Source organism: Schistocerca gregaria, chromosome 3, assembly GCF_023897955.1.
Source record: "Schistocerca gregaria isolate iqSchGreg1 chromosome 3, iqSchGreg1.2, whole genome shotgun sequence".
NCBI lineage: Eukaryota > Metazoa > Arthropoda > Insecta > Orthoptera > Acrididae > Schistocerca > Schistocerca gregaria.
In genome coordinates this window covers 428,308,048-429,285,334 of record NC_064922.1, presented here as the reverse complement: position 1 = coordinate 429,285,334, position 977,287 = coordinate 428,308,048, and the positions used below count along the sequence as shown (strand labels likewise).

General features: G+C 41.9%; 2 protein-coding genes and 1 pseudogene across 5 annotated transcripts; 1 reads left to right on the top strand and 2 right to left on the bottom strand.

The window, feature by feature from the left end:
• The first annotated feature begins 165,458 nt into the window (after positions 1-165,458).
• Positions 165,459-648,731, top strand: LOC126354628 (transmembrane protein 117-like). 4 transcript variants are annotated; one of them, XM_050004394.1, is made up of 14 exons: positions 165,459-165,553; positions 361,389-362,596; positions 422,655-422,738; positions 437,292-437,580; positions 461,640-461,722; positions 504,175-504,285; positions 512,367-512,503; positions 527,508-527,764; positions 595,882-596,043; positions 596,471-596,575; positions 605,590-605,712; positions 616,480-616,613; positions 647,921-647,995; positions 648,301-648,731. In XM_050004394.1, the coding sequence occupies exons 2-14, from the start codon at positions 362,255-362,257 to the stop codon at positions 648,352-648,354; spliced, it is 1,956 nt and encodes a 651-aa protein (XP_049860351.1). In that variant the 5' UTR covers positions 165,459-165,553; positions 361,389-362,254; the 3' UTR covers positions 648,355-648,731. The 4 variants fall into 4 exon arrangements, with proteins under 4 accessions (XP_049860351.1, XP_049860352.1, XP_049860353.1 ...); XM_050004395.1 differs by having other exon boundaries at positions 648,176-648,731; XM_050004396.1 differs by lacking the exon at positions 647,921-647,995.
• Positions 648,732-650,964: 2,233 nt separating this feature from the next.
• On the bottom strand, positions 650,965-927,134 carry LOC126354627 (uncharacterized). Its single transcript, XM_050004393.1, has 14 exons — positions 926,751-927,134; positions 926,429-926,579; positions 926,127-926,352; positions 885,905-886,027; positions 885,617-885,739; positions 858,960-859,405; positions 788,894-788,995; positions 779,115-779,238; positions 778,270-778,466; positions 775,899-776,009; positions 736,066-736,222; positions 719,974-720,042; positions 700,221-700,772; positions 650,965-652,322 (listed from the first exon to the last, which is right to left on the bottom strand). The coding sequence occupies exons 2-14, from the start codon at positions 926,573-926,575 to the stop codon at positions 651,772-651,774; spliced, it is 2,928 nt and encodes a 975-aa protein (XP_049860350.1). The 5' UTR covers positions 926,576-926,579; positions 926,751-927,134; the 3' UTR covers positions 650,965-651,771.
• On the bottom strand, positions 882,909-883,026 carry LOC126356734 (5S ribosomal RNA; annotated as a pseudogene).
• Positions 927,135-977,287: the final 50,153 nt, after the last annotated feature.

Sequence of the window (977,287 nt, the reverse complement as noted above, 5' to 3'; positions counted from 1 at the left end):
AGAATAAAACTGCAGAATTATTGAAGACTAGGAGCTTGGGGTAAGAAGGGTTTTGAAAAGCAGTCATCAAACTGCAGCTCATGGGCCGTGTATGGCCCTAAACAAGTACTCATGTGGCCTGTGGTTCACAGCCATATTTTCTAATAATATGCTTCTAGCAACTAATATTAAAGAGCTTCTTAAGAGTGTAGTTCTCCTGCTCAGAAACAAACAAAAATACTTACAGAGATGGTAATATTTAAGGTGGACTCAATTTTAATGACATTGGTGAATTCATTCTTGAACTAAGTAAACTTGGCTGCTTACCTCAAGGCTAGAGGGGTACTTACTGTGACCACTATGGGGTTAGAGGATGTGAGAGTGGATATGTTTTATTTTTGCTTCCTAGTACCGACAACTCAGCAGCATGTGCTACTCATACTTATCAGCTGTTATTATATTAATTTTGACACATAAGGAACACAGATTCATGAACATGGTCTTCTTCAAATGTGGTACATATACATGATGGTACATAGGAATATGAAATTAAGTTAAGACTGATGACATTCAAGACATTTAGTAAACTTTGTGATCTTGCCTCATAATACATAATGCATTTAAATACAGGGTGATTTTCTGTCTAATTTGTACTGTACCATGCAGCTATAGTTACACTATGTGTTGAAAATGATTTCCAGGTTCCTCAATGCAAGCATGTATATGGTGTAGCAGTTTTGTCTCAGACATTCACATTGGCCTGGCTGCATCCGAACTGTGTCAAAGGCAGCATAAATACGCTGCTCCAGTATCTCCACATCTGGAATGGGCTCTGGATATATGATGCTTTTGAGATGGACTCATAACCAGAAATTGCATGTGTTGAGATGTGATGAATGAGTACGCAATGCAACTGAACCCCTCATCTGATCTGTCGACCAGGGAAGACGAGTAAGATGAGTGCAAATGTTAATGGCAAAGTAGGCCAGGGCTCCATCATGTAGCAGTCACATAACCATTCAAATAATCAATGACACTTCTTCCAACAGAAGAGGCAAAGTCACATGCAAGAAATGCCAATAGTTCTGGCCTGTTAGGTGACTTGGAAGGAAGACTGGTCCCAAAATATAGTTGCCAGTTAACCTGGCCTACACGTTTCAGCTGCACCAATGCTGATGATTCGCCGTCACGGGTTCTGCATTTTAACCCACAGATGACTGTTATGAAAGCTGCTGATACCACTCTGCATAAAGGTGGCCTTGTCTGTGACTACAGTGGATGACAAAAATCCTGGAATCATGGTTGCATGGAAAAGAAACAAGTCACAAAACTGCTCCCAATGTGGAAAATTTGGCAATATCTATTTTCCTAATTCTCTCTGCAATGTTCTGCTTAACTGACACATCCCACATCATAATGTTTATTGTGAACATGATAGTTACAACTGAAATAAAGACAATCATAACTTAAATGCAGAGTAAAATTTCTTCTGTATGGGATGAAATTTACTGAATTATTTTAAAAAGATGTAAGCATTTACCTATTCCTATTCTAGGCACTTCTGAATAAGTATGAGGGTAGGACCAAAAGTAAGGTCTCCCATTTTGTTTTATAAGTACAGAACTCTGTGTGGCAGTTTGTCACACCGTTATGAAGAGTGCTTCACATGCTGTCTGTAAACATGCAAATGCCATGTTGAGGTGCTCAGTTTTGGCTTGGCAGCCAATGAGAATGGAGCGCCTATTGGATGTTACCGCCAACTGTGAACTGCACACAGTTATTTGGTTTCTGAATGCAAAGGGCACTGCGCTGATTGAAATCCATTGCCAACTGACGGAAGTGTATGGTAAGTTGTGCATGGATGTCAAAAATGTTTGTAAGTGGTGTAGAGAGTTTGCAGCTGGTTGGACCAAAATTCATGACAAACAAAGTAGCGGGAGACCATCAGTTTCTGAGGATGTGTTGAAGGTTGAGCAAAGCATGCTTGAAGATCAGTGGATCACCCTGGATGATCACTGCACGTTGGTTCCTGAGGTTTCCTGAAGCATTACTCACAGAATTTTAACGGAAACATTGAACTACCAGAAGGTGTGTGCAAGATGGGTTCCACGCATGCTGACTGAAAACACATGGGGCAACGAGTTAATGCTTCCTACACATTTCTTCACTGCCTTGCAGCCGAACAGGACAACTTTGTGGACTCAATTGTCACAGATGACGAAACCTGAGTATACCACTTTACACGTGAGACCAAGCAACAATCACACCAGTGGCGGAATCCTTCTTCGCCATACCCGCTGAAATTCAAACAAACACAGTCTGCCGCTAAAGTCATGACAACCGTTTTTTTGGGATTGGGAAAGGGTATTGTTGGTTGACTTTATGCCCACTGGAACCACAATTAAAGCTGACAGGTACTGTGAGACTTTGAAAAAACTGAAACACGCCATTCAGAACCAGAGAAGAGGAATGTTGAGCAAGGGCATACACATTCTCCATGACAACGCTCACCCACACATCGCTCGGCAAAAGGTTGCTCTCCTGCAACAGTTTCGGTGGGACATAATCACCCACCCACCCTATAATCCTGACTTGGTGCCCAGTGACTATCACCTGTTCGCTAGGTTAAAAGAACATTTGTCCGGAAAGCGATTCAGCTCTGTTTACGAGGTGAAAGAAGAGGTTCATCATAACTTTCTGAGCAGCAAAGCTGGTATGATATGGGCATACAAAAACTGCCACAGCATCTACAAAAATGCATCGACAGAAATAGTGATTATGTCGAAAAATAGCTAAATGTTCAAGGTGTAAACTGATGTAAACCATTATAGAAAAAAACAGGTCTATGTACTTATAAAAAAATAGGAGATGTTACTTTTGGGATTACCCATGTATCTAATATAAAACGGTCTTTTTATAAATCAGTCTATATGCATGTCATGTTTCAAACCAAAGAAAATGAAATATAGGGCATAAAAATTTAAAATAAAGAGACAGGTGATTAAATACATAAGAAGCACAACATTTTTAGGAATGATTATAATAAGCATTCGATATCAGGGGGAGGACATACTTGTGCTGTATAAAAAGATAAACACACAGACTTTCCTCATATACAAAGCAGCAACAGTTGTGAATAAGTTCTCTGGACAGCGTACTCTGGACTCATGTTCCCACATCTGTTCAGCTCAATCCATACAAGGTGTGATCAAAAAGGTAAATGAATTTTTAATTCCTTGGACTTTATATATTAGATTTTCAATTTTTTTATCTTGTTGGTACACATGTTCCTGATCATGTTTGCATTTTCAGGTGTTTTGAATATTTAGTTTATAGGCAGTAGTTGAAAAGCTTGACAAATACTTACTTTTGAAAAAGATGGGTCAAAGAATTTGCATTGAATTTTCCACGAAAAATTAAATAAAGTACAATACTGCATTCAGAATGTTGAATGTGGCTTTTGGAAAATCTGTTACGAGCAAGACAAGAGTTTACAAGTGCTATAAACATTTCAAAGGAGGTTAATACGATGCTGAATATAATGACTACCCTGGATGCCCTAGCACATCAGTTACTGACAACAATGTGGAATAAGTAAAGAAAATTGTCCTGGAAAATCATCGAATCACCATCAGAAAGGTTACTGACATGTCAGCAAATCCTTCAGCTCAGGCCATGCATTATTTTGGATGTTTTGGGCATGAGCAATGTAGCAGCAAAGTTTGTTCTGAAAGTGTTGAATTTTGATGAACAACATTATGTAGACATAACTCAGGAACTGTTGAAGTCAACAGTGATCCAGAACTTCTAAGGAAGGTTATAACAGGTGAAAAATATGCTTCTATGGCTACAGAGTTCAAACCAAGTCCTAGTCATCCCAAAAGAAAGTGCCTAAAGAGCAAAAACTGAAAAAAGTTTGACACATTCGATCGCACACGAAGCTTATTCTCACTATTTTCTTTGATTACAATGCTATAGTGCATTATGAGTTCCTGCTTTATGGTCCTACAGTCAATAAGGAATACTATCTGGACGTTATGCTCTATCTGCATGAAGCAAACTGAAGGAGACAACCAGAACTGTGGCAAAACTACTCACAGAAACTGCATTACAATAAGTCTCCTAGTCATAGCTTAATATGATTTTTGACAAAAGAGCAAAATTGGTGTGTTACCTCAGCCACTGTATTCACTGGATGTGGCCTACTGTGACTTCTTTTTATTCCTGAAACTAAAGAGAACCATGAAAGGATGTCACTTTGCTACCATTGATGAGATAAAAGCAGAATCACTGAAGGAGTTGAACATCATACCAAAAAAGGCGTTCCAGAAGTGCTTCCAAGATTGGAAAAGCGCTGGCACAAGTGTATTGTATCTGATTTGGATTACTTTGAAGGGTAAAAAATTGATGATGAATAAATATCGATTTTTTAAGGAAAGAAAAAATTCCTATTACTTTTTCCTCACACATTGTATCTGGAGACAAGTAAAAGCTGGCTACTTAAAAAGAATATTCAGAGAAGAACAGTGATATGTACAGTAAAAATGCAGTCCTGCAGACAAGCATTTGTTCGCTGTAGCATAATGACAGTGTACTCACTATGTGTATGTCAGAATAACATATTATGTCAGCAAGAGCAAGTGATAAACACCTACTTAATATATTAATATGTGTCCATGCAGCAAGTTGAAAAGAAAATTTTTACACAAAACAGTGAAACCTAAACTAGCAATGAGAGCTCCAGATAAAGCTGTCAAAAGGTTTTTTAAAAATCTATAAATAATGAAATACCTTCACTTAAAAGTATATCTCACAGTGAAACATATATACTACATGAGTGAATATTTAAAATATTAGACATTACATTGTAATGTAAAATGTGTAATAATCCTTATCTGCCAGTAAAATGTAAGCCAGTTATTTTGTGTATACATTTTATTTAAGTCTTTATGTTGCTTAATATGACAAATGCAGTCAGAACACAGATGTTATATCTGTCTTTGTCTGTCTGTCTGTAAAGTTGTTTAAGGCACCCATTACACTCAGCTGGAAATTATTAGCATGGGCAAAGAGTAAGTATATAAATAAATATTCAATGGAACTTTAAATAATTCTGTGTTTCCATCTGCACTGAAATTCACAATCTCAAGCTATTGCACACAAAGGCTGGGCTGAAAAAACTTAAAGCTACTGACTGAACATTTTAATTCTGATCTTAAGTAAAGTACTTAAAAAATTATTGCATGACATTAGAAAGCTTACCTATCAAAGAAAAAGTATTATGAGAACCACAACATGGTTTTAGAAAATGTTACTCACCATCATATTCCATAGGTGATCAGTCTGTGCACAATAGTGCATCGTATCAGTATGTTCCAAAATGCTGTGTGTGAAAATGTGAATTTTCAGGGGGTCATATCTTGGGTTTTTATTAATCACAGAGAAAAGTGATCAAGTGTTTTGGATAGTCCTTGGTTTACTGACAATTTCTATACCTCATTAAGTAAATCTTCCAGGCTAAGAGGTCGAAAGGTTTAATTTATGAAGAAGCCAGCCGTGAAAGCCTACATGAGTTTCTATACCTATCAGAAGAACAGGTACACTATTGCTATATTCCAGTACAGAGTCAGAATTTAAACATTTCACACTTACTCCAGAACAGGAAAATTTATCAAATTGGTTGGTTCTTTGCATTAGGTTTGTTCTAGCCTACCATAGGCATAGGTGGCTTATACAAGTGCCCTTTCTTTTTTCTATTTTTTAAATAAAATTTTCTTGTTTTTGGAAATCTGTATCTGCTATCAAGAAACATCTGAAAATCCTTTATTGTGTACAGAAAGCACCAATTTACATTCACAGCAAACCACTGGAAATTTTACCATATGCTCTTAAGATGATTTTCTCAGGGAGCCTTGAAACTTTTTTTGATATTATCTCTTACCTAGACCTAGAGGTTCAAAGTTACCATACTTATGCGTATAAAATATGCACATAATAACTGGCCTGCAGCAGAAATGTAATTTTACCTGGCATAGTGAACACATGGCCAGAGATTTAGGGCCATCATAAGGATTCTGAAATCACCAAACTATGCTTTTAGTCAGCATTTTTTCACCAATAAAATTTTATGGAGCACTGTCTCTGTACAACAGGCACTTCATATCCACATAAATATGCTCAAAGTGGTATAGCTGTGACAAAAATGTGCTAAAATGGTCTTAACATGCCTGAAAAAAACTTGAAATGAATGCAAAAAATTATACAAAAAGACAACAAATTCAGTAAAATATTTCTAATAATATATTTGCTCTTTTAAGATACATATCATGAACTGTGTTTTTGATTAATTATGATTGATGAGCAGTATATCCAGGAGGCTATCAGAACTCCGGAGATGGGAACTTGCCCTTCGATATATCCTCTCTTCCCGTTACCCACCTGGCCTCAACCTCCGCTAATTTAAAGTTGCCACCCCTCGTACATCACTTGTCACTCAACAACATCTTTGCCTCTGTACTTCTGCCTCGACTGACATCTCTGCCCAAACTCTTTGCCTTTACATATGTCTGCTTGTGTCTGTATATGTGCAGATGGATATGTGTGTGTGTGCGTGTGTATACCTGTCCCTTTTTCCCCCTAAGGTAAGTCTTTCTGCTCCCGGGATTGGAATGACTCCTTACCCTCTCCCTTAAAACCCACATCCTTTCGTCTTTCCCTCTCCTTCCCTCTTTCCTGATGAAGCAACCTTGGACTGCGAAAGCTTGATATTTGCGTGTATGTTTGTGTATTTTTTTATTGTGTCTATCTACCAGCTTTTTGCCGTTTGGTAAGTCACAGCATTTTTTATTATAAAGTATATAGTTGTTTTGAAGTATTAAATAAACTGTCAAAATTTTACTGGCATATACAATTCATTATATATTCACCACATCCTGCTCTGGCAGGGAAAAGATGGGAACCAGTAGAAAAATGCGCATACCAGAACACAAAAAAGGTGAATACATTCCCCTTTTGGTGTGTTTTTTCATTAATACTGTATGTATGAGACCAGTAGAAAAGTGCTCCAACAGATGAACACGTTCCTCTTTAGAAAACTCTGACATAAAAGTGGGAAATCAGCCACCTCAATCCTCATTCCACCTTCCTCACCAAACATTTTGGCATGCATCCATATTTGTGCTCTTTTGTGCTGAAAGAGAGTGCTGAGAGACAGTGAACAATGGAAGAGAGAGGAGGCAGTGTGCATTAGAAAGAAATAGAGAGGGGATAGTGATGGTGTGAAAGGCAATGAAAGGGAAAGAGAGGTGGATGAAGACAATAGCAGTGGGAGCCAAAGGGAGAGAAGATATTGATGGTCAGTGAGAAACAGCAGCAGTAAAAGAAAAAAAAGAGTTGGATGGAAATAGAAGTAATGGAAGCAAAAGACAGAGGAGACATGGAAATGGAAAATACAGATGAGTGGAGACTATAGTCTGGACCTTCCCAGACCGATGAACTTTAACATGTAGGTATAGGGGAGGATACATTTTAGACCAAAATTTTGAAAATGTGGGTGTAGAGAAAAAAATACTTTGGATCCTTCAAAATTTCTAAGCTGCTGAGGTGTGGTGGAGACATTGGCGGTGGGAAAGAAAGACTAAAGGAGACAGTTAATGAGAGAGAAGACAGTGGCAGTGGGGTACACCATAAATAAATGGGAGAAAAAGCAGACAGTTGGAAGACACATATATAGACAGTGGCAGTGAGAGGGAGTTGCTGCATAAGAAGGCTTAACTACAAAGGGAAACTGGGTAACAGGACATATAATGTTCTGTGTCAGAAAAGATCAAATATGTTTACATGCAATAATGCAATAATGTTTGGCGAGGACTGTGGCATAAGGATGGAAGTGACTGGTTTCCCGCTTTTCTGTCAGAGTTTTCTATAGAGGAATTTGTTTACCTGTCACAGCAATTTTCCACTGGTCTAGTATACACAGTATTAATGAAATCACACAACATAGACAGGGGTTGCATGTTTATTCTTAGATCCACCACATGCATCTGATACAATTTTTCATAAGATGTTACTTAATAAACTGGCAACTTACAGTATCAGAGGGAAAGTTAAAATTCTCTTACAGTCCTATTTACATAAAAGATATTGGGCTACACAGATTAAAAATCATCAGACTAGTATTAGCAAGGAGCACAGCTTTAGTACTACTATGTCACAGTGTGGAGTGCCAAAAGAGTCTGTTCTGAGGCCTTCATTGTTTATAATATATACTAATGACTTCAAAAGACATAAATTAACCTTAAACTTCAATAAAATTAAGCTAATGTACTTTCAGCTAAATAGCAAGCCTACTGAAATGCAATAGAGTGGTCTGTCTGATGAGGGTAGAGAAATAAAACTGGATAACACCACTGCCTTCCTCAGTAAGTATTATAAGGGCATCTGTTATAGGAATATCACATTGATATTTGCTGCTGAAAATTAACCGTATGTTTTGTAATTTGTCTTGTGTGCTGCACACTGCTGGGAGTGCATGTATTCTGGTTGTATCCACATGTGGGACTTTGCATTATGCTACATATGCTTGCTGGAGAGACCAAAGGAACATTTTAAGTTGACAAGTTCAGAAAGGAATTTAATCACCAGTTTTGCATTAGGCACACAATCAATTAAACTGTTCATAGATACTGTGTAGCTATCTGCAGCTGTCTGCTTCAAAAGTTTACCTGTTAACATCGACTCAATAGCCTGGATCCTACATGCATTTACAGTACACCATTGATGCTTGTGACATAATTTAAATCCTGCCATACTACAAATGGAACATAAATCTCATGAAATTAAATGACCAGCATGAACTGACAGGCACTACACCATGAAAATATGACTAATAATTATACAGTTTCAGGGTTTTATAAGTGAATGATATATCAAAATGTATAATACAGTGCACTTATATTGAATTAAATTATTTTGACGAGAGTACTTACTAAAAATTTTTGATGATAGTGCTTACTTTGGCAATGTAACTGACTGTGGCCAGAGTTAGTTGACAAAAAACTTTTCTGAGTACCACATTACATTAAAATGTAAAAAACTACACTTGATAAGCTAACATTTTGGCCATGGATTCAGTGATCTTCTAAGTCCACATTATGACCTAATACAATACTCAGAAAACTTTTATTTCAAATTGGCAACCTAGTGAGATTTTTACTTTACACTGATGTGAATCACATGTGGTTGAAAATAATTTCTAACTCCCTTTCTTGTGTGTAATTCATTATTAATTTTTTATGTTAATTGCCACACACATTTATTGATAAGAGCAAATACATATAGAATATATGTGTTGCCGTCTTCTGCCATTTCCTGGAAGTTCTGCATGACTGGTAATGGATGCTGACCACTAGGACCAACTGACCAACTTAAACCTATATGGGAATCACATTTGTTTACACTATATGCAGCACAGATATTTATCTACATGTTTCAAAACCTTGACATGGTCCAGTTTGTGTGCTAAAAGACAAAGTTTCAACATACTTTGAAAGTCCAGAAGTCCTACACATTTATTTAATGAAGCAACATCTATATCTATACTTCAAAAACCACTATGAAGTGCATAGCAGAAGGTACGTCTCACTATACCAGTTATTGGGGCATTTTCATGTTCCATTTACATATGGAACAGTGGAAAAATGATTGTTTAAGTGTCTCTGTGCCCACTGAAGTTACTGAGATATGTGTAGAGAGCTGTAGTATATTCATCATTTAAATTTGGTTGTAGAAACATTGTTCTACAACCATTGACCAGATCACAAGTACTCAACACAGGACTCATTCTTTTGAAATTCAGAGTTAGCAAAATGGTATCTTTTAAGCTTGCTGCTGATATACTACTGCCATCAACTTTTTGTTCTAACAGAAGCATAGCTCTTTTAGCAATGTTGATTCAATAATGGCTTTGGTAGAGACAAAGTGCATATAAAAATTCTATATTGCAATGTGACATAAAATGTCAAATCAGAAAGTGTCCATCACGTCAGGATTAAAAGTTATGACCTGCAAGCTATTGTTCAATTTACTGTATAATTTTTAGGTGTTTTGTGTTTGAAAGGAGTGTGATAAAAGTTAGTGCAGTGACCTTTTTTGTTCTGAAATTTAATGTGAACTACTTTTTAAATGTAATATGTGACATTAGTGTATTTAAACCATCCAGTCACATACATTTGCTTACTCTTCCTTCTATATTATCTCAAATCTTTGAATTTTTCTTTTCTTTTTCAGGTATTGATCTGGCTAAGTTCATTCGATAGAAAAGTGTTTTGTAGGCATTGAAAATACACCACGAAGAAATCAAAAGGTGGATGTACAAACCACCCCAATTCATTTTGTGGTGAATTCACGGCAATGACCAATTTCTAACTTACAGTAGACACCATATCATTTATACTTCAAATGCCAACTGGGAGATCAGGATAAAGATTGGGCACCTCAAATAACTTACACTAGGTGCAATTTTAAACTAATACAATGACTAAAAGGCAAAAAAGAGCACTTACCATTTGGCATACTAATGATCTGGCGAGTGTCTCAAAATCATGTTGATGATTGCTACTTCTGTTTGACTAATGTAACTGGCTTTCCATCAAAGAATAAGAAGAATATTAAGTAACCTAACCTGCCCTCAGCAATTAGACCTGTTCCCCTTGGTGAAGACCAGCCAGTTGCAACTCCTCCACTAGTGTGGGAAGAAGTTACTAGTTCTGATCATCAATCTACAAATTCTGAGGTAACGCAATGTCAATCAAGCAAAGAAGAGCAATTTCCAGAATAAAGCTCACATTTAATTACACAATCAGACTTGAATGATCTAGTTCATGATTTATACTTATCCAAGGAGCATGCATAAATTTGATCTTCACATCTTAATGACGAAACAAAAATTACTCACTTTAGACAACGTAATAAAGATCTGATGACATATTGCTGTATTGTGGGCAATATTTGTGCTTGTAGTGATGTAGTAGGATTAATGAAACAATCAAACAAATCATATGATGCTGCCGAGTGCTGCTTCTTTATTGACCCTTCCAAGACAAGTCTGAAGGTTGTACTATTGCATAATGGTAATATGTTTCCATCTGGGCCTGTAGGGTGCTCTGTGACTATGAAAGACAACTACGTGAATTTGTCAGAGATACTTTAAGCTATTAAGTATAAGGAAGAAAATTAGAAAACATGTGGTGATCTTAAGGTGACTGGTTTACTAACTGGTCTCCAAAGTGATTTCATGAAGTATTGCTGTTTCCTTTGTCTTTGGGACAGCCACGAAACAGATAAACATTATACAGTTAAACAGTGGCCACCACAAGAGAAATTGGCTCCAGGGAGAAAAATGTGAAATATGTACCTTTGGTGGATTCTAATAATGTTTTCCTTCCCCTTTTGCATATTAAGCCCAACCTTATGAAGAATTTTGTCAAGGGAATGACACAAATGCTAATGGTTTCATGTATCTGCATGAAGTGTTTCCTGAATTAAGTGATGCCAAATTGAAAGAGGTGAGTTTTATTGGGCCACAGATTAGGAAGTTAATGCATGGTAAGAACTTCAAAGAAAAATTAAGTCAGTTAGAACTTGCAGCCTGGTGTTCTTTTAAGGATCTTGTGGAAGGCTTCCTAGGGAATACAAGAGCAGAAAACAGTGACATATTAGTGGGAACTCTTTTAAAGAACTATAAAAATCTTAGATGCAGAATGTCACTAAAAATGCATTTCCTTCATTCTCATTTAGATTTTTTCCCTAGCAATTTGGGAGCGGTTAGTGACAAACACAGAGATACATTCCATCAGGACTTTCTGCAAATGGAAAGCTGAAAGATGTATACATTATACAAAATGTACAGGGTGGTTATAACTAAACTTTCACTACTTGATCCAGTGTAGATGGAAAACTGTTTAATGTGTGGGTAATTGGCTTTATAGGAATGATGTCCAGACTGTGCACTGCAGGATTTGCGAAGTTAGTAGTGTTAGTGGCATTACTTGTCATTGGAGCTGGTGCTAGTATGGTGGCGTAGGGTTGAAACGCAAGCACCAGTGTGCACTACAGTTGCAGACAGTTAACATGGGTCATGACGAGGTGTGACAGGGCTTGGCTCGCAAAGCTGTTTTATCAAAACAACATCAATAGTGCTGCTGATCTTTGCAAGTATCAATGCATTAAAAGAATATGCAGAGGGCCTCTTTCTGCACCAGGAATTGTGACATGATTTGGAAGTTCAAATTAACTGGCAATTGTAATTTGGGAAGTGCTTCTCACAGGAGTCAGGGACCAATTGTGCCTCTAATTGTTGAAGAAATTACTGTTGCTATGTTTCTTATGTAACATTCTGCTACAAAATATTAAGATGTATAGATGATTGAAACTATTCATGTAGTTGGCTTTAAATTGATTCATGAAGTTCCCTTGCAGGATACTGGCTTAATTTATAACAGGATATTGCTTATTGTCAGTTTTGCCTCCTTTGTCATGGTCAGAGTGAATTATTAGAAATCTTGCTTCACCTCAGTGTATACTAATTTTGGTTCTTCATGCATTTAAGATGTAAGCTATGTACTCTAATTTAAAAAATCCATTTTTGTGTTTGACAGTGTTACAAACAGGATATATTACTGTTCACCATGCAGGAGCGATGTTGAGTCGAAGATGGGAACGAAAAAAAAATGTTGCCAAACAAGTAAGTTTTCAGCCAAACATACAAACAAACACACAAACACAAACACACACACACACACACACACACACACACACACACACATACACACACACACACAACAACACAGTGGTCAAGCATATATGAGTTGCATTTGTGTCAGTGTATGTCTGTATGTTGGTTAATTTGGGAGAAGGCCATGTTGGCCAAAAGCTTACTTGTTTGACAGTCTTTTTGTTGTGCCTATCTGCCACTCAACATCTCTGCTATATGGCGAGCAGAAATCTATTGTTTCCGTAATGTTTTCATTATTCAATCCTGGATATATCATTGTTTTATTTTGATTTTTGGTCAATTTTCATTCTGTATAATGAATTCTGTCACATCCTGCGATACACAGAGCAAAAAAAACTAAGTATCTGAGAAACTGCTTGTGACATGGGCCTAAGCACCTATCTCTATACAGCAGATGACAACAATACTTTCATGTAACATTGTTGACATGACTGAGGTACTGCATTTAAATTAACATTTATAGCTCTGTAAAAATTTGGACAGTCAGTCTGGTTCATGAAGGTATGGATATGTTTCATCTAAATCATATTACTGCAAACATGTATTTTAATACATGATTTAGGAAACTGATTATTTGAAACAAATGACAAAAAGTTTAATTTCTGTCTTAATTACAATATGACTTTAATGGTAATATTCCCACAACATCTTGCTTTGATTACAGACTTTTTCTGTGTGTGTGTGTGTGTGTGTGTGTGTGTGTGTGTGTGTGTGTGTGTGTGTGTGTGTGTGTGTGCATGTGTGTGATGGTAATTGTAAGCATTTATTCCAGTGAAATTAAGTATCACAATGTTAACAGTAGTTTAACTATGTTTCAAAAACATTCTATATTTCACACACTCTTACTAAAGAATTGTGCATGATATTCTGCTAGTGTGCATGGAGCAAAGCAAGAAACTATAAATGTTATCTGTACAGTTAATTTGTTACAAAATTTCAACTGATTGTTTATGATTGTGTTGTTCTCAACACTAGACTAAATGAATTTGTGCACAATGTTTAATTCCATTGTTCACTCTGTTGTACTGTTCAACTTTTTCTCTCCTCTTTCTGCCTAAATAACTCTTTACAAACACCTAGTTTGATCATGATTTTTATTTTCCTTAATTCATTGCAAATGATTCTTACCTCCTCCTTGTCTTTAATGCCTTTAAATTGAATGGAACTGACATGCATTTTATTTGATCCTGTAGGTTAGACGGTGTGCAGTGAATGTACACATAATATAGGACACATCAAAAATAGAAATCATTCATTATCATATACTTCCTAACCATTTTTCTTACATTTTAACAGAATTGGTTATAAGTGACAATATATATAAATTTAATGTGATAAGTACTATTCAACACTGTAAAATTCCTTTTCCACCACATAGTCTTTGAGGTTCTTTGAAAACTTAGTGTCATTTACATTGCTATGCAATTTTTAAGGCAGACTTATTAGTAATTAGTAATTTTATACTGCAGTAATGTGGTCCTTTTTCAAGCATTGTCAGTCAATGGGGTATGCTGAATATGCAATTCTTCCTCCGTGTCTTGTAGGTGTGTATATTAGCATTTGTAGTCCACTTCACACAACTTTTGTGACATATATTATAGTTTTGTACATGTATAAGGATGAAAAAGTTAAGGTGCCTAGTCTTTTTAAGCAGTTTCTTCATGTTTCAAAAGTCTTTCTTCTTAATATGATCAGCACTCCATACTGCAGGCATAGTTCAGAGTCCATGGAATACTGTGCACAAAAGCTGTTTGTCTGCATACTGTGATAGTTGCCTTGTTATGAATATGATGAAACTGAATTTCTTACAGACAAAATTAATATGTTGCTCCCATTTCAGCTCGTTATCCACAGTAATATCTGAGAATCTAGTGGAATTTAATTCCTCCAGCCTTATTCCATAAAACTCTAAATCCATGTACACAGCCTTCTATTTATTTCTGAACACTGCATACATAGTCTTTTTTTAGGCTTATAACACATCCATTTTCCAGGAGCCATTGAGCTGTGGTGTTTGCAGATATGTATGCTCTTTTCTTGATCTGTACCATACTTTGGTCATTATTAGTACTGTCATGCCATCTGCACACAATATTTTCTCCTCCTTCTCTTCAACACCTATGTCATTCACAAACAGATTAAACAGTATTGTCCCCATTACAGATCCCTGCAATGCTCCATATTTGATGGCTCGGTTTTTGACTGATATGAATTCCCTATTGGTACATATTGTTTCATGCTGCATAATTAAGAATCCATCCACTCACCTGTTTGCCCCCGAGTACCATAGTTTCCCAACTTTATTATCAGTATTTCATCATCAACAATGTCGAATGCTTTGGAGAGATCCAGAAACATTGCAGATACAACTTGTTTTTCATCTAAGGACTGTGGACTACATTCTGTCAGACCGGCAATTGCTTATTCTGTAGATTTACTCTTTCTGGAACCATGCTGTGATGATATAAGAACATTGTATTTGTCCTGATAATCAGCTAATCTATTTTACATTTTCAGGATTTCTAAAAAACCTGATGTCAGTGAAATTGGCCTGTATGTATTGGCATCATCCTTATCCCCTTTCTTGTACACTGGTACCATCTTGCTTGTCTTCAGTTTTTCTGGAAAAATTCCAGCTCCAAGAGTGGTGTTTGCAATTCCAGCAATGGTAAGATTATTTGCTCACTTACTTGCTTTATTATATGATTCAATATTTCATCATCACCAGCTGATTTCTTAAACTCCAGTGTTTATATTGTTTTACTCAGTTCATTTCTGCAACTGGTTTCAAGAACATGGTTCTGCTTCATTTCTTTGATAACTTAGTTACCTTGTTTTGTACAATATTTCATTCCAGTTTGAAGTTCCCTGTCATATTTATGCAATTATCATTGAGTATGTTAGCTATTTCTCTACCATCAATAAAAACTGTGTTATCTAATTTTGTTGACCAGATACCTGTCTCCTTCTTTGATCCAGATTTTTTCCTTTCTTTCACCATTAATTGCATTCCAAGCTGCCTTCACCTTGTTTTTTGGGTTCATTGTGGTGAAATTAGCTGCTCTTGCTTTTGCCTCTTATTATTTTTCTACACTTCTTTCATAGCATTTTATAATCTTCAGCTTCAACCCTCAATCTCAGATCCTGTAGCTTCCTTTGCAGTTTTGTTACCTCACTGGTAATCCACTTTGCCTGATCCTGCAGCTTGTCTTGTCTCTTCACTTTGGGGAATGCTACATTAAAATGGTGTTTAATTGTTGTAATAAAAGAACAAGACTTTTAATTGACATTCTGCACCTGTAGGGTCTCATTCCCAGTTCTCCTGCTTAATATTGTTATACACATGTTAATATTTTGCTCACTGATGTTCCTAACTTATGTGGTTGTTTGTTTTGGCTCTAATATCATGCCCTTACTTCTGCAGAAGCAAATCAGCTGTCCATGATAATCAGATATTTCTGTTTGGACTACATGTGACACATAATTACATCTACTAATGTTAGTAATGATGTCAATAAACGTCTGACTTTGAGAAGTCACTCTTGATGGTGCAGATATTTTTGCCTCCACAGAGTATTGTATTAACAATTCTTCACTCCATGAAACTTCCTGGCAGATTAAAACTGTGTGCCGGACCGAGACTCAAACTCGGGACCTTCGCCTTTTGCGGGCAAGTGCTCTACCACTGAGCTACCCAAGCACGACTCAAGCCCCGTCCTCACAGCTTTACTTCTGCCAGTACCTCGTCTCCTACCTTTCAAACTTAACAGAAGCTGTAATGTGAACCTCGCAGAACTAGCACTCATGAAAGAAAGGATATTGCGGAGACATGGCTTAGCCACAGCCTGGGGGACGTTTCCAGAATGAGTTTTTCACTCTTCAGTGGAGTATGCGCTATTATGAAACTTCCCCGCAGATTAAAACTGTGTGTCGGACCAAGACTTGAACTCGGGACATTTGCCTTTTGCAGGCAAGTGCTCTACCAGTGAGCTACCCAAACATGAGTCATGCCCCTTCCTCACAGCTTTACTTCTGCCAGTACCACATCTCCTACCTTCCAAACTTAACAGAAGGTCTCCTGCGAAACTTGCAGAACTAGCACTCCTGAGAGAAAGGATATTGCGGAGACATGGCTTAGCCACAGCCTGGGGGATGTTTCCAGAATGAGATTTTCACTCTGCAGCAGAGTGTGCGCTGTTATGAGACTTCCTGACAGATTAAAACTATCTGAGGCACCGAGACTCGAACTCGGGACCTTCGCCTTTCACGGGCAAGTGCACACTCCGCTTGCTCGCGAAAGGCGAAGGTCCTGAGTTCGAGTCTCAGTCCGGCACACAGTTTTAATCTGCCAGGAAGTTTCATAACAGTGCACACTCCACTGCAGAGTGATAATCTCATTCTGGAAACATCCCCCAGGCTGTGGCGAAGCCATGTCTCCGCAATATCCTTTCTTTCAGGAGTGCTAGTTCTGCAAGGTTCGCAGGAGAGCTTCTGTTAAGTTTGGAAGGTAGGAGATGAAGTACTGGCAGAAGTAAAGCTGTGAGGACAGGGTGTGAGTCGTGCTTGGGTAGCTCAGTGGTAGAGCACTTGCCCGCGAAAGGCGAAGGTCCCGAGTTTGAGTCTCAGTCCAGCACACAGTTTTAATCTGCCAGGAAGTTTCATAATGGCACACAGTCCACTGCAGAGTGAAAATCATATTCTGTTTTTCTTCATATTCTTTCTTAGTAAGTTATCAGTCTTTTTCAGAAAGATGCTAATCTTGCCATGTGGTGTTCTGTACACACAAAACAGTCTAAAATCATGTCACTACACCATTCATTTCAAAGCTTCTTTCTCTAGCTATGGGTAATCTCAAACCTTTACTGTTTGCAGTCTCTGGTGCTTTCCTGTTTTAATATATGTGAAAACTCCACCACCTTTATGTTTAGATCAACAGACTAACTGGATAAGATATGACACTTTTGTTGTCAAGTTAGCTATCTGACTTTCAGTTACACCGTGTTCATTGATACATAGTATGTCTGGTTGTATTTCCCTTAGGGCTACTTCTGCTTCAATTTCTTTGTTATGAATGTATGAATATTCTGATGCAGTATTTTTAAGTAAATTTTATCTGCTGGTGTACATGTTCTGCCCTCCTTTGTTGTGTGTTACTTATATTTTGATTTTTCATCTGCAACTACTGCCTTTTCATCCCCATCAGGCCATATTAGTTTCCCTTGCTTCTGATTATTCTGCAGACAGCTGTAAACATTCTGCTGTCTGTTTGACACCCTAATCTTATTTGCGTCTATGAAGACTCCCCCAAGATGACACATTATCTTAAATTATCCTTCACATTCCCCATTTCTATTTGCGGAGCTTCTTCATCTCCCAGTACCTACTGCAACTTACATCCTTCTGAATCTGTTCAGTGTTTTCATCTTTTGTTCTTCCTCTACAATTTTTACCCTCCAATGCTAAATTGGTGATACCTTGATGCCTCGGAATATGCCCTACCAACCGATCCCTTCTTCTAGTGAAGTTGTGCCACAAACTTCTCTTCTCTCCAATTCTATGGAATACCTCCTCATTACTTATGTGATCTACCCATCTAATCTTCAGTATTCTTCTGTAGCACCACATTTCAAAAGCTTCTATTCTCTTCTTGTCTAAACTATTTATCGTCCACATTTCACTTCCATAGATGGCTACACTCCATACAAATACTTTCAGAAATGACTTCCTGACACTTAAATCTGTACTTGATGTTAACAAATTTCTCTTCTTCAGAAACGCTTTCCTTGCTATTGCCAGTCTACATTTTATATCCTCTCTACTTTGACCATCATCAATTATTTTGCTCCCCAAATAGCAAAACACATTTACTACTTTAAGCATCTCATTTCCTAATCTGCTTCTCACAGCATCACACAATTTAATTTGACTACATTCCATTACCCTCATTTTCCTTTGTTGATGTTCATCTTATATCCTCCTTTCAAGACACTGTCTATTCCGTTCAGCTACTCTTCGAGGTCCTTTGCTGTCTCTGACAGAATTACAATGTCATTGGTGAACCTCAAAGCTTTTATTTCTTCTCCATGGATTTTAATTCCTACTCCAAATTTTGCTTTTGTTTCCATTACTGCTTGCTCAATATACAGATTGAATAACATCGGGGATAGGCTACAACCCTGTCACATTCCCTTCCCAACCACTGCTTCCCTTTCATGCCCCTCAACTCTTATAACTGATATCTGGTTTCTGTACAAATTGTAAATAGCCTTTTGCTCCCGGTATTTGAGCCCTACCACCGTCAGAATTTGAAAGTGAGTAGTCCAGTCAACATCGTTAAAAGCTTTCTCTAAGTCTACAAATGCTAAAAATATAGGTTTGCCTTTCATTAATCTATTTTCTAAGATAAGTCGTAAGGTCAGTATTGCCTCACGTGTTCCAACATTTCTACGGAATCCAAACTGATCTTCCCCGAGGTCAGCGTCTACCAGTTTTTCCATTCGTTTGTAAAGAATTCGTGTTAGTATTTTGCATCCCTGTCTTATTAAACTGACAGTTCAGTAATTTTCACATCTGTGAACACCTGCTTTCTTTGGGATTGGAATTATTATATTCTGTTTGAAGTCTGAGGTTATTTCACCTGTCTCATACATCTTTCTCACCAGATGGTAGAGTTTTGTCAGGGCTGGCTCACCCAAGGCTATCAGTAGTTCTAATGGAATGTTGTGTACTCCCGGGGCCTTGTTTTGACTTAGGTCTTTCAGTGCTCTGTCAAACTCTTCACACAGTATCATGTCTCCTATTTCATCTTCATCTACATTCTCTTACATTTCTGTAATATTGTCCTCCAGAACATCGCCCTTGTATAGACCCTCCATGTACTCCTTACACCTTTCTCCTTTCCCTTCTTTGCTTAGATCTGGTTTTCCATCTGAGCTCTTGAAATTCATACAAGTGGTTCTCTTTTCTCCAAAGGTCTATTTAATTTTCCTGTAGGTTGTGTCTATCTTGCCCCTAGTTATATGGTCCTCTACATCGTTACATTTTTCCTCTAGCCATCCCTGCTTATCCATTTTGCATTTCCTGTCGATCTCATTTTTGAGACTTGTGTAGTCCTTTTTTGCCTGCTTCATTTACTGCATTTTTATATTTTCTCCTTTAATCATTTACTTCAGTATTTCTTCTGTTACCCAAGGATTTCTATTAGCCCTCATCTTTTTACCTACTTGATCCTCTGTTATCTTCACTATTTCATCTCTCAAAGCTATCCATTCTTCTTCTACTCTATTTCCTTCCACCATTCTTGTCAATTGTTCCCTAATGCTCCCTTTGAAGCTCTTTAAAACCTCTGGTACTTTCAGTTTATCCATGTCCCATCTCCTCAAATTCCCACCTTTTTGCAGTTTCTTCAGTTTCAATCTACAGTTAATAACCAATAGATTGCGGTCAGAGTCCACATCTGCTCCTGGAAATGTCTTACCATTTAAAACCTGGTTCCTGAATCTCTGTCTTACCATTATATAATCTATCTGAAACCTTCCAGCATCTCCATGTATACAACCTTTTTTTATGATTCTTGAACCAAGTGTTACCTATGATTAAGTTATGCTCTGTGCAAAATTCTACCAGGCAGCTTGCTCTTTCATTCCTTACTCCCATTCCACATTCACCTACTAAGTTTCCTTCTCTTCCTTTTCCTACTATTGAGTTCCAGTCACCCATGACTATCAAATTTTCGTTCCCTTCACTAACTGAATAATTTCTTTTATCTCGTCATACATTTCACCAAACTGTTCATCATCTGTGGAGCTAGTTGGCTTATAAACTTGTACTACTGTGCTAGGTGTGGGCTTTGTATCTATCTTGGCCACAATAGTGTGTTCACTATGCTGTTTGTAGTAGCTTACCTGCATTCCTATTTTTTTATTCATTAGTAAACCTACCCCTGCATTACCCCTATTTGATTTTGAATTTATAACCCTGTATTCACCTGACCAGAAGTCTTGTTCCTCCTGCCACCAAACTTCACTAATTCCCACTGTATCTAACTTTAACCTATCCATTTCCCTTTTTAAATTTTCTAACCTACCTGCCCAATTAAGGGATCAGACATTTCATGCTCCGATCTGTAGAACACCAGTTTTCTTTCTCCTGATAACAACATCCTCCTGAGTAGTCCCTGCCCAGAGATCTGCATGGGGGACTATTTTACCTTCGGAATATTTTACCCAAGAGGACGCCATCATCATTTAATCATACAGTAAAGCTGCATGCCCTCGGGAAAAATTACGGCTGTAGTTTCCCCTTGCTTTCAGCCGTTTGCAGTACCAGCACAGCAAGGCCATTTTGGTTAGTGTTACAAGGCCAGATCAGTCAATCATCCAGACTGTTGCCCTTGCAAGTACTGAAAAGGCTGCTGCCCCTCTTCAGGAACAACACGTTTGTCTGGCCTCTCAACAGATACCCCTTTATTGTGGTTGCACCTACGATACGGCTATCTGTATCACTGAGACATGCAAGCCTCCCCACCAACGGCAAGGTCCATGGTTCAAAAGGGGGGGGGGGGGGGGGGGTGTATAATCCACCAAAATATTTACACATGTTTTAGGCCAAAATATTTTCCAATTCTGTGAATTGTCTTGTCTTCTTCTAAATACACACAATTCATTCCAAGGTTTCCTTTCTGAATTACAAATCTGCTCAATTTGTACAAAGCAGAAACAATTTCATAGTGCACTTACGAAAAATTCACTGAGTGCAGCTTCGGCGAGGTCAGAGGTAGACGCAGTGTTCAGTAAGTTGTCAGAAGACATAGTTACTAAGACCCTAACATAGCCGTTTATATAGTGCATGGCGCAAATGGCTTTGACCGATTACGTGTGATTTCTTTCTGTCGCCAACCTTTTGCTGGCGTGGGTGCTTGCCCAGATAGCCGGCTTGAAAAGACAACTGTCTCAGCACCACAGCCACAGGCGCCATGGCGACCTTGGGACTAGTGGTCGCAGGGGGGGGGGGGGGGGGGGAGGAGGGGGGGAAACATGTGCGTCGATTCGTTCACCACACACTCTACTCCCCCCCCCCCCCCTCCCCCCCTGGGTCCCCTGGTCCCAAGGTCGCCATGGCGCCTGTGGCTGTGATGCTGAGATAGTTGTCTTTTCAAGCCAGCTATCTGGGCAAGCACCCACGCCAGCAAAAGGTTGGCGACAGAAAGAAATCGCATGTAATCGGTCACAGCCAATTGCGCCATGCAGTGACAGATGGTGCTGAACTTTTTTGCATTCTGATAACATAGCTTTCCTAAATAAGACTTAACCAACTTTAAGAATACATCTACAGTTTGAAATCTTTGTAACTGTTTGCAAATTGGAAACTATTTCCTTTTCATGTTTAACCCTAACCACTGTCATGGAGAAACAGAAAGATTCATTTATGTCCAGATAAAATAACATTCTCTTCTCATCAAATGATTTCTTCACCCTATTAAAAGTCTGTTGGCAGCTATTCGTGCATTTCCAAGAAACATTTTTCTTTATTATGAGAAAATAAGTTGCTACCCACCATATAGCAGAGATGCTGAGTTGCAGATAGGCACAACAAAAAGATTTTCACATTTTCTTTTCAACTTTCCTTCTCATAATATTGTTACATTACATTCTAGATTTTACATTGTTTGAAACATTTTTCTTTACCATATAAGAAATCAAATTTTATGGTAACTTTCTGAGCTAACTGAAATCTGTGGTACCACCTTCTTTTCAATAATGTTTTATCTGAGGTTTTGGCTACAAAGTACATATTCATATTTTCTGAATCTTTGCATTATACATTGTTGCATTTGCTAAAATGTTCTACCTTTCCAAATTCATACAAAACATAATAATAATTTTGCATATGTCTGTGCATTAATCTTGTACTAAGAAACTAAGATATCTTATAGCTTTCACTTTACGTGAGTTACCAATGAGGCCACTCATTTCAGATAATTGCCTAAATACTATGTAAATTACTGCTCATGAAACATATTTATTCAGTAAATAGAAAACTGTTTTGTTTACAAAAAAATGGCTAAATTTTTCAAAAAGACAATCACATGGTAGAAAAAGCCAAATATTCTTTACCTTATACACACGGCATATGAGATCTGTTCAAAAAAATCCCAGGACATTCATAATTTCATGCCAATGATGTGTTCAATTGAAATGTGGTTGGCATCCCTGCACACGCCTATGTATAATGTGAAACTGTTGGAAGTTTCAATGTTGTATGTCTGTTAGTTTTGTTCAGTGCTGTGTTGAGTAGAATATTGTGTCACACAGTTTGTGAATTTCAAGACGGCAGAGTAGGAGGAGCAACACACCTGAATTAAATTTTGCACAGAGACAAACCAAATGATGCAGAAAGCCTATGGTAATGAGTGCTTAAGCCGCACTGAGTGCTATGAATGGTTCACACTGTTTAAAAATGGTTTGATGGAAGTTAAAGACGACCCTCATTCAGAATGCCCTTCAGTATCTACCACCAATGCTCATGTCAGGAATGTCTACGAAACAGTGCATGCCAATCAAAGACTGACTGAGAGGTTGCAAAAGAATGTAACATTACAGTTGGATCATGTCATGAATTCCTGGCACAGCATCTGGGAATGCACTGTGTTGCCACCAAGTTCGTCCCACAGCTCATGAGTCAAGACCAGAAAAATATTCACCTTGCAATCTGTGAAGAGCTTTCAGATCTGGAAAATAAGAACGAGATGTTTTGTAAGAGAAACATAACTGGTGATGAGATGTGGGTCTATAGTTATGATGTTGAGACCAAGGTTCAATCCTTAGAATGAGTTGGGGAAGGTCCTCCAAGACCAAAAAAAGCTCATCAGATCAGGTCACATGTCAAAGCCATGCTAACAATTTTTGATTTTGAAGGACTGGTTCATCATGAATTTGTGTCACAGGGACAAACTGCTAATTGATCGTACTATCAAGACATGTTGCAAAGCTTGCGAGACAATGTGAGACGAAAATGGCCTGAAATGTGATGAGACAATTCATGGCTCATGAATCACGATAATGCACCCACACAATTGTCTCTGCTGGTGTGTGACTATTGCACAAAAATGAAATTACTGTCTTCCTCATCATCCATACTCTCCAAACCTGGTCCCTGCAGATATTTTTCCCCCAAAGCTGAAGACCCCATTGAAGTGGCATTAGGAGTGGTGCACCAATGTGGAGGAGAGTATTTTGGAGGAGACCATGCACAGTAAGTAAAAGGTAAGTGTAACAAAATTTTGTGGACAAAGTTCCACAATTTTTTGAGCATACTTTCATATTTAGAAATTTTAAAAATTATATTTCCTCATTGTTTAAAGCAAACTATGTTAATAAATTTATCCTTACATTTTTAAAACTTCAAACAATATATCTTTGTTTAAATGATTCATTACCAAAAAACAGGAAATCAGTATAAACAGTAATTTGAATCATTACCTTTCCTAGAACATTCAAGAAAGTCATGTCCTAAATCACAGAATAAATTGTGTGGCAAAATTCAGTCGATTTACAGTAATTGTTGAGGCAACATCTACCACGTAACTTGTGTACCAAGTGCTTGCTCTTTGTCTCAATCAATTTTTGGCAAGACTTACATGGAACATTACATCTTGTGTTTATATTTGAGCTCTGTGAATTATGGTTATCATGAAAAAGCTGCAATTACAAAGAAGCTTTTTTTAGTATGAAAAGGACATTTTTTGTGAAGTGTTGGTATTCAACAAGGATCAGAAATGTGAAATAAATAACCACATATTGTGACTGAAGAAAAGCTTCTTCACCATGAATCAGAAAACCCCAGACCTCTATTTCATCCCTAGACAACACGAGAAAGAGCCTCAAATTGGAAATGTGATACAGATAAGTACAAACTTATACTCAAGTAATAACTTTCTTATGAACTGTATTTAATGCCAGCCTTTCTGATTACATTAAACATGTAATGTAGTAGCAATTTACGTTGTTAGAAGAGTACAAATTTCAGTTACATATAGAATGAGATTTTCACTCTGTAGCGGAGTGTGTGCTGATATAAAACTCCCTGACAGATCAAAACTGTGTACCAGACTGAGACTTGGCAAAGGTCCTGAGTTCGAGTCTTGGTCCGGCACACAGTTTTAATCTGTCAGGAAGTTTCAATTTCATATCTTCAAAAGTATTTATTTCATTACAGGAAAAGGAAAGAATGACACAATAAACAACATATGCAGGTTTTCATTATTTAATGCTTGTTCAGGTACAAATTTAGGGCCTAAAGCACACTATCATTGATTCTGTGATTTTAGCATGTTTGCATGCTCCTGACATCTGTTGATCTAATGGTAAGAGAGTTTTATCTTGGCTGTAGGTCAGCACTGTATGTATGAATGTTCACCAAAAGCTGTCCCACTGACAGTGGCTTTCATATGGGCCTACAGCAAAAATTTCCATTGCTTTAAGAACAGTCACTGGCTATACTAGTGCCCATTTCTTCATAAAAGTTGGAAGCTATTGGCAAAATGTCCCACTATAACATCTTGTTCCATGGTTTCAGCATTTCAGTCTGTGAATGGATGCTGAGGATTTGAGAAACTTCAAGGGTTACTGACCTCACTACTAAACCAAAAGTTGATGTGCATGATAAAAATGTAACAATGCAGAAACTTTACAATGAATACCTTTTGAACACATTGCCGTGAACTGTTATTTAAAGTAAGTTGTTGAAAGTAAGATATTCTTCATTGGTGTCTTACCACACTTTTTTACACCTTGTTCCCGCCCTTCAATCCCCTCCCCTCCCAAAAAAAGCGGTAAAAGGATCTGTGGACGTCTTGTCGCTGGTAGACTCAAATGTAGCATCTAATGTTGATGCCGCCAGAAGGGGAGCCCTTACGTTGTATTTATGCTTGTACGAATAAGGGTACATATAAAGATGTTTTGTTTAACCTGTTTCCTGTTCCTCTTCCGCATCTGCCTAGTGAGCATGACACCCAGGATCTAATTCCATCCTTGGTACAAACTTTCATTTGTCGCTTCATTCTGCATATATAGGGTGTTACAAAAAGGTACGGCCAAACTTTCAGGAAACATTCCTCACACACAATTAAGAGAAGATGTTATGTGGACATGTGTCCGGAAACTCTTAATTTCCATGTTAGAGCTCATTTTAGTTTCGCCAGTATGTACTGTACTTCCTCGATTCACCGCCAGTTGGCCCAATTGAAGGAAGGTAATGTTGACTTCGGTGCGTGTGTTGACATGCGACTCATTGCTCTACAGTACTAGCATCAAGCACATCAGTACGTAGCATCAACAGGTTAATGTTCATCAAGAACGTGGTTTTGCAATCAGTGCAATGTTTACAAATGCGGAGTTGGCAGATGCCCATTTGATGTATGGATTAGCACGAGGCAACAGCCGTGGCGCGGTACGTTTGTATCGAGACAGATTTCCAGAACGAAGGTGTCCCAACAGGAAGACGTTCGAAGCAATTGATCGGCGTCTTAGGGAGCACGGAACATTCCAGCCTAATGACTCGCGACTGGGGAAGACCTAGAACGACGAGGACACCTGCAATGGATGAGGCAATTCTTCGTGCCGTTGACGATAACCCTAAAGTCAGCGTCAGAGAAGTTGCTGCTGTACAAGGTAACGTTGACCACGTCAATGTATGGAGAGTGCTATGGGAGAACCAGTTGTTTCCGTATCATGTACAGCGTGTGCAGGCACTATCAGCAGCTGATTGGCCTCCACGGGTACACTTCTGCGAATGGTTCATCCAACAATGTGTCAATCCTCATTTCAGTGCAAATGTTCTCTTTACGGATGAGGCTCCATTCCAACGTGATCAGATTGTAAATTTTCACAATCAACATGTGTGGGATGACGAGAATCCGCATGCAATTGTGCAACCACGTCATCAACACAGATTTTCTGTGAAAACTTGGGCAGGCATTGTTGGTGATGTCTTGATTGGGCCCCATGTTCTTAAACCTAAGCTCAATGGAGCACGTTATCATGATTTCATACGGAACAGTTATCATGATTTCATACGGGATACTCCACCTGTGCTGATAGAACATGTGCCTTTACAAGTACGACACAACATGTGGTTCATGCACGATGGAGCTCCTGCACATTTCAGTCGAAGTATTCGTAAGCTTCTCAACAACAGATTCAGTGACTGATGGTTTGGTAGAGGTGGACCAATTCCATGGCCCCCACGCTCTCCTGACCTCAATCCTCTTGACTTTCATTTATGGGGGCATTTGAAAGCTCTTGTCTACGCAACCTCGGTACCAAATGTAGAGACTCTTCGTGCTCTTATTGTGGACGGCTGTGATACAATACGCCATTCTCCAGGGCTGCATCAGCGCATCAGGGATCCCATGCGACGGAGGGTGGATGCATGTATCCTCGCTAACGGAGAACATTTTGAACATTTCCTGTAACAAAGTGTTTGAAATCACGCTGGTACGTTCTGTTGCTGTGTGTTTCCATTCCATGATTTATGTGATTTGAAGCGAAGTAATAAATTGAGTTCTAACATGGAGAGTAAGCGTTTCCGGACACATGTCCACATAACATATTTTCTTTCTTTGTGTGTGAGGAATGTTTCCTGAAAGTATGGCCGTACCTTTTTGTAACACCCATTATACATCACAGGTATTTGAGACTTGAAAAGGTCTTTAGAACCATATAGTTTTATTTAATGAAATAACTTATCTTTACGAGAGCGCAAAAGCTCGGACGCCTAACCTGGCACAGGGCTGCCAACAGTCCAGTGTTCACAGGTCTTAAAGAAGCACTTTGAGTCCATGTTTACTGGACATTTTTTTCTTGTCTTGGTCCACACTGCTACCTTTCAAAATATAGAAAGCAAAGAGCTTGCAGTAGAAGAGATTTGTTTCACAGTATCAAAGATGAACAAGTGGCCACAGCTTTTAAGATATTAATTTTAGATCCCATGTTTACTTTCTCGGTCCATGTGTCCTATAGATATACATATCATAAACTGGCGACCTGTATTCCAATTTGGGTCTACTTAAAAAAAAAAAAAAAAAAAACACGCGATGGTTATATTTATCAACATGTTGTAGTTGGGACATTGTACATCTTGTTATTCTACAGGCGGTAAGAAAAACGTACAAACGTACAATACCTGTTACTGCTTCCATAAATAACGTTCATCCATAGGTATTGGGAAAAAGAATCGATGTATCGAACAGACTTCCCCGGCATATATTAAAGGAGTTACGTCTTTAAATGCAGTTAACAAGGGAAGATATTCTACCATATAGAAAAATAAATAGTAAATAGTGGCTACTGTATACAGGATTACTTAAATTATCAGGATTCACTTTCCACATCCATGTAGCTACGTTTCGGCTTTTCCACATACAAACCAAATTAAAGGACTTTATAGTCATCAAGAGTTGAAAACGTGTCTTTATGGGTAATAATGATGAATGTATTCCATGAACTGAGAAAACACACAAGGTATAAATCCTAGACTAGAGACTCATATTCCCTGCCGGTGTGGCCGAGTGGTTCAAGGCGCTTCAGTCTGGAACCGTGCGACCGCAACGGTCGCAGGTTTGAATTCTGCCTCGGGCATGGATGCATGTGATGTCCCTAGGTTAGTTAGGTTTAAGAAGTTTTAAGTTCTAGGGGACTGATGACCTCAGACGTTAAGTCCCACAGTGCTCAGAGCCATTTGAACCCTTTAGACTCAGGTGAAATCATATTCTAAGCAATGTCATACATGAATATGTATAGGAAAAAGCAAAACAATTTTTTTGTAGTGATTATGTTAAACTATCAAGTACCTGTACAGAAATGCTAAACGGTATACCACTATCTGAATAGTTTTGCAGCAATGTACCAATATCTTTTAAGGGGTAGACCAGGGTAGAAATTGTTTTGAACCTAATTAGTTTATTGACTTAAAGTGGTCCTTCGAGAGTCTATTTTTAAGATTCATTCGTTTAAAGTGTGCCATAGATGTTAAAATATGATAAAAACGCGATTAACTGTATGGGGGTCTGGTGCATCCGAGCGCTCGAATGCAACCTATCTAATACTAAAATAGCTCCTGAGAATTTTTCCAGGTTGTATGGCCGTGGTCCATGGACCTCTTCAATCCCTGACGTTTCGTCCAAGGCTACGTTGGACATCTTCGGAGATGCTTCTGGATGAGCTGAGCCTTGCCGACTGTCGGCAAGACTCAGCACAACCAGAAGCACCTCCGAAGAAAGCACAAGCAGAAGTACCTCCGAAGATGTCCAACGTAGCCTTGGACGAAACGTCAAGGATTGAAGAGTTCCATGTACCGCGGCCATACAACCCGGAAAATTCTCAGCAGCTGAAACATCCGGTCGTGAAAGCCTTCATTGTATGATAATACTAAAATAGTTACCGACGGTATAGGGAACCTATTAGTTTCGGATACTATCACAGAGAGCATTAGTATCAACTAAAATACTATTCTCAACGAAATTTAGCTTCGTAACATGATTTGTTTATGGTAAACACTCTGAAAGCATGTGCTTGTCTCGCATTTGCTCAACTTGTCATATTACTTGTTTTCATACGAAGAAAATGTGAGTGCCTGAAAATACGAATGGATAAGGTTCGAAAAATAATTCAAGTAGTGCATAAAACGCTTCGATTAATTAGCGGAAGACAGTTCATCGATATAATTTCATCAGAATGAGAGTGTTGCGACATAGGCGAAAAATAGACCAAGGACCTTTGCCTTTTGCGGGCAAGTGCTCTACCGACTTTTTTTGTTGATCTCAATTTGTTCTATATTGTTGGTTGAGTTTGTTCGAAGCGGACGTCCGATGACACCCGTTCAGTTTCTTCGTAGATCCGTTCACTTAGTTTTTTTCTATTTTTTTTATGACAGAGGGTGCCTAACCCTCTGACCGAATCCGACTGAGCTACCTAAGCACGACTCACGCCCCGTCCTCGCAGCCTTAATTCCGCCCGTACCTCGTCTCCTACCTTCCAAACTTCACAGAAGCCCTTCTGCGATGCTGCAGAACTAGCACTCCTGGGAGGGGGGATATTGAGGAGACAAGGTTTTGCCACAGCCTAGGAGATGTTTCCAGAAAGAAAGTTTTCATTTTGCAGTGGAGTGTGCGCTGATATGAACCTTCCTGGCAGACTGAAAGTTTTTACCGGACCGAGGCTCGAACTGGGGACCTTTGCCTTTCACGGGCAAGTGCTGTACCGACTCACGCCTTGTCCTCACAGCCTTAATTCCGCCAGTACCTCGTCTCCTACCTCCGCGATATCCTTTCTTCCAAGAGTGCTAGTTCTGCAAGTTTCGCAGGAGAGCTTCTGAGAAGTTTGGAAGGTAGCAGACGAGGTACTGGCGGAATTAAGGCTGAGAAGACGGGATGTGAGCTGTGCTTGAGTAGCTCACTCAACGCCGGCACAGTAGCTCAGCTGGTTTGGTCAGAGGTTTGGCTGCTCTCCGCCATAAAAATCTGAGTTAACGGGTCAACCGTGAACTTGAAGAGGTGTCATAGGGCGTCCGCCCAGGACAAAAGCAACGAACACTAACAAACAACATGAGATGAAAAAAAAATAGTCGGTTGAGCACTTGCCCTCGAAAGGTAAAGGTCCCGAGTTCGAGTCTCGGTCTGTCATACAGTTTCAATCTGCCATGAAGTTTCATATCAGCGCACACTCCGCTGCAGAGTGAAAGACTTCATTCTGGAAACATTTTTCAAGTTGACGGAAGTCATAACTCATGAGGTATATACGCAGTTACGTTATATCTTTTATAACTTGCAGCCCGAAGGATTTTTGCGACGTATATTAATTTCGATTTTTTATGAACGTTTTTATAACTACTTTCTTGTCGAAATAACTGACTCTTATTTCAGAGTGCCACCAGTTTGTTAAACCCCAATTTTTTAAATATCCTTACGTACTACGTTAAACAATATCATCAGTTTCAAAGCAGTTTTTGAGATTTTGTTCTGTGTTGAAAATTATGGCTTTCAGGTCTCCCACCATTCGCCCTCGCATTCCACAAAACCCTTTGGTCGATGTCGTTTAGTGTGTTCTGGGTGCAAGGTTTTCATTTTAAAAATTCACAACACAATCTTAAGAATGTAAAATAAACGTCCAAATTCAGTTTTAGAATTTGTTTATTATTTTATTGAAAAATCACGAATATCGGCTCTAAAATCGAGCGTCATCCTGGTCCACCACCTTAATTACAGCGAGGCCTACATGACATACTGAACTGTTGAGCCAAAAATATATAGACCAATGTGAACCTATGCAGCAGATTGAATCCGACAGAGAAAACGATATGTTGCAAGAACATGTACCGTGGTGCAGTATGCATATATGTGATACTCATGGGCACTTAAGATAAAGAAGCTCTGTGGCAAAATACTAAAATTTCGTCTATAAAGAGACATTTTTTTACGAAGAGTAAAGAAGTAGTTTCATCTTCAGGGTAATTACTACATTTCTTGTAGCAAAAGTTAGTATTTGGGTACGTAAATATTAGTTTTTAAATTATATTGTGTGTAATGAAAGATTGACCATGACACTGAAATAATTGAAGTTAATAGAGCTCTCAAGCAGAACACTGAGAACAAAATGTAAATGTTTTTGATGAAACCAATGGTTTAGAAATAGCAGCGCTACACTTTAATAATTTATATTTGTGAAATAAAGATACATGAGTTTGATCGAGGCAAATTTCGAGTCTATTCACTTTAAATAGGTAAGTAGAATTTAAGTGATGGAAGAATGCTACAGAGTGAAAGCTGTGCCTATAATAAGAAATGATACTCCTCTGCCTGATCACACTTTTAATATTTTCAGTTTGCTTTTCGTGTATTTGGCATGTACGCGAGGAAATTTTTCTGCTATGTGTGGCGGAAAGTATTTTCGCGGAATAGACAAAAATTTATTGTCCAAACCTTGAATAATTCTTAGTCGGCATAGGAACAAATCTGTCAAACGGAATCGGCCTAATACTTACCTAACCAGTAGTTCGCCGACCGAAAGGTACTATGACGCAGCGTAAATATTTCTATAAATGAGAAACTAATAGCCTTAATGAATGTGCCATGAAGAGATGTTACGTTAGATTAATAACGAGATCCGCGAGGGGATGAAATGGAAACGTGTCAAAGTAATATAAATGACAGAACTTTAAAGTGAAAACCTTTGTTGAAACTATTGCGAAATACGTGCCTGCACCTAAGAGCGATTAAACATTTTTGAGTGGAATAGGGGCATTTGCAGGCAGGATAACGTATGAGTGTAATCCAGTGTACGGATTTGCTGAGCAGCGAAAACAGACAATTTCGCCGACGCAGACGTTTCACTAAAGTAAAGACTTCACTTACCTGGGTTGAATCCCAAGAGCAACTTGTCGCTTGTGGTTCGATATGTGGAAGAAGAATGTCTTTCGTTGGATCGAAGAGGCATTTCACACACGCACACACGTGAACGCAGTAGCCACTAAACCCACCCACGCGTGTAGCCGACGACAACCCCGTGACACAAGGCAAACTTTGCCGGAGCCGTCACGCGCCTGCACGCCATTAAAAAATATTCATACATCATGACGGAGATAAATCTGAAAATTTGTTTAACAAGGACTCTTGCTGTGCCTGTTATGAATATCAGTGATGAGTGAAGCTAAACGCACGTTGTGGCGCAGAATAACTGAAGAATCAATAAAATCCTATACGACATAAAACAAAAATTATTATTAAAAAAACTATAAAACGATGTTCCATGGTAATGACACGTGCATCTCTTAACTCTACATGTGTTTATCAGATGACCTATGTGTAATCTGTAAGGAAAAATTTGTATTTTGCGTTATATACATTGATAATTCTTCAGTTACATAGTTTTATGATGAGTAAAATTCTGGATATTTTTAAAACTAGTTACGTAGCCTGTGAACAATGAAGCCATACTTCGTCAGTCATGCACTATCTTCTACCCCCAAATGGAAGGTGTCTTTACCATGCAACATACGATAACTGCGAATGAACTGAGTTTCTTTAATGTCTACTTCTACGTCTACATCTACATGGATACTCTACAAATCACATTTAAGTGCCTAGCAGACGGTTCATCGAACCACCTTCATAATTCTGTGTTGTTCCAGTTTCGTATAGCGCTCGGAAATAACGAACATCTATATCTTTCTGTATGAGCTCTGATTTTCCTTATTTTATCATGGTGTTCATTTCTCCCTATGTAGGTCTGCGTCAACAAAGTATTTTCACATTCGGAGAACAAAGTTAGTTATTGGAATTTCGTGAGAAGATTCCTCCGCAACGAAAAAGGCCTTTGGTTTAATGATGTCCATCCCAAATCCTGCATCATTTCAGTGACACTCTCTACCCTATTTCACGATAATACAAAATGTGCTGCTCTTCTTTGAACTTTCTCGCTGTACTCCGTCAATATTATCTGGTAAGGATCCCACACCGCGCAGCAGTATTCTAAAAGAGGACGGACAAGCGCGGTGCAGGCAGTCTCCTTAGTAGATCTGTTACATCTGTTTCCTGTAAATAAAACATAGTCTTTCGTTAGCCTTCCCCACAACATTTTCTATGTGTTCCTTCCAATTTAAGTTGTTCATAATTGTAATACCTAGGTACTTAGTTGAATTTACGGCTTTTAGCTTAGACTGATTTATCGTGTAACCGAAGTTTATGGTGGATGACCTTACTCTTTTCGTTATTTATGGTCAACTGCCGATTTTAGCACCATTCAGATATCTTTTCTAAATCATTTTGCAGTTTGTTTTGATCTTCTGATGACTTTAGTAGACGATAAACGACAGCGTCATCTGCAAAAACCGAGCGAGGTGGCGCAGTGGTTAGCACACTGGACTCGCATTCGGGAGGACGACGGTTCAATCCCGTCTCCGGCCATCCTGATTTAGGTTTTCCGTGATTTCCCTAAATCGCTCCAGGCAAATGCCGGGATGGTTCCTTTGAAAGGGCACGGCCGATTTCCTTCCCCATCCTTCCCTCACCCGAGCTTGCGCTCCGTCTCTAATGACCTCGTTGTCGACGGGACGTTAAACTCTAATCTCCTCTTCCTCCATCTGCAAAAAATGTAAGACGGCTGCTCAGATTGTCTCCCAAATCGTTTACATAGATAAGGAACACCAAAGGGCCTATAACACTAGCTTGGGGAACGCCAGAAATCACTTCTTTTTTACTGGATGACTTTCCATCAATTACTACGAAATGTGACATCTTTGAGAGGAAATCACGAATTGAGTTACATAACTGAGGCGATATTCTATAGGCATGCAATTTCACTACAAGCCGCTTGTGTGGTACAGTGTCAAAAGCCTTCTGGAAATCCAGAAGTACGGAATCAATTTGAAATCCCTTATCAATAGCACTCAACACTTGGTGTGAGGAAAGTGCTAGTTGTGATTCATAAGAACGATGTTTTCTAAATCCATGTTGACTGTGTGTAAATACGCCGTTTTCTTCGAGGTAATTCATAATGTTCGAACACAATATATGTTCCAGAATCCTGCAGCATATCAACGTTAATGATATGGGCCTGTAATTAAGTGGATTACTCGTATTACCTCTCTTGAATATTGGTGTGACCCGTGCAACTTTCCATTCTTCAGTTACGGATCTTTCGTCGAGCGAACGGTTGTATATGATTGTTAAGTATGAAGTTAATGCATCAGCATACTCCGAAGAGAAGCTAATTGGTATACAGCCTGGACCAGAAAACGTGCTTTTGTTATGCGATTGAAGTTGCTTCACTACTCGTAGGATATTTACTTCTTCGTTACTCATGTTGGCCTCTGTTCTTGATTCGAATTCTGGAGTATTTACTTCATCTTATTTTGTGAAGACATTTCGGCTGTGTTTAGTAACTCTGCTTTGGCAGCACTGTCTTCGATAGTATCTCCATTGCTATCGCGCAGAAAAGGCATTGATTGCGTCTTGCCGCTAGCACGCTGGCATACTTCACATATAATCAGAATATCTTTGGATTTTCTGCCAGGTTTCGAGACAAACTATTATAAGCGCCTCGCATTGAAGTCCGCGCTAAATTTCGAGCTTCTGTAAAATACCGCCAATCTTGAGATTTTGCGTCTGTTTACATTTGGCACGTTTTTTCCGTTGTTTCCGCAACAGCGTTCTGACCTCTTTTGTGTACCAAGCAGGATCAGCTCCGTCGTTTGTTATTTGGTATAAACCTCCCAACTGCTGCCGATTTCTTTGAATTCAAGTCACATCTGGTCTACACTTACATTGTTAATTTGAAAGGAGTGGAGATTGTCTCTAAGGAATGCGTCAAGAGAATTTTTATCTGCTTTATTGAAAAGGTATACTTTTCGTTTCTTTTTGGGGGATTTGGAGCTTACAATACTCAATCTCCCTTCGACAGCTCTGTGTTAACTAATCCCTGTATCCGTTTTGATGCTCATTATCAACTCAGGGTTATTTGTTGCTAAGAGGTCAAATGTGTTTTCAGAACCGTTTACTATTTGCATGTGCTCATGAACTAACTGCTCGAAATAATTTTCAGAGAATGCGTTAAGCACAATTTCAGATGATGTTTTATGCGTACCTCTGGAATTAAACATGTATTTTCTCCAACATATCGAGGGTAAATTAAAGTCACCACCAACTATAATTTTATGAGTCGGGCACGTGTTTGAAATCAAACTCAAGTTTTCTATGAACCTTTCAGCAACTGTATTATCTGAATTGAGAGGTCTGTAAAAGAATCCAATTATTGTTTCATTCCAGTTGCCAACAATGACCTCTGTCCATACTAACTCAGAGGAACTAACTACTTCAATTTCGTGACAAGATAAACTTCTAACAGCAACAAGCACGCCACCACCAACTGTGTTTAGCCTATCCTTTCGGAACACGGTTAGGTTCTTCGCAAAAATTTCGGCTGAACTTATCTCCTGCTTGAGCCAGCTTTCAGTGCCTATAACAACTTGGGCATCAGTGCTTTCTATTAGCCATTATAGCTCTTGTACTTTCCCAACATAATTTACTGCTGTTATAACGACGGCTCCTGCATCTTGGTTCTTCCCATGTTCGGCCTTCACCTTTTGTGACTGAAGCCCTTTTTGTGTTTTCTCGAGACCTTCTAACTTAAAAAAACCGCCCAGTCCACGCCACACAGCCCCTGCGACCCGGGTAGCCGCCTCCTGCGTTTAGTGGGCTCCTGACCTATTCAGCGGAACCCGAAACCCAACCACCCTATGTCCTGACAATTTTCCCTGCCTCGAAAATGGAAATTTATGTTAGCTACCAATAAGTTCTGTTTCAAAATGTTTTTAACACGTAACTATTTTCGAAAATACTTCTTCATAATTTTATTTCACTTAGTGATGACTAGTATGTAGCAGAGTAATAATGTAACGTATAGATTATTAAATGTAGTACTGACAAGTTTTCCTCGATTGCAACACTTTTGAATTTGAATAGAGTAGTTTTTACATAGTTCTATGTATTAGCTACTCAGAAAACAACAATGAAGTTGTGTGCAACATTTAATGAAAAAATTCCGAAAGATACACTTATGTATGTAGTAATGTACAGTAAAAAGTATTTGACATATGATTCGCAGCATAGAATTCTGATTGAAAATTTTTATTTTTGTGGGCGTGTTAGCTTGCATCCGTTCATATAAAAATGTTAATAATTAAGTGGCTAGTGTGCTCAGCCTAGTCATTTATAAGAAAATAAAAAACATATTAAATTACCTGCAAGTGCGCTCAATCCTCCCACTTACCACTTACATGCAAATGTGTCTGTTACTTACCTTACGTCATACGTACAGAAAACACAAAATATTTCACTGGAGACTAGCGCGTGCAACTTTCGCCATGAAACTCACTGACAACACCAAAGAAGACTCTTTGAACAGTTGTGAGCATGCAGGTAAACCTCTTTGGTTGTAAGTGTTCGCCACTGCTCTCTCCCAAGGATTGAAAGAAAGTGGCCATTTTACCCTACCTGGACACTTCATGCGTCCGCAGCCTACCTTATTCATCGTTTTTCTCACAAACACCTAAATATTTGAAACTTCCTGGCAGATTAAAACTGTGTGCCGGACCGAGACTCGAACTAGGGACCATTGCCATTCGCGGGCAAATGCTCTACCAACTGAGCTACCCAAGCACGACTCACGCCCCGTCCTCACAGCTTTACTTCTGCCAGTAGCTCGTCTCCTACCTTCCCAACTCTACAGAAGCTCTCCTGCGAACCTTGCACAACTAGCACTCCTGAAAGAAAGGATGCTGCGGGGACATGGCTTAGCCACAGCCTGGGGGATGTTTCTAGAATGAAATTTTCACTCTACAGCGGAATGAGCGCTGATATGAAACTTCCTGGCAGATTAAAACTGTGTGCCGGACCGAGACTCGAACTCGGGACATTTCTTCCAGGAGTGGTTTTGTCTACAGAGAGATGGAGAACGAGTCTGTTCTAGAAGTATACTTAAGAACAGTGCAGTCAGGGACACGCCTATGCTGACATATTGAATCAAGATTAAGGAAATGAAACAGAAGAAGATGAAAGAATGAGTGTGTCGATAAATATTTCTTCTCCTACTAGTACAGGTTGGAATAGCTCAGCAGACCTGAAGAAGCACCATTGCTGGAATGACGTGAGATCTGTATTCTGGAACACAGAGAGTAAAGATGACGCATCTGGAAACTACTTTGCTTCTAGGAAGAGGCAGTCGGACGGATGATATATGACGCTCGTAATGGCTGACGCAAGGGGAGGTGGCAGAGGCGCTCTGTTTCTTGGCACTTGCAGTCGCTCGTAAGTGGTCAGTACAACTGCAGTTTCTTCCGTGGACGAGGATTTCCGGCACTGAGTATTGAAATATAGTCCCGGTTCGGATTATGTATATTTTCTATTTTCACAGACTGTACATTGATAAAGTTAAAAACGAGAAAAATGGGATATTAAACAGAAGAAGTGAGCAACACTGAAATGACCGCGAAGCCTTTCACGCAAAAGAGGAATTCTACTCTCTGCTTCGAATAGACGCATGTTATAGAAGATAACGCTTTACTTGCGGAGGTCACGGCTTAGTACCACGATGTATCACTTGGAGCCTGTGCTGCAATAAGGTATGCAGGTCATCAGGATACGTCTCATTATACTTGAAGGCTACTATCCGTGGAAACATAATGTACTGGCGCACTATAAAAAGAAATGTCGGTATTAGAAACATTCGCATAAAAATTCTGTTGCTCTGAATCTGAGAGCAACAAATGTGTGTTTTGAAAGTGTACTGAATCCTCGGAAACCATGACGCAGCCAGACACCGACTGACTTCTCGCAAACATTTCATTAGCCACAAATGGATTTCTTGGTTTTGGTGATATATACTAGACACAGAATATAATGCTCGTAAGCCAGTATATGCCAATATTTTGAAGAAAGCACAGAGTGTAGTGTAATAATGGCTTGATTGAACAATTATGACGACGGTTGTGTATGCGGAAGGGTTTGAGGAACTGGATGGTTTCAGGTTGATTATGTAATTGTAAGACAGAGATTTCAAAACAAAATTTTGAACTGTGGAACATTTCCAGAAGCAGATGTTGACTCACACAGTGGTGTGTGTTACGAACTGCATACTGGAGAAATTTCACATAGCTAGGAAATTAAATAGAGGGGATTTGGATAAGTTAAAAGAACCAAACGTTATTGAGAATTTCATAAGGAACATTAAGCAACGATTGACTGGAATACGGGAAAGGAATACAACAGAAGACGGATGGGGAGCTTAGAGAGATGAAATAGGAAAAGGCAGCAGAGAGTCAAGTATGCGAAAGGACAAGGCTCTGCAGAAGTACTTGGATAACAGATGGTATATTTAATGTAAAAGATGAAAGGAAAAAGCATAAGATACAGCAAATGAAGCAGGGAAAAAGGAAATAGACGTCTAAAAAAGAGACCGGCAGAAGATGCAAAATGATGAATCAGAAATGGCTATAGCACAAATAGAAGATTGTAGAAGCATGAATGACTATGACAAATATTGATACCGCTGACATGAAACATCAAGAGACCTTTGGAGAGAAGAGAAGCACTTGTACACATATTAGTAGCTCAAATGGCAAGCCAGAACTACGTAAAAATGGGAAGGCTGAAATGTGGAAGGAATATATAGCAGGGCAGGTACGGACCCATTATGGAGGGAATCATAGGGTTATGTCCCCCCCCCCTCCTCTCTTACCCCCCCCCCCCCCTCCCCCCCAAGTAATAGCAGTGTACTAACCACTAACGTAAACAAATTATTATGTATCTATTTAAACGTTCTACATATTTTATTGTTATTCTTATTAAAACCCTAGGAATCTGTGGCACGTTAAATGTGGATGTGATGGCACATTATGTTTTTGGAGAGTCTCGAGGCAATGGACAAATGTGACCCACCTAGAATTGAACTCTGTATTCGCTTCTGTAGAAGCGAAGGCTATACAAAGAAAAATAAACTTTTAAAACACGGCGGGAGGGGAAAACGAAGTGGATGAAATCAAAATGGGAGATACTATGAGAAGAATTTATTCGAGACCTAACTGGGAACAAGGCAGTTACAGTAGATGACACACCTTCAGAATTATTAAGATCAATGGGAGAACATATCATAACAAAACTGTTCCACTTGGCATGCGAGTGGAGTCACATTAAAGTGACCACCCGTCAAAAGCCTGAATAAACACCTTTTGCAGAAGAAACACCTTTTGCAACCACCTTTTTGCAGTGCGGACCGCTGCGTTACATGCTGGAGGAGAGTCAAAGAGGTTCTGGAAGGTATCGACAGGTATGTGAACTCATGCCGACTCTAGTGCCGTAGTCAGCTGCGCTACGTCCCTCAGTTGAGAATCCATGGCGCGTACAGTCCGATCGAGCTGGTCACAAAGATTCTCGGTTGTGTTTAATCTGTGGGAGTTTAGTGGCTATGGGAATACGTTGAACTCATCTTGGTGCTCTCTGAACCATGCACGTAGATTGCAAGCTGTGTCACACATTGCACTAACCTGCCGGTAGATGCCACCGTGCTGAGGAAAAACAGACTACGTAAGGATAGACGCATGCTTGTGTTGTACAGTGTGCCTTCCAGAACGACGAGATCGCCCAGAAAACATTCCCGACACCATAACGCTCCTCCTCAGGCCTAGACTCTTCCAACTATCCAACGGCCATCTGTCCAATGAAGCAAAAAACGTGATTCATCTGAAGAGACCACCTGTCGCTACTCAGTATTGGCGTAACAATTCCTGCCTTCATCGCCAGTGAAAAGTTGTCAGCATCAGAGCACGAACGTGGCTCCTGCTGTGGAGGTCCATACTCATCAACGTCCGCTGATGGTGGTTGAGAAGTCACTGTTGTCAGCCCCTTGGTTCATCCGGATGGTCATTTTCTGCGCATCTATCCGCTCGTACACATATTCGCAGGCGTCTTTCGACTCTGTCATCTATGCTCCACAGTTGTCTCAGTGCCGTTTTTTGTAGCACTATTTTGCCATGCACGGTATACTCTCACCACGGAAGCACACGAACAGTTTACAGACTTGGACATGTCGGAAATGGTTCCACCCTCGGACCGAAAGCCAGTGATCACGCTCTTTTGGACTTCAGATAACTCGCTCCTTTTAAGCATTACAACAGCTGCACTGTTTAACCCAGTCCCCCGACGCGCTTAACATACCCTCCACTGCTAGCGCTTCCACCTGCCGTCTGTGAGTGGTTATTGCACGGTGACGTTGAAGATAGGTTATGGTGACATGAATGCCACCGGGCCGTGTAATGAGACAGGCGAAATACACTACTGGCCATTAAAATTGCTACACCACGAAGATGACGTGCTACAGACGCGAAATTTAACCGGCAGGAAGAAGATGCTGTGATGTGCAAATGATTAGCTTTTCAGAGCATTCACGCAAGGTTGGCGCCGGTGGCGACACGTACAACGTGCTGACATGAGGAAAGTTTCCAACCGATTTCTCATACACCAACAGCAGTTGACCGTCGTTGCCTGGTGAAACGTTGTTGTGATGCATCGTGTAAGGAGGAGAGATGAGTACCATCACGTTTCCGACTTTGATAAAGGTCGGATTGTAGCCTATCGCGATTGCGGTTTATCGTATCGCGACATTGCTGCTCGCGTTGGTCGAGATCCAATGACCGTTAGCAGAATATGGAATCGGTGGGTTCAGGAGGGTAATACGGAACGCTGTGCTGGATCCCTAAGGCCTCTTATCACTAGCAGTCGAGATGACAGGCATCTTATCTGCATGGCTCTAACGGATGGTGCAGCCACGTTTCGATCCCTGAGTCAACAGATGGGGACGTTTGCAAAACAACAACCATCTGCACGAACAGTTCAACGACGTTTGCAGCAGCATGGACTATCAGCTCGGAGACCATGGTTGCGGTTACCCTTTACGCTGCATCACAGACAGGAGCGTCTGCGATGGTGTACACAACGACGAACCTGGATGCACGAATGGCAAAACGTAATTTTTTCGGATGAATCCAGGTTCTGTTTACGGCATCATGATGGTCGCATCTGTGTTTGGCGACATCGCAGTGAACGTACATTGGAAACGTGTATTCGTCATCGCCATACTGGCGTATCACCCGGCGTGATGGTATGGGGTGCCATTGGTTACACGACTCGGTCACCTCTTCTTCGCACTGACGGCGCTTTGAACAGTGGACGTTACATTTCAGATGTGTTACAACCCGTGGCTCTACCCTTCATTCGATCCCTGAGAAACCCTGTATTTCAGCAGGATAATGCACGACCGCAGGTTGCAGGTCCTTTACGGGCCTTTCTGGATACAGAAAATGTTCAACTACTGCCGTGGCCACCACATTCTCCATATCTCTCACCAATTGAAAACGTCTGATCAATGGTCGGCGAGCAACTGGCTCGACACAATATGCCAGTCACTACTCTTGATGAACTGTGTTATTGTGTTGAAGCTGCATGAGCAGCTGTACCTGTACACGCCATCTAAGCTCTGTATGACCCAATGCCCAGGCGTATCAAATGGTTCAAATAGCTCTGAGCACTATGGGACTTAACTGCTGAAGTCATCAGTCCCCTAGAACTTAGAACTACTTAAACCTAACTAACCTAAGGACATCACACACATCCATGCCCGAGGCAGGATTCGAACATGCGTCCGTAGCCGTCGCGCGGTTCCAGACTGTAGCGCCTAGAACCGCTCGGCCAGCCCAGGCGTATCAAGGCCGTTATTACGGCCAGCGCTGGTTGTTCTAGGTACTGATTTCTCAGGATCTATGCACCCAGATTGCGTGAAAATGTAATCACATGTCAGTTCTAGTATGATATATTTGTCCAATGAATACCCGTTTGTCATCTGCGTTTCTTCTTGGTGTAGGAATTTTAATGGCCAGTAGTGTACCTTCCGACTTCAAGAAGCGTGTAACGGTATCAATTCCAAATAAAGCAGATGTTGACGGAGGTGAATATTATAGAGCGAACGACTTAAGTAATTGTAGTGGAATGCCGACACAAGTTATTTACAGAAAAATGAAAAATAAAATTGGTAGAAGCCGACCTCGATGAAGATCAGCTTGCATTCTGGAGAAACGTAGGAACATGCCATGCAATACTGGCCATATGACGTATGCCAGCAGATATACGAGTACTAAAGAAAGGCAAAGCTACCTTCACAGCTTTGTAGATTTAGAGAAAGTTCTTTACCCTGTTCCCTGGAATACACTATCTGAAATTCCGAAGGCAGCATGGATAAAATGCAAGGAACGAAAAGTTATCTGTGACATACATGGAAAACAGATTGCACTCATAAGAACTGAAGGATATGAAAGGGAGGCAGTAACTGAGAAGGCAGCGACACAGGATTATAGCATATCACCGATGTTGTTCAAACTTTACAACGATCAAGCCGTAAAAGAAATCAAGGAGAAGTTACTAAACGCAATTAAAGTTCAAAGAGGAAAAAAACAAAAACTTACAGACTTGCCGATTCTGTCAGAGATGCCAGAGAACCTGGGAGATCTGTTGAACGGAACGAATAGAGAGGTTATAAGACGAATATAAAAAAGTAATTAAATCAGACGTGGCAGAGGAAATTAGACTGAGACATGAGACACTTAAAGTAGTCTCTGGGATTTGCTGGAAGGGCAACAAAATAACTGGCGATGGTTCAAGTAGAGAGGCTATGAAATGCAGACCGACAACAGCAAAAAAGAGAAATTTCTTGAAATCAAATATAACTTTAAGGTATTTTACTTAAGTACCGCCCGTGCAGGAGAAAATGTAATGTTATAGAAAAAGGCTGAAGATTAGATGGGCAGATAGGATTACTAACGAGAAACTGCACAAAAAAATTACCTATAAAAGAAATTTATGGCACTGACTAAAAAGAAGGGACGCATCCTAAGGCTTTAACGACTTTTCAATTTTTTGATGGAGGGAAGCGTTAAAGGTGAAACTGTAGACGCAAACCAAGGCCTGGCTAGAGTAATTACATTTAAACGGATGGAGGCTGCAGTACTTTTACAAAGGTGAAGAATTCTGCACAGGATACCTCAGCGTTTACAAACATACCGCCAGTTAAAGTTTACATTAATAAGCCCACATGGCATAATTTTAGGAACACCATTAGCAATAGTCTTTCCATTATCTGCAGTAGTTTGACTACGAACACCTATCAATTTTCCAATACTGTCTTTCACATCCGTATACAGTTTAACGTAATTATTAACAGTACCTCGATTTAAACGTTCAACTGGTTTAAAATATGTATTAGTTCTCTCTGCATGACTATTTTTTCCTACACTTTAGAAAATGTATTGACCAACACCAATTACTATTGCTTCTCCATCAGAATACAATTTGTTATATTTTAATGTAGCAATTGAGGTTAAAACGTTGCATAATAACCAACAAGTTCTACGTAGTTATAGCTATATCTTAGCGACACGTGCAGTCTTTTCTAAGGCACTGCTGACGCACCACTCTATTGAAATAATACACTCATTTTTTAGTAATAAAGTGAAGACTGATTTGAAACCGAAAATTAGACTTTAAGAGAAAAACATCTGACGCAGACGTCGCTCAATGCCACATTCAGTGATGCCAGTGGCAGAGGATCCCACGGCGGTCGGTCGGCCACGATTGATCCGTCAGGGCCTGAACTGGAGCTTAGCTTTTATTTTTTGAGGATTTTGTAGAAACAACAACAGTAAACAGCGAGTCATCGTTAAATCCAGTCGGCATGTTGATCCAACCACATGTAGCCAAATGAAATAGGTATCAGGGTTAAACTGAATTTTTCTCTACCATACCGTTTTCGTAAGTAGACTCTATTGTTTCAAGTTGGAGCACCCTAGCTGTCCGTTACGACAGTTCGGTTCGGCTTATCAACATGAACTTCCGCGTAAGACAACACTCGGCTTCACGTTCGAAACATGTGAGTCATAAGTTGTAAATATTGTCGGAAGTAATCACACACTCGATAAATGAGCTCATGAAAGCAGGTGCAGGAATCCTCCTCCATCGCTCTTGGGAAGGTTCTAGTGGGGGTGCTTCGCCGATGCCTTCTTTGGATGTGTTACGAAGTCTCAAGTGTGTAGTTTGGTCCTTTGGTTGATTGTGATAAGTGAGTATATAGTGCCGAGTTGGTTTTTTTATTATAAGTGAGTGAAAGGGAGACTCTGAAATCCGGTGCAGCATATAGCCTAGTCCTCTCGAAAAACGCAAAGGAGTCCTCCTAGCTTGACGTTCCCATCCGAGGGACAGATCACCATGAACACATGCCGTCAATTCATTAGGCGCTGCGGAGACGTTTGGAATTTAATCTAGGACATTGGCGCAACGACTGATGATCAGGATCTTTAGGTCAGCATTCCCTTGTTCTTGATGGCCAAATACTGCCAGTGGAAATTTTCTACCTCAAAGATTCGAACCGGCTTACCTCCGAGTCGAACGCCGCAGTGCAGGCGTCCGTTAGCAACCTTGATGCGGAGGCAGGTTTACCAGCAGCAGAAATGACCATTGCCTCATTTGAAAAAGTGAATCTGATACAGATATCTCTGTTATTAATATTTAGTGAGAAATTTCGACAAGACATTAGAATGAAATCAGAATTACGATATCTTAACGATTCAGGAAACGTCTGAGGTGAACACATTATCAGAATCGTTGTATATTCCTATCCGGAATGGCCAACTAGTTACGATCAGCAAACCGAGTACCTATTGGTTTTAAATTGAGGAAATGTTAGTGCAGCACATCTATGACAGCAGCCTCAATAAAAAAATTGGTGTATTTCAAGATGGTGGTATAATTAAAGTGCTGCTATTCAAAGATATATTGTGGGGGCTATAATTATCGTATGGCAGTGTAACGTGGTATATATTATAATGCGCTAATGGGGCACCGATTTAAGCAGAAAAAATTACTCCCATTTACGGCCCCAAATGTAAATCTGGCGCCGCTGTGAATGCAGGAAAGACATATATAAATGTTTCCACATGCAATGGATTAGGAACGGGATGTGGGCAGAAAAGGTCAAACAAGTGAGAAACGCAGAATGTTGATTCTCTTATGAACAGCCACTTTCACAATTTCGTCAGTATGTGCACTAGAGATGTCGATGAGATGCTTACAGCGCCAGATGTAGACCCGATGACCAAAATTGGAACTAAATTTTTTCCAGTGTAAATCGGTTGTTCGTATCTACTAAGTTTTGCTGTCACTATAATTATAGCCCACAATGGATCTCCCTCCGTGAGTAGCTGTACTTCAGTTATAAGCACCTAGCATAAGGGGATGCGGCTCTGGTGTCATAGTTAACTGTGATGGCTTTCATGTCAGGTGTAATGTTCAGTAACAGTTATCAATATATTAAGGAAATGAAAACTGAATAATTCAGACAGATAGCGTTAAAGCAGATGAAGGTGCAAGAAACTGCTATTCTGCTCTTCCCACACAAATGTTTTTACTGTGTTTGGCTAAACGGAAGTGCACCTCCACGTATGGCTGCAATGGCCGTAGAACGGGTAGGTAAAACGGAGAGGCAGCTATCTGTTGTTCAGGGCGGCACTGCAGCTCATGTATGTTGTTGCTGTATTCCTACCCAATATTTTTAGCACAATCATGCTTGAATAAGATCCATCTGAGACGGCGTGTGCTGCTTTGACAAGCCAAGCGGACAAACGCTAAGTGTGACGCTTTGTAGGATCACCAAATAGAACGAGCAGCATCGGTTCTTACATACTAAAGAGAACCTGAATAGCAACCGCTACTTCAGGAAGGTTTCAGGATCGCAGGTGTTGCCCCTTCTTTAGGTATCATCGTATGCAGTGTGTTAGTGCCTCAATGCCTGTCCACATGCAATGACCAATCAGCAACCCTTCTACGAAAAAGATGGATACAATTGCTGCCCATATTAACCTTTCAACTCTGTCCATTATAAGCTCAGCCTTAGTATAAATAAGCACATGTTCAACGATTCATCGTCGACAACAATGCGCATACATTGGGTATTGCAGGGTAACTAGAAATATGCCCATCTTATAGACTGGATGTTTTGTTGTTTCAAGTGCATAACACTCGGAGCCACTTAAAAAATTGAGTTTTCGCTATGCCCCATGCTGTAAAGAACTGTTTTCAAATGGGTCCAGAGTGGATGCCCCATATTATCCTTATGATATTCTTCGTTGCAACAAACACTTTCCTCCTCAGTGACAACTTATCCCAGAATATGATGCCCTACGTCATTAATCAATCACAATAGGAAAATTGAGCCAAATGTTTGACATTTTTATCTCCAAAATCCGATATTATTCGCAACGCAAATATTGCAGACATTGGATGTTTAAGAAAATCTATAGCATGTATGTTTCAGTTCTGGTTCTTGTCAGTATACTCACCAAAGAATTTATAAAATTCTGTTACAGTTATTGATTTACCTTAATGAATTATTTCTAATTGTGCAGTACAAAACTGCATTTATAGTGTTTTACCTAAGTTCAGTGACAGTCCATTTCCAGAGTTGTTTGTTTTCAAGGAAAGTTAATTTTTATTTTTGGTTACTGAGGTTTCTCCATTAGACTTGTTTCGCTCTGTACTCTCCCTGACTTCTTAATGTGACACTTTGCATCCTTTAAGTTAGGTAGGACGAAAATCAGTTGCAGCAGGATATCACATACCACGATGTCTGAGTTTCTCAAGGAAAGTACCGTGAACTGTTTATCCAACGCTTTTGACAAGTAACAGAACATTCCAGTTTGCAATTCTTCTTCATTTAACTTTCGTACGATCTGATTCATGAACTGAAAAATTTCATGTTCTGTAGAAAGTCCCTTTTGAAATCCAAATTTAGACTGACCAAGTATTTTACTTCGAGGGATGCATAGAGCTGTGCACGAATTATAATCGATTTCTGCCACTGATAAAACTTCTCAGCTCGTTGTTTCCAAGTGACGAGTTGCTCGGTCGTAAGGTGTCAAACAAATAACACAACTTACATTGTTATCCTGAAACAATTCTAGTTAAAACAATATGTCACACGACATAGTTATGTGAAATTGTACGAATTTTATTGATATGCAGATCGAGTAAACAAGCCGGCATTTCATGAACATAAACCACTAACACTCACACTGATAATTGCATGCAAGTAATTTCCCAGACGCAAGCGACGAGACGCAGTTCTAAGGGAAGGAGAATTTTGCAACGGAACGCCCATCCCGCGTTAAGCTGAAAACCTACACAGTGGGACATCTAGCAGACACTATGTGACCCCCAGGCCACTGTGCAGACCACTGGCAGCAAAAGCCGCCCTTGTCCCTGCTTTTAACGACGACCCTTTGGAAAGCCTTTCTACACGAAAACGGCTGGAAATAGTAGATAAACGTCTGGAGGAACCCAACTCAAAACGTCGGAGACTCACTGTGTTAAAGCTTGTATGAAAGAAAAAGCTGTTTATCTAAGTAATACGTAGAAGAAGTTAAACTATGGCCTATGAATGAAACGATGCCTTTGATAGGCTACAAAATCTTCAGTGGATGGAGTTACAACAAGTACAAATGCTCTAGTTGGCCAGAAAGAAAACGCCTGGCCACCAACTTTGATATAGGCAAATGTAGGGAGAAGAATTCGCTCTTTCTCTTGTAGGAAATCGTCAAGTGTTTGAGGAAGGTGACTCGCGCCATGCTGAGATGATTGCGACAGTCATTATATAAAGACTTGTTCACAGACTCATCTTAACTACTAAGGAGTTAAACTGCAAAGTCTCCTAGTACAGAGAATCGCACCAAGCGCTAACAGTCTCTGACAGAATTACAATATCATCGGCGGACCTCAAAGTTTTTATTTCTTCTCCATGGACTTTAATACCTACTCCGAATTTTTCTTTTGTTTCCTTTACTGCTTGCTCAATATACAGATTGAATAACATCGGGGAGAGACTACAATCCTGTCTCACTTCCTTCCCAACCACTGCTTCCCTTTCATGTCCCTCGACTCTTATAACTGCCATCTGGTTTCTGTACAAATTGTAAATAGCTTTTTGCTCCCTGTATTTTACCCCTGCTACCTTCAGAATTTGAAAGAGAGTATACAGTCAACATTGTCAAAAGTGTTCCAACATTTCTACGGAATCCAAACTGATCTTCCCCGAGGTCGGCTTCTACTAGTTTTTCCATTCGTCTGTAAAGAATTCGCGTTAGTATTTTGCAGCTGTGACTTATTAAACTCATAGTTCGGTAATTTTCACCTCTGTCAACACCTGCTTTCTTCGGGATTGGAATTATTATATTCTTCTTGAAGTCTGAGGGTATTTCGCCTGTCTCATACATCTTGCTCACCAGATGGTAGAGTTTTATCAGGACTGGCTCTCTTAAGGCCGTCAGTAGTTCCAATGGAATGTTGTCTACTCCGGGGGCCTTGTTTCGACTTAGGTCTTTTAGTGCTCTGTCAAACTCTTCACGCAGTATCGTATCTCCCATTTCATCTTCAATTACATCCTCTTCCATTTCCATAATATTGTCCTCAAGTACATCGCCCTTGTATAGACCCTCTATATACTCCTTCCACCTTTCTGCTTTCCCTTCATTGCTTAGAACTGGGTTTCCATCTGAGCTCTTGATATTCATACAAGTGGTTCTCTTATCTCCGAAGGTCTCTTTAATTTTCATGTAGGTAGTCTCTATCTTACCCCTAGTGAGATAAGCCTCTACATCCTTACATTTGTCCTCTAGCTATCCCTGCTTAGCAGTTTTGCACCTTCCTGTGGATCTCATTTTTGAGACGTTTGTATTCCTTTTTGCCTGCTCCATTTACTGCATTTTTATTATTTCTCCTTTCATCAATTAAATTCAATATTTTTTCTGTTACCCAAGGATTTCTACTAGCCCTCTTCTTTTTACCTACTTGATCCTCTGCTGCTTTCACTACTTCATCCCTCAAAGCCAGCCATTCTTCTTCCACCGTATTTATTTCCCCATTCCTGTCAATTGCTCCCTTATGCTCTCCCTGAAACTATGTACAACCTCTGGTTCTTTTAGTTTATCCAGGTCCCATCTCCTTAAATTCCCACCTTTTTGCATTTTCTTTAGTTTTAATCTACAGGTCATAACCAATAGATTGTGGTCAGAGTCCACATCTGCGCCTGGAAATGTCTTACAATTTAAAACCTGGTTCCTAAATCTCTGTCTTACCATTATATAATCTATCTGAAACCTGTCAGTATCTCCACGATTCTTCCATGTATACAGCCTTCTTTTATGATTCTTGAACCAAGTGTTAGCTATGATTAAGTTGTGCTCTGTGCAAAATTCTACTAGGCGGCTTCCTCTTTCATTTCTTTGCCCCAGTCCATATTCACCTACTACGTTTCCTTCTCTCCCTTTTCCTACTACCGAATTCCAGTCACCCATGACTATTAAATTTTCGTCACCCTTCACTATCTGACTAATTTCTTTTATTTCATTATACATTTGTTCAATTTCTTCGTCATCTGCAGAGCTAGTTGGCATATAAACTTGTACTACTGTAGTAGGTGTGGGCTTCATATCTATCTTGGCCACAATAATGCGTTCACTATGCTGTTTGTAGTAGCTTACCCGCATTCCTGTTTTACTATCATTATTAAACCTATTCCTGCATTACCCCTATTTGATTTCGTATTTATAACCCTGTAGTCACCTGACCAAAAGTCTTGTTCCTCCTGCCACCGAAATTCACTAATTCCTACTATATCTAACTTTAACTTATCCATTTTCGTTTTTAAATTTGTAACCTAACTGCCCGATTAAGGGATCTGACATCCCACTCTCCGATCCGCAGAACGCCAGTTTTCTTTCTCCTGATAACGACATCCTCTTGAGTAGTCCCCGCCCGGAGATCGGAATGGGGGACTATTTTACCTCCGGAATATTTTACCCAAGAGGACGCCATCATCATTTAATCATACAGTAAAGCTGCATGCCCTCGGGAAAAATGACGGCCGTAGTTTCCCCTTGCTTTCAGCAGTTAGCAGTACCAGCACAGCAAGGCCGTTTTGCTTATTGTTACAAGGCCAGATCAGTCAATCATCCAAACTGTTGCCCCTGCAACTACTGAAAAGGCTGCTGCCCCTCTTCAGGAACCACACGTTTGTCTGGCCTCTCAACAGACAGCCCTCCGTTGTGGTTGCACCCACGGACGGCTATCTGTATCGCTGAGGCACGAAAGCCTTCCCACCAGCGGCAAGGTCCATGGTTCATGGGGGGAGGATGTATGCACTATTCCAGCCAGATAGCATGTACTATGCCAAGTAACTTAGTCAGGGAACAACTACAAGTTTCGGCTTCAGAAAAGACATAGGAAATGTATCAGACTGGGGTCTAACAGTCGAGAGAGGTTTAGAATAGTTTCTCACAAGGGAATCTCCCCATCGCACCCCCCTCAGATTTAGTTATAAGTTGGCACACTGGATAGGCCTAGGCCTTGAAAAACTGAACACAGATCAATCGAGAAAACAGGAAGACGTTGTGTGGGACTATGAAAAAATAAGCAAAATGTACTAACTGAGTAGTCCACGTGGAAGATAGGCAACATCAAGGAGATTGTAGTCTCAGGAGCGCTGTGGTCCCGTGGTTAGCGTGAGCAGCTCTGAAATGAGAGGTGCTTGGTTCAAGTCTTCCCTCGAGTGAAAAGTTTACTTTGTTTATTTTCGCAAAATGATGATCTGTCCGTTCTTTCATTGACATCTCTGTTCACTGTAACAAGTTTAGTGTCTGTGTTTTGCGACCGCACCGTAAAACCGTGCGATAAGTAGACGAAAGAACGTGCCTCTCCAATGGGAACCGAAAACATTTGATCGCAAGGTAATAGGTCAACCACAGGAAAACACGTCTGACATATTCTATACGACACTGGTGACGGCAGGATTCTAACCTGCGACCGTAGCAGCAGCGTGGTTCCGAACTGAAGCACGTAGAACCGCTCGGCGTCAGCAGGCGGCGTCCTATCATTTATGCTTTCTTCTCCTCAGTGTTTTCCATATTTTCCTGTCTTGGCCGAAGCTCTTCATACCTTATCTTATCATGCCACCTAATTTTCGAAATTCTTCTGTAGCACTACATCTTAAACGCTTCTATTCTCTTCCGTTCCATACCAACCTAAGGGTCTGAAACGCTGTAGTAAAATTGTCACTGATTTTCGCAGTAGTTTTGTAACAATTATATTTTCTTCAGTAATCTGGAACATCTTTTGTAAGAACTTCATGTGGGCGAAGAATCCTATTTTATTTTGCGTTCTAGCAATACTCGATGAAATTAATGTTGCAGGTAGGCAAAAGGGAATTACAAAAACTTTTGTCTGCAATGTGCGGACAGCTGGAGTTCGACATCCTGCTAGAGCCACAGATCATGCACAGCCTAGTAATCCACGTATTATCTCTGGACTGTTTAAAGTCTCTGACTTAACTATCAGAGAAGCAACAGCGTGCAGTTGCACGCCGTGAGTGTGTGCCGTCCTCTCGCGTGTGATGGACGTGGGACATTATGGCGTCGGGATTAGCGACAGAGAGGGCGCGCTGCCAAAACTGAACTGTCACCGACGGAAGTAAGACGATACGTGTGTCTGCAGAAGATACGGACCTTGATAGACCACTGCCGATGCAGTACACGTCCGCAATTCTCAGACGTCGGAGGAACTCGATCTATGTACCATAACAAGGAAGTCTGAGGACATTATAACGCTAGCGTATCACACATTGGTGATGATAAAAAGAAGATGAGAGAAATGTAGACTGGAGAATAGAAATAGAATGTTATAGGTTGCACTGTAAGAACTCCCATATCCTTGGAACAATGCAATGTTTTTGAAACTTCTTGGCCGATTATGTCTACAACCGTGCACCGCAAACGGGAATCCGGAACCCTGCCTTTTCGTAAGCAATGCTTTTGGGGACAGAGTTACCGGGCCATGGCTGCCGTCTCGAAATCAAGGCTTAGATTTCGCAATATAACACTCCTAGCTTTACAGAAGCTCTCCTATGTACCTTGATGGACTAACACTCGTGCAAGATAGGGTTCCAGGAGTGCCGGAACAACAAGCTATGCCAGATTCCACGAAACATAATCAGTGACATACAATTGACACAACTTCACAATTTTTCTGTGTTGAAGCTCCACAGAAAGTCTGTTTTAAAGCATCTGAATTGAAGTTTGTTTATTTAGAGGATTTTATCTTTTGCTTCTTCCTCGCATCAGAATGTTTCGAGAAATAGATAAGGAAACTGTCGTAAGTGAATGAGCTTCATTTCACAATATAATAAATGAACTATTTTTGTACTTCTACCAAAAAGTTTTAGAGTATGTGTATTCTTCGATAATTAATAATGCTTTTAATCAATTATACGACACGGGAAATGTGAATATAGAGCATTTTGAGTAGTTACTTAGACAACACCAGAATTACTGAAGCATTTTTTTCATGGCAAAATTAATGACTCCTTATTCCCAATCTTTTTCTACATCCCAACTGCTGCATTCATTAATTTTCAATTTAACATCAGTCAGTTTCAGAGAGACAAGACTTCATCTTCAAGCACATATAAGATGTTAGGGGTATAACCCAGATATTTCGATTGATGACTGAGGACTGTGTACTGAACAATTTTACATCAGTACTTACTTTATTTGGAGACTAATAATTGAAGCTACTATGGGTAGTATGTTTTTAGGTTGGTTAGTGCCGCCTAGTACGTGTGGTACAAGCAAGCCATTAATGTTGGGCAGCAGGTCAGGTATTAAAGTGAAGAGCCGTGGATGTAAATCAGGTAATGTGTACAGACAGGCACACTTGGTGCAGCTACGACTGTACAAGAAACGTCAGGTAGTAAATTATGCTATGTGTTCCTGGGGAGATTGTTAGACAGAGAGAAAAGAGCTGGCATACTGAAGTGAATACATGTTAGGATACCAATGGTGACAATAATTGTACCTTTACTCCTAACACCCCGTATATGCAGAAATCGACACACGCTATATCTTTAAGTATGTCGTGTATACATGGCGCATCTCATCCTTCGATCCATAGGATACATACACCTCACCTCCGTTTATGCGTATCTAAAGCTGTTGATAGATGTATGAGCTGCTTCATGTTCAAGTGATGTACAATCTAGTGATCCAGATGAGAGTGTCGACTCATGTTCAGAGCTGGAAGAACCGGCTTCTGTTCACAAGATATTTTCAAGTGTACTGTCTATCGATTCCCATGTTATGTGCATGAAAATGAAGCCTTGTGGGTTCGTAATCAATTGCAGTTAAAGTGTAAAGCAATAAATACGTTTGTTTGGGCGTAGAAATAAAAGGTAATAAATAGTTTTAAGAAATGTAATAGTGGGAGGGAAATTTTTAAAAAATGTTCTTTATATCTGGTTACATTAGAAAATTTTGGGATCGAAGGGCGGTGAAGGAGAGGGCAGGGGATGATGCAGAGAAAGAGCTAAACAAAATTATAAGAAAAGTATGTAGTTGTCAGACCCATGACGAGTATTCAGTTTTTGTAACAGAAGAACCATACTTCGGTATCTTCATAAAAGTACCTGAATCAATAAAACAGATGAAAGCTTTATGTGCATTTGTAGAATTGTACCTCACGAACATTTGTTCGCATATCCCGGGGAAAGTTTTGTGAGGCGGTCAAAGCCTTTCTTCGAACCGTAGACCAACGTTGATAAGAAATTAAACTTAATTATTAAATAAATTTTACAAACACATTGTTAGGTTGTTGTTATTGTTGTTGTGGTCTTCAGTCTTGAGACTGGTTTGATGCAGCTCTCCATGCTACTCTATACTGTGCAAGCTTCTTCATCTCCCAGTACCTAATGCAGCCTACATCCTTCTGAATCTGCTTAGTGTATTCATATCTTGGTCTCCCTCTACGATTTTTACCCTCCACGCTGCCCTCCCGTACTAAATTGGTGATCCCTTGATACCTCAGAAAATATCCTACCAACCGATCCCTTCTTCTAGTCAAGTTGTGCTACAAACTCCTCTTCTCCCCAATTCTACTCAATACCTCCTCATTAGTTATGTGATCTACCCATCTAATCTCCAGCATTCTTCTGTAGCACCACATTTCGAAAGCTTCTATTCTCTTCTTGTCTAAACTATTTATCGTCCATGTTTCACTTCCATACATGGCTACACTCCATACAAATACTTTCAGAAACGACTTCCTGACACTTAAATCTATACTCGATGTTAACAAATTTCTCTTCTTCAGAAACGCTTTCCTTACCATTGCCAGTCTACATTTTATACCCTCTCTAATTCGACCATCATCAGTTATTTTGCTCCCCAAATAGCAAAACTGCTTTACTACTTCAAGTGTCTCATTTCCTAATCTAATTCCCTTAGCATCACCCGACTTAATTCGACTACATTCCATTATCCTCGTTTTGCCTTTGTTGGTGTTCATCTTATATCCTCCTTTCAAGACACTGTCCATTCCGCTCAACTGCTCTTCCAAGTCCTTTGCTGTCTCTGACAAAATTACAATGTCATCAGCGAACCTCAAAGTTTTTATTTCTTCTCCATGGATTTTAATACCTACTCCGAACTTTTCTTTTGTTTCCTTTACTGCTTGCTCAATATACAGATTGAATAACTTCGGGGAGAGACTACAACCCTGTCTCACTCCATTCCCAACCACTGCTTCCCTTTCATGTCCCTCGACTCTTATAACTGCCATCTAGTTTCTGTACAAACTGTAAAAAGCCTTTCGCTCCCTGTATTTTACCCCTGCCACCTTCAGAATTTGAAAAAGAGCATTCCAGTCAACAATGTCAAAAGCTTTCTCTAAGTCTACAAATGGTAGAAACGTAGGTTTGCCTTTCCTTTATCTTTATTTTAAGACAAGTCGTAGGGTCAGTATTGCCTCACCTGTTCCAACATTTCTACGGAATCCAAATTGATCTTCCCCGAGGTTCAAACAGTTTTTCTATTCGTCTGTAAATTATTCGCGTTAGTATTTTGAAGCTGTGACTTATTAAACTGATAGTTCGGTAATATTCACATCTGTCAACACCTCCTTCCTTTGGGATTGGAATTATTATATTCTTCTTGAAGTCTGAGGGAATATCGCCTGTCTCATACATCTTTCTCACCAGATGGTAGATTTATGCCAGGACTGACTCTTCCAAGGATGTCAGTAGTTCTAATGGAATGTTGTCTACTCCAGGGGCCTTGTTTCAACTTAGGTCTTTCAGTGCTCTGCCAAACTCTTCACGCAGTATATCTCCCATTTCATCTTCATCTACATCCTCTTCCATTTCCATAATATTGTCCTCAAGTACATCGCCCTTGTATAGACCCTCTATATACTACTTCCACCTTTCTGCTTTCCCTTCTTTGCTTAGAACTGGGTTTCCATCTGAGCTCTTGATATTCATGGAAGTGGTTCTCTTTTCTCCAAAGGTCTCTTAAATTTTCCTGTAGGCAGTATCTATCTTTTCCCTTATGAGATAACCCTCTACATCCTTACATTTGTCCTCTAGCTATCCCTGCTTAGCAGTTTTGCACCTTCCTGTGGATCTCATTTTTGAGACGTTTGTATTCCTTTTTGCCTGCTTCATTTATTGCATTTTTGTATTTTCTTCTTTCACCAATTAAATTCAGTATCTCTTCTTTTACCCAAGGATTTCTACTAGCCCTCGTCTTTTTACCTACTTGATCCTCTGCTGCATTCACTATTTCATCCCTCAAAGCTACCCATTCTTCTTCTACTGTATTTCTTTCCCCCATTCCTGTCAATTTTTCCCATATGCTCTCCCTGAAACTCTGTACAACCTCTGGTTCTTTCAGTTTATGCAGGTCCCATCTCCTTAAATTCCCAGCTTTTTGCAGTTTCTTCAGTTTTAATCTACAGTTCATAACCAATAGATTGTGGTCAGAGTCCACATCTGCCCCTGGAAATGTCTTACAATTTAAAACCTGGTTCCTAAATCTCTGTCTTACCATTATATAATCTATCTGACACCTTCTAGTATCTCCAGGGTTCTTCCATGTATACAACCTTCTTTCATGATACTTGAACCAAGTGTTAGCTATGATTAAGTTATGCTCTGTGCAGAATTCTACCAGGCGGCTTCCTCTTTCATTTCTTAGCCCTAATCCATATTCTCCTACTACGTCTCCTTCTCTTCCTTTTCCTACTATTGAATTCCAGCCACCCATGACTATTAAATTTTCGTCTCCATTCACTACCTGAATAATTTCTTTTATCTCATCATACATTTCTTCAATTTCTTCATCATCTGCAGAGCTAGTTGACATATAAACTTGTCCTACTGTAGTAGGCGTGGGCTTCGTGTCCATCTTGGCCACTAAAAATGTGTTCAGTATGCTGTTTGTAGTAGCTTTCGCGCACTTTTTTTATTCATTTTAAACCTACTTCTGCATTACCCCTATTTGATTTTGTATTTATAACCCTGTATTCACCTGACCAAAAGTCTTGTTCCTCCTGCCACCGAACTTCACTAATTCCCACTACATCTAACTTTCGCCTATCCATTTCTCTTTTTAAATTTTCTAACCTACCTGCCCTATTAAGGGATCTTACATCCCACTCTCCGATCCGTAGAACGCCAGTTTTCTTTCTCCTGATAACGACATCCTCTTGAGTAGTCCACGCACGGAGATCCGAATGGGGGGACTATTTTACCTCCGGAATATTTTATCCAAGGGGATGCCATGATCATTTAATCATACAGTAAAGCTGCATGCCCTCGGGAAAAATTACGGCTATAGTTTCCCCTTACTTTCAGGCGTTCGCAGTACCACAACAGCAAGGCCGTTTTGGTTAGTGTTACAAGACCAGATCAGACCAGATTGCTAGGCGCGAATTTAATTTGAGAGGGTCTCAGTGACAAGAGCTAGCAGCTTATGGGAGGATATATGCAAAACTGGTTAATATGTTGAATTTTTTTGCCACCAGTTTAATTCTTGCTACTAAGACTGCAAAAGCCATCTTGTTTCAATCAGTGCTTAATGCTACATCCTCTTTTGTACCCGACGCTGTCCTTGTTTGCGGTATTTCATCATTTCTTACCATCAAAGAAGACATCTGTAGAGATAGAAGGCTTTGAGTCCACTTAAGACGGGATTAATTACGATTTATTAAAGAAATGCACACATGGGAAAACTCTAACGAGAGGTTTAATATCCTCATTTACATGGCAGAGACGCCCAAAGACATTTTGCGCATCCACTGTTGTTAAAATTTCCTTATGTGATGCTTCTCTGGCGTTCAGTGATGGTACGACTGGAACCAACTGAAAACCTACTGAAGAAGATTGGTGATGTGCATATTCCTAGTTCTGAGATTTCAGTGAAAGAAACTTCCAAAAGGACACTCCAGAATGATTAGACTAGAAGAAATGAGACACATGAATACCAAATGAGTGTTTGTGGCCAACATTAAGGTACTTGTTTCTGGTATAAATGGTAATAAAATCATTTTCCTGCATTTCCTGCAACGTTTATTCTTCAGAGTGTAAGGAACATTCTTTGCTGAACCGTTGCAGATAAGAAGGTGAAATTTGCTACAAATTTATAGGTACTGTAATACAACTCCTGTGGTACAAAATTATTCAGAGTGTGTTACTGTCGAATTTATTTAAATTTTTATGAAATAAAAATTGCTATTTGTTATACACATAAATTTAAAAAATTGTTGTGAGTGTTCTAATAGTGAGATTTAAAAGATGGTACACAGATTTTTGTATCTAATATTAAGAATAATCTACTACGGTTTGAAAGTGATAACCGCAGAAAGATTTGAAAACAAAATGTTATTCGCGTGATAGTAAGCGTTCTGAAAATATCCGCGAATGCCCAAATCAGATTATTTGCCAAAAAATTGAAAAAATCAAAAATATAGTTAGTGACTTAATGACAACAAGTGCAAAAGTCGATTCAATTCTGTCCTAAACAGTAAAATCTGCAGTAGTTTATATGAACCGGTTTATTTTGTCGTACGTCTCCCCTTAACGTTCCGTCGACTAGCTGATCGTATGAAGATAATATACACCTACATGGTTACTCTGCAATTCACAATTAAGTAGCTGGCAGGGGGTTCATCGAACAATTTTCATACTACTTCTCTACCATTGCACCCTCGAATGGCGCATGGGAAAAGGGAACACCTAAATCTTCCCGTTCGAGCTCTGATTTCTCTTATTTTATTAAGATGATCATTTCTCATTACGTAGGTGGGTGTCAACAAAATATTTTCGCAATCAGAAGAGAAAGTTGGCGATTGAAGTTTCGTAAATAGATCTCGCCGCAAAGAAAACCGCCTTTTTTTTTCAGTGACTGCCACCATAACTCGCGTATCATATCAGTGACACTCTCAACCCCATTGCGCGATAACACGAAACGAGCTGCCCTTCTTTGCACTTTCTCGATGTCCTCCGTCAATCCTACATGGTAAGGATCACATATCGCGCAGCAGTATTCCAGCTGAGGACGGACAAGTGTAATGTAGGCTGTCTCTTTAGTGGTTTTGTCGCATCTTCTAAGTGCTATGCCAATAAAGGGCAGTCATTGTTTCGCCTTCCCCACAATATTATCTATGTGGTCTTTCCAATTTAAGTTGCTCGTAATTGTAATTCCTAGGTATTTAGTCGAATTGACAGCCCGTAGATTTGTGCGATTTGTCGTATACCCAAAATTTATCGGATTTCTTTTAGAACCCATGTGGATGGCCTCGCACTTTTCTTTGTTTAGTGCCAATTGTCACTTTTCGCACCATACAGAAATTCTCTCTAGACCATTTTGTAATTGGACTTGATCGTCTGATGATTTCACTAGACGGTAAATTACAGCGTCATCTGCAAACGATCTAAGGGGGCTGCTCAGATTGTCACCTAGATCATTTATGTAAATCTGGAACAGCAGAGGGCCTATGACACTTCCTTGCGGAACGCCAGATACCACTTCTGTTCTACTTGATGATTTACCGTCTGTCACTACGAACTGTGACCTCTCTGAGAGGAAATCTCGAATCCAGTCACACGACTGAGACGATGCTCCATATGCACGCAATTTGATTAATAGTCAGAGTCCACATCAGAATCTTCTATGGTTCGTCGTGGTGTGATTGGAATTGCAGTTGACAGTAATGTTTCTATAGACTCATTCGACAAACGTTTCATATGTTTTTGTCATTTTCCTAATACTGGGAACATATGGATCGAAAGTTGCCAGAAACAGCTTGAATACGTCTTCCATTGTCTTCACTCGTAAACTTGCCCTGGAAAATCTTCGTGATATCTTTTAATATTTTTGTTCTTCCCTTCTTGTGCTTCTTCGGATTACTGACCAATTGGTATTGTGTACTGAAGTGGGAATATAATACCGTGGATACAGCTGAACGAATTTCCTCGCAGCTGCCAGCGCATAATTGCAGAATTTATCAGTATTGATTTCCGTGAAACTGTTCATCAAATCATGTCCAGTGTTGTTATGAGAGCAGATGTATTCGAATTTTCAAAAAAGCGTAGAGCTCTATTTCCATCGTTGGTGCTTCCGTAGCCAGGTTTCAGACGAGCGACAATAACTCCCAATTTTGAGATGGATCCCTTCGGAATGATCTTCTACCACGTTTCTTTTTCTTCGGCACTGCATGCTCGCAGTTTTTTAATCCGAAGTTTGTATGACAAATGCAAGCAGCATTCCAAAAACCTGATCCAAGCATGTAATGGTGAAAGTCCAAACCTCAGATTCTGCTCGTTGACTTCCTTTTGTAAAACATCATCGATGTTATGAAATCTTTACTAGTACTTCCACATAAATAGCATCGTTGTGAAGGGTTTGTGGACGCGAGTGCGTTGCATACTTTGACATCGATCATTGTGAACGCCATATTGTACGAAGCCGTGATTATATTTTAGAATGGATGAAGTGACATTATATGCTTTTCAATATGTTGTACCTCGCTGACCGCAGTTTCTGTCCTTTGATGCAAACATTGTAGTTTCGGTGGTCCACAAAATCGAAAAGACGAAGGTCTAGGATTCTCCCAAATCGAGGCTACTGCCTCTGATTGGGAATCCACAGAAATACGTTGTAAGAGTACCGCCGATGTAACAAAAAAAAAAAAAAAAAAAAAAAAAAAAAAAAAAAAAAAAAAAAAAAAAAAATACATCCGATCTGATACGCGCTCATCTTCAAATGTTTGTTTATATTCACTTTTTTCAGAACTTCCGTCACAACCCCGTCTGGTAATGAACTGCATGTGGCTAACATTCGCTTGATGCACTCTACGAATGAAAACCTCTTGGAATAATAAAATACGGTCGGTTGCATGATCCAATGCAGCTTGTAGGTAGACTTCAGCCATGTTTTCTGTAGTGGGCATAGCATGTTAGGTGAATGACAACTTTTTTTTCCGCCAATTTCTAATAGGAAGGATACAGCTTACAGTTATTCTCCTTACTTGTTATTCTCAGTCCCTGATTCTGACACTTTGTGAATTGGTATTAAACGTGATACGCCCGCTAAACCCGCTGGCCAGAACAGGTAATAGGATTGTGGAAAGGGCCAAAGGTTGAGGTCAGTTTCTCCTTCTAATTGTCATTTATTGTAATTTAATAACCTTTACAACAAAAGTGGCACATAGGTGGATCTTCACCGAATGCAACACTTTCACTGCTGAAGGCCAACAAGAAATCTTAAAAATCAACACGATAAAAATCCAATTAAGATAGCAATAAAATAATTTAAAAACCAAAAAAGCAATACTTGCAAAGTGCAACACAAATGGCTGAGGGCCGCAATTAAATTTCAAAATTTTAGAATATATTACGATAGACCTTTAAAGGCAGAAGGCCTGAATGTTTAACAACAAGAAATCTTAAAAATCAACAAGATAAAAATCCAATTAAAATAGAGATAAAATAATTTTAAAAAAGCAACATATGCAAGAGCAATACCAATGGCTGAGAGCGACAATTAAACTTCAAAATTTTAAAATATCTTACCATAATCTTTTAAAGGCAGGGCCGGCCGCGGTGGTCTCGCGGTTCTAGGCGCGCAGTCAGGAACCGTGAGACTGCTACGGTCGCAGGTTCGAATCCTGCCTCGGGCATGGATGTGTGTGATGTCCTTAGGTTAGTTAGGTTTAAGTAGTTCTAAGTTCTAGGGGACTGATGACCACAGCAGTTGAGTCCCATAGTGCTCAGAGCCATTTGAACCATTTTTTAAAGGCAGAAGGCCACAATGTTTAAGCTAGAAAGATAAACTTAAAAATTAATTTTGATAAATTTTAAGAAAACAGAAGCAAATAACCATAATCCTAAAATTTAAAGTAGTTGAGAACAGATAATTTAACACCGGTGGCACTCAGAAAGCCTCCAGGGAAGTCGGTCTGCCCGCGTTCACTTAGGCGAGAGAGGTGGTGAGCCCGAGTACACTTGATCTGTCAGAACCCCACCAGGGGACAGCCACGGACCGACCGACACAACGACTTGCTTCCCATCAGTCAGTACATGAGTTCAAATAGAAAAGATTGCAAACGTGATAATCCAAATGGAGTATGTATTAGCTGTCAAAACTTTGGGTACTTGAAAGCACTACTTAACATTGACGTCCTGGGTCGGTGAGCCACGAAGCACGTAGCGATCGGAGAGCTCCACATTCGCTCCGACGCTGCGCAGGGACCGGCAGCGGACCCAGCCGACCGCGCCGCATGGAGACATCCTCCCTGGTCCCCACCAACCGACCGACTCCTCTCAGAATGCCGACAACATCTCAAATGGTCATCAGTGAAAATAACACCAACTACACACACAAACTGACAAACACTTGCACAAAGACCTGAACGATACGCAACAGTAACTAAACACACGCGAACACAAATCGGGAGTCGATGTACATGCACAGCCGACTCTCGAACGATCCGTTTGCCCAAACGCGTCGTCCGGTAGGGTGACCGACCGACGATCCACCAAGACCGTGGCCCGGCTCAGGTGATGCGTGGCAGCAATGGTCGGGCGAGCCATTTCGATGCTGCTCCAATCCGACTGCCCTAGTGCCACATTGCCATTCACCGACTGGTAGGTCCGGACTGCTCTCCAGACACGTTCCAACTGACTGACAGACCAAAACTCGCTACCCGAACTCCCGACACGAACTGCCAATCCGCACTCGGTTACGACAGACAGCGACGGCGAAGTAATCAGTCATCGATACGTGCTGCGGACGCCGTTCACGGTCAGGTAAAGCAGCAACTCAGTGATAGTAGTAATTAACGTAGTGAGGTGGAAATGCGTTAAAAAAGGGTGTAAAATACATGATGGTGGGAACATGAGCCACGCACGGCTTACAATGTATAGTGAAAGTACAGCTTCGGCGGACGAAGTTTTCTCTTTTGTCGCGGTCGATTCGAAGACCTGTAGATATTTGGACGCTCTCGATGGACTTGTCATTGTTGTCTTATAAACAATCTTTGCAGAATCCAATTGACCTGCTGAGCGCAGTCTCATTTGAGCTAAATCTTTTGACGTCAAAGTTTCACGAACTGACTGGATTCTTCTGCGTTTCAATCTCTTGCTCAATATCACAAACCCCCTAGATGGACGGCCACTAGTCGATGGCAGATCACAATCAGCCTGATATTTGCCACTAATACTTGTCACTAACAATAGGTGCCGGAAATGGAACAGGCGTGGCGCCATGCTGAGATACGATATGTGGGACGCACGGGCCCGAGGAACCATTCACTATACAAGAGAATAGGCATATTTAGGCAGCTGATTCTTGTCATTTCCATTAGGTAATTGATAGCCTGTAGTCTGCGAATTGTAATTCCGCGGTATATTGCAGTATATGCTAGTTTTGCTCTCTTTTGAAAACGCAAGTTCGGCAAATCATGCTCGTTTTGTAAGGCATGGAAAAAGATATAACATAAATAGGATAATCATGAGATTTAGACTGCATTAGTGTATGAATATGTTCTACATACTTGTAGCAATCGTTTCAATCTTGTACAATTTGAACTTCTTCACTTCACTACGTACATATCCACTCACAAACCGAGCGTAAATTTGTCTAGTTGTCACAGCAAAGTATATGCTCTCGACGAAGGTCGCAAGAACCGACGTAATTCGACAGGTATCGAAAGTAGAGACCTATCCTTTTGGGGTGATATGCATGGATCCTTCCCCTAACCAACCCAACCATCCAAATTCCCAGAATCGAAAATTCGGTTTTCAGAGTTGTGGCCACGTTTTGGGGATTCGGCGCCAGCGTGCGCTGCAGCTTCCCACTAGTGGCACACCACCGAACCGTTGGAACCATGCTGTTCACTCTTGGAATTGCACCTGAGTACGCAGGGGTAGTCCGGCGACTCCCACCAACGAGCCTCTGCGTTCGAGTCTCTTTCCTTTCTCATTGTCTAATCCCATTCCTATTCTTTTTCCTGGATTTTCTCGTGCTGTGACGCACGCTCAGTCATTGGAGGCGTCGCTACCGAAGTGTCATATTTTCTTGTCAGTCCTCCCTCCTTGTCACATCTCCATCCAGTGTCAGGTGTAGGCATACCTTTTCCGAATTCACTGTCGATGCCTAATCCATGCACTGAATTTTCACTGTCTTTTCCTATTTATAATCCGCAAACGCAGTTTCTAACTCTTTTCTGTGCTACATCGTGCACACAGATATCTTTCCTGTGATTAATGGACGCACATGATTCCTAAATTCCCTTTCTGTGCCTAATAAACACAGTTGTTTTCCTATTTCTTCCTATTTCTCAAGTGGTCCTGCACTCATGTACGTCTTCCAAGTACAACACTTTTACTTTTCAGAAGCTCTCGCACTCATATAAGCCACCCCCCCCCCCCCTTCCTCTACATGGCGCAGCGTTTATTACCTTTTAGGTGCTCTCGAACTACTGCCGGGTACAATTTACCGTGCTCATTACAGGGTACTCTCGCACCACTCTCTGCGCTCTGGGCGGTCTATACATATTTCTTCGATGCTCTCGCACCACTATCAGTCCTCCGGGTGCGAAATATCTGATACTACCTTTATCATCCTTGCAGATTCAGACGGTTCGCTTCTCGACTGTCCCTCGGATGGAACCAGGATCCCAGCGTACGGACACAGTCACTGGACAGTTTCTCTGACGTCCCGAGTTGCTGCCTCTGGGCAGATGCTGAGGCGACTCTTCGCCTTACGCCTCCCGATAGCGTCCCATCTTTTTGTGGAGCCGGGTGGAGAGGAAAGAAGGCTGTGTCATCACTTTCCATCAGGATGGCTTCGCTCAGCTACTCGCAACCAGCCATACACCCACGACAGCAGGTGGCCAAGTTTCTGGAGTCGTCTGCCGGAACCAGCACAGACGCCTGCAAGCCACAAACGGTTCCGCACTTCGCCTTTCTGTTAGTAAATATTCCGAACAAGATCCATACAGGCCGCCTGTTTGATCACAGAATCTCTGGCAGCTATCACAGGAGGCACCCGATGCGCTGCCGGCAGAGAGTGCATTCATGACCGCGGTTTTACAAGCATGGGCACTGTTTTCCTTCGCAAAGTCACACGCCCACAAGTGTTCATATGAAGGGCATGTAGTGCTCCAGTACGGAGGAACCAGGAACTTTCTTTTTCGGTTTCACAACTTCTTTACTTGTCAATTCCGTACTGCTTTTCTTATGACTTATGGTGCACTTTTCATGCCCTCTTCTATTTCAGTGAGGACTTCTTGACTTTCTGTTCACGTTGTCATGTACTTCCTCCGGGTGTTCAGGCAGCAGTACGTGTTTACCTTCCTTGCTCGGGGAGGGGGGGGGGGGGGCGACCGGCGTATGCTGGTATGATCAGACCTTTCGGGATTGCCAGGGCGGTCATGTGCTGGAGGAAGTGCGGACAGCGTCTCTGCTCATGGGTTAGATCTGCTACTTGATCTTACTGCTCGCTGTTGTGGCCGAGCGGGAGGCATCTAATTGGGCCCTTTGTTTCCTGCAGTCTAGGACTAGCTGTTAACTTCGAGAAGAGCCTTAAGAAGGAAGTGATCCGGGTTGGCATACGAACCGGTGGCTATGAAATCGTAATTCGAGGACGGCCACAGAGTACCTTACGATAAACATTGTCCTTTCGCATCTCGCCGGAGATTGCCATTGAACTTCAACGTATTGCTGTCAGCCACGGTGGACATTTTACGTTTGTGTTTACCAGCTTCATTTCTTCTGAGTGATAACACGTACTGATACTTATCTTAATCATATGATAGCGGTTGAATACTGTGATTCTTTTTTATTTTATTTTTCGGCTGTTTTTCCTTTTATCATTATTATTGTTTTTCAGATTTGGGTTATGTAGATTTCGGAAATGCCAAAGCATTAAATCACAACAATTTTTGTATACTGCCGCAGTTAAATGTTTTATAGTGTTGACCAAGTATGTCTGTGCATATCCGGTGCCTTTAGTGGCCAGATTTGATTTTTGTTTAAATTGATATTTTTAACGGTCTAAATATTGTTTTTAATTCTGTTGCTTTCTGTCTGTTACAGTAGTACCTGATTTGTTATCCTGCTCATTTGATATTACTATTCCAAGGCACCATTCGGCTGGTTATATCAATGCCACTGAAGCAGAAGTATAATTCATTCATCGTTTTGAAAGAAGAGTGATAGTTAATATGGCTACTTTTTTATCGTTTTTACTGTCTAATAGTCTCACTGGTATTTGAGGTAATGGTGGTTGATCAGTTCAGACGGCTGAAGGCTGTGCTTGTTGTTACATTTATGGATTTTCTTTTTTTTACTATTGAGTTGAATAATGTTCTTTTATGATGAATTGTGGAAATGTGTTTGCAAAATGTCGGGGATCAACTCGAAGCGGGACTCTTCGCTGAACAAAATACTACTCTATCCAAAGAGATTCCAGGCCGAAGATGTGTCTGGAGAAACCCGAGACAGAGGTGGGGTATCAAACTGACTGTCACCCGCCATACAGCTCGACTGCCAGGAGCGATGGTCTGGCGTACATTTTCTTTTCCATAGCGCACCCATTTGGTTGACAGCCGTGGCACCCTTAGCACAGTGGTACGTCGACGACATTCTAGTCGTCATTGTGTTGCCCTTATGGCAAGCCACCCCGGACTTACAATTCAACAAGTTAATGCGCTCCCGCACGCGTCTTCGTGCTCCCCCTTTGATGACCTTGCCTTATACATCTTTATCCCTGGTCCGTCTCATCACGGCGATCATCAGGAAAGTTGTGCATACCAAACCCTACCTTTAGCAGCAAGTTCGCCGGGTCTCACCCCAACTGAGAACGTTGCAAGGAGTTGAAATCTGGACCGACGCTGAAGATCAGGGATGGGCAACTGGCTGGGAAGATAGGCAGTGGTCCGTTGTTTGCAATCCGGTAGCGGCAGAGTTACTGTTCTGATTGACACAGTCTGGGCGCCACATGCATGCATGTCCGAATGAACATTGCATCATACCTTGGAATAACACAGGCTCTGCAGTGTCGTACAGCTTAACCTAGACCAGATATGGATCGTCGAGCATTGTGGGGACTGGTTGCGCAAAATCACGTGAAATCAGCGTAAGGAATCACTCTTGAATTCGAAAGTGCTACCAGAAGGCCAGCTGACACAATGACTATGCGTAGGGAAATAAAAAGAATGGGATACAGTGGTCGAGCATCTCTTCGTAAACCACACGGTTCTAAAGCCTGTGCTAAGAGACCTGTGCTAAGAGACTTGGAGGCGGCGTAAACAGTAACCCCACTGGGTAGTGGATGACTGGAAAGGAGAGATCTGGAGTGATAAATCACGCTATACCCGGTGGCAATGCGATGGAAAGGTTTGGGTTTGGTGAAAGCTTGGAGAGTGTTAGTAATGCCAGCATTAAAGTACGGAGGAAGTGCTGTTACCATATGGGGGTGTTTTCGTAGTTATTGCTCTTAGGGAAACAGTAAGTGCAGAATGGTATAAACACATTTTACAGCATTGTGTATTGCGTACAGTTAGAAGAATAATTCGAATACGATGATTGCAGAGATCGGCATGGCAATGCGAATATAATAACATCAAGCAAAATCTGTGAGGCACTGGTTTGGGGGCAATTACATTCCAGAAATAGACCATCCTGCCCAGAGTACAGACCTGAAACCGATGGAACACTTGTGGAACGAGTTGAGACGTCGATTTCGCTCCAGCCCCTCCTTACATCACTACGTCGCTGTCCTGGCTCTTGAAGAAAAGTGTGCAGCCATTCCTCCAAAGACATTCAGACACTTGATTGAAAGTGTCCCTAGAGGCGTTCAAGCCAACATATAGACCAAGCGTGAACGCAGCCCATATTAATGTCCACTTATATGTGTCTGTATATTTTTGATCAGGCGGTGTGTATTTATCATAGCGTATCGCAGTCTCCACTTGAGCTACTTATCTGAATGGTATTTCCAGATAATGAGTTAAATCATATGTAGTTCGTGCTGTGTGTTTTGTTCTCTACTACAGCTTTAGATGTCTTATTTATAATACTCGATGCGATTTCTTCCCATTACCTGACTGATCATAGTAGTTATAATTCGGGCTTTTTTTTACTGACGTAGTATAACCAGTCTCGCATTTCCGTCAGTATTGTTGTTTCTTTATCCTTTGACTAGCATTATTCGAAATGTTTAGTTAAAAATATTAATTGAAATAAAACAAAATTACTAAGAGAAAAAAGCTGTAGTGCTGCAGTTTGTTTTTGTCTATGTATTCAAGTCACCATCACTTTAGCTCATTGCTGTTCCTATTACTATCCCAATTCCTGTTCCGATTCTTGCTCTGTGATTGCTGTTATAACTTCTGTTGCGATTGCTAATATTGTGTGTTGTGGAGAGTGAAGTTGGCTACTGAAAATACACCAAGTTATATTACAAAGTGTATCCATCATTGTACAAAAGTGTTAACAGCGCCAAGTCACGTAATTTTCATCCAAAGATCTAATTCCAGACACCTGAATTTATTTAAAGAGAGAGAAGGATAGATTCTTTACTGATTAGAACTGAAGATTTTGATACTTGACGTAAAATGTAATTATCAAGTGAAAAGTAAAAGGTGAAATTAACTGATTCTTTAGTGTGAATATTTGCAAAAGTTAACTGTGTTGATATAGAGTTTCAAGTGCTAGTATAAAATTTCAACACCTCAGACTGTTAGAATCTCTGGCAGAAAGTAAACTCTGAGCTAACTGGAACATTCTGAGAACTTATTAATGAATATTTACTGTCCTATCTAAAGAAAAAACATCGCCATTTATATAAAGTCTCAGTCGCCATGTTGTTTATGTGTGTCATATGGTCAAGAAGTCTCTGGTGAAGCTGTCGGCTAGTATCACAGTTTCGTCTCTATCCAAGTATTCCACAAATTCTTGTATGAACAAGGCTGTAAGTCAGCATTTATTTTAACAGACGTAAGTCCCTTACTGAGAAATATGCGAGATTTTTCTGCTAGAACGGTGCAGTGCACCATGCGTCGAAGAGCATCCTAGCCAGAATAGTGGCTGCCATAAAATCTTTTGTTCTGCTTGATGCTCATATCTGGCAGCTTAGCGGCTTTGTGGCGAGTAAACAGGAGAAGAATGGCAACGTTGCTGGCTATCACCGCGAAATGAATGCCGCGTGGACGTAAGCCTCCGCTACTGTTCACGGAAAACGTGCAATGCGACAATGAGAGAGGAGACACCACAGGCGGTCTCTCGCTCGCTCATATCCACTCTGGGTTACGCACTGAAGCTGACTCACTTCCTTCTAACTGGATGTGTATCAAGCTTATTTATATTTTCTAAACACGCTTATAGGTCAAGATTACAAGTTAATGATGCAGTAAACCATTTGTGTTGAATCGAAAATTACAAAGAGTTATTTCAGATCATCTGACGATTTATCTTATTCTCGCAGTCTTAAAGCGGATATCGTTAAGTTGAATACGAAAATAAAAGAATGGCGTCAGTTCCGCAGTGGGTTCCACAAAATTCCTGTAGATTGTATCAGTATTACAGTTAAATTCACTATGTGATTTTAGTCTTACTTCGCGTCTTCTATGCTGGTGCAGGCTTCGACGTGCAAATAACAAACTGTATTAAATAGAAGTGAATGATTAATGGAAAATCTCATATAAAGATGTGAAACAAATACTAACAAAGAGATAGAGGGGCTGGCCAGTACTTAGCTCAGTACAGCCGATAGATACACAAAAATCAGAACAGAAAATTTACGTTCCTAGCTTTCGGAACAAATGTTCCTTCATCAGGGAGGAGAGAGGGGAAAGAAAGGGAAGAAGGGAAAGTAGATTCAGTGACTCACAACCCAGGTTATGAAGCAACAGGGAAAGGAAAACAGGAAGGGTAGCAAGGATGGAGGCATGGTTGTCAGAGGGAAGCCAAGGGTATTCTACTGTAAGTACTGTGCCAGCTTCAAACCAAAGACGATGCATACAGAAGTAAAGAGGTATATAGTATAAAGATAAAGACATTCACGCATCTTTTCATCCTACATACACCAAAGTCGGCAACGCACCTCAATTTCAAAGACATTAGCGATGTCGCACAGCAATCTGCAACGCCGAATGGGAGAGGCTGAAGAAGACACGCCCCCTCTCTCAGTAAACCAGCGCGCTCACATGGATGTCAATTTAGAAATGAGCATCTAAGTGTCTCTGCCCCACTTCGTTACTCAGCTGAAGTACTTAACATCATTGGGTAGGACTAAAGAGTTATTCAAGTCTCAGACGGAAATGTGCCTATGTCAACGTTGAACACTGTAGTTCAAGGGAAGGATTTGTTAATATATGCATCAAGCCATGCTTAAAATCAGCAACATTTGTGGCAAAGGATTGTGTCAAGTTAAGTAAATCTTTTTATCGTTCTTGTAATAAAGTGAACTAATAGTTCATATATTGTACTTCAGATGGACCATCTCTCGGAGCAATCAAAGAATTGTAGTCTTGTCTGGTCATAATAGTTACCTTTCAAAATGTTTCAGACCTGTTATTGGCAGACTGAAGTGTAACACGAAATGAGGAAGAAAGTAAGATAAAGGTTTCACGTCCCGTCGACGACGATATCGTCAGGGGACAGAGCGCAAACTCGAATTGTGGAAGAATGGAGATGGAAATCTTTTAAAGGCACCACCCAGACATTCAGCTTAAGAGATTTAGGCAAATTGCGGAGAATCGAACTGTGGATGGCAGGAACAGTATATGCACCACTGTACTCTCAAATACGATTCCAGTAACCTAACGCTGGATAATTTCGATTGTGAAATGAGACCGTAGATCGTAATGCAAACAGAATCTCGAGTCAGAAGGAGAACCCAGTAGGTGCTGAAACAACAAGAAAACTCCTTCACAGATGATACGAAAGATTGTGACTACCTTATTATAACTTGTAAGTCCACCTCTGGAACACAATATAACAGCGATTCTGCGTGCTATGGTTTCGACAAGTCCTTGGTAAGATTCCGGAAGTATGTGACCAGATATCAATCCACAGGTCACACAGTTTCGGTAAATTTCGGTCTAATAGTTTGAAGGCGGTAGTGTCCTCGTGAGATCAGATCAGGCAAATTTGCTGGCGAAGACATTAACTATTGTGCCTCTCAAACCACTGTAGTACGATGACACCCATATTTATGCTGCTGGAAGGAGTGGAGAGGAGGAGAGAGTAGTGTTTAACGTCTCATCGTCAACGAGGTTATTAGAGTCGGAGCACAAGCTCGGATTAGGGAAGGAAATCGGCCTTGCCCTTTCAAAGGAACCAACGCCGCATTTGCCTGAAGTGATCTAGGGAAATCATGGAAAACCCAAAACATGATGGGTGGACGCGGGATTGAACCGTCGTCCCCCCGAATGCGAGTCCAGTGTGCTAACCACTGCGTCATCTCGCTCGGTCTGCTGGAAGAAGTCATCGCCATCGGGAAACTTATCAACCATGACAGAACATAGGTCGTCCGTAATAATATTCACGGAGTCCACAGCTACCAAGGTATCTTCGATTACTTAAATCCCAAGCAAGCTCGGGTGAATGTCCCTAATAAATAATTTTATTGTGTTGTTAGTAAATAGTGCAGATGGTTACTGTGTTTTAAGATCAGAAAGTGTTTCAATACCACTAGGTTGTTAGTTGTTTCCGATGAGGTGGTCTGCAAATGTCGGTGAGCCGTGGCCAGTGTTATTTTGTTCATGTATCGTTGAGATCGATTGTGGTTGAGCTAAGCTAACTTTGCTTTTCGCGTGTTTTATCTTCCGGGTTGGCGGGCGAACCGAGTTGGTTGTTAGCCTTCGGCGGGTAACCCTCGTGATCTCGAGACATTCGCTGGGAGACGAGTGTCAATAGCTGCCGAATGAGCGTGATGACCGTTACATGTTGTGGTGTGAAATAAGTCGGGCGTTTTGGTGACATGTGCAGCTTGGAGATATAAGTTCTGTGACTTGGCTGGGAACAAAATTTGAAGCGAATCGGTGAAGCTGTGCAACCCGCTGCTTCGTATTGTGTACGTGATATGAGTAAGTGGTCGTAATTGTGCTTTGTTGACCGACGCACTCAGAGGCATTTAAGTTTTATTATTATGGTGAGACTTTCGTAGTCGAACTTTAAGATGGTGTGGAACAGTTCAGTTGGCCTAGTTAATTGGTAGCCGTTATTTGAAAGGTTTCACGGAAGTTTTACTAGTGTTCTGTGTTTCTTGTAATGAAATGATTTTATGTTTGCGGTTTCAAAGCCGGCACTCTATAAATACAGTTGTCCATGTGTAAAATGCTTAAGGTCAAAGTTGCGAATTTGTCAGTAGTGTAACGTGTTCCTTTACATGCTTACCCATATATCGAGTCAAGGTTCTGCCGAGTGTTTCTATGTTTCAGAGATATTAGAAAGTCTTTGTGATTCGCGCAAAAACCTTTGGCAGGGAGGGAAATGTCATCCGAGTTCTAGGCCTGGCAGTGTTTAAGAAACTGGCCACTACCGGGAGTTGTTCACATACCGCCTTCCAAAGTTTAGTATTTTATCTTCCTTCCGCCAAGGCGGGTTAAGCTGGTAGATATAGAAATATATCTACCGTATATTGTGTGTAATCTGTTTCCTTAAATATTAGCGAATGGCGACTGGGTAAACTTTAAATTGCATAGCATCTGCTGAGTTCCTTGCGCAGCTCTTTCTAGTGGTCTTTTATTAACATGTCTGAGCACTTGAACATTCATTTTAAAGATCAGTGTTTCTGTTGTAGTTTTTTTTATGTAAATGGTTCTATCATGTTATGTAATTGGATCTTAGATTGGCACTAGTGTTGACGTGTCATTAAGTCACCCTTTATTGGTTACTGTTTTCAGTATATGTATTTTGAGAGAAATCCTATATGGGAGTTTGAATTTCTGAAGTTTGTCGGTAATACTGTTTTCTTAATAAGGGAAAATAAAGGGGCGCGGTATTAGTGCCCGGCAACGTTAAGTTTGTAATTAACCTTTTAACAAGCGCTTCTTTAACGGATTTAAATACTAAACTGATAAGGGTATTTTAGTGACTATCTTAATGTAATAACTGGTTTCATGAAGTGGCTATGTGAAGTAATTGATAAATGCTATGCTTAAGGTTTCTATAAATGCCTGGAACATTAAGTTTTTTATAACTTTCTCTTAAGGGACTGTTTATTTGAGTGCTGAGTACGTTGGGCTTCTAACTGTATTTGTAAGGCTTTATCTAGTGGCTCGTCCACGATTTGTAATTGTCAAATCCTTTAAAAAGTGTAATGTCAATAAACTGTCTTAATTATAAATTGTGGCTACCATCCCGCTTCCTCTTTTATGGTATCTATGATATGGTGGTTAGGTGTGGTACGAATAAGGGAATCCACGTACCAGTCGTATAAAAACCAAAATTCAGGTCTTAAAATACAAGGTACCACGTGCATCATTATAAACAATGAAAGACAATTATCACATCGAAAAAGTTGTCATACAGTGCAAAAATTTCATCATTGACCAAAGAGCACTCTGCAACAAAACATTATTGCACACACCCACCCACCCACACACACACACACACACACACACACACACATTCGAAATGAGAAAAATAACCGAACAAATCCGAACTCCACCGGCGCCAATCAAAACAAAACAGTAAAACACACGAATGTCAACAGCGTACCTGAAACGTATATGTGCAGTGAAAAGTGCTTGTATGTCATAGCAACGAATTGTAACATCCAGAATTTGCAGTGAGCACGTGAATACGTAAATATACACCGTTATAAATTCACAACAGCAAACCATCCCAACAAGTTTCCCAAAAGAAAGATCATGGAATTTTCCAGGTCACTTTAAACATAAAATAGTGTCAGTAGTAACACATTTACCAGGAAAGTAATTCAAGTACAGCTCAAGATAGGACAACAGTGGCAATAGCAAGCGTCAAAAGGGGTGCATACCACCTTTCCTTATCGGAATAGTTTAGAGGTTATGTACTCAGCAAAATATCAGTTTAGACTTTACCCTTCCAGCCCTGTGTTGCAGACGAAATATTGTATTCATATAGATTTGTGGATGATTTCTTTTGGCAGCCACACGGTGTCTGTACGTATGTAATGTACACAACGAAAATGTGCGGCGTCAACACATTCCTCAGCTACATAAAATTATGGTTCAAATGGCTCTGAGCATTATGGGACTTAACATCTGTGGTCATCAGTCCCCTAGAACTTAGAACTACTTAAACCTAACTAACCTAAGGACATCATACACATCCATGCCCGAGGCATGATTCGAACCTGCGACCGTAGCAGTCGCCCGGTTCCGGACTGAGCGCCTAGAACCGTTAGACCACCGTGGCCGGCTACATAAAATTAGTTTGTATGTATTTAGTAATAAAAAGAGAAAAACTCATTGAAGCTGCCACAACTACTGTGAAACATGTTTGGGAATTAAACAAAACAAAAATTGTGTACTGACATTGGTCGGTCTCTTTATAATTCTTTATTATTTTCCGCAACCACGGGAAGAGAACCTGAAATTCCGTTACTGTAATGGTTATAACGTTTTGGCTCACCTGTGTTTGTAATCGATGACCCTCTCAAACACTGAAGGAAGACTCGAGGAACTTGAGCGCAAGTAAAGTGTCTAAATTAATTCATTATTTTTCCTAATTAAAGCAGGAACATTGCTCCGACTTTGATGCCCTATATATTGTACCTTACATGTGAATGATAGCAGATAAATCAGATGACTGATATCTTCGTAGTCGTATGGAAAGAAATCCCGGAATTATGCCCAGTTGCAGTGTCATCAAATGTAGAGCGCACGGCAGAATAAAGAGAGCAGAAAGAGAGATGTGCGCCAAGCTGCCAGTGAGCTAAATTCTCTAGCGCCAGAGGCACGTCCATAACTCCACAGGGATTTTGGTCTTTACAAACATGCGATTTTCAGCCTTGGCGTTGTCTTATTTGATAATTCTGTTTGCGGTGAACTTAAGTAACGTATGATGTAGATCCAGTGAATGAGGCAAACTCCCACATTCGTGTAAGACAATGTGCTCTCTGTGAAGTTGCGTAAGTTGTTTTGTTTTCTCACGATTCGTGAGTTTTGAGATCTACGAGGTGTCCGATTATGTAAGTGCCTAAAAATAAGAACGAGCAAAGACGACTGCGAAGAATGTAGTATTTGAAAAACTGTATCTGTCTTCCGTCACTTTACTGGCCTCAGTACATTTGGATGTACTGCATTTTCTATCTTCTTTATGCTCTTCTTGTCTCACTTTACGGTGGTACTGCAGGAAAAAAAAATCATCATGGTCTGCACTGAAATTGTAACTTTTCTTCTAACAATGTTACAAGTTTTTATTCTTTCAGATAATAATTTTTAATTAGACGAAAATTTCTTGAAGGCATTATTTCAGATTAGTAAATAGAAAACTCAAAGCATTCAATAATGGTTGTGGGGGATTAGTTTGGAGACCAGTTCGTGTACTGCTTCTCCACAATGAGCCACGGTAAACAGGTCCATTGTCTTGATACAAGGACGACTTTTCATGCACTGATCTTCGTCGTTTATAGTGTAATTTACTTTACAGACAGTCTAATAACGTTCGATAATAAGAACTGATCAGTGATGCTCCATTTTAGAAATCATCATTATAACTCCTGAGATATCTCCGCCTTCTGCCCTCCCTCCTCCTTCACATAAAAAAAAACCGTAGTTGCTTTTTCCACTGAGAAACCGTTTTCACTTTCTTCGGTGCAGTTTCACCTTCGTAGCGCAGCGGTAGCGTTACCGCCTACGAGGCAAGGGGACCCGGGTTCAATTCCTGACAGAGTACTGTGTGTTGTATGTCCTTCATCATAATTTTCATCATAACTGACGCGCAAGTCGCAGAAGTGGCGTCAACTAAAAAGACTTACAATACAGCGGCCGAACCGCGAATGGGTTATCCCGGCCAATAAATGCCGTACGATCATTTCATTTTCACCTTCGTCAACCGACTATTACGTTGCAGTTTTGTCTCCAGAATTCATAATATATCTAACTGTACGTCGACATGAGAAGTTCTTTGGAATAGGCTTCGGTTTGTCTAGATTCGATTCTGAAATATCATACCTCGAGAGTTTTCGGCGTGGACCTAACCTATGAGGCAATCTTTATCCACAGAATTCATTCATATGATATGGCTATCGCCTCAACAATGTCATGAATTTTATTGTGAAAGTTTTCGATAAAAATATCATAAATATTACCCACTGTTTCTTCAGGAGAGTCTCTTTTCAAGTTGTGAGTAGGCTGTTCAGGTTTTTATGTTGGTGATGCCATGTAGCGCTCTGTATGAAAATCGCTGACTTCGCTGTGTGCAGTCTGTGGCTGGTTGGACTCATTGTTGGAATATTCGCTAGTGTAGTGTAGTGTTGGGCAGTTTAATGTGGACAACAGCGCCTAGCGTTAGGCAGTTGGAGGTGACCGGACGATCTGGACGTGTGTCCGTTAGAAAAAAGGAAATTTGTTTAATTATATATATTAAGGTAAATACATTGTTTGTTCTCTATCAAAATCTTTCATTTGCTAACTATGCCTATCAGTAGTTAATGCCTTCAGTAGTTAAACTGTTATATTTTGTTGTATTTAGCTGGCAGTATTGGCATTGACTGTATTGCAGTAGTTCGAGTAACGAAGAATTTTGTGAGGTAAGTGATTCATGAAAGGTATAGATTATTGTTAGTCATTGCCATTCTTTTGTAGGAATTATTGAAAGCCAGATTGCGTTGCGCTAAAAATATAGTGTTTCAGTTTAGTGATGATCAGAATAAGTAAAGACAGAACTGTCTGAGTACATTCAGTTTTGCTCAGCTGTTTGAAAATCAAACAACGTAAGAGTTTTTCCAGCACTGTTATTCTTTACATACAAAGCGGAAGTTTCAACGTTTAACAGCAGCATTCTTCTAACCTCGTTAAAAAATTATTCTAGTAATAAATGTCTTTGAATTGTGATACTAAGCGAGACGGCACAATGCTAATCCCGCGTATTCGAAAAAAAAAAGAGGCCGCCCACTATTGGTACGAGGTGAGATGACTTTGTTGTACATCTGAATACCAGCGGGCCCAGGTGTCAGGACGCACTGCGGCAGTCCCGGCTTCCGGCTAGGTGACTGGTATGAGCGAGTCCAGGTGCAAAGACTAGCTGCATCGCCGGAAGTGGGGAAAATCCCGAAGCTTGGTCCTTTGTGCAGGAGATGAACCAAGAAATGGAGGAATCTCAGAGAATCTTAAAGATAGCTAATTGACTGTTACTTGAGATTCGACAATAAATTATAGTATTAGTGCAAATCTGAGCACATCTGTGAATTCAAAAATAGGAGGTACATTCAATGACACAACTATGTTTCAATATATTTTAAACTACAGATGCTAATATTTCACAATGAACAAACATTTTCATAATGAACCTCTGAATTAACAACTTTTAATCGCTTTATGCGATTTCAACAAACCATACAACAGATGACACCACTGAATGAAAGCTATCGCTCCTGAAAGCCATTCATCTGGATCTATTTTATATATTGACTCATGAAGTCGTTTATAACTTTTTTGTAACGCAAATGTTTCTCAGAAAATCGTATTCTCGACATTTACACAGACAATGAGTACGCAAGAATGCTTCCTATTTTGTCATACTTGCATATTTTTTTAATGAACAGTTCACTACATTGCCAGTAAATTTATTTAACTGTTGATTGAAAGTGCTATTAAAATAACTGTGCTAATTTAAAAGTCGTCAATCACGTTTGTTAGTGAACAACACAATTGAAAAGAGAATCAAAAGACGCTTCTGTCAAGAAATCACAAAAAATTGCTTAAATAATGTTTAATAACAACTCGTTGTCATTTAACGTGAGTGCAATTGCGCAAGAATACTAGCTTATTTATTTGTGATTATTGTGAATGATCTGTGACGGAATATTTACAACATTTCGTCATCTAATTATTTTTGTAATATATCAATTTAGTGTGAAAAGTGGTCAAGATGTATGAAGGATGGAGCATACACATAAACTGAAAGAAATGGAGGTTGTATAGAGTTTCAGGGAGAGCATAAGGGAAAAATTGGCAGGAATGGGGGAAAGAAATACAGTAGAAGAAGAATGGACAGCTTTGAGGGATGAAGTAGTGAAGGCAGCAGAGGATCAAGTAGGTAAAAAGACGAGGGCTAGTAGAAATCCTTGGGTAACAGAAGAAATATTGAATTTAATTGATGAAAGGAGAAAATATAAAAATCCAGTAAATGAAGCAGGAAAAAAGGAATACAAACGTCTCAAAAATGAGATCGACAGGAAGTGCAAAATGGCTAAGCAGGGATGGCTAGAGGACAAATATAAGAATGTAGAGGCTTATCTCACTAGGGTTAAGATAGATACTGCCTACAGGAAAATTAAAGAGACCTTTGGAGAAAAGAGAACAACTTGTATGAACATCAAGAGCTCAGATGGAAACCCAATTCTAAGCAAAGAAGGGAAAGCTGGAAGGTGGAAGGAGTATATAGAGGGTCTATACAAGGGCGATGTACTTGAGGACAATATTATGGAAATGGAAGAGGATGTAGATGAAGATGAAATGGGAGATATACTGCGTGAAGAATTCGACAGAGCACTGAAGGACCTGAGTCGAAACAAGGCCCCTGGAGTAGACAACATCCCATTTGAACTACTGACAGCCTTGGGAGAGTCAGTCCTGATAAAACTCTACCATCTGGTGAGCAAGATGTATGAAACAGGCGAAATACCCTCAGACTCAAGAAGAATATAATAATTCCAATCCCAAAGAAAGCAGATGTTGACAGATGTGAAAATTGCCGAACAATCAGTTTAATAAGCCACAGCTGCAAAATACTAACACGAATTCTTTACAGACGAATGGAGAAACTAGTAGAAGCCGACCTCGGGGAAGATCAGTTTGGATTCCGTAGAAATACTGGAACACGTGAGGCAATACTGACCTTAAGACTTATCTTAGAAGGAAGATTAAGGAAAGGCAAATCTACGTTTCTAGCATTTGTAGACTTAGAGAAAGCTTTTGACAATGTTGACTGGAATACTCTCTTTCAATTTCTAAAGGTGGCAGGGGTAAGATACAAGGAGCGAAAGGCTATTTACAATTTGTACAGAAACCAGATGGCAGTTATAAGAGTCGAAGGGCATGAAAGGGAAGCAGTGGTTAGTAAGGGAGTGAGACAGGGTTGTACCTTATCCCCGATGTTATTCAATCTGTATATTGAGCAAGCAGTAAAGGAAACAAAAGAAAATTTCGGAGTAAGTATTAAAGTCCATGGAGATGAATTAAAAACTTTGAGGTTCGCCGAGGACATTGTAATTCTGTCAGAGACAGCAAAGGACTTGGAAGAGCAGTTGATCGGAATGGACGCTGTCTTGAAATTAAGATATAAGATGAACATCAACAAAAGCAAAACGAGGATAATGGAATGTAGTCGAATTAAGTCGGGCGATGATGTGGGAATTACATTAGGAAATGAGATACTTACAGTTGTAAAGGAGTCTTGCTATTTGGGGAGCAAAATAACTGATGATTGCGTAGTAGAGAGGATATAAAATGTAGACTGGCAATGGCAAGGAAAGCGTTTCTGAAGAAAAAAATTGTTAACGTCGAGATTTAAATGTCAGGAAGTCGTTTCTGAAAGTATTTGTATGGAGTATAGCCATGCATGGAAGTGAAACGTGGACGATAAATAGTTAAGAGAAGAAGAGAATAGAAGCTTTCGAAATGTGGTGCTACAGAAGAATGCTGAAGATTAGATGGGTAGATCACATAACTAATGAGGAGGTATTGAATAGAATTGGGGAGAAGAGGAGTTTGTGGCACAACTTGACAAGAAGAAGGAACCAGTTGGTAGGACATGTTCTGAGGCATCAAGGGATCACAAATTTAGCATTGGAGGGCAGCGAGGAGGGTAAAAATCGTAGAGGGAGACCAAGAGATGAGTACACTAAGCAGATTGAGAAGGATGTGGGTTGCAGTAAGTACTGGGAGATGAATAAGCTTGCACAGGATAGAGTAGCATGGAGAGCTGCATCAAAACAGTCTCAGGACTGAAGACCACAACAACAATTTGTTGTACTCTGATCTATTTTGAGCTCTTCAATTGTTCGTGTACTGCGATCACCAAATGGACTTAATTTTCATGAGTCTTTGATAACTATTTAGTTTGGGGATTTTGCTACCACTCTCGTAACGCTCTCAACTTAACTTTACTGCATTTGATAAGGATACTATTGTCTGTATTCAAAAAATGACTCTGAGCACTATGGGACTTAACAGCTGAGGTCATCAGTCCCCTAGGACTGAGAACTACTTAAACCTAACTAACCTAAGGACATCACACACATGCATGCGTGAGGCAGGATTCGAACCTGCGACCGTAGCGGTCGCGCGGCTCCAGACTGCAGTGCCTAGAACCGCTCGGCCACTCCGGCCGGCATTGTCTGTATTTGAAATGAATATTGTACGACCACTTCCCGTTGATTTGAGATGTAGTTTTTTGAGTAAATATTATTCAACGTAATTGCCTGTCGTGTACATCAAATACAGGCGTTAGAATGGAACCCTTGTTATTAAATTATTCTTTAACTTTCCTTGTTAACTCGCAAATCTAGCCAATGCACAGACTATTTGACTGCAGGATCACAGTTACGGGTTATTATCTGCAGCGAAATATATGTGGGGCATGAGAGCAGACATGCGCGACTTAACCTTGTGACTACATCGAGCTCAGCCTAAGTGCCTGAAATACGAGCAACCACAGCTAAGGACGTAACTGATTTGCTCGTAAGGGACTGCACTTACGAAGAGCAACTACACTAGCGGTAACCGTTCGATACTATTGCATTCCCAAGTGTGCCAGTGTTCCATGTCCAACGAACTCTGTGCGGACAGAAAGTCAAATTTTGACTATGCGCCTTCCATTTGTATTTCGTAATTGCAATTGATCACAGAAGAAAATTATTCTAGTAACACGGGACGAGGTAAATACTCATATGGAGCTTTTAGCGCGTTCAGGGGGATATTTTACCCTCTCCTACAGTAATCGCAAATAGAGAATCACTGGGACTTCTGGACAGGAATTCATTGATGTCAGCAACAGTTTTCCTAGAATTCATCATTACATCTGGACAATTCTACCAAGACCATGAAATCATCATGTGCCCCTATAACCCCAGCATCCCACGACGTGTAGAATGTATCTCTGGTTATTCCCCACCATTGTCATCAGCTTTGGGATAGGATCATTTTGTAGGATTAGGCAGTCTGGACACGCTGGCAAATCACTGTGAGTGTGACACAAATGGCTGGGCCATTCCTGTTATGCCTCCAGGACATATCCCACACCAGCATCAGCACCCAAATCTTGGATATTTTCTTTCAGTCTGATGATTTTATCTTTGGCCAGCCATCATAACCCTCCAAAAGACAGAGAGTGTTGGGTGACATGCATGTAGTGACAGTTTATATCCAAGTAAAAGACATAATTCAATTCGTCAGATGGTCTACACTCCTCCTCGCTGTTTTGTGGGTTATTCATCTTGGGGTACCTGTGCATACACTAGCAAAGTCCCCCATGAATCCTATGTCCGAAAAAAGCAGCACATCAACATTAGTCTACAGCTTAATGTTGATACGTGTCTTTTTTAACATTCCGTCCTACAAAGGCCTCCATATGGTGTAACAGAATGCAGGATCCACTGTGCATGTGCCCAGATATACACATGAAATTTCTCAAAAAAGTCTGCCAGCAAGCGCACATCTGTCTCCATGTACAGCTTAGCAGAGCTGTTGAACTCCGGTCATACATGATGAAGAGCATCAGTAGCAACGGGAATAAACCGTCATCTACAGTACCGCCATCTCTACCGGCAAAAGCATAAGAATTATTACACTGTAAAATCCTTTTGAAAGACTAATCTGTTGCACTAGCTCTTGCTTACTTTGTTTTATTACCGGACAGTTTCGGATGCTTAGCCGTTGTCAAGTGTATGGTACAGCTCGTCAAACATACATTTAGAGTTACAGTCAAAATTTACGTTAATTATTCGTTGTCAAAAAGTATTTGGCTGGCTGTTTGCAAGTATAAAGACTTACTTGCTCCGTAGAATGACATTTCGTGGCCGGCTGGTCAGTGATAAAAAAAATCATAAGACACAGCAGAGTGCACCCGTTGTCCAGGGGTAAACCGCCACGGTAGCTCAGCATGTTCTGTCAGAGGATTAGCTGCCCTCTGTAGAGAGAGAGAAAAAAAAAAAAAAAAAAAAAAAAAAAAAAAAAAAAAAAAAAAAAAAAAAAAGAAAAAAAAAAAAAAAAACTGACGTCATGGTGCGTCCGCCCCAAACAAACGCACGACGAAAACGAACAAAATGGGATGAACAAAAAGATAGGGGTAGCGTCTTTGACTAATAATCAAAACGTCCTCGGTCCCAGGTTGAAAACCCGTCACCGCTTAAATTTTGAGTAATAATCAGCATTGCCGGCCGAGGACTTCCGGTAAGACGTCACCCAAGGAACTTGTCAAAGAGGGCGAAGGAGTGGACGTAGGTTGAGGGCACTCTCTTGCCTTTGGGGTGGGAAACTGCCCCTAAAGGCGAAACAGTCAGCAGTGATCAACGGCATGAGGATGCAGAAGACAATGAAAACCGCTGTATTAAAGGCACGTAACATATATCCATAGGACATGTGGCCTGTAATTGGAAAAGTGTCGAAATGATCTCTCCGTCTGCAAAGGATTCAAGATTAGTCCCCCATTCGGATCTCCAGGAGGGGACTGCCAAGGGGCAGCTGACCACGAGGTGGTGGTGGTGGTTAGTGTTTAACGTCCCGTCGACAACGAGGTCATTAGAGACGGAGCGCAAGCTCGGGTTAGGGAAGGACTGGGAAGGAAATCGGCCGTGCCCTTTCAAAGAAACCATCCCGGCATTTGCCTGAAACGATTTAGGGAAATCACGGAAAACCTAAATCAGGATGACTGGAGACGGGATTGAACCGTCGTCCTCCCGAATGCGAGTCCAACTGTGCTAACCACTGCGCCACCTCGCTCAGTTCCACGAGGAAAAGACTGAATAAACAATGAATGGATAACGTTCTACGACTCGAGGCCAGAAGCTTGAACGCGGTGGGGAAACTAGAAAATCTAAAAAGGGAAATGCAAAGGCTCTATTTTGACATAGTAGGGATCACTGGAGAAAAGACGGCAAGGATTTCTGGTGAGATGAGTTTAGGGTGATATCAACAGCAGCAGAAAATGGTTAAACGTGATTAGGATTCGTTATGAATAGGAAGGTGGGGCAGAGACGGAATTACTGTGAACAGTTCAGTGATACTGTTGTTCTTATCACAATCGGAAAAAAGCATCAAACCAGTCAGAAGACTGATTACTCAAAAACGTGTAACCTCTGGTTGTCTACGTAAGTAACATAGTACTCATACATAAATTCATTTTCTAATACAAATTACAAAAAAATAGTACGGCAGTTCAAAAAACTTATTTCGGCTACAACTAAAATATTGAACCTCATCACCAGCGGCTGGAGATTACAAAATCAACGACTACGGCGCAAATCTATGTATCTAACTGCTCATCATAACAACCACTCCACTTCTTTGAAGAAATATATTATGGTTGCTTATATTACAATGTAATTACTGAAGTATCTGCAACATGAGCGTATGCTAAACAAATACGTTTCACACACAAAAACAGTATGATAATGCATACGGGTTCTGTACACTAGATATTAAAGATACTTACTGACCGAACAAGCAAATAAGCATATCATTATTCAGAAAGAGTAAGAGACACAATCCCCTGCATGTAACTGTCTCTGAGGAGCATTAATTGCAGCAAAGCCCTCTCGCGGCGGCCACATTACAACGTACATTTATGAGTCAAAACATTTTGACCAACTTTTTAATAGCATGTTATTCCATTTTTCAAACACGATGGAGGAATGTAGTATCAGGCGTCCCACAAGGATCAGTGTTGGGGCCAATACTTTCCTCGTTACAATAGAGATTCTTCTTGGCACGGATTCTAGAAGTCCTTCACAGGAATCCAGAAGTATGTGGTACCAAATGTCTACGCACTGGTCAAGTGTTTCCGGCAAATTTCGGGATGGTGGTTTACGGGCACGCAATTGTCACCCAATATGTGTTCCACTGGGTACAGATCAGGTCCATTCGCTGACCAAGACATCATTGTGAGTTCACTATAATGCCCCTCAAACCACTGTAGCACGATTCTACCTTGCAGCATGGACAGTTATCCTGCTAGAAGATATCATCGCCATAGCGTGAGGATGGAGGAGGTGGGAGGGGGGAGGGGGATTCTTCAAGCATGAAGCGACCTGGTCTGCAATGATATTCATGTATTCACTACTGTTATGATGCCTTAGATTACCACCACTGATCCCATGGAAACCCAACTAAATCTCCCCATAGCATGATTCTGCCCTCACCGGCCTGTATCTGTACTGCGCAGCTTGTTTCCTGCAGCCATTCGCCTCGATGAAGGCCAGTAAGGACCAAATCATCGACCTGGTATGACAAAAGCGATTCATTCGACAAACGACGCGTTTCTATCGATCCACGGCGAAAAATCAGTCATAAATGACCATGTCGTTGGGTCAACAAAGGATTTGTGGGGCTCGTGCGATGTGGAGCTCCGTGTTCAACAATGACGTTTGAACGGTTGCTCCGAAATACTTGTGCCTGCACCAGCATTGTATTCTGACGTCAGACCGTCCACAAATCGCTGCCCACCCTGGATTACACAGTGGAGGATCCTCCGACCTCTACGTTTTTTGACGAGACATGGTCGCCTAATATCATACGACCTAATCGTTATTTCTCCATGCTTCAACTACTTTCTATGGGTGTTCATGACAGTATAACGCCAACAGGCGACTAGCTTCGCCGTTTCAGAGATTCTGGCTTCAAGCCGCAGGGGCCTAACAACGTGTCCTTTGTCAAAACCGCTTATATCAGTGGAGTTCCGCATTTCCGGCCCGTATCTTCGCTGTAATGACTGCCCATTTGTCTCTCTTCCGCTTGCGTTCTTTTCTTAATGCGCCACGTGCCCGCAACACTGCCAGGAGGCATTCAGCCTCGCGATGGGCGGTGGTCGTAATGTTTTGGCTCGTCAGTGTACACCCTACAGACTAATGGAAAAGTTTCAAGTCAATGAACGAAAAATATATTAATGTCTGTATCCTGGAATACAATGGTTACAGGCTGCGCCAAGAATAAACACGAGGAAAACGCGAAGACAAACGTGTAAGCAAGCGTAGTAATACTAAAGCTGCCCAAATGTTGTACAATTACAAGTACTGTCTATCTAGAGCGCCTACTGAAATTCAAAAGTGAGATAAGGACTTTGAGGGGAAGTAGACTAGTCTCAGGACAAACAGAGTCTGTAATTCATCGTTGCACAAGGCGCTATATATATGAATACGGGGCAGAAGCTCAAGACAGAAAAGAAGTCAAATAGTTCTTAAATCCAAGTTTGATAACTGGAATCATGGGCTTCAGCCTGCTTTACTGCCGCAAAATGACAATGTTTGAGAAAATTAGTTATTCCGGGAAAGAAACGACATAAAACTACTGGCATAGACTTAGACGGAATAACCACAATGGGTCAGCATTTTCGACAGCATTGTATTGATGAATACCAGTCCGGTTTCCGGCAATATCGTGGCGTGGCCGAGCGGTTCTAGGCGCTTCAGTCTGGAACCGCGCGACCGCTACGGTCGCAGGTTCGAATCCTGCCTCGGGCATGGATGTGTGTGATGTCCTTAGGTTAGTTAGGATTAAGTAGTTCTAAGTTCTAGGGGACTTACGATCTGAGATGTTAAGTCCCATAGTGCTCAGAGCCATTTGAACCATTTGAATATCGCGGCACGACGAGCGCTCATATAAAAGAGACTGAAGAACTGAAACAATCTATGGACAAACAACGTACAACTATTATGTACTTTCTGCACCATACAGCCACAATTATTTTCTGGATGTATCTAATCTCTGTCTTCCTCTACAGTTTTTACTCTCTACAGCTCCCTCTAGTTGTTCACTGGTGTCGTAACACATGTTTTATCCTGCTCCCCTCTTCTAGTCAGTGTTTTCCGTATGTTCCTTTCTTCGCCCACTCTGTGGAAAGCCTCCTTATACCTTATCACATCTGTCAACCTAATTTTCAACATTCTGCTGTAGTACCAGATCTCAGACGCTTCGAATACAGTGCTGCAAACGTATATTCAGAGAAATTTTCTCCTGAAATTAAGGCCTATGTTCGATACCAGTAGATTTCTCTTGACCAGGAATACCTTCTTTGCCTGCACTAGTCTGCCTTTATTGTTCTCTTCGCTTACAAGGTACCAGAATTCTTTGAGTTCATCTAGTTAGTGGTCACTAATTTTGATATTAAGCTTCTCGCTATACTCATTACTGACACTTGTCATTGCTTGTGACTTTTTACAGTTTACTCTCGTTCCACATTCTGAACTCATTAGACTGTTCCATTCAACCGATTCTGTAACTCTGTTTCAGTTTCGCTGAGGATACAATGTCTTCAGTGAATTAAAGAATCCTGCCACCCTGAACTTTGTTCCCATCTTAGAATCTTTCTTTTATTTCCGGCAGAGCTTCCCCTATGGAGGGTAGAAACACTAGATCCCCGTCTTAAATACTTTTTAATCCCAGCACTTCGTTCTTGGTCATTAAATCTTATAGTTCCTTCTTGGTTCTTGAACATATTGTATATTACCTATCTTCCCCTGTATCTTAATCCCATATTTCTCAGAATTTCGAATATCTAGCTCCATTTTACATTGTCTGGTGCTTTTTGTAGGTCGACAAATCCTATGAGCGAGTCTTGTTTTTTCTTCTTTCTTGCTTCCATTAACAACTACAACGTCAGAACTTCTCTGATGCCTTTACCTTTCGTCATCGAGATCTAACAGATTCACAGTCACCTTTTTCATTTATTCTTGTCAGCTACTCGGATACATTAGCTGCTAAACTAATTGTGGGGTAGTTCTCGGACTTATCTGTCTTAATACCTTCGGAATTGTGTGGATGATATTTTTCCGTAAGCCTGAGGGTACGTCGCCAGACATATTCCACACACGAACCTGAATAGTCGTTCGGTGAGGCTTTCAATGCTCTCTCCTCACCTACCCGCTCTCGCCTCTGTGTTCGATAGTGAATTCCCACTGCATTCATATTGTTAGCATCCTTGCTTTGAATGTCAAATAAGATTGTTTTGGCTTCTCTATGGGATGAGTCACTCTTTCAGACAATCATTTCTTTTCCGATTTTTTCAGTTCTCTCCTGCAACCATTTCACTTTGGCTGCCTTGCTCATTTCATTCCTAATGGATTTATATTGTGGTATTCCGGTCTTTCCCTGAATATTTTTGTACTTCCTTCTTTCGTCGATTAGTGGAAGTATTTATTCTGTTACCCAAGGTTTCTACCTATGTTTGTTTGTTGGTTGGTTAGTTGATTCGGGGGAGGAAACCAAACAGCGAGGTCATCGGTCCGATTGGATAAGAGGAAGATTGGGAAGGAAACCAGCCGTGCCCCTTCAAAGGTACGATCCCTGCATTTTCCTGAAGCGATTTAGGGAAATCACAGGAAACCTAAATTAGGATGGCCGGACGCGAACCTATGTTTGTCCAACATCTGCTATTGCCCTTTATAAAAAAACTCCACTCCTTTTCAACGGAATTGCCTTCCCTGGTATTATTTATCCCAGCATTCACATCTTTAACGAACTTCAAAAGTGTCTCATCATTCCCCAGTACTTCAGTATCCCATTTCCTTCTATACTGATTCTGCATGCTCCACAGTCTAGTCCGACAGGAATAACCGACCCTCCAAGGCATTTCTTAAGGGACCGAATACCTGATAATCGCACGGGGAGAGAGCAGGATTACAGGGTAGGTGCTCGAGTGTCTCTCACATGAGTTGGCGTAATTTCTGCGTTCATTTGCGATATAGGGACTTGCGTTATCGTGAAGCAGCAGCACCCTTTGGCGCACCATTCCAGAACGGTCGTTTTCGACAAGCATGTTGCCCCATACACATTCTTCATTCTCCGATGGATGCGTATCGCTGTTTGTCCTTCGGCAGCCAAGAAAACGTCAGGGCGTTATCCTTTGGCTATATGCAGATGCTTATATACTCGCACTGGAGTCGCGTTACGTTGCATATACGCTGCAACAACGTCCTCAAACGAAAACGTTTTGATCGACCCTTATATAAGTGGAGTAGTCCTCATTACGAATAGGAGTAGGGCAGAGAGACTTACCGCGATAATGTTGTTCTCAGAGGATATGACAGCAGACCAAAGCCGACAACGATAGGTCAGATAAACATGCCGCTATAAGCAGTGGACTATGAGATAGAGGAAGCATATGAGGATACTGACAGAGACATTAAATATGTAAAGGGAGATGAAAATCTAACAATCAAGGGGTGCTGGAACGCAGTTGTAGTGGAAGGAGCGTTTACTGGAGAATGTTGGTTACGCAATAGGAATGAGAGGATAGAAAGACTATTTCAATTCGGCAATAAATTTCAGATGGGAATAGTGAATAATTTGTTCAAGAATCACAAGAGGAGGTATATTTGGAAAAGGTCTGGAGACACGGGAAGATTGCAGTTGTACTGGATCATGCCCAGACAGAGATGCCGAAATCAGATGTTGGGTTTTAAGGCACATCCAGATACAGATACAGACTCTGATCACAACTTAGTAATGATGAAGAATAGAATGAGGTGTAAGAGAATTTTTCGTAAGATTCAGTGTAGAGGTTTCCGTTCGAAGGCCTTACACTCCAGAATTGGCACGCCAATAAGGCAATATGGCCGTGAGGATCGACGTAATCATCCCACTGACGTACCAGGTTGAAGATACCCATTTGGTAGAACACCGAGTCCTGCTGTTGGTGTTACCGTATATTATTCTGACCAGAAACATTTATCTTCTTTCCATTTCACTTCACTGGCCTCCCGTTTATCTACAGTAAGCTATTTCATTCCCCTTTTCAGATTTTCTAGGTCCCCTACAATGTTCACACTGCTGACATTCCATGCTTCGACTCGTAAATTGGTTATGGTTTCTTTTGTTTTTCCATCTTTTTCTCAAGGTCACCTCCCCTTTTACGGCCGACCACACCATATCCGCATCCAGTGACGCCTATGGGCTGAGGATGACACGGCGGCCAGTCAGTACCGTTGGGCCTTCATGGTCTGTTCGGGAGGAGTTCAGTTCACCTCCCTTTTTACAGCCCCCCCTTCCCCCTACCACTCCCGGAGATCCGAATGGGGAACTAGTCCGGAATCATTCACGAATGGAGAAATCGTCGTAATATTTTTTTTTCAAAAATTACTGGCCACATCTGCTGTGGATACTCCTTACGTGTCTTAATTGGAGTTGCTTCCAGTGCTTTCTGCAACCTCATGGCGTTGATCATTGCTGATTCTTCCGCCTTTTAGGAGCAGTTTCCCACTCCAAGGGCAAGAGAATGGCTTAAACATCTGTCCGCCCTTCCGCCCTCTTTGACAACGCCATTTGCAGAACCAGGGTGACTTCTCATGCCAAAAGACTTCGTCGGCCATAACTCATGATTTTTATTCGAAATTACAACAGTGGCTGGGTTCGAACTCGGAGACCCAACTCCTTTTGATTACTAGTCGAAGGGACTACCCGTAGACCATGGGTGACCTTCATCTGATATTAAACAGATATTCGTGTCTATAAACATAGCAGCCATACTAACGAAAATATAGAACACAAATTTACGATTTCAGATATAATTTGTAATATTAATCAAAGAACAAGAGAAAGAAAATATGTAAATAAAGGAGACTGAAAAATTCCGTCTGAAGGGTAGAAGGATGTCAACAGCTGAGAACCAATTACAGACAGTGCCACCATCAACCGTCGGGAACAGGTTACTGGAAGGAGCGTTTACTGGAGAATGTTGGTTACGCAATAGGACTGAGAGGATAGAAAGACTATTTCAATTCGGCAATAAATTTCAGATGGGAATAGTGAATAATTTGTTCAAGAATCACAAGAGGAGGTATATTTGGAAAAGGTCTGGAGACACGGGAAGATTGCAGTTGTACTGGATCATGCTCAGACAGAGATGCGAGACACGAGTTGTCTTGCTTCATTTACTGCTCACACTAGACAAAAGAGACGAATGGAGTTTAGAACCAGAATCAACTGTGAAAACGAGTGGCATTCTGTGGTGTTCATCGATAAGTATCACTTCTGTTTATGGCGGTCGACTGGGAGGCATTGCGTCCTTAAACGATCTAATCCCACCGGAAGCGACCTCTCTCGAAACTCATAACTCTACAACTCCCGTAATCACTGAGTCTGTAGCTACTGGACATGAAAAGAACACTGTTCTTTTAATTGTTGAAGGGAGTCTGAGTGCTCCTTCGTATGTTGCAAGAATGATAAATGCTGTTGTCATGACCTTCACGATTAAGATAAGAAACAGCATCTTCCAGCAGGATAATGCAAGACTCCACACTGCAGTTCAAACCACAAACAGCTTAAGCAGAGTACGGATCGTTGACTAGTCTGCTCGCACCTCTGATTGGTCGCTTATAGAGAATGTCAGGGAGATGCGGTTTTTTCGCACCTACCTCCAGTCAACAACCTTTACAAACTGACACATGTGCTTGTGGCAGGAAATTCTTCAAGATGGGATTTAGAGGCTGTTTGCTTCCATGTTACAACGAATAGAACATATTCGTGCTCATGGTCATTTATATTGATGATAATGGACATCAACTCAATAAGGATGAAAGTTTAATCGTTTAATTCCGTTATGTAAGTAGTATATGCAAAAAATTTGATAAATGTCAGATTGGTACTTCTTGGTGTAAATCCTTCCATACTTGAGCTTCCACTAACTTCAGTACGACTGCCTTTTATCTTCTGGAAGTAACAACTGTCCACTCACTGACACCATAGAAAAATTATTCAATTTCCGAACGTTTTTTTAGGATTGAGAACGTAAATTCTTTCGTCAATCAACATATTTATTTATTTATTAACTGCATATTTAGCGTGACTAGGTTAGAGCCTTAAGACCCTCTCTTACATCTGACCAGGAACAACACATTCCAGAGCAGAATAACCCACGATGAATGAAGCAAAGAGCACATTAAAAGGAAACTAGCACAGGCAAAGAAGGCATTCCTGACCAAGAGAAATCTATCGATATCAAACATAGGCCTTAATTTGAGGAAGCAGTTTCTCAAATTGTAAGTTTGGAGCAAAGCATTGCATGGTAGTGAATCATGGACTTAAGGGAAACCGGAACACAAAAGGAACGAAGCGTGTGAGGTGAGTTGCTACAGTAGAGTGTTGAACATTAGTTTGACTGAAATCATAAGATATTACGAGTGTTTCCAAAGAATGGGCAAAGAAAGAAACACGCTGAAAACACTGACAAGAACAGGGATAAAGGATGATAGGTCAAATGTTAAGGCATCTGGGAACAATATGCATGGAACTAGAGGGAACTGTAGAGGGTAAAAACTGTAGAGGAAGACAGAGATTGGGATGTTGTTGTTGTGGTCTTCAGTCCTGAGACTGGTTTGATGCAATTCTCCGTGCTACTCTATCCTGTGCAAGCTTCTTCATCTCCCAGTACCTACTGCAACCTACATCCTTCTCAATCTGCTTAGTGTAGTCATCTCTTGGTCTCCCTCTACGACTTTTACCCTCCTCGCTGCCTCCAATGCTAAATTTGTGATCCCTTGATGCCTCAGAACATGTCCTACCAACTGGTGCCTTCTTCTTGTCAAGTTGTGCCACAAACTCCTCTTCTCCCCAATTCTATTCAATACCTCCTCATTAGTTATGTGATCTACCCATCAAATCTTCAGCATTCTTCTGTAGCACCACATTTCGAAAGCTTCTATTTTCTTCTTGTCTAGACTATTTATCGTCCACGTTTCACTTCCATACATGGCTACACTCCATACAAATACTTTCAGAAACGACTTCCTGACACTTAAATCTATACTCGATGTTAACAAATTTTTCTTCTTCAGAAACGCTTTCCTTGCCATTGCCAGTCTACATTTTATATCCTCTCTACTTCGACCATCATCAGTTGTTTTGCTCCCCAAATAGCAAACTCCTTTACTACTTTAAGTGTCTCATTTCCTAATGTAATTCCCACATCATCGCCCGACTTAATTCAGCTACATTCCATTATCCTCGTTTTGCTTTTGTTGATGTTTATCTTATATCCTCCTTTCAAGACACTGTTCATTCCGTTGAACTGCTCTTTCAAGTCCTTTGCTGTCTCTGACAGAATTACAATATCATCGGCGAACCTCAAAGTTTTTATTTCTTCACCGTGGATTTTAATACCTATTCCGAACTTTTCTTTCGTTTCCTTTACTGCTTGCTCACTATACAAATGGAATAGTATCGGGGAGAGGCTACAACCCTGTCTCACTCCCTTCCCAACCACTACTTCCCTGTCATGTCCCTCGAATCTTATAACTACCTTCTGCTTTCTGTACAAATTGTAAATAGCCTTTCTCTCCCTGTATTTTACCCCTGCCACCTTTAGAATTTGAAAGAGAGTATTCCAGTCAACATTGTCAAAAGCTTTCTCTAAGTCTACAAATGCTAGAAACGTAGGTTTGCCTTTCCTTAACCTATCTTCTAAGATGAGTCATAGGGTCAGTATTGCCTCACGTGTTCCAATACTTCTACGGAATCCAAACTGATCTTCCCCGCGGTCTACTTCTACCACTTTTTCCATTCGTCTGTAAAGAATTCGCGTAAGTATTTTGCAGCTGTGACTTATTAAACTGATTGTTCGGTAATTTTCACATCTGTCAACACCTGCTTTGTTTGGGATTGGAATTATTATATTCTTCTTGAAGTCTGAAGGAATTTCGTCTGTCTCATGGATGCATCCAGCAAATAATTCTGGCTGTATCGTGCAGGCGCTACTCTAAGATGAAGAGGGTAGCGGAGGAGAGGAATTCGTGGTGAGCTGCTTCAAATCAGTCAGAAGATTGACGTCAAGGACTAATAATGAAACAGGTGTATAAAGGTGTAGTAAGAAACGTGTAATTCCAAGTGATTAGAGTTGTTCTGCTTCTGCAAGCGATTTATGAGCATAGAAGAAGTGTTGCGTGAGATATAAATGAAGAAAGAAAGTCGATTTTTACTGAATCGCGATACAATGCGATTAGTTACTGAGAAATAATTTTTGGGAGTACATAAGAAATGATTATATATGGAATGTTGCAATCAAATATGACAAACTCCGCGATTATCAGTAAATTGAAAATATTAGTTCAGCTGGATATTCTTCCATATTGTGCTCAAGATTTATTTTTATTGTGCAGAAAGCATCTTTGTCACCGAGGAGCGTCAGTAATTACTTTGATTTATGTCTACATAAAATCAAGAAAGGCTGCACCAAATTCTGACTATTGGTTTTAAGCAGTGCAATTTTACGATTTAGTAACATTTAATGCTGACAAAGACACCTCTAGAAAGTGTCGAAACTAAGGTCAGTGTACCTACTATTTGTGTCCAACCGGTTGGATCTTCAATCCTATGTTCAAACAAGTATACGCTTGCTGAGTAACAGCCATGTTAAAAATAATACTATTGATTTTTTTTTTTTTTTTTTTTTTTTTTTTTTTTTTTTTTGCACTTGCGACCTACATCTTCAATGATTCACTGGATGTATTCCATTCTCTGTTTTCCCTTACAGTTTTTACTCTCTACTCTCTACCTCTAATACCATGGAAGCTATTTCTCGGAGTTTTAGATTTTAGAAGATGTGCTATCATTCGGACACTTCTTCTAGTCAGTGTTCTCCAAATTCTCCTTTCGCCTCCGATTCTGCAGAGATCCTCCTCATTCCTTACCTTGTCGGTCTACCTAATTTTGGCACCATATCTCAAATGCTTCAATTCTCTTCTGTTTCGGTTTTACCTTCGTCGATGTTTCAGTACCGTACAGTGCTGTACTCCAAACAACATTCTCAGAAATTTCTTCCTCAAATTAAGGCCTATGTCTGAAGCTACTAGACTTCTCTTGGCCGGGAATAGTCTCCTTGGCTGCACTAGTCCGCTTTTTCTGTCCTCCTTTCTCCTTCTATCATAGGCATTTTGCTCCCTAGGTAGTAGAATTCCTAAACTTGACCTACTTCGTGATCAACAACTGATACATTATACGAATCGAAAGGGCGCGCCACGCCCCATAAGGACTTGCGTTTGGACTGCGAGCCGCGCAGCTTGGGAAGCCATGAGGCAGTGATTCGGTGTCGAGCGGCCGACATTGGCGCTGGCGAGGAGAAGGGGCGGAGAGGCCTGCACAGGCGTTGAGTTCGGCACGAGTGCTAGTCGAAGTGTTAGCTGCCCTCTGTAATGAAAAACCTGAGTTAATGCATCAACGACGAACTGAAACGGGTGTCTTGCGACGTCCGCCACGTCCAGATGCAACGAACGAAAACGAACAAAATGAGATAAAAAAATTTAAAAAAGATGGATATATCGTCTGCCATGTAAGCAGGAGATCCGGGATTCGAGTCCCGATCGGGGCACACATTTTCAACTGTCCCCGTTGATGTATATCAACGCCTGTCGACAGCTTAGGGTCTTGATTTAATTATCATTTCAAGTAGAACATTGTATTTTCGTTGGTTATTCAATATTTTTCTCATGATCACCTCCGCCGTGGCAGTCCCATCGCTGAGGTCCGAATGGGAGGACTGTTCTTGAATCTTTTGCCAACGAAGAACTCATCATCATGACACTTTTTCAATTACAGGCCACATGTCCTGTGGATACACAATATGTGTTCTTTAACGTAGCTGTTTCCATGCTGCGGATTCTGTGGTTCGTTGCAGGTTTGTCTTCTGAACACGCTGGACGTGTTTCTGAGGGTTAAAAAAAGTCCGTTGATGGTGACTTGACAAAGTGCGTTGCCTCCAGATTTGAATGTAATCGCCTACGTTACCGCGCGCTCCGCTTCTAACCGCTTTTCCGTGGGTCACACTTGCGTCACATTTGCCTTAAAATTTAACACGTTACTGTAGAGAAGTTTGTTAAATTTTTATTCCATCCCTTTTTACTTATTTTTTATGTATTACTATTGAATTCTTGTTACGATTAACAGCTGAAAGGTGGCCGTAGTGGCCGAGCGGTTCTAGGCACTACAATCTGGAACCGCGCGACCTTTACGGTCGCAGGTTCGAATCCTGCCTCGAGCATGGATGTATGTGTTGTCCTTAGGTTGGGTAGGTTTAAGTAGTTCTAAGTTATAGGAGACTGATGACCTCAGCAGTTAAGTCCCATAGTGCTCAGAGCCATTTGAACCATTCTTGAACAGCTGAAATCTAAGTCTTGCAGAATTCTGTAGTAAATTTGGTGAACCATTAATTACTACCGCCTACCCGTAAAAGCTTTCTGGCACAGCCCAGAGGAATTTTTAGCCAAGTTTTCAGTAGTATTTACGCACGAGAGTTTTAATCTGAAAAAATCAGTTTTAATCTGATAACAGTTGGCGTTTGAACTTATTCCGTCCTACTGGGATAAAGGTGGCGACGTGGTGGTGGTGGTGGTGGGGGGGAGGGGGGTGGCAGCCTCCTGTGCGTCAGCATGTGATTTCAACTTGTCTAATTTTGAATTATATTGTGTTGCTGCATAGTCACGTCTGTCTACTTTGTGTGTTCTACAAGGCGAGAGCGAGAATCTTGAGCCGTTTGATTTGTTAACTTTCCTCTGAGTCCGACCAGTGGCGGCGGCCACTGTTGATGCAATTATCTTATATTTTATTTCAAACAGTAAATGTAATATTTATCCACGAGTTATTAATTTTGTGTTTTAAGTGTTTTTGGACTGTCTATGCAACTTATTGAAGATCAGCTCTTGACAATACGCAGTGTTGTTAATATTGTTAAACCAGTTTAATGTTTTAATGAGTAAATCAAAAGTTTCCTTTTAAGATGAACTGGCTTCAATTGTTCAGTTAAATTACTTTCATTTTTAAATATTCCAAAATCTTTAACTGTTCAGTTCAACGCAATCGGAGTTTCATTAAATGTTATTACATGTTAATGAATGTTATTTTGAATCTTGCCAATGATGTTCAGTTCCGCCGTTTCCTAGTCCTACGTACAAGCAAACAGGAGCGGAACGATGCATCTCACCAGGTTTGATGTTAAGTTTCTCGCTGTTCTCATTTTCATTACCTCTCATTACTTTCGTCTTTCCTCGATTTACTCTCAGTCCATATTCTGTACTCATTAGACTGTTCATTCCATTCAAAATATCCTGTAACTCTTCTTCACTTTCAATGACGATAGCAGTGTCATCAGGGAATTTTATCGTTGACATCCTTTCACTATGAATTATAATCTCACTCTTGAACCTTTCCTTTATTTCTGTTATTGCTTCTTCGATGTGTAAATTGAACGGCAGAGGGAAAGGCTACATCCCTGCCGTACACCTTTTTAAATCCAAGCACTTCGTTGACTCCTATTGTTCCAAAAAAATATTTAAATGTGTGTGAAATCTTATGGGACTAAACTAAGGTCATCAGTCCCTAAGCTTACACACTACTTAACCTAAATTATCCTAAGGACAAACACACACACACACACACCCACCCATGCCCGAGGGAGGATTCGAACCTCCGCCGGGACCAGCCGCACAGCCCATGACTGCAGCGCCTTAGACCGCTCGGCTAATCCCACGCGGCGCCTATTGTTCCCTCTTGGTCATTGTACATATTACATATTAGTCGTCTTTCCCTGTAGCTTACCCTTATTTTTCTAAGAATTTCGAAGATTTTGCACCATTTGACTTTGTCGTTCGCTTTGTCCACCTCGACAAATCCTACGTACGGTTCTTTGCTTCCAATATCAACTACAAGCTCAGAGCCGCCTTTCTGATACATTTTCCTTTCTTAAAGCCAAACCGATCATCATCTAATATATCTAAAATTTTCTTTTCCATTCCTCTGTATATTATTCCTGTCAGAAACTTGGATGCACGAGCTGTTAAGCTGATTGTCGAATAATTCTCGCTCTTGTCGGCTTTTGCTATCGTCGGAATAGTCGGGATGATATTTTTCCGAATGTCTGACGATAGATCGCCAGTCTCATACCTCGTGCATTCTACACATTAATGTGAATAGCCACTCCGTGACTTAAGAAATCTGCTGGAATATTATGTATCCCTTCTGCCTTATACGACTTTAAACTGTCCAAAGCTCTTTCAAATTCTGACTGTAATACTGAATATCTGGTCTCTTCCTTGTCGACTCCTGTTTCTTTCTTGTGTAACCGGACAAGTTCTCCCCTTCAGTATACACTTTCCACCTATTGGCTCTTCCCTGTACATCTAACAGTGGCTTATCCATTGTACTGTCGATTCTGTCTGCTGAAATGTACACCGTAACTCACTCCCAGACCTATCTTCCTATTTGTAATGAACCCTCTTGACGTAACACCATTTTTCTGCTGCTTTTGATATTACCCTATACTCGTATGACCATAAATCCTTGTCTTTCTTGCCAGTTCACTTCGTTGACCCCGTTATACCTACATTAGGCCTCTGCGTTCCCCGTTCCCTACCTCTTCCAAGCTTCAGACATTCACTTAGAACGTTATGAAGATATTATCTGTTCTTCCGAACCCTTACGGGACTCGGTAAGATTGTCTGCCGCGAGTAAGGAGTGTGATGGGCAGGGACACTAAGGATGTAGTGTGTGGACAAAGGGATAAATCCCTGCAATCGCACTATCCTCTGTGCCGTCGGTGGCTCAGATGGACGCCGGAACGATAACTCAGCGTTTTAAGTCGAAGTGTTAGCTGCCCTCTGTAATAAAAAACCTGAGTTAATGCATCAACGACGAACTGAAACGAGTCTTGCGACGTCCGCCACGTCCAGATGCAACGAACGAAAACGAACAAAATGAGATAAAAAAATTTAAAAAAGATGGATATAGCGTCTGCCATGTAAGCAGGAGATCCGGGGTTCGAGTCCCGATCGGGGCACAAATTTTCAACTGTCCCCGTTGATGTATATCAACGCCTGTCGACAGCTTAGGGTCTTGATTTAATTATCATTTCAAGTAGAACATTGTATTTTCGTTAGTTATTCAATATTTTTCTCATGGTCACCTCCATCGCTGAGATCCGAATGGGGGGACTGTTCTAGAATCTTTTTCCAACGAAGAGCTCATCATCATGACACTTTTTCAATTACAGGCCACATGCCTTGTGGATACACATAATATGTGTTCTTTAACATAGCTGTTTCCATTGCCATCTGCATCCTCATGCCGTTGATCATTGCTGATTCTTCCGTTTTCAGGGGCAGTTTCCCCTCCCAAGGGCAAGAGAGTGCCCTGAACCTCTGCCCACTCATCCGCCCTCTTTGACAAGGCCGTTGGCAGAATGAGGGTGACTTTTTCGGACGCCAATGCTGATTATTATTCCAGGTTTAAGCGGTGGTGGGACTCTAACCCGGGACTGAGGAGGTTCTCATTAATAATCAAAGACGGTACCCTTAGACCATGGGTCAACGTTAAGCGCAGGTGTTTAAACGACGTAACTGCGTCAAGCAGTACACTAGTAATGCTGTATCCGAGCTTTACGGGTTTGCTTGTCCTACTCATCCATGTTAATTTACATTTCTTTACATTTAGAGCTAGCTACCATTCATCACACCAACTAGAAATTAAGTGTAAGTCGTGTTGTATAGTCCCATGCTTATTTAATTTCGACACTTTCGCGTACATCGCAGCATAAACAAACAATCGCAGATTGCTGCCTACCCTGTTCGCCAGATCGCAAGTAGTCTATACGCGGTCTGCTTTATAAATGAGCTGTACTTTCCTCGAATTCTTCCAGTGACCATTCGCCTTTCTTATCACCAACCTTACGTGCTCGTATATTGGAAATAATGCCAGTCCTACCGTTCAGCGTTACCTTCCTCCAGTTACTTCCTACACAGCCGTGAAATATCACTGTCCTCATCCACATACATACTCCCCAAGTATGGTGCACGGCAGAGGGTACCTTGTTGTATAGCGGGTAGCCATTCCCTTTCTCCTTTCCCTGCAAATGGAGTGCGGGGAAAACGACTGTCGGTACCTCTCCGCACGAGCCACACTTCATCCTATCTTGCCTTCAAGGTCCTTACGCGAATTGTACCTTGACGGCAGTGGAATTGTTCTGCAGTCAAACCGCAAGTGCCGCTCCTCTACATATCGTTTCGCGAAAAGAACGTCGCCTTTCCTCCAGGGACTCCCATCTCAGTTCATGAAGCATCTCCGTAATATTCGCGTACGGATAGAAGCTACCGGAAACAAATTTAGCGGCCGGCCTCCGAATCGCTTCGACGTCTTCCATTAAGGGGAGACGGAAGGTAAGTGGGCTTCAAAAATTAGATTTTTAGATTTTAGCATATTTGAAATACCTGGTCTTTCCTGCGTGAAACAGAAGAAATGTCTTGATGGGAAAACCCAAAATTTAAATGAATGTGTGAATTCCGTCATTTGGAACCGGTTACCGAAAACTGTATTTGTTCAGCTTATAACCCTCAAATTTGGTGTTTATGATGCTATTTTACGCTTCAGTGTTGGTGTAATTAGAAAATGGGATGTTTTGGAATTATTGGGCATAAAATCTAGTGGAAATACAGCAAAATCCTTGGTGCAAATAGATAAAGAGAGAATGTGCAAAGCAGACATTGCTAATTTAAAATGCACAAAAGAAACGAGACTGGAGAGAAGAGAGGCCAAGAGAAGAAAACAAGATCAGTATGATTCACATGATGCTCAGTATGGTGCAGGAAAATATCAGTGGTAAGTAATTCTCTACAATAACTGTATTAGAATATTAAACTTTAAATGGATTTTTCTCAAAACTACATTTTTTACTTTCAGGCACCATTATTTGGTAAATTAATGGGGTTAGAAACATGAAATTTGGTCAATTTGTACTGCAGATTGGAATAAGTTATTACAAGTAAATTGAGAATCACCAAAAAATCAAACTTTTATAATAATTAATGTATAAAAAAGTTAAATTTTGCTAGTCAAAGAATAAATTTTTTTATTCAAAACCATAAGACATATTATGTTCATTTTACTTGTAATTTGAGGCATATGTATTATATATATGCAGTAAAAATTTCATTGTTTGAGCACTTATAGTTCTTTTCAAAAGTGTACCTATTCAGAGGGTAAAATGCCATTGACAGAATAGGGATAAAAATTGCCTTCCATCTGCCCTTCCGACCTGAAGGGGATCCCAGCAGTACTCAAGAATGAGTCGCGCTGACGTTCTAATGCGGTCCCCTTTACAGACGAGCTACACTTCCCTTGAATTCCCCCAATGAACCGAAGCAGACAATTCGCCTTCCTTAGTAACGACCTTACGTGTTCGTTCCGTTTACTATTGCTTTGCAACGATACGTGTAGACACTTAATCGACGTGAGTTTGTCTAGCAGCCTGCAGCTAATACGATGTTTGAACAGCACGGAATTGTTTTTCATACTCATCCGCATTAACTGACATTGTTCTACATTTAGAGTAAGCTGCCTTTTTAGAGTAAGCTGCCTTCCTCACACCAAATAGAAAATTTCTCGTCGTCCTATATCCTCGTACAGGTACTCAATGACCACAACTTCCCGTTCACTACAGCGCCATCAGCAAGCAGCCGAAGAATGCTGCTTACCATATAGACCGGATCGTGTGAGGCGACAGCATGAGCTAGCGATATGCACTTATACAGCTGGCTGTAGTATCGTGTACAGAAGGTGTAAAAGGGCAGCGCAATGGCAAAATCTGTCATTTGTACTTAGGTGACTTATGTGAAAAGCTTTCCCTTGTTACTATGGCCGCACGAAGGGAATTAACAGACTTTGAACGCGGAATGGTAGTCGGAGCTAGACCCATCGAACATGGCATTTAGGAAATCATTAGGGAATTCGGTATTCCGAGATCCACAGTGTTACGACTGTACCGTAAATACCAAATTTCAGGCGTTACCTCTCACCAAGGACAACGCAGTGGCCGACGGCCTTCACTCAATGACCGAGAGTAGAGGCGATTGCGTACAGTTGTCTGTGCTAACAGGCAAGCATAGTTGCGTGAATCAATGTGGGTAGGAGATTGCGGCAATGTATGACGTTAATGGGCTACGGCAGCAGACGACCAACGCGAGTTCCTTTGCTGACAGCACGACTTCGTCTACAGAGCCTCTTCTGGGCTCGCGACCGTATCGGTTGTACCCTATACGACTGGAAAACGGTGGTATGATCACATGAGATCCGATTTCAGTTGGTGAGAGCTGGTGATAGGGCTCGGCTGTGGCGCAGACCACCGGAGCCACCGACCCTTGGCCCAGGCTGACACCAAGGCACAGTGGCTCGATAATCGTGTGGGCTTACTCTACATCGAATAGATTTGATCCTCTGGTCCAAATGAACCGATCACTGACTGGAAATGCTTATGTTGGCTACTAGGAGATAATTTTCAGCCATTCATGGACTTCGTGTTCCCAAGCAACATTGTCGTGTCACCGGGTACAACTGTTCCCGATTGGTTAGAACAACCTGGACAGTTCGAGCGACTTATTTGTCCTTCCACATCGCCCGACATGAATCAGATCCAACATTTATGGGACCTAATCAAGAGGTCAATTCGTGCACAAAACCCTACACGGACATCACTATCGAAATTTTGGACGGCTACAGAGCAGCATGGTTCAATATTTCTGCAGGGGAATCCATGATACGTCGATGTGCTGCACTATACCAGGCAAAAGGAGGTCGGGCACCATTTTAGGAGCTGTACCGTTAATTTTGTCACCTCAGTGTATAAGGAGCAAGAGCGATGCTATCACACATCCTCGGGTACTCCTAACGATACACCTCTCTCTGGTGAAATATCGACCTCCAGGACAACGAACTGGGTTCCATTACTTCACAAGTCTTCGAACCTCCCACATATCTGGAATCTTAATCCGTATGCTAGAGCCTTCGTTAACAATCTGCAGTGAGACAATGTGTCTAACGCTTTCAACAAATCTAGGAATATGGACTCTGCGTATTACCGTTCAGCCATGGTTCGCATCCAGGATGTTGGGTGGCAAAAAAACTGTGTTTCGCAAGGGCGATGCTTTCTTAATTCGCACTGACTTGTGGACAGAAGCTTTTCTGTCTCAAGGTTTCTGTCTTTACAGGGTGTCCCAGAAAGAATAGTCTATATTTAGAGAACTACATCTACATCGAACTCCGCAAGCCGCGTAATGGTGTGTGTCGGAGGTTACTTTCGGTACCACTATCTGGTCCCTCCAACCCAGTTCCACTCGCGAATAGGGCGTGGGAAGAACGATTGTCGGTAAGCCTCTGTATTGGTTCTAATTTCTCGAATTTTCTCTTCGTGGTCAATACGCGAGATGTATGTGGGGGAAGTAATGTGTTGTCTTACTCCTCCTGAAAAGTGCTGTCCCGAAATTTCAGTAGTAAATCTATCTGTGATGCACGACGTCTCTCTTGTAACGTCTGCCAGTGGAGTTTGTTTAGCACCTCCGTTACGCTCTCTCGCCAGCTAAACGATCCCGTGACGAAACGGGCCGCACTTCGTTGGATCTTCTCTATCTCTTCTATCAGTCCTACCTGATAGGGATCCCAGATGGATGAACAGTACTCAAGAACCTGGCGAACAACCGCCTTATAAGCCACTTCTTTCGTGGTTAAGTTACATTTCCTTAAGATTCCTCCTAAGAATGTGAGTCTGGTGTTTGCTTTTCCCACTATCTGCTTCATATGGTCATTCCACTTAAGATGGCTATGGACAGTTACGACTGGATATTTTACGGCAGATGCTGTCTCCAGCTGTTGGTCATCAATAGTGTAGCTGTACAGTAGTGGATTTCTTTTCCTATGTATGCGCAGTATTTTACATTTATTTACGTTCAGGGTCAACTGCCAGAGTCTGCACCATTCACAAATTCTCTGCAGGTCGTTCTGCAAATTCTTACTGGCGTTGTTACTTTGGTATACCGCTACAGGTTTCGTACGATTTGCATTATTACCTGTTTCACTCTACGACGGCAGAATCCTCAGATAGTGATCGTCCTGATGGCAAATCGTTAAATGTTGAGATCTACGCTCAGAAATATCGTCGAATGTTATGCCCGATTTAATAGAATGAAAAGTAAACAGACGATAACTTTTAAGCATAAAAAAGTTGAGGATTGGGAAAATACAGATCTGTCACGAAAATCTATACCTTTGTAACAAACATTTTTTTTTTTTTTTACAAAAGAGTGAATATTATCAAGTGTGCACTTCATTATTGAATTATGCGACCTATTCTTCTTGAATAAGACTAGTTTCTTTTACAGGCGTCGTTGCGATGACAGTGTGTGTATCTGTTTACTGATTCTGTTTCTTCGTGGACCAAAAAATCATTTACTTACGTCATATCAGCAACGTGCCAATTTTGTGACACTGATTTCCGTATCCGGCTAAAATATCCAGCTCTTATTCTTATGTCGTATGTTACGTTGTGACGAAATACATCATTATGTGACAGAAGTAAAATTTTTTATGAGTAACTTTTAAGGGAGTGGAACCGTACTTCATTAGTGAAAACTTTCCGCGCTACTGTAAGAAACCAACTGGGCTATTGTGTATCTTTTATTCTGACGTCTTGCAACATCAGAGTCGTGACTGATCAAACAGAAGGGAAAGTGAATTAAATATATATTGATGAAGTCGAGTGTAATTAATTTTCCTGCTGGAAAAGAGGAATCATAAACTTTGAACTGAGTGTCCTTCACCCTTGTTTGTCGCGATTGATTCTAGAGCCGCTTATTGACTGGACAGACTTACTCGTTGTGACGCTCACACAACTTGACTTATAGCGTAAACTTTTGCTGCCACCTCCTGTACTTGCCGTTTAAAAATTAATATCGATTAAGGTTTGTCTTTTATGTACGTAATATGTATTGCGTGAAATCTGCTCTATAATAATTACATTAATTCCGTCCTGGTCCACGTTAACTACCTACGTAAAAGAAACCTGTACAAAATGTATAAATTGGCTGTACGATTCAGAAGTGACAAACTACAGGATGGCGTGACCTGTGTGTTTTGTGTTTACGGTTATACGAATCAACCTGTGAGGTTACGCGACAACTACACACAATTCGCTTCTGACTCCGTGATTGATTTGCTCGCCAAGTGTAATTCGTGTACTGCTTTCACTTCTGCACTTCCCTCATGGTCTCTTCGCGAGAGAGACGTAAGAGGAAGCTACGTATTTCTCAGGTATTCTAGGAACTTACCCTTTCTGAATTTTAACACTAAATCATGCCTACCACTGGAACTGGATGATCATCTCGATAATGCTTGCGTGCTTACTAAACGAACCAGTTACGAAACTCACTGATCTTCTGTGGATTTCTCTGTTTCCTCTATTAGTTCTCCCTGGAAAGGCTATCAGAGTGAGGAGCAGCATACAACCTATATCTCCCTCGTTAATGGACTACACTTTCTGAGGATTCTTACAATGTATCTGAAACCTGGTAATTATGGAAGGCAGGTTTGGATTACGATTGTGGACGGGGCCCGAATCAATTACTATTGGTTTGCTGTGCAATTTTACTCATTTATTTTAACAAATAATTTTTGAAAACAAGCCAATGGGGTCGCAATCAGACTTTTGAGAGACGTAACCACAATCACGGCTGAGGGCTTTAACGTGAAAAACGGCAATTATTTAAATTTAACAAATACATAAAAAGTTTAACCCATTTTAACATTTCACCTGATTGTATAAACGAGTATGAATGTTCAGCGGTTTTAACTTGTCAGAACTGGATTTATATACCAACTGAAGTACACACACATACATTTGACACCTCAAAACAAACACCGCCAAATGATTAAAGCAATTATTCTGTAATAATGTTGTTACGATGTATACATCTACATGACTACTCTGAAATTCACATTTAAGTGCTTGGCAGAGGGTTCATCGAACCACAATCATACTATCTCTCTACTATTCCACTCCCGAACAGCGAGCGGGAAAAACGAACACCTAAACCTTTCTGTTCGAGCTCTGATTTCTCTTATTTTATTTTGATGATCATTCCTACCTATGTAGGTTGGGCTCAACAAAATATTTTCGCATTCGGAAGAGAAAGTTGGTGACTGAAATTTCGTAAAAAGGTCTCGCCGCGACGAAAAACGGCTATGCTGTAATGACTTCCATCCCAACTCGTGTATCATATCTACCACACTCTCTCCCCTATAACGCGATAATACAAAACGAGCTGCCCTTTTTTGCACCCTTTCGATGTCCTCCTCTTTGCACTTTGCGATTATGTCTTCTCTTCTGCTATAAGATCCTTACACCCAGCTGATTTCTGACGCCATATTTGTTTACAAATGTGGCAGTATACATGTGATGTGTTACGACAGCAAAGGGAACTTGTGACCATTGAAGGTACTGTAGTTTACTTATTTAATGTTTACCATTAGATATCAGTTTAATTTTTTTGTCGAAAGTAATCCTATATCATATTCTGAAATAGTGTCTTGTTTCTCCACTAGGCAGTGTCACAAGTTCCTCCAAAAATCGTAACACAACACACACACAAATTTAATACTTACTAATGTAAATCCACCCGATGATGGAGGTTTAAACCTTCGAAACGCGTCGTGGAAATAAATAAAACGGTGACTGGTAACAGTGAACTTGTTGTTTCATTTAATGTCAGTAACAGTCACGGTGAAGCCTAACCTAAAAACGTTCGCATTTAAAATATACTGTCAATCGGCGAATGACATAGCAAAGTTAATTTAAAAAGACAAACAACAGATCAGCAAACAGGTGAGACAAATGATGGTAACTTGATAATGCAATAATAAAATAAAACATAAGGGCCAGTGACAGACGGTGCCCCAGGAATCGACCTCTGAGTAGGTCACACCAAAATCACTTTCGCGGGCGAAAAGAAAGGTAGCCAAGAGCTGAGTTCAGATGGCAAGATGATAACTCGGACTAGTGGCAGTCTAACGAGCGACTAATGATAATCCTGGTGAGGCTACCTGACATCCAACAAAACAAACGCAAGATGTAAAATTACGCCAAAGCCAAAATCGGCGGTCTAGGCTCCGTCTGCAGAATACTGTGCTTAGGGCGCCCGGAACAAGATGGAATGACCACCACTAAGGTAGAAGAACGCCACCCAAGTTACAATCAACAAGCTTTCAAAATTACACGCCTGCAGCGGCGGCAAGGCGAGGAAACGTACACTGCCGGTACGTACACTAACCCCCAGAGCAGCTAACTGGGGCGTTAGCGGCCACAAGGCAGAAAAAGACCGTTGTTTGTACTTAACCATGTAAGAAACTGAAAATAGTAAATAGTAATTAGAAGCTCAGGAAGGCTATTCAGATCCGCCTTCCCCAGGTTCTCCACTCACCGCTTTTCGCCTCAGCAACACTACGAGCAGCAACACGAACCCAAGTCACTGGAGAATCGCGAGATTTCACAATGGTGGAGGTTTCTCTACTTGAATTGCAATGCACTCATCTTAAACATGGAGGATCCGGTTTTGACGAGGTCGTGCGCCCTCGTGACCTCTGCCCTTCTATCCGGCAGTCCATACACACCATCAGCGGTCCCCGCGTTTCGCCGCTCTGCGCGGATCTCGCTGCCCCTGTGTCCTCAACCAAACTCCCCACTCACACGACACGGAAGAAGCACGAGGTCGCCCCAAAGACAGGGCAGCAGAACTACATATCGATAAGCGCCGCTGCTGCCACTAGCGGACAGGCAACGCTTACGAAACCGAGTGGCACCAGTGATCACGTGAAGAAGACAAACAACACAACCATGCCAACTAAACGATATGATCTGGCAGAAACCTATACATGGCACCAACGCGAGCTGCAGCAGAGCTCAGTCCTATTGAAACCGACTTGATCACAGAACTTAATATCTATATTCTTAAGGTGGCTGCTTAGCAGTTCCATCAGGTAAACACTGAAATTAAATTTTGCTATCAAAACATTTATGAATATTACACCGAGGTGACAAAAGTCATGGGGTACCTTCTAATATCGTGTCGGATCTCGTATTTCCCGGTGTAGTGCAGCAGCTCGACGTAGGATGAACTCAACAAGTCGTTGGAAGTTCCCTGCAGAAATAATGAGCCGGCCATAACTGCAAAAATTTCGGTCTTGCAGGAATTTGTGCACTAACTGACCTCTCGATCATGTCCCGTAAATGTTCAATGGGATTCATGTCGGGGGATCTGGATGGCCAAATCATTCGCTCAATTTGTCCAGAATTCTTTTTGTCAAAGGTGGCAGCTCTGTGTACTAAATTTCACACGTTGTATAGCACAGATCAACTACAAATTTAATTATGTATTCTTCCTACTGTACTCTACAGGCATGTTAAATAAAATTTCGTTATTTGCCACCGTTCCTGGAGTTGCAATTTCAATGGCCAACAACGTGTTACATCATTATTTCGCTGCTCGGTGATAACGTAACGTATCTGGTGATACGGGAGTTTCCGACGACCATCTAGTTAAAAGTGCGAATTCATACGGCCATTAATAATACTAATGGATGTAATCTACTACACTACTGGATAGTATTTGTGCTACACATGCACATAAAAACTATGTGTGCCGTTACATATGTGGTGCGATGTGAAGCTCGACGCTTGTGATAATAAGTCCTTGAAAATGACAGACGGTCGAAAGTAGGTAAAACCAAGACAATAAATACATTACTGGCTCCTTGAACCATGGTTTTGTTCTTTCTACGGATTTGTTGACGGTGTTGTTAACCATTTTATGTGACGTATTGTAACTAATGGGATTTTCTGAATTCTTTTGCAGGGTTTGAGTTTTTATTGAGACAGTGGTCAGTACAAATAATGTCTTGACCACATCGCTTGTATATGCCTGACTTACCTCCTTTCCTTTTACGTTAAGCATAATTTCTGGTAAACTGCTGATTATAGAGATCTCATTTGTTTACGTAACGGAGTAAATTTGAGAAGAGTTCCGTTTCTAATAGTAATAATAATAATATGTCTTTTTCGTGTAACAAATACTTCGAAACGATCAAATTGACATGTTAAATTCTGCAGAATTATTATGTTACAAAATAATGAATGACAATTTCCTTTTTTTAAAAAAAAAAAGAAGAGAAGAAGACAGAACGTTGTGGGAGCCTTGGTTGTGCGTCTTTCATTTTCCGTAATCAGGCACTGCCATTAGGGTCTGGTCTCAGTATCGCCACAAGAGTAATAAAATCAGCGTGAAGGATGCTGCCAGTTCTTCCACTTTTGTTGGCGGAGTAGGATAAAAGTGCTCTTTCAAGTGTGCCCTAAGAAAGAAATTGAGGGGAATTCGGTCAGACAAACGCGGAGGCCACGAAACAATCTCCACGGCCGATTCGTTTCCCGCCAAAGTCACTGCCTAAATACTTCCGCACTTGTCTTCCAGTATGTGGATGTGCACCATCATGTACGAACCACAACCTCTGTCGAGCATGAAATGGAATACCTTCAAGTCTTATAGTTATTTGGGCAAATCATTTAAATTGTTTGTGAGAAATGCATGATACCTTCACTCAGTTCGTCTATGGTGAGGGAGCGGGTGGTATAATTGAAGAAAATGGAAGTAGTGCTGACAATGGAACTGAAAGCACGGAGGGATCTTTTATGGAGTAAATATTTAAAACCAAAATACGCTTTTGAAAGTGGAATTAATAACCACTGTTGTATTCTTCTCTGCTGGTATTAAATAATTACGTGTTTAATGTGTAAGACCAGCTGTAATTGTTGAGTAAGGATTAAGAAACCTGATACCATATCACTCAGTTTAAAATCATAAAACCGCAAAAAATTAAACTTAATACCATCATGGAACTCATGAGTATTCGAATGCAAAAATCTATTCACTGCAATAACTGGGGCAGCACACTCTCAGTATAGCTAAAGGAGATACTTGACGTACATGTGATTTCATTCTCGCCGTATGACCTTTCCTTGACGTCTATTTTTGGAGATATTTCTGTACTGGCAATGAGTAAGGGATCGCGCCGTGGCGTCGGTGTGTCCGAATTTTGGTCCACCCTTGACATTGGTTGTCTCTCCTCAGAATCGTCAGGCTCATTTTCTCTTACATTCCGTCAGTATCAGCAAGTTCTTTTGTGTAACGGAGTCCGCCCCAACAAATACTGCTGATCACGTATTTCACGCTATACCCAGCGTCGGCGGAAACCGTCAATTTACTTCCCGTCGCAAACAAAACGTTTTTTCAAGACCAATTTTTGTGACCATTCGACAGAAGTATGACAGATCGGTATAGTGCGGTATTCGGTGGAACCACATGCATAAACATAGCTGCTGCATGATCGCAGTATACAGGTTAGCGCGTGCTATCACTCGAGACATCAGGGGCAGCTGAACAAAGGGAATATTCCTCACTACTGAAGATCGTTGAGGTCGTAGAGAAGCAAGAAACTGTCAAAGGAAAAAGCAGATTAACAGCTGGAGCCTTGTGCGAAGGGCGTTCAATAGGTAATCCAAAGCTTTCTTTTTTTCTTTTTGAAAGAAGCTGGAGGTGGAGGATGACATTAGTGTTTAACGTCCCGTCGACAACGATGCCTTAGAGATGCAGCACATGCTCGAATTAGGGAAAGATGTGGAAGGAAATCGGCCGTGCCCATTAAAGGAACGATGTCCGGCATTTGCCTGAAGCGATTTAGTGAAATCACGGAAAACCCAAATCAGGATGGAAGGACGCTGGTTTGAACCGTCGTCCTCCCGAATGCGATTCCAGTGTGCTGACCACTGCGTACCACGCACGGTAAAGCAGGTTAGTTTTATTCAGTATTGCATTACATCGTATTACATCCCACTCTCAAAACCCTATTTTTCAACACAATGTGACGGCCTTAACGCCACCTTACTGGGAGGGCCTGCTTGCCCTCATGGCGCCACTCTATTGGTCAACAACGGAGCCACTGCCTTGCTGCTTAGATAACCTCTCCATCACCCACGCACTGCTTCCCAAGGAGTGTATCCTTCATTGGAACAAACAGACGGAAGACATCCTTCAACAGGCCAAACAGATGGCAGTCGGAAGGTAAGAGATTCTGGCTGTAGGGTGGATGAGGAAGAATAGTCCACTGAAGTTTTATGAGCTCGTGAAGGGTGTACAGGCATGTGTGAGGCATCGCATTCTCATGCAGAAGGAGGAGTTCGTTTGCAATTTTGTGGCAACGAACACGCTAAAGTCGTTTCTCCGATTTCCTGATGGTAGCACGATATACTTCAGAGCTGATCATTGCACTCTGAAGGAGAATGTCGAAAAGAAACACCGCCACCATCACTTTACCGGCTGAGGGTGCGGCTTTGAACGTTTTCTTCGAAGGAGAGGCGGTGTGGCGCCACTTCATGTGTTGCCGTTTTGTTTCCGGTTCGAAGTGATGAACTCATGTTTCATCGCCTGTGACGCTGTCCGACAAAAATTGTCACGATCAGCCTTGTAACGTGGTCCTTTGTTGATCTTACGATCTATCTATCTATCTATCTATCTATCTACCTATCTATCTATCTATCTATCTATCTTTCTATCCGGATACTCTGCAAATCACATTTAAGTGACTAGCAGTGGTTTCATCGAACCACCTTCACAGTTTTCTATTATTCCAATCTCGTATAGAGCGCGGAAAGAACGAAGACATATATCTTTCCGTACGAGCTCTGATTTCCCTTATTTTATCGTGGTGATTGTTTCTCCCTATGTAGGTCAGTGTCAACAAAATATTTTCGCATACGGAGGAGAAGGTTGGTGATTGGAATTTTGCGAGAAGATTCCGTCGCAACGAGAAACGCCTTTCTTTTAATGATGTCCAGTCCAAATCCTGTATCATTTCTGTGACACTTTCTCCCATGTTTCGCGATAAACAAAATTTGCTGCCTTTCTTTGAACTTTTTCGATGTACTCCGTCAGTCCTACCTGGTAAAGATCCCACACCGCGCAGCAGTATTCTAAAAGAGGACGGACAAGCGCGGTGCAGGCAGTCTCCTTAGTAGATCTGTTACATCTGTTTCCTGTAAATAAAACATAGTCTTTCGTTAGCCTTCCCCACAACATTTTCTATGTGTTCCTTCCAATTTAAGTTGTTCATAATTGTAATACCTAGGTACTTAGTTGAATTTACGGCTTTTAGCTTAGACTGATTTATCGTGTAACCGAAGTTTAATGGTGGATGACCTTACTCTTTTCGTTATTTATGGTCAACTGCCGATTTTAGCACCATTCAGATATCTTTTCTAAATCACTTTGCAGTTTGTTTTGATCTTCTGATGACTTTAGTAGTTGATAAACGACAGCGTCATCTGCAAAAAATGTAAGACAGCTGCTCAGATTGTCTCCCAAATTATTTATATAGATAAGGAACACCAAAGGGCCTATAATATTACCTCAGGAAACGTCAGAAATCACTTCTGATTTACTCGATGACTTTCCGTCAATTACTACGACTACCTCTCTGACAGAAAATCACAGATCCAGTCACATAACTGAGACGATATTCCATAAGCATCCAATTTCACTACAAGCCGCTTGCGTAGTACTGTGTCAAAAGCCTTCCGGAAATCCAAAAATACGGACTCGATCTGAAATACCTTGTCAAAAGCACTCAACTCTTCATGTGAATAAAGAGCTAGGTGTGTTTCACAGGAACGATGTTTCCTAAACCCATGTTGACTGTGTGTCAATAGACCGGTTTCTTCGGGGTAATTCATAATGTTCGAACACAATGTTGTTGTTGTCGTTGTTGTCTTCAGTCCTGAGACTGGTTTGATGCAGCTCTCCATGCTACTCTATCCTGTGCAAGCTTCTTCATCTCCCAGTACCTACTGCAACCTACATCCTTCTGAATCTGCTTAATGTATTCATCTCTTGGTCTCCCTCTACGATTTTTACCCTCCACGCTGCCCTCCAATGCTAAATTTGTGATCCCTTGATGCCTCAAAACATGTCCTACCAACCGATACCTTCTTCTAGTCAAGTTGTGCCACAAACTTCTCTTCTCCCCAATCCTATTCAAAACCTCCTCATTAGTAACGTGATCTATCCACCTTATCTTCAGCATTCTTCTGTAGCACCACATTTCGAAAGCTTCTATTCTCTTCTTGTCCAAACTAGTTATCGTCCATGTTTCACTTCCATACATGGCTACACTCCATACAATATATATATATACAATATATATTCGAAAATCATGCTGCATATCGACGTTAACGATATGGGCCTGGAATTTAGTGGATTACTCCTACTACCTTTCTTGAATATTGCTGTGACCTGTGCAACTTTCCAGTCTTTGGGTACGGATCTTTCGTAGAGCGAACGGTTGTATATGATTTTTAAGTATGGAGCTAATGCATCAGCATACTCCTAAAGGAACCTAATTGGTATATAATCTGGACCAGAAGACTTGCTTTTATTAAGTGATTTAAGTTGCTTCAGTACTCCGAGGATATTTACTTCTACGCTACTCATGTTGGCAGCTGTTCTCGATTCGAATGTTCAGTTTGGCTAGCGGGCTCACCTTTGAGTACTCCAACTGGTGGGCGAGTGCGTCACCAATACAGAGACGTCTAGCTCAGCAGCGAGGTGTTTGATTGTAATCCATCGATCACCTCGAATGAGAGTGTCATCAAGGTGCAACACTGGAGCAGCCACAGCTGTGTGCGGCCGCTTGGCACGCGGGACATCGGACAGGATTACGTGACCTTATTGCGATTATGTCAGACGACTTGCCCAGTGACTGGCCGCGTTTCTGATCACTGCCAGGTCACCGTAGACATTCTGCAAGGGCCTAAGAATATCTGCGATGACCTGGTTTTCCACCAAAAGAAACGCAGTGAAAGCTCTCTGATTGGAACGCACTTCCATTACACACTCGTTTTTGAAGGCTACGTATAGCACCACCATCTATCGGAAGTACATGAAACTATTGGGGCTGAAGCGGTAACATCCCGCAATGTTCCGCGACAAATTCCGTAGTTTTTCAACCGAAACTGACTGAGAAGAAAAAGGTGTTCCATTACTTACTGAACGCCCCTAGTGTAAGAAATTGCGACCGAGAGAGATGAAAACGGTTACCCGTCATCCCATCTCATTTACGGTCACCCATACTGCATGATTTTCACACCGCTTCGACATCAGGTCATGTGGGATTCGAGAAGAATCTTGAAAAATCCGAATCAGATATCACGGTTATGTCTGTCTATTAGGTATTATGGAAGTCGCTCTAGGAAATGTCAACAACGGTACCAATTCCTTGTGCGGTTTCTCGATATCACACTACTTGAATTGGCCTATTGGGATGGTTTCCCAATTCATCATGTGTGAATAAATGGATACTAGTGAGTACATACTGCCTCACCAGCTACATTGTCATCAAGATTGTGCCGACAGCCGACGCTTCGGAATCTACACTTATTGTAAAAAAAAAGTTTTGAAGCAAAGAATGTCACGAATAATGATCTGAGATAGAGGGAAGTTGGTGTGATTGTGGTATCCGGGATCATTTCACGATGGAACTTCGTTCACGAGATAAGGACTGCCTGCCATCCGCAGACGAGTGTCCTCATTACACGTTTTCAAAAGACATTGTCGGCTGTCCTCTCGATCACACCGTGGTGCGGCGATACAGGCACATGTAAATCAAGTCATCAGCTTTACTCTGTAACAGATAAATGCACTAACACATGCATTACGTTTTAAATGTTTCTGGGAGATATGGTCCTATTGTTGAATTAAAAATAATTTCCATGCCCCCGTTTCGTCCAAGCTTTTCCAGAGATTTCCTTCGTTTGTGAGGTAAATGCCGGAACTGGAAATCCCCTCCCAAATATTCCCAGCTGGATCTCCAACTGCTCCATCACCAACTTCCCTGGTATTTGGCCGCAAAGTCTGACTGTGCACGATGTCGTTAACAAATTAATGAACGAGATAATTACTCGAACAGCCTACTCTTCTTAAAGAATGAAAAGTGTGAAAAAAACAACAAAAGTACGGTCTCCGTGTTCAGTGATGTCGAACAGAGATATTCGGAAAACAGATCATTAGTTGGGGCGTCCACAGCAAAACCAGACACTAAAAGTGTCGCGCAGGTTTCCAGATCAGCGATAGGTAGACTAAAACAGTAACAATATTCACGGTTCCAACCTGACGAAAGTGACAGCTGGTCGACAGAACTGAAGAGGTAAGACAGCTGGTGGATCCACACATACGGATCTTAGTTTTCTGAGACAGAAACCGTAAACATTACATTTTCAAACACCAAATTGTAGGCTACAGCCAACGCGATTATTACGGATTTTTGCACCAGTGTAGGTTACCAGAAAGTTATTACAGTGCTACTTTGTCTCGTTGGAAACCAACCCCGCTTGCCGGACACCGCTTACGAAGACATTGTTATTGATCCCATACTGAGGAAAAAAATTGCAGATACATCGTCCACGCCCTTTGCATGAAACTCTATCGTAGTTCTTATGCGCAGATCAGCGATAGGGGCCTATGGCGCAAGAAACATGAAGACCTATATAAGGATCGCGGTGCCTGTTAGAAAGTAAGTACGTTTGAATGTCACAGCTACTATGAGGCCGTGGCAACACTACCAGAACGCTTGTACTCACCTGCGCCACCATGCGAAAGGCCGTTGACCATAAGCAGATCCAGGAATTTACAGCCCACTCCAGAATAGCGCGTCGCTGTTCGCCACGGGTGCTTTTACTGTGAAGTGATTCTGCTTACTGAAAGCTCTGCTATCATAAGCGGCAATAGATACCGCATTTACATGACGAGCTCAACCGCAGTGTCGTAACGTGCAAGACACGAGGGTGAGATACAGCCGGATCGAAAGCGCGTCACGGATTAACGACCATTGGTACAGATCATTTGCCAGTGCAGGTATGGTTGTTTAGGCAGTTCCCCACGCTCGTTTACGCAAATGCCAAACTGGTCCCCAAACTCTGCCTCAGAAAATACGATACACAATACACAATAACAAAGTTTACATGATTCACTTTGCTATCTCAGATTGACTGACCACCGTGGCAACGCGAAAGGCACCTATCCACAAAGTTAAAAAAAAGCAGGAATTTTCCAAATCATTTAAAGAAATGTATCTGTCCTACTTGACACTTATTAAGGGAGGTACGCTAACAGAAACTTGATGGACAGTAGTTTCTCTCTGTTAAAAGATCGATCCAGTTTCTGTCATGTATTTGACACGCCACATTTTGTTTTTGGCAATCTGCTTCTCGGGCCATCGCAGCCGCGATGTCGTCAGGGTTTCTGTATTGAAGCAAGCCAAGCGCTGTATCATGCGTGAGATACAGAGACGAGCAAGTGTGCTGGGACTTACCCCAGTTCACTGCTACTAGCTGCACGTCACCTTAACGCGTCTGTGCATAGCGCGCAAGTATTGCACCACAATTAAGTAAGAAATTAAAAAATCAAAATTTATGTTTAAAACTTTGTTAAAATATAGTTTAGTGTTATAATGTTCCAAATACCAAGTCTTTACGTTCTAGACTTAATAGTATACGCGAAAATGCCGTTTTGAGAGAAATATAAGTGGCGGTAAATAATGAAGCTGGAAGGCCAGAATTTGCTCAGAATGTGCAGTTGGAGCTCATAAATAAGTGGTGCAGGTTCCCAAAACCATATAACAAAATTTAACGTCGGCATCCACGTTTCTAGGAAATCAGAGGTGCTAAATAATGGACTTAGAAACATGCAAATTTCCTTTCTGCTTCAGTTCAACCCAAAAATAATAAATAAAGACCACGTTAAGCTACCTCTTATAGTTTTTGAGTAATTAAGTAACAAATCAATTTTGTAACTAAAATGTACCCAATTGTTGTAGATTAAGTACCTGTGACTTTATTGAAAGAGAATTTTGGTTAAACTGAATGATAAAACATACCAAATGATAGAGCTATACCAAATTTGAGAATTGTAGTATTAATAACAGCCGATATAAGTGTTAGTTGGCCCTAAAGGTATGGTTCAGAGGTAACGATCTACCGTCAGTTCCACCATAAAATGTCTAGAAGGCAAAGTTTTAATTCTACCGATCTGAAACATTTCTATGCTTTCAGACAACTAAACAGAATACAAAATAAAAATTAAGAGGTTTCTGAAATAATTTGTAATATATTATTAAAGTTTATGTGCCCGAGAAAGCGGTCGTTTGGAGGCTGCTGCAGTATGCAGATAGCTATAGACAACAGCTGTTCCCTCGGCCGTCCGCTCCGGCACCTGTATAAATGCAGCCCGAGAGGCACACAGGTACGGTAGATCCACGTCTGTTAAACGTCGGATTGCGCTCTGTCTCGGATGACGTCAGAGCCGAACTGTGACAAAGCGCATATTTTACGGTAAAAACGGATATTGAACTCGCGAGGACAGTACATCGTCCTGGATCGTTTAGAATTCGCTAAAGTAAATGATAGTGTGACGTCCGTGTGAATTATAAATCCGCGTGGCAAATAATTACTTTATTTCCACTTTCATGGCGAGCATTTATTTCGAACATTTATTTCAAACTTTCATTGGGTACTTTTAGTCAGGGCGAAAGACAATCTAGTAGGAACATACCGTAGAGGTCGCCTCCGAACTGCTAAATGTGCTGTTAGAATTGAAAGACTTGCTTTCAATTGCCATTAGTGAATTTCCAAGTGTTGTATGTTAGAAACTTTACGTAATACAATTTTGATTGGAACTTTGTAATTTTATTTAGAATCATAGTCCTGATCCCGCAAATAAATGAAAGAATAGAAACTTTTCTTTCAGTGGGCTGGACCAGAACGTGGCCGTGCAGACTGGAAACGAAGGTCAGTATGTTTCCCTTCGCTTTTTGACTGACCACATAATTATTTGCCAGGCTTGCGTGAGAAAAACGGCGAACAAACAAATGATTAACTTTTACCCGCCGCCTAACAGTATGCTGGGCTAACTGAAGGTTAAGTTTATCCTCAACAAAGGGAGATGATGATCCGAATGCTCACATTACAGTTTTGTTACCCGTATGAGACGTACTGATAATCTCTCCGCATCAAGCCTCTGATTACTACCATGAGGGCCTAGAGGCGTAGCTGCGGACATAAGCATTTTTGGAAAGCCGCCGGACGCTATGTTTCTCTCCATATCACTGCTGCGTCTGAGAGTGATGCGGCAAACATGTTCGGTGGAAAACGCAGTCGAACTTTGAGTCAGAAGGAGATAAGATGGAGGGAGGGAGAGAGAGACACAGAGAGAGCGAGAGAGAGCGGGACAAGAGGCAGATACCAAGAGTCTGGAAGTTGGAGGAAGGACTTCCAGCTTGGACAGAATTGGAATTTCACTAACAAGTGAGCTGGAACGTAGTGGTGGGCAGTATTAAAGAATTTTAAGTAACTTAGAGAACTTGACAGGAGCTCTACGGAGGGGACATTCTGCAGCGTGAGCGGAGATAGCAATCTATTCAGCAGGAACTGTTCCTCCACAGTCTAGCACAGCGTTACTGTCTTCTGGAAGGGTGCGGAATCAGAAGGATGGAGACAGAAGAGTAAGGGGCACGGGAAGTGAGAAGAGATGGGAGGCAGTTTCAGATACTACACAAAATGAAACGATCGTATGGCATTATTGGTGTTGGCGGGTAGACCCCTTTGCATTTGTTGGTCGCCTACTGCATGTCTTTCTATGTGACACCACTTCACCGACTTGAGTGTTTTTGTGATAAAGACGAGATGAAACGATTAGGACAACACAAACACCAAGTCCGCGAACGAATAAAATATCCGACTCGGCCGAGAATCGAACCTAAGAACCAGCAACTTCAACAATTAGACCACGAGCTGTGGACAGATGCTACACCAATCGTGAAAGAAATATAATACTTCAAGTCGTCATTTCTGCAGCGAATCAATGATATGAGGATATATAACTGTCTTCCAGCGTGTATCAATACTTGCTGCAGTGTACGAATCTTGAATATTATTTTGCAGTCAATCAGAATGAAACAGTTTGAGTAAAGAATTTTGTGACACCTGCGACGGGTGGTTGCCCTCTGCGCGTGGGGAAACTGGGAGTGGGGTGAGAATGGAGCAGTCTGTACCTCAGCAGTACTGTAACATAATGATACAATGGAGAAAACAGTTCATTTACAAGCATAAATCAATTCCCTTCTCGTCTGTTGTCGGGATCGAAGAGTCATCACTGCCCATGTAATGCGCCAAACCGTTTTCAGCCCGAAAAAAAGCGCATTACTTACCTGTATCGTCTCAACTTATTATCGATTTTTGTGTGCTAGAACAATGAAGAGATTAAGCTGTTTATATAGTTTTCTTAAATTTTTGGATTAAAATGTTGTTGATATGTGACAGTTGATGGTCAGGAAAAGCTGTGTCCTGTCGAGTCAGCGAGTTTGCAACGCCCTTCCGATTGCTGAATCGCGGCATGCGGCAAAGATACGATGCAGCTAGCCACAACTAACTTTTGCCGGCGACTGCCAAGAAGAAACACTTATTGTTAAAGAGAGAAGTAGCGTGATATGTTTGTTTGCGGAGTATGGTTCTTGATTTGTCCTCGGAGAATTTCAGTAGTAGTATTCGAGTAGTATCCGAGTATTCTTCGAGTAGTGAGCCTCGAGGGAGATTATCTCAACAGATGATGAGATCGGCTCACATATACGATATACGAAATAATCTGCAATGGAGATAGAACTCAAATGCGTTCAGAGCAGTTCTAAGTCGTTTAGGAAGGTATTTTGAGAAGATTATCGGCTTATGTAGGAAATGATTATTTCGCCGATTTTGGCAGAGTGTAGACTCACCAGGTATAGGAAAAGCTCCGATCCATTGAAGCTTGGGATTAGTTTGTCCTGAATGGTGAGTTGAGTTGCTTGATAGCCATTCAATGGTAGGCGAACTGTATTTCAATATTTTTCTGAGATTTTCCGGTGGATGATGTATGTGAAGAGACGTGTTCACACGAAGTGGTTTAATTGTTTTGTGGTTGAGGACTGAAGCACACACTAAGGGATAGTAGCGATGAACTGTATTATTGTGATTGTATAGGTGTACGCAAGCACTAGGGAGTAGTGACTTAGCGATATTTGGGTAAGGATTTTTTATGTGACTTCGTCGTGAGCGGGGCGATATGTGTAGTAAATTCCGGAAGTCTACTTGGATGCACTGAATGTGTAGATCGTTCTACACAATAGTTATTTATTGAGGAATAATCGGAAGTTTATTGAGAATGTATTAGCTTTTTCCTTTGGCCCTGAACGACAAATCAAGAACCATTTGAAATAGAACACGCTAATTCTCCCTCAAAGAGAACATCGAGTGCTGTGTTTCGAATTTTAAATATTTGTGGGTTGCGGAAGTCAACGCCTGAAGTGGTTGACCTACATCTGTTTATCTGAGTTCATATGGTTGAAAAGTCACGGTGACACTCAGATTTTTTGTTTTATTTTTTGAAGTACATTTTCACGTGGTGTGGTTGTGGATGGTGATTCAACACACGTAAATAAAACCCTGACTTATACCTGTAGTTGATTTAAATTGAAAAAGTCAGTATCCGACTTGTCTTTTATCCCCAAACTCCTTAAAAATAATGAAAGGCTTATTTGGAAGCAGACTAATATTTGGAATATATATTTTGGAATAAAGTAAATCCAAAGGACAATGAAGTAAAACACTGGAATATTGGTAAAAGCCAAATTCAAAGAAATTAAAGAAAAGGGATAGTATTTTTCAGTGAACGACTTGTAATGAAAAGAAAGATAATTAATCTTAAGATAGGGAAAGCAAGTTTGCGTGTTATGGAAAAGTGGTTGATGTAAATGAAAAGTTAGTCCATTTAATTCATAAAAATTGAGATGAACGAAATAGTTTATTATGATAAAACTTCGATAGAGTGAAGATATTACTGCAGCTAGACGCTAGTTGTAGATGTTATCGTGGATTGACAACGAGACACAGTATAAAATTATATCTTTGCCTTATTAACGTATTCTGTAATACAGGTTGCTGTTATTGGTAAAGTAAATACATAATTCCTAGTCCCCATAGACTCTCGCATTTAGTATTTTTTTGGTGATTAATACTAGCTTTGGTGGTAGTTTATCTTTCGAACCTAGTGAACCCGGATAGTCAGATTCGTTGTTGTAATTAATATCCAGATAGATATCATTGACCCCATTATACCACGAAAAGTGCTGTTGTGTCCATCCTTTCGTACATAGCGATGTCGTAGCGAGCGGTAGTGTAATTTATAACGTGAGAAACTGAATATAAAATCTTACCTGACGCCGTTGTGTTAGTACAGACGATTAGCTCAAGTCACACAGATTACGTCGTTGAGTTTAGGCAAGATCTTGTCAGAACAACTAATTGTAGTTTTACAAGAATGAGCTACAATGGCAGACGTCGCTTTCCACCTACGTATTGCAGTGCTACGATTGAGGTATAGTGCAAGGTCGGCGTTATGGTATCTAAAGGGTGGCGCAATACACTAGGTGCCCCGAGATGAAAGGAATGTGCACGATAGTACACATCATGGGCAAATCGACATAAACATCCTCCTAGCACTGAGACCGTTGGCATCCAAAAAATTCAGAAATTTCCTGTTCATTGATCCATATCGACTGTAATCTGTGTTCAGTAGAAATTCTATACGATTGCTGAAAAAGACCTTTTTTTTGTGTGTGTGTGTGTGGGGGGGGGGGGGGGGATGCTGGAGGAAAGTGGCTCATCGTTATTTCTTATGGTAATGTAGAACACAATTATTCAGGAATGGCTATCCTTTTTAGATATATTTGTCATTTTTAGATATCTTCATATTTAAAAAGCTGCTAGTTTCTTCTCATCCGGATTGCCGATGGCCCACGTATCATTTTTCTACAATAATGTATCTCAGACGTACATTTTCAGTCATTTCTTCCTCATTACCAGATCAGTGTCTGACACCAATAGAGTTCCTTTATGGAAAAAAAGCTCATTTTTGCCGACCTACTTTCTTCCTTCGGCCATCGTGTGCAATCTTGCTTCCTAATTAGGAGAATCTTGTCGCCTTTTCCACCACTAACACATCCCCATTTCTGATGTTATGCAAGTCATTATTCTCTTTTCTACCTTTTCGTTTATGCCTTTTCTATCATTAAACCATTGTAGCAGCAAGTTTACTGATGTCAGACACAATTTATTTACACTACTCGTTTCAAGTGGAGTTATGTGAATTAATACGAAATGTATATGTTTAGTTTTCGGCTTTGGAATAAGCTGTGGCACTGCCTAGTAGCAGAAGACAAAGAAACAATTATTCTAATATGATGCTCACAGTTTTGTGGAGGTCTTCGATGCAAAGACGAATAAAATAAATTTTAAAGTAAAAACTATGAACCACGTAGTAAAACGACTTTTGGTTTTTGTTTCCTGCTGCTAGATTTAGCTACATATTACCCGAAAGTCGTAAACACAACATAAACATGACGTATTCATTCAGATAAATGCACCTGATGACGGAGGTTTCTAACGCTAAAACGCGTAGTGAAAGTAAAATACATGGTGACTGATAACAGTAACATTAAGAGTAGCAGTAAGAGGCGTAGGATAAAATGTTTGCATTTTAAAGTTATCAGTAGGCCACGTTCTATGCTAAGTAAGTTTCCTTTATTGATGTCCTTCTGACATGCAGCCAATAGGGACCCTTACTGATATTGCATATTCTCTGCAGACTTTCATTTCTCTTCCCAAATTATCTTCCCTGCTTTTTTGGCGTGCAAGTTCAACAAAGGCAGTGGTAACCTAAGGAACTACACCTCTAAATATGAGAATTGTCTGTCGAGACCTTCCATTTTTACTAGACCCATTTGCATTTGTCTGTCTCTGAACCTTATTCCCAACCTTCTAAGGATTGCGAACACCTTATTCCACGTTATATTGTCTAATCTTTTCTGTGTGTCCGCAAAGGCTAGCAAACTATCCTCATTTTTTACGTTTCGTTAAAAACCAAATAACAAATTTGCTTCCCTGGCATCTTTTCACGCCCTGACACCAATCCCGTCTTAATTTTTTCTTTTTGTTCTTCTATATGTTATTTTGGTCAATAGTCTACAAATATGACTAGTCACTAGTTTTTCTCAGGCACACGCATGCTGCTTAATCCGTTACTTGCTGGTAGATCACTGACCGGTAATGTAGGCTACTTAATGGCATGATGTCGCCATACAGTCCATTTCTCAACCATCGCCACACTTCAGGTTGGAAGGAAATGGGTTACATTTACGCTACCTCTCGATTCTAGTATCTTTGGGATCAACTTATGAAATATCTGACACTCCACTCCTTTCCACATCAGCAAAAACACCCGGACAGTGCGTTAGCATCGCTAGAGTAAGTTAATGGGGTAGGAGTGGACCCTTCCTCTAAGACAGAGCACATCTGCGTTGAGCTGTACAAATTGGTTTATTTACGGTATTATTGTTAATAAAGCGCACTGGTTCACATAGAGTGTGACATGACAATTTCAGGACAATTGTCTAGATAACGTATTACGTCCTTATCAGCAGAAATAACACTGAACAGAACAATATACAATTTAAATTGAAGGTTCTCTACTAGTTTTTTTATTACATCTAGACAGTGAAGCACTGGCCAATATTACGTCAAATCATCCGATTCCAGGTTCTAAGTTAGGTACTGTTTAGGATGACAACCAAGTCTACAGGAGATGGTTAAGTGTTGTGATAAGATACGCAAAAGATTACTCAAGGTTGTTCGTGTTCACAGTGGATGCAAGCTGGTGATCCAATATTTTTAAGCCTCTTCCAGCAACATCTCCCTTTAGCTGCGACGTGTTGTCGGCTGTATGGCTACCCTCGCTCTCTGAAGATCCTATAAAAAGCTAATCAAAATCGTTACTGATTTTATCAGCTGAAATTACCCTATGTTTCTTGTTAGGCGAGAAAACATGCACTCATCCTTAGTCTGGAAAATATGGCGACATACACGCGCATAGATGGAGCAGCTTGTATACTTCAGTTCTCGCAAGAACAATTAACTACGTGGCTGTTTCGTTTCTCCGCTACCAGAGCTCAATGACTCTTTAGCTAATTTCTAGCTGAAAGTTAGTCAAAGTGAATGCAGTGTTCACACAAAATTCCTCTTTTTGCGTCGTGCAGAGCGTGATGCGCCCTGTTCTACACTTGACTGTCGTTCAGGAGAGGGTCCCCGAAGTTTTCGGTATTCTGTATTTCGTAGCAAACTGCCCCTCCCCCCCCCCCCCCCCCCCCCCCCCCACCACCACCACCAGTGTCTTTTCGTTCTTCGCGTCACGGCTTTTTAGACCAATGGGAGCGTTCTTTTCATCTCGTGGAAACCACCCCGCCAATCGCAAAGGGCGTACCTTCAAACTGCGCTGTAATCTCGCCACTTCTGCTCCTTCCGAGTTTATTTCAGCCAATCAAACATTTTGTGCCTGATCATGACATTTAAAAGTTACACGCGTACATCACGAGAGCACCACGGACCTTTGATGTGATCAGAAAATGCGACTCTCTTTTAACTGTGTCTCAGGCTTGTGTATCCATATGGAAATTCCCCAACGCAATTTTCTAAAGAGGCAGTGCTTGGCCGTCACCTGCGCCCTTCATCCGCCCCGAAAGCTGAGTGGGTAGCGTGACGGATTGCCATCCCATGGGCCTGGGTCCGATTCCTGGCTGGGTCGGAGATTTTCTCCGCTCAGGGACTGGGTGTTGTGTTGTCTTCATCATCATTTCATCCCAATCCGGCGCGCAGGTCGCCCAATGTGGCGTCGAACGTAATAAGACCTACACCAAGGTGGACAGACATGCCCTGCAAGGGGCCTCCCAGCCAATGAGGCCAAATACTCATTTCCATTTTGATACCTGCTCCCTTCGATGTACTGTCTGGTGTATTCGCTGTCTCCCTCGCCATGGGTCACATCCTGTTAGTTTTTTAATATTTTAATCTGTTAAAAGCTTCTCGCTACACGTGGGCTGTGGCTGGGCAACCTGAGTCCATCCCAAACTCAAGTGTCTCTTCCAGCAGCTTTTTTCACCTTTTGCAGGGTTTGGGTTAGATGTGTTAATACCATCGAATCGAGTGTTATAAGGTACCTTTTTGCATTACATACAGTACACCTTGATAGGTAAATCTGCTCACTATCACTGAAGTATGTCATGTGACATATCCATCTACTCGTAACAACGTATAGAATTTCATGTAAGGTGCTAAATTAACAGTCATTCAAGCTGCCACCTTACAAATAGTCACTGTACACTGACGAGCCAAAACATGTTAACTGCTGAAAATGGAGATACTGGATGCTGCCTTGTTGCATAACAGGTTTGTACCACTTAAGAAAAGTATCTACTGATCAGCCAGAACATTATGAGCACGCACCTAATAGCCAGTATGTTCAACTTCGGCACTGATAACTGTGGCAACGAGTCATGGCATGGAAGCAATGAGGACTGGGTAGGTCGCTGGAAGGAGTTGGCAGCACGTCTGTACACACAAGTCACATTGTTGTTGTGGTCTTCAGTCCTGAGACTGGTTTGATGCAGCTCTCCATGCTACTCTATCTAGTGCAAGCTTCTTCATCTCCCAGTACCTACTGCAACGTACATCCTTCTCAATCTCCTTAGTGTAGTCATCTCTTGGTCTCCCTCTACGATTTTTACCCTCCACGCTGCCCTCCAATACTAAATTGGCGATCCCTTGATGCCTCAGAACATGTCCTACCAACCGATCCCTTCTTCTGGTCAAGTCGTGCCACAAACTTCTCTTCTCCCCAATCCTATTCAATACTCCCTCATTAGTTATGTGATCTACCCATCTAATCTTTAGCATTCTTCTGTAGCACCACATTTCGAAAGCTTCTATTCTCTTCTTGTCCAAACTATTTATCGTCCATGTTTCACTTCCATACATGGCTACACTCCATACAAATACTTTCAGAAATGACTTCCTGACACTTAAATCTATACTCGATGTTAACAAATTTCTCTTCTTCAGAAACGCTTTCCTTGCCATTGCCAGTCTACATTTTATATCCTCTCTACTTCGACCATCATCAGTTATTTTGCTCCCAAAATAGCAAAAACACCTTTACTACTTTAAGTGTCTCATTTCCTAATCTAATTCCCTCAGCATCACCCGACTTAACTCAACTACATTCCATTATCCTCGTTTTGCTTTAGTTGATGTTCATCTTATATCCCCCTTTCAAGACACTATCCATTCCGTTCAACTGCTCTTCCAAGTCCTTTGCTGTCTCTGACAGAAATACAATATCATCGGCGAACCTCAAAGTTTTTATTTATTCTCCGTGGACTTTAATAACTACTCCGAACTTTTCTTTTGTTTCCTTTACTGCTTACTCAATATACAGATTGAATAACATCGGGGAGAGACTACAATCCTGTCTCACTTCCTTCCCAACCACTGCTTCCCTTTCATGTCCCTCGACTCTTATAACTGCCATCTGGTTTCTGTACAAATTGTAAATAGCTTTTTGCTCCCTGTATTTTACCCCTGCTACCTTCAGAATTTGAAAGAGAGTATACAGTCAACATTGTCAAAAGCTTTCTCTAAGTCTACAAATGCTAGAAACGTATGTTTGCAATTCCTTAATCTAGCTTCTAAGGTAAGTCGTAGGGACAGTATTGCCTCACGTGTTTCAACATTTCTACGGAATCCAAACTGATCTTCCCCGAGGTCGGCTTCTACTAGTTTTTCCATTCGTCTGTAAAGAATTCGCGTTAGTATTTTGCAGCTGTGACATACTACACTGATAGTTCGGTAATTTTCACTTCTGTCAACACCTGCTTTGTTTGGGATTGGAATTATTATATTCTTCTTGAAGTCTGAGGGTATTTCGCCTGTCTCATACATCTTGCTCATCAGATGGTAGAGTTTTGTCAGGACTGGCTCTCCCAAGGCCGTCAGTAGTTCCAATGGAATGTTGTCTACTCCAGGGGCCTTGTTTCGACTCAGGGCTTTCAGTGCTCTGTCAAACTCTTCACGCAGTATCGTATCTCCCATTTCATCTTCATTTACATCCTCTTCCATTTCCATAATATTGTCCTCAAGTACATCGCCCTTGTATAGACCCTCTATATACTCCTTCCACCTTTCTGCTTTCCCTTCTTTGCTTAGAACTGGGTTTCCATCTGAGCTCTTGATGTTCATGCAAGTGGTTCTCTTATCTCCAAAGGTCTCTTTAATTTTCCTGTAGAAAGTATCTATCTTACCCCTAGTGAGATAAGCCTCTACATTCTTACATTTGTCATCCAGCCATCCCTGCTCAGCCTTTTTGCACTTCCTCTCGATCTCATTTTTGAGACGCTTGTATTTCTTTTTGCCTGCTTCATTTACTGCATTTTTATATTTTCTCCTTTCATCAATTAAATTCAATATTTCTTCTGTTACCCAAGGATTTCTACTAGCCCTCGTCTTTTTACCTACTTGATCCTCTGCTGCCTTCACTACTTCATCCAACAGAGCTACCCATTCTTCTTCTACTGTATTTCTTTCCCCTATTCCTGTCAATTGTTCCCTTATGCTCTCCCTGAAACTCTGTACAACCTCTGGTTCCTTCAGTTTATCCAGGTCCCATCTCCTTAATTTCCCACATTTTTGCAGTTTCTTCAGTTTTAATCTACAGGTCATAACCAATAGATTGTGGTCAGAGTCCACATCTGCCCCTGGAAATGATTCCTAAATCTCTGTCTTACCATTATATAATCTATCTGAAACCTGTCAGTATCTCCAGGATTCTTCCATGTATACAGCCTTCTTTTATGATTCTTGAACCAAGTGTTAGCTATGATTAAGTTGTGCTCTGTGCAAAATTCTACCAGGCGGCATCCTTTTTCATTTCTTAGCATCAATCCATATTCACCTACTATGTTTCCTTCTCTCCCTTTTCCTACTACCGAATTCCAGTCACCCATGACTATTAAATTTTCGTCACCCTTCACTATCTGAATAATTTCTTTTATTTCATCATACATTTCTTCAATTTCCTCGTCATCTGCAGAGCTAGTTGGCATATAAACTTGTACTAGTGTAGCAGGTGTGGGCTTCGTATCTATCTTGACCACAATAATGCGTTCACTGTGCTGTTTGTAGTAGCTTACCCGCATTCCTATTTTCCTATTCATTATTAAACCGACTCCTGCATTACCCCTATTTGATTTTCTGTTCATAACCCTGTAGTCACCTGACCAAAAGCCTTGTTCCTCCTGCCACCGAACTTCACTAATTCCCACTATATCCAACTTTAACCTATCCATTTCCCTTTTTAAATTTTCTAACCTACCTGCCCGATTAAGGGATCTGACATTCCACGCTCCGATCCGTAGAACGCCAGTTTCCTCTCTCCTGATAACGACATCCTCTTGAGTAGTCCCCGCCCGGAGATCCGAATGGGGGCTATTTTACCTCCGGAATATTTTACCCAAGAGGATGCCATCATCATTTAATCATACAGTAAAGCTGCATGCCCTCGGGAAAAATTACGGCCGTAGTTTCCCCTTGCTTTCAGCCGTTCGCAGTACCAGCACAGCTAAGCCGTTTTGGTTATTGTTACAAGGCCAGATCAGTCAATCATCCAGACTGTTGCCCTTGCAACTACTGAAAAGGCTGCTGCCCCTCTTCAGGAACCACACGTTTGTCTGGCCTCTCAACAGATACCCCTCCGTTGTGGTTGTACCTACGGTACGGCTATCTGTATCGCTGAGGCACGCAAGCCTGCCCACCAACGGCAAGGTCAATGGTTCATGGGGGGGGGGGGGGGGGGGGCTGTCTTACTTGGCGGAGGTTAAGAGGACAGATAGGCTTACGCGTATGTACACCACACCACACGAACCCAGCTGTCCGAAACCCTTTGACAACAAGAATCACAAAGTCTTGCCCTGAACCATGGATATTTCAGAGCTTACCTCTGCTATTCTCAATTAAATTTTACGAGTGCTGATCCAAGTCAGCGTTACAATCTCATCCCCTAAAGGACATGAAGCCGGCAACCACTGCTCAAGCGTAACAATAACGGCGAACTAGCATCCTGAGCATTATCGTGCGAGGGAACACACCTTCGTTACACCTTCAGGGCGGCTTACCAGTACTGATCAGAATAGAAGTTCACTTTTGCGTCACAGTCTTCATTAAAGGTCCACGTAGCATTAAAGTGCTTGATACATTCCTTTCGCTTCCTCATAGGAACCACTGGATAAAGAATTACTGACGTAATTCCATACTCAGCGAACACTGCAGGCTTCTGTGTAACGAACGAACCCCGTGTCTTCCGTTGCAGCACATACACACAGGACCTTTGCCGTCCTCACTAGGTGGTCCCCCATTCACCTGCCCGTGCCAGCTGCAGCCTCAGTTCCTCCTGCAATCGGCTCTCAAAGCTAATCGACCAATAGGTGCTATCGATTATCAGACTCGTGCCAACTGCCGCGGAGGACAACATGGATGTTGTTGCGGACCACCGGAATCCCTTCATACTTGATGTCTTCTCCGACGATGATGGCATCTTACACCTTGTCGCAATTCCAGAATTGTCTTACCAGTTTTGGAGGAGCACGATAGTGAACTCAAGTTGAGGTTTTGACACCAGATTCATCTCATCTGACCCCGATGGAGGCTATATGCAATGCAATCCGTCGTTCGCAAATCAATGGCCTATTATCTACAGGAAATGCGTGACATGTACATAGGGAATTTGGTGCCACATGCTACGTAGTTCTGGAAACTTAGGAAGGACTTTCCAATCAATGCCACACAGAACTGCTGCTGTAATGCGTTGCAAACGCTAGTGCGCTATAAGGTCCGAATGATGTCAAATGGTTCATATGGCTCTGAGCACTATGGGAATTAACATCTGAGGTCATCAGTCCCTTAGAACGTAGAACTACTTAAACCTAAATGACATAAGGACATCACACACATCCATGCCTGAGGCAGGATTCGAATCTGCGTCCGTAGCGGTCGCGCGGTTCCAGACTTAAGCGCCTAGAACCGCTCGGCCACGCCGGCCGGCCCAAATGGTGTAGTAAAAGCAGATGTGGTACGTCTAGAATAACCGTAGCAGATTTCTCATAGCAACATCAACTTAGAGGGCATTGGTGGTTTTCCGTCCATTGATTGGTATAAAGCTCATTAATGAGTATAACAATTCAGACACACTGCCGGCTCATAACGATATCAGAGCTGTTATACACTGTCCAGTCACATTAATGTGACCACCTTAAAAAGGCTGGATAACCACATTTTACAGTGTGGACCGCTGCGAGACGTGAAGGAAGAGAGTCAGTGAGGTCCTGGAAGGTACCGACAGGGATGCGGAGCCATGTTGAGTCGAATGCCTTGGCCAGATGCGCTTGGTTTCTCGGCTGAGGATCCGTGGCACGAACAGCCCGAGCGAAGTGGTCTCAGATTGTCGATTGTGTTTAAATCTGGGCAGTTTCGTAGCCAGGGGAGTAAGACAAACTTATCCCGGTGCTCTTCGAACCACGCTCGTACACTGCAAGCTATGTGACACGTTGCACTCTACTGCCGGTAGATGCCGTCGTGCCCAAAAATAAAGTACATGTAAGGGTGGACATGTCACAGTTAATATAATATTCCGGGTTATTATACCGTGGTCGAATGGATTTCACATTTGAATGCAACGTTTCGTCCGCTACACAGATGAGGACGAAACATTGGGTTTAAATGTGAAACGCATACGACCAAGGCCTAATAGCATTTTATTAATTGTGACATTTCCGTCTTGAAAACTTACATTTATCAATAAGTGCGGGACATCATCCTCAAGGATAAATGCATACTGTGTTGATCCGTTGTGTCTTCCACAACGATTAGATCACCCAGGGAATGCCACGACAACATTCCCCATATCATAACGATCCCTCCTCTCGCGTCGACCATTCCGATGATTGTGGCAAGATGTTTGATTTCAGACGTTCCACGCCGTAAACGCCAATGGTTGTCTGTGCGGTGGAGTATAAAAAGTGATTCACCTGAAAAACCTGCCTGTCACCACTCAGCGAACGGCGTGCGAATTACAGTCTTCATCGCTGATGAACAGCAGTCAGCGTGGGTGTACGAACCAGACGCCCGCTGCTCATGCCCACCAACGTTCACTGAATCGTCGTCGAGGGTATACTGATGGTAGTCTCTTGGATCTTCTGGGCGGTCAGTTGCTCAACTGTTGCACGTCTATTCTCCCGCACACATCTCCGCAACCGTATTTCACACCTGTTATCTACGACCACAGTTACCTAGGCAGCGGTTTTGGGCAGCACAATTTTTCCATTTATGGTGTTCCTTAACTAGGATAGCACGCGAACTGTTTACACACATAGAGGTTTCAGAAATGTTTCCACACTTAGTTCGAAAGCCAATGCTCATTCCATTTTGCAGGTCATATACACTGAAGAGGTAAAGAATCGGTACCTGCCTAATATCGTGGAGGTCCCCCGCGAGCACGCGGAAATGCAGCAGCGTGACGTGGCACGGACTCGACTGAAGTAGTGCTGGAGGAAATTGAAACCATGAGTTCTACAGGGCCGTCTATAAATCCGTAAGAGTACCAGGGGGTGGAGATCTCTTCTGAACAGCACGTTGCAAGGCATCCCCGACAGGCTGAATAATGTTCATGTCTGGGGTGTTTGGTGGCCAGCGGAAGTGTTAAAGCTCAGGAGAGTGGGGCCATTCTGTAGCAATTCTGGAGGTGTGGAGTGTCGCATTGTCCTGCTGGAATTGCCCAATTCCGTCGGGATGCACAATGGACATGAATGGCTGCAGGTGATAAGACAGGATGGTTACATTCGTGTCACCTGTCAGAGTCGTATCTAGACGTACCATGGATCCCATGGAGTGGGCGGTGACAGCCTCGACGTCGCCCACTCCTCTAGTAGCGTTTCGATGTGATGAGAAGAAGATGAGCGATACACGAAGCGAATGTCAAGCGATGACCGTACGTACTCGTGCCTCCCGGCCCTGCCAGATGCGCTACTCGAATGCTAGCAGAATGCGTCCCATCAAAAAACAAAAAATGAGGCATGTTCTAAGAATATGTCAGGCTAACATTGAAGGCTATAGCAGAGCCAAAGATGATATCCTCTCCAAAATTATGAAAGAAAATGAGGTAGACGTACTGGCACTTCAAGAAACACATACCAGTGAGTGCTCAACTTACCAACTCAAAATGAAAGGATTTACCACAGTTACCTCCAAAGGCCATGAAAAGCATGGAATTGCAGCACTTATTAAAAATGATCTACTGAATAATACTACAGAGCCTCCGAAGCCCACTGACGTTGCCGTATGGATGAAAGTAAATGACTTAACGATAGTCAACGTGTAGAAACCTCCATCCAAAAACTGGCTATCTCCTGTTCTTTTTGATGTAGGCCATCCAGCAGCGTACATTGGTGATTTCAATTGTTACCATTTCAGATGGGGATACCACTCCTGTAATGACCAAGGTCTCTAGCTAGCAGATTGGGCTGATGTCAACAATATCCATCTCATATACGATGCTAAGGACAACACCACATTTACGTCGAATGCATCTAAAACTCAAATTCGCCAGATCTCTGTTTTGAGACGACCAGTAATGACGGGATCCCAATGCGAGCAAAGCGAACTGTTTTGACACGCCTGATGAAAAGCCAACACTCACCAGTCATTGTGGAGATTCGCCTGCAGGTGCGATTCATAGACAGTCCACCAATCTCCCGCTGGAACCTTCGTAAGGCACAATGGGGCAAATTAAAATCTCGCGTGGAACAAACTGAAACCAGAATTCCTCCAATTCCGATAAACTATGAACGGTTTACTAAACCGCTGCTGCGAGCAGCCCAAGAAACTACCCCACGTACAGCTAGAATACATATCAGGCTTTACCAAACAATGTGAACCTCTTCTCCAGCAATACAACACTGGAAATCCCCAGACTGCACATTCCTCGACCAAGCTTCTTGACGAAGAAAGAAGCAAACGTTGGCATGAGCTAGTTGAGCAGCTTGACTTCACCCATTCCAGCCATACAAGCTGGGGCCTTCTCAGAAAATTAGGGGGTGCAATACATCCTAGCTCCAAACAGAGTGCTGTTAACCCTAATAAAATAAGCTCAGTTATACTTGAAAACTCCAAGATCCACGCCCCTACACAATAGAAGAAGGACCTTAAAAATCTCATGGCTGAAGCACTGAAGAAGAGTTGATAACTGCAATAAATGACATCAAATCAACTATAGCTGCCAGACCTGATGGAATCCTGCCGGAGTTTCTAATGAACCTAGGTTCAAGAGTATGCACACGGCTCTGGAAATTTTTCTCCGCCATAGATAGAAGGAGTCGAAGATAATAGTTATCTTGAAGCCTGGAACGGACGAGATAGATACCAAAAGCTACAGGCTTATCTCTCTACTGTATGTGATGTACAAAGGTCTCTAAAAATTCTCCTAAAGAGAGTGACCCACCTAATAGATGCAGCAATACGCGTGGAGCAAGCTGGTTTCAGGTCAAAGAGGAGTTGCTGCAATCAAGTCCTGTCACTAATCATGCATATTGAACGTGGTTTTCAGAACAAGAAAAAGACCGGTGTGGTAATGATCGATCTCTCAGCCTCATACGACAAAGTATGGCTCAAAAGATTACTATATAAGCTTGCTACAGCAGTCAAATGTAAGAAGTCATTAAAGCTCTTTTAAAATAAAAAGGAAGTACAGAGTACATCTTCACGGAAAAACAAGCAAAGCCAGAATCATCAATAATGGACTGCCACAAGGTTCCGTGCTAGCTCCTTTACTGTTTAATTTGTACATCTCTGATGTGCCGAAACTCAAATCACGGAAGTTCACTTATGCTGATGATCTGACTATTACTTTGCATGGCGAGTCATTCGAACAATTGGAATCACGCCTAAATTCCGACTTGTTGCTGCCTCATAAGTACTACGGGACCTGCCATATGAACCTTAATGATCGAAACCGTAAGCACAGTAATGCACCTGAATAAGAAACAAGCAGACAGGATGCTGTGCCTGAATACAGCAGGCCAGAATATAAGGCATGAAAGAGCACCAAAATATGTGAGCGTTAAACTGGACAGTAGCCTAACATTCAAAGGACACCTGCAGGATGTCACCCAAAAACTCAGAGGCAGAGTCAATATCATCCAGAAACTCGCAGGCTCTACCTGGGGAAGTAATGCTACGAAACTTCGCACTTCCTCCTTGGCTCTAGTCTACAGCGCTGCAGAATGCTGTGGGCTTGTTGTCGCGTCCCAAGCGTGGGTTTTGCGAGGGATTGAGCGACACGGTTCGTAAACGGGAATTAGCCGGTTGACCTAATTGAGAGGGAGACTTTTGATCTGGCTAAGATGTTAAATTCCCTGGTGTGAAGGTACAAGGCTAGGATGTTGGTAGAAGTAAACTCGTATGGACGTTATAAAGTTCTAATTTATTCATAAAGAATACAGATCACCCTAACTGCGTAGTGATTGTACCTACAGAATAGCCAAGCCCATTACAGAGACGGTGACTGACTTCCACCGTTCTGGCTGCCTGATAGAACTTTCCAGCACTTTGCTGCCCACACTAGCACCCTACGTCAGAGTCCCGCGGTCGCTGCCTAAACGCTCATCGGCGACTATCTCCAACTGTCTGCCTGCAGCCCGCCCTCAGCCCAAGTCGGCTGCTACTCACGCTGACTACCGTCGCTGCCTAAACCCGAGAGAGAGAGATCCCCGGAGCGGCGTGCCTCCGAGTTTTGTTAGCTCTTCCCCTTCAACCCCGCCAGCGCTTGGCATGACGTAGCGTCGAGTGCAACTTTTCCTTATTAGGGATTGTTTTAGTATTAACTTCAGTACTTTTCTTCAGAAGCTGGGTGGAGGGGTAGAGGGGCCTCTCCCTATATGGTCACGCACTGCGTCCTGAGCCCTTCATTGGCTCCTCATGACGTAGTGCGGTCCCCACCTAGGGCCCTCTTTCTTTCTCTCTCCGCTCCCAGACTTCTCCCTCTAGCCAAGAGTGTTGATACTGTAAGTTATTGCTTATTAAGGGACCTGCCCAGAGCGCCCTTTTTATCTTAATAGCTGAGTCTGCTTCCTTGCTTATCACGCGCAGCTGCCTGGCCGCTTGGACCGCCGCCTCGGCTATCTGGCTGCGTCGTTATCTTTTGTGACCCCTCTGACACGCCTGGCGTCCCCTGTTAACTCTATCCCCCCGTATGATTTCTGGTGTATCGTCTGAGAACAACTGCATTTAGACTTGGCTTTTCTGCGGTTACAACATTCTGTGGGCCAACAGTTCGCCAGTCAGTAAAGTAGATGTTCGCCTAAATGACACCTTGCGAACAATAACGGCGACAGTGAGACGTAACCCAACACCATGGCTCTGTGTGCTGGCAAACACTGAACCTCCCTCACTCCACAGACAACACGCAATCCAAAGAGAAATGCAAAAAATTGCTGCTGACACCACACTCCCAATACACTCTGATCTGAATGGCCCGACACGATTAAACTCAAGAAATCCCTTCTGGAACCACTCCTCGAACAACCATATCAGAATGAAAACAAGCAAATGTTAACAATGGACACCTCATTAAGAACCCGGCTGATCGTGTTCCTGGCCTCAACATCCCTCGAAGAGCCTGGGTGGCACTAAACATAATGAGAATTGGTGTTGGACGGTGCAACGAGCTGATGGCCAAGTGGGGCTACGTGGACGATCCTCACTTTGATTGCGGCGAAATACAGAAGATGCAGCACATAACAGAGTGTGAAATTCATGCTTTTCGGGACGGTTCACTAAAGGATCTACATAGACTCACAGACTGCGCCGTTTATTGGTTTTGTAATTTAAATGTTTCTGTTTAACTGTCAATTTTTTTGACAGATTACAGCATGTGTGCCCTACGGGTTTATAAGTAGTGTAATATGTATAACTAAATTTATAATGAATAATGTTTTGTTACATTTGCTTGTTAATTACATTTCCCATGCTGCATGTGTATAGTACTGTAAGGCACCTGGCATATCGAACGCAAAATAAATAAATAAATTTGTCCCGTATCACTCCAACTGCACAAGCCCCACACCATTATAGAGCCTCCACCAGCTTGAACAGTCCCCTGCTCACATGCAGAGTTCATGGATTCATGAGGTTGCCTCCATACCCGCACACGTCCAACCGCTCGATACAATTTGAAAGGTGATTCCTCAGACTATACAAAATGTTTCCAGTCAGCAACAGTTCAATGTCAATGTTGACGGGCCCAGACGAGGTGTAAATCTTTGTGTCGTGCAATCATCAAGGATATACATGTGGCCTTCGGCTCCGAAAGCCCATAAGGATGATGTTTCGTTGAATGGTTCGCACGCTTTCACTTGTTGATGGGCCAGAACTGAAATCTGCATCAATTTGCGGAAGATTTGCACTTCTGTCACGTTGACCGATTCTCTTCAATCGCCGTTGGTCCCGTTCTTACAGGATCTTTTTCCGGCCCCAGCGATATCTGAGATGAGATGTTTTACCGGATTCCTTGTATCCACGGTTTGTTGTTTGTTGTTGTGGTCTTCAATCCTGAGACTGGTTTGATGCAGCTCTCCATGCAACTCTATCCTGTGCAAACTTCTTCATCTTCCAGTAATTACTGCAACCTACATCCCTCTGAATCTGCTTAGTGTATTCATCTCTTGGTCTCCCTCTACTATTTTTACCCTCCACGCTTACCTCCAATGCTAAATTTGTGACCTCTTGATGCCTCAGAACATGTCCTACAAACCGGTTCCTTCTTCTTGTCAAGTTGTGCCACAAACTCCTCTTCTCCTCAATTCTCTTCAATACCTCCTCATTATTTATGTGATCTACCCATCTAATCTTTAGCATTCTTCTGTAGCACCACATTTCGAAAGCTTCTACTCTCTTCTTGTCCAAACTATTTATCGTCCATGTTTCACTTCCATACATGGCTACACTCCATACAAATACTTTCAGAAACGACATCCTGACACTTAAATCTATACTCGATGTTAACAAATTTCTCTTTTTCAGAAACGCTTTCCTTGCCATTGCCAGTCTACATTTTATATCCTCTCTACTTCGACCATCATCAGTTATTTAGCTCCCCAAATAGCAAAACTCATTTACTACTTTAAGTGTCTCATTTCCTAATCTAATTCCCTCAGCATCACCCGACTTAATTCGACTACATTCCATTATCCTCGTTTTGCTTCTGTTGATGTTCATCTTATATCTTCCTTTCAAGACAGCGTCCATTCCGTTCAACTGCTCTTCCAAGTCCTTTGCAGTCTCTGACAGAAATACAATATCATCGGCGAACCTCAAAGTTTTTGTTTCTTCTCCATGGATTTTAATACCTACTCCGAATTTTTCTTTTGTTTCCTTTAGTGTTTGCTCAATATACAGATTGAATAACATCGGGGAGAGGCTACAACCCTGTCTCACTCCCTTCCCAACCACTGCTTCCCTTTCATGTCCCTCGACTCTTATAACTGCCATCTGGTTTCAGTAAAAATTGTAAATAGCCTTTCGCTCGCTGTATTTTACCCCTGCCACCTTCAGAATTTGAAAGAGAGTATTCCAGTTAACATTGTCAAAAGCATTCTCTAAGTATACAAATGCTAGAAACGTAGGTTTGCCTTTCCTTAGTCTAGCTTCTAAGGTAAGTCGTAGGGTCAGTATTGCCCCACGTGTACCAACCTGTCTACGGAATCCAAACTGATCTTCCCCGAGGTCGGCTTCTACCAGTTTTTCCATTCGTCTGTAAAGAATTCGCGTTAGTATTTTGCAGCTGTGGCTTATTAAACTGATAGTTCGGTAATTTTCACATCTGTCAACACATGCTTTCTTTGGGATTGGAATTATTATTTTCTTCTTGAAGTCTGAGGGTATTTCGCCTGTCTCATACATCTTGCTCACCAGATGATACAGTTTTGTCAGGACTGGCTCTCCCAAGGCTGTCAGTAGTTCCAATGGAATGTTGTCTACTCCAGGGGCCTTGATTCGACTCAGGTCCTTCAGTGCTCTGTCAAATTCTTCACGCAGTATTGTATCTCCCATTTCATCTTCGTGTACCTCCTCTTCCATTTCCATAATATTGTCCTCAAGAACATCGCCCCTGTATAGACTCTCTATATACTCCTTCCACCCTTCTGCTTTCCCTTCTTTGCTTAGAACTGAGTGTCCATCTGAGCTCTTGATATTCATGCAAGTGGTTCTCTTTTCTCCAAAGGTCTCTTTAATTTTCCTGTAGGCAGTATCTATCTTACCTCTCATGAGATAAGCCTCTACATCCTTACATTTGTCTTCTAGCCATCCCTGCTTAGCCATTTTGCGCTCCCTGTCGATCTTATTTTTGAGACATTTGTATTCCTTTTTGCCTGCTTCCCTTAGTGCATTTTTGTATTTTCTCCTTTCAGCAATTAAATTCAGTATCTCTTCTGTTACCCACGGATTTCTACTAGCCCTCGTCTTTTTACCTACTTGATCCTCTGCTGCCTTCACTATTTCATTCCTCAAAGCTACCAATTCTTCTTCTACTGTATACTTTCCCCCATTCCTGTCAAATGTTCCCTTATGCTCTCCCTGAAACTCTGTACAACCTCTGGTTCTTTTAGTTTATCCAGGTCCCATCTCCTTAAATTCCCACCTTTTTACAGTTTCTTCAGTTTTAATCTTCAGTTCATAGCCAATAGATTGTGGTCAGAGTCCACATCTGCCCCTGCAAATGTCTTACAATTTAAAATCTGGTTCCTAAATCTCAGTCTTACTATCATATAACCTATCTGAAACCTTCTAGTATCTCCAGGGTTTTCCATGTATACAACCTTGTTTCATGATTCTTGTACCAAGTGTTAGCTATGATTGAGTTATGCTCTGTGCAAAATTCTACCAGGCGGCTTCCTCTTTCATTTCTTACCCCCAATCCATATTCACCTATTACGTTTCCTTCTCTTCCTTTTCCTACTGTCGAATTCCAGCCACCGATGACTATTAAATTTTCACTATCTGAATAATTTCTTTTATCTGATCATACATTTCATGAATCTCTTCGTCGTCGGCGGAGCTAGTTGGCATATAAAGTTGTACTACTGTAGTAGGCATGGGCTTCGTGTCTATCTTGGCCACAATAATGGGTTCACTATGTTGTTTGTAGTAGCGTACCCGCACTCCTGTTTTTTATTCATTATTAAACCTACTCCTGCATTAACCCTATTTGATTTTGTATATGTAACCCTGTATTCACCTGACTAAAAGTCTTGTTCCTCCTGCCAACGAACTTCGCTAATTCCCGCTATATCTAACTTAAACTATCCATTCTCCTTTTTAAATTTTCTAACCTACCTGCCCGATTAAGGGATCTGACATTCCACGCTCCGATCCGTAGAACGCCTGTTTTCTTTCTCCTGATAACGACGTCTTCCTGAGTAGTCCCCGCCCGGAGATCCGAATGGGGGACTATTTTACCTCCGGAATATTTTACCCAAGAGGACGCCATCACCATTTAATCATACAGTAAAGCTGCATGCCCTCTGGAAAAATCACGGCCGTAGTTTCCCCTTGCTTTCAGCCGTTCGCAGTACCTCAACAACAAGGCCGTTTTGGTTATTGTTACAAGGCCAGATCAGTCAATCACCCAGACTGTTGCCCCTGCAACTACTGAAAAGACTGCTGCCCCTCTTCAGGAACCACACGTTTGTCTGGCCTCTCAACAGATACCCCTCCGTTGTGGTTTCACCTACGGTACGGCTATCTGTATTGCTAAGGCACGCAAGCCTTCCCACCAACGGCAAGGTCCATGATTCTTCTAAGAAAGGAAAAGAAAATTCAGGAATTGTTAGACGACGATCAGTATGTCTTCACGAAAACTAAAGTCACCAGAGAGGCGGTGCAGACGCTGCGATTGATAATAGAAGCAAAACTGAAGAAAAATCGAGGTACGTTCATGGAATATGTCGACCTGGAAAAAGCGTTCCACAATGTAAGATCACCATTTCCCTTCAGTCTTGCTTCCATTATCAATCGCATCTTCTGCACTGCCGCTCTAATGCGTTTACTTTCCTGAAGCAAAAATGATCGTCATCTAGCACTTCCTCAATTTTCTTTTCTATTCTCCTGTATATTAGTCTTCTCATGCTTGAATGTATGATCTGCTAAGCTGATCATATGATAGTTCTTGCACTTATCGGCTGTTCGAGTCTTGGAAACTGTGTGGATGTTACACACCAAGGTGAACAGTCGTTTTGTTGCCACTCCTCCCCCCTCCCCCCCATGATTTAGAAATTATGATGAAATGTTATCAATCCCCTATGCCTTATTTAATGCTAAGTCTTCAAAAGCTCTTTTAAATTCTGACTCTAATACTGGATTTCCTATCTGTTCCGTGTCGACTGCTGTTTCTCCTTCTGTCATGTCATCACACACGTCCTCCTGCTCAAAGAGGCGTTCAGTGTGCTGTCTCCTGTTCGTTTAACATCGGACTTCCCATTTCAGTCTTAATGTTGCCGCCGTTGATTTTAGTTTCACCGAAGGCTGTTTTGAATTTCTACTTGCTTCAGCAGTGCTTCCGGCTGTCATTGCTTCCTCGATTTTATGACATTTATGATGCAGCCATTTCGCCTCAGGTTCTCTGAACTTCCTATTTAGTAGTTCGTAATTAGACTTATTTACTGCAGGACGGCCTTCAGAGGATGGATGATTGGTTCATAAATGGCTCTGAGCACTATGGGACTTAACATCTGTGGTCATCAGTCCCCTAGAACTTAAAACTACTTAAACCTAACTAACCTAAGGACATCACACACATCCATGCCTGAGGCAGGATTCGAACGTGCGACCGTAGCAGTCGCGCGGTTCCGGACTGAGCGCCTAGAACCGCTCGAACACCGCGGCCGGCGATGGATGATTGGTACAGGGACTGAGAGTTGACACGGAGTGTAAGTAAATGTGACGCACGGTACAGAAATAGGTCGATAAATGCAGTACCCGGAAGTAACCATCCAGGGCAATCTAGAGTGGGATGAACACTTAAAACAAAAATGTAGGAGAAATTAGATGACAGGCACAGATTCAATGTAATTATAAGGCAAAGTAATTAATCCACGAAATAAGCGACCTATAGTATACTTGTTCGATCGCTTTTTGAGTGTTGCTCGTCAGATTCTCTCCCCACAAAAATCCCACGAAATGACTAGAATGAGAAAATCCGAGAAATTACAGCTGATGTGGAGGTTTCCCGTTGACCATTATTTCCATTCGTGAATGAAACGGGGGTGGGGTTAAATGATGGACGTGCTCTGTCGAGATTATGCAGACTGCATTGGGTCGTTCGGTGTGTGCGGGTCCAAGACAGCCGAGGTGTTGACTGAGATAGAGCAGTCTCGTGCACTAGCTCCCCTCATACGGCAGGGTCTAGAGGAGCGCTGTGGCCGGCAGATGTCGGCTGCACCTGGTGGCCCTTATTTCACGGTAGATGGTGTGCTCCCGTCTCTGGGGCTGCCGTTGTGTTTTTGAAGCGAACACATGTTTGTTTAAACATTTTAATGTTAAATAATGTGTCCTTGACCACCCCGCCCCCCACCTAAAGTGCATTTCTTATTTATCAAGAGTGTCCTTTATTCAAGAAAGGTTGCCACGCAAATACATTTAAATGGTGTGATATATTTCACTGCACCAAACCTTTCCTAAATGTTTATGAAAATAGTCCATGCAATACACAATGTCAAACAAGATACGTCACGTAGATTTTTCTAAATAATTAATTTAGCACAGCACTGGCGGAGCCTCTTGTGATCTTAAGGCGTTTCCTTCTTAGTTTTCTTACTCTCTATGCATTTAACAGTGGTTAGAAACGATCCATTATAGAAAAAGGACAATTTGTTCCTGAAAATATGTCATAAAATATGTTGTTCGTCAACATACTATCGAACATTTTTATCATTGTAATGAACATTTACACTAAGCGATATCTCTAGCAGTGTGGAAGATGGAAATTAATGTCACTGACAAACAATACAGAAGCTTCTTCGCTTGTCATGTGCTTACAATTTTGTCTTTCTATTATATGAGCTTGTACCGGCAACACGTAAGTTTGGTTCATCGTTCAAATCGTTCAAATGGCTCTAAGCACCATGGGACTCAACATCTGAGGTCATCAGTACCCTTAGAACTACTTAAACCTAACTAACCGAAGGACATCACACACATCCATCTCCGAGGCAGAACTCGAACCTGCGACCGTAGCACCCGCGTGGTTTCGGACTGAAGCGCCTAGAACCGCTCGACCACAGGGGCCGGCGATTCATCGTTACGTGGTTGGCTTAATAATTACTTATTTCACTATAACTGACCGAAATATATATTTAAGAACTACCACCCTGTCATACAACCCTATCATACACATAATTCGTTACGTGTTTTGAATGTTTTTCAGCGGCAAGGTAGGAAAGGTTGGAGGAGGATTGTTCGAGGATGAATAACCGAACACTTTTCGTGTTCTTTCATTAATTGCTTCTCTATCAGAAGCTAGAACCCCCGTGAAACATTTATCAAATCATTTCCTTCACATTCTCACATTTTATTGTGAGGGTTGTCCAGGTTTCATCGGTTACTGCCTTCACATACCCTACCAGCCTACTGAGCAATCTGATGCCACCCCGAGTATGAGGAAAATAATAAGAAGAGTGAATGAAATGCGTAAAATTCAGTCATAGTAACAGAAATTACAGTGGGCTGTACTGTGCTGTCCACTTAAAAGATATTCTTACCCTTCATCAATGTGGCTGGCCTCCATGTCGCGAGCCGGCCGGAGTGGCCGAGCGGTTCTAGGCGCTACAGTCTCAGGTTCGAATCCTGCCTCGGGCATGTATGTGTGTGATGTCCTTAGGTTTAGTTAGCTTTAAGTAGTTCTAAGTTCTAGGGAACTGATGACCTCAGAAGTTAAGTCCCATAGTGCTCAGAGCCATTTGAACCATTATCCATGTCGCGAAATTTAAGTAAAATCATTTTATTTTACGAATTGCTATGAAACGTCGCCCATTTGAGAAATTTAAATTAAAAATCTCATTGCAAGACAGGCAACGCCACGACCTGTAACGTGTTTTGTAACCTATTATTGCTACAAATGTCTGTGAGCGGTCCAGAAAGGTTCCCGAATATTTGAAATGAGTAGAACATGCAATATGCAAGCCATCTTTCTTGGATATTTTTGATTCCCCCTGTTTTAGACTTCGCTATGTCTACTCTAATGCCATGAGAGTCGATTCACACCACAGTTCATGAAGGTAGCCATCTTTGGCAGTCATGTTTTATTGTCACATCATAGTGTTGGCCATCTTGGATGTCATCTTGGGTCATAAATTGTATTAATTAAGATATAGTTAGCTTGGGAAAATTCTGAAACCATATTGGGTCATAAATTAGATCCTAAATAAGCAACCTAACTGGGATAAATTGTAGTGATAAGAATAATAAATTGGATAATAAAATTGGCTCTAAATAAATACCCCAAATGTTTCATAAAATATAGTCCTAAGGAAAAGGGTAGTCCTAATTCGGTAATAATTTAGCTCCTAAATAAATACTGGATAGCGGCCCAAGTGGCCTAGGTGGGGGGGGGGGGGGGTAGCCCAACCAGCAGCATAACAGCCCTCTATTAATATGTTACTCAAATTCCGAGAGGGAGAGATGAGTTGGGGAGGGGAGGGAGAGGTCATAAATCATCCTGGATCCTCATGATACAGACATAGATGGGGTGAAACCTGTGCTCCGTCCCATTAATACCAGATCGAACTAAGCTTTGATGACAGATACAGGTTCGTTATTCATGCTGCTAGAAATTTTGCCAGAGTCCGTCGAATGTAGTAGCTGGTGAGGTCGACATGCCAGTCTATAGACATCTCGGCAACCCATGACCAAACATATTCAGTGAGCGAGAGATCTAGAGAACGTGCTGACCATGGAAAAGCCCGAACACCCTATGCATCAAGGTAGGTCTCGACAGCATGGACAATACGCAGTCTTGCGTTATGTTACTGGAAAATCGCGACACAGCGATCTCTAAGGTAAGGCAAAGCCACTGGCCTAAATAGGCCAGAAATGTATCACGTGATAGTCAAATTACGAGCTATATGAACCAGAAGTGATCGTTTTCTGAACACAGAGGTATCCATACCATAGGTGTTGGACCTATATGGCAATGACGAATATAATCTCAGAAATTCCATACACTGATATGTCCGTTGTGCTGCTGTGCGCCGAAGTCTGTGTTGTTTGAAAAAAGTGTGTGGAGCCAAACTTGTGTTCAGTATTCTTGCTGGGTGCGCAACTGTATGCGAGCCTTTCTCTACTGAGATGCTAAGGGAAGCAGCAACAGTAGACGCTGTGCTAACTGCCCGTGATATTCCAGACTTAATTTCACGTTTGTGGTTTGTGTGAGAACATTAAGTGTTTGGTCTGCTTTAATATCGAGCTGTAGACGGTTTACTAAGTGGTCGTTTGCGTTATGCAGTGGTAATGTACACTATTTGTTACGTACTGGTAGTTAGTACCGTATTTTAAATAAAGCCGCCTTCCTCGTCATATTTTATTGAACTGCAGATCATAAATAGATAATATGTAGCAAATAGCGCTGTTTATGTCCGATGGCACTCGCTCATTTCATTGTGTGCAATTTTGAGAGGTTTTGGGCTCCCGTTTAGCGAATGGATTGCATGTTCTTTGTTGTGTTTTGTTAACGAGCTGCAGACTTTTCGTTTTAATGGTACGATGATAGTATATAAACTTTGTAACATAGTTTTATTTTTAATAAAGCCTTGCCTTTGTTACATTTTATTATTCAGGATGTCCCAGACGTCTTTCCTTGACAACAAACACACACACACACACACACACACACACACACACACACACACACACACAAATTCGATGTGTGCTTCTTTCGTTGCCCGAAGGATATCCAGGCGATATTTCAATTCCACTCTTATGTTGGTCTACCTTTCGTGAGGGATGGATGTTATGGCGTCAATAATTCTGCGCCGTAATGCTACGATGTTGTTCACTTGTGTTTAGTAAACATGTGTTTGAAATAACCTCAGAGGAAAAAATCCAGTGGTGTTATATCCTGCGACCATGGAGGCCAGATGATGGTAACACCACGCCCAATGCCCAGGGGATATCTATATTGGCACGAAGGTGGTGCACTATCTTTTCAGAAAATTAAGTCCGCAATGTTCTGAATCTGTGGCGCAACAAATAACTGCAAGATATCAAAAAAGATATTGGCGGCGACGACTGCAGTTTCACTGAAGAGGAAAGGTCCTAAGATTGTATCGTGCATAAGACCGCACCACACGTTCAGGTTAGGACTGTCTCTGAACGTCTCAGACGCAGCGTGGGGTTCTCTGACCCCCAAATCCTACCACTGAGTCGATTGGCAGCAGACAGAGTCCTCCTCCACAGCCACTGGGCCCTGTAACAACTAAAGTAAGCCGGCCGGAGTGGCCGAGCGGTTCTAGGCGTTTCAGTCTGGAACCGCGCGATCGCTACGGTCGCAGGTTTATGAATCCTGCCTCGAGCATGGATGTGTGAGATATTCTTAGTTTAGTTAGGTTTAAGTAGTTCTATGGGACTGATGACCACAGCAGTTAAGTCCCATAGTGCTCAGAGCCATTTGAACCATTTTTGAACTAAAGTAACAGTACGTATGTGCGTACACAAAAACTTGAATATGTCACATGCAATTCAAGATAAAAAGTATTTGTGTATGAGTTTTATTTTATGCCTTATGAATGTTTGTAATCAGGGAAATACTTCTGGAATATCCTGTATGGTATTTAAGCACATTCATTTGCACTTTCATATCTATTTGCACTAAATTCCTAAGGAATGGTTTTGAATGCTTCATTAAAAAGAATATTTGTATTGAAGTAATGTGAACTGACGTTTATCAGCGACATCTACAGTGCCAGATTACAGGCACGTCACTCTTCGCTGCAAGACAGTATAGCGTGTTTTCTCAACGTGTCACCATGTGTGGCGCAATAGTGTCCAGGGTAATTGAAATCTGTAACTTTGTGACGTAGCTTGTGTAGCTATTTATTATGGTGGCAACATTTTATATGTAGTTGGGGGTTGGGTTGTTTGGGGGAAGAGACCAAACAGCGAGGTCATCGGTCTCATCGGATTAGGGAAGGACGGGGAAGGAAGTCAACCGTGCCCTTTGAAAGGAACCATCCCGGCATTTGCCTGGAGCGATTTAGGGAAATCACGGAAAACCTAAATCAGGATGGCCGGATGAACCGTCGCCATTCCGAATGCAAATCGATTTATATGTAGTGACTCGATATATGGTGTATAATGCATCTAACCAGGTTTGGAATGTTGTTAGATTTAGTTAAAGTGATTTCTTATTCTGAATTTGTGTAAGACATCATCCGATTCCTAACTATCATCCTGCAGAACATCCACCCCTTCCAGCGACCCCACACCCTCTAGCAGATTTCCCTCGCTGCCACTGTGTTTTCCATTTAAATACCTACACCAACTACTCCAACAACCAGGCCCACTTTACCTTCACCTGCCTAGGCACCTTCGTTTAAGCCCCTCACACCTCGCCCCACTTACCTCCCCCTTCTCACCTCCTGGCACGTCACCTCTACCTCAAAATTCACTCCCTTCCTGCCAACAAATACCTCTTCATGCGTACCCTATCCTAGGACCAGATTGATGCCTTCATCCTTAATGAAAGCTTCCTCCAACCTCACGTGTTGTCCTCACCTCTCTCCATCTCCTTCACTGCACTGACAATCCCCTTCCTGTTGCCTTAGGTGGGGTAGCTATTGGCCACCTCAAGCATCTCCCTGTCCGACCACAACTCCTCTTCAATGACCCAATAGCACACTTTCTCCTCAGCATCGCTTTTTCCCTCCCTCACCATCACCTGTGCCACTATCTATATCTGTCCCGCAGCCCCTCTCCCCTACGACTTCATTTCCCATGTTAACCGTATCTTCTCCACCTACATGATTTCTGAGACAGCTGTGACCCTGCCACCCATCTTGCTAGTAACACCAACCACCGATGTTATCCTTGCTTCCCCCAACGCCCTTGGTCGTATTGCTGTGGACACCCTTGATCCCATTGGTAGTGACCACCTCCCCATCCTCTTCACTATCTCATCTGCCCATGGCCACCCTGCAGCTCCACGCCGAGCTGCCCCTCCAAAGTCCATCCATGACTACTGCCATGCTGACTGGGATGCCTACTGGGAATCCACTGCCTCGCAGGTTGAAGGCCACCTGCTCAACTTTCACTGTTCCACTGACAACACCCATGCCTTTTCGTTCCTTCAGAAGACCATCACTGATGCTGTGGAGACCCATGTCCCTATCAAACTCATCCACCCTCACTGCCCTACACTTCCTCCACAGGCCATCCTTCTTCTTTGTGAATCTCACAGGCTCTACCGTTCCTTCCTCCACACCTGTGACTGGGATACACCCATCTGCCACCAGCAATTACAGCGACACATCTGGAATCTCCTTACAGCAAAGAAAAGCCAGGACTGGCACCAGACATTAACACGCCTCCCTGTCAACTCCTCCAAGTACTGGCCAACCTTCCACCACCTTACTGGTAGCCATCCCACCCAACATTACCCTATGATCCACCACGATCTCCCCTTCCCTGACAACCTCAGTAAGGCTTCCCACCTCTTCGAGGTCTTCTCCATTCCGGACGATCTCTATTTTAATTACTCCCTCTTCCCCACCATCCTTGACCACACTGATACCTCGGTCCCACCGCCCACCCCTAGCTTCCAGTACTTGGGTCAGTTAGCCCTCTCAGACATCAACACCTCCATCACCACACACAACATCACACTCATCCTCTGCCCCAAACGTAACTCTGTCCCTGGTCCCTGGTCATGATGGTGTCACCTACCACCACTTCAAGGAATCCCCCATCCCATCCTTTCTCGCTGTCCTTGCTACCCTGTACAATGTCCTCCTTTCAACTGGCTTTCACCCTGACCTGTGGAAGACTTTACATGTCCTGCTGTTCCCTAAACCCAACAAACCCACCTCTGTTACCTCTTCCTATCGTCCCATCTGCCTCACCTCCATGTTCAGTAAAGTCTTCGAGACCATCATCTCCTACCATATTCACTGCCACCTTAACCAGCACTACCTCCTTCCCCTCACCCAGTGTGGCTTCCATCCTTCCTTCTCAGCTTACAACCAGCTCTTTAACCTCACCAATCCTCTTTACCTCCAACTTAATACCCATCGCTCCACTATCTTTGTTTCCCTTGACCTCCAGAACGCCTACAACTGTGTCTGGCACCCTGAGCCCTCTTCAAACTCCAGACCTATGCTCTCCCTATCAATTTCGTCTGTTTCGTTGCTTCTTTCCTCTCCCGTCGTCGATCCTATGTCACTGTCCACAATTCCAAGTCCCGTACCTTCTATTCCTTCACCAGAGTGCCCCTATCTCCTGTACACTGCTGATATGCCCAAACCTGCCCCGCCTGTTCATCTCCTCCAATTTGCTGATGTCACCGTCTTCCTAGCCTTTTATCCCACTCTTCAACACTCTCAACATACCCTCCAAACCCACCTTGAGCAGTTTGACACTTTGTGCAACCAGTGGTTCCTTCATATCAACCCCTCCAAGATCCAGGCGATCATTATAGGCTGCACCACCCGCTCCTTCTGTCTCCCTGATTTCTACTTAACCATTTATAGCCATCCTATCCACCTCACTCCTACTCTGAAATACCATGGCCTCACCCTAGACTGTCACCTCACCTGAACTCTCATCTCCTTACCATCCACCACAAAGACCACAACACTCTGCCTCCTGAAACACCTGTCTGGCTGGACATGGGTACTGTATCTACCATCCTTCACACCTACAAATTCTTGATCTGTCCCATCCTTTGTTATACCAGCATTGCTTGGATTTTCTCCGCTCCCAGGTCCTTTAATGCCCTCTAAATCCTTGAGCGCCATGCACGCCACCTCTCCTTCTACATCCGCCTTCCGTCCCCCATGCGCATCCTCTATGATCTCATCCCCTTGCACCACCTTCTCCTTTTTCTTGAACACATCTGCACCCTGTATATTGCCCACCAACTCGACCCCCCCCCCCTACCCTCTGGCATCCCGCTTCCTGCCCACCCCGAGTACATTGCCGCGCCTTTACCATTTTTCGTGCCCTCCCTCCATCTCTACACCCTCCACCTCCTTTTCCACCACAACTTCCAGCGACTACCCCTCCCGGATGATGAACTTTGCCTTGACGTCTACCCCTCCTATCAACTGTAACCCCACCTTCCTCCTGCCTCCTCCTCAGGGCTCCCTCTCCTCCTACTCCTCCTGAGCAGCTTTCCTCCTCCTGTATCCCCTCCCTCTGCCATGTTCCCCTTCAGTGTCTCTGCACTCTTTCCAATCTTGAATTCCCTCTTCACCTTCCACCCTGTGCGTCTCCTGCCTCTTGGGCACCCCCTGCCCGTCCTTTTTCCATTTCCTCCCACCTCCAATCCCTCGGCAGGTCCCGACCAGTGTTTTTTTCTTATTGTTTGTAAGTGTTTCGTCGCTTCCAGTTGGTTTGTTATTTAAGTGTCTCGCTCTAAGTGAATTTTATATTGTGACCAACTTTTACCTTGTGTTTGACTTGACTGATTTTAAGTATGTGACGAATTGCCAGCTGTGTTATTTTAACTTTATGTCGCCTTTTTAATTGTCCCCTAATGTCCTCAATTAGTGTATATTTTAACTCCCATCATCTCCATTTACTATATTCTTATGTCCCCCCTTTTTACCACTGTTTTTATGTAAGAGTTCCTCTTGAATTTTTTCAAGCCATTTGGGTGAAGAGCAGTGGACTGCGCTGCTGCTAGCCCTCCCCTGCCGATATGGGGCAGGGGAATGAAATTACAGTAAAGGAAAGAAAATGTATTTGTGGAATTTGGAAATACTTGTACGTCAAGCTACCTCTGTATGCTCATTCACAAGTCCAAAGACAGTGATTGTTGACTGAAATTAATAAGCTGATTGACAAATATTTGTGGTCCGTGACTGGATATATCACATAAATATTTACTGGATGACTGGGATGCCTTACTGCGGCTATCTCGCATCTCGTGCATCTTCATCTCTTTTATTAAATGCGCTAGGTAAGGGTTCTAGACTGATGAACACTAGTCAAGAGTGGGCCGAACGAGTTTTCTGGAATACACTTCCTTCGTGGGAGGAACTGCATGTTCTTGATATTCTCCCAATGAATTTCAATCTGGCGTCTGTTTTATTACTGTTTGTCTTATATGGTCATTTCGCTTTAGGTCAGTCCAGATGGTTACTCCTAAGTGTTTTATGGTAGTTATTGTGTCAGCGATTTGTCTCCAACAGTGTAATCGACCAGTATGAGCTGCTGGTATAGCGTAACCCGCAGCGCGCTCGCTGGCGACACAGGGAGACGAGCCTGATCCAGATCCGGTCTGCGTGGCGGGATAACGACAGCGAGCTGGTACACCAACCAGCCAGAGTGTGATTTTTAGGCGATTTTCCACGCTCGTTTAGGCACTTGTTCCCGTATTCTTCCTCAGAGAAGACGTTACACAAACAATTCAAGAGCTGACCAAACTCCAGACAAAATTTGCACGCTTCACAGACTGATGGTGCACACGAATTCCCTCCCTACATCTACAACATACTCCATAAGCCACCTAACGGTGCGTGGTGGAGGGTACTTCTGGTACCATTTACTGATTCCCCCCCCCCCCCTCACTCCCCGCCCCCCTTCCCTGCTCTATTCGCGAATGTGCGTGGGAAGAATAATTGTACTGGGGCCTCTGTATTATCTCATTTCGTCAGTTGAATGTGGGAGGAAGTAATATGTTGTCGGACTCTTCCCAGAAAGTGCTCTTTTGAAATGTCAATGGTGAACCTCTCCGTGATGCACTACCCCTCTCTTGTAACGCCTACCAATAGTGTTTGCTGAGTATCTCTGTAATGCTCTCGCGGCAGCTCTACGAAACGGTCACAAAAGGTGCTGGTCGTTGATAGCGGGAGTTAATCAGACACGAGGGTGTCGCAGGAGTGTCCCAGGGAAGTGTGATAGGACCGCTGTTGTTCTCCATATACAAGGTGGGCAGCAACCTGCGGTTGTTTGCTGATAATGCCGTGGTGTCGATGTTGAGTGACTGTAGGAAGATACAAGACGATTTAGACAAGAATGAGAAGTTTCGATTTAGATAAAATTTCCAGTTGGTGTGATGAACGGCAGCTAGCCCTAAATGTGGAAAAATGTAAGTTAATGTAGATTAGTAGGAAAATCAAACCTGTAATGTTCGGATATAGTATTACTTTACTGGTGTCCTGCTTGACACAGTCAAGTCGTCTAAACGTCTGGGCGTAACGTTGCAAAGCGATATGAGGTGGAACGAGCATGTGAGAACTGTAATAGGGAAGGTAAATGGTTGACTTCAGTTTATTGGGAGAATTTTAGGCAAGAGTGGTTCACCTGCGAAGGGGACGGTGTATACAACACTGGTGCGATCTATTCTAGAGTATGTCTATTTATTCTATAATTTCAAACTTTTGGTCTTATAAATGGCTTTGTATCTCCTTATACGTAAAGAAATATGCATTTCGCGAAATCTGCCACAAATGCCAGTTTTTGCTGTTAAACTGTTACCTTTTTTTTCTTTATTGTGATTTCATTACCCTGTCCCATATGGACAGGGGAGGGCTTCAGCAGCACAATCCGCCGCTCATCAGCTGAGTGACATGACAACTAATACAAGAATAAAATGGTACATATAAGGCGATAAAAAAAGGGGACGTAAAACAGAGTAAGGGGAGATAATGGAGGTAAAAATACATTGACATGGAGACGTTCATAGAGGGACAATTTAAAAAGTCGACATGAAGTTAAAAAACACAGTTGGCCATTCGTAGAACACAAAACAGACACTGAAGTCACATGCACAGGTTAAAAGTTGGCGACAGTATTAAAAACACTCCTGAACAACACACTTCAAACCACTTGGAGCACACACGATGAAGAATAAAACTGCCAGATGGGACCTACTGAGGGACAGGCCTGAAAGGATGGAAAAGGAGGGGAGAGCAAGGTGCAGCGAGGGAGGGGCGGGATGAAAAGAATAGGGGCATCAGCAGGTGCACCAAGAGGCAGGAGACAGGTGGGGCAGGATATGAAGAGGGAAGACAGGGCAGGAGTGAGTGCAGAGACACTGAAGCGGAGCCCAAGAGAGTGAGGGAGAGTAGAAGGGGAAAGCTGCTCAGGAGAAGGGAGGGGGAGAAGAGGGAACCCTACAGAGGAGGCAGGAGGAAGATGGGGTTAGAGTTGACAGGAAGGGTAGGTGTCAGGGTGAAGCTCATCATCTGAGGGGGGTAGATGTTGGAAGTTGCATTGTGAAAGGAGTTACAGGGTGTGGAAATGGAGAGAGGGTGGGACACAACAGTAAAGGCTTGGCGATGGGCTGGGGATGGAGAGGAAGGGAGACACCAGGGGGTGAGGGGGATCAAGGCAGCGAACAATATATAGAGTGTGGATGTGTTGAAGGAGAGGGAGAGGGAGAGGGAGAGGGAGAGGGAGAGGGAGAGGATGAGGATGAGGATGAGGATGAGGATGAGGATGAGGATGAGGATGAGGATGAGGATGAGGATGAGGATGAGGATGAGGATGAGGATGAGGATGAGGATGAGGATGAGGATGAGGATGAGGATGAGAAAAGAGAAAAGAGAAAAGAGAAAAGAGGGAAAGAGGGAAAGAGGGAAAGAGGGAAAGAGGGAAAGAGGGAAAGAGGGAAAGAGGAAAGAGGAAAGAGGAAAGAGGAAAGAGGGAAAGAGGAAAGAGGGAAAGAGGAAAGAGGAAAGAGGAAAGAGGAAAGAGGAAAGAGGAAAGAGGAAAGAGGAAAGAGGAAAGAGGAAAGAGGAAAGAGGGAAGAGGGAAGAGGGAAGAGGGAAGTGGGAAGAGGGAAGAGGGAAGAGGGAAGAGGGAAGAGGGAAGAGGGAAGAGGGAAGAGGGAAGAGGGAAGAGGGAAGAGGGAAGAGGGAAGAGGGAAGAGGGAAGAGGATGAGGTCATAAAGAATGCCGAAGGCGAGGCGGAGTGCATTGTGTTTGAGGATTTGGAGGGATTTTTAGAACCTGGGAAGGGACTGTTACTTCTATACTCATGAGAAATATAAGAGTCCATGGCAAATTTGTTGATGAGTCTATAGTTCGCATAGTAGATCTAACATCGTTATCCACATACAAGGTTCTTTATATGCACAATTTTTTACCTGAACTCTGTCAACTTTCGATTTGTGCATTCAGTACCATAGCGTCATCTATTGCAAGTAATAGAAATGTGCCTTTTGATGCACTTGTAGTTCGTATGTAGAATGGCAGATGGCCATTGATACCACTGTTCGGTTTCGTCATTATGACAAATAAGTTTCATGAATGAAATCATATTTTTAGCGAGTTTATCTCTTCTTACAGTTTTGAAAATCGTAGTATTAACGTATTTACTTTGTTTTCATCATCTGACAAACAATGTTCAGCCATTTTCACTTGTTGTATTATCAATTACCATCACTGTATAATGTTTTGTAAAGTGATATATTACTTATTGCTTGTATTTTACATTACTTTTGTATTTTACATAGAGGGCGCGTATTGCAATGTGGTCTTGTTTTAGTGTTGACTTCATGATAGAAATCTGCCAAGGACAGTACTTGTACTTATGGCATGTACAGGTTAGAAAAATGGTATACTTTGAATTTTAATTTCAGACATATGTATATTTTGTAATTGATATAATTATGTTTTATTGTCATTTTTTTGTTAAAGCAGTTGTTGTTCATGCCTTGTCTCGTATTTGTTTTAGCACCGATGATGATTGATATCAGTCGAAATCATTTGCAACAAGGTGAATAAATTATGTTTCCACGACTGGTTGCTACATTCTTTATAATTTTACTGCTCGAGTGTTTGGAATCCGCACCAGGTTGGATTGAAGGAAGACATCAAAGCAATTCAGAAGCAGGCTATTAGATTTGTTACCGGTAGGTTCGAACAACACGAAAGTGTTACGGAGATGCTTCGGGAATTCAAATAGGAGTCTTTGGAGGGAAGGCGACATTCTTTTCGAGAAGCAATACTGAGAAAATTTAGAGAACCGGCATTTGAATCTGACTGCCGAGCGATTCTACTGCCGAAAACATATATTGTGCGTAAGGACTACGAAGATAAGATACGAGAAATTACGGCTGATGCGATGGCATGCGGGCAGACGCTTTTCCCTCGCTCTGCTCGTGAGTGGGTCCCAGATTGATGAAAAACACTCAAGAATCGGTCAAGCGCATTGTCAGTCACGTTATTTGTGGATGAGATACGTTTGCATAACATTATTCCTATGAATCTCGGTCTCGAGTCTTCTTTCCTTCTACCTGTTTTATGTGATCGTTTTACAACTGTCTGTTCTGTGTAGTTACTCCCAGCTATTTTACGGTAGGTTTTGTTTCTAGTAATTTGTCATCAATAGTGCACCATTGATGAATCACTTGCAGGTCATTCTGCAAATGTGTGCTGTCTCCTGACGTTGTCTTACAAAGCTCCGACTCTTTCCATTAGATTACTTTGCATACTGTAAACAGTAACAAGCCTATCATACTTGTTTCTGGTGCTTCGGAAATTAACTTCACATCTGTCGATTTTGTTCCGTCAAGACCGATGTGTTGAGTTCCGTCTGCAAGGAGGTCTTGATGCAGTCACAGATCCGGTCCGATACTCGATAAGCTTTTTTTTCCCACTAAACGGCAGTACGGGACGGTGTCAAATGCCTTCCTAAAGTCAAAAAACATGGCATCGACATGATCTCCGTTATCTACACCGCTACGGATCTCATAAGAGGAATATAGCGAGCTGAGTTTCACAAGATATATGTGTACAGTATCAGTAATGATTTTTGTAGAGGAGATTTTCATTTTCCAAAAACGTCATAAATCCTGAACAACAAACATGTTCCACAATTCTACGACACATTGACGTCAACGACATAGGACAATAATTATGTGCATCTGTCATACGATCCTTCTTGGAAACGGGAATAACATGCAATTTTTTCCAATCGATAGGTACTCGTTGTTGCTCCAACGAGCTACAGTAAACTGCTGCTAGAAGGTGTGAAAGTGCTCAGGTTACCTTCGCGACTGTGGTGTCGGAATGTGCATCCGGTTACATCGCTAAATAATAAAATATTATTTTCCAATTTGTCAAAAAGCGGACGCTGCACTAGGCGGGTTGAAAGCTAGGGAAAGACGGCCGGAGTGGCCGAGCGGTTCTACGCGCTACAGTCTGGAACCGCGCGACCGCTACGGTCGCAGGTTCTAATCCTGCCTCGGGCATGGATGTGTGTGATGTCCTTAGGTTAGTTAGGTTACGTAGTTCTAAGTTCTAGGGGACTGATGACCACAGCAGTTAAGTCCCATAGTGCTCAGAGCCATTTGAAAGCTAGGGAAAAGAAGTGTAATGAAGCACTGGACCTCTTCGCTCCTTTACTCACAATACGTCGCATTTACTTACGTTCAATGCCGACTGTCAGTTTCTGCATCCGTCATCGGTCCACTGCAAGTCTTCTTCTGTTTTTCTACACTCTTCTGACGGTTGCCACCTTCACAACAACATCCGCACTTAGCCTTACGAAGTGTCCAACGTTGTCCACGACATCACTATTACAAATTCTAATATGATCTGCTGATACGCAACAAAAAACCAGATATGATTTCAGAATAAGAAGCGAACTACGTGATTTTTCCTTATACACAGAATACAGGTGGAGTAGTCCCTATCTACACTCCTGGAAATTGAAATAAGAACACCGTGTATTCATTGTTCCAGGAAGGGGAAACTTTATTGACACATTCCTGGGGTCAGATACATCACATGATCACACTGACAGAACCACAGGCACATAGACACAGGCAACAGAGCATGCACAATGTCGGCAGTAGTACAGTGTATATCCACCTTTCGCAGCAATGCAGGCTGCTATTCTCCCATGGAGACGATCGTAGAGATGCTGGATGTAGTCCTGTGGAACGGCTTGCCATGCCATTTCCACCTGGCGCCTCAGTTGGACCAGCGTTCGTGCTGGACGTGCAGACCGCGTGAGACGACGCTTCATCCAGTCCCAAACATGCTCAATGGGGGACAGATCCGGAGATCTTGCTGGCCAGGGTAGTTGACTTACACCTTGTAGAGCACGTTGGGTGGCACAGGATACATGCGGACGTGCATTGTCCTGATGGAACAGCAAGTTCCCTTGCCGGTCTAGGAATGGTAGAACAATGTGTTCGATGACGGTTTGGATGTACCGTGCACTATTCAGTGTCCCCTCGACGATCACCAGAGGTGTACGGCCAGTGTAGGAGATCGCTCCCCACACCATGATGCCGGGTGTTGGCCCTGTGTGCCTCGGTCGTATGCAGTCCTGATTGTGGCGCTCACCTGCACGGCGCCAAACACGCATACGACCATCATTGGCACCAAGGCAGAAGCGACTCTCATCGCTGAAGACGACACGTCTCCATTCGTCCCTCCATTCACGCCTGTCGCGACACCACTGGAGGCGGGCTGCACGATGTTGGGGCGTGAGCGGAAGACGGCCTAACGGTGTGCGGGACCGTAGCCCAGCTTCATGGAGACGGTTGCGAATGGTCCTCGCCGGTACCCCAGGAGCAACAGTGTCCCTAATTTGCTGGGAAGTGGCGGTGCGGTCCCCTACGGCACTGCGTAGGATCCTACGGTCTTGGCGTGCATCCGTGCGTCGCTGCGGTCCGGTCCCAGGTCGACGGGCACGTGCACCTTCCGCCGACCACTGGCGACAACATCGATGTACTGTGGAGACCTCACGCCCCACGTGTTGAGCAATTCGGCTGTACGTCCACCCGGCCTCCCGCATGCCCACTATACGCCCTCGCTCAAAGTCCGTCAACTGCACATACGGTTCACGTCCACGCTGTCGCGGCATGCTACCAGTGTTAAAGACTGCGATGGAGCGGCGGCGGTGCACAAATGCTGCGCAGCTAGCGCCATTCGACAGCCAACACCGCGGTTCCTGGTGTGTCCGCTGTGCCTTGCGTGTGATCATTGCTTGTACAGCCCTCTCGCAGTGTCCGGAGCAAGTATGGTGGGTCTGACACACCGGCGTCAATGTGTTCTTTTTTCCATTTCCAGAAGTGTATTTCGTGCGCCTGAACTTTCATGCAGTATTCTACAAGCCAATGTGACGTTTCTTGCATTCCGCTGGTGTTGCAATTTTGAAGGCAGGCAGAGTATTTTAATCAACCAGTTACAAATGAAAGTTTGCTTTTGTGAGTCGCCTTTTGGTCAGCTTGCACTTTTACACGATGCAAAACTGTCGCCTTCTAACGTCTGTACCCTACTGACAACAATACTAGCAGCCAAAGCAAGGACAAGTGCAACAGTTGTTCTTTCGAATCATTAGGTGCACATTAGATTAGATTCGTGTGTAAGGCATCAGTCCCGGGCCACGGCAGTGTGCTAGTGCTGTCGCTATTGCGAGCGCCAGTGCCGCTTTTCCGCATTGCGGGGGTAGAGTACTGTTCCCGGGCCTAGAGCCTTTGTGAGACGTTCTATCGATACTCAAGGCCAGAGTACGTGTGGTGTTTACGGGTGAGTGGAGTTCCTGATTCCGGAACGGGAGGGCGTCTCTGGTGCTCGGGAGAAGTTAAGTGCCGGAGCGTGTGCTCCGATAGGGGGAGTGCTGTAACGGGTGAGGGCTCAGGTGGGCGGTTGATCGCTGGAAGCGCTGAGGGCAGAACAGACGGGCGTTTGAAAGAGCTTGTCGCTGTTCCGTATAGTGGCAGGTTGTGATAGCGAATCACATCAAGGTTGTCGCGTGCAGTGGTTCCTCTTTCTGTGGAAGGAGTGAGTCCTCATTAATGAGACTGTGTGTCTGCTTCCTGTTGCTCATCGACTGCCTGGCCACATTATACGGACGTCAGTTTGAAAATGGCGAGCCTCGTCGAACCATCTTGTGTTTGCGGCTTTTTGACACTGTAATCTCGGGTTACCGATCCCTGTGATAGTAACTCGCCATAGAAAATAGTGCATACGTCATTTAGTCATTGCCTGAAGTCTAAATTGCGCTCGGTCAGAGCCAGTAGGCACCACGGTGGAGCTGTTATTTAGTCTTCCAAAGGTGATGACGTTACGACGTCCGTTTGTTAGTGCTGGCGGCCGTTAGTAGATTTAATTGTGCAGCACCTCTCTACCGTGCACTGAATAACTAAAGCAGTTGTATTTCCTTTTAACTAATGGGTTACTTTTTAAAGACAAACTGTTTTCGGTAATGTGTGTTTATGTTGTTTGCCTTAAAGTGTCAGTTGTACTACAGGAAATTAGTGTTTAATGTCCCGTTGGCAACGAGGTCATTAGAGACGGAGCACAAGCTCGGATTAGGGAACGATGGGGAAAGAAATCGACCGCGCTCTCCCAAGGGAATCGTCCCGTCATTTGCCTGAAGCGATTTAGGGAAATCACGAAAAACCTAAGCCAGGATGGTCGGACGCGGGTTTGAACCTCCCTCCCGCATGCGAGCCCAGTCTGCTAACCACTGTTCCACCTCGCTCAGTAACTGTATTGGAGGCGATCTCAGAATCTAATATATAATCTCTGTACACCAAGAATTTATTATTGTAATGTTAATAATTTACCACTGTATGTATCTGGTAATAAAGACCTTTACATTGATATAAGACACGGTAAAAATATTTTTGTAATAATTTTGTGATGTATACATTTGGAAATCCAGGTATATAATACTTTTACTTCTATGGATTTTTATGTGTGTAAAGAATATAAAAAATATAAAGTTCTGCACAATCTGTTTCGACAACACTCTATAATCGTATGTTGTAAAAACTGCTGCCCTCTTGTGGCACCTCAAAACAATGTATTCCGATGAATGCTTCCTAAGTTCCCTATGAGATGTCAACAAGGACACAACATGAAAGGATTTTATAGATATTTTACATATTTTATTAGTGACTATTGCGCACCGTTTGCACAGCTATTCTCCTATTGTATGACCAGAGATGGTACTATGGATTATCGTCTCTACGATGTATGTTTACTTTCAATTTCTATGCATTTTATGTTGGTTTCACGTTAGAATTTTCCATAGTAGTTTCTTTATGTAGTCGAAGAGATGAATTTTTGTAAACAAATCTTCATCTACATTCCTACTCCGCAAGCCACCCAACGGTGTGTGGCGGAGGGCACTTTACGTGCCACTGTCATTACCTCCCTTTTCTGTTCCAGTCGCGTATGGTTCGCGGGAAGAACAACTGTCTGAAAGCCTCCGTGCGCGCTCTAATCTATCTAATTTTACATTCGTGATCTCCACGGGAGGTATAAGTAGGGGGAAGCAGTATATTCGATACCTCATCCAGAAACGCACCCTCTCGAAACCTGGACAGCAAGCTACACCGCGATGCAGAGCGCCTCTCTTGCAGAGTCTGCCACTGGAGTTTGCTACACATCTCCGTAACGCTATCACCCTTACCAAATAACTCTGTGACGAAACGCGCCGATCTTCTTTGGATCTTCTCTATCTCCTCCGTCAACCCGACCTGGTACGGATCCCACACTGATGAGCAATACTCAAGTATAGGTCGAACGAGTGTTTTGTAAGCCACCTCCTTTGTTGATGGACTCCATTTTCTAAGGGCTCTCCCAATGAATCTCAACCTGGTACCCGCCTTACCAACAATTAATTTTATATGATAATTCCATTTCAAATTGTTCTGCACGCATACTCCCAGATATTTAACAGAAGTAACTGCTACCAGTGTTTGTTCCGCTATCATATAATCATGCAATAAATGATCCTTCTTTCTGTGTATTCGCATTACATTACATTCGTCTATGTTAAGGGTCAGTTGCCATTCCCTACACCAAGTGCCTATCCGCTGCAGATCTTCCTGCATTTCGCTATGAACTCAAGATGGTGATTTAAGTTTGCAGAAACTAATAAGCACTGTGTATTTTTATGCGACGTGGGCGAATGAACTTGTGTAAGAACGACCATGATTAATGTGTATTTAGTTTGTGACTTATGCTTTTCAAAGTGTCACGAGAATAAGATCGATTAACATTTCTTAGTGTTAGAAATTTTGTATTTTGCTCTTGTTACGCTTCCTGTTCCCTGATGCTGTATGTACAGTGAAAGCGTAGTGGAATCATAAAGTAGAAATCACTTAGTCCCAGTTGTGCATGCCCTTTTTTGGGCAGGTATATGTCTGATACTTTTTTCCATTTTTTGAAATTGTTTAAATCGACTCACTTTCTTTAAAGATTCTTGCTTATTGAATATTAACTGGTTTGGTGACGGTGCCGTTTGTTTTTGCGATTTTAAAACGGTTCGTTATTTATTGAAAGGTGTTCCCAAAAAATATTTTTCTTGTTTTTTGTTTGTTTCTTTTATTAAAGGCTTTTTTGAAGAAAAATTTAAAAGTTTTTGAAATGCTCCTAAAATTACATCAATTAGTCCTATCAAATACGTTTGATTGTGGGCTAACTAGAAATGAGTAAATCCGAATAGGGAATTTCAGAACAGACTGTGTACCTTACCCTCGTGTACAGGCTGGAACTTGTATGAAATAAGGATTGTTAACTGTTTTGATTATGTGAGCTCAGTAGCTACTAATCCCGGTCCCCCATGTCCTGTTATCGCATTTAACTTTTTGCCTTAATCCGGGTAAACGTACGATAGTGTGAGCCGTCCTTGCTGTTCTCAAAGAACAAACTACGTGATCTTTTCTTATACACAGGATTAGACAGGTTTACTTGTTCCTACTTTGCGCTGCCGATGTGTCTTACTAGCCTTTGTGAAAGAAACTGATGGAAGTGCTCGCAGGAAACAGCACTTTACTATTAGCGTTAGCAGTAGTGCCTCCTTTCTGCTCTGAAGGCAGATTCGTCTGAAGGCCGCCAGGTTAAAATAATTCCATGGAGCGGTCTGGCTAGCTTGCGAACTGGATTGATACAGCGCACTGATTAGGGGCACAGACGACGTGACTATTTTAACTCTGTCTCGCTGGTTAAAAACGAGGCTAGCGACCCTCATTTAACATGGTGGTATCAGTACTGCAACGTACAGAAATAATCAACAATAGTTGCAAAGGAAGTCTTCGGGGAAATACGCTATCTAATCTATCCGGACACCTAATGGAGGACATTCGTATGCAGTACGTCCACCCTTCGCCTTTATGACGGCTTGAAAGCGCTGGTACTCAATGAGTCAGTTGTTTGAATGTCTGTGGGGGAATGACAGCCCATTCCTCCTCAAATCCGAAACCTGAGAAAGGAGTTATGTGTACGCTGGGGTCTGAAATGAAGTCGACGTTCTAATTCGTTCTACGAGTGTTCCATTGGGTTCACGTCTCGACTCTGGGTAGGACAGTCCATTACAACGGGACGCGTTGTCATCCTGATACAATCACCGTCTCCGAACTGTTTCTCTACCGTGTCCAGCACACCTGCAAAATGTGTTCATATGCTTCTGGAGGTAGCATTAAGTGCAATAAGAGGCCCACATTCTAACTACCAAAAGCACCACCGTCTCGTAGCAGCATCTCCACCATACTTCCCTGTTGGTCATACAACCGATGGCAAGCAACGTTATCCACGCATTCGGCAAACTAAACCTTACCACGTAATTGTCACAGGGAATAACGTGATCCATCACTCCAAATCACTCGTTTTCATTCACCGACAACTAGCGTCGCTCTTTACACCATGCTTAGGCCGGCCTCTGTGACCGAGCGGTTCTAGGCGCTTCAGTCCGGAGCCGCGCTGCTGCTACGGTCGCAGTTTCGAATTCTGCCTCGGGCATGAATGTGTGTGATGTCCTTAGTTAGGTTTAAGTAGTTCGAAGTCTAGGGGACTGATGGCCTCAGATGTTAAGCCCATAGTGCTTAGAGCCATTTGAACCATTTTTTTTAACATCATGCTTAGCATTGACTACAGAAATTTGTGGCTTATAACGAGCTGCCCGATCACTGTACCCATCTTTTTTAATTCCCTCTGCACAGTCATTATGATATGTGGACATTTGGCAGTACTTTGGAACTGAAGAGTGATAACTTAACTCCTACCGAACAGGCCCTGAAGGCCCAAAGGTATCGACCGGCCGCCGTGTCATCCTTAGACCTCAGGCGACATTGGATGCCGATATGGAGGGGCATGTGGTCAGCACAGCGCTCTCCCGGCCGAATGTCAGTTGACGAGACCGGAGCCGCTACTTCTCAATCAAATAGCTCCTCAGTTTGCCTCACAAGGGCTGAGTGCACTCCGCTCGGCAGACCGGATCGTCACCCATCCAGGTGCTAGCCAAGCCCGACAGAGCTCAACTTCGGTGATCTGAAAGGGAATCGCTGTTACCACTGCGGCAAGGCCGTTGGCCACTCTAGAGTGATAGCTTCCGCTAATTGCATGCTATTATTTACAACCACCCTCCGTAATAATCAAATATATAATTACAAAATTTTGAAAACTTTCTATAAAACTTCTTAAACTTTCAATTTTCTCAATCGAATTTAACATTAAAATTTTTACAACGTTTCGGTAGCTTAACTACCATATTCATATCACATTTAGTATTACAAATGCAACTAGCAGTGTAAAATATCGTTCTGTCGTTGATAAAAAAAAAATGGTTCAAATGGCTGTGAGCACTATGGGACTCAAATGCTGTGGTCATTAGTCCCCTAGAACTTAGAACTACTTAAACCTAACTAACCTAAGGACATCACATTCACCTGTGCCCGAGGCAGGATTCGAACCTGCGACCGTAGCAGTCGCACGGATCCGGACTGCGCGCCCAGAACCGCGAGACCACCGCGGCCGGCCGTTGATAACATTCTTATTGTAAGTTGCAGGTAAAATCTGTTACATTCAGCAACGTTATCTGTGAAATCAGTTGAAACATAGAGCCTGTACAACGCCATAATTTTTTTCTGTATTCAGTGAAACATCTGCGAAATTATTTTAAATACAGTCAGTAATTGCAAACACAGATTTGTCGCATGTAGTAATACAAATGGAATTAGCAGTGTGCGACACCGTTGCACCACCCAGAACATTTTTGTTTTAAAATCATTCGTTAAAGTCTGTTATGTACAGCCACGCTATCTATGACAGCAATTGAAACAAAGAGGCTGCACAGTGTCGTAAAAATTTCATACACTGAATATCTGTGTAATTATTTTTACTACAGTCAGTAACTGGAAACTGAGATTTGTCGTGTAATCTGTACTTGAGGTCAAAGGTATATATATATTTTATGTTTTAGTTTTGACTTCAACTACGGATTACATGGACTGCATGGAAGAATGAAAAAAAATTGAGAATGTGTTAGATGACGATCAGTTTGGCTTTAAGAAAGGTAAAGGCACCAGAGAGGCAATTCTGACGTTGCGGTTGATAACGGAAGCAAGACTGAAGAAAGATCGAAATACGTTCATAGGACCTGTCGACCTGGAAAAAGTGCTCGATAGTGTCAAAAGGGGCAAGATGTTCGATATTTTAAGGAAAATAGAGGTAAGCTACAGGGAGAGACAAGTAATATACAACATGTTCAAGAAGTGCTCAGACCGAGAAGGAAACGCTCGGATTAAAAGGTGTGTAGGGCAGAGGTGTAGTATTTCGCCCTTACTGTTTAACCTGTACATTGGAGAAGAAATAATGGAAATGAAAGACAAAGAACGGAATTAAAATTATTGAATAAAAATGTGAAAATCAGATTCATCACTATTGTTCTCCTGTGAAAAATGTGTGTATAGCATTCGAAAGTTGGCAATAACATTCGATCTTTGGCAATAATATTTGACAGTCGGCAGCACAAATCAAAACATTGGTGCGGCTCCCACTGTCGGAGGTTCGAGTACTCCCTCGTGCATGCGTGTGTGTGTGTGTGTGTGTGTGTGTGTGTGTTGTACTTAGCGGAAGTTAAACTTAGGTTAATAGTGTGTGAGACTAGGGACTGATGACCTCAGTAATTATATTCCACAGACTTTACATACATTTGAACATTTTTCACGAAAAACCACACACACACACACACACACACACACACACACACACACACACATGCGCGCGACTGTTTCGAAATATGCATGCTCCTTACACAACGCTTGCCAAACAGTGGAAGTGAACAGACCACAGGCGCCAGCTTGTCAACAGCGAACAGTTTGGACGTGATGTCGACTGCTCTTGGAGGAAGGCAGCTCCAACGTGTGAAATGTCATTTACCAAGTAATTTTAATCAGGTTATAGTGTGTTGAATCAAGGGAGTAAATCTACTAGTAAGTGTCTCGATACAGTAGCAATTCAAATTGGATCGTTAATTTCAAGTTGTTTTCGTATATCTCTAAATCAAAAACTAATGATACTTTGGTGGGGGGGGGGGGGGGGGGAGGGGGGTCATTGGGAACATGGCACTTGCATTAAGAAGCTTTCTGTGGTGTGCGTACTGCAAAACCTTCGGTACACACACCATCAGATTATTTGACTCTAACGAAGTGGGCGAGTGTCAGCAATATGTCTCGCGGTCTTATCGTGGCGTGTTTATCTTCTGCCATTAGGTTAGACGATAGAAATGCCACTTGCACACTTAGAGTAGCAGATCGACGGTGACCAACTTTAAACAGAAATTGATTCATTTTCACACACATTTATTAAAATAATAACAAGCATAAACATTATGGAACTTGATTCTGATTGCTATTTACAATTGACATTCTGAAGTTCCTTTGGTCTTGGTTCGTTAATCTTATTCTTACATATCTCTGATACTTGACAAAGTGTCTATACATTTATCTTCATGGCTATGTACAGGAATGTGATAATCTTCTTAGGTGCAGACTGAAACTTGACTATATACTGGTACATACTAATGCAGACTGGTACAGACGGGTGCAGACAAACACAGACTGACTAATCGGAGGTCTGTACACTCGTTATAATACCTCGTGCATTCAGGTATCACTGCGCGAGTGTGATCCGTGAGGAGAAAAGGTTCTACGTTAGCAGCAATCTCATTGGCTGCGTTACATATGAATACGCAGATCGGCGGAAGCAGAATTTGGTCCGTCTCTAAGGCAGCGCCATCTCGTAGTGTGGAGACAGGCGAGCGCTGCGCCTGCGCAGTTGTGCTTAGCGGGGCGCTCTAGTGGGCAAGTTGTGTACGCGCTGACTAGGCGGAACTATGCACACAACACTTTCAGTTTCCATGGGTTTTGCTCTGAAATTTAAAGTTGCTGTGCATTTGAGTGACTAGGGGTTCGCCACGGATTTTCGACTGAAGAAGGGGTCCACCAGCTGAAAAGGTTGGGAGGTCCTGCTGTAGGGGAAGACAGAGACTGGAATACATCCAGCAAATAATTGAGGCCATGGGTTGCAGGAGCTACTCTGATACCTGAGGTATATATTGTTTTTGAATCCTCGGTCTTCTGACTGGTTTCATGCATACAGCCACGAATTCCTCTCCTGTGTCAACGGAGACAGACGGACGAGCGCTGAGCCTGCGCAGTTGTGCTTAGCGGGGCGCGCTCTAGTGGGTAAGTTGTGTACGCGCTACGAAGAACTATGTACAAAACACTTTCAGTTCCCATGGGTTTTCATATATAAAGGTAGGAGACGAGGTATGGCAGAACTGAAGCTGTGAGGACGGATCGTGGGTTGTGCTTAGGTAGCTCAGATGGTAGAGCACTTGCCCGTGAAAGGCAAAGGTCTCGAGTTCGAGTCTCGGTCCGGTACACAGTTTTAATTTGCCAGGAAGTTTCAGCATAGCAGGGGCTTCCAACGACTTGTTAAGTCCATACCGCGTCGAGTTGCTGCGTTACGCTTGGGAATAGGACATCTGTCGATATTTGGAGGTGTCCACGAGTTTTGGCACCTCAGTGTAAGTCGCAGATAGTTTTGACAGTCTCTTCAGGAGAGACACGTCCTCGTTGACGATGTTTTCCGCAGTGCAGTGCAGCGGAGTGCGAGGCGGCGGATACGGCGCCGCGGAGTGTGGCCGAGGGTGTGGAGGCGGAGGCGGCAGGTGGGTCCGGCGCGGGCCGGGCTGACGGCCGCCAATCACGTGAGTCAGCTGCGCGGCCGGGCGCCGCGCGTGGCGCGACCTCTGCTATCGATCGCGCCGGCGGTGGGGACGTGGCCGCGCCGCCCGCCACAGTAGCGCCGACGTCAGCGCCGGGGCGGCATGGGCGCGCGCCGCTGACTGCCGCCGCCGCCGCCGCCGCCGCCGCCTCTGCTGCTCCCCGCGGGCGACGCACACACCGCCTGGGCACCGCGTCCGCCCGCCTCTGTGGACCAGGTAGCCCCGCCGCAACCTGCAGCCCGTTTACACTTCAGAACTCGCGTTAACGGCACCGCACGTTGCAGGTGGCTTCTACACAGTCGAGGACAAGCGACGGCCGTGGATTGGAAAGGCGATGCATTTATTTGCTACATTATTACTCTCACTGAAATTGCAAAACTTCTAAATTCATCTGTAGCGTGAAATCTTCCATAAGTCGTGCCACACAGCTTTTGTAAAACACTAAAAGCTGCTAATTTTTTAATTACTATTCTGCACCTTGTTCCGACAATACAGGCATCGCCTGGCAGGGCTGGAAATTGTTAGTCACATAGTTTTATTTCCCATGGATCGTTGTTCCATTAATATCGTAATGATACAGGTTGGCTCACGCGAAACCGGCTCCTGGTACTAGACTGCTCACTGAGGAATTCTACACACAGTTGAGCCCTCATGAAGGTACGTGTGCTGTCTTTCAAGAGGATGGGGCGACCTGTCAGATTTCACGCGAGTCGATCTCACGAATTCGTGAAGGATTCACAGAAGAGAGGCTGTGGCCGCCGCGTTCGCCGGACCTAACCACTGGTATCTCTTATCTGTGGGGCAGTCTAAAGTGAAAGGTGTTCGCAAATAATCCAATAACGGTAGAAGTCTTCAAGGATAATATTCTTAATGAAATTTTGAGATCTGATGCCGCAGAGTTACGCAGAGTGCATATTAACATGTTAGGGCGCATGCAAAAGTGCACTGAAGCACGAAAGTGATTTTCAGCCCCTAATGTAATGTAATGTAAAAGACAAGATCAGTTCAGTAAATTCGGACCTTTCGGTTAGCTTATTTGTTATTTCTTTATTATATAATTGTCACATATTTATCTATTTGTTTTGTATCTGCTCGTGGTGTGTAACCATTCGTCCGTAACTGTCGAACAGTGCTTACCGTAAGCCAGTTTAAGTTGGATTAAGTAGTGCTTAAGCTTAGGGACCGGCGACCTCAGCAGTTTGGTCGCATAAGACCTTACCACAATTTTCCAAATTTGGCCAGCACTCCGTACTCGGAGCCGGCTTTCCGTGCGTCACCCTGTGTGTTAGTAATTCTTACCTACCACCTCTTACGTCGTACATGAATAGAAATTTTTTTCGAGTAGGAGTTGCCAACGAAAACTTTTTCAGTTTCTTTTCAACTTCGCTCTCTGTCACACTTTTATATCACTGGCTAAGCGATCTGTCTGTCAGACTTTTATATCATTGGCTAAGTGATCAGGAATGTTAGTGGCATGTTTTGTACCCTTTTTTTGGCTAAATACAACGTTGATATGGAGTAACGAATACCATTTGCTTCTTATAGTACTGTAATTACGTACATCGTTGTTCCTTTCCAGCTGTAGTGGTTTTCTTACAACAAACTGAATGACGGACTAAATACACTTCGAAGCAGCGTTAAAATGTTTAACTCTTTGAACACATGTCTGAAAGATCGTCGTGGTTATTACACGTAGTATGATAATCGGTTATATCATCGAACACCTACTTCTTTATAAAAAAAACCTCCTGATGTACACCAAATTTCTGCATTTTCATATTTAATGTGGTACACACCATATTTTTAACAAAGTATGTGCTTAGGGATACAACTGATTATTATATTATATTATATTGTACATATTCCATTAATCAAATTGTATGCTTTTATTATGTATCAGATCCAAATTTGCCAGACGGTGAGTTTAATGTCCAAACTGGTTTCAGAATTATATTTTTTTTAACGGCTGAAATTGATTTTACACCAAAATGTAATTTGAAGTGATTGTTCCAGTAGCAAAAAATTCTCATTGCATACTTTGACAGCTTGTAGTATTGGTCAGCTATTATCATTTTGAACGGATAATTCAAAACCGTTAACGCACTGTCTCATACCGGAAACAACTACGGAAAATTGTGTAGCTGACTCTCCCACATGTGCTGGCATATCGAGTGACTGTAATTTGTTGTAACTGCAGTAACTGCTACATTCGCTACTAACGAACTAACTGTTCACACGTACAGAGCTCAGGCATCACGTTCTGCAATTAAAAATCTTCTTTCGCTGGCGGTCCGCATTCTGTTTCATTGCAACAACTATTCTGTTTCATGTTTCTGTATCTTATCGTGTCAGGGCTTAAATGTTTTACTGACGTGCGAGTATTTCATATTAGTTCTCATAGAGCGTAGATTGTTAGGTTAGATATATCTTTTTTTATCACATGCTGTTCATTTCCTGTCTTGTCGATGTACACCTGGAGATTTGATCTACCATCACGAAACCGCTCGTGAAGCAATTTGTTCCAGAAACATGGACTAATTTAGCTGCGGTTGCTCTCAACAGGAAATTGTTTGTAACTATTCTGTTATTGTATTTTATAGCCTTCGTTCACACAAATGTTTTCATTACCGGTTTCGTCTTCTTAGCAAGTCAACTGTAACTTGAATACGTTACGTAGTAGCCGGTAAGGAATCTACTTGTGTCTCTCAAGGACGTAAAATACAATAGAACAATTTTGAAACAAAACAGTCATTGTGTTGGCCATATGCAATATGCCTGCTCCGAGTAAATTTCAATTGTTACCAGTGAGCACTGTCACCAAGTCAGTAGCATGTTACAGATTAAGTAATAACTGGAGTCACAAGAAGTTGCTATCTCCCTCTCACCCAGTAGCCGTGGGACAATAAAATATAGAGTTTTACATCTATAGCAGAAATCTCACTTTACCGACAGGAAATTTTGTTTTAAATATCTATTCGGTTCCTATTACAAATCCTCTATGTGCTGAGAACTTAGTAATCGAAATGCCAATAATCATAACATGAAAAAAGGCGCCAATGAGACACCTGTGAGAAAATGCTGAAAATACGCGTATGCTCGAACTCGTAAGAATTTTAATTGTACATGTGCCGTGATTCTTTACTTAGGTTATGTTTTCTGTACGGCATTCTGTTCTCGAATAATAAGCTGACTCTGAGTTTGCTTTAACGTACAGTGGCATCATAATGACAGTGTCACATCAGCTGGCGGAGAGGAATCGTAGGTCACGGACACTGTTCTGCTGTGGATAAGACGTCCACACTAAAGCAGAGAGGAAATCTTGAGGGCGGTTGACAAATTACCAGCTGGACCTCTCTTGGTTAGTTGTATACAATATGACTCACAGAGCGGGCTGATCACTAAAAATAGGAACACGTCACCAATTTGCCAAATACTAATTCACAAATATTTACTATACGTAGGACGAACGTACAGTATTTACAGATACTGCAAGTTTGAGGGAAATAAAGCTGTTGTTGTGTGTCTATCAAACGGGACAGAACTTGTAAATCTGCAGCAAAATCTACTGAATTTTAGAAAGTAAGCTTCGAGTGGCTTCGCGCTTGCAACCAAATACACTCCTGGAAATTGAAATAAGAACACCGTGAATTCATTGTCCCAGGAAGGGGAAACTTTATTGACACATTCCTGGGGTCAGATACATCACATGATCAGACTCACAGAACCACAGGCACATGGACACAGGCAACAGAGCATGCACAATGTCGGCACTAGTACAGTGTATATCCACCTTTCGCAGCAATGCAGGCTGCTATTCTCCCATGGAGACGATCGTAGAGATGCTGGATGTAGTCCTGTGGAACGGCTTGCCATGCCATTTCCACCTGGCGCCTCAGTTGGACCAGCGTTCGTGCTGGACGTGCAGACCGCGTGAGACGACGCTTCATCCAGTCCCAAACATGCTCAATGGGGGACAGATCCGGAGATCTTGCTGGCCAGGGTAGTTGACTTACACCTTCCAGAGCACGTTGGGTGGCACGGGATACATGCTGACGTGCATTGTCCTGTTGGAACAGCAAGTTCCCTTGCCGGTCTAGGAATGGTAGAACGATGGGTTCGATGACGGTTTGGATGTACGGTGCACTATTCAGTGTCCCCTCGACGATCACCAGAGGTGTACGGCCAGTGTAGGAGATCACTCCCCACACCATGATGCCGGGTGTTGGCCCTGTGTGCCTCGGTCGTTTATAGTCCTGATTGTGGCGCTCACCTGCACGGCGCCAAACACGCATAAGACCATCATTGGCACCAAGGCAGAAGCGACTCTCATCGCTGAAGACGACACGTCTCCATTCGTCCCTCCATTCACGCCTGTCGCGACACCACTGGAGGCGGGCTGCACGATGTTGGGGCGTGAGCGGAAGACGGCCTAACGGTGTGCGGGACCGTAGCCTAACTTCATGGAGACGGTTGCGAATGGTCCTCGCCGATACCCCAGAAGCAACAATGTCCCTAATTTGCTGGGAAGTGGCGGTGCGGTCCCCTACGGCACTGCGTAAGATCCTTCTGTCTTGACGTGCATCCGTGCGTCGCTGCGGTCCGGTCCCAGGTCGACGGGCACGTGCACCTTCCGCTGACCACTGGCGACAACATCGATGTACTGTGGAGGCCTCACGCCCCAAGTGTTGAGCAATTCGGCGGTACGTCCACCCGGGCTCCTGCATGCCCACTATATGCCCTCGCTCAAAGTCCGTCAACTGCACATACGGTTCATGTCCACGCTGTCGCGGCATGCTACCAGTGTTAAAGACTGCGATTGAGCTCCATATGCCACGGCAAACTGGTTGACACTGACGGCGGCGGTGCACAAATGCTGCGCAGCTAGCGCCATTCAACGGCCAACACCTCGGTTCCTGGTGTGTCCGCTGTGCCGTGCGTGCGATCATTGCTTGTACAGCCCTCTCGCAGTGTCTGGAGCAAGTATGGTGGGTCTGACACACCGGTGTCAATGTGTTCTTTTTTCCATTTCCAGGAGTGTAGTTGACCTTCATGTGGGAGTGACAAGTACGTCTCATGCACGTAAGATAAGGTAATTAAAGTACTGCTCATTAGCATTCGTATGCTTCTATGAAGAAGCTGGGGATATATGTATATGTCTGTGAATTTGGCGACTGACAGAGGAAGTCAGCTACTTGTTTAAAAGTGTGGCAGAAGTCATGTATCTTATTTCTGGTTCAATAAGCATTAGAATAAGTTTTAATTTACATTCGTAAAATGTGTAGGGGGCAGTCAAATGAAAACGAGACAGGTGAAAAAACACGTCTTGCCAAAGCTGTTTAGACTACGGTACAGAAGTTTCCCTGGGGAACCCTTACCCATCCTCCACACAGCCCCATGCGATTTGTGTTTTTTTGGAGCCCTCAAGAAATTCTTTCAGGATCCTTTGTTTTCTTCGCATGGAGAAGCGCGTGACTGCCTAGAATCGTGGTCTCGTAGGCAACTGCAAAGATTTTTCTATGAAGTCGGTAGCTGTCTTGAAACAATAACTAGCTGACACGTTTTCAATCTGCATCGTTTGCATTTCACTGTACCTTACATAATAAGCCGAGATAGATTATAAATATCAACCTGACTGTTCTGTAAACTAACAGTTAGTAGGTAAAGAAGAGTTATAAATGTTGCTAGAACGAATTACATTCAGTCTGCTAAGTGAGATCGTGATCGGGTTAATCGTTAGGACAATGTATTTGACAAAAAACTGAAACACATACATACGTCATATATAAACAAAATGAAAATACGTTTACAATAGTATATCCAGTCACCAGCAGCGTCGATAATTTCTTGGCATCTTCGAGGCATGCTTGAAACCAAGTTTTCTGCCTATTCACGTGGAAGAGACCTCCAAATGCGTCGAATTTGTTTTGACAGCTGTTTCAAAGTAAATACCTTTTTTCCTTCGGAATTCCTTTTGATGTAAGACCGCATATTTTCAATAAGATTATCGCTATGAGAGTGTGAGGGCCGTCCAGTACCTGCACACCATTCTCCTATTTCCAGTCGCTGCAAAGCCTGCTGCAGTGCTTCGGATCATTGTCCTCCTCCTGCAGTACCCAAACTGCATTTTTGGCGATGAACCAATGTCTGCCAGTCGGCACCAAACATCTTTGATAAACGCTCCACTCAAGTCTCTTCCTGTGCATCTCAGTCAAGAATTGCAAGAAAACTAATGCTTTATGGACATTGCATGTAGGACAAAAGTTCCCTGTGTTGGGGTTGTCGAAGAAGTAAGGCAATATCTTTTACCATATGTGTGTAATGCCGGCCATGCTCTTACTTAACAGACTGTACGAAGTACTGTCGGATTCAGTGACAGAAGAAAAAATGGTTCAAATGGCTCTGAGCGCTATGGGACTTAACTTCTGAGGTCATCGGTCCCATAGAACTTAGAACTACTTAAACCTGACTAACCAAAGGACATCACACACATCCATGCCCGAGGCAGGATACGAACCTGCGACCATAGCGGTCACGCGGTTCAAGACTGTAGTGCCTAGAACCGCTCGGTCACCCCGGCCGGCTCAGCGACAGAGTTTTGTATAAATGTGACTGTTGTGTGACAAAAGAAATGCATTTTCGTTGGTCTGTGGGTGAAAATGAAAAGACACTGATCTGTACAGAAGATGCAAATATAACTACTTCTTTCAGTAATTCAGCCATCTTTACTTTTCATTCGTATTAGGCTGCGTGGAATCTTCGAATAATATATCAAAAACTGAGCAAATATAGTAGAGGAATAAAGTTACAACACACACAGAAAAGGTTGAGAAACAGACCTTCCGAATATGAGAGGAACCTGCAAGTATGTTTTTCCATGGAAGCCGCTTGTCATTGTAGCAGTTTAGGTAGTGACACTCCATTTAGCTCACAATTGTCCAGTGTTCCGATAAAACAATCGTGAAAAATCGAAGGAAGTATAGCAAGGCTTTCTGCTGTTTGGTCATCAAGGAAAGCGGCTCCGGCCGTAGTTAATGCGTGTGCAGCGTGCGTCAGAATAGCAGAGTAATTGCCCCTGTGCAGGTCACGGTATGCGATGAGAACACGCAATTGCTGCAAGGCTGTTGACGACGAAACACACTTGGCCGCCCTACAGATGAGGTCACATTCGGTGATGCAACGATATCAGTGCCGTCGAAGAGCTGCGTTTAGAAATGAGAGCTGGAAAACCTCTGGAAGTGCTGCATCTAGAAAGTAATTAGAAGCAGTGAAGGCAACAGAAACATTACTTCCAACGCTGAAGCTACAGCAGAGGTAAAAATATAACGAAGATACTTGTCCTCTGCTTCTCTTTCGCGGTTCTAGGCGCTCAGTCCGGAACCGCGCGGCTGCTACGGTCGCAGGTTCGAATCCTGCCTCGGGCTTGGATGTGTGTGATGTCCTTAGGTTAGTTAGGTTTAATTAGTTCTAAGTTCTAGGCGACTGATGACCACAGATGTTAAGTCGCATAGTGCTCAGAGCCATTTGAACCATTTTTTGAGCTTCTCTTTCCTCCAGCCAAATAGCTCAGGAGAACTGTGGTACAAAAATCCCACAGACGCCTTTACTCGAGAAATAATTAACATATCTAACGTACAGAGAATGTCGACGAGGCAGTAAAACGAATGGTTATATGCTTGCTAGAGGGCAACACTGGGGACAAATTGCTGAGTGTTATCTGTTAGCAGTATGGAGATAATTCTTTAAAAGTGACAATAAATGGAAAGTACTCACTTTTATCTTTTCTACTGGTATACGAAGACGCTTCGAACCGATGTGCTGAAGCAAGCTAATAATTCCCTCTGTTTCATTACAAGAGATGTAGATCCACGACCCATGTCTGCATTTATCTCCGTAACATTTTGTGCTCTTGATGTAAACTTAGAGTTACGTTAATGTCTGGACTCGTATTCTGTTTTTTAAAGAACTAATTATCCGTCTCTGTCGCCCTCCACTTCGGCAGGACATTGATCCTTATTAGTGGTGAACAGTTATCGTCAGTAGTATGCACATACTTCATCTCCGAAAGATCAGAAGTAGAACGGCATCTCCAAGTTCGGGTACATGTGGCAATTTATATTCGGTTTCGCTAGCCTTCCGCAGCAGGTAAACCCAACTGATAATGTTCAATGGTTCAAATGGCTCTGAGCACTATGGGACTTAACATCTGAGATCATCATCCCCTAGAACTTAGAACTACTTAAACCTAGCTAACCTAAGGACATCACACACATCCATACCTGAAGCAGGATTCGAATCTGCGACCGTAGCAGTCGCACGGTTCCAGACTGAAGCGCCACTAATGATGTCAGAGTGATTAATATTCTATCTATGACCGCTAAAGGAATCCGAACTATTGTACTATGAAATATCTGATTTGACCGAAAGTTGTATTTCTGAATGCTTAGCCAATGAGTATGAAATAAACCACTGTCGAAAACATTTTTTGGTATGAGTGCATGTAGCTACTGTAGGGCAAAAAATTCCATTACTATTCTAAAGACAGACGAAGGATCAATTGGAAGTCATGTGACTCAATTTATCTGTAGTTTTTTTTTCTTTTGATTTTCTAATTATTACGAAAATTTTGGCTTTAGTGGTTTCAGCAAGTTACTGATATTAACAGGCCTATGAGTATTCAAACTATCACAAAACTAGTTATAGTGCTGGATCACAAACCATTGCTATTGGAAGATGTGTGAATATTTATTGTCCATCTATCGAAAGTAATACCCGTCTGAAGCCGGTAATGGATAATTTTTGTAATAATTAGCGATCCTGATTAAATAATATCATTCCACAACACGGCATGTTTATTGATTTTAGCCCCATTAATCCATTCATTTCATCTCAGTACCCTGAATTCATTTTATGTGTATCCATTCTGTAGAGACATTAATATTTCTTACGAAGAATAATCCATTGCATCTAATGATAGTTCATATTTTCTAGGGAGGAAAAAACGTTTCTCTCAAAGTGGTGTGTAGTTAATGGAGAAGGCCAATAAACCAGTCAGACATTACAAAAAGCTGACAATTAGTAAGCTTATTTACAATGACGACCTACGGTCGCAGGTTCAAATCCTGCCTCGGGCATGGATGTGTGTGATGTCCTTAGGTTAGTAAGGTTATGTAGTTCTAAGTTGTAGGGGACTGATGGCCTCAGCTGTTAAGTCCCATAGTGCTCAGAGCCATTTGAACCAATTTAGTTTCTTCTGTGGTGCTGAGTTGTATGCAATGAGGGTAATGTTCCTGATAGAAACAAACAGAATTGAATGCTGATACGTTGTGATAGTCTCTGAATATTACTAATATTTAATTACTAATATCTAATAGCGCTGTGCTACGTCGATGTATTGTCCTATTGTAGTCTACTGCATCAGTGATCAGGAGTTTGGTGCACTGACCCTGGATGAAACTCTGAACTGCAGCTGCTTAAAAAGACGTGTGGGCCAATCGGAGTCGCAAGCAGTCAGATCATGTCAATTTAGCGTCCTCTGGTCGCGTATATGCGTGGCGCCATCTAACGGAGAGCAGTGAGCGATAGAAGAGCGAACTCGCACTGGTGGGACGTTTAAGTTATGTATGCCACCTCTCGTGTAACTATGAGCGGTGCAGGGTTCCGGGTGCGGTCGCACAGTGAATCAATACGGATTGAGAAAAAGATACCGTTATTCATAGACGACGTGTAGCAAACAGACAATGCAGGTGCACAAGTGGATTCCGTCTTCCACGATTTTCACAAGGCTGTCGACACTGTGTCACATCGTTGGCTTCTGATCAAGATAATATCACACAGAGTTTTCTTCGAAAATTCACAATTGGCTGAGAGAGCGTTAGAGCGCAGTACGCTGTACAGGACGACGAATGTACCACGGGAACTAAAGTAACGTCGGGGGTGTCTCGACGAAGCGTGATAAGAACCCCATACTATTTACCAAATCTGATCAGCAGCACTTTTTTGCTCGACGATGCGCTTGTGTCAGGGAAGTATCACCGTTGGATGATTGTAAGGAATCACACTTGGTGTAAAGCTAGCTAGCTATCTTGAATTGCAGCGATCACGTAATATCAGTGTTAGGGAAGACTAAGAGCATATTTTGACTTGCTGAAAGCGTTATGGGAAAGCGCGGTAGAGTCTGTAAACACACAACACTCTTCCATTGTTTGCAGTCCTCACCAAGTAGGCTAGGCAACAGTACCGAACGAATTCAGACACGTGCAGTTAGGATCATAGTCAGTCGATATAATACACGTGACAGTGCAACAGAAATGAGTGGTGAACTTGAATAAGAATGCTCGTCAGAAAGACGATGTAGTATCCCGCGAATCATTGGTAGTTCTACCTGAGGATCTGTATGCGAAGATGTTTATGCCTGTATTATGCTGCCACTGAAGTACAACTCACACAAGCATCACGAGAGAAACGTAAAATGTATTAGGGCGTGTAAGCAAATACACGGTTACTTTTACCGTCACTCAGTAGGCGATGGAATAATAAAGAAAATCGATAATATTGGTACTATGTACTCTTCACCATGCACTGTACGAGGGTTTAAGGACTATTTATATAGGTGTAGACGTAAATGCATCTAAGTAAAAAAAATGACATTGATAGAAGCTGAAGAAATGAACTAAAATTTGTGTGATAGCCAGGACTTGAACTTAGGTCTCCTACTTAACAATCGGATATGTTAGCCATTATACAGGGTGATTCAAAAAGAATACCACAACTTTAAAAATGTGTATTTAATAAAAGAAACATAATATAACCTTCTGTTATACATCATTACAAAGAGTATTTAAAAAGGTTTATTTCACTCAAAAACAAGTTCAGAGATGTTCAATATGGCCCCCTCCAGACACTCGAGCAATATCAACCCTATACTCCAACTCGTTCCACACTCTCCGTAGCATATCAGGCGTAACAGTTTGGATAGCTGCTGTTATTTCCCGTGGCTGGGAGAGGTGGCCAAAACACCATATCCTTAACATACCCCATAAGAAAAAATCGCAGGAGGTAAGATCAGGGCTTCTTGGAGGCCAGTGATGAAGTGCTCTGTCACGGGCTGCCTGGCGGCCGATCCATCGCCTCGGGTAGTTGACGTTCAGGTAGTTATGGACAGATAAGTGCCAATGTGGTGGCGCTCCATCCTGCTGAAATATGAATTGTTGTGCTTCTTGTTCGAGCTGAGGGAACAGCCAATTCTCTAACATCTCCAGAAACTGTAGTCCAGTTACAGTAGCACCTTCGAAGAAAAAGGGACCAAAAACTTTATTGGCTGAAATGGCAAAGAAAACGTTCACCTTAGGCGAGTCACGTTCATACTGAGTTGTTTCCCGCGGATTCTCAGTGCCCCATTTACAGACATTGTGACGGTTGGCTTTCCCGTTAGTGTGGAAAGTTGCTTCATCACTAAACACAATCTTTGAAACGAAAGATTCATCTGTTTCCATTTGAGCAAGGATAAAATCACAGAAATCGATTCTTTTAATCTTATCAGCTGCAGACATTGCTTGAACCAATTTCAGACGATAAGGTTTCATAACTAACCTTTTTCGTAGGACTCTCCATACAGTTGATTGAGGAGTTTGCAGCTCTCTGCTAGCTCTGCGAGTCGATTTTCATGGGCTGCGAACAAATGCTTGCTGGATGCGTGCTACATTTTCATCACTCGTTCTCGGCCGTCCAGAACTTTTCCCTTTGCACAAACACCCATTCTCTGTAAACTGTTTATACCAATGTTTAATACACCAACTATCAGGAGGTTTGACACCATACTTCGTTCGAAATGCACGCTGAACAACTGTCGTCGATTCACTTCTGCCGTACTCAATAACACAAAAAGCTTTTTGCTGAGCGGTCGCCATCTTAGCATCAACTGACGCTGACGCCTAGTCAACAGCGCCTCAAGCGAACAAATGTACAACTAAATGAAACTCTATAGCTCCCTTAATTCGCCGACAGATAGTGCTTAGCTCTGTCTTTTGTCGTTGCAGAGTTTTTAAATTCCTAAAGTTGTGGTATTCTTTTTGAATCACCCTGTACCATCGCACCAGTGAAAGTAACACACACGCACGGACAGCACTAGATCAGTGCCTGCCCTAACACAAGCTTCAATCCACACCTTGAGTTTGTGTTAGAGAAGGCATTGGACTAGGGTGGTACACACAGGTTTAGTATCTATGCCTAGCACGTAGTGTAATGCCGAACACATCAGTCTGCTTTCGGCTGCGGTGGGGCGAGGACGTCCGCTGCGCCCCGCCGTGCGCGACCGTGAGCGCTTGCTTGTGTTTACCTTCTCGGGCGCGAGTTGTACTAGTTTCAAGTTCGGTGCGACTATGGCACACACATGGCGTCACGATACGATCAAAATTACCTTCCAACCAGATCACGCGCGTCCTCGAGCCTATGAAATAGAACAGTTCATACGCGACGATCTACGTTTAGATCCGGCGACTGTCGTCGGAATACATTTTTCTATAACGGCGAGCGTGGTTTATGTTAAAATGACCAGTGCAGAGGTCTGCGCGACAGTGGTGTCTAAATACTCGAACTCTCTCAGATTCAGACATTCTGACGGGCATATCGGTGCAGTGACGGTGGATCATGCAGGCATGGGCCTAAGGACTGTAAGGGTTTTTGAGCTCCCCTTCGAGGTCCCAGAGGAAGTTGTCAAGGCCGCCTTCCGACCGTACGGCAATGTTATCAACCACGTTGCAGAAAAGTGGCAAACTTTCTCGACATATAAGGTCTACAGTGGTGTGCGCCAAATTAAAATTGAGCTCAAGAAACATGTGCCGTCCTATTTGAACATCGGTGGCTGTCGTGCAATCATCATGTACGACGGTCAGCCGCGTACCTGTTCCGGATGTGGGCAGGAAGGCCATGTTCGATCGAGCTGCTTACAACGTCGAACTGCGCAGATACCAGTGGGAGCCTCCGTTTCCCCGACAGGGACGACAATCCTGCCCCTCACGTACGCTCAGACGACGATGCGCACCATAGTTGAGGACGAAACGGGCGATCAGACACACCCATCGACGCCAGAAGTACCAAGGGAGGAAGAGGAAGGACCCCCGATGCCAACCCATATGTCGCCCCCTCCACGGGAACAGCAGCAGCAACAGTCCCACGGACTCCAGACGCAACGTAACATCCAGAACGCGATGGACGTGGACGCGAACATTGTCCCAACCGCGGCTTTCCTAGTGGAAGGTGATACGACGCTGGATTGCCTCCCACATTCGGATACGGATGTCCACGTTCGCAAGCAACGTTCGCCTTGACGACGGAAGCGACGTCGGCGGACCCCTTCAGACGATTGCCTCCTACACACGGCCGGTCAAGAAGGTGACATCTCCTCAGACGGCATGGATGCTGCGCCTGCTGAGAATCTAAGTGGTGTTCACTTGCCCATACCACGAGTGCCAAGTTACTTCTTGCACCACGGATTCAGCAGGTCGCGTCGATGGATGGCGCTCCGTCTACCTCTAACAAAGACGACGTACGTGCGGGAGATTTAGGTGCCGATCAGCTACACAGCATCGTGTTGCAGCCCCTGTGGTCGGACGATGTTGAGGAACTTCCTAAAGAGGGCACGGATGACAGCGGAGGGGGTGGCATTGGAGATGCCACTTCTATCGTAAAAGACGCATAATTTGTAACGGATTTGGTAGGTCCGGCATCTCTTGCGGTTAGCTTTGATTGCCATGGGGTCTACCCTAGGTGAAGAGGCTAGGCAGCACACCTTTCGCCTAGCCACAATCAATATCAACGCGATAAGGGCACCACACAAACTTACAATGCTACAACGCATGCTTGATGCGGCGGACGTCGACGTGGCCCTCTTACAGGAAGTATGTGTCGCTAGTTTCCCTGACTTCTACGGATATACCGCCCACATCTCCCACGCCTCTTCTACCGATTGTGGTGTGGCTGTTCTGCTACGGGACGGTTTGGAGGCTACGGACGTACTGTACTTACCGAGTGCAAGAGCCATGGCAGTAACTGTCAACGGTGTACGACTCATCAATGTCTATGCCCCTTCAGGATCAGGGAGACGGAGAGATCGGACCCGTTTCTTTTCGGAAGATATCACGCGTCTATTTATGGGCCGCATAGACGATATGGTGATCGGAGGAGATTTTAACTGTACATTATCTCCGTCTGATCAGCAGCCACATCACGTCCCGTGTGCGGAATTGGAAATGCTAGTGCGTGACCTCCACCTGATTGACACGTGGCGCCATATCCATGGCCCAGCTCCTGGATACACCCACTATACAAGTCATTCATCAAGTCGGTTAGACAGGATTTACGTCACAAGCACCCTTTCGACGGCGACGAGAGGAGCAGAGCTCTGGCCCACTGCATTCACCGACCACACAGCCTATATTTGCACCATTGCCCTCCCAGCTGCACGTGTGTGGCGCAGTAGGCCCTCCTGGAAACTGAACGTCGCCCATCTGGACGAGCCGGCATGTAAACGTGCTGTCGAAGAGTCGTGGAACGCGTCCTTACAGCGTCGTGGTCGTTACCGATCGACCCTCAGTTGGTGGATTGAATGTGCGAAGCCTGCTCTTAGGCGCACCTTCATGGCTTACGGCCGAGAAGCGGCGGCATGGAGGAGGAGCACGGAAAACTTTTATTACACCCTCCTACGGGAATGTCTTGCTATGGAGCCCTCACCTGACCGGCAGATCATAGTCAAACGCGCGAAAGCGCAACTCATCTCCTTAGCACGCCATCATTTACAAGGCGCTGTTATACGGTCGCGTGCTCCAGACATGATACAATCAGAAAGGCCATCTATGCACCACGTGCTCCTAGAACGCAGGAGGCGCCGTAGGGCACTGGTAACCGACATGATAACGGACGACGGACGACACGTGGCAGAACAAGCAGATATAGCAGAAGCCTTCTATGGGCATTACGCTCAACTTTATTCAGCAGTGCTCTCTGATATGGCGACGGTAGACTCCGTTTCAGCACATGTCCACGGTACAGTTCCACCAGACATGGTACCGACTTTACTGGGAGAAGTGACAGAAGAGGAAGTGCTCGACGCCATTGGTAAAGGTGCTCCCCATAAATCACCAGGAATCGATGGATTACCATTAGAGTTCTATCGAGCATTTAACAACTGTTGGTACCGTGTTGGGTTGAAATTTGTCAGGAATTGATGTCCCCGGGTATACTGCTGCCTGCACCGTTCTTGGAAGGACTGATTGTCCCCATCCATAAGCCGAAGGGACGGAATCATGTCCGCGATTATCGCCCCTTAACGTTATTGAACAGCGACTTCAAGATCTTTTCGAGACTGCTATCAGAACGTCTTCGGGGCACACTATTGCATGTCCTGTCCAGCGATCAGATGTCCTTGGGAGGACCCAACAACATCAGAACTGCGTTATGTCGTTACAGAGATCTCATCTCCCTTGCACGGGTGAGACGTTTGCCGGCAGCCCTGGCGTCTATCGACTTTAGCCAGGCTTTTGACCGTGTGGGCCACACTTTCCTCACGGCCGTTCTACGGCGCATGGAATATCCCGACCCCTTTATCACAGTGTTGACACGCCTTCTGCATGGGGCTACTTCTCGAGTTCTTGTTAATGGAAGACTGACGGCACCCATGCCGATCCGCCGATCAGTACGACAGGGATGTCCATTATCAACGTTGTTATTTGCATTGGCCTTAGAGCCCTTGTTGTGTGGTCTCCGAGACAGGCTCACTGGGATACAGTTCGGCGGCTCCATCTATCGCTGCACCGCGTATGCGGATGATTTGATGATCGTCATACGAGGAGCTGACGATATGGCCGCGACGTTGGACTGGATTGCAACCTACGGTACAGCTTCTGGTAGCCAAATCAACGTTGACAAATCTGTCGCCTTGAGCATCGGGATTGGGCTACCGCAGGAACACATTGCCCCCTTACACTTCAGTGATACTGTCCGCTGCTTGGGCTTAGATTTCATGAACGACATGCGACGCGCGACGACGCTCAATTATCGACGCCTTCTTCGCCAAATTAGGGCCGGAATTGCAAATCAGCGCTTGCGATGCCTCAACATCGTTCAGCGGGCGTATTATGCCAATGTATACCTTGCGTCCCGCATACCGCATGTCGCCCAAACGCTACCCATTCCGAAACCCTTGGCTCGTAGCATTATGGCAGCGCTGGGATACTTCGTCACCGCTGGTATGTTACTGAAGATCAGATACGTATCTCTTACTCTCCCCAAGGAAAAAGGTGGTCTCGGCCTAGTCAACGTCCATGATAGGGCCATTGCCCTCTATGTTAGCTCACATTTATGTCTGCTGCGCCGTTGTCCCACGAGCCTCACGAGTCTGCTTCTGACGGCGCTACGACCTGCTTCACTAAGAGCGCCGGTGCCACTACAGGACATCCCAGCGCCCCTCTTTTATATAGGACGTTTCTATTTAGAACAAAGTTATTGCAGTGTAGCGCTCACGACACCACAAATGGCCACGACTCGACGTATGTATCACGACATGATGCAACGCCGCCCCCTAAATGTGGTCGAACTAAAATATCCTGACGTACGGTGGTGCGTGGTGTGGAAGACTGTACACGATGCCATGCTTGATTCCGACGTTGTTTCACAATGGTACGTAGTCGTTAATGGGAAGCTGGTGACGCAAGAACGTCTCTACAATATCCACATGGCAGAATCTCCTAATTGTGTGGGTTGTAACACTGTAGATTCTGACGAGCACCGCCTCAGCTGCGGAGAGGCGGAACCGGTTTGGCACCTAGTGCGGCAGATGCTGGCTTATGTCTTGCGAGTTAGGCCGGAGCATATATCTGCACGCACATTATTGTTTCCGGATGAGACATTTTACCCCAAGACTCGAACCAACTCCGTCACCTGGATACGTGGACATGCGGTCCATTACCTCTGTCGTGACGGACACAAGAATTTCCTTGACTTCTGGCTCTATTTGCAAGAAAGACATCATGCTATTTCCGGGCATACCAGATATCGACAATGCTTCGCAAACTACCTATGGAGCGCCTTTCACAGCCCCCCGTGCAGCTGGAATGTTCCAGGCAGTGGCAGATGAGGTCAGAACAAACTGCAAACGAGCATATATTGAACAATCTTTATCAGTGGGCGCAGTCAATGGGAAGCCTAACTACGACGTGGTAGCTTTCTTTTCATGTTATTTACGTTTAATATCTTCGATGGTGTCTTCATTCTGTTTTAGTTTTCCAGGCTTGATTAAGTATGACTGTTCGCACATTGATACCTATATAAATAAAAAAAAAGATTAAAAAAAAAGTGGGCAGGAGACCTGCGTTTAGAATCCAAATAAATACACAAGAACAAACTAAGAACAAAATGAACAACAAATCAAATATAATAACGTATTATACCCTTTCCTTTCTCCTTTTATTATTTTGTTATAAAAAAAGTTCAGAGGCATATTTAATTTTTGTTTCGTAAAAAAAAAAAACACATATGCCCCCTAATCAGCAGAGTAGGGTTCAAGTCCTCACTGTGATACAAATTTTAATTTATTTATTCACCTTCTGTCTTTACCGTTCTTGAAGTTGAGACTCTTTCCTCAAGGAAAATTTAGTTATATCAGATCTAAAAACAAGATTAGGATGTAACGTCCCGTCGACGACGAGGTTTAATGCCTAAGGATGCACTTAAAAATAAAAATTAAATGAAAAAGTCCGTAGAAAGATTAGGATTTAACATCCCATCCACGGTAGTGTCATAAAGACACAGTGAGAGCTCTTTCTGAGCAGGAGGCGGGAGGAAATCGGGTGTGAGCATCCCGGCATTTGTCTTGAGCAGGGGCGGCCAAGAAACTGGCTAGCAAGCCGTGCTATGACACGAGTGCTGCAGTACTCAGCCTGGCTGCACATTTTCTCCACGATGTCTGAGTATCAGGAGGAGGAAACCCCAAACTCGCACATTTAAATGGCAAAACAGTCACACTGAATACTTGGTTTTATATTTCATATTTCTTAGCAACGCAGATCACAAACAAAACATATTTCCAGTATTAATTATTTTTGGTGCGCTGAAGACATAATGTAAGTTTTATGACAGACGCAGACAATTTTTCAGAATTTCGCACTCAGCTTGCCACTAATCATGCCTTATTTAGTTTCGTAATTAATAAAAAAAGGTCTTTCATACACATATTACGTGTTTTAACGCGCAGGAGTTTGTCTTTAAAACGGAAATTACATTGCAGGTCGATACGCACAGGGACGCATTCAGCTGAAACGGTAAACAGTCTAGAATTCATTTGAAAGATTGCCAGTGTCTACAAAACGTTGCATCAATCGCTCAACCGATTCATCTCTCCTTGTTGCGTAGAATGACGTGTACTCAAGCTACAGTGTGAAACACAAAAACGTTAATAACTAGAACATTATTCACTTTGGATCCCTTCTTACATTAATAAAAAAGTTTTTTTAGACGATCTTTCGATGTATACTACCGACCTCTATTTCTTCAAAAACTAGGAAGCATCAAGCAAAATCCTGAAATATGTATCTCTTTATTTTCAATAAAGAACGTTATTGTAAAACCTGATCAAAATTGGTGACCCACATGTCTGACCCTTAACTTGTAAAGCACACAATAGGTTGAAAAGGCCACACAATAAACAGAGCCCAGTGACAGTAAAGAGCGGACCAAGTAGCTTTAACCAGTTAGCTGGGAAGAAGTCGGACTGTCCACTCTCATACTGGGTACAAGTACAATACTCTCTGATTCTTTTGTAATGGCGAGTCTGAAAGGTTGTTGCTTTAATTTGCTATGAAAGCGGTGCTGATATTCATGACCATAAAAGTGGGATAAAAGCTGTGAGCTATCTGAGGAAGTTAACCTTGCATTACTGAGCAACTGTTTCACTAGGTATCCAGTCTAGCTTACCAAATTTCCAACCAGACTAACATTAATTATAATCTTTTAATAGTCATACGAAAACCGGTGACACATATATAAAAAAGAAAATTTAAATAAAAAGAAATAAATCAGTTTATATCTGGAAATTTATTTTAACATTGATCATTGAAATTTCAGCATGTTAAACTTCAGTCATAACTAAGCTGGTGCCTAATTTAGGATTGTGAAAATACACTCCCGGAAATTGAAATAAGAACACCGTGAATTCATTGTCCCAGGAAGGGGAAACTTTATTGACACATTCCTGGGGTCAGATACATCACATGATCACACTGACAGAACCACAGGCACATAGACACAGGCAACAGAGCATGCACAATGTCGGCACTAGTACAGTGTATATCCACCTTTCGCAGCAATGCAGGCTGCTATTCTCCCATGGAGACGATCGTAGAGATGCTGGATGTAGTCCTGTGGAACGGCTTGCCATGCCATTTCCACCTGGCGCCTCAGTTGGACCAGCGTTCGTGCTGGACGTGCAGACCGCGTGAGACGACGCTTCATCCAGTCCCAAACATGCTCAATGGGGGACAGATTCGGAGATCTTGCTGGCCAGGGTAGTTGACTTACACCTTCTAGAACACGTTGGGTGGCACGGGATACATGCGGACGTGCATTGTCCTGTTGGAACAGCAAGTTCCCTTGCCGGTCTAGGAATGGTAGAACGATGGGTTCGATGACGGTTTGGATGTACGGTGCACTATTCAGTGTCCCCTCGACGATCACCAGAGGTGTACGGCCAGTGTAGGAGATCGCTCCCCACACCATGATGCCGGGTGTTGGCGCTGTGTGCCTCGGTCGTATGCAGTCCTGATTGTGGCGCTCACCTGAAATGCGCCAAACACGCATACGACCATCATTGGCACCAAGGCAGAAGCGACTCTCATCGCTGAAGACGACACGTCTCTATTCGTCCCTCCATTCACGCCTGTCGCGACACCACTGGAGGCGGGCTGCACGATGTTGGGGCGTGAGCGGAAGACGGCCTAACGGTGTGCAGGACCGTAGCCCAGCTTCATGGAGACGGTTGTGAATGGTCCTCGCCGATACCCCAGGAGCAACAGTGTCCCTAATTTTCTGGGAAGTGGCGGTGCGGTCCCCTACGGCACTGCGTAGGATCCTACGGTCTTGGCGTGCATCCGTGCGTCGCTGCGGTCCGGTCCCAGGTCGATGGGCACGTGCACCTTCCGCCGACCACTGGCGACAACATCGATGTACTGTGGAGACCTCACGCCCCACGTGTTGAGCAATTCGGCGGTACGTCCATCCGGCCTCCCGCATGCCCACTATACGCCCTCGCTCAAAGTCCATCAACTGCACATACGGTTCACGTCCACGCTGTCGCGGCATGCTACCAGTGTTAAAGACTGCGATGGAGCTCCGTATGCCACGGCAAACTGGCTGACACTGACGGCGGCGGTGCACAAATGCTGCGCAGCTAGCGCCATTCGACGGCCAACACCGCGGTTCCTGGTGTGTCCGCTGTGCCGTGCGTGTGATCATTGCTTGTACAGCCCTCTGGCAGTGTCCGGAGCAAGTATGGTGGGTCTGACACACCGGTGTCAATGTGTTCTTTTTTCCATTTCTAGGAGTGTATGAGTTTGTAGTCTTACGGAACACATCACATTTGGAGCCAAGATTGGGAGACTGCATACAACACAACATTCATAAAATAACACACGAAGAACGTTGAAACATATGCAAGAGGAAATTAACCACAACAAACCGATTCAATTTTCACCCAAAGAAGTTACGTTCGTAGCGCAATCCTGTCCGCCATGTAATTACCACACACTGGTATACTAAATTCATACTAACTCTCTGTGAAATCTTCCCAAAAAGAATAGCTGAGGGCTACTTTGATGATTACGCCACATGCTTCACTAGGTCAACTTGGTTTACACAAAGAGTGTAACTCCACAATAATTTTGATAATTAAAATATATTAGATCGAAAAGCAATTTACAAAAGAAAAACCTCGAACTGGTTACTATCGTCTTACTATTAACCTGATGGGTCAAACAATTGTATAAGCACGTGGTACTGGTCTCACAAAGTACACCCCACGTGGGTTGAACATAAAGAAAAGTTGCTATATTTAAAAAACATTGTTAAGACGAGACGTTATAATCTCACGCATATTCGCATTTAAGATTTATGATCTTAGTTAGAGTTACTGATCAACACGTGGTTCCACTTTACTCACAAAGTAGTGACAAAGCAACTACCGGAAGATATTCTGAACTGTACACTCGAATCACACTGCGATGCAATTTAAGATAACATTATATATTTTAGAGCTAAACCTGAAATAAAGGTGATTAAATTTTCAGTTAGGCTGAACTTAAGAAATCCATTGTCCTACGGACTTAGCAGACACGCGCTTAGCCGGAGATCTTACAACTTCAGACCCTCGCCGCGGATAGACTGACCTGCGCTCCAACCAAGGGTGCTTCCGTATACAAAACGGAAGTGGCCAGAGGGGCAGCTTCCTATACCAACATGACAAGGGACGGACAGAACCATATTAAGGATAGAAACCTCTTTGCTTTTAGAAAGCGTAGCTACCTGTTCCGACGTTGGTCCTACTGTTCTCTAGCAGACAGGCTTGTCTGCTACCCTCAAGCATGCAACTAGAAATACATTTGCTCATTCATCCTCTCACACAGAAGGGAAGGGGGATGACAGTATCTTATCATATACAGTACATAAAAGAAAGCGGATGTAGGTTCCGTATGAGACTGTGTTTTAAAGTGTAGTAGTGTGACAGATCGTTCTTGTTTATGTGTAAAAGTAACACGTTCCACTACTCAGTCTTCTCGCAGATAGTCAGAAACGCCACAGTAAATTTAGAAGAGGAATTTATGCCGTAAATGACAACAGATTTAAGAAATTAACATGAAAGGAATCCAACAGAGACCTTTCAAGTCTTCTAACTGGTTTGATGTGGCTCGCGACAAATTTCTCTCCTGTGCCAACCTCTTCATGTCACAGTAACACTTGCAACCTACGCCCTCTATTATTTACATCTACATCTACATTTATACTCCGCAAGCCACCCAACGGTGTGTGGCGGAGGGCACTTTACGTGCCACTGTCATTACCTCTCTTTCCTGTTCCAGTCTCGTATGGTTCGCGGGAAGAACGACTGTCTGAAAGCCTCCGAGCGCGCTCTAATCTCTCTAATTTTACATTCGTGATCTCCACGGGAGGTATAAGTAGGGGGAAGCAATATATTCGATACCTCATCCAGAAACAAACCCTCTCGAAACCTGGCGAGCAAGCTACACCGTGATGCAGAGCGCCTCTCTTGCAGAGTTTGCCACATGAGTTTGTTAAACATCTCCGTAACGCTATCACGGTTACCAAATAACCCTGTGACGAAACGCCCGCTCTTCTTTGTTTCTTCTCTATCTCCTCCGTCAGCCCGATCTGGTACGGATCCCACCTCCTTTGTTGATGAACTACATTTTCTAAGGACTCTCCCAATGAATCTCAACCTGTTACCCGCCTTACCAACAATTAATTTTATATGATCATTCCACTTCATATCGTTCCGCACGCATACTCTCAGATATTTTACAGAAGTAACTGCTACCAGTGTTTTTTCCGCTATCATATAATCATACAATAAAGGATCCTTCTTTCTATGTATTCGCAATACATTACATTTGTCTATGTTAAGAGTCAGTTGCCACTCCCTGCACCAAGTGCCTGTCCGCTACAGATCTTCCTGCATTTCGCTACACTTTTCTAATGCTACAACTTCTCTGTATACCACAGCATCATCCGCGAAAAGCCGCATGGAACTTCCGACACTATCTACTAGGTCAATTTGCTGGATCTGTTCCACTCTCTGTCTTCCTCTACAGTTTTTACGCTCTACATCTCCCCCTAGTACTATGTAATTTATCCCCTTATATCTTAAGAAATGTCCTAATATCCTGTTCCTTCTTCTTGTCAGTGTTTTCCATATATTCCCTTCCTCCCCGATTATGCGCAGAATCTTCTTATTTCTTACCATATCAGTCCACTTAATTTTCAACATTCGTTTGTAGCAAAACATCTAAAATGTATCAATTCTCTTCTCTCCCGTTTTCCCACAATATTATACAGAAATGCTGATGTTAGCTGATGTACTTCCGTTAGACCTGGCCCGCAAATCAAGCTAAGCACATGATTTGAGCAGAGACTAAAACACCAATATCTGTTCTGCAGATCGTTACCCAAATGGCTCTGCGCCTTCTGATGCCAACAGGTTTTGAAGTGTTAAAAATTAATGAGGTTAGTGACAGACAGTTACCGATCGGATTATGTGAGACTTGCAAAAATGGTTCAAATGGCTCTGAGCACTATGGGACTTAACATCTGTGGTTATCAGTCCCCTAGAACATATAACTACTTAAACCTAACTAACCTAAGGACATCACACACATCCATGCCCGAGGCAGGATTCGAACCTGCGACCGTAGCGGTCACGAGGTTCCAGACTGAAGCGCCTAGAACCGCACGGCCACATCGGCCGGTGAGACTTGCGATTAGCTGTCACGCGGTTCCAGACTGAAGCGCCTAGAACCGCACGGCCACACCGCCCGGCGAGACTTGCAAGACACCTAAAAAGGGCCTGGTCAAAGAATAAATAAGAGATTATTAGTGTCCATATAAAAAATACTGATACCGCTACTTTATCTTCTTTCATACATTAAAATCATCAGTAAATTCAATCTGACGGAAAAGTTTAGAAGAAAACATCACATCACTTTGACTATATTAAGTGCAGCCACCATAGACACAACTACAATTATGTATCCATCTGAAGATCGGTCTCTTGTTTCTACTAATGGTTCTGTAATAGAAAGAGATGGAACTACAGGCGGAGAGGTATGTAGGCTGATATTTTCCTTCTACCATAAACTTGCAAACCATGATGCTGAATGTCTTTGTTTGTAAAAAGCCTTTTCTAATAACAGTCACGATTTCATTTGTTTATTTCTTGCACGACGCCTCTCGGAAAATGGTTCTCATTTGCAGGAGCGTTTGTTGTGTCTTACAGGATTTATTTGTTATATTTTCGATGTGTGAGCCTCTGAATTATACTGTTGCCTTTAGGTTTTCTTCTATGAGTATTTCTCTTTTACTTTTCCCATTATGTGTTATCGATGTTGGGCTATTCTGTCTCACGGTAAATATAGCTTTTAGGTGACGAACGTTAGTTATACATAAGTCCTGTGCACAGCCATCCAGCATTTAAATGTTGACTCACTTTCCTAATTACGTAATTGACACCATGTCTCGGGAATCCGTGATCTTAATTGTTATGAAGGATTACTGATTACTGACAAACAGCGCCTTGCATAATCAGATCTGAAGATTATCTTTTGAATAGAAACCGGTCAACATTAATAAAAGAAGTAGTGATCCACACGATGTCTTTCATACATTACCTTATCAGAGTGGGCGTACAACAAGGGTTTGAAACTTAACCCATCTAAAAGACAAGTACTGTTCGTCGCTCACAAAGAGCGAGGTGGCGCAGTGGTTAGCACACTGGACTCGCACTCGGGAGGACGACGGTTCAAACTCGCTGCCGGACATCCTGATTTAGATTTTCCATTATTTCTCTAAATCTCTCAAGACAATTCCGGGATGATTCCTTTGAAAGGGCACGGTCGATTTCCTTCCACATTCTTCCCTAATCCGATGGGGCCGATGATCTCGCTGTTTGGCCCCATGCCCCCAAACCAACCAAACATTCCGAACGACGACGGGTCAGATCAACCTCAGGACATTCAGATTTAGTTATTCCGCGAGCTCTCTAAATCATTCCAAGCAAATTTCTCGATGGTTCCTTTGAATAGCCCGTTTTCAATGCCTCGCTGTCGATGTTATATTAAAATCTAACATTCCTTCCTTCGTTCTTAGTCGCTCAGAAAAGACTTATTCCCCTCCCCTACATTCAAGGAAACCTAAAACGCACAGAAGCAATGTTTTCTAAGTCTCCAAAGAATTTGGGAAAAATTCTGGACCATCACTCGAACTGAACACACAGCTGCAGTCAGTTGTGTCAGTGTCATTTCATTCACTACAGAAATACAAAAAGTATTTCTTCTCGAGCTTTAAGAGAAGTCGTACAGTCACTAATACTCCCCACACTTGATTATGGTGATGCTATTAATGAAGGTCTTTCGTATCAGAACTCACGCCGGCTGTAACTGGAGGTGGATGCTTGTGAGAAACACATTTGTCAAACTCACTATTTCGACCATATTACTCCTGCTTGCTAACAATCAGGCCTGGTGTTCGTCATATCGTCTTCTTAACTATTCAACTCCCTGTTATTTATCTTCAACTCCTGCACTACTGATTAAGCAACACAGCAGAAATACTCGTTCTCAACGAAGTAAAATCTTACCAGTGCAATTTCATAATTAGGCCATCTTATCAAAATCATTTTTCACGAATCCGATTTTTGAACCATGTTTCTCAAAATAACAGAGAAATTAAACTTTAAAACTTCAGAAGACATTTTTTGTAACAACAGCTATCTCTTCCATATACTTGTCTGCAGCCCACTTTTGTTAACCACACCTCCCCATCACTTTTACCTCACCCTTGTTTACAGAGTCATATTTTGAAAGTCTGTTCTTTGTTATCCCGTCTTAACACTGTCATTTCAGTCTTTCGTTCTTCTCGTCTTTAGTTATCTCTTCTGTTTACGGTAATACTAAACACCGCTTCACAGGTGCAAGCAATACTGTTGTTATTTTATACACATTACTATTATTATTATTATTAATGCCGAATATTATTAATATTTACTATGCTACTGTTATTTGTGTTTCTAATTATAATTGTTCTCATAAAACTTTGTCTGATGTACTTAACTGAATCAGAAGCACAAGTAGATATTGAGAATGTTTCGTAATATTCTTTGTTATGAATTAATTCTGGTCCGATGTAACAGAGGATCTTAAGGCCCTAGTCTGGTCAGGCTAAATAAACAATAAATTAAAGTTATTCCCGAATAACCACGGAACCAAACAATGACAACAACACTACTAATTACTGGCATGATATCTGTACTGAGGATCTTGGAGATCTTAGGAGTTTCATTGAACAAACGGCAAGCCCTTTATTGCAAAAGCTTGTGACCGTGTACCTCCTCATTTCGCTAGTGCATTCTGCGGCGACCTGCATCATGAGTTCACACACGGGTAAGAGTAACTGTGGAGCAGCAGCTACGTGGCGAGCGCATTAGCAGTATTTGGCTCTACTGGATTATTTACTGTGGGGCCGCACGTAGTGCCACATTTTCAGGATCCCGGTTGAGTCGGAGGAAGACCTGCTAGTGGGGTTTGTCGTAGGGGCGAATATTGGACTAGCAAGATCTGATGGGCGGGTCTCCGAAAATGGATAATCAGGTGCAAGGGCTTGCTGAAAACTAGGGCCTCTGAATTTTTATGTGAAGACTCTTAAATTTTTTTAAAAATAAAACAAACGTTATCAACATTTTACATCTTTATTCTTCACGTCTACCTATTTGCAGCCCTATGTCGCCAGAGGGCTTCGAAATGTAACGTGTAACATGACGGTGTGTAACGTAACTATGTCTGTGCGTGATAATCAGCGTGCTCTAGTAGTGTTTCGGATTCGAAGAGTTCGTCCACACATGGAGCGTACTGTCCTTTAGTATTACAGTGCCAGAACGCATTCGAACGCTGCGACTTCTCCAAGAATTCCTTCCCTTGAGTTCATTGTCATCGTTCATCCTCCACACAGTTCCGAATTGACCCCATACGATTTTCATATGGTTCGATAACTTAAAGGATACAGTCGAGGACTTCAGTTTGATAGCGATGAAGCGACACAAGGAGAGGTGAGGATGTGAGTCCGCTAACGAAGCCAATCGCTCTACAGTGATGGTATCAACAAACTGATCTCTCGTTGGGAGAAGTGTGTTCTTCATCTGGGTTACTATCTTGAGAAATAAACACGTATACACGAAGAATACGGATGTAGATTGTTAACAACGTTTGTTTTATTGAAAAAGTTTTGAAAGTTTTCGCATGAAAAATTCGGAGGTTCAGAATGGCTCTGAGCACTATGGGACTCAACAGCTGTGGTCAGAAGTCCCCTAGAACTTAGAACTACTTAAACCTAACTAACCTAAGGACATCACACACATCAATGCCCGAACCAGGATTCGAACCTGCGACCGTAGCGGTCGCGCGGTTCCAGACTGTAGCGCCTAGAACCGCTCGGCCACTCTGGCCAGCAAAATTCGGAGGTATTACTTCTCAGTAAGTCGTAGTAAAATTTTTGTGTAAGTGGACGCGGGCAACGACAGTCATGTTTCCTTCATCAGTCTGTCTCCAACTAACGTTGTATTGCAGTCGAATAATTCATAAGAATCACTCAACTGTACCCTGTGACGGTTGACAAAAACCCAAAAAATAGCAACAGAATAAGAGTGGGTCGATGATCAGCCAATTTATACAAAAAGTTACACTGCAAAAAATAAGCTACTGCAGTGCGAAATAAATACGGCAATGGAAAACAATGAACGTGGATCTAACGCTTCTGAATGAAATGTTAATGAGACGACATAATGTCTTCACAAAATCATTGCGTCTGTGACGTCTGCTGAATATGTCAAGTTTATCGAGTCTACGCTAAACGAAATCTTCCTCGTACCATGTTCCTTTTGCAATATATTGTTATATAATATTATTTGTGTCAGTAAAATTATTGCAAAGAGTTCACTCTGTTAGCAGGGTGCATGAAGGTCGAAGGTCTTCCAACAGCTATATATCTTTCTCATAATTTCATATAGTTTTCATCTATTTTCGTACCTCGTTGGCGCACGTTTTTGGAAAGTAATAGCGCCGCTGTGGCCATTAATGTTAAAGCCCTCGATAAACTATCAGGCTATCAATAAAGTATCAAAAAAGGGAAAGTGGAGTAGACTACATGAAAAAATCATGATGCACTAGTTTCAGCTAGTTACTTTTTTTTTCAATTTTCACTTCTTCGTAAATGCTGATGTAAATGGACGACCTGTACTAATATCATATGTTTAAAAACACTTCACAACTAACTTTGTAGGTGATTCAGAACTTTTGTCGACTCTAAGCATTCCCAATCTACTGTGTTATGGACACAGTGACGTATTATGTTGCTTAATTCCCTGTTTATTTATCCTATTCGATAATAAAGCAGCATTAAACTGTTTGGATCGTATTTCTCAAAGTAAGATTTGTAGCCGCCGTCCGCCAGGGAAAAATATACGATGGTCGCAAAAGAAATGCACACTATTTTTTGTTGTTGTAAAAATACTGTTTTCATTGTGCATGTGTGAAAGTTTTACAGTGTGTAGATAAATCCTTCCCGTTTGTTTTCAAACTTAGTTCAACTTGTTCCCGTGAGTGGCGCCGTCACAGCATGTCTTCAAGATGCTGCTACACTTGACGTTCATCAGAAGCAACGTGCTGCCGTAGAATTCCTGAGCTGTGAAAACGAGACAGTGGGAAACATCCACAAGAGGTTGAAAAAGATGTACGGAGATGCTGCTGTCGATTGCAGTACAGTTAGTCGGTGGCCAAGCAGGTTACGTGATGAAAGCGGGCAAGGCAGTATTGAGGATTGTCCTCGCAGCGGCAGGCCTCGTACTGTACACACTCCAGACAATGTGCAGAGAGTTAACGAATTGGGGACTGCTGATAGACGCATCACAGTGGACGAATTGTCACGCTACGTTGGGACCGGGAACGAAGTGTTTGCAGAATACTGAAAGTGTTGGCGTTAAAAAAGGTTTGTGCCAGGTGGGTTCCCAGGATGTTGACAGTGGCTCACAAAGAAACAAGAAAAACGGTATGCAACGAACTTTTGGAACAGTACGAGAATGGTGGAGATGAATTTCTTTGAAGAATTGTGACAGGTGATGAAACATGGTTCCATCATTTTTCACCAGAGACGAAGAGGCAATCAGTGGAGTGGCATCATGCAAATTCACCCAAGAAAAATATAATTCAAAACCACACCTTCTGCTGGAAAAGTTATGGCTACGGTGTTTCTAGATTCCGAAGGACTCTTGCTTGTGGACAGCATGACAAGTGGAACCACCATAAATTCTGATACATATGTGACGACTCTGAAGAAACTTCAAGTTCGACTGAGTCGTGTTTGATTACATCGGCAAAAGCAGAATGTTTTGCTGTTGCATGACAATATACGGCCACATGTCAGTCAAAAAACCATGGTAGCGATCACAAAACTCGAATGGACATCACTGAAACATCCACCTTACCGTCCTGACCTGGCTCCATGTGACTATCATCACTTTGGGAAACTGAAAGACTCTCTTCGTGGAACGAGGTTTGAAGATGATGACTCCCTTGTGCACGCTGCCAAACAGTGGCTCCAACAGGTTGGCCTAGAATTTTACAGAGTGGGTATACAGGCGCTGGTTCCAAGATGGCGTAAGGCAGTTGAGAGGGATGGAAATTATGTGGAGAAATGAAAGTATTGTTTCTAAGGGATGTATCTACACACTGTAAGACTTTCAAAACTGCAGAATAAAAGATGGATTTTTTAAAAAGTAGTGTGCATTTCATTTGGAGTGGCCCTCGTAACTGTATGTTATGGGGCTATAGGCGCAACTGTACCACGGTGTCAGTACAGAGAGTACGACACACCACTAGTTCAAATGTGTGATTTATTTAAATTAAAAATAGAACGTGTTTTCGGAGGATATAATCCTGTTAACAAGTTATACAGTCAAGGAAAAAAACAAATCATTACCTCGCACTACTGCACATACTGACACACATGTAATGGAAATCTGTTTACGTTGGCCATGTTGTGTGATACCAATGGACACGATCAAAAATAAACAAGCTGATCGAAGTTGCGCAGTGATAGCGCACTGGACTCACATTTGGTAGGACTACGGGTCAAACCCGCGTCCTGCCATCCTGATTTCGGTTTTTCGTGATTTCCCTACATCGTTTCAGGAAAATCCTGGGATGGTTCCCCAACACGATGGGACCGATGAACTCGCTGTGTGGTCCTCTCCCCAAACCAATGAACCACCCAATCAAAAATAAGGAAGCAGAAAACTAATAATATCAGGCATATATAAGATTCTCCAGTATACATATGGTGGTATAACGTCCACAAATATTAGTGGCGCTTAACGCTGTCGCAGAGCTCTATAGGCTAACGAAAGTCAATCGTAATATCTTGTTTCGTATACATCGGTATTATATCACAGGGAATATTATATTCTGACAAATATCAATATATCTAACACTGTAACGTAGGTGTAAGAAGGCTTTTAGGTTTTGCTTTGATATAGACATACTGAAGTGCGAAGGTCTTTAAGTGGATAGCTGTGTCGTTGGTGGCACTGCATGGAGGTAAATAATAATAATAATAAAAAGGAGATGGCACTATAGAGTTAGGTTGTACGTTGTTTTAAAGACGGAGAGGGCGGGGCCTGCCGCCATCTTGAATAGTCAAAACCATTAACTGACTAGTTTTTACGATTGCTTCTTGTTCATTATTTCTGTCGTGTGCACGCAAAAACTGTCTTAAATACTAAAAAATATAATGTGAACAACAAGAACAACATACTGTTAGGAATGCAATTTCTAAAGTTTTTCTGTTCTTAAAAGCGTATTTGCTCTAGTAACACGAGACATCTAGCCTCGTCAGTGAACTGGTTTCTCGTTGATGTATTTCGAATATGAAGAAAAGAATGAAGTGATGTGAAAGGCATGCTTTTGTAACCCACTTACTTTTGCTTTTACTGTATTTGTATCGATAGCTAATGAAACTGGAACTCCAAAACCAATGCTTGTTTGCTTACTGGAACTGATTCTTGTTCGTTACATTTTCAGCTTTCATCTCGTATGAAAATTTGTTTTTAATGTTCACGTTTGCAAAAAAAAAAAAAAAAAAAAAACGTACCTAAGTGATGTTTGTTAGCTCGACAAACATGTGCAATGAGGGAAGACGCAAGGCAAGCAGTCATACCTTGTGCATGTCAACAAAGTGAACGCTCATTGAAATGTTATAGAAACAAGACGGAGTAGAGGTCTACTTCCATGCAGAGTATAGTTCTTGTTTTCTTATATTGTCAGTGCATAAGTTTCACTGCAGTTTACACATCTTCTGACTTTGAAATCTTACTTATGATGCGTCATTCAGTGCTTGTCTAACAATAGCAATTTACAGAGTAAAGAAAAGATACAATTTTTAAACATCTTCCAGTGTTGTGGAACGCTATAAAGGTGATCAAGTGAATGGTCTAAAACGCTTAGGACGTGTATGTAAGTTATTCTTTTAGAAAATCTGTGTAAAGTACTCCTCGCCAGTAACTCTGTCAGTTTTCCAGAAATAACCAAACATATCACAAATGGAATGTACGTCTACTTTTATCATCTGATTCATTTTACTTCTGAATTGCATTTTGAGGTTTTCAAAGTATAGAAGTCTTCACCATGTGTTTGGGTACACCAATAGTTTCATGTTCCATGTATCACCCTGCACTATAAATCTTAATGGTGTGGAAGGAGTCATATTATACAGCGTCACTCTTTTTGTAAATATGTCTCTATGCTGATCATTTATTAGTTTTTGGGTTTTTAGTTAAGACAGACAGATATTTGTCAGTGATTCCTGGTCATCATCAGTTACACGTTACAGTAATAGTCTTCTGTGGCATAGGAGGAGTTGTCAAAGAGAAACGTTTTCAGTTCTTTTAAAATTCTACTTTGCTCTTTGTCAGACATTTTATATCACTGGGTAATTGAACAACATTTTTGGTTGCAGCATTTGTGAATACCTCTTTATGCTAAAGACAACCTTAATGCGACATAATGGATGTTTCTTTTTTCTTCTGGTATTGTAAGTATGTATACCATTGTGCCTCTTGAAGTGCACTAGATTGTTTACAATTCACAAGGGAATAACTGTACTATGAAGCGGATAGATTGCTGTTCACACTAGGAGCAGCAGTCAGGCATTAGGACGAAAAGAGTATTCACATGAGTTGCCTACCAAAGCCTTCTTCAGAAAGGAACACACACACACTCACACACACACACACACACACACACACACACACACACACACACCTTCATACAATCATAGACACAAAACTCACACACACACATGACTGCTGTCTCAGCAAGATCCTTTTTTAAAGCGGGGGGGAGGAAATGTGAACAATGCATAATTAGACATGAGATGCTGCCCCAACAGTAAGCGCGGTTGCGTAGCCGTGTGTTGTGCGAGGGTGAGACCTTTGATAAGTTGTGGCTCGGATGTCGGAATGTTTGCGATTTGGAAGGCAATGAAAAACATAGGGAAGAAGAGGAAGAGCGGACACTGAACAAAGTACGGCAAATCTGAAGTCAAATGACAAAAATGAAACCACTCCGACAAACGTTTTAACAGTGAAACCGTAATTCATGTATGCAAAAGAAAATATTGCCTGAAGAGCACCGCTTATGAATGAAATGTGATTCTTTAAACAACGATTGGATTGATTAGTACATCCGTAAATAATGCAAGCTGGCATTTTTGATGAAACAACTGCATCTCCATTCAATCAAATCACTCAGTACGGTCGAATCTGGACACGGGCACGTCAGAGTGACGTCAGAGGAAAGTATGACCGCGGTGAATGATGGAAGTATGAATGCAGTGAACCTAATGTTTTGGGCCACTTAAGATGACGGACAGCGGGTATGAGTTCGTGGCGTAATGACGACTCCTTTCTTTTGCTTACCTACATGTGTATGCGTTCAAAAATGTTCAAATGTGTGTGAAATCTTATGGGACTTAACTGCTAAGGTTATCAAAAAAATGGCTCTGAGCACTATGGGACTTAACATCTATGATCATCAGTCCCCTAGAACTTAGAACTACTTAAACCTAACTAACCTAAGGACATCACACAACACCCAGCCATCACGAGGCAGAGAAAATCCCTGACCCCGCCAGAATCGAACCCGGGAACCCGGGCGTGGGAAGCGAGAACGCTACCGCACGACCACGAGATGCGGGCTAAGGTCATCAGTCCGTAAGCTTATACACTACTTAACCTAAATTATCCTAAGGACAAACACACACACGCCCATGCCCGAGGGAGGACTTCAACCTCCGCCGGGATCAGTCGCACAGTCCATGGCTGCAGAGCCTCAGACCGCTCGGCTAATCCCGCGCGGAACAATATGTTGCAATATTTGGTAGATAATTAGCGACTGACTTTCTTCGGCCTTTAAACAGCGCCACCAGAACTTAAGAACGTCCACGTGTGTACATGGAGGGTCTTAAATGTTCGGCAATGTATAGTTACTGCTTTCTTATTTTTGATTGTTTGTAATGCTGCAGTAATTTTAAGGTACTTCATATTGTATGGATATTGTAGAAACACATGTATTACACGTATGTTAGTATGTGAAACAGTGCGAAGTAATGATCTGTTTTTTTCCTTCTTCATAGAAAATAATAATGCGATCGCACCGTCCCGAAACAAGTGCTGTTTTTAAATTACTAAATCACACATTTGGATGACTGCTGCATGACCTCCATACAGATACACAAAGCTGATCACGAGAAATAGTATTTGTTTTCTCCACCTGTTTCATTTCATTTGACATTTCTTCTTAGTTTGATTCACTCTCAGTATGAATGCTGGTAAATAATTAGCTACTGACTTTCTGCAGTCAGTGAACAGATTTCCGTGAGGTTGTTCAGGGCCACCAGTGCTTACGAATGTCTTTATGTTTGGAAATGTATGTTTACTGCTTGCTTATTTTTGATTGTTCCTAATTCCATAGTAATTTTAATGTACTTCATATTGTATGGGTATTATAGAAACATATCCATTACACATATATTAGTATGTGAAACAGTGCGAAGTAATGATTTGTCTTTTTCTTCTTTTTAGAACATGATAATGAAATCGCACCTTCCCGAAACAAGTGGTGTTTTTAAATTAATAAATCACATATTTAGATGACTGCTGCATGACCTCCATACAGATACACAGAGCTGATATAGAGAAATAGTATTTGTTTTCTCCAGCTATTTCATTCCATTTAACATTTCGTCTTAGTTTGATTCACTCTCAGTATGAATGCGAAGGTCATTTTAGAGAATTTTCCGAGCCAAATTTTCCGAGCTATTTTCTTCATTGCAATAAATCGTTTCCAACAAAAAAGTTATCAACAAAGAACGTAACTTACATCCTCTTCTTTCTTTCGTGTAAATCAGTGGAAACGTGCAAGGCATGGCACGTGCCGATATTAACTGCACAGAGCGTTTGAAAATTGCGTGACACTGGTTGCATCGTCTCCTGGATGCGACTGCTCGGCTGTGTGAAGTCTTGCGGTGCTGAGTGCGAAGCCTCTGAAGGGGATCCACATCGGAGACGGGCACCTAGGAAGAGCACGGGCCATGTGACCGGTAGCGGACGGAGCGTAAGCAACAGCTCCAGGCCAGTGGGCCGGAATAATCGTCTTAAGTGCTGTGCCGGCCGGGCCCTGGCGAATTGCTCAGCAAGCAGCGCAGACAAGAAGTCTGGCGCCACATTCCTCCTGCATTCGTCGCTCATTTCACGGGCGCTTTCATTAAAAAACTGCACACTCAAAAGAAGAAAAGGCTACGCTGATAAGTCAACAGTCTTTACTAAGAGTAAAAAGAAGAAGCAAGTGTGGCACAGGAAAACTACACAAATTCAGAGACAGGCCTCCTGACTTCCTTCGAAGAACGGATAATCCACATCAGCAAAGCAGGAAAGTTGCGCAAGGAAAGGAATATGCAACTCTCTCACAGTTGTCTCCCTTCAAGTACCTTGCAGAAATCGTATTGCAATTGGAGTTGGTTCGTCTCGCTAACTTCGAATGACATTTAACTTGAGAAAGCATACAGACTAAAGTAAAATCGGCACAACGAAATCTAATGTCACGTTCAAACCTACGATAATGCAAACACTTGTTTTGCCAAAAGCTCCACACGTTTCAGCAAAAAAATATCTAGTTGCAGGAACTGAAAGGAATCACGACAAATTCTTAGGGAAATATATGGTCCCGTCTAAGAAAATGGAGAACAGCGAATCTATGCTCCTTAATAGGAAAGTTGTTTGACACACTGTGTAAGAAACACTTAAAGTCCGATGAACGTATTTATAGAAGGGCAACAGCCTTGCCGCAGTGGATACACCGGTTCCGTCAGATCACCGAAGTTAGCCGCTTGGCGCTTGGCACTTGGCACTTAGCACTTGGATGAGTGACCATCCGGGCCGCCATTCGCTGTTGCCATTTTTCGGGGTGCACTCAGCCTCGTGATGCCAAATGAGGAGCTACTTGACCGAATAGTGGCGGCTCCGGTCAAAGAAAACCATCGTTACGACTGGGAGAGCGGTGTGCTGACCACATGCCCTTCCTATTCGCATCCTCAGCTGAGGGTGACACGGCGGTCGGATGGTCCCGATGGGCCGCTTGTGGCCTGAAGACTAAGTGCCACTATTTATAGGAAGTGCAACAAAAAATTTGCCAAATCTCTATTTAAGATCTTGAATTCAAAGCAGATCAAAATTTAGTGGAGAGGAGACGCTAAGGTTTTTGAGTAAATGAACGTCGCAGAATATAAAATCATAAGATGTCATGTAGCCTTTGGGACACTAGCACCAAAGCATGGGTTCACACATGACATTGAAGAGAAAACATACGAAATGATAAGAAGACCGGGAAAAACAATATAGAGAAATCATGGTGAGATTTTTGGAGAGTAACAAAATAAAACTATGAGCCAGTCTAAATAATGTAAGAAAGCTAAGGACGAAGTAATAGATGATGAAAAGGCAGTAGGGTTTCTCATTACACTGAAATGTATATGTTTCAAATGGTTCAAACGGTTCTAAGTACTATGGGACTTAACATCTGAGGTCATCAGTCCCCTAGTCTTAGAACTACTTAAACCTAACTAACCTAAGGACACCATACACATCCATACCCGAGACAGGATTCGAACCTGCGACAGTAGCAGCAACACGGTTCCAGACTGAAGCACCTAGAACCGTTCGGCCACAGCTGCCGGCTGTATATGTTTCCTTTACGGTAATCTGGGAGGGTGCTTGGAGGCGGGTGGCCAAGAAAACTTCACATTAGTGACTGGCAGATTGTATGCTTGCCGTGGTGAAACACCCACGACACATCACTCCGGATGTTGAGGAATCCGTCAATTTAGTGATTACTAACTCTTCCGTGGAAATATAAATGTGTATAACTTTCTTCGTTCGTCAAACGTGGTGCGGCAAGAGAACCTAACCTGTTTTATCTTGGAGTACAATGTCGCATATCCCGCATACGCGATTTATAAATATATAAAATTAGCACGATGTGTTGATAGGTGGTTGAGTAAGTTATCCCTTAAGGTGCGGAAGTTCATTGTATCCAAAAAATTCTGTACTTCGTTAACATTAATCACATTTCAGATTTTTTGGGAGAGAAACATTTCTTTGTCAGTGCTTCTGTTTACGACGCAGCTGTTTAATTAATCATTTTCAGAGTTTTTTTACCACGCTGCTCCCTTTATTGAATGATAGATTGGTCTGGGACTAATTATTGTCTTTCAAGTAAGTTAAGACCAAGGCTACATGCAGCAATTACGGGTTGTAGTACAGATACATTTCTTGGACAGGGTGTCGACGAGGTATGGTCAGTATTCAGGAATATGACAGGAACGGCCATTCGAAGCAACAAAGTGCAGTAAACATGGGCCCTAAAATGTATACCTTAAGGACTATGAACGCTATTGTTCGGTTGAAGACATGTGTTTCACGGTAGCCGAGATGAACAACTGGTAATAGCTCTTATTTTGGTCTGTACTACAACCTCTCTAAACATGGAAAGCAAAGAGCTTGCAGTAGACGAGATTTGTTTCAGAGTATCGAAGATGAAGAAGTGCTCCTGGCTTTTCAGGTAAACATTTTAGAGGCCATGCTTAGTAGCCATTTTTTCATCGAATGATGGTTTCTGTTATACTCGTAAAAACGCGCACAGCGGATTCCAATTTTTATATTCATTCGTCTCGATGGGCAAATAATCCACTACCTTCAGTATGGATACACATTTACGTTCAACCTCCAGCGGGAATATAAAATTAGCGAGCACGGACGACAGGGGACAAGAGTGCGGATAGGTTGCGCTAGATGGGAGAATGAGTCAGCTGGGGAGCGAACCAAGATAGCCCGGGCAGTTGCGAAAAATGCTGTCCGGGTGGCGCAGTGGTAACGCAACTGCCGAGTAAGCAGGAGATCCCGCGTCCTGGACCTCCAGACATTTTCCCTCGTCACCGCTGATTCCGTATAAAGTCCCGATGCAGCTGATACTATTAGTTCCTTTCTTTTCCGGTTTTTTTTTTCTCTCTCCCTCCCTCCCGCCCCCCCCCCCCCCCTCCACCTCCAATTTACATTAAGAGCACACATAATAACACCGTGTCGTGCAGGGTAGCATGTGGTAGGCGCAGCTTGTACAGTGGCATTGATCACGGGATCAAAGACTGCTTGTTACTATGGAACTCCCGTGGACACAGAAAAGGTGTAGCCGGGTAAATCGCAGAAGGCCTGGACGGAATGTAGAGTTATGCCTCTCCACCAGATGTAGGCCGTGGGCGCTGGTGTCTGCTCACAGATGCAAGTCGAAGGAGGGGGTGGGGGGTGGGGGAGGGCAACGGGTCTTTATCGCGCCTCCCGGATACAGCGACAGGTTTTACAGCGCGCCATACTATCATTTCGGCTCTCTGCAGGCTGGAGATCAGAGCTGCAAGGACTTTACATCAGAAGATGGGGTGCTGGCAGCTTACAGCGACCAAGTTCGGCAGACCAGCTAGGCAGCAATCTCGAAGGTAGAAGTCGTCTGGCGAACGATAGGCAGTTCGGACACAGAGACTGTATCACAGGTGGCCCACTGTAGCTGAATGGTATATGGGTTTGGAAGCCTGAGTATTTATTACTGTTCGTCCAAGGCAATGACGCTACATCTGACCGAGGGTGACAGCATTTGTCCTCGTTTTTTGTCTCATCAGCATTCTTCACCGTAATTCGGTGTCGCAGCGGTAGCTTAAAGGACTTCAGCTTCTTGCTTTTCAACCATGTCAGAACATCGTACAATGCTGTCAGAAGGCCGTTATGGTCCCTGCTCAGTGAGGTCATGTTGGTGAATTAACGATCCAGACTTTCCGCTGGTCAAACATGGGTACGATGGTGTCATCATGTGCAAATATACTTTTAAGTGCGGAATTCAATATTTACACTTTATTTCCGCTGTCTTCAGTTTAAATTTCAGAAGGATATATGGAAAATTGCTAGAACGTTTGAGAATTGTTCATCGGCAATATATGACCAGAACTTCCTTTTATTTCTTGCTAGATATTTTGCCATGATCTCACAGAGAAAGTTATTGTAAGATTTAAGGATAGCCTTTCTTACGGGTGAATGAGCTCCTATTAAATTTTACCGGTTTACAAGCTGTGTCTTTCATGGCGAGAGTATAGCAATGTCTGAATGGTACCTATAAACGAAGATGCGTCTTTGCTGTCATTTATTACTTTACTTGGCAAGTATTTATTTAGACTGCGGTTTATACCGTGTTTCCGATTTAACCTCGTTTGTTCTGCTTTTTCAGGATCTGAATAAATGTTGTCACTTTATGTTTAAGCTGGGTAGTGACTGTTTCTTTAAAGTTTCTTGATAAAGTGTTTGACTTTGCTGCCCATCATTCCTGTAATAGTATCAATGTCGTTAATCCCCCTACCATTACTAAACCTCCCGAAAAGAAAGTAGCCGGCCGCTGTGGCCGAGCGCCTAGCTGTGGCCGAGCGGTTCTAGGCGCTTTAGTCCGGAAACGCGCTGCTGCTACGGTCGCAGGTTCCAATCCTGACCCTGGCATGGATGTGTGTGATGTCCTTAGTTTAGTTAGGTTTAAGTAGTTCTAAGTGTAGGGGACTGATGACGTCAGATGTTAAGTCCCATAGTGCTGAGAGCCATTTGAATCATTTTTTTGAGAAGGTAGGATTTATTTGTAGCCATTAGGCGTAAATCACTTCTTTCATCTTTCAGTCTGAGACGTGAGACACATCTTCAAGGACACTTCAGCTCAATAAAGAGAAGGCAATACTTACCAATCAAACACAAACTCTGGCTTGTAATTTCCAACAAATTTTATTTAACAACTGCATGACATTAGCAAACTGCTGTTATCCCAGAATGATACACACAATTGTCCTAGAATTTGAAACATTACTAAACAGACAAAATGTCTGCGGGCATCGAAGGCCACCCCAAACAATAAATAATTTGAAACCCTCTTTAAATAAATCTTAAGAATCACACAACAATAAATGATTTACTGAGAACAACTCCCACAGAAGCAGGACAACTTTGAAGACATAACAGCAGAAACAACTCACAGTTTCTTCTTTTGAATAATATATTAAAACCCAGTACAATGAAAGGTATTTTTCAGGCATTACCAAATTTCAGTGACAAATAATGGCACATTAAAGGTATGCGTAATCTACAACTCAGATCGAACCTGAATGAAAGCTGAAAGGATCGGTGAAGAAGGAAAGACAGACGACTCAGCGCCACGAGGAAGAAATAAGAAACTATTCACTAAAATTCTCCGAAGAACTGGAGTCTACTGATAAACACAGAGACGACGCTGTCGGTTACAATTCACTGGCTGCTTCCAAGGCATCGTCCCCCAATTAAACCGACCAGCGCCGTTGGTCATACCATTGAAACAACGTAAAACTACACAGCAACTTGACAGTATGCAGACCAGCACAATTCTTGAAACATTAGAAAAATTTCAAAACCGGAATACAATTACTCTTTGCAGCCAAATTAAATCTCTTGCAATCATTGTCTACAGCAACAGTTCACACTGCCTTTTCACACGAACCAAGATACATAAGCACTGCAGAAGTGCGTCCAAAACAGGCAAACCACTGTTCGATAAGTTGTGTACCAGTGGTCAACCCACTGACCACGTGACAGAAAGAGGAAAGCATGCGCAAAGAGCGACCGCCGACAACCAGATTGCACACCGGAGAGCCAACCAACCGCCAAAACCAGCGATCTCCACACAGCAACATGCGCTTAAGTGGCCCAAAAGCGACCAAAGATGAAAACCGCTGCTACGCCACGCACAGTCGATCGTAGAGGTCTTACATCATTACAGAGAAGCGACTGGCGCAACGTATCACAGTTGTTGCCTATTTGCTGAGGCAAACGTTAGATAATGTATTCAGTATTACGTAGAAAGACGTTTTGTCCTTATCTCCGATGGCATATGCGTTTCTCCCAGTTGATAGGGGGGGCAGATTAAAGTCACCGTCTGCTACTACCGTCTCCTCGGGGTATTTTCATGCTATCGAGTTTAGGCTATCTTTGAATAACTCTAGGATCGATGTAACTGCATCGAGATGTCGACATCTGGCGATTCTGGTGACTATTTTCCTTTTTCGTTCGTAATCGGCTATATTTTGGACACTTCCAGCAGCAATGTTTCTCTTCGTCACTATAAACGCTCCGTCTCATGGGGAGCCTAATCTGACTTCCTGATGTACGGTCTATGTTTTGTCGAAAATTTGTCTTCTCTCTCCTTCGTGTTTCAATCAGCTCTCAGTCCCTAAAACAGGGTGATTGTAATTAAACTGATGGCGATCCGAGTGGTGCAGTGCGGGCTGTATACATCGCAATATACTGAAACATCGTAGGTACGTTCTTTAATTGGTGCGCCCGCTGAAAATAGTTATGATTCCACTTTCTGCATCCGGGTAAAAATGTGGCGCTGTAAGCGATCAGAATGTTCGTCGTTTGATGTTAGTATGCTGTTTGTCGCTTGGCGACGCTTCTTGTTTTGTTTTGTGCAGTAACTGTTCGTGTAAAGGCTTAAGAAGGTTGAAGTTTTCCGTACGAAACGCAATGGCTACTGAGAATAAAGACAGTACACCGCTCGTAAAAATGGCTTATCATAACGGCAGCTTTAGCAGGGCTGCATTACAGGAAATCGCCAACAGGAACAGATGCGAAGAAGCTCCATTTCAAAAATTGGGCTAAGAATATGTTTGAGAAATTTGAAGACCCAGTGAGTTAGGTGATGCAGCAGGGACAGGGAGGCGACCTGTTTCCATGGCAGTTGTTGATGAATTTGCTGTAGCCACACCTGTCCGTGCAGCAGATGCTTCAAACTCTGCAACCAGTGCTCGAGCTCGTCACCGGAATTGTCTCTGGTCAACAGTTCAAAATAATTTGCGGCGCATTTTACACTCCTATTCATACAAGACTCAGAATGTGCACCAAATGAGGCCTCAAAACAGGCTACAAGGCCGTGACTTCGCCGTTCGTTTTTTTGCCACTCATGGAAATGGTTAGCATGTCGTCACGGAATATTCTTTGGACGGACGAGGCACATTTCACTCTGTGCGGTGCCGTGAATGCACAGAACTGTCACATATGGGGTTCTACTCCGTTACATGTTGTGCAGGAACATCCGCTGCACTAAGCTTACGTGCTTGTTCGGTGAGGTTTCGAAAACTCCTTCATTTTCAGTCCGTTTTTCTTCGAGGAGACGACACCTCATGAGCCATCATATTATAAGGGCCCCCTCGTACAAAATGTGATTCCAGCTTTGCAAGAACTCAACTGTATCCACACCACTATTTTCACGCAAGATGAGGCGAGACCATATGTCGTATGGGGGAAGATCTGCTTCGAGAAATTTTCAGCAACTTCTGCCTCATGTATAGGCAATTTCAAGATGTACGACCTTCCAGATCCCCCAACCTAAGTCCATGTGACGTCTGGTTGTGGGGATAAGTGAAAGATCATATCTATCAGAAATGTGCCCGGGTTCCCACTGACATGAAGGATAGCATACGATAACACATCGCTCTGATTTTATCGGATATCGAGCAAGCAACTGTCGATCATGTAGCGTTACGAATGCAGCACGTAGCTGAGTTGGAAGACCATATTGAACACATGTTGTAACTTGTGACTGTATTGTAATAATGTTATCATGTAATTGCGTAGACTTCCGCGGCCAGAGTCAGTCGAAATAAAAGTTTTCTGGGTATGGTACCGCGTCATATTGTATAATACAAAACGTTGATTTTCTCCAGCAGTAGATTTATACAATATGACGCGGTACTATACCCGGAAAACTCTCATGTCGAATGTTATCATGTGTTTGATCGTTCCTCCTCATCTTCTGCATTCACACGACATCCTGATTGCTTACAGAACCATGTTTTTTCGTGGTGGCAGAAAGTGAAACTTTTGGTTTTTGTACATATTCCGTGAGCACATCGATTAATGAACATATCAATGTTTCAGCAGCCTGCGATGTATACAGGCCGCACTGCAGCAGTCGGAACATCGTTACGACGTGCGGCCGACAGGTTGTAGAAGATACATCAAGATGCTCATCCTCCACACTTGCTAATAACAACACAGTCGAAAAAATTATTATGTCTTTTTAACGACGTAATTCAGTTGTTTTTCCAAGGACGTATGCATGGCCTATAGTAATGAAAACTTACCCTTCCTGGCAGTAAAATGTAATCGTAGTTGTGTTGCAAATCATACTCTTTTTCTACGATACCCTGAACTTTACGAGGCGTGTTCAGAAAGTAAGTTCCGAGCGATCGCGAAATGGAAACCACAGTGAAATTCCGATGAACGACTGCACAGATGTGTTGGTATTTGTTGCTACTATGTCCATCGATCGCGCCACGTAGCACTTTGCAGTTCTGAGGGCTCAATTAAGCACGTAAAACTAGCTAGAAAATAGTGTCTTCCGCCAAGTATGGGTGCTGCCGACAGATTTCACCTGATTTCATGCAGCCCATACAACGTAACTGTCATGCATTTCCTTCTTCTTGACTACTGTCGGCCACACACTGCAGGGGCAATGAAGACGCTCCTGCAGTGTTTTCAATGGGAAAAGTTTTATAACCCACGATACAGCGCAAACGTGGTTCCCTCGGATTTTCATCTCTGCACACATGAACCGCTGGCTATGAAGGCAACATTTTGGCACAGATAATGAGATGCATACCAGCATAAGGAATTGGCGGAAAGCGCAGACGGCTGCCTTCTATGACGGGGGTATTCAATGTGGTTTCCATTTCGTGACCGATCGGAACTGACTTTCTGGACAAACCTCGTCCATTGTAAACAATCTTCGTTTGATATCTTGATTGTCCGTTACGGAGACACGTAGCGTTGTTTGTGGCAGAAATACGTCATTTCAGCTTCCATTGCACTGGAAACGATTGGCCTCAAGTTCGCAAATGAAAACTTAAAAATGGGGCACGGTATCCAGTCGGTACTGAATAGTCCGTCAGGGCCAGCCCACGTAGCTGGTACTGAATACTTACGACTTATATAGGCGTGTGGTGCGCCTAGTATATTTTTATTTTGAAGTATGCTCGTCTTCCAGCGAGATGTGGAATTCCGACCCATAATCACAAAATAAGACAACTAAACCACGAATACGGCAAGAGTATAGCGTCTACTTAGCTTCTTTTACGATATTCCATAATTTTCCCTTTGCCAGATATTCTACTAAGCTCTGCATGCGTTTGAGTAGCTGCATATTTCGACAGGAACGATAATTTTCCGTTAGGTTCTCCCGCCTCGCAGGGCGGTGTATTAAAAATAGAAAGAGCAATAGAGGGGCGGCACGTGAAGCGACATCGCCCACAGCTCCGGTGCGCCCATGCAGGCCAAATCGACAGGCGGCGCCAGCCAGGGACACCGCTCCCCGACTTATCTCCTTTCTCCTGCCTCACCCTGCGCCGTCACGGCTGTCGTCGGAAGACACGAAATTCGTGTCCCTTCACAACTCACATCGTTACAGCTATCATGTAGCTATTATATTCTCTTTCGTTCACATTGCCTACCACAAATCATTTAATCAAAAGCCAGAAAAAAATTGTAATGTTATCGCATCCTGTCGTATACCATTTTAACGCACTCCCGGAAATACAAAGTGTTTCAACATGAAGCACAACTCTGATATTTATCAAACTTTGTGGAGACGTTCGTGTATATTGGGTATTAACTCATTAAATTTTCGTTCCATTCAGAACTGACGTCCGTCATTAACATGAGGTGTGACCCCCACGGTCACGAACACACTCTATCTTTTGGCGTGGAAGCAACAGCCTCTGAAGCCATCTTGAGAAATTTGTTGCTGTGACCGTAACATACGCTATGTCTGGCTGGAGTCTCGTACGAAACTATAGATCTTCCGATCACCTTGCAGACGTGCTCAATGGATGACAAATTAGGGGGGCCCTCCACGCCACCAAAGGATTCGTACATACATCAGGTGTTTGTGGTGTGGTCTCTAGCATTATTCTGCTGGAATATGTCATTTGGTACACTGACAGTATGACAACTTAATCAATCTTACCTTGTACTAGCGATCGTGCAATCTCCCTTCAACAAAACTACCAGATAAAATCCTGTTGTCACGTCTAATAGCTCCTCACACCATGATTGTATCAGGAATGGCTACTATCTTCGGTTCGTCCACGAACACTTTGTTGTAGATCAGAACGCCACAAACAAAATCGAGACTAAACGTCACTCGGTGTCTCAGTTCACTGACTCTACATCATAACTGTTGGCCCTGGAATGGTGTCAGAAGTTGCCGAGGCATGGGAATTCTATAAATCAGAAACCAGTTTCGAGGAACCTGTGCCTTAGGATTCGTGGTGAAACTCTGCCTGTGGCTTCTGCCCGAATTTCAGCTGGTGTCATCCCTATATCCCTCAGATATAATTGAACATTCCTACAAATTTCTCGTGTTGTAATTGTGGGAGGACCTATGCCTACTTTACCTGGCACACTGTAGTCTTGTGTCCACCTCGTTACCATTCTATCGGTAGTCCCATCATGCCACTGTTTCTTCATTTCTCGAAGTCCGAAAGATGGCGATAAGCTGCACGTGCGCGGTCCTAGGCATGTTGTGTACCAGCCACTTTTTGGAAAGTTCCAGTAACCTTAGGCACAACCAACACCTATCATGTGCTCAAACCATCTTGCATCTGCAGAAATACTTTTGTATGAACTGAAATAGCTCATCTACAAATTATTTTAATCCCTTAATCCACAGGCATGGAAACACCAGTCTCGTTGCGGTCAGCTTATCTGTTCATAGTGTAGCACTTCCAGTTTCAGTCAGCGTGTATAGGAAAATTCAAGTGTATTCTACAAAAATACATCACTTCCTGCACCACTAAATGGTACAAATGGCTCTGAGCACTATGGGCCTTAACATCTGAGGTGATCAGTCTCCTAGAACTTAGAACTACTTAAACCTAACTAACCTAAGGACATCACACACATCCATACCCGAGGCATTCGAACCTGCGACCGTAGCAATCGCGCGGTTCCGGACTGAAGCGCCTAGAACCGCTCGGCCACCGCGACCGGCTAATGTACCACTATCTACAATAATTTGTATCTGATTATTAACAGCCAAAAACTCCTTAATACGCAGCACCGATGCTATTGAGACTGACTAGTATGGTATTTTGATTTTATACGTCTTTGTCAGAGCCACAACTTGCTATATAGAAGAGAAAAATTTTAACAGCTTGAAAAGGAGTTCAGCATGCTGCTAAAATGCTGCTTAATACTGTCTAAAAAGAATACATCTCTATTCACATTTGTACCTCCCAGAAATTTCCTGCGATACTTCTTACTAGTTCTTCAATAGACGATTTGTACGACAAAACTAGGAAAAACGAATATACAACCAAGATAAATCTTCATTCGTCGTCATAGTAAACTCCATTGGCTACAACACACTTTTCGCAATGATTTGTAAAGGTTCGTACGAGTGATAATGTGTGCAGGATGAAAGATGTGATTTATTAGGGGCAACTGAAAGACTGCTTTGAAAAATACACTACTGGCCATTAAAATGGCTACACCAAGAAGAAATGCAGATAATAAACAAGTGTTCATTGGACAAATATATTATACTAGAACTGACATGTGATTACATTATCACGCAGTTTGGGTGCATACAGATCCTGAGAAATCAGTACCCAGAAGAACCATCTCTGACCATAATAACTGCCTTGATACGCCTGGGCATTGAGTCAAACAGAGCTTCGATGGCGCGTACAGGTACAGCTGCCCATGCAGCTTCAACACGATACCACAGTTCATCAAGAGTAGTGAATGGCCTATTGCGACAAGCCAGTTGCTCGGCCACCATTGGCCAGACATTTCGGGTTGGTGAGAGATCTGGAGAATGTGCTGGCCAGGGCAGCAGTCGAACATTTTCTGTATCCAGAAAGGCCTGTACATGACCTACAACATGCGGTCGTGCATTATCCTGCTGAAATGTAGTGTTTCGCAGAGATCGAGTGAAGGGTAGAGCCACGGCTCGTAACACATCTGAAATGTAATGTCCACTGCTCAAAGTGCCGTCCATGCGAACAAGAGGTGACCGAGACGTGTAACCAATGGCACCCTATACAATCACGCTGGGTGATGCGCCAGTATAGCGATAACGAATACACGCTTCCAAAGTGCGTTCACCGCGATGTTGACAAACACGGATGCGACCATCATGATGTTGTAAACAGAACCTGGATTCATCCGAAAAAATGACATTTTGCCATTCGTGCACCCAGGTTCGTCGTTGAGTACACCATCGCAGGCGCTCCTGTCTGTGATGCAGCGTCATGGGTAACCGCAGCCATGGTCTCCGAGCTGATAGTCCATGCTGCTGCAAACGTCGTCGAACTGTTCGTGCAGATGGTTGTTGTCTTACAAACATCCCCGTCTGTTGACTCAGGGATCGAGACGTTACAGCCATGCGGATAAGATGCCTGTCATCTTGACTGCTAGTGATACGAGGCCGTTGGGATCCAGCACGGCGTTCCGTATTACCCTCCTGAACCCATCGATTACATATTCTGCTAACAGTCATTGGATTTCGACCAACGCGAGCAGCAGTGTCGCGATAATGTAAACCGCAATCGCGATAGGCTACAATCCGACCTTTATTAAAATCGGAAACGTGATGGAAGCATTTCTCCTCCTTACACGAGGCATCGCAACAACGTTTCACCAGGCAACGCCGGTCAACTGTTGTTTGTGTATGAGAAATCGGTTGGAAACTTTCCTCATGGTCGCCACCGGCGCCAACCTTGTGTGAATGCTCTGAAAAGTTAATCATTTGCATATCACAGCATGTTCTTCCTGTCGGTTAAATTTCGCGTCTGTAGCACGTCATCTTCGTGGTGTAGCAATTTTAAAGGCCAGTAGTGCACGTCCGCGTTTGCTGCGATCTCGGACTATAGTGCGGCCCTCCAGGAAGGATATCGGTTATACAGTATGGCAGTTTCTTGGGCGACATGAGAAGGTGGCCACAAGTTTAGACAATTTTAAAGAACCAGTGATGTTACAATAATGAAAGCTGAGTAGCAGAGCGTAAGGTAGACGAAGTTACAGTAAAGGCAGGGTCAAATGGCGTAAGCCAGTTGTCGCCTAATTGAGGCCTTCAGCCTTCGGGCCGAATACAGGCCGTATAAACCGTATGACACACAGTTCTCAGTTTCAGAGTAATGTTTATCTAGAAGCTAACCGACGAATCCAAGAACGTTAGATAACGTTAAGAGCTTCTTAGTTTACACCATGGTCTTGGGTTGGACCTATGGAGAACGGAGAGGCATCGGGCTCAGCGTCAAACATTAAGCGCCGCAGGAAACTTTCAAACTTTCTGTGGTTACATTGCTGAGTGAGGGAAAGTAATTATGTACATCTGCCTCGAATTCCAAGCGGGAAGGTTGTTAGTTTATCATCTGAACGCAGAGTCTCACACGCCTTGATAGTTTCGCCTCAGTGTGTCTTCGTATGTGTCGCATCGTTGTTTGGTCCGTGGCGTTAGTTGTTGTGTGTGTATGTTACAAACGGTGTTGTCTGCTCGTTATGTCCGCCATGGGGTCCAAGTGCGTCCCAACAAAAAGTACGGTTACCTTCAGATCCGTTAAATCCACGCGTTCCGTGCAGCGCGGATCTTTGGAGATTGATGATTGGTACAATTCATGTAACATCTTATTAGGTTCATACTTCCTGTTTTGATTCTGATTACTATGTCGTTTTCGGAAGGTTTTTGGATCCACTACAAGTAGACAGGTTGCTTTTGCGTCATGATTCTCAGGTTCCCTTTAAATATCGAGATGGTTCCGTGAGTATTGTGCGTATAAACGTCCGAGTATTCCCGCTGGAAGTTGACGGCACTTTACTTAAGGAGATGTCGCTCCAAAACAATGGTTCAAATGGCTCTGAGCACTATGGGACTCAACTGCTATGGTCATTAGTCCCCTAGAACGTAGAACTACTTAAACCTAACTAACCTAAGGACATCACACACATCCATGCCCGAGGCAGGATTCGAACGAAGCAGTCGCATGGTTCCGGAATGCGCGCCTAGAACCGCGAGACCACAGCGGCCGGCGATGTCGCTCCCATATGGTGATATGAGGGGTATACGACGCGAAAGCTGGCCCACTCAACATCGGCTCGGATGTCATAGCGAAATCTGTTCAGCGGAGATGGTATACGATACATTCCTTCTCATCTACAGGTCTGTGGTTACCACATTCTTATTACTTACAAAGGGAAAGTGGGAAGATGCTTTCTCTGCAATGAATTTGGCCACATTAAATCTAATTGTCTGCGGCGGATATTTGTAGTGAAGTTCTCATCGTCGAAAATTGATGTTAGCTGACCTCTTTTCCACTGCTCACGAGGTTGGTGCCTCGTCCCCGGTTGCTAGGGCGCAACAGAGGTCGGCGCAGCTTACTGCTCTCAACTTTCCACTTTTATCCTCACCGTGGTCCTGAAATCATTGTTTCCAAGCCGTTAGTGTCTGCAGTGCAACGTAAGAGACATCGTATTCAGGATGGTGGGGAGTCTGATGCGTTTACTCCTCACCCACTCTCCCCTGAAATATTTTGTCGGTTGATGTGCCCTGTAGTGCTGAGAGCTGCATTCGTGACTGAGTCGACTGTGCGAAAAAAGTTACTGGAGTCTCTAGTGTTTTACCTAGCATTCTTCCCGCGGTTGAGGTAACTCATCCGGAACCACTCAAAAGTGAGGAAGTCTACATCTACATCTACATGACTACTCTGCAATTCACATTTAAGTGCTTGGCAGAGGGTTCATCGAAACACAATCATACTATCTCTCTACTATTCCACTCCCGAACAGCGAGCGGGAAAAACGAACACCTAAACCTTTCTGTTCGAGCTCTGATTTCTCTTATTTTATTTTGATGATCATTCCTACCTATGTAGGTTGGGATCAACAAAATATTTTCGCATTTGGAACAGAAAGTTGGTGACTGAAATTTCGTAAAAAGGTCTCGCCGCGACGAAAAACGTCTTTGCTGTAATGACTTCCATCCCAACTAGTGTATCATATCTGCCACAATCTCTCCCCTATTACGTGATAATACAAAACGAGCTGCCCTTTTTTGCACCCTTTCGATGTCCTCCGTCAATCTCACCTGGTAAGGATCCCACACCTCGCAGCAATATTCTAACAGAGGACGAACGAGTGTAGTGTAAGCTGTCTCTTTAGTGGACTTTTTGCATCTTCGAAGTGTCCTGCCAATGAAACACAACCTTTGACTCGCCTTCCCCACAATATTATCTATGTGGTCCTTCCAACTGAAGTTGTTCGTAATTTTAACACCCAGGTACTTAGTTGAATTGACAGCCTTGAGAATTGTACTATTTATCGAGTAATCGAATTCCAACGGATTTCTTTTGGAACTCATGTGGATCGTCTCACACTTTTCGTTATTTAGTGTCAACTGCCACCTGACACACCATACAGCAATCTTTTCTAAATCGCTTTGCAGCTGATACTGGTCTTCGGATGACCTTACTAGACGGTAAATTACAGCATCATCTGCGAACAATCTAAGAGAACTGCTCAGATTGTCACCCAGGTCATTTATATAGATCAGGAACAGCAGAGGTCCCAGGACGCTTCCCTGGGGAACACCTGATATCACTTCAGTTTTACTCGATGATTTGCCGTCTATTACTACGAACTGCGATCTTCCTGACAGGAAATCACGAATCCAGTCGCACAACTGAGACGATACCCCATAGGTCCGCAGCTTGATTAGAAGTCGCTTGTGAGGAACGGTGTCAAAAGCTTTCCGGAAATCTAGAAATACGGAATCAACTTGAGATCCCCTGTCGATAGCGGCCATTACTTCGTGCGAATAAAGAGCTAGCTGCGTTGCACAAGAGCGATGTTTTCTGAAGCCATGCTGATTACGTGTCAATAGGTCGTTCCCTTCGAGGTGATTCATAATGTTTGAATACAGTATATGCTCCAAAACCCTACTGCAAACTGACGTCAATGATATAGGTCTGTAGTTAAATGGATTACTCCTACGTTGAGCCTCCTAACGTTCCAAAGATTCCATAGTAACAAATTGAGGAGTCCCTTAAATTATGTGTTCCCCTGATGTCACCAATTCAGAAGATGTCAGATCGACCAGCTGTAGTTACTCCAGTGGAGGGAATTGGTGACCATGAAATGCTGCCTGCTGACCCAGATGACCCCTCTAATGTGTCGATCTGAATTGCAAGGATCCTATCCTACGGGGCCCGCATCTCGTGGTCGTGCGGTAGCGTTCTCGCTTCCCACGCCCGGGTTCCCGGGTTCGATTCCCGGCGGGGTCAGGGATTTTCTCTGCCTCGTGATGGCTGGGTGTTGTGTGATGTCCTTAGGTTAGTTAGGTTTAAGTAGTTCTAGGGGCTGATGATCTAAGATGTTAAGTCCCATAGTGCTCAGAGCCATTTGAACTATTTTTTTTTATCCTACGGGGTGGACCTTTGCTGCTCCGTGTTTGTCATCTACTTTGGCTAATGTTCAAGAACAGCCGACGTCCAAGACAGCCGATGCTATATTGCGTCGTCGTCCTCGTAAACAACGCATCCGTCCTGATCGGGTGGTGGCTCGTAAAAAGAAAACATAAGGATTCCAGAGTCGAGGATGAGAGCTCCCCACTCTCGGACTCCTCTCTGGACTTGCAATGGATCTTGAAACTCACTGGTGTAATTCAGTTGGTCAGCACCTCTAATTTCGTTTCTTGTTGTTAAAGTATGATGGCTTATACGTTTCTTTCTTTGTTAATAGGGTGGAATCGGATATTCGACTTGCTTCGTTGCGCCAATTTATCTGTTTTTCCTGAGCTGATGTCGTACTCCTACAAGAAATACAATTTACTCGCTTTAGAAACGTCATTGTATACGAACCATATGCTATTTATTTTTATGCTTATTGCTAAAGGTTTCGATCAGTAGCCGTGGCAAAGTGTAACCAACTTATCATTGCAACTTGTTATGCTTTTCTTCGGCTTGAAAATAGTCTACTGATCGAAACAGGTAGCAGTGATGATGAAAATAAACAGCTGACGGTCATCTACAATGAAGTTTCACAATTACTTGACAATTGTAAAGCCCCAAATCATCAGAAATACTTTCTCTTTTTTCTCTCGCTGGCTTTTGCACTGTGTTTAATGTACTTTTTTTTTTTTTTTTTTTTTAATAGGGACGGCACTCCCGTTGAAGGGATTGAAATTCTTGATAATGCTAGGGGAATAGGGAATAGGATGTACTTTTCTTCAACTGACCTTGATTCTCCTTTATGCACCGTTCGGTACCAGACGCACTGTGGGACGACCCCGGTTGTATAAGGAAGAAGTGGTTTATTTGTTACGGAAAAGTCTGCAGAATATTTTGATATGTGGTGATATTAACTGTGTGTTATTGCCGGAAATTGTAAGAGCTAGCTCGTTTCTTGAAATTGTAAGATGTTTTTGTCTGTAAATATCGGACTCTTGTCAAATGCACCTATTTTATTGCTGCTTCTAGTAGTATGCTTCACAGGTTTTTGTCTGAACGGATGTGTGATAAGATTTTTGATGTCGATGTCTTCTCCGTCAGCTTCACCGTGCGGTGACTGTTACTTTCAATCACACGCGACAGTTGGTGAAGTGGTTTCGATCGCCCTGGATGCTGAACGCGCGCGCTTGGAGGACCCCACTCCCGATGAGATGAACCGGCAAGTCGGACCGCAGTCTCTGTTCAACTGCGCGATACGCATCGATTTTGGAATGTCGATGATCACACAAACGTTGATACGTTTCTACGCTGATAGAGCGCGATAATTTCGGAGGATGCAAGAATTTTACTGCTCTCTCTTACGTGACCTTTATGAAAGTGTACATCAGGCTCCTCCAAGGATTGCAGACACCAGGCAAGTAAAAGCGCAGTTACTACGGTTGAAGCAGCGTCAAATGGAAGGTTTCTTCTCTACATCATCTGATTCGACATCACACCTCTCAAGACAGAGGACGGCGATGTTGTGGTGGCACAAAAAACACATGCTCTACATGAATTCTATGTTGGACTGTGTAGGTAGCCGTTCCGGCCATCCGATTTACTTGTCCACGTGCTGGATTGTAGACTTGCACCTGATCATAATGCTGCGTGTGTGGAAGTCTCTGACAGTGGCAGATCGCATTCTCTTAAGTAGCCGAGTTTGAGTGCTGCGCCTAAGGAGTTTTATGTGAGCTTTTGGCTTTGCTGGGTACTACTTTTACATTGCTTTTGAACGAAGTGTTGAGAGAGAGGTTTGTGCCTGTCTCGTTTGAAGTTGACAAAATTGCGTTAATTCCTAAAAGTTCTGGTCAGGCAGTAAATGATAAATTTCGTACGATTACTTTATTAAATTTTGATTATAAGCTTGTGACGAGTGCGGTGAATAGCCGGCTGCCTGCAATCCTGCGGGAAGGTCATTGCTGAGCATCACAGCAGTATTCCTGGTCGTTCTATTCCGACCCCGGTAGCAGAATGTCGTGATACATCGGTGGTCATTGTTACTTCTGTTCCTGATGCTCTGGCATATTTGGATTTTGACGAGGCGTTCGACCGGCTCAGCCATGGATTCCTGAAAGCCGTTGCGTTCACAATTCACACGCGCAGGGTCTTGTATAACGTGTTTAAAAGCCCCTGTGGCCGTCAGTGACCAACTGACACCCACTATTACCAACCGTTGCGGTTTTCCTCAGGAAGTCCGCATTCAGTGTCATTGTTTTTCTACTTAAGTCCCTTCTTCGAAGAATCGTCGTTCAGTCACAACGATGGACACTACTAGGCGAAATGATGCTCACAAACGCGGATGGTGTAATAGTGTTACTCCTTTACCTCACTTAGATTCCATTGCTCAACGCTACGATAGATGTCTTTTGCCGTATATCTAGTGCCCGCATCAACGAAGGCAAATGTCGATTGATGAACTTACGGGTTTTAGTAATACTATCACTTCGTGGCCGATGGTGGTCGATTGACATAAATCTTTGGGAGTCATAATTGACAGTTCCCCACTCTAAAACAAATGGGCACACTTATTTGGAGGTTGGTTGTGGAGAAGACAAGGAGCAGTTCTGAAACACGAAAGGCGTTCTTTCAATTTGCTTCAGAAAGTTCGGATTCTGGATACCTACACCTTGTAGAAAACATATTAAATCGCTCAGGTCTTTCTTTCTCTTCCCGTGATGGTGGCTAGGAGACTACAACAGCTGACTAATCGTTTTTTATGGAAGCATCGCATATTTCGTTACGATACGAGGTGGTTGCGCATGCACATTCTCTCGGGGTTTTGGAACTTTTCAATACTCCAAGGAAAGCGCCTGTGCTGTTTGTTCCGCGCACCGTGCTGACTATCTCTCACGCAATCCACACATTCATGGCTCGGTTGTTTTGTTGTCTGCAGCCGGGCACCGGGCAGTCTTGATACGCCTGTCGATATAGGTCGAGTGGATTTCGCGTTGAAACATGTCTGCGAATTTGATATTGCTGTCAGTTATTTGGAGGGTGATATTTTACAGAGGCAGCATCTCACTACCACTTTTTTTGTATATGCACAGAAGAAGGATAGAATGTACGGCGCCGGTTGAATGCGCATCACCACAAACTTCTTGGAAGAGGTGTGCTTTCATCTTAGCCTTGCTGTTCCACCAATGGGGGGTGGCGTCCTCGTTGTATCACATGGTACACAACCTGTTATCCACCAATGAGCGCTTATTCGCATTGGATTTAGTAAAACGGATCAGTCGCTGTCTCGACATAGATGCGCTGCAACACAGACATACCTGCCATGGTCACTAAACGACTTGACACTGGTTCAAAAACCAATTAGCGTTTCCAACTCTATCCCTCGAGACTGCTTTTTCGGCTGATATCCTACCGCGCCGAGACTCCAACTACTTTTCGAGATCGAAGTTAAATACTTCTGCTTGACTGTTAGGCAACTACGTTCATTACATTATATGTGGACTAGGCTGTAGGGACCCGCTAGCCTTCCGTCAATGCATGGCCACTGCATATTGGATGTGGTTGCGCCTGCCACGGTACCGCCACTTATTCAGCGATATTTTGAACATTATATTTCCGTCATCAAGGAATCGGTTGAGTTAAACGATCCTTGTGTTATTATCGTCATGATCCATCTTCAGGAGTATTATTATGCAGTTTATTTCAATTTTGTGTCAATGCTTGTCTTGTTTTTCTTTTTTAATTAATAATACTAAATTTAAAAAGAAATTCAGGCAGAGACTGGGAATGAATTTTTTTTCTTTTTTAAGTGGTGGAAGCCATGTAGGATTAACTCCTGTTCTGTTTCATATTTTTTATGAAGCAAGTTGTAAGGATTAAAAAAATAAAAATAAAAATTCAGAAAAAGGCCAGTAGCATGTAAGGAACCAACACAATGACAGGGTGGGGAGGGGAGGGGGGGGGGGCAGAGGCATCGTCACCAGGCTTCTGCTTTCTACCGCTGCCCATCTTGTCTTCACCCTGACTGCACTGACTATCTCCATCCTTTCCTCCCGGTAAAATCATTCTATGTCTCATAGAAATAATTAAGAAAAACCGTAAGAGAGTGTGGCTGGAGACCAGAAAGTTGTGGTAGCGAATCCTGACTAGGTCACTTTCTTCACTCTGGAAAAAAAAGGACCAGGATGATAGGTTCTATAATTTGTATTCAACACATCATCGGTCTCCGATTCGAACCTCACCAATGCTTATAATTTGAATAAAAATCGGCAGCAATTGCGGTCAAGAACTTCCAGCGTCCTAAGAAGTAACTAAGTCACTCCCATTCTACCAACGGCCTTGTCGAAGAGGGCAGAGGAGCAGAGAGAGAGGTTCGGGCCACACTCATACCCTTGGGGTGGAAAACTGGCCCAACAGATGGAAGAATCAGCAATGATCAACAGCATGAGGCCTCAGAAGGCAATGGAAACAACTGCGTAAAAAGCACGTAACTGTATCCACGGGTGGCCCGTAATATTTGAAAAAGTGTCATGATGATATCTCCATTGGCAAAATATTCTGGATTATTCCCCCATTCGGATCTCCGGGAGGGGATTGCCAAGGGAGAGATGATTATGAGAAAAGTATCGAATAACCAAAGAAAGGGCAGCGTTCTAAGGGTCGAGGCGTGGAATGTAAGGAATTTGAACGTGGTAGGGAAGCTAGAAAATCTGAAAAGGAAAATATTAAGTCACAATCTAGATATAGTGGGGGTCACTGAAGTGAAATGGAAAGAAGATAAGGACTTATGGTCAGATGACTATAGGATAATATCAACAGCAGCAGAAAATGGTATAACCGGAGTGGGATTGATTATGAACAGGAATGTAGGGCAGAGAGTGAGTTACTGTGACCAGTTCATTGATAAGTTTGTGATCATCAGAATCGACAGTAATCCGACTACGAATATTCACGTATGCATGCGGACGTCGAAAGCCAAAGATGAAGAGATAGAGGAAGCATATAAGGATATAGAACGGGTAATTCTGTATGTGAAAGAAGTTGGGGGATTGGAATGCGGTTTTAGGGGAAGGAGTTGAAAAAAGAGTTGCGGGATGCGGAAGAATGTGGGCTTGATAGTAATAATGAGAGAGAACAAAGACCAATTGTCTTTGCGAGTAACTTTGCAGGAAGAATGGGCGTTATTGCCTCGACATGAGACTGATGACATCATTCACTGCCTGTCCAGTCGTTATCAGGCATGTGTGGCTACCAGAGGTGGTAACATCCACGCTGAGCACATTATCAGTTGTCGGAATGTGTGTGCAAATCCGTTAAGTTGGAAAAAAACGAATAACATTTTTGTCTACCATTATGCATGCTACAGTTGTTTACACTTTTTGTTTTCTTTGCAATGTTTCTACTTTACTATTACCAGTTTATACTGTTTTGTGGCAAAACAAACGCAACCTTGCAAAATTTCCGTTTGTTGCTTTAATCTTGGACACCAGTGTACATAAGAGCGTCGGCTTGGGCGACAATCACATGACCTCTCTCCCACGCTTTCTGATTGATTGCGAAAAGAATACTGGGCTGGGCTGTGTCTTAGGGTGGGTTGTGTACTCCCCTTGGACTTTACATTATGTAGATTCAGCAACCATATACCGGCGAGTGTAACTGGCAGGAGCGATTGGGCACTGAATGTGAACATGTGAAGTGATCTTAACGAGAACGAAAAAAAAGAAAAAAAAAATCTTGCGATCCACGCTGCGATTGACAGGTTGGGCTGCACAGATTACAGGGTTGCTGAAAACGGTCGTTGTCGGTTTCAGTTCGGTATCGATCATGTCGTTGATGTCCGAAAGGCAGATAACCGTGCACAGCGACCGTGATGGCTGCCTATCCCAAAAAAATGGTTCAAATGGCCCTGAGCACTATGGGACTTAACATCTGAGATCATCAGTCCCCTAGAACTTAGAACTACTTAAACCTAACTAACCTAAGGACATCACACACATCCATGCCTGAGGCAGGATTCGAACCTGCCTATCCCACTCCATGTCTCAAATCCCGTGACGATGCTTAGTACAGAAGATATATCTCGCAATATAATTAAAATCCCAACAGTTTCTGTCTTGTCTTTTTGATGTCAGTAAATGTTTGTGACATCAGTAAGGAACAGGTCTTCCACTCTTTCAAATGTTTCTGAATTATGGTATTAATACCATCTTTGCTACTGTCCAATTCACCTGTAACACTTCCGTCACATAAAATGTTTTCTCCTTTCATATCCTTTAAACGCTCTCATGTTTTATATACGTAATTCCTTACACCTTGGGAATTCCTCCTACCGTTCAGCTTTCTCTTCTTTGTTTAGTACTGGCTTTCCATCTGAGTTCTTGACATTCACACATATGTTTCTATTGTCTCCAAACGTCACTGTAATTATTCTGTAGGCGGCGCCTATCTCCCTCCTAGATATGCATGCTTTTACATCCTTACATTTCTCCTCTAGCCACTCCAGCTTTCCCATTTTGCACTTCCAGTCAATTTCAGTTTTTAGTCGTCTGTATTCCGCTTTGCTTTTTCATTTGCTGCAATATTATATTTTCTCCTTCCATCAGTTACGTTTAATGTTTCGTGCCTTATCGAAGGTTACCTACTAAGTTTTGTCTTGTTGTCTGGTTGATCCTCTGCTGCCTTTGCAATTTCACCTATCAAGGCTACCCGCTCGTCTTCTATTCTGTTCCTGACCCCTGTTTCAGTCAATCGTTGCCTGCACAGTTATCAAAATTATATATATCAGGCAATAGGCCTATATCCTGTTGCTGTACCACAGCCTCCTTTAATGTGATAAATATGAGATTGTCTTATATTTATCACATTAGAGGATGATGCGATGATGCGGTACAGTAGTAGGGTATAGTCCTACTTGGGGTTGTTTATCTTTCAGACAACTGTGCCTGCGTTCCAAAAGACTAAGTTTTAGAGGGCTTAGTTACTACTGCAAATAAACAACAAACACAGCTGAATGAAAAATTAGCTCTATAACAAAATAATTCGCAGGTGAACCTCTCAATATTTTGCGTCATGGAAGTAACAAAAAGAGTTTTTGGAAGATACGATCGCTGACTGTAGAACTTTGGAGTTGGGGGAGTATGTAACATGGTGGGGTGCTTGGTATACTTTTATCGAATAGCACAAAGCAACCTGTCCATAACAACAGTGTCACTTGTCCTCACTCAATATGACGCTGCAGAGAGGGTTGCTAGTAAACCTATGATCGCAACTTTGATGAGCGGTATCTATGTTCTAATACATCTTCCTTATATTACCGATCAAGTAATGGCGATTTAAATTTTTTCCACAATCACGATTCGGACTGAGTATCTCTGGGTGGAACTCCAATTTCGTATGTATGTTGGCCGTTTAGGGTAGTTAGTTAGTTACATGTTCTATCGATCATTTAAGTGATTCTTTTATCGAAATGATGTGGAAGAGGTCAGTTTACAGGTACGTAAACATGAATGTTAACGTTAATGATCGCTTTTTATTTTTAATCTTACTCATGCTACTACGCTTTTACTGATGGAACTACGCTTTTTTTCTGGCTACCAGCAATAAAGGTCATTTTTCCCTTTAGTGTTGTGGATATGGACATCAGTGTTCTTCTGTCATTGTGATGGTTTATTTATTACGAATTTCCTTGGCGATTATATGTATTGTGATGGTGCAGTTAAAATGCCTAGCTGCCGGAAGAGGCAAGTCCATATGTGAACACCAGGTATTATTCCTACTGCTCGCTTTTGTGCAGTCACTATTGTCTTTCGAAGGGATGAGTTACCTCAGACAGTTATCCCGTAAGACATTATGAAGTGTAAATATGCAAAATATGTCAGGAGGTTGTAACATTTGTTTCCAAAATTAACAATTATACGAAGAGCGAAAGTAGCTGAACCTAATTATTTGAGAAGCTCAGTAACATACTTCTAGTTCAATTTTTCGTCAATACGTTTATCCACAAATTTGGAACACTCTACCCTATTTACTGGCTCATGATCATGTGCTAGGTCAGTTGCTGGAATGACTGTTTGATGTACTGAACTGAATGTAGTGTTTTTTCTTAAAATTTAGCGGAGTCCATTTTCGGAGAACCACTTAATAATTCTTCGGAAAATATCGTTTACCAACCCTTCTGCTCCTTTTTCTCTAATGGGACTTATTATAATAGTAGTGTCGTCTGCAAAAAATACCGATTTTGCTTGTTGAATGTTAAATGGAAGGTCAGTCACATATACAAGGAATAGAACTGGACCCAAAGTTGATTCCTGTGCGACTCCCTTTGTGATTTTCTCCAGTCACTCAAATTTTCTACCCCTCCGATATTTTTTGAATTATTCAGCACAACCTTTAGCATTCTGTTTGTTAAATTTGCTTCATACAAGCTGTGTGTAAAGCCATGAGTTCTGTAAAATTTCAGTTTTTCTAAGAGAGTAACTGGATCTACACAATCAAACGTCTTGGAAAGATCATAAAAACACCGAAAGATCATAAAAATACCGACTGGCGATACGTTATCATTTAAGTCTGTACTGTTTGATGAATTAAGGTAGAAATAGTAGTCGCTGTCGAGTAACCATTTTGCAATACAAATTGTGATATGCTAAGTAAATTGCTTCGATTTAAGTATACGAGTACTCTTGGATACATTACTTTTTCGAATATTTTGGAAAAAGTAAGGGAATTGGACATAATTCTTCAAGCCCTTAAGGTGTCAGGCAAATCCATCAACTTCCATGAAAACCCTGACATGATAGCAAAAGCGGGCAGTATGTTACATAGCTCCGAATAAATCCTGACATTAAATTAACCAAAGTAATACGATCAACGAGTGAGCAAATGGAAAACCACAGACTAACACAAGAACGCCTAAATGCATGTCATATCTTCTCATCGTGAAATAGACGCAGTTCCGAGGGGAGAAACGAGAAGCCGAGAGCAGAACGTGTTAAGCTAGAAGGCCCTACGATAACGGACGGACACCCACATCTACGGCCGACCGCCAATACTACCCCCCAGCACATGTTAAAAGATAGAGCCCTCCAGAAGAACAGTACAGATCTTACGATAACACTAAAAGGGCCACACCAGGTGCAAGTTTTAGCGTGAGACTACACGCGTCTCTGTTACGTTGCAAACGTTAAAAACATTGACCCACCACGAAAAGTATAACGTTTCTCATTGGACAGACAGAACTTTTGTAGGCGGAGCTTAAGGTTAACATTGAGACCCTGATTGGTCAGTTGAAAACACAGCCAGATACCTTTTTCTTAAACCAACTTCGGTAAATTGTAGTAAGGAGAAGTTAGAAAGAGTTGCTTTCGAGATGGCGAGGTGTGTGGAGCTGCGACGCCTCCCGCCCCCTGACGAACACCGACAAGGTAATGAACGCATGCGATACCGCATAAGGCTTCACTCAGAACTGCAGAAGTCTCATCCGTTACACCTCCTTTTTGCATAATACCAATGTCAATCGTCAATTAAAGCTCATGGTATTCACATTTGCTACTAGAAGTTAAAATCTGAAACGTGATGATTTTTCTGTTATATAATTATCGAGAAGTCACATCAGCCACTGTAATTTACAACAAGTTAAATAAGTAATTAAAAATAATTGAGAGTCTACAGAGACCATTTTTGATAGTTTTTTTCTTTTATGAAACTTAATTTAAACTAAGATTATAGTTGTGATATGTCATAGGTCATCCTGCGATCTATTATAGAACTTGGAAACCCATTCAGGGAATATTCGTTCACATTTTTGTTGAAGGCAGTTGGTTTTTATCATCCTGTATTAAAATATTTCCTTTTATCAATAGTGCAATTTATAAACCATGTTTTGTGAGTAGAATAAAAATTCCAGTGTTAAACTTAACTACTTTCTCGACGTTAGTTTACCAGCTAACTAAAAATAAAGAATCTTTGAACCCCTTCCACTAAATTTAGTTAGTATTAAGATTCTTTTACAGGGAGCGCAGTGAAGCTGAAGCTGAAATCATTAAGTATTTGCTTATATAATCGCTAGTCTCACTGAACTCTTCTGAACTCTACATATCATGTGTGGTCTGGCGTCTCCTTACCAGCAACAGGTCCCAGGTTCAAACTAGTCAATTCCCTAAAAAACATGCTCAGAGCGTCGTTGTGCGAAAGTGGTAGGGAGACACGACTTAAAACAAACAGACACCACGCAGAATGTTAGAGTCTGTTTAACAACTGCATATTGGAAACTGTCTCTAAAAGTTCCCTGTGCCATTGATGCATTAAAAGTCACCAAGGACATTACTTATTAAGCTGGAACAAATTTTCAGAATTCTGTATTCAGGTGGGCGTTTACTTTTCTACCGAATAGAAAATCTCTACCTCTAGCAAATATCTCCCGTTATAATAACGTAAACACATGGTGATTAAAGCGGTGTTAGCCTTAAACGCGCCCATATTTCACAACTATTCAATAACTCGCCTCTTGTTAACAGTATTTCGCCGTATTTAGCGCGTTGGAGCGCAAATTAACTGGGCGACCTCGGCGAGATTAAAGCGGAGACAGGAATTAACGTCCCTCCCTGCGCTGCCTGGGAGTACAGCTGCCCAATGTGGCGGAAAGTGGCCAGATAAGGGACGCCGCCTCTTCGCGTAGCCACGTTGCGCCCGTGTGCCGTGCCCGGCAGGCCGCTGTGCGTAGCTGCGTCATCGCGCCGATTAGCACTACTGTAATGGCCAATCGCCTAAACGCTTCCCTGATAGCGGCTTCGATTTATAGTCCTTTGATCGCCGTTCTCTTCAGCCCTCTATCGGATCGGGTGCCCGCAGGCACTGGAATTTCAACGTTCCACCAAAAGATACCGGGTTTCCCTGAAAAAGAACGCCACATTTGCGGCAGGCATAACTTTGTAGCTCGTAGACATGGTAGTTTCTGTGTTGTCGTGTGTTGCATAGCAATAATGTAATACGAGGGTCCTTTGATACTTCTGACTCGAATATACATATAAGAACAGAGTTGTACAATTACGTGGTAGCCGCGCGGCAGCGCTTGACGATCTGGATTTCCACGCAAGTAATTAAGGTTCGCGTCCCACCGATACCGTATGTTTTTTACATTTTATTGTCCGTTGACGTGTCGCAAGCCTAGCACGAACAAAACCATGGTATGCCGTGCACGATAACACACTGATCCACGTATGGGTATATGACAAACGGTCATTTATTGCGTTGATGTCTCAGCATACTCATGCCGCCACAGACAACGTCCTGACACTCGGCTGGTTTCAGTTCGCTGTCCCAGTGAAGTGATCCAGTGTCAGCAGGACCACCCGCAAGCTCACACGAGTCGAACCGTTCAGCAATTATTTTCGCAACAGGCTGACGTGGACTAGCCGACTGACTTCTTCGAGCGCCGGGCTTAAATCCCACTTAAAATTTGTGGCCCAAAATTAAGCGGTCACACGAACTTACACTGACCGACACCGGTCCCCGGTCCTAGTGTTGGATACATGAGAGAGTCTTGTGGACGATGAGACATATTTCCAGAGGCTGACCGCCTGCATGCATCGTCGGGTGAGGCAGGTAGTTGATGCCAACATGGGGGACCTCGTACTAGCATCGTAGCTGATGTGAAACTTTCCTCCTCTCACATTACTCCACTGTATATTACAACATCTGATACAATTGTACGTTTGTTAACTGGAAACCTGTGTGAAATCTACGTACTTTAAATTTTATTTGTTGAATTAGTGCTGTTTAACACAAAATACTATAAACAGGAAAAAGCTCAAACAAGTCAATTTGGATGGAATTAAAAATCATTTTCTAATATGAGGCAGTCAGAGGAGGCAATATCGACCTCCGCCACGCACCATATGGTGGATTACGGAGTATATATGTGGATGCAGAATGTAGGGGCAGATAAACCCTAAAATAATAATGTTCTCTTCCTTACTCTCTCTCTAACATTTACTGCCATTATTGTGTAAAAGAAATCCACTCAGGGCATACAAAAGTTCTTTTTCAATTTTACATTCTTCGGGAACCGACGGATGGTGTTCCAAGTACTACACCCAATTCTCTACGTTAGTCTTCAGAGAAAGGGCCACTGCAGAATATGCAAGCAATGTCACCTTCTTCTTCAGACTGAGTATCTGACGCACTGTCCTCATCTAAATTTGTGTCAGACCATTTGTATCAGACGACGAATGACTGGAAGACTGTTTCCTGCCGGACGAGGCGGCCGAGCGGTTCTAGGCGCTTCAGTCTGGAACCTCGTGACCGCTACGGTCGCAGTTTCGAATCCTTATGTTTAAGTAGTTCTAAGTTCTAGGGGACTGATGACCACAGCAGTTGAGTCCCATGGTGCTCAGAGCCATTCGAACCATTTTGACTGTTTCCTGCGTTGTTTTCTCTTTTCCTTTTTCAAGAACAAAGCTTTCGCATTTGTCTCCTTTGATTCCGATACAACTTTCGACTCTTAGAATTGCTTCAAACTTTTCTATATGGGGACAATATTAGCTACTTTATAGATTCAGAGCGTGTGGTTTTACTATACCATGTGACTCCTGGTGTGGCTTTCTGATTTTCGGAGCTGTCCGGATATCAACAGGACTTCGTTGTTTGCATCCTGTATGTCAAACTCCTCGTGTATTGCAAAAATGCTCCATGTATATGCAATTTACCTGGGAAGAGGCCAGTGTTTCAGAGGCCGTACGTAGCATCTTCCACTGCACTCAAATAAGCCGCTCAAAATATCCTCGTAATCAAAACTGAGGTTGTTAAATTGACCTGGGTTGTATGCAATTCGGTTTCTCTTTCTTAGGGATAATGCGTTTTTACCGCACACTTGAATTTCACTCAAGGGTCTGTATTTTATGCGTGATATATGATAAATAAATGATGTGGACTTTTTTTTCTTCCTTTGTGCATCACAAAATGTCATATGGTGACAATCACGTATTAGTACAACAGAATCATCAACAGATGGCTTCACAGAATTGTCTAACTACTTAGTAAAACTTGATTCTGGATCCGTGTACTATGGTGACAAGATGAAGTTACCCTAATACGAGATACGGTGTCCTAATATGCGATATTGTCGCGTGTTAGGATATCCATGCTACGGCATATTAAGAATAAGCCATCTTACGCTAAAAACCTAGCCACAGAGTTGTGCTGCTCGGTTTGAACGACACTTCATTATAGCGAATGAAGGAGTGCTTTGTGAAGATTATAACCACATGAATATTGGTGCAACAGCTACTCAATTTCAGATTTTAAAGCCCTACAAACAAATTCTCTCAAAAAGCTTGAGATTCAACACCTTTAAAAACAAGATTCTCGGCAATATACAGGCCCGTAATGGTCTTATTGTCACTGCTCTACGCCTCAGACGCTCTGAGAGCTACGTTTTGATACCTCTCAGCATAGATGAATACTCTCTTATACAGAATCTAGCTTTTTCACATTAGAGAACTCTCCCATAGTTGGCACCTTTTCTCTATATTCAGTATCGTTTTCATTAGCGATAGCGTCTTTTGGATGGATTAAAAACAATGTCAAATCAGAAAAGAAAAAGTCATTTACCCAAATTAACTTCTAATTACAGTTAGACAAAGAGTAGTGCATTTCGACGTCTGGCGTTTGTCGTATCATACCCGCAGACGACAGATATGGAGTTCTACTTTCTTAGAAAATTACGGAGAAAAGAACCACAGTGTTCCATTGGAAAACCATATTCTCCTCTTGTCAATACGTTTGGAAGGTCGTGCAGTTTCGTGCGTGGTTATCTCTTTCGCATAATTCTACACCTTCATCTGAATTTCAATAAATATTGTCTGATAGAAATTAAACGTTTTATTCAGACACATTGCATTGAATAGTGACAATTATTTTTCCCAGCGTATTTGCAATTTTACTGCGAGGCCAAAATTAATAAGCTCATCGTTAAACACTTATTCTCTCTTACTCAGTTTCATCTCAACGATTTTATTTCTAATGCATCTGCTTTCCCATTTGTTGGCTACTTGTGTGTAAAGTTTTGCGCAGACAGACAAAATTTTCTCTTTCGAAACGTGCTATTGGTGTTCGGCGTTCCAAAACATCCCAAAGATGTTCTGTATGATTCAGATCAGAACTCTGTGCAGGCCAGTCCTTTACAGGGATGTTATTGTGGTGTAACCAGCCCGCCACAGGCCGCGCATTGTGAACAGGTGTTAGATCGTGTTGGAAGATGCATTCGCCATCCCCGAATTGCTCTTCAACAGTGGGATGCAAGAAGGTGCTTAAAACAGCAATGTATGCCTGTGCTGTGATAGTGCCACGTGAAACAACAAGCGATGCAAGCCCCCCCTCCATGAAAAACACGAGCACACCGTAACATTACCGCCTCCGAGTTTTACTGTTGTAACTACACACGCTGAGAGATTACTTTCACCAAGCATTCACTATACCGACACCCTGCCATCAAATCGCCACATTGTGTACCGTGACTCGTTTTTCCACTGTTTAATCGTCCAACGTTTACGCTCCTTACACCAAGCGAGGCGTCGTTTGGCATTTACCGACGTGATGTGTGGCTTATGATCAGCCGCTCGACAATGAAATCCAAGTTTCCTCACCTCCCGCCTAACTGTCATAGTACGTGCAGTAGATCCTGATGCAGTTTGGAATTCCTGCGTGATGGTCTGGATAGACGTCTGCCTATTATTCATTACGACTCTCTTCATTGTCGGTGGTCTCTGTCAGTCAAAAGATGAGGCCGGCCTGCACACTTTTGTGCTGTACGTGTCCCTTCACGTTTCCACACCACTATGACATCGGAAACAGTGGACCTAGGGATATTTAGGAGTGTGGAAATCTCGCGTACAGACATACATCACATCACCTGACCAAGCTCGAAGTCCGTGAGTTTCGCAGAGCGCCCCATTGTGCTCTCTCACGATGTCTAATGACTACTGAGGTTGCTGATATGGAGTACAATGCACCTAATTTGAAAAATGTGTGTTTTTGGGGGTGTCCGGATACTTTTGATGACGTAGTGTATGTCCTACACATCTCACACACATTCTCTAGTTCCGGAGTAATGCCAGTACCATTTTCAATGATTTCCGTTTCCAAAGAAGACGTTAAAGTTAAAAAAAAACCATACATGAGGAACGCTTTGGGGTATACAAGCCTTTTAAATACGTTTTGTGTAGCTTGTACGAAAATACTCAAGTAAGACGGATGGCTTTGACTGAAGGGAATAAGCACTACCACAGATTCCCCTGTGCATGACGTGTGTAATGAAATTAGAAATGTGCACGAAACGGGTACCGAAATATAAAATATATGTATATATGAAATGTAAACGAAACTGAGACAAAATTATCAGCATTTGGACCCGAACCTGGGATGTGGCAGATTAAATTCGTTATGTGAGGTATCAGAAAAATGGTCTATTTCTGATTTATCAGCAGGGTGGGGGATGGGAAGATGGAAGGGATCGTATGAAGGTAGGAGTAGGGGTTGAGATACTGACAACTGAGAGTATGTTAAGGTACGATTAGACTCTGGAGACAAAGCTGCAGTCAACGCAGAGGTTGGTGAGAGCGTGACTTCACCGAAAAAAGAAAGAAAATCGACCGTGATTATTTTGTGTGACACAAGAATGATCATCACGAGTAAATATTTAGGGAAGGGCAAAAGAGAGATCGACTTTAATAATGTAATTTTAAAGGCCTTTAGTCCGTTGCATAGTCAAGTGTTGCAAAAGTGACAAATATTACTGCAAGAAAATAGTCTTGTACCAGTGCATTCGAACAAAAAGCTTAAATATACCATATCGTTACTACGACTGAAGCAGGACCTCTCACAAAAGTGAACCTTTAGAATGCCGAAAGACAGTACCTGCCACATTTCGTTGAGTAAATGAGGCAAGACTGTAGCGTTTTAGTATATAATACTAGTTTAAAATGAATACCACCGGAAGACTATCTAACATACGGGAGGTAATCACAATGCTTAAATAACGACCTATCAAAAACAGAAATCAAGCTGGTACCATGACGCTGAGTAACTGTGTTGGACTTGCCTACACATTCAGCTTTCAATGCGATACATTTCTCCCAACGATGAATAGCTCAGCAGTGGCCTTTGTTATTGAAATCTATACGTTCCACATGGTAAATTACTTCGTCTTCATTCTGGAAATGCCTACCAAGCAATGCTTTCTTCATCCGAGGAAAGAGGAGGACGTTACAAAGTTCCCTGCCAGAAGAATAAGTGGGTGAGGGGAAGTTTGATAGCCCAAAGCTGCACCATGTGTTACTGTGTCTTGCGCAGAAAGAACTCTGCCTTTATTGTGGAGAACTCAGAGCCCCTTTGATAGCTTTCCGCAACATTTTGCCGTCAGACTCTCGTGCTATCGTCACAAGACTTCAGTAGTGTGCTCCTGAGACGCTATGCCCCTTATTACCGTAATATGATAACACGAAACTATGGCAGTCCCAAAAAAACTGCATGACGTTACCCGATCATGGTTGGATATTCGGCCGTGGTGAATCCACATTTTTCCACTGTTCGCTTTGCTCCTCAGTCTCGTGGGTGACAGTGGTACACTCAGCATTCGTCATTGATTAGGCATTTAAAGAAGTCTGGATTGGCCTGACACAGCTGCAACATTTCCGTTGCTGTCTCGGTTTGGTAGGCTGTGAAGGTTGTACATTTCGGCTGCTGTCTCGGTTAGTAAGCTGTGAGGGCTGTGGAAATTCGCAAAACCCAGCGGGAGGCAGGTTTGTGGTGTTCAAAATGTCGTGCAAGATGTTAGAAACTGTTCTATAACTAAGTTTCACATTCTCCTCTGTCATCCGGAGTGTCATACGCTGGTCTTGGAATACCATGACCTCTGCTTCTCTTCTTCACAGTGAGATGGTCCTCCACCGTTCTTCGTCATTGTGAGTCGTTTGGTCACAGGACCAATTAACCACTGTAGCTTAAAGTATGATGGTGTTTTGCCGGCCGGGGTGGTCGAGCGGTTCTAGGCGCTTCAGTCTGGAACCGCGCGACCACTAAGGTCGCAGGTTCGAATCCTGCCTCGGTCATGAATGTGTGTGATGTCCTTGGGTTAGTTAGGTTTAAGTAGTTCTAAGTTCTAGGGGACTGATGACCTCAGATGTTAAGTCCCATAGTGCTCAGAGCCATTTGAACAATTTTTATGGTGGTGTTTTGATGCCGTAGACTTGCACTGACTCGACATGGAGTGTTGCAGCCTTGTTGCCCCACAAATTCACGAAAGGAATTACCGCACCATACTTCACCTTATCAGTGGATAGCGCCATTTCGTTTAGCTCCTGAACTGCAACTATGTGCTGAGGGTGTCAAGAAATATGAGAACCAAAAACAGAACACATTACCACTCTTAATAAGTTGTAGGAAAAGCGTTGGAATTCAAAACACATTCCACTTGTCTCGGAAAGGATAATGAAGTTCCTGCGTGGTTTTTAATGGTGTTTTAAGCCAGCTTTCATGCAAAATAGTGGCAAGCAGTGGTCCCCATGATATAAGTGGATAGAGATCACACACCATTCTCTCCAAAGTAGACCACAAAGATTCAATAATATTTAGAGGTGATGATTGTGGTGGTCAGAGGAAATCTGACAATTCAACTTCGTGCTTACAAAACCAGCCCTGGACAATTCGACCTCTGTGAACCGCGGCTCTGTCATCTCGAAAAGCAACAGCACCATGGGGGAACCAACGTAGTACCGTCGGACGGACCTGATCAGCCAAAATGATCACACAATCCTTGGCAGTAATTCTACCTTGCAGTGTAACACTGGGCCTACGGGACATCACGGTGGAGCTGTCTAGATAATCAACGAATCCTCGCTGTGTTTCATTTCTAGGACGTAAACTCGGCCTGAACTTGAAAACAGTTTGAAACAAGACTCATCCGATCACACTCCTTTTTTTAATTTCTCCTTAGCGCAGGTTTCATGGCTTCGGTACCGCATTTTCCTATTAACGGCATCTGCATTACTGATGAATGCTTTTGGAATTCGAGGTCACCCTGCAATTCCCTGCTTTCTTGTTGAAAAGGAGTGCTGCGCAACTGCTGTATCGGCCACTATATGAGAAACCACTAATAATAAATCAATGGCTTTATCTGACGCGTTTTGGGTAGAACCCGATTGTTATGAACATCTTGGTGATCACGTACACAAAGAAAGCGTCATGGTGCTGACAAGATTCGCGAGTGTGGTATTCAGTTCTGCAGTGATTTTTCAAAATGTTCAAAAATGGTTTAAATGGCTCTGAGCACTATGGGACTTAACATCAGGGGTCATCACTCCCCTACAACTTAGAACTACTTAAACCTAACTAATCTAAGGACATCACACACATCCATGCCCAAGGCAGGGTTCGAACCTCCGACCGTAGCAGTCACGTAGTTCCGGATTGAAGCGTCTAGAACCGCTCGGCCACAGCGGCCGGCTTTCAAAGTGTCATCCTCTTATTTTTCGTCACAATTCTCCTCAGTGATCGTGTGCCACAATCACTCAGCACACACACTTTCGGCCGCGTTATGATTTAGCGGAAAGAGTTTTTCCGCTTTCCCTGTACGCGGTATCAGTCTTCGATACGGGGTCTCTTCAAACATAAACACCTTGTCTCCCTCAGTTACGGAAGTACCCACCGTAAGAGCACCAAAAATTTGACCACTTTCGAATTCACTCAGCTCCGACGTAACGTACTCACACTACACGGAACACTGTTCTGACTTCTATGGACCCTTGCGACGTATTGAGGACACTGTGCAGATCTCGTTCGCTTTCAAATTCAACAGCGCAACCTGCAGGCATAATTAGCACTTACATTTATGTTCAGTCTTCCATTTTTCACGTCAACGGCCTCTCCGCAATGGAAACACAGATTTTCGTCAGATCACTGAAGTTAAGCATTGTCCAGCTAGGCTAGCACTTGGATGGGTGACCGTCAGGGTCTGCCGAGCGCTGTTGGTAAGCGGGGTGCACTCAGCCCTTGTGAGGCCAATTGAGGAGCTACTTCACTGAGAAGTAGCGGCTTCGGTCAGAAAACTGACAACCACCTGGAGAGCGGTGTGCTGACCACATGCCTATCGGCTGAAGATGACACAGCGGTCGGTGGGTACCGTTGGCCATTGCGAGGCCTGTTCGGACGAAGTCATTAATGCGTTTCTCGTGGAGTTTCTTTATTTTTACCCAACCATTGTACCTGTAAGCAAACACAAAATCAATTGCGTCGCTTTATTTTTTCGAGGTGATAATCAGTACTTCATGACCATCGTCGTATGTCCAATTTGTAAATTAACGGGGCATAATGTGACTCTACAGCAGCTTTGCTGGCAATGGAAATATCTGCTACGGAAAAATGGATGGGGTGTGAAAAGCACAAACACAATACATTTATAGACTCATCTTTCCCTGATAAAGAGAAGATAGCATTCAGCAGTTTCAGGTAGTTTAAATTACTTGTTTACATAATTGCATATAATTTATGTACATGACTTTGTACTTAAGTAAATAATGTAGGGTGTGCTTGTAATGTGAGTCCTTGAATTTGCTGAATACCTAATCATTGAAATATAAGTCATGCGAGAACGGCCTCTTCTAAGTAGTTGGTGATTTAAATTTAAAGCACAGCAGCAGAAATAATATGTTGGGCTGGTGTACTTGAATCAAAACGTTTGATAGTAGAATTAAATTATAAAGATGTTTTGAACAACTGCAAAGCAAGTCATTATTTTATTATGAAGACAAAATTTAGTTTCGATCTTTGTAGTGCCAGACAAGTATTTGTATGTCTCATATTTCGTGCAAAGACGTCATTAAATGAAGGGAGAGGGGTGAAATGAGCCAAACATGGAGTTATTCCTAATTATGTAAAACTGATAGCATATCATAAATTAGTACTGATTTTAATTTTCCGTGTTTAACAATAAAATTATGTATTAAATGCAGAGTGAAAATAGTGTAATGCAAAATGGACATCAAAATACTTGTTTTTTGTTTTGATGAACGTTCGTAGTTCCGTTGCGTAATGTTTTCTTTTTTAATTACAATGAATTATAAAATTATGTGGTGATAAATGTGTGTAAAATTATATAAGACATTTAGGTTTAAGTATTTCAACCTTAGAATTGTGTGTTTAGGAATTATTTTGATTAATGAAGTGTCACGTGACCCGACTCAGGACTGGGGATATGAGCGTGAAAGTGGGGCTTTTGGTCGTTGTCCGTTGTGGTGGTAAGTTCGGAGCGGCAAAGTGCCGCGAGTGCAAGCGTGGATGCCAATGTATGCGAATAAACTGTGAAGGAACAACGTGAAAGTGTGTAGGTGCGAGACAATAAACCATGTGTTCGAATTGCACCGATTATCATTTATCCAGATCGGATTTATTGGTGAACTTTAATATGCATCGCCACAAAGTTAGAAGTGCTTTTTTTTTTCAAAAATAAATAAGTTTCAATCTGAACTTGTATAGTGTACCTCATTTTGCGCAAGGTTGTGGTATAGACAATTGTGTAATCAATTCCCTGCTGTTCAAAGGCTAGCCAATATATGACTCAGTATTAGGGCCGCATATGCAACCGTTCACTACCAGCTCCCTTTGCAGATGAACCACGTGAAAAATAGGTATTGAATGAGCCCGAGTACAGTTACAAATTCGAACACAGCAGGTGAATTTTGCTTTAAGTGTAAGGTTTAGTTTGATAATTAAATTAAAATTAAACACCTCAATAAACTGTAAAAAAGTAGTGAACTATCAGTCTTAATTATAACCTAACAACTGCGTATGGAAAGACAGTTTGTGATGGCAGTATTCTTGCTGAACATAACTCTTTATTCGAGGAAATAAGAACTGATATAGCTTATAGAAGCAGGTAATTAAAGAAAACTAAGAGTTAAAATAACAATAGAAAAAGAAACATCGACCATAGTGCTGGAATGTTGACCTTATGTGTTATTTTTCCAGTTCCTAACCTCAGAAAACATCCTAAAAGGAAGAAATCATCGTCGTCTGAGGAACTGTGCAATAACATAGTAGTTAACAGAGCTGGAATTAAATTCACCGCTTTTATTCTTGTTATCGCACTTATCGGCGTCAGTAGTTTGGCTCGCCATATGACTGGCACTGTTGTCATTTCTTTGACGTACTGAAGGAAAGACACAGGGGCAGGGCGTGTGAACCCGACGGTGGGTTCCTGCAGATTCTACAAGTAGGAAGAGGGATCGAGCACGAGTGACGCAGCGCTGAATGGGTGCCGTGTCGAAGGAAGCCCCGCAGCTGCAACTCGTGAGGACGGAGACAGCGGAAGCACGCTCAGACGCGTCTGTTTCGGGAGCGCTCGCCATTCATTATTTAGTCGGAGCTACTGAACACCCTAGCACTTCCTGGGTTTGGTTGTTTCTGGTACAATGTTGTTGGCTGTAGCATGCTAGGGGGCACAAGACATTGAGATTCGTAACTACTCTTTTTGACACGAGTGCGACAGGTTACATTCAAATACCGTCAGAGAAATTATGGAAAAAAAAGGTCAAGATCTTCGATGAATACCTCACTAGAATTTATTTCCTTTATGTAAGTTCAAAGCGGGAGGGCAATAAAGTAAAAGAACGGTAAATAATGATATCAGTTGCACTGGGACTTTATACGGAATCAGAGACAGGAAGTGAAGATGTGTACCGGACCGGGACTCGAACACGGGATCTCCTGGTTCCTAGCTAGTTGCGTTGACCACAGCGCCTCACAGAGACAGTATTTACGAGGGTTGTACAGAAAGTAAGTTCTGATCGGTCGCGAAATGGAAACCACAGTGAAAACTAGAAACGTTTTATTTGCAACGGTTAGGTACAGCTTACACTTACTTCTCTACATAGTCGCCGCTCCAACTTCGAGTGTTGTCGTAGTGTTGTATCAACTTTCCAATATCCTCGTCGCAGAAAGCAGCCGCCTGTGCTTTCGGCCAGTTATCTGCACTGGTCTGCAGCTCGTTGTCTGTGAAAAAACTTTGTCTTCGTAGCAAGCTGTTCTTGTGAGCAGAGATGAGACTCAGGGGGAGCCAATTACTGACTGTATTGTGGGTGATCAAACACTTTTCATCGTGAACGCTGCTGGAGCGTCTTCATTACCCCTTCAGTGTGCAGCAGAGAATTGGCATGAAGTAGGAACTGCTCGACAGTTGTGTTATGCGGGCTGCATGACACAGGCGAAATCTCTAACCAGGTCCTCATACTTGGCGGGAGACGCTATTCAAAAATGGCTCTGAGCACTATGGAACTTAACTTCTGAGGTCATCAGTCCCCTAGAACTCAGAACAACTTTAACCTAACTAACCTAAGGACAGCACACACATCCATACCCGAGGCAGGATTCGAACCTGCGACCGTAACGGTCGCGCGGTTCCAGACTGTAGCGCATAGAACCACTCGGCCACTCCGGCCAGCGGAGACGCTATTCCCTACGCATCTTTGCGTGCTCACTGTTCACTCAAAACTAAAAAGAACGACGCGACACAATCGAAGGGCGAACTAGATACACTGCCCAACACATCTGTGCAAATCTTTACCGGATTTTCCCATCGGTTTCCATTTCCCGACAGATCGGAAGTTACTTTCTTAACAACCGCCGTATCAGAAACGCGCAGACTTTCTCTGCACGCTCCTCGGATGACTCGCAGTCGCGCCTATCGCCACATATGCGCAGTCGCCGTTAATGTCCTCCATACTTGCTAATTTTAGATTCCCGGTGAAGGTCGAACGTAACTGCGCATCCGCACTGAAGGCGGTGGATTCATTGCCCATAGAGGGGAAACAGTTATGGGAATGCTTGGTGCCTGCCTTGCGGACATGTGCAGATAGCGGTAAACACTATGTCGGGTTGGCGCAATGGTTAATATAGCTGCCTTGTAGGAAGGAGATCCCGGATTCGAGTGCCGGTCCAGCACACGTTTTAACTAGTCCTCGATGATGATTCCGCATAAAGTCAGTACGCATATGATACTATTAGTCCTTTCCTTTCCTTCCCTTTTTGCCCCCTCCACCTTCAATTTCCATAATATGTTTCACAGCTGCGGGTTCTGCGTGGAACAGACACCATGCATTCATATGATTATTACTTTTAATTGAAACCGATCCTTTGTTGGAATCAATTGATTTGTGCTGTTTGAGACTTTCCTGACGTAATAATTGCTTCATTGGTTCACAGATGTCGCGTCGGATGATGATGTGACAGCAGCACAATATTTCAACGAGACAGCTGCTCGTCATCAGGTTTCTACTGACGCGTTGCTGGAGTGGCTCGCCAATATATAAGATGACTCGCTAGAAAAGCAAGCCGTGGGGACCAGCGTTGGCGGTACTAAGGCATCATCTGCCGCAGACGAACTAATCCGGGTCACCACAGACAGAGAATCGGTGTCCGCACACTTAAGCTGAGAGCCAACGCTCTGCCCGCGCGCGCACTGGGCCGCGATTTGCGGCTGCCCTTTTCCCGCGACGCGCTTACGAAGACCGTGGCCCGTTTCTCCGGCAGGGGGCACTGGATGTCGCCGTGCTCCATAATTCGTCTACGATAACATTACAATCACATCCTTTGGCGCCTGCGCTTTTCTAGAGAGTCAGAGTACATATTCGCGAGCCACTGCAGCAACATGTCAGTAAGGACCTGAAGATGACGAGTAGGTGTCTCGTTGAAATGTTGTGCAGCTTCCACAACATTATCCGACGCGACGCCCGTGAATCAATGAACCGACGATAGATATACTTGTGAAGGGCAGTGTGCAATAACTAGCAGTTTCGTAATTAAATTTGTGCTCTACATCTACCTCTACATGGTTACTCCGCAGTTCACTCTTAAGTGCCTGGCAGGGGGTTCATCGAACCCACTCTCGAATGGCGCGTGGGACAAAGGAACAACTAAATCTTTCCTTTCGATCTCTGATTTCTCTTATTTTATTATGATGATCATTTCTCCCTACGTAGGTGTGAGTCAACAAAATATTTTCGCGTTCGGAAGAGAAAGCTGGTGATTGAAATTTCGTAAATAGATCTCGCCGCAAAGAAAACCGCCTTTGTTTCAGTGACTGCCACCCCAACTCACGTATCATATCAGTGACACTCTCACCCCTATTGCGGTATAACACGAAACGAGCTGTCCTTCTTTGCACTTTTTTGATGTCCGCCATCAACCCCAAATGGTAAGGATCCCATACCGCGCAGCACTATTCCAGCAGAAGACGGACAAGTGTAATGTAGGCCGTCTCTTTAGTGGGTTTGTCGCATCATCTAAGTGTTTTGCCAACAAACCGCAATCATTGTTTCGCCTTACCCACAATATAATCTGTGTGGTGTTTCCAATGTAAGTTGCTCGTAATTGTAATTCCTAGGTATTTAGACGAATTGACAGGCGTTCGATTTGAGCGATTTATCGTATACCGAAAATTTATCCCATTTCTTTTAGTGCCCATGTGGATGTCCTCTCACTTTCTTTTTTAGTGCCAATGGCCACTTTTCGCTCCATACAGAAATTCTCTCTAGATCATTTTGTAATTGGAATTGATCGTCTGATGATTTTACTATACGGTAAATTACAGCGTCATCTGCAAACAATCCAAGGGGGCTGCTCAGATTGTCACCTAGATCATTTATGGAAATCAGGAACAGCAGAGGGCCTATGACACTACTTTGCGGAACGCCAGATATCACTTCTATTCTACTCGGTGATTCACCGTACATCACTACGAACTGTGACCTCTCTGAGAGGAAATCACGAATCCAGTCACACAACTGAAACGATATTCCCATACGCACTCAATTTGATTAATAGTAGCTTGTGAGGAACGGTATCAAAAGCCTTCTGGAAATCTAGGAATATGGAATCGAGCTGTGATTCCTTGTCGTCAGCACTCATTACTTCATGGGAATAAGTAGCTAGCTGTGTTGCACAAGAGCGATATTTTCTGAATAGGTGTTGTTTATATATCAATAAGTGCTTGAAAAAAACAAAAAAAAAAAAGACTCGCGAGGAGCAATAGACGTCGAGTAAAATGACCTCCTTAAGGTAGCCATTGTTAGCGAAGCTTGTGCAACCTTTCCCGTTCTTGTGATAGACAGTTTTTAGTTTCGAGATAACCTTCAGAATTTGTAGTGACAACGTGCTCATTTCACATTCTTCCTCTATAGGGAATTTTATTTCTCTGCCGTGAAATGTTGTAGTCTGTTGTAAGCACAGCGGACAAAATGTTAGTCACCCAGCTAGAGAGTTCACGCACACACCGCGTAAAACCGCCACTATCCCTGATATCGGCCTCAATTCGGCGAGGAAGAGAGCCAGGAAGTTGATTCCTACGTTTCCTCTGCTGTTCCACCCAGTCCCACTCGTGCAGATGAGATAGCAGACCATTCGAAGTGCGACAGAGAGTCTGAGAGCTCGTGAAGTCAGGAACGGATGAATGATGTCCTGTGGACAAGACTGTTGTAGTTTTGACACACGGAGCTGGCAACAGAATACTCATCATGAAAATGTCGAAGTAAAGGCCACACTTCGTCGCGTAATCGGAGGAGTAAACAACCTGGTTCTTGTTCATATCAACCTGTATGAGTAGGCCCACGACGTGATACGAAAATCACCCCTGAACATCACTTGACCACATTCAGTCCGAAAGCAACATGATGGTGGCTGGTGGCGGTGGAAAGAGCAAGATCTGTAAGAACACTTTGTAAAATATTATCCTCCCTACAGCCGGGATCTTTCACAGTGAGGTTTTCGCATCTTTGGCGACCTGAAGAAAGACGTGCGTGGACGTCGGGTTCAGTCAGATCAGCAAGGGCAACATTGGGTGCGGTTGTGGATCCGTTAGCGGCCGACCGCTCTCTACGAACCATGAATTGGTCGTCCCGTCTCCAAGTGGAATAAATGCCTTAACGCGTGTGGTCATTACATTTGAATGGACCTATTCCATGGTCCCTCTGAGGGCGGTGTTCGGTTTTCATTTGGCTCCTCCTTATAGATTACCGCCCCAAAGCGGGTTAAATGCCTCACTAGGCCGTAGGTGCACTCAACTCCTCGCATAATTTGAAAACAGACAAATTCGGGACTTGTCGGACCGCACCGCATGCCTCTGCTCAGCTACTGCCCAGTTTTTGCATTTTTCTGTTGCAAGCAGTGGCCTTTTGTGAAGCACCCTACGGCAAATGTCCATTTCCTGCAATTCCTTTTCCAGTGTTCGCTCAGAAAGTAGCTTAGTTGGACGTGCATTCAATGACAGCAACAAATCCTGTCGGGTTTGAAACCGGTTACCACTTACAATACGTGAAACTCGTTTCTGGATCCCGACGGTTATGATCGTTTTATGAACACTGTTCTTACGTCATGTTATATGGCTGCGAACGGTTTACTATTCCTTGTAGAAATGTTGGACAGTCGCGCTGATGTACCAGCAGACCTGGCTACTTCAATCACACAGTGGTCATGGGTACATTCAAAGACGGTATCTCGCTCCTGTCAATTTGCAAAGTCTCCATGTCAATCTGTACTACTGCGCCGATTCCATGCAATCGACTAGCAAATACACACCACTTCACTGCTTTGACTTCGTCAGCAATGAGAAGTCACTTGGCAGCATACTACCATTTCCATCCCATCTACAACGCTCCAAACTGACTTGTGTGTTCTTTTAAGGTGATGACTAATCGTATGGGGGTTGAGCTTAGAATGGTACTTGAATTTGGATTTATTATTTGTTTTGTAACCAACAATTCGTTTGTATACAACATCTTTGTAATATCCGTACAGCAGCTGTTCCTTTGTGAAATTTCATAAAGCTTTTTATCTTTCATTTGTTGATTTCATACCTGTTTTTCATTTCACGAATATTCCTGTCCTCTAGCAACGCTCCGTCTGTGTAACTGTCATATTCGTAACTGTTGTCACAGCGATTTAAGTCATTAACTTCTCATTTTCTTGTAATAAAAGATACAGTTTGTATTTTTCTTTTTCGATTTACACCCGAATTTAGTTTAGGTGACACGAAGACCATTCTCAGAACCTGAGACACCGGGGCGTCTCATTAGTTTCATATAACGGGGAGAGAGTGGAACAAAACAAAGCGTCACTAAATATTATTGAAAACTATGTTCATCAATATCCAAACATATTAATCCTACCAGTTTGTGATACTTGCCTGTTACTACATCTTACGTAGAGAACTAAATACTGAAACATGACTTCGCTAATAATACCAAATTTTGCAAGAGGTGTGTGTATTACATCATCATTTTATTCAGTGGGACATGTGATGAAACTACAAACATGTACATAAAAATATTAGATTCGTACTTGAGCTTTAAGAGAATAATACCATTGATTTTCTTGACACAAGTATGAGGCGTATCCAAAAATTAAGGTCAGGTGACCAATATTTGATGGTAGGCCTGAATGAAGTTTCACGAATGACGCGCTGTATGCCGACTCTTTAGGAAATTACTGCAGTGTTGGTTTGGTTCAGTAGTCGTTTGCCAGTGGGTGAGAGCAGATCGGAATGATCGAAACAATCGTAGATCCAGCCAGTTGTAGAGTGCGCGGTGTGATTAGACTTTTGCTGCAAAAGGATCTTCAGCTGCTGAAATCCATCGCTAGTTATGCCTAGTATATGGACCTGAAATAATGAATGTCAAACAACTTCTGAAATGGTCTCGAGAAATATAAAATGGCCGCACAAACGCGCACAATGAACAGCGGAGTGGCGTGTCCTGTATCGGGACCGACGACATCGTTGATCAGTTGAACGAAAAGCTAAGTGATCGGCGATTGACGATTAGTGGTCTAGCTGATGAATTCGGAAACATGCTACAACCTCTGTGTACAGGATTGTCACTGAACAGCTTGATACCACAGAATGTGTGCTAGATGGGTTTCAAAAATGCTCACTGAGCAGCACAAATAGCATAGAATGCATAGTGTCCGAGCACCATAGACGAGATGGAGATGATTTGTTTTCCTATTCTGTTATGGGCGACAGGCCGTTGATACCGTACATCAAAGCACAGTACACACAACAGTCATCGCAGTGGCGCCATTCAAGTTCACGCAAACCAAAAAGTTTAGACATTTTCCGTCCTCGAATCAAAAAGTGATGGCTACTGTTTTTTTTTTTTTTTTTTTTTTTTTGGACGAAAAGGCGTTCTTTTGAATGATTTCACGAATCGTGGGTTAACAATTACAGTTGACGCATACTATGAAAGACCAACCAAACTGAGAGGTACGATGGAAAATCGACGCCACGGGAATCTGTTGTGTGGCATAATCCTCCTTCATGCACGCCCCGACACCTCTGCCAAAAACCAAGGAGAAGATTGAAGATTTTCGTTGGGAACTTTTTGATCAGACTCCTTACAGTCCCGACCTTGCACGAAGCGACTATTTCCTCTTCTTGCATTTGAAAAAGTGGCTGGGTCGAAACTGATTTCTAAACGACGAACAACTCAAGGCTGCCGTTACCAACTGGTTCAGTTCCCAGGCGGCAGTCTTCGATGCAGAGGCGTTAAAAAAGCTGGTGCAGTGTCACAGCAAGTGTATAGATGTGATGTAGTAAAATATTACTGTCAATAAAAACATTTTATCACGAGCTTATCTTTTTACAACCAAACGGACCTTAGTTTTTGAATACGACCCGCACGTCTAAACAGAACCAGCAGCTGTCTTCAAAAGTTCACAGGCAGCCTAATAGGACAGACAACGCTATTCCAGAATAGTAATATTCCTCCGTAGCACAGTGAATGAAAAAACAGAACTTAAAAGCTCAAAATTTTTCACTAGCGTTAACATTAGTTTAATACAAGACTTGTAAATCGCGCCAGTGGTAAATAAATGATTACGTAGCTATTATTACCCAAAAACGTCAATGCTGTGTCGATAATCGATATCTTGATTCAAACTGCGTGTCAGCCACACTGTAGTAACATTGTGAATATTTACGTGCTGTTACAAAACAAGTTCTCTAGTGAAATTTAGGGAATTTGGCTGCAAGCTGTCTTATTGGCAGTTCTAATAGGGTGTGAGGCAGTCGCCGTTAGCAGGAAATGCGAGACAAAAGAAGCTTGGAATACATGCATCGTATGTAAAACGTCTGATGTACAGACAGCGCTTTACGTAATTAGTGCAACATAGTATCCGATGTCAAAAATACTTTCATGTGTCCCACGCAGACTGTATTCTACAACTCCACAGTCAATGAGATGTATTTCAACATCGTAACGACAATACATAACAACATTTGAAGACACATTCTCACATTCTCAGCCTTCCCGACACCACCCCATTATCTCATAAGAATGACTGCCTCACAATTACATGGTTCAAATGGCTCTGAGCACTATGGGATTTTAACATCTGTGGTCATAAGTCCCCTAGAACTTAGAACAACTTAAACCTAACTAACATAAGGACATCACACACATCCATGCCCGATGCAGAATTCGAACCAGGTATCGTAGCGGTCGCGCTGTTCCAGACTGAAGCGCCTAGAACCGCTCGGCCACAACGGCCGGCCCACAATTATATGATTTGTAAACTATCAGGCGCGTTTACACTATATCAATAACTTTGTTTCATGTTCATTTGAAACTACATCGCTACTGGAAGCTGAATTGATTCGCCTCTCTCTATGGCGGACAGGAAGCGAGATAGCTTCACAATCATAATTTTCCTTCTAGGAGAGGTGGAGGAAAGAGTAGGGTTGGATGAAGCCAGCTGCCCTCCCGTGCCATTCGCTGGGTACACACTTATGCTGTTCAGGGCTATATCGTCTGCAGGTAAAAACTATTTTGTATATTGTATGTGTCAATGTGTACGTCCAAATGGAAATAGGTTAGCCGTTTCCGTTTTGTTTCTCTTAAATAACGAAGATGCACCGTGCAATCAAATCCGTACGCAATGGGGTTCACACAAGCGCATCTTGAAGCAGCTGGAAGCAGCTGGGAATTTTAAGTATAAATTTATACATGGGTGAATATACTGTTAGGCTGTGCACGTGGGAATGAGAGGTGAGCTGCATTTTAAAAAGAGCATGAATATGTTCGCATGCCTAAATACTTAGGAAAATTTTTAAAGGTGCTGAGGAAGTAAGAATGAGACAACTAGTACCCTATATTTAATTCAGAGTCTTTTAAACAGGAGAGTATTCGCCTTTTTGTGCCCCGATAGGAGCATTTTCCGCTGTAGGTGACATGATCGGAGGATGGAAAAAAGTTAGAATACCATCAGGTATAAATACTGGGCGAAATAAATCTATTAATACGATGTTATTTGTAGATGACGAAGTTATCATATAACACAGCGAAGATAAATTACAAATTGAATTACGTGAGGTGAATGAAATAAGCTCAGCCTACAATCTGACTACATCTATATATAAACCTAAAACCATGGCATTGTAAGGGTTCTCTAAGTACGAACAAAAATGGTCATCAACAATAAACCGATAGACCAGCAGCTCAATTCAAATATTTAGGGTGTGACATACGAGGTCAATGAGAAAAGTAATGAGTTTGACTTTTTATCTAGCAAAGTTATTTTTTTTTTCAGACAACAATATAGTCCTCTTTAAAGCAGTTCTATTCGGCAGCTTTACATCGGCTGAGTCGTTGTTGACAGTCTTGGAAGCAGTGCAGAAAGGCTTCAACTGATAGGACCTTTAATATCGGTCAAATTCTTTTGAATGTTCTCCAGAGATCCATAATGATATCCTTTTTAAGACTTTTTCAATTTCTGGAAATGAAGGAAGTCAGAAGACTCAGAACAGCGGGCTGTGAAACAGGTAAAAATCCCGTGATGGAAGTGGCAAAGTGGTAGTGTGACATGGGGCGTTGTCATGACGCAGCATCCACTTGTCTGCAACGTCCGTTCTCACCTGACTCACCCCTTCCTTGAGCCTTTCAAGAAATCTTTATGCACTAGATACCCACTGTCAAAAAAGCAAATCGGCAATATTTTGATCGTTGATTTGCTCATTTGAGTTTTGTCGAGGAGATCTGTCAGTATACCAATCCACACTTTTCCGTTTTGCCTCAGGATCGTGCTAAAAACTCCAGAATTCATCACCTGTGAGAACGACTGAACAATTCATGGTCATTGTCAATCCTTTCAAGAAGATCAACTCACACGTTTCCTTCCATTGTCCCTCTGCTCCGTTGTGAGACTTTTCGGCACTATTTTGGCTCAAACCTTTCACATGTGCAACTCTTCCGTCAAAATCTGATTTAAGGTGAAAGTGTTCGAGTTCAACAGGTCACCCATCATCGTTATTGTTAACCGTTGGTCTGATCTCACAAGATCAGACACGCATTCTACGTTTTCGCCGGCTTCTGAAGGTTTCCCTGAGAGAGATTAGCCTTCAACGTGTTCTCGGCCTTCAAAAACTGATTTGTGCCAGCTAAAAGCTTATGCTCTTCTAAACATTCATGGTGGTGTTATCTCGTAAAATATCCTCTAATTCTCATTTACTGTGTTCCGAAATACCTTGAACTTCTTGCAATTTTTTGTTGATTTCTTTATGGACTTCTAACGTGAGTTGAGGCGATTCACCCTTTTGTGCATACCATTCTAATTCTTCATTCTCTTTATCTAGCGTCATTCTTAATTGTTTGTTTATAACTGGTATTTCTTCTAATTTTAGCTTTTGCTCAAAGAGAAGTGTAATATTCCCGAATGTTACGCTACCTTTCTCCATATCTATTTTCGCTCGTCTCTCATTTAAAAAATCTGCACCTATAATCAAATCTACAGTTAGTTTAGGTATTATCACGAAGTTGGCTTCGATCTTTTGACCTTTGCACGAAAGAGTTAACCTTGATTGTCTCGTAACTTCCGCAGCATTGTTTCTAATAGGACGTCGTACTTTAATCTTACGTGTTTTCAGAACTGGCAATTCCTCATTGGCATTACACTGCATGAATAAATTTTCTGAGATCGCAGTCAGTTGACTTCCGCTATCAATTACAATATTGACTGGGATATGATTTACCATGGCCTTCACAATTGGTTGAATTTGAAAGGGTTGGTTCTGTTCTTCTTCTTCTTGCATCAACGAATCCTCCACTGAATTATACATGAGTCTTTTTAGGAATTTCCCTTGTGAATTCGAACTTTCTGTAGGATAAGCTTCGACTGCTACTTCTCTCTCTTTTATTTCCTCTTCTCTATTTCTTCCTTCATTTACGCTTTCTTCTACATCGCCTACTTTTTCCTCATCCTCGTCTATCTTCTCCTTCTTCGTCGCTACTTCCACATAATCGCATCTAAATGCTCTAATTATCGCTTCATAACTTCCTTCATTATATACGTTGGGTTGTGTGCCCACTCGTAACTTATTTTCAACTTCTGTCGACTGCGCATTATCCTCATTGAATTTGCTTTCCCTGGTTTTCATCTCACATAGCTCTGCAATACTCGTTACTTCGTCCTTTCCTCCTACATTCGTTGTGCATGCCTCTGGTAATTCATCTTCCTCGTCAGTATTCTCCCAATTAATTTCGTCCCAACACGATATTCTTATTTTCTTGTCTTCGTTTTCATCTGGTCCCTGCGGATTTGTTTCTTCCTTCTTCTCTTCTCGTGATAAGATTTTTACTTCTCTGTTCAAGGTGCTGCAATTGTCCTGGGTTGGTGCGTCATTCTCTTTGGCATGGGCGCTTAGCTGTCAACTCGAACTTTTATTGGGATTTGGTGGACTTACTTCCACCTCTTCTATCTGCTTTCGCTTTTCTTGTTCAGCTTGTTGATAGTGGTTTCTTTGTTGATAATTTGTCGGTCTATTGGTTCTCCAGTACCCGTTCCGGTTGTTGTTATTCCCTCTGTAATAGTTGTTGCCGTTCCTGAGTGAATTATAGTTATTGCCATATTCTCTTCTGAATCCATAACCCGTTCTTTGTTGAAATCTATTGTCGTTTCTTGGTGCGAAGTTATCACGTGGTTCGTAATTATTGTTTCTTCGTACTGTGTCTTGTGGATTCCACTGATTTTTGCTTTCGTTTTCACGTGCGCTTCTTCTATTTCTTGCGTCATCTTCCGAAAATATGAACTCTGGTTCCCTTAGAATGCCTTTAAATGCTTCGACGTCATTGCCTCCGCGACCTACTAATGATTGCTGGTATTTTAATGGTAGCTTCATCGCGCATAATTTAATCAACTCTCCGTCACTGTATGGTACTTCTAAGAATTGATTTTTGTTTGCCATTGCTTCGAAAAATTTCACGGGACTCTTCTCTCCAGAATTTTCAAAATATGGGTTCTGCAATAATTCGTACTTCACTCTGTTCTGTGCTTCGCTGGACCAATATCGTGAGAGAAACTTCTCTCTGAAATCTTCGTACGATCGGCATGTCGCTGCAACATTCTGCATGGTTTCTGCGACTGTTCCTGACATGTGTGCACATATAAAGTCTAATTTGTGTGCTAGCGTCCAATGCTCTGGTAATCCTACTCGGAATTGATCAATAAAAGTTCTTAGATGTAATGAGTTTCCATCTCGAAAGTGTTGAAATTTTCTGACTGTGAGGAAATGATCGTTGTCGTACTTCGTCATAGTTCCATATGAAATTCGCGATTCTTCACCACTTTTGTTTCTGATCATTTCTCCCGTCGTTCTTTACGGTTGTGGTAGACCCATTGGATATTGTCCACTGTAACTTTCGCGTACCCGCGGTGCACGCTGTCTGATTTCACGTATGTTACTTTCCGCCTGTGATTGGAATCGCAAATGCGTAATATCTTATTTAATTGTTTGTTTTTCCGGTGCTGTTACAGATACGGATGTGGTTGCAGACTCTGTGCTTGTTCGATCCTGTTCACTACGCTCTCCAATGGTTTGCAACAACTCTGTTCGCAATTTCTGAAATTGTCGCTTCGTTTGTGCTTCTATTTTGACTATGCGGTTATCATATCTTTTCAGCGCTGCTTTTGTGATACGTTTGTGTAACACACTTTTTTCAACAATTTCACGCGCTGTACCTGCTGCTTGTCTAGTAATTACGTTTATCTGTTTCTTTAGTTTCTTGACTTCTCCCTGGGTGTTGTTACGTAATGTTTTGATCTCGTCCTGAATGTCATTACGCAATGTTTGTACGTCCGCTTGTACCTTGTCGATGTCTGTTCTCAATTGATTGTGACCTGTTATTAAGTGTCCTATCACTTCTCGAGATTCTTTTGCCTCGTCTTCAATATGACTTAGGTGTAATTGAATTTCTTTGTTTTGTTCTTTAATCTCACGCATTTGTCTCGTGGTTTCTGCATTCGGAATTTGAATTTGGTTCGAAATTTCTTTATTTTGTCTTGTCATAGTTTCCGTAATTTGTTGTAATAATTCTGCTAGACTGGTGGGTCCTATTGTGTTTTCTTCCGACGGCCTACGATCTGTGTTTTCGCCCAAGTGTTGGTCCGCAACCGAATGCATTGACCTGTGTTGTGACACGTTTCTGCTCGCATTCCTTGTACTCTGTGGTGAGGGAGCTCTGATTACTTGTACTATGGGTTCTACGTATTCAAGACGCAAGTTAGAATCCTCATCGACTGTCTCTCTACTTTGCTGCTCCTCTGTCGTATGCTGACCTAGGTTTTCTGTGCCTTGGCGTACATTATCCTCGTTATGGTGCGATATCTGTCCTATTTCTCGCGATACTGCATCCTCTGTTGTACTGTCCTCTATTCTCTGTCCATTTTCATGCTGGGTCCCTACATCAATTCGGTCAAAGTCTCGATATGCCATTGCTAATCTTTCCGAATCCCTTATTTTCTGTTTTAAAAGCAATTCACGCGCCCTACTTCGCGTCAACACGCGCTCATACGATCTCACGCGTTTCATAAACTTTTTGTTCACACGACTTGACACTACCAAGACTGACAATCCATTCACTTACTTGTTGGGTCAGAACCAACTTGTCAACGATGTATCCGCCACCTGTGCGCTTGCATTGGAAAGAAAACTTAATTCTAACAATTTTCAAAACTCATAATTTAATTATGCAATTGTCACTGATAGAATTCTCACTTTTTCTTGAATACTTTCTTACTATCTATCGCTGCAGCTCCTGTTTTCGACTATGTATAACTTTAAGAAAAAAAATTTTTTTCAACGAAAATTTTGTAGCAGGATATTTTTCTGACCTAATTAGGCTTGTGGTCGACCTTCAATTATGGTATTTTACCATCCTGGCAGGGTCGCCATTTTCTAAACATTCATGGTGGTGTCTGTTTGTTCTATATCGTGTCTCCCTACCACTTTCGCGCAACGACGCTCTGAGCATGTTTTTTAGGGAATTAACTAGTTTGAACCTGGAACCTGTTGCTGGTAAGGAGACGCCAGACCACACATGACATGTAGAATTCAGAAGAGTTCAGTGAGACTAGCGATGATATAACCAAATACTAAATGATCTCAGCGTCAGCTCCACTGCACTCCCTGTAAAAGAATCTTAATACTAACTAAATTTAGTGGAAAGGGTTCAAGGCTTTCCTATTTTTAGTTAGCTGGTAAAATAACGTCGAAAAAGCAGTTAACTTTACCACTGGAAATTTTATTCTACTCACAAAACATCGTTTATAAATTGCACTATTGATAAAAAGAAATGTTTTAATACAGGATGGTAAAAACCAACTGCGTTCAACAAAAATGTGAACGAATATTCCCTTTGGTCACTCGTTACTCGTATTACTTTGGTTAATTTAATGTCACGATTTATTCGAAGCTATGTGACATACTAGTAGATTTGCTTATTATGTCAGGGTTTTCATGGAAGGTGTTGGATTTGCCTGACACCTTACACTCTTGATAAGGAATGTTCCCCAAGAGCCAGTTTCAGCTTTTCGAAGATCACACTCGCGGATTCCAGAAGTTTAACACAAAATTCGATTGCATAACGTTGCTCTAAATTTCGCTGTTCGATTTCCGTAACGCAACAAAAACACCACTGATGGCGCTCCCAAAACTCACGTGATCTGGAAGGGATGAACACACCGGTCTACACAAGTAGAGGGACACAGCGTTGCCATATCGCTCTCACACAGCTCGCACAATATTGCCAGAAGCTGGGTGTGCTATGAACACGACCTCTTGCTCATCAGGGACTCCTTGGGTGTGCAGATTAGACTGGTGCGAAATCTGTCACCCAAGATCATATAAAATGGTACATTACCGCCATGAAACCAACATGCTGTTTGAAAAAACAACTGCCGCACGCATCGGAAAACGTTACTTGATAAGTTACCGAACTCTTCAGGGGAACTCGCCAGTGGTTGCGAGACCAGGGTTTCTGAGATACCTAAGTTTATTCTGGCTTAAACAATTTTCAAACAACTTACGGGAATTCAGCCAGGTATGGCCTTGAAAATGGCTGGGTGTGATCCCGCCAAAATATCGGCTGTCGCTGTTAATATTACCTGGCTGAATTCCCGTAAGTTGTTTGAAAACAGGGCTTTTGAGTTGGTCAATTTATTTTAACGGTTGCTGAATGAAAGAGTTTCATCTGGTAAAATAATGTTAACTCAAACAATTTGCAACATTATTCAGGATACATAAACGTCGAGGTTATAAGACAACGCACGAATTGACACATCAAAGCAGAACAATGCCATGAAAACGAATGGTTGTTAAGGTCGCATCAGCATGATGTTGGACAAACGATTGAGATGGTGCTCAGACACATGAAGGACACGAAGTTCGTTTTCGACCGTGACTGCAAAATTAAGTAATTATCCATAAAAAGGAGTATAAATCCGAGCAGAGCGCACAACGGATCAATGTGTAAACGAAGAATCGAAAAGAATCATCACCATACGGGTGAGTTCCAATGAATTTAACTCGATGACGAAACGAACCGTAAGTGGTTATGGAAAATATCCGTTTTCAAGCAAGAATTACGTTGCAGAAAAATATGCTTCCTAGTGCGTGAGACGCGTAGATCAAGGTATGAAGACTAGAAATAGAAACCGCGAATAAACTGCTCTGGTTACCATATCGGAAATTCTGAAGTTGCGAGTGCACACTGCAAATGCGGTTCTTGTCGTGACTACCGTCAACGTCGCTGGGAGTAAGTGGCGCTGAGGCCAACTACAGCCGCTGCTACCTGTTGTAACGGTGAGCTGATGTGACGTGATTGCGAATCGCGGATCTCATCTACTCCTGGCTGGTGGTCGCGGATGCGAGTATGCTCCAAAGTGAGACTTCAGACTTTGAAGAAGACCCAAGTCTAGAGAAACACGCACACGGGTTTGCAGTCCAGAGTAAAATCTGCAAGGAGAAGTTTAATCGGAAAACGAACGCCTCTCTCAATTTTGATAGCCTGCTTTCAGGCCTCAGAAAGGCAAGCGGCACAGTCTTTTTAAGCCAATCCCAGAGTGAGCCTAACTGGTCTTCCAGTCAGGAATTTGGATGTTCCTTCACCAGCTCCCATTATAAAAGTGTATCTGCCATGCGATACGTGTATATGGAAACGGGAAATGAGTGTCCTTCCGTCCCCACGCCCAGACTTGTTTGTCGGAAATTCTGGAAATTTTTCCATGGTGAGGGCAAAGCCTGAAAATTTGCAGGCACACGAGTGGCTATACATTTTGCCTGAGGGAATGTGTTTGCAAACCTCACAAGTGGACGTCTGATGGCTCCACTTACTAACATCTTCCAACATTGGTTTCTCGTTCTGCTGTTGAATGCACCAGTCTTTTGTTCCGCCACTACATATGTCTCAAAAAATTTCAGCCATTTGCTGTGCCCAACCGTCTTGGGACCCGCGGCCAGGTTTCGATACGGTAAAATGATAGTTATCGCTTGTTCGGGGGTTTCCTAACAAAATGCCGATGGGCTAATGAAGATTTTTGGAAACGGAAAACGGCACTTATAGATAAATGCCTAGAGAATATAATCTACATCTGCATAGATACTCTACGCACATAAGTGCCTGGTAGAGGGTTCTTCGAACCACCTTCACAATAACGATCTATTATTCCACTTGCGAACAGCACGCGGAAAAAAAAAACACATATCTTTCCGTACGGGCTCTAATTTCCCTTATTTTATTATGATAATCGTTTCTTTCTATGTAGGTTGATGTCAAAAAAATATTTTCGCATTCGGAGGAGAAAGTTGGTAATTGAAATTTCGTGAGAAGATTCCGCCGCAGTGAAAAACGCCTTTGTTTTAGAAACGTCTACTCCAAATCCTGTATCACGTCCGTGACACTCTCTCTCCTGTTTCGGTATAATATAAAACATGCTTCTCTTCTTTGAACTTTGTCGATGTACTCCGTTAATCCTATCCTCTGGTTATCCCAGACCGCGCAGCAGTACTCCAAAAGAGGACGGATAAGTGTAGTGCAGGCAGTCTCTTTAGGAGATCTGTTACATTTTCTAAGTGTTCTGCCAATAAAACGCAATCTTTGGTTTACCTTCCCAACAACATTTTCTGTGTGCTCTTTCCAACATAAGTTCGTAATTGTAATTCCTAGGTATTTATATTTGACTGATTTATTATGTAATCGGGGTTTAACGGATTCCTTTTAGCACTTATGTGGAGGACCTCACATTTTTCATTATTTAGGGCCAATTGCCTTATAGCACACTACACATATCTTCTCTAAATCGTTTTGCGGTTTGTTTTGATCTTCTGACGACTTTACTAGCCAATAAACGACAGCGTTATCTTCAAAGAACCTAAGATGGTTGTTTGTATTGTCTCCTAAATCGTTTATATAGATAAGGAACAGCAGGGGGCCTGTTTCACTACTTTGGCAAACGTCAGAAATCACTCTACGAACTATGACCTCTCCGACAGGAAATCACCAATCCAGTTATATAACAGGGACGATTTTCCATAGACATGTAATTTCACCACAAGCCGCTTGTGTGGTACAGTGTCAAAGTCTTCTGGATGTATAGAAACACGGAATCAATTTGAAATCCCTGTCAACAGCGCTGAACACTTCGTGTGAGTAAAGAGCTAGTTGTGTTTTTGAAGAAAGTCGGTTTCTAAATCTGTGTTGACTGTGTGTCAATAGACCGTTATCTTCGAGGTTGTTCATAATGTTCGATCACAACATATGTTCCAAAATCCTGCTGCATATCGACGTTGATGATGTGGGCTTCTAATTTAGTGGAGTACACTAACTACGTTTCTTGAATGGTGGTGTGACCTGTGCAACTTTCCAGTCTTTGGGTACGGTTCTTTCACCTAGCTAGCGGTTCTGTTCGATCGTTCCTCGTGGGAGCAGCTGTTTTTGATTTGAATTCTGGAATATTTACTTCGTCTTCTTTGGTGAAGGAATTTCGGAAGGCTGTGTTTAATAACTCTGCTTTGGTAAGACTATCGTCGATAGTATTTCGATTGCTATCGCGCAGAAGAAGCATCGATTGTGTCTTGCCGCTAGCATACTTTACATAGTAGGAGCAAAAGCTCTTTGGATTTTCTGCCGGGTCTCGAGACAAAGTGTCGTTGTGGAAACTATTATAAGCATCCCGCATTGAAGTTCGCGCTAAATTTCGAGCTTCTGTAAAAGATCGCCAATGTCGGAAATTTGGCGTTCGTTTAAATTTGACACGCTTTTTTCGTTGTTTCTGCAACAGTTTTCTGAACCGTTTTATGTACCAAGGATCATTAGCTCCTTCGTTTGTTAATTTATTTGGTATAAATCTCTCTCTATTGCCGCCGACACTATTTTTTTGAATAATGTTAAAATTTGAGCAATTTGCTGCGACTATTTATTATTTAGGGTAACTTCGCACCTTTGTATCTCGGAATCGGGTAAAGATACCAGTAAAATATTCAAGGTTGTTCGAGAGAAATAGGTCACCTTTTCTTAATTCAAATTCATTCCCCGTGTTTCCTTAGCGAAGTGAGAATAATGGTTCAGATCTAGTTGTGATGGGTGTGCGTGGACTGTAGTGAGGTGTAGCGTCGCGTTTGTGTAGTTTATGAAAAGGAGGGAGAGGATGAAACGTAGTGTCGACACCAAGCCTATTCCACTCGAGTAGCACCGAGGGGACCGTCAAGTTTTACGTGCCCATCCGGTGGATGCATCAACATTAACAGCGTCACATGCCTGGCCTCTTCGGGGGCTTTCGAATTTAATGCACGCCTCTGGCGTTTAGGCCAGTAACCAGGAACTTTACGCCACCTCCTCTCCTCTCCTAGCTGTCAAAATAGCCGAAATGAGAATTCCTTCTACGGCTAATGGAATCAGATACTGTCCGCGCAAACTACTAGTAAGTTGGCTTTCAGCGTAGTGCTTGATGGCAACAACCGTAAATGGTAAATGCCTTTGCGGTCGTTCCTATTAGCCACCGCGCTGACTGTCAGCGTCAAACGTTTCCGTAGCAGTGAATTATTGACCCTAGATACAATTAGCAGAACGAAACAAACGGACAGCCATAAGCAACGCGAGGATTGGAGGCTGATACGTAGGCTAAGAAAAGATGGCTGAGCATTGATCCTTATCTTGTAAATTCATAGGAACGAAACGAAACAGAATTTAGATAATACTTGTAACATACAACATATAGAACACACATTTCTAGTGAAACGTGTTAATAGTAAAAAAAAAAAAATAGAATGAACACAACAACTTAAAAATATTTTTAGAATCACTTTCTGTGTTGTACGATGAGGTAAGAGCTAATATGGAATACACTGTGAGATACAAAATTTTCTACTGAACGCCTTTCTTTGAGCTTCTCCTTTTTCGCTATGCAAGACTCTGTGTGTTTTCATTGTTCTATTATTAAGCGTCAGGTTAGTTCTTACAATTATACCCCTCATAATCTGTAGTCTCAAACTAATTGGGAAGATTTAGACGAATGCGAATTGACTGGTGGACAACTGTTTCCATGTAGAAGCTACACTCATTTAAATAACTATAAGCTTGTTCCGTATATTTTCATTGCCACAGCTGATGATATTTTAAGATACAGGCTAATCAAATCACCAAATCAGCTGCTAATAATAAAATGTTGTAACGTTTGTGTTTCCCGAACATCATCAGCTGGGCAGTGTCTGGAAGAAGGAATAAAGGAAAACTGTGTTTAATATCACGTCGACCACGAGATCTTTAGAGACGCACCTGACTCAGACTGGAAGGATACGAAAGAAATTGGCAGTGTCCTTTCAAAGGAATGATCACGGCATTCGCTTCAAGCGAGATAGGTAAATCACGGAAATCCTAAAATCCTAATTCGAGATGTCCGGAGGGGAGGTGGGTGGGGGGAGGGGGGAGGGAGGGGGGGAACCGCAGTCTTCCCGAATACGATTCCGTAATCTCCTCACTGTGCACTATCTGGATTGGCACCGTCTCTGGAATCTCGTGGAGCGGTTTAGCACATACACTGTCTGATCAAAAGCGTATGGAGACATATTAGTGGACATCGATAAGGGGTGTGTTCACCCATCGCCTTTATGACAACTCGAATTATGCTAAGGACAGTTTCGTTGAGGTATCTGAATGTATGTGGAGAAATGGCAGCCCATTCTTCCTCACGAGCCGGATCCAGAGAAGGCAGCTATGTTGGACGATGGAGTCTGGGGTGAAATTGGCGTTCGAACTCTTCCAAGAGGTGTCCACGTCGGACCTAAGGCAGGTCAGTCCATTAAGGGAACGTTATTGTCCAAAAACCGTTGCCTCGTAGGTGCTGCTTCACGACAGGGTGCATTGTCATGCTCATACTGTCATAACCTCTGAACTGTTGCTCTACAGTACGCAGAGCACAGTGCTGTAAAGTGTGTTCATGTTCTTCCGCATTTTGCCTTTATGTGCAATAAGAGGACGACACCCTAACCACGAAAAACGCCACTCACACCGTAACAGCACCTCCTCCGCATTTCACTGTTGTCGCTACACACTATGGCAGGTAACATCCTCCAGAGCTTCATCAAACCCAACCCCCCCCCCCCTCCGGATTGTCACAGGATAAGCGTGATTCGGCACTGAAAATCACCCATTTACAGTCACCAACCACACAGCGGCGTCGCTTTTTACTCTACCTCAAACATCGCTTAGTATTTAATACAGAAATATGTGACTTATGAGGAGCTGTTCCATCTCTGTACACCATTCCTTTTAGCCCCGAACGCTCAAACACTGTGCTAGGTGGGCTGCTGGTAGCTCTTTGGAAATCATGAATAATTTCTTGGACTGATTTAATGTGATTTTTTTACAAACACCACGCAGTGCTCGGCGGTCTCTGTCCGTCAGCTAGGGGGGGTCTGGTCACGGTTTGCCTTCGCGTTTTCACGAAACACTCTCATAAGCAACAGTTGACTTGGACAGCTGTAGCAGGGTTGGAATATCGCTGATTGATTTGTTACTCAGATGGCTCCTGGTGGATTTGATACACACATTCTTCCTCATGGATTTGTTGCTCGGTTGACATCCAATGACGAGTTCACTGTAATGTTATAACGAATACCCAAGTGCAAACGAGTGGAGTACTCAGCGTGCCTGTGCAACCGACCCAACTGCTCCTCCATTTCAAACATTGGATCAACTCGCACCCGAAAACTGTAAACATTGATTCCTTTTGTGACTCTTCACAGATGATTTGACTTTTAGTTCAAACAGAACCAAGAGGAGAACTTATTTCATATTATGTGAAGTAATTGCGAAACTGAGGTTTCTTCAAATCTCTGTAGAGCGTCTGTATTCTCATACACCTTGAAACCGTGATCTCGGAAGAAACTAGTGGTCTGACGATGCAGAGCACAATTTGGAAATCTTGTGGGCACCTCAAGATAGCGTACGATTACTGATGTTAAACAAAGTAGCTCGTTCCGATACGGTACAAGCGACCTCTAATTTCGTAACTATATCTTGTATAGAGGGTGGTCCACTGATCGTGAACGGGCCAAATATCTCACGAAATAAGCGTCAAACGAAAAAGCCACAAAGAACGAAACTCGTCTAGCTTGCAGATGGAAACCAGATGGCGCTATGGTTGGTCCGCTAGATGGCGCTGCCATAGGTCAAACGGATATCAATTGCGTTTTTTAAAGTAGAAACCCCCATTTTCATTACATATTCGTGTAGTACGTAAAGAAATATGAATGTTTTAGTTGGACCACTTTTTTCGCTTTGTGATAGATGGTGCTGTAATAGTCACAAACATATGACTTACAATTTTAGACGAACAGTTGGTAACAGGAAGGTTTTTTAAATTAAAATACCGAATGTAGGTACGTTTGAACATTTTATTTCGGTTGTTCCAATGTGATACATGTACCTTTGTGAACTTATCATTTCTGAGAACCCACGCTGTTACAGTGGGATTACCTATAAATACCACATTAATGCAATAAATGCTTAAAATGATGTCCGTCAACCTCAATGCGTTTGGTAATACGTGTAACGACATTCCTCTCACAAGCGAGTAGTTCGCCTTCCGTAATGTTTGCACATGCATTGACAATGCGCTGACGCATGTTGTCAGGCGTTGTCGGTGGATCACGATAGCAAATATCCTTCAACTTTCCCCTCGCAAAGAAATCCGGGGACGTCAGATACGGTGAAGGTGCTTCGACGACCAATCCACCTGTCATGAAGTATGCTATTCAATACCGCCTCAACCGCACGCAAGCTATGTGCCGGACATCCCTTATGGTGGAAGTACATTGCCATTCTGTCATGCAGTGAAACATTTTGTAGTAACATTGGTAGAACATTACGCAGAAAATCAGCACACATTGCGCCATGTAGACTGCCATCGATAAAATGGCGGCCAATTATCCTTCCTCCCATAACGCCGCACCATACATTAACCCGACAAGGTCGCTGATGTTCCACCTGTCGCAGCCATCGTGGATTTTCCGTTGCCCAATAGTGCATATTATGTCGGTTTACGTTACCGCTGTTTGTGAATGACGCTTCGTCGGTAAATGGAACGCGTGCAAAAAATCTTTCATCGTCCAGTAATTTCTCTTGTGCCCAATGGCAGAACTGTACACGACGTTCAAAGTCGTCACCATGCAATTCCTGGTGCATGCAAATATGGTACGGGTGCAATCGATGTTGATGTAGCATTCTCATCACCGACGTTTTTGAGATTCCCGATTCTCTCACAATTTGTCTGCAACTGATGTGCGGCTTAGCCGCGACAGCAGCTAAAACACCTACTTGGGCATCATCATTTGTTGCAGGTCGTGGTTGACGTTTAAACAATTCCTGTTTTCTTAAATAATGTAGCTATCCGGCGAACGGTCCGGACACTTGGATGATGTCGTCCAGGATACCGAGCAGCATACATAGTACACTCCCGTTGGGCATTTTGATTACAATAGCCATACATCAACACGATATCGACCTTTTCCGCTATTGGTAAACGGCCCATTTTAACACGGGTAATGTATAACGAAACAAATACCGTCGGCACTGGCGGAATTTTACGTGATACCACGTACTTATACGATTGTGACTATTTCAGCGCCATCTATCACAAAGCGAAAAAAGTGGTCCAACTAAAACATTCATGTTTCTTTACGTACTACACGAATATGTAATAAAAATGGGGGTTCCTATTTTAAAAAACGCAGTTGATATCCGTTTGACCTATGGCAGCACCATCTAGCGGGCCAACCATAGCGCCGTCTGGTTTCCCCCTTGAAGCTAGACGAGTTTCGTTTCTTTGTAGATTTTTCGTTTGATTCTTACTTCGTGAGATATTTGGCCCGGTCACTATCAATGGACCACCCTGTATAGGGATCACGCATGGCGTTTTGCCGGTTTGTTTACGTTGGAAATGTTGCTGTAATTCTGATGTTCCTAACTAAATGCTTCTCAGAACTGCTACTCTGGAAATATTATATATCGGAAATTAGTAGCATACCTTCTTCGCATGCGTTCTCCATCTAGTCCATTGAAAACATCAGCTGAATCCAAACCAAGACGGTATTCATGACGGTAAACTTTGAGAGAGAGAATACAACTGAGGTAGGGAGTAAGTTTGTGCTACGGAAGACGGAGGAGTTTTATTTTAGAGACTTTGTCCTCTTCCAATTTTTGAAATTATTGCTATGATAATAAAATGAGTAAGGACTGGCAACCGCATGCCATTAAGAAAATAGCGAGAACGACTGATCCTCAAGGATAGCTACGTATAACAGGTGCACAGCTGACAGTAAACGCACTCCTTAAAGAGAAAGAAGATATTAACATATCCAGACTTAGCACCTCCTTCTCTGTGGTCAAAATAGCAGAAGAAATGGTATTCCACAACTGGTCACTGCTGCGCATTGAGAGAATGTCGTTTTCGCGTGACACCTTCCTCTCGCTATAACCTCAGATACTATCGTCTTCGTATTGTAATCGAGTCGACATTCATTTACAAATGGAGACAGTTATCTAGGCAATCGCAGTGCCCACATGAAACCGGTCGATCGCACCGCTCACACACGAGGCCGAGCTGCCGTCGCAGCCCTCCGTCTTTCCTGGGGGGAAGCCAATTAAAAACTTGCATGTATAAGCGAAACAGCGCGGAAGGGAGCCTCTGGCGTCTGGGCGCCTCCTATCGATTCTGGCCGGGCCATACTCCAGCCACTGACTGCGCTTTCTGACTGTTTTCTGTACCCACGTGCACGTCTACTTCTTTACGCTTTACCAGTTTTTTCATGGTTCATTAATTTCTCGTGAGCACAGGACGGGCTGTTGAAGAACTCTGTTCTTTACCGCAATTGTCCCAGCAGCCTGGGAGGGTGGCAGTGGGATTCCCAAAAGTAAATACACTGTCTCAGGAAAAACGTGAAGCTTCTAAAAGTGGAGGAGGAAACGAAATGAAACGTCATGGGTAGAGAGAGTTTGTGACGTTATTTCAATGATTACAAAATCGAGTCAGATTTCCAAAGAATTTAGTAGTTTATCATAGTATGGCGTTGCAACACCTCTGCCCTAGATGCATGTTCTGACACGGTTGGGAAGGGCGACATAAAGCCACCAGACTCGTTGACAATGGTCTCATGGTAGTATAGAACTTCTATTATTCACTGAACACAATGCGGTACTATCCATCATCACGCCATGCCTCTGAACACGACAACCAATCTAAACGTAGTCTGACAGAGCGTTGCAGCAAGTCCCGTATTTGTTCTCTGGTGGCTGACGAGAATGTGAAGGGGTTACGATGGCGATCCTCCCTTGTGGTCAGACGTGGTCGACTGGAAGCTTGATTCGAGTATGCCGGCCTCATGTCCTCAAGCAACCAGCATGGGGCCACTGTCAGTTACAAACGCTCCACAAATCCGGATATTGCCCTATTCGACCAGCCGGTCAGATTTCCACAATGAGACCCCATTCAAACCGTGCCAGGTGATCATAGAGTTATCTCACACGGTTATGCGGCATCTTCGTCTCATTCATAGTGATTACTCAAGTTCTGACGCTGTTTACGCATCTTATGTGCCCGGTAAAAATGTTAAACACGAACAGCATTAACGCACCCTAGTGGCTGGTCTACTTGTCGCAGAGAATTGCAACTCTAATTATTTACATATCCGCCGATGGCGTGTATGACATCCGAGCATATCTTTTGGTTCCTTCACTTTTCTATCAGACAGTATAATTGAGAGGGCTTTTCCAGTTGGGGATTCGCCTGATAACGAAGAGAAATCTCAGTAAAAATGTGGTCTCAATCGAGACTGGAAAATATTTTTATTTATGAATCACGAAACGTGTATCCACAGGACATGTGGCCTGTCGTTGAAGAAGTGTCATGATGATCTCTCCATTGGCAAAAGATTCCGGAATAGTCCTCCATTCGGATCTCCGGGAGGGGACTGCCAAGGGGGAGGTTACGATGAGAAAAAGATTGAATAATCAACGAAAGGATAATGTTCTACGAGTCGGGGCGTGGAATTTCAGAAGCTTGAACGTGGTAGGGAAACTAGAAAATCTGAAAAGGGAAATGCAAAGGCTCAATCTAGATATAGTAGGGGTCAGTGAAGTGAAGTGGAAGGAAGACAAGAATTTCTGGTCAGATGAGTATCGGGTAATATCAACAGCAGCAGAAATGGTATAACAGGTGTAGGATTCATTATGAATAGGAAGGTAGGGCAGAGTGTGTGTTACTGTGAACAGTTCAGTGACCGGGTTGTTCTAATCAGAATCGACAGCACCCCAACACCGACAACGATAGTTCAGGTATACATGCCGACGTCGCAAGCTGAAGATGAACAGATAGATAAAGTGTATGAGGATATTGAAAGGGTAATGCAGTACGTAAAGGGGGACGAAAATCTAATAGTTATGGGCGACTGGAATGCAGTTGTAGGGGAAGGAGTAGAAGAAAAGGTTACAGGAGAATATGGGCTTGGGACAAGGAATGAAAGAGGAGAAAGACTAATTGAGTTCTGTAACACGTTTCAGCTAGTAATAGCGAATACCCTGTTCAAGAATCACAAGAGGAGGAGGTATACTTGGAAAAGGCCGGGAGATACGGAAAGATTTCAATTAGATTACATCACGGTCAGACAGAGATTTCGAAATCAGATACTGGATTGTAAGGCGTACCCAGGAGCAGATATAGACTCAGATCACAATATGGTAGTGATGAAGAGTAGGCTGAAGTTCAAGACATTAGTCAGGAAGAATCAATACGCAAAGAAGTGGGATACGGAAGTTCTAAGGAATGACGAGATACGTTTGAAGTTCTCTAACACTATAGATACAGCAATGTGGAATAGCGCTGTAGGCAGCACAGTTGAAGATGAATGGACATCTCTAAAAAGGGCCATCACAGAAGTTGGTAAGGAAAACATAGGTACAAAGAAGGTAGCTGCGAAGAAACCATGGGTAACACAAGAAATACTTCAGTTGATTGATGAAAGGAGGCAGTACAAACATGTTCCTGGAAAATCAGGAATACAGAAATACAAGTCGCTGAGGAATGAAATAAATAGGAAGTGCAGGGAAGCTAAGACGAAATGGCTGCAGGAAAAATGTGAAGACATCGAAAAAACATATGATTGTCGGATGGACAGGCTCAGCATACAGGAAAGTCAAAACAACCTTTGGTGACATTAAAAGCAACGGTGGTAACATTAAGAGTGCAACGGGAATTTCACTGTTAAATGCAGAGGAGAGAGCAGATAGGTGGAAAGAATACATTGAAAGCCTCTATGAGGGTGGAGACTTGTCTGATGTGATAGAAGAAGAAACAGGAGTCGATTTAGAAGAGATAGGGGATCCAATATTAGAATCGGAATTTAAAAGAGCTTTGCAGGACTTACGGTCAAATAAGGCAGAAGGGATAGATAACATTCCATCAGAATTTCTAAAATCATCAGGGGAAGTGGCAACAAAACGACTATTCACGTTGGTGTGTAGAATATATGAGTCTGGCGAAATACCATCTGACTTTCGGAAAAGCATCATCCACACAATTCCGAAGACGGCAAGAGCTGACAAGTGCGAGAATTATCGCACAATCAGCTTAACAGCTCATTCATCGAAGCTGCTTACAAGAATAATATACAGAAGAATGGAAAAGAAAATTGAGAATGCGCTAGGTGACGATCAGTTTGGCTTTAGGAAAAGTAAAGGCACGAGAGAGGCAATTCTGACGTTACGGCTAATAATGGAAGCAAGGTTAAAGAAAAATCAAGACACGTTCATCGGATTTGTCGACCTGGAAAAACCGTTCGACAATATAAAATGGTGCAAGCTGTTCGAGATTCTGAAAAAAGTAGGGGTTAGCTGTAGGGAGAGACGGGTCATATACAATATGTACAACAACCAAGAGGGAATAATAAGAGTGGACGATCAAAAACGAAGTGCTCGTATTAAGAAGGGTGTAAGACAAGGCTGTAGCCTTTCGCCCCTACTCTTCAATGTGCACATCGAGGAAGCAATGATGGAAATAAAAGAAAGGTTCAGGAGTGGAATTAAAATACAAGGTGAAAGGATATCAATGATACCATTCGCTGATGACATTGCTATCCTGAGTGAAAGTGAAGAAGAATTAAATGATCTGCTGAACGGAATGAACAGTCTAATGAGTACACGGTATGGTTTGAGAGTAAATCGGAAAAAGACGAAGGTAATGAGCAATAGTAGAAATGCGAGCAGCGAGAAACTTAACATCAGGATTGATGGTCACGAAGTCAGTGAAGTTAAGGAATTCTGCCGCCTAGGAAGTAAAACAACCAATGACGGACGGAGCAAAGAGGACATCAAAAGCAGACTGGCTATGGCAAAAAAGGTATTTCTGGCCAAGAGAAGTCTACTAATATCAAATACCGGCCTTAATTTGAGGAACAATTTCTGAGGATGGACGTCTGGAGTACAGCATTGTGTGGTAGTGAAACATAGACTGTGGGAAAACCGGAACAGAAGAGAATCGAAACATTTGAGATGTGGTGCTATAGACGAATGTTGAAAATTAGGTGGACTGATAAGGTAAGGAATGAGGAGGTTCTACGCAGAATCGGAGAGGAAAGGAATATGTGGAAAACACTGATAAGGAGAAGGGACAGGATGATAGGACATCTGCTAAGACATGAGGGAATGACTTCCATGGTACTAGAGGGAGCTTTAGAGGGCAAAAACTGTAGAGGAAGACAAAGATTGGAATACATCAAGCAAATAATTGAGGACGTAGCTTGCAAGTGCTATTCTGAGATGAAGAGGTTAGCACAGGAAAGGAATTCGTGGCGGGCCGCATCAAACCAGTCAGTAGACTGATGAAAAAAAAAAAAATGTCACTGTGCCTGACAAAAATAAAAAATTGTGTGTGTGTGTGTGTGAGAGAGAGAGAGAGAGAGAGAGAGAGAGAGAGAGTGTGTGAGTATGTGAATGTTTGGGACGGTTTACATACAGTACTATTCGGGTACATAGTATACAAGTATTATTGGATGCCTCGTCTTGTTCAGCTTCCGAAAGATGCGTGCAAACTCTTGTTTCTGTCCCTCTGTTTACACCTAACCAATTCCAGTTTCACGGATGTGGCTTTTAGATTGTCTGGTTGTGAGTTGTGGTGAAATATCTTTTCCCTCCTCTTGGAACATTAAAGGGAATCCTTTTCGTTATCACACCTGCGCTTCCATGAGTGTGGTTTTAACTTATTTAATGTATTCTCGAGACTTCCTAACTAGAATGTGAAGCAGCTGATGCAGCACGTGTCTCAGTTACGTCCTTCTGCAGAGGAATATAGTGAATAACTGGTACAGTTGTTACATGAAGTCACAGAAGAAAGTTTGCTCCTTTCCATTGCGTGAAGTTTCCAGAAACCCGTAAAGTTCCCGTGTTTTCGAGGAGAGAAGTGCATAACAAATTTTATTTCGCTTTATTGCTCCGGAGAGATCTCTGACACGTGTCTGCGACGCTAGAATGGCTTCTTAGAAACGACAGAGGAAAACATCTTGAATATTTTACCCATAACGCAGAAAATTTATTCGTGGAACTTCTTTGCGCCTCGAAGGTTTTTAAACGTTTTCTATGATCACTTTTATTCCCGATTTATCAGTGTTTTTTCCGTTTGTTTCTTATCACATTCAACATACGCTTACTTTCAACTACCTTCATCCAATGGTATGACTGTTGTTTGGACATTTATTGTGATTTTTTATCCAAATACGTTCATAGTTACGAATATTAACAGAAATTTCGTGTAAATCGCTAGATTCTGTCATGAAAAAAAATTTCGGCTTTTTAGATTAAAACTGAGTAATAAATGATCATCACCAAAATTGTTTTTATTTCATTAAAAGAGGAATGATAATAAATAGCCCAGTTTAAAAGGAAGTGAAATAGCTTTAGTATTGAACATCTGATATTAATGAGGCTACATATTTTCATAAAAATGCTTCGTTATTGCACCTTCCATCGTCTTGTACACACGTACATTGCGAACATTATTCCAGTATTTAGCGTTCTTCACAAGTAATAACTATACTTTTTCTTCCGTTCGGTAACTTTACACCATTTGATGGATCCCTCAGCGAACATGATTTCAATATTACTTTTGTAATGAGAATCAACTCTCATTCGTTAAAAATGAACGACACGGCACTATTCCAAACTTGTATCTTCGCTATTAAGTCTTGCTATTGATAAATGATAATGTGGGAATTATTATAGTCGTCCAGTCATGAGACAATACTGGCATATGGCAGGAAGACAGTTACAAAAGAGACATGATTTCAAACGTCAAAACGTCAGTCAGCCGCTGACATTGCCCAAAGGGCCACCTGCTGCCAATCGATTACTGTCTCGCTGCCTGCCGAAGACATCACTGTATGTCAATGTGGAGCGACACGTGTTTAGCACAAAGCTATACCGGCTATTAATATCAGAATTCGAACCGTAGCACCTACATCTCCTTTAAGTAGACCGTGAGTTACCTTGAATGCATTCCAGACCCAATCTTTCGAACATGAGAAGCGCTTTGACAATTCTGAGAACTGGACCACGGCTCCCTGTGCAGTTGTCTGCAATGTTGACTGCAAAAGCAACGACACTGCTGACATTAAAACTGCGACACCAGGAAGGATATCAGATAATTCAACTGTGCATATTAGAGATGGGTCGTTCTTCACCAAGATGAACGGAACGAGCGAGGAACGAATTCTAAGGAACGGTCTTTCATCACTTCGGTCGCGGCTTTCTACTCATAGTTCCCGGGAACGGGAAACGGTCGGTCTCGTTCCCGAACGGCACGTCGGCCGGTCTCGTTCCAGCCTCGGTCCCGTTCCCCTCGGTCTCTGTCTCGCTCGGCCGGACTCGTCATTCTTCGCCTGGCCACTCGTGGCAGTTCCGCTGCCGACTACTCATAGTTAGTTCAGTATCGAGTTGTTGTTCGTTTCGTTCGCTTCACACGCCCATTCTACACTCCTGGAAATGGAAAAAAGAACACATTGACACCTGTGTGTCAGACCCATCATACTTGCTCCGGACACTACGAGAGGGCTGTACAAGCAGTGATCACACGCACGGCACAGCGGACACACCAGGAACCGCGGTGTTGGCCGTCGAATGGCGCTAGCTGCGCAGCATTTGTGCACCGCCGCCGTCAGTGTCAGCCAGTTTGCCGTGGCATACGGAGCTCCATCGCAGTCTTTAACACTGGTAGCATGCCGCGACAGCGTGGACGTGAACCGTATGTGCAGTTGACGGACTTTGAGCGAGGGCGTATAGTGGGCATGCGGGAGGCCGGGTGGACGTACCGCCGAATTGCTCAACACGTGGGACGTGAGGTCTCCACAGTACATCGATGTTGTCGCCAGTGGTCGGCGGAAGGTGCACGTGCCCGTCGACCTGGGATCGGACCGCAGCGACGCACGGATGCACGCCAAGACCGTAGGATCCTACGCAGTGCCGTAGGGGACCGCACCGCCACTTCCCAGCAAATTAGGGACACTGTTGCTCCTGGGGTATCGGCGAGGACCATTCGCAACCGTCTCCATGAAGCTGGGCTACGGTCCCGCACACCGTTAGGCCGTCTTCCGCTCACACCCCAACATCGTGCAGCCCGCCTCCAGTGGTGTCGCGACAGGCGTGAATGGAGGGACGAATGGAGACGTGTCGTCTTCAGCGATGAGAGTCGCTTCTGCCTTGGTGCCAATGATGGTCGTATGCGTGTTTGGCGCCGTGCAGGTGAGCGCCACAATCAGGACTGCATACGGCCGAGGCACACAGGGCCAACACCCGGCATCATGGTGTGGGGAGCGATCTCCTACACTGGCCGTACACCTCTGGTGATCATCGAGGGGACACTGAATAGTGCACGGTACATCCAAACCGTCATCGCATCCATCGTTCTACCATTCCTAGACCGGCAAGGGAACTTGCTGTTCCAACAGGACAATGCACGTCCGCATGTATCCCTTGCCACCCAACGTGATCTAGAAGGTGTAAGTCAACTACCCTGGCCAGCAAGATCTCCGGATGTGTCCCCCATTGAGCATGTTTGGGACTGGATGAAGCGTCGTCTCACGCGGTCTGCACGTCCAGCACGAACGCTGGTCCAACTGAGGCGCCAGGTGGAAATGGCATGGTAAGCCGTTCCACAAGACTACATCCAGCATCTCTACGATCGTCTCCATGGGAGAATAGCAGCCTGCATTGCTACGAAAAGTGGATATACACTGTACTAGTGCCGACATTGTTCATGCTCTGTTGCCTGTGTCTATGTGCCTGTGGTTCTGTCAATGTGATCATGTGATGTGTCTGACCCCAGGAATGTGTCAATAAAGTTTCCCCTTCCTGGGACAATGAATTCACGGTGTTCTTATTTCAATTTCCAGGAGTGTATATCTGTTTCAAAAATGGTTCAAATGGCTCTGAGCACTATGGGACTTAACATCTATAGTCATCAGTCCCCTAGAACTTAGAACTACTTAAACCTAACTAAACCAAGGACATCACACACATCCATGCCCGAGGCAGGATTCGAACCTGCGACCATAGCGGTCGCGCGATTCCAGAGTGTAGCGCCTAGAACCACTCGGCCACCCCGGTCGGCAGAGCCTTCTCCATATTGCTCGAAACGTTCTCTGTTGGGAGAGAGGGTTTGGCAAGCACGAAGACAAGGAGTAGAAATTATCGCCATGTGTGGGTGGGCATTATCTTGCTGAAACGTAAACCTAAGTTCGTCTGCGATGCAGGGCAACAAAACGGAACACAGAATATTGCCGACGTACTGCTCTGCTTTAATGTTGTCGCGGATTACAACCGAAAGGTTCCAGCTATGAAAAGAAATGCCACACTCCTTGCTGTCAGGCCGTATGGCAGGGGCAATCAGGTTGGTACCTTACCGCTGTCCGAGGCATCTCCAGACAGGTTTTCGCTCGTCATCAGGGCTCATTTCCAAGCGGCTCTCACCACCGAAGACAATTCGATTTCTGTCAATAATATTCCAGGCCTGTTTTGTTGCCCTGCATGGCAAGCCATCCTGGGCTTACATTTCAGAAAGACAATGTCTGCTCGGACACAGCGAGAGTTGTTTGCCTTCGCGCTTGCCAAACCATACCTTGACGAGCAAGGTCACTGATCTCTCCCCAGATGAGAAAGTTTGGAGCATTATGGCCAACGGAGGTTCGAATCTTGCATCTGGCATCGATGTGTGTGATATCCTTATGTTAGCTAGGTTTAAGTAGTTCTAAGTTCTAGGGGACTGATCACCTCAGATGTTAAGTCCCATAGTGCCCAGAGCCAATTGACCCATTATGGCCAAGGCCTTCCAACCTGTTCGGAGTTTTGACTATCTAACCCGCCAATTGGATAGAATCCGGCACAATAACCGTCAGGAGGAGATCCTAAACTTCACCAATCAATGCCAAGCCGAATAACTGCGGCTCCCCTCATCGGAAGTTCGAGCCCTCCCTCGGGCAGGGGTGTGTGTGTTGTCCATAGCGTAAGTTAGATTAAGTAGTGTGTAGGCTTAGGGACCGATTATTTCAGCAGTTTTGTCCCATAAGACCTTACCACAAATTTAAAAAAAAAACTGCTTGCATCAGTGCCAGAGATGGACCAACGCGTTACTGTCTTGCTCAATTTGTAAGGCTCTTTTCTTGAATAAATCATCCATTTTTCTGAAATTGTAAGCATTTTTTTGTCGGTACAGGTACATAAAATATACCGATTTCCGTCCCATTTGGATAAATCCTTCGTGGTGCGTCGATTTTTGTCTTAGGGTGTCTTACGTTACATTATCTGTCTCGTCCCTAAGTTCCGCAATCAGCGTGGTACACAGAGCTACATCTTTGGTAGAAACGATGGCGATACCCTAACTGGGCAATGAGAGGAACTGAGTTTGGATGATAAGGTTACGTCTTTTCCTGCTGCTGAAACTCTGTGCCAGAGTTTATCAGTCGCTGAGACTGTCGAGTGGCGACAACACGCGACCAGGGCATGATGAATGAAAACACCGCTGACAGCTGGTAAAACTTCATGCATAACTTGGGTGTTTTCCTCTGTGCCAATCCATTCGCTTGGATTTACTATCCTTGCAACTAGTTGTATTCGTACTCATAAAATCGTGTCACAGATTCCTGTGGTGCCATTCGAAACATCAATGAAAATGCCGTGACTCTGCGTACAGCTTACATTATGTATACAGCAGATCGAATGTCCGTGGAAGAGCCTCTTGTTCGTCCCTCGACGGGTCACGCTTGCTGTTACTGCTAACTGGGATTCGAATGAGTATAGCTTTCACGTTTTGAACCCTCCCACTTCATATTGCTGCTCATGTCTTACGGTATGTTCGATGTACTGGAACAATTTTTTTCGCAGACCATTAAATGTTATTCCCTAATACCTGCACATCGGGTGTTAAAAAGTGTCCAATATTTTGGGAGGTGGTAAAAGCAAATCCAATAAACTTAGGTATGGAAATGCAGACTATCTCAGATCTCTACACTTGTCCTCGTGACGGCTATTCATGAAACTCTTTCATATCAGGGGTTAAACGTGACGTGTACCGGTGGCAATAGATCCATCTATCCTTCCGAGCTCAGATCTCTACACTTGTCCTCGTGACGGCTATTCATGAAACTCTTTCATATCAGGGGTTAAACGTGACGTGTACCGGTGGCAATAGATCCATCTATCCTTCCGAGTATGGTATCTTGCGTTATTCGAACCATATGGTTTGTTAATGAAATACCACTCACACCAGAGGATGACATCTTCCCCTGCTGCCAATCGTCGCACAAGGGTTTCGCGATTTTCGTCCTCAATTGTAACGTCTGGGGATTTGGGAAGCATTCCACTGTTTATCTGTTGCTAGAGGACCTATTTCACAAGACGCTGGAAAAATGGGCCACGTAGTTGAAACAGGTGGTACTCTACCATGGGGATACTTTTTAGCCGCAAAGGTTACCTCCATTTCATGAACCGTGACATATACTCATACCAATGCTATCATTTGTCGAGCAGCACAGCTTGTTATTTGTATAAGATGGTGAGATAGTGAAAAGAAAATGTACTGAACCATTTGTACGTACGAACAGCACAGTAACAATAAATCATGGGACTAAGTGGGTAGGACACCACGATACGTAGTGACAGTTGAAAGTGATTTGCTGTACAATAACAAAATGTAAAAGGAATGAATTTCCGGGACAACACGAGCCGAACCACATAACTGACTGCATTCTAGCTGAGACGTATATGTACTTAGTATACAATACTGAGACACATGATGACATCAAAGCACACTGCTGACACTGTTGATGGAGCGCCAACACAACGATATGCTCATATCCACAATGCAACAGTCCCTCCTACGAACAAGAGTCCAGACGTCAGAAAATATGCATTTCAGGACATATGTTTATTGGATCTGCTCTTCGAGTCTTATAACTGCGTTTTAGTTTCTATACAAACTATAGATTGCCTTATGCTCTGTATATGTTATCCCTGCTAACTTCAGATTTTTAAGTGTATTCCAATCTACATTTTCAATCTCTGTATCTAAATCTACAAATGCAGTTAACATAGGTTCACCTTTCTTCAGCCTGTCTTCCAAGAAAAGTCGTGGGGTCCGTGCTGCCTCACGTGTTCCCAACATCTCTTATACTATCATCACTTTTTCACAACAGCGTAGAATATTAAATATTTTAGTTTGTCTTTTCTGGTATATTCTATGTAATGTTGTGTATTCGCTATTTAACTGTAGGTTTTTACTTCTGTTTAGTTTACCTTCTCTTTTATTTTAATTAGATAGTTTCAGATTGTTGGTAAATTCTGTAGAGTCGTAACAACATGATTTACATTTCAAACAAAAAAGAGTAAGAACAACAACACACAATTTTACGCCACGCTTTTCAAAACGTCCAAAAGTGTTGAATTCCTAAGGGACCAAACTGCTGAGATCATCGGTCCCTAGACTTACACACTACTTAAAGTAACTTATGCCAAGAATAATACACACACGCATGTCGGAGGGAGAACTCGAATCTCCGGCAGGAGGGGTCGTGCAATCCGTGACATGGCCACGTTCTTATAAATTGGGTGTGTACCATACAGAATTTGTTCCTCTAATTGCAGTCAATGATCACAAGAAATTATCATCAGAATCCCTTGAGATCTGACTGTGCAACGGAATAAAATCTGTGGACAGTTCCGATAAGTGTGGTGCTATTCCTATTCGCTAACTTGAAATTTTTATATTAATGAAATTTTTGTATTAATAATTTACCAGAGACGAAATGTCATGCTGCTGGTACGAAGGAGTCATCTTGAATGTTTTTAAGGAACTGAAGTTTTCTAAATTTATTCGTTAATTACTTTACGTATAAATGGCAATGAAGCAGTGTCAGTATTGCAATCGTAACTGGGCACCGCTTTTATTCTACTGCACAGTGCGATCTGAAGATGGTCATTAAGGACCGAAATCGACAGTCTGAGAAAAACTTTTCGTGATCATCGACTGGAATTAAAGAAGCAAATTCTGTTCTTCCTAGGTCACTGTTTTAAATAGGTTTTCCACTACACTGCGTGATGATACAGCAACCAGTGTGTATAACGAGAAGAAGAAAACAGTCTTGATTGCGATGTTGAAGTTGAACTGAAGATGTAGTTTTACAACTCGAAGCCAGTTTTAAACTCTTAAAGAAAAGGTGTTAATTTTCTGAAACATATTTATAAACGTCAGACAGACAAGCTAACAAATGCAGTTCGCGTCGCGGCCGTGCACCGCATGAACACAACTCGAATTGGTAATAATCCAACCCGGGTTGACATGAAATTACCTCTACGCGAGATAACGCTGTTTGGTAACTCGAGGTGACCCTTCTCTAATAGTAAGCAAGACTGCTTTCTTCTCCTCACTGTTTTTACAATTTGCGACTGTGTCGCAGCTTGTAAGCGTTGTTGTTGTTGTTGTCGTTGTGGTATTCAGTCATGAGACTGGTTTGATGCAGCCCTCCATGCTACTCTATCCTGTGCAAGTTTCTTCATCTCCCAGTACCTACTGCAACCTACATCCTTCTGAATCTGCTTAGTGTATTCATCTCTTGGTCTCCCTCTACGATTTTTACCCTTCACGCTGGCCTCCAATACTAAATTGGCGATCCCTTGATGCCTCAGAACATGTCCTACCAACCGATACCTTCTTCTAGTCAAGTTGTGCCACAAACTTCTCTTCTCCCCAATCCTATTCAATACTTCCTCATTAGTTATGTGATTTTCCCATCCAATACTCAGCATTCTTCTGTAGCACCACATTTCGAAAGCTTCTATTCTCTTCTTGTCCAAACTATTTATCGTCCACGTTTCACTTTCATACATGGCTACACTCCATACAAATACTTTCAGAAATGACTTCCTCACACTTAAACCTATACTCGATGTTAACAAATTTCTCTTCTTCAGAAACGCTTTCCTTGCCATTGCCATTCTACATTTTATATCCTCTCTACTTCGACCATCATCAGTTATTTTGCTCCCCAAATAGCAAAATTCCTTTACTACTTTAAGTGTCTCATTTTCTAATCTAATTCCCTCAGCATCACCCGACTTAATTCGACTACATTCCATTATCCTCGTTTTGCTTTTGTTGATGTTCATCTTATATCCTCCGTTCAAGACGCTATCCATTCCATTCAACTGTTCTTCTAAGTCCTTTGCTCTCGCTGACAGAATTACAATGTCATCGGCGAACCTCAAAGATTTTATTTCTTCTCCATGGATTTTAATACCTACTCCGAATTTTTGTTTTGTTTCCTTTACTGCTTGCTCAATATACAGATTGAATAACGTCGGCGAGAGGCGTATCACACAGTTATGGGGAAAACAAAAATAAGGTGACTAAAAGAAAGAATACAACGTGCCGGGGGGAAAAGTTGCGGGATGGCCGCGTAGCGGGTGAGCCGCGCGCCCAGCTGCGACGGCGGCAGAATCGATGGCCGGAGTGGAGCAGAGAGAGAGCCGTGTTGTTTGCGCCGGCAGTCGCCGGCCGCCGGCTGGAGAGGCCACGGCCGCAGCCGCAGCCGCAGCCGCAGCGGCAGCCACAGGCCGCTGGCCACGGCAGGCCAGCGCCGCGGAGGGACCCAGCCAGACACTCGCAGCCGCGCAGCGCTCACTCCCCGAATCGATAGCTGTCGCCGGCGCCGGCGCGACTCCTCGCACAGCGACATTAAACAGGCGCAGCGGCGCCGCGCGGACGCCTCTGTTTACTCTCGGCCCCGTGCTCTCCGACTCTTTTCTTCACGTTTCTGCCCGGGCTAAAAGCGCCACGCGAACACTGCCACTGGCTAAACGTTTAGTTCTGTTCACAATACGTTTCTACGTACTGGGTGATCAAAAAGTCACTATAAATTTGAAAACTTAATAATCCACGGAATAATATAGATAGAGAGGTAAAAATTGACACACATGCTTGGAATGACATGCGGTTTTATTAGAACAGAAAAAAAGAACAAAGTTCACAAAATGTCTTACAGATGGCGCTGGACAGCAAAACTGGTACCGTGGTGGGTGAGAGGTACGCCGATATGTTACAGAATCGCATCATCCCCAGCCTGGCTGATAAACACCTGCTGGAAAGTATGGTGTTTATGCAGGATGGCGCTCAACCCCATATTGCTAGACGCGTGAAAGATCTCTTGCGGTCGTCGTTTGGTGATGATCGTGTGCTCAGCCGCCACTTTCGTCATGCTTGGCCTCCCAGGTCTCCAGACCTCAGTCCGAGAAATTATTGGCTTTGGGGTTACCTAAAGTCGTAAGTGTATCGTGTATTTCTAGGAATGCTGAAGCACAACATCCGAAGCCAATGCCTCACCATAACTCCGGACATGCTTTACAGTGTTGTCCAAAACATTATTCCTCGACTGCAGCTATTGTTGACGAATGATGGTGGACATATTGAACATTTCCTGTAAAGAACATCATCTTTGCTTTGTCTTACTTTGTTATGCTAATTATTGCTATTCTGATCAGAAGAAGCGCCATCTGTCGGACATTTTTGAACGTTTGTATTTTTTGGTTCTAATAAAACCCCATGTCATTCCAAGCATGTGTGTCAATTTCTACCTCTCTATCTACATTATTCCATGATTTATTCAGTTATCAAATGTATAATGCCTTTTTGATCACCCGGTATTTCATATTGTGTTTCCACTTCACTACTCGTTTTTCAGAAGAGAGGTCCTGACAGGTGTGAGTAATAAGGATTCATCAGTTTAGTAAGACACGGCTGCAAAATGCTGACACGAATTATTTACAGAAGAATGCGAAAACCGTTTGAAGCCGACCCTGGGGAAAATCAGTTTGAGTTCCTCAGGAATGAAAAATCATACGAGGCAATTCTTACCTTACGACGTATCTTAGAAGATAGGCTGGAAAAGTGCGGGCCTACTTTTATAGTGTTTTTAGATTTACAGAAAGCATTTGACAATGTTGGAAGCAGTGGGGGTCAAATACATAGACTGAAAGACATTATTAATGGGCGGCCAGAAAGTTTCTACTCGAAGGTCGTGCCGTCCAGAATCAGTACGGCAATTAGGCAATATCGTCGTGAGCATTGAGGCTGTCGTCTTTTGACACACGGTAAACATGGGTTTAGAAAACATCGTTCGTCTGAAACACAACTAGCTCTTTATTCACATGAAGTGACAAGGGATTTCAGATCGATTCCGTATTTTTTGATTTTCAGAAGGCTTTTGACACTGTACCACACAAGCGGCTTGTAGTGAAATTGCGTGCTTATGGAATATCGTACCAGTTATGTGACTGGATTTGTGTTTTCCTGTCAGAGAGGTCACAGTTCGTAGTAATTGAGGAAAGTCATCGAGTAAAACAGAACTGATTTCTGGCGTTCACCAAGGCAGTTTTATAGGCCCTTTGCTGTGACTTATCTATATAAACGATTTGGGAGACAATCTGAATAGCCGTTTTCGGTTGTTTGCAGATGACACTGTCGTTTATCGACTAACAAAGTCATCAGAAGATCGAAACAAACTGCAAAATGATTTAGAAGAAATATCGAAATGGTGTGTAATGTGGTAGTTTACCTTAAATAACGAAAAGTGTGAGGTCATCCACATGAGTGCCAAAAAGAACGCGTTAAAGTTTGGTTGCACGATAAATCAGTCTAATCTAAAAGCCGTAAATTCAACTAAATACCTAGGAAATACACTTACGAACAATTTAAATTGAAAGAAACACATAGAAAATGTTGTGGGGAAAGCTAACCAAAGACTGCGTTTCATTGGCAGGACACTTAGAAAATGTAACAGATCTACTAATGAGACTGCCTAACTACGCTTGTCCGTCCTCTTTTAGAATAATGCTGCACGGTGTGGGATCCTTACCAAATAGGACTGACGGAGAACATCGAAAAAGTTCAAAGAAAGGCAGCACGTTTTGTATTATCGCGAAATATGGTAGGGAGTCACAGAAATGATACAGGATTTGGGCTCGACATCATTTAAAGAAAGGCGTTTTTCGTTGCGACGGAATCTTCTCACGAAACTCCAGTCATCAACTTTCTCCTCCGAATTCCAAAATATTTCGTTGACACCAACCTACATAGGGAGAAACGATCACAACGATAAAATAAGGGAAATCAGAGCTCGTACGGAAAGATGTAGGTGTTCGTTCTTTCCACGAGACTGGAATAATAGAGAATTCTCAAGGCGATTCGATAAACCATCTGCTAGGCGCTTAAATGTGATTTGCAGAGTATCCATGTAGATATAGATGTAAATGTATCATCTCACCGACGCACCATGTTGAAGACTGCGTGGAGAAGTCGGCAAATTCCTGCTGCACAATCTCGCCCGACAAGAATCGTCGACCCTTCAAGGCCTTTGTTAAGGGGCGGAAGGCGTAATGCTCGCATGAGGTGGACCGGGGGAGGGAGGGAGGGAGGGAGGAGGGGGAGGGGAGATATCAGGAGTATAGGTCTGGTGCCCGAGTGTGTCCCACTTGAGCTAGCCTAGCTTCTGCGATGCGATATTTGTGGTATGGGGACGAGCATTATCATGAAGAGGACCACCCCTTGTCGCAGTTTGCATTCCTCAACGGTGGTTTTTGGTACAGATGGTGCCCCTTGCACATCCTTCATTCTCCGATACATGCCTGCTGCTGTTCGTCCGTCGGCAATCATGAAAAGCATGATAGCAAGATGATCCTGTTTCGACGCATTTGCTAGTAACGTCGCCACAGTTCATATTTCCGTATTTACCTCACACCCATCGGAAAGACACGAATGCCGCACTAATCTCTTGCCTAAATGTCGGTGCTTATAAATCCGTATTGGAGGCGCGCTACATTGCAGCCTGCCTCTGTGGCCGAGCGGTTCTATGCGCTTCAGTCCGGAACGCCGCTGCTGCTACGGTCGCAGGTTCGAATCCTGCCTCGGGCAAGGATGTGTGTGATGTCCATAGGTTAGTTAGGTTTAAGTAGTTCTAAGTTCTAGGTGACTGATGACCTCAGATGTTAAGTCCCACAGTGCTCAGAGCCATTTGTACTATTCGCTACATTGCTCTTACGCTCCAGCCACGCCCTCAAACGGAAATATTTTGATTGCTCCTTACACAATTTGCGCAGAAGCAAAATTTCATTTATAAAAATACAAGCAGCAAATAACAGTACGTGTGTCGCAAGTGCTGCTCCGAGAAGGAAAGGTTGACAAAGGAGAGTAGTTGGCGGCTGGACGCGCCAAACCAATGAGGAGACTGGTAACTCAAAAAAATGGAAGGACAAGGAATGCAGCAGTAATTGAGAAGGTGATGCGTAAGGGTGGCAGCCTATCTCCGATGTCATTCAGTCTGTGGACTAAGCAAGCTATGAAACAAAAAAGGAAGAAATTTAGAAAGGAAATGGATGTTCACGAAGAAAAAGGAAAACCTTTGTGATATCCCTGTCACATGCTAATTCTGCCAGAGACAGCAGATGACGTCGAAGGACAATTCAATGGAATGGAGAGTGCCTTGAAAAGAGATTATAAGACGAGCATCAACAAAAGTAAAACGAACGAATTTAATGAAGTTGAAATAAATCAGGTGATGGTCAGCAAATTAGACTAGGAAATGAGAGAGCAAACTTAGTAGACGAGTTTTGGCATTTTGGCTTCAAAAAACTGATGGCGGCCGAGGTACAGAAGGTATAAATGCAGGCTGGTAACAGCAAGATGATGATGATGATGTTCGGTTTCTGGGTCGCACAACTGAGCGGACATCAGCGTCCGCACAAAGTCACAATTTTTACACAATCCAAATTAACCACTGTCACGAATGAGGATGATCATGAAATGATGATGGCAACACAAACGCCCCGTCCCCAGGCAGAGAAAAATGCCCAACCCGGCCGTGAATCGAACCCTTGACCACATCATCCAGAGGCAGCAACGCTAGCCACTTCTCTTTTTTTTTTATCTCCTTTTGTTCGTTTTCGTACGTTGCATCTGCTCGTGGCGGACATCGCAAGACACCAGTTTGAGTTCGACGGTGATCCATTACCTCACTTTTTATTACAGAGGGCAGCTAACCCTCTGACCGAACGCGCTGTTACCGTGCCGGCTATCCACTAAACTACGAGCTGAGGACTGGCAATAGCACGGAAAGCGTGTCTCAAAAGGAGCAATTTATGAACATCAAATGTAAGTTTATTTATTGAACCTGATCTGATTAGAACCATCATGCCCTCTGTTTATCAGAGTTTCACACATACAGCACCTTTATTACATCATAGTTACCTAAGACACAACACTTTTAATATGACAGTACTATTAAAATGATTTGAGTCTCAAAGTGACAATGAGCTAATGAAGTTAATACTGGCAGTACTTATACTACTGCTGCCACTGCCACTAATGATAACAATAATAATAATTGCAATAATACTGATAATAATTACAATAATGGTAGTTACAGATAGAAAAAGAATTTACAGGTGTGCAAAATAGATGTTTTCTGGTATAGCGAGTTCTGAGCAAGTTTAAGGACACTGTACTAGGTAAGAACAGTAGGAACTAAGGAAGATCTGGTTGCTAACAAGGATGCACAGGGACAAAACGGGTGCATACAGGCACAATGGTAATCATTATTGCTGCTTCAACATATTTGTGACTGACAGTTTTCTAAAGCTGGAGCTGGCGTCCGTGCGAAATAAGGTGGCCTGTAAATGCGAAAACGGCAGAGCATGCGTTGGGGGAGTGGTGGTGGCGAGGAGGTATGCGAATGTCCCGTAGGGGAAACGATGAACGCTGGAGGCAAACTACCGTTCTAAACTGACGCCAAAGCTCACATTTTTTGTAAATATTAAGTGGTGTCCCTCCACGCCTACACTTGCATAGTGACCATCGAAAAAGATCTTTCATCTGTGCATTGGTTAGTATCTAAAAATAATTCCGCCGGAAATGCAGCAGTTTATTTTCGTCTGGCTTGATAAACATTTGTAACTTTCAGAGAAGAGTCACGAGTGGCGAATTATTAGTAAAGCCTACACATTTCTCTTGTTACCATATTATAATTTGGTTAGTTTGTCAGAATACACCGGAGTTTACACAGTGTCACTTCACAAACACTGTGTGCAGAGACAGTTACGAGAAAATTTTGTAATAGTGGTTTATTAAATTTATTGAGGAACTGTGGAAAAGTGAGGTCAGCAGGTCATGAAAAAGCGTATTATTTGTACAAAAATAAATGTTTAATGGTTTCACTTATGTTGTCCCAAAATCCATAGGATTTCTCGTTTGACCAGCTATCGATGGCCCTTAAAATTACACGGTTTCATCGAAAAAGTCTGTAGTTAGTGTAATAACACGATAAATAATGAAGTTTTTCATAATAACGATATAGAAAAATATTGTACTTTTTGGGCGCTATCATTTGCCAAAATCTCATTTAGATATCTCAAACCGTTAATGAAATATGACGATTGTTCCCAGAATGAGATTTGCACTCTGCAGCGGAGTGTGCGCTGATATGAAACTTCCTGGCAGAATAAAACTGTGTGCCGGACCGAGACACGAACTAGGGACCTTTGCCTTTCGCGGGCAAGTGCTCCACCAACTGAGCTACCCAAACACGACTCACAACCCGTCCTAAAAAGAGCACTTGCCCGCGATAGGCAAAGGTCCCTAGTTCGAGTCTCGGTCCGGCACACAGTTTTAATCTGCCAGGAACTTTCATATCAGCTCACACTCAGCTGCACAGTGAAAATCTCATTCTGGAAACATCCCCCATGCTGTGGCTAAGCCATGTCTCCACAATACCGTTTCTTTTAGGAGTGCTAGTTCTGCAGGGTTCGCAGGAGAGTTTCTGTGAAGTTTGGAAGGTAGGAGACGAGGTACTGGCAGAAGTAAAACTTTGAGGACGGGTCGTGAGTCGTGCTTGGGTAGCATACATATGTAACATATGTAAAGGATGTATTCTAATCACTGGGAGCTGATTCAACATTTTTGAGAAAGAGATGAAGACATGTGATTGGAATTTTGTCTTTGGCCAATTGCAAATCCCTGAATAATCCAGTTAATGCTGTTTACGGAATAAGCCAATTTCAGCTGAGCGCTATCAGTAACATTTGCAATTCACATAGGTGATCCCAAGAAAAACCTCGAGCCATTGTGGAGACACATTTCCAAGAACGATTCTCCGTAAATTTGTGGTTTCATGCGAAAGACAGTAAGTTGATTGCGCCTGAAATGCTGAAAAGGAGCTTCCAGCATTTTTGGAAGTGTTTTCTCTGGCTACAGCAATGACGGTGCCCTGCACAGTCTAGTCGTCAGGTGCCAACACATCTGAAGCCAACATTTCTCGAAAGATAAATGGGCAGAAATTGTCACGTTGTTGGCCACCAAGACCCCCGGACCTTAGCCCTTTCGAATTTTACCTGTGAAGTTTGGTGACAGGCGAACTCTGTAAATAAGAGTAAAGACACGGGACGAACTGTTCGTACAAATTATCAATCGTGCTGCCCTCCTATAAGAAAATCAAGACGACAGCAAAAGACTTCCACGTGGTGTGGTAAAGAGAATTCGCAAACACACTGAAGTCCGCGGCAGAATGTATGAAAATCAGCTTTGAATGTAATTATTTGTCTTTGCTTAACACCTCCTTTGAGAATTAGTTTGAATGCTTTCTGACAGCAGGAGCTCTAGACAATAAAAATTGGACATCTGTTATACGAAATGTTTTACTCGAATTAGCCTACACTACCACCTACTGAGATATTTACTACCCTTCTGTATAGTGACAAAATAAGTAAGTCGCAATCCTCCATAGGCCGAAAATAAGTGCCGTGAAATGACTCAGTAAAATAAAATCCAGAACAAGATACCAAAAACCAAGTTTCCAACCAATTTCTAATAAAAGTGATAGCTACAGTGTTAATCCTGGTGCCAGATTGTCGAGGATTTTTGCTTTAGGGAGATGTAGCTGCGTGAATGTTAATGCTGCTATGTAGTATTTAAAATGGCGCAAACTGATGTCTTCATGATTTTTACTCAGCAGTTAACCTAGATTTGTACACTGAACTAGTGCTTTTAAAATTTCGCCTGAACCGAAATGATTTTCTTCAGAAGAATGATTTCTTATTTATTTATTTATCATGTTCTTCGGGTTTATTATGTCACAAAGAGAATCTGTCTTGGAACGGTACGGTTGCGTGTTTTAGACTAGCGGACACGGCTCGCAGCAGGGAACGGTAATGCTTTCGACTTGTTAGCTGGAGTACGAGTGTGAGGGGCCTTGTAGGGCTGTGGCCCCTGCGGAAGGCCTAATCTGCAGTTCGTTAGGGCCCACTGCCTCGTCCTCACTGTATACTTGTGCTCTTCTAATTCACAGTGTGGCTCCCTTGCTTCCGAGCAAGGTATACAACTACACATCTGCTTGCGAAATATCACTGCATGTTATCGGAATTCAGGTCCGCCTATTATGCAAACAATATTTGTTTACAACTGCCCGAACATGTTTCAGTACGTGCCATCATCGATGGGTACTTTTGTTCATCTCTGCAAAATGCAAACATGTTTTTAATTCTAGTTATTCTAAAACAGTTAATGATTTTCCTTCGTGGGGGATCACAGCCTTGTACAAATTTTAAAAAGAAATTTCCGTCTATTTAACTGTAAATTACTAATAATTTATTCCGCGCAATCATGATTTCGGCTTTATTGGCGTTCTGAAGTGCAGTGTGAAATGTCAAAAAAGTCAGATGTGTCTAAATGGCATATCATCGTCCAAATAACACATACCTGGTGTCATAAACCAGACATCTTATCATAGTGACATTCAGTTAGCACCTATAAAACCGAAATCATGTTCATATGAAATAAGTGAATACTAATTTATAGTCAAGTGGCGGAAGTTTCTTTCACAGAGACTTAAGACAGTCTATATCTGTTGTGCGTTCGTTGAGACCCTCTTTACATTACTGTATACACGTTGATGATGATGATACAGAGGAGGTGAAACTGTTTGGGCATTTATAAAAAAGGGTTATCTGCAAAGGAGATGAATCTGAATTCCTATAATTTAATCTGAAAACACGTCTACAGCTGGAGATTCAAAACAAAAACAAAAAAATGTTATATCAGTACTTAAAACGTACACCTTGCAACAAGCAGAAAATGCGTTGTCGCCAATGAATCTGCCTGATAAACTTACCTTACAAATTCAAAAACCCAAACACAAAACAGTAATAATAATAGTTCCGACGACGAGAATAATGCATGCGGCAGTTGTTAGAAAACGGTAATAGTTAACTTTCACATTGTGGGTTGAAGTTCTACATGTTTCCCGGAGAGCTCGTCTACTTCCTTTCCCGTTCTCTTTGAGAATGAGGTTTTTATAGCGAGAAGCTGTCATCTGGAAGTGAAGGAACCGAATGGGGCTGGTAACTTATAAGCGTACCGTTTCTTGTAACGGAGAAATGTACTCATTACATACAATTCCGGCCCGCATCTCGGGGTCGTGCTGTAGCGTTCTCGCTTCGCACGCCCGGGTTCCCGGGTTGGATTCCCGGCGGGGTCACGGATTTTCTCTGCCTCGTGATGGCTGGGGGTTGTGTGAGTCCTTAGGTTAGTTAGGTTTAAGTAGTTCTAAGTTCTAGGGGACTGATGACCATCGATGTTAAGTCCCATAGTGCTCAGAGCCATTTGAACCACACAATTCCGTATGCCTGCATAATATGTCTGCCTGCATAATATAGCCAACTCTTTCCTCCTGTCTTCTTCATTACTCGGTAATGCTAAAACATTAAGACCCTCAAATTATCTTCCATCTTCTTATGTTTTTTTCTCTTTCCTTTTGTTACCTTAACTTTCCTAGTGCGTCCGCAAGAAAGTTAAAATGCTCTGATTCTGAATCGTACTCGTGAAAGTTATTTGTTCACCCAGTTCTTCGTAAAACTTTTAATTTCGTTTGTTCAAGTCCTGTAGTCTTCAGATATCTTTTGAATGGTAACACTGTTACGCCAAAACTGTACAAAACACTGCTAATGGTTAGTACTTATATTCCATTATTCGTCAGTTCTAATTATTGAGCCAGTTTCAAAAGTCTAGAAGGTGTACAACCATGATTCTTATCGACGTTTAAAGCCCTCAAATCGACTTGGATGATCTGAGGCAAGCAATTCAATACAGCCGGCCGCGGTGGTCTCGCGGTTCTAGGCGCGCAGTCCGGAACCGTGCTACTGCTACGGTCGCAGGTTCGAATCCTGCCTCGGGCATGGATGTGTGTGATGTCCTTAGGTTAGTTAGGTTTAAGTAGTTCTTAGTTCTAGGGGACTAATGACCACAGCAGTTGAGTCCCATAGTGCTCAGAGCCATTTGAACCATTTGAAATTCAATACAAGACACATCGGGCCGGAAATGTCGGGAAATACCCCAAAAGCGGATGGCAATGTTGAACATGTGATGTCACGTCCAAAATACGGAGAGTATTTCGGAGCGTGTGACTGAAGGGATGGCTGAGCGATGAAATATTTGGTTTCAAGCAATTTCGAACATGTTTTGCAAATGTGATCTGTCCTCGCTGTATCCAAGCAAGAGCTATTCTTATTTTGCGTTTATTTCCTTTTATCCTTTCTTTTTTTGTTTATAGATATAGTTTGATGAAGAAAACATACGTCATTTACAGTAACGATGCTATTTGGAAGCTTATACTCACTCACTTCTGACTCATTACGGTAGGCTTTTTGTCGTGTTGCAATTCGCAGTGAATCAATGGAGACCGCGAGACTAATTAATAATTATATACCTCAACGTAAACACACAATTGTTTCACGCAATGAAAAAAATACTGCCTTTCAGACTCATGACACGAACCCTGACGTCCACAAGCGCACGTCACACATTCCACATTCTCATTCATCACATATTTTTCAATACTTATCGATCCAAGTGTCTGATATTAAATTACTTGTCTCATCGTCATCCACGTCGCTTCGGAGGTTCTTAAACTTTAATATGAATCAACCTGTACAAGCGTAAATGCATGCTACTTCATGGCACTCCCACGTTTGTGACATACGGAGCTTATATGGAAAAGAAATGTGGTTAACGATGTTTAGTCACGGCCGTGGATATACAATAATTCTGTAGAATGATATAAATAAAGTCTCTTATCAGTAAATGTACTGTCTTGCTTGAACAAATTTTTCGTTAGTAAAAATAGTTTTCATTAGTATTTCCTCTGCCAGTGTTCCTGTTCCACACTTTAGTTTAATATAAAGAGTAAGGCCTTACCGAATATCGGTCTAGACCTGTGACTGGATTCAGGACATCTCTGAAAATATACTGTAATTTCTATAGTAAGGTTGCAACTACAGTGAAACGCAAGAAGACCTGTAGAGCATCAATTGTTGGTGCAGGGACTAAGGAGTTCACCCCCAAATAATAAAAAAAAAAGGAAAGCATTGCGTATAAATGGCTAACTGACCCATTACTGTTATTTTATGCTACTGGAGGTAAATCCTGCGAACAGTAAAAACTGTACAATGCCTAGGTGTAGGTTTCCGGAGGGACCTCAGAAAGGATGATCAGAAAACTAGTTGTTGTAAAAGCATATGCCAGGTTCAGATTCAGTACAAAAGTCTTAAGGGAAGATTCTCGTCGAGGACCCAGAATTTTTTCACACAAGGATTGTTTCTATTGAAATGAGTTTTTCACGACTTCATTATAAATACGAAAAAGAAATGTTTTATCTTACAAAAAATTAAAAATGTCGGCTGTAGCCTTTGTCAAAGTACGCTCCTCTCGGCACATCCTCGTTAGCACGAGGCGCTGAACGGACTAGTGGCTATTTCTGAAACCCGCAAAAATACAAAATTCTTAAATTAGAGTGATTTTGGGGTGCCATTACGTTGGGGTTTTCAAAGTACCTTGAAAAAATAAAAGGGAAGCTATTTGAAAAACATATCATCTTGACATTCTTTTTTTCTAAGGAAGAATGGTTAAAAAATATTTGAAATTCGAATAAAAAAGTTCTCCCCAAAATTAACTAACTTTCATAAAAATTAAAAATGAAAGGAGTCGATTAACCCGTCTCGAGTAAGAAAAAGAAAACGTTGTTGCAAAACTTAAAGTGCTCCTCTACAGTTTTTACTCTCGACAGCTCCATTTAGTACCAGGGAAGTCATTCCCTGAAGTCTTAACCGATGTTCTATCATCCCCTCCCTTCTTATTCTGAGTGTTTTCCGTATATTCCTTTCCCACCAAATCTGCTGAGGATTTCGTCATTCTTCACCATATGAGCCCGTCTAATTTTCAGCATTCGACCGTTGCACCGCATCCCAACTGCTTCGACTCCGGTTTCCCCACAGTTCATGTTTCACTATCATACAATGCTCTGCTCGAAATGTACATTCTCAGGCCTATGTTTGATACTGTTACACTTCTCTTGACGAGAATGATAGTGCACGAGCATAAAAGATGTTGTAAATTCTACAGTATACCGACGTCAAAGAGACAGGTCTATAGTTTTGTGCTTCTATTCGACGATCCTTCCTGAGAATGAGAATGACGTGTGCTTTCTCACGATTAGGAAAGCTTCACTTCTCTCGAGATCTACGGTACACTGCTACTAGTTCTTTCGCATTCTCTGTGGAGAAATGGCTATTGATTTAACATAAGAGCAAAACTTCTTATGATCTTCTATCAAATCGAAACTTTCCAAAAGAGTCAGACAACATATTACTCCAGGATGAGAAAATGAGAGATGTTTAAGCTTATATGGATGCCTATCGGCAGTCGTTCTTCACATACCCGCACGCCTATGGAAGATGGAAGACTGGAACTGGTACAAGTACCAAAGGTACCCTCTGCCACATGCCGTGAGATGGTTTAGCGGAGTATGCATGCAGAGCAACGACTGCAGTACATCGTTATGAAGACGTTATTCTCACTGCTGTGACGGCACAGAGCGCTAAACTGATCACCGATGAAGTTCTGTGTGGGCTCCTACCCTCTGTGACAATCCGTGACAGTTGACGGGGACATTTATCATCAACACGTTATTTCCCAGGGCAGTTGACTCTGGCTGCTGCAGTTTTTTCCGAATCGAGGAACTCGCGATAAGTCATTCCCTACAGTGACGCGGAGGAATCCCCGCTGCGACCGCCGCAGCGAATAAGCCCGCGCTTATTCCTTGTGACGCGTGGCGTCTCATGGGGCGAACACACACTTGGTCGGCTTGTCGGCCACTCGGAGCAGCGCCTCTGCGGCCTGCCGCCTGGTCGCTGCAGACCGCGTCTGCTACCGCACTGCTGTGCTGCCGCAGGGCCCACGAGAAACTCGCCTGAAATACACTCATGCTCATAAATTAAGGATAATTGCAGAATGTGGTGCTACACAACGTGGCACAACACAAAACTGGTGCTAATAGCATAGGCACGTAGGGAACGCACATGATACAGATCTGTTAAGTCCACGCCGGCCGGAGTGGCCGGGAGCTTCTAGGCGCTACAGTCCGGAACCGCGCGACCGCTACGGTCGGAGGTTCGAATCCTGCCTCGGGCACGGATGTGTGTCATGTCCTTAGGTTAGTTAGGTTTAAGTAGTTCTAAGTTCTAGGGGACTGATGACCTCAGAAGTTAAGTCCCATAGTGCTCACAAGGGAACCTCCCCATCACATCCCTCTCAGATTTAGTTTTATAAGTTGGCACAGTGAATAGGCCTTGGAAACTGAACACAGATCAATCGAGAAAACAGGAAGAAGTTGTGTGCAATAGTGAAAAAAATTAGTAAAATATACAAACTGAGTAGTCCATGCGCAAGATAGGCAACATCAAGGAGTATGTGAGCTCAGGAGCGCCATGGTCCAGTATTTAGTGTGAGTAGCTGCACAACGAAACGTCTTTGGTTCAAGTCTTCCCTCGACTGAAAATTTTACTTCCTTTATTTTCGCATATGATCTATCCGTTCGCTCATTGACGTCTCTGTTCACTGCAGTAAGTTTAGTGTCTGTGTTTTGCGACCGCACCGAAAAACCGTGTGATTAGTAGACGAAAGGACGTGCCTCTCCAATGGGAACCGAAAACATTTGATCGCAAGGTCATAGGTCAACCGATTCCTCCACGGGAAAACACGTCTGACATATTCTATACGACACTGGTGAGTGGTTGGTTGGTTTGGGTAAGGAGAACAGACAGCGTGGTCATCGGTCTCATCGGATTAGGGAAGGATGGGGAAGGAAGTCGGCCGTGCCGTTTCAGAGGAACCATCCTGGCATTTGCCTGGAGTGATTTAGGGAAATCACGGAAAACCTAAATCAGGATGGCCGGACGCAGGATTAAACCGTCGTCCTCCCGAATGCGAGTCCAGTGTCTAACCACTGCGCCACCTCGCTCGGTGACACTGTCATGTGCGTCACATGACAGGAATATGTTGTCGACCCACCTAACTTGTACACTTAGCGAATGGGTAAAAAGATTCTTCTACCTTGCCCGATTTAGTTTTCTTGTGGATGTGATAATCACTCCCAAAAAAGTGATGAAAACATAACGAGTTTGTCAAATAAACTGAAAATAAAAAAATTAAACTTTTCACTGAAGGGAAGACTTGAACCTACGACCTCTCGTTCCGTAGCTGCTCTCGCTAACCACGGGACCACAGCGCTTCTTGACTCCCAGTCTACTTGATGTTCCCTATCTTCGCATGGACCACTCAGTTTGTATACTTTACTAATTTTTATCACAGTTCCACATAACTTCTTCCTGTTTTCTTTATTGATCTATGTTCAGTTTTTCAAGGCCTATCCACTGTGCAAACTTATAACTAAATCTGAGGGGGGTGCGATGGGGAGGTTCCCTTGTCAGAGCCATTTGAACCATTTTTTTTATAAGTCCACCGTATTGGTGATAAGTTAAGAAAACCGTCCCGAAACACATGTGCTACAAAACGCCACTGTTTGCTGCGCATGTTCCCCGACATAAATACGGGATATGATCACCATGCACACCTACACAGGCCGCACAACGGTTTGGCATATTCTGGATCAGGTGGTCGAGCAGCTGCTGGGGTATAGCCTCCCATTCTTGCACCAATGCCTGTCGGAGCTCCTGAAATGTCGTAGGGGTTTAGGTCTGAAGAACAGGCAGGCAACTCCATTCGCCTGATACCTTCTGTTTCAAGGTACTACTCCACGATGGCAGCTCGGTGAGGCCGTGCGTTATCATCCATCGGGAGGAAAGTGGGATCCATTGCACCCTTGAAAAGGCGCACATACTGGTGCAAAATGACATCCCGATACACCTGACCTGTTACAGTTCCTCTGTCAAAGCCATGCAAGGGTGTATGTGCACCAATCATAATCCCACCCCACACCATCAAACCACGACCTCCATACAGGAACCTTTCAAGGACATTAAGGGGTTGGTATCTGGTTCCTGATTCACGCCAGATGAAAACCCTGCGAAAATCACTGTTCAGACTATACCTAGACTCGTCCGTGAACATAACCTGGGACCACTGTTTCAATGACCGTGTACAGTGTTCTTGACACCAGGCGTACGGGCTCTCTTGTGGCCAGAGGACGGTGGAACCCACCTTGCAGGTCTCCGACCGAATAAAGCATGTCTGTTCAATCGTCTGTAGACTGTGTGTCTGGAGACAACTGTTCCAGTGGCTGCGGTAAGGTCCCGAGCAAGGCTACCTGCAGTACTCCGTGGCCATCTGCGGGCATTGATGGTGAGATATTGGTCTTCTTCTCGTGTTTTACACTGTGGACGTCCCTTATTGTAGCGCCTGGACAAGTTTCCTGCCTGCCATAATCTTGAGATCACATTTTGTGGCACGCGGAAGGCCTGTGCTACGACCTGCTGTGTTTGACCAGCCTCCAGTCGCCCTAGTATTCTACCCCTCATAACGTCATCAATATGCGCTCTTTGAGCCATTCTTAAGACACGATCACCATCAGCACGTCTGAAAACGTCTGCTCACTTACTCGCTGCACCGTACTCTGACATGCACCAACACACCTCTGCATATGTGGACTGCTGTCAACGCCACCGTGCGACGACTGCAGGTCAGATGCATCGCATGGTCATACCCCGAGGTGAATTAAACCCTCTAACCGCCCACCAAAGCGTTGTTCCACCATGTACCAGCATTATCCTTAATTAATGAGCATGAATGTAGTTAGTCGCTCCCGGCCGGAGACGGCTGCTGACACTCGCAAGACCTGCAGTGTCCCGTGCTGAGACGTACGCACCACGGCCTGTCTTTCTCGTGGGCCTCGACTGCCGTGCAGCTGCGTTCTCCGATCTTGGCGTTCCGTATTATCCCGCAGTATTTCCAAATGTGCAATAATGCTGAAAGTTTAGTGGTGAGATTGAGACGTTGCGTAATAATACTGGGCACATCCGAAAGCTTTAGAAATATGTTGCGTTTCTTGGAAGTGTTGTGCTGCCCGTGGATAGTATCGATAATATCCTTGCCATATGTAAGGAAATAAAACACCTGCAGACGTCCTCATGGTGTCTTTTATTGTATGGATACCAGTGTTGGTGCTTCAGTACACCAAGGTCAGGCCTTAGCTGATGCAGAGGGGGTTAAATAGTTGATGGTTGGAGAGACAACATCGAGGTTACAGGTACGAAACGGAAATGAGCGTTTGGCGTCATAAGCTGGGAGTCTCCTTACGGGGCAAGTCCGGCCGCCTTGGTCCGTGTCTTATTACATTCGACACCACATTGGGCGGCCTGCGTGCCAGATGGGGATGAAATAATGATGAAGACAAGAAAATCCCCGACCCAGTCGGGAATCGAACCCGAGCCCCTTAGGACGGCAGTCTATCACGCTGACCATTCAGCTATATTTTCTTTCTTAATCTCATTTTGTTCGTTCGTTGTGTCTGCTAGGCGCGGATGTCGCAAGACATCCGTTTCAGTTCGCCGTTGATCCATTAACTCAATTTTTATATTACAGAGGGCAGCTAATCCTGTGAGCGAACATGCTGAGATACAGTGCTGGCGTTATCGGGCGCCGGCCGATGTGACCGTGCGGTTCTAGGCGCTTCATTCTGGAACCGCGTGACCACTACCGTCGCAGGTTCGAATCCTGCGTCGGGCATGGATGTGTGTGATGTCCTTAGGTTAGTTAGGTTTAAGTAGTTCCAAGTTATAGGGGACTGATGACCACAGATGTTAAGTCCGATAGCGCTCAGAGTCATTTTGAACGTTATCGGGGCGGTTGAGGTTACAGGTAGCCTGCGAAAACCAGTTACAGATGTTGGCCAATGATGCGTCGTGTATACGGATGGTGTTAACCCCCGCTGCATCAGCTAAAGCCTGAAGATAGCGCACTGAAGCACCGAAACTGGTAGCCATACAATAAATGACATCATAAGGACGGCTGTACATGTTTCATTTTCTTACGTAAGCGAATGGCCATAGTCTCCCGAGCTCCAGTCTCAAAGATGACCACGCACGAAATATCCTGGACACATTTTAGCTTGCTACAGTCTCCAGATATCTTTGTGTTCGCCGTCCGTTGTTGTGTTGAAAAAGAGCTCAAAACAGAGCGTTTCTATAGTATCACAGTGCATTGCCGGCATTATGGGATGTTAGGGTAGATGAGTACAAAAACAGAAATGCTAATGCTGCTCAGAAAATACAGGGAACGGCACGCTACAGCTACGGAGGAAGATGTTAAATAAATAGTTGACGCAAAGTTGTGAGGGATGTTAGGGTAGATGAGTACAAAAACAGAAATGCTAATGCTGCTCAGAAAATACAGGGAACGGCACGCTACAGCTACAGAGGAAGATGTTAAAAAAATAGTTGACGCAAAGTTGTGAATAAAAGTTTGTGTAGATATTTACATGAGTGCACGCATTAATTTACCCGAATATAATCCTTGGTGCACTTATTGTTGCATAACACCTTCCCATACTTACGTCTCAAATTCTTTGACTTGAAACTGCACTAATAAATTTCAAGTCTTTGAAAGAACAGCCGGTAGCAAGGTATCGTAGCTAATAGATAATCGTTGAATTGGTGGAACTGCGTCGCTTATTGTAGTATTTTGTTTTCCGATTATGGGGACATGGCGTCTACACAAACATACCTAGGTGGGAGGGAGCGCCGGAGGCAGGCTCTAAAATTTACCTTTGTGATATAAATGAGTTTGTCAGTTGCGATACGTGTCACGCCACAAGCCCCAAATTTTATAGATGACACAAAAAGTTATTATATACCAGATAATTGATGGTTATCCACTAGATATACGTTGTATGGAAATTAATACATAAAACCAACAAACATAAGGTATACGGCAATTGCTGAAGTCGTAGTACTATCTAACTGCAGTCTGAAAGTGGATAAACGGAAGGCATAGCAGATCATGGGAAATCGGGAGAAAGGGAAAGGGGGGGGGGGGGGGGGGGGGGGAGGCGGAGAGGCAACTCTCTTTATATAGGGATGCCTATGGACTGGAACAACTGTTTCTAGTAATATTTCAGTGTTAGACCATCAAAACATAAAAAATTATGACAATTTTTTTTTTTGCTTAGTCTGTGTTCTTTCAACAGGTTTTCGTTCGTGATCTACAAGGCTCCTTGAACCAATTTCCAATTTTTCATCCAACTTTTTTGTGCTAGAAGCAAGAGAGAACAATTATCACAGCAACAGCGTCTTTATCATCCTGCGTTCATTACTGAACTGTCTAGGGAAACCTGAATAATATTGCACAGCATTATAGCGCAATATTACTCACTGTCGAGGGGCCGCTTTACAGTTTCGATATTTCTCAGTTAACTATTTTATTTCTGGAGCGTTAGCTTAAGTGCATATTTCTTAGAGAGGAAGATAAAATCTTAACTATGTGCAGGGACCAATCTGTTTTAAAGTTTTGTATCAAAATGCTGTAAAAGTGTTCCGTCAAATAATTTTTCAAGCAGTGCCGTTACTGATTCGGCGGGCTGTGCGTATGTGTTCAAAACCACTCATTGCTTGAGGAACTGTACTGGGACTGTCACGGGGGCTTGAGATAAATCTCGACTGCAGACATCCCTTTGAGAGTACGTGTTATTGTTTTTATAGGGTTTATTGTTTTCAAAAATGGTTCAAATGGCTCTAAGCACTAAGGGACTTAACATCTAAGATCATCAGTCCCCTAGACTTAGAAACTACTTAAACCAAACTAACCTAAGGACATCACACACACCCATGCCCGAGGCAGGATTCGAACCTGCGACCGCAGCAGCAGCGCTGTTCCGAACTGTAGCGCCTAGATCCGCTCGGCCACAGCGGCCGGCTTATTGCTTTCAATAAGTGTTCAGAAAATTAACATCACTGCTTTACTCAAACAACGCTGCGAGACAAAAGAACAGCTACAGACACCGGACTAGAATTCCCTGTCCAGCTAGTGTGTTGTAGGTGTTCGTGATTTCCCTAGTTCTGTTAGGTAGGTGGCCAGGATGGTCCCTTTGAAAATCACACTTCGAATTCCCTTCAAATCTTGTTCTGCTAGCTGACTACCCGGCGTCGCCTGGGTATGTATTTATTCCAGTCTTCTATTAATTTATCTCCTCCTTTCCGTTCTCTCCATCTTCTCCTTCACCGCCACTCTCTCTCTACCCCTTCCCACTCTCTGCCCATCTCCTCTTGCCCCTCTCTCTGCCCATCTGCTCCTTGCCACTGTCCATCTACTCCTTCCCGCTTTAATTCCACCTCCTCATCCCCTCTCTCTCAGTCTCCTCCCCCTTTCTTTGTCAATCTCCTCCTCCCCTTCTCCCTGTTCATCTCCTCCACTTTCCTTTCTGTGCCCAGCTGCTCATCTCCCCTCTCTCTGTCCATCTCCTCCCCTTCCCTTCTTCTGGCTATTTCCTCCTCCCCCTCTGTCTGTTCACCTCCTCCTCTCCCATCTCCCTGCCTATCTCTTCCTCCTGCTGTCTCCATCCATCTCCTTTTTCCTTTCTCTGTCCATGTCTTCCTCCTTCCTCTCCTCCCCTTAATCCATTTCGTGCTCCCTTACCTCTGTCTGTCTCTTCCTCCTATTCCTGTATGTGCATATTTCCTCTTTCCATTTATGTCTGTCCATCTCCTCCTCCCCCCTTTCCTCTCCACTTCATTTGATATATTTCTCACGAATTTAACGCATAAATCACCTATATGTCTAGCCAATTTCGCCCTGCAGTTTCATTTTTACACAGCTCAATATTTATGACGTATCCCCTGAATTATGTGTGCTGTACTATCATATTTTTATAGGTGTCTACTGTCTGCGAAGTGTGTTTCGAACAGAGTTCGTAGTGAAGAAATAACAAATTATGAAGTCTTGCATGATGCGTCAGTTTTCTATGGACCTTTGTATTTGACATCGTATCTCCCGAACTATGTTCCATACAATGATATTACTACTGGCCATTAAAATTGCTACACCACGAAGATGACGTTCTACAGACGCGAAATTTAACCGACAGGAAGAAGATGCTGTGATATGCAAATGATTAGCTTTTCAGAGCATTCACACAAGGTTGGAGCCGGTGGCAACACCTACGACTTTACGACTTTGATAAAGGACGGATTGTAGCCTATTGCGATTGCGGTTTATCGTATAATGACATTGCTGCTCGCGTTGGTCGAGATCCAATGACTGTTAGCAGAATATGGAATCGGTGGGTTCAGGAGGGTAATACGGAACGCCGTGCTGGATCCGAATGGCCTCGTATCACTAGCAGTCGAGATGACAGGCATCTTATCCGAATGGCTGTAACGGATACTGCAGCCACGGCTCGTTCCCTGAGTCAACTGCACGAACAGTTCGACGACGTTTGCAGCAGCATGGACTATCAGCTCGGAGAGAGTGCCTGTGGCTACCCCTGACGCTGCATCACAGACAGAAGCGCCTGCGACGGTGTAATCAACGACGAACATGGGTGCACGAATGGCAAAACGTCATTTTTTCGGATGAATCCAAGTTCTGTTTTTCAGCATCATGATGGTCGCATCCGTGTTTGGCGACATCGAGGTGAACGCACATTGGAAGCGTGTATTCGTCATCGCCATACTGGCGCATCATCCGGCGTGATGGTATGGGATGTCATTGGTTACTACTCTCGGTCACGTGTTGTTCGCATTGACGGCACTTTGAACAGTGGACGTTACATTTCAGATGTGTTACGAGCCGTGGCTCTACTCTTCATTCGATCCCTGCGACACCCTACATTTCAGCAGGATAATACACGACCACATGTTGCATGTTCTGTACGGGCCTTTCTGGATACAGAAAATGTTGGACTGCTGCCATGGCCAGCACATTCTCCAGATCTCTCACCAATTGAAAACGTCTGGTCAATGGTGGCAGAGCAACTGGCTCGTCACAATACGCCAATCTCTACTCTTGATGACCTGTGGTATCGTGTTGAAGCTGCATGGGCAGCTGTACCTGTACACGTCATCGAAGCTCTGTTTTACTCAATGCCCAGGCGTATCAAGGCCGTTATTACGGCCAGAGGTGGTTTTTCTGGGTACTGATTTCTCAAGATCTATGCACCCAAACTGCGTGAAAATGTAATCACATGTCAGTTCTAGTATAATATATATGTCCAATGAATACCCTCTTATTATCTGCATTTCTTCTTGGTGTAGCAATTTTAATGGCCAGTAGTGTATTTTTGCAGGTGCATTCAGCGGCAGATGTGAATATTTCACTGAAATGTGTTATGAGCAGAGTTAGTTGCAATTAATTAATAAATTTAAACGTATTGCATGATACGGTAGTTTCTCACGAATCTCGGTGTTTATTACGTCATATCTCCTGCGCTAAGTATCTGCAATGATGTAAGTTGTCTGGTACATTCAGTGGTATATATGAAAACTGACTACAAAATGTATCATGAATACATTTATTAGTAAAGTAGTAATATGTTAAAAAGTTATGTTTCATAGGGAAGAACAGAGAAAATGTAGTAAGCGATAAACTTCTTTTTTATCGTCATTTTATGAAGATCGTCAACGGGAAGAATTTTGTAAAGATTTTGAATTATGTGTTAAGTTTGTTGCAAGTCTCTAAGTTTTGTCGTTCTCAAATACTGGTTGACTAAAACATCGTGTGCTACACTGCTTTTTTATTCCCAAACCCTTTGATGGGTGGTTGGTTCTTACCCTCACAGCGATTCTTTCCAGGCAGTAAGTAATTTGTATAACAAGTTTGGTCGAAATCGGTCTAGTGGTTTGGATTCCGAGCTTAAGTTTTGTGTATAATGACATCACCGTAGAAAGTGAGTTAAATCTTAATATTTTATCCATTTTATGAACCACTGCCAGAATCCAGTACCTTTAAAAGTGCCCCTAAAATAACAAATCACTAACTGTATGAAACCTTTGCAAACATCGAAATACAAAAATCATAAGAAATGATAATACAAGAGTCAAACACCAATCCAGAGAGGTCTCTGTAGTTCCTTCGTTTAAACTGGAAACGAAAGCCTCAGAGTTTATACCCTGAACCTGTAAGTAGTGATGCAGACCAGTCTCCCCCTGCAATAAAAAAGTTTCGGGAAGATAATCACAAAAATAAATAGCTTCTGTCTTCTCGTGGATTACAAGACATACAAAGTTTATAAATTCTGTTTCCAGGTGTGATGTCACAAAACATTACGCTACATTGTCAAGTCCTGAGTTTGCCAATGTATGTAAGAGACATACTGATTCCTATTGACGAAGTTCTTTGTGAATTCATTTCACCTAGTAATATCAGGGCCTTCAGGACCTTTCTTACATCTGATATCGTTAGAGACTCAACATTATAGATGCATACTACATGAAGAGTAAAGGTGAAAGTGAGCAATGACATCTAGCAGAAATGTGTGGTAGCAATACAGAAGAAATCGTACAGAAGCTGTTGACTGGTTAGAGGAAGAGCGAGAGGTACTAGGATGTGGCTAGCAGATGAGCTGGAAGGAAGGAAGGAAGAAAGGAAGAGATAGGGGCGAGAAAAGCACTGACTATTGTAGATGCTACGCTGTGAGACTTTTACATTCGTCTCTTAATTACTATAATATGACGTCTGTAGAGGGGTAAGCGGCCCACCTGACATGAAGAGAATTTGAAAGTGTCAGGTGGTTAAAGAGAGTACATTTGCACAGACCAGTAGAGGCGGAGAAAGCCATTTCACTGCAGGCGGGTTGTAAAGCTTTCAGCGGAACAAAAGCTTTCAGCTGCCAGGCTAGGAAAGCGCTCGGCTTTTTGTCCAATAAAAGGCTCTCTCTGCTCTCTGATTGCGCTACCTGCTTGCTTCCGCTCTCCATTGTCCGTCCCATGTAATAACTGGTCGACACCGTATTAGTAGCTGGATGTTCAGGGTAATCATTGCATACTCCTGTCTGTTTCTTATAGGTCTGTGGATACGTAAAAACTATTGCAAACTCTCTGACGAAACACACGCATCAATAAGTGAACTGAGGCTTTCGCTGCCGGTATTTATGTTATTGCTGATTTTTGTATTATAGGCCATGGTCCAAGTCATAATTCTTTCCAAAACGTTTCGTCTTACAATCAGGGATAAATCATCAGAGGCTTTGAACACTCAGAAAGGCCACTCACATGGACAGATGCCCTCACAAACGTTCCAATCACCATCCCACGCAAACAGTTACCAGAACATTGGTGGACTAGGCTAGAAGAATCTGTACCAGGAGGACAAACTCGATCATTTAAGAACTGTCTTCAGAATGAAAGGTCCTCTGACATAGAGATAAATAGCGCACTACAACCTAAAAGTTCTAGAGCTTCTAATGAAAAACGAACCAACCAAACGGAAAGTTCCCCTTCCATTTGTCAAAAGTTTTACAGCTAGCATCAGCATCAGGAAACACGGTACTGAGACAGTATTTAACCAACAAGAAGGGAGCGCGAATATTTGGACAGTGCAAACGACCTAAGCCTGTCACTTGCCACAACCGGAGTACATAATACGCCTCGCACTTGCGGTCTACATCAACATTTACATCTAAATCCACATCTACGCACATACTTCGTAAGTCACCGTACAGTGCATGGAGGAGCGTACCAAGTAACACTCCTAGTCATTTCCTTTCCTGTTCCACTCAAAGCAGAACGAGGGAAGAACGACTGCCTATAAGCCTCCGTATGAGACCCAATTTCTCTTTCTTAACTCCGTGGTCCTTACGCGAAATGTACGTTGGTGGCAGTAGAATCAACCCGCAGTCGGCTTCAGATGCCGGTTCTTTCAATTTTCTTAAATACGTTCCTCGAAATAAATGCCTCTTATCCTCCAGGGATTCCCGTTTGAATTTCCGAGGCATCTATGTAGTAGTTGTGCTGTTCGAAACTACCGGTAACAAATGTTGCTTCGATGTCTTCTTTTAATCTGACATGGTGGGATCCCAAACATTCGAGCACTACTCGAAAATAGGTCACACTACGTTCTATACACCATCTCCTTTATAGATGAGCTATACTTTCCCAAAATGCTCCCAAGAAAATGAAGTCGAACATTTGCCTTCCTCACTGCCAAACAGACGTGCTCATTCCAGTGTTACGCCTAAACATTTAATTGATGTCACTATGTCAAACAGAAGGTTACTAATGCTGCATTCGAAGGTTGCAGGATTGTTTTTCCCTATTCATCCGGATTAGCTTACTTTTTTATATATATTTAGAGCCAACTGCCGTTGATAAAAGGGACTGGAAATTCTTTCTAAGTCGTTTCGTGTCCTATAGTCACTCAACGACGACACCTTCCCGTACACCACAGCACCATCAGCAAACTATCTCAGATTGCTCCTCAGTCTGTACGCCAAGAGTGGTTCCATCACAGCTGGCCTGGAGAACAACGAGACCCTTGTCTCTGACGAACTCTCAAGTGCGCATAGGACTTGCAAAAAGAAGCATTAAGACCCACCTTAAGGGCTGCCGGAGTGGCCGTGCGGTTCTAGGCGCTACAGTCTGGAACCGAGCGATCGCTACGGTTGCAGGTTCGAATCCTGCCTCGGGCATGGATGTGTGAGATGTCCTTAGGTTAGTTAGGTTTAATTAATTCTAAGTTCTAGGCGACTGATGACCTCAGAAGTTAAGTCGCATAGTGCTCAGAGCCATTTTGAACCACCTTAAGGAAAACCAGATCTATTGACATCTGGGTAAGACGGATAGATCAGCAGTGCCAGCTCACCCACAGGGACCACAAATTCTATGCACTGTGGTTTTAGCAAGATATAATCATTACTACGCTTTTGATGTACAGAGAGGGCATAGAAACATAAAAACACACAAATAACTTTAACGGAAAAGAATAAGTGTTGAAACTAGACAAATTGTGAACCTTTGTGCTAAATAAAACAAATAGCGCCTACACTTTTCCACCACAGGCTCCATAGCATACGTCGGAGTGACTCCCTGTTCTCAGGCAGCGGTATGATGACGTCACAAACCGAAGATTTAGTGGATACGTATAAACAGTTCGGCTTTCTGATCTTGTTTGTGATTAACTGCAGCCTGAGTTGTTAAAGCTTCTGAAGATTCTCAAGCTCCGGAAGACGAAATCTTAAGCAGAAAATTATGCCAGGGACTACCGTCCAATGTCCATAAAACACATGTCAGCAATAACTAAACAGGTACGGGAAGGTACAGACTTGTTAGTTCGACTTTTTATAAAATTTTGAGTCCACTGCGCGTTACCATTCAGGGCTGTTTAGAATTTACGATGGTCTCATGTGATCATTCACTTCGCAGTTCTTTGAGGCTAGAAACAAAATCTTTGACTCAGTGGAGCATTTAGATAACAATTCTTAGATTTCAAGACAGAAAGTACTGTTAGTTGATAACGTAGTACTATGGTACTGCTTACGCATGAGGAAGTATTCAAGTATCATCTGTGCTATAAGGGGGCAGCGCCTACTCATCACTGATTTCGTCCAGGTTTATGGTACATGCAGGACTTGGTCAGAAACGAAAGTGACTGAAGCGGAAGCTCCAAATAGCTAAACTTGGCGAAAAAATAGTAGTTTTGGGTTGGGACACCGCAAACAAACCTAAATAATGCTCAAGATACTGTATTTATTTATATTGTCATAGTATGACTGGAAAGAAAAAGCAAAGGTAAATTTCGGATTGAAAACAAATATCCTAGAAAAGATTGTATTGACAGCGTCCACGATGATTCTGTAAAATAACTTCTGAAGAAAATATTCTAACTGGAGCATAGAGGACTTCGAATTCCGTTAATTTAATTTGGACCTGCGAGCAATTTTCAGCAATTGCAGGCGAACAAAAAGCTCCAGGCGAAGATGCCAAGAAAATTACTGCTTCCCCTGTTTAACGGTGAATTTCACCCAGCACGTGCAAATCATCAATTGTAAATTAATGAAAGTGTCTTATTTTATATACGAAGGTCTCTTTACACCTTACAGTTCCTTCCTCGAAACGTATTTCGAAACCCAAATTTTTATTTGCTTTTCCTTTACATGTCTTTACAATATTAATGAATACTATATATTTAGCACTATATCGGTTTATTTGCAATTTAAATAACATAACTGAAAATACAGTATTTTCAGCATAAGGACTCTAGCGCGTGACCTGTTCTGTATTTTTCTTTTGCACAAAGCTCTGCCTGGAAACTACGCTACCACACATGGCTGATGCCTCTCCTGACCTGCGTCAAATGTGCTGTTTTTTCTAAAACTTGGTCTGGTAAACATTCACCTGAGAGTGAGTTAGCACTACATAATGACGCAGTATCTTTATAAGTCATGTCCATAACTTCATCTGAAAGTTTTTATGAACTCCTTTGTTCATCTTCGTAATTTCCGCGACACATTTCCTTTCATCTCAGTATCACTAGATTATAGCGCAAAAAACATCAAATGAAGACAGTGGTGACTACGAAAGGAAGGAATAATGTGACTACGTAGATGATATAAAGGAATAGAAGTCTACCAGGAGTATCAACTAAAAATTGTTAGCTACGTAGTAATTGACACCACTGGCGTATTCACTCTGGCACCACGTGAGTCAAATACAGCTCACAAAATAAAACTATAATATAAAGTACTAAACTAAAATATTTTCAACCTATTTATAGATAAATAGTTTACTTAGTCCAGAATAAAGTACGAAATGAAAGAAAGAACATGTGCCCAGGGAGTCGGTACCACAAGTATGCCGTAGCAGAAAATGTGCAAATTCAGCCACCCGCTCTCTGCCGCTCGCTGAACATGGATCCTGGCACAGTGTCAGTTGAGAAATTAACATTAAGTTGCACAACACTGTCATTGCCCCCATTTGTTGTGAGCGTAAAAAATATCGTTAGAGGGAAAGTAAGTGATTCTAACCGTGAGCAAGAAGTTAGCAGCTGCACATAGGGTGGGTAAAGGAGAAATGTTGCAATAACTTGTTACTCCATGTCATGTTGGAACGTCAAGGCCTCGGTAGAATAACTAGAAGGTAACTGAGGTCTTTTGTTTCAACGTGATGATTCCTGATTAATTATAGCCATTTGTTCATCCGCAGACAAAGACGATAGTGATGATGGATTACCGGACGAAACTGGTGTTAATTATGAATCCATTATGAAACACAGAGGCAACGGCAAGCTTAACAAAACAATGGTTTATTTGGTACACTAGATGAAAACAACTTCAGACGAACTAATGCTGGTGAAACACGTGTGATGGTACTGCTCATAAACCATGTACGAATCTGGCTCAAAGGAACTTGCCGATTAATTCAGTGTACAAAACTCGCTCCTTCGTCACTACCTCGTCAGAATTTATGCGAAAATCAAGTATAATTTCTACATTCATGTGAAAATAAAGGTAATGTGCCTGTTTTTGACTTCTAACGCATGTCATTCTAGTTTATTTCTGAATTTCCGGATATCCGAGTTTTCGATAGTCCACGGTGCCACCTACTCTGGATAAACGTACTCTTGTTGTATCAAGTAAAAACTTTCAGTGTGAGAAAAGATCTCTGTAAGTGCACAGGGAGTGCATTTGAACAGTGTGCCTGGTGCTTTCAACTGTTTCATTCTACTTTTTTTTATAAATATACGTTCACGAACAATTTTATCACAGACGGATATTTTATTCGAGGAAGCGCAAAGGTCTGTACAGCGACTGGAGTAGTTAGGTGCCTCACGTAACTGGAATGACGTCACACTTAGTACAAGTTGTCGGCGTAATACTGTCAGAATGGACAAGAAGCGCAATATTAGCGCATTTTGATCATGGTCGGATCGTACATGACCGACGCATTACTCGAGGACTTTTCGAATACCATCATGTCACTTGTGTGCCAAGAGCACTTGGATTCGGTGTCATGAACGGCCAATACCTACATGCTGGGAAGAACGCCGTGGGTCGCTGTAGACTATTGCGGATTGTCACAGTGGTTAAACTTCCGCCGCGCACAGTGCAGCGAATCAGCTTCGGATTCAGTGCTCGACAACACCAACTAGTGAGCAGCCATTACATTCAGAGCCACCTCCACACTATGGGGAAGGCATCACCACCTCGTGAATGGGGGAGTTCTTGATAAGAAAACTAGAGAAGAATTCCGAGTTATGCAAGACACCTTTGTATATTTGTTTTCTTCCAGACATGTTTCAGCACTTTTGGTGCTATCTTCAGTGGATTTATTTGTTTAGCTTCCTTCTCGCATGGAACTATTGTACATCTATGCTAGTTGCTTTAGGTATACTACGCAGTTTATAACTTGCCATAGCTTTTGATTTTGTGGTTCTGTGGTGTAAAAACATCACAACATACAAAACTATGACAAGCTGTAGACTGCGTAGTAGACTTAAAGCTACTTGCATAAATATTCAGTAATTCCACGTGAGAAGGAAATTAAGCAAATAATCCCACTGAAGAAAGTAAAAAGTACTGAAACATGTCTGGGTGAAAACAAAACTACAAAGGTATCCTGCATAAGGCGGAATTCCTCTCGAACGTCACCACCCCATGTCTGCCACTACTCACTGCAAGTTATAAGACACAGAGTTTATGATGAATATAGGCTGGAACACACCATCACGTACTTATTTGAAGTATAGAGCAAGTTCACCTGCAATAATGAGCTGCATTACATCTTCGCAGAAAACGAGTAATGACGAAAACTGCATGTGCGATATGTGTCTCTGGCAACAGGTTATCTATGAGGCAGCTGACTGAGGTGTTGCTGTGCGAAGCACCTTTGCATGGAAAGAGATTCGTTTTTTTTATACGTATTAACAGAGCACGTGTATCCACTCTCTCGCCTGCAACAGCCAAAAGGCGACCAGTAGTGTCAGCTATACGATACTCCACACCACTGCTTCCAAACTGTGCCAGAATAGTTTCAGGCTCCACGTGTGTCCACCGTGGTCACCTGATCTTCATCCTATTGAATATTTTCGGATCTCCTTCGAGATAAATGTGGGCGACCACCACTTGAGCAATTTGATTCGGAAACACAGGAACGTCCTTCACACAGTCCAGATATTTCACCGTGTGTTTTTCTTATATTTGGCGACCTGAAGATAAACGTGCATGGACGTCGATTTCGGCCGGATGAGGAAGTGCGATAGTGGGTGCAGTCGTGGATTCGTCAGCGGCCGACCGCATTCTACCGAGCAGGAATTGATCGTCTCGTCCTCCAATGAGAGAAACGCCTTAATGCGTGTGGCGATTACTTTTGAAAGAAACCATTCCATGCTCCCGTTGTGACGTGTCTTCGGTTTTCATTTGACTGCCCGTCATACGTTGAGGCAGCATAGCTCAAAGCGTGCAAATTACCCAGAGATTATTAGACAAGGAGATCACGTAGCGAATTCCAACATACTTTAATATAATTTCAAATCTTAGGAATTTTTTCTAGCTGACAACTCCACAAAATGATGAACGATAAGGAAGTTTATCGCTTACTACATTTTCGCTGCTCGTGCAGTAAAACTGCTGCATCATGCATGAAGTTTTAATTTATACTCCTTTACTACTAATTCTATTACCAACACATTTTGCAGACAGTATCTACATACAACACTGAACGTGGCTACAAAATTATGTCAGTGTACGACACATGGTCCGAGAGGTCCGACGTTAGACATGGGAATTCTGTTCCTTAAAGAATTGGGGATGAGGTTTATATTGATTTGCAGTAACAAACACTTATCTAATGCCCAAACTCACGCTAGCGATGATGCAACCACTGGCAGAAGAATAGACACCCCTCCTCAGCCGTGCGTGAGAATACGTGGCACACCTACTGTCTTCTATAAATGCGAGAGTGTGCCTCTGTAGCGCAGTAGAAAGAGCATTTTTTTTTTCTAAATGTGAGTTTTCAGTTACCGCTAGTGCACAAAGTCAAAACATACAGCACGATATTTGACTACTCCGTATCTGCCTAGTACCCCCGTGGGACCCAGGCGAATGGTGATTTTCAGCCAGTAAACGCGCAGAATTGTCTCTTCCGATGGGCCATCACTCTTTAATGGCCGTCCTGATGGGGACCGGACGTTGTGACGCGCCATCAGGCGTGAATTGGCGCAGCGCAGTTGGCCGATACACGTGAAAAATGGCGCCAGCGCCCCAGTCGCCTCATGGCGGATTTTTTTTTTGTGGGGGGGGGGGGGGGGTTGCAAGATCGCCGTCCATCCCACGCTATTGACAGAGGCCTATCGTGTGTCGGTGTGATCCAATAAAGAAGCTGACACTGACCATGTGTAATGAAAACTAATGCGTTTTCGTTGAAGCACTAAGCACAAGTTGCCTGGAGAAAATCCACTTACATGACAGGAAAATGAACACGCTGAGAGGACTACCACCACAAGAAAGAAGTTTTTGTTCGGAATTTATACGATATACGTGGAGTACACCGTATGTGATCGTGGTAACAGGGCTGTACAGTCATGTACAGATGGTCCTGGACAACACTTTCAGTATACTGTGTAGCTTCCCCTAACCACACTCGGATGTCATCTGGTGTTCATACTCGGACTGCTGAGTATCGTATCTGTTTGCTGCTGAGTAACGAGCACTATACGAGGTACCAAGTACCATTTAATTACTCACATGTTTTCTTTCCCGCACAAAGTTCGTCACCGAGTCTGTAGGTTACGCAACAGGTCGTTATAATTAAAGTGCAGGTACTCAAAGGGATGTAGTGTGGGCTTTGATTAACATAAGGCAGCGAAACTTTGTGGATTTTCTGATCTGTTAATGTGAAACCGATTTAAGCAGGAAAAAAAAATTAATTCCAGTTCAGGCCACCAGGTGCAAATGTGGTGCCATGAATGCAAGAAAGACGTATAGAAGTGTTCTCATATGTAATGAATTAGGAACGGACGTGAGCAGAAAAAGTCTAAGAAGTGAGAAAGGCATAATCTTTGCAATTAACAGCCACTTCACAATTTGTTCAGTAGACACGACGAGGTGTCGGTAAAACGACGTGATCAACAATTGGTCGCAGCAGTACGGGTGGAATCTGTGCAACGTTTTCCTGCATATTGGACTTCCCATCAGGTAGAGACCGAACGTATCCCCGGTAAAAGTGTTCTTTTAGATAACAAATGGTTCAAATGGCTCTGAGCACTTTGGGACTTAACATCTGACATCATCAGTCCCCTAGAACTTAGAACTATGGACATCACACACATCGATTCCCGAGGCAGGATTCGAACCTGCGACCGTAGCGGTCGCGCCGTTCCAGACTGAAGCGCCTAGAACCGCTCGGCCACACCGGCTGGCTTTTAGATATCGGTAGAACGAAAAGACACATGGATGTAAATCAGGTGATCTTGCAGTCCATGCATCTGGAGAACCTCTGCAAATAACACGTTCGTGGTAGGTTGCACTAGGCAGATCTTCCACTGGGCGACCGAGATGAGGTGTTGCCCCACCTATCACGCAGTTGCGGTCTCGCAAATCAGGAATCACATCCTGTATAAGGAGGTCTCGATAACTTGCAGACTCCACGGTACTACAGACAGGCCCTCTGAGTATATTCTCTTCAAAGAAGAATGGGCTGAGTATAAACGTGCTTAATAATCAACATTACACAGTCACATACGGCGAGTGCAACATCTCCTCGCGCACAACACGCGGTTTAACAGTACCCCAAATTCGTTACTTCCGTGTTGTCACTGTACCCTGTAGACTAAAATGTGCCTCGTCATTGTACAGAGTATTTCCCGGCCACATGTCGTCAACTTCGATCCGTGCCAGAAACCGAAGAGCAACTTCAGAGCGTAGCCGATCGGATCGTTCTCTGAAAACATTTTAAACAATAGAACTCGGTATGTTGTCCTGGGCTGCATGTGTTCGTCACAGGCAGAAGTGACGGCAGAAATGCCGCAAGGAAGTGTGACAGGGCTGCTATTGTTCACTGTATCCATAATTTATCTGACGGATACGGCAAACAGCAATGGCGAGCCTGTGTCGTAGCGTACGGGAAGTGACCTCGTCAGTGTCTGTGACTTCCCACACAACGACTTCCACAGAATTTCTATTTGATGTGATGAATGGTAGCTTGCCGAATAGCGGGAAAACGTTAGTTAATGAAAATGAAAGGAATCTTACAATATTCAAATACAATATTTGTGGTGTGCTACTTAACACAGGCACGTCGATTAAATGTCTAGGCCTAACGTACGGAAGTTACATGCACTGTAACGGAGACGTAAGGTATGTTGCGGGGAAATCGAACAGTCGACTTGGGTTTATGGGGAGAGTTCCGGGAAAGCGAAGTTTATTTGTAAATAGGACCTCCTAAAGAAGAGTGTGTGACTCGTTCTTGAGTGCTACTAGAGCTTTTGGGACACCATAGCTTAGGAATCAAGGAATGCGACGAGGTATGCTGCTAGATTTGTCACCGGTAGGTTCGTCAAGAAGTACTGCGTGAAATCCAATCGTAATGCCTTAAGGGAAGAAATTCATTTCACGAAACAATACTAAGGAAGTTAAGAGAACCAGAAGTTGTGACAGACTTCAGAACGATCCATCTACCTCGAACATACATCTCGTGTATAGACCTCAACAACAGGATAAGAGTAATCAGAGATCAATCTGAAGCACATAGACAGTGTATAGATAATGATTTTTTTCGTCGCTGCATTTGCAATTGGAACAGGAAAGGGAAGCACCTTCTGGTGGCTCGCAGAATTTGTACTAGGGTCATTCCAAAAGAAATGCGCACTATTTTTTTAAAATCCATCTTTTATTCTACATATTTTAAAGTTTTACAGTGTGTAGATACATCCTTTAGGAACAATATTTTCATTTATCCACATAGTTTCCATCCCGCCTCAAACTGCCTTACGGCATCTTGGAACCAGCACCTGTATACCCACACGATAAAATTCTGCACCAACCTGTTGGAGCCACTGTTTGGCAGCGTGCATAAGGGAGTGACCATCTTCAAACCTTGTTCCACAAAGAGAGTCTTTGAGTTTCCCAAAGAGATGATAGTCACATGGAGCCAGGTCAGGACTGTAAGGCGGGTGTTTCATGTTGTTCATCCGAGTTTTGTGATCGCTTCCACGGTTTCTTGACTGACATGTGGGCATGCATTGTCGTGCTGCAGCAAAACATCCTGCTTCTGCCGATGTGGTCGAACACGACTCAGTCGAGCTTGAAGTTTCTTCAGTGTCGTCAAATATGCATAATAATTTATGGTGGTTCCATTTGGCATGATGTCCACAAGCAAGAGTCCTTCGGAATGAAAAAAACATCGTAGCCATAGCTTTCCAGCAGAAGGTGTGGTTTTGAATTCTTTTTCTATTGGTGAATTTGAATCATGCCACTCCATTAATTGCCTCTTCGTCTCTGGTGAAAAATGATGGAGCCATGTTTGATCACCTGTCACAGTTCTTCCAAGAAATTCATCTCCACCATTCTCGTACTGTTCCAAAAGTTCGCTGCATGCCGTTTTTCTTGTTTCTTTGTGAGCTACTGTCAACATCCTGGGAACCCACCTGGCACAAACCTTTTTTAACGCCAACACTTTCAGTATTCTGCAAACACTTTGTTCCCCAGTCCCAACGTAGCGTGACAATTCGTCCACTGTGATGTGTCTATCAGCAGTCCCCAATTCGTTAACTCTCTGCACATTGTCTGGGGTGTGTACAGTACGAGGCCTACCGGTGCGAGGACAATCCTCAATACTGCCTTGCCCACTTTCATCAAGTAGCCTGCTTAGCCACCGACTAACTGTACTGCGATCGACAGCACCATCTCCATACACCTTTATCAATCTCTTGTGGATGTTTCTTACTGTCTCGTTTTCACAGCTCAGGAATTCTGAGACAGCACGTTGCTTCTGACGAACGTCAAGTATAGCAGCCATCTTGAAGACATGCTGTGACGGCGCCACTCACGGGAACAGGTTGAACTAAGTTTGAAAACAAGCGGGAAGGATGTATCTACACACTGTAAAACTTTCACACATGCAGAATGAAAACTGTATTTTTACAAAAATAGTGTGCATTTCTTTGGGAGTGAACCTCATATATACACTGAGCACAGAATTAAAGAATCACTTTTTCGAAACTCCTTAATTGTCTCCCATTGCGATGCACAAGTTTGAAATTTGACACAACGGTGTGTTGGTGCAAAAGAGTGTCGCCCGGCGACGTCACCCTCGCACTCTAAACACCAATGTGTCGACACATACGAAAAAGAGGCCAGAAGGCCAGAGGTCACAGTAAAGTGGGTTAATAATGCCCCAATGGCACTAAATTGCCCACAATTCTGCCCAACTTCATCGTGGACGTGTCACATAACGAGTGTTTGTTACAGTTCCGTCTTACCCACATTTCACCACTTCATTTGACACTTCTGCAATGGAGATTAGAACTACGACACCCAGCGCTGAAATCATGCAGTTTTCTTATGAGTGGCCCAGAAAAATATTTCAGACACACCGCCGATCCTAATCGACAGGAAAAGGGCTCAGAGGGTGGCTTAAAGGGCGTCAGCAGAGCCACTTCTTTCCTTGGGACTTTGATTACTACACGTTTCGCTGTGGAAAATGGCAGTCTGAGATGCGTTGAGCAACAGGAGGACCTTCTTGACATTCTTTGATACTGCTGACATCTCCCGGGCGTTTCATCCCTTCTCTAAGGACATCGTGGGCTGGCAACCCCACTAGCCAGCCGGAGTGGCCGAGCGGTTCCAGGCGCTACAGTCTGGAATCGCGAGACCGCTACGGTCGCATGTTCGAATCCTGCCTCGGGCATGGATGTGTGTGATGTCCTTGGGTTAGTTAGGTTTAAGTAGTTCTAAGTTCTAGGGGACTGATGACCTCAGAAGTTAAGTCCCACAGTGCTCAGAGCCATATTTTTTTTGGCAACCCCACTGAATATGATAATTTCCGTGTGGAGTGCGTTGCAACCGAAATTTTTCCTCTGGTACACAAGGTGGAATCATTAGAGACCGTTCAGAACCATTCAACGAAATTTGAACGTGGTCTGAAGCAGCAAAGGGGCCACATACTTCTTCAATGCCCCTGTTTCACACCCTCCTGTGCCGTAATTGTGACATTGACACATGCGTGAATAGAACGAAAAAGAAACCCTCTAAGACCACCGCCCCGCCCCCAAAGTATGTAATAACCTCAGTGCACCCACCCTCGATTACTGAGAATCATTAAAATGAGCCTTTACTAAGAAAGCTTTCGAAGTAGTATTAGGCGCCTGCAGGAGGGCAACCACTTGATACACCTCCGGTGCCAGTTGGGGGCTGGGCTTTTATTCCCATTTGTTGACACGTAGCTGTTAGAAGCGGCGTCGAGCCAGAGGGCGACGTCGCAGGTCGCCACTCTTCTCCACCATTACAGAGGGAGGTTGTAGACACTTTTGAGCATAATCTCAATTGTATGCATTGCAGTGGGAGGCAATTACGTGGTTTCGAAGAAGTGATCCTGTAATTTTCTGTTCAACAGCATAGATGTAGATGCAGGCGGTCAGGCCGCGAACTCATCTTTTTTGGGCGGGCCCACACGCTAGCAACTGAAAATTATTCCGCGCTAACAATTACTCCTTGGCATTTACTCTTAATTTTCATTCATTTCTCCGAAAGTGAAATAAGAAATTTTGAAACTCATGAAACAAAAGAAAAGTTTGGGGTAGGTATTAAAATCCATGGAGAAGAAATACAAACTTTGAGGTTCGCCGATGACATTGTAATTCTATCAGAGACAGCAAAGGACTTGGAAGAGCAATTGAACGGAGGGGACAGTGTATTGATAGGAGGATATAAGATGAACATTGACAAAAGCAAAACGAGGATAATGGAATGTAGTCGAATAAAGTCGGGTGATGCTAAGAGAATTAGATTAGGAAATGAGACACTTAAAGTAGTAAAGGAGTTTTGCTATTTGGGGAGCAAAATAACTGATGATGGTCGAAGTAGAGAGGATATAAAATGTAGACTGACAATGGCAAGGAAAGCGTTTCTGAATAAGAGAAATTTGTTAACATCGAGTATAGGTTTAAGTGTGAGGAAGTCATTTCTGAAAGTATTTGTATGGAGTGTAGCCATGTAAGGAAGTAAAACGTGGACGATAAATAGTTTGGACAAGAAGATAATAGAAGCTTTCGAAACGTGGTTCTACAGAAAAATGCTGAAGATTAGATGGGTAGATCATATAACTAATGAGGAAGTATTGAATAGAATTGGGGAGAAGAGAAGTTTGTGGCACAACTTGACTAGAAGAAGGGATCGGTTTGTAGGATATGTTCTGAGGCATCAAGGGATGACCAATTTAGTATTGGAGGGCAGCGTGGAGGGTAAAAATCGTAGAGGGAGACCAAGAGATGAATACACTAAACAGATTCAGAAGGATGTAGGTTGCAGTAAGTACTGGGAGATGAAGAAGCTTGCACAGGATAGGGTAGCATGGAGAGATGCTTCAAACCAGTCTCAGGACTGAAGACCACAACAACAACAACAACACTAGAGAAAATTAGTGTACGGGAAGGATTATGACCCCCATGACTCCCTCTGCCCCCTCCTCCACTGTGGGTCCCCGCTTACTGAGTGAGGAAGTGTGTTTGAAACCGGAAAAACACCGCGGCACAGAAAGAGCGCGTCTCGGTGAAGAGGTGGCGGCAGCGAGGAACAAGTGGCTGTCGGAACGCGGCAACAAACGCCGTGGAGTGGGGGATCTCATTACGTGACGTCACTTGTCTCCATGGCTACGCGCCGGCAGCGGCTGTGCGCTCAAAGAGTAATTGACGCGACCCGGTCGAGCGCGCGTTGGCCAGGCCCCGTGCCGCCTCATTTAATTCGGGGTCAAGCGATTCTTTGTAGCGGGCGGAGGGCGCAGGGCGCGGCGTGAGCCCCCGGCGACGACGCCGCCTCCGCTTTCGCCCGGCTCCGCTTTCGCCTGCCTCCTCTCGAACCCTTTTACGTCACCTATGCGCGACGACTCGAAAGCGACGCGATACTCTCAACTCTCTGTGGCGCTGGCAGCATCTAGTGCGAGCGACACGGTGAAACGGAAATATATGGCACTCGTATCTAACCGGGGCCGCCAAGGTAATTCAGTTTAGGTAGGACTGAGCCGATTTTCCTATTGGAAATCCGACTCTCCATTAAACCTTGCCGGGGAACGTACGAATTCCGATGTCCCCAAAACGGATAATATTTGACATAGTAAATAAGCGGGTGTGTAATTAAGCACATGCCTCAAGGAAGACGAGAAGTTCAGACGTAGTCCACGAAAAACATTTGGTTCCTCAATTAGTTGCTGTTTATTAAACTGTCCACCCAACTCAATATCAATTTCTTTTAAGATCCGATGCGCAGGTACACTGCACCGCCAGCGACGACGGTAACCTAGACGTCGCAGAGGCATTGATGAGGCACTTTAACACAATGTTGGCCAAAGAGCTTAACGCCACAGATGAAATACTCCAAGTCAGTGATATTATGTGCAATTCAAGATCACGCACTGCCTAGCACGAAACCAAGCCCACACTACATGCATGATATATGTTAATATTTTTTTTAAAAAAAAGGAGATAAAGAACTATATTGTCTGTAATACAACATATGTCACCACTGATCTTTATTTTACAATTTCCATTTCCGACTTTGGCCTAAATAAACAAATACTCATCAGCATTTAATTTCTTCTTCTTCCTCCTAGTAGACAAAACAAATGACATACTGGGATCAAGAATACCATAAGGCCGTTTAGCCGAAAGTCCTGTAGTCTCAGCAATACTCCAAGTCTTCCAAGTAATAATATTGGCATCTGCAAATGCTTCAAGGCCGCCATAGTCTGGATGATTGCCCTTAACAACAGCCAGGGTCAGCCATGTACTGCCTCCAAACACTGCTTGTACATCACAAGTGAAGTTCAGACGCAGTCCACGAAAAACATTTGGTCCTCCAATTAATTGCTGTTTATTAAACTGCCCAGCCAAGTCAATGTCAATTGCTTTTAAGCTCCGATAGACAGGTACACTGCGCAGCCAGCGACGACGAAACCTGCTGGGTCTGCATTGTGTTAACGTGCCTCAGCAGTTCCTCTGCGACGTCTAGGTTACCGTCGTCGCTAGCGGCGCAGTGTACCTGTGTATCGGAGCTTAAAAGCAATTGACATTGACTTGGCTGGGCAGTTTAATAAACAGCAATTAATTGGAGGACCAAATGTTTTTCGTGGAATGCGTCTGAACTTCACTTGTGATGTACAAGCAGTGTTTGGAGGCAGTACATGGCTGACTATGGCTATCGTTTGGGGCAATCATGCAGATTATGGTGGCCTTGAAGCATTTCCAGTTGCCAATATTATTACTTGGAAGACTTGGAGTATTGCTGAGACTACAGGACTTTTGCCTAAACAGCCTTAGGGTAATCTTGTTCCCAGTATGTCATTTGTTTTGTCTACTAGTTCAAGTCTGATGAGAACCTGTTAAGAGTTTTCTGTTTCGGCATGGGCGTCCGCAGAAATTTATGATACGGTGCGTCGTGTCGTGTCGGAAGAACTAAATTTGATAATAAAATTTACTATACCTCAAAAGAGTGATAGTTACCTGTTCAACGTATTTCTGAGGGTAGATTAAAAATGGTTCTGAGCACTATGGGACTTACCATCTGAGGTCATCATTCCCCTACTGAACTACTTAAGCCTAACTAACCTATGACATCATACACATCCATGCTCGAAGCAGGTTTCGAACCTGCGACCGTAGTAGTCGCACGGTTCCGAACTGAAGCGCCTAGAACCGCTCGGCCACCGCGGACGGCTGAGGATAAATTACTTAAAAGGCTGTGAGGTAACCATATTTCATTAGATTCTGCAACATTCAACATTTTTTATTGTGTTTGATTATGGATGCAGTGTCTTATGCGGTAATGATCTGAAATGACGTTCTGTCAGAACGACTGAGAAAATCCCGTTAACTAAAAAACGCCACTGTTTCTACTTGTAATAGCTCCAAGGCAGGAAATAAGTTTTAAAAGTAGGTTACTGAATTTTGATAACTTTTCATCTTAGGGGATTTTATTTTTTATGTTGACCGGCATTTTAAACCTATAATTTTGGGTTATTTGTTTGTTAGCGTATGGTTCAAATGGCTTTGAGCACTATGGGACTTAACGGCTGTGGTCATCACTCCACTAGAACTTAGAACTACTTAAACCTAACTAACCTAAGGACATCACAGACATCCATGCCCGAGGAAGGATTTGAACCTGCGACCGTAGCAGTCGCGCCGTTCCAGACTGTAACGCCTAGAACCGCTTGGCCCCTCAGGCCGGCTGTTAAAGTATAATCTGACACATCAGTCGACTATCAGGTGGTTATAATTACAGTTACTCAAGAGGTCCAACTTAGGCTGTAATTATCATACGGCAGCGAAACTTGGCGAATATTCTAATGCATTAATATGAAACCGATCTGTGTACGCGAAAAAAATTAGTTACATTTGGCCACAAAGTACAAATCTGGCGCTGTGAATGCAAGAGAGGCAGGGGTAGAAACACTTCCAGATGCAATAAATTGGGAACGGGACGTGGGCAGAAAAAATTTAAAAAAAGTGAGAAGGCATAATGTTGATTTTATTATTAACCGCCGCTTAAGCAGTTTGTGCAGTACGAGCACCGGAGAAGTAGACGAGATGCTGCATCCGTAAAGCGACGCGAGCAGCAGTTGCTCGCGGCAGTTCCTCTGGAACCTGAGCAACGCGCTCCTGTCAACTGGCTCTCAGATCGGGTAGAGACGTCTCCATGGTAAACGCGTTCTTTTTGGTATCTCCAGAGCCAAAAGTTCCATGGATCCAGATGAGTTTATCTTGCAGGCCATGCATCTGGAAAACTTCTGGGGACAACACATTCGTGAAGTGTTACGTTACGCAGGTATTTCACAGGGCGAGCGACATGAAATGTTGCCACATATTGCATGAAAATGGGTTCTCCGCACAGTCCCACTCTTCCAAATCGGGAATCACAAGCTGTGCAAGGAGGTCTCGATAACGTGCAGTCGTACTCCTGACAGGCCATCTGGGTAGATTCTGTAGAACAGACATAGAATGAAGATGCTTGTGAATCCACACCACACAGCCAAATACGGTAAGTGTCCTGGCTCTTCGTGCAGAACACGCGTTTTAACAGAATCCCGAATTCGGCAGTTCCGTGTACTCATTACACTCTGTAGTGTAATACGTGCCTAAGCACTCCACAGAATATTCGCCGGCCACATGTCATCAACTTCGATCCGTGCCAGAAACCGAAGAGCAAATTCAGAATGTTGCTGCGGATCATGAGGCTTCCGTATTGTTCAATATGGGATGGACAATTCTCGTGACGCTGCACTTCTCGGGGTACGTGCTGCATGGTCAGTTACAGCAACAGCAACAACATCAATAACTTCCACCCAGGATAGGACGCCTTCCTCGTATTTTCGAATTTCATTACTCCTGTAACGACATCTGGACTCCGCTCGTACCTTACAGTCGGCGATACTCTCTAAATGCAGCGCTGTAATTGTTGCCGTTCACATAAAACAGTTTCGCTAACAGTGCACGATCTCTCTTCTGGGTAGTCATACTGTTCACTCACGTAATGGCTTGTCAGTTGGCAGCAAGGGAATCAAAGCATCATACAAACAGTGTACAACGCCAGATTTTCACCTGGTGGCCACAAATGATACTAATTTGTTTTCCAGCTTAAATCCGTTCTGCACTAATGCATTAGCAAATCTACCAAGTTCCGCTGCCATATGATAATTACAGCCCACACTGGATCTCCGTGAGTAGCTGCAGTTTAATTGTAACCACCGGTAAATGGATGAGGGGAAAAGGACTGAAGAAGACGGTGCTCGTCTCCTCCGCTTGACACGTTATTGCGCAGGTACGCCAACTGCAACTGCAGAATTTGTAATTCTGTGTCTGCATGTTGTTCTGTATTTCCTCCATAGAGATAGTAGAATCAAAAAAGAAAAGTTTTGGAAATATTTTCCTCTTTTCCGGCAGTGTTCTGTAAACATTCACATCAGCCTTGATTGCAGGACATCGTCTTACTGGGGCGAGGGTTACGGAACAATTTCACTTCTGTGACAGCCAAACGCATTTAAGTGATACAGTGATTGATGACGTCATAGAATTTTCGTCGCAGCAGAGCTAAATTTACTCTGCAGTAAAATAACAGAACATTATTTCCAAATATGCGAAATTAATTAGACTAGATTTCAGGAGGCGTCTAGTACCTTCTATACCTCATTCTAATTCTACTTGGGAAACAACTTTTTGCGCCGTGAGTAACTCTTGGTGATCTGAGAGAAACCGCTTGCCAATGGCCACAATAGAATCTGAAGTAATGGTGAAGACGTCTGTACTGCAGTTTCGTCGTTTTGTCGATTGTGGAAAGAGATGGTTTCACCATGTTTGTGCGAAACGGTGGTAAAATAGACTCCTGCCCAGAGCGCGGGCGCAGAGGGTGATCAAAATCAAATTCCTGAAAACCAACAAATGTGATTTAAGAATTAACGGAAGAGATACACGCGTTCTCCTATCTCTCGTGTTTCTATCTTCAGCCCGCAAAAGAAAGGTCCTTTCTCTTGGCCCTTCGGCTTTAAATGCACCCTAAGTCATTTCTACAATATCATTCCGCGCAAGCAGCATCATAAAAAAACGAGAACTACCGAGCAAAGGCCTATCGCTAATATAATTCAAACAGTGCGGCAACAAGAACTGCCCTGTTCTGTGAATGAGTAAGAACAACCCCTTCATTTAACTGTCTGTCGGAGCGGATATTAAGTTATAAGGTCTGATGGTGTTAGATGACCATAATTTTACCCTTTATAAAGGGCAAAGACCCAGGAGGGAGTTCTGGTGTTGCGGCTGATAAGGAAGAAAGACTAAAAAACTCGAGACACATTCGTACGATTTGTCGACCTGGAAAAAGCTTTCGACAATGTAAATTGGTGCAAGATTTCCGAAGTTCTGAAAAAAATAGGAGCAAGTCATAGGGAAAGACGGGAAATATATATTTCCAGGAACCAAAGAGGGTAACAAGACTGGCAGACCAATAACGAAGTTCTCGGATTAAAAAGGGTGTAAGACATAATGCTCAATCTGTACATCGAAGAAGCAATGACGGAGGTAAAGGAAAGATTCGGTAGTGTAATTAAAATGCAAGGAGAAAGGATATCAGAGATAACATTTCAGTGAAAGTGAAGAAGAATTACAGGATATGGTGAGTAGAATAAACAGTCTAATGAACACAGAATGTCGACAGAGTGTAAATCGAAGACAGACGGAAGTACTGAGAAGTAACAGAAACGAGAATAGCGAGAAACTTTACGTCAGGATTGGTGATTACGAAGTAGAGGGAGTTAAGGGATTCTGCTAGCTAGGCAAAATAACCCATGGTGGACAAAGAAAGGAGGACACGTGAGCAGGCTACCATTGGCAAAGAGGGCATTTCTGGCAAAGAGAAGTCTACTAGTGTCAAACATAGGTCTTAATTTAAGAACGAATTTTCTGAGAATGTACGTTTGGAAGACAGCAATGCATGGTAGTGAAATGAGGATTGTGGGAAAACCAGAAAAGAAGAGAATCGAAACATTTGAGATGTGGTGCTACAGACGAATGTTGAAAATTAGGTGAACTGATAGGACAAGGGATGAGGGGGTTCTGCAGAGAACCGATGAGGAAGGAAATATATGGAGAACACTGACAAGAAGAAGGAACGGGATGATAGGATATCTGTTAAGACATCACGGAATAATATCATGATACTAGTGGGAGCTGCAGAGGGTACAAACTGTAGAGAAAAACAGAGATTGGAACACATCCAGAAAATAAGGTCGTAGGATGCAGTTGGTACTCAGAGAGTCAGAAGACTGACGACTAGAAAAAAAAAAAAGAACTGATAATTCCCAGAATATTTTATCGTCAGATATTAGCTAATAAATGAGCTTAATGACAAGATCCATTATAGTTCTTAAAAGCAAATACTTTTCCTTCCACATTTTTTCCCAAAATGGACACATAAAAACTGAAGAATTAGAATCGAGTAATTACTTTAGAGATGGTTCAATGGGAATCTGTTCTAATGGTCATCAGGGAGAAAATACCTCTCACTGGAGACGTAAAAACCTCTTTGTCAACAGCCAGATCAAAAATATGCTACAGCTAGTGTTGTACGATAACGTTGTGTTGTGTTCGATCGCGTTACCAATACCCGATTCATCATTGTCCTAATTACTTTAATTGTTGCAAGGTATCTATAGAATGTTTCTTAAACTACATTTTTGTTTTGTTTCACAATTTCCCTGCACCGTAACTTTCTTACGAAGGTGTTTCTCTCACAGCAGATTGGCAAAGGTCAACTTACTTTCAGGAGAAGATGAAACCTTTCAGTCAGATATTTTCAGCGGTGCGGTTGGTGCTTCCCTCGCACGGGCACATCAGAGAGACTAAGGCTAGGGAGACGGATTGAGAGACCGTAGGGTGAGGGTGCAAATCGGCTTGTGTTTACTATTGCACAGTTCGGGAATCGAATGCCACCCGTGAACTTCGAAAGACCCAGTCAGGTCAAGGTGAACGCAAAATGGGTGGGACGGCTGCTCTGCGGTATAGTCATGTCAGTAGACATGTTTTTCCAGACAGATCTTCATACTTCTTCACGACATATTTAGTATTGAGTATTCTCCTCTCGGTTCGTTTCCTGGCCTTGCACAAAGCGAAACGGAATAGCAAACTGCTCGTCTTTCTTAGTTAGTTTACACATAATGTATTACACAGAATGGATATTAAAAGAAGCAAAATTTTCTATTTCTAGTCGCAATTATCAGAGATGAAGCATTTTCCCGAAGCGATGAAGGGAACCACACGGAAAAAAGCGTTCTACACGCGTTCGGAAGACGCAGAGTTCAAATCCACACTCATATACAAATCCATATCGAGAGCAGGGATTATAGGACGCTAAGATATCAAGGAATAACTTCCATGATACTAGAGGGAGCTCTTGGGAGAAAAATAGTAGGGGAAGACAGAGATTGGGATACGTCCAGTAAATAGTTAAGGAATTGGGTTGCATGTGCTACTCTGAGACAAGAATGTTGGCACAGGAGCGGAATACGTGGCGATCCGCATCAAAGCAGCTAGAAGACTGATGACTAAAAATAGAAAAATAAAAGAGTAGCGAATTATGTGGTGTTTTGGTAAGAGCCTGGACTCCTACTCGAGAAATGACGGTTCAAACACCCCTTTGGCCCCTTACGGCACAGCCGACTGAAGATAAATTTGTATAATTGATGGCTCAATCTTAGTCTCCAACCTCCTGCCTCTCTCAAAGACACTCAGATTTTTCGCAGTATTTTTCGTTAAAAATATGTGATTACTATGTTGTTGAAGGAAATAAGCTTTGGGATGTAATAACTCGTCGACAGTGAGATAATTGAAGATGGAGCAGGACAAGGACAACGAAGAAATTGACATATTCTTTTCAAAGGAACCGCGCCGCCATTCTCTTCAAGCTATTGATGGAAACCAAGGAAAATCCATAATCTGAACAATCAGACGGGGATTAACATTTAGCTCCTCCCGAATACCAGTGCAGTGCCTTTGTACCTATGATCGGCGGAGGTTCTCTCCTAGAGCTGTCAAAAGTGATTCAGTGCACGCATTTAAGAAGGGTGTTCGTATCACATCTTTTCTTGGGAGTAACAGAGCAGTGATTGTATTTTATGCTTCCATGACGTTTCGTCTGCACAATAACGTCCACTCTGTCACGTATCAGCCATGAGGAACCTTTAACGAGCCGCCAGAATAATCGCCCTCCGTGTGACGAAGCCAAAATCTCTGCGATGCTTCTTTTTAATAGAAAACACGTGTGATGTGTTGCGGCATTGTAGTTGTATCCGTACTTGAGTGCTTTCGGATGTGCAGCGTGATAGCTTTCTTTGTTAAGTCACCGAAGAGTCGGGGTACTAGCGGTCACGGTGGCTCTTTAGATAAGTCAGAGTTGCAATTTAGCTACATATCTATGAAGAAAATCATTCTATGTATAAGTGTACGTTCTATATCCGCTCCTAAACTACTGGATCGACTTGGTGCATATATTAATTACTATGTGTAAAGAAGCACGACGGGGTAAAAACCAGCTACTTCCAACGGGACGGGGGCGAAAAGAGGGTAACACAGAAGCATAACACAGAAACGTCTCGAGTAATTACAACCTAGATTTGTATGTACCTGGCTCATTATTTGTATAAATATTTACATAAAAATATTGTGGGCATAGCATGCAACGACCACCCCTAGGAGTGGAGATGGGAATGTGTGACTAGGGGCTCCCGTCGGGTAGACCGTTCGCCAGGTGCAAGTCTTTAGATTTGATGCCACTTCGGCGACTTGCGCGTCGGTGGGGATGATGATTGGGACAACACAACAACAAATCCCTGAGTATAGAAAACCTCCGACCCTGCCGGGATCGAGCCCAGGCCCTTAGGGTTGACATTCTGTTGCGCTGACCACTTTTTTTTATCCCTCCACTCAGTTTTTTTTTTTATTACAGAGGCCAACCTGCTCTCTGACCGAACACGCTGAGCTACCGTGTCGGTGACCACTCAGCTACCGGGGGTAGAGAGGATGGAATGAAAAAAAAGTGTGACATAAAAGCTTAACTCAGAAACACCTCGAGGAATTTCAGGCGAATTTTGTATTTACCTCTCAAAAAAAAAAAAAAATGGTATGGTTCAAAGACTTGCTGCAAGTCTTTCAACTGTACGCCACTTTGGCGAATCGGAAGGTTCCTGAGGCCAACAGGTCGTGACGGATCGAGATACTAGCCGGGCACGACGTTGCTTAACTTCGGTTGGCCGGCGAGAACCTGTATTTCTTTTTTTTCCTTTTCTTTTGTTTTTTTTTCTTCGATGTTGTTGTCATGCAGTTCTGTGATGCTGTCGCATGACATACCTTGAATACGCTGAGCTATCGTGCCGACAAATTAAAGTTGCAATGTATCCAACGCGGAGAGGTCGTTGGTATACTTTTAATTATTTGAATCAAAATTCCCTTATTACCCTGGGAGTGGAGATGGAATTGAGAAGGAGTTAGTCGGAAAAACGTTCGAAAAGGACTTATTGGTATTCTTTTGCGGTATTTAGGTCACTTGTTTATGTTGATTATTGTGTCAAACAGATCACAAGAATGACCACTGCAGCGTTTTTCGTGGCTAAAGATCTTACCACACGACTGAATACCACATATGAATTTAACATGTTCTCTGGAGTCGAATGGTATAAAACAGCGGAGAATCACAGAGTTGTGAAAGGATAAGGGGGCAAAAAATCAGATTGTTAGTAAACGTCAGGTGGGCTTCAGGCTTTGTTACAATCGGGTGTGTAATACTGTAAAATTCACTAAAATATATTTTATTGGGCAAGATGTACACAGATTATATTTAGTGTGTTCGACTACTATGGCCGCGGCACGAATTTTCGTTATCAGAAGGGTGAGGGACACGGAAAGAGGGAAGTTTCGTGTGCCGATGCACAACACGGATAACGAAGTTGTAGCGCATATATCAGCCGTGTCCTCGTTATAATGTGGTAACAAGGCAGTCCCGGCGCCAGCTTACATGCCTTCAAGCTACTGTCACTTCTCCTGGCGTGCATATAGTTGTTGGAGCAAGGAAGAAAGAAATGTTAATTAACGAACTCCACAATAAGAAAAATCTGTCCTGAGGCACAAAGTTGGTTAATATCTAGAAATGATAGGGTGGAGACAGGTTTGAGTGTTTGCCTTCTGCGCGAGTTTCCAGGACAGCCTACGTTGTCTTACACTGGGGGGCGCCCGCTGGCAGCCTACGCTTCCGCAGTGCGTCAGTCTTGACGCCGCATCTCGCCGGCCCGTCTTCTGCCAGTGCCGACCACAAGACCTGCCCGGCGCGATATCGCAGCCGCCACAGCCTCGCCTGCGTGCACCAGCCCGCACTGCTTCGCCATCTTGAGTCCGCAACAATGGTCTTTGTTCTGTCGCGGCCACGCAATCTACAGCAGTAGCCAACTTCGACTGTTTGCATTTGCAAGGCATATACCCTACTCCCGTTCCACCTACATCGATATCGCGATGGTAAGCACTAGACTAGATTTCAGGCGGACTTCGGTTCAAATCTACATCCTCGCACAAACGAAAGAATGGCTGACATCGAAATAAGTGGCCAAGGAATAGAAAAGCAACTGGAATCACTCAACAGAGGAAAGTCCACTGGAACTGACGGGATACCAATTCGATTCTAGACAGAGTACGCGAGAGAACTTTCCCCCTTCTAACAGCAGTGTACCGCAAGTCTCTAGAGGAACGGAAGGTTCCAAATGATTGGAAAAGAGCACAGGTAGTCCCAGTCTTCAAGAACGGTCGTCGAGCAGATGCACAAAACTATAGATCTATATCTCTGACGTCAATCTGTTGTAGAATTTTAGAACACGTTTTTTGCTCGCGTATCATGTCGTTTCTGGAAACCCATAATCTACTCTGTAGGAATCAATATGGATTCCGGAAACAGCGATCGTGTGAGACCCAATTCACTTTATTTGTTCATGAGAACCAAAAAATATTAGATACAGGCTCCCAGGTAAATGCTATTTTCCTTGACTTCCGGAAGGCGTTCGATACAGTTCCGCACTGTCGCCTGATAAACAAAGTAAGAGCCTACGGAATATCAGTCCAGATGTGTGGCTGGATTGAAGAGTTTTTAGGAAACAGAACACAGTATGTTTTTCTCAATGGAGAGACGTCTAGAGACGTTAAAGTAACCTCTGGCGTGCCACAGGGGAGTGTTAAGAGACCATTGCTTTTCACAATATATATAAATGACCTAATAGATAGTGTCGGAAGTTACATGCGTCTTTTCGCGGATGATGCTGTACTAAACAGAGAAGTTGCAACACTAGAAAATTGTGGCGAAATGCAGGAAGATCTGCAGCGGATAGACACTTGGTGCAGGGAGTCGCAACTGACTCTTAACATAGACAAATGTAATGTATTGCGAACACATAGAAAGAAGGATCACTCATTAAATAATAAACAAATTAATATACAGTGCGCTACGGTCGCAGGTTCGAATCCTACCTCGGGCATGGATGTGTGTGATGTCCTTAGGTTAGTTAGGTTTAAGTAGTTCTAAGTTCTAGGGGACTGATGACCACAGATGTTCAGTCCCATAATGCTCAGAGCCATTTGAAGCAATATACAGTGCAACACAAGCTTTTTTTCAATTTTTTCTTGTTGCACAAATTACTATATCTTAGAAAATAGCATTGATATACGGAATTTATATTTCTATATCGAAACCAAAAGTAATATTAGAATATTATGCGAATGTGGTACAAACGTGATATGATTATAAAAAGGAGCTATTCACAATACGTATGTACTGATACGATCTTCTTCTTCCATTGGCACTATATCCCAGGATGGGACTTGGCCTCCTCAATAATTTTTCGCCATCCCTCTCTGGACTTCGTTGTAGACCTACCGTTACAGTAACCAACTCCTGCAAAGTCTTCTCCAACCTCGTCACTCCATCTCAACCTCGGTCGTCCTTTTACTCTGATTTGCCTCATCGAGTCTTATTACATCTCCAGCCCATCTCAATGTACACAACTTGATGAACTTGACCTCCTCATTCTCCTTATAGTAGCCATAAAGCTCGTCATTCCTTCACCTCCTTCAACTCCCATTTTCGTATGGAACGTTTCACTTACCTTGGCGCAAAGATACAAGCAAATGGCAGCACTTTGAGTGAAATTTTGGCCCGTATAATTGCTGCTAATCGATATTACTTTGGAATGCTGCAACATGTAAAATCCAGGTTTCTATTACGAGAGACTAAGCGCCGACTCTAGAAAACGCTAACACGCCCTGTACTTACGCATGGTTCAGAAACATAGACGATTACGAAGTAGGTGAAAGTAGACTGAGATCACACGAAAGACGTATATTGAGGAGAATCTGTGGATGGTGTATGAAAAAGGGAGTTATAATGATACGATACTCCTGAATATTTCCATTATTCAAGAAACGAATTGCTGTTTCTGAAAGTCAAACACGTAGTTTTTATTGTGTCGCCGTTTCCGTGTGAAGGAGGCACTTTTGTCAAGAGTGAGATTTTTGCTGCATACGTCAGGTGAGTAAACAGTACAGCACATTAGACCCTCTTCTGAATGTCACTATGCATCTTCAGGGCACGGCCTCTCGACTGCAACGATATAGACACATAACGTAACCAAAATCTGGCTTAATGCCACGTTACATAATTTCTATTGTATTCCCTGTTGTGTTTCTCGAGCATTTTTTAACCATTTCTAATTTTTAAGTGTCTACGTTCTACAACGTTTGTACTCTGATATTCCAAAAGTGGAAAACCCAGGACAGAATGTAACAATATAATGGAAAAAATAAAAAGGATAGTCGCTACTCACCATATAGCGGAGATGCTGAGCCGCAGACTCACAACAAAAAGTCTGTCGGAAAGTTAACTTTCGGGCAAGGAGGCATCTGTCAAAAATAAACAACACACACTCACGCAAACGCAACTCACACACACATGACCACAATCTCTGGCAGTTGGAGTCAGACTGGTCTGTGGCCATGTGTGTGTGAGTTCGTTTGCTTGAGTTTTTGTTTGTGTGTGTGTATGTTGTCTGTTTTTAACAAAAGCCTTGTTGGCCAAAAGCTGACTTTCTGACAGTCTTTTTGTTGTGCCTTTCTGCGGACTCATCTTCTCCGCTATATCGTGAGCATTAACTATTGTTTTTATTAGATTGTTGTATTCAGATATTCATTATAAGAATAAATTAATGACTCAAATACAAAGGGATCAGAGAAGGTAGTGAAGACAGCGACAGCTGCTAGTCTTTTACTGGGCATTTTGTGGAACGTTCTGCCTCTGGTCCTCCGTCGTCTACGTTCCTAACAAATGGCGCGGCTTACCCAGCTAGCTGGCAGCTGGAAGCGAGAAGTTACGAACGCCCAGGGAGGGTCTTTCCGTGTGGTTTGAACCATCGCCAGCCTCTGAAAAATGATGCTCCACATGCTGTTTGTCAAAAGAGGGTAAGAAAGAGAAAAATACGAGTAAATGCTGTAGCGTTTGGAAATGTTACTCTCGTTCTGTTCCTAAATTCGCGAGAACGTTCGATGATTCGCCTAATTAAAAAGAAAGTCACTAATGCGGAATATCGATATTCATCCACTGTATTCTGGTGTCTGCAGCTGAAAGACTGCCATTATTTCACTGAGAAAGAAAGAAGTCCACTTTGAAAGTATTAACTGAACGAAAGCCATTAGTAGGAATAACAAGTGATTCTCGCCCACGGTCATCTTGTAGGTACCTCTTCAAGGAGTTAGGCATTCTAAGTGCAACTTCACAGTATATGTATAAAGTTCGTCGTACATAATAAATTTCAGTTTAGAAAAAATAGTCATATCCATGCCTAAAACACCATAAAAAATGAACTTCATTACGTATTATTAAACCTGGCAGCGCCTCAGAAAGGAGTTCAATATTCAGCAACTATAATTTATGGTCATAAGCTCAAAAACAGAAAAGTATTTACAGGTAGTAAAGCAAGCTTTAAATCTAAACTAAACTCATTTTTATAATGGAAAACTACTTGTATCTTATATACGAATTTTTGCGTAAATTAATCACATATGTGTATTTTGTAAACTGATTCGTTATATATAATTTGGAAATAAAATCTTTGAAATTATTTATAGTGCACGTAACTAACTTGGCGCAAAAAAGTGATACATCATGTGCGGATGTATCCCAGACAGCGCAACACACTCGCTAATCTACTCTATGTAATGTTGGCCAATAAAGTAAGATATACTGGCGTGGGATCTTGCAGCTAGTTGGGTCTGTAAAGTATGACTCCCATTACCCTCCTTATAATCACAAACATATTTTGCAGACACCTTCACGGATGTGTCTGTTAAGGTATACACTGAAGCGCCAAAGAAACTGGTATAGGCATGCGTATTCAAAAACCGAGATGTGTAAGCAGGAGAATACGTAGCTGCGGTCGGCAACGTCTATATAAGACAACAAGTGTCTGGTGCATTTGTTAGCTCGGATACTGCTACTACAAAATGGTTCAAATGGCTCTGAGCACTATGGGACTAAACATCCGAGGTCATCAGTCCCCTAGACTTAGAACTACATAACCTAACTAACCTAAGGACATCACACATATCCATGCCCGAGGCAGAATTCGAAGCTGCGATCGTAGCAGCAGCGCGGTTTCGGACTGAAGCGTCTAGAATCGCTCGGTCACTGATACTGCACTGGCAGTTTATCAAGATTTAAGTCAGTTTGAACGTGGTGTTATAGTCGGCGCAAGAACGATGGGACGCAGCATCTCCGAAGTAGCGATGAAGTGAGGATTTTCCCGAACGACCATTTCACGACTGCACAGTGAATATTAGGAATCCGGTAAAACATCGAATCTCCTAAATCGCTGCGGCCGGAAAAAGACTGCAATAACGGGACCAACGACTACTGAAGGGAATCATTCAACGTGACAGAATTGCAACCCTTCTGCAAATTACTGCAGATATCAGTGCTGGGCCATCAACAAGTGTCAGCGTGCGAATCATTCAACGAACACAGACATTGGGCTGTTGATGACTGGAAATATGTTGCCTGGTCGGATGAATCTCGTTTTAAACTGAATCTGACAGGTGACACGTACGTATGCACCCTGTCTGGCCACCTACATCCATTCATGTCCATTGTACATTCCGACGGACGTGGGCAATTCAAGTAGGACAATGTGACATCCCATACGTCCAGAATTGCTATAGAGTGACTCCAGGAACACTGTTTTGAGTTTAAATACTTCTGCTGGCCACCACGCTCCCGAGACATGAACATTATTGAGCATATCTGGTATGCCTTGCAACGTGCTGTTCAGAAGAGATCTCCACCCACCCGTACTCGTACTGATTTATGGAGAGCCCTGCAGGATTCATAATGTCAATTCACTCCAGCACTACTCCAGACATTAGTCGTGTTCCGGCACTTCTGCGTGCTCGTGGGGGCTCTACACGATGTTAGGTAGGTGTACCACTTTCTTTGCCTCTTCAGAGTATGTTCACCCGAAAATTTAATGATAGCAAATAGCCTTGCAACCATAACCGGATTTGGCCATGCGCCATACACAGAACATACTGTTAACAAGGCAATACTCTTCGTTGCACAGTTTGACACCCTATTCCTTCTTTTAAATCTTTGGTGCTGGTAGTCAGAGATTTTGAGTTTTTCGCCGTTTTTCATTTCACCCAGGTTACTTGAGGTATTTACTGAGTACTTATCTCACTATTTTTCCTGTCCTGTGTTACGACAGGCTTCTGAATGAGTTCGTGTTGCTCATTGTGTATTTGCTTTCTTTCTCTATAATTCTTCCTTCATTTAAAATCAGGGAGGTTGCTCGTTTTCTCTCCTACACCACGACAACCTCACAAGTATGGAACATCGACTAGTGTACTGCACACAAATTTCCAAACTGCTTTGCACTGACAAATGACAATCATGACGAATCAATGGTTGATACATGCATCTCGCAAAGATTCCGTGCTCGGGGTCATAGGTGCCTGCATTATTTTAATAATTATCTCCACTCCGCATGCCACAAATTAAAAACGTATTGAATTCAAAAAAATACAAATGAACACAATCAGTCCAGAGGCACGTAATTTACTTGAAATCGAATTAACATAACATTGCGCAGAGATATGATTAAAAAACATAATCAAATATTATTTTTCAGGAGAAAAAAAACACCACAAAGAGATTTCAATTAAGTTTAATAAGTATTATTATTAAACAAACAGCATAAAAGGCCGCAGAACGACCATGCACGCTGTTTACACGGCTGTGTCCGTAACGACTGGTATCTGCAGAGCCAGTCTAAAAAAACTTTGTAGTCCGCCGATAGGAGAGGCCCTGCAACTACTGATACAGAGTACGCCACCGGTGTGTCTACACGAATTTGTACACTGATTAGCCAAAACATTACGACCACCTGCAAACAGTTAGTTCGTTCGTCGTTGTAACGAAACTGATTCTGCATATCAAGGATCGGACAGTTTGTTGGTAGGTTTGTGTTGGTATATGGCATTAGACGTCTACGCACTTGTCATATAATTCGCGTAAATAACGGGCCGCTGAGTTGCGTACGCAGTTATGGAGCTCAATAACAACCCAGATGGGTCCCATAGGATTAAATCAGGCGAATTTGGTGGCTGAGACATCACTGTAATGCTCCTCAGACAACTGTAGCAAAACGATAAAATCGAGATTTTTCGATATCAGACCTGTCATAACATTGGTCTAGCGCAGTTTTTCAGCGAGTAACGTCTGGCCGCACTGTTAGTAAACATAGCGTACAGCGCACGCCCAGGATGGACGCTCTGTGATTTTCGGCAGAGAGCGTTTGAATATGGCGCCGTCTATCTGCAAATCATTGCGCATGCATGATTTTCGCGCCTGCGCATTCTTCGTGCGCTTGTTCTATACACAGGGGCATCCACGTGCGAATATCGTCTGTCGTACCTAGCCAAAAGCAACGTTCCATCACCTACAGATGTCGTACAGTTGCTCGAACCAAACATTGTGGAAGTTGTGCGTCTTAAATGGTTCAAATGACTCTAGGCACTATGGGACTTAACATCTGACGTCGTCAGTCCCCTAGGCTTAGAACTTCTTAAACCTAACTAACCTAAGGACATCACACACATCCATGCCCGAGGCAGGATTCGAACCTACGACCGCAGCAGCAGCGCAGTTCCGGACTGAAGCACCTAGAACGGCTCAGCCACAACGGCTAGCATTTGCACGTCATTCGGCATCAAACTCGTGAATATTTACAACATATCCGCTGGGAAAGCTTGAAGAGTCACAACCGTAGTACGGTTCTGGATCCGAGGCACGAACTATTATACAGCTGAAAAACGACGGGGTAGAGATGCAGGTGGTTCACAGGTGTCAGATTATCTTCGATTACTACCACAGGTCCCATGAAAGCGCAGGAGAATGTCTCCCATAGTATAATACTGGTCTCACCACCCTGCGTCCGTGGCGCGCTGCATGGTACGAGGCGCCGTTCACTTAGATGAATGCGTTTGTAGAGACAACCATCGGCCTAGTGTAGCGAAAATGTGATTCACCCGAGGGGGCCGTCACGTTTCCATTGATCGACGGTCGAATCCCGATGGTCGCGTCCCCATCGAAATCGTAATTGACGATATCCTTGGGTCAACATGTGAACACGTATGGGTGGTCTGCCGTGAAGCTCCAATGTACGATGAACGGTGCTCTCCGAAACACAGAGATGCCACATATCTCCATCTATCCTACTTTAGAGAGCAGACAAGCCACCGAACTCCACATGCTGTGAAGAATTGTGGACGTCCAACCATTTAGCGGCTAGTGGCAGTTTCACTGTCCTTCTATCACTTTCTGTAGATGCTCACGACAGTAGCACATGAACATTCGATAGGCTTCGCCGTTTTCGAGATACTCGTTCACAGGCTCTGCGTAATAATAATCTGCCCTTTTTCAAAGTCTCTTATCGCAATAGATTTCCCCATTTGCAGCCCATATCTTCGTTGGGGTAATCCACAGTCCGCGTCTGCCCTGCTTACAAGCTTATGTTGTCATCGCGTCATGTGCTCACAACATCGCAGTGGGTAGTGGTCATAATGTTTTGTGTTTTCAGTGTAATCTTTCTTATATTTGTGTCTTTGCTATCCGAATGGTCCAGTTGCCTGGGGTACAACGGAAAATTTCATTTTTCTTCATATGGTGATTCATGGCACCAAGTGATGTAGATTTAGTCAAGATATATCGTGGTCCTAATCTTTCCAGGTGAATTGAATGCATCAATAAATAGTCACGCAAGCTCGTAATCAAAGCAAAAAATTCTAAATTTATACCAGCGGGCGTGGCTACAACTTTTGTAGAATAAATGGAACGCTTTTCTACTAATATTGTCTTCTGTGATGCACTGGCGACACTGAAAACTGCTGTGAGACATCACAGAAGCTGTGCAGGAATCTTCACAACAGAGAATAATGTCCGCGGTTGTTTACGGCGCAACAGACGTCTGCAAGCATCGCGTCGCACATGGGCACTGTTGCAGTACCTCTGGTGCGACGCATCCGAAACCTATCATAACGGGCTGTGACCTGTTGTCTCGAGGCCGATATGCGGTAGGAAAAGCACCACTTGTTCACTGCACTGCTGTCTGCGCCGCATGTAGACGGGAACAGCAGACATGCAACATCAATCCTTCGATAAGGTGCAAAACAAGCGTTCGTTGGCAGTTTTAAGTAGTTCCAGAAGTGTTTTGCGGTTAGGGAAATTCTTCCGAAGGAGAAAAAAGGCACCTATTTTCTCGTACTTTTTAGAAGCACTTTGTGTCTAAGTCGCTAAAGCAAAATGGCGCTGAGCACTATGGGACTTAACATCTATGGTCATCAGTCCCCTAGAACTTATAACTACTTAAACCTAACTAACCTAAGGACATCACTAACATCCATGCCCGAGGCAGGATTCGAACCTGCGACCGTAGCATTCCCGCGGTTCCGGACTGAGGGCCTTAACCGCGAGACCACCGCGGCCGGCTGCTAAAGCAGCTTAAGCGAGTATCCACATCCTGAAAAGCGGAAATAATGGGTAAGAGGCGAGACAAAATACTTTGTTTTTTACCTCCTTTCCCGGAAAATCTTCTACCCTGATCCAATACAAACAATCTTGTCCATGCTGGCCGGGAAGTGGAGCATAAATCAACAGTTTTACACGGATGAGCCAAACAAACTGGTACGGTCGTGGTGGTGGTGGTTAGTGTTTAACGTCCCGTCGACAACGAGGTCATTAGAGACGGAGCGCAAGCTCGGGTTAGGGAAGGATTGGGAAGAAAATCGGCCGTGCCCTTTCAAAGGAACCATCCCGGCATTTGCCTGAAACGATTTAGGGAAATCACGGAAAACCTAAATCACGATAACTGGAGACGGGATTGTACCGTCTTCCTCCCGAATGCGAGTCCAGTGTGCTAACCACTGCGCCACCTCGCTCGGTGAAACTGGTACACCTGCCTCATACCATTAGCACCCCCGCGAGAACGCAGAAGTGCCGCAATATGACATGGCATGGATTCGACGTATGTCTAAAGTAGTGCTGGAGGGAATTGACTCCATGAATCCTGCAGGGCTGTCCATAGATCCGTAAGAGTACGAGGGGGTGGAGATCCCTTCCGAAAAGGACGTTACAAGGCATCCCAGATATGCTCAATAATGTTCATGTCTGGGGAGTTTAGTGTCCAACAGAAGTGTTTTAAGTCAGAAGAGTGTTCCTGGAACCACCCTGTAGCAGTTCTAGACGTGTGGGGTGTCGTATTGTCCTGCTGGAATTGCCCAAGCCCGTCGGAATGCTCAACTGGCATAAATGGGTGCAGGTGATCAGACAGGTTGCTTACGGACGTGTTGCCTGTCAGAGTCGTAGCTAGACGTATCAGGGATCCCATATCACTGCAACTGCACAAGCCCCACACCATTATAGGGCCTCCACCAGCTTGAACAGTCCTCTGCTGATATGCTGGGGCCATGGATTCATGAGGTAGTCTCCATACCCGTACACATCCATTCACGCGAAAAACTTAAAACTAGACTCATCCGACCAGGAAACGTGTTTCCAATCATCAACAGTTCAGTGTCGGTTTTGACGGGACTAGGCGAGGCGTAAAGCTTTGCTTCGTGCAGTCATCAAGCGTGTACGAGTGGTCCTTTGGTTCCCTAAGCCCATATCGATGACATTTCGATGAATGGTTCACACGCTGACACTTGTTGATGGCCCAAAATGAAATCTGCACCAATTTGCGCAAGAGTTGTGTGTCTCTCACTTTGAACGTTTCTCTTCAGTCGTCTTATTTTTTTTTTTTTTTTTTTTTTTTTTTTTTTTTGTGGTAAATCTTATGGGACTTAACTGCGAAGGACATCAGTCCCTAAGCTTACACACTACTTATCCTAAATTATCCTAAGAACAAACACACACACCCATGTCCGATGGAGGACTCGAACCTCTGCCGGGACCAGCTGCACAGTCCATAACTGCAACGCCCGAGACCACTCGGCTAATCCCGCGCGGCTCAGTCGTCGTCGCTCCCGTTGTTGCGATGTCGGAGATTTGATGGTTACCGGGTTCCTGATATTCACCGTACACTCGTGCAATGTTCATACGGAAAATCTCCACTTCGCCGCTACCTCGGAGACGCTGTGACCCATCGCTCGTGCGCCGACTATAACACCACGTTCAAACTAACTTAAATCTTGATAACCTGCCATTGTAGCAGCAATAACCCATCAAAGAACTGCGGCAGAGACTTCTTATCTTATATTAGGCATTGCCGTCCGCAGCGCCATATTCTGCCTGTTTACAAATCTCTATATTTGAATGAGTGTGCCTATACCAGTTTCTTTGGCGTTTCAGTGTATGATAATGTGACACTTTAGCCATTTTTCCGCTATTAAAAAATTGAAATTTCAGAGAAACGTTTCTCATCATATCGTAACAATCCTTCGTATCTTTTATATTGCAAACACGTGTCGCCAGTTTTGTAAGGGGCCTCGTCGCTACTACTGAGGAGGCCGAGTTTGTGAGTTCGTGAAACGGCTTGTGGTAGAGCACATCGCTAACACAATTTCTCCCTGCCACTATTACGCAACTATGCCCTGACATCAGGTAACAGGATAGGGGAACGAAGGTTCTGCAACACTCCAACAAATTAGTAACGAAGTCACACAAATGACTTATAAAGATTTACTTATCTTTGTGACTTGTTGAATGATTAAGTTTGCAGCACTGCATGTAACATATAACACAAAACGCCCTCAATGGCTAAGTGCAAATAATGGTAGGTAAACTTCGCAGTACGTAGCAAATGCAATTACACCAACTGCTTGTTCAGTTTTAAGAGTTCACTACATCTATATCTACATCTAGATGATTACTCTGCAATTCACATTTAAGTGCTTGGCAGAGGGTTCATCGAACCACAATCATACTATCTCTCTACCATTCCACTCCCGAACACAGCGCGGGAAAAACGAACACCTAAACCTTTCCGTTCGAGCTCTGATTTCTCTTATATTATTTTGATAATCATTTCTACCTATGTAGGTTGGGCTCAACAAAATATTTGCGCATTCGGAAGAGAAAGTTGGTGACTGAAATTTCGTAAATAGACGAGGTGCCCTGTCTACGTCAGCCCTGGCCGACGATCTATAACCAAGTGGGTGACAGCTGCTCTGCTAGCCTCCGATTAGGCTTCTGTTATTTGTCGTCCGGTCATTGGCGGATTGTACTCGGGTGGCGATTGGCGAGTCTAAGTGTATACCTTCATCCTCAAGGCGCTGGTGGAACTCTCGCAGGTGGCGAGTCTCTATGGCACTGACACCAGCTTTCCTCTTTGCGCCTGTGGTGCTTTTGTCCTGGCTGTGTCCTGTTCGGACGACGCAGCATTTTGAGGTACGTGAACTATGTCACTACTCTGAAAGAACCAAAACAAACTCTCCAGTGATTGTCTTGTAATACACACCTATTCAAGGAAGGATTTTTATTAAGTGGCCGTACCTGCGCAATTTTCACTACTTAAGTCTCTGCATACCTGCTAATAAGTATGCCAGTAACCATAAATAACTGTTCATAATTTCAGAATTATATCAACTCTGTGCCTGAGTAAAATTTCGAACAAAATGATGCAGTCTCAGTAATATTCTTCCAGGACACCTTCAGTCAGCACGTCAACGCCAGACACCTAATTTTTCACTTTTGAAGCACGACGAACAGTGAAACGTCCCCTTAAAACAATTATACAAGACTGCTTAAACTGAAACACAATATTTTTGGCGCAACGCAGTCTCACTTCCAAAAATCCCTACGAAAGAATGGCCCTGACTAACATTAACCTATACGTTTCACAAATCGCTTACCTCACAAAAATCTTGGTTACTCGAACTACTGCAATACAGCGAGCGCCACTACTGCCAGATAAATAAAAGGATCAAACTACGGAAGGCACTAACTACTGATAGGGATAGTTAGCAAATGAAAGATTTTAATAGAGAACAAACAATGTATTTACCTTAATAGTCATAATATATATATCAGTTCATGACATCCATTCTTACAAATTTCAAAACTCCGCCATCTCTCTCCCCACGTCCACCACTGCTGGCGGCTCACCTCCAACTGCGCAACGCTACGCGCTGTTAACATCCAGCTGCCCAACGCTACAGTGGCGAGTATTGCAACAATGCCACCCAGCCACAGACTGCACACAGCACAGCCAGTGATTTTCATACAGAGCGCTACGTGGCGTTACCAATAAGAAAACCTAAACAGTCTACTTACAACAGATTACCTGGGGCGCGAAGTAGCCCAAACTGAACATTGTAGAGTATCTGTTCCACCTGTTACAGTCTTCTTATGAAATCAGCTCTGTTGTATTGCATTCTGCACTGCACCAAAAGTGTCAAAAACTTTTCTGGAAACAATGAAGTAAATATATGCTGCATCATTTTACCACCGAATCACAAGTGCAGGATGAGGTATATAAGGTGGCCCACCAATCCTGTAACCATTGAGAGTAGCAACCACCAATCCACCCCCCCCCCCCCCGCCCCCGAGAAAAAAGCGAACTCGCCTCCTTAAGTTCCAAACAGGCAGTAGCAAGTGTACCCACAGCCTTTTGTCGTGAAATCTCAAACTGTTTCATCATTATCAGAGACGTTAACATTAGGTTGCCCTCTGCTTCCTCTTAGGTTAGATCCTGAGTATGCTCTTGTGGCCCACTCTCGTGTTAATCACATCTTTTCGGCCGTTTCGGTTGTTTTACTAAGCACCTATTCAAGACACGTTGTACGATGTGGTTGATTAACAAGTAATGGGGAGAAGGGAGTGTTAGGCAAAGTTAAAAGGGTTTTAATGACAGCAGCCCACGCTTCGCACCACCCCTCTGGCGCAAGCCCTCAAACAGCGGCGAGTGCCGAGTCCTCCCCCACTGCCGATCGCGGCTGCCGAGAACTGCCACCGTCTCTGCAGCACAGTTGCTTCTGACGCTGCAAAGCAAACGCCGCATTTGAAAATGGCAGCCGGTAGGTGCCATTACGTGTGTGAGTTGAAAGCTGCTACCATTCACACCTTGTGAAAATTTACGTATGTGCTGGCACATTTGTCTTGACTCACTTTGCCAGCTTCTTGAGTTCTCCTTTTAAGCGTTCTACATCTACTTCAGAATAAGGTCTCAGCAATTCAAATTCAAGTGTTTGGCAGATCGTTAATAGAACCACTTAAAGACTACACTCCTGGAGATGGAAAAAAGAACACATTGACACCGGTGTGTCAGACACACCATACTTGCTTCGGACACTGCGAGAGGGCTGTACAAGCAATGATCACACGCACGGCACAGCGGACACACCAGGAACCGCGGTGTTGGCCGTCGAATGGCGCTAGCTGCGCAGCACTTGTGCACCGCCGCCGTCAGTGTCAGCCAGTTTGCCGTGGCATACGGAGCTCCATCGCAGTCTTTAACACTGGTAGCATGCCGCGACAGCGTGGACGTGAACCGTATGTGCAGTTGACGGACTTTGAGCGAGGGCGTATAGTGGGCATGCGGGAGGCCGGGTGGACGTACCGCCGAATTGCTCAACACGTGGGGCGTGAGGTCTCCACAGTACATCGATGTTGTCGCCAGTGGTCGGCGGAAGGTGCACGTGCCCGTCGACCTGGGACCGGACCGCAGCGACGCACGGATGCACGCCAAGACCGTAGGATCCTACGCAGTGCCGTAGGGGACCGCACCGCCACTTCCCAGCAAATTAGGGACACTGTTGCTCCTGGGGTATCGGCGAGGACCATTCGCAACCGTCTCCATGAAGCTGGGCTACGGTCCCACACACCGTTAGTCCGTCTTCCGCTCACGCCCCAACATCGTGCAGCCCGCCTCCAGTGGTGTCGCGACAGGCGTGAATGGAGGGACGAATGGAGACGTGTCGTCTTCAGCGATGATAGTCGCTTCTGCCTTGGTGCCAATGATGGTCGTATGCGTGTTTGGCGCCGTGCAGGTGAGCGCCACAATCAGGAGTGCATACGACCGAGGCACACAGGGCCAACACCCGGCATTATGGTGTGGGGAGCGATCTCCTACACTGGCCGTACACCTCTGGTGATCGTCGAGGGGACACCGAGTAGTGCACGGTACATCCAAACCGTCATCGAACCCATCGTTCTACCATTCCTAGACCGGCAAGGGAACTTGCTGTTCCAACAGGACAATGCACGTCCACATGTATCCCGTGCCACCCAACGTGCTCTAGAAGGTGTAAGTCAACTACCCTGGCCAGCAAGATCTCCGGATCTGTCCCCCATTGAGCTTGTTTGGGACTGGATGAAGCGTCGTCTCACGCGGTCTGCACGTCCAGCACGAACGCTGGTCCAACTGAGGCGCCAGGTGGAAATGGCATGGCAAGTCGTTCCACAGGACTTACAGAATTCTTACATCCAGCATCTCTACGATCGTCTCCATGGGAGAATAGCAGCCTGCATTGCTGCGAAAGGTGGATATACACTGTACTAGTGCCGACATTGTGCATGCTCTGTTGCCTGTGTCTATGTGCCTGTGGTTCTGTCAGTGTGATGATGTGATGTATCTGACCCCAGGAATGTGTCAATAAAGTTTCCCCTTCCTGGGACAATGAATTCACGGTGTTCTTATTTCAATTTCCAGGAGTGTATTTCTCGACCAGTTCACTCTAGCAGGAAATAGGAAAAAAAGGCTACCAAAATATGGGAGACAGCAAAATATTTAGAATTCGGAGGAGAAAGTTGGCAATCTGTTGTATCTTCTAAATCTTATGCCAATAAAATGCAATCTGTAAGCTAACTATCATTTCCTTCCTATCTGAACACGTTGTAAAACCGAGAGCTATTCGGAAAGTAAGGAACGATCGAACGCCATATGGAAATAACAGTAAAACTCCGATGAAGCTTAGCACAGATGCGTTGGACATTTTCTCTAATATGCTCGTAGATAGTCACGTCGCTCTTCACTGTCCTGTGCGCAGAGAAAGACATCTACATCTACATCTACATGACTACTCTGCAATTCACATTTAAGTACTTGGCAGAGGGTTCATCGAACCACAATCATACTATCTCTCTACTATTCCACTCCCGAACAGCGAGCGGGAAAAACGAACACCTAAACCTTTCTGTTCGAGCTCTGATTTCTCTTATTTTATTTTGATGATCATTCCTACCTATGTAGGTTGGGCTCAACAAAATATTTTCGCATTCGGAAGAGAAAGTTGGTGACTGAAATTTCGTAAAAAGGTCTCGCCGCGACGAAAAACGGCTATGCTGTAATGACTTCCATCCCAACTCGTGTATCATATCTGCCACACTCTCTCCCCTATAACGCGATAATACAAAACGAGCTGCCCTTTTTTGCACCCTTTCGATGTCCTCCGTCAATCCCACCTGGTAAGGATCCCACACCGCGCAGCAATATTCTAACAGAGGACGAACGAGTGTAGTGTAAGCTGTCTCTTTAGTGGACTTGTTGCATCTTCTAAGTGTCCTGCCAATGAAACGCAACCTTTGGCTCGCCTTCCCGACAATATTATCTATGTGGTCCTTCCAACTGAAGTTGTTCGTAATTTTAACACCCAGGTACTTAGCTGAATTGACAGCCTTGAGAATTGTACTATTTATCGAGTAATCGAATTCCAACGGATTTCTTTTGGAACTCATGTGGATCATCTCACACTTTTCGTTATTTAGCGTCAACTGCCACCTGACACACCATACAGCAATCTTTTCTAAATCGCTTTGCAGCTGATACTGGTCTTCGGATGACCTTACTAGACGGTAAATTACAGCATCATCTGTGAACAGTCTAAGAGAACTGCTCAGATTGTCACCCAGGTCATTTATATAGATCAGGAACAGTAGAGGTCCCAGGACGCTTCCCTGGGGAACACCTGATATCACTTCAGTTTTACTCGATGATTTTCCGTCTATTACTACGAACTGCGACCTTCCTGACAGGAAATCACGAATCCAGTCACACAACTGAGACGATACCCCATAGCTCCGCAGCTTGATTAGAAGTCGCTTGTGAGGAACGGTGTCAAAAGCTTTCCGGAAATCTAGAAATACGGAATCAACTTGAGATCCCCTGTCGATAGCGGCCATTACTTCGTGCGAATAAAGAGCTAGCTGCGTTGCACAAGAGCGATGTTTTCTGAAGCCATGCTGATTACGTGTCAATAGATCGTTCCCTTCGAGGTGATTCATAATGTTTGAATACAGTATATGCTCCAAAACCCTACTGCAAACCGACGTCAATGATATAGGTCTGTAGTTAAATGGATTACTCCTACTACCCTTCTTGAACACTGGTGCGATCTGCGCAATTTTCCAATCTGTAGGTACAGATCTATCGGTGAGCGAGCGGTTGTATATGAGTGCTAAGTAGGGAGCTATAGTATCAGCGCAATCTGAAAGGAACCTAATCGGTATACAATCTGGACCTGAAGACTTGCCCGTATCAAGCGATTTGAGTTGCTTCGCAACCCCTAAGGTATCTACTTCTAAGAAACTCATGCTAGCAGATGTTCGTGTTTCAAATTCTGGAATATTCCATTCGTCTTCCCTGGTGAAGGAATTTCGGAAAACTGCGTTCAATAACTCCGCTTTAGCGGCACAGTCGTCGATAACAGTACCATCGGCACTGCGCAGCGAAGGTATTGACTGCGTCATGCCGCTTGTGTACTTTACATACGACCAGAATTTCTTCGGATTTTCTATCAAATTTCGAGACAATGTTTCGTTGTGGAACCTATTAAAGGCATCTCGCATCGAAGTACGTGCCAAATTTCGCGCGTCTGTAAATTTTAGCCCATCTTCGTGATTTCGCGTTCTTCTGAACTTCGCATGCTTTTTCCGTTGCCTCTGCAACAGCGTTCTGACCTTTTTTGTGTACCACGGGGGATCCGTTCCATCACTTACCAATTTATGAGGTATGAATATCTCAATTGCTGTTGCTACTATATCTTTGAATTTGAGCCACATCTCGTCTACATTCGCATAGTGAGTTCGGAAGGAATGGAAGTTGTCTTTTAGGAAGGCTTCTAGTGGCACTTTATCCGCTTTTTTAAATAAAATTATTTTGCGTTTGTTTCTGATGGATTTGGAAGAAATGGTATTGAGCCTAGCTACAATGACCTTGTCATCACTAATCCCTGTATCAGTCATGATGCTCTCTATCAGCTCTGGATTGTTTGTGGCCAAGAGGTCAAGTGTGTTTTCGCAACCATTTACAATTCGCGTGGGTTCGTGGACTAACTGCTCGAAATAATTTTCGGAGAATGCATTTAGGACAATCTCGGAAGACGTTTTCTGCCTACCACCGGTTTTGAACAAGTATTTTTGCCAACATACCGAGGGTAGGTTGAAGTCCCCACCAACTATAACCGTATGAGTGGGGTATTTATTTGTTACGAGACTCAAACTTTCTCTGAACTGTTCCGCAACTGTATCATCGGAGTCTGGGGGTCGGTAGAAGGAGCCAATTATTAACTTAATTCGGCTGTTAAGTATAACCTCCACCCACACCAATTCGCACGGAGTATCTACTTCGACTTCACTACAAGATAAACCACTACTGACAGACACAAACACTCCACCACCAATTCTGCCTAATCTATCCTTCCTGAACACCGTCTGAGACTTCGTAAAAATTTCTGCAGAACTTATTTCAGGCTTTAGCCAGCTTTCTGTACCTATAACGATATCAGCTTCTGTGCTTTCTATTAGCGCTTGAAGCTCAGGGACTTTTCCAGCGCAACTACAACAATTGACAACTATAATTCCGACTGTTCCTTGATCCAAGCACGTCCTGTAATTGCCAAGCACCCTTTGACATTGCAGCCCATCCCGCACTTTCCCGAGGCCTTCTAACCTAAAAAACCGCCCAGTCCACGCCACACAGCCTCCGCTACCCGTATAGCCGCCAGCTGACTGTAGTGAACTCCTGACCTATTCAGCGGAACCCGAAACCCCACCACCCTATGGCGCAAGTCAAGGAATCTGCAGCCAATACGGTCGCAAAACCGTCTGAGCCTCTGATTCAGACCCTCCACCCGGCTCTGCACCAAAGGTCCGCAGTCGGTTCTGTCAACGATGCTGCAGATGGTGAGCTCTGCCTTCATCTCGTAAGCAAAACCGGCAGCCTTCACCAAATCAGATAGCCGCTGGAATCCAGAATCAAGGAAGGAGTGTCTCCCGCCATGTATGGATGCCTGCCAAGAGACTTCGTCTGATTTCATGCAACCCTGTACAACGTAACTGTCATGCAGTTCTTTCTTCATGACAGTTTTCGGCCGCAAACTGCAGGGGCAATGAAGACGTTCCTGCAGCCTATATTCGATGTTAAGTGTGTGATAACCTACCATACAGTCCAGACTTGACACCCCCTGATTTTCATCTCTGCTCAGATGAACCATTGGCTACGAAGACAACATTTTCGCACAGACAACGAGCTGCGGTCCACTGCAGAAAAATGGTGGACAGAACATGACGCTATGTTCTATGACGAAGGTATCATAAAGCTGATAAAACGCTACAACATATGTCTAAGTCTGAGAGGCGACTATATGGAGAAGTAGCTTGAAAGTATAGCTAACTGTTTAAAACAAAACAATTTTTGTTTTCCATTGTGGTTTCCACTTCGCGACCGATCGTTCTTTACTTTCCGAATATCCCTCGTATGTTTTCAGGAAAAGATCCTGAATAAATGCCACTTTTCACATAATGTTTATACACGAGAATTGGTATATAAGGCTATCTGACGGTGTATGAAAAAAAAAAAGAGTACATTCAAGAGTATTCACTTCCTGATTTGGGCAGTGAAGAGAGTGGCCGGCATAAATGAATATTTAAGTGATTTTTTTTATAACACACGCTTCTAACAAGTTCATAATCTGATTGCAAGAACATATAGGTAACAAACCTTCTAGGCGAGTTATGCGCAATGAGCATACGTGGCTCAGTCTGGTAGCCAAATACTGTCTAGCTTCATAGCAGTGAGGTCGAACATAATACGATATGCGACCTGTTGTCTCCGCGCCATAGCTTACTTCTGATCTGTAACGCTAGCAAAGAATGGCAAAAGCTTTCTTATAATTACAGGTCTTACACTTTGTGTAGAGACTACAACAGTGCCCTACTCTGAGTAGAGTATTCCTGTTGAAGGCAGAGAGAGTGTACTGGTTAATGCGCAGTTAAATGCACATTACAATAAGTGCAAAAGTAATAGAATTCTTAAACTTGAATTTACCCTGAGAAAGAAATATGAATAAATCTCAGAAGTCTCAGTTCAGTTGATAATTATTTTGTCTAAAACGTAATCATTGATACAAAAATGCATACAATCGTTCACACGTGAAACACGTAGCGTACTGGCACACCACAAAAGCAATAACTGAACTATAAAAAAATTATATATGCATTGGAAAATGCTGAAACATATAACAAAACGTGAATGTGAGGAGCTCACAAAAAAATGGTTCAAATGGCTCTGAGCACTATGCGACTTAACTTCTGAGGTCATCAGTCGCCTAGAACTTAGAACTAATTAAACCTAACAAACCTAAGGACATCACACACGTGCATGCCCGAGGCAGGATTCGAACCTGCGACCGTAGCGGCCGCTTGGTTCCACACTGTAGCGACTAGAACCGCACGGCCGCTCCGGCCGGCAGGAGTTCACCAAGCCTGTATTATTCGTGTGGACTGATGAAAACCCGATTTTGTACCATATGCTTCGAAATTATTCACCTCACTGAACAACGAACGCTAAATTTGAACGTAAGTTAATGCACATTAAGGATCTGAAAATACTGTAAACAGTACTAAAGCAAGCAGAGAGATACGAGACGGACTCTCACAATACATATGTAACTCGTTACTTGAGAATGAGCAACAGAAAGCAGCTTCAAAAGCAGTTAATATGTTACTCGTCCATAGCTCAGCCGCAGCACCCGTAACCGCAGACATGAAAACCGAGACGAGACTAGCACGTCTTTCTGTGCTTCAAACGGCCTGCACGGTGGAACAGGCGGCCACAGTCTCTTCCCATTGGTTACCGCTACAACTCGGCAAAGAGCCTCACTTCAGATACCCGTCCGCAGATGGTCAAAGACGGTTATACCTTCAGTTATCGATTGCTTGCTGCAGAACATGTATGCAGTGTTCTTGAGAGCCAGAATACACAGAGGGAAGAACTGAAAGTTGTCATTGTGACAAGGAATTACATTTTCTATGTGATGCTTCCACTTTAAGTTGTTTCTGGCTGTAATCTTGACGTCTTCAGCTGAAATGACAGCCTTTAGATTTGTGTGATTTCCGTGAGTCCAAAATTCAATTGAGTTTCTTAGTACTCCTGTGAAGGACCTCGACCTTTTTGTTGTTTAGGATCAATTGCCACATTCCGCTCCTTGCAGATATCTTGTCTAAATCATCTTATAATTCATTTCGATCTTCAGATGCGTTTACTACGAGGGGCGTTCAATAAGCACTCCCTCGGCCAGTCTCATTTGATAAAAATGCGGTATTTGTTGTGGGACTTCGTGGAATATTCCCGCCTCAGCCCCTTCAGTTTCATAAATTTCTGACAGGTGCAGGTGATTTATGTAGGCTTCAAAACGGTGTCCGTAACGGAGACAAGTTCCCAGCTGAGAACTTTCATTGAGTTTCTTTTGTTCAAAAACCTGCCCAGTCCGTTTTCTTGCTTGCCGGGCGGCCGCACACAACCGCGACTCCTGCAGTGTCGGAACGTGAGGACACTCTCATTCGAGATGTGCGATGGCTCACTGTCAACGACCTCGCTGCACTGCTGACGTCTCTGTTGGCAGTGCTGACACCAGTTGGGGAGCTCAAGGTGTGCGACCGCTGGTTTCCTTGCCGCCTAGTGGAAGACCATAAACAGCAACGAAGGACCGTCTGTGAAAATTGATTGCGCGCTACAAGGCTGGTCTTAACAACTTTTTGGCTAACATAGTCACAGACGATGCAACATGGATTCATCACTTCGAAGCGGAAACAAAACGGCAATCCACGGAGTTACGCCACCCACCTCTCCTCCGAAGAAAAAGTTCAAAGCCGTGTCCTAAGTCAAAGTTCAAATGGTTCAAATGGCTATGAGCACTATGGGACTTAACTTCTGAGGTCATCAGTCCCCTAGAACTAAGAACTACTTAAACCTAACTAACCTAAGGACATCACACACATCCATCCCCGAGGCAGGATTCGAACCTGCGACCGTAGCGGTCGTGTGGTTCCAGACTGTAGCGCCTAGAACCGCTCGTCCACCCCGGCCAGCCCTAAGTGAAGACGGCGGTGTTTTGGGGCTACAAAATAGTTATTCTGTTTGATATCCTCTCTCTTGGCGCAACGATCAGCTCTGAAGTGTACTGTGCTACCCGCAGGAAACTGGAGACACGACTTCAGAGTGTCCGAGGCCACAAAGGTGCAAACGAAAGTCTCATTTTCCATGACAATGCAAGGCCTCACACAAGTTTAAGCTCACGAGAGGAGCTCTCTGATCTTCATTGTAGGACTGCTCTTCCTCACCTACCCTACAGTTGCGATATCACACCTTCCGACTGCCATCTGTTTGGCCCAATGAAGGATGCACTCCGCGGGAAGCAGTGCGTGGATGATGCGGGGTGAGAGGCTTATTGGTGCAGCAAGACATCAAAGTATCTTACCAAAATTGTTTCATTTTTAATTAGTGAAAGTATCAAAGATAAAATTGTTCCAAATTAATTATTCAACCAACCTGCATCTGACTGCGTCTGCAAAGTTGTTTCTTGCACTCCTCCATTTTGCCAGTGATAGAACATGTATTTGACTCAGCAATCTAGTTTAAGAGACTAATGTCGTTTGTGCAGTGGCATTAGGACGGTACTGAAAATTTAACTCGTGGCCCTGATGTTTAATTAATGAAATTATATCTTGCCTTGAATAATGCCAGTTGTGCAATGGCGTAAAATTAGTTATTTGAAATAACTTTGCTCTGATAACTTTAGTTATACCAAAATCGATTTCAAACATGAACTGCACATATATATTCCATAGAGGCCTCATTTTCTTTACGTACTTTCATTGGTGGGTAACTTTGATTTACTACTCATTTTCATATGCAGTACAAACAAAGGATCTGGCTTATGATTCAGGCTGTTAGATTTGAACACAATGTTGATCGCAAAATATCTATTGTTAAAATTTTAAGTCATACACAGAACTACCATTTCCAACATTTTTGTAGTACGAATCACTGCGTCAAACATTGGACATACAAATCCTAACTCTGAACAAAACCCATTTTGAAATCATTATATATCTTCTCTCATTTACGTGCTAAAGTAATTGCGTAGCGGCAGTCCTACCTTAAAGCTGTCACCACACGTCTGCTTCTTCCAGGCACCTCCCTGCGACTCCCGAGTTTTTTACTGCGCGCGCCCGGCTCTCTTAACCATCAAATATCCTCGTACTCAATGGTATTATACTCATTCCACCTCGCGGTTGGCACTACCGACTTTATTTTCTGGATCTACCCTGATCACACCTTAGCACATACCTATACCTTTCTGTCATTGGCTCAGACGTCGATCAGTAAAGTGATACCATGGGGCCATACAGGCCCCCTCCCCCCCCCCCCCCCCCCCCCGGTATTGTGGCGTAATGCAGTCGCATTGAAGGGAGAGCGTGCTTTAAAATAGGGCTTTATAGCCAAAAGAATGGGGAATGATGTAGTGTACGGAAAACCAGCCAACCAGCCTGCTGTCAGGAAAGAAATCTGTTGCATAACTTACTGAACGCCACTCCTAGACGGCAAACAACAACATCATCTACGAACAGTCTAAGAGCACTACTCAGATTGCCTCCTAAACCGAATTGCAGAGGGCCTATAACACTTCCTTCGGGAACCAAGGCGTCACCTCGAATTACTTAGACGACATCCAGTTCATTAATATCAACTGGGACTCTTCCGGCAGTAAATCAGGATATCTACAAACAATAACAAGTATCAGAGGCAATGTGGCTGTATAACCGGTGTACCAACATTACACACCAGATAAAAGATTATTTTAGGTAAGTGTTGTAACAAATGTTTGATGTTTTTCGTGTGCAACGTCGTTTTGGACTATGTTGCACCATCAGTCTTCTCGAAGGCTGTCTTCAAAGACAAGACATCGTTTTTCTGGATCCCTTTAATTAATGGCGATTACTAGCGTACATTTCTTCAACGGCGTTTCACGCTCCCTCTCCTCTCCCCCTTCCTGCTCTTTTGTGGTAAAGCTAAAAAAGTGCATTTGCAAAAAAAATGTGTATGCTTAAATAGAAAATAATTCTAATATTGCGAAATAGAAGTTCTGAAATTGTTTTGATACGACCGACGACTCAACGGGCACACGGTTTCTGATATTTATTACTTTCTGACGGTTGCCCTTGTTATGATTTTTTTTATTACAATTTCCTCTAAGTGGGCAGCATTCTTGTTTTTGCTATAGGTTTTAAAATTATTTTATACAATCTGTACGCATTGATACTTGTCCGAACGACGAACCTTTAATCGGCCACATCTCAAACAGCCCGCCCTCCTCCATGGAATAGAGAATGAAAAGTGCCCACACGTATGCCCACCGTATGCTAGTAGCTCAGGAAATTTGTAACTTATCCTCAAGTTTCCATTCCAGGAACCGGAGGAATTAGCAATGTATTGCTAAATATTTTAGAGGAAAGGCAAAGTAAGAAATGAATAAGTACCAAAAAGAATGGGTGAAGAAATACGAGGGTGACTCAAATGAAACCTTAACGATTCATTATTACGAGAATGAGATGATACAGAAAAGTTACTGATATATCATTGTTGGACGTAGTCCACTTGGAATGTAATCCACGCATTCCATTGTTTGCAAAGTGCATTGAAACTTGGGGAAAATAATTATTTTGGTTGTAAATGCAACCACCCGTGCATAGTGGTTTTTACCTCTTCTAGTCTTCTGAAATACTTGCCCTGCAGTGCTTCTTCAACGCTAAAATGTCACCCTGGGCGAGACCTGATTTGTAAGGTGGGTATTCGACACATTCAAATTTCGTATCCTGTATTGCTGCTACGGTTCAAGGGGCAGTATGAAGACGATCATTTTCCTATTGCAACAAAATATCTGTAGTCAGAAGTCCTTGGCGGTTACTTTTGCTTGTAGGACGAAGGTGGTTTCGTAGCAGATGAGAGTATGATTTACTGGTCGTTGATAATTCCCATTAAATGTAATCCTCCAAAATTATCGAGTATGAAAGTGAAAGAAAGCATGACTTTTCATGCCGACTGTTAGGTGTGGAACATTTTTGATCTTGGCGAAGAAGTATGGTAACATTCCTTGCTCGTTCTTATTGTTGATAGTGCGCCTAGGCTTAATCTCATACAACAATTATGTCCAGAAATGCATTAGGATGGAACTGGAAATGACGTAAAAGTTCCTCGCATGCATCGGTACGACGACTTCTCCTTTCAGCAGTCGACTGACTTAGCTCTCGTCTTGCGGACGCTTTATTGAATTAGAGCACACCATGGACAGCACTGTGTGCTGAACCAACACTACTATGCAAGATAGTAGCTATTTCGTCCATGCTCCCGTTTTTCTTCATATGCTCTTCCATTGTGACAGTGCTTTTGTTCGTCACTATGTGGCGTCACTAGCGAGGCGCGCTACTCTTGCAACAGAAGGCTTTCAGCACCAATTGTACAGCGGCTGCAGGGACACCTACAAATCACTGTACTGCTTTCATCTTGTGATGCGTATCCACAGATTTAACAGCTTCGTCACTCAAAAAGCGTTCTACAGATAGCTGCGTCGACGGGTGCAAGTCGACAAAAGGGCATCATCTTTGCTTCCTTTTTTCTCACGCAACATCAGACTGGCAATTGTTGGGCATTTCTCGACACACAAGGCTATCTCCTTATTTCTTTTGCCACTACCACTAAACAAAAGATACGATCAAACATTTAAAAAAGACATAAATACAAATAACACATTTAACTATCAAATAGTTGTTATAGGCCTGAGGCCAGTCTCCTTATTCAGTCAAAGCTTCATGCTGTAGCCATGAAAAGCGTTCGGATTACCCAACTATGCTCTTAGTTTACTCTCCTCGCCAATATGTCGGACGGTGCAGTTAGATTCTCCACAGTCGCATCTTGGACAGGACTGCTTGCCTAATTTGTGCAAATCGATTGTATGAACACACTCTGTGCCCTGCTCGGATGTGATTTATAGTCTTCCGCTCATGCCATGACACTTCAAAGCCCGTGGGTCTCTGTAGAGGGCCCATAAGGCGGCGTACGTCAGTTCGGGCATTCGAAGCTCAGTCTTCACGCCCTTTGCTGTTTGGTGAATGAAGTTTCCGCCAGAGAGCTGTTGGGTCAGTAGCAGACGTGGATTTCTGGAAAAAAGTCGGATTGTTGTAATATGGGAATATCTTCATGAATAGGATGTTGTAAAATATTCATTATTTTGGAATCTTCTTTCAACACGGCTTCTTGACTTCTTGGCAGAGGAGGGGCTATTTGGCGGAGTGCTAGAAGCCAGTTTAGTGGAGTGGTTCTTATCTGCCTACAGGTGATTCTCGCGGTTGAACTAAGCTGAGTAAGGATTGTTCAGCCTGACCAGAGCACAATGTTCTGTTGCCAAAACACTAATCTGAGCGCCGAAGCTCAAAGCGTAGCTACTAACGCTCCGCAATCACTACTGCAGATTGTCTCGCGTGCTTATTTTCCGTGAAGTTTCTTCGAGGTGCTACCTGAAAGATCGAGCCTTATGAAAGAGTCATTCCAAGATTATTTGGGTGACTGGTAGGAAAGCACTGTGTCTTTCATACGGACCTCCAGTTTATGATCTGCTACTCTGTTGTTTATGTGGAAAACTGATACTCCGGTTTTAGAAATATTATACATGGTACTCCACTTGGTGAACTGATTATCGAGTTCGTTGAGATCATCAGTTAGAGTATTTGAACGCCCTGTGCTGAACCACAAACTAGATCGTTATCACATTCAAACTTCTTTGAGCTGGTTTCAACTTATAAAGCTTCCATTAGAACCAATCCTCGTAATACGTCTGTGGATGACCGTTACCGTAAGGAGAGATGGGTTAGTGGTACCAACGCTGCAACATTCATGAATGATTAAACTTGTCCCTGGAAGGAGCAGCGGAAAGGCAAATTACTAGTACCGGCTGTAATAGTTACGCAGAGATGAAAGGGTCAACAGAAGGTAGGAAAGCATAAAATAAACGTGTGGAATCAGGAGATGGAAACTTGAAGGCCTGTTCTAGTAGGAGCATGGCAGTGAGCACGAGGGTGGGGTACTATTTTCGCCCTCGGACTGAGTAATCCCCCAAAAGCCAGCAATATGTTGGCATTAGCGCGTCACCGCAAAATATGACATCGCCGCGTCACCTCGCTCGCGTTACGTATTTACACTCTTATCATTCACGGTGCGGCGTGACGCGCCCACGTTCGTGTGTAGGTGGTCGGCTACACAGCCGCTTGAATGAACTCCAAAGCCGGCCCGTGCCTTAATGAGAGAGGCCAAACAAAGGCCAGCGCGGGCGGACGCCTGTGCGCCCGCTGTGTACACGTCTGCACTGCGCGTGCGTCAACGCCATGGCAGGCGTACGCTTCACAGGCCCACAAGCTCGAAGTGACTAGCACCTTGCAAAACGCAATTTCGCCAAATATGATTAGCTCCAGTAATCTGTTCCGCTTTTGTGAGCGCTATAACGTGTCACATTGCACAGTAGTACACAATGTGTTGTAGAAATAATTCAAAAGCCAAGCTCGCTTAAATACGGTTTACTGGATAACCGGTTTCAACACACTAAAGGTGCTATCATCGGATCTGCAAAAGAATGTGTTTTGTTGTTGTTATGTCGTGAAATTCAGCCAAATATGTGCAAATGCAGATGATAGTGCAACTGTGGTAAGAGACATAGCCGGCCGGAGTGACCGAGCGGCGCAGGAGCTCCGTGGTCTCGTGGTCAGCGTGAGCAGCTGCGAAACTAGAGGTCCTTGGTTCAAGTCCTGCTTGAGTGAAAAATTTCGCCGCCACGGTAGCTCAGCGTGCTCGGTCAGAGAGCCGGTTGGCCTCTGTAATAAAAAACTGAGTGGCAGGATCAACCACTGAACTTCAACAGGATGTCTTGCGAAGTCCGCAACGAGCAAACACAACGATCAATAACGAACAAAATGGAAAAGAAAAGAAAAGCGATTCTAGGTGCTACAGTCTGGAACCGCGCGACCACTACGGTCGCAGGATGGAATCATGCCTCGGGCTTGGATGTGTGTGATGTTCTTAAGCTAGTTAGGTTTAAGTAGTTCTAAGTTCTAGGGGACTGATGACCTCAGCAGTTAAGTCCCATAGTGCTCAGAGCCATCTGAACCATTTTTTGAGAGACATAAACACCCTTAAAGAAATTGTATTTAAGAAGTCTCCCAGAATGTGAACGTGGACTTGCCTTTATTTATTATTACATATCGTGTCAAACTAAAATGTATCGAAAATGTTGTCACGTAGAGCTCTATTATTTATCAGAATGTTCCTAATCGCTCTGTTCCCAAAAATAAATAAATAAAAGAGGAAAAGAGGACTTTCTACATCATCTGGCACATTCCGTTACATCGTTGAAAGATGTGTATAGCAACTGAAACAACTGATACGTCCTTGTACAAAAAAAAAACATAGAGAATATAGTCCTTCCTTCCTCCCCTAAAAAAAAAGTCAAATTTCTCTAAGCACTATGAGACTTACTATCAGTCCCCTAGACTTAGAACTACTTAAACCTAACTAACCTAATCACACACACATCCATGCCCGAGGCAGGATTCAAACCTGCGACCGTAGCAGCAGCGCCGTTCGGGACTGAAGCGCCTAGAACCGCTCTGCCACATCGGCCAGCCCTTCCTTCCTTCGCCTCCCAACATTCACATTAGCACATCAGATAACTGCACGTAAAGCGTAGCCAATGAGAAAAATATCATACAGCATACGTACGTCCTCCATGTTTGAAGGAAATTGAACTCCCATCCTCCATTTCATCGGCAGTCAAGCTCGTCATTTGCAGGGTCATGCCACCTTGAAATTTCCCTTGACTAGAAATAGCTCATGCCAGATTTATTTTCTCCCAAAAAATAGAAAACATCGGTGATTTCTGTGTGTACTGGGAGCAAAAAGGGAAGTTTTAGTCAAAATATGGAAAAAAGTTTCTATGTGGATGAAATTTCAAGACGACTCAAAACATGTTCGTCCATGCACGATAACTCCTTGTTGCTCACCAACTGAATGCAGATCAATGCGTTCCGAGCAGGTTTATTTCTTAAACTTCAAAATGACTGGCGTAGAAATTCTGATTTTTTTTTTTTTTTTGTAGTTTTAAGGATAGTCACATATTCAAACGCCAGTACACTATGGACGAGAAAGTTTGTAAAAATATGTGTTACAAGTAATTAACAAAATAATTCAGTAATAAAATTGACTTACACGCCAGTAAAATAGTTTGTTCACATTTCATTTTCAGAAAGTTTTACTGACATTTCATTCTTACTATGTTTTCACTGGCATTTCCTTTTCACAGTGATTTCATTGATACCTATTTTTGCAGTTGTTTCACCGATCTTTTAATAAAATAAGCTCAAAATATTCAGATTTACATGAACTATTTATATTGTAGGTAAAACAAAGCTTTAGGAGTCGCTTTAGGCCTATAAATTTCACATAATGCCTTTTTTCGTCACATTTATTTGTCAGTAATTGTAGTGAAGTGTCCTTGGGTGGGACAATCCCACAAACTTTCCTAAGTAGCTACTACACTGATAAGCCAGGATATTATTAACCGCTGCCCAACGCGCCCTTATATGCCGCCTGGTGCCGTTGCAGGCACTTGACACGGTAGCAAAAGTACGTAAGGGGCGCAGACACGGACGGGGAATCACCCGTAGCGGAGCGACGGGCTGCGAAATGGGAAAATCCACGAAGATAAGCGACTTTGACAAAGGGCAGAGCATTATTAGGCAGAACCTGTGAACGAGTATCTCGAAAACGGTGAAGCTGGTCGAATGTTCACTCGCTACCGTCGTGACCATCTACGGAAAGAGGAAAGTACAACTGGGCGCTAAACGGTTGGACGTCCACAACTCTTCACAGAGCTTGGGTTTCAAAAGCCAGTCTGCCCTGTGAATTAGGACAGATGGTCATTTGAGGCATCTCTGCCGAAAGAGCACAATGCCGGTGCATGTACAAGTGTTTCGGAGCACATCGTTCATCGCACATTATTAAACAAGGAACTCCGCAGCAGATCACCCCTATGTGTCCACATGTTGACCCAACCAAGTCGTCAGTGACGACTGATTGGGGACGGGATTCGACTGTCGATTAATGGAAACGTCTTCTGATGAATCACATTTTTGCTATACTAGTTTGGTGGTCGTCTCCATAAACGCCATCATCGAGAAGGACGGCGGCTCGAAGCGTGTAGTGCACTGCGGACGCAGCGTGGTGGTAGCAGTCTTATTCTCTGGGATCCTATTGCGCTTGCATGAGAACTATGAGAGTAATCGAAGACACGCTGACAGCTCCAAGCCACCTGCATCCCTTCGTACTTGGTGTCTTCCCCGACAGCGATGTCATCTTTCAGCAGTATAATTGTCCGTGTCCCGGATCCAGAACCGTGCTACAGTGGTTTGAGGAGCATGACAGTGAATTCACATTGACGTCTCCGCAATCAAGTTCTCCTGATGTAGATCCTTTGGAACCCATCTGGGTAGCTACGCCGGCCGCGGTGGCCTCGCGGTTCTAGGCGCGCAGTCCGGGACCGTGCGACTGTTACGGTCGCAGGTTCGAATCTTGCCTCGGGCATGGATGTGTGTGATGTCCTTAGGTTAGTTAGGTTTAAGTAGTTCTAAGTTCTAGGGGACTGGTGACCACAGCTGTTAAGTCCCATAGTGCTCAGAGCCATTTGAACCATTTTTTTGGGTAGCTACAGGGCGCCATCACGGCGTATGCAAATCAGCGGCCCCTTCCTTGCACGATTTAGATGACCTGTGCATACACATCTAATGCCACATAACTCCACAAAACTACCGACAAACTGTCCAATCCCTAATACACAGAATCAGTGATGTATTTCGTTCCGAAGACGGACAGACAAGCTATTAAGCAGGTGGTTATAATGCTATGGCTCATCGTTGTATTAGCCTTGGCAAAATGTAGACTCACAACAAATTTTCTTATTTGCTGAGAATATTGTGATACTTTACCACTGGCTTAAAGTTCCAAAAGCTCCTTCAATAGAACGGATAATTTTTCACTATGTAACATACTGTGTATCAGAAGCTGAACTACATAGTCTTTTTTCCAAATCGGCAACTCAGGTTTCTAATTGCACTATTGTTCTTTCGTGTCGCACATTGAGCTGCGTTATATACTTCTTTGGTAGCACATTCTCTGCTTGTACTCTTTCATATTACTCTTTCATCATTTTTTCGTCGTGGAAGACCATGTCATCATCGTAAGCAGGTGTACTGCACACCAAAAGAATGACATTCGACCATAAGTTTTTAATAATAGTTTCGCTGCATATAAACAGAAATTATTAGGATACGTCGGTATCTACAGACTTAATTAAATCCGGGAACTGACAAGCATGATGTTAACTACAACTACTACTCGTTGGGCTCCTGTTAATGTTCTGGTGGCCGAGTTAACGTTGATTGCCGCAAGGAGCGCTGTAGCTTGTGTGCTTTGTGTGTAACTTTTAATTCTTTGAGCGTACCTGTCCACGAAGGTTTATCTTTGATTTGTTTGTCGCGAGATCTCGCTGCACAGAGTTCAGTACTTCCAGACTATAGTAAATGACGTGGTTATGTGCTACCCTTTATACTAAAAATGTTTCATGCTCGGTAATCTAAGAAACCATTTTACCACGTTTTTGTTAGGTCGCTTTCTTGTATGTGTTTCTGTTCCGTAAAAAAACTGCAATTCATTTTAAATTAACTTCTCGATGAGCTAGAGACTTTAAATTTTAAACGTAGCAGAGAGCTGACATTGCACTATTAACTCGCTTTCTTGTCTGGCGTGTGACGGAGTGTACTTTGTGTACCATTGCTATTCCCGTCTTTTCCTGTCCCAGTCTTGAATGCTTTGCAGGAAGAACGATGGCTGGTAAGCTTCCGGGTGAACTCAAATCTCTCAGATTTTTACCGCCACGATATTTTCGAGAGATATACGCAGGAGAAATCAATACGTTGTTTGAGTCAGGTGAAGAGAAACGGAAATAAATCTGAAATTTACCACGAGTCTCTGTTGTAATCTCATCAAAATGTTTGATATCGACTGAAAAATTTCACACATGCGTGACCGAAAACAGAAATTAATTATTTAAATAACAATGAACTGTTAATATACCACGTTTTTAAATCGGACTAAAAATTATACAATAATTTTTCCTAGCGCCGTACAGATTCATAACTCCATACAGATAGAACTGAAAATTTGTGACTGTGAATTTTTAGTAACTATGAAAACACTTGTAAGATTTGAAACGAAAAACGTGGAGCGCATGCAATAAATAACAGAAGAGGGTTAACTATTCATGCATCAGTTAGTAAGTAGTGCAGTAGTACGAAGTGAACTATTCCTGAATCAATTACGTATTGCATGTGCAATATAATCTCACAATTATTTTCACAGCTATCAAAAATTCACAATGTGAAATTTTCAGGACCATCTTTATGGGGTTATGAATCTGCAAAGGTCTACGAGAAATTATTGTTACTTTTCTTCGATTTAAAAATATGTTATATTAATAATTTATTTTATTTAAACAATTTTTTCTAATTTTTTATTATTCAATAAAAAGAGGAAGTTATTATGTTGCAAACTAGATAAAGGTCTGAGGAAAAGACTTGGCATGTGTTTTGTCTGGTGTGTGAAGCTCTGTGGGTCAGAAACATAGACAAGACTAGGTGCATTTAAGCGGTGGATGTGGAGGGGAACGGAGAGGATAAGCTGTATGGAAAGAGTGAGCAACGAAAGAGTGTTGTAAAGTGTTGGTGCGAAGAGAAGACTGCTGCAGGTTATAAGAGAAAGGAAGAAGAACTAGATGGGACATTTGATGAGACGGGAGAGCCTGCTAACAGACGCTCTGGAAGGTCTAATTCGTGGGTGGAGATTGAGAGGAAGGAGGAGATACAAGATGACAGGCGACGTCAAGGGAAGCGGAAATTATATGGACCTGAAGAGCATTGCAGAAGACAGAAGAGCAAGGAGGGTTAACGAATAACATCCGATGAAGGAAACTTTATTTCTTTCAAGTTGATTGAAGATGCCCGCAGAGCGCATTGTGACACACAACAAAGCGTTGTTCCACCAGCCTAAGGTCAGTAGAAAAAGAGTCCTAACCTTGAAGCACCACAGACTCACCCCAATTCGCATATCATATCTGTGAAAACTATCCCTCCCCTTTTTCACTATATTACAAAACAAGCTGTCCTTCTTCGAACTATTTGACGTCCTCCGCCAATAATATCTAGTTGAAATGCCACACCGCGCAGCAGAACTCCAGAAGAGAATAGAGCTCATAAATATCTATATTTACTATTTTCTTATAGCCTATATTTGCGTTAGCGGGAAGAATAATGTTTTAAGTCGCTCTGTACGCTCGGTAATTAGTCTTTGCTCCACGGGAGCGACAATTTTTTAAGTATGCTTTCTCGTAACAATTGGCATATACCTTCAAGAGTCTTGCCCTTCAGGTTTTCTGCCACACCCGTGACGCTCTCTAATGTGTCAAACGTACCGGCGACCGTACATTCAATATCTCCTGATAGTCTTATTTCGAACGGATCCCACACACTTAATCAGTATTTTAGGATTGGTCCCACGAGTTTTCTCTGAACACACATTGCAGTCGCCCAGTATCATACCAGCGAATAAAAGTCTGCAACCTGCTGTAACCGCGACTGAGCGTAAGTCATAATGCCATTGATATCACAAATCGTTACATTCAGGTTTTTGTGTGAGTTGGCTCATACCATTTGTGAGTCATTCACATCGTAATCATACTTCACTACGTTTTTTTTCTTTTTTTTCTTTTTCGCTTTGTGAGGGACATGATTTTAAATTTTTGAAATTTAAAAGAGAGTTGCTTTATTTTGTAATTTGTCTACATCTTGCGAGCTCTCGTTTGTTTAGGGCAGAGAAAGTCGCTGCCTGCCCTGTTAATTTTGCCTCGTCACCTAGGCAACCAACTACTGAGCAGTATTTGAACGAAGAATGCTCACCATACAGCGTGCTCAGTGACAATCAGAATCGAAAGAGAACAACGAAATATTGGTCATACGTAATAATATCACATTATTCATAGGCTCCTTCTTTTCTTTCACTGTATCGACCAGGTTAGTATTACCAATAACTTCCGATTACGTTGTGAGACGAGATGCAGAGATTGTTTATTTTCGCTTTGGCTCCAGACTAGTCCCATGCACCAGTCGTATAATCTGTATCTATATGTTATTAATAAGCAGCTTTGGCCAGAAACACGAAGAGAATGTGGAAAGACAGTCTCTTACTACAGCTTTTTCAGTAAATTGTGTATTATTTTCACATCGATTTCTTAACACTAATATACAATTATGGAAACTTAATTACTTTCAATTTTATCGTTTACTGCTAATGTTAAAATACGCAACTTCAAAGAACAAACGGTTGTATATGTTGGCTGTATAGTCTCGCACTATAATTAATTTACTTGGTAACATGGATACATTGAATATTATTACTGAAACTTGAAATTATGCCTGCAAGAGAAGGTTAAGTTCCTAGAAGCGCGTTCCATTTTAAGTGGTATAAGAAGATTAGCTTCACTTTTTCTCATTTTTCTACACAACTTCCTACAGTATAACCTGCAATAGGAAAATAAGGAAGGTTTGTGTCAGATTTAAGGACCATAATTGAAATAATATTTTATTTTCTTATTTTCTTTTAAACGAGATAACGCCTCAGTTATGACAGAATCGTATAATTCTAAAATTTGTGTTCCACGTATAAATTTATGTATCGATCACAGACAATATTTAGGGCTCTAATTCATTCTCTCCCAGAAAAAAATCCCTTATGCTAAACAACTTAGACAGGATTTCATAATTATATACACATCTTATTCGTCACTGACACACCAGAGAGACTGAAATGATTTGCGTTATTAAATATGCAGGGCGCCTCAGAGTATTCGCATGAAACGCCTAGGAGCGATAGATCTTGTCATGGACAACAATTTTTGTTAAAGACGAAATGTTCTCTGACGCTTTCTGGTGAACCTACGTATCGTTTTGCATGTGTTATGTCCCTGAGAGGTGGTTGGCCGAATAGTTATACCTTATTTTCTGTGGTTTACATCCTGCTGACATGCGGGCTAATTCTTTGTCAAGGTTCGACCGGTCGCTAAATGAAAACGACAGTGACAATATATTATTTGAAACATTTAGCTACACCTTCCAACTACTTTTCTACATAGTCTCCGGTCCGACTTAGGCTTTTGTTGTTGCGCGGTACCAACTTCTTCAATAAACTCGTCATAGAAGGCAGCCGCCTGTGCTTTCAGTTAATTCTCTACGCTGGTCTACAGCTCGTTGTCTGTGCCAAAATGCTGTTCTCATAGCCAGCGGTTCATACGAGTGAAGAGATGAAAATCAGAGGGATCTCGGGCTGTACGGTGGGTGATCGAACACTATCCATCAAAATCCAGGAGCGCCTTCGTTGCTGCTGCAGTGCATGGCTGAGCATTGTCATGGAGGACAGTGCCTGATCAAAATATTCCTCTTCGCCTGCTCTGAATTGCTGTTAGCAGATGATTTTCTCGAATTGCTTGATCCCGTCGCTGAACAGTATCATCGATTGACACTTACTTTGTTCCCTGGTCCGCTGTGTGATGAAGGTCTGACGACCTGCTTCCTAGTTCCTGCACCATTTAGACACGTTGCTGCCACGATGACAGTTACATTATGTGGGATACATGAAATCCGGCGGGACCCCCTCAGCGTGAAGAAATCAAAAGAGAGCATAATAATTCCAGTTCTTAACTAGGGTTTCGAACTACGAATTGTCTTTGGCGACGCTTCATATCGTTAGGAGGTGATGGCTAGATTAAAACGAAGACTGAAAACTATGTTTCCCTTGATTCGATCCCGCAACCTCTCGGCTTCCAGGCACAAGCTTTACCGTTTTTTTAAAGAGCTCTACCAACATTTTTTAACTTTTTGTTTTTTACAGCTACCTATCTACTTATATAAGTAAATTTTATCTAAAAATAAAATGAAAAAAATAAAAAATAAAAATTGTCTCTGCTTGGCACAACCACTTTTTTGCCTAGCATAAGAAAATGAACTCTCTCTCTTCAGGCGCTGCCCCTAATTATTCTCAAAAATTCTCCCAAGGTGATAGGATCTACGACTGTAAATATTTTTACATGAATACAATTAGTAAATGTGTGCAAATTAAAATCCTATAAAGCATATAATATTACAAAATAAATGTTATTCAAACGATAAAAAGTAACATTTGTATATCGAATGTGCAACTTCAACTAAAAGAATCTTCCTTCAAGAAATAGGGCAACTGGATTTTTCTTGTACATTGCCATTGACGTGTTCTGTCTCCAACAATGTTTTGTAAAAATACTTACAAAGACTTATCCTTCTTTCCTAATGCTTCAATGAATGCAACTTTTAATTAATCAGTCAATCTCTTTTCTTCCTCACTGTTTACGATTCCGGACTTCCTGTCTTCAATGTGATGCTGCGCGGAACGTCAAACTGAGCCTGGCTTTCCCTAACTAAGGAGGGCGGGGGTGTAAACGAAATAATTTACAAAGGGAGTACAGTACCTCAGTGTGCGTTTGAGGGCGTTGTGAGTGTTTTGCAGATACCACGGGTAATGAAACTCAAATTTCTCCCCTTCACCGAAGACATAGTCAATGGTCGCTCCCTTGAATCGTGTAATCGCACAATGTTTTGTGAGTGGAAAGTAATAGTCATCCGGACAGAGGAGCGTACGAGGTCCAATCACGTCAGGTGGGACGCCGTGGTAACAAGCTAAGATCTTCTGTGTCAGTCGCCAAACATATTACACTGCGCGCACGGTGGTGGGCAGTAAGCGATGGTGTGCCCACTTGACAGCTGACAGTTGGGTCCTTGGTTTCTAACACCTTACAAGGAACCGGTCGCAGAAGGGTGGTGTAAAAATCTTTTGCGTTAGCCTGCTGCGTTATGGAGATATCCGAGGTCACATTGCATTGCTGCACTCTTGAAAGAATGTCGTTACATGGGAGAGTTGTGTCACGACATGCGGGACGTGGGAGACCGGCATCAGGACCTCCAATAGATGACTTGTGAGGGAGGCATGTTGATTTGTCTACCTGTTGCTCATATAGAGGGCAGCTGACCGTGCCCGGACGTTAACCAATCCCTTCACGCAGGGACAGTATGAGAACGTCGTAACGGACTTAAGATACCCGCCCTGGGTATAGGAAGCAACAGAAGGCCGTCTGAAGTGTGTCACCTATCACCACCGATATGGGGACGGCGTGTGCCACGTGATTCAGTTTCGACGTCACGTAGAGCTTCAAGTACCCACATGTAGCAGCTCGTTAAACTTACGAAGTAGCTTCTGGCGCACCATCTAGAGTACCATCTTTATCAACCGACGACAACGTGCCGCGGCCGGACCGCGGACATCCTTTGTAAACGACTGCTAGACCATCAGACCCCAATTGTTTATAGGTTGTTTTATAGGCTTTGATGAGAGAGTTTGTATCAGAGTATGTGACACACATGGTCGTAATTTTGACTGCATTGACTTAAATTATTTACACCGCCAAGGTACCATAGAACTTAGTATTTGACATAAATTTCAAGATAATTCCTGTACCCGTTCCTAAGAAGGAATGGGTCTTAACAAACGGACAGGCAAACAGACAAGCCGGCCGGTGTGGCCGAGCGGTTCTAGGAGCTACAGTCTGGAACCGAGCGACGGCTACGGTCGCAGGTTAGAATCCTGCCACGGGCATGGATGCGTGTGATGTCGTTACGTTAGTTAGGTTTAAGTAGCTGATGACCTCAGCAGTTAAGTGCCATAGTGCACAGAGCCATTTGAACCATTTGAACAAACAGACAAACGGACAACAAATGGCAAAAAAGTGTTATATAATTACAAATTCACAATCTCTGTGTTTTTTTTTTTTCCTTTACTTGTAAAGTGAAACTTAGCTTCTCGTCCGATTTTTTTTATTTTAATTCGATAGAAAGTAGCCTATAGGTTTTGAGGGCTGAGTTTGGAAGTATAAAAATATGTGATGTAAATTATGGTTCCGTTTTGATTTTATTGACTTAGAAGCTTAGACTTTCTGCAGCGCTAAGGGACAGTAGACATTAGTATGTGAGGTACATTTCAACTTGATATCTCTATCCGTTCCTGAGAAAAAGGGGTCTTAACAGACGGGCAACGAAGTCACTTGGTGATTGGACCAACCACAGCCGCAGAAATTCGTTGAATGACTAAATAACCGCCACAGCTGCCGTAACAAGATTTATTAATCTCTGACTGGTTCGAAACAAATTTTTTGTAATTTATTGGCTTCCGGGAAGTGCCCATACATCTATTTCAATAGTGGAATGTCAGTATTGGCGATACGGACGTAAGGACAGCACACAGTCACTTCCCGAGTAGAGAAAATCTCCGACCTGGCCAGGAATCAAACCCGGCTGCCTTAGCAATTCACCGCTCTGACCGCGCACCTACCGAGACGAACTTCTCTAGTGCATTCGTGACTGTCAAGTCAACTCTTGAGATCCCATAGAGTTAACCTTTATGGATATGGAAGCCGAGCCTTAATAAAACATAGCCGCCTGCTCTGGCCGAGTGGTACTAGGCGCTTTAGTCTGGAACCGCGTGGCCGCTACGGTCGCAGGTTCGAATCCTGCCTCGGGCATGGATGTGTGTGATGTCCTTAGGTTAGTTAGGTTTAAGTAGTTCTAAGTTCTAGGGGACTGATGACCTCTGAAGTTAAGTCCCATTCGGCTCACAGCCATTTGAACCATTTGAACTTGTCCCCTTGTCACCAAACGTTTGTGGTTTCCATTCGAAAGCTACTTCCTTTCGGCACCTTAGAGTAGTTGCGTAGAATGAACTTTCATTAAGGGTCCCTTCCTTACATCCATTTTTTTTAAAAAACGGACGTTATGTCACGCCATAGACACAAATCTGAAGAAAAAAGATGTTGCGACGAGAGCGCTGTGAAGAAGATTCGCCCTCTATGCAGCCTAGTACCGTTGCCACTTGACCACGACGCCGTGCGTTTTCCGCACTGCTGTGTGTTGTACTTCGCACCTGCTTAGCTGAGTGGAGCCGGCACGGTAGCTCAGCGTGTTCGGTCAGAGGGTTAGCTGCCCTCTGTAATAAAAAAAATAAAAAAATAAACTGAGTAAATGGATCAATAATGATCTTCAACGGGCGTTAGAGGACGTCCGCCACGAACAATTCCAACGAACTATAACGAACAAAATGAGATTTTTTTAAAAAAAGTGGTAACGTGCTTGTTCGCATGCAGCGGGCCCAGGTTTGATTCCCGGTCGGGTTGGAGATTTTTCTCCGCTTGCGGACTGCATGTTGTGTTGTCCTCATCATCATTTCAGCCTCATGACCGGCACGCGAGTCGCCCAATGTGGCGTCAACTATAATAAGACTTGCATTTCGCTGCCGAACTTACCCGGACGGGGCCTCCCACCCAGCAATGCCATAAGCTCATATAATTCTTTATGTTGGACTTGTTGTGCTTCGGCAGCTCTCTGTTTCTATATTGCTTTTTTTGCGGTTGAGTACGCCTTCTTCCTGTTTCCGTGCTTGATGTGTGTTTACTTTTTAATGGGCTGCCGACTCAGCCCTCTCACGACTACATCTGGGGTCCGACAGCCACGCGTTGAACGTCGGCGGTGTTGTTGCAGGGTGCTGGAGCCGGTGCGGGTGCAGGTGCGGCCGCCAGCGCGACGCCGCAAGATGACTGCGGGCCGACGCCACGGCATCGCCGCCTCGTCTGCGTCTGCGAGCGTCGCGACGCCCCACCCGGCAAGCCGACTGCCTCTGCGCCCCTTGTGTAGCGAGCTGCACGGCGACTCGAACGCTTAGGAACGATGCCCGCTACCGTGTGTCCATTCTGCCTTGCCTTCTTCGCCACCGGCGTCGGCTAAGTGAGCTGAACACTTTTTTTTTTACTTTTTTTTCGTTGGTACTTGTCGTGTGACACATCAGGAGCGAGGTAAATACTTTCTCTGCGCAATTTTCATACAAAACCGCTAACGTACCATCCAAAAAAAAGGGTAAATTCACGCACTTTACATATTTTGTACCATAAAATATATAAATATAAATATATATATATATATATATATATGTATACATCTATAAATTTGTGAAATATTAGTATCGGTGTTTAATATATCGTTGTGGTAAATGTTTCAAATTTTGTGTGATATATTCTTCGTGAGAAAACGTACAAGATATACTTCTCTATTTTTCCGCATAAACGTCAGATCGGTGACCTAAAGCTCCGTTAGGTGCAGTTCACAAAAGGACTAGCGGAGCTACTTTTTGGAGTTTAGAGGGTCACTTGTGTCTATTTTTAAAGAGGGGGAAAAATAAAGTATTTATTTGACGTCGTAGTGTCTAGAGAATTTGTGTCCGGAATATTTTGTTAAGAGGTTTACTGCCAAAGTAGACGTCGTCTCGCGACTATATTTTTCGGAGACCGACCCGACAGGACACGCGTTTCCGGCGTAGTGAGAAGGGGGAACTCGGTACTCCCCCCCAGGAGATGGCTTCACCGCAGGGCCGCAAATCACTGCTGTCGCTCGGCAACTGGACGAACTTCATGGGCAGGGACGGCCACAACAACAACAGCAACAGCAACCACCACCAGCACCACGGCGTCAACAACAACAACAACGGCGGCGGCGGGGTGCGCAACGAGCGCAGCGGCAGCTCGGCGAGCCGCGACTTCTGGAGCCGCGTGTCGCAGCAGATGTCGTACATCGACGGCAGCACGCGCAGCAACTCCATCCTGAGCACGGGCAGCGGCTACCAGCCGCAGGCGCTGCCGCCGCCGCCGCCGCCCCCGCACGCCCACCCCGCCGGCGCGCCGCACCACCAGCAACAGGTGAGCCACGCGCTCCTCCCCCGTACTCGCTCGTTTTTCACTCCTATCTGTACTAATGTACAGGCAGCTTTTGGTCCTAGTGCTATAGCCATCCTTTTAGATATTATTACACAGGTTATACACTGAAGCGCCAAAGAAACTGGTATAGGCATGCGTCGTATGTAAACAGGCAAAATACGGCGCTGCGGTCAGCAACGCCAATATAAGACAACAAGTGTCTGGCGTAGTTCTTAGATCGTGTGACGTCCTGTGAAGTAGGATTCGTTACGTCACATGCAAAAAAACTACATATATATTTTATATATTTTTATTTTTAATTTATCAGCATGCTTCTTTCTCTCACGGATATTGTCTTTTCTTATCACTTTTATTTACGCGCATAAGTAAATATGAAAGGGGTTCTTGAAGGGCCTCAGTAATTCATGTACCAACTTTAGATTTTGAACATGATGACTAAAATATAATTGCCGTTAACTGAATTGAATGTTGTTGTTGTTGTGGTCTTCAGTCCTGAGACTGGTGTGATGCAGCCCTCCATGCTACCCTATCCTGTGCAAGTGTCTTCATCTCCCAGTACCTACTGCAACCTACATCCTTCTGAATCTGCTCAGTGTATTCATCTCTTGGTCTCCCTCTACGATTTTTACCCTCCACGCTGCCCTCCAATACTAAATTGGTCATCCCTTGATGCTTCAGAACATGTCCTACCAACCGGTCCCTTCTTCTCGTTAAGTTGTGCCACAAACTCCTCTTCCCCCCAATTCTATTCAGTACCTCCTCATTAGTTATATGATCTACCCATCTAATCTTCAGCGTTCTTCTGTAGCACCACATTTCGAAAGCTTCTGTTCTCTTCCTGTCCAAACTATTTATTGTCCATGTTTCACTTCCATACATGGCTACACTCCATACAAATACTTTCAGAAACGACTTCTTGACACTTAAATCTATACTCGATGCTAAGAAATTTCTCTTCTTCAGAAACGCTTTCCTTGCCATTGCCAGTCTACATTTTATATCTTCTCTACTTCGCCCATCATCAGTTATTTTGCTCCCCAAATAGCAAAACTCCTTTACTACTTTACTTTACTTTGAATGTAAGTTTTTTTTTAATTTCTATGTATTGATTGCAAAGCAAGGCTTGAGAGAATTTCGATTGTTGCCGTGGAGCGGCCAAGATAAAACTTACCGAACTCATGGAATCTGTATAGTTTTAAAACATGAACTTTAACGTAAGTTAATTATCTGTTGCAATTTAAAAAGGTTATTATAACGAAATGTCTCGCATTTACAGTTACTGTTAACACTGAAAAATAAATTAATACTTCGGCGCGTAATGGCCGACAGAGGCTGCATCGGAAGATGAGCTTCTCGCAGCGCAAATTACTGAAAAAATGCTTATTAAAAATAATTAGCCACTGCGAGCATTTGAGGTGACTACTATTACAAAGAAATTCATTTTGTAATAATAATAACAAGTTTATTTTAGCAATAAATACGAATAACTTGCATAAAATATGTGTAGCCGCTCAATGGCTGCCTTCAGTATAGCGAAACAAAACGGTGTGGGTACCACAAAATACGCCCTTCCTCCTCGGCCATACAATCGCGTCTCTTTCGATCCTTTTTTATTTTCATAGACATTAAATGAAGATGCTATCAATGCATATCAGTTGTTTCAAGAACATAAATTATATCTTTTACACTAATTATATTCATAAAATACGTAAACTACGATTTACAACCGCTAAAAATGTCAATATTTGTGTGACGTACCGTCACAGTCGGTTCACAGCTACAATGGCAGTTTCTCAAGATTTAAGTGAGTTCGACCGTGGTGTTATAGTCGGCGCACAAGCGATGGGATCCGGCATCGCCGAGGCAGCGATGAAGTGAGGATTTTTCCTTTACGACCATTTCACGAGTGAATATCAGGAATCCGGTAAAACATCAAATCTCCGACATCTGTGCGGCCGGAAAAAGTTCATGCAAGAACTGGAGCAACCACGACTGAAAAGAATCGTTCAACGTGACAGAAGTGCAACCCTTCCGAAAACTGCTGCACATTTCAATGCTCGGCCATCAAAAAGTGTGAGCGTAAGAACCATTCAAGGAAACACCATCGAAGGCTCTGTCGTGTACCCTTGATGACTGCACGACACAAAGCTTTACTCGTCCCCTGGGCCCGTCAACACCGACATTGGACTGCTGATGACTGGAAACATGTTGCCTGGTCGGACAAGTCCCGTTTTAAATGTCGCGAGCGGATGGACGTGTACGGTTATGGAGACAACCTCATAAATCCATGAACCCTGGATGTCATCAGGAGACTATTCAAGATGGTGGAGGCTCTGTAATGGTGTCGGGTGTGGCACTTGGAATGATATGGGACCCCTGATATGTCTAGATACGACTCTGACAGGTGACACATACATAAGCATCCTGTCTCATCACCTGCATCCATTCATGTCCACTGTGCATTCCGACGGACTTGGCCAATTCCAGCCGGATAATGCGACACCCCACACGTCCAGAATTGCTACAGAGTAGCTCCAGGAACACTCTTCTGAGCATAAACACTTTCGCTGCCCACCAAACTCCCCAGACATGAACCTTATTGAGCATATCTAGGATGCCTTGTAACGTGCTGTTCAGAAGGGATCTCCATCCCCTCATACTCTTACGGATTTATGGACAGCACTGCAGTATTCACAGTATCAATTCCCTCCAGCACTACTTCAGACATTAGTCGAGTCGATGCCACGTCGTGTTTTGGCACTTCTGTGTGCTCGCGGGGGTCCTAACGGTATGAAGGGGGTGTACCAATTTATTTGGCTCTTCACATCAGTATTCTGGTGTGAAATGATATCTAAATTCAGGCAGGGACCCAGCTTCACGGAGTATAACGAGAAACCATTGTCCTGTGTCACGGGCGGAGACCTTAACAGCATCTTCGGTAGAGAAAGAGACCTTCAGAATGTCGGAGATAGCGGATGAGGCAACCCATCCTCCCTGGGGATAAATATTGAAGGACACCATTGCCTTGTGGAGACGAGGGATCTTCATAGGCTAAGGAAATAAACCCTGAAGGAAAATCCTCACCTGTGTTAGCCCTAGCAAGTCAGCAGCTGAGCAAATACATACTGCTTTCAAACCTAAACCAAGCATTAGATGGAAGAATGAATTAGTATCTTGGAAGCATGATCACGAAAGTCAACACCATTAACCAGGAAATACTCAGCAGGACACAGAAAGTATTTAGTTTTTACAGCCAAATTGAAAATCTTATCTGCCATAAAATGCAAAAGTGACCTATTTCGTACCAATCCTATCGTGTGGTTTATAAACATGTACCCTGCTAATAAATGACCTCAGCAGAATTCGGGCGATAGAAATGAGATTCATTAGAACTATGAACCAAACAACTAGAATGGACAAAATCAGGAATGAGGTGAGTAGAGAAGTAGCTGGTATTGATGTACCTGATACCAGTGATATAAAGAAACGCAGGCTTCAGTGGTATGGACACATAGTGACAATGAACGGCGAAAGACCTGCCAAAAGGTATTTCAAACTGAACCTCTTAGGAAGAAGACCACGGGGAAAACCAAGAAAATTCTGGATACAGACTACAAGATCAGATGTGGACGAGAAAGGACACAATTGGGAAGTTGTCCTGGAACACAGGATGTATGAAGGTAGAAGGAGGTGACGAGCTCTTGTACGCCACACCCGGGAAACTGGAGTTGGAAAACGATGGTGACCGATTTTTGTACATATTGCCCACGTTTCAACGCAGATATCACTGGCACAACAAAAGATACTGAAACACGACTTTTGCGTGTATGAATGTAAGGCAGGAGCTCAATAAATACTATGAGACATTCTAAAACGTAAGCAAATACTGTTTTCGACCCAAACTTACGGTTTTTTTAAACTGGATACCCTTTATTATTTCTTGCGCAATCGATAATGTAAAGCATCACAAAAAGAATGACGCTGGTTGTATCGCAGTACGTCACTTACATTCCGATAAATTGCAAAAGGAACTTGCTGGTATTGAAATTTACGAAACGCGCCGCTATTACACAACTTGAGATGGAGGCTGCAGCGATGGAGGGATTTACGCCGAATCGTTGTTGAAGAGTGGGACAAACTGGACCAACAGTGCATTGATGAACTTGTGGATAGTATGCTACGACGAATACAGGCATGCATCAATGCAAGAGGACGTGCTGCTAGGTATTAGAAGTTTAGAAGTACCGGTGTGCTGCTAGGTATTAGAAGTACCGGTGTGCTGCTAGGTATTAGAAATACCGGTGAGTACAGCAATCCGGACCACCACCTCTAAAGTTCTCGCTGTATGGTGGTACAACCTGCAATGTGTGGTTTTCATGAGCAATAAAAAGGGCGGGAATGATGTTTTGTTGATCTCTATTCCAATTTTCTGCACAGGTTCCGGAAATCTCGCAACCGAGGTGATGCAAAACATTTTTTGGTGTGTGTATAAGGGTCGACTTGAGAACATTCCGAAATACGATCTCTCCTAAGCGAATTTCTCTAGAGTCCTGCAACAAACACCACTGCCATTCTAATTTACACTGATTTTAGTTTGTTAATGTCAATAGGCATTGTTTCATTTGAAAAAGTGTATGTTTGCACAAAAGTGTGTCTAACGATACGAACCCCTGGCTACCAATCCTTTCTGTGAAAACTGCACGTCAATACCAATTTCCATTTCCGCAATGTATGCCGTGCAAGTTTTAGGTGTTTTACCCTAGAGAGAGAGAGAGAGAGAGAGAGAGAGAGAGAGAGAGAGAGAGAGAGAGAGAGAGAGAAAGAGTCCGCTAACATTTGAAAATGCATTTATTCACGGAATAATGTAGGTAGAGAGGTAAAACGTTTCACGGAATCCTTGGCTATAATGCAAACTTGCAGAGTTACCTAGGAGTTCATAGAATACCACGATACGGCTGCCAAATCATTACCAACCCCCCCCCCCCCCCCGCCATATTCACTCTTTGGACGCGAACTCGGCCAAAAAGTGGAAACAGTGTAAAACAAGATTCACCCCGACCAGATGACAACCCTCTTCATGAACATCTCTCACGATCACTCAACACATACTTCCCTCCGCGGTTGATCTTTTTCCACTTTCCTTATATAACGTATATGTCTTGGATACGGTGCCCCTTGAAACCACTACTGGTACCTTGGTTACGGAAGCATACACCATACAGACACTAACAGTTTGGCCACGTCCGAGTTCATTCAGGTCCGACATAAGGCACTCAAAACTGAACAGAACGCTTTTCTGAGCTCGACCGACAGTTGCAACGTATTGAGGACGTGGCACAGGTTCCTTTCGTGGTCAAGTACAACAATGCAAACTGCAGGCTTGGCTAGCCTCTGCATTTATGTTCAAGCCAGCATTTCTCACAGTATTTCCATACCTTTGTCCAATTCCTGTACCTCCTACGAAACGCAACACCAGCCTCTTTCTCCTGCTGTGATTGATTTCCTTGTCACTAGTTCTTATCTGTCCTGTGCTGTTCAGGTGTTCATTATGTGCTTCGTCTCCTCAAAAGAAAACTACTTGTACTTTCACCGTGTGTATCTGGTCAAAAGCTACTTCTTTGTCTCTTGCCAGGATCGCCTAATCATTGACGAATACGGGGCAGTTTTATACTGTTATTTGAACCTTCAATGTGAACTTCATTCAGCAGCACTTTCCCGTGTAATTCCTTATCTTATTTAAGGATGAGCTTCTCTAACAAGCAATTGGGGTCGGTCCATCACCCTTTCGGGCCCCAGTTTTGACTGAAAATGCTTTGGAGAGTTCAGTGAAGATTGTCTGTGTCTGCTTGATAATTTCTATCTTTTTGGGGTCCACTCTAAGACGTCAGACAGTACTTCCCGCTCGACAGAACCCCAGGTTTTATTAAAGCCGACCAAGATGAGTACTGTATCGTTACCATGTAGATTTCCAATACTCTTCAGACTGCAGTTGCTGCACTAGCCTGGTCTGAAGTACTTTGACGAGTATTTTGTAAGTTTGAGGTATGACAGAAATGTCACGGTAATTTTTGACGTCAGTTATATTTCCGTTTTTGTATACAAGATGAAACAGTGTTGTTTTCCATTCACCAGGTAATATTCCATTTTCCCATATCGTGAGTCGGGGCATTAAAGGTGATTTTTTCCTACATTTTTCAAAATTTCCGCTATGATCGAGCCTGCCTCAGTGGCTTTGTTGTCCTTTAGTTCCGCGACTATCCTCCTAAGAATTAGGATTAGCTGCATTTTTCTCGGGGTCCTTCGCAGTTAAGCATTTTTGCGAAGTTCTTAGGTTTGGTCTTTCAGTTTCGTTTCTTGTTGACTGGCAGTTTCTCACGATCCCTCTTCAAACATTTTGGCTGATACCGATTTACATGTTGCTTGAATGTCCTGTAAAAGTTCTTTTGTAGTTCCTTTTCAATTCTGACTCAATGCTCTATGCTCTCTATTTCCTTTGGCTTTACGGAGCGTCTTTGCAGTCTGCTTCCACAATTCTTTGTACTCAAGAATGTATCCTCTGTTTTGTCTGGGTACCATCCTTTGTAGGCCATTGATTCATTATTCCTTAGTTTGATTAAAAAAACTGCAAAAACACATGAATATTAAATATATGTTATCTTGCGTCACTTTAAAAACAGAAGTGTTAGTATCCCACTTCCTCTCTCCTAAAGTTTAGTCATGTACCATACTTCGTTAGGATATTGGCTTATATCTCAGAGGTAATGTTCTCAGATAGGGTGTGACCGGCCATAGACACTAGGCAATCGGTACGAGAATCTTATGGCACTACCTGCAACTTAACATTGAGTTACAGCTACCGCATATTTTAGAATAGTTTACACATGCAGAGATAAGTGACAGAAAGATCTTTTGAATTGTAATCTGCCACTCACCCATCTACACAACGGGAACACAAAGATGCAAAAAACCATTAACCATACAAAGCTATAGAACGACATCACGTGTCCAAAATCTGATATTTAGGAAAACAGATACATACTGGGCCAATAGCTTCTATAAACCGTGGTGCCAACTCAAATAGTTTTAACAATGTGTGTATAATGATTGCCACTCCACCTAGTTCTATCAGAATCCAAACGAACATCCTCAGCAATTTGAGGCAAAGAACAAGTTCCGTTTCGAAAAGGCTAAGGGAATACATCGGATCTTTCCCTTACAAGGAACCAGCCTTGCATTATAGATTAAGCAACATAGGGGAAACATAGAAAATTTAAATCTGACTGACTGGACTTGACTTGCGATCCAGTACTCCCGAATGTGAGTTCAATGTTTGAACCACTATTCTACCTTGCTCTGCCGGAGTGCAAATATAAGTCATGGAACACCCACCCAACTTTGTTAATCGATCTGTTGTTTCGATTTGATTTGATTTGTTTTTGGCAGGGAAGCTAAAACAGCTTTGGTCTAACCCGCTACTGCCAGCACCGAAGCCGAATTTACTATGTGGTATCTGTGCCTGTATAGCTAGTAAAGCCAACCAATTCCCTTAAATAGTGCAAGGAGACCCTCTACCAGTTTTTTTATTAGACACCATTTTTTCAGGTCCCAAAGATTATGTATCCTTTGCTCTCCAATCCCATTCATTCGAAGATTAGGTGTGATGCAGTTGCTTCACCCTTATCACATACCCTAAATTTAGGGTCTTCTTCCGTTATACCCATTGTGTGTAGGTGTTTATTGAAATTCTCATGGCCGGTCATCAGTCTAGTCATGAGTTTAATCTCTTTCCTGTTCAATCCCAGGATTACTGAGCTTCTTTTAAAACATGGCTTAGGCATCATTGTCTTACGATGTTTTTGTTTATGGACCATGGTCCAACATTCTAGGTGCTGTTTCCTAAATCAGTTCCGTAGTTCTAGTTTGATCATAGCGTTGGTAATTGTCAGGACAGGTTCCGGTCCAACAAATGGAGTTGTTGCCCCCATCCTGGCCATTCTGTCGGCTTGTTCATTGCCACAGATCCCTGAGTGGCTAGGGGCCCACACTAGGCTTACCTTATTGCTTCCCCCTAGCTCCACCAGATACTGCAACAATCTTAGATCTCGTTGCAGGAGCTGCCAGTGATTTCAGGGCTGCCTGGCTGTCTGAATAGATGTAGATACTACGGTCCTTGTAGTACCTACGCAAATTCTCCTCCATACATGCCCTGATTGCAGTAATTTCAGCGTGGAATACCGAGGCCAGTTTTCCTAGAGAGAAGATGCCCTCTACTCTTAGCTGAACCCCATACACCTTGCCCAATGCCTTGGCCTGATTTTGACCCATCGGTGAACCAAAAAATGTCCCCTGTATGGTGTCAAACTGCTTTTTTTCCACTGCTCCCTGCTTCCAATTATTATATTGTAAGGGTTGTTGAAGCAGTTGGGAGTAATTATATAGTCGGCCGGCATTTCCCCAGCCATTCCTATATTTACCTCACTCACTATCTTAGTGTGTGATTCTGGATATCCCAGTTAGATCCAGTTTTTACTAGTTCTATGGCCCAGCTGCTGCCTCCATCTTGACCCAAAGGCGTAGTGGAGGCACGTCCAGCATGGCTTCCGTCCCAGTGGTTGGTGTACTGCTAATTCCGCCTGTTATGGCTAAGCAGGGCAGTCTCTGCACTTTAGCAAGCTCCTTAGCTACAACCCGCTGTTCTACCTTCTTCCACCATGCTACGGCCCTGTAGGAAATCCTAGGTGTAACCACTGTGATGTATATCCAGTGCATACTTCTGGGGATTAGGCCCCAGTTTTTACGACGAGCCCTTCTGGTACTCACTAGATATGCCTCTTTGTAAATGGCACATTACAGTCTTCTTAGGATTAACCCTTAGAGCCGGTTTAATGCACCAGTCTTGCACAATATCCAATGCACCTTGTGCCATATTTGTAACTGTGTCAGTAAATTTGCCAAGTATTACTTTGACAAGGTCACCTGCGTATCCTTGGCGAAAGCATTGTTTGGAATTTGGTTCCTCAGTGAATTCGTTCACCACTAGGTTCCGCAACAAAGGGGTCAGAAGTCCTCCCTGTGGGCAACCTCTAGTGGTGTTAATTATCATCTTTTCATTCATCATAGAAGCCGCCACCATCTTTCGACTTAGCATGGCCCTAGTCCACCTACATATAGTGGTCCCTAGATCATGCACCATTCCTGCCCTTACCATGGAATCGAAGGTCGTGTTACTGAAGATCTCCTCGATGTCCAGGAAGATGCAGAGGGCTATTTCTTGGAAGTGAAGTGCTTTCTCCAGCCTCTGCTACTTCCGCAAACTCTACTGGATTCCGTATAGGGGTTTTAATTTCCTATAAGCTTAAGTCAAGGTCCCTCCTATATTTCTCCCAGTCTGTTTTCCTGGGATTCCTGTAGGTCATGGCCTCTCTGATTCCCATTTAAACCTTCAATTTAATGTACATGTGGTCCAATGAGGATGGCTCTAACGCCGCATGCCATTGTTTCACATAGCTGCCCATCATCATGTAACCGAAGGTTATGTCAATTACTTCTTCCCTTCTGCTAATCCTCAATGTAGGTTCATTGCCCCTATTCAGGATCTCCAAGTTGTTAGCCAATTCAAGAAGGTACTCACCTCTACTGTTGGTGTCCTTGCAGCCCTACACTAGATTTTGGGTATTGGCCTCGCATCCAACCAACAGTTAGTTGCCTTGTCATGGCAAGCTTACATCAGTCTCCTCACCTCCAAAGGAGGTCTTCATAAGGAAGGTAAGGTGAGGCCGAAACCATTTCCCTCGTGATACCTTTCTCACGTTGCTGCATTCTGATGGTAACTAGGTCCCTGGAGGAGACATACATCATTGACATGAAAGAAATTCCATTTCTTAAATAGAAACATGTTCTGGAATTTCTTAGATTTCTAGCATAAATCAGCTTACTTCCAGTGCCATAGAGGTCCAATACGCCCCCTTTATATAAGTGGGGTTCTTGTATTAGGGCCACGCCTACTTCCTGCCTCCCCAGGAAGCGGCTCAGGCCAGCAGAGGCCACTTTACTGTGCTGCAGATTAATCTGCAGCACCTCCAATCTCCGTCTTGTTGCCATCATTGCCTTTGAACTCTTTTATAATACTGACGGTGACCTGCTAGAACCCTAAACACAATTTCGGGTCTTGCTCTCACATGGACTTTAGGGACTTCTCGCCTGCCCCAACAACCAGGGTTCGTCTTTCCGGCACAACCTTCTGGTTGATTACTCTCCAGTCCCCAGTCGAGACTTTTGTGTTCAGGACCGCTATTTCTTGGAACAGAGTCTTAGGGGAGACATCCTTAAGGATCTTTGGTACCCATATTGATACCTTTGCGGTCTTAAGAAGCTCTGCTGCTATCTTGACCTGCAGCTTCGCATTCTCCGATGGGGATATAATGGGCACCTTGTCCTCAAGCCATCCTACCGTGTGCACCCCCTTACAGACAAAAATGAGGGCACCACCTCCTGAAGTTGGACCCTTGACCAGTGCCCCCCCCCCCTAATCTTTTCAAAGATGGCCATCTGTACAACTTCCTCTTGCTGCGAGGTGATGGCTACCAGTGGATAGCCTTCCTGGATAGCTGCCGTCTTAAAAAACGAGACTGCAGTACTATAGCTTTGTTTCCCTATCTCTTGCCTCGGGTTTTTCTGGGCTCGCTTATCCAGGGAGGAGGGAGTCTTAGATTCCTCCCTTATCCTCTGGCCGGCCGCGGTGGTCTAGCCGTTCTAGGCGCTCAGTCCGGAACAGCGCGACTGCTACAGTCGCAGGTTCGAATCCTGCCTCGGGCATGGATGTGTGTGATGTCCTTAGGTTAGTTAGGTTAATTTAGTTCTAAGTTCTAGGCGACTGATGACCTCAGAAGTTAAGTCGCATAGTGCTCAGCGCCATTTGAACCATTTTAACCTTATCCTCTTGCTGCTTGTCTTCGATTTTGTGGGTGTCTGTGTATCCTCTTCAACCTTTTTTCTTGGGGGTCTTATGCTCCTTTTAATTCCCTCCACTTGTCTTTTGGAAGCCATTCTTTCCCTTCCTTTTGTCTCTGTTCCCTGAGAAGTTTCCTCCTCTGGGCCCCAGAATAGGCTTTAATCTTGATCTAGTCCAGCTTCTCGTGTACAGTACCCACTTCTTGCTCCGGTCTAGACCCCGATTCAGTACTGGGAATGCCTTCCATCGGTCCTGACCCTGCAGTTTGGGTGTCTGAGGTCTCATTTTGTTTTAGTTTATTTTCTTTAGTCGTGTCCATCTTGGGCCGACGATATTTGGGGATCTACATGGTCCAAACCACATATACCCCGCGTGGTGTAAGGCTACTTACTCAGGGAGGTCACCTGGTATCCCTGAGGCTCCGTTTGCGACACATCTTCCCATGTGCCACGCACTCCTCAGCACGGATCGCACGACACCTTGGTTTGGGAAAGTGAAATGGGTAAGGACTAGGAGTGGATAGGGAAGATGGGGAGTTGTAGGACACTCTTAGTCTGATCCATCAGCTAAGGTCTTTCTGGCAGTAGGTCCTCTATCTTCGGCATAGCCCTCAGCTTCACGTGGATACGCAAGCCTCTCCACCCACATGGACAGTGCTTCGTCAAGGTGGTGTCCCCCGGAGAGGATCTGTTGCTTCTCTCAGATGCATTTTGTTTAACGTATACTGCATTAAGTTCCACTCCACTGTTCTTTATTTACGATATTCATATTGCATTATCGGTCTTTCGATTATGTTGTGGTTGGCAGGAGAGCCAATCTGTATAACTAAAGGAGGCCGATTTGTACGCGTTTTAGCTCACGCAGGCTGGCGTGAGGTCTGGAACATGACAAGGGAATTAGAATTGAGAAAAACGGACGTAGTAGGTGGAATACTTAACTTTAATCCATTAACGGAGAACGTCTCTCTTTATGGTTCATGATTCACAATATCAATAGTACGGATACTGGCGCCTTGCTAGGTCGTAGCAAATAACGTAGCTGAAGGCTATGCTAACTATCGTCTCGGCAAATGAGAGCGTAATTTGTCAGTGAACCATCGCTAGCAAAGTCGGCTGTACAACTGGGGCGAGTGCTAGGAAGTCTCTCTAGACCTGCCGTGTGGCCGCGCTCGGTCTGCAATCATTGATAGTGGCGACACGCGGGTCCGACGTATACTACCTGACCGCGGCCGATTTAAAGGCTACCACCTAGCAAGTGTGGTGTCTGGCGGTGACACCACAGATTATACAGTCCCATCTTCAAATATCCACTCAAAACATCTTTATGAACATCGGAAGATGGAATTGTATGGACTCAAATATTTGTGAGCATGAAGTTCGCGGTTGATTTGGCACACCGTTTTAATCTTCCTCGAAGTTTCAAATATAAAGCGTATTTACCAAATCAAGCATTTCTCCAAAGACTGGATTTCTCGAATTTAATGACACATAGTGACATCTGTTTACTACAGTGTGCGCCGTATTTTCAGCTAACTGAATGAACTTCAACATTAATGCCTGTTCCACGTCGTTCTTTAGGTGTGTAAGTTCCATGTTCCATTCCTACATCACTGCCCTGCTATTTCTGTTTTGTATGTTCTTTCATGCGTACATTGTTACACTTCTCAAATTTTCGCTTTTCTGACAAGTGAGGTCAACAGGTTGGTACTTTGCATACCACGACGCGGTTTGGACAACCTCAACACCCGTCACCCCATCCGATCCCTCTTCTCTCCATCCCATCCGTAACAACTGAGGTGGCACAGTTCTCACGTACCGAGGCACTGCACCACAGACAGCATCGCTTCAAGCGGTGCGGGAATCATCCGAGTGAAGAGCTGGTGTGATTCTATACAGTCTGTCCCAGGAGAAAAGATCATTTGAAGTAAAAAGTCTAGTAAACATGGTCTCCGAAATGCATACCTTAAGAGCCATGAGCTCTTCTCCATCTTCGATATTATGAAACAAATCTTTTAGACGTTTTGAGAGGCGGTAGTGTGGGCGAAAACAAGGAATAAATTCCCAGTAAACATAGACTCTAAAGGGCATATCTTAAGGGCTATGACCACTCTTTCATCTTCGCTACTGTTAAATACATCTCTTCTGTTGAACAAGTGCTCATAACTATTAAGTACTACATTCCAGAGCCCATTTCTACCAGACAGTATTTCTTGTTTTGGTCCCTATTGTCTCGTTCCATAATATGGAAAGCAAAGAGATTGCGACAGAAGATATTTGTTCCGCAGTACCGAAGATGAAGAAGTGCACGTAACTCTTAAGGTGGAGCCCATGTCTACTAGACCTTTTTGCTTCAAATGATCGTTCGTGTGATAGCCCTAAATATAGATCATTCCTCATTGGACATCCTGTGCATTTCGTCTCTCGCGCGTCTGTTCTTTGTAACAGCACCTCATACTGTGTCGAAAGAGGCTGCTCGGTTGGTATACAGGTGTCGTGCTTTGTGTGTGCACAGTTATTTACTTACTTTTACGTGGGTGATCCCATATCTGAGTTCAGACAACTCTCACTGTATAACTTGGGTCACACCATATCTCATTCCAGACAACTCGCTGTTCTACTGATTTTGTTCAGAAATCCTGAAATTGCCTTTGGAAACACGTCTGTAAAACGGTCCTTCAAAAGGGATTTCATTTCCATAACCACAATCTTGATAGCTAGCGGTTTTTTTTTTTTTTTTTTTTTTAGAGAAGCCGGCCATTTCAGTGTTGCCATTTCGGTGTTCCTCGTCAATTGGTAACTTGGTATTTCTCTGTTTATCTTCTATTTCCCAACGTACTAAAATGGTGCTTGAAAACTGAATGAATGATTCGCTACACAATGCTTTCTTTGCTGATGCTTTCTAGTAGACCTCGCGGCAGTCCTACCTCTTCCAACGTCTCCACGAAAATTTGAATCACTTCGATTTCATGAAATATTGTTTAAAAAGTTTAGAGAACTGGCTTTTGCCACACACTACAGAATGATTCCACTGCCACTACAATTCGACTGGTGTAGGGACCGAAAAGATAAGGTAAGAGAAATCATAGCTCGTATGGAAGCACTTACGCAGTTTTATTCTCCTTACTCCATTCGCGAATGCAACTGACACAAGGTATCCCCTGTTGTCATTGAGTACGTTTGTAAATGTATAATTTTACTTACATTCATCATCGGGATGAAGGGTCATTTCTGTATTACCTGTAGAAAAGTCCATCAAAACTCTTGATCAACGCCTGTTGCCTTCCTCATGATTTAACCTTCCCTTCGTGGTTTTCATTTGAGAGTATATTAGATGTGTCCTTTGACGTGCCAAGGTCTCTGAAATAGATACCGCATGTGGGACGTAAGTCGTGCAGAGATGAAGGACAGATATTGTCGAAGTAATTCAAAATAAAAAATTCATCTCAAAATGTAGTACCGACATTTGTTGTGAGCAGCGTACGCACAAAGTAAACACCATAGACTGATTACATACAAATGATCTTTCCTCGATGTTATTTCTTTTGAAATGCACTGTTGCACAGTGTTGTTTCCACGTGAATATTTCTAACTTTATGTTGCTAATTATATTGCCATTTACATCTTAATTTTTCTGAGTTGGGAGGTGGGGTGGGGGGAGGGGAAGCGGGTCATCAGTCTCTGGGTGCTTTGATGTAGCTCGGCACAAATTCCTCTCCTGCGCCAAACTCTTCATCTCAGGGCAGCACTTCCACACTGCGTCCTCAACTGTTTGCTGAATACCCTCTTTAGATTTTACACTCCACAGCTCCCTTTAGCACCATAGAAGTTATTCTGTGATATCTTAACAGATGTCCTACCATCCTGTCCCTTCTTCTTGTCAGTATTTCCAACATATTCCTTTCCTCACCGATTCTCCGGAGAACCTCCTCATTTCTTACCTTATCAACAACTAATTTTAATCGTTCTTCTGTATCACTACATCTCAAATGCTTTGATTCTCTTCTGTTCCGGTTTTCCAACAGTCCATTATTCAGTATCATTCAATGCTGTGCTCCAAAAAGGAGGGGACTGCCAAGCAGGAAAAGACCATGAAAAAAGACTGAATAACCAACGAAAGGATAAAGTTCTACGGAGCCGGAATGTCTGAAGTTTGTACGTGATAGGGAAGCTAGAAAATCTGAAAAGGGAAATGCTAAGGCTTAATCTAGCCGTAGTGCATTTCAGTGGAGTAAAATAGAAAGAAGACAGGCATTTCTGGTAAGATGAGTATCGGGTAATTTCAACAGCAGCAGAAAATGTTATAAGGCCAGTAGGGTATGTTATGAATAGGAACTCTGTTACTGTGAACAGCTCAGCGTAAGGTTCTTCTCATCAGAAACGACAGTAAACCAACACTGACGAAAACAGTCCAGGTATACATGCCGACGTCGAAAGCCGAAGATGAAGAGATAGAAAAAATAATGACATTATTGAACGGGTAATTCAGTATGTAAAGGGAGAGGAAAATCTAATAGTCATGGGGGATGGGAATGCAGTTGTAGGGGAAGGAGTAGAAGAACGGGTTACGGAAGAATATAAGCTTGGTGCTAGAAATGAAAGAAGAGAAAGACTAACTGAGGCCTGCAATAAATTTCAGCTAGTAATAGCGAATACTCGGTTCAAGAATGACAAGAGAAGGAGGTATACTTGGAAAAGGACGGAAGATATGGGAAGATTTCAATTAGGTTGCATCGTGGCCAGGGTGAGATTCAGAAATAAGATACTGGATTGTAAGGCGTACTCAGGAGGAGACATACTCAAATCAGAATTTATTAGTGATTGTGGAGTGGACTGACATTTAAGAGACTGGTCAGAAAGAATCAGGGAGCAAAGAAGTGGGATTCGGAAATACTAAGGAATAAAGAGATGCACTTGAAGTTCTCTAAGGCTATCGGTACGACTATAAAGAAAAGCTCAGTATGCAGTTGAGTCGAGGAGGAATGGACATCTCTAAAAGTGGCAATCACAGAAGTTGGAAAGAGAAACACATGTACAATGATGACAACTGCGAAGAAACCATGGGTAACAAGAGGAATTCTTCAGTTGATCGATGAAAGAAGTAAATACAAAAATGGTGATGGAAATTCAGGAGTACAGAAACACAAGTCACTTAAGAATGAAAGAAATAGCAAGTGCAGGGACGCTAAGGCGGAATAGCTGCGTGAAAACTGTGAAAAAAATCGAAAAAGAAATGACGGTCGGGAGGAATGATTAAGTCGAACAGCCTTCGGTGAAATTAAAAGCAAGGATGGCAACATTAAGAGTGCAATGGGAATTCCATTGTTAAATGCAGAGGAGAGAGCGGATAGATACTTATCTGATGACGTGACAGAAGAAGAAACAGGCGTCAATATAGAAGAGATAGGGGATCCAGCATTAGAATTTAAAAGTGCTTTGGAAGACTAGAGTAATATGCAGAAAAATGGAAAAGAAAATTGAGGATCTATTACATGACAATAAATTTGGCTTCAGGAAAGGTAAAGGCAACAGAGAGGCAGTTCTGACGTTGCAGTTGCTAACGGAAGCAAGACTAAAGAAAAATCAAGACACATTCATAAAATCTGTCGACTTCGAAAAACCGTTCGGCAATGTCAAATGGTGCAAAATGTTCGAAAATCTGATAAAAGTAGAGGATAAGCTATAGGAAAAGACGGGTAATACACAATATCTACAAGAACCAAGAGGGAACAATAAGAGTGGAAGACCAAGAACGAAGTGCTCGGATCAAAAAGGCTGTAAGACAGGGATGTAGTCTTTCGATGTTAGTGTTCAGTCTCTACAGTGAGAAGCAATGATGGAAACAAATGAAAGGTTCAAGAGTAGGATTAAAATTCAAGGTGGAATGATATAAATGACAGCATTCGGTGATGACATTGCTATCCTTTGTGAGAGTGAAGAATAAATACACTATCTGTTGAGTGGAATGATCAGTCTAATGAGTATAGAACATGGACTGAGAGTAAATCGAAGAAATACGACAGTAATGAGAAGTAGCAGAAATGAGATGTGAGATTAACTTAACATCAGAATTGGGGATCTCGAAGTAGAAGAAGCTAAGGATTTCTTCTATTTAGGCAGCAAAATAACCTACCACGGGCGTTGCAAGGAGGACATCAAAAGCGTACTAAAACTGTAAAAAAGAAAATAACATTTCTGGCTAAGAGAAGCCTGTCATTATCAAATATAAGCCTTATTTTGAGGAAGAAATTTCTGAGAATGTACTTTTGGAGCACGCCATTGTATGGTATTTGAACATGGACTTTGGGAAAACCGGAACAGAAGAGAATCGTAGCGTTTCAGATGTGCTACAGACGAATGTTGAAAATATGGTGGACTGATGAGATAAGAAATGAGGAGGTTCTCCGGGGGATCGGCGAGGAAACGAATAAAATGGTTCAGATGGCTCTGAGCACTATGGGACTTAATAGCTGTGGTCATCAATCGCCTAGAGCTTAGAACTACTTAAACCTAACTAATCTAAGGACACCACACACATCCATGCCCGAAGCCGGATTCGAACTTGCGACCGTAGTGGTCGCGCGGTACCAGACTGAAGTGCCTAGAACCGCTCGGCCACTCCGGCCGGCGGAAACGAATATATGGGAAACACTGACAAGAAGAAAGCACAATATGATAGGGCATCTGTTAATACATCACGGATTAACTTCCATGGCACTAGAGGGAGATGTAGGGGTAAAAACTGATGAGGACATACACCAAATAATTGAGGACGTACGTTACAAGTGCTACTCCAAGATGAAGAGGCTGGCACAGCAAAAAAATTCGTGGCGGGCCACATCAAACCAGTCATAAGACTGGTGTCTAATAAAAAGAAGTGCGGCGGTTTCCATTGCCTTCTGCATCTTCGTGCCGTTTGCCTTGATTCTTTCGTCTTTAGGGGCAAGGGCAAGAGAGTGTCCTGGATTTCGTCCACTCCTCGCTCCTGTTTGTGAAGGCTGTAGACTGAATGAGGGTGACCTCCTATGCCGGAATTCTTCGGCCACCATAGTCGATATTTTTTATTCAAACTTTAAGCGATGGCGGGGTTCGAACGCGGGACCGAGGACGTTTATTAGTCGTAGGCTCTATCCCTAGACTAAGGATGTTTAGCTTCTTGAATAGCCATGCTATTCAAGAAGCTTTTTATACTGACCTGTTTCGTCGCAAATATTGGTAAGATATCTTCTCTTGTCATGTCAGCAACTCCGCTCTATTTTGGCGGCAAAGTACTTTGTGTGCTTCTTCATCTTGAATAATTTATGTGTCATGTTTCTTTAATATGCTCCGCTCTTCGATCAGTAGTTGGGTAGTGTTCGAAATCCAGAGGTGTTTCGTTTCAGAAATGGAACTGATTATTTCGTTAATTTTATCCCACGATTTGGAGGCTACTTCTTTCCCCGTCAACTGTCGGAGTTTAGGTCTCATTCTTTCTCCTAACTCTTTAAGGCTATTTTTGTCTTTAACACAAATCAGTCTTGTTCTTTCTCGATTAATTTCCGTTTCATCCGCATTTTCATGGGTAGTAAAGTATGGCCACCGCCACAGTCTGCACCTCGATAGGTATTGCGATCCAGCACCAAAGTACGCCGACGTTGCTTTACTAAAATGAAATCTGTCTCATTTTTAACACTACCCCGGCAGAAATTCATGTGCAGCGACGTCGTGAATGATGTTGTAAAAAGGTATTCACAAATAATTCTAGTAACAGCTCCCCGTGTTCATTTCTCACTCCTAACCGTGAAGTTCAATCACAGGTCTTATATCCATTGTCTATAGTCTCACCTATCTTCACATTAAAATCACTCTAGATGACTATTGTTTCGTTTTTAGGCATCTTCCTGACTTTATTTTCTAGCAACTCATAAAATTCATCAGTTTATATGTTTGGTGAAACCTGACTGATGAGCTTTCAAGAAGAAGCTTTCATTTTAGTGGAGATTATTCCATCAGTACAGGACTCACAGCCCAAGTCAGCAATACTGAGGTCATGAGGAATCGCTTAAGCCACCCCATTTCTACTAACACCCGTACATCAAGAAAAGTACACTGTATTCTTTGGTTGAATCACGAAGTAGTCATATCATTTCCAGCGTGGCTCTCTGAGACCAAGTATGCTTAGATCATGAAAATCGATTTCCCTCTATATGACAGCAAGCTTTCCTGTCTGCAGGATATCTTGCACATTTGAGGTTGCTATCCTTTTAACAGTTTGCAAGGATAGTTTAGATTGATCTGTGCATTCCGAGGCTTCTCTCAACTCTCTCTCTCCCCCCCCCCCCCCCCCTCCCCCGTCACCCGGCGATTCGACTGGAGTCACTGGTGACGCTCTGGAATCTAATTTAAGATTGAGTAAAGCAATGAGGTGTCTTGGGAAGCTGACAGTGTTGCTTTCTCATTGTCTTCCACTGTTTAAATTAGGCTGCGCTAACATGTCGTCAGACGCCTTTTGTTGGCGCTCCTCTGGAGTACTGATGCTACAGTCGCCACCGACGCTATACCGGAGCCCACCTTCTGCGCCGCTTGTGTCGGTGAAGCAAGAGGCTGTATAAGAGTATGCTACATCTGGACCCAGATGTATCCTGGATTCTAGAAAGATTCACACTCTTCTTGCTCCTCCTCCCTCATCACTTGTGAGACGAGGTCCAGAGCTTGCGACCGGTAATGGTGGAGTTCCAATAAATATTTTCAAATTTTCCAGATTTTCTAAAAAAATATTTTGGATGCAAATAAATGTAAAAAAATTAGCCACGAATTTATCGAGTGTAAAATTAAAAAGAGAATGATCTGAAAAACGCAAGCCTCGAATCCAAAATCAACTAGCAGTACTGCAGCAAATGTAGGCAACATAAACGCGCTCCAATGCCTCGGGTATAGGCAAGATAAACGCCCTCGGACGCCTCAGGTGTAGACAACGTAAACATGTTTCGACGCTTTTGGTACAGGCAACGTAAACGCATTCGGGCACCTCAGACTTCATGTGACAGGACTGGATCAAGTATGTATGAGGGCTTCATTGCTAAAGGAAGGAATTATGCAGCTGAGTCGGACTGAGACCCTAGCATATCCAGTATGTTGGAAGAAAGGCTTTCAGTTTCAATGTTCTACACAAGATTGACGTCCTCACGAAAATAATTGCTGTAGCATAGCAATTGCTTATGTTTTTGCCTCATTTCTGCGTGATAACTCACATCATGATTACTGAAGCTACAGCCGATGTTGTTGCTGTAGTTTTACGACGGTGCGACAATAGGGCCAAAAAGTAGACAAATGTAAACTGTCGAAAACAAAATAATTCATCCAAATAATTAATAACAGCAGCAAATGAGGCCTATGGCCCAGCTGTACACATTTAAACCGAGTATCAGCTAATACATAGTATACCGCACCTGGTGAACTCACCTTTTAACTAGTGTCGTTAACTAAATTCACCCCTGCCCCACAACCCCACCCTACTGACAACTCATTTCCACAAAGACACCACATCAAGAATTTTAGCACAGTCAGCGGTGGCTTCAACCTGTTCAGGACAAGGTAAAGTTCGTGGATAGATCCTGTGCAGGAGCGCGTTATTTACAGGACAGTTTAAGTGAGAGCAGCACAAAAATTTCTGCTAGCACTCCGTCTATAAAATTAAAACAAAAAGAAACAAATAAATGTAACATACTGGCACCTGATTTCTAAACATCAAACACAATACCAATCATCGGCGACACGTACATGATGGGATAGCCGATCACGAATGACTACTGTCAAATTTTACCCATGCGTGTAGTATGTTCTCTCGCTTAGGTACAGCTAATCACCATTTCGCTGCAACTCGACCAACGGAAGCGCAACATTAACGTGCCTCATATGTCGGTAATGATTGCTGCAACGATATCGGAGCAGGTACACCTCAGTGAACTATCTCCGTGACTGGATCGGAATCTGGATATACCACATCGAAATGTTCCAGACCAGCAACAGAAAGCCGCAAAGAACTGAAGAGTTTGTATATTGCTACCAGTCACATAGTCAACTGCAAACTGGAAAACCCGTCGCCTTTCCAAGTTGCCGCCCGTTACTCAGCGTGGGCAATGCTGTTGCGGTCGCTGCTACCAGGAGACTCTGTGGCCAGTATCCTACCAAAAGCCCATCCTCTGTCCCTCGTTTGCGCACTGCGTTGACGCCGTCGCATGCGGATCTCATGCTCTCTCGTGAAGCTCCAAGGAAACTCCCGACACCACAGGTCCAAGTGCCGACGATAGATTGCAGGATATCGATACAAACGTATCTAACAAACCAATAAAATTCCAGCAAGGGGTATAAGAAATTCACCAATGATATGTGCAGGATTAATGAGGACAATAAGTAATATCTGACAGCGAGACTCAGTCTCAGGGAAAGGCATAACAAGAATTTGGAGGTCACACAATACGCAATACACGTGCCCCCCCCCCCTCCCCTCCAAAGTCCCAAGTGTAGCGTCTAAACAGAGGATTCACCTCCACCCAGACCAAGGGCTCTGTATGTATATGCAAACTGAGTACTTCCCTCAAGTACATGTGTACAGTCCTTCACGTGATGCAAGCAATGAACAGTAGTACTCTCGCTGCATTAAGGAAGGCTGCCGCAGCTGACAAATCATGCCCCTCTACCCGACAGAATGACACCACAATCTATAAACGCTGTATGATGGTATGCTGAATATTTTGGGCTGTTTTACCTACTACCTACATACACAGCGTATCTCCTGGTGCTCTCTGGGAGTTAGAAGATGAGGAATTTCTCATCCGCTCCAGGACTTTTGAGATCGTATGCGCATCATGGACGATAGTTTCGTTTGGTGAACAGCTGTCAACGATACGGTCGGGTAAGACAAAAGACCAGCTGCTATTGCTCCTCCTGCTAATTCCATCAAAGTATAGTAATATGACAGTTGCATTCGGTTTACTGTCAGTCTACAGCATCTTCTGATTAGATCATTTTATTCAACACAGCCTGTACCTCTTCCTAACTTCTACTGATGTTAGCATCGTAGTTAAAAAAAACTCGGTATTTCCAGGAAGGTAGCTAATTCCACTCATGTGCTTGTAGCAGACTAAGAACCATAAAGTTTTATCTCTATAGAATTTCGAAAGGTTTCGAGATACACAGTTATTTAAGAAAGTAATTTTGATTGATTTTATGAGCCAGAGGCAACACCGGTGATGGCTAAGGAAGAACCTAGATGTATGTACATAAGTGACAGATCCCGTCTCCAGCCATCCTGATTTAGGTTTTCCGTGATTTCCCAAAATCGCTTCAGGCAAATGCCGGGATGGTTCCTTTGAAAGGGCACGGCCGATTTCCTTCCCAATCCTTCCCTAACCCGAGCATGAGCTCCGTCTCTAATGACCTCGTTGTCGACGGGACGTTAAACACTAACCACCACCACCATAAGTGACAGAGTCTACAAAAATCTATGAAGTCATAGTGACATAGTGGCAAAACACATGATATATATGGCACGCTTTATGCCTTTTAACAGTCCTCCTGAGCAGAAGCCTTGGGTACAGTGGCTCTAAATGACTCGTGTGCGTCTGGATCACAGTATTCAAACTACGCGAAGGTGACAGAAGTCATGACATAGCGATATGCACATATGCAGATGGCAATAGTAGCCTAAGCACAAGTATAAAAGGGTAGGGCATTATATAAGCTGTCATTTGTACTCAGGTGATCCTCGTGAAAACATTGCAGACGTGATTAAGGCTGCACGACTGGAATTAACAGATTTTGAACGCTGTATAGTAGTTGGAGCTATATGCAAGACATTCCTTTCGGAAATCTTTACGGAATTCAATATTCTGTGATCCACAGTGTGAAAAGAGTGCCTAAAATACCAAGTTTCAGGCATTACCTCTCAGCACGGACAACGCAGTGGCCGACGGCCTTCACTCAACAATCGAGAGCAGCAACATTTGCGTAGAGTTGTCAGTGCTAACAGACAAACAATACTGGGTGAAATAACCACAGAAGTCAATGTGGGAATTACGACGAACTTAATTGTTTAGGACAGTGCGGCGGAATTTGGCGTTAATGGGCTGTGGCAGCAGATGACCGAATCAAATACGTTTGCTAACAGCACGACATAACCTGCACGCCCCTCCTGGACTCGTGGCCTTATCGATTGACCATAGACGACTGGTAAACCGTGGCCTGGTCAGATGAGCCTCGACTTTAATTGGCAAGAGCTGATGGTAGGGTTCGCGTATGTCGTAGAGCCATGGACCCAGCAAAGCACTCTGCAAGCTGGTAGTGGCTCTATAGTGGTGTGGCCTGTGTTTCCATTAAAAGATTGGGTCCTTTGGTCCATCTAAAACGATCATTGACTGCAAATAGTTATATCCGGATACTTGGATACCAAACAGCGATGAAATTGTTAAGAATAACAATGCGATATTCGATGGGCCACAACTCTTCGTGATTGGTTTTGAAGAACATTATGGACAATTTGAGTGAATGATTGGCCCACCCAGTTCGTCCGACGTGGTTTCCATCGAACAGTTACGGGATATAATCGAGAATCAGATAGCGCAGAAAATCGTGCGCGGGCAACACTTTCGTAATTGCGGACGGCATTAGAGGCAACATGGCTCAGTATTTCTGTGAGGGTCTTCCGACGACTTGGTGCGTCCATGCCACATCAAGCCACTGCACTAAGCAGGGAAAAAGGAATTCCGACATGGGTTAAGAGGTATCCCATAACTTTAGCTACTTCAGCTTATAGGACAGTTAATTAGCGAAGTGGAAACTTTTGGATGAACACATTTGGATGGCATCACGTTTCGTCAGATATAGATCGACCACAACTCTTGTTTCGCCTGCAGAGGAGAGTCCACAAGGAAGGTATTATTCAACGACAGTTTGAGTGCAGCCAACCTCGTGCTACAGCCCAACTCCGGGTTTAATTCCCTACTGACCGGTCCTTGCGACATCCTCAGGGCGGATTGGGGGAGGGGAGGGGGCACACAAAGGCACTGCATAGCTTGGTTAATTTCGTGTCTTTCCCAACTTGGGTGTGCCCAGGAAGCGTGGGGCAGTGTCCTTTAAATGAATTCCTCCTGGGCGAATAGCGTGGAAAGGCTTCGATGCACTGACGTCAATATTATGGTCTGGAGTGGATAATGTTAAGAGCATTTGCTTCATTATGTGTGTTTCGTAGTGATTCTGTGATGGATGAGGCCTGTAGGGATGGCATTCAGCAGTAATATGTGTTCTCAGATGGGTCCGATGTGAATGATCTGGTGGATGATAATTCCCGACGATACAGGCCTAAGAGCGTGGATCACGACTGCCGATGTCAAGACTTCAGTGCCGCTGTGTGCACTGTTAGCGTCTGCTTGCCTCAACAACAGCAGTCCGCCAATAACTGAGCATCTAACTGAGCATCCTTCACAGAATTGAACACATCTCGTGATTATCTCATATAAAGGATGGTTTGCTCTTGCAGCTCGGCCTGATAGTTCGTTGGTAACTTGCCCACGCTGCTCGAAGTGCTTCTTCGTTTGCCACTGAAGAACCGCACAGTTCCCCTTTGATCCAGTGCAGAAGACTCCACGAAGTGACGGATGGTCCTTGTAGGTGTCCCTGGAATGGATGTGTCTCCGACCTATTGAATTACATCATCAATTAATCGACACTGTCGTGACGTTGAAAAAGCAACTACGCTTATGACCCAAAACACTGTGGCTACTGCTCATCGGGAGACGAGCGCCGCTTGCTGGCGTTACCGACAAGTCACTTCGTAAGGAAAGTATATAAACAGAGCAGAGACGAATGGGAATCATTCTAGTGACGATGCGGAAAGCAAATGAGGCAGTTGACTATGCGACTGGTAGCCACATACAAACTCTTCAGTTCCTTTGCGGCTTTCTGTTGCTGGTGTGGAACATTTCGATGTGGTATATCCAGATTCCGATCCAGTCACGGAGATAGTTCACTGAGGTGTACCTGCTCCGATATCGTATTGGGCACAGGGTCATAGAGTTTCGATCGTGGATCAATCGAAACGCTCCACCTGATAAGAAGAATCACTTTTCTTTCGACACCAGGCCGATTGCTGTGTCCGGATAGATTGTCATCCAGGCGGACACCTGTTCGAAACGTGCACTGCACTGTATACACAGGACAGTGGGGACAATACCATTGTGTATGGGACATTCATCCGAGGTTCCAAGGGACGGTGACATTATTCGAAGACACCACAAGACCTGTTGACTATTTGAATATTACTGCGGACAACCAGAATCTCCCAGCGATGGTGTCTTCCTGGAGGGTAACTGTCTGTATCACAAGAACGCAAGAGTGCTGCAGTGCTTTGAGAAGCAAGATAGCGAAATCAAGTTGAGGTCTTGCCCACCAAAAATCTCGTGATCTGATCCGACAGAAAACGTATGGCATGCTACCAACCGCCTTCTCCTGCACACAAACCACCGTCTGTGTGAGCTGTCCGTGAAGTTTGGAGCCACGTACCTCTCGAATCCTACCAACAACATATCGAATCAATATCATGAAAAGTCAATGATGTATTGCGTTCCCAATCAGGACCAACACGTCGTTAAGCTGCCGGTTGTAATGATTTTGGCCACCCTTATGAGCTATCTTTCTAGATACCGATCGATCTGCTGTTTTATCAAGTAATGACATCGGAGAACCATGGCTGTTACGAGATACACAGAATTGATAGTATACCGCAGCAACCAGCCACAATTCGGTTTTGGTTTATTTTATTAGACTTGTCGATTTGTTTGATGTGTCCATTTCGGGAAGTGGTCAGTGAGAGCAGATCATCGGTCGTTTCCATCTGAGCAACTTTTCCGAGTTCGTAGAGCATATCAATCGATTATGATACAAATCGATGGCTTAGCAGTGCTGAAATGCTTGCTGTTCCTCACATTCACTGATACGAGGCTCAGAGTAAGTCGATTCCACCAGGAGGCGCTTAGCATCAGAGCCCATTTTTTGTACTAGAGTGTCCGCAAAGGAGGAAGGGGCTGCAGGGCTGCCTTACGAGACTGTAGAGAACCTCACTGTCTGGGGTGTTTCCAATGGCTGCACAGGCACTGATTCCGGTACAGGGTATCCTAATTGGTGCATGCATTATTACGGCAGCTGCTTGGGAAACAGTGTTGAGAGGGAGGCACCACTCTGTCCTTAGTCCTCTTCGCGCTGTGGTTGTCCTTTCTGCGAAAGCTGTGACGCGTTGTATCGTGACAGAAGTATCGTTCGAATGAATATCTTGCTGAGATATTCTCAGGAGTCACGCCTGTACCGAAAGCCACAGTTTTTCCAACGTGAATCCGAATCTGCTTATGTGCCGTCTTATCGACCAGATAGTGTTTTGTTATTTCGGCACCTTTCCACCTGGAAAAAGACTGTGGTATGTTAGTGGATGGGCTAGATGATCCCCTTAAGTGCCATCTGTTAACTGATTCACTTCTGACACGAGCAGAAATGACTTATTACCCGCCCCCTTTCCCCGTGATCCACAATAGCAATCAGAAACAGATCATGGCAAACGTAGCCTTTCACCTAATGACCAGCAGAGTTTGCTCAGATTAGGTAATGGTTGTCGATACTCATGGATTATTTGTAGACTTAATGATAGGAGCAAGTAACTGTTGCAGACTTTCTAATTTCATGAAAAGTTTGAGGGCCTCTTCACACTCTATCCTTTGGCGTCATATGTATGTTTTAGTCAATTATTCTTTTGGTGTAATCACGCAATAACTGAGCAGGCACCGTGTGTTTGTACTTTCGCAGCTCAGTTTCGTATCTGTCGTGTCAAGCGTTTATTCATTCTATGTTCTAGGCGTTTCTCAACTTCAGTTAGATCTTAAAATCAAATTTGAGGTAGTGTGTTTTAAAAGCAAGACTACTGTAATAAAATGCCCTGATCGAGAATCCTATTTCATTTCGTAGTCAGATGATCTTTATTATTATACAGAATATTAGTGGTGTAAGTTCAGATACTTTTATTGACGACTGAGGACAGTGTAATGTACAACATTTATCAACATTTACTTCAAAGGCACACTAATAATTATAGCAGTTACGAGAAGTGTGTTTATAGGTTGGTTAGTAGCTCTAAGTACGAGTGGCATAAGCAATTCAATAATGATTATTTCTCCCTGGGCAGCATGTCAGGTATCAGTGTCTGGAAACGTGGGCACAAAATGGATAATCTATACTGACGCAATTACGACTGTACAGAAAACATAAGGTAGCAAATTACGTGATGTGTTTGCGAGAAGACTGTTAGACCCAGAGCAAAAACAACTAAACAAACTGAAATGGGTACATATTAAGGCACGAATTATCACATTATTTGTAATTATTCCCCACCACTATGTATATTGCTCTGTGGTTGATTCATGACTTACGTTTCATCAGAGCCACCCTTATTTAATCAATTCAGACAGTTGCACACAGTTTCCATTAATGTAAATGAGCCTATGGGAGTTTACAAGTTACAAACGGCCATTAACATGATGCTCAACAAAGTTCAGTAACAAACGTTACACGAGAGATATTTTGCATTATGGAGACACTTTGTTGAATTTTCGAGCATTTTTTTTTTTTTTTTTTTTTTTTTTTGGTTGAGTTATCATTCTTTTGACTTGTTTTCTACGGCCCGTCACCAATTCCTCTGCTGTGCCAACCTTTTCGTCTCAAAGAAAGTAGCAATTGTAATCTACGTCCTTAATTATTTGCTGGATGTATCCCAATTTCTGCGTTCCTTTACGGTTTTTACCCTATACAGATCCCTCTAGTATCATGGAATTCATTACGTGATGTCTTAACAGATATCCTAGCATCCTGTCCCTTCTTCATGTCAGTGTTTTTCATATATTCCATTCCTCGCCAATTCTTCGGAGAACCTCCTCATTCTTTACCTTATCAGTCCACCCAATCTTTAACATTCTTCTGTAGCATCACAACCCAAATGCTTCAGTTCTCTTCTGTTCTCGCTTTCCCATAGTCCATATTTCACTAATATACAATTCAATATTCCAAAAGTACATTATCAGAAATTTCTTTCTCAAATTTAGGCCTATGTTTGATGTTAATATAATTCTCTTGGTCAGAAGTGCCCTTTTTGCCAGTTCTAGTCCGATTTTTATGCCCTCCTTGCTCGTACGTCATGATTATTTTACTGTCTAGGTAGCAGAATCCCATTTCTTCATCTACTTCGCGATCACCAATCACCAAGTTTCTCGCTGTTTTGATTTCTACTACTTCTCAATACCTTCGTCATTCTTCGATTTACTCTTAATCCATGTGCTGTACTTATTAGACTATTCATACCTTTGAACAGATACTATAATTCTTCTACGATTTCTCCGAGGATAGCAATGTCGTCGGAGAATTTTGTTATTGATATCCTTTCATCCTGAATTTTAGTTCCACTCTTGGACCATTCTTAAATTTACGACATTGCTTCTTCAATGTGTACACTGAAGAGCACTTCGTTCATTCTTAGTCTTACAGTCTTATTGATCCCTCTTGCTTCTTGTATGTATTGTGTATTACCCGTCTTTCTCTACAGCTTACCCTCGTATTTCTCCGAATTTCAAAATCTGCACAATTTTACACAGTCTAATGTTTTTTCCTTGTTGACATATACTATTTATGTTCAATCCTGTTTCTATTATCAACCGCAACGCCAGAACCGCCTCTCTGATGCCTTACATTTCCTAAATGCCAAACTGATCGTCATCTAATAGATCCTCATTTTCCTTTTCCATTCTTCTGTGTATTATTCCTGTCAGCAACTTGTATGCACGAGCTGTTAAGCTGATTGGGTAATAATTCAGAATCAGGCGGATGATATATTTCCAAAATTCTGATGCTATATCGCCAGTCTCATACATTCTACACATCAGCGTGAGTAGTTATTTTGTTGCCACTTTCACCAATCAAATTCCGATGGCCTGTAATCTGTCCCTTCTGCCTTATTTGATCTTAAGTCTTCCAGAGATATTTAAATTTTCATTCTGATACTGGATCCCCTATGTCCTTCCTATCGTTCCCTGTTTCTTCTTCTGTCACGTCAACAACCAAGTCGTCCCCATCATAAAAGCCACAAATATACTTTTTCCACCTATTTGCTCTCTCCTCTGCAGTTAGTAGCGAAATTCTCCCTTAATGTTACAGTCCATGCTTTTAATTTAGCCGAAGGCTGTTTTGACTTTTCTACATGCTGACTCGGTCCTTCCTAATTTTTCTATTCTTTCACATTTTCAATGCAGCCATTTCGCATTAGATTTCCAGCACTTCCTATTTATTTGATTCCTAAGTGTCTTGTACTTCTGTGTTCCCGAATTTCCCTCAACATTTTTGTACTTCCCTCATCTGTCGATCAACTGAAGTATTTCTTCTGTTACCCATTGTTTCTTCGCAATTATCTTCCTTTCATCTACGTTTTCTTTTAAACTTGAGTGACTGCTTTTTTCGGAGATGTCCAATCCTCTTCAATTGAATTGCCTGCTGAGCCTTTCAGTACCCCAGTATCTGCAGCCTCAGAGAACTTCAAATGTATCTCTTCATTCCCCAGAATTTCCGCATCCCACTTCTTTGCGCACTGAGTGTCCCTTACTAGTGTCTTAAACTTCAGTCTACTCTTCATTACTAAACTGTGATCGGAGTCTATATCTGCTTCTGGGTAATCACTATAATCCAATATCTGATTTCTGAATTTGCCTGACCATGACGTAATATAATTGAAATCTTCCCGTGTCTCCCGATCTTTACTAAGAATGTCTCCTCCTGTCGAGATTCTTCAACAGAGTATTCGCTATTAATGGCGGAAATTTGTTGCAGAAGTCAATTAGTCTTTCTTCTTTGTGATTCCTACTACCAAATTCAAATTCTCCTGTAACACTCTCTTCTGCTTCTTCCCCTGCAACCACATTCCAATCTCCTATGACGCTTATTTTTCCATCTCCATTTACGTACTGAATTACTCATTCAATATACTAACGCAGTTTCTTTATCTCTGTTCACAGTAACTCATTCTTTGCCCTACCTTCGTAGTCAAAACGAATCTCACTCCCGCTATACCATTTTCTTCTGTTGTTGATATAAACCGATCCTCATCCGACCAGAAATCCTTTTCTTTTTTCCATTTCACTTCAGTGACCGCAGTTATATCTAGAGTGAGCCTGAGCATTTCTATTTTCTGATTTCCTAGCTTCTCTACCATGTTCAAAATTCTGATATCCCACTCCTCGATTCGTAGAACATTATCCTTTTGTTGCTATTCAATTTTTTCCTCATGGTCACCTCTTGCTTGGCAGTTCTCTTCCGGAGATCCGGATGGGAGACTAGTCCGGAATCTTTTCCGATGAAGAGATCATTGTGACACTTTTTCAGTTACAGACTACATGTCCTGTGGATATACTTAATGTGTCTTTAATTTAGTAGTTTCCATTGCCTTCTGCATCATCATGTCGCTGATAATTGCTAATTCTTCCGCCTTTTAGGGGTAGTTTCCCACACAAAGTACAAAAGAGTGCCCTGAACCACTGTACGTTCCTCCGCTATCTTTAGCAAGGCCGCTGGCAGAACCGGTGTGACTTCTTATGCCGGAAGTTTTCGACGCCAAGGCTAATGATTTTTATTCTAAATTTAAGCAGTGGTGTGGTTCGAGCCCGGGACCGCGAAGGTTTGTTTACTAGTAGTAGACACTACCCTAGACCTCCACAAAACGTCTCGCGATGTGACGATGCCGAGGAAATCAGAGGAATTAGAGCGAATATAGAGTTTCGTCGACAATGGTTCTTCACAAGCACTATTCGAGAATTGAACAGAGAAGGAAGAAACTGAGTAGCCCCAGAAATAACCTCCGTCTCATGCCGTAAGGTGACTTGCAGGGTACAGATGTATCTGTAGCTGTCCTGTTTGTGACACCTCAGTGTGAACGCAGTTTGCAGACTTCTCCAGAAGAAATGAAAACTTCATGACGAGCCGTAACTCTACAGATGTCAAAGTTGCTTCTCCATCGGTCACCTCACTGTCAATCTGAAACTAAAACTATTTGTAAGGACAGAATTCTTGTGATGTGTGAAGAGGTTTCAAGCTTTAATTTTCCAGTTCCAAATGGAAGAAACCGATGTAAAAAATAGTAATAAAGACAGAATACATGTGATGTTTGTAGAGATACATTACAAGATATAAAGGTTTCATTTTCCACTTCTAAATGGAAGAAACCAAAGTAAGGAACGTTCCACACCACCTTCCCCCTTACCCTTGTATACAAAATTCTCAGCACACTGCTTGCTTTAATTCTGAATTTTAATCTTCATCGGGAGAACGTATCACCAGGCAAGTCCACTTGCATTTTTCCTGACATACTGCAGAGCAGTATCACGGAATCTAACCTGTGATACGATCATCACGAGAAAACTTAGCAATTTCTTCAAAATGTCGACAACCATTAGAATCTACTGTAAATTGGATCGGCTTTTTTCGTCTGCAGAGAGGCGCCTTGATACAGAACAGTTCTCCTTCGCATCGGTTGGCCTCTAGACAGAATGGGAAACCTCTGAGGAATATTGCTTTCAATGTCCCGCCTGGCAGAGCTTGGCCGTCGCTTTTGTCAGTAATCGGCAGGACATCTAGTCTCTGACATCGAAGGCTTACTGAGGGCTAATCACTCCGAGGTCGCAAAAGTCCAGGATGCAGCCGTCTCGCCCCATTCTCCTTGTTCTACATCGGTGCTTGCACTTAGATAGGGCATTCAGAAAACGCCAACAATTATTGCATTCGACTCCAGGTACTTGCCGTCTTGAGTCTCGTTACAATTTTGCAGTTTATTACCTTGGACGGAGCCATGTAATAACGCACGCTGTAGCGCACCACCATTATAACACGACACAAGCAACTGTTTTCGGCTGGAACATTGCAGCAACCCTTTGGATTTTGCAAATACCCACAAGACCGCCGCCGTGTGGTAAGAAGACATCGCAACACCTTTAGTCACCCCCCCCCCCCCCCTCACATATCCCTTAACTCCCTTTGTCGTCTCGACGGAACTATCGTTGCTGCATTTCGATCTCTGATCTCTTCGGTTCATCGCGAAAGCTTTTCCCGAACGTTATCGGCAATGTACTTATCAAATTTAGCTTCTAGAGCAGGGATTCACAAACTTTTCCTCTGACGGAATAGTCTGAGCATCCTGGTTTTTTGATGAAACACCTTTTTCTTATTTTGAAGGTTAATAAAATTTTGAAATAAGAGAAAAATTACAACTAATGACACAGATATCATAATAGAACTTTTTTAAAAATAAGAAAAAGTATCGGAAAATTCGCCATATTATTGATAGTTTTTCACGGAGCACTTACCCACTACCCGTGGAACACCCTGTTCTGGAGTAATGGCACGTCGGGCGCCTGTTGCCCTTCAAGTAACACTATTTTGTTTGTTGTTGCCCGGAGCGAATTCTGGGCTGCAAGCCTATTTATATGAAGGCAGATCTTGGCAATTTAAATTAATTCGGTTCTAATATACGCATATTGTAGTAATAACCTTTTTCTTTATGTATTGTAACCCCTCTCTATGTCATAAGCTTTTTTTAAAATTTTTATTAAATTAGTGTAGAAGAGTTTGTATGACGCGGTCAAGAGTAAGACTGGAAATCATAATCAACTGAAGACATGCGCGGAAAAACGGACTAACTCTCAATTGTGTAAAAGCCTAGAGATAAGTACTGCAATCTGTCGCTGGGTACGGGAACTATCTAAATTTTGATAGTACCCGTACCCACCAACACATGGTAACATTTATCTCTAAGGTTTTACATTTGAGGGTTAGCCCGTTTTTCCGCGCAAACGCTTTCCTTGCCATTGCCAGTCTACATTTTATATCCTCTCTACTTCGACCATCATCAGTTATTTTGCTCCCCTAATAGCAAAACACCTTTACTACTTTAAGTGTCTCATTTCCTAATTTAATTCCGTCAGCATCACCCGACTTAATTCGACTACATTCCATTATCCTCGTTTTTCTTTTGTTGATGTTCGTCTTATATCCTCCTCTCAAGACGCTATCCATTCCATTGAACTGCTCTTCCATGTCCTTTGCTGTCTCTGACAGAATTACAATGTCATCGGGGAACCTCATAGTTTTTATTTCTTCTCCATGGATTTTAATACCTACTCTGAATTTTTCTTTTGTTTCCTTTACTGCTTGCTCAATATACAGATTGAATAACATCGGGGAGAGGGTACAACTCTGTCTCACTCCCTTCTCGACAACTGCTTTCCTTTCATGTCCCTCGACTCCTATAACTGCCATCTGGTTTCTGTACAAATTGTAAATAGCCTTTCGCTCCCTGTATTTTACCCCTGCCACCTTTAGAATTTGAAAGAGAGTATTCCAGTCAACATTGTCAAAAGCTTTCTCTAAGTCTACAAGTGCTAGAAACGTAGGTTTGCCTATCCTTAATCTTTCTTCTAAGATAAGTCGTAAGGCCAGTATTGCCTCATGTGTTCCAGTATTTCTACGGAATCCAAACTGATCTTCCCCGAGGTCGGCTTCTACTATTTTTTCCATTCGTCTGTAAAGAATTCGTATTAATATTTTGCAGCTGTGGCTTATTAAACTGATTGTTCGGCAATTTTCACATCTGTCAACACCTGCTTTCTTTGGGATTGGAATTATTGTATTCTTCTTGAAGTCTGAGGGTATTTCGCCGTACTCACCAGATGGTAGAGTTTTGCCAGGAGTGGCTCTCCCAAGGCCGTCAGTAGTTCTAATGGAATGTTGTCTACTCCGGGGGCCTTGTTTCGACTCAGGTCTTTCAGTGCACTGTCAAACTCTTCACGCAGTATCGTATCTCCCATTTCATCTTCATCTACATCCTTTTCCATTTCCATAATATTGTCCTCAAGTACATCGCCCTTGTATAGAGCCTCTATATACTGCTTCCACCTTTCTGCTTTCCCTTCTTTGCTTAGAACTGGGTTGCCATCTGAGCTCTTGATGTTCATACAAGTGGTTTTCTTATCTTCAAAGGTCTATTTAATTTTCCTGTAGGCAGTATCTATCTTACCCCTAGTGAGATAAGCCTCTACATCCTTACATTTGTCCTCTAGCCATCCCTGCTTAGCCATTTTGCACTTCCTGTCGATCTCGTTTTTGAGACGTTTGTATTCCTTTTTGCCTGCTTCATTTACTGCATTTTTATATTTTCTCCTTTCATCAATTAAATTCAATATTTCTTTTACCCAAGGATTTCTATTAGCCCTCGTCTTTTTACCTACTTGATCCTCCGCTGCCTTCACCACTTCATCCCTCAAAGCTACCCATTCTTCTTCTACTGTATTTCTTTCCCCCATTACTGTCAATTGTTCCTTTATGCTCTCCCTGAAACTCTGTACATCCTCTTGTTCTTTCAGTTTATCCAGGTCCCATCTCCTTAAATTCCCACCTTTTTGCAGTTTCTTCAGTTTCAATCCACATGTCGTAACCAATAGAGTCCACATCTGCCCTTGGAAATGTCTTACAATTTAAAACCTGGTTCTTAAATCTCTGTCTTACCATTATATAATCTATCTGATACCTTTTAGTATCTCCAGGGTTCTTCCATGTATACAACCTTCTTTCATGGTTCTTAAACCAAGTGTTAACTATGATTAAGTTGTGCTCTGTGCAAAATTCTACCAGGCGGCTTCCTCTTTCATTTCTCTCCCCCAATCCATATTCACCTACTATGTTTCCTTCTCTCCCTTTTCCTACAGTCGAATTCCAGTTCACCCATGACTATTAAATTTTCGTTTCCCTTCGCTATCTGAATAATTTCTTTTATTTCATCGTACATTTCTTCAATTTCTTCGTCATCTGCAGAGCTAGTTGGCATATAAACTTGTACTACTGTAGTAGGTGTGGGCTTCGTATCTATCTTGGCCACAATAATGCGTTCACTGTGCTGTTTGTAGTAGACTACCCGCATTCCTATTTTCCTATTCATTATTAAACCTACTCCTGCATTACCCCTATTTGATTGTGTGTTTATAACCCTGTAGTCACCTGACCAGAAATCTTGTTCCTCCTGCCACCGAACTTCACTAATTCCCTCTATATCTAACTTTAACCTATCCATTTCCCTTTTTAAATTTTCTAACCCTTCCTACCCGATTAAGTGATCTGACATTCCACGCTCCGATCCGTAGAACGCCAGTTTTCTTTCTCCTGATAACGACATCCTCTTGAGTAGTCTCCGCCCGGAGATCCGAATGGGGGACTATTTTACCTCCGAAATATTTTAAGCAATAGGACGCCATCAACATTTAATCATACAGTAAAGCTGCATGCCCTCGGGAAATATTACGGCTGTAGTTTCCCCTTGTTTTCAGCCGTTCGCAGTACCAGCACAACAAGGCCGTTTTGGTTAGTGTTACAATGCCAGGTCAGTCAATCATCCAGACTGTTGCCCTTGCAACTACTGAAAAGGCTGCTGCCCCTCTTCAGGAACCACACGTTTGTCTGGCCTCTCAACAGATACCCCTCCATTGTGGTTGCACCTACGGTACGGCTATCTGTATCGCTGAGGCACGCAAGCCTCCCCACCAACGGCAAGGTCCATGGTTCATGGAGGGGAGGCGTCACGAATGGAATGGAGATAATACTCGTGATTAACGTAAATTTTACACTATCTGATCAAAAGCATCCGGACACCTATTAGTGGACATTAATTTGTGGTGTATTCACTCCTCCCCCTTATGGCGTCTTGAACTCTGCTAGGGACACTTTCAGCGTATCTCAGTGCTTGTGGAGGAATAGCAGCCCATTCTTCGTCAAGAACCAAAACCAGAGAAAGTAGTGACGTTGGACGCTGCGGTCTTGAGAGAAGTCGACGTTCTGACGCATCCCAAAGGTATTCTAATAGGTTCAAGTCGGCATTCTGGGCATGCCATTCCATTTCAGGAATGTTACCGTTCACAAACCATTGCCTCACTGTTTCTCCATCATGACAGGGTGCACTGTCACGCTGACAGAATCACCATCTCCAAACTGTTGCTCTGCTGTACACGGTACACAGTGCTGCAAAACATGTTGACGTCGTTCCGGATGCGTTTTCGTGTGCGTAATAAGGTGATCACACTCTAACCACGAAAAACACTATCATACCATAAAGCCAACTCCTCCGTACTTCACTGTAAGTATTACACACCATAACAGACACCGTTCTTGGGCATTCGCCAGTCCCCGACCCCCTCATCGGATTGCCACATGGTACAGCGTGATTCACCTCTCCAATTCACTCGTTTTCAGTCATCTACTGTACAGTGGCGTCGCTCTTTACTCCACTTCAGGCGTCGCTTAACACTGACTACAGAATTACGTGGTAGCTGGTCGACCATTGTACCCCATTCTTTTTAACTTCCTACGCACAGTCTTTGAGCTAGCTGGACTGTTGCTAGCTCTTTCGAACGCAAGAGTGGTTTCTTCACGCGATTGTTACGTGCACTCATGCTCATAAATTAAGAATAATGCTGATACATGGTGAAACAACGCTCTGGTGGGCGGTTTGCGGGTTTAAATCACCTCGGGGTATGACGATGCGGTACATTTGACCTGCGGTCGTCGCACGGTTGCGCTGGCAGCAGTCCACATACATAGAGGTGTGTTGGTGCATGTCAGAGTACGGTGCAGCGAGTAAGTGTGCAGACGTTTTCAGGTGTGCGAATGGTCACTGTGTGATGAAAATGGCTAAAAGAACACGTATTGATGACGTTATGAGGGGTAGAACACTAGAGCGACTGGAGGCTGGTCAAACATAGCAGGTCGTAGCACGGGCCCTCCGTGTGCCACAAAGTGTGATCTCACGATTATGGCAACGATTCCAGCAGACAAGAAACGTGTCCAGGCGCTACAGTACGGGACGTCCACAGCGTACAACACCATAAGAAGACCGATATCTCACCATCAGTGGCCCAGAGACGGCTACGGAGCACTGCAGGTAGCCTTGCTCGGTACCTTACCGCAGCCACTGGGACAGTTATCTCCAGACACACAGTCTGCAGACGACTGAACAGGCATGCTTTATTGGCCCGAGACCTGCAAGGCGCATTCCACTGACCCCTGGTCACAGGAGAGCCCGTAAAGCCCGGTGTCAAGAACACAGTACATGGTCACTGGAACAGTGATCCCAGGCTATGTTCATGGACGAGTCCAGGTATAGTGTGAACAGTGATTCTCGCCGGGTTTTCATCTGGCGTGAACTAGGAACCAGATACCAATCCCTTAATGTCCTTGAAAGGGACCTGTATGGAGGTCGTCGTTTGATGGTGTGGGGTCGTTCACCTCTGCATGTCTTTGACAGAGGAACTGTAACAGGTCAGGTGTATCGGGACGTCATTTTGCACCAGTATATCCGCCTTTTCAGATGTGTAGTGGGTCCCACGTTACGCCTGATAGATGATAAAGTACGGTCCTACCGAGCTGTCATCGTGGAGGAGTACCTCGAAACAGAAAATATCAGGCGATTGGAGTGGGCTGCCTGTTCCCAGACCTAAAACCCATCGAGCACGTCTGGGATGCTCTCAGTCGATGCATCGACACACGTCTGCAAACCCCTAGGACACTTCAGGAGCTCCGAGAGGCACAGGTGCAAGAATGGGAGGCTATACCCCAGCAGCTGCTCGACCACCTGATCCAGAGTATGCCAACCCGTTGTGCAGCCTGTGCCGGATGCATGGTAATCATATCCCATATTGATGTCGGGGTATGTGCGCAGGAAATAGTGGAGTTTTGTAGCACATGTATTTCGGGACGGTTTTCTCAACTTTTGACCAATACCGTGGACTTACAGATCTGTGTCGTGTATGTTCCCTATGTGCCTATGCTATTAGCGCCCAATGTGGCACCACATTCTGCAATTATCCTTAATTTATGAGCATGAGTGTAGTTAAAAGCTAGAATAACCTCCTTTTTCACTGTGGACTGCTGAGACACACGCAGGAAGAGAGTCAGTCACGGTCTGGAATGTACCGAAAGGGATATAGAGCCACGTCCAGCTGCTCTAGGTTCCTCGGTTAATGATCCAATGCGCTAACAGACCCATCAAGATCGTCCGACAGATCCTCGATAGGGTTAAATTCGGGGAAATTTAGTGGCCAGAGGAGAGCGATAAACTCACCGTGGTGCTCCTCGAATACACGTGTACACGTGGGGTGTGAGACATGCTGCATTGTCCTGCTGGTAGATGCCATCGTGCTAAGGAAAAACAAACTGAATGTAGAGGTGTACACGGTCCCTAAGGACAGGTACGTACTTGTGTTGATCCAGTAGTGTCTACCAGAATGACGAGACCATCCAGGGAATGTCATGAAAATATTCCCCTACGACGATTGATGCAGGGTCACTGGTTTCAGACGTTTGGCGCTGGTGGAGCGTAAAACGTGATTCATCTGCAACGACCACTTGTCACCCACCACTCAGAAGACGTCCAGTTGCGGCAGTGGCGTGCAAATTCCATCCTTCGTCGGCTATGAACAGCAGTTATCATGGGTGCATGAACTAGGCTTCTGTTACAAAGAGCCATATACAGCAACGTTTGCTGGACAGTGGTTGAGGAGATATTGTTGGCAGCCCCCTGGTTCATCCGGGTGACCAGTTGTACAACAGTTGCACACCTGTTCACCCATACACGTCTCCACAGCCATTGTTCACCCCTGTCATCTATGGTCTGTGGTCCAGCGTAGTTGCCTAGGCTCCGGGTTTGGATGGTGCCATTTTGCCGCATGGTATATTTTATTTAACCAAGGCGGCCCGCAAACAGTTTATAAACTTAATCTTATCGAAAATGTTGCACCCTTGGCTCTACAGCCAATGATCATGTTCCTTTTTGACGTCAGACAAATTGCTCCCAGTGTCTTCACCGCCCCCCAAGAGGCGCTAGTGCTGCCACGTGCCGTATGTGAGTAGTTATTCGACGTAGATGACGAACGTAGACAGTGATCACATTAATGTGAGTAGACCGGATATAACCATGCTCTACTATGGCCGGCCATCCCGTCCTTTAATACATGAGGTCTGCCTGGTACTGAATCAACTGTGCTTGTTCCTTAGCGGTACCACTTCACTGTCACAGCACCAACAGTTGACTTGAGCAGGTGTAAAAGGGTTGAACAGTCCCTGATAGACTTGTTACTCAGGTGGCATCCAGTGCCTAGTCCTCGTTCGAAGTCACTGAGTTCATCTGACCTATCCAGTCTGTGGTGTCGTTAGTCATACGACCACACCGCCGCCTGAGAGATCGATCGGTCGGATGCGATTCTCTCGATAAACGGAACAGAAGAACGGCTGAGTTAGTCAAAGAGTACACAGCCAGCCACAGTATTTATGCTTGCGGCGAGGCGCCGCGAGGCCACTTCATGTGCAGCAGGAGAGTAGTGCGGTTGTGGCAGTCTACAGTTCGTAGCCGCGCTCAGTGGTCAGTCAGCGCCGATGTTAGTCATCGTCTGCAGCTCAGTCATTGCTGCCATGTAGCTCCGTTTCAAGTTAGTCTTCAGATTCACCGTATTCGACATTCAAGATTACGAGAGATTAATTCGTCACTGCAAGATTTGTGACTTGTAAATTATGTCATTCTACAGACGCTTAGTCTATAATTATCAACCAACTGATCATGGACTACAGCAAAGTTAAGTAATAAATACTTTCTTATTTTGTGCTCCTGCTAATTAACTGTGTTTTCCTGTTGTAGCTACCAAGCAATCTTGACTTGGACAGGATTTGTGATTGGTGTAAAGAATGGCAGCTAACTCTAAGTACAGATAAATGTAAATTAATGCAGATGAATAGGAAAAAGAATCCCGTAATGTTTGAATACTCCATTAGTAGTGTAGCGCTTGACACAGTCACGTCGATTAAATATTTGGGCGTAACATTGGAGAGCGATAGGAAGTGGGACAAGCATGTAGTGGCAGTCGTCTTCGGTTCATTGGTAGAATTTTGGGAGGATGTGGTTCATCTGTAAAGGAGACCGCTTATAAAACATTAATACAACCTATTCTTGAGTACTGATCGAGCGTTTGGGATCCCTATCAGGTCGGATTGAGGGAGGACATAGAAGCAATTCAGAGGCGGGCTGCTAGATTTGTTACTGGTAGGTAATGCTTCAGAAACTCGGGTGGGAGTCTCTAGAGGAAGTGAGGCGTTCTTTTCATGAGTCGCTACTGAGGAAATTTAGAGAGCCAGCTTTTGAGGCTGACTGCAGTACAGTTTTACTGCCACCAACTTACATTTCGCGGAAAGACCCCGAAGATAAGAGATTAGGGCTCGTACAGAGGCATATAGGCAGTCATTTTTCCCTCGTCCTGTTTGGGAGTGGAACAGGGAGAGAAGATTCTAGTTGAGTTTAGAGGTACCCTCCGCCACGCACCGTATGGTGGATTGTGGAGTATGTATGTAGATGTAGATGTAGAACACACGTTTTCATCTCCTTGCCTACGTCATGTTTGCTACCTCATGTTGATGGACTCGATTATGGTGGAAGAACGAGAGCCATCACAGTCTGCCGTGGCTGCTTCTCTACTGACAACACAACTCTCCCGTCTCCATTTACACCAGCGGGTCCGCGCCTCGCGACATTCAGTTGCCATTTCCGTATTATATTGAGGTTCCCCGATACTTTCGGTGAGACAGTGTACATCGTCAGTCCTCCATACGACTGAGACTTCTAATCAAGCCGCGGGCCTGTGGGGTATCGTCTCGGTTGTGCGACTGGATCCGTGATTTCCTGTCAGGAAGGTCGCAGTTCGTAGTAACAGACGGCAGATCATCGAGTAAAACTGAAGTGATATCAGGTGTTCCCCAGGGAAGCGTCCTGGGACCTCTACTGTTCCTGATCTATATAAATGACGTGGGTGACAATCTGAGCAGTTCTCTTAGGTTGTTCGCCGATGATGCTGTAATTTACCGTCTATTTAGGTAATCCGAAGACCAGTATCAGTTGTAAAGCGATTTAGAAAAGATTGCTGTATTGTGTGGCAGGTGGCATTTGACACTAAATAACGAAAAGTGTGAGGTGATCCACATGAGTTCCAAAAGAAATCCGTTGGAATTCGATTACTCGATAAATAGTACAGTTGTGAAGGCTGTCAACTGAATTAAGTACCTGGGTGTTAAAATTACGAACAACTTCAGTTGGAAAGACCATACAGATGATATTGAGTGGAAAGCGAGCCAAAGGTTGCGTTTCATTGGCAGGACACTTAGAAGATGCAGCAAGTCCACTAAAGAGACAGCTTACACTACAGTCGTTCGTGCTCTGTTAGAATATTGCTGCGCGGTGTGGGATCCTTACCAGGTGGGATTGACGGAGGACATCGAAAGGGTGGAAAAAAGGGCAGCTCGTTTTGTATTATCACGTAATAGGGGAGAGAGTGTGGCAGATATGATACGCGAATTGGGATGGAAGTCAATAAAGCAAAGACGTTTTTCGTCGCAGCGAGAACTATTTACGAAATTTCAGTCACCAACTTTCTCTTCCGAATGCGAAAATATTTTGTTGATCCCTACCTACATATGTAGGAATGATCATCGAAATAAAATAAGAGAAATCAGAGCTCGAACAGAAAGGTTTAGGTGTTCGTTTTTCCCGCGCGCCGTTCGGGAATGGAATGGTAGAGAGACAGTATGATTGTGGTTGGATGAACCCTCTGCCAAGCACTTAAATGTGAATTGCAGAGTAATGATGTAGATGAGACGACGAGCTAGGTGTCCGTGTAGTTAGCAGCGCCCCGGTGCGGTGTGCCCACAGTCGTACGGCGGGGGCAGCACGACGAGCGGGGGCTGCTCGCCGCCCGAGTCGCGCGCTGGGGGCTCCATCTACGAGAACTACTACCAGTACGAGGACATGGAGGACGAGGAGGAGGAGGAGGAGGAGGAGGAGGAGGAGGTGGGCGGGCGCAGCGAGGAGGCGCTCGAGCTGCAGCCGCTGAGCCGCGCCGCCACGTGCGCCTCGGTGCTGGCCGCCGGCTCCGCCTCGGCGTCCGCGTCGGCCGACTCGGCCAGCGTGCGCGGCGCGGGGGCGGGCAGCGACGGCGCGCGCCACCTGCCGCGGCCGCGGCCCGGCCGCCTGCGCAGGGCGCCCACGGTGCTCAGCGCCACGGACCGCCGCCGCTCCACGGTGAGTGGCCCCGTCCCGCCGCACAGCACGCCGCCACTCCCGGCCTGCGCCTGTCCACGGAAACTGCACGTATTCACAGATCTATGTGTGTCAAAACATATCTGTAGTCCACGTTCCGGCATGATTCGGAAACACCTGAGACAGTTTCAACCAGTCTCACCAGGCATGTATCTTAGTTACAGGATATAATTACTGTGGGGAGTGAAACACACTTGTCTACACAGGCGGAAGAAAATAGCATCACCAGACCTACACTACTGACCATTAAAATTGCTGCACCGAGAAGAAATCCAGACGATAAACGGGTATTCATTGGACAAATATATTATACTAGAACTGACATGTGATTACCTTTTCACGCAATTTGGGTGCATAGATCCTGAGAAATCAGTAACCAGAACAACCATCTTTGCCGTAATAACGGCCTTAATACGTCTGGGCATTGACTCAAACAGAGCTTGTACGGCGTATAGAGGTACAACTGCCCATGCAGCTTCAACACGATACCACAGTTCAACAAGAGTGGTGACTGGAGTATTGTGACTAGCCAGTTCCTCGGCCACCATTGACCAGATGTTTTCAAACGGTGAGAGATCTAGAAACTGTGCTGGCCACGGCAGCAGTCGAACATCTTCTGTATCCAGAAAGACCTGTACAAAACCTACAACATGCGGTAGTGCATTATCCTGCTGAAATGTAGGGTTTCACAGGGATCGAATGAAGGATAGAGAGCCGGCCTGGGTGGACGAGCGGTTCTAGGCGCTACAGTCTGGAACCGCGCGACCGCTACGGTTTGAATCCTGCCTCGGGCATGGATGTGTGTGATGTCCTTAGGTTAGGTTTAATTACTTCTAAGTTCTAGGGGACTGATGACCTCAGAAGTTTAGTCCCATAGCGCTCAGAGCCATTTGAACAATTTTGAAGGGTACAGCCACGGGTCGTAACACATCTGAAATGTAACGTCCACTGTTCAAAGTGCCGTCAATGCGAACAACAGGTGACTGAGGCGTGTAACCAATGGCACCCCTTACCATCAAGCCGGCTGATACGCCAGTATGGCGAGGACTAATACACGATTACAATGTGCCTTCACCGCGATGTCACCAAACACAGATGCCACCATCATGATGCTGTAAACAGAACCTGCATTCATCCGAAAAAATGACATTTTGCCATTCCTGCACCGAGGTTCGTCGTTGAGTACACCATCGCAGGCGCTCCTGTCTGTGATGCAGCGTCAAGGGTAACCACAGCCATGGTCTCCTAGCTGATAGTCCATGCTGCACCAAACATCGTCGAACTGTTCGTGCAGATGGTTGTTGTCTTGCAACGTCCCCATCTGTTGACGCAGGGATCGAGACGTGGCTGCACGATCCCTTACAGCCAGGCGGATAAGGTGCCTGTCACCTCGACTTCTAGTCATACGAGGCCGTTGGCATCCAGCACAGCGTTCCATATTACCCTCCTGAACCCACCGGTTCCATATTCTGCTAAAAGTCATTGGATCTCGACCAACGCAAGCAGCAATATCGCGATACGATAAACCGCAATCGCGATGGGCTACAATCCGACCTTTATCAAAGTCGGAAACGTGATGGTACGCATTTCTCCTCCTTACACGAGGCATCACAACAACGTTTCACCAGGCCACGCCGGTCAACTGCTGTTTGTGTATGAGAAATCAATCCGAAACTTTTCTCATGTCAGCACGTTCTAGGTGTCGCCACCTTGTGTGAATGCTCTGAAGACCTAATAATTTGCATATCACAGCATATTCTTGCTGTCGGTTAATTTCGCGTCTGTAGCAATTTTAATGGTCAATAGTGTAATTAATGTAAAGTAATCAAACTTCGAGTATGTATTTATCTAGATAACGTATATAAGTGATTAACATTGCAGCATCACAGTTTAATGTAAGCGCGAGGTAAGCGCTGAAAATTTGAAAAGGTGGTATATTAACAACCGGTGCAACGTCAAAATGTTGACCACGAGCATACAAAAGCGCATGCATTATGTGCACAGGTGCCGGATCACAGTTTGTGAGATGGAGTTCCATGCCCGTTGCACTTTGTCGGTCGCTACGGGGATGGTTAATGTTATTTGTGGATGACGGTGAAATTGTTGGGGGTGATGTCCCATTTGTGCTGGATTGGAGACAGACATGGTGATTGAGTAGGCTAAGACAACACTCTGTAGAGCGTATTGGGTTACAACAGCGGTATGTGGGTGAGCGTTATCCTGTTGGAAAACACCCCTGCAATGGTGTTCTTGAATGGTAGCACAGCATGTCAGATAACCAGACTGACGTACAAATTTGGTGTCAGGGTGCGTCGGATAACCACGGAAATTCTCCAGCTGTCATACAAAATCGTACCCTAGACCGTAACTCCAGGTGTAGGTCCAGTGTGTCTGTCACTCAGACAGGCTGGCTGCAGGCCCTCAACTGAGCTACTGCTAACAAACACATGAGTCAGGACAAGCTTTCACCAGAAAACAAAACAGACTTGCACCCTGCCGTCAAATGAGCTCTCCTTAGGCACCATTGAAGGCATAAATGGCTGTCGTTTGGGGTCAGTGTGAAATGCAGTCTACAGGGCGTCTGGCTCAAAACAATCTTTGAAGTAACTGATTTCTAACACTTCGTTTTGTCACTGTGATGCCAACTGTTGCTCTAGTGGCTGCTGCAGTTGCAGTACGATGCACCAGAGCTGTACACCGAACACGAGGCTCTACGCTCTCGGTAGTACCACTTGGCCGTCCAGAGCCCGATCTTCAACCGAACACCGCTGCCAGCAATCGCGTACAGAGGATACATTCCTGCCAAGTCTTTCTGCAGTGTCACAGAAGGAACATCCAACTCCTTGTAGCCCTATTACACGACCTCGTTCAAACTAAGCCATGTTCTGTTAATGGCGTCTTTGTCACTTTAAAGGCATTCTGCCACTCTCAAAGGTAAGTATCGGTCACGACCGTTACAGCGTGCATTTAAAGCAAACTTGATTTGCATCCTCACAGTGGCGCAACCAGCGCCTCTTATGGAACTGGCGCGAAGTTTCAACAGACATCGTAATTCAGATATACGAACACGCCTACTAACTGTCGTTTGTGTCACACAACTCCTGCTTGATGTTTTTTTCCTTCATTGTATGTGAAGTTGGAGGGAGGGGGGGTGTCTGGAAAGGATATTAGGAAATATTTTAATAGGGACTGGAACCTACTAGTGGTTTTGCCCACAGAAAAATAAAACATCCTTCAAAGCACTTTTTTACTCCTCAACAACTAAATCTCCCTGTTCGCAAGTTTCCTCATTTAATCTCAATTGAAAAATTAAAAATTAAAGCATAAAGATTAAATACAATTTTTTCCACTGACCACAGATTAAGAACATCAAAACAGTTAAGACCAGTAAATCATTCTACAGTCAACACGCAAAAATAAGAAAGTCAGAAAATAAAATACAACTTTTCTATAGAACATAATTCTTCTGAGCACAATATTCCGTGGAACAGACCTATCCTATGAAATGCCAAACCGCTCAATATTTAGCCCAAAACACCAATACAGTACAGACGATAAATCATTTGAACACAGTAATTGGAACACAAATAACAGGTTTGCCGTCGTGGATGGTTGCCATCGGAGGACCTGGGTTCGACTCCCGATGCTACCAAGAATTTTTCCTTAGTGGGAGAACTGGTATGGGATGCACTCAGCCTCTTGATGCTAATTGAGGATCTGTTTGAAAGAGAGGTAGGAACACAGTGGTCTGGAAAGTTCCAAAGGCCGGGAGAGCAGCACTCTGATCCCATTCCACTCCACAGCGCATCCGCCTGATGCTGCAACGCACTGGATGACACGGCTGGTCGACATCTCATGGTACTTCAAGACCTCTACGAGAAAACAAACAACGTCCTGTTTCTGTGAACAATACATTACTACGCCCCTGTTTTTTCCCAAACTGTCCCATAAGTGATATTAAATCCGAAATGAAAACAAGAAACAACGCAGAATAAATTAATCCCCACAGGCCAGTGTAATATGAATCAGTGTCAGTGATTGCCAGTACTTTGTAGACAATCCTTTCTTCTATTAAACTGCTTATACACCTAAATAAGAAGCCTCTATGAAATTATCTTGCAGTTGCCTACAGCCGAGAGGTTGCGCTGTTGATCATAAAAATCAGCTAGGAAACAGCCCTCATCAGAATTCGCGGAAGCCCCGTAGGTTCGCTCGGACACATCAACGAATCTCCTCAGATGAGATTGGACAAAGCTTTGAAGAAAGCCGAATCCGATCGGATGTCCAAAGTCACAATGCGGATTGTATCTCTAGGCAGTGCGGTAAAAACGGAGACTGTTTGTGCCGAGCTGTGTGTCGTCTGGGGATACGTGCTGTTTTCTAATAACATTCTAACGCTAAGATCGCAAAAATATTTTGTTATTTAAAACAACCGGTATCAACAGACTTTCACCTTCAGATCTTAAAAAATCTTTTTGCTTTGAGCCCCGAAGATGACAGTAAATTCCGTCGAAACCGGTTGTTTTAAATAAGGAAATATTCATGTGATCCTGGCTTTAGAATGTTTTTAGCAAGTAAAATAGATCACTCCTTCTTTCTTCTCAAAAAGAGAAAATCGAAACATGCTGTTGTCAGAGTTCTGAAAGAATTGCTATTGTGGGCAGTTCCGCAGCTAATCGAAATTCGCCGAAACATCTTAGAGAGTGGAATGGCAACAGAAAAGTTTACGGCACCTTTGAAGACTGTGTGGCACCGCCGCCACCTTCAGGTCCCACAGGAAAACGTTTAACGAACTGTAAAAACAGCTACCATTGGTTAACCTAAATAATTTAGTAGTCGAAGTAAGAAACATGGCTGTGCTTACATATGTCTGATCTTATCAGCCATCACAGAAACGTACATAGAGGAAGAGAGTAGGACGGAGTTTTGCAGCGCCAAGTACAACGAATTTCATAACTACATGAAAGGTATTCGCAGCTGCGAAGGTGAACAACCATCAGCCTTATAAGGGAATGACGACAATGAAAGTCTGTGCCGGATCGGGAATCGAACCTGGATTTCCCGCTTTATGAGAGCGGCTGCTTTGGCTATCTGTGCACGACCCACGGTCAGACCCAAACTTACATCAGTTGTTGTTCCTGCGTCACAACATGCACCCGAACACACGTGATATAATTCCCGTACAAGGGAAGACATTTTTAATTGAAAGTCGCTGCCCAGTATCGACTGATAAATACTATATTGCAATGCCTGTGGTGTGAAGAAGAACGATGCAGTACAGAAATTTCATAACTTGTTAAACACCTGAAACAAGGGCAAAGGAGGGGACCAGCGTCTTTTAAAACAACTTCTTACTAAACGGCACTTCCAATACTTGTCATTCAGCCAATCAAATTATGTGATGCCAGAAGACCGCAGAGAACAGAGCCCTCCTTGTCGGGAACAGACTTCAGAAAGCTGCTCTCCAGCCAGGCACCACCTCAGGCAGACTTCACTCTTGGCTCCCATCTAGTGAAGTTGAACTTAGATGAAACTTATAGGTAAATAGTTAATGACTGATTTTACAGCCACTTCAGCCGCCTCCTGCGGAATATGAGTGTGGTCAGACCCAGCCGCAACAGCGAGGTGAACTGCAGAGAAAGTCGAATCATTTTTAACAATGTTCATTAATTTTGTGCTTCACTCTGAGAGTTGTTTGTAGTTAGATGTTCAATATGAGATGCAAACACAGACCCATTTGCAGTACTTTCTGTCTTCACTGTACTAACCTTTGGCAATCACTGTATGATTTACGCGAATATATCTGTATTATTCAGATACGCTTTCATTTGATTCACATCCCAAATCCCATATTCAGGTTTGCCAAGGCATTATCTTATTCCTGTCAATGACTAGTAAACCATTCTTTTCCGTTTACGAGGGTAATCCCAAAAGTAAAGTCTCCTATTTTGTATAAGTACATAGACATATTTATTTCTATAATAGTTTACATGAGTTTACAGCGTGAACACTTAGCTATTTTTCGACATCATCACCATTTATGTCGATGCATTTTTGTAGACGCTGTGGCAGTTTTTGTATGCCCATGTCATACCAGCTCGCCGCCATGCTGTTCAGAAAGTTATGAACCTCTTCTTTCACCTCGTCGTCGGAGCTGAATCGCTTTCCGGCCGAATGTTCTTTTACCCTAGGGAACAGGTGGGTGGGTGATTATGTTCCACTGAAACTGTTGCAGGAGAGCAAAGGTCTGCCGAGCAATGTGTGGGCGAGCGTTGTCATGGAGAATGTGTACGCCCTTGCTCAACATTCCTCTTCTCCGGTTGCCCGTTTGAGTTTTTTCTGAGTCTCACAGTACCTGCCAGCGTTAATTGTGGTCCCAGCGATTCAGCTACGACTACGAGGTGAAAGAAGAGGTTCATAACTTTCTGAACAGCATGGCGGCGAGCTGGTATGGCATGGGCAACAGCGTCTACAAAAATTAGCTAAATGTTCAAGCTGTAAACTGCTGTAAACCATTGTAGAAATAAACAGGTCTATGTACTTATAAAAAATAGGAGACCTTACTTTTGGGATTACCCTCGTACATGTAATAACCTGAGTTAAACGAGATCTATGTTTAACTTCATGAATAACGAATTCCTCGATCACTGTTATTGGTGGCAGTTATTTTATTAAGTCAGATATGCAGGGTCATTTTAATACATCCAATTACAGATTCAAAATTGAACGGTTATAATACTAAAGGGGCCAAGTTTAAAAAATGTTCTTTCTAGGTTATTCATAACAAACTTTATTCAAGTAATATGAACATAATAGGCATTAACCCCACGTTATCACTATTACTGGGAAAGCGAGTTATCATTTGGAATGATCCAAAAATAACAAATACACAACGACTTTTGTAAATAAATTTGTACTGAAATGCTAAACGGGCTAATTCCGCCAAACAAGTTTTATAATACTCCTGCCTCTGGCAATTGTTTTACTGTTCACTCTTCGCGCAGTCCACTGTATATCTGTTTGTGCACCTAAGGTAGGCATTCCATCATACTTCTAAGGTCTCTTATCTTCTCTGAACACAGTCTTTTTCATCAGTGACCTCCCTGAATGTGATCGTTTTGTAATATTCTCTTTGACACCCCTTTTCAACGCTCTAATCATTTCCCATCCCTCTATTTCACGAAATGTCTTTTTTATCTGAATTACCGCTGGCGTAGTGATTTTAATTCATGAAGCAGAATTTATATTAACTTAGATACATTAAGGGCCATATAAGCTGCTAACCTAACTGCTTTTCACCTGAAAGATTTTAAATGGTTACTAATTGCAAGCTGTTTCTGTGGCGTTCATTACATAATAGGAAAAAAAATGCTTTCTCACGTTTGCTCAGGCTTCCTTTTAGAGTTACCAGTTTTCTGTTACTTCCCTTTACTGAATTGATCATGTTGTTTTCACTATGCATTATAGCGCAAATGAAGAAACGCAACCGACAAAATGGCAGGAGAGAGCGAAAGCGTATTATGTCTACGTCCAGTCCAGCCAACTCGTGTAACACATTTTGCTTTTACCCCATTTGCAGGGGCAAGTCACTGGAGTTAGCTCCCATACTATTTACTGGCTTTTGTAGCATGAGCTATCATTGTAGGCAGCTCTTTCAGAATGTAAAAGTCGTCTTTAAACAACACCTAATGAAGTAGAAAACACAATTTCTGTAAAACTGGTACTTAGTCGCGTTACATGATAACCCTTTTATTCTTAAGGAACCCCATGATAGAAATCTGCATTGGGATAATTTATTTACTGCCGGTTTCGGTCTAAGACCATCGTCTTGCACGAAAAATTGGCCAATATACACCACAGGTCACTCATGTAGAAAACATAAACTCACATTAACCATCATTAACCATCAAATTCCTGAACAATAGCAAGTAGACAACGACTATCGTTTTGACGATAACTGCTAATGCGGGCCGGCCGCGGTGGCCGAGCGGTTCTAGGCGCTTCAGTCCGGAACCGCGCAACTGCTACGGTCGCAGGTTCGAATCCTGCCTCGGGCATGGATGTGTGTGATGTACTTAGGTTAGTTAGGTTTAAGTAGTTCTAAGTTCTAGGGGACTGATGACCTCAGATGTTAAGTCCCATAGTGCTCAGAGCCATTTGAACCATTTTTTGCTAATGCGGGAAAGACATTGACTATCTTGACACTGTTCGTGAGCTTGATAGCCAATATGAATTCGCGTTTCTATATTAGTGATGTACGGTTTGTGTTGGCCAATTTTTCGTACCAGCTGATGGTCTTACATTGAACCCCTTGAGAGCGAGATAGCAAAAAGCTAATGATGTTTACGACATCCGACGCCCCACATATTGTCTTCCATGCAGCCACAATATTGGCTGCTAATGGCAACAAGAGTCTGGACTGGAGGTATGCAATGGTGAGCACAGAATGAGGCTAGGGACCCTAGTTGAACAGCTCAGTCGACGAGTAACTCACAATAGTGCCACGGTGATAACGGTGTTAAACGAAAACAGAGCAATGGCAACGATAAACAAAGCAAACATTGCATTGTGTCTACAACAACAGTAGGCGAAGTTGACATATCGTCAGAAAGGAACCCAAGGAATTTCGCAGAATCAGTAAGAAGTGGCAGAAGAAATATTAGCATTTTGCGACATGAGTCAGTGGAATGTATCGTACACGCTCGATTGTGCGAACAATTTACATGAGGAGTACAGTGATCAGAAGTGAAATTAGCAATGATTAACAACCTAAGACGAATGGCTACAGGAAAAATGTGAAGACATCGAAAAAAAACATGATTGTCGGAAGGACAGTCTCAGAATACTGGAAACTCAAAACAACCTTCTGTGGCACTAAAAGCAAGGGTGATAACATTAATAGTGCAAGGGGAATTCCACTGTTAAACCCAGGGGGGAGAGCGGATAAGTGAAAAGAATACAGTGAAAACCTCTATTAGGGGGAAGATTCATCTGATGTTATAGAAGAAGAAACGGGAATCGATTTAGATAAGATAGGGCATCGAGTATTAGAGTCAGAATTTAAAAGAGCTTTGGAGGACTTAAGATCAAATAAGGCATGAGGGATACATAACATTTCATCAGAATTTCTAAAATCAATAGGGGAAGTGGCTATGACTATTCACGTTGGTGTGTAGAATGTATGACTCTGGCGACATGCTATAACACTACTGTCTGCTACTGTTATACCATAACCTCCAAGCTGGAGGCAAATTGTGTCATGTAATTATTAGTCAAAGCAATTCCTCGACTGGAAGCTTGACGTTGAGTATGCCTACCGTCACGTTCTCATGCAGTACAACATGGGATCACTGTCTCATCTGAATGTCCCACAATTCTGAATATTCCACTATTCGGCCAGCCGGCCGAATGAGAATCACAATGAGGCTTCTTTCTAACTATGTTCGGCGCTCATAACGCTGTCTCACACGACTACACAGATTATACACTCTGTGATCAAAAGTATCCCGACACCTGGCTGAAAATGACTTACAAGTTCGTGGCGCCCTCCATCGGTAATGCTGGAATCCAATATGGTGTTGGCCCACCCTTAGCCTTGATGACAGCTTCCACTCTCGCAGGCATACGCTCAGTCAGGTGCTGGAAAGTTTCTCGGGGAATGGCTTCCCATTCTTCACGGAATGCTGCACTGAGGAGAGTCATCGATGTCGGTTGGTGAGGCGTTCCACAGCACCCCAAAGGTGTTCTGTAGGATTCAGGTCAGGGCTCTCTGCAGGCCAGTCCATTACAGGGATGTTATTGTCGGGCAACTACTCCGCCACAGGCCGTGCATTATGAACAGGTGCTCGATCGTGTTGAAAGACGCAGTCGCCATCCCCGAATTGCTCTTCTACAGTGGAAAGCAAGAAGCTACTTAAAACATCAATGTAGACCTGTGCTGTGATTGTGCTACGTAAAACAACAAGGGGTGCGAGCCCTCTACATGAAAAACACGACCACACCACAACACCACCGCCTCAGAATTTTACTGTTGGCACTACACACGCTGGCCGATGACGTTCACCGGGCATTCGCCATGCCCACACCGTGCCATAGGATCGCCACATTATGTACCGTGATTCGTCACTCCACACAACGTTTTTCCACTGCTCAGTCGTTCAATGTTTACGCTCCTCACACCTAGCGAGGCGTCGTTTCGTATTTACCGACGTGACGTGTGGCTTATGAGCAGCCGCTCGACCATGAAATACAAGTTTTGTCACCTCCTGCCTAACTGTCATAGTACTTGCAGTGGATCCTGATGCAGTTTGGAATTCCTGTGTGATGATCTGCATAGACGTCTGCCTATTGCGCATTACGACCCTCTTCAACTGTCGGCGGTCTCTGTCAGTCAACAGACGAGGTCGGCATGCACGCTTTAGTGCTGTACGTGTCCCTTCACGTTTCCACTTCACTATCACATCGGAAACAGCGGACCTAGGACTGTTTCGTAGTGCGGAAATCTCGCGCAGAGATGTATAACACAAGTTACACCAAATCACCTGTCCACGTTAAAGTGCATGAGTGCTCTCTCACGATGTCTACTGACTACCGAGGTCGCTGATGTGGAGTACCTGGGAGTAAGTGGTTGCACAGTGCACCTAATATGAAAAGCGCGTGTTTTTGGGGGAGTCCGGAGACATTTGATCACATAGAATATGTGTACTTCACGCTGATCAGTCAAGTTCTGACGCTGTTTGTGTCCCTTATATACCCTACCCTGCCTGGAAACACCACTAGGCACAAACAACGCTAATGCACTCCGGTGCCCGTTGTGGATGTCGTGGGGAATGGCAACTCCAGTTATTTACTACTCACCGATGTTGTGTAGGTGTACGAAGTTACATCGACATCCGTCCATGTCTTCTGGGTGCTTCACTTTTTTCTCGGACAGTGGATATAGAACGCACTAATAATGCCATAACACGTGAACTGCGAAAAAAGGCTGACAACGAAATCAGCTTAGTCGTATCGAGCGGGTCGGGAGGTTACGATGGGAACAAGTACTGCTTACTGTTTTGCGCCTCCCCGTCGCTGCCATCATATACATTATTTCTTAAGCCAACATCCTCTTTTTTCACGCGTACTAATCCTACAGGAATAAATTAGCTATATTTACAAAGGTGTTTTAATCGGCCTCTGACACTGTGTAACTATTTTTCACGAACGCTTACTATTTATGGAAAATTTCAACATAAAAGAGACTACGAATAACACGAAATAGCAAAGAAAGTATTCCAACCAATGTCATTAAAGCCGGAAATGTGAAGGAATTTATCACCACATCAATATTGTGCCCAAAGAATGAAGACTGAAGATTGCACTAAAGTAAATGAAAAATTTTTGAAGAACATTGTGGAGGGAAATGACGAGATTTACTAGAGTTGTAACTCTGTACAGTTCAACGAGGGGATTGACAATCAATTGTATCCTGTACAATTCTTACGTTAGGATTACCGCCACATAAACTTCTACTAAAGAACAATAGTATTGCCTTCTTGATAACAAACCTGCACGCTAAACAGGGCTTAGTCAACCGATGTTGGATGATTATAATAAAACTCAATAATGTTACAATTAATTCTCAGCTGCTTGACACCGAGAAAAATGCTGTAATACCACAGATAAACTTTACATCGTTTGATACAAACCTGCTTTTTCAGCTCTCAAGAAGTTGCCTATTATAATTGATAACACTATAATCAAGGGTATAAGATGAACATCAACAAAAGCAAAACGAGGATAATGGAGTGTAGTCGAATTAAGTCGGGTGATACTGAGGGAATTAGATTAGGAAGTGAGACACTTTAAGTAGTAAAGGAGTTTTGCTACGATATAAAATGTAGACTGGCAATGGCAAGGAAAGCGTTTCTGAAGAAGAGAAATTTGTTAACATCGAGTATAGATTTAAGAGTCAGGAAGTCATTTCTGAAAGTATTTGTATGGAGTGTAGCCATGTTTGGAAGTGAAACATGGACGATAAATAGTTTGGACAAGAAGAGAATAGAAGCTTTCGAAATGTGGTGCTACAGAAGAATGCTGAAGATTAGATGGGTAGATCACATAACTAATGAGGAAGTATTGAATATGATTGGGGAGAAGAGAAGTTTGTGGCACAACTTGACCAGAAGAAGGGATCGATTGGTAGGAAATGTTCTGAGGCATCAAGGGATCACCAATTTAGTATTGGAGGAAAGCGTGGAAGGCAAAAATCGTAGAGGGAGACCAAGAGATGAATACACTAAGCAGATTCAGAAGGATGTAGGTTGCAGTAGGTACTGGGAGATGAAGAAGCTTTCGCAGGATAGAGTCGCATGGAGAGCTGCATCAAACCAGTCTGTGGACTGAAGACCACAACAACAACTCCATTCGCAACATATGTTACAGACAGTACCCACATATGTTTCTGAGTGTACCTACAAAATTATATCATTGCATGAGACGTAGTTCAGAAGTAATGACGTCATAAACATTACGAGTGGTACGGGCGTGGACACACAGCTATAAGTAAATGCCTGGGCAACGCCGGACTTCACCAGTGCAGCCGAAATGCTATTACTTCTAGTGCTTCTCTTTTCGTGCACGAAAGATCAGTTATAACAACCTTATGCTTCTCCTTCTGTTAGCACTCCAGCGCTGTATCTTAACAGCAACACTTCCTTTTTTTGTCTTTCGTCAATATTTCTGTGATTTCGTATGGGGCAGTCTTTATTGTCGTAAGCCGACCGCTACACGGGTTCAATTAACGCAGAGAACAGGACAGGAAAACGCGGCAGGGCGGCCTTATCGCTACACGGACGCCGCGCTTTTGTGGGCAGCACGCGCCTCAGGGAGAGGCGCCGGCGCAGCAGCCGGCAGCTCGGCTCAGCTAACGAGCTGCCGTGGCGCCACAGACGTCATTTCCGGCGCCGCCTCTGACGTCACGCGCCCGCCTTCCCAATTCTGCCGGGGCGCGGGCGACGCTGATCGCACCCGCCGGAAGCTGTCGGGCGTCTCCGGACCGCCGCTGCGCAGGCACTACGCTGATTCAATTAACTTCCGCCCTTCCGACAAGTGAACGTGCGTATGACAACAAGTGACAACTTACCGGTGACGCCTGCCGTCTAAGCGTGTAAGGCGCCGACAGAAATACTAGACGTTTACCTGTCGTCCCATTTCCTGGCATGAGATACGAGAAGAACATGAAAAGCTAGCATACTGACGGGTTTGTTACGAGGATCGTTCAATAATTAACGCGACACAGTTTTTTCGAGCTCACTTTCGCTCCAAAAAACGCGGAATTTGTTGTGGGGCATCGTGCAATATTCCCGCTGCATCCCCTGCAATTTCACGAATTTCCGAAAGGTCGTGCCGCTTTACGAAGTCTTCAACATGGCTTGTATAGCGGACGTGCGTCCCAAGAAGAGAAATGTCATTAATTTTTTTCGGGGGAAAGTCAGAACATCGCAAGTATTCATAGACGCTTGCAGGATGTCTACGGAGACCTGGCAGTGAACAAAATCACAGTGAGTCGTTGGGCGAGGCCTCTGTCATCATCGCAACAAGGACGCGCAAACCTGTCCGATCTCCTGCGTGCTGCCCAACCGCACAGTGCTGTGGCTCGTGCAGTGTTGGAACGTGCAGACACTCTCATTCGATATGAGCGACGGATCACAATCAAAACTATCGACCACCAACAACGTACTGAAAGGTGTGTGTCCGCTGCGTTCCTCGCCGCCTTACAAAAGACCATAAGGAGCAACGAAGGATCATCTGTGCGGAACTGCTTGCGCGTTATGAGGCTGGTCGTGACAATTTGTTGTTGAACATCGTCACAGGCGATGAAACACGGGTTCATCACTTCAAACCGGAAACAAAATGGCAGTCCACGGAGCGGCGCCACACCACCTCTACTCCGAAGGAAAAGTTCAAAGCTGCGCTCTCAGCACGGTGACGGTCTTCTGAGACTCTGAAGGGATTATTCTTATAATGCCCTTCTTCGTGGTGCAACAGACAACTCTGAAGTGTATTGTGCTACCATTAGGAACCTGAGAAACGACATCAACACGTTTGTCGCCAAAAAATACAAACTAACTTCTCCTTCTTCGTGACATCGCAAGGTCTCACAAAAGCCTGAGCACTCTAGAGGAGCTCACAAAACTTCATTCGACTGCCCCAATATCGCAATTTTGACAATACACTATGTGCTCAAAAGTATGCGGACACCCCCAAAAACATAAGTTTTTCATATTAGGTGCATTTTGCTGCCTCCTACTCCCAGGTACTCCATATTAGCGACCTCAGTAGTCATTAGACATCGTGAGAGAGCAGAATGGGGCGCTCCGTGGAACTCACGCACTTTGAAAGTGGTCAGGTGATTGCGTGTCACTTGTATCATACGTCTGTACGCGGGATTTCCAGGCTCCGAGACGTCCTTAGGTCCACTGTTTACGATGTGATAGCGAAGTGGAAACATGAAGGGACACGTACAGCACAAAAGCGTAAAAACCGATCTCGTCTGTTGTCTGACAGAGACCGCCGACAGTTGAAGAGGGTCGTAATGTTTAATAGGCAAACATCCATCCAGACCATCACACAGGAATTCCAAACTGCATCAGGATACACTGCACGTACTATGACAGTTAGGCGGGAGGTGAGAAAACTTTGATTTCATGGACGAGTGGGTGCTCATAAGCCACACATCATGCCGGTAAATGTCAAACGACGCCTCGCTTGGTGTAAGAAGCGTAAACATTGGACGATTGAACAGTGGAGAAACGTTGTGTGGAGTGACGAATCACGGTAAATAATGTGGGGATCCGATGGCAGAGTGTGGGCATGGCGAATGCCCGGTGAACGTCATCTGCCAGCGTCTGTAGTGCCAACAGTAAAATTCGGAGGCCGTCGTGTTATGGTGTGGTCGCGTTTTTCATGGAGGGAGCTTGCACTCGTTGTTGTTTCGCGTAGCACTATCACAGCACAGCACTTTCAACACGATCGAGCAAATGTTCATAAAGCACGGCCTGTGGCGAAGTGGTTACACGTCAGTAACATCCCTGCAATGGACTGGTTTGCACAGAGTCCTGACCTGAATCCTATAGAACTCCTTTGGGATGTTTTGGAACGCCGACTCGCGCCAGTCCTCACCAACCGACATCGATATCTCTCCTCAGTGTAGCACTCCGTGAAGAATGGGCTGCAATTCCCCAAGAAACCTTCCAGCACCTGATTGAACGTATGCCTGTTAGAGTGGAAACTGTCATCAAGGCTCAGGGTGGGCCAACACCATATTGAATTCCAGCATTACCGATGGAGGGAGCCACGAACTTGTAAGGCATTTTCAGCCAAGTGTCCGGATACTTCTGGTCACTTAGTGTATGTCTGTTATCAAGTGGAAATAATTGCGCTTAAACGCATGACAAAACCAAAAGATCATCTGACAAGACCTGGTACAGATGATGGTGGCACGTCAGTTTGTTCTTAATAACCACTTGGTGTGTGTATTGCACTCTTTTTAAGTTGCTTGTATTCTGTTTGATCTTTACTCGTATACGTAATATTAGGTAGGGTAAATGATTCAATGTTCGTTTTTGTTTCATGTAAAATAGAAGCTGGTCCCACTGCATTGTATTCTCCAGACTCATGCATATCTGTATCAGTTTACGAATTCCTTTGTGAACTGCACATTTTAAATGTGTTGTAAATATATTGCTCGTATTCTCCTTTATTTTTGTTCGCATCCGTTTTTCTGTACTTTTTCGAATTTAAAGGAAAAGCCTGAAATTTGTACTGTAGTAGGAAAATGACTCTAGTGCATTGATTACTGCTAAAATCTATTGTTTGTTGTACACGTTCATAATGTGTGAACACATTTGGGTAACTACTGTTGCATTTTTAACATTTGCAAGGAACAATGCTCTAGTCTCTCAGACCGTAAAGCATAATCAGTGGTAAGAAGCAGTACCATTTAAAGCAAAATTACATACTCATTTCATGAGAAGATGTAGTATAGTTGAATACCAATTCTGTCAAAAGGAGTTAACATGGTGTTAAATATGACAGAATACGAAAAATAAATCAGAACGAAAATACAGTGCGAGAAATATACTTAACAACGCATTTAAATCGAGCAGCTCGCTCACGAATCCATCAGCAAAAGCAAATATACGTGAGTCCACTGAGCGCCATGCAACAAAATTAGCTGATTTTTAAATATGAAAATCAAGTAAATATGGAATCCTTTATGTCACCCAATATTATGGATGTGAGCAAAAATCAGCCAATATAAGAGCAACACATTTACAGTGCAATTAAAAGAATGCAATACACACAAGCAGCCGTAATTAGGAATGCAATGTGACGAAACAAACGTTTGTTTACTACAAAATCAAAACAAATGTCCAGGACTTTAAATCACCCAATAAGAAAACAATATGGGAAAAAACTGATACAGAGCATCATATTTATAGATTGCCTAGTACTGATGAACTTGCACCACTGTAAGTGGCGTGGCAGCGAGTTAGGATTGTGTTAACGGAAATCCCTGTATGATTTTCAACCCCCTCGGCTCGTTGCACTGGCCAAGAACAAGCGAGAATGTCTGCAGTGAGACTACTTGGCCAGTAGCCTATACCACCTGCATATCTAACAATTTATTACGTCGAGATCTGACAATTATTACAGTATTCATATTATTGTTTTAACGATTTATTGCCAGTTTCAAATGCGACATTTAATCCACAATGAAAAGGTATAACATACGTATATATGTAACGTAATTTGCGTATATATGTAGTGATATAAAATATGTCACGGTAAACACGACCTGAAGATTTCGAGGCTCGGCTCGCACTTATATCTTAGTCGCCGTTGTACATTAAAATTGATACTGACTACCACCCTTTATAGACGAGGTCTGTGACGAACGACTGTACGGTGGCAGTTGGAGTCCTGGTGCTGGAAGAAATTTTCTTCAGCAGCACAAAAAATGAAATGAAATGATCGTATGGCATTGATGGCCGGGAGAAACTGGCCGGAGGAAGCTCGGCAGCCGACTTTCAAGCCTTTCCAGTTGACGTCACAATGGATGGCTTGCGTGTCGATGATGACGAAAACACGACACTCCATCCACGAGCGGAGAAAATCTTCGACCCGGCCGGGAATCGCACCCAGGCCCACTGCATAGCACTCAGACGCACTGACCACTCAGCTAAGGGGGCAGACTGCAGCACAACCAGGAAACCATACACACTACAGTCATTTAACACTCAGCAACTCTCACACACCACGTGGAAAGTAACCATTGTATGTGAGGGAATAAAACACTTTCCTATTATGTGCTTTACCAACGCTTCAGTGTCTACCAGTCAACAGCGCCGCACGGCTCTCTCTTTCTTTTTTTGCTGGTTACAATAAACCATTATTTAGTTATTGTTATTCCATACCCTGTAATTATTTTAATGAGGTATGGAAAGGCCTATTGGTGGCACCTTACAGTAAATAAATACATAAATATTGTGGTTAGAATGCATTCTGAGGCATGGGATTTCTAGTTTGTACGAATGTGCATGATGTAATTATGTAGGTATGATTAATCTGGGAAACAAGTTACTACGGTGCCTCACACAGTTGGTAGTGTAGTAACGCTAGTAGAAGTGACCTATAAAGTGCCTCCCTAAATGTGTGCGTATTCTACGACACATGCGCAGAAGTAGCCCCGCTTTCTCTGTTCATCAGTACATGACTGTTGCTGTTGTAATTTGGTGTTTGTGTTAACGCATGTATGGTAAGAATAGATGTAAAAATTGTGCATGAGTTTCAGAAACGACTGAATGCTGCATGACGTTTCAGCTAGAATACTACAAATGGAAACTGGGACTCTCAAGGAACTCGTTCTGCACGGCGTTCGTAGATGGAGAGCGCGTTCTCACGCAGGTTGGTATAGTCAGGTAAAATAACTTGTGTAGCGTGTAATAACTGTCTCCTGTTTGCTTGTTTCTGTGTTAGACAGAGATCTTCAACCATTTTCATATGCTTGCATCGCAGTTAGCCTTACCCTTTAAGTGTCACCCGGAAGCAACACCTGCAGGAAAGTTTTGCTCTTATGTAAAAAAATAGTCATCCACGGAACGGTAATTTCAAATTAAGGAGTTTTAGGATAGATGGAAGTAATAGGCTGATGCTTAATTAAGTAACATCCTTATTCCTTATAACACATTGTGTTCTAAGTACATCGTTGGCTCTTAATCATCTGTCATTCTTTGTACGAAGTGTGAACAAAAACATGTGATGTTTTTAATTAACAACAACTCACGTATTATACAGCCTTTTCATTATTACACAGCGACAGATTTTTGCCTATGTAATTTCATCTGAAAAGTCGTATAAGCACTGTGCGTTTGTCATGGAATTTATTTTATTTTTTATTTATTTATTTATTTATTTTTTTGTATGTGGTAAGTCGTGTTTCTCCTAGAATCAGTTCCACAAGCACTTTTAAGATGGGTCGGGTTGCCATTTTCTATCCCGTAACACAAGTTTATTATTGCTAACAAACTTTACAAAAAAGCTTCAGGACTAATCCGAAAGTCACTAGGTAGGCCATTAACGCCAGAACGTGCACTACTGGCAATTAAAATTGCTGCACCACGACGATGTCGTGCTACAGAAGCGAAATTAAACCGACAGGAAGAAGATGCTGTGATATGCAAATGATTAGCTTTTCAGAGCATTCACACAAGGTTGGCGCCGCTGGCGATACCTACAACACGCCGACATGACGAAAGTTTCGAAACGATTTCTCATACACAAACCAGTTGACCGGCGTTGCCTGGTGAAACATTGTTGTGATGCATCGTGTAAGGAGGAGAAATGCGTACCATCACGTTTCCGACTCTCATAACAGTCGGATTGTAGCCTATCGCGATTGCGGTTTATCGTATCGCGACATTGCTGCTCGCGTTGGTCTAGATCCAATGACTGTTAGCAGAATATGGAATCGGTGGGTTCAGGAAGGTAACACGGAACGCCGTGCTGGATCCCAACGGCCTCGTATCACTAGCAGTCGAGATGACAGGCATCTTATCCGCATAATTGTAACGGATCGTGCAGCCACGTCTCGATCCCTGAGTTAACAGATGGGGGCGTCTGCAAGACAACAACCATCTGCACGAACAATTCGACGACGTTTGCAGCAGCATGGACTGTCAGCTCGGAGACCATAGCTGCGTTTACCCATGACGCTGCATCACAGACAGGAGCGCCTGCGATGGTGTACTCAACGACGAACCTGGTTGCACGAATGGCAAAACGTCATTTTTTCAGATTAATCCAGGTTCTGTTTACAGCATCATGATGGTCGCATCCGTGTTTGGCGACATCGCGGTGAATGCACATTGGAAGCGTGTATTCGTCATCGCGATACTGGCGTATCAACTGTCGTGATGCTATGGTGTGCCACTGGTTACACGTCTCGGTCACCTCTTGTTCGCATTGAACAGTGGACGTTACATTTCAGATGTGTTATGACCCGTGGCTCTACCCTTAATTCGATCCCTGCAAAACCCTACATTTCAGCAGGATAATGCACGACCGCATGTTGCAGGTCCTGTACCGGCTTTTCTGGATACAGAAAATGTTCGACAGCTGCCCTGGTCAGCACATTCTCCAGATCTCTCACCAATTGAAAACGTCTGGTCAATGGTGGCCGATCAACTGGCTCGTCACAATACGCCCGTCACTACTCTAGATGAACTGTGCTATCGTGTTGAAGCTGCGTGGGTAGCTGTCCAATGAATACCAGCTTATCATCTGCATTTCTTCTTGGTGTAGCAATTTAAATGGCCAGTAGTGTCGTTAGTGTATAAGTCAAGCGGTGAAGACTAGTATACGCCAACCAACTTCTAAATATGCTCTACTACACATATCGCTGATCACAGTATACGACGAATACATTATTATAATTTACACTTGTCCCTACAAGATGGCTCTGGTTCAGAAACGTAAGATTATGTAAAATGATTAATATTCTGAGAAAGAATTCTTGACTTATAACGTATCAGTTGGTTCTTATAGTAAACGACGATCCTCATTTACATGTATCTAGTACAACAGGAACTTCCGTTGTTGATCTGATAAATAATGCTAAAGACTGCACGAACGTCGCTGGCACAGTGTAATGTGGAACTACAAATAAGTGGTTAATTAGATTGTTCTTCTTTGAAGGGAATGATGCAAAAACAGTTAAAGTGGAAGCACCGTGGTTTCTGACAATGTTCCAAAATTTGCTGGTACCAGATGTCAGGACGATGCTTCCGTTCCGTTTATTTAAAAAAAGATGGCTCTGAGCACTATGGGACTTAACATCTATGGTCATCAGTCCTCTAGAAATTAGAGCTACTTAAACCTAACTAACCTAAGGACAACACACAACACCCAGCCACCACGAGGCAGAGAAAATCCCTGACCCCGCCGGGAATCGAACCCGGGAACCCGGGCGCGGGAAGCGAGAACGCTACCGCACGACCACGAGATGCCGGCGTTTATTTAAATATAAGCACTAGTTACAAATTCGAAAAAGGTTCAGCTTTTGCCTCACAACACAAACTTGTGGCCGGTTGCGGTTGCGCTGTGAAACACTGCAAATTCGTGAACATAGTGCAAGTCCGATATGAGAAATTCAGACAGAGATAAACGTCAAACAAAGTCCAAGCTCGTAGCATAGGTTGTCAACGACAGGCCGGCCTCAGGTCGTTGTGTGGGTGGCCTCATTCCGCTCCGGAGACCACCACATGACGCCACCTGCGTTGCCTTGGCGGAGGAAGACGTGTCGCTGGCCCACTGTGGTGTGTTCGCTACCTGCTGCATGTGGCCCCGCCGTTGTGGCAGCGAGACTATAAGAGGTAATCAAATGAAACGTGGCACGTGGAAAAAAAGTGAATAAACTGTGCATTGCATCTAATTTAATCGCCGTAAACTGTTAACACATTTATCTCACGGTTTAACATGACGGTCAGTGCCTTCATGGAAAGATGTTTGCGGTTGCCTACATAATGGCTTTCTTCATGGCTCCAAAAATATGTAAATCGCAGGGGGAGAGATCAGGACTGTATGGAGTATGTGTAAGGCTTCCCAGCAATATTTCTGCAGCATAGCTGAAACGGTCTTGGCAATATGTTGATGGGCATTATCCTGCAACGTTGTTCGGAATACGCTGCAAAGTTTCACTGGGAAGCCCTTACAGATCCTCCATAGTGCCGATCCCTTCATATGCGATTTCCGTATTTTAGGGGACCCGAAGAAAGAGGCTCGTGGCCGTCGATTTGCATCGGACGAAGACGTGCACGCCTGGATACCTTCATGGTTCCGAAGGCAGCCGCAAACATTTTTCCATGAAGGCACTGACCGTAATGTCTCACTGTGGCATAAATGTATTGCTATGGCGATTACTTTTACAAATACACTGAAGAGCCAAAGAAACTGGTATACCCATGCGTAACCAAATACAGATATGTAATAAGGCAGACTATGGGGCTGCAGTCGGCAACGCTTATACAAGACAACAAATGTTTGGCGCAGTTGTTAGATCGGTAGCTGCAGCAAAATGGCAGACTATTTAGATTTAAGTGAGTTTGAAAGTGGTGGTGTAGTCGGCGCACGAGCGATGGGACACAGCATCTCCGAGGTAGCGATGAAGCGAGGATTTTCCCGTACGACCATTTCACGAGTGAACCGTGAATATCAGGTATCTGGTAAAACGTCAAACCTCCGACATCCTGCGGCCGGAAAAAGATCGCTTAGGAACAGGAACAACGACGACTGAAGAGATCGTTCAACGTGACAGAAGTGCAACGCTTCCGCAAATTGATGAGAATTACAATGTCAGCGTGAAAATCATTCAACAAAACATCATTGATATGGGCTTACGGAGCGGAAGGCCTGCTTGTGAACCATTGATGACTACACGACATAATGCTTCTGATTCGGATGGGTCCGTCAACACCGACACTGGACTGTTGATGAGTGGAAACATGTTACCTGGTTGGAAGAGGTTCGTTTCAAGTTGTATCGAGCGGATGGACGTGTGCGGGTGTAGAGACAACCTCATGAATCCATGTGCCCTGCATGTCGGCAGTGGACTGTTCAAGATGGTGGAGGTTCTGTAAAGGTGTGGGCCGTGTGCAGTTGGAGTAATATGGGACTCCTGATACGTCTAGATACGACTCTGACAGGTGACATGTACGTAAGCATCCTGTCTGATAACCTGTATCCATTCATGGCCATTATGCATTCCGACGGACTTGGGCAGTTCCAGCATGACAATGAGACACCCCACAAGTCCAGAATTGTTCCAAGAACACTCTTCTGAGTTGAAATCCTTCCTCTTGCCACCAAACTCTCCAGACATGAACATTATTGAGCGTATCTGGGATGCCTTGCAACGTGCTGTTCAGAAGATATCTCCACCCCGTCGTACTCTTACGGATTCGTGTACAGCCCTGCACGTGTCCATTCCCTCCAGCACTACTTAAGAAATTAGTCAAGTCCTTGCCACATCGTGTTGGGGCACTTCTGCGTGCTCACGGGGGCCCTACACGATATTGAGCAGGTATACCAGTTTCTTTGACTCTTCAATGTAGTAAACTGTTTACTTACTCTTTTTACATCCGTCTCGTTTTCATTTGACTGCCCCTGAGCCGCTGGCCACGGCACCCGAAGCAGGAATCAGTCGCCTCATTCGCAACTGAATGTGCTTCTAGTAAAATGGAGCTACTTCTCACTTTATAATGAATTCTATGATCGACTAATTTCTCATAATGGTAACATTGCTTTGCCCCTCGTGCTGCCCGATCTCAGTATACTTTCTATTTTCTGTGGGTAGAGAGCCGATACTTTAAATCGAGGTATGCGTACACAAATCACGTAGTGTGCATTGTACAGCAGACTTGAAATGTGTATTGCAAAAGTGGACTCCCCTTTTGTGACTTCATTTCCAAGTCTTAAGACTTCGTCAAACAGATTTATTTCTATGTGTCTCTATTTCTTTTTCTCTTTTTCTCACACTCTCTTTTTCTCACACTGCCATTGTCTTCCTCCTTATTTCCATAACACAACCTCGGTCTTTTATCTTCCAGTATTTATTACTTTTCCTTCTCTTTGCCACTACCACTGTCTCATTTCCCAGCATAACAAACCGCAAATATGTTTCCATGCCAAAGTTTTCGGAAAAATTTTAAAGAAGATGAGGAAGGTGCAATCAGGCAGCTAATACCGCAGTTTTCTGTCGAAGTCTTTTAAATAAGATTCCAGTAGGAGCATTTTTCCATTGGTTCCCTTCTTTTTCCTGCTGTAGCAGGACATTTAACTCATATGGAAAAAAATGTATTGGTCAGTAAAATATAGGTAGTTTACTTATATGAAACTGAAATAACGCAAAACTATTTTTATACCTCAGACCAGATTTTACACTTGTGCTGCATTGATTTGGGGGAGGGGACCAAACAGCGAGGTCAACAGTCCCATGGGGCTAGGGAAGGATAGAGAAAGCAGTCGGCCATGTCCTTTCAAAGGAACCATCCGAGCATTTGCCTGGAGCGATTTAGAGAAATCACGGAAAATCTAAATCAGGATGGCCGGCGCGGGTTTGAACCGTCGTCCTCCAGAATGGGAGTCCAGTATGCTAACCACTGCGCCACCTCGCTCGGTCCAGGTTTTATGTGAGAAAAATTTTGCGTGTGCTTCAGTACTACAAGATGAGGGTTCTCATATAAAAACGGAGAAACTTTACAGCATATTTCTCCGTGCTTCGTCATTTTATAATCTACATTTTCGCCTAACGCCGTATTTTACTTGTAGAAGTAGGAAAACTCTCAAACTCTGAATACTGAAACCGATAAAGATGTCAAGAAAGTTTTCGAGGTCGTTCGAGATCTGTATCTTAGGATCGTGTCGTAAAAATTCATTCAATTTTGTGTACGTAGCCGTCTTTTGGTCCTCTGGTGATGGCGAAAATATAGCAAAAAACCCTTCTCTGGGATTTTACGAGGAGCCAACCACGAACTAACGGTGCCGCCAATATAACACGAGTTATGAGCACCGAAAAATCACATTTTTATGCGCGGCATTTTGGAAAATACTGGGTACTCATGACGTCGCATGCAGACCGATTGCAGAATATTTTCAAGTGTTAGACTGTCTTCCATTATACCTATAAGTTCTCCAAAAGAACAAATAGACATGCGAAAATAATTATAAAATGTTTCTAAGCAACTAGGAATACAGAGTGACGAGCGAGCCTTTCTTACATCAGCACAATTAGGAAAATTCGCCGACCTATGAGGCCGAGCGGCTATAGGCGCTTCAGTCTGGAACCGCGCGACCGCTACGGTCGCAGGTTCGAATCCTGCCTAGGGCATGGATGTGTGTGATGTCCATAGGTTAGTTAGGTTTAATTAGTTCTACGTTCTAGGGGAATGATGACCTCAGATGTAAAGTCCCATAGAACCCAGATCCATTTGAACCATTTTTAGGAAAATGCGATCACCACGCCATGATTAGTTTGTAAATTCCGTATGGGAAAAACCACACAAGAATGAAAGATAGGAAGACACATCCTGAAACTTCCTGGTAGATTAAAACTGTGTGCCGGACGGAGACTCGAACTCGGGACCTTTGCCTTTCGCGGGCAAGTGCTCCACCAACTGAGCTACCCAAGCAGTTGGTAGAGCACTTGACCGCGAAGGGCAAAGGTCCCGAGTTCGAGTCTCGGTCCGGCACACAGTTTTAATCTGCCAGGAAGTTTCATATCAGCGCACACTCCGCTGTAGAGTGAAAATTTCATTCTAGAAGACACATCCTGTTAAAAAGGCATTAGGTTTGTTGCAGCTGCACAGGTGAGCCAAAAAGCACTGTGACCGCTGTCCACCGCGAGACTCAATAGCGCTTCGTGGGGTTACAGGCATGTGATGCTGTAAGGAAAGTGTATAAGCGGAAAAGATACGAAAGTGATATCGTTCTAGAGATCATACAGGCCATCCATCGGCATAAGCGACTTTGAGAAAGGGCCGGTTTGTATGGACTCACTCTTGGAAACGAGCAACGTGGAAACGACGAAGCTGATCGCCTGTTCCCGTGGAACCGTCGTGAGCATCTATGGAAAGCGGCTGAAGGACGGTGGAACCAGGGGTAGACAAGGCGTTGTACACCTCGTCACAGAATATGATGGTCGAATGCTTGCCACTGAACGGGGCGGCGCTGTGGTTAGAACACTGGATTCGCATTTGAACTGTCGGCTTGAAGTCCCCGTCCGACCGTCCATATTTAGGTTTTCCGTGATTTCCTAAATTACTCAAGGCAAATGCCGAGATGGTTCCTTTGAAAGCGCAAGGCTGCTTTCCTTCCCCATCCTTCCGTACTCCGAGCCTTTGCTCCGTCTCTAACGACCTAGCTGTCGACGGGACGTTAATCTATAATCTCTTCCTCCTCCTCCTCCTCGTCTTGAAAGTTTCCCCGCTCTGTAAAGCAGGCGACCTTGGCAGGTGTGACGACAGAGTACGATACTGATGCAGACAAGTGTTTTCGGAGCACGCTAGTCAGTGCTCATTCTTTAAATACGAGGGCTGGAACTTAAATAGTGGAAACTATTGAAAAATGCACTCCTGGAAATGGAAAAAAGAACACACTGACACCGGTGTGTCAGACCCACCATACTTGTTCCGGACACTGCGAGAGGGCTATACAAGCAATGATCACACGCACGGCACAGCGGACACACCAGGAACCGCGGTGTTGGCCGTCGAATGGCGCTAGCTGCGCAGCATTTGTGCACCGCCGCCGTCAGTGTCAGCCAGTTTGCCGTGGCATACGGAGCTCCATCGCAGTCTTTAACACTGGTAGCATGCCGCGACAGCGTGGACGTGAACCGTATGTGCAGTTGACGGACTTTGAGTGAGGGCGTATTGTGGGCATGCGGGAGGCCGGATGGACGTACCGCCGAATTGCTCAACACGTGGGGCGTGAGGACTCCACAGTACATCGATGTTGTCGCCAGTGGTCGGCGGAAGGTGCACGTGCCCGTCGACCTGGGACCGGACCGCAGCGACGCACGGATGGACGCCAAGACCGTAGGATCCTACGCAGTACCGTAGGGGACCGCACCGCCACTTCCCAGCAAATTAGGGACACTGTTGCTCCTGGGGTATCGTCGAGGACCATTCGCAACCGTCTCCATGAAGCTGGGTTACGGTCCCTCACACCGTTAGGCCGTCTTCCGCTCACGCCCCAACATCGTGCAGCCCGCCTCCAGTGGTGTCGCGACAGGCGTGAATGGAGGGACGAATGGAGATGTGTCGTCTTCAGCGATGAGAGTCGCTTCTGCCTTGGTGCCAATGATGGTCGTATGCGTGTTTGGCGCCGTGCAGGTGAGCGCCACAATCAGGACTGCATACGACCGAGGCACACAGGGCCAACACCCGGCATCATGGTGTGGGGAGCGATCTCCTACACTGGCCGTACACCTCTGGTGATCGTCGAGGGGACACTGAATAGTGCACGGTACATCCAAACCGTCATCGAACCCATCTTTCTACCATTCCTAGACCGGCAAGGGAACGTGCTGTTCCAACAGGACAATGCACGTCCGCATGTATCCCGTGCCACCCAACGTGCTCTAGAAGGTGTAAGTCAACTACCCTGGCCAGCAAGATCTCCGGATCTGTCCCCCATTGAGCATGTTTGGGGTTGGAAGAAGCGTCGTCTCACGCGGTCTGCACGTCCAGCACGAACGCTGATCCAACTGAGGCGCCAGGTGGAAATGGCATGGCAAGCCGTTCCACAGGACTACATCCAGCATCTCTACGATCGCCTCCATGGGAGAATAGCAGCCTGCATTGCTGCGAAAGGTAGATATACACTGTACTAGTGCCGACATTGTGCATGCTCTGTTGCCTGTGTCTATGTGCCTGTGGTTCTGTCAGTGTGATCATGTGATGTATCTAACCCCAGGAATGTGTCAATAAAGTTTCCCCTTTCTGGGACAATGAATTCAGGGTTGTCTTATTTCAATTTCCAGGAGTGTAGATACGCGTTTCAAAGTTTTACTGACCTTCAAAGTAGTCACTAGCATTGTGTATAACCCGTTGCGAGCGATGTGGGAGTGGTAAGATACTCTTAGCTGTGCCAGTTGTTTTGACAGCTCCAGCGGCGCGCCCTACTGCCCGACGAATTTTAGCTGTTCTGAAGGGAATGCTGTGAAGTGTTTCCTTCAGTTTAGAAATCGAGTTGAACTCACAAGGGTTTAGGGGAGTGCAGTAGGTGGTATAGTACTTAACAGCCCCATCAGTCAGACGAATCAGTAACAGTTCTCACTGTATGTGCTTGAGCATTGTCCTGCAAAATGATGGTCAGGTCCTGCAAGAAGTGTCGTCACTTCTGCCTCTAAGCTGGTCGTAGGTGGTGTTCCAAAAATGAACAGCATAGAGACAGAAGTGATGACCCTTTCTGCATGACCTGACCATCATTTTGCAGGACAAAGCTCAAGTACGTGCAGTGCAAGCTGCTACTGATTTGTTTGACTGATGGGGCTACTAAGTGCTATACCACCTACTGCACTTCCCTGACTTAAGCCCTCGAATTATAAACTTAAGGAAACACTTTACGGCATTCGCTTCAGAGCTGCTAAAAATTCTTTCGGCAATAGAGCGCACCGCTGCAGATGTCAACACAACTGGCACAGCTAAGAGTATCCTACGACTCCCACATCACTGGCAAAGGGTTATACACAATGCTAGTGACTACTTTGAAGGCCAGTAAAACTTTGAAACACGTATCTATTTTGTACGAAGTGTAAATAAATAGTTGCCACTATTCAAGTTACAACCCTCGTAGGACTTCGCAGCAGACAACGCCTACGTGTTCACACAACATCGCCGTCAGTTACGACTGCAGTGGGCACAGTGTTATCGGGTTGGACCTTGAATCAATGGAAACGTGTCACCTAGTAGGATATAACATCTTGATGCATTGCAACCCCTCTTTGATTCCAAACGTGAGCCTTAAAGTCTGCCACTTAGACCACTACAATGCCTCCCTCAAGGATCTAAGTAAAGCAAAGGCAGTTGTTCAGGACACAGTTGGTAACTGCATTAATATATACTGGGAGAAACTTTGCGGAAGTACACAGGAATGTGTCGACGGTGGACACTTTTTTGGAGTGCGTTCTGGCTTCAAACGAGGCGCTGAGCCCACCACTAAAAAGCCTGCCCCATTCAGAAGATCGATGGAACTGTCATCACAGATTGTAATCGACAATGGAAACGAGGGGTGTAAACACTATTCCAGTCCCTAATCAGCCGGTCAACACCAGCACTAGGAAAAACTTCCCTGCCGCCAACTTGCCACGAGCTGAATGCCATGCCTACTAAGGCTGAGTTTCAGAGAGCTGTCGCGTGTTTTAAATGCAGGAAATGGCCTGGCAAAGCAACGTCCCCACAAAACTTTTCAAACTGATACAACTTGTCCCAGCTCTGTACAAACTTTTATTGAAATGTTGGACTTTGGGTAGTGTGCTTCAGGATATACATGATGCCAACATCGTCAGTCTATACAAAGGTAAAGGCGATCACAGTGATTGCAACTGCTACTGTGTAATTTCGCTCCTGAGTATCGTTGGGAAAGCATTTGCCCGGGTTCTGTAGGGCAGGCTGGAGGAAGTTGCCAAGTCCCTGAGTCTCAATATAAGTTTCGAACCCAGCAATCTACTACTGATGTGTTCTTCACACTCCGACACATGCAGGAAAAATGCCGCGAACAGAAGAACCCATTATTCATTGTTTTTATCAACTTACCGAACGCATCTGACAGAGTCAGCAAGGAGGAACTGTGTACTTCACTAGTGAAGATAAGGGCTCCTCCAAGACTCCTGAAGATGATCAGGGCTTTTCACGAAGACATGAAAGGTGCTGCGATATTTGGAGGACGCACAAGAGACCCTTTACTTGTGCAAAGCAAAGTTCGCAAGGTTGTTTACTGGCCCCTACCTCGTTTGCTATATTCTTCTCGTTACTTTTTTTTTTTTTTCAAAGTCGCTTTCATCGAAACATGCGTGAGCACCCATCTAAATTCCAGGGCTGACGGGAAACTTTACAGCATTTCGTTATCAGATCCAAGGGCTATCGTGAGGACTGACTTGTAAGTAACCTTTTATTCGCTGATGCTGCGGATTCATAGCACATTTTCAAGACGACTTTCCGAGGCTCATAAACGAATCTGCTGCTGCCTGCAAGGGCTTCCCCTTGTCTTTGGATGTAAAGGAGACTGTAATTATGGCGCAAAGATACACAGATATGCCTGACATAAGATTAGATGACTCCTTGTTCAATATAGTCGACGAATTCTGAAAACTGTGATCGGTTGTGTCAGAAGATCTTTCTCTGGACGACGAAAACGTTTGGTAAGTCCCACACAAGAGTATGGGACAACAGACATCTTGTGGTGACCGCAAAAAAGCTCGTCTATCAAGCAAGTGTACTGGGCACCGCCTTGTATGGTGCTGAGACGCAGACATCATACGCCAAACAAGAACGTAAGCTCAACACCTCTCACCTGTGGTGCTTACAACACATTCTAGGCAAACGTGGAAGGGCCATGTGACAAATGTGACGGTCCTAATGCTGCAAATCTACCAAGCATCGCCGCCTCTCTCAAGGAACGTCGCCTGTGATGGATACGACAGTTACGTCGTATGGACCACTCCCGTCTTCCCCGTCGCACACTGCTTAGTGAGATAGCACATGCCAAGAGACCTCTTGGAAGACCTGCTTTGCGCTTTAAAGTTTGCGTCAAACGCTACACAAACGCATTTAATACTGGCGGTGACATAGGGGAGAAGCTTGTCAAAGACCGCAGCAGATGGAGCAAAATGATCAAGGATGGCAGAAAGTTCCACTATGGCATCACGCTCAACAATTTAACTGCAAAATGAGCGTGTAGACAAATACCTCCAACGAACTACTCTTTTGGTGTGGTACACACTTTCCACACCTGTGTGAACTCTCGCATTAGACTCTTCAGTCACCAAAGAAGGTGCCTGCATGATGGTTCGTGAATGTTCCTTTGGAAAGTATAGGCAATTGATAAACCGATGCATAAAGTTTCTTGTTTTGTAAGGTCTATGGTGAAATCTGTATACACCGTCATGGAAGGGAACGGTTGCTCGAAACATTCATTGCGTTACGGACGCAGTCCATGTTGTAGCATTGCTACGCTAAGGGGGTTATTCATCTGGGCTTCCAAGGGGCCTATGACAGTAACTGAAGGCGCCATGACAACTGTGGACTACGTAAATATTCCAAGTATTGCAGACTATCAGCATCCCTTCATACTTGATGTTCTCCCCTACGGCATGTTTCAGCATGGTAGTTGTCCGAATCGTGCTACAGTCAATTTACACTACTGGCCATTAAAATTGCTACACGCAGAAGAAATGAAATGTCGTGTTACGAGGGCCTCCCGTCGGGTAGACCGTTTGCCTGGTGCAAGTCTTTCGATTTGACGCCACTTCGGTGACTTGCGCATCGATGGGGATGAAATGATGATGATTAGGACAACACAACACCCAGTCCCTGAGCGGAGAAAATCTCCGACCCAGTCGGGAAACGAACCCGGGCCCTTTGGATTGACAGTCTGTCGCGCTGACCTCTCAGCTTTCGGGGGCAGATGATAAACGGGTATTCATTGGACAAATATATTATACTAGAACTTACATGTGATTACATTTTCACGCAATTTGGGTGCATAGATCCTGACCCCGAACAACCACCTCTGGCCGTAATAACGGCCTTGATACGCCTCGGCATTGAGTCAGAGCTTGGATGGCATGTACATGTACAGCTGCCCATGCAGCTTCAACACGATACCACAGTTCATCAAGAGTAGTGATTGGCGTGTGGTGACGAGCCAGTTGCTCGTCCACCATTGACCAGACGTTTTCAATAGATGAGAGATCTGGAGAATGTGCTGGCCAGGGCAGCAGTCGAACATTTTCTGTATCCAGAAAGGCCAGTAGAGGACCTGCAACACGAGGTCGTGCACTATCCTGCTGAAATGTAGGTTTTCGCAGGGATCGAATGAAGGGCAGAGCCACGGGTCGTAACACATCTGAAATGTAACGTCCACAATTCAAAGTGCCGTTAATGCGAACAAGAGGTGACGGAGACGTGAAACCAGTGGCACCTCATACCATCATGCCGGGTGATACGCTGGTATGGCGATGACGAAGACACGCTTCCAATGTGGTGCTCCGCGATGTCGCCAAACACGGATGCGACCATCATGATGCTGTAAACAGAACCTGGATTCATCCGAAAAAATGACGTTTTGCCATTCGTGCACCCAGGTTCGTCGTTGAGTACACCATCGCAGGCGCTTCTGTTTGTGTTGCAGCGTCAAGGGTAACCGCAGCCATGGTCTCCGAGCTGACAGTCCATGCTGCTGCAAAGGTCGTCGAACTGTTCGTGCAGATGGTTGTTATCTTGCAAACGTCCCCATTTGTTGACCCAGGGATCGAGACGTGGCTGCACGATCCGTTACAGCCATGCGGATAAGATACATGTCATCTCGACTGCTAGTGATACGAGACCGTTGGGATCTAGCACGGCGTTCCGTATTACCCTCCTGAACCCACCGATTCCATATTCTCCTAACAGCCATTGGATCTCGACCAACGCGAGCAGTAATGTCGCGATACGATAACCCGCAATCGGACCTTTATCAAAGTCGGAAACATGATAGTACGCATTTCTCCTCCTTACACGAGGCATCACAACAACGTTTCACCAGGCTACGGCGGTCAAGTGCTGTTTGTGTATGAGAAATCGGTTGGAAATTTTCCTCATGTCAGCACGTTGTAGGTGTCGCCAGCGGCGCCAACCTTGTGTGAATGCTCTGAAAATCTAATCATTTGCAGATCACAGCATCTTCTTCCTGTCGGTTAAATTTCCGTAGCACGTCATCTTCATGGTGTAGCAATTTTAATGGCCAGTAGTGTAGTAGCATGATAACGGGCTCATAGTGAAATCTAGTTCTGCAAAGTTTGCCTGATGCGAACCCTATGCAACACAATTGGGATTCTATCGGGGATCAGTTTTCTCCTACAAGCCCCCTTAAGTTACGGGATGCCTCGAGCTCTGACTAGACAGCTGGTACTGCATATCTCCAGAAAACTACTAAGAACTTGTCCTGCCACGCAAAACTGCTATTCTATTTAGTTATAATGGTTTTGGCTCAGTGGTGTATTTCGGGGTCGGAGTGTAGCTGTGGTAGAACCTATAAACAGAAATATCCTGCAGCAAGAAGGAGAGTCACGACTAGAAGGTCGGAGTGTAGCTCGAAAACATTTTCTGCTGTGGAGCTGTTTAGCTCAGTGCCATGATGGACGTAACGCCTGTGAGCGCACCTGGCCTACTACCCGCCTGACGCGGCCGTGTTCCGCAGGCGCCGCCGCGCAAGGCGAGCAGCTGGGAGGAGGGGGCGGCGCTGCAGCGGCGGCGGTCTGTGATGCTGATGACGGCCGCTGCGGGCGCTGCCAGCGCCGCGTCTGGCGTCAACAACTCCAACCCGGGCGTCGCGGCGGCGCTGCTGGCGGCCGGCGTCGACCCCATAGACAAGCGCGACCTGCGCTACTACTTCCAGCACCCCTACCCGCGCCTCTTCGTCACTTACTTCGTCATCTTCTGCAACTTTCTCATCTTCGCCGAGGACCCCATTTCTCATAGCCACACTGGTGAGTACTGAATAACTGATACTACCATCGCGAATGCTTCCCTACATTAATGTGTGTGTCGTGTTGTTCATTCAGAGAATGGAAGAATTATTCGTGTTCACAGTGGTAAGTTACGCAGTCATTTACCTTGAAAAATGGGCTCCCCCAACGATCTTTCATAGCACCCCTACTTTTCAATCTGTACACCAGTGACATGCCAGACACTGCTAGCAAAAAGTTTTACTGTGCCGACGACCTTGCCACAGCCGTATAAACCAGCATGCTTGAGGAAGGAGAAGCTATGATATCCAGAGACTTAAAAACTCTCAACACATACTACAAAGTATGGAGACTGCAGCCAAGTGCAGCAAAGACACAAGTCTGCGCATTCCATCTAAACAAAAGAACTGCAATTTATTTTCAAATTGCTCTGAGCACTATGGGACTTAACATCGGAGGTCATCAGTCCCCTAGAACTTAGAACTACTTAAACCTAACAAACCTAAGGACATCACACATATCCATACCTGGGGCAGTATTCGAACAGAATTGCAAACCAGCAGTTGAATTTGAGCTTCTACCAACAAAAGGTTAGACATAACTTCCAGACTAAATACCTTGGTGTCACACTGACGTATAAAACCATAAACTAAAGCCCCGAACAACTTCGTAAAGAAAGTGGCTAGTACAACGTGGGGTGCCGATGCATCAACTCTAAACGTGGGGTGCCGATGCATCAACTCTACGTACTACAGTAATCACGCTGGTGTACCCAGCTGCCGAATACTGTGCTCCATTGTGGCAGCATAGTTCCTACACAAGGTAGTTGGACGTACACCTGAACAAGCTAATGAGGATTATTATGGGCACATTGAAATCCACCCCGATCCCCTGGCTGCACACCATCACCAACAACCTACCAACTGAATTACGACGCCAAGAAGCAATCAATCGAAAATGGAGGAAACTACACCACCCCGACTAGCCACAAGACCTCCCAGTTTGTATAGTCGTAAACAACCCTCCCCCAGACAGCTCAAAATTTAGCAACCCATTGTGGCATAATGGAAGGAACGATAAGAAGTTCGGCTTTAAATAATAGTGGCGCAAGAGGTGGAATGCTGCAGCAATAGCACATCAAGGCGTCCAAGACTCAACTGCCAGCCTACCAGGATTTCATCTGCAGAGAAGACAGTGGACAAGGCTGAACAGAATTAGAACTGGCCACGCCAGGTGCAACGCTATGATGCACGAGTGGGGACTCCGAGATTCTCCAGGCTGTGATTGTGGTGCCCAAGAACAAACTGTTCAACATATTGTTGGAGACTATCCTCAGAGGAAGTATCCTGGACCATATAGTGACTTTATTGATTCTACTCCCTCTGCTGTTAGTTGGCTTCAATCATTAGATATTAAACTGTGATTAAATGTACCTATCTTTTGTAAACTTGCAATTATATCAGTTAAAAAAGTCAGTAATGTTAAGTTAGAAAATTTTCACAATTTAAAAATGTGTATAAAATTTGCGCCAAATAGTAAAACTAAACTATATGTAAATACTTAACTAGATATACATGTAAAATTAAACTTTATGTACCCGTCAATGTTTGCTGTTGTTGGCATACGATAAATAAATAAAAATAACTTAAGCAGCAGTTCCATAAGTGACGCGAATGAAGTGAATAACCCCTCGTACGTAGGAGTCGGACCTCCTATACTTTGTGTGTAAGGAAAGATTATATACCGAGCTTCTCATTTTGAATGCCGGCTGATTCAAGAGCGACTGCATTGTCGCGTGTCATGAATGCAGTTTATCATTCCGCGAAATTCCTGCTCTCGGTGACCCCATGATTTCAATGCGAATATGGATCGATAGATACAGACCAGCCTTACTCAGTGCCACGGATATCAATGGTCCCACGTGAATAGCGCCCTGGAGGACAGATATATTGTTCGCTAGATCGAGAGGGTCGTACAATCACGTAACATTCCTGGAATCAGGAAATGCGGTCGTTTGCAGCAAGGCAAGTCAGGAGCTCCACGGAATATCAGCACGGCAGCAGAGAGACGAACCGACAGTAGTGGGCCCAACGACAGGTCTCTACACAGGAGGGGCACCATGTCGTCTATTCAGACGAGTCGCACTTCTGCATACAGCATCGTGGTGTACTTTCCCCTTTGTGGAGGCTCTTAAGCAGCATTGCCAGGTTGTGTTTGACACATGAAACGAGGCTAGCACTGAGCTCGAAGATATGGGACGCCATTGTATACACATCCCGATTACCTCTGTTTTGCATGACCGGTAATCTGGATGGCAGGGGTAACACTTCTGATGTGTTAAGACCATTGGCTGTGTCCTATTTTCGAGGTCTGTGTTTCGCTATCTTTCAAGATGACAACTCAAGGCCGCATGTTGTCCGTCCTATCCTGACCTAATTCGATACTAAGGGTGTTCGATTGTTGTCCTGTCCAGCACTCCTCCCAGATCTCTTGCCCCCTCCTCCCCCCCCCCCCTCCCCCTGGAAGCATCTGAGCTACTATTACTGAGAAACTGTTACGCTACCAGTTTCTCTAAACACTGCGATTACTATCTGAAAAGGAATTGAAGTATCCTGGATGACGTTCCTGTATCTGTCATCTAAGCCCACTTGACTACGTGCTCAGCCAGGTTAGAGCCACTGCTCTCGCCAGCCCTATTTACTAAATTTGCAACCTCAGTTTTAACCCAAGTCACCCACAAATTTCATCCTGTGTATTTCCTACTATCCGTATACGAATACATATCAAAATTGCATTGTTTTCTGCTTTTCCTAGTTTTGTTATTTGAATGTAAAGCCGTATAGAACGACTTCTTTTACTATTAAACTGACAAAGGACACGATTGCAAATCACAGATGATTTTATCTGAGTATTTCAATCTAAACAGTCTCTGAAATATCATCATTACACTCTGCAAGTGTTTCTTGCCCATGAGATGCATTCTAAAACACTATATTTTCTTGCGGTTCCTCTATGTGTCTTTTAACAGCTGAGTTTAAAATAATCGTCCTTAGTTGGCGTACACTTGCCCACATATGGACAGATTGAAGCCGTGTTACAAGCGGCACTCGGACCTGGATCATTGCCTTCCACGGGAACTGCTCTTACCGACCCAGCAACACCAGACAGTTCTGCCAATATGGCTTTCCTAGAATGAATTTCCTATCTGCGGCAGGGAGACTGCTAGAAGTGAAGATGTGCGGGATGCTTTGATAACTCGGTTGGTAGAACACTTGCCACCGGAAGGCACAGGTCGCAGGTTCGAGTCCCGATCCACTGAACAGTTTCAGTCTGCCAGGAAGTTTCATCTCTTTTCTACTTCCGAATCCTGTTACAGCACACCATTTTAATTCATCAGTAAGTTCCTAATTAATGCATACTCCACTGCGGAGTGAAAGATTCATTCTGCATGCAATTTTCTGGTGTACTGCAGAACAAAAAATTGCGTTTTTTGTTTATTTTACACCATATATCCGCATAGGCTGCACTAAGTCAGCGTCTGGTATCATCTCCTGAAGAAAAGAAGGAAAATCAGGTTCAAATGGCTCTGAGCACTATGGGACTTAACATCTGTGGTCATCAGTCCCCTAGAACTTAGAACTACTTAAACCAAACTAATCTAAGGACATCACACACAACAATGCCCTGCGAATGTAGTGGTCACGCGGTTCCAGACTGAAGCGCCTAGAACCGTACGGCCACACGGGCCGGCGAAAAATCAGGGTTCGACGCCTTGTCAACCATGTGGTCATCAGAAACGGACGACAGCCTCGTTTAGGGGAAAGACCAGGCAGGAAATCGGCCATGCTCTTTCATAGGAATCATCCCGCCATAAAATATAAGTGATTTTAATGAAACCACAGAAAACCTAAATCTTGATCACTACATAGTCATTGAACTACTATCCTCTCACAAACGAGTTCAACGTCTTGCCACAGCATGGTCTCTTGTCGCTACGTCGATGTAACTGTTGTCACAAAGAATCCGATAAAAGATCTCGTCACTTTTCACCCAGTCTAGGAAATAATTATTCAGGGCATGCTATAGAACATTATCTGTTTTGAGCTCTGCAAAAATAATGCTGTTACCCGTCTACGATATACTGTTCCATGAGACTGTCGTCCGCCATCTTGTATCACTCCGCGGGCTCTCTGACGTGCACTCTAAGAAAACAAAAAGAATTGTTTACCAGCTGGCCCAGATGCCACATCAATAGTGGTTCTAATACGTGCACGATGCTCGTACAGTGCAATGACGATATTGCACCAGAATCCGTTAACATTCTTCACTGTGCTTCTGAAGCGACACGTGAAAGGCTGGGCCAGGATTGGATTTCCCACCTGCTGCCAGTAGAAGCATCTCTGTTCGCTAGCGAGGAATAGCCCTGGCCCGATCCAACTTCACAATCAGCGTTCCCTCACACATACCGAAATATTATACACTTCGGTTTCCCTATTACGAGAATAGCACCGTTGGAAATGAACGGGGGCAGAGCAATTTGAGAACTTTAGTTGTCCCAGAAGTAGTGCGTGATTACCCTAATGCCAAGCCAGTCGTTCCAGAAAGGCCCTAAACAGATGTTAGAGATCTTGCCCTGGCGCAAGTTTTCATGTGCAGAACCAGAGCGTATCGACGTGATTGCTAGTATAGGCCCTGACGTAAATCTTTAATGAAATCTCTCATACGTACAAGAGGCAAAGCTCCACTGCAATTTAGATAATTCTGCTATCGCCGTCCCTGTAAAAATAACGATTACTGTATTTAAGAACTGGACGTGTTGTACTGTTAAATACCTTTAACATCATTGCTAGAGTCTGTTTATACGCTAACTTTATGGCTCACCATGTGCACTTTGTTAGAAAAGAGCTCATGAACTGCACTCCTTATTTTGGAAATATGAAAAATATTTGCAGTAGTATTTGAACAGAGTCTGCTATTGTGACTAACCTATCACTCTATTACCATATTACCCATTTCTAGAGAGGTCACTTAGAGTTCAAGACGTCGCCAAACACACCCTTTCGTTATTCCAGCAACTCCCAGAAAACACAATTCCAAATGTAGAACCTTGAATGTAATGTCATGGCATTAGGAAGTCTCACAAGGTTCTCAGTTCCTGCATTCTTAATTACATTTAGTTCTTCTTCATAGCACAAATATGTCTGCGCTGCAAGCTTTCGACCATGGAATAACCTGCCCTTTAACATCAGCTGCCACACTTACCCTAGCATACCACAATCTCCAGTCGTTGTTATTCAAAGTTTCGAACCGTTGTAATTCTCATTCCACTTCTCTCTCTTTCCCCCTCTCTTTCTTTCTCGTCTTCCTTTTTCTTTTTTTGTCGTAAGTTTTGTTTTTGCAGTACAGTTATTACAATATGAGTGAATGTTGTCAGATTTATCATTAAGGGCAACCGTGATGTAGCACTGTTTTTACTCACTGTGTTCTTGGAAACTGCCGTACCGGCGAGCACTGAGATGTGCTTAAAATTTCTAGATTAAACAGACTGAAAATTATGAGATACGTGGTATAGATTATCAGAAGCGCCATTTTATTGCTCCCATATAGCCCAACACATCAAATAATTGAGGACGAAAGAAGCGCCCACATTTTTACAAATACTCGATCAGTTTCTGTCAGAGAATTTCTGATAAGAAAATTTGGACAGTAGAACAGTGGGTATTCAACTGATAAAGATACATCTGAATAAGAAAATACCGTATTTGACTGTCTGCCATAGCTATATAGGGTGAGTCACTAACTACTGCCACAGAGAATAACTCCGAAAGTATGATAGTAGCTGAAACGTTTGTGGGACAAAAGATGCATGCGACAATGCAGGCCATAATGTATTGGTTTTTTGTTGCTCGGTGGGGTCGCTCCAACGTCAACTTGGTTTTTTTTTAAATGGGATGCTATAGTTTGTTATTTATTTTCTGATAGCGGCTATCGAGACAAATCCACTGATGTTTAACAGTAAGGTCTTTTCAGGTCAACGAAGGTCACAAAGGTGGCATGAACGTCCATTTATGGAAGGTGTTCGAAGTGATGACCAGTGGTATCAATGCAGTGTTGCGATCTTCTTATCGTTTATTGAGTGGTATTCTTTATCACTTCGAAGCACACGCTCTGACAATTCTTTCTCGCATATCATGCAATAGTAAATACTCGCTGAATATGGCGTATCCATCTAATGTGATATTGACATGCAAAGTCCAAAAGTTAGAGAAATAGAAGACAAGGAAAGAAAACGAAAAACACAAAAAATCAAAAGCAGGATAAACAGAAAAGGGAAAAAGGGAAGAACAGAAAATAAGAAAAATGACATAAATAAAATAATAAACAGGAAAAAACAGCAAAAAGAAATAGGAAGAAACAGAAACTTGGAAAGAGAAATAAATAGGAAAGAGAAAATAAGGAAACTCAGAGAAGAGAAAATAGGGAAAATGAGTTAGGAGAAAAAATAAATAGAGGAGAAAGGAAGAAAAAAAGAAAAGAAAGGAAAAAATAAAGACAAAAAGAATAGAAAAGAAGGAAAATAAAAGAGAAAAGTTAATAAAAAAAGAAAGAGAAACCGGTTTTTCATAGAAACAAGTTCTTTCTGTTGTAAACTTATTTAAAATAATTTATAGGAAGTAACATCAGTGCATTACAACGGTGAAGAGGAATGCTGGACAGAACTAAAATCAAGCAAATGAGTAAGAATATGAAGCATCATCTGGGATTTGTTGGGTAATCATCATGCGAAACTTTGTTACTCATCTCACTACAATTGACTCCAAACAATGGGAAATCCAGGATGAAATGTAACAATATTAGGAAGGAAAGTTGCTGCTCACTATTTAGCGAAGATGCTGAATCGCAATAGGCACAACAAAAAGATTCACAGAATTATAGCTTCCGGCCATTGAGGCCTTTATCAGCAATACACACACACACACACACACACACACACACACACACACACACACACACACACACACTGCAGACGTGTATGCAAGCTGCGTTTGCGTGAGTGTGTGTGTGTGTGTGTGTGTGTGTGTGTGTGTGTGTGTGTGTGTGTGTGTGTCTGTGTGTGTGTGTGTCTGTGCTTGTGTGTATGTGTGTGTATTGATGACAAAGACTTTAATGGCTAAAAGCTACAATTGTGGGAATCTTTTTGTTATGCCTATCGCGACTCAGTATCTCTGCCATATGGTCAGTAGCAACTTTCCTTCCTAATAATATGGACTTCAATGGTTTTTCGTATCCACGAAGGTGGGTCTTATCTGTTCAATAAGTTGCTTCTTTTGTATCAGGGATCACTTTCTCAGCATTCTTTTGACAACAGGAAATCGCCATATACAGCAGTTGCGTAATGGAGCCGTTTACATGTGCAGCTGGCAGGTGGGTCACCCATGCTCTGTGTTGGTAATATTTACGTACGATGGACGCCTCTTTTCACTATCTAGGGCAATTTGAAGGCTATGTAGTATAGAGACAGCATTCTCTGACCTACTATCCAGCCCTGAAGTCGAAATTTCGGACGTGGATCTGTTTTTTAGTGTGATTATGAATGAAAACACTACGCCCACTTCGAGAACATCTTCCTGCAGAAGCCACAACCAAACAAATGGAATATCCTGTGCTATCTGCTAACAAGACCCTAATGGAGAACGCTCAGGGAAAGTTGTAACTTGTGGCTCGTCTCCACAGAAACCCTCCTTTCACAGTACTGGAATGTTTCAAGAGGGTCTTCATCGACAGGTGGTACAGACTTGGCCAGTAATAGCTCAACAATCATGTAGAGCTGCAGAAAAGAAATGACAAGAATAGAAACAAAAAAAGCCAAAAAAAGAAAAGGACTGTATTCTAATCTATTGAAATGTATAGGAAATTAATGAAGCGGAATGAAATCGAATATGCTGAACTGTAATGGAAAGGAATGTACTCAGATGTAAAGGAAAGGAATGAGTTGGAATGTACTGAAATGGAAAGAAAATGAATGTAAAGGAAAGAAAGTAAAGAAAGAAATGAAAAGAAAATAAAGTTAAGAAATAAAAGGGGGGAAAGAAATGCAAGGAAGTTAAAGTAAGTAAAGAAGTATAAAGAAACGAAAGTAAGGGAAGGAATGCAAAGAAACGAAAGAGCAGAAAGAAGTGTAAAGAAATGAAAGTAAGGGAACAACTGTAAAGAAAGTGCAGTAACGAAAGAAATGTAAAATAAAGGAAGAAAGGGTAGTAAGGCAACGCAACACAAAGAAAAGAAAGTAAGGAAAGAAGTGTAAGGAATAGAAACTAAGGAAAGTAATGTAAAAAATAACGTAAGGAAAGTAATGTAAAGAACAGAAAGTCATGGAAGAAATGTAAAAGAAAAGAGAATAAGGAGAGAAAAAAAATGTAATGTCAAGAAAGAGAAGTGAAGTGCGGGCAGAAACTACTTTGTGCCACTTAAAGGCGAATTACAATATTTTTATTGGAATGAGATTTAGGACTCTACGTCTGTAAAAATAAATACTGAACTGGTCTGAAATCAAGTTAAATGAGTAACATCATTCCTGGTCACACCGTGGCAGTGCCGTGTTGACTGTTCAGGAAACATGAGCACAGCTTTGTCCAGCCTGTATGGGAATGGTCTTTCGTTAATCGGTGAGTTGCGAACAGAGCCTACTTATCTGGGTCAAGGGCTAGAAACTGTCTCATGACAGAAGCTGTTTTCTAACGTCTGTTGGAAACGAACTGATGAAAAACCTTGGCTGGTGGCAGGACTTCTCAGATGAGTTAGGTGAGGATAGTGGGGGAAAGAAATGACCAATGGGAATGCTTTCATTCTACTCCTGAGGCTGACTGGTTAAAAGGCCAAAATGTTTTAACAATTTGTGGAAGTTGTTGTGGGATGGGCCAGCATCTCTTCTAGTTTGTAGGTCCTCTGAAGCGATGGTGTTCTTTCCAAACTTTCACAGTTTCAGCAGTAGGTAGTTCATGATCCTTAGTGATTTTGGAAGAGTTATCCTCTATTCTCTTTGTGATATTTAGTGATGGACGTTACTGAAACTGGTTAGAGCCAGTGTATTGAGTACTAGCGATAAATGTTTTCCAGCCCAATAGTCCAATCTCGCAACTGCTCTGAATGTAGTTAGATGGTTACAGGTCTTTAAACATTGTACTGGGACATTATCATATTTAACCCTGTCGCTGTGCTCAAAATAAGCCTAGCAAACTTTACCAAGTGTAGTGCTGCAGAAAATTTTCCAGTTCCACCAATAAGCATTTCCTAGCTAAACTTTGAAGCAACACGTCATGTAATTTGTCTCACATGCTGCACATCTCTGCAAGTGAGTGAGGTCGCAGCCATGAGAGATACTTCAGTTGATGCCATGGCATCTCCATGTATGAGATGAAGGAATGTCCCAAATGGATAAAGACACTAAGACCTACTTAGGGCTTCATAGTCAACTGTCACTTGAAACTTTGTTAGTTGTCTTATCAAAATATGTTGGAGTGATGTTTTACAAAACAATGAAGCCAGACATTGTAATAAACCATGTACGGGGTGTAATGGGTATAGTTACAGACACTTCTATCGATGACTGAGGACAGTGTACTGAACAACATTATGTCAGTACCTACATCATTTGCAGACTAATAATTATAGCTGTTAGAAGTAATATGTTTTTAGGCTAGTTAGTACCTCCAAATACATGTGGCAAAAACAAGCCATTAACTCTTAGTTTCTCCTGGGCAGCAGCTCAGGTGCTGCAGTGTGGACACTTGGATGCAGAACAAGTAGCCTAAACTGAGAGGAGTAGTCTGCTTACTGTGCAGTTATGACTGTGCAGGAAACTTGAGGTCATAATGTTTGTGATGTATCTGTGAAAAGACTGTTAGACAGAGCAAAAACAACCAACACACTGATATGTGTACATATTAAGATACTATGTATAAAAATATCTGCACTTACACCCATTGAACACTCTATATTCACATATACTTCTTCTGTCTATAAAAATAAATAAAATCAGTAATAGATCTTTAATATTGAAATAGATTGTATAAAGCAACACATAATTTGACTTAAAATTTGAATAAATGTGCAAAGGAAAGGAGTAACATAAACAAACACCCCAAATACATATCAACATGCAGTAAAATATGAACAAAATATAAGATGGAAAATTTTGGATCAGTGTGAATGAATGTGTAGCACATGTGAATGGTGCAAGACTACAAACAATGTCAAAACAGAAAGTATTTGTAAATATATTATACTTTGCCATGAAAAAGCGTTTAGTACAAGAAATTAGTTTCACTATTGTCTTTCGAATTTACTGATAGCGTAATTTAAAACATTCAAGAATTAAGTTATTATGTGACAAATGTGACAACAATGAGAAGTACATATGTAATATATATATTTGTTAAACAAGGGTCTTTGTAACGGACTGATTAGAGGAGAGCCTGCTAAGAGTCATAATGTCCTGTGAAGAAACACTTGGCTCGTCATTCCACGTTGGCGGCCCATAAACCATATTACTGTAATTCTCATCAAGAATTAGCTCTGTAATTGCCCTCTTGAAAATGGACACCCGTAGAGCATGCACTACAGAATGCTTTATTTACAGTCTTACCGTTTATGAAGTACCAGTTGCCCGCGACGTAGAAGAGAGGTCCTTTAGACAGAAAAACTTAATGTCTACTAACGTCACTGCACTTAATAAACGTTTCTCACCACTGTTTGAACATTGCAGCTTTTATATTTTTTCAGAGATATTTGTTAATGACGAGACGCACTTCAGTACATTCATATTTGTAGTTCACAGCACGAGCTCAGTGTCATAAACAGTCTACTTACAAGGGAACATCCCCATCGCACCCCCCTCAGATTTAGTTATAAGTTGGCGCTGTGGATGGGCCTTGAAAAACAGAACACAGATCAATCGAGAAAACAGGAAGAAATCGTGTGGAACTATGAAAAAAATTAGCAAAATATAGAAACTGAGTAGTCCATGCGTAACATAGGCAACATCAAGGAGGGTGTGCGCGTAGGAAAGCCGTGGTCCCTTGGTTGGCGTGAGCAGCTGAGGATCGAGAGGTCGTTGGTTCAAGTCTTCCCTCGAGCGAAAAATTTACTTTCTTTATTTTCGCAAAATTGTCCTTTCTGATTTTGAAATTGACGTCTCTGTTCACTGTAATAATTTTAGTGTCTGTGTTTTGCGACCGCACCGCAAAACCGTGCGATTAGTAGACGAAAGGACGTGCCTCTCCAATGGGAACCGAAAACATTTGATTGCAAGATCATAGGTCAACCGATTCCTCCGAAGGAAAACACGTCTGATATATTCTATACGACACTGGTGATGCATGTGCGTCACATGACAGGAATATGTTGTCGACCCACCTAACTTGTACACTTGGCGAGTGGGTAAAAAGATTCTTCTACCTTGCCCGAATTAGGTTTCCTTGTGGATGTGATAATCAATCCCAAAAAAGTAATGAAAACATAAGAGTTTGTCACATAAACTGCAAGAAATGAATGCAACAGTTTCACAGTCACACAGTTTTCCCTGTGCTCTGTCAAAACATATGTTTTTAACGTTTTCAAATTTTTCCGTGTGTAGACCGTCAAATACTGCATATGTCCAAGCAAATCTGAACATGTCCTTGAAATCTGGAGAGCGAAGTTGATTATGTGTGAGTGCCTGACCTTTGATAATTTACACACGATCACGGAAACAATACTGCTCTGTGTACCTGCGCCGCTTCGCAAAATCATAGAATCTTTTCACAAAGTATTTCACTTGCCGAAAACCAAACACATATAACGGTTGCTCAAGGGGTGTACAACCTGGAAGAATGGTAATCACGTTTACTCCCACACTAATTTTGTCTGAAAATAAAAAATCAAACTTTACACTCGAGGGAATACTTGAACCAACAAACTTTCGTTCCGCAGCTGCTCACGCTAACCACGGGACCACGGCGCTCCTGAGCTCACACTCTCCTTGTTGTTGCCTATGTTGTGCATGGACTACTCAGTTTGTATATTTAGCTTATTTCTTTCATAGTTCCACACAACGTCTTCCTGTTTTCTCGATTCATCTGTGTTCAGTTTTTCAGGGCCTATCCACTGTGCCAACTTATAACTAAATCTGAGGGGAGTGCGATGGGGAGGTTCCCTTGTTAGTAAACACTTTACTTCTTTGTGCAAACATTATTTGTCAAATTATTTCGTGAAAGGATAGTTCATGACAAGGAACACTTCAGTAGATTTAGCTTCACAGACTTTGCTGTGCTTCGAAAACAAAGCACTTAGCAAACTCATTCGACCATTGTAGGTTTCAAATTGCCTTGTGAAATATTAGTCCATGACAAGATGCACATCGATACGTTCATATCGTAATGTCACAGTCTGCGCTATGCATCTAAATCAAATCGCTTTGCAAACCTGTCCGTCCACTTTACTGATGTACGTTTCCATTTATTACTTTCTGACGTAATAATTTATAACAAGAATCGCTGTGATCTTTACGTCCTTTACATACAGTCTGCGTTATTCACGAAAAAGAATGTATAAAGATGCTGCGGTGGTCTCGCGGTTCTAGGCGCGCAGTCCGGAACCGTGCGATTGCTACGGTCGCAGGTTCGAATCCTGCCTCGGGCATGGATGTGTGTGATGTCCTTAGGTTAGTTAGGTTTAAGTAGTTCTAAGTTCTAGGGGACTAAGGACCACAGCAGTTGAGTCCCAGAGTGCTCAGAGCCATTTGAGCCATAAAGATGCTGCTATAAATACGCTATTTCTTCGCCCGCCCGCAACAGTAGTCTCCCAACTTCTCTTCTGACTCCTCTGTTGCCGCTTCATATAGCGGCCTATCGATTCATTTTAAAGCTCGTCTCTCTCATGTTTTAAGTTTCTCACGTAAACATACAATTTTACGCGAATAGAAATTTTTTTCCAAATGAATTAACGTTTTAATAAACAGCACAAAAAGAGAAATAATAATTCGATAACAGGCAGTTAAAGAGCGTGTACAGAAAAAAACACAAAACCTATACTACTGAAATACTGTCTTCGATGTGAAAATAAAATGAGAAATTAGCCAAGTGCGAGTCGGACTCGCCCACTGACTGTTCCGTACAAACTGAATGTATAACTTCCATCCTGGGAATCGATAATTTCAACGATATTTGCCTGTTATCGACTGGCAAGATATCGGTCCAGGGATTTTCAAAACCGTATCAAAACATCTAAGTAGTTCCTAAGACTATCCCAGACAAGAAGCGAGTAGGGGATTTCAGTTTATAGATGTAAACAGACAAGAGTTAATAAAATATGTTTTATTTACTTACCAAAACATGACTACAATTTAACATTTTATATTTCTAGGCAATAATGTTCGCCTATTATGCTTTCAGAAGATGATGAGTGCAGTCTATGTTCTAATGGCAAATAGATATTTTTGTGATATGATTACAATTGAACAATTTTAGGATTTTTTACTTGTACTGTGGAACCTTGTAACTTCCCCAAATTCGTGATTGTAGGTCAACGGGAAATGTCCTTCACGTTTTGATGTATGAGCTTGCAAGTATCAAAATATGTGACATAAATGGCCATATCTTTTGACTACATTGACTTTTATGCTTAAAATTTTTCCACCGCCAATGGATCATAGGCCTCACTACGTGACATATATTTGAACTTAATCAGCCAACCTGTTCAAGAGAAAATGAGGTCTTAACAGACGGACAAATAGACAGATAAAAATAACAAAAAATTATTTTTCTTGTTATATAATTAAAATTAATAATTTTTGAATTTTTTTCCGTTACTTGTACTGTGAAATCTTGCTTCTTTCTAGATTGTATAGTTCTACGTTAAAGGTAAGCACCGAACAGGTTTTGATAAGTGAGCTTCGAGTGTCAAAATATGTGACATAAATGGCCGAATAGTTTGATTATATTTACTCAGAAGCTTAAAATTTTTTTACCGCCAAGTGAACGTACACGTTAGTATTTGTCATAAGTTTTAACATCATACATCTTCCCGCTCCTGAGAAAAAAGTGTTCTTAACAGTCGGACTGACAGATGGATAGGTAGACAAACAGGCAGACGGACAACAAATCAATCCTATAAGGGTTCCGCTTTCGCAGACTGAGGCAGGGAACCCTAAAAAGAAAGAAATAAAACTTTATCTCAGATTGTAGTAGTATCTTCAAAACCTACAAGCCTACGTTGTTTTCCAAAGGTGTAAAACTGCAAGACTCCCGCTTTCTGCAATAGTGGTACAGAAAGGTGCTTGCCGGATTTCTCCCGTAGACATAACGATTTAAAGGGGTTGTTTCCCATAACCTTGGCCACGGCGTTCAGGTATACGCAAAGCTGTAGCAAATTTCTCAAGCACTGATATCTGTGAAGCTGTGATATTCTGTCTAATACAACTTTGGGTAACATGAGTAAGCTGCACGATGCTTTGTTCAGTGATCAATATAGAAAATTCTAGCAGAAGTTGACCCCCTGTTTCTGTGAGCAGCAACATTCCAGTGGGGATAATTTTGTATCTACACTCCTGGAAATTGAAATAAGAACACCGTGAATTCATTGTCCCAGGAAGGGGAAACTTATTGACACATTCCTGGGGTCAGATACATCACATGATCACACTGACAGAACCACAGGCACATAGACACAGGCAACAGAGCATGCACAATGTCGGCACTAGTACAGTGTATATCCACCTTTCGCAGCAATGCAGGCTGCTATTCTCCCATGGAGACGATCGTACAGATGCTGGATGTAGTCCTGTGGAACGGCTTGCCATGCCATTTCCACCTGGCGCCTCAGTTGAGACCAGCGTTCGTGCTGGACGTGCAGACTGCGTGAGACGACGCTTCATCCAGTCCCAAACATGCTCAATGGGGGACAGATCCGGAGATCTTGCTGGCCAGGGTAGTTGACTTACACCTTCTAGAGCACGTTGGGTGGCACGGGATACATGCGGACGTGCATTGTTCTGTTGGAACAGCAAGTTGCCTTGCCGGTCTAGGAATGGTAGAATGATGGGTTCGATGACGGTTTGGATGTACCGTGCACTATTCAGTGTCCCCTCGACGATCACCAGAGGTGTACGGCCAGTGTAGGAGATCTCTCCCCACACCATGATGCCGGGTGTTGGCCCTGTGTGCCTCGGTCGTATGCAGTCCTGATTGTGGCGCTCACCTGCACGGCGCCAAACACGCATACGACCATCATTGGCACCAAGGCAGAAGCGACTCTCATCGCTGAAGACGACATGTCTCCATTCGTCCCTCCATTCACGCCTGTCGCGACACCACTGGAGGCGGGCTGCACGAATTTGGGGCGTGAGCGGAAGACGGCCTAACGGTGTGCAGGACCGTAGCCCAGCTTCATGGAGACGGTTGCGAATGGTCCTCGCCGATACCCCAGGAGCAACAGTGTCCCTAATTTGCTGGGAAATGGCGGTGCGGTCCCCTACGGCACTGCGTAGGATCCTACGGTCTTGGCGTGCATCCGTGCGTCGCTGCGGTCCGGTCCCAGGTCGACGGGCACGTGCACCTTCCGCCGACCACTGGCGACAACATCGATGTACTGTGGAGACCTCACGCCCCACGTGTTGAGCAATTCGGCGGCACGTCCACCCGGCCTCCCGCATGCCCACAATACGCCCTCGCTCAAAGTCCGTCAACTGCACATACGGTTCACGTCCACGCTGTCGCGGCATGCTACCAGTGTTAAAGACTGCGATGGAGCTCCGTATGCCACGGCAAACTGGCTGACACTGACGGTGGCGGTGCACAAATGCTGCGCAGCTAGCGCCATTCGACGGCCAACACCGCGGTTCCTGGTGTGTCCGCTGTGCCGTGCGTGTGATCATTGCTTGTACAGCCCTCTCGCAGTGTCCGGAGCAAGTATGGTGGGTCTGACACACCGGTGTCAATGTGTTCTTTTTTCCATTTCCAGGAGTGTATCTTCACAGTACTTCCTAGGTTAGCGGTCCCCAACCTGGGAGTTATTACCCCGCTATAAACAACATGAACTTTTATGATGGGTAGAAACAGAAGGGTTCGATTGTGTCTCGGTCACAAAAATTATTTTTAAAAGATCATTATTGTTATCACTATTTCGTAAGACTCTAATACTGAATACGTAAGTTACTAATAATTACATTTGCTAAATACTAGTGTTAAATAGACATAATGCGGTGGAGCATACAGTTTGTTAAACGAAGTTATGAACAACGTTTTCCTCAAATATTTCGCCGGCTACAAACTTACTATCTACTTTGTACCATACATCTAAGACAGTAAAACTGAGACATAGACGTTACTTATGCTTAAATATCTCACGAGAATGCCTTCTGCGAGGTGTGAGTAGCTCCTGCAATGGGCCATAAATAGCTTTATTGTTCACTTCGTAACAGATAAACGAAATAACACAACAGAAACTATGTAGTGGGTACTAATCTGCTGTAGGACTTACACTGTATTATTATTATTATTATTATTATTCATTTTAATATTATTATTAGTGTCAGTTTTCAGACACAAAGCATTTTCATCCTGAAGTCCTCCGCCGGCCGCGGTGGTCTAGCGGTTCTAGGCGCTCAGTCCGGAAACGCGCGACTGCTACTGTCACAGGTTCGAATCCTACCTCGGGCATGGTTGTGTGTGATGTCCTTAGGTTAGTTAGGTTTAAGTAGTTCTACGTTCTAGGGGACTGATGACCACCGATGTTAAGTCCGATAGTGCTCAGAGCCATTTGAACCATTTAGAAGTCCTTCTCATATTTTGTAACAAGTGTCTAGCGAAAAATGTACATAGGTTTCTTTCTTGAGGAGGAGTTGTGGGTAGCTCTCGCGATGCAAAGAAATTTGTTCCATCATTCTACACTCCTGGAAATGGAAAAAAGAACACATTGACACCGGTGTGTCAGACCCATCATACTTGCTCCGGACATTGCGAGAGGACTGTACAAGCAATGATCACACGCACGGCACAGCGGACACACCAGGAACCGCGGTGTTGGCCGTCGAATGGCGCTAGCTGCGAAGCATTTGTGCACCGCCGCCGTCAGTGTCAGCCAGTTTGCCGTGGCATACGGAGCTCCATCGCAGTCTTTAACACTGGTAGCATGCCGCGACAGCGTGGACGTGAACCGTATGTGCAGTTGACGGACTTTGAGCGAGGGCGTATAGTGGGCATGCGGGAGGCCGGGTGGACGTGCCGCCGAATTGCTCAACACGTGGGGCGTGAGGTCTCCACAGTACATCGATGTTGTTGCCAGTGGTCGGCGGAAGGTGCACTTGCACGTCGACCTGGGACCGGACCGCAGCGACGCACGGATGCACGCCAAGACGGTAGGATCCTACGCAGTGCCGTAGGGGACCGCACCGCCACTTCCCAGCAAATTATCGACACTGTTGCTCCTGGGGTATCGGCGAGGACCATTCGCAACCGTCTCCATGAAGCTGGGCTACGGTCCTGCACACCGTTAGGCCGTCTTCCGCTCACGCCCCAACTTCGTGCAGCCCGCCTCCAGTGGTGTCGCGACAGGCGTGAATGGAGGGACGAATGGAGACATGTCGTCTTCAGCGATGAGAGTCGCTTCTGCCTTGGTGCCAATGATGGTCGTATGCGTGTTTGGCGCCGTGCAGGTGAGCGCCACAATCAGGACTGCATACGACCGAGGCACACAGGGCAACACCCGGCATCATGGTGTGGGGAGCAATCTCCTACACTGGCCGTACACCTCTGGTGATCGTCGAGGGGACACTGAATAGTGCACGGTACATTCAAACCGTCATCGAACCCATCGTTCTACCATTCCTAGACCGGCAAGGGAACTTGCTGTTCCAACAGGACAATGCACGTCCGCATGTATCCCGTGCCACCCAACGTGCTCTAGAAGGTGTAAGTCAACTACCCTGGCCAGCAAGATCTCCGGATCTGTCCCCCATTGAGCATGTTTGGGACTGGATGAAGCGTCGTCTCACGCGGTCTGCACGTCCAGCACGAACGCTGGTCTCAACTGAGGCGCCAGGTGGAAATGGCATGGCAAGCCGTTCCACAGGAGTACATCCAGCATCTCTACAATCGTCTCCATGGGAGAATAGCAGCCTGCATTGCTGCGAAAGATGGATATACACTGTACTAGTGCCGACATTGTTCATGCTCTGTTGCCTGTGTCTATGTGCCTGTGGTTCTGTCAGTGTGATCGTGTGATGTATCTGACCCCAGGAATGTGTCAATAAAGTTTCCCCTTCCTGGGACAATGAATTCACGGTGTTCTTATTTCAATTTGCAGGAGTGTATAAGAAAAGGTTGTTCGAAATAAGCAATACCATTTGTCTGTTTAACTCATTAGTTTGTGGTTTAATAAGACACTCATAAAAGATAAATAATCATGTATCTTTCATCATTTTAAAAGTAAAAATGTTTAGAGATAAACCTTTTCATTCTAAGATTTAGTAAGTCGCTAATGTTTATGATGGTGAAAACGATTACGCTTATCGGTAATATCATCAGAAAGGTAGAAAATAAATATTTAGCTGCATTTCGTCAGGAGACATGGAGAATATTGCTCACGGTATCAGGTTATGACATTTGTTAAGTTAGGAATCATTCTGTGAATTTTCTTATCACTAAAACCACAAAACCGTTTCAAAATTCTTATCGGATTCGACTAGGCAGACCAGACTGTCTAAATGTAGGCGCAGTAATCGGTGATATAGGGTCTCTGATGCGTTATCAACACACAACGGGTGTTTATAATTAAACTGATGGTGTCCCGCGTGCTGCAGAGCGGGCTGTATACATTGCAGGATGCGGAAACACCGTAGATCTGTTCATTAATCGTTGCGCTCGCGGAGTAAGCTGAAAAAAAAAAGCTCTTCCACCAGAAATAACGTCGGCAGTCACAGCGTATCGGTGCTTGCGGAAAAAGGGGAGGAACGGTCAAACATATGATAACGATGGTTCTGACACGTTTATTAGGATATGCTCAGAAGTTAAGACAAGTGTTCAGCATGATATCCCGACTCAGCAACAGTCTGCGTCCATAGCTCGGCATGGTCGACAGTTGCTCACAGCATATCAGGGGTAATAAAAGCTATATGTCGTCATGTGCTATCCTTCAGATCTGGAAGATACTGGGTACATCCTTCATAGACAAGATCTTTCAGATATACTCACAACCAGAAGTCACATGGATTTAGGTTGGGGGAGCAGGAAGGCCACACATCTTGAAAATACCTAAAGATGACGCAGTCATTAGCGAAAGTTCCATGAAGTTAATCTTTGACTTGGCAAGTGATACGTGGTGTCACCCCATCTTGCCTGAAAATAATTGTGCGGACACAGTTGCGCTCTTGGAAAGCTGGAATCAAATGCTGCACAAGGAGATCCTTACAATACGCACATGTCACTGTACAACTAACAGCCCCCCGAGGTGTCATCTCGGAAAGAAACTGACCGATGACGAAGGAGCTAGTGAAACCACACCACACAGCCACATTAGCTGAATGAAGTCGACGTTCTTTCCGCACGCTATACGAGATTGGAATAATAGAGAATGGTGAAGGTGGTTCGATGAACCCTCTGCCAGGCACTTAAATGTGATGTTCAGAGTATCCATGTAGGTGTAGATGTAGAAGGATGTGGTGGAGAGGAGCCCTGCATATGACAGTTCTGTGGATTCACGGCACTGTGCAGAGTGAAATGTACCTAGACCGTCCAAAGAATATTTCCCAGCTAAATGTCACCCATTCCCTTGCGTGCCCAAAACGAAGGTGTTGTAGCCTATCTTGAGGCTTCATTTGGTGCACATTCTGAGTCTTGTAGGGCTACAATTGTAAAATGCACTGCAAATTTTTGGAACTGTTGACCACGGGAGAGAGAATTCTCGTGACACAACTCCAGCACTGGCTACAGAATCTGAGGCACGTACTACAGTGTCAGCTATAACTACAGAAATTTCATCAACAACTGCCATGGGAGCGGGCCATCTCCATGTACCACCTAATTCATCTGTTTCTTCGAATTTCTTCATCATATTCTTTAGCCCGTTACTGACATGGGTTCTCTTTGCAGCTGTTTTTGTCGGTGATATTCCCGCAGTGCAGCGCTACTATTGCTGCATTCTGCCCCGCTAATACTAACCCAGCGTCTCAAAGTTTTAAGAATGTATATTTTTATTGTTGAAGGACGCCGCTGTTAATTCTGCAGGTATCGTACACTGATGATGCAGAACATTACCACGACTGCCCACTGCAAAGACCTTGCAAAAAATCTTGAGGCTCAGCGAGCGCACTGCAGTCGTGAGACATTTTGAACCATTGTTGTGGTAACAGTCCGTTAAGTAGAAGTGTATTGTGACTTTTAAGGACACAGAAGGTGAATTACGTCCTTATCGGGGGTTATATACAGTATAAGTTATACACTGTATTTGTTAGTAGTAATTGTTCTGTGTACACAGTCCACTTTACGTGAAGAAAACTGGTGGAGAGATGCACACCGTTTACTGCATAAATAAATTCGAGAAAAGATCCAATATTACCGTTCACAGGTAGGGAGATCTTTTTAGATGTTTCGCATGTTAACGCACTTGTCTGATAAAGGTGTCGACAACAACAAAAACGCAGCTTTTGAAAAAAAAAAGATAGAATGCTCTCCGGAGGGAAGCGTTCTCACCGACAGAAAAAAAATTTATTTTCGGAACTTTTCGAGGAGAGCTGTTTTCTTGTGAACCATGTAAATTGCAGAAGGCTGAAAGATGGTGCTGCTTCATCTATCTTCTGTTCAAAATGGCTCTGAGCACTATGGGACTTAACTTCTGAGGTCATCAGTCCCCTAGAACTTAGAACTACTTAAATCTAACTAACCTAAGGACATCACAGACATCCATGCCCACGGCAGGATTCGAACCTGCGACCGTAGCGGTCGCGCGGTTCTAGACTGCAGCACTTAGAACCGCTCGGCCACTCCAGCCGGCTCTATCTTCTGTTTTCCGAAAGATAAACAGCAGTATTTTTGTAAACTATAGGGCCTATCATATTTTGTTTTGGGTACACAAATTAAAAGATACTGAAATGCAAGCAACAGAAGATTTGGCGCGTAAGTTTACCACCACAACGGTCGCTGTTCAAGTTGTCCGCTTTTCACTGTAGGTCACTTTCAGGATTGTGTTGCCTTGGCTCACCAAAAGACTGAACGAGGCATATTAGTGCCGCTACATAAGCGAGCGTAGACGAGTAGGAAATCTTCTATCGACGATAAGGGAGGCAAACGGGGAAATCCGCTGACTTAAGGACATTGACAAAGGGCACACTATTACGGTGAGGTGCTTGAAACCGAGGGTTTCGGTAAAGGCGAAGCTAGTTGGGTGTTAACGTGGTACTCTCGGAAGCATCAGTGGGAATCGTTTGAGGTCGATGAAACTGCGATTGGCGACAATGCGTTGGACGTACGCGCCTCATCACAGAACGTGGAGGTCGGAAGCCCACCTGCTCTGTAAGTGCGATAGGAGGTGCCGTATGATAATCTGACGACTGAGTACGATGCAGGTGTAGACACAAGCGTTTCGGAGAACACCGTTCAGCATACACCGTAGAACATGGGATTCCGTAGTAGATGAACGCTACGTGGGCCCATGTTGCCTCAACGAAACCGTCAGTTACGATGGCATTGGGCACGGGATTACAGAGTTTCGACCGTGGATCGATGGAAACGTGTCGCCGGCTCGGACGAATAACATTTGTTGTTTCAGGTCGATAGTCGTGTCCTGATACACCTAAATCTACTTATACGCAAACGGCTATTTGAAACAAACAGCTATTCGAAACACGCACTGCGCCCCGCACGCAAGCCAGTGGGGGCAGTGTTATGTTATGGGGACATTCATATGGTTTCAAAGGGATCTGTAGTAGTAATGGAAGGTACCATCTCAACTGGGGACTAAGTGAATGTAATGCGGATCACTTGGATCCTTTCATACTTCATGTCTTCCTCGACGGCTATGGCACATTTCAGCAGGTTAAATGCCCGTGGTTTGAGGGGCATGACGGAAAGCTGATGTGTTGGTCACCAAACTCGCCTGATCTGAACCCGACGGAACACACCTGGTACGTCGTCGAGTGCTAGCTCTGCATTCACAAACCCCCAGCACGTAATTTACTGGAATTACGTGACCTGTGCGGAGACACCCGGTGCACACTCCTTCGGGAACCTACCAACGACTGGGCTCAGTAGTGTATACCGTTATTAATTTTACGTTTATCAGCATTATATTTCCTTAGATACCAGAAAACTATGCGCACTGTAAACAATTAAATGACAAATTGTGATATTTTTATTGTTCCCTATGAGATAAATACTGCTGGTATCTGATAAGTATAATTTCATGAACCATAGCAACAGCTCTCAACAAAGCGTGTCCTAGAATAACGCTGGCCCTTGTTAGTTTTGCAAAGCTACACTTGGTGGGTCTGTCTCAGCCACCACATGCACCCTTGGAAACCTTGGAAACTCTTCTGCATCTAATCCATAATATATTGTACGCTCATTAACAGTTCAAAACGAACAATGTGTAACGCACATCATAACCTGTTGAATGTACGTGCAAGTCTGAAAAGCTTTTGAGGGTGTTGCACGGAAGGCTGTGCTGAGAAATAACTGACAAGAAAAAAAATAGGTACTTTGCGTCGCTTCCGAGTTAATTAGCACTGAAGTTAGCCAATTAGCCCGTTGCGCATGAAACTGAAGCGGCTTGCGGGATACAGGTAGTGTCAGTCGCTCTCATAGTGTAGACGACAGCGCACGAGGGTGCTCGGGCTTTTGCTTGGATACGATCCTTACTACCACCCCATGTCGAACTTTTGCAGCGCTTTGTTGTTCGGTTTTAGGAAACCAAATGAAGAACACGCTTAACGACAACGTCTCTCACGAGCTGCTTGAATTTTCGCGCGGTCTGATTGACTAACTTCAATGCTAATTAATTCAGAAACGGCGAAACGTATCGAAATTTCTTTAACAGTTACTTCTGAAGAGAACCTTCCCTGAAATACCCTTTCAAGCTTTCCAGAATGTTTATGACCACTCTGTAGATTTTTAATATTTTATGGTCATAATCAATTGATCCATTGTCGAAGTACAGGTGCTCCACAAATATCCATACACGAACGAATGCTCAAGATAACTACAGATTAGCCATTCGTCTAATCTGTACTCTTCGACCTGTTCTCTTTCTTTTTACAAAGAGCTACCTAACAGCTCTATCGGAGATACCTTCCAAACATAGGAAACCGTCCGATTTTATCGTCTTTACAGGCTTATTGGTACATACCTCCTGGTTTCAAAGGACGATTGCGCGTAAACTATAAAACATACAAAAAAGACGTACATCAGTGGACAGATCATCTCGATATCCTGTGTATGCAGCATTTCGATTCGTAACACACGCCCTGGCGTAGTTGCACTGGTGGGCAGGTGTGTCAGGACATGCAGAATAACCAACTGCTCCGTATTGTCCCGGGTTCGATTCCCGGCGGGGTCAGGGATTTTCTCTGCCTCTTGATGACTGGGTGTTGTGTGATGTCCTTAGGTTAGTTAGGTTTAAGTAGTTATAAGTTCTAGGGGACTCATGACCATAGATGTTAAGTCCCACAGTGCTCAGACCCATTTGAACAATTTGCTCCGTATTGTCGCAACGAACTGCAGATGGGCAATCCAATGAACAGATATCCAGAAGAAGTTACTGTCGTCACTTCCGGGCAGTTCGTGTCTGCGATTTCTGTGAACTGAACGGAAGTGTTCAGTTTTGCTGGATCTCAATCAGTGTTCGTATTGAGAAACTGTAATGTGAATTAAGCACATGTTCTCTCCACTAAAATCCTGGAGGTATTCATTAATAACCCTGTATATACTATATACATTCTAAAGCCCTCTCGTTTCGTTGTAAATACGAAGTGTGCTGTTCTTGTGTAATGCGGAATGTTACTCAGTGTTTACTAATTTCTCGTATCAAGCTGACGCTGCCGTCTTGTGTTACAGAGTCGACTATCCCCATCGTGGGCAACGTGTTCAGCTTCGTGTTGACCAAATACCCACCGGAGTGGCGATGGTCGCTCATCAAGGTCAGTGCAAGCAACAGCGTGCATTTGCTACACTACATCTGGTCATAGCCCTACGCTTTCCCATCTACTGAAATAATGTAACGCTACAGAGAAATCTAGTGAAAAACAAAAACTAGGTTAATACCGAGACACTGATTCCATGCCACGACGCCTGCTCATGTCTGAACGTTCATGTACGTCGTCCTCGTTGGTGAGTGTTCATCGGAGGTGAGGGTATCATCTGGAGTGCCCCAGGGAAGTGTGGTAGGTCCGCTGTTGTTTTCTATCTACATAAACGATCTTTTGGATAGGGTGGATAGCAATGTGCGGCTGTTTGCTGATGATGCTATGGTGTACTGGAAGGTGTCGTCGTTGAGTGACTGTAGGAGGATACAAGATGACTTGGACAGGATTTGTGATTGGTCTAAAGAATGGCAGCTAACTTTAAATATAGATAAATGTAAATTAATGCAGATGAATAGGAAAAAGAATCCCGTAATGTTTGAATACTCCATTAGTAGTGTAGCGCTTGACACAGTTACGTCGATTAAATATTTGGGCGTAACATTGCAGAGCGATATGAAGTGGGACAAGCATGTAATGGCAGTTATGGGGAAGACGGATAGTCGTCTTCGGTTCACTGGTAGAATTTTGGGAAGATGTGGTTCATCTGTAAAGAAGACCGCTTATAAAACACTAATACGACCTATTCTTGAGTACTGCTCGAGCGTTTGGGATCCCTATCAGATCGGATTGAGGTAGGACATAGAAGCAACTCAGAGGTGGGCAGCTAGATTTGTTACTGGTAGGTTTGATCATCACGCGGGTGTTACGGAAATGCTTCAGGAACTCGGGTGGGAGGCTCTAGAGGAAAGGAGGCGTTCTTTTCGTGAATCGCTACTGACAAGGGAAACTCCCCATCGCACCCCCCTCAGATTTAGTTATGAGTTGGCACAGTGTATAGGCCTTGAAAAACTGAACACAGATCGATCGAGAAAACAGGAAGAAGTTGTGTGGAACTATGAAATAATAAGCAAAATATACAAATTGAATAGTCCATGCGCAAGATACGCAACATCAAGGACCGTGTAAGCTCAAGAGCGCAAGGTCATAGGTCAACCGATTCCTCCACAGGAAAACACATCTGATATATTCTATACGACACTGGTGACGGTATGTGCGTCACATGACAGGAATATGTTGTCGACCCACCTCACTTGTACACTTGGCGAGTGGGTAAAGAGATTCTTCTACCTTGCCCGATTTAGGTTTTCTTGCGGATGTGATAATCACTCCCAAAGAAGTGATGAAAACATAAGAGTTTGTCACATAAACTGAAAATAAAAAATTAAACTTTTCACTCGAGAGAAGATTTGAACCAGGGACCACTCCTTCCGCACTTGCTCACGCAAACCACGGGACCACGGCGCTCTTGAGCTTACGGTGTCCTTGATGCTAATTATCTTGCACATCAGCTACTCAGTTTGTATATTTTGCTTATTTTTTCATAGTTCCACACGACTTCCTGTTCTCTCGATCGATCTGTGTTCAGTTTTTCAAGGCCTATCCACTGTGCCAACTTATAACTAAATCTGAGGGGGGTGCGACGGGAAGGCACCCTTGTGAGGAAATTTAGAGAACCAGCATTTGAGTCTGACTGCAGTACAATTTAACTGCCGCCAACTTACATTTCGCAGAAAGACCACAAAGATAAGAGTGATTAGGACTCGTACAGAGGCATATAAGCAGTCATTTTTCCCTCGTCCTGTTTGGGAGTGGAACAGGGACAGAAGATGCTAGTTGTGGTACGAGGTACCCTCCGCCACGCACCGTATGGTCGATTGCGGACTATGTATGTAGATGTAGTAGAGGTAGTGAACAGGATTTGTGTGTAAAATAGTGAATCCTTTTCTTTTTCTGACTCAGCAAGTTAGCTGCAGGTGGATTCGATAGAGGGGGAAATCACCTACAAACGCACCTTGCGGAGTTCGTGTTTTATTTGGTCCGTGTCTAGGGTCAGTCGCAGCTTAAAAACATTGCAGGTGATGCCTGAAGCGGTCACTGTCTCAAAAATCTGCGGATTCCAGTCACTGAATGCTAGCCCCTATTTTGACTGCACCAGAGGTGGGAATCCTTCTACATGTCGGTCAGAGGGTCTGAAGATGGCGTAATATACTGTATAGCCAAAACTGGCATCCCAATAAAATAACAATTCGGAAATTTAGACGGCTGAAAGGTGTTTGATCTGATTTGACATTCTGTTCTGAACAGTCGAGGTCCCACAACCATCTGTGAAAAGATGGACTTAAACACACGACTTTCTATCGACCATTATTTTTGTGTATTTATCTAGGATCTAAAGATGGTCGCATTTTCACATAACTACAGAAAATTGAAACCAGTTGTGATTGAGCATTTGCGTCCTGACATGTAATGTAGCTTCAGTATTGGCAATAACTGGTGAAATTAAAAATAAAACAAAAAAGGAAATACCACCGAAAACCGTTAAATCACGGTACTGCACTTGTTGACCACCTGCACTACCACCACAGCAGATAGCCTACCCACAGTTCGCGATAGCAACTAGGACACGTAAAGGTTAAGGAAGTAGTTTTCTTTAGGAAGCTCCTGTTTCAGAATTTTACATTTGCACTACCCGATCAAAAGTACCCGGACGCCCTTATGTAGTGCGGACTTGACCACTACCGACGACTATTGTACTGACAGTAGAGAAGCAGTAACATCAGACTGCGTCGGTCATGAAAGCTCAGTGACTTAGAACGTGGGCTGGTCATCTGACGTCACGTGAAGAACAAATCCATCAAGGGCATTCGAATCTTTATAAATTCGAGTGGTGGTGATGTAACTGGAAGTGGAAACGCGGAAGAAACACCACAGCTAAACCAGGGTTGGTCGTCAAAGATTGCATGAAATCATAGGAAGGAATCATTCGTGAATTCCAAAGTGCTACCAGCAATCCTGCTAGCGCAGTGACAATGCGTATAGAGTCAGAAAGAATTGGCAACAGTGGTCGAGTATCTCCTCAAAAGATACACACTTCCGTAATCAGTGCTATGCTGGGCTTGACGTGGTGTGAGCAGTCACCACTGGACAGCGGATAATTGGAAACGAGTGATTTGGAATGATGACTCACGTTTTTCCCTGTACCAATCCGATGAAAAGGGTCTGAATTTTGGGTCTGGCGAGTGCCTGGAGAACACTACCTTCCATTACGTATAGTGCCAACGTTAAAGTACAGCGGACACGACGATACAGTATCGGTGTGTTTTTAGTGGTTCAGATGTGGTCCCTTTATTGCACTTAAGAAAACGCTAAACGCGGAACGATGTGAACAGGGTTTTATTGTGCACTGCGTATAGTTCGGAGACTATGATTGTTTTTATGAGCACGGCAATGCAACGTATTGAAAAGTAGCACCTGTGACGCAATGTTCTGAAGACAATAACACTCCTGAAATGGACTGGTCTGTCCAAATTCTCAACCTAAATCCAAGGTAACACGTCTGGCATGAGTTAAAAGGTTGACTTCGCTGCAGACCGCAGCTTCGATCATCACTACCTTCTCTCGTTTCGGTTCTTGAGGAAGAATGGGCTGCCATTGCTCCACAGACGTTCAGGCACATAGTTGAAAGTGTCTCCAGCAGAGTTCAAGTTGTCATAAAGGCGAAATGTGGACATAGTCCGTATTGATGTCCTCTAATAGGTATGTGGATACTTTCAATCAGATATTGTATGACCTATGCTAACATCACTTAATCAATAAAAGTGAGTCCCGTTTTCCTGGTGACAACGTGCTAAATCTCTAGAACCAGAGTTTCTGGAAACCCATACCATTCACAAACAATCTCGGACCCAAGACACACCAGCCCTGTGAAGGCGCCACGGGTGAATGGCGCTGCCGTCCACAGTCCCCATTGGGTCAGCCAATGAAACATCGTCATTCATTCCCTTCTCCACCTCCTGTTGCCTGCTCTTGCTGGACTCTGAGACTCACGTAAGTCACCCACAAATTCTCATTCATTTTGCTCCTTCTGCTGTAGCTGCCATGTTGTTGACAACACATCCACTGTCTTTGATCGTCCTCTGTGTTGGATTAAATTCCGGAGTTGGCGAATCCTCGCTGATACTTACAACTCTCACATTATTCACTTACTTTATTTTCTACACATTTCCCCCCTCCCCCCCCTCGGAGACGGTGAATCCGCGCTGATATTTACTACACTCACATTACTCACATCAGCACTTCACATGCTTTATTTTCTACACATTCCCCCCCTACCTCCCCCCCCCCCCCCCCCGGATACATAATTTCATATTTAGTTCACCAAATACCATCTTGCCTTTGTTTCCAACTGTGCCACTTAGCGTCTAATACATGTCATATGAGTCCGGAGACCTTCATAAACAAGGCATCGGTAGCTCAGATGGTAGAGCACTTGCCCGCGAAAGGCAAAGGTCCCGAGTTCGAGTCTCGGTCGGGCACACAGTTTTAATCTGCCAGGAAGTTTCATACCAGCGCACACTACGCTGCAGAGTGAAAATCTCATTCTGGAAACATCCCCCAGGCTGTGGCTAAGCCATGTCTCCACAATATCCTTTCTTTCAGGAGTGCTAGTTCTGCAAGTTTCGCGGGAGAGCTTCTGTAAGGTTTGGAAGGTAGGAGACGAGATACTGGCAGAAGTTAAGCTGTGAGTCGTGCTTCGGTAGCTCAGATGGTAGAGCACTTGCCCGCGAAAGGCAAAGGTCCCGAGTTCGAGTCTCGGTCGGGCACACAGTTTTAATCTGCCAGGAAGTTTCATACCAGCGCACACATCGCTGCAGAGTGAAAATCTCATTCTGAACGCATTCTAGTACAATATGGTCTGCCGTTCGTGTGGCGCCACATGCGCGCAGATCTGTCAGTCATTTTCTTATCTAGCTTAAATATTCAGAGTACGGCCCACGGCATGTCAAGCAGTGTATCATCTCTCTAGACGTATTTACATGGCTCCGAAGCATCGTCACCTTGATATTTGGAAATATACCATATTCTCTGTGCCCTGTGTGATACTTTGTCAGTATCATTGTTTTTGAAATTTTTTTAAAATCTTATAACGGTTAAGCTGTCGTCAAACCTTATGCTGGTTTGGACACCACAGTGCTTTACTTTACATGGTGCTGCTGGATGTCACTCATTGTTGCCTTCTTTCTGCCACTGAACTAAGTTACATAGCCAGTTGTTCAGGAACCTACCGTTTAACATGCACCATGAATCATCTTGCAATTATCCATATTCCACACTAACAAACGTTTCCAGAGGTGAAAGAAGTGGTAGATGAAAGATAAAAATCCTAAAACTGACAGGGGATCCAACCCAACACTTTTCGGTTCATAGTCTGCCACTTTATCACTGAGTCACCTATATCACAGCGTTTAAGTTGTTTTGTTTAATTGTATAAAATTTTCCCTGCATCATTTGTAATGTAATGAGTCGCTGAGCTCAAACAAAAAGAAGACAATTTGAAATGGTTAAATGATGTGAATAAACAGATATAATTACTTGGAGTTATATTCTTTTACTGCCCACTTAAAAAATATTGGGACCAAATACTACTGAAAAAGCTCAATGAATGACACTGAAATACTACTGAATCTTGTTAAATGACTACTTACTGTCTCTGTCACTGTCCGTAGCAAGTAAAACGGTAATGCTTACTGACAGTCTAAGCTCTAAAGATCTGAAACAGAGTAAATACGACGCTCATGTTGAGGGTTGCATACGTCAGAAATCAAGGTGCTGTCGTGATGTCGGTGCCATCCTTCCTTCTTGTAGGTTCCGCTGTTGCACCAGAGCTATAGGCTACCGACGGGGCCCACTGGAAACACGGGTCCCGTAATGAACTTCTTACGTCACACTAATTGCCTTGTCCGACATACATCGCGAGGACTCGGCTATGTCTGGGGCCAGGTGGGGAATCAGTAAGCCAATCGAAATATAACTTTCCCATGTGTTATCGACAGCGTGAGCGTACTTAAATGCGCAGCTACGAAGTGTTAAACTGGTCTAAAAGTAGCTTGCTCCTTGCCAGAAATAGTCGCTGCAAATCGTAAGACCTGTAGTATCACGTAACACTCACCGCAGGGCTTGTGTGTCTCGTTGGTCTCGCATACCGGCTTGGTCCGCAGGTTCGACGAACCTGAGAACGATGGCACTGCGATCGCTTCCAAGTCTTCGATTTAATTTCTCTTACTGAAGCTCACATGAGTGTTATTATGTCTCAGCGACGAAAAGATGCCATTTGTATATTCTTTCTTTTGGTTATGTTAACTGGCGCCTTTGGGCTTCAGCACATTGTGCAGCTTAGCATTCATTTCTGTGACTTTTTTAATAAATAATCACCATTTAGAGAACATACTTAAACATCATGTCCTGTTTTCTTGTAATGCTGCCGCAGACTCGGTAACGAGTCGACAGCTAGCCCTTGGCTATGCTTGCGAAATAGTTTACTCGCTCTCCTTTGTACGCTGGATACAGTCCTCTTGTACCCGACAATAGACTCAAGTGACGAGTTTTCAATTTAGCGGGCAGTCGTGGAGATTCACAAAATCCAGTCTCCGAGCGTACGGTGAAGACGAGTTCGAATATGACCTATAGTACCAGCTGGGAAGACTAAAGCAGCCTGAAATAATGCTTTCATACACTCAAACACCTCCAATGTACGCTTGAAGACTATCTGCTGTCACTGCGAAACATCAATCGGAATTCTGCCGCTTCCTCTCTACAGCCTCACTAACTAAATACACTAGGAGACTAATATTTCTGTTGAAGCTACACTACGCAACACAAACCCCGCAGTTGTCTCCCACTGCGACGCAGATGTATGAAATTTGTGTCGAAGATGCCTATAACTTTTCCCTTGTAATGATATAGAAGCATGGCGCTTGGTGACGTCTATCTCGGGATCGGAGACGCTTCAGACAGCGAGGTGTCGACACATGCAAGAAAAAGACCACAACTCAGGAGTTCATGTAACCTGTAATGTGGGTTGATGATGTCGTATTGACACCATATTTAACGACAATAACTCACAAAGGCACTGGAACGTGTCACACGATGGGAAGATCGTCACACCGCCTCTTACCCCCATCCTCCCATTCTTAGCCACATTTCATCAATTCGTTTGTTGCCTCTGCTATAGAGATCAGTAACATGGAGCCTAGCTTTGAATCAAGTGGCTTTCTTGTGAGTGGTCGAAGAAAAAATTTAAAACGCATCACAGCTCAGAACCAACAAGAAGAGGTTTAAGGGGTGGCATAAAGGGCGCCAATGAAACCACCCCCTCCCTGGGGGCATTCATTTTCACACATTTCGCGGTAGAAAATGACAGTTTGCACTGCAATGTACAAGAAGATGTTCTTGACAAATTTTGCCACTGCAGACACCCCCATGAGCGATTCAACGGTTTTCTAACGACTTCGCTGGGCTGCAAAGCCTTTGAACATTTTCTCACCCCATTGGAGTGGAGTGTGACCGCAAGTTTTGCTTTTATGTACAGCGTGGTACCACTAGGGATCGTTCAGAACTATTCGGCAATACTTGAACGTGATCTGAAGCAGGAAAGGGTGTTTATGCTTTTTCACCTCTCCGTTTTCGCATCCTCCTGCGGCGTTTGTACTATGGGATGCGACACTGAAACGAATGAATAAAACGGAAAAGATCCCTCTACGCCCCGGAGTTCGGCAACACCTTCCGTGCCACCTGCGCACATTTTTTTCAGCATTTTAGAAATGTCAACGCATAGAGACATCCATGTACATATCTCATCCCACTGGCCAGACAGCCACCCCTTACAAAACCCCTCTGATTCAGCATGCAGCTAGTAGGCGATAATGTGGGGCGTGTTCCCTGTCCCATTTTGGGTAGGGATCAGTGAGTGAATATCTCTCTAGGGTCATTTTTAAAGGGCCAGTCAAAAGTGCTCGAGTGGCTTCGTTGCCGGACCGGAGGCTCTTACAGGGGCACCTTTGACTGTTCATTTACGTGCGTGTCAGTGTCGCGATCCACTGTGCACACTCCACAGGACAGTGTGAAAAAGAAGGGATGAAAACGCATAAATACCCCTTTCTGCTTCGAATCACTTTCAAATTTCGTCGAATGGTTCTGATCGATCCCTAGTGGTTTCAACCCGTATATCAAAGCAAAACTGCGGTCACGCTGCACTCCAGAGGGGTAACACCACGTTGAGTCGGGTTACTGCCCCACGATGTCCTTAGAAAAGCGTTGAATCGTCCAAGGGGTATCAGCAATGGCATAATTTTTCAATGAATTCGTCCTGTTGTAGATCGTACTGCAAAAACGTCGTTTTCGAGTGCGAAATGTTCGAAAATGATTGCCTCTAGGGAAAGAGTTGTTTCATTGACGCCACTTTTGCCACCTCTGGAGACCTTTTTCTGTCGTTATCAGCGGCAGTGTGTTTCGAATGCTTTCCTCGGCCATCCAGGCTGTTAACGAAGGTACAAGCATATGGAATAAGTTCACAGACACGTGAGTAGCCCAAAGACTTCTTAAATAATAGTACCCACTCGATAGCGATTGTTCATCAGAGACAAGGGTATCGTCAGGAGTGCCCCAGGGAAGTGTTATAGGACCGCTGTTGTTGCCTGCCGGCATGGCCGTCGGTTCCAGGCGCTTCAATTTGAAACCGCGCGACTGCTACGGTCGCAGGTGCGAATCCTGCCTCGGGCATGGATGTGTGTGATGTCCTTAGGTTAGTTAGGTTTAAGTAATTCTAAGGTCTAGGGAACTTATGACCTAAGATGTTGAGTCCCATAGTGCTCAGAGCCATTAGAACCATTTTTGAGCCATTTGAACCGCTATTGTTCTCTATGTATATAAGAGATTTGGCGGACAGAGCGGGCAGCAATCTATCGTTGTTTGCTTAAGTTGTATGACGTACGGTAGGTCTCGACGTTGAGGGACTAGGAAGATACAAGGCGACTTAGACAACATTTTCTTGGTATGATGAATAGCAGCTAGATGTAAATGTGGAAAATTGTAAGCTGATGCGAATAAGTAACATGAAACCTGTAATGTTCGGATACAGCATTACTACGTTGCAATATGGTATGAGATGGCACGAGCATGTGAGAACTGTGGTAGGGAAGGCGAATGTTCTACTTCGGTTTATTGGGAAAATTTTAGGAAAGAGTGGTTATCCTGTAAAGGAGACCGCATATAGGACGCTGGTGCGAACTGCTCTTGAGTACTGCTCGAATGTTTGAAATCCGTACCAGAACAGATTGAAGGAAGACACCGAAGCAGTTCAGAGGTGGTCTGGTTAAATTTGTTACCGGTAGGTTCGAACAATACGTAAGTTTTACGGAGATGCTTTGGGAACTAAAATGGGAATCCCAGGAGGGAAGGTGACGTTCTTTTCGAGAAACACTATTGAGAAAATTTAGAGAACCAGCATCTGAAGCTGATTGCCAAACGATTTCTACTGCCACCAACATATATTGCGCGTAATGACCACGAAAATAAGATACGAGAAATTAGGGCTCATACGGAGGCATATAGACAGTCGCCTTTCCCTCGTTCCATTTGCGAGTGGTACAGAAAAGGAAATGATTAGCAGTGGTACACGGTACCCTCCGCCACGCACAGTACGATGGCTTGCGGCGTATCTATGTAGATGTAGATTTCCACACTAGGAGTCGTGGCTCTGACCTCCATCAAAAATGGTTCAAACGGCTCTGAGTACTATGGGATTTAACATGTGAGGTCATTAGTCCCATAGAACTTAGAACTACTTAAACCTAACTAACCTAAGGACATCACACACATCCATGCCCGAGGCAGGATTCGAACCTGCGACCGTAGCAGTCGCGCGGTTCCGGACTGTAGCGCCTAGAACCGCTCGGCCACTGCGGCCGGCTTGACCTTCATGGTAGAGGTAGCAAATGAGTGGATTAAATATGGGTAAGAGGGGTTGTAACGACATTCCCATTGTACGCCATGTCCACAGTAGCGTTCGACACAGTTGTGGTGAATTGTGCTGCCAGTGTGACGTCATTACATTACAGCTCACTTGAACTTCTGAGCTGCGTCCTTCTTTTCGCATGTGTCAGCACCTTTGTCTGAGGCATCGTCGAGCCCGACGGTAACGACTGAGAGGGCTCTATGCTTTTGCACCATTGCACAACAAGGTTATAGACACCTTTGAGCCAAATTTCAAACTGTAACCGCATAGGACTTTTTCTTGGAGCGACAAGGACCTTGAACCTGAATGGACATACTGAACTGCTAGATAACGAGTATTTCTAGGTTGCCCGTCGACTTAACGGAGGGTATATGTTCCCAGTCATTTCTTTTTAGTTTTTTCAAACTTACTGCTTTGAAAACCTGCGACTCATTTTTATATAAATCTACGTCTTCATGACTGGATTTCACACTGAAGTGCGTGATTGAATCTTCATAGAACCACTCGGTCTATTTTTCTACATTGAAGTAAACATCAGATGCCTCCAGCCATAAATTTTGAACTCTACATTAAGCTACCAGTTTCCATGTTACATTACATCGTCATCAGGCACCTCGACAAAAGCAGATCGGATAAAACCCACTTTCGTGTAATCATTGTGGGAGCCGCATATCCGTGGTGTAAATGACGATGTCACTCTCTGTGTCGGATTGACCGATTGGCTTTGACTAATAGACGGATGAGAACAGCTGAAATGCGAGAAGAAGTTACAGGCAAAAGCCTCGTGAACATCACTGGAAGCAAGGCTGATATTACGACCATAGGCAACAGAGATTTTTCTGGTGCAAAGACGGAATCGGCTGGTACACGGAGAGGCATTCTGTGGTGTTGAGCAATGAGTCTCGTTTGTGGCGGCCACATCGACGCCAACTGTCCGTAGACGGCCTACTGAATGGTGACAAGAAAGCTACGATTATCGAGACCCATACCTCTCCAACTCCAGGGGTCATGGTGTGGAAGTAACTGTGGTCCGACAGGTATGAGAGCGGGGGACGATAAACAATACTGTCTGCTACTCACTGACGACCAAGTGACAGTTGAAACAAATTGTGACGACTCTAGCTACATGCTGAGGGAGATGTTTGAAGAGTGTGAAAAATGAGACAAAAATACAAACAAAAAAATTTTTTCTATAATATGATAGTGAATGGTGATGAGCATCATCATTTAAGGATTGTAATTTTCAATATTAGGTCTTGTTCTTCTTCTAAATACCTGGGTGTAATTATACTTTCAATGGTAGCAATTTTGAAGCTGTTTACGAGGAAAGGTATTTTTCGACAAGAAGACCGTAAACTGTGGAGATCGAGAAGTCAGAAACTGCAATACCCGCAAACAACGCGCAAATTACGAGAGCGTGCTGAAAAGTAATGCCTCCGAATTTTTTTTATTCTGTTTTGGTCTCGGACCAGGCTGCGTAGTTGTACACCGTATTGTACGCCGGCGCTATGACAATAAGGCTTCATTTCCCCTCGAACTAAGTTACGACCAGATGCAGATTTCCCTACGAATTTTCTATATGGTAATGCGACATCTAGCGTATCACGAAGTGCTGAGAAAAACTATTTCACATTTGTCTATCCTTCTAGATTTAGGTGAGCTGAAAGGGAGAAATCAGCTGTTTATTCTTCAAAAATAAAGAGTTTACAAGCTGCAAAAAGCAACTACTATGTTACATATCTAACTGCTGGAAGCTGGACTTGGCCTCTCTTTTCCTATATGTGGCTGTGTGGTTGTTAGAGGCAAAATGCATGCTATCGGACAACTGTTCTAACTACATTCCTCTAAATTATATCATATGGGATACATTAGTTGAACTAAACATTTGATTAAAAAATACTTTGGTCACCACCTGTACACCGCAATATAAAATTCTTCTTAGCTAAACGTCGTTTCACGCTGAAAGTAAGCGCATAACGGCAGTGTTACCAGCTACGTGCAATACACACTGTCGACTTCTTTGACATTGTAATGCAGTTTCGTACACACGTAACGGAAATACACAATTTACTAACAATGATTTGATAACTCTACCCAAATCATATAACACAAATTTTATCTTCCAAATAAATAGCTTTATCCTTTATTTAAGCGTGTGTTCAAACTGTTCACCATGGAATGAAAGGCACTTTTGCAATCGCTGTTCGAAAGAACGATGGATAGATTAATTACAATGGATGATATGTAGAGTATGTATTGGCCATTAGACCCCACACATCGACTGGCGTCATAGACTGCATCTCTGAGTGCTCCCCAGAGAAAGAAGTCGAGAGGACTCCAATCGGCGGACCTGGCAGGCCATTTGACAACAGCATTTCGTCCCATCCAACATCCAGGAAAGTTCTCATCCAGTATTTGCGTTGCAACACGGGACGAGTGAGCTGGAAAACAGTCGCGTTGCACCCACATACACTGTCGAATATACGTCTTCAAGAAGAACCGGCAGAACGTTCGTCAAGAAAGTGTGCATACAGATATCCATTTAGAAAGACTAAGATGAAGTAAGGACCCACAATGTAATTTACTATGATGCCGCACCATACGTTTACGCTCCACGGTCGGTGATATTGACGTGATGAAGGCAGTGTAGATTTTCGGCTGTCCAGTAGTGCAGGTTACGCAAATTTACATTAGCACGGTTAGTAAACTTTGTTTCGTCGGTAAAGAGCATACATTGTAAAAACGTAGGATCGTCTCTCAGTTGCTGAAGGGCAAACCGACCAAATTCTGTACAACGTTCGAAATCACGGTGGTCGAGTGCTTGATGTAGTGGCGTGAACGACAATCGTCTGGCTGAGTGCACATTCCTTGGCAGTATGTCTCGAACTACTGTGCGGATTCATTATCCTCGTAGCCAGAACAGATTCTCCGTGTTCTATGTCAGTTGCAGTCTTCTTTCTCGTCCTCTTTTTTGAAGTTTAATCAACCTGTCCGCACTAGCGTCTTAATAATTCGTACAGTTGCCTGCCGCGTCGGACGCCGGTGATGCCAAAAGATAGCCCTACACCGCTGTTATTACGGCATTCCTTTTACATTCACCGTAAAAAACTAGTATATCAACTTCTCCTCATTGATGTACATGGCGCCACGTAACGAATGTTGAAGCAAAAAGGAGAGACCTGAAGTGCAGACGAGTAACCAGATAAATGTGTTGACATTCTGACACAGCGTAGCACAAGAGCTCTGCCTGGCGCTGTTTGCAAAAATAATGCCGATTCCGGCCACCGTTGTCTCAAGCTCAAGGACATTCCTCGAATTTAGGTTTCCACGTCAACATCAACAAACGCTATATCACTGTAATTGTCGGTTCCATTTAAAAAAAAAAACGTATTTGTTGGTACCACTCTTCTGACCGACCGTATATATATATATATATATATATATATATATATATATATATATATATATATCAACGGGGATAGATGAAAATGTGTGCCCCGACCGGGACTCGCACCCAGGATCTTCTGCTTACATGGCAGACGCTCTATCCATCTCCCTGCAACCAGCTAACCAGCTAAGGGTGTTCATTTCATTGTAATATATAAGAGTGGTACCATGCCGGCAAGCCGACCCTCCCACTAAGGTGGCGTCACGCCAAAACATTGAATGCATATTATGTTGAAAACTAGGGTTTTGCAGCCGAAAGAGTGAAGAATATATACATGTATCCAGCCACTTTCATACAGAAATGGAAATGAATTACACCATCCATGCAGCAACAGCCCAATTCCTTTCTAATTTGATGCTTTATGAACACACACACACACACACACACACACACACACACACATATATATGTATATATATCGCACAAACTTTACCAGCAGCCACTTTATACACGGATGTAAATGAATTATACCATCAATGGAGAACCAGTCTAATCCATTTAAATTCGATGAACATGTCAATTTTATGAGCACTCACTCACACATACACAATATATTATTATTATTATTATGTGTGTATGGACCCTGTCGGATCACGCATTACATTTACGGTTCGCCTTTCTAATAGGCCATATAGCTTCTACTCTTTCACTAAGTGCTTTCTTCCTTTTTTCTGGCCATTTGGTCCTTGATCTTTTAGGAACTTCATTATCTGCCTTTACTTCCAATCTATTTATCTTCTGGCCGCAAAGTTTCGTGTCTAATGTGTCCGATGTTCCTATCTGTGACTTTCCCAAGTCATATTTGACTTCTTCTATCAATGGAATCTTCTTCAGTTTTGCAGTGTATGTGAAAATCTTGTGAGTTAACCTTGAAGATGGGAGCATGTGAATGCGTCCATAGAATTTAAGCCTTCGTATCCTGCTATCTGCAACAAGGTTGGACAATTCTTCTGTTGCTTTGCGCGATTTGAGTCTATACCCCTCTTCTGTTTTATCTGCTTCCAGCATTTTCCTCGTGATCTTTCTTTCCTCATTCAAGATGTTCTCAGGCTCGCCTTTTCTATTAAGTACCAAGGTTTCGCTCGCGTACAGCACTCCAGGTTTAATCACTGTATTATAATGTTTGATCTTTGTATGAATGAACATACATTTCATGTTGTAGATTTCACGCGTTCTCCCATATGCTCGTTTGAACTTTTGTAACCGAACTTCCTGTGCTTCCTGTTCCAACTCCGTTGGCTCTATGATCTCACCGAGATATTTGAAGTGCGGAACTCGTTTGATCTGCCCGTATATTGTGTTCAGTTCCTGAATGGCGAATTTAGTGCAAATGAAATTGGTCTTCTCTAATGAAATTTGTAGTGCAGTTTTCTCAACGCATTCCTTGAGGAGATGTCTGTTTGATCCCTGTCTTTTCGCAGGCCGCTAGTATCAATAAGTCGTCTGCGAAAGCTAAACAACTGACATTGTTGTCATCATTCTTTCGTCCGAGTTGAATGAGTTTCCAGTGGTCCTGGGTTTTCAGTTCTTTATCCCATTCTCGGATGACTTTATCCAGAACAAGCTTGAAGAGCAGTGGTGACAATCCATCACCTTGTCGCACACCGGTCTTTATTTCGAAGGGCTCTAACAATTCGTCCATTAATTTAACTTTTGACTTCGTGCTCGTGAGCGTTTCCTTGAATAGTCTCAATGTCTTTCGATCAAGTCTTTGCTCTTCTAAGATGTTAAAGAGGGACTGTCGATCGACTGAATCATATGCCTTCTTAAAGTCGACGAACATACAGATGATCGGAGACCTTCGGGTTGCTCTATATTTCAATAGCATCTTCAAATTGAAAATTGTTCAACACAAGAACGGCCCGTTCGGAAACCGGCTTGATAGTCACCAGTTTCGTTTTCAAGCTATTCTTGTGTTCTTTGAAGAAGGCACGCGGATAAAATTTTGTAAGTGACTTCAAGGAGAGAAATCCCTCTGTAGTTATTGACATCTGTTCTGTTACCTTTCTATATATACTATGTGATCAAAAGTATGCGGACACCTGGCTGAAAATGGCTTGCAAGTTCATGGCGCTCTACATCGATAAAGCTGGAATTCAGTACGGTGTTGGCCCACCTTCAGCCTTGATGACAGCTTCCACGCTCGCAGGCATACGTTCAGTCAGGTGCTGGAAGGTTTCTTGGGGAATGACAGCCCATTGTTCACGGAGTGCTGCAATGACGAGAGGTACCGATGACGGTCGGGAGGCCTGGTGCGAAGTCAGTGTTCCAAAACATCTCAAAGGTGTTCTATAGGATTCAGGTCAGGAGTCAGTGCAGGGCAGTCCATTACAGAGATGTTATTGTCGTGTAACTACTCCGCTACAGGCCGTGCATTATGAATAGGTTCTCGATCGTGTTGAAGGACGCAGTCGCCATCCCCGAATTGCGATTCAAAGTAGAAAGCAAGAAGGTGCTTAAAACATCAATGTAGGCCTGTGCTGTGACAGTTGACGCTAAACAACAAGGGGTGCAAGCCCCCCTCCATGGAAAACACGACCACGCCATAACACCACAGCCTCCGAATTTTACTTTTGGCACTACACACGCTGGCAGATGATGTTCACCTGGCATTCGTCATATCCACACCCTGCCATCGGATCGCCACATTGTGTACCGTGATTCGTCACTCCACACAATGTTTTTCCACTTTTTAGTCGTCCAATGTTTACGCTTCTTACACCAAGCGAGGCGTCGTTTGGCATTTACCGGCTTGTGCGGCTTATGAGCACCCACTCGACCATGAAATCCAAGTTTTCTCACCTCCCGCCTAACTGTCATAGTACTTGCAGTGGATCCTGATGCAGTTTGGAATTCCTGTGTGATGATCCGGATAGACCTCTGCCTATTGCTCATTACCACCCTCTTCAACTGTCGGTGGTCTCTGTCAGTCAACAGACGAGGTCGGCCTGCTCGCTTTTGTGCTTTATGTGTCCTGTCACGTTTCCACTTCACTATCACATCGGAAACAGTGGTCCTAGGGATGTTCAGGAGTGTGGGAATTCGCGTAGAGACGTATGACACAAGTGACACCCAATCACCTGACCACGTTCGAAGTCCGTGAGTTCCGCGGAGCGCCCCATTCTGCTCTCTCCCGATGTTTAATGATTACTGAGGTCGCATATATGGAATATTTCGATATAGATAGCACCACAATGCACCTAATATGAAAAACGTATTCTTTTTTGTAGGTGTCCGGACACTTTTGATCATTAAATTGTGTGTGTGTGTGTGTGTGTGTGTGTGTGTGTGTGTGTGAGCGTGAGCGTTCATAAAATACATATGTTCATCAGATTTGAATGGAATTAGACTGGTTCTCCATGGATGGCGTAATTCATTTCCATCCGTGTATAAAAGTGGTTGCTGGTAGAACTTGTGCGATCAGACGCCGGCACCTGTGCTCTGATCAGTCAGGAAGCAGAAATATGGGCCGGGCGGCAGCCTAACGGCGTTTCCCCCTCGCCCGAGAACGCCTCTAATTCTGGACGCTGGATCCGTGCCTGGACGGGCTTTCAATCACCGGAGCGCCGCCAATGCGCGCGCGACCAGGGGCCAACAATCGGCAGCGGCAGAACACTCGCAGCGACAATTTCCGGTCGCTGCCGACAGGTTCCAATTACCGGCCTGAATGAAGCCCATCAACAGTCGGGCAGCGGCCAGCGGCCGGCGCTGGACCGCCCCCCCCCCCCCCCCTCCCCCGCCCAGCTGGATAATCAGCTTAGGCCGAGCGAGGCCCAGCTGACCTGCGCGCCGTGGATTACACTCCCCTGAGGACAGCCAGTTGTGCACAAATCCGCCAAACTGTACAGCCAACCAGCAGCCACAGTAGACAGTAAGCAACGAATACAACAAGAAATTGGCAAAAGGTAAACAATCAATTGTTTTAAAGAGGTGATTTTACGGTGGAATACAATTTTAAAGTTGTCCATACAGTTAACCTTTATTATCATAGTTAGCAACCAATACAAGGACAAAAAATACAGGAAAAAATTGACAAAAAGTAAACCGTCCCCTGTCTGAAGGAGGTGGTTCTACTATGAAACCACTGGGACACACATTTTTCAACCACTCATCATTTCATGTGATACGAGTGGCTTTCAGTAAATAATGCAACACTTCTTTTTTCTCGGCCAATTTCGCTTCAAAAAATGTGGAAGTTGTTGTGGGGCATCGGGAAATGTTAGTGGTGATTTTTTATGGGTTGTCGTGAAATGTCCCTTCTTCAGCCACTATAGTTTTACAAAGTTCTGATAGATGGCGGCTGTATACGTGGCTTTGAAAATGGCGTCTGTAAGAGAGGTGCGTTCCAATCAGAAAGCATTGCAGACGTTCGTAGGGGTTTACAGAATGTCTAAGGGACCTGGCAGTGAACAAAATGAAGGTGAGTCATTAAGCGAGGATTCTGTCATTATCGCAACAAGGTGGCGCAACCGTCAAGATGCAATGATCAACTTTGAAGTGTACTATGCTATCCTCAGGAAACTAATGAAACGACTTCAGTGTGTTCGCCGCCAGTAAACTGTGAGCGGACGTCTCCTTCTCCATGACACAAGTCTGCGCACCTGAGAGGAGCTTACAAAACTTCGCTGGATTGTTCTTTCTCATTCACGCTTCAGCGTGGATCTCGCACCTTACAACTTCCATCTGTTTGGCCCAATGAAGGATGCGGTCCGACGGAGTAGTACATGGATGACGGGGAGGTTACTGACGCAGCAACACGCTGGCTTTGACGTCGACCAGTAGAGTGGAACCATGTGGGCATGCAGGCCCTCCCAGTAAGTTGGCTTAAGGCTGTCGCACTGAAGGGAGATTATGTTGAAAACTAGAATATTTTAGGCAAAAGAGTAGGCAGTAATATGGTGTACTGAAATCCTGAATAAAACCAGCCAGCTTTCAGAAAAAAAAATGTTGCGTCACTAATTTCTTCTTGAACGCCGCAGGCGTATTTCAATGCAATTTTGCATCCTTCCTAGACACAATCCCATATCTCGCTACTCCCATCAACTAGTAATAGCTAAAATAAATTGTAGTCGTAAATGACAAGCAAATTGGATAAAATATTTAATAAATTTATTTCAAGAGTATATACTGCTCCAGTGGTTTCATTTAGAAATCACTCATGGAATCAATAATACAAACTCAAATTTATATTACAATAAATTTTCATAAATTTTCTTTCACTGTCAATTATCTCTTCAATATGATCACAAAAAAAGCATGTCAGCATCTCCTACAATAACTTAGCACAATCGCAGCGCGACTGTTGGTTTAAACGCTGTTAATGACTGGTACACTGCACATCATCCTTATAAATACCTCAGTATACCACTAATCTCTATCTTGCAATAGCATCGCTGGTTTTATGTGAAAGATACTAGTACATTAAAAGAAAATTAATATAGTGGTGATTTGAGGCAGAAATCACTGGTACTCTAACGGTTAAATGCCTGGGTGTGCATTGTAATAAGTCTAATCTCGATCACTACGTGGAGCTATATGTTGTAATACACTGGAAATGGAAAAAAGAACACATTGACACCGGTGTGTCAGACCCACCATACTTGCTCCGGACACTGCGAGAGGGCTGTACAAGCAATGATCACACGCACGGCACAGCGGACACACCAGGAACCGCGGTGTTGGCCGTCGAATGGCGCTAGCTGCGCAGCATTTGTGCACCGCCGCCGTCAGTGTCAGCCAGTTAGCCGTGGCATACGGAGCTCCATCGCAGTCTTTAACACTGGTAGCATGCCGCGACAGCGTGGACGTGAACCGTATGTCCAGTTGACGGACTTTGAACGAGGGCGTATAGTGGGCATGCGGGAGGCCGGGTGGACGTACCGCCGAATTGCTCAACACGTGAGGCGTGAGGTCTCCACAGTACATCGATGTTGTCGCCAGTGGTCGGCGGAAGGTGCACGTGCCCGTCGACCTGGGACCGGACCGCAGCGACGCACGGATGCACGCCAAGACCGTAGGATCCTACGCAGTGCCGTAGGGGACCGCACCGCCACTTCCCAGCAAATTAGGGACACTGTTGCTCCTGGGGTATCGGCGAGGACCATTCGCAACCGTCTCCATGAAGCTGGGCTACGGTCCCGCACACCGTTAGGCCGTCTTCCGCTCACGCCCCAACATCGTGCAGCCCGCCTCCAGTGGTGTCGCGACAGGCGTGAATGGAGGGACGAATGGAGACGTGTCGTCTTCAGCGATGAGAGTCGCTTCTGCCTTGGTGCCAATGATGGTCATATGCGTGTTTCGCGCCGTGCAGGTGAGCGCCACAATCAGGACTGCATACGACCGAGGCACACAGGGCCAACACCCGGCATCATGGTGTGGGGAGCGATCTCCTACATTGGCCGTACACCTCTGTTGATCGTCGAGGGGACACTGAATAGTGCACGGTACATCCAAACCGTCATCGAACCCATCGTTCTACCATTCCTAGACCGGCAAAAGAACTTGCTGTTCCAACAGGACAATGCACGTCCGCATGTATCCCGTGCCACCCAACGTGCTCTAGAAGGTGTAAGTCAACTACCCTGGCCAGCAAGATCTCCGGATCTGTCCCCCATTGAGCATGTTTGGGACTGGATGAAGCGTCGTCTCACGCGGTCTGCACGTCCAGCACGAACGGTGGTCCAACTGAGGCGCCAGGTGGAAATGGCATGGCAAGCCGTTCCACAGGACTACATCCAGCATTTCTACGATCGTCTCCATGGGAGAATAGCAGCCTGCATTACTGCGATAGGTGGATATACACTGTACTAGTGCCGACATTGTGCATGCTCTGTTGCCTGTGTCTATGTGCCTGTGGTTCTGTCAGTGTGATCATGTGATGTATCTGACCCCAGGAATGTGTCAATAAAGTTTCCCCTTCCTGGGACAATGAATTCACGGTGTTCTTATTTCAATTTCCAGGAGTGTATATTCCTAGATTCATCATCTGAAGCTCGTTTTTGAAACTTTGTAAGCAGGCTTTGACTGGATGGTTTTTATAGTACATACTGAAGGGAGAGAGGAGAGAAAAGAAATGAGTGAAGGAATAATGATATCAGCTGCATCGACACTTCGTGTACAATAAGCGGCGACGAATAAAAATGTGTGCTGGACCGGGACTGAAAACAGAGATATTCTGCTTACTAGGTAGCTGGAATTTTGTTCATGAAGAACCATGGGGTAAGACCGAAGATATGCCATGCTAAATCGGAGGGGTAGAAATAAATGACGCTTCTAGCGCTTGATGGACATTGAGGAGAAAAATGAAAAACAAAATAGCAACACTCACTGTAGAAATGTCGCACCATCAAATTTGTCGACAGGTCGCTCGGCATATCCTCTCGTTTCAGTCCGTGTTGTACCACGTTCATTCGTTAGATCATACAATCAGTTCGTATCAAATTCCCTCGCCGGAGACGTTCCAGCTACTCGTTGGATGGGGAAAGACACTCCCCACTTAATTTTAAAAACAAGTTGATCTTGTTGAAGGTGGCGAACAATGGTGTGGTGCTGCTCTTGTAGATAACATCAGAAACCAAGCACGTGTTTGGGATCGTCCCGCTAGAGATATTTCACAGCCTGGCAGGGAATCCACAGGACTGCATTCATCCGTGCCTTGTGGTAGGACGAAATGGTGATTAAATCACGACCCTAAGCTGCCGGCAGGCGTTGATATACATGAATGAAAATGTGTGCTCCAATCAGGACTCGAACCCCGGATCTCCTGCTTACATGGAAGACGCTCTATCCATCTGAGCCGCCGAGGGCACAGAGGATAGTCAGATTTCAGGGCATCCTCTGCATGCTCCCCGTGAGAGCCACATTCCCAACTTAATGACTACACACTACATTCGTAGTGTCTCTGCCCATTACACTCATTACTCGCGGCAGACAATCTTGCCAAGTCCCGGAGAGTTCGGGCAATGCGTGTGCATCCGCACAGAAGAAGGTCAATGGCCGGTTAGCCTTAACTATATGAAGATAGTATCTGTTCTTTCAGACACCATCTTCACATACATATATTCATATTGTGGTAGGACGTCTCATTCAATAGAAGAATCGTGTGTGCGCCGATATGGTGCACGTAGAACATACACTAAAATCTGGAGCACAAGGTACCCCGCCTGCCCCGCATCCCCACAGATGACACGTGTTCGTCGGTATCCAGCTCGTGGCACGCCGGACAAATGGCTAAATCCTCAAGGTACTTCTTACAGATGCGTTCGTGTGTCACGTACTTCCTGTTGACAGCCACATGACACAGGGCGTGTGTGTCAGAGTCACGTAAGGAATGGTGTACCGTTCTCCACACCACTCTGCACCGCGTATTTGGATAATTGGATTCGATTATGTTAGGCCGGCGATACTATTGTGTTAACCGTAGAGTCGTTTCACTGCCGCCGAAGATGGGGTAGGGGTCACTTGACGTAGACACCTGTGCTCCACATATAATCACCTCAGGTGACCGAAGGAAGTCAGGAGGTCTCCTAATATAATCGTTGGGTCATGAGAGGCCGGTTCCACCGCAATCGATAACGACCTCGTAAGGCTCAACAGGCATCTACGTCGAAATCTTATGTGCAACTGCTGTAGAAGGCCAATCACCTGTCATAGCCGTAGACGAGTCCGGGCCCCTCTATCCTTGGCTATGGCGAGTGAATGGTACCTAATTTTAAACAACATCCTGTACTGACAACCGGGATCTCCTGCTTACGAGGCAGGTGCGTTAACCACTGCACATAGTGTTCTCGCAACTGCGCGGACTATCTCGGCACGCTTCACAGTCCCACGGAGCCCCACCTATCCGTAGTCCTGTCCAACACGCATTTTCGCTCGGTGCCGCTGATTCTGCATAATGTCCCGATGCAGCTGTCATCTGTAATCTCTTCCCTTTTCTTTCCTTTCTTCCCCCTCCACAATCAATTTACACATATTGCATCACAGCTGCGGAATTTGCATGGTGTCTGTTTTTTAGGGAATGACCGAAAGAACAGACACCGCGCATTCACATAATTGATTCAGCTAGGTGGACAATGGACCCACGTTCTCCAGTGCAGATGCACAAGTACGTCCGGCCTCCTGTGGGAATCTCAGAGTAGGGAGCATGGAGAAAATGTACAGAGATTGCGTATATGTGGCCCTCGGTGATGTGGATCGCCCGTGATGCGTGTCAATCAAGATAGTCTGATAACACAGTGTCCCGGACAGCGCAGTGGTTCATGCACCTGTTTAGTAAGCAGAAGAACTTGGGTTCGAATCCCAGTCTGGCACGTATTTCCACTGGTCGATACTGATTTCGCATATTGTCCCAATGCAGCTGTCATGAGTAATTCCTTCCCTTTCCTCTGCCCCCCTCCCCCCCCCCCCCATCTTAAATTTACATATTCAGAAGGCCATTCTGTTCCAGATATCATATTACATTTCAGTTCAGAATATGTTCTAAGATTCTACATCAAATGAACGCCAAAACATTTGCGGCAGTTTCGTGGATCACTTATGTCGTCCTTCGTGTAGTAGTGTCACCAGTATTTTCTTCCAGCCACTGTGGACGATTTTTTGTTAAAGCATGTAGGGTGTATTATAGATGAAAAAGGGATTAGCTCATCCGCATATTCTGTATAGAATCTGATAGGTATTCCATTGTCCCTGAAATTAACAGTTTAAAATTATCTGAGTAACACAGTCCACGCAAAGCGCCGTATTATGGCACCAACGGGACTACAGTCCGCAGTGCTGAAACTTATGTCTCCTGTCAACATGACTGACACAAATATCTATTCCACTCACTTTTGCAATGGTGTCAAAGTTAAACCCAGGCTGTTCCCTTCGCAAATAAACTTTTGAAGACCCTCAGTTCAGTTGCTACCTCGTACAAGAGTGTCTGTAGTGCAACTTTGGTACCACAGCAGCCTTCACACCATCGGCATGTGTGCGTCATACAGTTGCGGCATCTGCCCTTTACCAGCCTGCTGCCGGTTACGCGGGGCTAGGCCGTGGCGAGCGGCTAATCCCCGCAATTTTCCACAAATTAATTAGCGCTCGCATCTGGGCCAGGCCTCACCTCACTCGATTACAGTGTTGGTTAGCCGAGTTCCGCCCAGCCTCGGCCGATGTGTGGTGTCAGTCGCCGCAGTTTAATTTTGACCCTCTCGCTGAAACTGCTTGCTTAGTGATATTCACAAAGTCGCATAATTCTTGCTGTTCTTCTTTTCCGAACTTTCGAGAACTTGATCATTTGCTCGTCAATGCTGTAATGCTACACTAACAGGACTAAAGTTTATGATATGAGACTTAGGTCTCCTGTCAACAGCAAACTGGACTATAAAAGAACCGAACGATAACAACTAGAAAATTTGATGTACTCCTGTTTCCAACAGAGCATTGACAGTCGATTCTTCAGACTTTCCTGCAGGTGTAATTTCCAGATACCCAAAATTATGTGAAAACTGGCGCAGCAATAGTCTGAAAAACAAATTCGGTTACGTGAAGCTGTGTCCGCTTAAACAGAGCGAAACATTATTTTTATTTTTTAAAGAACTAAAATAATTACAATCAGAATAGTTACACTGTTCAGCGGCAGGCGACACTGTTACAATCACAGACGTATTGCACGCTCTTACGAGGGTAATTTTTTCTTCAACCTCCTTTCGGTAGAGAGATTAAATTCACACTCAAAATCCGATGAAGCTTTGGGGAGATGTGTTGTGCAATACCTTTATTGTAACCGTCTACCACGTCACGTCGCACTTTTCATATCTGAGCAGACAGCAGACACGTAAGGATGCCTAGAAAATAACGTCTCCAGCCAAGAGTGAAACGCCTGTTGAGAGTTTGCACATGATTTCATGCAGCCCATAAAGGCAACTGTCATGTGTTTCTTTCTTCATAGCAATTCTCAGCTGGACACTGCAGGTGCAAGGGAGACGCTCCTGTAGAGTTTTCGATGAGAAGTGTTTGACCACTCACCATACATCCCGGACTTGGCTCCCTCTGATTTTCATGTCTACGCTCAATGAACCGCTGGCTACGTGGACAGCATTTTGGCTCGGACAACTAGCTGCAGACTAGCGCAGCGCCTTCTATGGCGAGGATATTACACTACTGGCCATTAAAATTGCTACACCAAGAAGATAAACGGGTATTCATTGGACAAATATTTATACTAGAACTGACATGTAATTACATTTTCACGCAATTTTGGTGCATAGATCCTGAGAAATCAGTACCCAGAACAACCACCTCTGGCCGTAATAACGGCCTTGATATGCCTGGGCAAACAGAGCTTGAGTCAAACAGAGCTTGGATGGCCTGTACAGATACAGCTGCCCATGCAGCTTCAACACGATACCACAGTTCATCCAGAGTAGTGACTGGCGTTTTGTGACGAGCCTGTACAGGACCTGCAACGAGCGGTCGTGCATTATCCTGATGAAATGTAGGGTTTCTGAGGGATCGAATGAAGGGTAGAGCCGCGGGTCGTAAAATATCTGAAATGTAACGTCCACTGTCCAAAGTTCCGTCAATGCGAACAAGAGGTGACCGAGACGTATAACCAATGGCACCCCATACCATACTGATACTCCAGTATGGCGATGACGAATACACGCTCCCAATGTGCGTTCACCGCGATGTCGCCAAACACGGATGTGACCGTCATGTTGTTGTAAACAGAACCTGGATTCATCCGAAACTGACGTTTTGGCATTCGTGCTCCCAGATTCGTCGTTGAGTACACCATCGCAGGCGCTCCTGTCTGTGATGCAGCGTCAAGGGTAAACGCAGCCATGGTCTCCGAGCTGATAGTCCATGCTGCTGCAAACGTCGTCGAGCTGTTCGTGCAGATGGTTGTTGTCTTGCAAACGTCCCAATCTGGTTATTCAGAGATCGAGACGTGGCTGCACGATCCGTTACAGCCATGCGGATAAGAAGCCTGTCATCTCGACTGCTAGTGATACGACGCCGTTGGGATCCAGCACGACGTTCCGTATTACCCTACTGAACCCACCGATTTCATATTCTGCTAACAGTCATTGGATCTCACCCAACACTAACAGCAATGTCGCGATACGTTAACCCGTAACCGCGATAGGCTACAATCCGACATTTATGAAAATCGGAAACGTAATGGTACGCATTTCTCCTCCTTACTCGAGGTATCACAACAACGTTTCACCAGGCAACACCGGTCAACTGCTGTTTGTGTATGAGAAATCGGTTGGAAGTTTTCCTCATGTCAGCAGTTGTAGGTGTCGTCACCGGCGCCAACCTTGTGTGAATGCTCTGAAGAGCTAATCATTTGCATATCACAGCATCTTCTTCCTGTCGCTTAAATTTCGCGTCTGTAGCACGTCAACTTCGTGGTGCAGCAATTTCAATGGCCAGTAGTGTAGAATGTTGGTACAACGCTGCCACAAATGTGGATTGCAGCTGAGTACAGCGTGGGATCCGCTGTTGAGGGAGTTGAAGCGGGCGAGGCGGTCGCGCGGCCAAAACATTACCATATATGGAGCGGGACCGAGCACCAGTGACGTCACGAGCAACGTCACGAGCGACGGCGCAGCAATATAAACACGGCAATGACAACCACACAACAGTCATCCACTTGACAATGGCAGAGGAGATCTCTTGCGAAAGCTCGTGGGCATGGGCAGTAAACCACTTGACGCGGCTTGAAACCCGAGAAAGTTTTACTAACGGATATCGCCGCCAAAGCATGCATTCGCACATTAGTTGAACTTTGGTTATTTTCTAAGTTCTCGGATTACATAAGGACTCGTGTGTCCGGGCTGTGAGGGTGTTTGCTAGTCAGGTTGGAAGTAGAATAAGGAAACAGGAAGAGAAAGAGAGGGCAGTTTACGTCTGAATTAGCTGATGGCCGGTCATGAAGAACAGAGCCACAGACAGATGGCCCAAGCCATCCACACAGTAGGAGTGCTAAACCATGAAACGAAGACCAGCCTGGGCCCTGCTCTCCACGTAGCGGCCAGTAACGACCATCTGACTCGCCTCTCACGCCTCCTACTGGCTATCTGTTGTGACACAGGTAGCTGTTCTGGTCAGCAAAGTACTGGAAACGGTGCCGTCTGATGATTCCGCTGTTATCCCTGGCACATGGGACACAGTGAAGTTATCCTGCGAGAGTGACTGAAAAACGCAACGAAAAGGATTTTTAATATAACTTCCTCGGGTTTGTACGAAGTCCTGACTAAGCAATTAGTGTACCGCAAGTTCTCAAGTTCTGTTACCGTTGAGCACCAAAAATCTCGAACAATACAGTTTTATGCACAGAGAATTTAACAACTCGCTAAGGATATGCAAATGCCTACATCTGAGCGCCAGTTACATAAAGAACTAATAAACAAGTGTAGTTTCAAGAATTTTCTAATAAGTTTGTTTAATATGTTCCAGTATTTTATTTACAGTAACAGACAGCCATCATAATTTAGTTGCGACATTTGTTTGTGTGTCTAAAACCTGCTGATTTAGTGTGCGCTTATTACATAAGGCCCGCTTCCATTTCCCTGAACTGAAAGCAATGAAATGGACCACAGACATCTTGATAAGACTTTTTATCTACATCTTATGTGCTATGTACACGAAAAGTCAGGTAAATAAAAACTGCAAAAATCTGTCGCTGGTTCAGTCAAGTAACGTGTTGTGGCAATACATTCAGCTCACCAACATGGCAATCTTCAGCTTTATTACATTAATATACATTTCCTATCGAATTAATACATTACAGATTAAATACATTTCCTTTCTTTCCCAAGGGTCTATCGTTGATTGATGTGAACTACTCGAAAAATACATGGGCGAAGTACGCCATTTGGAGAATAATAATGATGGAATGGACTATGATTTTGCTATGTAACTTTCGAGACATTTTCCCATAGTGATTTAGGGAAACAACTGAAAAACCATATTTCGATTCTGGATGGAATTTACCCATACGCCTTCTGTATACGAATCCAGTGCCTTAATCACCACTATACAGCACTCGGCACCCTTGCTGGAAATTTACAAACCTACTCTCAGAGTATTATTTTGCTCATTGGATTTTTCAATGCATCTTCTAAGTTGAATCCGAGATGCTAGGGGATTACTCACTTACCTTAGCTTTTCTTGATTTTTAAACGTTTTTGCTCTGTACTCATCATCATATTCATTCACTTATGTCCATAATATTTATTTCATCCCCCACAAAATTGTGTGCTATACGTTCCTACTTTAAAACAAATAAATGCAAAAGGGATGATACGTCGGACAGTAGGCGATATCATCAAAAATTCTGTGCTCTGGCACAGCTAAGCAAAAGCATACTATGTATTATGTCTATCCAATAGAATTACTTTTCACAGATGTTGATCTTCTAATACTGAAGAGGATGATATGTTCAATATAAAGAAAAGTTAAAATTGTTAACCACTTATAAGGATGAAATATGTTTCATATACATAAAAAGAATTGTTAGAGACATATAAGGTACTTGGAAACAATAAGGCATTGAAAAACTGAATTTATATCTGTTTGTCATAACATTTAGAAAACAGTTGTAATGACATGGATATAGAAGAAGAAAATTTTCCATTAACGCGTAAAATTGACGCTCTCGTTCTCCACATGATGCAAATGGTGCTAGTTTAACTAAACTCTAGACCCAACAGTCATAACCAGTTCTTTAGAAAATCTTGGTCTAATTTATTTATCTCTGTTTTCCTATAAGAAGCAAGCAATATTTTTTTTTTTTTTTTTTACTCATCATTTTTCTGACTGGTTTGATGCATGCGACCCGCCACGAATTCCTCCCCTCTGCCAATGATTCCATCTAAGAGTAGCGTTTACAACCTGCGTCTCAATTACTTGGTGCATGCACTCCAATCTGTCTTGGTCTACAGTTTTTACCCTCTATAGCTCCCTGTGGTACAATGGAAGTTAATCCCTGACGTTTTAACACATGTTCTATCATCATTTTCTTTCTTCTAGTCAGTCTTTTCCATATATTCCTTTACACGCCGATTCTGCGGGCAACTTCATTATTCCTTACCGCATCAGTCCACTTAAAAAACTATAAAATGCATTATTACATAATGGTCTTTAATGACAAAACATACATAACATACTACATGGTGTCTGCCCAGAATTTTGCCAAAGCACGAGCATTAGATGTTTCTGCCAGACATCCTCCACCGTGCATCTCAAAGGGCACTTCGTGAAGTGGGCTATGGTTTTATCTTCGCCACATTCAAGGAACATACATGGGTTACATTCTCAATCTGGATCTGTCAACATTAGGACGAAGTCAGGTTAACGATTTTCAGGTAGACCAGTGTCCCAAATAATATTAACTTAGTAGTCTGAGGAGGTTCGAATAGATTTTCGGTTCTATGGAGGCAACACCTCAGTCGTTGGTGGACAGGTTGATACCCATAAATTTGGACGTTCGAGGTAACTCCTTTAGATCTCTCGCTGACGGACACACTTCTAACAACCGGCGGAGCGATTCCTGGAGAACAGTAAACGTTATCTCTCGGTATTGGTCTAAAGCAACCAATGATGAGTCGGCACGTTTCATTCAGAGAAGTGTCAACTTTCTAGATCTGACTGGAACTGTACAAAACAGGGCATGCGTAATCTGTTGCAGAGCAACGTAGAGGCGGGGCTGTAGTTCTCAATGTTTTTCATTGTGAATATCAGTTGGTTCGTCAATTTGCAGACATTTTCTGTTTGGAATTTATGCAATGCTTTTTGTAAATGAGGGTACGTTACACTGATATACCTGAACACTTTGGCGTTAGTTAGTGGTCTAACTGAACGTTCTCCCAAGTTTTCCTTGCAGCCTATAGCACAGCCAGTACCACCTCTTCTCTCATCCTCATGGAGATCAACAATCTCTCACACTGAATATGTATTCGTATGGTCGTGTGGCAGCTAGACTGTCGTTGTACTGCAGTCATTTCGAGGGAAACACGTTTTAAGTCTAGTTCTTATCTAACATTATGCTGCCCTGACAAGAGTCAAATAAAGGTACTCAAGTCTCCAAGAAATCCCTGTTGGCGGCGTTAAGCGAATCCCCAATAATAAATCCATACCTCAGCCCAAGGTTATTATTCAAATCAGCGTAGTTCACAGAAGATAAGCTCTTAGCGGATATTCAAGAGCTAGCCGCCTCGTGTTTATCCTGAAATGTTTACTGAGCAGCTACTTCCTCCCCTCCCGCCCACCTCGCCCATCCACTGATCCTTACCCTGCACACCCTGACCGCCACTTCTCACTCGAGGAGGAGTTTACAAGTCCTGATATCACCAGAATCAGATCTGCCCAAGGAATCAACTACACCACTGCACCGTCTTTCAGACGAAAGTATTGACAGGTTTCGATTTTACAACGGAAGATGCTCGCACTATCATAGCAATCAATCTTTCAGTATGGAAGCACGTCAAACCCATATATATCCACGCCCCCATTAAGGGGGGTAGGACGTCAAAAATACAAAAAAATTCGATTTTTCAAAAATATGCTTATTTTGTAGCGCATATCTTCCTGAATAGTTCGATGTATAAAACATATATATTTGAGAGATTATAAGGCACGTTATTTGGTCTCAAGTATACCAAGATGCAGCGCCGCAACCCTTTGCACAGCATTCTTCAGTAATTCTCTGTAGAATTCGAATGTTTATTTTTGCGCCAGAGATTGTCATACGTGAAACAAAAGACTAATGACAGCGATATTTCTTCTGCTGCGATAGACGTGCATTGATTTTATCGCTGATTTTGTTTGTTCTCTGTATTGAAAGGCTTGTAGCGTGGTGTTGTGAATTTCGAAACTATTTTCATTTGGCTGTGTTGTTTTGTGTCCGTTTGTGGCATATTATCGCTCAAGATGCCTAGAATTCGTTGCTTCAACCGTAAACGACGTCACCAAGGCAACAGATATACACTTAAGGGTGCTACAACAAATGTTACGCACCAGTGGCTCAAGACTGCAACCTCTCAGAGTCGCTAAACAAACCACCGCCGAGTGCTTCAAGAAGAAAACTTGATTTTGGTGCTAATGGAAATGGAGGCCGTGAATCTGAAGGTTCGTGTAATATTATGGTTGATGTTAACATACTGTCACAGTCAATATTGAACAATGTTATGTGGAAGCTTTGCTTTGGTGTGCAGTGTGTTTCTGTGGTGGAAGATGAGAGTGCCAGGAAAGGCCTTGCTACGAATGTATCTGTCAAAGGCACCAGATGCAACGTTGGTGCGTCTTGCATGACATCTAAAATCATAAACAAAGGTTATGATGTGAATCTGAGGGTAGTATATGGCATGCGCTGTATTGATGCATTTTCTTGTTTTAATGAAGGTGAGCGAAGCAGGAAATATAGAGAAAATGGGAATTAAGCCCAGAATGAACCGCATCAAAGCCTTGTATGCGATAAACAGAGAGCGTGTAGTGAAAGCAGATAAATCATTTTTGGAAGAGATAAAATCAAGAAGAGTGCATAATAGGAATGTGAAAAGAATAAAACTGATTTAGGAAAGTGAAAAAGAACCTTCTTATGGTGCTGGGTGGTTCTAAAAGAATGCCAAATACAAGCAGAAACTTTAACGGCCATTTTCCACAAAACACAAATTTCTGTGCTCAGATATATGTAACATCCAAAATAAATATGCTATTACTTTCAAACTTGGTATGCTAATTAAACACAAACTCCTTAATGCAGATCTCTAGAATTTTCCAAATCTATTAAAACTGTGATAAAAACTGAAATAATTAACTATAAAATTTGAGTTTTTTCTAAAGATGAAGTTTAAAATGTAACAGTTCATTCATTTTTTCATAAATTATTTAGTCTAGAGTTTCATACACCTAAAAGAATGGCTTTATGCTGTTCAAAATTTATCGAAGAATCTCTCTTACTTGTGAAGAAAAGTGTACCTGTAGCAACAAATGCAGCCAATAGTAAGTGAAAAAAAATTTCACTTGTAAAAAAAATATTTTGCTACGTTTTTGAAATTTTACTGCTATGAGAGTGAATCCTGAATCCTTCCTGGTCATGCTGACAAAGTTTTATGAATTCATTTGTAAAAGTATAGACAGTGGAAATTAAAATGTCCTGTGATGCCTCTCCTGCTCCAAGTCGGCACGTTTGCTGTCCTACCACTCTTAAGTGAAGAGAAGTGCTGAAGCTCTTAATGGTATCTAATGGCAGAAGAAAAATATTTTTTTTGTTTCTTGGAAGTTACATAGAGCAACAAAGCTAGCAACTACCCTAAAAGTCTATGAAATGCTTGCCATCAAGTGGAAGAACCGATCAGATTCCAGATCAGCGCTCATTTCCCCAAAAGCATTCGTACGGAAGCAGAAATGATCACTTTACTGTGTACGACAGCCAGAAACTGCTGCTGTTATTCCACAACCTTCAACAGAGGATCAGCCTCTGCCGAATAAAGGCTCGTTATTGCAGTGAAAAAAACTAAACGTGAAATCTGTTATTTAAGGGGATCAATCACAATTGAGAAATTTTTAGAGTGGAATATCACCTTCCAATTTCCTACGAAGGGCTATAGCTTCATCAAGTTAAGAGTGGAATGAAGAACGGCAAGAATGTCCAAAAAGTAGAAGACGACAAATATTCGCAGTGTGTCACAACGATAATGGCTGCCGATGTTCAGCAGCTTCAGAACCATCATCGCTTACCTGATCTAGAGTCACTACTACTTCAAGAAACAGCATGAGCACCATGATCTTAAACCATTCCCGCTGTGTGCGTCGGATGAATAGGAAGAGTACAATTACATCTTCAGTTACATGAATCCGTGTGATTTTGCTGAACTGTCACTTGCTACCTCAATTAGGTAGTTGTTATCAGAGAAATGCATCATACACCATACATCATACATACACTTTAATCTATACCGTTAACGTGAAACTACTAGCAAAGCTTATATAATTCTGTATGAAGTTGTAACAATTTGTAAATGTTACATTTGTACGATATGTATTATTAGTTATCAGTATAATAGCGCTGATTGTAACATAAATATTCAGATGCCAAATAAGACAATAATCCATACATAATGTAAAAATGAATATGTATATGTGTGTATGTTCCACATCTCCTCCTAAACCAACTTGGTACATCTATCCCTTAGGGCAAGAAAACTATCGCTGTGGAGTGTAAGAAACACCCATCTACCATAGTTCAACAGCTATAACGTCATAAATAATGATATCCGTGAAGAAACGCAGCACCATGCATGACATTAAAATTTATTACTTCTTTGCTACTAACTCTAGTCGCGACACGTTTTTCAGACAGCATCCACATATTCCGCTGAATGTACCATCAGAAACATATAATGGTACGACACACAGTTTAAGAGATATTACCTCACAAACACTGAGATTCATGAAAAACTGCCTCATTATGCATGACGATTAAATTTATTATTACCAACGTGCTGAACCGACTACGATAAAATTTGATAACGAGATAGGCTACTTTAGAAAGTGTGTAGTATAAGGTACTTATTGATTTGAATAATATTACGCGAGTTATGGGAAAATATTGACTCTTTGAAAAAGCTACTTATTCTTTCACTTTTGAACTTTTCACATTTGTGAAAATGCTTTTATTAATTGATATGTGCTACGTGATACGATTCAAAGTAATCAATACGATGCTTATAAGGTCTTCAGTGTGTTTAATCCATACTCCTACACTATTTGTTACATAATATAGACGTTACATAATGCATATATAGTGTGCGTGCTAGCCAGTATTTGAGAACGAGAGCACTTAACTGACTTGCAACAACCTTTATACATAATTTCAGAACTTAACGAAACTTTTTCCAAGCTAGCAAGCCCACAAAATGATGAAATGAACAAAGGTTATCGCTTACTACATTTCCCTGTTCATGCAGTAAAACTGTCGCGTCACGCATGAGGTCATGACGTTTACCTTTATTACTTCTTTGGTACTAACTCCATTCGCAATATTCTTAGCAGACAGTATCCACATTTGCCGCTGAATGTAGCTACATAATTATACCACTGTACAACACAGATATAGGGGAAGAGGAGATGGAAAGAGAAAGGGAAGGCGTGGGCATGGAGAGGGAGAGGAGGGAAAAGATGATGGGCATAGAGAGGAAAGAGGAAATGGACAGAGAGAGTGGGAGAAGGAAATGGACAATGAGAGGAAGGAGCAACAGATGGATAGAGAGAGGGGGGAAGAGGGAGAGGAACTACAAGAACTGGAGTAAATACATATCCTGGAAACGCCGGGTACCCAGCTAGTAAATAAATAAATGAACTGCCGTTTCGAACGAATGCAGTCAGCGTATAACCGAGGAGAACGTCAGAAACATGCTTCATGCCATGTCACGTGGAATACACACTGCTGGTTATTAAAACTGAGCTATCATGACGGTATGCAACAGAAATCAAACTGACATGAAGTGTAGTATATTCTTTTACGTGCACATCATTTCAGCCCAGTCGCCCAAACTAGAGAGGAGTAATACCATATTCATCTTGCATATAAGGGAAAAAATAGCTCATTCGTTATCCTATTCATAAATTGCGCTTGAACGTCAGTTGTTCGTGTGAAGACAGTGTCATGACTTGTGTAAGAAGGAGAAACATCTACTAGCACGTGTTGGAATACGACACCCATGATTCTTATGCAAATATGGAATCCATGCAAACAAGGAATCCAGCAGTGACGTGTTAAACGCTGTGCGGGATCTCAGCGGCCTGTGTGATAGCGCACTAAAGGACAGATATTTTGTTCACTCGGACGTGCAGGATCGTATAGCCACGAAATATACAATAAACCAGGAAGTGAGCTTGTTTGCAGTAAGACAAATACCCATACGAACAGTGTGACGACGTCTGGAGAACCACAGATTGTCAACAAGGCGGTCAATGTTGCAGCTTCCGTTGACGCGGCAACAGAGAGAGATGTGACGAAAGTGATGCTCCCGACGACGACCCTGGGCACCCGAGTGACACCAGGTCTTTTCAGAGGAGTGTCGGTTCTGCATACAGCATCACAATGTACGTACCCCTGCGTGGAGGCTAAAAGGAGAACGAACATTGCGCGATTGCATTAATCACTGTCTTACTGGTTCTGCACCTGGAATGATGGCAGAGGTGCAATTGGATGCAAGACACGATCAACACTGGTTATCATACCAGGCAATTTGAACAGCAGTCGTTACATTTCTGAGGTGTTCAGGGGTGAGCTATCTTCGAGGTCTCCTCCCGACCTACCAGAGTTCAGAGGGTGTTCGACTTTCGCCCTGGCCAAAGCGTCCTCCAAATCTATCGCCCACTGAGAACTTTAGTCATGGGTCGATGAGAGAATGGCTCGTCACCACTCATTGGCCACTACGACTGATATACTCTGGCGTAGATTTGAAACAGCGTAGGATAATGACAGTCATCCAAGCTCAGTTTGGCCAGGGTTGGAGCTGTTGTTGCAACCAGAGGTTACTACTCAGTGTGTAAAGGAAGACTCCCAACTCATCTACAAATAAAATCATGTGTCTGCGGCATCAACGGCATCTTCGTCGAACGCACCACGCCGCGCGCCGCTTACAACCGTGCAAGAGACGGCTCTTTTAAATCTCCCTCCAGTATGCCGCCGGGCGAGCTCTTATCCGGCGCTCGCTCTTCTCTGAGGGGTGGCGCCAAGCATAAACTCCCCAGAGAACGCTGTAGGCCGATTCACGAAATATGGCGGTTCGCGCAGTTCGAGGCACGAACGGAGGTTGCATTATTGCTGGTTCCAAGCGACGGCTGCGATCCGCGTGCACACGTGCTTTGCCCTTGAAGAAAGTGTGTATCCTAAAAATTATGTTTCTCACTTGCTTTTGTACAATATGTCGCTTATCACCACCATAAGCGATGGCAGTTCGCAAAAGCGAATAAAAATTCACCAAATAACTCGCTGTGATCAATAATGTTCGCATTAGTTACGACATTCACAGTATTCGTGACGTAGGTGTTCAGAACAAGTCTAAAATTCGAATGCCATCGTTCTTGACTGCAACAATAAACTGATATGCCCGCACTGCCCGCGACTGTGATTGGCCAGCGCGTATTTTTAAGCAGCAGTTTCAGAGCTTCGCATCCAGATTATGTGAATCTAGAGACTTTTCTCCATTAGTACGAAAAAGTCCAGTGAGGACAATTCAGTGAGCAGGCTATTGAACATTCCTAAAACTCAATGACTTATACAGGGTGATATCGTGATGAAGTTACAGACTTTGAGGGGTGATGGAGAAGGATAAATTCATCAGTTTGAGGTCTGGTCTGGAAACCGAGTCGAAAATTATAAGCGAAAATCGTTCCGATATCTCTGACAGTGGACCTCTTCCTCGGCAAACTCTTTACTTTCCATAGTTTGGAACGAGGTAATATGGACCAAAGCAAGAAAAACTCGCTAGTAAATATGGACTCTAAAATGCATACCTTAAGAGGTATGAGCACTTGTTCAGCAGAAGAGACGTGTTTCACAGCACCAAAGATGAACAAGTGCTCATAGCTCTTACGGCATACACTTTAGAGCTCATGTTTTATGGACATTTTTATGGCCCGTATTACCTCTTCCCAAACTATGGAAATCGAAGAGCTTCCAGAAGAAGAGGTACGCTGCCAGTTGGTATCAGAATGATCTTCTCTTATAACATTCGACACGGTAGTATCTGGACCAGGATCACTTTTAACATTTACCCTCCATGATGGCAGAAAGCCTGTAACTTCATTATGGGATCAACCTGTATAAGTTGATCAGCATTCGAGGCTATTAGCTGCAATCAAGGACATTATTCTCAATGCATGTAACTCGGCACGGCAGAAGAGCCTACATCAATACCAAGTTATGTATCACTTAGTTATTAAGTATATATAGTGAAACTGAAATTATTAATCTATTATCTTTCTGCAGATGTCTGACTGTCTTAATTAGCCATCTCTACTATCGACACATCAGTATTCTTCCAACTATAGTGTGTACACACAGTGAGTAAAATACCATCGTTATATAGCCTTCCATGAGTTTCAATTTTAATGGACAACAATGTAGTGCGGAGACATTGAGATTCTATTAAGCAGAGAATCCAGCCATTTAGTTTTAGTGAGTTTTTGTAACCATGCTGTATATTTCTTTAACATGAGGACATGTCATAATGGTAACGAATTGATCTCTGTGGTGGTGTCAGTGGAAACATATGTATTAAGAGAACAGGTCTCCAGATTTCCGAATTGGCCGTCAAATGAATGCTGTCGTTTTCTCCTCAACATTTCACGGCCACCTAATCTGTTTTTCGTAGATGTGCCGCACATAGAACTCGGCTGCACGGTGGCTCTGAGCACTGTGGGACTTAACTACTGTGGTCATCAGTCCCCTAGAACTTAGAACTACTTAAACCTAACTAACCTAAAGACATCACACACATCCATGCCCGAGACAGGATTCGGACCTGCGACTGTAGCGCTCGCGTGGTTCCAGACTGTAGTGCCTAGAACCGCTCGGCCACTCTGCCGGCTCGGCTGCACGGTGTTTGATTTACAAGCAAACTGCGAACCACTCAGATTGTGGGTTTCTCACATTAATGGCGACGATTGTGTTCCGTTGCAATTTCGTTTGCAAAGCATTCTTTCTATCGAGTAGTAAAATTTTTGACAAATCCAACAAAATTATATACCAGAACCCTTGCGTTACTTAAAATCGAACTTTCGTCGCACTGTCCTCTAAGTTCGGCTGTTGTGTCACGATGGTGGCATCTTCGTATTTTATTACATGTTCACAAGTGTACAGTACTCGGCAACTTCAGAATTAGGTAGCTATTTTAGTCAGATGTAACGACAGTCTTCTTCACATTTATGTTTACTGTTCTCGTGGTTTGTCCAACGACTATACTATCGTGGTATGTTGTGTACACTCGGGTTTTGCGGACTTCGTCATTTTAATACATAATAACGTATTCCTTTCTGCAAACTATCTGGAGATTTTCACATTCATCGAGCAAGCTTGAAAGATGTTTCAGCTGCATTTCACTTAATACTCATTTATTCTGTGGCCTTAATTCTGGACATTTATACTGATGATCCAAAACATTGTGACCACTGGTCACCACAAATCTGAGCGCCGTCTTGTGGAGTTGCGGGTACGTGATACGGTAACGGAAGTATATAAGCGGAGCAGAGACGAACGGGGATAATTCTAGCGAAGATATTAGCCGCGAATGGGGATTGCAGCTTCCGTTGCTTTTATTTGAACTCAAACATTAGTTACAAGTTCTGTACAGGTTAAGATTTCAGTGAACAACAAAAGTTTCTGGATGGCGGCGGTTACAAAAACGATGAAGATGATGAATACTGCAAGTCCTGCTGGTATAAGGTCCAACCCCGTCGTAACGCTAGCGAAATCCAGCCAATGGCAAACACCAAGCATTTTCCGAGGTTGCAGTGTAGGTCGTCAACAGTATGATAGCTTTCACGAGTAGTAATAAGCATGCAGAAATACATACTAGACGTTGTAGCTGTGGCCGGCAGCGGTGGTAGAGCGGTTCTAGGCGCTTCAGTCCGGAACTGCGCGACTGCTACGGTCGCAGGTTCGAATCCTGGCTCGGGTATCGATGTGTGTGATGTCCTTAGGTTAGTTAGGTTTAAGTAGTTCTTAGTTCTAGGGGACTGATGACCTCAGATGTTAAGTTCCATAGTGCTCAGAGCCATTTGAACCATTTGTTGAACCGATGTCGCTGTGGGGGCAGATTAATTCCATTCTGGATGATGTGATGAAGGATGGGTCGTCTTCGGTTCGTACTCTCCGCCTGCTGCGAGTATGTGGTGCCGCTGGTTGCGGAAATCAGCACATTGTCTCCCTGTCTGAGTTGCTGGCTACAGCAAACATAACCAACACTTGCAATTCCCTTAGCTTTGTACTCCACGTAGTACATATCGAACGAGACAGTCCATATGATGTCCATGGATAGCCTTAACTCTCAAACCAATAATTCCTCGGTAACTCTTATTCCATGCCACCAAAAGGCGCCTGAAGTCTAATGTTATTGCTACGCTCAACCACTAGAAGTTTGAAATTTAGACTCTGGCTCTGGATGTCTGAGGTGCAACCTTGGATAGATACGGTTTTTTCTCGTTAGGTAGTTTGTTAGTTACATGTGCCATGCACCATTTGAACGATTCTTTTATCCAATTATGTGGAACGAGTCAGTTTATAGGACATGAATGTTTTTCATTTTTCGCTGCCAGGTTTTAAATAGAAATTCTTCAATAGTATAGAAGGAGTTGTGCAGGAGAAATTATTTTAAGTTAGATATAAAACTTGCTTAACTACCTCTCAGACATTGTATAGTACTGGGCAGTTCATCAAAGATTTTTGTTGCTGCATACTGAAGTCCTTTCTGACAGCTTTAATAATGGGTAATGAAGGTCACTTCTCCTTTAATGTTGTAGATACTGACATCACTGTTTTTCTCAGGTTGTGATGAATTAATTAAGACGAATTTCATTAGCGAATATATGTATTCTGATGGCGCAGTTCAAACTTCTGGTTCCTTGAAAAATGTACCTGCAAGATGTCTGTGGTTAAACACCACAAATTATTCTCAGTGCTTGCTTCCGTGCAATCAATAATTTCCTTTTAGGTTGTGATTGCCCAGAAAATTATGCCTTAAAACATAACTGATTGAAGATATGGAAGATATTCGTTTATTTTCACGATTAGCAATTATACGAAGAGCAAAAAGTGAGGAATCTGTCCTGTACGGGGCCGACATTAGTAATAGTGGTCGACATTGGTAGTGATGATGATGATGATGATGATGACCATGATCATCATTGTTATGATGATATCATTAAGCAGGTCCGTTACTGTAAATTCAGCATTCTGCAGTCGACTCAATGTTTTTTTCATTCTTTCTGTAGCTGTATGTGATGCATTTATCTTCATGTCATCAGTTAGCTTCTATTCCCTCTTTCCCTTGTCCTATTCCCTGTATTCCCTGTCACTATTTCTTCTACTACATCATTTATGCACTTCTCATTCAGTGTCCTAGCCAATTTCTTTTCCTGCTCTTGACTGTGTCCAGTCTTCACCCTTTGTGATTCACATTGTGTAACATAACCTCTTTGCTTATTTTATTTGTCCACTAGCTGAGACACCCAGCATTGTCAGGGTGCTCATTTTGCCAATTTTCTATTACAAACAAAAGCAAGAAATGAACTGTTTTTGTGGTGTAATATCGAAAAAAATTTATTTCCGTGTATTTGTGGAAATATCTTTGAAATGATGATACGGGCGTTCAAATAAACATGCATAATGTACAAATGTACATGTAAGTGCAGTATACTTATTTAGAACAGTAGTATGGAAAATACAAATTCCTTGCATGTTTATTTAACTCAAAACTCGATTTCAAACAATATAGCTCTACAGACGGCTATAATTATCGCCTACAGCCGTTTGCACTTCGCAGTTGAAAGCTGTCGGTATTTTTTCACGCATCTCAGTGTTCAAGACGTCGTAACTCCTGATCTATATGTCATACAGTGATATAACTGTGTAGGTACATTCAGCGGCTTATGCGAATACTGTGTGAGAAATATGTTGCGAATTAAGTTTTTCGTGCATCTCAGCGTTTATTACGTCACATCTACCCAACTATGTGTGCTACCGTAACATAATTTTGTGAGTGTACTTAGCGGCATATGTGGATCCTTTCTGCGAAATTTATTGCAAATAAATTTAGTGGAAAGAAATAATAAATTTAAACGTCACACACTTTTTCACGCACTCATCGTTTATGACATCATGTCGCCTGAACTGTAGTAGGTGGGTGGTTCTTACCCCAAAGCGATTGTTACCTGACAGTGAGGGATATGCAGGGTAGTCCAATGATCGTGACCGAGCCAAATATCTCACTAAATAAGCGTCAAACGAAAAAACTACAAAGAACGAAACTTGTCTAGCTTGAAGGGGGAAACCAGATGGCGCTATGGTTGGCCCGCTAGATGGCGCTGCCATAGGTCAAACGGATATCAACTGCGTTTTTTAAAATAGGAACCCCAATTTTTATTACATATTCGAGTATTACGTAAATAAATATGAATGTTTTAGTTGGAGCACTTTTTTCGCTTTGTGATAGATGGCGCTGTGATAGCCACAAACGTATAAGTACGTGGTATCACGTAAAATTCGCCAGTGCGGACGGTATTTGCTTCGTCATACATTACCCGTGTTAAAATGGACCGTTTACCAATTGCGGAAAAGGTCGATATCGTGTTGATGTATGGCTATTGTGATCAAAATGCCCAACGGGCGTATGTTATGTACGCTGCTCCTCGGTATCCTGGACGACATCATCCAAGTGTCCGGACCGTTCGCCGGATATTTACGTTATTTAAGGAAACAGGAAGTGTTCAGCCACATGTGAGACGTCAACCACGACCTGCAACAAATGATAATGTTCAAGTAGGTGTTTTAGCTGCTGTCGTGGCTAATTCGCACGTCAGTAGCAGACAAATTGCGCGAGGATCAGGAATCTCAAAAACGTCGGTATTGAGAATGCTACATCAACATCGATTGCACCCGTACCATATTTCTATGCACCAGGAATTGCATGGCGACGACTTTGAACGTCGTGTACAGTTCTGCCACTGGGCGCAAGAGACATTACGGAACGATGATAGATTTTTTGCACGCGTTCTATTTAGCGACGAAGCGTCATTCAACAACAGCGGTAACGTAAACCGGCATAATATGCACTATTGGACAACGGAAAATCTACGATGGCTGCGACAAGTAGAACATCAGCGACCTTGGCGGTTTAATGTAGGGTTCGGCGTTATGGGAGAAAGGATAATTGGTCCCCATTTTGTCGATGGCAATGTAAATGGTACAATGTATGCTGATTTCCTACGTAATGTTCTACATTTGTTATTACAAGATGTTTCACTGCATGACAGAGTAGCGATGTACTTCCAACATGATGGATGTCCGGCACATAGCTCGCGTGCGGTTGAAGCGGTATTGAATAGCACATTTCATGACAGGTGGATTGGTCGTCGAAGCACGTCCACCGGATCGTTCGTCACCGGATTTCTTTCTGTGGGGAAAGTTGAAGAATATTTGCTATAGTGATCCACCGACAACGCCTGACAACATGCGTCAGCGCCTTGTCAATGCATGTGCGGACATTACGGAAAGCGAACTACTCGCTATTGAGAGGAATGTCGTTACACGTATTGCCAAATGCATTGAGGTTGACGGACATCATTTTGAGCATTAATGTGAGCATTAATGTGGGAATGCATTCTCAGACATGATAAGTTCACAACGGTATATGTATCACATTGGAACAACCGAAATAAAATGTTCAAACGTACCTACATTCTGTATTTTAATTTAAAAAACCTACCTGTTAGCAACTGTTCGTCTAAAATTGTGAACCATATGTTTGTGACTATTACAGCGGCATCTATCACAAAGCGAAAAAAGTGGTCCGACTAAAACATTCATATTTCTTTACGTACTAGACGAATATGTAATAAAAAATTGGGGTTCATATTTTATAAAACGCAGTTGATATCCGTTGGCCTATGGGAGCGCCATCTAACGGGTCAACCATAGCGCCATCTGGTTTCCCCCTTCAAGCTAGACAAATTTCGTTCTTTGTAGTTTTTTCGTTTGACGCTTATTGCGTGATATATTTGGGCGGGTCACGATCAATGGACCACGCTGTATGTACCAGATTCGGTTGAAATCGGTCCATTAGTGTAGATGTGCCCTCCCTCCCCCTCACACACACATGCATACATAAATACATTTTTATAGTACGTATAGATTTCGCACCTACTTAAATCTGCCAGCATATTGTAAATAGCAAGAAGGGAAAGTCACTGTAGTTGTAGGCCCATACAAATTGTGTCCAGGTGAACGTGCAAGCGAGCAAGAGGAGCTGAAGCGTGTCTGTGTTGCAGGTGCTGATGTGGCTGCTGGCCATCCTGTGCGGCATGATAGTAGGCAAGCTGCTCATCCACGGCTACCTGTGCGGCACTCTGCTCCGCCTCAAGATGTTCCGCGACGACCAGGTGAGGGCGCGCCTCCGTAACTCACACACGTGTCTCCGCTCTAGTTGCGCATCTGCATCCGTATCCTGCAGGCCACTTTAGAGTATGTTGTAGTTCGTGCTGTGGATACTACTGCCGGCCGCGGTGGTCTCGCCGTTCTAGGCGCGCAGTCTGGAACCGCGCGACTGCCACGGTCGCAGGTTCGAATCTCATCTCCGGCATGGATGTGTGTGATGTCCTTAGGTCAGCTAGGTTTTAGTAGTTATAAGTTCTAGGGGACTGATGACCTAAGATGTTAAGTCCCATAGTGCTCAGAGCCATTTGTGGATACTACTTGTCTTTTCTCCCCTTTCCTGTTCCATTCCCAAATGGTGAGCAGCCCGGATGACTGCCAGAAAGCTTTCCTATCAGCTCGAGTTTCACTCATTCTCACGTCGCGGTCACTTCGCCAGCTGTATATAGACGTAAGTAAGCTGTCGGCTAACCACTCGGAACATCTGCGCTCAGAATTCTATAAAGGAAGAGAAACCACAATGACGCAGATTGTGCGTCTTTGGCTGATTTTTTTCTGTATCTTTCCTTCATCTACTTTTGCAGAGACATTGTTGAAACAGGATAAGGGGGTGGACGCTGAACTTTTGGAAAGTTGAGAAATAACGACCGCCTCTTCTTTGTCAATATTTTCATCCCGGAGTGCACCTTACGTTCTCAATTAATTGTGTTGGATGTATTCCAATCTCAGTGTCCCTTTACAATTTGTACCCTATAAAAATTCCTCTAATGCCATGAGAGTTAATCCTTAATGTCTTAATAAATGTCCTATCATCCTGTCCCTTCCTCTAGAAAATGTTTTTCCTATGTTGCTTTCCTCGCTGATTCTGCGGGGAACCTCCTCATTCCTTACCTTATCAGTCCACTTAATTTTCAACAGTCTTCCTTAGCATTGCACCTCAAATGCTTCGACTGTCTTCTGTTTCGGTTTTCCCATAGTCCATGCTTCACTACTATTCATTGTTGTCCCCCAAACTCTATTCTCAGAAATTTCTTCCTCAAATTGAGACCTATCTTTGATACTAGCAGTCTTCTCTTTGTCAGGAATGCATTTTCTGCTAATAATAATCTGCTTGCTTTTTATGTCCTCCATGCCCCGTCTGTCATGCGTTGTCTTGTTGCCTAGCTGGTAGAGTTCCTTAACTTCGTCTGCTTTTTGAACCCTATTTCTGATGTTAAGCTCCTAGCTGTTCCCATTCCTTCTACTTCTCATTACTTTCGTCTTCCTTCGATCTACTCTCAATCCATACTCTGTACTCATTAAATTGTTCATTCTATTCAGCATATCATGTAATTCTTCTTCTCTTTCACTCAGGATTGTAATGTCATCCGCGAGTCTTATCATTGATATCCTTTCACCCTGAATTTTAATTCCATTCTTGAAATTTTCTTTTAGTCTCCGTCATTGCTTCTTAGATGTATAGGTGGAATAGTAGGCACGAAAGATTACATCCCTATTTTACATCCTTTTTAATCCGAGCCCTTCATTCTTAGTCTTCCACTCTCATTGTTCCCTCTTGGTTCTTGTACACACTGTATGCTACCAGTATTTACCTATAGTTTATCCCTATTTTTCTAAGAATTCCGAACATATTCATATTTATTTCGTTCCTAAGTGACTTGTATGTCCGTATTCCTGATTTTCTCTGTACGTTTTTGGACTTTCTTCTTTCGTCGATCAGCTGAAGTATTTCTTCTGTAATCAATTGCTTCGTCACCATTCCCTTCCTTGAACCCATGTTTTTCTTTACAACTTCTGTAACTTCTCTTTTACGAGATGTGCATTCTTCCTCAATTGAATCGCCTATTGAGCTATTCATTATCGCATTACCTATAGCCTTAACCCCCCCGGCTAGCCTAGTAGTCTAACGCGCTTCTTCCCGAGCGGGAAGGCGTGTCGGTGCCCGGCATGAAACCTGCCCGGCTTATTAGTGCCGAGGTCCGGTGTGCCGGCCAGCCTGTGGATGGTTTTAAGGCGGTTTTCCATCTACCTCGATAAATGCGGGCTGGTTCCCCTTGTTCCGCCTCAGGTACATTATGTCGGCGATTGCTGCGCAAACAATGTCTCCACTTACGCGTACACCATAATTACTCTACCTCGCAAACATTTGGGGTTACACTCGTTTGGTACGAGACTTTCCCGGGGGTCAACTGTGGGCCGAACCGCACAATAATCCTTGGTTCGATGTGGGGCGGCGGTGGGGTGGGTGGACTGCTGTAGCCTGTTGTTAGCTTGTGAACTACTGAGGGCTACGGCGGGACGAAGCCTCTCCGTCGTTTCTAGGTCCCCAGTTCAATACACACACACACACACACACACACACACACACACACACACACACACACACAATCTACAGCCTCAGAGAATTTCAAGCATACCTCTTTATTCCTTAGTACTACTACTGTCGTCTCTTCGCGCAATGATTCTTTCTCACTAGTCTCTTAAACTTCAGTCTACTCTTCATCATTACTAAATTGTGATCTGAATCTATATCTGCTCCTGGGAACGGTTTACAATCCAGTATCTGATTTTAGAATCTCTGCCTGACCATGAAGTAATCTGTCCGGAAGCCTCCCGTACCTCCTGCCCTTTTCCAAGTATCGTCCTCCACTTGTGATTCTTGAACAGAATATTTTCCGTACCGTTATCAGACTTCTGAAATGTCACGTCCCGGCTTGTAAACCGTTACCCTTTCGTTGCTTATTCAACCTTTTTTCTCGATGTCACCTCCCACTTGGCAGTCCCCTCCCGGAGATCAGAATGGGAGACTAGCCCGGAATCTTTTTCCCAATAGAAAGATCATTATGACGTTTCTTCTGTTACAGACCACATGTCCTATGGACACATTATGTGTCTTTAATGCAGTAGTTTCCTTTGCCTCCTGTATCCTTATGCCATTGATCATTGCTGGCTCTCCCGGATTTTGGGGGCTTTTTTCCATCACAAGGGCAAGAGAGTGCCCTTAACCTGTCCGCTCCTCCACCCTCTTTGAAAACGCCGTAGGCAGAACAAAGGTAACTTTACATGCCGGAAGTTTTAACCGCCGTTACTGATGACTTTTCCGAAACTCAAGCTGTAGCGGGGTTCGAACCAGGGATTGAGGACGATTTGATTACCAGTCAAAAACGCTAATCCTAGAGCACCTAGACCTTTATATTACGACTTCTACTATGTGACAGAGATGTGTTCTTCTAGTAGGGCGATACCATACCGTTGCACCGCACCACACTGTCCATTGGCCTCTCAATGTATTCACCAACTCCTTTGACCAGTATCATCACCAGGACTGTTCCCAACTGAGCCTGGGTTGACGTCTGATTTATCTCCACTTTCGGTAGTATTTCTTGACAATAGTTGGCAGTAACGTGGAATACTCCCTACCTCCCAATGCTCAATCCAACAGCTCCATAATCGTTTCCCTGTAAGATAGCCGAAGAGTACACCATCGGTTCAAAAAGTTCCGAGACTGATTTTATTACTGGTGTACAAGCGACGTCACCGCAGTAACTAAAGTACCAGCTTGAGTTAACAACTTTAAACAACAGACGTCCATTAGGAACAGTCAGTTGTGAGCCGGCAGTGTTAAGTAGTGGGCGTGCAACCGTGGTGTGTCAACATTGTAGTATCAAAAATCGCAATGGAGCAACATCTCTAAATCAAGTAGTCAAGACATTCACCAGAAGGTTTTGAAGAAGAGAAAAGTGTGTGCGAAGTCTGTTTCGTACACGTTGACTCCCGAACAAAAAAAAAAAAAAAATCGCGTGGACACCTACCGCGACTTGATTTTAACGCAAAACGCGGACATTTCTTTTCTGGAAACCTCGTGGTATGAATACGTATCTACCATAAAACGAGAAAATGCAGAAATTCATATGAGTTATCAACACTTTGATGATATAACTGTCATTCAAGCCAATGTTACTCGCGAGTTGAACAATATCACAAAGAAGAACTTTTATGACAGTTTGACACGATTTTATGAGCATTCTGCGCGCTGTACTCGAGTCAGGGGAGACGATGTAGAACACATGTATCATTAAAACCTCCATCTTAACGTTTCTACAGTTTTTGCTAATCCAGTCTCGAAACTTTTGGACTGACGGGATGCTGTGCCTTGAGGAGTCTACACAGAACTGGAAATGCTTGTGCTAGGTAAGAAATGTACACTGAAGTCACGGGATAGCAAAATGCTTACATACAAATGGCGGTAGTATCGGGTACGCAAGATGTGAAAAGGCAGTGCACCAGTGGGGCTGTCGTTTGTACTCTGGTAATACATGTGAAAAAATATCCGACGTGATTATGACCGCACGACGGGTATTAACAGACTTTGAACGAGGAGTGGTAGTTGGAGTTAGGCGCAAAGGACATTACATTTCGGAAATCGTGAGAGAATACAATATTCTGAGATCGGCAGCATCAGGGGAGTGCCGATAATACCAAATTTCAGGCATTACCTCTCAACACGGGTAACGCAGTGGCCGACGGCCTTCACTTAACGACTGAGAGCAGCGGTATTTGCCTACATTTCTCAGTGCAACAGACAAGCAGTACTGCATGAAATAACCGCAAAAATCTGCGTGAAACGTATGACGAACGTATCCATTAGGACAGTGCGGCTAAATTTGGCGTTAATGGGCACGAATGCCTTTACAAACAAAACGACATCGCCTGTAACATATCGATTTGTCCCCAGCCAAATGGAAAACCGTGTCCTGATCAGATGAGTCCCGATTTCAGTTGGTAAGAGTTGATGGTAGAACTCGAGTGTGGCGCAGAGCCCACGAAGCCGTGGGCCCAAGTTGTCATCAAGCCACTGTGCAGCTGGTGGTGGTTCCATAATGGTGTGGGCTGCGTGTACATGGAACGAACTGGGACCTCTGGTCCAACTAAACGAATCATTCACTAGAAATGTTATGTTCGGTTACTTGGAGATGATTTGAAGCCGTTCATGCACTTCATGTGCCCAAACAACAACGGATATTTTATGGATGACACTGCACCATGTCATCGGCCACAAGTGTTCGCGACTGGCTTGAAGAGCATTCTGGACAATTCGAGAGAATGATTTCGCTACCCTGATCACCTGACATAATCCCATCGAACATTTATGGGACGTAATCGAGTGCTCAGTTCATGCACAAAATCTTCCACCGCAACACCTTCGCAGTTATGGACAGCTATAGACACAGCATGCCTCCATATTTCTGCAGGGGATTTTCAACGACTTGATGTGTCCATGCCACGTCGAAATGCTGCACTATGCTGGGCAAAAGGTGGTCCGACACAATATTAGAACGTAACTCATCTCTTTTGTTACCTCAGTGTATAGCGCTGAGGTCATGATCACACACTGTCTACAACCAGCAAACACGTTTTGTGAATGAGACATCTTTCTTGGGAACGAATTCTTCCGAACATCCATTTCCAACCGCCGTTTACGATACAGAAAGAAATACTCTCTAGAAGTACTAAAAACTAATTAAGTAGACTGAGAAGTTCTACGAGCCCAGTGTGAACATTTCTAAGTCTGATAGTGAAAACTGTGTTTCTAGACAAAAAAGTCTACTTATTTTTCGATTTAATACTCTTTTTCCTTCATTATAGTTTTTTCTACATTATCCCCTACCAGCAGATCAGACTCTTGAAATAAGATTTTCGGAAGACTGCCAAACACCCAACTAAAGCAACTACTATCTCTTGATTGTACTGAAAACATTAGCCAGGAACAACTTTCCTCCGATGGTGTTATAGTTTGGTTACTTCGTTATATGTTCTATGGATTACTTCGACGATAACTGATTGAAATTGTGTGAAAGTCATAGGGACCCAATCTGGTGAACAGCAACCTAGTTTAATATTAAAATACAGGAAATGCTGAGGAAGCAAAGTCAGTTACACTCTCGTTGAAAAAAGATCGCGCAAATGAGGCCCGATGAAAGTTCGTTCAGATTCGTGAGCCTGTGAAAAGATCGATGCGCGATGCATATTACCACCGCCGTACCTTAGCAAAGGATTCTCGTCCTATGTAAAATCGCTAAGCAAGTCCAAGGCTTCGATCCAGTCACTCGTTGACCAATCTGGTGTGACAATAAAGATAGAAAAACGAAAACTGAAGTTTTAAATTTAGCGTTTAAGAAAGCGTTCACGCAGTAGAAGTTTGACTAACGCACAGACTCCCGTATGGAGGACGTAACAATAAGCATCCCTAGCGTAGAGAAACTATTGAAAGAGTTGGTAGCAAATAAGTTGCCAGGTCTAAATGGAATCCAAATTCTATTTTAGAAAGTATACTCTACGACATTGGTCCCTCACTTCACTTGCATTTATTGCTAATCTCTCGCCTAGCGCGAAGTCCCAAGCGACTGGAAAAAAGTAGTATATAAGAAGTGTTAAAGAACTGATCCGAAAAATTACAGACCAATATCCGTAACATTGGTTGCCAGCAGAATTCTTGAACATGTTCTCACTTCGAATACAATAAATTTCCTTGAGACGGAGAAGCTTACGTCCACAAATTGGAATGGTTTTAGAAAGAATCACTCGTCTGAATCTCAGTTTGCAGTTTTTTTTTAATTTGGAAACGAAATTCAAAATTTTATTTGTTGTTCTGTTGTCATTCATTCTGTAAATGTGATCGGGACCGATGGCCCTAGCAGTCTGGTCCCTTCAATCCCATAAACCAACCTAAATGTGATCGTAAATCTTTAATCTCCTCTTCGTTCTCCTGTATGTGATTGATACCACGTTTCTGTTCAGATCTTCATTTCTTTTTTCGTCCAGTTGTTATCTTTACTAAATCCTTACTAGCATTTTCGTTTCTTTCTTTTCCAGTTCCTCTCGCTCATCTCTTTTATTTAGCGTTACGCATTCAGAACCATAAAGTACTTCCGGTTTAATTGGTGCTGCGTAGTGTTTAAAGTTTGCCTGGAGTGATACTGATCTTTTAATATTTGTTTTGCGTGAGTTATTATGCTAATTCCAGGTTCTTCGATCTTTTTTTACTTATGGGGTTATGTCATCAATTTGATTGTATCCACTCTCCCAAATGCTTAAACTTATCAACTCTTTTGATGTTATACTTGTACATAGTTTTCTCTGTTGTGTTTATGTTCAACGTATTCCGTTTTCTCATTCTTAAGAAATTACTGCAATATCGTCAGCAAAAGCGAGGCATTTAACGTCAGATCTTCCTCTTCCTTGTCCTAGATGGATTCCTTCGTTGTTTTTCTGTTTTAGTTCTAGGTCAGTACGTACAACTTAAGATAAGATATAAAATTATGAAAACGATGCTCACCATATAGCGGAGATGCTGAGTCACAGATAGGCACAAAAAAATACTGTCACAAAATGAGCTTTCGGCCAACAAGGCCTTTGTCAAAAATAGACTACTGGCACACACACATACTCATGCAAACGCAAGTCACACTCACATGACCACAGTCTCTGTTAGCTGAAGCCAGACTTCAGTCTGCGTTTGCGTGAGAGTGTGTGTGTGTGTGTGTGTGTGTGTGTGTGTGTGTGTGTGTGTGTGTGTGTGTGTGTGTGTGTTCTCTGTTTTCGAAAGTTCATTTTGTGACAGCAAAAAAATGGCTCTGAGCACTATGGGACTTAACTGCTGAGGTCATCAGTCTCCTAGAATTTAGGAATACTTAAACCTAACTAACCTAAGGACATTACACACATCTATGCCCGAGACAGGATTCGAACCTGTGACCGTAGTGGTCGCGAGGTTCCAGACTATAGCGCCTAGAACCGCTCGGCCACTTCGGCCGGCTCATTTTGTGACAGTCTTATTGTCGTGCCTATCTGCGACTCAGCATCTCCGCTGTATGGTGAGTATGATTTTCATAATATTGTTATATTCCATCCTGGATTTTCCATTGTTTAAGTTAAGTGAACTAGACTTCCTCTCTGAAACCACAATATTACCACATTTTACGGCACTTGCGACCTCCGCCGTTATAATCATGTTTCTCGTACCTTTAGATGAACGTGGGTCTCGACATGTTTAGCCCGGACACGAGATGAGGAGTGGTCGCTGTTGCAGGGCTCCTGGATGACGATGTTCCTGACGGTGATCGTGTCGCTGTACGTGTTCTCGCACGGCTACAACCTGCTGCTGGCGCTCTGGTACGACAACTGCCTGCTGCACATCAACAGCGACATGGGCGTCACCAACGCCAGGTAACGCAACAAGTGGCTCCTCCCAGCAGCGCGCCTTCGAGGCAACGCCCGCCACTGCCTAGCTCTGTCACGACTTAATGTAACACTAAGCAGCTCGGAGGACTGACGCTGAGAAACTAGTCGTTTACGACGTTCCGAGATCTCCGTGACGGTGACACAGCTCACTTACAGTCTTACGCCAGTATGAGATTTTTAGCGTTAATGAAGTATCTGTGCCGCTACTACAATTATTCTCTACAACAACAAAACAACAATAAAAAATCTTAAACATTTACCCATCTATTAATACTACTTTAGTACTGCAGATTCTGTTTTGTTTATTTTCATTTCTTAGGGTATCTGCTCTCATAATGCCCCGATCAACAGCATTGTCTGCTGGATTCCTTGGGCTTTCGCGCAGCGCAGTATGGATGGGAAAAACAGATCGGTTAAAGCCGATAGCGGTATTTTAGTCCTCAATTGCCGGTATTATTCGGTATTTCTTTGGACTCGGTTATAACAGACTTTTTTTATTTTTTATTAATAACCGAGTAAAAAACCGAAATATACATTAGGCATGGTAACAGTGCTAATATTTTTCGTTTTTAATTAAATCTTGTTTTAAGTAAGAAATAGTTTTATTCGACAAATTTTCGTTGGTTTGAAATATTGCGTTATTACAGAAAATGGGAAAAGTGATCAGTGCCATTTTAATAACAATGCCGAGAGAAACGAGCAACAAATAGATGGCATAAGAATTACTACAACACTGCTGAGACAGTAAAGTCCCTCTTACTGTGTGTCGTAGTTTAAGGTACGCGTGTAAGTGCATTGTGCACGACTTGTCCCCACCCGGTCTACACGGTACTTTCCCGCTGTTCTCGCCTGACTTCCGTTGTATTGCATAATGGCATCAACCATAGCCTGGAAATATTTTTACGAAGCGGCGTAGCAACGAAGTACATCGTTTCATTTGCTTTAAAAGAGTAAAGATCTGCCTGCCATTTCTATGAAATAAAGAAAGGAGAAGGGAATTATGATAACAGTCATAAATTAAAAAATTAACAATAATTCATACGTACTATATAATAAAAATAGCGAGTAGTTGCTCTGCGACCGGTGTCTACGTAATATGCCTTTTCCTGCCCGTAGCCCTTGAAAAGAGGCAAATTAACACTAAAAACAGAGTCCTTCAACCATAGTTTTCATTCTTTAGCACTAACAATTCGTAATGGCTAAATATTGGAATGATCCTCGATTACAACATGATTTGCGAGCAGAGTTTCAAAAAAGTTAGCATCAATAGGAAAGTACTGGTAGCTGTTCATCACTTTCCGAGAATAACAGTGAAAGGGTAGACGGACTAGGTTTTCTTTTATTTGGCTGTTTAATTTAACAGCTTGATGCTATGAATCTTTAAACTGAGACACCCAAAACTTTTCAATCTTTGTTCGGTTTCTACGTTTACTAAAGAAAATAATAGGAATAAGAAACAGAAAATGGTTATTTTGAGCGATTTTAATAGGTTAAATTAGCGTGAAAAAAAACGGTATAAGTGTTTCATCGATAACCGCGATTCTTAATAGTCAGTAGCGTTTCCACTTCACACGTTTCACTGTAATGTCTTAGAATTCACACTTTATCACTTGCTCCAGCGCAATATAGATTCTTGAAAAACCATTTTATTGAATGGTCACCAACCTCAGTTGTCTTCTCTCCCTATACAGAGTATCTCGTCTAACCGTGATGGGAGCATCCTGCCGAGCTGTTGAGCACCCTGTGAAGTATTCCTTGGCCTTCCTGGATACTGCGGCTGCAGTACCGTCCAAAATGCGCCAGGTTTAAAAGTTCCTCAATGCTGGGATCCATGCGTTAAGGACGCTGGATTTCAGAGCAGCACTGAAGAACGAGGCGACCTGGCGCACCTTGGGCGGTACTGCGGCGGTCCGAGGTGTGGGTACCCAACTTTACAGGATTGGTGTTGCGCTGTTTGCGTTGTTAGTACTAACGTTAGTATCATGACTCACCGTTAGACGCCGGCACTGATATGGCGACATAGGATAAAACACAAGCTTCATTGTATTACAGTTGCAGGCAGTCAAAATGGATTTGGACAAGATTAGCAGGGCTTGACTCGTAAACCTGCTTTATCAAAACAGTGAGTACCGACGTAGTAAAGGCATAAGAAGAGATTCTCTTTACGCAACGAGATTGAAGAAGATGATTCGGAAGCTGAAATTAACTGGCTATTTGGAATTGCTCCAGGGAGTAGCCGACGGCCAACTGCGCCGAAATCGTTGGATAAGTTTCTGTTGCCAGGAATGAGAATGCTACACGCATTGTGCGATATTCAAGTAGTGTACGAGCTGTTTCACAACTGAACATTCCATGATCCAACGTTCGAAAAACTGCTGCGAGCAGTTGTGAAATGGTATCTCTACTGCGGTTCCAGCTTGTCGTGGATGTAGATGGTCGTCACATGCACCAGTGTTTGTAACCTGGAACGTAACCATGGTAAACAGTTAACAAATGTTACTCTCTCATGTGGAAATCAAGAAGTGTTTCTTTCACTGCAGTGCCGTTGCAGACACTTCAAGCTGTTTGGCAAGGCACACTACCTTGATGAAAGCTATCATACTGTTCAGCGATGGGACTCGTCCGACGTGACCTTAGACAATAGATTAGTGCAATACCACGTGGCACTGGTGGTCCTTCGTTGCTCTTTACGGTCTTCAGTTAGGCGGCAAGGAACCCAGCGGGCAATCGCCTTTGAGTAGCGCAAGTGGTGGACGAGTATGCCAGCACTACCAACAGAGACGTCCAGTTGAGCAGCGAGGTGTTCCATTCTGATCTGTTTATTACTTGTAATGAGAGCGCCGCACGTTCCTACATTGCAGGAGCCACAACTATGTGCAGCCGGCCACCACGCGGGAGATCGGAAAGGTTTGCGAGACCTTGTGCGATAATGACAGACGCCTCGCCCAACGACTCACCTTGCTCTTGTTCACTGGAAGGTCTCCGCGGACATTCTACAAGTGTTTATGAATATCGACGGTGCTCTAGTTTTCCACCAAAAGAAACCAATGAGAGTTCTCTACTTAGAACGCGCCTCCATTACTGACGCCATTTTGAAGACAATATACAGGGGTGTCCCATTTATCTTGACTACCCTAAATAACTGTTTGTCCAGATGCAGGTTACAAAATGTTTCAAGCAAATGTTCTTTAGCCGTCTGGGGGACGTCAATCGGCATGACTGCCTTTGCTGTAGCTTTGTTTTTTACAAAGATGTGAACAGCGGTACTACTTTTTTAATGGCACCCTGTATTTTTTATTCGGTACTTCATTTTCTCTGCTCAAGACATATTCAAAAATGTATCACAGTGTACCATTCACTGAAACACAACGTTATTATTACTCTTCAACAGTTAGCAGCATTGGTATGGGCAGGTACTGGCTTGTTCCGTAGCCTCTTCTCTACAGCTCCAGTTGGTGGGAAGCCTTAGCATTGAACGGTAGTGTTGTTACAGTCTTAAGTATGGAACCCTGCGCAGATGGTCTGTCAATGCGATTTAAGCAACGTGCAGTCATTGAATTCTCGATAGCAGAAGGTGTCACCGCAAAGGATTCAAAATGGTTCAAATGGCTCTGAGCACTATGGGACTCAACATCTTATGTCATAAGACCCCTAGAACTACTTAAATCTAACTAACCTAAGGACATCACACACATCCATGCCCGAGGCAGGATTCGAACCTGCGACTGTAGCAGCCCCGCGGTTCCGGACTGCAGCGCCAGAAACGCACGGCCACCGCGGCCGGAACCGCAAAGAAGATTCATCAGAGAATGAAAGCAGTTTATGGTGATTGTGTTCATGTGAGAACTGTGAGTCATTGGGCGAGTTAGTTTAAATATGTTGAGACAGGAACATTTAACCTGCTTGACAAACAAAGAGTTATATGTACTGTGGCAGCAACCACCGAGTTTCACAAGCAAAATGTTGACAGATTGATTCAGGACGGTCGTTGCATCACTCAGAAACAAACTGCAAGCACAGTTGGCTTTTCACAAGAACGTGTGGCTCACATTATTAGTTTGCTCGGCTATCGGAAAATTGTGCACGATGGGTACCCCGGATGTTGACTCCTGACATGGAAGCGCATAGACTTGAAATCTGCCAGGAACTCACATCAACACAGTCACCATAAACTGCTTTCATTCTCTGATGAATCTCCCTTGGGTGACGTCTTCTGCTATCAAGAATTCAACGAGTACACGTTGCTTAAATCGCATTGACCGATCGTCTGCGTAGCGTTCCATACTTTACACTGTAACAACACAACCGTTCAATGCTAAGGCTTCCCACCAACTGGAGCTGTAGAGAAGAGGCTACGGAACAAGCCAGTACCTGCAGCATACCAATGCTGCTAACTGTTGAAGGGTTACGAAGGTGGAGGCATTGCTTTTCAGTCAACCCTCGTACATAACACAACACTGACGATGACGCTCCCAGCGCTTAGTGCAGGTACTCGGGGTAATGGAACACATCCACGTGCTGACGTTGACAGAGGACAAATGTAGACATAAGTAGAGTTCACATCCGTTATTCCGTCAACTATCGTCAGTTGAAGAGCTATGTGAGTAGAATGTACACCAACGAAGAGAAGGTAGAAATGCTACTCATCTATGGGGAATGTAAGTTAGCAGAACAGTAATTCCAATATTGTTTTCTTATGTACGGTTATATTTTGTACAGTTCCGGACTGAGCGCCTGAACCGCTAGACCACCGCGGCCGGCACTCGCACAGACGAAGCTGCCGAAGTTACTGTTCTCGCTTCCGTTGCTATGAACCCACATGTGAGCACACGACAGCTTGAACAAAAGATTGGCATTCCTAAAACCAGTATACATCGTATTCTTACATGTCACCGGTTCCATCCTTAGCATGTACACCTACATCAATAATTGCATGGGAATGATTTGCAGAATCGTGTACAGTTCTGTCAGTGGGCACAGCAGCAAATCCTAGCCAACCAGAACTTCTCCTCCAATGTTCTATTTACCGATGAATGCTCCTTCTTAAACAAAGGACAGGTAAATACAAGGAACATGCATTATTGGTCCAGCAACATCCCACGATCGCTCAGGCAGGTGGAACATGAGCGTCAAAGGAGAGTTAACGTCTGGTGTGGGATGCTTGGTACTACAATTATTGGCCCTTATTTCATCAATGGTAGCCTAACGGCAAAGCGTATGCCAACTGCCTGAGACGAATTCTTCCTCCTCTTCTGGATGAAGTGCCGCTAAGAACCAGAATGCTTATGCGGTATCCACACGCTGGATGTCCAGCACATAATTCCTTGTATGCACGTCGTGTTCTGAACAGAAGGTATCCTGCCAGATGGACTGGTCGAGGAGGAGCAGTTACTTGGCCTGCTAGGTCTCCTGATTTAAAGCCTCTGGACTTTTTTCTTTGGAGTTGGATTAAAGGCGTTGTCTATCGCGATATTCCAACAACTCCAGAGGACATGCAGGAATATATCGTGCTTGCTTGTGATTCTCTTCAGCAGGCAACACTGGAAGTAGTAAAGAATTCTTTCATTCAACGAGTGCACCATTGTATCGATATCCAGGTTCATCACTTTGAGCACCTTCGAATGTTCTACTCCTGGGCAATGGTACAAGAGAGTCAAAGTCAATTTTGTGTTATGTTTTTACTTGGTTTCCATTTGTTCTCTGACAATTCCAGAAAGTGGACGAGTTTGTCATCCCGGGCTTAAAGTCAATGTTGTGTTATGTAATTAATGATGCTGTTTTTGAATGATACACTGTGATACCTTTTTGAATACGTCTTTAGGAGAGGAAATGAATTACCGAATAAAAAATACGGGGTGCCATTTAAGAAAGTCATACCGCTGTTCAAATCTTTGTAAAAAACAAAGCTACAACGAAGACAATCATGCTGATTGACGCCCTCCTGACGGGTAAAGAACATTTGCTTCAAGCATTTTGTAATTTGCACCTGGGCAAACAGTTATTTAGGGTGGTCAAGATAAATGGGACAACCTGTATAACGCCTCCACCTGTCGCAGCTTCAAGGAACTATAGGGCTGGAGCGGGAATATTCCACATTAGACACGTAAAGGCAGTCTGACAATGACAACACAGACAGCAGTTAAATACCAATACACTGAAATCGGACAGTAAAAAACTTACATGAAAGAGCGCATGTTACATGCGTGTTCATGGCCTTTATTAGCACTATAGCTAATCTGTAATATTGTCGCGACCTGCATTAATGAATGAAAAGACAAATAACTGAAAAAGTGCTATAGGCTATTCTCTGTTACAGGCAGCTGTCTGATCACCAATAAAATCAGAGAAGCCTACAGGCACAAACCTGGACTTGAGTTCTGGGGTGGGGGACCATCGATCCTTACCTTCTCCTTTCGCTACCGCCCACAAATTTAATTTTCTGTCACTCCCACATTTAAAATACTACAGCTGCCTAGATTGATCAGTAATAACAGTAACGCATCCAAAAAGTTTAAATATAATAACTTACCTACATCAGTGCTCAGTACATCACTTTAGCATAACCGACAAGAATAATAAAGTATGTGACTGACATCAATGAGTGCACACAGCACTGCCAGTGTTTCACTTCCCATCGCAGCAGTTAATAAATGTCTGAAGACTATGCAATGTTGTGAGCAAGGAAACGAGAGGAATTTTGTTTCTTTTAGTCGTTTCTGCAAATGATAAGGAAAGTTAGTGTTGCTGTTACATTTTTCCTTAACGGAGCATTTCCAGCACGATTTTATTAGGTCACTTTCTTGTCTGTCTGTCTGTTCGGTATAAATTTTGCTATTTTTTTAATAAACTAACGTCCCGATGAGCTAGGGACTTGAAATTTTAAACGTAGCTCATAATTGGCTGGCAGTGCTACAGTGTGGCACAGCCGTCGCGCAGTGACTCCAATTGGACGGACAGTGCTCTGCATTACGCTTCTTTGTCATCACGTTTTCACCCCAAGCTCCACTCATATTACATGTAGCTGGTTCTTACCAACACGCTTTCGCACTGCCATCCAGTAACAAGCTACGTCTACAATTTCAAGTCTGTAGCTCAACGGGAATTTATTTTAAAATCAGTTTCAAAATTTGTACCAAACAGACAGACAGACAATAAAGTGACCTAAAAAAAGTGTTGAAAACGCTCCATTAAGGATAAAAGTAACAGCACCACTAACTTTCCTGACCATATGCATAGACGACTGAACTTCCCCTACAGGCACAATGTGCTTAAATTACTTGCTGCAGAACGAGGCTGCGATCTCTCATTTGATTTACAGGTGCACCTCTCTAACACCTCAAGCAGTTTTGACCAAACTAGGCACACGTATCACTTGCAAGCTAGAAAAAATTACTGTGACTGTAAGACCTCCATATCACCCCTAGAACTGAGGGTGAAGGTGAAAAGGGGTGATATAAAACCTTAACTTAGGGATGCCTGGAGCAATTTCAACCTAATCTGGTATATACTACTCATCTAACTACGTTTTTATTAACTCGCTCTGTTGTCCGTCTGTTATCTGTTTGGTGCAGATTTAGCAATTGATTTTAAACTAGCTTCGCGACGAGCTACAGACTTGAAACGATTAACATGGCTCAGAACTGGATGATAATGCAATAATACTTCGCTTTCTTGTGTAGTGTGTGGTGTAGAGAACTTTACTTACTTTATTTACGACTATCATTTCCCGAAAAGCTACAGACTTGAAACATTCAACATAGCTAGAATTGGCTGACACTGCAATATTAACTCGCCTTCTTGTCTGGCGTGAGACGGACGGTAGTTCGTGTAACACTGACAATCCCCTCTTTCCGTGTTCCAGTCGCAAGTAGTTCGCAAGAGAACGGTTGCTGATAAGCCTCTGTGTGAGCTCGAATCTCTCTAGTAAACTTGAAGTTTACCGCATGTCGCTGTTGTAATCTCATCAAGAGGTTTGAGTCGACTGAAAAGTTTCTCTCACAGAAGGTTAAAAAGCAGAAAATAATTATTTAAATAAAACCAAACGTTTTAATATAACACGTTTTTACATCAGACTAAAAGCAAAAAATAACTTCTCCTAGCTCAGACAGACAATATAGACAGTTATGTAAATAGCTATGAAAATTCTTGTAACATTTATAGCGCGAAATATGGAGCGCATGCAGTACACTGAGGTGACAAAAGTCTTGGGATAGCTTCTAATATCGAGTTGGACCTCTTTTTACCCGGTTTAGCACAGTAAGTCGACGTGGTGTGGACTCAACAAGTCGTTGCTACTCTCAAGCAGAAATATTCATCCGTGCTGCCTGTATAGCTGTCCATAATTGAGAAAGTGTTACCGGTGCAGGCTTTTGTGCACGAGCTGATTTCACGATTACGTCCCATAAATGTTCGTTGGGATTCATGTCAGGCGATCCGGGTGGCTAAATCATTCGCTCGAGTTGTCCAAAATGTACTTAAAACCAAACGCGAACAATTGTGGCCGGTGACATGTCGCAATGTCATTCACAAAAAATCTATCGTTGTTTGAGAACAGGACGCCCTTGAATGGCTGCAAACGGTCTCCAAGTAGGAGAAGATCAGAAGACCCAGTCCATTCCATGTAAACACAGATCATACCATTCTGGAGCCACCACCAACTTGCTCAGTGCCTTGTTGACAACTTTGGTCCATGGCTTCGTGGGGCCTGCGCCACATTCGAACCCTACCAACTCAGACTGATACTCTTCTGACCAAGCCACCGTTTTCCAATCATCTAGAGTCCAATCAATTTGGTCACGAGTCGAGGAGAAGCACTGCAGGCGATGTCGTGCTGTTATCGAAGGCACTCGCGTCGGCCGTCTGCTACCGTAGCCCATTAAAGCCAAAATCGCCATATTTCCCTAACGGATACGTGTGTCATACGTCCGACATTCATTTATGCACTTATTTCACCCAGTGTTCCTTGTATGTTAGCACTGACAACTCTACGCAATCACCGCTGCTCCTGGCCGTTAAGTGAAAGCCGTCGGACACTGCATTGTTCGTGGTGAGAGGTAATGCCTGAAACCTGGTATTCTCGGCACACTTTTGACACTGTGGATTTCGGAATATCAAATTCTCTAACGATCTCCGAAATGGAATGTCCCAAGCATCTAGCTTAAACCATCATCCTCCGTTCAAAGATTGTTAATTCCATAATGTGGCCATAATCACGTCGGAAACCGTTTCACATGAATCACCTGCGTACAAATGACAACTTTTTACCTCGTGCAGGCGATACTAATGCTACCGCATATGTACATGTGTAGGCATGTGTCAACACAGTGCACATAGTTAATGAGTGAATAGTTCAGCTCCTAACCATTGTCTGCAGTATGTTACCCACTTTTCTAATTATAGATCATACAAACATTTTCACATCTGCTAAAAATTCACAATCACAAATTTCGGATTTTTATCCGACCAGGAAAAACTATTTTACACTTTTTAAGTTCGATATAAAAGCGTGTTATACGAAAAGCTTGCTCAAATAATTTTTATGTTCCTGTTTTACCTTGCTCAATTTCTTATGCTCTGGCTATTCTACATACGAACTCATGAATCGTATCGGAATTGTTGCCCACGTGGCTATAGTCTTCTCCGCAGTCGGGGAGTTAGTAAGACCTCAAGCGAGCAACTCTAAAGTATCCTGTGGTAACGAAAGCTTACAGTTTTCTAGAATTTCTTGCTGCTTTTAGATTGCTTACATGCTTCTTTATTTTCCGAAAATTATCTGTGGAATATGGAAATCAGTATACGAGAAAATATAAACGCTTTTGGTAAAATGTTCTTTGATGGAAGGCACAGATCTGTACATAGATGTTGAATTTGCATAAATAAAAACCAGAGACATAGTTTTAAAAATGTATTAAATGAAGAATGGACACATTGTCAAAACTATGTAACTATGATTCCGATAATCGTAGCTGGCTTAATATGACAACTAAGTTCGGTTTATGAAACATGGAACTTAGTAAAACTACTTTGATGAAGAATGTGAGATTACAGAAAAGAAGGGATGAACTTACATAGACACAGAAGCACTACAAGGTCTGTGAGGACGAGACAAACGACAGGATAAGTCAAGCTTATACAGGGTTCCAAAAGACGACTGCACGACAACCGGAAAGAAAGAAAAAAAAGAAACGGTAATTGAAGTAATTTTACGTTAAGCCAAGAATCGATACATTAAAAAGTTGAGATGACTATCTTTGCCTTATTATCATATTTATCTTTGCACTATTATCTTTGGAATTAGTAATGAACTTGAAAATGGGCTTATAACCCGAAACCTAGGTTTTGCAGTAACCATAATAAAATTTGTGAAACAAGGCAGGAAACAATGTTTGTTTAGTTAATTAACAACTAAAAGACATACAGAAAATAAACACCCATCAATGGACAGACCATCACTCCAAATTTTCAAATTACGTTACAGGAGCTCAACACTGGCACCGTTTGTAACGTGGCAAACGATAATACGTACACGGAAGTCGATGGAGCCTCTGAATTGCCCAGGAAGGCACGACAGTGCTTCGCTTTGGAAATCTGTTGCCTGGCTGCAGTCGCGAACTAATTCCGTGGACAGAATGGAGTGGCTGACTTGTCTACAGGTTTTGAAACTCTTGCTTCCAAGTGCAAATATACTACGGCGCGTATTACGAGGCAAAACCTGGAGGTGCTCTATGCACTGATAAACTATCTAATCAAAAGTATCTGGACACCTGCTGCTGGACGTGAATATGACGTCTGTCCACTCTTACGACCTGAAATCGGCTGGGAACACTTTCAATGACGTGTCTGAATATACGTGGAGTAATGGCAGCCCAATCATCCTCAAGAGCCGAAACCAAAGACGGTAGTGAAGTTGGACGCAGAGGTCTGGAGCGACGTTCAACGGCAGTTTATGGTTGGAGTGCTGACACATTATCTGTGTGTCCAGTAATGCTGGCAACTGATGTGTTATACATGGGGATCATATCAATGTGTATCGCATCAAAAACAACCCGAAGATGACGCACTGAAGAGTTGAAACTCGTACCGACAAAATAAAATAAAATCATGAGGACGGCTGTAGGTGTTTTTATTTATTTGTCATGAATGGATGCAGGTGATCGGACAGAATGCTTACGTCTTACTTAGACGTATCAGGGGTCCCACATCATTCCAACTGCACACGCTCCACACCATTAAAGAGTATCTACCAGCTTGAACAGTCCCCTGCTGACATGCTGGGTCTATTGATTCATGAGGTTGTCTCCGTACCTGTACACTTCAGTCAGCTCGATACAATTTGAAACGAGACTCAACCGACCAAGCAACACGTTTTCAGTCATCAACAGTCCAATGTAGGTGTTGACGGCCACAGGCGACGTGTAAAGCTTTGTGTTGTGTAGTTCGGCTCCGAAGCTCTTATCAATGAAGTTTCATTGAACGGTTGGTACGCTTACACTTGTTGATGGCCCAACATTGAAATCAACTCCGCAAGCCACTTGACGGTGTGTGGCGGAGGGTACTCTGACTACCTCTATCGCTTATTCCTTCTATTCCAGTCCCAAATTGCTCGTGGAAAGAACTATGTGGGCTCAAATCTCTCTGATTTTATCCTCATGGTCTCTTCGCAAGATATACGTAGGAGGGAGGAATATACTGCTTGACTCTTCGGTGAAGGTATGTTCTCGACACTTCAACAGCCCGTTACGAGCTACTGAGCGTCTCTGCTGCAGAGTCTTTCACTGTTCACTGGAGTTTATCTGTCATCTCCGTAACGCTTTCGCGATTACTAGATAATCCTGTAACGAAGAGCGCTGCTCTCCGTTGGATCTTCTCTATCCCTTCTATCAACCCTATCTGGTAGGGATCCCACAGTGGTGAGCAGTATTCGAGCAGTGGGCGAACAAGTGTACTGTAACCTACTTCCTTTGTTTTCGGATTGCATTTATTTAGGATTCTTCCAATGAATCTCAGTCTGGCATCTGCTTTACCGACGATTAATTTTATATGGTCATTCCATTTAAAATCACTCCTAATGCCTACTCCCAGATGTTGTTGTTGTTGTTGTGATCTTCAGTCCTGAGACTGGTTTGATGCAGCTCTCCATGCTAATCTATCCTGTGCAAGCTCCTTCATTTCCCAGCACCTACTACAACCTACATCCTTCTGAATCTGCTTAGTGTATTCATCTCTTGGTCTCCCTGTACGATTTTTACCCTCGACACTGCCCTCTAATGCTAAATTTGTGATCCCTTGATGCCTCAGGACATGTCCTACCAACCGATCCCTTCTTCTAGTCAAGTTGTGCCACAAACTTCTCTTCTCCCCAATCCTATTCAATACCTCCTCATTAGTTACGTGATCTACCCACCTAATCTTCATCATTCTTCTGTAGCTTTAGAAAGATCTGTAGCAGATAATTTATCGACCTGCTATATTGTAGCTAAATGATAAAGGATCTTTCTTTCTATGTACTCGCAGCACATTACAGTTGTCTACATTGAGATTCAATTGTCATTCCCTGCACCATGCGTCAATTCGTTGCAGATCCTCCTGCATTTCAGTACAATTTTCCACTGTTACAACCTCTCGATATACTACAGCATCATCCGCAAAAAGCAATTTGCGGTAGGCTTGCACTTCTGTCACGTTGAACGATTCTCTTCAGTCGTCGTTGGTCCCGTTCTTGCAGGGTCTGTTTCCAGCCGCAGCCATGTCGGAGATTTGATGTTTTACCGTATTCCTGATTTTCGGAGTAGACTCGTGAAATGGTCGTACGGGAAAATCTCCATTTCATCTCCACCTCTGAGATTCTGTGTCCTATCGCCCGTGTGCCGACTGTAACACCAAATTCAAACACACTTAAATCTTGTGCATTTTCAACTTCTCGCGGCGTAATGAATAATCCATTGAATTCGGGCATGCAGCCGCGCAAATAAAATTTCTTCTACTGGTGTTTCGGCCGCGTATCTTCCGGCCATCTTCAGAGCGAGTCACAAGACTGACGACAAGGTGCCAAGCGCGGCCTTATATGCTCTACCGCGGCGGTACTGCGCATGCGATTCACAGATTTTTAAATCGAATGGATATTCTCCGCAACAAATTCGTAGAGCTTTCGATGTAAAACCTAAAAAGCAGGTATGTGATGGGGAAGAAGACAGTAATTTCTTCACATCTAGTGCGTTTCTGCCCTATGTGAGTGCTCTTTCTTCAAAGATAGGCCGTATTCTTGAGAAACACTGTGTTAAGGTGATTTTCCGCCCCCCCCCCCACGAAGATTGCGGCTTTACTCGGCTCTGTGAAGGACGATTTACTGCTTCGTAAGGCGGGTGTGTGTACCGGACTCCTTGCGGAAATTGTGAGCCGTCATACATAGGTCAAACAACACGCACCGTTCATGAGAGGTGTGTGGAGCACCGAAGATATACACGCTTATTACAACCAGACAAGTCAGCTGTGGCCGAACATTGTGTTGATACGGGTCATTCCATGAATTACAGTGATGTGAAGATTTTAACATCCACCTCTTCTTTTTGGGAATCTATATTCAAGGAAGCTATAGAAATTCGATTAGCCAACAATTTAATAAACAGAGACAATTGTTATAATTTGGACAAAGCATGGAATCCGGCTCTTGGAGTAATTAAATTTCATAGAAGTCGTCATCGTGTCACCGCGGCCGATCAAACATCTATAAGAAAATCGAATGTCTGTACGCATTCTCCACAGGTGGTGCATGTGTAATCGTATGTCTCTGCCGCCGACCAGCATCTGTGACTCGCATGCTCAGTACCGCCGCGTTGGAGCATATAAGGTCGCGCTTGGCACCTTGTCGTCAGTTCCCCCCTACCCTCCATCTCTACATCCTACATCTCCTTTCCCAAGGTGGCTTTCATCAACTCCCCCTCCCAGTTGATGCTCTCTCTCCCTCCATTTATCCCTCATATCAACTCTGATCTGCAACCCCCTCCTTTCCTCCGTCCTTTCCCTGGGCTCCCTCTTCCTCCCCCCCCTTCCACCCTGTGTTTCTCCCCGCCTAACCTCTCCCTATCTCCCTTCTAACCCCCCCCCCCCCCCGAGTCATTTTGTATTCCCCTCCTCTGCTTTCCCCACTCTCTGGCACGTCTGCTCGGCGCTCCCCACCCCTCTGATGGATCCTCATCCTCCATTGGCTACTTTCCCCCCTCCCCCTTCACTTTTCCTTGCCTTCCCCCCTTTTTTTCCCGTTATCTGTCCAGTTTCCCCCCACCTGCTCTCAGCTGTGGTATGTCATATTTGTGCCAACTTTTTAGTGCAGTGTTTAAGTGAGTGTTCAGTGTTGTGCGTCTTTCCACAGTGTTGCGAACAGAAATCATGCTGTCGCTGGGTGTGCATTTTTTATCTCTTGCGGACAGAAACCAGACTGTCGTCCTGTTTTTTTAATTGTCTGCCTATTATTTTTCTGCTTCCTGTGTATTTTATTCGCACCTCAACCCTGTGTTTTATGTTTTAAGTTCCAGAATTTTCTGCCATTTTACCTTTAAGTCACCGATTTCATCGCCAACTGTTATTTATTATTATCTTCATCTTTTTAAAACAAATTCTGTAGGCTGAAGAGCGGCGTAATAAGCTGCCGCCAGCCCGCCCCCTTCAGGGGGAATCGAAACTCAATAAAGGAAAAAAAAATTGTCGTCAGGCTTGTGACTCGCTCTGAAGATGGCCGGACGTTACGCGGCCGAAATATCAGTAGAAGAAATTTTATTTGCGCGGCTGTATGCCCGAATTTTAATGGATTACACTTAAATCTTGATAACTTGCCATTGTAGCAGCAGTAACCGATCTAACAAGTGCGCCAGACTCTTGTTGTCCCTCACAGCCGTTGCCAACCGCAGCGCCGTATTCTGCCTGTTACATATCTCTGCTTCAGTGTCTGTGTGGTATGAGCGGTGCAGCAGAGGCGGCTGGTGGCGTGTTGCAGCGTGATGAAGGCGGCGGCGTGCGGCACTTGGCTGGGCGACCTGATCACGGCGCTGATGGTGACGGACATGATGCTGCAGGACAACCTGTACCCGCAGTGGGCGCGGAGCGCGCGCGCCGTGTGGCGCCGCTCCAACGTGCCGCGCATCCTGCTCTTCTGGGTCGGCTCCGTCGTCGCCACCGCCGTCGTCGTCACGCTCATCGTCAGCGACTGGATCAGCTGGGACCACCTCAACCAAGACTTCCTCTCCACCACCGGTCAGTCGCCACAGCTGCTCGCTCTCTGACTTTGTCTACTTCATTTTGACTGCAGAACGGATGCATGATTTTCAACGGAAAATTATTTTTCTACTTTATTAAAATGGCTCTCAGCACTATGGGACTTAACTTCTGAGGTCATCAGTCCCCTAGAACTTAGAACTACGTAAACCTAACTAACCTAAGGACATCACACACATCAATGACCGAGGCAGGATTCGAACCTGTGACCATAGCGGCCGCGCAGTTCCAGACTGTAGCGCCGAGAACCGCTCGGCCACTCCGGCTGGCTCTACGTTATCCTCATCCTTTCCTGTCAGAAAGGTCACAGTTCGTAATAATCGACAGGAGGTCATCTAATGACAACAAGGTCATATCCGGAGTACCCCGCAGAGATGTTACGAGGGGGGACCCAAAAGAAACGGCATTGTTGTCATTAAAAATTTATTGATGAAACTTTTTACAAAATTACTTTAGTCACCTTCAAAATACTCACCATTACATGCGATGCACTTGTCAAGTCTCCTTTCCCACTATTGGAAGCATGTTTGGAACTCTTCAAGTTTGGCCGGCAGAAGTGGCTGTGCGGTTCTGGGCACTGCAGTCTGGAGCCGCAAAACCGCTACGATCGCAGGTTCGAATCCTGCCTCGGGCATGGATGTGTGTGATGTCCTTAGGTTAGTTAGGTTTAATTAGTTCTAAGTTCTAGGGGCCTGATGACCTCAGAAGTTGAGTCCCATAGTGCTCAGAGCCATTTGAACCATTTTTTTTCTTCAGGTTTGATATTGTCCAGTGCCCTTTGCCAAGCTGTTTTCACCGCCTCCACGTCGTCATAACGCTCCCCTTTTAGCTTTTTTTTTCATTCGTGGATATAGGAAAAAGTCGCCCAGGGCTAGGTCCGGCGTGGGGAATGACAGACCACCTTGAGATGCGAAATAGTGGGTCACTCGTAAGGCCGTGTGGACTGGAGCGTTGTTGTGATGCAGAAACCAGTCACCTAATTGCCAAAGTTCCAGGTGTTTCCTCCTCACATCCTCTCGCAGACACCTTAAATTGATGCAAATGGCTCTGAACACTATGGGACTTAACATATAAGATCATCAGTCCCCTAGACTTACGAGCACTATGGGACTTAATTTCTGAGGTCATCAGTCCCCTAGAACTTACAACTACTTAAACCTAACTAACCTAATGACATCACACACATTCATGCCCGAGGCAGGATTCGAACCTGAGACCAGACTGTAGCGCCTAGAACCGCTCGGCCACCCTGGCCGGCTGCAGACGCCTTAAAACATCCATGTAAAAGTGCTGGTTAACAGTCTGGCCAGGGGGTATGAATTCCCGATGCACAATTCCACGAACATAAAAAAAGACAATGGTCATCGTCTTCACATTTGACTCCATTTGCCTTGCGTTTTTTGGTCTGGGAGAGTTGGGAGTCCTCCAGTGGCTTGACGCTCGCTGGGTTTGTGGGTCATACCCATAACACCAACTCTCATCCCCTATAATGACTTTGTTCAAGAAGTTTGGATCACGTGTAGTCTCTGTATTCAAGTCCTGACACACATTCATGCGGACGGTTTTTTGCTCCTGTGTGAGAAGGTGCGAAACAAATTTAGCAGCAAAACGTTTCATGTGCAAATCCTCACTCAAAATCCGCTGGCACGAGCTCCAACTGATTCCTGTCTCTGCTGAAATTTGGTCGATCGTTTGGTGACAATCCTCGTTGATCTTTTGGCGGACCTTTTCAATGTTCTCCTCATTTCACGTTGTTGAAGGGCGTCCAGAACGAGCTTGGTCTTCAACACACATATCACCACGTTTAAAGCACCCAAACCACTCGAAAACCTATGTGCGGCTCATAGCGTCCTCCTGGAAAGCTTCCTGAAGCATTTGCTATGTCTCCGTTGCAGTTTTTTTAAGCAGGAAACAAAATTTCACACACACTCTTTCTTTTTTTATAGTTGCCATAACGATTTCGCAGAGGTAACCCGACAAAAGTCAGAGAAATACAATACCACACTTACACGTTCACCTCTACACTGACGCCATCTGCACAGCTGTTGCAGGAAGGTCTCTACTAACACCATCTAGCGTGAGAACCCTGCACTACGTCTACGAGTGGCAGCACTCTCTTTGAGTCCAGTTTCTTTTCGGTCCCCCCTCGTATAAACCCTCTGCTGTTCTTAACCCTAGCAGTACCAAAGCGTTTTCCCTAAGGCACATTAGCAAGGTGGGGGAGGTGGGTACTTCACGCCGACCGCAAAAAGTTTTTAAAAAAATTCGTTGATTGTTGTTGACCACTATTAACAACATGCTTTTTACACAGACACTGATTTGAAAGACCTTGAAAATATCTTTTAGCACACACTTATCAACATCGACTCATTTTGAATAACGTGTACTACTAACCTTTGGGTACTTTATGAGCACCACGAGAATAATTTTAAAAGTGCGAAGATGATTAATTTTTGTGGACTTTTACTTCCTTCTAAAGAGATGCTGACGTCTAAGTAAGGTCCTGGAACTGAAAATTCTGAATATATGACATTCGATCTGGAAATTTACATAAAAAATTTTAGCATTTATGATATTTGGTAGAAGAATCCAATATAAGCAATAAACATTCTTTTCACGATTTTAAAATATATAGTAACTGAGTAGATTACGATATTTTCAAAATGGTTCAAATGGCTCTAAGCACTATGGGACTTAACATCTGCGGTCATCAGTCCCCTAGACTTAGAACTACTTAAACCTAACTAACCTAAGGACATCACACACATCCATGCCCGAGGCAGGATTCGAACCTGTGACCGTAGCAGCAGCGCGGTTCCAGACTGTAGTGCCTAGAACCGCTCGGCCACTTCGGCCGGCAACTGTACAGTAATCGCAGCTGAAGAGGATATTAACTTTAAGAACTGTTTCGATGTAAAGTTGCAGAAAGCTCCTTTACAGCGACATATTACCTCTTTATTAAAGGAAAAACTTATTTCCTCTAAATAAGTTTTTTTACGTACTGAATCATTATAGCTATACTAGACTAAACCTATGGTGTTGTAGAAAGACGAATAAGACCCAGCCGCTGTGTTGACGAGGGTGGGTCGTGTAGCCACGACGGACGGCACAGCTGGGCTTGTCAGGTGACTGACACGTCACTCAACCCCACCCACTCGCCATGAGTGGAGGTTGAGCGCTTTTGGAGTAGGGTGGCTCTCCAACGGTTTCGGTGTCAAGTAGAGTTCCTGACTGACAAGAGGGCGAAAAGGAGTGCTGCACGCTACTAAGGTAGCTGTGTCCCTGTTCAGATACTCGTCAACGTATTTCCAAACCGATCTCTTGCTCTTTTGCTATCCCAACGGCGAATTTGTGAGTATAGGTATTGTTCTGGTCGAAGAATTCATTTGTCCGTATTCTAGGTTAGTTACGCTTCAATTCACAACCCATATGATACACGAAATTTTATCACACTTCCGAATAACGTCAGCTGTATAAGGCTTGGAAATCATATCTATTGGTGAGACATGAATATTTGTGTTGGAATAGGGTTCAAACTCGGATTTCCCGTTTATCGCGACCGGACGACTTCACCATCTCGACTATCCGTGCACTCTCCCATGATCGACTCAAACCTCTCATATGACACGGAATACTAACAAACATGTGATCCCGTAACGGTGAAAATTAGGTGCGTAGATCATGTAACTAATGAGGAGGTACTGAACAGAATTGATAATTAAAGAAGTTTGTGGTACAACCTGATTATAAGAAGGAATCGGTTGGTACGGCATATTCCTAGACATCACGAGATGATCAGTTTAGTACTGTAGGGAAGTTTGCGGGGCGGGGAGGGGGGAGGTTAAAATCGTAGAGGCAGACCAAGAGATGAAGAGATGAATACGGTAAGCAGATTCAGAAGGATGCAGGTTGCATTAGGTACTCGGAGATGAAGAGGCTTGCACAGGACAGAGTGGCAGGGAGAGCTGCATCAAACCGATCTTCGTACTGAAGACCACAACAACAACGTCGGGAGTAACAATCTGCTGCCTTTCTACCCATTCTCCTTTGGAATAGGCTTCAACGATTCTAGACACGACTCTGCGATATTTCTCTTAGATCATTTAATGATCTGGAACCATTAAACGCTCACTCAGATCTTTTTTAAGTACAGTGCTTTTCCGTTCGCATGCACTTGTTTCATTGCGATTTTGCCAATAATATTTAGCTGACAATGCACGTTTCAACCAGACGCAAAGTATGCCAGATCTGCCAGACTACATTTCAACATTCATATACACTATTTTGAAATGGCCTCTTTCGATCATTTAATGGTCTGGAGCCCACAAAAGCATACTTAGCTTCTTCGTGGGCAGAATTTCGTTCGGTACATTATGTAGCTGAACGTAGTAAATATCTACCACATCAACAATTCTACGAAACTTCGCGTGACGGTCTTTATCGCAAAAATGGTTCAAATGGCTCTGAGCACTATGGGACTTAACTGCTGAGGTCATCAGTCCCGTAGAACTTAGAACTACTTAAACCTAACTAAGCTAAGGACATCACACACATCCATGCCCGAGGCTGGATTCGAACCTGCAACCGTAACGGTCGCGCGGTTCCAGACTGTAGCGCCTAGAACCGCTCGGCCACTCCGGCCGGCGGTCTTTATCGCGATACCATGACTTTTACTGGTCATCCCTTCAAAAGATATCGTAAAAGGATCGTACCGGATCGTACCAAATCTGGAGAACTCGATCGTACGCATCACATTAATGTAACCAGTTATCCATGATTCTAACTGCTGTTAAAGGGTTCCAGGCTCAACGCCTTTAATATCTAGGCAACAGTATACAATTATAAGATGTTTTATCCATTTCCTGAGACCGGTTACTTAAGAACGGCGTCAGTAAACAACTGCGCTTTTCATCTGAAAACCTCACCAAAGTTGTTACAAGAATCTCGTTTACGGAAATATCCCCCTGTTTCCGAGAAGCCATCCGTCCTTTACTGTTCTTGATGTACATTAATGACTTACCATTACACATTGATGAAGATGCAAAGTTAGTTCTTTTTGCTGATGATACAAGTATAGTAATAACATCCAAAAACCATGAACTAAGTGATGTAATTGTAAATGATGTTTTTCACAAAATTATTAAGTGGTTCTCAGCAAACGGACTCTCTTTAAATTTTGATAAAACACAGTATATACAGTTCCGTACAGTAAATGGCACAACTCCAGTAATAAATATAGAATTTGAACAGAAGTCTGTAGCTAAGGTAGAATTTTCAAAATTTTTAGGTGTGTCCATTGATGAGAGGTTAAACTGGAAGCAACACATTGATGGTCTGCTGAAACGTCTGAGTTCAGCTACGTATGCTATTAGGGTTATTGCAAATTTTGGTGATAAGAATCTCAGTAAATTGGCTTACTATGCCTACTTTCATTCACTGCTTTCGTATGGCATCATATTCTGGGGTAATTCATCGTTGAGTAGAAAAGTATTCATTGCACAAAAACGTGTAATCAGAATAATTGCTGGAGCCCACCCACGGTCATCCTGCAGACATCTATTTAAGGATCTAGGGATCCTCACAGTAACCTCACAGTATATATATTCCCTTATGAAATTTGTTGATAATAATCCAACCCAATTCAAAAGTAATAGCAGTGTGCAACCTATAACACCAGGAGAAAGGATTATCTTCACTATGCAGGGTTAAATCTGACTTTGGCACAGAAAGGGGTAAATTATTCTGCCACAAAAGTCTTTGGGCACCTACCAAACAGCATCAAAAGCCTGACAGATAGCCAACTAACATTTAAAAATAAATTAAAAGAATTTCTAGATGACAACTCCTTCTACTCATTGGCTGAATTTTTAGATATAAACTAAGTAAAAAAAAAAAACTTAATCATTAGTGTCATGCAATATTTTGTGTAATGTAATTTCTTGTACAGACATCTTTTATTAACCTGACACGTTCCACATCATTACGAAGTGTCGTATTCATGATCTATGGAACAAGTATTAATCTAATCTAATCTAATCTGCGTGCTGTTGATTTCGTACGTCGACTAACGTAATCTTACTTAACCTAATATGAGTAGGCTCGGGTTTCGTTTTGAGTCATTTCGCGTAAGACTTCATGGCAACTGCCGGTCTAATTTTCTATCTTCGGTTCAAACACTCAATAAACTAAATACGGAAACATACAATATAACGTTTTCGTGATTTGCAGTTTGCAGTGTAAGTTTTGCGTTACCTTCCTCATGCCCCCCCCCCCCCCTCTCACAACATGACCCCATATCGTCAGTGAGGCCATCCACCACGTAATACGCATTATATCCTCCCCCTCTGCCTCTTATTTACTTCCTGCGTTGCTTGCATCAGCAGTATTTCGGTAGAAAAATGTACTTATTACATAGGAAAACAATAGTTTCACTTTGTCTCGTCTCACAAGTGCTAGACACTATTACTGAGATCAGAAAATTGTCTTTTTTCCTACGCTAACCGTCAGATGTGCTGTTGGTTACAAATCAGTGGTGTAAAAAAGAGCGTCGGGTGTGTGTTTAACCTTTCGTTTACGGAAAATTAATTAATAATGGAAGAAAAAGCAATGTAAAATGACGTGAAAAGACAGTTACGGCACAATAAACCTTGCATCTGAACTATCATATTGATTTTCTGAGTTCATTTTATTTCTGTTATGCAAGTTGCTGATGTGAGGGACTACTCCCTGTTAATAGAATTACAGTCGTAACATTGCAGTTTTATCTAGAACAATTCGATGATGTGCGCAAACAGGGATCTACGTTCGCACGAAAAACGGCATTTTAATAATTTATATTAAATATATCTGAAAAATCTTCATTACTAAAATCAAATATAGGCGTTTCTACAAATAAGACAATTCAGACAAAGGGAGAAACGTTTTAAAGTTCAACCCCCGTGGATATCGAGGTCAGCATAGTAGTTTAAGAGCGCCTCGAGGTCAGTAGACATGGAAAAGTAGCAGCATTGGCCTAGAATAACAAAGGAGACCGGCTGTGGGTTGCGCAAGGCGTCGTCAGATAATGTACTATATTTAGAGGTTATTTGTTGAGATACCGTTTGACAGGTCCTACTGGATGTTTCACGATACATTCTCAATCCTTGGTTAATTTCAGAAATAGACAAAGAAGTATGTTACCCCGGTAATGGTATTCATTATTTATCTTTTAGTTTAATTTTGTTGAGTTTTTGGATTTGTTCTTTAATAATTACTGCTAGAGGTTCAGTTTATTTAAGTTCTTATCATTTTAATTTTTTTGTTTTTATGGTTTTGATTTTAATAATTATAATTTATTGTTCGTTTGCTAGATTAAGTCTTCTTTATTTTTATTTTTTTTAGGTTAGATTGGTTCCTACTTTGGTCTTGATTTTAGGTTTGGGGTTTTGAACCTGAGCGTTTGCAGGCTGGTGTTTACCTATTTTTTTATATTTTGGTTGCTAGATTGCCTTTTTTGTTAGTTTTATTTAGGGTTTATGATTTTTCTAATACTCTGTATTTTCTTTTATTGGTTGATTTTGGTTCTTATTATTTTATATTTTATGTTTTTGGACTTTTTAGTTAAGATGTCAATATTTTTGGTTCATTTATGACTTCCCAAGGCCCATGTAGAGGCCCCTCTTTCTGGTAGAATAATTCTTGCTGGTGTTTTATTAAAGCTAGGTGGTTATGGAGTTTTTCGTGTAATAAAGGTTATTTGTTATTTTTGGTTGAATTATTCTGGTTGTCTTTGGGTTTATCTGATGGAGTTATTGTTAGATTCATTTGTTTTCGTCAGGTTGATTTAAAGTCTTCAATTGCTTATTCTTCTGTCGCTCATATAAGAATGGTTATTGGTGGATTAATCACTAGAAACTGATGGGGTTGTATAGTACTTCACTACAATCACCTTTATAAACAAGAAAGTTGCTGGTTTTGAGAGGCGTGGTAAAGTTAGTAACGTTTTTGCTGGTGCCATTGAGACAAATCCATCAGGGTAAATACTCATGCATCTCTATTTCATTCCTTATAATTAGTAGCTGAGCTCCAAAGATTTCCGTAACTTAAGCACTTTCCGACTATTTTAACGATTAAATTATTATTATTTTAATGGCATTGTTTTCGACGAATGCGAAACACTCTATACATTAGAACGCTGTCCACATGTCATCACCGAGCTATTTGATACAGTGGTGAGAAACTGAACTCGTATTTGGGACGATTGCGATATAAGATTGGCGATCGGTCATTCAGATTTATGTTTCCCGTGGCACCCTAAATCACTCAAAGGGAATGCCTTTGAAAGGGCATGGTCGATTTCTTTCCCTACCCTAACACAATGCGAGCTTGTGCTCCATCTCCAAAGACCCGGCCGTAATCTTCTTTCGGTGATGTGTCCATCGTATTGGTGGTGGCTCACGTTAGCTTAAGATACAGACCTGCAGACCGTCGCTTCCGAATACAATAACAACTTTTTGTGCGCTCATACTGGGCCATGAATATACAGATTTGCAAAGCAGATCTCATATTAGTCTTGGGTGATTTAGAAGAACCACGAGATAATGCCTCCGAATTTTTTGCGAGACAACTCTTAAAGCTTTTTAAAATTAAAATAAAGTTATTAAAATGCTTCGTCTTTATTCTCCATATCTAGATACTTATTACTCACATAGTCAACCTGGCAATGAACAAATTCCTCCTAACGAGAGACCAGTTTGTTGATGCCATTACCGTACAATGTTTCACTTTGTTGGTACCTAAACCCTCACCTCTGCATGCACCGCTTCATCACTATCAAAGTGAACATCTGAAAGGTGATCTTTAAGTTTTAAAAATAGATGAAAATCGGATGGGACCTAGTCGCGAGTGTACGGAGGATGATTGATGGCATTGAAACCATGGCGTCAGATTGTTGCAGGTGTCGCGGCGCTCGTTTGTGTTCTGGCATTGTCATACTGTAAGGAGAGGGTGCTGCCTGTGTGCACAAACTCTTCAAATTCGAAAGTCGATTGCAGCACGCTGTTTCTAATTGCGCCGACGTGGTTACGTTACACACCGCCATGTTACACGCTACAATTCGGAGCCCTCTGGCGGCAGAGGACTGCAAATATGTACACATGAAGAATAAAGATGCAGACTGTTAATAACACCTCAACAGTTTTCACCTTAAAAATTCGGAGACATTACTTTTCAGCTTGCCCTCGAACCTACAAACCAGCCACGAGAGAATTTCAGCCCTGCTTTCTCCGGATACGAGTCCATTGTTGATTAAGAACCAGAGAACTTAACCACGATTTTTTTTTAAGAAGCCATTACGCAACCCACGTGAAGTGACTTAGGGAAGCGAAGACAACGGAACGTGTGGAAACAGGCTCTGAATCTGGCTCGCTCAAAACCTATTTCGGGACTTTCGGGGCTATAATTTTTTTAGATTTTTACATTTTTTTTTTACTTTTACGAGCAACTAAAGCAGATCGTAAATATCTCTTGCACATAATACACAGAAGTATCGACATATTTATACATTTGATTTAAATGTTACTTACGTCTTTGTTCTGGTCTTCTGTCCTAGATTCTCCATGTTAGACTATTCTGTACAAGCCTCTTAATCTCTGCATAACTAATGCACCCTACATCCATTTGAACCTGCTTATTGTGTTCAATCCCTAGTCTCCATCTACAATGTCGTCCACCCACATTTTGCTCCATTACAAAATTGACGGCTCCTCATGCCTCGGGCTACTTCCTGTGAACCGAGCCCGTCTTTTGATAACGTCGTTTCGTAAATTTCTTTCTTCCCCATTGCGATTCAGTACCACGAGTGTAGGGCTCTGGCCTGTAGCGACAGCAGGCACCGTAGCGAGTCGGTCACGCCGTTAAGCGTAGATGCATGACTGGCTCATAGCCCGGGGCGGGACCAGTGCAGGGAGCCTCGAGTAATGCGGTGAACGAAGAGCACCAGAGTACGCTACAGCGTCATCAGCCCCGCGAAAACGAGTATGCGGTAGCAGAGTGCAAGCACGCAGAGCAGGCGGTGGCTGGGCAGCGAGTCAGGCGCTGGTGCAATCCACGAACCCTCGCGGAAGACGCGCCGGGCTCGATTGAAGTCAACCAATTGTATGGCCTCCAATTGTGTGGCACCAGTTGTCAAACAGGCGACGTCTAGAAGCAGTTGGCCGGATGGTCACATGGAGTGGCTTCCAGGAGTTCGCTGCAGACGGTGACAAATAACTGCATAGCTGGGACGGGTGGTATTTATGGTCGCTCGACTCTGCCCTGTTATGATAGGACGTAGTATCAAATTTCGGTCACGTAGGTCCAGAAAGTAGCGCAGCGCCAGGTTCGGACTCCGTGTAATCCAGGTCACCCCTGTGACGGCCTGGCTCCCATACTGAACTGCATAGACGCTGTTGCGGACCCCGGTAGCTGGTGGCAGTGTGGTTAGTCGTGTGGCAATTACGTTCGTTTGCCAGGGCAGAGATTTCCGCCATGTCTGCTCGGCCCCTCTGTAGCTTCCTGCGTCAGAATTAGCTTGGCTGCAGGTTCCAGGCGCTACGAAAGGCCCTGGCGCAACACATTCTTCTCCTTCAGCTGCTGTTCCCTTCCAGAGTTCTCTTTTATTTCCATTGCTGCTTGTTCTGTGCACAGATTGAACAACGCCTGCGATAGACTACAAAGTGGTCCCATTCACTTCCCAACTGCAGTCTGGTTTTTGTAGAAGTTGTGAAAAACATTCTGCTCCCTTTATTTTGTCATTGTTTCCTTCAGAGATTCAGAGAGTGTATTCAGGTGAGCATTATCGTAAGCTTCCTCTAAAACGACAAATAATACAAATCGTAAGTTTGTCTTTCTTCAAACTATGATAAGTCGTAGGGTCAATATTGCTTCATGTGTTCCTACATACACCGGAACTCAGACTGACGAGATTGGCTTCCACCAGCTCTTACATTCTTATGTAAATAATTCGTGTCAATACTTTACAACCAAAACTTGTTCAACTGATGCTTCAGTAACATTGCCGGTCGGGGTGGCCGAGCGGTTCTAGGCCCTACGGCCTGGAACCGCGCGACCGCTATGGTCGCAGGTTCGAATCCTGCCTCGGGCATGGATGTGTGTGATGTCCTTAGGTTAGATAGGTTTACGTAGTTCTAAGTCCTAGGGGACTGATGACCTCATACGTTAATTCCCATAGTGCTCAGAGCCAATTTTTTTTTCGGTAACATTCACACCTGTCAGTATCTACTTTCTTTGGAACTAGCTTGCTTTCATTCTTCTTGAAGTCTGACGTACTTCGCCTGTCTCGCAAGGATCTCAATAATCCTGAGAAAATTTTTCTGCCCAGGTGCATTATGTCGAAATAGGTCTTTCAGTGCTTTGTCGAATTATTATCGCAGTATCACATCTACCAACTCATCTTCATCTTTTCTTCCTGTAATAATCTCTTCAAGTTCATTGCCCTTGTATAGCTCATCTATAAATTCTTTCTACTTTTCAGCTTTCCCTTCTTTGCTTAGTGTTGGCTTTTCTCCAAAGGCACATATCTTTCCACTAGTCATACACGCTTCCACAGCCTTGCATTCGTCCTTTAACAATTCCTGCTTAGACATTATGATAAATTTTTATATTTTCTCCTTTGTTAATCACATTCAGTATCTCCAGTGTTATCCAAATATTTCTACTAGGTCTTGTCTTTTGCTCACTTTTTGCTCTGCTGCTTATACAATTTGAAACGTCCTCTTAGAAAAACTGAGTCAATTTTAGCTTGCAAGGTCTCATGATTTTCATGAATAATAGTTTGCAGTTCTTTTATGGCTGCTTCGTGATTCTGTAATGCATTTTCATGCCGCGAAAAATTAGACTTTTTGAAATTTCGATTCGATTTTATATAATTCAGTAGTTAAATCTTCACGTCTTTGTTCAAGCGTATGTTCCACTGAGTCTAACTTTTGAAGTTTTGTCCCATTGCGTCTAACTTTCGAAGATTTTGTTCCATAGTGTGTGACTTTTGCTGTGTTTCTCTCTGATTTTGTTCCATTGTGTCTAACTTTTGAAGCTTTTGCTGTGTTTGTCTCTGATTTTGTTCCACTGTGTCTAACTTTTGAAGATTTTGTTCCATTGTGTCTAACTTTTGAAGCTTTGGTCCCATTTGTTGCATTAATTGTAATAACAATGCACTGGTGTCTGAAACATGTTCCTCAGTGCTATTCGGCAATGCATTTGAACCGGCAATATTTGCAGTTTGAAAAACAGAAAATGTGTCTTGACTTATTTGAGAAAACGGTGAGGACGCAAAACCTGAATGTGCAGTATTTGCAAGATTGTGTACTGTCATTTCGGATTCCTGAGGCGAGCTGTTGCCGACCGATCGATCGATAATGCTTCCCTGTTCACTAATTGTTTCACTGCCTACACCATTATTTGCAGCCTGCTCAATTTCCCTTGCACTATTACCAAATTACTACTTTGAACATTAGTTAATTCATTACATGGTGTCGCTAACACACTGCTTTCGTCTTCACTGTCATTTCTCAGTTTACTTTGGAGCCTAGTATTACGTTTTTCACACGCCATTATTGTCATAATATTTCACACGACAACACAGAAAAACACATTTTGAAGAGCAAAAATAAGAGAACACATTAACATAGCACTGAAAATAATATCTAGTTAATTGCAAGCGCAGCTGCGAAATACTTGGTGCAACTCTACATGCATGCCACAACTGTTTTACTGTACAACAATGAAAGACTGCAACTACAAAAAAGATTCTCTCTACAATTACGCGCTAGCAATAAACAAAATCTACCCTAATTACACAAACTACAAGAAAAAATCAGAAGATTCCAGTGAGGTATCCTCGGCTAAGGGTCGACATATGAAACGTCCCCTTAGAAAAATTGTGCAAGACTGTGCTTAAACTGACATACAATATTTTTAGTGCAACGCAATCTGACTTTCAAAAATCCCTACAAATGAATGGCCCTGCCTAACTTTAACATATACGTTTCACAAATCACTTACCTCACAAAAATCTTAGTTACTCGAACTACTGCAGTACAGCGAGCACCACTACTGCCAGCTAAATAAAAGATTCAAACTACGCAAGGCACTAACTACTGATAGGTATAGTTAGCAAATAAAAGATTTTAATAGAGAACAAACAATGTATTTACCTTAATAGTGTTCAAAAGTGATAATATATATATAGCAGTTCATGACATCCATTCTTACAAATTTCAAAACTCCGCCATCTCTCTCCCCACATCCACCACTGCTGGCGGCTCACCTCCAGCTGCCCAACACTACAATGGCAGACAACAATGCAAACCAGCCACAGATTGCACATAGCACAGCCAGTGATTTTTATACAGAGCGCTATGTGGCGTTACCAATATAAAAACCTAAACAGCCTACTTACAAATTTCATCTCTCATAGTTACCCGTTAGTCTTGTATCGTATTCCTTCCCACTGTTTCAATTACTCTTTGTTTAACGCTCCCTTTGAAAACCTCAACAACTTCTGGATCTTTCAATTTATCCCCGTCCCACCTTCTTAATCTCCTACCTTTCTCGAATTTCTTCCGTTTAAATTACAATGTGCCCCTGGAAATGTTCTGCACTTTATAATTTGTTTTCAAAATCCTTGTCTTACCACTATACGAGTATAATCTCTCTCAAACCTTCGGCTGTCTTCAGGTCTCTTCCACGTGTACAACCTTCTTAATGGCTGTAAAACCAAGTGCACCCGTGGTCTAGGGGTAGTGTTTATGACAAGCAATCAAAACATCTTGTGTCACGAGTACGTACCTCCTCTGCGGAGGAGCGGGCAAAGGTTCATGGCACTCTCTTCCTCTTGGGGGTTGGAAACTGCCCCTAACAGGTGAAAAAAATCAGCAATCGACGACATGAGAATGCAGAAGGCAAGGGAAACCACTGCATTAAAGACACATAATGTGTACCCGTACGACATGCGGCCTGTAAAAAACAAAATAAAAAATAAAAACTCATGATGATCTCTCCATTGGCAAAGGATTCAGGAATAGTCCCTCAATCGGATCTTCGGGAGGGGACTGCCAGGGGGGAGGTAACCACGAAAAAAAGACCGAATAACCAACGAAAGGATAACGTTCTATAAGTCGGCGTGTGGACTGTTAGAAATTCTAACGTGGTAGGACAGCTAGAAAATCCGAAAAGGAAAACGCAAAGGCTCAATCGACATAGAGAGGCTGTCAGTGAAAGCAGTTAAGGATTTATGGTCACACGAACATAAGGTAACATCAGCAGCAGCAGAAAATGGTATAACTGAAATAGGATTCGTTATAAATAGGGAAGTAGGACACAGAATGAGTTTCTGTGAACAGTTCAATGATAGGGTTGTCCTCATCAGAATCGACACCGACAACAATAGTTGAAGTATACATGCCGACACCGCGAGCAGAGGGTGAAGAGACAGAGAAAGTATAAGAAGATTCTGAACTCGTAATTCAGTACATAAAGCGGGATGAAAATCTAATGGTCAAGGGGATTGGAATGCGGTTGTAGGGGAAGGAGTGGAACAGTGGGGTAGGGAGAATATGAGCTTGATGGCAGGAACGAGAGAGCAGAAAGACTAACTGCGTTCTGTAATACATATCAATTAGTAATAGCGAATACTCTGTTCAAGAGGAGGAGGAATACTGGAAAAGACCGTGAGATCGGGAAGATTTCACTTGGATTACATCATGGTCAGTCAGAGATTCCAAAATCACATATTTGATCGTAAGGCGCACCCAGGAGCAGATATAAACTCAGATCACAATTCAGTAATGATGAAGAGTAGCCTAAAGTTTAAGAGATTACTCAGGAAGTGGAGTAAGGAAGTACTGAGGAATGTAGAGATACGCTTGAAATTCTCGGAGGCTATAGATACTGCAATAACGAATAGCTCAGTAGGCATTTCAATTGAAGAGGAATGGACATCTCTGAATAGCGCAATTACGGATGTTAAAAAGAAAAACGAAGATACAAGGAAGGCAACTACGAAGAAACCATGGGTAACAGAAGAAATACTTCAGTTTACTTTTATTCAAAAAGTACCGTTAACAGGTTGCAATTTTTTTACTATTCATCATCTGACGATTATTTCATGCTTTCATCAATACGGATTATACATTGGTTTCCTGTGTTTTTGCCTAGAATAAACAATAATGAATAAATTACAAATGTGTAATCAAAATGGTTGCGCTACATATTTGTGTTGGAATGCAACTTACGTGAAATTTCCATGTGATGCATTTGTATTTGGAGTTTTTTTGCAATGAAGTACATTCTCAGGGTTGTCAGTATTTCCACAGACACAAACGTTGCACTGCATTGTGGACCACTTTCGTTCGGTCGCAAAACAAAATTTTGCAGTGTTTTATATAATGCAATGCAACGTTTGTGACTGTGAGAATACAAATATCCTTGAGAATTTATTTAACTGAAAGAAAGCTGTTAATGTTAGATGGACATTTCACGTAAGCTTCATTCGAACACAAATATGATTGTTTATCCTAGGGTAAATCACAGGAAACCAATGTACAATCTTTATGAAAGAACCACCTGATGACGAATTGCAAGAAATTCGAAACCGCTAAAGGTTCATTTTGAATGAAGTGACCTGAAACCAATTTGTGGCTGATCGCTGTACACAATTAACAATTATTTTATATAAAAGCCACGGTCTCCGATCATGTTTATATATGACAAAATTGCACTTCACTTTATCGATGAAAGAAGGAAGTACAATAATGTTCCGGAAAAATTAAGAACACAGAAAAAGTCACTTATGAACGAACTAAGTGCAGGGAAGTTAAGGCGAAATGGCTGTATTCAAAACGTGAAGAAATCGAAAAAGAAATGTTTGTCGGAAGGACTAAGCATATAGAAAGGTCAACTTTCAGTGATATTAAAAGCAAGGGTGGTAACATTAAGAGCGCAATGGGAATACCATTGTTCAATGCAGAGGAGCGAGCAGATAGGCTGAAGAGTGCACTGAAGGCCTCTATAAGAGGGAGGGCTTGTGTGATGATGTGGTAGAAGAAGGAACAGGCGTCGACGGGGAAGAAGAGATAGGGGATTCAGTATTAGAATAACTTTCAAAGAGCTTTGGAAGACTTAAGATCCAACAAGGCAGGAAGAGTTAATAACATACTGTCACACTTCTAAAAACATTGGCGGAAGTGGCAACCAAACACATGAGACTGGCAATATGTCATTAGACTTTCGGAGAAGTATCATCCACACAATTCCGAAGTTAGCAAGAGCCGACAAGTGCGAGAATTATTGCATAATCACGTTAACTGCGCATGCATCCATGACGCTGACAAGATAAATGTACAGAAGAATGGAAAAGAAAACTGAAGATCTGTTAGGCAACGATCGGTTTTCCGTTAGAAAAGGTAAAGTCAACAGAGAGGCAGTTCTGACGTTGCAGTTGATAACTGAAGCAAGACTGAAAAAAAATCAATTCACTTTTATAGGATTTATCGATCTGTAAAAAGCGTTCGACAATATAAAATGGTGCAGGATGTTCGAATTTATGAGAAAAGTAGGGGAAAGCTACGGGGAAAGACGAGTAGTATACAATACATAGAAGAACCAAGACGGAACAATAAGATTGGAAGACCAAGAACGAAGTACTCGGATTAGAAAATGTGTAAGACAGGGATGTAGTCTTTCGTCCCTATTGTTCAATCTATACATCGAAGAAGCAATGACGAAAATAAAAGAATGTTTCAATGGTAGGTTTAATTCAGGGTGAAAGGCTATTAGTGACAAGATTCGCTGATGACATTGGTATCCTGAGTGAATGTGATGAAGAATTACAGGATCTGTTGAATGGAAAGAACAATCTAATGAGTGCAGAATATGGATTGAGAGTAAATCGAAGAAAGACAAAAGTAATGAGAAGTAGCAGAAATGAGAACAGCAAAAAACTTAACATCAGAATTGGGGATCACGAAGTAGAAGAAGTTAAGAAATTCTGCTATCTAGGCAGCAAAATAACTCATGATGGGCGGAACAAGGAAGGCATAAAAAGCAAGCTGTCACTGGAAAAAAGGACATTCCTGACCAAGAGAAGTCTTATAGCATCAAACGTAGGACTTAATAGGAGGAAGAATTTCTAAGATTGTACGTTTGGAGCACAACATTGTATAGCAGTGATACACGTATTGTGGGGAAACCGTAATGGAATAGAAATGAAGCATTTGAAATGTGGTGCAACAAATGAATGTTGAAAATTAGGTGGACTGACAATGTAAGATATGAGGAGGATCTCCGCAGAATCGCCGAGGAATGGAATCTATGGAAAACGGTGACAAGAAGGGACAGGACGACATAACATCTGTTAAAACATCAGGGAATAACTTCCATAATACCAGTGAGAGCTGCAGAGGGTAAAAACCGTGGAGGTAGAAACTGGATACATCCAGAAAATGATTAGGACGCAGGTTGCAATTGGTACTCTGAGATGAAAATGTCGGGCACAGGAGAGGAATTCGTGGCGGGCCGCTTCAAACTAGTCATAAGACTGATGACTTAATACTAAAAGAAATTTTAAAAAATATAAAACACTGTATTAGCAATACAAACAAAAACCTAAGAGACGAAAGATAAAAGAGGAAAAATTAAAAACTGAAGCTATATCACCTCATTCGGTGCGATTTTGAAAAGTGAAATTCTAAAAGGTACACACCAATGTTTCCGAAGCGAATGACTAACTCCTTCGTCCAACTGAAACATTGAACACATGTGTTCATATCAATGTCCGGCTGGATTTAAGGATTTACCATCGTACCCAGGAAGGGGTAGTATCATACGTTCATGTTCCGCTTTTCATTCAGCAGAAAGCAAGGGCACATTTGATGTCGGAGAGCAGAGTGGGAGTAGGGATTTTTGTTTAGCGGCGCCAGCGAATCACTCAGCACCAATCGCTACTACAGCAAACAAATGAAAAGCTTTCGAATGAGTATCACGATAACGCATTTATCAGCAAGAATTGATACATTAACACGGCCATTGTTTCCTGTAGAGAAAATTAGTTAGTGTGTCATGTGACAGGCAGTCGCTAATGTCAGTTTGACCGTGCGTCGCCGGCAGAGCGCGTCAGGAATTAGCTCGAATTTATTTCAGGGAAATTGCAGCATCGCAGCGAGTACATTATTGCGACAACGCATTTCAGTTGTCTATTTGACAGCCTGCTCTGGACAGCAGTATAAAATGTCAACCTGTTGGAGGCAAAATGTCAGACTGCAGAGTGACGTAAAATTTTTTGGATGCCAGTAGACGAACCGCGTGGACTACGTGAAACATACACCCACATGTACAACAAATGAAATGAGTCCTCCTGTGGCGTTCGATAACGCTGATAGAAATTGGACAGTAACACTAATACAATTATAGTTTCTTCGCGTGGTTAAACTGTATCATAATTCAATTGGGGCAGCGAAGAAGACGAACAGAGCGTCTGAGACTTGAGACAGCAAATTGACAGTGAAGCGCTGATTCAAAAACTTCCGATCTCTCAGTTTGACGCCTGAACACGGGAATTTTTACTGCCCACGTGTTCTATACATCACAGGATTCAGATTACAACGCAGAACCATAGTTACACACATTTATTTGAAAACAAGTAAACCACTGATTCTTTAAAGAAACGAACACACATACATAAACCTGCATCAAATGTGTGATTGCTTTACAATTTAATTAATGTATTAAATATTTTACATTAAGTGTGTAAGCGAGAAAAGGTTTAAAAAGGTTGGAAATTATGCTTAATGTTTGTTGGAAGTTGCTAAGTGTTCTCATTATGAAAAACTCGATTAATATAGTGTGGGAAATTTGCGTTCCGTTTCAAGTAAAAACTAGTTCCACACTCATCGCAGTGTTTATGACGTCGTATCTCCTGTGTCGTACAATGATATAATTTTGCAGGTATGTTCAATGATATCTGTACGTACCGTCTGCAAAATGTGCTGCGAACAGAATTAGTAGTAAAGAAGTAATAAATCAGGGAAGAAAGAAGGAAGATTAAGTTTTCACGTCCCGTTAACATCGAGGTCATTAGAGACTGAACACACGCTCCTAAGGTTTCGAGGATGGGAAAGGAAATCGGACGTGCCCTTTCAAAGGTGACAACCTAGCATTTGTTTGAAGCGATATGTGGAAATCACGGGAAACCTAAATGCGGATTTGAGACGTCATCCTACCGAATGCCAATAATAAAATAAAACGTTGTGCCTGTAGATGAGGTTTTATTGCACGAACAACGAAAATGTAGAAAGCGACTATCTTCTTTGCTTTCAGCATTTTGTGGAGGATTTCAGCGAGAAAATGTTTCGTAAAGACTTGAAATTATGTGTAAAGTTCGTTGGAAAGCGCTGGGCGCCCTCATTCATACTGGATGAGTAAAGTGCTTGTACTAGAACGTCGTCGGTTAGGGTTCCTCGTCAAAAACACACAGTTGCGCCGGATTAGACGAGCGGTCTCAGGGGCTGCAGTCATGGACTGTGCGGCTGGTCCAGGCGGAGGTTCGAGGCCTCCCTCGGGCATGGGTGTCTGTGTTTGTCCTTCGAGTAATTTAGGTTAAGTAGTGTGTAAGCTTAGGGATTGATGACCTTAGCAGTTAAGTCCCATAAGATTTCACACATATTTGAACATTTTCAAAAACACAGAGCTTCTAACCGGAAAACTTGTCTTATTGTGTTACACTTCTAGCTTAAGAGTGTTCCTCTTAACGAACAGATTATGACAGCATTTTAAAATTTTAATTTGGGTTAATAATGACGCAAAACTTTAAAAATTAAATTTTTGTTGCCCATGTAATCCGATATGTAGACAATCTGCAGCAGAGCGTCGGGATCCACATTCCAAGATAGTCGCTTAGTATTATACCTATATATGGCCTTTTTTATTGTATTGGCTGAGACTTGTCTTGTTCCTGAAGAAAGCTCGATTTTTATTTTTCACTCCTGACAAGGTTCATTGCTCGTGCGGTATTGGATTGCGCTGCAGTAAAGCAGTTATGGCACTTAATATTCCACATTTCGTGGAAATGTGTTCCAGAATGATTGTATGGGATGGAGACAAACGAGTGTTCCTGCATTTTGGCGGCATTGTTCTCTGACCAGCTCAGATGCTCGTCCAAAGTTGTGTATACAAGTTCGTTACCGTTTTCTGATGCAGTATTGGAGTACTATCAAGAAGAACAGGAGGAAAACTGTCTCGGAATTCAGTATTAATTAATTTTTGCTTTTCTCCGGATTTAGTTTTACATCCAGATTTTGGGCTCATCTTAAAAGACAAGACAGGTCATTATTCATAGTGAGATATTCTGGTCTGGCACTCAAGTAAATCTGGAGGTCATCAGCAAAGAACTGTTGTTTACAGAAGAGCTGACGAGATGTTGTTGACATAGGAGGAGAACAAAAGGGAGTAAAGAACTGAATGCCTTGGCACTCTTGGTAGAACTGGATTTCCAGACTATTCTTCACTCCGACAGAAATACGCTGCTGTCTCGCTCGTAAACAGCTTTCAAACGACGTCAAGGCATTGCTTGAAGATTTCATTTGTCTCATTTACGTGAGCAGTATCTCAGATATTTTGCTGAAATCTGATGACGTCAATTCTGTGGCCTCGCATTTGTTTAAGGAAAACTTCAGGTCTCAAAAAGCGACGTGTTTGTTCTTTGGTCATTACGGAAACAGTACTGCTAGTTATTATAAAAGCCGTACTCCATAAACTACATCGGTCGATACCATAATCATTAATTCCCGTAAAGGCAACAAAACCACCTCCCCTGTTCAATTAACGAGTGGAACATTAGATTCATGTAAATGAAGATCAATGATCGTTGTATTCTCTACACTTTTAATTTTTTTTTTATAATGGAGAGCAGTTGTTGATCTAAGTTATCGCAGTGAGTTTTGTCGTCTAACATAAAAATGAAGAACAATGGACCCCGAATATTCCTTCTCCGTTACGTAACGCTAGACTTCGTGGATCGTTTTGATCTATTGTAATCGTCAAAATTACATTTGTCAGTAGGTTCATATGTATACTATCGGCATACTCTCCTTCGGGGTTTAAATATACCGAGTTGGGAAGATTCTGAGTCTTCATTCCCGTAATAGCAGAATTTGTCAAATTCTTCAAAATCCTCTGTTACGGACTTATTTTCGTGAAACTTTCTCTAGAACAAGTCAAATATACACGCTAGCGGATCGTAATAAATCACTTGAGACTAAAATAGGAGTATAAGGTAGATCATAGACCACATTAAACCTCAACCTTCGGCATTGTGACAACCGAAGTATGACTAGAGAGTTGTGCTTTTGAACGAGCACGTTCTTGTGTGTTCACTGTTACAGTGAACATCTGCTCATCAGAGAAACCTAACCTTACTTTCTTTGGTAAACTTTCATAAGCCACGGCCCAGGGTTTTCATTGTTACTTGTACTCATAAGTGTGATGATCCAAGCAGATTTTATCCACTGTCACAAACCTCCTTAAGAATTCCCGCGTTTTGAGCCTAAATAACGCCATATTTTGCGCTGAAATTTTGTTCTGCGTCTCGTTTTGGTCAAAGCTCATTGAGAGCGACTCAGAGCTCACAGGTTTTTCTTTTTTAACTTTCAGCTCTTGGTGAAGAATATTGTGTAATAAGTTAATACGCCTACAACTTAAGCGTTAAGAATTCTCGCTTATTGAACCTGAATAATGCCAGATTCTCCGCTGAAATGTCCTTCTGCATATCTTTTTGGTCAAAGCTTATTGATAGCTGCTCTGCGCTCACAGTTCTTTTTTCCTTTTTTTACGTTCAGCTTTTGGTGAATAATGTAGTGTAACTAGTTAACATGCCCACAACTGCATTATTTACGCCGAGTACATTCCTTTGACAATCATTCGACAAGCATTCTTTACCATACCACGCACTTTCCCTGTGGCTTTAACTGCCCAAGCGGAGTGGACTTCAGTTCCTAAGCTTACGCAACTCATTAACACAAGGAAAGGAACTTCAATATTGATACAGAGTCCATATGAACTTAATCTGAACCTGTTTTGATCTACGCATGCATCGAACTCTTCAAACGGAAAAGTTTAGTAAGCTTGGAATGTGGAAGAGAGTTTGTGCCGGAAGGAGTACAGCAGCAGCGATCTCAAGGAAAACCCTGACCTCAACATTTTGGTTCGTCTGGCAATTCAATGGATTCAAAGTACCTCCCAAAGTCAGCACCATACCCAGCAAGGTACAGGATTTGAACTTAAAAATCCAGGAATTTTTAGGATTCTCCTAAAAAGTGCTAACAAACCCATTAGTAATACTGACGACAGCATAACTAGATACCTCTACGCGTCCTTCCACTATGAAATTGACCCATCGCTCCCTACAGGGATCGCTGCTAGGTTGGGTTGCTTGGGGGTAGAGACCAAACAGCGAGCTCATCGGTCTCATCGGATTAGGGAAGGATGGGGAAGGAAGTCGGCCCTGCCCTTTCAAAGAAACCATCCCGGCATTTGCCTGGAGCGATTGAGGGAAATCACGGAAAACATAAATCAGGATGGCCGGACTGCGCCGTCCTCCCAAAAGCGAGTCCAGTGTGCTAACCACTGCGCCACGTCGATCGGAAATCGCTGGTAATGCTCCACCAGTAAAAGATTGCAACCTTCTACAAAGCCCTGAGTAAACGGACGAGGAAGTACTTCGCAACTCATGCAGTGCACGTACAATACTTTTCTTAGCCCTCTTCCTCCGCATCCCCTATCAACCAAGGTTCCACAGCTCCATTTTCCCACGTTATGGAGCAGCGTTTTTCTTCGAATGATGCCCAGTTTCGTACAGGCAATGTGGTATCAAACGGTCACCAACGCAGTGTCTATGCGTGAGAAACTGAACCCAGCAACCTTGTACAGAGAGTACTCTGCAACCACGGTCAAACTGCCGAGCTTCAGTGCGGAACCACGCTGCTGCTACTGTCCCAGGTTCGAATCCTGCCTCGGGTATGGATGTGTGTGATGTACTTAGGTCAGTTAGGCTTAAGTAATTCTAAGTCTAGGGCACTGATGACCTCAGATTTTAAGTCCCATAGTGCTCAGAGCCATTTGAACCACCATTCGTCATTCGGCGGGAATGATTTAAGGAAACGACAGGTCATCTGACTGGAAATGGACAACGCTCTTCCCGACTGCGAGTCCATAGCAGTAACCATTTCTCTTAGTGTTGTTTTATTTATGGATGGCGGATATTGAGGTGAAGGTACACAGATGAAACCATTGGTGGCAGAATGTGAATGGCTCTTTGCAATAAAGTTTAGCCCGTGTAGACTGTAAGCTAATAATTTTCGGAAAATAATTGAAGTTGTTCTTTTGAAATTGTAGTACTACATAATTTGACTATCACTGTGCGAAGGAGTCTAAATACTTTTTTAGCTTTCATCATGTCCAATCTTTCTTTTTTTCAATGTGGCACAAAAAAAGAACTCCAACTGCACTGGAGGGCTTGGTGGTGTGAATGGAATAACAAGATTTCCGATATGAGGAAACAGCACACCAGTTGCGTTAACAATAAATTTTTAGCGACCTAACGTATTATTTCTTCACTTAGACATTCTTCATAAACAGATGCTGAAAATGATGAAAAAATCTAAATGACAAGACTGGTCGCTGTGATGGTTGGAGACGTGTGAGCGGAAATGCTGACGTTACCGGCGCCGGGCGCTACCAGCAGAAACGGCAGCGTTTAGCTTCAATACGCAATTTTGACACTACAACTGTTAAATCGCTGGCGTTTGTAAAACTGAAAAAAAAGGAAAGTCAACACGAAGTGTTCCGGACAAGTCCGATACGTGACGAAACCGAACGATGGACCTATCAGACACCTTTTATTGTGCCACTTACATGCTGTTACCTTCGTTGGCAAGATGGTTATCTCCAAGCTTGACCGTGCATCTTTTCCTTTCAATTCTTGCTCTAAGGAGAATGGGGAGGCAGCTAGCTTGTTGATTTATAGAATATCTAATAATAAATCAGTACTTAAATATACAGCTGTAAAACCGGCGGTATATTTGCAATGTGCAGCCGATATTTTCATAGGCAGGTACGTTGATATTTCCTTCTCCGGTATATCGACACCTTTTGGATATATCGAGAGCAGATAATGATATCCTTTTAAATATCGATGTATCGGATTCCCAATATTTTTAAAAATACCGACAATCCTAGTCGGTACGAAAAGGAAAACTGTTCATTCGTGGGCGGCTCTGTTTGGACGGCGTTTCTCGTTCTCCACTGTTTTTGACGTGCATACGAGCACACTGGAACATTGATACGAACCTACGAATAATCTGCTCCATTCGGCGCAGCTCTGTGCTTCTCCGCGCCGCCAGTTTGTCCGCGGAACTACGGGTTCGCCGCGTTCACGTTGGACGCGCTGTAATCAGTGGCCCGTTTGGTTGGTAGCTATACGTATGGGGTTGCAGCACTTACCTAGAGACCTTATTTGATTCTTGTTCTTGAAACTCGGCGCTTTTGCGGGATAGCTAGTGCCGTCTTCATGTGTCTGCCAGTTCAGGTTTTTGAACATCTCCGCCGCATCGAACGAACTTGAAGACATTCGTGCTATCCTTCTTTGTAAACGTTCAGTATACGCTACCGGTACTAATTGGTATGGTTCCCACACATTTGGGCAGTGTTGCAAGAAGGGTCGCACTAAGTGTTTTGTGATCAACATCCTTTGTAGGATGATTGTATTCACACAGTATCTTACCAATGAAACAAAGTTTTACATGAGACTGATTCTATATCATCATTCCATTTCATATCCTTACAAATTGTTACGAAAATTTGTTTAAGGACACTAGGTGTCATGTTGTGTTTTTCCGACCATCCCCATTGCATTTTAAGAATGTATAATCAACCAAATTTCGACTGTAAACCAAATATATTTGTTTGAATGGTGATACCGCACTCCTGAAATCGAATTCGCAGCTGAAACTGTACAGTACTGGAGAAAGCAAAATGAAAGGATACTTTAATGCAGGTAGCAACAGCTAGGGCGGCAGATTATTTCCATTTGTAAAACATTGAAATCTTATAAAGGTCTGACGAAATAGTAGAGCAGCTTTTTTTTTTCAGGCAGTGGAGGTGAGTGTTGTACCTTGTTACACTTTTCAGGCATTCGTCTCTAGCTCACCTTGTCGCAGATGTTTAATCCTGCAGGAGGTACTGAAAAGTAATGTCTCCGAATTGTTAATGTGATAACTCTTAAATACTTTTAAATAAAACAAACGTTATTAAAATTTCCATCTTTACTCTTCATGTCTACATATTGCCAACTCTCTGCCCCTGTTGTTGTTGTGGTCTTCAGTCTTGAGACTGGTTTGATGCAGCTCTCCATGCTACTCTATCCATTGTACCACTAACTAGGGCTTCTCCCAGTTCCATTCACAGGCAACCTTCTTCATGTCCCAGTACCTACTGCAACCTACATCCTTCTGAATCTGCTTAGTGTACTCATCTCTTGGTCTCCCTCTACGACTTTTACCCTCAACGCTGCCTTCCAATGCTAAATTTGTGATCCTTTGATGCCTCAGAACACGTCCTACCAACCGGTCCCTTCTTCTAGTCAAGTTGTGCCATAAACTCCTCTTCTCCCCAATTCTATCCAATACCTCCTCATTAATTATGTGATCTACCCTCCTAATATTCAGCATTCATCTGTTCTTCTGTAGCACAACATTCTGTTCTTGTCCAAACTATTTATTGTCCATGTTTCACTTCCATACATGGCTACACTCCATACAAATACTTCCAGAAACGACTTCCTGACACTTAAATCTATACTCGATGTTAACAAATTTCTCTTCTTCAGAAACGCTTTCCTTGCCATTGACAGTATACATTTTATATCCTCTCTACTTCGACCATCATCAGTTATTTTGCTCCCCAAATAGCAAAAATCCTTTACTACTTTAAGTGTCTCATTTCCTAATCTAATTCCCTCAGCATCACCCGATTTAATTCGACTACATTCCATTATCCTCGTTTTGCTTTTGTTGGTGTTCATCTTATATCCTCCTTTCAAGACACTGTCTATTCCGTTCAACTACTCTTCTATGTCCTTTGCTGTCTCTGACGGAATAACAATGTCATCGGCGAACCTCAAAGTTTTTATTTCTTCTCTATGGATTTTAATACCTACTCCGAATTTTTCTTTTGTTTCCTTTACTGCTCGCTCAATATACAGATTAAATAACATCGGAGAGAGGCTACAACCCTGTCTGACTCCCTTCCCAACCACTGCTTCCCTTTCATTCCCAACGACTCTTATAACTGCCATCTGTTTCTGTACAAATTGTAAATAGCCTTTTGCTCCCTGTATTTTCTTAATCTTTCTTCCAAGATAAGTCGTAAGGTCAGTATTGCCTCACGTGTTCCAACATATCTACGGAATCCATACTGATCTTCCTCGAAGTCGGCTTCTACCAGTTTTTCCAGTCGTGTCGGTGCGTGAGAAACAGCGTGCTGTAATCGAGTTTCGAATTCAAAGAGTTTGTCCACATACGGCGCACATCCTCCTTCAGCATGAAAATGCAGACCACACATGAGCGCTGCGACATCTGCAACAATCCGACGCCTTAGCCTCACCGCCATCCATAGTTCTCCATACAGTCTCAGCTTGGCTCCATCCAATATTCATCTGTTTCCCGAACTTAAAGAACGCCTGCGAGGACTTCACCCTCGTAGTGATAAAGGGGTGCAAGCACAGTTGAAACAGTGACTCCGGTAGAAAAGTCAAGCTTTCTACGGTGACAGTAACAACAAACTGGTCTCTCTTGAGGAGAAATGTATTCACCAGGATGACTATGTTGTGAAATGAAATGAAGCCACGAAGAACAAAGATACAGAATGTTAAAAAAGTCTGTTTTATTTAAAAAGCTTTAAGATTTGTCACAGAAAAAGATTCGGAGACGTTACTATTCAGCACGCCCTCCTATTTCCTTATTCCAGTTTTAAACGACGGCATTCATTTTTTATGTGCTGCAGTCTTTTTCTGAAACTGCAAAAATTACTCCCGTTAAATTAAGGGTTTTTCAAACGTGAAATCATGTCCCAAGGTATTATATGCTCATGTACCTAGGAACAAACATTCGATTGAAATTTAAATTGCAATTCAGAAAATCTTGTCAATATTATATTTAATCTTGTCAGTATTATATTTAATAGTCCATCTGTTACGTTATTGCCCTAAAGTGAAATCAGGTTAAACAGAAATATTATCAAAAAGCAGTTACAAGTTAAACATTTTGAAACAGAAGCTAATGCAAACTAATACAAATTTACGTTTTCAAGATACAAGAAATTAAAGAAACTCGGTTCATTTTCAGGTATCACATGTTCCATGGTGAAAAGATCTAGGCACGAGATGGTGCACGACCGATGAAGTATTTCTCAGCTAACCATGTTGTTGTTGTTGTTGTTGTCTTCAGTCCTGAGACTGGTTTGATGCAGCTCTCCATGCTACTCTATCCTGTGCAAGCTGCTTCATCTCCCAGTACCTACTGCAACCTACATCCTTCTGAATCTGCTTAGTGTACTCATCTCTCGGTCTCCCTCTACGATTTTTACCCTCCACGCTGCCCTCCAATGCTAAATTTGTGATCCCTTGATGCCTCAAAACATGTCCTACCAACTGATCCCTTCTTCTAGTCAAGTTGTGCCACAAGCTTCTCTTCTCCCCAATCCTATTCAATACCTCCTCATTAGTTACGTGATCTATCCACCTTATCTTCAGTATTCTTCTGTAGCACCACATTTCGAAAGCTTCTATTCTCTTCTTGTCCAAACTAGTTATCGTCCATGTTTCACTTCCATACATGGCTACACTCCAAACAAATACTTTCAGAAATGACTTCCTGATACATAAATCTATATTCGATGTTAACAAATTTCTCTTCTTCAGAAACGCTTTCCTTGCCATTGCCAGTCTACATTTTATATCCACTCTACTTCGACCATCATCAGTTATTTTACTTCCTAAATAGCAAAACTCATTTACTACTTTAAGTGTCTCATTTCCTAATCTAATTCCCTCAGCATCACCCGATTTAATTGGACTACATTCCATTATAATCGTTTTGCTTTTGTTGATGTTCATCTTATATCCTCCTTTCAAGACACTGTCCATTCCGTTCAACTGCTCTTCCAAGTCCTTTGCGTCTCTGACAGAATTACAATGTCATCGGCGAACCTCAAAGTTTTTACTTCGTCTCCATGAATTTTAATACCTACTCCAAATTTTTCTTTTGTTTCCTTTACTGCTTGCTCAATATACAGATTGAATAACATCGGGGAGAGGCTACAACCCTGTCTCACTCCTTTCCCAACCACTGCTTCCCTTTCATGCCCCTCGACTCTTATTACTGCCATCTGGTTTCTGTACAAATTATAAATAGCCTTTCGCTCCCTGTATTTTACCCCTGCCACCTTTAGAATTTGAAAAAGAGTATTCCAGTCACCATTGTCAAAAGCTTTCTCTAAGTCTACAAATGCTAGAAACGTAGGTTTGCCTTTTCTTAATCTTTCTTCTAAGATAAGTCGTAAGGTCAGTATTGCCTCACGTGTTCCAACATTTCGACGGAATCCAAACTGATCTTCCCCGAGGTCTGCATCTACCAGTTTTTCCATTCGTCTGTAAAGAATTCGCGTTAGTATTTTGCAGCCGTGGCTTATTAAACTGATAGTTCGGTAATTTTCACATCTGTCAGCACCTGCTTTCTTTGGGATTGGAATTATTATATTCTTCTTGAAGTCTGAGGGTATTTCGCCTGTCTCATACATCTTGCTCACCAGCTGGTAGAGTTTTGTCATGACTGGCTCTCCCAAGGCCGTCAGTAGTTCTAATGGAATGTTGTCTACTCCGGGGGCCTTGTTTCGACTCAGGTCTTTCAGTGCTCTGTCAAACTCTTCACGCAGTATCGTATCTCCCATTTCGTCTTCATCTACATCCTCTTCTATTTCTATAATATTGTCCTCAAGTACATCGCCCTTGTATAAACCTTCTATATACTCCTTCCACCTTTCTGCCTTCCCTTCTTTGCTTAGAACTGGGCTGCCATCTGAGCTCTTGATATTCATACATGTGGTTCTCTTCTCTCCAAAGGTCTCTTTAATTTTCCTGTAGGCAGTATCTATCTTACCCCTAGTGAGATAAGTTCCTACATCCTTACATTTGTCCTCTAGCCATCCCTGTTTAGCCATTTTGCACTTCCTGTCAATCTCATTTTTGAGACGTTTGTATTCCTTTTTGCCTGCTTCATTTACTGCATTTTTATATTTTCTCCTTTCATCAATTAAATTCAATATTTCTTCTGTTACCCAAGGATTTCTAGCAGCCCTCGTCTTTGTACCTACTTTATCCTCTGCTGCCTTCACTACTACATCCCTCAGAGCTACCCATTCTTCTTCTACTGTATTTCTTTCCCCTATTCCTGTCAATTGTTCCCTTATGCTCTCTCTGAAACTCTGTACAACCTCTGGTTCTTTCAGTTTATCCAATTCCCATGTCATTAAATTCCCACCTTTTTGCAGTTTCTTCAGTTTTAATCTACAGGTCATAACCAATAGATTGTGGTCGGAGTCCACATCTGCCCCTGGAAATGTCTTACAACTTAAAACCTGGTTCCTAAATCTCTGTCTTACCATTATATAATCTATCTGATACCTTTTAGTATCTCCAGGGTTCTTCCACGTATACAACCTTCTTTCATGATTCTTAAACCAAGTGTTAGCTATGATTAAGTTGTGCTCTGTGCAAAATTCTACTAGGCGGCTTCCTCTTTCATTTCTTAGCCCCAATCCATATTCACCTACTATGTTTCCTTCTCTCCCTTTTCCTACACTCGAATTCCAGTCACCCATTACTATTAAATTTTCGTCTCCCTTCACTATCTGAATAATTTCTTTTATTTCATCATACATTTCTTCAATTTCTTCATCATCTGCAGAGCTAGTTGGCATATAAACTTGTACTACTGTAGTAGGTGTGGGCTTCATATCTATCTTGGCCACAATAATGCGTTCACTATGCTGTTTGTAGTAGCTTACCCGCATTCCTATTTTCCTATTCAGTATTAAACCTACTCCTGCATTACCCCTATTTGATTTTGTGTTTATAACCCTGTAGTCACCTGACCAGAAGTCTTGTTCCTCCTGCCACCGAACTTCACTAATTCCCACTATATCTAACTTTAACCTATCCATTTCCCTTTTTAAATTTTCTAACCTACCTGCCCGATTAAGGGATCTGACATTCCACGCTCCGATCCGTAGAACGCCAGTTTTCTTTCTCCTGCTAACGACATCCTCCTGAGTAGTCCCCGCCCGGAGATCCGAATGGGGGACTATTTTACCTCCGGAATATTTTACCCAAGAGGATGCCATCATCATTTAATCATACAGTAAAGCTGCATGTCCTCGGGAAAAATTACGGCTGTAGTTTCCCCTTGCTTTCAGCCGTTCGCAGTACCAGCACAGCAAGGCCGTTTTGGTTAATGTTGCAAGGCCAGATCAGTCAATCATCCAGACTGTTGCCCCTGCAACTACTGAAAAGGCTGCTGCCCCTCTTCAGGAACCACACGTTTGTCTGGCCTCTCAACAGATACCCCTCCGTTGTGGTTGCACCTACGGTACGGCCATCTGTATCGCTGAGGCACGCAAGCCTCCCCACCAACGGCAAGGTCCATGGTTCATGGGGGGAGGCAGCTAACCATATGTTGTACAAATTGTTCTAAAAACATATAGATTTTTACTCACCATAAAATTCTGTATCTTAATAATTAACAATACACTTCCGAATAGCTTTAAAAAGCACTTAAATGTGCAGAACGCTAAATAATTTCAGTGCTGCTCAAAACACAACCTCATGTCTAACAACAACAAAAAATGTAAAAAAAAATTGCGGAAACTGCTTGCGGGGCATTCCTTCGTGTGTTTCTTAAATTATTCTTTATTCTGGAGTATCGACCAAAAAACAATGCGTGTTCCTAGTTACACTATCCTGCAGATAAAAAACTCTCCTCTTCTTCATCATAGATACCAGCATTAAAAAAAATAAAAAATTGTTCAAATGTGTGTGAAATCTTATGGAACTTAACTGCTAAGGTCATCAGTCCCTAAGCTTACACACTACCTAACCTACATTATCCTAAGGACAAACACACACACCCGTGCCCGAGGGAGGACTCGAACCTCCGGCGGGACTAGGAGCACAGCCCACGACTGCAGCGCCTGAGACCGATAGCAGCAGCATCTTGTTACTATTAATATAGTTTGCCTGGTTACACAGTTCCCTGGGGCACAACAGAAGCAACCCAAGCTAAAATGCTGCGTCCTCGCTACCAAGAATTAATCAGTCCAGTTAAAAATTTTGTGTGATGTCATACGATCGTACTTTCGTAAATAATCGTTGGCGTGATACTGAGACAAATGCTTTCCGGAAGTCAAGAAATACTGTAACTATTTGAGTTCCTTGATCTTTGGCTTTCAGCGTGTCATGTGAGAAAAGCGCGAATAAAGTTTCGCATGAGCGATGTTCTAGGAATATATGATGGTTTGCATGGGGAAAGTCAGGTTGGTTGGGATACCTTACTAAGTCTGACTTCAAAATATGTTATAGGATTCTACAATACATAAATATGTAAATGTACTGGGTGGTAAATCTACAGCTGCATTTGCATCCCATACTATGCAGATCCCAGTGAGTGCGTGGCAGAAGATACTTGCCATTGTACCAGTTATTAGGGTCTTCTTCCCGTTCCAATCACGTATGAAGCGCGGAAAGAATAATTACTTAAACGCCTCTGTACTCGCTGTAATTAGTCTAATAGTGTCCTTGCAACCCAGACATAGCAATAAATAGGAGGTTAAGCATATTCATAAATTCTTCACTTAAAGACTGTTTTTGAAACTCTTCAAGTAGGCTTTCTCGGAATAGTTTCCGTCTATCTTCAAGTGTCTTCCAGTTGAGTTTTTTCAGTCTCTCCATGACGCTCTTCCACGAGTCAAACAAATCCGTGACTGTTTACGCTGCCCATTCTTTGTATACGTTCATGTGAATGCTTTTAGTCCTATTTGGTACGAGCCCCACATATTTGAGCAACACAGCAAGATAGGTTGCAGTTAGTGTCCTTTAAACAATGCCCTTTGCAGAGTGATCGCATTTTACTGATGTATTACCAGCGAACCAAAGTCTACCACCTGTTTTACCTAAAACTGATCATTTTATTTCGTATCCTTACAAACTGTTAAACCAGTTATTCAGGAAACACTTGATGTCACGTTGCTTACTTAAACGTCCGTCCACTCCGGTGCATTTTAACAATTTATGACCAAGGTAAAGTTTGACTGCAACCGAGTCAAGTTAGTTTTGCGTGTTATAATACGCACTTGAAAATGCATGCACGCCCATAATTATATACTAGTGAAGCATACAAAAGAAAAAGTTTGTGAATGCAAGTAACAATAGCCTGAGCGGTAGATTATTGTCATTCAGAAAACTTTGAATAAGATCTGACGGAATAGTTGTGTAGTTTTTTACAGGGTTTACAGATAACTGCATCCTCAGTTGAAAGTATAAGGTTATTAATAATATTGCTTCCCATGTCATTAATGAGAAACGTGAACAGCAACGGTCCCATCACACTTCCCTGGGGCACACCGGAAGTGTTATACATGTGTCGATGGCTCTCCATCCGAGATGGCATGCTGCGTTCTCCCTATCAAGATGTCCTCAATCCAGGTACAAATTTCGTTTGATACCCCACAATATCATACATTCGTAAATAAGCAGGGTTTTCAAAACACTCCCCTGGGGCACGCTGTAAGTTACTTACGCAGCTGACGATGACTCTTCTTCCAGATAACATGTGCGTCTTCCCAACCAAGAAATCCTCAATTCAGTTACAAATTTCGAATGATATCTCACATGACGATATTTTCATCAATAGGTGTCGATCTAATAAAGAGTCAAATGCTTTTCGGAAGTCACGAAACACTGCGTCTACTTGATACATGACTTTCAAGGTGTCATATGGAAAAATCAGATGGTTCAAATGGCTCTGAGCACTATGGGACTCAACTGCTGTGGTCATCAGTCCCCTAGAACTTAGAACTACTTAAACCTAACTAACCTAAGGACATCACACACATCCATGCCCGAGGCAGGATTCGAACCTGCGACCGTAGCAGTCGCACGGTTCCGGACTGCACGCCTAGAACCACGAGACCACCGAGGCCGGCTATGGAAAAATCGCGAGTTGGGATTCGCTTGACTGATGTTTTCAGAATGCATGTTGGTTGCATGGAGATCATCATGTCCAAGATTTCTCATTATGCTTGAGATCAGAATATGTTGTCAAAATAGGGAGGTCTGACATGAGGGTCATCGCTTCTGGTAAAATTTTTCAACGACTTTTCGTATTGAAAATAAAGAGAGAGAGGCATGTTTCAGGTCAAAGTAAATGACGAAATATCATATTTTCAGTGCTATACATCAAAATATCGCCTAAAAATAAATATTTTTGGTAACAATATGGGTTCCAAAGTTAATAATGTTCTAGGTATTAACGTTTTTCGTTTTCAAGCTTTAGTTTGGGTACTCGTTCTGAGAGTTTAGTAGAGCGAGGTCGGCGGTCGAGCGGATAGCAGCCGCATCGGTACCTCAGCGTGTTCAGTCGGAGGACTTGCTCTCTCTCTCTCTCTCTCTCTCTCTCTCTCTCTCTCTCTCTCTTAAAAAAAAAAAAAAAAAAAAAAAAAAAAAAAAAAAAAAAAAAAAAAAAAAACCTAACTGAATTTTTCAAACTGCTGAGCCGTGTTCGAATATTGATCGTGGCTTTTTTTCATTAGAATTTTTTTTCGTGGTACCTAATTATGTTCTGATAACGGAAATACCCTTCTTTCCTTTTATTGAAATAAGTCATCGGAGGTGTGATTAATAATCCAATAATTACACTACTGGTCATTAAAACTGCTACACCAAGAAGAAATACAGATGATTAACGGGTACTCATTGGACAAATATGTTGTACTAGAGCTGACATGTGATTACCTTTTCAAGCGATTTGGGTGCAGAGATCCTGAAAAATCAGTACCCATAACAACCACCTCTGGCTGTAATAACGGCATTGATACGCCTGGGCATTGAGTCAAATACAGCTTGGATGGCGTATACAGGTACAGCTGCCCATGCAGCTTCAACACGATACCACAGTTCATCGAGAGTACTGATTGGCGTATTGTGACGAGTCAGTTGCTCGGCCACCATTGACCAGACGTTTTCAATTGGTGAGATATCAGGAGAATGTGCTGACCAGGGCAACAGTAGAACATTTTTTGTATCCAGAAAGGCCCGTACACGACTTGCAACATGCGGTCGTGCATTATCCTGCTGAAATGTAGGGTTTCGCAGGGATCGAATGAAGGGTACAGCCACGGGTCGTAACACATCTGAAATGTAACGTCCACTGTTCAAAGTGCCGTCAATGCGAACAAGAGGTAACCAAGACGTGTAACCAATGACACCCCATACCATCACGCCGGGTGATACGCCAGCATGGCGATGACGAATACGCGCTTCCAATGTGCGTTCACCACGATGTCGCTAAACACGGATGCGACCATTATGATGCTGTAAACAGAACCTGGATTCATCCGAAAAATGACGCTTTGTCATTCGTGCACCCAAGTTCATCGTTGAGTACACCATCGCAGGCGCTCCTGTCTGTGATTCAGTGTCAAGGGTAACCGCAGCCATGGTCTCCGAGCTGACAGTCCATGCTGCTGCAAACGTCGTCGAACTGTTCGTGCAGATGGTTGTCGTCTTGAAAACGTCCCCATCTGTTGAGTCAGGGATCGAGACGTGGCTGCACGATCCGTTACAGCCATGCGCATAAGATGCCTGTCATCTCGACTGCTAGTGATTCGAGCCGTTGGCATCCAGCACGGCGTTCCGTATTACCCTCCTGAATCCACCGATTCCATATTCTGCTAACAGTCATTGGATCTCGTCCAACGCGAGCAGCAATGTCGCGATACCATAAACCGCAATCGCGATAGGCTACAATCCGACATTTATCAAAGTCGGAAACGTGATGGTACGCTTTTCTCCTCCTTCCACGACGCATCACAACAACGTTTCACCAGCAACGCCGTTTAACTGCTGTTTGTGTATGAGAAATCGGTTGGAAACTTTCCTCATGTCAGCAAGTTGTAGGTGACGCCACCGGTGCCATCCTTGTGTGAATGCTCTGAAAAGCTAACCATATGCGTATCACAGCATCTTCTACTTGTCGGTTAAATTTCGCGTCTGTAGTGCGTCAACTTCGTGGTGTAGCAATTTTAATGGCCAGTAGCGTATACATCAAGTGTAACGATGTAACTTCCGCAGAAGATGGTGCTCAGCCAACCGGCACCATGAAAATCACACCAGCGAAAATTATCTATCTTTGTCAGCTGTGTGACGTTTACTTCTTCACACATGTCATTGCTCGACTTCAAAGTCATGCAAAATCACAGCAGAGCAGAGAATTACAAGATAGGGCAGATGCTATCAAAACTTGGTCCATAACCAGTTGTTCACGCTAGGCTTTCAGGATATGCTTTTGTACGCTTGGTACGCATCCGAATTAATATCTGATATATCTGTTTTCAGCAGTGTGAATCAGATATGTTTTGCACGAACAGTGTACAAAAAACATGCCATTATGGCGAGATTTCGTTCATGTGTTGCGCATGATGCAAGAAATATTTTTGTTCTCCCTATTTTTATGCTAAGTTTTATCCCACTGATTGCGACAACGCTCACGAATAGAAGATAGGTTAGAATTACCTAATAATATACTTTGAGTGTATTTTTGTACATGTATCACGATGAAAATAACTGTCAATACATTATATATACTTATCTGATTACTAATCACACCTACCAATGTTTTATTTTTTTTTAAGGGCAAAGAAAAGTATTTCGAGTGTTAGAATATAATCAGATACACCGAAAAAAACATGAATTACACAAAAATGTCATGACAAAGAATAGAGCAGGCCCAGCGGTTTGGTAATCTAATGTCTTGATCGCTCAACCGCCAGCTTCAGTCTGCTACACACTGAATGACGACTACCCAAGCTACAGCTTGGAAACATATAAATGTTAATAACGAGAACATTATTAACTTTAGATCCCATATTATATTAATAAAAATGTTTTTAGACGATCTTTCGATAAATACCATTGAAAATATGATTTTTCGTCATCAACTTTGACCTCGAGTTTTTCAAAAACTAGGGAGTGTCTACCAAAAAGCCGAAAAATATGTATCTTTATTTTCATTTAGAACGTCCTTGCAAAACTAGTTCAAAATTGGTGACTCACATTTCGGACCCTCCCCTTGTAAGATGCTACAACAGATTGACTAAAGCTTTGTGGATTTCTTTTGCTACCCTTCTTGTTTGGGTGGATCAAGGGCAGCAGTGCGTTTCCGAGGGGTCACGTCAGAAAAGTTCAAGACTGAGACAAATATCAAACAAGGGGATGCTTTCTCTTGTGTTCTCTTCAGTTTCATCTCTGAAAATCTAATAAGGGAATGTAGGCAACATGGAGTACAGATGGACGGTATTTACAGTTGTCTCGCATATACAGATGATATAGTACTGCTCAGTGTAGTCAAGCCATGAGTTGAAATAAGTGTACTAGAAAATGGACAACTAAGGTTGGGTTAAAGGTGAATGAAGACAAAACTGAGTTCATGCAGTTAGAAAGAAGACAAGAGCGGCAAAAATCGATGGCATGAGATTCAACAGAGTTCACCAATTCAAATACTTGGGACCTTGGTTTACCAGCAACAACAACATAGAAATGGAGATCAAGGAAAGAACTGCAGTGGAAACAAAATGCATGTATTCCCTTAGGGATACGCTCAGCAAATACTATGATGAGGTTCTATAACACAGTGATATCAGTAATATGCCCAGCAGTCATGTACGGTTGAGAAACATGGAGCACGACAAAACGCAAAGAGAAAAAATTATTAATATTTCAAAAGAAAGTAATGACGAAGAGAAGTGGGTCAAAATGGTTCAAATGGCTCTGAGCACTATGGGACTTAACTACTGAGGTCATCGGTCCCCTAGAACTTAGAACTACTTAAACCTAACTAACCTAAGGACATCACACACATCCATGCCCGAGGCAGGATTCGAACCTCCGACCGAAGCGATTGCGCGGTTCCAGACTGTAGCGCCTAGAACCGCTCGGTCACACCGGCCGGCTAAAGTGGGTCAATCTTAGATAAAGGATAATGGAGGGTAATGAGGAGGAATGAGCAAATCTACCTCTCCATTCAACAACCAAAAATACTACAAAAGCCGAAGAGGAAAAGTGGGCAGCCTTTGTAGCCTGTATGCCAGAAGATAGACAGGCGAAGAAATCCGAACACCAGAGGCCCCATAGGACGACCAAGCGTCCAAGACAGCGCCGAATGGACGACCTGGCGAAAGACCTGGCAGCCCTGGAGATTGAAGACACCTGGAGGACCCGAGCACAAAAAGTAAAGGCATAGAGGAAAATTGTGGTAGCAGCGCTTGGTCTACAGGTCCTGTGATCGCTGGATATGTATGTATGTACGCAAGCTCCTAGTAGAAGGGTTTGCCATGCGCTTCCTTTCTAATATGGGGCACAGTTTTTGTTCGAGCGATTGGTAGCCAATTTTTGTCAAAACAGGAGTTCAACTCAGCAGCAACGTCTGTGCGTATCGTACGATAGGTTCCTGTGATCACGAGTGCTTCACTGCTGCCGGCGATACCTTGGACAGTGTTCAAGAATGCGTCCCCAGAGGCGAGCTGCTTGGGGAAACAAAGAATTGGCGAGAAGCGGCCGGGGCGGCCCTTCAGCGGGCACCTGAGCGCGCCTCATTAGAGACGGCCGGATCCAGGTCAGGCCGTGCGCTCTCTAAAAACAACCTGTTGCCAGGCAACGCGCTGCTGCTGCCGGTGCTGGCTGCTCCACGGATCGATGCGAGCTGGCCGGCGCCGCGTGCACCTCTTGCTTTAGGGCAGGCCACGGCCGCCGCACCACGACCCGCCACGCGCCCGTCGCTCTAACAGACTGACTTCACACGTGTGGCCTTTATCTACCAGGGGTAATCTAAGTCTTCCTACATGTTGCCTTCCAGTGTTTCCCAATGATGGATAACTGGGCGGAGATCTTCGCAGTAGAGGATTGCGGTTTGGCGATTCACGAAATATTATTCCATTCCATTGCGGCAAGGTGCTACAGGAACAGGTTGCGGATAATTCCAGAGTAAAAAAGTCGTTGTTGAATAAATACTTAATATCAAAGAAGCGTTTCACCCTTTTGTAGCATCATCAGATCACGTAAAAGTACACTACTGGCCATTAAAATTGCTACACCAAGGAGAAATGCAGATGATAAACAGGTATTCTTTGGACAATTATATTATACTAGAACTGACACGTGATCACATTTTCACGCAATTTGGGTGCATGGATCCTGGAAATCAGTACCCATAACAACCACCTCTGGCTGTAATAACGGCATTGATACGCCTGGGCATTGAGTCAAACAGAGCTTGGATGGCGTGTACAGGTACAGCTTCAACACGATACCACAGTTCATCAAGAGTAGTGACTAGCGCATTGTGACGAGCCAGTTGCTCGGCCACCATTGACCAGACGTTTTCAATTGATGAGAGATCTGGAGAATGTGCTGGCCAGGGCAGCAGTCGAACATTTTTTGTATCCAGAAAGGCCCGTACAGGACTTGCAACATGCGGTCGTGCATTATCCTACTGAAATGTAGGGTTTTGAAGAAATCGAATGAAGGGTAGAGCCACGGGTCGTAACACATCTGACATGTGACGTCCACTGTTCAAAGTGCCGTCAATGCGAACAAGAGGTAACCAAGACGTGTAACCAATGACACCCCATACCAACACGCCGAGTGATACGCCAGCATGGCGATGACGAATACGCGCTTCCAATGTGCGTTCACTGCGATGTCGCCAAACACGGATCCGACCATTATGATGCTGTAAACAGAACCTGGATTCATCCGAAAAATGACGCTTTGTCATTCGTGCACCCAGGTTCATCGTTGAGTACACCATCGCAGGCGCTCCTGTCTGTGATTCAGTGTCAAGGGTAACCGCAGCCATGGTCTCCGAGCTGACAGTCCATGCTGCTGCAAACGTCATCGAGCTGTTCGTGCAGAAGGTTGTTATCTTGCAAACGTCCCCATCTGTTGACTCAGGGATCGAGACGTAGCTGCACGATCCGTTACAGCCATGCGGATAAGATGCCTGTCATCTCGACTGCTAGTCATACGAGGCCGTTGGGATCCAGCACGGCGTTCCGTATTACCCTCCTGAGCCCACCAATTCCATATTCTGCTAACAGTCATTGGGTTTCGACCAACGCAAGCAGCGATGTCGCGATACGATAAACCGCAATCGCGATAGGCTACAATACGATGTTTATCAAAGTCGGAAATGTGATGGTCCGCATTTCTCCTCCTTACACGAGGCATCGCAACAACGTTTCACCTGGCAACGCCGGTCAACTGCTGTTTGTGCATGAGAAATCGTTTGACATGGACAATGGACGTAACAGTAATTGGATATGTAATCCATCTGTTAGAAACACATATAAAATGCAAGGTGGATCTTGAGCTGGCTCCCCCATAGCAGTACAAAATAGGGCTACACTTACAAAATAAACGCGCTATGGGCCACACACAGCACACTGTGTACTACAGATGGCAACTGAAAGAAATAGGCAATGAGACGAACAGATTTGACACTTTTATTCAAAGGCAATAAATACATTGAAGTCACGACGATTTGACGGTCGGCTTGGAATCACATGGTCTGGAATAGAATTGTCTTCAGTGATGAGCGCCGGATTGAATTGAGCCCCGATGCCCTGTGAAGACGTGTCTAGAGAAGCCACGGACAACGGTGGGATACGAACCTGACTGCCGCCCGCCATATCGTCCGGCAACCAGGAGTGATGGTCTGGGGGTACCATTTCCTTTGATAGCAAGACCGCTTTGATTATCATCAGCACCACCCTTACAGCACATCGGCGCGTCGACGATATTCTACGCCACGATTTTTGCCCTTCATGGCAAACCATCCTGGGTTTATATTTCAGAAAGATAACGTGCGCCCGCACACGGGAGAGTTCCCACTGCTTTTCTTAGTGCAGATCTCTCCTCGACTGACAACATTTTGGGCAGGGTCCACCGGAGATTTTGACGATCTAACGCGCCACCTGGATAGAATTTGGCACGATATCCCTCAGGAGGACATCCAACAACTGTTTCAATTAATGCCAAGCCGTATAACAGCTTGCAGAAGGTTCAGAGGTGGACCAACGCGTTATTGACTTGCTCAATTTACGAAGCTCTCTCTCTTGATTAAAACATCAAATTTTTCTGAAATTGTAATCATTTGTTTGTCTGTACATGTACATCAAATCTGCCGATTTCTGCCCCATTCAGATAGTTTCTTCGTGGTACGCATTTTTTTATTATAGTGAATTTTGGTAAATCACAACAATTTTAAGTTCAATATTTTTGGTATTTTAAACATAGCTGCACAACAGCAACGGTCCCTTGTAATAAAATTATAAACAGCCGACCAGTTGCAATGGATAAAGAATTCTTTACCTAGGTTTCAACAAATTTAATTTTGTCTTCTTCAGAAGGTGGCAATTTTACATTAGTAAGGATTAATGTACCATCGCCGTTTTTACAAATGTCGGCGTAGATACATCTGTCAAAATTAAAATATAGCCCTAGAAATAGGGTTTGTCACGTAAATATAAATTAGTACATGGATCTTGCAGAGACATTTTTGTCTTGTTTTGTCCCAGAACAACACACTGACCACCAACATAAACTTTCCATTCACAAAAATCTAACCTCAAGACTAAGGATGTTAACAATGAGGATTGGTGTGCCGGTCAGCCTGGATGTGGTTTTTAGACCGCTTCCCACAACCTACTAGTTGAACACCTGGCTGGCATCCCAGTCCTGTCTCAGTTACGCGATTCGCTAACATTTAGAAAACTTTCTCTCACTTTCCCATGAATAACTCTACACGCAGACAGTTGGAGAACACATATTCTGTCCCAGGTGGTAACAGGATGGCGATAGGAAGTGCGTCCGGCCACTCCCTGAATTAAAGAGGCCAAATCCGTTACCAACCATGCCGGCCCTGCACCCGATGCATGACAAAGTCACAAAAAAAAGAAAGAAAGGTTCCCTGTCTGGATCTATTCTCCTGATTCACACCAGTCCCTCCACGTCCTTCAATTCCATCCGCTTCGTTTCATACGCTCACACACTTTCAGCTCTTAGCACCCCTTCACCCTGTCTGTGTAGTAATTAAATTCAAAAGAAATATTATACCGCTTTTATTCTCTTCACCAACCCTTTCCTGCTGCCATACAGTATCAAACAGCTCATCGTTTGGGTTGTCAACACTTTTCTCCTTTACTCCATAGTATCAATCTTCATACCTCATTATAAGGCCACTTTAACAGTTTACATTCCCTCGTTCTTGCTCCATCACTCTCGTGTGCAATACAGGAGTTTCGTCCCCATGCACTCCTCTTATAAACGAATGTCTAAAACTTATCCAACAATCTCGTGCATCTTGGCTTCCTTTCATATCCACATCTCAAAATCCATCCACTTTGTACCTGTTAAATGGAAGCTATATTGTACGTCTTCAAGTCCCAGTGCTATATCTTACATGCGCCTATACATCTTCCTTGTACTGCCATACTCCTTCACGTGATCGGTTACTGTACGGACATTCCATCAGAGTTGCATCATTAACATGAGAAATGTCATTCTCTCTCACCACATCGCCATCAACTGCTCTGTGGACACCTGAACCTTCGACATCAGAATCACCAACCACGCTATCTCCAGTCCTCAGCCTATAATCAGTTCACCACATCAGCTAATATATAACAATGTCTTCACCTCGCTTTTGACAATATTTCCTTCCAATTCCAATATGTTGTGTTTTAAATAATCACCGCTTTCTGCTAATTATAGGGTTTCTGTTTTAAATTCCGCTGAGGAGGTTGAGGGTGATTCACCAAAGCTAGTGCATATATACATATGAGAATCTGTATTGGTCACATGCATGCTATTGTGGTGCTGATTCCACGAGAGACAGAAAACATTGATAGACGTCCGGTTAGTGCTCCCCACTCACTGAGAATGGTCAGAGATGAGTCCAAGTGCTGCACATCTCACTAGATAACGTCACAGATATAATGAACAGAGTTGAGGGCAGATGACGTGAGAGACTACCCAACAACTCTCATCTCCGTGAGGTGTTCTCGAGGCATTTGACACATTTCGGGGCGATGGTTAGGTGCTTTTTGCTGAACGTGCAGGTCGCTGCAGCGCACTGTCGGCGAACAGATCCATATGACCTAACACTACGGTCCGGTATGCTTAGCCCATGAAATACGATGGCAAATCTAACAGGAGACCCAGTTCAATCCATGTAAACATCCCCCACACTTGCATACCTTGACCACCTTCCCGAACAGTACCCTATTTCAAGGAGAATGCGTGCTTGGCGTAGTTTTCGTCGTGCTCGCATCGCCCCCCCCCCCCCCCCCCCCCAGAGCAGTATCAATGTGACCCTCGACCCGTCGAAAAGATGACCTATTTCCATGCTTCTAACGTCCAACGACTGTGTTCCTGCACCAGTGCCGGCCGTTGTGGCCGAGCGGTTCTAGGCGCTTCAGTCTGGAACCGCGCTGCTGCTACGGTCGCAGGTTCGAATCTTGCCTCGAGTATGGATGTGTGATGTCCTTAGGTCAGTTAGGTTTAAGTATTTCGAAGTCTATGGGGCTGGTGACCTCAGATGTTAAGTTCCATAGTGCTTAGACCCATTTGAACGTGCACCAGTGCTAATCTCTGTCCCTTAAGTGCGGGGAGCAGAGGTACATTTATGGGGCAGTGAGGAGCTGATTCTGTGGTTCTGCATGGTACAGCTGCTCACCGACTCTTGTTATTCGGCACTGAACAGTCTAATGATTTACTTCCATGTGGCGTGTCTGCATACTATTATCATTCTCGACAGTCGACGGCAACACTTATCATCCAAACGTTATTGCACTTGGTAGTTGACCCTGAAGGCGGCTGTTTTCCCTGAATCTAGGTAATCGAGTACATGCTTGACATCGTGACATGTGAGAAGCCTTGTGCAAGCATTACATCGGGGATGGAGTTTCCATTGATTTTTTGTGCGTATAAAACCCATATTAAGTGCGGTTTGGCTTTCATGCAGGGAACTTTTTTTTTCAGCTACTGAGAGAAACATTTTGCTCGAGCTGTTCGTGGAGATACTACTGTTGGTTGATTAGATGCATGAAATGAAGATAAACAGCCCCAACATGGTGGCGTGTATTGGTAAATTCCTAGCTTCTAAATTTCACTAAAAATATCAAGGAAGATTTATTTCAATACTTTATTGACATCGAGGAATAAGTAGCAGAGGGACAGTACGTTTAGTAACAAACAAGGTGGATTTGGCCTATCACGTAGAGAAAATGTTCTTACAGAGGTCATCATTTTTGGAACTGAAGTACAGCCGCATCCAGTCATCAGCCTCAATGTCACTTAGGAAAGCAGAGTTCTTGATGTTTTATGAAGTTAATGTGATGAAAATATTCCTACATTTTGTATACTACATTTGATGGAAAAGTTCTCCATTATTTAGTACGGCTGTGACTGGCGTTCTTCTGCCTTTACCAGAGGTCCTCCCGACCGACTTCTATACTGTTGTGGTTTTTGTGAAACGATGTATGGAATTCTGTAACACCTGGGACGATTTGCTTTACTTACTCCTCTTACTTGTGCAATAGCGTGGCTTTTATGTGGCACTGTTTAACATGTCTTCTCTCTTATTGTTCTGTAAGAAGAGCTTTTTGAAGCGCAAATTTCCTAAGGTTAATTTAGTTTGGTTCTACGTACGATATTTTGAATCTTATTATCATATAAGTATCGGCTTGGAATTGTACCTCGTTGTCCTGCGCCCGGCAGGATGTTCGAACTTTGGTATTTGCGTGCACATTTCACTTTAACAGCCCATTTCACTGACTCTATGTGCGTGTTTACGTGTATTTGGTGTTACCAACTGTTGCTGTGTGCTTCTCAGGAGTCTTTCGTTTCCGTTGCAATGTCTGTCAGTAGTGTGATATTAGTTTGTTAGTTATAAGAGATAATATGAATAGCGCGGAACGCCAATATTTGGTGCTTTTTCTCTTTTTTGTTTTTTTTTAATATCAATGTACGTGTCAGTTGAGATTTAGTTATTATTTATATAGACTGATTATGTTCTGCATTTCCGTTTGTTATTCTTTTGGAGGTGACATGGTCAGTGAGTTGCTACTTGAATTAATTTGGTCATTACTACTTGCTTGTTCACTGTAAGAGCTCTTCGCAAGTGAAACGTTTTCTTTAATGTTAGGACTTTTCTGTTGCAGTTGTATAGTCTAATAAATTCCGTATCTTGTGCCATGTTAAGTGGTTCACACCCAGCAGGAATTAGTTGGTCCAGGAAACTTGCGCCATCGAAGAGAAGGATCCTTTACATAACCCAGAAAACACTGGTCATAAACCTCGCAGCAGATGAAATCGACATTATCCATTTTTTTACAGAGCCACCAACTTAAACCCATTAATCGATTTCTATTTTGTGCCTAGCATAAAACACCCCTCCCCAATTATTATTATTATTATTATTATTATTATTATTATTTTCGATCATTCCCTTTTAAGATAGCAATTGAACATGAGTAGTCATGATTTCTTCTTTCTTCGTTCTTCCCAAATTATCTTCATACGTTCACTGTGTTCTCTCTTGCGTTCTTCAGGCCATTTTTTTCCCGTTCTGTTCTCCGTGTGTTCTTGTTTATGTGTGTTTCTTTATGATGTTTCTAAACTGTTCTCTATTGTTATGTTGTCTTGTGTGATCCCCAGTTCTTTAATGTCTTCTTCTGTTTCAGTGATCCACTTTGTCTTGTTTTTGCTCTTATTTACTATACCAAAGATTTGCATTGTGGGCCTGCTTTTATTCATCCTGCTGATATGTCGATAAAATTTCATCCTTCTCTTTCTAATGGTATCTGTTATTGTTTCTATGTCTTTGTAAATCTCTCTAGTTGGCCTCTCTATCCAAATTCCTTCCAGAAACACTAAAGTGTGGAATAATGTTTGTCTATCTACTGAGTCGTAAGCCTTTTTTAAATCGACAAGAGTTAGCACAGTATTTCTGTATCTCCTCATTTGCAAAGCTGTTTTTAAGTTCCACATCTGTTCGATGCAAGCTCGACCTTTGCGAAACCCTGCCTGATACTCTCCTGTTAAAAGAATTTGTGTATTACAGGGAGCAGTGACATTCTCCTGTCATTATTTTGATCGGTTATATACATATATATTCTCAACCCTTCTATCGTGCCACAGATGAACACTATTTTAATAACAGTAATAATAATAAACTGACTGAGAGAAACTTCCTGGGAGATTGAAACTGTGTGTCGGACCGAGACTCGAACTCGGGACCTTCGCCTTTCGCGGGAAGGACTCCACTTTTTTTTTATCGTTGTGTTTGGTCGTTGCGGACGTCACATGACATCCGTTCAAGTTCATTTGTTGATCCTTCCACTCTGATTTCTATTACAGAGGCCAAGCAGCTCTCTTACCGAACACGCCGAGGTACCTTGCCGGCAAAATGATTCAAATGGACCATCTGATCTACACAAACACGACTCATGTCTCGTCCTCACAGCTTTACTTCTACCAGTAGCTCGTCTCCTACCTTCCAAACTACACAGAAGCTCTTCTGCGAGCCTTGCAGAGCTAGCACTCCTGGAAGAAAGGATATTGCGGAGACATGGTTTAGCCACAGCCTGGGGGATGTTTCCAGAATGAGATTTTCGCTCTGCAGCGGAGTGTGCGCTAATATGAAACTTCACGGCAGATTAAAACTGTATGCCGGACCGAGACTCGCACTCGGGACCTTTGCCTTTTGCAGGCAAGTGCTCTAACATCTGAGCTACCCAAGCACGACTCAGGCCCCGTCCTTACAGCTGTACTTCTGACAGTACCTCGTCTACTACCTTTTGATAAACTAACTGATTATAATAAAATATATATCACGTTTTAATGGAATAACAACAATGATAATTTGCTTACATCAATGCTTCGTACATCGCTTTGGCATAACTATCAAGAGAAATACAGCATTTGAAAAGCACTCGTTCGAAAATTTGAGATGAAACATGATATGCAATTTGTTTTTACAACTGCAACAAAATTTCCCAATTTTGACAACGTGATGTTTTACGCTATAGAAAGTCCTAGCGTGCTTTCGCCGTTACCAATATTTCGCTTAGCATTGAGTTCCTGAATGCAGCAGGTCTGCTGCAGACTGTAGGTATGCGAGCCCATGAATGAGTGGAATATTTTTCTTCCAATCGTTTTCACTCATGTTCATGAAGTCAATCTTTTTTTTTGTTTTTTTTTTTCTTTAGTGGAATGGCCCCCATCCTGTCCTGCTTTATTCGACTCATCATTGATCATTATACAGTTGCGCCGGTTGTACATGTGGACTCAAACAATTTCGGATTTATTGGTGACAGCAGATACCATCAGCCTATGATAGGCGCCTTTTCCTGGCTGGGATGTTCTATGTAGACAGTCAAGCCACAAGCCCATCGACATGATAGGACCACACGCAAGCTTCTGAAAAGTATCAAGTAATTTCTAGAATCCATTGCCATTTTCGAGATTCTTGGTTTTCATGATACTTTATACTCTGAAAGGTAGCTGGAAAAACGGAAATAAGTGCACGTAAGATCATAAAGGCTTTTACCAAAACTTTTTTTGTGGGGGGTGGGGGGGGGGGGGGGGTTGGGATCATAATCATCCCCATGACAGCGCCCCCCCCCCCCCTTCGGATCAATACCTGATTCTACTAGCCAGAGAGCAGACTTCTTATAAGCCGTCACCACCTAAAGAAGAATTTTCGTTGACGATTAGCTGTCCTAAAGAAAGGCTTTCATGACGGTATGGATTCCAGTTTCGCAATTTTAATGAGACACACACAGTATGACTTCTTTCATGAGCCGTATAAACGAAACTACTCCCCAAACAAGTTCTGCTTGATTTACATTGTTGCGTGACATGTGTCGACATAACGGAACATGAATTCCACTTATATCAACGGTTATTCTGCTGCTGCTGCCAACAGAAGCACCTGCATGCAGCAGCAATAGCAGCGGAGAACCGTCCATAACTCTACTGCTGGAATTGCGATCTCTTGACGTCAGAAGTAAACACATGACAAGATGAATTACCAATGCGTACTAAGCAGAGTAAATAAAGTAACTGCACCAATAACTCCAGCCAACTGACAGTTTGAAGTAACTGTGTTGATCAGCAAACCTGCAATCGCTCTGGACGCATACATTTATGCTTAGGTTTTGACGACAAGCTCAAACCTCAACTAGAAATGCCACATATATCGATAGTTCTATCCTAAAGATTCTATAATAAATTTGTCGTCAAAAACAGGTGTCTCAGGCCAAACATTTCTGATTAATGAAGCAATGAACATCTTATGGTTGCAGCGGCGTCGGTGTCTTTGTATCGCAGTCACTTGACCACTACCCAGCCCTCTTCCTTCCAGTGTATCGCCACTGTAGAGATGACATACAACGCTGCCTTATTCCAAAATGGATTCGCAAACTGCGAAAATGGTTTTATGTCAGCTGCACATTTCATTAGTGCCACAAGAAAATTTCTGCTGGGCCAGGAATCAAACCCGGATTTCCTGCTAACCGCGAGCTATCGCCTTAGATACATCGGCCATCCGTGCATTCCTTTCGGACCCATCCAAACTTCCACATGCCATGTTGTCTATATACCCTATGCTCGCGCTTTGTTATTTCCGAACAGGGAGAGACAAACTATTATTACCGTCATCTTTAGCCCGTCAAGGCATATTTACCAATGATTTACACGATGTCTACCGGCTGTGGTGGCGAGCGGTTCTAGGCTCTACAGTCTGGAACCGCGAGACCGCTACAATCGCAGGTTCGAATCCTGCCTCGGGCATGGGTGTGTGTGATGTCTTTAGGTTAGTTAGGTTTAAGTAGTTCTAAGTTTAGAGCACTGATGACCTCAGAAGTTAAGTCCCATAGTGCTCATAGCCATTTGAACCATTTTATACGATGTCTTTGGTTATACAGTGTCTGTATGTTACTTAACAATGCCCTTCACACATCCATGAACGTCTGAAGGAACAGACACTGTTTTATGATGATTCATAGCTGTTGTGAATATTATGAAATGGATTTGCTAATTGTGAATTCGGTTGGACATCAGTTGTGCATATTATAAGTGACACATAAAAATTTGGGCATTACCGCGACTCATATTCGGATATTCCGCATATCGTGAACAGGTTTCTTCATAACTTAATGTGTAAATGTTTTCATCAGTTTTTGTTAAACAATTTCTTCTCACAGTTTACAGCTGCATTAAATAAAACAGAAAATAATAACCTTCACGCGCTGGTTTGCAACGCAAATCGAACTGAGAGCTTAACGCCGCCCTTGCATCGCAAGACATGTGGAACAACTCCCAGCCCCTGTTACACCCCCCCCCCCCCCCCCCCCCCCATATGCGCGGTTTACCGCATGCTTTTTTACTTTTATTTATTTTTTAGTTTTCAAATTTCCCGATTTCTCGGGAAAAAACAAGGCCGCAAAACCAAATAAACCGTGAAACAATACATCTGAAAAGGGGCCATTACAGGAATGCCACTAGGACCGCATAATTCAACCGATACCTTGACGATGAAATACAAGGTTCAACATATTGGCGAACAAACACTTGCAATATGCATAGGCTAAGACATGTATTGGTGGATTAGATTAGATTAGTACTTGTTCCATATATCTTGAATACGACACTTCGTAATGATGTGGAACGTGTCAGGTTAATAAAAGGTGTCTATACAATAAATTACACTACCCAAAATATTACATGACACTTTTTTGTGGGGGTTGGGGAAATTAACCATTACTATATTCAAGAATTTATCTAATGAGTAGAAGGAGTCGCCATTAAGAAACTCTTTTAATTTTGTTTTAAATGCTATATGGCTATCTGTCAGACTTTTGATGCTATTAGGTAAGTGACCAAAGACTTTTGTGGCAGCATAATTTACCCTCTTCTGAGCCAAAGTTAGATTTAACCTTGGCTAGTGAAGATCATCCTTTCTCCTAGTGCTGTAGCCATGTACACACACACACTCACACACACACACACATATATATATATATATATATATATATATATATATATATATATATATATATATATATATATACTCCTGGAAATTGAAATAAGAACACCGTGAATTCATTCTCCCAGGAAGGGGAAACTTTATTGACACATTCCTGGGGTCAGATACATCACATGATCACACTGAAAGAACCACAGGCACATAGACACAGGCAACAGATCATGCACAATGTCGGCACTAGTACAGTGTATATCCACCTTTCGCAGCAATGCAGGCTGCTATTCTCCCATGGAGACGATCGTAGAGATGCTGGATGTAGTCCTGTGGAACGGCTTGCCATGCCATTTCCACCTGGCGCCTCAGTTGGACCAGCATTCGTGCTGGACGTGCAGACCGCGTGAGACGACGCTTCATCCAGTCCCAAACATGCTCAATGGGGGACAGATCCGGAGATCTTGCTGGGCAGGGTAGTTGACTTACACCTTCTAGAGCACGTTGGGTGGCATGGGATACATGCGGACGTGCATTGTCCTGTTGGAACAGCAAGTTCCCTTGCCGGTCTAGGAATGGTAGAACGATGGGTTCGATGATGGTTTGGATGTACCGTGCACTATTCAGTGTCCCCTCGATGATCACCAGAGGTGAACGACCAGTGTAGGAGATCGCTCCCCACACCATGATGCCGGGAGTTGGCCCTGTGTGCCTCGGTCGTATGCAGTCCTGATTGTGGCGCTCACCTGCACGGCGCCAAACACGCATACGACCATCATTGGCACCAAGGCAGAAGCGACTGTCATCGCTGAAGATGACACGTCTCCATTCGTCCCTCCATTCAAGCCTGTCGCGACAACACTGGAGGCGGGCTGCACGATGTTGGGGCGTGAGCGGAAGACGGCCTAACGATGTGCGGGACCGTAGCCCAGCTTCATGGAGACGGTTGCGAATGGTCCGCGCCGATACCCCAGGAGCAACAGCTGGGAAGTGGCGGTGCGGTCCCCTACGGCACTGCGTAGGATCCTTCGGTCTTGGCGTGCATCCGTGCGTCACTACGGTCCGGTCCCAGGTCGATGGGCACGTGCACCTTCCGCCGACCACTGGCGACAACATCGATGTACTGTGGAGACCTCACGCCCCACGTGTTGAGCAATTCGGCGGTACGTCCACACGGCCTCCCGCATGCACACTATACGCCCTCGCTCAAAGTCCGTCAACTGCACATACGGTTCACGTCCACGCTGTCGCGGCATGCTACCAGTGTTAAAGACTGCGATGGAGCTCCGTATGCCACGGCAAACTGGCTGACACTGACGGCGGCGGTGCACAAATGCTGCGCAGCTAGCGCCATTCGACGGCCAACACCGCGGTTCCTGGTGTGTCCGCAGTGCCGTGCATGTGATCATTGCTTGTACAGCCCTCTCGCAGTGTCCGGAGCAAGTATGGTGGGTCTGACACACCGGTGTCAATGTGTTCTTTTTTCCATTTCCAGGAATATATATATATATATATATATATATATATATATATATATATATATATTAAAAACAAAGATTCCAAGACTTACCCAGCTGGAAAGCGCCGGTAGATAGGCACAATGAATAAAACACACAAACACACACACAGAATTTCGAGCTTTCGCAACCGGTGGCTGCTTCGTCAGGAAAGAGGGAAGGAAAAGGAAAGATGAAAGGATGTGGGTTTTAAGGGAGAGGGTAAGGAGTCATTCCAATCCCGGGAGCGGAAAGACTTACCTTAGGGGGAAAAAAGGATAGGTATATACTCGCACACACACACACACACACACACACATATCCATCCATACATACACAGACACAAGCAGACATATTTAAACGCAAAGAGTAAGGGCAGAAATGTAAGTCGAGGCGGAAGTGTGGAGGCAAAGATGTTGTTGAAAGCCAGGTGAGGTATGAGTGGCGGCAATTTGAAATTAGCGGAGATTGAGGCCTGGTGGATAACGAGAAGAGAGGATATACTGAAGGGCAAGTTCCCATCTCCGGAGTTCGGATAGGTTCGTGTTGGTAGGAAGTATCCAGATAACTCGGACGGCGTAACACTGTGCCAAGATGTGCTGGCCGTGCACCAAGGCACGTTTAGCCACAGGGTGATCCTCATTACCAACAAACACTGTCTGCCTGTGTCCATTCATGCGAATGGACAGTTTGTTGCTGGTCATTACCACATAGAAAGCATCACAGTGTAGGCAGGTCAGTTGGTAAATCACGTGGGTGCTTTGACACGTGGCTCTGCCTTTGATCGTGTATGCCTTCCGGGTTACAGGACTGGAGTAGGTGGTGGTGGGAGGGTGCATAGGACAGGTTTTACACCTGGGGCGGTTGCAAGGTTAGGAGCCAGAGGGTAGGGAAGGTGGTTTGGGGATTTCATAGGGATGAACCAAGAGGTTACGAAGGTTAGGTGGATGGCGGAAAGACACTCTTGGTGGAGTGGGGAGGATTTCATGAAGGATGGATCTCATTTCGGGGCAGGATTTTAGAAAGTCGTATCCCTGCTGGAGAGCCACATTCAGAGTTTGATCCAGTCCCGGAAAGTATCCTGTCACAAGTGGGGCACTCTTGGGGTTCTTCTGTGAGAGGTTCTGGGTTTGAGGGGATGAGGAAGTGGCTCTGGTTATCTACTTCTGTACCAGGTTGGGAGGGTAGTTGCGGGATGCGAAAGCTGTTTTCAGGTTGTTGGTGTAATGGTCCAGGGATTCAGGACTGGAGCAGATTCGTTTGCACGAAGGCCTAGGCTGTAGGGAAGGGACCGTTTGATATGGAATGGGTGGCAGCTGTCATAATGGAGGTACTGTTGCTTGTTGGTGGGTTTGATGTGGACGGATGTGTGAAGCTGGCCATTGGACAGATGGAGGCCAACGTCAAGGAAAGTGGCATGGGATTTGGAGTAGGACCAGGTGGATCTGATGGAACTAAAGGAGTTGAGGTTGGAGAGGAAATTCAGGAGTTGTTCTTCACTGTGAGTCCAGATCATGAAGATGTCATCAATAAATCTGTACCAAACTTTGGGTTGGCAGGCTTGGGTAACCAAGAAGGCTTCCTCTAAGCGACCCATAAATAGGTTGGCATACGAGGGGGCCATCCTGGTACCCATGGCTGTTCCCTTTAATTGTTGGTATGTCTGGCCTTCAAAAGTGAAGAAGTTGTGAGTCAGGATGAAGCTGGCTAAGGTGACGAGGAAAGAGGTTTTAGGTAGGGTGGAAGATGATCGGCGTGAAAGAAAGTGCTGCCACCCTACCTAAAACCTCTTTCCTCGTCACCTTAGCCAGCTTCATCCTGACTCACAACTTCTTCACTTTTGAAGGCCAGACATACCAACAATTAAAGGGAACAGCCGAGTTATCTGGATACTTCCTACCAACACCAACCTATCCGAACTCCGGAGATGGGAACCTGCCCTTCAATATATCTTCTCTTCTCGTTATCCACTAGGCCTCAATCTCCGCTAATTTCAAATTGCCGCCACTCATACCTCACCTGTCTTTCAACAACATCTTTGCCTCCACACTTCCGCCTCGACTTACATTTCTGCCCTTACTCTTTGCCTTTAAATATGTCTGCTTGTGTCTGTGTATGTATGGATGGATATGTGTGTTTGTGTGTGTGCGAGTATATACCTATCCTTTTTTCGCCCTAAGTTAAGTCTTTCCGCTCCCGGGATTGGAATGACTCCTTACCCTCTCCCTTAAAACCCACATCCTTTCATCTTACCTTTTCCTTCCCTCTTTCCTGACGAAGCAGCCGCCGGTTACGAAAGCTCGAAATTCTGTGTGTGTGTTTGTGTGTTTTATTCATTGTGCCTATCTACTGGCGCTTTCCCACTTGGTAAGACTTGGAATCTTCGTTTTTAATATATTTTTCCCATGTGGAAGTTTCTTTCTATTTTATTTTCTCTGGCTCTTTAAATAAGTGTCTGCAGGATGATCTTGGATGAGCTGCAGCAATTATTCTGATTACATACTTTTGTGCAATGAACACTCTTTTATTCAATGATGACACCATACGAAAGCAGAGAATGAAGATAGGTGTGGTAAGCTAATTTGCTGAGATGTATATTGCCAAAATTTGCCATGACCCTAATAGCATAAGTAGTTTTTTCTCAACTCAAACGTTTCAGCAGATCTTCACTGTGTTTTTTACAGTTCAACCCCTCATCAATGCATACACCTAGAAATTTTGAATATTCTACCTTAGCTACCGATATCTAACTGAAGTCTATATTTATTAATGGTGTCATTCCATTTACTGTATGGAATTGTATGTACTGTGTTTTGTCAAAGTTTAATGAGAGCCCATTTGCAGAGAACCACTGAATGTGGCACTACGAATGTAGTGCGGGACAATACTTTGAGAATGTGTTTTTCGTGGGAGGCATGCCAGAGATAAATCCCTGCAGTCGGGCTATCCTCTGTGTCCTCAGTGGCTCAGATGGATAGAGCATCTGCCATGTAAGCAGGAGATCCCGTGTTCGAGTCCCGGTCGGGCCACACATTTTCATCTGTCCCCGTTGACGTATGTCAATGCCTGTAATCAGCTAAGGGTGTTCATTACAATGTAATTTCATTCTAACAAGCTGCTTGGTCACCGATGGTAGCTTTTCTTTTGGACATGTCTGAAATAACAGATACCATCTTAGTAAACACTGAACGATTTTCTGAAAGACATTGTTTACAATTTCATCAGTTAATTCTTGTCTGTTGGGTGTGGTAGCTATACTTGTATCATCAGCAAAAAGTACCAACTTTGTGTCTTCGTGAATATAGAATGACAAGTCATTAATATATATTAAGAACAGCAGAGCACCCAAGACTAAACCTTGCGGCACCCCATTCTTGATTGTTCCCCAGTTTGAGAAATCACCAGTTTTTTTGCATATTATGTGAACTGCTTATTTCAACTTTCTGCACTCTTCCTGCTAGGTATGATTTAAACCATTTGAGTGTGGCCCCATTCATACCACAGTACTTGAGCTTATCTAGAAGTATTCCATGTTTTACACAGTCAAAAGCCTTTGAGAGATCACAAAAAATCCCAATGGGTGCCTTCCGGTTACTCAGAGCATTTAATATTTCAGTAGTAAAAGTATATATAGCATTTTCCATTAAAATACCTTTCTGGAAACCAAACTGACATTTTGTTAAAACTTTATTTTTACAAAGGTGTGAAGCTACTCTGCAATACATTACTTTTTCAAGAATTTTGGATAAGGCAGTCAGAAGAGAGATTGGGCATAGTTGTTGACATCAGACGTATTCCCTTATTTATGCAGTGGTTTAAGAATGGCATACTTCAGTCTATCTGGGAAAATACCTGCTTCAGAGAGCTATTACATATGTGGCTAAGAATCCCACTTATCTCTTGGGAAAAAGCTTTTATTATCCTACTGGAAATGCCATCAATTCCACGTGAGCTTTTATTCTTGAGAGAGTCTACTATATTCCTAATTTCAGAAGGAGAGGTGGGTGGAATTTCAATTGTATCAAATGGTGTGGGTAAGGCCTCTTACATTAACTGCCTTGCTTCTTCTAATGAACATTTAGATTCTATTTTCTCTACAACATTTAAAAAATGATTATTCAAAATGTTTTTGACTTCCGATTTGTTGTTTGTCAAGTTTCCATTCACTTTGGTGGTAATGCTGTCATCCTGTACTCTTGGTTGCCCTGTCTCTCTTGTAATAATATTCCAAATTGTTTTGATTTTGTTATCAGAGGTATTAATCTCAGTCATGATGCACATACTTCTGGACTTTTTAATAACCTTTCTTAGCGTAGCACAGTAGTTTTTATAATATTTGGCTGTTTCTGGGTCGTTACTCATTCTTGTTGTTAGATACAGTTTTCCCTTTTGTGGTTACAAGATATTTTTATTCCTTTAGTAAGCCAAGGTTTTTTGCATGGTTTCTTATAATTAGATTTAACTACTTTCTTGGGGAAACAGTTTTCAAATTCTCTTACAAGTGTATCATGAAATAAGTTATATTTTAAATTAGCATCAGGTTCCTTGTACACCTCATTCCAGTCTAACTGCTGAAGATTTTCTCTGAAATTTCTAATTGCTGAGTCATTCATTGAATGCACAACTTTGTAGAGTAGTTTTGAATTACTGAATAGAGCTATGTCATATACTATAACTAGCTGAGCAACATGATCAGAGAGTCCATTCTAAACAGGACAAGAATTTATGTTTTTAAACGTATCTTGGCCTATAAAAGTGTTATCTATCAATGTGCTGCTGTCCTTTACCACCAGAATAGGAAAATTAATGACAGATGTCAAATTGAAAGAACTGAGCAAGACTTCCAGGACATTCTTCCTATTACCCTCTTTCAGTGAATCAGTATTGAAGTCCCCACAAATAATAATTTGCTTTCCCCTATCTGACAGATAGCACAACATGGCATCCAAGTTTTCCAGGAATAAATGGAAGTTTACTGAAGGGGACCTATACACTGTTACAATTATAAAAGAACCCTCCTTCAGTTTAAGATGACAGACACATGCTTTTATATGTTGCTCTAGACAAAACGTTTTTGTACCTAAGCTTTTTATACAGTGATAACTTTTGGCATATATGGCATCTCCTCCTCTCACCTTATTCTCTCTACTCATATGTGCAGCTAGTTTATAACCACTGATATCTACCTTTTCCATATCAGGCACAATGTGATGCTCAGACAGGCATAGTATACCTATTTCATTATCAGATTCAATGTCATCTAAACAAACCAGGAACTCATCTACTTTATTCTTCAATCCTGGAATATTTTGGTGAAAAGTGGTGACATTATTTTTTACTTTACTTTTGTGAGAATCTACTTTTTTCTTTAATCCGCCAATTTTTTGGTTAAATATGGTAACATTATTATTTACTTTCCTGTTGTGAGAGTTTTGTGAGTTTTGGACCTCTTTAGCACCTGCCTGCATGAACTTCTCATTGGACACTGATATTAGTCTAAAAAAGAGGTACATCCACGAGTACTAGTGTCCTCCCTTATTTCGCTAACAATCCTGCCAGTTTACCCTTCCCTTCCCTACTGAGGTGTAGGCCATGCCTTGTGAAATCTCCCCTATCAATAGCCTCGAGAGGAACCAATCCAATGTCTGACAGAGTGGCAGCCGTACGCAACTGATCCAACTCCATATTTGCCCTCCTGACAGAGCAGTTCAACTGGGGCTGATCATGACGCATGAAAGCAGGCACCAGTCCAACACTCGTAAGGGTCGTTAACTTCAGTAAGTATGACTGATTTATACGAAACAGGATATCAGCCAAAATGGCAATCTCAACAGGTAGAGTTAGAAATGTTCATTCTTTTTCGAGCCAGTGCCAGTTCGCTTCATGACCTTGACAGGTAAATTTAAGTTGTAGCGTACCTATGGCAAGACAGCGACTACACTGATTGGTGAGACTAAGTCCAATATGAAACATGTGCTCATTGGTGGATAACAGATTGTGTACCAAATAATACTACGATGATGTCACTGCCATTTGTAGAATAAACGGCAACGCACATTCAACAGATGCCATATAGTCAGCCCCTCCCCTGCACATTAACAAAAATATGGTAGTAAGATGTTGCCTCTGTAGAATATCAGCCCCCAGATAACTAACAGAGATATGAAATTCACAGACACGCTTTAACTGGAAATTATATCGACTAACATAACTAACATTGACAGGTGGATCATGACTGCCCTTCCGCAGACAGTAAAATAGCAGACACATGAACGTGGAGTTTGCTTGAGAGGTAGTCAATACGGTGCACTGAACAAAAACACAGAATGTTTCCTTTGAATATTGGAAAGTCCAATTAAGTGTAGCCATTTGGAATAGAGAACTATCAGTTATGACTGCCAAAGATTTATTCTATTAACCTCCATTGCCCATGAAATGACAGCATTATTAATAATTTCATTAACTGATGTTTGCCTTCACTTATGTGGGCACCAGATGCAAGGCGAAAGGTATCCACAATAGCCTTGAGCAATGGAATTGCCGTGGGAGAATGGAGTAACACCATCACATTGTCCGCATACACACACACTGAGGTCATCTCGCCCAAGAGTGTCCATCCTTCGAAGTGAGTGACAATCCTTCAAAGAAGGGGCTCAGGTGATAGAACAAACGACTTTGAAAGTGGACTTCCCTGAGGAAAACCCCTATGGATGGTAATTGGGGTGTCAGTTGGCCATTGACAGCCTCCAAAGTTTGGATACCTATAAACAAATTAGACAAGACCTTGCATTCGTGAATTGTGAACCCAATGGTTTCCAGTACCTGCAATAGGAAGCTATGGCTGACCCAGTCGAATGCCTTGTCAAAATTCAATAAAGTCAGAACACTAGGAGAAGAGGCAACAGCAGCCACCAATATGGGATCACGACATTCAACTACCGGCCGGTCAGGAATAGAACTTTGATGGTCAGCAACAACTTCTCCCAGAAATGCAGACAGCTGGCTGTTCATGATTATTGCCCCAGTTTTATAATCAGAATTTAATAAGGTAACCAGGAGAAATTTATCAGTTGCTGCTTGATCAGAACTTTCAGAAACTAACACAATTTTGCCAACTTTAAAGGAATTGGGCACAAACCCCCTTCTTAACAATTCTTTCAAAAACAGGGTAAAAGTAGTACTTGACAAAGACCAATAACACACATAAAACTACTTTGGCAGACCTTCCAATCCTTGTAACTTAACAGGAAGGAGATCTGACAATAAGGACATAGAAATTGTTACATTGAAAAGTATCTAAAAACACAGCATTATGAGCAGGTGTAAGTCTACGATCCAGAGACAAACAAACAAATCAGATCACATATCAGCAGGAACAGGTATCTCATACAGCCCAATATAAAACTGATGTAGAGCATGCAATAAGTCGTCATATGCCGTCGCAATATTGCCGTCCTCAGTCTTAAAAGACACACAATACACGCACGTCGATGACGAGTCTGATACCAAATCAGATGATATAGAAAAATTATCATCCACTACCAGGGGCGGTGGCTATGGGGGCTATAGCCCCCCCCCCCCCCCACCCCGCCAATGGAGTATCATATTACACTGGATAAAATGACTTCAGAAATCAGCGAATATATTACTCCAACAGATTCAATCATTTTTTTTTAATAACTGTGTAGCAATATAGGCTACTGTGTGTTTCAAACACATTTTAACAAAAGAATAAGAGTGGAAAATAGCTTACTATCTAAACCAATAAATATCATTCAATTTAAAATAGGCGTCTTATTATTTATTAAAACACATTTTTTACCATGAACTTCAAAACAGTTACCAAAATCTCCATTAAGCAACACTAAAAATTACCAATTTGTTGGTAGAGGACCCAAATTCTCCTTTTGTTAAGCGATATTCCATTCTCCCAACCCCCTCTCCATTAGCCCCCCCCCCCCCCCCCCCCCGCCCCTTGACCGACTTCTAGAATCGCCCCTGTCCACTACCAAGGAACGTAGTTTGGATCTTATCCGTAATCCTGGCCCTGCTTCAATCATAACAGCTGTGCTTCTACATGTTGACATCTGCAATCTGTAAGGGACCCAGGTGAGCTCTTTCATAAATGTTACATAAGAGAGAGTGATTAGATTTTCATGTCTCACCAAATTCCTGCACTCCATCAGCATGGAATCATATCAACGTTTGTCGGAGTCACAGTTTTGCCAATTGTACACACTGTTTGAAAATGGAGGCACAAAGCGCAGTTGAACAGGAGTGAAGGACCCTCACTTCATCTAGAACTGGGTCCTCCAAGTGCACCACATTCAGCATCGAAACAATGTCACTGACTGTTGTGTATAATTAAAGTAACAGTCACTGCACAGTGTCCTGTGAAGCTGGTGGGGATGACATTGACAGCCAAAATCCTATTACGTATCCAATCAGATGAATAAAATCTGTCAAACCTACTGCCAAACTAGCAGTAAAATAGGTAAATGTGACAAGAGTCTGACATTTACAGACGCAAACATCTTGCACTTTCAAGGAACGAACTATATCTTGCAATTCTTGACAGAAATTAAGATTGGGAGACTGATCTACAATATGCAACACAAGCTAAAATCATCATCTATCAAAATACTCAGTGGACTTTTCTGCAACTTCTTATAAAATTGGGAGTGGTCCAAAGTGCTTGTGGTACCGCACAGTGCATAAAGGAGAATCAAGTTCAGGTAAAGGGAAGTACTTGCTATTCTTACGCCATTGTCAAGAATTTCAGTTTCTTCAGTGGGAATACCATCTCTAAAAGCAAGGAAGTCCCAGTGGAACATTCATGAGCCACATTAAACACAGTGCAAAAACCAAGGAGAGAAAAATGAATGAATTGAACCTCTTGTAGAAATATAACTTCCACACAGGAGCCATAGATGAACTGACACAATGAAGCAAGCCACAGGTCTGATTCTAGCCTGTTAAAGCCCAAAGAAGGAAACATGAAAGCTTGCAAACTTAAACAACAAGAAACAAAATTCGATCTGCTGACCATTCAGAGGGTGGGGAGCTTCCTCTCCTACCTCTAGAATCTTTGTGTTCCTTCTCTTCATGGGTCACCACACACTCGGGTTGGACTCTTGTTTACAGCGACTACGAGGCAATACACCATCTGCAGTTGGGGATGTAGGCTGTTCTTGGACACTAACCAAAGTAGGTGACAAACAAGGAGCCTCAGAGACCCACTCCAGAAGATAGGATCCTTGCAACTCAGATTGATGCACAAGAGAAGGTAAATTTAGTGGTGCCTCAGTTTAACACTGTTGATTCATTGGAACACCAGAAGGTTCAACAACTTCCCAGTCTTCGGTGGTTCCAGAAAAGTTACACCAATTGTGGGAGGAATACTAGGAGAAACACTAGATACCTCAGTACTCTTTTTGCACCATCAACCCCGTCAGGAATGCATGATTCAACACTACACGATACATTAACCAACAAACGTACTTCAGGGAGGGGTGGCTGAGGAGTAGACTTTTCACCACCATATGAAAAATGTCACTTGTATTATACTGCAGACACTGTGGGCTTGGCAACTACAGTTTCAGGACCATGCTGCAAGGGTGAAGGTGAAAAGTTGGAAGCAGTAAGCTGCATCCCCCCCCCCCCCCCCCCCCTTTGTTCCATTGCACTTGGGGATGGCGTGTCACCAACATTGTGAGCAGCAGAAGCAAGATTAGCTAATATCAATTTTCGACACTGGCGACTTCAATACAAACACCCGCTTCAGGCAGTTAGATCTAAGGTTGTCACTTTCATTGCACAGAAAGAACGTCCCCACTTGCCTTTTCAGTCCTGCATGGCATCGTTAGAAATTGTTTGTCACTTGCTCCATAGTGTAAATTTAACCACAGAGAAATGAACACATGTTCCTATAAGTCTGCAATAAACTGAGTTCACAAAGTGCATAAAGCACTAAGAAGTCTGGAATGTAGTGGAATTGGTGTAGCAATACAACAGTTTCAGATCAGTAACCACTCGAGACCAGAAACAACTAAGTCAACATGAGTGTGCAGTGGCATGATACAAACAGGTGCAAGTACAGCAATGACTGAGCCACACCACCAGTTGACACCACATGGCCTGTACGTCTCAGCAACGGTTCCCATTACAGCAGTGGCACACAGACACTGCTCACAGCCTTAGTGCTTATGACAAGTCCATGTCCCTGCTAGGCGGGGAATCCAAATCACTGTCACCCCACTATACATTATATGAGTGTGGTAAGTACAGATCTGTAGAGGGGGACCAGTGTTGAGCAGACTAGCATCCGCAATGTATACCCCTTGCGCCACCATAAGGGAACAAAACCTTCTTAAGTAAACTGTCATCAACTTCTGGTGGGAACTGAACACTCAGACATTCATATAATCCAGTTTCGCATTAGCAAGAAGCACCATACTTATAGAACCATCACAATGCTTGATGGGAACTTGAGAATCATGATTCAAAAGTCACCTATCTACTTGTAGTGGATCCAAAAACTTAGCAAAAAAGACATATTTAACAGAATAAAAATAGGCAGGATGAATCTGATCAGATGTTACATGAATGGTATCAACGAGCCAGTCATGGATCTTTGGAGCTTCAAAGATCAGGCCTGCACAGAATGCATAAATTTGTTGAAACTAAAGCTGATTGTACCCTTTCTCCAAACACACTTGGAACCTGTGGCTAACATTATGACTGGACTACACTGCTACCAATGGACACACACAAAACCTAATGCTATGAATCAAACAATGATGTGACACACATGGTGACACAAACAACACTACGGAAAAACCGTCCAGATGCGTGCAACACTGCAGTGCAGTGGTAAAGCAGCAACCTTTTGACTCAGTGCTCAAGGCAGAACTTACACTTGGGGTAGGCATGCATGCCTCCCAGACCAAACCGAACTTCCATAAGTAATGTTGTCCATGTCCCCTGTCCTCGCACTTTGTGATTTCATCACACAAATAGACTTTTATTATCGTCATTTTCCCATCAAGGCATATATAGAATGTCCATGTTTATATGGCATCTAACAGTAGAAAACTCAGGGTAGAATGAAACAATATTACGAAAAAGATAGTTGCCACTCACCATACAGTGAAATGCTGAGTTGCAGATAGGCACAACAGAAAGGCTTTCACAAAGAGCATTCGGATGTTAAGGCTTTCGTCAAAAATAGACAACAAACACATACACAGATGAGTTGCCTTTGTGTGTGTGTGTGTGTGTGTGTGTGTGTGTGTGTTGTAAAACTACTGGCATACATGCCTTTATGGACTAAAAATGACGATAATAACAATTTTTCTGTCCCTGTGCAAGCATCACTAAGTGTGAGTATAGGGCATATGAACAACATGGCATATGGAAGTACAGGTTAGTCTGTAAGGTAAGCACACATAGCTGAAGTGGTTAAAGGGACTGCTCACAGTAAGTGGAAAATCCAGGTTCCAGTCTTGTTCTCACACAAATTTTCATGTGTCACTAATAAAATATACAACTGACATCAAACCGTATTCTCAATTTGTGAATCAGTTTTGTCACATGTACAATAGCTGTGAATCATTAAAAAACCAGTGCCTGAAGGAACAGACACAAGTATATCTGACTGACTTCCCAAACATAAGTGCAAATGACAGAAAGAAAGAGCATTTCCCTCATTTAAATCCTCACATAGCCATAGTCTTCAGATCATGTTCAAGTTATAGTGTTAAATGACACACTGATAATGATGAGTTCACTCATGGATTTAATTTTGTGTAAATTATGGTGTTGAAATTCAAAGAGTTTGTTACTATAATAGTTACTGAATAAATAATGTGACACACATTCTTCTCAAATTTTTGGACTAATGCTTTTCAAATTTCCTTAATTGCAATTTTTTGGGTGATACAATAAAGTGATAAACTAAGTATTGATGCAAACACATCATTAGGTTCTATTATTATATTAAAACATTGCAAAAATAATATTGTTGTTAATATTAAAATCATAGACATCTGCCACACTTTAAAAATGTGGGTTAGTGAAAGTAGTATTTGCAGGGGAGAGGGGAAGAGTAACAAATTGTGACGCATCCCTTCTCCCAGTACAAAAACCTAGGTCAGTACCTGACAACAAATGAGTGTGTTAGCATCTTACATCAGCTTCTTCCTGTGGACATAAGAATAATAGTGATAATTTCTCTTATTGTTTACTTCTTACATACCGTTTTGAATCAGATGACCAACCATCATACGTGGGAAGTTTCAGTAAGATTGAGTGCTTGTTATCGTATTCGCTGTTTCATGTGTTTGGCCATTTTTGTCTCATCTCCAATATTTATTGCCTCCACAGCCCAGATCATTAACTCATGCTTGTGTAGTGGCATTCAACTTGGAGGTAGCTGATCTGATCCCTGATGGTGGAAGAAATTTTGACTGCCGATATTTGGCTGACAAGGGGAGGGGCACAAAGTTCGTATTTGTCAGGGTTGGTGCCAGTATCCTGGATTAATTTGCAAACCTCAGTGTTTCATGGAGTGAGGACATATGACATAGAAACTGTTGATGATGATCCACATTTGGATGGGGACACCAGGCTCAGCAGACACTCTGGTGCACTTCGAGAGGGACAATCTATGAACTGATACCGGTTTACAAGCACATGACACAGATACACACCAGACACCCAACAGTAAGTTGGGTTGACTGCGACAGCAAACTACCTCCATCAAGACCTCCCACATACCCCCCCCCCCTTTCCATCTGCCACCTCCCCCCCTCAACCCCTGCCTCCTCCACACACACAACAAAATGGGATTCTTGCATCAGTTCCCAAGGCCCAATTCCTGAGTAAAGGTCCAAATGTTTATAGCTTACCTATGTCCTGTGAATGTTTCTCTTTTATGCTCTTTTTCATTCTAGAACACAGAAAAATGTTGCTGGGAGCTAATTCTGTTGAGAAGTGTCATTGAAAATACATTGACGATTTGTTTATGGCCAAGAACTGTCTGACACTATGCTGTGTGATGAGGCAAGATGCCATCACAGAGACAATCCTTGATCTCCACACATGGAAGCACCTTTTCCAGTGTCTCACAAAATTCTTTTAGGACCAGAATGTTGTAATATGGTATAATACCGTCTTCTTCTTTGTTCCTACATGTCACATTTTTTCCACTGAGTTTTGAGTCTGTTTCATAAGATTTCACACTCGGAGTTTGATTATAGCAAGTGTTTTGGTTATAAAACCTATGTATCAGAGAACATCTTTATTGAACTTGTTATCTATAATTTGCTTATCTGAAAAAGTCAAATAGTATTTATGAAAATACCCTAAATGATAGTAGTATATCTATCAGGCTTCTGGCCACGGTATAAGTGCCTGTGACATCAGATGCAGGGGCAGGTGATGGCAAGGAGAATGTCAGTGGTATACTTTTGTCGGCATTTGCAGAACCCGCACACCTTTGTCAGCACACCTACACATTTTGATCTCCCAATATTTTACAACCGTAAAAAATGAAACACATGTTCAGTATATACCACAGAGCCATAATCTTGTTCTCTGTTACCCTGTGGTGCCCCCCCTCCCCCCCACATACACACTTGGCACTTAAACATGAATGTAGATTGACCTTCTCACCTGCTTTGGCACAACTGACCCTCAAATTACATTCCATAATGTTATTCTCATGTCTTAATTGTCTGCATTATTGTCATGTATCAGTAAAAACCATGGGGCTCACTTTATGGATGTTACTAGTGTAACTTACAGGTTAAGGTAAGCTTGATGGCTAAAGCATGATTGCAGATCCTCAAATATTACTTCCATGTCTAATCTGTATGGCTTCTTCAAACTTTTCTGTGCAAGAGCGAATACTGACTCTATGGAGTGGCACATTGGACTGCATATGTACTGATCTTATTATTAATTGGTAACCTGCAGAAATTACTTTATTATGAACTCCCAATAGCCTAGCTATAGTAAGGGCATGATAAATCAGCTGCTGCCCTCCAAATACTACTCCTTAAAAGTCAATACCACTCAGAACACTTTGTGTTGACTTTTCTCTGTTTTAGATCAAGCATGACCCCAACGTTGTGACAAAGTGTTGTTGGGACTGATGACCTAGCTGTTTAGTCTGATATGCCCCTCAATCAATCAACCAAAGTGTTGTTGTACCATCTGCTTGAGCAGATGATTAGTAACAGTAACTGTACTTACACGTAATTGCATTATGCAGATGAGGCATGATCACAAATGTTTACTAAATGTTCTGAATGTCATTTTTCTTCTATTTATTGTGTCGTACTACAACAGCCTTAAGTTAATTTCCTATTTCTTCCTACAAATATGTACTACATCTGAAGATGATTGATTGTCTCTGTAATGCACATTCACTAATCCATGGCACTTCTGTGCCAAAATTTATTCCATGGCAGCTGATCAGTATGAATCATGTACACCCATGAGTTGTCACTATTTGCAGACAATAAAACATTTTTCTTGTCACACTCATTAATTCCGCATACCTGACCAAACCATTCTGCCCCTGAGGTAAGCAACCAACTTTACAAAGCTCACAGCCAAATTCAGTAACATAAATTACAATTAACCACATCTTAAAATATTACTGTCTCTGTAAGTATTTTTGTTTGTTGCTGAGCATGAAAACTATACTCTTAAGAAGCCCTTAACATTACTTGACGTTTTTCATTCAGTTGTTCGTTCCTAGTTGCATATTATTATAAAATATGTCTGAGAACTGGGGTCTGCATGAATAATTGCTTTAATTTTCAATAAATCTAGTCCAAATTTTGAGCCTTGCTTGATGAAAGTCACAGTTGGGCCCTTAAATTAAGTGTCCCATTGTTATTGCCACATCCAAATTACCTGTATTATTTTTCAATAACTGTCAAAATAACATGTGGCTCATATAGGTATGAAACAAGTGTTGCCATGCTTTCATCTACTTTTCAAAAGCATTCAGGGACTTTAATTTTGTATTTTATTTCCCACATAATGCTACTGTTAGAGCAATCAAAATCTTCTCATGTCTCCATTACAACTCTTCTGCTCCACATTCTTGCAGAATTTCTGTATAAAACATAAGTGTACAGTTTTTGCAATCAAGTTGCCATTGAATGACCTTCTATCCTCAGTTTTAAACTCGACAAATGGTTTTTCTATTGCTGCATGCACAATGCCCAACTCACCAAATTTAGATACAATGTAACCATCCTTTTTAAGTAGATCCAAATGGGAATGAAGGTTTATAAATGGATTTGTTGGGTGTCCTTTAAACTAGTAAACATCCTTGAATCAATCACTTTCTGTGAGTACACCAATGTATGGCCAATCTTGACTTATATTCTCAGTAAATGCTGATATTTGTATTTCTAAGTTGTATCAAGATCTTTGCAGTTAGTGTGGTTAAAGTAATTTGTAAGCCTTCCTTGGAACTCTACAAAGGCTTATTGTTTTCCCTATAGCAGTTTACACTCTTTCTTTATAGCAATTAGTTTTGCCAAATGCTCCAGTCTGAGTTATTTGATTTTGATCTCTTCCATTTTCAGTTTTTTCATATGATAATATTAATTGCACTTAAAAGGAATAAATTTCATCAATAGGGAATGGTTTAAGTGTGCACAAAACATTTGTTCATTTACTTAAGATCTGTAGGGTAACATTATATTTGGGGACCAATACTAATTTAGCAATATCTATATTCAGTGGTATTATGGAGAACAGTGACCTAGATTGAGAAAAATATTTCTCTCCAGCTTTAATATAAATCTTCTGTATAATATTGATGTTAGCTTGTTGGAGTCTGTTAACAATTGTCATGTGATTTATAATCTTCCCTCAGTTTTGATTGGTTTACTTGCAACCAGTCAACTTTCATGTAGTCTTATTACCCCATTAAACAAGTTGTAAAACATTGTTGAACACAATGCAACAACTGTTCTGTCCAATAGTTAAGACCACATAAAAGCAAATGGCACAAAATACAGTGGAACATACTGTAAATACTGTTTGTTGGTATTTAATACATATAAACTGTCTTCCACAAGGTCAAACACACCACCAATTCTGTAGTTACAAACTGTAGCTACTTAACCCATGTTAGTGTCCCAGTCTGTATAAGACTGATTGAGACCCTTTTTTCACAGCCAAAATTCTAACCTGGCTGCAATAACATGTTTTGTGTCAAAAATGTTCTTGTAGTAAATAAAATGTTCTGGAAACTCAAGCTCCATTATTTTCATTAATGGCTCAAATTTCTACATTAGGTGTTTCAGTTCAGAATTTCCTGACAAGAACATGGCCTTTTGTCTTTTGAAGTTGGACATTTAATGAACCATAAAATATAACTGCAATCGTCAGTGGTAAGCATCTCACTCCTGTTGTTGTTCATTAAATGTTGGAAAAGCCATGAACACAGGTGGTGTGGGAGACATTCCTCCTTCACCTGCACTCTCAGTTAATAATAAAGATGTTCAAGTTCTGAATTGCAAGTGTCATGGGTCCCAAGGTGCCATCACTTTTTTTAAAAAAAGACAACCTACAAGCACAACCAATGCTGGCTTGCCCTGTTCTGTTCACAAGAGCTATATACAGAACACACTTCAGAAGTAGTACAAGCTATCATTAAGTCCATAAACAAAAGCAAATTAAATATCAAAGTACTAACTATGACAAATAGAGTCTACAAAGTAAACACCCTAGCCAAACCAATAGCACACACACTGCACACTCCACAGGTTATTCCACAACTGACTGAAATTGGCCCTAGGCTAGCTTATATGCTGAATTCTGGCATATTCTTATCAGAGGGCACTCCTGATAAGCACTCACTAAGGGGTGGTTCACAGTGCTTGATGGTAATGTTGTGCCGAACATTCCATTTCCATAGTGACACTGGGTAGTGCCATTACGCCATTCTTAATCTACCTGCTAAGACAAGTCATATGGTCAGTACTGTCTTGTAAGTTTCCCAATCTACATAATACATACAGTATTCTTAAAATTAGTGTAGTACATGTTTTTATTTGGGTCATCATGGCAGTGAGGCATTGTTTTTATTGAAGGCACAATTTTAATTTTTATTTTACAGAGCTTTCGCGTGCATTTCTGGCTTCTTTCATCCTAGTCATGGACTTACTGATTGTCATGCAAGACTGGGACTTCCCACATTTCACAACAACATTGCACGTCAACCTTCCGGGTTTCAGTGTAGCCACACTGCAGTGGAAGTATGCAGAAGTAGACATAACAGGTACAACTATTTATTTAAAATGAGTAGTGTTTCAAATTACAACACAATATTGTTGAGAACAGTTGAGTATTTTAGATTAGCTGTGATCTTTACTTTATTGTACAAACGAAATATGTACACAAAAAATGTAGCTGAGCAACCTTTTTTTATGTGTCTGTCTACTGTTAACATGTATTCCATGTGGTGAGTGGTTCTTTCCTAGTTAAAATTTTTGCTTGCTTTGAAGAGATACATAATACATTTTCACTATAACTTTTTATAATTTTTTCTATATTTTTCATGTATATGTTTCACTTAAAATTTTCAATGTAAAGAATTGTTGTCACCCTTTACTAATATTTTTTGAAAGATAATATTCATTTGCATTTACTGAAGAAGGTTACATTTTTGTTACTCGGATTTTTTATATACCTTATTTTTGTCATAGGAAAATGGTTCAACTATGGCATAATTTTTCTTGTCATGTTGCTGGACTTGAATATGTGGAAAAACCAAATATTTTATGATCCAAAGGACTTCGGCCAGTACACAGGTCAGTCTCTAATTCGTATTATTACTGTAATTTTGTGATTATCAGAGAAAATATAGTACTGTAACAAAAGAAAATTTTCATTCCATACATAAAGTGTTTACTAAATAAGCTGTGAATGGTAAGAATGCTTTCACACCCTAATTTTTAGAATTTAGGGCTGTTTCTATATCAATATTTTTAAGATATAGTGGCAAAATTCCTGTTACCTTAATGGACAACACCAATTATAAATTAAAACTTTAAAACTATTAAAGATCCAGAACTGAGCAGAGTGGGTGGATTATCGAAAGATCATTTTCTGTGAGTTGCCATCTTCGTCAGTTTGTGTCCCACAATTTCAGTGTCCTGTATGCCACTATACTTTGATCAAAATAAAAAGGAAAGTGATTAGTGATCAAGTATAGTTGAGGTTGGGAAGCGGTGACATGCTTAGTTTTCCATTACCCACATGCAAAGCATGGATGTGACAGACAAATTACTGGCAGCATTTGTCATTGATATCTGAATGTGGTTACTGGCTCCTGCTGTAACAAGTGTTATGATAATAATAGTCATAATGCATGAGATGAGCTCAAACTTTGCTTTGTTGTTGCCATCAAGGCTTAATTTTGGCCAGAATGGCATTCTGGCACCTCCCAGAGAATTTTTTTTGAACTCGCTAGAATAAGTTGGCAGCAAAGATTTAAAAAAATACACATGTATTAAATTGCAAAGGAACTATAATTTAGCTTAAATCAACAGTCAAGATCATAAAACTTGTTTATTTTAGCAATTTTGCCTTATGTTATAGCCATCCTCTGATTTTTTGGACCAGAACAAGAGAAAAAGCAGTGTTATCTATTGGTGTGAATAACAAACACAATATAAACACCAAAGAATTTAGAATACTGTATTCTATTTCATTGACTGATTACCCTCACACAATATTTCTAATGATGTGATCAGACCTAGAGCAATACAATAATATCATCTATTGTGTTTTATCTAAAAATGGCCTTGTGATCCTCCAATCTTCAGCATACCAGTTTACACTCACTTTAAAGTAACCCCTATAAAAGGATTTAGGTCATTATGCTTCCATATTTAAAAAAAAAAGTCTAGGCCAAAGGTCATGGTTTAGGATGCATTTGAGAAAAAGTGGAATCATTAAAACACTCAAAAATAACATTTCAGTTATACATATCAGGCCCACAACCTAACAGTTTTTGAGATTTTCACAATCGAAATCATTCTCCAGCAAAGGCTGTTTATATTTTTGCAACAGATACTTTATTTCATGCTTTTTTATTCTCTAATTTCGCCCCCGTTGCTTTTTAAGTTACCTCAGTTATTTGTGTCACAGTGCAAAACTGATCATATACTACCTTATCTTTCACATGTTTTTTTTAATGGTAGCTCTTTCTAATGATGTCCATAATAAGGGTTTCTTTTGATCATGGTTGTAATGCATGCAACTATCACAGATGTGTATTCCATGTGCAAAATGAGAAAAATTCAACCCGTAAGTGGGTCTTAGTCACTGTGTCAGTGTAAAATGCATAAAATACATCAGTTCCACATTTCAAATCAAACTGCACATGATATTGCCAGTATCTTACAATCAAATGGCACCTAGTGAATTTTCACTCTGCAGTGGATTGTTCACTGATTTAAAGCTCCCTGACAGATGAAAACTGGGTGCCACACTGGGCCTCAAACCTGAGATCTTTACTTTTTATAGGAGAATCTTCTATCAACTAAGCAATTCAGTCACAACTCACAACACATCAGCACAACTTTACTGCCACTAATACCTGCTCTGTATCAGTGGAGCACTTGGACATGAATGGCAAAGGTTCCATCACAGTTTTAATCTATCAGAAAGTTTCAAATCAATCCACGCTCTGCTGCAGAGTGCAGATTCATTCTGGAAACAATACCCTAGGCTGTGGATAAGCCTTTTCTTTGCTGTATCCTTTCTTGCAGAAGTGCTAGGCCCGTAAGGTATGCAAGGAGAACTTTTATGAAGTTTGAAAGGCTGAGAAGGAGGCATTGGGTGGGTCGTGGATCATTCTGAAACAATTCAGTTGGTATAACAGTTACCTGTAAAAATGCAAAGGTCCCAACATGGAGTCATGATTGCGCACATAGTTTAACTTTCCAGAAAGTTTCAAAACCACTGGATCTCTACTCCCCAATCCTTCTAGTATGATAAATACACTAAGAATTTATCATACTGAGGAAAAAATTAAATGTTTCTGAATTACACAAATTCTCTCAGAAGATATTGTATTTGTTATTAAATTAAAAACCCTCAGGTATTTTATATTTATTACTCAGTATATTTTCATGGAGCCTATTGAAGTACAACATATGAAGGATTCATATGTTGTATCTGAAATTCTATTGTCTCTATATTCAGTTAAAAGCGATTTTATGAACTGGATGAGTGAATATATAGTCATTCAATCTCCATTTTTTTTTTTTTTGTGCAAATCTCCACTAGATGGTCACAAAAGAAAAGACCATAATTATAAAAGAATGACCCTGGTTAATAAAATGCTAGGAAGTCAGAAAGTATGGTTTGTTCTGGCAAGCATTTGTCACATGGCTATCTATAACAAATTGTTTTCTATTTTAGCTTCAGTTTCACATGAGGAAAAAGTGTTTGAAAAAAATTAATAGCATTTTGAATTCACTTAGATCTTCCCTTCTTAAAATTCAAATGGTCAGTTATGCTGTAACTCATCAGGGTTAAATCGATTACCCACTTGACATGGAGCAGTTCATGCACTCCATTAGAACACTGCTGTAACTCTCAGGGTTAAATCGACTACCCACTTGACAGCTTATTGATCTTTGTGAATGATTAACCTTGTATTTGACATAACATTTTAGATCACATTTGCTGTTTCTCTGAATTTTAAAATAGAAGTCTCCAATAGAGCTGAAAATATTGTTAAACTTTTCTCACACTTCCATCTGGAGTTCTTAATCACTCATGCTGAAACTGCAACACAAGCAAATTTACACAGACTAGGCAAAGTGCCTAGGATGGACACAGTGGCTGTGCTGTAAATAAAATTCCTTTATGTAATTTTTCACCTGTGGTTCACAAAATTGGTATCATAGCTGGTTTAGAATTTTTAGAAAGCCATAAGCAGATCATATGTTCACTGGCCAAAATATTAGTAACCCCTTAAAATAACACATTGTTTGCTTTGGTGTGTGTTGATGTTGTAGAACTGGCACCAGCCAGGCCTGTGACATTCCATTACTGATGTAAGTCATGATAGTGAAGTAGTGTGTAGAGCCATGGATCTATGGAATCAGTGCACTAAGATAGGTCAAGGTTGAGGTGTGACAAAATGGTAGAGAGGAGCTATTGTGTTTGAACATTCTCATTAGAACACTGAAAATAAAGTTAACCAATTTGTTAGTGTATGAATGCATATTATCTAAAGTGTCTACAACAAATAATGCACCATTTGCAACCATGTAACACAGAGTATGGACAGTAGTCATAAAAATATCTCAACCAATATATCCAGAGATGACATCTTGTCATGACAATCAGTTTGAAACCTGACAGTAATAGCTGCTGTGAGTGAAGGCAGATCCATCTTTACCAGTTTCTGAGTGAATATTGTGAAGGGAACTGCATCAATGGACAGTTGGAGTTGGATGTCTTGCATAAAGCTATTGGTCACAGCAGTGTATGATGCTGTAGGTCTTCAGTGGGCCAAACAACACAAAAACATTATTTGTTCACTGAGATCTTATTCTTTGACATTGTAAGGGACCCTGCAGGTCTTCCTTCTCACCTCTTCAGTAGCATCAGAGGGGAGCCCATGAATGAATAACGGAACACTGCTGCTGATCTCATATTTAGGTAATGTTTTCAGAACTGGTGCAAAATTCAGACCTTTAGACGGCAAGGATGTTGTTGCCTTGTCCAGTTCGTTTCCAGTCAAGCTGATGACAGTCCTTGAATAACTATTGTCAACTTTCTACAGGCAATTCCCAATAAGTTGGTAAAACTTGCTGTATTCTTTCACAGTGGCTTCCTACATGCAGAGTTCACTGGTTGTGAAGGTGTTTCCAACTGCCCATTCCCATATGCAGAGTGAGCAATTGGCTGCACAGTGCAGGTGACAACAGAGCAGATTAGGTGCAATTTTGTCCAGCTCTAGTGACACATGTGTTCCCACACTGGGGCTGACCTCCATTTTGTCCTCGTGTTAATGGGATGTTGCAAGTGGATAAATTGCAGCATCACCATCTTGTCCTGACACTCCTGTAAGAAAAAGAATCTTCTGAGCAGATTTCCCTCTTGATTCATATCTCTTGCAGCATCTTGAAGCCGTGCAGGACCTCCTTCCCTTGCTATATGGAAATACAGGTTTTCTTGGCACATTTCATTGATGAAATCTATTGGGTTACCAGCTGAGTCATGTTCCAAAAAATTTCAACAAATTTCCTACTCTTCATCTTCAGGCAAAGTGTTGGATTCATGTCCTTCACTGAGGGGCCAATGGGAGGGCCAATTGGCATGCCTCCAGTAGAGATGTCATGGCCAACAATGAGATGAACCTCCTGGCAGATGAAGGGGGGATCCAAATGTCAAGTCCTGGTCCTGCCTGTCTCTTCTGCTCTAGGCTTTGCAGCTTTCACATCATGGCAGTTCTAACATATTTTTGCTAATGCCACAACCCATGTTGAGCTCAGTTAGAAACCTCTATCCCAGTTGACAAGAGCGTCATGTACTCTTATCTCCATGCCTCTTTGATGACTAAATTCCAGAACTTGTTAGTGTGGCACAGGCTGTGTCAGAGTCTGTCTGCTGAGTTACAGCATCTGTGTGATACCTTTCATAACAACAGTTTCTCTGATGCAAAAATAAGATGTGCTCTATAGCTGAGCAAGAAGAAGGAAGAAATAGTTGGGAAGAAGGAGTGAAGTGCCTGGTATTCCTTCAGTTTGAAGGGCTGCACAAGGCCAAGACCGTTAGGATAATGGAAACGCACAACATAAAAATCATTTTTCATTCAAAAGTCAAAATAAAGGGTGTTCTTTGATCAGTCAACGACCAAATAAGATTGAGCACCTGGTGTCTACAGTGTCTGTTGTAAGTGTGGCATGTAGTACATTGGTCAGACACAACAGTGGATCTAGCAGTGCTGTTCAGAACACATGAAGAGTATTCGCCTTGGCCAAACCAACAAGTCTGCAGTAGCAGAGCACAACATTAACGAAGGTCATGTTTTTACTTTTGAACAGATAAAGGTGCTATGCTGTGCCAACGGGTGATGAGATTCGGTCATCAAAGAGGCAGTGGTTACAAAGAGTACATGACAATCTTGTCAAGTGGGACAGCCGTTTCCAATTGAGTTCCATGTGGGATGTGGTTTGACAAAAAGGTGTCAGTAATACTCTGATGTGAAAGTGGTGGAGACAGCTAGAGGAACAGAGTACTAGGATTCAATGCCTGGACTCTCACTACCCTGCCAGACCCCTTCCCCCATCCTGGCTGCAGCATCTCTTCCAGAGGCATATGACTACTACTCCTCCCTCCTCCACCCCCCCTCACTCCTCCTCCCCTCCTCCTCCATTGTTTTGCTGCCTAAGGAGACAGCCATCAGCCATCCAATGGCTATAAAGGAAGGAACAGGACCCAACACTGGTAGCAAATTCATCAAAACATTGCAACACTACGACTTGACTGATAACCCACGAAAATTTCATCAGTCAGCTGATAGTTGCAGGTGAGAAGTGAGTGTGCAATTTTGTCCAGTTCTGGCTTCTTAACACACATGTGTTATTGCACTAGGACTGAGCTGCATCATCTGATAAGTAGTGTACTGCTGACCCATTTAGGGGGACCCAAGAGTTCCCAAGCTTGTGGCACAATGCTGGGGATTTGCAGTGTAGTTTAGTTTATCACAGAACCAAAGTCTTCAGTTTAAGCCTTCCAGATGACTGAGGAGGCCATGATCAGTTCTGTATACAAGGCAGCAGTCTGTGAACTTCACTGAAATTCTGTGAACTTCTCTGGTCTTCTCAACTTTCTTTGTTATTTACTGCATTGGTCCAGACCCAGATATCAGGCAAGTGTTTGTTTCAATGTGCACCATGTCTGCAAGTATCTGCATGCTACTTCCTCAGTGAACTCCAGTACAGCTTCTTCAACATACTGAACTATGCCTCTTGACATCAAACAGAGTGCACAAAGTGGTCCTTCCCCATCCTCTAGTGGCATTTTCCTAAGGGATACCAAGATTCGTCTAGTTTTGAAATGAGATTGTGGAGGAGAATGCTAAAGCTGAGATGTGGCATCAAAATATCATGCTGTAAAAAAGAACACCATTTGAAATATAAAATTTATTTGCATGAAACCAGGCACAGTTTGTGGTTTTCATACTGGAATTGCTGCAACATTTATCGACCAGAACTAATCTAGACTTTGAGCCAGGGCCATTCATATGCAGTGGCAAAAGTGACCATGATTCCCCCCCCCCCCCCCCCCCCCCTTTTCCACCTTTTTAGCTCTCACGGAGAGGAAAAAAAGTACAGCATTTTTTCTTTCAAGAAATGATCTGAAATCCAGTATTGCACAGGTCTTTAACAGGGTTGGAACTTTTTTATGGCTACTTACAAGTCACCATTCATCTCCCAGGTCTAGCCCACCCCTTCCACTACAAACTAGTGTATGAGCACCTTTGCCTTGGACTGTGCTACAGATCAGTCTGTTGCCACAAACAAAATTTCAGGGAAGGGGATGGGGGTGATATCATATTACAGCCAAAATTTTATATACTGCTTCTTCTTTCTATTTAACAATCAACTGCTAACTAATAACAGATGCTAACTATAAGATAGGATTTATAGCTAGCATTTTTATTCACAAATTTTGCATATCCCTGACACAGTATCACTACAAATAACATTAAAGGACACGTTTTGGAGAGATTTTTAATGTGGTGTATGTTAGCATTGATTCATGCTTAGTGTATTCAGTTCTGAAATTGGGTCACTGAATGCTTTATGTGTTTTTGATATGCGGCATTTATGTGTTTACATCACAAAACAATGATGTTCCCCTGACATTACAGGTTTTTTGCTGTGGTTGGCTGACAGATGAAAAATCAAGCAACCACCATGCTGATTTGTTTCTGAACACAACATACCATATTTCTGGGTTTCTGTATTTACACTTGTGTATTACAAAAATATGCACTTTAAGTGATATAGTTAAAGAGAGCTGCCTCTTGTCATGCACTGAAGCACATTTCTCTTACCTTAATTCATTTGCTCATAGATGAAATTAGCTCGTCCCCCCCTCTTCTGCATTGCAAAATGTTCTATGACCATTCCATTGAAATTTAGAGGAGTCTTTTTCAATAGCATATATCACAAGCACAAGAAGTCTCTCATCATTCCTAGTATATCACATAAATGTTTTCAACCACTTTAGCATAGAGAAACAGCTCTCCAATCATTATTGACAAGATCACTATTAGCTGCAGAAGCTTAACACTTCCGGAAAAAGCTTTTCACAATGTGTTTTCATAAAGAAATTTAAGTATGGTCAAAGCACCTTATGCTTTTATGAAATCCTTTCAGCTGTACAACACATTCAGTTTATGACACAAGTCTGAAGACTGCAATTTAAACAAATCAATACCTACTTTCAATTTTATTTCTTGGAAAAGTAATGGAACATTACTTTTGGCATATTTATTTCCTCTAATCATTCATGAAAATGTTACCATTGCAACACTCTAGTGCACTCTTGTGAGACATTTAGAAAATTAATCATGCAATGTATAATGCTGCTATTGCCAGAAACAAAAAACTATTTAAAACATTAATGATACATCAAAGCATAATGGAGATATACAGAGACAGGAATTTGACAGCAAAGTTTCAGCTACCCTGTTCATTCCATTCTGACGTAAACAGTGGAATGTGAAAATAGAGTGGAGGTTGAATGACCAGAGCTTTTGAGCGGCCTATAAGAGCTGCTCTGAGTAGAAGCCAAACCCTCAAACCTGTACTTTATAGAATGAGCTAACATTTGAATCCGCAGTCTTAAAATCAGCTACTATCTGTTTGAGAAAGATCACTCAGTATCAACAGTTCCAAAAACATTGGCTGTCATTATTTAGACTTGTGTGCAAAATATGAGAAATATGTCTTGATAACTCAAGTTCTGTAATACATTATTGAGAAATATGTTGTAGTATATATTCTGTGATGCACCTCAGAGGTTTTAACTATGAGCTGCATCTGAATGAAACTAAACTAAAAACCATATTGCAAATGTTAGTCACTCAAAATATAAAGATTGCTGCAAACAAGAATTTTTTTCACCGATAGAGTACCTAAAAAAAGTTATAAAATTTTCAGACTGTCTTGTTCACTATTCAGCAAAGCAGTATTTGAAATATCTTTATGGCCAATCAATAACACAGATGTATTTCCTGAAAGACTGAAGTGTGCTACTATACATACAAATATGGACATACGGAGTAATACTTAATTACATTATAGTCTGTTCATTCCTCTTCAAATGTTCTCCAAACTTTTGAGACAACAGCTTATCTCTGCCTACATCTGTAAGGTACCTCCAAATTCGCTTTTTTTGTGAATCCTTTCCACAGACAAAATATACTTTATATAATTTCATCAAATTTGTAATGTACATACTAATTTTAGACCATCTGTGCATATACTGTCTGATCCTACATTTCAGTCTCTCAAGTAAATGACTTTGAGCATCCATTTCTTTGTTTTCCTTCCCACTGAAAAGTTGCTTAAATGTGTTATGAATAGTGGAGTTCTTTGCATTTTGTTCTGAATTAACAAAGGTAGTGCAGATATATTTGTAATTAATGATTACAGTGCCGGGAAGCAACTTATTAGTTGTACCTTTATATAGCAGTGTACTGAAAGGTTATTTACACCAAGCTTATCTAAATGAATCACAGTTTACTGCCATGACTCTAAAATAAATGAATTTCCATTTTTTTAAGGACCTGATGACAAAGTACGCACAGTGAATGAACCAGAAATATTATCAACAGGCAACAGTTCACTCTGGACATGGGAGTATAGGTCTCAAATCAATCCACAAACTGGTCTTCCGTTTTATGAAGGTATGTTTCTGACAATAAGTGACATAATAAAAGGTAAATATTAACATTTAATTTTATAACCTACAAAATTTTGCTCTTTGTAATCTTAAGAGCAGAAATACAGTTTATGCCATGGTGAGCTGACAATGTCTATCAAAATAAATTAGTGACAGGTCATTGTTTGTCAGCTGCCGATAGAAAAGACTGTGCATATGCTATGGACAACAAGTGAAACTTCATTTCTTAATGCACCAAAGGCTGTGGCATATTTGCCTTAAAATACCTAGCAGGAGTACAATGTGTGTGTTTGGACATCTTCACAACAAACAAGCTTGGCAATCCTAGTCCCACTAAAGTACACACAGGAACCAGTCACTATAGCACAGTCACATTAATGATACTTACTGTCAGAGGTGTTTAAAAAGAAATGACCCAGTGGCTGTAAAATGAAAACTGCTGAAGGGATCACGGTCCCGTTGTACACATAAGAATGTGCAGTCACTATAAGAGCACTCAGAACCAAAACTCTCCACTACAGGAACACAGATACACACTTATGTGATGACAGAGCAAGCATGTGCAAGTGTCGACCATCCACTGCACTCAGTAGTGCTAAAAACAGAGAAATGGGGGCTTCAAAAGAAGAGGAAAGAGGTGTAGTGCTTTTCATTATGATAGAAGGAGTGTGGGGAATCAAAATTCATCAAAGAATGGCACAAGTGTATGGAAAACACTGCATGTCCATTGCAATTCCAACCTCTCGAGCTATGGCTGCCATCATAATTCACAAGTCTGCAATAGAGGGCTTCCATCTGTTTTTTGTTCCCCACATCTCTTCTGTTGTAAGGAAATGCACATCACCCTCTTGCACTTCTTTTGAAGCCTCCATTTCTGTGTTTGCAACGCTACTGAGTGCAGCATAGTAGATGTATGCACATGCTCTCTCCATTGTCACATGAGTGTGGGCCCATGTCCCTCTAGCCATGAGTTTGTGGCCTCAGCAGTCCTATAGGGGCCACACCTTCTTTCGTAAAACACTGGTATCACCTTTACTTCAGCAGTTTTCATTTTATTATTGAATGCCCCTCATAGGATAGTTGGATAGAATTTTTACCCTCTCCACGCTAAAGCTATGAATTACATTTAAATGTGGTTCTAGTAACTGCTAAACCATTATAATTTTGAGAGACCTCCCATGGTTCAATTCAAATACTAGAATCTGAGAAGGGCTACGCAAGGATGAAACAGGTTAAATGCTTACTGGCTTCTCCTAATAAGAGAAGTAGAAAGGTCATTGCTCAGTGATTTGAGATTTTGTAGCCCATCCAATTGCCCAGTTCTGTAGCCATCAATTAAACTTCAGTGCTGTGCAGTGTTAGACTTGCTGGTTCTATATGATTTATACCTTTTCTTTCAACTAAGTTTGTTAGATACACTCCTGGAAATGGAAAAAAGAACACATTGACACCGGTGTGTCAGACCCACCATACTTGCTCCGGACACGGCGTGAGGGCTGTACAAGCAATGATCACACGCACGGCACAGCGGACACACCAGGAACCGCGATATTGGCCGTCGAATGGCGCTAGCTGCGCATCATTTGTGCACCGCCGCCGTCAGTGTCAGCCAGTTTGCCGTGGCATACGGAGCTCCATCGCAGTCTTTAACACTGGTAGCATGCCGCGACAGCGTGGACGTGAACGGTATGTGCAGCTGACTGACTTTGAGCGAGGCCGTATAGTGGGCATGCGGGAGGCCGGGTGGACGTACCGCCGAATTGCTCAACACATGGGGCGTGAGGTCTCCATAGTACATCGATGTTGTCGCCAGTGGTCGGCGGAAGGTGCACGTGCCCGTCGACGTGGGACCGGACCGCAGCGACGCACGGATGCACGCCAAGACCGTAGGATCCTACGCAGTGCCGTAGGGGATCGCACCGCCACTTCCTAGCAAATTAGGGACACTGTTGCTCCTGGGGTATCGGCGAGGACCATTCGCAACCGTCTCCATGAAGCTGGGCTACGGTCCCGCACACCGTTAGGCCGTCTTCCGCTCACGCCCCAACATCGTGCAGCCCGCCTCCAGTGGTGTCGCGACAGGTGTGAATGGAGGGACGAATGGAGACATGTCGTCTTCAGCGATGAGAGTCACTTCTGCCTTGGTGCCAATGATGGTCGTATGCGTGTTTGGCGCCGTGCAGGTGAGCGCCACAATCAGGACTGCATACGACCGAGGCACACAGGGCCAACACCCGGCATCATGGTGTGGGGAGCGATCTCCTACACTGGCCGTACACCTCTGGTGATCGTCGAGGGGACACTGAATAGTGCAGGGTACATTCAAACCGTCATCGAACCCAACGTTCTACCATTCCTAGACCGGCAAGGGAACTTGCTGTTACAACAGGACAATGCACGTCCGCATGTATCCCGTGCCACCCAACGTGCTCTAGAAGGTGTAAGTCAACTACCCTGACCAGCAAGATCTCCGGATCTGTCCCCCATTGAGCATGTTTGGGACTGGATGAAGCGTCGTCTCACGCGGTCTGCACGTCCAGCACGAACGCTGGTCCAACTGAGGCGCCAGGTGGAAATGGCATGGCAAGCCGTTCCACAGGACTACATCCAGCATCTCTACGATCGTCTCCATGGGAGAATAGCAGCCTGCATTGCTGCGAAAGGTGGATATACACTGTACTAGTGCCGACATTGTGCATGCTCTGTTGCCTGTGTCTATGTGCCTGTGGTTCTGTCAGTGTGATCATGTGATGTATCTGACCCCAGGAATGTGTCAATAAAGTTTCCCCTTCCTGGGACAATGAATTCACGGTGTTCTTATTTCAATTTCCAGGAGTGTATATGCCTTTAAAATTAGGTTATTATTCATCAAAGTCCTTTGATTATGGTTGAGGTGAGTTATTAGGCAGTCAGGGTTTGGACAGATTATATATTTATTTAATTAGATACATTCAAGGTAATAGGGGTAATGCATGAGTAGGTTTAATAATGAATAAAAAAAATAGGAGTGCGGGTAAGCTACTACAAACAGCATAGTGAACACATTATTGTGGTCAAGATAGACACGAAGCCCACGCCTACTATAGTAGTACAAGTTTATATGCCAACTAGCTCTGCAGATGATGAAAAAATTGATGAAATGTATGATGAGATAAAAGAAATTATTCAGGTAGTGAAGGGTGACGAAAATTTAATAGTCATGGGTGATTGGAATTCGACAGTAGGAAAAGGAAGAGAAGGAAACATAGTAGGTTAATATGGATTGGGGCTAAGAAATGAAAGAGGAAGCCTCCTGGTAGAATTTTGAACAGAGCATAACTTAATCATAGCTAACACTTGGTTCAAGAATCAAGAAAGAAGGTTGTATACATGGAAGAACCCTGGATGTACTAAAAGGTTTCAGATAGTTTATTTAATGGTAAGACAGAGATTTAAGAACCAGATTTTAAATTGTAAGGGGCAGGCTGTGATCTCTGACCACAGTCTATTGGTTATGAACTGTATATTAAAACTGAAGAAACTACAAAAAGGTGGGAATTTAAGGTGATGGGACCTGGATAAACTGAAAGAACCAGAGGTTGTACAGAGTTTCAGGGAGAGCATAAGGGAACAATTGACAGGAATGGAGGAAAGAAATACAGTAGAAGAAGAATGGGTAGCTCTGAGGAATGAAATAGTGCAGGCAGCAGAGGATCAAGTAGGTAAAAAGATGAGGGCTAGTAGAAATCCTTAGGTAACAGAAGAGATACTGAATTTAATTGACAAAAGGAGAAAATAAAAAAGGCAGTAAGTGAAGCAGGCAAAAAGGAATACAAACGTCTCAAAAATGAGATCGACAGGAAGTGCAAAATGTCTAAGCAGGGATGGCTAGATGACAAATGTGAGGATGTAGAGGCTTATCTCATGAAGGGTAAGACATACTGCCTACAGGAAAATTAAAGAGACCTATGGAGAAAAGAGAACCACTTGCATGAATATCAAGAGCTCAGATGGAAACCCAATTCTAAGCAAAGAAGGGAAAGCAGAAAGGTGGAAGGTGTATATAGAGGGGCGATGTTCTTGAGGACAATATTATGGAAATGGAAGAGGAGGTAGACGAAGATGAAATGGGAGAGATGATACTGTGTGAAGAGTTTGACAGAGCACTGAAAGACCTAAGTCAAAACAAGGCCCCAGAAGTAAACAACATTCCATTAGAACTACTGACAGCCTTGGGAGAGCCAGGCCTAACAAAACTCTACCATCTGGTGAGCAAGAGGTATGAGACAGGTGAAATTCCCTTAGATTTCAAGAAAAATATAGTAATTCCAATCCCAAAGAAAGCAGGTGATGACAGATGTGAAAATTACCGTACTATCAGTTTAATAAGTCTCAGCTGCAAAATACTAACGCAAATTCTTTACAGATGAATTGAAAAACTGTTAGAAGCTGACCTCGGGGAAGATCAGTTTGGATTCTGTAGAAATGTTGGATCATGTGAGGCAATACTGACCCTACGACTTATCTTAGAAGAAAGATTAAGGAAAGGCAAACCTATGTTTCTAGCATTTGTAGAATTAGAGAAAGCTTTTGACAATGTTGACTGGAATACTCTCTTTCAAATTATGAAGGTGGCAGGGGTAAAATACAGGGACCAAAAGGCTATTTACAATTTGTACAGAAACCAGATGGCAGTTATAAGAGTCGAGGGACACAAAAGGGAAGCAGTGGTTGGGAAGGGACTGAGACAAGGTTGTAGCTTCTCCCCGACACTATTCAATCTGTGTATTGAGCAAGCAGTAAAGGAAACAAAAGGAAAGTTCGGAGTAGGCACTAAAATCCATGGAGAAGAAACAAAAACTTTGAGGTTTGCCGATGACATTGTAATTATGTCAGAGACAGCAAAGGACTTAGAAGAGCAGTTGAACGGAATGGACAGTGTCTTGAAAGGAGGGTATAAGATGAACATCAACAAAAGCAAAACAAAGATAATGGAATGTAATTGAATTAAGTTGAGTGATGATGAGGGAATTAGATTAGGAAATGAGACACTTAAAGTAGTAAAGGAGTTTTGCTATTTGGGGAGCAAAATAACTGATGATGGTCGAAATAGAGGGGATATAAAATGTAGACTGGCAATGGAAAGAAAAGCGTTTCTGAAGAAGAGAAATTTGTTAACATTGAGTGTATATTTAAGTGTCAGGAAGTCATTTCTGAAAGTATTTGTATGAGGTGTAGCCAGGTATGGAAGTGAAACTTGGACGATAACTAGTTTGGACAAGAAGAGAATAGAAGCTTTCGAAATGTGGTGCTACAGAAGAATGCTGAAGATTAGATGGTTAGATCACGTAACTAATGAGGAGGTATTGAATAGAATTGGGGAGAAGAGGAGTTTGTGGCACAACTTGACCAGAAGAAGGGATCGGTTGGTAGGACATGTTCTGAGGCATCAAGGGATCACCAATTTGGTACTGGAGGGCAGCGTGGAGGGTAAAAATTGTAGAGGGAGACCGAGAGATGAATACACTAAGCAGATTCAGAAGGATGTAGGCTGCAGTAGGTACTGGGAGATGAAGCTTGCACAGGATAGAGTAGCATGGAGAGATGCATCAAACCAGTTTCAGGACTGAAGACCACAACAACAACAACATATTCAAGATTGATATGACTCGAATTTTAAGATTTATCTTTTAACTTGGCACCATAGATTTTGCCATGATATTTAATCTCCTGATGAGAGTTTTCCACCAAAAGTCAGCATTATACCCACTGATGACAAACAAGTCCCCACAACATATTGCAAAGTTTCAATGAGACAATCCTACACAACACACACAATCTTCACCAACTAATTTTGTATTTTCAGAGACAAGTTAAACTAAATGACAGAACTCAGGCTCCACATTAAAGACACTTTAAATATTTAATTTTAACTGTCAGTACTGCTCGTAATGTTCATAACATGCCCCTTTAATTCTCTTCAGAAAGACAGTGGTAACTGTGGTCATGGCATAATACAATCATCCTGTCCGAATTTTTAAAAAAGGGGAAGAAAATTATAACCTCTAAAATAAATACCATAAAGAACATAATTTCCACCTTCCAATGTGTAAACAAGGCATTAATGAAATCTTTCACACACTCAGAAATCAAATGAAAGTAATTGAATTGTGGTTTATTCATCTCACGATGTATGTTTGCAATCCATTTGGTTTGCATACAGGAAACATATAAAAATTTATAATACAGTTACAATGATTGTTATACTAATAAATAATAGCATTAAAATAAATAGTAATATTAAAATGATATTTCTTGGAATGTGTAACACATTGTATCCAGTTCAAATTTCCAGTTCGTTCTGCGTGAATTCATCCACTGAGTAATAACGTTTCAGTGTTGGTGCATCATATATTATAGCTTTCTTTTAAGTGGGCCGAAATTCATCTGCGTTAACTTGTTCCCTTTAATTTATTACAAATTTTCATTCCCATATATTGATGTCCCTGGGCATAAGGTTTGAGGTGGTTGGTGGGGAGCATGAACACAATAGTTTTCCTCAAATACACACACACACACACACACACACACAGAGGGATGACAGAGTTAATGTTTTAAGTTTTCAAAATGGATGTCACCATTCTTTGTTTGCAGTGAACATATTTCAAATCATTTTTTTCTGTTTTTTTAGTATCCACTCTATGTTTGTCAAGGTACCCCAAAAACAATACCATACCTAGTAATTAATTCAAAGTAGCTTGTCTATGCTACTTTTTGTGTGTCCATGTCAGTTGCAGTTGGTAATATTTGCATGGCAAATGCAAAGTTGCTCAATTTCTTTTCAAGATATTCAATGTGTGCCTGCCAGCTCAAATTTTTTACTACGCTTAAATCTAAGAATTTGACTGAGCCAACTTCTTCTATATGGTATCTTGGTTGTTGTGTACAATCTTAATCTGCTCACACTTTGACTCTTTGCTTTTGAATTGCATCATGTGGGTCTTAGATATATTTAGATTCAATTCATTTAGCTGAAACCAAGTTTCTAAGGGAGCTCTGATCGCAGATTTGGGGAATTTTTTTTCTGAATCCTGATTTTCAACTGAGACAATAGTATCATCTGTGAACAGAACTGATGGAGAGCTGATATTTAATGGCAAGTCATTAACATAGAAGAGAAATAGGACTGAGCCTAAATTGAGCCTTGTGGAACACTCTGAGATACTTTTTCCCAGTCAGAAAAATAATTTGCACCATTTAAAAAGATGCTAACTCTTTGCTTTATGTTTTATAAGTAGGATTTAAGCCACTGTAGGCAACTGCCAGTAATGTCATACTTTTCAAGTTTGTAAATCAGCAATGCATGTTTTACAGAATCAAATGCCTTAGTGATGTTGCATAAAATTCTTGCCAACTGATTTTGCTTGTCTAATGACTTGCTAATTTTCTCTGTGATACTTTTTACTGCACCTATGGTGTTTTTCACATGTAAAAAATATAAATTATTGTTTAGAATAATAGAATATTTTGCAATGAAATTTTGGATTTGAACAACAACATATTTTTCAGATATTTTAGATATGGCTGGGAGAATTAAGATAGGGTGATAATTTCCCATGCTCTCTCTTGATCCATTCTTGAAGAATGTTTTGACTTCAGCATATTTTAGCACCACTGGGAAACAGTGCTCTTGACAACATTGATTTATTAGTTGAGCTAGTGGCTTTCCAATTTTATTGTGTATGGCTTTAATAACTTCAGTGGGTATTCCATCCCAACCACAAGATTATTTGTTTATTTACACAGCATTCATTAGTATTTGAGTTGGACTTAACATTAGATTTCTGTCAATGTCAATTTTTGAAGTTTCTTGGTACAGTGTTTAACAAATAACTCAGATTTAATGACTGATCACACAGCCTTTGTCTTATTTTTATGGTTTAAAATTAGTCTGTTATTTGCCAGTTGTTTTGATGCCTTGACAACTCTTTTAAATATATTTTTATAGAGCCTAATATATTCAACAAAGTCAGTATCTTTATTATAATTCAACTCTCTGTGCAGTAGCCTTTTCTTTACATTGGAAATTTTATGCTCTTGGTAATTCACTTTAATTCATTTGTCATTTTATGGTTTTAGCATCTAGGTGGAAATGTTTCATTAAAAACACCAAGAAAACTATGTAAGAATTTCACAAAGTTTTCATCACTTAAGTTACAATGATCAACAGGCCATTTTTTTCTCTTTTAGCTTCTTACTAAATATTACAAGTTTTCTTTGCTAAAGTTCCTTCTCATATGGGTTCTCATACAAGAAATGTTCCTGTCTGTCTGTGGCGGCTCGATGAACAATATACAATGATCTGAAATACCTAGATCTAGACAAAATGTATACATATCTTCATATACATAATTAGTTACAGCATTGTCAATACTGGTTGCTCAATGGCCATTGTCTCTGGTAGGTTCAAAGAAATTCAATTTGAAACCATATTTCTTTTCAGTCATTGAATCTTGAAGCATAGCTACTATTGCAAGTGATATCAATATTAAAATCAGCAGCTATTACAATTTGTTTCTTTTTTTCTCTACGAAGATCTTCTAGCATAATTTCAAGCTTAGATAAGAATATTTCTGATGTTGATGTCCCTGGGATTCTGTATAGTGAGATTATTATAATATTTTCTAGTGAGTCCACTATTTCTACACAACAGCTCTCAAGCACATATTCTTTACATAAATAATTAAAAAAATATTATTGTCTCATCTTCCCTGTATTTCTTCAAACAAACTACTCATTCAGAGTTATGAGCCACTTTTCTGTTTTCAGTACTTATACACTATGTGATTAAAAGTATGTGGATACCTGGCTGAAAATGAATTACTAGTTCATGGTGTCCTCCATCAGTAATGGTGGAATTCAGTATGGTGTTGATCCACCCATAGCCTTGATAACAGCTTCCACTCTCACAGGCATATGTTCAGTCAGGTGCTGGAAAGTTTCCTGGAAAATGGCAGCCCATTCGTCATGGAGTGCTGCACTGAGGAGAAGTATCAATGTCAGTTGGTGAGGCCTGGCACGAAGTCAGCATTCCAAAACATCTCACAGGTGTTCTGTAGGATTCAGGTCAGGACTCTGTGCAGGCCAGTCTATTACAGGGAGGTTGTTGTCATGTAAACACTCTGCCACAGGCCGTGCATTATGAACAGAGGCTCAATCTCATTGAAAGATGCAATCACCATCTCCAAATTGCTTTTCAACAGTGTGAAGCAAGAAGGTGCTTAAAACATCAATGTAAGCCTGGGCTGTGATACTGCCAAGCAAAACAACAAGGGGTGCAAGCCCTCTCCATGAAAAACACGACCACACCATAACACCACCACCTCTGAATTTTACTGTTGGCACTACACACGCTGGCAGATGATGTTCACCGGGCATTTGCCATACTGCCATCGGATTGCCACATTGTGTACCATGTTTCATCACTCCACAAATGGTTTTCCACTGTTCAATTGTCCAACATTTACACTCCTTACACTAAGCGTGATGTGTGGCTTATGAGCAGCCGCTTGACCATGAAATCCAAGTTCTCACACCTCCCGCCTTACTGTCATAGTACTTGCAGTGGATTCTGATGCAGTTGGGAATTCCTGTGTGATGGTCTGGATAGATGTCTGCATATTAGACATTATGTCCCTCTTCAACTGTCGGTGGTCTCTCTCAGTCAACAAACTTGGTCGGCCTGTATGCTTTTGTGCTGTACATCTCCCTTCATATTTCCACTTCACTATCACATTGGAAACAGTGCACCTAGGGATGTTTAGGAGTGTGGAAATCTCATGTACAGATGTATGGCACAAGTGACACCCAATCACCTGACTATGTTTGAAGTCCATGAGTGCTGCAGGGCGCTCCATTCTGCTCTCTCACGATGTCTAATGACTACTGAGGTCTCTGATATGGAGTACCTGGCAGGAGGTGGCAGCACAATGCACCTACTATGAAAAATGTATGTTTTTGGGGGTGTCCGGATACTTTAGATCACATAGTGTATGTATAGCATGGAATTTAGTTAAGGCCAAATTACAGTAACATTTAGTACTTTAGTTTCATTTGGGTGAAATTATTGTCTTTTATAAAAGTAGCGCCTCTGACTACATTGAAGGAGTTTGATGCAGCAAAAAAGTTAATTTTGACATCTGTTATAACAAATATTACAATCAATTTGACATCATAGGCCTGTAAGCCTGTAAATGTCTGTATATGTGAAATGTAATATGATGACATGCCCAGTCTCCTTGCAAAAGAGATCGACAGATAAATGAAACTACTACTACTACTAACAACGGAAGCCTTACACTGATTAGTGTCGTCTGATCCACACTATGATCTCTCTCTCTCTCTCTCTCTCTCTCTCTCTCTCTCTCTCTCTCTCTCTCTCCACCCCCTCCTGTGTGTGTGTGTGTGTGTGTGTGTGTGTGTGTGTGTGTGTAACTTACAGTTGTGACAGCTAATTTTACTCAGCACACCAGTAGTAGTAGTAGTAACTCATTGTTTTACCAAAATGGAAAGTATTATATAACGGCTCTATCCAAATCAAATCGAAACTGATGTTAATGTGATGCTAGTACCAATATGTTGAAAAAAAAATCAGCATGTTGTTTACAGATATCAAAGATCCCTTTTTTAAAAAAAAGAACCACAGAGACAGGAGTTTTATCTCTAGAAATTATCAAGTAATTCATGAAAAGTATTGCAGCAATGTATCATTTTTTGTGAAATATATTTTCAGAGGACATGCAGATGAATTCACGCTATATGAACTACCCCTTGTCAGTGAAGTGGACAGCATTTATACCATCAGGAATTGGTTTAATATTGTTTGTTTCTCTCGTGTCTCTTTATGGAAGATTCCCATCAAACCAGGTGAGTTCTATGACTAAACCATACATTAATTAAACAGTTTGAACAAAAGAATCCACAGGCAGCTGTCCGTAAGGGAGAAATATTGAACAGAAGGATAGTGAAGCTACAGTGCCACAAAACTGTCCTTTCAGGTCCTCAGTAAGTATTTCTCAATATGTTCTATAAAGTGTTTATAAACAAATGTAGTTATTTTCTTTTCATTACTTTTAAAGTGTTATCAGAGGAGCTAACACTTAGTTGACAGATACGTTTTCATGTATTCAACTTGAATGAAGATTACATTTTTCATACAATGTAAGCTTTCTTAGCTTGAAAAGCTACAGTTATTAAATTTCCTGGGCTAATATGCTATTGTTGAATGGATTTTATTAATAAACCCAACATTTCATCCCAGTCTGAAGTAGTTTCGAGAAGAAATAAAATATTTCACCAGCATTTTGTTAAAGAATGGGTACTCATCTTCAAACTTGCAAAGGGTATCACCAATGTAACAAATAGATCATACCACCATATTGTCATTTGTGAAATCCAAAATGGCACTCATTGTATAGCGAAGAGCCTGTACAGCTGTGATACCACTGTACTACATAAATCCACTAGGATTACATAGAAATATTTTAAGGTTGCCTGAATATGAGTATCAATTGATAAACAAATTATTTTATTTATTCTGTGGAACCAAGTAAGCCAAAACTAGTTGGTCACAGAATGGATCAGGACATACTTCACACAATTTTGATAAGAGAATTTATGTAATAAGCATGAAAAATGTGAGAGTGTATCCAAATAAATAATGGATTACACTAAAAAGTTCTGAACTACTGCAAGAACCTCCTGTAAAGAAAGGTGGAATGTGCAATAAGAGAAACTTTCAATTTAAATCTGAGGCTTGGGGTTTATCATCCAATTTTTTCAGTTACGCTAGATGCCTATTGAAAATAAAACATGCTGAATAGTATACACCTTTGTCTGAACTGTTTAATGAAGTATTATACAACTGCATGCTGGTTTACTGTCTGGTTGCCTGAATGAATGTGGCCATTTCTTCTGAATGAGTGAGTACAGACAACAAATCCCATGATGGACTCTAAGTACAGCAATGACAGAGTTAGAATTTTCTGAGTCACCTGAACAACGGCCAGTATGAAGTTTGCAAACTGACACCACAGATAGGTCTGACTGCTCTTTTCTGGGCTATAGATACTTTGATGAGTGCACAGATTTTCACCAAAATATAGCATCACAAAGAGGTAACAAATCAAAATAAGCAAAGTAAACAAATCTTCACATTATCAGTCTCAGAGACAATGGAGATATTAAAGTATTCAGTTTCTGCAAAAGATCTGACCATGATACTTCCAAGAAAGCTTCCTGCATCCACTCGTAGTGATCTCAGTTCCAGGGCACTCCGTACCTAACTATTGACAACATCGCGAACAACCAACACCAGAAAGACCACAGCAAACAATCTCTCTCCAGCAATCAATAGACCACTACCTGCCATGGCTGGAGGATCAGAGGGCATGTGTCGGACATGATTTATGGAACATAACTCTGCCAGCCACCTTATGGTGCCTGGAGGAGGGAACCTTACACCACTAATAGTTATTTCCTTTCCTGTTCTACTCCCAAATGGCACAAGGTAAAATGACAGTCTATGCACCTCTGTATGAGCATTAATTTCTCTTATCTTGCCTTACATGAAATGTACACTGGCAGCACAAGAATTATTCTACAGTCAGCTTCAAATGCCAGTTCTCTACATTTTATCAACAGTTTTTCATGAAGAGAATGTCTTCTTCTCTTCAGAAATTCACATTTAAGTTTGTGAAGCATCTCTGTAGCTCTTGCATGTTGATTGAAGCTACCAGTAACAAATATTGCAGTACATCTCTGAAGTGTTTCAATGTCTTCCTGTGATCTGACCTGGTGGGGATCCCACACACTCGAGCAGTATTCAACAATGGGTTGTACTAGTGTTCTATACATAGCACCCTTTATAAATGAGTTACTACATTCTCCTAAGGTTCTCCCAATAAACCAGTCAACTATATGCCTTTCCTGCTACTGTCCTGACACGTTCATACCACTTCATGCTGCTTTGCAATGTCATGCATAGATATTTAATTGGCATGACTGTGTCAAACAACACACCATTAATGTTGTGTTTGAACATAATAGCCACTGTTTCTCCTTCTCATCTGCATTAGCTTACATTTTTCTACATTTAGGACATGCTGCCATTCCTCATGATAACTAGAAATTTTGTCTAATCCATCTTATATCCTATTATAGTCACTCAGTGACAACAGCTTCCATGCAACTTTGAAAAAGTTACGTGAACTTATTGAATAGTGCTGGTTGCAAGTTCTGATGTTTGTAATTTGTCTGCCTTAGACTTCCTGTAAATCACTACTGATGCTATCTCCAACTGATAAAGCAAGTGCTTCACATAATTTCTGATGTAACATTTCACCATCTCCTTTACCAGTGACATGTTGTTATCCGTAATTGTTTGTTATCTTTAACATTGGTAGGTTCATCGAAACCCAATGTGTAATATGTTGAACATGCTTCTTCTAACAAATGTTCATGGGAATATGGTGTCAGTCCATCAGTTATTAGGTATCTCATTTTCTTAGACAAAAGCAAAAAAAAAAAAAAAGCTCAGGAACACTGTAAGGGAACATCATCTTAAAAACATTACAAATATCATATGATGAATCCATAGAGTAATTGGAAATCACTGATTTTATTGTCCAAATCAATTCAGCAGTGATGGAACTACACTTGGTACTTACCATCTGTACTGATGGTGCATGTATTGAAATTAAAGATTGTGACTGATCTGTAAGTTCTAAATGGAAATGATGTCATCTGCATTTAATTCCAAAGTTACACTTACATTTTGTTCAAGGTGAGTTGTTAAAAACTGCCTGAAAACCTTCCATCTCCAAATTAACTAAACAAGAACACACATTGCAAAACAGTTCACTTTCACCAACATCTTTGCTGTGCAGAGACTTGACTTTTTAAATTATCTGTCTTTTCAAGCTAGTTACTATGAAATTTGCATTTCCTCCCATCTACAAAAGTTTATCTACAAAACTGAACAGCATGTCACAGCAAGAGTTCTCCCCTCACCCCTCCCCCCTCCCCCCTCGCCCCCTCACCCCCTCGCCCCCTCCCCGGTTCTCAGTTCTCTAGACTTCTCTCCCTCGTGAACAATTCCTATTATTTGGAAAGGATCAACAAATTAGAACAGTGTTGGATGAAGTGTATAAGTCTAAAATGAGACTATGTCGAAAAATAAAAAAAGGTTCACCACAAACACGTAAGTAGTTTTTATTTTTGCATGGACTTTTCAAACACCCCTCGTACATGATCTGTGTATTTCTGCACTACTGAGCACAGACTTTTTTTGAGTGATTCTACAACTATTACAGTGGAATCAGGTAGCCAGAAAGAACATCTGATAATTAACTTGCATTCACCTAGACCTGTTACTTGCATCCACATAACTTCACAGTTAGATTCGATTTTTCCCTTGATAAATCCAATATTTTTGTCAACTGCAATGAATAATCCCATTTCCCATGACATCTAATCTGTCTTTTTGATATAAATGCTTGGCTAAATATTTCAAAGGTTTCTGCTTCAGGTTTCAGCCACCTATTGGTTCCATGAATGACTTGTGTAAATTCAGGAAGTTTATTAAAAATACTTCCACAATTTACTGCTAAACTGTTGACTGTCACTTTGTACATAGTTAATTTGTACATTGTCTGATTCTGCTCTCTACTTGTTGGCTCATGAGCATTTATTATAGAACTTCAAACTACCACCAAGCCTATTGAAACCCATGTGCACTCCACAAGTATTCTACTACTTGTGTAGCTGCTTCATTTGTGTAGGATAACCCTGACCTATTAAGCATGACAATAATAGAATATTATGTGATAACAGTTAGTTATCTTGCTGTTGTGCAGACCAAAACAGTCTTAACCTGAGTTGGAGTGTACTGTGCAATGCTGATGAAACTGTTGTGGAACAGTTGTAACAGCAATAAGAATAAAAGGAACAACTACAACAGCAATTATGGCACCACAAAAAACTGATGAAACTACAGCAGCTGCTACTTCTGTGCAATCAACAGTTGCAGTAGTGGAAGAGATGGCCATGCTGCAACGGCAACACCAGGATCAGTTATGAACACAGCTAGGAGCAGAGGACCACCAGCAGAGCAAGCACAAGTTTTGTCATAGTCATGCAGATAGAAAAGCATGTTCCTAGGCAACCTGACATTGCCTGATGGCAGCCTCCCAATGAGAAACACAGTTCTACCCACACCCCAGGTGTGACCTACTGTACCTGTCTATAGTCAAAAGTCTGGTGAGTCATATTATCTGCTGCTACCCCAGTGACTGTGCCATTGATGCATAACATCTGGGTGAAATTTGAAGCACCAGGCATCTGGACGAATTTGTCAGTCACTGCAGAACTCAGCTTGCCCTTTGTCCCCCAATATCCTGAAAACCATTGATGAAGATCCCTTCAAACAAATTCCACATGCCTATGTTTCCAGAAAGCCTTTGACACTGTGACCTGCTGCAAACTGTTAACAAAGGTCTGAACATACAGAATAGATTCCAAGATATGTGAGTGGCTTGAAGATTTCTTAAGGGATGGATCCCAGTATGTTGTCCTGGATGACAAGTATTCACCGGAGACATGGGTATCATCATGGGTGCCTCGGGGAACTGCCATAGGACCAATCATTCTTTATTTTCATAAACCTCTGATGACTATTGTGAACAGCAAGTTGCAACTGTTTGCTGATGATACTGCAGTGTTCTGGAAAGTGTGGTCACTGAGTGTCTGTAGGAGGATACAGGATGACATAAGACAAAATTTCTATTTGGCGTGTGAATGACAGGTTGCTCTAAATGTAGAAAGATGTAAGTTAACAGAGATGAGTAACAAGAAGACCTGTAATGAATCAGTGGTAAGCTACTTGACACAGTCAGGTCAATTAAATACCTAGGTGTAACGTTGCAAAGCAATATGAAAAGGAACAAGCCTGTAAAGTCGGTAGCAGGGAAGCAAATAAGTCACTCTGGTTAACTGGTAGAATTCTAGGGAAGTGTACTTCATCTTCATAGCTTAAGTACAAAAGATGAGACTGTTTACAGAACGCTAGTATGAACCACTCTTTAGTACTTCTTGTGGGTTTGGGATTCCCACCAGGTTGGTTTAAGGGAATATATTGAAATAATTCAGAGGTGTGCCACTAGATTTGTTACTGGTTACTGGTAGGTTTGATCAATGTGTGATTATGGAAAATTTGGAGAACTGCCATTTGCGGCTGACTCAAGAACAATTCTATTGTTGCCAATATATATTTCTCATAAGGACTGTGAGGACAAGATAAAAGAAATTTGGGCTCGTACAGAGGCACTAAGATACCCATTCCTCGTCACTGCATTTCTGCATGGAATAGGAAAGGGAATAACTAGCAGTGGTACAACATACACTCTGCACTTCACTGAATGGTGGGTTGAGGAAATGCATGTAGATGCAGAGGGCAGCTTATTCTATAGTGAAAGGAAACTAAATTATCCCTCTATTATGTCAAAAATAAATGTAAGGGAAGTCACAACTGCATTGCAGTTATTATGAGCAAGCAACATTGCTTTAACAGTATTCAAGAGCAATGATTTGTGTTTCAGCCTTCAACTTTTCATGTATTATTTTTCAGAGATAAATGACAATTTTAACACCCTAGATGCAATTTCACATTATTAGCCCATTTGTTCCCAAAACCATTAATAACCAAACTAGAAGACTAAGAATAATAAATATTTACAAACTTCCACAGTCAGTGCATTTGTTTTCAAGGGGTTGTCATTAAACCAAATTCTAAGATACTTCTTGCTTTCTTGTGTGTGGAATCATCATTGTACATAGATTGTGTAAACGATTTATGTTATACAATAGAAAATTTGAAATATATAAGGTAACAAGTGAATAAAAATATTACATAGGTAGTGGAAGACAAATAAACATTAACAAAAGGCTGAGAGTGTTACAGCTGTTTACATCACTTTTTTATGGCCGAAATTATTTCAACAGAGTATAATGTATAGTTAGTTTTTCTCATATTTATAACTGTTACCATAAAACTTAAGCAAAGTTGTTGTAACATATTTTACCAGAGGGTAAATGAACTGTAAATTGTTATTAGTATTGTAGTTCCATTTCAAATAATATTCCATATAAAAGAAACATATGAAGCAATGAAAGAAAACAAACCACATCTACACAAATTGAACTTACCATGACAGATGATTAAGTTCTTTGGTACATGGATAGGGAGACCACTTGGCAGTCAATATTGCTGCCATGCTTGTAACTACCAGTATAGATTGTCATATTATTGTGAGGCTCATTATAAAATCTAATCTGGAGCTCAGTATCTCTTGAAGGAATAGCTATGTGTTTCTGGAGTTGCCATGTTCTTTGCTAGCAGCTCTTTGCTAAGCCCTCTGAGGATGGCATATTGTTGGGAGGCATGATTTCTTGACACTTATAAAGGCACATTTACTTATTTATTTCATGTTCCACGTATCCAGGTAGTAAGTGAATCACGAGGATATGGAATTTATTTATTTCTTTCTTACTCCATCAATCCAACTGTGATAAACTCACAAGGATATAAAGTACCTTAGAAAACAATCTATACATAGGTAGTATTAAAGCATTCAACCACACAAAAGTAATACTCCATATTTGATTTATGCATATGTGGTAAGAAAGACACATTACGGCAAACATTAGACACAGAAAGTGAAAAACAAATTAAAAAAACCAGTGAAAATAACTACGAATATTACATCAGCATGGTACCTTCATCATTATTCAAACTTACACTATTGTACTTGACACTCAAAACTTCTAGTCAACAGATCTATTAGGTTTTTCTAATGTGGCTAAAAAACTCTTCTGAACAGAAAAATTATCTTTCAAATAGAAATTGCATCATTTTTTCCTAAAATAGGACTGATTGTCAAATTTACTTTTAACATCTGGAAGAAGAGGATTCAAAACTTTTGCACCAGAAAACTGCATGCCCTTTTGTAACATAGTCAGATTTTTACAGTTGTTGTGGAAATTATCCTTTCTCCTGGTATCATATCCATAGTATTTACTATTTCTGTTATGAAACTCAGTATTTTTGCTGAAGAAACACATATGAGACAATATGTACCAGGAAGTAATAGCAAGAATTTTTTATTTTTGGAAAAGGTTTCTAAAACTACATCTGGAGTCTATGCCAATCATTATTCTTAGAACACATTTTTGGGCTAAGTGTATTTTCTTTCCTAGTGTTTTATTTCCCCAAAATATAACACCATATGTTATAAGCCCCCCTGTGAACTATGGACCTTGCCGTTGATGGGGAGGCTTGTGTGCTTCAGTGATACAGGTCGCCATACTGTAGGCGCAACGACAACAGAGAGGTATCTGTTGAGTGGCCAGACAAACGTATGATTCCTGAAGAGAGACAGCAGCCTTTTCAATAGTTGCAGGGGCAACGATCTAGATGATAGACTCATCTGGCCTTGTAACATCAACCAAAATGGCCTTGGTGTGCTGGTAATGTAAATGGCTGAAAGCAAGGGGAAACTACAACAGTATTTTTTCCTGAGGGCATGCACCTTTAGCGTATGGTTAAATGAAGATCGCTTCCGCTTGGGTGAAATATTCCGGAGGTAAAATAGACCCCCATTCAGATCTCTGGGTGGGGACAACTCAGGAGGACATTGTCATCAGGAGAAACAAAACTGGCATTCTGTGGGTCAGAACATGGACTGTCAGATCCCTTAATCGAACATATAGGTTAGAAAATTTAAAAACGGAAATGGATAGGTTAAAGTTAGATAAAGTAGGAATTCGTGCAGTTTGGTGACAGGGGGAACAAGACCTCTGGTCAGGTGAATACAGGATTATAAATACAAACTCAAATAATGGTAATGCAGCAATGGGTTTCATAATGAATAAAAAAAATATGAACATGGGTAAGCTACTACAAACAGCATAGCGAATGCATTATTGTAGCCAAGACAGACCTGAAGCCCATGCCTACCACAATAGTACAAGTTTATGTGCCAACTAGCTCCATAGATGATGAAGAGATTGAAGAAATGTATGATGAGATAAAAGAAATTATTCAGATAGTGAAGGGAGATGAAAATTTAGCAGGCATGGAGGACTGGAATGTGATTGTAAGAAAAGGAATAGAATGAAAAGTAGTAGATGAATATGGACTGGGGGTAAGAAATGAAAGGAGAAGCTGCATGGTAGTTTTGCACAGAGCACAACTTAATCATAGCTAACACTTGGTTTAAAAATCACGTAAAAAGGAAGAGGCCTGGAGACCCTGGAAGGCTTCAGACAGATTATATAATGGTAATACAGATATTTAGGAGCCAGATCTTAAATTGTAAGACATTTCCAGGGGCAGATGTGGACTCTGACCACAATCTATTGGTTATGAACTGTAGAATAAAAGTGGAGAAACTGCAAAGAGGTGAGAATTTAAGAAGATGGGACCTGAACAAACTGAAAGAACCAGAGGTTATAGAGAGTTTCAGAGAGAGCATTATGTAACAATTGACAAGAACAGGGGAAAGAAATACAGTTGAAGAATAATGGGTAGCTTTGAGAGATGAAATAGAGAAGGCACCAGAGGATTGAGTAGGTAAAAAGAAGAGGACATGTAGAAATCCTTGGGTAACAGAAGGGATATTGAATTTCAAACAATGGAAAATCGAAGATGCACTGTAACAATATTAGGGAAGGAAAGTTGCTACCCAACATATAGTGGAGATGCTGAGTCATGATAGGCACAACAAAAAGATTCACACAATTATAGATTTTGGCCATTAAGGCCTCTGTCAGCAATACAAACACACACACACACACACACACACACAACTTGCACACATGTCTGCTGTCTCAGACAAATGAAACCACACCATAGTTGTCTAAGACAGCAGATGAGTGTGCATGTTGTGTTTGCGTGTGTGTGTGTGTGTGTGTGTGTGTGTGTGTGTGTGTGTGTGTGTGTGTGTGTGTGTGTGTACCACACCATAGTTGTCTAAGACAGCAGATGTGTGTGCATGTTGTGTTTGCATGTGTGTGTGTGTGTGTGTGTGTGTGTGTGTGTGTGTGTGTGTGTGTGTGTGTGTGTGTGTGTGAGTTTATTGCTCACAAAGGCCTTAATGGTCAAAAGCTATTATTGTGTGAATCTTTTTGTTGTTCCTATCGCGACTCAGCATCTCCGCTATATGTTGAGTAGCAACTTTCCTTCCCTAATATTATTACAGTCCATCTTCGATTTTCCATTAGGAGTAAGATAGATATTGCCTACAGAAAAATTAAAGAGACCTTTGGAGAAAAAAGAACCACCTGTATGAATGTCAAGAGCTCAGCTGGAAAACCCGTCCTAAGCAAAGAAGAGAAAGAAGAAACATGGAAGGAGGATATAGAGGGTCTACACAAGGACGATGCATATAAGGGCAACATTATGGAAATGGAAGAGGACATAGCTGAAGATGAAATGGGAGATACAATACTGCATGAAGAATTTGACAGAGCACTGAAAGACCTAAGTTGAAACAAGGCTCCAGGAGTAGACAAAATTCCATTAGAACTACTGATAGCCTGGGGAGAGCCAGTCATGACAAAACTCTACCATCTGCTGAGCAAGATGTATGAGATAGGTGAAATACCCTCAGACTTCAAGAAGTATACAGTAATTCTAATTCCAAAGAAAGGAGGTGTTGACAAGTATGAAAATTACCAAACTCTCAGTTTAATAAATCATGGTTGCAAAATAATAACATGAATTCTTTACAGGCGAATGGAAAAATTGATAGAATCCAACCTTGGGGAAGATCAGTTTGAATTCCGTATAAATATTGGAACATGTGAGGCAATACTGACCCTCTGACTTATCTTAGAAAATATATTAAAGAAAGGCAAACCTATGTTTCTAGTATTTGTAGACTTAGAGAAGGCTTTTGGCAATGTTGAGTGGAATACTCTCTCTCAGATTCTGAAGGTGGCAGGGGTAAAATACAGGGAGTGAAAGGCTATTGGCAATATGTACAGAAACCAGATAGCAGTCATAAGAGTTGAGGGGCGTGAAAGGGAAGCAGTGGTGGAGAAAGGACGGAGACAGGGTCATAGCCTATTCCCTATGTTATTCAATCTGTGTATTGAGCAAGCAGTAAAAGGAACAAATGAAAAATTTGGAGTAAGAATTAAAATCCATGGAGGAGAAGTAAAAAATTAAATGACCTGGAAGAGCAGCTGAATGGAATGGACAGTGTCTTGAAAGGAGGATATAAGATGAACATCAACAAAAGCAAAATGAAGATAATGGAATGTAGTTGAATTAAATCCTGATTCTGAGGGAATTAGATTCGGAAATGAGATACTTAAAGCAGTCAATGAATTTTTGGGAGGCAAAATAACTGATGGTGCTCAAAGTAGATAGGATATAAAATGTATACTGGTTATGGCAAGGAAAGCCTTTTTGAAGAAGAGAAGTTTGATAACATCGAGTATAGATTTAAGTGTCAGGAAGTCCTTTCTGAAAGTATTTGTATGGAAAGTAGCTATGCATGGAGGCTAAACAAGATTGATAAATTGTTTAGACAAGAAGAGAACAGAAGCTTGTGAAATGTGGTGCTCCAGAAGAATGCTCAAGATTACATGGGTAGATCGTGTAACTAATGAGGTGGTACTGAATAGAATTGGGGAGAAAAGGAATTTGCGACACAACTTGACAAAAAGAAGGGATCAGTTGGTAGGACAGATTCTAAGGCATCAACGGATCACCAATTTAGTACTAGAAGGAAGCATGGAGGGTAAAAATCGTAGAGGGTGACCAAGAGATGAATACACTAAGCAGATTCAGAAGGATGTAAGTTGCAACAGTTATTGGGAATGAAGAGTCTTGCACAGGATAGAGTAGCACGGAGAGCTGCATCAAACCAGTCTCTGGACTGAAGACCATAACAGCTACTTGTTATAAGAGAATGGTAATAGCCATAGTATGATACTTTCGTTGTGTCTATATTTCTGCTCTTGGAGAGAATGTGTAGGGAACAAATTGATGAGCTGAGAAGAGAATGGTCCAATAAGACATGTCGAAACCTACCCTGAAATTTTTTACACGGGAAGAAGGCAATGAAAGAAATGCACTGCCAAAATTTTATAAGCTAAGATGCACTGCAAGTATTTTGTAAAATATGTTAAAGTTACACATTTTTGCCATGCGAAGAACACCTTATAACAGTGGTTGTACAGCCCTGACCACCTAGCCCACAACTTGGCGAATCACTCATGCAGTAAGTACCTTGTAGTGGAATTATCTAGAGTTCACAGATATCAATTTTAAGCACCTGAAGCCTGGATGACAACAGAGTGAATGGAAGTGAATATGTGCAAATGAGCATTTGCAGAAAATTCACTACCATTGGCTTGTATATGAGTAGAATTATTTATACTAGAGGGAACGGAAGAGAACATGAGGTAGCAAACATTGCCTATGAACGCAGTGTTATTAGTTTTTAGTTCTTCTGTGTACAGGATAGAACTCTATCCTGTTAGAGCCACAGTGCAAAACTTTGCTATTCATAGAGGATTATTTTGCATGGTGATCACACTGTTATTGATGGAGTATGCAAAATGGCACAGGGAAGGAAGAATTTAAGTGTCTCAATTTGCAAGGAAGCGTGACATGGTGGAGACCGTGCACTTTACATGGAATAGCATCTCCATCTCTCTTTAGCACTGGTGATGTAACAGGATTGCGTCTAGCAAACTTTTTTGGGAATACTTCTTCAAAGAAGGCTGAGAACTCATTTAGGAACATATTAAATTTAGCATTAACCTCATCCATCCTGTATACCTGGCTCCAGTCCATCTGTTGCAATTGTTTTAAAGACTTCCAGTGCGTCAATAGTCACTGGTTTAATAGATTTCCAGGTGGGGCACTGGTATCGATGAGTGAGAACCCTCATTGGGAGGAGATTGGCCGGACAGTGTATGAACATCGCAGGGAAAGGTCTAGAAGTAGGTGCCAGTCAACAGAGGGGCTGTCGTTGTGCACTGTCATTCAATGGGAGCAGCTATCTGGTTCAGTTAGTTCAATTGAAACCCTGTTTGGTTTGGCATTCAATAAGAGCCTAATTGTGTAAGTGTCTCTTTCTATGAGTGGAAAGGGACCAGTGTAAGGTGACTGCAAGGGTGCTCTAACAACATCTGTGTGGAACATGACAATGAATGAAGTCTTTGTGGATGAAAATGGTTGGTTCGCATGGTGAGATGCCACTGAAGGTCAGAAATTTGAAACGCAGTTCCTCATTTGTAGCACCAGTGAGCAAGATCTACAGGGTGGCCTTTTATTTTCATGTAGAGGAAAATGTGATGGTAAGTCTCAGGGTTTCACTGTATACCATTTCTGCTTGCTGCTGAAACATCCAGAATGGTTTTGAATACAGTTCACAGCCCAAGTAACATCAGTGACAATGGGGTCAACTGAGAAGACTTGTGACTCTTTAACATGGACTTGAGCATCCTGTGCCAGCATTCACCATGCCATTGTTTGCTGGATGGTAGATGGTGCAATCATGATGACTGAAACCACATGAAGTAACCAGTTCGTTGAACAAAGATGACTTAATTTGTTGACCGTGATCTATTGTCACATCTGCTGGGCACTCAGAACTTGACATTCATGTAATCACAAAGACTTGTGCAATTGTTTCTGCAAAAATGTCCATAATAGGTATGGCTTCAACCCAGAGAGGAGGCATCTCAATAGCAATGAGAATATATTTGAATCCTTGCACCAGGGGTACAATGTCTATTTGGACATGAGAAAAACAGCATATTGCTTCTTGAAAGGAATCAACAGGCTTTGACGGACTAACAACAATCACAGAGTACTCTTGGCCAAAAATGCCTGCCTGTTACTTTGCAAATAGTCATGTTGGATCCAAATGTGCAATGCTGTGAACAGTGTCAAAAACCTGTTAAGGCAATCCATTGGTAATTGTTTCAGTTGTGCTTCCATCATATGTTTTGTAAGGAACTTGTGTACCTCTTCATCTGTTTCCTATGTCATAGGTGGTTGAGTTAGGTCCAAATTTATAAAGAGTGCATTGATTCTTGAGAAATAGTCAGCAACCACAATGTCAGCTTTTCACACATGACAGAAATTGGTAGTGGGTTGCACAACAAATTCCATATGGTCACTGCCAAGGAGAGAAGGAATTGTGAGGATTGTTAAATCCCAAAGACACTGGTTTACAGTCTGTAAAGAGAAACGGAGTGGCACTCCTCAGCTTGTGGTCAGAAATGTCTAGGCTGCTAGTAGTTAGTGGTCATAGACAATCCATTTAATCTGTGCAACAGACAACTGAATGGAAAAAAAAATTGAGGGGCTGCCATGATCCTTTCACCTTACTAGCAGTCTGATTAGCATCAACCACCGCAGCCACTGGTGCTGAAGGCAGAGTGTGACCAAGAAGTGCTGCCTCTTGTGAGGAACATTTGACATTGTGAAAAGCAGATAACATTTCAGGTGTCCACAAGGCAGAATGCTGTCCTGAAGTGATGCCAGAAAGCACTGCTGTAAGCAATGCCTACACCGCCGCTGCACATTACAGCTGCAGAAATTACCCATGCCTAAGAAATGGCACAACTGCTGATATTTTTCTAGAAGGGGAACTGATTGTAGCCACTCAACTTTAAATTGTAAGGGCTTAATACCTTCAGGAGTCACCTGAAGTCCCAAGAAGTCCACTGTCTGTTTGCGAAGCACACCCTTGGCACTGTTTATCTTCAATCCATAATTGGAAAGTATTTCACAAATAGTCTGTAGGTAAATTTTGTTCTCAGTAGCAGATGCAGAAAAAAATCAACATGTTGTACACAATGAAGAAATTCATGCTACAGAGGACCTCATCAACAAAATCTTGTCATATTTGTGCAGCATTCTTAAGGCCAAAAGCCATCTGTACAATATTCAAAAAAGCCAATAGGTGTGATTAATGCTGTCTTTTGTACATCCTCTGGTGCTACTGGAATTTGATGATAGGCGTTTTGGAAGTCAATAACATTAAATACACAGCCAAAATTATAATAAATAAATAATAGTACACCTAGAAAGATTTCATCAATTTTGATCCGATAATGGTATATGGGGAATAGTATATGTACTGATACTGGTTTCAATGCCATAGTATAGTGGCAGAGTACTATCTGTGCCTGTTGTTGACTAGGGAATGCTCACAGCCAGAGGGCTCCATCTGGTACAAACATGTGAAACAAGCAGGCAGCCATGCCATGGAGATGCATTCATGCTCCCCACAGCCATTGAGAAAGTTTGAAAGAGGTCCGATTGTTGTCTTTTGAGTGGTTGGATGGTCCTTTCAGAGAATTACCATACAAGCTGGACATACTGCATCAGTTGTGCAATGATGTGGGTAGCAGTGGTAACATGAACATTCTCAAGCTCATAGAAAAAGTTCTGGACATCCACAATTCACAGGTGCCCACCAGGATCACTGTATTGTAAGGGCAGATCATACAGATATCACAGCACAGATAAGAGGGCTTGTGAGCCCAGATGTATCAACATGAACTTTTGCAATCCAGCTATTAACATTGGGACTATGGACATGCACACCTCTAGCTCATCTCAACTGGTGCAGCCAGAGGATCACTTGGAAGACATAATGGCATGTCATGGTCATCAGCAATGAAAACAGATTTTGCCTGAATGGAAGTGATGGTCATATGCAGTTATGGCGTAGACTTGGTGAGCTGTGTCTCACAGAGTGCATTCATTCAAGACACACTGGCACCACCCAGTCCTTATTGTCTAGAACATGATAAAACATAGATCTCGTTCATGTTTGGTATGTCTGGAGCAAATGCTAACCTGCACCCAGTATGTGGAGAACACTTTTAGACCCATTTCTTTGCTGTTCTTGCAGCAGGAATGTGATGTGTTGTTCCAACAGGATAATCCTCACCCACCACTGCCCGTGAAACTCAACATGCTCTGTAAGATATGCAGCAACTTCCCTGGCCAGCATGATCTCCAGACTTGTCTCCAATTGAGCATGTGTGGGATACGATGGTATGAGAAGTGACTCAACAACCAACCACTCGTACAAAGCTACATGAACAGGTTGAGCAGGCGTGGCATAACGTATCCCAGGACAGTATTTGCCATCTGTATGATTGACCAGATGCCAGAATCAGCACCTGCATTGCTGCCCATGGACGTTACACCACATACTAATATGGGTGTTTCAGCATGAGTTGATACCTGGTACCTAAGAACCACTTGTGCTATTGATCTGTATTACATTTCCTGTACTCCATATGCTCTCTAAAAACAATAAAACTTAAGTGAATTGGAAACCTGTAAAAGAGAGTACTAATCTTTTTCCAGTAGTGTATTTGGGGGGCCTGAATGGCCATAAAATCAAGTAAATGGAGGACTGGATAGCAATCCTGTGTGGTGCATGCATTTAGTGCCTAGTCTCCACATGGATGCCTTTAGCCATCTTTCTTTTAAACAAGATGTAGGACAGATGCCTGAGGGCTGTCAGAATATCTGGTAACCCCCATTGCCAGCAATTCTCCAAACTTTTCCTCTGCAGCAGCTTACTTATCAGGAGGCAATCAACAGGCCTTTTATTCAACTGGCACCTCCGGCCTAGTGGAAATATGGTGTGTAGTGTTATGTCATGCTTCAAACAGTGGTGGGGGCTGGCTTTCTGCTGTGTCCATGGTTGTATCCGGAGTGACATCAACCCTGAGTTGATGTAGGTCCTCTTGAGCTGTAGCAAGTGCTGTGGCACTGCCTGGGTGTATAGGGCCTCGTTATCTTCAAGTAAATGCATCTTCTGTTCTTCCACCATTGTAACTTTTGAAATTTAATCACAAATGCTAGACAACAGGGTAAGGAGTTCCTTTGACAATGGTATTTTTGGGCCTACTGCTCAACATGCTGAAGGCCTCTGGAGGTGTGATTGCTGCTGATAAGAAAGCATCTTGTACAGTTATCACAAGACCATGTACAGTGCCAGTGTTCCTGTGAAGTGTAGCATTCTGTATGGACACAGTTAAGTTGTAACAGTGGAGAAAATCCAAAATAAGTATGGGCTCTGCAACATCAGAGATTAGGAAAGTCCATTGAAAACCCTAAATTCACAACTGCACCAAATTTAATTAGTTAGTTGTGCCATAAATTATCTGAACAATTCTTTTATCAAAGAGTGTCAGTTTACAGGATTTATATCCATGATTAGTGTTAACATTGTCCGCCTCCGGTAGCTGAGTGGTCAGTGCCACAGAATGTCAATCCAAAGGCCCCAGGTTCAATTCCCGGCTGGGTCTGAAGTTTTCTCCGCTCAGGGTCCAGGTGTTGTGTTGTACTAATCATCATTATTTCATCCCCATCAACTCGCAAGTCACCTAAGTGGCGTCAAATTGAAAGACTTGCACCAGGCGAACGGTCTACCCGATGGGAGGCCCTCGTCACACAAAATTCATTCAGTGTTAACATTAACAAATACATTATCATTTTATTCCTACTCATGTAACTGCACTTAAAACAAATGTTCTTTTTTTCTTTCCTTTTTTTTAACTGGCTACCAGTTTTTAAATACAAATTTGTTAGTGATAGAAGGAGTTGCCCAGGAGAAATCGTTTTGCATTAGATTTAAAACTTGCTTCGGTACCTGTCAGACATTTCATGTTATTGTGCACATGATAAAAAAAATATTTTATTGCTGCATACTGAACTCTCCTCTATGGCTCTCGCAGTTTTAACAACGGGTAATAAAGGTCATTTTTCCCTCTAGTTTTGTAGGTATGTGCACCACTGTTCCTCTCAAATTGTGATGGATTATTTATGATAAATTTCATTAACCAAAATATGTATCTCAATACATACTTTGTTCCTTGGAGAGGTACCTCACATGACATCTGTGCGTGAACATCACATATTATTCTTACTGCTCAGTTTTGTGCAGTCAGTCCTTCTTTTTAAGTGATACATTACCCCAGAAAATTATTCCATACAACATTACATTACCCCAAAAAATTATTCCATACAACATTATAAGGAGGACGAATGTTTGTTTCCAAGATTAACAATTATATCAAGAATAAAAAGAGCTGAAGTTAATTGTTTGACTAGCTCCATAATATGCTTCTTCCAGTCCACATTTACATCAATATGTACACCCAAAAATTTGGAGCATTCTACCCTACTTACTGACACCTGCTCATGTGTTATATCAATCATTGGTATGACTATTTGTTGCACAGAACTGAATGTAGTGTTCTTTTTTTTTCCAGCGACGGACATCTTCAAGAGAAGCTCTTAATAATTCTTTGGAAAATATCATTTAGTAACTCTTCTGTTGCTTTCTCTCTATCAGGATTACAATGACACTAGTATGGTTTGCAAAAATTACCAATTTTGCCTGTTGAATGTTAAGTGGGAGGTCATCCACATATATATATGGAATAAAAGTAGACCCAAAATTGAACCCTGTGGTACTCCCTTTGTGATTAATTACAATTGAAAGCCTTGGGGAGATCTCAGAAAATACAAACTGGCAGATACATTATTATTTAAGGCTTGTAATATTCACTGAGTGAATGTATAAATAAGATTCTCAATTGAGCAACCTTTCTGGAATCCAAACTGTGATACACTAAGAAAGCTGTGCGATTTCTCTTAAGTCCATTACTTTTTCGAATAATATGGAACAATTTGTCAGTAAGGAAACTGGACACCATTGTTAGAGTCTGTCTTTCTTATGGAGTGGTTTAATTATAGCATATTTTAACGTAAGTGGAAAAATCCCCTGTGCCAGTGATGCATTGCATATACCACTAGGGACATTACTTATTAAGCTATACAAACTTTTCAGAACCCTGTTTGAAATTCCATGATGTTGAAGCTACTTCTAGTTGCTTAAAGTTTAGTGGAATGACATTTTTCATATATTCTCTTGCTTCTTCATGTGCACCATTTAATAATGTTTTTGCTGCTATGTATAGAAATTGACAGTTAAAGCAATTGCAACTTGTGAATTATCAGGCACACCATTGTCATTTAGTTTAATTGTTAAAAGAATCTTGTACACTGACTGACTGTTGTCTCCTGTTTGATAATTTGCCATGTAGTTTTAATCTTGCTATCTGTATTTATTTCTGTCAGGACATGCATATTTCTGGATATTTTAATGACTTTCCTTAAAATACTATAGTATTTTTTGAAGTATGCAAGTAATGTTGAATCTTGAGTTACTTGGCCTTTACATAAATTTCCCTCTTTCTCTTAGATGAGATTGTAATTCACTTAGTAATCCACCACTTACTTTTTTTTCTTTTTTTAAATAGATCTTCAGGATAATTTTTTTGCAAAGCAACTTTCAAATATTGATACAAGTTTACTATTGAAAAATTGAATTTCACATTAGCATCCCTTTATACATATACCTCATCCCATACTGTCCATTTTAGCTTGCTCTTAAAACATTGAATTTTGTTCTCATTAATAAACCTCACTGCTTTGTATGAACCTGTCTCCATGTTGTAAAAAGCCATAATATTTAATTTTGCATCCTGATCGCATAGTCCATTAGCAATTGGGTAGACATTAATTGTTTCAGCCTGAGCAATGTCTATAAAAATTTTATCAGTTAGTGTCTACTATTTCACGGAACATCAGTTGGAAAACTGACTACTTGAAATAATATTGAAACACCCAAATAATAATTCTAGTTCATATTTCCTGTCTGTATATTTTAAGAAATCTAAATTGAAATTTCGACAAACTACTAACTGTTCCTTCCTGTCTGACAAGTAGCTCAATAATGCTTCTAGATTTCTCATAGATACCTGGAAGTTTCCTAGACGGGATCTGTAGACCATTACAACTGTCAGAGAAGTATTCTACAATAACAACACACAAGCACATGCTTCTGTGTTCTAATCAACACAAAAACTATTTGTTTCAATGTTTTGACTTTGTGTCCAACTTCTACAAATGTTGCAACTCCTCCTTTTTCCATGCTAGGTCCACACAAGTCTAAAATCCCCCGTATTTAACTTATCCATCTTCTAGGCATACAATAAGCTCATCTGTAACTGTATTAAACCTTTTAATGTTATGATTAAACAAATTAATTTCATTTTACATGACATCTGAGCCTGGTTTTTTGATGTTTCTGGGAGGAAACTGACATCTGAGCCTGTATCAATTAAATAAACCTCCTTGTTGCACATGTCTGTGACACCCAACCGATATGACATAGGAACACTGTGAAGAATAGCGCCCTCATAAGTGTTTGAGAAAAAGATTGCCACTATGAGGGAGTATGTTACAATAATGTAGTGGAGATAGACTGCATTTGCATGCCAGTTGTCTGGAGCATGAAGGATACCAACACAGTTTTGTATGATGTCTGATTTTACCTTGTGCACTGAGTCATCTGGCTGGTTTAGTGCTGGTGGGAATTGTAGAAGCTCTTCAAAGTTTCCATTGGAAAATGTCAAAGCTGCATTATACATTGCATTGACATGTCTTAAAGCCTCAATTTCACTTGATGATGGCCTAAGGTTGAAATTGCAGTAGTGTAATAAAAACTTATAACAGTCAAAAGCTTCCTTGTGGCAGTGTTCATGATCATACCCATGATGCTGAGTTGTCCAGTTTGTGGGGGCCCACTTATGTCATTGTGTAATAGAATATGTAAAGTTGATCTGTGATCAGTAAATTGCAAGTCAAAGGTGAGGCATTACTGGAATCACTGTGTGTTTCACTGTGAAAGGTAACTGGCCCATTCAAATCAGTATGTGCGTGGCATGAGAAACCTTGGTCAGGCAACCAGTGATCGCAGGTGATGCCAAAAAATGGAACAGGCCTTATCATCAATAGTTCCACCTTGCAGCACTTGTCGTATGTGGATGTCTATAGGTTTGCACACTCGTTGGAGCACACTGCTCTTGATGTGTGTATATTTGTTGTGCACAACATCCACAGGCTTCAAAGGAAAATTCAAGGAGCCAGAACCAAAGATCAGGCTGATGTGGTGCAACAAAGTTACTATGCAGTGACAGAGGCATGATGCACTTTGGTGGCGAAATACTCACAAGCTGCACAACATGTGAACTGCCCGGTACTTTGCCAAAAGTTCACACTGGTTCTAGAATAGTCTGAAGGTCTTCTGAAACAGCTGATAAGGTTTTTGGAGGTGTGGTGTCCAAGTTAGTACATGAAGTGATCCCACTCTTGATTTGCTTACTCGCTGCCATGATCAGGGTCACCACTTGTAGGTACTAAGATCCACAATTGAATAAATGCGGTATATGTATTATACACTTTTTTAATACAACTAACACAAAAACAAAGAAAAAAGCACTCAGAAAAAACCTTCAAATATGTTAAACAAACTCATTAAACACAACTGAAGACACTGCTAGATTATCAATCACATAAGCAAAAAGATAGCCCCTACTTTCGATTACATGTTTATCTATGTTAGTGCTCAAAATAAAATTAATTTAAATTTTTTTCTAAAACAACTGTAGCTTCAGGAGTGATATTCATTTTCTTTCACCAATTCATAGGTCATATAAAAAGATTTCTCTAATAGGTACTCTTTGAGAATTCTAGAAGCTGTTTATGAAGACATTTGATATGTGATGGGAGTGCATTAAATGGCTTAATGCTAGAGTAATAAACTCATTTTTCACCCAGATCAAGATTTTTACCGTTTTTGGTTCTTGTGTTGTAGTCATGATATTTGCTACTGTCTTTGTAAATAGAAAAGCTATCACAGACAAAGGTCAACAAGGAAAAAATATACTGTGAGGACCTGGTAAGGATCCCCATCTATCGAAACACTGCCTATGATGGACATCACTCATTCATTATTCTGATTGCTTTCTGAAATTAATGAATGAAACTAGACAAAATAGGAAGTATCTACTTCAGCCACTGAAGAAATAACCCATAGCACAAATACAACCAAGTTGCATATTTTAAAAAGATGAAGGATGTGAGTTGACCAATTACATTTGCTGTCTACTTAAGCACCTAGGAATTTTATATCCTCCACTTTTTGTACTGTTTGATTTCTACACTTTATATTAATTTCTTCAAGATTTCTTTGTGGTGAATGGAACCTCATGTAATAGATTTTATCAACATTGGTTAAGGGACCATTTGAAGAGAACAATTTTAAGATTTCAATTAAAACTTTGTTCTAGGTTTTTATGACAAAAGGGGTAAATTTACTTTTTGAATCAGAACAAAAAAAGGAGTTAGTTCATGAAAACAAGAATTAGCAGTATACCCAAAACAAGCCACTTTGCACTCCATAACTTAAGGCGGCCCACTCAGATGACATGAGTTCTCAAGATGAGCCATTCAGTACTACAGTCTGCTCTTGTTCCTTTGGACAGGACTGAAGCCGCAAGCAAACTTACCACCTAAAACATAATATCAGTCTTTTTCCAAAGGATTTGGTGGTTTACACAACCAGAAGTTTTTGAGAAATCACAAAAAATGCCTATTGGAAACATTTCTTTTAATGGCCTTCAAAACTTGACTGTGAAAAGACAATATTGCTTGATCACTACAAAGACCAGCATAAAACCCAAAATGGCTTTACTTCAAAATATATTTGCTGACTGCAAATTCCTCAACATCAGCTGTTTTGTGTATATATACACTCTGTTGTCAGGTAACTTTCCACAATGAACACCTGCTGCTCCACTGTGAGTACCATCGTCCCCTTTGCGCTGCCACACTCCAACTGACACAGCCTGCAGTACACTCTGAACTGGTTTGGATCACGTGGTGTGCATGTCATGGGATATGGTTATAAGCATACATTCCCATCCAATCGTATCTGCTCATCCAGGCCAATTTTATTTGCCCCTCCCTGTACTACCTGTTATAGTGCATTTAAAATTAGTTGCAACTTTTGACATTTCTCTCACCGTAGAGGACATGATTCCATTGACGAGGTAACACCAATGGCAAGCCGGCTTTCCCTGCCATACCGCCAGCAGTTCGATTCATTAGGCGTCCCTGTTGCTACACTGTGGATAAGTAGTAACATGTGGTGTCACGCATTAGAGGCACCTATGTTCATCAGCTCTCGCTGTAAATTGATATTTTCTGGTGTTGCATTGTTCTACAGTCATCAGGATATTGCAAATGAGTGTTTCGATGTTGGAGTTGCATTAATAACAACAGTGCAGCACACATGAACATGATATTCGCAATTAAAGGGGTTCTCCAAGGACATGTTCACCAGGTGTAAATATAATATTCTGTTGCAAAATATTCCTCCCAATTTGACAATTGATGGATGCAATGGATAAAGCTTTAACGATGCAGCGGAGGAATATAGCTATTTTTTTCTGGGTACAAAGAAATGTCTGACTGGATAAAATTGAACCTAGCTTCTGTAAGGTGAAGTTAATGGAACTTGTAGTACTGTACAAGCTAAAAACTCCACATTACCAGGTCATCGAAATGGCTAACGCTAAAGAGTAGAGTTTAATCAGGCTTCCTCCGTATCATGCTCTTTTTAATCCAACTGAGAATATATGGGCCTAGGCGAAAATTAATGTGGTGCAAAACAACAAGAAATTTAAACTCAGTGAGGTCGAAATGCTGACAAAAGAAATCATTGCAAATGTTATATCACAGGACTGGTTTCAAGTTGTCAGCCATACCAAGAATGTAGTTAAGGAGACATGGATTCATAAAAGGACTGTGTCACATTTTAAGTGACACACTATATCTCTTGTTGCTGTGTTAACATCACTTCTTTTGCCTAGATACAGCAGAGTTTACAGGTATATTTCTCACTAACATTCTAATTCAGTTGAAATTATGGCAGAATCCTAAAGCAGCATATTTCTGAACTAGCAACTGAGAGCAGGACATATCAATAGTTGTGAGGAAATCCTTTTCAATATAAACATGCAGCTTCTTCACTTACGTTTTTGCAAAACCCACCAGCAATTCCGTCTTTTCACAGGCTATTGATGCTCCTTCAAAATTACATTATTTCATTAAACGAAAATCTGCTCTTGCTTGAATATTGTGGTAGATATGAAAGTTTCACATACAGATCATATGGCAAAATACTCTTCTTTTTGCGTACTGTCATTTGCCAAAATCTTGTTTCGATATCTCAGACCGTTTGTGAGATACGAGGAACTTATGAATGTCTCATTTTGGCTCTTTTGCTGGCAAGTGCTTTCATGATGGAGCCTTTTACATACATTCCATTTTCTCAACACTGGAGACAGATAGTGATATCCTTCGAGTTTTAAACACCAATTTAATTTGTTACCTAAATTTCGTATGCCGCAACATACAACTTAACATGCATCAAACGCAAATTCATAGCAACCCTATTTTACATTGAAAGTTTTAAGAATTTCTTGCAGTAATTTAGCTAATACCGATATATTACAAAAGAATGACCATTAACGAAATGACAGGTAATTCAACATGAAACTGGCGAATGAAGCTATAAGATGTGTGAGACTCAGAGTTTATTACCGTATAGTTTCTTTAAAATTGATTGAAAAAGACTGCAGAATGGCCAGCTTGCACAGCTGACAGGTTACGTGCTGAGCAGGCCTGGCATTACTGTATGGTCAAATGCTGACGCGTTCAGCACACACTGGCAACTATGCTTTCTTTGACTAGCTCTGCACTGAACTGTCAAAAATCACAGCTAATTTTAAACACACTATAGTGCCATAAGAAAGTTTGTGCCAGACCAGAGCACCAACTTAAATTTCCCACTTATCATGAGTGGTCACCTTGACCACTTCGGCTACTATGCACTCTCCCCTGACCAACCCAAACTTCCACATGTGATACTGTTTGAAATTGATTTCAGGAGAGGGTAGAGACAGAATAACAATCATGCTGAAGGAACCACAGGTATTTCTGAGGCCACATAGAAAAAGAAGAACACCAATGAACGTATTTGTTGCATGAATCAATAAGGGTTTACACAAAAATCTCTGATCCTTGCATGTAATTAAAGGTTTGCTCTTAGATGGTTCACTTGAACAGAAATAGATACATGACAAGTAGGAATCATACATGAAGACATCCAGACCATAATTTTTCTCAGAAGAATGGTATTACACTTGAAGGGCTTGCAAGATCAAGGGAGAGAAATCACAGGTAGTTTTTTGATAAAATACTGATATTTACTTTTATTTAAGTCCAGTTCTAAACATGGTAAAAGCTACTTTATTATGACACAAACAGAGTACTATATACTTGGTTCTAAAGGAAAATTGTGTTCTGCAAAACACTGATTCACATAATACAGAGGATGTTTCAGGACAAATAGTAAATATTTTAGTAGACAGTAGTATAGACTAATTCATATTAAACATTTCTTATAACATTATTTGAATTTGTTGTCAGTGCTTCACAGAGTACGATAACAATATTAAACATGAAACAATTTCCTAATTTTCAACACAGTTATATTTATTTGGTTGTGAAGCGGCTTTTGGAATTTTTTAGGCTATCATCAGGTGACAAGTGAACATCACGATTTAAGCGATATTACTTCTACAGAAGATAAAAACAAACAAAAATGATGACATATAGAATGTTTACAACTGGAAGTATTGCATTTGTATGTCACAGCGAAATAGTTACATTTAACAAGAAGTTAAAAATATAGTGGAATTTACAATTTGTTGTCTGCTAATTGCATGTTGATGAATTATCCTATTAATACTGTTTACTGATGAAGCTATTTTCACTCATGATGGTACCAGTAAAACACATCACTTGTCTGATTACAACCCACAGGCCTCTATGGAGGAACATATTCAATAGTGCTTCTCTGTAAATGTATGGTGTGGTATGGCAGACAATCAGTTGATCGGACCAGCTGTGTAACTGCATTGTCTTCCAGGGCCCCATAATCTACACTTTCCTAAAACCACCCTCATGATCCAGCACTGCTGGAATAGTTTCACTGGAAAAAAGGAAGGGTATGTTCTTCCATGCTGACAGGGCTCCTACATATTCTTGTCATCAGGTGACATCTTATATAAACCTAGAATTTCCCAGATGGGCTGGCAGATATGGTCATGGTTCATGGCCACCAAGACCTTGCATCTTATCCCTCTGCACTTTTGTCTGTGGGGTTGGCCTAAAGGCAAAGTCTACAAAGAAAAAACAAACATCAGAGACAATTTTACTGTTGTGATTATGAGTAGTGCTGCCCTCGTAAGAAAATGCCAATGTGTCCTCTGATGAGCTACTCATGGTGTTGTCAAGCAATCTCAAAAGTGCACTGAAGCCAAATGCAAAATTTATGAAAGTCAACTTTGAACCCAATAATTTGTTTTTGCTAAATACCTTCTGTGAGAAACTGTTTAGGTTACATTCTAACAGCTGTATCTCTGTCATCAATAGAAATTGGACACCTGTTATAGTATGTTTTAATTAAATTACTCTGAACTACCACCTCTCAAAATATTTACTGTTCCTCTTGAAACACCTGCTGTATTTTTATGCATATAAAGCAAAAGTAACATTAAACTATATTTCAAACTCATAAGTTTTCTAAGAATTAATTGTCTTTTATCTGTTATATGACATAGAATAGCTGGTGACATATTATTCCTCATTACTACTTCTGTCATCTTACTGCCCTTCTTTCTTCCTATTCAAGATTAATTCAGGTAACGAAATCTACTGTCAGAAAACAAAATCAACTGTTGTTTCTCCTTACAGCTGCTTAGAGTTAACTAATTTGGTCTGTGGTTGTTTCCCCCATTTTCATTTAGAAAACTAATTCCCCAGATGAGCGCGCCATGAGAATTGTTACGTTTACTATTCTGTACGTTTCTGTATTGACATAAACTCAAAGAATGAGAAGAACTGAATTTCAGCATTCCTTTATATTATTGCATATTTTTCTTGATTTTTCACTTGTGTATATTTCGTTCTAAATTAATGTAATTGAGACAGTAATTATATACACCTTAGGAATAAAGAAGACCACTCACGAAAAAGCAGAAGCATTGCCTTATTGTTAAAGCACATACATAAAAAACAAGCTTTCACAGCAACCCTTTCTTGAGCTGTAAACACACACACACATATACACAAACCCACACACATGTCTAAGCCCTCTACATGGTATCTGTTGGATGTACAACACCAGTGTTGCACTTTGGCACGAACACTGGGTTATGGTGGAGAGGGTAGCGGGACAGAGGGTCAGGAGCCAGGGAGAGGGATTGGTGGTGAGTAGAGTTTACCACCTAGGAATATGGGAGGGAGAGGTGGCAGGTGCAGATACTAGGCATCTAACACACTGTTGTCTGAATTGGTAGCAAGCAGAGCATGTTGAGGGTGACGAGGATGTGAATTGGCAGGGGGTAAGAAAATACAGGAATTGGAAACTGTTGGGTGGAGAGTGAGGGGACAGTAGGTTACTGGAAATTGAGACCAGGACTACTACAGGAGAGAAGTATGTCATTGAAATTGAGCATGTAATGCCCAGCTGCATGTTGTGCCACTGGGACAACAGTTTGATGGTCACCATTCATCCTGATGGACAGCAGGTTGATGGTCATACTGACATACAAAGCTGTGCAACATTTGCAGCAGAGTTGGTATATGACATGGCCATTTTCATAGGTAGCCAGCCTCTGAAGGGGGAGGGTAAGCCTGTGATTGAAATAGAGTAGGTAGTGCTATGTGGGTTGATTGTGCAGGTCTTGCAGCTTGTTCTTCCACAGAGATATGATCCCTGTGGCAGGAGTTTGGGAGTGGAAATGGTGCAAAGACAGATTAGGATGTTGTGTAAGTTGGGTGAATGGCAGTACACCACTTTACGGTGAGTGGAAAGGATGTCACGTAGGATGTCCCTCATTTTCAGGCATGATGATAAATAATAAAAGCCATGATGAAGGTTATGGTTTAGTTGTTCTGGTCCAGGGTGATACTGGATGACGTAGCTGATTCGTAGGGGTGGTGAGAGGACTACAGGTGTGTGAGGATATGGCATGGGAAATTGTATGTGTACTAGATTAGGGGGTAGTGTCTGTCTGTGATGACCTTCATGGGACATCCAGCATACTTGGCAATGGAATTCTTGTCACTGCAAATATGTTATCCTTGGATGGCCAGGCCGTACAGGAGGGATGGCAACTGTTGAAATGCAGGTACTGTCTGGGATTAGTGGATTTAATGTGGACAGAGGTGAGGATTAAGCTATCAGACAGATGGAGGTCAATGTCCAGGAAGTTGGTACATTAGGCTGAGGAGGACAAGGTGAACCAGATGGGAAAGATGCTGAAGTTATGAAGGAATGGGTATAGGGTGTCTTGGCTCTGAATCTAGATCATGAATATATTATCAATAAAACTGAAACAGGCTGGGGGTGGGAGTTTTTGGAGGCTATGAAGGTTTCCCTTACATGGCCTATAAACAAACTGGCATAGGAGAGTGCCTTGTGGGAGCCCACAACTGCTGCAGATTTGTTTGTGTAGATTCCCTTCAAAGGAAAACTAGTACATCAGGATCAATATGGTAAGTTGTATAAGGAATGGTTTAGGGATTTGGAGTCTGAAGGACATTGGTCAGGTAGTGTATGATAGCAGCAAGGCCACGAAGTATGTTGGTGTACAGGGAGGTGGCCTCAACAGCGATAACTGGGGACCCAGAGCATAAAGGGATGGGGATGTTGGAGAGTCAGTGAGGAAGTGGTCAGTATCTTTGATGTGGGTGACAAGGTTTCAGGCAACTGGTTGGAGCACAGCCATGAGCACCCACATGGCAACCTCCAGTGCAGATTCATTGACGATATCTTTAAGATCTGGACTCAGAGCCAAGACACCCTATTCTCATTCCTTCACAACCTCAACACCATCTCTTCCATCTGCTTCACCTTATCCTCCTAAACTCAGTGTCACCTTCCTGGACATTCCTCCACCCCTCTGATGGTTCCATCTACACCTCTGTCCACATTAAAACCACCATCAATAGCACCTTCATTCCGAAAGCTGACATCCCTTCCGCACCAAAAAATCCTTCCCATACAGCCTGTCCATATATGGACAATTTACCTGTAGTGATGAGAACTCCTTTGTCAAGTATGCTGGAGGTCTCATGAAGGCCTTCATTGACAGAACTACAGAGCTCGTCTGCAAACAAATTTCCCATGCCATATTATCCCTCCACCACCCCCAAGAATCAGCTACAAAGACCACCCTTCTTGTCATCCAATATGGATGACCATATCCTTCATCAAGGCTTTGACTATTTATCATCATGTCCTGAAATGAGGACATCCTATCTAAGATCCTTCCCACTCATTGTAAAGTGATGTTTGTCACCAACCCAATCTATGCAACATCCTAATCCATCCTTATGCCACTCCCATTACCAACCCCTTGCCACAGGGATCATATCCCTGTAGAAGAGCAAGTTCCAAAACCTGCCCAATCAACCCACACAGCATTTCCTACTCCAGTTCTATCACAGGCTTACCCTACCCTGTTAGGCTGGGTCACCTGTGAAAATGGCCATGTTATATACACACTCTGCTGCAAACACTGCACAGCTTTATATGTCAGTACGACTACAAACCAGCTGTCCACCAGGAGAAATGGCCATTACCAAACTGTTGCCAAGAACAAAGTTGCACAACATGCTCAATTTCAATGGCTGCCTCACAAACTAGACCATCTGGATCTTTGCTTTCACCACCAGCTTCATTGGACTGCACAGATGGCAGATGGTAGTTATCTTCACAACACATGCTTTTCTCCTGTAGTCATCCTGGTCTCAATCTACAATAACCCAATGTCCCACACTCTCCACCCAACAGTTTCTCCTTCCTCTATCCTGTTACCCCCGCCAATTCACATCCCCTTGTCATACTCAACATGTGTTGTTCCACACAGACTCTGGTAACAGAGCACTACATGCTTAGCCCATGCACATGCCAACCCACATCCCTACCTGGTAAACTGGCTGCCTCCATTTGAGTCACTAGCTACTCACCCCCCCCCCCCCCAACTTCTCTCCCTGCCTCATACCTCTCCCCACCTCTACCCACTCCACCTGACACAACCCCCACCCCAAACTAGTCCACCTGCCAAAATCCAGCACTGGTATTGTACACCCAACTGTCATTATGTATGGGCACAGGTGTGTGTGGGTGTGTGTTTGTGTCTGTCTGTTTGTACTCTAACTAAAAAACAACAATTACTGTGAAATCTGTTGTTCACTCAATGCCTCTGGTTTTTGGATAGTGGTGGCCTTGACTCCTAAACTTTTTACATTCTACCTGAACTTTCCTACATATAAACAAAGAATTAATTATAAATATTCATGACTTTGGAGCAATATTACTAGTTACAAGAATGATAATAAATTGTTGACGTATGTTTGGAATGTTGTGTGTCATCTCTGATACAGTAGTTATAGTTTTGACCCATTCGCCTACAACTTTTTGAAATAAAATTTGCCTTATGATTATGATAATTTTCACTATATACTTTGTTTTTCATGTACACACAACTATTTACAGAATATTGTTAAGGATTTACAATATGACAAACATTCACACAAAGTAATTTAATATATGCTACACAAAGTATTTGTCCACATGAAGTATTTGTCCCCAATCACTGCCTGGGTTTCCTGTTTTTCTTGGTTGTTGCTTACAGATGTAGTAAGAGATGATGACATCCTTCAAGGATTGCTCTGGCACATTATACCAGAACTTAGTGCTCTTAGGTGCTGGATTCAAACAAAGTTTGCATTCAGTTTTGTTTTGTAAAGAAGGTGTAAATATAGCACATTATACCTCTTGACAAATCTTCTCATTAGAGGATAAGAAGATAGATGCTGATCATATATTAAGCCCCATTCATTACTTGGTTGTAATCAATAAAACAACTGTGTACAAACTTTGTACTTTCAGTTTTAAGCAGCTCAGCATACGATGGTCTATTACGAAGCACTGATAATAGAAGAACATCTCCCCTCCCTCCCCCAATCCCACTGCACAACTTTTTCAATGACTGGAAATCTGACAGCCAAATCACTACTTTCTCCTTTTTCTTTCCAGTACATATCTTGAGATTATGACTGCATCCGTTTCCTGGAGAATATACTTTATACAACTTTACACTAAATCTAGCTCTCTTTGGAAGACTTACAAAACTCTGACCATAAATTTCATCGATGTTGACATTTCTTCCTGGAACATACGACTTTGAAATCTACCAAACAACTGTGAAAGACTGGCTTTACTTCCTAAGTTTTCATTGCTGTGACATAAGGATGCAAAGTGGAAAGCATGCCTTTCAGTTCATCCACTGTTACAGGAAACTAGCTTGTGTTGTCACTGGAATCAGAAAGCTATATTTTGGATGCATAAAAGGTTGTTTCTCATGGAATTGGCTAAAAAAATGGTGTTGTCAGAAATTTATTTGATTTAAATTCTGAAGTATTTCACCCCAAACTTCAGAGAACTGTAGTTCCTATTTCAGATATCAAAGAGCAGGTGTCAATTTCAGGACAATTCACTACACTGTTCCAAATCCAATCATTTGCCTTTTAACAGTCTGCAACACATTTTATAGGCATATCAGCACACATTTCTTTTATGAGCACTCTTTGTTGCATACTTTGTTTCCCCATTGTCAAGGATGATACTATTTGTCATTTTTCATCGTATCATTTACAGTCATCATTGCCTGAACCCCTAAAAAATCAATTTCTTTCAAAAATCGGCAAATTGTCACAGCTTCTCTTTCGTATGGCCAGAAAAGAGCTATCACTCACTAAACTCCCAAAGCAATTAAATACTTCTAAGCTTGGATTGTGGGTTTAGTTTTACAAATATGCCTCCTACTGGTATGTCCACAAAACTATAATAAAAAACCAATGAACTACACATGAAATTCATTATGTGCCCATAGCACTTGATGGCTGTACCCATCACTGCAGTGCAATAAATAAAACTGCCATGACAACTGTGGCTTTCATTGTAGGCGAATGGGTATATGACTGTTTTAAGTTATTGTTTCAGTTATGCATAAACAATCCAAGATTCCTAATATCTAATCATTTTGTGAAATCTGTATTTGTTTTCCAAAAGGATCCTGTTGGGGCCATGTTTCGAAGTCTAACCACGCTTCGGCAAGGATTTACCCTTCAGGGCATTGGGGTTCATGTAAGCAGAATTACTACACATTTTTCTGCTAATTTGCTAAGGATTACTTGTTTCTTTGCTTTCTTTAATTTGTTATAACTCGTTATGGGCTTACATATCTCCTTCTGTTGTATTTACTGCTTCTGCTTTTGGGTTTATCTTCAGTTTATCTCTATTATTATTTGGTTTTTCTGCTTTTAGGAACTGCTGTCACTGAAAGGTGCATCACCATATGTACACTGAGGCACAGCTTTTTCAATGTCTCAAACATAATCGTCTGTTTCTTTGTAAGAGTACTACTTTTTTCTACACTGGTGCTGTTGCAGACATTGTTGGAGCGTTCACGGGTGGAGCAGCACAAGGATCCTGGCTTCCGGTAACCTCTGCTCTGTTGGTTGTGGAACAGTAAACATTGCAACACTAGATGAATCTCTTTTTGTATATAAATGTGTTGCAAACTCTTTAATTTCTTTGTGTAGAAGCTTGTTTTTAAAAATAGTTTGATTGTTATATTTTTATACATGGATTGTATATCAATATAAATGGAAATATTGATGATGCTCCTCTAATTTGTAAAGAATTGATGTACTGTCACTCTGTATCGTACCTCTTCTTCTCTGATGTAAAACATGAACATTAAATTGCATCCTCTACATTAAAGCAAATGAATTTAAATGTTGGCATTTGTTTACAGGATATTCATTTTGATGCATTATAAGCTCTGAAGTAGTTATAATAAAGTAGACCAAACACTTTATGTATTTTTAATGAAAGTGGTTATTGCAATTTTACTTAAAAATGGTGCGAACTAAAGGAAGTGATTAAAGTATATTTAATATGACATAGTTTAAAAAATCTTAAGGAATTAATTTGTTTATTGATGTGATGTATATTAATTATTTTAAAATGAAAGCTGGAATTTAATAGAAACAATATTTGAAAACTATGAGGAATGAAAATCTACTGACAACTGAAAGGAGAACAGCTGGAGTAAGGGAAGTAGACACAAAGGCTAAAAAACACAGTTTAATATCTAGCTTTCGGAAACTTAAACAATTTCTTCATCACAGTAAAGGGAAAAATTGGAAGAATAATAGCTGGAATAGAACAATCTGGAAATAAGCAGAAAAACTATCATACCCTCTATGCCAGGGTACTAACAACGAGTGGCCACACCAATTTCTGCAAAGAGTCTTCTATAAACTTCTAATGTGCATTTCATTTGGAAGGTGAATCGCTTTATTCATCATAAAAAATTTCTACATATTCGAGAACATGATGGAGGGGCAACGCTTCTTCTGAGACATGTAGGACTTGAGCTTCAAGAACAATTAAAATACTTACTATTGGTGGCCAATACCTACCTTCAGAAGTGGAATGTTTCGTATTGCTAACAGATACTTATAAAAGTAAAAAGGACATATAATCTAACTAAAAAATACTAGTTTCGCTAAACTAGTGTTTACATCCCATCATCAATGAGGTCATTAGAAACAGAGCACAAATTTCAGATGAGGGAAGACTGAGGATGGAAATTGGCCATGCCCTTTCAAAGGAACCATCCCAGCATTTGTGTTAAGTGGTTTCAGGAAATTGTGGAAATCCTGAAACTGGATGGGTATTAGAACAATCATCCTCTTGAATGTGAGCCCAGTGTGCTAACTACTGCATCATCTCACTTGGTCTCTAACAAGCTTTCAGAACTAATAGTTTCTTCGTTAAGGAGGGAAGAGGGACATCCTGCGGAAGGCTGAAGAAGAAAGGCAAGTCACGCAGACCTTAGATGAAAGAGACCCACCTTAACCTTATTGCTCTCTCTAATCCTAGGGTGAGTGACCTGCCCTTCCTGTTTAATTTTCTCCTATTTAACGTTGCCTCCTCTACGGAGCAGAGGTTGATAAGGCTTAAGGGAATAGAAAACTCATTTGTAACTCTAAATTAACAGAAGATTTATCACAAAGGACAAGGGAAAAAAAAGATGATTGATATCAGACAAGATCTGGGGATCCATTTACCACTCAGGAAGTCATATTTCAAGTGGCTAATTCAGCATTTTAAAGTTTATAAGGTAATGAGATCATTTTGTCATGGTGCGTTTTTCTGTTTTATTGGCTGACCCAATATCACCTGTTTAGAAATCTTACGTTGGTGGTAGGTCCCGAGTCATTAAAATTTAAAGGAATAGGAGATTATTAACATAGTATCTTCTGAGACACATTTGCCTAATGGCATGCTGTCACAGGTTTCAAGCAGTTAGGCAAGCAACAAGAAAAATCAAGACAAGATTCAAATGTTCTTTCAGTGTCAGGAGTGACTGAGTTTTCTTTTCTGATAGATAATGTAATTCTAAATTCTCCCTCTCAGAAAGTCTGGAATTAATGATGAGTAAAATTTCAAGAACTCCTCATTGTACAAAGAGCTTAAAATAACTCACAAATTTGAACTTAAGTTCTAGTGGCACATTCATGCCATGAACCATTTTATCAGTCATCCATGTACAAGACATTATCAATGTCATGCCCACTGAGATGCACCATTGTCTGAATATCAGCCAGACTTGCAGTAGGAAAATATACTGACATTTTTGTAAAGTAGCACATAAACTGGCAAATCCAGCCAAACCTGAAAATAAATGTAAGTTCTGAGGCACAAACAAGCTCTGAAAATAAACTGGACATAATGATAACATTGTGATAAGTAAGACTGCCCTTCTTCACCTTGGTGAGCGATTCTTGTTACAAACACAGCCACATAAGATATTTTAGGAGAGTAAATTTGTTCAGTCACTGAGCAACAGAGCTCCCGTGACACACAAAGACATGCATATCAATGGCACATTATTCCATTGGTACTTAAAGTCCTTTCATTTTATCTGTACCACTATACATAATTAATAGGAATTGGTATTTCAGTTAGATACACTCCTTAAAATAGTTTTACCATTACTGGTATCAGCAAGGCAGCATTGAAAATCGTTTAGTAAACAAACAATTCCAGTCAAAGGCCATATTTATTACAGAAACCTCGTATGACAAAAAAATATGTCACTGACTACTTCACAAACAAATCTCATATATACAGTGCTATAACAAATGGATAGTGGTTTCAAGCCGAAAATAACACAGAAATTTTGCACACACACCTATATCTACAGACACAAATTAAAGAATTTACAAGGCATTGGGGTGTTTTACAATGCAATTACATCACATAAAATCAATCTGCTACTATTAAATATTATGATTTTTCAATACCTCCCTTACATTACATAACCACCAAACCACTACACTATTACATGTTATTGTTATTATTACTACTGACTTCTTATACACAAGAAAGATGCAGAGAAGACAATTAAGTTTCTAAATCAAATAATAACCTATCTAATTAATAAAATAAACAGACATCACAAATTAATTTGTTTGTAATTATATTGTATATTGTAGTGCATAAGTTATCTGACCTCCAGTCTCTCCTTCAGTCACATTCCACTTTATTCATGATGCCAAAAATGCCACAGACATGGAAATAACACTAGTGATGTTAAAAGCTTCGAAAATAAATAGTTGCACTTAAAAGGTACTGAAATACAGAAAAGTGCTAGAAAATACTAAATAGAGAACTAACAATATAGCAATTACTCAAAACATTGACGTAGCTAGACACAAAATTGCTCCTCATTCAAAAGAGAGCCACACCTTCGTTATATGAATTTATATGATAACAACAGCTAAAACAATATGAATCAATATTACAAACATACAATGTCAAAATCTTCATTCAGTTTCCCACTTCAATCACTCTTCCACTTCAAAGTCTGGAGAGCTTTCTCGTGACGGTGGGCTAAAACCTTGTGGAACAACAGCATCATCAAGATATTCCGCTAATGGCACTTCTGGAATGGCTTCAACAAGATCAGAACCTTCACCAACATTCAATACTGAACAAGCGTCAGTGTTGTTACTAACATGTGATGATAGCTGCTCCTGAATTTCGTCAGTGGAAGATGATGCACGTGTACTGTTATTTAAACTCTGAGAAGGACTACCTTTCCTTACAACATTAGAATATTCCACTTTACATCCAGACCGTCTGTATGAATCAGAAGTAGACGGCAATGATGAAGACTGCTCATTGTGACATTTAGTTTCTGCCTTGCAGGATGAAGCTGTATCTTCTCCACCATCAGTGCCAACAACTGCCTGCACACTGCTGGGAATTTGAGTAGAATCCCCTGTGACTTGTTCAGGTTCACCTTTCTTTTGTATATTAACTGATGGTTTAGACTCCTGTTCATCAATGGTGCAAGCCATTGCTACTAAGTTTATAAGTATCTTGCCGGATGAAGCTGGAAAAACAAAGTTAATTAAATAACAAAGAAAATACAGGATACTAAAATTTTACATAACACATTTCAGCTGAAGTGACTGCCACTGCGTCTTGGCAAACAAACTGAGCAGCTTTGCATTGGCAATGCAAATATTATCAACTGCAGCTGACATGGACACACAAGAAGTAGCATATAGAAGCTACTTCGAATCCATTATTAGGTATGGTATTGTTTTTTGGGGTAACTTGACAAACATAGTGCAGGTACTAAAAATACAGAAAAATATCATTTGAAATATGAGCATTGCAAATCACAAAGCACCATGTCGACCAGTATTTAGAAAACTTAAAATATTAACTCTGTCATCCTTATACATATATGAGTTTATTATATTTTTGTACACCAGCCATGAATTATTTGAGGGAAAGCATTTTGTCCATTTACATGATACTAGAAACAAAGAAAATTTTATGCCCCCCCCCCCCCCCTCAGTATTGCCCAGGGACCTCAATAAATGGGAATGAAAATTTGTAATAAATTAAAAGGGAACAAGTTGATGCAGATGAATTTAGGTTCACTTAAAAGAAAGCTACATGAGGTACTTACACTGAAGTGTTATTACTCGGTTGATGAATTCACACAGGACAAACTGGAAGTTTGAGCTGGATACATATTCCAAGAAATATCCTTATACTGTTATTATTTATTGTAGTGCTAAGAGAAGAGAAATTTGTGGTACAACTTGACTAAAAGAAGGGATCGGTTGGTAGGACATATTCTGAGGCATCAAGGGATCACCAATTTAGTATTGGAGGGCAGCGTGGAGGGTAAAAATCGTAGAGGGAGACCAAGAGATGAATACAGTAAACAGATTCAGAAGGATGTAGGTTGCAGTAGGAAATGGGAGATGAAGAAGCTTGCACAGGATAGAGTAGCATGGAGAGCTGCATCAAACCAGTCTCTGGACTGAAGACCACAACAACAACATTATTTATTACTGTAAAAATTATTGTAACTGTATTATATATTTTTGACATGTCTTCTGTATGCAAACAAAATGGATTGCAGATGTACGTCATGAGATGAATAAAACACAATTCACCACATGAGCTGAAGTGAGGTTTGTCACTAAACAGCACACAATGTCCCAGTCAATGGTTGCTCTACACCATGGAAGTCTGTGTTGTCTGTGGTACTGGTCAATGGTAAACAGTGTATGGCAACTCGAGATGCCAACCAACCCTTTACTAAGTTGTTCTCAGTGGTTGTGGGTGATGCTGCCCGTAACTTCTGCATGGATTTCAGCTGTTATCATCTGGCGATTTGTCAGAGCCAGCCAAACAATCCTACTTTCGCCTTGTTGTGTAGACTTTCTGAAAGTACTAGTGCCCATTCTTCTAGTCGCCATGTTGACCTAAGCCCATCTTGTTACTACTTGTTTTGTATTCATTACATTACAGACAACTATCTGTGCAATCTGTCGGCATAACACTCTGTGCAATCTGTCGGCATAACACTCCCAAGTCTCTCACGTCAGTAATTCCACCCTTCTCAAAGTCTGAAAGATGGTGTTATGCTGTACTTGCAAGTCCTCTAGCAATGCTGTGTTGCAATCCCCACTTAAAAATTTCCAACAAAATTAGACACACCCATTGAGATCATGTGTTCACATCATTCTTCATCTGTATGAATGGCTTTTTATCTCTACTAAAAATAAATTTGCACTGGGATTAAATTTTTATTCAACATGTCCCTTGGCTACAGAAATACTGTATTAATAGTTTGGTAGCATTTGGTCAAGGTGTCTGCAGTGCAACACTTTCAGTTTCTATTAGTTTATTAAAATACTACTTGCAACAAACAAGATTACTCCAATTAAAATAGGAAACTATACTTCCAATGATTTACACATTAATCTGACAGTAGTGATATCCAGTAACAGACGATCTGAAGATAATTAATTAATATGATTAGGAATAAACAGGAAACTAGGAACGAAATAGTATACTTATGACAATTTAAAAAAAAAGTAGAAAGTAAATATATTTAACATTAAAACAAACTAGACTTTTATTTATTTTTTACTTTGTATACATCACTTGTTTGATGTGACATGTAACGGTGGTCAGTAAAACATAACGTGCAAAAGTTATTTACAGTACAAAAACATGTAATGAGAGCCATATGTAATCTTGACTAAAGACTGACCAAGACTTCTGCTCCACAAAATAGGGAATCTTATGCTAACATCTGAATGAGTTTGTTTCCTTGATAAATTTGTTGTCGCAATAATGGAAATAAATAAATAACTGCTTTATGATAAGTATAAGGTGTAGCAGTAATGACTCCCTTATTCAGTGGGCTCACTGTGAATGCTATGGAGAGGTTACCATAGTAGGAGTGGTTTCAATAGCCATCTGTTGGATTGTCAACATCAGAGTATGTCATTACCTGATTGCATGAGTTTCTTTGCCATAAAGATTAATCCAAAAAGGATGAATGAAGGGCAATGGCCCAAAGAACACTGTGTTGGTACCTGGTTAATAAATGTGTATTTCTCACCAATAATTAATGCTACTGTGTGTTTTCAAAATGTGAACTACAGGGGAAACATGAAAATACAACACCATGTAGCTGAAACTGAAGGTACTGCTACTGAGTATTTTCAAAATGTGAACTACAAAGGAAACTTGAAAATACAACACCATGTAGCTGAAATTGAAGGTACTGCCTGCTGAATTTCATCTCCAGATCTTCGGCCAATGTTTATGTAATGGTTTTTTGGATGTTTCACCAGCACAAGTGGCTGGTATTCTCAAATATTCACCTTCCATTGCAAGAAGTGAACTGGACTTGAGTCCATAGTCAGACGTAATATTTTCTCTCATGCTAATGTCTACAGGGGTTGTTTCCCTGTCATAATCCCACTAGCTCCTACATAATTACTTGCCATGGTCTTTCATTACAGCATGGGAATGCAGAATCAATTTACCTTGAGGCTTTCTTCTTAAAACTATTGCCATGTTTATTAATTTCTCCACCTCTCCCAACATGTAGTATCATTTATGTCTGACAATCCTAGTTCTGATCGATTGTCTGGTCACTTCAACGTAGACTTTCCATATGCAAATGATATATTCTCGACATTATGAGTGGGTCCTTTGTCTATCTGAGATACACTCCAATCTACGTTGTAAGTTTGTATACAGCTTTTGCACTGTGAATGAGCAATCTCCTTCTGGCGTGTCACTTTTCCTGGTGGTATATTTCATGACATTTTTTATACATCTTACATCTTCTCTGGTTTGGTTGATGATTTGAAAATATGTGCAGGTTTTGAGCCATGTGTGTCCCTCTACAGTATACGCTGTAGCCAAGGTTCTTACCACTCCTTGTAACCAGCACATCCAGAACGGGCTGCTGTTGACGGGTTGCTCTTTCTATCCCCATAGTAAATTTAGTGTTGGCATGGAGACTGTTCAGATGTCTTGTAAAGTCACTGGATTGTTCTTCACTATAGCTCCACACATCAGAAATGTTATCAATGTACCTGTACCACAATGGACATTTACATAGTGCCTGTCTTTCAAAATACTCCATCAGGAAACTGGCAAAATAAACATTGTCTATGTAGCTGTGTGCTGTTTAGTGATGAGGTCTCTTTCCATATGTTTGGCACTGCAAAAAAACAAACCTTCTGGTACTTGCGGGTAGGTAACATTCATGAACTCCCAAAATAAGTTATGGAAAGCTGCTGTTCAGTAGTTTCTGCACTAAATCTGAATTTGGTATATAGAGTTCGTACTTCTTTCAAGGAATTTTTAACAGTAACTGCAATATGTTTCAGTACTTTCTGCACCTCGAACTGGATGAGGGTCTCATCCATAAAAATGAGCGGACAAAATGTATTGCATGTAGGTTTTAAAAATAAACCTCTTTATTGCAAGTGGTTATTATTTTTTTCACATCTTTTACAAATGCTATACAATCAATGTTTTCACACAAAACTGAGAGCAAGGCACAAAGTTCACTATTTATTTAATTGTTTAACTTACCGACTTTCAAAATTCAACAAAAATTTTGGTTTCTCCAGATATGTGGTAACAGACTAACAAAATGTTATGAAGTGGACAATGAACTGTAATAGGCTTATATAAAAATAGATGGAAAATGAATGTTGTGTAACATGAAAAAATCAATTAACCCTTTCCAGTCAAATTTTTCTATTTACAGCTTTCTCACCATTTCTTATTTATAGCACAATAACTGAACCATGTCAGGCACTGGCTGACATCAGAACTGTAATGGAAAATTGTAATGTTGGACATAATTTGACAGTGGATCCGAAGGGGTTACATCATTATTTTATTGGAAAAGTGGATAGTATACACTTTTTAAACCATTTTGTATTATTTCATGTAATTAAAATATTTTTCAAGCTGTCTTTCGACTCCTGTAGCCAGTCATTTTGTGTGGTACTGTGTATCCAATATTATTACTGTTCTCCAGCTATTTCTTTATATTAGCTACCTTTCTTGATGTTTGCATGATTAACTTTGTTAAATTATTGTACCTTCTGTCTATGTCTGTATAATCTTCATATTATAAAGCACTAATCTTACTTTTGTAATCTCTCTATTCTTCAACATATTCTCATAACATGCATATCTGATTCCCTGTCTAATGAGTATATTTGTTTCTAGTGCTGTATCTATTGCTGCTCTGCATCTTATACATGTATGATCACTGACAACATAAAAGTGGTTTAGGAACATCATATCTCATATATTTTCTTTATTATCTGATTTTTTTTCTTTTATTTATGTCAGGTTCTTTTCAAGTCAATTTCCTGCTTTTTTCCTTTTGGAATAATATGTTAAAGATAAATCTACTGTTCTTTTTGATAAATTCTACTACTATATGACCTCTGTCATAAACAAGTTTCCCAATGAATAACTGTAATTTGGAGCCTGTCCTAGTTTTACATTAGACTCTGCCATTGCTGTATTTCCCCAGACAGGTTAAATCTACATCTATATTCCACAAGCCATCTTATGGTGTAAAGCAGATGATACTCCTGGTACCACTATACGATCCCTCTTCCCCGTTCCATTCCCGAATGGTGTCTGGGAGAAATGACTATTGGCAAACTTCCATATTAGCTTTAATTCCTCAGATTTTCGCATTGTAAGAAGAAGTAATATGTTGCCTTTCTCTTCCTGAAACTTACTCTCATGGAATTTTGATAGAAACATTCTTCACGATGCACAACCACTCTCTTGCAGTGTCTATCACTGGAGTTTGTTGAGCATATGTATAATGATCTTGTGCTATTCTTTGTCGAATCTTCACTCTCTCTTCCATTAATCCAACCTAGTAATGATTTCAGACTGATGAGCAATACTCAAGACTTGGAAAACCAATATTTTTGTATGTAGTTTCTTTTATAGATGACTTATATTTCCTTAAGATTCTTCCTATGAAATTCAGCATGTCATCTACTTTTCCTACTATTTATTTTATGCACTCATTCCACTTTAAATTTATAGATGACTTATATTTCCTTAAGATTCTTCCTATGAAATTCAGCATGTCATCTACTTTTCCTACTATTTATTTTATGCGCTCATTCCACTTTAAATTGTCCTGTATGGTTATAACTTGGTATTTTATGGTAGTAACTGTTTCCAGCGATTTATCACCAAAAATATAACTGCACAGTGAGGGATTTCTTCCCCTATGCATGTACCACAATATGTCACATTAATTTATCGTCAGTGTCATGTGGCAGTCACAGCACTATTTACCAATGCTCTGCAGGTCTTCCTGCAGTTTGCTACTGCCTTCAAGTACTACTATCTTTTATGGACAACCACATCATGTGCAAACAGCCTCATCATGCTTCTGACATAAACCAATAAATCACTTACACAGGATGTCTCAAAAAAAAGTTTATATTTGGAGAGCTCTCTGTGCATGCACAACAGACTGGGGGAGAGGGTGTGTGTGTGTGTGTGTTGGAGGTACATTCATCACTTGCTTGGCCTTTAGGAATTCATTCGATATGGAGTGCTTCTTGAGATCAGACCGCACATTCTGTGTGTGAGAATTTTACAAAAACAGTGATTTGGCGACTGTAGCAAGGAGAAAATTTTGCAGTGATACTGGATTGTATAGCATAAATGAAGCTCCAAATGTTCTGCTTAACTGGAAATGAATCAGAATGTTTGAGGAGACTGGTTCAACACTGACCAAGCCAAAATCTGGACAACCAAAGTCATCAAGTACAGGCAAATCCTTGGAGAGTGTAAATTGCTCCGTTCGTGATGATCCTAACCTCTATATTTGCAAGTGTGTAAGTTCTTTAAATATGCATAGATCACCACTGTACCAAATTCTACAAAAAGACCTTAAGCTGCAGCCTTACAAAGTCCAATTGGTGCAGTTAAAGCCTTAGGATGCCAGACATCCTAGGTGACAGTGTAGTGGGTGGTGGTGCGATCACTCATGGAAAAATTCCTGTAGTGGTTGGTGTTAGAGCTGCACCTGTTATAGATTGAAGTCAGCTGATAGGTATACCTGCTTAAAGGAAGTCTGTCTAATTAAGGAATCACTTTAAGAAAATGTCAAATGTTTCCAAGTAGAGAAGGAATTAGCATGTTGTTGTTGTTGTTGTGGTCTTCAGTCCTGAGACTGGTTTGATGCAGCTCTCCATGCTACTCTATCTTGTGCAAGCTTCTTCATCTCCCAGTACCTACTGCAACATACATCCTTCTGAATCTGCTTAGTGTAGTCATCTCTTGGTCTCCCTCTACGATTTTTACCCTCCACGCTGCCCTCTAATACCAAATTGGTGATCCCTTGATGCCTCAGAACATGTCCTACCAACCGATCCCTTCTTCTGGTCAAGTTGTGCCACAGACTTCTCTTCTCTCCAATCCTATTCAATACTTCCTCATTAGTTATGTGATCTACCCATCTAATCTTCAGCATTCTTCTGTAGCACCACATTTCGAAAGCCTCTATTCTCTTCTTGTCCAAACTAGTTATCGTCCATGTTTCACTTCCATACATGGCTACACTCCATACAAATACTTTCAGAAATGACTTCCTGACACTTAAATCTATATTCGACGTTCACAAATTTCTCTTCTTCAGAAACGCTTTCCTTGCCAGTGCCAGACTACATTTTATATCCTCTCTACTTCGACCATCATCAGTTATTTTGCTCCCCAAATAACAAAACTCCTTTACTACTTTAATTGTCTCATTTCCTAATCTAATTCCCTCAGCATCACCCGACTTTATTCGACTACATTCCATTATCCTCGTTTTGCTTTTGTTGATGTTCATCTTATATCCTCCTTTCAAGACACTATCCATTCCGTTCAACTGCTCTTCCAAGTCCTTTGCTGTCTCTGACAGAATTACGATGTCATCGGCGAACCTCACATTTTTTCTTCTTCTCCATGGATTTTATACCTACTCCAAATTTTTCTTTTGTTTCCTTCACTTATTGCTCAATATACAGATTGAATAACATCGGGGAGAGACTGCAACCCTGTCTCACTCCCTTCCCAACCACTGCTTCCCTTTCATGTCCCTCGACTCTTATAACTGCCATCTGGTTTCGGTACAAATTGTAAATAGCCTTTCGCTCCCTGTATTTTACCCCTGACACCTTCAGAATTTGAAAGAGAGTATTCCAATCAACATTGTCAAAAGCTTTCTCTAAGTCTACAAATGCTAGAAACGTAGGTTTGCCCTTCCTTAATCTAGCTTCTAAGATAAGTCATAAGGACAGTATTGCCTCACGTGTTCCAACATTTCTACAGAATCCAAACAGATCTTCCCCGAGGTTGGCTTCTACTAGTTTTTCTATCCGTCTGTAAAGAATTTGCGTTAGTATTTTGCAGCTGTGACTTATTAAACTGATAGTTCGGTAATTTTCACATCTGTCAACACCTGCTTTCTTTGGGATTGGAATTATTATATTCTTCTTGAAGTCGAGGGTATTTCGCCTGTCTCATACATCTTGCTCACCAGATGGTAGAGTTTTGTCACTACTGGCTCTCCCAAGGCCATCAGTAGTTCCAATGGAATGTTGTCTACTCCGGGGGCCTTGTTTCGACTCAGGTCTTTCAGTGCTCTGTCAAACTCTTCACGCAGTATCGTATCTCCCATTTCATGTTCATCTACATCCTCTTTCATTTCCATAATATTGTCCTCAAGTACATCGCCCTTGTATAGACCCTCTATATACTCCTTCCACCTTTCTGCTTTCCCTTCTTTGCTTAGAATTGGGTTTCCATCTGAGCTCTTGATATTCATACAAGTGGTTCTCTTATCTCCAAAGGTGTCTTTAATTTTCCTGTAGGCAGTATCTATCTTACCCCTAGTGAGATAAGCCTCTACATCCTTACATTTGTCCTCTAGCCATCCCTACTTAGCCATTTTGCACTTGCTGTCGATCTCATTTTTGAGATGTTTGTATTCCTTTTTGCCTGCTTCATTGACTGCATTTTTATATTTTCTCCTTTCATCAATTAAATTCAATATTTCTTCTGTTACCCAAGGATTTCTACTAGCCCTCGTCTTTTTACCTACTTGATCCTCTGCTGCCTTCACTACTTCATCCCTCAAAGCTACCCATTCTTATTCTACCGTATTTCTTTCCCCCATTCCTGTCAATTGCTCCCTTATGCTCTCCCTGAAACTCTGTACAACCTCTGGTTCTTTTAGTTTATCCAGGTCCCATCTCCTTAAATTCCCACCTTTTTGCAGTTTCTTTAGTTTTAATCTACAGGTCACAACCAATAGATTGTGGTCAGAGTCCACATCTGCCCCTGGAAATGTCTTACAATTTAAAACCTGGTTCCTAAATCTCTGTCTTACCATTATATAATCTATCTGAGACCTGTCAGTATCTCCAGGCTTCTTCCATGTATACAGCCTTCTTTTATGGTTCTTGAACCAAGTGTTAGCTATGATTAAGTTGTGCTCTGTGCAGAATTCTACCAGGCGGCTTCCTCTTGCACTTCTTCGCTCCAGTCCATATTTACCTACTACGTTTCCTTCTCTCCCTTTTCCTACTACCGAATTCCAGTCACACATGACTATTAAATTTTCGTCACCCTTCACTATCTGAATAATTTCTTTTATTTGATCATACATTTCTTCAATTTCTTCGTCATCTGCAGAGCTAGTTGGCATATAAACTTGTCCTACTGTAGTAGGTGTGGGCTTCGTATCTATCTTGGCCACAATAATGCGTTCACTATGCTGTTTCTAGTAGCTTACCCGCATTCCTATTTTCCTATTCATTATTAAACCTACTCCTGCATTACCCCTATTTGATTTTGTGTTTATAACCCTGTAGTCACCTGACCAAAAGTCTTGTTCCTCCTGCCACCGCACTTCACTAATTCCCACTATATCTAACTTTAACCTATCCATTTCTCTTTTTAAATTTTCTAACCTACCTGCCCGATTAAGCGATCTGACATTCCACACTCCGATCCGTAGAACGCCAGTTTTCTTTCTCCTGATAACGACATCCTCTTGAGTAGTCCCCGCCCGGAGATCCGAATGGGGGACTATTTTACCTACAGAATATTTCACCTAAGAGGACGCCATCATCATTTAATCATACAGTAAAGCTGCATGCCCTCGGGAAAGATTACGGCCGTAGTTTCCCCTTGCTTTCAGCCGTTCGCAGTACCAGCACAGCAATTGTTACAAGGCCAGATCAGTCAATCATCCAGACTGTTGCCCCTGCAACTACTGAAAAGGCTGCTGCCCCTCTTCAGGAACCACACGTTTGTCTGGCCTCTCAACAGATACCCTTTCGTTGTGGTTGCACCTACGGTATGGCTATCTGTATCGCTGAGGCACGCAAGCCTCCCCACCAACGGCAAGGTCCATGGTTCATGGGGGGAGGTGGACTTAGATATTTCATCAAAATATAAGTGGTATTAGAGATAAAGTTAGTGAACTGCTTATAGAGGTTGACTCTGAAATTACTGGTATATCGGAGAAACAGTTAAATAATTTGTCAATTCAGAGGCTTCCTTTACCAGGATACAGATTAGGTCGCTGTTTTTTGAGGAGTTCCTTGTGGGCTGGCAGAGTGGCTATGTACATAAAAAACAGTATTCCATTTAAGTCCATAGATGTATCACGGCACTGCACTGAACAGGTATCAGAATGTTGTGCATGGGCAGTTGCATTTAGTGAAACTAAACTTCTAATTGTTGTTGTTTATAGGTCCCCTAACTCTGACTACAGGGCATTTCTGCTCAAGCTAGAGTGGGTTCTTGATTCACTTTGTACGAAGTCTCAGAAATTAATTAAGTAGTGACTTCAACATAAATTTTGCATATGATAGTGCGAGAAAAAGGATGTTGGTACTTCTCCTAAATTCATGTGATCTGATGCAGATTGTGTTTTTTCCAACTAGGGTGCAGGGGAACACTAGCACACCCATAGACAATATTTTTATTCATTCTTCATTACTAGATGGGCATTCAGTTAGTAAAAGGGTGCATGTCCTTTCAGACCATGATGCACAAATTTTAACACTAAAAGGCTATGGTACTCAAACAAATGTCACATACAATTACAAACTAGGAAAGTTAATCCAAAAGCAATAGATAGCTTTTAAACCTTGTCAAGGAACAACAGTGGCGGGATGTTTATAGTGCTGATAACATAGATCACAAATATAATGCTTTCCTTAACACATTTTTCATGCTTCTTGAGAGTTGCTTTCCATTAGAACATTCTAAACGGCATACTACCAGTAATAGGCAGCCCGGGTGGCTGATTAGTGGGATAAGGATAACACGTAGAACAAAGCGGGAATTATATTGTCACGTAGAAGAAGGCATAATTTGATGAATGACAAACACTAACTTCACTTAATGAAGGTTTATTCAGCACTTGCACATACAAGAGCAACTGCCTCCGGCCAGAACATATACAGTATAAATACAGCTACAGAACACTCCAGTACAATGATTCTTGATATTTGTGGATGCTTCTAGAATGTATTCAACCGAATACAGAAATTAAAATTGTACAGTCCTGGTGAGTTTTGGACTCACGACCCTCCATGCAACAGTTTAGTATCATAACCACTAAACCACGGTGCTACTCAACTTCTTCTGTGACATTGCTCCCTCCTTGAGCAAACAGCATCTCGGTGTTACACCCTCCTAGTCCAGGAACAAGTAATCGATCCTGCATACTCTGACTCCTGATGACTGATTCTCACCCTGGTGGTGATGTTCTTACAACTTCTTTTGCCACTAAGCTCTTCGTCACCGTTCCGCTTGGTGCCTGTTGCCTGACACTGGAGCTTTGAATTTACCCTGGGTTGCAGGATCCTTATAGGGCTTCATTCGAAGGACGTGGACCGTGTCTCTGATCTTTCATCGTCTTGTGTCGGGGTCGCAATCTTCAGCTTCATAAGTAACATCAGACAACTGTGTTACAACCTTATATGGTCCAAAGTAGTGCCTGAGGAGCTTCTCAGAGAGACCAACCTTCCGGACAGGAGTGAAGATCCAGACGAGGTCACCAGGCTGGTAGACAACAGTGAGTTAGCTCGTGTTATACCTTTAGCAATCGTTTTCCTGAGCCTATAGCATGCAGAGTCAAGCTAACTGTCAAGCTTCCTCGACTCTGGTTAATATCTGGCCGATGTAGTTGTCGTCCACGTCATCAGGATGTAACGGAAACACAGTGTCGGTCGTCATAGTCACCTCACGCCCATGCACCAGGAAAAATGGCGTAAATCCTGTGGTGTCTTGTTTTGTGGTGTTGTAGGCAAACATCACGAAAGATAGCACCTCATCTCGGTTGCTCTGCTCAACATTGACGAACATTGATAGCATGTCGGTCTTGGTCTTATTAAGGTGTTCAGTAAGCCCATTAGTTTGTGGATGGTAATGTTGCACCGACGGTTCATCTCTGTCACAAGATTCGATTGAAAAACTTTCACACGATCTGTAATTAACGACACTAGGGCACCGTGCTTTAATACAATGTCTTCCACAATGAATTTGGCTACCTCGAATGTTTCGGCTGTTTTCATGGCTTTCATAATGGGATGGCGTGTCAGATAATCAGTGCAAACAATAATCTATTGCCACTAGCAGACGTTGGAAATCGTCTGGGGAGGTCAATCCCAAGACGCTGCAAAGGCGTTTCGGCTGGTGGAATTGGTATAAGTTGGCCACGTGGTTTCTGAAGAAATGCCTTTCTCCTCTGGCACTCTCGACAGTGCGACACATAGTGATAGACACTCCTAAATAACCCTGGCCACAAAAATCTCTCGCGGGTCTATCGTATGTCTTAATAAATCCTAAATGTCCAGCCTCAGATGTGTCATGGAATTTCTGTAGAACATCTAAGTGAATGTGTTTAGGAATCACTGGTAGCCACCTCTTTCCAAACGGGTCAAAGTTTTTCTTGAAAAGTAATCCATTAACTACTTTAAATTGTCCTTTCACATCCTCTGACCGATTTAAGGCAAGCATAGTTTGAGACACCTTGGCGTCCTTCTTCTGGTCTGTAGGAGATCCTGGAGTGCAGTGAGACAGTCACTATCTTCAACAAAGTCTTGATGGTCTTGCACAGGGTTTCTTGAGAGACAGTCGGCATCTTGGTGTTTTCTTCCACTTTTGTACACTATGGTAATGTCATACTCTTGAAGACACAGTGCCCCACCTGGCAAGTCGTCCTGTTGGATCCTTAAGACCTGTCAACCAACAAAGTGAATGATGGTCTGTAACAACTGTGAATGGCCTTCCATAGAGGTACTGTCGAAATCTGCACATGGCCCAAATCATAGCAAGACATTCTCTTTCTGCAGTTGAGTAGTTTTTCTCGGCTTGTGTAAGTGTCCTAGAAGCACAGGCTATAATCTACTCTTTTCCATCCAGAATCTGCACCAGAACAGCACCGATCTCATACCCGCTGCCATCTGTGTGTAGTTCTGTAGGTGCTTTCTCATCATACAGACCAAGTACAAGGTCAGTTATCAGAGCTTAAATTGTCCTTTCACATCCTCTGACCGATTTAAGGCAAGCATAGTTTGAGACACCTTGGCGTCCTTCTTCTGGTCTGTAGGAGATCCTGGAGTGCAGTGAGACAGTCACTATCTTCAACAAAGTCTTGATGGTCTTGCACAGGGTTTCTTGAGAGACAGTCGGCATCTTGGTGTTTTCTTCCACTTTTGTACACTATGGTAATGTCATACTCTTGAAGACACAGTGCCCCACCTGGCAAGTCGTCCTGTTGGATCCTTAAGACCTGTCAACCAACAAAGTGAATGATGGTCTGTAACAACTGTGAATGGCCTTCCATAGAGGTACTGTCGAAATCTGCACATGGCCCAAATCATAGCAAGACATTCTCTTTCTGCAGTTGAGTAGTTTTTCTCGGCTTGTGTAAGTGTCCTAGAAGCACAGGCTATAATCTACTCTTTTCCATCCAGAATCTGCACCAGAACAGCACCGATCTCATACCCGCTGCCATCTGTGTGTAGTTCTGTAGGTGCTTTCTCATCATACAGACCAAGTACAAGGTCAGTTATCAGAGCTTTTCGCAGCACATCAAAAGAATCTTGTCGAGCACCACCCCGAATAAATTTAGTATCAGCTTTTAACAATTCTTGGATTGGCCTGGCTTTGATAGAAAAGACTTTGATAAAATGATGGTAATAAGAACAGAATCCAAGGAACCTACTCACATCTCTAATACTTTTAGGAATAGGAAATTCTGTTATCGATCTCTGGCCGCACACCTTCATTTGACACAAGGTGTCCCAGTATGTTGATTTCTTTTGCTCCAAAGACACACTTTATTGGATTAAGTTTCAGTCCACCTTGTTGGAGACACTTAAGAACAGCCCTCAGTCTTTTTATAAGTTCATCAAATGTCTCTGAGAACACTATAATGTCATCTAAATAACAAAGACACATTGTCCACTTCAGGTGCCTCAGAAGATTATCCATCATCCATTCAAAAGTTGCTGATACATTACACAAACAAAACGGCATTTACCTTAAACTCATACAGGCCCTCAGGGATGATGAGTGCAGTTTTCTCACGATCAGCCTTGTCTACTTCGATTTGCCAGTCTCCCAAGTACATGTCCACAGTTGAGAAAAATTTAGCCCCCTTCAGACAATCTAGTGAATCATCAATTCACGGAAGAGGGTAAATGTCCTTTTCAGTTACCTTATTAAGCTTCCTGTAATCAAAACAGAAGTGCCAACTGCCATTCGTCTTCCTGAGTACCACTGGTGAGGGCCATGGGCTCTGCGAAGGTTAAATGATGTCATTCTTTATCATTTTCTACACCTTGTCGCGAATTATTCGATGTTCCATTGCTGACATAAGATATGCTCTCTGGCTTATTGGCTGTTGGTCTCCAGTGCAAATGCGGCGCTTCACCGTCGCTTTGTCTAATTTGCTCTTCACCTGTGGATTGAAGCATTCAAGAACTCTTGAAGAATGGCAAGTAGCTTCTTCTGTTGTTCCTTAGTGAGATCTGGTGACAGTCGAGCTGGAAGATCTTGTCTTGCAGTGGTAGCGCTAATTTCACCCACAGACTCGGCATGGGAGATTTCTATGATGATCAGTTGTTCTCCAATTAACAGCTTTTGCTAAGCACATGCATCTGGGAAGGATCTGTGGCTCTTGGCGACAGCTAACTATCCACAATTCACGGAATCCTTTCTCAAACGAGACGACAGAGGCTGGGATGACCAAGTTATTCTTCAGTGGTATGCTTCTCTTACATTCCACTACAAGATACAAGGGTTAATGCATGGAATGACACGTGACACTTAACTTTATAGCGCTGACTGCAGGAATGATCACTTCATCCAGCACACACAGTCTCCACACACTCGGATGTGCATCTTCCTGTCCACAGTATCATCTAGCATAATCTTTGAGTAACCACAATCTATATAACGCCTGAGAAGCTTTCAAAAAGTCCCATTCGAGAATGAAATCATGACTAACTCTTGTAAGATGATGAATTCTAAGGGCTGTGTATGGCCACTTACACCCACATAAATGGTACACCTTCCTGTAGGTTTTACATATTTCCCATTTGCCACCTTCAGCAGAGATGTTTAGTTGTTGACGAATACGGTTTTCTGCAACTGGCGATGGTACTTCTCCGAAATGACTGAATATGATGCTCCAGAGTCCACAAGAGCTTGGGCTGGTCAGTCACCCATGACGATATTGATGTAGTTCCCAATCGTTTTTGTAGTAATTGATGGCGGAGGATTTTTCTCTTCGGCGGCCTCCATTCAAGGAAGGTTGTGGCGGCTAGGTGATCAGCTGGAGCTTCTGAATGATGATGCAGCTCAATCGGTGTGTTGGGGAGCGTCCTCTCCATCGGCCAGCTTGCGGCGATGATGACCTGCGTCGTCCTGCACCCACATCATCTTGTTCGTCTTCATTGTCCCAGAGTAGGTGTCCGCTAAGATCGGTCTGCTGTCTTCTGGCGTGGGCGTTGTTAAATATCTGCCACCTTTCTCGACAACAGCACACCACATGTCCTGGTCGTCCACAGTGGAAACATACTGGCTGATTATCCTGGGTCCTCCAGATGTCAGTCTTCCTCTTGGTGCCCAAACAGGTTCCTCATGCGGCATTGTAGGAACAAAACTCTGCCTGGGTCTCGATTTTTTCACCGTTTTAAAGTAAAATGAAGGATGAGAGATTGGGTTCAATGTCTGTTCCACTTCTTCCCTTATGACCTCTTTAAGTGTCTCAAATATTTGCTCATCGTGCAATCCAAGTGCCTCCCGAACATCCTCTCTCACTATCTGGCGAAGAAACACTTGTGAAATCAGTTGCTTCCTCCATCACAGACATTGATACAACATTTGGAAGCTGTTTAAACTTCTTGCATGTAATTCTTTTTTGATGTATTGTCTCGATATACTGGCACCATTTTATGCAGTCGTCTTCTGTCGAAACCTCCTTCAGGAGTAGGGCTTGATACGTACCCTCAGCAACGCCCTTCATGAGATGTGCAACCTTATCTTCCTCCTTCATTCTAGGATCCACTATTTTACGCAGCTCCAAGACGTCTTGAATGTAGGATGCTGTAATTTCTTCTGGACGCTGTGCCCTGCACTTTAATTTATCTTCAAACTTGCACTTCTGTCATCGTGTGTCGCTGAAATACTTGCGCAGTTCTGCCTGGAATACTTCCCACCTTGTGAACTTCTCCTCGTTGTTCTCATACCATTGCTTGACAGTGCCCTCCAAGTAGAAAAATATGTTAGCCAAACACACCAGCTGTTGTTAAATTTGGCTATACACTCATATACCTTCAGCCACTTGTCTGGATCTTGGATACCTTCAGCCACTTGTCTGGATCTTGGCCATCGTCACCAGAGAACCAGGAAGGATGTCTCATGTGATGGCACACAGTTGTTGTCATCATAACGTCCTCTACTTCTTCTGTCTCCAAGAGATTGCGATCTGTTGAATATGGCTCTAACTCGGGTTTCATACAGAAATTAAAATTGTACAGTCCAGATGAGTTTTGTACTCATGACCCTCCATGCAACAGTTTAGTATCATAACCACTAAACCACAGTGCTACTCAACTTCTTCTGTGACAATATCAAAATGTTAGAAGTAGTCACAATCAAGCTACAGTAGCACATTACAAACAGTATTGTAAGGTGCTTAAAAATGTTATTAGGAAGGGAAAGAGTATGTGGTATGCAAATAGAATAGCTGATTCACAGGATAAAATAAAAACCATATCATCAGTTGTGAAGGAAGTGTCTGGTCAACAGCACAAGGTCGACAATATAAAGTCAGTTAGTATTAAAAATATTTCTATTACTGATATATCAGATATCCAGGGTGTTACAAAAAGGTATGGCCAAACTTTCAGCAAACATTCCTCACACACAAATAAAGAAAAGATGTTACGTGGACATGTGTCCGGAAACGCTTAATTTCCATATTAGAGCTCATTTTAGTTTTGTCATTATGTACGGTACTTCATCGATTCACAGCCACATGTGTGGGCTGACGAGAATCCGCACGCAATTGTGCAATCACATCATCAACACAGATTTTCTGTGAACACTTGAGGCATTGTTGGTGATGTCTTGATTGGGCCCCATGTTCTTCCACCTATGCTCAATGGAGCACGTTATCATGATTTCATATGGGATACTCCACCTGTGCTGCTAGAACATGTGCCTTTACAAGTACGACACAACATGTGGTTCATGCATGATGGAGCTCCTGCACATTTCAGTAGAAGTATTCGTACGCTTCTCAATAACAGATTCGGTGAACGATGGATTGGTAGAGGCGGACCAATTCCATGGCCTCCACACTCTCCTGACCTCAACCCTCTTGACTTTAATGTATGCGGGCATTTGAAAGCTCTTGTCTATGCAACCCCAGTACCAAATGTAGAGACTCTTCGTGCTCATATTGTGGACGGCTGTGATACAATACACCATTCTCCAGGGCTGCATCAGCGCATCAGGGATTCCATGCGACGGAGGGTGGCTGCATGTATCCTCGCTAACGCAGGACATTTTGAACATTTCCTGTAACAAAGTGTTTGAAGTCACGCTGGTACGTTCTGTTGCTGTGTGTTTCCATTCCATGACTAATGTGATTTGAAGAGAAGTAATAAAATGAGCTCTAACATGAAAAGTAAGTGTTTCCGGACACATGTCCACATAACATATTTTCTTTCTTTGTGTGTGAGGCATGTTTCCTGAAATTTTGGCCATACGTTTTTGTAACACCCTGTATGTACAGTATTTAACAATCATTTTCTGAGCATTGCTGGTGAATTAAATACCAATTTAGTTTCTACAGGGAATCTAATATTCTCCTAGGCATTCATCATATCAATGAGAGTCCTTAGTCTTCAGTGATTTAATTATTGACTCAATCTCCCCCTTGTCTGTATCACAGAGGAGTATTTCTGACATCAATCTCAGAAAGGCATTTGCCAAGAAAGTTATAGTGTGTGCTGCGCATTTAGCCATATCTGTAATTTTTCCTTTAGGAACGGTCAGTTCCCTAAACTATTAAAGTACTCAATAGTAAAGCCACTTTATAAAAATGGAGAAAAGATTAATGTAGACAATTTTAGACCTATTTCTATGCCATCAGTGTTTGCTAAAGTTATTGAAAAGGCTGTGTATGTAAGGATGATAACTGATCATTTTATATCATATGATTTGCTATCAAATGTAAAGTTTGGTTCTAGAAGTCACTTAACAACTGAAAATGTTATATTCTATTTTCTCTGTGAGCTACTGTGTGGGTTAAACAAAAGGTTTCAAACGCTAGATTCAAACGCTAGGCATTCATCAACTAAGGTATTTGATTGTGTTGATCACAAAATATTGCTCCAGAAGTTGGACCATTACGGAATATGGGGAGTAGCTCACAATTGGTTCATCTATTACTTTAACAGCAGACAGAAAAAGATCATTATTTGCAATGCTGAGAATGGCTGTGATGTGGGGTCTGAGTGGGGCACAGTAAAGTGGGCCCAGGAATCAGTGTTTAGGCCACTCCTGTTCCTTGCTTATATAAATGATATGCCCTCTAGTATTACGGGTAACTTTAAAATATTTCTGTTTACTGACGACACTAGCTTGGTAGTAAAGGATGTTGTGTGCAACATTGGCTCGATTTCAAATAGTGCAGTTCATGACATATTCAAACAGTATCTGAAGTGAGTCATCGTTTGACTTGAAAATTAGTCTACTTTGTTTATTTTCATTTGCTAATTTTGTATGGTATTATATATTCTTGCTATTCTAAACGGATATTTTTGGCTCAGAAACGGGCAGTTCACGAACCTCTTGTCGACCTCTTTTCATGAGTCTGGGTATTTTAACATTGGCCTCTCAATATCTATATATTCCTTACTGTCTTTTCTTGTTAAAAATATTAGCTTATTCCCAAGAATAAGCAGCTTTCACTCAGATAATACTCAGCAAAAATCAAACCTGCATTTAGGTTGGACTTCCTTAACTCCTGTGCAGAATGATGTGCAGTATACTGCTGCATCCATTTTCAATAAGCTACTGCTCAAATTCAAAAATCTTAGCAGTGATCCACATGCTTTCAAATCGAAACTGAAGAGTTTCCTCATGGGTCACTCCTTCTATTCTATCGAGGGGTTCCTTGAAAAATTAAGCTGATTCTTGTTGTATTGTTGAGAGTGTTTACTTAAAACTTATGGACGGACTTTTTTCGGGTTCATAAACATTTTAGTTTTATCTGTTATTATTTGTATATTGTGATTTCATGTACTGACATGTTCCATGACCTTGGAGATTTGCTCCTCAATTTGGTCCTATGGAACTTGACATGTATATAAATAAAGTAAATAGCATAGGCTGCAGTACGTTAAGGATGTGGCTGAGTGCCTTTCATTTAACATTGTCTTGTTTTCTGAGAAGGCTCTTTCACACATAAATGGTCACATCAATAAGCAAAATTGACACAAATTAAGTGCAACAAATCCTAAATGGAAGCATGAGAAATCTCTTCATTTCTTTCAGTTACTGTATGAGTTGCAATGGTGCCTCAAGAAATAACTGGCCTAACTATTTTGTGGATGAGAGCAGTTGTGCAATTACAGTGAATTCGGAATGTTATGTGATGATGTTAAATGACTTTTTGGTGGTTTAATTGCGAAAATTTCCTGATTACAACCAAAGAACATGGTTTCTGTAATATGGAGCCACAGCACTCTCATCTCACACACCTGTAATGCGAGTTTGTTAAAGTTTCCCTGGCAAATTGATCTACACGAAGGGTGACATAAATTGGCCTCCATGCAATCCAGGTTTGAGCTCCATGGATTTGTTCTTATGGGGTACATCAGATCTAAAGTGTATGGCAATAACCTGACTTCTCTACAGCAACTAAAAGAAAATATCCATAGTGAAGTGGCAGCCATCTCATTGTCTACATGCAAGCCATCATGCAAAATTCTGTTCATCATTTGAATGAGTGTTGTGGCATGCTGGATTGTATTTAAATGACATTATTTTTAAGAAGTAAAATCCTAAATTGTATGGCTCAATAATAAATAAAGAATCTTTTCAATAATAAATAAAGAATATTTTGATATACTTCAATCTCTATTTGATTTTGATACATCAAATATAAATTTTCTTTTGAGACATCCCATATACACAGTGTAAATCTTAAGTTGACAAACCAGAATAACTTGAAAAATAAGCTTCACACAAAAAATGTGTAGAATCCAAAGTTGATTATTTTCGAGGAGGAGTGGGGCAGGAGGCAACTTTAAAATTTCAAATTGAACCCCCATTTTTTATTGCAGAATCAGATTCTACATAAAAAAACTATGTACATTTTTTTTTAACATTTGTTTTGATTCCTGATAGTTGGCGCTGTAATCCAAAAAAATCCATGTTCTCATTTTTGCGTGGAAAATGGTTATGGACAAATAAAAAATACTATTTACTTCGTAAACTTTGATTCGCTAAAACTAAAACTCTCCCTCTCACCCCATAGGGTGGAGTTTGAGGGAGAGGAATTAGAGTTTTACAAAAGTTTACCCAAATATTAATTTTTCCCTGTACTGCAGAATGGAAACAAGCGCGCCGTGGCTCCAATATTCTCAGGGAAACATTCATGTAGGCATCCACGGGTCCAGTGGAGTTTCTGCAAGGCACCAAAATAGCCACGAAGTATTGTACACTGGTTGCAGACCTTGTACACCCCTTCATGACAGTCACGTTTCCCAACAGCAATGGCGTTTTTCAACAAGATAAAGCACAATGTCACAAGGCCAGGAGTGTGATGGAGTGGTCTGAGGAACACAGTGGCGAGTTACAACTGATGTGCTGGACCCCCAACTCGCCAGATCTGAACCCTCCAAAAAGTCTGGAACTTAAGTAAATTAGGTGACGTGTGTACAGATGTGGAGTCAGCTCCCCCAGCGACCCACCAAGGCCCTATTGCTTCCATGCCATGACGCGTTGCCGCTCTTATCTGTCCCAAAGGTGGACATACTGGCTGTTAGGTAGGTGGTCATAATATTTTGGATGATCAGTGTATCTTACAAGGTGGGTGAGAATATGTCTGACGGAAAGTGACTGATCATGTTCAATGTCAGCAATCTTCTATAATGCACTGATGACTTACGTTGAAATATCTGAAGCTCCATAACAGTGAGGTAACCTACTTCTGTTGCCAATGGAGACAACTTAAGCCTCTGGGCCTCTTCAAATGTTGGCAGAGCTGAGGCCGAAGTGATGCATTGGATATCTCCCATGCCGTGTAAAGTATTTTACCCAGTGATAGTGGAGACAATGAAATTGACATTTCCAAATACATACTGAGAGCATGTTACACATGGGACAAGCTCTTCACAGTGTGGCAGACAGTTGACACAGCTCCAGCTGTTGAACATTTTTAGATAATAGCTCACTTAATAACAGAAAATAAATACTCATTTAATAAACTGAAAATGTCTTCACTGCATGAACATGAGCTCAGTGTAGGTATTTTGCCTATTCACATAACGGAACTGGTGAAGAAAAGCTGTGTAGGTATAGTCTGCCTACAAAATGAAAAGTGAGCAGTGCTTGTTATGGGGAAGTTGTCTTTCCCAGAAAAATGCTACAGCTGCTGCACAGGATGACTAAGAATCAATCACTCTCTAGCAGTGTAGAACAGTGTGCAGAAATTTCTGAAAATTCTGCCCATATGCATTTTTTGCATTAATATAATTATTAACTCATATCTGCATTCCATGCAGTGTTAATGCACTTAGTGGAAAATAAACACCTCCAGGCACGTCTGCGTACTGCATCATCAATGACTCATATGGCGCAGTGCAGAGGTGCAGTATAACACTGTGAAAAACCCTGTAGTTCCTTCTTGTGATGCAGTGGGATAAACAGAGCATGGAATCATCTGATAACTCTTCATTTTGCAGGCTTATGAAGAAGGGAAGTCCATGACCACAATCCAATGAACTACATTCCTTCGCACTTCTACCCTCCACTCCTGCCTCCTCCATGCCTTACACTCCCAGAACACAATTTATCCCTTCATACAGCTTTACAGCACTTAGACTTGATACACACATTTAATACAGTACTCGCTTTTAACCTATTTCACTTATTAGTAAAAATTAATTTTATTCCATTAAAACACGATTTTCCTTAAGTGTGATTTTTCCATCCCCTGCAATCCAAAACAATTAGTTCTAGAGGAAAAATGAACAGGACCTTTTGTAGAAAATGTGATGTAATTTAATTTTGTACTAGGAAACATTTTCTATAGAAGTTGCAGTCTTCAAGTTATTCAAGAAAAACATTAAAAAGTTACCTTTAAACATCCTTCCGAATCCAAGCTCACACCCCACTGCTGGAGGTTTTTAGTATGTTGTTCGTGACACTCCCTCCTACCAATGCACAAAAATTTGTGACTACACATTCTATTTCCTCCTAACTTTTCTTTGTGGACTGGACTAATACTTGGTGCACAATATCAAACAAAGAAGACAAGCTGTGAATATAGGTGCAGATACCTAATACAATACAAAATACAGAGATGACATTAAAAATACGAACCACAAGTTGTTCAACATCTGAAAAAAATTAAAATGGTGTACTTGACTGGGCTCAAACCTGGAACCTTATCTTTTGCAGACAGTGTACTACCAATTGCGCTACCTGTACATACTTCAGGCGGACTTGGGAACTACAGAGGGTATCAAGTGAGAAACTGGAAAATTAAATAATTCATGAGGCATACACAAATACTGCAAATGGTAGCACAATGCACATGGAAACCAGGGCTCTGGCTGTGAGTCCTGATCGGCACACAATTTCAACTTTTTGTAAATGTTCATGACAATTTATACATTGCAAAATGGAAATTCTATCATAGGGCAATCAGATAAGAAATGATTTCTAGGTGAGTATAAGGGTACGAGAAGGTCTCAAAAGACATCAAGGTGCATCATGGAGTGCTACATGCATCAGCACTAGGTTGCAACAGCAACAGATTTAAGGACTGTTGTGGACTGTCTTGGTATCACTTCTCTCTGCTCACTGATATGTACTACAAGTGTTTATGACAACTTTGCAATACTTGGCTATTTCCTGAACACTGATTTAAACTCTGTTATCTCCCAATTGTCGACATTCGGATTGCACACAGGCATGCCTATTTTCCAGATTCGGTGTAGTCACCAGTCTCTGTTCAACCAAATATTGTTCCTATTGTGAATGTGCTAACAGTATGTATGTACACTGAAAGAGTTGTTGATTTTGGAGTGCTTCAAAGTCAGACAAAGTTAGTGTTCTCTGGCAATAAGGTTTGAGTTGCTCAGTAAATCTCGAGAGTACTTTAATTGCAAAGGGGTATCTACCTGTCTCTGCATCTGTTTAGTTCAAGAAGAATTAGCATTTATTATTCTCTGTTGTTTATTTTAACATAATTGCTCTAACACCAGTGTTGTTGAAAAAGCAGACATAAAACAGTGGTGACAAAGACTGTTTGGAACTACAACTAAAGCTGACCATTACAACCACAATGGAAATGTAATTTTTCAAGCTCTGGAAATAAAAGCTAGATCAGCAGCACAAGCTTGTAGAGAAAGTGATGGATCTGGCATATCTACAATTGCTTCAGGCAATCTTGGCTTTCCAACTGTTTAATGAAGGCCAAGAGGACTGTGAACTCTATCAAATGTGTTTAACACTTCATTTCCAGGTAAGAAACATTAAGGGCTCTGAGATAGTGAGCTTTACTATTATCTACAAACCCACAATTCTTTAATCTTGTGCAAAAACTGAATCCTTTGTCTAAATCATCTGGTCTTACCCAAACCGCTACTAAATCATATTTAAATGAATATTTTGTAACAAAAATTCATGTGATAGCTGCTCATTTAGAGTTCTACCAACATCATATGACATCAGATAGTTATGCAACATAGATTGTGGACATCCAGGGTTTGAGCACAAAATGCAAGTTTATGGGCTCTAGTCGAAAATCATATGCAGAATCATTAATACATGCTATGGTGATTTGATCAGCACTGGGCATTGAGGTTGGACTCGAAATTAAGATAGTCAGATCCTTCTTTAGCTGAAGTTTTCTGTATTGCCATGGCTTTCAAGATTTCACAAGCAGCTCAGGTTGTCTTTTTCACAAAATATGATGTATCAGAACTGTTACTTGATCAACAAATGTGACATGAACTAATTTACTGATGGTGAAATTGCAAAAATATCGCGCAGTCCTGGTTGAGGTGGCGTAGCCCCTGTACATCCGCTTAGGCATCAAACCCTTTGCCATCAGTTTTTCACCTCAGTCTTGGCAATTTTTGTAGACTGCCTAGTTATCTTAACTGTTTTTCTTTATATGCTAGATATAAATGCCCACATTATAATTATTTCTCTCAACAGTGTTTTCACAAGGGTCAAATGCCAGATGTTGGTCAGAGCTGGCTGAGATGTCAGTGGTAAAGGGTGCCAATGCAAATAAATGACTTCACAGAGTCAAGGCAAGGACTATGCCATGCTCTCAGCAATGATCCACAATATTCCAGTTTTATTTCTTTTTGATACAGGGACCTCAGCCTTGATTATTAACACCAGAATGGCCAAAGGGGAAAAAGGACCCTGTCATACTTTTTTCTTCAGTGTCACTTTAAATTTTTTTTACTTTATTCATGAAATCATATGTCTTCCAATTTCTTCTTCTCTTTCTGATTATGTAATATGACTTTTTATACTTTCTCAGGGATTTCATTGAGTGACTTAAAACGGCTGATGGGGTCAATTTGACATGGTTGTAATTTCTCTTTTGAATATATAGAGTCGTCAGAAACAGTACAAAAAATTTGTAAGAGTGTTCCAGGGGAGGTTGTGCTGAGAAATAATTGTTAAGAAAAAAAATCAGTACAGTGCACCATTTCAGAGTTATTTAGGGTTAAAGTCAGCCAAACAGGCTGTTGCAAATGCAAATTCAAGCAGCCTGTGAGGGACAGTGTTTCCAAATGTGTTCTCCATTTGGTTTCCTCAAACCAAACAAACATAGGTTTTGTTCACCTAGCTGAATTTATTGCTTCCAAGTCCGCCCCCGGTAGCTGAGTGGTCAGTGTGACAGACTGTCAATCCTAAGGGCCCAGGTTCGATTCCCAGCTGGGTCGGAGATTTTCTCCGGTCAGGGACTGGGTTTTGTGTTGTCCTAATCATTATCATTTCATCCCCATCGACGCACAAGTTGCCTAAGTGGCGTCAAATCGAAAGACTTGCACCAGGCGAACGGTCTACCCGACGGGAGGCCCTAGTCACACGACATCTCATCTCTCTCATTAGTTCCAAACAAGGCATTTTAACTGGTAATGAGCATTTCAACAAAAGGTAACTCAGCACTCAGAGATATCTGTGCATTACCACATTTTAGTGTGAGCAAGTGCTTGAATTTGTGTGTGCAATGAACTGATTGACTAACTTAATTGCTAAATAAACTGGGAACAGTGTGATGTATTGAATTTTTTTCCTTAATGATTATTTCTCAGCACAACCTCCCCTACAACACCCTTACAAGCATTTAGATTGTTTATGATAATCCTCTATGTAGATAATAAAACAATAAAGTGGTTACAGTCAGCAATTACACAGAATTATTGCTGCTCTTTGCTGCATATTCCACATACATATTCCAATCTCTCACGGCTTATATCATAACAATGAAAACAATCAATTATTGACAAAATTATTCAATTGGATACACAAAAAATCTACTCACAAAGCGGCATCAGTGTCCTTAACCTCTCATATAAAACATTCTCCCCTCCTGAATTATCTGTACTATCTAAGGGCCTCACTTTCAGCCCTAAACCTGCATTATCATCTGCATCCATTCATTCCTTCACATATAATATCCACTGGAAATATCACTTTTCAACCCAATCCCAAAGCCTTTCCAACAGCAAACCTGACACTGAACCCTGTGTCGGAACAGTTCAGACCACGATCCCACTTGATCCACCACCACTACCACAAAATCATCCATTACAAGCTTCAGAGGATTCCTCACATCCAGCACTGCTTCACAACCCTTCCTCAGGTCTCTACAACATCACTCTAACCTGTCCTCTGCAGAACTCCAGGATCTACGTTCCCTAAAAACTGATGACTCCATCATTATCCTCCCAGCAGACAAAGCATCTGCCACTGTACTACTTGACCAAAAGGAGTACGTTAGTGAAGGTCTACGACAGCTGTCTGACACCTCTACATAAAGTGCCTGCCATTAAGATTACGCTCCTGATTCAAACTGACCTGCAGTGTCTCCTTAAAATCTCAGGCCCCTCACAAGGACTAACACCTCACTCCATAGAGCTTCTCACCCCACTGAAACCATGCACCCCCACCTTTACCTTCTTCCTAAAATCCACAAACCCAATCATCCTGGCTGTCCTGTAGTTGCTGGCTTCAAATCACCCACCGAACGAATATCTGCCTTAGTTGATCAACATCTCCAACCCATAGTACAAAGACTCCCCTCCTAAAACAAAGGTACCAACCATTACCTAGATCATCTGAAATCCGTGTCTGCCTCACTTCTACCACACACCTTGCTTGCCACCATTTATGCCACCTCACTCTGTACCAACATCCCTGACATACATGGTCTGTCTGCTGCTGAACATTTCCTCAGTCAGTGCCCACCTGATTCCAAACCTATGACATCCTTCCTACTCACCTTAATCAACTTCTTCACCTCTGATGGCAGACATACAAACAGATCAGGGATACGGCCATGGGAACCAGGATGGCTCCTTTCTATGCCAATCTTTTCATGGGTTGCTTGGAGGGGGCTTTCCTGGGATCTGCCCCTGGTTTGTTATAGATACATTGATGACATCTTTACCATATGGACTCATGGTGATGCTGACTCGCTAAAATTCCTCAAATCTCTGAATACCTTCTCCCAATTAAATTTCACATGGTCCTATTCTGAATCCCATGCCACTTTCCTTGATGTTGATCTCAGCCTCACCGAAGGCCAGCCTCACAGTTCCATCCACATTAAACCAACCAACAAACAACAGTACTTACATTTTCACAGTTACCATTCTTTCCATGTCAAACGTTCCCTCCCATACAGCCTGGGCATCCGAGGCAAACGTATTTGTTTGGATGCAGACCCTTTTCAGCAATACACCACCATTCTCACCTCAAGCTTCACTGCACATAATTACCCCACCAGCCTAGTTAAAAAGCAGATTTCCTAGGCCATCACATCCAATACTGGTATTGCTGATCCCTTCAGAAAACAGCTTCGGAGCACACCATTGGTGATTCAGTATTATTCTAGTCTGGAATATGTTAATCAGCTACTTTGACAGAGCCATGACCTCCTAAATTCATGCCCTGAAATGAGATCATTCTGCCTGAAATTTTTCACACCACACCTAGAATAGCTTTCCATCGCCCTCCCAATCTCCCCAATATTCTTGTCAGACCCTATGCTCCTTCTGCACCTATCTCCTATCCTATGGATCCTACCCCTATAACCATACCCATTGCAAAACTTGCCCTATGCACCCTGCCCTCCTACCACCACCTATAATAGCCCAGTAACTGGCGAAACACATACTATCAAAGGGAGAGCCACCTGTGAAATGACCATATACCAGCTGTTACGTAAACACTGTTTGGCCTTCTACATAGACATGACTACCACCAAATTATCAATTAGGATGAATGGGCATAGCAGCAGGGTGTATACCGGCAACTCGCAATATCCTATTGCGGAGCATGCTCTACAACAGGACATTCATGATGTCAGCACATGTTTCATCACACGCACCCTCTGCATCTTCCCTCAGACATCAGTTTCTCAGAACTCTGCAGGTGGGAACTAGCACTACACCATGTCCTTGGTTCTCACCACCCACCTGGCCTTAATTTACATTAATTTCTTCCATCTCAGCATTTCTTCACTGTAGCTACTCTTTGCTTCACTCCATTTTAATTGTCTACATCTTTCATTGTCTTTCCCATCTATTTTTCGCCACTCCCCTCCCACCTCTGTTACGTACAATGGACTTAGCTTTTTACTCTTGATAACTCATGAATGATGTTTAAGCTTTAATCTCTGTCTGCATATGAGCCTGTCTTCCACCTTTAAGCTCTCAGGTTTTCAAATCTTATCCGATGCAGTCCGCAACAATCACTCTTTCTTTCTCATCCCATACGGTAAGTCTTCCCTGACCCATGGTTCCAGTTGACTATCCTGGAATCTACCCCATTTCCTGGACCTCTCCAGTCCTCCTTTCACTCCTCTTTCCTCCCCTTCAACCCTTCTGCCTGAAGAAGTAGCCACTGGCTCTGAAAGCTTGTCAGTTAGAATTGTCTTTTATGTGTGTGTTCTGCTACTGCTTGGTGAGTACAGTTTATATCATGTTATTCAGGTAATATTCTTTGTCCATTAAAAACATTTTTGAACAAGTCTCATCAGCATCGATTTTCTGCTGAAGAAATATGATACTTAGAGAATTCTGACACTGAATTGAAAACTGACTCCACTGATGAAGATGAGGATTTTGTACCAGAAACAAGAGAAGATGAAGACACTGCGAACGAGAAGCACCTAGTGGAGGAGGATAAAGTTTCTAATCTATACCAATCCTCACCTCATCCATCACACCAAGCCCAGTTCAATGCCTCTACAAAGATGGTCATTAGGGATGGAACCAAATGGGAGATTGCCACTTTTTCACCTTCTGGAAAGAGGTCGGCTGTGTATGTTCTAAAAGAGAGAGAGGAGGTACCACTACTTACACTTGCAAACGGGTAGAGAACTCTGTAATCATTGCTTTCCCTCTTATTTTTGACACAGAAATGCTACTTCTCATGAAGAACTACACAAAATAAAAATGTTTAAAAGTAATACGAAAGAGTGATTGGACCGTGGCACTTGCAGAACTGCCAAAATTGACAGCCATTACATAAGCTCGGGATATCATTTGTAGAAAATGTACATCTGTAGATGATCTTCGGTTGCATTCTTGGGCCTGCTTTCATCAAGGAAGTTATGCCAAGGGATAAATTAAAGGAGTCTCAGATTTCTACATTTTTCTGAAAAGCCAAGCCAAGGTGAACACCTGCCAGCCAAACAAACTTGCTTTTGCATCTGAAATTTGTAGGAATTTCATGAAAAACAGTCTTTATCTTTATCATCCTTAGAAAATACAATCATATACGAACAACTATTATGAATCAAAACAAGATGCACTCAATTAGTGCCTAACAAACCCAAAAAACATTATCTCAAATTCTGGATTGCTATTGATGAAGCAACAAAATATTATGTATTGCTTTCCCATACTTCACAAAATGTGATACGTCTAGAGAAGTAACTACTCTGTGAGTATGTCATTCTGCATCTCATGGAACCATTTATAAATCAAGGAAGAAATGTGATGGCAGATGACTTCTTGACATGTCTCCAACATGCTAAAAAGCTCAAAGAAAAGAAAACTTCATTAGTTGGTATTCACTGTGAAAGCCCTGATGATGTAAAGAAGGCAAATGCTGAAATAAACTCCATCACCATATTTCATCAGACTGTGTCATGACTAGTAAACCAATGAAAGAAAAATAAAATTGTCATTCTTCTGAGTAATCTCCTTGCTCAAGTAACAATGAGGAAAGAATGAAACAAAAACATGAAACCATAACATTATATGGGGTGAATGTGCTTGATCAGGTGGCCAATAAAGATACTACAAAGGTTGACTGTAAGAGCTGGCCGATGCATGTCTTCTACCTCTTGGACATGGCAGCAGTAAATGCATGGTTCATCTACAAAATAGTAACAAGCAAAAAAAATTGAAAGAAAGAAGTTCATACTTCTCCTTGCAAGCGAACTCAAGGGAATGAAAGAGCAGGAAGAACAACAGACAAAAGAAGATGATACGGGACTAAAATCATCTAGAAAATGGAAGAAGTGCCAAATTGGCATATTGACCAATGAGAAGCACAGCAACAGCTGTGTAAAGTGCCACAAAGCTGTATGAAGAAAAAATGTGTGTGTAAAACAGAATCGTCTGTGCTAAGTCTGTGTAGCATTTCCCAGTGACTTAAATGAAAAGTGCAACAGAGCTGTGTGTGGAATACATGCAAGTAAAACATGGACCACATATAGTAAATGTGTCTGGTTGGTTCCCTATGAGTAGAACACATACAAGAACAGTATGAACCATACAAACTAAAGTTGTTTATAAGGGTTTACAAACAGTTAATACATGAAAGTCTACAGTTTACATTTTTTTGTTGAAATAAGTAGGTAATGTAGGAATTAAACATTATTGCTGTAACTCACAAAAAAGTAGGGATTAGCATATACTAAAATAAGGTTCTTGTTTAAGTAAAATATGAAAATATTTTATGTTGTATCAAAATGAGCCCTCTCCATTGTTTTAGGAATGTTAACAACTCTGTCGTTCAGTATATCTCTGAGTGGGGTGAAATTCCAAGATGAGGCCAGGTATTTCTGAACTTAACATACAAGCAAGAAACCAGAAACCTTCTTTTCTTTGTAGTGGCAGATTCCCCAGTGGAAAACATTTTTGGGCTCAATGCATATACAGCATTTGGATTTTCTATTCACACATGATCTAAGCAATTCATAATGTCATCCAATGTGCATAGGGGGATTCTCTATATTTCCAGTGTGCTCCCATGTTTTCTCCAAGTATTGGAAAAGCATCTAATGTTTTTCACCACATTCCATTACAATTTTTCAACATCCGCCCGATACCTTGAGCCTTATGGGGTGAAGTTATAGTAGAACTGGATCGCAAAGAATGATTACAAATGCTGTTCCACATTCCTTATAGCAGATGGGCATCACCTTTAGTCATTGTTCACAAACCAGGTGTTGTGTTGCCTCTTTGTGGGGACTTCAGAAATATGGTAAACATTCAGTTGATTATGGGCTCATATCCCCTTCTGCATCATGATGAATATTTTCAAAATTTCGCAGGGGTCAGCATTTGTCAAAATTTACTACTTAAAGCTATTCTAGAGTTAAATATTCCTTATGCCCTGTATCACTATTAAAAATTATCTTTCAACATTCCTAGGGCACTGGCACTCTTTCAGAAATTTCTAGAACAAACTATTGCAAACATTCCACAACAGGTCTATTATCTGGATGATATAGTACTGAGAAGCAGAACTCAGGAGGAGCAAACATCGAATCACCAGAAAGTATTTTCAGTCCTTTAAAAGCCAGGTTAAAATGTAAATTGTCAAGATGCTCCTTCTTTCAGCCTTCTGTTAAATATATAGGACATATATTTAGCTCAGACTTAAAATGACATCAGAGAACACTGCATCCATTTCCCAGACTTCAGTACCAAGGAATGTAAAGGATCTGCAGGTTTTTATGTACAAGATTACGTAATATACCCAATTTATCCACCAATTTGTGGCAATAGCTCATCCACAGACTGTAGAAAGAGAGACCTCTTTAGAATGGTATATGGGTTGTCACAATGCACCCTTATGCTGAAACAGCACTCCAAACTGCTTCATGTTTAACCTTGTACCAGTCTCATTTACAGCTTGTGTTGGTCATGGACACATCACCAATGGAATCATGGTTGTTCTTTCATGTAAGAACCCAGATGGTTCAGAAGAGTGTATCACATTTGTTTCTAAGATGCTGACCATTGCATACGAAATTATTAACAGTTAGAGAAGGAAGCATTGTGAATAATATTTGGTTCTGAATTGTCCAGTACGACAACAAATTTCATATGGTCAAAAGTTGTCTGAACGGCACCTTCCGGGCTCTTTTCTTACCAAATTACCAATATTTCATTCATTATCATACGCAAGCTCATGTACTGAATGCAGATGCACTGCCAAGATTCTCTGTGAGTCCAGGTGAGGAATATAACAAACAAGAGACTGTTTGTTTCCATATTGATTAACCATTGGAACAGTTGATGGAAGAGTTTCCCATCACTTCCAGAGATGTCACTGCAGGTGTACATTGGATCTGCACTTTAGATAGGTTTGGAATGTAACAATATTATGTGAAGGAAAGTTGCTACTCACCATACAGTGGATATGCTGAATCGCAGGTAGGCACAACAAAAAAATTTTCACATTTAAAGCTTTCAGCCAATGGCCTCTGTCAACAATAGACAAACACACACACACACACACACACACACACACACACACACACACACACACACACACACACATGCAACTCACACATACGACACTGATGTGTCCCTCAATACAGGTTTGCCAGTCATAAAAACCGGATGGCCAACAACTTTCCTTCAGCAGCGTTCACTGAACTTCTCTGTTATTTTTTTTCATGATTCCAAGTCATTTATCTCTGCAAAGTTGCCCCTTTGTCAAATCAGGCTGATTGCCAATGTCAAAAAGTGATTCTGGGGGTTCTGTACTCCTGTATAATGCAATTCCTTCTTCAGTCCCACTGGAGCATTTCCAGAATGAAGAATCTTGCCTAGAGGTTACGTGTATTGCCCATTTGTAGATCTGTCTCAAAATGACAGGCTTGGCAGCTACAGAGACCATCACCAGTCTGACTATGGCCTATTCCTACCCTATCTTGAGGTCAAGTGCTTCCAGATTTAGTGGGTCTGTTCTATGGGGCTAACGTTAAGATTTCGAGAGACAGTTATTCACATTTCCCATAAGTACGAAAAATGCAACAGACCATGGTGGAAAATACCATTAACATATTCGCTAAAGTTTTCTATCTAAGGAGCCACACAAATGCTGGTCACAGTTAATGGTCCACAGTGGGGGTTTCAGTGGTTTTGCACCTAGAAAGGAATTATGCATGTTGCGACATCTCCATTTCGCCATGCATCTAATGACATGGCAAAACATTTTGTGAGAGCACTTAAGATGCAGATGGAATAAATCTTACATCCTGCACTGAGCTTCATCTAATCTTCCGTCTGGGCGACACCATCTCAAGGCCAAAGCACAGAGGAACCAATGTCATCAGAACGGTGTCTATTGTAGTACACATCAGTGAGCTGAGACTGAGATGGTCCAAATATACATTAAATCTGCCGCAGATTTACTGATGTGTTCCTTGCTAGATTTGTTGCAGCCCCCTTTGGCACAAAAAGTTGAAGAAGAAGAAGCTACACCTTTTTAAGCAGATTGTTCCTGTCTGGGTGCTCACATTATGACAAATACCTGGATGGATACGTGTGTCCACCCCTGCCCAGCAGGGTCACCAGCTGGTCATCGTAGCTATAAAGATGACATCCCTGGCAGTGGATGCCTGTCATTCCCAGTTCTCCAGCTGTACCCAACACCCTTATGGGTCTGGACTCGGACGATACAAAAGAGCAAATCCAATCTGCCTTGGGTCTTAAGTCAAACCCACAGCCCACTCACAAAGCAGAATCATGCCACAAGTCTGACCTACCATCATCTCCATAGTACTGGAGCTGCTCCTCTGCCCCTAGCAGCCTCAGGAGTGCATCCCAGCTTTGAACCAGGCTGTACCCGCCTTGACCTCCCCTGCACTGGCCCTACAAGCTGATTCAAAGGGAGAAGAATCTTGTAATGCTGGCAGACATGTCGATGGATCATTTGATATAACTATGCTTATGTCCACTAGTAAAACTATGCATTCCTTACACAAGATCACTAGGTACAGCATGGAGTGATACATTCACTGGCACCAGGTCACATCAGTAATTCAGCACAAGATTTAAGGTATGTTTGGACCATCTCAGTCTCAGCTCACTGATGTGAACTACATGCTCTACAATAGACACCATTACTATGACTATGAATGTGGAATAGATCTACTAATGACCTTCCTGGACACTGAAAAAGGTTATGATAGTGCACTTAGAAGAAAAGTGTGGAAAGCCCTGGAGAACAAAGGAGTAACAAAACAGATTATTTGGAGGATAAGGGAAATTTACCATGGAAGTGTGAGCTGTGAGAAAGTGGGAGTAGACATATCTGCTTGGACTGAACAGAAGAATAGCTTGAGGCAGGGAAGTGCACTTTCACTATTACTCTTCATTGTAGTGAGGGATGATATAACGAGTAGAGCAGTGCAAGTAATTGGAGAGGGAAAGATTAAAGCTATGGTGTTTGCAGATGATCTGTGATTTGGGGGAATAAGGAGGAGGAAGTACAAGAGCAGTTGGACATATGGGAATGACAGGACAAGAATATGGGATGAAATTTAGTATAAGTAAGAGTGAGATGATAATTACAACAAGAATGAAGGAGAAAGGAACAACTGAAATAACAATTGGTGGGGAAGGGCTGAGGAGAGTGGAGAGTTTCAAGAACCTAGGAAGCCTGATACAGGAAGATGGTAAGAAAGACAGAGGGGGGGGGGGGGGGGGGAAGAGAGAGAGAGAGAGAGAGAGAGAGAGAGAGAGAGAGAGAGAGAGAGGGGGGGGGGGGGGGGGGGGGAGGAAACCAGAAGCATTTCGGAAGAGTGTCAGAAGCCTCAGGGGGGGGGGGGGGGGGAAGAAAACGAGTGGGGGAGAAAACCAGAAACATTTCGGAAGAGTGTCAGAAGCCTGATATGGAGCAAGGATGTTCCCCATCCTGACAGATGCATCCGAAACCTGGGTTATGAAATGAACAGAGAAAAGCAAAGTACAAGCTAGTGAGATGAAATTCTTGAGGAACAGTATTGGAGTGGCAAAGACAGACAGGTTAAGATGGTTCAAATGGCTCTGAGCACTATGGGGCTAAACATCTGAGGTCATCAGTCCCCTAGAACTTAGAACTACTTAACCTAACTAACCTAAGGACATGACACACATCCATGCCCAAGGCAGGATTTGAACCTGTGACCGCAGTGGTCGCACAGTTCCAGACTGAAGTGCCTAGCACCGCTCACCACACCGGCCGGCCCACAGGTTAAGAAATGAGAGGATTAGAGTTAATGAAGGTGGAACCATTACAGGAGGAGATAGAGAAATCAATGTTAAGCAAATGAAGGAGAAGAGGATACCCAGGAGGATACATAAATGTAACTGGAAGGAAAGAGACCAAGAGGAAGACCGAGAGACATATGGCTGAAAGGAGTGGAGGGATGTGTCCAGAAGAAGGGAGAAGACTGGATCAAAGTGAAGATGGGGAGATGGTGGCAACACAGAAAATGATGAAAAGGTCTATGTTCCAAACAGACACCCGACCAGAGGCTGGAAGCTGTCCAAGATTATGATGATTACAATGACCATGTGACATTTGACTATTTTTTGAACACTGATTTGAACTCTTTCACTCCCAGCTCTAGATGTTTGGCATGCATATTAACCTGTCTATTTTCCTAATGTAGTGCGATCTCCGAGTTCCGTTTGGCCACATGTTGTGCCTTCTGTGAGTGCATTGATGGTGCGTGCTATCATTGAGAAATTAGTTCATATACGAATGCTTCAAAAATGGATAAAGTTACAATGTACTCCAGCATTAACATTTGAATTATTCAGTAAATCTCCACGATACTTCAATGGACAAGAGATACCAACCTCCAAACATCTTTGTTTCTGTTTAGTTCAAGTTGGCAGGAATGTGTTACCTATTAGTACTTAATTGGTGTCCAATAAGACCTGTGTTGTTGAAGAAGCAGATAAACAACAATGTTTAACTAAAATTTACTCTCCTGAATAAAGTAAAGTAGTGTTTTATTTGCCATATAAAAATGGAAAAAAGGAAGAAGATTAGGGTTTTAACATGCTCAGTGCAGTATAATAAAAGTTGTAGACATATGGCCACCATGAGGTGCCACTTCTAGGTCAAGCACAATGGAGAGTCACCTACAATCGGCTGTCTCAAACTACATATCTTCCACTGAAACAGATCCATTGGCCAAAAATACATACTTACATACATATTCCACTTTTTGATTTTCATTACATTGCACAAGACACTTCCTGAGCTTGTCAGTACCTTGTGTTGGCACTGACAAACTTTGAGTGCAATTTGTGCTACTGCTTGAATCTGGTTTGGGAAATCAGTTGTCTTTCAGACCTACAATGTCTTAAAGCTGACAGCAAGCTCAAAATTCTGGAGAGCCTGCCAAATTCCACTGGTCATTAAGGATTGAGGTTTCACTGTTATTGATTGTCAGGAAACTTGGGAGGTCTCACTGACTATTTGGAGTCTTTAAGCAAACCACTAAGCCACAGGGAGACATTTGTCCCTTGCCTCATTGAGATGCACCTTTTCTAAACTTTCAGGAGGTAAATCATTCTCCTTCACTTAAAACTTCCGGGCTGATAGGCCGGGGTCGAAGTATAAAACTCTCTCCTGACGTTTCGTCTCCGACTGCAGGAGACATCCTCTGAGGTAAAGCAGCAGTTCGCGACGGGACGGAGCGTTGGGCCATAAGGTGCATAGAAAGCCCGCACATACTGATCGTTATCTACACAAAGAATCAAACCACCACCCTAGACAAAAAAGAGGTGTAATGAAAACTTTGGTAGACAGGGCGTACAAACTTTGTGAACCTGTTTATTTAAAAGATGAGACTGAACATCTACGCTTAATTTTCGTGAAGAATGGCTATTTTAACAAGGATATAGATCGAGCACTTCGCTCTAGGCAGAGAATAAGGAGTAATGACGAACAACAGTCGTCGAAGGGCAAAGTTTTTCTTCCGTTCATTAGTAAGGTCACAGACCGCATTGGGAAAGTTTTAGGCAAGTATGGGGTGGAAACTATTTTCAGACCCACCAGGAATATAAAAGAATTTTTAAGATCGGCAAAAGATGCACGACACCCTTTGGCTACACTATGGGTATATAAAATTCCTTGCAGTTTGGGCAGGTTTACATTGGTACCACAAAGAGAAGTGTGAACACCCGTCTTGTTGAACATAAGAGGAATTGCCGTCTGGGTCACACGGATAAATCGGCCGTGGGTCACACGGATAAATCGGCCGAAGCGGAACATGTTTACCAGAAAGGTGATCATGAAATAAAATTCAGCAAGACGAGCGTCATATCAAAAACCTCGCATTATTATGCACACTTGTATAGAGAGGCTACCGAGATTGATAAACATAGTAATAATTTTAACAGGAAAGATGAAGGTGTTAAACTGGATAAAATTTGGATGTCAGTGTTGCACCGCAAGAGTGACGATCGATTACTTTCAATCGAGAATGTTGGCATTACCAGAGACAATTTCATAGCCGACGCCACATGATCGACAGTGGCGTCCTCTGTACTGCCTATATAATCAGCGATTTCTCGAGTTCTCTTCGCAGTTCCCTGCTTTATCTCCGAAAATGTCTCCCGTAGTCGGAGACGAAACGTCAGGAGAGAGTTTTATACTTCGACCACGGCCTATCAGCCAGGAAGTTTTATGTGAAGACAATACCGGCCGTGAAAGCTTATATTGTACAATTTTTGTTTGTTTGTTTGCAGACACATGTCTGCAATCCGGGTAAACAATGAAATCGTCGTGCCATATTACTATAGCATACACTAGTGGAACCAAAACAAAATGGCACAACCCACTAGCAAATTAGCATATGATGTAGTATTTTGTTCTCTACATATGATGGGGAACAACACTGCAACAATCCCTGCTAAGTTGGTGGACAAAGCACCATTATATGACACAGTGGTTAGATGAAGCAGACGCTTTCGGCGTGGTCAAACACATCTAGACAATGAAGAACAAAGTGATAGACCACCACTCTGTGAAGAAATGGGAATTGGAAGAGGAGACCCTGGTGCTCAAAGATCAGCATATAATAAATAAAGTGACAGAAGAAAGGTGAAAATCAGTGATGGATCAGTTTTCTTTGCTAGACATTTTAAACAGAAGGTCACCACCTGCTGAATTCGACTGCTCACACTCAGTCAATAAGCATGCCACACCGAGACACAAGTGGAAATATTTCCACAGCATCAGGGGGCTTCTTTAGCTGCATAATCATTATGAATAAATTATAAGTGTATCAGATTGACACTGAGGTGAAGGAGCAAAGAAACCAAAAAAACATATGAGTGCACCATCCCTGAAAAAGGTGAAGAGCTAACTATCACTGGGTACGGTGATGCTGAAGAGTTTTTTTGGGATTGCCACAGTTTATGTAATGAAACTAATCAAATTTTTTGACTCATGAAACACATTCCTGGTGTTTCTCTACCACAGATCTTGGCACTGCAGAACTGACATACTAGATCCATTTTGCCAATGATAATGTGTTTGTGCTCTTGTTGCACATTTTAGTGAGATCAAAATAAACTGCTTCACCTGCCAAACCATAATCTCTACTTCCTCTGCCCTGCACTGCCTGTATATAAATAATTTGTTCATTTGCTTGTGGTTATCGGCTTTCACAAACTTCACTCATTGTTAACACTAGTAAGCCCATTGTGTTATCTTGTTTCTTCAGCAGTTTCCCTATGTCTACTTGTTATGTGTTGTTTATCTGTTATTTTTTCTCATTCTACTCATACTCTTCCATTATGATGCTACATGTGGTTCTCACTCCTCTTTTGTTTCTTTTCTTTGCTGTTCTTTCTGCTTCCTTCTTTTCAGTTCACCCCAGTTAGATGTCTTCCACTTCAATCATTGACTATAAAGAAAGAAAATGATAGATTAACACCGGAAAAGCAGTCCTGTACATGTGAAATCCATGACACGGAAAAACAATGAGAGCACAGAAATACACATGCATGTATGACATAAAAAACAACACCATATCATGAAAAACTCAACAAGCCAAAAATCTGTAGGTAAATATATGTGGAAAGTGGTGACATACAGTAAAAGAAAAGAAAACACCACCGCTATGTAAGGGAACGAAAATGAGTTTCTAGTAATTGGCGACTCACTGTTGAAAAATATCGCAGCTCCCAACTGCAAGATAGGTGTACAACTCGGAATTAGAAAGTAACACCTCGACAGAGATTTTAAAAATATGGTAAAAGCAAAACAGACAACTACAAAACTGGATTCTGAAATAAAAATAATTACAGAGGTGTCTTTATACACACTGGAATGAAGTTGTTATGAAGTAGCAACAAAAGAAGAAATTAATAATAAAACAAGAACCATGATTCATTTGGCAAGAACTGTCTTTGTGGGATCCTGGTTGATACTTAGCAGAATCATAAAAAGAAAATCAGTGAGTGACAAATATACACTCCTGGAAATGGAAAAAAGAACACATTGACACCGGTGTGTCAGCCCCACCATACTTGCTCCGGACACTGCCAGAGCGCTGTACAAGCAATGATCACACGCACGGCACAGCGGACACACCAGGAACCGCGGTGTTGGCCGTCGAATGGCGCTAGCTGTGCAGCATTTGTGCACCGCCGCCGTCAGTGTCAGCCAGTTTGCCGTGGCATAGGGAGCTCCATCGCAGTCTTTAACACTGGTAGCATGCCGCGATAGAGTGGATGTGAACCGTATGTGCAGTTGACGGACTTTGAGCGAGGGCGTATAGTGGGCATGCGGGAGGCTGGGTGGACGTACCGCCGAATTGCTCAACACGTGGGGCGTGAGGTGCACGTGCCCGTCAACCTGGGACCGGACCGCAGCGACGCACGGATGCATGCCAAGACCGTAGGATCCTACGCAGTGCCGTAGGGGACCGCACCGCCACTTCCCAGCAAATTAGGGACACTGTTGCTCTGGGGTATCGGCGAGGACCATTCGCAACCGTCTCCATGAAGCTGGGCTATGGTCCCGCACACCGTTAGGCCGTCTTCCGCTCATGCCCAAACATCGTGCAGCCGGCCTCCAGTGGTGTCGCGACAGGCGTGAATGGAGGGACGAATGGAGACGTGTCGTCTTCAGCGATGAGAGTCGCTTCTGCCTTGGTGCCAATGGTGGTCGTATGCGTGTTTGGCGCCGTGCGGGTGAGCGCCACAATCAGGACTGCATACGACTGAGGCACACAGGGCCAACACCCGGCATCATGGTGTGGGGAGCGATCTCCTACACTGGCCGTACACCTCTGGTGATCGTCGAGGGGACACTGAATAGTGCACGGTACATCCAAACCATCATCGAACCCATCATTCTACCATTCCTAGACCGGCAAGGGAACTTGCTGTTCCAACAGGACAATGCATGTCCGCATGTATCCCGTGCCACCCAACATGCTCCAGAAGGTGTAAGTCAACAACCCTGGCCAGCAAGATCTCCGGATCTGTCCCCCATTGAGCATGTTTGGGACTGGATGAAGCGTCGTCTCACGCGGTCTGCACGTCCAGCATGAACGCTGGTCCAACTGAGGCGCCAGGTGAAAATGGCATTGCAAGCCGTTCCACAGGACTACATCCAGCATCTCTACGATCGTCTCCATGGAAGAATAGCAGCCTGCATTGCTGCGAAAGGTGGATATACACTGTACTAGTGCCGACATTGTGCATGCTCTGTTGCCTGTGTCTATGTGCCTGTGGTTCTGTCAGTGTGATCATGTGATGTATCTGACCCCAGGAATGTGTCAATAAAGTTTCCCCTTCCTGGGACAATGAATTCACGGTGTTCTTATTTCAATTTCCAGGAGTGTATCTCCAAAATAAACTGTGACATTAAAGAACAGTGTGTTCTTTTGGGGCAATTTTTATAGAACTATATCACTCTGTAGAATGTCTACAGATGTCTGCAAAATTGTTAGAAGCAAAGGAAAATAATATGGTCTGATGTTGAAAATTTGGATGCTCCAACTGAAAAAGCAAACAAGCCACTAGAAACATAAGGACTCCTAAGTGAAATACAACCAGACATACCATATATCAGTAAAATGGCCCAACTGAAAGTCACACAGGTAAACCGACAATCTTTTCCAGTTACTTCTGTAGGTCTAAATATAGAGGTGGTGGTGTTACTATATAAGAACAGGAAATCCAACAAAGACTGTAAACAGTAAAGGCATGAGATTACCGATAGCTAGAGAAAAATACCGAAATTACTACCATAGTGACAAATGATTTTAGAGAGTTTTGTATGTGCAGATCACTATGTGGTAAGATTAGCATCTTTCTAAGGGGAAAAAAGAATAAAAAAAGAAAAATTACTGACTTAGAAAGGATGAATATGGAGAAAAATATTGTTACATGTGCAGACTTCAATGCTGACATGGGAAAAGGATAAAAAATAAGACAAGACCTGGACGAATTTTTAATACAATATAATATGGAGGTAACAATATCTGCACCAACAAAATTGACTTCTGTAAGTCAGACACTTATTGACAACATCACTACTAACATTAATAGGAGGAACTATGAGTTACATGTAGTCCAAACAGAAAAATCTGATCATCATGGAAACTGATCTGCTTCTGCAGAAGTAGTGACATAGTATCAGAATTAAAACAACTAACCTCTGAAATCTGGATCACCAGTGAGCAGAATATTAATATCTTTAGAACGACATTAATTAGGGAAACCTGGAATGTGCAGAATGTACATGATAAGAATGATTCATTTATTACAACAATTAAATACCATTTGATGTAGCATTCCCCAATGTCAAAAGACAAGAAAAGCTGCAGGATCAATCACAGTGTATTACCAGTGAATTAAAAGGTCTGCATAGGAAGATGCATGCTCTAAGACAAATGGACAAAGCTGAAAACTATAAAATACTACAAAAGAAGTTCAGAAAAATAATACGGGAAGCAAAAGCACAAGCACGTAACATCACCATAATGAACTCAAAAAACAAGATAAATGGAGCTTGGAATGTAATAAATGGTGAAGCAAGCAATGAAACACAAATCAAATCAATGAAAATAGACAATGCAATGGTTACAGACAGTAGAAAAACAGCTAATATACTAAATGATAACTGTAAAAATGTGGTTGAGAATTGCAAAGAAACAGTTCAAAAAACAAGGTTACTAAGGTGTCACAAAAACCAAGCAGAACCATGTTCTTGAAAACAGCCACAGAAGACGAAAAGAGGAAAACTGACAGAAGCTGAAGTCCAAGAAATCAGCTCGTGCTGACAAAATATTAAATCATGAAATAAAGCTAGTGAGCAAATAATCATACCACTGATGGACACAGTGAACAGCTCTTTCAGGGCTGGAATTTTTCCAGGAAAACCAAAGACAGTAGTGTCCTACCAGTACACAATAAAGGGGATATGGTTGATCTCAACTACAGGGCAGTTTCATCAACATCACATTTCTCAAAAATACTAGAAATGCTTAGGAATACCAGATCAGTTGATTATCTGGACAAATAGAACATTCTTGTACCATCACAACATGGTTTCAGAAAGGGTAAATCTACAGAAACAGCAGTTAGCAATCTGACAGAATACATTACCCAATCCTTAGATGAAAAAAGTTGTATCTGCAATGTTCCTGGATCTCTCCAAAGCATTCAACACCACTGGTCATGAAATACTGATACGAAAATTGGAAATGGTGTTTGAGGGCAAGCAAGAAAGAAGATAAAATCATCCTTATGAAACAGGAAAAAATATGTATCTACAAGGAACAAATGTTAGTCAGAAACCAAAGCCATCAAATATGGAGTACTGCAGGGATCAGTAATGGGGCCACTGCTATTTAATATGTTCATTATAGGTATGGAAGAGAAAAAGAAGAAAATATTGTATGCAGACAAAGTGACAATAATGAACAATAACTAAAATATGGAACAGCTTGAGAGAAGAGCGTTCATTTCTGCAAACATGACGGCTCATTGGCTCTTGGAAAATGGACTGGTCACAAACCTAAAAAATACTATCTTTGCAGTGTTGAGAAACAAAGAAAAGGTCGTGCAAATGGGTTTAGAGGTGGATAAAGCAATTCTGAAAGAAGTAGAATTCACTAGATTTTTAAGAGTTACTGTGGATAATGGGCTGAAATGGAAACATATTAATTCTGTCTGTAAGAAACTCATCTCTGTCATATTCATAATGAAGCAGCTATCACAAGATAGCAGACAAACAGTTTCTGTGCACAGCATACAATGGACTCTTTGAACCATACCTACATTATGGAGTGACAATGTAGGAGCACATTTAAAAAATAAATAAATGAGTGGAAATAAAATAGAAGAGGGGGTAGAGAAGAAGAAGTTAGGATAATTTTGTTTTAAATATTTATGTTTTTCTATATATATAAAAACAAAGATGATGTAACTTACCAAACGAAAGTGATGGCATCTTGATAGACACACAAACACACACACAAAATTCAAGCTTTCGCAACCAACGGTTGCTTCGTCAGGAGAGAGAAGGAGAGGGAAAGATGAAAGGATGTGGGTTTTAAGGGAGAGGGATATAAAACAAAACATGTGTCACAAAAAAGACCTCAGTTTTTGGGCATCCAATTATCAAACATTCTGCCTAAAAATCTACTTGACAGTGAACGTGAAACTAACTTTCCAAAAAACCTCAGAGACCTGCTTGTGGAAAAAATAATTTTACAGTGTTATAATTTGTATACACAGTTATTTATAATCAATATTAGAATGTAAGAAATATTGTTAGACAGTACATGATAATGAATGATTTCTATTTTTGGCATGTCTTATATTACATGTACATTTACCGAATGCTATGTAATTCCACAAGATCAAATAAAATCCAGTTCAATTCAACTTCTACATTTTAACATCTTATTAAATGTTAATATTACTTAAAAGACTACAATTCCACCCAGAACACCGATCAGTATCTTAAGATATATAGGCAAAGCCAAGATGTAAGCATCAGAACAATTTTGGAAATCAATTACAGTGGATCGAGGATAAATGAAAGTAATAGAAAGTGAAATAAATTTAAGTGAAAATGAACTGTTTAAGATAGTGAACAGTGTATTGTGTTGAAGTTTAGTCTTTTAAGTACTATTAACATTTAGTAAGATGTCAAACTGTAGAACATGAATTGAATTGAATTTTATTTGATCCTGTACACTCATGTACTCTCTCTCTCTCTCTCTCCTCTCTGTCATGGAGCATTTGAGAACATTCTTGGGACATTCTGGAAAATTCTAGAACGCTCTCGAAAATTCTATAACATTCTCAAACCTTTTGGAAGGTTCTACAACAGTCTGGAGCACATATCATGGCCATTCTCAGCCACATCAAAAAACAGAAAGAATGTCTAACATGTACAAGCTGCTTTTGTTTACAATGTATTTGTTACCTTTTACTGTATTTTAGAATTACTTACTTCATTGAAGAGAAGGCTGTTCATGATTGATTGATTGATTGATTGATTTGGGGGAAGGAAGACGGCCATGCCATTTCAAAGGAACCGCCCCGGCATTTGTGTGAAGCAATTTAGGGAAATCACAGAAAACCTAAATCAGGATGACAAACGTGGGTTTTAACTATCGTCCTCCTGAATGCGAGTTGAGTATGCTATCCACTGTGCCACCTCGCTAGGTGGGAGTTAATGTTGGACATGTTTTTGAAGGAGTATTTTTGTGTAGAGCACAATGATGGATCGGGTTGTACTTTGGAACGTGTGTTAACTGGATTTATTTATTTATTATTTATTCATTTTTGAGCTCCATGGAGCCTTGATGAGAGTGTATTGCTACGATGTAGAATGTGTCAGATTATTACAGTAATAACCATATGAAAATGGCCTTGAGGCTTAAAATTTAAGTAATTTGTAAACAGATTATGAGGTTCAAGTGTTCAAATAACAACACAGGTTATAATAGTAATGATGAGTGCATGAACAAATTATAAGGCTTACATTCTAATTCATATAAAAATCATTTTGTCAGTAATTGTTACACCAGTGCAACATAGTCATTTCTTATAAGATTGCTTTAATTGAACGCATTTCACAATTATTACACATCGTCAAAAAACTCCTGTAAAGATCAGAAACAACTATTCAATAGATGAAGTTTTAGCTGTTTTTTGAATTTAGTCTTATCCCCAAAGACTTCTTTAACATGAGCTGGAAGTTTATTGTACACTTTTAACTTGACTACTGTACTCTTTTCTGTACTATGCTGAGATTTCTTATATCTTTGGGAACATCATGTTTACTTCTTTTGTCATGATAATGCTATTCACTGTTTGTTCTGTAAATTGTATGATTATTGTTCACAAAGCATATTAGTGAAAAAATGTACTGGGACAGCATGCGGAGACTGCCAATTTGGTTGACTAAATTTCTACAAGAACATGTAAGGTGCACTCTACCCATAGTTATGATGACTCCCTTTTGCGCAATAAAGATTTTATTTGCTCATGACTGGTTTCCCCAGAACATGATGCCATACATCATAAGTGAAGTAAGTATCCAAAGACATGATGATTATCAATGATGATAACTAATAAAATGTGTAAAATAATGTAAAAGACAAATATAATTTCATTTACGAAAGCATATAGAAAAAAATGATACCCTGAAATCTATTTGCCAGTGGTATCATATCACATGATAAACTGTGTAAACATAGTAGTAGCAATGCAAGCCAGATCACTGTGGCAGTTAGTGATTTTTGATAAGCATTATTATTATTTCAATTATTACAGTATAGTACTAATTAGAGATAGATTAGAACTAATATGAAAAGTCTCAGGAAGATATGAAAGTGAGTGTTTCTGCTCCATGGCAATGCTGCAGCTCATTCTGCGCACCAAAAGTAACACAAGGTACTACTTCGGGCTATCAAATTTTGCTTCACCCACCATATTCTTGTGACATGGCTTCAAGTGATTTATTTTCTCTTTCCTTGTATGAAGAAACCATTACATGTCTTGCATTTCTAGAATGACAATAACACGATTTTTTATGTGGAGCATTTCCTGAACAGCCAAAATGCAAACTACTACAACCATGATCACCACCACATCATATGTTGTTGGGAAAAGTGTGTTACATTGAAGCATGAATGTGTAGAGAAGGATTAACACCATCATTAAATTGCTTGATTGCAGCGAGATTTTCATAAGATGATTATTAAAACTTTATTAGTACATCTTGTAGATCAACATCTGCTACACCCATTGTCTTACCACTGTCAAATACTGCCTCTTTCAACATCCTGTAGACTTCAGACATGCCATCTCATTCCTTCTTTTATACTCCAAAAGGTCCGCTGCGCATGTTTATCCTCTCCTATGCTGACTGTTTATGGGTCATCTACAGGAAATCTTCCTAGTTACCCAAGTGTGCAAATCACAGGTCTATTCTGGCTCAAGGATGATGCTCTCATGATCTGGACCATAGCGTCAACACCTTCTCTCCCCTCCACTTCATCTGGTCCCCCTTAACTCAGCAAGACTGAGTGCTGACCTCCACCTCTCTGATACCTCCATAAAAACCTCTGCACATACGAAGCTCACAAACCATCAACAGCAGCTGTCACACTTTCCACAGTAAAAGGTCTCTCTGATGCAGTGTGACCACACATAAAAAGCACATCTGCAGTGATGGGCAATCCCTTGCTCACTACGCTAAATGTATTACTTAAGGATTCACAGACAGGCACTTCCCTCAAGACTTAGTTTGACAACACATTTTCCATTCCATTCCACGTGTGCCTCTATCAGATGACCTCTATGAAAATTTTGCAAAGGAACACCTCCTCTCATCACCCAGAATCACCCCAGTATGGAACAATTTAACCATATCCTCCACCATCATCCTGGGGAAGATCCTATGCACAATCACTCTCACCCTTCACAAAATGGTATTCATCCCCTACCCAATCTACAAAATATTCCATATTCAAGTCCATCTTTATGCCTCACCTGCCCCTGACTCATTGCTGCATGGGTCACAGAGTTCTGGAAGACCAGGGTGCAAGACCTGTTCTATGCACCCAGTCAGCACATCCTATCCTAGTCCCATGGTAGGCATATTCCATCCTATCAGAAGCAGGACTGTCTGTGAAAGAAGTAATATAATCTGTAACTTCTGCACATTTGACTTCAATCTGGTTCAAAATCCTTGCCATCTGGACAACCCCCCCCCCCCCCCCAAAAAAAACTAGCTTTTCCAAACTACATAGATGGGTATTGTCCTCACACAATTTCCTTCAATTCCTGAGTCCTCCCTGCCTCAATCTCTGCTAGCCCCTAAACTACACCCCACCTCCACCCTGTCCCCACACTCCCTACTTCATTCATTTTACATTTACACCTTTCTCTCCACAACTTGCTCACTTCCTCCCTCATCCTATCTCTCCCTCCCATTCCACTCCTCCACATCACACGCAGCTCTTCCAACCTGACCAGAGTGAGTTTACTGGTGCTATATTCTTACCCTGAACATTTTCTGCCTCTCCATCCCAGCTGAGAGCCTCTGTTACCTCCAATCCTCTGTCACATTCCCCAAATCCTTTCACCCCTCGAGTAGACCTTTCACCCCTTACAAATTCCGTCCGATACAACCTCTAACCCCTATTAAGCTACAGTGTCAATAAAATATAGTCGGCAGGGATGATGAAGCCATGCTGGTGTATGGATACTTATTTGTGTAGAGTGTGTTAGCTATGGAGAGATCTTTTCCAAACTTATGCAATGTTGTCAATCACTCAGCATCTCAACTACAAAGTGAGATGTTAAGTTCACTTCGTCCATTATTTATAGTCCATTAAGGGTAAACCATTAACATATTTTCAGATTCTAATATAAAGATACTTACATCCTCATATGCTTCAGAATGAATGCTTAAATCTCTGTAATTAATGTTTATATAAATAAAAAATACAGAAATTAATGAGAGACTCTACTGACCATCATTTAAAAATTCTGAATGAAAAAACATAACAAACACAGATGTTTAGTATAAAATGTATCAATAGTAAATTTCATAATATGGACACAGTAATGCCTGAAGAAAATTGAAATACCTGGGTCCTGATTATCCTCTGGTTTGATGACTGGTGTTTCCTGTGGATGTTCATCTTGTTTTAATGAGGAAGACTTACTATCTGTTATTTCATGGACAGATTCAAGTTGGGTGGAATCATCTTCTGCAAACATATCCTCTGACATTACTGTCTCATCATCATCATCAGTAGACTGACATTGGTCTTGTTCCTCTTCATTATGAATCTCTTTCCTACATGGCAATTCTTCATTATTTTGCCCCTCATTTTTATCTTGTGCTTTCTTATTAGATGTATCTTCTCTGTCAGTTATTTTTTTATTGCAGAGTCTTGAACAAGTGTTAGTTTCAGAAGGTTGATTACAACTGTTCAAGTGTTTGCTCATACTACATTCTTCTCCTGCTTCCTTCGCTTTATTATCTTTGCTTTTGGTGTTATTCTGGAGAGGGTTTGCAGTAGCTTCACTTCTGTCCTTGCCTGTGTTTTTACAAATTGTATTTTCACTAATCTTGAGTCTCTTTTGAGACAATGTGATGCTTGTTGTCAAAGAATGCTTTCTTCTATGCTTCACTTCTGTAACAAAGAGTTGGTGTTTCGTAAGTACTGTGACAATACCCGTAACAAAGAGTTGGTGTTTCTTAAGTACTGTGACAATATCCATCACATGAAAATTGAAATAAAATTACTATTATATGTATACTGCCACACACTCACAATACAACAACTTTTTCATTTTAAGGAATCTCATTTTTATTACACTTAAATGCTAGATGCTTGAAAAAACTGTTATTAAATTATAAAGTAAGTACATTACAGTCTGTAGGGCAAGTGCCGCTATAATTGTACTGTTATTGTTCGTAGACAACACAGTGCCACAGATTGAAATATCCTTGATCAAGTTTATGTATATAACCACTTAGTAGAGGCAGTAACAGTAAAACTAATCTTTTTTTCTAAATTATGAAAATTTGATTTTCATCTTGTCTAATGGTGCAGCAGACTCAATAAGATAAAGTCTCTCTCTCTCTCTCTATTTCCTTTTTTTTATTTTTATTTTTTTAAAGATAGCGACGAGTGTAGTGATTGCTTAGTGAACGAGTGAATAGTGAAAACTGTAAAAGTGAAATCAAAAAACTAAACGAACGCATTTCAAGTTTACAAAAAGTTTTAGATGTTCTAAGACGTGAGATTTTGCATATAACTAATGAAAACTGTGAGCTGAAGAAGTTGCGCCATATTCTAAATGATGAAACAATTAAGCCACAAAACGGGAACCTGGTGAGTTATGAGAAGCAATTACAAAGTGACAGCCACTGAACTGGGATGGTATAAATCTCCAATAGCAGAAACACCAGCACACACAGGAGCAGCACACAAATGGACCATCCAAAAACAGTAGCAACAGAGGAATCTACTACTGAACCAACATTAGCAGCAGCAGAACTAACAACAGAAGCAATAGTTACAGCACCAAAAACCAACCAACCAGAATCATTAGCAGTCACAGCAACATCAGAAGCAGTAGTTCCAACATCAATAATCAAGCAACCAGAATCACTGGCATTCACTGCAACAGCACACAGCAGCAGCAATGGTAATAGGAGCAGTCATCACACCAGAAGAAGGCAGCCGCCCTTGAGAAGCCAGGATTTTTGCTGGGACAAAACAGTGAACAAGAGCACATAACAGGGAAAGAGATAAATGCTTGCAAGCAGAGGAATCTACAACAAGGAATGAAATCTTGTAACAGTGGAAGAGAAAATGCACCAACAGAGTGTAAAGTCACAGGTCAGTCGGATTGTTCAAATCAACTAAGAATTATGAGTCTGAACATTCAGTGTCTTAAAAACAAGTACCTTGAACTTGAGGTGGCAGCAAATAGTGACCATATTGATTGTTTATGTGTTATGGAACATTGGTGCAGGGACAGTGAACTAAACAGCATAAACTTAAGCCAATATAAACTTGCCAGTCAGTACTGTAGGCAAAATGCCACAGGAGGTGGTGTATGCATTTATCTAAATCCCAAGCTTAAATTTAAGTTAAGATATGAGGCTAAACCATTAATCATAGAAAAGGATTTTGAGGCAGTAGCCATTCAGTTACATAGTTTAAAGAAGAAAATAATTGTTGCAGCAATTTACAGGTCACCATCTGGAGATACTGAAGTCTTTCTTAAGAATTTGGAAGAAATGCTCAACATTTTCTCAAATGAGAACTCTACCATAATTCTTTGTGGTGACTTTAATATTAATCTATTGGTCCAGAGTCCAGTAAAAAACAAGTTTTTAGACATACTAAAAAGCTTCAACATGTTCCCCCACATATCAGCTCCCACTAGAACAACAGATTCCAGTGAAAGCCTAATAGATAACATTTTCTCAAATGTAGTCACACATGAAGTTACAGTTACAAATGTGAATATAGGATTATCAGATCACAATGCACTAACCTTTAATCTCACTGCAACTCCCAAGGTGGAGGAAAATAAGAAGGAGTACAAACGATTTTTCTCTACTGAAAATTGTAATCAGCTCAAAAATAATTTTAAAAATGCAGTTTGGTCAGAGGTCTTGGCACAAACAAACACAAATGATGCTTATAATATATTTGCTTCCACTTTTATGACATACTTTGAAATATGTTTTCCAAAAAAGCTTTTGAATTATAGACCATCTGGATTCAAAGGGACCTGGATTACATCCGGAATTAAAAAGTCAAGTGAAACCATGAAATTACTAAGTTTAAAGTTAAAAAATTGTCATGATCAGCGGTTTGTTAAGTATGTGAGGACATACAAAAAGACTTACCGCAAAGTAATAGCAAAAGCAAAATTATTAACTAATGATAGATTACTAAGGCAGGCTAGTAACAAGTCCAGAATGATGTGGAAAATGTTAAAAAAGAAACTGGAGGTCAAACTAAAGAACAGCAAATCAATCTTAAAAATAATGAAAATATTCTCATAGAAAAAGATGCCATGGCAAACTATGTAAACAATTATTTTGTAAATATTCGCCTTACTTTAAGTAGTAAATTTAAGCAACAACCAACAGTGACAATGGTAAATACCAGCATGATGGCAGTCCCAACAGATGAGTATGAAGTTCTAAAAGTCATTAAATGCTTGAAATCCAAAATGTCCTCTGGGTTGGATGATGTACCTGTATCGATAATTAAGAAAATTGCTTCATGTGTTGTCAAACCTATAGTGCACATAGCAAACTTGTCCCTTATTGAAGGGGTATTTCCAGATAAACTTAAAATCTCTATACAAAAATGGTGACAGATATAAAATAGAAAATTACCGACCTATATCTCTCCTCCCAGCCTTCTCCAAAATACTTGAGGAATTAATGAAAATCAGGGTTACACAATATCTAGAAAAACGTAAACTAATAAATAACAGTCAACATGGCTTTCGAGCAGGGCACAGTACAGAAACAGCCATATTGGACTACACAACAGAAATAGTAAGAAATTTGGAATCAAATAAACAGGTTGTTGGAATTAATCTTGATTTATCCAAAGCCTTCGATACTGTGAACCATGTAATATTACTAGAGAAACTTGAAGCAATAGGCATCAGGGGCACTGTTAAAAAATGGTTTGAATCTTATCTGCAAAACCGGTCACAAGTTGTCGAGCTGAGGTCATCCAACAATCTTCACAACTTTAAACTCATATCTGAACCGAAACAAATTGAAATAGGTGTTCCACAGGGCAGCATTCTGGGCCCATTGTTATTTCTAATTTATATTAATGATATACAGGCTCCAGACAGCTCAGCCAAAATTCTACTATTTGCAGATGACACGAGTATCACAATTAGTGATATAAAAGAATCGTTGTGTACTATAGCAGAAAAAAATGCTCTCATACATACAGTCATGGTTTTATTCTCTTAGCTCAGCATGTTTCGCCTTAAGAATAATATCCAAGGTGCAAAGAATGTATTAGAGCGGTGTTCATTAGTTATTTCCAATCAGTTGCAAGCTATGGCATAAGTTTTTGGGGAAAAACCAGGTCAAGACTAAATGACATTTTTATTATGCAAAAAAGAGCTATTCGTATCATGACACACAGCCCACCACAAACTCACTGTAGACCCTTATTCAAACAACTAAAGATACTTAAAATACCATCAATATATATTTTTAAATGCCTGGAAATGATCAGTAAAAGGAACTGCGATCTCCAAACCAGCTCAAGCTACCATGATCACAATACAAGGCATTGTAAAGACTTCCACATTCCCTATGTAGCAAAAACTAGAAGTCAGAAACATGTTAGCCATTTAGGAATAAAGCTTTTAAATGCACTTCCATTTCAAATTAAAGAATTGAAAGGCAAAAATAATTTCAAGCGTGAAGTAAAAAATTACTTGATGGAAAAATGCTACAACAGTGTAAATGAATACCTGTCTCAGAGTGTGGATTGAAATCTGTGCTTGCTTTAAAAAAAATTCAAACTAATTTAATTATGTTTTCAATTTCCTAATTATGGTACTTAGGAAAAATCTGTTAAATATCTGTAATATGTTTTGAGTATGAGACGTAGTGAATGATCTATAATTGTTTATCATGAGCACGTACATTGTTTTTGGGTAATAAGTTCTTGTACGTACTTATGTTCTATGTGTATGTAATTTGTTTGCTGTTTGTATATTTTGTCAATTTATTATGTGTATGTGTTGTTATGTGTTGCGTGTAATCAAATGACAAATCCTATATTACGTGTGTGATCTATTGGATGCTAAATAAATAAACAAAAAATGGGAATTAACGATAATAATAATAATAATAATAATAATAATAAACATGTCATGGCTTCTTGCTGTATTAGTAAAGCCACCCATAGTTGTAGAATATTTGCCAACATTTTACACAATTCTCATTTCAAAAAAGCTGAATGACTTGCTAACAAAAGAGAACCCCAGGATCTCCACTCACCACTGTCATACTAAATCAATTTTAAATGTGATGGCACTCAGTTACATACATCTTCCATAGATCATTTCTATGATTATTTTACTGAAATTATGTGGAACAAGTCAGTTTACAGTGTATGCTTCTATCATTAGTGTCAAAATTACTGCATGTATTTTTAGTCCTACTCATAGACTCATGCAACTAGACTTAAAAAATGAGGCTTTTTAATTTTTTTACAGGTTATCAGTTTTTAAGTAAAAATCTGTCAATGGAATATAAGGAGTTGTCAAGAATACATGATTTTGAGTTAGATTTAAAACTTACTTTGCTACCTGTCAGACATTTTATTTTATTGGTTAAATGATCACAAATTTATGTCATTGCGTGTCAAACTTATTTTAAGCCATTGATAGTTTCAATAATAATCAATAAAAGTCACTTTTCCTCTAGTGTTATGGGTACAAACATCACTATTCTTCTCAAATTGTGATGTGTTATTTATGACAAATTTCGTGAGCAAATACATGTACTGTAATGGCACAGTTAAAATAGATAACTTCTTGAATATGACGACTGCAGGTGAGCAACATATAATATTCTTAATGCTCTCTTTTCTGCGATCAATATTTTCCTTCTAAGTAATGAGTTACTCCGGAAAATTATTTCACAAGACATTACTGAGTGGAAATGGGGTGAAATATGTCTGGACCAAAACTAGCAATTAATCGATGAGCAAATGTACCTGAAATTAATTGTTTCAGCAGCTCAATAATATATTTCTTCCATTTCAAGTTTTCAACAACATGCACACCCAACAATTTGGAGAAACTGAATCCTGTTCATGTACTATATAAAGTGTTGGTGTGACTATCTGTTGTATAGAACTGAACATAGCGTGTTTTCTCAAAATTTAGTGAGTCCATTTTCAGAGAACCACTTACTAAACCTTTATAAAGCGTCACTGACAATCTCTTCAGCTGCTTTCTCTCTAATGGTATTTATTACAACACTATAATTTAATTGGACAGATGAAAAACCTACTGACCAAGCAGAGGCAGAACATACAAATAAAACAAGGTCATAATTAATCTAGCTTTTGGAGCCAGTATCTCCTTCAGGCAAAGAGTTGAAGGGGAAGGAAGAGGGGTGAAGGAAAAGGACTGGAGGCGTCTAGGAAAAGGGTTTCGGGAAAGTCACCCAGAAGTGCTGGTCAGGGGAGATGTACCAGACAGGATAAGAAGGAAAGTCTTATTACTGTTATTTACTGACATGGTCAGGTTGGACAAAAATGATCTATGGAAATGTTACACATTTAAGATATTTTAAATGTAATATCTTTCAATAGCCCTGTTCACAATATTTTAACAATAATTAATTACTAGTTTTGGCCCAGCAAAAACATAAAACAATTACAAACGTCCATATGACAAACAATGGTCAGTCAACAGACAATTCATAGTACAGAGTCTAGATGGGTGTTATGTAATGTATTTAAGTGATTCATAGTACATATTCAAGGTACAGTATGTTGCTTCAGATACTCATCCACTTAATCCCACTGATCCAGAGAGGCATAAAAACAATGAACATTTTAATAAAGGTTATTACATCCTGATAACATTATAAATCAGCAAACATTAAATTATGAATCATTGCATCCTTTCTTAGAGGACAACACATACAAAAATACATCAGAAATACAACCTTGTCTGGATAACAAACATGTTAAAAAGTTGTTACAATGCATGAGACAAATAACTTACACCCACATTGGATCAAAAGAATATGTGCTGATCTAGAGTAAAATTAAGAATATCATAGTAAGGATATGTTGTAGAATTTCTATCCATTATTACGTGAAAATAAAGACATAATTATCTAATCAAAAAATACTGTTATATACTTAAATAATGGAAAATCCAGGATAGAATGTAACAATATTAGAGAAGGAAAGTTGCTACTCACCATATAGCAGAGATGTTTAGTTGCAGATATGCACAACAAAAAGATTCTCACAATTATAGCTTTTGGACATTAAGGCATTTGTCAACAATACACACACACACACACACACACACACACACACACACACACACACACAGTGCATTTGCCTGCTACAAGTTGGTTCAGTGAATTTCTGTACACTGTGTAAAATGTAAATTTGAAAGAAAACTCAGGTGCTACAGTTTTGCTTCAAGCTCTCTATCACTGCTGCCAATCTTTATGATCTACAGTGTATCGTGTACAGGATATACGGGAATAGTGTATGAAGTTCTTGCAACTGTATTGTGTCAGATTCGAACACAAAAGTCTTCAAAATGTGCTATTGCAAAACTCTTGTTCTATTTCCATGTGACATATCTTATAGCACATCACAAAATGCTTTCACCCCTACCTGCACTCGATCATTGAACGGCCATCGCCACACTCTAGGCATCCAGCACATGAGCTCATTTTATGTGTGTTAGTGTGGTGGCTGTGCTGTCTATTGGCTCACTTAACAAGTCACCAACCAGTAATAGTTCACTAGTCGCAAATGAGAGACGTTTCCTCGGTTGTGACTGAGCATGTTCTTTGTGACTCAGTGATTGAATAAAAGGTTGACGACTGATATTATTGCTGAATACAGTGCACCAGAAATACATGAAAAAATATGAGACTGAGTTATAAGTGGCACAAGAAAAGGTGGTGGCTGAGCCCCTTCACCACATATTGGCTTGGTCCAGAACACTTCATGCCGACTGTCTTGTTTTTCTATTACCACTGCAACCTAGCAGCAGTTATGTGACAATAGTGCGGTAAAGCTGAATGTTGGAAGCTGTGCTGACAACACAAATTGTGGATTATGTCAGCATTTCCTCTCTCACAACTTCCCTCTCCACAGCAGCCTAAAATATCCCCTTAATTCTGCTATCAGTCATGTTGTGAACCATTTGTCTTTCCTGCCACTTATTACTCATTCACTCGCATCAGAGGTCAATCGAAAGAAAATTGGACAAAGTCAAGTGAGACATCGAGTAAGAACTTAGAATCGAGGTAGACCTTACTAGCAAAAAGTGTAAAATCGGGGAACTTTTAACATTGATTTTATGGGTTTGTGACAGAGGCTACAAAATTAACAGTGTAAAATCGCAAAAAATGTAAAATTGGGGAACGTAAAATCGAAGTTGGAAACCTTTCCTCATGAATCACCAAGCACAAATGACAGCTCTGTCAGTGCACTGCCCTTTTATACCTTGTGTACACAATACCACGAGGGTGGTTTGAAAAGTTCTGGGAACGGAATACCTTGTGTAGCACCCATCTTGCATATAATTTTTTCATTTCCAATTCTTCAGTTAAAATGTGATATACCCTTTCAAATGACATCTGGCAAGCGTGATCAATTTCACGCTCTTTCAATTGGCGATCCTCCATGACCATTTTGTGCACTTTTGCAATGATTTCTAGAGTAGTGACACATCTTAGCCGACCACAGTGCGGATCACCATCTAAGCTCTCACAGTCAAATTTAAATTTATTTATCCACTTGGTAACAGTTGAATATGAAGGAGCAGAGCCACCCAGAGTATTCTGGAAATTGACATGAATGTCTTTTGCTTTCATACCTTCTTTATGAAGCACTTAATCACTGATCAAATCTCGATTTTTTTCCATCTTCGAAAATCACTATGTGGGAACAATAACAGAGCCACGTCAACGCCACACTGAAGTGGCATGTGTTTACAGGAATGATTATCATGTGAACAACTTGTTGCGCTAGCGCTGACCGTTCGTTGTGAACTTTTCAAACCACCCTTGTAATACCATGCGTATACATGCATACCGCTATCCCGTGTCTTTGTCACCTTAGTGTATTTCATAAGGTATCCCTCCACAGTTGAGTGGACAGCGTAGATGGCTACCATGTGAAGGCCCAGGTTTGATTCCTGGTATTGCATGGATTTTTCCATGGTGAGAGGGCAGTCAGATTCAAGAAGTTAATGGCATGTTATTTTTCTAATTCCATTATGAAGAAAATTTTAGTACGCAAACTATTAAATTGTGCTGATACAGGGATATTCTAAATGCTGGACCCATTTTCAAAAATTCTTATGTTTTCAAGTACAAATCTAAAATGAACAAACTTCATACCAATGAAAAGAGGAAGTTTCAAAATTTCGTGGCCGGCAGCAGCCGGTAGAGCTCACGTGGCAATAGGGCTGCCATTCTGTTTCATTGTCAGTTGTGAGTGAAATGGCGACTTTGGAGCACAAGGTCATGCATTCTTGAGTTCGCAAAAAGTGAGTCGCAAAATGCAGTGCAGTGGGCATTTCGTACCAAATTTGGTATTCAACCACCAACTCGCAAAAGCATTAGCCATTGGTTTAAGCAATTTAAACAGACTGAGAGTGTGTGCAAATGAAAAAGCACAGGCCGACCATGTGTGTCAGAGGATGATGGCCAATGGATTCAAGAACGTTTTGTGTGCAGTCCCAATAAGTCTACCAATAGAGCCAATCAAGAAGTTGGAATACCCCAACCAACTCTGGAAAGTTCTGAGATGTAATTTGCTGTACAGGCGGTATCAATTACAACTTGTGCAGACACTCAACCTTAATGACCAAGAGAAGCATCTCACATTTTGTGTTTATGTGCTAGCCAAGATGGAGGATGGCGCATTTGTACAGCGCATCATTTTTAGCAATGAAGTGACGTTCCACCTTAGTGGATAAGTCAACAGAAACAATGTTCGCATATGGGGATTGGAAAATCCACATTTACCATTGCACCGCAAAAGAGACTCAACAAAGATCAACATGTTCCGTACTGTATCCCGTACAGAGGTTAATGGACCACTTTTCTTTGCAGAAAGAACTGTAATGGGAATCACGTGCCTGGACATGGAACAATGGCCGTTCCCTCAAGTTATGGAAATTTCTCAATGTGATGGAGCTCCACCCCATTGTCACCATGATGTATGAGGCTTTTTGAATGACTTCCTTCCTCAGTGCTGTATCAGTCACAGGGGGTTTGAGGACCTGGCTCTGCACTTCTGGCCACCGAGATCTCCTGATCTCACACCCTGTGACAACTTCCTAAGGGGTTATGTGAAGGAAGCTGTTTACGTCCTGCCTCCACCAACCGCTCTGAACGATTGCGGAACAGAATCACTGCTGCCATGCAGTCAGTAACAGCAGATATGCTTTAGCATGTGTGGGATAAGTTTGGCTACCGTGTCTATGTTTTCTGTGCAGCCAAACGGTGCCACAATGAACATTTACAACATTTATGACACATATAATTATTAAATAATTATTAAAAACTAATTAATTACAAATTATTAAATTATTAAATTGATATCAAACATTACAAAAAAAACTTTGAGACTTCCTCTTGTCATTGGTATTAAGCTTGTTCATTTTGGATTTGTACTTGAGTAAATACAAAGTTTTGAAAATGGGTCTATCATTTAGAATAACCCTGTATACCATCAATATCACCGAGTGATCCTATAATCGGTACTAATGTGTCATCAATGTATCTACAATAATATTCAATTTTGATAGTTGCAATGGAGAAAGTTTTAAAGAACTGACATTCGAGATGTTTGACAAAAATGTTAGTAAGTGTACTCACTGTACAGCTACCCATTGCAGTACATACAGTATGAGATGTAGTAAACTAATGAGCTCATCAATTTCCTCTATGTTGGCTTTCTTTAAAATTACATTCAACCTCTCTACATTATAAAGGCCTGGAGTCTTATTTACTCAACAAATTTACTTAGTTTGTAAATAAAATAGAAAGAAACTTCCACATGGGAAAAATATATTAAAAACAAAGGTTCCAAGACTTACCAAGCGGGAAAGCGCCGGTAGACAGGCACAATAAAATAACACACAAACACACACACAAAATGTCGAGCTTTCACAACCGGTGGTTGCTTCGTCAGGAAAGAGGGAAGGAGAAGGAAAGATGAAAGGATGTGGGTTTTAAGGGAGAGGGTAAGGAGTCATTCCAATCCCAGGAGCGGAAAGACTTACCTTAGGGGGAAAAAAGGATAGGTATATACTCGCACGCACACACACACACACACACACACACACACACACACACACACACACACACACACACACACATCCATCCATACATATACAGACACAAGCAAAGAGTTTCTTGCCTTAAAGTACAGAATGAAAAGTGTAGGAGGCACACAGCAGCCTTGTCTTACTCCTTTTCCTAGTTCTATACACTTGTTAGGTTCTCCTCTCTCTTTCACTGACAGTTTTCAATTAAAATATAACGAATTTATGAACCATCTGGTTTTCCAATCTGCTCTCTATTCCATCAGAATAGCTGCAAGCTTACCCCAAGCCTACGCCTTTTCCAGTTCTATAAAACACATATATATAGGCCTCTTTCCATTTCAATGAACCTCTTTCAAATTTCGCATGACTCTTATTGCATCTCTTATGCTTCTATTCCATCTAAACCAAATTTCTCCTCAGCCAGATTCTCCTCCATCACATTTATTTAGTCTTGTCATCAAGTCCTTTGCCCATTCATCACTGTCATACATTTGGTTACATAACCTCAATATTTCTCTTATTACTGCTGATTCCAAAATTTTTAGTATTACTCCTGATATTATGTCTGTACTTATTGCTTTCCTGTTTTTCATGGCAGCAATTGCATTATGATTGTTGGTCCTTTCTCGTAATCATCCACATTGTTCAAGGATTCATGTTTCAGAGTGATGGTTTGTGATCTGTGTCACATAGGTTTTTTTTAAATAGTCTTCTAACATATGGGGATTCGTGGCAATGTTTATACACCAAATTTTTGTCTTTCCTTAGAGTAGTACCTCCTGTTCTGTTTTGATCACTTGTTGTAGTTTGTCCTATTGTATAGTATTCCAAGCCAGCTCTTCAACTGTGTTGCATTCCTCTTTTAGCCCCTTTTCTTAGCCTGCTCTATTTCTCTATGCAGTTCTTTATTCAGCCTTCAGTATACCTTTCTTGCATCCCTCTTGGTTCTGTTTTTGAATTGTCTTTCTCCCACCATCTTCAAAATCATTTTCTGTGTAACAATTGACTTTTTTCCCTATTCCCAATTATCTATCCTATACTTTTCTGCCCTGTTCATACTAGTCCTTCTTTCAGCAAATTCCAGTACTTCCTGGAGTTTTCAGATTGTGGTATTGAGTTAGTGCAATTTAATAGTATGCATACAAACATCACCCTCACATTGGAATTAACAAAACAACATGCCATTAATTTCCTGAATATGACTGTGAAGAATGATAATGGTGTTCTTAGATTTAGCCTCTACCATAAATCCACATTTATTAATAATATCCACAATAATCATTGCACCCCCAAGCCCATTAGAAGGCATTTTTTCATTTCATGATTCATAGATTTTTGTCTTCCCCAGAAGCACAATAAAATTAAAAAAAGAGCTCAGGACGATAAGTCATGCTGCAGTGAATAATGACTGTATGGTACAACAGGTAGTTAAAATGTTTATCACAAAATTATACAGATACAACACAACTGATATAATTACATTACAGAAAAAAAGAGAAGGTTAACACATCTTTAACCTACAGATCTGTGCCTTATAGAATAGCTAGATATGAGATCCTGGTTACACTCTCGAACAAGACACTGCTTCAATTCATGTAGGTATACTGCAGAATATGTATGTCAGCAGTCTAGCTGGGATTTATTGGGATAATGAGATATCCAAAACTGAAAGTGGCATCAGTCAAAGAGATAACAATCATAGAAACTATACTCAGCAGTCCTAAAATATGTTTTAGAACCATTACACGAGGAATAAAAACATGGAATTTTTGTTAAAGGAACATAACTTGACTCCTTTCATTTCTTAGATGACATTTTTGTATTTGCCTAACATGCAAAAAACATTGACAAATACAGGAACCTAACCAAATAAGCTCACAAGTATGCCTAAGCATATTTTCTAATTATACTAAAATAATATGCAATCAACACATCTAGTTATAAGGTTCGTTTCTTCAAAATCGTATATCTCTAAAAGTTCTTCACTGACAGCTTTGAAATTTTGTCACGTCATTGCAGTCAAATATGCATGAATTTTTATATAACTACTGGAATACCATGCCGTACTTTTCAGAAGAATCAGTGAAGAAATTTCAGAGAGTTACGATATCCAACATATAAACACTAACATCTATATAAATGAAAATGTAAATGTCCATTAGTTGAAACTCTTAAATCTGCAAAAGTTCTTCACTGATTAATTTAACAATATTGTGAAAAGGAAAGTTGCTACTCATCTTATGGCGGAGATGATGTGTCACAGATAAGTACAACAAAAAGACTGCCACAAATATGGCTTTAGCAAGTAAGGTCTTCATCGGATTTAGACAACAAACACAAATGTACACACTCATGCAAATACAATTCACGCACACAAGTGACTTCAGTCTCAGGCAACTGAGGCCACACTACGAGCAGCAGCACCAGTGCATGATGGGGTTGGCGACTGGGTGGAGGTAAGGAGGAGGTTGGTGTGGGGAGGGGGAGGGGAAGTAGCGTAGGGGTGGCAGACAGTGACATGCTGTTGGGGAGCACGCAGGGACGAGGTGGAAATAGGGTAGGGCAGCTATGTGCAATTGGGAGGTTAGATGGAGGGCAGCGAAGAGGTGGTGGGGATAGTGGAAAAGGAGAGAAGTAAAAAGACTTGGTGCAATGGAGGAATAAGGGCTGTGTAATGCTGGAATGGGAACAAAGAAGGGGCTGGATGGGAGAGGACAATGACTAACAAAGGTTGAGGCCAGGAGGGTTAAGGGAACGAAGGATATATTGCAGGGACTGTCCCACCTGCGCAATTTGGCAAACTGGTGTTGATGGGAAGGATCCATATGGTACAGGCTGTGAAGCACTCATTGAAATGAAAGATGTTATGTTCGGCAGTGTGTTCAGCAACAGGATGGTCCACTTGTTTCTTGGTCACACTTCGTCACTGGCTATTCATGCAGACAGGCAGCTTATTGGTTGTCATGCCCACATAGTATGCGGCACAGTGGTTGCAGCTTAGCTTGTAGCTCACATGACTGGTTTCACAGGTAGCCTTACCTTTGATGGGATAGATGATGTCTGTGACCAGACTAGAGGAAGTGGTGTTGGTTGGATGTATAGGACAGGTCTTGCATCTAGCTCTGTTACAAGGGTATGAGCCATGAGGTAAAGGGTTGGAAACAGAGGTTGTGTAGAGACAGACAAGTATATTGTGTAGGTTCAGTGAACAGCGGAATACCATTGTTGGAGGGGTGGGAAGGAAAGAGAGCAGTATATCTCTCATTTCAGGGCAAAGCGAGAAGTAGTCGAAACCCTGGCAGAGAATGTAATTCAGCTGCTCTGGTTCTGGGTGGTACTGAACTACGTGGGGAATGATTCTCTGTGGCTGGATGGTGGAACTTCATGAAGTGGTGGGAGACTGGAAAGATAAGGCATGGAAGATTTATTTTTCTAAAGGGTTCGAAGGATAAGGTTGTATGGATGGGACTTCCTTATATCGAACGAGTGAGATCTGTCAAAGTGAAGGTATTGCACACAGTTAGCACAATACCTCTATTTGACAGTTGCCACTCACTCCAAAATAAGAAGTCCTGTTCACACAGCCTAGCCACCCATGGTCGTCGCATCTGCAGTGACGAGCAGTCCTGCTCGAAATATATCAAGGGTCTCACTGAAGCATTCACAAACTATAATTATCCTCCCAACCTTGTACAAAAATAAATCTTCCATGCCTTATCTTTCCAGTCTCCCACCACCTCACAAAGTTCCACCACCCAGCCACAGAGGAGCATTCCCCCATGTAACTCAGTATCACACGGGACTGGGGCAACTGAATTACGTTCTCTGCCAGGGTTTTGACTATCTCTCGTCATGCCCTGAAATGAGAAATGTTCTGCCCACTATCCTTCTGACTATTCTGACAATGATATTTCATTGTCCACAAAACTTACACAATATACTTGTCCATTCCTAAACAACCCCTGCTCCCAACCCCTTACCTCATGGCTCATACCCCTGTAATAGGCTAGATGCAAGATCTGTCCTATACTTCCTCCCACCACCACATACTCCAGTCCAGTCACGAACATCACCTACCCCATCAAAGGCTGGGCTACCTGTGCAACCAGTCATATGAGCTACAAGCTAAGCTGCAACCACTGTGCTGCATTCTATGTGGGCATGACAACCAATATGCTGTCTGTCCGCTGGAATGGCTACCGACAAAGTGTGGCCAAGAAACGAGTGGGGCGTCCTGTTGCTGAGCACACTGTCAAACATGACATCCCTCATTTCAATGACTGTTTCACAGCTTGTGCCATTTAGATCCTTCCCACCAACACCAGCTTTTCTAAATTGCGCAGATGGGAAAATTCTCTGCAATAACTCCTACGTTCCCGTAACCCTCCTGGCCTCAACTTCGTTAGTCCTCTCCCATCCAGCCCTTCTCTGTTCCCATTCCAACACTAAGCAGCCCTTATTCCTCCATCGCACCCAGTGTTTTTACTTCTCTCCTTTTCCACTATCTCTCATCTTCCCCATCTCTTCGCTGCACCCTGTCTAACCTCCCAACTGCACTGCCCTACTTCTACCTCATCCCTGCATGCTCCCCAACAGCATGTCACTGTCCACCACCCGTATCCTACTATCCCTTCCCCTCCCCGCACCAGCCTCCTCCTTACCCCCCTTCAGTCGCCACTCCCATCACGCACTGGTGCTGCTGCTCATAGTGTGGCCTCAGTTGCCTGAGACTGCAGTCAGGTGTGTGAGTTGCATTTGTGTGAGAGCATATTTGTGTGTTTATTGTCTAATTCTGAGGATGGCCTTAATGGATGAAAGTCATATTTGTAAGTCTTTTTGTTGTGCCTATCTGCAACTCAGTATCCCCGCTATATGGTGAGTAGCAACTTTTCTTTCTACAATATTGTAACATTCCATCGTGGATTTCCCATTGTTTGATTTTCACTGATTAATTTCAAATTTTGACACAAAATAGCATTTGAATGTGTGTGTGTTTTTACCATCTACTGGCATGCCACATATAATACTTAATACATTTGTAATATTATAGGGGAAATCTACAAAAACTGTTAATGTTTGTTTGTTCAAAATCTTAAATCTCCAAAAGCTCTTCAACAATTTCTTTGATATTTTAACACAAAGTTGCATTCAAATCAGTACACCTATTTTTTTTAAAAATATGTATAATAGATAAATAAATGTGTAATATATAAAGCGCAAATGTTACTACCAAATCACTCGAAAAATTCTGGACCAATTTACTTTAAATCGTAACACAATACTCTGATGAACATTTGGATGGCCACTGGCCATATATTTTTTAATACATACAACATATAAATCCTCCTCCAATGAACCATGGACCTTGCCATTGGTGGGGAGGTTTTTGTACCTCGGCAATACAGATAACCATACCTCGGGTGCAACCACGAAGGAGTGGTAACTGTTGAGAGGCCAGACAAACACATGGTTTCTGAAGAGGGGCAGCAGCCTTTACAGTAGTTGCAGGGGCAACAGTCTGGATGATTGACTGATGTGGCCTTGTAACATTAACCAAAATTGCCTTACTGTGTTGGTACTGTGAACAGCTGAAAGCAAGGGGAAACTACAGCCGTAATTTGTCCTGAGGGCATGCTGCTTCACTGTATGGTTAAATGATGATGGCGTCCTCTTGGGTAAAATATTCCGGAGGTAAAATAGTCCCCCATTCGGTTCTGCGAGCAGGCACTACTGAGGAGGACGTCGTTATCAGGAGAAAGAAAATTGGCATTCTATGGATCGGAGCATGGAATGTCAGATCCCTTAATCGGCAGGTAGGTTAGAAAATTTAAAAAGACAAATGGATATGTTAAAGCTAGATATAGTTGGAATTAGTGAAGTTCAGTGGCAGGAGGAACAACATTTCTGGTCAGGTGATTACAGGGTTATAAATACAAAATCAAATTGGAGTAATGCAGGAGTAGGTTTTTAAAAAAGAGGAGTGTGGGAAAGCTACTACGAACAGCATAGAGAACCCATTGTTGTAGCCAAGATAGTCATGAAGTCCATGTCTATCACAGTAGTAAAATGTTATTATGCCAACTTTCTCCGCAGATGGCAAAAAGATTGAAGAAATGTACGCTGAGATAAAAGAAATTATTTAGATAGTGAAGGGAGATGAAAATTTAGTAGTCATGGGGGACTGGAATTTGAAAGTAGGAAAAGGAAGAGAAGGAAAAGCAGTTGGTGAATATACAATGGTGCTAAGGAATGAAAGAGGAAGCTACCTGGTCGAATTTTGCACAGTGCATAACTTAATCATAGCTAACACTTGGTTTACGAATCGTGAAAGAAGGTTGTATATGTGGAAGAGGCCCGGACACACTGGAAGGTTTCAGGTAGGTTATCTAATGGTAAGACAGAGATTCAGTAACTGGGTTTTAAATTGTAAGACATTTCCAGGGGAAGATGTGGACTCTGACCACAATGAACTGCAGATTAGAACTGAAGGTGGAAACTTAAGGAAATGGGATCTGAATAAACTGAAATAATCAGAAGTTGTAGAGAGTTTCAGAGAGAGCATAAGGGAACAATAGACAGGAATCGGGGAAAGAAATACAGTAGAAGAAGAATGGGTAACTTCGAGAGATGAAACAGTGCAGGCAGCAGAGGATCAAGCAGGCAAAAATATGAGGGCCAGTAGAAATCCTTGGATAACAGAATAGATACTGAATTTAATTGATGAAAGGAGAAAATATAAAAATGCAGTAAATGAAGCAGGCAAAAAGGAATACAACGTCTCAAAAATCAGATCAACAGGAAGTGCAAAATGGCTAAGCAGATGGCTAGAGGACAAAACTAAGGATATAAGGTATATATCACTAGGAATAAGATAGATACTGTCTAGAGGAAAATTAAACAGACCTTTCAAGAAAAGAGAACCACTTGTGTGAATATCAAGAGCCCAGATGGAAAACCAGTCCCAAGCAAAGAAGGGAAGAGAGAAGGAGTACACAGAGTACTTAGAGGGTCTATACAAGGGCACTGTACTTGAGGACAATATTACTGAAATGGAAGAGGGCGTAGATGAAGATGAAATGGGAGATATGATACTGCGTGAAGAGTTTGACAGAGCACTTAAAGACCTAAGTCGAAACAAGGCCCCAGGAGTGGACAACATTCCATTAGAACTACTTATAGCCTTGGGTGAGCCAGCCTTGACAATACTCTACCATCTGGTGAGCAAGATGTATGAGACAGGTGAAATACCCTCAGACTTCAAGAAGAATATATTAATTCCATACCCAAAGAAACCAAGTGTTGACAGGTGTGAAAATTACTGAACTATCAATTTAATAAATCATGAATTCTTTACAGACAAATGGAAAAACTGGTAGAAGCCAACCTTGGGGAAGAAGAGTTTGGGTTCCGTAAAAACGTTGGAACATGTGAGGCAATACTGACCCTACAACTTACCTTAGAAGGTAGGTTAGGGAAAGTTAGACCTACACTTCTAGCATTTGTAAACTTAGAGAAAGCTTTCGGCAATGCTGACTGGAATACTCTCTTTCAAATTCTAAAGGTGGCAGGGGTCAAATACAGGGAGCAAAAGACTCTTTACAATTTGTGCAAAAACCAGATGGCAGTTGTAAGAGTTGAGGGGCATGAAAGGGAAGCAGTGATTGAGAAGGGAGTGAGACAGGGTTGTAGCCAATTTCCGATGTTATTCAATCTGTATACTGAATAAGCACTAAAGGAAACAAAAGAAAAATTTGAAGTAGGAATTAAAATCCATGGAGCAGAAATAAAAATGTTGAGGTTTGCCAACGACAACGCAATGCTGTCAGAGACAGTAAAGGACCTGGAAGAGCACTTGAATAGAATGAACAGTGTCTTGAAATGAGGATATAAGATGAACATCAACAAAGGCAAAATGAGGATAATAGAATGTTGTCAAATTAAAACAGGTGACGCTGAGGGATGGGATACTTAAAGTAGTAGATGAGTTTTGCTATTTGGGGAGCAAAAAACTGATGATGGTCAAAGTATAGAGGGTAGATCGGTTGGTAGGACATGCTCTGATGCATCAAGGTTTCATCAATTCAGTATTGGCGGGAAGTGTGGAGGGTAAAAATTGTAGAGACAAATTGATCAATTCTTGTTCCATAGAACGCAGTCAGCCATTGACGGTTCCACAACCACACCCACTCTTGCATGCCCTCATCTGACTGAAACTGAAATCCACTCATGTCCCTCTTCAGGTTACCAAAGATGCAAAAATCACATTGTGAATTATGTGAGCTATATGGAGGATGTTGCATTGTTTACCAACCAAATTGGCATGAATACACTAAAAAGATTCAGAAGGATGTAGGTTGCAGTAGTCACTCACAGATGAAGAAGCTTGCACAGGATAGAGAAGCTTGAATAGCTGCATCAAACCAGTCTCTGGACTGAAGACCACAACAACAAGATACAAATTTGTATCTAATATATAAAAGGAAAATATTGTTAACAAAAAAATCTCAGAAAGTGCTCAACTAATTTACGTTTTCCATATATGTACAATATATAAATACATCAGACATGTTGTCTGATAGTAACAAATCACATATCCACACAGTTTATGAGCAAAATTGCTAGTTCATAGTTGTCAGATGATAGCTATTTCTGATTTACTCCGCAACTCCTTATTTCTTCCATGATAACAATTTGTTTGTTTCTCATATAGTTGCAAAGGCATTACAGCAGTACAGAAATAAATGGAGGAGATCATTAAATGAATAACTTTACCTTTTAATAACTGGATCATATCATCATTATCCTCAAATTCTCCATGACTATGTCTCACATGTGTGTTTGCTGAAACAGAACAAAGAGTATTAATTCAAACATATGGATACATATCTTTCATTTCATTTTGGTGTAGTCATATCACTTTAAGGTTAAATTATCAGCTAAATGGAGACTGTTTCATTTAATCTTTCATGCTGTTATAATCTAAGAGTAGCATTACTTCTCTAATACTTCAGTTAACTAACTGTAATCAGTTGGCATCATATTCATAGCAAATCCAATTGGGAAAATAAAGGTATGAGGGACAATTTTAGTCACATAGGCCCCATTAATTGAACAGTTAAATCCGCTGAAAGAAGCAGTACATCTATGTCGACATCTAAGCCTCCGAACCATAGGTGACAATTGAGCAAACAAGGTGGTTTCATACTATTTGTTCCTCTTGTAACAAGGGTGTTTCTATGAGCTGTAGATTTGCAAAGTGAGCTCTGTTCCCTGATTGTATCCTTTCATTTATAGCCTTTCCTATGCTGTTATCATCTGATATTAAGGCTCCCAGTATGTAAGAAGGGCACTACTATGAAATACTTCCCACTTACATATTGAAATTAGTGTAGATGTTCAAAGTGGTCCCCATTAACATCCATCACAGGCAACTGATTGATTGTTTGATTTTATTTCATTTTACATAGGTCTAACTGTGCTGCTTTCACAAGGACGTGGGATGGGTCACCTTTTTACAAATACAGTATGATACTCTTATAGCATATGTGGACATTTGAGTACATAATCATATAAAAATTTATACAATGCCACTGAAGTGCTGCACCAGCTACAAAGCATCCTGAAGTTCATCCAATGTGTGTAGTTTTACATCAATAAATAATGTCTCTTAGTGTTACCCTTAGCTAGAAGTCCAGAGGCTTAAGTCTGGAGAGTGAGACGGAGACTCGACAGTGTTTCATCAGCGTATTCTTTGTGCAGGTACTTTAGTTGAGATACTCCCTGACATTATTTGGTAGTGGGGTGGGACACTAAAACCTTTTCTCCCATACAACTCACAGATGGCAGGTAAAATGGATATTTCAAGCTTCTCAAGGTATACTTCACTGATAACTCTAAAGTCAAAGAAGAATGGTCCAGTCAAACAACAATAACATGCTCATCAGACCACACAATCACTTCTGTAGGCATTTCACTGTTGCACACAATGGCATTAAAATCATTCACAGCACTCCTTTCTATGATCTGAGTCATCCTCATCCATTGTGTGTAGCAGTTTCAGAATTTAGCACTTTGCAGTCCTCAAAATGCGCTGAACAGCTGAACAACTTATCCTGGTTTCATGGCAGACTGTGTGATAAGGGGGCAAATTGTAGTAACACAGCAAGGGAATTAACTTGACTCCCATTACAGGTCACCCAGGTCATTGTTTGTGTAAATATTTAACACAGCCTTCAACTTAAAAATTTGTCTCAAATTGTTGTTACACAGTTGTTACACAGGCCAGTAGCTCTGTTTGAAAATCTTTTTGCCACACCCATTGAGCTTCATTGAACTGCTTTTCTTTCATCAAATCTCAGCCTTGCATCAGCCATGTTTATTCATGTAGCTGAAAGCAAAACAAAACAGCACTTACATGGCAACCACCTCATAACAAAACAGTGCTTACGTGGCCAACATCATGGAACAAATCAATGCTTATGTAGTGACTACCACATAACAAAACGAAACCACATCCAAGTGGCAACTGCCAGAACAATAAATTATTAAATTACCAAAAATGAGACATTTCTGTCAATTAAGTTGCAAATTTTTAACTATTAAACAGTGTTTACATTGTTTTGTGCCAATTTGTATTCTGTTTTATTTTCATTTATTGTGAGGCTGATTTGTAATGCTTCTGTTTCCACTGACAGGTGTATTTCTTTAAGTATGTTGGCATTTTTTCCCACTGAAGCAATGTTATCAGTTTATGCACAAATTTGGCTAGTTATGTACTATCGAAGACAGTGCTGCCAAAGCAGAGTTACTAAACACAGCCTTTCAAAAAGCCTTCACAAAAGAAGACGAAGTAAATATTCCAGAATTCGAATCGAGAACAGCTGCCAACATGAGTAACATAGAAGTAAATATCCTTGAAATAGTGAAGCAACTTAAATCACTCAATAAAAGTAAGTCTTATGGTCCAGACTGTATACCAGTTAGGTTCCTTTCAGAGTATGCTGATGCATTAGCTCCATCTATAACAATCATGTACAACCGTTCACTCGACAAAAGATCCATACCCAAAGACTGGAAAGTTGCATGGCCACACCAATATTCAAGAAAGGTAGTAGGAGTAATCCACGAAATTACAGGCTGTATTGTTAACGTTGATAGGCAGCTGGATTTGGGAACATATATTGTATTCAAACATTATGAAGTACCTCGAAGAAAGCTGTCTATTGACACACAGTCAACATGGGTTTAGAAAACATCGTTCCTGTGAAACACAACTATCTCTTTATTCACATGAAATGTTGAGTGCTATTGACAAGGAATATCAGATCAATTCCGTATTTCTGGATTTCCGGAAGGCTTTTGACACTATACCACACAAATGGCTTGTAGTGAAATTGCACACTTATGGAATATCAACTCAGTTATGACTGGATTTGTGATTTCCTGTTACAGAGGTCCAGTTCAAAGTAATTGACGGGAAGTCATTGAGTAAAACAGAAGTGATTTCTGGCATTCCCCAAAGGTAATGTTATAAGCCCTTTGCTGTTCCTTATGTACATAAATGATTTAGGAGACAATCTGAACAGCCGTCTTAGGTTGTTTGCAGATTACGCCGTTATTTATCGACTAATAAAGTCATCATAAGATCAAAACAACTTGCAAAACGATTTAAAAAAGATATCTGAATGGTGCAAAAATTGGCAGTTGACCCTAAATAACAAAAAGAGTGAGGTCATTCACATGAGTGCTAAAAGCAATTCATTAAACTTTAGTTACACGATAAATCAGTCTAATCTAAAAGCCGTAAATTCAACTAAATACCTAGAATTACGAACAACTTAACTGGAAGGAACACATAGAAAATGTTGTGGGGAAGGCTAACCAAAGACTGCATTTTATTGGCAGGGCACTTAGAAAATGTAACAGAGCTACTAAGGAGACTGCCTACACTATGCTTGTCTGTCCTATTTTAGAATACTGCTGCGTGGTGTGGGATCCTTACCAGATAGGATTGACAAAGTACATCAAAAAAGTTCAGAGAAAGGCAGCACATTCAGCACGTTTTGCATTATCGCGAAATATGGAAGAGAGTGTCACAGAAATGATACAAGATTTGGGCTGGACATCATTAAAAGAAAGGCGTTTTTCATTGTGATGGAATCTTATCACGACACTCCAATGACCAACTTTCTCCTCTGAATGCGAATATATTTTGTTGACACTGACCTACATAGGGAGAAACAATTACACGATAAAATAAGGGAAATCAGAGCTCATACGGGAAAATATACTTTTCCGCATGCTATACGAGATTGGAATAATAGAGAACTGTGAAGGTGATTCAATGAATCCTCTGCCAGGCACTTAAATGTGATTTGCAGAGTAACCATGTAGATTTAGTTTTCATAAGTATGTTGCCTCTTTTATTGTTTTTTATACTACAATGTGCAGGGCTATATTCAATTAGACAGTGGAGAAGTTATCATCTTACTTCATTCCTTTATTAAAGATAAAACTTCAACTTACACTATTAAATGTCTTCATATTTGCTCTCATCTCTATCACTGCATTCTGATTAGATTTATTAGATTAACTAGTTTAGCACATTCGCTACTTCTCTTAGCATATTGTATATTCATTGCCAATTTATAGAGACTTGTTTGAAATTGATGAAAATGAAGTGCAGTCTGGGCAAAAACCACACTGATATTCCCCAAGTATGCCTTCTGTGCACTTCTGAATCCTTTCTTTTAGTATACGTTTGAAGATCTTATACATCATGCTTAGTAACCTTATACCTCTGTAGTTTTCACAATATATTCTATCTCCTTTCTTATAAATGGCGATTATTATTAGAGTTTTCCATTTATCTGACACGGTTTCAGTTTCCTACATCCAATATTGGTGTGCACATTTCCTTTATTACAGTACCTTCACTAGTTTTTTAATTAATTTAGGGATCATGCAGTCATCACTGGGAGCTTGATTGTTTTTCATCTTGTGGACAGCCAGAGAAACCTCTTACAGCACTGACTTTACTGCATTAGTTTCTACTTCCAGCTCCCCTCTCTCTTCCTGTGGGGCTGCCTGTTCTTCTTCTAGGCTGGTATTTAGTGCGCCTACCCATCTGCCCACTATCTGTCCTCCCTCTCTTATCATTTTCTCACCTATACTCAAGTATGTATTTATTTTTGGATGAAATCTACGCCTTATTTTTGCCAACAGCATGATAGAATTTTCTAATTTCACTCTGTTCCTTTCATCCTTCTGGTTCTTGAAATTTATTCATAGTACACTCTCTTTCCTTTCTCTTGCACAGTCTGTTAGCTCTTCTACTAAATTCTCTACATTGTTCTGCATTATTTCTGGTTTCTCTTTGTAACAATTTCATTCTTGCCCTATTCTGTTTCTCTATAGCTAATCTGTAATCTTCAACCAACCATTTTTGTGTTCTTATGTTTCTTATCACATCTATAATTTATTCTTCAGAATCTTTAATGGCTTGAATTCAATGGCTGCTGCACAGCCTGAGTCATCTGGATCCTTCCTGCCAACACTAGCTTTTCTGAAATGTGCAGGTGCAAACTCTACCTGCAATACATCCTACGATTGTGTAACCCCCTGGCCTCACCTTCACTAGTCCCTTTCCTTCACCCATCTATTGTCCTCCCTGATTCCACTCCAGCATTACACAGCCTTCATTCCACCAACGCACCCACTAGTTTTTCCCCCTCCACTATTTCTCTCCTTTTCTGCCCCCTTCCCGCCAACCTCTCAAACTGCACCAAGGAACCTTACTCTGTCCCCAACATGACCCACAAGCAGCATTGCACCTTCCCCTACCCCTAATCTGTTATTCCTCCCCCTCCTCATCCCAATCTCTTCCTAACCCTTTCACCCACAGACTGCATCTCCCATCACACACAGTTGCTGTATGTAGTCTGGCTTAAGCTGTCAGAGACAGAGGTCATGTGTGTGCGAGTTGTGGCTGTGTGAGTGTGCATATATTTTGCACTTTAGATGAAGGCCTTTTGGCCAAAAGCTCAAATGTATAAATCTTTTTGTTGTGCCTGTCTGCAACTCAATGTCTCCACTATATGGTGTATAGAAATCTATCCTTTTCATAATATATTTGGTTTTAGTTGCTCAAGCCTTCAGATGCAAGTTGCAAATTGATTGAGAATGCATCTCCATGTGTGGTGTTGTCGTCATTTGTCCTTTTCGTAATATATTTGGTTTTAGTTGCTCAAGCCTTCAGATGCAAGTTGCAAATTGATTGAGAATGCATCTCCATGTGTGGTGTTGTCGTCATTTGTCTTTATGGTATCGACATTACCTTACATAGTTGTTGCCTGAGATACTGACCTGGCTGTTTCAGTTTTCACGCAAAGGTGTGAAAGCAAACAAAGTACAAGACTTCACAATCATAACCCGCATCACCAAATACTTCCCACAGGAGAGTCTGTTGCTCAAAGTCGCCTGATGTTATGGCGATGTGAGCTTGCCATTATAAAGACAAAATATCTTAACTTCATACTGTCTGTTCTGATGTTTGATGTCAACAGGTTACTATAGCCTGGCTGCTGTTGTGGTAGTTGTTGTGATGCCTACATCTGCTTTTACTGTGTTGGCCTGTACAGCTTTTTGGAAAACGTGGCTATGCACAGAGAACATCACCTCCCTTGCCTAACGTTTCTCCCAAAAGTTCCTAGTCCACAGACCCAGCTTTTTCCATTTGCCAGAGATGTCCATTAGCTGCTGGCTCTATTAATTTGACAAACTCACGCTTTTAAGAAGCATTATAAGTCACTCACAATTATATTTAATGTACAGTGCTGATTATAATCTATACTACACAATCTGTACCACTGTATTTTTTGTAACAGGCCTTCAAGTGTTGTAGCTCAACATAAAGATGCATAGTTTTCACAAAAAAGCACAAGCAAATGACAAGCAGCATGTCTTTAGTTTTTCTTCAGAATCTGATTCATATGCAATACACCGCCATATGTTACCTGACAAGAGTTGCAGACCACTCTAGGAACTACAACATACAACATTACTATAGTCAAAGAGAGATAAAACAGAAAAGCCTTTCAATCACAGTTAATATATTCAGATTGCCATAAGGTCCCTCACACAAAGTACTACACACGTATAAATTACTGTCACCTAAACTCAACAGATCATTTAAGACACAACTCACACACAGCAAGAAAAGGAGTTACTGTGCATCAAAGAAAAAAAGGCCTTTCTGATTTCAATCTATACTTGTGTTTCCCAACTAACAATGTGTTAGACTGTTTCTTTCTTTTCAGCGAATTATGTTAGCTGAGGATTTACAGCCAATGCCATCACATTCTTGGAAAAAAACTTACTTATCTCTTGTTTATCTTAAATTTGTCATATATGTATTAGATGACTGGTATGGTTCTCTGTGAATTTGGGGGGGGGGGGGGGGGGGGGGAGGGCTGTAAGTGAAGAATTTGACACTGCTTCATCAACTCACAACCAAATTATCTCCTTTCACCTTAACCCAGACATCGAACTATGCTACAGATCAGTATGTCACCTCATCTAAGATTTTTTACTCACATTCATTGCTTTTGCCAACTAACATCCAAACTGTCACCTTCCAATCTATCCTAGACCTCAGGGTACGCTACAGATCAGTTTGCTTTCAAAACATACATTGCAGAAACAACTAACATAACTGCAAAAGAAATATTGTCAGTGTTCTGTTTGCTCACGTATAATTTCATACACCGTATCATTACATTACAGTACAAAGCCAACATAGGTATCGATAAATTCAACTAAAGTCTACTAACATAGCAAATGTGTAAATAGTTATTAAATCTGAATAGTTAGAGATGGAAAGGTCAGAGTTTTGTTCCATAGTGCTTTTTGGTCTGTACACCAACAAGAAAATGCTTTTTCACATGCTACACAAGCAATATTTCTCCCTGCCTGTCCCACCTATTACTCTAAAACATAACCACAAAGAATAAGGTATATAATAGCTGCACCTTCAGTACCCTTCAAAATCCAGTACTAGTGCATTACAGAAATTTGAAGCTGTCTATTCAGAAAAGACAGTAAAAGACATGAAGTCGCTCTCTAATTTCATGCCTCAATGAAAATATTTTATAACAATTTTAGCAGTACAGTAGTTGCATTAGCTTCATTCTAGTATCTTACATTTTAACCACAGCAGTTATCCAACATTCTTCCCATTTATGTCAATGTTTCTTAAATACAAGTTGATTTCAAAATGTTGGAGAAAAAGTATAGAAATATATCAAGCTTCACATTCATGATGTTTGCATTGAAGGTCCTCTTTCCATTGATCCTAAAGTAGACTGGCACTAAATATTTGGGGAGATTCTTCATTTCCATATCTTACATATTTACAATCAATTACTTTCCACTAACAACTTCAGTTTCATTGGAGCTATTTATGTTTGCTGTGAGAGTTTATCATTGGATTAAGAAGCAAAGTACACATGACATGCACATGTTTCTTTAGTGTAGGGGAGCTCTCCTTGAGGTCAACAATGAATCACCGACCAAAACTGAAGATATATCAGCCATATTAGTCGCAGAGAACTTTTGTCCTTGGAGATACAGAGAAGAAAGAAATTTGACATTAAAGAAACGAGATACAGGAGATGGAAAGCTGCAACAATAGAACATCAAGGTGTTCAAGATCCATCTGCCACTCTACCAGGATTTGATATGAAGAGAAGTGACATGACTGAACAGGATAAGAACTGGTCACTTCAGATGCAATGCCCTGATGCACAACTGAGGACTCCAGGACTCTCCTGCTTGTGGTAGTGGGGTCCAAAAACAAACTGTTCAGCATATTGTCAGAGGCTGCTCTCTCAGAAAGTACCCACAACCATTCATTAACTTTATTAACGCTGCTCACTCTGCTATCAACTGGCTTCATTCAACAGATGTTGAACTCTGGCTAAATGTATCTGTTTGAATTAACAGTCCTAATTTTATACTTTAAATGTCCTCGTTTTAAAATTATTCAGTTATTAACTTTAAGAATTGAACATATTAGTTTTGTGCCTAAATCCATAAATGTATAATTGTAAACTATATGTATTTCTCAATATCTGCTGTTGCCCCCATATGTTAAATAAATAAATCTACTTACAAACATGGCTTAATTGTTACCATATGTTTACTGTTATTGTGATGTTTGCACAACCTTGTACAGAAATGGTTCAGTACATTTTCTTTACTCTTTCACATATTAGAAATGGAAGTGTACTACTCCACAAGTAAGATGGAAAATATGATTTTCTGCTATGAATTAGCAAATAGAAGTGGCCTCCGAGCTAGTGGCCTCTACCTGGAAAAATATCCACGTTGCAAAGCACCATCTGATATGCTGTTTGGCCAAATTTTTCAGCATCTTAAAGGACATGGGTTCTCTAACAAGCCACAAGTGAGCAGTGGGTGGCCTTGGTCAGTCCACACACCTCAGATGGAGGAGCATGTGCTACATTTACTAGATGAAAGACTTAGAACTAGTGTGTGGCGATTGGCAGCAGCAGAAGGCATAAGTCATCCTTTTGCTGGGTGGTCCTACACAAAGAATTGCTGCATCCTTACCATCTTCAGTGTGTCTAAGCACTAAGGTCAGAAGAACAATGTAGAGCACATTGCAGTTATGACACTGGCTATTGCAGAAGTGTGCTCCAGATCCACTGCTTTCGTCAGAGATTTTGTTTACCAATGAGGCAGATTCACAAGAGAGAGTATGTAAACTTTCCTAACAAGCATATGTGAGCTGATGAAAATTGCTATGCATTTGCAGAAAGAGGGCATCAGCATCATTTCTCCATCAATATACAGGCAGGTGTTCCTGGTGATAAATTACTGTGACCATACATCCTACAACACCATACATCCTACAACAAACATTAAATGGGGTTGATCAACAATTTCTTGTTAATGTTTCACTTATGTTGTTGGGGGATGTGCCATGATAGCAAAGATTCCAGATGCAGTTTATGCACAGTGGTGCAACAGCACATTTCCTTTGCAGTGTGTGTAAACATCTGACACTGACATTGCAAGACCAGTGGATAGGTCAGGGAGACGCTCTCTATTCCCCAGTCTGCAACTGCCTAGATCTTTGGTCATGCGGACACTTAAAGGCATCAGTTTACACCACCCCTATCAATGATGTCCACATACTACATCTTCTATGCATGCCAGCACTTACAAAAACTACCATGTGTATTTCAAAGTATGCATGATTCCTTATATTGAAAGTCAGAGGGATGAATTGCCACGGATGGACATCACATTGAGCACTTCCTATGTGTCATGAAAGGATGTTGGGCAGAGCTTCTATTATGAACAAGTGTACAGCTGGCAGAAAGTATTAGTTTCCACACACATGTGTAATGGTCCTTTTTATGTTGCAATGGGTACTGCTATCTCCCTCAATATTGGACTCGGTTTTCACCCACTATGAACAAGTGTACAGCTCTCAGAAAGGAAAGTACATACTTCTGAATCCATGTTTATTAGACCTTTTCTTGTTTTGGTGAGTACTACCACTCCTCAAAATATTTTAAAATACTCTATAATAAAAGGACAGATTAGAAGCCAATTTCAGCAGGGGGGGGGGGGGGGGGGGGGGGATTTATCGGCGTAAATAACCTGAACATGTCTACTGCTTTTGTAGACTACCTGCATTGGAAGCTATAGTGGCAGAATGCATCAGAAAGAACTTGCAAATTAAGTTTCTTCATTATGCTTCAAGCTATGCATCACTGACATCACTGTATTCTAGAGTCATAAAATCATGTTTTACATTCATATATTAATACCTTTTTGGAGAACAAAAATCAATATAGATCCTGTAAACATAAATTGGACAAAACTCACCTCCCTCTGTTTGTCTATGACATTCAGAATGCTGAAGGCAGTTGTGCCCAGCTTAGAGCTGTATGCTTTGACATCTGAAGGAGGTTCAATACAGTTCTGCTCTGTCATTTAGTGAAGAAAATATGAGGTTACCACCATATTTGTGATTGGATTCTGGACTTCCTTGCCGACAGAATTCAACAAGTCATTCTCAATGGAAGAAAATTTACAGATTTAAAGGTGATTGCAGGAGTACCCAAGGAAGTGTGATAAGGGTGTTACTACCAACAACAACTTATATAAATGATCTAGTGCATAATGCCAGAAATTCTACTGCTGTTCATAGACAATGCATATGTCTGTAAGAAAGCAGCAATGCCATAAGACCTTCAGAGGATTGATGACTTACATGTCAACATGGGATCCTTACCAGGTTGGATTTGAAGAAAAGAAAGAGAAGATAAAGAGAAGATGCAATAAAGAGTGACACACAGTTTGTCATGGGGTTGTTTAGTTGGTGCAAGAGTGATACGGAGATGTCCGGCAAACTTCAGCAGAAGGCAATACGAAAGACACATTGTGCATCCTGAAGAGAGTTACATTCTCAGAAGAATCAGTCGACAAATTACTCCTCCTGTAAAACAATCTAAATGAGAAAACCAGAGAAATTAGAGCCCACGTGAGGGTTTACTGACAATCATTCATCCCACACACCATTCGTGATTGGAACAGGGACAGGGGCAAGACAATAGTGGTACCAGAAGTACCCTGTGCTACACACCACAATGAGACATGAACAGTATAGATGCACACGTTAAAAGAGGGGTCACTGATGCCCGAATCTACAATTGGTATTCTCTATTAGAAAATTCATACCATTATCTTGCTGTTAATTCGTACAATATTATCATAAATTTTATTTTGTATCTTTCTGATGGTCTATAACCTCATGGAATTAAAGACTGGTGTGCTTAGTTCTATTTTCAGTGTACTGTATTTTTAAAAAAGTGTTCGACATAGTAGTTACAAGATTCTATGGTCCCTCAGCCAACAGATGCTGTGTATATGAGCACACATTCTTTGGTACTGTGTGTCCACCTGATAGGTCAGATATATTCAAGAAGGAACCTGTAAATTATACAGTGAAGAAATATAGAAGGTTTAGTACTGCCATCTTATGACAAGTACTTCACAATTGTATCCATTCGCTGTTTTATAAAAAGCACATGTCACTTGATGATATTTCATTTAGTAATGGGATTGGTTACAAAAGGGCTCTCAAGAAATATGCTGCTTCCAATTTCATAACAGGGTGTACACATGGAAAAAAAAGTCCCGGATTTTCCATGGATTTCCCAGTTAATAATACATTTTTTCCCTGGTGAAAATACACTTTTTCCATGTTAAGTAACAGTATACTTTTCCTCAGAACAGTAAAACTTATCTTTTGAATGGTTATGGTTTTATACACCAGCATATAATTTCCCAGCTATTTGGAAAACCAAATTACAATTTAAAAAACACACGTTTTGGAAAGATCTTTGATGTGCAGCACCATGTATGCTGCATATTTTCATTTTATGAAAGTACAAATTTGTATTCCACCAAACATCGCATGTTACTTTACGAAGCATTGAAATCGAGTTTGTGATGCACTTTTCTAAGCCAGTCATAGCTCATGTCACGAATCAAATGTAAACAGTTGTGACATCAAGCTCATCGGAGGCAATTAGTTGATACAAAGCACTGGAGTATCCCTAAAGCCTTTGAAACATTTTTCTGTTGGCAGGCGCTAGTATGAGCACTGGGTTTTGTTGTATATGACTCATATCCAATGGAAATTAAGATTTTTTTTTTTAAGTATTATTCTGCAGTAGTGGGAAACAGTAATATCCTTTGTTAGAGTATCGGTTCTTACCAGTCAAAATTACAAAAATTTAACTGAAAACAAAAACAATGGAAAATTCCCAAAATTCTAAAAAAATTCCCAGGTTTTTTCCAGTCTTTTCCCAGATGAAAAAATTCCCGGTTTTTCTCGGATCTCCCGGGTTGTATGTACCCTGTTGTCTCCTGCGTGCCCATCAGCTCTGCATCATTGGTGTGCTTTGGCCTAACTGTACTTCATAGCAGGGGCATGCTCAGACGAATGTCGGCCCGTAGACAGTCTCGTCTGCAATTGCTGTGCTGCTGTCTGAGGCTGCCACACAGATCCCCTTGGTGAGCGAAGTTCAGAAGTGCGAGAGGCAAAAATGCTCCATTTGTGACCAGCATATGTTTGTGCTTCACACACTTGTGGTGATGTCAGTGTCAGTGCAATGGCAACGGAGCATGACATCAGCACGAGCATGAAGTGGCAGTGTGTGACGTCACAAGAAGCTAGCAGAGTGGGTCTGTTTCTGCGTAGCCATCTAGAACAGCACTGTGCAGGAAATGTCTATAGCGATGAGTGGTTGCAGATCTACTGAGCAGATGTCGGCTTGGAGAACACTGACACATGAACAAATTCTGGTTAACTGCTACGAAGAATAAGAAATGAAGCTTGGGTGAAGATAAGATGCACTGTTCATCACACTCAGTTCATATGCATACAAACAAGGTCTTGTTAACTGTGGGAAAAAAGCTAAACAAAATTTTCGCAGAGACGTACTCTTCCTAAAAAGACAGTCCCCCCCCCCTGTCGCAGCAGAGACACAGAGAATTTAACATGCATTAATGAGGTGTCATAGGAGCTGGGAACACGGCATTTGGGGCTGTGGTGGACGTACCGGGTGGCACGGGTAGCAAAGTCCAGAGCTCGAATGGAGATTTATTGTAAGTTGGTGAAATGGCCTGCTGGTGACAGGGTCTCAGTAAAAGGTGGCGTGCAGTGTGCATGCATGCTGCTGTGTGCAACGTGACGTTATTATGATGCACCAGGAACATTTGAAGCAAACACGGTGGCTGGCAAGCAAGATGTAGTCAACTGGCTGCTGTGGTGGGGCTGGCTGGTGTGCACAGTCCGGTCAGCTGTCTGAATGGAGTTTGGGTAGACTGAAGTGCACGGTGCTGCTTGGTGACAGCTGGCAGTGCACGTGAATACCTGGCAACTGCTGGGATGAGCTCTGCCTGGCCAGTTGTGTGCGGAGTGTTGCCTTTTACCAAGTCTTGCGCAGGGTTGTAGAAGTGCACAGTGGTGGGTTCTGTCAAGACGTACCGCTGGTTTGACCCTGTTGATAGATACTTTGGCCAGCCTACCATTATACTCGATCGCCAACGTCTTCCCCCATAAGTTATCACGCGATGTGGTTCCAAGTAGAGCAGCTGAAATGGTAGCTGTATCGCACCTGTGCACAGCGTCACATGCAGGCAATACTGTAGGTCTACATGGACAAAGACTTTGGAGGCGCCGTGCCACGTCAGTGGGTGTGTCACACACCATTCATGGGACTGCGCAGGCATTTTGCTAGTGGCGGCGCCAAGGTGTCATGTGGCAGTGGTACTTCCTCCTTGACTTCTCCATGGATGGAGAGTAACTGACAGTAGACGAGGTCCGCAGGTGAGACGCTGATCTCTTCCTTTGGTGTCACTCACGATAGTGCTTCTATCCAGGTGCTGTCATGGCACATCAGGGACACCTTCAGTGTCCAATAAAGACACTCGATGATACCATTACATACCAGAGCATGTGGGTGTCTCTCCTGACTCTGGTGCGCTGGCATGCAGCACTTATGCATTACCGTTAATGACAATCCTTTCAGAGTCCAGGCCAGACAAAACATGCTGTCGCGGTTGACTCTGTGCTGTTTGCACTGGGATGTGATAACCTGTGGACGGAGTCTAAAGTGCTGCACTGAAATTTTTCTGGAGAAACCAGCGATGCACACCTGTCATAATGTCAAACCAAATCTTATGTGAGGAGCAAGGGGTGGGCACCAGTTCTAGACGTAGGCTGCTGGAAGACTCATGTCAGAAGTTGTCCAGTTCTCCATCATCCTCCTGTTCTTGTGCAATGTCTTCCAAGTTCACTGGGGAGGAGATGACTGCACAATCATGGGACTAGCACTGCAAGCGGATGCATCTAGGTCTGGTCAGAGCTGGAGTTTGGATGTGAGCGTGGGGTTCAGCACTTCCTCACTTTGCTGATAAAACAGGCATATCACCAGATGCCGTTTGGAGTCTTTTGCTCTGACATCAGTGGAGTACTGTTAAAAGTGGCTGTTGCTGCAGTGCTGACCATGCGAGCTGCACCACCCATAGCCTGAACTGCTGCTACTGCAATACCTACTGCCATCCTTCTGTGATCATGTCAACCAGTCGATCTGTGTGCTGTCACTTGGTTTACCAAGTCGTGCATGAGATGCTGATGGTCTGTATCTGTTGCCAGGGCTGGGGTAGGAGTGTGTTGTCGCAGAGTAAGAGTGGCTGGTGAGGGTAAGAGCTCATAGGTGGCTGCGGATGTCATGCTTGGTGCTATTGCCAGCGTCTTGGGCATCCTCTCTGCCAGGTCTACTACAGTACAGTGTCTAGCTGCACCGGTTGCCGCATTCTTGTTGGTGCTGCAGTTGCTGTACTCGCTGCACCTTGGACAGTGAAATCCTGCAAATCAATTCGTCCTTAAGCCGCTTGTAGAAGGATTGTGCTATTGGTGTGATTGTTATGTCCTGTACTTCGGCTGTGTAATTCTGTTGCAGTTAGTTCACAACATGTCCATATTTTGTGAGGTCACCTGCAATATTAGAAAAACTGCCTCCACTTGACTAAAGCACATGACTGGGTCGCTGGGCCAAAAGGTCTGGTGCTGGTTGCTGCTCCAGTGGCAGTGGAGGGCAGCAGTGTGCCACTGTTTAGCATGTGCAAATTTTCATGGGCTGCCTCTGGGTGGGCAGAGAGTGTGCGCTTGGGACTTGCCAGCAGCTTGCTTTCCAGCAACTGATTACATGCCGATAGCTCTTCTTGTCGCCTTTGAAGATTATCTACAGTCACTGTTGTACTACTGCATTAACATCTCATGCAAAAGGGACACACTAAAAGTACTGAGACACACACAAAGAATACACATACAAAAAGGATAAATATTGTCCATATGAGGTTACAGGCAACATTTGAAAGTGAGTCCGCTCATGATTCCTGGTCACTCATGCCAATAGAGTCCTCCACCACATGTTTTTGCCTACAAACGATCACGTGGGGGTCACCACTGAAGCAAGAGACGCATGGTTCATGGTCACTTTCAAAACTGTCTTACTGTGGGCCAGCTCACTAGCATGCTCACGTCCAAGCCGTAAGCACAGGTAACAGTAATTAAATACATGTCATTACGCACAACACATTTATTCTCAGCAACATAAATAGACTGAAAAGTTACAATAAATACACTGTAAATGTCCCAGGAGCGCTCACATGACTGCGCCAAATGGCTCGTCCACTGGTCCCAGAGGGTATGCACTCCTCAGTAACTGAGTGCGTAGTACAGACTCGTGGCCAAGGAAGACAATGGACACACGTCCGCTTTAGCATGTGAATGTTGTCTCATTTGTGCATGCCGTTCAATTCGTGAGTGCAAGAAATGCAGTGAATGGGTGGGGGCTACCCCATTTGCATATACAAATGTGAGAAGCGCGCATTGCGCTCAACTATGTGGACTGTGTAGCTAGAGAGATCACAGGACGTCGCAAATGTCCATTGAGTAACAGCTGCTAGCTCGTACTGGACTGGTGTCTCTCTTTGTGTCCTGCATGCGTCGTTGCCTTGATTTGGCCTAATGGAACTTTTGCGCGGGGGCATGCACGGACGAATGTCAGCCCATTGACTATGTTGTCTGCATTTGCAGTGCTTATGTCTGTGGCTGCCACAAGATGTATGAAAAATTAACATATCTTATGATGTTACAGTTACCTCTGTCACTCCACGTGCATTAGTATTTTTAAATAAAGTAAAATATAGAGAGAAAGAGAATGACACATTGTATGACACAATTTTTACACTTACACAAAGCAGATTTTGTATTCATCACAAAGGGGCCTTTGAACCTTGCAAGGAAACTAAATTTCTGCAATCGATGCTGGAAATCCATTTCAAGTGCTTCAGTTGCTTGAGCTTTAGCAACTGCCAATCTCTTACTGTAATCAATCCCACGATGAACAGTCTGTAAGTACAAAAAATTTTCAAACTAATTAAATTACAGAATTTTATCTTAAAATGAGAAGAAAACAGCTGAAACATGATAAACATTACAAACATAAACATAACTACCATAACAAAAAGATGAAGAAGAGCTTGGAGAAGAAAATAAGTGATGATCACACTGATAACAGCAAGTAGGTAAATACATCTATTAGTTCAGATTTTCAGCTCCAGCATTTCTGTCTAAACACTTTGATCTACACGGAAAGGAAAAGTTGATGAAAGATAAAAACAATTCAAGAAGATAATACAATTAAAACAAGCTATACTGAAATTACAAGACATCACACATTCTATAAAGGAAAAAATTAACAAACAACCTTAGCTTTCACGAGAAAGTTAAGAGTGTAGTATAAAAAAACTAACAAAACTGAAAGAGAGAAATAAATTGTAACACTAAATTAAAGAAATAAATATGCATAATTCAAGAGACTTATGATGCTTCAACAGAGGTGAGCTAATAAATTAGTAGTGAAAAAGTGCAAAAACAGAAATAATGACATAAGTAGGAAGATGAGTAATGAAAAGTAGGAAAAATTACAAGATATGGCTGTCAGTTAATCCACATGGTTATCAAGACCCCTTCTAGAGATAGTTCTCACCTGCAAACATTGTCAATGCTTGTATTAGAGAAGAGATTATGATCACATGAATGGTGGACTAAGTAACAAATAACTGATAGTAGGCAGTAGATCCTGCAGTAATGTACAAGACTCATAATGGATTGCTTGTGCATATGATCCACATTCATACCAATGCAGTACCTGAAGCATTTGTTTATTGGAGGAGTCTGAAGACCTATAGTTCTCTACATAAGCATCTACAAACAAAACAAATCTCAATAATGAAACTAGAATCAAATAATATCAAAAATAGTTCTTGCATACAACATAACTGCAGAAATATGAGTAATTGAAGGTGAGAAAAATGCTAGTTTTGAGGAGCAGAACTTCCTTTGTCTCCCAGAAAGGGAGGAAAGGAATATTTCTTATTATGATATCTTCTTACAGGACAGAATGGCTGCCAGTAGCCTACTTCTTCAGGAGACCAAATTCTTAGTACTTCTGATAGACACAAATAAAAGTACAAGAAATAATCCTAGCTTTTGAACTGTTAGTTTTTCCTCGGGGAGGAAATAAGAATACAATGGATCCCTCTGCTGTAAGGTTATGGGGAGACAAAGATGTTGGGAAGGCGTTAGACAAAGTAGGACCTCAACAATAAAAATGTTTGACTCATTAAAGGAAATTGTTGGTTAGTCATTCTATCTAATAATTTCATAGTTTTCTCAAGGGTATGTTCTTTTTGGTACAGTCATAATACCTTAAAAATTTCAATATACTTTCTTAAGTTGTAAAAGACATCAGTTGTGAGATATTGTTTCTAGAATTGCAACTGTAGATGTAATGCCACAAAAATAAATATGTATGGGGAAAGTGCTGATAGAAATTGTTCTTGGACCACCATAAGATACAATGAGAGAGAAGGAGAGAAATATCAACATAGGCATTTTTATAGCCATTTGAATTCTTCAACTAATAATACAAAACCCCATTTATACAGGGTGTGCATAAAGTCCAGCAACACTTTCAATTATTTATTGCACAAGAACTAAACATTGTACAGATATCAAACATATGTCATTTGGAATAGAAACTCTGAAAGTTCTTTTCATGTATACCACCACAGCATAGTTTGGTAATTTGCCGATAGTTAGCGCTAGTCGCAAACATGTCGAAGTTCAGGTGCGGAGTGAGCTTTTTGTGTGTTGGAGTTTGCCAAAAACAAGTGTGCTACAACTGTTCAATGGATGTTTAGAACCATGTACAGTAAGAAGCCATTAACAAGGGCATTTACCACTGGCATAACAAATTCGTTATGATGGGTTGCTTGTGCCTGGGAAAGTGAAGCGGATGTCCCAGTGTGAGTGAAGTGAATATGGAGCACCTATGAGACACATTCATAAGGAATCCAAAGAAATCGATGTGTTGTGCATCCTGTGAACTCAAAATGGCTCCAATGACAGTGTGGAAAGTCCTGCGACAGAAGCTGTCTAAGAAACCATTCAAATTGGAACTAGTGCAATAGCTCAATGACAACGACAAAGACGAGCGTTTTGAGTTTTATTCGCAGTTGCAACAATTGAATGAGATGGGGATGGCATTGTTGATCACTTAATTTTTAGCAGTGAAGCCACTTTTCCCACTAATGGGAAATTGAACAGGCATAATTGTCGAAACTGGGGTACAAAGCATCCATGCAAACGCATTGAATTTGAATGTGATTCCCCAAAGGTTAATATGTTTTGTGCCTTGTCTCGTCGAAAACTGTGTGGGCCATTCTTCTTTGCTGAGAGTGCTGTCACTGGATATTCCTACTTGGACATTTTGCAGCAATGGCTATGCATGAAATGCAATCAGACTCTCTGTTCATCTTTCAGCAAGATGGGGCTCCATCCCATTTTCATCGTGAAGTTCAGGGGTACCTGAACATGGAACTGATGCATCAATGGACCTGCCGTGCTATAGAAGGGGACAGCTGTTTCATGAAATGGCCTCCCCAATCACCAGATCTCACTCCATGTGACCTTTTTCTGTGCGGACATATTAAAGATCTGGTGTATGTACCGCCTCTACCATGTGATAGCTCCATGAGAAAATATGGGAAGCGTTTGTCATATGACGATGCCATGTTGGGACGGGTATGGCAAGAATTTTATTACCTTATTCACATCTGCTGGGTCACTCATGGTTCACATATCAAATGTTTGTAAAAAACGCTTTCAGAATTTCTCTTCAAAATGCAATATGTATTATGTCTGTACAATGTTCAGTTCTTGTGCAATAAATAGTTGAAAGTGTTCCCGGACTTTATGTACACCCTGTAAAAGTGCAAAGGAGAGTTACACAAAAAAGAAACATTATCTGTGAAAAAATTGAAAACCATAACAGTATACCAACATATTATGAGTTGATTGGGGACAAATACTGAACTCAGAAAGATCTGACAATGCAAGTGTCGTCAAATGATATTCAAAGTTACATTAACTTTGAATCTACAGTGTGTGTGAGATTTTCATTCCTGCATCTTGTAAAAATATGCTACGTATCTTTTCACCAAAAAGCATTGCACACTCAAACAATATACTTGTATCCACAAACTGTTAGGGTCATGAAATCAACTATTCTCTACATTATTCCTGGAAATTCTTCCTCCTGTCTAATTTCAGTGATTAGCTATGTGAGTTGATTAGCAATAGATATAATTGATTAAAATATTATTTACAGAAGTAAAAAAATACCAAGGTAGATTTCACATTCAATTTTATGAGTATGTGACAGTTAAAAAATAATTAAATAAATAAATAAATAATTAGAGACATAGGTTTTTATTTAGGATTTTGTGTGAAAGCATATGATGGTGTTTTGCAGTATTACTGCTGTTTACACCCACAAACCAAAATGCCACAAACTGTCATAACCTCAAAAAGGAAATCTAGGGTGACCGGATAAAGTAGTTCTTCTGCCATTCCCTCCTAGTGGAGAAACAATCTGAAAGCTCTAAAAGTTCAAGACAAGAAGCATATTTTTTTCTGCCTGTATGTTTCTTACTCTTTAATTGAATGCTGTGTCTCAGTGGCTGATAAGTAACACTCCTTGTCAGCCTCACAAAGTGTAACTCATTTTTCTTCCTTTTTAATCCAATGTACAGGAATTTGAAACTTCATCAATCCTTTCCAATAATCTTATATTATGAAACATGTAATTTCTACAAAAAATAAAGATTATCTTCATTAGTCATTAAAAACAACTTCTAACAAAAGATGGTGTAACAATAGGAGGAAGGTCATCCAAAGACGGTGGGATTACTGGTAGTTGGGAGCTCCAAGGTTAGATGCTTAATTGGGCTCCTTAGGAATAAGGCTACAAAGGAGGGGAATGAATCCAATGTGCACTTTGTGTGCATACCTGGAGGAGCCATTCCAGATGTGGAACAGACACTTCCATGAAGAGCACAGGGTGCAGCCAGCTGCAAGTGCTGGCTTATGTTGGTACTAACAATGTATATCACTAGGGACCTGAAGAGATTCACCCTGCTTTCTGGTGGCTAGCTGAAGTAATAAAGACTGCTACTATTGTTTGGGATATGAAAGCAGAACTCACCATTTGTAGTACTGTCGACAAAACTGACTGTGGTTTTTTGATACAAACCTGAGTGGAGGGTCCAAATTAGAGGCTCAGGTATTTCTGCAACCATGTAGTGGTGGGTTTCAGGGTTCCGTTAAATAGGTCAAGAGTCCACTACATGCAGGAAGTGGCTATACAGGAAGTAGGGACTGTATGGAGGGGATTGGTTGGTTTTTTAGGTTAGAGGGTCTTGGAAATGTGCAGGAAGCCCTTCAGTCTAAAAGGGTGCCAGACGAACACAGCAAGAGAGCAGACATATTAACAATCAATATTGTAGTTGTAAACTGTCATAGCCTTTTTGGAAAAGAACCAGAGCTCCAAGAGCCAATAGAAAGTGCTGAATCTCAAATCGTTACAGATACGGAAAGCTGGCTAAAGCCGGAAATAAGTTTGATTGAAATTTTTACAAAAGACTTAAGCATCTTCAAAAAGGGTTAATTAAATACAGTTGGTGGTGGAATGTTTATTGCTGCCAGAAGTTGTTTACCTTGTAGTGAAATTGAAGTAGATAGTTCGAATGGTTCAAATGGCTCTGAGCAATATGGGACTTAACATCTGTGGTCATCAGTGCCCTAGAACTACTTAAACCTAACTAACCTAAGGACATCACACATATCCATGCCCGAGGCAGGATTCGAACCTGCGACCGAAGCAGTTGCGCGGTTCCGGACTGAGCGCCTAGAACCACTAGACCACCACGGTCGGCGAAGTAGATAGTTCCTGTGAGTCATAAGGGTAGATATTATATTTGTCAACAGGAATAAATTAATAATTGGTTCTTTTATCAACCCCTAGCTCAAATAATACAGTTGCTGAACCGTTGAAAGAAAACTTTTGAGTGTCACTACAAAAAGATACCACACTCATAAAATTATAGTTGATGTTCACTTCAATCTACCTCTGATATGTTGGCAAAAATACATATTTAATGTCAATAGTAGACATACGACACCATCCAAAATTACACTGAATGCTTTCTCAGAAAATTATTTTGAACAACTAATTCATGAGCCCACTCAAAGTCTATATGATTGTGAAAACATACTTGACCTCACAGCAACAAATAATCCTGGCCAAATACGGGGCATCATGACAGATACAAAGACTAGAGACCACAAGGTTGTTGTAACTAGACTGAATACCGCAACATCCAAATCCACCAAAAATAAATGCAGAGTACATCTATTTAAAAAGGAAAATAAAAATTCAGTTGACAGCTTCCTAAGAGACACTTTCCACGCCTTCCATTATGACTATGTAAGTGTAGACCAGATGTGGTTTAAATTCAATGAAATTGTATCAATAATGAAATTTGTATCAATGTCCATTGAGAGATAATTACCAAATAAATTAATAAGAGTTGGTACCGATCTCCCATGGCACATAAAACAGGTCAGAACACTATTGCAGTACCAATGAAAAATGCAAGTCAAATTTTAAACAACACAAAATCCACAAGATCGGAGAAATTTTACAGAATATTGAAATTTAGTATGAACTTTAAATGTGAAATGGTTTTAATAGTTTCCACAATGAAACTGTCTCAAAATCTGGAACAAAACCCAAAGAGATTCTGGTCGTACTTAAAGTACACCAGTGGCAAGACACAATCAATACCTCCACTGCGCAATAACAATGATGGTGTTATTAATGACAGTGCCACTAAAGCAGAGTTACTATTAAATGGTTTTACAAAATTCCTTCACAGGAAGAAGGTGAAGCAAATATTCCAGAATTTGAAGCAAGAACAACAGCCAACATGCGTAACTTAGAACTCCATACCCTCGATGTAACAACACAGCTTAAAACACTGAAATGAGATCCATCCTTCATGAAATCCTCCCCATTCCACCAAGAGTGTCTTTCCGCTATCCACCTAACCTTCGTAACTTCTTAGTTCATCCCTATGAAATCTCCAAACCATCTTCCCTACCGTCTGGCTCGTACCCTTGTAACCGCCTTCCGGTGTAAAACCTGTCCCATGCACCCTCCCACCACCACCTACTCCAGTCCTGTAACCCGGAACGTGTACACGATCAAAGGCAGAGCCACGTGTGAAAGTACCCACGTGATTTACCAACTGACCTGCCTACACTGTGAAGCTTTCTATGTGGGAATGACCAGCAACAAACTGTCCATTTGCATGAATGGACACAGGCAGACACTGTTTGTTGGTAATGAGGATCAGCCTGTGGCTAAACATGCCTTGGTGCACGCCCAGCACATCTTGGCACAGTGTTACACCGTCCGTGTTATCTGGATACTTCCCACTAACACCAATGTGTCAGAACTCCGGAGATGGGAACTTGCCCTTCAGTATATCCTCTCTTCTCGTTATCCGCCAGGCCTCAACCTCCGCTAATTTCAAGTTGCCGCCGCTCATACCTCACCTGCCTTTCAACAACATCTTTGCCTCTGTACTTCCGCCTCGACTGACATCTCTGCCCGAACTCTTTGCCTTTACAAATGTCTGCTTGTGTCTGTGTATGTGTGGATGGATATGTGTAAGTGTGAACGAGTGTATACCTGTCCTTTTTTCCCCCTAAGGTAAGTCTTTCCGCTCCCGGAATTGGAATGACTCCTTACCCCCTCTCCCTTAAAACCCATATCCTTTCGTCTTTCCCTCTCCTTCCCTCTTTCCTGAAGAAAGCAACCATTGGTTGCGAAAGCTTGAATTTTGTGTGTATGTTTGTGTGTCTATCAACCTGCCAGTGCTTTCGTTTGGTAAGTCACCTCATCTTTGTATATATTCATTGTATTTCATCGAATTACCAGTAGAATTAGTGTTACATGGTAGCAGACTTATTTGCTTCGGTAAGGGGAGTATGCCACTGATGTTCGATAATGCAATCCTGCACTGAGTGAGTTGTCTGCCCTAAATAAGATTGGCTGCATTCACATGAAATACTGTAAACACCTGCTTTGCGCAACTCTGTAACAGACACAGATATTTAAGGAGGTCAAAAGATTACTTTAACTTCATGTCTTCTTGATATTCTAACTATTTTCACTGAAACATTTCTGATATGTGGCAGGTAAGCAGTCGTTTTGAAGTCCTCATTCTCTTCCTTGTTCTGTCATTTGTACATCTTTAATGATCTCTGCATTTTATGAGATGACTAATACTTGTTCAGGAACACATTTCGTAGGTGTTCCAGTTCTGTTCGCACACTATCAGCATTTGAAATGTAATGGGTTTGGTGAATCAAGGTCTATAACACACCTATCATTTATGTATGTGTGTAATTCGTGCCGTGTAAACGTCTTGATATTATGTCCTATACATTCTAATGAAGTGAAAATGTTTTAGCTAGCGTGATGGCGAAATACCGAAATCTCTGTCGCTGCAACCGCGTGCCTTGAAGTTCCACAGCAACACGAACATGCCTATCTAGCTGAAAAGTATCATCAAAAATAAGAGAGTGTCATCACTGGTTAAGGTAGTTTCTCTCTCTGCTCGAAAAAAAAGGAAAGAAATTATACTAACCTCCTTCAAGAACTGAATTTGTAAGTGAACACGTGTAAAGATCATAACTGTGAAAGACAAGCTCACAATAATCCAAAACCATATGAATATTCAATGTTTCACATACAAGCGCCTTTTGAAGCAATGAAAGCTCAATTCTGCCATCACTCTTATGCAGCAACAAGATGCCTAAAAACAGCAAGCACCCATCTTTGTCCACCTACATAGTAAAGTTTATTTTTTCACATTTGGAAATCAGATGTTGAAGGAATACTCCGAGATGTCAGAACCATGATGCCAGATTATAAAACTGCTCTTCAGTATTCACGTCAAGATGGTCAGAAGACCCTAAGCCGAAGTATTGTTCTAGAAAGTTACAGGCATCCAGCAATTCTCGCGAATTCTTTTAGAACAAAGACATTTGCCCCCATAAAAGAAGACAACAGAGAGGACAAAGAAACAGTGGAGCACTTTTGGGACCAACTAGAAGATGGTGTGCAAAAAATTCCACAAAAACATAATTTCCTACTTTTGGAGGCTTCAGTGTCAGGCAGGGAAGGAGGAGAAATCTAAATAAATAAAAAAAAAAATAAAAAAAAGTTGGAAACTACCCAGCACATAACAGAACTAACTAAAATGACTGATAGAACTATGCAAAGCATACAACATGATGTCTCACCAAACCCACACCTCGGAGAATTCAAGCTTCATCACGTGGCAATCAAACTGAAGTTTCATAAAGAAATGCAAAATGTCAAAAGTCCTCAGTGGAGCCAACCTAGATTCTGGTCACTGTGTTTTTAAAACAAAACTCAAAATAGTCCCTGAAAGGAAAAACTGAGCCAACAACCCCAAAAGGATAAAATGCAATCCAGAAAAGGTAATAAAGCCCAAAAAGTTTCCGCTCACAATTGAAGACCTGCAAACCTAAAACTAGGATCAAATAAAAGAAAACCTAATAAGTAAAGTCGAGTAATTAACTCTCTTAACCAAAGCCAAAAAACATGCCTAGTGAACAGAAGAATGTGACACATTCCTTGAACTAAGAAGAAAAACTTAAAACAGTGGCAATCACACAAAAATGAGCGCAACAGGTAAACTTCTCAAACATAACAGTAAGAATGTAGATCCAGGAACCATCAGTATAACAGTTGTAAATTGTGGTAGCTGTTTTGGGAATGTACTAGAGCTCCAGTCACTAACAGAAAGCACTGATGCTCAAATTGTTATAGGCACCGAAAGCTTATTAAAGCCAGAGATAAGGTCAGCTGAAATTTAAGTGAAGGACCTAAGAGAGGCTAAACACAATTGGCAGTGGCATGTTTGCTACTGTTAGAAAAAGTTTATCTTGTAGCAAAATTGAGATAGATAGTTCCTGTGAGTTACTATGGGCAGAGGTCATTCTTGTCAACCGGAATAAAATAATAAATGGATACGTTTACTGACCTCTCAACACAGGTAACACAACTGCTGAAAGGTTCAACAAAAACTTGAGTTTAATTCTGAACACATACCTGACTCATACAATTACAGTTGCTGGTGACTTTAATTTATCCACGATATGTTGGCAAAAGTACATGTTTAAATCCAGAGGTACACATAAAACATCATCTGAAATTTTGCTAAATGCATTCTCTGAAAATTGTTTCGAGTGGTTAACCCATGAAGTTAGTAAATGGTTATGAAAACACACTTGACCTGTTAGCAACAAATAATCCTGAACTAATAACGAGCGTCAAAATGGATACAGGGATTAGTGGACAAAGGGCTCTTGTAGCGATATGGAATACTGTAACCCCCAAATCCTCCAAAAATAAATGAAAAGTATACCTGCTCAAAAAAGCAGATACAAATTCACTTGATACCTTCCTGAGAGACAATCTCCACACCTCCCAAATCAACAATCTAAGTGTAGACCAGATATGGCTTGAATTCAAAGAAATAGTATCAACAGCAATTGACAGATTTATACCGAACAAATTAACAAATGACAGAGCTGATACACCTTGGTACACAAAACAGGTGAAAACACTGTTGCAGAAAACAATGAAAAAAGCATGCCAAATTCAAACAAACAAAAAATCTCAAAGATTGGGGATCTTTTACAGAAGCTCGAAATTTAGCACAGACTTCAATGCAAGATGCTTATAATAGTTCCCACAACAAAACTTTGTCTTGAAAGCTGGCAGAAAATCCAGATAGATTCTGGTCATATGTGTAGCATGCTAGCAGCAAGATTCTGCGTGATAGCAATGCCTTTTTGGCACAACAGCAATGGAGATACTATCGAAGACAGTGTTCCCAAAACAAACTTACTAAAGACTGCCTTCTGAAATACCTTCATAAATGAAGGCGAAGTAAATACTCCAGAATTCAAATCAAGAACAGTTGCCACCATGAGTAACTTAGAAGCAGAAAACATCAGAATAGTGGAACAACTTATCATTTAATAAAAGCAAGTCCTCCGACCCAGACTGTATACCAATTACATACTTACATGGATATGGTGTCTGTTCTTTCAGACACCAGTCTGGCAACACTGGCCATGACCTTCCTCTTCTGTGCAGATCCACACACATTCCCTGAACTCTTATGGGACTTGGTAAGAATTTCTTCCATGAGTAATGAGTATGTTGGAGTGGGACACTACAAATGTAGTGTGTGGACATACAAGGTGAGAATGTGGGTCTCGCGGGAGGCATGCACGAGACAGTTCCTGCAGTCGCACTATCCTCCTTGCCCTCGGTGGCTCAGATGGATAGAGCGTCTGCCTTGTAAGCAGGAGATTCCGAGTTTGAGTCCTGGTCGGTGCACACATTTTCACTTGTCCCCGTTGATATATATGAATGCCCATCAACAGCTGAAGGTATTAATATAATTCTTATTTCGTTGTAGACGGTTGCAGGTCATCAAATGTGTCTGTTCTTTCGGACAGGTACCACATCTATGTAAGTATATAGTTCTGGCAATACCGGCCATGACCTTATTCTGTGCGGATGCACATATATTCCCCGAACTCTTACGGGACTTGGTAAGAACGTCTTCCACAAGTAATGAGTGTATTGGGGTGGAACACTACAAATGTAGTGTGTTGACATACAAGGTGAGAATGTGGGTCTTGCTATCCTCAATGCCCTTAGTGGCTCATGATAAACTTGGTGAGTTAAACAGAAAACTGTAAAGTACAATGAAAGGTGTTGGAATATAACATGTGGGGGTTTGTGGTTTTCTTCAGTGGCCAATGGTAATGAAGGATACTCTGGTGGTGCGAGCACAGTGACCAATAGTGTATTGTTCATAAACTTTTCCTTGTTCATTGTGCTTCATGCCTCTATCCCTGCAGCCAATCTTTACTATCTATAGTGTGTGGTGCAAAGTATATATGTGAGTTGTGTACACAGTGGTTGAAACTGTATTGTGTCAGATCTGAACACAAAACTCTTTAAAATATGCTATCACAAAATCCTTGTTTTATGTCTGTGTGACATCTCTGCCATAGGATATAATCTGCATGAAAAGTATATTTTCAGCACTTCACTTCACAAATTACTTTCAACCCTTTCTGCACTCTCATTGTTGAAGGGCAACTCTCCTTTCCACACATCCAGCAGGCAAACTCATTTTATGTGTGTTGTGGCTGCTGTGTTGGCTGTAGTGTTACATAACAAGTCAACAGTCGATGAGAGCTCACTAGCTGGAAATGGCCAACATTTCCTTGATTCTGACTGAGCATCTTCAACACTCAGTGTTAAAAGGTTGATGATCGATATTGTTGATGAATACAGTACACATGTAAAAAGATGAGACTGAGTTATAAGTGGCATAAGAAAAGGTGGTGGTTACTGTTCTGCTTTTTCATTGCTGCCGCAATCTAGTGGTAGTTGTACCATAATTGTCTGGTAAAGCTAAATGTTGTATGTTGTGTTGGCAATGCAGATCATGAATTACATCAGCATTTACTCTCTCAAGTTCTCCCTGCTCTGTAATTGCCTAAAATGTTCCCTTAACTCCAACACTACCCATGATGTGAACCATCTGTCTTTTGTGCAACTTATAATTTGTTCAGTCATATCATATGTCAATAGGAAGAAAACAGGCAGAATCAAGCAAGACATCAAGTAAGAATGTAGAATCGAGGTAAGCCTTACTAGGAATAAATGTAAAATCACGGAATTTTTAACATTGATCTTATGGGATTTTCACAAAGGATATGAATTTATGTCATAGAATCGCAAAAACATAAAATTGGAGAATGTAAAATTGAAGTTCCACTGTACCTCATAGCCTACCAAAAATAGCCAAATCACATATTATCATTTTCATTGACTTTCAGAAAACATTCTGACTCAATAAGGCCACAAACCCCTCAACTCTATACTAAAAACGTAGGCAACAAAACCACAAACCCAATCAGAGAAACCTTTACCAACACATACTTTTAAGTCAAATTCATGGAAGAGCTCTCCGACCTTTGTGAGATAAAAACTGGTGTACAGCAAGGAGATAGACTCTCAGCATTGCTATTTAGCTGCACCCTAGAAAAAGTAGTCAGAGGATGTAACGTGAAAATTCATAGTGGAATACAACTAGGAACAAAAAACAAAGCCTTCAAAGTCAGTTGCCTAGCCTTTGCAGATGATATAACCTTACTAGTTGACACCTGTGAAGAAGCCAAAGTATAGACCCTTGAACTACAAAAACAAGCAGAAAAAACAGGTCTCAAAATCTATTTGAAATATATGAAGATAATGACAGACATAAAAAAAAAGATTTTAACCCTTTCAGATCCACTGGCTACAACTAAGTACTTTAAATTCTGCAGTCCATTAGTTGGAACAGAAATATATTTTCCCCTGTGAAAACCTCATGTACACATTTATGAATGTTTAGTCTTTTTTATCATGTACAAGTGCTGCCAACTGTTGAGTTTCTGTATAAAAATATTAACAAGTTAATGTTCCAGTGCGTAACAGCTTGTGACAGCCAGAATACATAGAAATAGTTGGCTAGTTATATTCCACTGTATAATTGATTATTATTATTATTATTATTATTATTATTACACTGTGTGGTAATTATGGAATGATTGTTCATTACAACAGTGAATATTTCAAAATTAGTTATTTTAATCGAGAAAAAGTGCACAAAGCATATTTTGAAAACAGATACATATTTTTGTATAAACCTTGCACCTAAAATCATTAAAGAAACATTTTTTTTCCTACAGAAAAAATTCAGGTGTGAAAGGCTTAAAATGGGAGAGAGAAAAATAGAAATTGTCAAAGAATACAAACATCTTGGAGAATAAATCAGTGGGAATGCACTCAAGAAAAAGGCAATTGAATTTAGAAGAAGTAAACTGGAGTGGCCTTCCAATTCACTAAAAACACATATAAGAGAAAGCCTTCTCCTGGAATGCAAAACAAAGACATTATAAACTTAACTTCAGTTTACAACAAGGCTTGTCTCCCCTCAATGCCATGCTTGATGCTAAAACTCTTCTAGGTTCAAATAAGAATGTAGTCCATAAATTCTGCTGGGCAACAGTAACTGAAAATGATGTTAGCAAAGCAATAGGCAAACGAAGTAGTTCCAGAGCAGAGGACTTCTATGGTCTATCAAACTTTGTCATAAAGAAGATATCAAGTGATCTTCTGCCCCCTCTAACCACTCTCATTAACCATATACTACAGCAAGGGATATTCCCTGACTGTTTGAAAATAGCAGTAACTATTCCCATATTTAAGAAAGGAGATAAATCAAATCCAAGTAACTATTGCCCTATCTCACTAATCCCAATAATATCTAAAATAATCGAAGACTGTGTTCACCAACAAATGAATCACTATTTTGAGAGGAATAATTTGTTAAGTAACTCACAATATGGATTCAGGTCTAAACTATCCACAGTTAAAGCAGTTGAAAATATTGTTAGTGATATATATGATTGCTTTGAAAATAAATTAATCTCCTGTGCTACTCTCCTAGACCTGAGTAAAGCATTTGACACTGTATCTCATAGTACTTTGATCATGAAATTAAGACACTACGGCATGGAAGAGGACACCCAGAAATTATTAGAATCCTACTTAAGCAACAGAGTACAATTTGTTAGTGTAAACGGGCAGCTGTCAAACCCACAAACAATAAAAAGAGGTGTGCCACAGGGCTCCATACTTGGGCCCTACCTGTTTGTAGTGTATGTTAATGATATGCCACAGTATTTACCCTGTAAAACAGTCCTCTATGCAGACGATACAACTCTTATCAATTCAGGACAGACTCTTGAATCTGCACGAGGAAAAAATAATATAATATTTGAAAAATCGATTCATTGGTTTACTGCAAACTCCCTATTCATAAATGAAACAAAAATTGAGGAAATATTCTTTAATTTGAAGGTATCAAACAAAGAAAATAAGTCCGTTAAAGTGCTAGGAATCATGATTGACCAGAAACTTACCTGGGATAAACATATCACATACGTCTGTTCTAAACTCCTTTATAAGCTTAGGAGTAATGTCAGCCAAAACTTACTGCTGCATTCATATTTTGCTTATATCCACCCCCATCTTTCATATAGTATTCTGCTCTGGGGAAATTCTCCCAGTTCAATTCCATTTTCAGACGGCAAAAAAAAAAAAAAAAAAAAAAGCTCTTCAATGTATAGTGGGTTTATCTACTAGGGATACATGCAGGGAACATTTAAAAAAACTTAACATCATGACCGTTCCTTGTTTGTACATCTATTATTGCTTACTACACGTAAAAGAAAACATAGCTCAATATCCCCCATAATACAAGACGGAACCACACAATTGATCTGCCATACTCTAGACTGTCTAAGATACATAACAGTTATAAATATGTAGGCCTCGAACTGTTTAATATGCTCCCTATAATTGTACAAACAGTACCTAAAAGTAAATTTAAGACAACATTGGGTCAATGGCTCGAAGGTGAAGCATTTTACTCAGTTGATGAATTTAAAGACTTTAATACGGCACATTTGTCGTTTTGACATAGAGAAAGGTACCTCTGCCTGTAGTAGGACCTAAATTTGTATCAATAGCTTAGGATAGTGACATAGTGTTATCAACATGTATATGATAATGACATAGTGTCATCAACGTGAATACTCCCTGCTTAATATAAATCTGTATAATGTTTTCCTTTTTATTGTAAAATTAATAATAATTAAAATTCCAAATGTGTGCTATTGTACAACACTAAATTTCATATGATTTATTTATACATTGTTATTAGAATATAATGATATTTATACTGTAATTGAACTTATTGATGAAGCCCATTGTATAAGAAAATACTGAACGGCTAATAAAGATTCTTATTCTTAAAACAGTAATCAAACCAGAAGTCCTGTATGCAGCTGAAACACTATTCATAACCAACCACTGCCCAATTGAAAAGCTGGAGATAAAAGAAAGCAAGATGCCAAGAAAAAACCTTGGTCCCAGATTCTAAAACAATAAAATTTCACTGCTTCACAATAAAAAAAATCCCAGCCTACTTGCTTTAAGGAACTGTACACTGACTTCAGAGAACTCCAAGTCACAGAAAATATGCTCATAAACAATGAACAATCCAAATCCCTGAAGAAGCAAGGAAAGCAAGAAGAAAGAATGAAACAATAATGGGATAACAGAGAGGCACAAAACATTAAAAACAGATTGATTTAACATACCTCAAAGTCGAGTGAAATGAGAGAAGAAGAGAATAAGTTATTGGCACATCACTGCTCACAACAGTGGTCTTGCTGCTCACTGGGTGCTTTTATGACATTACTAGCAAAGTGGATTAACTGCAGTGGAGTGCAGTGAAAATGTTTTTGTCTGCGTTATCTGACAACAGGAACAGGAATTTGTCTGTACCAAAACTGTGGTCATTGGCAAAGAGAAAGAAGAGGAGTATGGGTATACCTTTTGAGAAAGACGAGGATGTATTGGTGTATCCTTTGAATGTAGAATATCCACACTGCAGATACTTTCCACACTTCCAAAACAGCTCAAAAATTGTTCAAGTTCTTTTTTCATGCAGTTACAACTTTCATAACAAATTATCCATTTTATTTGGAACATTACTGAACAAGAAGTAGTTGAACATATGAAGATTTGTGCCAAAATACAAGGTCCCTCCAAAAGAAATACACACTATTTTTTTAAATCCATCTTTTATTCTACATGTTTGAAAGTTTTACAGTGTGTAGATGCATCCTTCAGGAACAGTATTTTCATTTCTCCGCATAATTTCCATCCTTCTCAACTGCCCTGCGCCATCTTGGAACCAGCACTTGTATACCCACATGGTAAAATTCTGGACCAACCTGTTGGAGCCACTGTTTGGCAGCATGCACAAGGGAGTCATCATCTTCAAACCTTGTTCCACGAAGAGAGTCTTTCAGTTTCCCAAAGAGATAATAGTCACATGGAGCCCTGTCAGGATTGTAAGGGGGGTGTTTCAGTGTTGTCCATCAGAGTTTTGTGATCGCTTCCATAGTTTTTTGACTGACATGTGGCCGTACATTGTCGTGCAACAGCAAAACATCCTGCTTTTGCCGATGTGGTCGAACACAACTCAGTTGAGCTTGAAGTTTCTTCAGTGTCGTCATGTATGCATCAGAATTTATGGTGGTTCCACTTGGCATGATGTCCACAAGCAAGAATCCTTCGGAACTGAAAAACACCTTAGCCATAATTTTTCCAGCAGAAAGTGTAGTTTTGAATTTTTTTTCCTTGGGTGAATTAGCATGATGCCACTCCATTGATTGCCTCTTCGTCTCTGGTGGAAAATGATGGTGCCATGTTTCATCATCTGTCACAATTCTTCCAAGAAATTCATCTCCGCCATTCTCGTACTGTTCCAAAAGTTCGCTGCATACAGTTTTTCTTGTTTCTTTGTGAGCCACTGTCAACATCCTGGGAAACCACCTGGCACAAACCTTTTTCAACGCCAACACCTTCAGTATCCTGCAAACACTTCCTTCCCCTATCCCAATGCAGCGTGACAATTCGTTTACTGTGATGCGTCTGTCAGCAGTCACCAATTCATTAACTCTCTGCACATTGTCTGGAGTGTGTGCAGTACGAGGCCTGCCACTACGAGGACAATCCTCAATACTGCCGTGCCTGCTTTCATCATGTAACCTGCTTGCCCACCGACTAACTGTACTGTGATCGACAGCAGCATCTCCATACACCTTTTTCAACCTCTTGTGTATGTTTCCCGCTATCTCATTTTCACAGCACAGGAATTCTATGACAGCATGTTGCTTCTGATGAATGTCAATTGTAGCAGCCATCTTGAAGACGTGCTGTGATGACGCCACTCAGGGGGACAGGTTTAACTAAGTTTGAAAACAAGCGGGAAGGATGTATCTACACACTGTAAAACTTTCACACATGCAGAATGAAAACTGTATTTTTACAAAAATAGTGTGCATTTCTTTTGGAGTGGAAAAAAAAAAAAAAAAAAAAAAAAAAAAAAAAAAAAATTTCTGCCGAAAAGCGACTGGTGAGTCTGCTCTGAGGTAATATTTAGTAAGTTTTTATCAATGTCTACTTCATACACTACATCTGCCACATGAAGATATATGTCCTGACATTTAATCAAATAAAAATAATAAGTTATGTGACAAAGAGGAACTAATGTCCACACCTAATATTATCCAGTGTGAAGTGGTATTGATGATCTGCATGCCTCTGGGCCCAGATAGCTTTCCATTTCAACAACAACTGAAACAAATTCCTGTTTAATGTTATCACTAGCAGCTGCAATCACTGAATTCATAACAACACTGGTGGTTTCATTGGCAGGATACTGAAAAAAAGCAATCCATCTAGAAATGAAATGCTTACAAAACACTTGTGGAACCCATTATAGAATACTTGTCATACATGCAGTGTTCACACCAAATAGAACAATCATAGAGTATTGAATGTATACAAGTAAGGGGAGCACGAATAGTTGCAGGTTTCAGCAATGAAGATGCTATAAACCTGAACTGGCAGATGGCTTAATATAGATTCAAAAAGCTTTAAGGATCAGTATTAAGAAAGGTATCTAAGAATATGTTGTGACTCGCCAATCTAACAAAGTGCCGCCGCACAGTTACACGCATCCTCTACATTCAGCGCTGTCTGCCAGCTATGCAGCAGCAGAGCCACCTAAGCGGCCAGCCAGCCAGCGGCCACTAGACTTGGACTCAGTTATGATTTGACTGTTAAAGTGTACACACGTCTTACTCTGTTTACTTGATATGTGACTTTCATATATTGCATCTGCCTTGAAATATATTTGTTCCACTTGAAGTTATCACAATTGGCGACAAATATGGGTCTTTCTTTTCCATCGTTGACCCACATGTTTCCATGGCTACTTTAGAGCAACTATTGCAAGGTCTCATAGAACAGCAAACGCTTCTCACAAATGTGATTCGTAATTTCGTCATAGCATCAAATGCGGGGTGTCCCTCGTTGTTGTCTCTACCTACTTTTCCTCCTTACGACAAGATGGCGGAAGACTGGTCTGATTATGAAAAACGTCTTCGACAGCATTTCTTGGCATTTCATGTCACGAACGAACAACATGTAAGTCTCTGTTCCTTTCATGGATTTCACCTCAAACGTATTGGTTGTTGTCGCAATTGGCTCCTTTGAAAGATCCTGCGTCTTTGTCCTTTGCTGAAATGTGCTCACTTCTGTCCATCTATTTTCAAAAGCAAATGCATGTGGTAGCCTCTCATGTTGCCTTTTATCGTTGTCAAAAACAACCAAATCAATCCTGTCGCGCTTGGGCTGCTGAACTTCACGGCCTCAGTAGAAAGTGTCAATTTGTTACTTAAGTTCACAAAGAATCCTATGCCGATTCCATGGTATGGGATCCTATTATCCGATCGCCGCCTGACAATGAAGTTAGCCAACGTGCCCTTCAGTTGGCAAATCCGACTCTAGATGAAGTCCTATCCATCGCTCAGTCTTTTGAAATTTCTCGCGTCGCTGGAGCACAAATAGAGGCATGGGGCAATGTCGGGGAAATACAACCTCTGTGCGATGTTGACGAAGCATGTGGTGTGTCCCTGCCGGCCGACATGGCCGCAGTACCCTCCCAAGCACAGCCACGGCCTAACTGTAAACAAACCTCTAAGAAACTGCAGCAAAACCCACGGCAACTTCCTTCATGTCCGCGGTGTTTTACTAAACATTCACGAGACGATTGTCCACAGCATTGGGCCGTGTGTTACAAATGCAAAAAAAAGGGTCGTGTGTCGTCATCATACATGATGTTCATGAACATGACGCTGATTATGATTCTGTGTTGTCTGTCAATTGTACTTCTTCCCTTTCAGGGAAGTTACTTCTCACTGTCTAAATACTTGGTCAAGATGTTCGCATGCAGGTGGATACTGGTTCTGTTGCCACTATCATCAATTCTCAGACGTATCCTTAGTTGGGTTCTCCAATCCTGTCACCTGTCACTAGGCAATTACGGACTAATAATAAACAGATTTCTCTCTTGGGACAATTTGATGCTCAGATATCTTACAAATCTGTCGTTTGCACTGTTCCCATATTTGTGGTCAACCATGGTAAAGCGGAGAATCTTTTTGGTTTCGATGCCTTTCATGTTTTTGGGTTCTCCATAGATGACTCTGTCAATATCGCCTCTGATGCTACTCTTTATGCTCAATTGGATTCCTTGTCAACAACATTTTTGTCCCTTTTTTCTCCTTGGTGATGCCGTGCAAACGACTTTGAAGTTCATATAACGCTCAAACCCACTGCTCGGCCTAAGTTTTTTCGGGCTCGGCCCATTCCTGTGGCCCTTCGTGATCAGGTCAAATGGGAGCTGGATCGTCTCACTGCTTCAGGTGTCTTGCTTCCTGTCAATTCCAGTGAGTGGTCCTCTCCTGTTGTTGTCGTTGCTATGCAAAATGTTTATATTCATCTCTGTGGCGATTTCAAAGCCACTGTAAATGCTCAATGCCTTATCGACACTTATCCTATGCCTCAACATGAAGAATTGTTCACTAAACTTGCAGGAGGCCAGTATTTTTCTAAACCTGACCTTTCTGAAGCTTATCATCAACTTCCTCTCGACGCTGCTTCCTGGCAGTTTGTAGTCCTTAACATGCCTTTCAGCCTCTATCAATACCAACGATTGCCAGCGCCCCTGCTCTCGTTCAGCAATTCTTGGAACAATTATTGCTCACTGTCCCAGGGTAAATAAATTACCAGGACGACATTGTTGTCACTGTCTCCACTACTGACGAACATCTTCAAAATCTCCACACACTTTTTCATGTCTTACTGACTGCCGGTCTTAAGTGTAATCTTCAGAAAACAAAATTTTTTCAGGCGTCTATCACGCACTTAGAGTTTCAACTCTCTTGGGATGGTATTCATCCACTTCAGCAAACTGTCGCTGCAATCGATGCCCTTCCTCGCCCTACATCTGTTAAGGAACTGCAGGCCTTCTTGGGGAAAATAGCATACTATCCATACTGCCACAAGTTTTTACTGTCTGCTGCTTCGATGGGTCAGCCGTTGTATTGCCTGTTGCATAATAACGTGCCTTTTTACTGGTCTGCGTCATGCGATGCGGCTTTCCAGAAATGGAAGACTATGCTGAAACAGGCCCCGTGCCTGGCTACTTATCGACCTGGCTTACATCTTGTTCTTGCCATGGACGCCTCTCAATACAGGGTCGCTGCAGTCCTTGCGCACACTTCTTCTGACAGTTCTGAACAACCCATTGCTTATGCCTCCAAAACGCTCACGGATGCCCAACAAAAGTATTCTCAAATTGAAAAAGAAGCTTTGGCCATTATTTATGCTCTTCATAAGTTTGGTGATTTTATCTATGGATCCAAATTTCATCTTGTTACGGATCACAAACCACTTGTTTCCTTGTTTCATCCATCAACGTCACTACCCGACAAGGCTGCCCACCGCCTCCAGTGTTGGGCTCTTTACTTGCCTCGTTTCAATTATGAGACTCATTTCCGGCCTATGGCTCAACATGCAAATGCTGATACACTGTCTCGTCTTCCCATGGGTCCTGATCTGGCATTCGATAGGGACAAACTTTTGTGTTGCCGAGCAGCAGGTTGTGGACGGGTTCCCCATCACCGGGGACCAGCTGGCGGCTGCTACAGGATCTGACCCTACCCTCTCCCAGGTTTTATGCTGTACCCAGAAGGGTTGGCCAGATCGTCCGTCTGCTAAGGTTTCTGACCCATTGCGGAACTGCTATGCTTTGCGTTACCACCTCCCGGCTAGGGATGGTGTTATCCTCCTTTCCACCGAAAATGCTTCGCATTGTGTTGTGGTACCTGCGTCTTTGCTTGCTTCGGTCTTGCACCTCCTTCACCAAGGGCACTGGGGTGTCTCTCGCATGAAATCTCTGGCGCGCTGTCATGTGTACTGGCCTGGCATCCACTCTGAAATCGCACACATGGTTGCTGCCTGTGGCCCTTGTGCATCACAGGTCGCCACCCCGAAGTCATCTTTGTCACCGTGGCCTTCGCCTGAGAAGCCCTGGGAGCGTATTCATGCTGACTTCACGGGACCTTTTTAGGTACCTATTGGCTTCTCATTATTGATGCCAACTCTAACTTTCCTTTCATTGTCCATTGCACGTCGCCTACCTCCGCGGCAACCATCAATGCTCTAGCTCGCATTTTCTCTTTGAAAGGCCTTCCCTCTACTCTTGTTACTGATAATGGTCCGCAATTTGCCTCTTCCGATTTTGCGGATTTTTGTACCCGTCACGGCGTCACACATGTCACGGTCCCTCCGTTCCATCCACAGTCAAACGGTGAGGCTGAATGACTGGTCCGCACATTTAAGGGTCAGATGAGGAAACTTCTGACTTATTCTGCTGATGATGTGCTTCCTAAATTTCTGGCTTCTTACCGTTTCACCCCCATGGACGACCACAGCCTGGCTGAGCTCTTACATGGCCGACAGCCCCGCAAGCTACTTCATCTTCTGCGGCCTTCCACCTCACGGCCGTGGGTGCCATCGCTTGGCCGGTTCACCGCCGACGAAGTTGTGTGGTTACGGGCATATGGCAGGTGGCTAAAATGGAGTCCTGGCCGCATCTTGCGACACCGTGGCCAACGCCTATATGAAATCCAGAAGGACACGCGTGTTGCAGTGTGTCATTCAGACCAGCTTCGGCCTCGTGTGCCGGCAATGCCTGTTCCGGATGCCGCTACACCAGCTTCGGCTCTATCTGACCCTCGGGATACTGGAATCTCTCATTACTCACAACGCAGTCCTCTCACCATCATATTGGTGGCAGCACAGGAACTGAAACCACCAGGAGACGTGCCCAGGCAGGAACCAGATGACCATCATCTGTCGGAGCAACTCTACTCGCCTCCTTCTCCTACGGACACGGACACATCGCCCTTGTCTCCTGTTATAACAACCGGACTTGCCGCAATGGGCAGATTGGTGCACGGGTCCCCAGCAGATTCGACCCCCATGTCTCCTGTAATCTCGACCCGTTATCATCGGGGACACTTCCGTCCATATGGGAAGCCTCCTCCTCGAGACTTTACGGCCAGTCAAACAACACCTAAGGACGTTAGCAATCTACAGGCCACCTCAATCAAGACCTGTGCAAAAAATTAAAAGGGAGGAAAAGTGTTGTGACTCGCCGCTTTTTCAAAGTGCCGCCACGCAGTTATGTGCGTCCTCTACATGTGGCGGTGTCTGCCAGCCATGCAGCAGCAGCACCACCTAAGCGACCAGCCAGCTAGCGGCCACTAGACTTGGACTCAGTTATGATTTGACTGTTAAAGTGTACACACGTCTTACTCTGTTTACTTGATATGTGATTTTCATGTATTGCGTCTTCCTTGAATTATATTTGTTCAACTTGAAGTTATTACAGAATATACTACAACCCACTATGTATTCTTCCTGTAGGGATTGTGAAGATAAGACTAAGCAAATTCCAGCATGCACGGAGACATTTAAGCTGTCATTTTTTCCATGTCCTATACACGAATCAAATGGGACAAAACTTTAATATGTAATACAATAGTAAGTTCCCTCTGCCACATAATTCACAAAGTATGGCTATATATTTGTGATACCTCACAAACCACATAAATAAGAAGCAGCCTTCTAAACAATGGCTTGGTTGAGTGACCTAAAAGTAGCCAATCACAGATTAAGTTTCAGGATGGCTGACATGGCCACTGCTTGAAACGCAAACCACCTTAATATCGTGGCCTCGTGAGGGTTGGGATGTTCCCTGGTGTATTTAATAGATGGTCAGGTGGGAAGTTCAAGCTATAGGTTTGATACAATGTGTATGAATCAGAAATTTGGATTTGCTTATCTGAAGTAGGCCTGTATCTCCCCTCTTGATATCTTCTTTCTTTCTTTCATTCACAGACTTCATCTCCTTGGAAGTTTGGCCTTGGCTGGAGGTGAAAATCGTGCTTTTTAATTTCCAGTAAGCTATTAAATAACAAAGAACTCATACAACTTTAGAACATCTCATACAACAACCATCTCCAATTCCAATCTCACAATAATGTCAAATATTACAAACTGACACATACTTCAAGCTCCCCCCCACCCCACCCCCCACCCCCTCCTTACTTCAGAGGTGTCTCTCTTTCATGACGTAGTCCATTGTCATGGTATTCCATGGAGTGCAATGTGTCTCTGAGGCATGGGGGCAGCTGCATACAGTAATTGCCAAACCAGCAGCTGCCACAAAACATGACCAAGCTGCCAGCATCATCGCTTCTTGCAGAAATGCTGCAGTCATCATGCTTGTTAACATGCACAAACAATAAAAACTTGCCACATAATATGCATTTCCAAACTCATTATACCTGGTAGTAAAACTCAAATGTATTTATTGAAGTCTTCCCAGCAGATCATTTTTCAGTTGGGCATCTATGATATTATTAAAAAGACTACCAATATTTTGGCTGACAACTTTTCAAGATGACTCACATTGAGAATGGCTGAAAGGTTACAAGCAGAAATATCAGTACACAAGTTAATAATATCCCAGACATGCTCCAGAAGAAGGTGGATTATTCAACAGTAAATTTGGTGTTCATCATTCGTCAGTACTATAAAAACTATGTAGCACATTACTTCACTGAAGCGATATGTCACACATCAGGATCAGAGCAAGTTGTGGGGTGTATGATGATGCTGCAGGTTAAATGTGGAAGTAGCATCCAGTGGACTTGTTTCATCATTAGAAGGCCACATCGGAGATGTGTAAGCAGCAAGACTGCAACGTAAACATAGCCTAAGGATCTGTTTATGCTACAATGTTTCTGTTTGCACCTCACCAGCATAGCTTGGCCAAGATATAATATAATTTCGTGTGACTAGGGCCTTCCCTTGGGTAGACCGTTCGCCTGGTGCAAGTCTTTCGATTTGATGCCACTTCAGCGATTTGCGTGTCGATGGGGAGGACAACACAACACCAAGTCCCTGAGCAGAGAAAATCTCCGACCCAGCCGGGAATGGAACCGGGGCCCTTAGGATTGACATTCTGTTGCGCTGACCACTCAGCTACCGGGTGCGGACCTTGGCCATGATGAAACAAGCCCACTGAGTCTTACCAATGGATTTAACCTGCAGCATCTCTGCTCAGTACAGTCCTCACCAGGTGAGGATATCATGCTGGTATGCGTTTGGAACACTGGCCACCCATCTTGAAACTTAAGCTGTGATTGGCTTCTTCTAGTGGTGTCATTGTTTACTGAAGTCAACCTCATTTATGAGGTTTGTTGCATGCCATACATCTACTTGTACATCTCCATCTCACTCTGCAAACCACTGTGAAAATGCATGGCACACAATATGTCCCATTGCATGACATATTAAAGTTTCTACTAGTTACATTCGGGTTTACAGCATGAGAAATATCACTTCTGTGCAAGCTGCATAATTTGCTTAATATTAGAGTTTGCATCCATCTTCCGGCATCTGTCAGCTCGGATCTCTCATTGATCAAACAAATATGAGAGCTTTGATTCTGCTCTTTTTTGTATACATTCAATGTCTGCTGGTAGTCCTACCTGGTATGGATCCCTTGAGCACTAATCTAGGATGCATCACCTGAATGTATAAGGAATCTACTTTGTGGACTGCCCTCATTTTCCCAGTACCATACCAATTAGACCATTGTATGCAGACAGTAATGGCTGCTGTGTGCCTACAAGATAATTTCAAGAGTCAGAACTGAAAGTGATGAATTTAAACAGACATCTATTTCAATCATTTTTTCAAAGCACAGCTATTTTGGACCTGAGCCACACATATAACAACCACTTCATAAATGATAATGTTGTGTGTGATAATTTTTGAAAATCAGTTCCTCTGTTTCACCTGTGGGAGTGACAAGTCGATAGTCGACAGGACACTGAAACGTTCTCTTTGTGAGTGAGGTTCTTTGGAGGAAACAACCAACATTTGTTTCCCACGTTAACATACACATGTATTGTGTTTGTGGTGACCCCATAACTAAGCGGTGTGACAGTAGACAAGTTTCTTTAGATATTTTCCGCGACGTCTCGTATCGACACGTCGTCTGCACAGGACCTCGTCCGCGACATTGACGGCGTCATCTAGAATATCAAGAAGGAGCTCAGCAGGATGCAGCAAACCCCTCAGTTCACAGTGCCGCAGATTCCTACATCTCATATGCTTGTGCCGGCAGTTCCCGAGACGCCGCCACAGGATAGTGCCTCGTACAAGCAGCCCGCAGGACACACCGAGATCAGACCAAATGTGCTTGCCTTTTCATCATCTGCGTCGGTGCCACTCCCACGAGTTTCAAACTATCTGTTCGCCGGTTATCGTGGCCCACCCGCATCACGGTTACAAATTCGGCCCGCACCTTTCGTTCCCGAACATCCGGAAATTTGGTTCGCTATTATGGAGAACATTTTCATGCAGCAACAAACAGTTGATGATGTTCAACAGTTCATGCTAGTGATATGCCACCAGGACCATAGTGCGTTGTCAGTGGTATTGGATATAATTATGCAACCCCCACCACAAGAAGCCTACGCCGGCGTTAATTAAGTGTTGCACAAAAGCTGTGGACCAGTGGATAACACAGCTCCTGCGCCACGAGAAACGCAGCAACCGGTCACCTTCAGACTTTTACCAGCATTTAAGTGTTATGGTGGACACTTCCGTGTTCTCAGACACATTACTTGTGCACATCTGGCGACAGCAGTTACCCTCCGCAGGTGTGTTTAACCTTAATCGCTTACGATGGCCAGCCATTAAGCGAGTTGCTGCAAGTGGCCGATAGAGTGCACTCCCTACTCGTTTCGCACACCACAGTGGCCGCTGCCGCAACCACCCCGGCCAACGACACCAACCGAGCACGGTCGGAGCCAATCGATGTGGCACCTCCAGCTTGTGCTGCCACGACAGCATGACTTTCCAATCTCTCCGCACTGCCATCGCCCAGCTGCAGAGGCTAGAGCCACGTGACGTCGCGGCGGCTGACACACACATGCGTCGTCACCAGCCGACGAGCCCGCAAACAACAGCACCAGTTATTGCTGGATCCACCAGCGTTTCAGCTCGCAAGCGACGAAGTGTAAGGTGCCATGCTCGCACCCAAGCGCATCCCACGGCCTACTTTAGGTGCAGCCGACCGTGACAACAAGAAACTGCGCCTAAACTCACAGACGCATGCGAGGAGAACACCCCCATTTCAGCACGACCCTACATTATGCGGATCGACTTCTCCCACAGCTGTAAGGTACGCAGCTTCACAAAGACTTTTCGTTCCTGATTGATCTACAGGATGGATATTTTTTGTTGACACCGGCTCAGTTGTCAGCACTCTGCCTGTAAATTTCTGCCCTTCAGAAAAATGTGCTGAAGAGACCACTTTGAAGGCAGTCAACAATTCAGTCATCCACACATACGGACAGAAAACACTGGCAGTGGACATTGGGCTACCAGCGAAATGCAACTGGACCTTCATTATGACCGATATCGACCAACCTATACTAGGTGCTGATTTGCTGGCAAAACATGCATTGTCTGTGGGTTTACGCAAGTCAGAACTCGTCCATTCTGCCAATGGATGGGTTATCCAAGGAATACAAGGACGTCCGACCTCTCATGCATGCCCAAGGGTAGATAACCTAGGTGCACCCACCTGGGAGAACACCATATCGACAAAGGAATCTGAGCTGCAGATGACTCAAATGACGTCAAAACAGTTGATGGCACAACAACAGGCTCCTGCTGTCTCAACCCCAAAGGCGACACCCAAGCCACAACATGGAACAAGTAAGAACAGGGCAAAGTAAGAGATGGTGCACCACATCCGTACAACCCCAGGCCCACAAGTCTCCTCACGCGTTCGCAGGCTTGTACCTGATTGTTTGCAGGAAACCAAGACCATTTTCAATGAGATGCTACAAGAAGGAACTATACAGCCATCCAACAGTCCGTGGTCCTCCCCTCTGTACCTCACCCGTAAAAAGAATGAGTCATGGCGCCCGTGTGGTGATTATCGAGCTTTGAATGCCTGAACTGTTATGGACAGATACCCTGTGCCACATATACAGGATTTCACCCATTCACTGGCTGGGACGACCATATTCAGTGTGTTAGATTGCCGTAAGGCTTATAGTCAGATCCTGATGGCAGAGCAGGACATACCAAAGACTGCAGTGACAACCCCATTCGGGCTGTTTGAATGGTTGGTGAAGGAGGGCTACAATATTGTTCCACCTATTTAGACGACATTCTGGTGTTTTCGGGGAATGTTTCTGACCATCAGAAACATGTAAACGAGGTGCAAAGCAGGCTTAGTGCTCATGGGATAACACTTAACAAGGACAAGTGCGTGTTTGGAGAACCTGTGGTGACCTTCCTGGGTTATAAATTGTCAGCCCAGGGCATTTTCCCACTGCCAGAGAAGCTGCAGTTGTTGCGTACTCTACCACGGCCTCAAAACTACCATGATCTCCGACGATTCCTAGGAATGATAAATTTCTATTGTCGCCACCTCCCCGGAACAACAGCAATCCAGATGCCACTGAACAATGCCTATGTCAGACACAACAAAATTGGCTCCCTTGGACACCCGAGATGGACTCTGCTTTCAAGGCACTGCAAAACAGCCTTCACAACGGTGTGGGGCTTGCACAGCCTGCACCAGTAGCTCAGCTAGCCCTAGTAGTAGACGCAACCCAAGTTGCAATCGGTGCAGCACTGCACCAGAGAGTGAAGGGCCATTGGCAGCCACTAAGTTTTTTTTTCACAAAAACTACAGATGAGTCTAACTCGTTGGAGTGCATACGACAGGGAACTCCTCGCAATGTATGAAAGTGTCAGGCACTTCCGCCCTCTCGTCGAGGGCAGGCAATTCACCATATACACTGACCATAAACCACTCGTAGCAGCTTTCTACAAAATCAGTGCCTCATGTTCCCCCTGCCAAGCCCGCCATATCGAGTTTATATGCCAGTTTCCGACAGATGTGCGTCACATCCATGGTGCCGACAACATTGTGGCAGACTATTTCTCGCACATTAAAGGGATAAGTCCAATGTTGGGTTATTCTGAATTGGCAATGGCACAGGCTTCAGATGCGCAGCTGCAGTCCTTGTTGGTGGACCCGTCCACTGACCTACATTTACAACTTGTGGATGCCCCCTGCAGCCCAGTTAAGGTACGGTGCAACACCTCCACGGTTAGACCATGCCCATACATAACCTCCAGTTCCGACGAAAGGTATTCAACAGGAGAGTGGGCCCACAGCTGCTATCAGTGTCAATGTAGCAAAGTGGGGCAACATGTTCACGGTCCAGTAGGACAATTCCCAACCACAACAGCACGTTTTGGGCACGTATACATTGACTTGGTGGGTCCCCTAACCCCTTCAGAAGGTTACAGGTACTTGTTTACGGCAGTGGATTGTTGCACACGGTGGGCAGAGGCAACACCAATCAGGGACATTTCTGCAGAGACTACTGTACAGGCATTCTTGGAAACTTGGGTAGCTCATTTTGGGTGCCCATTTTTCGTTACCACCGACCAAGGACGCCAATTCGAGTTGACACTGTTCCAACAACTGTCAAAAGTCTGCGGCTTCCAACGAAACCGGACAACTAGCTACCACCCGGCCAGCAACGGTTTGGTGGAAAGGTGACACCGGATGTTAACAGCTGCCCTGATGTGCCACGAGGACTCATGGACTCAAGCGTTGCCATTGGTTTTGCTGGGGTTATGGACCGCATTAAAAACAGACATCAGTTGTTCCTCGGCAGAGTTGGTATATGGAGAACCACTACGTGTTCCAACAGAATTCCTTGCACCAGTTCCTCTCCCAGATGAGATACAACTATCCTACCCCTTGCAACAAATGAGGAAGCAGGCAGAGATGCTAAGTGCAGCCTCGGGAACCCAGCATGGCACGCACCCAGTGTTCACACACAAGTCCCTCGATACTTGTTCCCACATCATGCTCCGCACAGACCTGGTGTGCCATTCGTTACAGCCACTATACATAGGACCATTGACCATTCCAAGTGCTAGAATGGGGTGCGCACACACAATGGATATCCTCCTCCAGGGAAAGTCGACCAAGGTTTCCATTGAGCGGAAAAAACCCGCTTGGACAATGACAGCACTGACTGCAGTCTCACAGACAGCTTCAGACACAACTCGCAACAAACACAGACCTTCCGCAGAGCCCGACAACTGTGACCCATCGGAGCTCCCCACCAGGGAACCTAAAGCAGCAGCGGAATCAGCAAGCAGCACCCACACCCACACTCGGGCAGGCCGAGTGGTGAAGTTTAAGTACCCACAATACCGGGTGCTCCGCACTTCAGGGAGGGGAGCAGGGGGCGGGGGGGGGGGGGGGGGGGGGGGGGGGCGTGTAGGGTGTGGGAGTGACGAGTGACAAGTTGATAGTCTGAAACATTCTCTTTGTGAGTGAGGTTCCTTGGAGGAAACAACCAGTGTTCGTTTCTTGCGTTAATGTAGGTATGTATTGTGTTTGTGCGGTACAATAAAAGTGGTTATTCACAGTATAAAATCCACACAAGTGTTTTCCTTTATGTAGAGAAGTTACTCCTACACACCTAATATATCTTTTTTTATATCTTTTCACATGTAGATGTGGATAAAAACTAGCAAAATTTTACCTAAGTATGAGCAGATCTACAAATTGCTCATCCACAACAATTACATTAATAATGATGGATCTGGTCTTCAAATCTTTTTCTATTCTGGTTCAATGATATTTGAACTCAACTGGAAAGCTTGCAGTGACATCAGTATCAGTCTGAAAATTTTCCATGGATCATGTTTGAGCTTTTGGTGGAACTGGTGAAAGTATCTGCACTATGTAATATCTAGGTTTCAAGAGCAGTATGGACAGTCTACATCCAAGGGTACATCCATACTTCTTCTTTCTCCTCATCAATAATCTAATTTTTGGCATAAATGAACAACTATTACTGTCATCAGATCCTGAAGAGAATATAGATTTTGCTTCACATGCTGCAAGTAATCAACATGGAATCAACTAGGAATGTAAACAGCTGCATTGTGAAAGCTCCCAGTAAGACACTTGATGTCTGCATGTGCAATGTGCCAGCAGCAAGACTGTTGTGTAAATCGAACAAGAGTTTCAGTGAGCACTGAGGTGCTAGAAGTGAGGCTGCACCACAAACATACCCTAAAATCACCTGGGCAGAAGAAAGGGGGAAGAATCTCTGGGAAAGAACAATAGCATTCATGGAGAAAAAGGAACTGAATGTATTCAACACAAGTGCCCTTTTTCTCTAAAATATACTTCATTATCTATTATGAACTTTTCTATTCTTTGGAGCCACTTGTAAATTATATCAGTTCATTCCTGGAAACTATCATTCAACATACATCTACATAATAATCTAGAATGATACAGTTTCCCTTTAATGAATACTATACATGCTGCAAATGGGGAAATCCACTGATATGAATGACTTTGACAGAGGGCAAATTGTTATGGCCCAGTGCCTGAGAATGAACATCTCGGAATTGGCAAAGCTGCTATGCTGTTCACATCCTGCTGTCATTAGCATCTATGAGAAGTGACTGAAGGATGGTAAAACTGTGAGTAGGCAACAAGGTGTTAGAGATACACAACTCTTCACAGAATGTGGATGTTGGAGGCAGCTTATTAACACTGTGTATCAGGGTAGGCAGCTATCTGTGGCAGATGTGAGGTCAGAGCAAAAGTGTTTCAGAGATACTATTCAGCACACACTGTTGAACTTGGGGCTCTGCAGAAGATGACCCCTACATGTTCTCATGTTGATCAAATGATACTGTGAATTAAAACTGCAGTATGATTGAGATCCTGGAGATTGGACCATTGATCAATGGGAACAATGAGATTTCTCCATTTGTGAATTGTATTATCACTAGAATGATTCTCCATTCATCTCTGCTCCACATGTATACTTTCCTTATCAAGTTACATGTCCAAAAGGTGCAACGCTGCCTCGTCATTGAACTAAATTTCTTGTTATGCCAGGTCAACTGTGGAGACAAGATAAGCTGTCATCCATGTGAATGACTATTCAAAACATGCGCCACACCAAGGACACAAGCTAGTGGCAGCATTATTATGCAAAGGAGGGCATCCATGGGACCTGTGGTAGTAATCCAAGGCATCATGACAGCTGTGGACTATGACAGCATTATTGTGGACCATCTGCATCCCTTCATGCTCTATGTCTCCCCAAAAGTGTTGGGATCTCCCAGCATAACTGTACATTTTAAAAGGCCAGAAACATGGTACAGTAGTTTGACAAGCATGATAATGCACTCGCACTGATGTCTTTGCCATCAATTTGGCCGGATCTGAATTTTATTGAACATATCTGGGACACTATTGGGCACTAGTTATGTGCCCACAAACAATGAACTCCTAATCTACAGGCTTTGTGTGACCTGTTTGTAGACACCTGATGCCACATTCCTCTGCAAACCTACCAAGGATGTGTTGAGTCCCTGCCACACAGGATAACTGCTATATCGTTTTTCAAAGATGGGCTAACATGCTATTAAGCATGTAGTCATCATGTTTTTGGGCCTCTATAGTAAGGCATATACTATTTAGAAATAACTCCCTATTTATTAAGTACATCTTTAATGAAGAATAAGGCAACCTTTCCTTCATTTCACCTTTGGTGCCTGGCTATCAGATGATGTCACAGGAGAAACACTGCATGCCAATTTCTTATTTGGATTAAGGCTCCATTCTGTCCCCTCGCCAATTTATACACTAACAGTATATGTTTCCTTAATACCTACCATTTATTTTTTAGATTATGAATGAACAGCAATCGGTCCAACTTGGCTTTCTGTTGCACCAACAGAAAATTAGACCTTTTTGAAACGTAAATGTTATTAATATTGAACTGTTTGAAACCTGTATGCATTCAATATTCACAGTAATTATGATAAGAAAATTTGCAATATTTTATCATAGATATTTTGTTTGCACTAGATCATAATGTGTTTTTGTATTCTGGTATTATTTTTATATCACAAAATTACTTGTCCAGCATTATTGAAAGTACTTTGAACAATATACAATTAAAATAATCGATAAGAGAACAGTTTACTGCCGCTGTTCCTAGGGATTCAGAATATGGATCACGCTCAAGAGACAGTTCCTCTTCAACAAACAAATTAAACACATTTCTGACCATTCCATGGAATATGCACTATTTCCAAAAATACACCTCAAGGAACAGGATACTGTGGCACTTACATGTGCACAGTTAATAAAGGTCTATGTAAACAACGTGTCCAACATATGGGTAAAATGTAGCATCTATAGTGATCTTAAACAATTGTGGAAGCTGCTTGTTACAGATATGAGCTTAAATTACATTTTTAAAAATTATATTCATTCTTCTCAGCCTCCTTGTTCTGTTCCTGTTCTAAATCCAACACACACTGTCAGTAATAGAGCGCTGCCCTACCATTTGCAAATTTTCTCTTGAATTCTTGTCATGTTTCTTCTATATTTCTTCTTCTTTTTTTTTCCTCTCTCTCTCTCTCTCTCTCTAGGTCTCTTAACTTTCACGATATTTTTACTAGCCACACAGTACACTGATGACCAATATCACCAAAATTATTATGCATATTACAATCATCAGTATTTAAACATACATGTTTATTTCTTTTTAGTTATATAATGGTGATCCTACTTTTCTGCTCTTCCCCCCATGAACCATGGACCTTGCCGTTGGTGGGGAGGCTTGCGTGCCTCAGCGATATAGATAGCCGTACCGTAGGTGCAACCACAACGGAGGGGTATCTGTTGAGAGGCCAGACAAACGTGTGGCTCCTGAAGAGGGGCAGCAGACTTTTCAGTAGTTGCAAGGGCAACAGTCTGGATGATTGACTGACCTGGCCTTGTAACAATAACCAAAATGGCCTTGCTGTGCTGGTACTGCGAATGGCTGAAAGCAAGGAGAAACTACAGCCGTAATTTTTCCCGAGGGCATGCAGCTTTACTGTATGATTAAATGATGATGGTGTCCTCTTGGGTAAAATATTCCGGAGGTAAAATAGTCCCCCATTCGGATATCCGGGCGGGGACTACTCAAGAGGACGTCTTTATCAGGAGAAAGAAAACTGGCGTTCTACGGATCGCAATGTGGAATGTCAGATCACTTAATCGGGCAGGTAGGTTAGAAAATATAAAAAGGAAAATGGATAGGTTAAAGTTAGATATAGCAATTAGTGAAGTTCGGTGGCAGGAGGAACAAGACTTCTGGTCAGGTGACTACAGGGTTATAAACACAAAATCAAATAGGGGTAATGCAGGAGTAGGTTTAATAATGAATAGGAAAATAGGAATGCGGGTTAGCTACTACAAACAGCATAGTGAGCGCATTATTGTGGCTAAGATGGATATGAAGCCCACACCTACTACAGTAGTACAAGTTTATATGCCAACTAGCTCTGCAGATGGCGAATAAATTGAAGAAATGTATGATGAGATAAATGAAATTACTCAGATAGTGAAGGGTGACGAAAATTTAATAGTCATGGGTGATGGAATTCGGTAGTAGGAAAAGGGAGAGAAGGAAACGTAGTAGGTGAATATGGATTGGGGGAGAGAAATGAAAGAGGAAGCCGCCTGGTAGAATTTTGCACAGAGAACAACTTAATCATAGCTAACACTTGGTTTAAGAATCATGAAAGAAGGTTGTATACATGGAAGAACCCTGGAGATACTAAAAGGTATCAGATACATTATAAAATGGTAAAACAGAGATTTAGGAACCAGGTTTTAAATTGTAAGACATTTCCAGGGGCAGATGTGGACTCTGACCACAATCTATAGGTTATGACATGTAGATTAAAACTGAAGAAACTGCAAAAAGGTACGAATTTAAGGAGATGGGACCTGGATATACTGAAAGAACAAGAGGTTGTACAGAGTTTCAGGGAGAACATAAGGCAACAATTGACAGTAAGGGGGGGAAAGAAATACCGCAGAAGAAGAATGGGTAGCTTTGAGGGATGAAGTAGTGATGGCAGCAGAGGGTCAAGTAGGTAAAAAGATGAGTGCTAGTAGAAATCCTTGGGTAACAGAAGAAATATTAAATTTAATTGATGAAAGGAGAAAATATAAAAATGCAGTAAATGAAGCAGGTAAAAAGGAATACAAATGTCTCAAAAATGAGATCAACAGGAAGTGCAAAACGGCTAAGTAGGGATGGCTAGAGGACAAATGTAAGGATGTAGAGGCTTATCTCACTAGGGGTAAGATAGATACTGCCTACAGGAAAATTAAAGAGCCCTTTGGAGATAAGAGAACCACTTGTATGAACATCAAGAGCTCAGATGGAAACCCAGTTCGAAGCAAAGAAGGGAAAGCAGAAAGGTGGAAGGAGTATATAGAGGGTCTATACAAGGGCGATGTACTTGAGGACAATATTATGGAAATGGAAGAGGATGTAGATGAAGATGAAATGGGAGATACGATACTGTGTGAAGAGTTTGACAGAGCATTGAAAGACCTGAGTCGAAACAAGGCCCCCGGAGTAGACAACATTCCATTGGAACTACTGACGGCCTTGGGAGAGCCAGTAGTGACAACACTCTACCATCTGGTGAGCAAGATGTATGAGACAGGCGAAATACCCTCAGACTTCAAGAAGAACATAATAAATCCAATCCCGAAGAAAGCAGGTGTTGACACATGTGAAAATTACCGAACAATCAGTTTAATAAGCCACAGGTGCAAAATACTAACACGAATTCTTTACAGACGAATGGAAAAACTAGTACAAGCCGACCTCGGGGAAGACCAGTTTGGATTCCGTACTGGAACACGTGAGGCAATACTGACCTTACGACTTATCTTAGAAGAAAGATCAAGGAAAGGCAAACCTATGTTTCTACCATTTGTAGACTTAGAGAAAGCTTTTGACAATGTTGACTGGCATACTCTCTTTCAAATTCTAAAGGTGGCAGGGGTAAAATACAGGGAGCGAAAGGCTATTTACAATTTGTACAGAAACCAGATGGCAGTTATAAGAGTCGAGGGACATGAAAGGGAAGCAGTTGTTGGGAGAGGAGTAAGACAGGGTTGTAGCCTGTCCCCGATGTTATTCGATCTGTATATTGAGCAAGTAGTAAAGGAAACGAAAGAAAAATTTCGAGTAGGTATTAAAATCCATGGAGAAGAAATAAAAACTTTGAGGTTCGCGGATGACATTGTAATTCTGTCAGAGACAGCAAAGGACTTGGAAGAGCACTTGAATGGAATGGATAGCGTCTTGAAAGGAGGATATAAGATGAACATCAACAAAAGCAAAACAAGGATAATGGAATGTAGTCGAATTAAGTCAGGTGATGCTGAGGGAATTAGATTAGGAAATGAGACACTTAATAGTAGTAAAGGAGTTTTGCTATTTGGGGAGCAAAATAACTGATGATGGTCGAAGTAGAGAGGATATAAAATGTAGACTGGCAATGGCAAGGAAAGCGTTTCTGAAGAAGAGAAATTTGTTAACATCGAGTATAGATTTAAGTGTCAGGAAGTCATTTCTGAAAGTATTTGCATGGAGTGTAGCCATGTATGGAAGTGAAACATGGACGATAAATAGTTTGGACAAGAAGAGAATAGAAGCTTTTGAAATGTGGTGCTACAGAAAAATGCTGAAGATTAGATGGGTAGATCACATAACTAATGAGGAAGTATTGAATAGGATTGGGGAGAAGAGAAGTTTGTGGCACAACTTGACCAGAAGAAGGGATCGGTTGGTAGGACATGTTCTGAGGTATCAAGGGATCACCAATTTGGTATTGGAGGGCAGCGTGGAGGGTAAAGATCGTAGAGGGAGACCAAGACATGAATACACTAAACAGATTCAGAAGGATGTAGGTTGCAGTAGGTACTGGGAGATGAAGAGGCTTGCACAGGATAGAGTGACATGGAGAGCTGCATCAAACCAGTCTCAGGACTGAAGACCACAACAACAACAACTTTTCTGCTGAAAACTCGGAGCCTGGTATGAGGCAACCTGTCTTATGATGTGGAAGTATTACCACTTGATGTAGCTTGCAAATTAAAATGTTTCTATTCAATCATATTGTCATGAGATCAGGCCTTTATACTGTCTTCATTTTTTTGCTACAGACTGAACTTCAATGACAAACAAAAATTTACATTACTCCGAGAAGTAGAAAACGGCAGATATCCTAATCTGAGTCCTAATTTTATTTATTTATTTTATATATCTGTCTGTAGACAATAAATACTGTACAGATGCTGTCCAATTGGGTATGTAAACTTATGTGACCATTTCAAGGAAATGAAACGTACTAGTATGTAAATAAAAAATTACAGGCAACATAATATACTATCATACAATAATAGTAACACAGAATAATACAAGATTATACAATACATAATAACACAACTTTATATACATGTACTATAACTGCATAGTCTGTTTTCCATAGGGCTTCATTTTTATCCTTCTTAGACAGCAAGCCCTTACATACACTACAATATTTCAGTAAAGATTTTACATCACACAACAGCAGTCTATTAGATATTCAAGTACAATATAAAGTTCAGGGGCAAAAGACAGTATTTTCAGTTTGGCTTTATCAGAAGTTATTTATTGGCTTACATAGTCATTTACTAGGTAGAAATATTGCTTGAGTAGAATTTTATAAATTCTGCTTTAAATTTGTTTTCGTTTTATAACTTCCTGATGTCCGCAGATCATGGTCTCGTGGTAGCATTCTCGCTTCCTGAGAATAGGGTCCCAGGTTCAATTCCAGGTGGGGTCAGGGATTTTGAAGTGCCCCGAGATGACTGGGTGTTGTTGTGTCATCTTCATCATCATCACTCATCCTCGTTACTGTCGGAGGAAGGCAACAGCAAACCATCTCCACTAGACCTTGCCTAGTACGCCGGTGCAGGTCTCCCGCATCGTTCCCCTATGCTCTGTCTAGAAGCATGGAACTTCATTTTTATTTCCAACTTCCTGATATTGACTGGAAGCCTGCTGTTAAGGTTTGTACCAAAATAGCTCACATGTCTTTCTGTGGTCTTTTTGTTTGGTGAGTATAGAGTGAGCTACAGTATTTCGGGAATTGTAATTATGGAAGGCAACATCTGTTTGAAAATCTGTAAGGTGGGCCCTGACATACAAAACACATTATATATATGTAATTAAGGTATTGTTAGTATTTTAAGCTTTTTGAATATCGATTTGCAGTGTGTCTGTGAATAACTAGTGTTATTCATATAGCCCTCTTCTGTAATAAAAAAATTGTTTCAGGTAGCAAGTGGTGGAACCCCAAAATATTATTCCGTATATTGCAAGAGACTGAAGTATACCATCCTTGCACCCTCTGAGGTACAAATGTCTGTAATAATTCTAAGAGCAAAATGGGCTGAACTAAGCTTCTGTGAAAGTTTCATTATGTGGTCAGTAAAATTCAAGTTTCCATCAACAAGAATCACCAACAATTTTGTAAGTGTCACTCTGTTTATGCTTTGTCATCCAACACCAGATCAAGATTTACATTTTGGCTTATTTTCCCAAATTGCATATAATTTGTTTTATTTGTATTTAATGTCAACCTGTTGGCACTGAACCAAGAATGGCCATTCCTTAGGACCTGATCAGTAACTGTTTGCAGTACTTGCTTTGATGTACTTATTATCACACCAGTACCATAGCGAACAGTATGGGATTTGCTGTATCATCTAATGTATAGATGTCACTTATATAGACAAGAAACAATATGGGACCTAGAATAGTCCTGTTTCCACTTTTCTTTCATCTGATACTAAATTTGTTTTGAGGTCAAAGCTGACATCAGTCCTACAGTCCTTCTTCTGTTTTGTATATATGATTCAAACTACATTTTCCTTGTTATTCAAATACCTGCCACGCCCAATTTTTCTAAAAGAATGCCATGATTGACAGTATAAAATGCTCTGGAGGGATCTAAATTTACTTCTACTGTCTTTTTCTTGATTTTTGATTTTTTGTTTGGTGTAACACATTACAACTGTTTCTGTATTTTTATCTGCCTGGAAGCCATGCTGACTTCTGTTTAGCAATTTATGCTCATTCTTATATTTGTTGATTCTGTGCTTCATCGATTTTTTGAACATTTTGGCAAATGCTGAAAGAAGTGGTATTACCTGATAGTTTTCTTCTACCTTATACTTGTTGCCATTTTTAAATAATGGTTTCACCTTTGGGATTGTGAAACTCTCCTCCACTAAACAATAAGTTGGTTATGTGCACCACAAGCCTTGCAATCTGTGGAGTAGCCACTGTTATGTCACCTCATCTACTCCGGCTGACATTTTAGATTTCACATTTTTTATCACTTTTAACACTTGATGTTTGTTTGTTGGTTCTTAGCTCTTCCTACAAGCAGCTTTTGAATTTTCTAGTTTTCCTTGGTTTGTAAACTTAGAGCTTAATAGTAGTTGTTGCATTTATGTTATAACTGTTTATATAATTTGGCAGATCTTGTTTTTTAATACAGACATCTTCTAAATTTCTGAGAATGATATCCTGATGTTCACATCTTTTCCCTGTTTCAGCCTTCACAGTACCCCACATAGCTTTTGATTTGTTTTCAAGCTGTCTTGTTAAGTTATCATTAATCACAAATTTTACCTTGGCAACTACTTTTCAATATACCCTCTTGTATTTCCTAATGTATTCTACAAACCCTGGGCTCGATATGTTGTTCTAATTCACCAAAGAAATTCTTTTTGGTGGACATACTAACACAAAGTAAGGTATTATTTCTAATACCATTTGTAAGCACAAACTGTCAGTATATATAATGAGAAAACAAATCCACAGTAAACCAAATGTGAAAAACAATGCATGCTCATACCTTCTGCAAACTTGTCAACTAGAAACATTTTAAGCGAATCCATTGTAATGCCTCTGAAATATTGAAATCATATTACAAACTAACAATGGGACAATAATTTTTTCTCTGTCATTAACAACATTACTGACTTACAAACAGTGGTTACTGCAAAGACCAAATTATTATAAAGCAGGCTGTTCCAACAAATCTGTGTTCCATGTATATGTAAACTGCTTATTTTCTTCTCTGACATTAAGAATGTTACTGAGTTATGAACAGTGGTTACTGCAAAGACCTAATTACTGAAAGCAGACTTTTCCAAAGTACCCATGTTCTGTGTATGTGCCAATTGCTTGGCCACCCCTGGATACCTGAGCTCGACGAGTGGAGTACAGTTCCATTTGCTACGGTCTGGCTACAAGACAGCCTGCGCATCAGCCTTTTGTCCACTCTTGCCCATGCTTGTCCAGCTACTCTCAGGCAGGCAAGCAAGCTGGAACAGCCTACTATAAAAAATCATTCAAAAATAAGAACGTAAATACAAACCACTTTATACTGTCTACCACTTTCATGGCCACTGAAGGGACGCAAATTTTTAGGTGTGATCCAGGCCCGAGTTGGTGGTTTCTCATCAAAGAACACTACATTGTAATGGGTCTGAAAACAAACAATGGTTTCTAAATTAACAATCTTCGCAGTGTATGGTACAAAATTAAAAATGCTGTAAACAGGACTCTAAACAACCACATCCATAACATTTGATTTGAAAGTATATACTGGTATCCTTTCAAATTATAAAAGAGAGTAAAGAATCTAGATGGAGCAAACACAGGCTTGTTGAAATCAGTTCAGTATCTAGCACTTATCTCTGTGAATTCTTTTCTATTTGAAATGCAAGTTATTTGATGGCATCATGTGGTGTTCAACATGTAACAATTATACAGCTGGCTGGCAAAGAGTTGTGATGATATGATCTGGTTCAAGTTGTGGTTATGCAAGATTGTAGTCTCTTATACTTTCCATGAAAAATGCTGTACTTAATTGTTTTTATTAATTTTGTTTTTTAATAATTGCTACTCCTACCTTTCTATTGATAAATAAATAAAAACTAATCTAGGATAATATAGAAATCTGAAATCTGCATTATCAGTGGAATAGTGACAGGAACAATTACTGGACTAGCTAAGAATTGTCTCCAGACAACAGAAATGATGTTAGTCTGCTCTTGCCTATAGAAGACAATAAAGGATAAAATAATGAATGAATATGTTCAGCAATAGCTGGGATTGGAAACAAGCGTTTTGGAGTTTCTCGAACTAAAATAGTAGCATAAGAGGAGAATTACTCCTTACAGCACTTGTCAAGCATAGTTTTTATCTCAATATCCATATGAAGTGACCAAAATAGGATCTCCTGATGGTCTGGAAAAGCCAATTTTCAGGGTCCTCAAAATTAGAGGTACCAGTTATCATCAGATATATGAACAAGTACTGTTGATCGACAAAGCATTATGGATGAAACTCATACAGATTCAGACTCAGTATAACAGAGCAGAATGATGATGATGTTTTTAAAATGTTTTCTCCAGAAAGAGGGTGATTATACAGTAGCAATAGTTGGAAATGTATGTGTGCATTGCAGAACGTAAAGAGATTCCCGACATATAACAGAAAAGCCATTGTAGTTTAAACATGTGGTGTTCTGATCTGCCAGGATATTATCTGTGTAATGGGGCTCTTTAGGAGGAGACCAATTTGCACAAATCAGAAAAGTGTTTAGTAATTGCAAAGGGATTTTAAATACTTTCCTATTTAAGCATATGTAAGGCAGAGGAAGACAATGGGGAGGTGAAGAAAATACAGTGAAGTTAGTAAATTTCAGTTTGCAATTACAATTTGAGCTGAGGGAATTCCATCCTTTTAATTTAAATACAAAAGTACGGAAAGGAATTTAGATTCTTGTCTCCACAATGCATCAAGGAGTAGGAAAGACGACAAGATGGGTTTTAGCTCAACAGTGTTGAATATGAAAACAAGCACACCACAAAGGCAGATGAAGATAAGAAGAAAGTCTATGTCAATTGTTCCTGAAATACGATAATTCTCATGAAAATTGAATGAAGAAGTGTTGTGTGCACACTTACACAGTAGTAAGCAATTTGAATTGGTTGTCAGCTGAAGGAACCTCGCTGATATAAAACACTTCAAAAATGGAAATGAGCATATGGCATTGGTGGCCAGGAAGCCCCATCTGGGGAATTTCAGCCGACAAGTGCATGTCTAATTTCATTCAACACCACACTGGGTGACTTGCATGCCGGTGATGAAGGTGAAATGATGACGAGGACAACACAACACCCAGTCCATGAGTTGGGAAATCTCCAACCCGACTGGGAATCAAACCCAGGCCCACTTGCATGGGAGGCAAGTACGTAACCACCTAGCTAAGCAGGCGGATGAGACACTTCAAAGAAGTCGACCCAAATGAAAAATTATGTTGTTGTGGTCTTAAGCCCACCAGAAGCCAAGCACTGATTTGCAGACAGGCACAGATCATCAATAACCCAAGCAGTCCACAAAGCATCCTTCCTACCCTACCCCTCTAGTTCATAATAGTAGAAAAAAAAAGAAAAACTATTCCTAGCTTTTGTAGCTGTTGCCTTTTTTATCAGGTGGGGGATTTAAGTTGGGCAAGTTTGGGAAAGAGACCTCTCAGATCTCAGGTTCAGAGAGCCTACTTAATAAATAAAAATGTAATATTATTTCTGTTGTCAAGAGTAAGATGGTATGTAACAGTTATTAACTCTGTAATATTCACCACAAATAAAATAACATGGATCTACTACTCATATATGAGACAAAGCACAACCAGACTGTATGAAGCACAAATTTGATTTAATATATATAATGGTACATACTGGAATATCGGACAAAGTTGTGATCCAATAATATTGTTCAACATCTGGATCATCATCAATCATAGCAGGCCACCACGGGTAACCTGCAAGGCGTGCCCACACAACTGAACCAGCTGTGTATTCATTCTCAATAAGATCAAGTTCTTGCATTATAGATGGGCCTTTCTGTGGAGCAGCGCAAGACGCCAAAGATTTGTCTGGAATATTAAAATACAGATAATAATACTACTTTTCCTGTCTGTACAATGAAATATTATAAAACACATGACAGATAATAAGGCAATGATTGAAAATGAAAATCTGCACTGCACGCTTAGCCTCAGAAGGTACAGATGAGAGGTACAACTTAATTGAGCATAAAAATTAGAAACAAATAATGGAACTTGGCACTACAATAAATATTAACATGAAGGAGCAAAATATGTTCATGGAGTTAGTCATTGAAACCATAGAAAGAGAGAAACAGTTTTGTTTCTATACGAGCAAAGAGGACCACAGGGATGGCAGATATTATGTGGAAAAAGTGCCATTTTCGCAGAGCTGGTGGCAAGTAGTTGTTTATATTACACATTACACTCATTAAAATCCAGGCAATTATGTCTCAGTCACATGGATTTTCTTGATAAACCAACCTGCACAGGATATCTTCATGGGAAGGTTGTGACTTCAATTCACTGGCCACAGTAACCTGTTGGTGACTGAAGTAGAATATCTCCAGCCAAAAAGGTCTATGAAAATTGTATTTGCATTTCCGTAATCTTCTTGAAGACATATGCCCAAAAAGCAATTAGGAACTAAGTCTGTTAGCTAAATATTGCAACAAAAGAAAATTTATGTAACTGCACCTGGATTCATGTTACAAAACCACTTTTTCGGAACCTGTTGTGGATCTCTTGTGGAGTCCAAGTAGCGCCACTTGGAACAGCTTTCATTGCAGCACTGTACCCAGACACCAACTTCACGGCGAACCTAATAAACGAAACGTCTCAATTATTGTTATGTAACTGAATTAAGTTAAGTGTGAAAGTATTTGAACCACACTTAATATTTCCAAGCTATGTATAGGTTAAAACAGACTGGAATCAATTTTCTACAACTCATTCTTACCTACAACTGAATACTTCCTACCACACCAGTATAACAAAATGCTACAAATTACGATATATAATGGACATTGCTGCATTTAGTGACCAGTTAAAAATAATGTGGACTGGATAATGAGTTTTATAAGAGCCTTTTATAAAATGCGCTTTTTTCTTTATTTATTCAAGGAACAACATTTTATGTCTTTAAGTAATGACATGTTACTAACAAGCAAGGCAGATAAAATGATTTCAAACTGTACTATTTTCATTTGCACCAATGACAAGCCTGAACAAACCTAAGAATATTATGTGCAATCTTACATGCCATCTCGGAAGCATTCAATAATGTAGCAGAACTCACTCACAAAAGCACTATCTACTATATGTGTTTTATTCAGCTACACACTTATGCTCGTGATGCTCAATATATAGTCACATAAATGCTTTTGTAATATATATACTTTGTTTACTCCACATCTCACTGGTGCCAATTCAGACAAGTTCAGTGATAATTTATCACAAGAATGCATTTTAATTCTGTATAACAGCACAACAGGAATTGTACCAATATGTTGTTGTTGTTGTTGTCTTCAGTCCAGGGACTGGTTTGATGCAGCTCTCCATGCTACTCTATCCTGTGCAAGCTTCTTCATCTCCCAGTACTTACTGCAACCTACATCCTTCTGAATCTGCTTAGTGTATTCATATCTTGGCCTCCCTCTATGATTTTTATTCTCCACACTGCCCTCCAATGCTAAATTTGTGATCCCCTGATGCCTCAGAACATGTCCTACCAACTGGTGCCTTCTTCTTGTCAAGTGTACCATTATGACCACATAGATATTTTTATTAGTATGAGGTATCCTGCACTAACACCATGTTTAAATGAGAAGACTTTTGAGTGAAAATAGTACTGGAACAATAAACGCATGTCCGAAACACCACATTTAATCCTGGGTACCACTAGACAAAGCTGGCTTTGTTCACGGCTAAAGAACGCAAAGCCATATGCGAACTTACGTAAGACAAATAAATGAAAGCTACAGACCTGTCCTCATCATTTATTTAGTTTACAGAAAAACTTTTGGCTGTAATATGTGGGAGAATCCTTAATATGTTTATTAAATAATCTCATATTGTTTGACAGATGAAATGATTATAGATGAATGTTGTATCAGTAAGTCTGCTCAGCTACCATTCCAGTATCTACTACTTCTGGAGACAAGTAAGATAAGAATTTACTCTGTCAGTCAGGCTGTTCAGTATTTACTGAGGTTTGAGGAAATTGCAACACCAAGAACAATAGATGTAACAAAAATAATATATTGCAGATCAAGTACAAGATAAAACACATCAAACTTCAATTACAGAACTATTAGTTAATTCTGATTTTGATAATACAGTATGATGTGATGCCATCTCATGCTTGTTGTGGTACGGATTCACAATTTGCTTATCCATAAGCATTTCCTGCCACACAGTTTGTAATGTAGTCCAAAAAGCACAAACAGTGGTTAGTCGTATAATGATATGAACAAGTAATTTTCCAACCACATCCAAGACAAGTTTGGTGGGAAACACACCAGGTGATCCTCCGTTCAGGTCACTAGCGGTACCTGTTCTTCTTTGAAGAAGGTTATCTCATTCTTCACAACAAGCAGCGACACATTATCCTGCTAGTGCATGGAATTACCTGAGTATCCTCTATAGTATCTACTGCCCCATAAGTCTTACGTGAAAACCACACTGAACGATTGTCAGGGAGAATTTGACAAGCAAAATGTTAGTCCCAATCTATAAAAAGTGTCAGTTATACTGTAAGCGAGAGAGCACCACGAGTTCCTACTGCTAATAAGATGAGTACACTGTTTGTTTATTACATATTTTTACGAGCTTCAAACAGGACTGACTTCTTTTCAGTTACCTTTGTAGTAACTTCTTGCGTGTTTGAGTGCTTACTATGAGCAACCTTTCATTTCATTTCAGAAACAGTGTAGTGTACAGTACTGCTGTTGCTATCAACCATTGTATCGACCCTTGTATCATTGAGGCTTTTGTTTATTTAGCTTAGAACAGCTCAGTGTCAAGACCGTCAATGAGAGAGCACTACGAGTTCCTGCTGCTAATAAGACGAGTACACTGTTTGTTTATTACATATCTTTACGAGTTGCAAACAGGAGCAGGTTCAAAAATGGATAGGTACTGTGATTGCTGTGTACAGATGCAAGCGGAATTGGTGACCCTTCGCTCACAGATCCAGGCAGTGTTGGCTCCCGTCACACAACTTAAGCCTGCTGCCAAGGGCAATCATTGTGGAGGGTCAGATGCGGGGGCGCGAGGGACATTGAGCACAACCCACGTGTCCCCCGATTGATCAACTGCTGTGGCCAGCCCAGGTACTGTCTGCACTGAGGTTGACATCTCACCCGCAGTCGAGTGGGAGATCACGTGGTCGAGTGGGAGATCATTCCAAAGTCTGGCAGGCAGTGAAAGGCTTTCCGTGGGGCCAATCGTAGGGCCTCCCGGGTTTGTTTGATGAACAGGTTTCTAGCATTATCTATGGCTGACGAAATCTCTGACCAGAGACAGTCGTCCACCCTGTTCCAGAAGAAGCTTCTTGGCCCACAAGGTCTGGGCATTCAGAGAGGATGGGTTTGCTAGTAGCTGGGAGCTCCAACGTTAGGCGCGTAATGGGGACCCTTACAAACATGGCTGCCAAGGAGGGGAAGGAAGCCAGTGTGCACTCCGTGTGCATACCAGGGGGAGTCCGGATGCCATGAAGAGTACATGGGGCATCAAGCTGCAGGTGGTAGCCCATGTCGGTAACAATGACGTGTGTTGCTTTGGATCTGAGAAGATTCTCTCTGGTTTCAGGCAGCTAGTGGAAATGGTAAAGACTTCCAGTCTTGCTTCCGAGATTAAGGTGGACTTCATGATCTGCAGCATCATCGACAGAACCAACTGTCATCCTTTGGTGCAGAGCCGACTGGAGGGTCTGAATAAGAGGCTCAGGCGGTTCTGTGACAGTGTAGGTTACAGATTCCTTGACTTGCGCCATCGGGTGGTGGATTTCCAGGTTCCGCTTAATAGGTCAGGAGTACACTATGCACAGGAAGTGGCTGCATGGGTAGTGGGGGCTGTGTGGAAGGGACTGGGTGGTTTTTAGGTTAGTGGGTGTCAGGAAACCACAGGAAGGGCATCCGTCTAAAAGAGAGCAGGTAAAACAGAGTAAGGTAGTTGTAGAAACGATCGGTATTGTAGTTGTAAATTGTGATAGCTGTGTTGGGAGGAACTAGAGCTCCAAGATCTAACAGAAACCACTGAAGCTCAAATGGGTATAGGTACAGAAAGCTGGCTAAAGCCAGAAATAAGTACAGCCAAAATTTTTTCAAATGATCTAACAGTGTTCAGAAAGGATAGATTAAATACAGATGGTGGTGGAGTATTTATTGCTGTCAGAAGTAGTTTGCCTTGTAGTGAAATTGAAGTAGATAGTTCCTGCGAAATAGTATGGGTAGAGTTTATACTTGACAATCGGACTAAACTATTAACTGGATCGTTTTATTGACCCACCGACTCAGAAGATGTAGTTGCTGAAAAGTTTAAAGAAAACTTGAGTCTCATTTCAAATATGTACCCCACTCATACAATTATAGTCAGTGGCAGCTTCAATCTACCCTCAATATGCTGGAAAAATTATACGTTTAAAGCCATTGGCAGGCATAAAACGTCATCCGAAATTGTACTGAATGCTTTCTCAGAAAATCATTTTGAACAAATAGTTCATGAGCCTATTCGAAGTGTAAATGGTTGCGAAAACTTACTTGACCTCATAGCAACAAATAATCCAGGACAAATTGGGAGTATCATGACGAATACAGGGATTAGAGACCACAAGGCAGTTGCTGCTAGACTGAGAACCGTAATACCCACAACCATAAAAAAGAACCGCAAAGTACATCTATTTAAAAAAGCTGTTAAAAATGCTCTTAATGCCTTTTTAAGAGACAGTCTCCACTCCTTCCGATCTGATCATGCAAGCGTAGAAAAGATGTGGAACGATTTCAAAGAGATAGTATCGAAGGCAATTGAGAAATATATACCACATAAATTAATAAGTGATGGTACTGATCGCCCATGGTACACAAAACAGGTCAGATCGCTGTTGCAGAAGGAATGAAAAAAGCATGCCAGGTTTAAAAGAATGCAAAATCCTGAAGATTGGCAAAGTTTTGCAGAAGTTCAAAATATAGCACGGGCTTCAATGCGAGATGCTTTTAATAATTTCCACAATGAAACTGTCTCGGAATCTGGCAGAAAACCCAAAGAGATTCTGGTCATATATAAAGCACACGAGAGGCAGGGAGCAATCAGTACCTTCACTGCACGATAACAACACTCAAGTCACTGACGACAGTGCCACCAAAGCAGAGTTATTAAACATGGTTTTCCGAAACTCCATCACTAAAGAAGATGAAGTAAATATTCCCGAATTCCAATTAAGAACAACTACAAAGATGAGAAACATAGAAGTAGATATCCTCGGTATGGTAATGCAGCTTAAATAACTTAATAAAGACAAGGCTTCAAGTCCAGATGGCATACCAGTCAGGTTCCTTTCAGAGTATGCAAATGCAATAGCTCCATATTCAGCAATTATATACAACTGCTCGCTCACAGTAAGTTCTGTACCTAAAGACTGGAAAGTTGCTCAAGTCACACCAATACCCTAAAAGGGAGATAGGAGTAATCCACTAAATTGCAGGCCCATATCACTAACATAGATTTGCAGTAGGGTTTTGGAACATATACTGTATTCGAACATTATGAAGTACCCCGAAAGGAAACAATTTACTGACACAATGTCAGCATGGGTTCAGAAAATATCGTTCTTGTGGGACACAACTAGCTCTTTATACCCATGAAGTAATGAGTGCTATCAACGGGGGATGTCAAATTGACTCCATATTTTTAGATTTTCAGAAGGCTTTTCACACCGTTCCTCACAAGTGTCTTCTAACCAAACTGTGTGCCTATGGAATATCGCCTCAGTTGTGTGACTGGATTCGTTATTTCCTGTCATAAAAGTCACAGTTCATAGTAACTGACGAAAACAGACGTAATAACCAGCGTTCCCCAAGGAAGTGTTATAGGCCCTTTATTATTCCTGATCTATATTAACAACACAGGAGGCAATCTGAATAGCCCTCTTAGATTATTTGAAGATGATGCTGCCATTTACCATCTTGTAAAGTCATCAAATGACCAAAATTAATTGCAAAATGATTTAGGTAAGATATCTGTGTGGTGCGAAAAGTCGCAATTGACCCTGAATAAAGAAAAGTGTGAAGTTATTCACATGAGTACTAAAAGAAATCCACTAAATTTCAATTATGCTGTAAGTCACACAAATCTGAAGGCTGTATTTTCAACTTAATACTTAGGGATTACAATTACAAATAACCTAAATTGGAACAATCACATAGATAATGTTGTGGGTAGAGCAAACCAAAGACTGTGATTCATTGGTAGAACACTTAGAAGGTGCAACAGATCTACAAAAGAGACTGCATACACTACACTTGTCCACCCTATTCTGGAGTATTGCTGTGCAGTGTGGGATCTTTATCAGGTGGGACTGACAGATGATATTGAAAAAGTTCAAAGAAGGGCAGCTCATTTTGTATTATTGTGAAATAGGGAAGATAGGGCCACAGACATGTTATGTGAATTGGAGTGGCAATTATTAAAATAAAAGCGTTTTTCGTTGCGACGCGATCTTGTCATGAAATTTCTACCACCAGTTTCCTCCTCCAATTGCGAACATATTCTGTTCGCACCCACCTACATAGGAAGAAATGATCATCACGATAAAATATAAGAAATCAGGGCTCACATAGAAAAATTTATTGTTTGAGAGTGGAAGTGTAGAGAGACAGTTTGAAATTGGTTCATTGAACCCTCTGCCAGGCACTTAATTGTGAATAGCAGAGTAATCACGTAGATGTAGATGTGAAACTGAGTAAGCATTACTTAGGAAGACATAAAGGTGTGAACTCCAAGCACAACTTCTATAGCAACATCTTCAAAGAGACAATAAATACATGCACTAATGACAATGTAATTATCAAAGTTGTGTAACTACAGCTCAAAAGATTGTCTCATAATTAAATGTGATGCTCTTTGCAAAATGTTATATGACTTAATACCTTCTGTCACCTTAGCTGCTTCAGACAGAGGTACCACAAGGGGCTCGTCCAGGTTGTCTTTGTCTTCTGTGTCAAAACTGTCTTCAATGTTGGAGCATGACATTTCACATGGCTTGCACAGAACATGATAACATGTATCAGACAGACCCTGCACTGTGCTCTTATGAACCTTTACAACCATAGTTAACTGCCTGAATTTCATTACCAGCATTCAAAAAAAGAGAGGACAAGGAATTCCAAGGGGAGATTTCAGCTCAATCAGTTTAACTTAACTGATGGTGGCACAACAGCAATGCAATATCATGGAAATCTGATTTGCCAACAGAGCCTAGAATCCTCTCTGTCTGACAATTTTTAGAAGTAGTGTTATTCAACTGTTCTTAAGCATTGTAACAAACTTCATACTGAATAGATGTTTGATTTAACAACTCCACAAAACAAGAGCAAAAATTCCTCTTCAGAACCACCTAATGTGAGGGGAACTATAAATTTAACATCAGTGTAAAGATATGAATATTAAATGTCCAACTAAAATACAATGTGACCAAAGTCTCTAGGCACCCATTAAAATTCATTCTGAAGTAAATAGTCTGTAGCATCTCCTTGTGTTACTATTGCAGTATAATTTTTGGGGAAGGCTTTCTATGCAGCTATAGCTGAGGCTTTGAGTCTGCCAATGTAATAAATCCATCCTATTTTCTCTAAATTAAGAAGCAACAGGCTTTCCTTTGTGGACACGAACATTTTATGCGAATAGAGAAAAGGTCCCATTGCAGAAAATATGGAAGAGTCCTACAATCTAAATCGAACTTGTATTCATTGACCTTGCAACCAAAATTAACCATCTAACATAAAAACAGGAAAAATCAACCTCAGACCACTACACCATTTTCAAGAAATTTCACTGTCACTGCAATCCATTTGTGTAAACACCATTTGCCAGGCATCTGCAGGTCCACATATACATATGTTAACACTAGTGTCAGATCATATATCATGACTCTTCACCCCGTAGTATCTTCCATTGTTTCAGAAACAAACGCTAGACATCCCCACAACAACTTGTAAAAAAGTCTGATAACTGTTTTGTAATGAATGCTTTAAAGTTCAGTAATCCCCACCAGTTAATTCCTTAGGGGTCCAAGACGAATGACAGGATTTAGTGCTTTCCTTGTGTTTTTTATTTACAATAATTTCGTTACTAGTGGCTCTGGATGCATACAACTTCTGTTACAAGTGTCTAATACAATGCCCTAATTTGAGGCATTTTTTAAAACAAGTCAATGTTCTCTGACATATTCTGAGGAATAACATGTCAATAATGTGATTCATTGTTCCTGCACTTGTACATTCTTTGATACTTCGCCTCATATCACCAGAATACTTTAAATGGGCTGTCGAAAGATTTTCAGCTGTCACTTCTGCTGCAATTCTGTGACTGCAGTAGCAGAATGTTATTCATTATAATAGCTTAATACTGTACTATCTGCTTTACATGTATTGTTTTAGAGTTTGGTTTGCCCGAGGCAGGATTCGAACCTGCGACCGTAGCAGCATGGCGGTTCGGACTGAAGCTCCTGGAACCGTTCAGCCACAGTGGTCGGCTAATGGATTATCACGAGACCACCACCATGCCACATTATCTGACACAAGGAGGGGAAAAGGGCAAAACAGCGAACACACCACATTTAAATGGCAGGACATTCACACTGCTGCAACTTCGTTCTATACTCCACATTTCTCAACAACACAAATCACATACAAAACAAGTTTTCAGTATTTATTAATTATTTTTTGGCATGCTGAACACATAATTTTTATCCAGTATAAATTGTTGGCATAAAGACGGACGCCGATGATTTTCGCAGAGTTTCGCACTCACATTGCCATGTAATCATGATTTATTAAGTTTCATAATCAAAAAAGATCTTTCACACATTTATGCCAGTTGAAATATTGTAGTACTTTTGCAACCTCCTTATGGAGACTTGGAAAATCTACCTGAGCAAAGCAATGTAGATGTTCTGGACTGTTTTAAGATAAAAAAATTTGTCACCGAAACTGGAATTACATCGCAGGTCAGTCCACTATGGCTGAACATGCACAGGGGTGCTTTCAACTGAAATGGCAAATGATCTTGAAATCAGTGTGAAAAGAGATGTGAGATTGAGTGTGTTCTCAAAACTTTTATAAAACTATTCTTTTAATTCTTGCAAGTCTACGATTAATTCTTCAAACCATGTGCTTTCTTTAACGCCAGTGAGCTTAGGGAACTGGACTGTCTTTGTCAGAATGCGTTCCTCCTACAACACAATTTTCTTTTTAAATGTGTTCTCATCAAATTGAGAAAGAAGTCACTTAGCCAACATACTTTGCAGTAATATATGAAGTCTCTGTACCATTAATTCTTTTCCTTTGAAAACTATTGCAACCGATAATGGCATAACGTTGTCACTTCAGGATTTTACTATTCATATCACCAATTCCTTCAAGTGCCCCATGCCCGCAAATTTCGCACGAAGTGCTACTTGATTTACAGAACAATGAATCCCATCTGTCGATCATTGCAATTTTTTGCTCTTTCATTGTCATCTAAATGTTTAAATTCTCTCTGCATGACACTGTAATGTTGCTTCATAGCAAATAAGCAGTACCCATCACTTATGTGAAATGAGAGTTCTCATCCCTCTCTTCCTCCATTCCCACACATTTTAAAGGATTGTCATGACAGATCGCCAGACTGCATCTTTTTTCACAAAGAGCCACTGGACCTGTAATCGTCCTTTAACAAATAGTGAATGTTAAACAGCAATGACATCATGATTCTGTCAAACACAGAAAGTTCTGCCGGACTCAGAGAGTCATGCCAACTGAAAAATGCCACACTGCAATCCTCAATGAAGTGTCACATTGTTCTGGGTACTTCTGAGAAGGACCAAGCAAAGCCAGATCTTGGCCTTCCCATGGCCTGCACATGTGAAGTCTGTCATGCCGTAGCTGGCCTTGCTTTAGAGAGTGCTGTGAACATACTGTGAAAGTACTCTGAAGCTGCTAATATTTGGCTGTTCATGGAAGTGAAAGAGAGAAGTACTGTACTTTTAGTGAAAAATCTTTCTCAAACACAAGAAAATAGTCTCCCTTGACAAAGATTTTCTATTGGCCTATGAAACCTCAATTTAGTACATGCAATTTTTATTAATTTATTCTGATTTGATAAAACAAGACTAAATTACAAATATAAGTTACACTCAAACATATTGGTATTCTAATATAATTCCTACCAAAATTTTCAAACTTGATAGAAACAGATGAAGAATAACAAACTCTGACCTGTAGCCATTTAAGCCGCTGTTTGAGACTGTACTGTGCTGGAGGCTGACTTAAAGGTGTTTCCTGCTGTGAAGAAACCAGCTGGCTGCTTTCAGAGTCAACCTTTAACAGAAAAGGAACAGTACTGGATTACACTGAGGAATACAACAACACAATAGAAGCAATTAAGATTTCTTTCCTTATATAAAATCAGGCAAATATTATAGTTACATGAAAACAGACACAGAGAAATAAAATTTTCTCGTCATTAACTTAGAAAGCAGTTTACATAGAATAAATATTTATCATTCTGATAATTATACAATGAAGGCAGTATTTCCATCCATGGTGATTCTAGTTACATGGGCATCTTGCATAATCTAATAAATGCTTCTGTGCGTAACATTTCAGGCTAAAGACAGCCCTCAGATGCTAATGTAAAGACTTCATTAGTTGATTTTTAACTGGGCTATATTACATACATGACACTGAAGAGGAAGATGAAAATGAAATCTGTATATTGAACATAGTCAGCAAGCTGAACTCTTTATACTTAACCGCACAAGTCAGGTTCTGAAGTCTCCTGACCACTGTCTAAAATCGTAGAGTTTTGACGGTTGCGTTACGTAGTTTGCATAGCAAAAGAAGGGTCAAATGGGAGTTTTTTACCATAACAGAATTACAGAAGTTTTTTTTCTCGGTGCTTCTATAAGTTATCTGGGGTGCACAATCCAAATTTCGTATTTGCTGTTTAACACAAGTTTGGCTTCACAATGAAAAACACAAAAGAATCTCAAAATTTTCATACTTGTTTCAGTGATTCACTTATATCTAAAAAACTATGCATTTTTCAAAGTTGCCCATTCTACTCAAAATTAATGTAGCCAAAATATCCTACAAAATGCATTACTCATGTACAATTTACAGACAGGTAGAATCAGCTCCAGAGTGTGCTTTAAAGCAAAGATTCTTTGACCTACTGCAAAACTGTCAAAAATGTCGTCTCCCACTCTCTACAACTCAAAACATGTTTATGTTATCAAACAAAAACCCCTACACAATGTGAGAGAACATTAAATTTACTGCAAGAAATGTATGTAACATTCAGTTTTCTCATAAGGGGGGAGGAAGAAAAGTGAAACTTACAAAAAATGCCTTCTGCATTCTACAGTTAACCTATGCTTCCAAACTGTCTATATCTCACAGGTTGTTATACTTTCAGTGTATTACACTTCAAAGAGGTTGTTTCAAATGATGGGAAAGCATGTTTGTTATCTTTACAACATATCACGTACATGACACTGAACAGGAGGATGAATACAGAATCTCTATATAATAATGTACATGTGTTATGGAATGAGTTACTGTAGACTCTGAATTGGGTAATCACTTCAAGTAGGTTCTTTCCATCTGGAAAGAAAGAAGGAATTCAGTGACTGAACATGGATGCAAAAGATGGATAAGTTGTTTAGTGAGCTATCGATGTAAGAAAGAATACCTGTACTGATGTCATGGGTGCAGGCAATGTTTCTTGGCCACTAGAAGATCCAAGTGAAGGGTCTTGGTCAATGATGGAAGATCCAACCAAAGTGTCAATGGCTGTGGAAGGCCCAGGCTGAACAGTGAGTTATTTCTGTTCTTCAACTAAAAAGCTTAACTGAATGGTTAATGTTATGACAGGGAAAGTTGATTAATAAAGATGTATAAGGCTGCAAAACAGTACATTGTCACCTCAGCTGCTTTAGACAGTGGTACCGCAAGGGGCTCATCTAGGTCGTCTTTGTCTTCTAAAAGAAAACTGTCCTTAATGCTAAAGCATGAGCCTTCACGTGGATGGCACAGTTTTGAGCAGAACAGTCCTGCTTGCCCCCACACTGACCTTGGTACTCTGTCTTGCATTAGCAAGATATAAGCTGAAGAAGTCTCTCGAGAGCTGAAGGTTCAGTGTGGTAATAGGAATCAACCCATTTTTGTCGACTTCCACTCCCACTGCTCTGGATCCATATAGTTTCCAATCCACTGCTGCAACTGATGGAAAACTCCAAAGGTGTATTGTTGAGCTGCCACTTCAGTGGGAGGTATGGAAGCCATTTTCATTGATGCAGTGTAGGCTGAGGCAGATGTCATGTATGGCTTATCCCTCAGCTTTTTAAGGCGAGCAAAGAAACTGTGCCCACGACATCAATAAAACTATTTTTTTCAAACACTGATAGTTCACTATGTAGTATATATGTCTATCGTATGTATCTATCACTAAATGCCTTCTTTCTTGCCCAGATGAAGAACCCACTCGAAGTGACAAGCCAATTCTGGTTGAAATTTATTCATTTCATGACATGTGCGTTACTACATGCAGAGTTCATATTCATTACCTGATCTGTTGTGAATATAATTTGTTAACGTTTTCATCATACATGCTTTCCCATAATTCAAAACAACAACTCTGAAATGTAATACACTGAAAGTAAAGCGCTAATGAAAGATAGACGGGTGGGACAGGTTGACTGGCTGTAAGCTGCACAAGGAATGTTTCGTAATTTTTGCTTTGCTTCCTCCCCCTTACGAGAAAAATGAATGTTGCAAACATCTCTTGCAGTAAATTTAATGTACTTTCACATGTTGTTGGGATTTTTGGTGATAACTTGAATATTCTTCAGGTTGTAGGGGTGGGAGACGGCATCTTTGACATTTACACAGATGAGGCAAAAAATTGCTGCTTTTCTGTGTGCTCTAGTGTCAATCAATTTCCAGACAATCAAACATGACTTGTGCACTTTGTAGGAAGTTTTATGTACTTTAGTTTTGAATAGAGAGATCACCTCCGAAAAATAAATATATAAATATATATAAGATATAAATGAAAAACTGGAAAGAGTGTGAACATTTTCAGGTTTTTTGCATTTTCTGTTGTGAAGCCGACCTACTAGCGATCAAACATGCAATTCGGATACAGCACCCCAAAAAACATACAGAACTATTGAGAAAAAACTTCCACAATTTTGTTACGAAAACAGCTGTTTTGAAAATCAATTAACTGGACTAAGGTGCTACTTCCTTTATTTAGCACTAAGGACCGCAACATGTCTAATTTCAGTATTTATTCTTTCTGCTAAAGTTGCTTTTCTGCTTTTTTAATTTCCATAGGCTGCCTGCACGTCCCAGCACACCATGGCTGGATCATGATAAAATTATAAGGGGAAAAAACTAATAATGTGTATCCCAGTCATGATACTAGCAGAAAAGAAGATATCCACTGTGAGCATACAGATCTGAATGTGGTACAGAAGGAGATCCATTTTAGTGGTGGCAAGATTCTTAATGTCATCCCCTTCATAAAGTAAGCGTTTAGTGGTTTCTTTCTAGTTCCTATTGCAAGGGTCATTTTACACTATAATGTACACTAAACCATGTGGTATAGAATCCGTCAGTATGTAATACACATTTCAGATACACACAAAGATCCTTATTTAAGTGAATGTTCATGTATCACTGTAAACATATTTAAATACTTTTAATTTTTTTATTAATAGAACCTAAGATGAAGGTATCTTAACATGGAACTGATCTGTACTGTTTACATAATACCATAGAATGTAACCACAAATAAATGACATGTTCCATATCCTCTGATATATTCATAAAAGGGGAAACTATTCAATATACTCTGATATACTCACAACTTGAATCACTGAAACAGATGCAAATACTAATTTCATCAACGAATATTTAACAATGTATACTTCTTTTCAATTCATTGCACTCTGTTCTCAGAGCGCAAACAAAAACTGTGCATCATTCAATCACAGATCCAGAGCCCTGTTGAGGTATTCTGCAGCCAGAACTGCCAGAAAACGTCACACCCCCCCCCCCCCCCCCTCTCTCTCTCTGCCCATAAAACTACATTTCTACCATTTTTCTCTGTAACACATATAATTTTGTAGGTACATTCAATAAAAATGAAGCTTTATTGAAAATATTATTTAAACTATCTATATTTACACAAACATTGCACACAACAAATTAAATGTGTCACTGTAGAGAATAAATCATAAATTTTCAAAAGTTTCTAAAAAACTTAGTAAAACAGTATTTTCTTGTTCATAGACCTGTTTTATGAGGATGGTTTGAAACGTTCTTGGAATCATCATGAGAGGTCAGCACTAGCACAAGTTGTTCATGTGATATTCATTCAACTGTTGCCCGTAAACACATGCCACATCAGTGCTCTTGAATAACAGCTGTCATGGTGAAGTGGCCCTGTTGTTGTCCCTGCGTAGTGATTTGCGAAGATGTGAACAATCGAGATTCGAGCAGTGATTAAGTACTTCATAAAAAAAGGTATGAAAGCAAAGGACATTCATGCCGATTTCCAAAATACACAGGGGAACTCTGCTCCATAAGTGGACAAATGAATTTAAATTTGGTCAGAAGAGCTTAGATGACGATCCACACTGTGGTCAGCCAAGACATGTAACTACTCCAGAAATCATTGCAAAAGTGCACAAAATGGCCATGGAGGATCGCCAATTGAAAGTGCGTAAAATTGCTCACACTTGCCAGATGTTATCTTGAAGGGCACATTTTAACTGAAGAAATAGAAATGAAAAAAAAAAAAATATCTGGAAGATGGGCGCCATGAATCTTGACACTGGATCAAAAACGAATAAGAATGGGCATATTGGAACAATGTTTGGCCCATTTTAGGAGAAACGAACAAGACTTTTTGTGCCCGTTTATGACCAGAGTTGCTGCACTACTATACCCCAGAGACAAAACAACAGTAAGAGCAATGGAAATATGCTTATTCTCTGTCACCAAAGACAATTTCTTTTGTGGGAAAGGTAATGGCATCAGTGTAATGGGATGCAAAGAGGATTCTGTTTGTAGAGTATCTCCCCATTGGGCCAACAATTACAGGAGAATACTAAGATAATCTCCTGGACAAATTGCTATAATTGTTGTTGTTGTGGTCTTCAGTCCTGAGACTGGTTTGATACAGCTCTCCATGCTACTCTATCCTGTGCAAGCTTCTTCATCTCCCAGTACCCACTGCAAACTACATCCTTCTGAATCTGCTTAGTGTATTCATCTCTTGGTCTCCCTCTACGATTTTTACCCTCCATGCTGCCTTCCAATGCTAAATTTGTGATTCCTTGATGCCTCAGGACATGTCCTCACAACCGATCCCTTCTTCTTGTCAAGCTGTGCCACAAACTCCTCTTCACCCCAATCCTATTCACTACCTCCTGATTAGTTATGTGATCTACCCACCTAATCTTCAACATTCTTCTGTAGCACCACATTTTGAAAGCTTCTATTCTCTTCTTGTCTAAACTATTTATTGTCCATGTTTCACTTCCATACATGGCTACACTCCATACAAATACTTTCATAAATGACTTCCTGACATTTAAATCTATACTCGATGTTAACAAATTTTTCTTCCTCAGAAACACTTTCCTTGTCATTTCCAGTCTACATTTTATATCCTCTCTACTTCGACCATCATCAGTTATTTTGCTTCCCAAATAACAAAACTCCTTTACCACTTTAAGTGTCTCATTTCCTAATCTAATTCCGTCAGCATCACCCGACTTAATTCGACTACATTCCATTATCCTCGTTTTGCTTTTGTTGATGTTCATCTTATACCCTCCTTCCAAGACACTGTTCATTCCGTTCAACTGCTCTTCCAAGTCCTTTGCTGTCTCTGACAGAATTACAATGTCATCGGCGAACCTCAAAGTTTTTATTTCTTCTCCCTGGATTTTAATACCTACTCCAAATTCTTCTTTTATTTCCTTTACTGCTTGTTCAATATACAGATTGAGTAACATCGGGGACTGGCTACAACCCTGTCTCACTCCCTTCCTAACCACTGCGGCCCTTTCATGCCCCTCAATTCTTATACCTGCCATCTGGTTTCTGTACAAATTATAAATAGTCTTTCGCTCCCTGTATTTTACCCCTGCCACCTTTAGAATTTGAAAGAGAGTATTCCAGTCAACATTGTCAAAAGCTAGTCTACAAATGCTAGAAATGTAGGTTTGCCTTTCCTTAATCTTTCTTCTAAGATAAGTCGTAAGGTCAGTATTGCCTCACGTGTTCCAACATTTCTACGGAATCCAAACTGATCTTCCCCGAGGTCGGCTTCTACCAGTTTTTCCATTCGTCTGAAAATAATTCGTGTTAGTATTTTCGCTGTGACTTATTAAACTGATAGTTCAGTAATTTTCACATCTGTCAACACCTGCTTTCTTCGGGATTGGAATTATTATATTCTTTTTTAAGTCTGAGGGTATTTCACCTGTCTCGTACATCTTGCTCACCAGATGGTAGAGTTTTGTCAGGACTGGCTCTCCCAAGGCCATCAGTAGTTCTAATGGAATGTTGTCTACTCCCGGGGCCTTGTTTCGACTCAGGTCTTTCAGTGCTCCACCAAACTCTTCACGCAGTATCGTATCTCCCATTTCATATTCATCTACATCCTCTTCCATTTCCATAATATTGTCCTTAAGTACATCACCCTTGTATAGACCCTCTATATACTCCTTCCACCTTTCTGCTTTTCCCCCTTTGCTTAGAACAGGGTTTTCATCTGAGCTCTTGATATTCATACAAGTGGCTCTCTTTTCTCCAAAGGTATCTTTAACTTTCCTGTAGGCAATATCTATCTTACCCCTAGTGAGATAAGCCTCTACATCCTTAAATTTGTCCTCTAGCCATGCCTGCTTAGCCATTTTGCACTTCCTGTCGATCTCATTTTTGAGACGTTTGTATTCCTTTATGCCTGCTTCATTTACTGGATTTTTATATTTTCTCCTTTCATCAATTAAATTCAATATTGCTTCTGTTACCCAAGGATTTCTACTGGCCTTCGTCTTTTTACCTACTTGATCCTCTGCTGCCTTCACTACTTCATCCTTCAGAGCTACCCACTCTTCTTCTACTGCATTTCTTTCCCCAATTCCTGTCAATTGTTCCCTTATGCTGTCCCTGAAACTCTGTACAACCTCTGGTTTAGTCATTTTATCCATTCCCACCTGCTTAAATTCCCACCTTTTTGCAATTTCTTCAGTTTTAATTTACAGTTCACAACCAATAGATTGTGGTCAGAGTCCACATCTGCCCCTGGAAATGTCCTACAATTTACAACCTGGTTCCTAAATCTCTGTCTTACCATTATATAATCTATCTGATACATTTTAGTATCTCCAGGATTCTTCCATGTATACAACCTTCTTTTATGATTCTTGAACCAAGTATTAGCTATGATTAAGTTGTGCTCTGTGCAAAATTCTAACAGACGGCTTCCTCTTTCATTTCTTAGCCCCAATCCATATTCACCTGCTATGTTTCCTTCTCTCCCTTTTCCTACTGTCGAATTCCAGTCACCCATGACTATTAAATTTTTGTCTCCCTTCACTACCTGCATAATTTCTTTTATCTCATCATACATTTCTTCAATTTCTTCATCATCTGCAGAGCTAGTTGTCATATAAACTTGTACTACTGTAGTAGATGTGGGCTTCGTGTGTATCTTGGCCACTATAATACGTTCACTGTGCTGTTTGTAGTAGATTACCCGCACTCCTATTTTTTTATTCATTATTAAACCTACGCCTGAATTAACCCTATTTCATTTTGTATTTATATCCCTGTATTCACCTGACCATAAGTCTGGTTCCTCCTGCCACCGAACTTCACTAATTCCCACTATATCTAACTTTAACCTATCCATTTCCCTTTTTAAATTTTCTAACCTACCTGCCCGATTAAGGGATCTGACATTCCACACTCCGATCCGTAGAATGCCAGTTTTCTTTCTCCTGATAACGACGTCCTTGAGTAGTCCCCGCCCGGAGATCCGAATGGGGGACTATTTTACCTCCGGAATATTTTACCCAAGAGGACGCCATCATTATTTAACCATACAGTAAAGCTGCATGCCCTCAAGCTGTAGTTCCCCCTTGCTTTCAGTCGTTCACAGTACCACAACAGCAAGGCCGTTTTGGTTAGTGTTACATGGCCAGATCTGTCAATCATCCAGACTGTTGCCCCTGCAACTACTGAAAAGGCTGCTGCACGAGTTACTTAGAAGTAGATACCTTAGGGGTTGCGAAGCAACTCAAATCGCTTGATACGGGCAAGTCTTCAGCTCCAGATTGTATACCGATTAGGTTCCTTTCAGATTACGCTGATACTATAGCTCCCTACTTAGCACTCATATACAACCGCTCGCTCACCGACAGATCTGTACCTACAGATTGGAAAATTGCGCAGGTCGCACCAGTGTTTAAGAAGGGTAGTAGGAGTAATCCATTTAACTACAGACCTATATCATTGACGTCGGTTTGCAGTAGGGTTTTGGAGCATATACTGTATTCAAACATTATGAATCACCTCAAAGGGAACGATCTATTGACACGTAATCAGCATGGCTTCAGAAAAACATTGCTCATGTGCAACGCAGCTAGCTCTTTATTCGCACGAAGTAATGGCCGCTATCGACAGGGGATCTCAAGTTGATTCTGTATTTCTAGATTTCCGGAAAGCTTTTGACACCATTCCTCACAAGCGACTTCTAATCAAGCTGCGGACCTATGGGGTATCGTCTCAGTTGTGCGACTGGATTCGTGATTTCCTGTCAGGAAGGTCACAGTTTGTAGTAATAGACGGCAAATCATCGAGTAAAACTGAAGTGATATCAGGTGTTCCCCAGGGAAGCGTCCTGGGACCTCTGCTGTTCCTGATCTATATAAATGACCTGGGTGACAATCTGAGCAGCTCACTTAGATTGTTCACAGATGATGCTGTAATTTACCGTCTAGTAAGGTCATCCGAAGACCAGTATCAGTTGCAAAGCGATTTAGAAAAGATTGCTGTATGGTGTGTCAGGTGGCAGTTGACGCTAAATAACGAAAAGTGTGAGATGATCCACACGAGTTCCAAAAGAAATCCGTTGGAATTCGATTACTCGATAAATAGCACAATTCTCAAGGCTGTCAATTCAACTAAGTACCTGGGTGTTAAAGAAACGAATAGCTTCAGTTGGAAGGGCCACATAGATAATATTGTGGGGAATGTAAGCCAAAGGTTGCGTTTCATTGGCAGGACACTTAGAAGATGCAACAAGTCCACTAAAGAGACAGCTTACACTACACTCGTTCGTCCTCTGTTAGAATATTGCTGCGCGGTGTGGGATCCTTACCAGGTGGGATTGACGGAGGACATCGAAAGGGTGCAAAAAAGGGCAGCTCGTTTTGTATTATCACATAATAGGGGAGAAAGTGTGGCAGATATGATACACGAGTTGGGATGGAAGTCATTACAGCAAAGACGTTTCTCGTCGCGGCGAGACCTTTTTACGAAATTTCAGTCACCAACTTTCTCTTCGAATGCGAAAATATTTTGTTGAGCCCAACCTACAAAGATAGGAATGATCATCGAAATAAAATAAGAGAAATCAGAGCTCGAACAGAAAGGTTTAGGTGTTCGTTTTTCCCGTGCGCTGTTTGGGAGTGGAATAGTAGAGAGATAGTATGATTGTGGTTCAATGAACCCTCTGCCAAGCACTTAAATGTGAATTGCAGAGTAGTCATGTAGATGTAGATGCCCCTCTTCAAGAAAGTGTCACCCTCTTTGCCGTCGCTATTAACAGTATCACGTCCACTATCCGGAGTCCTGCTCCTTGTTTGTGGACAATTTTGCTGTTTTCTGTTCCTCCTCCAGTCTTGTCACTGCTAGTCGGCAGTTGCAGCTAACGATAAAGCGCTTAGAGGCATGGACTTCAAAGACGGGTTTTACCTTTTCTGCAGACAAATCTCTGTGTGTTCATTTTAATCGTTCTCAGCGTCCTTTTACCTCCCCTGAATTGCGTCTGAGGGACACCGTTCTTCCTTTTAGAGACACTGTGAGGTTCCTGGGCCTCACTTTTGATTCCAAGTTGTCGTGGTTGCCTCACCTTCAAGACCTCAAGGTGCGGGCCCTGAGGGCACTGAATATTTTGAAGTGTCTGAGCCATCGGTCCTGGGGAGCAGATCGGGCGCGTCTGCTGCAGTTTTATAGGGCTTTCGTCCAATCGCGTCTTGACTATGCATGCACCGTGTATGGGTCAGCAAGGCCTTCGTATCTGAAGATCCTTGACGCAGTACACCATGAGGGTATCAGACTGGCCACTGGTGCCTTCCGTACCAGTCCCATCCCCAGCCTGTGTGGTGAGGCAGGGGAACCGCCGCTCGCCATCCGGCGGAAACTCCTCATGGTGCGACAGGTGTGTCATTTCCTTGTCTGTCCTACCTCCCCTGCGTACCTTACCATTGCCCGACCGCCTATGCTGTTTTCTTTTCCAGTCGTCCCAGGGCAACAAGACCATTTGGGATTCGTGCCAAGCATTTGCTTGAGTCCCTTGGTGTGGAGTGCGTGGCCCCCCAACGACAAGGTTTTACTCGCCTGCCTCCCTGGTTGCTTCAGAGGCCCAGCATCCTTCTAGACTTGTCGGAGAACCGGAGGAACTGCACTCCAGCGTTTTGTTTTTACCTCCTTATTTTACAATATTTTAAACCAGCATCCGGACCATGTACCTGTATTCACAGATGGCTCTAAACAGGGGGACTCTGTTGGTTGTGCTGTTGTTTTTCCTGATCGAGTCGTCAAGTTACAGCTTCCTGCGGCGTTTACCATCCTTGATGCCGAATTGTTTGCAATCTTGTGGGCATTGGAGCAGATGAGATGTGTTCCCAGTCTTAAGTTCCTCATCTGTTCTGACTCCCTGAGTGCCCTTCAGACCATGCAACACTTGCACCCAGCGGATACGGTCGTCCAGAACATCCATGATGACCTACTCCATCTGCAACGGCACGGGATGGAGGTTTCCTTCTGCTGGGTGCCGGGGCACATGGGTATTAGGGGAAATGAACTGGCGGATGTGGCTGCCAAGGATGCATGTTCCCTCCCTCACGTTGTTGAATGTGCCGTCCCCCTCCATGTTGTAACCTCCCTTTTGCGTTTTCGAGTTATGCATCAATGGGAAGAGGAGTGGCTGGCAGTTTCTGACAATAAGCTGCGTCTGGTAAAGGCCACTACGCGACCATGGCGTACGTCCTACCAGTCATACAGGCGGGATGAGGTTCTCCTCACTCGCCTCCGCATCGGGCACAGTCCCTTAACGCATGTTTTTTTACTCCGGCGGGAGGACCCCCAAACGCAGTGCTTGTGGCGTCCAGATTACTGTCCGCCACATTTTACTTGACTGTCTTTTATTCTCTGAACAGAGGGCGGTGGTTTCTTTGCCACCGAATTTGCCCTCTATTTTGCAAGATGACGCAGCGACTGTGGTTAAGGTCTTACGGTTTTGTGTCCTGTCCAATCTGTTGCCTCAGATTTTAGGGAGAGGGTTTTAATGTGCTGCTGGATGACTGGCTCACCCAGGTTTTAGGTAAGAGGTCTGCCAGTCACGATTACCTCCTTGTTTCCCTTCAGTTTCTGTTCTCTTTTCCTTGTGTTTCCTTTACTTTTTTAGTGTGTTCCTTCTCCTCTTGTTTTGCCTCTGTATGTGGGGATTTGGAACTGCGTCAGGTCTGTGTCTTTTAGCCATTCTCCTTGATCGCTGTTCGTCTTAGTCCTTTCACTGCATGTGTTCCTGTTTTTATGTGCCTGGGCGCTGATGACCACGCTGTTTAGCGCCCGTAAACCTCAAACACACACACACACACACACACACCACACATTTGTCTGGCCTCTCAACAGATACCCCACCGTTGTGGTTGCACCTACGGTACGGTTATCTGTATCGTTGAGGCACCCAAGCCTCCCCACCAACGGCAAGGTCCATGGTTCATGGGGGGAGGAAATTGCAATAAAAGATATGCAAAAATAAGGCCAGGTTTAGCAAGGAAGAAAGTTATCTTCCAAGAAGACAATGTGCACCTGCACACATGTGCCGTCGTCATGACAAAATTCCATGAATTAAGGTATAAATTGTTGCCACACCCATGTTATTCACCTGATATGGCTCCATCAGACTTCCATCTCTTCCCAAAGCTGAAATTTTTTCTTGGTGGACAAAGATTCACTTCAAACGAAGAACTGATTGCCAGAGTTGATAACTTTTTTGCAGGCCTGGAGGAAACTCAGTTTTGAGATAGGATCAAGGCACTGAAATGTTGGTGGACCAAGTACATTAATTTACAAGGAGACTACATTGAAAAAAAAGTTTCAGTGATGTAAGTACTATTTTTCTATTCCATTTCGAGAACTTTTCAAACCACACTCGTACATTGGTTTTAGGATTATGTATAATAAGGACTTTTGTCTTGGATGATTGTCCTTTCCAAGGAGGATAGATTGGAAAAGATGATCTTCTAAGGGAAACAACTGCAGGGCAGACCACTGAGATGTGGATAAAGGAAAAGGCAAACTAATGTGGGACCAGTTACTTCAAGTTCCAGAAGACTGGGAAAAATCAGGACAGACTGTTAAAAGGATTATGCGGTGTGTCACCAACTTTTCAGCTACGAAAGACTGAGTATTGATGATGATGATGATGATGATGAAGCTAATGAACAGATCTAAGAATCCCACTCAACTAGTTGGAGAAAAAGTACACCAAAATTCTCTTTTAAAATCATGTCAACCTCCAGAAGGATACATTTTCGAAAGCAAAAGAGTTGGAGGCAACCCATCCAATTACTTGATGAGTATCACATTGATTGTGTTGCCATCACATACAATTCACAGAAATTTACTTGCTAATTCACAAGTGTTAAATGCGATAAAATCCAGGGATGGTGTAGGCTGTTGATCAATTGAACTGTTAACCAAACACGTGCAGCCATCTTGAGTTTATTGTGATTCAGTTCATTTTGTTTCGTATCCCTTTCACGAAAGCACGTACATTGCATATGATTTCCGTGATTTTACAACTGAATTTTGTGCAATTCGTCAAACTTGGTAACTTCCTTTGTGCACAGGTTTGTTTGTGAGGACCATGTGGTCATGATCAACTGAGAAAGTTTACAGTGTCAAGGTCATAGTGATCTTATGCTGTAGAATATCTGAATAAATTATGATTCTTAATTATGCTCCCTTTTTATAGCAATTCACTTCAAATAGAAATTTTATTCATTTAATCTGCATGTTAAAATCAAGGGAAAAGCCCCTCTTGCTAGCTATTTGTGATGTGGTGAAGGTTTTTCAGTTTTTTCCTTCCTGCTAGTCTCTCAAGTAACTGCGAATGTAAGTGTACGTGATTAAACCATCCTTTCATCATTCCTCTTCCATATATCATGGACCTTGCAGGGGACTTCGAAGTAAAGTTCTAAGGTAATTAATATGTGATGTAATATATTGCAGGCAACACAACCATCATATTGCTCACTATACACGTCCTCTCCGGGGGACACCATCTTGATGAACCACTGTCCATGCGGGTGGAGAGTCTTGTGTATCTGCATGAAGCTGAGGGCTATGCTCAAGGTACAAGACCAACTGCCACAAAGGCCTTAGCTGATGGATCAGACTAAGAGTGTCCCACAAAATCCTGTCTTCCTAATCCACTCCTAGTCCTTACCTAATTCCCTTCCCCAACCCAAGGTGTGATGTGATCTGTGCCAAGGGGTGTGTGGGACATGGGAAGATGTGTCGCAAACGGAGCCTCAGGGTACTGGGTGACCTCCCTGAGTAAGTAGCCTTACACCGCGCCCGGTTTCCATGGTGTAGACTGTGTAGATTCCCAAATCTCTTGGGACCAAGACGGACATGACTGATGAAAATAATTTAAAACAATCTGAGGGGCAAACTGAGACCTCAGAAACCCAAACATCGGGGTGAGGACCGATGGAATGCACTCCCACTACTGAATCAGGGTCTAGACCTGAGCAAGAAGTGGGAAATGTAACTGAGAAGTTGGACCAGATCGAGATCAAAGCCTTGTCTGGGGCCCAGAGACAGAACTTCTCAGGGAACAGAAGCAAAAGGAAGGAAAAGAATAGCTTCCCAAACAAAATTGGAGGCAATTAAAAGAGCTTGAGCCCATGGCCCCCAAAGAAAAAACTGTCTCAGGTTGAACGGGATACGCAGAACCTCCTCAATGTCAAAGATAGGTAAGAAGAGGATAACGGAGGAATCTAAGACTCCCCCTCTCAGGATATACAAGTCCAGAAAAAGTCGATGCAAGAAATAGGGAAACAGACCTATAGTACTGCAGTCTCGGTTTTTTGTATGGCGGTCATCCAAGAAGGCCATCCACTGGTAAGCATCACCTCACAGCAGGAGGGGCTCATGCAGATGGCCCTCTTTGAAAATTTTGGGGGAGGGGGGACACTGGTCCAGAACCTAAATGCAGGAGGGTCTATCTAGATCGCTGTGCCCTCATTTTTGTCTGTAAGAGGGTGCATATGGTGGAATGGTTCTAGGAGAAGGTGCCCATGATATCCCCATGGGGCAATGCGGACCTGCTGGTCAAGACGGCAGCTGAGCTTCTTAAGACTGCAAAGTTATCAATATGGGTACCAAAGATCCTTAAGGATGTCTCTCCAGAGAGACTTTTCGAGAAAATAGGGGTCCAGAACCGAAAAGTCTTGACAGAGGATTGGAGAGTACTTAACCAGAAGGCTGTACTGGAAGGACGAACCCTGCTGGTGGAGGTAGAAGAGAAGTCCCTGAAGGCGATGCAAGAGCAAGACCTGAAATTGTTTTTAGGGTTCTCGCAGGTCGCTGTCAGCGTAATCAAAGATCTCAAAAGCAATTATGGCAGCAAGATGCAGACTTGTGGTGCTGCAGATTAATCTGCAGCCAGTAAAGGGGCCTCTGCTGCACAGAGACGTCGCCTGGGAAGACAAGAAGCAGACGAGGTCCTAATACAAAAACCCTACTTACATAAAGGGGGTGCATCAGGCCTCGGTGGTACTGGAGGTAAGCTGATTTATGCTAGAAATATAAGAAACTCCAGAACATGCATTTCTGTGAGAAATGGAATTTCTTTCATGCCAATGATGGATTTCTGTTCCAGAGACCTGGTGACCATCATGATGCAGCAATGTGAGGAAGATATCACGAGGGAAATTGTTTTGGCCTCAACATACCTCCCTTATGAAGACAGCTCTCCTCCTCCTTTGGAGGTGGGGAGACTGATGGAAGCTTGGCATCGACAAGGTGACCAAATGTTGGTTGGATGTGATGCCAATGCCCACAACCTAGTGTGGGGCAGCAAGGACACCAACAGTAGAGATGAGTACCTTCTCGAACTTCTCTTGTCTAACAACTTGGAGAACCTGAATAGGGGTGACGAACCTACAGTCAGGAACAGCAGAACGGAGGAAGTAATTGACATAACCTTTGGTTCCATGATGATGCACAGTTATGTCAAACAACGGCATGTGGAGTTACAGCCATCCTCATTGGACCACATGTATATTAAATTCAAGGTTGAAAAGGAATTCAGACAGACCACAGCCTATAGGAATCCCAGGAAAACAGACTGGGAGACATACAGGAGAGACCTGGACTTAAGCTTATTGGAAATTAAAACCTCGATAAAGAATGCAGTAGAGTTTGAGGAGGTAGCAGCAGCTGTAACCTGTCATAGTGACCTAATACCAGGACAAGTCATCAATCATGAAGAAGTGCACAAACAGGATTATGCCATTGTGCCTTGATCGAATAACAACTTGGAAATGCAAAGAAGACAGGTACAAAGACTGTTTAACCTTGAAAAACGTAAAGGACAATGGACAAAATATCGTGAGGCCCTTGTCAAGTACAACTTTGCAATTAGAGAAGCAAAGGAGGTATTCTGGAAGGCATTCTGTGAGGAAGTGGAGGGCACGGCTGCTTAAGTCAGACTTCACAAAATCCTCATTACAGTACCACCTAAGGTACGTTCAGGAAGGAGGATGGGGAATATACAAAGACAGCACATGAGACACTGGAATTGCTCCTCAAAACTAACTTCCCTCAATATGCTCTAGCGGATAACACAGACCAGAATGCGGTCCCTGGGAGACAATGGTTCTCAGGCATTTGAAGAGAGGACTGAGAATCGCCCAAGGAGTGTGTCAACCTCAGTAAAATCCAATGGGCGGTGGCCACATTCCAAGCATTCAAGTCACCTGGCCCACATGGAATCTTTCCAGCTCTCCTGCAACAAGCAGGAAAGAATGTTATAAGAGTCCTATGCAAGTTACTTGGGGTTAGCCTAGAAGCAGGAATCATTCCTAATGCCTGGGGGGGGGGGGGGGCAGTCAGGGTTGTCTTTATTGAGAATTGATCATACCAAGGCAAAGGATATGAGACCAATCAATCTGTCCTCCTTCATTCTTAAAATGTTGGAAAAACTGGCTAATGTACATGTTGGGGAGAGGAGGCTAACTAGGGCTCCTCTACATTCAAACCAACATGCACATCAACCAGGTAAATCATGTGAGACAGGTCTCCACCAACTCATTGGGAAGGTGAAGAAAGCACTTCATTTTCAGGAAATAGCCCTCTGCGTCTTCCTGGAGATCGAGGGGGCTTTTAGTAACACAACCTTCGATTCCATGCTTAGGGCAGCAGAGGTGCATGACCTATGGACCACTATATGTAGGTGGACTAGGGCCATGCTTTGTGGAAGGAAGGTAGAAGTCACCATGATGAATGAGAAGATGGTAATTAACACTGCTAGAGGTTGTCCACAATGAGGGTTTTGACCCCTTTATTGTGGAATCTAGAGGTGAATGAACTCTAACTAAGTTCCAGACAATGCTTTTGCCAAGGATACGCAGATAATTAGATTAGATTAGATTAGTACTTGTTCCATAGATCATGAATACGACACTTCATAATGATGTGGAATGTTTCATCTTAATAAAAGGTGTAATTCCATTTACTGTGTGGAACTGTATATACTATGCTTTCTCAAAGTTTAGTGAGAGCCCATTTGCAGAGAACCACTTAATGATTTTCTGAAAAACATCGTTTACAATTTCACCAGTTAATTCTTGTCTGTTGGGTGTGATAGCTATACTTGTATCATCGGCAAAAAGTATCAGCTTTGCATCTTTGTGAATATAGAATGGCAAGTCATTAATATATATTAAGAACAGCAGAGGACCCAAGACCGAGCCTTGCGGCACCCCATTTTTAGTTGTTCCTCAGTATGAGAAATCACCAGTTTTTTGCATATTATGTGAACTGCTTATTTCAACTTTCTGCACTCTTCCAGTTAGGTATGATTTAAACCATTTGAGCACTGTCCCATTCATACCACAAAACTTGAGCTTATCTAGAAGTATTCCATGATTTACACAATCAAAGCCTTTGATAGATCACAAAAAATCCCAACGGGTGACTTCCGGTTACTCAGACCACTTAATATTTCATTAGTGAAAGTATATATAGCATTTTCCGTTGAAAAACCCTTCTGGAAACCCAACTGACATTTTGTTAAAAGTTTATTTTTACAAAGGTGTGAAGCTACTCTGCAATACATTACTTTTTCAAGAATTTGGGATAAGGCAGTCAGAAGAGAGATTGGGCGGTAGTTGTTGACATCAGACATATACCCTTTTTTATGCAGTGGTTTAACAATGGCATACTTCAGTCTATCTGGGAAAATACCCTGCTTCAGAGAGCTATTACATATGTGGCTAAGAATCCCACTTATTTCTTGGGAACAAGCTTTTATTATCCTGCTGGAAAAGCCATCAACTCCATGTGAGCTTTATTCTTGAGAGAGTTTATTATCTTCCTAATTTCAGAAGGAGAGGTGGGTGGAATTTCAATTGTATCAAATGGTGAGGGTAAGGCCTTTTCTATTAACTTCCTTGCTTCTTCTGATGAACATTTAGATCCTATTTTCTCTACAACATTTAAAAAATGATTATTCTAAATGTGTTCGACTTCCGACTTGTTTATCAAGTTTCCATTCGCTTTGATGGTGAGGTCGTCATCCTATATTCTTGGTTGCCCTGTCTTGCTTGTAATAATATTCCAAATTGTTGTGGTTTTGTTAACAGAGGTATTAATCTCAGACATGATGCACATGCTTCTGGACTTTTTAATAACCTTTCTGTAGTTTTTATAATATTTGGCTGTTTCTGTGTCATTACTCTTTCTTGTTGTTAGATACAGTTCCCTTTTGTGGTTAAAAGATATTTTTATTCCTTAAGTAAGCCAAGGTTTTTTGTGTGGCTTCTTATAATTAGATTTAACTACTTTCTTGGGGAAACAGTTTTCAAAGTCTCTTACAAGTATATCATGAAATAAGTTATATTTTAAATTAGCATCGGGTTCCTTGTACACCTCACCCCAGTCTAACTGCTGAAGATTTTCTCTGAAATTTCTAACTGTTGAGTCATTAATTGAATGCACAACTTTGGAGGGTAGTTTTGAATTACTGAATGGACCTATGTCATATACTGTAACTAGCTGAGCATCATGATCAGAAAGGCCATTCTCAACAGGACAAGAATTTATGTTTTTAAACCTATCTTGGTCTATAAAAGTGCTATCTATCAATGTGCTGTTGTCCTTTACTATCCAAGTAGGAAAATTAATGACAGGTGTCAAATTGAAAGAACCAAGCAAGACTTCCGGGTCATTCTTCCTATTACACTCTTTCAGTGAATCAACACTGAAGTCCCCCAAATAATAATTTGCTTTCCCCTATCTAAAAGATAGCACAGCAAGGCATCCAAGTTTTCCAGGAATAAATGAAAGTTTCCTGAAGGGGACCTATATACTGTTACAATTATAAAAGAGCCCTCCTTCGGTTTAAGTTGACAAGCACATGCTTCTATATGTTGCTCAAGACAAGACTTTTTTGTATCTAAGCTTTCTACAGAGTGATAACTTTTGACATATATGACAACTCCTCCTCTCACCTTATTCTCTCTACTCATATGTGCAGCTAGTTTATAACCACTGATATTTACCTTTTCCATATCAGACACAATGTCAGACAGGCATAGTATATCTATTAAATTATAAGATTCAATGTCATCTAAACAAACCAGGAGCTCATCCACTCTATTCTTCAATCCCGTGATATTTTGTAAGAATCTACTTTTTTCTTTAATGCACCAATACATGAGTACTAGTGTCCCCTCTTATGGATTTCGCTAACAACCCAGCCAGTTTACCCATCCCTTTCCCAATGAGGTGTAGGCCATGCCTTGTGATATCCCCCCTATCAATAGCCTCGACAGGAACTAATCCAATGTCTGACAGAGTGGCCGCCCTATGCAACTGATCCAACTCCATATTTACCCTCCTGACAGAGCGGTTCAAGTGGAGCTGATCATGCCAAACGAAAACAGGCACCAGTCCAACATCGGTATGGGTCGTCGCCGAGGCTATTTTCACCAGGTCACACTCAATACTGTAGCCCCGATCCCTATCTATACTGTTTCCCACTCCACCCACTATCATCACATAATCCTGCTTTGTGAAACCCTTGCACAAGGAACCTATATCCTCTACCACCTGGCTAAGACATGCACTTGGCTTGAAAAAGTTTGTGACCTGGTACTTGTCACCCAATTTTTCCTGTAAAATCTGGCCCACACCTCTTCCATGGCTGCTACCTAGCAACAGAACTTTCCTCTTACTTTCTACTTTTTTGAAACAGTTGGTTTCCTAGTGAGAGTCTGTTGCATCTTATCTACTTCTTCTGGAGCCTCTTCCTTACTTAACTGTGGTAGCAAGGCAAATCTATTGGTTGTGCCAATTGGGAAACTGTCAGACACTGTCCTCTTTCTGTGGCCCCTGTTCCCAGCTACCACTTCCCACCGCTGTTTACCCTCCTCACCCCTTAACAGAGATAATATATTAAATACAGATGTAAAAGGACACTAAATATGTTTTGGAAACCAATATGTAAGTAAACTATTACCAAATGCAATTAAATTTGTGGTATAAACCTAAATATACATGATTAAAAATTAGGCCAAAACAGCCGAATGTAACCAAAACGAACTTTTTGTGATAAGTGGAAAAATACGTAAATAAAAGAAAAACCTTTAATGGCAAGCTTGAAGAGCACACTAATGAACGAATTTAATTAGTTAATCTATACCAAATGCAATTAAGATTGCGGTATAACGCTAAGCACGCACAATCAGAAAGTAAGGCAAAGCCACAAAATATAAACAAAATGAACTTTTAGCAATTACTGGAACAATACACAAATAAAAGAAAAACCTTTAATGGTGAGCTTGAAAAGCACCCTAATAAACGTATTTAATTAGTTAAACTACAGCAAATGCACTTATAATTGCGGTATAATGCTAAATATGCACACTCGAAAAAATAGGCCTAAGCACCAATAAGTAAACAAACAAACTTTTCGCGATTGCTAGAACACCACGCAAATAAAAGAAAAACTTTTAATGGTGAGCTTGAAGACTACACTAAAAAACGTATTTAATTAGTTAAAATTGTTCAACTACAATTTATTACAACCTAAATTACTTATCTTTCATGAGAACTCTGTCACCGTATGTGCGGCCTTGCCATAGTAATACTTGGCAAATTTACTGCAACAGTCAGGAATATGGCACAAGGTCCACTGGATATTGTGCAAGATTGGTGCAGAAAATAGGATATAAGGGCTAATCCTAAGAAGACTGTTGTGGTACCAATCACGAAGAAGCATATCCAGCACTCAAGTTGGAATCTAAAGCTTTTCAATTAAACTCTACCTGTAAAGCGGATAGTGAAATATCTAGGGGTAACCTTAAATTGAGAAACTAACATGAAACCCTCACATTAAGAGCATCTGCTCCAATGTGAAAGGTACTCTAGTGAGTACCAGAAGAGCTTATGGCAAAAACTGGGGCCTAAGCCCCAGAGGTATGCACTGGATATACACCACAGTGGTTAGACCTAGAACCTCCTATGGGGCCTTAGTGTGGTGGAAGAAGGTAGAAGAGCAGATTGCAGCTCAGGAGCTTGCTAAGGTACACAGAGTGGCCTGCTTAGCCATGACAGGCAGAATTAGCAACACACCAACTGCTGGGATGGAAACCATGCTGGACTTGCCTCCATTACATCTTTGGCTTAAGATGGAGGCAGCAGCTGGTGCATATAGACTCAAAACAGCTAAAAACTGGATCTCATCAGGATATCCAAAATCACACACTAAAATAGTGAGTGAGGTAAATATAGGAATAGTTGCGGAAATGCTCTCCGACTGTATAATAACTCCCAACTGCTTCAACGAGCCTTACAATATAATAATTGGAAGCAGGGAGCAGTGGAAAAAACAGTTTGACACTGTACGGGGAACATTGGTTTACTGATGGGTTGAAATGAGACCAAGGTGCTGGGGCCGGGGTATGCGGGATTCAGCCATGAATGGATGGCATCATCTCTCTAGGAAAACTGGCCTAGGTTTTCGAAGCCAAAATCACTGCAATCAGGGCGTATGTGGAGGAGAATGTGCGAAGGTGCTACCAGGACCGTAGCGTCTACATATATTCAGACAGCCAGGCAGCCCTGAAATCATTGACAGCTCCTGCAACAAGACCTAAGATTATTGCAGAATGTCACAGGGTTCTGGTGGAGCTAGAGGGAAGCAATAAGATAAACCTAGTGTGCGTCTCTGGCCACTCACTCAGGGATTGGTGGAAATGAACAAGCTGACAGATTGGCCAGAATGGGGGCAAAGACTCCATTCATTGGACTGGAACCTGTCCTGAAAATCACCAAGGCTATGATCAAAGTAGAACTATGGAACTGGCTCAGAAGACAGCACGCAGAATACTGGACCAAGGTCTATAAACAAAAACATGGCATGGTAATGATGCCAAAGCCGTGTTTTAGAAGAAGCTCTGTAATCCACAAGAAAGAGACTAAACTCATGGTTGGACTGATGACCGGGTGGGAATTAACACACCTACCTGCAATGAGTATAACGGAAGAAGATCCTAAATGTAAGATCTGTGATGAGAGTGAAGAAACTGCATCACACCTAATCTTCGAATGCACTGCATTGGAGAGCAAGAGACACAGAATTTTCAGGACAACTAGTCCTGAAGAAATTGTGTTTAACTAAGAACTGGTAAAGTGACTCCTTGCACTATTTAAGGGCATTGGTTGGATCTACTAGATATATAGGGAGCGATACTGCACAATAAACTCGGTTTCGCTGCGGGCAGTGGCAGGTTAGGCCATAGCTGTTATAGCTTCCCTGCTAAAATCAAATCAAAATGACTATACACCTTCATGTGTGCAATTAAATTTACCGATCTACTAAATGTTCTTTTGCCAGAATTTTTGTTTACACTCTCACTGCTAAAATTCAACTCCATGCTTCATCCAGATCTGATTTACGGCACATCCTACTGCATACCATTTGCACGACAGTGTATTGAGGATACACTTCACCCCCCGCCCCCACCCCATATTCAGATTAATTTTAAAGATACCCCTTAATTGTAAAGATACCTTTCAAAGACATCTACAAAAAAAATGTATGTCCACATATACTAGGTCTACAACTTTGCTTTTGCAACAGATAACACTAGGGGCAAGTGCTGGGGCAGGTGGGAGGCCATAAGTGTCGTAAATGTAACATAAGTGTTGTAAACATAACACCATCAAAATATTAGTTGACTTGTCATTGCATCATACAGTTTTTCTCAAATATGTCAACTTACAAGCCCAGTCCTCATCATTTGCGGGATATTTTGATTATTACCGTTGACATGAAATCTGCGGCTGAGCCTCATAAAATTCTGGGTAAGATCTATGGCGATGCACATATTAGTGAAATAACATGCAGAGAATGGATTCAAAGCTTCAACAATGGTGATTTTAACATTGAAGACCAGTGTAGTGATGGAAGAGAAAAAGTTTTCAAAATTACCAAAAGTAATGGAAGCAATCACAGGAAATCGTTATAAAAAACAATTGACACATTTAAGCTGAGCACTTAAAGAGAAACGGTCACAGTACAGCAATGGACATGAAAAGGTGATTTTGCAGCACGACAGTGCATAACCCCATGTAGCAAAACCCGTCAGAACATACTTGGAAAAGCTGAAATTCCTGCAGGAATAACAGAAGGTTACAAATAAAACTTTCGGCCTGAAAGACCTTTGTCAAAAATATATCATGAACCAAACACACACACACACATACACACACAAACCCAACAAAGGCATCTGAGTAATGTATATGTGAGTTGCATTTGTGTGTGTGTGTGTGTGTGTGTGTGTGTGTGTGTGTGTGTGTGTGTGTGTACATGTGTGTTTCATGATATATTTTTGACAAAGGCCTTTCGGACTGAAAGCTTTATTTGTAAGTCTTTTTAATGTGCCTATCTATGACAAAACTCTACCATCTGGTGTGCAAAATGTATGAGACAGGCGAAATACCCTCAGATTTCAAGAAGAATATAATAATTCCAGTCCCAAAGAAAGCAGGCGTTCACAGATGTGAAAATTACCGAACTATCAGTTTAATACGTCACGGCTGCAAAATACTAACGCAAATTCTTTACAGATGAATGGAAAAACTGGTAGAAGCTGACTGTGAGGCAATACTGACCCTACGGCTTATCTTAGAAGCTAAATTAAGAAAAGGCAAACCTATGTTTATAGAATTTGTATGCTTGGAGAAAACTTAACTGGAATACTCTCTTTCAAATTCTGGAGGTGGCAGGGGTAAAATACAGAGGGCGAAAGGCTATTTACAATTTGTACAGAAACCAGATGGCAGTTATAAGAGTCGAGGGACATGAAAGGGAAGCAGTGCTTGGGAAGGGAGTGAGACAGGTTATTCAATCTGTATATTGAGCAAGCAGTAAAGGAAACAAAAGAAAAATTCAGAGTAGGTATTAAAATCCACAGAGAAGAAATAAAAACTTTGAGATTCGTCGATGACATTGTGATTCTGTCAGAGACAGCAAAGGAGTTGGAAGAGCAGTTGAACGGAATGGACAGTGTCTTGACAGGAGGATGTAAGATAAACATCAAAAAAAGCAAAACGAGGATAATGGAATGTAGTCGAATTAAGTCGGGTGACGCTGAGAGAATTAGATTAGGAAATGAAACACTTAAAGTAGTAAAGGAGCTTTGCTATTTGGGGAGCAAAATAACTGATGATGGTCGAAGTACAGAGGATCTAAAATGTAGACTGGCAATGACAAGGAAAGCGTTTCTCAAGACGAAAAGTTTGTTAACATCGAGTATAGATTTTAGTATCAGGAAGTCGTTTCTGATAGTATTTGTATGGAGTGTGTGAAGTGAAACATGGATGATAAATAGTTTGGACCAGAAGAGAATAGAAGCTTTTGAAATGGTGCTACAGAAGAATGTTGAAGATTAGATGGGTAGATCACATAACTAATGAGGAGGTATTGAATAGGATTGGGGAGAAGAGGAGTTTGTGGCACAACTTGACCAGAAGAAGGGATCGGTTGGTAGGACATGTTCTGAGGCATCAAGGGATCACCAACTTAGTATTGGAGGGCAGCGTGGAGGGTAAAAATCGTAGAGGGTAGACCAAGAGATGAATACTCTAAGCAGATTCAGAAGGATGTAGGCTGCAGTAGATACTGGGAGATGAAAAAGCTTGCACAGGCTAGAGTAGCATGGAGAGCTGCATCAAACCAGTCTCAGGACTGAAGGCCACAACAACAACAACATCTGTGACTCAGAATCCCCGATATACGGCGAGCGGCAACTCTCCTTTTCATAATATTGTTACATTCAATCCTTGATTTTCCATTGTTTGATTACCAAAATCGGTACACTATGTGTAATTTAGGAACTGAATTTTCTTTTCAAAACCGAATTTTTTGTAGCACTGTACTTGACAAAACATTTGTCAAAATGTAGTCCTATGATGCACTTTCAATAATAAAATGTATCCATTCAACACAAGGTACATGACAACGTTGAGTATGTGGTTTTTCAGGTCGTTCACTCCATCATAAGCGACCTCCTAAGATACAAGCTACAGTTTCCTCAGGGTTGCAACATTTGGTATTCCTATCTTTGGAGCTGTCAATAATATTAGTTTTTTTCTTAGGTTTAAATCTAAATAGGACATATCTGGTGAATTATTCCAGCAAAATAAACACGTGTTAACCGTTGCACTATTTAGATAGAATCTGATGTAATGCTGCGACCACCACTGTTTGACATATTTACTTGTCCAAGTGAAGTAAGGAAACACTAATATCAGGTGATATAATGTGAGGTCCAGTCATAATTCATGAATGAATACAGTGATCCTGAGGCCTGATACTACTGTATCGAGCACCACAAAATTAAACACAACTTCACTGTTTCTTAGTCTGATTCTTTTAAAATCAAGTTAACATTTTGACTCACACGAAAATAACTACTTATTTGATCATGAATGATTCATGTTCTTATCAACAAGGCTGACAGTTTTACATGTTCACATCACAATGGCTGACTGATATCAGACTAGTACTCAACTAGAACTGACAGTTTTCCACCTCCTCATGCATTTTGCACTTTTGTGATAGCTCAGCCATATCTGCCAATATTTATCATAATGATCTAATGAATATTTGTTGTGTTTATCAAGTTAATTTTTAATAATTGAAATTACAATCACGAAGCTTCAGTAGGATAAATACATCAGCCCTGTTATACTGTTATATAAGCTGAACAATAAAAATTTTTAACGGACAGTACACTTCTTGGTTCTAACAGTGATAAGGGAATTTAATTGATCTGCTGTCATTCAAGCACCAAGTGTTCTGCTATCAGTGCTTGCCCACATTCCAGGTGCAAGTGTCACGACCAACTGCCATTTGTGCAGTGGATAAGCTTTCTTTCTACCGGCTTACACAGCTACAACTACAAATACAGTTTGAAATGACAGCAAACCATGATCCAGAATGTGGCATAAAGGACCCAAATAACCAAGAAAAATTAAGCTTCCTGATGGAACAAAATTTATGCAAAGCTTGTCAGTGACTGGAGTGCCTAACATATTGTCTACATCTACATTTACACTCCGCAAGCCACCCAACGGTGTGTGGCGCAGGGCACTTTACATGCCACTATCATTACCTCCCTTTTCTTTTCCAGTCGCGTATGGTTTGCGGGAAGAACGACTGTCGGAAAGCCTCTGTGCGCGCTTGAATCTCTCTAATTTTACATTCGCGATCTCCTCGGGTGGCATAAGTAGGGGGAAGCAATATATTCAATACCTCATCCAGAAACGCACCCTCTCGAAACCTGGCGAGCAAGCTACACCGTGATGCAGAGCGCCTCTCTTGCAGAGTCTGCCACTTGAGTTTGCTAAACATCTCCATAACGCTATCACGCTTACCAAATAACCCTGTGACGAAACACGCTACTCTTCTTTGGATCTTCTCTATCTCCTCCGTCAACCCGATCTGGTACAGATCCCACATTGATGAGCAATATTCAAGTATAGGTCGAACGAGTGTTTTGTAAGCCACCTCCTTTGCTGATGGACTACATTTTCTAAGGACTCTCCCAATGAATCTCAACCTGGTACCTGTCTTACCAACAATTAATTTTATATGATCATTCCACTTCAAATTGTTCCATACGCATACTCCCAGATCTTTTACAGGAGTAACTGCTACCAGTGTTTGTTTCGCTATCATATAGTCATACAACAAAGGATCCTTCTTTCTATCTATTCGCAATACATTACATTTGTCTATGTTAAGGGTCAGTTGCCACTCCCTGCACCAAGTGCCTATCCGCTGCAGATCTTCCTGCATTTCGCTACAATTTTCTAATGCTGCAACTTCTCTGTATACTACAGCATCCTTCGCGAAAAGCCGCATGGAACTTCCGACACTATCTACTAGGTCATTTATATATATTGTGAAAAGCAATGGTCCCATAACACTCCCCTGTGACACGCCACAGGTTACTTTAAAGTCTGTAGACGTCTCTCCATTGATAACAACATGCTGTGTTCTGTTTGCTAAAAACTCTTCAATCCAGCCACACAGCTGGTCTGATATTCTGTAAGCTCTTACTTTGTTTATCAGGCGACAGTGCGGAACTGTATCAAATGCCTTCTGGAAGTCAAGGAAAATAGCATCTACCTGGGAGCCTGTATCTAATAATTTCTGGGTCTCATGAACAAATAAAGCGAGCTGGGTCTCGCACGATCACTGTTTCCGGAATCCATGTTGATTCCTACACAGTAGATTCTGGGTTTCCAGAAACGACATGATACACGAGCAAAAAACATGTTCTAAAATTCTACAACAGATCGACGTCAGAGATATAGGTCTATAGTTTTGTGCATCTGCTCGACGACCCTTCTTGAAGACTGGGACTACCTCTGCTCTTTTCCAATCATTTGGAAACTTCCGTTCCTCTAGAGACTTGCGGTGCATGGCTGTTAAAAGGGGGGCAAATTCTTTCGCGTACTCTGTGTAGAATCGAATTGGTATCCCGTCAGGTCCAGTGGACTTTCCTCTATTGAGTGATTCCAGTTGCTTTTCTATTCCTTGGCCACTTATTTCGATGTCAGCCATTTTTTCGTTTGTGCGAGGATTTAGAGAAGGAACTGCAGTGCGGTCTTCCTCTGTGAAACAGCTTTGGAAAAAGGTGTTTAGTATTTCAGCTTTACACGTGTCATCCTCTGTTTCAATGCCATCATCATCCCGGAGTGCCTATATATGCTGTTTCAAGCCACTAAGACCAGAACTTCCTAGGATTTTCTGTCAAGTCAATACTTTACTTTCGAATTCGCTGAACGCTTCACACATAGCCCTCCTTATGCAAACTTTGACATTGTTTAGCTTCTGTTTGTCTGAGAGGTTTTGCTTGCGTTTAAACTTGTCGAGTGAAGCTCTCTTTGCTTTCACAGTAGTTTCCTAACTTTGTTGTTGAACCACGGTGGGTTTTCCCATCCCTCAGAGTTTTATTCGGCACGTACTTGTCTAAAACGCATTTTACGATTGCCTTAAACTTTTTCCATAAACACTCAACATTGTCAGTGACGGAACAGAAATTTTCATTTTGATCTGTTAGGTAGTCTAAAATCTGCCTTCTATTACTCTTGCTAAACAGATAAACCTTCCTCCCTTTTTTTATATTCCTATTAAATTCCATATTCAGGGATGTTTCAATGGCCTTATGATCACTGATTCCCTGTTCTGCACTTACAGAGTGGAAAAGTTTGGGTCTGTTTGTTATCAGTAGGTCCAAGATGTTATCTCCATGAGTCGGTTCTCTGTTTAATTGCTCGAGGTAATTTTCAGATAGTGCACTCACTATAATGTCACTCAATGCTCTGTCCCTACCACCCGTCCTAAACATCTGAGTGTCCCAGTCTATATCTGGTGAATTCACCTAAGACATGCTGAGAAAATTTATGTGAAATGTATTCCACATTTTCTCTCAGTTGTTCTGCCACTAATGCTGCTGAGTCGGGATGTCAGTAAAAGGAGCCAATTATTAACCTAGCTCGATTGTTGAGTGTAACCTCCACCCATAATAATTCACAGGAACTATCCACTTCTACTTCACTACAGGATAAACTACTACTAACAGCGACAAACACGCCACCACCGGTTGCATGCAATCTATCCTTTCTAAACACCGTCTGTGCCTTTGTAAAAATTTCGGCAGAGTTTATCTCTGGCTTCAGCCAGCTTTCTGTACTTATAACGATTTCAGCTTCGGTGCTTTCTATCAGCGCTTGAAGTTTCGGTACTTTACCAATGCAGCTTCAACAGTTTACAATTACAATACCGATTACTGCATGGTCCCCGCATGCCCTGACTTTGCCCTGCACCCTTTGAGGCTGTTGCCCTTTCTGTACTTGCCCAAGGCCATCTAACCTAAAAAACCGCCCAGTCCACGCCACACAACCCCTGCTACCCATGTAGCCGCTTGCTGCGTGTAGTGGACTCCTGACCTATTCAGCAGAACCCAAAACCCCACCACCCTATGGCGCAAGTCGAGGAATCTGCAGCCCACATGGTCGCAGAACCGTCTCAGCCTCTGATTCAGACCCTCCACTCGGCTCTGTACCGAAGGTCCGCAGTCAGTCCTGTTGACGATGCTGCAGATAGCCGCCGGAAGCCAGAGAGGATTTCCTCCGAGCCATAGCGACACACATCATTGGTGCGAACATGAGTGACCACCTGCAGATGGGTGCACCCTGTACCCATCATGGCATCTGGAAGGACCCTTTCCACATCTGGAATGACACTCCCCCCCGTATGCATAAGGAGTGCACTTTGGTTTTCTTCCTCTCTCTTGCCCCTAAGGGGCCTCATTATGAGCCTGACGTTGGAGCTCCCAACTACCAGTAAGCCCACACTCTGCGATTGCCCGGATCTTGCAGACTGAGGGGCAACCTCTGGAACAGGACAAGCAGCCATGTCTGGCCGAAGATCAGTATCAGCCTGAGACAGAGCCTGAAACCGGTTGGTCAGACAAACTGGAGAGGCCTTCCGTTCAGCCCTCCGGAATGTCTTTTGCCCCCTGCCACACCTTGAGACGACCTCCCACTCTACCACAGGTGATGGGCCAGCCTCAGCCACAGTCGTAGTCCGATTGGGGGATGCGTGGGAAGAGCTGGCCGTCCCCGACAAATGCCTATCTGGACCCCCACAGTGATGCCCATTGGCAACAGCCTCAAGCTGTATGACCGAAGCCAACACTGCCTGAAGCTCGGAACGAAGGGATGCCAACTCAGCCTGCATCTGAACACAGCAGTTGCAGTCCCTATCCATGCTAAAAATTGTTGTGCAAAGAACGTCTGAACTAATCTACAGAGAGCACAAACAATTCGACACAAAATTTAAACGGGTATTAAAATACAAGATTGCCTAGTAAATGCAGTAATGCTGCTATTTGTGCACTGCTGACACACTGCTCGGCAGCAGAAGGAGACTAAGCGATTTTACACTATTCAGGTACTAAAACACGATGCTACAACTCTCAAATACTATAATACGCCCAAAATTAATGAATTAAACAATGCAAGAACCAAAAACACGCAAATAAATTAAGAATTAAACTATGTAACAAATAAGTGAGCTAGGAGTATACGACTTGTTGCTGGCAGCTGCTTATCCAACGGCAGCAGGGAGTCTTCAGGTTTACTACCTTTTTCTGTATAGGGTGAGAACTTTAACTGTCCTGACTTCCTCTTTTTAAGATGTTGTTGTTGTTGTTGTTGTCTTCAGTCCTGAGACTGGTTTGATGCAGCTCTCCATGCTAATCTATCCTGTGCAAGCTCCTTCATCTCCCAGTACCCACTGCAAACTACATCCTTCTGAATCTGCTTAGTTTATTCATCTCTTGGTCTCCCACTACAATTTTTACCCTCCACGCTGCCCTCCAATGCTAATTTGTGATCCCTTGATGCCTCAGAACATGTCCTACCAACTTGTCCCTTCTTCTTGTCAAGTTGTGCCACAAACTCCTCTTCACCCCAATTCTATTCAATACCTCCTCATTAGTTATGTGATTTACCCATCTAATCTTCAGCATTCTTCTGTAGCACCACATTTCGAAAGCTTCTATTCTCTTCTTGTCTAAAGTATTTATCGTCCATGTTTTACTTCCATACATGGCTACACTCCATACAAATACTTTCAGAAACGACTTCCTGATACTAAAATCTATACTCGATGTTAACAAACTTTTCGTCTTGAGAAACGCTTTCCTTGTCATTGCCAGTCTACGTTTTATATCCTCTCTACTTCGCCCATCATCAGTTATTTTGCTCCCCAAATAGCAAAATTCCTTTACTACTTTAAGTGTCTCATTTCCTAATCTAATTTCCTCAGCATCACCCGACTTAATTCGACTACATTCCATTATCCTCGTTTTGCTGTTGTTGATGTTCATCTTATATCCTCCTTTCAAGACACTGTCCATTCCTTTCAACTGCTCTTCCAAGTCCTTTGCTGTCTCTGACAGAATTGCAATGTCATCGGCGAACCTCCTCAACGTTTTTATTTCTTCTCCATGGACTTTAATACCTACTACGAATTTTTCTTTAGTTTCCTTTACTGCTTGCTCAATATACAGATTGAATAACATCGGGGAGAGGCTACAACCAAGTCTCACTCCCTTCCCAACCACTGCTTCCCTTTCATGTCCCTTGACTCTTATAACTGCTATCTGGTTTCTGTACAAATTGAAAATAGCCTTTCGCTCCCTGTATTTTACCCCTGCCACCTTTAGAATTTGAAAGAGAGTATTCCAGTCAACATTGTCAAAAGCTTTCTCTAAGTCTACAAATGCTAGAAACGTAGGTTTGCCTTTCCTTAATCTATTTTCTAGGATAAGTCGTAGGGTCAGTATTGCGTCACGTGTTCCAACATTTCTTCGGAATCCAAACTGATCTTCGCTGAGATCGGCTTCTACTAGTTTTTCCATTCGACTGTAAAGAATTCGCGTTAGTATTTTGCAGCTGTGACTTATTAAACTAATAGTTCGGTAATTTTCACCTTTTTGAAATAGGCTTCATGTTAACAATTTCATGAAATCTATTCCTTCATCTCCATCACGGTTAATACCAGACCATCCACTGTCTTGTAAGTTTGTTAGAGGGGCAAGAACCACTTTAAGTTCATCACTGACATAAATTTCTTGGCATAAACAGCATTGCACTTCTTCCCACAATATGATATTTCATACACTAATTTTTTCCTCCCTTATAAAAAAGTAAATGGAATATCAATCTAAATTGTTGTTATTGTCTTTCAATTCACTTTAAATTACAAAGTAAAACTATCACTTATTTACCTTAAACTTAAGAGCTGTTAATTATTTCATTACTTACATTAATGGCATCATGCCAGCAATATGCAGGTCTCACTACAATTAACTGTTTCTCACTTTAAAAAACAACATCAACCAAACTCATTGTCAACTCACTATAAGGGACTCAAGAACACTCAGAACAGGCAGCTTTGGAAATCTAAAAAACTGCTTTCATGTGCAGGGCATTTCAAAACTTGATGGTAAAACTTCACGAATGGATTCCTTACACAAAAATAAAGAAAAAAAAGTCTACTAAATATGGGCTCCAAAATACATACCTTAAGAACTATGAACACCTGTTAATCTTTGTGAATGTAACACATCTCTTCTACTGCAAGGTCTTTGCTTTCTGTGCTTTGGTAGGAGGAAGTATGAATCCAAACAAGAAACAAATGTCCAATAAACATGCACTCCACTCTACAATGCATTCCTTAGGACCTATGAGCACTCGTTAATCTTTGTGTGTCTCTTCTACTGCAAGGTCTTTGCTTTCTGTGTTTTGGGCAGAGGAAGTATGGATCCATACAGGAAACAAATGTCCAACAAAAATCACTCTAAAATGCTTACCTTAGGGGATATGAGCACTTGTTCAATAGAAGAGATGTGCTTCTGGACACTTTTTCTTGTTTTGGTACATGCCACCTCCTCTCGTAATATGAAAGCAAAGAGCTGGCAGCACTTCTTCCCACAATACGATATTTCATACACTAATTTTTTCCTCCCTTATAAAAAAGTAAATGGAATATCAATCTAAATTGTTGTTATTGTCTTTCAATTCACAGTATTGAAGATGAAGAAGTGTTCATAGCTCTTAATGTATGCATATTAAAGCCCATGTTTACTAGACTTTTTCCTTCATGGTGTATGAGGAATTAATACCTGAAGTTTTGTCGTCCAACTTTTGAATCTTAGATTAATTCACCAAATGATGTCCTTTCAATAGGCAATGTATTAAAAACAAAGATTCCATGACTTACCAAGCAGGAAAGCACCTGTATATAGGCACAATAAAAAAACACACAAACACACACACAAAGTTTCGAGCTTTCGCAACCGGCGGTTGCTTCGTCAGGAAAGAGGGAAGGAGAGGAAAGATGAAAGGATGTGGGTTTTAAGGGAGAGGGTAAGGAGTCATTCCAATCCCGGGAGCGGAAAGACTTACCGTAGGGGGAAAAAAGGATATGTCTGCTTGTGTCTGTGTATGTATGGATGGATATGTGTGTGTGTGTGTGTGTGCGCGCAAGTATATACCTATCCTTTTTTCCCCTTAAGGTAAGTCTTTCCGCTCCCGGGATTGGAATGACTCCTTACCCTCTCCCTTAAAACCCACATCCTTTCATCTTTCCTTTTCCTTCCCTCTTTCCTGACGAAGCAGCCGCCGGTTGCGAAAGCTCGAAATTCTGTGTGTGTGTTTGTGTGTTTTATTCATTGCGCCTATCTACCGGCGCTTTCCCGCTTGATAAGTCTTGGAATCGTTGTTTTTAATATAGAAAGAAACTTCCACATGGGAAAAATATATTAAAAACAAAGATTCCAAGACTTACCAAGCGGGAAAACGCCGGCAGACAGGCACAAGAACAAAACACACAAACACACACACAGAATTACTAGCTTTCGCAACCGATGGTTGCTTCTTCAGGAAGGAGAGGGAAAGACAAAAGGATGTGGGTTTTAAGGGAGAGGGTAAGGAGTCATTCCAATCCCGGGAGCAGAAAGACTTCCCTTAGAGGGAAAAAAAGGACAGGTGTACACTCGCGCACACACCTTCTATATACTACTTCCACCTTTCTGCCTTCCCTTCTTTGCTTAGAACTGGGCTGCCATCTGAGCTCTTGATATTCATACACATGGTTCTCTTCTCTCCAAAGGTCTCTTTAATTTTCCTGTAGGCAGTATCTATCTTACCCCTAGTGAGATAAGCTTCTACATCCTTACATTTGTCCTCTAGCCATCCCTGTTTAGCCATTTTGCACTTCCTGTCGATCTCATTTTTGAGACGTTTGTATTCCTTTTTGCCTGCTTCATTTACCGCATTTTTATATTTTCTCCTTTCATCAATTAAATTCAATATTTCTTCTGTTACCCAAGGATTTCTAGCAGCCCTCGTCTTTGTACCTACTTTATCCTCTGCTGCCTTCACTACTACATCCCTCAGAGCTACCCATTCTTCTTCTTTCCCCTATTCCTGTCAATTGTTCCCTTATGCTCTCCCTGAAACTCTGTACAACCTCTGGTTCTTTCAGTTTATCCAGGTCCCATCTCCTTAATTTCCCACATTTTTGCAGTTTCTTCAGTTTTAATCTACAGGTCATAACCAATAGATTGTGGTCAGAGTCCACATCTGCCCCTGGAAATGTCTTACAACTTAAAACCTGGTTCCTAAATCTCTGTCTTACCATTATATAATCTATCTGATACGTTTTAGTATCTCCAGGGTTCTTCCACATATACAACCTTCTTTCATTATTCTTAAACCAAGTGTTAGCTATGATTAAGTTCCAACAACTTTACAGAAAAAAAATAAACTTACTGCATCTGCTCCAGAGAAAAATCAAAGAAAGTTAAAAAAAAAAGAGAGGGAGAGATTTTGGAACAACTGGAAAATACAGAATAATTGGACAATCTATGTTTCAGAGGAAGCAAAGAGATAAAATTGAAAGAGCACAAAAGAGGCACTTTGATGAGAAGGAGCAACTTGAACTGTAGAACAACACTTTAAAAAATGTAGGACATGAGACTATCAGAAAATATTCAATAACTGTATGTCTGGATGCGTGCTGCAATCACTATGCTTCAGGAAAAAAATGCAAAACTTGCATAGAACAGTGAAGGAAACTATAAGCTACTGGCAGCTTATTTTAAAAAGCTACTGAACCATGAAAAACTGACCAAACAATTCGAATTCATTGATAATATTCCAAATGAAAAAACAAAAACATCAAATATGATTAAAAGTCAAATTAAAGAATTAACACACAGCAAAGCTCCACGTGAAGAGAGCCCCACCACAGAAATTCTAAAAGCTAGTGGAGATTTAGGTGTCATTATATAAAAGAAAACAATGGAAAACCCCGGATGAAATGTGACAATAATATGAAAAGAATAGTTGCTACTCACCACATAGCAGAGATGCTGAATCGCAGACAGGCACAACAAAAAGACAATCAGAAAATAAGCTTTCAGCCAACAAGGCCTCTGTCAGACCCCCCACCACACACACACACACACACACACACACACACAAATGCACACTCACACAAATACACATATGCAACTTTTACACACATGACTACAGTTTCTGGCACCTGAAGCCAAACTATGAGCAGCAGCAGTATATGATGGGAGAGACAACTGGGTGGGGGTAAGGAGGAGGCTGGGGCGAGAAGGGGGAGGGATACCAGGGTAGGGGTGGGGTACAATAAAGTGCTGCTGGGAGCGTCCAGAGATCAGGTGGAGAGAGAGTAGGGCAGCTATGTGCAGTTGGGAAGTTAAACAGAGGGGGAGGCATACCAGGGTAGGCGTGGGGTATAGTAAACTGCTACTAGGAGCGTGCAGGGATCAGGTGGAGAGAGGGCAGGGCAGCTAGGTGCAGTTGGGAGGTTAGACAGAGCGCCTGGGACATGGGGCAAGGGGGGGGGGAGGGGGTAGTGAAAAACAGAGAAGTAAAAGTAATGGTTGCAAAGGCTGTGTAGTGCTGGGATGGGAACAGGAACGGGCTAGATAGGTGACGACTACAAGTAACGAAGATAGATATTCAGATTCACTGATGACATCATGCTCTGGATCGAAGGTGAGGACACCCTATCCCCATTCCTCCAGAAACTTTACACCCTCTGCCCCCATTTGATCCATATGATCCTGCTCAACCCAACAACCCACCATCCCACATGTTGTCCTACACCTCAAGGATGGCTACTTCAGTACCTACATCCACAGAAAACCTACCAACACCAGCAATACCTACCGTATTTACTCGAATCTAAGCCACACTTCTTTTCTGGTTTTTGTAATCCAAAAAACCGCCTGCGGCTTAGAATCGAGTGCAAAGTAAGTGGAAGTTCTGAAAAATGTTGGTAGGTGCCGCCACAACTAACTTCAGCCGTCGAATATGTGTAGTGCTACACAGGCATGCTTTGCAGGCACATAGATAAATACTGGCGCCAAAACCTCTGCATCAGTAAATAAATTTTTTTTAAAAAAATGTGGAAGACGAGCTTTTTTTCTCCGCCCCGAGTTTCGACCACTGCATTTTCATACATTGTCCAAAGAAGTAAGTACAAATTAAGTATTGTTCATCTCAGAATTTAGCAGCATTTCAATGTACTATGAAAATTCGACTGGCAAGATTGTTTGGGATGTTTGGTGAAATGGCCAACTCTATGTTCTGAATTTTTTCTTACCTGTGAGAAGAGGTGGTTGCTAATAGGAACTTTTATGAATTGTGAATCACATGCAATATTCTCTTCACCATAAGAGTAATACGAATATAAACATTTTGCCATGTATTCTTTCGTGTTTGCTGCTATCTCATTTAAAACCTGTCTGCCTAATAAACTACAAAACTAGAGTGAGACAACAGCAAACGCAGAAGAATATACGTATCATGTCATGTTTATATTCGTATTATTCTTGTGCCTAATAGTGATACGGTCAGAAATGAAGCACGGCAATTGACTGGATTTTTAAATCTAAGATGACTCTAAGTTCTGTACAGAATGTAATGTACTAAATAGGCGTCTGCAAGGATTTTCAAACAGAGAAAAATGTTCACTAAACTCTCGTTCAGAACATCTTCTATCATACACATTCTATTATTTGGTTCTTGTTGATCATTATCAAAGAAAGTAGCAGTGTAAGTAACAACAAATAGCAGTCGCACAGAATGCAACAAACAATGCATGACACAGTATAGTAATACATTTTTAGCTTAGAGTAACGTAAACACCTATAACAAAGAGAACAGCACTTATCATATCAAAGAAAAAAAGCAATCAATTCAAACCAGACGAAGCACGTGAAAAAGGAAGGGCACCCATATAAATACAGACAGAGTGCCTGACGCATAACAATGGCTACCTGGTATAGCTTAACTGCTAAGCTTACAACTCGAACCAAACTACTGTAGCTGTATCATCATTCATTTAACCTAAACTGTGTCTCATATTACAATGGACCAACATTGTTTCGATTTAGAGGTGCGGCCTAAGACTTTTCTCTCCCCTTGCATTTCGAGTCTCAAATTTCGGGTGCGGCTTAGATTCGAGAAAATTTCTTTTCCTTCATTTTGAGTCTCATTTTTCAGGTGCGGCTTAGATTCGAGTAAATACGGTACACTTCGACAGCTGCCACCCATTCCACGCAACCTATAAGCTAAGCTGCAACCACTGCGCTCCATTCTATGTGGGCATGACGGCCAACAAGCCATCTGTCTGCATGAATAGCCATGGACCACCCTGCTACTGAGCACGCTGCCCAACATGAAGTTCTTCCTTTCAAGGACTGCTTCACAGCCTGTGCCATAAGTATCCTTCCCACCAACACCAGCTTTTCTGAATTGCGCAGACGGGAATCCTCCCTGCAATATATCCTACATTCCTGTAACCCTCCTAGCCTCAACCTTCATTAGTCATTGTCCTCAGCCATCTAGCCCCTTTCCTGTTCCCATTCCAGCACTACATACTCCTCTATTCCAACAACACATTCAGTCATTTTACTTCTCTCCTTTTCTGCTACACCCACCTGTCTCCCCCACCCACCGTCTAACCTTCCGACTACATCTAGATGCCCTACCCTCTCTCCACCTCGACCCTATAAGCTCACCAGCGGCACTTTACCGTCCCCCACTCCTCCCTGCTATCCCTTCCCCTCCCTGCCCCAGTCTCTTCCTTACCACCACCCAGTTGCCTCTCCCACTTATTTGGGTATATATTTGTGAATTTTTTTGGACGTAACTCTTTGTTGTTATCTACATATTTTTTCCACCACCATGGATCCTTGCTCCTTCCAGCTGTGTCAATACAAAAGTGTTTCCTTATTCCTAGCCAGAACCCAGTTCCACATACTGTTTGTGCATTGTTGCTTGGCTCATGGAATATTCCCACATGGCCTTACCATCAAATTACCCAACTCCAGCTATCATCCTTCCTTCCACAATGATCTCTATCTGTTCAGCTTCTGCCAATCCTTAGCCCTCATCAACATAGGCCTGCAAAACCATATCAATCAAGCCCAAACCTCCATGAAATATCTTCTATCCATCCATAAAATTTCCGCGCTACGCAATCCCAAACACCTGGCTCCCATAACACACACTGAAACTCTTGCCCTCCAGGGCAGCACCACTTCAAAAAACTCTCCACTGGCTCACTTCTCATTTTCGCCTTGGACTACCACTGTCCATCACCTCGAAAACAACTGCCAAACCAACCCCACGTCCCCTCATGGCTGACAAACCCCGTCTTGCAGACCTACTACATTTACCCCACCCTCCAAAACTCCCCCCCCCCCCCCCCCCCCACCACCACACAGAATCCAGAACATAAGCAGACCCGAAACACAGTCTTTACCCTACCCCCCACAGAAATATCAGTCCTTTTCAAAGGCCTAATCTTTTGCCCCACTCCCAAATTCAATCATGCAGAACTTGTTAAAGACCTTCTCTTCTTCTTCTGGTCCCTACAGTGAAAACACTTTTTCACCATCTACCCTACCAATCAGACTCAACCAAAGTCCCAATGTTCAACCCTACCTAACCTAGTTCACTCTTCCATCCACCCGTGATCCACCCCCACTGCCCCTAAACCATACCATTACTATGCCCCCACTGAGATAATCTCTGCTTTTATAGACAAACACCTTCAACCTATTACACACTACCGACCCTCCTATATAAAAGATATCAACCATATTCTCCACCAACTGTCCACAGTTCCTCCTCTTTTATCACACAGTGCCCTACTCATCACCACTGATGCCACCTCCCTTTACACTTACATCCCCAATTATTGAACACTACCTTTCCCAACACTCGACGGGTTCCAGACCAACAAAGTTCTTCCTAGTCACCATGAACTATATCCTCGCCCACAATTATTTCTCCTTTTAAGGCATTACCTTCAAACAAATCCAGGGTATGGCTATGGGCACCTGCACAGCTCCAAACTATGCCAATCTATTCATGGGGCATCTAGAGGAATCCATCCTAAAAAGCAACAATCCTAAGCTTCTCATCTGGTTCAGATTCACTGATGATGTCATCATGATCTGGATTGACAGTGAGAACACCCTACCCATATTCCTCCAAAACCGTAACACCTTCTCCCCCATTTGCTTCACATGGTCCTACTCAACCCAACAAACCACCTTCCTAGATCCTGACCTCCACCTCAAGAATGGCTACAACAGTACCTCTGTCCATATCAAACCTACCAACCACCAGCAATAAGAGTACCTCCACTATGACACTTACATCTACATCTACATCCATACTCTGCAAGCCACCTGACAGTGTGTGGCAGACAGCTGCCACCCATTCCATACCAAGAGTTCCCTTCCATACAGCCTAGCCACCTGGGCCATCACTTCTGCAGCGACGAGAGGTTCGTCTCGAAATATACCGAGGGTCGCACTGAGGCCTTTACAGGCCATAATTATCCTTCGAACCCTTTATAAAAACAAATCTTCCATGGCTTATCTTTCCAGTCACCCATCATCTCTCAAAGTCCCACCGTCGCACCACAGAGGGCCATTCCCCTCGTAAGTTAGTAACACCTAGGACATGAGTAACTGAATTACATTCTCTGCCAGTGTTTTGACTGTCGTTGTGCCCTGACATGAGAAATGTCCTGCCCACTATCCTTCCCATCCCCCCCCCCCCCCCCCCCGCCAAACAACACAGTGGTATTCCCTGCCATCCACCAAACCTACACAATATCCCCGTCCATCCCTGCACAACCCCTGCTCCCACCCGTTGCCTCATGGGTCATTTCCCTGCAATAGACGTAGGTGCAAGACACTTGCCATACATCCTCCCACCACCACAACTTTGGTCTACAAGCTAAACTGCAACCACTGTGCTGAATTCTAAGCAGGCATGACAACCAACATGCTGTCCATGCAAATGAATGGCCACCGTCAAACTGCACCCAAGAAACACTGCACCAAAGAAACATCTCGACCAACCTGTTGCTGAACATGCCACCCACCACAATTTTCCTCCTTCTAATGACTGCTTCACAGCCTATGCTGAATGAGTCCTTCCCACCAACACCAGCTTTTCTGAATTATGCAGGTGGGAACTCTCCCTGCAATCTATCCTACATTTCTGTAACCCTCCTGGCCTCAACCTTCATTAGCCATTGTTTTCATCCATCTAGCCTCTTCCCATTCCAGCACTACACAGCCCTCTATTACACCAATGTACCCTGTCTTTTTACTTCTCTCTTTTTCCGCTAACCCCATCTCCCCTGTCCACCATCTAACTTCCCAACTGCACCTCGCTTCCCAACCCTCTCTCCACCTCATACCTAGTCATGCAACATTTCACATTTTTACCTGCAAAATCCCCAGCAGGACTTTAAAATCCTCACCCTTACCCTGCTATCCCTCCCCCACCCCGGTCTCCTTCTTACCCCCATCCAGATGCCTCTCACATAAATCGCTGCTGCTGCTCATAGTCTTTTTCTGAGATTCCTTTTGCTGTGTCTATCTGTGACTCAGCATTTCCGCTATACAATGAGTAGCAACTATTGTTTCCATAATATTGTAATAAAAGACAAACTATATAACACTTGTGACCAGGTTTTATTTATTAATCCATTTCATAAAAAGGGAATAAACAGAATTAATCATTAAAGAGGGATTATATAATTACACTCAGAATACCAAATCTTATTGAAAGCTCCATTGGACATATTAAATCCTAAATTATATATGCAAATCATAGAGTATCAAGCTGGATTTAAAAATAGTGGATTCTGTCCAGAGCTAATTCTAAACCTTAAACAAGTAACTAGGTATGTTGTTGTTGTAGTCTTCAGTCTAGAGACTTTTGTGATGCAGCTCTCCATGCTACTCTATCCTGTTCAAGCTTCTTCATCTTCGAGTAACTACTGCAACCAACATCCTTCTGAATCTGCTTCGTGTATTCATCTCTTGGTCTCCCTCTATGATTTTTATCCTCCATCACTAAATTGGTGATCCCTTGATGCCGCAAGATGTGTCCTATTAACCAATCCCTTCTTCTAATCAAGTTGTGCCACAAATTCCTTTTCTTCCCTATTCTATCGAGTGCCCCCTCATTACTTACATGAGCTACCCATCTACTCTTCAGCATTCTTCTGTACTACCACATTTCGAAAGTTTCTATTCTCTTCTTATCTAAACAATTTTTCCATCCATACATGGCTACACTCCATACAAATACATTTAAAAAAGACTTCCTGACACTTAAACCTATACTCGATGTTAACAAATTTCTCTTCTTCAGGGACGCTTTTCCTGCCATCTCTAGTCTACATTTTATATCCTCTCTACTTCAACAACCATCAGTTATTTTGCTCCCCAAATAGCAGAACTTATCTACTACTTTAAGTGTCTCATTTCCTAAATTCTCTTAGCATCCCCTGATTTAATTAGACTGAATTCCATTATCCTCGTTTTGCTGTTGTTGATGTTCATCTAATATCTGCCTTTCAAGACACTGTCCATTCCATTCAACTGCTCTTCCAGGTCCTTTGCTGCCTCTGACAGCGTTACAATGCCATTGGCAAACCTCAAAGTTTTTATTTCTTCTCCACAGATTTTAATTCCTACTGTAAATTTTTCTTTCGTTTCCTTTACTGCTTGCTCAATATACATATTGAATAACATCAGAGTTAGGCTACAACACTGTATCACTCCCTTCACAACCACTGCTTCCCTTTCATGTCCCTCGACTCTTATAACTGCCATCTGGTTTCTGTACAAATTGAAAATAGTCTTTCACTCCCTGTATTTGACCCCTGCCACCTTCAGAATTTGAAAGAGAGTATTCCACTCAACCTTGTCAAAAGCTTTCTCTAATTCAACAAATGTTAGGAAAGTAGGTTTGCCTTTCCTTAACCTATCTACTAAAGTAAGTCATAGGGTCAGTATTGCCACACATTTTCCAACATTTCTATGGAATCCAAGCCAATCTTCCTAGAGGTCAGCTTCTACCAGTTTTTCCATTCGTCTGTAAAGAATTTGTGCAAGTATTTTGCAGCTGTGACTTATTAAATTGATAGTTTGGTAATTTTCACATCTGTCAACACCTGATTTGTTTGGGATTGGAATTATTATATTCTTCTTGAAGTCTGAGGGAATTCCGCCTGTCTCATACATCTTGCTCACCAGATGGTAGAGTTTTGTCATAGCTCTCCCAAGGCTATCAGTGGTTTTAATGGAATGTTGTCTACTCCCGGGGCCTTGGTTCAACTTAGGTCTTTAAGTGCTGTGCCAAATTCTTCATGCAGTATCACATTTCCCATTTCATCTTCACTTATGTCCTCTTCCATTTCCATAACATTATCCTCAAGTACATCGCCCTTGTATAGACCATCTATATGCTCATTCCACCTTTCTCCTTTCCCTTCTTTGCTTAGAACTGGTTTTCCATCTGAGCGCTTGACATTCATGGAAATTGTTCTGTTTTCTCCAAAGGTATCTTTAATTTTCCTGTATGCAGTATCTGTCTTACCCCTAGTGATATATAACTCTACATCCTTACATATGTCCTCTAGCCATCCCTGCTTAGCCATTTTGCTCTTCCTGTCAGTCTCATTTTTGAGAAGGGTTTGATGCATAGAAGATCCATAGTGACATGATGGAAGCATTAGTGGAGACTTCCCCTTCCTGTTTCACTGTGGCAAAGTGGGTAGCCGAATTCAAATGAGGCAATACTTCCGTACAAGGTGCACCTGCTTCATTTACTGCATTTTTATATTTTCTCCATTCATCAATTAAATTCAATATCTCTTCTGTTACCCAAGGATTATTACTAGCCCTTGGCTTTTTACCTACTTGATCCTCTGCTCCCTTCACTATTTCATCTCTCAATCCTACCCATTCTTCTTCTACTGTATTTCTTTCCCCTGTTTCTGTCAATCATTCCCTAATGCTCTCTCTGAAACTCTCTACAACCTCTGGTTCTTTCAGTTTATCCAGGTAGGCTTCTTCCATGTATACAATCTTCTTTCATGATTCTTAAACCAAGTGTTAGCTATTAATCAAGCTATGCTCTGTGCAAAATTCTACCAGGCAGCTTCCTCTTTCATTCCTTATCCCCATTCCATATTCACCTACTATTTTTCCTTCTCTTCCTTTTCCTACTATCAAATTCCAATCCACCACGACCTTTGCTATCTGAATAATTTCTTTTATCTCATCATACATTTTTTCAATCTCTTCATCATCTGCAGAGGTAGTTGGCATATAAACTTGTACTACTGTGGTAGGCCCGGACTTCATGTCTATATTGGCTACAATAATGCGTTCACTATGGTGTTTTTAATAGCTGACCCGTGCTCCTATTTTTTTTTTAATTCATTATTTAACCTACTCCTGCATTACCCCTATCTGATTTTTATTTACAGCCCTGTATTCACCTGACCAGAAGTCTAGTTCCTCCTGCCAGCAAACTCAGGAACCACATATTTGTCTGGCCTCTCAAATACCCCTCCTTTGTGGTTGCACCTATGATACGGCTATCTGTATCACTGAGGCACGCAGGCCTCCACACCAACTGGAAAGGTCCATGGTTCATAAAGTGGAACTAGGTATATGAAAATATTTTTAAAAAATAGTTCTAATATTTGTTCGTTTTAAAAAGTCTTATGATTTGATAGGCAGACACTCCCTCCTTAAAACCATGAAGAAAACAACCAAACAAACTCTTACAAATATGGTATCTAAGGTTAAATTTCCTGAAACTACTACTATAGTTGGAGTCATAAACGATGGCAGTCGAGTTGTTTAGTGATTTAAATTCCAATTTTTGCAAGTTGTTATCACTGATTGTGGTGGTAAGTGATAAATTCTGCATAAGCAAGTGAGAGACACAATTTGTGCGATATACATTTTGTTCAAGTGGAAAGCATGTGCATGCTCGTACCAAAACTGTCGCTTGGAATCGTCAACAATGTAATCCCCATCCATGTCACAACATGCACAAACCACCACTACTAGTGGACTGGGCTGTAGTCCCTTCCAATCTTCATCAAGAGTCAGACAAGGAGACAGTTTTGTCGCCTCTATTATTCAACTGTGTGTTGCAAAACATTACAAGGGAACAGAAAACAGGGAATGAAAAATTTAATAACTGCGTAAAGCCGGGTAAACTGAAAGGAGCAATAAACTGTTTGGCCTTTGCAGATGATCGATTAATAACGTATGGAATCTTAGAGAATGTAAAGAAAAGACTAGAACTTCTGAAGGAGGCAGCTGAAAATTCAACTCTACAATAATCTTCTGCAAAGACATAATACGTGACCAATGAAACTGACCTCTCAAAAGTTTCGACAAACACGTATAGCAACATAAAGAAAACAGACAACTTTAAATGGTTGGGTAAAAATATAAATATAATAAAATGGGAAAAAGAAACAATTAAAACAAGTACGGAAGGCTTGGAAAGAACATAAGGAAAAATGAAAAATGTGTACAATAAAAACAGGGTTTTCTAAAGATGTTCAATTAACACATTATAATACAGTTGTAAAATGGATCAGAAACACTACTTTTATATGATTGCAAAATGGAGTTAGAAGATTTGGAAAAAAAAGATAACTCTTGCAAAAAATATTAGGTCCAATCAAGGAGGAAGATTGCAACAGTGTTTCGAGACCAAAAAATAAAATATACATATATGAGGGGTGAATCAAAAGTCCACATGTTTATGGCTATTTTAAACATAGTCCTTTTTAGGGCCACACACTTTTGCCACTAGTGCTACAGGCCCATTGTACCTTCCTTGTAAAGTGCTTCTTCTTGCATGGCAAAAAAGTCTCCCACTGCAGCCATGATGTCATCTGATAGAAAATGGGTTCCAACTAGATATTTCTTGAGTTTAGGGAAGAGGAGATCAGCGGTGACCACATTGTGTGAATAAGGTGGGTGCCAAAGCAGTTCAAAGCCAGATGCCAGACATCACAATGATGTATGTGTGCGTGAGTACATTGTCCTGATGAAAAACACTCCTTTAGCAACATCCCAAAGAATTTCAATTTGACGGCCTCCCTCAAATGCACTGGTTGACCAGCATAATAAGCTCCATTTACTGTTTCATCTTTTTTGAGATATTCAGCTAGGATGACACACCTCAAACCCCCAAAAACAGAAACCAACAGACCATTCACCTTGCCAGCTGATGAGACTCATATGAACTTCTTTCCACTTTTCCATTCTTACGATCAAACCATAGATTTGGGTGAAAGTGGTAAACCTATGGTTCATCCACTGCCACAAGAAATTTGATAAGTGTCACAAGATCTGCCTAAAAAGCATCAAGTTTTGTTCGGAAATGAAGTATCTCTGGCATTTATTTCCTGCTGTCAACATTCTTGAGACCCATAGACATGAGATCTTCTGCATAACCGGTACAACTCTTATTATGTGTCCAATGCGTTCCTAAGATATGCCCACTTTCTCAGCAATGTGACATGCCAGTCTGCAATGATGATATTCTGGACTGCAATGAAGTCTTCCTCCATACTGACTGTTATCAGTCTTCCACTGTGAGGTGCATCTTGTACGGAAGTATTGCCTCACTTGAATTCGGCTACTCACTTTGCGGTAGAGGGGACAGAATATATACGTTTTGGTATGAAACCTAGCGAAGGAATGTACTACTATTAGTCATGAAACTGACATTTGCCTAGGACAAGTATTTAATGGGTGGGCTGAGAACTTTTCAGTCACTCCTTTTAGATGAGACCACTAAAAGAAGTATTAAACTTTACACTGATGTGGTAAAAGTCATGGGACAGTGATATGCACATATAGCATGGTAGCACTGTGTACAGAAGATATAAAAGGGCATCATATTGGTGGAGCTGCCATTTGTATTCAGGTGATTCATGTGAAAAGGTTTCCGACATGAGTATGTGGCATGATGGTATAGTTGGAGCAAGTTGCATGGGATATTCAACTTTGGAATTCATTAGGGAATTCAATACTCTGAGATCCACGGTGTCAACAGTGAGCCACGAATACCAAACTTCAAGCATACCTGTCCCCATGGATAATACAGTGGCCTACGGCCTTCACTTAATGACTGAGAGCAGTGGCATTTGCATAGGGTTGTCAGTCCTAACAGACAAGCAGCACCAGATGAAATAATCACAGAAATCAATGTGGGCCTTACAACACACACATTAATTAAGACAGTGGGGTGAAATACGATGTTAAAGGGCTGTGGCAGCAGACAATCTGCACAAGTGCCTTCTCTAACAGCACACCGCTTGCAACACTTCTCTTGACCACACATGTTCAACCCTATGCGAATGGAAAATCATGGCCTGGTCAGATGAGTTCCAATTTCAGTTACAAAGGCTGATGGTAGGGTTTATATGTGGCGCAGACCCCACGAAGCCACAGACCCAGGTTGTCATCATAATTAAGTGCAAGCTGGTGGTGGATCCACAGAGGTGTGGGCTATGTTTCCACAGAATGGACAGTGTCCTCTGGCACAATTCAACCAATCATTGACTGGAAATGGTTATGTTTGGCTACTTGTGAAGACCATTTCCAGTCATTTATTGGCTTCTTGTTACCAAACAATGATGGAATTTTTATAGATGACAATGTGTCATGTCAGAACATTCTAGACAATTCGAGAGAATGATTTGGCCTCTCAGATCACCTGTCATTAATCTCATTGAACGTTTATGGGACATAATTGAGAGGTCAATTTATGCACAAAATCCAGCACCGGCAACTCTTTTGCTATTACAAACAGCTATAGAGGTGCAATGGCTCAATATTTCTGCTGGAGAGTTCATGCCACATCAAGCAGCTGCAATATGCCAAACAAAAGAGGTCAACATGGTTTTAAGAGGTATCCCATCACTTGTTATCTCAGTGTATGGACATCTAGCGAGTTATGTATCGCCAACAATGGACACTGATGGAGGCAGACAAACTGGTCTAGGTAACACTGTGGAATGGTGCGGTAACCTGTCATGGAGGGCACATTTGGTACGATGTATTAACAGATCAGCTGATGGAGATTTTTTCCTCTGGGCAGGAGTAAGTTGAGCACAGGCCACTGCTTACACTGAGCTCAACTACCACGGACCTCACCTTTTGCATCATGCTGAGCGCTGTTGCAAAATGCTGAGCTGACAGCCACTTGCTGATTTACCACCATGTACGTCTCTACAAGGGTCTGGACTTTCTGCTTCCTATACACTGACTTGGATGGCGAGTTACCATTTCCCCTCATAGTTTGTGTTTCTCTGTTATTACAGAGCCGCTGTTGGGCCCAGCAATACCTGTGCCGGCAGTGCAGTGTAGTGGCGTTTTCAGGCCAGTGCAAATACCGCAGAGGCGATGAAAGACATTCTTACATGTGCCATCCCATTTTTTGTTTCCCTTTCCCTATGTTAATTTTGGGCCATCCTGGATTTGGCATTTCTGCAATGCTGTCACCTCGACAAGGAACAACAGTAGCACGAAGAGATGAAGGAGCTGATGAACCAGAATGCAGAGTTTGTTCATACCCTCGGCCAGCTGGCGGGGCGCCAGGTACCTCTTGTGCAATTTCCTTCTCCGGCCCTGCCACCATTTCCGATGAGTCGATGGAAAGGTTGGAGAATTACCTGCAGTAGTTCTTGGCGCACTACCAAGAAGACATTATTGTTGATCCAGTTTATAAAGCCATCTTCTTGTCATCCAGCCGTACGAGTTCAAACAACCTTGTTCAAAGTTTGAAGCCCTCTACTGAGCCTGAGAAACTTTCCTTTGACAAGATTTGTCAGTTGCTATTACTGTATTTCGGACACAAAATTCATGTTGTGGCAGCATGATTGCAGTTTAACCAGAACCACAAGCACTGTGGGCCACTGTATGCATCCTGGATCCCCGATTTGCAGGGATTCTCAGCAAGTGTTGCTGTGAGTGTCCCAAATATGGTACATCTAATACAGTCTCATGAATTTGGGATGTGACAGTCTGGTTAGCACCTGATCTTAAAGGTTCGGACCAGGGCATTGACCTTGTTGACCCTTCTTTAGGCGATATTGCACAGTTGCGAACTTGCATGAGCTGATGGCGGGAACAAGGGACATCCTTTATGATAGTTGGCAGGTTACTCGATTGTATGGGAATGTTAAGCATGTCCCAGTGCCCCTTGGGGTACCCCAAATACCCTTGCCTCCCGCTGAGTGGTCATGTGTTGATTCCAGATCAGAAGTGTTGCAGCACAGCCTATCTTTGCCAAATTCGCTATGTCACAATTCCTGCCCACTGTGGTTTTTGAGTCCTCGGGTGTCATTCGCCTTTCACTTGTTGGTTGAGCCAGCAGTCCTGTCCGAATTGTCATTTTTTTGCAAGTTCATTGAGTGTGCCTGCACACAGAATCCATGTGTGAGAATGCCATCAGACAGGACATTTGGGAAATGTTCTGTGAAAATCAGCACGTCACGTTTCAGTCATCAGACACCCCTGTGTATACATTGAACTGTCAGGGCAAGCCATCACCCGTCACATTGCTCCAGGATATTTTGCTGATGCTGCTTGTGGAGGGGCAGCTGGTAAAATTTTAAGTCGACGAGAATCAGGCAGCTTCATGAACTTGGATATGTACAGGCTCTTGGGGTGCCCAGAGTTGCAACAGCCAATGTGTCAGGCTGTGTCTTACATTAAACAATGCATTTCTTTGCAGGGACAATTCTCCATTCTCAAGTGTTATAAGAATGGGTAATGGCAACTAACATTTTTATTGTTTGATTCAAAGTTGCCACAAAATGCTTTTACTGTTTCCAGCTTTCAGACTGATAACGAAGTGCACTTTGTGTCTCAATTGATTCCTTTTCATGAATTGAACTTCTTGCAATCTTATGATCCACTGTTTGACAATAATTTGGGGATGGTTGAAAATTTCAAGGAACATATTTTTCTTAAGCTGTTGGCAGTACCTCAATTTTGTCAACCCCCCCAACCGCCCCATTCCCTTCATGATGCATGACAAGGTAAAGGCAGAGCTGTAGTCTTGGCATGATCAATATGTCACTTATCCTGTTTTGTCGGCTCAGTGGACCACCACTTTGGTGATTCAAAAACCCAATGCCACCATGTGCCTTTGCAGTGATTTCAAACAGACAGTCAGTGCACAACATATCACAGATTCAAATACAATTCTGTGATAAGAAGAGTTGTTGGTGAAGTTGTCAGGAAACCAGTATTTTTCATGCATCGACTTACATGATGAATACACGCAGTTGCCATTGGACACAGTCTCACATACTTTCTTTGTCCTGAATGCCAACTTTGGACTTCACCAGTTTAATTGCCTGCCTTTCAGACTCTCATCTATGCTGGGAATTTATCAACAGTATTTGGAGCAGTTGATTTAGGGCATTTCCTATAGCTTCAATTATCTTGATGACATCTACATAATAAACTATACCAGAGAGGAGCACCTACGAAACTTTCTGTCAGTTTTCAAACTCCTCCTGGAGAAAGGCCTAGATTGTGAAGCAGAAAAGTGTAGTTGTTTGGGATCCTGACAGATGACCACAGTAAAGCTATCATGATCTCCCAGTGCCCAAGTCCTGAAGGAGCTCCAGACTTTTGTGGGTAATGTTTTCTATTATGCTCAGTTCATCCCCTGGGTCACACATCTGCCATCCTCTTCACCAGCATTGCCAGAAGGGTATTAAGTTTGACTGGTCTCCAGGTTGTCAATGGGCTTTCCACTGTTTCAAGCAGTGTCTGTGCTCTGCTGCCTGTCTGGCCTGTGACACATCTCAATATGGCATTGGTGTGGTCATGTCCCATAGGAATCTGGATGGCTCAGAGCAGCACATCATCTACAAACTGAAGACGATTTCTGCAGTGCAATGTAATTATTCACAAGCGGAAAAGAAAGCACCAGTTATTACTTTTGCAGTTTCATGTTTTTTCGCATGGGGCGGGGTTCCTCCTCATCACCAACCACAAGCCACTGGCTTCCATTTCAGCCCTCATTCCAAGGCGCCTTGCCAATTGGAGAGGTAGGTTCTCTTTCTCAGTAAGTACTGTGATGACATTCATTATAACTCTATCACCCAGCGTGCTGATGCACTATCAAAGCTGCTGGTGAGACCTGGTCCACAGCTCAATCAGCAGGAGGTTCTCATGTTTGCGTTGGATGATGCCTTGTAGCAAACCCTATTGGATTTTCCACTGAGTCACTAGAGGTTGCAAGCAATGACCATGGCCACTGACCCACTTTTCCGGAAAATCGTTCCAGTGGTGCAGAAGCGTTGGCCGGAGTAAAGCCCTGTATGAAGGAAGTAGTGCCAACTCAACGGTAGCTGCCATTATTGGGCCAAGCAGCTGGCATGCTCCCATAGCGCAATAAAGGCCACAGCTTTTAAATGAGTTTATAATCACTTTCTGATGGAAGTGAAGGTGCAAACAATAGTGTAGTAATTAAATACGCACTGCAGCACAGTTTTTTGTCATTAAATAACACAACTACAGAGCAGACAACATGATAGAATTTGTAATCCTTCTACCATGACAAATTCTTACGCACATTCTTTCATTTCTACTTCTATGAGGGTTGGAACTTAAATAGTGGCATCTATTTATTCACAACTGATACAAAAGAGTTACATGTTTGCACCTGTTACTGTCCCTCAAAGTAGTCACCAGTGTTGTGTAGAACCCATTGCCAGCGATGTGGAAGGTGTAGTATACCATTAGCAGAGCCTGTTCAGTTGATGGTGTAAATGGAGCTGTCTACTGCCTGTCGAGTAGTGTCAGTGTCGTCGTAACTGCCGTCTGCTTCATATCTGCCGTGCAGCGAGCTACGTTAATTTAAGTATTAACTGTATTTTTCTTACTTGTCACTTCTTCTTCCAAGTGTTTTTGCTTTTAGGAAGCTTTAATTTTCAAGTACTAGTAATAGTGTTCCATAGCTTTCGTGTTTGTTCTCAATACAGTCAGTGAGAGTCCCTTTAGTCAATCATAGTGCCAGCAGTGTCAGGGTCATCGTAACTGCCGTCTGCTTCACATCTGCTGTGCAGCGAGCTACATTAATTTAAGTGTTAACCATATTTTTCTTACTTGTCACTCCTTCTTGTGTGTGTTTTTGCTTTTAGGAAGCTTTAATTTTTGACTAGTAGTAATAGTGTTCCATAGATTTCGTGTTTGTTTTGAAAACAGTAATACAGTCAGAGAGAGTCTCTTTAGTCAGCTGTAGTGCCAGTAGTACTAGCGTGTGTTTTGAATACAGTCCAGAGTAGTACTTATTTTCATTGTTTTCAACAAGAAGTGTCTAGGAACCACAGTTTAGTCAGCTATCAGCCGCCTTTAGTGAATTAGCAGTCTAGTTAAAAGTTGATTAACCCTCTACAGTAAATTGATTTCTTACGATGGATAGGATGTGTGACTGCTGTGAACAGACGCAGGAGGAGCTGGCCACTGTTCGCGAACAGCTGAATGTGTTGATGACCGCAGTCAACCATCTTCAGGCTGCTGCCTTGGAGTGTAGCAGCAGTGGGGAGTCTGGTGTGTCGCATGGTACACCCCAGGTGTTACATGCTTTGCCCACGGTCCCTGCTGTCGAGACATCTTCGCGAGTACTGGGCGCAACTGGGCCACCCTCTCCCCAAGGGGAGTGGCAGGTTCAGCAGGCACAAGAGGTGGAGGGTCAATGTGGAGGCTGGCCATGTGGCATCGCTCGCTCAGCCTGTGAATGGACATGTGACCGCTCCTTCAGCAAGGTCCGAGCAGGCACACAGGGGGAGGGGTTTATTAGTGATTGGGAGCTCCAACATTAGGCAGCTGATGGAGCTCCTTAGGGGGATAGCAGAAAGGTCGGGGAAGAAGGCCATTGTTCACTCTGTCTACTTGCCGGGGGGTCTCATCCGAGGTGTGGAGGAGACCCTGCCGGCGGCGATAGAGAGCACTGGGTGCACCCGACTGCAAATTGTTGCTTATGTCGGCACCAATGACCCCTGTCATCTGGGTTCAGAGGTCACCCTCACTTCACAACGGCAATTGGTGGACTTGGTGAAGGAGGAAAGCCTCGCTCGTGGGGTGGAATTTGAGCTAATTATTTGTAGTATCATTCCCAGAACTGATCGCGGTCCTCTGGTTTGGAGCCGAATGGAAGGCTTAAACCAGAGGCTCAGACGCTTCTGCAGAGATCTAGGGTGCAAATTTCTCGACCTCCGCTATAGGGTGGAGAAATGTAGGGTCCCCCTGAATAGGTCAGGCGTGCACTGCTACAAGGATAGCGGAGTACGTGTGCAGCGCACATGTGGGTTTTTGAGGTTAGAGAATTCCCTCTCTAGGCCTGACAAGATGCCTCCTGAGACGTGACAAGGTAGTAGTAGGCAAAACTGGGAATAACAATAGTAATGCGCTAATAGTAAACTGCAGGAGCATCTACAGAAAGGTCCCAGAACTGCTCTCATTAATAAACGGTCACAATGCCCACATAGTACTAGGGACGGAAAGTTGGCTGAAACCGGATGTAAACAGTAATGAAATTCTAAACTCAGACTGGAGGATATACTGCAGAGACAGGCTGGACAGTGAAGGGGGAGGCGTGTTTATAGCGATAAAAAGTACAATAGTATCGAAAGAAATTGACGGAGATCTGAAATGTGAAATAATTTGGGTGAAGGTCACGGTTAAAGCAGGCTCAAACACAGCAATTGGCTGTCTCTTTAGGCCCCCTGGCTTAGCAGTTGCTGTGGCAGAGCACCTGAAGGAAAATTTGGAAAATATTTCGAGTAGATTTCCCGACCATGTTATAGCCCTGAGTGCAGATTTTAATTTGCCGGATATAGACTCGGAGACTCAAACGTTTACAATGGGTAGCAGGGACAAAGAATCAAGTGAAATCTTTTTAAGTGCAATATCTGAAAACTACCTTGAGCATTTAAACAGAGAACCGACTCGTGGCGATAACATATTAGACCTTCTGGTCACAAACAGACCCGAACTATGTGAAACAGTTAATGCAGAACAGGGAATCAGTGATCATAAAGCAGTTACTGCACCGATGATTTCAGCCGTAAATAGAAATATTAAAAAAGGTAGGAAGATTTTTCTGTATAGGAAAAGTGACAAAAAGCAGATTTCGGAATACTTGACGGCTCAACATGAAAGTTTTGTCTCAAGTACAGATAGTGTTGAGGATCAGTGGGCATAGTTCAAAACCATCGTACAAAATGCATTTAGATGAGTATGTGCCAAGCAAGGTCGCAAGAGATGGAAAAGAGCCACCGTGGTACAACAACCGAGTTAGAAAAATGCTGCGGAAGCAAAGAGAACTTCACAGCGAACATAAACATAGCCAAAGCCTTGCAGACAAACAAAAATTACACAAAGCGAAGTGTATTGTGAGAAGGGCTATGCGAGAGGCGTTCAATGAATTCGAAAGTAAAGTTCTATGTATTGACTTGGCAGAAAATCCTACGAAATTTTGGTCTTGTGTCAAAGCGGTAGGTGGATCAAAACAAAATGTCCAGACACTCATGACCAAAATGGTACTGAAACAGAGGACGACAGAATAAAGGGCGAAATACTAAATGTCTTTTTCCAAAGCTGTTTCACAGGGGAAGACTGCACTGTAGTTCCCTCTCTAGATTGTCGCACAGATGACAAAATGGTAGATATCGAAATAGACGACAGAGAGATAGAGAAACAATTAAAATCACTCAAAAGAGGAAAGGCCGCTGGACCTGATGGGATACCAGTTTGATTTTACACAGAGTGCGCGAAGGAACTTGACCCCCTTCTTGCAGCGGTATACCGTAGGTCTCTAGAAGAGCGTAGTGTTCCAAAGGATTGGAAAAGGGCACAGGTAATACCCGTTTTTAAGAAGGGACGTGGAACAGATGTGCAGTACTGTAGACCTATATCTCTAACGCCGATCAGTTGTAGAATTTTGGTACACGTATTATGTTCGAGTATAATGACTTTTCTGCAGACTAGAAATCTACTCTGTAGCAATCAGCATGGGTTTTGAAAAAGACAGTCGTGTGAAACCCAGCTCGCGCTATTCGTCCACGAGACTCAGAGGGCCATAGACACGGGTTCCCACGTAGATGCTGTGTTTCTTGACTTCCGCAAGGCATTCGATACAGTTCCCCACAGTCATTTAATGAACAAAGTAAAAGCATATGGACTATCAGACCAATTGTGCGATTGGATTGAAGAGTTCCTAGATAACAGAACGCAGCATGTCATTCTCAATGGAGAGAAGTCTTCCAAAGTAAGAGTGATTTCAGGTGTGCCGCAGGGGAGTGTCATAGGACCATTGCTGTTCACAATATACATAAATGACCTTGTGGATAACATCGGAAGTTCACTGAGGCTTTTTGTGGATGATGCTGTGGTATATCGAAAGCTTGTAACAATGGAAAATTGTACTGAAATGCAGGATGATCTGCAACGAATTGACGCATGGTGCAGGGAATGGCAATTGAATCTCAATGTAGACAAGTTTAATGTGCTGCGAATACACAGAAAGAAAGATCCTTTATCATTCAGCTACAATATAGCAGGTCAGCAACTGGAAGCAGTTAAGTCCAAAAATTATCTGGGAGTAGGCATTAGGAGTGATTTAAAATGGAATGATCATAATAGTTGATCGTCGGTAAAGCAGATGCCAGACTGAGATTCATTGGAAGAATCTAAAGAAATGCAATCTGAAAACAAAAGAAGTACGTTACAGTACACTTATTCGCCCACTGCTTGAATATTGCTCACCAGTGTGGGATAGGGTTGACAGTAGAGATAGAGAAGATCCAACGAAGAGCAGCGCACTTTGTTACAGGATCATGTAGTAATCGCGAAAACGTTACGGAGATGCTAGATAAACCCCAGTGGAAGACTTTGCAGTAGAGACGCTCAGTAGCACGATACGGGCTTTTGTTGAAGTTTCAAAAACATACCTTCACCGAGGAGTCAAGCAGTATATTGCTCCCTCCTACGTATATCTCGCGAAGAGAACATGAGGATAAAATCAGAGAGATTAGAGCCCACACAGAGGTATACTGTCAATCTTTCTTTCCACAAACAATATGAGACTGGAATAGAAAGGAGAACCGATAAAGGTACTCAAAGTACCATCCACCATGGGCCGTCAGCATGGATGTAGATGTAGAATCTCTGGAACTGTTCTGAAGTGAATGCCACGAAATGGTTCCTTCATCTTCGGAATCAAATCAAAGTGACAAAGACTTAATTCTGAGGAGTATGGTGGGTGGTAGTGTACTTCCCAGTCCCAGCGACTGAACAGAGCAGCCACAGCTTGCGCTGTATACATCCGCGCATTGTCATGCAAAGTTATGTGTGAGTTGCACAGTCGCGGCTTCTTTCGCAAAGGTGGTCGCAGGTGATGCTCCAAAAACAAACAGTAATACTGTGCATTAATAGCCGGCTGTGGAGGAACATAACGCGTTAGGATAACACCATCACAGTTGTACATGAGAATCACCATAACTTTCACCATACTGGGGCTTTGACACACTTTCGACTTTCATGGCAACCCCTAATGATCCATTCATTGGATTGGCGTTTCAGTTTTGGCTCATACGATGTGTCCCATATCATAGCCAGTGTTACGATACAGCATAAGAAAGCCTCTCCTTCTCACTCATAGTGCTCCAAGTGCACCTGAGCAGCATCGTAATGCATCCATATCTGCATTTCCAACAAGGCACGCAGAACCGATCATGATGCAATTTTTCACAAGCCCAGGCATTCCTTCAGCATGCGAAGAACAGTCATATGTGCTAATCCAGTTTCGTGGGCGAACTCATGAATCGTATGACATTGATTATTGTTCACTAACACAGCAACAGCATGCACTTCTTCTTCAGAGACGCTAAGATGACCTGCCCGATGCAAGTCTGCCACAGTTTGTTGCCCTTCGTTGAAGGCTTTTACCCAACGTGCCATGTTCTGTACAAACCCAATTCCCTGCACGCCACTTGAAGACCTTGATGACACTGTCGTGCTGTACGACCTCTGGCACATTCAGTTTTGATCCAAATCCACTGTTCCTGTTTCAAAAACGTAGTGACACCGTTACATTAGAACGATCACTCACAAGTGACTGTGTTTCCCTCCATTGTGCGCATGCCAGTGACGTAGGATGGGTGAGTCCATTTGCGACAATATTAATTCCATTGGATAGTGTCTCCACAGCAGTGTTGCCACTATTTAAGTTCCAACCTACGTATATCATACTTCACAAGCCACATAATGGTGTGTGGCAGAGGGGACTTCTGGTATCACTAACTGATCCCTCCTACCCTGTTCTATTCACAAATGGCCTGTGGGAAGAATGATTGTTGGTAAACCCCTGTGTACGCTATAATTTCTCGAAATTCCTTGTTAGTAGGAATGAAATCATAATAAATTTTGGTGACAAGGAATGTTTAATACCTTATTTAAATGCTGTCAAAAATTTTAGCAACAAGCATTTACAATTACTTTGAAATAACATATAGTAACATAGCAATATAACGAAAGTTGCTACTAACCATATAGCGGAAATGCTTAGTCACAGAAAGGCAGAATAATATAACTGTCGGAAAGTTTGCTTTCAACCAACAAGGCCTTTGTAAATAATAGACAACACCCCCCCACCCCCTCTCCACACACACACACACACACACACACACACACACACACACAAACACACACACACACACACACACAAACGCAGCTCACATGCACATGACCACAGTCTCTGACACCTGGGACAATTCATTATATTATTATATTCCATCCTGGATTTCCATTGTTTGATACAGTAACATAACACTTGTGGAACTACACGTTTTTGACAAATGTGCCACAAACAAAAATTTTAGATTATAATTATGTTAATGTTTACATCTTTCATTATTAGGAAGCAAATGAGGAGATCGAGTTATAATAATAAATAATTATTTTAATGTGCTGGCACTTGAGTTAGCATCCATATACAATTATTTACAATCTCATTTTACATTTTCCATACATATACTCTTGTTGCTGTGTTGCGATTTTGTTGCCATCTGAACAAGTTAATTATGCTTCTTCAAGAGTACATATACCATTGTAATGAATACGAAAACAAAACTACAATGGAGCAACAGGACAGTATATTGTCAGCCATGTCCACATGATCAATGTGATATGCTGGTCTCTTGAGATAGGTATCTGGTTGATTTCCTAAGACTACAGAGCATTTTCTGGTGAACTACAGCCACATTTTTCTGGTGTGTGGGCATGTTTCGGGATAGTTTTTGACTTATTCAAAACAGATTCAGTTTGACGCCATTTTCGGATTAAGTGTTGCATGGCACTATTTGCTGGCACTTTACACCATTAAACTTCTCAGTAAACAATTGATAATATGACTGTTACCATATAACTTTCCAAAATGAACACCCACTGCTCCACTGTGAGTACAATTGGCCTTTTCCAGTGTTCCATTCACACTGACACGTCCAGCACTAGTGTGAACTTGTGTGGATCATGTGGTGTGCACACACGTGCTGTTCATGTGATGATGTGTGTTTATATATGTACATTCACATCCAGTCTCATCCACTCGTCAGAGCTGCTTTTATTTGCCCCGTTATGTACATCGTTATGCTACAAGCAGAGTGGACACTGATCTGAAAAGATAACCTGATGCTACTGAACCCATGAGTTGCGTATTCACATGACAGTCAGTGGATCCTATTCAGTGCAGGCAGTAATATTGGTGAAGTACAAAGTGTTTTGCGTGGATTCAGTTCTCATCCGAGTTTATTATTATAATTATTTTAAATGTGTAACAGGCATAACAGTGTAAACAAATAATGGGTCTGAACAATGCAGATTTTCATTTGATTGAACTTTTTGTAAATGTAAGACAGTAAAATTCAGAATGACTGTCTTTCTTTCTTTGCAGGATGCTGGCTGAAAATTGATGGTAAAGCATTTGGCTTTAGCTTACTAACACCATCATTTCGATTATATTTGAGTTGATCAGTTGCAAAATGAAGCTTAAAAAAGAAAAAAAAATACAAGATGAATGTATGGGAGGCCCTTTATTTAAACTTTTTTTCAGTGCTTACTTGAATAACTCTACCACAGTTCAGCTCAGTGGAAGAAAGTGGTATCATTCCTTGGTAGGGCACAACAATTTTACGTAGGTCCAATTTCTTACCTCACACAGTTTAGGCTGATTCATAAGAGAACTGGTCCTTTTCCCTATTCTACGCAACCACACCCTGCGATGTTCTGCAGTTCTTTCTCTTTGTGGAATACTGGCAAGCCACATGGCAGCAAGACAGCCCACGAAGGACTTTGGCGACAGGGTAAATCGACAGCTAGGGAAGATGTGCACATCTTTGGCCAAGTGACACTTCCAGGTACTGAATTTAACTTGAGAATACATTGAAAGTACTGTACTTCGTTTTATGGTCTCTTAAAATTAAACTACTGGCAAACCAAGGCAGCTACACTCAACATTGGCATGTCATACTGAAGCTTATATGAACAGTAAGCACATAATAACTTGGTTTACCTGAAACTCTTATAATTCTAGAGTAATGAAGACTTTGATTAATATGTTTCGATCGAATGAATCATAGTAGAATGTAATCCACAGAAACTCATAGCATAATGTCAGCATATGTTCCCTTATACCTTACCCAACATATATTTAGCATTAATTTCAAATAACATTTATGTGCCAGATTTGTATTATGTCGGAAGATTAAATCAGGCCACTATCTAAAACAGTCATAACTAAAATCTGGTATTTCTTAACTATAAACTGAGTGTATCACAAGGAAGAACAGAAGTACGTGCACCTTTTTAATGTGACACGGTTATTTCTACATTATGTTTTACTCATCTTGAAGTAGTGCATGGCAGCATCATTCAATGTATTTGTTGATAACTGCTATGCTTATTTTGATATGTTGCGTGGTAATTAAATGTACACACTTGTTGATATGGGCATTTTTTATTTATTTTTAGCAAGTCGTGAAATTTAGACTCATGTAGTTTGGTTTTAAAAAACAGTACTGGAGTGCCTCACCATCTTGGTGGCTCTTGTGTGACAGAGGGCCAGGAGGGTCAACAGTTGGCAGCCAGAAGTTGAACTTCATTTTCTTAGCAGGGTAATTTCATGTGAAAGCACCCAGTGGCCGTTGTCCTTATGTCACAGATTTTTCTGAAAATTTGGTGTAGGAATGTACATAATGAGTTAGGGTTAAAATATTTTTTCTGGAGTTTTTTGACCAAAATTGTAATTAGGAGACCATTTTGAAATGTTGGCCCCTTCTACCAAACTGGCGTTGAGAAACGAAGTGCCGCGTTGAGAAACGATGTGCCTTGTAAATATGTAACCACTATAACTTTTCTATTTATGAATCAATTTTATTCAATTTGGTGTCATTGGAAAGTAAAAGAATAGAGTTATAATAAAAAAAAATTATTAAAGTGCTGTGTCTAAGCAATAAATGTTTGAAAATTTGTAATTACTGTAATTTCTCACCTTTGTTATCATCTGAATTTTTGTTTCAAATAATTCCTACTGCCAAACTTTTCAACATAAAAAAATCAAAAGGGTGTTTGCCCTCTATTGTTAGATCTTTACTTGCCGTAATAATTAATTGCTTCAAATAGCTAATCAACAATACATGAAACAACAATGAAAAATTCAGTCTAGCAGCAACATTCACATGCAACACAGGCTGTGTGTGCTAGGTTTTTGTGTGTCTGTGCACTTTATATATCTGAAGGACTTATTTGTCTTGATTTTGTTCTTCTTACATAAGGAGCCATTCTGCTTGGTAATTAAAGAACAAGAAAAAGTTTCAAACCACCCAGTTATTTTCTGCAACATACACAGTTGATAAAAAATCACAATGGAAAACAAATGTTCTTTAGGTTTTGTGTCAGCAGTTATGTGTCAAAAGAAAAGTAGTAGCAGTGAAGAGCTTGATTTAATAGATATGTCAAGTCTGAATCAAGCTGATATTGAATTATTGAAGCTAAGAAGCACCTGTGAAAATACTGAGTGTGTTTGTTCTTCTCACAAAAGGCTCTATTTGGGAACATTTGAAGACAGACAAAGAATTCGCTGCGACCCTTTTAAGAAGCATGGTAAAAAGACTGCTAAGAAATCTTTGAAACCCATTTCTTTAACCATGGCAAGGAAATATAAAACACTTGGACTTATCCCAGGTACCAAGCTGTGCAATACATGCCATAAGGACATTTTATCTCCTATGGGGGATAACCTTCCAGGGATGGATGAATGTGAAGTTGAAGATCAAGAATATACACAAGATCCATCTACAGCTCCTCAAAAACTTAATGAAATTTGTGAACTAGTTGAAATTTCATAATTTAAGGTTACCAAGAGAGCAAAAGACACATGTCCAGAATACATTCAATCCAAGTCACGTCGCTTAGCTTTAAAATTACAGCAAACAGCATCAGAAGTGCTACATTTTCCAGTGAAAAATGTGAATGAAAAAACTAGCAGTGCTGAATGTACAGACTGTAATATTTTAATGCAAAAACTTAAAAAGAAATTCAGCAGAAGTTCTGTTAAAGAAAAACTACAAATACTTACCTTAGCACCAGCTTTATAGAGTAAAGAAAAGTTCCAAATGTTTTTAACATTACCGAATACATGGTGAAGAAATCGAGGGTATTGCTAAAAGAAGATGGTATTTTGTCAAAAGGGAGTTATAAAGTGGGAAACAGAATAGGTAAGGATGTGGAAAAACGTGTCCAGAATTTTTACTGTGAAGATGACATAAGTCGCATTTCTGCAAATAAATAAGACTGTCTGTCTGTCTGTCCCTTCAGAAAATGGCAAAAGAGTGTATAAGACAAAAAGACTAATTTTACATAATCTGAAAGATGTATACTTAGCTTTCAGAGAAAAATACCCTGAAGATAAAATTATTGTTACTAAATTTTGTGAACTTAGGCCAAAATAATGTGTTACTGTAAACAGTTGTGGAATGCATAATGTATGCGTATGCATGTATCACCAAAACGTAAAACTGTTAATGCATGCTGCACATGTGAAAGAACCATACACTGAACATCTACAGAAACTTTTTTGCAATCTGGAAAACGAGGAGTGCGTGCTGCATCGCTGTTCTCGGTCTCCTGACGAATATGAACTGCGCAATTTTTTAATGGAGCTGGAGTCCTTACAAGATTGTGAAAAATGTTGTATTCAAACAATGGATGCAAACTGATCGACCTACACTGGAGACATTAATAAAGACAACCGATGAATTTGTTAAGTAGCTCATCCAAAAACATCAAAACTTAACACAACATCATTATGTATCAAAATATCACAGTCACTACTTCAAATCAAGCAAAGAAACCCTCTCTTATACTACATTTATCATCATAGTGGATTTTGCAGAGAACTATACCTGTTTGCTTCAGGATGCTGCACAAGGATTTCACTACCAGAACATTCAAGTAACCCCTCTTCCTTTTGTGGTGTACTTTAAAACAGATGATTGCATTAAGTCAATGTCATTGTGTTGTATAAGTGACTGTTTGCAACATGATAAAAACACATTCTGTTTCCCAGAAAACTGCTCTCACTTATGTATTGGAACAATTACCACACATCCAGCATGTCATGTACTTCAGTGATGGCAGTTCTGCACAATATAAAAACTTTAAGAACTTTTTAAATTTGTGCCATCACAAGCAAGATCATGGAGTAACTGCAAAATGGAATTTTTTTGCCACTAGTCATAGCAAAAATGCATGTGATGGAGTTGGTGGTACTATTAAACGTTAGCAACAAGAGCAAGTTTACAGTGCCCATATGACAATCACATTTTCAGTCCAAAAGATCTGTTTACATTTGCCAAAACTCATGTTCCAGGAATAGAAATCTTCCATGTTACAACAGAGGGGATAACAAAGTTCTCGAACATGTTACAAGAATGGTTCTACCATTCCTGGGACAAGAGTGAATCATTTTTTCAAACCACTGAATGAAAACAAGTTGCTGATAAAGCGTGTTTCATCAAGTTGCTGATAAGGCATGTTTCATCATCTACTAAATTCATTCAAGTTCCTCATGGAATTCAAAACACTGCCTCTAACACAATTAAACAAGAAACATTTGTCGGAGCTATCTACGATAACCAATGGTGAGTTGGAAAAATTCTAGAGATAAGTGAAGAACACAGAGATGCAAAAGTCAAGTTCATGAGTCCAAGTGGCCCTTCCTCAAGTAATTCATGGCTACTTCACACTGATGTTTGCTGGATACCTTATGAAAACATTTTAATGACTGCCTGCTCCTAGTGCAAGCGCAAGTACTAGTAGTTTATATACTTTTGAATCAGACATAATATTGTCCATTGAAAATTTGTTTGACAGAATCAATGCTTTTTAGAATTTTATGAAAGTGTTTTATGAGAACTGATCATCATTTATGACCACTAGGTAAGAGTCACAAAATGAAACGTGTATATTATTATTTATTTTCTTTCTGTTTTAAATGATTAAACAGAACAAACATCTTTCTGATTTTTTTACGTTAATATGTATGACCATAGGAATTATAATTAATGATGTAAATAAAATAGAAAGAAACTTCCACATGGAAAAAATATATTAAAAACAAAGATTCCAAGACTTACCAAGCGGGAAAGCGCTGGTAGACAGGCACAATAAAATAACACACAAAATTTCAAGCTTTCGCAACCGGCGGTTGCTTCGTCAGGAAAGAGGGAAGGAGAAGGAAAGATGAAAGGATGTGGGTTTGAAGGGAGAGGGTAAGGAGTCATTCCAATCCCGGGAGCAGAAAGACTTACCTTAGGGGGAAAAAAGGATAGGTATATACTCGCGCACACACACACACACACACACACACACACACACACACACACACACACACACATATCCATATACCAAAGGTATATGTACGGATGGATATGTGTGCCTGTCTACCGGCGCTTTCCCGCTTGGTAAGTCTGGTAATCTTTGTTTTTAATATACCATAGGAATTCTTGGGGCAAAATTTAAAATGGTGAAACTTGTGATTTTTACGAAAAAAATTCATGAAGTTAGTAAATACTTTTTTTAAAATGACATTAATTACAGATTTGCACATATTTATATGCACAGTTGCAGCATTTTTATAGTTTAGTGATATAGTTGGTTCTTTTATCTTTCCAATGACACCAAATTGAATAAAACTGATTTATAAATAAGGGAGTTATAGTAGTTAAAAACTTTCAGCCTACTTTTCGTACTGTTGCCACATGGAGAAAATGCTACACATTTCAAAATAGCCCCCTGACTACAGTTTTAATCAAAAAATCTGGAAAAAAAAATTTATCACTTGCTTACACCAAATTTTTACAAATATCTGTGACATGATGGCAACGAGATATATTTATTTTGGGTGATTTTAAATGAAATGAGCCAGCAGCAATACAGCCATACTGTTTCAATGCTTAAAAAATTCATGAGTGTGGAACTGGAGCAGCCACTTGGACTGTGTCTGCTCTCAGGTGTTGTGTTTTTACTTGTGACTGAAGGATAGTAGCCATATTATGGTTATCATTCACAATTTCCAATTGAACCAATCCTTCACTGAAGTTGATTAATCTGGATTCTTACACTTGTCTAGCATCTTCAACAGTGTCTGGCACACAACATTATCCAATTGAGTACAAAAATCAAGATATTCCAATTTATATATTAATCACCACTGGTCCATCATGCAGAAGTGTATCACAAAAGAAAATACAATCTACTTCTTCATGTTAAGACACCTTCATGGCTTGTCAGTTTCCATCCAGAAAACATCTGATAACAACCCTTTCAAAGTGTTAGATGACTTATATAGTTTTTTTCCAGCATTACTTTATGCAAGTCAGGTAAGGAAACAACTCTACAGTTGACCTGACCATGAAGCTACCAGCAGCACCAAAATTCTTTTAAGCTCTCACCAATCCCTGTGACTGAAAAGACATTGCAAAAACAGAAATCTACAGGTTACATGATCAAGGTGTGGTAGAACAATTACTGCCAAGGTATTGGACACCAAAAGTGGCAATAAAGAAACAAAATAGCAAACTCCATCTATGTGGTGATTTTAAAATGGCCATAAATTCTCAGGCAACAACAGACCTCAAATTAGTGCAGTAAAACTACAATCTACCTACTTTTTTCTATCTTTTATTATTTTCGAAAAATCACTTTGTACAGGTATTCCTGTAATTGCTGCCACACACAGAAACACAACAGATTGTGATAATCGTATCCCTGTAATTGCTGCCACACACAGAAACACAACAGATTGTGATAATCAACTCATCTTTTGAACTGGCTCACTAAAAAATACAAGAAAGAGAGAAGAGTTTCTGAGCAATCAGGGGCAGCTGTGAAGGGATAACAACAAAGAAAATATGAAATTCAACAAGTAATCATAACTCAGGCTAACACATAAATGTATCTAAAAATAACTTGAAAGGAAAACTCATCATCACTCATCAATGCAGTTTTTAATACATATTTCAGTTATTTGACTCACTATTAATCAGTTTTTTCCTCCCCCTTGCAGATCAACCTGTTGAAATAATGGAATCAAGCATCTAAGCTTTCTGCAGCCTTTAATAATTGCATGATCAGTTACAGGACAACAGTTACATTCTGATAGCTATTGTTGAAGGAAGAAATACAAGAGGTCCTCAAAAAATTTCAATTAAAATTAGAAGTGAGTTAAATTATTGAAAATTTTGCGATCAAATAGAACTATTTACAATTGTTGAGAGGAGAAGATTACTGAAATAAAGAATCAATTTACGGATAGGAAACTGCAGGCTGCTATTGATCATTGGGATGGTCAATTGATTCCTGCATTAATAGGTTACAATGTCATTGACAGATTTCCTGTGAGTCTTTGTGGGAAATTTCTTAAGAGTGTCTGCATTACTGTCTGAGAGCTGATAGGAGCAGACAACAACTGCCTATGAAATTCTTGCTGAACAGGATTTTCAGTTATAAGTTAATGCAGTTTCTGCCACAACAGCATCAAATGTGGGGTCTTTTTAGAAGTGAGTGTGTTTTAATTGAATTTTTTTAGAAAAAATGTCTTGCATTTACCTTGCAGGTATAACATATGTAAAACAATCTCAGAAATATTTTTAAGGAAAAGATGGGATGTGCAAACAGAGATGTTAACAGAATATCAGAACATTTGGTCTGAAATCCATGTTAATTAAATACCCAACTGGAATTGATGAAAAGGCCAAGGAACATTTCTACAGAGGACTACAGAGAATTTTTAGAATTAATCCTGTCTTCTGGAGCTATTGATTATGCAAGCTGGATGAAAAAGGTATTTATTGCTTTGTAAAGGAACTGAAAATATTGTGATTTAATCGCAGAGGTGCTGAAAAATTGTTCCAGTGACACACCAGAGAAATATCTGGTAAACTTTTTATCTTTGAGAGACATAGGAACAATTTCGCCCTTCGTTTTTTATTTCTTGTATGAACGACTACTTTTTGTTCTGATGGGCTGGTGGGATGTCGTACTGTCTAATTACTAGTGTGTGTGTGTGTGTGTGTGTGTGTGTGTGTGTGTGTGTGTGGTAAATGAATGAGTTAAAAGACGCAAGATGTGTTTTATATTATTTTCATCGCACAACAAGCCTTATTCCCATGCCTATGGAGTATTTATGTTAAGCAGAGAAGGCGAGTTATAGATGGAACCGAAGATCTTCAAAACGGCGCTGCTCAACAATAGAGGTACGTGATTGTGCTCTCTACTTTCCTTTCGTGGCCGCTAAAATTACTTCCGATTCGTTTTGCCGAGACATTCAGAACCTGCAATTTTCTTTTTCTTATAAAAATACTAGTCCGATGCAAAAGAAATACTCTTAGATTTAAATAATTGCCATTCTTTTACCCAGGCCACGGGGAATGATAGAACGTACGTGCCTCTACTCTGAATGTACGTTCGCAATCTCCGAGTGTGTTACGACGAAATTATTTCACAATGAAAATTTTTCACCAGACCGCAACCACTCGCACGCGAATGTACGTACCCTCTGAATGTATCTAGTCAGTCACGCGCGTTGTTCAAAAGCTTTACTTTTAATATTCAGTGGATTACATTTCCAAAATTAATTTTTGTTTATGCTGCAAATCGTACTTCACGTGAAGTATTTATTACATAAGTTTCAGGCTCAATTTAATAAAAAAAAAAAAGATTCCGAATAATAGAAATAAAGAATAACAATCAAACAAATCAAACCTAAATAAACATAAAGAGGGAACGTTACAGCTTGAAAATATTTATTTGCATTATCACCACAAGAAGGGAATTCAGTTTTTAATATTTGTATTTTCCTCATTAGAGTGTATGTAAAAGCATGGTTAAACTTTTCAGTTGCCAAACCAGACAATTTGGATTTCAGCTTCCTTTAAAACTTTGGAAATCATCATCTCTGTTGTTATGTAGTGAAACTGAAAAATCTGTCACCCTAGAATTCTTTTTTATCTTAATTTGCATATAAAATTAAAAAGGTCAATATACAGAATTGTATGGCAGAACCATCAGGTGAAGATATTAAAAGGTTTCAGGTAGCAATCAACACTCTTAGATAATTGGAATAAACAGTTTTTGAGTAACAAAATCTGACTATTTTTACAGACATAATTTGAGTGACAAGTTATTAAGTCAGAGTCATATCCTTTATAGTGGTATGGAAACTAAGATTCTACACACTGTTAATAAACTGAAAGTGATCCAACCTAGAAATACAACCAGCTCATGCAGGACTGCCATAAATTATTTACGAAAAATTTGAAACAGGCAGGACTGCCATAAATTATTTACAATAAACATGAAACATAAACTGTGTGTGCTTCGCAATGTAATCAGGTACCACTGTAAGTTTCTGGGGCATAAAACTGAAACTTCACACAATTTCTAAAACAAAATGCAATTTTCCAATCACATATGACACACACACATGGTATGTAAAATTACTATACAGCGTATTATTAAAATTGATACACCAATACCCATATTAAACTGAATGTAGCAAAGTTGTTACAACTTCCTTGCAGATTAAAACTATATGCAGATCTGGATTCAAATTCAGAACCTTGCCTTTGGCAGGCACTCCAGACTGACATTGACCTTCTTCCAAGCTTCACTTCTGCCAACACAACTTACCATTTCTCTGCAGTATAATTTCTTCCAGGACTGCTAGCCCAGAAAACTATGTACAAGAGTTTCTGTGAAAGAATGTAGGAGAGACGTAATGGCCGAAGTGAAGCTGTGTGAGCAGATTGTGAGTCAAGCCTGCATGAGATCCAGCACATAGCTTTAATGTCAGAAAATTTCGAAACAGCACATATGCTGCTGCAGAGTGAGAATCATCTTGACATAAAGTTGTTGGTTCGCTACTTGGAAGTGGAGAAGGTGGGGTGAGGGAAAGAAAACAAGGGGGTAGGGGAATTTTAAGCAATCCCCCCCCCCCCCCCCAAAAAAAGTGCAAGAGCCAGAAAGCAGTCCTTCCCCTACCCTTAAAATGTGAGGGCCTAGGGCACTCCTTCTTTTACTTCTTTTACTACTGTGCCCAAATTATACACAATTCATTTTCTTGCACAAAAGTACCCAACTGGAGGAAGCACAAAAAGAATCAAAACTGAAAAAGTAGAAACACCTTGGTGTTTCTCATGGATATATGTCTTCAGCCCTGCACAAGAGAACCATTATCATAATTTTACAAGCAGTATTCTATAATTTTTAGAAACAAAGACCCTGGCTCTGTCATAGAAGATACCATCAGTATAGCTCTTCTTGTTTAGCTCAACTATGAGTGGAGGAATCTTTTTATAAGTTAAATTCAAATATTGTTAAGAAGTCAGTGCTAGAAAACTCTGCCTGTATTTTGCAACAGACTAACATTTTGGAAGGTTTTAAGGAACATGAGAGTGTGGGGAAACCTATCAAACTAAAAAAGACATGGAAGGAGATTATGGATCAATAATTAACACTTACTTGGTTCTCTCAAATTATACAAATGTTTATTTCTACTGTAAACACACACTGTTAATTAACTTATAACGATAATGGTCCACAATAGATTATAGAAACTCAACAGAGGATTCTCATATTTGACGCATGGCATCCTCTCCACTTCTCCCTGAACAGCTCTTGCATATTCAACCCTACTTGAATATCAATTTTACACCCTGCTCAACAAAACAAAGAAAACAATGCCAGTTGTCTGCTTCAGGTTAACCAAAATTGAAATGTTTTGCAATATTTAAAATAAGTGTAATTTTAGAAACGAATCCTTTTTAGGTCTTGAAACATTTACTAGTTCCCTTTCTTTCCCTTTCGTACTGTAGTCCTAAATACTGTACCTCTTTTCACTTTTGTATCTCTTTTCGCTTTTCCACTGCAGTCACCATTTCAAACTCAACATATATGTTTTTGGCACACAACATGCTGAACAATATCGGTGTTTTTTTGCTGATAACATTATTATAGTAAGCTGATACACATACAGTCCATCAGTTTGATGTGATCATGTCAGTGACTCCACTCTTCAACAGATTAAATCTCGACACCTGTAGGATGTCATTATTGGTTACTTTTCTCTTCTACTCATCATAAGTAGAACACAGTAAATGATCATTCACACTAGCGACAATGCTGAGACCAGAGGAATAAACAGGCAGTTGTGTGGTCAATGATGGCAGAGTTAATCAAGTGAACAGCTAACGAAACGCAAAGTTCAGAGTACAGTGAAAGTAATCGTAAGTGTGCACAAACAGTCCAGGGAGCGATCTGAACTGAAAAAATATAAACACAATCAAGCTCAATCACTCTCCTATATATGGCATGTATCATACACATAAGAGAATAGCAAGTACTGCTGGACAAGTGCAGGACCATGGTATTTAACAGACTCTGTTACATCAGTACACAGGTCCACATGACAAGCCAGCAGCAGCAGCAGCAGTAGCGCATTCCACAGGAGCAAGCTGGTGCCGTAGCATGAATCCTTAGCACTTCTGACTTTTCCTCCGTATCAATTCTTGGGCTGGGTGAGGCATCTGAACCACTGGTGGATACTAAAGTTAGAATTTCAAATATCCTATAGAAACAAATAACATATAATTCTATTTAAAAGCATTAGTTGCTGTAAAAAGTACTGTCTGAATTATATTCAGTGTTCAAGCTGGTCTTCATGACAGTACATGGACATCAGATGGGGAAGCAAAGCCTTTCAGCAACTGAGTTTGTGCTTCAACATGTGAATCTACACTCTGCAGAACTGACATCGTTCTTTAAACTGTAATGCCTATTTTTACTTATGATCATTTGTGATAGTTCATCACTCACATATATACAATTTAAATGTTCACAAGCAATATCTAATTCTTAGCCATGAGATTGAAAATAAAGTTAATAACAATGGAAAATGATAAGTGTAAGAAAAATATAAATTGTAACACACTCAAAATTCCTTCATTGTAATACCCAATTTCTTTTTTAGTTCTTGCTCAATGAATTCTCAGTTTAATGTAATACTGGAAACAGACCACAAAAAGAGCAACTTTGACTTATAACCAGTAAAGAAGCAACGTCAAGTTACAGACAGGCACAATAAAAAGATACTTACATAAAGCTTTCAGATACAGCCTTCATCAATAAAGAGAGACACACACCATTCAAGCACAAGCAGGCACACCTCACACACACATGACTGCCAACTCCAGCATCTCAGGCTGGATGTGTGTGCCTGCTTGTGTGTGTAAACAGTGTGTGTCTCTCTCTACTGATGAAGACTGTGGCTGAAAGCTTTATGTAAGTGTCTTTTAATTGTGCCTGTATGCTACTTCTTTACATTAAGTAGCAAACTGTCTTTTCCTACATTGTCGATATTCCTACTTGGAGTTTCCATTGTTTGATCATAACCAACAAATACAGACTAAAGTGATAATCCAGGAAATTACATGATAACACAGTTCTGAAACTAGAATTATTTATGTTCCTCTTAACTTGTAAAACTACAATATCCTACAAACTCATGTTTTCATTTCATCTTAAACAACACAAAAATTCACCTTTGAGTTTGAGGACAGAGTTAGTTTACATGGTCTTTCTTTTGAAAGAACTTCTCCTGATGGTGCTGGTGTCGTAGTTTTGTTAGAGCTCTGGCATTTAGGTGATAATTCGTCTGCTTCAATTGAGGGTTCCATTTCCTTAGTACTGTTGGACAACTTTGGTTTATTTGAGGTCTTCCTTGTCTGTGAAGTACTTTTCATAGTAGCTGAGCTATTTGTCCCAGACTGCATTCTGTCTTTATTAACATTTTTCCTGCCTTTGTGAACAGTGGAATTCATTTCAGAAGTTTTTTTGCCTAATTTTATGGGGGATGAACCACTTGTCTTTGAAGGCATTTTATTTTTATTAACTTTGAGGACAGTGACAGTTGTTTCAGAAGATTCTTTATCTAATTTGGTGGGAGATGCCTTTTCAGTAGATGTTGCAAAGCATGTTTCATCCATGTCTGAAACAAATACAGTTATATCACAAGCTTCTTTAACAATCAATTTAAAAATGTAATTGAGAAATTCAGCACAGCCAGATGAAAAGATAAGGCATTTTGGTATATGCAACAGTTAGTCTCACAAGCATAAAATCTATTTGATATATCATTCCAACTATTTCCAGAGAAATCATGAAAATAATTAATTTTTTGAAAGCAAAAGTCCTCCTAAAGTTTTAAATCACTTCAATTAAAATATTAAAAGCAGTTTTTTTGTATAGCTGCTGTACACAGCTAAAGAATAATTTTCACAATGTAACTTTCCAGGCAGACTAAAGTACACCATTGTTAGACTCCTACTTCAGGAAGGGACTGTCCCTGTGATACAATATCCACAGTCAACAGTTATCTTCAGGAGTTCTGGGAACTGGGGTGATGCAGAACTTTTTTTGATATATTTATATAAAATTACTGATTTTGGTCCCTGTTGCAAGCGACCATCTTCAGGGTGTTTTAGTTTAGTGCTGAATGAGAAAACTTTGTTTCTTATATGCCTGCAGACATAGCTGTTATCTAATTCTGACACACTGTTTAGGATGAAGGGGAGGGTTGTTAGAAGTCTTTATTGGTGTTTTTATTATTTATTTTCATTGGTGGAAACCCGGCGTTTTGATTGGTGTTTGCATTACTGCTTGTGATTGGTGGAAATCGGCGAATAGAAAACCAGGCAGCAGCTGTAACGTGGTGTTGTTTTCCTGCCGGCCGAGGCACGCCAGTACTCTGTGTATCTACAGCTGCTGCGGTATCCCACGCGTCTGGATGTGTTGCTTCATGTGAGCTATTGTCCCATAGTGCTGTTATTGATGGCAGCCAAGACATTGGAAGTCGGTAGCCATCTTCTCCATTCATGTTGGCCGGTCACTTGTCTATTTCTATTGCCTCTCTAATCTTTCTCCTGAAAGTAAGATGCTGTTTCACCAGTATGCATGCTTCACCAAAATCAATTGCTATACATTCCTCCCCGTCCAACAACAATATTCCTACCCTCAGACCACACAGAAGCATCCCCCTTGTCACCCAATATTATCCTGGCTTCGAATACATCAATAAATTACTCCGCCAGGGATATGACTTTCTCAAGTCAACCCCTGAAATGAGATCATCCCTTGACAAAATTCTCCCCACACCACCCATAGCTGCCTTTCGTCGTCCCCCTAACCTCCGTAACATCCTTGTTAAGCCCTACAATATTCCCAGACTACCTTCTCTACCCAGCGGTTCCTACCCCTGTAACCGACCCCGCTGCAAAACCTGCCCCATGCATCCCCCCACAACCACCTACTCCAGCCCCGCTACTGGTAAAACATACACAATTCAAGGCAGGGTCACATGTGAAACTACACATGTCATTTATCAGCTGACATGCCTGCACTGCACAGCCTTTTACATTGGTATGACAACAACTAAACTGGCTGAGCGCATGAACGGACACAGACGAACTGTCCGCCTAGGAGATGTCCAATACCCAGTAGCGGAACATGCCCTCCAGCATAATTCTAGGGACCTAGGAACCTGCTACACCGTATGTGCCATTTGGCTTCTCCCACCCAACACCAGTCCCTCTGAACTGCGGAGATGGGAACTTGCACTCCAGCACATCCTTTCATCCCGCCATCCCCCTGGACTGAACCTACGTTAAACAACCTCACTCCCATTTACTTTTCAGTCTTCTCCTCTTTCCCTTTCCTCTTTAGCCATTCATGCATCTTTTCATCATACATCTTTATACTATACACCTCTTTACTTCTGTATGCATCCTCTTTGGTTTGAAGCTGGCACAGTACCTACAGTAGAATATCTTTGGCTTCCCTCTGACAACCATGCCTCCATCCTTGCTACCCTCCCTGTGTTCCTTTCCCTGTTGCTTCATAACTTGGGTTGTGAGTAACTAAATCCACTTTCCCTTCTTCCCTTTCTTTCCCCTCTCTCCTCCCTGATGAAGGAACATTTATTCCGAAAGCTAGGAACTTAAATTTTCGGTTGTTTTTTGTGTTTCTATCGGCTGTACTGAGCTGAGGTAAGTACTGGCCAGCCCCTCTATCTCTTTGTTAGTAATTGTTTCACATCTTTATATGAGATTTTCCATTAATTGTGTGAAATACATCTTTTATTCTGTTGTTGTTTCGGAAAATTGGCATGATGCCTGCTCGGAGGAGAATTCTGCCCACCTGTTCAGTGACAGCTTGAACATATGTTTTGTGCTTCCTTTTGCTCTTCCTCTACTGCATCATTCTTTGCCACGACAGTTTTATCTATTACTTTCATTCCATAACCATTGGCACAAAAAATTTACTTTATGTTTTATAGTTCACCCTTTAGATGTTCCCTATCACTGATCTTGTGAGCCTTCTTGGTTGAAGCGTGCAGGGTGGATTTCTTCTGCATAGGGTGATGATGGGAGGAGGCATGCAGTACTAGTTGGCTTCCTATACACTCTATGGCTCGATTTAGCATCAGGCTTTTTGTGAACTTCCATCTCGTGGAACGGCGGCACCACATTCTTTTCTATCTCCACAGTGAATGCAGTACTGCTGGTTGAGGTTTTGGTGGAAATTTCGTAGCTTGTCCTCTCGATGTGCCCAGATGTTGAAAGTATCATCAACATAATGGAATCAACATCCTGGGCATAGTGCTGCGGACTGGAGTGCTGTTTCTTCAAATGCTTCCATAAAGATGTCTGATGCAATAGGCGAGAGAGGGGAGCCCATAGCTACACCATCTGTCTGTGGCATATAAGAAACCAAGTTTTCTCATTCAGCAGTAAACAAAAACACCCTGAAGGAGATCGCTTGCAACAGGGACTGAAACATCGGTAGTTTTATATATACTGACTATGCGGTCACAAACCCAGAAAAATTTTATAGTATTTGACAATGGCCACAGAAACCTATGTTTATATTTCATCTACCACTTTACTGACTTTGTTAAAATATCTATAAGACAAGAATTCATCTACCAGGATCTTTAGTGATCTGTCTAAGGCATCTGACTGAGAAAATCACAACATACTTTTGGAGAAACTTTTATGGCTTTTGAGGTACAATGAGTAATTTATTCATTTCATATTTAAAATGGGAAATGAAGAGCCATGTTAGCTCAAGCAACTTTCATGATGCCTCTTCTTCTAAGTGGGCACAAACTACTTCTGGCATTCAAGGAAGTAAAATTCTAGGAACACTCTTTTCCTTGCATAAAATACCTTTTATCTTACACTTTGTTGGTGATGTAAGCATCATAATCAAGTGAAACAGCACTGCAACAACACAAGGAGCAATAAACAAAATATCCAGAAGTGTGTGTGTGTGTGTGTGTGTGTGTGTGTGTGTGTGTCATCGTCATAGACGTAGTTGCCCCCACCCCGCCTGCAACTGATTTTTTATTGGTCCAGTTTTAGTTGTGTTACTGTCATGACTTGCCATTAGGTGTCAGTACTGGTATGGTGATGTAGGGTTGAAACACAAGCATCAGAGTGCATTCGGGTTGCAGACAGTCATCATGGGTCTGCACAAGGTGAGCAAGGCTTTATTCATAAAGCTATTTCACCAAAACAACAGTGAAATGCGGCTGCTCTTTGTGAGTACTGATGCGTTAAGGAATACAGAGAGGTCCTCTTCCAGCACTGGGCTTGAAGAACATGATTCAAAAGGTTGAATTAACTGGGAATTTGAGAACTGCTCTTGGGAGAGCCAAATTGCTAATAGTGCTACAAATTGTTGCTGTTGCAATTGATGAAAATGCTGGACACAGTGTGTAGTCAAGACACACATTGGAGGTTAAAGATGAGAACAGCTTAGGAGGTAGCCAATATCCCACCTGAGATGTTTCGAGCAGCAATAAAGCAATCTCTAGCATAGCTCCACACTGCCATGGATGCAGATTGTTATCATATTGAACAATGCAACTTAGATTGTAAACATGGTAGACAATTAATAAACGTTAACCTTTCACATGTAAATTAAAATGTGCATCTTTCCATGATTTATAAATTATTTTCTTCTGGGTGCCCATTTAATTGTTTCCACAAAGTTTCATTGTTCTATGATCACTCATTTTTCATGGGGACCTCTCAAGGAGCGAAAGTTTAGTTATAACCAACCTGTACTGTCCAGTTTTCTTGTAACAAAATACACAAATCTGATTGCAAAGGAGGTGTAGCAAATTGAAAATATGAAAGGTACAGAAAGCATGAGTTACATCGATGCAATGATTTATGGAAACAGAGGAAGCTATGATTTACAAACAGAAGAAACTGTTATTATTGTGGTCTTCAGTACAAAGAATGGTTTGACACAGCTCTCGATGCTACTCTATCCTGTGAGAGAATCTTTATCTCCCAAGAACTACTGCAACCTACATCTTTCTGAACCTGCTTACTGTATTCACATCTTGGTCGAGGGAGATTTATGCCTCTATGATTTATACCCCCAAATTTTCCTTTAATACTAAATTGATGATCCCTCGATGTCTCAGAATGTGTCCCATCAATGGCCCCTTCTTTTGATCAAGTTGTGCCACAACTGTCTTGTCTCTACAATTCTACTCAGTACTTCCTCATTAGTGACACAATCAATCAATCTAATCTTCAACATTCTTCTGTAGCAACATATTTCGAAAGCTTCTGTTTTTCTTCTTGTCGACGGCTACACTCCATTCAAATACTTTAGAAAAGACTTCCTTATACTTAAATCTATATTCGCAGTTAACAAATTTCTTTTCTTCAGAAATGCTTTTCTTGCCATTGCCAGTCTACATTTTATATCTTCTCTACTTCGACTGTCATCAGTTATTTTGCTGCCCAAAAAGCAAAACTCAACTACTATGTCCCTTGCTGTCTCTGACAGAATTACAATGTCATCGCCAAACCTCAATGCTTTTATTTCTTCACCTTGAACTTTAATTCCCACTCTAAATTTTTCTTCGGTTTCCTTTACTGCTTGCTCAATGTACAGACTGAATACTATACGGGGACAGGTCACATCCCTGTCTCACTTTCTTCTCAACCACTACTTCCCTTTCATATCCCTCAACTTTTACAAATGCCATCTGGTTTCTGCACAAATAGTAAATAGCCTTTTGCTCCCAGTATTGTTGTCAACATTGTCAAAAGCTTTCTCTAAGTCTACAAATGTAGGTTTGTCTTCTTTAACCTATCTTCTAAGATAAGTTAAAGGGTCAGCATTGTTTTGCGTGCTCCTACAGTTCTCCAGTATCCAAACTGATCTTCCCCAGGGTCAGCTTCTACCAGTTTATCCATTCTTCTGTAAAGAATTCATGTTAGTGTTTTGCAACCATGACTCACTAAACTGAGAGTTCGGTAATTTTCACATCTGTCAGCAACTGCTTTCTTTGGAACTAGAATTACTACATTCTTCTTGAAGTATGAAAATATTTTGCCTGTCACATACATCTTGCACGTCAGGTGGAAGAGTTTTGTGATGACTGGCTCTCCTATGGCTATCAGTAGTTCTGGTGGAATACCTCCTACCCCTGGGGCCATGTTTCGACGTAGAGCTCTCAGAGCTCTGTCAAATTCTTCTTGCAATATTGTATCTCCCATCTCGTCTTTAGCTACAACATCTTTTCTTTCTGTAACATTGCCTTATAGTTCATCTCACTTGTATACAGCCTCTATATACTCCTTCCACCTTTCGGCTTTCCCTTCTTTGCTTAGTACTAGCTTTCCATCTGAGCTCTTGATATTTGTACAACTTCTTCTCTTTTGCCCAAAGGCCTCTGTAATTTTCCTGTAGGCAATATCTGTCTTTCTCCTATTGAAACATGCTTCTAAATCCTTGCATTTGTTCTCGAGCCATTCCTACTTGGCTATTTTGCACTTCCGGTCAATCTCATTTTTAAACGTTTGTATTTCCTTTCACCTGCTTCATTTACTTCATTATTAAATTCTCTCCTTTCATTAGTCAAATTCAATACCTTTGTGTTATCTGAGGATTTCTACTAGGCATTGTACTTTTACCAATTTGATCCTCTGCTGTCTTCACTATTTCATCTCTTAATGCCACCCATTCATCTTCTACTGTTATTCCTTTCCCCTGTTCTAATCAACTGTTGCCCAATATTTCCTCTGAAACTCTCAGCAACCTTCAATTCTTTCAACTTATACAGGTCACATGCCCTTAATTTCCTACATTTTTTGCCATTTTTTCAGTTTTAATCTACAGTTCATAACCAACAAATTCTGGTCACAGTCCACATCTGTTCTGGGAAATATCTTACAATTTAAAATCGAGTTCCTAATCCTCTGTTTTTCCATTATATAATCAGTCTAAAACTTTCCTGTGTCTTCAGGTCTCTTCCATGCATAAAACCTTCTTTTTCTTTTATGATTTTTAAAGCAAGTGTTAGCAATGATTAAATTATGCCCTGTGTAAAATTCTACCGGATGCCTTCCTCTTTCATTCCTTTTCCCCAGTCCATATTCACCTATTTTTCCTTCTCTTCCTTTTCCCACTACCGAATTCCAGTCCCCCATCACAATTAAATTTTCGTCTCCTTTAACTTTAAGAATAATTTCTTTCACCTCATCATACTTTTGCTGAATCTCTCCATCATCTGCGGAGTTAGTAGGCATATAAACTTGTACTAATGCGGGAGGCTTGGGTTCTGCATCTATCTTGGCTTCAATAATACATTCATTATGCTGTTCATAGTAGCTCACCCACATTCCTATTTTCTTATTCATTATTCCGCTTTACCCCTACTTAACTTTGTATTTATAATCCTGTATTCACCTGACCAGAAGTCTTGTCCCTCTTGCCACCGAACTTTATATTTCCCACTATTTCAACCTATCCATTTCCCTTTTTAAATTTTCTAACCAATCTGCCCAATTAAGGGAACATCCCATGCTGCAATCTGCAGAATGTCAGCTTTCCTTCTACTGGTGACAATGTCCTCCTGAGACGCCCCCGCCCAGATATCTGAATGGCGGACAATTTTACCTCTGGAATATTTTACCGAAGAGGATGCCACCATCATCATTTAACCATACACCAAAGCTGAATGCCCTCAGGAAAAATTAGGGTTGTAGTCTCCCCTTGCTTTCAGCTGTTCGCAATACTAGCACAAGAAGGCCTTTTCAGTTGATGTTACAAGGTCAGGTCAGGCAGTCACCCAGACTGTTGCCCCTGCAAATACTGAAAAGGCTGCTGCCCCTCTTCAGAAATCACCTTGACTGGGCTCTCAACAATTATCCCTCCATTGTGGTGCCACCTATGTTACGGCCATCTGTATCGCTGAGGCACACAATCCACTCCACCAATGGTAAGGTCCATGGTTCGAGAGGGGGGAGGGGGAAAGGGGGGTCTGGAGGGGTAGAAGACACTAGTCACATAAACGAACAAAACATTAACTAAATCAAATGAGCATGTCAGTTTGAATGAATTTAGAAATAAATTTTATCTAATGAAATGTCAAAATAACCTACAAAAAGTTTGACTCTACTTAAAGGTAACTGATATGTCAAAACAAACAGCTAACCGATAATTACATAGACAATTTTGTTCAGCAACATTACTACAGCACAGATGAAAGCAAAGGTAAATTACAGTTATTATGTTTCCTAAGAACATTCAGTGCTAATGTAGGGTTTAATGATAATGCCATCGTCTTGGATAAAATTTCTCCATTTGGATTTCCAGTGGCGACTACCCAGGAGGATGTTTCCATAAGATAAAACAAATCTTGAATTCTACACACCAGAGCCTTGAATTTTAGATCCTTTAATCATGTAGACAGATTAGAAAACTTCAAAAGATTAATGGATGGGTTGAAATTAGATACAGTATGAATTAATGAAGTACTATGGCAGTTGGATTAGGATTTCTGGCCAAGTGAGTACAGTGTAACTAATTTAAACCCAAACAAGGGTAATGGAGAAAAAACTAGATAATGAATAAGATGCGGCTTAACTGCCTCGTATCCCAACCTCTGTCTTCTCCTACACTTTTTGACCTCTCCCTTCTTTTCAGTATTTTTTCCCCAAGGTATATGATTATTTTTTCCCCAAGGTATATGATTATATTCCATAAAAAACTGTGCTCCATATACACATTCTAGGAAATTCCTTTCTAACTTTAAGACCTATGATTGGTAATAGCATACTTCTGTAATTCTTCCTCACTTTCACTGAGAGTAACAATGTCGTCCAGCAAATCTTTTCATTGTTATGCTTTCACCCCGAATTGTAATCCCACTTTCACATCCTTCTTTTAATTCCTTCATTGCTTCTTTGAACAGGAGTGGCAGACTACATACCTGGTCCCGTGTAAAATCACTAAGGTGGTCTCAGGTTTCCATACAGACCCTTGTTGACCACTCTGGGGTGGCAGTTGAAATAATCAAAATGAAAGATAAGTTTTAATTTCATGTTCAAGAAATCATTCACACAGGAGAATCATGCAAACATATTGTCATTTGATTAATGGACAGAGTCCCATACGGCCGACATAGTAATAAGCATCCTTCATGTAGAGAAACGACAAAAGATTCGGAAGCAAATAATTCACCAGGTCCAGATGGAATCCCAATTAGGTTTTACAAAGAATACTCTACAATTGGATTTTACAAAGAGTACTCTATGGCATTGGCCCCTTAACTAGCCTGCATTTATTGTGAGTCTCTCACCCAGCACAAAGTCCCAAGTGATTGGAAAAAAGTGCAGATGACTCCAGTATACAAGAAGGATAAAAGAACTGAAAAATTTACTGACCAATATCCCTAATTTTGGTTCGCTGCAGAATCCCTGAATATATTCTCAGTTCGAATATATTAAACTTTCTTCAGTCCACGAATTATCATGGTTTTCAAAAGCTTTGCTGGTGTGAAACAGTTCCATTGCAGAATGTTAACAAAGGTACAGGAATAAGTTCACAGGTATGTCAGTGACTCAAAGACTTCTTAAGTAATAGAACCCAGTAGATTTTCCTCAATAGCGAGTGTCCATCAGAGATAAGGGTATCGTCAGGAATGCCACAGGATGTGTGATAGGACTGCTGTTGTTCTCTACAAACATAAAATGATTTGGTGGACAGGGTGTTGTTTGCTGATGATGCTGTGGTGTATGGTAAGGTGACAAAATTGAGTGACTGCAGGAAGATAACAATACAACTTAGACAAAATTACTAGTTTGTGTGATGAACTGCAGCATGCTCTAAATGTGGAAAAATATAAGTTAATGCAGGTGATTAAGATGAACAAACTTGTAATGTTCAGAAACAGTATTACTAATGTCCTGCTTGACACAGTCAAGTCATTTTAAATACCTGGGTGTACTATTTCAAAGCAACATGAAATGGAACAAGCATGTGAGAAACATGGTAAGGAAGGCAAATAGTTCTCACCTATTTAGTGCTGGAGGAAAGCAGGGGCTAAAAACTGTAGAGGAGAATGAAGAGATGAATACAGTAAGCAGATTCAGAAGGATGTAGGTTGCAGTAGTTACTCAAAGATGAAGAGGCTTGCACACAATAGAGTGCATCAAACCAGTCTTCGGACTGAAGACCACAACAGAACGTAAGCATTACAGAGATACTGCAGGAACTCAAATGGGAATCCTTGGAAAAAACGTAACATGCTTTTTGAGAAACACTACTCAGAAAATTCAGCTGACTGTCACATGATTTGACTGCCACCAACAAGCATTGAGCTCAAGAACGACAAAGATAAGATATGAGAAATTAGAGCTCATATAGAGGCAAATAGTTGTTTTTCCTTCGCACTATTTGTGAATGGAACAGGAAGGGAAATGACTGGTAGGGGTACAGGGTACCCTCTGCCATCCACCGTACATTGGTTTGTAGAGTATCTGCTTTTTTTAATCTGAGTATTTCTCTCTTATTACTCTTTCCTCCTTGGTTCTTGAATGTGTTGTTTATTATCAGCTTTTCATGTAGCTTATATTTATTTTCAAACATTTAGTAGCATTTTATTTGTTAAATTAAATTTTATAGGTCAATAAATCCTATGAAAGTGTTTTGATTTTCCTTAAGTCTTGACTGTTATCAAACTCAATGTCAGATCTGCCTCTCTGATGCCATTATCTTTCCTAAAGCCAAACCAATAGTCATCTAACATATCCTCAATTATCTTTCCCTTCCTCTGTATATTATTTGTGTCAGTATCTATGCTGCATGTGCTGTTAAGTTAATTGTGCAAGTAATTCTTAAATTTAGCCACTTTTGTTATCCTTGAGATTGTGTTTATGATTTTCTTCCAATAGTCCTTACATCTCCAGTATCACAGATTCTACACATTAATTTGAATAATCAATGAATAGCATAGTGAATGGATTATGATAGTCAAAATAGACACAAAGGCAAAGTCCACCACAGTAGTGATGCCTACTTGTTCTGCAGATGATGAAGGAACAAAATAAAGCTCTGCAGAAGACAAAGGAATAGAATAAATATATGACAAGATAAAAGAATTATTCAGAACCCTGATGGAAACAAGAATTTGATTGTGATGGGAGACTTGGGTTCAATAGTAGGAAAAGGAAGAACACTGGGAAGGTGAAGGAACAGAAGGGAAAGTCAACCTGGCAGACTGTTACACAGAAGAGAGTTTCAGCAACGTAAACAATTTGTTCAGGAAGGATGTGTATCTGAAACTGACCTGGTGGCACCAGAAGGTTGCAGACCCATTACATAATTGTGAGACAAATTCAGAAACCAGATTCTAAACTGCAAAATATTTCGGGTATGGACGCTGACCATAACTCATTAATTATGAAATACAGAGTAAAAATTAAGAAATTTCAAAGGTTAAAAATCTAGCACATAAGTTGAAACAACAAGAGACTGTTGAGCAATGACACAGTTTGGTCTAAAACAGAACTCTTAGTTGGTGATTTGAGAGGTGCATCTATATTGCATTTTCTCACCAGAAATTTGTTCAAAGTGGCTTGTTTGAATGGAGAGATGAAGTGATACAGGATTGTTTATACTGTGTTTCTTTCTCCAGTAGCCACGTGTCTGAGATAGACTCTCTGTATTCACTACCTTTTGCACTACTTTTTTAAGTTTTGATGAGTTGAGTCTTAAGATACATAGTTACACTAAGTTTTTTGTAATTTTATAGACTGAGGACACTTAAAAAGATTTTTTCCATGCTAACTAAGATCAAGTCCACAATTGCTGAAGTCCTCCATTAAATTTGTGTACTTCTATCAATTAACTATTGGGAAAACCATTGCTGATTTCTGCATAACAATTATTTGTAGCTCATATTGACTCAATAACACACCAAGACTGAATTAAATCCTGCCTGTGTACAATGTCAAAAACAGTTATTGTGGCATGTTTCAGTTGGTGTAGAGATATTCTTAAGGCATTAACACTATTCAAACCTTCATTATGTAAGACATCATTTGAACTCCACAGATCATAATCTCAGCAAATGGACCCTCACAAAATTTTGAGAAATCACAGTACATACAGTTCTGTACAGTAAATGGCATAACACCACTGATAAATATAGACTTTGAATAAAAGTCTGTTACTAAGGCAGCAGAATATTCAAAATCTATAAGTCACAGCTGCAAAATACTAACGCGAATTCTTCACAGAAGAATGGAAAAACTAGTAGAAGCCGACATCAGGGAAGATCAGTTTGGATTCCGTAGAAATGTTGGAGCATGTGAGACAATACTGACCCTACGTTTTATCTTAGAAGATAGATTAAGGAAGGGCAAACCTACGTTTCTAGCATTTGTAGACTTAGAGAAAGCTTTTGACAATGTTGGCTGGAATACACTCTTTCAAATTATGAAGGTGGCAGGGGTAAAATACAGGGAGCGAAAAGCTATTTACAATTTGTACAGAAACCAGATGGCAGTTATAAGAGTCAAGGGACATGACAGGGAAGCAGTGGTTGGGAAGGGAGTGAGACTTGGTTGTAGCCTCTCCCCGATGTTATTCAATCTGTATATTGAGCAAGCAGTAAAGGAAACAAAAGAAAATTTTGGAGTAGGTATTAAAATCCATGGAGAAGAAATAAAAACTTTGAAGTTTGCCGATGACATGTCAGAGACAGCAAAGGACTTGGAGGAGCAGTTGAACGGAATGGATAGTGTCTTGAAAGGAGGATATAAGATGAACATCAACAAAAGCAAAACGAGGATAATGGAATGTAGTCGAATTAAGTCGGGTGATGCTGAGGGAATTAGATTAGGAAATGAGACACTTAAAGTAGTAAAGGAGTTTTGCTATTTGGGGAGCAAAATAACAGATGATGGTCGAAGTAGAGAGGATATAAAATGTAGACTGGCAATGGCAAGGAAAGCGTTTCTGAAGAAGAGAAATTTGTTAACATCGAGTATTATTGATTTAAGTGTCAGGAAGTCAATTATGAAAGTATTTGTATGGAGTGTAGCCATGTATGGAAGTGAAACATGGACGATAAACAGTTTGGACAAGAAGAGAATAGAAGCTTTCGAAATGTGGTGCTACAGAAGAATGCTGAAGGTTAGATGGGTAGATCACATAACTAATGAGGAAGTATTGAATAGGAATGGGGAGAAGAGAAGTTTGTGGCACAAGTTGACCAGAAGAACGGATCGGTTGGTAGGACATGTTCTGAGGCATCAAGGGATCACCAATTTAGTATTGGAGGGCAGGGTAGAGGGTAAAAATCATAGAGGGAGACCAAGAGATGACTACACTAAGCAGATTCAGAAGAATGTGGGTTGCAGTGGGTACTGGGAGATGAAGAAGCTTGCACAGGATAGAGTAGCATGGAGAGCTGCATCAAACCAGTCTCAGGACTGAAGACCACAACAACAACAACATGGATGTGTGTATTGATAAGAAATTGGATTGGAAGAAACATACTGATGACCTGTTGAAATGTCTGACTTTTGACCTGTTGAAATATCTGAGTTCAGTAACTTAATGTGCAAATTCTGGTAATAAATGTATCAGTAAATTAGCCTACTATGTCTATTTTCGTTCATTGCTTTCATGTGGCAGAGTTTCATAAAATCTAATGTCTTTATAAGCTTATTAGTGTTTCTAATTCCTCGAGCTATATCTTGAAGGTAACTGTTACCCAGCCAAATTATCACCCCCCCCCCCCCCTCCCCCTGCTCACATCGGTCATATTTGTTACATTTTCTGTCCTAAAAAATTCATGCTCAGCTCTTACAAGAAAAAATACACTCCTGGAAATGGAAAAAAAGAACACATTGACACCGGTGTGTCAGACCCACCATACTTGCTCTGGACACTGCGAGAGGGCTGTACAAGCAATGATCACACGCACGGCACAGCCGACACACCAGGAACCGCGGTGTTGGCCGTCGCATGGCGCTACCTGCGCAGCATTTGTGCACCGCCGCCATCAGTGTCAGCCAGTTTGCCGTGGCATACGGAGCTCCATCGCAGTCTTTAACACTGGTAGCATGTCGCGACAGCGTGGACGTGAACCGTATGTGCAGTTGACTGACTTTGAGCGAGGGCGTATAGTGGGCATGTGGGAGGCCGGGTGGACGTACCGCCGAATTGCTCAACACGTGGGGCGTGAGGTCTCCACAGTACATCGATGTTGTCGCCAATGGTCGGCGGAAGGTGCACGTGCCCGTTGACCTGGGACCGGACCGCAGTGACGCATGGATGCACGCCAAGACCGTAGGATCCTAAGCAGTGCCGTAGGGGACCGCACCGCCACTTCCCAGCAAATTAGGGACACTGTTGCTCCTGGGGTATCGGCGAGGACCATTCGCAACCGTCTCAATGAAGCTGGGCTACGGTCCCGCACACCGTTAGGCCGTCTTCCGCTCACACCCCAACATCGTGCAGCCCGCCTCCAGTGGTGTCGTGACAGGTGTGAATGGAGGGACGAATGGAGACGTGTCGTCTTCAGCGATGAGAGTCGCTTCTGCCTTGGTGCCAATGATGGTCGTATGCGTGTTTGGCGCCGTGCAGGTGAGCGCCACAATCAGGACTGCATACGACCAAGGCAAACAGGGCCAACACCCGGCATCATGGTGTGGGGAGCGATCTCCTACACTGGCCATACACCTCTGGTGATCGTTGAGGGGACACTGAATAGTGCACGGTACATCCAAACCGTCATCGAACCCATCGTTCTACCATTCCTAGACCGGCAAGGGAACTTGCTTTTCCAACAGGACAATGCACGTCCGCATGTATTCCGTGCCACCCAACGTGCTCTAGAAGGTGTAAGTCAACTACCCTGGCCAGCAAGATTTCCGGATCTGTCCCCCATTGAGCATGTTTGGGACTGGATGAAGCGTCGTCTCACGCGGTCTGCTCGTCCAGCACGAACGCTGGTCCAACTGAGGCGCCAGGTCGAAATGGCATGGCAAGCCGTTCCACAGGACTACATCCAGCATCTCTACGATCGCCTCCATGGGACAATAGCAGCCTGCATTGCTGCGAAAGGTGGATATACACTGTACTAGTGCCGACATTGTGCATGCTCTGTTGCCTGTGTCTATGTGCCTGTGGTTCTGTCAGTGTGATCATGTGATGTATCTGACCCCAGGAATGTGTCAATAAAGTTTCCCCTTCCTGGGACAATGAATTCACGGTGTTCTTATTTCAATTTCCAGGAGTGTAGATACAAAGTATACTCACCGAGCAGTGGCAGGAGAACACACATATAAAGGTATAAAAATTTGCAAGCTTTTGGAGACAGTGGTTCGTTATTCTGGCTGAAAGGTTGAAGGGGAAGGAAGAGGAGTGAAGGAAAAGGACAAGTGAAGTTTAAGAAATGGGGAGAGTTAGGAGAAGTCACCTAGAACCTTGGGTCAGTGGAGACTTACTGGACAGGATGAGAGGGAGAGATTTATTGTTGGAGACTGAACCAGACAAGATTTGAAATCCTGGGAGCTTAAAGGTGGAAAATAGGGCAATATGTAAGATTCTTCACAAAACATTCTGTCTGAGTTAATAAGAGCAGAAAGCTAAGGGCATTGTATGTAACATGGGTGGCGGTGGGAGGGAAGGGGGGAGTGTGGAGAAACATAGTCAGCTCAGTAAATAAAAGATACAGAAAACTAAAAGGAAGTGAAGAAAGTAATACTGAAACCAAAGAAGTTAACATAAATTATGGCCAAATGGGTGGCAAGAACCAAGAGTCAGCCCCATCTGTCGAATTCTGAGAAACTGGGGGAGGGGGGAATAATCCAGATGGCGCATGTAGTGAAACAAGTGCCGAGGTCTGACTGTCATGTTATAGAGCAACCTCTGCAACAGGAGCCCTGTAACTGGCATAACACAAACTATCAAAGGGAGAGCCACTTGTGAAACAACACATCATATTGCGACTGTTATGTAAACACTGTTCAGTTTTTTAGATTGGCATGGCTATCACCAAGCTGTTAGCTAGGATGAGTGGGGATAGGCAGAGCATGTATACTGGCAACAGAAAATGTCCTGTTGAAATACTTGCTCTACAACATGGCAGATTTCACCTCAGTGCCTGTTTCACTACATGTGCCACCTGAATTCTTCTCCCTGGACACCAGTTCCTTGGAACAACATGTCCTTGATTCTCACCACCACCTGGCCTTAATTTATGTTAATTTTTTTGGTCTGAGTACTGCTTTCTTCACTCCTTTTCAGTTTTCTATATATTTTTATTTTCTCATCTATCTATTTAACCAGGCCCCCATCTCTGCCATGTACAATGGTCTTAGCTTTTCACTCTTATTAACTTGTACATGATGTTTTATCAGTAATCTCTGCCTTGTGTAATGCCCTACCTTCCATATTCCACAATCTGCAACAGGAGCCCTGTAACTGGCAAAACACACACTATAAAAGGGAGAGCCACTTGTGAAACAACACATCATGTTCCAAATGTTACATGAACACTGTTCAGATTTTTACATTGTCATGACTATAACCAAGTTATTAATTAGGATGAGCGGGGATAGACAGAGTATGTATACTGACAACAGAAAATACCCTGTTGAAATACTTGCTCTACAACATGGCAGATTTCACCACAATGCCTGTTTCACTACATATGCCATCTGAATACTTCTCTCCAGACATCATTTTCTTGGAACAACATGTCCTTGATTCTCATCACCACCTGGCCTTAATTTATGTTGATTTTTTTTGGTCTCACTATTACTTTCTTCACTCCCTTTCAGTTTTCTATATCTTTTATTTTCTCACCTATCTATTTAACCAGGCCCCCACCTCTGCCATGTACAATGGTCTTAGCGTTCCACTCATATTAATTTGTCATGATGTTTTGTCAGCAATCTCTGCCTTGTGTATTACCCTATCTTCCATCTTTAAGTTTTCAGGATTTCAAATCTTGTCTGGTGCCGTCCCCAACAATCAGTCTTCCCTTCTCATCCCGCCCTCTTAGTGTCCCCTTACCCAGGGTTCTAGGTAACTTCACTAACTCTCCGCTATTCTTAAACTTCACCAGTCCTTTTCCTTCATTGCTCTTCCTTCCCCTTCAACCCTTCTGTCAGAAGGAGCCACTGACTGCAAAAGCTTGCAAATTTCTATATCTTCATGTGTGTGTTCTCATGTCACTGGTTGTCAAGTAGATCTTTTTTATCCACTACATTACATTCTCAAACATTGATTACTTTTATTGAAACCATTGGAGAAATGAGGAACAAATGTGTGAACATCAATATTTCAGATCGTAAGTCCACATCAAACAAAAAATTGAAGGCTAAAAAGTGGAAGTAAAGTACTGATGGACCATAAAAAACAAAGGACCTTTAAGATAATGAATGGAAGCAAAGAGGAAGTGGATAAAAATGAGTTATAGGATTTGATACTGCTAGAAGAATTTGAGTAATCATGAAAAAACACAAGCCAAAACAAGGCCCCTTGAGTAAACTTTTCCTCAAAACTATTAAGACCCTTAAAAAAATAAACAATGACAAAACTGCGAGATTTAAAACTTTCCTGGCACACATATAGCCCCACAAAATTTTGAAAGAACTGCCGGATGTTCGTAACTTGAAGTGGAATGATCATATAAAATTAATTGTTGGTAAGGCTAGTGCCAGGTTGAGATTCATTGGGAGAGTCCTTAGAAAATGTAGTCCATCAACAAAGGAGGTGGCTTACAAAACACTCATTCCGCCTATACTAGAGTATTGATCATCAGTGTGGGATCCGTATCAGGTCGGGTTGACAGAGGAGGTAAGAAGATCCAAAGAAGAGCAGCGCGTTTCGTCACAGGGTTATTTGGTAAGCGTGATAGCATTGCGAAGATGTTTAGCAAACTCAAGTGGCAGACTCTTCAAGAGAGGCGCTCTGTATCGCGGTGTAGCTTGCTGTCCAGGTTGCTGGGTGGCTTGCGCATAGTATAAATGTAGATGTAGATGAACTTCCTGCCACAATATTTCAGGGCAGAGTCTTCTGGCCATCTTCAGGTGATACACACTGAGCTCTGGTATTTAAGGCATAATACATGTCCATATCGAAGGACATGTATTACCTTCATTTAGAATTGACAGCAAGACTGTCTGTGATGTTTTGGGACTGGGTGGATAGTGTGACATGGGCCAAAGCAAACTGGAGCCATGACAAGGCTACAATGAGACAAATGGCCAAGTTCAACTGACTTTTGACACAGATGCTGGAGGAAGTTCCTACTAAATGATCCGTTATTAACTTGACAGGGAAACCTACAGATGACATGACTACGTCTGAGCAAGAGGTCTCTATTTTACTCCTACACCTGTTCCAGCACCACTACTTGACTTGGAAGTGCACCAGGAGTTTTTTTGTGCGTTGACAAGAGCTGCACCGCTGAAGAGTGGCATCTCGCCTATGCTGAGGGCAGCCCTTCAGAACTTGCGAGCAGACCTGGATACAGTGGTACTTAAATCGGACAAAGGTAATGGTACTGTTTTAATACTGCAGGAGGACTACATTAATAAGACCAATGTTTTATTAAGTGACTCAATATATCATAAAATCGATAAGGATCTTACTACACAAGTGGTGCAGAACACAGCAGAACTTCTGACTAACAGTTCCTTACCAAAGGAGGTAATTAACAAATTGAAACCAAATAGTTAAGTTCAACCTAGGCTGTTTGGTTTGCCGAAGATCCACATGGATAACGTACCATTATGTCCAATTGTAGTAATATTGGAGCAGCCATCTCCAAATTAGCAAAGTACTTGGTGTCTTTGCTCAAACCAATGGTAGGAAAGTGTCAACATCATCACGTAAATAATTCTAGTGATCTCATCAGCAGACTTAAGTTATTGTAGCTGCAAACTTATTACTTGTTGGTCAGTTTTGATGTGGTTTCTCTTTTTACAAATGTACCTCTTGTTGTCTCACATCATCTCATTGGCAATAGGTTTGGAGCTGATACTACAGTGCTGTTTGGGCACACCCCCTCCTCTACAAATTTTTATTTAACAATGAGTTTTATGAGCAATCAGACAGTGTCACCACTGGGAGTCCTTTCCCTTCCCTGATGACCAATCTCCTTATGGAAGATTTTGAGGAGAGAGTACTCACCTCAGCCACTTTTAAACCAACAGTATTCTGATTCTAGCAATATATTGACGATACTTTTATAATTCGGCCTCATGGTTTGGATTGTCTGTGAGAGTTTCTACAACATCTGAACTCCATACACAAAAACATAAAATTTACTATGGAGTTGGAGAGATTGTCTACTGATTTTAGACGTCTTGGTGCGACGTATGGCACACTTGGTCATTCAGTATATATAAATCCACTCACACAGATGTTTACTTGCAAGCCGCTAGTTGCCATCATCCAGCAGAAACGATTGGTGTTTTGAAAACCATGATTCACCGAGCCTACGTCATCAACCAATAGTTTGCAAATGGAACTGGAGCACCGGCAGACTGTATTTCTAAAGAATGGGTATTCGTCCCAACAAGGGGATAGAATGCTGTAGATCTGTAAGCAACAGAGTAAAGAAGAGGAAGAGACTTTTAAAACGACTGCCTATTTACCACATACTGGCACTATTTCAGAGCAAATAGGCAGAATACTAAGAAAATACAAAGACTAAGAAAATACAAAGTGAAAGCAATCTCCTGCAAAAATTTCGTCAATGTTGGGATCTGTCAAAGATGACCTAGAGCTGGGCAAGGCAGGTGTTTACAGGATTCCGTGTTAATACGGCAAATCTTATAAAGCGCAAACGACGCTTACTGTGCAGGATCGCATTGTAGAACATCAGCGGCATACTTGCCCCCTTCAGCTTTGTAAGTCTGCCATCACCGAACACTATATTTCCACTGTTCATGTAATGAATTACAGTTAGGCAAAAACTGTGGCCCATACGTCTAACTTCTGGAGTTCTATTATTACTGAATCCATCAAAATACAACTGTCTGACAGTGAGTCTCATATTAATGGAGACAGTGGTTTTCAATTGAATTTGTCATGGAATCCAATCGTTGATAAACTTCGGGTCCTCCGTAGCCGGCATAGTTCTGTGATAGAACTGCAGGAAGACAATCGAATTGATACTGATGCGGTGAGTTTTCGCCATGGAGGGTGCGCGGCGCAGCAGAATCGAACACGCTCAAGTAGCATACGTGGAACACCAACTGAATCCACCACGCATGTGCCAGTGGGCCCTTAAATACCAGAGCTCAGTGTGTTTTCGCATCACCTGAAGATGGCCAGAAGACTCTGCGCCGAAATATTTTGGCACTAAGTTACAATCATTAGGCAGTTCTCCCGAAATTTTGTGGAACAATGACAAAACTGTTCCATCTGGAATTTGGAATATATGGTACAGGCAATCCTCAGAATTGAAGAAGAATGTATTAATCCCAACATCACCCCAACACCAAAGAAAACAGGTGCTAACAGGAGCATTAACTGCCCATTAGTTTAAAAGTGTTATTCCTTGCGGGGGGGGGGGGGGGGGGGGGGGATATAGAGTGTACTCCAAAATTGTGTAATTTTTGACATTTTAATGTGCCTGTATCTCAAGTCTTTTGACTCATGGACCTCAAATTCATATAATTTTATTCAGTTTCTTATAATTTTTAAAACCATGAGCTATTGGGGCACATTTATAAAAATGCTAAATTTTCCAAAGTAAAATATTTTCTTAATTCTAAATATTTCAAAATTGGAATTTTTTACAATGCTGAAAGAAAAAAAATGTATGTTCACAATAAACAAATTGTCAATGTTTGCCAAAAATTTCAGGACGGTATTTCAACATGAACATATTAAAATTAATTTTATTTCACTGCAATTTGGATTGCCAACTGTGCCACAACTGAGGCTCACTGCTGCTATGAACGTATAAGTCTGAGTGTCTGTATATGTATGAATGTGGTATTCCTACAAGAAAAAGAGCAATAGTTCAACGGCTAGTGTTAATTGTTATCTATTGCATGTTCCTATGCACCACACATCAGTCCTCTATGAGTAAGTTGTTGCCTTTCCCGTATTTTACGTATTTGTCCATCCAAGAATATCCATTGTACCGTACTACAACTGTAAATGGTTTACAAGCTGGCCCATCACACTAAAGTTGAAATTAAATTATTGCATACTCATTGAGAACACTTTGGTTTAGGATTTGAATAATGTAATAAGTCATGCCCTACAAAAATTAACATAAATATTTTAAAACATATTATGTATCTTTCATTTTACATAACTTTCGATTTAATTGTAGTTTATGTTTATAGCACAATAAAAAATATGTCTTGTCAATAGGTAACACCAAAACAAAATAGTAACTTCTACTGACTCTCTAGTATACTTCACCAGAGATCAATTGTAGAGAAAAAACTAGCAAAGCACTGGAATGGGAAAGGGGAGCAGAATGCTGCAGGCTGCAAATTATTGATAAAAGGTACCCAAATATTTTTGCAGACCCTTAGAAACAAACGCACACTGGGTGATTAAGGATCTTAGGAAGAACGTCTTCAATAATTGACACAGCTAGTGAAGAAAGAATGAAAATCAGCATTTTATGTAAACTAAAATTATCTAAAGAAAGGAAATCTGAACTGCTGATAATTGAATGCAAAAATTCTGATGAAAAATGCAACCAAGATATAGGCTAGCATGTCTGATGAAACTGAATTTATGGATTTATGAATGTCTAAAAAGTCTTGCATTTATTGTGCCTCCTCGACTTCAAGAATGGTAATCTTTATGCAGTACATGTTACTATAGTGTATGTTAAAATATTTCCACTGGTAATATGAGGAAGCCTAATCTGAAATTAAATTTAAATAAATAATTTATAAATTATTAATTAATCATATACACTCCTGGAAATGGAAAAAAGAACACATTGACACCGGTGTGTCAGACCCACCATACTTGCTCCGGACACTGCGAGAGGGCTGTACAAGCAATGATCACACGCACAGAACAGCGGACACACCAGGAACCGCGGTGTTGGCCGTCGAATGGCGCTACCTGCGCAGCATTTGTGCACCGCCGCCGCCAGTGTCAGCCAGTTTGCCGTGGCATACGGAGCTCCATCGCAGTCTTTAACACTGGTAGCATGCCGCGACAGCGTGGACGTGAACCGTATGTGCAGTTGACAGACTTTGAGCGAGGGCGTATAGTGGGCATGCGGGAGGCCGGGTGGACGTACCGCCGAATTGCTCAACACGTGGGGCGTGAGGTCTCCACAGTACATCGATGTTGTCGCCAGTGGTCGGCGGAAGGTGCACGTGCCCATCGACCTGGGACCGGACCGCAGCGACGCACGGATGCACACCAAGACCGTAGGATCCTACGCAGTGCCGTAGGGGACCGCACCGCCACTTCCCAGCAAATTAGGGACACTGTTGCTCCTGGGGTATCGGCGAGGACCATTCGCAACTGTCTCCATGAAGCTGGGCTATGGTCCCGCACACCGTTAGGCCGTCTTCCGCTCACGCCCCAACATCGTGCAGCCCGCCTCCAGTGGTGTCGCGACAGGTGTGAATGGAGGGACGAATGGAGACATGTCGTCTTCAGCGATGAGAGTCGCTTCTGCCTTGGTGCCAATGATGGTCGTATGCGTGTTTGGCGCCATGCAGGTGAGCGCCACAATCAGGGCTGCATACGACCGAGGCACACAGGGCCAACACCCGACATCATGGTGTGGGCAGCGATCTGCTACACTGGCCGTACAACTCTGGTGATCGTCGAGGGGACACTGAATAGTGCACGGTACATCCAAACCGTCATCGAACACATCGTTCTACCATTCCTAGACCGGCAAGGGAACTTGCTTTTCCAACAGGACAATGCACGTCCGCATGTATTCCGTGCCACCCAACATGCTCTAGAAGGTGTAAGTCAACTACCCTGGCCAGCAAGATTTCCGGATCTGTCCCCCATTGAGCATGTTTGGGACTGGATGAAGCGTCGTCTCACGCGGTCTGCACGTCCAGCACGAACACTGGTCCAATTGAGGCGCCAGGTGGAAATGGCATGGCAAGCCGTTCCACAGGACTGCATCCAGCATCTCTACGATCGTCTCCATGGGAGAATAGCAGCCTGCATTGCTGCGAAAGGTGGATATACACTGTACTAGTGCCGACATTGCGCATGCTCTGTTGCCTGTGTCTACGTGCCTGTGGTTCTGTCAGTGTGATCATGTGATGTATCTGACCCCAGGAATGTGTCAATAAAGTTTCCCCTTCCTGGGACAATGAATTCACGGTGTTCTTATTTCAATTTCCAGGAGTGTATAATTAATTACACATTAATAAATTAGATATCATCAGATAAAAAATAACAATGATTTGACACCCTTATATGGCTTTTTGCCTGTTAAAGTTTCCATTTGCAACTTAGTAACAAGTCCAAAGTCCTACCAACTATGTGCTTCACTTAACAGTAAAAGAAAATGTATTTTAATATGCTGAGGTCTGGTTTGGGAAAATTCAGCATCTTTATGAATGCCAACCAGCATAGATTCTGAAAACACCAATCATTTGAAATTCGACTAGTACTGTTCTCACATGACGTACTGAAAGCTTTGGATCAAGGCAGTCAAGTAGATGCAATATTTCTCGATTTCCCAAAAGCATTTGACTCAGTACCACACCTACACTTATGCCAAAAGTTAAATCATATAGGGTACAAAGTAAAATTTATGACTGGATGAGGGCTTTGTAATAGGGGGGACACAGCTTGTTATCTTGCACGGAGAATCATCATCAGCTATAGATGTACCTTTGGGTGTGCCCCAGGAAAGTGTTTTGGGGCCCCTTCTGTTCATGTTGTATGTTAAAAAATTATCTTGCAAAAAAACTAAAACCAAGCTCCGCCCGAACAGGTCACGAAGGCCCAATGTGACAGGCCGCCGTGTTATCCTTAGCCCATAGGCGTCACTCGATGCGAATAAGGAGGGGCATATGGTCAGAACACCGTTCTCCTGGCCGTATGTCAGTTCATGAAACTGGAGCCACTACTTCTCAATCAAGAAGTTCCTCAGTTTGTATCATAAGGGCTGAGTGCACCCCATTTGCCAACAGCGCTCAGCAGCCCACATGGTCACCTATCCAAGTGCTAGCCCAACCCAACCGCACTTAACTTCGGTGATCTGATGGGAACCAGTGTTACTACTACGGCAAGGCCGTTGGCTTAATGATCTTGGGGACAATGTTAATACTAACTTCAAACTGTTTGCAGATGATACAGTAATCTATAACGAAGTGCTGTCTGAAAAAAGCTGCTTAAATATTCAGTCAGATCTTGGTAAGATGTCGAAGTGGTGCAAAGATTGGCAACTTGCTGTAAATGTTCAGAAATGTAAAACTGTGCACTTCACAAAATGAAAAATCATATCCTATGACTATAATATCAATGAATCACAGTTGGAATTGACCAACTCATACAAATACCTAGGTGGAATGATCAGACAGGCTCAGGTGTGGGTGAAACAAATGGAATGATCAGACACGCTCAGGTGTGGGTAAAACAGCTAGTAGACTTCAGTCTAGTGGTAGAATACTGAGGAAATGCAATCAGACTAAAAAGTAGATTCCTTTCACATGATCACCTGTTTGTCTGACCTGTGAGGAAATGTTACAAAGATGGTGAAGAAACTGAACTGTTAGATTCTTGAAGACAGACACAAACTATCTCAAGAGAGTCTAACAAGAAGGTTTCAAAAGCTGGCTTTAAACGACAATTCTATGGACATACTACAAGATCCTACATATCACTCACAAAGGGATCATGAGGACAAGATTAGAATGATTACAGCAGGCACAGAGACATTCAAACAATCGTTCTTCCCACGCTCCATAAGTGAACAGAATGGGAAGAAACTCGAATAACTGATACAATGGGACATACCCTCCACCATGCGCTATACAGTGTTTTCAGTGATTTTCAGAGTAAGGATGTAGATGTCAATGTATTCAGGTATTTACCTGATAACAAAGGTGGCATTTTTTCCCAAATTTGTCATTTGAAAAATACAGGGTCATCTTACATTCACAGAATAAACTATTTCTACTAGCATAAATGACTTAAGATTGTGTAGTAGACTAAGATAGGAGTCGTCTTACTTTTAAAGGTGAAGCTTTGGAAACTGTGACCATGTGCAGATTTCTTTTTGAAGAATTCAAAGAAGTTGGAGGAGGTATAGCAACACCAGCTTAGCTGAGAACTAAGACAAATTTGGGAAAGGGAATGGTGAGCAGGCAGCAAATTTTGTCATGCTGACAACCATGGGACTGTACAACTGTACACTGTGTACATTAGTTTTTTTAGCACAGTATATATTTTTGCAGGAAATGGTAAAAAGCTAGATAGGAGACAGTGGCATACTTAGTGTTCTGTGCAGCAATGTTGCCAACGGTCACCATGAGGTCTACAATTTCTCTGCAATTCACACTTATGTGCCCTGCAGAGGGTTCATCGAACCACCTTCAGACTATTTCTCCACACATACTTAAGTGTGAATTGTAGAGAGCTCATGTAGACATAGACTTCATGGAAGCATTTACAACATTGCTGCACAAAACATGTAAGTATGCCGCTGGCTCCTAACTAGCTTTTACCATCTCCTACAGAAATGTACAAGATTATTCTAAATGATGGGCCCATGTTCAAAAATTTGTATGATTGAAGTGCAAATCCAAAATGAACAAGCTTTATACCAATGAAAAGAGGATGTTTCAAAAGTTGTTGGTTGGCAGCAGCAATGGTTTCAGAAGCGGCTGTAGGGTTCACACAGCAATATGGCCATCATTCTGTTTCACTGACAGTTGTGAGTGAGATGACAACTGTGGAGCACAGGATTTTCTGCATTCTTGAGTTTGCGAAAAGTGAGTCGCATATTGTAGTGCGGCGGGCATTTCGTACCAAATTTGGTATTCAATCACCAACTTGCAAAGGTATTAGCCATTGGTTTAAGCAATTTAAACAGTCTGGGAGCGTATGCAATGCAAAAAGCACAGGCCGACCGCCTGTGTCAGAAGATGATGTCCGACAGATTCAAGAAAGTTTTGTGTGCCGTCCCATACCAATAGAGCCAGTCGAGAAGAAGTTGAAGGAAGCTGTTGACATCCTGGCTATACCAACCACTCTGAACAATCTGCGGAACTGAATCACTGCTGTGCACTCAGTAACAGCAGATACACTTTCACACATGTGGAACGAGTTTGGCTACCACGTTGATGCTGTGCAGCCAACAGTGGCCAAACTGAACATTTACAACATTTCTAATTATTAAAAACTAATTAAATACAAATTATTAAATGATATCAAACATTTTGAAAAAAAAAAAACTTTGAAACTTCCTCTTTTATTGGTCTAAGGCTTGTTCATTTTGGATTTGTACTTTAATAAATATGAAGATTTGAAACTGGGTCCATCATTTGGAATAAAGCTGTATACTAAGTTAACACTATTAGGAACATGTTAATGCTATTAGGAAAAGGATGGACAGCTACTTACCACAGAGATGACTCCCTGCCTGAGTTGCAGAGAGGCACAACAACAAGACTATTATACATTAATAGCTTTTTGCCAAAGACTTTTTCAGCAAGGATAAAATACACACACACACACACACACACACACACACACACACACACACACACACACACACACACACACACACACACCTCAACTACACATGACTGCTACTGCTACCACCACCAGCTATGGTAGGAGCTGTCAGACACGTAAAACTATAAAATGTAGATAATTAAACTTTTACCTTCGTTTTTACTTGTTTCCTTGCAGTGATCAAGCAAGTCATCTCTTCTTATTTTCTTTCCACTTTTGGCATTTTGGTGTTTTCGTTCCAGGTTAAGCTTTTCTTTTGCTTTCTGTGGGCTTTCTGTCCAACATGTCATACAGAGAAGATATACATTAAGTCAAGTGTTATAGTTAGACATGTAAAACTCTAAAACGTAGAAGACTAAACTTGACATGTAAAACTCTAAAACGTAGAAGACTAAACTTGACATGTAAAACTCTAAAACGTAGAAGACTAAACTTTTACCTTTGTTTTTACTTGTTGTCTTGCAGTAATCGAGGGAGTCATCTCTCCTTATTTTCTTTCCACTTTTGGCATTTTTGTGTCCTTGTTCTGGATTATCCTTTTCTTTTCCCTTCTCTGGGCTTTCTGTCCAACATATCACACAGAGATGCTATACATTATCATAGATGTTAAGTGCAATTTTGTGAAGATAGACAGCAAATTCAATATAACAAATACTGAATAGGAAAGAAATTACTGGAATGTTATTCAGTTCTCAGACATCATCTTTAATAATAGCAAGCATTACTATATACAGTATGCACATAAAGTCCGAGAACACTTTCAATTATTTATTGCACAAGAAGTAAACATTGTACAGATGTCATACATATTGCATTTTGAAGAGAAACTCTGAAAGTCTTCTTTTTTTACAAACATTTGATATGCAAACTATGAGTGACCCTTCAGACATCAGTACGGTAATCCAATTCTTACCACACCCATCCCAGCAAAGAATCTTCGACTGTGGTAGTCGCTTCCCGCATTCTCTGCCAGAGCTCTGATGTACAAATTGGTAGTGGCAGTACATACACCAGATCTTTAAGGTGTCCCCACAACAAAAAATCACACAAAGAGAGATCTGGTGATCAGTGAGGCCATTTCATGAAACTTCTGTCCCCTGCTGTAACAAGGCCGATCCATCGATCCGACAGTTCCATGTTCAGGTACCCACGAAATTCATGATGAAAATGGGACAGAGCCACATCCTGCTGAAAGATGAATGGGGAGTCCAACTGCTTTTGAGGCATCAGCTATTTTGCTGCAACATGTCCAAGTAGGATTATCCAGTGACAGAGCTCTCGGCGAAGAAGAATGGCCCATACAGTTTTCGATGTGACAAGGCACAAAAAATATTTACCTTTGGGGAATCACACTCAAATTTAATGCATTTGTGTGGATGCTTTGTACCCCAGATTTGACACTTTTGCTTGTTCACTTTCCCATTAGTGTGAAAAGTGTCTTCGATGCAAGAAATTAAGCAATCAACAATGCCATCTCTATACTATTCAATTGTTGCCACTGCGAACAAAATTCAAAACGCTTGTGTTTGTTGCCGTCATTGAGCTTCTGCACTAGCTACAATTTGAATGATTTCATAGACAGCTTCTGTCACAGGTCTTTCCACACTGTCACTGTAGTCATTTCGTGTTCACAGGATGCACAATGCACCGATTTCTTTGGACTCCTTATGAATGTCTCTCATATGCTCTCCACATTCACTTCACTCACACTGGGATGTCCGCTTCTCTTTGCAGGGCACAAGCAACCCATCGTAATGAATGTGTTGTGCCAGTGGTACAAGGCCTTCCTTGTTGGTGGCTTCTTACCGTACTCGGTTCTAAACATCCATTTAACAGCTGTGTTTTTGTCGAACTTCAACACACAAAAAGCTCGCCCCGCACCTGAACTCGTCGTGTTTGTGACTAGTGTTGACTATCGGCAAATTACCAAACTACGCTGTGGTGGAACACATGAAAAAAACTTTCAGAGATTCTCTTCAAAATTACATATGTATGATATCTGTACTATGTTTTTTGTGCAATAAATAATTGAAAGTGTTTCCAGACTTTATGTTCACCCTCTGTGTTGCACTGACAATAATGGCAACTGACATTGCTTCTTCTAGTTCTTGTGCCTTTGTCCCACATCAGTGCAAGACTAGCACAGTTATTAATGGATTTGGCATGGTTAGTTAAGACGCGGCCAGATGCCCTTACTGTCGCCACCCCATTGCCATCAAAAGGAGTGAAATTGAGTGCTGGGGTGAAGGTGACCAACAAGTTCAAAACATATTTCGTATTACATAACTACATTTTGGCCATGACATTTCGTTTATTTTAGTTATTATCTTTACTTAGTTCTTAGTGTGCGGCAAAGGCTAAATACAGAACATTATGAACCAGTATCTGAATACTAATCTTTTCAGGAATAATTTTTTAACTTTTTTATGAGCTATAACTTTTATTTGTTTGAACTGATGTAAAACAGTTAATGTGTGTAGGTATTATGTAGTATTATGTACGTCATGCACAGATCCTTCACAAAGACAACTATAACAGTAACAAAAGTTCATCTATTACACTTGCCTATTAATACATATAAATAAAACTTTGCAAATTCTTGATGGAATCAGGGTGAAACTGACCATTAGCAAACCTTAGTGTGAAGTTAACCATCTTTTCCAAGGGGTTCTTTTACATACAGACATTCATGAATGCCACAAGAATGTGCATATGAATACAGCAACAGTGTGACACTGTGAACGCAGCAACAATTGTACGTAACAATCTAGTGACAAAGTAAGGAAGTCATTGTGACAGTAAGTTAATCTGTGTCTGCAAGTTAATCTATCAATTTGTCACATAGGCTGTAATTCTATTTGTTACATCATATAGTTGAGATCATACAAGTTGTCAATGTGAAAATGCCGTCACAATTGAGGTTCCAGATGTAATAAATTATCCAAACCCAAAAAATAAATAAATAAATAAAAATTAAAAATATCGGTATTAGCCAGATTACCATTAGTGGAGAGACTTTACCCACTGACAAAGAGGATGTGACATTGTTTAAAGACTTTCTTTCAAAGTTAATTGACAAGGACAGAATTTCTCGCGAACAGTTTAACAACTGCAATGAAAGTGGTTTAAATTGCAAGATGTTTCCTATTACAATCCTTCCTTCAAAACAGAGGCTGCAGCTCCTGGCTACAAGAAAAATAAGGAACAAGTTATCATATTGGTTTTCAGTAATGGAACCACATGCTTCGACTTACATTAATAGGGAAATCACAGAAACACAGAACTTTCAAAAACCTGAAAAATCAGGAATCACTGCTCCTACATTACACTCATCAAAAGAAAGCATCAATGAATTCAGAGACGTTTAAAACCTTGGAACAAAACGAATTTGCACCAGCTATAGGGAAATATTTGAAAGACAACAATTTACTGAGGATAGCTCTGATACATCTTAGTAACACGCCTTCACATTTTGCCAGTGACGAACTCACAGATGGAGATATCAAAGCATTACTTTCGCCACCAAACATGACTGCTCTTTTTCAGCTGATCAGTCATCTTCTCTGACATCAGCGACTGATAATAATGAAAACAGTGTAATCATTCTGAAGATGCTTAACTTGCTATATGTCATATGGTCATTGGCCAAAGTGGTGGAAGATATTCTGAATGTACTAACTGCATGGTCTTAGAAATTCTTTTAGACCATGAAGGTGAATGGAAATTGTGCTATCATTTTGTTGCTCAAAAATGTATTGGGTTGTTGGGATGTCAATGAAGAGGAAATCACAGAGTGGATGGCAAATGATGAAGTTCAACTAACTGATAATACCATTGTGGAAATAGTGACGCAGAGAGAAGTTACACAAGAGAAGGAGGAAGAAAAGGAGGAAGTCTTATGACAGGAGAAATCTCATCCTACATTTTGCAGAGTTCAAGATAACTGAGGCTGTGCTGAGTGAGCAGGAAGCAATGCCAGCTGATATCATCTGTTTGGGTGGAGGGGTATTGGCAGCACACAAGAGCACTAAATGATGGAAACGCTCAAAGACTGTTTTAAAAGCTAAAACCTCTAAGGTTCATATTTTCTATTAGGCCTGGCTTTTCACATTATGTAATATACATTCATATTTTTAATGTTTCCTGTAATATTTTTTTAAGAGTGCTGTATGTGCATAACAAACACTTATAATTAGCATGTATTATGTAAGAAGTCACAAAATGATAATGAAATTGGTTATTGGTACGCGTAACAAAATGGGTGTTTTGAATGGTCACAAGAGGTATTTTACTGAACTCCCGCCTCTGCATGTTAGACTAGATAGTTGTTAAGTCTACTGTATAATGAATAAAATTTTATCTTGATGACTTTCCCTTGACTTATGGGAAATCAGTCTACTTTGTATGAAGAGATGCTAAATGCTGTCATTAAAAATGTTTTAAAAAGTATGGCAAATGGACTGACACAAACCTTGAATTCCATATCAGTAATGGAATGAGCCACTGACAAAAGAAAGCCACAGGAGGCTACTTCTGCAAAATATATTGACAAATCATGACTAGTGCTAATACACTCACACTGATGATTATTTTGAAGATATCCCATTCAAAATAAACCTTTTATTTGAAGACAGGTCAATTAAGTACAAGAACTTGAAAAAAGAAACTTTTTTTTTTCTTTCTATGTTGATGGTTGTATCAATATGAGACAAAACACAAATAAAAAGTGAAAACAATAATCGCACAGTACTGTAACCTTATTACTGCTGACATCCTATTGTTGCACATGCTTCTTCTTCTGCTACTTTTGCCTTTTCCCATTACATCTACAGGGTTTGTGCTGTTATACGGGCTTGGGCAACAGTATTGACACTGATGTGGGTGTGCCAACTGAAAAATTGTTAGCTCGTCTAAACAGATCATTCCAAAGGATTTAAATTTGCTAAATCTCATGTTAGTACGTTGTCGAAGTGTCTGTAGCTAGCTCCCCAAGTTACTCTAAAAAAACCAATATTGTATTAGGTACCAAAAGCTGCTTGATACCACACATAAATAGCAGTGAAATTTTGAACTCTGATTGAACAATATTTAGGAAGGATAGGACTGATGCTATGGGGGGTGGTGTGTTCATTGCAATTAAAAGCTGTTTAAACACAGTTGAGATTGATACTGGGTTGGACTGTGAAACAGTCTGGATAGAGCTGTCAATCAGACAAGGTGTGACCATTGTATTCAGATGTTTTATAGATGATCAGCATCTGCAACAAACGTTGCAGAACATTTCAGGTTAAGTCTTTAGTACATAGGAAATAAATAGCCAAATTATCCATTAGTTTTATATGGAGACTTTAACCTGGCATCCATTGACTGGGAAAATTACATGTTTATTACAGGGGGCAGATGCAAAGACTCATGTGAAGTTATTCTAGGAGGGCTCTCAACATAAAACCTTGAGCAATTGGTTAAAAAACCAACTCGAGATGGGAACATATTAGACACCTTGGCAACAAACAGACCTGATCTTTTTGAGAAAGTTAATCTAGAAAAAGGCATTAGTGACCATAATGTCACTGAGGCTTCTATGTCAGTGGCATTTGCAAAAAAGTCAAAGAAACAGTGAAGAGTTTTCTTGTTCTGGAAAGAAAATAAGTGTCATTAATGAATATCTTCATAGTCAGCTCCAAGCATTCACCATGTGACACAAAGATATTGAGCATCTTTGATCGGAATTTAAAGGTATTGTCCACCATGTGCTAGGGAAATATGTGCCTAGCAAAATTATAGGGGAGGGAAAGGATCCACCTTGGTTCAACCAACATACTAGGAAGTTGCTGAGAAAGCAGAAAATTTAGCACAGTCTTTTTAAACGTAGTCACTGCCCCGCTTACAAACAGAAATTATGCGAAACGAAAGCAGCTGTCAAAAGTTCAATGAGAGATTCTTTTAACGAATCTGAACCCAATATTTTACCTCCAGATTCTATAAATAACCCAAAAAAATTTTGCTTGTACGTAAAATCTATGAATGCTACAAATAATTCAATACCTTCCTTGCTGACAGTACAGATAATGTAACGGATGATGATAAATAGAAGGAAAACATTCTAAACCTAGCTTTCAAAAACTCGTTTATGGTAGAGGACTGCAGCACCATGCCCCCTCTCAATTATCAAACAAACACAAAGATAGTTGACATTGTGTTTAGTGTATATAGGATTATAAAATAGTTAAGATCCTTAGATGCAAGGAAGGCATCTGGTCCAGGCGGTATCCCCTTAAGATTTTATGTTAACTATGCTACAAATGTAGCACCATTCTCACCCATCATTTATCAGAGTTCATTGGAACATTGAAAAGTTCCACGGGACTGAAAGAAGGCCCAGGTCATAGCAATCTATAAAAAGGGTAGACCATCAGATGCACAAAATTACCAGCCAATTTCACTAACATCGATTTGTTGTAGAATCATGGAACATATTTTGTGTTCAGACATAATGACGTTTCTAGACTCTGAGAAGCTCAACTGCAGAAACCAGCTCAGTTTTAGGAAACAGCGGTCATGCAAGACACAGCTGGCCCTCTTTGTGCATGATATACAACAGACTCTAGATACCGGCTCTCAGGTTGATGCATTATTCCTTTACTTTTGAAAGGCGTTCGACTCAGTTACGCACTGTCACTTGCTCCAAAAAGTGTTGCTTACGGTCTATCTGATTACATATGCGCTCAGAAAGAAAGTTTACTAACAGACAGAGAGCAGTATGTCGTCCTGAATGGAAATAATTCAACAGCAACAAATGTAACATTAGGTGTCCCCCTTGGGCAGCGTAATAGGTCCGCTGCTTTTTACAATTTACATAAATGAGCTGGTTGGTGGTATTGACAGCGGCATTAGACTGTTTGCCGATGATGCTGTAGTCTGCAGGAAAGTAGCATCACACAAAAGTTGTGAACAAATCAATGAGGATTTGCAGAAAACAAATGCATGGTGTAATGGCTGGCAGTTATCTCTCAACATTAGTAAGTGTAACCTACTGTGTATAACAAAGCGAAAATCTCCATTAATGCCCAGTCTTTGAAAGCAGTAACATCCGTCAAGTATCTGGGTGTGACTATTTGAAATGATCTCAAATGGAACAATTAGATTGCACAAGTAATGGGTAAGGCGAACTCTAGATTGCAGTTTATTGGTAGAATCCTGAAGCGATGCTGTCCTTCAACAAAGGAAATTGCTTACAGTACTTTAGTTCATCCAGTCCTAGAGTATTGTTCGTCTGTGTGGGACCCTTACCAGTTGGTCTGATTCAAGAGATTGGGAAGATCCAAAGAAGAGTGGCAAGATTCATGACTAGTGCATTTGGTAATCGTGAGAGCGTTACAGATCTCTTAGAAAGTTTGAAGGGGGACACACTTGCAGATAGACGACGTGCTAAATGGAAGGGGCTGCTCACTAAATTCCAAAATCCGATCTTTGCCGAGAATGTAGAGCATATATTATTACCACCAACTTTCATAACACACAATGATCACCATTCAAAGATAAGAGGAAAATTATGAGTATGTACTGAGGCATTCAGACAGACGTTTTACCCTCGCGCGATCTGCGAGTGGAACAGAGGAGGGGAAATACGACTTTTGCACGAATATTGTTCTCCAACACACATTGCTTGGTGGCTAGCGGAGTATATATGTAGATGTAAACAGTAGTTGGTGGCTGGATGTCCTTCTGATGTCACGTCACTACCAGCCTGGTATTTACTTAGCTGGATGTGGTAAACTGACTAAAAACCACATCCAGGCTGGCCAGCTCACTTACACTCACAGTCAATCTACAAGATATTTGATTTCATGCAGTCTTGTCTCCCTGTAGCCCAGAACTTTAACGTGATTTGTTATCCAGGATGGTAATTTGTTGTACAATCATGGACTACATATTGTGTTCGTAATACAAGTGAAGTACATACATGTAAGTGGTTTACAACATGTGCAGGAACAAACTGCTAGTCTTCAGTCAGGCCATTTATTTCGCTGAAAGGTCAAAGTTCCTTGATCTGACAACCCACATGAGAGCTAGGAAGGCTATGAACTTGTGTCTCTAAGCAAGTGAAGTACTCATGTGAGAAAGGGTTCATCGCATGTTGTCCAACTTTAACATCTATAAAAGAATTACACACACTTTCTTCCACTAGGGAACTAAAATTGGCAGACTGGGAAAAGGTCAACAGGTTGACCAACTAACATGCCACCTTGCCCTATGAAAATATTTTAAACAGACAGAAGAAGTACAGGGTTGTTGTTGTTGTGGTCTTCAGTCCTGAGACTGGTTTGATGCAGCTCTCCATGCTACTCTATCCTGTGCAAGCCTCTTCATCTCCCATTACCTACTGCAACCCACATCCTTCTGAATCTGCTTAGTGTAGTCATCTCTTGGTCTCCCTCTACGATTTTTACCCTCTACGCTACCCTCCAATACTAAATTGGTGATCCCTTGATGCCTCAGAACATGTCCTACCAACCGATCCCTTCTTCTGGTCAACTTGTGCCACAAACTTCTCTTCTCCCCAATCCTATTCAATACTTCCTCATTAGTTATGTGATCTACCCATCTAATCTTCAGAATTCTTCTGTAGCACCACATTTCGAAAGCTTCTATTCTCTTCTTGTCCAAACTATTTATCGTCCATGTTTTACTTCCATACATGACTACACTCCACACAAATGCTTTCAGAAATGACTTCTTGACACTTACATCTATACTCGATGTTAACAAATTTCTCTTCTTCAGAAACGCTTTCCTTGCCATTGCCACTCTACATTTTATATCCTCTCTACTTCGACCATCATCAGTTATTTTGCTCCCCAAATAGCAAAACTCCTTTACTACTTTAAGTGTCTCATTTCCTAATCTAATTCCCCCAGCATCACCCGACTTAATTCGACTACATTCCATTATCCTCGTTTTGCTCTTGTTGATGTTCATCTTATAACCTCCTTTCAAGACACTATCCATTCCGTTCAACTGCTCTTCCAAGCCTTTGCTGTCTCTGACAGAATTACGATGTCATCGGCGAACCTCAAAGTTTTTATTTCTTCTCTATGGATTTTAATACCTACTTCAAATTTTTCTTTTGTTTCCTTTACTGCTTGCTCAATATACAGATTGAATAACATCGGGGAGAGACTACAACCCTGTCTCACTCCCTTCCCAACCACTGCTTCCCTTTCATGTCCCTCGACTCTTATAACTGTCATCTGGTTTCGCTCCCTATATTTTACCCCTGCCACCTTCATAATTTGAAAGAGAGTATTCCAGTCAACATTGTGAAAAGCTTTCTCTAACTCTACAAATGCTAGAAACATAGGTTTGCCCTTCCTTAATCTAGCTTCTAAGATAAGTCATAGGGTCAGTATTGCCTCACGTGTTCCAACATTTCTACGGAATCCAAACTGATCTTCCCCAAGGTCAGCTTCTACCAGTTTTTCCATTCGTCTGCAAAGAATTCGCGTTAGTATTTTGCAGCTGTGACTTATTAAAATGACAGTTCGGTAATTTTCACATCTGTCAACACCTGCTTTCTTTGGGATTTGAATTATTATATTCTTCTTGAAGTCTGAGGGTATTTCGCTGTCTCATACATCTTGCTCACCAGATGGTAGAGTTTTGTCATGACTGGCTCTCCCAAGGCCGTCAGTAGTTCCAATGGAATGTTGTCTATTCCAGGGGCCTTGTTTCGACTCAGGTCTTTCAGTGCTCTGTCAAACTCTACACGCAGTATCATATCTCCCATTTTGTCTTCATCTACATACTCTTCCATTTCCATAATATTGTCCTCAAGTACATCGCCCTTGTATAGACCCTCTATATACTCCTTCCACCTTTTTGCTTTCCCTTCATTGCTTAGAACTGGGTTTCCATCTGAGCTGTTGATGTTCGTACAAGTGGTTCTCTTATCTCCAAAGGTCTCTTTAATTTTCCTGTAGGCAGTATCTATCTTATCCCTAGTGAGATAAGCCTCTACATCCTTACATTTGTCCTCTAGCCATCCCTGCTTAGCCATTTTGCACTTCCTGTCGATCTCATTTTTGAGACGTTTGTATTCCTTTTTGCCTGCTTCATATACTGCATTTTTATATTTTCTCCTTTTATCAATTAAATTCTATATATCTTCTGTTACCCAAGGATTTCTACTAGCCCTCGTCTTTTTACCTACTTGATAATCTGCTGGATTCACTACTTCATCCCTCAAAGCTACCCATTCTTCTTCTACTGTATTTCTTTCCCCCATTCCTGTCAATTGCTCCCTTATCCTCTCCCTGAAACTCTGTACAACCTCTGGTTCTTTCAGTTTATCCAGGTCCCATCTCCTTATATTCCCACCTTTTTGCAGTTTCTTCAGTTTTAATCTACAGGTCATAACCTATAGATTGTGGTCAAAGACCACATCTGCCCCTAGAAATGTCTTACAATTTAAAACCTGGTTCCTAAATCTCTGTCTTACCATTATATAATCTATCTGATACCTTTTAGTATCTCCAGGCTTCTTCCATGTATACAGCCTTCTTTTATGATTCTTGATCCAAGTGTTACCTATGATTAAGTTATGCTCTGTGCAAAACTCTACCAGGCGGCTTCCTCTTTCATTTCTTTGCGCTAGTCCATAATCACCTACTACGTTTCCTTCTCTCCCTTTTCCTACTACCAAATTCCAGTCACCCATGGCTATTAAATTTTCATCTCCGTTCACTATCTGAATAATTTCTTTATTTGATCATACATTTCTTCAATTTCTTCGTCATCTGCACAGCTACTACTACTGTAGTAGGTGTGGGCTTCGTATCTATCTTGGCCACAATAATGCGTTCACTATGCTGTTTGTAGTAGCTTACCCGCAATCATATTTTCCTATTCATTATTAAACCTACTCCTGCATTACCCCATTTGATTTTGTGTTTATAACCCTGTAGTCACCTGACCAAAAGTCTTGTTCCTCCTGCCGCCGAACTTCACTAATTCCCACTATATCTAACTTTAACCTATCCATTTGTCTTTTTAAATTTTCTAACCTACCTGCCCGATTAAGCGATCTGACATTCCACACTCCGATCCGTAGAACGCCAGTTTTCTTTCTCCTGATAACAACATCCTCTTGAGTAGTCCCCACCCGGATATCCGAATGGGGGACTATTTTACCTCCGGAATATTTTACCCAAGAGGATGCCATCATCATTTAATCATACAGTACAGCTGCATGTACTCGGGAAAAATTACGGCCGTAGTTTCCCCTTGCTTTCAGCCGTTCGCAGTACCAGCACAGCTAGGCCATTTTGGTTAATGTTACAAGGCCAGATCAGTCAATCATCCAGACTGTTGCCCCTGCAACTGCTGAAAAGGCTGCTGCCCCGCTTCAGGAACCACACGTTTGTCTGGCCTCTCAACAGATACCCCTCCGTTGTGGTTGCACCTACGGTACGGCTATCTGTATCGCTGAGGCACGCAAGCCTCCCCACCAATGGCAAGGTCCATGGTTCATGGGGGGAGGAAGTACAGGGTAAGGCAGTCAAATGGGAAGACTTGAGGGCTGCCTGGCATCCTTGTTGGGCAGTTATCGGAGTGAGGGACTTGACCTTGGGAGTTTAGAAAGGTTGAAGTTTTAATAGTCATGGAGGGTTGGTCAAGTATGTAATGTCCATCTGCTGTGAAGGCATATTACAAAAATTCAGATAATTCTGTTGGAGCTCACCACGTCTCCTATCAAGATTTCATTCAGACATCCCCCGCCCACTCCTCTGCCACCTTCTAATGCTTTCAGCCTTTGAATGAGACACTTTGAAGCCACTGGCAGCACTACAAAGAACAGAACTCTTCACTTTATGCTGACATGTTGGTAACATTTTCTCTGTTTGAATTTGATTCATATCATCAAGATGAAAAACATTCTTCCAGTAGGATGGTGGAACAGGCCATACTGCTGCAGTGTCAATGATTTGCTTTAACCCTTATTTCGTGGTTGCCTTACTAATAGAAATTGCATACTTTATGGCCTCCCTGTTCAACAGATTTATCAGCTCCAAACTGCAGGTTGGGCATTTCTGAAGAGTTTGAATTGGCGGTATATCATGTCATTTCATCTTCATTGATTTAAACCCTATCAAAACATTTATTTCATTTCAGTGCATTTAATTCATTTCACATATATTCGTTTTGGCAGGGTCAGCTACAATTCTCCACTGACTTCATTTCCCCTGTGATGCTTCGTCCACATAGCACATAGAAGAACAAGAGATACTAATATCTTGGAGGAATGCTAAGACAACATAATACTTAAGATGACTGCTCATCCTATGCTGTAATTCTGGGATTAAATCGCAGTTTGGTGTAATTTTTCAATTGTCTGTGCAAATTCAATGGACTGGGTATTCAGCATATCAGAATGATTAGCACTGATAGCATTTCATGTCAATACATCTTCACTGGTTTCATCCTCATCAACCCATTAATTTAATTTCTTTGCTGATAACAGCAACATCATAGTCACTGATACAACACCAGAACTCCTATTATAGAAAGCAAATACGCCACAATCTATAGTACACTATAGTAATGTCTTGTCATTTTCTTGACTTCAATATCTCACTCATCATATGGGGATTTTGCCTCGGTTTTTTCACAGACAGAGGGGAAGACATGATTATGTGCATGGGGCACAACTACAAGTTTAAAGGGCCAGAGTAGTTCAGGAGTCATTAGCAGGTGCCCTTAGGATGTACAGCAGCGCAGAGAAGAACTATGTTTCATATTATACATTATCTGTACAATATGAAACATAGTTCATCTCTGCAATACATTATCTCCTCCTCCCATGAACCATGGACCTTGCTGTTGGTGGAGATGCTTGAGTGCCAGTGATACAGATACCGTACCTCACGTGCAACCACAATGGAGGGGTATCTGTTGAGATGCCAGACAAACATATGGTTCCTGAAGAAGGGCAGCAGCCTTTTCAGTAGTTGCAGGGGATACAGTATGGATGATTGACTGATTTGGCTTTGTAATATTAACCAAAACAGCCTTGCTGTCCTGCTACTGTGAACGGCTGAAAGCAAGGGGAAACTACAGCCGTAATTTTTCCTGAGGACATGGAGCTTTACTGTATGGTTAAATGACAATGGCATCCTCTTGGATAAAATATTTTGGAGGTAACATAGTCTCGCCTTCGAATCTCTGGGTGGGAACTACTCAGGAGGATGCCATTACCAGGAGAAAGAAAACTGGTATCCTATGGATAGGAGGGTGGAATGTCAAATCCCTTAATAGGGCACAAAGGTTACAAAATTTAAAAAGTGAAATGAATGGGTTAAAGCTAGATATAGTGGGAATTAGTGAAGTTCGGTGGCAGGAAGAACAAGACTTCTGGCCAGGTGATTACAGGGTTATAAATACAAAATCAAATCGGGGTAATGCAGGAGTAGGTTTAATAACGAATAAAAAAAGTAGGAGTGCAGGTAAGCCACTACGAGCAGCATAGTGGACACATTATTGTAGTCAAGATAGACAGGAAGCTCATGCCTGCCACAGTATTGCCAACTAGCCCTGCAGGTCACAAAGAGATTGAAGAAATGTATGATGAGATAAAAGTAATTATTCAGTTAGTGAAGGGAGGTGAAAATTTAATAGTCATGGGGGGACTTGAATTCGTTAGGAGGAAAAAAAAGAGAAGGAAAACTAGTAGGTGAATATGAAATGGTGGTAAGGAATGAAAGAGAAAGCCGACTGGTAGAATTCTGCACAGAGCATAACTTAATCATAGCTAACACTTGGTTTAAGAATCACGAAGAAAGGGCGTATATGTGAAGAGGCCTGGAGACACTGGAAGGTTTCAAATGGCTTATATAATGGTAAGACAGAGATTTAGGAACCAGGTTTCAAATTGTAAAGCACTTCCAGGGGTAGATGTGGATTCTGACCACAATCTATTGGTTATGAACAGTAGATTAACCCATTAATTACCAGTGTTCTAATTTGAGGACAGAGCACGAATTTATTTATAAATACACAATAAATTATTAATTTGCAACTATTACTGTTCTACGTCATTTGTTGATGCTTTTTATAACAAATGTATGCTTACAGGAAATTAAAAGCAATAAATCCTATCATTAATTGATTATTGAATACTAAGGCACACTTTTCATTATTACAGGTATTTACTTTATCGACAATTTAGTAATATTTGAAATATGTGGCAAAGATCTTTTTGTGATTATTTGTAGTCAACAAGATGTCTTTTAAACTACTTGCATCGTTAGCTCAATTGGAGTTATATTCATTGTTTTCCATTGTTATAAAACTTGGTGTACTCGAAATAGGACACTGGGACTTGGTGTTATCATTTCAGTTATATATTGCTGCACATTCAAATATGAAACTCTGCTATTGCTGATGTATTTTCTTTTTAGAACATGGTAATTTTACCAGATTTTGTTGCTGAGGTAAGGAACGACTCCTCTTTTATATAGAGGGAAACATTCCACAGGGGAAAAATATATATAAAAAACAAAGACGCTGTGACTTACCAAATGAGAAAGCACTGGTAAATAGAAACAATAAAAAAAAAAAAGCCACACAAACACACACACAAATTTCAAGCTTTTGCAATCCCTGGCTGCTCCATCAGGAAATAGGGAAGGAGAGGGAAAGATGAAATGATGTGGGTTTTAAGGGAGAGGGTAAGGAGTCATTCCAATCCCGGGAGCAGCTACGCGGTACAGTAGACAAGCGAGTAAGAAGACATAAGTGCAACAACCTGCTGTTTTCAAGTCGTATAACACATACATGGGAGGTGTTAACCACCATGACTGGTTAGTTGGAAAATATGCAACAGTAATTAGAGGGAAAAAATGGTACTGGGTCCTATTTACACGTATGCTGGAAATGGCCCTCACAAATGCCTGGCTCTTCTACAGACTAGTACATGGGAAAAATGCACTGGATTTACTGGATTTCAGTTACATACCTGAAATTGGACACTGGAAGACCGAATACTGGACGTCTGGAATACCCATCAAGTCAGTTGAGAGTGATACCAGACATCAGGTTTGATGGAATTGGTCACATGATTGACAAAAGTAGCAGGCAAGGAAGATGTGTTAAGAGCTAGATGCAATGGTAAACCAAAAACATATTGTGCTAAATGCCTTGCAACACTGTGTGTGAAGTGTTTTGTACCATTTCACAAGAAACAAATAGTTAAGACTTGAATACAATTTAGTATGCTATACGATACTGTTAGATCCCAGCGTCCTATTTTGATGACGGCCATTATATCAGCATGTATAAATATTCTTTCGTTATTTTTGTACTTATTGTGGTTCATACACTATGTAAATTATAATTAAGGAATAAAAAATTCAATTTAAAAAAAAATAATTTGGGACTTAATGGGTTAAAACTGAAGAAGCTGCAAATAGGTTGAAGTTTAAGGAGATGGGACCTGGATAAACTGAAAGAACCAGAGGGTTTAGAGCGTCAGACAAAGCATTATGGAGCAACTGACAAGAACATAGGAAAGAAATACAGTAGAAGAAGAATGGGTAGCTTTGAGAGATGAAATACTGAAGGCAGCAGAAGTTCAAGTAGGTAAAAAGACAAGGGTAACACAAGAGATATTAAATTTAATTTATGAAAGGAAAAAATATAAAAATGCAGTAAATGAAGCAGGCAGAAAGGAATAGAAACATCTCAAAAATGAGATTGACAGGAAATGCAAAATGGCTCAGCAGGGGTGGGTAGAGAACAAATCTAAGGGTGTAGAGGCATATATCACTAGGGATAAGATAGATATTGCCTACAAGAAAATTAAAGAGACCTTTGAAGAAAAGACAACCACTTGTATGGATATCAAGAGCTCAGATGGAAAACCAGTTCTAAGCAAAGGGAAGGCAGAAAGGTGGAAGGAGTATGAAGAGGGTCTACACAAGGGCAATATACTTGAGGGCAATATTATTGAAATGGAAGAGGACGTAAGTAAAGATGAAATGGGAAATGTGATACTGCATGAAGAATTTGACACAGCACCTAAAGACCTAAGTCGAACCAAGGCCCCGGGAGTAACAACATTCCATTAAAACTACTGGTAGCCTTGGGACAGCTGTAACTAAACTCTACCATCTGGTGAGCAAGATGTATGAGACAGGCGGAATTCCCTCAGACTTCAAGAAGAATATAATAATTCCAATCTCAAACAAATCAGGTGTCGACAGATGTGACAATTACCGAACTATCAGTTTAGTAAGTCACGGCTGTAAAATACGAACACAAATTCTTTACAGATGAATGGAAACACTGGTAGAAGCCAACCTCTAGGAAAAACGGTCTGGATTCCGTAAAAAAGTTGGAACGCGCAAGGCAATAAGGACCCTACAACTTATCTTAGAAGATAGATTATGGAAAAACAAGGAAAGGTAAACCTATATTTCTAGCATTTGTAGACTAATAGAAAGCTTTTGACAACGTTGACTGGAATACTCTTTCAAATTCTGAAGGTGGCACGGGTCAAATACAGGGAATAGAAGGCTATTTACAATTTGTACACAAACCAGATGTTAGTTGTAAGAGTCGAGGGGCATGAAAGGGAAGAAGTGTTGAACAAGCAGGAAAGGGAAAAAAAAAGAAATTGGACTAGGAATTAACATCCATAGAGAAGAAACAAAAACTTTAAAGTTTGCCGACGACACTGTAATTCTGTCAGAGACAGCAAAGGCCTGGAAGAGCAGTTAAATGGAATGGACAGTGTCTTGAAAGGAGGATATAAGATAAACATCAACAAAAGCAAAACAAGGATAATTGAATGTAGTCTAATTAAGTCAGGTGATGCTGAGGGAATTAGATTAGGAAATGAGACACTTAAAGTAGTAATGGAGTTTTGCTATTTGGGGAGCAAAATAACTGATGATGGTCGAAGTAGAGAGGATATAAAATGTAGACTGGCAATGGCAAGGAAAGCGTTTCTGAAGAAGAGAAATTTGTTAACATTGAGTATAGGTTTCAGTGTCAGAAAGCTGTTTCTGAAAGTATTTGTATGGAGTGTAGCTATGTATGGAAGTGAAACGTGGACGATAAATGGTTTGAACAAGAAGAGAATAGAAGCTTTTGAAATGTGGTACAGCAGGAGAATTCTGAAGATTAGATGGGTATATCACATAACTAATGAGGTGGTACTGAATAGAATTGGGGAGAAGAGGAATTTGTGGCACTTGACTAGAAGGGATTGGTTGGTAGAATTCATCCTGAGACATCAAGGAATCATCAATTTAGTATTGGAGGGAAGTGCGGAGGGTAAAAATCGTAGAAGGGGACCAAGGCATGAATACACTAAACAGATCCAGAAGGATGTAGGTAGTAGTTACCCAGAGATGAAGAAGCTTGCACAGGATAGAGTAGCATGGAGTGCTGTATGAAACCAGTCTTTGGGCTGAAGACCACAACAACAACATACATTATCTGGAGCAAATTATGTGTAAATTGAAGGGACATTGTACAACAGGGACCAACCAAGTGTAGCAGTGCAGCTGCTGAGACAATGACCTCAAATTCGGGAGACTGGAGTTCGCTCTCCCTGGCCATCCTGTTTTAGGTTTTCCTAAATAATATCATGTAGATATCAGGAGAGATCCTTCATCAAAGCCACAGCCAACCACCTCTCCTATCCTCACAAAAGTAAACATATACATTCTACGTCAAAGTATACAGTGAAAATTACCTAAAACTTTTACCACAAATATTTTAGGAATGGAATGGAAAGCACCATTGATATTTTGATTTCAGAGACTTGAGTGGTATGCATAGACCCACTTTTGCTGCCTATAAACAGAGTGTTACCAGTTTCTAATGTGTGCTTATTTACAGAAGGTACTATTATTTCAAAGGAACAATGCATATTGACAGTACCACAATCAAAGAAGAGTAAATTGGAATGTCAATGGTGTTTGTTGCAAATGTCTAGTGCAAGCAGTTTACAAGATATCGCAGTTTGAACATTGTAAACACCAATAGCTGTTCCATGTGGTAGCACAATGAATGTGAATTAGGCACGGGTGTGTATGTGCAGCAGACATTAATACCTCTCCAGATGTGCCATGCTGTTAAATGGACATTGCCTAGGACAAACGAAAGACAAACAAATGTGATTTACAGTACCTCCTCCAAGCCTGTGCTCAAACTGACCACCACCAGTGTCTGTACAAGCCTGCTGTCTGCCATGCAATGGTTGCTGCACACATTCTACGATTTCAGTGGAAATTGCAGTGCAGGCATCATTCACAAAATCATTTCCATGCAGCACTTGATGGAGAGAGATGTGGTAGGGTTGGAACTTATGATGGAGAATGCATAGTATACTTACCTGACTCATGCCACTTCCTCATGCAATTGCACGGGAACTACTTTGCTGATCTACTGCTATAGCAGCCAGAACATTAATTTCACCCTCCTCTGCACTCATACATTTTGTTCCCTTACACACTTTAGGCGTTACACTGCCACTTGCACATAACTGTTTGAAGAGGTTCACAAATAACTGTCATGATCATTAACATCTATAGGGATATCTGCCATGATCATTAACAACTACAGGGATATCTTTCGTTGTACACAGTACACAAACGAATGGCATTCTTTCCTACATTCACCACAAACCATGACCAGATCTGCTTACTAAACATTGGGAAATACCATCTTATAAGCATGTCCCACTGCGTCCACTATCACACAGTAAGAGACAAGACCATCACAATATAATCGCAGTGTACACAAACACAAAGTAAACAAACATAATGTCATCGTCTAGTACCTAAGCAATACGATGGAAAAAACAGCTGTCGGTGTTTACAATGTTCACAATATGATAACACAAAACTACTTGAATTTGCTTCCTGCAACAAACACCACTGACATTCTGATTTACGGTACTCCTAGCATATTACTGTCAATATGCATTTCCCCATTTAAACATTTGTAATTCCTGTAAATAACTGCACTTCTGTAAATGTCTCAAAATCTGCATGTTGTTGTTGTTGTGGTCTTCAGTCCTGAGACTGGTTTCATGCAGCTCTCCATGCTACCCCATCCTGTGCAAGGTTCTTCATCTCCCAGTGCTTACAGCAACCCACATCCTTTTGAATCTGCTTAGTGTATACATCTCTTGGTCTCCCTCTACGATTCGTTCCCTCCACGCTGCCCTCCAATGCTAAATTTGTGATCCCTTGATGCCTCAGAACATGTCCTACCAATCAGTCCCTTCTTTTTGTCTCTCCAATTCTATTCATTACCTCCTCATTAGTTATGTGATCTACCCACCTAATCTTCAGAATTCTTCTGTAGCACCACACTTCAAAAGCTTCTATTCTCTTCTTGTCCAAACCATTTATCGCCCACGTTTCACTTCCATACATGGCTACACTCCATACAAATACTTTCAGAAACAACTTCCTGACACTTAAAACTATACTCGATGTTAACAAATTTCTCTTCTTCAGAAACGCTTTCCTTCCCATTGCCAGTCTACATTTTATATCCTCTCTACTTCGACCATCATCAGTTATTTTACTCCCTAAATAGCAAAACTCCTTTACTACTTTAAGTGTCTCATTTCCTAATCTAATTCCCTCAGCATCACCTGACATAATTAGACTACATTCAATTATCCTCGTTTTGTCTTGTTGATGTTCATCTTATATCCTCCTTTCAAGACACTATCCATTCCATTCAACTGCTCTTCCAAGTCTTTTGCTGTCTCTGACAGAATTACAATGTCATCCGCGAGCCTCAAAGTTTTTATTTCTTCTCTATGGATTTTAATTCCAACTCCAAATTCTTCTTTTGTTTCCTTTACTGCCTTCTCAATATACAGATTGAATAACATCGGGGAGAGGCTACAACCCTGTCTCACTCCCTTCCCAACCACTGCTTCCCTTTCATGTCCCTCGACTCTTATAACTGCCATCTGGTTTCTGTAAAATTGTAAATAGCCTTTCGCTCCCTGTATTTTACCCCTTCCACCTTTAGAATTTGAAAGAGAGTATTCCAGTCAACATTGTCAAAAGCTTTCTCTCAGTCTACAAATGCTAGAAACGTAGATTTGCCTTTCCTTAATTTTTCTTCTAACATAAGTCGTACTGTCAGTATTGCTTCACGTGTTCCAATATTTCTACGGAGTCCAAACTGATCTTCCCCGAGGTCAGCTTCTACCAGTTTTTCCATTCGTCTGTAAAGAATTCGCGTTAGTATTTTGCAGCTGTGACTTATTAAAATGATAGTTCGGTAATTTGCACATCTGTCAACACCTGCTTTCTTTGGGATTGGAATTATTATATTCTTCTTGAAGTCTGAGGGAATTTCACCTGCCTCATACATATTGCTCACCAGATGGTAGAGTTTTCTCAGGACTGGCTCTCCCAAGGCTATCAGTAGTTCTAATGGAATGTTGTGTATTCCCGGGGTCTTGTTTCAACTCAGATCTTTCAGTGCTCTGTCAAACTCTTCCCGCAGTATCATATTTCCCATTTCATCTTCATCTACATCCTCTTCCATTTCCATAATATTGTCCTCAAGTACATCGCTCTTGTATATACCCTCTATATACTCTTTCCACCTTTCTGCTTTCCCTTCTTTGCTTAGAACTGGGTTTCCATCTGAGCTCTTGATATTCATTCAAGTTGTTCTCCTTTCTCCAAAGGTCTATTTAATTTTCCTGTAGGCAGTATCTATCTTACCCCTCATGTGATAAGCCTCTACATCCTTACATTTGTCCTCTAGCCATCCCTGCTTAGCCATTCTGCACTTCCTGTCGATCTCATTTGTGAGACGTCTGTATTCCTTGCTGCCTGCTTCACTTGCTGCATTTTTGTATTTTCTCCTTTCGTCAATTAAAATCAGTATCTCTTCTGTTTCCCCAAGGATTTCTACTAGCCCTCGTCTTTTTACCTACTTGATCCTCTGCTGCCTTCACTATTTCATGATTCTTGAACCAAGTGTTCGCTATGATTAAGTTATGCTCTGCGCGAAACTCTACTAGGCGGCTTCCTCTTTCATTTCTTAGCCCCAATCCATATTCACCTACTATGTTTCCTTCTCTCCCTTTTCCTACTCTCGAATTCCAGTCTCCCATGGCTATTAAATTTTCGTCTCCCTTCACTACCTGAATAATTTCTTTTATCTCATCATACATTTCTTCATTTTCTTCATCATCTGCAGAGCTAGTTGGTATATAAACTTGTACTACTGTAGTAGTCATGGGCTTCGTGTCTATCTTGGCCATAATAATGGGTTCACTATGCTGTTTGTAGTAGCTTACCCGCACTCCTATATTTTTTTTATTCATTATTAAACCTACTCCTGCATTATGCCTATTTGATTTTGTGTTTATAACCCTGTATTCACCCCCATGGACCATGGACCTTGCCATTGGTGGGGAGGCTTGCGTGCCTCAGCGATACAGATGGCCGTACCGTAGCTGCAACCACAACGGAGGAGTATCTGTTGAGAGGCCAGACAAACGTGTGGTTCCTGAAGAGGGGCAGCAGCCTTTTCAGTAGTTGCAGCGGCAACAGTCTGGATGATTGACTGATCTGGCCTTGTAACATTAACCAAAACGGCCTTGCTGTGCTGGTACTGCGAACAGCTGAAAGCAAAGGGAAACTACAGCCGTAATCTTTCCCGAGGGCATGCAGCTTTACTGTTTTATTAAATGATGATGGCGTCCTCTTGGGTAAAATATTCCGGAGGTAAAATAGTCCCCCATTCGGATATCCGGGTGGGGACTACTCAAGAGGATGTTGTTATCAGGAGAAAGAAAACTGGCGTTCTATGGATCGGAGCGTGGAATGTCAGATCCCTTAATCGGGCAGGTAGGTTAGAAAATTTAAAAAGGGAAATGGATAGGTTAAAGTTAGATATAGTGGGAATTAGTGAAGTTCGGTGGCAGGAGGAACAAGACTTTTGGTCAGGTGACTACAGGGTTATAAGTACAAAATCAAATAGGGGTAATGCAGGAGTAGGTTTAATAATGAATAAAAAAATAGGAGTGCGGGTAAGCTACTACAAACAGCATAGTGAACGCATTATTGTGGCCAAGATAGACACAAAGCCCAAGGCCTATTACAGTAGTACAACTTTATATGCCAACTAGCTCTGCAGATGATGAAGAAATTGAGGAAATCTGTGATGAGATAAAAGAAATTATTCACGTAGTGAAGGGAGACGAAAATTTAATAGTCATGGGTGACTGGAATTCGTCAGTAGGAAAAGGGAGAGAAGGAAACATAGTAGGTGATTATGGACTAGGGCAAAGAAATGAAAGAGGAAGCCATCTGGTAGAATTTTGCACAGAGCATAACTTAATCATAGCTAATACTTGGTTCAAGAATCATAAAAGAAGGTTGTATACATGGAAGAAGCCTGGAGATACTAAAAGGTATCAGATAGATTATATAATGGTAAGACAGAGATTTAGGAACCAGGTTTTAAATTGTAAGACATTTCCAGGGGCAGATGCGGACTCTGACCACAATCTATTGGTTATGAACTGTAGATTAAAACAGAAGAAACTACAAAAAGGTGCTAATTTAAAGAGATGGGACCTGGATAAACTGAAAGAACCAGAGGTTGTAGAGAGTTTCAGGGGAGCATAAGGGAACAATTGACAGGAATGGAGGAAAGAAATACAGTAGAAGAAGAATTGGTAGCTCTGAGGGATGAAGTAGTGAAGGCAGCAGAAGATAAAGTAGGTAAAAAGACGAGGGCTAATAGAAATCCGTGGGTAACAGAAGAAATATTGAATTTAATTGATGAAAGGAGAAAATATAAAAATGCAGTAAATGCAGCAGGCAAAAAGGAATACAAACGTCTCAAAAATGAGATCGACAGGAAGTGCAAAATGGCTAAGCAGGGATGGCTAGAGGACAAATGTAAGGATGTAGAGGCTTATCTCACTAGGGGTAAGATAGATACTGCCTACAGGAAAATTAAAGAGACCTTTGGAGAAAAGAGAGCCACTTGTATGAATATCAAGAGCTCAGATGGAAACCCAGTTGTAAGCATAGAAGGGAAGGCGGAAAAGTGGAAGGAGTATATAGAAGGTTTATAAAAGGGCGATGTACTGGAAATGGAAGAGGATGCAGATGAAGATGAAATGGGAGATACAATACTGCGGGAAGAGTTTGACAGCACACTGAAAGACCTGAGTGGAAACAAGGCCCCGGGAGTAGACAACATTCCATTAGAACTACTGACGGATTTGGGAGAGCCAGTCATGACAAAACTCTACCATCTGGTGAGCAAAATTTATGAGACAGGCGAAATACCCTCAGACTTCAAGAAGAATATAATAATTCCAATCCCAAAGAAAACAGGTGTTGACAGATGTGAAAATTACCGAACTATCAGCTTAATAAGTCACAGCTGCAAAATACTAACAGGTATTCTTTACAGACGAATGGAAAAACTGGTAGAAGCGGACCTTGCGGAAGATCAGTTTGGATTCCGCAGAAATGTTGGAACACATGAGGCAATACTAACCTTACGAATTGCAATACTAACCTTACGAATCATCTTAGAAGAAAGATTAAGAAAAGGCAAACCTATGTTTCTAGCATTTGTAGACTTACAGAAAGCTTTTGACAATGTTGACTGGAATACTCTCTTTCAAATTCTAAAGGTGGCAGGGGTAAAATACAGGGAGCGTAAGGCTATTTACAATTTGTACAGAAACCAGATGGCAGATATAAGAGTCGAGGGACATGAAAGGGAAGCAGTGGTTGGGAAGGGAGTGAGACAGGGTTGTAGTCTCTCCCCGATGTTATTCAATCTGTATATTGAGCAAGCAGTAAAGGAAACAAAAGAAAAATTTGGAGTAGGTATTAAAATCCATAGAGAAGAAATAAAAACTTTGAGGTTCGCCGATGACATCGTAATTCTGTCAGAGACGGCAAAGGACTTGGAAGAGCAGTTGAACGGAATGGATAGTGTCTTGAAAGGAGGATATAAGATGAACATCAACAAGAGCAAAACGAGGATAATGGAATGTAGTCGAATTAAGTCTGGTGATGCTGGGGGAATTAGATTAGGAAATGAGACACTTAAAGTAGTAAAGGAGTTTTGCTATTTGGGGAGCAAAATAACTGATGATGGTCGAAGTAGAGAGGATATAAAATGTAGAGTGGCAATGGCAAGGAAAGCGTTTCTGAAGAAGAGAAATTTGTTAACATCGAGTATAGATTTAAGTGTCAAGAAATCATTTCTGAAAGCATTTGTGTGGAGTGTAGTCATGTATGGAAGTGAAACATGGACTATAAATAGTTTGGACAAGAAGAGAATAGAAGCTTTCAAAATGTGGTGCTACAGAAGAATTCTGAAGATTAGATGGGTAGATCACATAACTAATGAGGAAGTATTGAATAGGATTGGGGAGAAGAGAAGTTTGTGGCACAACTTGACCAGAAGAAGGGATCGGTTGGTAGGACATGTTCTGAGGCATCAAGGGATCACAAATTTAGCATTGGAGGGCAGTGTGGAGGGTAAAAATCGTAGAGGGAGACCAAGAGATGAATACACTAAGCAGATTCAGAAGGATGTAGGTTGCAGCAAGTACTGGGAGATGAAGAAGCTTGCACAGGATAGAGTACCATGGAGAGCTGCATCAAACCAGTCTCAGGACTGAAGACCACAACAACAACAACAACCCTGTATTCACCAGACCAAAAGTCTTGTTCCTGCTACCACTGAACTTCACTAATTCCCAATATATATAACTTTAACCTATCCATTTCCCTTTTTAAATTTTCTAAATCTACCTGCCCGGTTAAGGGATCTGACATTCCATGCTCCTATCCATAGAACGCCAGTTTTCTGTTTCCTGGTAACGACGTCCTCCTGAGTAGTCCCCACCCGGAGATCCGAATGGAGAACTATTTCACCTACGGAATATTTTACCTAAGAGGACGCCATCATCATTTCATACAGTAAAGCTGCATGCCCTCGGGAAAAATTACGGCCGTAGTTTCCCCTTGCTTTCAGCCGTTCGCAGTACCAGCACAGCAAGGCCGTTTTGGTTAATGTTACAAGGCCAGATCAGTCAATCATCCAGACTGTTGCCCTTGCAACTACTGAAAAGTCTGCTGCCCCTCTTCAGGAGCCACACGTTTGTCTGGCCTCTCAACAGATACCCCTCCGTTATGGTTGCACCTACGGTACGGCCATCTGTATAGCTGAGGCATGCAAGCCTCCCCACCAACGGCAAGGTCCATCGTTCATGGGGAAGGAAAATCTGCATATTGGCTGCAAATACATGCCCTTCCCCACATTTCAGTTACGTGAAAACCACATATAGGTAACGCCTTCCGTGTCTGTAATACTCGTAGTGCAAAAGTTCAACTTTTTAAAAAAATATATTGGCTCAACCACTTGTTTATACTGTAAAACACTAAGGTTGACGCATTTCGGAAGTCAAGCATCAATCATCAGAATAATAAAAAGTAAAAGAACCTGTTAAAACTCGCTAAAATGGAACATGCACCAGGCAATCTTAGTGTTTTACACTATAAACAAATGGTTGAGCCGATATATTTTTTAACATTGACATTCACAACCACGATCTCTCATCCAGTATGGGTAAAATTTTTAAAAAAGTTCAACTTGTATTTTTGAGCTATTTATTTTCACTGTATTACAGTAACAAATCCTATATCAATGTAAGATGCTCCCTGAATAAATAAATAAAAATAAACTGCGTTATATCTAAAGCTGTTGGTAGACTCCAGTTCAATGGCCCCACATTGGGAAAATACATATTGGCTATAAAGACAGCTTACAAAACACTTGTGTAATCTGCCCTAGAATATTGCTCATATATGTCTATGTGGGGCAAACACAAAATTTGACGACAGACATCAGCTACCTCAAACCACTTACAAAGTTTTAAGACCTAGGATTAAATGATGAATCTAGGAATAAACTACAGCTCTCAGCTTATTGATCCCATAGTTATTGCAAAGAAATTATCATGCACTAATTACACTGCGCAGAGAGGAATTTAAGCACTCAGTCCATGTGTGAGTGGGGCAGGAAGAAATCCTACTTTGGGGTACAATCAGAAGTACCTTCTGTCATTTACACTACTTCACAGTGTTTTGCAGAGCTGAATGCATACAAAGATAAAATGTTACTGTATTAGATCTTCAGTGAAAATCACTCCATGTAAAATCGCCTATCACATGTATGTTGATTGGAGCAGAGATACTGGAGCATAACATTAAGAGACAAACCATCCAAATATAATTGTACATGGTTAATTGTAAAATATGACACAATATTCTTACTGAAACTATGTAAATAACTTAATGTTATAGCCATATGACTAAAATGCAGATGCCAGCTCATAAAGAAGTACTGAATGATCAAAAAGTCAGTATAAACTTGAAAATTTAATAAACCACAGAATAATGTAGATAGAGAGGTAAAAATTGACACACATGCTTGGAATGACATGAGGTTTTATTAGAACCAAAAACAAAAAACAAAGTATTGCTAGACGCGTGAAAGATCTCTTGCGCACGTCGTTTGGTGATGATCATGTGCTCAGCTGCTACTTTCATCATGCTTGGCCTCCTAGGTCCCCAGACCTCAGTCCAGGCGATTATTGGCTTTGGGGTTACCTGAAGTCGCAAGTGTATCGTGATCGACCGACATCTCTAGGGATGCTGAAAGACAAAATCCGACGCCAATACATCACCATAGCTCCGGACATGCTTTACAATGCTGTTCACAACATTATTCCTCGACTACTGCTATTGTTGAGGAATAATGGTGGACATATTGAGCATTTCCTGTAAAGAACATCATCTTTGCTTTGTCTTACTTTGTTATGCTAATTATTGCTATTCTGATCAGATGAAGCGCCATCTGTCGGACATTTTTTAAACATTTGTATTTTTCTGGTTCTAATAGAACTCCATGTCATCCAAGCATGTGTGTCAATTTGTATCTCTCTATCTACTTTATTCCGTGATTTATTCAGTTTTCAAATTTATTTTGACTTTTTGATCACATGAGTATCATTCCACGTATGTCATAGGGAGCAATATGTCAATCTTATATACACACACCTACATGTCTTAATAGTAAAACTGCCAAATAGCACTTCCGTAACTCGAACTTTTTTGATAAAATCACTGTAGAAGGCTCAAGAGTGTGTAACCAGTTATTAGTCAGGCACGAATTTCAATATTTTCAGAGATGTTTTTGTGCATCTACAGTAGAACCCCTCTAATCCGTCACCTTCGGGACCGGGACCATGGTCGGAATAAAAGAAAGGTCAGATTATCCAAAAAATCTAATATGTATTGCAAAAAGTGTAAAAAGACATTTAGAACAAAAAATTAAAATATTTACAAACCAAAAGACGTCTACAGTAATATAAAAAGATGTTTTTTACACAGTGTTAAACAATATATTAACTAAAAAATGTTTACACACACTATAATATGTATTGGTTTTAAAAAGAAAAACAGCAAACAAATTACAGTACTGTACTGAACTATACGATATATACTGTAAACTAAAGAATGTTTATAGCACTGCACATAAAAATGAAATTCTTTACAAAGAAATAAACTACTGTATGTATAAACTAAGAAAAGTTTATACTGTATGCATTGTTTTTATAGTGAAAACGAAAACAAATTAATTGTAAAAATAGTCAGTGATACATTTTTATTTAACAGACGTTATTCTAGATTTAGCTTCAGTGTTCCTCCATTTTTTTATCCACAAAACATCCATTGGAGTTGAAGTTGGATTCTGCTCGATGTACTGAAGTGCAATGTCAAAAGCGTTTTTTTACATTGTTGTGTGAAATATGGGTGAGGGGTTTGTCTTCGCCGTCCGAGTCCTCATTCACTGTTTCCTGGCTAACAGCGGCAACAATCTGGTCGTCATTGAGCTCTTCAAAAGTGTCACAGTCTTTGTAACATTCGTTGACCCACTCTTCAACTACATTGGCAGGGACATTAGGCTCCAGAGTTTGTAGATCTTTAACAATTTCCAGTGTGTCATTTTTTGCTCATCTTCGGTATGCTCATTTTCAGTCATAACTTGTGGCCAAAGCTTACACCATGATTTCTGCAGTGCGTCAGGTTTCAGTTCATCCCATGCTGCAGCGATTGTGTAGACAGCATCTTTGATGTTCAGGGATTTCATTGCCTCAAATAAGTTATGACCCCCTTCAGATTTTTCGAAGATTGAGCTGATATACTTACTGCGATATTGCCTTTTTAACCATTCGATAACGCCCTGATCCATTGGTTGGATGAGTGAGGTCACATTAGGAGGCAGAAAGAGAGCTTTTATGTCTGCTTTCACCAACTCCTCCTCAGATGGATGTGACGGTGCGTTATCCAACAGCAGTAGAGCACGAACAGGCAGAATTTTTTTTGCTTCGAGTCTTTTTCGACCGATGTCACAAACTCGTCGAAAAACCAGGATTTAAAAAGGTTGCAGTCCATCCAAGCAGGTTTTAGATTGCAATAGTAAACCTGCAAGGAAGATAAGTTTACAGTTTTGAACGCCCTTGGCTTCTTAGATTTGCCAATGACGTACAAGGGGTGCTTGTGGGTATCATCTGCGTTGCTATAAGGAATGACTGTTATTCTATCTTTTACAAGTTTCGTTCCACCACGAATTCATCTGAAGCTGCGAGCGTTTTTGTTGGGAACATTTTAAAGTTCAGCCCTTTCTCGTCAATGTTATACACTTGGCAGGGTAACATTTCATTTTCTTCTACAATTTCTTGAAACTTAACAGAAAACTTCTTAGTAGCTGCAGCATCGGCAGATAGTTTTTCACCGGAAATAGAAACAAATTCGACACCATGACGAGTTTTCCAATTATCAATCCATCCTTCAGTTGCAGCAAATTTACTTTCGGCTTCCAGATTTGTGTGCAAACCTGTCGCTTTTTCTTTGAGAATTGGCCTGGATATTGGAGTTGCTTTCCTTGTTTCTGGACAAAACCACATCCACAATGCATTATAAAGTAGTTCAAGTTTAGGCTTTTTGAATGTTTTGAGATTAGAGTGTTTTCACTATCAATTGTAGCTGTATAGGATTCAATGTCTTTCCGATTCTTCCTCCAATCCTTAATTGTCGTAGCACTTACATTCAGTTCCTTTGCAATTTTTTGGAGTGATTCTCCTTCATCCAGTCTTTGTAGCACTGCTAATTTTTCATTTAGTGAAAGAGTTATGTGTTCACTGTGCACACAATGAATCTACAGTAATAAGTGCTGGAGAGAACATGGAATACAGCACATGACGACGTTTTTTAATCTCAACAAAGGATAAAACTGCACAATAACGTACAGTATAACAATATGCACAGCAGTAGACACAGCAACAGTGGCCCGACAGCCGTCAGTGACAAGTCGGCACAAGCTCACGAGCCTGAGCATGCTCGGACTAACCGGAGTGACGGACCATCCAAGGTCGGATTAGAGGTGTTCTACTGTACTACACAAGTTGATATAATGTACAAAATGTATGATACATCAAATGAATTTTATATGAAAAATGTGAAAAAAATCACTCTTTTCATGCTGTGCTTTAAATTAGTGATATTTTAAAAAAAGCATAACTTTATACAGGAAAGCAGTACAGACCTCAACTTGTGCACTGTAACTCTTTAGTCCTATTATTGAGTATAAATAATAATAAAAAACATTTATCAATGATTTTAATAGTTCTTATCTTCAAATAAAGATGAATAGACAGGACGACAATGTCAAATTTGACGAGCTTCACAGTCCTGGTGCATACCTATACAAATGAATCTCAATTGATTTCTTGCTGAAATGTTTACATATGTAGTAGCAATCTTAGGTATAAAGAAGAATTTTCCAACTCACTTTACTTATTGACAAAGAATAAAATGAAAATGTCACTTACGCATACCATCCACACTGAACATTAAGGTGAACTGGTAAATAGAAACCATGTTTATTCCATGAAAAATTGTTCCTAAAATATTTGTAGCTCACCTGTAGGTCAGAACTGTAAACAAGTGAGAGCTGAAAAGCAGTATCAATAATTTTTCTTAGTGTATACCTCTATGTTGTATCTCACTGTTTAAGAATTACAACACACAGCTTTGGTGATATATCCATATTATGTAACTAGAAGTTAAAAACACAACTTCTGTAAAATAAAATAAAGAAAGCAAGCTATAATGAGACACATGAATAGGTATATATAGCCACACAAACTCTACAAAGAACAGTTCCATAAAAGAATCCAAATACAGAGAAGGAAATAGTATTTTTAAAACTCTTCCACAATGCACAAAAAATTGTTTTTTCTTGACATTTTTAATTAATAAATGAAATACATTCACTTAAAGGTTCGAGACAGTATGTTTCCATAGTAAATCTACATCTACATCCATGCTCCGTAAGCCACCTGAAGGTGTGTGCTGGAGGGTACCTTGAGTACCTCTATCGGTTCTCCCTTCTATTTCAGTCTTGCATTGTTCGTGGAAAGAAGGATTGTGTGGGCTCTAATCTCTCTGATTTTATCCTCATTGTCTCTTCACGAGATATACGTAGGAGGGAGCAATATTCTGCTTGACTCTTCGGTGAAGGTATGTTCTCGAAACTTTAACAAAAGCCCGTACCGAGCTACTGAGCGTCTCTCCTGCAGAGTCTTCCACTGGAGTTTATCTATCATCACCGTAACGCTTTCGCGATTACTAAATGATCCTGTAACGAAGTGCCCTGCTCTCCGTTGGATCTTCTCTATCTCTTCTATCAACCCTATCAGGTACAGATCCCACACTGCTGAGCAGTATTCAAGCAGTGGGCAAACAAGCGTACTGTAACCTTCTTCCTTTGTTTTGCATTTCCTTAGGATTCTTCCAATGAATCTCAGTCTGGCATCTGCTTTACCAACGATCAACTTTATATGATCATTCCATTTTAAATCACTCCTAATGCCTACTCCCAGATAATTTATGGAATTAACTGCTTCCAGTTGCTGACATGCTATTTTGTAGCTAAATGATAAGCAATCTATCTTTCTATGTATTCGCAGGACATTACACTTGTCTACATTGAGATTCAATTGCCATTCCCTGCACCATGCATCAATTTGCTGCAGATCCTCCTGCATTTCAGTACAATTTTCCATTGTTACAACCTGTAGATACACCACAGCATCAGCTGCAAAAAGCCTCAGTGAACTCCCGATGTCATCCACAAGGTCATTTATGTATATTGTGAATAGCAACGGTCCTATGACACTCCCCTGCGGCACACCTGAAATCACTCTTACTTCGGAAGACTTCTCTCCAATGAGAATGACATGCTGCAATCTTTTATCTAGGAGCTCTTCAGTCCAATCACACAATTGGTCTGATAGTCCATATGCTCTTACTTTGTTCATTAAATGACTGTGGGGAACTGTATCGAACACCTTGCGGAAGTCAAGAAATACGGCATCTACCTGGGAACCCGTGTCTATGGCCCTCTGAGTCTCGTGGAAGAATAGTGCAAGCTGGGTTTCATACGACCGTCTTTTTCTAAACCCATGCTGATTCCTACAGAGTAGATTTCTATTCCCCAGGAAAGTCATTATACTCGGACATAATACATGTTCCAAAATTCTACAACTGATCCACGTTAGAGATATAGGTCTATAATTCTGCACATCTGTTTGACGTCCCTTCTTAAAAACGGGGATGGCCTTTGCCCTTTTCCAATCCTTTGGAATGCTACACTCTTCTAGAGACCTACGGTACACCGCTGCTAGAAGGGGGCAAGGTCCTTCGCGTACTCTGTGTAAAATCGAACTGGTATCCCATCAGGTCCAGCGGCCTTTCCTCTTTTGAGCGATTTTAATTGCTTCTCTATCCATCTATCGTCTATTTTGATATCTACCATTTTGACATCTGTGCGACAATCTAGAGAAGGAATTACAGTGCAGTCTTCCTCTGTGAAACAGCTTTGGAAAAATACATTTAGTATTTCAGTCTTTAGTCTGTCGTCTTCTGCTTCCGTACATTTTGGTCACAGAGTGTCTGGACATTTCGTTTTGATCCACCTACCACTTTGACATAAGACCAAAATTTCTTACGATTTTCTGTCAACTCAGTACATAGAACTTTACTTTTGAATTCATTGAACACCTCTCGCATAGCCCTCCTCACACTACTTTTCGCTTTGCATAATTTTTGTTTGTCTGCAAGGCTTTGGCTATGTTTATGTTTTCTGTGAGGTTCCCTTTGCTTCCGCAGTAGTTTTCTAACACGGTTGTTGTACCACGGTGGCTCTTTTCCATCTCTTACAATCTTGCTTGGCACATACTCATCTAACGCATATTGTACAATGGTTTTGAACTTTGTTCACTGATCCTCAACACTATCTGTACTTGAGACAAAACTTTTGTGTTGAGCCGTCAGGTACTCTGTAATCTGCTTTCTGTCACTTTTGCTAAACAGAAAAATCTTCCTACCTTTTTTAATATTTCTATTTATGGCTGAAATCATTGATGCAGTAACCGCTTTATGATAGCTGATTCCCTGTTCTGCATTAACTGTTTCACATAGTTCGGGTCTGTTTGTCACCAGACAGTTTAATATGTTATTACCACGAGTCAGTTCTCTCTCTCACATTTATACAACCATGCACTGTGACTTTGTAATGATGGCACAATCATCTTACAACACTGGAGAAGGGGACCCATACAGTACAATTACGTACTAACAGGCCATGTAAAGAATTGTCATTCAGCAAAAGCATCCTGTTAAGATCCAGAAATTTATGATACCTCAGAAATGTGCTGTATGTAGCAGTTTTCGTTGTATCTGAAAGCCACGTACTGCCCCACTTGTAGCTGTTCCAACAAAGCATTTTCAAGAGCTGCAGTAGCAACAGTGGTCCCATTTGTATCTGTTCAGAGTCTCTTCATTACAATGGTGTTACTATTAGTGACTAAAATATTCATCATGCAATCATGTTCCTGGAACCTTCCTCACTGTGCTGTACCTGAGTTCCAAGAAACCATTAGATCTGATTTGAAAAGAAATATAAGAAATATTAATATCCTGTATTTTGTGGAGTATACTGTTTACAACTCTTTCAGACTATATAACATATGTATTTTGTGCATGGGAACCATCTTGTTGTCTACCATGACAGAAACATATTTCATTTTTGCACAGTCTTGAAAGATTATTTATTATGCAAAACTTCACTATGTCTTGTTTCACAGTTTCATATAACATATTTTGGCTACTCCTGAATTATGTGTTTAACTTTCCTTGCTAAATGTATCGTGCTCTATACACCAAAAGCAGCTGCTGCTCTGGCAATGCTCCATGAAGGTGTAGCAGTTCACTAGAGGCTGAAATTATACATTTCTGAATGAGGAGCTTTGTTCATCAGCAAATATTTGCAATATTCACATACACACTCTACAAAATACAGGACATTAATACATTATTTCCTCACAGAAGATCAAATTCTGAGAAGACTTCTTATACCACAGGAACATGAATTTAAAGATGTGGAGGTTAACTGCATGTATCCTGCTGAATCACAATTCCTTTCACGGTCCAACAGGAAGGATGCTACACACATCAAAAAAAGTTTTGTATCACCCCGGTTCCCAGAACTCCTGGAGATAGACATTGACTGTGGATATTTTATCACAGACACAGTCGCTTTGACTGTTCAGAGATGTCACTAAACCCAACCAAAGGTGTAAACAAAGATGCATACACCAGCACCTCTTAGATGGAGGGGGTCTGACAGCCAATCAGTTCCCGTCATTCCACCAGGAAGGAGGTACACGGCTCGTATTCTCTGAAGTTCACCCATCCCTAGACGGTCAATACCGTGGTTCAAACATGGACCATGTCCGCATTGTTACATTGTGTCATGAAGGACTCTCTACAAGGGAAGTGTCCAAGCGTCTCGGAGTGAACCGAAGTGAAGTTGTTTGGACATGCAGGAGATACAGAGAGACAGGAAGTGTCAATGACATGCCTCGCTCAGGCCGTCCAAGGGCTACTACTGCAGTGGATGACCGCTACCTATGGAATATGGCTGGAAGGAACCCTGACAGCAATGCCACCATGTTGAATAATGCTTTTTGTACAACCACAGGACATTGTGTTATTACTCAAACTGTGCAATAGGCTGCATGATGCACAATTTGACTCCCGGCATCCGTGGTGAGGTCCATCATTGCAACCACGACACCATGCAGCGCGATACAGATGGGCCCAACAACATGCCGAATGAACTGCTCAGGATTGGCATTGCGTTCTCTTCACCAATGAGTGTCACATATGCCATCAACAAGACAACCGTCAGACAAATGTTTGGAGGCAGGCTGAGCACCTTAGACACACTGTTCAAAGAATGCACCTATATGGAGGTTGCCTGCTGTTTTGGGTTGGCATTATGTGAGGCTGACGTACACCGCTGGTGGCATGAAAGGCACCATAACGGCTGTACGATACGTGAATGCCATCCTCCGACCAATAGTGCAACCATATCAGCAGCATATTGGCGAGGCATTTGTCTTCAAAAAATGGCTCTAAGCAGTATGGGACTTAAGATCTGAGGTCATCAGTCCCCTAGACTTAGAACTACTTAAATCTAACTAACCTAAGGACTTCACACACGTTCATGCAAGAGGCAGGATTCAAACCTGCGACCACAGCGCCTGCGAGGTTCCAGACTGAAGCGCCTAGAACCACTCAACCCCAGCAACCGGCACATTTGTCTTCATGGACAACAATTTGTGCCCCCATTGTGCACATCTTGTGAATGACTTCCTTCAGGATAATGACATCGCTCGACTAGTGGCCAGCATGTTCTCCAGACATGAACCCTATCAAACATGCCTGGGATAGGTGGAAAGGGCTGTTACTGGATAATGTGACCCACCAACCACTCTGAGGGTTCTATGCTGAATCGCTGTTCAAAAGTGGGAGAACCTGGACCAACAGTGCCTTGATGAACATGTGGATAGTATGTCACAACGAATACAGACATGCATCAATGCAAGAGGACTTGCTATTGGGTATTAGAGCTACCGGTGTGTACAGCAATCTGGACCAGCACTTCTGAAGGTCTCCCTGTATGGTGATATAACAAGCAATGTGTGGTTTTCGTCAGCAATAAAAAGGGTGGAAATGGTTTTAGGTTTACCTCTATTGCAATTTTCTGTACAGGTTCTGGAACTCTCAGAACCGAGGTGATGCAAAACTTTTTTGGTGTGTGTATTTGGGTCCTCTTCTCCAATGATGTATGTAAGCTGGATGTCACATCATTATGAAATCATGATACAAGGTTGTATAAACTTAACAATGACTGCTATGCCTCTAACATTTAAGTGAACTTTTTTCATCGTTTATTTCATCTTTTAATCTGGATCTGAAGGAAAACAATTATATTTGCATGATTGAAAAAATATTAAAAAACACAATTTCGTTCTCTAAATTTGAATTCATTTATGCAACAGTTTTTTGCAAAATCTCTCTCTCTCTCTCTCTCTCCATGTGTGTATAAAAATTTTTACTGTTTCTCATCATTTGTTTTTATTTTATGTCACTGAAATTGTCCTTTTAATTTACAGTAACAGAATATGGGTATATCACCACACCTGAGCATCCAGGCTGTCTATTGTAATTCTTTATGCAGAAAAAATATTAAGCACTGTAATAAAACAAATACGTTATGGGCATAACCCATCTTACTTCAGGCACGTGTGTTATCTTCATAGTCTCCGATGTTATTGAATTTAGCATTTGTTAGAATTCGGAAGTAAAAAACCCTTTTTATCCTTTTTTTCTCCAAAAAAATTCCTGCCTCCAAAGATGAAGCTACAAACACCATTTTGAAGATGTGATTTCACAAAAAAAATTAAATTCTGTATCTCTGTAACAGTTCTACATATTTTTTAGAGTTTTTAATCTGAAAGATAATTGCTTTATCATTACAATGGTATTCTCCGTTTGGACATATCTACCTAAGTTTTTTACTGTCACCCTTTGATTTATTTGTAATTTACAGATTTTTTTTTTTTCAAAAATTCCAATTCAGAAAAGTTGGGATTTTTTTCTGTTGATTGGTACCATGTAGTACTCTATTCTTTGTAAAGGGGAGCTTCCACTTAAGTTGGACAGGTTTTATTTTAAAAACCTTTTTTTTTTTTTTTCAAACTTCCAAGGGTAATGTATGTCATCATTGAAGTTGTTTCTTACTAATTTCTTTGTTACAATGTTTATTTCTATTGTCTTTGTTACAGTTATTTCTTGTCATTTTCTTGTTGCAGTTATTTCTTTTCACTTTCATTGTTGCAGATTCTTACACTTGGTTGTAGTTTCTTGACAGGTTCTTTGTCGTGGTTGTTCATTGCATGTTTCTGTATTGTAGTTGTTCAGTAATAATTTGTTTACTGAAGTGGCTTCTAAGAAATCTGAGACCATCCAGTGAGTTCTGTGTTTTTGTGAAGAATTTGCTTGTTGACACAGTTGCAGCATGTTTTTTGAAAAGGACTGTTTGAAATGTCTTCTGACTGGAGCCACAGGAGAGTGAAGTGTGCTGACTATTTGCACATCCATAAAAGAGTGATATATAAGACAAACAAAACAACAGACTTTGTTCAGGTTGGGAATAAGTGTTCTCATTTGAAGACTGTTTCAAAGTGAAGATGTTTCCAACGATGACTTTTTGTGTTCTAAATGTTTTGACAGAATAACTACAATGATAGTAGCTGAACATGGTGATGCCTCTCATGGTGCAGATGAAACAGATTTTGCATCAAAAGAGGAAGAATCAAATACCCTGAATCAGTCAACTACAGAGGTAGGTGCTAGTCCTGTTAAGAAACCATGGTCAGTGAAGTAGAGCCATAAGCTCTATGCTCAAGAAAGCGCAGAGAATTACTAAACGTATGGATGAATACACTACTGCAAAACTGGCCACACTTTTCAAAGTAGAAATGCCATCTTCAGAATAAAATGAACAAAAGCACTCTTGCACCTCTTGCCAGGAATTTTTCACAAATATCAGTTCAGCTGTTGAATATTGTGAATCCTACAGTCAAAAGGTGCAAGTTTTAACTATTATTCCAGAATCATTTTCAAAGAAAACAATTTTGAACCATGTCCCATCAGTATAGAAGGACATGATATACAAATCAAGAAATGTGAGGTCTGTAAAAGGAGTTTTTGAAAGACCAAATCCCTATTATGGTCATCCTGTAGAGGCAGTCATAAAAGATAAATGGGACTGTTCTCGCCAGAGTGCCAACAAAAAGACACTACAATTGTAACAGTTCAAGGTAAAAAGGTTGTGAAAGTGAAGAGGTACATGACTCACAGTATTAAAGAAACTTTTGCAGTTTATAAGAGCAACTATACGACTTCACATAATGGAAGATCAAAATTACATGCATCATGACCTCAGTGGGTAGTTCCACACCCACCTGGAGATGTCTGTTTATGTGTGTACTGCACAAATTTTGAACTTTGTGTGGTAACTTTGAAGAACTTACTGGAGCATGACATATGAGACCTTGGTTTGGGGTGTGAAGTCATTAGCAGTCTGTGATGTAAAGCGAGAGACTTGTTTGTTTCAAGAATGTGCTGACTGCCCTGGAAAGGAAGAACTGTCTTTATAGACACTTGGCCTGGAAGATGCAGCATATAACTCAGCAGAAATTACATATGTGACGTGGGAGAAAATAAATTAATTAAGAAAACTGTTGCCTTTGACAGTTTTATTGATGAACTTGGTAAATGGTCAGTGAAAGCAGCAACACAGCAGCATCTGAAGAAATTGCAACACCACATTGCAGAAATGAAATGGTGTGTACAGGCTGAAGAACTGTGTTTAGTGCTTCACTGTGATTTTGCTGAGAACTGGTCTGTAATTCTACTAGAAGAAGTACAAGGGTATCATTGGAGTAATGAGCAGGTTTCAGTTTTTACACAAGTGACAATTTCCAAAACAAGTGTTGCAGTTGTAAACGATGACACAGAACATGACTCAGCACATGCTTTGCTAGTAATTCTTCAACTGCAGAGAAGATAATCATTATTTCTGACGGCACTGCTAGTCATTTTAAAACTTGTTACCAGCTGTTTGAAGTCACTGTGCCAACTGACTGGGTATACAATGCTACTGGTCACGGGAAGGGGCCTTATGATGGTGTAGGAGGCCTACTGAAGCATCATGCTACAAAACATAATCTTTCCAGAGCAAATACAGCTGCAATTCAGAATGCTGAGGATTTTACAAGGGTCATGAAATCTTACAAATCCACAGCCCTCAATCTTTAGTCCAAAGAGGAAATCGAATAATTCCGTGAGCAGAAAAAAAAAGAATGGTCCAAACAAACTACTCCTATGAAAGGAATTAAGAAGAGACATGTCTGGACTCAAAGTGCAGGGTGAACTCATATTGCACGCATTTTAAAGAGTAAGAAAGAAAAAATGTTGTTCATTTGGTCAACTCCTCAGTAGGATAATATTCACATTCATAACCTGAGAAGGGGGATGTTTGTGGCATATGTGTATGACTGTGGCTGGTGGATTGCTGAGATTATAGATACCAATTATGAGTTAAACGAAATTGTAGTGAACTTTATGCTACTAAATGGACCACCTGCTGGATATAAGTTTCCAGCTGAAGGAGAGCAACAATGCCATCAGTGCTCACTTCCTGTTCACAATGTTTTATATATTGTAGGTGCTCCAGTTCCTATTACTTCAACAGGGAGGCATCACTCTATATCCTACTGAAGCAGTGGAACACATTTTTATTTCACTGACTGCCTAAGTTCAGTACAAAACTGAGTGCACAGAAGTTGTATAACTTGAAACCTTGAAGTCTTTGGACCTTTCACATACATTTTGGAACCATTTAAAATGCTGGAAAAATGAGTCTGTTACTCATCTTTCCAAACAAAAATTATGTTAAATAAGGCTAGGTTTTGATTTTTATGAGCATGTTATGTGATAATGTGGTAATGAAACAGGTTTTATGTACGGCAAAAATTTCGATTGTTTACAAAACCTTTTCAACCTGAAAGAGGAAGCTCTCCTTTTCAGAGAATGTATAACTATATGGTGCTAACCAACAGCAAAAAAATCAAAATTTTATGGATTGGCATTTCTGAAAAAAAAAAGATTTTCCACATTATAAAAATGTTCAGAATGCTATAGTAAAAGAACATATTTGGATACGTCCAAATGGAGGATTCTTTGGAAAAAAATAAATAAATAAAAACTGGGACTGTTCCCAAGATACAGCATTTTAAAAATTTTTCCAAAATTCCCATCTTCAAAATGGTATGGGCAGTGTCACTTTTAGAGGGCTGTACCTCATAGCAGCAATTTTTTTTTACAGAAAACAAAAACATATTTCTTACATAGTCCTTCAGTTTAACATACGCTAAATTCAATAACATCCGAAACTGTGAAGGTAAGATTTTTTTCCTAGCCTGCCTGAATTGATATGGACTATGCCTATGAAAAATGACTGATAACTGTTTTCAGCTCTCACCCGTTTATATTTCTGACCTGTGAGTCAGCCACAAATATTTTAGGAATAATTTTTCATGGAATAAATATGCTTTTATTTATCAGTTCCCTGTGTTGTTAGTAGTGATATTAGATACACATTCACACTAAGAAGTAAATTACTGAATAAGATAAAGTTATCTCTAATACTTCTCTTGGTATAAAAACTTAATTACATGAAAGTGACTCATGTTTCATGAAAGTTAATGCTATTGTATTATATTGTTTACCCCAACCTATAATTCACCTACTTCAGTTTTATACTACTTTTGCAATACATTAGGGTATGTAAGAATAATATAAATAATGATATGCTGTTTCTTACCTCCCAGTTGGCTTAAGTGAATGTCAAAAACCTCGAGTAATTCACACTCTCATCACATGAAAAATATATATAGCGTTATAAAAACGGCTACAAATTATGGAGGGAAAGCACTAATGGGCCACAAACCATCATTTCCATACAGTAAAGAGTCCAGCCTTTAAAAAACTATATAAAAAGTAGCAAATTTTAAACTTTTAAATATCATAAGTGTGTCCTACTTTGCAAGTAGTAGATCTCTGAAAGAATAATTACTAGGTAATAGATCTCTGAAAATAAAGAAACTGCTGCCTGTCTAATGACCAGGTGCACAACCCTGCGCCTTCAAATGTGAATTTATCAAAAATGGTTAGTTAGGACAGTGCTATTTGGCAGTTTTACTACTGAGACTAAACTCTGAAGTTGTCACCTTACAATCAACTACAACATCTATAAGTTTATAAAGAACGATCCAAGAGCACATTCTCATTACAGTAATTCACAGGGGGTTATTCTACAATGACCTCTTCCACGGTGTAGTCACAAGGGTACATAACTATGAGCTACATGGCACAATTCAAACGGGTGACCCCTTGGTCCCGGTATAAAATTTTCACGTCAGAACTTCTTACACATATAAAAACTTACACTAGACTTCATACATGTTATCCACTTATTCTCCACATAATGTAGGCTTTCAAACTGATTAATATCACAGCACTTACTTTTTGTAGCATTATTTTCTGGATGATCTTGAATTTTCGTTTTCGGTTTACTTTTGAATACTGGAATAATCTTCTTTTGACCGAGTATCTCCGGAGGAGAAAAGAGTTTGACTTTCTTTGGTTTTTCTGAAACATTTTCCGTTCTGGTGACTAATGTGTGACTTTCATGTTTTGCTGTCTCCCTAGGTGTTAACGCTTCGTTTTCTTTAGGCGTCACTACTTCATCCTGTAAAAAAGGTAAAATTAAAATAATTGCTTCTTCTTCACAGAACACATTGAGCTATGTAGAAGCTCGTACAGACCTCAACAGTTTTACGTTTATTGATTCCTTTGTATGCAAGTGATTTGCAAATGTCGCCAACAAAACTGCTTTCCACTTCGTGACAATCACCAATGGCTGCTTTAAATATGTCTTCATATTCGGCATCAGTAAGCGACTTGAAAGGCATGTTACTGCAATAATCAAAGCGCTTATTATAAAAACATCTTTCACGGATTACTTTCTTTACATTCATATAATATTTAGTTTAGAGTAAACTAATAAATGTTCAACAATCACGATTCAAAACAGTATCACTTAAGAGTTCAGCTAATACTGTAAATTCCTATGAACTGCCAACTTACTACAATGAAAAAAGAAGCTTTCAGTTAAATTCGAAGAAAAATCTTCCGAGGTATTACGAAAGGTGTGCTTCAATATCACTCTCTTCTCCGTCCTTCCACCGTTCGCTGCTCAACAGTGAATATTTCAAATGACGCGGGAACAGAGATCTTCTTGGATTGCGTGATCGTCGAGCAAGATGTCTTTTATTTTAACGTCCTTGGCGTAGAGGCCCTAAGATTTCTTGGTTAATGTCGCGCGTGGAGAACACTTCCATCTGCAAAAAAATCACACATTTCAACTTTAATTACTGTATGAAAGCTTTTTTAATTTCTTTCCCACATAATAACTACTTGCATAACCGGCAGAGCATCCAAAACATGAAGAAGTCGAGGCAAAATAAATATATGTGATTTTCAAATATATATCGATCTACCTGCCACATAACTGCTTTGGTCGACATTGTTGGAGGGCGGAGGCATTTAGACAACAGGTACAGAAAAGAATAAAAGATATATTCTGCATATTTGTCGTAAATAAGTGAACGAATTTCGCACCTTGAGTTCTCATAAAACAGTCAGCTGAGATAAGCAGATAAATTAACTGGACTGAAACCGCACCCTTTTAACAATCGATCCTCTGTCACACAAAAGTGGTTCAGTGCCTACAAATCAACCACTGGAGCTCTTAATACGCACGCACACTGTTTAGTGTAAATAACTCCTCTGATCCACATATTGGTGGTGTATTCAGCATATGCTTCCACAAACCAAGTGCTTAATTTCTAAAATTTTAGGAGTCAATGCACCACTTCAACCACAAACCGCTCCCCTTCCCCTAACCGTAAACATCCCAAGTTTCGATGTTGGAAACTTGTGATAAAATTTTCCATGAGAAATTAGTTATTACAAAATATCTTCCTGAAATTCAGATTTTAAAACACAATTTCTTATGATCAAAAATAAAACAATAAGAGTTAATGTAAACAACAGGTACTGTCCCCATAGCAGAATCACTTTGCTTCCTGCATCTGCTCGATACATATCGGCACAGGTCGGCAGTCTTCGTCACTATGGCGTCATAATAGGTTATAAGGTCTTACATTCAACTGCTGCCAGCTGCAATCTTCAAACACTTGCATTGTAGCTGCACTGTGAACTTGTGGGCATTATTAATTAATAAATCATTTAGCGATTAAGATAATCTTCATTCGTCGGGGTCATCCACTGTTGACTTTCCGAAGAGTTTCGAAAAACTAAACAGGATGTGATATGAGACCCGGAGTTTGATGTTTAGTTAATACTTTAAGTGTCATTTGTCATCTACTCCCAAGTTGTATTGCAAGTGGAATGATTTAAGTTCATATTCATTACTGCATATTAGCGACACATTTTAAGATGAATTCCCTGTACTACATCTTCAAGAAACGATATTTCCGTGTGCCATTTGTACCTCAGCAGCTAATCAGCGCGTGGCGTCTGAGTTAATAGGGATGCGAGGTTAAGAGAAAAGCATTCCTCCTTTCCTCCTCCCCCCTCAGCCCTCCAACCCCACGGCTGCCATGATCTTCCTCACAGAACACCAAAATGTCAGAAGTACAAGGCCAGAAGCGCTCATAGTCTTCTAGGACTGAAATTCGAATTCGGGATTGGCGCGATAACCTGTATTTTTGCTTTGCGAAGTAGAAATACTTTATGGGTGGGTCTGATAGTCTGACGGTAAAGTGGGGAACATTGAAGATTGGGGTACAACCAGTCAGCTTTCAAAAATGACATCACAGATGACATATTTAAAAGACATGATCGAATGTCAAGAAACAAAGGAATGCAGTAAGGAGAAATCAGATCGTGAACTTATACCAAGTATATCCATAATTGGAATGTGGTGTGACAGACATCGATTTTTTCGCAGTAGAATGTCCTAGTATCCTGTTCTTCAGTCAATCTATATAGGTCAACTGAAGGGTAGGATACTAGTGCCATGACTATCTAACAATGGCATGGAATTCCTTAGTTATCATATATAGGCTGTATCCACCACTTAAGTTGACCTATACTACTCAACTGAAGCACAAATACAAATTTTATGTATGTCGGAATTTTCATTTTCGCTAGTAACTGCGAAGGCGAAAAAAGCGACAAACCTAAAATCTGTATCCCATACTTCATTTCACCAATATAGATCAACTGGAGAATAGCATACAACCTTCATAGTTCAAGTCAGGTACAAGATGCGACTGTTATGTATGTCGAATTTTTGGCTTTCGCTAGTACTAGTATCCAATTCTTTAGTTGATCTACGTAGTACCAGATAAGAGTCAACTGCAGAGGACTCAGCAATTGGAACCACTCAATATCAAACAAAGGTACAATTCGAAATGTGTACACAAATGATTTAAAATTACTACAAACGGCAAAAAGTATACATAATGTCTATCTCTTAATAACACATTCATTTATGTTTATTTCCCATTATGATGGTTTGCCACAAAAGATAACCAATGTATTATCTACGGCTAGAAAATAAAAAAACTAATATCTATGACTAAAATGTGATGTTATCGTCAAAACCGATTCTTCTGTTGACCCGTCACACCCAATATCGCATGTTCGACTATGTGGCTGTTATCAAGTGGAAATCACTCTGGGGTGACAAACGTTAAGGGACACCACATAATATCGTGTCGGACCTCCTTTTGTTCACCATCTGCCGTAGTGCAGCAACTCGGCGTGGCATGGACCTGGCAAGTCCCTGCAGAAATATCAAGGCATAATGCTTCCTCTTTAGCCGTCGATAACTGTGAAAATGTTGCTAGTGCAGGATTAAGTACACGAACTGACATCTAGATTAAGTCCAATAAATGTTCGATGGGATTTATTTCGGATAATCTGGGTGGCCAAATCATTCGCTCGAATTCTCCATGATGTTCTTCAGAGCAGTCTAGAACAATTGTGGCCTGGTGACGTGGCACATTGTCATCTATACAAATTCCATCGTTATTTGAGAACAAGAAGTCCATGAATGGGCCCAAATGGCCTCCACGTAGCCGAAAATAATCACCTGCAGCCAACCATCGGTTCAGCTGGGCCAGAGGACCCAGTTCATTCCTTGTAAATGCAGCCCACACCATTAAGGAACCACCATCAACTTGCATGATATCTTATTGACGAATTTGGTACATGATTTAAGAGGGGTCTGTGGCACACTCGAACACTGCCATCAGCTCTTACCACCTGAAATCAGGACTCATCTGACTGTGCCATGGTCTTCAAGTAATCCAGGGTCCCAACTGATATGACCACCAGCCCACAACAAGAGCTGCTCGTGATGTGCTGTTAGCAAAGGCATTCTCGTTGGTCGTCTGCTGCCATAGCCCCATTACAACCAAATTTCGCCGCATTGTCCTAATGGATACTTTCATCGTTTGCTCCACATTGATTTCTGTGACTATTTCAAGCTGTTTTACTTATCCGTTAGCAGTTACAACTCTACGCAAACTCCTCTGCTCTCGGTCGTTAATTGAAAGCCGTCGGCCACTGCCTTGTCCGAGGTGCGAAGTAACACCTGAAATTTGGTATTCCCAGCACGCTCTTGACACTGTGGATCTCGGAATATTGAATTCCCTAACGATATCCGAAGCTGAATGTCCCATGCGTTTCGCTCCAACTACCATTCTGCGTTCAAAGTTCATTATTTCCCGTCTTGCGGCCATAAGCGCGTCGGACACGTACTCACATGGATCCCCCAAGTACAACTGACTGCTCCGTCAATGCACTGCCCTTTCATAGCTTGTGTACACGATACTACAGCCATCTGTGTATGTGCATATCACTATACCGTGACTTTTGTCGCTTCAGTGTATGTTCCTGATTATGACCTTCTTGTGTGTATTGCATGCTTTCAGTTGCATTGTAAAAATGTTGCTCGTATTCTGCTTAATTTTTGATTTCATATGTAATATTATGTGCGGTAAATGATTTCATATTTGTTTATCTTTCATACGAAACAGAAGCTAGTTTCGTCACGTGGGTTGTTACTGCTTACGAATTCGTGGGTGAACTGCTCGATTTAAATGCATTGCAAGTATATGCTCTTATTCTATGTTATTTTTGTTCCCATCCGCTTTTCGTACTCTCGTATTTAATGGAGGTCACTGAAATTTTCACTGACTTCTGCTAAAATGTACTCTTTGTAGTAACCATCAAAAACGCTTGAAAATATTTGGGTAACTACTGTCCCATTTTTTTGCATTTGCAAGGAAGAATGCTCTAGACACCAATACTACATTTACATCTAAATCAATACTCTGCAAGCCACAGTGAAATGCTTGGCACTCAGCGGAAAGAAGCAACATCATTCAAAGCAGAATTACATGCACATTCCAAGACAAAGATAACAACGGCAATATTGTCAAAACATGCCAACTTGAAGATCTCCATTAAATGCGAGACAGTGTGAGAAACTGATATAAACAAAAATAGAGGAATATCAATTTACTTAGAATCATTCAATATGAAGAAACACCAGTATCTGTTTATACGAAACAAAACAAAATATGGAAACATTTATCCCATCCAATATTACAGATGATAGCACAACTTAATCACAATACGAGCAACAGATTTACAACGGCTCGTGAGCAAAGGCAGCCACTGCATGAGCGACCTCTGTCAAGTTACTTAAGCTCTTTTAATACTGCTCTATTTATGACGTGCAGCCGTATGTTAATGTGATAGTACATGTGCGATTTGTGTCGGAATGCACACTCGTGAAGTTAAAATTCAGATGTCAAAATTGATAACATTAAATGGCACTAGACGTGTCATAGCTCATAAAATGTTTTCCTTCTGACGAAATTAAAGAGCTAACCGGGTCCCACGCCTTATCCAGTTGAAATCAGCCATCACGATTGATAAGATCTTGTTGTTGTTGTTGTTGTTGTTGTGGTCTTCAGTCCTGAGACTGGTTTGATGCAGCTCTCCATGCTACTCTATCCTGTGCAAGCCTCTTCATCTCCCATTACCTACTGCAACCCACATCCTTCTGAATCTGCTTAGTGTATTCATATCTTGGTCTCCCTCTACGATTTTTACACTCCATGTTGCCCTCTAGTACTAAATTGATGATCCCTTGATGCCTCAGAATATGTCCTACTAACCGATCCCTTCTTCTAGTCAAGTTGTGCCACAAACTCCTCTTCTCCCCAATTCTATTCAATGCCTCCTCATTAGTTATGTGATGTATCCATCTAATCTTCAGTATTCTTCTGTAGCACCACATTTCGAAAGCTTCTATTCTCTTCTTGTCTAAACTATTTATCGTCTATGTTTCACTTCCATACATGGCTACACTTCACACAAATACTTTCAGAAACGACTTCCTGACACTTAAATCAATACTCGATGTTTACAAATTTCTCTTCTTCAGAAACGCTTTCCTTGCCATTGCCAGTCTACATTATATATCCTCTCTACTTCAACCATCATCAGTTATTTTGCTCCCCAAATAGCAAAACTCCTTTACTACTTTAGGTATACCATTTCCTAATCTAATTCCCGCAGCATCACCCGACTTAGTTCTACTATATTCCATTATCCTCGTTTTGCTTTTGTTGATGTTCATTTTATGCCCTCCTTTCAAGACACTGTCCATTCCGTTCCACTGCTCTTCCAAGTCCTTTGCTGTCTCTGACAGAATTACAATGTCATCAGCGAACCTCAAAGTTTTATTTCTTCTCCATGGATTTCAACACCTACTCCGAACTTTTCTTTCGTTTCCTTTACTGCTTGCTCAATATACAGATTGAATAGCACCGGGGAGAGGCTACAACCCTGTCTCACTCCCTTCCCAACCACTGCCTCCCTTTCATGTCCCTCGACTCTTATAACTGCCACCTGCTTTCTGTACAAATTGTAAATAGTCTTTCGCTCCCTGTATTTTACTCCTTCCACCTTTAGAATTTGAAAGAGAGTATTCCAGTCAACATTGTCAAAAGCTTTCTCTCAGTCTACAAATGCTAGAAACGTAGATTTGCCTTTCCTTAATCTTTCTTCTAGGATAAGTCGTAAGGTCAGTATTGCCTCACGTGTTCCAACATTTCTACGGAATCCAAACTGATCTTCCCCGAGGTCGGCTTCTACCAGTTTTTCCATTCGTCTGTAAAGAATTCGCATTAGTATTTTGCAGATGTAACTTATTAAACTGATGTTTCGGTAATTTTCACATCTGTCAACACCTGCTTTATTTGGGATTGGAATTATTATATTCTTCTTGAAGTCTGAGGGTATTTCGCCTGTCTCATACATCTTGCTCACCAGATGGTAGAGTTTTGTCAGGACTGGCTCTCCCAAGGCTATCAGTAGTTCAGTAGTAGCTATCTTACCCCTCAAGTGATAAGCCTCTACATCCTTACATTTGTCCTCTAGCCATCCCTGCTTAACCATTCTGCACTTCCTGCCGATCTCATTTGTGAGACGTTTGTATTCCTTGTTGCCTGCTTCACTTGCTGCATTTTTGTATTTTCTCCTTTCGTCAATTAAAATCAGTATCTCTTCTGTTTCCCCAAGGATTTCTACTAGCCCTCGTCTTTTTACCAACTTGATCCTCTGCTGCCTTCACTATTTCATTACTGAAAGCTATCCATTCTTCTTCTACTGTATTTCTTTCCCCCATTCCTGTCAATTGTTCCCTTATGCTCTCCCTGAAACTCTGTACAACCTCTGGTTCTTTCAGTTTATCCAGGTCCCATCTCCTTAAATTCCCACCTTTTTGCAGTTTCTTCAGTTTTAATCTACAGTTCTTAACCAATAGATTGTGGTCAGAGTCCATATCTGCCCCTGGAAATGTCTTACAATTTAAAACCTGGTTCCTAAATCTCTGTCTTACCATTATATAATCTATCTGAAACCTTTTAGTATAAGATCTTGTGCTAAACGTATTTGCACCAATTCCTTAAAAACTGAATCCCAGAAGGATCTCGTTGGGGCCAGGATTTCCGTGCAGTGTAATCAATGACTGACAGAAAGTGGATGGATCATTGGGGCATTCCATCTACCATAAGCCCACGCGTACAAACCTCTATTTGCAGGTGCCTAGCTGCCACCATGCATCACAAATTATAAGGGTCCTTCAAACGTTGGTGCACCAAGCACATGTTGGGTCTGATGGAGACAGCATTGCAAAGGAGCTGGAACTCCTACAACAGTTTCAAAGATAAGGGATATTCTCCACACCAGATCAGCACTGCTGTAAAGAAGACATGTCATACCACTCACAAGGGGAAGACTGGGAGGAAAGGTTTAACTCTAGAGCTTTCCTCCTGTACGTCGGACATATTTCGTGGAAATTAGGCAAAAGAGTAAGAAAACATCATGTCAAGGTAATCTTTTTCCAACTTACAAAGACTTGTGCTCTTTTCGGTTCGGCAAAGGACGATCTGGGATTGCAGAAGGCTGGACTCTATAGAATACCTTGTCAGTTTGGCAAAGTGTACATTGGTCAAACGATATGCACAGTTCATGGATTGAACTTGATCACTAAACTCGCCTTCGCAGCCCAGTAAATCAGCCACAGCCAAGCATTGTATTTCCACAGGACATTCCATAGATTAGTCTGCCATGGAAATCTTGTTTTCAATGAGATGGGTTTTTTTCTTTATTGTGATTTCATTCCACTGCCCCCCATAGGCAGGGGAGGACCGGTAGTGGTACAATCCGCCGCTCTTCATCTGAGTGACATGACAGTTAAAAAAGAGGAAACTATACATAGAAAAGGGAGACAATGGGGGTTAAAATATACACTGACTCGAGGACGTTCATTGTGGGACTGTTAAAAAAAGTCGACATAAAGACAAAAAACACCGTTGGTGTTTCGTGGAGCACATAAAATGCACTGAAGTCACACGTGCAAGTTAAAAGTTGGCCACAGTATAAAAATACTCCAGAATGAAGACACTTAAAAAACCACTGTAAGAGACAGAGCACACACGACTAAGAATAAAAACTACCGAGAGAGCCCTGCTGAGGGAGAAGAAGCTGAAAAGAGGGAAAAAGAGGAGAAAGGCAGGTTCAGCAGGGGAGTGGGTGGTGGAGGGGGTGGGATGGAAAGAAAAAGGGGGTCAGGGCGCACCAATGGGCAGGAGATGGTCGCGGTGGGAGATGGAAGGCAAGTCAGGCAGGAGCACAGAGACACAGAAGGGAGGGGAGAGGGAGCCCTGAGGAGTAGGAAGGGGGAAGGAGGGTTAGAGTTCGTAGAAGGGGTAGAGAGCATGGCAGAGTTCACCATCTGGGTGCTGGAAGTTGCGTTGGAAAAAAAGGTGGAGGTTGTGGAGAGGGAGAGTGGGTGGGACACAACATAAAAGGCACAGCTACGGGCTGGAGATAGAGAGGATATAAGACACCAGGGGGTTGGGAGGGGGGATCGACTCTGCAGGCGTTGTACAGGGTATCGATGTGTTTGAAGAAAAGGAGAAGTTGTGGGAAGGGGATGAGGTCATGGAGGATTCACATGGGGGCAGAAAGCAGATATGGAAGGTGAGGCAGAATGTGTGGTGCTCAAGGATCTTCAGGGCTTTAGAGAATCTGGGAGTAGCCGAAATCCAGGTGACACTGGCATAACAAAGGATGGGGTGGATCAAGGATTTGTGAAGGTTGGTGGAAGGATGCAGTCCCCAAGGTATTTCAGGGTAGGAGTGAGATGGATAGTATGACCATAAATGGTATGGTAAAAATCGTGGAGGCAGAAGTTGGGGGTGGCTCGACCTATGGTGATTGCCTGGGTCTTGGAAGAGTTGATGTGAGGGAGCCACTGGTTGCACCTGGCAGTGAACTGGTCGAGGTGGGTTTGAAGGGTATGTTTGGACCGTTGAAAGGTAGGATAAATGGCCAGGAAGGCGGTGTCATCAGCAAATTGGAGAAGGTGAACACGCGGGGGAGGTCTGGGCACTTCTGCAGTATACAGCATATAGAGGAAAGGGGCATGGATGGAGCCTTGGGGCATGCCGGTGGAGGGATAGAAAGTAGGGGAGCTGGTATTGTGGACAGTGACATAGGAGGGACGATGGGAGAGAAAGGAAGCAACGAGATAGACGAAATTGATGGGAAGAGTATAGTATAAATAGTGCATGTTCTTTGGGAGTCAGATCTGGAAGCTGGAGACATCTGTAAAGATTGAATAAGAGTCCATAACCATTTTCCCCACCAACCTGTCGTCTTCTAAAGTTGTGCCCCCAGCGCAGAAGGGATCATCTTTGGCAGAAGCTGCTATGTCGTCATCTGGAACATGTGACTGCGCTTTTTATGGGATGCCACTCGCCCAGGTTAGTCTCCATATCTACAGAAGGCAAGATCTGAAATACTGACAATTATGGTAGGTGACACTTCTCATTAATGTATCCTATTTTGTTACATTTTCGAATAATCACATTTTTTAAACTGCCTTTTATAATACTCAACATAGCTTTCTTAATTGTACAGTAATTTTTCGGACAACTTCCGATGTAGAGTACAACGTGTCCGCCCTGACATAGAGATACATGTCCGGTTCCGAAAAACGCCCAAAACAGTCTGACTAGTGCAGTCAAAGTAAATCACTTCCCTGGCGCGCCAGAGCGACACGGAGGTGCCCGAAGCACTTCAGTTGCAATATTGTTACTCTTACGTTTCTCAAAACTAGTGAAATGTAATAGACAAAAATTATATCATACATTCCCCTCCATCTCTGAGTTCCAAAATTAGCCTGTTCTCAAAGACAACTAAAAAGTTTGGAATGAGAAAATTTTGCCCCAATTTTTTTTTTAAAATGAAGTTTCCAATGTCTCAGTAGCTCCCCTACTCTCTTATTGATGAAAATTCTTTAAAAAAACTAGGAAATTGCTGCTCATAAAATATCACCCCAATTAACGTAAAGCTAAACGTATACTCTCTCACCTTCATTCTTTCAAAAAACCTTAACTAAGCACACATTACATCATGAACTTCTTCTTACTACAAATTATCATTAATGATTTTTAGCACACAGTGGTCCTTTAAATTTTCTGTAGTCTTGTTATTCAACAATAAATATCGGCACCTGGGCCATTAAATCTCCTCTTAAAGATGCATTACACTTTTTGATGTTTAAACATGATAGGAACTAAACAATATATGTTGTCGCTGCAATGCCGTCCATTTTTACACACCAGACGTTTTTTGTCTAATATCAGCTCAGTGCCGTCAACTTTCATCTAATAACACATTTTTTTCATCTAAAATCGGCGCAGTGCCGTCCACTTTTACCCAATAACACTCACATTTTTATCTAACATCGGCACAATGCCGTCCATATTTATTGTTTACTATCACACAGCACAGAAATACTCTAAATTATATCAGCATGTAAGTGACCTTACATAAAATTCATACATACATGTTATTTAGTTTTACACTATTCACAATGTTGCACTGAACGAATACAATAATATTAACAGAGTCTTTGTTACTGCTATGGTGACTACAGGGCTCTCATTTGAGCTCCTCGAGCAGCTAATGTTCCTAACCTTGACTCTTCAGTCAGTGCCCTCTCGCACCACCTGTTAATGTTTTGCCATTACAGATCAGGCCGTGAATCATCGAAGTCAGCACTCACTTTCATTCGAGCTAATAAAGGCGCTCGACAAACTTTTATCTTACATCTATGTATTGAAAATGGAAATGTTATGAGAATAGCTCTCATTTTATACTTTTATTTTTATTTAATTCAATAACTTAATCCGGATTCACAGATCTTATGAGAGAACTGAAAATACCCTAGCTCGTGATAACAGAGAAAAATAGCGAAACAGATCCTGCTGCTTTAATACGTTCGTAGCTTATTGTGGACTTTGCTGCTCAAACATGTAAACACTGCAAATATAACAAACATTTCTCGTGCGCTTTATGTATTTGTACCTCAGTACTTATTGTTGTCCGTGTCCTATGTGAGATTCGCGTCTAGTGTTCATTAGCTGTGTGGATAACATTTCTGCGTCTTGGTACAATTAATAATAATACTTCGATGGAAATACCTCGCCTACTAATCCCTAAATGTGTGGCTGACTCGTATGTCATCCATTACCTTCCTATCCATTTATATACGAGTGGTTGACCTCTGTGGTCGACCCAAAACACTTTCATTATCTTCTACACACGAGTGATCGACTCTTTGGTCGGTCCAAAAAATCTTTCGTTATTATTTTAACTGTGGCTGGACTCATCCTAGCCTAAATGTATATATGTACTGCAGCGGAAACCTCACCACTGATTGTAATCACTCGCAGACCATCTACCAGTTATTGCTAATAATTGCTAATAAAGTTCAATATAATCGTCTCAGGACCATTGGGTAGTGTTTGTTCTAATTGTGTTCACTTACTTGGCTTGGCGTCGTCCTCTTCATCGGTGTCGGCAGCAATGAAGCTAAATAAATACATATAGAAGATTGTTTCCACTTTATATGTGTGTGTGTAATTGCTTTGTGTTTCGTGACGTATATAAAAAATTTCCGTATGTAGTCTAGAGGGCGTTCTCCTGTCCATTTGGATGATCATCGTAGGTATTATAGGATAGGTTCTGTACTTGTTTGCAAACTTTATGCCGCATGTTATCTTTTATACATAAGTATAGTCTTTCATTGGTTGCTCAATTGTTTTATTAGTACGTTTCAATTGATCCCTTTTTTGTCTCTTTTTTTATCTTGAAAAGAAAAGAAGGATAGATGACAGATTTTAGTTCATAATGATGAAGAGGGAAAAACTAACAGTGTGAAAACAAAGGAGGTAAACTGTTAGTTAATACGGGTACCTAGTAGGCATCAGCTACCTAGCAATGCAAAGAGTGCTTGTGCCCCCTGAGGTTTTCGCTGTGGCGGTCTGCACGCCACTTGTTTTTATGCCAGCCTGCCAGCACTTGTCTCTTATCTGAAAGCACGTCCAAATGTTCGGATACGACACTCAACAGACACTGGAAATTTAAGAACTATTATTTCTACTGAGTCAGATTCACGTAAAGGAGCACTTAAATACTGGTTCTTTTCCCAGTAGTGCTGAAAGAACTCCTTATAACTATTGAAGCCACTGTTTTCAGATATCCTAGCTTCAAATATTTCTATTTTTATGCAGTTTTGTGTACTTGTGGAGGAGGATTGGTTTAAGAATGCTTTAAGAAATTCTTGGTATGTTTTACATGTGTCAGTGGCTCCTGTTCCCCATGTTGTTGCGTCCCCTTCGAAACGAATGGCTACAAATTTGATTTTCTGCTGTTCTGTCGTGTTGTCAAGTATGATGCCCTCAAATTGACGAATAAAAGCAACAGTGTGTATACTACCTTTGCTAGAAAAGTTATGATATTTGCAAGCATTGGCATTGCTGACTACTTCATTAATATGAACAACACCCTTACGTTTTTCTTGTTCAATCCACGTTTCGAGTTTCTGTTTTAACACAACTTCCATATTATCTATGTTTTTACTCACCTCACTTAGTTGAGGTACGTTTTCTACCTTCTGTAGTATTTCTCTCAAACGACCCAGAATCTTATTTGTGCTACCATTTCAAACAGATTCTATTCATGATGCTTATGGCTAAGGGCTGAATTTTCGTCCTTTAAGTCTATGACTTGTTTGTTTTGCCTTTCATGGGCGTCTTTGCAAGTTTTGTTTGTTTTACACTGATCATTACTCAATTTAATGACTTAATCCCTAAATAACCATACAAAAGTTGTAACGTCCCCTTAGAAAAATTATACATGACTGTGCTTAAACTGAGACACAATATTTTTAGAGCAACGCAATCTGAATTTCAGAAATCCCTACAAAAAAATGGCCCTGACTAACATTAACCTAAACGTTTCACAAATCACTTACCTCACAAAAATCTTCGTTACTCGAGCTACTGCAATACAGCGAGCGCCACTACTGCCAGCTAAATAAAATATTCAAACTACTGAAGGCACTAACTACTGATAGGCATAGTTAGCAAATGAAAGATTTTAATAGAGAACAAACAATGTATTTACCTTAATACTCATAATATATATAGCAGTTCATAACATCCATTCTTACAAATGTACTGTTTCTGATGGACACACCTCCAGATTATCCATTCTCAAAAATCCGCCATCTCACTTCCCCACATCCATCACTGCTGGCGGCTCTCCTCCAAATGCGCAACGCTACGCGCTGTTAACAGCCAACTGCCCAACACTACAATGGCAGACAACAATGCAAACTAGCCACAGGCTGCACACAGCACAGCCAGTGATTTTCATACAGAACGCTACGTGGAGTTACCAATATAAAAACCTAAACAGCCTACTTACAAGAGCGCTACGTGGAGTCACCAATATAAAAACCTAAACAGCCTACTTACAAAGTGTTTTGAGCTTGCAAGAGATCATTTGTTTTCGCTACTTCATCATCAATCTTATGATTAACCTCTCGCTTACATTTATCTTATTTTTGATTCCATTCTTTACTCTCATCTTCAATTCTTTTCGCACAATTCCCTATTTTAGTCTCATGAGAATCAACCCTGTTCTCTAAATGTTTAGGCCTACGATTAATTTTTGCTAACTTCTTGTTTATTGTTTCTATTTTATCAGTAAGTAATTTCTGCCCTTGTTCCCTCTTTTTCTCCTAGCCACACTTTTAATTCTTTTTGCCCCTGTTCTATCTTTTCTTCTAGCCCTATTTTTAATTTTTTTGCCCAGCTACCAACTCAGTTAATAATTCAAACATCCTCTTATTGTTATCTACTCTAGGCAATTCATCAGCTGTTGCTGTTTTACTTATATCACTAATTTCATCTGGCATCCACTGTAATTGGCTTGCCTCTTCCATTTTGTTACCCTGAGGCTGCGCCGCCTCTCTATTTCTCAGATTGTACTGAATATCACTTTTCCCGAACATTTTGTTATAAAAAATTACTACAAAACAATTTAACAATATTCTTAAAAATCCCTATGGTTGTTAATATTTGTTTCCTCTCGCTAGCTGTACAGTGATTAGCGTACACGCTGCCTTCTTCTCCGGCATGATGATGCTGCTCGCCTCATTGTTTTTGTCGTGTTGGGTGTCTTCGGCTACCTTAGTCGACGGCAGACGCCTGTCCCTGCCATTCGCCGCTCTCTGATGTTGGACTGCAGCTGGTGGAGGCGACAGGTGTTGCTTCCATGTCATCGGCCTTGCCTGCTGTATTCTGCTCTACTAACTGCTCCCTGAAACATTGTGACGATGAAATGAAACGTAATCTCTCTGGATTGTGTACATACGACGTAATACCTTTGGACCACGCACACACTTATATCTTTGCACTTCGATTTGCGTTTTCGCGTTTTCACTTTCAACTACGCGATGCGGATTAATTAGCGACATTTATAGATTTTGTTGCCTAATAGTTCAAAGAAACTTACAAAAGTTCAAACAGGATATATTTTTACGGTTCACACAGTGTCGCTTTTTATCTTTTTCACTGTTCACACACTATTGGTGTGGACGTTTTATGATAATCATTACAGTACACTCTTCTCACTATGATTTTCACATCTCACCCAGCTCACAGTTCTCGTTAACGGATAGTAGCCTCTTCTTTAAGTACACATTCCCAAGCAAGGAGGTGCCATGTATAAATTAAGTGTGTTCTTCGGAAGTCAGATCTGGAAGCTTGAGAGATTTGTAGAGACTGAATAAGAGTTCCTAACAGTTCTTTCCACTAACCTGTCGTCTTCTAAAGTTGTGTCGCCAGCGCAGAAGACTACTCATCGGTTGTGGGACCTTACTCGGCGGAGACTGATATGCCGTCATCTGAAACCTGTGACTGCGCTTTTTATGGAATGCCACTTGCCCAAGTTAGTCTCCGTATCTACAGAGGGCAAGATCTGGAGTACTGAGAATTGTGGTAGGCTACACTTCTCACTGTTCTGTTTTGTTATATTTTTGAATAATCACACTTTTTACACCGTCGTTTATAACACTAGACATAGCTTTCTTAATTGTACAGTAACTTTACTGACAACTTCCGATACAAATTATGACAAGTCCATCCCTAAATAGACATACATGTCCGTCTCCGAAAAACGCCCAAAACAGCCTGACAAGCGTCGCCGAAGGCCTTCGCCTCCCAGTCGCGCCAAAGTGACCCAAAGGTGTCCAAAGCAATTCGGTTGCAACATTGTTACTCATAACATGACTACGAACATAACGTAAGAGAAATTAGGGCTCGTACGAAAGCATATAGACAGTTGTTTTTCCTTCGCTCTGTTTGCAATTTCAACAGGAAGGGAAGTGATTAATACTGGTAAAACGTACTCTCCGCCAAGCACCGAGCGGTCGCTTGCGGAATATGTATGTTGATAGCAGTTAATATCACAACACTAGACGAATTGCGTTGGCGAATCTAGGAGTCGGAGAGGAGTGAGATCTCACACCTCCAAATATTTGATCAAATTTTAAAATTTTCCTGCAACTACTTCGAGACCTCCGAGTCACCGTGTAGTAGTTTCTTTGAACACTAATCACGATGTCCCGGGACTCGTGCCCGATACCAGCCGCTACTGAGGTTTTGAATAATCATCAATCACGGCTTAGTTTTCGAACAAAAATAGTCAGCAATCGCAGCGTAAGACTTATGATATGAGGAATCACACTCATTGTGCCAACTATCTGTTAAAGAGAACAGAGAAGTGGGCACAGAGTCAGGACAGGTTGCCACCCATATAGGTCTGCACGGCCATGCAACATTATGCCTGCCAGCACGATAACACCTGGACCACCAAAACGGTCATCTTCGCAATTTTTCCTTTGCGTATTACGTGTTCTCCCACCTCTTTCTATGTATGGTTCAAGTTTTATCGAGTTATGTTATTTGACAGTGACATATCATACGAAAATTACATGCTTCCTTAAGTTTTGCATAACGGTGTACGTATTTTTCGCGGTAGAAACTGTTTTGTTAAGCCATGGTTTATCGGAGTACAGAGCATTTCGAGATTAACCTTTCCATCATACATACACACTAGAATAGTTAATTGCAACACCGACGTTGAGCAATAGTATTTGAAGTGGTCAGTCGATGCACTAGCAATTAATTTGCACCAGTTCAGTTTAAGCTGTGCACGTCTGTTAGCAGACATTACTGGTAGACCAGGTCTAATTACGAAAAAGCGAAACGTTTTTCTGGGACTTCTTTCCAAGGCCGCTCCTAACTCGTCTAGTTTGGCTGAAACCGATGCACCACCTGTCAGAGTCCAAGGAACGGATCGCAGCATATGCCGTCATCGGAGCGTGTCTTTCTCTGGGTCCCACGTAGAGTCGGACGCAGAACTTCCTCTGTACTTTCAGTAGCTTCAGAAACTCAGTATTGACGAAAAGGTAACATTAATTAAATGAAAACTTATTTGATTCCTCGTAGATGATGCACTTGCAAATGTGGGAGTAGAAGCCAACGATGACGATTGCATCTACCACATGTAAGATTAGCAGGTGTGAGCCAAGTAGTTATTTACGACTCCAGTCCACTGTCTTCTGGCGGAATACAAAGTTATATTTCCATTTGCCTATCTTCAGTAGGGTACATTAGGCTCTGAGTAACTTTTGATTCTCCACTAGAAGAATTGTTGTGAGTTGCCAATGAATGCCCAGGAACGTTTCGAAGAAATCCTGTGACAATGAACAGCACGACGGTCCGACTAAGAAATGGTTCTCATCTTTTGTACCCAGGAACACGAGCGACGGAAGACGCATGAATATTTCATGCACTGTCCAGTATTACGACACAACATACAACCAAGTGTTTGGAGAAACGTTCAGCCATTGGCACCGCTGCTGCCAGGTGTACGGCGTGTTGCGTATTGCCAAGGGGCACCCGCACCTACTGTTTCTACCAAAGCGTGTCTGCATTCCGCAGGACGTCCGCTTCTCTGTCTCCTACAAGTTCGATCAAAAGGGCTGTCCAGTCACCCTTTCTCCTTTCTGCTATTTGTTACTAGCCTGTTAAGCCAAACGGGAAGATGAAGCCAACGTAGCATTATATACAGAGTGTCCCAAATGTAATGATCAATATTCAGGGGCATGACACGAAAGATAATTCGAAGCAAAACAGTTAGTAAACATGGGCTCTAAAATGGACCCCTTCACAGCTATAAGCACTTCTTCATCTTCGATACTGTGAAACAATTTTTTTGTTCTGCAAGCCCTTCTCTTTCCTTATTTTGAGAGGTAGTAGTATGGACTAAAACAGAAAAAAATGTCTTAAACATGGGCTCTTTAAGTGTATACCGAAACGGCTATGAGCACTTGTTCGTCTCTGCTACCGTGGACCACATCTCTTCTACTAAACAAATGCTCATAAGTGTTAAGTTATGCATTTTAGAGTTCATGTTTACTAGATTTTTTTTCTTGTTTTGATCCTTACTAACTCCTCCCAAAATTTGGAAAACAAAGAGCTTGCATTAGAATATATTTATGTCACAGTATCTAAAATGAAGAAGTACTTATAGGTAAATACTTATAGGTAACCATTTTGGAACCCATATTTACTAGACTTTTTTGCTTCGAAAAGTTCGTTCCTGTCATATCCATTGACCATTTCTACTCGAGCACCTTGTATACAGCGTTTAGTCTTATTCGATGGGAAACGAGAGAGGCTTGGAACACTTATATTGTACTATAACGAATCAGAGAGAAAGCACTGATCATCTGTAACTATTCCGTCTCTGCGCGGTACTGGTAGGACTATTTCTCTTTCTTCGTGTTCAAGCATGTGTATCCTTCTGAGCCGTGACGGACTGGCGACAGCACCGGATACGCTCGTTATATCATTGCGATCGATTTTGGAGGATATATGAGATCTTTGGATATCGTGTGGCTTTCCTCCGGGTTGCCAGGCTTCAAGAGCCGGCCGTTAACTTTCAAAAAGAAAACATAGAGAAACGTGGGACGTCTCCGGAGAAAGGAGTGCCGACTGCGACCGGGTATGCCCTATGACTGTGATATACCGCGCAATTGTATTGGTCGGCAAGTCTGTGTTTTGCGCAGCTCGGAGATCCAAGTTTCGTGCTTTCTATCAAGGGAAAGGTCCCTGTAGGAATGTGGTTAAGCTGTCTGAGTCGCTGAATTGTGCTATTTGCAAACATCAAGTAAGTTTGCCGTTAGTGTATGTGACTGAGCGACGCGTTGAGAGGCGTTTCACTCGCTAGATGATTGTGGAGCTTACACAGTCGTCAATCGAAAAGTATGTGGATGAGCTCCGTGTGAACTTGTTAAATGTTGGCTTCGCAGGGAAGTCTTAGTTATAACTGTATTAAATGATTGAAAACTGCACCTAAGTGATATTATTATTATTGGTGAACCGTCCTTAAATGGTTTCAATTTAAAGGGCAGTGATTGCTATGGACGGAACATTTTGTAGACTGGTGCACATATGTCTGATGCAAGGATTCTGCTCTGTATTTTGTGTGTGTTTTAGAGAGTTGCAATTGTCCTGTATTTGTCAAAAGCTGCTGTAAGCGCCAACGCCTTGGCAGGGAGTGAGGTGTAACCCGCAGCCTAGGTCCTGCTGTGTTTACGTAACCCTGCCACGGCTGGATTGCTTTGGGCAAAGACCCCATAAAAAAGATTAGTATATATTTTCCTTCCGCCACGGCGGGTAAAACGTGTTTTGTAAGTTGTGATTTTCTGATATTTAAACAAATGTTTGTTGGGTTACATAAAGATAGACCTGCAACTAAGTGTAATCTGGGTCTGTTCCATGGCAATCTTTCTTGCTTGTTACATATGTATGTTCTAGTGAATTGTGGTTAACCACTTGAGATTTAAGTGTTGTTTGGGCCGTGTAGTATTTGAATGCAATTAAGTGGCTGGCACACTCTGATAGGAACTGTACTGTTAGATGTAAGCTTTTGTTAAGTGTAGTAAAGCTACGGCAATACTGTATTTGCTAGTTTTTTCTGAACTATTTTACATGCATTTTATGGCTATAGTTGTTTTGTTTCAATAAGAAATTATACTAAGGAACTGCTGCTTGTAATGAAGATTGTGAGGAATGATCTGCAGGAACCGTATGTTAATAACTTACGTATGTGTAAATCAAAGTACGACTACCTACCATGATTCGCCATCCAGTTTCCCGTCCTGATAATAGTTGTGGTATGGATTGTGCAACGTCGTACTAAGGGGCCACGTACCACCTTTGATCTGAATTTCTTAAAATGAGTTTGTAGAATCACCTAAAACTCATGTCTTCAATTAAAGCCACTCGAGATCGTACATCAGTCTACGAGCCCATTTATTTTGCGAGCCATTGCACTACATGCTTGTATTAACGTTGCAGCAAAACGGCACAAAGTAGGTAGGAGTAATGCTAAAAAACGCAACAAAATTAAAGGATAACTTTTTCGAAACCCCGTAGTTGCCTCTCCTTGTGACACATACCGTTGAAATTTGTCTCAGAGGTGCCTACAACCTTTCTCTGAAAGGCGCAAAAAATGGCGCCCTGTTACGTCACCCTCCGTCTCGGTGACGCTTCAAACTGCAAGGTATCGACGCATGGGAAAGAAAGGACACTGATCGGAAGTTCATGAGAGCTGTAAGTGGATTAATGATGTAACATTGGCACCAAATTTCACCTCATTCCTGCCCAAAGCCACCGTCGACGTGTCACGCGATGAGAAGTTTACCACAGTCCCTCTTACCGACATTTCACCCCTTCCTTTGACGTCTTTGCGATGGAGGTCACACCCGCGACAATCAGCGTTAAAATCACGCAGTTTTCTTATGGGTGACCGACTAAAACTGCACTCCACACACCACCTCTCAGAATCGACACAAGAAGGCCTCAAGGGTTGGCATGAAACCAGCCATTTCCCTGAGGCGTTGACTGCCACTCACTTCGCGGTCGAAAAAGGCAGTTCGCAGTGCGATGAGCAACAGGAAGAAGGGCAACCTTTGACGTTGTTGGCATCTTCGGACGTTTCAACTGTATCGTGGGGCTGCGTCCTCGTTGACTGTGATCGCACCCCTTTGGAGTGCAGCGTAACCGTAGTTTTTGCTCTCGTATAGTGACTGGAACCACTAGGGACCGTTCAACACCATTCAACGAAATTTGAACGTGACCCGAAGCAGCAAACGGTACTTTTGCTTTTTCAGCCATCCTGTTTTCCGCCCTTCTGTAGCGTGATCACGCGAAAGTACAACATTAACATGAACGTGACTAAAATGACAAAGGGTACCACTTAGATCCTCGAGTTTGGCAAGACCCTTGGTGTTACTCACGCACGTGACAAACGTACCAGTCAGAATCTTTAACACCAATCAGCCTGTAGGTTGCTGTAGCGCCTGAAGGTTGGTTGGTTGGTTTGGGGAAGGAGACCAGACAGCGTGGTCATCGGTCTCATCGGATTAGGGAAGGAAGTCGGCCGTGCTCTTTCAGAGGAACCATCCCGGCATTTGCCTGGAGTGATTTAGGGAAATCACGGAAAACCTAAATCTGGATGGCCGGACGCGGTATTGAACCCTCGTCCTCCCGAATGCGAGTCCAGTGTCTAACCACTGCGCCACCTCGCTCGGTGCGCCTGAAGGCAGCGAAACGCACCCAAGAGAGTGTCAAGGGGGCTGCCTAACTTGTTCAAATGTGTGTGAATTATGGGGTTGCAATAATGTTTGACTTACTACGGAAGTCGGTAACTGAAAGCATAGCGAGCCTCGTTTCTTACCTGCATGAATGTATATTACTACTGTTTAGCATGCTCAAATGTTCAAATGTGTGTGAATTCCTAAGGGATCAAACTGCTGACGTCATCGGTCCCTAGATGGTTCAAATGGCTCTGAGCACTATGGGACTTAACAGCTATGGTCATCAGTCCCCTATAACTTAGAACTAGTTAAACCTAACTAACTTAAGGACATCATACAACACCCAGTCATCACGAGGTCCCTAGACTTGCTGAAACTAACTTATGCTAAGGACAACAAACACACCCATGCCCGAGGGAGGACTCGAACCTCCGGTGGGAGGGGCCGCGCAGTCCGTGACATGCGCCTCAAAGCGCGCAGCCACTCCGGGCGGCTGCCTAATTTCATATTAGTCGATTACAACGCCATTCACCACGAATGGGAAACAATGATGAGAGGAATCTGTACATATTTTTTGGTGCAGAATCCGCATGTGTAATAAATATGGAAGGGGGCTTCCGATTTGAAAATATAAATTTAACCCGGCTCGTGCAGGAAAATTCGAATTGCCATAGCAAAGGAGGCATTCAACAGAAAGAGGAGACTCTTATGTGGCAAATTAAATAAAGGTCTAAGGAAAAGGCTTGGCAAATGTTTTGTCTGGGGTGTGGCACTATGTGGGGCAGAAACATGGACGCTGAGATGAGAAGATGAAAAAAGGTTAGAAGCATTTGAGATGTGGATGTGGAGGAGAATAAGCTGGATGGAAAGAATGAGTAATGAAAGAGTATTGGAAAAGGTCTGCTGAAGGTTGTAAGAGAAAGGAAAAAGAACTGGTTGGGATATTCACTGAGCAGGGAGTGCTTGCTAGTAGATGCTTCGAAAGGATTTGTTTGTGGGAGAAGACTGAGAGGAAGAAAGAGATACAAGATGATAAACTACATAAAGGGAGGAGGAAATTATGCAGACCTGAAGAGGAAGGCAGAAGACCGGACAGCCTGGAGAACTACCATGTGAAAACCTGCCTTTTGGCCCAACACTGATGATGATGATGATGATGATGCAGGAGAGGTGTTTAGTAGGTGGCGAGTTGCAGCACAGACCAACATTAACTTTTCAGCTAGAAATTTATTTTCGTATACTGCATCGATTTCGAGATATTTAGTTGGCTCTAGTTAAAACAAACAACCTGCATAGTGTCCAGTCCAATGTAAGAAAGGGCTGGTCTGACAGCTCGCGATAAATAAAACACTTAATTTAAGGAATAACAATCACACTATCAAATCAAGAAGATGACTTGTATCATTCTGTCCACCAACCATAGGATTGAGGGGAGGAAGGAAAAGAATAGAAAATTACACTGAGGTGACAAAAGTCGTGGGATGCCTCCTTACATCGTGTCGGACCTTCTTTTGCCTGGCCTGGTGCCGCAGCTCGACATGGCATGGACTCAGGAAGTCGTTGGAAGTCACTTACAGAAATATTAAGTCACGTTGCCTCGATAGCTGTCCATAATAACGAAAGCGTTGCCTCAGTAGGATTTTGTGCACGAACTGATCTCTCGATTATGTCCCATAAATTTTCGATGGGATTCATGTCGGACGATCTGGCTGGTTACACCATTCACTTGAATTGTCCAGAATATTTTGATATGACGCATTGTCATCTACAAAAATTCCATCGTTGTTTGGGAACGTGAAGTCCGTGAAGGGCTGCAAATGGTCTCCAAGTGGCAAAACATACCCATTTCCAGTCAATGATCGGTCCAGTAGGACAAAAGGACCCAGTCCACTCCGTGTAAACAGAGCCCTCACCATTATGGAACAACATCGGCTTGTACAGTGGTTCATGGCTTCGTGGGGTCTGCGCCACACTCCAAGCCTACCATCAGCTTTTCCAACTGAAATCGGGACTCATCTGATCAGGCCATTGTGTTCCAGTCATCTCGGGTTCATACTATGTGGTCACGAACCCAGAAGTGGCGCTGTAGCTGTTGTTAGCAGACGCACTCGCATAGGTCGTCTGCTGCCATTGCTCTTTAACACACAATTTTGTGCTCGAACTGATCTCTCGATTATATCCCGCAAATTTCCGATGGGATTCATGTCGGACGATCTGTCTGGTTACTACAACTCTGCACAAATGCCGCTATTCTCGGCCAGCACTGAGCCAGGCAAAAGAAGGTCCGACACTGCATTGTCCGTGGTGAGAAGTAATGCCTGAAATTTTGTTCTCGGCACACTCTTGACAGTGTGGTTCTCGGAATATTGTATTCCCTAACGATTTCCGTAATGGAATGTCCATACCTCTAGCTTCAACTAGCATTCTGCGTTCGGTGTCTGTTAATTACCCTCGTGCGGCCATAATCACGTCGGAAAACTTTTCACCTAAACCACCTGAGAACAAATGACAGCTCTATCAATGCAGTGCCCTTTCATACCTTGTGTGTGCAATACTAGCGCCATCTGCATATGAGCATATTGCTATCCCATGACTTTTTACTTTAAGTTGTAACTGGTACCTGAATTTTGGTTGCTGCCTCCTCGAATGATCAGCTTCTGCACCAGTTGGTGACGTATTATAATTTGGAAGAAGTTATCGTTCTTTGAGGTTTAAAATACGACTCTGTTAGTTACTTGGCCGTATTGCGGATAGCTTTGAGTCCAAGTTTTCGTAGCTTTTCATACCTAAGGGACCACTGTTGTAAGTAAATAAAATCAAACAGCAATCTGCTTTTCGTGAGAAAAGGAGATTGCTTAGCACACAAACTTCCTTCAAACTACACGTCTTGCTGTATCAAAATTGGTCAGCGGAGTTCAGCACCATACTATTACACAAGAACATAATCCAATTATTGCAATTAAGAAATTATGAGAGGTTACGTATTGAATGAAAACTAAGAAAATACATTTCCACTCCTGTATTTTAGTGAACTTTGTACACTTAAGTTCTGTCGATTGATAGCCGGCGACGACAATGAAGTTCACCTCCTTTTCCAGAAAACAAGATATTTTTATTCTTCACTTCCAGAAAATTTGTATACATAAATGTTTCGCACCTATTACACATACTTTACTCGGTTTTATCACTGAAATAGCAATTTTCATTAAACGTAACAATATGTTCTGAGCGAGGCCTTAGCAACGCGTCCTCTTTCCACAAGATACAGATTAACAGTCCTCTTTTTTTTAATCAATAAATTGTCTTTTTTTTTTAAGAGTCCATACTGAAAGATTCACAACTACTATCGTTGCGGGTATTGCGCGCTAAAGAGTTTGTTGCTGTCCAGCCGCGCTTCACTTCACTTCAAGCACCTTTTGAATCACATTTATATTTACGGTATTTACATACATTACTGAGCTTCTGCCGGCCGATGTGGCCGAGCGGTTCTAGGTGCTTCAGTCTACCGCTACGGTCGCAGTTTCGAATCCTGCCTCGGGCATGGATGTGTGTGATGTCCTTAGGTTAGTTTGGTTTAAGTAGTTCTAAGTTCTAGGGGACTGATGACCTCAGATGTTAAGTCCCATAGTGCTCAGAGCCATTTAAACCATTTGAACTGAGCTTCTTAGAATAACATCAGGCACCAATCAGTTAAAAAAAAGGGCAGTGAGGCTCACGTAACATTACATTCTCTTGAGCATGAGTTCATTGCCGCTAGCACAGGGACATTTCGCTCCGTCGGAGATATACGAGGGACAATCGTAAAGTTGTAACTATGACCTCGAAAAAATTGGTGCAGAATTAATTGTGTTGTTTGCAATACATGTCTGTTTTCATGGTACACATCGAAATCTCTTCGCCACAGTACCACAGCACGCCGCGAGAGAATCCCACAACAAAATCGCGCAGCTCATTGATAAACTAAAGCTTGGTTATGTCATTTTGTTTTGGGTGTCTCTGACGGCGATATAAGAGGCAGTAGCCAGGGCGTTTCAATGTGCACCAGTGCAGCAGACAGGACCTGTAACAATTAAACAATTAATTCAATGCAATTTTGTCATATGATGACATGATTGAGACCGTGGCTGTTGTTTGAAGACAAATGTTGATGGTTATAGGACAGCAACCAGCCCCAAATTTACTTTCAGTTCCTTTATTTATTCAAAGGAGACCGTCACCGGTTTCGAATCGTTGTGATTCATCCTCAGACGTTTTACACGCTTTCTTTATGACATTTGGCGTGTTTTATAGATTAATAAATAAATAAAACATAATTATAAAGACGCCACACACAGATGGTTGCGTTACAAATTTTCGTTGCATGTGACTTACGTGGAACGTCGGTTTCGAGTGTTTGTTTTCATGACATTCGTCCAACCGATGTAAATGTATTCCCACTGCATCCTCGTTGTTGCACACGTAAATGGTTCTCACTGTACACTTTAGATTTGTCGCTGAGATCATTTCAACTACGCACCACATGTTTTGATACATACAAAGAGCTTACAAACTCATGAGTATCACAGATGCTATGATATGTCGTAACATTTGACGATGATTTGCTATGTTTGGAAAGGATCATATATTAATGTACAAAACTGTAATGCCTTTTACATTAGTACAGAGACATTGAATTTCTTTTTGAGTTGATATTGCTAAATTAATTATGAAGTTTTTTATATATATTTAGAAATTTATAGGTAAAATAGTATATTATTTTATTACATTTGCTACTTGATCTGCAGATAGGTGAATTAATATTATTTGCTTTGGAGGCTGGAAGGTAATTTTTGGAAATTTTTCAGGAAAGGGGTGTTATCTAACTCAGTTTGTTCTTTAAGGATATAGTCTGGGGTGCTGTTTTTGTGTGTGTGTATTTCTAATTCTTCTAATATATTGATAGTGGCAACTTATTCTGCTAGATGCAAAATTTTTAAGTTGTCCTTAATGTTTCCCACTGAATGGTTTTCTTCAGCAAGATGGGCTGCAAATGCTTATTTGTTCAAGTTACCAAGTCTTAGAGCATCAATATGTTCTTTATATGTAATTTCAAAACTTCTGCCTGTCTGTCCAATGTAGATTTTGGGCATGTATCACATTTGAGTTTGTATATTCCTGATTTACGGTAGAGACTCTTGGAGGTATTTACATCATGGATTACCTTTTGTTGTAACTTATTATTTGTGGAAAAGTTGATTGTCATATTTTTCTTCTTTTTAAATAAGTTTGCTGTTTGGTATGAAAGTGGGCCTATGTATGGGAGAGTAGCATATTTAGGTTTGGCTTCAGTGACACACTGATTTGGCTTGAAGTGACTGCTGTGAAGTGGATCTGTGATTTTTGCCCGCATTTTGTTGTGGAGTTTTTCTATTATTGTGGGTTTATATCCATTATTATGAGCAACTGTTTTCATTATATTGATTTCATTTTGTTGGTCTGTGTCACTCATTGGAACTTTTTTAATTCGGTGTAGCATCGTTCTGAAATACACCATTTTTTGTTGGCGGGGGCTGCAAGAATGAATTTATTAATTCAATAACTTTCATTTGTCGAGGCGACAATTAAAACTTGATGACTGTCCTTCGTACAGAGCTCGAGTAGCGTTGAGTTCTGGAAGCAAGTTCGCTTTCTCGAGTTGAGATGCGATCATCCCCGATAGTGGGTATATAATATTCGACATCCGCCCCATGACGTTACGCTGCTGCCAGTAATAGCGGGATGTGAATGAAAGGCTGCGCGGACGAGAGCGGGGCAACGCTCTGGAGACGGCGTGGCGTGGCTGTGCGGCTGCACGGCGCGCTGCGGCGCGTCCTTGTGCAGAGGAAGGCCGCGCCGTGGAAGCGAACCCCCCGGCCTCGGCCGGCTGCCTGGGAGATTCAATTGTGTGATAGCGGCAGGCAGGACGTGACGTCATGCCACCGGAAGACTGCCCCTCGGAATATCTTAGGCGGGCCCGGCAGCCCGCCGCGACCTGCGCAGCGCCTCTCCGCGCCGCTCGCTCGTAACGGTCCGGTCCGGCATGGCGACGACCTGAGGGCGTGGCGTGCAGTGCCGGGACCGAAAATCCTGCGCACCAGCGGGAGCAGTCGGATACTCCGCTTTTGAGGCGCCAAAAGTTGCCGATTCACCAGCATATCGATGCTTGCGAAAGACTAGTGGTTTATTAACTGACTGTGGGCACAGTAGCGTACGTAGGTACTGTGAGTGTTACCAATTTTCGTTACTGTGTTACAGCTATACTGTTACTTTGTTGTAATGATAGATTTCTTTACTGTTTTCCGCCGTCTACTGGCTATATACGGTCAAGTCGCATTAATGTGACCACTATCTTCACTCTTGCTCATAAATTAAGGATAATGCTGATACATGGTGAAACAACGCTCTGGTGGGCGGTTTGCGGGTTTAAATCACCTCGGGGTATGATCATGCGGTGTATCTGACCTGCGGTCGTCGCACGGTGGCGCTGGCAGCAGTCGACATACGCAGTTGTGTATTGGTGCATGTCAGAGTACGGTGCAGCGAGTAAGTGTGCAGACGTTTTCAGACCTGCTAATGGTGACTCTGTGTTGAAAATGGCTCAAAGAACACATATTGATGGCGCTATGAGGGGTAGAACACTAGGGCGACTGGAGGCTGGTCAAACACAGCAGGTCGCAGCACGGGTCTTCCGTGTGCCACAAAGTGTGATCTCAAGATCATGGCGACGATTCCAGCACACAAGAAACGTGTCCAGGCGATAGAGTACGGGACTTCCACAGTGTACAACGCCACAAGGAGACCAATGTCTCACCATCAGTGCCCGCAGACGGCCACGTAGTACTACAGGTAGCCTTGCTCGGGACCTTACCGCAGCCACTGGAACAGTTGTCTCCAGACACACAGTGTACAGGCGACTGAGTAGACATGGTTTATTCGTCCTGAGACCTGCAAGGTGCATTCCACTGACCCCTGTCACCGAAGAGCCAGTAAAGCCTGGGTGTCAAGAACATGGTCACTGGAACAGTGGTCCCAGGTTATGTTTAAGCAAGAGTCCAGGTATAGTCTGAAACAGTGATTCTCGCCGGATTTTCATCTGGCGTGAACCAGGAGCCAGATACCAACCCCTTAATGTATTTGAAAGGGACCTGTATGGAGGTCGTGGTTTGATGGTGTGGGGTGGGATTATGATTTTTGTACGTACACCCCTGCATGTCTTTGACAGAGGAGCTGCAACAGGTCAGGCATATCGGGACGTCTTTTTGCAGCAGTATTCCGCCTTTTCAGGCGTGCAGTGGGTCCCACCTTCCTCCTGATGAATGATAACGCACGGCCCCGCCGATCTGCCATCGTGGAGGAGTACCTTGAAACAGAAGATATCAGGCAAATGGAGTGGCCTACCTGTTTTCCAGACCTAAACCCCATCGAGCGCGTCTGGGGTGCTCTCGGTCGACGTATCGCTCCACATCTTCAAACCCCTAGGATACTTCAGGAGCTCCGACAGGCTTTGGTGCAAGAATGGGAGCCTGTTCCTCAGCAACTGCTGGACCACCTGATCCAGAGTATGCCAACCCATTGAGCGGCCTGTGTACGTGTGCATGGTGTTCATATCCCATACTGATGTCGGGGTACATGCGCAGGTAAACAGTGGCGTTTTGTAGCACATGTGTTTCGGGACGGTTTTCTCAACTTATCACCAATACCGTTGGCTTACAGATCTGTGTCGTCTGTGTTCCATAAGCGCCTATGCTATTAGCGCCAGTTTTGTGTAATGCCATGTTGTGTGGCACCACATTTCGCAATTATCCTTAATTTATGAACAAGAGTGTATGTTCGACCTCAACGTGCAATAACCTCTCGCAGACGGTAAGCGGCAGCACTAGCACTGGAGGTTATATAAACCGTGTCCGGGGAAGGAACGCAGAAAACAGTGCAGCCGTTGCCGTATTGTAGAAGCGGAGCGATTTATCTGACGACCAAAAGGGTATGATCATTGGCTTTTAGGTCAAGGGGGAAACATTTTCGAAACGGCTAAGTTCGTAAACAGTTCGCGAGTCACCATGCTTAAGTATGCCGTGCACGGCAAAATGGCGCTATCCAAAATGGGCAACTATAGTGCACCACGGGCCACGGGCCATAGATGACGGCTGTGGAAATGTGTGCGGGCGAATAGACGTGCAGCTGTTGAGCAACTGACAGCCCAGATAAACTAGTGGGGCAACCGACAGTGTCTTCTCAACGACGGTCCAGGGTATGATAATGGGCCATCGCTACAGTTGCCTGGTTCATGCACCCCTGCTGGCTGTGTTGAATGGTTGTGTTTTCTGCAGAGTTTGCTGTAACGGAGTATATCGAACCTATAATAGACGACAGTGTCATGTTTCTACCTCGATTATTGGTAAATTAACAAGCCTTTACTTCGTTTCCCACGACTGGCCACTTCGGCCTTGCAGGGTATCCTCAAGCGTTATAGGTGCGAACAACATGTAACAATAGCACTTGGGAATGTCCCGTAAGGCCGAAATTGGCCAATCGTGTGAAACGTAATAAAGCAAATACTTGTTAATTAAGCAACAGCCGAAGTAGAAACACGACACTGTTCTTTAACAAATTCACCGCTGTGATATCATACATGGAGAAAACGGTCTATGATGAGGGATTGCAGTTGTGGGATTGCTTTTGTAAGGCTAAGGTATTTCGAGTACAGATCGAAATCAATTGTTACGATGAACGAATAGTGCAATTGCGAATTATACACTGTTCATCCAAGATATTACGACTATCTGTTGGTCCAACTTTGGAACGCAGTACAGAAGCGATTCTGCAAGACATTGATTCGACAAGTCCGTAGCAGGTTTCTGGTGGTATGTAGCTCCAGATGTCACGCAGTTCTGGTAAATTACGGAGCTGACCGCCGATAGCGCCCCAGAGTGTTCCGTGGGATTCAGATTAGGCGAATTTGGAAGCCAATAGATCAACATGAGTTCATTACCGCGCCCCTCAAACCATTGTAGCACGATTCTGATCTTGTGTCACCCGGACAGTTGCGATGCTGGAAGACGCCATCGCCTTCGGAAAAGACATTAGTTATTAATGGTTGCAAGTGCCCCGCAATAATAGTTATAAAGTCCACAGCTATCATGGTGCCTTTTAGTTACTATCGTTAAGTCCACGCAACCCCAGATTAATGTACCTCACAGCATAATGCTACTTCCAGTGACCTGTGTCCGTGGCGCGATGCATTTAGATGCGACCACAGACCTGGTGTAACAAGAAACTTGATTCATTCGACAAGGCGACGCGTTTCCGTTGATCCACGCTCCAACGTCAATGCGTCTGTGCCCACTCCAGTCGTAACTGGCGAGTTCGTTGAGTCAACATTGGGGAGAGGGGGGAGGCGTCCTCTGCAGAGCCCCATGTTTAACACTGTGAGCTAAATGGTGTGCCCCGAAACACCAGCAATGTAATCTGTCGTCAGATCGTTGCCTAACGTGCTTTACAGATTGGGCTACCCTTCGACCTCTACGTTGTGTGACGAAGGTGGACGTCCAGCACGTTGTCGCGAACCGTCAATCAACACTTTCCGTAGATACTCAAAGTACAGCATGCTAACAGCAAACCGACCACCTTCGCTGTTTCTGAAATGTTCGTTCCTAGTGCCATAACGATCTGCCCTGTGTAAAACTTGCTTATTTGTGTGCTTTCCCCAATTTGCAGCCCGTATCGTCGTTAGAAATATTCCCTATTCGTCTCTGCACCATCTACACTGAAATAAACTCATGAAATATGCATATAGAGAGATGGCGGCAGTATAGGGCACACAAGGTATAGAAGGGCAATGCATTGGTGGAGCTGTCATTTGTACTCAGGCGATTCGTGCGAAAAGGTTCCGATGTGATTATGGCCGCACGTCGGGAATTAACAGACTGTGAAAGCGGTATGGTAATTGGAGCTAGACGCATGGGACATTCCATTTCTGAAATCGTTAGGGAATTTAATATTCCGGGATCCACAGTGTCAAGAGTGTACCACACCAAATTACAGGCATTACTTCTCACCACGGACAACGCAGTGTCTAACGGCCGCGAGCAGCTGCGTTTTCGTAGAGTTGTATGTGCTTCCTAACAGACAAGCAATGCTACATGAAATAATCGCAGAACTCAATGTGGAACGTAAGACGAACGTATCCGTTAGGACAGTGCGGCGAAATATAGTGTTAATGGGCTGTGGCAGCAGACGACCTACGCGAGTTCCTCTACTGACAACACGATATCGCCTCTCTTCGGCTCGTGACCATATCGATTGGACCCCAGGCGACTGGAAACCATGGATTGGTTAGATGAGTCCAGATTTCAGTTGGTAACAGCCGATGGAAGGGTTCGAGTGTGGCGCAGATCCCACGAAGCAAAGGACCCAAGTTGTCAACAAGGTACTGTGCAAGCTGGTGGTGGCTCCATAATGGTGTGGGCTGAGTTTGCATGGAATGAACTAGGCCCTCTCGTCCAACTGAACCGATCATTGACTGTAAATGATTATGTTTGCTACTTGGACACCATTTGCAGTCATTTATGGATTATATGTTTGCAAACAATGGTACGACGTCACTGGGCCACAACTGTTCTCTATTGGTTTGAAGAACATTGTAGCCAATTTGCGCGAATGATTTGGCTCCCAGATCGCCTGACATCGCACATTTGTGGAACATACTCGAGAGGCCAGTTCGTGCACAACATTTTTCACCGGCAACACTTCCACAATTATGTACGGCTATAGAGACAACAATGCTCAATATTTCCGCAGGCGTCTTCCCACGACTTGTTGAGTCCATTCCACGACCCGTTGTATATACACTCCTGGAAATTGAAATAAGAACACCGTGAATTCATTGTCCCAGGAAGGGGAAACTTTATTGACACATTCCTGGGGTCAGATACATCACATGATCACACTGACAGAACCACAGGCACATAGACACAGGCAACAGAGAATGCACAATGTCGGCACTAGTACAGTGTATATCCACCTTTCGCAGCAATGCAGGCTGCTATTCTCCCATGGAGACGATCGTAGAGATGCTGGATGTAGTCCTGTGGAACGGCTTGTCATGCCATTTCAACCTGGCGCCTCAGTTGGACCAGCGTTCGTGCTGGACGTGCAGACCGCGTGAGACGACGCTTCATCCAGTCCCAAACATGCTCAATGGGGGACAGATCCGGAGATCTTGCTGGCCAGGGTAGTTGACTTACACCTTCTAGAGCACGTTGGGTGGCACGAGATACGTGCGGACGTGCATTGTCCTGTTGGAACAGCAAGTTCCCTTGCCGGTCTAGGAATGGTAGAACGACGGGTTCGATGACGGTTTGGATGTACCGTGCACTATTCAGTGTCCCCTCGACGATCACCAGAGGTGTACGCCCAGTGTAGGAGATCGCTCCCCACACCATGATGCCGGGATGCCGGGTGTTGGCCCTGTGTGCCTCGGTCGTATGCAGTCCTGATTGTGGCGCTCACCTGCACGGCGCCAAACACGCATACGACCATCATTGGCACCAAGGCAGAAGCGACTCTCATCGCTGAAGACGACACGTCTCCATTCGTCCCTCCATTCACGCCTGTCGCGACACCACTGGAGGCGGGCTGCACGATGTTGGGGCGTGAGCGGAAGACGGCCTAACGGTGTGCGGGACCTTAGCCCAGCTTCATGGAGACGGTTGCGAATGGTCCTCGCCGATACCCCAGGAGCAACAGTGTCCCTAATTTACTGGGAAGTGGCGGTGCGGTCCCCTACGGCACTGCGTAGGATCCTACGGTCTTGGCGTGCATCCGTGCGTCGCTGCGGTCCGGTCCCAGGTCGACGGGCACGTGCACCTTCCGCCGACCACTGGCGACAACATCGATGTACTGTGGAGACCTCACGCCCCACGTGTTGAGCAAATCGGCGGTTCGTTCACCCGGCCTCCAGCATGCCCACTATACGCCCTCGCTCAAAGTCCGTCAACTGCACATACGGTTCACGTCCACGCTGTCGCGGCATGCTACCAGTGTTAAAGACTGCGATGGAGCTCCGTATGCCACGGCAAACTGGCTGGCACTGACGGCAGCGGTGCACAAATGCTGCGCAGCTAGCGCCATTCGACGGCCAACACCGCGGTTCCTGGTGTGTCCGTTGTGCCGTGCGTGTGATCATTGCTTGTACAGGCCTCTCGCAGTGTCCGGAGCAAGTATGGTGGGTCTGACACACCGGTGTCAATGTGTTCTTTTTTCCATTTCCAGGAGTGTACTTTCCTTTCCGCATCATGTGCGTACAACGCCACCAGGCATCTTCAACCTGCAGGGGACAGTGGACGCCAAGTTTTAGCTCACCAGTGTGTAATGCAGTCCCAGAAATAGATGATTCGTGGGGTCAGAGGTGGACCAACGCGTTATTGACATACGCAATATGCGGAAGTCTTTTTCTTGGTAAATCATCCAGTTCTTCTGAAACTATAACCATTTGTGTGTGTTTGTATATGTACATCACACCTACAGGTTTCCGTCCCATTCGGATAGTTACTTCGTGATGCGTCGTCGGTTTTTTGTTGTCTTATAGTGTTCCATCTGACAGGTGTGAAAATTACCGAACTATCAGTTTAATAAGTCGCAGTTGCAAAATACTAACACGTATTCTTTACAGATGAATGGAAAAACTGGTAGAAGCCGACCTCGGGGAAGATCAGTTTGGATTCCATAGAAATGTAGGAAAATACGAAGCAATACTGACACTACGACTTACCTAAGAAGTTTGGTTGAGGAAAGGCAAACCTATTGACACTGTTGACTGGAATACTTTCTTTCAAATTCTGAAGGTGGCAGGGGTAAAATACAAGAAGTGAAAGAATATTTATAATTTCTACAGAAACCAGATGGCAGTTATAAGAGTAGTGGGGCATGAAAGGGAATCAGTGGTTTAGAAAGGACTGAGACAGGATTGTAGCCTATCCCCGATGTTTTTCAATCTGTATATTGAACAAGCAGTAAAGGACACAAAAGAAAAATTTGGAGTAGGAATTGAAATCCACGGAGAAGAAATAAAAACGTTGAGATTTGCCAATGACATTGTAATTCTGTCAGAGGCAGCAAAGGACCTGGAAGAGCAGTTGAACGGAATGGACAGTGTCTTGAAAGGAGGATATAAGATGAACATCAACAAAAGCAAAACGAGGATAATGGAATGTAGCCGAATTAAGTCGGGTGATGCTGAGGGAATTAGATTAGGAAATGAGACACTTAAAGTTGTAGATGAGTTTTGCCGTTTGGGGAGCAAAATAACTTATGATGGTCGAAGTAGAGAGGATATAAAATGTAGACTGGCAATGACAAGGAAAGCGTTTCTGAAGAAAAGAAATTAGTTAACACCGAGTATAGATTTAAGTGTCAGGAAGTCTGAAAGTATTTATATGAAGTGATATGAAGTGCAGCCATGTATGGTAGTGAAACATGGACCACAAACAGTTTAGACAAGAAGAGAACAGAAGCTTTTGAAATGTGGTGCGACAGAAGAATGCAGAAGATTAGATGGGTAACGAATGAGGAAGTACCGAATAGAACTGGAGAGAAGAGGAATTTGTGGCACAACTTGACTAGAAGAATGGATCAGTTGGTAGGATACGTTCCGAGGCATCAAGTAATCACCAATTTAGTACTGGAGGGAAGCGTGGATGGTAAATATCGTAGAGGTAGATCAAGAGATGAATACGGTAAGCAGATTCAGAAGGATGTAGGTTGCAGTAGTTACTCGGGGATGAAGCGGCTGGCACAGGATAGAGTAGCATGGAGAGCTGCATCAAACCAGTCTTTAGATTGAAGACCACAACAACAATGTAGTAGCATTACTTTGTATAATTATTCTTCATGTCACGTCTAACCTTCGTGTCACGAAGAATAATTCATACCAGTTGTCGCGATATAATACGCAACTCGTTGATCACGTACTCGAACTAGAACAGTCTGGTCTGTGCTCGAACTCCCTTTTAAATAACGGACACTGGAGACTGTCTGTTAACCATCATGTCGTATTTATTTGCACGACTTGCTACTGCACGTTCCCTCTAGGAGCTGCTGTTCACCACTAGTACTAGCAACAGCTCCTAATGTAACGTTGCGGTCCAGCAGTTTACACACGCGCGATATCATTTTGAAATTTGCCTGGCGGGCGGCGTCGACCGCGAACGGTGCGACGCGCGCTGCGGAGCCCGTTCATCCCACGTCGCCAATCGGACTGCCATTAATCACATTGCAGTTAATTGTGTAATTACTGCACGAGTTAACGAGTTTGCAGGGCGCGACACGGCCGGCGGCAAATTGCCCGCGCCGCGGCCGCCCGGTAAATGAAATATGCTCGCCGCCCAAACTGATTTCCACCGGCTTCATCCAAACAGGTCCGGACCATCACTGCGACGCCATTCCGCTGCGAAGTGCGGACGCTTCAGGCCGACTGCGCGTGTGCGGAAGCCGTTTCCGCGTTTTAGAATGACGTCGCCCTCAATAATTACAGAGCGTGACTAACCACCTCTTGCAGGGTGAGGCGCGGGCGGAAGCATGGCCCAGGAGCGTGGGAGGCGAGAAGGCGCATTTATCAGGCCTTGTGCGATCGCGGGCAGAGCGCTGTTCCCGAGCTCTCTCGTGCCCGGCCATTAACACTTGGCTTTTATTGCCGTCTCACAGATATTCCATTCTCTCTAAATTTCAACTACGTCTACATAAATATTCCTCAAGTCACCGTATGGTGCGTGGCGGAGTGCATCCTGTACCACTGCCAGTCATTTCCGTTTCTGTTTCACTAGCAAACAGAGCGAGGGAAAATGGACAGTCTATATGCCTCCATACGAGCCCTAATGTCTCTAACCTTACCATCATGGTCCTTACGCGAAATGTACTTTGTCGGCTGTAGGATCGCTCTACAGTCAGCCTCAAATACCGGTTTTCTAAATTTACCCAATAGTCCTCCTCGAAAAGAAAGTCGTCTTTCCTCTAGTGATTCCCATTTGAGTTTCTGAAGCATCTCCGTAATATTTGAGTGTTGTTCGAACCACGTTGGAAAGAGCTGCTGTGCTTTCTTTGAGCACAGTGTAATTTTGCACGACACGTGTCAGAGTCATTCGTGCTTTTAACTTAACGCTAAAGTGTTATCACTGAATTTTTTTACTATACTGCCTGACAAAAAAAAGTGAAGCAACCAGAAGACATGGCCTGATATCAGTGTACCTTCATACAGGTAGACGCCATCGGCGGTTAAGTACATGATTAGAGTCGCAATTCTATGTGACCACCAGAGCGCATTAACTTCAGGCGTCTAAATCTCCATTTGTTATTTCATTTGTGCAACCAGTTTCAGCGCTACGTTACACCATCTCCAGGCCCCCTGACGGACATGTAGGAAGGATTCCATCTTTGGTCCATTCACAACATGGACCAGAATCCAGCGACTGTTATCCGTAGATTTCACAGAAACCCCTACGATCGTCGTCAGTCGGCAAGTGGTGACCAAAGGGACCGCTGTTTTAAGAAGAAATCTACGGATACCTGTCACTGAATTCTGGCCATATCTTGATTGGACAACAGGTGGGATCCTTCCTACACGTCGCTCACGGAGCCTGAATATGGCGTAATGTAGCGCTGAAACTGGTTGCACAATTAAAATAACAACTGGAAATTTAGACTGCTGAAGGCGTTTTCATTCGACATTTGATACTGAACAGCCGAGGTCCGGCAACTATTTGAATGAAGGTGGACTTACGGAGAGTGTATTAGTGTTGTACGTATCGGCTCCGATTTTAGGACAACGGTTGACGCGGCGGAAGGGTGGGGGTGCGAAACATATCATTGCCCAATGAAACATCCCCTTAGAAAAATTTATGAATTACTGTGCTGATAAACCTCTTACGTTATTTGATTTTCAAACAGATAAGCAAAACTGAACGTGCTCAGACATTTCTCTCTTTACTTATACTGATCATCAACAAACTGACACACAGTATTTTTAGCACAACGCAGTCTGATTTTCAAAAGAATGGCCCTGACTAACAATAACCTATACCTTTCATGAATCACTTACCACACAAAAATCTTCGTTCCTCGAACTACTGCAATTCAGCGAGCGCCGATACAGCCAGCTAAACAAAAGATTCTAACAACTGAAGGTACTAACTACTGATAGGCATACTTACCAAATGAAAGATTTTGATCGAGAACAAACAATGTATTTACCTTAATAGTGTTCAAAATTCATAGTACATATATATATATATATATCAGTTCATAACATCCAGTCTTACAAATTTACTGTCTCTGATGGACACACGTCCAGATCATCCGCTCTCAAAACTCCGCCATCTCTCTCCCCACATCCACCACTGCTGGCGGCTCACCTCCAACTGAGCAACGCTACGCTGTTTACATCCAATTGCCCAACACTACAATAGCAACTTTTCCAACAATGCCAACCAGCCACAGACTTCACACAGCACAGTCAATGATTTTCATATAGAGCGCTACGTGGCGTTACCAACATAAAAACCTAAACAGCCTACTTTCACCAGGGCTAATGGATTTTGCGGGCGGCAAAAATCTAAATTTTTAATATTATTCCAAAAGGATGAATAAAGACAGTGAAAGTTAAGGTTGAATAAAGATGTGTGGGAACAAGTTGGAAATACGAACAATTCATAAAATCCATTGCCTTACTGGAAATTATCTACGATATTGTGAGATAGATGACAGCTGAAAATCTGGAATTGGTCACCTTGTGTGTGTCTTTCAAAACAGCAAACCCCCTACATGTGCGTAAAAATTTATAATAAAGAAATAACGAAATATGTCTTCATTATGATGACCTAACAGTTTCCTTAAACAGTTGTAGCATTATCGCTGAGGAAAATACTCTTAAACAAATAAATACAGAATAAGTAAAATATGCACTGCTCGTCGCATGCCATAGTCGTATGCATCCATATGGTGTGATTAAGTGGCGTTTGCACTTGAAAAGATACATGGCTTCCTTCACTCACCACTCCCGCGTCTTTATATCTACCATTAATACGAAGCATATTCGGGAAGTAAGATCCGGTCGGTTACAATATGAAAACCACAGTGAAAACTCGATGAAGCTTTGCACAGATGTGTTGGGCAGTGTCTCTAGTACACTCGTCGATGGAATCACGTCACTCTTTTCAGTTCTGAGAGCACAGTGAGCACTTAAAGATGGCTAGAAAATAGTGTCTTCCGCCAAGTGCGAGGGCCTGGTGAGAAATTTTGCCTGAAGCTATGCAGCCCACATCACATAACTGTCATGCGTTTTCTTCTTCAAGACAATTCTCAGCCACATTCTGCAGGGGCAATGAAGATGCTCCTTCAGTGTTTCAAATTGGAAGTGTTTGATTAGCCACAATACAGCCCGTAATTGGCTCCCCCTGAGTTTCATCACTGCTCACGTGAAGTGCTGGCTATGAAAAAATTTTGGCACAGTCAACGAGCCATAGGCCAGCATAGAGTATTGGCGGAGAGCACTGGCGGCTGTCTTTTATAGCAAGGGTATTGGAAAGTTGGTACGACTCTACGACAAACGCCTAAGTCGTATCTACGGCTGTGTAGATAAATAGCTGGGAGCTGTATCTAGCTGTTGCAAATAAAACATTTTTTATTTTCACTGTGGTTTCCATTTCGCGACCGATCGGATCTTACTTTTCGAATACCCCTCGTACCATTTACATTGCTCTTCTTCTTGCCACGCTTCTCTAGATTCATGTTATCTGCTTTGTCTGTAATTACTTCCTCGTTTTACCTCATTTTATTTCTTTCTCGATGTTGAAGCCATAATCAATAGATACTAATGTGAAGATCATACGAAAACAACCTATCAAAATTTATTTTGGTGGTGAAGCGACTAAACTCCACTGCATGAACTGTTCATCCAGTTTCGTCTTATCTCACACTGTTTGTGTTCCAGCAGTTTCTTTTAGGATTTAACTATTACTTGCTGCAATAAATTAAAGTGGTTAAAACTGCTTGTTTTGAGCCATAAATCGTGGTCCTAATTTTTCGGAAAGGACGCTTTCACGAAATCCGACCATAACCATTTGTTCTTCATCTATTGTAAAGAGGAAAGAGATTAATGCGTTATATGGCATTTTAGGTACTGGAAGATACTGTCAGAAACTTTACTTGAATGTCACTACCTGATTGAACTTGGTTGTCGAACCGGTCGTAAAGACAATGGATACCATATTTCATTTTGGCATACATTTCTTTACTAATAAATGTCCATGTGTGCTCGCTCATACTTTTTCACAAGACATTGAACGTTATTTTTGGGGTTTCACAACACTTATTTTCGTTCTTACAACTGTGTCCGAGCTACGCACTTACCAGTGTTCATCTTGCCGTGGAAGAAATGCTCGAGCAGCCGTTATCATTAATTTTACATTTGATTTATTTTAGCATGTCTCAGTTTTTCGTTTATTTGCCTAATATAAGTTGTTGTAGAATAGGCCTACATTTGTTTTGTCCAACGGCGGAACAGATTGCCACATGTCACCGGCATGTGCAAACCCGCTGTTAGACGTTCTGTTTCACGTACTGTAGCTTGTTTACTTTTTCTTGTTCTCTGAGATCCATAGTTCTGCTCGGAGGTAGTTGGCATAATTCGGAATGTTTCGTGCCTTTTCCCACGGCCGGCTGGAGTGGCCAAGCGGTTTTAGGCGCTTCAGTCTGGAACCGCGCGACCGATACGGTCGCAGATTCGAATCCTGCCTCGGGCATGGATGTGTGTGATGTACTTAGGTTAGTTTAAGTAGTTCTAAGTTCTAGGGGACTGATGACCTCAGATGTTAAGTCCCATAGAGCTCAGAGCCACTTTTGAACCTTTTCCAACTTCTAACAACGAAGCCGGCCGGAGTGGCCGTGCGGTTCTAGGCACTTCAGTCCGGAACCGCGCTGCTGCTACGCTCGCAGGTTCGAATCCTGCCTCGGGCATGGATGTGTGTGATGTCCTTAGGTTAGTTAGGTTTAATTAGTTCTAAGTTCTAGGCGACTGATGACCTCAGAAGTTAAGTCGCATAGTGCTCAGAGCCATTTGAACCATTTTTCTAACAACGTATGCGGACTGTCACTTTCAGCGCTGCAGTGAAAAGTCGAAAACGGCAGTTTGCAGTGCGATACACAACTTTACGACGTTCCTGACAAATATGGCGCCTGCTAACACCTCTCGGACAATTCAACGCCTTCCTAAGGAAATCACGTGAATGCAACCCAACTGAATGTGATCTCACTCCCGTTTAGTGTTGCGTAACGGCAAAGTTTTCTTTGGAATACAGGGTGGAATCACCAGGGACAGTTCAAAAATATTCGGCGAAATTTGAATGTGATCCGAACCAGGAAACGGTATTCATTTTTTTCGTGAATCCTTATTCGCATCCTTCTATGGCTACTTGTTGGGAATCCTAACATGGACGATGTGGTTGAGGGCTTGATATTAAGCATATATATTCCAGATGAGGCAGCCGTATGGGCTGGTAGAATCTCTAACGTCATTTTCAGTTGTGATTCACTAAATTTTAGAACATGACTTCTACATCTGTGGCTGCATACTTACATCTACATCTACATCTACATGGTTACTCTGCAATTCATACTTAAGTGCCTGTTAGAGGGTTCATCGAACCATTTTCATACTCTTCTCTACCATTCAGGTCGTTGTTGCAGAAGCAACGAAAAACCCATGCCAGATTTAAAAGAACGCAAAGTCTCCAAGATCGGCAAAGTTTTACAGAAGTTTGAAATATGGCTCGTACTTCAATGCGAAATGCTTTTAATAATCTCCGCAACGAAATTCTGTCTCGAAATCTGGCAGAAAACCCAAAGAGATTCTGGTCATACATCAAGCACACCAGTGGCAAGACGCAATCAATACCTTCACTGCCCGACCGATGGGCCTAGCAGTCTGTTCCCTTCAATCCCACAAACCAACCTTCACTGCGTGGTAACAACGGTGAAGTCACTGATGACAGTGCCACTAAACCCGAGTTATAAAACACGGTTTTCCGAAACTCCTTCACCAAAGAAGATGAAGTAAATATTCCAGAAATTCCAATCAAAAACAACTGCCAAGATGAGAAACATAAAGTAGATATCCTCGGAGTAACGAAGCAACTTAAATGATTTAATAAAGGCAAGGTCTCCGGTCCATATTTATACTAGTCAGGTTCCTCTCAGAGTATGCTGATAAAATAATTACATATTCAGCAATTATATACAACCACTCGCTCACAGAAAGATCCGTACCTAAAGGCTGGAAAATTGCTCAAGTCACACCAATACCCAAAAAGGGAAGTAGGATTAATCCGCTGAGTTACAGGCCTACATCACTAACGTCGATTTGCAGTAGGGTTTTAGAACATATACTGTATTTGAACATGATGAAGTACCTCGTTCTTGTGAAACACAACTCGCTCTTTATACTCATGAAGTAGTAAGTGCTATCGATAGGGGGTGTCAAATTAATTCCATATTTTTAGAGTTCCAGAAGGCTTTCGACAGCGTTCCTCACAAGCGTCTTCTAACGAAACAGCGTATCTATGAAGTATCGCCTCAGTTGTGCGACTGGATTCGTGATTTCCTTTCAGAAAGGTCACAGTTCGTAGTAATAGACGGAAAGTCATCGAGTAAGACAGAAGTAATATCCGGCTTTCCCCAAGGAAGTGTTATAGAGCCTCTATTGTTCCTGATCTATATAAACGACATAGGAGACAATCTGAGTAGCAGTCTCAGATTGTTTGCAGATGCTGCTGTCATTTACCGTCTTGTAAAGTCATCAGATGATCAAAACGACTTGCAAAATGATTTAGATAAGATATCTGTATGGTGCGAAAAGTGGCAATTGACCCTGAATAAGGAAAAGCGTGAAGTTATTCACATGAGTGCTAAAGAAATTAGCGAAATTTCGATTACGGGATAAGTCACACAAGCCTGAAGCCTCTAAATTCAACTAAATACTTAGGTATTACAATTACAAAGAACCTAAATTGGAACGATCACATAGATAATATTGTGGGTAGAGCAAACCAAAGACTGTGATTCATTGGCAGAACACTTAGAAGGTGCAACAGGTCTACTAAAGAGACTGCTTACACCACGCCTGTCCGCCCTATTCTGAGTATTGCTGTGTGGTGTGGGATCCGCATCAGATGAGGCTGACAGATGACGTCGAAAAAGTACAAAGAAGGGCAGCTCGTTTTGTATTATCGCGAAATAGGGGAGATAGTGTCAGAGACATGACACGTGAATTGGAGTGGCAATCATTAAAACAACGGCGTTTTTCATTGCAACGGGATCTTCTCATGAAATTTCAATCACCAGTTTTCTCCTCCGATTGCAGAAACTTTATTTTGGCACCCACCTACATAGGGAGAAATGATCATCACGATGAAATAAGAGAAATCAGGGCTCGTACAGAAGAATTGAAGTGCTCGTTTTTCCCGCTTGCCGTTCGAGGGTGGAACGGTAGGGAGACAGCTTGAAGGTGGTTCATTGAACCCTCTGCCAGGCACTTGATTGTGAATAGCAGAGTAATCACGGAGATGTAGAAGTAGATGCAGATTCCACTCTCTAATGGCGCGTGGGAAAAAGGAACACTTAATTTTTTCCGTTCGAACTCTGATTTCTTTTATTTTATTACGATGATCATTTCTCCCTACGTAGGTGGGTGCCAACAAAATGTTTTCGCACTCGGAAGAGAAAGTTGGTGATTGATATTTCGTAAATAGATCTCGCCGCAAAGAAAACCGCCTTTGTTGCAGTGACTGCCACCCCAACTCGCGTATCATATCAGTGACACTCTCACCCCCTGCCGGCATCGGTGGTTTAGCGGTTCTAGGCGCTCAGTCCGGTGCCGCGCGACTGCTACGGTCGCAGGTTCGAATCCTGCCTCGGGCATGGATGTGTGTGATGTCCTTAGGTTAGTTAGGTTTAAGTAGTTCTAAGTTCTAGGGGACTGATGACCATAGATGTTAAGTCCCATAGTGCTCAGAGCCATTTGAACCATCTCTCACCCGTATTGCGCGATAATACGAAACGAGCTGCCCTTTTTAGCACGTTTTCGATATCCTCCGTCAAGCCTACCTATACGTTACAGAGAATAGCATTATTTTGTTGTGGCATTTGGAGGGTGGTCATGTAAAGCCTTGCATTTGACGCTAGGTGTATTATGATGGCTGTTTGTGGTAGCAAGGCGTATGAAATCGAACTTTCATAGGGATTTTCTTTATTTTACCTTAAACCTGTATTTTAAAGAGTTAAGCAGACAATTTCGATGCAGTAACATTTAATTTGTGCTTGCTTTACCTTAAACCTGTATTTTAAAGAGTTAAGCAGACAATTTCGATGCAGTAATATTTAATTTGTGCTTGCAAAGGCAGAGAATCTCTCAAGTGTGATAAGTAGGTTTTCGGAGATACCGACTCTGATATTGTCGTCGTAAATGTCATATATCTCATTGTTACCATCTTTGGTTGTGTGTTTACAAGCTGTACCCTTTCTTCTGTTGTCTAAGTAATATTTTTGGTAATAAATTCACCTTCCCTCCCTAATAAGACAACTGTGCTATTTTTGTACGTTTGTGGTGGTTCTGTTGATTACAGGTTTCTATTTTCGCAAGCATTAGTTTCCAGAAATGCAGCTGCACAGATTGAATGGACACTTTACGTATTTAGCTTAGTTAGATCGCTCTTTTCGCACTGGTGACATATTTTTAGAATTTTGTGAGTAATAAATCGGACAAATAGCATCTATTATGCTTTACGGAGCCTATTGACTTCGAACTGCTATTACTTACATAACCTTCAGTAGGCGTTTGTAATTGGTAATATCAGCAATAATTGGCAATAAATAACACCATTTGTATGGTTTCTAGTGAATAACATGATGCTTTATCTTCGTCCTTAAAAATTTTGTTTGAGAGTTTTTGTTAAATGTGGAAATCTATACTTTTAGGATGCGTTGCAAGTAGGCCTAATTCGCTACATTCAGTCCGTCTGATTGCCTGCTTAGTTAATACACATTTTTCTGCAGTTATAAGCCTAGTCGCGGCAGTTTTGCAACATCAAATTATTAGGCCTAACTTCTAGAATGTCAACCGTTATTAGGCGTTGAAATCTACCACCGGAGTACATACTTTAGAGTTTTGGGCAAAAATGTGGAAATTAACTCGCACTTTCTTTTACACTGCAGATGTGACATCACCTGAATTGATTTGAGTCTTACAGTGATTTTTCGTTTACTAACTTCAACTAGCATTGCAAATATCGTACATTTTGCGCTGCCTTGGAAATATTTTATTTGAGGGTGTGTTGTGAGTAGGCCCAATAAGTTATATTCAGTGTATCTATTTGTCTGCTTAGCGAAAACTTATTTTTCTGCAGCTGTAGGCCTGGTCAAGGCAATTTTACGACATCGTGTTTTTAGGCCTACATTCTCAAATGTCAGCCATTGTTAGGCACTGAAATCTACCACTGGTGACATACTTCAGAATGTTGAGCACTACTTCGGCGAATATGTGCATATTTGTAAATTTACTCACTCTTTCTTTTACACTTGGCATCAAAACGCTTTTTTCGTGTGTTGACCTCAACTGGCAATCTAAACATCGCACTTTTTCGCACTGTCGACGTATTTTGTAGATTAAGAATTTTTTCAACATCATAGATGTGTAAAATAAGTGACTTACAACTCTTGCATTTTTAACTGTGCTGCAATCTATTGGTGGTTGTGCGAAATTGTGGTACGAAGAACGAACTTCCTTGGTGCTAAGCACTCGTTTACTACAGTGCAGCAATCTGCTAGTGACAGGGGGAATCAGGATATGAAAGAGGACTTGCATTTGCTTTTAATTAAATTTTCAGGGTTTATGGCATAGTGTTTGTAGTAAGAAACTCCTTTACGACGAATACGAATTCCTATTTCGTTTTTTATATTTTACAAGCAAATGTTGGTTTTCGGTTATTCACAGAGAAATATGCTACCTGCTTGTTCCAATATCGTATGGAGAATGATTTATAGCTTTATATCAAAGTTAGAGTGTGACTGGTGAGCCAGTCCTTAAACAAATTGTTGGAAGTCAGTAATGCAAACATAGTTCACAAAATTTTTTCAATAATTTAGCAATTTAGACACTTTATCTTATTTGGCAGCAGAGTGAGGTTGGAGGGGCGGGGGGGGGGGGGGGGGGTAGCGGCTCTCAGAGCCGGGGATGCTTCGTGTAAATTTGCAGAAATTCAGGGTGCTGGCAGGGTCCGCAGCCCCCCTCCCCGACCTCGGCACATGGCGTTCCCAGTGTGACCTTGGAGATAAGGAAGCGCTGATGCTTCTTTCAGCGAAATATGATACGCACAATTGTCGACACCACAGATAAGAAAGTGTTGATGCTGAAGTCAGCACCATTTAGGCTCATTGTCTTCTAACCTCTGTTCGTAAAAAAACGAACCTCACGAGCCTATGAGAGTACCAAATATGTATTGACTAAAATACTATGCCAAGCAGGCAAGCAGTGATAGCTGGCATGAACAAATAGGCAGTCTGAATTACTGTTCTATAACTGTAAGCCACTGGGAGAGTGCAGTTAATCTGTAACTTAAACTTGACACAAAATGACATGACTGATCTCTCAAATTAAGTGCTACGATGTTACTTTGACGTCTAATTTTTATGTTATATTTATTAAAATACATGAAGATATTAGCATTTAGATCTTAGGCTACGTTACTGGTGGTACATAGACTGAACTTTCGATATCTGAAGTACTGAAGTTTTTGGGAGTTTCTCAGTAAGGATGCATGCTACTAATCACCATTTAACGGGTAGGAAGATAATGCAGCATGTTGTACACTAGAAAAATATAATCTATATTACTGACTGGCTAATATAGGTTTCCTAATCATGTGTTGATCTTGGATATACTTGCGATTATGTTCCATTGGAGTTCTATGCCCCAAAATCACATATTGTAACACTATACCACGACAAACCGTACTATCAATATGTTTTTGATGAGATATTTGACGCATTGTATCACTTAAACTACATATGTGCATAACGCTCCAGATATAAAATATAAACACAGAACTTGTGCATAATGCTCCAGATATAAAATATAAACACAGAACTTGTCCAAAGACAAGAACTTGTCCAAGACAAGGTACTATGTAGAGGAAAGTTCAAAAACTGTAAAATATAATCTTTCCCCCAAAATAACATTATGTATAAATGTGCACAATGCTTTTGAGTATAAAACGCTGACAAAGGCCTCTTATCACAACATTACTGATTCCTGATTGTGAATGAAACTTTGATCTTGCACCAAAATAAAGCTGACCGTATTACATATCAGGATATGTAAGAGTTCAGGTACAATATTATTTCTGGTGCAGTAGTAAACACCACAGTAATGTTACAGTACATACACTGTCATCTTTTGGTGTTAGAATACTGTAACCTCAAGATAAGGATTGGGATAGGAGAAGAATCACATGGAGGGGTCGTCCCACAATTCTTGTGTCATTTGTCCTTTGAATGATCACATTTATTTACAGTGCACATGATAGCACAAAATGTAATACAACCATGACCAAGTATCTCTGAACATAAGAGGTTGTCAAATGAAAATAAGCCTTTTTAAATTTTAACACAGATTTACAAGACTAAACTTTCAATTTTTGCTACCCCATAAATCAGTGCCAACAACAAATAAAAAATAAATCATAATAAAACATCTCGTAAACAATAAGTGAGTAAGAGACAACTCTTGAACAATCTTCTTAAATAGTTATTAAGTTGACAACTGGGAATTTAGACTAAACACTCAAGAATGGCAATATGACTAATTTTCTTGCAGGATAAAAGATAAATTAAGCTCAAGCACAGAATAATGAGTTATAATTAAAAATAGAAATCTAAGGAAATGGCAATCAGAACGGAGATTACATTAAAATTTTCTTCAGCACACCGTGTTTATACGCAAATATTTGAACAGACAAAGGAAATAGCTCAAAATTTAATTACAACATCGCTCACATATAGGCTATTAAGCAGAATATTTAGAAGTTAAAGCAGGTACTGCAGAGCTTTAAGAAGTGAAAGGCGAAACTTAACTTAAAGGAAGTAAGCCGCCAAGTTGAATAGTTCCACGGCAGCAGTAGCGGACACGCTTCAACCACAGCTTGAAGGCACGTGCAGGGACACAACAGCAACAGGCCCTCGCGGGCAGCACCCGCCGAAATGTCGGGCTCGCGCTTCACACGGCTAAGAGCACTGCTAACGAACACCACATAGGTGATGACGATTATGTTTGGTTTGTGGGGTGCTCAACTGCACGGTCATCAGCGCCCATACAAATCATAATTTATTCACAGCCCAATCTTTTACACTGTCCAACCTAGCTACTGTCACGATTGATGATGATTATGATGCAATGATGAGGACAACACAAACACCGAGTCCCCGGGAGAGGAAATCCCCAACCCGGCCGGGAATCGAGCCTGGGACCCCGTGATCCAGAGGGAACAACGCTAGCCACTAGACCACGAACTGCGGACCCACATAGGTGAGATATAGACTATGGAAATACAACTTACATGAACAACAATCACCACCTTCTTAAGAGATCACGGTTATATGCCAAAAAAATCCATCATAAAATAAGGTAGCTAATATTATTTACAAAAAAATATCTTACATCACTGTTAAGCGAGTATAAAAATATAATAATTAACGTATCTCAAAAGACTTTAGGTAAACTTCACACCAAAATTGCATGTTCAGGTGCCTACCCCAATCAAACAGGTAGAACAAATAAATGATTAAACTTACCTCTCCAAGAAACACTTAGTGACTAAGCATTACAAAGAGTGTTTGTTTGAATCAGTCCTGAGGCTTGACAACCATCTAGAACCTACACTACTGGCCATTGAAATTGCTACACCAAGAACAAATGCATATGATAAACGGGTATTCATTGGACAAATATATTATACTACACCTGACATGTGATTACATTTTCACGCAATTTGGGTGCATAGATCCTGAGAAATCAGTACTCAGAACAACCACCTCTGGACGTAATAACGGCCTTGATACGCCTGGACATTGAGTCAGACAGAGCTTGGATGGCGTGTTCAGGTACAGCTGTCCATGCAGCTTCAACACGATACCACAGTTCATCAAGAGTAGTGACTGGCGTATTGTGACGAGCCAGTTGCTCGGCCACCATTGACCAGACGTTTTCAGTTCGTGAGAGATTTGGAGAATGTGCTGGCCAGCGCAGCAGGCGAACATTTTCTGTATCCAGAAAGGTCTGTACAGGACCTGCAACATGCGGTCGTGCATTATCCTGCTGAAATGTAGGGTTTCGCAGAGATCAAATGAAGGGTAGAGCCACGGGTCATGACACATCTGAAATGTAATGTCCACTGTTCAAAGTGCCGTCAATGCGAACAAGAGGTGACCGAGAGGTGTAACCAATGGCACTCCATAGCATCTCGCCGGATGATACGCCAGTATGGCGATGACGAATACACGCTTCCAATGTGCGTTCACCGCGATGTTGCCAAGCATGGATGCGACCATCACGATGCTGTAAACAAAACCTGGATTCATCCGAAAAAATGACGTTTTGTCATTTGTGCACCCAGGTTCGTTGTTGAGTACACCATTGCAGGCGCTCGTGTCTGTGATGCAGCGTCAAGAGTTACCACAGCCATGGTCTCCGAGCTGATAGTCCATGCTGCTGCAAACGTCGTCGAACTGTTCGTGCAGATAGTTCTCGTCTTGCAAACGTCCCCATCTGCTGACTCAGGGATGGAGACATGGCTGCACGATACGTTACAACCATGCGGATAAGATGCCTGCCATCTCGACTTCTAGTGATACGAGGCCGTTGGGATCCAGCACGGCGTTCCGTATTATCCTCCTGAATCCACCGATTCCATATTATGCTAACAGTCATTGGATCTCGAGCAACGCGAGCATCAATGTCGCGATACGATAAACCGCAATCGCGATGGGCTACAATCCGACCTTTATCAAAGTCGGAAACGTGATGGTACGCATTTCTCCTCCTTACACGAGGCATCACAACAACGTTTCACCAGGCAACGCCGGTCAACTGCTGTTTATGTATGAGAAATCGGTTGGAAATTATCCTCATGTCAGCACGTTGTACGTGTCGCCACCGGCGCCAACCTTGTGTGAATGCTCTGAAAAGCTAATCATTTGTATATCACAGCATCTTCTTCCTGTCGGTTAAATTTCGCGTCTGTAGCACGTCATCTTCGTGGTGCAGCAATTTTAATGGCCGGTGTGTAGTATTAACACAAAGTATTAATACAGGAAATTCACTTCAAAATAATTAAGAGGTAAAATTACAAATCTAATAAAACTTTTAAATATCTCATACTCAGCGAACAGGAATTATGGCACACAACTCGCGACGAAGTTCATAAAACTGAGTGAATAATTTCATTAAACACTAAAGCTCAAATAGCAGACTACCATACACATGAGGCGAAAGATAAGTTTCACTAGTAAATCACTGAATCTGAAAGTGCCGCGTGGATTATGGCCTTGGTAATCCACAGTAAATGAAGGTCTCAGTGATACACTTTATCATCAACACAGGAACAATCACTAATTTATGTTCAAAATTTCTAGCAATGAAATAAATGCAAAGGTACAACGCGGTTGCAGCCACTTTAATTTACTGTATTAAAATGTTCCAGTGATCCATCAACAGCGGAGGAACAGATATCAGGGCGCGAGTAATACTTATTGCCAAATTTTCTAGTGTTCGTTGCATGCGTGGATACGATGAGGGTAAAACTGCAAGAGTCCAGGTCTGTACAGCACGGATAAACAGGGAAGCCAAATCCACACCGTTGATACAATAATGTGGTTGCCACTACCGAGAATAGTGATAAGTCGATCTCGGCGCAAACGGAACTAATCGACGAAGGAACCGTTGCGCGCGAAAAGCCGCGCGTGGTACCCTTTCCGTTGCACCTCTTCTGCCCTTTCTCACCTCAGAATACACTGCCGTTCTATTTCAAACACTCTGAGTCAGCGATCACCTACGAAAATTGCAAGTTACAATCGTAGAAGGTGACAAACGTTATGTTCATGTGGCAAATTTTCTACAATTTTGCTGTAGCTAACCGGGGCAGTCTGTTACATTTTCGTGTAACAGTGATGATGTATGGGGTAATTTGTAATAAATGTACTGTAACATATCGAAGTTGAGGCAATTTGTTAAAATTTCCCCTACAACAGGGGTTAATTTGTAACAGTTTAGCTGCAACATTTCGATATATGGCGCACTCTGGTGTAACGTGGTGGTGTGTAGGGCAACTTACTACAATTTTTCTTTAACATGGCATTGTATGGGGCGAAGAGTCATACAGTCTCCAGTGTGCAATAGCATAAGTTACCATTATCAACAGAAGACAGCAGACTTCTGAAGTGCAAGATAAAGTTTTTTTTTGCCTGTGGCAAGGAACACAACAATTGGGATGAGTACTTCAAAGGCTTCAAGTTAATGATGGACCAGTGCCCTCACAGCTCAGCTAACTCAACTAAGATGCCTCCATCCAGAATTTTATTGATACAACAGCCAGAGGATAGAAACAGATAAATTGTTGCATTCCCACCACAGCAGCTGTTCATTGATAGGCAGGTGATGATAAAAAAATTGACATTATAAGGAAAGCGGCACGACAACCGTAGAGCAGGAATGCGAAAGAGCGTCTCCTGTGCCCATGACAGACGATGCTGGCGAGAAAGCCCTCAATACTCACACATAAGTAGAAAGAAGAAAAGTAATTGCTGAGCCCCTGTTGTCAAAACTGAAGTGGCCACCCCATAGTGGAGAGATTCTAGTGACTTCAGCTAA

Excerpts from the sequence above, each read along its gene's own strand:
- LOC126354628 (XM_050004394.1), top strand. The coding sequence starts at position 362,255 with ATGGCTTCACCGCAGGGCCGCAAATCACTGCTGTCGCTCGGCAACTGG. Across the intron at positions 504,286-512,366 it reads AGATGTTCCGCGACGACCAG|GGCTCCTGGATGACGATGTT; the intron begins GTGAGGGCGCGC and ends TCGCTGTTGCAG. Across the intron at positions 596,044-596,470 it reads TGCAGAAGTAGACATAACAG|GAAAATGGTTCAACTATGGC; the intron begins GTACAACTATTT and ends TTTTTGTCATAG.
- LOC126354627 (XM_050004393.1), bottom strand. The coding sequence starts at position 926,575 with ATGCCTTTCAAGTCGCTTACTGATGCCGAATATGAAGACATATTTAAA. Across the intron at positions 776,010-778,269 it reads CAACTTTGTCCGATATTCCA|ACCCATTACAATGTAGTGTT; the intron begins GTATGTACCATT and ends GTTTGTTTTCAG. Across the intron at positions 736,223-775,898 it reads GTGGTAGACAGTATAAAGTG|ACTGTTCATCGTGGGATTGA; the intron begins GTTTGTATTTAC and ends TTGTACTTACAG.